At 41.8% G+C, this 1,153,433-nt stretch overlaps 7 protein-coding genes and 1 long non-coding RNA gene across 10 annotated transcripts; 3 read left to right on the plus strand and 5 right to left on the minus strand.

Annotated features, from left to right (window-relative positions):
• Positions 1–85,917: 85,917 nt before the first annotated feature.
• Positions 85,918–102,334, minus strand: GDF6 (growth differentiation factor 6). The gene is made up of 2 exons (XM_027608168.1): positions 101,911–102,334; positions 85,918–86,882 (listed from the first exon to the last, which is right to left on the minus strand). Exons 1-2 carry the CDS (start codon positions 102,332–102,334, stop codon positions 85,918–85,920), a joined length of 1,389 nt encoding a protein of 462 aa, XP_027463969.1.
• A 54,498-nt stretch (positions 102,335–156,832) lies between these two features.
• On the minus strand, positions 156,833–162,166 carry LOC113916725 (cytochrome b-c1 complex subunit 7). Its single transcript, XM_027583542.2, has 4 exons — positions 162,072–162,166; positions 159,817–159,888; positions 158,002–158,168; positions 156,833–157,114 (listed from the first exon to the last, which is right to left on the minus strand). The coding sequence occupies exons 1-4, from the start codon at positions 162,088–162,090 to the stop codon at positions 157,037–157,039; spliced, it is 336 nt and encodes a 111-aa protein (XP_027439343.1). The 5' UTR covers positions 162,091–162,166; the 3' UTR covers positions 156,833–157,036.
• A 3,407-nt stretch (positions 162,167–165,573) lies between these two features.
• MTERF3 (mitochondrial transcription termination factor 3) lies at positions 165,574–184,705 on the minus strand. The gene is given in 9 exon segments (XM_027608230.2): positions 165,574–165,875; positions 168,673–168,834; positions 170,002–170,073; positions 170,434–170,581; positions 174,883–175,001; positions 175,004–175,071; positions 179,717–179,869; positions 181,156–181,504; positions 184,550–184,705. Coding segments are annotated over 8 exon segments (1,251 nt in total). The 5' UTR covers positions 181,490–181,504; positions 184,550–184,705; the 3' UTR covers positions 165,574–165,680.
• Positions 184,706–184,869: 164 nt separating this feature from the next.
• On the plus strand, positions 184,870–247,762 carry PTDSS1 (phosphatidylserine synthase 1). The gene is given in 14 exon segments (XM_035727145.1): positions 184,870–185,278; positions 196,388–196,479; positions 209,567–209,610; positions 211,543–211,582; positions 211,585–211,667; positions 215,817–215,970; positions 219,894–220,050; positions 223,436–223,577; positions 225,498–225,610; positions 228,499–228,564; positions 236,143–236,242; positions 243,881–243,949; positions 244,670–244,739; positions 246,711–247,762. Coding segments are annotated over 14 exon segments (1,419 nt in total). The 5' UTR covers positions 184,870–185,099; the 3' UTR covers positions 246,821–247,762.
• A 129,024-nt stretch (positions 247,763–376,786) lies between these two features.
• On the plus strand, positions 376,787–473,621 carry SDC2 (syndecan 2). Its single transcript, XM_027582134.2, has 5 exons — positions 376,787–377,404; positions 460,099–460,210; positions 465,927–466,060; positions 470,161–470,296; positions 471,209–473,621. The coding sequence occupies exons 1-5, from the start codon at positions 377,345–377,347 to the stop codon at positions 471,370–471,372; spliced, it is 606 nt and encodes a 201-aa protein (XP_027437935.1). The 5' UTR covers positions 376,787–377,344; the 3' UTR covers positions 471,373–473,621.
• A 1,231-nt stretch (positions 473,622–474,852) lies between these two features.
• Positions 474,853–510,049, minus strand: LOC113916229. Its single transcript, XR_003517891.2, has 4 exons — positions 509,914–510,049; positions 482,745–482,904; positions 478,762–479,015; positions 474,853–475,648 (listed from the first exon to the last, which is right to left on the minus strand). It is a non-coding gene; the product is annotated as an uncharacterized LOC113916229 (long non-coding RNA).
• On the plus strand, positions 509,344–961,310 carry CPQ (carboxypeptidase Q). 2 transcript variants are annotated; one of them, XM_027582022.1, is made up of 8 exons: positions 509,344–509,481; positions 614,333–614,789; positions 659,966–660,146; positions 718,578–718,785; positions 799,355–799,466; positions 861,875–861,966; positions 892,979–893,180; positions 960,786–961,310. In XM_027582022.1, exons 2-8 carry the CDS (start codon positions 614,357–614,359, stop codon positions 960,947–960,949), a joined length of 1,392 nt encoding a protein of 463 aa, XP_027437823.1. In that variant the 5' UTR covers positions 509,344–509,481; positions 614,333–614,356; the 3' UTR covers positions 960,950–961,310. The 2 variants fall into 2 exon arrangements, with proteins under 2 accessions (XP_027437823.1, XP_035582881.1); XM_035726988.1 differs by lacking the exon at positions 509,344–509,481 and having other exon boundaries at positions 614,339–614,789; positions 659,966–660,173.
• Positions 961,311–1,041,253: 79,943 nt separating this feature from the next.
• TSPYL5 (TSPY like 5) lies at positions 1,041,254–1,065,661 on the minus strand. Of its 2 annotated transcripts, none has more exons than XM_027605559.2 (2): positions 1,063,386–1,065,661; positions 1,041,254–1,044,249 (listed from the first exon to the last, which is right to left on the minus strand). In XM_027605559.2, the coding sequence occupies exon 1, from the start codon at positions 1,065,577–1,065,579 to the stop codon at positions 1,064,332–1,064,334; it is 1,248 nt and encodes a 415-aa protein (XP_027461360.1). In that variant the 5' UTR covers positions 1,065,580–1,065,661; the 3' UTR covers positions 1,041,254–1,044,249; positions 1,063,386–1,064,331. The 2 variants fall into 2 exon arrangements, with proteins under 2 accessions (XP_027461360.1, XP_027461353.1); XM_027605552.2 differs by lacking the exon at positions 1,041,254–1,044,249 and adding an exon at positions 1,061,442–1,062,146.
• Positions 1,065,662–1,153,433: the final 87,772 nt, after the last annotated feature.

The following is a 1,153,433-nucleotide window of genomic DNA, read 5'->3' on the forward strand; positions in this document are numbered from 1 at the left end:
CATGTATTTGTGATTTTTTTAAATCTAATAAAAACAGTGAATTTAAAAAGAACACTGGCAATCTTTACCCAAACCCCTTTAAATAAAAGTATACAGTCTCAGATAGTTTTCTTAAGTGCTAGAAATTAGAAAATGTTTAGGTCATTTTACCTTATCTTACCTTCAAAATATCGTTCAATTCCCTTAAATTACAGTTTAGAGGATCCTGTAGTTTTCTCGTTCTGGGTTATCAGTGACCGCTAACCAAATTCCTCTCCTCCATACAAACCTGGGGGCATATTTCTAACCTGAAAATCAGGGGATGAGTAGCCAAAGGAGGAGGAAAGGAGCAGTCTTCAATAGGTGTGTCCTGTCACTGCCAAGCTGGCCTCTCTCTTCCCCTAGCAGCCATCTCAGAGGGGGTAGGATGCTCCCCAGGACCATAGGAAAGTTTCCCAGGTGAAAATGTATCTCAACTGCCCAACTGCCCACTGATGATAAAAGTTCTACCAGGAGAACTTTTCATTCCTCCCCCACGTAAAAACAGAAAATTCCTGTAGGAGGAGAGGCTGTTTACCAGGACTGACGAGTAATTTGCACCTCACTGAGAATGAGTTTATCTGTTCCTTTCTCTGGAGCGGAATAGGCTTTAATAAGAGGGAAAGGCGTGGGAGGCTGGGAAGCACCTACAAATGAGGGGGTGGGGTGGCGGATAAGGACAGACTGGAGGAAGAAAGTAGAAGCCAGGGGTGCCGAAATAAAAACTTCACCCAAATCCCTCCTTTGCCTGAGGTTAAACAATTCTCTTTGACACTAGCCTATTATGGCCTCAGTGGAGAAGCAGGATGCCACAGAACAGAGGGGACTCCAGGGAGTCAAATATGCTGAGAGCTAATAGGTTTTGGTCCTGAGCGAATGAGTCGCCAAAGACCATCCTGACTTTGGATGCACTTTTTTATCCACCGATGGTTAACACTATCCTACATGCTTCATGGAAAGAACAAGGGTATTTAAAAATACATAAATATAATTCAGGCTCAGCCAAATTACTAAATATATCTCAGGAACGTGAGAATGAGAACTCCTACCTCTCAGAACTCCTCTGAGGAGAACTAAGTGAGATAACGCATGCCCGGCGTGATGCCTGGTCCGCAGGAGAAGTTACCACCACTCTCACTGACAGGAGGTGGGGGTGGGGGTGGGGTCCAGGCAGTCGCAGGAAAGGTCAATGCTCAGGACAACCACCCTCCTTCCCGATTAAGGCCCAAGTATTTTTGGATGCACAATCCATGTCAATTTGCGTAATCTCTTGCCTATTCTGTGCTTATTCTGGGGATAAATAGATGACTTCAGCCGTCAGCACTGTCACTCCAATCCTCCCCGTGAGTGCCAAGAACATGTATCAAAGAAAGAACCAAAGAATTAAAGAAGGAGAGAGAGGAGAGGGGAAGGGAGGAAAAGAAGAATAAAACTAGTTCATCGAATACGCTACGACACAAGCTAATTCTCCTAGAAACTTGACTGGTATTTTCATAATACATCCCACAGAGGAGCAAGGACGCTGGCAACTGGGAGTATTGAGTATCTCCAGGACATGACAGCAGGTTCTCTGTCCCGTCTTGTTGCCTTTTACCTTCAAGCAGCAGACTGGCATCAAACCAAGAAAATTCTATCTCTTTTCCATTCAGGTGGTCCCTTTGTTTTGCCCCATGGAGTATCCCAAGACCTTTATGTTGTGTAGAAGATGTTATTCCACACCCAGCTGGGTTTTTTTGTTTTGTTTCGTTTTGTTTTTTAAGAGCCTCCATCCAGGCATGAGTCAGACTCAGGATGAGTAACTCAGGCTTCTGGGCAAAAAATTGCTCAAAGACTGAAAGAAGAAAGTACCACCACATTCTAAATAAATCTGGCAAAAATCAACTTTTAAAATCTCTTTTAGTCGAGGAGAGTAGGAGTGAAAAGAACAAACGAATTTAAAAGTTTAAGCTAATTTTTTCTTTGTTTATATTGCCTCGTGTATTATCTAGATGTCGTCCTCTGTCGTTCTCTCTTGCTCACTCACTCTTGCTCTCTTTCATGCACCGAAAGTCTCTCTCTCTCCTTTCCGGTGGAAAAGCATCCTGAAACACACACACACACACACACACACACACACACACACACACACACACACACACACACACCCCTCATTCCCACATTGTCCTTCAGCTCCCACTGTACTCCCTTTTCCTTTTGCATAAAAGTTTTGGAAGAGTCGCTACTTATCCAGTCTTTTCTTCTACATTTCCCAACTATTCTCTTGTCCACTATGATTTCACCCAACATTTCCCAAAAACCCGTTTGGCAAAGTCACCAATGATCTCCTTGTAAACAGATCCAAAGAACGCTTCTGTGCCTCAAGAGCTTTGGCCATGTGGACCACCCTCTCCTCTTCTTTATCCTGGGTGTCACCCTCATCTTGTTTTCTGCTCAGTTCACAGACACTCCTTTCTGCTCTCTGAGCTGGCTCCTCCTCTGACAGATATTTCTTTCCTTTTCTTCCTTCCTTTCCCTTCCTTTCCTTTGGGTCTTTCATTCCTTCCTTCTTTAATCCATATTCTTGGCACTCATAGGAAAGACTGGAGTGACAGTGGTGATGGCTGGAGTCATCTATTTATCCCCAGGATGAAGTTAGGTTTCTATGGGCTCTTTGCTTCTCCATCTACACCCTCTTTAGAGGGTTTCATTCATCCCATGCTTTAAAAACACCTCTGTTAATGATTCGCAAATTCATAGACCTGTTTTCATATGTACCACTGCCTTCTTGTTAATTGTATTTCATAGCCATTTCAAAGACATCACAGACGAAAAGGTGCTCTTGATCCTCTCCAACACCCATCCACTAATCCCCCACCCCAACCAAACCCTTGCAACCCACTGTTCTCCCTTTGAGTAAATGGCACCAACAGAAACTTGGGATTCATTCTTGATCCTGTCCTTACCTCTCACCCACCGCCCCCCGACACACATAAAGAGTAATTTCCACCCATCGGCACATCCTGAAAGCTCCTCTTCCAAATGATAGCCCTCACTGCCCACCACCCTTCACCTTCACTGTCACCAGCGTGTACCTGGCACCATCCCCTCTTACCTTGGCTGTGAACTATTAAAATAACTTGAAAACCAGTCTCCCTGCTTCCACTCCTGCTCTTTCTCTATCCAGTCTCCAGAAAGGGCCAGAAAGATCTTTTTTAAAATGCAGGTCATGCCTACATCTCACCTAAAGCCTTTGAATAACTTCCTATTGCTCTTTGGAAAAAAAAAAAAAGCCAACTCTTACCATGGTGACATGGCCTATGTGATCTGGCCCCTGCCTGACCCTCCGGTGGTATCTCCAGCCACACTCTCTCCCCTCCCCATTATTCATTCACACTGTCCTCCTAACAATCCCCAGAAAATACTCGCCTCTCTCACCTCCCTGCCTTCATATCCGCTGTTGCCTGCAGTGCCACTTCCCTGGACCTTCCTACGGCTGCTGGAAGATCCCGGCTTAGGGGTCACCTTCTTAGAAAGGCTATCTAAATTAGGCCTCAACCCTCTGCCATTCTCTATCACAGCACTTTATTACTTTTGCAGCACTTTTTACTGCACGTATTATGATATTGTGATAACCAGCGTCGAAGATGGCCCCCAGTGATTCTAACCTCCTGCTATCCATATCCTCGGTAGTTCCACACCACTGTATAGCAGGGCTGATCGGAAGTGATGAGGTGTCACTTCTCTGAGACTAGGTTATAAAAGACACTGCAGCTTCCATCCTGCTCTCTCTTTCTCTCCTTTCTTGAATAACTTGCTCTGGAGGAAACCAGGTGCCATGTAGTGAGCAGTCCTATGGAGAGTCCCATGTGCTAAAGCATCAGAGCCTGCTGCCAACAGTCACATAGATGAGCTTGGGAGTTGGTCCTCCAGGTCAGTCAAGGCTTGAGATGACCAAAGCCAGAGTTTACACCTTGACCACAATCTCCTGAGAGGCCTGAGCCAGAATTGCCAGCTAAGCCACTTCTGGGCTCCTGACCCTCAGAAGTTGTCTTCCCTGCCAGAAACTCACTCACTCACTCATTGTATCATCAGTACCTAGAACTTTGCCTAGTACACGGTCGTCCCTCAATAGATATTTGCAGAACAAATAGTCTGTTAAGAATTTTACCATCAATAAAATATTAATGGATCACTTAATAGTTTTTAAAGATTTGCATGGTAAGCTAGATATTCTTACCATTTCTTAATGAAAACCCCAAGACCTCAGACCATTTGTTCGCAGTCACCCTCCCACTATATTAGAGAACTGGTGCTCCAATCCTGAGCTTCTCACTTCAGCCCTGGTATTCATTTTCCTACACACCTTGACCTCTCATCAGTCACCCACAGAGCGTGAGCTCTGTCATGCTGACGTTCACGCTTCGGCACAGAGCATTCGGCGTGCTGGCATCCTGCGGCAGCCACTTCCTGCGCGTCCAACCTGTGGCTTGATTCATCAGACCTACTTGACCCAGTCATCAAGACTGTGCAGAAAAATGCTTAAATTAGGAACACAGAACTGTTCATTCCTCCCTGAAAGGGTAAGGAAAATGTATTACATGGCTTTTCTTTCCCCTTCCAAAACCATAAACGGAAGCAAAAACACGCTTTAAAGTCCCCAGGACTCAATTTTAAATATATGACCAAGTTTCAAATTCTCTGAGGACTTCTAAAAGTGGGTATTTTCTTCAATCCCTTGATAAATATTATTTGAAATATAGCAAGCTCTTGAGTATCTGGGGTGATTTATTGCTAAAGAGATTACTTGAGGGTCCTCCTCGCTCCTGCTTAAGTCCCAGACTGGTGCAGAAAAAGCATGTGTTTGGCTGAACCCAAGACTAAGTGATCCAGAAGAGGATTCACAACTTAATTAGAATGTGTTTCTTTGTGCCATTCATAAGTCAAATACAAACCCTATGCCAAGAGATGAAAAAAATCTCAAATATATATATTAATTTGCCATAAAAAGTAAGCTTTAAAACATTTTTTTGATATGGAATTTTCCTGATAATTCCCATTATCATTTCTCATGTACCTGTAAGAAAAAACTGGCCCTGAGATAGAATTATTTTAATCAATTGAGAATCCCAAATTTGCTTCAAGAGCCCTCTTAATATGTTACCTCTGATTTATCATATGTCAAATGGGGGTAATAATATCCCTACCTTGTAAGGTTTTGATTGTGAGGATTAAGTAAGTGGTTAGAAGAATAGGTTCACACAGTACTTGCTAGGTAACCATCCGCTATTAATATCATTCTAGTTGTTGTTACTATTTGTTGTTGTTGTTAATAATAATAATAATTCTAATACATATCTCTGAAAATTTTAACATTTATTTTCTGCATGCAAGATTGACTCAGGACATATAAACACATACAACACCTCCCAACTGTTTTCTCCTTCAAGGCTATTCAAAGTAAGTCATTTCTATATCTTCAACCACTCACATCCTAAACAAAAACATCATTGAAAAAGGATCTTGGGGAAAAAAACAAAAAAAGAAAAAGAAAAAGGATCTTGGAGAGGGTCTTGCATACTGTTCTAGGTTGCACACTGCCTTCCTATGTCATTTCAGTCAAGTAATGTCTCCAATCTTCTTTCATCAGAAAACTTCATGATCCCTGGCCTTGGAGGGAGAGTTGGATGGTGATTACGGGACTGAAGAACTATCCAATGATTTAGGTCTTTGTTTGAGAGACGCTGGGCAGAAGACTTAGTATCATTCTTATTCTGTGCCTGCAGGGTAAAAAGGGGCAGGGGAGATAAGCATTCTTTGGCCAGATGTCTCCAATCAGGATTAGCTTTCCTGAGTCATTTCTAAGATAAAATCTAGATTGCCTTATCTCACACACCTTGAGATAAGAGGGAATATTTATAGAACAATAGATGTTTTGGAGCTAGTTCCATGATGTATTCATTTACATGACAGATTTTTTTCCTCGCCACCAGAATCTTTATCTCCATCATCCCCATTTAGGAAAATAACACATTCAATTGTTCCAGATAGATAGATAGATGGAGTCTCATTAAAGAAGCATTAATGATATATAATGGAGTAAATCCATTTTCAGCCATTTTAATAGAAATCAAATAATATCCTTTACTCAATAAAAGGAAAATTTGAGTTTGTCATATTGACATATTTGTCAAATTGACATATGACATGACATCTATATACCACCAAACAAAAATGATTTAACATAAACTATAATTAAGACAAATCAAAAAGAGAAGCAAAAAGCTCTTTTTGGTATCTTACCAAAACAGGATTTTCCTCCAGAGCCTGCATCTTTAAACTCTATGTGACACTGTGTGCCATTCTGGTAGACTCCAACTAGGACCTCTTAATAAATGACAAAATTCTCCAGCGCTAGCTCCAGCCTCTTTCTTGAGTCCCATGACCATATTCCTAACTGCCTACAAGGCATTTGTGCTTGAATATCTGACAGAATACCTCAAGTTTAACACGTTATCAATCATTCTTGCCTCAAAGTTTCCATAACCCTTTGGATAGACCACCATTATGGTCCTTATCATACTATAATTTAGTGATCTACCAATGTTTCAGTCTCAATTTCTAGAATGTGCGTTCCCAGAATGCAGAGACCTTTTGAAAAATCTGTATGTTCCTGGTTTCAGTACATGACAGGTATTTGATAAATGTGTTTTCAACAAATATGTGACTTAGTAACTACAGTTATGACTCAGGTTAATAAGAAGGTACCACTATCAAGCAGACAGAGCAGGGACAGGCTGGGTGAGTGGATGGGGGTAGGGGGGGAAGAAAGGTGGGTCCAAAAGGTCAGGGCATAAAGCAGTCATCATTACAGGTCTCTAAACTACCTTTACCACACACCTGATACTTGGGAGTTGAAATCATATGAAGCTCTAAATTGTCATCCCTGCCTTTGTCACTTGTATGTCAGTTCTCTTGGCAATGGGTTTTGCCAGAATGTGGGAGAATTTCACGTTCAAAGCTTCGGAGAAACCTGATACTTCTTCCTTTTCAAATGGGTCAAATGTCAAGCAGTGAGCAGAGTGGCTCAGATTTAAAAACTGCACCAAGATATTTTGGCCCCTTGGAGTCTTGCTCAAGCCAAAACTGTCCTAGCATGATGAGGCAACCAAAGATGTCATCTCCCAAAGCTGTAAAATTTGACTCTCCCATGATTCCAAGACATTTCTGCAGAGGTGCACAGGAAAAGCATTCACTTTGGTCCAAAAAAAGCCCTATTCTACTATAACAGAATCTCCAGTATTTGAAGGGCATATAGGTTCAGGAACATAAGGTTGTAAAAACTGCTCTAAATAGAATGACCATATAACTTATTTTCTAAACGAGACACTTTTGAAATGGGACACTAATAATAATTACACTGAGACAACAGCATAAACTGGGACTGTCCCAAGCACACCAGGACTTGAGATTACCCAGGCTGGACAGAAAGGATTAAGGGAGGACTTGGAAGTGTTTCTACAACTCTGTTCTCATGCAGTCCCACGCTGATGAGTAACACAGAAAGTTCTAAGCTGGACCCTGCTGTCTCTGAGTTTGTGCTAAATACAGACAGTTTAGATAATTTTCATACCTAATATGATTACTTCATCTACCAACAGTTTGGAATATTTGGATACAGAGGTATGATGGATTTTGACCAGTCTACATAAATCCTCTCGATTTTTCATTCAGTGTTTCAGCGAACTTTGGTTGAGCACCATGATTTGGGAACTCTTCAGCCCTCTAAGCAGAGCAGCCACAAAAATGAATGACACAGACCTCCCTTCAAAGTCTGTGTGCTAATAGGTGAGATCCATGAAACAAACTAACTACAGTGCAATATATTCAAATGCCAGGAGCACGTATTTCCCAAGAGGGCATATAGGACTAGTTAAAATTCTTGAAGGAGGTTGCTGCATCTCTCATTACACCATCTCATTTTGTGATGTGAAACCCAGGTAAATTGTCATTCTTCCCTGCCCCACTTTTCTTACTGAGGTCTATTTGTATCTTAGTTTACAACATGTACTTAAGGTTTATAAAATTACATGTATTTAAATATCTTCCATAATTCAGGTTGTTACCTAAAAAAAAGAAAAAAAAACTCTCCTTTTTCCTCCCTTTCTTCTAGCTTTAAATTACATGGTTCTGTGATTCCCCTTTGCCTTTTATTCCACATGAGTCAAGGTTTGCTTTGCAGGAGTACTTATTAAGAAAGTATGGCCGTTTGAGCCACATTGCAAAATACACCACACAGGTTTGAGTGAAAAGCCTGATGAATGAACAATCTGAAATTCCCCTTCACTTCAGTACTGCTAAAGCGCCTCAGCTTAAAAGGCGACATTTTTATGAGCTTCTCTTTTTAAGAATTTAGAATTCTATTCTGTAGACCCGATCAGTTCCCTTCTGAGAGTTGCTACATGTGCTTCCATTTCCCCTAATGATTTTAGAAGTAATTAACACCTCAGGTTTTTGTATTTACCCAGTCATCTAGATTGCAAGACATGGACCTGGCTTCATTCCCTTTGAAATCAAGAAAGCTTTCCAAATGGGGATGTTTATTTGAGAAAAGTGACAGTGAAATTAATTCATGCTTTCCTGTATCTGATGTCTTATATTATTTCCCCCATGTTACATTATGGTAGAGTAAAATTTGGTGGGCATCTGTGACACTGTCTAGGAAGCAGTCCCCTCTTTGTTTTCCTGAGATCTAATCCCTTGCTCCCTTTGCCCAAAACCCTAGCCCCCATGGCTACTCTGGATGTCACATAGTCTTATCTAATCCTACTCTAGCCATAATCGGTGTCCAGAGTGGGCATCTACTGAAACTAAGCCAATCATAGCACTCTGCTAATTTATTCAAAATGGAATTCAAGACAAAATAACCATAAACGGGCAAAAAATATTATTTTGCCTTTTAATAAAAGTAACACTCCACAAAGAAAACGTAGAGATCAAGAATTGTAGGTCTTTATCATGTCAATGGCCATATACTTAACAACAAAGTTTTGATACCTAAAGAATGGAAATGATGGGAAATGCAAATCACAGTCCTGCGAGGAGATCCTAAAACTCTTGGCTCTGAAATCAATAAACCATTCAGAGGTTCTGAATAACAAACTATCATGCAGTTCCTAAGTGATAACCATAAAACTTTGCACATGACAAAGGAAGAAAATATATATTCTTAAATACCCATGACATAATTGAAAAAAATTCATCATGAAGCCATAAGGCTAAATCTCATTAAATGTTTTAGAAAGAAATCATGCAGGGTGCTGATTCTGAGTATAGTAAAATAAAAATAAACATAACAAAAGGATACATAAAAAATAATATCTATCCATGTGATTTGGAAATTTTAAAACACTCTTCTGGATAATTATTGAGTAAAAAAAGTAAATTAAAATGGAGACTACAGATTATGTAGAAATGTATGACAAAGAGAACAAGCTATCAAAATCTTTGTGATGCAGCTCAAATGCTTTCTATACACTTAAATATACTCATTTAAAAAACAAGAAAGAGAAAAAATAAAAATAAAGGCTTAAACATTCAACACGAGAGTATAGGCAAATAAAGCAGAAAGAAAAAATTAATAAAAAGAGAAAATAAATAAAGCCAAAGCTTCTAAAACGTTAATGTAAAAAACAAGCTTTTGTGGCAAAAAAATAGAAAAGACTCAAATATCATTAAAAACAAAAAGACAACGAGACAGCAATTATATATATAAATTTTAAAATGCAATTAGATGAAGGGGCACCTGGGTGGCTCAGTTGGTTAAGCGTCTGCCTTTGGCTCAGGTCATGATCCTGGGGTCCTGGGATCGAGCCCCAAGTCTTCAGTCTTCGAGTTTGAGTCTTTGGTCTCCCTGCCCAGCGGGGAGCCTGCTTCTCGCTCTCCCTCTGCGACTCCGCCTGCTTATGCTCTTTCTCACAAATAAACAAAATCTTTTTAAAAATGCAATTAGATGGAGTTTTTATCAAAATTAAATCAAGAGTTAGAAAATTTGAATAGATCAATCTCCATAGAAGGACTCTAAGCTTCATACTAGAACTTTTTTTTTTTTTTTATACACAAACTTCACAAAACATCTAATGAAAAGACTATTATATATATGGTTATAGAGCATAGAATAAAGGTAGAAAGAAAGCTCCTCCTCAATTTATTTGATGAGACAAGTATAATCTTGATATAAAAACTGAATAATTATAAACCAAACAGAAAACTATCAACTGCTCTCCCTTAAGAAAAAAAAAGGCAAAAACATAAATAAAACAATATCAACTCAAAATCAGCAGAGTATAAAAAATATTCAAGACCAATGAGAGTTTAGTCCAGGATCACAATTATGGCTAAACATTCATTTAAATCTGAATTAATATTAGCAGAATTAAGGAGAAAATTCATATGAACGTTGAGCCATTGGTATGCACCAGGGACTCTTCTAGGCCATGTGGATAGGGTAATGTAGTAAATGAAACAGAAGAAAGCCCTGCCCTCGTGGAGCTTACATTTTAGTGGGGGAAGAGAGACAACAAGCAAATAAATAAAATAGAGATTATGTCAGATGGCAACAAGAGCTGTCAAGAAAAAAAAGCAGAGAAGTAGGAGAGGAAGGAGTAGGGTGTTGTGAACGTTGTAACGAAGTAGTCAGAGAAGGGTTTATTGAAAAGCTGATGTTTAAGCAAAAGCCTCAAAGGGAGGCCGGAGGGACAATAAGAGTAAGGAACACGAGTCAAAGAGATGATAAGGAGGTCTGACCATACAGTACCTTCGAGGACATGGTATGAACTTCAGCTTTTGCTCTGAATGAGTTGGGAAATCTTTAGAAGGATTTGAGCAGAGACATGATCTGAATGATATAAACTTAAGGAATTTTTCTGGATGCTGTGTTAAGAACAAAAGCAAAACTAAGGAGACCAAATAGGAGGCTAAGGCAACAATCCAGGCAAGAAATGACAATGGCTTGAATCAATGCACAGATGCTAGAAGTAAAGGAGATAGTGAAAAGCTCCTTGCACATATTTTGAAGGTAGAGCCAGCAGGATTTTTATATGGATTTGGGTATAAGATATGAGAGAAAGACTAGAGTCAAGAACAAAAGAAAAGCTTTTAGCCAGAATTAGAAATTTGGAGGTGCCATTTACTGAAATGGGGAAGACTTTAGGATGAGCAAGGAGATAAGGAAGCTACCCATATAATAATTAAACATTTAAAGCAGTTCCAAAAAGAAAAAAGAAAATAATATTCCCAATTGTCATTACTTTGTTTAAGAACTTTGTTCTCAATCTTCTAGCCAACGCAATAAGATAAATATATAGAGAGAGGAAGTATAAATTTGGAAACTAAGCAATAACATTGGCATTATTTGAAGACAGTGTAACTGATTACCTAGAAACTCAAAGATAATAAAGACTAAAACTAAGACAGTCCAGCAAGATAGACAGTATGAGATCAATGTGGAAAAATCTAGCTTTCTTATACCCCAAATTTAATTCAAAAAAGAGACTCTTTGCATCAGCAACAAAAACTACAAAATAGCTAGGAATGATCTAACAAAAAATAAACATAGGAATAGAATTATAAACTAAAAATAGAATAGCTAGAGGGAAAGTGTAATATCATATGTCAATAATTTTCCAAATGGATCTATAAATCCATTGAAATCCACATCAAAATTCTAAGAGACTATTTTATAGAAGTTGGTAAGCCAATTCTAAACTTTACCTGGAAAAGAAAATATGCAAGAGGTGCCAATAAATTTTGAAAAAGAAGAAGAATGACAAAGGATCTGCCTTACCAGCTAGATAGAAAGTATTTTAAAACATGATATATTGGCTCAAGAATGGTCAAGTGGATAAATGAAACAAATTAGAGTCCAGAAATATATCTAAATATACATGGGAATTTGACATCTGATATAAGGCACTTTTCAGATCAATCCACATTGACTGATTGGTTCAAAGTAAGAGTAGTTCAACAAATAGCATTAGAATAATTGGACAGTCATATAGAAAACACTCCCTACCTCATGGTGCACATGAAAACAAATTTCAGATAAAGAGATCTCTGTGTTGTTCAGTATGTAGCCTGTGGGTACCTAAATGTAAATTTTCATTAATTAGAATTAAATAAAAATAAAACTTTAGTTTTTCAGTTCCCCCTAGCCACATCTCAAAGCGTTCAATAGCTACATGTTGCTAGTTTCCACCATATTGAATGGGCAAATATCAAGCATTTCTTTTTTTTTTTTTTTAAGATTTTATTTATTTATTTATCAGAGAGAGAGGGAGAGAGCACAAGCAGGGGGACCGGCAGGCAGAGGGAGAAACAGGCTCCCCACTGAGCAGGGAGCCTCATGCGAGATTCCATCCCAGGACCCTGGAATCATGACCTAAGCCGAAGGCAGACGCTTAACCGACGCTTAACTGACTCAGCCACCCAGGCGTCCCAAATATCAAGCATTTCTATCACTGAAGGAAGCTTTTGGGGCACTGAAATATTTTAAATACTGTATTATATAATTGTTAGAGAAAATATAGAAAAATATCTTTATAATCTTGGGGAGGGGGCAGGCTTTTCTAAAGTACAAACCCCAGCAGTCATAAGAATGAAGACTGTCAGTTTGACTACTCAAAAATAAAAACTTATGTTTCAAAAAAACCACTAACGTTAAAAGACAAATGACAGAATGAAAATATTTGCAATATGTGTAATAGAAAGGAATGAACTGCTAAAAAAAAAAAAAAAAGCAGTGAGGAGCCCCTGGGTGGCTCAGTCGTTAAGCGTCTGCCTTTGGCTCAGGTCATGATCCCGGGGTCCTGGGATGGAGACCCGCGTCAGGCTCCCTGCTCGGCAGGAAGCCTGCTTCTCCCTCTCCCGCTCCCCGTTTGTGTTCCCTCTCTCGCTGTGTCTCTCTCTGTCAAATAAATAAATAGAATATTAAAAAAAATAAAAATTAAGAAAAGCAGTGAGAAGAAGACCAACAATCCAATAGAGACATAGGTAAGGAATATGAACAGGTAATGTACAGAAAAAAACTGCAAGATAAAAAGATGTTCCACAACTTTACAAAGAAAACACCAGTGAAATGGCAGTTTACTCATCAGACGCGCTGCTCTTGGCGTGTCAACAGTAAATTAAAATATCTGAGAAATCGTGTGGAACATAAAATACTTTACATCTATCGACCTCGATGTGTCCCAAATTTATTTATCAGATTCTCCCCCACCCCAGGTGCTTTAGCTGTAGTGTGAAAAGGAGGGCCATAGAACAGCATTCTTCCTAGGTAAGTGATAGTTCTGATATGCTTGTAAACGAGTGAGGCCCTTAAGTAGGTTAAATAACATACTTTGTCTGAAATGTTTACTGTAGTTACTTAGTATGCCTTTTTCTTCACAGATAATGCAGAGGTGATTCTTAACTCTTCACCAAATTATTACAGATTTTGAGTGTGATTTAAATGAAAAGTTATTTCTGTAGAAAAGAAAAAGAAAAAGGAAAAGCATTGGTTATCTTCCTTTGTCTAGTCTCCCATGGAGAGGAGGCTGTTACTCACCACGTACCAGGAGGACACATGAAAATCTTGGTGGGGAAGGGGTGGGAAGGTTGTGCAGAGAGCTTATAATGTGAAAGAGCCTCAGTGAAATTGTGTTTATCTCTTTGGGAACATGCCTCCACCTCTAGCTGAGATTTGCTGGTTAAGAAGATCTACTTTCAGCCAAAACAATTTTTTATCTTCTTTTTTCTACTAAATTTTATCTTCTATATTGTACTAATTTACCCAGAAGTCTCTCATCAGCTTATTTGTTCAGCCTGTTTTACTCATATAGCATTCTGACATTTTAAAGTTGAAATTTCCCTATTATTCATACATCCACTCCAAAATAATGAAAAGCAGTCTTCTTTGAAATTCAGCCTATTTGCAAAAAACTGTTTTTCCAAAACTTTATTTTTATCTATCAAAAACTACGTTCTCTAGTTTCTAGAACAATTTAAAAATTTTCCATTCAAATGTTCTCCAAACACCATCTCCGTAAAGAAATTTGAAGTGGGTATTTTAAACTCCATCTGCCTTTCTTCAGAACTAAAGCTTAAAATGCTTTAACTTTAACTGTAAAATTGTTTAATAATTCATGCCTTCAGTAGAATAGAAACCTATTCTTTATTTGTAGAGTGCTTTGGAGAAGTACAAAGGAGCATTCTCATATGTTAACACTGCAATCATTTAATATTTGTTAGGTATAACTGGGTATATTTATGAATGAAAAATGCAACATGGCTATCCTACACCAATCCTTACCAATCTTTTTAAAAATGATTACTTCACGTGCTGGAAATCACTGAATTGCATACTTTAAAATGGTGAATTTTATGGTATGTGAACTGCATCTCAATTTTAAAAAATGATTACTTCATTATCCGTCAGATCTTTTAAAATTAGCTTTAGATGCTAGGACAAATCATCCCTCCCTAAGAACTGGGCTTTTGAAAAACAAACAATCCCTTTGAAGTCCGAAGTTCTGCCTCATAAGCCTCCCTCACGTAGTTCTGTAAATTACAGGCTTCTTTATTTTGCATTGAACTCTTCCTCCAAACTCCCTATTTTGGATACACGGTACTGTATAACAAGCATTCTTCACTGCTGATGGTAAAGCCACTGTCCTAATCTGCTGTTCAGTTTAAAATCTGATAATAATGGTTACTTTACCTCGAGAGAAATCCTACAGGCAAACATGTCAGAGTGGCCCAGTTTGACTGAGAACAGATCCAAGCCACTGGTCATAAAGGGTAAACACTTAAGACATTTAACCCAGTCCAACAGTACTAAATGGAAGGGGATGGTCATCTGGATTATGAATCACCTAATTGACATGTCAGAAAATAAGCATTTTATTGACAGAAGGTGATTGTAGGGGAGAGTCATTTTTCACGTAAATAGCCAGATACCCTCCCTCTCTCTCTGGGTATTCATACTTCAGGGTGGGGGCGCCGTAAGGGAGAGTGCAGGGGTGCGGTGAGAAAACAAGTAATCCTCTGCTGCAATTTACTATCGCTCACTTGATCTGTAGTAGCGTATGTATTTCTTGCTTTGGCCTTTGTTTCAACAACTCTTCAGATATCTGTAATTGGTTACGGTTTCTAAACAAATCTCAATTTTTTACCAGAGATCTTTAACCTTCTCGGTCCCTCCTGTGAGTAGTTTAAAGGAGGAATTTTCAAGGAAATGTTGGTATTACTGTCCCGTCCATCTCTTCCTCAGTTGGACCTGTTTCACTGGTTAGCGTGACAATGACATTGTAAAAACACACACCCGACACACACATACCCCACCAGACACACCGACACACACATGCCACACGCATACACCAACACACGCCAACATACACACAAAGATACAGACCACACATACACATACACACCCCAACACACACACCACACACATAAACACACACCACCACATACCCACACAGAGATATACCACCACACATACATACACACATACCCCACCACACATGCCACACACACATACACCAACGCACACCAACACACACACACAGCACGCACGCACACATACTCCAACACACACCAACACACACACACACATACTCCAACACACAGACACACCGCACACATGTACACACACCACCACACATACACACACACCCCGACACACATGCCACACCACACATACGCAGACACCGCACATGCACACACATATACACACACAAAGCGCACACACACACGCACATAACACACACATACATACCACACTGACACACGTTTACACACACACACACACACACACACACACACACACTAGTTTACAATAATGGGGAATGAATTAACTCCAAAATGGCCTAATCTGTAGGATACTTGAGGTTAAGAGCCTATTGCTATCCATCTTTATGTCTCCTCCTAACCCCACTGCACCCCAGTCGTGTTACAACAGTTGCTTATGCATAGTAGCTATTTAACTATTTGTTGATTTTAGTTTGTTAATTAAATGTTTGTGAATTTAATTTTAATTTGTTGATGTATTGATGCCAAGAAATATTATCAGGCACCCTCATGACAGGGTTATTAAATTTAAACTGAATTTTTTAATGGAGCCAAATCATTACACTGATTTCTTGGTTAAAATCATGTTTTATTTTAATTCTAGTATATGTAAGAGGCACTGAATAAATATTTGAGGAAGTCATCTTAACCGAATTATCTTATGTGATCAGGTTTTCAAACTAACTCCCCAATCTCCAAAATGTCTCATTCCTTACTGCATATGGATATATTTTCCAACTTTATTTTTTTTCTTTGTTGACTTCTTTATTTTATATTTTGTTTTTACACAGAACTCCCAACTGCGGAGAAAGGTAAGGGGTATTTATATTTTAGAGGGGAAAGTTATCATAAAAAAGTGTATTAGATCTATGAAAATCATATAAGCAATTGATTATTTTCTACCTTTAAAACCCTTTTCTGGGAAAAGAATGGCTTTAGTCTAATTTACTTCTTTATTCATGAGATCTTGGCTGAATAATTCTTTAATATACTACAATTTACCTTGTAGAAAAAATAACTTTTGGCATTCTTGTGAGTAAATTAGAATCAAAGTTTAAACTTCAAATTTTACACATGGCCAATAACACAAGGCAGGAAGTCTACTGTATAAACCTAAACAAATAAATAGTAAGCAAAATAGTGCATATATAGAAATCAGAGGTATTATATTTGTAGGAAAAACCACAGACCGTTCTAAAACACCAAGATGTCACTTAGTATTATATTAATTTTTATGCTAAATTATATATTCTTATTTCTTTTATAATTTATACAAATTGTCGGATTATAGATTTGTCTTTGCCCCCCCCACCCCACTCCCCATGTGAGGGTGCACAGCATTTTCTGCTCTTGTATGTGTATGTGAAGGGGGTAGTAATATAAATACATACTGAAAATCTAGGTCTGTTCATAATTGGCAAATAACGGTCCCCAGGAATGTTTGACCTCCTCCAACCCTGCCTTTTTCCTTTAAAGAAAACGAGATTCAGAAATAATGCTCTTAAAGCAGGTCTTCTGTAAGAAACAAGTCAATCCTCAGCCTCTCAAGGGAGAAAACAATGAACAAAATGTAGCTGAGGGATGAAAATGATCCCACAAAGAAATGAAAGTAGAACACAATCTGAGAATCATGCACAATTAATACTGCTATTTTTAGATCCCATGATTGGTTAGATTAAGAGGACTATAAATGTCTTAATGTCCCAGGTATTTGTTCTAAACTTGGAGAATGACTTTCTGAGTCTGGGAATAACCCAGGAGAAGATTGAAGTCTACCTGATCACAGTGGGAGGTAATGCCCATTGTTCCAAACCCTCAAGTTCCTTTATAAAAGGACTTTTGTGAAGACAGTGACAGCTCAGAATTCCCAACTGAGGCTTTAATCATTTCCGGGAAGGGACATCTCAAATTTCTTTGTCTCCCCAGGGCATAGTTTAGTTTATAGGACTGGTTTAAGCTCAACATATATTTGGTATTAATGACTTGAAGAAGGGAGGAAACCGGGGAGGTTTCTCTGATTTGGGAATAGGAGAAGCATGTTACCTAAGACTGGAGCAAGGAAATGTTACTTATCTCAATAGCAATAAAACCCCAGAATGTCCAAAGGTAGCCCTGGAGGGAAAATCTGGAAGTTGGCAACAGCCCGGCCACATGCCACCAACTCTGTTCCCCTGAGGCTCATCTTTATTTTTCAGCAGGGTTTCTCGGTCTTGACACTGTGGACATTTTGGGCTGTATAATTCTTTGCAGTAGAGATTGTTCTGGGTGTTGCAGGATGTTTAGCAGATCTAATCACTAAATGCCTGTAGCACCCCACCACCACCAGCACCAGCACCACCAGTTGTGATGATCAAAAACGTCTCCAGACCTTGAGAAATGTCACCAGGGAAGCAAAATTGCCCCCAGATGGAACCACTACATCAGGGTCTCTCCTTGATTATCTCTGGTCTCAGGAGGAAATGTTCACTCATTTAAAACTGGCCAAGTGTGCCCAAAATACCTTGCTTCTGGGGTATAACAAAGAGAAAATAAATTCAGAAAGCAGCATGAATCTAAATAATCTGGCTTACAAACTGTGACCGGCCAAAGCATTGGAAGACACAGTATTTGAGATCTCTTCTGCCTCCCAATTGCTTTCTCATGATGGATGCTACCTTTGACCTTTGTCAAAGGAAAATCTTCCCAGACACATGGAATCCTTAAAGACTAAACCCAGAGTTCTTTCTCCAGCCTACATTCCCAGAGTCTTCCACCTCAATTCCCACTACTTGCCTAAGGGTATTCCTCTTTCCCCAGGTAACTGAAACAGGAATGGGCTCCTCAGGATAACCATTTCTGAGTAGAATAAAATGACCACCGCCTTCACGCAATAAAAGGAACATGCTATAGATTCAAGGGAGTTGCTTCCTAATGCAGGGTCATACATTACATCCTATTCTAATTATCTTAAAAGTCACACAGGCGCTCACATTATTTTTCTGAGCACATCCACTGCCTCCTATGATCCCTGGGAATCACTGTGGAGGACATAGTGAAGAAGGGAATGGGGAGAATTTGTGTTTTGGACACTCAGCTGGCTGTTGTCCATACAACACATCTGCAATGGCACGCAGTGATGGACGTGTGAGGTGATTGGAGACTGACATTTCTGCTGTAAAGGCTTTCATTTGTTTCTCATCACAGTGACACACAATTTCCTGCATTCTCTGCCCTGGGGTGTTTCCTGCAAAGAGAAAACATTACTTTCAATTTTTAGCATAGCTGCCCTAAATTAGCCTCGTAAGTTCTCTGTGTTCTCCAAGACCAAGGGAGAAAGAGTAGCAGAACAAAACTTAAATTAAGTAGAACCAACAAATACTGTGTTTCCTGGAGAAGGTTTCTACAGAACAGTGTGGGCTGGGTGCAGTCCTTGAAGCGGAAAGCAGTAAGACCAATTCTAACAGGTGTTTGAGAATGAATTTGTGCAGAGTTTAGGAACCGTGTTAAAGTCTCCAGGAAACTTTGGAAATACACTTAGGCTTAAAGAGGTATATACTCCAAGGGGTCAAAACAAACAAACAAACAACACAGAACAAAAAGTGTATTTGTTCTTTTTTTTTTTAAGATTTTATTTACTTATTTGATAGAGAGAGACACAGAGAGAGGGGGAACACAAGCAGGGGGAGTGGGAGAGGGAGAAGCAGGCTTCCCGCTGAGCAGGGAGCCCGATGTGGGGCTCCATTCCAGGACTCTGGGATCATGACCCAAGCCAAAGGCAGACGCTTAACGACTGAGCCACCCAGGCGCCCCCAAAAGTGTATTTGTTCTTAAAGCACTCGGGACAGCATTGGCTTGAACATCCTGTGGTATTGGGTCCTCACGCAACCACTCTTTTGCTTTTTGGTGTTGAGCAAGTCACTGAATCTCTTCAGCTCTCAGTTCCTTCATCTGTAAAATGGGATCTAGATCAATTTTTTTTTTTAATTCCAGGATGTTATGTGAGTATTGAAGATTAAAAGTTCTTGTGTTTTCAGTAGGAATGTAGAGGGTGAGGATTTCATCATGGAAACTCCTTCCCAAAATATTCTCTGATTTTAATCCTCTTACCTTCCATTAGATATGATGTCCATCAATTTGACACTATCTAAACAAATAAATAAATACATAAATAAATAAATAAATAAATAATAAATAATAAGTAAGTAAAGTAAATAAATAGCCAGACAAATACACAGTCAATACACACAGACTTGCCCAAATTATCTAGACACTTCCCTGTGGTTTATGTATCTGGCCAAAACCTGAACTCACGACTTGAGTATCAAACTGCCTACCTGACATCTCCACCTTGATGGCAACTAGGCATCTCAAGCTTAGCCAGTCTAAAACCAATTACTTGATCTTTTTCCACAAACTTGTTCCTCCCCTGGTCTTCCCCAGCCTGGTATACAGATAGTACCAGCACCATCCAGCCAGTTGCTCAAGTCAAAAACAGGCAGTCATTTGGGGCAGAGATAATGCTACAAACCTCTTTCATATTCTTCCTGAACAGGCAGCCAGATTATATTAGCCAGCACCCCCGAGCCCCCGCAGTTAAGAGTGATTCTGTTATTGAGCTCTGGCCATTGGAATGTGGGTAGAAGTGATGCACCCCGTATCCGGATGGGCCCTGAAAGGTTCCACATGGTCTTCCATGCTCTCTCTGTCCCTGGTGATTTTGGAGGCCACCTGTTGACAATGGAGGCTCCACGAGATGTAAGAACCTCAATGTGGGAAGCAGACCTCCCTTACTCTCCTGCTGACCCACACTGGACTGTGATAGGAGCAAGAAAATAGCTTTTAGTGGTTAAATCACTGAGACTTGGAAGGGTTCTCTGTCACAGCAGTTACCACCTGACGAATACATCATTCGGTTATCTCCCTTTCCTTCCCACATCTAGTCCCTTATCCAAATTCCAAGAAGTCTTCCATTACAATACATCTTCAGCTCTTTCTCTCCTCCCCATCTTCATTACCAACACCTTCGTGCAAAGGTCTACCGTTTCTTGTTTGGACATCTGCAGTAACCCCTTCATTTTCATTCTTACTGCTCTCAAGTTTATTCTCCAAGTAGTGATCTGCCCTAGTTTCCCATTGCACTTGTGATTAAATCCACGACTCTCTCGTGACCCAAACCTCAACCCTCACCTGCCTTATTCCCCTCTTCAGTAGCTACACTCCAGCCTCTTTGGACTTTCCTCTATCACCTCAGGGTCCTTATAGGTTCTGCTGTTACCACCACCCAAAGTGTGCTCGCAGTGACTTCTAGTATGGCTGGTCCTTTCTCATCCTTCAAGTCAAATCTTAAGTCTTACCTTTTCAGGGGACTTTCTGTGAGTACTCAGTCTAAAGTAGATCCCCAGATTATTCTCTCATGACGCTCTGCTTTTTCCTTCATGGCACTCAACAGTTAGTAATTATAAGCTTATATTTAATTGTTTAAAATCTGTTTCCACTACTAATTATATGATAAAATCTACAAATATTGGGACCTTGTCCATGGTGATCACCACTGAATACCCAGAACCTAGCACAGTGCTTGGCACATGATGTATACTCAATAAATATTTGTTGAATAGATGAATGGATTGACATAGATTGATCACTGACTCTGTCTGGAATCCACCATTTCCTTTTTCTCCCAATACAACCTGTTCCTCCAAATACCACTTCATTCATAGCGGTGAGAGGTTTTTGGTTTTTTACTTGTAGGCTCACACCCAGGTTTACCTTATTTGTGTTTACAACAGGCATTAATCAAACATAACCCATTTGATCGATCAAAGTAGGGTTTTTTTATTATTTTATTTTCATTTTTTGTCTCCTAATTTTTTATTCTTAAAGTATAACTGACAATGTTATATTAGTTTCAGGTGTATAACATATTGATTTGACAATTCTATGTATTACTCAACGCTCACCATCAAGGTAGGTTTTTTAAGGAAATAAATCTCTATGTCACAATCATTCTTACGACTGGGTTCAAGACATTTTGTTCTTATTTCTAATAGGAGAAAATGATCAACATAATCTCACTAGCAAACCACAAGAACTATTCTCATTATTGTTGTTTGTGGGATGGGGGGCTATGCAAGGGCAGAGACTGGGGAGTATGTGATGAGTATCAGCCATGTGGGAGTGAATCGGTGTGTGACCCAAGCAGCCAAAGGGAGTTGGAGAACATGCACCAGCAAGAGATTTCCCTACGAACCCTTCCAGAACACTGCAAAAAGTCAAAATCTGGGGACAAACCTGAGTTTGGGAAATGGAATTCAACCAGGACAGCGTTCTTAGCAACAACACAAATTCTATTAGATATTCCAAGACAAATTCTACTATATACATACTACAAATTCTACTATGGCTTTTCTTGCCATATTTTGGCTCTGTGATTTTTTTTTTTTTAATTTTGGCCATCTGGGGTCCTTGGCCTCTGACCATCTTTACCTACACTGTATATATTTTACAGCTTAAACCCAGGATCATGAAATTTGTATTTCATCTTTATTTGCCACACAGATTTTATACTATTTTGAAGGCTAAATAATATTTCACCAAATGGCTATACTATTCTTTTATATGCAAGATAGCAGAGCAGAGAAGTTAAAGGCCTATACTTTGTAGCCACACTGCCTGTGTTCCAATACCAGTTCTGCTGCTTACCAGAGCCTTGAAAAATTATTCCTCTGTAAAGTGGACTAATAATAATACCTATTTCATAGGGTCACAATGAGGATTCACTGAGGTATCTGACATGAAATGTGTAGGTCCGTGCTATACCAATGTAGCCATGTTTATTGTTGATATTTATGTCTCTGATATCTGTTTAGACTTACACATAAAACTACAATACCATCTTAATACTTCTTTCCCATGTTTTAGCTGAAAGCTAAAGTGTATCCTTCCCCTAGTAACTGCATTTCCTTCCGACAGCTGACAACTGCTTTCACAGGCTGGGAACAAGCTTCCACTGGGCCAACGTGAAGTAGCAAAAAAGCACCCGTTCACGCTGGGCCTTGAATTCTGTGGTCGGACTCAAAGTAAACAGGCAGGTGAAGAGGTTGGGATGATGAAAGACAATAGACCATTACCCAAGACTAATGGCCTTGTAAAGGAGATAAATGTCTTTGAAGTAGCACCCTTAAAACCCATGACCTTTAGGTTGACCTTCCCTTTCAGATTATGGTATGCAGGTTTTTTGGAGTCTGTGCAAAGTCAGCAATTAAAAAGATGGACCTTGAGAGAAACAGGTCTTTGAGAAAGGTGCCTATCCAGAAGTATGAACTCCATTTCTTCTACCAACTACCCACTGGTTTAGGTCCCCAATCACATGCCAAATCTTGGCACTCTAGAGCTCACGCTCTCACGGGTACACTGTCTACCGACAGAAAATATTAGTCCCATCCCCATTGTTACAGTTCAAGCTGTGAACACAGGAAAAAAACCAGCAGGGGGATTTGGACAAATTTCCCTTCACTTGTGAGGAGTAAGGGAAGTGGAACAGATGGCTAATAACATTAAACACCAGTCGCGGGCAAAGAAAATGGTATCCCTAAGAATTACTCATTTTGCTAAGAGTGCTGAAGAAAACAGAGGATGGAGATTTTGCTAGAAGTCAATATACCTTTGATTAGAGTTAATGATTTAACAGGTAATAAAGTACTATGGAGATAATTTGAAGCAACCGACATTTATACAATATGTTTTCAAAAACCTTGCCCTTGTGCCAAGAGCTCACCTTCATACAGAATTTTAGGATAAGAAAGCAGACACGATTATTGTTCTTCCAGTACCTAGAACACTTACTCTCTGTTAAATGGTGCCATGCCGAGCCATATTGGAGCCAACATACAGAAAAAATACGTACTACAGTCTTGTCTTTTCATGAAAACTTTTGACATTTTCCCCATTGTAGATTTTTCACATTCATCTTGATTTTTAAAGTATTATATTAAAATGTTATTTTGATTACTGAGGTTTTTTGGTATGCCCTCCCCAATCCATTAGTTGTTCATTGCAATGTCATTACCTTTTAAATGTCATTACCTTTACAACTCAATATTACTAGCTAGTAAACTTAGTTAAACACTACAGAAGTATGTCTACATTTTACACCTTGGGCATATTCTGCTTTACCTTCTACAGCTCAGATGCCAATGAGTGACTCTAAGAAATTTTCCTCATTCTGCCCTCAAACTAGAGAGTCATTGGAAATATAGCTGTTTCCTGCTTAATTGCTTTAATTTTTTGTTTTAAATATTTTATCAAAAAATACCTCTATAGAATTTTGTCTTAACCCAAAGAATGAGGAGAGCATCTAGTGGAGATTAGCAATCACCTGACCTACCCTTTCCCATTCCACTTTCCTAGTGTAACATCCAGAGGCAACAATTTTAGCTTTTGAAGACTGTTTATTCTGATATTAACCTCCATTATTTTAAGTAAGACAGTGTGGTCCTACCTCTTGACTTATCAAATAGATGCATTATTTACTGATGTTATGATAGATAATAAATTCTCCTACACCAACAGACTTTTAGCCTCCCCATACAGCTATCACATAGTTTTTTAAAAAATCAATAGCTGTCATTACCATTATTATAACAACACAAAATATTGTTCTCTGCACAGCCAAATAGTATGATATAATTATGCTTCTTACACAACTTTTTATTTTTACTGGTACTACCTTATTACCTCCCTTTTATCTCATAATTATCTCTAAACATATCCTTAGATATCTCAAATCTCTCCCTGTATCATGTGCCTGTGTTTAAACATACCAGATGATGTATCACTTTTATTTTTTTTCCTTAGGAAATTCTCCCTCCTCTTTCCTAATTTCGATCTGATTGCTCTCTGGGTCTATGGATAGCTGTCATTCTGAACTTCCTTTGGACAAGATCTTGGGTGGGATTTCCTATATCCCAAAGCACAGGTTTTTCCCTTCCTTGTTTTATTCTCTAATTTCTCTGGAGTGCATCCTTTTAGCCTTCTCCAAAAAGGTGAGTGGAAAGTAAATATTTTAGTGTGTTGTGTAATTCCCACTTATTTTTTAATTTCTCAAGATATCCCTGTGTTGTTGGTTTCTAATTTAGTTCCATTCTGGTCAGAAAACATACTTTGTATGACTTGAATTCCTTCAAATTTATCAAGGCCTATTTTATGGTCTACCTTGGTCAGCTGTGTGTTGACTTGTTCCATGTGTATTTGGTACTTGACAGATGTGTTCTCTGTGTCCTGAAGAGAGTGTGTACTCTGCTGTTGTTGGGGAGAGTGTTCTATAAATGTCAATTAGGTCAAGTTGGTTGATTGTATTGTTCAAGTTGTCTTTACCCATTCTGTTCTGATTTTCTGTCTCCTTGTTCCAGAAGTTGAAAGAGGGATATGGAAATCTAGGACTAAAATTATGGATTTGTCTGTTTCTCATTGCAGTTATATCAGCTTTTGCCTCATGTATTTTGAAGCTGTGTTATTAGGTGCAGGAACACTTAGGATTGCTCTGACTTCTTGATTTATTGACTCCTTTATCATTAAGAAATGACCTTCTTCATTTCTGATCATGCTTTTTGCTCAGAAGTTTACTTTTTCTAATACGAAGATAGCCTGTGCAGATTTCCTTTGATTAGTTTTAGAATAGATCTTCTCCCATCCTTTGACTTTTAATCTAATTATGTCTTTATATTTACACTGGGTTTCTTGTGGGCAACATATTAATTGGGGTCTTGCTTTTTTATCCAATCTGATTATAACTGCCTTTTAATTAAGATGTTTATACCATTTACATTTATATATTTATTGATACCGTTGAGTTTAAATTTACTATCATGCCATTTGTTTTCTATTTGTCTTAACAAACAAATAAGTTGTTTTCTATGTGTTCATTTTTCCCCTCTTTTTTCTACCTTTGTTGGGGGGTAGAGGGGAGCTGAATATTTTTTATGATTGATTCCACTTTACCTTTTTTGTTGACTAATTAGCTACCACTTTTTGTTTTGTTATCTCAGTGGCTACTTTTGGTTTATAGTATACATCTTCAAGTTATAACGGTCTACATTCTAGCAATATTATACCACTTCACATATGGTATAAGAACCATACAAGAGTATACTCCTGTTTCTCGCTTCCCTGCCTTTATTCTACTGTGGTCATACATTTGACTTTCTACATACATTATAGACTCCACACTGCATAGTTAACATCTTGTTTAAGTAGTAAATTATCTTTTAAAGAGATGTAAATAATTTTTAGGTCATATATTTACCCATGTAGATGCCATTTCTGGTACTCATCATTACTATATTTAAATCCATAATTCCATCTGGCATAATTTTCCTTCTGCTTAAAGGGCTTCCTTTAACATTTCTTACAATGCGGGTGTGTGGGTGACAGATTCAGCTTTTATATGTCTGAAAAGTTCTGTAATTCAACTTCAGTTTCCACTTTGATATTTTTTTGTCTTATTCTGTTCAGGCTGCTATAACAGAATAACAGACTGGGTAGTTGATATATAACAGAAATTTATTTCTCCTCGTTCTGGAGCCTGGAAAGTCCAAGATTAAGGCACCTGCAGATGCAATGTCTGGTGAGGACCCACCTGCTAGTTTGTAGTCTTCAGTCTTCTTGCTGTGCCCTCCTGTGACAGAAGGGGCAAGGAAGCTCTCTGGGGTCTCTTTTTATAATCCCATTAAGCCCCTCATGAAGGCTCTGTCCTCATGACCACATTACCTCCCAAAGCCCCCACAGTCTAATACTGTCACATTAGGGTGAGGATTTCAACATAGAAATGTGGAGGGGGCACATTTAGTTTGTAGCACTTTGGGTATTAAAGTCTGGGTTGAAACTTTTTCTTTCAGTATTTTAAAAATATTACTCCACTCTTCATTGGCTACTAGATATTTTTGCATCCTTATAAATATTCTTGACCGTCATTCTAGAAGTGACTTAGAAATAGTTTGATCCTTTTCGATGTTGCTTTTAATATTTACTAAGCAAAAACAGAGTAGCATGTCATTTAGGACTAATTCTTTTCTTCTACCAAGGAGAGATCTTTCTGACTATGCTAACTAATGAGGTTTTCCAGTCTGGATGGTGGATACAGGAACTATTCCCAGACCTATGTGAGCTCAAGGTACTATTCCCACTAATTCTTTTCTGTGCTGGTTCTTTGCCCAGCCTCAGCGAGGTCACTGATCAGTGCTTTGCTGAATACTTGAGGGAGCTCATCCACAGGTGTCTGGATGTCTCTCTGCACAGCTATGTTCTCTCCCAGGCTCTGCCTGTGAACTCCAGCCACCACACTGTTTGTTTAATCTCCTTAACCCTTAACTTAATCTCCCTGAGTTCAGTTCTGTGGCCTGAAATTTCTCAAGGCAGCGGCTGAGGCAACCTTGTTTGTCTCCCATCCCTCAGGGATCACCGTACTTTGTTTCCTTTGGAAAACATTGTTTTGCATATTGTGCCTGGTTTTTCAGTTGTTTCAGGCAGGAGGATGAACCCAGGCCCCATTATGCCATTTTAGGTGGAAGCAGAAGTTCCTCCATTGTATTTTAGCGTGTTTATTGTTGAGAAGTGTAAAGCTTTACTCATTTTTGTTTCCTTGTATGTAATTAGTTTTAGGGGATCTCCTTATTTCTGGTGTTCTGAAACTTCATGAAATTTCATGATGGTGCATTGAATATGGGTCAATATTCATTCATTGTCTTTGGTTCTTAGTGGGCCCTCTCAGTCATAGTTTTAGCCTTGGGAAAGTTTGAAGGAGGAGAACAGAGTTGGTTTTGTATTGTCTTTGTTTGGGTTTTGGGTTTTGAATTTTGGGGGTTTTTTTCCCAGTAATATTCTTTCTTTGATTTTTCTCTATTCTTTTCTTCTGGTCTTACAACTAGTTGAATGTCGGGCCTCAAGCGGATCATTTTCATCTATTTCCTTTTTATTCTTTTTCCCCTGGGAAATTACCTTTGCTTTATCTTCCATCCTAGTGACCTCTGAGTTATTTTTGAAGATTTCTATGGTTTTCTGTGCTACCCTTGCTTCCTTTGAATTTCTCTTTTGATATCTTTTTTCATGCTATATACACTTTTCTCTAATGACCGTGATTTAAGGGAAAAAAAATGTCAAAGTGGGTCTGGATCATCGTGTCATTCCATTCTATTGATAGCAAAGAAGTTATCAAAGATGGTAATGTTGTATCAGAAGGATTCAGTAGCCAAACTCACTAGCCAAAAATGAGACAATTTAAGCTTCATAGAATAATAATATCAATAGTTTGGAACACATTAAATATGTTTAAATCCACAAGTTCATAAGAGCAGTGAGGCAAAACAAAATTTAATTGGTCATCATTAGAGGGTATCAGTGAGTCATCTTATTATTTAAAAAATTGCAAATAAAGAGAAAGAATCAAGTACTTATTATACCTTTACTGTTTGTGAGCAAATACCAAACAAGGTGAAGTTTCTTTTTATGGAAGCGTTCCAACTCATAAATGAAGGACTGATAGAATTAGAATATCACCACTTTGCATTCCTTAATAAATTAATGGATGAGCATTAATAACTGCTAACATCCAAAAAGAGAAAGCCAGTCAGATTTATGTGCCACCAAATGGAAGAATACAATACCACCTGGGAATTTTTCTTTATAAAAAAAATCCAGCCTAAATCTGATCCGGGCTTTAGATCCAATTTATGGGAAATAAAGAACAAAAGAACTTATTAAACTATACCACATAGATGCAGCCAGCAAATCTTACCACATGGAAACTCCAGCAAGGAAACCCCGGTTTCTTTAACAAATAAATTGCAAACAAAAAGAGAAAGATAGCTAAGGACCCCAGGGATGCAAAGAGATGAAAAGACGTATATATCAACTGATTGCAATGAGTGAAACTAATTTGGGACTGTTTCAAACAAACTATAAAATAAAATTATGACATTTATAAGACAATTGAAAATATGAACACTGACTTATTTCAGTGCTGATGACAGGATAGCAGTTTCTTTTGAAGAGCTGGTATCTTTTAGAAACACGTGAGATACAACCTAAAATATCTAAGGGTAAAATGATATAATATCTGGGACTTGCTTCAAAATAATACAGGAAAGTGAAAGTGGGTAACAGTATGGATAATACAAGATTGGCCATAAATTGCTAATTGTTGACACTGAGCAATGGACGTGTGAGGGTTTATTGTACCGCTCCCTCTACTTTTATATGTTTGACGTTTTCTATAACAAAAGATTCTTAATAAGCTATTTGGAAATTCTGTGAGTGATCAGGACTTGTATATGGGTAGACTCCACTATAGCAAAAGGGTCAGCAGACAGCTCGTTGTCAGGGAACTCCCACTTATCAGTACGTGAAAGTATTTTCTCTGGACCAGTTCACTGTCTCCAAAGAGCAGTTTTCCAGTGTCCTGCCTGAGGAGTTTATCCCTGGCTATTTATGTTTTCAGAGGAAAAAGGAAGGAAGCAGCCTAAGGGTGCCACATTTCATAATGGAGGTTTTTATTTAATTCACTCCTTCAGTTCAACACCGTCCCTGCCCTCCCTGTATCTGGTAGCCTGGAATAATTCCAAAGAATGAACTTCCAGTGTCATTCTTGGGGATAGTATCCCCTGCTTAAACAGCATCAGGGAGTGTTTCTGCTTTTTGTTTGTTCATTTATTTTGTTTTTTTAGATTCCATATAGGAGTGAAATCATATGCTATTTGTCTTTCTCTGACTTACTTCACTTAACATTATACCCTCTAGGTCCATCCATGTTGTTGCAAATGTCAAGATCTCATTCTTTTGATGGCTAAATAATATTCCATATATATGTCACATCTTATTTAACCATCTATATTGATGGACACTTGGGGTGCTTGCATTCTTGGCTATTGTAAATAATGGTGCAATAAATAGAGCATAATGGATAGACGTGTCTAATCACCACGTTGTATACCTGGTACTAATGTAACATTGTGTGTCAACTCTACGTCAATTAAAAAAAAAGAAAACATCAAGGAGGAGATCTTTGGGTCCAATTGTTTCCTTTACAGAATTTCAATTCAAGTCTCCTGGTTTTAGTTCTACACCTCATGCTCACCTTCAGGATTTCCTGGAACCCTTATATTCTTCAGCATTACAGGAGGAAGGCTACAGGGGGCAAGTGATTTGCCAGCCATCAATATCCTTCTCTGTCCCTCATCAGCATCCCTCTCAATAGTACTTGAGGTTATGACCTCCTCTTTCCTACTATGTCAGGTACAAGTCCTTGCTTTATTTTCGGTCTTCCAGAATCGGTTTAAATTTCTCATCCTTTACTATTTCCTCCTTCCTCTTTAGGGTCTCAGGAGGTAGAGGTAGAGGAGGAAAACACATGAAGTCAATGTGTCATTTCACTAGAAGACTAGTTAACATTTTGATTTAAAATAAAAGCTGCTTCATGGAAGATACTGTTTATCTTGTTTACCATCACACCTAACACAGTGTGGTGCAGTGTGCAGGAGTAATTCCAAATCCTATTTACAACGTTCACATTTTTTTTTAAGATTGTGATGTGTGGCAGGAGGTCAAAGGCACAAGAGCAGATGAAACATCTTCTGCTCTACAAAGAAAACAGGAAAATGTCCAGAGCTCAGAAACTGATCAGTAATGTATGTGCCATCATTCTTTCTAAAGCTACATTTGAAATATTTTTGGCTTTAACTTTCTTTCCCTTATACCAATCATCTTAGTTGTTAAGTTTGTTTAGAAAGTAATTTTTAAAAGATTACACTGATAACCCCAAGCCAGTTTGAGACAGGGTAAGTCTGCTGATGCGGGACTCTTAAAATGTCCATTAGTACACTTCTCTTGTCACTTATCACCCAGGGGGTCAAGCCTTTGGTATGAAAGTTGTTTATAAACTGGTAGCTTTATTTTTAAAACAGAGAGGAAGGGCTGAGGTGCAGCTGAGCAGAAGATCGTACACTTAAAGGTTTTAGAGATTCGTACACATCATGAACCAGCCTGGGGTTTGTGAGTATTTTACAGCTCAACCATTAATCACTAATCTTCTGTTGGAACTTGATGCAAAAGGTCTCAATCTCTTTCTAAAACCATGAGGTATTGTTGGGAAGCCAAGTCTTTTTTTTTTTTTTCTATATAATCCCACAACCAAAGATATAATAATAACTTTTATTAAAGGGACACAACTTCATGAAGCTTGTGATTCTCTATCTCACTGTTATTTTGGCATTACTGAAACCTTCTGTGATTTTTTTTTCCCCATGTACTGGGGGTAATGGTTAAAGAGATAGAATTGGCCTAATTCAACTAGCCATCCAAAATCATACCTTCTTTCAAATAATAATTTCCCTCATGGCTATAGTGGCTCTTTATTGTTTGTGATAATAAATATCCATTCATCCCTCCAAGATTTTCATTCCTGTAATTTCCTCTCCCCTACCCAGATATCCATTCTAGAAGCTGCCCTTGCCTCCTTCCTCCCACCGACTCCAGTCTGATGGGCTTACGCAATCCTTACATTCCGTTTCCTGGGCCATCCTTGTTGGCTCATGCGGCGTATGTGACACTCACCGCACCAGAGTGAATCTGGGGGAATGTCCTTGCCAATATTGAAGTCCTGACGTGCTGCAGTCACTTCTGCCACCATGAGGTCAGTCAGCCTGAGAATCATACCGATAAATGATAGGCAGCAGAAACAGCAAAATCACCGAGCAACAGAGCTGGGGCCATGATTAGGCATCCACTTTTGACACCCAACCTACTCTGGACCTTTGCTGAGATAAAAATTCCCTTTTATTGTGTAAGCCATTTGGGGTTAGGTTTTCTGTCACATAGAACAAAAAGCATCTGGACACCCATGACAGTTCCCTCAGAGCCTACACTTGGGGAAGCCCCATTCAAATTAAACTTAATTTATTTTGTGTGTGTGTGTCAAAAGTGAGGAAAGGTACATTGAAGTTCAGAGATGGACGTGGAGACGCTGGGCAATTGCCCAAGCACGCAGAGTGAGTCAGAAAAATGAACTTGATATCTAGAAGAGCATTTGGCCCGGCATCACCCAGGACCATTTGCAGCACCTTCGAGAGAGGCACAGGTCTTGCAGGGGGAAGAAAGTAAATACATTTGACCCAATTCCACTGTGTTGCATGACCTTTGTGGGTGACCTGACGGGTCTGTAAAATGAACAGAAAGTTCTCTATCCTAGGAATAGAGAATCTGTGAGCCCCGATCACTGGCAACCACCTGTCAGTGAGAGTCACTGTGTCATCCCAGTGAGCAGGCTTGAGACTGTGGCTGACGACACATTGCCGCAACAAGCCACATCCTTCACTCTGACTGATTCCCAGCCTACAGTCAGAACATGGCCTTCTCCCCAGCGAGTCCACTGCACTTTCATTGGTAAGAACAAGGCCCACCTGCCACTGAGCTCCTTTCATTTGCAGGTTCTGGACGAGGCACTTTACTACATGTTCTCAGGCCCCACAGAAATCCTGCAAGGAAATATTATTGTCCCCACCTTGTAGACGAGGTAGCTGAGGCTTAGAAAAACTAACCTTCATTAATTCAGTCCACAAATATGTGTTGAGAACTTAGTACTCTGCTAAGCATTTTGCCAGGCCCTGAAGCACAGAGATGAACTGTCACTGTCCTAGAGGTACTCAAGGTCAGGTGGGAGTTACAGACACAGAAGCCAACAGAGCAGGGGGGAGAGGTGGGGTAGGAGACAAAAGTTCTGGGAAGCCTCCTAGTGGAGGTGACATGTGAGCTGAGTCCTCACATTTGCGTAGAAATCATCTAGGTGAAGAGGTTGAGGGAAGGAAAAGAGAGTCCTGGGAGAGAGGAAAGAACGTTGAGGCAAACAACAGGAAGCAACTTGTGTGTGGGAATCTGATGGAGTTCACTGAAGCTGTAGCATAAAGGGAGGGAAGGCAAAGGTGAGAAACGAGACTGGACATGCAGACAGAGCCCGATTTTGGTGGACTTCATATCCTATGTTAGGGAATCTTTGATTTTTCTCTGGGAATTTCAAAGCGTTTTAAGCTAGGTGTTGATAAGAATACAATGTATCACATGAAGAACAACTCATCTTCTAGACGGTAAAGGCTTATGTAAAAATGTAGATGTGGAAACCACCTAAATGGCCACTGCCAAAGAAATGTGGCCTATACATACAATGGGGTAGTATTCAGACCTAAAGGAGGAAGTTCTGCCATGTGTAATAACATGGATGGACCTTGAGCACATTATGCTGAGTGGAACAAGTCAGTCACAAGAGGACAAATACTGCATGATTCCACTGGATGAATTATCTAAAATAGTCAAACTCATAAAAGCAGAGAGTAGAATGGCAGTTGTCAGGGACGGGGAAGGGAGAAGTGGGAAGTTGCTATTAAACAGGTATAAAGTTTCGGTTATACAAGACGGGTAAGTCCTAGGATCTGTTATACAACACAGCCTGTAGGTAACAATACTGTATTGTGCACTTACAGATTGTTAAGAGGGCAAATCTCGTGTTAAATGTTCTTACCAGGATAAATGTGTGTGTAGATATGTGTGCATGTATGCCTATGTGTACACACTTGCACATAGAAAGCTTTAGAATAGGTGTTTATACTTTCTGACCCCTTCAGATTTGCAGGGAACCTAAGGGAGAACTTGACTTGGTGTCTCTTAATAGGTAGGCATGTTCCCTTGTGAAATACTATCGAAATGCTATTCATACATTCATGGTTTGCAGCTGTCCAAAAGCTTCCTGGAGGGGTGTTCAGGGTCTTGCTAGCACTTCTTCTAGTCTTGCTTTTGTTTGCTGCAACCTCTGCCTTTTCGTACGACCCACAAAAAGACTCCCACAAGCACCCTGACAACACAGGAGTCCTGCGAAATGTACCCAGTGCAATGCCTCCATTGTTTAAAGAGAAAATAGCTAGAAATAAAGCAAGTCGGAAAAGCAGGGCCCCATCAACACACTTCTCTGAATCACCTTAGCAGAATAGTGACAAAAAGATGTTGGTGGGGAAAATACGTGTGGCATAAGAAAGCTGATACTAAGTCTATATCAGGGGCTGTGAGCCAGTGCGTGCTAATGCTATCCACACATACGGCCGTGCTTTACGAGACACGGGCTCTATGTATTGAACATCCTCTGTGCAGAATATGCTCTGAAAGGGTAAGATACATATCTTTGTTTTCTCTTCTTCCAGCGACCAGCACATATCTTCAAAGTGGAATGAAACCAATAGTTGCTAGTGAATGGATGGAAGAATGTTACAAAAGATATGGATGCAAAAACAAACAAAAACCCTATAGAATTCAAGGGAATGGAGAGAGAGATCTGTGCTGCCCCCTCCCCTACCAGCTTAGGAAATAGAGGTCAGTAGAGGGTTTTCTTACTCTTATCTATAAAAATCATCCCGAGGCCCACAGAAGTCAGTCGAACTAGAGAAAGTGTCCTTGCCAAGCCTCAAAAGAAAAGAGCCCCGTGAGTCATAACAACTCCTTCTAATTGTGGGAACCAAACAGTGGCAGGTTGTAAAAGGAAATGCACGGTATTCCCATAAACCAAGGGGTAAGTCCCGGAGATAGTGTGTCACAGGCTTGAGAGTATTCTCCTCTGTCTTATCGACCATGGTACCTATCCTTGGGCAGGCTATAATCTAGTTAATAAAACAAAATATACAGTCTTTGCAATGGTTTTAAATCACTCAGAGAGCCACTGTGCATCGAAAGCAAATTAATAGACGATAAGCTATGAAGGGGGAGGCATCCAGGACTCAAGCAATGTCGCCCCCCCCCCGCTTTGATACACAAACAAGCTGGACCCCTCTGACTGCTCACCTCTTTAAGACTCATTTTGGCTTGTTTTCCCAGCAAGGGTGATGGGCCACACACCAAACCAGCCCCACTCTCTTATCTCTGCCCTGTGGGCATTGGCTTATACCTTGACCGGTGTTAGAGGGCAGCCCAGAGCCAGCCACATTTGCCTTTCTGCAAATCTATCTGAACTTTTAAAAGATCAAGCATAGTCCTGGCCAAAATACCACACTTGCCCCAGCTAGCTTCCCAGAGTAGATTAGAAGATACACATAAAAATTACACCAACAACCATAAACTGACTCGATTCCTTGGCCAAAACTGTCCCAGAAAGAATCATCAGCGATGATGATCTAATGATGATCAGAGGTACAGTTCCAAAGAATCATTCCTCACCTCATTTGTTTACACACCGGGTTGACTTCAGTTTGTCATAAATAACTGCACTCGTTCCCGCAAGCGGCTTTGTGCTGGACTCTTTGTCATAGCCTAGCATGAGCAAGAAAGTCTGGGTTGCAAGACTCACTGGGCTTGCTTTCTAGAATGATCCATCATAGGGTGTGGGCTAGGGAGACTCAGCAGAAGAAGCAACCTGGGGTCCCCACTTCCCTCTGCCCATGGGATTAGGTTCTTAAAAGAGAAATGCCACAGGCCTGGGATACTATAATTATCATGGCCATTTAAGGATTATGCTCCTGGGAGACTATAATTACCCAAATATTGTTGCATTCAGGAATATTTTACTTACAAGGGAGTGCCTTCATTTTTGCAGGATCTTTCAAGGGGGCCCAAAGGGTGTGTCCTCTCTAATGTGGTTCCTAAAAGAAGCCAGAAATAAACAACTGCATCTGGCATGAGGGTGAGGACCCACTGAATCCAGCCCAATCAAGGACTCACAATGTGGGTAGAGAGGGACCAGCTTCCTTTTGTTGCCTTTCAAAGTGATTATCAGTCCCTCTTGGCCCAAACCTGAGGACTTTATTCTTTCTTAATCCCATCGTCTTCCTCTCCCTCTTCCATCTACAAATGCCTCTTCAGCCTGAAGTCCGTCTATATTGAAAAATTGTTAGGGGTGCCTGGGTGGCTCAGTCCGTTAAGCATCTGCCTTCGGCTCGGGTCATGATCCCAGGGTCCTGGGATCGAGCCCCACATTGGTCTCCCCCCTCAGCGGGGAGTCTGCTTCTCCCTCTGCCCCTCCCCCAGCTCATGCATGCTCTCTCTCAAATAAATAAATAAAATCTTTAAAAAAAAAAAAAGGAAAGGAAAAGAAAAATTGTAAAAGGGAGTTCTGGGCCTTTAAGATACCACTCCTTCCAGAGGTTTGTGTAGCATATTATTTACACCATGACAGCCTCCCGCCCCTGAAGGTTGACCCTTTCTTACTCCCTCTACATCCAATAAGATTCTACTTGCTGTAGAAAATTATACAGCCTAAAACCAGGTGAGGGGTTGGAGAAAAAGAAAAGAGTGTACAGTGTGGAAAAGAAATGCTTAATTCGATTCAGTGAACTTCTTTGATTAAAATCCATTTTTTACTGGGCGGCAAGCCTAACTGCAAGCTATGCATCTCTTTAACGCTGACAGCATCCTTATGAGGCATATACTGTTACCATCCTCATTTTACAGATGATGAAATCGAGAAACAGAGAGGTTGGGATCTTGCTCGGTGTCACACAGCTGGTAGGCAGCAGGTGCGGGACGGACACCTGGCAATCTGACTCCAAACCCACTCTTAGCCACTGGAAGAGCCATACCTCTAACTCGTCTTGGGTACCTGTCCCATGCCAGGCATTGTAAGCAGAGTGGTGAGAGAAATAGAATGATGAGAGGCATGGTTCCCGCTCTCCAGGATCTGATGAGCTATGAGCAAAGTCTCTGCAGCACATGCAGAACATGACAGATATGACAGGAGAAATATAGACAAACCACTGCAGGAGCGTAGAGAAAGACCAGCAGACCAGCTCCAGAGAGGGCAGCACTGATGTGTAGCAGACACAGAGAAGGTGTGGGGCGGCCAGTACGCAGAGGAGAGGAGCACCATCAGAGGCCCCGGCAAATCCAGGATGGGCAAGGATGTGGCATGCAGGGAGGCAGCCGTGAGAACGGAGCTTGCAAAAGCCTGCTGAGGTCAGGATGTGAAGAGCAAAGAGATGGCTGGGAAGAGGGTGGGAAAACTTCTCAAGGCTTGGTCTCAGAAGTTCCGGAACATCACCTCTACCACATTCTAGTGGTCCGAGCAGTTGGAGAGCCAGCCCAGATTCAAGGACAGCTAGAAAAGCAGCAATCTACCATTATACCTATTACTGGTCAGGTTCAAGACTGGAGATAAGAAGCGTAAAGATATGGTCCTTTCTTCAAAAAGCTAGTGACCCGTATCATGGAGATTTGTGTTAGATTAAAAGAGAATGAAGAGATACAACAGCTGAAAGTAATGCCTAGACTTTAACTGGATCCTGATTTTTTAGAATAATTCAGCTAAAAAGACATTTTAGGGACAGTGGGGATTTAAATACAAATTTGACATTTAATGAAATCAGAAATTAATGTTAATTTTCTTAAGTATAATAGTGGTATTGTGATTATGCAGGAAATTGTTCATATTTTTGAGAGTTGAATAATTTTTAAGGATGAGATATGATATCTGCAATTTTCAAACGATTCAGAAAAGAAATTATCAACTGATAGATAAAGCAAATATTGGCCAAAAGTTAACAATTATTGAGTCTAGGTGGTAATAATATAGTTGATGATTGTACTATTCTTTTCAGGTTTTCTGAAATTATTTTGCAGTAGAATATTGGAGATAAAAAAAAATAATGGCCTACTTTTGACCTCCCCATGGGAGAGGTTCCCCTAAAAGAAACCAAAAATACATATATACATAAAAAGAAATCATAGTTAAATGAGTCAACCCCATCACTGAATACCCTGACTTAGGAGGTTCCTATCAGTAAACACTGCCTTCCTACTTAAAACATTATTCAGAACCCTCAGGGTTAAAGTCTGAAAGAAGACCCTCCTGGAGAGGAAGGGAAGCTGCATCAGGTATTGCTACCACCCTGCTGGCTACCCTGTGCTTCGTTTTCTGAATCAAGAGAACAAAATGCTTTTCCTTCTTCCTTTCTGCAGCCAAGAGACTACAGCTGTCAAAAGAGACTTTCCTTTATGACAAGAGAAAAACACACAGAACTCAGATAAACAATCAGGGAAATAGGGCAGGGTACTGATCCTACCACAGCTTCCCACCAACCCACGCCTTATCCATATGAAAGCATCATTTTGATGTCAAGCATCATCTTGAGGCCAACCATCATCGTGATGATATCCTAAGCTCCCTTGGAATGCTTGAGTTCAGGAACATCAAGGGATGCTGAATGCCCTCCCATACCTACCCAGGGTCTTGCTTTTGGGTTCTAGTTTGGAGTCAGAGGGCATACCTCTTTCCCAATGGTACACCTGTCCAGTGGGACTCTATGCCTGAAGCCAGAAGTACAATTTCATATGATGCAAGAGCCACTGTGTTCCTATAAAACAATTCACACCGTTCTTTCCACAGAGCCCCCTTGCCACTCCTCCTCTGCCTTCTCTCTCAACAGACACCACAACTTCTCCCTACTAACTTTAGTTATAAGTTCACTTTATCCTCCACCCACCCCCTACACACACACACACACACACACACACACACACACAGTATTCCTCTGATTTCCATGATGTTATCCTCTTTTGAACCACCTTCTATTTTGCTGATCCCTTCTACTCTTTCCCCTGCTCTTCTTCCTTCTTAAATGAGCTATTCACCAAGGATGTGTTTTTTACTCCTTTGGTGGTTTTCAACTCTTTCTGAATGTAAGAATTACCTGTGGAGCCTTGAAACGAAATATGTGCCAAGTCCAGCCCTTGGAGTTTCTGATTCGGTATGTCTGGAGTGGAGAGCAGCCATTCCATTTTTTTAAAGCTCCCTGGTGATTCTGATATACAGATCTTCCTCAACTTACAAATGGGGGTAAGTCCTGATAAACCCAAAACCCATCACAGATTGAAAATATCGTGTTAAAAATGCATTGAATATACCTAACCTACCGAACATCATAGCTTAGCCTAGCTTCTTAAAGGTGCTCAGAACATTTATATTAGCCTACAGTTGGGCAAAACCATCTGACACAAACCCTATCTTACGATAAAGTGTTGACTGTGTCATGTAATTTATTAAATACTGAAAGTGAAAAATAGAATGGGTGTGAGTGTATCAGTTGTTTACCCTTATGATCACCTGGCTGACCAGGAACTGTGGCTGCCTCTGACCAGCATCATGAGAGAAGATGGTACCATATATCTCTAGCCTGGGAAAAGAGCCAAATTCAAAATTCGAAGTACAGTTTCTACTGAATGTGTATCACTTTTGCACATCGTAAAGTCAAAAAAGCACAAGTCAAACCATTGTAAATTTGGGACCATTTGTACATCTAAGATGAAAACCACTATTCTGCTTTCTCTCTTCCTAAGAAATCTCATCAAGTAAATGAATAAATAAATGAGTGAGTGAAGGAATGATAGCTTCAAATGTTAATATTTAAGGTTGATTTTTAAATTAATTACTTAATTTAAATTATTGGTATTAATATGCTGATGACACCCATGTCAAATAAAATATAACTTCCCCTCCACGTGGATATAAATTTAGTCTCCTAATATGGCATTTGTTAATTTTATGGTGCCACAAAGCTGAGTCTTAGCTCCAGCTTTAAACACATTGTAGGTTTCCAGTAAATAATTATTGAATGACTTGTGGAGTCATGTTATTTCTAGCCCTCACATCTTTTATAAGCTCTAGCCTGATGTGTCCAACTGCCTGCTAGACTATCTACATGCAACTCAAACTGAATTGGTCTGAAACTGAACTCATTATCTTTCATGCAAAAACTGAGTTTCTAGCATCCCCATCATCTCAGTCCTCAGACTGGAAACTTCAGCATCATCTTTGTCTCCACGTCTATACAAATAGTAGATCTGACCAGCTGCCAAATCCTTTCAACGTTTTCAGCAGTGTTGTTTGCGTCATGTTTGAAATATGCTATGTCCAAGTGCTAGATGCAGGAAGTTGTCCTTTATTTTGAAGAGGACATCTTGTCCTGTTCTAGGCCATTGGACCTCTAGAGGTTTTACTGATAGGGCAGGCCCTTGAATTTTCTAGGGTTTACCTCTTACCCTGTGGGCCCCCACGTATCTTATCAATAATATACTTGCCACTTCTTAGTCATCTGCTCTGATTGGCATGTTGTCATCAGTGGAGTATATCAGTGTTATGCTCTGAATGTTCAGATGGCCTAGGTTTCTTTGCACTATATTGTAACAGAGGACAGAATAGTTACCACAGCCCTGGGTAAGACTGTGAATGTGTCCTACTGTCCATTCCAAGTGAATGCCAACTGTTTTCCATCCTTTCTGATATGAGTGGGGAAGAAATATTTCCCAGATCACTAGATCAGTTGCTTCATACTATATACCTGAGGCCAGATCAATCTACTTTAGCAAAGATACCACATCTGGAAGAACAGCCTCAGTAGGGGCTTCTAATTGGTTTAGGTGTGTTGGGATCTGTCATCTTCCATGATCATCTGGTTTTTGTAAGGGTCAGACTGATTAAATTAAATGCAGACATAATAGGGACCACCACCCTTGCATGTGTCAGACCTTGAGAGGTGGCAGTACTCTCTCTCATTCCCCTGGGAGGCAATATAATTTTTGCTTCACTATCTTGGCTAGAGGGAGTGAACAGTTTCAAGGGCTTCCACTTGGTTTTCTCCACTACAAGAGCTCTTATTACCCCAAAAGCTAAGGAACCAATGTGTGGGTTGTGCCAACCTCTAAGTTTGTCCAGGTGTGTTCATGGTCACAGTGGACCCATTGTGAACCAGACCTGGGCTAGGAACCCACTTATTACTGAGCCCTTGTGTGTCCTTACTCTAAAAGTAGGCTATCACAATGCTTTGGGTCCCCAGGTACAAAGTCAATCAGGACTTGAAATGTTTGGCTAGTTCCCTTTTCCTGGTATATAGTTACAGCATCCATGACAGAAGGAAAGTTGTCCATGGAAGATTTCCAGCTAATAAAGTACCATTCTGTAGCCTCTTAATGAAAGAATGAATGCAGGCAACAACTTAAAACAATTAATTAAATGGGTGATGGTGAATGTCATAATGAATGGATGCAGTTGACACAAACCCATTGCTCAATCTTAGTACCACTAAAAGAAAAAACAGCTGCACACATGACTCCCGACAGAGTAGAATAGGAAGTATAGCACCTTCCAGTCTTGCCTAAATAAAATGAACATGAATCTAATTAATCCTAGACCTAACTACCAGTTTACAGGAAAGTAAAAGAAGTAAATGATAAATTAAAGAATACCAAAGGTAAGCAATCAGCCCAATTTAGAATCTAAGACATTCTATGGACCAAACTGCCCAGTTCCTTCAACAAATAAACAACATGGGGGATGAGGGGTCGAGAAAAGAGGGAGGACTGATATAGAAAAAAGAAGACATAAGACATAACCAAATGCAAAGTACGGACCTTGTGTGGATTCTTACTGAATGAATCAACTGTCAAATGACATTTCATTTCTGAGACAAGGAAATTTTAAAAGAAATTGTGTATCCATGATATTTAGAGAACATTGTTAATTGTGGTGGGTGTGACAATGATACTGTGGATAAGTTAAAACAAAAACACCATTTTGATCAAATAATGTGGACTTGCTTTAAAATATACAAGCAAACTAATGCTAATGTATGTTTTTTATTCATCTACTTTGTCCTACATCCTGTTTCCCCCCTTTGTGAAGTATCAGCTAATGCTGCAAATTGTAACACAATGTGACAAAACATAACAAGAAGGAGTTCCATAGACTATAATAGGAAGCACCAGCAAACACTTTGGGAGGAATTACATTACTTTTGGAGGAGCTACAGGTGGTCCAGTACAAATTCATGGTCCAGTTCAGCAAGCTGAGAGCCCTCAGAAAGCAGATCGCGTCCACGGCAGTATCGATGAGCCAGCCATGAACTCAAATGTCTCCTGAGCTTTGAATGATGCTCATGTGAGCAGGTATTTCTGCCTATCATTTTGCATTTTTTAAAAAACTAATGCTTGTGAGCCAGTTTTGCACAGTAGGGCAGGTCTGTCCTGAAGAGAGTTTCATGCACATATCTTGCAAACCAACACAGGATATAGAAACCAAAATTCCCAGAAACAGAGAATGTGTTTGGATATCACTCCATCTCAAAATATCTGAATTTCCTCCAAATGATAATGTGAAACTTTCATATGATACGATCTATTAAAAACCAAGACCTCAAGAGTCAAACCAATGTGCAAGTATTTAAAACAGCCACTAACAAAATGTCTCCCTGCATACCTATATAATTAATCTAAACTTTGTGACCCACAAAGCGTCCACAGATTGGAGGCCGTCCCAGGTTAAGCCACTGTACAGAAAAGACCTTTTAAAGATCCAAACAAATACAGACGAAATACAACTATAGGTCAGAATCACCCATTTTACATAAATATATTTCTGTTCACACACCCGTTTTATCCCAGCCATAGTGTTGTGCTTTATAAATTTGTCTATCAATAAGTATTTGTTGAATGAATGAATGGGGTATCATATTAGTTCAGACTTTCTCAGTATCTGATGATTTTTTAAGAAAAATTCAAACTGACTAATGAGCTAAGAACAAAAGATAGAGGATTTATTTCCTTGTGTAACTAAAAATTTCAGGGCTAGTCTGGTTTCAGGCCCAGATGAATCAAGTAACACAAACAATGTCATCAGGATGTGGTCTCTTTCCATCTCTCACAATGGCTTTCCTCTGAAAGTCTCTATTTTCAGGCATGCTCTGTCCCTGGCTACCAGCAGTCCAGAAATACATGCTCCTCCCCACAATCCCAGCAGAAGAAAGTATTACACTCAAGTGTTGGAGCTCACTCTGACTACATAGATGCAACCCATTCTCATACCTCCGCCAATCACCTGAGCAAGAGAACCTGGTGTTCTAGTTCACCACCCTCAGCCAATAATGGAGACCGACAGAGGGCATTTGGTTCTCTGATTGGCCAGGCTGTGTCTTGTGCCTATTCCTGGATTGGAGAGGGGACCCCACCAGAATCATGTGACAGAGGAGAGGAGGTATGTCCCCAGAAGGAAACTGGAGTGTTGTTACTTAAAGCCAAGAGGAATACATGCAAGGCAGCTAATTTGCTTTTTGTTGCATACGTAGTTTCATGGTTTTGCTAAGGAGGAAGAAGCCGCTGTTAATATTGTTATGCTGCTTACCCATCATCTAAGGTGATTCCCTATCACTGAAAAGTTTGGACGCAAGGCAGTGACAGCACACTTCAGTAAGTTGGTCCCTGAAAGCACACTGTAAATCATTATCACTGCCTGAGGCACATAGAAATTTTCTCTGGGTTTTGGGGTGCCTGAGTGGCTCAGTCAGTTAAGTGGCTGCCTTCAGCTCAGGTCATGATCTCAGGGTCCTGGGATCGAGCCCCACGTCGAGCTCCTGGCTCAGTGGGGAGCCTGCTTCTCTCGCTCCGTCTGCTTCTCCCCCTGCTTGTGCTCTCTCACTCTCGCTCTCATATAAATGAACAAAATCTTAAAAAAGAAAGAAAAGAAGGAAGGAAGAGAGAGAGAGAGAGAGGAAAGAAAGAAAGAAAGAAAGAAAGAAAGAAAGAAAGAAAGAAAGAAAGAAAGAAAGAAAGAAAGAAAGAAAGAAAGAAAGAAAGAAAGAAAGAAAGAAAGAAAGAAAGAAAGAAAGAAAGAAAGAAAGAAAGAAAGAAAGAAAGAAAGAAAGAAAGAAAGAAAGAAAGAAAGAAAGAAAGAAAGAAAGAAAGAAAGAAAGAAAGAAAGAAAGAAAGAAAAAGAAAGAAAGAAAGAGAAAAAGGAAGGAAGGAAGGAAGGAAGGAAGGAAGGAAGGAAGGAAAAGGAAGGAAGGAAAGAAGGAAGAAAGAAATTTTCTCTGGGTCTTAGTTAGATGTAAATGCAGTCCTGCAGGCTCCTCCTACAGCTTGGAAGCACGAATCTAAAACAACCTAATACGGAGGAGAGAGCAAAGCAAGGCACAAGAGGAGTCTAGCTAAAAGTAACAAGCTTTCAGGAACTTAATTAAGACTTTAAAAGAGGGCTCTCTTCAAAGCTGTCCCAGTGCGTGGCACCCTCACCCCAGCAGGCCTGCCCTCAGGAACCCCTTTTGAAATTGCCTTCAGAATCTGTTTTCAAACCCTGTGGATGGTAGGGACCTTATCCATCTCATTATCTATGGAAGCCCCAGAAATTGGCACAATGCCTGGTTTATATTAGGTGTTCAAGAAATACTTTGGAATGAATAAATAAGAAACTTCAAATCTCCTTTGATTGACTTTTGTGACACCACTCTCCCTGCAAAAGGACATAGCTTCAGTAGCTTTTGTCTGTTTGCATCACAGAAAAGCAGATAAAAAGTCCTGAATTTTAAAAAGGGTATCTCCCACAGTATATTGTACAGTGTTTCTATCATGCTAGCACGTAGATTCTCATTCGAGAATGACTCTCAGCTGCAGACAGGCCATTAATCTAATGACATGGAAACAACAGAGGCTCCTGGAAGTTAGTTGCTAAGACCAAGATCTCACTCTTGCTCTATCACATACTCTCTGATCCTCACATTGCTATAATCCATCTGTGTGGCCTGCAACAAAGCTCTAAAAAGTGGGTCCATCTCTAAAATAGTTGAATCAGTTACAGTGATTTTCAAATATTTTATAGCCACAAAAGTCATTTTTCCAACAAAATATTAACCAGAGCCCCAATTTAAAATAAGCAAATAAATACAAAAAGACATAAATAAGTGTGAGTCCTCTGGTGGAGGAAGGAGGGAGTGCCTGGAGTTGTGAGGCCCCTCTGCTGAGTCCTACAACTACTGAACAAAACTTGATGACCCTTAAGTGTCTTTCCAGCTCCCAGTGGGAAACAAAGAGAAGGAAGAGAAGAGATTTATTGCGATGGAAAATATTAATGACCATTATTAGTAGCCAGTACTAATGACCCTCTGAACTGGGTTTTAGATAATGTCCCATGGATTCCAAAAACCCTGCAAACCAGTGAGTTTATCAAACTTGTCTGCACAACAGAATCACTGGGGGAGCTTTTATAAAGAGTGATGCCCGGGTCCCACACTAGGCCCATTAGATGTGATTCTTCAGGGGATGGAGCCACAGTGTGTGTGTGTGTGTGTGTGTGTGTGTGTGTGTGTGTGTTTGTGTGTGTGTGTGTGTGTGTAAGGGCCCCAAGTGATTCTATTCTGCCTCAGGGATTGAGAACCCTTGCCTTGAGCCTAACATGAGAATCCCTCCTCATCTCTAACTCCTTCCTTCTCAGACTGATTTCTCAACCCTCTCTAGGCCATCTGGCTGTTTGTTGACCCTCCAGAGGACTTGTTGAATTATGGTGATGGGTGACTAATTATGGTGATGGTGAGGGGTTTCCTCCAACTCACGACAGCACCTTCTCCACTGGGACCTTCCAAGATCATTGCAACACAGGAGAGAGAATGCCGAGGCGGCTGCCGTCTCATCCCCCTGTGTGTCTAAGAAAATCTGGTGATGCCTCTTGGAGCAGGAGAGTCTTGAATTAAGCTATGAAGGACAAAAGTGAGATGGATTAGAGCAATGTGAGGATCAGAGGGCATGTGATAGAGCAAGAGTGAGATCAAGATTTCATTCTTCCTCACATGGAGTTCAGCAAGAGTGGAGGTTGAGAATGCCTAGCTAATGCAAGGGAGCACCAAATCACTGGGGGCAAGGAGACAGCCCTACAAGAACAGTGGAGGCAGAATGTTCTCCAAAGAGCTGGAGAACATGAAACAATGAGCACTGAAAATCAGTGAAGTAAAAAAAAATAGACCACAGATGAATGAGATAAAAATAAACCAGTCCCTAAACTATATTCCTTCCTGTATTTGTACCTGTTTCTGAGAGTGAGCCCCTGTTTCATCCCCGTAACTGCCCACACTAAACCAAAAATATGAACTCCCCCAGTTCTCTGACCCTCAGCCAAATCCCAACCCAGGCCCCCCAAATCCTTACAAGGTTTGAAAGAGAACAAATTCATCTCATTATTTTCGATGTGGGTAGAGTCAATGTATATATTCAACTTAAATGTAGTCACCCAACAAATATATCCTGAGAGCCCATTCAGTGGGCTCAATGCTGCGCCTGATGATTCAGAGCTGAGCAGAATGTGGCACCTTCCCTAGGCCCAGGCCACATTAAATGGGAGAGAGTGACACATAAACAGTGGCAGCTATGTGGGAAGAGCCATTATAGGGGGTTCCGTGGGAGCTCGAAGGAAGACGCCCCTAAAGCTGCCAGGTGGCTCTTCCAAGACTTCTAAAGGGAAGGTTGAGCAGGAATTTTTCAGGCAGGCAGAGATGAAGAACATTCCAGACTCAAGGAATCACATGGGCAAAAGTATCCAGGCAGGACAAAGCAGAACCTTTATGTGCATCCGAGGGACAGCTGAAGGACTGGGAGTCAGGGGACAACTTCTGGAGGGCCTCTGTGACTTTTTAAAGAGTTGGGACTTTATCCCATAGATAATGACTGACTCAGAAAGTGTGATGATCTGATTTACTTTTTGGTGTTTTGTTTTGTTTTGTTTTGTTTTGTTTTGTTTTGTTTTTTACTGCAGGAACTGGATTGGAATGAGTAAGACTATAGCCAGGGAAACTAGTTTGGGTATGTTGAGCCACATAGTAGACACTACTTGGGATCACCTACATACAGTTTCCTCTCCTTCCCATGGCCATGTGACAGCTATGCTTCTCGGCCACCTTGCAACCAAGATAAGAAGTGATGTCATGTGTCACTTCCAGGCTGAGGCCTTGGAGAGCCAGCAGCCACCTCGGCATTCTCTCTCCTGTGTTGTATTGATCTTGGAAGGTCCCAGTGGAGAAGGTGCTGTCACAAGAGGGAGGAAACCTAAATCCCAGGAAACCCCTCCAGTACCTTCCAACCCGTTCTTGCACACAGCATCAGCATTTGCGTGAAGAAGAAATAAACTTCTGTGCTCATATGAAGTAAAAGACTTCATTCTGACCAACGACAACCTTGTCCGTGAGGAAGATGGGGGAAAATACTAATGGATCAATGAGAGAATAATACAAGCCAATCCAGAGCTGAGAATGAAATCAGATGGATAGGTTGTCATGTGAGGAGTAGTCTGGAAGCCTTCATGGAACAGGTAGACGCTGTAAGAGCCTTGAGGAATATCAAGTAGAACTTGAAGAGGTCACAGAGGTCACTGGGCAAGTAGTTGAAAGGAACCTCACAAATATGCCTGCTTTAATCGGGAAACGCTTGACTTCTCATGGTGCAGGAATCTATAAAAGGATGGTGATAGCTCAAGTTCCATCTGATTGTTTTTCCAAGTGAGGAAGATCGAGCCTGGTTTGTTTTTTTAACAAACCATATTTTTAGTGGAGTCCATTATGAATCTTACATTTTTCAAGCTGTCTCAAAGCTTATTTTATGTTGACATATTTCAAAGCTTGCAAAATTCTTGCTCAGGCTGAGATGGGGAGTTCAAAATGAAAGGAAAGTGCATAGACAAGAGCATGACTTCATAACCCATTTAAGAAGAGAGAACTTGAGAGAGAAATGATCATTTGTGAAATCCCTCACGTTATCATCCTGCTATTTTAAAACATTCCTGTTTATAGCAGGCCTTGCTTGGTGAGAATTCATGGCAGGCCAGGTGGCCACCTTCTGCTCAGTCCCCTTCTCAGAGTCTACTTCAAAACAAGTCCCCCATCCTGCCGGCTCCTCAGCACATCCGGAGCCATGGGACACAGGGAGCCTTGATGATTCCTTTATCCAAGTGCCCTATGGCCTCATGAACTACTGGGCAAAAGTACATACTCCTCAACTTGGCACAAGACTTGGCTCTTTTGATATACATCACCTTCTAATACCAGATCCTAATTTGATGTGTTGGACAATTTATTAAACAAATGTTCAGTGAGGGCATACCATATACAAAGCATGCTATGAAGTGGCAAGGGGCAGATGAAGATGAAGATGTGGATCTTAGCTTCAAAGAACCCAGGCTTCTCTCTTCTCTTGGCTTCGTGGTTAGGACCAGAGGTTGCTTCACATCGTGGTTCAAATAAGTCAGGGTTTTTGCTGGTGGTAATGAAGGGAAATCAAATCCTCTCATTTTGGAACCCTGCCTCTTGGCCAACTAGTTCTTGGGCAAAAAACAAACGAAAGTGTCGGCTGCTACCAAGTCACCATGCTCTCTTCCAGCCAGAGTAGGAGTGCCAGTGTGGACATCCAGGAGACCCGGAGACAGCTCTGAATATCATACCATCTCACTGGGTGTGAAATCAGTTTGGTCAGCCTGGGTTGTCACACAAAAGTAACTCAAGACAGAAGCTGTTCTCCCCTGGCTCGCCTGAACCATCAACCAAGTCCGCTAACACGATTCACAACTAGGCTTGGCGGCCCAAACAGAACTTACCCAAAAGAAATTCTATGGGTATCCAGAGGGAAGAAAATGTCCTCCCCCAAATCTGATAAGCAACAGTCTTAATTTAATAATCAGAAACAGCAAGAGCAATAACCCATTTCTATTCCTCCATTCAGCTTCCAAATACACCCGGCTCTGAAATTAACAGGAAGGGAGGGTGAGGTTGAACTCAATAGTAGGAACATGCCACTATTTAAAAGCATCAGCTAAGCAAATCAAAATACTGACAATAATCTTATCACATGAAAAATGGGCTTTTATTTTTTTAAGTTTTTATTTAAATTCCAGTTAATGTACAGTGTGTTATTAGTTTCAGGTGTACAATATAGTGATTCAACAATTCCATACAGCACCTGGTGCTCATCCTAACAAGTGCCCTCCTTAATCCCCATCAGCTATTTCACCCACCCCTCACCCACCTCCCCTCTGGGAACCATCAGTGTGTTCTCTATAGTTTAGAGTCGGCTTCTTGATTTGCCTCTCTTTCTCTCTTTTGGTCCCTTTACTCATTTGTTTTGTTTCTTAAATTACACATATGAGTAAATCATATAGTATTTGTCTTTCTCTGACTTATTTCACTTAGCATAATACTCTAGCTCCATCCATGTCATTGCAAATGGCAAGATTTCATTCTTTTTGATGGCTGAGTAATATTCCAGTGTGTGTGTGTGTGTGTGTGTGTGTGTGTGTGTGTGTGTGTGTGTACCACATCTTCTTTATCCATTCATCAGTCAATGGACATTTGGGCTCTTTCCATATTTGGCTATTGTTAATAATGCTGCTATAAACATCGGGGTGCATGTATCCCTTTGAATTAGTATTTTTGTATTCTTCAGGTAAATACCTAGTCGTGCAATTGCTGGATTGTAGGGTAGTTCTCTTTTTAACTGTTTGAGGAACCTCCACACTGTTCTCCAGAGTGGCTGCACAAGTCGGATTTTATTTTTAGCTATTGTTTTCTTAAGTTCTATAAATCCATACATAATTTTTAACATAACAGCACAAGAAACAAAGAATTAAGTTCACAAAGAAACAAAAGTAGGCTATTACAGCTAAGGGACTAACGGGTGATAAGTGATACTCTTATCCAGAGCCTTCTCTCTTGGCTTTTCTAATACATTTTATATTGTGGCTGGTTTGTTTTATGTAGTATCTGACTTATTTATGGGCATTGTTTTCAAAAGTGGGAAACACTTATTTTTAAGTTTTGCTTGTCAAAGAACTGCCTTGCAAAACACATTGTTGTTCTGGGACATTTCATTGAACTGGCATCATCCTGTTTTAAAACATCACAGTGTTAAATAAACTTGATCTGTGGCACCAAGGCACACCTTCCTCTGCAGCTGTGTCATGCCGCCGAAACGTGTTTGCACATATGTCATACCCTTACTCCTCCAGGTGAACAAGAGCAAACCTCTTTCCTTAAAATAATTAGGACCTTCTCCCCACCTACCAAACTCCTCTGAGACTCTTACCTCTTTTTGAAGGCAAACCTCTTGCACCAAAACAGAGCATTCTTCTTTACTAGTCCCTGGAGTTAGCTGCCAGAGGTGAGTGTCCACCGATGGAACTGGACGCCTCTAATGTACGATGGGGTAGTGTTAAAAATTGAGCCATCTTCAAGAATTCTAAGAATCGGGTAAGGGTTTATGCACAAACATGTTCACTGCAACATTCTTCATGGTTGCGAAGGAAAAGAAAAGAAAAACAAAATGCCCGATATTAGGAGATGCTTGAGTAAATTATGATATAATTCCTGTAATGAAATATTATACATCCTTTAAAATTATGTTATAGTTCTGATGGCATGTGGAAATGAGCATCATATAAGTAAATCAAGGAGAATGCAAAGTAGGTATAAAAGTGGAGAAAAGGAACTACTGCAAGAAATGGGTGAAAACGTGTATCTATCATTGTGACAGGGTGAGAGTGGGGTAGAGATTGGGAATCAAGAGTGATTATCCTATTCTATAGTCTTTATATTTTCCACAACTGCGTGCATTACCTCCATGTTTGGTTGTTGCTGTGTTATATATATTAAGGCAAAGGAAAAGGATCTGCCATCCCTGGAACACAACCACCTAGCTATCACCGTGACCAATTTCTAACTTATTTTAAGATAGTTCTGGGATTCTGGAATTCCATAGTCATTTACGTGTTAGGAAGAAGATTGAGTTTCGGGGGGAGGCGATTTAAAGACCCAAAGTACTTTAACTTCCATTTCAAAATACGTGGGGAGCTGGAGGAGAAAGATCTAAACAGCAAATGGCACCAAGAGGAAATAAGCATCAAAGTTACAAAGGTACTACAGCGCAGCTTTGTGTGAGGTCAAGAGCAAAGAAGCAGGTTCTGAACTCACAACTAACACCTATGTGTCTAAGGGGGAGAAAAACTACATGAAATGTACAAGCTTTGCGTACACTCACCCAATTGTAAAGATCTTTCTTTTCCTTTTTCGGGTAACCAATTTCAAGATTTCAGATGTTGGTCCTCCTTACACAACGCTTAAAGCAATCAAATAAAGCTTGACAAACTCCCATACTATAAATAACCCTTCCTGCCCCTCCCCTATTTAGGTGGGCAAATCAACACCACCTAGCAGAGAAAATGAGCCTTGCCAGGCCTCTTTTCGCTAAGGCAATGAGAAAGCTGGGAATAGAATCAAACGACTGAGTTCCAACCTTGTTCAAAATACGCCAAGATATGTGAGAATTTCTGAAGAGCAAAAAAGAATGAATGAAGAGGGGTAGATAATGATTTAAAGAGAAATGCTGTGTTCTTACATTTGGTGCATCTCTAAGCTGTTAGGTTATTTTTTTAAGGGAGGGGAGAAAGAAAAACACAGAAAAGAGCCCCTTGTGGTTACAAAAATCACATAGCTATGTTATGAGGACCAATAAAACTATTAGCTATTGGCCCAAAGCCAAGAATCCATTAATGACAGACTGGTATCTATCCAGGAATGTAAAATGTTTTACTAAATAAACACTAGAGCAGGAAACAGTCAACTTCTGTCATTATGTAAAAACTTAAGTGTGATTCTATTCTGAGTGGAACAGCAAACAGGCCAGTTCAAAAGGGAGGGAAAAAAAAGAAGAAGAAGAAGAAAAAGAAGAAGTAGCAGCTGCTCTCTGGGACCAGGAAGAAGCAACAAAACTTCATATTTTCTACAATGTAACTTACAAAGCCTGCCGTATAAAGGGTAATACTATCTTTGAGACTGCCAATGGTTGCATTTCAGCACGAAATGAAAGAAGGAGCTTGTTTAGAAGGAAGTGGAGTTAGCCACCAGGGATAATGGTTAGTAATTAAACTATAATGACTGATTTTTACAGCTTTTCAAGGCTATACAAACAAAAGATTAAGGCTAATTGAAATATGAGATTAAAATAACGATTACTATTTGTCACTTGAGGCTAACTACCGCTTTCTCACACATATTTACATATTTCCTCAGTGTAATGAAATCTTGTGAAAAATTACCAATAAGTATATAACAAATTCCCTGAAAGCATAGAGCTTCCAATAATAAATTAAAGCAGAATAATGCCTCACAGCTCCTAGAACACTTAGGACCCTGTATGGATCCTGTGACGTTTAGGATTTTTCTGAACTTGATCTGCGTTCTTGTAGACCCCAGGGAGTAGTTTTCAACTGATTATGCTTGAATCAGCATTGGCTTTCATCAGGACTTAAAACTTTATCTAACTAAAGAATCAGAAAAGGAGATCTACAGGGTTATACAAAATTGTCATTCAAGGATTTTAAGACACACACAGGTAGCACCGAACAAGTCATTTTGACTAAAACAGTCACATTTAACTAAAGAATACCCAGCTTGATATTTCCTCCTGCCACGTTCTTCCTATCTTCTGACACGAATCTGTTGTGTCACTTCTATACCCTCTGGATGTCTTTCATCCTGGGGAAGCCAAAATAAATGTTAAAAAAAAAAAATGACAAGACTCAAATTATATTCCTGAAAGCAATTCAGACAGTTGATGATGAACCAGCTCAGACTTCTTTATTTGTAAGACAAGACCATTTTCAGGATATAGTTTTTCATCCTCAGCTATCAGATGAAAGCTAGGTCATACGTTAGGGCTCAGGAAAAAAGAAACGTGAATTTAGGTACAGCCTTCAAATCTGAGTATATGAAATAGAATCAGAACACAGTCAGGGCACCAGCTACTTCTACAACCTGACAGCCAAGTACGAACCCCATTAAGGACCTAGGAATTTAAGGGGTAGCTGTTCAGAATGCCAGGGTCAAGTTAGTAAAGTTAGACCCTTGATCTTTTAAATATCATTACCACCTGTTGATAACACAGAGGTAGGAAAATCTCTGCGCAAGGACACCAACAAAGGTCGCCATGGCAACAGCACTCACCCAAACCCCTCTCCAACACTGTCTGTATGTCTATTATAAAGTCCAGTTTTAATGCTTTTTTAAAAAAATAAGACACAAAAGAAATATTGTAGCAAAGCCCACTTTTGAAATACACTTAGCTAAAAATGCTTTTCTAGTGCAGTAATAATTCAAGCAATGACTTTAATTAACAGGAAAAATAAATTCTGAATTAGTGAAAAGTCTGAATAGAATACTAAAATAAAATCTGTTTATTTCAAATACATAAACTGCTTGCTATAGTAAATAATCTGTTAGAGAATCTCTGTGATCTTAAAGAGAAAACTTCCACTTCTCCAGACACTGTTGATGTTTTGCTACAAGCAAACTTTAAAGAATGTATTAATTCACAAAACTTAAGTCTGCATCAGAAAATATCTTTTAAAACATCCATAATCCAGAGGCGCCTGGCTGGCTCAGTTAGGGGAACCTGGGACTCTTGATCTTGGGGTTATAAATTCGAGCCCCATGTTGGGCATAGAGATTACGTAAAAATAAAATCTTTGTAAAAATAAATAAATAAATAAACAAACAAACAAACAAATAAATGAAACCTTCATTTATCCAATATCCTAATTATTAACATCTACTGACTTACGCAGATTCGTGACTTTTGTCCAGAATAATATCCCTAAGGAAATATAATATCCATAAATTAAATTCAATTACCACATTAGCCAAAACAAAAGAAGGGGATATGTTTTTACAGTGGTTAGCAACAACAGAACTTTGTGCTGCAAAAAATTAAATGACCCTAATAAGATTTTACCATACTATGCTAATATGCTAATGTTCTCCAAAGAGTTTGTTCTCTACGACCTGGTTTACACTATTATTTGCTTAGCAAAGCCCTCATTCCAAAGCAAGGGCATATTTAAACCCAGTTCAGGATGAATTATCACAGTCTAAATTAGGGAACTCTTAATTAACAGGTTTTTACCATTTTTGGAAATCTCTGCCCACAACCTGTTTTATCAAAAAGTCTGCTACCTATTGCTGGTAACAATCATACTTGATTTGACCCCAAAGTTGAGAAATACATTTTACCAATCCTGTAACTTGGTAAAATGTATTTTGATGTATTTTTGACATCAAACTGATGTCAAACATCAGTTTGACAATTTTTAAAAAGATATTTCTGGAGCTTGAATCCTTAAGAATGATCTTTTAAAAAAATAAGCTCAGGAGTGGAGGAAATTTTTTTGACATGCTGTAACAGTACAAAATTGACAGTAATTGGTAAAAAAAAAAGAAAGATTAGGCAAAATCTGGAAAATCTCAGAACAAACATATCCAAGACTAGGAGTCGAGACAACTTTGCTATTTGAAACAACAAAAACCTAAAATAACATCACATAACATAAAATAAGACTGCATATTATGGATAAATCTTGGGAACCCAAATGCATAGAATTTTCTACATTCTCTAATATTTGCAACTGATTTATTGGATAAAAAACAAAATGTTAACTAATTAAGCAATTATTTGTTATATATACCAGCCACTAAAATAACATTATCTGAAAGGATTATACTATGCAGATTTTTTAAATTATCCAAACTAAAATATACATGAAATATTTATATTAGATGGCAATGTCCTTAGGTCTTGGTATTAACACGGAGATGGGGTGTGTGCATGCATGCACATGCACACGTGCACGCAAACACATGCAGGTACACCAACAACCAGCACAAGTATTCCACAAACAGATAGATGTTTAGGGTAGGAAATGTGAAGGTGGAAAAGTGATAAAGTCCTTATGACTCTCTTAAATGAAGTTAAGACCTATTAGGTCAAACCCTGCTGGGTAAATAAACTACTCCCTGGTGTAAATTAGAAACTTTTGGAGGCGCATTAACTTTTTTAAGCCCCTAAGGTACTGTTTGGTAAATTACTGTTCCAGTGAACTAAATGATACCCTAGGCAACTGAAAGAGTTAATGCACCTTCAAAAATGAGCAGTTTACTCTCTTCTCACCGGTAGGATATCACACACCTGCACACCCGTGTCTCACTAGCTGAGTGCTTCCATAAAATGTACTTATTCATTCATCCATCCATTCATTCATTTCCTCATTCATTCATTCATCCACTCTCTCAGCCACTATTCACTGAGCTCCTGTTCAGAGTTGGCAATGTTCTAGGCACTAGGAATATGGCAGGGAGAAGACAGAAAAGGCCAGGCAGGCTTCCACAGTGTTGACATTCTGGTGGGGAAAGACCAACACTAAACAAGTAAAGAAACAGGACACATCAGAAGTGATAGTAGCAAGGAAGACAATAAAACAAGGCAGGTGGGGCGCCTGGGTGGCTCAGTCGGTTTTAAGCATCTGCCTTTGGCTCGGGTCATAATCCCGGGGTCCTGGGATCGGGGCTCCTTGCTCACTGGAGAGTCTGCTTCTCCCTCTCCCTCTGCTGCTCCCCTGCTTGTGCTCTCTCTCTCTCTCTCTCTCTCTCTCTCTCTCTCTCTCTCTCCCTCTCTTAAAAACAAACAAACAAAAACAAGGCAGGTGCTAGAAAAAGACTGGAGAGACTGGAGAGCTGCTCTGTCCTGGGCATTAGAAAGCTTCCCAGGGGGCGCCTGGGTGGCTCAGATGGTTAAGCGTCCGCCTTCGGCTCTGGTCATGGTCCCAGGGTCCTGTGATCAAGGCTGGCATCGGGCTCCCTGCTCAGCGGGAAGCCTGCTTCTCCCTCTCCCTCTGCTGCTTCCCCTGCTTGTACACACTCTCTCTCTCTCCGTCAAAAATAAAATCTTAAAAAAAAAAAAGTCTTCCCAGGAGTTGATCTATAAGCCAGAGCCCGAATGTGGAGAGGAAAACAGCAGGGAGCGTCTCGCGGGATATTGTTACAGGCACCACAAGCCTCAAGTGCAAAGCCCAGAAGGAGCCCCGTCAAGAAACAAGAAGGTCAGCGCACCGGGAGTGAGAGTAGACGGTAACACTGTGGACCGGAAACTCCTGGCCCCACCAAGTTCACACTTAGAAAGCAATCTGATGAGGAAAGGGAAAGTAGGGGGCTAGCTGTAAGTTTTAAAAATTAGAAGAGAAAAAAAAAACGTCTTTGGGATGTTCTGTGGCATTTGGACAGAGCTTTCCAGTAGGATCCTAGAGGAAGCTGCGGGGGGATCCTAGAGGAGGAGTTATCTAACTTCTCACTCTCAATTTTAAAAGGATTCCAACCTAAATTGTACAGGTTCTGTATTGGTTAGGGTTTTCCAGAGAAACAGCACCAATAGGATGTGTGTGTGTGTTGTGCATACATACACAAACATATATAGGAAGAGAGAGAGAGATTATTTTAAGGAATTGACTCATGTCATTATGGAGCCTTGGTGAGTCCAAAATCCTCAGGGCAGACCAACAGGCTGGAGGCCCAGAAAAGAGTAGAAGTTTGAATCCAGATGCAGTCTGCTGGTAGAGTTCCTTCTTGCTGAGAGGAAGGTCGCCCTTGTTCTATTAAGGCCTTCAACTGATAAGATATGGACCACCCATGTTATGGCAGCCAATCTGCTTAACTCAAAGTCTACCGATTTAACTATTATTGAAGCCCATCCAAAAAACATCCTCACAGTAGCATCCAGAATAATGCTTGAGCAAATATCTGGGCACTGTAGCCCAGCCAAGTTGACACAAAATTAACCATAACAGGTTCACAAGAGGAAATGAGAGCAGATGATCCACATCAGAATGCCATCAGAATAGCAGAATGGCAGAACCTGTGGGCTCTGTGCTTCTTAGAGATCTGACCTTGAAGCATTGCAGAATTACCGCAGGACCCTCAATCTCTCACATGGTGTGGGGTCTGTGAGGACATGGAGTGGGCCCTGAAGGCCCTGGAAATGCTAATGTGTGCTCTTACCACTAACATGGATCATCTGCTCTCATAGTCATAGTTCAAAGATGTCAGACTCACAACATTTCCTATTCCTTTTCTATCCACACTCCCAGTAAACCCCTAAGACAAAGGTAGGCAAAGAGTGGTGATGCTTAACTTGGTGTGCTCAGTCTCATATCTGCGCAACAGTGAAATCAAACTCAAAGTCCTTATTTTCTGACATCAGTGCTCATTCCACTACACGATATGCAAACAATCATGTATTTTGGGTGCCAGAATCACATGCCAGGGTCTATGTGAGATAAGTGTGTGTGTCTGTGTACATATATCCCCATTTCATCGTACCAACAGCAAGCTCTTATTGAGTGAGTGTTTTGTATCTAAGGTGGGTTTGGGATGTTAATAATAGTGTAAATGTGTTATAAAAATATTTTCTGATATTGGAAAATATAGTATGGTTAAAAGATATATACAATGATTCTAATTTTATAAGCAGCAAAATATAGGCAGATATGATTGTGCGTGTGAGTAGACATGCGTACTCAGAAGGATGGGGACATCTCTATCAGCATGTGGGCCGGGGCCATTTTCAAGTACTAAGATTCTAGGTGATTTGCAGTTGTTGGGTTTTTTTTTTTTGTACTTTTCTATATTTTCCAAAATGAACATATTCTGCTTTCTTAATTGGAGAAAAATAATATACTTATTTATAAACCAGTGAAATCTCTTTTTTAGGTACAAAATAGTAGTCATTTGATGCTGATCTAATGTTGAATTCTAACGAGCTCTTATAGATGACTCATGAGCTCTTACAGATTTCTACAAAACTTTTGCAAAAGCAGTTTGGCAATATGTATTATGGGAATTAAAATTGTTCACTCCTTTTGACCTATAACCCCACTTGTGGAATTTATTTTAAACCCCTCACCCTAGACGCTTGTGTCTAATGATACACACGGTATTAATTATTACTGCAAAACATTGGACATCACCAAAATGTTTAACAACAAGGAATTGGTTAAGAAAATTATGACATCCCTGAATGAAATATTAAGCCAGTATTAAAAAATGATGTTCGGATAGAAATCTTAAAAATAATGGGAGGAAAAATCGGATATAAAATAAATCTGTAGAAGAGTTAACAGGTACAGATTTTAGTCCATGAACCCAAGGTGAAAAAATACTTATGACAATTGAATTTCCCTTTGAGATCTGTACCTTGGAGCACTAGAAACCTAACCTGAGAATCCAGGTGTCTGACTTCCTCCTAGCAGCTCTGCAGTATCCACACAGCACTCGGGCGTCTATGGAGAAGCTCAGCCCCCAGTCTGGCCATGGTCCTCACTTCCAGCCAAAGTCAACCCCAACTGGGTCATCTTGCTGCTTCCAAACCACAGTGAGGTACAGGACATTCCGTAAGACTGGTTTAGGCTTTGTTGCCTGGACACACCCACAGCCATTTCTTCCCTTCTCTGTAATTTTACCATTTTCCCAGGTCCCACTCGGAAAATGGGAACAAGCTCCTCTCCTGTCAGTGCTGACAATCTGTCCTGAGTTGTTGCCATTTTCCTGGAGGCAAACCTGGAGAACAGGACCTAGGACTGCTAGGGTTTTTCTTCTCCCAGGGGAAGTGTGTGTGTGTGTGTGTGTGTGTGTGTGTGTGTGTGTGTGTGTGTGTGTGTGTTAGGGAGCTGGGGTGAAAGAGAAGGTCCTATACTCCTCAAATCTGTTCTCAGAACTCTGGTCCATGGTCTCTATACCCCTAAGCACATTGGCTTTTCAAATGCCAAAGCCAGGGAGAGAGTCCCATTTTCTCTGCTCTCTGCTCAGTCACGTATTTCTTTTTTTTAAGATTTTATTTATTTATTAGAGAGAGAGAGCACAAGCAGAGGGGGGAGCGGCAGGCAGAGGGAGAAGCAGGCTCCCCACTAAGCAGGGAGCCCGATGCTGGACTTGATCCCAGGACCCTGGGATCATGACCTGAGCCAAAGGCAGACGCTTAACCAACTGAGCCACCTAAGCTTCTCTCCCCCACCCCTTTTTTTTTTTTAAGATTTTGTTTGCCAGAGAGAGACAGTGTGTGTCAGTCACATATTTCTCTGAAGCAATGAACCCAGAACAATCCAGCTGGTTGGGAAATATGAATAACCTAAAGTGTTATGCTTATATAACCATTAATAAATAAAAATAAATTAAGCATCAGGAGGAAAAATCCACCAGAAGTAAACACATTAAATTGTAAGTGGTGGCTGTTGATTCTGGAGCATGGTCTTATGGATAATTTGGCTTTTTTATTTTCTTCCCTCTTCCAAGTTTTTCTGAAAACTTTGTAATTAGACAGTATGTTACAAACTCTATAAAACTAACAATACACAATAAGCAAAACCGAAGGAAAGACCAGTGAACCATGGATCCTGTTGACTTCATGGGATCCTACAGTTAATAAGATGGCAGCACTCACCCAGTTATAAATTTAACTTTCAAATCAGATTCCTCAGAGACATTCTCTGCCCAGCCCTATTAAAAGCTTCTCATTTTCTCCAAATTCTTAAATCACCGGACCCATCGGAATACCTGGGAATGGTTTGGGCACTTGTGTTATAGACATTTTCACGAACTCCACCACATAGAATAAACAGAGTTTTGCAACCAGATGTTATCTGTAAAATGATGTCTGAGGAGATGTGAATGGTGTATTCTGAGAATACACTTCCACTGCTCCTACCTGGATTCGAGCCACCGTAATTCATTCATTTGCGGTGAATGGTCTCCGCAACTTCCTTTCGTGCCTTCCTTTCCTTTCCACAGTCTTTTCCCAGCACAGCAGATGGAGTGATCCCATTAAACATCAGCCAGCTCCTTGCTCTTCCCTACCCAGTCCTCCAGTGGCTTCACCCTTACTCAGGATAAAGCCCAGATCCTTACAATGGCTTCTGAGGCCCAGCACAGTCCGATACTTCTCTCCCCCTTTGCTGACCTGGTTCAATCCTCGCTGGGCTTCTGTCCCTCAAACATGCCAAGCTACCTAAAGCCTTTGCCCCAGCGGCACCCTCCGCCTAGATCCCTATGGCTCACTCCCTCACCATTCACAAGCCTTCACTCAGATATCATTCTCTCGGCAAGGCTTACCTAAAGGCCCCAATGTTTAAGATGCAACCAACTCCATCCTGCACACCCACTCCCTGTCACCTTGCTTTATTTCCATGTCTCCATGATACCTTATTTTTTTTTTAATTTCTAATTGTGGTAAAATACACATAACACAAAGTTTGTCATCTTACCCATGTTTTAGTGCATGTATGGTCATGTTAAATACATTCACATTGTTGTGTAATCCATCTCCAGGACACTTTTCATCTGTCCCCATTGAACAACAACTCTCTCCGTCCCCACCCTATCCCCACCCACAGGCAACTACCACGCTATGCTCCGTCTCTGTAAATTTGACTATTCTAGGTACCTCGTATAATTGGAATCATGCCGTGTTTGTGTTCTTGTGGCTGCCTTATTTCACTTAGCATAATGTCCTCAAGCTTCATCCATATTGTAGCCTGTGTCGGAATTTCCTTCCTTTTTAAGGCTGAATAATATTTCATGTATGTCCTCCATTTTGTTTATCCATCAGTGGACTCTTGGGTTGCTTCCACCTTTTGGCTATTGTGAATAACGCTGCTATGAACATGGGTATATAAATATCTCTTTGAGACACTGCCTTCAATTCTTTGGGCCATATCATTTACCCAGAAGTGGAATTGCTGAATGATATGGTAATTCTATTTTAACTTTTTTGAGGACCTGCCATACTGTTTTCCACAGCAGCTGCACCATTTTACAATCCTGCCACAGTGCACCAGGGTTCCAGTTTCTCTACGTTTTTGCCAATACTTGTTATTTTCTGTTTGTTTTTGTCTTTTTGTTTTTGTAGTAGCCATCTTAATAGGTATGAAGCAGTATCTTATTGTGGCTTTAATTTGCATGTCCCGAATGATTAGTGCTGTTGAACATCTTTTCATGTGCTTGTTGGACCTTTGTATATCTTTGGAGAAATCTCTATTCAAGTTCTTTGCCCATCTTTTAATCTGGTTATTTGGGTTTTTTTGTTGTTATTGTTGTTGTTCTTGAGTTATAGGAGTTCTTTATATAGCCTAGATATTAGCCCTTTATCAGATATATGATTTGCAAAAATTTTCTCCAATTCCACAGGTTGCCTTTTCATTCGGCGGATTGTGTCCTCTGAGGGACAGAAGTCATTTATTTATTTGTAATGTTTACTGTCTTATTGTCTGTCTCCCCCTCCAGAATGTGAGCTCCAGGAGGGCAAGCCCATGTCTACTTTGCCCACAGCTGTAGTCCCAATGCTCAGAATAGTGCTTGGCGCTTAGTGGGATCTCAACAAATATTTGCAGAATAAATGAATGAGTGAATAGACAGATCAGAGATGTGGTCCAGGCCTTTTGCAGTTTCTAAAACCTACATGCATGGGGGGAAAAGATTAAATTAAGTAAAATAAAAATTTGAAGCAGGACTAATACTTATTAAAAAGAAAAACATGCCCTAAGACAATAATTTATAAGTAGGTTTCCTGAATTAAGGATTTTAAAAAATTCTTCTCTCATATGAAGCCGGTTTCCCAGGCTACCTGTAGAGCATGTCTGCCTCCTTCTTTGGCATCCATTAAAGTGACAACTCTGGGTATGTATGAACACAAACGTGCTCTCGGGCTCCATTTCCCTACCCCAGATCATTGGCCGTCCTCGTTCCCACCCACCCCCGAATGCCTGGCCCCTCTCCCACAACCTCTTCCCTTTTCTGCACTGCTCCCTATGGCCCTCTCTCAGATTGCAGGGCCCCGGCTGTGCCCCCATATCTGCTTTATGTCCAAGGTCCCAGGCTGCTCTGTCAGGCATTACTTTGCCTCCATTGTTCCGTCGAGGACCACACACAGGGGCAGGGCTCAGGTACCCTTCACTCTAAGGAGGCCTGTGGGAATCTTGGAGAAAGGAATGAAAAGGGACAATGATTGAGCAGTACTTAGGAGGGGGTTGTTAAATGTCAACCCCGATTAATGATAATGGTAATTTAGAATCTGCTTATGGTTTCCATTGTTAGGCTTTGCCAAGAAGTTTCCAACGTGGTATTTCAAAGGGTTCCAAGTCTGGCTGAGGCTGCGGACCTGCTTTCGGATGCAGGGTCGTCGGCCGGGCAGGGTGAGTGTGGTTTAAGGCGAGTGGTGTGCCTGACACAGTGTGTCCTGTCATTAAACGTGGGTCCTGTCTGGTCAGGTGAACGTCTTCATTCCTGTTCTCCAGGACCCACCCACCGCTGTGCAGCCGTGTAGAGACAGGACACCCCGATCATTTTCATTACAAAGACAAGTCATTGAGATTGTCCCTTTCCCCATCCCCTCTTCTAGGTTTCCATAACCACCCAGCCAACCACCCAACAAACAAACAAAAGGAGTAAACTACACTTCCCAACTGAGAACAATGGACATTAGTAGTTCTGTTGCCAGAGGGGCACAATGAAGTGGTCAAGGGCAGGTGCACTGGACTCAGGCGGCTGCGGTTCAGATCCTAACCCAGCTGCTTTCCAGCCTTGTTTTCAGCAAAAGTCTGAACCTCTCCAGGATTCACTCTTCAAAAAAAAAAGAATGGTGATGATTATAGAACCTATCTTATAATCAGCTGTGAGGAATAAATGAGATAACGCATGTAAAACCCTAAGAATGATTCCTGACACGTGGTAAGGGCTTGGCAGTGTTAGTTACCGCTTTCCTTACACAGTTAGTGTCCTTAAGGACAGGGATCCTCAGCCTCAGCACCAGTGACAGTTTGGGCCTGATGATTCTTGGTTGTGGGAGGCTGTGTACCGAAGGATGTCTAACTCATCCCTGATCTCTACCTACTTGATGCTAGTAACGATCATCCTTCCTTCCCCGCCCCCCATGATTTCCCCACCCCAATTGTGACAATCAAAAATGCCTCCAGACATGAATAAATGTCCCTGAAAAGCGGTGGGGGAAGGGCAGGCAAACTTCTCCTGGCTGAGAACCGCTTGCTTTAGAATAAGCCACAAAAGTTATACAAATGTGTGTCTCAATGGCTATGCCCCACTGGGCAAAGGCAGTTGTCCTTAAACTGAAAATTTCAGTACTCTCAGCGGAGCTTTGAAGAGTTACATGTCATAGAAAATGATCCGAGCACACTTCCCATCATTGCAGTCCTTGTCAGCCACTTTTAGCACTTCCCTCCAGCTTTACCCCCTGCCCCCCCACCAAAGGGTGGCCATTCCTTAGCTCCCATCTGGCTCAGCTCCCTGCAGGGAGGAAGCAAGACTTGCTGCTGCATCCCTCCCCACACAGGCATGGCACAGACTAGCTGCTTGATAAAGGTGTATTGAATGAAAGCAAAAGAGGAGAGTCTGAGCGCTTTAGTTCTGTTTCTTTTTCAATTTTCTGTTTGGTTTTGGCTTACAGAACAGCATCACCTTTTCAAAAAGCAGCAAATTCAGCGCAAAACCAAAACTGAGTGGCAGACCAGGAAAACAGGAGGTAGAGAAACAGCCCCACCATGGAAGAAAAAGAGAAATTGACAGAAATCCTCTGACCGCGCTCCCCCCACCCTGGGGAAAATGTTACTCTTTTTAGCTGACAATGCATTCCTTTCCCTATTTTATGGTTGCAATGAGCAAGGGAAGAGGAGGAGGGGGATCTTCCCCAGGGGCTTAGAGATCAAGGCAGTTTCCCCCCACTTTCTGGCTGCCCCGAGGAAGGAGGTAAAATAGGGTGCCCGCCTCAGCAGAGTGGGAAAGGCTCCTCCAGAGGAAAATGAGAGTTCATTTTCTCTCTTGGGGGGGAACTCAACAATGGGAATAATGCCACCAACATCTAGCCTTGAAGCTGAGTTAGAAAAGAAAGGGAAAGGAACATAGGAGAGCCAAGGAAACAGCTGGAGATGGTTCATGAGAGAGAAAGTCAGGGGTGACCCTGTGGTTCTACTTGCTGAGAATCGATCGTCCTCGTGTTTGTTTTCTCTTGACCCCAGTCAAGAGGGCTCAGATCAGGCCATCTGAACCGCAGGTCCTTAGTAGTAGACTCTTGGGTGGGAAAAGTCCTAGATGGAAATACTCTACTGGCTTTAAGGGGTGGGGGTAGGGAGGAAATGGATCCAGAGTGAAAGCTAAGTAAACTAAGGGGGAGGGTGTCCTCCCTCAGGCCTCCTTCTTGGCCTCTTTCATGAAATCCTTCTCTTCAGAGCATCCTGATACCATGGATTTTCCGAGACAAGGGTGTTCTTGTTACTCTCATCCTCCAGAAATTCCATTTCATCCATTCCTTTCCCTGTGCTCTAGCAGAGGAAGCTTTCAGACAGGATTTGGCACTGAACTGCTCAGACAAGGAATTCCCATGAAGAGTTCTTAGAGGGTGAATTTTGTTGATGGTTAGCTTGAGCCCATGGGGTGGAATGTTGTAGATGTTGTGTTGACATTGCTGGGAATCTATTCTTTGTAGGAGCTCGTGCTCTTGTTCTTCTGGTGAGCAACTTTATCCACTTGATGGCAACAGCGTTGGAAGCATGACATGGGTCCCATGCTGCCATTTGCATTGGCATTGAGAGTTTCCTGAGTGAGGTTTGGCTCACTCAGAACTCAGTACTACCAGTTGCCTACGCTGGTGGATGAAGCAAACCCAGCATAAAAATGTGAGATAAGTGTGGTGCCTGAGTGGCTCAGTCGATTGAGCATCCGACTCTTGATTTTGGCTCAGGTCATGATCTTGGGGTCCTGAGATCCAGCCCTGCCTTGGGCTCTGTGCTCAGCACAGAGTCTCCATGTCCCTCTCCCCCTGCTCCTCCTTGTACACTCTCACTCTCTCTTAATAAATAAATAAATAAATAATAAATAAATAAAATCATTTTTAAAAATGTGAGGTAAGAAATAGGGACCAGGCAGACCACCAGCTTATAGAAGTTAGTATTGAACTGGCCAGGGAAATGGAGACAAGCAGACCAAGATGAGGTGGCTCAGGTAGGTGCCTTCATCAGTTTGAACTGCTATAACAAAAAAACTATAGACCGGGTGGCTTAGGTAATGAACATTTATCTCTAACAGTCTAGAGGTTGAGGAGTCCAGGTCAAAGTGCTGGCCAACTCAGTTCCTGGTAAGAGCCCACATCCTGGTTTGTGGATGGATGCCTTTTGGCTGTATCCTTATGTGGCAGAGAAGGGTGACGGGTCATGGTGAATGAAGCAAGCTCTTTCATGTCTCTTCTTATAAGCACACAAATACCATCCTGAGGACTCTAGCTTCATGGCCTAATTGCTTCCTAAAGGCCTTATCTCCAAATAGCATTCCTTTGGGGACTAGGACTTCAACATATGGATTTAGGGGTACACAAACCCTTGGGTCACTGTCTATCAGAGTGGTCAGCTTGAAGTTTCAGGAGCAAATTAGAGTACTCCATTATTAATGGTCTCCACCAACCAGTGGATGAAGAAAATGATATTCGGCCAGGTATCTGGGACTTTGGGTGAAGGTACTATGCTAAAGGTTATCAGGAGGTGGTCAGGGTCCAGGTAATAGACCTTGCAAATGAGAAGGGTGACCATGCCAGAGCTCATGTCCCCCCCACAGAGTCAGCAGGAGACCCTGACACATAACACCTCTACATGCCCTGGATATCTTCCCACGAGGGAGTCTTGGTGGCTATTCAGACAACCTTAGCTGCCTTATCATGATGGAGCCTGTCATCTGCTTTGTCCTTTCTGTGGCCCTGGGCTGCTCCAAACTGATTAAAGACAAAGTTGTCTGAAGATCTAGCCAAAAGGACTTGAGCAAGCATTATTTCATGGTCCTTGGTTTCTAATCATCCCGGATGACATGACGAACAAATCAACTACCTGTAGATTCATTGCGACGCCTGGAGATCTGGTCCAGCTACAGCGTGCTACTCCATCATGAGTGGTGGTGGGTCCAGTGCCATGCTCATCACCGAACACCCCCCAGAACTCGGCACCCACAGTATTGCCATACTACACAGTTTGGATAGGCAAGGCTCCCCTCCATGGGAGAATTTATTTTTATTTTTCACTCTCCTGAAGGCAGGAGGAGAACAAGAGAAGCGCAGTCGTACATTTTTTTCTGCTTATCATGCACTCGAAGAATGGCACGTGGGCTGGAAGCTGTAGCCACTGCCTGAGTCCACAGGTCCTCAAACTCCGCAGCTCTTGAACTTCATTTCTTCTTCTAATTGTTTTTGCCCGTGTTCGGTTAGAAGCTTCTGAAGGGCAAAAGAGAGTGTCTGGTCCGTCTGGTTAACTGTCACTATACCTAGAAGAGTGTTCCAGCCTGGCCAGTGACTCAGTAATCACGGGCTGTTTAAAAGAAAAAAAGCTTTGCAGACTTGTCAACTTTACAGATATCTCTCATGCTCTTCATTTCTCAAACATGACACATGGGTGGAGTGGGCTTGAAAGAAGGAGAAATTTCAGTGGTATCAGGACAGCAATTTTTCAGGGCTCCATTTTGTTCCGTGGCTCACTTTTCCTGTTGTCAGAACTGAAGAAGCACCAGCTACACATACATCAAGATAAGAACGGCGCTTCCATTAATGAAAGGGGAGGGTTCACTTGGAATCAAGGAGTTCTTTACATTGCAAACGGTAAAAGGGATTTGTTGAAGGTCTTATCTGGTTTTTGATCATCTGGACAGGCTTACAGAAGGAGAAAATTTGTTTATTTTAAGGACAAAAATTGCTTTTTCATTGCATCAAATATGTGTTGTAGCTGCTCAGACACACTGTTCGGAGAGTCAAGCAGGGTGAGCCTGTTCTTCCCAGGTGGGCAAAACAGTCAGTATACTGACTAAAAAACCAGCAGCAACTGTACTGAAAGCCAGCAGTTTGTGAAAGTCAAGAGGACTTTCAAAATCCCCATCTGACTGCCTCAGTGAACAGCATCCTACAATAACCAGAGGTTAACACAGTGAATAAGCAAGTGTCCACTTGCATTAAGAGAAACAGAACAGGAAAACAGAGAGAACCATGTTCATCTGGTTCCTCTTTTCCAGTGTGGGACTGAGACTCCAAGAGAGAACAAAGCTCACCTAGACCGCCAGTGCCAAACCAGCAGTCATGTGATGCATCCACTCGCTGCATTACTTCTATTAACTTATTATGGCCACGCAGATACCTCTCTCTGGCTCCCTCTGAGCTCAAACTCTTGCACTTACCCCCGGTCTGCAGACGACCCAGCGCTGCAATGACCTCTGACTGCCGCCCTGTCTCATTAAAGCACTTCTACGCAGAAGACCGTGTCTTTGCCTCCTGATTCTTACCATAGTGTTTTGCAGATGCTAATAAACTTTCACTGGGCAAATGAATGAATGAATGAATGGGCTTCTATCAGTATTCCCGAGTGTAAATATCATGACCACAAGCTATTGTCTTTGTGTACATGAGAGGAAAAATTTGAATCCCCAGGGCAGCTTCAACTCCTAGGCCGATATCCACTAGGGAAATATACTATATGCCAAGGATGCCCTTCACATGTAAATGTCTGGCTAGTCCTGGTCAGGTCAGCCTTTCCTCTCATCCCAGCCAGGCTTATTTTTATAACCTCCAACAATCTCTTTGCTCCTGCCTCTCTTCCATTCCTACACGCAACCCTCTCCTCTCTTCGGTCACCTATATCCCTTTACATCCTTTATCAGTTATGGCTTTTTCCATGGCAAAGAAGAAAACCCAATCCAAATGGTGTAACTGAAAGAGAATCGGTCTATTGCTCATGCAACTGAAAATCCTAGTGCTGTGCCCAGCTTCAGGCATGGAGCCCAGAGGGTATCATGAAGACCCAGTTTCTCTCACTATAAATGGTGTGCTCCACTATGTTGTCCATATTCTCTGATAGGCTCTCCCCTCAAGGCTCTAAAGTATCTGTTGCCACTCCAGCTTATATCCTTCTCAGTTCTAGTCTAGCATTAAAGAAAGGGTCTTGGAATACCCCAGTGGCTCATTCGGTTAAACACTGGAGTCGTGGTTTCAGCTTAGGTCATGATCTCAGGGTCGTGAGATCAAGCCCCGCGTGGGGCTCCATGGTCAGTGCAGAGTCTGCTTAAGATTCCCTCTTTCTCTGCCCCCCCCCCCGCTCTCTCTCTCTCTCTCTCTAATATAAATAAATAAATCTTTAAAAGAGAGGAAGGGAGGGAGGGTGGGAAGGAAGGAAGGAAGGAAGGAAGGAAGGAAGGAAGGAAGGAAGGAAGGGAGAGAGGGAGGGAGGGTCCTCTCCCTCAATAGCTCAATAATGAATCCCAGAACTGAGCTTCCCTAGCTCTGACTTGAGTACAGTGCATACCCGTGTACCAGCCACTGCGCCCAGGGGGTGAAATACAATGTGTAAGATTCTGGACCCAGCCTCATATTCCAGTGCTGGGCTCAGTGGAGGCAACTGAACGCTAAGCACTTGAGCTAAACATTGAATAAGGGTGGTTTCCCCAAAACCAATTCAGGACATTCTCACTTCAAGAAGTATGTATGAATGTCAGGTGGCAAAGACAACAAACTCTCACCACCACCCTAAACTTGCTTTCTGGTTTTCTTGTCTCCTCCCATGTCTCTGCATCCACATGGCTCCCTACATTCCCTCGCTTTCTCTTTCCTTCTCTACTGGTAGCTCTATTAATACCTCTGTCCCTTCGTCAAACACACAGCAGTTCATATTGTCCCTGGCAGCTCTCTGCCTCTTCTGCCATGTTTCTTCTCCTGCCTCCCCGCCAATTTCCGCCAAATTTGAACTCACCACTATCATCTGCAAGAATTGGAGTATCTGCTGGTGGTAAGCCTCGTACCAGAGCTGTAACATTGGCTGGAGCTCTTTGCTTTCTCTAGTGAGCACAGAAATCTCCCTCATTCCTCATCAGCTTTTTCCTTCTGTTTCTATAGCCCCATCAAAACCAGATATACCCAGGCTCCCCTCATCCATCTCAGGAAATAAAACTAACCACTTTCCTCCAGCCTTGGCAGCATGCCCGCCCCCACCCTTCTCCTCCCCATTTCCCCACCACACTGTCACCCCATCTCAGCCCCTCCAGCCTTAGACTCTCCCCACCAATCTCTGCTTTCTTTCACCAAACTCGCTTCTCACCTCCCTGAAGCTCTGTTTCTGGAGCTGCCTCCTTTCACCACCCTCTCAAAGATTTCCTCATAGTCAAAATATTTGTGCATTCTCTGTCCCTCGCCTCTACATCCAAATCGTCCTGCAAACCTTGCGAACAGATGAACCAACCGTGCCGGTGTCCCTTAGCTCCCTCTGCTGCTCTCCGGTCCTTTCACCATGAAGAGTTCTCTCATGGTTCACCCTCTCCCTTGGTCCAGTCTCACCTTCCTTCAATCTGTCCTTCCATGCCATGCTCAGAGTTCACTTGTGAAACACTCCCCTTCTCTAACAACTCTTCATGGTGAGCCGTGGGACAAAAGTGACATGCGCCAGCTTTGAACTCAGGATGCTCTTCACGTGCCCTCATCTGTGGTCTTAACCCAGCCGATACCCTGCACTCCAGTTGCACCTCCCTGCACATGCTCATCCTGATGGCTCCACCTCGAATACTGTTCTCATCTTCCCTTCTGCCACTCCCACAACTAGAAAATTCCTAATCTTTCTTTGAGGCCCCCATCAGCCATCTCCAACAATTTGGCCCCTGCCCCCAGGACCTTCATCCCACCTTCAAGCAGGATTAAGCCCTTCCCGACTGTACTCCTCTAACATCATCCCTTTGATTTGTAACTGCGTATCGGTGATTGTCTTAGAGTTCCAGACTGTGAACGCTGTGAGGGCTGCCTCCATGCATCACTCGACTCTGTCTCATGACTTGCACGGCGCCTAGCACACAGTGCAAGCAAGATCTTCTCCACGCCTCTGTTCTTGAAGCTTCATCTACTGGGTGTCTCTTTTGTCCCCCAAACCATTGTCTCTCTATTGACTCTTCTGCCCCCTATTTCTGGCTCAGCCAGGAGTGAGAATCCACAGAGCCCTCCACACTTCCTCCTATACATCTTTTCTCTGGAAAATCAATTCTGCTTCCAGGAGCTCTCTCTCAGGCTTTGATATCGCCTTCTTCACATCAGGTTCTGCTTCCTCCGCCTGTGCACGACTTCATCCTCCTCACAAGTATGTATTATTGGCTCAATATTTTCATTGAATAAATATCCATTGTCCCTGGGGGTCTTGCTATCACATGGAGCAATGCATTGCTCCCTTATGGTCCCCCTCTTGTCCCCTTGTGACGGGAGATCTCCAGTGAGGTCACTTTTCCCTGTTCTAGTCATCCTGCTTTCTTTGTTTGCTTGTTTTATAGCAATCTCTCCAAAAGCTATCCTTCCCCCTCCATATGTGTAGCTAAGTATGTGATTAATCTTTACCATGAACCATATGTAAACTAAGATTAAGGGGACTATATAATTTACCATCCAAGCCAGGATACCTGGACAGTGAACAAGAGAGCTAGTAATAGTTTCAGCAGGTATAAACTGGGACCTTCCCTGGCCAATCAGTACATGTGGCCTCCCTCTTACTTGACAACCCCTCTTCCTTCTCCATCCCCCCCAAGCAGGATCCACTGCTTCAAATGCTTCTGCTGGTATCTGAGCATGCCAGCAGCAGCATCTCCTTTCTCTTCATTCCAGCCTCAATACTTCCCCGGCCTTTAGCATCAAATTCATTCTCCTCTTCCTATAGTTTGCTGAAAGTCTACTTGATCCAAATTCTTTGTTCCATCCGATGTCAAGCAGCCAAGGGTGACTTTTGTTCTTCATTCATTTTCCTCTCTGTTTCTTCCTTGGGCAGTCCCCGCCTAGAAGAATCACCTCCCCTTCACAGTTCCAATTTACTTTTCTCCTCCTAATTAAAACCCAACTTGAAGTTCACCCTCACTTCAAGGTTACCTTTGCCTGGAATGATGGTGAAGAATCAGGGGAGAAGATATTCCTATCCAAAGCCAAACACTGACCTCCCCATTTATTTGCATCCTACATTATTTACAAGAGAGAAACACAGAGAAAATAAAGAGGGGAGGTGGAAATCATGGTGTTTATCCACAAAATCTCTTTCACATTTTATCCTGTAAGTACCTTGCACTTAGGACTCATGCTTTCTGCAGTTCAAACACTAGCACATGCATACCTCAACAATAACAGTATCAAAGATGTTAAGGGCTCGCTCAAGTAATTATTAAATGCACTTTGGGGGGCAGCTTCTGCAAGCCTCAACATAAAGTTGCCCACAACAGTACTTAGAAGTTCAGAGCTACAAGAAAAAAAATACTGATAATTTTCTGTTCTCAGTAGCATTTTTCAATTTAGCAAATGTTTTTAGTCAGAAAAGCATGAGCACACTTACAGATGGGTGCTCATTCTGACATGTGCCTGAACATTTCTCACCTTCTAGCCGAAGTTGCTCCCTCTTCTGGTCAGCACTGAGGGAAAGTGCAGAGGAAGGACCGCTCTCCCTTCCCAGGGAGGGCGCTGAGGGGGAGAGTGAGAAAGACAGTTGGTCTCACTTTGGCAAGACAAACACAAAGATGGGAGATAGGCTCCACTCAATTATCACATTTGGTTTAATCAGCTTTGTGAGGCTTTCATTCTAATCAGAGAGTCCGAAAATGCCCACCATCGGTCTCAGCAACTCCAGGGAGGGAGAACAATCGCTTCCTTTCTCATCAAAGCCTGCAACCCGGCCAGGCACCATGGCTGGAGTGCACGGCCCACCCCGCTCCCTGTCAGCCCGACACCAGCGAGAACTGCCAAGCTGAAAACGAAGGGGACGGCAGTTCGGGTCATGACAGCGCGCTGCCAAAAAGTGCTCAGAAAAGGGACAATTAATTTCGGCTGTCAAAACAGATACTAGAGGAGCCCAGTTAGATTTCAAGCATTTTTTCTCTCCCAGCAAATCCAAGGCTTTGTCGGTGATAAGAGATTGAGCAGATTCTGGGGATGTTTGTGAGACAATATTATACAGTGGTTAAGACTGCTATGGACTTTGAGATCAGATTGCCTGGTATGGGTCCCAGCTTTGATTTTTTTTTTTTTTTTTTCTTCCTGGCTGTATCCACAGGCATTTTATTTAACCTCTCTGAGCCTCGGTTTTCCTGTCCATATGTTGGAAATAGTACAGTAGAGAGGAGGAAATGGGGGAGGCACAGCAAGTATGGAAAGCACTAGGCATTGCTTCTGTCCCAGAGCAAGTGGTCTATAATGGTTGCTGTTTTTGATGATTGTTGGTAGTGGTGATATTATCATGCAAAACCTCCTGCTTCTCTTGAAAGGTAACAGGTTTCCTTTGTTTGCTCACTCTTCGTGAATGATTACTGGTTTGCCCAAATTTCAGAAAATTTTCTGATGATCAGTGCCTCTGAGGAATACTCACTGGTAAGCAACGATTTATTGACTCAGTAAAAATGTTCCACGTGAATGTAAAACCTCAAAGAAAAGAGAAATATTTTCTGTTGTTGTTCTCCCCCAGTGAGGCTGTAGTGTAGATGACACATACATAAGTAAAATGGAATTTGAAAAGCAAGAGGCAGAGTATTTTGAAAAATTAAAAGTTTCTTATAAATCTTCACGAAAATGCATCTGTGTCGACACAATAAAAATAATATCCCAGCCTACTGGTTTTCCTCTTCCAGCCCTGGGTCAGCACTAACACATCAACCCTTCCACTGCGATCCAGTAGATGAGAAACCCATTGCCACTGCTCTTTAGGGCACGTAAGTGAACACGCTTCCCTCTTCTCCCATGGCAAGCGCTTTGTCCCCACACAAGATCATAATTTTCCAGATATCAAGAAAGCAGTATCTTTTCTTTTTTTAAGTAGGCACCACACCCGGCGTGGAGCCCAACACGGGGCTTGAACCCACAACTCTGAGCTCCCGACCTGAGCTGAAATCAAGAGTCAGACGCTTAACTGAGTGAGCCTCCCAGGTACCCCAGGAAAGCAATATCTTAACTGCACATCGTACAATACCACTTAATGATATTCAAGATAAATCTTCTCCATAATTGAGAAAAACATGCAACTTTTTCTGAATTTTTGGTTTTTGGGGTTTGTTTTTTTTTTTTTGAAACCTCACCATACATTGTTGGCTCCTCTCCCCTCTATTTGCATTAACATGTCCCATGCTATTAGGGAGAGTTCATGCAACACTGTCTTTTATTTTATTCTATTTTTTCTATTTATTATTTTTATTTTTTTAATTAATTCAATCGTAGTTATATTAGTTTCAGGTGTACAATACAGTGATTCATCAATTCTATACATTACTCAGTGCTGGTCATAAGTGTATTTTTGATCCCCTTCATCTATTTCACCCATCGCCTCCCCCACCTCCTGGCACCCGCCAGTTTGTTCTCTGTAGTTCAGAGTCTATTTTTTGGTTTGTCTCTTTCTTCTTTGTTCGTGTGTTTTGTTTCTTAAATTCCACATATGAGTGAAATCATATGGTACTTGTCTCTCTAACTTATTTCACTTAGCATTAAACCCTCTAGATCCACCTATGTTGTCGCAAATGGCAAGAGTTCATTCTTTTTTATGGCTGAGTAATATTCTAGTGTGTGTGTATATCTATATACCACATCTTTATCTGTCCATCTATCCATGGACACTTGGGCTGCTGCCATAATTTGGCTATTGTAAATAATGCTGCAATAAACATATGGGTGCATGTATCTTTTCAAACTAGTGTTTTTGTATTCTTTGGGTAAGTAATCAGTAGTGGAATTATTATTCTATTTTTAATTTTTGAGGAACCTCTATAGTGTTTTCCATGGTGGCTGCATTCCTACCAACAGTGCATGAGGGTTCCTTTTTCTCCACATCCTTGCCAACACTTGTTTCTCGTGTGTTTGATTTTAGACAGTCTGACAGGTAGGAGGTGAGATCTCTTTGTGGTTTTGATTTGCAATTTCCTGGGGATTAGCAATGTTGAGCATCTTTTCATGTGTCTCTTGGCCATCTGATGTCTGTCTTTGGAGAAATGTCTATTCATATCTTCTGGTCATTTTTAAATTGGATTATTTGTGGTTTTGTGGTGTTACGTTGTTTAAGTTCTTTATATATTTTGGATATTAACCCTGTATTGAATATGTCATTTGCAAATATCTCCTCATTCAGTACGTTGCCTTTTGGTTTTGTTGATTATTTACTTTGCTGTGCAGAAGCTTTTTATTTTGATGTAGTCCCAATCATTTATGTTTGTTTATGTTTCCCATGCCTCAGAAGACATATCTACAAAAATGTTGCCATGGCTGATGTCAGAGAAATTACTGCCTGTGCTCTCTTATAGGATGTTTATGGTTTCAGGTCTCACATTTAGGTCCTTAATCCGTTTTGAGTTTATTTTTGTATATGGTGTAAGAAAGTGGTCCAGTTTCATTCTTTTGCATGTTACTTTCCAGTTTTCCGAGCACAATTTGTTGAAAAGACTTTTTCCCATTGCCTATTCTTTCCTCCTTTGTCAAAGATTAATTGACCATATAACCATGGGTTTATTTCTGGGCTCTCTGTTCTGTTCTATCGATCTGCGTGTCTATTTTTGTGCCAGTACCATACCCATACTGTGTTGCTTACTACAACTTCATAGGATACCTTGAAATCTGGGATTGTGATACCTGCAGTTTCATTCTTCTTTTTCAAGACTGCTTTGGATATTCAGCATCTTTTGTGGTTCCATACAAATTTTAGGATTGTTTGTTCTAGTTCTGTGAAAAAATGCTGTTGATATTTTGATAGGGATTGCATTAAATCTGTAGATTGCTTTGAGTAGTATGGGCCTGGGCATTTTAACAATATTTATTCTTCCAATCCATAAGCATGGACTATCCTTCCATTTGTTGGTATCATCTTCAATTTCTTTCATCAGTGTCTTATACAGGTCTTTCACCTCCTTGGTTAAGCTTATTCTTGGGTATTTTATTATTTTTGGTGTAATTGTAAATGGTATTATTTTCTTAATTTCTTTTTCTGCTACTTCATTATTCGTGTATAAAAATGCAACAGATTTCTGTATATTGATTTTATATCCTGTGACCTTACTGAATTCATTGATCAGTTCTAATAGTTTTTTAGTGGAGTTTTTAGGGGTTTCTATGTACAATATCATGTCATCTGCAAAAAGTAAAAATTTTACTTCTTCCTTATTAATGTAGATGTCTTTTCTTTTCCTTGCTTGATTGCTGTGACTAGGACTTCCAGTACTGTGTTGAATAAAAGTGGTAAAAGTGAACATCCTTGTCTTGTTCTCAATCTTAGGGGAAAAGCTCTCCGTTTTCCACAATTGAGTATGATGTTAACTATGGATATTTCATATATGACTTGTATTATGTTAGGCCAACACTCCTCTTAAAAACCTTACACGCTGGTTATCTATATTCATGCCTGTTACCTCAGAGACTGCCAGTATCTTCCCAACATGCACGTTCTCCCCCCTTCCATGATTACAAAATCTCAGTTTTATTTCCATCAGTAATGTGCCAGGCAAAAGACTACATTTCCCACCCTCCCATGTAGCCAGGTGAAGCCTTGTGACTAAGTTCTTGTTGATGAGATATAAGCTCAAGTATTATGTGAAACTTCATAAAGCCTTCATAAAGATAACCAACACTGCTAGGATGGGAGTGCACCCTTCTTGCCTTTCCTTCTTTCTCTTTCTTGCCTTCTGGAACATGGATGAGATGACAGGAGCTCCAGCAGCTATCTTGGACTATGTGGCAAACTTGAAGATAAAAACACATTTAAATGATGAAAAATTTCCTGATGTCTAAGAAGTCACCGTATCAACCCTGAAATGTCAAATTGCAAATTTATTTTTATAGGAGAGAAATAAACTATCTGGTTTGAGCCACTGTTATTTGGGGCTTTCTGTGTTATGCAGATGAACTTGACCCTATTGACACACCTATTTCCCCCTCCCCCCCCCTTTTTTTGGCCCCAGGATGAATTCTCTGCGTTGGCTTATCTGAATATCTGTTCTCAGAGTTTGTTCTACCCAAGATAACATACCAAGGTTTCTTACACTGCCCACCCTGTAACCTTTAAGATAGCTTACTAAAATATAAAGTCCAGGTGAGTTTGCTCAGTAGGGTTAATAAGATGTGTATCAAAACTTTGATTCTTCAAAGGCCTATTTCATTTTAGGTAGAGAGAAAAAATAATTTTGTAATCGCACTTTGCACACTAACTTGGCAACCCACCTCACCGATGTGAGAGATTACAAATCAGGGTGAATGGCTCACTAAAAACTCAAGGGAATGTCACTTTTGTGTGAAGGAGCTCTACGTTCTCCTCCTCAGCCTGATATTCAAATCTCTAATAATACTTCCCATGTTGTGCTGCAATGATTTTAGCAAGTCTTCTCTTTTACAAAACTTTCCTATTTAAGTCTGTATTCTGAGTGCCAAGCACAACACCTAGCAAATATGATAGATGTCCCAAAAGTCACAACTCCTTAATGAATGAACGATGTCCCTTACTAGAGGCTCATTTGAACTATCATTTCTATCGCCAGTCAAAAATTAATGTAACTTTCAAAAATCTATCCAAAAAATATAATAATAATGATACCAATAATTAACTTTCTACAAACTAGATCATTTGCTAAGCTTGAGAAAGCTCTGTAAGGGAGCTAAATATACATGTGTGTGTGTGTCTTTATATTTTATCTTTATCTATGGTCCACACTTTCAGACCACACATACTCTCAAAAGAAGCTGTGTAATTTGGTGCCATGACCCAGTCATAGACCACTCCACATCCACAGAGCCTGAACTGGCTTCTGAGTGTCTTCCCGAGCATACTTTTCAGAAGAAATATTTGTTCTGTAATCTACCTTTAGGAAGCAAAATAATATATGAGGTTATTGGACACTCAAGGTTAAGTTCATGAAAGGAACTCAACTCTTAACATTCATGTAGTTTACCATTTTGCCCATCTGCGGAATAAAGATCAGTGTTAAATAATAACAATGAAGAATGTTTTTGGTGTGAGACAAAAGGTATCATTTGAATGGCACGGCCTCACAAAACCCCACTGGAAACATCCAAGTAGTGAAATATTGCTTTTGGTTTTGTTTTTTATCACAGAAAATATCACAAATATCATGATGCTATATAGTTGACTCTTAAAAAATGGGTTTGATCTTCATGGGTCCACTTACATGTGGATTTTTTCTGATGATACAGCACTGTAAATATGTTTTCTCTTCCTTATGATTTTCTTAATAACATTTTCTTTTGTCTAGCTTGCTTTATTGTAAGAATACAGTAGATAATACATACAACATACAAAATACATTTTAATCATCAGCACCCCTAACCAGTGGATTGTTTAAGAGTCAACTGTAATTTCTTGGAGTAACCTGATCTTTTCCTCTATCTCATTAAAGATGTTTGATCTGGAGGCTAAGGAGGTTTCAGTTCTTCACTATGGTGAGCCTGACTAGTTCTTACCTCTATCCACTGATTAAGAGCCCAGGTCAGCACTTCATTTCAGTCAGAATAAGTATAGTTTTATGCCTACAACTAACATGAGTTTTTACTTATTTTCCATCACTGATAAATGACAATGAAAGTGATATTCTTGTGACACAAACCATGAGATTGCCTAGAATAAACTAACATATCATTTAGGGGGGCCAGAGCCCACACTGAAAGTGTGGACCACATTGGGGCAAACAGAAGAGTCTGCTCTTGGGCAGAAGTGAGCTGCTGTAGGCTTTGGCTGCCCTGGGCCCAATACCTCAGCACACCTTAATCTTTAAGGGCCCATTGATTGCAGAGCTCAGAGTTATAAGACTATGCAGTGTATTATATATACACAGGGAATCTATAAAGATAAAGAATATTACTGTATATACAATAATGGGATTATTTATACTTTTATAAGTTTCTTAATCTAGATACACATACAGCCTAACAAGAACACCTGCAGGAGGAAAACTAAGGTCCAGATGGTATCTTCTACCTGCTACCGCCCACCTTCTCCCAGGAGGGGGGTTCCTAATCTGCTTGATCAAAGTTACCATTTGCCTTACTGGTCAACACTTCCCTTAATGTGCACTTTCAGTTTAACCTTTGTTCAGTTCCTCTTCTTTCAGTTTAACCTTTGTTTCTACACTGAAGTCCCTAGATCAGAGTGTGCTATATAGATCCCAGACATTTTCCGGAGGGAGAGAGTGCAAGGCTTGTCTTCCAAGCCTCAGCTTGCTTCTCCAGTCAAGCTTTTACTGGCGGGCCTGTGCTTCTCCACCATCACTTTAGGGACACTTGTTTTCCCTTACAGCTAACTGTACTCTCTGTGAGGAGCTCTCAGGGTTAGGACACCTTCAGGGAAGAGGAGGTGTAAGTGATAAGATTGGGTCCATGCCTTAAAACCCTAGGCTAGTTGTTGCCTAACCAAAAAACGATCATATGCTTTATTGAGTAAGACTACATTTCCTAGTCTCCTTGGAAGCCGGGTATGGGTATGTTCTGGCCAATGAAAAATCAAAAGAAATGTTGTTTGGGACTTCTGGGAAGGCTACTTAAAGGGAGCTCATCCAGCTGGGAGAAGCCTTTTTTTTCCCTTCTAGCTTTCCTCTTTCTTTTGGTCTGCGGCTGGGATGTGATGGTTGAACTTTAGCCGCCATCTTGGACCATGAGATAACTTTGAATATGAAAGCTATGCACTAGAATGGTGGAGCAGATAGGAATCTCAGGCTCTGAAGACACTGTGGGACACTTATTAAGCCCTGGACTGCCTAACATTGAACTTTTTGTGTGTGAAAACTGAACTTTTTAAATTTAAGCTACTCTTATCCTGGAAGTTTCTGTTAAATAAAACTGAACAAAGACCTAAGTGATATTACCATCTCTTATTGTCATAACTTTATCTGTAATTGCAAATGGTTAAAATGACTGACTCTTCAACAACCATTACCACCACTATTGTCGATAACATTATATAACTAGCAGAGAATCAAATTTCTCCACCAACCACAAAAGCCACCAACATTCCAGCAAGAGTGAGCAAAATTCCTGCCCTAATGATGTCTCCCTCACATTCTTGAATTTCTAGGGAAGGTACGAATTGCTTGCTACTTCCTTGCTAGAGAACAAGGGTGGACCTACATGATCTTAGGATAAACACCTACAGCCTGGGTCACATCAAGAGATTGGGAGACACTGATGTGAAAGAGCCAGATCTGCCTGTCCCTGTACCCCACTGCTGGACAAATAGCCAAATTCAAAGATTTGGAGGAATTCTAAGATACAGTGGTTGTTCAGATCATGCCTCAAATGGGCTTTTAAGCACTATGCTATCCCAGTGCTCAATTCTGGGCACTCCCACTGACAGCTACGCAACTAAACAGCTACCAACAGTCTTAGCCAGCATAAGACGTCGCCTTCCAATTAATACAAGTAATCTTTAGAAATCAGGAAATGGTTTTTTAATGAAACTATTATCCATTTATTTTGAAGAAACATTTGTTCACTGCAATGGCAAAGGTTCTTGCTCACTGGCAACCCATTCCCAACGAACTTCAGCAGTCAGGTTTTGGCAAGAGTTGAAATCTAGAATGAATATATATACAGTTTTGTTTAAGCCTAAACCAAACATTCTCATAAGGTAAATGTCCATTTGCTCTGGATAGCAATTTTAAATTAAGCAACATTAAAAAATTCTTTCTGGTGAGAATAAACTATGAACTGAGCCCTCTAACCAAGAGTCTTGAATAAATTTAAATTTTCTACCATGATTTGAATGTTAGGGGTGGCCAATAAACATCAACCACTAGTAAGGGCAGAAATACTAATATAACTCAAAAGCTAATTATCTCCAGATTTGCTCAACTCATTGGAGATTTTAGGTATAAAACTGGAGATAAGGCAAATCTCAAAATTGAAACTCCAACAGTTTTAAGACTATCTCAACTTAGGTAAATACTACCCTGTGGAAATGACTATTGAAACTATTAGTTTCAAAGGAAAGGAGGGAAGACATTTGGTAGTCCAACTGCCCTTTTCTCCCAACAAAATGGAGCCCATCATTTCCCGAGAACTTACAAAAATTCAAAGTCAGGATCAAATCAAGAACTTAAAAAAAGAAAAGTTTATGGCACAACTGGCTGGTGTAAGTCAGTTGGCATTCACGAGGAAATCATCAGGTCTTCTGGACAGAGACACAAGATTCTCTCTGTTCCGAAGAGGGACAACCAAACATGGAGCTGCGGATGGCCAAATCGCATCACAGATGCCACCCCATTTGGTCATTGTCCCAAGTCAAGGGTAAATAACCCTGTTAAACTTGTTTTAAAATTCCCTGAACACATACTATTGGTTTCCTAGCTGTTTTGAGGTAAAAAAAAAAAAAAAAAAGTATACTAACTAGTCTCACATTCCTGCTACTGAATCATTATCATGATTAAGGACTCCCAATAGAAGTAAAAGAATAATCATTTGGAAATATGAATTTTCAAAAACAAAGTTGCATCAAGAGATTCTAATTTCCACTCATGTGATCATTCTGTTACATCTGGTGAAGTCTGCCATTAGTCAGAGATGACACCAATACATAACAGATATTTATTAAACCTTTTAAATCAAACACATTTTGTCCCTAATAAGTTTGGACTTCTTGGAAGGTTTAGCATTACGTCCTTTATAATTTTGAATATCTGGATGGTAGAGAACTCGTGGCTGTAAGTGTTTCCCCCATCCCTCAAAGCTGAATCCTATTCTCCCTGCTTCCTCGACAGTTATGGAGAAAGGCGGAGGAGTTTTCAGGGAATTTGTGAGTTGGAAAGGCAAAGAATAAACTATAAAAATGCAGAACATAGGTAAAGAAAGCAGCCTGCCTTTACTCCTGGAACTCAGTTTTGGAACTTCCTTTATCTCTAGTTGGATGTGTGACGTTTCCTAGAGCCTCGCACAATGCCTGCCATGCTATGGGAACTTAGGAGTTACCTGCCAAATGAGTGACCAGATGAGAATGGGCTCTGGATTCCACCAGATTACGTCCTAATGCCTTGCAAGCAAGTGACTGACCCTGGCTCAGGCTCAGTTTTCTCATCTGTCAAGCAGAGTGATAATAACCAGAGTTTTCCTAAAGATTACCTCATAAGATAATAGTAATGATAATAATATTCCCGTGAACTCCTCAAGCATAGGGACTGTGTTTTCATTAACACGATTTTAGAGCTGTGACCATGGAACTAGACCAGAACAAGGGATGTGCAGCTTCCATCAGACGCCATTTTAATATCTGTAAGAGCTGTAGCTCTTCCACAAAGGAAGATTACAGGGGGGAAAAAATACAGAATTCTGATTACCAGAGTTTGAGAATAAAGTTGGAAAAGGTCATGAAAGAATTATGTAAGGGCAGAATAATTCAGTGAAGTGGCAGTAATTTTATTTGTTTTTTTAAGATTTTATTTTATTTGAGAGAGAGAGAGAGAGAGAGAGAGCATGAGCAGGGGGAGGGGCAGAGGAAGAGGGAGAGAGAGAATCCCAAGCAGACTCCACGCTGAGTCTGGAGACCAACTCAGGGCTCGATCTCTCGCCCCTGAGATAATGATCTGAGCCAAAACCCAAGAGTCGGATGTTTAGCTGACTGAGCCACCCAGGTGCCCTGGCAGTAAGGTAATTTTAAAGCCAAAGGTGAAAACAAAGATGTGTCCTAAGATCATTAAATAAATGTGAAATCCAATTAATCAGGGAAGAAAGTTAGCTATAATCTTAATGAGGAGTGTGGAAGCCAATTTACTCAAATCAGGAGGAAAAATGAGTTAATGACCTATCTTGAAACCAAGAGAGACCAACTCATAAAATATAGGAGTTTGGGGTTCATGTTTTACACTGAGTGTTAAAAGGGAGTTGGCATGTGGTCAGTGTCCCAAGGAGAATCCAACTTCGTTCTCAGCTGAAGCCTATGGTAGATTTGCAGCCACAGTCTGCTGAAATGGTCTCTCCACCTTGTGTGTGACACTATAATTTTCAGGAGTGGGTTAGTGTTTTTAACCCAAGGAAATTTCAGAATAAATACAAAGATTAAGTAAATTGAATCTAAATCATTAGCACTGTTGTACTAATTTCAAAAATAGGGTTTTTTAATCAATGAGACAATCTGTATATAAAACGTTTGTAAGCTTGTAAGCTTTAAAAAATGTTGTTTATTAAGGTATCTAACAGGTTAGCCTTCTGAAATCAACTTAAGTGTGTAATTGAGTAATTCATTTTAGATTCCGGATGTTAAGCTAAATGACATAAACAGTATTGAAATGCTTACTAGAACTTAAGAATCATCATCTTAAGAAGTTTAATTTATTAGCTTTACTTGGAGTGGTTTACATAGGAAGGTTTTTCCTCTTAGAGAAATTTGAAGGACTTTAAAAGAAAATTGAATATATTAAACTGATAAAAGCAGTACAATATTTAAAGGAAGTTTATTAACTAGGTTTATAGCCAGAATTGATTAAGGGAGGTTGATCCATTCAACCTAAGGTGAAGAGTCGTAAATCTAAGGCTCCCTTCAAAGTGCTTGTTAAAATGATTAGATTAACAAGCAAAATAGGATTTGTAAAATTATTCATTCAGCATATTTATTGAGTGTATGCTGTGTATTGGGCATTATTTTGCATGCTGAGAACACAGCAACGAGCAAAGTCAAGGGCAAACTCTTTATGGGGCCTACATTCATTAAAATTAAGAGCTTTAGAAAAAAATAAAACTAAGTTATTAAATGCTTTGCTTTAATACATTGGATATTAATTTTTAAAACAAGTTAGCTATAAATAGTCTCTTCAAAATATACCCTAGGGGCATCAAAAAAATTCACACTGGCAAGACTCTCCACTCACCTCTGTATCATTAGTGCGGAGCTCACATTCAACTCTCCAAATTGTGTGTGGCTTGCGTGTTGAACCTTCCATGTTGTTTTTCACATCACTCACAAGAAATCTGAGTTAACCAAGATTCTTTGCTTAAAATGCAAATGTCTCCAAGGCTAAGGAGCTAGGAGATATTTACATCTTCATGTAATTTAATCAGATTGTGTTTCTTCTACCATCTGAGTGAAGGAATAAACTTTCTGATGGAGGGAAGAGAGGAAAATAACTTTGGGGCTGGAAATATTTATGCAGAAAAGGGAAATTTCTGGAGTGGGGGCATATTACAGTGTAGGGCTGGGAGTCCCCAGGGCAGTTGGGAGGCTGGGGAATTGGGTGAGGGATATAGAAAGAGTGATGGAAAAATGCAAAGAATTCTCAACTGTTTCAAAAACTGCCTCGACCCAGGAAAGAGAAGAGCAAGAGCCTCTTTTTTTTTTCTTTCCCAGGTGATTATCTGTTCCCCAAACCCAGAAGTCAAAGTTGCTTTATTAAAAAGTTCCATTTGGGTAAATAAAACTTACGCAAAATGACCTGGAAACGCAAACCAACATTGTTTCCATAGGAAAATGTTTCTCAGTTCTACACAGACCACTTACAACCAGTCTACTGAAACATAACCTATTTGTAAATTGACCACTATTTTGAGAACCCAAACTCACATAACCACACCCAGGCAGTTCCAGAAAGCTGCAGAGACTCTACAGAAGCCCAGTAATGACCTAAAACGATGGGTTTCCTGAGGCAAGCCTAAGCGAAGAACTCACTGAGCTTTGCAATCCGTACCCATATTCAGCTTCCCACATCCCAGCGGTCACATATTCCAAAACCGTGAGCAATGTTGGTGGCCCCTGTGACAGCTCACCAACCCCCATAATTGTGACTAATTGCAAATTCCCCACTCTAACATTTTGGCACCAGTTGGAGAGCAGGTAGATGATGTTGGGGGAGAACTGTACAGTGGTTAACACCTCAGGCTCTAGAGTCTGAAAGAACTAGGTTTAAAACCTAAGTACCATGCCCCGGCTGGATGACCGCCGACAGGTTACTTAAACTCTCCGCACCTCAGTTTCCTCATCTGTGAAGTGGGGATAAAAATAATACCTACATCTTGGAGTTTCTGAGGGGTTTACACGAAATAATGCATGTGCCTCATTGTACCTGACATACAGTGAGGGCTCAGACTTGTACAGCAAGTACAAGCCTAATTTACAGCAAGGGAACAAAGGCAGGAACCGAGCACACCTTCTGCTTGCTGTATGCCGTACCTGTAAACAGGAGTTACTGACAGTTTGCTTGGCTTAAGTGATTTACAGCTTTTTTTCAACATTAAAGAAAGCAAGAAAATAATCCGATTCTTACTTCGGGTCTTGAGATGCTGGAATGAGTTACAGGCTTATCAACACTGTTCTAATAGTTGACAAGGATGTGGCTTTAATCTGGTGAGTGAAAATTTCATGAAGACTCGTGGAAGAGTTATGAAGAAAAAGTGCAATGCTCTAAGGGATGGACATTTAATTCATCAGACATTCAGTCCCATACTGGACCAAAATACCATGGACAGTAGTTCCTTGAGAAAAGGATTTTTCTAAATAGATCCATATAAACCAGGCTGAGTGATTAAGGGGGAAAATGAGTTTAATAATACAGTATTAGATTGAATATCATCCAAGAAAAGTATACTGTAAAAAATGTTCTGAATATAAAATCGACTTCTGGTAACTTTAGTGTTGTAAATACTTGTATTATAGTGAGGTAGACAGTTTAAAAAAACTCTCCATTAGACAGACTTAAAATTTTGTAATAATATTTAAGAAAATGATAACATTATGAAAGAATGAAATATCTGATTAATGCTTAACTTTGTACAACTCGAATATAAACTTTAAAAATATTAGAAATTATAACATTTGAGTGCATATAACGTTTGTACATTAAGATGAATTGCATGCTATCCACTTCCTCTTTGCACTTTCAGTCACCTTAAATAAACAAATATATACAGCCTTAACAGAACAACAGTGCATCCAAAGCAAATGTGCATTTTAAATTATTTCTCCTGGCCAAGTCTTTTTTTTTTCTTTACTTAACATTTTATATTAGCATTTATTATCATTCTCACCCTTTCTTGGACAGTTTGTAGTTCTCTGAACCAAACAAGCAACAGGCTTAAATTGAGAGAGCAAAACCACTTAGGAAAAACAAAAACTTTTTTAATGGTTGGTACAAGTTCCCTTGTTTAAACCATTTCATGGTCAAAGATGAGAAGGAAACTAACTCTGCAAACTAACTCTACTCATGGGCAATGTTTGGAAATCATACTGGTGCAGGCTGGGGGAAAGTCCATGGGTTTGGCAGTCTGGGAATGGGTATTTAAATTGCGCTTTGCTCTCTCCTGCTTCCTTCCGGAAGATGAATCCCACCCCTGCCTCCTTCCTCACTGTCCCTTCCCCATCTCCCACCCGGAGCTCAATGTAACACTTTGCTCTTTTCACAGTTTCTCATTACTAAGTTTTAAAAACATTGCCTAACTGGTAATTACAATCTGAAACAATTCTTTTGGGGGAGCCCTGGGCTATCGCTGGCTGGTAGGTAATCTTTCAGGAATGTTAAGAGAGAGGGGAGGGAACATAGATGTGAAAGAAATCTCTGGGCACAGGGACTGGAATCCCTCTTCCCTGCTTCTGGACTGGCCCCTATGTCCCCATCCTTCTGAGGGGCCCACCACCTCCCCTCCTGACTTCAGCCTCTGCTTCTTGGCTCATTCCCCCTTCTCCACACCTCTTACCTTACTTATATAGCTTCCCATCCCCTACTCGCTTTTTGTTTAACTGGAAAATCACCTTCCCCTTAAGAGGGGATGTCTGAATTTTGGCAAACTCTGTTGAAAGAAATCAATTAGAAACAGACCCCACAGAAGGGCCTTTCCTGGGTTACCTTCAGCCTGGTTCATACACCTCAGTGTCAGCCCGCTCAGAGGCAGGCCTGGTGGTTTCTCATTATCCTTCAGGGGGTTCCATTTGGACTCATTCCTGTCATTCCATCCATACCAGTTCCCCTTTCCCCGACCAGAAAAAGCAACAGTAAAGGCAGCGACCTGAGCCCCCTTGAGTGAGACGTCGGTTGCCGGTTGCCGGTTGCCGGTTGCCGGCTCCCTGTACTGGGAGAGGCCAAGGCAGAGCCCGGTATACAAGCAAGTTCTTCTAAAGGCAGGGCCCTTCCTGGCTTTCCTATTCTCCGTGCTAATTCCTCTTTTGGAACACTCTCTGCTCGGGAGGTCACAAGGCACAGGCTATGACATGGCCGGAGAAAACCCCACCTTCTTTGCATGGGTAGAAAACAATCAAACCCAGACGTGGTCAAAGGTGATTCTTCCTCCCACACTGTTTCTCTTCTTAAGCTATACATTTTTCAATCCATGGAGCGCTTGAGCACCAGGTCTGCGTCTCCCCGCCCCCCACCTCCTATCAAAACCTGTGAGGCACACAAGGAAATCCAAAGCCACAATAATAAAGAAAAAGGAAAAAACAAAAACAACTAAAGAAATCCTCCTTGGCTTGTTTTTCCTGGGTGGCCATGCAAGGTGTGAAAATCCGTATCTCCCTCTGGGCTGGCAGGTGGAAGGTTCTGGGAAGGCTGAGCTCCCTCCTCTCCCACCCGGCTGCACGTCCAGGCTGTTCCCCCCACCCTCTGCCTCCTCCGAGGCCAGCTCCTCGGCCTCTCTGCAGTCAGGCCTCCCCTGCCGTCGGGGGCCAAGGCGGCAGGAAAGGCGCCGCTACCTGCAGCCGCAGGACTCCACCACCATGTCCTCGTACTGCTTGTAGACCACGTTATTGCCCGCGTCGATGTACAGGATGCTGATGGGAGTCAATTTGGTGGGCACACAGCAGCTGGGCGGGGTGGAGCCGGGATCCATGGAGTTCATCAACGTCTGGATGATGGCGTGGTTGGTGGGCTCCAGGTGCGAGCGCAGCGGGAAGTCGCACACGCCTTCGCAGTGGTAGGCTTCGTACTCCAGGGGCGCGATAATCCAGTCGTCCCAGCCCAGCTCCTTGAAGTTCACGTGCAGGGGCTTCTTGCTGCAGCGCAGCCTCGACTTCTTGCCGTGCCGCTTACCGTGGCGGCTGGCGAAGGCTGTGCGCCGCCGCCGACGGCCGGACGAGGGCAGCCAAGGCCCCGCGTCCGGGGCGCCCGACGGCGGCTGCCACGACCCCTCGGCGCCGGCGCCGCCGGGGCCCGCGACCTCGGCCGAGCCCAGCTGTTCGCGCATCTCGGCGAACAGATTCTTGCGCTGGGATCTGGTGAACACGACGAGCAGGGCGCGCTCCTGGGGGGGCCGCACCCTCCGGCCGAAGCCCAGACTCCGCAGGTCCGGGGGCGGCGGCTGCTGGGGCGCCGGCGCGTGTGCCTCGGCCTCCCCGGCTCCCGGCTCGCCCCACGCGGCCCGCAGCTCCAAGCACAGCTGCTTCCAGGGCTGCTGCCGCAGGCCTTGCCACACGTCGAAGACTTCCCAGCCGGCCCGGGGCGCCCCCTGCGGGTCCAGGGTCCGCGCCTCCAGCAGCAGGGGCGACAAGCAGGGGAAGAGCTGCACGTGGAGCGGCCCGGCCGGTGGCCCCCAGGGCGTTGCGGGCTCCTGGCGAAAGAGCCGCAGCTCCGCGCCCACCAGCTCTTCTTTGTCTGAGAGCGTGGACACATCAAACAAATACTTCTGTCTCCGGAGAGGAGTGTGCGAGAGATCGTCTGCGAGATAAAAAATCATTACAGTCAGTTTCACTTAAGGGGGAGATCAGCCCGGTGCTCGGCGGCCGCGCCCGGGAGGAAAAGGGCGGGCAGCGGGGCAGGCCGGCTGGGAGTCCTGCTCGGCCAGCCCGGGGCCTGACTACCCGGCTCCCCGCCCGGGCCAGTGCGCAGCTAAGGGGGGGGGGGGAGCACCAGGGCAGGCCTCCCCTCCCCGAACACCCCCCTCCATCCCCCCCATCAGTCCCGGACTCCCAGGGCGGAAGTCGGTGGCTGCTGGAGCGGCGGCTGCGGCGGCGGCCTCCCGGGTTTTCCCCCAGGAGCCTGCGTAACCACTAATGTGCCCTTTGTGGTCGTGGGCCCGGGCCGTGCTTTCCCCAGACCTCCTTTCGGCCGACTGGCTCGTCGTTCTCATCATTCACGTCTCGGTCCAAATGCCACCTCCTCCGAGAGGCCATCTTCGACCACCCCAATCTAAAGTAGCCTCCCTCCGTCACTATCACAGGACCCGGGTTTATTATCTCACCCCACTTAGCACTATCTACGGTGACCTCGTTTCTATTTGTCTCCTTAGTGGTCTGCCTTTCCCAGCAACACCCTGCCCCGCCTCCCCTGGCCCATAGGAGCTAGGACCGTGTCTTGTCCCTTGCGCCGCAGCCGGTATAGCTGTGCCTGACCTGGAGTACATGCTGGTCAGGAAGTGGAGACTTCCAGAGCAGTTATTCTCACTCTGGGTGCCCCTTATAATCATCCAGAGAATTTAAAAATTACCAGTGCCAGGGCTTGCTTTAGCCCAATTGAGACAAGATCTCTGGACAGAGCCTGGGTACTGGGTTTTTGCTAGATTTTGTTTGTTCATTTTGGGTTTTGTTTTTGTTTTTAAGCTCCAAGATGATTTGAAGATGCAGCCCTAGTTAGACCCCCTGGTCTCGGGGAGCATTGCTGCCCCTTAGACACTTTTGCTGAAGTATTTAGGCCCAGCACAAAGCTGACAGGATGAAGATCTGCTATGAGATTGCTTGCTTGCTTGCTTGCTTTTTCAAATTTACCAACCATTTTAACAACTAACAAAAGAGCAACCAAGCTTTCAGAAGTCGGCCGGGGGGTGGGGGTGGGGGTGAGGCAAATGAACACACACACACACACACACACACACACACACACACACACACCAGGCAACTATCCATTGAGAAGACCCTGCAGTCAATGAGAAATACATCAGGAGAAAACCTCAAACACACACACACACAGTGACATTCTCCCCTCCACCCACCCACCCATCTTGAAATCTTGCTTTGGAACTAATCTTTTGAAGATTAAATTTTTGGTTACAAATAAGAAAAAGAAATTTAGGGCACATAATTGGGGGGGTGAGGGGAATAACAGGCTTTTAAAGATCCAAGATGAATTCTTTGGGACCAAGGCAAAACTTGACTTCTTTTTTGACGCATTTGTGCATGAAGCCAACCCCACTTCAGTGTGCAAGGCGGAAAGCTAACCAGATTTTCCTGGGCTGCCTTCTCATAAAATATTTACAACCCAGCAAATACAAAAATCCCCAAAGCCCCCAGCTTTCCCCAGAAGCTAGTAAAGTTTGGTTCGATTTCAACAGTAAAAGTGTCACTGGGTCCCGGTCCGACTCTTACTGCCTGTCCCGATGTAGCCCCAGGGCACTGGACCTGGAGCCTCAGCCAAACCCAGTCCCCACTCCGGGCTGCCTGCAGGGCAGGCTACCTCACTCTCAGGCACATGTCCCAACCTGAGATGGAGCTGTGGGAAGGGTTAGAGAGGTGAAGAGGGAAAAGCTGCTGGAGGCGGTTGATTTATGGAAGCCAAGACCTTCAAACCGACCAGGGTCACATTAAAATCAGTGGGAACTCAGCACACTTTCTTCTCCTCCTTTAAAGAAACCTGCGTCTGACAACCTTCAGCCACCACCCAGATCTCTGGACCTATTGCCTTAGGCTTCACTTTCTTGCCTCTCATATTTCTCTCTCCCCCAACGAAGGATGTGATGAGAGGGACAAACCGAAGGCATTTGCTGCACCAGCTAAGTATTGTGAAGGCTGACATATTTTTCATCCTTACTTTATCTGCAAGCACAGACCAGTTCTGTGAGGTAGATAGTTCCATTTTACAGGCGGGAAAACCAAGGTTTGGAGAAATTAAGTTGATTACTGAAGTCTGACAGCTAGTAAGTGGTAAAAGTTGAGATCCAAACTTAAGTCTATTTAATTCCAGAGTTGGAACATTTAGCCCCTAAGCCCCACTGCCCCATTGCCTCTCTATTGGAGTGCAGGTACTAGAGTTTAAAAGCAACCAGCAATGGCTGGGGTATGAGGGATGGGGGATACAGTCCCAACTACATTCGCAGGCCTTGCTGGGAATAAAACATGGACGCCATAAGGAAATCATTTCCATCTCTGCTTACATAACTCTTAAGACAGTTTGTCACTGGTTGGAGAGCATAGGAAGGTGTAAAGGGTAATTTATTTATTTCTCTCTCATGAAACATGGAGAAATCAGCCTTCTTTTGTTTTTACTCTTTTTTAAAAAAAAAAGTGTGGGCTAATAACGGTTAGTCTCTACAGCCGAGTCACATTTCTCTGGTCCTCAAGAATGGTCAAAACAGAGGAAAGCATCTGTAGAGGGCTCTACTGATTCTGCAGCCTTGGGATTTCTGATGATCTTTCTAGCAAGACCAGCCAGCTCATAATCTTTCCAGGGCTCAAGGAAAGAATGCAAATGGGGACTTCATTCTGTAACCTGCCCCCTTCTCTTTCCATACCAGCTCCATCCCACAGCTTGAGCAGCCACGCCTGAATGACTGTGGACACCCTTGCTCATAGGTCCAAGCTGCCCAGGCATGTTTCAGTGGTGTCCATACACTCTCTGGAGGACAGACCCAATGAAGTAGCTGCCCGGGCCCTGGAAGGGGGCCCTGGGCTATTTGGGCAAGAGCTCGATGGTTTGGGTACCACAGTAGAGTAGTAGCTCTCAAGGCCACTAAACCTATAAGGGTCCCTAAATCTGCAAGATAAGCATCACATCATACAGCATCACCCTTGTTAGAAATAGAACTTCTCTCAGGCCCCAGGGAGTTGTTGTGGAGCCCAGAATTTGCATTTTTCTCCGTTCCCAGGTAATGCTGATTCTGCTGGTCTGGGATCCGACTTTAAGAACCACTAATTGAGATGAGCATGTTCCCTTGGCTCTTTACATTTCCCCATTTCCCCACCTTGTGGATCAGGTGCCATTGGGGGCCGGGCAAAATAGGGTCCTCCAAAGCACAGGACCCAGGGCAGGGTCTAAGGTGGTACTCAACAGAACCAAGTCACTGTTTCTCTCAGCTCCTTTTTGCCCCTACCCCACAGCCACCCCCACATTTTTTTTTACTCTTTCTGCCACATGTACTCTCACTGGGTCTCCAGAACCTCTAACCCCTTAACAGAGGGTCCAAGAAGGTGGCAACTCTGCACAGCTCTCCTACCGACCACATTCCCCACCTGTCTGGACCTGCTCTGGAGCCATGAATCACAGAAATAGCCCAGAGGAGGCATCCGACCTGGGGAGTGCACACACCACCATCCCCTGTGACCCTGAAGACACTTTGCCTGCTGACCTGGCATCAAAAAGCCTGGCCCTGCCACCACGGCCACCTGTGGGTGGGAAGCCAGCCCTTCACATTCCCTTCCACAAGCCTCCTCTCCCATTAAGTCCTGTGTAAATGAGAGCTGAAGTCCTTTATAAATTGGGGCCGATATCATCAAATGACCCTCTCTCCCATCCCCCTCCCTAGAAACATGCACTTTTCATTCGGTCTGTGGAACTTTTTTTTTTTTTAAACAACTTGGAAGTGAATCCTAAGTTTTAGGCCTTTAAATTGAAATCAATCAGTAATAAATCATGGGAGTTTTTACTTTGCTTTTAATTTGCATGGATCTGGTTTGTTACAGCTTGGCTCAAACCCAGTTAACTCAGTGTTTGCGGAGTATTAGGCGGAGGTACTGACCTTTCAAGTTAGAATTGCTGGATTTGTGCTTATCAATTTTCCCAGGTGGGTGGATGGAGGAAGGAGGAGAAGGAACAAACCATCTGTATATCTGAAGAAAAGTCTTCATAAATAGGTCAGCCTTTTTTGAATTAAGAGCAAGTTGGCAAAAGGCTGAGGTGAGGAGACCTCAAACATGCACATCTGGTATGGAATTTGATAAACAATTTTTAAAAAGAAGCAAATGCGGACACGGGGGAAAAAGAACTAATCACTTGCAAGGCAGGGACTATAACACCCATTTTAAATGAGAAAATTGGCCTAGGAAGGTAAAGTCATCAGTGCAGGTCGAAGCCTCAGTGCTTGGCTGGAGGAAGGTAAGAAACAAACACCAGATCAGAAAGGAAAGGATGCTCAGGGCACCAAAGACCGGACACCCGGGAACCTGAGCCCCAGGAGGGCAGCCTCAGCGAGAGACGCGCAGCGGCAGAAAATGTGTCTTGAGGGTCCCCCAGGGCTGTTCCTGCTGGGGCCAGCTCAGCTGGGCCAACCTGTTGAGGGTTTCTGAAAACCCGCAACGTTATTTGGTTTGGAGCGGGAAGGGCCCGTACTGCATTTTTTCCAAGACATCTCTGAGATATGTAGGCTGCTTGAGATCTCTCTTGAGAGTCCTTGTGGGATTTTCTGTCACTCGTCGCGCGGAGGGTGCCCCCGCGGCCCCAGCTCTCTCAGAGAGCTCCTCCGTGCGCGTCGGGCTCCCATCCTTTGAATGGCCAAGCGTCTGGCAGGCCCGCACCCGCTTCCACCCGCCACCCCGCCACGCGTCCCGCCCCAAGTCCTCCGAAGGCGCAGATCTAGGGGTGCGACTAGGCGGTGGCTCCGAGAGCCGAGATGATAGTGGGCTTTCCCACGCCCACTTCCCTAGGTGGAGGGATGGGAGAGGCGGGATCGGCACCCATCTTTACAAAGAAAACTCCAGATGTCTTTGCAGTTAAGCCTTTCCCCCAACCCCCGTCATTTTCGAGCCAACAGCAGCACTGAGCGCTCCTGGGGCGCGCCTTTGCGGCAGGCACGTGCTCAGGGCTTTGATGGGCTCTGTCCCTGAATCCTCACCGCGGAGTGTGAGGCCCATTCTATTGTTACACTTATTTATAGATGAGGAAACTGGCGTTCTGCGAGGTATCTTCACTTGCCCAATGTCCTGCAGCTAGTGAAGGGCAAGATCTGAAGGTCCTAATTCCTACGCCCTCCGACCTGCGGCCACGCCCCCTTCCACCGCTCTGATTGGGCGGTGGTGCAAAGAGGGAGGGAGGACACGCGACACACATTCATCACCAGTGCCATCAACTCCCAGGGAACTGGGTTCCCCCGGAATCTTCCTTTTTCTTCCCTTTTCTTCCTTTACTAGAAGGAAGACGATCTCCACGCAGGGATTTCATGGCTAGATTTGGATTCGCTTGTTCCCTAGATCACTCAGCTTCAGCACTGCCCTGAGGTGCCAAAGTCTACAGGTTGGAAATCGAGTTCGGTGTACAGGGTGAGTAAAAATGAGCCTCCAGCCCTCTCCCCTGCGGTGTGAAGGCCTCTGAGTACTTCGTGCTCCAACGATTACCCTCTCCTGGGACACAGGAATAACCCAAGCCTCCCCCTGTATTCTTGTCCTGAGTCCTGGCTCTGTTGAGATCTGTTGCAAACTGCTGAGCTCACTAAGCATCCTCACTGAGGGGCAGATTCAGGAAGCAGTCCACACAATTCAGGCTCTACTGGGTACTCCGGCTTGACCACCCAGAATAAAAATCGTAATAGCAAACACTGGTGTAGCAATTACCATCTGCTGTGCATAATCTAAATTCTCATAACTCATTTAAGCCTCGAAACTAACTATGGCAAAGAAAAGGATATCACTACTATGCTCACGTTATGGACCAGAAAACTTAAAATACAGATTGTGGAATAGTAACTTGCCCAAGATACGAAGAGTTAGACATGGCAGTCTGGCTCCAGTGTCTGTGCCACCACCCTGGACACCCCAGCCCTTGAACTCTGTGTTTGGCAGAAACCCTGAGAAGGCTCCTGCTCTTTCATGCAGCCCATGCCTGGGGGAAAGGCATCGATCTCTGGTGTCCTAGAGTAAATCACTTCCTAAACAGCAGAACTGAAGGGATGTTAACAACTAGAGTTTTGAAAGAGAACTTACAGGGAAACAATTCTCTCATCTACAAAATGAAGATAACACCAGCTCACAAGAGTCACTGAAGGAGGGGTAGCAAATGAGAGAAAGAGTAGGAAAGATATTTATCTGAAGACATGTGCAAATATTGGTTACTACTGACAACACGGAATTAGCACAGGAATGTAGAGTCTAAGAGACATAGATTTGAAACCTGACCTGTGACTTATTGGCTGGGTGACCCTGGATACTCTAGGTCACATAATCTCTCCCAGCCTCATATGCCTCGTCTGTAAAATGGGAGAACCATCCCCCACTTTGCAGAGTCATTGTAAAGGTCAGAGTCAAGGCACTCATGGCCAGTTGTGCATGACACACAGAAGCGCCCAGTGAATGCAGTCAATATCACTATAACTGCCTACAGCCAGGTAGGCAGAAGATGCACCTATACTCCTCTTGGCCTTCTTTGAGGAGAGGCAATCCACTTACTTTGGCAGGACTTCCAGAAGTGAATGAAGGAAAGGCGCTGGGCAAAGGGGTAAAGAGAGAAGCACGGACTTCCAGTTCCTATTCATCTGAGGTCACAGGGAAGTCTAAGGCCCACAGGGGTTGTGGCCTCACCTCCATCACATTGATCCATCTCAGTGCCCCTGTGTCATTATGTCATCCACTACTGAGGTCTCTCGCACAACTTCCAGGTGAACAACTAACCTCCGGCCAGAACCTCATCAAGGATAGGTCCCTCCCAGCAGGTTCCCTCCTCTGTGGGCTCAGGGCCAGCGCTAGTCCAGATGCTAATCCATTTGGCTCCCTGGCTGGGCAGATGCAGCCCTGAGAGGCCTGGGGGTTGGTCTCCTTGCCCCACTCTTCACCTCCCACTGTGGAGCCCTTTTGGGGAGGAGGCATGATCTGTCCACAGAGCCAATCTGGGGTGGGGATGAAGGTGACATTCCAGATGTTCTTCACCCGCAAAGGGCCAGACACATTTGGCGGGGAGATGGGCTGTAGCAATGAATGGCCCCTGAGGCTGAGTGCAGGGCCCAGATGCAGAGCACGTCACCTGAGAAACCCCAGTCAGTGGGTAGGTGTGTGTCTCCTCACCACACACTCACCCGCCCAGCTTCTCTCTGGATCTCTTGGCTTCCCCGGTGTTTTCTCCAATAGCGTGCCCTGTGTTTCTCAGCTTCTTTCCTCCTTTCAAAGATCAGAGAGGCCCAAGGCGGGTCCTCCACGGAATCTGGAGAGGTTTTTCTAGTCTTTCTCCCAAGCCTGGCAGACTGTGCCCTCCTCCCTCCAAGAAGCCTGGGCCTTGTGAACCCCACAGGATTAAGCAGGCCTGGTGGCCCACCTGGATCCCACAGAGAAATCCCAGTGTTAGTGCACCACGCTCTGGCCCAGCCAGAGGCAAATGAGTGAGGGTGGGAGGGGAGAGAAGGAGAACCCCAGATGCCACCCAATGGAAGGCAAACTTCGGGGGCCCTGCTAGCCTCAGCACAGCCTTCCGTGGCAATGAGGCCAGGTTCTGGCAGGAGAGGAGGACCAGCCCTCTCCCCTGAGCACTGGGCACTGTGCACCCCCAGCAGGATTCCCAAGGTGCTTCAAGGAGATTCTTTTGTTTCTCTAAGATGAAATGGATTCCTTGTAAAGTGGTGTCCAAGAACTTAGTGCGAAACCTCGTGGTCACGCGTTCTTGAGAGGGGTTCAAGAACCAGTGATTCGAAGCCGAGATCAAGAACACTTCACCGGGCTCTCTTTTCAGGGCAGTCTCACCAGAATCTTAATTTGACACCACTGCGGATGAAATCCAAAAGGAAGCTCGGTACTATTGCCACAAGCTGTACCCTTCTCTCCCCACCTTTCCGCCGGGTCCCCATGCCTTCCGAAGGCCACTGCCCTTCCCTTGGAGCTGTGCGTGCAGGGCCCGGACCGGGTGATGTGCTAGGGGCCGCCCTCGCTGCACTGCGGACCAGTAGGGTCATTGGGAGCCCACTGGAGCCACACAGGCCCAGGGTTGGAGGGAAGGAGGAAATTCTGCCGCGAGGCAGCCTTCAGGGGTGGAATACGATCAGGCCTTTAACTAGAGAGTTTCGAGATCAAAAGTAGAAAAGGTTCCCGTTTTATTTGGTTTCTCCTCCCCGACCAGCTCTCGGGTTTGCAGGTGGGGAGAGGGGTTCAAATTGGCGTGCTGTGTGGACAGGAAAGGACTTGAGTGCCCAGGGCTCCTGCGCAGGAGAAACCTCAATGGTGAGCTCTTGAAAGTGTTGGGCCGGGCGCGGCTTCTGAAGGAGGGTAGTGGAAACTCTGCTCTACTGCGCTCACCTTGGGCTGACTTCCGAACCAACGTCGCAGCAAAATGAGATTCGCGGAGGCAGCTGTGGACCATCGTCTAACATCATTCACTCACTCAACATCAACTCCCCATGGGGCGCGGGAGCAGCAGTCGGCTGGGAAGTGGGATGAGGGCTGGACCAAGGTGCCTGGAAGCCAGATTTGCAAAGCAGGCGCACGGATTTTCTTTGGTTCCTACGTTCTTTAGGGGGGGCAGGGGGGCGTGTAAACCACCGGGATCCCAAAGCCAACTCTCCGCGCTGCTCCTGCCCCTACTCTCTGCTAGGCTTGGTCAGCTAAACCGCTTCCGACTGGGCCAGAGGCCCGCCCTTCTCCTCTCCAGCACGCCCACTACCGCGTGCCTAAGCCGAACTCCGCCCCCAGACCCCCGGGCCACTGGCGGCGCGGCGCGCGCATCTTCTGGAAAACTGGCCGGTGCGGCCAGGCGCCCGCGGCCAGTCCCTCCCAGCGCCTGCAGCGGCTCACGCCACGCCAACCCAGCTCTCGGCCCCCAGCAGCGCTAATGGACTGTCCTGGAAGGCAGAGAACAGCAACCCTGGAACCCATTAGGCCGACGAGGACCTATTTAATTCCTATAAACAGAAGACACCACTTAACCGCCATTGAGCTTAAAAATAAACAGCCAGGGCTTTAAGAGAGGCGGGGGTAGGGCGGGGAGGGACGGGCAGGGAGGCGGTTGGTGCCAAGCAACGAAAGGACGCGGAGGACCGACGTTCCCGCTAACCACACCTCGCGGCCTCGGCTGGGATACCGTCCCCGGGTCCAGAGAGCAGCGTTTGCCCAGGGTTATTCCATACCCGAGGATTTATTGAACTAATGCCCTTCACTTTACTTAAGAGACCCCCCGGGATTATTGTTGATGCGCTCTGCATCGTTTACTGCTCGCGGCAGTCCTGCCAGGAAACCGTTTTCGTTCTGTCCTACCTCTGCCATAACATCTTCCTCCCACCTCTGCGTCCCCTTCTCTTCTCCTACCCCTGTCGCCGCCCCAGGAAAACGGCAACAATTGCACGGAGGCGTGCCTCCAGAACCCAGAGAACTCCGACTGGGAAAAAACCCGGTTGCTTTAGGACCTCCTCCTGTGCAACGCCCGCGTTCCCTTTGGGTCCAGGCGGCGCGCAAACTCGCAGGTCGCGAGGGGGAGGTTTCATGTCTTCATTCAGTTTGCGATTCTCAAGGCCTGCGGTGAGCTGTGGTTTAGGTAATTTTTTTTTTTTTTAAATGTGGAGAAAAGACAAGGATGTTTGAGCACGTTTTTGGATCCCCTCCCCCACCGGCAACTCTACCGCGCAAACTCCCAGAGCCCAAGCGCCTCCCGCGCTGGGGAAAACGTTCGGACTCCTTTTCAAATTAGCCTCCCCTGCAGAGGAAGCTCGCCCTGAATTCTGGCCCCACTTGCACTCTCGCAGCAGAAGGTACTAGGTGTTCTTAACTTACTTGCTAAGGTGGCCCTTGTAAGAGTCTTGTCAGGCAACCCTTAAGGCCTTAGGGATGGGGGTGACAGTAACTGATACTTAACAACAAGCCAATGGCTAAGGCGTTTGTGGTTTGTGGCCTTTAAAATGTTTTAATCATTCCAACCAGAAGAGAAGAACAAACTCCTTCTTTAAGGCTTCCTTCCCTCACCCCAGGCCTTTTTCCGGGACTTTCCAGTCCACAGGCCTGATAGAAGATCATGAACCTGGACAGCGATGCAAACCCCACGCCGGCGCGCACGCGGGCGCGCTCTCACACGCACACTTGAATGCTCAGCAATCCTTTTCCAAGGCTGTTCCCTCTTTCCGGGGAAATAAAGCCTAGATTGGAACCTTCTGCCGGCTTCCTCACTTGGCCGTCTGGTCTGCATTAGTGTTTTTATAAGGGACTCAAACAAATCGAATACAAGGTCACCAAATAATTAACAGTTGTGAATTCCCTCCGTCCCCATTAAAATACTTCCCTGCTTATATTTCATTTTCCGTTTGCCAACGACAACAGGGTCGGGGCAAAAGCGCTGCTGCGTTGATTACGCCACTCTGCGGCCCAGGTCCACCCAGAAACTCGCTGTTTTGCATTGACATGCTGTCCCAGACGAACTTCAATCGCGAGGGAACGCTGCAGCTCTTAGAATACCCTCCCCGCAGCACGGCTAGCCCAATTGTCCTGCCCTGCCCCCAGATAATCGCGACCCAGAAGGTAAACCAAGAAGCCAACAATGGGCGGTGGCAAACTTTTCAGCGATTCATTTCTAGGGTGTCAAGTTCCGATGTTCCGATATTCCGATCTCGTTTTTGGTTTTTATCTGTTCCCTACTGCCTCCTTTCTGAGAAGGCTATTCTAACAACAACAATAACCAGAAAAAAATTTTTTAGGAGTCTTCTTATTTCCAAATCATCTGGAAACCGAACTCGCACCAGTATTCCTAGACTCATTTTGGTTTCTTCCAAAATCAAGGGGGAGGTTTCTTCCCCCCTTGTTGGAATTATGTGGCACTTCTCACTCCATAAACGGAAAGTCCAAAGTTTGTTTCTCTTTCTCTCCCCCTCTATCTCTCAGCCACGTTGAATTCACAGAAGTTCCAACTGTCTGCCTTTCCCAGGCCCCAGGGCTGGGGCTCTAGGGCTGCAGTACCAGTGGCCTTTTAATGGTTCCACCATGTGCTAACTGTAATTTCTCTATATCCAACCTGATCCATTATGATCTTATAACTGCAACAAGACACACCTGCACACACTTTCCATCTTTGTGGATTCAAAATCATTTTAAAAGAACAATATGGAGGAATATTTAAAGATCAGGGATGGCATTGTTTGTGCCTTTCCAAAGAGCACAAAGAGGAAGCAATGCACAGCACAGATTCCTACCCTCAAATCCAAAGTTCCACTCCAACTCCAAACTGGATCTTAAGAAATCACAGAAGAATATTAGACCAGATGGGAAATCTGCCCATTTTTTTAAAACTTCTGCTTCCTGCCACCATCCTTAGAAACTTCCTCACCCTTTACCTACCCGTGTAGTGCCATAGTTAAGCATGCAGGATCTAGAATTGGTTATGTGCTTCGCCCCTCTGTGTGACCTTAAGCAACTTGCTTAACTTAACCTCTTTGTCTTCCTTAATTCACCTGTAAACCAGTGAGTGTAGCACTTTCCCCAGGGGTTGTTGTTAGAATTAAATGAAATAATTCAGGTAACAGATTTTAGCACAGTACTCGGTATGCAGTAAATGCTCAATATATGTTGGTTAGTATTACCCCTGGATGTTTGGAGAGCAAATCGAAAGGAGGGACATTTAGAAAATAAAACTTGCAATAAGGTCTCCTCGTTGGGTATGTGTGTGGGAGGGGGTGGGAGAAGGTGGCAAGGGTGAGGTAATAGAGAACGTGCTATCTTTATAGACGCAAAGCGCTCTTCATTCACTTCCGACTGATTTTTATCCCTGCTCGCCCACAATCGCAAGCCTGAGGGGTAACTTTGAGGTTCCGGGGTTCCCGGGCGAGGAAGGCTGTTTACAAATATTGTACGTGAGCAAGGAGTTCATGCCTCCTGAACAGGCTTCAGAATTCCTTCCATTTTCTTTGCTCCTCCCCCTGAGGGTCCCCCGCTCCGCCAAGCCAAGCCTGCCGCACTCGACGGCGATTTAAACATCCCCGAGGCAAGGCGCCAAGTCAGCGCGGCTGGCCCAGCTCTCGGCTGGCCGCGGCTCTTTCCTCCTTGCCCCGCCATCCACGGGGTGGGGGAGGGGATGTAGGCGGGTTTGGCGCGGTTCAGAGTCCCCACGTGAGAGGGGCGGAAGTCCTCGCGGGGAGCCAGGGATGCGCGGCTGGCGGGTCCCTTCCATCACGGGAGACTAGACACCGTTTGATGTGTTATGACATGAACCCTCAATTAGATCGCTGAGTTGAAACACTCCAATCAGGGGCCCGATGCTAAGCAAGCCCCGGAAGGTCCAGCCCGAGGTCACCGCCGGTGACACATCAAATCAAAATCAGTGAGAGGGAAAGTGAGGCTTTCCCTTTATCAAGCTGGCGCTGTAGCCCGCAACACACCCCCCTCCTCTGCGCGCCCCCTCCTGCCTTGGGCTCCGCACTCCTTCACCCCGAGCGGCGTGTGGCGAGCCGCACAGCCTTCCCAGCCAACTGACTGCCCTTCTTCGCGTTTGCTGGGAACCTGAGAGCGTGGAGGAGACCGTGCCTTCGAAGCTGCGGTCCAAGTGGTCACTCCGCGTCTCCTCCGGCTGGGGACCGCGTTCCAGAGTTGAAGCCGACGTCTGGATCTTGGTCCGGCTAGCCTGGAGACCTTGGCTCGGGAACAGAGGCCCCCTGGGCCTGGGCTCGCAGCCAGTCCCTTTCCCTACCTCTGGCGCCCGGGGACGCCCAGCGCGGTGCCGGGGGAGAGGCTGCGGCGCCCGCAAAGGTGAAGCGAGCCCGCGTCTGCGCTGGACCTGAATCCCCCAGAGACCTCCCACTCCTGCCTGCACGCCCCAGGCTTCGGTAGACACCTCCGAAGAGCCTGCAGGGTCTCTGGGTCCCGTGCCAAACTCGCAGGGCGAAGCTTACGAGTTAGGGGTGCCTGCTTGGGGGAGGGGCGGAGATTCTTGCCACTTCCTTTGGGGAAAAGAAAACTTGCGCCCAGCCGCCCGCCAGCCTGGGCCTCCAGGATTTCTTCCCCTGGGGAAAGGCCTCTTGAGCTATTTTCTCTGAGCTTCCTTAGTGTCTCCACTAGGGATGTGCAGGGTAGTCTTTGACTAGAGGAGTAGAGAAGACGGACGGTAAAGACGATTTGGAGGGAGGGAGACTCCTGAGGGAGGGCAAAGACTGGGGGAGGGGGGAGGGGGGCGAGCTGCGCTGGCAGCACAGAGGTTGGGGATGCAGTTGCAGCGCTGCGAAGAAGCCGTGTGTATCTGCAAAGGTGACTTTAGAAGTCCTAAAATCACCATAAAATAGCAGGCGTTAATTTGCCGCCCGGACCTTTCAGCAGCTCATGAACCTCGCTGACCTCGGCTGCAGCGACGAACCGAGCGTGGGCAGGAACCCTGGCCCGCAAGGAAGGTGGCTACAAGGGTGGAGGCTGGGGTCTGAAGCCCGGGAAGAGCCCGGGCCTTGGGGGCCTGGGGGCCGTTAGCCTCCTCCGAAAAGCTCCGTGGACGAGCGTGTACTCACCGCAGGCGGGGAGGGAGCAGCCCTGTCCGCCTGAACCCTGGCGCTCGCCGGTTCCCGAGCCACCCCACTTTCATTGACCTGGAAGTGGGAGGCGGGGAATTGGTCAAAGCCGCGAACCTAAGTCTCTATCCTTAATCTTTTTTTTTTTTTTTAATCTCCTCCTTCCTTTCTTCACGTCCCCTTCCTCCCCTTTCCCTTTTCTTTCCTTCATCTCCCTTCCTTTCCTGTCTCCTTCCACGTTATTGTCTCCCCTCTTTAGGAGCTGAGTTCCTGGCGCCCGTGGATCCCTACTCAGTTTCTGGGACCAAGGGGAGCTCAAGGTTCTCTGGGAGGCACTCACAGCGAGGCAACGCGAGTGGCAAGGAGCGGGTGCAGGAGTTTCTGCAGGCGTCCACTCTTGCACCCACGCCCTCAGAGGGGACCAGGGACAGGGCCCCTGGGAGCTCAGAGAGAGGAGCGTTGCCTGGCTGGAAAGGTGGATGAGCATATCCATGCACCCATATGGATTAAGTACCAACAAATCCCTAGACTTAGTTGCCCTGCCCCTGCCCCGTCCTGTCGGTTGCTGCCCCTGCCTTAGCAGAAACTACTCGCCGACCGCCTCGCAGCGGTGAGCGCGCTGGAGGAGCAAAAAACGCTCGAGGGCGCGGAGCTCCTGCCGGGCTGATGATCCCCACATCCAGTGCAGGGAAGGGCTGAGAACCCGTGCAGCGGCTGAGTCAGGGCATTGCCCGACGCAGTTCGCGGACTTGTTCCTCGGACCGCGGGACTTGCATCTGCCGGCTTTTCCCCCACCCCGATCGGATGGGAGCTCGGGACTTTCCAATGCTCACTCATGCCCCATGTCTCCCCCTCCCCCACCCCCCACCCCCGCCGCCCCGGCCCGGTCGTCCACGGCAGCTCAGGCCTTGTACAGCGCACCGCGCACAACCCGAGACCCCGTGGCGAGTGTGCCGTCAGTCCCCGCCGCGGCCCCTCTCCAGACCCAGTCATTTGCCTGCCACCTCCCGTCCTCCACGCTTCCTCCACCAGCCACCAGATGAGCGGCCACCGCGCTGCTTTCTGCAAAAGACAAGAGAAGGAAGGAAGGAAGGAAGGAAGGAAGGAAGGAAGGAAGGAAGGAAGGAAGGAAGGAAGGAAGGGGGAGAGAATGGAAGGAAGGGAAAGAAGGAAGCGAGGAAGGGAGGATTGCAAACTGGAATAAAATCTGCAGCCGCATTCAGAAACTTACTGGGCTTGAGAAAAACAGTTTAAGAAAAGAAAGGGGGAGGTGTCCAGAGAGGGAAGGGAATTCACAAATGTAGCCTCCTGCCAGAGCCGGAGCAGCGCCGTGGCTGCGGAGCTCCAGGGAGAGAGGCGTGGGGCATCTTCTTTGCCACTTACCTAGTCCCCTGTCTACAAAGCTAGTGATCGTATTAGCCGACTTGGAAGACTGGAAAAAGCTGGCATTGATGCCCAGCTTCTCGGCGATGGAGTAAGTCCTGTAGATTGACAGCATGTACTCGTGGGGCACCACGCGCGGGCCCCTGCCGGGAGGCTCCTGCGCTTGGGGCTGCTGCGGCGGCCGCCGCCGGGGCTCATCCTGTGGCCGCGGTCGTGGCTCGTGGCGCTCCAGGGGCGCCCGGGCAGTGGTACTGTCTCGTGACGCCCGCGGCATCTTCCCTTCCTTGCGGCTTCGCATTCCCTTGGCGGAGCCCAGCTCCGCGGACGACGAGGAGGATGAGATGGAAGCCTGCTGGAAACCGGGCAAATCCCACAGGAAACTGATGAGGAAGACGGCCGACAGCAGGACTCTAGGAGTATCCATGGCGAGCGAGTGGCAGCGTCTCCCGGAGAGGCGGCGGCGCAGGGCGCGAGGGGCACGGAGCGGCTGGACAGCGGCCGGGGCCCGGCTCCTCGCGCGGACTCCGAGTGCAAGGAGCCGGGTCCCAGCCACACAAACTCCGGCCCTGCCACGCCCCCTCCCGCCCCTCGCCGGGAGGGGAGGGGAGGGGAAGGAGGGGAGGGGAGGAGAGAGGAGGGGAGCGGAGGGTGGGAGGAGAGGCGGGTGGTGCGGCCAGGAGGTGTAGGGGAGAGGGGCCGCCGTGTGTCGGTGTGGCTGGGAGGCGCAGCGCCCCCGCGGGACGCGCGCGGGGTTGCCGGGCGGCGTGCGCAGAGCGGGCCCGGAGCGCTGGGCGGAGGAAGGCGGGCGCGGCCGCCCGGCGGCGGAGAGGCCGGGAGCATCCACAGCGCCAGAGTCCCCCGAGCACTGTCGAAGCTCGGTACCCCCGGGGCACCGCGCGGGCCCTAGGGCCTCGCGGGTCGCCTCCACTGTCCGGGGAGCGTGCGGCCCGGGAGGAGGGAAGCGGCGGTGGCGTCCCCCAGAGACGGCTCCCGGCCGGCGCCTCTGCAGCGGACTGCGCTCTGGCTCCGGGTGGTGGTGGTACCGTCTTTCCTCGGCCCCAACCTCCAGGCCGGCCGTTCACTGCCTTCAGGGGCCAGCCCGGGGCCAGCGAAGCCTCGCCGCGTCCCAGGCGCAGGGCCCAGCCCCGAACAGCCCCATTCTCTCGGTGGGGTACCGCTCTCCACAAAGACAGGGCGTCTGTTCCCGACCCTCGAGGTCAGGCAAAGGCCACGAGTCTTTAGAGTCTGGATGGATGCTAAAAGCTGCCGCGCTCTACTGCAGGCCCCAGCCTCTCTTCTCGCAGTCCCCAGCCTCTTCTGACGCTGGCTTTAGCCGGTTCTTTTCTCCTCAGTTTGCTCCCCGGGTCCTCTTTCCTCTCGCGGCCTGGCCCCCGCCTCCACGGCATCCCCATTTTCTTTCTCTTCTTGCCCTCCCGCCTTCAATCCTTTCTCCTTCCCTAAGTTCCTTCTGCATTCCAATCCCCCTTTCCCCAGCCTGCTTTTCTTCGCACATTGCCCTCCCATCTCTGCCCTCCCACCCTCTCCCTCCGCGGCCTCCCCCTCCTCTTTCAGTGGACCCCTCCCTTTGCAGCTCTTCCCCAATCTGTTTCTCTTCAGCCCAGCCTCGCCCCATCACGAGTTTCCCTTATCTGTCCCCAGATTCCCCGTGCGTGTCTTCCCCGCCCACTGCCTCGCTCACTCCCGGGCCTGAGCGCTGGAAGTCAAGGCGGAGGGCCGCTTCTCTCCCACAGTGCTCTGTGCCCTGGAATGCTAGGGACGTAGAGTCTCCCTGTGCATTTATTGGGTGTACCGCCACCAACCGCAAAATGCTCTCCTTTCGTCTCCCTACAGCTCTGTGAAGTTGGCCTTACTATTTTCACTTTCACAGATTTAAAAAATGAGACAGACAGGGGATGAATGACTTTTCCAATGACACTCAGCCAAGAGGACTTGCAGCCACGGACAGAACCCACAGCCAGGACCCCAAATCCAGGGTTCCCATTCCAGCATAGAAGAATTGCTCACCCACCCAGTAGCTTGCCCTTTCTTTCTTTCTTTCTTTCTTTCTTTCTTTCTTTCTTTCTTTCTTTCTTTCTTTCTTTCTCTTTCTTTCTTTCTTTCTTTCTTTGACAGAGAGACAGCACAAGTAGGCAGAGCGGCAGGCAGTGGGAGAGGGAGAAGCAGGCTCCCTGCTGAGCAGGGAGCCCTACGTAGGGCTCCATCCCAAGACCCTGGGATCATGACCTGAGCCGAAGGCAGACTCTTAACCAACTGAGCCACCCAGGCGCCCCAGTATCTCTTATTCTTGACTTTTTCTTTTCTTTATGGTTTTATTTGCTCTCAGATGATTTCCTCCCACACTGGTTTTTATGTGTGTGTTCCCAGTCTTCTGTTCCCCTCTCACTTTTGCTTTTCCCTGCCTTTTTTTCTGTCCCTGCACAGTCCACTTACCTGACTGCAAGGGGACGAAGTTGCACATCCCCGCTGTCTTCATGCTTTAACTGCCTTAAGGTCTAGGCTAAGCCTTCCATCCTGGACACTAGGCCTCCTCCAGGTCATGGCAAACACCTAAGAGAACTTGTGTATTGGCAGGGTTGTAAGCCCTTTACATATATTATTTCATTTAATCTTCAAAACAGTCTTATAAGGGCTGTACTGTCTCTATTTTACAGGTAGGAAAACTGAGGCCCAAGGTCACACTGCTCCAGAGTCTGCCGGCTGCTCTCTTCCTCCTCTCCTCCACAGATGCCCCGTGGCCCTATCCCAACCCCATATACATCCCCTAGTTTTGATTTCATAATTGTCAGGTTCCTACCTTTAAACTCAAAGGTGCTTTACCATAGCCTTATCTTCTTTCCTCTCTCTGTGCTTTAAATTTTTTTATTATTTACTAAATTAACAACATAAAAGGAAATGGAACTGAAACGGGACAAAATTGTTTCTCAGATTCTTGCCACTCCGACAAATCACCAAATCAAAATGTTTTTACCCCGATGGGTTCCCTTCCATTCCTTCTTTATTTGTCGTGCCCATGGTTTTCCTATCCTTGCAATCTAGGGATAGATACCTTGCTGTATCCTGCCCTTGTCACTTAATACAACGCCCAAGGCATGTCTGCTGGCCCTTCCTTTCATTTTTTTGGCTTGGTTTTGTATTACTGCCAAGTCCATTGTCCTCGACATCTCTCCTCTGTGCCCTTCTGCCCCTCTTTGCAAGTCTTCACCACTTCCCTCCTGGCCTGTGCAGGCCACCTCTTCAAAACCACAGGCTCAAAACTCATTGCTCACCAGCACAAGCCACGTCGCCCCTTCTGCCTACCTGTCACCCCTGAGATGCATGTGGTCTAGCCCGGCCTGCCCGGCTTCTGGCTTTGTACATCCGCCTCTCCTGTGTCATCCAGGAGAGGCTTCCTCCTTGTGGTCTCTCTCCATACCTTCCCTCGGGGAAATGAACACTTGTGGTTTGTGTTATCAGTGTTTTAATTTCTGTCAGTATGGAGTCTGGTTCATGATGATTCATGGTTTCAGACCCCCCATCCAATAAGAATGTTCCCTGCCTGCAACTGCAGCCCAGCATGTTCTCTCTTCATTTGCTCACAGCAATCATTATCAGCTACAAGTTATCGGTAAACAGGAAACAAAGTAATGAGCCTATTTGCTGTGGCTTGGGATCTCTCAGCACACTAGATGGGGTGGTATGTTAGTGTAAATGACACTGGGACAGGGACCACAAAGGATGTGGTCTGTCTTCCTGGCTCCAGGATTCCCCCAGGGCAGATATTCCTCCCTTTCATTGCTACCAGCCTCTGGTCTATGCAAGGAAAGTGCACTGCCTCCCAGGTGAGCAAACAAACTCAGCGGCTGGGCCCAAGGCTAAAATTCTAGTCAGTTGGTCCAGTCAGGACTGGGTGGCAAGTCTTTCTTACTTAAATATTTCCAATGTAGTGACAATGATCCACAGTAATGTATAAAGCCTTATCTCTTCCTCCCTCACGGATATGTTTCAAATAGGAATTCAAATAGGAATAACCCCAGTGTTACCAGGGCCATGCCAAGGCTTTTGCTCTATGTGCGTGCGAGTGTGTGTATGCGTGTAACGCACATGGGTGCATTACAAATAAAGATACAGAGAGAAAACTACAAGTGAACATATGTTGTCAGATCTTCTCACAGTAGTTTGAGAATTTGAACTAGTATATAGAATTTAAGTTTTCAGTCCAGTCTTTGATTCTCTCATAAGTTCTTCAGTAGTTTCATCTATGAAGAAACTAAAAAAATGCTAAGGGGTTCTTGAGCTGAACGAGGTCGGCCATAGGCACCAGGGCAGCTCCCCCCCCCCCCCCGCCCCCGCATTCTGTGCTGGGATAGATCTTTCCCCCCCGAAAAAGAAGGCAGCAGGAACAGCTGTGCAGTATGGTATGTCCTGCCCCCCTGTGGACAACGACGGAGTTATCTGCGGAGAACCAAACCCGCGCCGGAGGGGGAATGTTTACAGGAGCTTGGCAAGATGAGCAAGGGAGAGTGACATCCATTAGCATGATTTTAAGAAACTAGAGAGTCACAAATGAGATGTGTGGAGCATTTGACAACAAAACAACCATACGTGAGAGATATGCGTGCCCAGAAATATTGGACCCAAAGCAAATAAAATTGTCCTGTTTCTGTCTGAAATCCGTGCTGCTACTATCTTCAAGTGATTATTTCATAGTTACCCAGGGAGAAAGATTCTCTTAAAGAAATAAAGCAGTTTATCTCTTTTACTATGTCATGTTTCATTCAAGTGCCAGTCGAAACGCAACTTTTATAAAAGTGAGTGAAGAAATTCTGACTTTTTGTGTGTGCCCTCCCCACAGGGGAGGTGACGGTTCAGGAAATATAGTTTAGTGAGATATTTGCACAAATGAAATAACTGCTTTTGTTTGAGGTACCATCTTCAGAAAGTCCTAGTTAAATACAAATGTTCTTGAGTAGGGTCCCCATTCATAGTTTATGACCACCGTTACACTATTCTGAATAAATCGATAAAGTGGTGATCTGGTAAGACTAGCTAGTCATCACCTATGTGGACCAAGAGAAATGAGACTTAAGACTGGTAGATGTTGCTTAATAGAAAGCAAATGACAGAAAGGACCCAATCAGTGGGTTTAAAACTCTGAGGAGGAGACCAACTAGCCAACCAGGCAGGGCTCATGATGCCCATCCTTACTCCACCTTAACCAGCCCTGCTCTTATGGTTTTGACACTTTCATAAAATTTCGTATGCAGACAAGATCCCTCCAAAAGGACAAAAGAAGCTATTGGCTTAGGCTATTGGGCCATGTTCCTCAAAGAGAGTGCAAAATGTAGCAGCAGGAAGAAAGGTAAGGACTCTGCCTTGGAAAAGCAGAAGATGAGACAAAACAAAAACAAAGGAAACACTAAACAACAACAACAACAACCAAACACCTCTGAAGGAAGGGTGCACAGAAGCTACCACTTCTTCACAGCTCAGACTGGGAGGTACCAGCTCTGTAATTCTTCCTGCTTTCCTCCATTTATATTGAGACTGATAATTCCATTTCCTCTGTTTCCTTGCTTGTTGGCTTTGGCACTCGCATTCTTTCACAGAAGGACTTACAGACAAGTTAAATGAAATGGAATGAAGAGTAGTGCCCGATGATCTAATACTCACAAGCTCTCTGGGCCTCGGTTTCCCCACTCCACCAGCTGCCTCTGACTTGGTGCCATGCCTACCACCAGGATGACAGTACTGAGATTGGCAGGGCATGGTGACTTTGGATTCTGAATATTGAAAGAAGCACAAAGACCCGCTGGGGCATCCGATCAACCCAATCACTGCTCTCCTTTGTTTGGGGGCACCACAGGGCATGTAGATGTCCAACCATATTGTAGTTTGTCAATACCGGTAGTTCTTGAGGGGACTCCCCTGGACCAGCAGCATCAACATCACCCTGAACCTCGTTAGAAATGCAAATTCCTAGGACTTATCCCCGATCTACTGAATCAGAAACTCTGGGGCTGGGACCCAGCCACTGGCAGGTCCACAAGCCCTCAGGGGATTCTGATGCATGCTGGGGTTTGAGAACCTTTGGTCTGCACCCTGAGATAGGGGTGATCTACCTGCCAAGAACTTCAAGAATTGCTTTGATTTTTAAGAGGGAGCTGTAAAGGAAATGCATAGTATGCAATTTTATTCTCAAATTAGTGATTCTTATTCCTAATGAGCAAATAATTTTCATTCCCCATGTGAACCAGGTGTATTTAATTGCCTACAGGGCTAGCAGGCCAAATGTGCCTCATCTGGTCAGATCTCCAAAAGCAAGCAGGGTTGGGCCTGTTTGGAACCTGGAAGGGAGACAAAAACAGCATCAGAATGAAATGGGCCGTAGACATCTTAGGTACTATGGATGTGAAAGAAGGAGGAGGGGGTTGGAGCTGATGGTTCTGATCCCAGTTCTGTCTCACTCTCTAGCTACAAGAACCCAAAATCTTCTAACTCAATTTTTGTCCCCTCTGATGGAGGTGAAAATCCATGCCTCTAGGTTTTTTATGCAGATTACACATACAACAGCATATGTAAATTTTTATTACAGGTATTTAGTAACTAGAGTGGTTGTTAATTACTTGAGAATTTGGATTTTTTAAGTATCAAAGAATTCTCTGTTAATTTTAGTAATTCTCACTCTTTATACATTTGCTCTGAAATTACATCTTAAAACTTCAGTCTAACTAGCTTTCATATCCTCTTAAGAATTTCTTTTTGTTCAGTAACTCCTCTCAAAAGGCTAAATTTGTTTGACATAGTGAGCTTTTACTGTATCTCACTGTGAATTTGTGGCAACACTTTTCTTCTGTAATGATTAGACATGTTTTATGTTTGTCCAAATATTCTAGATTAAAAACACATTGCAGTTTGCTAATAGGTATTGGGATACTTAAATTGAGCAGACAAAGTGCCTTTCTCAAATGAGCGTAGAGGATGCTTATAAGAGTAAAGATGATTAAATTCTAAGGATGATTTGATCCTTGCCAAATCTTGCATAGAAAATTACAATTACATAGGAAATTGTCTTTCCTGTTTAGGATCAGATTTGGTTTTAAAAATCACTACCAACTTTGTAAACATTAAAATAGAAGCAATAAAGATGTGAAATTTCACACAGGGGATCTACAATATTTGGATAATTATAAGCATATGGCTACTTTACATGAGATCTCTGTTAAAAGAGTATTTACTAGGGCTCTGGGAAAACAAAGGTTCTCAAATTCAGGGTTTATTTACATGCACTGAGAATGTCACATTTACTATCAATTTATCATAATCTATTTTTGCTTCAGAACTCTAAATAGTATTAGGTACATGATTGCAGTATCTATTGGTTATTGCTCTCTTGTTTGTTGACATGCCAGGTTTAACTTGTAAAAGAAATTGCAAAGAACAACTACTCCATCAAAAGTGGTTCAATGCATTCAATGCTTTCTCAGTCATTTTAGAAACAATTTCATATATTTTATGTTAATATTTAGGGCATGAACCTACACTGACTAGTTTCAATATATTCTACTCAAATAGAAATGATTGATGTAACTATTTACTGTTGTGGACTTCTTAAAAACAATACTCCAGTGTCTCTGTGTCTAGGAATCACTAAAAATAAAGACAAAGAAGTCAATGAACACTTTAAATCTGAGAAATGGTTGAAATTTCATTTTGAAATTGATAAATATGGGATTTAAGGTTTGAACAGGCAGTGTAAGCCCTACCTTTCCTCAAAGAGCCTTCTCTCCATAATTTTGCTTCTTAAACGTTGAGATTATAAAATGTCACAGTTACAAAAAAAAGAAAGAAAGAAAGAAAGAAATGTCACATTTATAATGAATTGGTCTTTAAAAAAAAAAAAGCAGAGACAGAAAGTAGAATAGTAGTTGCCAAAGGCTTGGGTAGGGTTGAGGCCTGGGGGTGGGAATGGGGAGTTAGTGTTTAATGGATACAAAGTTTCAATTTGGGAAGATGAGAATGTTCTGGAGTTGGATGGCAGGGATGATTGCACAACAACATGAATATACTTAATGCCACTGAATTGTCCATGTAAAAATGGCGAAAATGGCCAATTTTCGTGTTGTGTGTATTTACCACAATGAAAAAAGTACAAAGATTTAATAAAACAATTCAAGAAATGCCCATTTGTAAAATAATAATTTTAAAGACAGAAATTTCTAGACAACTTTGTTGACAGTTTTGGCTTTTTAACCCCTTTGCACCACCTCTGTTAACAAGCATAACTGAGGGTCAGTTCATACCTATCCACACAAAGGTCAAATGGAAAACTCATACTAGTCCTTTGGAGATTAAGATCCATCTCTTCTTCACCTCTCCAACGATATCATGTGAACCATCCTCAGTTCCTCTTATTTTTTCCCCTCGTATAATATCCCTTCAGTTCGCCTTCAGTGCCCACCTTCCTGAGTCCTTGAGACTCTGAGATCGCAGCATCCTTCGGAGCAGGCTCCTCCTGCTCAGGGACGGGCTCTCGCCGTCCCTAGCCCGGCCCCTTCTCCTCCCTTTCCCTTCTTGCTCCCGCCCCCCTCCGTCCTACCACTCTTCTTATTCCTCCCCTTTAACCAGCTACAATTTGGGACTGAAGCAGATTTAAAAACTTTGCTTTCACGTTGATCCTAATTTAAGCACCGAGTGGATTGAACCTTGTATTTTCCTCCTTAAAAAACCCCCAAACCCTACCACTTGAAACCAATCTACTTTTCTTTTTATTTAAATGTGTCCCTTGATAGATTTATTTCCCCACAGTGGCACTAATGGAGGGGGGGGAAACCCCATCTCCCCATAAGGATTTTATTATTTGATATTTGTTTAAATATAGCATCAAATAAATACTGACTCCTTCCCTGTGAGGGGCACTTTTACGATTGTGTGGAGGCGACACTATGATTCCCTTGCTGTATTTTTTTTTGGAGGTTTAAATGGCTGCCATGGATTGTTTGACCCTCCCTTAGATGTTAGTTCATATTTTAGCAATATTAGGCCGTATCCAATGTGCCAAGAATATCACCGTAGGAGTGTAACACAATAGTACCTGGAAGGATCATTTTAATGCTGAAGGTCTTTTCAAGAGACCTGTTGGCTCCTCCTGGGGTTCAAGGCCTGTGACAGTTCAGCCTCAACTTTGTCTTCCCCACTCCTGAGCAGCACGCCTGGCAGTGGTGTTGACATGTGTTCCAGATTCTTCTGGACCCGCCTACATCCTCTCTAGCATCTCAGCTGTAACCGGCATGTTTGTTGGTGCCGGCCTCACCACAGTTCCTGATGTGTGCTGGGAGGGGCAGGGGACTGTGCTATATGTGGGTATGAAAGAAAAAGGAAAAACCCTCCTTGGGTGATTTTATCAACTTGCCTGCCTTCCATGTTCTCTGACCACTTCCACGCACACACACCTCTTGCTAGAGTAGGAAGCATTGGTTGGGGTTTGTCTTACAGAAGCCACAATTCTCTACGGCCGTATAACACAGAACTCTCCCCGAGGAGCCACAGGGAGGATCATGCGGGAAGACTCACTTTTGAGGAACTCTGAACCACCGTGACAGGGAGAATCCTAGAAACTCAGATTCGAGCAAGGCCTGGGAGATCACCCAGGTTCACTTGCCCCAGATACAACGTATAGAAGAATGTCCAGGCTGCCCAGGCACAGATCCTGGCTCTAGCATTGTAGGTCTACAGGCTCAGCATAGCACATAACTTTCCAGGTCTTGACTTTGGGCTACAATCTGGGGTCAAACTCACAGGTTTGCAGTGCAGTTAAGTGAATTAATTCATGTAAAACACTTAGAATAATGCCTGGCACATAGAAATACCTGAACTATTAATAGTATTATTTTACAGACAAGAGAAACGAGGGGGAGTTGGATACTCTGCAGGGCTCTCACATTTGGTGGCACAGCTGGGACCAGACCTGGGTTGAAAACCCTTGTCCTCCGACCCCCATGTAACCAGGTAAGAGAAGGGTGGATGCCCCTTTATAAAGTTCATAGTGATTCTTTTTAAGGATGGTTAAATAGATCAGAAAGAAGACTGATTAGAGAGCGGAGATTCCTATTAACGTCTTCTTCTAATCATTTTCCAGGCATGCCATAAAATGGACAGTTTTACTATGGTGACCTAGTGCCTCGTGGTCTAGATTGCAGTATTTTACTGTGGGTGGTGACATCAGAGCAATGAATAATGACCAGCAGTTTTTTAATTGAATGAATGGAATGGAACAGAATGGAATGAAACCAGAATAGAATAGAATAATAGAATAGAATAGAATAGAATAGAATAGAATAGAAGGCTCCTGAGTGGCTCAGCCGGTAAATTTAGGGTCTGCCTTCAGCTCAGGTCGTGATCCCAGGGTCCTGATCAGGCCCCTGCTCAGCGGGGAATCTGCTTCTCCTTCTCCCTCTGCTCCTCCCCCTGCTCATGCTCTCTCTCTCTCTCGCTCTCGCTCTCTCAAATAAACAAATAAAATCTTAAAAGAATAGAATAGAATAGAATAGAATAGATCAGAATTCCTGTGCATAGCACAAACACTCTCTTAGAAAACTTTTAGTTGAGGGGTGTGTACGTATGTTCATGTGGGTTTGTGTTGCAGGTTGCCCCCATAAAATACTAAGGGATGCAGTTGATATTTAAAAAAAAAAAACAAACAAACCCACTTCTGTAGAAAGATTCACACTGTTTCTCATGGTGTCTAGCTAGAAAATAAGAAACCGGTGAGGAATTACAACCTCCTTGATCATTTTGGAATAAAGGGCTCCACCAGCGAAGGTGCTTTCTGCTCATTTCTGTGCCTGTGTGCCCACCCCCTGCAGTGATGTCAGTCATCCCAGGTGGAAGAACCAAGATCCAGGAGAAAACTGGAGGGAAGGAACAGTGGGCAGCACGAGGGCTCTGCCCATCACTGCAGCCGTTCCCCGGAAACCCTGACCATGGCCGCCGCATTTCCCCCAGGACAGGTTGCACTGGCCACAAAATTGATGGCTGAAAAAATATGAAAGGCATCAGCTCAAATGGAAGAAGGATTAAAAGCTGAGTCAGTGGCTCCAATGACAGAGCTCACACAAGGAAGCCCGTTAAATGAGCTGATGCTCCCTTAAAAGTCGTCTGCAAAATGTGCAAAGTGACAAAGTGTTTACAGAATCCCTAGTACCACCAGCTAGGTTTATCTTTAACAAATCACTCTGATTAGTCTGTAATTACCACAGTCCTGTGGTTATCTTTCTTGCATGGCTGGAGATTAAAAAAAAAAAACAACAACAACAAAAAACAAAAAACACGGAAACAGGCCAATTAATTCAAGCTGCCATTCTCCCCCCCCCAAAGAGCTCTTCGTGGCCACTGCGCAGTGATCATTTCATTTGAGACTCCCTTTCATAAAACTCAAATACATAGAAAGCAAACTTAACCCGATGATTCCTCACTCTCTCCCTCGCTCCCGTCAAATCACTGTTTTTGAAATTTATTAACTTAGAAAAACTCAATCCATGCCATTTATTCTCACAGGACACCAACGTGCTTTGAATGTTTATAAGGAAATGAATTAAAAAGCCCGCGGGAAACCCTAGCAGAGAGTCTGAGAGATGGTGGGGGTGTGCATACAGGCCAGCCGTCCGGGTGCTGGTGCACCTTGCTGCCGTGTGGGGGCATCCTTTCTTTAATAATTAACCTTAAAATATCTAGAGCCTGCATCTTATATAGGAAAACTAGCATCCTTCCTGTTCCTGGCATTTCTGGGGGTTCTTGGAAGAGTATGTTTCCCCCAGCTTGCTGTTATTCCAATAACCTATTTATGCTGAATTCTCACCTCTTTCTGTCCTCCTGTGACTGTCTCTTGCCATCTTGCGTTGAATATCATCCTGTGACCTCGGCTATCCCACAGCACACAAGGATGCCACATCTGGCAGACTGGTACTAAAGGTGTGGAGAAGTTAGATGGCCACATGGCCCACAAGACGACATATAAAGCAACATCAGATGTCTTTGTTCTTAAAGGGTCCTCATTTGGGCTCCCCTGAGGCTTCCCTCTGGCCATCGCTCCTCGCCATCCCCCTCGTTTCTGCCACTTCCCTCATCCATCTCCCCCTTTCCCCAGATAGTCCTGGGAATCTCAGGATCCCATTTTATTGTATAAATCAATTCACCTCCTGTTTTTTCCCTTCCTGGGGCTCAAAAGACATGAGGCGCATTACAATGCCTTGCAAAAAGACAAAGTCAACCGCTATGGTCAGCCTCCATTCGTTACACGGAGAAGCCTGCAGACAAGTGGACGCTGAAGCTTATGTTTTCTTTGAATCGGGCTACATTCTTGGGTGAGGCATGTTTACCCTGATCTGAAACATGCTGCCCAAACTTTAAGAGCAGAAACGATACTGATTTTGCCAAAACTGGCTTCTCCTCGCATTTCCTCTCCTCGCTATTATGCAAGGAGAGGAATTAATTTCATTTATTAAGTTTTCTTGACTCAGAAACTGATTTTTTAAAAAGATTTATTTATTTATTTGAGAGAAAGAGACAGAGATAGCAACAGAAATAGCGAGAGGGAGCACAAACGGGGAGGAGAGAGAGAAGCAGTCTCCCTGGCCTGAGCCCAAGGCAGACGCTTAACTGACTGAGCCACCCAGGCGCCCCAGAAACTGATTTTTAAAACACGTGACACTTAGAGTTTGTACAAAGTGACCATGCTGAAGGAATTTTCTGAGCAAGGGAAGATGTGTTCAGATTTCCAGGATTCTTCCCATGCTACATTTTGTTGTTACTCCCGTTGGTAATACATAAAATCAGGGCATGTCAGCCCTTACGGGTGGGAAGAGCCTCCCAGAAGTTTCTCCTCACTGTGGGCCTCATCCTACATGTGAGCCTTTGCTGGTTAGTGTCGAGCTTTCAGAACCCCAATTGCTCCAGACGATGGGGACCTTGTAACGGAAGGCTTTGCATGCCCCTACAATTGGAGTGTGCTCACTGTCTCAGGGAGCCTGGTCCCGAGATGCCTCATGATGAATCTGTGTGGAATGAATGAGTGCATGATTAGGTGTGGAACTATCGAAGGAGAAACCACGTTTAACCCTCCCTAGGTTCGTTTCCTAGGTTCTTGTTTACATCCCAGTCCTTATCCATCCGACAGCGATGACGTTTTACATGTATTTATCTCCCACAAGACCACAAACAGCCCCAGGGCAAAGGACCACACTCAATTCATCTCCTGTGGGGCACCTATGGGACTCAGTGGCAAATAGCCAGTAATTAGATGAATGATGAATGAAGACACAGAGTCTGACTTAACGAATTTTTTTCTTTTCTCTTAAGTTTTTATTTTAATTCGTTAGTTACCATACAGTGTGATATTAGTTTCAGGTGTAGAGTATAGTGATTCAACCCTTCCATACATCACCTGGTGCTCATAATGACAGGTGCATTTCTTATGACCTACACAGTTTTAAAAATGTGTTTTTATTATTTTCAAAACCATAACCACTACCAGTGTTTCCAAGTGAATGCCCTGCTGAGGCCAGCTTTTATGGCCCCATGAGACTCATTTCTAAGTTCGGTCTATTTACACACAACGGAAAAAGCCGAGGACCAAAAGCTTTGATCACACACCCCCACCCCCCACCCCAAAATCTTCTTTACAGTTTTCATTCACTTGCCAAGCACTTTCTCCATAAGCCTAGTCTGGCTCAGGCCAGATTCAAAAAGGTGACAAACTCCCAGTGGAAGACCCAGATGGCTGTGTATTGTCCCCTGTGATGGGCTACTCACCAATGGAAGCTCTGGGAAAAATACTGGACAGGGGTGGCCTGAGGAGAACTGTGGTTCTACCGAGGGAGGAGGAGGACCTACCACGTGGTTTTCAGACGAGTGATGTGTAAAACCTGGAAAGGCTTCTCACTGAAATTATTTAAAAGATTGCCTCTTATGCTGTACACCTTTAACTTATACAGTACTATATGTCAATTATATCGTGATAAAACGGAAAAAAGCCTTCCTCATCCTTCATAGAAGGCACCGTGCTTCTCATGCCCAAAATCACTATATTATCAGGCCCTTGGAAACCATTTAAACCATAGTTTAGAAAGGTTGCTTATTCCCGTTGCGGTTGGGCAGAAAGGAATGGAGGAGGTCTGTCCTACTTTATTGTTGGTCACCTAAATTCACAGCAAAGAGCCAAGTACTGGCTCTAAAATGGATCTAGGGGCGCCTGCGTGGCTCAGTCCGTTAAGCATCTGCCTTTGGCTCAGGTCATGATCCGGGGGTCCTGGGATGGATCCCCACATGGACTCCTTACTCAGCGGGGAGTCTGCTTCTCCTTTTCCTTCTGCCTCTCCCCCACCCCACCCCCCTGGGCTTGTGCTCTCTCTCTCTCTCTTGCTCCCTCTCTCTCTCAAGTAAATAAAATCTAAATAAAATAAAAAATATAAAATAAAATAAAACGAAACGAAACGAAACAAAACAAAACGAAACAAAACAAAACAAAACAAAACAAATCTAAAATCCTGGGTGTTATTTTACCACCACACACCTGTCGGGTTCTTACTCCGATCAGCACAGCGCCGAGAATCCAGAAACCAGGCTAATGGCGCCCTCTGGTGTTCAGACAGCATCGTGAGCCTTTTTCATGCCGGGAGCTCGGGGCAGGGGCAAGGCCATGTTACTTAAGGCCTCCAGGAAAGCAACAGTCTTGGATACACCTTGATGGTTCTGTTCTTGGCAACTGCTGCCCTGGAAACTCGGCCTGGTAGCCTTGGGAATTTGTTGGCTGTGAGGAGTTTGATCAAACCAGCCTCCTTTTATGTTTAAAAATATAGAATGTCACCCTCCTCCTCCCACTGGGGAGAACGGTGCGGTCCTACACTCAGTGTGTCCCCCATATGCAGACGGAGCAGAGGGAGAAGAAAATGTGTGAGGGGTGCGCCACGCTGTTGGGTAGAGGATGGTTGAGCACGTGGACACTGGGGCCAGAATGGGGTGGGGGTGTGAAGAGAAGAACGCACCACGGAGGGGCCGCCCGTATGTTCCGGCCTCCGGGTGTCTGTACAGCCTGACTTCCTCCCACCCGGAGGGATTCTACCCTCAGATGGATCGAAAATACTCCTGCTTTCACCTCAGAGCGGCCCGGCTAGCAACCAACCCAGCACAGGGGCTCGGAGAGGGAGAGTTACCAGGGGAACTGCCCACATCAGTGAGCGCCCGGGCAGACGGACAAGGGCATCTCCATGGCAAATGGGGTGGGGGGGAGGGCTCCCCAGAGAATGGATGCCACCCCGTCGGTTTTTCTGAGAAGTATGACTCCTGGGCTCTGGTGGTCCAAGAAATGAGAAAGGAGCCATGATAAGCAACTTCTCGCTGCCACTGGAGAATGGGGCCCGGAGTAGGTTTTCATTTAGAAAGGTAAGGAAATGGAAGGTTTCTTTCACCTTCTGGCAGGGATCAATTCACATCCGTTGTATTTATTGATATCCTCCTCTCCCACTTCATTCCACAAAAGTTTTGAAGTATATGAGGAAAAACATACCTTCCAAACAAAAACAAACTTCAGTGGATATTTTGGTGTATTTTGTATTGTGTGTATTTTGGGTGAGACCTGAATGCCTCTCCCATGTTTGAGGAATCCCCTACTGTTTGAGTCTGGCAAGGAGGCAGGGCCGTGCCTCATACAGGTGCCTAGAAGGCCAGAGACCCCCTGGGCACTGCTCCCCTCACTGTGAGGGTCTCCGCGTGTGACTAGTCTTGTCCAAGCAGACGTCCCCACTCAGGACTCTGCATCTACAGTGGCGGAGACCCATGTCCAGGGCCTGTGGCAGGAGTACCCTCCCCAAGTCGTTCCTCTCTTATGTTTAGGCTGTAGTTTCCATAGCCCAGCCTCATTGGTACCTGCCCTTTTCTAAGCCAAATTTTTTTATCTTCTCAGAGATTAAGCATAATGAAGATGAATATAAAGCAAGAAGTAAAGACTAAGGAGAAAGAGAAAGGCAAATATGCAGGCCAGGAAAGCTTACATAGCTGCTATAAGGGAGTTGAAAATTTGGCCCTGAGCTTCCTGGCAGCTGAAGTGAAAAGGGAAACATGGCCTGCTACTCAACCCTTGAAGAAAAAATGCATACTAGTTCCCCGAAGGAAGTGAACATTTTGCTAAGGATTGAAAATTGAAAGGAATTCTGATTGTTAGACATAAGACAAGAGAATGGTAAAACTGATGTCTTTTCCTGGGAAAATCATGATAATAAAAATAACATCATTGAGTTTTAGGTGCTGAATATACAGGTGCTTCTGATACATGATTTATCAGTCTGGTGGGCCGAGCCTGCAGCACACAGTAGTGTGTATTCATGGGACTTAACACTCTAGTCTTGGGAGACAGATGCTAGCCTAGTAAGCAAATAAATGTCAATAATAAAAGGAACTCATGATACAGTTGTCAGGGAGTGGCTATTTTTGATCAGGTGGTGAGAAAAAAACCTTTTGAGGAGAAGATACTTGCTTTGAGGCCTAAATGCTGAAAAGAAAGTAATCACACAAAAGGCTGGTGGGAGAGCTCTCTGGAGAGAGGCCCCAGGGTGGGAACAAGCTTCGTGAGGCTAAGAAACAGAAAGAAGGCTGTTACTTCATGAATCCCTAAAAACACTCTTGATGTACTGCTGTTCTCCTCATCTTACCGAGGAGGAAAAGCTTGCGCAGTCAAGTAAGTAGGTCCGGATCCTGCAAATGGAGACAGAACTGGGGTCCCTATTGGGCTTCCCTGCTGTCCCCCTGAGGAGACGGGCCCTCCCGTGGATGGTCTTATTGTTCTGCGTAGAAGAGAGTCAAGGGTCTCCCGAGACCCCCAGCTTTCCATTTGCCTGCTTTCTTCTCTGCCCTTTTGTGAAATGTTCACCTTCTCTCTTGAGATTCTAGCCCTGTGGCTCCTCTCTCCAAACCCAGCTGGGGTGGGGGGTTGGGGTGGTGGGGGTGCTCCAGCAAACTGAGGAGCAATCCTGCATTGATCTTGCAAAGCAATTGAGATGAATGGAGGACATGTGGGGTTCTGGGTGAGTCAGCCAGGGAAATCTGACCTGTCCTTTTTAGAAAAAGAATCTTTAGGGTAGGAGGAGATCATTTAGTCCATTCCTCTGCCTCCCAACAGCAGTGCACTCAACTGGGGTCAGGCAGATAAAGGCCTGATGCAATGCAAGGAATGGGGGCTTCATATCTCTTCAGAGATAAAAATGATACAGCTGAGAATCTATGCATGCAGAAAGCGATTAACAAACACGTCCAAAGTAAACTTCAACTAGAAATGCAACAAAGCAAGACTCATGTTCAAGTAGATTCACCAGAACGGGGGAAAATGTCCTCCCCATCCACACCTTTACTTTGCCCCCGGCTTTTTCCCTGGGCTCCAGGGCATCTGTTAGAATACCACTAGTCATAGCTAACTTCCCTGAGGGTTTGTTACATTCCAGACATTGCCCTAAGTCCTTTAATGTTCACAATACATTTTGAAGTAGGTACAATTACTTTCATTTTACATATTTTAGCCAACAAACGGCTTATTCAGCACTGTGTGCCAGAAACCATTCTAGTGCTTTCCACAGAGTGACTCATTTAATCCTCAAAGCCATCTTATGGTAGGCATTCTCATTAATGCCATTTTATGGATGTGAAAACTGAGGCCAAAGTTGAGTAACTTCTCGTAGTTAAGAGAAGCAGTTTTCAGTCCCGGCCACTTCTAACACCATCACTCTGCTTACAGCCACCATGAGGAGTCTCCCATTCGAGAGACTGTTTGGGGGGTGGTATGGTAGGAGGGCTGAGTAGGGAGTAGTCCCTTCTGAGGATTCCTGTCTGCCACTCCCGTGGTCAGTAGCAGTCGCCACACGTAGGCGCGGGCAGGGTCCTTACTACAGCCCTCCCACCTCCCCCCAGGGCAGGACAGCAGCGGTTCTTCCCCAGGCTCCTCCCGGCCAAGGGCTTGTTGACAGCACTGCCGTGGTCTCCCTGGACCACTCCTATTCACCTTGCACTTTGCACACCCGAGTGAGCTTTTCTCAGACTTATTATTTCATTGGCTCTTCCCACACCCCTGTTACCTGTCTGCCTTCCTCAGCCCAACCTTCCCGAAGCTGCCAGAGACCTTTTTCTGCTCTAACCCTCCAACCCTTTCACCTCGTGACTGGTTCCTCCGATGCTCTGGGTGGAGCCTCCACTCCTTAATCGGTGCCTAGAATGCTGTCCCAGTCTCTCCTCTATTCCTGGAAACCCCCTCTTTACCAGTTATTCAATAATAAGAGATAAAACCTGGTTTTCCTATGTTCCAGGCACCGATCTGAGCAGGTCACTTGTATTATCTTACTTCTCACCTATGGGGTACATACTGTCATCCTCCCTGTTGATCACATGAAGTTCCAATGTTCCACAGCTGGTGAGGAGCAGAGCCTCGATTCAGGCTATCTCTGTGACTCCAAACCTCGAGGCTGCCACAGGCCAGGCTGCACTGTCCCCAGCATCAGACGCTTGGACATTGCGGAGCTTTGTTCCAGTGCAGAGCTCACCTCCAGGAGGCTTCCCCGGTACCCCTGCAGTTATACATTCCCTCCACTCCTCTCCTGTGCACCCTGTTGTGCGTACCACTAGAAAGCCTTGTGGCCACCATTTGTCTCCGTCCGTAAATGCTCTTCGCCCTGCACCCTGAAGCTTAGCGCATGCTGCCCTGAAACCGAGTGGGTATCCCATAAAGGCTGGCTGGGCTACTTCTCTGGGAAGCTCAGGTGGATTGCCTCAATCACACACTGCTAGTGCCTGAGTGTGAGCCCAGACTCATGTCGCTGATCCTCTACAGAGTGCTTTTTCCACCTCCCTGGCCCACTGGCTCCCCCGACCTGGACCTCTGCATAGACCAGCACGTGGGAGAAGACCGTTCCTGTCTCAGGGGCAGCATGCCCACGAAAATTTGTGAAATTCTCAAAACTCCTCTTTTCTTACACAAGTATCTTTAATCATTTGTCGTTGTCCTATGGACAGACACCTGAAATTCCATTTTAAAATTCCTTTCCCTGTAATGCTTTCCCCACAAAATGCAAATACACTAAAGGGAAGAGGTGCATGCTAAGCATTTCTAAGTTAGTCATGCTGTGGTGTGAACTAATTTACTCACCCTTTCCAACAGGAAACCTTGCCGACTTCTTGGAGGAGGGAGCAGAGGGTCCTGAACAAGGGCACAGAGTGGGCACGGCAGCCCCTGGTCATGGGCCCTGATCGGGGCAAGGACAAGAGTGGTTCATAAGAGGAAGGCACACTGGGAAAGAAGAGAGGCGGGAAAGCAGTAACTAAAACTCCGGAAGGGTCAAATGTCCATGGACCAGACCCCAAGAGATCGATGGACTGATAAAATCACCAGCTTCAGCTACCTGCTGTGTCCAGGGTTTCAAGAGGCAAATAATTTGCAATAGATACATAGGCAATGATAATTGTCCATTTTACTCTGGTCCCTGCTTCCCTTACAAATGAAGGTGTGTTGACCCATTTTATCAGAACTGCTCTAAGACCCTTCCTGTTTCTCTCCTCTGACCTTCCTGGTATCACAACACCCTTTTGGGACTCCACACCTTGATTCTCGCTCCAGAACCCTGGCCTGGCTCTGCTGCCCCAGCTTCAACTCCCCACTCCTCAGGGACACAATGCTGTCTCTTTTCCCCAGCTTGACACATCACTTTGAGACATCTGCTCAACTTTGTGAGATCTGGTCAAGCCAGGCTGGCCCTACCCACCCTGTGCTGTGCACCTCTGGGTAGAGAGGAGATCATGTATTGATAAATAATGGCCATAAATAGTGAGGTGGATTCAATCAGCACTCTTAAACCGAAGGCCATTAGTTAGATGTGCAATATGATGCCACTTGGTGGCTCAGAACAACCTCAAGGCTCTCTCGAGATCATGGTCATCTTCCTATACAATATTCAGCTGTTTTGTGTTGAATAAAATTACATGCAGGAGAATCTGAAATTGAATGTAATGATTTCACTTATATATACACACACATGCATGCATGCACTCACATTTTGAGTTTCTCGTGGCTGTTCCAGGATAACATGCTTCTAAGCATGTGCGGGTCTACATGTAGGCACACTTTTTGCTTACGGGTTAGCCTCTGACAGTCGGGATGGGTTAACCTCTGACAGTTGGGTGCAGAGAGAGGCTCCCATGGAGATCACGGGGTTGGTGGCTCCCAAGTGAAGAGGTAACCAGCTGCTTGTTTCCTTTCTTGATGCCCAGCAAGGTGAACTGAGCTCACATCCTCTCAGTCTTGTAATAGCAGGTAATTTGGGGACCAGGTCTGCTGCCTTTCCTCTCTGTGGGCACCAGAACCTGATCTTGTCTTGACCATTGCCACTGAGGGGCAAGCCACAAGAGGTGCCCTTACACCAGTGGTTCTCAGCCCTGGCTGTACATGAGAATTCCCAGGATGATTTATTAAAAATCCCACCACCCGGGCTGCACTCCAAGCCATTTAAATCCAGATCTTTGGGAGTGAAATCCAGGTCTTTTCTAAACCATCCAGATGATTCCAGTATGTGATCTAGGATGAGAACCACTACTCTACAGAAGGCTGTGGTTCAAGTGACCACCGTCATTGCTAACATCATCATCATCATCTCCACCCTCGTTGTTAAACTTCTTGCCCAATCTTTTCCCAAAGCTACATATTTTGACATAACAGAAAAGTCACTTGGCTGGGAATAAGGCAACTAGGGATTTTTAAGATTCCATCACTGACTAGCTGTGTGATCTTAACTAATACCACAATTACTAATGTTACCGATGGTGATGATGATGTTGATGATGATGTAACAGCTTCTATTTATTGCACCCTTGTTGTGTGCCAGAAACTGTGCTAAGAGCTTAACATCTTTATTTCACTTAATCATTGCAACCACCCAGTAAAGCAAAGCATTAGTTTACATAAGAAGAGACTGAAGTTCAGGGAGGTAAAGTCAATTGTCCAAGATCATAGACTAAGTAGTAGGAATAAGATTTAAACTCAAGCTGTCAGACCTAGAAGCCCGTCTTCTTAACCACTCTTCAATACCACCTCTCTCAATAACTTGCCCTGATTGTGGAACTAGGGATGGAGAGACTACAAGATTCCCTTCCATGTCTGCCCAACTTCAAAGCTCACCCTAGGAAGTTGTATTGCCCTTGTCATCACCACAAAAGCTAAGTCAGGTTGGTATCTCTCCTCCTGACCTACTCACTTTCCAGAAAGAAACCTGGAGGACCACGAAAAAAATTTTCCCGGCTAAAGGGACTTAAACAATCTAATCCAGTGAAAAGGGTCTCTGCGTTGAACTGCAATTCAAGGGACAAGCAAGTGAGTCCTCTATTTAAATGTTCAGGGATTTCCATTTGTAAGAAGAAAAACACAATACAGAGGTAAGATTTAAGACCAGAAACTGCAGGTTTGCAGGCTGGTAAATTTTTCTTGCACTGTATTCCTTATGGCAATAGCAAATGGAGTCTTTGATTTCCTCCATTTCTTTAGAGACCATAAAAAAGTATACATTTGCAAAATCAATAGGTGTTTCCTTTTCTGCCATTTCATATGATAGACAAACACAAGCCCTGTCCCATAATAGAAATTACCTCGTGCTTTTAGATCGCCCCAGAAATAAGTACGTAGCAATGTTTAAATTCGTCAGGCTGTTTAATTTCAAGGTAGTCTGGTGTCCTGGGCCAGAATCTCATGGGAATGCACCTTCAGATGGTTCCTGCGAAGCTTCGAGGACATCTAAGGCAATGTCTAAAATTGATTAGAGCAATATATTCCAGGAGAAACGTTCTGCATGACCTTCTTGGAGGAGACTGTCATCACACTGGGATGAGACCTGTGAGCCCACAGTAACTCACACCTGACAGCCGGACCTGGTAGGCAGGAAAGGGCGAGAGGCCCACAGTCATCCCAGTGGTATGTGACCAAGTGATAGAACCAGGTGAAGAAAGCTCTTTCCAAAGGCTGTATGCCCAGGAAATTGCATGAGGCTTGTTCTAAGCAGGGCAGAGAGAGAGAAGAAGTAGGCGGGGCTCCCTCTGCAGATTTATCCCCTTAGGGTCCTGCACCGTATCAGCCACTTGTAATGTGAAATGTGTGAAACAGAATGAGAGAGGGGAGGAAGGGGGGGCAGTGAGAGAGAAAGAGATGTCTGTTTCCTTTGGGTGTTTCACAACCCCTCGGAGGCAGAGAGGTCGCCTAAAGCAGTGAAAAAGAAACGTTCAAGCTGTGCTCCATTTAAGCCAAAACTCAAACTAGGGCTCTATGATTTATCCATGTATTCATTACACATTCAGCAAATACCAAGTCCCTATTTTGGAGATAGAGTGGTAAACAAAAGGCGTCGTCCTGTGACGTTTACAATCTAATGAGGGAGATAAACAGTAAACCAAGTAACCAAATAGACATATAATGTCAGGTGGTGATAGGTATCACACATTAAAACAAATGAAGAGGGTTCAGAGTGTGGGGACCAGCCAGGTGTGCATTCTGAGGACATGAATTCTGAGCAGAGTCCTGAACCAAATGAGTGAGTGAGCCCTGTTCTCACAGCCAGTCTCTGGCCGGGAGGGAACCGTGAGAGTAACAGCCTTGAGCCGAGTACCTGCTTGGCTTGAGGAGGAACACGAGAAATAGGGAAGCAAATCACTGCGGTCAGGAATTCATGGCACCGGCTCACGAAAGCCGCGACACCTGGATCTGAGAGCCAGGCTCTACTTTCAACTTGTTACCACCCCACTGGTACCCTATTCCTCTGCTGACCATAGCGTAAATGAGGACTCGGTGTCACAACATGACTGACGTGCAGTCAGGAAGTGATGACTGGCCCGTCATGTGCACAATCAGAACGTGGTATTTCAACAACGCAGATATACTCTCTATTTATTTGCTGTATGTATGTGTTATCCACAGTACAAGCATACTATAGCATATATGGTATATAATGCCATGTGTACATTAAAAAAGTACAAGCCTGGTTTTTTACTGAATGCAGGCTTAAGGTGACTAAAGAAAATGTTGAATTTTAAAGTTAAAAGTTAAAAAGCTATTAATATTTGACATACCTACACTTGCTCAGTAACTTTTAAGGTCATTTATTTAAGTAAATTGTATGTGATTCAGTGACTTACATAAATATATAATAATAGCAATGTAATCAAATTTAAATAAATTCCTCGATTATTCAAGATTCAAGAAAATTATTTTCCAGCAAAAGAAACAATTATGAAATTAAATTAATTTTTTAAAGAGTTTATTTATTTATTTATCTATTTATTTATTTATTTTAGAGAGAGGGAGAGTGAGAGCAGGGTGAGGAGCGGAGGGGGATGCTTAAGCAGACTCTGTGAGCTGAGCAGGGAGCCTGATGCAGGACTTGATCCCATGACCCTGATCTCATGACCTGAGCAAAATCAAGAGTCAGATATTTAAATGACTGAGCCACCCAGGCACCCCAGGAAGTTAAATTAATTTCTTAAATTATTTTTAGTGAACTTAACTTTTCATCTTAATTCAATCTGAGAAAATAATTTTTGCTTTAACTAGCAGATAGATATTCACTTGATAGTGTGGACATTTTTTTCTTTCCAACACTTGACATAATTATTGGTGGAATAGCTTTTGTAGAGTTTAACAGTAAACACATACTTGTATCCAGCCAGTTATTTGTTAGTTAGCTCTTTTTATTTAATTCTTAAAGACAGAGGCTCTGAGGAGCAAACACAAACAACATTCACAGAACAGCTACTATTAGCCACCTCTCGAGACAAGACTCCAGGATTGCGCAATCAATTGAGAGAAAGACCTCTGATTGCACCTATTCACCATATTTTTGTAGCATTTCGTTTATTTTCCACGAATTCAGTGTCCGTGGTGAAATTATCGATAACGGTAAAATTTAGGGTAAGACCATGGGAGTAGGTGGCTAACAGGGCTGCAAGAAAGGGTCACTGGAGGTGGTGAGGTCAAGGGATGAAGGTCAGAGTGTTGGGGGAATCATCTGTGTGGATGCCAAAACCTCCAAAAGTGGTGACTGGAGCGAAGACTCACCAGCTTCTGAGATGCTCTGAGCCATCTTATGCCTTAGTGTTGGTGATCCCTATGATGTTCATTCGTCTCCATTAGAGGAATCCTCACTTCTGGAGCTGCACAGAGAGTTTCCATTCCTTGTAGCCGAAAAGGCACAATTAGAGTTCACCAGGACTTCCTCCTATTTTCTCTTTAAAAAGTCAAGTTTCTATTTTATTTCCGCTGAACTAGAATGAAAGACCCGGGGGGCTAGCATGAGAGATGAGACGAGCTTGGGTCCCGGGGCAGGTAAGAAGAGGGAAGACTAAATATACTTCAGTTGGTTTATTTTTGACAGTAGACTGGCCAGGTTGCTCTAAAATTGCCCTGGACTCTGCTGTTACAAGATACATGAAATCTCCTTCTTTGCACATTCTAGCCATGGTGGGTGTAGACCCTGCTCTACACATGCAGGCCAGCCCCATTGTGCTTTGTAAATTCTACCTTTAAACTTTGATTCATGCCCCAGATTCTTAAACATCGTCTTTTGCAGAGAAATGACAAAAATTTCCAATCAGATCATGCATTTTACTGGACTTTCTTGACTCTGGGTCATGATTTATGGTGAGTTAAAACTCAGTTGAATCACCTAGAAAGATTCCTTTTTGGAAGGAAGGAAGAAGGAAGGAAGGAAAAGGAAGGAATGGAGGGAGGAAGGCAGAAAGGAACAAATGAAAAAATATACACAATGGCATCATTGGACATATCCTGCTTTATTAAAACTCATTGGCCCATCATTGAAAGTGATTGAAATTTTCAACAACTCCTAAGTTTGGGCTGCCTTCAACAGAATATAACTCACAGGGAGGCACAGCTGCAGCTGTCCTTCTAAAATGAAGAAGAATCATTCTCAGAAATGAGTCCCTAAAACGTGTTTAATATGTGGCAGATGTGCCCCACAAGCTAGACTGTCATCAGAATGCTGGTCTTTTCCGTGTTTCTCTGCAGGGAAACCATGTAACACAATGGATTTATCAGGTGTATTATCACTAATGTTCTCTAGATGCTTACATGTCCCTGTGGATCGGCCCAGATAACTTAAAAACAGCTGCTGCCTAGTAGTGAGAACACATGGAACAGATGAACAAGGTTAGCACATCACAAGAAAGAAACAAAATCCTAAGGGAGTCGCCCACCCCATCATGATCATCAAAAGGCACTTGGCATGTGGAATGCTTACTTCCCTCCCCAGTGACAGCACCAACATGTGGGAGACGCATGAGAACCTGAGGCTCCTGTGAATTTGTCTGCCTTTTCCTCACCAAGGAGCCATAAGGGGATTCTGGACACAAGCTAGAAGACTTGCCTATGGATTTCTATGTCCTCAGACTAGCCATGCTCTGACCTATAGCTCTATGAGCCAGGGCGGCACCACCAGCCCAGTGCGAATCTGGACATGAGGAGTTTTTCTTTGTTATTTCCAGAATGTGTGCTTAATACCTCACCGTATGTGTGTGTGTGTGTGTGTGTGTGTGTGTGTGTGTGTGTGTGTGTGTGTGTTTAAGTTCTCTTAGGTTCCGGAACTTTCTCTGGAGAAGGGAAGGAAGGCAAGAAAACTAACCTCATTTCCTGAGTGAGAAACTGAGACATGAAACTAGAAATTTCTATCTGTAATTATCAGAAGAAAGCTAGCACTTGGTGGAGAGTTCCTTACAGATGCAAACTGTGTCTTATTCATCTTTGAATCCTTAGTGCTCTGAGGATTCAGAAACAGTATAGGACTTGAATACAAATTGCACGTTCGAGGAATGTTTGTTGGAATGAACTGTGTTCTCCCTGTGATACTCCAGGCACATACATGATCTTATGGATCTGGAAATTATTCTGGAATCTGGAAACTGGAAACTGTTCTGTTAAATAGACGTCATTGCCCCCATGTCCCAGATAAGAAAACGAAAACTGAGAGGGCCAATAACTTTGTCAAGGTCACACAGAGCTCATCATACAGTGTGTAAAATCAAGTCTTGGCTCCCCCTTCGGCCTTGCTGCCTTCTTTTCAGTTGCAGATTAGTGGCCTCACCACCAGCCTGCTTCCTGCAAACCTTAATGACCTTGCTGAAACCCAGTTTCCTCCTCTGTCTGTGCAACCAGGGGCCAGGGACCTCTCTTAGGCCAGACCTTTAGAAGAAAACACTCTGCCCTGGGCTGCTGTCTTATTTTTTTATCCTGAGTGTCTGGCTCAAGGTGTGGCACATTGTAGGTAATAATGAAAGTAAGAAAAACAGAAAATCAATAAGCAAATTGATTGTCAGTCTAAACTACTCTCCACAGAAACCAAACCCTTGCTATGAACCATACGAACCATGTTCAGGAGCTTCATGTCCATTGTTTGACGGCTCTGTGAGTCTTACCACGTAAATGATTTCTCAGTGATTCATTCCTCCATTCGTCCCACAATGAATTGTCATGTAACCATGACTATAAGGAAGCAGACTCTCTCTTGAGCCTTTGTCCACTTCTCCAGCCCCATCTCCCCAACTGGCTGCCACCTACTTTGCCATGTTAGGTGCCCCAGAGGACCTGTAGCCCTCTACCCCCCACCAACCCCACAACACCATTGTCCTATCTCCTGCCTCTTTACCTTTGCTCACATTTGCCTTGGATTCCTTCTCCCCACTCCCCACTCTGCCTACCTGCCCCTACTCCTAACTGTATCTTAGGACTCAATGTAGATGTCACCTTTTTTTTTGGAGGCCTTCTGGGATTTCCTCCCAGGCTGACAGATAGACCTTTATTTGGAGTTTCTGCATATCTCCTGAGCACCACATTTCCTCCCACCAGTCTGTGTGTGAGTTTCTCACGGACGAAAACTGTGTCATCCATCTTTGTGTCGCCATTTCCATGGGAGCTTAGAAAAGGGGGAAAAAGAGGGAGAGAGAGGTTTCCCATAGATGGAAATAGAGGTTGGGACAGGCAAAACATAAGGAAAGAGGGTAGCGGTTCCCAAAGTTGGGGGACAACTTAACGAAAGACTGCGTTGGCCAGAACATTTTAAAATATCAGAGAAAAGGATATAATTACAATAGGACCAACAGGGGGGGGAAAGCAGGAGAGAACAGAATGAACTTCTTGGTATTCACTGCCCATAGCAAGGGGACAGGCAACAGCAGAAGCAATCTGATTCTCTAGGTATATAGACATTGCCAGGGTTTGTACTCTCACTACTTAAGTGATGCTTACAGTATGTGCTGGACTTTTCTAAGCTTATATGGCTGGGCCAACTTTGCATAGTGTGCATATTCTGGAGAAATGAATATTTATGCTGAGTTAGTTGGACAAATACACAACTCGTTGAAGTTTCTTTCCACAAAAGCTATCAAAGTGAAAGAGAAGTCGAATCCACAGTATAATGGGATTTGCTGAATGTTCTTCCCAGGGCTGTGCCAATGTGGGACTAGTAGGAAAGTAATTCTGTGTCTATTAGGTGGTTAAAAAGCAGTTGCATAAAATCATCACCATGTATCATTTTCATAGGGCCCCAATTCACTCTCACCAAGTAATTCTAGAGTTAGGAATCTTTCCAAAGAATTCCTGCAGAGCTATCCCGGGATAAAATCTGGCTCATTGTGAATATAAAATGGCAATTTTATTTAAACAGTTGTAACTCCTTGGGTCTCTTCTGGCTGACTCTAATATTGTTCCTTGTCTATATACTTTGGACACATTTTCACTTTCCTCTAAAAAGAGTTTTACTGCTTCATCATCTTCCTCCTGCCACCTCTCCCTTCTAGTGAGTTCTGTGTCGGGACAATGGAATAATCTGTACTTGGCAGTCCAATTCCATAGGAAAGTTGTCACTAGTGACCCTCCATACATGTCCCTGAATCTGGCACCTGACTGGGCCACTTAACCTTGCTATGCCATAATTTTTCTAGCTGTAAAACTCAGCTGATGAGTCCTAATGCCTCCACTTTCTCAGCAGTCAAGGGTTGCATGGCCTTCCTATGGTTTCTTTGCCAGCGTGAGTCATGACTTCCAATTAAAAAGGCTGACTTCCATTATTGTCCCCCCTGTGTCACTTCTCTGGCATGGATGTGACCTGGAAAAGCTTTAGTGTGTTTTTGCAAGGTATTTCTAATTTATGGCGATACAATGGAATTGACTGTGCATGGGCCAAGGAATCTCAGCATCAGACTTAGCCGGCAGGATGGCTTCGAGCTTCATCCAATAATAGATTATGACTTAATGTTTGATTCGAGGGAAGCATAGATTGATTGATGCAGCCAAGAAGTATTTGGTATGTAGTATGAGCCAGGCGTGGTGAAGGATGGTAAGGGGGTAGGTTGGTTGGTTTTTTACCCCCGGTGGTGGGAATGCACTGAAGAGTAAGAAGTCAAATGCTCAGGGGCCATGCAAAAACAGTTTCCGTGGCAACAGGTGTTAACAAGAGGTGTTTATCAGTGCCTGACAGTGTCTGAGCAAGGGCTCTGTCCTGGTTCCATTCTGCCCATACTACCTGAGTATGGCCATGACTTTATGCTTTTCTCTACCAACCCCGTGGCTGGAGTAAAGGACCAAACCCACATCCGTGGGAGTGAATGAGACCTGTGGTAGGGCACCACCATCACCTGCATCAGCCTGAATTTGAGCCCTTCCCTAAAATCTATCCTAAAAATTCCCCTCAAGTTATCAGTTTTCCTTCCCTTTGCAACCCAATGTCTTGAAACAGAAACCCATCTTTGCTGCCTTATTTTTTTTTTTTTACCCCACTTTGTCCCCTCTCCAGTTAATCTTCAGCGCCACTCACATTGAAGATCCAATTGCATGACAGCTCAAAGAGCTTTTCTGGCTCCCAAGTTCTTTTCTACCCTCTAATGAGATGTATTGATATGGGAAAATAGTTAATCCTTATTGGAAACCTAATATGTGCCAGGCATTGTGCTACAAGCTTAATAACTCATTTTGTCCTCACAGCAGTGTGAAATTGATGCCATCATTAGCCCAGTTTACAGATGAGTACAATAAAGCCCAGGGAGCTTTAGTAGCTGGCCCAGAGTCAGCTGCTCAGGGTGGAAGAGGCAATCGGACCCAGATCCCCCTGGTTCACCTGGAGCCATCAATGCCTGCTGCTTCTTGTCACTTTCCTGGAGGCCCATTTAAGTGAGCCCTTCCTCCTCCACATCTCCCATCCTCACAGGATGGCCCAGTGCAAGAGGACAAGGGGTCATGCCCTTGAAACAATGTCCTTTTCCTTATATTTCTTTATAGTTCTTGGTGTAGACAGAGGCCTCCTGACCAGCCTCCCAATGGAGGCCGAAACCATGTGGGAACACAACGTGAAGTCTCGAAGAATAAGCCATGGGTTTCTGAATGACACCAAAAGCTGCACTCCCGCGACAAGACATGGCCCATGTATCTTGTGTCACGTTGGCAAAGACCTTCTCCGGACAGAGGAGGGGAAGCGTATCTTTGAACTAATTTCAGCAAATACCTGTATTTTTTACCCCACCTTGTCTGCTCTCCAACTTCAGAATCACCTACAATGAGATCCAATCACATTCCTGTTGCAAGAGCTTTCCTGACTCCCGTAGGTCTGCTCTCTGCAGTGACCCCATGCCCTACACACACTGCACACCACCGACCTCTCCTTCCGTGGGGCTCCACCATGCCCTGTGCAGACTTCCAGGTCAAGTGTTTGCTTGTTTACATTTTTTGAATTGAGTATAGTTGACACAGAATGTAACATTAGTTTCAGGTGTGCAACATAGTGATTCAACAAGTGTATACCTTATGCCCACCACTGCCGCTGCAAGTATCGCTACCCTCTGTCCCCATCAAGTCAAGTATTTTGTTTCATAATCTCAGTAGATTGTAAACCCCTAAAGGACAAATACCTTGTCTTCTTGTCTTTGCCCCTGGCATTCAGCAGAGCGTAAGCATGTGTTGAGTGGTTCAGCTCCATTTCTGGCTCTCTGAGAAGCCTTCCCTCACACCTACCCTGAGGCAATCTCTCATTCCCAAGAGAATTAGCAGAGCCTTCTGCATCCCCAAAGCACCACATTTGCACCTCTAGCAAAGCACTTGTGTTATAGAGTTCCCTGCCACCTGACCCCTGGTTATCTCTCCAACCTCACCTCCTTTACTGTCCCCTTGTTTTTCCTGCTCCATCCAGACTGGCCTCCCGCCCATTTCTCAACCAAGCACATTCCCACCTCAGAGCTGTGTACTTTCTGGGAACTCTTTCACTTCCTTGCTTCCTTCAGGTCTCTTTTCAAGGGTCACCTCCTCAGAGAGGCTGCCCCCAAACACACTACCAAAGTACCAACCCTACCATCATTGTCTAGCCCACTTTCCTCAGAGCACTGATGCCAACCTGGCTGATATTATCTACTTCTTCGTGTGCATGATTACTGTCACCTACAGTAAAATGTAAGCTCCTCAAGGACAGGGATTTTGTCTGTTCACTCTTAGAACAGAGCCTGACACATAATAAGCCCTTAATGACTATCAGCTGAATACATAAATTCCCTAAGGGACTGCGAGACCCTCAGGAGCCAGTACTGTGTCCTTCTTCAACCTCCAGCATCTGGTAATGGTGGGCCTAGGACAAAATGTAAGTTTGTTACTTGATTTATGATGCAAATGAGAGATGTGTGCAGAAAAGCAACTGCAGAGTGTCTACCCTGGGACAGGTCTCTGAGGGCTCAGGTATATGATTCATTCCATCCTCACAGCTTCATGAGGTAGTTGCTACGCCCCGCCCGCCCCCCCCACCCCCCGCTTAAGAAGGGAGGAGACTCAGCGTCAGAGAGCCAAGGTGACTTGTCCCAAATCATGGCTAGTGTAGGGCAGATTGGGGTCCTGAGACCCCACTTACACTTAAACAAGTGGATATTTGATTCATATAAAGTTCTATAATCAATGAAGTAAATCAAGACAGAAAATTTTAAAAAAATTTTTTTCTAAGTAATCTAGTTTACTTTCTGTGATTTTTAAATTTATTTTCCCCCCTAGGTCAGTGAGGTCAGTGACATTTTCAGCTTCCCTTTCCAGAGGAGGGAGAATGGAACTGGTTATGATAATGAACACGACAGTCCTTGAAACCAATTATGAATATAAAGTGCTGTATAAAGCACAGCAATTATGAAGCTAAAGTCATTGTCATCGCTTTCAAATGAGCCACATCTCTCTCAGAAAATTAAGTAACTTGTTCTTGCAGCTCTTCCAAGTTAACCTGAAGAAATTCATAAACTTTTCATTAAAAAACAAAAACAAAAACAAGGGATTTGCAAATATACTTCATTTCTCCGAGGTCTCAAGGAAACACTCCCTTTTCTCATAGGTGTGCTGGTTGGGGTCTGCCCTTCTGCAGTGGGAAGGGAAATGCAGCACCAAGTAGAGCTCTTGTTCAAGCTGTGTTCACAGAGGACTGTCTGGAGACTGGGGGTGGGGGAGGGAGTATTTTGCAAGAGAGCTGAAGCTTGGACTGATTTTATGAAATTACTGATTTTTAAATATTTTGCATTTTCCTAAGTCTGAAGGCAGTAGCTTTGCCAGATGACGCCATCATCCTGGTGGTTGCGCTCCATGTGCTCAGAGTCGATTAAGGACACATCAAGAGCCAACCATTATGAGTTTAGACATCTAGAGGCAATCAAGGTTTTGCAGTGCGGTGGTCCTGTCCGTTAAAAACACAACAACACAAATGGAACAAACACTTGCTCCCACTTGAAGAGCTAACATGTCTCGGCTTAACTACACCCCGTGTGCCACTGGCACCTCGACTTACATCGCTAGCCTAACCCCTCACACGACTCTGTGCCATATAGCAGCGGCTAGTCAGTATCTGCGTCTGCAGGTTTAACAGGCAACTCAGAGGTAACCCTGAGTCCCAAACTGGCCCTTTACTGGCGCTTCACCTCGCCCACCAAAACCAGGTCCTACTGCCAAATGCCCCATCTCAGGAGCAGCAACTCAACTCTTAAATCCTGTTGGCTTTACCTTTGACATGTATCTAGAACCTGAGCCTTCTCACCAACTTCACTCTGCCTTCCTCCCGGTCCTAGCCCCCATCTTTGCTCACTTGAACTCTAGCAGGGGTCTCTTAACCGGCCCCCCAACTTCTGCCCCCTTGGGCCCCACACCCCGACACAGTCCCCAAGGAGATTTTTTTAAACAAAATCCAATCATGTTGTTCTACTACTCAGAACCCTCCGATGGTTCCTTATAGCACTCAGAAGTCATATTCCTTAATATGAGCTCTCAGCCCTGTATTACTTTCCTAGGCCTTCGGTAACAAATTACCACAATCTTAGTGGCTGAAAACAACAGAAATGTATTCCCTTGCAGTTCTGGAGGTCAGAAGTCAAGGTGCTGGCAGGGCTCCTCGCCCTCTGGAAGCTCTAGGAGAGAAGGCATTCCTTGCCTCTTGCAGCTTCCGGTGCTGGCACTCTGGCTTATGGTGCGTCTCTCTGCTCCGTCTTCCTCTCTCCTTCTTCTCCGTGTGTCTATCTTATAAGGAGACCTAGGATTGCCTTTAGAAACCACCTGGATAATCCTAGACAAGCTCCACCTGTCATGATCCTTAATCGTATTTTTTGCCATACGTGCATATTACTTCAATTCACCATTTGCCATATAAGGGAACCTTCACAAGCTCCAGAGATTAGGGTGTAGACATATATTTTAGGGGCTACCATTCCATCACCATAGGGCCCTACATGACCTGTCCCTGTCACCTCTCTGGCCCCATCTCCTGCTCCTTTTACCCTTGTTCTCTTCATATTCACTGGCTTCCTTGCTGTGCCTTATGTTCCCACCACAGGGCGTTTGCATTTGCTGTTTCCTCTGCTGGAGTGCTGGCTCGTTCACTTCCTTCAGGTCTTAACTCAAAAGCCACCTACTCAGTGAGGTGGTCGCCTTATTTAAGATTTCAATACCTCCTAGCATTTCATTTATCCCTTCCCTGCTTTACTTGTCACTTTATATATTTTGCCATTTCATCTAACTTACTATAGATTTTACATAATTGTTTATTATCTGTCTTCCCCCACCAGAATGAAAGCTACCAGAGGGCAGGGGTTTTGTCTAATTTACTGATATGTCCCCAGCACCTACAACAATGCCTGGCACGTAGTCTTTCAGTATTTGTTGAAGGAATAAAGGCATTGAGCACTTAACTCCTCACTAAACACTGTGCTAAACACATTGCCTCATTTTAACCCTCACAACGTTACAAGTGTAAACCATTAATCCCCATTTTGCAGAGGGGAAAACTGAGGCTTCCAGGTTTACTAAATCATCCAAGATCCCACAGCCAGAAAGAAGCCCAGCCTGGATTCAAACCCATGCTGGCTGGTCCCAAAACCTGTGTACACAATGATCACAAATACCCATTGTACGGCTTAGCTAGAGCTGTCATAACAGAGCACCACTGACTGGGGGGCTTGAACAATGGAAATTTGTTTTCCCATAGTTCTGAAGGCTACAAGTCTGAAATCAAGCTGTCAGCAGTGTTGGTTTCTTCTGGGGTCTTTCTCCTTGTCTTGTGGATGATTGTGTCCTTGCTTGTCTTCCCATGGTCCTCCCGCTCTGCCTTCCTGGGCTGACCTTTTCTTATAAAGACACCAGTCGTGTTGAACTAGGGCCCACCCACATGACCTCATTTTACCTTAATTACCTCTTTAAAGACCCTGTCTCCAAATACCGTCACGTTCTGAGGTACTAGGGGTTAGGACCTTACCACATGGCGGCACACAATTCAGCCCATAACACTGCTTCATCAAACACCCGACCAAAGAACGAAAGGGGCCCCCCTCTTAAATCTTTGGTTCATAGTTCAACTTTCTATCTTCTGTGGCTCCTCCTCTTCAGCCCACAAATACCTATAAATCTATCCAATTCAAAAAAAAAAAATTCGTAAGTTTCCATCACCTTCAGTTCATATACACTCTCTTTCCCTTCACTGCCAGATTCAACAGAGCCTCTGCTGGTCTTTTTCCATGCCTTGAAATCATTGTTCTCCTCCCAACATCCATTGGCATCACTTTTCCAAAAGTCACAAAGCCAAGGTCCATGGCTTCTTCTCAATCTTCCTCAACTCTCCACTCATCACTGCCCACCATCCACCAGCCCTCTGGATTTCACTCCACACCACACATTCATCTCTGACAACTATGATGCTCTCTATTTAACAAAAGGGAAAAGAAGGCCAGTGGTTAATTTCTGCCATTGGTGTAAGATCAGAGATGTCTGTTTAGGGTTTCAATATTTAGGGTTCGTATTTAGGGTTGCCAGGTAAAAGACAGGTTACCATGCACTAGTTGGGATGTACTTACACTAAAACCTTCCTCGTTGTTTATCTGAAATTCAAGTTTAATTGAGAGTCTTCTATTTGCTAAGTCTAGCAACCTTGCTGGTATTCAGTTTCGGTGAATGGATTCTCCTCTCCCTGAACCTTCAGTAAAGTCTGCTACTCATGGTCAGTTGTGGTTTGGAGAGTAAGGGAACTAAGATAGCATATTCTAAAGAAGCAAGGGTTTGAGGAAGGGAGAACACTCACAAGAGACTGTAAATTCAGAGAGAGCAGGAGAGAGGTGAGCCCAGAGATCCCCAGAGATCTAGGAAAGGTATATTAGGTATCCACCTTATATGAAAAAAAATTTCAAGTCAATTGATTCCAACATTAAAGGAAACAAGCACTCATATTTTCTGTAACATCACTCAGAATACCTCAGCATCGACAGAGTGGTAAGTATGTCATCTACACCCAGGGGTACCCTATCAGAAATAGAGTTAGCATTTTGGAAGACAATATTAGGCATCCACCCTCTAGAAACAGCTACTGTAAGAGTTCCAGTGCTACAGTCGGTTCTGTAAACTAGCATTAAGAATGTTATGAAAATACCTTACAATGGAAGGGAGTGGTGCCAAAGATACAAGGATTGGCTAGACACACTATGTAGGCACTTTGCATGAACGGGATACTGGATCTGGTGAATCCAGCTACTTAATGCCTTTGGAGAGGCCTATTTTAATCACCTCTTATTCACCGCATTGGTGAAAGGAGCATTCCGGCCGTGGGGTCATGAAGATTACTGAACACGTGGTACTCGACACTGGACAGGTAAAATGGACAGCACTTGGTAAGTCACGTACACTCACAGCCTGAGGAAAAAGGACCCAGAATGTCCCATAGGGGTTGTACTCAGGAACAGAGGAAACAACCAGGGACTGTGGGAGGCAGGCTTTGTAGTATCAAGATGGAGAAGAGGCCCTTGGCTCTTTTGGCAGGATATGATCAGCTTGTTTGAATAATTCCATGCACTGGCAGGGAACAGAAGACTGCTACTAGGGATAAGCAGGAACTGTGTCTGGTTCTTGCGATAAGGCTTGTTTGGCCAGAGGACCTTACCTGCAGGAGCAGAGTGGGGAGAAAAATTTGTGACTAGGCCATCTGTGGCCTTCCTAATTTTACAAGATGTCAAGGCAGCATAAAATATCAAGCCTTGATCCTAGACCACATGGCCCCTGGCTTCAGGTTCCACGTGGTCCTGTGTGTCCATACTTCAAGGGAGGATTCATCCCATCACCCTAGAAAAAAAAAAAACTGATCCCACTGCCGTTGTCACATCCGTGCAGTATCAGACCTATGGATACAGAGAACACACTGATGTTTGCCAGAGCAGGGAGGGTGGGAAATGGGCAAAATGGGTGAAGGTGAGTGGTAGATACCGGCTTCTAGTTATGGAAGCAGTGAGTCATGGGAGTAAAAGGTACAGCGTAAGGAATATACTCAATTATAAATTGCGGTAACACTGTAGCTCCAATCACTATGTTGTCCACCTGAAACTAACGTAACATTGTGTGTCTACTAGACTTCAATAAAGAAAAACATTTTTTTTTTTAAAAAGAGAACATTGAATGCAGAGTATTGTTGGAGATCTAGGACTTCACCAAACTTAAAATAAAAGGTTGGGGGAGTGTCTTTTGCTGCACTTGCTGATGGATGTGTGTGGCATAATTCCTCTAAGACTTGCTTTTTCCGTTGCAACATACCTCCCCATGGAGACATTTTGGGGAGGGACCATATACTTCTCATGCATGTCTAATCCTCAGACTTCTCTTCAAACTGGTCTGGCAATTGTGAAAGGCCAACAGGGGCCCTAGTGGTCTGGAAGGCTGGGGGACACCCAGGGAAACACGAGCCACCCCCCAAATCTGCGTTCAGTACCTCCTCTTCTCACTCATACTCTCCAGTGTACCTGCTCCCCGGGCTTCAGTTACATTCTCTGCCGATTTTCCTGGAACAATTAGATGCTGGTCTTCTCTGGAGCACCAGATTTACTTTCCCAGCAGTATGGCGGACATCTCCACATGCTGCCATTAATTCATTAGTTCAAGCATTTTACAGTTATCAGGAGTAAGCATTATCGATACAAAGCACGTGATAGGTCATGCTGTCTTCCTGGGGTGCATGGTTGGGTGGGAGATGTCATGTAGGCCCATAAACTCAACACATCCAATATGTTATTATTGTCATCTATCCCTAAATTGGCTCTTTCTTTTTCAGTTAAAGACATCACCATCCCACCACCTGCTCAAATTCACAACTCCTAAGTCACATGGGTTTCTTCTCTCCCTCCCTCATCCCACGATTCCCTGTTACCTTTCTACCTGTGGCCCGATTCCCCTCCCCTTCGCTAGGCAAGCACATAGCAATATAACTGCAATAAAGGTGAGTCGGGCTGAACCAAATTTTATTAGAGCCCCTGAGCCTCCACCTGCACACTCACCACGTTAATATTTTACCAAGTTATCATTCTTAAGGTCCCCCTTAACATAGACTGTTGCCTACAAAGAGTGGCGCTTTGTACATTGTTAACATCTGCCTTAGATCTTTTACCACATATTTTTAAATCAAGGTTCTCATTCCTTTTAAGGTAACATTTCTAAGACTTCAAAAAGTTTGAAAACTCCATTGTCCGAGAAACCAAAACAAGCCAGCGGCCACGGTCTGGTTTTTTAAGGCCAGATCTGAGGCAGGGAGAGAAACATCTTAGCGGCTTGCGAAGATGCTGATGATGCCTTTTCAGAAGAGGACCCCAAGGATTCCAGTTTTAAACAGACTCTAATAACAAAGCACTTCCAGCCAAAAGAGAAAGCTGAGCTCCTGACACAAAGGTGTCAGCCACACCACCTTCCTCCCTCCCTCGGTGCGGCTGCTGACGCGTGCTGACGCATCCTCTACCCCGTTTGTGGGAGAGCCAGTCAGTTCCCTTTGAACGAAATCTTTCTTCGACTGTTGAAACACTCCTGGGGGAAGGGAGGGAGAGGGTGAGAGGAGCATTTCAGAAACAAATGGAGACCCAAATGCCAAGTTTCTGTTCTTGTTACTGTTCGGGTTTTGGCCCCGTCAAGACGGTCTCAATTCCATGTTTTTCGCTAAGCTGGTTTGTTTGGCAAAATGCAATGATAAATACAGAACTCTGAGGTCAGTCTCACCTTACTCAGAAGGCTCGAGCCGGGAAGCTGAGCTTTCTGTGGTTGGGGAAACCTTGGAAGCCACCGATCTGCCGTTGACAACGGGAGGCCAAGATATGGGCCAGATAGTTTTTTCTTTACAAATGTATGAATCTGGGACGTTTCCCTCTTAAAAACCCAGCAGACAAGCAACCCTTTGTTGATAGTTCAGAGCTAGAGCTGCTGGGGTGGGGGGGGAGAAGGTAAGGGGGGGTGTTCGGATCGAGTGAACACGTGGAATTCGCAGATAGGCCACGCTCTGTTCTTCAGTGGGTCATAAGCACCACAACCGACCTGTGCATCTTCCCCCTGTTTTCTTATCCTCAGCTACTCGGGGACAGTCACACCCCTACGAGGATAAGACATTCAGGGTAAATGGGAGGGAGCAGGGCCTGGGTATAGACAGACCAGCTGGTCAACCTGGAGGAGGTGACGTTGACTTCTTGGGCCCCAGATCTGTTTCCCCAGTGTTTCCCTCCAGGTTATGAGTGCCTAGGGCAGCTTTTATCCAGGTCCGTTAAAGAAAGCCCCCCCGCCTTTTTTTAAGATTTATTTATTTATTTGACAGAGAGAGAGAGAGCGAAAGCCGGGGGAGTCAGAGAGGGAGAAGCAGGCTCCCCACTGAGCAAGGAGCCTGACTCGGGGCTCGATCCCAGGACCCCCGGGACCATGACCTGAGCCAAAGGCAGATGCTCAACTGACTGAGCCACCCAGGTGCCCCATAAAGAAGCCCTTTTTAAATTCCTGCCACATCAGCACCTCTCACTTAAAAACAAAGGGGTCTAAACATGAAGAATAATCTGCTTTTGTGCTGAAAATATGAAGGTCAAGGTGAATGTTTAGACGTGTTCACAACCTATGATTATGTGGAATCATAAGGGGCAGCATGTATTAAGAGCTTACTAAGTACCAAGGGCTGCTCTTCGTGCTGACCTACTTCACCAAGCAATCTTATGATCATCATCCCATTTTTTCTAGATGAGGAAACAGGGGCACAGAGAGGCTGAGTCACTGGCCTAAGGTCACACAGCTGGGATTTGAACCCAGACAGTCTGACTTCAGGGCCCTTGCTCTTAACCACCCCCATATGGACCTGGCCTGTCCCCTAAATAAAGGTGTTGGACCAACGGCCAAGTGGCCAAGTGGCCTGGACAACACTTCTCTCCTGCATTTATTTCCATAAGTAAAGGGCAGCAAACGAGGGCTGCTTGGAAGGGCAGAGAGAACCATACAGGGATAGGGCAGCAGCATCATGACTCCGTGCACTAGGTTCTGCCAAGAGTGCAGGTCTCACAGCACAGAGCCAGGTGCAGGGCCCCTCCAAGCCAGCATGCCAACCGACCAAGCGGAGAGGCCTGAGAGGGGCCTTAACACTGCATTGTGGTTGGTGGATGCCCACCGTGATATGAGAGAAGGCAGAGCCAGCAAACTGCCCTCAACTGCGGGTGAGACTGAAGTGCCAATGCTGGACATTTTGTATATATATATATATATATATACACACACACACAAATATATGTATTATTATATTATATTATATTATATTATATTATATTATATTATATTATATTATATTATATTATATTATATTATATTATAATTAGTCATTCAGTGATCCACCAAAGATATGGAGCTTGGATTCAGTTTATGGACTAGAAAATAAACACCTTGGTGACCATAATACAACCAAAAGATCTCTTAGTTGATGCCTTAGTCTGCGCTGCTATAAAGAATACCATAACACAGACTCCTTACAGTTCTAGAGGATGGGATGTTTCTGATGAGGGGCCACTGCCTGGTTTATGGACAGTTGATTTCTCATATGCTCACATGGTGGAGAGCAGAGAAAGACGAACCAAACTCTCTCATGTCTGTTCTTATCCCCAAATCCATCACGATGTCTCCACCCTCATTGCCAAATTACCTTCCAAAAACTCCGTCTCCAAATGCCATCACACTAGGGTTTCAACATATGAATCTGGGAGGACATAAACTTTCAGTCCACAGTGAATGCCATTCTATAAGGCTTCACAGGCACCATAAAAAATTATACACACACGCACGCGCGCACACAGAAACTGTGCAGGCCTGGACCAAGCTCAGAGATTGAATTGCCCCATTGTTCCCAAATGGCTTAATGTCACTGTGTCACTAGGGCAGACCGCTTATCTGTTCTATTCACCACGTATACCCAACGTTCATCGCCTGGAACTTAGCAGAATTGTTGAATTCAGTCACTGAGATTTTCCCTTTCCTCCATGTAACATAGTCTGTCTGTACTTTTATACCTTCTTCCCAAAGCCTCCGTTTTTCTAGATTCTGATGACTCACAGCAGAGATGGCCACACTTTGTAGTTGTGACCCATGTTTTCATAATTAAAAGAAAGTAAAGGTTCTAGAGTAAAGGAAATAGTGGGTCGAGATTAATTCAAAGATTTTCCAAACTATCAGAGAGAAACCCAAACACACTGGCTCTCTATTGTTGTTTAACTTGGGCACAACCCCTATGCTTAAAAAACAGATTTGTTTGCCCAGTGACAGATTCTCTTCAGACATTTGAACAGCTGCTTTCATCAATCCCTATACTCTAAGACCCCTGTCTTAAATCTCTGAACCGAAGTCCACAGACACTCTTCTCCCAGGAATGACAGAGTTATGGAATTGAGGTTATAAATTCAGTCAAGCCCCAAGATCTTCCAAGTTGGAGTGTTAGGGGCCTAATGTTGATATTTTGCTTTTTTAAGTCAAAGTCATAATTTGAAACAGTTGTTCATCAGCAAATCAGTTTTCTTACTTTTTCCTGATCTTTAGATAACAGTCTCAACAGGTAAAATATTATAATATGGTTCAGTGAGCTAAGCTATGTTTTTTTTTCTTTTTTTTCTTTTATTATGTTATGTTAATCACCGTATGTTACATCATTAGTTTTTGATGTAGTGTTCCATGATTGTTTGCGTATAACACCCAGTGCTCCATTCAGTACGTGCCCTCTTTAATACCCATCACCAGGCTAACCCATCCCCCCCCCCCTTCCCCTCTAGAACCCTCAGTTTGTTTCTCAGAGTCCATAGTCTGTCATGGTTCATCTCCCCCTCTGATTTCCCCCCCTTCATTTTTCCCTTCCTGCTATCTTCCTCTTTTTTTTTTTTTAACATATAATGTATTATTTGTTTCAGAGGTACAGGTCTGTGATTCAACAGTCTTACACAATTCACAGCGCTCACCACAGCACATACCCTCCCCAATGTCTAAAAGCTATGTTTTTAGTTCTCAATACTCAAGTTAGTTAACTTAAAACATCTTATACCAAAATTTCAATATGGATTGGAAAGAAAAGCAATTTGGGGAGAAAAAAGAAAAATGAACCATTGCCCAAAAATGTCTGTTCCTTCTTTTGGCTCACCCAATTGTCCTGTAAATATTTGAGTAAGGTAAAGACAGGAGGCACTCTCTCTAACCCCAGGGACAAATTCCAGCACGTGGATCAACATGTTCTTTGCCTTCTCACTCAGTTTCCAGTCGGAAGCTCATTCCTGGGGGGCGGGGGGGGGCGGGGAAGGCCTCTGACTGTGTTGTTTTATACAAAGTTTTGCTCACTAAGTTAAGTGAGTCTTGTAATTTTCCCATTAAGGACATTAGGATTTGACCCTTGCTCTGGAGGGCAATTTAGGATTTACTCTTTCTGCTGTCCACAAACTGCTGTCCGACTTCAAAGGATGGGCTGGTAGTTGGGTATTTAACACAATTTAAATGGCCGAAAGCAGCAGTGGCTTCCTATACTGGAGGGTTCTGCCAGCAAGTTCAATCCACAACCCTTTTTAGATGATAACAGAGACACGAGAGACGTATTAAAGGGGAGGGGATTTCTAATCAACTTATTTCCAATAAGTTATAATAGTGCTTTCTGGTGAGATGCAAGCTATTAAGAAGAGAAAGAGAGGTGAAGAAGGAAAGAGAAGGGGCCTGAAGAATCAGCAAATATCTTAGGAAGACATGAAGAAGAGAGAGAAGGCATTCATGCCCAGGAAGGTGGGAGTTTGTTTTTCCATATGAGAAATGCGTACACGTTTGGAGGTGATCCTTAACCAGGGGCACCCAGATGATTCCGATGGGTTTTTTGTTTGTTAGTTTGTTTTCTGCATACTGAATCAGGATCTCTGGGTGGAGTGTATTGTGGAAAAGGCCCCCAGGTGGTTCTAACATAAATCCCTGACTAAGAAAATGTGTGCTGCATAATATTTTTCTGTCTTTATTTTCTCCTAATATCACAGCTTAATTTTTCAATGCCATTATTTTTTTAAAGATTTATTTATTTTTATTTTGAGAGAGTGAGAATGAGAGAAAGAGAGAGTGTACATGAGAGGAGGGAGGGTTAGAGGGAGAAGCAGGCTCCTCGCTGAGCAGGGAGCCCGATGCGGGACTCGATCCCAGGACCCCAGGATCATGACCTGAGCCGAAGGCAGTTGCTTAACCAACTGAGCCACCCAGGCGCCCTCAGTGCATTATTTTTTTTTAAGTGCTCAGATGATAAAAACTATTCACCAAAAATCTGAAAAAGTACACCTAAAAAGGCTAAAACCATCTCTAAACCAAATAGCCAGACGTACTTTTTTTAGTCCAGGGAGTCTAAATTTAGAACCCCTGTATGATTTCAAGGGGTCTGTGGCCTAAGCCTCTGAAAAACTTACAGAAAGGTACTGTTGCCTTTTCCCCCTTTTATAATATTAACATCATCTGTTTTAATTTGAAACTGCTTTTTTTTTCCTAGTTAACAAGGCATATCTTTAATATCCTCATGTCCGTAAGTACCCTTTGCGAATACCACTTTTAAAGGGTGAGTATATTGCAACCCCCATCCCCTCTCGTTGACAGTAAAATTATAATAAACAACACTGGAATAAACATCCATGTACAGAAATCTCTGCATTTTTGTTTATTTTCTGCTTTCCCATTCTGAGATGCAGAATTACTGGACCAAATGGTATGTCCTTTTAAAGGCTCTTGGCACCTATGCTTTCTTTTGGTAAGAAAGATCTTGCCAATCCGCACACCCACCAGGAGCGTATTAAAGAGAGGGACCCTTGTGTTTTGTCTGTACGCTTTTAGAACATACTCTTGTCTCTGATTTCTTTTCAGATACCTTTTATTCATATTAGTATTAGTCCCCTTTCTTGAGGAAAATGACAGCCTGATACAGGGCCCAAGTGTCCTGAAATGAGCCACCCGAAGAAGGACAGACGAGCTCACGTGAGTTAGTCTAGTAGCCTTCTCCAGGCCACCGGCCCCAGCAGCTCCGTCCAGGGTGACGCCCCTGCTGACTGGTTCCTTCCCGGGGTGTAGATGTGCTCGTGTGTCCACATCATAGCCGCCAGCATCTGCACATGCTCCTGGCAGGGGGCGAGAGGGAACCCTCTAGTATGAGTCCCACAGGGAGGCAATCACCCGCCTCTTGTTACTGGAGCTTCGTGGCAGGGGGTGAGAGGGAACCCTCTAGTATGAGTCCCACAGGGAGGCAATCACCCGCCTCTTGTTACTGGAGCTTCGGAAGCAAGACACCTTCTCCCAGCAGTCAGCATGGGGGGCCTGAGCCAAGCCCCACCACCTGGATGTTCCAACTGATGATTCTGTCTCGTGGGAACAACAGAGGTGCAGGGAGAGCTGGGAAATGACTCAGGGCCCCGAAGCTGCCGTGGCCAGAACAGGCCTTTAGTCAGTCAGTCCTGGGACAGGAACTTGGCAGGGCTTGAGCCCGTCCGTCCCTTTCTGGAGGCCTCTCTTTTGCCTTCTGTGGTAGGCGGAGTAACGGCCTCCATCCCCAAAGAGGTCCTCGCTTTAATCCTTGGCACCTGTGCGTATGTTACCTTCTGTGGCAAAAGGGACTTTGCAGATGGGACTTAGTGAAGAGTCTTGAGATGGGGAGATTATCCTGGATCACCCGGGGGGGCCCAACGTACTCACAAGGGTTCTTATAAAAGGGAAGTAGCGCCGTCAAAGATACCAGTAAGCCCTGTGCTACCAGCATCAGAAACCGAGGAGCTGTGGCCACAAGCCAGACAATGCTGGCAGCCTCTAGAAGCTGGAGGAGCAGAGGAACAGATTCGCCACCAGAGCCTCCAGAAGGAACCGGCCCTGATGACACCTTGATTTTAGCTCCATAAGACTTATTAGGGGCTTCTGCCCTCCAGAATGGTCAGACAATAAATCTGCATGGTTTTATGCTAAGTCTATGGTGATTTGTTACAGCAGCAATGGGAAATTAAAACAACTTCCACTCATTCCATGACCATCTCCCAATACAGATGTCTGCTTACTGTAGCCACAATCTATTCCAGTTGCTTATCACCAATGACTGTCACCCACCTCCAGCCCTCACCCGGCGTTGGCTGGTTCCTATCCTCCATGCTCGCTCTCCATCCCCTGCTTTCTGCAAAGAAACCTGCTGATCCTGAGTTGTGACTGCAGGTCACAGGGGCGATCTCCCCTCCAGGCCACAGACCCAGTGAGGACAAGGCTTTCGGGCAGCTCATGTTTGGAAGCCACAGCTTAGCAAGCACAATGCAGGAGTAAATGTTAGTTAATTACACATTAAAACTTAATTTGTACGCGCACATGCACACGAAAGGTGGAAATGCCCTAAGAAAGAAAAAATTTTTGAATAGCTGGAGAAATGTTCACATTAGGTACCTTTCTTTAGACAATGGGAATTATCTATTAAAAAAATGGTATACCTATCTACCTAAAAGGAAAATTCGGTCCTGATTTATGACAGGATTTTTTAAAAAGCTGACTTTTACGTGAACATAAAATACTAAACATACAATATGTTCGCAAAATAGCTTGGATAGAACTGAAAGCAGAGCAAATGTAATCAATTTATGATATTATGAAAACCTAAGGGAAAATGAAATGTCCATTTCAGTAACGCTGGGTGTGTCCATGTTTCTCACACTTCAGTGTTATTGTAGGACACTCCAGCGGCTGGTTGCAAAATCTTGATTGTCTGCTAAACCTGGCTTTATCCTGGCTAGTGGGGAACACGCATTTGAGACACTTGGGCTTAAGAGATCTCTCTCCCTTGCATGACAAGGAGTTTTAAAGGATTTTTCTCCCCTCCCTGCCAACCAGGTCCCCTGTCTAAATTTTTTAAGCCTTTGGACTCTTTCCTACAAAAATGCAAAAGCACTTTTTGTGCAGAAGGATATTCGCTGCCGCTCTATTTTGTAATAGCATTCCACTGGAAGCAACCCAAATGTCAATCAATGAGCAAGTGGTTGAATAAATTATTGGACACCCATAATCTGGAGAGTTCTGCTTTCCTGAAAAAGAATGAGGTAGTTTTATACATACCGCTTGCTTTCAAATCATGGTTCACTGCTCTGCTTAAAACCGTCCCGGGCCTACAGTTGCATTTACATAAAATTCGAACTCCTTCCCCTGGTCTAAAATGTCCTCCACCAGGTGGCTGTGCCTGCTTCTCTGACTTCAGGTTTGCCTTCTCCCCTCCTCTGTTCAGAGTCAGCCCGATAACCTTCTCCATCAGCTTCTCCTCAGCTGCTCCCAACTAGCTACCACCACGGGTCCTTTTCACTTGCTGTTTTCTCTGCCGAGAGTGTCCTTCCCTAATCCAGTGTTTCTCAGCCTTAGTTACATATTAAAACCATCTGCATTACAGGCTGCACTCTCATCTGGTCAATTCAGGATCTCCGGGGTGGCTCCCAGGCATCAGGTTGTTTTGGTTTGGGTTGCTTGCTTGTTTTAAAATTTCCCTGGCGATTCTCTGCAGAGCTCAACTTGAGAATCGGGGGTGGCTTCCTATGGAGGTTCTTCTCCAACATTCAGGACGTAGTTCAAATGTTACCTCCTCAGAGAGAGTATGATTACACTACTTTTAAAACAAAAGATTTCATTTGACAGAGAGGCTTTTTATAAAAAGAAAAGTATAAGGAAAGAATGAGTACAAAATGGAATTGAATTTGTAAATGTTAAGATGGTAAATACAAAATGTCAGGTATTGAAAAGACAGCATGTCGTTTCGAAGCCAACAGAATTTAAATTTCAGTTTGCTCTCCTGCTGTGATCTTGTATCAGTTACCTAAGATCTCTGAGCCCTTATGAAAATTGTACCCACCTTAAAGAGATTTTGTTTTGTTTTGTTTTTGTTTTTTTTTAAGGACTAACAAGACTGCTATGAGCCCATAGCAAACACTAGGAAAATAGTATTAGCTAACTTTAGATAACAAATGATTGGCTGAAGCAGTAAGTGCTTCAGAAATTCAAAGAAAATAGACATATCAGATGCTTTGGGATCAGAAAAGGCTTCTTTGAGTAGGTAGAATTTCATTTTTTGTCTGAAAGTAAAGCTAGAACGTGGGCAAGCCGAGAGAATGGTGAGGGTTGTGAGTGGCATCCCAGGAGAAAGGGAACAGGAGAGACAGAGACTAGAGGCAGAATTTTAAGGTGTGTTTGGGGAAGAGGGAGTTAAACAAGAAGAAAGAGCTTGCCCAGAAAGACAGCGCAGCAGTATGACAGGATGGGTGAACCTTCTGTTTTCTGTCATACAGCATCTTTTTAGCACTGGCATTTCCCTGAATTAAATTGAGTGGAAGAGTAAGTCTCTGATTGGAAGCAGATCCATCAGGCATAGAGGCAGAGAGGTGGGAGTGGTAGGAGACAGGGCTTTGGAAGGTCATTCCCTTCCACAGGAACTTGTGTGGTCTCTTGGAGGCTGACTCTGGGCCAGGAATTGGCCAACCTCAAAGAAGCAAGCTTGTAAAGTTTTCCAGGGGCGGACCACAAACCAGTTCCAAGGGGCAGCACTTGGTTCTCCCATGGGGAAACCCAACTACTCTTGAGGGGAGCCCAACTCTGTCTGAGTCAGTGTCCTTGGTTGCCACTCAGATTCCCGCAACCAAAGAACATCCAGTGAAGAAACCACTAACAAAGGGCAGGCAGGGTTAAAGGACACCAACAAAGGATGGGTGCAGAGGAGAAAGCTGCAGGAAACCTGAGAGGGACTGCTAACCCATGGCCTAGCAGCGGGTGGGCTGGGGGAGTATACCCTAGTCTCTCTTCTTGTCTGCGCTCTCCTACAGGTGACTTTCCATTGGCCAACCTCAAGCCAGAAGCCAGAGGCCAAGATGTCTATTGATATAATCCATACAGGTCAGCCTCCCAGGTGCAAAGCAGGAGGGAGAAGTATAGAAAGTAGATCTGGAATATCCAGCACAGTGAAAACTCTTGCAGAATGACATGCTCACAGAAGGGGTTGATTACCAGCCTGCATCCCCCCTAAAGCATTCCCTTTAGTGGATCCCCTCCATGCTTCCCTCTCTACCTCCTACCTCCACCCCCTGCACATGTAATTGATCATCCAGTCTTGCCAATTGGACCTCCTAGTATCTCTCAAAAATATACTCTGTTCATACCATACACCTAAAGTCCTTGGAGATTAAAGATTTATGGTTTTACTTCTTACAGCTAAAAGTACTGGATGAAAACCTCACTGGATATTTATATAACCTTGGAGTAAAGGGAGGACTTCTCAAAGCATGACCTCAAAGGCAAAACCACAGAGGAGAAGACTGATAGATTGTGCTACATAAAAATTGGAAACTTCCATTTGACAAAAACCACCATGAACAAAGTTGAAAAGTCATCAAAAATAACCAAAACAAAACTCAAACAACGAAATGAGAAAATATCATCTCAGCAAATTTAAGCAAAGGGAGTACTGTTTAAATACATAAAGGTCTCACACAAATAGATAAGAAATGACCCAAATTTGGGGGAGGAGGACTAAGAAGAAAACCAAACAAATAAGGAAAAAACTGTAAAAATAAAAAATAGAGGCATAGGCAAAGGACACAAACAAGATTGATTAAGGAGGAGAAACAACTTGACAACAGCATATGGAAAAAGGTTTAACTACCCAATCCAAGAAATGCAACTTTAAACAAGAAACTATCCAACCAAGTTCACAAAGATTGTTCTTAAGGGGAGCACTGAGTGCACGCAGGGTGCTGATGGATTGCTTAGAGGCATATGAATCATTACAAAGTTTTGAAAAGCAAATTGGCAGTTCAGTATTGAGAAACTTTAAAATTCATCCCCCTTGACCCAACTTGAAAATTCTGGGAATTCTGGGAAAATTCTGGAAAAGATTCTGAGAATCTTTTCAAATACTTTTCCTGCTCACAAAGTCCAACCATGTCAATATGGAGTTCCCTTCCACGTTTCATCTTGCCCATCCCCCAGCTGACAGCTGCCACTCCATTAATGCAAAACTGCTGTTCTTCCCAAGATGTACACCTTGCACTTCCATGCCTCTGAGCATGTCCTTTTTATTTTCCTCTGCTTAGAAAGTCCTTCACCACCTTCTTGGCTTGGCTGACTTTGCTTACTCTTCTGGAATCAGCTAAGTTGTCAGAGGGTCTTCCCTGATTCCCCTCCAGGTTGAGGAAGTTTGCCTTCTTCCTTGTTTCCTTAATACCCAGTACATATATTTTTACAGATAATTTACACATCTATTTACATATTTATGTATCTCTTTACATATCTGTCTCCACCAGCTTGGTTTCTCTCTTTGTGTCCCTATACTGACAGTTTACAGACTTTCCATTGGCCAACCTCAAGCCAGAAGCCAGAGGCCAAGATGTCTACTGATGTAGTCCATACAGGTCAGCCTCCCAGGTGCAAAGCAGGATGGAGAAGTACAGAGAGTTGGTCTGGAATATACCGTCAGTATAGGGGCAATTCTGTCTCCCATGGAACATTTGGCAAAGTGTGGAGACATTTTTCGTAGCCACAACTGGGGGGGAACCAAGGATGCTACTAAACGTCCTACAATGGACAGGAAAGCCCCCACGACAAAGAATTATCCAGCCCAAAATGTCAATAGAGTCGGTGTTGAGAAACCCTGTCCTTTCCCTAGCTCCCACCTAGTATAAAGCACATAAAAAGCCCACACCAAAAAAAAATTTTAAACTATATAATGAACAATAGTTAAGTGATCTTTTCAAGCCCAATTTCTTCTTCCATACAGTAGATGCAATAATACCTATGTCAGAGGGTCGTAGGGAGGATTAAAAGAGACAACATATGAACAATGCCTGGTACAAAACTGATGCTCCATCAGTGGTAGTTTAGCCTAACAGTCAAGTACATAAATTAAGTCACAGACCCAGATTGTTTTGGTGCTGAAATGAATCTTAAAGACTTTACAGTTAAACCCCTTCATTTTATAGCTGAGAAACCCCAATATATAAAGGCTAATGACTTGCCTAAATTGTTGGCATCAGATCTGAGTTTCCAGTTTAGTGGCAAACCACATTTTAAATGCATGCATAAGAAAGGAATTATAAACTGACTCTTTTGTAAATGAAATAATTATCATTCTTGGGGGGGTTGGCTTGTAAATATAGTTTTCATTTTTATGTATAAAATTTTCTTTAAAATAGTTAGAATACGAACAGAGCAATGACTCAACTGAATAATGTTACTAGAAGTTTCACAGGGATTTATTTTGAAATTACATTTTTGGCATTTATGCAAAAATAGGCAAATGTATTAAAATACAAAGTAAAACAAATAATACATACTTTTGACTGTAGGAGAGATAGAATCAGAATCCAGAATAACAATCTAAATAGTTTGTCATAATACATAAACCCCTCAAATATTAACAGACTTTCTGGAATCTATGCTCAAAATTAACTGCCTTGTAATGATTCCACTCTTCTTCCCTGCTCAATTGCTAATACATACAATGACATTTCTTAGCAAAATACAATTCAGAGGCACCATCCAATCTGAGATCTCATATTCTAACATGTTATGACTTTAATATGAACACCAGTACAACCAGAATTTAAACAAATTATGGCAAATAAATTAAAACATTTATATTTTAACATCTATAGACTTTATTAGGTGTTCCTTATACAGTCATCTGGTATGTTTAAAGAGTGAGCAATCATATAAAAGGAAATATGGTCATAACTGATTGAAGTAATAAAATCCTGAAACTAAATAACATCTCATAATTCATTGCACAGCATATATTAGATTTCATTACATCAGTATACAGCTTAGTTGTAAATTCTCCTGATGGCCATAAACCTCTAAGGTGTTGTCATCCTGAAAAATGAAGGGGAGGGAGTTGGTGGGGCACAGAATGGGTAAATCTTCAACCATGCTAGTGTGTTGTACCTTGAAGTTGTAAAGTTGTAGTGCATCGCCACCTAGTGGCAGAATTTAGTACCTTATTCTAACAAGGGACCTTTCCTTGTATTTTCTGAAGTTCCGTGATTCAGTCACCCATCGACTCTGTTCATCTCTGATACCATAGTTCCTAAAATTCACGTCACCCATACAGAGTAAACTCAATTCCCTTCAACCTCCAAGTTGTCCCGGGTTTGCTTAGTACAGGTTTTCTGTTCGCCTATTAAATTCCAAGTACTTTGGTTATTTTCAAAGTCACACACAGGATGTCTGTATTAACAAAACCCCATCATGTTTGTGAATGTAGAAGGATTATTATGACTGTAGGAACGTTGGGCTTTGGCCCAGTTTTTATTCTTATTAGTGAGTCTTTTAGAAAGTCAGAATTAGTGCAGAATTAATGCCTTAAAGGGGAATCCTTAAAGTAAACATGAAATCCTTACCAAAATCTACACTTGGGATTTTATTAAGATTCTAGAGTTTTAAAACAGGCCATGGTACTGTTAGTGAAGATTCCTTCACTAACATGTCGGCACCATTCATAGAGCATCACATGAACGTTTAGGCCGCGAGAACTCCATTTGGGAATGTTACCAAACATTGCTGTGCAGTTTGGGATTACCAGAGTCAGTATTTGGGGACCTGAGGCCGCATCATTCCTTACTCTGCTTCCTATACCTGGACACCATGAAAGTTGAGTGAAGCACTACATCAGTGAGCATAAGCTAAGTGTTGTATGGAATTGCAAAGAACAGAAAAATAAAGTAAGTCACCTGAGAGTAAGCAAATCTATCTTTCTTCGAGGACTAGGAAGCCATATATTCAAAACCTAAATCAACTTCAAACTTCGAACAATAAAAGATATCAAACATTTTATGCTGTACACAGTAAACTAGCAGGATGTGAAATACTGGAAGTTTAAAAAACACTGCCAATCCAAAAGGCCAAACAAGGAAAGCCTTGGCTGGGCTCCAACCCAATCAAACTGTCATATGGGTCCAATTCCACCTGTCCTCACCTCGGGTAAAGGGTACTTCATTCAAGGCCAGACATCCAAAGGTGGCAGATGGACCAGAAATGAGAATGCCACATGGGAGGTAGAGGAAAGGTGCTCAGGACCTGGGCCTCGACTACTCCACTACTAGACTTGATGGTCCTCAGCATTTCCCCAGAATATTTATTCTCCCTCTATTCACATAGAGGAGCACAGAAGCTAGCCCTTCTAGTGCTTACCATGTGCCAAGAACTATTCTAGGTGCTTGACATGTAATGAAGTCAGGTAATTTTCACAATATCCCTGTAAAGTAGGTTCTACCATGAGCCCCACTTTAGAGCTGAGAAAACTGAGGCACGGAGCAGTTAAACCAGAGTCCTACAGTTACACAGTAGGTGGATTCATATCTGGGCATCTCTGAATCCCTCTATTCTTTTTTTAAAAAATATATATATTTTTTTAATTTATTTATTTGACAGAGAGATAGAGAGCACAAGTAGGCAGAGCGGCCAGCAAAGGGAAAGGGAGAAGCAGGCTCTCTGCTGAGCAGGGAGCCCGATGCGGTGCTCGATCCCAGGACCCTGGGACCATGACCTGAGCCGAAGGCAGCCGCTTCACCGACTGAGCCCCCCAGGCGCCCCTGAATCCCTCTATTCTGTCTGCAGGATGATGAGCCTCTGTATTTCAGAGTATCCCATGCTGCTTTTTCAGACAGTACAGCTTTTGGTAACAAAATGACCCTCTCTTCAAATGAAAAGATTTCATTGACCAATTAAAAAAATTCTCACCCCTTCAACTATTCTTTCAATGGGTCAGATACTGTTTCTATTTTCTCTCTTATTCTTCATAACAAGCAGAACAATACTGGTAATTATAATTAACAGTAAAAACATCGATATAGTGTTCTATGGTTTTCAAAGAACTTTTGCATACTTTTTCCATTTAGAAGAATGAGGTCATTAAGTGATGTAGAAAAGCCTTACAGTTTGGCTAGAAAGAGCTCTCACAAAGTCACAGATTGCCCTACTGTCACACCTCATTTTCTTTTTTTTTTTTTTTAAAGATTTTACTTATTTATTTGAGAGAGAATGAGAGATAGAGAGCACGAGAGGGAAGAGGGTCAGAGGGAGAAGCAGACTCCCTGCTGAGCAGGGAGCCCGATGCGGGACTCGATCCCGGGACTCCAGGATCATGACCTGAGCCGAAGGCAGTCGTTTAACCAACTGAGCCACCCAGGCGCCCCCACACCTCATTTTCTACCTTGAGCAGTGGATGACCCAGTTCCTCCTGTTACACCTTAACCTTGGCCAGCTGTTTGTCCCTGTCTTTCAGTGGAGCTCTTAGGCTTGCTGTAAATATCAACAGCATTCACAAATACTGTCCCTAAGTTTAATGCCTCGGCCTCCCTCCACCCCATCCTTCTCCTCACACACCTTTGTAAGGGTCTGGTGGGAGGTGCTTCAGCTCTGGTCTCCTTGTAAAGGTGCACACTGGACGCTTAGTTGAATGATTATCAGACTCCTGCAAAAGTGATCTTGAAGTTAAAGGAGCCTCTGGAGAGTCCAAGTCAAGGAAATTCTCTGAGGATACAAATGCTTTCAAAAACAGGGGTTCTGGACAGTCCATTTTCTCAACCTTCTTCTGCCAAGCGGGACTACGTTGAAACCTCCTCCCAGTGGGACCTGACCTTTTTCTTAAGAACCTCCAGAGAGTCTTGATCTTGCTTGGGTGGTTTTCTGTCCTCACCGTACTAGCAAATTCACTGGCAACAAAGGAAATACAAGGGCACAGTCTACCTGCTGTTCTTCAGCCTGGTCTTCCTTATTCACCTGAACATGTTTTAGAAAAATTATTCAGTCTTATTGCTAGCTACCTTCTCACCCATAAGAGCCCCTGGGGCAGGGGGCTCAAGCAAAGCAAGAGATCCTATGACCTACAGCTTTTGTGCCAAGAATACAAACATCTGCTATGGATTTTTCTACTGTAAAAGTGATTGCTACTCAATTATAAAAAATCGACTATCAGAGAAAAGGAAAAATACGAAACCACCCTTACTCACTAAAAGATAACCACCACTGTTACCTTGATGTTTCCCATCTTTCCTTAACAAAGAGTTGGGGATCTTGTTCCACCTAGTTGTATCTTTCTTCACATATCACAAGAAGTTTCCAAGTTTTTTTTTTAAAGATTTTATTTATTTATTTGAGAGAGAGAGAATGAGAGACAGAGAGCACGAGAGGGAAGAGGGTCAGAGGGAGAAGCAGACTCCCTGCCGAGCAGGGAGCCCGATGCGGGACTCGATCCTAGGACTCCAGGATCATGACCTGAGCCGAAGGCAGTCACTTAACCAACTGAGCCACCCAGGCGCCCAAGAAGTTTCCAAGTTTTAAAATTATCTTCATAAATATACTTTTCCCACTCAGCACAGCTTACTTAAGCATGTCCTATTGTTGAAAACTCACATTGTTTGGTTTTTCACTCTGATAAGCAATGCTGCAATAAACATCTTTTTCATAAAGCAGCACTGCATCACAGTTTTGGAGTCATACACTATTTCTGTGGATGCATGACTTGGGGCAAGTGGCTTGACCTCTGTAAGTAAGCCTTTGTTTGCTCATTTGCAAAGGAGTAACGTGCCTGTCTCACTGCATCGTTGTGAGATCAATGATCATGAAGTGCACAGTGCCTCATGCAAAATAATCATAATCACTCAATATAATGGTGGCTGCTATTGGAATTAGACTTTGCCATTCTTGATACATATTGCCAAAATGCTATCCAAATGGATCATACGCTTATTAATACCCAGCAGCAATGTATGAAATTCAAATTTATTTGAAAAAGTGTGAGAGGAAGGAAACTGAATCAGAGACAGCGGGTGGTCCTTGGTTGTCAGAATTTATCTTAGTTCCTTCATTAGGCCTGATAAGGAAGCATCTTGACACAAAAAACTTAATACAACTAAGCATATGTAGTCCACTAAACCATTCTCCAACACTAGCATCTATCACCATCTTCATCTGTTTCTCTGTGATTTGTCATACTGTACCAACAATGTATGCAACCAAATGGACTGCCACATCAAATCATAAATCTTATATTAAGTATGTTAAAGGAGAACTGCTTTTACCATGACCAAGACCATTATCAAATGAGGACTCATCTAACTTGGACCAGACTAAAGAAAATTGGCGAGAATGACTAGGCGTTTCAGGAAATACTCTGAATGTGAAAGAGAAGGCTCTTAGAGAATTTAACGAGGCCGATATTTTAGCAAAAAATTTAAGACATTCATGTTCATGTTGTAAAAGACAATCATAAATGTCAAACATCATAACCCATTTTGTGAAAAAAATATACTTTTGATTCTGCTTTAGGAATTTTACGAACCCCAAACTTGCTTTTCACACTATAGTTGTTGTCCAAGGGAAGATCCCAATCAGATGCTCTGTCTGCACACAGCAGAGGCTCGTGAAACCTTGCATAGGCCGCAGGTCCTACACAGCTCCTTCCACTGAAGCATTTTAGAATTCAGGGGTGGGAATGACATTATTGAATGGTTCTAATTTATACTTAAAATTATAACCTTAACACTTTTACTTTGTATTTTTGTCAATTGTTTTAATGTCTAGTTTTTGTTTTCTAATACATATTAACACAAGAGCACATATATGTATCCTACACAGACCCATATTGGGACCACATACATAACTTCTTTAAAAAGGATAGGATGTAAAATTAGTAACATTCAGAGAGCAGTGGTTGGAGAGGGCTGTTTACCAATCCTGGCAAACGAGGGGGTGAATCCTCTTTTTATCGGGTACCTTGTGAAGTCTGATAGCCAATCAGTTAAGAGTGCTGTTCGCTTTATACACCATAAAGTCATGGGCACTCATTTGTTGCTCTATTGCATCCCTGCTAAGTGAGGCCCCGAGGGGACTTCTAAGTATCTTGCTAATCTACAAAGGCAATATAAAGGTGACTATTCTACTTGCAAGAATGTTACATCCTTCAGGAAATTCAGATGTTGTCCAACCAGTGAGTGAAGTTGATTAAAGTGGACTCCCTGAGCTTCAGGAAGCAGTAAAACACTAACTAAAAAATATCTTAAAAGTCTAGAAAGAATCCTAACAGGTAAGTAAATTCAGTAGTTATTCAGAATAAGATTTAGAATTCAAACACTCCAACAATAATCACAATATTTATTTAAAGTAATATATTTGCAGCTCAGATAGTTCTAAATTGTACACTTCAGATTTATTCAACTTCTTAAAAATATTTGAGGGCAGCTGCAACCACAGAGTTCAACTCCATCATTATTTCTTTGCCCATTCTTCTCTCTCTTTTCTTTCCCGAATAACTTCTTTCAGATATGGTTCAAGGTAGAATTTATCCTAAAGAATGAATAAAAAAATATATATATATTATATGCAGCCATCACATACTGATATATCCCAAACACTCAAGAGGTCTTCGACAAAAGAAATTCATCAAAATTAATTCTTATTTCCAACTTAAGAAAATATATTTTCAAGCAGACTAGGAACTATCTGCTTTTCTAAAATGTAAAAACCCACAAAGATATTGTAATACAAGTTGCTTTGATAGGCTGAAAGGGGAAAGTCGGCCAGAGAAGAAATTAGAGTAGAAGCTTTTGCCTACTTTTTTTTTTTTTTTAAAGATTTCATTTATTTATTTGACAGAGAGAGAGACAGCAAGAGAGAGAACACAAGCAGGGGGAGTGGAAGAGGGAGAAGCAGGCTTCTGGCCAAGCAGGGAGCCCGATCTGGGTCTTGATCCCAGAACCCTGGGATCATGACCCAAGCCGAAGGCAGACGCTTAATGACTGAGCCACCCAGGTGCCCCTTTTGCCTAATTTCAATGCAGTTTAAGGGGTGAGGGTTTACTTCAGAGTCCTTCCTGGAAGCCAGAGGGCCACTCTATGGGCTGATCACACGGATACCAACATTTTTCCATCTGAGCAGGAAACATTGTAGAGGGAGAACAACAATCCATAATACAGAGGATCTGGACTCTAGCCCAGGATCTCTGTATTAGAGACTTGCTTAGTGATTCTGGAACAGTCCATCCCCTCTAAGTCACAAAGTAATTATCTCTAAAATGGAGTTAACATTTGCTCTATTAACCTCACTGGACTGTCATGAGGGTATTTATTTGACACAACCTTAAGAACTCTAAAGCACTATACAAATGAGTGTTTCTGTTTCTAATACTTAATGCTTAGTGGCCAATATTGTCAGATACATAAAAGCTGAGCTACCTCCTCATATTTTGTCCACTGCTCTTTAGGCAAGATCTGATGCCTCATGGTCAGGTCCAGTGCTCTCTTAATGCGAAACATCCTGTCATTATAAAGGTTCTCAGGAAGCCTTCTTATGGCCTCTTTCACATCATCATTCTCATATATTGTATCATCTCTCATTAACCCTGTGACAGAAAACAAGAGAGTCAGATTGAATACACATCTCAAAAATCAGACATTTTTAAAAAATGAGTGAAATATGTTTATGACATAACTTAAGATTCAGGTGAAATATGTACGCATTTCATACATAATAATGGGTTATTTTTTTTTAATTTAAAATCAATTAATTAACATACAGTGTATTATTAGCTTCAGAGGTAGAGTTTAGCGACTCATGAGTTGTATATAACATCCAGTGCTCACTACATCAAGTCCCCTCCTTAATGTCCATCACCCAGTTACCCATCCCCCCAACCACCTCCCCTCCAGCAACCCTCAGTTTGTTTCCTATAGTTGTCTCCTGTGATTTGTCTCCCTATCTGATTTTGTCTTATTTTATTTTTTCCTTTCCTTCATAATGGGTTATTTCTTAAATGGTACTGTAGAAACAATTAGTCTTTTAAAAACCTCTGTCACAAAATTCACATTTTATCTAAAATAATTTTTAAAATATCTAAAATATCTACTTTGTTTTTAAATACACACCAATAAATCACATCTCTATTTTCTTATACCTTGAATCTGAGATCAAGGTATTAAAGAACCTTAAGATGACAGTGTACTAAGGAACCAGTAACATTTTTTTAAATATGATTTTTATTTATTTATTTGACAGATAAAGAGAGAGCACAAGTAGGCAGAGCAGCAGGTAGAGGGAGAGGGAGAAGCAGACTCCCGGCCGAGCAGGGAGCCCGGATGTGAGGCTCGATCCCAGCACCCTAGGATCATGACCCGAGCTGAAGGCAGCCGCTTAACCAACTGAGCCACCCAGGCACCCCCAAGGAACCAGTAACATTTAATGACACTTCTGTCAAGCTTCAATTAAAAAAAGATGAAGTTCATGGCAAATTATAAAGTTCTAAAAAAGTTCAGGTATCCAGTGATTTGAACATCTGACAATTTTAACATTTGAGAAATCTCTTACTTTCAAAGTTCATATAACTTAAATTTTCAAATGCCAAATGGAGGAGTTGGGAGAGGGAGCGTGCAGTAAGGAAAATGTACTGCTACCATATTTCAAGAACGTAACTTATTTCCACCTCAAACATCTGAGATGACTGATTCTATTACTCTCTTCTCAAAATAATAAAGAGGAAATGATCGAATAAAATGTGACCTAATTTTACAATTTTCTAATGTACACAGGTACAATTAGTTAAGCTGTTTTTCGGAATCATAACAACTCTTGCAAAAGCTAGTAAAACTCAGGCACTAGGTTGGTTGTCCATAATGGAACATCCACAGATGTTGACACACACACACACACACATACACACACACAGTCTAAATCATATATAAACTATATATATATTATGATTAGTATAGAATCATATATAATATATATAGCATAGAATCATATAGTCAATATCATAACTTTAAATGATTTCAATATTTGGATTTTACTGTAATTTACTTATAAACAGTGGTTCAAGAACATCTTTGTAGCTAAATCTTTGGGCAAATTATTTAAATTATTATCTAAATTATTTCATTAGGATGAATTCCTAGAAGTGAGATTGTGGGTCACATGGCATATACATGTTTAAGACCTATGATATGAACTATATATAAAGCAAAAAAAAAAAACCAAGGAAAAAAATAGATACTCACCCAGTTTATTGAACCCTGCAGCATTGTAGTACCATTTTCGAATACCCTCCAGCCACCGGCTTGATGCTGCAACTGATATTGTCACACTATTAGTTGCTACGATTCACTTATTATACTATATGAAAACCTGGAGAGGCAAGCAACCAGTACTCTTATAGTTACCTTGTTAGAGAATGCAAACATAGGAAGGAATTTCCTTTTGAAAGTATATATTCTGTATACTGTCGATAAAAACTGCTTATTTTGTCTATGAGCAAAAGTGATTACAGGTCAAAAAAAATCGGCAGCAAGTCATGGGAAAAAAGGGTAAACTCAAACACATGATGTACAAGAGAGTAGTTATTAGCACTCCAGCCTCTTCACGTCAAGTAACCCATCTTTTATGTACCCCTGCTACCATCAGAACTGAAGGGGTAGGGTGTGGGACTGAAACTCGGAACTCCTCCATCTTCTGCAGTTTCGGAAATAAATTACAGGAAATAAATGTAAACGTTTCTTATCAAGGAAGTTGGAGTTATATGTAAAGAAGGTAAGACTTCAGGATAGGTTGGCAAGTCTCAATGACCTTCATCTTCCAAAATCTTTATTCTACATTACCTTTACTTCACTTGCCTAGCCTCTTTAAAAATGTATGTATTTCTGGGAGGATTTTCGATACCATTAGCCAGTCTCTTAATAGTAATATGGATTAGTAGAAGCAGCCCATTTTCCTCCTCCCAAGTAGCTAACTTTCCAACAAGGAAATGGATGAGAAGAAATAGGTAACATTAAAGCTCTTTGGGGAGCAGGACTGAGCCTGTTGGGATAACCCAGTAGGGGCTAAGGGCAACATGATACTGCCTGATGTTCGTAGGAGAGATGTGTTAAGAAGGGGAGATAGAGCAAATTTAAATTTTCTTTTAAAATTTTGTCTGGGGCTAGCCTCTCACCAAGGGATGAAAGCAAACTCTTTTATTCCAACCCCTCCTCATCCCTACTCCTTAGCATATCACAGATTACACAGCTTTGGTAAATCTTCTTGAAAATTAAGCACCATGTAGAAGATTGCTTCTAGAAAAACGAGTACCAAAGAGTCAACAATCTACAAACATACTTGTAGAAAACAAATGATCTGTATACATATTTGCCATTGACGGTGAGGATTAATATTCACTGAACACTTGTGTGCTAGGCACTATCCTATCTGCTTTACCCACACTGGCTCGGTTTATTTACAACACGCCTGTCCTTGCAGAAGAGTAAGGTTTACAGAACTTATCCTATCCAAGATCAGAGTCAGCCAGTGATAAGGTCGAGACCAGGTCGATCTTGTTCTCAAACACAAGACAGAGCAGAGTGCCTTCTATATCTGTCAAATTAATGAAACAACGAATTCCTAAATGTCTCCCCCACCCCCCAAAAAGTTCAATGTCATTTAGATTAACGGATTTTTCAGGCAATCTGATGTTTCACCATTGCTGAGGGCGACGAGATAGGGGCCAATATTATTTAAAGGCTACTCCAATTTATACCTCCAGAGGGCAGAGACCGGCAAAAAAGGTGCGCGGGAGGGAAAATCTTTGGTGTTCATGATCTGTTTTAAATATTCCGGTAATTTCTGTATTCTACTGCAGAGTGAGTATGTTTGTTTTAGTGCCTACAGTAAATACAAACTTCTCCAAATCTACAGACCGAGCTGACGTTCCAGACAAGCCAAAGTTAATCTGAAGCTTCGCTGCAACACTGGCTCTGCCGCCCTGAATTCCGTTTGAGAAGGGCGAGGGGTGGAAGAAGTTTGCAGACCTATTTCCTCCGGTCACTCTGCCTCGGTTACCTAATCAGCGTAAAAGGGAAACTAATACCGCCCTCGTCACACTGGCAGGAGAATTTATCGCACACGACAGGGCTAGACTCACGGCAAGCACTCGGTTCATTCTGGTCGAAAGTCACGCACTAATTATCTCCTAGTGTCCTTGAACACTTCTAAGGCCGAGGGGAAGGCCTGCCGAGCACGGGCAGTTGGAATGGCAGGGCTATCGGAGCCACCGCGGGCACCTTCACCGACAGCAGATCCACCTCCAACCCTTCGGATGAGCCCGGCCGGCCTGGGACAGTAAGACGGTGGGGGGAAAGCCCTTCTTTAGGCTGGAGCGGAGCCTCCACCTTCCCTGACGTCGCACACCTAGCCACTTAGAACAGAGGAAGCGGAGCAATTTACTGCAAGAATAAAAGGCTGAGTGTGGCAATTCCTGTCAGGGAGGTCATCTGGGACTTACCGGCAGGCCTGCTCGCCATTTTGACCGGAGGCTGCAGCGTTGCCTGCTGGGTAAGTCCTGGAGAACGCTCTGGGCCTTTGCGCAGGCGCGTCGCGTCGCGTCGCGTCGCCTGGCGAGGAAGGACGCCCGCGCAGGCGCAGTTTCTGGCAGCCGACTTGGGGGGGGTGCCCTGCGGCTGGCGTTTTTTTCCGCGTGGTTCATGCCAATGTAGTGGGGCGGGCATTTTACGTGCCCCGTTCCATGAACCATTTCGAGGGACCCGATGGGGAAGAACATTAGGCAAGGAATAAGGGGCTTTAGCCTGGGTTCTGTGATGGACGACCTGTGAGAATTTAGGGAGTATTTATTGCTACCTTTGTGCCAAGCAACGCACTAAGCCTTTTACCTGCGTATTATTTTAATTATCGTTTAGTTCCAAATCCGTGAGGTAAGTACTATGGTTATGCCTATTGTAGAGAGGAAACGGGCTCAGAAAAGTTGGATAAATTGTCCAAGACTACACAGCTAGGAAGAATCCAGATTTATCTTCTAGTATCAGAGGATCCGGATAAAACTTGGACTCCTTAATTCTAGGGCCATATACCACGCTACTAATCTAGGAGACACTAACCCTCTCTGGCCTTCCGTTTCTCCAGCTTAAGGTCTACACCAAGCCATTTTCGTGGTAGGTTAGGTCAGCACACACAAAAAATTTAATACTGACCTAAGATACAGAGCAGAATTTGTGTGTGATTTTGAGATAAAAGTATACTCTTAAGGTCTCAGCCCTAACATGTTAAGTCTAAGGCATTAAAATCTAGGGACAGAAACGATTATAGTGTGACTGACTCATTCAGTTCCTAGTGACCTCCTACCACCATTACTGTCATGGTCAGCTCAAATTTCCATAACAAAACACACAGACTGGATAGTTTAAAAAACAAATGTATTTCTCACAGTTCTGGAGGCTAGAAGCCCAAGATCAAGGTGCAAGAATGGTCATTTTCAGGTGAGAGCTTTTCCTGTGGGTTTTAGAGGACTGCCTCATTGTGTCCTCACAGGGCAGGCTCTTTTGTATCTTACAAGGACACTATTTGCATTATGAAGGCCCTATCTCTAAATGCCATCACATTGGGGGTTAGTGTTTCAACATGACTTCTGGAGAGACACAGTTCAATCCATAACAAGAACCCACGAATATCTACTTTTGTTTACTTCAGGCTTAAGCGGAGAACTGGGACCATATAGAGAAATCCATCTCCTTGTAAATTCAGAACGTTAGATTCAGTGGTCCTAGTCACATTCCAGTTTTAAAACTTTTGTTGCCTTCCCCTTTTATCTTCTTTGTGCCACCACATTCTCACATTACTCAGTCCTGTATGCAGCACTAAAAACTGATGAATGTCTGCTCCCAGGCTGCACTAGCCAAAGTGAAGTCTGAAAGACGTGAAGTACAGTACATTTAAACACTGGCACATTGCTTTACAAGAAGTACTCAGTAAACTCTTGTTTCCTCGTTACCCTTAAGTTTCAGCTTGCTGGTTACGCGGTGAAGGTGGTAAGAGAAGGAAGACCTTGTCAAGAGACCAGATGCCCAAGACTGTCCAAAAAAATCCAGCTCCTAGAGGTATTGAGCCTAGAGGTCCTGGATGTTTGCTGGCAGTCATTAGTACTGATTCAAAAATTGTTTGATTTCCCTCCGGGCACGTGGGTAGGATTGCATTTCTCTGCTCCCTTAAAGCTAGGCACGGCCATGTGACGCTTTGGCCAAGAAAAATGTGATTAGTTTTTAAGAGCAATTCACATTCCTTTCCCCTTTCATAGATTGGCTACGCTTAAGACACAGTGGAGGCTCCATCAACCTCCGTCCGTAAAGATGATAAGGAGCAGAACTTTTTTAGTCCCGGATAGGATATGTGAGATAAAAACTTCCGTGGTTTTAAACCATTTAAGGTTTGGGGTACCTGGGTGGCTCAGTTGGTTAAGCATCTGCCGTCGCCTCAGGCCATGATCTCGGAGTCCTGGGATGGAGTCCTGCGTCGGGATCCCTGCTCAGCAGGGTCAGCTTCTCCTTCTCCCTCTGCTCCTCCCCCCGGTCGTGCTCTCTCTCTCAAATAAATAAATGAAATCTTTAAAAAGAAACCATTTAAGGTTTTAGGACTGTTCATTATAGCCTATTCTGACTGATACAAGGCAAAATGAGGTTCTGAGCCGTAGAAAGACCAGTTGGGATGGTTCCATGCTTTGTTTTTTAGCTGAGCCTTGTTTCCTGTGTATTGATCTCATCCATTAGAGAAGTCCATGAAGGCCCGTATCTATGCCACACTCACCACTACATTTTAGGAACTCAAATGTCTGTTGGGCAAATGAATAAAATACCTAACAGGAAGGCCCTGATCAATTATAAATTTAGTTTCTTATGAGGCTTCCGGATCTACAGCACACCACAGAACCCTGATGCACAACAAACTACCCCCAAAGTTAGTGTTTTAAAAGTTTTTTATCCCAATTCTGAATTCAGCTGGATAGTTCTGCTCCATGTCGCCTCTGCTGAGGCTGAAATGTCTAAGATAGCTTCTTCCCCCCCCTCCCCCGCCCCAATGTCTGGTGCTCTGTTGGCATGACTGGAATAGCTGAGGTTTGGCCAGACACCTCTTTCTCTCCACCTCATTTCTCCGAGTCACCCAACCTTTTTACGTAGTGGCTCAGGGTTCCAAGAGCAAATGTTTCAAGAGGACAAGCCCCAGTGTGCAAGTACTTAATCTCGCCTCTGCTTGATAATGTCTCAGGGACCAGGTCTCATTGGCCCAGAGTCAGTGTGGAAGGGGACAAGGAGAACAAACGCTTCGTTCACTGGAAGCCACCAGTGTTAACTACCCACCCAAACTTGTGATCCCAAGGCAGATAGCTGAAGTCACAATGCCTTGTTTTACAAATAAGGATCTGACCCAGAGGTTAAAATATTGGCCCAGGATTACATGTCTAAATGATAAATGGGGAAAAGAGTATCAGTTCATGCTGTAAATCTGTGCATACTGGCAATAAGTCAGAGGTTTGTTATGGTCTTTTACTATGTCTCATTGCCCTTTACTTATCTTCACACTAGTCCTCTCCTCCCACCACCCCCCCAATCCTTTTTCCTTTCCCGATTCTCGGTAGCCAATTGTGGGCAACTCTGAGTATCTATGCTCAGGAAGATACAGCGCAGATCATCCAAAATGGAATGTGTTTTGTAGCATTATCTACGTGAATAGTAGCTATTAGGTGAATAATAATAGAGCATGCTCCAGAAACTTGTAACATTTTGAAGAAAATAAAGAGGTCTTGTGAGGAAACCACTTTAGAGGACAGACAGTGTGCCAGCCCATAGGAAAGTGACTCTCACTCCGTCTCTCAGCTTGCTGTGGTTTAAGTTCTGTCCTCCCTGAGAAGGAAGGAAATGGTCGAGTTGAAGAAAATTAAGTCACCAGGAACTTGTAAGAAAGATCTGCCACAAGTGTACCCAAATTCACAATATCAAGAAATTGTTTCCAGCATCAATGGAGGCCTGAGGCATTTATTTAAAAATGTATATCATTCATTCATATATACATTCATTTTACATTCTTACATCTTAACATTCATCAAAAACTAAAGAGTTTTTAAGAATTTTTCAAAGTCTTGTACTGAGGCTTTGGCAATCTCTTCACAAAATATTTCATCAGGCACAGACACTAACTTGTCCAAAGAGATGTAGTTAGGTTTTGTTGGATCATATTGTGCTCTTCCTAAATAGGTAAGAAACAAATGCCTTTCTTTGACTTTAAACAACCTTGTATTAAATACCTAAAAAAGAAAAAAAAAGTTTTTAAAAACAACATTGTGCACTGAAAGATGAACAACTAAAATGTTTATTTGGCTAAAAATTTTAATTAGGCTAATAATTATAAAGGATTGACCACATGCTCAGTAACTATGATAAATGCCACAGGGTTTAAACCATATAGCTTCTGCTAAGAAATTATGATTAAAAAGAACAGAACAATTATAAAGTAATTAGGGCTATATTGTAGGCAAAGAACATTGGGTAATCCAGATGGAGGAGATGTTAAAATAGCAAATCCTCAGGCCCTGCCCCCAAAATACTCAATTTTTGTGGGGCCCACAGGCTCTCCAGGTGATTCTTATGTCAGAGTGACTCTGATGACTGCCAAGTTTGAGAACCAAAGTTAGAAATCAAGGTCCACTGGCAACAAAAAGTTTGTAAGATTTCAAATCTTGTGGGGCTTCCTTATTTTTGTAAAATTCCTGCCTGCTCCCTCTCTCTGACTAATATTAGAATGAAATGAACCTGGCCTCTAGGGGAGCAACTAGGGGAAGCACGTCTTACCCGTCTTGGGGTTAAAACTCCTAAGGAGTAGCATGAGTGGCAGCAACTTTAAAAAGGAATCAGAAACAGGTCAACCAGAACTGTTATGTGCAAGAGAAAATTCGTTTCATACCACTAAGTTTTTAAAGCACCAGCCAAAATTTAAAGCCTATCAGTTCCCCCACAGTCCTGTCAGTTAATGTAGTTTTCCTTTTTTTTTTAAAAACAGTATTAGCCAGACCCCTATGAGTCTGAGCATCCCAAAAAGGAAGTCACAGCTCTATAGCTGGGCTTCCCAGAAGCTAGGGTTTGGGGGGCCTAAAAGTCTGTGTTATTTAAACAAGTGATTTTGATGCATCTGGTCAAGTTTATAGTTTCCCCTACTTAGAAAGTTTCTGTCCATCTTTGAGACCCCACTCATTCTACTGACCACTCAAATGTCAGTTCTTAGAATGGGAGAATATCCTAGTTAAGAGCATGGATTTTTAAACCTGACTGCCAGAGTTCTAATCTTGTCTCTGTTCCTTGTTACCTGGGTAACCACCTTTGGACAATCCTTTCATGCTTACTTTCTTCACTTGTAAAATCGGGATAATAACAGTACCTATCTCATATGATGGTTGTGAGGATTAAATGAATTAATACAAGTACAGAGCTGACACACGGTGAGCACTTAGTAGCTATCATTATTTCTATGATTTTCCTACCTCTTCTAAATTAAATTAATAAGTTCTATAAGGTTAAGACTTATCTAAGTCTAGGTTAAGGTAGACTTAGACTTAACTAAGTCTGTCTGGTTAAGACTCTAATATTATGTAAATCAATTACATTTTAGAGACTTGTCTTCCACACTAGATTACAAATTCCACAAGAATACAGACTATGTCTGATTGATTTTTGCATCCCCAAATTATTTTATCATACTCTGTCACTGAATTATCTAACAGCCCAGGGGAAAACTAACTGTTACTGCTTTTTAGTTGAAGACCACTTACTTTACAATTGTTCCAATAAGCCAAATTTGTACCCCTGCACTTTTAGTAATGAATACATACACATTTGATGAAACAGAAAAACTCTCTATTAAGGGCCCATTCATAGTGAAGTATGATAGGTAAATAAACACTGCTATTTGTGAAGGAATTGTACCAAATGCAATCTAGTTCTGAGTTATATTAAAGCCGTATTTCTTTTGCCTATCTTTATATCAAGAACACATGTAGCAACAGCGTAGGGGGATCACTCTAATGAAATTCAATCTTTCATTTATCCAGTGAATATGGAGTGTCTATTCACATGGCAAACAGGAAAGAAAGGATGACTTTGATGAAATTCAATCATTCATTTGTTCAGCAAATACTTATCTAGTGCCTACTAAATGTCCCGATAGTTCCAGGCACCGGGAATCCAGCAGTGTATAAATCCGACAGGATCGCTGCTTTTAAAGAGTTAACATTCTTGTGGACAAGCAGATAATGTCACTTGCTAAAGAAGAGGAAAGTCTGATTAGCTTGGAAAACATAAATATGGCTTTGGCACAATGGCAAACTAGAAGTGTTTTATGCTTTTGTAGGAGATCATTACAATATGGCTCATTAACTAATGGATTTATTCATTCATTCATTCATTCATTTATTCATTCATTTATTTATTCCAATTATTTAGAGAGACCACACGACTGGGGAGAGGGGCAGGAGAGAATCCCAAACAGATTCCCCACTGACTGCAGAGCCCACCATGGGGCTCAATCTCAGGACCCATGAGATGATGACCTGAGCTGAAACCAAGAGTCAGACACTTTAAGTGACTGAGCCACCCAGGTGCCCCTAACTAATGGATTTAGATACAGTGTGAATAAAAAGTACACGTAGAATTGAAAGGACCTTTAAGGGAAGTGGTCTTTTCTAATTTAGATGGGAGAAAAACAAAATTGGGAATACGTTAGATTCCAACAGGCAGGATGAGCAATAGGTAACAACTATAGGGAACAGACTCGTCCCTTGTGTCTCCTATGGACATGTACATGTGTGCCCTAGAAGTTGTAAACTTTTCACAAGTGATCCCTCAACTTCGTTTGCTAGATGTGTTCTTGATTTAAAAGATGGGCAAAAGAAATATGACCTTACTACAACTATCAGTCTCAGAACCAGAATATATTGGTCCAATTCCTTCCCAAACAGCAAATCATTTTTGCAGCGGAACAGCACTATGCACACAGAGCAGTTCTGGACGAAGGGCAATGAGAACTTCCAGAGAGAGTTGTGCACTTGTTACCTGTGGGAACCTGACGATGAGGTGGTGGGGAATGCTCATCACATTGTGCACATAGTCAAAAGTCTCGGTAAGTTTCCTTTTATTTGCAGTCAACATCTTTGGGACTTTGGTGATCATATGTTGAATTTCATTATGTTTAAAACCTAGTTCAAGATGATAAACCTAAAACAAAGTAGAGTTGCTTGAATCACAAATGGAAACAGTTACTTTGCTAATATGACAGAGGACACACTGATTATTTTAAAATCTGAAATGAGGACATTAAAATCTGGAGACAGCTATGCCAATGCCCTCAAGGGTCCATAGCTTCCTGCTTCTGGGGTATCCTGAATTTCAAGCCCTTCTCCTGAGAGGAACTCTCACAGCATGGTGATCACCATGAAGATCACCAAAAGGAGCTATCATAACGATGAAACAGAATCATGGTGGATGTGGAAGGCCTGGTCAGGCTATCTGTCTGGGCCCTACACCACAGACCAGCAGTTAAGATTTTCAACGTGTTTTTGGAGCCTCTGCTCCCAAGCACACTCACATACATGTTATCTGGAAAAACCACGTCAAAATTCCAGACAGAGATGGTAAAACTAAATACCCCCAATGTGTGTTAGGTCCTCTGCTCCCCTACCAATCCACTGTTCTTATTACTCTGCAGGCTATGCCCCCACTAGATTATGAGCCCCATGAGAGCAGGGACTCTCTTCCTAGCACAGTGCATGGGCAGGTGTTCAACAAAAATTTCTTCAACAACTGGACATGAAACACTTTAAGCACCTCAGAAAAACAGGCCTTCTATCATAATTTCAAGTACTCCTACAGCTTTGTATACTAACTAGTCAGCTGTCTTTGGCTTTATACTACTCGCTTGGAGGAAGGACAGTAACAAGTGTCTGGTATGTCCTGTGATAGAACTAGAGCGGGCAGTGGGCACAGTTCTAAGGAGAGCAATGTGCTGGCCACTAGTCTCTTCACAGAAGTCTTCTGGATCCAGCCTCCAAATCTCATCTCCCACCGAGGTGACATAAACCTGGAGTCTCACACTGGCAACAGAGGCGGTTTCCAGGCATCGCCCAGATACCTAATGCATTATTCTAGGATTACCGGTATCGGGGTCTACAAGGTGATTTACACATGTAACACCTGCTCAATGTGTGAACATATTAACTAGAATAAACTGCTTGCTATTTATTTTATCATTTCCTATGTCCATCTTTTTAGAAATCACTTCTTTCACAATCTAGTGTTCTTTAAGAAGACAGTAGCAAAATCTATCCTCTTCTTAAGCACTTAAAAGAAAGAAGCTGATTTCTGAAAATCTTAAAGTCGACCTACCTTCATGTTTTCTTTCACGGGCTCCAGACTTCCAGTTAGTAGCCTTGGGAGACGAACTACCAGATCTCTAGTCTACAGTTATAAAACAATCTATTATTACTATACATGCACATTCAACTAGTTTGGGAAAACAAGGCATTACTAGGAACACAAAACTGAAAATCAAAATATGAGCTAGGAACCCTGAAAATACATAAACTTAATACTGTTTGGGGGGGAAAAAAAAAACTGAAAACAAAACTTAAGGCACCAACTTGATGGAATATTATACAATGATACAGTTATACATTTAACCTAGTAGGGTAATTCATTCTTATACAAAAATACCAGGCATTTACAGAATTCATATGGGCCAGGCATCTGTGAGAAACGTGAGGATTTAGGTTACTAAATGTAGCTCACATGGAAATATATAAATTCTCTTTTCTTTACCTTCTTCACGCTAAGTTCAAGTTCTTTCTGAAAAAATCCCAATCTGTTATCCAATCTTTCCACTGAAAAACTCAGCAAAAATGGCGCATTTCTGACCATCTGTGCAATATGTGCCTTACTGAAATTTTTTGACTGTAGATAAGCCACTCTAGAGAAACAAACAAAAAATACATGTACATACGATTAACATTTCCTAATGTCATGCTACTTTCCAAAGTAACAAACGAAAAAAAAGGATAAGTAAAAACATTCTATAATAATGGCCCAAATATGGTTAAAGCAAAATAAGCCCCCATCCAACGCTAGAATGGTTCCCATTTCTACTTAGAAACCAAATAATTCTGAAATCTACTAACAGATTCTCTTTTCAGTTAATCTGACTTATTTTATTACTTGGTAGAAAAAAATCAAATAGCTTCTGTTTAAGAATTCTTTGCTAAGAACATAAATCCATAAATTAAGAAAATAAGAGATTCCAAACTCTTTTTATAAAGACCCTCAAGCATGGCAGAAGTCGAGAGAGGAATTTTTTGGTTTATCAAATTTACTGAGTATGTATATTCATAAATAATTTTTACTATGATTTCCATTATGCATTTTGTTAACAACTGTGAAATTTCCTGCTAAGTTTCTGGGACCCAAAATATGGTAGTAAAATACAGAAAGTTTGACTATGAAATAACATTATTGATTTTTAAAAACTTACAAACATAGTAAAAGGCAGTTTTATTAAATGCCTAAATATACCAGGACACTATCTTGTTTAATTCTGACCAAATATAAAACAAGAAACAAAAACCTGTGAACCAGGTAAATTTCCCACATTGTATCTGAAGAAACACAGATTCAGAGAAGTTAAATAACTCCTCTTAGACCACCAGCTAATTAATGACCAAGCTGAGATTTGAACTCAGGCATGCCTATGAGATTTCTATACCATGCACCACTAGAGCTTATATTTTATAAGTGACGACTACTCCTTTAAGGGACTCCCTTAGAGGATATGAGAGAAAAGACCAATAAATTTAACTACATAAAAACTTAAAATGCAAGGCACCCCCCCCTCCCCGGCCCAAGCATCGACAAAGTCAAAACAAGTGACAAGTATTTACAACATGTCACAGGGAAATAACTAATTTTGTTAAAATATAGAAGAATGCTTACAAAGAAAGAAAAAGACTTAATTTTAAAATGGCAAAGGATCTATGTGATTTATAGAAAAGGCGATGTAAATAGAAATTCAACATAGGAAAAGATCCTCCAAATGTCATTTCTGAAACAACACTGAGGCATTGTTTTTATCTATAAAATGAACTGAAACCATAAAGTTTGATGACTCTGTATTAGTGAGGGTAACAGAGAAACGGGCACTTCTGTATGACGTTAGTGGGACCATAAACTGGAAAACCACATAACAAAGGACAACTTGTCGATATCTATTAAGATTATAAATGCACATACCCTTTCACCTAGCAATTCCACTTCTAGAAATCCGTCCTACAGATATATAGCAGTATGTGCAAAATGATATATATATATATACATGCGCACACACACACACACACACACACACACACACACACACACACATATGGAGAGTCACTGCAGCCTTGTTGTGGTAGCAGTGACTGGAATCAAGCACCATGTTTATCGTGAGGGACTGGATGATCCACAGTATGAACTAAACTAGCATTAAAAAAAGAGGAAGTCCAGTACAAAACTATCTCTAACATACAGTTAAGGTAAGAAAGTGGGGTGCAGAGTAGTATGTATAAATGCTACCAGTTGTATGTATGTGGCTTCATGTGTATTTGTACACAGATATACACATATGCTAATGTATGACAGAACATTCTTAGCAGGTCAAACAAAAACCTGATCTAGTAGCTGCCTCCACAGATGGGTCTCAGAAAGTTAATGAGGGACAAATATAAGTAGGTGGGAAGGAGGATTACTTTTTGTCCCCCCCTTTTCTTCGGTCACAGCAAAAATCAATATCTGACTAAAACATTGTCAAAAACTGTTGTCTACCTTGTGATAACTTTTTTCTTTTTTTTTAAAAAAAGATTTTATTTATTTATTTGAGTGAGAGAATGAGATAGATAGAGAGAGCACGAGAGGGGGGGAGTCAGAGGAGGGAGCAGACTCCCCGCTGAGCAGGGAGCCCGATGCGGGACTCGATCCCAGGCTCCAGGATCATGATCTGAGCCGAAGGCAGTCGCTTAACCAACTGAGCCCTCCAGGCTCCCATACCTTGTGATAATTTTTCTAATAAGAAACTAAGATATAAGGCCCAGCCAAAAAAAATTTAAATAATAAATGCAGGTTATTCATTTGAAAATTCTTACAAAGAACCAAATAATTTAAACATTTGAAATTTTCTTCAAAGGAAAACAAGTATATGAAATCAATGCTATTACAGAAATCCTAGAAATAAGACTACTGTACATACCAGAGACAAAAAGCTAAGTTCAATTAAAGATTATCATACTCTTGCCTCTTACAGTAGCTTATTTTTAGCTGTATGTGGATAAACCTATTAAAAAATTCCAAGTAATTAAAATAATGCTCCCAGAGTTTAGGAACCATTAGACTATGCTGGTCCATGAGAGAATATCCTCTCGTTGTTAGGAGCATGTGTGATCTTGAGCAAGTAACTTCAGCTTCTTTTAAACTCAGGTTTCCTTTACAAAATGAAGAGTAGGGAGACAGCATGGGCCGCAGCGAGGACTCCGCAGTTATAGACTAAGTGGGCCTGAATCCAGCTCTGTCACTCAACACTATCCCGCGTAATCTTGGGCAAATTATTAAAACTTTCTGTGCCTCCCCTGGAAAATGGGGATATTAATAATAGTGGTGCAATAGTCAGTGATACTGAAATAGTGCTGTATGGTGGACAGATGGTAGCTACACATGTGGTAAGCAAAGCATAACAGATAGCCTTGTAGAGACTTGTTGAATCACTGATTCAACATTGTATGTCAACTATACTTCAATTTAAAAAAATAATATCAGCATAGTAGGCAGTCTCTGAAATGGCTCCCAATAATCCCCACCTCCTGGTATGCACATTTCCTTTGAATAAATCTTGAACAATAGGGCAAACTGGTTTTTGAATGGGAGGGATCAGTGTTCCAGACAGTCAGGAGAAGCAGAGCTGGATATGTCAGACTGGGTTTCCTAGAATCATTCGTTCTCTCCGCTGTAATAGTCTGTCTATATTATACCAGAAGGTAAGTCCCATGAAGAGAGAGGGTGTGCACGTTCAAGTCTAGCTCAGTGCCTTGCATATACAGGAGCTCCAACTGTCAAGTCTAGCTCAGTGGTTCAAGTCTAGCTTGAGTTCAAGTCTAGCTCAGTGCCTTGCATATACAGGAGCTCCAACTGTTCAATGTACGGAATCCAGTTTTTTGTTTAGTTCTTTTTCCTAATTCAGACAAGGCATTGGACTCTGATGTTGTTCAAGGAACTGTGAAGTCCTCTGAAATGCAGTGAGGCTCACCATCAGAGTAAGAATAATCTGGGGATGAAGACCAGAGGCAGACCAGTCAGGAGACTGTTACAACAGTCTTCATGTGAAATGGGAACCCAAGGTGATCTTCACAGTGAAGATTCAGAGAAATACACTGACTGATTTGAGAGATTAAAAAAGAATTGACAGTTGATTTACTAGATGTGGATACTATAAGAAGAGAAGCCAAAGTTAACACTAATGTTTCTGATTTGGGCAACAAGGTGAACAGTGCTCCTATTCAGTGAATCTGGGGATACAGGAAAGACTTAGGTGCGAAGTAGGGAGGATGATAAATTCAAAAGGTGAACTTAGGGACAGGGGCTCTGTCTTGTTCTCTGTGGTGTTCCCAGTGCCTAGCAGGGTTCTTATCTCACAGATCAATACTATCTCATCTCACTGTATTGATTCTCACAGATTTAATAAATTCTTTGAATGCTGAATGAAGTACAAAGATGTTTACGGAAGTGCTTTTTAAAGAAGAAAAAAAGGAACAACCAAAATAGCCAGCTTACGGAAATGATTAAGCAAATGATACAATAATGTGCCAAGAGGATATCAGATGTCTACCATCAAAAACTGCCCAGAAAATTAAAACCCACAAAAGTTCAGGCTTTCATAACTCTACGTGCACTCTCAGGTAATTTAGCCATGTGTTGATGGATTAAAAAATTTTTTTTATTCCAGTTTCTGAAGAGAACCTGTTGAGTGTTGACTTAGCAGTTAGTTGAACACATAAAAATGAGAAGTCAAATAAAAGAACTGTTTTAGATACTTAATCTTGATCAAAGAAAGTCCGTAACCAAAAAAAAAATAATAATAACATTCATGTTCATTATCAGCCAATCCTTAGCAGCTAAGACTTAAAAATAACTTAGACATATATTTTCTTCATAACCACTTCATGGGTTATGTGAAAATCACTGTAAAAGCCCTACCTGGTCTAAGATTTCAGGTCTTCGGAGAAAATAGCATAGTTTTTAGTCAGGTATGTTCCCAGCTGGTTAGCCTCTATACCTAAATCTTTAAGAAACATGAGGTTTTGCTTAATGGTCTTTTTTCAAAATCCAGTCGCAGAAGGAGGTTGGCTGCATCTGGATGTTTTTCTATCTTCGAGAGATCCACTCCTATAATAATTACAAATACTGTTTGAAGATAACTGTTTAGCTAGGTCATTAAACTTCATACATAAAAACACAAGGAATTACTGATGCAGATCAACAACCTGTCCAAAAGAGAACTGAGACAGGCAATAGAAACTTCTAAATATATTTAAACTAAACTAGTTGCAGAAATAAAATTAATTAAAATGAAAACATAGTACTTATGTCAAAGTCACATATAGAGGAAAACAATTCATTCAGGGTTAAATTTCTACCTGAAACAAATTCACCAAGTCATACTGCCTAGCTAGGATCATCATCTTTATCTATGGTTCTTGAATATTGCTTGAATAATGCTTATGCGCCTCCTACTGATCTCCACAGTAATTGCTTAACTGGCAATTCTACAGTGTACAAACCCTTTAAATAAATTGTTATTATCTTTGACATTGTCATTTCCTTAGTTGTAAGTATTATTTTTCGAAATATGTTTATGATCTCCTCCGGGTTGGGGGGAGGATAAAAATAGCCCTATGTCTTACTCATTGTAATCTCCAGGTCTTCAGCATGGAGACAAGTACCTCTAAGGAGCACAAAAATGTCTGTGTGAGAACAGGTGAGGCATATACAGCCCTCAAATATACAACAAAGCAGAAAGTATACAACCTTTGACCTTCACGTATCCTTATAATCTTAATTAGTCTAAGTAAGTGAGACAAGGCATAGGAGAAAGAAAGAAGAGGGAGAAAGCAAGTTGTTACTTTAAAGTATTCTCTGGTTATGGATATAATTAGATGCAATGTTAATTAGGCAAGGAATCAAAGTACCTGTAATTCAAAATTCTCATTAAAACTGAGCGTTTTGGGGTGCCTGGGTGGCTCAGTCGGTTGGGCGGCTGCCTTCGGCTCAGATCATGATCCAGGGTCCTGGGATCGAGCCCCGCATCGGGCTCCTGCTCAGCGAGAGCCTGCTTCTCCCTCTCCCTCTGCCTGCCGCTCTGCCTACTTGTGCTCTCTCTCTGTCAAATAAATAAAATCTTAAAAAAAAAAAAACACACAAAAAAAACTGAGCGTTTTATTCTCTCATTTTTTTTCTTTTTATCTGATTAAAAAAATAAGCATGGACAGGAAAGCCCTCTTCTTTACGTTGAGAGTAAACATTTGAAGATAATCTAAAACCTTAAGGTTAGACTTAAAATTTTATATTCTTAAAAATATTTCTTCAGATGAAAAATAACTCTCAAACTGATTTCCAGATGCAACTTTCAAGTCTTAAATATAAAAGCAATGAAATAAAAACATTCTTTCTTTAATGGTGTACATAACAAGAAAAATAAGTAATTTCATATATTATTATATCCAAACATAATTCTAAGCCCAAATTTCTTGATATTAAACAGGCATTGATATAAGATGATCATGACCAGAAAAACAGATTACACAAACACACACACAGAATGAAGACCAGAAACAGAGACAGGATCAACTAAATGAATAAAATAAAAAATTAGCATACAATAATAATGGCATTTCAAATTAATGGTGAAAAGATACACTATTCATTACAATATAATGAGACCACTAGCTATACGTGTGAAAAATAATTGTTTCTATTGCTACACTTATCACGGTGAGCATGATGTAACATACAGAACTATTGAATCACTATGTTGTGTATCTGAAACTACATGTCAATTTTACTTAAATAAAAAAAGTTCCTTCTATACCTTACACAAAAGATGAAGCATCTAAATGTGTACTAACTCTAAAACTACTAGAAGAAAACAGTTTAAAAAATATTAAGCATGACTACATAAAAATATAAAACCCATGTATGGCTTTCTGTAATAAAGATATTTGCATAGGAAAGGTGGGGAAAGCTATTCAACAAATTGGTGATAGGGTTACCTCTGGAAAGTGGAAAAGGGTATGTAGAGAAGGTGAGAGCTCTTTCCCTTATAGTACTTGCATTATTAACAACTAGTTGAAATTCTAATTTTAAAATAATACTAATAAAAATAAATTAGTGGATGGATACATAAACAAGACAGAAACTAGTTCCAAATCTCTGTGATAAATGTAGGAAGGGGTGCTTTGAAAATAACATATAGGGTTCAGACTTGGAACTGAACTTACTCTTACAGCTGACCTGTGCTGAAGTGCCTTGCTCAGCATGAGCCGTCACACACTGACTGCGCTCAAACAGAAATCCTGAAAAGCTGCCTTTTAACAGCAATAGGAGAGCAGAATCTCATCAGGAGAGCACACTGCTGTCAGCACAAATCACTCGGGCTTACTCAAGATTAACTTGAAAAAATAGTCACTGAATTCCCACTATGGACCAGGCACTTCTGGTAGGCTCTGGGGATATAACAAATGAGTAACACACGCCTCTAACTTCTGGGTGACCGCAGTCTGAGTTGCTTTTATCCATTCAGTAACTACAATTATTACCACTGTATTCAGTTATGGTTACACATATCTAGTGTATTCATCAAGGTCTGGCAGGCAGCAGATATTGCCCTAGAAAGTGCGAACAAAAAGAACTTTAATGAAGGGTCTTTACACAATGGTGTGACAGATGAGGGAGCGAACAAGGGCACCCCTAGTGCTCAACAGACAGGGAGCAAAAAATATTCCCTGAACCCAGAGGGAACTGCAAGCTATTAAGAAAGGGCTGCTCAGGAGGCGCTGTTGTCATGGAGCGAGGCAGTTACGGGACCCAAAGCAGGGAAGGAACGGGGAAAAAAATATACTCCCACCTGCCTTCCCTCTCCTCCTGCAAGTGCCTCCCACTGGCTGAAGCTGCCCAGCTTTCCAGCTGGCAAAGAAGCTCTAGTGCATGGAGACTGGCCTCCTGGGACAGAGAATAGGCAGAGTAGGGCAGAAAACAGATCTGAGAAGCAGACAGGCACGGGGACACACGGGTCCTCAAAAATACTATCTGACAAGGCAATCACGGCTCCTCCGCGGTACTGTCACTTGTTACTTCCAAGATGTGCTGTTGACATATCAACATACAGAGAAGGCACGGCTGCAACATATATTCCAAAACTCTTAAGTATGCTGTAAATTATTTAAAGGCAAGGGCCACGTCTTCTGTTTATCTTGTATTAGCCCTGGCACCTATCATAAGGCTGGGGAAGCTGTTCTAGAAGGAAGGTGACTGGCTCTCCTCTTTGTAGCAGATGTCATCTTTCTCTCCCCTTTGAAGCCGCAGAACACTTTGTTTGTATGTCTTATGTAGCACTTCTCACTTTACCTTTCATCCTTGCAGTCCAGTTATTTTTATATATGTATATTTAGATACTTCTGAGACTTGAAGCTTCTTGAGAACAAAGGCCATTACCTGCACATTTGTGTAACTTGCACAGGAACAGGGAAGTAAACAACTGTAATGCTGTTATTAGTGCTAGAATGGAACTAAGCCGGGGTGATGCGAGGGTCCAGAGGAGGGCCACCAAAGAACTTGAACTAAGCTTTCCAGTGGTCAGAGCTGGCCAAACCAAAGGAGAGAAGGGGCAAGGAGTAAAGCTGAAAAGGTAAGTAGGGGCCAGATTAGAGCGCTGACATCCCGGGGAGGCTTTGAAGGATTTCCAACAGGTCACTGACATAGTCAGATTGGCATTTTAGAAAGAGAACTGATATTTGAGAGATCATCAGAGCAATGTTGCTGATAAGATGGCTATCAAGTTAGGAAGCTCCTGACTTTCCAGTGAAAAATAAGAGCCTAAAGTATGGCAGTGACTGGAGAATGAGAGAAGCAGATGAATTTGAGAGAGAATCCCTTACCTACCCTGTTCCTCTCAATCCCCTGGGGAGAAAGGAGGTTTATCATCTGGGAAAATGAAATCAGAGATGTGCCAGAGCTAGGGATAATGAGAGAAGCAGATGGCTGCAATAAGGTGCTGGACTGAACAGAAGAGGACTAAGTAAAAAGTCTGCGGTGAGATCCCCTGGCTGTCTTCAACTATCCAGACCCCAGTGCGTCCTCCCAGCCAACAAGCTAAAATAGTTATGGAGCAGGCCTAGACAGAAACCATCCACAGTAGGGGGACAGTGGGCTCCAGGAGGAAGGGCAGGGGGTGGTGGGGAAAAGGAAGGAATTCCTCATCTGGTAGGGTTTACTGCAGGAAACACTGTCCTGACAGGCTGCTGGAAGGTGTGAGAAAATTTGGCCCGAGAAATAAAGAAAACTAATCAAAGGAAAAACAAGAACTATTAACAACTATGGAAAAATGAAAACAATCCCAGAGAGCAGCAAGCTATATTTACAGTCATAATATAATCGCTGACTGATGATTCATCTAAAAATCGTCACCATAACTATACTGGGCAAACTGAATAGGGAGAAAGTATGTGTATACATACAAGAGATCAACCAATGTCTAAAACTGTTGAACCAAACAGCACTATAAACAATGACATAAACAGAGATTAACTACAAACAGAAAGAGCTGTAAAAGTTAAGGAGACACCTCTGGGGAATAGCATGAAGGTCAGGAAGGATGAAGCAGAGTACGGTTTTTCACTAGAAGCTTTTTTCACACTATTTGACTTCTGTTCATCTCGATAAAGATTAAAAGTGCTGATCTGAACAATGTAAGGCAAAAAAGCAAATGAGGAATACACTGAAGAAGTACCTGTAGGTTGGTGAGACTTACACTTACCCAGAAGCACTAACTTCTGCAGAGTCTCAGAATGATCTACGTAGTCTCGAAGCGTGAACGTATCTGGGGGCAGTGGAGGGTCTGCGATAATCTGAACGGCCTCCTCCTCGGAAACCGGCTGCAACGGAGACACCGGAGGCAGGTCGTCCAGTGCTTTGAAGCCAGCCATATAGAAAGACAGGGGCGGTCAGCTCTCCAGTCTGTACACCTAAAGCGAAACCTCTTCCCTAGTTTGCTTCTTTTTTAAATCTTGGGATCATTTCAGAACTAAATATCTGACAAGTTCAAATATTTTCTACCCTCTAAGAGGTAAGGCTAAGACTATTTAGAGAAATCAACCACTGTTCCTCCAAGATAAGCAATCTGTTGGTAAGTTTCTATTCATAAGGAGGAGGTCCTACACAAAATTCCTTTTAGCTCACTTTTAATCAACAGGTAAGAATGCTAAAAATCAATCGACCTTCCAGTACATTTTGAGATAGATTCTACCATAGCTTGTTAAACTGGCCCAAAGTACAACATATTCTATCAGCCTGATTTGTATGAGTTAGAGTCAATTCGATCCTGAAATGTCTTTTGATGGAATCTCCTTTCCTCCAAGTTATTCTCAAGTACGTCTTTAAAAAGACTTCTGTGATTGTTTCTACCACCTGTAGTCCTTCACTATGGACATGACCCTCTCTAGCACAGCCCTGATTCTGAGATTTTGTTTTGTTTAAACCAAATGCGTAATGGGAGACACTGGGAACTGTAACCTACCTTAAGCTAAAGAATGAAGACTATGATTTTTTTTGTTCTATTTTTTGCTTCTCATAACTACCCTTTATTTCTTATAGCCAGTCTTTCCTCTCTGCCCTCCTTGACCCTGCTGTCTTTCATATTCTACTTAACCTAATATTCCCTCATTGTGGTGAAATATTCCTTGCACGGGAATATTCCCAGAATAGGAAGCATAGGAGAGGGAGGACTGACTTAAAAAGTGACAAGGGAGCTTTTTGGGGTGTTCTATTTGTGTTCTTTTCAGTTTGTTAATTGTGGAGGCTGTTACACTACTAGATGTGTTTGTCAAAATTCATAAAACTCTACACTCAAAACTGATGAATTTTACTTGGATAAAATTATATCCTAATCAGGAATATCATATTAGAATAAATTACACCCTAGTAAAACTAACTACCACCTGAGAATTTTTTATAAATTTAAATAATAAAGTATTTAAAAAGCAACTGTTACACATATATCTAGAATATAATATTATATATATATTAATCTACAAACCTTTTTTCTCAGTCAAGTAAGTAAATGAATAGAACTGGCATTGTTCTTTTTCTTACTTGGTATAAAGTATGACCTGAAATAGGCTAACAGACTATAAACAGTTAACCTGTTCAAACTACCAAAGTGGGGCAGAGGGGACTCTTCTGGAAGTTCAGAATTACCTTCTAGAGACAGCTCAGAATCAAAGTTGGGTATTTTTTGTGTCTTCTGTGTCTGTTCATTCATGGAAGGAAGCAGAGTACTTTGGGCAGAACCAATCTCTTGCCTACTTGAGTTGGTAGACTGGGAACTATTCCATAAGGAGGAAGTCCTATAAGTCTTGAATCCCCACTGGCGAAAGCAATTGTCAGAGGACATCTGTGGCTGAGCAGAAAAGCCATGCAACAACATTCTTCCTGGTCTCTGGAAATGTTTTCCGCATTGTGTAGCTGTAATGAAGCTACTCAATTTAACTGAATTGAACCATCTGGGTATCTGTTGGGCTGACAAAGCCATTTTTCTTAAAGTAGCCTACAAAGGAAATATTAACCACCAAAAAAGAGAAACTTACTTGACTTAAATGTTTAGAACAGTACTCAAACAACAAAATGATAAACTGGAAAATCTTTTTTCTAATTAAAAAATGTTTAATAGACTTAGATGATTAGAGCAGTCACATGTTAGTTAAGCACAGGAAAAGCCAAAAACAAGACAGTCCCAGTTACAAACCAAAAGACAGAAACTTCTGAACTGGAAAAATAACAACTGCTTTACAATATAAAAAAAAAGCAAAACCACTGGTATAAGAAAACCATTTAAAACGAAAATCTGTAAATGTTTAAATTACAGCTGAACCCAATAATCTGTTAATTTAATATTTAAAGGAAATAAGGTGATGCAATTAAGTGTTCTTGAAATTTGGTTTGAAGGACATTGGTTTGAAGAAGCAGATTGTTGATCCAAGACACTGAATTATGCAAATGCATTTTGTTTATGCATTACTCACAAACTAAAAAACAAGAAGAAATCTACTTTGTCCTAAATGAATTATCACTGTCCTAAATATCATCACTGTTATCTAGAAGATTGTTTCTTGGTTAATCCTCAGGGCTGAACACTGTTGATTATTTCATATAAAGCTGTTCCTCAAAAGGGCATTGAACAAAACCAATTTTGTCAAATTCTGCTTTTTGGCTGTAGAAAAAAAGAAAAAGAGAAGCCTTCAAAAACAAAAGGTCAAAACTAGCAAGCAAAATGAAGTGACAGAAATACATAAGCAACCAGTAAAGAATACATGAATATTTTGACCAAAAATAGTTGTTTTTAAAAAGATTTTTATAAGGAAGGGCTGTTAATACTTTAAGCTCCAGGATTATGAAGAAATTTTATATTTAGACAGCTTAATCAGAAGAGTAGATTTGATGCATATAATTTTATGTTAAATAAGATAATCCATATAACACACGGCATGGAGTCCAGCATACGGAAAATCCTCAACAAATGTTAGCCATTAGTATTATTATTGATTACACATCCATATATAAATGAATTCTGAATTAACTGTAGTATACAACGTTTTTATTTGTTTTTCTACATATTGGAATTCAGCTTGTTTTATGCTCACAATTAGACAGATATTGAAAGTCTAACCTCCTCCTGGAGATCTGTAATTTAGGGAAATCTCCTGAAAGAGCTTTACAAAAGTGAAAGTCTCACTGTCATTCTGAAATGATTTTAGAAAGGAAATAGGTCGGCACACCAGGCTTATGGGCTAGGTGCTTTTTGTTAAATTCTGGCAGGAAATGACCCGCCAAATCTGTCAGGTTTTCCCTCAAACCTACAACATTCATTCTCTGCACAAAGTCAGAAGGGAGTAAATTGGAAGCCAGAAGACCTCAGTTGTGCTTGTTGACAAGACTATTACTTGTGGTGGTGGGCACACTGCAGGCCCATGATGGGGGTTCAATAACTATTCTTGAAATAACAATTTTTGGGGGCGCCTTGGTGGCTCAGTCATTAAGCGTCTGCCTTCGGCTCAGGTCATGATCCCAGGATCCTGGGATCAAGCTCGCATCGGGCTCCCTGCTTGGCGGGAAGCCTGCTTCTCCCTCTCCCACTCCCCCTGCTTGTGTTCCCTCTCTCGCTGTGTCTCTCTCTGTCAAATAAATAAAATCTTTAAAATAAATAAATAAATAATAAAAATTGTTTAAGGGGGGGTAAATCGGAGGGGGGAGACGAACCATGAGAGATGATGGACTCTGAAAAACAAATTGAGGGTTCTAGAGGGGAGGGGGGTGGGGGGATGTGTTAGCCTGGTGATGGGTATTAAAGAGGGCATGTTCTGCGAGGAGCACTGGGTGTTATGCACAAACAATGAATCATGGAACACTATATCAAAAATTAATGATGTAATGTAAACATTAATGATTAATGATGTAATGATGTAATGTAATGATGTAATGTAATGTATGGTGATTAACATAACTAAAAAAATTTAAAAAAGAAAAAAGAAAAAATTGTTTAAAAAAATAACAATTTTTTGAAAAGGTTATGGATACAATAATGTGATTCTTAAGGTCCCTATCAGCTTTAAAATATTTTGACTTCTAAGTTTATCTAAATATTTCACCCTACTTCAAAGCAAACTTCTGAAATCCCACATTCACTGTAAAGCCTTTCCAGGCTCAAATTAATACTCGTCCCATAAAGCTCAAATTAACTTTTGAATTCCATCCATATTTAATGACCTTTATGCATTCAACTAATGTTTATCCTGTTTGTATTTACAAGTGCAGTATCCTCTCTACATCATCATTTCATTGCTGTATGTACCTCTTAACAATTGATGAATTGTTCGTTCACTGGACCAGGGCTGGGTCCTATCTCTGGACCCACCCTCCCAGTGACTATTCCCCATTAGCCCAGAGACTTGCATGGCTCCAATGTCTGTTGGATGGAAATGAATCAGTTGCAACTATGATTAATTCCTCTACTCAGTATTCAAATGCGGATAAAGCACTTGCAACGTGCACAAAGGCCCTGCGTGGTGCTAACAGTAAATCTAACACGACTCCCTCAGGAAGATTCAAGAAAAAAGCCCTAAAGGATTCTGCATTAAAATATCATATACCAGGACTTGCTCTAATTCTTCGCTAAGAAAAGGAATTGTCACTGAAGTACTGTTTTCCCAGGGTTCAAGATTTCTAACTCTGTAAGGCTAAGTGAAGTCAGGGGATGAAAGGAGGTGTTGAGAAGATGGCTTCGTAATCAGGGGCCCCTCGTGAATGCTACACGCCCCTCCTAGGCCATTTTAACAAGTCCCCATAGCGAACTTCCGCAGGAAGCCAGCCGCCACGCTAGGCTTCCTTCCGCGCCCTCCGCAAAAGGCGCTAATAAACAAGCATGGTTGCGTTTTCGTCTCGTCGGCCAGAGAAAAAAACAAAACTAAACTAATCGCCCCGAATGGGCCGCGGGGACCCGGGAGCCATGAGGCCCGGGCCGGCCTGGACGTGGGTGGGTCCGGACCCGAAGCCCACCGGGAGCGCGCCCCGAGCGCTCCGACGGCTCCCGCTTTACCTGTGGCGAGGCGCACACTCCCGGTTTGTTTGGGGGGGGGGCCGCCAGGCTGGCCCGGCCCGGCGGACAGTCCCGCAGCGTCTCACGGCCGCCACTCAGCCAGCCCCGCCGGCCCGCGCCGCCGCGCTCCCTCGCCCACGTGGACTGCGGCCGGAGTGGGCGAGACCATCTGCGAGGCTGCGCGGGGGGAGAGCTGGCGGCGTGCGGGGTGGGGAAAGAGCCGGCCAGGGGTCACAGCTTCCCTTCTCCCGCACGCTACTTACCTTAAGCCTCGTCCACTGGGAATGTGAAGACGCCACGAGTCCGCAGAGATGCGGCTCCCGGAACGCCGGCGGCGATACTGCCGGCAGCGCCCCCCCGCCCGAGGCCGCGTTGGCGGCGCCGCGACCCCGCCCTCCCGCGCCTGTCCTTCCCTCGGCTTCCAGCCTCTGCTCCGCGCCAGATCCGGCCCCATCGTCCCGCTGCCCTCCTGCAGCGGCTCGTCACCTCCGGGGTCCCAGCCTCCACGGGCCGGGACCACCGCCGCCGCCGCAGGACGGGGAGGCGGGCCATGGCGTCCTGCGTGGGGAGTCGGACCCTGAGCAAAGATGATGTGAACTACAAGATGCATTTCCGGATGATCAACGAGCAGCAAGTGGAGGACATCACCATCGACTTCTTCTACCGGCCGCACACCATCACCCTGCTCAGCTTCACCATCGTCAGCCTTATGTACTTCGCCTTCACCCGGTGAGACGGGCCGGGCCGCGTGGAGGGAGCGCCCTTGGGCGACGGGAAGGGGCTGGCGGGAGGCGGTGGTGAGGAGCGTGGGCCGGTGGAGCTCTGGATGAGGAATCGGGCTGGCTGTTCCACGCACACACTCGCAGACCCACCGCCCATCAGCTCCTCCGCGGGCGCGGTGTCTCACAGCACATCCAGCTTCCTGCCCTACGGCGCTTCTGGACTGGCGTTCGCCCCTACTCTCCAACCCCCACCCTCAACCCCCACCCTATACTACCTCCTATACAGCGCTTCGGGCCACATCAGGAGCACTCGCGGGTCACCTAGCGCGATGCCCACCTCTCCAATCGTACTGAGCATCGCTCCCCACACACATCACGACGCGCCCCCCTCCTCTCCAGTCACCGTCCCTACGGAGCACACTGTATGAATCATCTCCTGTGCACCACTTTGAGCACATACCGCTACACGCTGAAAGCACCCCGGTCCACAGCGTTTTCACGCACCATACACAGGCCCAGGGCACAACCAGGACCCTTCCTTTGGATCTCTTCCAGTATTCACTACCGGCCATGCACAAAATGCACATGTGAGTTGCACTACCCAGTGTTGCCCATGCAGCACCTCCGGTATCTGTGGCACACAAACCATCTAGCATAACCCTTCCCCCAGCCTCAAACAGACCACAACACAAATGATGTAGATCTGTATCAAAGCTGACCTTTCCCCTTCCAGCGCAGCTGCTACCTATCACCTCTTGTGCACATTGCTGCACAATGAGATATTGTCAAGCAGTTGTGGCAGTGCCTGGTGCATAGTAAGCGCTGTGGAAGTGATAAATAAAACCCATAAACCTCAGCATAGTACAACTCTTTTCTCCCTGAAGACACACACACACACACACAGTCGCTCAAAGCTCTTCTAATATATACTTGTGCACAGGAGCTCTCCAGCCCAACTCTTGATACCTACATCATATAACTAGTCACTGAACATGTGGCCCCTCACCTCCAACCCAGCGAAATATTCCATCCCAGGTTCGTAATGACATACACACTGTGGGTCCTACTTAACAAGGATTTGTATTTTCTGACTGAACCCCTTTAAAGGAAAGGCATGCCTACCACACTCTTATGGCTTAAACGATCAACCCAGAGAAGTGTAGTTGTGGAGCCAGACTGTTGGCTTCAAGTGTCTGTGTGTCCATGGTTGAGTTTCTCAACCTTTCTCTGAGCCTCAAGATCCACACTTGTAAAATGGAGATAAAATATGTACTTACCTCATACGGGTTTAGGAGTAATAAATGAATATGTGTGAATGCACTTAGCAGAGTACCTCATTCACAATGCACAATTAATGTCAGTTACTTCTCTTAGTATTTTTATCTAGCAATCAATGATTCTCGTTCCAGGTCAGCAGAAAATGTGCAGAAGTATATTGAGTGGTCACAAGCATTGGCACTTACGGTATTTAGTGGGTGGAGATTAAGGACGCTAGATGTATTATGTGACACACGGGACAGCACTGTACAACAAAGAATGAACTGTCCCCTATATAAATGCTTGTGTGTGCACATATACCTGCAAGATATACACATGCACACTTGCACACACGCAAGTGCCGGGGGTGCCTCCATTGGGAATCACTGCAATCTTTCAGATTTTCATAAAATGAAGTATCTTCCCACATCACACTTGTTTCTTACCTTCACAATCCATTTGACTCTTGGGTCTTATTTTGTGTTTATCTGTTTGCATAAATCTACCTAAAACTATAAAGCATATGTAACGATTACTCTTAATGATTGAGGGATACAGCTTCTACGATTGTAAAGCCTTCCGCTAATTCTGTGCAGTGGGGTAAGACCAGACCTATCCATAATATCCAACCAAGAACATATTTCTAGCCTGGGAGAAAACTCATTCTTGTCCCTAATCACGGTTCCTCTCAAATACTTAATTCATCCTGTCATCTGATTTTACTGCTTAACAGCAGTGTGGCCACTTAATTTTGCTAAGCCTCAGTTTCCTTATTGATGTGTAAAACGGAAATACCTATTAATACCCCATAGGATTATCTGTCATGAGGATTTAGTTCCCATTTTTTTTAGAGGATCTGTGTTTAGATCAGTGCATGCCACATAGTAAGTGCTCAGTAAACATTAGCCATAACTGCTACATCGTTTCATTGTATGCTAATGTCTTCTAAATTGTATTTGTCAAGGAGCGAGGAGGAAGTATGCTCTATTATTGAGAAAAAGGATGAAGGCAGTGAAATAGTGGACATTCCTTTGCTTGGATAACACACATGTCTGTTTAGTATTAAGTTCGGTTTAACCTCATCTCCTGTGTGGGTTGACAATGACGGAATTAGTGCAAGAGTCTCTTTGGACATAAGAAAAGTAATTATGGTATTTTATTCTAAACAGTGAGAAAAAGAATGAGCGGTTTGTTTCAGCCTTTTATCTTTAATATTATTCTAGGTCCTCTAAGGATAGATCTCTCTTCCTCTTTCCTATTACAGAAAGTCACATTCTTCTGTAATTTCCCTTTTACAGCATATTCTGCCAAAGCAGTCGATAAACTGCAGCAGAGAATATGAATTTTAATAGCTTGTCAAAAGTAATAGAAAAGGCATAATCTGAACCTCAGACTATGGTCTTTTCCAAAAATAATAATCATTTTATTTCTTCCAATAATTTCATAAAGAGAAACCATCTATTGAAGAACTCATTAATAACAAGTTTCACCTTCTATAAAATCATAAGCACCCTTGGTGCAGTTGGTACTTACTACCTCTTACTCATTTTTTGTAATGATTTGTGACCCTTTAAAGTGGGACATTACAGTGATCGCTCTTTCTCCATAAAGATTGAAAGTAGCGACTTCTTAAATGAAAACTATTCATTCTGTGCTCTTTTGTAATGATTGTCTTCAGTACCTTATACTTACTTTACAACAGGATTTTAGTTGGATGACTGTTCAGTGCAGTTCCTTCAGTAACAGTGAAAAAGTATGTTTTTCAAAGAGTAGTGATGTAGGAGAACAGGAGATCGAATACTTTCGGGGTGCTGTATGACCAGTAGGTGACCAGTAGGTGAGCAACAGTAGCTGGGTCCTGTCACATACTGCAGAGACACAGCAAGAATTTAGGATCGTGCAGGATTAGATACCACGCACACAAGTCTGAGACAGGTTTGGATTTGTCAAGTAGTTCTTTTGTTAAATAGCAACTAGGCCAACTCACTGTTAATTCATAGTGTTTAAATCTCCTGTCTCTTTCACTATCATTAAAAATAAACCAGATGCCATCGAATCATTCTCCCCAAGCTCATTTTGCCACGTTTTAGAATAAGTCTTCGTATAAGATAAATGCTTTGGCATAGGTCTTGGAAGTTTGTTCAGCCAAAATGGGACAAGGAGAACCTTTGTCTCGAGTTCAGAGTATAATTACTGAGGTGTTTCATATTTATTCTGCTTTCAGAGATTGGCAAACTTGGACACAGTGAATGGCCCTCATGGCAAAAACAAAAAAACATCAGATTTGAAAACACCCAAATCTACTAAATCCCGTTCACAGCAGCCCACCCTTTCCTTAAGAGGCACTCGGCAATAAAACCATGGAATCCACCTCTCCAGGAGTGCCTGTCCGACAACCTCGTCCAGTCCTCACTTACCCCAGAAGAGATTGCCTTCCTGCAGCTTGCTGTCCCTGAGCTGCTTAGTCTGTCTTGTGCTGGCTTTCTCCTTGATAGGAGACTCAGGAGACAGAGGAGGGCAGGGACATGGACAGACTTTTGGTTGATTTGTTCTTATTTACTTGTTAAGAATGGTTTTTATTTCATTTCCCTGAGTAGACTTGCAGCTCCCATTCTTCTCAGGTCCCTGAGCCTTACTTAGTTCTGCCTTCTTTGTCACCCCCTCATGGAGACCTGCCAACTTTCCCCATTCTTTCCCCTTTTGCCCATATAAATCCCATTAGAAAACGTCTCCTGATACTGCTGATTCAGTTGTCTTGGTTCTGTTTCCTTTGTGTACGTCATGTTCTTTCTCTCCCATTAACAGAAGGCCTGGATGTCCTTGTTCCCTGACACCAGCTCTGTTAAGTGATGGTCCACAGCGGCTGTGTGCTGGGGTTAAACCAGCCCTGGTGGGGTGGGGGGGGGGAGCAGAGTACGCTGTCAGGTGGTGCCCTCTGATGAGGTCCAGTTACAAGTGATCTTCACGTTTCTCTTCCCCACTTCCTATTTGAATCCCATTTCTCCTTGGATTTCAGTAAGCATCTTCTCTGTCCTTTCTTATATTTACGTCTGGTGTTTTAGGTCCCTAATACAATTATAAGCTTATTGGAGGGGAAAATGAATCCATATTTCTTTGGGGTCTTCTATAGGAACTAGGTTCCTGGGTAACTTCCGACGTTTATTTGGTTTAAATGCTGCCTTTCCTCAGAGAGATTGCATGCCTACCAATTGCTACCTGGTGTTTAGCATTTTAGCTATAATTCTGTTACCGAGGGTAATACAGTTAGTCTTGTGACAATAATCCCTGTAGCCTCAGATTTTTTGTAGGGAAGTTAGCAGGTTTTCGGTCTCATTGAATCCAGAAACCAGGTCTTACCAGTCAGCCACACTGCTTTCTGAGCTCCTGGCCCTGGTAACCCATTTAATTCAGCTCAGCTATTCAACGGTCCAGGTGTCTGGTCACCTGGAGTAGACCTAGTTTATCTTCCCTAGGTCTCACTGGGCCTTCACAGCTCTCAGAACTCTTCTCTTCTCTGAGCCAGGCCCAGGCCTTGGCTCAGCAATCCCCTTATCCTTTGGGATAGTATGCTCCCAAACCTTTATTCCACCTCCCTTGCACCTGTGTTTCACACTGCTGCCCTCATGACCTTCTAAGACAAAGTTGTGACCCCATCTGTCCCTGCATACAGTCTGTCCCTTCATCCCCATCACCTGTAGGGAATGCTGGCTGGACTCTGAGGTCTTTCGTTGTGGAGGGGTTCTCCTTCTCTAGCCTTGGCCCCCACCCCTGACACCTGCACGCAGGGCACACAGCAGGCCCAGCTGGCTCACCGACCCCACACCCAGTGCCAGGCTGGCGGCCCTCTGCTGCTGGACAGCACCTCCCGGTGCCTCCTGTCTACACACGAGCCCATGGCCTCCTGCACAGTCCACCTGGATGGGTGCCTTCCCGGACACCTTTCTCGATTGTTTGAGGAAGACATGTTTATGTACTTTCAAGTATCTTTTATTATTGTGTGTCTCTTACTGGCATTATAGTATTTGTTACTATATCAGTTTCTTGAGGCCAAGTATCTTCATCATCCCAGGATACACACCCAGTAAATGCTAAATGAATCAAATACAGGAAATCATTTATCCAATAAGAACTTTAAAAAAATATCACTCTTCTCCTTTCATTGATAGATCTTAAGTTATAATTCTCGACAAGGATTGTAACTTACTGTAAAATAAAATGAATGTAGTCTTTAAAGACAATACCAAAGCTAGTTAACACCACTCCACCTTGTAACCTGGGACTAGGTTTTCCACTGGGAGAGAGGATCCTTAACAGGGACCAGCCTTGTCAACATGACCCTACCGGTGTGTCTCAATTTCAAGGACTCCTATTAAAGGGAAAGGAAGGAGAAGATGGGGGGAGGGAGGACAACCTACTTAGCAGCCTTAGGAGTCCTGGGAAAAGGTTCCTTTCTGCCTGGCCCCAGGGAGGAAGCCTTGTCGAGGTGACATGTGAGTGACTGCATGGAGTTTGCTTCAGTTTCCTGAAGTCGGCCTCGCCCACGGCCTGCCTATAGTCAGACACTAAACTGACACAGAATCTGAGTCTACAATTTTTTCTGAGTGCAGACTTTTTTTAGTTCAGGACTTTCCTTATACCTTTCCTGCTTTTAGGACATTCTCTGTTCTCTGGGCAGTTAGTTCCTTACACTGGTTGAAACAGCATTTGACAGAAGGACTTGAAGTGTTTGAATATTTGACTCGCCATCCCCACCGGGACAGGAAAGCCACTGTTAGTGGACTCCGTGGGCTCAGGCTGTGGTTCACCCTCACGTGACCTGAGTCGCTGGGCCCACTCAGCCATAGCGTCTCGCTCATTCTGGCACCCACTGTATTGAGAAGGCCTGCTGTGGCCAAGGATTGTGCTGGGCGCCTGAGGTACCTCAGAGGAGTGAAATGGAATGTGTGCCCTCTGGAGCTTAAATTACAATTTTATTGTAATCTGCGCATTCAGTATTTTCACCGTATGTAGTCAGGGCTACCCCCACATGCTTCTGGAGCATCTTCTAAATTTGGCAGCGAGGGAAAAGGACTTGGCCTACCCCTCCCCTCCCACCCCACCCCCCAGCTTGTCTGTCTGTATCATTTTGGTAAATGTAGCAGTCTTGACCTAGAGCCAATGTTCCAGAAGCCCTGGCTCCTACTTCCACTCAGCCTCTTATTTGTGTGTAACTCTGGGCCAGAGAAAGCAAGAGCTTTATCTCCTTCCTCCTTCAAGTCAAGATAATACACACAGAACTGGGGGGCCATGCAAAGAAAATGCCAGTTGTAGAAGTTGCTTGGCAAGTCCAGAGCATCAGAGGTTGAGACATTTGTGGCCGATGGCAGCAGTAGACCTTGGGGAGAAGTCAGGGCCGTGGTCAAGGTTGTCATAACTGGGAGAGCTGGCAGGGTGGCGTGTGGGCGGGGGCATTAGGCAGCAGCCTCACCAGCCATGTGTTCGAGTTCTTTCCGTGCACCTACCTCTTGTGAGGGGCCAGCCTCGCTGTGGCGGGCACACCCTCTCCGCTCTCGAGCGAGGCTGGGCTCTGATGGTGCTCGCATTCCTTCTGAAGCTCACCCGCTCGCCCTCCCATCTTTGAGCATAGAAGTCCGATCTCCTTGTACTCTGTATTTTCCATTTCTCTAACAACACTGCTGTCCATCTTTGATAGGCTTCCCCCCATTAGATATAAAACTACCAACTTTCAGACCCCACTGCTACTTTTTTTCAGGTTTAATCAGCCTGTTTTTTTCCCTCCTGAAACTAAGCCATCCGTTTGATCCTGTCTTTCTAATAAAATCGCTCAAAATTTACGAAATTGCAGTTTCATTGGTTTTATATCTTTTTTTATTACTGACCTAAAGTTTTTATACAGTTAATGTATATCTTCAAGCATTTTGACTAGCAAGTAATCTTAAATAGAGACTGATTTGCTGGTTTGCTATCGCCCTTTGTTTAGGCAAAATTTTAATTTAAATAAACACGGGTTTCCTCCAAGGGTGAGAAAAGAGGAGCAGAAGGGAGACTTTTCTGGCATACCCTTTGATATAGCTTGGATTTCAAGCAATGTGGATACATTATTCTTCTCAAAACAGTTAATTAAAATTTATCTCATAATGTCTTATTCTGTAGCAGTCAACTTACAGAGAGCTTCTTCCTTCTTTTTCTGGTTGCCTAGTATTCCATTATGAATAAATAAATTCTGTAATTTATTTCATCAGTTCCCATTCAGTGGACTTTGATTTAGCTTGTTTCCATTCTTTTGCTAATACATATAATGCCACAGTGAACAACTTTGTAACTATGTGATTTTTGTGTAAATTAGGGAATATCTGTGGCGTAAATTCCCATTTGTGGAATTGCTAAGACACAGGGTATATGCATTCATAAAGTTAATATGTTGCCAAATTGCCCTGCATTAAGGTCTTAGTGGTTTCAATTTATACTGCCCCTGGCAATGTGAGAGACTACCTGTTTACAGTTTTCTTCATATCCTTTCCAGCTCAGTCATTCAATGTTTACCTTTGTCATAGGTACATTAAGAAGTGGTCTCTCGGTGTTGTTTTAATTTGTCTGTCTCTTACCACGAGTGAGAGTAAGCATCTTTTGACTTGCCTGAGAGCCACTGGATTTCCTGCTCTTGAACTGTCTCTTCATATCCTTTGCCCATTTTTTATTTGTTTTTTTCTTTGTCCTTTTGTTCTGTTTTTTTTCCTTTGTCCATTTTGTTGTTCTTTCTGTTAATTGGTTTTGCGGAGAGTGCTATGTGTATTAGGGAAGTTAATTAACTCTTTGCCTTGATCTAAGTTCCAAGTTTATCACTTGTCCTTTACTGATTTCTTTGTCATGCAGATTAACCAGTTTTTTTTCCTTTGTGATTTCTGGGTTGTGTCATACTGTAGAAAGGTCTTCCCTACTCTGGAATTGGTGTGTTTTGTTTTTAGTTTTTTAATTCATCCATTGTTTCTTCCAGAGCTTTTTTGGGTTTTTGTTTTTTGTTTTGGGGGTTTTCGTTTTGTTTTTGTTTTGTTTGTTTTGTTTACTTCTTCGAATCATCCAGAATATATTTTAGTAAAAAGTATGAGTTATAGTGTCAACCTTCTTTTCCTAGGCAACAGTTAATTTATTTCAGCCTTGCTTTTATTATATTTGTAATTTACAGATGTGTGCCCTGTCAAAATCTCTTATACCAGCCCTGTGCATCTAACATGAGTCAGATAGATTTAGGATGACATAATTTTTTTAGGAGGCAGCTTGGCATAGAGAAAGCTCATCATCTTCAGAGTCTAACAGACCTGGTTTCAAATGGGAACTCTGCAACTTCTTACAGTTATAGGCTTGGGCAAATTAGAATTACATAACCTTTCTGAGCCTTTGTTACCTCATTTGTAAAATATGATTGATAGTACCGCATTTCACAGATGGGTTGTGACAATTAGAGATGATGTTTCGAAATTGCTTGTCCAGCGCCCGGTGCACAGTAAATACTTGATAAAGGGGAGCTGTTATTATTGTCGTTATTGTTACCGATATCAGTAGTGTGATGTTGGCCTGAATGAGGACGTTGTGTCCCCCCAGTCCCTGTGTGTAGCCATTCTTCAATAAAAGCTCGTCTTGGAAATTGGATATAGGGCTTCCCTAAGCCAAAGGCCATGGCAAGTACCCTAGTATATGATTGGGCTAGCATTTTTAGGGCCATCCGTGTTCATAACTTCTGGGCAGATGTTAAATTGTTGGGGTGTACATTAAAATATGATTGCACTTTGCTGCAAGAGGAAGTCTGTCTGATTGGTAGTTTGGTTTTATAAGCAGATCTATGAAGTTAACAGTGAAGCATTGTTTGTCCAGCATTAGTGTTAGTGCTGTTGGGCCAGATGGTGATTTAAGGAATGGGATCTGTATGATTTCTTACCTCGGAACCTTATGTTCAGTCCTGTTATAAATCTGGAAATCATTTAATAGGGTGCAGAAAGTTAGCATGAACAGAAGTTGGTACCTAAATTAACTTCTCTTTTGAAGCCCAATACCCAGGACCTAGTCTTTAATTGGGTAATTGATAACTATTTCATTCCACACCTCTTCATGTATTCTGATGTTCTAGATTTTTTTTATGTGTTAACTTGATTTTCCTGTAAGGTTTTTTTTTTTTGACCTCTTTTCTTTTCCTTCAGTAATGTTTAATCTTAATATCTGTCTTTTGAAAGCTCTTTCACTGCAGTCCTTGCACAGATAAACCCAACTTTCAAAAATCACTTTTAAATTTATTGCTATTAGTCTCATTATGTCTAAATATCTTCTTCCGTTCTGTTCTTCTCTTTTCTGTCTACTCATCCTGCACGTTTTTGAACTGAAACGCTGGACTTCCCTCTCTCGAGCTTCTTAATACTTACTTATCAATAATTCAGAAAATCTTATTGTGTGAGACTTCTGTTTTCCCTCCTTTGTTTGATTCTCTTGAGCACCAAGTATGCTACTAGACTTCCCTTTTTTTTTTAAAGATTTTATTAATTTATATGACAGAGAAGGAGAGAGAGTACAAGTAGGCAGAGCGGCAGGCAGAGGCAGAGGGAGAAGCAGGCTCTCTGCTGAGCAGGGAGCCTGATGCAGGACTCGATCCCAGGACCCTGAGATCATGACCTGAGCCGAAGGCAGACACTTAACCGACTGAGCCACCCAGGCGCCCTCCCCCCCTTTTTTTTTAAATATAAACTGTCAACCTAATTTTTCTCTGCTATCAATGTTAAGAAAATTTCCATTTGGGAAATTTTACATGGTTTTATACAATAGATTTTCTTCCTAATCAGTAATCAGTCCACAAATATCCATTGAGGGCTTATTGTGTGCCAGCATTTGAGGATACAATGAGTGAATAATGCCCTGCCTTCAGGAGTTTACTTTCTGTATACTCTTTTGTTTTGTTTTGGCAGGACAGGGGAGGGGGGGCAGAAGAAGGAGTAGAGAGAGAATCCTAAGCAAGCCCCATGCCCAGCACGGAGCCCGATGTGGGGCTTGATCTCACGATCCTGGGATCATGACCTGAGCTGAAATCAAGAGTCCGACACTTAACTGACTGAGCCACCCAGGTGCCCGAGGAGTTTACTTTCTATATTGAAGACAGACAACATACCAACTAACAAATGGAATCATTTCAGTTACTAGGGTTATGGAAGAGATAAATACAGCAATAGAATAGAAATGACCAGGCACAGAGGGAGGAAACTCATCCCCTTTCTTTATAGGGCTTTTGCTTCTGGTCTGACCGTAAATCTTGTATTCCATTTTCTCATGATTTTTCTTTTAATAATGTTTTCTGGTGCTTTCTTATTACCCAACATTTTGCCCTTTTCTTTCATCTCTTAGATGACCAACTGCCCATTTTTAAGAATTGATAATCTCATTGCATTGTGCTCTTCTTCATTATAATCTTATGCTTTCTGACTTCAAAAGATTTCTTTGCCACAGTGTACATCATAAAGGTCATCTTTAGTGATTATTGAAATCAAAAGGCATTTCTCCAAAATAAACCTTACCTTTTGACATCCTGGGTGTTTTTTTTTTTTTTTTTAATTTATAAAGAAGAGTGATTCTCAGATGTTTGTCTCAGTGGAATATGTGTCGGTATGTAGGGTTGCCAACTGCATTTCTTGTAAGACTGGGCTTTAGTATAAGATTGTGTTATCTTAGGAAAGGATAGTGAGGAGTAAGTAGCGTGTGTAAAGACTTTGCTTGCAAAATGAAGTTAACAGTCCCCGGTATTTAGAACATGCAACTCTTATGCCTTCTGGATTGACTGTTTAGGTCTGAAAATGAATACTCCTTGTTTTCTTTTCTGTTTTAGGGATGACTCTGTCCCAGAGGACAACATCTGGAGGGGCATCCTCTCTGTCATTTTCTTCTTCCTTATCATCAGTGTGTTAGCTTTTCCCAATGGTAAGTGATGTCATGCTTTACCACATTTCTCCTGTGCATTGTGCCCTTTTGGTGTTTTGTGGGAGGTATGCCATCTAGAAGATGAAACCAGAAAATGGGAATAAAAACCTAACCTGTGGTGGTTAGGGCACAGGCTCTGGAGGCAAATTGCCCATTCCACCACTGGCTAGCCTTGTGGCCCTGAGGAAGTCCCCCAGCTTCTTCCCAAGTGCTTGAGTCTCTCTCTTCTGTAAATGGAAATTGTCAGGTAGGTACTGTTCAAAGGGTTGACTAAATTAATACATGTTAAATTCTCTGAATAGTGACTGACAAATTGTAAGCTCTCAGTAAGTGTCAGCTGTTCCTGTTGCTATTTTTGCTATATCAGCTGAGTCATAAAATACTCAATTATTATTTAGTCCTTTTTGCTAAGGACAGGGTCAGTGCTGTAATGAATATTACTTAAATAATGTGTTGTCCCAGGTGATCTTTAATCACAGTAAATTTTGCTGATCATGCATTTAGGGTATGAATTTTCATCATCAGGTGAAAAAAAAACAATCATTACTGTGAATTTTATCCCCCATCATGATTATAGAGTGAGGAAAAGTCTTTTGTTTTTTGTTTTTTGTTTGTTTGTTTTTAAAGGGGTTACCTGGGTGGCTCAGTCAGTTAAGCGTCTGCCTTCGGCTCAGGTCATGATCCCAGGGTCCTGGGATCGAGCCCCGCATCGGGCTCCCTGCTCAGCGGGCAGTCTGCTTCTCCCTGTCCCCCTGCCACTCTGCCTGCTTCTGCTCGCTCTCTCTCTCTCTCTCTCTGTCAAATAAAATAAAATCTTAAAAAAAAAATAAAAGCTGCCATACTCAAGATTTCATCCCTTTCCTCTGAATTGTCCCTTGCTTTGTTTTTTATTATTCCTCTTCAGTAACTTCTCCCTAGAATATTCTCTACTTATTCCCTGTAACCATTTCTAAACGCTTCCTTTTTATATCCTGTGTTTTTTACTCTTAAGATATTTTGAAATTGTTCAGTCTTACCTATGCATTATGCTCCAAGGGCCATGTTCGGGTTTAAACACCATACTTGAGGGTGTGTTTCTTCTCTATCCTCCCGTCTATTCAGTAGAATGTAATGTGTAATATAAGAAGCCCGTTGTGAATGCTTCTCTTTGCTACTTGGAAATCTACCATGGCAACAAAGTTCTAATACAAATTCCAAATTATGTTTTGGGGGAGGCAAGTAGCAGCAGGGATGGGGGTGTTCCCCCACCAGTAAGCAATTTTTGGACACCAGCTGGCGGCCCTACAGTTCAACTCAATTCTGACACTGTCTACCCAGAGTTAGCGTCAGATCCCACGGGTTAAGGGCTCACAGGTTGGCCCCCCACTGCAGATGCCAATTGCATGTTCAGGTTTTCACCTGTGCTTCTGACCAAATAGTTATAAATCAGGGGTTCCCATGACCCCTCCTTGGGTTCGATTAATTTACTGGAGTGGCTCACAGGATGCAGGAAATGCATTTACTCACTAGATGACAGTGCCAGTTTATTACAAAGGGTACTCGTCAACAGTCAGATGAAGAGATACATAGGACAAGGTATGTGGGAAGGGCCTAGGAGCTTCCATGCACTCTCCAGCGTGTCACTCTTCTGGCGTCAGAAAAGTGTTCACACTAGGGCGCCTGGGTGGCTCAGTTGGTTGAACAACCGCCTTCGGCTCCAGTCATGATCCTGGAGTCCCGGGATCGAGTCCCACATCGGGCCCCCTGCTCTGCGGGGAGTCTGCTTCTCCCTTTGACCCTCCTCCCTCTCATACTCTCTATCTCTCATTCTCTCTCTCTCAAATAAATAAATAAAATCTTAAAAAAAATTAAAAAAAAAAGAAAAGTGTTCACCAACCCAGAAGCTCCCTAAACTCCATCCTTTTGGTTTTTTTGGAGGCCTCATTTACATAGGCATAATTGATTGCATCATAGGCTATTGGGAAGTGAACTCAAGCTCCAGCCTCTCACCCTTCCCTGGAGGTCTTGGGGATGGCACTGAAAGTTTCAACTCTCTAATCACATGTTTGTCTCCACTGGCAACCAGCCCCATCCTTAGGTACTTCCCTCCGGTCTCATTAACATAGCAAAAAATATTCATTATTCTCATCACTTGAAATTGCAAGGGCTTTAGGAGCCCTGCGCCAGAAAAAGGCACAAAGACCAAATCTATAGTTCTTATTGTAAATCACAGTATCAGTGATTTACAGACCTTCAGTCTTTCCACGATGATGGCAATGGCATTTTGTTCTGTATTTTTGCTTAATCTTATGTAGCGCTACGTGATTTTTGCTGGGAGTGTAGGAATCCAGCCAGTAAAACCATGACTGAATCCTTCAGAGAATGAATTGTTTTAGATAACCAAGTTATTTGACAGCTGAGTTTAACTCTCCCACCACTCAAGCTTCTAGATTAAATTTTTAGTGGAAACCTTTCAAGATGTGAAGACCTGCTGTCTCAGTCAGTGCAGGCTGCTGTAACAGATTACCATAGACCGGATGGTTTAAATAACACAAGATTCGTCTTGTGGCAGAATTCCTCTCCAGCTGTGCACCTATGAAGCCAAACATGTGCTTACAAAGTCCGGTAGTGGGACAGGCACAGGACAGACACTCCCATTCCAAAAGGGAGAAATGGGAAAGAAGGGAGGGTGACAAGTCCCAAGCAAGTTCAAAACCGGGAAGGCAAACTGGATGAGACTTTAAGGGTCAAGAATAACCAATCCTGGGAGCGCCTGACTGGCTCAGTCGGTGGAGCATGTGACTTGATCTCGGTGTCGTGAGTTCCAGCTCTATGGGGGGTAGAGTTTACTTAAAAAAAAAAAAAAAAGAATAATCAGTCCTCTTTGGCTCAGTGCTCTGCCTTCCAGACCTACTGGGGTAATAATAGTCTGTTTCTATAGCTCTGCCCACCTGGAGTTTGGCCTGCCCTCATGGCTCTGCTGGGTGTTGATCTTGCCTTTTGAAACTCAGGTGGAGATATTCTCCCCACTCTCCACCCCCCAGTGGCCCATGCACTCTAAGGCTTGTGGTGGAAATGACAGATAATCTCCCAGTTGCCTTTGAGATCCTTCTTCCTGTGTCTTAAAGAATAGCAAATGTTCATAGCCAAGTAGCTCTATGGTCCAGTCCTGTAGGGTCCAAGAGAAGTCTTCACTGTAGGAGTTAGGATTATCACATAATGAATCATGGCAGGTGACACAAACATTCGGTCTATAACACCTGCAAACTTATGCAGATATGACAAACATAGTTTGGCCTTTCCATGATGATTGAGAGCTCTGGTAATGCGCAATTATTGGAGGATGATGATTAGATGTCCATGGTATGGCTAGGTCATGGAATGAGAGGGTATTGACCCTACTATAGAATTTTCTAGGAAAAGTCCCTGATGTCAAACCACTTTTTTGGCTATTTGCCAACTTTCTTTTCCCTCCCTCTTCCAAGACACAGAACCTCAGAGTTCAGCATTTTTGGTCAAGAGGAGAGCTTGGACGTTACACAGCCCATCCTTTCTTTCAAGGGCCCCACGTTGTAGGACAGCTAAGTGGCCACTTGCAGCATAAAGCATTCAATACACACGAACCACCCGAGTCTGTAGGTTGTCCCCTTGAGCTCTGGAACATGGCCTTTTCCTCCAAAGGTGGCATAAAACTACAGGCCAAAGCGAGGAGACGCTGAGCCTGGAAGGAGGGTGAACAGGTGACAGATAAAGGGGTGGTGACGGGCACCCCTCCCTTTAGCCATCCTACCATTCCTATCCTGTGAGAGTCTGCTGCTAATTCCTATGTCATCAGGCAGTGGCATGACCATTATTGCTCTGTGCCCTTTATTCTTACTTCTTATCTAGTCTGTCACTGTCCTACTACCTTTTTTTTTTTTTCCAAACATCCATCAAGGCATGCTAGGTGCTTAGGGAACTGGTCAGTCCAGAGGTGTCAGGTCTGCTCTGCAAGCCTTCAGCTTTTCTTGGCCGCGTGTTAACTGTTGCTAAGTTCTCAGAGGTAACTTCTTGGCTCTGAAGATTTCTTTTCTGCCTTTGTTTTTTTTCTTTTTAAACTTGCTTTTTCTTTTTCCAGGGCCATTTTGGAAGTCTGAGATGTCTCAAAAATTAGTCATTCAATAGCCATGATTTTATGATTTTATAGCCATCCCTTCCGTGAGGCTTTAGCAGGAGCTGGGCTCGGGGCTTCATTAGCAGATGGTTTCCTGTAGGCACCCAGGGCCCTGAAGGTTGGGGGATGAAGTCTATTGGACGTAACATTTTACGTGCTTTCTGCTGGTTTTTCTTCTGTTCCCTAATGAAGTCCTCCAATCTTCAAAGTCCACTTAACCCACTGAGTCTCTCATTGTGGGACTGCACTATTGCTTTCCTTCTGGGAAGAGAAAAGCTAAGTTTGTTTTATGCTTTTCTTATTCAGGCTTGTGGACTTTGTGATGCATACAAAGTGGGGAGGACCCATAGGCCCATGGGGTTCATTCAGCCTGCTCAGTTTACAGCTGTGAAAGCTGAGATGCTCGGCCCTCATTCATCCCTGAAAGTTCACCCAGCCACTCCATGTCAGCCTGGCAGGGGGGGGGACCTCCGCTCCGGCATCTTCCTTTAGTCTGACTTGTTCTGGATATTTTTCTTATTAGGTCCATCGTGATGTGTTTTTATCTCTGTCTTTGTATATGTTTTCATCTCCTTTTTATTCTGTTCCTCTCTATCTGTCTGGCTTTTCTTTTTTCCCAGGAATATAATCCTAGGGTCTAAGTTGGTCTGTACCTCGTGGGTGGTTGTGTCCATCCTTCATTGCCCAGATGTCGTCTTGTGACCAGAGAGGCTAGCATATCACCCGGAGCCTACCTTCTCTCTCTCAATCTCTCTCGCTCTCCTCTTTTTTTTTTTTTTTTTAAGATTTTATTTATTTATGTGTCAGAGAGAGTGAGATAGAGAGAGCACAAGCAGGGGGAGCGGCAGGCAGAGGGAGGAATGAACTCCCTGCTGAGCAGAGGGCCCGATGCGGGGGCTCAAGCCCAGCACCCCGCGATCAAGACCTAAGCTGAAGGCAGATGCTTAACCGACCGAGCCACCCAGGCGCCCCTCCTTCTCTCTCTTTTATCCCGTCTCTTCCCCCCACATCCTTCCCCTGCCATCTCTGTGTGCGCCTGCGCCCACACCACTCCCCTACAGGCAGAACATGTAGGACTTAGGGCAGCACCTAGTTAGAGGGACTCTCTTAAAGCCCTGTGTGCATAGCAAACACATCGTGTCCACCTTGTTTTCTGAAGATTCCTTTGTCCACACTTTCCATACGATTAGTAAAACTAAGGTTTCCACAGTAAAGAATGTTATTATTGAATATTTTAAAATTAGGGGGTGGCTTCAGAAGGTGCCAGTGTGGATGATGGGGGAGCTGGCCAGGCCCCTGGGGAAAGGTACTCCCAAGCTCTGTGGCTGTCCGCTCCCAGAGCCAGCACTCAGACTTCAGGCCTTCTCAGGGGCCCCGATGCTGGGCGGCTGCTTCTCTGAGCAGAGTATACATGCCTCTTCTTGTTCCAGTCTTGTCACATTATTTTCTGTTCACCCCCACCCTTGGCACATAGTCTCGAATTAAGTAATGAAAGTGGATGGGAGAAACAGAGCCCAACATTAGCCTTCTCCTTGAAAGGCAGTTTTGGGGGAGTGCCTGCCGTGGATGGCATTCCCAGAATGGCTCTGTTTTGGCAGCTTCGAACGCGTCTATCCTTGACCTCGCAAAGGCTGCCCGCTGTGTTTGAGTGTACGCCTAAATTCGATTATGTGAGCTCATCTGTGCTAGTTGGTAGAATCAGTCAGCTCCTTCAGGAAGTGGGGGCCCCATGATGCTTTTTGTAGAGTCTAAATAACCAAGGAAGCCCTTAACTTTCTCCATAGGGTTTTATAACAGTCAGGATGCTTTTGGCCACAAATAAGAGGAAACCCATTTCAAAATGGCTTGAAGAATAAAGGGAATGTTTACTTTCCCGAATGTCAGGAAGTTCTGAGATAGAGTGGTTCCAGGGTTGGCTAATTTAGCTGCTCGGTGACATGTGAAGACCCAGGCTCTTTGCCTTTTTCTGCTGCTCCATCCTCAGCCTGTGGGTGCTGTGCGCTGCTACCCTAATGGTCCCGTGAGAGCCGACGCAGTGCTGGACAGACGGCCTCGGGCAGTGTCCAAAGGAGGAGGAGGGCGCTTCTTCCATCTTTTTAAGGGTGAAGAGACCCTGGCTAGAAACCCTCCAGCACGCTTGTCCTCACTTCTTTTTGACCAAAATTGGGCCCTGTGCCTCTTCTCCATCCAGACCTGAGGACAGGAATTTATAGTGCCCAAACAAGTGGGCACAGGATAGATCTTCACTGACCAGAAGAATAAAAGAGAAAAAGGAGGGGCGCCTGGGTGGCTCAGTTGTTAAGCGTCTGCCTTCGGCTCAGGTCATGATCCCGGGGTCCTGGGATCGAGCCCCGCGTCGGGCTCCCTGCTCGGCGGGAAGCCTGCTTCTCCCTCTCCCACTCCCCCTGCTTGTGTTCCCTCTCTCACTGTGTCTCTCTCTGTCAAATAAATAAAATCTTAAAAAAAAAAAAAGAGGAAAAGGATTGCTTGCATTGGCTTAGATTTACCACTGAGTTATCTGGGAGAGGAGTGGACACTCAAACAGAATTTCATCCCCGGGGTGGGTGACTGGGGTAGGTTCTAGAATTCCTTCCTTCAGGCCTGTGAGCAGATGTGGAGGGAGAGACCCTGGGGTGAGGCCAGAGAAGGAGGACCTGATATCTACACCATGCTGCTTCTTTCCTGCCCTCTTTTCTTTCTCTACCAGTTCCCTTAAAAAGAAATTTTTTTTTAAAGATTTTATTTATTTGACAGAGAGCACAACCAGGGGGAGTGGCAGGCAGAGGGAGAGGGAGAAGCAGGCTCCCCGCCGAGCTGGGAGCCCCACACGGGGCTCGATCCGGGACCCTGGGATCATGACCTGAGCCGAAGGCAGATGCTTAACCGACGGAGCCACCCAGGCGCCCCTCCCTTAATTTTTTTTTTTTAAATGCTACCTCCATCTCATTATAGCAACTGGCACTCCAGCAGAAGTGTGATTTTAACTATACCAGTGTATCATTAGGGTGTAATTATAACTATCACTCTATCACTGCAGTGAAATTTAAAAATCTGTTTGGCTGTGAGATTTCTTTCAACAGGTGACCTTCAGGTGTGCTTTTCCAGCTTCTGGGGGCTTCCTTGAACCATTCCTTCCCCTTGCACCCCGCTCTCCCCAAACCGCCCAAGCCTTTTCTGTACCCCCAGTGCCTGGCCCACAGGGCCTCTCAATAAGTGTTTGTGGGATCAAGTCATGAGTCTGCCCAGAAGAAGGTTCACAGAATCAGCCCTCTCTTTCCCAATCCTTGTCTGCAAGAGGAACGCCATTCAGCACTTCTTTAAGGTATTTTGAGGAGAGTGAAATACTAGTATTTCTTGATTTTCCTGAATTCATCTTTCGGTTTGTCCTTTGGCCTCATTTGACTTCTCTGAGCTAAGATAGTGTTAATCACGTCTCCTTGAGGTTTGAAGGTGATCCAGAAGATTCACTGCCCCCTAAGTTTGAAACAAAATTCTTGTCCTCCTCTCATCCTGTTTCCTGCTCCACTACTTTTTCTTTAAAAAAAAAAAAAAATTCTTTCTTAGGTTTGAAATTTGCTTAAAGGTCATTTTATTCACCTTTTCTAGGTTTTTCCTAGAGGAATTTAAAATTGCAGATAATAATAATCTTTGTCAATATACCTCATTAAGGCTGAAAAACAGTGATAATCAAGAGAAGCCGCAGAGGAAGAGGGCACAGGCCCATAACTCTTGGAGACGCAACTACTTCCCTAAGGTCCGGTCCCTTGAACTTAGTTATTCATGGGAATCATAACAGGCTGCTGGCGAGTGGAGCTGTGATCTTATTTTCTTTTTTAATTTTTTTTTTATTCTTATTTTTTGTGTGCTATCTTATGTTCTCATTTCTGAGGTAGTTTTTTTTTTTTTTTTAAGATTTTATTTATTTATTTATTTGACAGAAAGACACAGTGAGAGAGGGAACACAAGCAGGGGGAGGGGAGAGGGAGAAGCAGGCTTCCTGCCGAGCAGGGAGCCCGATGTGGGGCTTGATCCTAGGACCCTGGGACCATGACCTGAGCTGAAGGCAATCACTTAATGAGCCACCCAGGCGCCCCTCTGACGTAGTTTTTGAAGTGCTAGCTCTTCTTATGGCAAGGCCATTTGATTTGTTTCCTTTGAAATCAAACTCATTCTTAATATCTGATTGAAAATTACATGTCCTAGATGGAGGGACTGATAAAGTAAACCAAGCCACATTTGAGCGTGGCCCTGGGAAGAAGTCACAACCCGGAACCAAACAGCACTGGTTCGTCGCCTGCTGGAGAAGCCCTTCCCCGTACCTTCCATGTGATCCAGAAGAGTAGCTCTTGTTGGCACCTTTTATCAAGTCAGAAATGTGGAAAGAGCCAAGATGCCCTTCCACAGATGAGTGGATAAAGAAGATGTGGTCCATATATACAAGGATATTACCCAGCCATCAGAAAGGATGAATACCCAACTTTTACATCCACATGGATGGGACTGGAGGAGATGATGCTAAGTGAAATAAGTCAGGCAGAGAAAGTCAGTTATCATATGATTTCACTCATTTGTGGAACATAAGGAATACCATGGAGGACATTAGGAGAAGGAAGGGAAAAATGAAGGGGGGTGGAAATCGGAGGGAGAGACGAACCATGAGAGACTACGGACTCTGAGAAACAAACTGAGGGTTCTAGAGGGGAGGGGGTGGGGGGATGGGTGAGGCCGGTGATGGGTCCTAAGGAGGGACGTACTGCATGGAGCACTGGGTGTTATACACAAACAGTGAAGCGTGGATCACTACATCAAAAACTAATGATGCATTGTATGGTGACTAACATAACATAATAAAGTAGAATTAAATTAAAAGAAAAAGAAAAAGAAATAAAGCCTAGAGAAGACGCAGACCCTGAGATGGAGCGCCCCCTACCTTCCGGACCGTAACACGGGGCGAGGGAGAAGGTGCCCTGCCGGGACTTGCCCACTGACAAAAGTAGTCCGCTGACAAGTGGGATCTGTGGGGAAGGCACGGAGGTAGCGTGAATGTTCGGGGAAGACTGGTCAGCGCTAACATGCCCGGGCAGCGGAGAGCTGCAGGAAGCACTGCTCTAAAGCGGCACCTGACTGGAGCAGGCAAGTGTAGGTGATGTGGTGAGCATCAGCGTCAGGGTTCGTAATAAGAGAAAAACACACCAGCCTCATCCTCCATGTTTTTTTAAAACGCAAAATAATACAAATAGTATTTTTAGCAGTAGTCCCGGCTTTGATGGTAAAGTTGGTAATCTTAGTGAGTAATGCTGCTAGAATGTACTCCTTGAAATACTGCACCAAAACATTTAGAGTACCTTTTCAGAAAGGAGTGGGCAGATGTGATGACTGAAATAAAGCCTGGAATGGGTTTTACAAGTAGCTGCTGAAAGTCTCACCTTACATTCCAGGGCCTTATCTACACCTGTTGTAGCAAAAAACACCAACGCTTCCCACCTACGTGGTTCAGGGTAGAGCAGCTTGTTCTCTGAAACTCACATCAGATTTCTGAAGCCTTTCTCGGATTCATCCAGTACATTTCAATTTGCAAAGCTAAAGGACATTTTAATTTTTTTAATTTCATTTATTTGAGAGGGAGAGAGAAAGCGTACAAGCGGGGGGGGGGGGAACTGAGGGAGAGGGAGAAGCAGGCTCCCCGCTGAGCAGGGAGCCCGATGCGGGACTCGATCCCAGGACCCCGGGATCATGACCTGAGCTGAAGGCAGATGCTTAACGACTGAGCCCCCAGGCGCCCCTAAAGCACATTTTAAAAAACTGTATTTGTTGGGGGCGCCTGGGTGGATCAGCCGTTAAGCATCTGCCTTCGGCTCAGGTCATGATCCCGGGGTCCTGGGATCGAGCCCCACATCGGGCTCCCTGCTCAGCAGGAAGCCTGCTTCTCCCTCTTCCACTCCCCTGCTTGTGTTCCCTCTCTCGCTCTGTCTCTCTCTGTCAAATAAATAAATTAAAAAAAAAAAAACTATTTGTTGAACACTACATCGGAAACTAATGATGTACTATATGCGGGCTAACTGAACATAATAAAAAAATGTATTTTTTTCAGAAACGTAGTGCGAAATGTGGAGAAAAGAGGAAAAGATTCAATAGGGAGAAGTCAAAACAAGACTTAGAACAAACAACTGCACTGCACTGTAGTAAGAGGAAAATTCTCATCCAGAGTCTGGAACAACATGTGCCTGTCGCAGGCATCACAGACTGATGGAGAGAAATACCCCGAGGCTGAAGCAGCTCCATATCAGTTTAAGGAAGAGCCACAAGGCCCCATCAACCCCAAACTCCTCACCCACACTATCCTCTTATTTACACTGGACACGCTGCACAGGGTGAGAAGAGAGAGCTGAGTTCTGTTTTCAGAAGGCTGCTCTTCAAGTCATCGTGGGCTGAAGATGACTTTGGGGCCCTTCTGTTAAGTTGATATGAGGGACCTTAATCAGTTCCTCATCATGCCCCTTGTCCTTCCTGACCTTGCTTACCAGTTCCACACGGCAGCACCTGTAAACACCACTCATTGGCTTGCTTCTCTCCCCTCGTTCTCCTGGCCCTGAGACAGTCCTGGTTGAAACCCTCAACGTCTCCCACCCACTGCCCCCACTCCGTCCTCTTGAGCCAGCCCAGGCCTGGCCGAGGGGATCAGAAAGCACAAAGTGCTCTCAGACCAGAGTTGGGGTCCTGTGGGCTGTGTGACCCTGGGCAAGTACCTGTGCCTCCGTGTCCTGAGCTGTAAAGTGGGAGTGATGATACCCTCTCGCCACCCAGCTGTCACGACCATTAGGAGACAACGGGGGGGTTCCCCCCCATCTGCTACGCACTAAGTGCCCAGCAAAGTACTATAATAGTTGTGATTGCTCTTGAGAATAACCCAACTTATATGATTCTAAGTGTTGATTGGCATGGAATTGTGTTACAAGCCAAATAATCATACCATTTTAGAGTTTCACCTCGTGAGAGGAAGCCTAGAGAAAGGTGGGGTCCCGTGTTCTGTCTAAAAGGTGAATGCGGTGATTTGGATGAAGTGATAACTTGCACGCCAGGCAGCCGCAGTAACACAGAAGCCACTCGTGGTGACCAACAGCAGTGGAGAGGGCATTGGGAAGAGGAAATTAAAAGATGACCATTTTAGCCATCTGTTTTCCAGGGACTTGAAGAAAGTTAGCCGTGTTGTTAGCTGGAAGGGGACCCTGGTTTCTATGCTTCACTCTCCCTTTCTGAGAAAAAAAGCGGCCAGTTAGGAAGAATACAGGTATCCTTGCTGTCTGAGCCTTTGCTACAGAACTCAGAAATGGAACGGGTTTGGAGACGCTTTATTTAAATCCCTCAATCTGAGCTCTCACTCCTTGCCATTCCAAAACTCAGACACCATATTAACTTGGATAGAGCGGAGGCCCACACGAACCTCACTCACCTTCTGAACTGCCTCTGTCTAAGCTCAGGAACCGACTAGATTTGGATGGCAGGGGATACTTGTAACTGATTTTCCTAATACGAACCTGATCCATCAAAAGAAAGCAGTTAAAATATGTTTCAAAGTCGTCATCTTAAGATGAGGTGGGTGATTGAGAATGAGTTCCAGAATAAAAAATTACAACGTAATGTTTCCTTCAGACAGGATTCCAGGTTGCCAGCAACAGAAGCTGATTACTGATTGAAAAGACTTATAGGATGTCGGCTGGAGGACTCCTGGGGGGGCTAGGAGGCTGGGTCCCAGGCTAAGCTTCTAGGAACTGGCCGGTCACCCAGAACTGGTCTAATGAGGAAACCCCAGTGAGCACTGGCTATAGTCTGTCCCACTGTCACCTCTGCAGGGAACTGCCCTGATCACCAGTGCCATCTCCCCCCTACTGTCCATGGTGTTCCAGGCAGAGGGAGAGGGAGAGGTGGAGGAGAGCTCCTCACCCTTAGGTCTTTATCGCCAGCTCCTGAGATCAAGTCTGGCACAGGTGCCACTGAAGAACTAAGCCCCGGTTAGGAAGGGGGCTGGGCAGCCAGCTCCCGCATCTCCCCGGGAGATGTGGGATTCTGATGTTGGAAATCCTCCAGGAGTATGTAGGTAGGCTGTTCCACAGGAGCGGGCAGCCCCAAATAGGTCAAGTGCCCACAAGAGCACTGTTCAGTATTCGTGAACTGTAACCCTTCCGTTGATGGTGAGTCAGTTTAGTAGATCAAGGCCTGGCTGGCTTGCTTGCTTGCTTCTGCTTTTTTTTTTTTTTTTGAAGAGATAAACAAGAGAAAGTATTGGTAGGTCACTTGTAGTCAGAGTAAGTTTCGTCCTGTGAAGCCTGTTTTCATGGTGCAGAAGCTGCGTCTGTGTGTCTGGAGGGGTTGCCATGTCAGAGGTATTTTGTTACCACAGTTCATGATCAAAAGCCACTGCACTAGCACATTCCAGTGCTCAAAGGATTTTTTTCAGTTTCATACCCCACTTCACGTGTTCTCAAAGCAGTGTTTCTCCTGTTTAATTCCCAGAGCTCTTGCTCACTCTCTCACTTGCGTGCATGCACGCACACACACACGCACGCACACATGCACACACACACACACACACTAGCTGGGCTGGGAGATTTCACTTGTTAACTTCAGTGTGTTTGAAGAACTCTTTCAGGCTGGCTGGCCTGGTAACCACTCGCTGTTGTAACATTGTTTCCCTGAGAAATTAGGGTCAGAGTTGTAAAGACAAAGCTTTGCAAACAAAACGTCTGTTGTGAAGACTGGTACCTGTTACAGTTGTGGTGACAGTTGCTACAATGCGAATAAAGTATTTCAACCTAGACTTGACCTCAAATATTTATGTAGAAAAAAATTTTGACAGAGAGCTTTTTTTTTTTTTTAAATCGCTATAGCGGTCAGCACTTTGCTTTTAGTTTTTGTTTGAAAACCCGTTTGTTCTAACCTTACATTTTCCCTCTGCAGGCCCATTTACTCGACCTCATCCGGCCTTATGGAGAATGGTTTTTTGGGAGTTACCCATTAGTGGATTTAGAAATATATTGTACTTAAAATCCATTTTCTATATATCACTGTAGCAGTTTTGCAGTAAACTTAATAGCCTTTTACTTTTGGAATTGGGTACATTTCCATGCCCAATTCCATACTTCGCTTCTGTGAAAGAATGCTTCACCAGAAACGATGCTTGTGCAAAGTAGGATCTGGCAGGGATTGGGGTCGTGGAAGCCAGGCAAGGGAAGGGCTACTAAAATGGTCCCCAGCCAGAAAGAGCATGGTGTGTTGCAGGCCAGTGTGGTGGAGCCGAGCAGGCCCTAGGGAGTAGTATAGAGAGAGGCCCAGAGTCGGGCAGGGACAGAGCCCCACTGGGCGTGTGGGCCCGTAAGGGAGGCTACAGACAGGATGGACCAGTGGAAGTCCCGGGAGGATTTTTCACAGAAAAGTGACATGATTCATTTCCATTTTAAATAGATTGTCCTGGTTGCATCATACTTAACATCTCATGGACTTATGTTGCTTGCTTGAAATTATGATTTATTTTCAGGGTGTTGGCTACTTTTGAGTTGTTTCTTATTTCGATGATTCCATTATCGTTAATTATATAATCTTACCTGGGATCTTTTTGGGATCATGAAGCCCTTTGGTAATCTGATGAGAACTAATCCTTTCTCAGTGTGCACGCACACACACATTTGTGCATTTTACATCTGGGGCTTCATGGACTTCGAAGCTCCAACCATGAATTCCAGTTTAAGAAGCCCTGATCCACCACAGATGGTTTCTTTCTGTCTTAAAATAATTATTTTGAAAAGATTATAATAAATAAGAATATAATAAAATAATAAAATTATAATAAAATAAGAATATAACAAAAAGGTGTAGTGGTGGGCGTTGAGATGGAAATTTATAAAGCAGCTGGTAATAAACATGCGGAGGTCCTTATACTAACGTGTGTGCCCTGGGGCCCTGGGGTGCACAACCAGGTCAGCCACTGCTGTGCTCAAGTCCCCTGAGCTCCCTGAGGACAGGGAGAGGCCTTTTTGGAAGGCTTGGCGCTGTAGATGTTCCAGGGGATTTCAGTCCAGCCATGGACACTGTCTCCTCTGGAGCAGCTCATGGGAGATTAGGGCTGAGCCAAGTTCACACGGAGTGCTGTGATCCAAGGTCATTTGTCTCACAGTGTCTAAGTGTCCTACACAAATGTTTTAATTCTAGCAGGTTTGAGAAGAAAGAGAAGTGATAGAGCCACTGGTGGTTGGTTTCCAAATCTTTCCAAAAGGATTTTGCTGTTTTAAAAGCAGATGATTATTTTTGACGATGTGGGGTGATTATTAGGATACCGATTCTGCTATGATGCGACAGGAACGTAATGCCACAAGGGCTGACAAGACGTGGATGTGTAGCCCTGGGCACCTCTCGGCCCTTCACACCTGTCTCTGCTGATGTTGCCCCCTGACTGGGCTGTCCATAACCGGCTTGCCCACCTCCCTCCACTCTCCACACAGCAGCCGGGAGCCCACTTTGTAAGAGCGTTACCAGATCATCTTATTCCCCCGCCTTAAAGCCTGTCACGTGCTCCTTGTTTGATTTATGGTAAAATCTGAGATCTTTCCCATGGCCCCCAAGCCCCTTTCACCTCAGGGCTACTGTGCTCCCTTCCCCTTTCTGCTTCTGATGTCACGGGCTTACCTGGATGCCTTTTCTCTACCTGAATTTTGGCCGGTCCTTCAAGACTCAACTCGAGCATCGTTTTCTCAGAGAGTATTACCAACCCTCCCAGTGTGAATTGGGATGGTGTATCAGACTCGCTCATCAAAGGAACTGCCAGACTGTAACAGGGATCTCGACACTCACTGCAATATCCATGTCTGACTTGAGTCTCTCATGTGTTGTGCGTCTGACCCCCAGATCTCTCCTAAGTGTGGGGATGTTTTGTTTCCTCAGGACTCAGTGTGCTCTACTTCCTTTTCCTGGTATTCCTCCTCTCCTGAACTTTGATCAGGTTAAATCCCTGATGTACTGGCTGGATCCAAATCTTCGATACGCCACGAGGGAAGCAGACATCATGGTATGTACTTGTCCGTGGTCTCTCAGAGAAATCAGTAGACTCTTGGTATAAGAGATAGTCGGCTTCACTAAAGTGAAGTTCTGAATTGTTACTTCTGCATATTTCCTGTGTAGATAATGTAAAAGCCGGGTCTCTGGAAGGTGAGGTGTGTGGTTTCCATGAGTGATAGGGTCCAGGGAAATGATATCCCCTCTTGGAGCGAAGGGGGATGGTGGAAGAGGGTGACTGTTATCGTCAGACAACCTTGGGTGTGAATTCTGCCTCTGTCATTGTTAGCTGTAAGACTTTGGGCAATGTACTTGTTGGCTAGCTTCTTCCTTTCTTTGTAAAGTGAAATAATAGTACTTATTGGGGAGTTTTTACTGTGAACTACTAAACAAAGTAACCTTATCTCCGAGGCCTAGCCCGGCACCTTGCACATGGCAGATCCTCAGTGATGGCGGTGACCGCCACTCTAGCAGTGTGGCCCTCAACACCTCTGCTCCCCCACTCTGGCCTCGAAGCCATGATCCTTCTCCATGAAGGGCCGATGTGAATGATCCAGGCCATTTCGTTCATTATTTTTCTTAACCCCACAAAAATAATTTTATTCTTGGGTAAAGCTCTCTGAACTTCATTTTCAGGGAAGAGACTATTTTATACTCTAATGCTGTTTCTTTCCTTTTTAATATATTTTTTTAAATAATACCTAACATTTGGTACAGACTGAAGGAAAAACCTAGCAATGCTCAGAAAAGGAGAACAGGCATCTGGGCCATAGGCAGGGCCTTGTTTAAGAAACAATACAAAGGGGCACCTGGGTGGCTCAGTCGGTTGAGCCTCTGCCTTAGCTCAGGTCATGATCCCAGGGTCCTGGGATCGAGCAGGTATTGGGCTCCCTGCTCGGTGGGAAGTCTGCTTCTCTCTGTCTCTCTCTCTGTCTCAGACCCTCCCCCCTGCTCGTGTTCTCTCTCTCTCTCTCTCTCTCTCAAAATAAATAAATAAGATCTTAAAAAAAAAAAAAAAGAAACAATACAAAGGGACTTAATAAAAGGTCCAAGAAGTGATTGTCCTAGTGGAGTTGAGATTGGTCAGACCCTTCTTGAATGGTGTTTCAACATTTTATCTTTAACTTTATAAAGGACATGCTAAAGGCAGAAATAAGAGTGCCAAAAATTATTTGAAAGTCTCAGGAAGAAAAGTCTGTCCGGGAGTTTCTTACTTTAAGGAACAGAGTGGCGTGGGGTGACTTGGAGCTTCTACTGATGGTGATAATGATAGTGATGGGTTATGGTGAGGGTGGTGGCAGTTACCCAACTGTGGGTTGTCTGTTCTGCCAGCACTTACGTATATTCTGTGTAAGCCTCACACATGCATGCTAGGCATTAATATCCCCCATTTTATCAAGGAGGAAATGGAAATTTAAAAAGGATAAATATCTCATTCAAAGCACAAAGCTGGTGAGATCCCTCTGATTTCAGGACCTACCCTTTTCCTTGGGACTGTGCCATAAGTACATAGTTCCAGCAGTGACAGTGCTTTGACCCTCACGGGAGCCTTATGAAACAGAGATTGGGAGAAAGGTGTTCCAGGTATATGATACTTTCCTCCACTGTTTTCTTGGGTTTTTGAGCAAAGGGGATTGTATCACAAAGTAAACTGACCGAGCCCAATGAATAAGACTTGGTATTTGGTTAAGTGTTGGGCAAGCGAGGAAGAAGGTGGAGGCACCAAGATCAGACGTGCGACCAGTTAGGGAGGGTGGGTGCAATTTGTCTTTACCTACCGTTCACTCATGCGCTCACGCCTTCCTCTCCTTGCCCCCCTGGCTCGGGGATTCCCTCATTAATGCCCCCTTCCCCCTGCTGCCCAGAGTTGTGCCTGCACTCGGCTCCCTAGCGGCATTAAACTTCAGGGTCCGTCTTCCTCCCACGACCAGGACCTCAGAGATCATCCTGATGTGATCCACTGGCAAATCTGTGCATTAATAATTATAATGCTAAGAGTTATGTTTGGCTCTCTGTGACTTTCAAAGTTGCCTTTGCCTGTGTTGAAGCCTAGAAATATTCTCACAGAGAGGCGAAGGGCCCCCAAAGTCATCTTCAGCCCACGATGACTTGAAGAGCAGCCATCTGAAAACAGAACTCAGCTCTCTCTTCTCACCCTGTGCAGCGTGTCCAGTGTAAATAAGAGGATGGGGTGGTCGAGGAATTTGGGTTGATGGGGCCTTTCGGCTCTTCCTGAAACCTCACGGAGCTGCTTCAGCTTCGGGGTATTTCTCTCCATCGTCTCTGATGCCTGCGACGGGCGCATGTTGTTCCAGACTCTGGATGAGAATTTTCCTCTTACTACAGTGCAGTGCAGTTGTTTGTTCTAAGTCTTGTCTTGACTTCTCCCTATTGAATCTTTTCCTCTTCTTTCCACATTTCCCACTTACGGGTCATAATATCATATCATAACGTTTCTGAAAAATACAGTTTTTTAAAATGTCCTTTCAGCTTTGCAAATCGAACGTACCAAATGGATCTGAGAAAGGCTTCAGAAAATCTAATGGTGGTGGGTTTTGGAAGAGGAAGGAGTACCACATTGCTCTTTTGCTCCCTTAGGAGGCATCATTTCTGGAATTTAAAAATATTAATACTTTACAGGAATACTTTCAACTGGCTGATAATAGGTGGCTGTTTTCCAAATCTTACTCCCTCCTATCAGATTAATTTTGGGAAGAAAGAATGTTAAATGGAGAGGTTCGAGAAATGTTTTACATTGTCATATGACAATCCACTTTCTTAATAAATACAGAAATATAAGGATGTTGATTTAAAATTTCTTTAAAATATGTCATAATAAAAACAGATATTAGAAACAAAACCCAAAAGTCTTAAAAGCTTTGTCATTTTTATTACTTATTTGTTTTTAAAAGATTTTATTTATTTGAGAGAGAGAGAGCATGCACACAAGCAGGGGGAGCGACAGACAGAGGGAGAAGCAGGCTCCCCACTGAGCAGGGAGCCTGATGCAAGGCTCGAACCCAGAACCTGAGCCAAAGGCAGACGCTTAACTGACTGAGCCACCCAGGCGCCCAGCTTTGTCATTTTAAATATTTACATTATGTAGCATGTGATAACATTCGGGATGGGAGGTTTATTCTTTTTCCTTCTAATTTCTGAAATTGGATGCTTTAGCTTTTCCTCTTTTCTGACAAATACTTAAGGCTTTATGTTTTCCTGAGTTCTACTTAGCTTCATCCCATCGTTCATATATATAGTATTTTCATTACTATTTAATACTGACTGTATTTTACATTTCTATTCTGATTCCTTCTCTACACCATGATATTTAGATGTGTTTTTAAATTTCCAAACCGAGGGTGCCTGGGTGGCTCAGTTGGTTAAGCGACTGCCTTCGGCTCAGGTCATGATCCCGGAGTCTGGGATCGAGTCCCACGTTGGGCTCCCGGCTCAGCGGGGAGCCTGCTTCTCCCTCTGACCTTCTCCCCTCTCATGCTGTTTCTCTCTCTCCTCTCTCTCTCTCTCTCAAATAAATAAATCAAATCTTTAAAAAAAAAATTTCCAAACCGAGGGGCGCCTGGGTGGTTCAGTCATTAAGCATCTGCCTTCGGCTCAGGTCATGATCCCGGGGTCCTGGGATCGAGCCTGCATCGGGCTTCCTCCTCAGTGGGAAGCCTGCTTCTCCCTCTCCCACCTCCCCCTGCTTATGTTCCCTCTCTCTCTGTGTCTCACTCTGTCAAATAAATAAATAAATAAATACATACATACATTTCCAACTTATTGGGATTCTACTTATTCTTTATTAATTGGGATTCTATTTATGTTCTTATCACTGGCTTTAACATAGTTGCCGTATGGTCAGGTAACATGGGCTGTGTGATTCTACTTCTTTAAGACAGGTTAATAAGCCTTTGTAAAATTATTTTGCTTCCCATTTTAATCAAATTTCTGCAATCAGAGCAAAGCAGTTCTGATTCATAAACTTTAATATTTGTCCATTTTTCCTAGAGGATGCTCATTTATTAAAGCTTTGGGGTGTGGGGGGGCAGGACAGGTATTAGTTGTCAAGGTCATATCAGTTCTTTTCATTTATTGTCAGGATCCTGGAAGAAAGTTGATTTTGAGAGTATCCATTAACTATTTCCCTTTTTATTTTGAATAGGAGTACGCTGTCAACTGTCACGTTATCACCTGGGAGAGGATTATCAGCCACTTTGATATATTTGCGTTTGGACATTTCTGGGGCTGGGCCATGAAGGCCTTGTTGATCCGTAGTTATGGTCTCTGCTGGACAATCAGTATTACCTGGGAGCTAATGAGGTAAGAAGGGGCTGTGATCAGTCAGTTTACATGTAGGAGGAAGGTAGTCTGTCCATTAACAGGCAGTTAATCCATTCTCCAACCTCTGTGGCACAAGCTGTGTTTTAAACCACCCCCTGGGAATATTTTATGCCTTTGGTGGGGGGCGGGGTGCAAATTCCTTATTAATTTAAAACGTGTCTCTTGTCTCACAAGTCTTAAAGAGAAACAAATGAAATGAAGCAAAAAGAATGAAGTTAAAATCCCCAGTGGGACAAATACATGATAACGAGATCTGCTTAGAAGTAAATAAGTAGGTTTCTCACCAGCTAGTTTCCAGTTTGAGATAAATAGAATTATGGTGTTTAGGGATTACAAGAGCATCCAGGATATTTTGTAGCTGAAAATGGATTCCTGATATAGCTCTAATATCTCAGTAGTCAGGTTTGTCTCATTTAATGAATGAAAGAAATAGTCTTTTTTTTTTTTAAGATTTTATTTATTTATTTGGCAGAGAGAGAGAGAGAGAGCACAAGCAGGGGGAGTGGCAGGCAGAGGGAGAGGAGAAGAAGCAGGCTCTAGGCTGAGCAGGGAGCCCGATGTGGGACTCAATCCTAGGACCCGGGATCATAACCTGAGTCAAAGGCAGATGTTTAACTGACTGAGCCACCCAGGTTCTCCTGAAAGAGATATAGTCTTGAAAAACTATTAGGAACATGAAATTTGGGGGACTTACTCATTTATCATTCAGTTATGATATTATTCTTAGTTAATCACTCCCAGGGAACAAAATTTGGCCATGTGTACAGTATATTTCTTGATGACAACTGTTGTCTTTTTTTTTTTTTTTAAAGATTTTATTTATTTGAGAGAGAGAGAATGAGAGACAGAGAGCACGAGAGGGAAGAGGGTCAGAGGGAGAAGCAGACTCCCCGCTGAGCAGGGAGCCCGATGTGGGACTCGATCCCGGGACTCCAGGATCATGACCTGAGCCGAAGGCAGTCGCTTAACCAACTGAGCCACCCGGGCACCCGATGACAACTGTTGTCTTGACCCTAACTTAGGGAAGCATGCCAGCCACATCAAGCTTCTGTTAATGTGCTTCTTATAGCCCTGGGGGCTAGAAGTCTGAGTTCAAGGTGTTGGCAGGATTGGTGTCCTTTGAGGCCTGTGAAGGAGAATCTGGTGCAGGCCTCTCAGCTTCTTATGACTTGCTGGCCATCTTTGGCATTTCTTGGCTTGTAGGTGCATCACCCCAGTCTCTGCCTTCGCCTTCGAATGGGGTTTTCCCTGTGTGCATTCACTGTGGCGTTCTTTTTGTAAGGACGCCAATCACACTGGATCAGAGGCCCACCCTGTTCCAGGATGACCTCATCTTTACTAATGACATCTGCAGCAACTCTCTTTCCAAATTGAGTTCACATCATGAGGGCCTGGAGGTTAGGGGTTCAACATGTGGCTTTTGAGGGGACACAATTCAACCCACAACAGTACCCAACACTGTACATGTATTATCCTAAATCCTCACCATAAACCGAAAAGGCTGAGTATATCCCCAGTGGACAGAGGAAGGAACCAGAGCCTTGCTTCATGAGGTGAGCCAGGATCGGACTCCAGTTGTGCTTGATTCCAGGTGTGCAGCCCACGTTCCTGCTCTCCCACCATGTTCCTCTTGGAGTTCCAGGCATCTTCCTAACCTCGCTGCTGTGGGACCCTGGGCCAGGCTCCGGGCCTTTCTCGGCCTGCCTGCTTCTCTCCCCTCATACTACAGATGGCCCCGTGCCTTCCTTCCCTGCTCCTCAGTTGCCTCTCAACTCTCGTAAGCAGTGCTGCTGCATGCACATCTTTCACGCCACTGCTCGATGTGTATCTAACCTCCTGTCCTCTCCTGGCTGAACTACTCACCTCCTCCCTTCACTGTCTCTTCCCAAAGCGATCTTTTTTCACCTCTCGATCTGGTTACATCCTTCTTCAACTGAAATCTTGTAGTGTTTATCCAAAATCCAAACTTCTGGACCAGCCTGCGAGGCCCAGTGTTAACCGGCCACGGCCCACCTCCCCTGTCTGCTCGGGACCCTTCCCATCCTGTGGTTCTGTAATCCAGCCATCTTTGCTTTCCTCGTGTTAAAGATTCCGGGACTTTTCCTACCCCAGAGCCCACCTGCAGGCTCTTCCTCCTTTCCCTGCTCCCTGAGCTGGTTGCGCTCCACGTTGTACACCTGCAAATGGAGCACCTGGCCCTTCTCCTTTGAGACGGTCATCACATTTTAGATGCTTATAGTGTCTCTTTGCTGCCAAGTGTTAGGCCTCGAGAGGGCCGGGCCCGTGTCCACATCGTCCCAATACTGTGCCTCACAAGTGGCAGGTGCTCCCCAGATTCCTGGTGAGTGAGTGAATGAATCCAGCCCTATGCAGTGTCTCCTCCTCAGGTCTGGACAGACCAGAGGGCCAGAGCCCAGCACCTTGCTTCGTTAGGTGAGCCAGGACGTGCTCCGCTCTGGATGGGCAGCCCACGTTCCTGCTCTTTTACCGTGTCCCATCCCTGGTTCCAGGCATTCATCTGGACGGCGTGTCTCGCCCCCAGTATCCGGTACTTTCCAGGAAAGCTCTTGAGGCCGAAGCCTGTCCTCCACATCCCGCTCCCCTTGCATAGTCTCATGTCAGCAAATGTGTGTCATCGGCTTCTGTTGACGAGTCCCTCTTCCTTGTGTAAAGCAACAGTCAGTGCTCCGTGCCATGGCTGGGAACCTGGGAATACACTTCAGGGGCTGGGCCTGGCTCGCCTCGGAGAGGAGTGCAGCCCCCCACCTTCGTGACCAGCCGCTGCGCTCCGTCTTCTCACTGGCTGGCAGGCCAAGCAGGCAGACTCCTCAGATGTTTGCATTGCTTTCCCTCTCTGGAATGCTTTCATAAACAGTTTTACTTCGCAGTATTGATCATATGACTTCAGAGGTTGCCTCTTTCCAGAAAATTCCCAGGCACGGTCTTCGTCATGTCAGACCTTCTTAAAATGGGCCTTCACGCAGCAGGGCATGCTGCTCTGGACGCGGCTGATCCGCTCTTTGATCTGGACAGAGCCATTTCCGTAGGAGATTTCTGTCTCCTTCCCCCTCCCTTCATCCTGCTGTTCCTCCGTTCTGGAATGTCCTCAGTCTTCATCTCCCATCTCCTGAAAACAGTCATTCCTGTCCTTAACGGTTCCAGTGCAGTATGTCGTGCTCTAGTTGCCATCTGTCAGAATGAATCTTCCTTTTGTCCCCACCATGCTCTGTTTATGTCACCATGGAAACATTTGCCACAGGCTACCTTATTTTGTGGTCCTAGATAAACGTCTGACTCCTGCCCTTGAGATCAAGAAACTTGACTTTATTTTGCCTCACCCCTTGTGCACCATAAGCACTTTTAATAAGATTACGATTGCGAATCGGTTATCGAAAGGCTTTCTGTTAAGCTATGGGTTTCCTAAAACATGCCATCAAAACCTAACCTTTCTACTTTTGCAGTTTCCTCGCTGTTTTACCTAAATATCTATGGAATATTTCTAAAATGCGCCGCTTGAACTGTCAAGCTGCTGGTTTTGAGGATTATGCCAGCGCTCTGTTGGCGGGCATGAAGACTTCTCTCCTCCCCCCTCCCAGATCCTTGTCTTGTCGTCCTTGGCCAAGGTCGTTCATCAGTGGTATTTTTTCAGGAGCAGTTATCATTTCTTTAAAGCCCTATTTACAAAAAAAAAAAAAAAAAGGAACTGTTTGGATTCATAATATTTGTAAACCGTCCACAGCATAAAAACACAAACCTAATCACAGACATTGTTTTTATTTATTCCGTTCATACGTCAGGAAAACCTGACACGTCAACAACTCTTCCTAATGGAATATGTTCGTCAAAGGAACTCTATCGTTCTGCAGTTTTGTTTTTAAAACCATGGTCTCTTGTGTTTCTCAGCTCTTCTTCATGCACCTGCTGCCCAATTTCGCCGAGTGCTGGTGGGATCAGGTCATCCTGGACATCCTGCTGTGCAATGGCGGCGGCATCTGGCTGGGCATGGTCGTTTGCCGCTTTCTGGAGATGAGGACCTACCACTGGGCCAGCTTCAAGTGAGTGGCCTTCTTTCTGGACACCAGTCACAGGGTTTCACAATGCGCCCTTCACCGAGTTAGGAGCGCGCAACTTCAGTACGGTCTTGGATGATAAGAAATTAATTGCACGTTAGTAATTGAAACTCATGAGCGATTATAGACCTAATTCCAGGCATTCATCCAGAAAACTGCCAAATCATTTATGATTTTCTCCCATCCATTTTATTTTTATGCTTAATGCCTCAGCCTGCATTCACCCTGCCATCACTGGATTAATTGGCCCCCTGTTCCCGGTTACCCCCTCCGAGCGATCTTTTTCAGAACGTCAGATTCATTGTGTCATTCCTCTGTGATGGCTTCTCATGGTGTTTAGGACAAAGTGCACAGAGGGCGCTGGGCAGGTCCACTCCTTTTCTACAGGCCCTCTGGGGCACCTGAGGTTCTGAGCCCGAGCACGTGTGCCTCTGGACTTGGGTTTGACCTGTGTCCCCATGTGCCGGGGTGATGGGTCCTCTCCTTTCCTACGTCCACTCCCTTGATACCTCTCCAGGTAGTTGTGTCTGACTCTCTGATCCAAGTCGCACGTCCCTCCTCTGTGCCACCATGGGAGACAGCGCCCACTTTCTGTCATGGCTCAGCCTGCTCCCCTGAACTCGCTCCTCAATTTGACGGTCACAGGAACTGTGCCGCTGACAAGGAGGGAAAGTGATCATGAAAGTAGTTGTTTTTATTGTGTTTTCACCTTCATTTATTTATCAAACAAAAAAGCATTTTCCCACATCGTTAGTCCCCTAAACCATGATTTTAAGGGCTTCTTCAGATCTCATCCTATGAATAAATCATGAGGTATTTAACCAGTTCCCTTTTGTGGTCATTTAGTTGTTTCAAAGTTTTCAGTTTTATGAAGAAAGCTAGAGCGAACATTCTTGAACATATATCTTTGTGTAAATTTCTGACTTTTTTTCTGTAAATAGATTTATTTATACCCATTTATATTCTCACCCATGTTCACTAATGTATGTATGTGTCCATTTCACTGTTCCTTTGAATTTTACCTTTAATCCTTCTTCAGTGTTATCCCACATAGAATTGTGAGATACTGAATTTCTGGGCTATGTCTATTAGGTTTTCCCTCTTTTTATTAGTGCTTTTTTTAGGTTAAGGGTATTAACACTCTCATAAATGTGACTTCATTTTCCATTTTGTCATCCAGTTTTAATTTTCTTTGTGGTAGGTACTCTGTTTAAACTTCAAAAACTTTTAGTCTTTTTGTTTAGGTAAATGTTGACCTGTATTTTTCTTCCAGTTCTTCATGGTTTGGTTTTTTATTATGAGTAACTTACTTACTCTTTCTCAAACTTAATTTGGTATATGGTGTGAGGGAAGAATTTCATAGTGTTTTTGCAATTGATTCAACAGTTTTCCCCACTCCTTCTTAAGTAACCCTTTCTTCGGGTACTGGCTTGAAAACACACTTTTTAATATAGTTAAGACTGTATATAACGGAACAAAAACCATAGCTGTGCCAGATGGTGCTGTAAGCAAGCTTTCTCATTTGAGCCTGACCTCAGTCCTAGGGATTGACACTACTTCTCTCTTCCTTCTAGGGACAGCAACAGTGAGAACTAGGTTTAGTACTTTGCCTAAGGACACACAGGTAGCAAGCAGCTGAGTCTGATTTTACGTCAGGCTGCCTGGGTCTTTACACACTGCCATAACGCTTCCCGGTTTTCATACATTTATGCTTTAGATTCAACTTGAGAGTCGTTTTGTCAGTTTACCAGAACACAAGCCCAACTAATAAGCAGAAATCCCACCGGTGTATTTTTTTATGTTAATGTCAAATATATAAATTAACATAAAGTTGAAGTGGCCTCTTTACAGACAATCCTGACCTACGATGGTTTGACTTCATGATTTTTGACTTTACAGTAGTGTGAAAGTAGAAATGATACTTTGAGTTTTGAATTTGGATCTTCTCTCGGGCTAGGGCTGCAAGTAGGACCCCCTCTCACGATGCTGGGTGGTGGTAGCACAGCTCCTGGTCAGCCAGGCGATCATGAGGCTAAACAACCGAGATACTCACAACCATTCTGCACCCAGACAACCATGGTTTTTCCACTTTCAGTACAGTATTCCATAAGTTACATGAGATACTCAACACTTTATTATCAAAGAGGCTTTGTGTTAGATTTTTGCCCAACTGCCATAGACAAATATAAGTGTTCAGAGCAAGTTTAAGGTGGGCTGAACTAAACTATGATGTTTGGTAGGTTAGGTGTGTTAAGTGCATTTTCATCTTATGATATTTCCAATTTATGACGGGTCTTTCAGGACAGAACTCCGTCGTAAATTGAGAAAGACCTGTATTAAGCATTCCACTACTTAATCCCACTGTGTCCCTCTCTTTATTCCCAGATTCCTCTTCCTCTTTCCATATAGTTGGCTTTTTTTTTTTTTAAATGTAGGTCCTTCATAGTTTTTGTTTATCTTTGGATAATCTCTGTTTTTTTGTTGTTGTTGCTTTCGTGCCTCAAATCTTTTTGCTGCGAGATTTTCTTTTTTTTTTTTTAAGATTTTATTTATTTATTTGTCAGGGAGAGAGCGAGCACAAGCAGGGGGAGCAGCAGGCAGAGGGAGAAGCAGGCTCCCCTGATGAGCAAGGAGCCCGATGTGGGACTCGATCTCAGGACTCCAGGATCATGACCAGATGCTTGGCTGACTGAGCCACCCAGGCGCCCCGAGATTTTCTCAGTACATGCTTATTGATGCGTTAGGTGAATGAATGAAGGAACAAACCCTCACCTCTTCTCTCACAAGAATAAAAGGCCTGACCTGTTCTGTCATGGGAGTTTGAAGTTTTTAACTGAGTGATTTCTAGGATTAAAACTAAGGAAGGTTAAAAATCGCTGTTTGTCATCCCCAACTGCTCGCTTATCTTAGGAACACGTAGGATGAAGAAATGGTGTGGGTGACCTCAGAGTACGGAGCAAGTTGTCTGTTTGGCTAAAATGCCCTGACTTGGGGGATGCACAGCAGGTGGGATCCTTTCCTTGCCGGCACCCTCATTCTCCCCGGCCTGGTTCCAGGAGCTGAATGCCTCAGCCTGTTTTGTCCCCCGTTCACAAGTGAAGGCCCTCCTGGCTCTGCAGTGACCTGACCTGTACCCAGTGCCTGTCATCCCTGAAATGCCCCATCGAGTACACAGCTTTCCACACTTCGTGTGGATAGAGAGATCATTGTTGGAGAGACAGTTCGACTCGACAGGAATCTTTTTGTTCTGAGCATGCGTTGTAAAACTGTCAGTGCCGGGTTTTTTTATTTTTTTCTTGTCTTTTTGTTTTTTTCTTCCTTCTCTTCCTTATCTCTTCGGACTTTCACTGGGGCCATTCTCTTCTTACAGAGACATCCACACCACCACCGGGAAAATCAAAAGAGCTGTGCTCCAGTTTACTCCTGCTAGTTGGACCTACGTTCGATGGTTTGACCCCAAATCTTCATTTCAGAGAGTGGCTGGAATATACCTTTTCATGATCATCTGGCAGGTATTTTTTCAGATGCCCAGAACTCGGTGGGGGCGGGGGGAGGGGGCAGAGTACAAAAGCAAAATAGGAATCATCCCGGAATTTAGAGTTAATGCTAATTGACACTGCTTAGCTGCTGCTGGCTGGTTCGGAAGACCGAAGATCCTGCAGCTGACATGTAGAATAATTAAACCAAATGGTGTTATCACGCCTAAGGTCTTGCTTCCTGGGGAAGACATTTTCAAGTATCTTTCTTTGAATTGCAAATAAGAAACAGCTTAAAATTCCCCAAAAGAAGCTTTTGGTCAGCATCTGTCACCCAAGGAGTTAGGCATTGGATAGCTTTTCGGAGTGATCATTTGCAGGACCAAAGGAACAAATGCAAAGGCTTTTTCTTACATTCCAAATTTAATGTTTGATTTTTAAAATTGTGCCTCAGCTGTTACCACTCTGGGTAATATGTAGAGAGCCGAGTGAAGAAGCCCTCGACTACCTGTGGGGCACTGGAGCACTTTGGGGACCTGGGTCCTCCAGGAAGGTGCTGTCAGTGGAGGGAAGGTCTCCTTCCACGCAGCCCACCACGTGCTTGAAATGATGGAGACAGGCAAGGGTCTTGGAAAAGGATTCCCAAACATCTCTGTTTTCTAGAGATAGCCTTTTGTGTTGATCCTCCTGCCCCAGGTTAATTATTTTACAACTTTGGGAGACTAGCTTTTGCCTGAAGAGAAATTATATTTTGAACACATGCACAAAATACTCTCCGCATAACAAAAAATAAGCATGTGTCACCTTTAAGACGATCGTCCCGGTCCACATGTGGAGAATACTAATGCTAATCTCAGTAAATAGACTTTAGGGATACAGAAGTGTATGTGAATACACTTAAAATAGTCACCGTGGTTTGGGGAAGTCCGTATGTATAAAAATGGGAGTTTAAATGGATGGGGATTAAGTTTTACCACATGAAAGCAATATCCAGGAAGGTGTAGGTTTTCCTTTAATCCACGAACTGAGCAGGAGTTTGGATTTGCCCAGGAGAGATAGCAGACTGTGCTCCTGGAAGGGCAGCATTACCCGGAGCACACCTTTCCGGTGAGCACGAGCACCGAGCTCTAACCAGCTTTCCACCTGTGTGGTAATTAGTGGACCATTTTTTAATTTTATACCCTTAAAATCAGTGCTATGGGAAAAGACACACGTCTTACGTCACTGAAATGAGCCTGCTGGTCCATGTTTTCCAAGCAGTGACCTTCCCTAATCTCCGCTCCTTGCTTAATCTGGATGGGAAATGCACCCAGGCCGGCTTGGCAGGGAACACATCCCCGTGCTGCCTCATGTGATGAGCTGCACTGGAATGCTCACCTCACAGGAAAGGACCACAGCCGGTAGACGAAACCTTGAACCAACCCTTCACACCCACCTTTAAGAGCTGCCTTTGGCCAAGGCACATGCTACATGCATTCCCAGTCATTTCTCATTCTCAAGCTTCTTCTGGTGATTAAAGAGCTCACTTTTCCTACAGTCCTATATCTGTTAGACCTGGCCTGATTTCTGTAAGACTGCATAAGTGTTCCATGGCAAATACTTGTCTTCATGATTTCTGCTGTTCTCCAAGCATCTCTCTCCCAACTGTTCCAGCAGATCATGCATGACCCAAGTGACAGCCATGCCCCAGGAAACACGACAGCTGATGCCACCATATACCCCTTCCCCCACTCAAGCACCTCCCCCGTAACCCCCAGTTGGTTGGTGCCAATATTGTACTGGCTGTTACTTAGTTTAAAAATAGCAACTATTCCTGTAGCAACTTGGAAGGCCCCATCTATTTTCTGAAAATGCTTTGAACATACTAATTATTTTTTTAAGAGTGTCCATAACAAGGAATATATTATTATCACTTAGCATGCGTATCAAGTTGACTAATGTCTCCTTCTTTTTCAGCTAACTGAGTTGAATACCTTCTTCTTGAAACACATCTTTGTGTTCCAAGCCAGTCATCCATTAAGTTGGTGTAGAATTCTCTTTATTGGTGGCATCACGGCTCCCACAGTGAGGTAATTCTATACAAGCCTGACTTGTCATTTGAGCACATTAAGCTGCTATGTATTCTCCTGTTCAGCATAAGGAAAGTCACGTAAACTAGCAGATTTTCCCTGAAAATATTAAAGGAGTATACATCTGAATATGAAGAAAATGTTTTGCTCTCAGACCTGAGTCACATGAAGTGAGAACACCACACACACCATTATCTTCAAACCTTTTTATCATCCTCCACTGCTGTTCCTTTTTTACCCCTGTTTAAGATCCTTTAAATAAAGGGTAGCAGTGATGCTTTTTTTCTAAAATGAGGTGATTAAAAAATACGAAAGTTTTAATGGTGGATCAGAAGTCATACATGACGTTATTTTAGAATGATAATGATACTTTATTCACTCTTTTAGAGCCAGTTAATCTCCTTTTAACAGTGTCCTTCCTGTCGTCCTCCAGGACAACTGAGGGTAGCTGGGATATTCATGCTATTGTTCCCCCGATTCGGGTGGGGCCCCAGAGGTGAGGCGTTCTTTGGAGACTGCCCTTCCTGTAGACTGATTCCAGTGACTATCAGACAGACATAGTTTCATCTGTTTGATTTTTCCTACTTAGAGCATTTGGGTTTTACAATTAACATTGGAGCACCGGCATTAAACAGTAGTAAGTAACACCAAAGATATCTGCGCAGTTGATTCAAATATAAACTAAGCAGTTACAAGGGTTAGCTTTCCAGACTCTGTGGGATAACTTAATTCACCATTTTTAGTGTGCTTGCATACCACACAAGCAGAGGGCCTCACCTGCCAAGAAGAGTGGGTGTTCTTGGTCAAACAAACCTTACGCCAGCCAGCATGTCTTCTGGTCCTCATTAATTATTACAAAAAGGAAACAAACATACATAGATATATAGTTGTATTATATATAATATATATCTCTATAGATATTTATGTATCTGCATCTATCTGTATATATTTCCCCCCAGATCCTGGATTGAACAAACCAAATAAGATACAACTGAGCCCTGTGGAGTCGAGGCCCAAAATTCTATCTCTAGTGTTCATTATGAACCAAACGAGAAACCAGGTGTTGGTAGGCAGGCAGCGTTCTGACATGTCACAGACCAGTGGCCTGTTGAAGTCATTTTCTTGTAAATATGCTATTTTCCCTTTGTGGATTGGAACCTCCTTCTCTCATTTAAAATTTAATTTAATTTGAGGCTCACAATTATCTTCAAGAAAGATTAGCAGCAGCTTCTTCATAAAATTAGGAATAATCACCAAAGTCAGTATGCGGGGAAAAGAAATCTCTTATAAAACAGAAGCACAAACCCCATCTGATTGATCATGAAATTTCAGTATTGTTAAACATCTCAAAACAAAAACTGGAGACTAAATGCCCAGTATTTTGAGTTTTTTTGAGAGCTTAACATTTTTGCCGGACCCTGTGGGTTTCTACATGATTCTTTTTTTGTTTAAAAATCAGCCACTTTTCCTATGCTTTTATACCAACCTGAGGCATTTCCTGCGTAAGAAGACGCTGTGACAAGCTGCTTGGAAAGATGGAGGTGCTCCTAGTGGGTTTTAACACAGCTGCTCCAAGGAGTGGGTGCCAGGCCCCTAAAAGGAGAGGAAACCTTCAGGCTTCAGGATAAATCATACAGACCATATCTCCGTTTTCTTCCCTTTCAATTCGACTCTCTTGCTTTGAGAAGATGTTTGACTGAACATTTTTTGAATCTGATAATATAAAGTGCAGTCTAAGGGGATGGGTGCGATCGGAAGGTAGAGTCGCTAAACTGGTAAAAGCATATTAGGTTATGAAAATGTGAAGTTAGAGGTAGAACTGAATTCTTTATGACTAGAATTCTCCACTCAGGCCTTTGGCGTGAGGAGATGATAGTTTGTAGATGACCTTCAGGTATCCACGAATCCCCTGAGGCTTAATGCAAAATTTTGTGTGTATGGGTGTTCATGTGCCTTGATCATGGGCTTCATTAAATCCTCAGAGTCTGTGACCCCCATAAAGAGGATGAGCTCCTGCTTCAGATTCTACTTCTGAAGGGATGGATTGAGTTTGGGAGTAGTTTTGAGGGTCTAAGCTTGTGCCGGGCTAAACGGCAGCCGCTCACACGGGTAGCGGTCGAGCAGTGAAAATGTGACTAGTCTGCGTTAAAATGTGCTATACGAGGCAAATACACACCAAATTTTAGACTTAGCGCAGAAACAATGTAAAATACTTCATGATAGCTGTTTTCAGTATGTTGGATTAAATAACATAGGTTACTAGAATGAATATCACCTGTTCCTTTTACTTCTTTAACATGGCCGCGGGAAGATTTTAAATCACACTTGTGGCTTGTATTACATATCTATTGGACGGTGTTGCTCTAAGCCTTACAACTCTGTATCATTGCCTCTTTTTTTCTGATCTCATCAGTAGCATTCAAAATCGTTGGTATTCAGTGCACAGTGAACTGCCACCGGGGTCCCATTCCAGTTCCTAAGAGCCAAAAATGTGTGTCTGCCCTGCCTGGGTTACAATCAGCAACCTTTGTCCTGGAGAGTGCCAGAGGAGACTGTGACTGACAGTGTACATGACCCTCTGGAACCACTTCCACACAGAGAGATTTGAAGCACCCATTCTGTCCCTGAATTAAAACCGCCTTTGCGAATAATTGGCTCTTTAAACCGTGCTCTCTCCTTCCAAACCCAGCCTGAACTCTTAACCTTTTACAGGAATGTTTCAGCAGGCACTGGCTTCCTATTCCCTGGACTAGAAGTAGACCAGGCAGCTGCAGTGTGTAGAACCAGACGGAACATCTTTTATATTTACTCTGTCAAAGTGATTTAATTCTGTACCGACTCCTTGGTCTTCCAGAAGCTCTCAATGAATTCCACCTTTGTTCTTTCAGGCAGTACTATGCTTACCTCACTGACACACAGTGCAAACGCGTAGGAACACAGTGCTGGGTGTTTGGGTGAGTAATAATCTCTTACTGTGGACGTTTCAACACCACTTGAGCCTTTCAATTTCCTTGGTTGGTTCTTGACCCTACATTAAGTGCCTCTCAGTGCAATTTTCCTATGAAGGCTTGCTGTTGTTTTTATATGCCTTTTCATTTTTTTAACATTCTCTTTTCTGATTTAAGTTTAGAATATTGTAGTTGATTGGCAAATTATAGAAAAGATGATATACAAACTGCTTTTTAAGAAAAATAGGAAACCAAATGGTATTTTCTGCATAGAACGTGGGAGGCTTTATTTTATGAAGTAAATAGATGATGGATTGTTCAAATTCCCTCTAAATTCAGTGACAAGTTTGGGACATCATTTTGTGATAGGCTTACTGATGCTTTATGTTACTTTCACATCAGAAAGGCCCCTTAAAACAGCTGCTTGCTACCTACCAAGGCATAATTTTATTGTTCCAAAGAGAGCTAACACAAAGTCACATGGTCACAATTTATTGTCTTGTTACAGATACCAATGTTATCATAATATATTATTATTTAAATGTTTTGAAAGACCATAAGAGACTCTTAATTATAGGGAACAAACAGGGTTTCTGGAGGGGAGGTGGGCGGAGGGATGGGGTAAGTGAGTAATGGGCATTAAGAAGGGCACTATTTTAATGAGCGCTGGGTATTATATGCAACTGATGAATCACTAAATTCTGTGCCTGAAACTAATACTACACTATATGTTAATTAACTAGAATTTAAATAAAGTCTTGAAAGAAAAAAAATGATTTGAAAGAGACCATAGGCTATGTAGTTTAACCCCGCAGTGTTAAATGCGAGACCATCTTCAGTATCTCAGGTAAGTGGTTCTTTTGCTTAGATATCACCCACAGTTTACCATTCCCCGTAGCAACTGAGGTTCCAGAGATGGCCAGCACATCTGCGTGTGAGGTTCAATCCCTGAGGCAGCTTAGATTCAAGACCTAATCTAGGTTCTAAATTGAGTGTGATGGCATAAAGAAAATTTGATGAGTACCCATAGTGGGGAAGAAATTACTGCTTTCAACAGATTTTTAAGCAGAGTTAACTTTCTTTTTCCCAGTTAAAATGGCAATACATATGTATAGATAAAAAAAAGTGGCAAAAGAGGGGTACCTGGGTGGTTCAGTCATTAAGTGTCTGCCTTCGGCTCAGGTCATGATCCCAGGGTCCTGGGATCGAGCCCCGCATCGGGCTCCCTGCTCCGCGGGAAGCCTGCTTCTCCCTCTCCCACTCCCCCTGCTTGTGTTCCCTCTCTAGCTATATTTCTATCAAATAAATAAATAAAATCTTTAAAAAAAAAAAAGTGGCAAAGGAAGAAACTAAAGATGATCCAAAGAAGTCACCCAGTCAGAGATAATTGTGGTTAACATTTCTATGTTATTCCTTCTAAACATTTCTGTGCGTGTGCGTGTGTGTGTGTGTGTGTGTGTGTGTGTGTGTGTGTGTGTGTCCAGCTCTCATTTCAGAGTCTGAGGGGTTACTCAAGTTCGCTGTAGGCAGGCTTTTCCCCCCCTCCCAGAACACAAAGGGTCATTGTCCTTATTTCTCATACATTCTGTGCTATCAACTGATTTTCATACCCAGAGTAGCTTACCACGTGATAACATGGATTAGCTTTCCACTGTTTAGTGATCTGACAGGAGAGAGAACTTACTTACATAGACTGAGCCGAGGCCGTGTGAGGGCACATTTATTGAGTCATGCAGAGGAGGGAGGTGGGCTCTCCTTCTTCCTTTCCCACCCAAAGAGGACAAGAAGCATTAGTTTTGCATCTCCTTGTCTACAGAGCATTTGAGTCCTCCCCCACCGCTTACGGGAACCTTCTGTCCACATGCAGTTTTCTCTTCATATTCTGAAGTCCTTGCCAGAGTCTTCACTCCACTGCGAGTAGACGTATTTTCCACACAACCATCTCTGTTTACCTGTTGAGGGAAAGGAGATAGTGATCAGAGAGAGAGGTGGTGCTACAGCAAAGTTGGTTTCTCATCAGGCAGCCAAAAAATACAGTCCCCGGTGGTGGGAGAAATGGCAAAATCAACAGGGCCCAAGCGGCAGAAAATGCTAACAGAAAAGTCGCAACTTGTTGAAAGTGACCAAATAAAGCAAAATGCAAAGGAGTGCTCATTGGGCTTATTTAGTCTGCTTCTTCAGAATGGAGAGCTCCCAGCAGGGTGGTATCAGGACTCCGGAATCTTGAGAACTAGTGGGTCATGCTGAAAATAACAAAGGCCTCTCCGTGAATCACACACAGCCATCGCCTGGGCGTCTGGACACTGGCAAGAGCCACCTCCCGTCAGCCGGCGAAGAAGAAACAACAGGGCCTGAGCCTTGTCTCCTCTCTCTGCAGCTTTGCCCCTCGGAAAATCACCTCCCCTCTTCTGCCCCATCCCTCCCCCTGTCTCCCTGCCGCCTTCATCTTGTGTTATTTCCATCTCCTATCAAAACAGCAAATGTTGGGCTGCCTGGGTGGCTCCATCCTTTAAGCATCCCACTCTTGATTTCAGCTCAGATCATGATCTCAGGATTGTGAGATCGAACCCTGCATCCGGCTCTCGGCGGTGAGCATGGACCCAGCTTGAGGATTCTCTCTCTCTCTTCCCTCTGCCCTCCCCTAGCTCACACACACACACACACACTCTCTCTCTCACAAAAACAGAACTGCAAATGTTTAAATGTCTCATTTCTTTTAATAACTAGGAGCTGCTTTGTAGCTTCCTTTTCACTAATTTTAGGTAATTTCAGGCTTTAGCACGGTGTGGAGATGTGGGGGAACAGAGTAGAGCGCCCCTTGTAGTGACAGTGGAATTTTGCTTTGGGGGAGGTGGGCGGGGCGGGGGGGGGGAGGCAAACAGGACCACCTGAGGTGTCTTTCTCACCATTCCACAATTTTTTCTCCTGAAGAGGACACTCTTTTCTTCTGTAAATGTTATACCCAGAAAAAGTTTGTGTTAGTGACTCTCTGATGTAACTAAATACAGACTTACAATGTGGTCTCCCACAGTTGCGCCATAGACCTGAGCTTTTAAGCCTTTTGTACTCAAACACGCTGTGCCCAGCAGAGAGATAGGACTCCATCCAGCTCAGGAATGGGAACCCCACCAAGGAGAAAGCAGTAGTGTGAAAGAGCTGGCCCCTCCTCTCTTTAGAAAGTCCCATCACGCTATTTCCAGCTGTGTGGGGGCGTTAGGGCCAGACCGATATGAACAGATGCCCCAGGGGTGCACTTTATACCATCTTTATCTTCTCTTTCTCCCCATGCATCCCTCATTATAATTGAGTTTCCAAACAAGAGAGAAGTAGCCTGATGTATAAAGAAAGAATGTTTGATCATGTGGCCCTGAAGGAAGGTATCCAAAAGCTTTAGCTGTTGTAGGAGTGAGCCGTCACTTTTCCTTCCCGAGAAAGTTCCTGGCTGGGACCTTGGGGGTGTTGGGTAAGAGTCTGCTGAGCACCGGGGGCTCCAGGACCGCATCCACCTCACTGTCAGAACTGCCCTTAGCTCCATGTCATCCTAACCCTACAGGTGCCCCTTTGACAATCAGCTGCTATCTCCGGTGCTCTGCTGAACTGTCTGGCCAAGGCCAGTCCCGAATCAGCAAGTCCTTCCTCCATCCACAGCTCTCCTGTCTTCTCCCCAGCATCTGCCATCTTGAAACTGTTCCTTCTGCAGTAGCTAGCCTGGTTTTCCTCCTACTTTTCTGTTCCTTCTCAGTTTCCTCTGCTGGCTGCCCATTCCACGTCTTACTCCACTCCACAATTTCTTATAATTGTGCTTGTTCTTCCAGCCTTTTTTGGGTTCCCCCCCCCCACCTCTCCCGGAAGGACAGACAGCAGCTGTGAGGCACAGGGTCCTTCCAGGAGGAGGGTGTGTGTGAAGGGAACAGACCTCTGTGTGGAGGTCTCATCCCATTTTGATCTCTCCCAGCATGACCCAGTCCCCAGTCTCTTGCTGCTGACCTTTGTTCACAGCCCCCTGCGTCCCTCACCTCCCCCCCCCGCCCCTTTCTGCCCATCTCTGGGTCATGCCCTCTGTGCTCACACTCCTAGGGTACCTTCATAGCCGGTTGCCCTTTCCCACTGTCTCTCCCTTCATCCCATCTTCGATCCCGCCACTGCCTGCTTCCTTCCTCAAAAACACCTCCACTGACAGCCCAAAACCTCGGGCAGTAGGTACGAAAATTTTTTTAGCAGCTGAATCCTGTTCCCCAAATGATGTCTTTCCCCACATCCTAATAGCAAAAACAGTTGAGTAGAACTATCCTGGGTATACCACCCAGGACCCTTTGCCCCTCTTCCCACCCTTCCCACCCTGCCCTTGGGGTTCTTGGGAAGTCAGCAAGTTCATGGAACGCAGTTGGACCTTTTATTTCTATATGGTAAAGCCTAGCTCAGCATCACTTCTAAAAAGCTGTCTTTGCTCACCCTAACCAGAACCGGAGCCCAGTTCCTGGGGACCTGTGTGGTTGTGTGGTTGTATGGTAGGTATGCCCCGTGTGTACATGTCTCCTTTACACTGCGGGAGGGTCCCACCGTGAGCCATCCCGGCAGTGGGTTCTCGTGCAGTCAGGGGGCAGTATGTTCGGTACATGCCAGGTGCACCCAGGCTGTGGCATCCTCCTAAAGTGGGTTTTGTTGGCCAACTGAAAACATCCTCTGCTTCTCCGGGTTGCCTCGTATGCCCAGTGCTTTTGTGTCTCAAGTTTCTGTAATGTACCTGCCTACGTGCTTGTCCCACCCACTGAGGAGCTCCTTACCCTGGACTCTACGTTAATGTCATCTTTATTTGTACCATGTCTGGAAGGAGCAGGCTCCCCAGGGAAGGGGAGCCGAGAAGGTCCGAGTCAGCAGACCAGCCTCGTCCCCAGGCAGGAGCACCTCAGGCAGCCCAGATGTTTGGCTGCCTTCTAACCTTGCTGATTAAAGATAAGGATGGGCAGAGGCATCAAACAGAGTAACAGCCACGACTGAATTCCATCAAATCAGGATCTGGCCACTGAGTTCAGTCTGGTAAAGATCAGAGAGATGTAAATTTGCGCCCCACCCCACCCCCTTGGTGAGGAGGTTGTGCAGTTGCCGCTGACAGGCTCAGTAACACGGGCTCCCTGTGTGCCCAAGCCTTTGGACTCAGCCCTAAATGAGCAGCCACTTGGGTCTTGTACAAAGTAACGTCAGCCTTCCGTAAGGACTTTGTCAGGATTCCCTCAGGGGGCCAGGGATAATGGGTGGGGGGCAATGACTGGTGGGAAAAGGTCCATGTGATTGTTGGGTTTAATGCATCCCAGTTCCCACTGCTTCTCACACCTCCGTAACAACTCCCCTGGTCCTCTCCCCACATTAGAAACCTCCCTGCTCCTATCCCCAGAATGACCCTATTAAAATGGAAATTGAGTCATGTTTGCTTTGCCCTTTGTTTGAAACCATTCCTCAGACTAAAAGCCCCACCCTCACGTGGCCCTCAAGACCCATGTTGCTGTGTGCCTCATCTCTTCCGCTTTCCCCTCACTTCCTGCCACGGAACTTTGCTCAGTGGTCACGTGCTCACTGAGAAGGCCACACGCAGGTACCACAGCTTAGCTAAGATCCCTCAGCACGAGGGAGCAAATCCTAACCCTGAAGTTCCTGACTGAAACGCTCTGTTGTCTTTAACTTCCCCCCATTATGAAGTCAATTAGGTGGGTTCTGACCAGCATTTTCTTAAAACGAAATAGAATACAAAAATATCAAAGTAAAGGAACAAATTATTTTGTGGAACTTTTGTTTCAGTTTTGTGTGTGTGTGTGACACAAAGAAAAATGTGTTTCTTGGCTGTGGGTCTCAGGTCATAGAAGTTTGAGAATCACAGCCCTAGTTCCTGTGGTTTTGAAAGGTGACTGGATCGAGTAGAATACCCAAAACTCTCACAGTAAACTGGGTGTTTCGTCTGGCTGAAGGGCAGATGAGCATCCTGACTTCCTGGGCTGAGCACTTGCTCTTGTAATTCTTCAGGAAGCCCAAGCCAAAGGTTAAGTATTCTTTCGGAGTCCCCCCTCCCCCCCCCGGGCCCCTGCCTGTGCTGTGCTGCCATCTAGCGTCAGCTCACAGTCCTGACGAGCATTCTGGTGACACTCAGCCCAGCACTGTATCCCAGAGAAAATGATGCTTTGTTGGGGGTGATGTGGGGTGGAGGTGGTCTTTAGAGGTTCAGGCCAACCACTCCTAAACATTGTTTGGTCGGGACAAAGGGAAAAGAACCCCAAACTCTCTAATGATGCGTTAAGGAGATTTTCTGCTTCGGTTCAGATTTGAGGTGTTCCGTTGTTTAGAGCCATCCATACATTTGATGATGTCAGTGACCTTTGTGTCTGCCCTTGGGTAGGGGGACCAAGGACCTCCTGAGCCCCTTCTTGCCTTTTGAGAGAGTATCTGTGCAACTACACCAATCCCTAATTGACCAGATTCCATCTCGAGTTAGGAACACCTAACGTGGAGTTGTGTGAAATCAGCATTCTTGGGCAGTCTTTGGGATCACACAGCCAGCGCTATCATCCTCACTTCCTCTGTTCTTACCTTCAACCTCTGAACTTTAGTAAAGATCTCATCTTTATATTCATATGTGAAGATGCAGAACCTTGCTCTTTTAACTAAAGAGTCAAACAAAATTGTTTTCTTTAACATTTTTATGTTTGGAGGATAAAGGATTATTTATATGGTCAGCAAGAACGGGGAATATTAAATCTGGAAAGGCTTCGAAGTCTGGGAGGGAATGTGATTGCTGCCTTCAAGTCACTGAAAGACTACTCGGAAGGCTCGAACTCGCCCTGTATGACTGGAGGACAGGGTCCATGGGCAAAAGGAGGCAGATACCAGCCTGAGACAAGGAAAACTTGCCAACAGCTGAAGAGATCGAGTGGCAGAATAAGTGGGTTCCAACAGGGGCAGTGACAGTTCACCCCAATGGTGATAGGCTGAGTTGGAGCCTTCCGGCTCTTAAAGTATTTGGTCTGGGAGAAAGGAAGATGTGAAAAATATTTTATTATATCTGGGGAGGTATGGAGAGACAAATAGGCAGAACACGGGGTTTTTAGGGCAGGATCCTATAATGGTAGATGCACATCACTATACATTAGTCCAAACCCCCAGAATGTACAACACCAGGAGTGAACGCCAATGTGAACTGTGGTCTTCGGGTGGTGATGATATGTCCCCGTAGCCTCATCAGTTGTAACAAATGGACCCTTCTGGGGGAGGGGTCGTGACACGCAGGGAGGTATATGGCAGATCTCTCTACTTTGCCCTCAGTTTTGTTGTGACCTGAAGCTGCTCTAAAAAAATTAAGTCTTAAGAAAAAACAATAAAATAAACTTTGTATTAAATCTAATATATATGTTATTTCTGAAGAAATTGCTGTGGAATAGAACATGTATCATTTTGTGGGGAGCCTGCTACCAGTGTACAATGATGGAATAATGCATATTTCTGGTAATGCATTTGCTCAGCCCTGCACTGTATATATGCATATGTATAATGCATATGATAAGAAGAATTAATATTTAATCTCTCGTTCCGTCTGACTAGGGTCATTGGTTTCCTGGAAGCTATCGTGTGCATAAAATTTGGACAAGATCTCTTCTCTAAGACCCAAATACTCTATGTTGTGCTTTGGCTTCTTTGTGTGGTAAGTCATTACTTTTTTACCCAAAAGTGTTAGCAACACTCCCCATGGTGTCTCTTTAAAAAAACAAAACAACAATAACGACAACCCTTGTGCATCAAGTTCTTTCAGAAATTTGCAGACAGGACCTTCTACTTCTAATAACCCAAAACCGGCCACTGGTCTAAAGGTCAAGATTAAACACATGAGACCACCCAGCATCCAAAACAGGTCACCTGGGCAGGTGCTGGTCAGATGCCTTCTGCAGGTGCACCATACGTGCATTTATTTCACTTATGGGAATTCAGCTCCATGACGGGACAAGGACAGTTAGAGTGCCCCATAGCGTATGTGTGGCTTCTCAAGGGTCTGTGTACAAGATGACAGACTGTGGTTTGTAGGCCACGTAAGATGTTCTTGTAGGTGTTCAGACCATGCAGTTTCTGCCCCACAGACTGACTTTGTTGGGCCACGCCCTGTGGGATGATCTTCCTCTCTGAAGGGAAGAGCCCTTGGGGACCTCTAGCTCCACTGTCCTGGGACTTTTTCCTCTTCTTTAAAATGAAGTAAGATCTTCCCCCATCCTCTGTCTCGTTTCTTAAATTGCACATATGAATGAAATCATATGATAATTGTGTTTCTCTGATAGGGGAAGGGAGGGAAAAAGAAAAGACAAAATCAGAGGGAGACAAACCATAAGAAATTATGAACTGTAGGGAACAGGGTTGCTAGAGGGGACGGGGGTGGGGGGATGGGGTAACTGGGTGATGGGCGTTAAGGAGGGCACGTGATGTGATGAGCACTGGGTGTTCTGTGCAACTGATGAATCTCTAAACTTGACTTCTGAGACTAATAATATACTCTGTGTTAATTAATAGAATTTAAATTAAACAAAAAGAAAGTAAAGTAGGATCTTAACCTACCGTTCTGTGTCTACTCTTCTTAAATTGTTTTATTATTTTGGAGAAAAGTCTTATTTTACATTTAAGCTTAAGATTCTTCACTTTTCACTTACTTGGTCCAGAAAGTGAACTCAGGCTTTCGTTATAATCATAGAAAATTTCAAATGTATGTGGAAGTAGACGACCCCTCAGGTACCCGTCCATCATCCAGTTTCAACAGTGGCCACCTCATGGATTTCTTGTTTCCTTGTATTCCCCACCCACCATCCCCATGCTGAATTATTTTGAAACAGATCCACCTTTAATAGTTCAGGATGCATCCCTAAAAGAAGGTCAGAATACTTTTTTGTTTAATGCAACCACCATACCATTATCACATCTGAAAAAGAATAATTTCATAATGCTATCAAATACTTATCAATGTTCAGACTTCTACTGTTTTTTAAAATTTGGTATTTTTAGTAGTTTATTTGAATCAACATCCACTTGTTAGACTTGGTCAACAGGCCTTTTAAGTCTCTTGATACATAGTTTTTCCTGTCTCTGTCTCTCTTACAGTTTGTCGAAGGACCTAGCTTTGTTGTCCTGTACATTTTCCCACAGTCTGGATTTTACTGATTTTCTAGTGTACTCTGATTTAACAGATGTTTTTATCCTCTGTTTTTGTTTTTTTTTTTCTGCAAATTAGTAGCTGAATCTAGAGGCTTAATCAGATTCAGGTCTTTTTTTTTTGGCAAGACTAAACTTTGTATTTTTAAGGTGTTTTTTATTGCCTTTCATTTCACAGCATCTATTTTTAGGGTCACTTGTTAGAAATCTGAACTGTGCCAGAGCACCTTCAGCCTGTTCTGTCCTGTTTTATCTTGAACAGTGAAAGGGAATAACGATCTCCTTTGTACCTGTACACCAGAATGAATGTTCAAATGTATTTTTTCCATCCCAGTGAGACTAGATGTAAGGATCGGTTAGGGGAGCGCTTCGGAGGAGCCTGGAGATTTTAACCGTGTGCTTCTCACATGTCTCCCTGGCACATGCATCAGTGCGTGAATTGTAGCAGGACCAACTGCAGAGGGCGGGCAGAGGCGGGTGCTGCCCTCACCTGGTGCCAGAGCCCTGGAGACCACCGAGAGCTTGAGGCAGGAGGCAGGGCTCCTGGGACAGAGGCAGCATCCCTTCCCACAACACCCGCATACAGCCCCACCCTGGAGAATCAGTGGCCAGCAAGGTCTTTCCAAGGCCATGGCCAAGAAGCCCTCTCCGGTCATCTGCCCTGCAGGGGCTCCTCCAGCCTCTCTAAGTTTTGGAGACTTTTCTGTTTTACTTATTTGACACTTAGTGTACGCTCCCTTGCGTTGGTGACTTTTGGTTTGCCTTGGTGCCTGTGTGATTGTCACTTCATCGAGGACGTGAACCGCTTCGGTCTCTCCTTCACCCAGCGTGGTCCCTGCAGGTCTGTCATTTGTTCACAGGACGTTTACTGAGTGTTCATCAAAGCAGCCTCTGATGCTGGAGCTGCACAGATAGCAGACGGTGATGATAAGATTATATTAATGCTCACTGTGAGCCAGACGCTGGTCTAAGCACTTCTCATGAATGGCATGTTTGAGGATTACTTGGAGGGGAGGTACTTTATATGCCATCTTTTATAGATGAAATAAAGGCCCAGAGAGGTTCACCAACTGGCTCAAGGTCACACAGATAGTACGTGGCAGAGCTAGGGCCCACATCCAGACAGCCCAGCAAGAGAGTTCCTGTTCTCCCTACAAGGGTCTCCCCTTCCGAGGATCTCCAGGTCCGGATGGGAATGACCCATGCAAACTCATCATGTTCCTATGTGACAGACAGTATAAAGGATGTGTACCTAGAGCTGAGGGAGCACTAGAGAGCATCACACGAGCTGGGGAGCTGCTGAAGTCTCCCTGGACCTACCGTGTGAGCAGGGTTTTGAAGGGTTGCAGTGGCTGCTCTCCCATCCGTCAGGTGCCCCAGCTAAAAACCTCGGGCTGCTTCCTCTCCTCTGTCCCTCTCGAAACCAGCGGGTCACCAGGTTCAGTCCATCCAGCTCTGTCCCCACCCCCCCATCCGCGCTGTCCTTGCAGCTATCTGAACCTGCACTTCCTCGCCATTCTGCTCCTTGGCGCCATTCTCTATGCTGCCGCCACGCCATCTTCTAGGACTCAGATCCGAATCCCTTTCCCCGCTCAGAACCGTAGCCTAACGTCGGGGGCTGGGGAAGGCCCAATAATACAACATTTTTCAGTTCAGAATAGTTTAAAAGATAGGGTGAAAGAAGGCCGTGGAGAGCAGCATAGCATCTCTATTACTGAGTTTTCACATTTTTCAATATCAGCTTTAGATGCACGGCAACAAGGGGCTTCGGGAAGAGTGAGGCCCAGAATGAGACACACTCTCTGGCCTCAGGAAGCAGGCCTCCTCCCGCTGTGTGGGTGGCCCAGCACCCAAGGAAGGACAGGAAATGTCCAGCCTCCTTATTTCAGATTCCCCCATCCGTGAATAGAGAGAACTCTACTGCGAAAGGAGTGAGGGGTAGAGAGAAGCAGGAATATTATACCAGCAAAGCCTCCTCCGTGTAGAAAGAAGTATCAAGAAGGAAGAATCCCCGCCACAAAACCTACCGGCTGAATGTGAACTCTGACGTGTGTGTTTAGGACCGTCTTTGCCTGGAGCGCTCGTCATACCCACCCTCTTGGACTTGAATCTCGGGCTACCCCAGACTGCTCTTAGTCACCTCAACGAATCATCCTTCCAGACTTCTCTTGTCTTCACTTAGGGTGCTTTCTTTGCCCCCATCTGAATGCTTTTCCCTGCTTTTTCTACCTAGTGACTCATGCCAAGACCAAACTAAATTCCTGCCCTCCATGAAATGCGCCCCAGCCAGGCGGGCTGGTTACGTCCCCTTGGGGGACCGGTCGCACCTGGTACATATTTCTTTGAGTTCTAACCTCAGTGTCACGTCATTCTGAGTTGTTTACATTCTCCCGTCAGCGTTGTGCCTCTTGCTTACGAAGACTGAAGTTTTTGTTGTCCCCTTGTCCGCACTGACCCTAATACAGTCTCTGATGCATAGGACTCACTTGGCAAATGCACGGAGAATAAAGGAGTGGGTTCAAGAGATAGGGGCCAGGAGCGACATCCAGGCAGGCTGAGAGACTGGCACATGCAAAGACATGCAGCGGTGCCCGTGCCCAGCGTCTCAGGAAGACAGCGCCCTGTTCGGGGAGTGGGAGGAGGAGAGTAAGGTGTGGGGGAGGGGACAAGGGACATCTGCTTCGGAAGGACTCTTGTGTGTCTGTAGTTGGAGATCCAAGGACTGTCTGTCGTTCAGTGGGAAGACACTGGTTCACAGAGAGAGGATGCATGGTGTGGGAGAGTCTGGGGGGAGGAGAGGTGCTTTCTGAGGGTGTTGAGGGTCCCAGGCAAGAAATGACAGAGGCTGACCCAAGGCAGCGGCATGGGAGGACGCAGAGACAGGGCTGCATTTTTTTTCTTTTTAAAGGTTTATTTATTTACTTATTTGAGAGGGCGGGGGGAGAGCGCACACAAGTGGGGTGAGGGGCAGAGGGAGAAGCAGACTCCCCACTGCTGCGGGGCTCCATGGGGGGACTCCAGGACCATGACCTGAGCCAAAGGCAATCACTTAACGGCTGAGCCCCCCAGGCGCCCCAGAGGGCTGTATCTGAGAGCCCTTGGAGAGATCAGCTCCACAGGACGCCACGTGGCCCCTTGTGATAGCATGAGGGGAACTCCAGGGCTTCTAGTGTGTGCCCCTGGGTGGCTGTTGGCGGCAGTAACAGACTGGGGGATATCAGAGAAGCTCGCTGAGTGAAAGGAGATGAATTTGATTAAGGCGTCGCGGGGAGATGAATTTGATTAGGGTGTTGGGGTTTGAGGGACCCTTAGAACTTGGAGGCAAAGGTGTCCTGTATCATTGGAAATTCCAGTCTGTCCAGTAACACTGGGAAGACTTGGTCAGCAGTGGAGGTGAACGAGTTGAGGGCCACTGGCGCGCAGGGCATGGTTGGAGCCTTGGGATTGGGTTAGGGGAACCGAGCCGGGGCAGGAAAAACTGGCTGAGGATGGGCTTCTCGGGAGCATACGCATTTAAGAGCCCCGGGCCTGAGAAACAGCCCCGGGAAATCAGGCCTTTGAAGACCAAGCCGAATCCCCTGATGAGTGTTATCAGTGATGAGTGCCATGGAGGGGGACCTGGCCTGAAAAGAGGCCATCGGTGGCTGGGATGATTGGGGGTCCCCACTGCCCATATTCAGGACCGTTATTAAACATCAAGATTGATCTCAAACTCAGGAGGGTGAGGTGCACCTTATTCAATAAGAGAGAGAAGTGTGGCCAGAGAAACAGCCCCTAATTATTCCCCTTGCTTGGTAAGAGAACAGATCCGGACCTTGAGATGAATGCAGAAGCAGAGATGCCGTATGCTGGTTAGTAAGCTTCTCCTCAGCAGTTGTCTCATCAGTTATGTAAATTTGCCTGCTCCGTACTCTAACTGGAAGTCAAGCCAGGCCTACGGCCTTATTGCCACCACACCCCCCTGGCTGTGTGCTGCCTTGGCCCTCCTCCCACGTGTTTTTCTTTCTCTTTTTTTTCCTTTCCCTTTCTTTAAACAAAATCTGTACAATTGCTTTTTTAAATCCAGGCCTTGACATTTTAAGTGGATATGCGCCTAGATTTTCACAGGTGTGATTGCAAACCTGTAAATTACAAGCTTTTGTGTCCTCGGGACAAGTGTGAAATGGGCCTCTAAGTACCCCGGGGGGAAGTGGTAAATTGGCCACCACGGCAGGCTCTTTGTGTGGCGATTGTGATGATAAGCACCTGTTGCTCACCACCTGCCAGTGTTTGCCTGCCTGCAAATTGCAGAGCCCATTCTGCGGGAGCAAGCCCCGGCTGCCCCCACCTGCCCTCTCGGGGACAGGGCTGGGGAAGGCAGAGCTCCACACTCCTGCCCTCCAGTGGGCGGAATTCGCAATGACAGCCAGCCCGGAGTTCACCACCCCTTAGTCTAGTGGAGTGACAGCTATCTGGCCAGCCTTCTGGTCTGGGGAGGTAGAACCTGCCCCCCACTCCCCACCCCCTACCCCCAAACCTAAGACAGCCTATTTTGCTCTTTGTAAAGGAGGGAACACCTACATGAGCTTGACACCCTGCAAATCTAGGCTTCCCCACTCTTTCCATCCCATGAAAATGGTACATTTAATGGTGGTGTAGATTAGAAATTTTGAGCAAGTCCTAGAATATGTTAAAGGTTAGAAGTTATTTTCTTTTTGTCATCTTAATATATTCATTCATTGTCTAATTTTTTGATGGGGGAGGATATGAGCTTCCTTTTCTTTAAATCCCTCATCTGCAGATATACGCCCACTTGCATATGGCTTTAAAATAAAATGAACCAGTGAGTCTTAACATTTCATGTTGTCTCCACCACGCCAGTATTCCCACTTCATTGACATAGAAGGAGGCCCTCCAGAGTACTCGGACTCCTGTCTTTTTTGCACTTAAGGTGACACTGTGCACCCAGCCGACACTCCGTAAACATGGCTGACTGACAGGAACTGGGCCAGAGTTGGACTGCACGCTGGGGTGATGAGAATTCAGAGCCCCCCCCCCCCCCCCCCCCCCCGCCTCCACCCGCCTTCCCTGCAGGCTCGGCTCCACCCTCAAGTGTTCCCCTGATGCTTTTCTTTCTCCGGTGTCAGTCAGTTCCCGAGGCGAGGCATCCTGAAGACAGAACGGGGATGGACAAGGGTAGTTTTGTTTTGGTGATTCACTTACAGTCGGGAAGGTCAGGCTTGGCTGCAGGGCCTGGCGGGGACTCCTCTGTCCTCACTCTCCCTCTCTCCTTCATTGCTCCACCAAGGCAACCAGAAACTTCTCCCTGATTTTTAGTGCTTTGGCACATTTGAAGACTTTGGATTTCCATAGATGCTATTATTTGCTTAAATTAGAGTATAATTTAGGGTGCGGTGCAAGGTGGGTGGGGAGTTGTCGGGGAAGTAGAGGTCATCCCTGCCTCTGGGTACCCACAGACCACTCCCTTCTCATTTCACTCTGGGGCTTGCTTCCAAAGCGGTTTTGTTTTCTCTGTTTTCCTGTGGACTCAAAGAGGAAAAACAAAAGCAACCAGAACCGGGGTTGGGGTGGGGCCGCTGAGACAAAAAAGGAGTTGAGAAAGTGGTGCAGAGACATGGGCAGCTGTGTCCCGCGGTGCCCGCCACCCACTCAGACACCATGGGCGTCGGTCCTCGATGCCCTCCAGCGACACTGTGATCCCAGACTGAATGAAACTCCCTTCTCATTTAGAACTCCTCTTCTCCACAGAAGCTTACCAGCTGAGTCCTTTTAACTTCCCAGTGCTGGCGGCAGAGGATGGGCCATGAGAACCAGACATAAAGTATATAAAAACCTGCAAAGCCGTGCAGAGAATGCATCCCACCTTATCCGCCATCGAAAAATGATCTTGCATTCTGATTATCGGCATCATAAGTAGTCACTAGGTTCTCATCATGACTCGTGTCTGAAGCTTTGGGGGATGCCCCCCCCCCACACACACACTCGTCTCCTGGGGTTCATCTCTGACACTGTGTAACCGGTGTCCTAGGAGAGATGGCAAAGCCACATCGAGCCGTCTTGTATGCATTACTGTTGAAACCCTGAAATCCTGGGAAATGGGATTTTTTTGGTGCAACATTGTGTATGAAATGTGCTTGTTTTTCTCTTCCAGGCTTTCACCACCTTCCTGTGTCTCTATGGCATGGTTTGGTATGCAGAGCACTATGGTCACCGAGAAAAGGTATGGAAGGGTCCCACTTTAAAATGATCACGTTCTGCTTGGAGCGTTGGTGGGGGGGTTCATCTGAGACTATGGCGTGGCCAGCACTGTGAGCACACACCTTCAGTCTTGGCCACTACGGAAACAACCAGTTCAGGATTCATCCCCTATCAGTGGCTGCCCATGCTTGTGAGTGCCCTGCTCAATAGGTCACTATTTCTGTCCTCCTTTTGTAAGGGGTTTAAAACCCAGTTATGTGTCTGTTTAAAAATAAAATCGCACAGAGAGCCCTGGACTGGTTTTTGAAAGGCTGGGTTTTCTTCCCAGCTCTTGGACGTTGTGCGGGCCTCTTTGTGACCCAGCCTGGGGCTCCCCCTCATAAAACGCCTGCCCTGCCCACCTCGTAGAAGACACAGGGGTTACAGTTAGGAAATAGACGTGAGCAGGCTGAACACACCATGCTACATTGGTAGTCTACCACAAAGTGTAATATCTTCTTAAGTAAAATACAGCTTTCATCCTTGATTCATATCTTAAGTCTGAGGAACTGACCCCAGTACTTCTAGAAGATTGATGCTGTAGCCCCTGGGAGACAGTTGTGGTTTTATAGCTGAGGAACAGGAGTGTGAGGAGGTTCTGCCACTTGCTGGTGACCCAGGGGTGGAGCAGCCTCACTTGCTGGCCTTGCCCCACCCCGGAGAGTACTTGAAGCTCCATCACTAAGTTTCCCTCTCTCCCTAGACGTACTCAGAGTGTGAAGATGGCACCTACAGTCCAGACATCTCCTGGTCTCATGGGAAAGGCTCAAAAGGTATCTCTCACTCATTGTTTAAAAACTTTATTGCGTTCTCTTCCTCCTGAGGCCCCATAAGGAGATTTGGAATCAGTATTTATCCTCTGAATGTTGATAAATGTATGCCCTGAAGGTTCTCAGACCTTCTTGTCATATGTCCTCCATTACCTTTTCGTGAAACCTGCCAAATACTGGCAGGATCTGCTCAAGAAACTTGCCTCATAAGAGGAGGCGCCGTGTGGTTCTGCCTCTCCTAAGACGGGAAAATGTCATGAGGCCTGCACCTGTCTCAGGCATCCTGATGGTAACGTTCTTCCTCCTGGCTTTGGTCATGAGTGAGAAGGATTAGGAAGAATTACGTACCAGGAGGAGAGGTCTCTCAGAAGAGGTGGATTAATTTAATTTCATTTATTCAAGAGGCAGTCCAGTATAAGGTTTCAGTAGTGGAGCCAGGAATTTCCCATTGGCCTCTGCAGGGAGCCTCTTGGAAAGATTTGGGGCCACCTGGCTATTTTAAAGAATTAGGCTTATGGAATGACACCAAGGAGGCTCCACTGGACAGTAATCTCTTGTCAGTTCTTATGAGCCAATCAGAAGCCTTGGCTGAAGGGAGAGAATTATGAACGCTGGAGATGGTGAATTTGAGCTCACAGAATTGCTCCAAGAAGCCGTGGGCCCACGGAGAGGAAAGCACTACCATTTGCACTGCTTTCCTGAGTTTTTGGGGGTCAAGCTTTCCAGAGTCCTTTCCAGGGAAGAGGCAAGCACGCTCTCTGCTGAGTGGCTGGGCACCTGAATCAAGGGGTCGATGGGCACCCTGTTTTGGAATGCTGATACTAGCGGGCTGAGGGGCTCCCTAGGGCTTCCTCATTCAGAACCAGCTCCTCACAGATCGATTCTTGGCACTTCTAAGCCCCTCTCCAGTGAAAAGACTGCAGGAAGTAGGCAGTGGTAGAGGTATGTTGAAAGGAAAGGTAGACAGAATCGTTAAAAAAAAAAAAAAAGAAGAAAGAAAGAAAAAAAGAACTTCAGAGTGATCGAAGAATCCCTTGGACTAAGCCAAATGGCCTTTGCAATGGAGACCAAAACTCTGGGAACTTATGTTTTTAGTGGCTGTCTTGGGTGGAGGGCCTGGATCTGAGCCCTGGAGCAGAGAACTGTCTGGCTTGACTGCTGGGCTGGAGGGTGGCCTTGTGCTCAGCCTCAGGGCAGAGGCAGCCTGATGCCAGGCAGTTTTGCTTCTCTCGCAAGCCTTCCTTACACCCCACTACGTGGAAGGCCCACCCGCAGCCTGCTCCCCTCCACTTTCACCCTCCACCTGGCTGACAGCTGCTGGCAGCTCAGCATCCGGCTGATGTGGAAGTTTTTCTCCGAGGTCCCAAACAAATAATAAGTGTGTCCCTGCAGACCGTGAGCATCTCGAACGAAGGTGTGTGGCATCTTCAGTGGGAGGCTCCAGAGCTGTCATGAGCAGCAGGGGCCTGGTTTTTAAAGGTATTCTCTGGATCGGATGATAGAGGGCATAATATCTTTCATTTTGTAAAGCCAGGAATCCTTTCAGTTTGGGGATGTAGAAACTCTAGTGTGTAAACGGGTCAAGGCATGGAAATCTAGGTGAGGCCTCCTTTGCTTGTGAGAGTAGACTCGACACCCCTGTGGTTTCATTGTTCTTCCTTGTGCTTTGATGTCATTTGTCCTCTCCGTTCTGGAGCCCATCACCATGAGAACAGTCCACCTTACACAGCAAGAATGTAAAAATTCTTCGGGAAGCTCCCCCACCCCCACCCCCTTCTCCTTGCATACGCAGGCATAAGCTGTATTTCTGGGCCTTGCCTTTGTGTATTCATGAGGCCACTAGATGGAGTGCAAGTATCAGCAGAAGAGCCTGCACTTTGGGCAGGTCTGAGCAGGGAGAACTGCAAATCTGAGAAGTGAGCCCTCAATTCCCCGCAAGCCAGGGTGACGGCGTATTCTCCTTCCTTTGGCCAGGTTCTGAGGACAGCCCACCCAAGCATCCAGGCAACAACGAAAGCCACTCTTCCAGAAGAAGGAATCGACATTCCAAGTCAAAAGTCACCAACGGAGTGGGGAAGAAATGAGAAGAACCTGGCTCATCGCAGATGTCCCAGAGAGTGCCTAGAACTGAGAGGGGAAACAGAATGGTGTGGCTCTCCCTGTGAGGAGGGCAAACATGCAGTGCCATCGGGATGAGGAGAGGGGGCTCGGGGGTCATTCTTTGAGAGCGTGAGTCTTGTTTCCCACAGACCCGGCCACCCCAGGCATCCTTTGCCAATTCAAGGTCTCTTCCAACTTCAGCACTTGGCGTGCGGTCACGGGTAGGCGTGCGGAGCGTTGGCGGGCGGGGGGCGGCGGCTCCCTCCCTGCTGCCCCGGGCAGCGCCGCGCTTGCACCTACTGTGGTCCGCTGCGGTCGCGAGTCACTGAGACGGGGCGTTCGCAGCACGTTTGGACTGGTGACCGGACTTTATTTTTATGAATCTGCCTCTCCCATTCGACCGATGGGTCTGAGTTCAGGTCCCTATTCTGTCTTTTATTTTATCGTTGTTGGTACGGTTTTAAGTTAGAAGCCACTGCTGAAACTGAGTTGGGGAGGGCACCTCTCTCTCCCGGAGATAAAACGCGGGAGAGTGTTTGTTGCTCTCTTGCAAACGCGTCCCCTCTCCAGGACCTTATACCGTGTGCGGTGGGTGGAAAACCGGCTTGAGGAAAGGTTCGCTACCCACAGAGGCTCCCGGGCTTCAGGTCAGAACCTGGTCCATCCGTTCCCAGTGTCGTCTGTCCCGACGTATCCACAGTGCACACACAGTGCCCGCCGGGCTTCTCTCCTAGCCAGGTGCCTTCTCCATGGTGTTGGTTTTCCTCCGTGCTGTGTGGCTCATTGTCTTTTAGTCCCATGTGAGGTGCTGGTGAGTATTACCTTTCATCCGTGCCATGCTCTAGCACATTTACTTACCCCGATAGTTCACCACCTCTGATGGATTCCTGTTTTAAATAAAATAATTCACGTTAAAGTCCATCAAAGAGGAGTCTCTGTGAAATGCTCGTTTCTTCGCATCGTATTGGTATTTTTCACCGTTTGTAAGCAGTCACTGGATTCTTCAAGTGACTTGAGGGTGATGTGAATGCGTACGTGCTCTATACAGTGAGCAGAGGGGGAAGTGAGGTATTTTAGAGGGCTTACAGACGCACGTTCTGTTTCCTCCGATCCCCGGGTGAGCCAGAGGAAATGAACAAGATCGTCATCGTGTGTTCATGTGGTTACATCCACCGGGCTGGGTTTTTTCCTCTAACAGGCGGCCGATGCTCAGCTGATTGGCCTAGAGATCTAATTTTGCCTAAAGAAATCCTCTTCTTCCTTCATTTCACAGAGCAGAGTTTTCAATGTCTTTTCCCCCTTCAAGGAAATCTTTCACCCTACAAGTGTCATGTTTTTCTTTTTCTGCAAAGGAATTCCAGGGTGAAGGGGTTAAATGAATCATGCAGAGCTGGGGTCACATCCTGTGCCCTTGCTCACTTGGGTGAGAGCATCAGGCAGCGTTGCTGCAGTAGCCGGGCGCATTGCCGGTGGAGGGGCACCTGTGTCCGTTCTCCTGGAACGGTGACTGGGGGGGTCGGCTCTGAGGCTCCCCCCCCGGGCTCCGCGTTCACATGTGGTCCACACGGCAACCCCGTCCTTCCCAGAAAGGGCTGAGACAGCAGAGGTGCTTGTTGCATAAACCCACCTACATTTTGATAGCCCATGAAAGAGGTGTTTTTAAAACATTAGATACAACATGAACTTTCTTTGCAAGTATTTCCCCACGCATTCTGCTTTTCTGAGCACTGAGTGCCAGAGTGTATCACAGTATCCTATACATGGTCTACCTCGACTCTCCTTCCTGTGCACCTGGCCCACATTGCGGAGTATTTCCAAGTTCATTATCTGGGAGAGCTGGGCCGGGCACTTGAACGCTCCTAACTCTTAGCTCAGTCAGACTGGTGCAGCACGTTCCTTTCTCCAAGGCCAGCGTAGAGGGAGGCACCTGTTAGCACGAGGCAGCTGACTGTCCTGTGGGATATCTGAAAAGCAAAGCACACATGGCACCGTTTTTCTTCCGTGGCTTTGTCTGAAATCCCAGCAAAGTCCTCAAATAGTGTCTGTGCCTGCTCTTTGAGTTTAAGCTTCCCCCCCCCCCCCCCCCCCCCGCTTTTTCAGTAAAAGCTCTTGACACAGTGGTTACAAAACCAGTGCTTTCCATGACTGGCTGGAACCTCAGCTGCCGTTCCTCCTAGAAACCATACTGCCAGCTTTGGCCTACTTTTCTACTTGTTTCTATGGAAATGGACCTCTCACTGATGGCAGTAGATCAGAGACATCATTTAATATCAGAAACGATGCGTTTGCAAATCATCTCACATTTGCCATTTGCAAACCGCCCTTTTAAAAGACACCATTGTTTTGGACATAATGCGCAAAGAGTGTTTCGCATCTTTTTCTCCATCAGTAGCACTGTACTGCATGTTAGATACCTTTCCCTTTTTGTCATTGTTGGTCTTTCCGTGGCCTTTCCCTGCTTTCCTTGTGTCTCCTTTCACTGTTTGTAAAAGACTTGGCCAAACTGCTCCCACGGCAATGCTAGGACATTTCATTGACCTGGTAAGCATTTCGATGATAAAAGACATCCCATAAATGCGAGCCTTATTTCCACTAGAACGTCTTCTGTAGTGAGCTCATGAGTAAAGTACTCACCCAGGAGAAATAAAATAAAATTCTTTACCAAACATATCAGGGGTTGCCCTAGTGGTCTCCCCTCTGAAGCTGCCTCTCTGAGTCATAGCTCCTTTTGTCCAGGATCTCCCTTTGGAAGTGGACACGGGATTGTTTTGTTTGTTTCTAAGAGTGCACTTGGTCAGGCCCTTACAGGGGGGAGGCTAAATGCAGGGTGGAATAAAACCACCCCATTCACTATTGAGAACCAGACTGAAGTGAGCATGTTAAACACCGGGGATTTGACTTGTGTGCTCTTTGAATTATGCTCAGCATCTCCTGCAGAATCCCTGGGCCCACCACGGAGTTCGCCAGCTGGGCTTCATTTATAGCGTTCTTGCTGTCAGAGAACCAGGAATCCCACAGGCAGCTATTGTTATCCTTAGTATATTTCTCACTTATGTGATTGAAATCAAGATGTAAGGAGAGCCGAGACTTCTGTCTATCAGTGAGTGTTTCATCATAAATGCATGTCTTTCCTTCATAAGTGTGTGTGCATTTGCAAGGGTTGTATTTGAGATTTGGTGCTTTGCAAGGGTCGGCATTGGTCATGGCTAAGACCAATGGGCTGCAGAGTCTCGTTACTGGCCCATAATAATTCAGTTTTTACAATATTTCCTTGATCACATTTTGTTCTAAACCTGATGCTAAGACTATCACAGGTGTGAAGGTCACAAAAAATTTTAATTAGAACTTTGGTATTTTTGGTGCAATAAATATGGCTTTTTTACTTTCTTCTGTGAATTCAGAGGAATCATTTATGAATGTCAGTCAAAAGGAGAGAAGCAGTTGCATGTGAGTTGTTTGGTTTTGTGTTTTTTGTTTTGTTTTGTTTTTTGGTTTGTTGGAATGCCGAGTTGTAAAAATCTTCCTTGTTTCCTCTCTTTACTAAAGACTGCCTTTAATCCATTTCAGAAGTTCATCTGTGACTTTGTCTATCCTGACATTCCCTTTCTTGCAGGTTTGTTGGGTAGATTTTGAAGCTGCCTGTTCTATAAGAAAATACTTGTTGTTAAAGTCTCCCCCTGTTAAGGATCTGTAACAGGTCCAAGTAGCTCCAGGGCCTCCCATAACTAAGCTTAGTTTTGATTATACATCATGATGCTGTGGTTGGAAATCAGTCTCTGTGTAGAGCACACCTAGCTGGCTAAGGGGGTGGGTGACAGGCAAGCTTCCTGCCTACAGTGTTGGCAAAAGGGACTCCTAAGTCCCCAGCATTCTTGTCCTCTTAGAGCAAGGAGAAGAGCATTGGCAAATCCATCCCCTGCTCATACACCCAGCAAGGACAGGAACACCATTCAAGAAAATAGAATTTGCTCAAGAGTTTTGCTTTCACAGCTGATGCAGCCGACCGCCAGCCTCCTTAGCCGTTCTGGGCTCACACATGAACCTCTGTGCCCCGGGTATTAATTATTTTTTCTGTTATTGGAAGGCTCTGAAAACATGTTCAGAGGGCCTGCAAGTTGTGGGCACCAATAATGTCCCCCAGTGTCTGGAAGGTTTTCTTAGATCTGCCTGGCCTCCTATCCTACCCTCACCCCCACCCCCAGTGCAGTCTCCCCCAGGCCTCAGACGCTGGTGTTTCTACTTAGGCCGTGTCCCCGTTCTGGATGCTCAGGAAAGACGACTTGAGGTTTTACAAACCACCAGAAATAAGGTTTGTTTGCCTTTAAGAGAAAAGTAGAAAAATCTAGGACTCAAGAACCAAAATACTGTATTTTCATGTCTGAAGGATACATAGAATAGCCTTAATTACAGTGTCAAATCGCAGGCAGGGTTTATGTAATAATCCATACTGGAAAATCTGGACCATAAACCTTAACTATTCCCGCTCACCTGACAAAGGGCTGCTTTGGCTCATTCTCATCATTCTGACTGCATACGTCATGGACTGATCAGGTATTTTATGGTTGCAACCCAGGAAAGGCTTAAGAAAGATCTCCAGCTTTCAAAATGTTTAGAATCCTCTACCTTATTTTGGAGCAGACAAAATCCAGACCAGGAGCAAGGGGATGCGTTTAATGGGGCCCCTGCTAACATACCTCCCAGACAGGCTTTCAGAGGACTGGGAACCTTAAAAAGACCTCTGGGTGGAGTCCCCCTCGCCCCCCTGAATCTTCCTAGGGCAGGAGAAGCACTCAGCTGGCCTTGCTCCTGAGCCAGGCACCACGTATTTTCAATTCCAGGGGAAAAGAGCATCCCTGAAACCGCCCCTCGCCTGCCCCGTGGGTCCAGGTGCATGTATGTATGTGTATTATCTTTGAATCCAGTGAGTTTGGTGGTGTTATCCCCATTTTCTGGGGTCATGAGGCTTAGGGAGGGTAAGTATTTGCCCCAAGAGCACACAGCCATTAGAGGCTGTCGGATCAGCGCAGAGCTTAATGCTCTTTCTTCACTCCAGGCTCCTTGAATCGATTCTTGTGCACAGGTCTCATGCCCCATTGCCAGACCAGAGCCTCCACGGACCTGCCGTCACCTTGCTTCCAGCCGGCATCCGTGGCAGACACATGGACAGTGAGAAGCCTGCTCAAATGGGGGAGCCCGGGCCCTTGTCTGCCCTCACCCTGGAAGGCGACAGTGTGACCCCTCTCTCAGGTGCTCGCTGTGTTAGGGATGGCCGAACCTCCAAGCCTCTCTCCACGTGTTGACTCCCTGTGTGATTTTGGCTGGTTGCATGCTGGATGGAAGGAATACCGGTGTCATATGAGGAGATGGACTCTGGCCTCATCAGCCCTTTGTGTGGCCTCAAATGAGTCAAGCTGTCATTCCTTGAAGCAGATCCCATCTCTGTTTGGGTTCTTTTCCTGATGTTTTGACGCATTCTGCAAGCTGTCGGAAGGCAGCTCCTCAGCCTGCAGCAGCTCCCTCCACCCTCAGGAATCGGATTTATGATCTGGTGAGGCCATAAACCTCTGCTCTTCACTTCTGAAAAACAGCGAAGTATGGGAAAGAATGTAAATTATAAATACTGAATTCCTATGGTCAGCAATAACGGAATGTCCTGGGTTTGGTTTTGTTTTGTTTTAATATGGTATGCATATGGCTTTGATATCTAAGGGTCTGCCCCCCCGCCCCACCATCACCACCATATTTCTAGGGAGAACAGAGAGCCGTGAAGTATCCCGTGGAGATACGAATGAGAGAGCAGTTTTCTGGTGACTCACCGGCCAAATACTTTGGAAGCCACTCTTCACAGACAGGATAGTAGGTGACTGTCCCATACCCACACTCTTCCTGCCGACCTAGTGCCACGCCACCCCACACCAAACCCTGATGTTCTCACTTAGCAAGCCCGGGTGTGTCACCCCAGTTGTAACTCTCTAGGAGGAGGTTTTCCTGAAAGACTTTTGAAATTCACCACCTGTCCCTCTTATCAGTCAAGGTTCTGCACCCTCTCTGGGAACAGACTTGCTGCTGCCACTAGCAGTAAGGACGGGCGCAGAGTCATCCTGAAGACCAAAGGGTGGCGTGGGTTTGAATTTTCATTCCGGTGGTGGGTCAGCTCCAGCTTCAATTTCACAAGCTGGACAGAAGCAGCTCCCCACTCTGCTGAGGCGGAAAGGAACCACTCGGTCACCGTATGAATTCTTCTTGCCCATCTCAGACCACAGACCACAATGCCTGGGATTGCTGTGCTGGCGTTCAGCACTTTTCCCCTTAAACCCGACTTCGACCCAGCTCACAAGGATGGGTGAAAGCTGAAAAAAAACACCCAGAGTCTCAGAGTTCCCAAGCCACTGTTATCATAGCCCAAGTCTGCCAGAGCATCTATTAAAGTCGATAGGATTGTGTGTTTCCGTGTGTGGTCAGCAAGGATGCTGACAGCAGAGCAGTGCATGTGAGAATACGGCACTTAAAGTCACAATCATGTCCCCCCACGGAAACACATGCTCTCACAGGCACCTACTCACCCCCACACTCACCCTTCACGACGTCTTCCTGTCCTTTCCTTTGGACCACATTGGATTCACAGAATGCCAGGCTCAGCTCGAGGGTGGGACCAGCCAGATCACACACACAGCACGGATGAGAGGGCTAAGGTTCCCAAAAACGCCCACGTGGAAGTGTACATTTTGCCCCCCCGGATCACCTCCACTGCGGGTCTCAATATTGTGTCCCTGCCGGAAGTTTCTGTTTATGGACATCTAAGTAATTTCAACAGAAACTGAAGATAAGCCCAGCAGTGGTGGCCAAAGAAAATGTCTAGGTCAGTGGGGTGGTTAATTTTACATGTCACCCCTGACTGGGCTGAGGGAGGCCCAGACAGCTAGTAAAACGTTATTTCTGGGTGTGTCACCACAGACAGGGTATCTGTGGGAGAGATTAGCATTTGAATCAGTGGCTGAGTAAAGCAGATGGCCCTCACTAACGTGGGTGGGCATCCTCCAGCCCACTGATGGCCTGAATAGAACAAAAAGGTGAAGGAAGGGCGAATTTGCTCTCCCTGCTTGAGCTGAGACATCGATCTTCTTGGACATTATTGCTCCTGGTTCTTGGGCTTTTCAAACTCAGACCATGACTCCCCCACCCCCCCACACATGCACAGTTCTCAGACCGTTAGACTGGATTACACCATTCACCAGCTTTCATGGTTCTCTAGCTTGCAGACCATGGGTTTTGGGACTTCTCGGCCTCCGTGTAAGCCAATTCCTGGCAAGTCTCATATAGACAGATAAAGATAGAGGTATCCTATTGCTTCTGTTCTCTGGAGAACCTTGACTAATACAGCCAGCCTTGTATTTGGACTGAGGTTTGTAAGTTGAACTTCAAAAAGGAAATGAGAAAATCAAAGTGGAGCCCGGTTCACCAGCTAGGCACCTTCTTCCTTCAGGGTGAGCCCTCCTTTGGGGCCTCAGTATCCATCACTGCCGGGGACCAGCTAACCCATCCGGGAGATTCCCCTAAGCACGGGAAGAGTTAAGCTTTACCCCCGTCCTCGTGGCCTTTGGCCTCTCAGCAGCTCGTCACATGCCCGGGACAGCTTGCCCCCAGCACATGCTGCAAGTGGGTGCCAGGTTATGAAGGCAGACGACAATGTTCTGCTGCCACAGATTTCCTGTTTCCCAGGGTTCTGGTTCTTTCCCGGTGAGGCTGGCTGGATGTGCTTCATCTCATCTGACAGTTTACAGAGAAGTTCCTGCTCCCATGTAAGCCGCTTCCTTCCTGACGAGACCTGCAGCCCCTCTGGTTCTCAGATGGTGACAGCAGTGTTCTTGGGGGTTTCTTCCGGAGCCACAGGGGCTGGGCCGCCAGGGGCTGTGTCTGCTGGGCATCGAGGGAAGATGTTCTTTTCATATCTTGCAAGGCCTGGTTACTGCTTTAGTGAGAAAAGAGCCCCCAAAAGAAAGGCCCTTCCATTGGTGGTTCTCCCCAAAGTGAAATGATTCTCTTTCATCCTGCTGACTTTATCCTGCTGTGACCACTTTAGTTTGGGGAATTATTTCTGCTTTTGAACACAAATGTTCTTCCCTCTCGCATCTGCTTGCCACAAGCTTTCCACACAGGCAATGACAGACCGTTGAGTAAAATGTTTTATCCCCTGGATGAAGCACTTCTGTGTTTCCTCAAGAAAGCCATGTGCAACGTCTGCCTCTTCCGAGCAAGTGTCTGTGTGAATCTGACTTCTCTGGGGGTTAACTCAGCCAAAAATAAATCACTCCCTTGGCTGCGGGGAGAGGCCGACCGGCCATTCTGCAAGATTACGATCCCGTAATCAGCCTACCGATCCCTCCTGCTGATTGAAGCCAGAAGACCGGGCTGTATTAAAGATGGCTGAGGAAATGACATGGAATAGCACATTTTCACCTCCTTTCCAATCCAAAAAGAGTTGCTCCCAGATGCTGTTTCTGCAGTCCAACTCTGCCTCGCAAACTATTGAAGAAGGAGGTTGTGGATGGATGGCGAAGAGCCCGCGTGACCTAACCTTCATGCTGTAACACACACACATACAGATGGAGGAAGCAGGAGACACTCAGAGGAAGGGGCTTAGGGTCAGCTTGTGGTTAGACCCCTGTGGTTCACAGGTCAAGACAGCAAGGGGCTCCTCACACCCATTAGGATGGCTGCCATCCAAAACAACAAACAAAATAGCAAGTGTCAGCAAGGACATGGAGAAATTGGAACCCTTGTGTGATGTTGGTGGGAACGTGAAATGATGTAACTTCCGGGGAAAACAGTATGGCGGTTCTTCAAAAAACTAAAAATAGAGCTACCAGATGATCCAGCAATTCCACTGGGTAAATCTGGGTATATTGTCCAAAAGAATTGAAAGTGGAGTCTTGAAGAGATATTTGTGCACCCATGTTCACAGCAGCCCTAGTCATGATAGCTGAAACATGGAAGGAACCCAGGTATCTCTGCGTAGGTGAACGGATAAACAAAATGGGGTACAGACATAAAATGGAATATTGTTCAGGCTTAAAAAGGAAGAGAATGCTGCAATATGTGGCCACATGGAGGAACCTTGAGGACATTGTGCTGAGTGAACTAAGCCACTCGAAGGACAAATACTGTAAGATTCCACTGACGGGAAGCACTGTGGTCAAAATCACAAGGACAGAAACATAAGGGTGGTGGCCGGAGGCAGAGGGGAAGGTGGAAATGGAGAGTTGTTATTTAATAGATACAGAGTTTTGGTTTTATAAGGTAAAAAGAGTTCTGGAGATGGATGGTGATGATGGTGGCACAACATTATGAATATATTTAGAACCACTGAACTGTACACTTAAAATGGTAAATTTTATGTTATGTATGTTTTACCACAATGACAAAGAAATTGGGCGGGGAGGGAAGGAAAGAAAAAAGAAAAGACACGGAAGCCCAGAGTAGTCAAGTAACTTGGCCAGAGTCACAGAGCTGGCTGCACCAGAGCTAGGGTTTGGGCTGCCCCCAGATCCATGCTCCCGTGCTCCTGCCCCCGTCCACCACGTCCTCCTGCAAGTTACTGAAGCAAGTGAGCCGTGTGTTGCTCGTGCAGCCACCAAGGCTTCCTGCGTTTAAGGTATTCGTCCTTCCAACCAAACATCTTTCTTCCTCCCCCAGCACTGTGTATTTCTCACCTCCAGAACCGGCTCCACCCTCAGAAGCCTTCTATCACTAACAAGTTCAGAATTTTAAAAGGCGTGTACAAGAACAGCACATCGATAGCCAGGGATGCTTATAAAAAGAGGGACAGAACCCACGGAAAAGTCGCGTATCCGTAGTGGCCAAAGCCTGGGCTGCAATTTGGAAAGTGCTAAGGACAATTTTTTTTAAAAGGAGGTAGGGAGAGTTTTTGCAAGTAACATATAGGACAAGAAAGGAAAACGAAAGATTGGTGTCTGCTGTTCGAAAAAAAGAGTTCAGTCTGATTACATTTTATTGTGTCTTATTTCCCTGCTGTAGAGCCTTAGCCTTCTGTGATTTCTCTTTGCTCTTTACTATGGCTCCTGAGTCCATTTCTGGCCCTCCTGCGTACCATCTTCCCCTCACCTCTGCGCTCCAGTCATTCTGGCCTGTTTTTATCACTTGAATATTCACCGGGGTCTTTCCCATCACATCCTGCCTCCACTATTCCCCTAGTAAACTCATCCCACATCCTTTTGTTCTCAGTTAGAACATTGCTTTGGTAGGAAGACCTTCATCAACACCCAGACTAGCTTACCACCCCCACAGCACGGTCCACCTCCTCTTGTAACTCTTACTTCCTGTACATCATCTGTCTTCCCTGCCAGATTATTGACTCCATGATTGGTTTTGGCTTGTCCACTCTCAGATACCCCACACCTAACACAGTAGGTATATTTGTTGGATGAATGAATCCTTGAATGAAAAGATGATAGAGGAAACAGGACAAGTCAATACATGCACAACACAGGAATATAGGAATGGAGAGATGATGTGGGTCAGGAAGAACCTAAATGAAGTAAGAGATCATCCAGCTGGTTCTAGAAGGAAATGACTATGAATTAGCAAAGAGGAGGCAGGAGGTCCATGGGAAGCAGTGGGAGAAACAAGTCTGACGCAGAGTCAGTGAGGACTCTACCTTGAGCACAAGAGAGTTATTCCTTTATATGTTTCCCATCAATAGCGTGATATACAACCTGGGAAAAGGCAGAACATGCATTGGTAGAAAGGAATCAGAGCCCAAGGTAGCACCTACCTGTGTTAGAAATGTCAACTCCAGGTAAACACCATGTCAACATGGTGCTGAATTTTAGAGCTGTTGTTGGTTCAGCCCTGAGAAACAAGAAAGCATCATTAGGAGAGAGGAGGAAAGAGGTAGATTTTGTAAACTACAAATCAACATGCTTGGCATTAATCCACAGTAAAGTTCTAGAACAAGTTATTAAAGGTGGTCTGTGACCATCCTTACAGAAGAAAGCATTAATCACTGAGCATTAGCAGAGGTTCACTAAGAACAAACCACGCAAGGCTAATGTGTCCTTTTTCACAGGATTACCAGACTGGGAGATCAAATCTCCAGAGTACAAATCCCATCTAAGCTAAAAAATAATACTGATTTAAAAAACAACCCACCTCAACTTTGAGAAACCCAGTATGCTAATATACCTCCTCCTAGTCACAGTGCATATTAGCACATTAAAGTTTCTGAGAAATCCTGCACCAAAGAAACCTATTTAAAATACTCTACTGAGCAAATGTTCCACAGAACACACTGGGAGAAAGGATGATTTGGGCAAATTTCAGCAAGGTGTTTTTACAAAGTCTTTTATTGTATAAACTGTGAAGGAGGTGAAGAAATATATGGTTAAAAATAGCTCACTGGAATCACAATTGGGTAGACAACTGTACAAAGAACATTAATTAGTAGCCACTCTTTGGAAGTCTCTAATAGAATGTCTTGAGGCTTTGCCCTTGGTCTTGGCATGGTCAACATTCTTACAGTGACTTGTATCACAACATTGAAGACTAGAACTACTTTTAAAATTTTCCAACGACCTAAAGTGAGAGAGGCAGCTAATATGCTACATAACATATTGAAATACTGTCTCAAAACTAACCAAGAGAGGAATCCAACAGAATGCCATCAAAATTTGTTAGAATCAGTAGTATAAGTAAAGGCTAGATGAACTCTGACTTGAAACTAGCTCATATGAGAAAGACGTGGGGTTGTAGCTCTATCAGGTAAATGTATGATAGGGCTACCATGCTTCTGAAGTCAGTGAAGCCATCCTGGCAGATAAGATGGCTTTCCAGGCAAGCAAGGCAGGCAAGATGGTCTGGCCACTCTGGGAATGGTATTCCAGTCTTATGTTGCATTTTGAGGGGGACAGTGACAAATTGGAGCATGTTTAGAGAGTGACCACCATCAGGAAAGGTCTGGAGAACATGTGCTCTAAGGAGGAAAGTCTGAAGAAACCAGGGACATTTAGGTGGTCTGTAGAAGAGATGATAAGGAGCATGTTGATAATGGACTTTGGGAGGCAATGTAGTAGAGTAGAAAAGAGGTGAGTTTGGGCTCAGATTTCTGCTCTAGTACTTCTAGGCCGCGTGTCCTTGGACAAGTTTCTTAACATTTCTTACCTTCCAAGCCCTTAGATAAGAAATCATCATCCCTATTTGGTGGGGTTATTGTGATGTCCTGGAGCAGAGTAGGTGGTCAATGTGTGCTTCTCTTTCCTTTCTCCGTGCAAAGAGGGGCAATCATAACAATCAGAAAGGTGATTTATTTAATGTAGATCATGGGGGCGGGTACTGGGACCAATGGGAGAATTCCCTTAAGGAAAGTACATTTGGCTGATGAAAAATAGGAACTTTGTACTAATCAAAACCTGGAAAACGAAGTGGCTTAGTTGCCTTTAAGTTGACAGTGGAACTACCACAGATCCTGTAGAAGAGATCTCTGCTTTGCATAGGAGGTGGGATTAGATGACCCCCAGATCTCTTCCAATTCTGAGGTTCTGTGATTCAAAGACTCAGTCAGCTAGAGTGTTTATTGTTCTCTTCCGTATATGGTCAACTCTGTATTGTTCTACTCCCATGCATATATATAGAAGAGATACTTAGGTGTACTTCCTTTAAATTGTTCTTTGGCCATTTCCTATGTATGGATGCTTTCTCTCCAATTTTGGGGCTCCATTACAGCCTAGTTCAGGGATTTGTTCTCAATGGGCACTTAATGTTCATTTGTTCAAATCTTGGCTTCACCTCTTGGCCATGTGACCCTGGGCAAGTTGCTCTTTGGGCCTCCATTTCCCCATCTGTAAAATAGAGTACTTACATTTTTTGAGATAAAATGAATAGGATATTTTAAGTCCTTAGAAAAATAGTAAGTTTGCAATGAATGTTAGATATCATTGTCTTTATAGTTGCTGTCGGTGAAATCAAATCTACTTAGTACTTACATACGAGTTTTCTGACTACACAGTAAGAGTCTTAGGGATGAATTTGTTCTTCCTGTACCATCTTTCCTGTACAGAGTGTACAGGAATATCTTCTCCTACAGAGTGTTCTTGGTTATCATGCCCCAAAGCCTACTTAAGTCTATTACCCTAGTTCCTGCAGCATTCACAGCGGAGACAAAGAGGAATTAACTGGAAATAAGCAAAAGTAGAAACACTGAAGAGGGGGCAATTTAAGTTTGGCCAGAAAAATCTCTGACAAGGCCAAAGCTGGTCTGAAACATCCTCCTGGGGAATGCCTGGCATGCAGTCAGTCCATGCTGGAGACTAAGCTAGCCTCTAGCTGGGTCCTGCCTTTCGTTGATGTGCTCTACAGAATAGGGAGTGCTCATCGGCATGTGCTGGGGTCCTGTGAGTGTCTCCATACAGAGCCCACACCTTGGTTAGTGCATAACCCAGCATGACCCATGACTTAGACCTAAAGATATTTGACTAGGAAGGGACAGAGGGAGGGAAAGAGGAAGGAAGGGAAGGAGAATGAAGTAGAGATGCTTTTTTAAAGAAATTTTTTTAATTGCAATAGAAACAACATAAAATTTACCATCTTAACCATTTTTAAGTGTACAATTTTGTAATGCTAAGTATATTCACATTGTTGTACAACAGATCTCCAAAATTTTTCATCTTGCAAAACTAAAACTCTCACAACTCCCCATTTACCCCTCACTCCAGCTCCTGGCAACCACCACCTTACTTTTTGTTTCTATGAATTTAACTACTTTAGATACCTCCTTTAAGTGAATCATACGGTATTTGTCTTTTTGTGACTGGCTTATTTTAATTAGCATAATGTCCTCAAAGTTCATTCATGTTGTAGCATGTGACAGGACTTCCTTCCTGTATCTCCATTGGAGATACAGAGATAGATAGATAGATAGATAGATAGATAGATAGATAGATAGATAGATAGATAGATAAATAGATAGATAGATAGATAGATAGGTCAGTCTATCACATTTTGCTTATCCATTCATCCATTAATGGTCACTTGGGTTGCTTCCACCTCTTGGCTATTGTGAATAATGCTGCCATGAGCACGGCTGTACAAATATAGACAGCTTTTAAAGGAATATAGAAGTGAAGATTTTGGAAAGTTAGGGGAGATTTAGGGAAATAAATTTGTAGAGACAAAGAAACTCAAAAAGCAATTTATGCCCAACAATGGCAAGGTTGAAAGAATACCTGTGAATAGTTGGCAAAAAAAAAGTCATTAGTCAAGGATCATTGAGTTGTCAGAAAGAGAGCCCATTCACACTAGCTCAAAAAAAGAGAAGTACTTATCATAAGAACACAGTGGTGTCTCCTGGTACCCAAGGTGGGACCTCAGGAAGGACTGGATCCAGAAACTGGAGTTAAAAACCAAATTCTTCTCTTCATCTCACAGAACCCACGTTTGTCCTTTCAACTGCAGACACTGCTATTCTAGGATTTGAGGATTCAATTGTAAATAAAACAGACTTTACACTGGGGAAGATGAGTAATAAGCAACTATATAAACAAGCAATTTCAAATTCTGTAAATTGTGTGAAGAAAAAAGCAAATGCTGTGAGAAAGAGTATCAGGGAGGGGAGAGTGGCAGAGGGACCTGACTTTATCCTAGCTGATCACTGATTGTTACTCTGAGGAGGCAACACTGAAGCTGCAACTGGAAGGACCAGGAGGTGACAGCCACATGACAGGCAGAGTAGATGTTGTGTTGATGAAGTGAGAGAAAGCCATGAGCCTGGAGTGGGGTGAGCGAGGGATAATGTAGCAGATGGAAAGGAAAGGAGTGTAATGGTGGGCACCAGATCACACAGAGCCTTGTTGACTATGGAATGACTTTCTTTTCTAGTGCAATGGAAATTTACTGACAAGTTATAAGCTAGGGAGCAACAATATCTGATTTATGTTTCTAGAAGATCCTTCTGGAAGTCAGGTGGAGAGTGGACTTGAGAGGGGAACGGGTGGGAGAGGGAGGCAGGAATGGAATCTCATAGGCAGTGGCTTAGGCCAAGACCAGGGAGGTAGAGAGAAGGGGGCCAGGGTCAAGACATACTTGGGGTACATGAGTGTTCATAGCAGCATTATTCATAATAGACAAAAAAAAAAAATGAAAACAGCCCAAATGCTCATCAACAGATGAATGGATAAACAAATTGTGGTATATCCATACAGTGGAATATTATTCACCCACAAAAAGGAATGAAGTACTGATACATGGTACAGTGTGGATAAACCTTAAAAAATTGTGCTAATTGAAAGAAGCCAGTCACAAAAACCACATATTATTTGATCCCATCCTTATGGAAGTGCAGAATAGGGAAATCTATGGAGACGGAAGGTAGATTAGTGGTTGCCGAGGACAAAGGGGTGGGGTGATGGGAGGGGAAGTGACAGCTAAAGGGTAGGGGGTTTCTTTTTGAGGTGATGAAAATCTAAAATTGGCTGGGATGATGCTTGCACATACCAATGAATATACTAAAACCATTGGATGGTATACTTCAAATGGGAGAATTGTATGGAATGTGAATTATTTCTCAGTAAAGCTGTTGAAAAAAGAGACTCACACCTGGGAGGCAGAACTGACAGATGAGCTTCTGGCTTGGAGGAGGAGTGTGCAGCCTGTCATCTCTCTTCTCTCTCTGTGCTTCCATTTTGTTCCCCTTCTCTCACTGGGCTTTCTCTGTGCACAAGGAGAAAAGTGGCCTATCCTAGGGCTTACTCTACATTGCATCCAGCCCCCGTGCTTGTACAATAGAAATCTCTGTAATCCAGCTTTAAGCCCCCTGGATGGAGACTTGTTTGCCCAGCCAGGCTGCCCCTTAGTAGGGCTATGTGGGATGAGCTGTTCCCATCTGAAGAGGTAATAGGAATCTATTGTCAGAGTTTTCCAACAGAACCAACATATAATGAGCACCTTCCATGTGCCATACACAGTGTCAACTGCTCTCACAGCCCTAATCCCATATAATCCCTTATGAACACTGTATGAAAGCATGTGCTGACTAAATAAACTTTCTCAGTTGGGTTCAACTTGTGGGGTATGCATAATGTCCCATCAAGGCCACAACTGGTAAAATCTTCTACCCGAGGGTAGGAAGAGGCCTCCTTGAAATGGGATTACCAGCCACAGAGTCTGGTTTCCAGAGGGTAGTGTTTTCAGTTCACCAAAACACAGGGCTCAGAGTTCCTTCTGGTTAGTTGCATTGGCCAACAGAGAGATGTTTCTGAAAAATGCTTTAAAACCAGTCTGATGGGAAGAGAATCTGTTATAAAAACTCTTTGGATCTTAAAAATTAGCAATCTATAAATTCCCTGTTTAAAAATCTTCCCTGGCCTTCCTGATCTGACATTACTCTTTGGAAAGAATGATGGCAAATGCCCGAGGCTGAAGGTAGAGAGTGAGACCCGAGGAAAATCCATATTCTTTAGCTTAATCAGTGTTTGTGGAGTAGGCAGAACCCAAATCCAAACCATATTTTCCAAAAGGATTTTCCCTCTTAATTCTTAAATCCATGTGTATTATATGAGAAATCTAATCCATATGTTTCTTACTCGTTTACACTTAACTCATCAAAGCATTTCCTCTGAAGAGCTATTTGATGTCCAAGGAGACTTGAGAGACTTTTTTTCTTTTTAACAAGCCTTTGTTCTTAGAAATAAAGAAGCTGCTGAAGTTGTTATATGCAAAGAATAAATGAACTTGAACCCCACAAAGGTTAAACTTTGTTTCAAGGAGGTTCTATATTGGGAAGAAACGACTTTAGGAATGAACTCTTTTCCTTTTAAAATTTTTTTAGGAGGGGCCTTCAAATGGGTGCTTGGGTTTTCATGCCAAAATAATTTGCTCTTCAGCTGTTGTTGGTAGGCACCATTAGATAGATAAAGTCCATCTTCTTAAGGCATTCCTAGGTGGTCTTCAACTTTTTAGTTAGAAGAAACCACAGCTAATTTTGATCTCTATCTGATCATTTGAGGCAAAATCTGCCCAAGGCAAGATGAATCCTTCTGAGATTCCCAAGATGTATGTTGTAAAGAACAAAGCTCTGTGATGAAAGAGGTGCCATGGAACCAGAGGGCTGAGAGGTTCATCCTTTCACTGGGAGACAAAGTAATCCAAGTGAGAAGTTTATCAGGCCTGTGCTTGGTGGGTATTCCAGGAGCTCCAAGAAGGGAAGGATGGTCAAGGACAGACAGAGCAGGAGAGGCTCACCAGGGCAGCTGGGCCCTGGGGGCTGAGGAGTAACAGCCTGAGTTATTGATATGGCCATACCCAGATGAAGACACAAGCACCCTGGGCTGGCATCAGTTGGACACTCCTTCAAATCGATGTGTTAAAAATATTTGCTTGATGTTTATTGGAAGAGAAACTGAGGACTGAGTGTGTAAAGCGTGCAGGACTGAAGGTGGCAGGACTCACGGTCTCTACCACCTCTGCAATTCCACTCTATCCCAATCTGTCCACCCCACCCAGCAAACCCAAGCCCTGCAGTCTGCTACTGGCCTGTTGGGGACCATCAGTTGTGACTTTTCATGCCCTTTGGGAATCTTACAGCCCACTGAAAGTGCTCTCCCTGTATTCTAGTAAATACAGATTTCTTTGCCTTGTACCATTTCTAATGATGCTTTAGCAACCCTTATAGACTATTCTTGGACAACTGCCTGCTTGGGATGATATGAGATATGGACAAATATTTGGCTTAGTGCATAGAGGAAAGGAATAAGATTGAATAAGAGAAAATAAGGTCTAGGAAGCCGGCATTGTTTATTTTCTCCTATGTGCCAGGCTAGTGCTTGATGTCATACAAGCATTGTTCTTGTTCATTCTCTGTAACAGCACTACAAGGTAGGCGTTGTGATCCCATTTAGTAGGTGAGGAAGGAGATACACAGAGGATAACACACTTGCCCATAGGCAGCTAATAAGGAGAGAAGCTTGGATACAAACACAGTATAGGGTTAGGATAGATTTGCAGTGCGGGAGGAGGATGGTTGGATGAAGATCAGAGTCAGGAAGAGCAATGAGGAGCCACTAAGAAACCTGAGGATAAAAGGAAGGGGCAGTGAGCTAGAAACAGGGCATATTAGTGACCACCACATTTGAGGTTTAGGAGTGGGTTTGAAGGGAGAGGTAAAGAAGCTTCTGGTCCTGAGAAAACATTGGTGACATTGAAACCTGGATGTCAAGGGAGGGCATGGGTTTGAAGGAAAAGATGCTGAACCTGTTGTGTTTGAGGTTCTGGAAGAACTGCAGTGTAGGCTTCTGGTCTGTGCTGGAGAGCGGTCAGGGCTGGACTGGAGGACTAGCCTCAGGTTGACATACTGAAGGATACAGTTGGGACGCCAGGCAAGGAAACAGAGCAGCCCACTGAACACTGAACTTTTGGGACCCCCATACTGTGTTTTCTGATGATACAGTATCTCTGCTTCTCAGTGGGGACTCTGCTACCTCTGATGCAGAACACTGGAAAATGGAGGGCTTGTTTTTGTTGTCCCAGTGACTGGAGGATGCCACTGGTCTTCAGTAAGCATACAAGGTATACAAGGATACAAGATGTCCTACAATGCATGGGACAGTTTTGCACAGAGAAAAATCACTCTGGGGTCCTCTCCATTTCTAAATACCCCATTGGACATTCATTTAAGTGAAAACTCTTTGTAAGTCTCTGAGCCTGGACTCTAAGTTTCCATATATACATATATATTTTGCTCCATTTAAATTTATACTCAGTTTCATAAGAATGTAAACCTGTAAATAAAAAATTGTACTTTGATTTACTGGAACTTGACCGAGTTGTTGCATTTCAGGAAATCACATCTCTGATGGTAATATCATTCCTAGATTTGACTTATTACTCTGCATTAATACCTATTCCACTAATGATTCTGCATATGCATTCAAGCATGATTATTTTGTCTTCAAGTACTCATAATCTAACCATAAGTTTGAATTACATTTTTTCCTATGGATTCCTTTCCTTTCACTGATCCTTCACATTATAGTTAGGCCATTATGTTGATTTTTTTTTTTAAATCATGCATTTGGTGAATTTTATATAACATTCATTTTAGGAGAGTGAAGAGGGTGTTACAAGCTGATCATTATAAGGGAAGGTTGAGACTAATGGAGCTGAGAACCCGTGGTTCTAGACTAGTGCCATCCTATGGAAACATAATGCAAGCCACAGTAAAATTTTAAGTTTTTTTAGTACCCACCTTAAAAAATTAAGAGGATGGAATATTACTATGCATCCTTAAAAAGGAAAGGAATCCTGTCACATGCTATATAGCATGAATAAAACTTGAGGATATTGTGCTAAGTGAAATAAGCCAGTCACCAAAAAACAAATACTGCATGAAGTACTTACTTGAAGTATCTAAGGTAATTAAATTCTTAGAAACAGAAAACAGTTGCCAAGGGTTCCGGGGGAGGAGGAAAAGGGGTTATTTAATGGGTATAAAGTTGCATATTTGTAAGATGAAGAAGTTCTCAAGATCTGTCTCCCACAAGTGAATATACTTAACACTACTGAACTGTATGCTTAAAAATGGTTAAGATGAGAAATTTGTGGCATGTGTTTTTTACCAATTTTTTAACAGGAGCAGGTGAAATTAAATTTTAATACTATATATTTATTTAACCTAACATATCCAAGATGCTATCACTGTAACATATAATCAATATAGCAACTGTTGATAAAATATTATATATTCTTTTTCTCGTACAAAGTCTTTGAAATCTGTGTATTTTATACCTATAGCCCCCATCAACCCAGAATGGACACATTTCTAGTGCTCAATAGCTACATGTGGTTAGTGGTTACTCTATTGGACAGCCAAGTGCTAGAGAATAGAATAATAACAATAGAACACTTGTTGAGTAAGCTTTAAGTGCCAACCACTGCTGTGAATCCTTCACATAGAATGACTCATTTAATCCTCATAACGGCCCTATGAGATTGGCACAGTTATTGTCCCTGTCACACATGAAGAAACTGAAGCCCAGAAAGCTTCAGTGGCTTGTCTGAGGTCACACACCATTGTGTCCCCGAGTGGAAAGCTGAACCTGGCTGTTCTGGCCCCAGAACCCTGCCTTAACCACTGCAATGGGTGCCTTTGTAGGATTTTTCCTTAGGATTCCCTTGCTGGCCCACTGGGAGTCTGCACAGCCCTGGCAGGTCTTAGGGCAGCAGGGACATGGCTGAGCAACCAGGGAGCTGGTTCGGCTTGTCTTTCCCTGCCATTCCTGAGGAGCATGGCAGAGGCACTGGCTAGCCTTCCGAGAAGCAGAAAGAAAACCCGTGCTTGCTTCACAACCCCCAGCAGTGTCCTCTATTCCTCACTGTATTTCCATTAAAAAAGGTAGTGGGGCTGGGCAAATCAAAATGAAACACACAAGGGACAGAAAGTCTGTCCCAATTCATGCATCTAATAAGGACTTGCTACCAGGACCTTGCTGGTGAGTTGTCTGCGTTCCAATAACTTTCTCCAGGATTCTCCGTAATAAAGACAGATTTCTCATTTCCTGGGACTCCATCAAGATTATGCTGACAACTTCCCCATTAATTACTAAATTATGCACTGTCACAAAATGATTGCATTTGCTTCTTATCTAAACACCACACCTCATTGATGAAAAAAAATCTCATTTAAGCTAATATGCTTTTAACTTGCTTAATTTCAACACCTCCGTGGAGGCTACTCATGAGCTGACTCCTTGCCCAGCTGGTCCCTCGACCGTCCTTTGTGTTCTGTGTTCCAAGACCAGTCTTGCTGAGCAGGAAAGGGGACTCACCATTTGAATAGGAGTCTTGGCAGGAGAGTTCCTGAGGGATGTGTATACTTAAACATGCGACTTTGAGTCCGAGCGCTCCACAAAAGTAAGACTCTACCAATTGCTTCCAGAACCACGAAAATGGCCTAAGAGTGAGCCCACAGGAGTGAAACGGCCTCCCAGTTTCAAGTCGGCAGCTTCATGAGTCAGGTAATTATACCCAGATTCCCTTTACGGGGACTTCCTAATTATTATTTAATAAAGAGATGACTCCAGGCTGTGACCCACAAGGCTGGCGGCATCATAACCCTAGAGCTGGAGAAGTGCCTCCTCCCAGATGTCTCCCTCCTCTGGCAGGGAGACAAGGTGTTTTGAAAGGACCCCTCATTGTTGATTTTGGAGAATATCATTGCCAACCAACTCATCTTCCTGGCACTGTCTTCTTTGGGCTGTCAGATGGGTCACTTCACTGGAGTGCTGTGAATCAGGTCAGTCTGTTCCTCTGATTAACCCTGATCTCATTCTGTTGGCAGCAGGCTGTAGCCTGAGGCCCTGCTGCCTTCTGAAGGCTGCCCACTCATGCCAGGGGTACTGGGAACAGGAAGAGCTGACTGAGCTCACACCATGAGCCAGGCTCCGTTCTAAGTGCTCTTGAAACCTGTCTCCTTAAATTTTCACATAGGTATTATTTTACTTCTCTCCTTGTTTTACAGATCAGGAAACTGAGGCTCACTGGCGTTATGACCATCGCTCAAGACTACACAACTAATGTAATTGGGGGAGCTGGGATTTGAACCTATATCTCTCTGGCTCCAGAGCCTAAGGGCTTAACTCCTATGCCATACTGCTAGGGGTTAGCTAGCCAGAAAGGGAGTTATCTGGGCCATATTTTCATGGCCAGAACTTAGCTAGATTATCCAAGGGCACCCGTTTTCATCAATATGGATGGCGCATCATGCTTTTGGCCTCTGATTGGGGGCATATACGATAATCATAGTTTTCCTTGCCCATTGCAGCCATATTTATTAGACCAGGGATGGGCCCACTATCCTAGCCAGAACAATAAGAGGTTTCCCTAGGAATTTTCAAATTGAAATTGAAAAAAAAGAGGAGCCTTTCCTACTCCAGTGGTGCAACTAGGTAGACAAGAGCTGTTAAGTGGCCATGGATCATGGTCCAGGTTTGTGGAGAAGGGCAAGAAGATAATGCTTGATAATACACAGAGAAATGGAAAAAAATTCCAATGGCATTTGAGCCCCTGATTCAAATTTCTGGGGCACACCCTTGTATTTCCTACAATTCAGCTATGTAAGCAAATAAATGTCCCCTTTTCACCCAAAATAGTCCTACTTGAGTTCCTATCATTTGTGATAAAACCACACTGGAACACCTTGCACTGGAATTTGGTCTACTGAGGATGATGCAGAGCTTCTACGGGGCTTTAATGAGCACTAGAGAGAGGCAGGAGTGGAGAGGGGGACACCTGAAGCAGGAAGACCAGCAAGGAGCCTCTTGCAGTGCAAGCTGCATCAGTGGTCCCACAGAGAGGTGATGAGGGCTTGAACCAAGGTAGTTGGGGATAGAGTCAACTTGGGAGAAGTTTTCTGAGTTGGCAATTGATTAAAGTTAGGGAGATGATACAAGAGGTGCCCAGGATGATTCTCAAGTAGATGGTGATGCCATTAGCTGAACAGAAAAGCACAGGAGGCAGAGCAAACTCAGAGGAGGTGAGTGGAGAAGCAATAGGTGATAAGCTTGGCCATGGGTAGCTCACTGGTGTTCAGCTGTGTGTGGCTCCTTTAAACCGACACAATATGTTTTGGCACCATGACAAAGGTGTGTTCTGGTAATCACCTGCTGGTGACAGCCTCAGTCCCGAGTCATTCACCCTAACCTGTGCCTCACACCTCTTGCCACCCTGCTTTCAGCTCTCCCAGTCACAAAGTGGCCTTATTTTGTCCGTGCATCCCCTGGCAGATTTGTCAGAACTGGTATTGTCTTCCTGGTAGAACTTAGGCTCCTTTCCATGGAATTCTGTCCTTCCTGCTGCTCAGCTGAATTGAGCCACATTGGATAACTCCCTCCCTGGAGTGGAGGGGATGGATGGCTAGCACTGTTAAAAACAAACAAAGGAATCATGCTGTGGGAATCGGACTCCAGCCAATTTGGCTGCTGCTAATTACTAGGTTCTTTGTGCTGGGTATCTGTAGCCTACCATAGTTAAAAAGTGATGAGGCTTACAGATTTGCTCTACTAAGACTGCCCAACTAAAGGGTTGGGGTAGGTTGCACTGAAAGCAAGACCCAGATGAAATTCTATTACACATACAAACATTTATTAATAAGCAGGCATTATAATAATGCACAATCTTTTTTTCTACATTTGATAAAATCTCTGCCCTCTGACATACACTTCGTTGCATGATGAGATAATATTCTAGTGGCAGAATTCTAGTCAAAATCAGGCAAGAGCCTCAAGCACACAGATAAGGTGGAGTCTGTGGCTTGGCAGGCCATTATGAAGAGTGTAAGCTGTTGAACTTGAAAAATTCTTATGCTGTGTTCATGTAAGCATGGAAGACCTGTATTGCATTTTGGGCTACCCACATACCTTTTGCACCAATTATTTCACCAACAAAAAATAATATCTAAACCCATTACACAATGAGCAGACCCTCTAATGCATGGAAGATAAAGATTGCTGAAGTTTTACTCAGAAATAAACCCACGCATATATAGTCAACTAATACTTGACAAGGAAGCTAAGAAGACTCAACAGGGAAAGGATAGTCTCTTCAATGAATGGTTTTGGAAAAACTAGATAACCATATGCAAAAGAATAAAATTGGACCCCTATCTTATACCACTCACAAAAATTAATTCAAAGTGGGTTAGAGACTTAAATATACGATACAAAATTGCAGAACTACTAGAAGAAAACAAAGGGGAAAGTTCCTTGACACTGGTCTTGGCAAAGACTTTTTTGGATATGACACCAAAAGCACAAACAACAAAAGCAAAAATAAATATGTGAGACTACATCAAACTAAAAAGCTTCTGCACAGCAAAAGAAACCATCAGCAAAATAAAAAGGCAACCTACCAAATGGAAGAAAATGTTTGCAAATCATCTATCTGATAAGGTCTAAGTGTCCAAAATACATAAGGAACTCATACAATTCAGTAGCAAGAAAATCCAAACAATCCAATTAAAAATGGGCAAAGGACTTGAAGAAACATTTTTCCAAAGAAGACCTACAACTGGCCAACATGTACACAAAAAGATGTTCAACATCATTAATCATCAGAGAAATGCAAACCAAACCACACACCTGTTAGAATGACTATCATCAAAAAGACAAAGATAGCAGGGGTTGGTGAGGAAGTGGAGAAAAGGGAACCCATATATGCTGTTGGTGGGAATGCAAATTTATACAGCCACTATGGAAAACAATATGGAGGTTCCTCAAAAAAATAAAAATAGAACTATGATATGCTCCAGCCATCTCCCTTCTGGGTACATATCTGAAGGAAATGAAATCACTCTCTGGAAGAGATCTTCGTATGCCCATGTTCACGGCAGCATTATTCACAGTAGCCAAGACATGGAAACAACCTAAGTTGAATAGATAGAGAAAATGAATATTTATGAACAAAGAAAATATGGTATATATGTACAATGGAATTTCTTATTCAGCCGTAAAATAGAAGGAAATCCTGTCTTTGTGACAAATAGATGGACCATGAGGGCATCATGCTAAGTGAAATAAGTCACTCATAGAACTCATAGAAATAGAGACTAGAATGGTGGTTGCCAGAGGCTGTGGGGTGGGAGATGTCGGTCAAAGGGTGCAAACTCCCAGACAGAAGATAAATTCTGGGGATCTGATGGACAGCATGGTGACTATAATGAACGATACAGTATTATATACTTGAAAGTTGTTTATAGAGTAGATTTTAAATTTTATCGTCACAAAAATGGTGATTATGTGAGGGGATGAGGTGTTAACTAACTTTATTGTGGTAATCATTTTGCAATGTATATGTTTATCAAATCATCATATTGTACATCTTAAGCTTTCATATAAGTTAGTAAAAGCTCATTAAAGCTGGGGGTAGGGAGGAAAATTGCTGAAGCTCATGTAGAAGCTACCCTAGACTGTAGATTTCCAATTAGAGTCTATCAGAGCTTACAAAACATTGTGGAATGTGTATTGCTAGTTAGGGTATTTCGGACATTAACAAAATGCTCCTAGGATGTAGCTTAAAAATCAGTTGGTCTGTAAATAAAATAAATGACATGTAAAATACATATACAAATACATATAATTCATACCATGTGCTTGCCTCAGAACCTTTGCATAAGCTGTTCTCTGCACACAATGTCTTCATCCCTTTTTCACACGTTTGCCTGAATGACTCCTATTCTATCTTCAGGACTTGGAATAGCTGTCACCTCCTTCAGGAAGCCTTCCCTGATCCTCTGCCATCCCCATCAAGGACGAGTTGCGTGACTATCCCTTGTCTTTCAGGTCTTTTTGTAGCATCTTGTGCTAACTTCTTGTCATTGAAAGTCAGTCAACCGGTCTGTCCCCTTCCCTTGACTGTAATTTGTAGTCCCTTTCTCCATAGTGCCAGCAGAATACCTGGCCATTAGTAGATGCTTAGTTTGTTTGTAAAATTGAATTTAACTCAAAGGAGAAACCGGTTTTGTTTTTCTTCCTCCCTGCTTCCCACCCATGTGTTGGAAAAGGAATCACCGATGATTATTTGTTGACCAAATGTAGATAACCAGTGAGAAGGGGCTGAATGGGACATTGCCCTGGATAGCTCAGAAGTTTGAGAATAATTTGGAAGCGACCAAACAAAGAAACATTTTTAATTTGTTTTCACATTAAATGCTTCGAGTGTTCACTGATTTGCTCTCAGGGTGAGCTCTGGAGCTGGAGTAGTGGTGAGTATCTTCTGTGTTGGCTGATCATTGATATTTATCTTGAGGAGAAGGAAGTGACCAGAGGCCTTATTCATTGATGCTTCCCTATGGGTCATGCAATTCCTCATGGAGTGAAGGTCAGTGAGGGGCTGTCAGCCAGAGAGACAGCCCATCGGGAGGCTGCTGACCTCATTTTGGCCACCACAGTCCAAATACACAGACTTGGACTTGACATTTGCCAAAGTACAGCTAAACAAATGGTGGTAAAATGATGCTCACGCATTCAGCCCCACATCAGAGTAGCTAAAATAGGGTTTTAATGTTAGAATATAGACTCGGCAGAAATTTGGAGACACGGGTCATTTATATGGAGGTACTCTTCCTTTTGCAGCTCTGAATCTGTCATTTTAAATATGACCAGGCTTGTATCTCATTGAGCATTTCATCTCATTTAAATAAATAGTGAAGAAGGAGGGAGGATGATGTGGAATTTGTGCATTCAAAATATGTAAAGTTTACGTTTTGGGATTATGTGGGAAATACTATGAATGGATGATTGCCATCCCCTGAGGTTCCAGGAAAGGAACTGGAGGTTGAGAAGGGGCATAATACCTGTTTCTCCTCTTCTGCACTTTTATCCACAGCCCCAATATTCCCCCGGACCCTCAACCCCCTCAGCCCTATAAAATTCCACAATGCCATAAAATCACACCAGGATCAGCACTCGGGGCATGGAAAACAATGCAGGAGAATTCTACAGTGCGGAGTTGAAAGCCATAGTTCTCGGACAAAGACTGGGCAGCAGCCACTAAGGATCCCTGGGCCTGCCTTCAGGTCGGGCTGGGTGGGTGTGTCTGGCCTAGGGCTTGTTAGTCCACCTTGTGGCGAGCCAGGGTCCTCTGAAGAGCTCTTGGATAAAGGTTCTCTCAACAAAGGTCATTCTGTGAATGAAATCTGGTGTGTTTGTATGCTTTGCTCTGGTTAAGCAGCAAAAAATGGTCAGAGATCATTTAAAAAGGCCCCAGAGCCTTCATCCAAAATTCAGAATTTTTCAGGTTTTAGAAAGGGAACTCAGGAGCTGATCACAGACCTGTCATAACATTCTCTTGAGGAGCTATTGCCCAGTGTAGCTCTCTGAAAAAGAAAAACCCTGATTTCCACTCCCCCATTTAGGAAACCACAAACCAGCCCAAAGATTCAGGCTCAGAATCCTGATACCCTTCAGATGAACCCGCGGCAACCCACTCACACCTGCGTTTTCTTCCTAGAGATTTTGAGACTCTGTGTGTGTTTTTTCATTTTCTCTTTCTTCCTGTGTTGTGCCTAAGGCCGTGTTGGCTTCATCGCTCCTGTTGATACCCACCATGGTGAACTAAGATGGAATCACAGTTAAGGGCTAAGACCTGTGGTTAGAAGGAACGTGGTTGAAATCCTACCCCTGGCACTCTTTGGCTGTTAGTTGGGTACTAGGAAGCTGCTTAACCTCTCTGAACCTCAGCTCCTTCGGCGATAAGCCCTCTTGCAGGGTTGTCCTAGGAATTAAATTGAGGCTATGAAATCACTGAAACTTACAGAATGCTTGCTCTGTACCAAGCACATGTTAAGAGTCCTCCATGAAGGGTTATTCTTTCAAACAGGAAACCGGGCCTTTTTTTTATGAGCAAACAGACTCAGGAAAGCTAAGTCACTGGAGCCATATTGCAATCAAATGGAGAAGCTAGCATTCAGTAAGCAGTCTAACCCCTGGGACTCTTAGCCCCTCTGCCAGGATGGCTCAGTAGGTAGTCAGTGAAATGTTTTGCGGGGTTTCTGAAACAGAGCAAGCTCTCAGTGTAAGTAACTATGATGTCATCTCGAGGATGATGATAAAGGAGAAACAACTTTAAAAACAAATGGAAACTGGAGGAGGACCATTGGGTGATGTGGTTGTCAGTGATGACCCGTGCGCCGCTCCTGACTTGGCAGCCCGGAGATAAGCCCCGCAGCTCTGTCACCATCCTTTTCAGTAGAGGCTCAAGGATAACTGGCTCAGAGATTTTCTAAATGTTACCAATCCATTCTCTGCACCTTCTAATCCACTGGTGCAGGAGCCCTCATGTTTTAAGTCAGGTTCCTTGGGAAACAGACTCACAGGGATTCATGCTCAGAAAATTTATCGGTCATCTGGAGATTATCATCTGTGGGGAATAAAGGAAGCCGGAGTGGCAGAGGGAAGAATTGCAATGTTACGCAGTCCCAACAGAAGCCTCAGTCTGTCCATCCCACAGGGAATGCTGAGGCTGCTAGTCTGTGGTGGACAGAATTCCAAGATAGCCACAAGATTCCTGCCCTCTGGCGTACACGCCCTTATAATTCCTTCACCTTCAGTGTAGGCAGAACCTGGAGATATGATGGGATATACACCCATGATTAAGTTCCTAAAGGTTGACTTAGAGTTAATCAAAAGAGAGCCAGTCTGGGTGGGCCTGGCCTAATCAGATGAGCCCCTAAACGAGCCTGTGCTCTTCCAGAAAGTGAAATTCATTTGAACATAAGTGAGAATAAGTGGCTGTTAGAGGTCTGCCTTCCCTGGACTGTATCTGAGTCATCCATCCCCATGTTACAGATCAGAGCTGAGTGACAGCCACAGGATAGATGCTCAGTATGTTTGTTGGATGAAGGAATTTTGCTTGAGGCTCACGGATGGCAAAAGAGAAAACTGACTCAGAAAGCTAGTTCTGGCTAAGGAATGGGGCCAACAAAGTGTAACTTACTCATCTCCAGCGTGCATTCCTCTCCAGGGTCTCTGCCCAGCTCCTGGCATATCCACATCTTTCCCTTCCCACCTGGCATACTCCAGCATAGCTAGACTTCTCCAGACAGACCCACGGGGCAAAAGAGAGAGACAGGAGATCTGCCCTGTGGTGCTTGAAATCTACTCTCTAAGTTTCCAGATTCTGACATGAAGGGCTACACCTTTCCTGGTTAATAGATTCTGGGACTGTCCACCTCTTTAGGGGTGTGCACTTACTCTGGGTCAGAAGGGAAAATTGAGAATTGGCAAGAAGGACTAAGTAATCAATTAACAGTGACCACCATGGGTGTGGTGAGCAGGAAGGATAGCATTTATGAAGTGTATTTGCCTATGGCCTCAGCAAGACAACCTGTCTTTATATAACAAAAAGTCTAGGATCCACACTCGGGGGGATTTATGTCATAAGTACCATTTAAGAATCTAGGGTTTCCCCGGGTAGTCCTCATGAACCTACTCCTCCACTCCAGAGACTTGAGGAGTGGAACATTTTAATAATTTGTATCCATTTCCAGTGTGATTTCTTGTCTTCTGAGATATAACAGAAAATTGAAGGAAGCAATTGCAACAGGAAGGTATTTCTCAAAGACTCAATTTGTTCATTTTTTTTTTTTAATTTTAGAATTTTACTGTGAGCCTGTAATGGGACGCTGTGCTGTTTGTCAAGCATCATTCCCAAGCCCTGGCAAAGGCGACAGATAAAACCAGGGACAGTCCAGATTGTTCCTCCGCACCTCTTGCCCCACCTGGGTCTGAAACATGCCCCGGAGGGAGTTTGGCTCAGCAGGGACACCCTCGATATTGGAGCTCTTGTTGGGAAACCAGAAGGCTCTTCAGAGCACCCACGAAGGCCATGGGTGATGTAGCTGGGGAAGGGCCTGAGTGGATTTAGGTGGGTTCTGGCGATGTTTCGCACAAGATGTAGAGGATAATCTGACTCACTTTGTCTCATCAGCCCCTGGCAGGGAGCTGCAGACCTGGACAGAAAATAACAAAATGCCTGGAAAGCTAAAACAAAAGTTGGGGGATAGCAGTGTGCCTGAGTGACATGGGAAACGCACAAGGGCAGAGTACTCCCAGCGAAGTACAGTATTGTCTTTGAATGTTCAGATCACCCCGGGAATTTCCAGTCCTTTTCCATAACTCTGAGACCGAACGTGTGCATGTGACATTTCTAAAACTGTGATTTGTTTAAAAAGTTTTAGAAACAGGAACAGATAGAGATGGGGTCTGATTTTTAAAAATGGAAAAGTGGGTTTCTCTCTGGCTCAGTACTGTGACCAGTAAATGGAAACAAAGCAAGCACGAGTGCATTACCTCACTCAGAACGTCTCAGCTCATCTTCCCACTCTTCTAGCTGTTTCTCAGACTTCAGAGCATTTCATCTTTCACTTTATCAATGGGCAACACATCTTACTTGAAGGTGAAGAACACCATCCTGGCTGATGGGCAAAGACTGGATATCTAGGAAGTGTTTGTTTTCCTACTATTTAAAAAATTGTTTCGCTAGAAGATAAACAAATGTAAACCTCCACGGATGATTTCAGAAATGCACCGATAATGAGCTGGGAAGCGGAAAACCCATTCTGCATCCTCTGCCATCCCACTGATACCTGAGACAGCAGAATATCATTTTCCACTCTCGCCCTTGATCTTCTCGTTCAATAAATAGTGATGACAATAGCAGCATATAATATTCGCAGTGACCGCGTAATTTATTACCCAAACAGGGGCTCTTTTGAGAATGAAAGGGGATGCTCATAATCATCACTTCTGGACAATAGGCTTACACATATGGTCATCCCAATATCAGTGGAAATAGGATTGATTCTCTAGTCGGACCCAGATTTCAATCTTAGTTGCTCACATACTTAGTCACCACATGAATGCAGACATGCCATTTCACCTCCAAAGCCCCACTTTGCTCATTTTGTATTAATACTGATCTTGCAAGATGGTTATGAGGATTAAATGAAATTGTGTATGTGAAGTCACCTGGCAGAGCACGATGGTGGTGGTCCACATATATCCATAATTTTGCTTTACAGCAATATGCCGGGATTGGCGAATTTAGTTCATTTGTTCATGCACCCATGAGTGAACTGGATAAGCATTACTGAGTGGAAAAGGTCCTCCATGGAAGTTGTACTTCTCCACAGAGGATGTTTTAGAAAGTTGTGAAGGTGTATTTGGTTGTCATATGATTTGGGGGATGCTACTGGCACTTAGTGGGAGGATGTCAGGGAAGCTAGACATCTTGCAATAGACAGAAGAGCGTCCACCGCGAAGGATGGTCCCTCATCTTTCATGGCCTCCTAGTGTCCCACTGGACATTCATGTGGGTTAAAAAAAATAATAACTTCATAACGATGTGAGCCTAGAGACCATTTTTATTTTACACATAAATGGAGAGCATTTTTTGCAGAGTTCTCATATGCACTGGGTTTTCCAGGAATGTGTCAGCTGTATAAATAAAGAGAAAATTGCCCTTTGTTCAGAATTTTACCATTTTGGGAATTCTCATTACTAGTAGCAATACCACTGTTGGATAGTAACGGTAAAATGGGAAGGACACGTTAGTCACTAAGACAACATACCTGTCTTAAACTGCATTCCAGGCCTTCACATTCACATGATTCTCCATATAGAAAGACACACCTTACATTCATGTCTGCTAGTGTGGCCGTGCCTAAGGATTTACATCATGAAAATCATATTATTTTCTTAACAATTATTTTTCTTTTATTTCTCTATAATAACGGAGTATTGTGTTTTGTGGCAGAAACTGCTAGATGCTCACCAAAAGCTATGTTGTCCTCTCTCTTCTGGGCCCCCAGCTAGACTCGATTTCCCAGCCACCCTTGCACTTACTATGGTCATGAGCTGAGTTCTAGCCAATGGCACCTGAGAAAAGTGTGACCTGCCACTTCCGGGCCTGGCCCATGAATATCTCCTATACGCCATGCTCCATGTCCCTTTCTCTTCCCCACACGTTACTTATCTGCCAGTCCCATGATAGGAGCTAGAAATAATTTCTATTGGGTGTAAGCCTTTAAATATAGGGCCCATTTGTTTTAGCAATCAGTGTACCCTAACTAATACAATATGGCCTTCTTTTTCCAATACTTACATGTGAATTTCATTTTAAGATAGTAAACAAGACATTTAAAATATTAGCTATAAAAGAGGCCTTGGGTCAGATAGGGTTGAGAGCTCTTGGCCCAGACTGTGCAAGTTTTTGTAAGGACTATAAAGAGGAATGGCGCATGGTTGGTACTTCATCAAGTGTATAATAAGAGTGTGCACAACTACACAGACACACAAATGTATGAGTGAATCATTATTTTGAGGCAGTGTGTAACAAGAAAGAATTGAGTTGTATAGATTGGGTGGCCTCCAAACTTCTTTTTGTCTTGCAATTCCATTAGTTAAAAACTTTTTTGAGCAAGCACACCCAATATATGTATATTTCATGGAATTCAAGACACTATCAATTGTATATGACATCATTATCTTACGTCTCATGAAGAAAAAAAATATTGCTGCCAACTATATTGGGACATAAGGCTTTCTTTAGGCATCCATTGTAAAATACGTCTCAATATGAGAGATATTAAAATGTGAAGCAATGTATGTCTTAAAATCAGTAAGAATTGGTCATGTAGTTCTAAATGAATATATTAGGTCTATTTAAAAACACACAATGATTGAAGTTTTAAAAGGTTGAAATTTTATAAGCAAAATGTCTAGTACTTTCTTGTTGCACCTCAAAGGATCACCATAGAACCCCACTTTGGAGGCCACTGGCATAGACAAGTCCTCTGTGGGGTCAGAAGAGCAAGGGTTGCCCTTAGCTGTGCCTGTAAGGCTCTGGGTAAGTGGAATAGCAGCATTCCAGGTGAAAGATGTTTCCAGAGTGCAGGAACAAGGATGTCTGAACAGCGTTGGTGGGCAGTGAATAAAGCAAGGGGCTACAAGTGACCGAGATTCTGAGCCTCAGTGTTAGGGTCAGTGACAGAAGTAGGGGCACCTCGGTTGTTAAGCGTCTGCCTTCAGCTCAGGTCATGATCCCAGGGTCCTGGGATTGAGCCCCGCATTGGGGTCCCTGCTCAGTGGGAAGCCTGCTTCTCCCTCTCCCGTTCCGGCTTGTGTTCCCTCTCTCGCTGTCTCTCTCTGTCAAATAAATAAGTAAAATCTTAAAAAAAAAAAAAGAAGAAGAAGAAGTAGAGTAGCCAGGAGAGGAAGCTAGTCTTCAGGGAAAAGATAAAAAAAACGTGAACAGAGGCCAACCAGTAGAGCTAACTTTGGGCAGGCAAGCAAACGATAGCTGGGCTCTGGATTTAACGTCAGCCTAGGGGAAGAACGACACGAGATCTTGGTAGGTGCCACTGAAGGCTGATCTCTCTAAGCCAGATGTGGCGTGGTTGGAAGAGAACCGGTCGGAGTTTCTGGAGCAAAACATCTCCATTACTGACTGTCACGGTGCCTGAAATTTCTCCTCTGAAAATTAATCCCGGTCACTTAAGGGACTAAAGACCCCAATTAAAATGCAGTTACCCCAACAGAAGCAAGATCTTTGTTTCTTGTGAATTAATACTTCAAAGGGGACAGGTTGCTGAAAGGAAAACACTGTAGAAATATAGTGGGGAAAGTGGAGGTAAGAGAAAGTAGGAACCCGAAGAGGGAGAGAAGGTTGTACCAACAGATGTGGGAGAGCATAGGATCTACTGAAGGAACTTCTGTGTTCATAATCTGCATATACAGTCGTGGATTCTTCACTGAATTCCATATGTACATTTATGTATTATATAATATATAATTATATATATTAACCACCTTGTGAGAAAACACACACACATATGTTATATAGTGTAATTTATATATAACACACATTATATAGTACACATATGTATTTCTGAGTATGTAATATATATATCTGAGTTTTCTTATGATTTTTCTCTTGTGAGAAAACACAAACATATATATGATATATATAATTATGTATAATCAGATATGTATAATATGTATATTGCATTGTATGTGTATATTGTATAATATATATTATATATAACTAGGTATAATTATTATGTATAATCAGTTTATTAAAATAGTAACATAATTTTATGTATCATATGTGTGTGTGTGTGTTTTCTCACAAAGTGGTTTCCAGCAAAAGAAAAACTGTAAGAAAACTTAAAAATAACCATTTTTAGCACTTTCTATAGTCAAAAACAAGAGTAAAAATCATAAGGGAAAAGATCAGTAGATTTGAATAGACTATTTTAAAATTCTATAAAAAAAAGCACCACCAGAATTAAGATTAAAAGGCAACCTGCAGGAAACATTTGCAGCAAATACAACAAAGAAATGTCTTCGCTGTAGAAAGACCTCAAGCGACCCAGTGAGAAAAATGCAAGAACCCTCACCATACACAGGCAAGGTATGTAGAAACAGGTCACGAAAGAGAAACTACCACCAGTCGTTGATTATAAGGCCGGTGAGGAAGGGGACATGTCTGTGCGTTCACCACTGTAGCTGTTTCACCTGGGTCAATGCCACTTACTGCTAACTAAATATTTGTTGACTAATTGATTAAGTGAATGAATGAATGAATGAATGAAACAAAAAAGTCAACCAAATTAAATATTTTTGCCCATCGCTGTAGCAAAGATTTTTTTAAAGGAGTAATATCCAATGAGTATAGTAAATCCGTGTAGTGAAAAGGACTTTCTCGTGTGAATTGATGGTCATGTAAATTGGTGTGACTCTCCAAGGAAACAATTTGTTGATAATCTTAACGTTGATGTAACAGAGAACTTCAGGGCTCCCCTCCTTCCATTGTGTGGGAAGAGGATACCTCCTGGCCGGACCTCATCTCCTTTGGAGTCAGACATGGCCGTGTGATTAGTTCCGGCCAATGGGTAGTGGGCAGGGGTGTTGTGCGTCACTTTTGCACTGAAGCAATGGAGCACCTTCCTCTGAGGATGTGAGTCAGAGAGGAGGCCTCAGCTGAGATGGTGAAGCCAAAGACTGAACAGTCTGGACTGCTGAGTCCCTATGGAGAAGACAGCAAATTCAGAGATCATTTTATATCACTCAGGAGTAAATTCTTTTTTAGTCAGGTCATTGAGATACTAGAGCTGCTTGTTACTACAGCACACCTAGGATGTTCTGATGAATATACTTAGGTCATTTTTTAAATAAATATCTATTGAGCTAAGCACCTACCATAAAACAGACCCAGACATTCCTTTTATGGAGGAGAAAATAATCCTAAATATGGAAGAAGATATTTATACAGGAAGATGCCCACTTAAGGTTATTTTAAAAACCAGCATTCCCATAATAGAATTGTTAGTTGCTGAAGAAAAACATATCACATGCACTTAGTAGATATTTATAAAGAAGATGTAATCACATGGGAAAATATTTGTGACTGTCATCCTCATAAACTTCCTATACATATGAAAAAATTGAAAGGAAAACCACCAAAAATGTTAAAGACTCATTCTGTTGGGTACTGAAGATATAATTTTTCCTTCTTATTTTTTTCCTACAGTTTGACATTTTCTAAATATTTAAAAATAAGTTGGCACCAATTTTCGTATTAACAGTGTTTCTCTCCCAATTACTCAATTTTTAGATTTATAATAAACAGATCATTTTATTATCTCATTGGTAAGATTTTTCTTAATCTGGAAACAGATTTTCCAAGTTACACCAAAATCCGGATGGTGAATAATCTTTGTATTTTTGCTACTTTTTTTTTCTGTTCGCATACATGCATAAAATGCAAATTTCAAAGAAAACATCTCCCTCCATTCATCTCTTTTAAAGGTGTGGCAGACTGCTTATTGATGTTTTACAATAGAGAGAATCTGACCTTGAGCAAGACCCTCCTCCTCTCTGGAACCCATTGTCCTTATCTGAATAATGGGGGGCTGGGTCTGATGACCTCAAAGACCATTGCCAGCTCTAACAGTCTATGATTCTACATACAAATGGCATAAGAAGTTGATAATTTCATATGTCAAAGATGTCATTCAACCAGGTTTTGGAAAACACTCATCTCATTAGTATTTGTAAACAGATCTATGGAAACTACTTATATTTGTACTCAAGAAAGATAACCATTTATAAATTTATCTTCATGCAGCCTTCACAAAGATAAGGTTGTGCCCAGGCTAAGTTTCTAACACTGTATACCAGAAGATAGTTTTCTACCACTTTCGGTAGAATCAAATAAAAATCATCCTGACAAATTGAGGTACCATCAGAGTTCCAGAAACTGGATGGTTTCACTTGAAAATATACCATACGAATCCTGAAAGTCACAGTATTCAGCAGACACAATTTCAGAAAATTTGGTGAGCAGAAGAGAAAAACTAATGAAAGGCAAGCAGCATCATTTTTCTTCCAACCTGGGTCATTTTTATCCAATGATTCTGGAATGACCAGCTTGTTCCCTAATTAGCTGTGCCTCTCTGGCACAGAGAGCTTTGGCATGTAGAAAATGAGAGACCTTAATCAGATGACATCTAAGTTCCCTTGCAGCTTTAATAATAGCACAGTTGAGCTAGCATTTATTTTTGCTATCATTTGATGTCCTTCATCACTGATTAAAAAGAAAAAGAAAAAATCAAAACCCAGGTTATATGCAAAGAGGCACATCTATGTTTTAAATTGTCTGATAAGCAGAACTGGTGTCTTCCAGCTAACGGTTCTTTGCTCCTCTCTAGCTGCATTGTTCAGGGCCCTGGATGCCAATGACAAAAGCTACACATGACTTAGCTTAACTTGAAAGGGCGTGCCTTGGCTCTGTAATGAAATCATTGAAAGGACATGGGTCAGATGGCCGAAGGACAGTGGATTCAGGGACTCATATTCCTACAGCTCAGGACCAGAGAAGAAAATTAGCTCTCTTCTTCAAGTTAGAAAATTCACATGTGAAGACACTGATTGCACAGCTCAGGTCACATGTCCAACCTCTGAGCCAATCGCTATGCCCAGAGGCAAGAGGGATGATGATCTGCCAGCCTGGTCACTTGCCCAGGCTTTTTTGTCAGGAAGATTGGAGTCTGTTGTTACAGAAGGAGTTGAAGGGAACAGTACTGAGCAGGGAAAGAGAATAGTTGCTGTATTAAGCTTGTATTGCTATGGAACAAATTATTATAAACTTACGGGCTTAAAACAGCACCCAACTATTAGTTCACTGTGTTGTAGGTCAGAAGGTTATCCATGGCATGGCTATGGTCTTGCTCAGGTGTCAGCAAGGTTTTGTTCTCCTTGGAAGCTCAAGGTCATCTTCCAAAGTCATATGGTTGTGGCATTACTCAGTTTCATGTGGTTGTAAGACTGAGTTTCCCATTTCTTTGATGACTGCTCTCAGCTCCTAAAGGCCACTTGCATTCCTTGCCACATGGCCCCTCCATCTTCAGAACCAGCCAGGGTTGAATCTAGCTCTCTCTTTCCATCTTTTTCACCAGGAAGAGCCCTGTCCCTTTTAAGGGCTCACCTGATTAGATCAGCCCTCTGGCCCAGGATAATCTCCCTTCTTAAAGTCACTTGATTTGACACCTTAATTATATCTGCAGAATCTCTTTGCAAGATTACCTAGCTTGGTGTTTGATTGAATAACTGGGAGAAGACATCTACTGGGAACGAGGGGGAGGCTGTAACTGGGGCCGTCTTTGAATTCTGCCAATGGCAGCTGCTATAGGAGCTTGGAAGTTTAAGTCAATCTTGAGCAAATATATATCAAAAGGTCAATCATCCCTAGACTAAGTTTACTTAAATCTTGAGCAACTAATTCATTTATTTATTAGACTGCTTGCTTGACTCATGTAATCAAAATCAAAATATTGACTGAATAGATTTTTTATTATTAATCTAATTGTCTTAATTTTAGGAAGATAGAATATAAACTGAAAACAGAGCTTACTTAGTGAAAAGTGTGTTCTAAACACTTTTGGCCTGCTCCTCCTCTGGATCACCGACTGTCTGATACCATACATCCAATACACCCAATCTGGTCCCCCTGTTATCACCCTCATAAAACTCTGTTCTTTTCACTCCTGACTTTTGCAACACTCCTAATTGCTTACCTAATATCATTCCTGCTAGGCTATATACTGATGACACAAAATCTGTGTTTCTTGTTTAATGCACTACAATCCCTCCACTACATAGCATAGTGCCTGGCACATACAATAGATATTTATAGAATGAAAGAGGCCAGGGGCCATCCCATGCCTTAGTCCTTTGTGTACTTCTGTGCTTCGGGCAGTGCCAGCATATGGTAGGTGTTCAAAGTGAAGGGGAGGGAAAGAGGGAAAAAGGGAGGGAGGACGCGGTACTAGGCCTTTAAAAGAAAACAGCTAATTTGTGTCATTCTGACTGATCAAACTATATCAACAATTTCTTAGCATTTCACCCCCCCCCCCCCACTTAGGACCAAAAAATTGCATAAGGTGATTTAAATTATTTTTGAAACTCTCCAAGCCCATGAGGTACAATGCATAAAAGGTCCCACACCAAAGGATGGCATTGGGTGCTTCAGAGGATGTTTATGTGGCTGGGCTCCAGACTAAAGCACCGGGGCTGTTCTCTCGGTCTGTTTTATCCTGAGCACGGTCACTTGCCTACTCCAGGACTCCACACAGATGAAGTATGCCCGGAGTGAGTGACTGCTGTTGCAAAGCAAAAACATTCATCCCCGGGCTGATGGCAGACGGGCGAGAAGCTAAGCTAGACTCCAAGAACATGGCGCTGATTATATAGAAGATGTCCTACCATGTCTGGGAGATCAGTCTCACTTGTATGTTAACTACCCCACTAGCTCTGGGGATCCAGGTTTGAAAAAGGTCTAAAAGTTCAAACATCTCAGAAAAAAAGACTTTCTGGGTACAAAATGTCAGTAAAAATGCATAAGCAACCCGTCTTCGCTGAAGGGAATTTGGAAAATACCATCCAGGGCCATTGTCAATGACATTGTGTTGGTCTTCCACCAGCCCCCCCACCCCCCCACCTCAACCTCCTCCCCCACAACCTTGGCCTCACCTATAACTCCGCCCCTCTTTTAGCCTTTTAGACTGAAAGTCTGACAGAGATCACACACATGTCCTACCTTTTTTTCTCTGAGGGACCAGTAGTTGCAGGAGGAAGCTATACATAGACCCAGAACAAGTGAATGGAGAAAAGACCATTGGCCAAGATGTGTTTTCAAATCCAATCACACCTCAGTGCTGCCTGGTGCCGTCCGTCTCCCTTCCTCCCTCACTTACTGTGAAGGACTGAATGTTTGTGTCCCCTGCAAACTCCTGTGTTGAAGCCCTACCCTCTGATGTGATGGTATTTGGACGTGAGACCTTCGGGAGGCAACTGGGTTCAGATGAGGACTTGAGAGTAGGATCCTCAAGATGGGATTGGTGCCCCTTTGAAGAAGTAGAAGAGAGAGCTTTCCATCTCTCTTCTCACGCATGTACCGAGGAAAGGCCATGTGAGTACACGGCTAGAAGGTGTCTGTCTGTCCGCAAGCCAAGAAGCAGGCTCTCACCAGGAACTGAATCAGCTGGTACCTTGATCTTGGACTTTCCAGCTTCCCAGAGCTACAAGCAGTAGCTTGTACATACATACAGTGTATGGTATTTTGTCCCAGCAGTCTGAGCTAAGATACTTACATTACTGCAATTATCAGTATTGTTATTATTAATTATTTGTATCATGACAGGTTCCCTTGCTTATATTACATCTTTCCAAGATCATGTCTTACTCACCTTTGCCCCCTGTGGCGCCTGCCCACAGGTACCTGACTGTCTAAATGTTTATTAACGGTTACACCCTAAATTCTGTTTCTAAGGGAAGTTTGGACTTGAATAATGGGAGCCAATGAGAGTTTTTGAATCAGGAGTGGTGTTAGCTGTGTATTCCCAAGCAAATAACTTGCCCTTTGGCACCTCAGGTAGGAGGAATTAGTTGCAGGAGGACAGAAAGATGTGACGACTCTCTGAACTAACGGCATAGTTCATTGCATAAGTGTAAGCCAGCCAGAGGGGCGCACGCCTGGCCCCCTGCACCCTCCCTGCAAAGCGAGAGCATCTGCTGAAAGTCCACTCTGTGCAGGGCTCCTCTTTGTTCTGTTTATTTAAGCTGGACTAACCTGCTGACCGAGTAATTCTGTCTGCCCCTGTGCGGTTGCTGCCTAGCCCGAGAAAGTGCCCGCATGTGGAGGAGATTTGAAATCCTTTATTATGGGAGAAATCTCCTATCATGGCTTGCTGCTTTGCTTCTAGGCAATATGTGGGCATAGCTTTCTTTTTCTATTTATTTATTTATTTGACAGAGAGAGACACAGTGAGAGAGGGAACACAAGCAGGGGGAGTGGGAGAGGGAGAAGCAGGCTTCCCGCGGAGCAGGGAGCCCGATGCGGGGCTCGATCCCAGGACCCTGGGATCATGACCTGAGCCGAAGGCAGACACTTAACGACTGAGCCACACAGGCGCTCTATGAGCATGCCTTTCTAAATAGTTAAAATTCATTTTGCTATCCAACAATTACTGAAACGGATGAAACCTTGAGCTTAAGTTTGGTACAGATGTTCTAGCAGCAGTAAGGGCTATTTAAACACACACACACACACACACACACACACACACACACACACATACAGTTACTGCTGTGGCCGGTCCATCCTTAGCATTACTTAGCTTATAAAGCCCACAACACACTGAACACTTCCTACAAAAAGGTCCTAGCCGGGGAGTTAGCTCTGTGATAAGGATTTCCATATATGGGAGTGTGACTAGGAGCTGAGAGAAAATGGGGCAGAGGCTGTTGGCTACAAATCTTGGCTAATTCCCTGAGAACGGAATAAAAAGAGAAGGCTCACAAAACCTGTGGCGCACGGGCAATGCCTGACTCCCGCACCAGCTGAGCACGGCCATGTGCAAAGTGCACGGGCTCGTGGGCACACCGGCTCCTGGGGCAGACGTGTCTTCCAAGCGCTCGCTCCCATGTTTCCCCTTCCAGACACCTAGGAGCTTCGTCGGGGACTCTGGAAAGAGCCCTTGGCACTTCAGGCCAGGACCTTTGGAACAGTCTTTCTCACAGGCTTAGCTCTGTGTTCCTTGTGAGCTGCTAAACCCTTCAACCTCTAAATTTTGTTTGGAAGTCATAAATTTCTCTCCAGGCTTCCTGGTTTTCAGAGACGAGCACAGCATGTTTCATTCGCGAACAACTGGAAGAAGACAACTTTACGGCCAAATGAAAAAAAAATTTTTAACTTTGATTAGCTTTTAATTTTACATAAAGATATGCCCTGTCTGCCAGATGGAGGGAAGTCCGCGAGAATTAAAGCAGCTTAATCCTCAGAACTGTACTGGTTTTGTAGTCTAAAAATATCTCTACAGGCTAACGTGTTGGGCTGGATTAAAAAAATAAATGAGGAGAGAAGAATATACTCTCTCTCATTTAGCTTCCAAAATTCAGCTGCACTAGTGCATGGAGGGGGGCTATCCACCTGCAAGTCTGCTGGCCCCTGACCCCGTCTCCAGCCTGCCGGCTCCGGCGCACACCCAGACGGGGCCACGGTGGGTGCAGACGGACCCAGATGACGGCCCTCACCGGGCCCCTTACGTAGGCCTGTGTTTGGGGGGCAAGTCACTTACTTCCCTCAGCCTCACGGTTCTCACCTAAAAAGTGAGGAAAATAGGAAATCTCTCCCCAAAGATGAGCCAGGATTAAATGAGGTGACAAATGTGGAGCATTTATCACAGCACCTGGTCCCTCTTAAGCTCCCACTAAATAAAAGCCTGGTGTTCTTAGAGTTGTCTGTCTCTGCCTAGGTACCACTTTGGCGGACAAATGGGCATTTCTTTTTTTTTTTTAATTTTACAAATGGGTATTTCTGATATAAACCAAATCTGTATGGTCATTACATTGAAAACATTAAAGCCAAAATGAGTTTCTTCAGAAAAACTGAATGCGTACAACCTGAAGAACTTTGAAACCATTCACGGGGTTTCAATAATTGACTACATACGTGTGTGTGTGTGTGTGTGTGTGTGTGTGTATACATATATATATATTTTAAAGATTTTATTTACTTATATATTTAGAGAGAGAGAGAGCAGGGGGAGGGGCAGAGAGAGAGAGAATCCCAAACAGATTCCACGCTGAGCGCAGAGCCCATGCAGGGCTCGATCCCACGACCTTGAGATCACAACCTGAGCCGAAATCAAGAGTCAGATGCTTAACCAACTGAGCCCCCCCAGGTGCCCCTTGATTACATATATTTTTAATGTATTGATCTATAGCCTCGTATCAGCCCTTCCTGGCAAGTGGCAGGTTGAGTGGCAGGATCTCCGCTCTCCCCACATCCCATGCCAGTATGTGGTTGGAAGCAGCTCATGGCCCAGGGAGAATTGCTATCAATCTTCATATCTGCTTTCTCCTTCCTGCTCATGTTAATTCACGTTTCTTCGCTTTTCTTCAGAGTTCTCCACACCCCCCTTCCCTTTCCCGTTCTCTCTCTCTCATTGTACTAGAGACATTAAGTGTTCAGACTAATGTTGCTACTGCTGTGTTTCTTCTTTATAGCAACTGCTTGGGTCCAAATCCTCTGTACTGAAGTCTCTTAGTCTCTCTGTGCCTCCATTTCCCCATCTGTAAAATGATTTGGAGCCAGAAAGTACCTGCTTCCCGACAGCGTTAGGAAGGGACAACAATTTGTGCCATGTTCCGAGGCCACGCGACCCCGTAGAAAGAGCAAGAGCTTTTGACCTCGAGGGGCCTGGCTTCGAATCTCCGCTCGACCATCCTCTAACCATCTTAGCCTGTGGACACGAAACAGTTACTGTATGTCTCTGGGCTCCATTTCTCATTTGCAGCACGAAGTGCCAGACTGTTGCTACTTACCCCAGAGCCTGTTCCCATTTTTCTTTACCCATAAAACCCTCCCTGATTTTGTTTGGAGCTGATATGTATCCAGATAAATTTTTTCATCGTCTCGCTCTCCCATCTGATAAGTTCTGGCCCATGAGCTGTTAAGGAGAGATCACTGAGTACGGCTAATATGGTTGTTTCTTAAAAGGACAGCCTGGGCCGGCACGAGCAGCTCCCCTTGCCTTCTTGCATTTTCTCCTCTTCCCCCTAGAAGGTGGATATGATGCCGAAAGGGACAGCAAGCCATCCTGTGTTCGTGAGGTGACACGTGAGGATGAAGGCTTCTCCTGTAAGGACAGCTGGTCTCTGATGGCCTCACAGCGTTCCCAGCAAGGCCTGGGCTGCCCACCCCCGACTTGCAAAATACATCACAAGGCAAATAGGTCCTTATCTTTTCAGGTTTCCTCCTTCAGTTTGTCTGTTATTTGCAGCCAAACTCTTTCCAAACAAATACACACAGGAACTAAAACGATACTTGCTTCCTAGGTTCCCTGTGCCGTTAGAAAGAGGTTAGGTTTGTGGAGCATGGAGCTCGATGCCCAGCGCTGAGCTGACCTCCCCTACATGTGTATCCCGTTCCTCTCTTCCTGTCTTCCCATTGTGAATTCGCCCTGCCACCGGTAACTATCAGGGGTGGTGGGGCCATCGCAGACATTTTGCTTTTAACGTGTCCCTGAGCGTGGGTTGCCCAACCAAAGGTGACCTCGTGGTCAGATGTGACTTCCCAAAGCAAATACGTTTCTCCTCTGCCTCAGAACAGAGTCCCCGGAGAAAGGGAGCTAACAGCCAGGCACTCCCTGCCCCAGCCCAGGCCATTTCAAGCTTTATGACAAATTGCAAGCCCCACATTTCAGGACTGACATCCCTACCTAGAGAAGGGTCTGAAAACCACTGTCTTATTGGCTACCTTTGGATGTTTAGTTTAGAAAAGCAAAGGTTTAAGGGGAGCATGGCAGCTTTCTTCAAATATCACTTGGGCCCCTGGGGAGCCTTGGCCAACTGTTAGCTGTGTGGACGTGGAAAGAGCAGCTTCTAAAAACCTTTCCAGTTCTAGCTGAGATGCATTGTGGGTCATGGGCTTTGAAAGGATGACCATGATATATTTTCGGTAAATACTTAGTTAATTGATTAATTAATTTAAAACTTCGGTATTTAGCCCTTATACTTCTGTGGGAAAAATGCAGCCTGAGTCCCCAGTACCCAACTTATTAGTGAGAACATGCCTTTGTTTGAAATGGGGTCACCTGGCTTTAGGGTCATCCGAAATCTAGCTTCACCTTTCTCTCCCTGATGAGTCCCTTTCTGGGAATATCTGAGGAAGATCACCTCGAAGGGCCAAGGCCCACAGCCTGCCCCAGCCCATTTTCCAAGGCAGTCAGTGGCTGGGCAACTGGACTTGCTAAGGCCAGAAGGACTGGTTTAAGCAAAAATCATTTTTTTCTGAGCATCTTGCTTTAGTTCAACCAAATTAGCATCACACATGTCTGGCATCTCCTCCAAGAAGTCTATTTAGCTGGCCAGAAGCATATGAAATGGAGTCTGAGCTCTCAGAAATGCTATGTTGACTGTACTTCGTTATTAAATCTTGAACGCATGGAAAAGAAAATGTCAGAATGCTACCAGTGGAGAAGAGAAAACACGCACAAAAGCTACTAATGGGAAGACAGTGTGTTGGGAAATGAAGCCAAAGGGAATTTTTCATTACTTGAATCTGGGTTTTATGTTATGGAAAAGTATCTGGCTACTACGGTTGGTTTTATGTACACCTCATCTATAACTACCTAAGCACTCCACTGGGCTAAAATTTAATCAAATATCTTGGTTTCTAGTTAGTAGATTTGTGGCAAACATCAGTGATAAAAAACAAAACAAAAAACAACTCACCTGAAGTATTCCCACCTTGGACGTAATAAATGTTCTCTTCTCAAATTCAGGTTGAAAAGAAGGAATTCTCTGATGGAGACAGGTGGAAATGTGTTCTCTCACTTTTTATTTCTCGACTTACTTAGACAACACATTCACTTTATCAAAGACTCTTGGCATTACGTTTGAAGTTTCAAAAGGGTCGGAACTCATTTTTTGAGGTGATGTTGGAAAACAGCATCACCTCATTTTAAAGAACATTTTTCCTTGCTCCACAAAAGTCAGCGGAAACTCTCCCCATCTTCCTTCACTCCGACACCTTGCCCCAAATTTACGTTTTTATTCAGACCTATCAAATTTCAAGTAAAATCTTCCCCAAACTACGAGGCATTTTTTAAAAGTGAAATGAAGCCACGTGGGGACGCCTGGGTGGCTCAGTCGGTTAAGCGGCTGCGTTTGGCTCAGGTCGTGATCCCAGGGTCCTGGGATTGCGTCCCGCATCAGGCTCCCTGCTCAGCAGGAAACCTGCTTCTCCCTCCCCTTCTGCCTGCCGCTCCCCTTGTCTGTCAAATAAATAAATAAAATATTAAAAAATACATTAAAAATATTTTAAAAATATTTAAAACATTAAATATTAAAAAAAGAAAGACATGAAGCCACGTGACTTTGGCAATGAGGGGAAGGTCCACTTGGGTACTTTCATGATGACTTATTTGAATCACCTGAAATGTCCTGTATTTTTTATACATTTTGTTTTTTTTAAGTCCTGTAAGAGTAGGTAGCATGTATTCCTTTGGGAAGGCAGGGGGAGGTCATGTTAAAGTGAATTGGTTCCTCAAACGCACATCCAGAGCCCTCAGCCAGCCCAGTAAAGTGTATCCTGAGGCCCCCCCCACCCCCACTGCAGGCAAGAACTGGGGAATTGGGATTAACGACAAACCAAGTCCACTGTATTTAGAGCTTGTCAGATGACACTGGAGTCTTGTGTTGGGCTCTGTGGGCCACATTTTAACTCAGCTACTGTCAATCCAAAGAACCTCCAGAGAGGCCGAAGGGCAGCATGCCCACCAGCTGAGGTGTGCTTAAAGGAGCTGCGGGTGTCCAGCATGAAGTGAGACCCCCCATGGGGGCTGGGCAGCTGTCCCTGAGGCTTGAAGCTCTGTCACAGGAGAGACAGAGCAACATGATGAGGTTTAGTGTCCAACAGCTCTGATCAGAGTGGAAGGGAGATACAGGGAAGCCAATCTCAGATCAAGAGGAAGAAGCACGTTCTGACGTGGAGAGTCACCCCAAAAGAGTGGACTGCCTCATGAGAAGGTAATCCTAGTGACCGCTGGTGTCTGTAAACCTCTTTAAAGTTTGCACTACACTTCTGTAGCTATCATCTCAGTCGAGAGGTATCATTCTGGTTTTACTGAGGAGGAAACAGAGATCCTGAGAAATCGAATGACTTTTCCAAAGTTATGTGTATAGTTATCCTAGAGTCTTGGAGGAGACGAAGGATGTCTTCCAGAGAGGGTGAGCAGAAGATTTGAGATTGAAAGCAGGCCTGCCAGCCTCCTGGTCCAGGGCTTACAGCTCACATCCCACTTCTGTTCCTTTTACTAGGAGCTTTCACATTCTGTCTGGGGGGCGCGCCCCTGTTCTCCCACCCTCACCCACAGCACGATGATATGGTAGCTGAGACTTAAGCCAGCCAGCTTGGAACCTCAGCTCTACCACTGAGCCAACTGTGTAGGCTTGAGTGGATTTCTTAACTTCTCCAAGCCTTGGCTTCATCGGGCCCCCACCGGGGGTGACAGTAGTAGTCCTTGTGCTGCCAGGGTTAGATGAGATGATGCATGTGCATCTCAGCACCGAATTAACACCAGTGGGTTTCCAGCTGGATTTTAGCTGGCCACAGCAGACCTTTTTCCTTGCCCCGAAGAGGTTCTTTTTCACCTCAGGGCCTAGAACTGTTCTACCACTCCCTCAGGAAGTCAGGTCACCCCATCCTACCCTACATACTCTCAGAGCCCCATTTCTATCCTTTCATGGCACTGTGCCCACTCACGGTTATATATTTGTGTGATTATTCACTACACTCTGTCTCTGTAAACTACAAGGGTCTTGAAGGTTTTGCTCACTGCTGTTTCCCAACATCCAGTGTGGGGCCTGCCTTTTAGTAGGTGCTCAAAGAATATGTGTTGAATGGATAAATGGCTTCATAGGGGACACTTTCAGAATAGATTTTTGTGATACTTAAGATGGGCAGGACTAGATTTACTCCAAGGTCCCTTCCTTCTCTGGGATGATTCCACAATTCTTTGCATATGCTCTCTTCCTTCTCCAAACCTTGATGAGCCCACAGGAATCTTTCAATGAATCCTTCAGATCTTACCAACAAATGACTCAGAGAAGTAGAAAATGAAACTTGAACTAAATACCACGCAAATTCTCATTTTGACATTATTTCTACTCCCCCACAGAAAGGTAGATGCTTATTCAGGGTCTGATTTAGGACAGATTAATTACTACCTGTGTCTTCATTATAAAAATTATCAGAGCTAGCAAAGAGTTCAGCTGGATTGCAGGATATAAGACCAACCTACATCAAACCGCATTTCTTTGAGATGTAACTTTAAAAAGATGTTATTTATGATAGCAATGTGAAATATAAAGTATCTATGAAGAAATATAACAAAAGTTATATAAGATTTCATTATAGAGCTTTATTAAAGAAGACCTAAATAATCAGAGAAATAGACCATATTCATGGATAAGAATACTTAATTTTCTTCAAATTAACCTATAAACTCAATACAACTCCAATCAAACTTCTGAGAGAAATTTGTATGGGTTTTGACAAGCTGGTTCTAGAATTTATGAAAAAGCAATGAGCTAAGAATAACCAAGGCAATTTTGAAAAAGAATCAGGTGGTGGAGGTACAGAGGAAATAAGGTGCCTTTAATTATCTATAGCAAATAAGGCAATGTGGTTTGGCACCGGGAGAGAAAAACAGACCAATACAAAAGAATAAAGGGCTCAGAAATAGACCCTCGCATATACAGAAATAATATTTGACAGAATTAAAATTGAAGATCAGAGAGAAAAGGATGGTCTAACCAATAAAACGATGCTGGAACTATTATTATCTGTGTGGAAAATAACTGGAAATAGATCTCCACTTCTCTCAATTTCCTAAATTTAATTTCAGATGGATAAAGATATAAAAGTAAAGAGCAAATCTTTAAAACTTTTAGAAGGAAATATAGGAGAATATTTTTATGAAGGATTTAAAAAACATGCACTAAGTTCAACCCAGAGAAGAAAAGACTGATAAATCTGAGTCCATCAAAATCACAAACATTATTAATGGGCACAGAGTTTCAGTTGGGAAAGATTCAAAAGCTCTGGAGGCTGATGGTGGTAATGGTTGCACAACAATGAGAATGTACTTTATGTCACAGAACTGTACTCTTCAACGTGGTAAAAATGACAAATTTTATGTTCTGTATATTTTAGCACGACTTCACAAAATTCTCAAACATTATTAAAAAATTAAAAGACAAGTTAGAAACCGGAAGAAGGTATTTTCAAAAACGTCCACAATATATAAAAAGCCATACAGATACATACAGAAAGACAAATGAGGAAGTTAAAGAACAGACAAGGTCAACGAACAGACAATTCACAGAAGAGAGAATCCAAATGGTCAATAAACATGTGAAAAGATGCTCCTGTTTACTAGTCATCAGGGAACTATAAATTCATGCTTCAATAAGATACCAGTTCCCAACCACCATATCAGCAAAAATTAAAACACCTGACAAAACTGTGTTGGCCAGAATATGAAAAATGCAAGCTCTCACACTGTCGGGAGTACCCACTGGTATCAACCATGTTTGAGGTCACTCTGGCAGTATCACAAAAACTCAAGATGGCCCAGCCTTGTCCCTCAGAGAGTCTATTCTTTGGTAGACACCCCAGAGAAACTCTTGCCTCTCTGGCCAGCACAGATCAATGACTGGAAGAGCAAACAAATAAAAACACAATAACCTAACTACCCATCAACAGAAACATGAATAAATAAATAGTATGGTCATCCAGTAGAATACACTATAGCAATAAAATAGATAAATAAATGAACTGGAATTTCATGTGTTAGCATGATATATCTTTTTTTAAGTTTAATAATAAAAGCAAGTCTCAGAAGGATATATGCTACATAATCCCATTTAAATAAATGAAAGCACAAAATGTGTCATATAGGGATTCTTATAGGTGTAATAAAAATTCAAAGACATCGACGGGACTAGTAAACACCAAAGCCAGGGCAGGGGCTGCCTCCACAGTGGAAGGAGGTCAGCGTCATCTGAATACGGCACACATCGAGGGCTTCAGCCATCTGGGAATATTTAATTACTTAAGATGGATAGGTGGTAAACTGCTATTCATGATAACAATCTCTCTGCCTTTTTGCATATCTGAACTATTTCATAATTTAAAACATTTACTATATGTTGAATGGTTGATCCAACTTAAAACAATAAGAGCAGCCACACAGGACTTTATGTGGCTCTTGAGCATGTCCCCTGCTTGTGTTAAATTGGGTTTCCTCTCCCTTTTCTGGGCGTAGAGGTGCCAGGTGAATTCTGAGCATCTTTGCTCTGCCTCCAGGTCCCCCATCTCCCCTGGGCATATTCTCAGTGGACTGTAATGAGTACTCAGGCCAACAAGTTTGAAAGATATCTTGCCTTCAGCCCTGGGCTCCAGGAACAGGAAACCTTACGCTCCTGTAGGGTGCTGGCAGGAGAAGGGGCTGAAAAGAGCAGATGGGGCAAACAGATCTGAAGTTAGCTCAAAGGTAGACATTATTGTGGAGTAGCTTTCACTATTCTGGCCAGGAGGAACACAGGGCTTTTGGTCTTCACATCAGCTATGCAAATAAGAGCAATTTACCCGAAGGCCCCCAAGGCAAAACTGCCTCCCCTTCTATTTCCCCTCCATGCCGCACAATGCCCCTGTCTTTCAGCAGCCAAAGGGGTGAATGTCATCATAAATCAGCAGGGCAATTTGTTTGTCTCTTGATGATAAGATGGGTAATAAGACGTCAACACAAGGTTGGCTTCCGAAATCTCCTGTTCCATTGGCCCTCTGCTCCTTCTAAGGAAGAGCATAGAGATCACAGACACTGGACAAAACGGACCTGGGCCCATGATGAGGGTAGGACGAGCCTGGAACCGGCAAACTAGCCGCAGAGGGTGCTGCTAGCAGGGGATTTCTTGAGCTTCTGTCAGCTTGTACCCCAGACCAAAACAACATCCCTTGTGCATAAACCTCACACGCTGCTCTCTGGTCTCCTTACCATCCTAACTTTAACACCCCAAACAGAGCAAATCTACTACATTTTGGCAAAACACTTTATAACTAACCAAGCCCACAGCTTGGCAAAGATGCTCTTAGCTTGGCTGGTTTATCCTTCGGTGCTAAGACCGCCGGAGCCCTCTGTAAGGGGTGAACTGTCATCCCACAGCGTGGTGTGGGATCCATCTCCTCCGCCCGCCTTCTGCCCTCAAGATACTGTGGCCTATAAAAAAAAATATATCTCAGTGAAAATCACCCAAAGTTTATGTAACTTGAGCTTTCTGTTCACTGTCCTGTCTCGGGGCAGCCCTAACTCCAAGGTGAAGGTGTGGGAAGGAGTATGAAGGTCAAAGTGAGAGAGGAGGGGGTACGTGGGTGGGGGAAGGGACAGCTGCTTTGCTGAGCTGCAGGAGGCGGGGAGGGCTGCAAGACTCAGTGGACAGGCCCGGGGCCGGGAAGTCGCCACTCACTGCCCCAGCCACTCACATGTGAGGTTCTCCTGCAACAGGCTTGTCATGTGCTGCCCCCAACACACACACACACACACGCACGTGCACGCACACGCGCACGCGCACACACACACACACACGCGCGCGCGCACACACACAGCCGGTGGATAGGAGCACGGGCACTGGCACCACTCTGCCTGGACTGGGATCCTGGCTCCACCACTCCCTAACCGGACGACCTCAGCCAAGTCATCAAGCCACTGAGTGCCTTGGTTTCCTCCTTCTCCAAAAAGCACATTAATAGAAATGATGGTACCTGTTTCATGCTCATCGCCAGGAGGGAGAAATGAGGACTGAGAGTTACGTTTTCAATGCTGGTATAGCATTGCGTCCCACCTCTGTTCCGTCAGTGCATTGGCGAGATTTCCCATGCCGTGTCCTCTTCCCACTCGGCTTGCCTCAACCCGGCCCCGGTGAAACTCTCCAACAGCCGGGGCCTGCAGGCAGAGAGAAGGGGGGGCGGCCAGGGTATCAACCACTGCCACCTCGTCACCCCAGGTTCGAAGCCACTGTTGCCTGTGCCAGAAGGGGAAGGTTCAGAAGCCCCCTCACCTCAGTCTTCAGGTTTTCCAGAATCTTCTAATGATCCCTGAGTAGGAGCAGATGCACGGCGGCTCTTGACCGTTACTGGTTACCCTGCTCTCTCCTGTTCCACTAGCCTCCATTTGGCGGAGGCTGGTTAGAATCCGCCCTGCACTCTCTTGCTGATATTAGGGTCGGAGAAATGGCAGAGTCGTACACTCTTAATATCTCTGCCCCACAGCTCTGACCGGGGCCCTTGCCCCACTTCCCCAGAAATATTGCGAATGTTTAATTAATACGTGCCTGGTCCTGTGCTAAACGGTAAACATCTCTGTTATCTCTTTAATCCTCCCAAGAATCCCATGAGGGGGGTACTAACTAATAGTTAGTACTAACTAACTAGTATTAACTAGTAACTAATCTCTTTTACAAGTGAGGTTAAATATGGCTTAGGGAATTTAAGTGGCATGGCAAGGTCTTATCCCCTCCTCATAAGCTTCACACGTAGCCTGGGACCTGGCTTCAATCTGTTGTCCCTTATGCGTTCTGCTGGCCTCTCTGGCTGGGGTGCGAGAGGGGTGAGGGAAAACGTGGCTCTTCTCCTGTTTTCTTCTGTTTGTCTCGGCTTCCGGAAAGCACATAAAGTGCTTGGCACAGGGCTGAGGATATAACGAGCTGTTAATGAACATGAGCTATTATTATTCTACAGTATTGATTGAATACACTGTATTAGGCCCTGGGAGCAAGCCAAGAATATAGGACACAATTCCTGTCCTCCGAGCACTGCCGTCCTCGTGTGAAGACACCCACCCCAGAGTAAATTGCAAATGCATTCAACAACTGCTAAACCAGGACAGCAGAAGGAGAGCTACTCCTGGGCAGAGGTCATTCCGGACGTTTCCTGGAGGCAGAGGATTTGGGAGAGAATGGAGATTGTCTACGACAGCATGGAAGGGAAACAGGCATTTCCCATGGGGGCCTCCGTTCTCAGAGCCTCAGCAAGACAAGGGTCGGAGTGGAGCCGGCGGGGGTGTCCCAAGACAGGAGTCACCATGGTGCCCAGACTTGGCCCCACATACTCACGCCTGGCCTTGCCGGGGAGGCAGCGGATCGCCAAGCCAGTGAGCAGGGCTTTGCAGGCCACTAGGCCCAGTTTACAAATGTGGTATTTAGTGGCTGTGTTTCATCATGCAGATGCACCATATTTTATTTAACCCTTCTCTTTTATTAGGCTTTTAGGCTGTTTCTCAATTTTCCACTATTGTCAATAATGCGGCAAGGCCGAGAGGTCGTAGGCATGGACATGACGTCAGAGGCCTTTCTCACTGCTTAGGGGCAGTGTAACCCCAGGCTAGTTAGTTCATCTCTCCGAGCCTCGGTTCCATTATCTATGAAATTAGAATGATAATGCAACCTATCTCATTCAGTGGTGACAAGAGTCCAGCGAACCCCAATTTAAGTTAAAAAATATTATCCACCTATATACGGCTGCTTATTATGTGCTTATCAGGTGTCAGTCTCTATCCTAAGTGCATTGTATTTTCACACCTATGAGCCTCGTGACTGTCTTATTAAGAAGATTCTGTTACTAATATCCTCAGGTTCAATGTAAGTGAAACCTGCAGGAACTTCTCAGAGGTCACTACCCAGAATGTGGGTAATAGGTTCCAGAGCCCACATTCGTCACCACCCCTCTGCTCTCCTGCTCAGTAAGTGCTAGCGGTTACTGCCTTATTATGATCCTGCTACATTATTATCCTGTTGGCATTGGTCAGGGTCTTTTGGAGGCTGGGGGAGGCTCTAAGTCACTTTCTGTCTTTCAAGCTTCTGGGAGAAAGGAGGAAATGCCAAAAGAGGGTTTTTTTTTTTTTTTTAAAGGTAGTGTATTTTATATTTTATTTTTAAAGATTTTATTTATTTATTTGAAAGAGAGAGAGTGAGTGAGAGAGAGAGCATGAGCAGGGGGAGAGGGAGAAGCAGACTCCCTGGCTGAGCAGGGAGCCCAACGTGGGGCTCAACCCCGGGGCCCTGAGATCACGACCTGAGCCGAAGGCAGAAGCTCAACCGACTGAGCCACTCAGGCGTCCCCAAAAAAGGTAGTATATTTTAAATGTTTGTGTTTAACAAATTCACACTAATAGATGTTTATTTTAAAATACAAAAACACAACGCCCTGAGGAACAATAGACATAGGAGATAAGCCACTGGCCGAGTTTCCCTCAGAGTCTGCTCGGAAGCTCCGGCCTCCCCCACACCCACACCAGGATCTGACCTCGAGAAGTGGCTTTGGAGACTCGGTCTGCAATGAGAGAGGTGGTTTTGGGGGAAAGAGCATGAAAGTGGCTGGTGGGGTCTTGGCACGCAAAGCAAATGTTGAACATTCACTGTGTAAATATTAGCATTTTAAGATCCTGGAAATAATGCCATCCATTTATTTAGAAATGTACGCTCCTGTAGCTGTTATTTTAGATTCCGAGCAGAACTTCAAATTTTTCTGAGCAGGTGCCATCCTATTTGAACGTGGGTACAAATGCTAAAATCATTACCACCTCTCCGCTCCCTCCCTCTTTCCAAGTGAAAATATAGAATAGAATTCAGCAAGTATTTATTAGACAAATCCTATATGCAAAGTGCTGTGCTTGAGAACAGACATTAACCACAGCCATTTGCTGCGTCAACAGCACAGGCTTGGTGCTTCCCATACATTATTCTTACTTAAATCTCATTACAACCCCATGAGATGGGGGTATTATCATCATCACCATCATCCCGATGGGAACCTTGAGGCTCAAAGTGCGGGTCCATCAGAGTCTAGGTCTGTTGGTCCAGTGTTCAGACTCTGCTCGCATTGAAAGGCCCAAGGTGAAGTGACAGGTCAATTTGTCTCTTTATAATTAAGTTTTATCATCTGCAAAACATGAAAATTGGACAAGATTATGTCTAAGTCCCCTTTAAAATTCTAATTTCCTCTCCCTCAGAAGGGGGGACATTTCATATAAACTGGAACTCTGTCTTTCAAATTGTACTATCCTGGGGATTTCGACTTTTCTGCCTTTTTTTTTTAAGCTTATAATCTACATAGAGAAAAATGTATACATCTTGATGAATGAACAGAATGAACACCCACATGTAGCCAGCACCCAGAACAGAATCATAGGCTTCTAGTTGGATTTCACAGATAAAGGGCTATTAACTAACTCATTCTCTAACTAATGCCCATTGAGCATTTACACCATGCTAAAAAACGATGCAGGGTCAAGAGAATGAGAAGGCACACCGCAGACTGGGAGAAAATATTTGTAAAAGACATATCTGATAAAGGACCTATATCCAAAATATACAAAGAACTCTTAAAACTCAACAGTGAGAAAACAAACAACCTGATTAAAAGATATGCCAAAGACCTTCACAGACACCTCACCAAAGAATATATACAGATGGCAGGGGCGCCTGGGTGGCTCAGTTGGTTAAGCGACTGCCCTCGGCTCAGGTCGTGATCCTGGAGTCCTGGGATCGAGCCCCGCATCGGGCTCCCTGCTCAGCGGGGAGTCTGCTTCTCCCTCTCCCGCTCCCCCTGCTTGAGTTCCCTCTCTCGCTATGTCTCTCTCTGTCAAATAAATAAATAAAATCTTAAAAAAAAAGAATATATACAGATGGCAAATGAAATTAAAAGGTGCTTCATATCCTATGTCATCAGAGAAATGAAAATTAAAACAGTGAGATACCACTACACACCTAATAGGATGGCCAAAACCCAGAACACTGACACCACCAAATACTCCCATTCAGTGCTGGTGGGGATGCAAAATGCTACAGTCACTATGAAAGATAGTTTGACAGTATCTGACAAAACTACGCACACTCTAACCATACAACCCCGCAATCATGCTCCTTAGCATTTACTCAAAGGAGTCAAAAACTTACGTCAACGCAAAAACCTGCTCTGATGTTTGTAGCAGCAATTTATTGATACTTGCCAAAACTTAGAAGCAACCAAGAAGTCCTTCAGTAGGTGAATGGATAAATAAACTGGTACATCTAGACAAAGGAATATTAATCAGCACTAAAAATAAATAAGCTTTAAAGCCATGAGCAGACCTGGAAGAAACTGAAATGCATATCACTATGAAAGAAGCCAATCTGAAAAGGCTATGTATGGGATGATTCCAACTATATGACATTCTGAAAAAGGCAGAACTATGGAGACAGTAAAAGATCAGAGGTTGTCAAGAGTTAAGGGTGAGTTAGGGATGAACCTCTGGGACACAGAGTTTTTTTTTTTTTTTTTTTTTTTTTTAGGGCAGTGAAACTACTCTGGGGATACTATAATGGTGGGTGCATGTCATTATACATTTGTCAAAACCCATGGAGTATATATATCACCAAAAGTGAACCCGAATATAAAGCAAGGACTTTGGCTGATAATGATGTGCCAATGTGCATTCATGGATTGTAACAAATGGACCACTCTGGTGGGGGATGTAGATAAAGAGGGAGGATTGTGGCGGGGTGTATGTGAAATTCTGCACTTTCTGCTCAGTTTTGCCACAAACCTAAAACCGTTCTAAAACAAGAAGTCTATTTTTAAAAACGATGCCTTGTGGAAACTGACATTAGGAGACCCTAGTTCTAAGCTGTACCGCTGTTAGACCTGGGACAAATTTCTCAATCCTTTCTGGAAAATGTAAAAACAAGACCTGATAAGATCACATACCCCTTTTAGCTCTAGATCCTGTGTAATAACAATTATATTCAGGAACTCGATCGTTCCATAGAGCAGTTTGCCTTTGCCGAACTGAATCTTCTTTGTGTTTGATTTTCTCCTGTGACGATCAGGGAAAATTCATCAGCTTATAACCACGTCTAAAACCTTTCTACAGCTGTTCACAGTACACGGAGTGCGGACTCCAAACAAAATTGTGAAGAAAGCAAACGTGACTTTGTTCCCGTTTTTCTTTCTCTCCCCTTAGTACCACTTCTGTCTTTAGGGATCCTAGCACCTCCCAGCGCTTCCTTTGCCTTCATAGACACCTGCTGTTGGGAAAGAGCGCTGTCATTCTCCGGGACGCACTTGCTTTCCCCAGTCCGAGAGGAATGCGTGTGGCTCCCAGGTGCTCCAACCAGCTCTGTCACTGGAGGTGTGGGCGGCTGTTCCCATGCTCCGTTCCCTAACCAAACTCTAAGCTCCTTAAAAACGACAACCACATCGTGCTCTGAGCACAGGCTCAGTTTACAGTGTTGAATAAAGTCACTTCACAGTTGAGTGTCCATTGATGGTAAAACCTGCTTAGTCAGCTTACTAGGGAGGACGTGTGATCCTTATTCACGGATTCTGTGTTTTCAAATTTTCCTATTCACTGGAATTTATTTGTAACCTCACCATCACTTTCTTGAGTTCATTTGCGGATATGTGCAGAGTGACATAGAGGTTGAGTCCCTGAAACCCATCTCCCCAGCCGATGCCAAGCAAACCAACCCTGTGCCTATTTGTTTTCGCTATATTTCAGCTTGTTTTGGCATTGTAAACAGTGCAAACAGTGTCTCTTGTGTGTGGGTGGTATATTTAGCATCACTTTTTTTTTTTGCATTTTTTTGCCCTTTTTGTGTGTGATTTTAAAAGGATCTTCAGGTATAGCCCTGAAGGGCTGTCTAATGCTCTTTAGCACAAGAAGGCTGTGACGTGCCTTATGGAGAAAATACATGTGTTAGGTAAGCTTCATTCAAGCACGAGGCATAGTGCTTTTGGCTGAGTTCAATGTTAACAAATCAACAACATATATTCAGTAAAGTGTCATTAAACAGAACGCACATAAAACAAGGTTGTGTACTGATCAATTGATGAAAATGTTGTTTTCAACATTTTTTGTTGAAATGGGAACCTAACCCTGCATTTCCCCTAGGAACCAGGGTTCAGTATTTGCTAATTCAATGTTTGTGCTGACTTCATAGCATATAAATACTATGAATAATGAGAATCAACTGCGCATGCATTTTTACAAGGAGGAAAGGCCCGAATCTTTTACAGGAATCCTCTGACCATCACAAATAAGTGGGTTTACTTGGTGGATGAAGAAAGTAGAGGAAGTGGCCAGTCCCAGGGTGCCTGGACTCATGTTCCCCCCCAACCCCGAATGCACACAATTTAAAACATTCTGCTCAATTGTCCCTGAAACATTTTCCAGAAAAGTAAAAAGACCAACAAGGAGTCTTCCTGCTTTCCAGCCAATGATTTTACTGTGGGAAATCTAAACTTCATGGTAAAGTAAAAGCCAATTGTTTTCAACACTTAACTCTATAAAACACATCAGTAGTAAGTAATTGGTTGTTTAAACAGCTTTTTCTGAGAAAAACAAAATAACTCTTACCTAACCCTCAGCTCTGCAATACTCAAAATTCAGATTCTTTGCTAAAGGCCAAAATACAAATTAAGTATTAAAATATAAATTGACTGAAGCACCAAAGAACTCATTGGAAGATTAATATTGGCAAAACAACTCTTTACTGCTCAGTATATGCAAAGAAAAGGGCATCAAAATTTGCTACTCGTAACTTGAATCTTAGGTTCATTAATTTTGCATGCTTTTCCCCCCAAAATGACATAAAAAACGAGGGCAGTAACCTTAAAAACAAACAGCAAAAATAAAAATTATAAACAGCTGTTGCAATAATTCAACCGAATAGTTAAGATAAGTGGTGTATTAGTTTCCATGGCGACTGTAACAAATCACCACAACTTGGTGACTTAAAACAATAGAAATGTATTCTCTCACAGCTCTGGAGGCCAGGAGTCCCACATCAGTCTCCCTGGGCTGCAATCAAGGTGTTAGCAGGGCCATGCTCTCTCCAGAGGCTCTAAAAGAGAAACTATTCTTTGTCTCTTCCAACTTCTGATGGCTGATGGCAGTCCTTGGCTTTGTCACCTCATCACCCTGTGGTCACATCGCTTTCTCTTCCATGTGTGCCAAATCTCCCTCTTCTGCTTATCAAATACACATGACTGCATTTATGGTCCCCTGGATACTCCAGGGCAATCTCCTGATCCCAAGTTCCTTAACTTCATCACATCTACGAAGTCCTTTTTTGGACTGTAAGGTGACATTCACAGGTTCCAGGGATGAGGACATGGACACCTTTGTTGAGTGGAGGGGGTGGCTGTGGGCATTATTCCACCTACCACAAGTGGTCAGCCTAATATTGACTATATCCATGCACCAGCGACCTAACATAATGACAAACTCAGAGAGGTGCCTACAAGGACAGTTGCTTCTGTTCCTGAGCCCTCATACTTCATGCCTAGTTATGGTTCTTCGATAATGATGATGATGATGATGATGATGATGAGAGATAACATTTCCTGAGCATCTGCCATGTGCCTCTTTCTAAGTTCCCATACATTGCCTCACAGAATCCTCCAAACTGCTGTGTGAGAGAGGGGGCCATCCTATTTCTTTATTTTATGATGTGGCAGTGGAGAACACTAAATCCATGTTAAGAGGGAGAACCAGGATTCAAAACTGAGGGTGTCCATCCCCTGTGACCCTGCCTCTGGTTCATGGGGTGTACCGCCTGGCTCCCTGGAACAGAATGTGTCACAGGCAGGAGCATGTGCCTGGGGCGCAGGCTTACAAAGAAGCCACTCCTACAGACTGGCATGTGAACTCCAGCTTCACAAGTTCCATATTCCCATAAAAGAAGGGACTGATGAACGAAGAGAATAAAACCCTCCTTTTCAGGTGCTAACGATGGCATAGCTGTTTGGGAGATCATTTTAGGTCTACATGAGCACCCAGGCAAACCTTCTGGAGGTGAATGAAGCCCATCCAACGCACTAACTCCCTTCAGTTTTGGATCCTAGGAGTTTTCTGTGAATAGCTATTGATGAGCATTGGCGCTGAGCCCGTGGGGATGACTGATGTTCATGGAATAGAGGGGTGCAGAAGCTGCAGATTCTTTTATATTTTGTTTTAACAGTGTAAGGGCAGGAGGGACTCAGTAAATGCCTATAATGGAGATGCCCAGTGACATAAGCCAGACTTACTGCTCCAGTGGAGTAAATGGCCTGTAAAATGATTTTTCTTCTGAGTCAAATGGTCTACTCACTGTCCTGGAACCCACTATCTCCAGACCTGCGCTCACACGGTTCTTCCTGTCTCAATTTCCACCTCCTTCTAGCCATCCATCATCACATATTGAGCACCTAATATATGCAACTCATTGGGCTTGGTGCTGCCCAGACCAACGCAATTAGGCAGGATCTCTTCCAGTGGTGGAGCCTAGAGTTAAGTAACAGAAAAAGACAAGTAGCCAGCTTGTCTCGACCCTCTTACACTGCTAAGAGTTAGTCATTCATTTATTTATTCATTCCACAAATATTTATTGGGCATCTACGGCATGCCAGGCACTAAAGAAGGAAAAAATAAAAAGGCATCTAACCCAGACTGAGAGAGAGGGTAGCTAACGCCTCTAGGAGGAATTACAGACTTTGCTTAATTTGAAATATGAGTAGGAATTATCTAGACCCCATTAGAGCAAGGTTTGCAAGCAGTAGAGTCGCTCTGGGAGGCTGGCTCTGGGGGAACCAGGTGAGGAGTGTTGATAGACAAGGGTGGGGAGTTAGGGCCAGAACTTGGAGCAGCTTGAAGGCCACATAAACAATTCCAGACTTCATCCCAAGAAGGAAAAGGAGCTCTCGAAAATGTTTTATCTTTTAAATAGAGAGAAAGTTTATTTTCATCACAAGAAACACCCAAACTCTATACAATACATACCATCAGAAGTAAAAAGAGTGCAATACACATCTTCTATTGCAAGTTCACAAGGGCGACTGCCTTTTAAATAAATATGATGTGTCTAAAAAGAAGGAAAACAATAACATATTAAAATATTGATGTGGTTTATATCGATGTCAATTTCCAGGTTGTGATATTGTACATAACTTAGGCCTGGATGTTACATCTGGGGGAAATTGGGTGAAGAGGAGGATGATGATAACTTACCACTGTGTGGGAATGCTTAATGACCTCAAAACAAAAGGGTTTTTTTTAATGTATGTATGTAAAAAATAAAGTCAACAAGATCTTCAAGGGGGAGAAATATTGATATAGTAACACAATACTGTGGAACCCACTGGTACCTTCTGAAAACCAAACCAAACCAAACCAAAACAAACCCAACTCATCCTGAGGCGCTTTGGATGTGGCTGGAGGCTTGTTGGTGCATCTGTAACCTGCATTTCACTGCAAAAAGTCACACATGCTCAGGGCACTCATAGAGGAAGGGACAAAGGAATAGCTCAGAGGACAATGAAATTCTATTAAAGAGCAGGATTGTGTGATTGGGAGAAGAGGCGGCTGCTGGATTATGGCTCGGAGGTAGGGCTAGATGCGCCCAACTCCCAGCTTACTGACAAACAGGTTCTTTCACTGACTCACGTGGGACATGGCGGCAGCCAGCGGCTTCCTCGCTGCAGGAACAGCCAGTGCTGCTTTCAGCAAAGCTCCGAGGATACTTACAAACACGCAATATAAACTGCATAGCAAAATAAGCACAAACAGCGAGTAGGACATGCTTAGGTCCTAATATTCATAAGACAAAGTATGCAATCACAAACAAGTTAGACTTTACAGTTTCTTGAAACATTTTTAACTATGAGACTGCCATAATCAAATGTGTCCCTCCCGTGATCATTCTGACAGTAGTATTGACAATTTTTTGGAGGGGGTGAAGAGTGAAAGGAAGAACAGTAAGGACTTCCACTAACATGGCAATGGCAATGGACAGCAGGTGGATTCCAGAATTATGAAGGAAGCAAAAACCATCATCTTAATGGTAAGAAATCCCCAAGAGAGCTTGGCCTTTGAATCTGGTCAGTTCAAATTTGGCTGCAAAAACAGAAAACTCAAATTAACAGTGGTTTAAATAAGGTAGATGTTTATTGCTCTATAAAAAGAAGTCCAGTTCAGATAAGGTATGACAGCTCCAGAGTGACTCAAGCTCCTTCTGTCCTTTGGATCTACTTCGCTAGTACATAGCTCCCATTCTTAAAGCTGCCTCATGGCCTGGGGCACCTGGGTGGCTCAGTTGGTTAAGCGACTGCCTTCGGCTCAGGTCATGATCCTGGAGTCCCGGGATCGAGTCCCGCATCGGGCTCCCTGCTCAGCAGGGAGTCTGCTTCTCCCCTCTCATGTGCTCTCTCTCTCTCTCTCTCTCATTCTCTCTCTTTCAAATAAATAAATAAATAAATCTTTAAAAAAAAAAAAAGCTACCTCATGGTCCAAGATTGCTGCCAGAGCTCATCTATCACATCCACATTACAGGAAGCAAAACAGCAGAATGGAGAGGGAAAGGAAGAAGGCAGAGTCAGCAACTTTAAAAAATTCATCTCAGAATTTCCACACAACATTGTTTATATCTCATTGGCCAAAGTTCATGGTTACAGTTACTAACAAGGAAGAGAGGAAAATAATATATTATAGCCGAGTACCTTGCTACCCTTACCCAGATATCTAGGATGGCTATTTGCTGGATAATTAGCCTTCTCTGTCACAGCCATCAGTCAATCTCTGCAGCACAGAGAAGGGGAGAATATCCTAATCTTCCAGGATGTGTGTCAAGGAGCACAGTGGCCGCTGGGTGATGCACCACGCAGGCCCCTTCTGCCTCAGCTGAAGGGCGTGTTGTCAGTAGAGAGCCTTCATCTGTCAGCACCTCTGGAAGAACCTCTTCACCTGAGGAACCCAGACAACCTATATTCAATGACTGTTGATGCGGGACTATAAAGGCACGCCCATCTTGATCCAGCTGATGACAACTCTGAAGGACTAGCTCCAGTTTTCCCCATGGAGTTGGCCAAGGCTATTGTTGGGTCACATTGTAGCCTCAATTTTCCCTCTGTCCACTCCGGCTTCCTTCTGTTCTCTTCCATAACATGGACATCATGGTCACTCTTTAATAAACACCTTGTATGCCAAACTTCATCTTGGAGTGAAGCATGCCCATCATGCTTTCTGGGCAACCCAACCTGTGGCAAGGAGGGAGGATCATTCTATCCTGAGTCTGGTGTCAGAAGCGGTAAGAGGCCAAACATTCCTATCTACTGAAAATAGAATGGGCTGGAAATTTGGAGAAATGCCATTGTATGTGCATTTCCTTTATTCTGTCTCCTGCTTGCTTCTCCTGGCTGTCAGGACGCATGCCTATAGCATCCTCTACATCCCTTTCAATGTAGCACTATCCACTTAGGTTTGGATAACCAGTTTCTCCAACTTGCTGCAACTGTGTGTCAAGAAGAGAAAATGTTGGATGAAAGCTGGGTCTTCACAGATACAAAGTGCAAGAGTGTCCTCGTGGCAGAACTTCTACCATCACCGGCTATGCCTAGAGCCCTTTTTGGTTTCTTTCTTGGCTCTTGGCTGGGCTCCAGATAGGTGAGATGTGACTTTAAAGGCAATTACGTTAAGAGAGCGGGAAAAAATGACCCTAACTTTGTGGCATGTGTTATTCTAACTCAGAAGCCAATTTTCCTTGCTCTTTTTGGCACGTGTAGAATTTGGCTTCAAAGCAGCCTCTCTTCATAGACACCCCTTCCTTTGGCACTCCATTTGCATATTTTTGAACCTTTGTCCACATAAATGCTCACAGAGGATGGACAGAGATCATCTGGGCTCCTTGTTGTGTGTGAGGGGTGCTCATGACACATGGAGAGAAATGCCGAAGAGATGCCAGAACTTCATCACCCAATTCTCGGGCTGGTGGTCTTTCCCCTCACCATGGGACTGCCTCCTAACCAGGGTATGCAGTGATCTGCACACAGGAGACTGAGCCAAAAACTTCGTCGTTAGAAATGTTTTTTTCATTTCCATGACTCATGTAGTACCTATGAATATACCCAGTTCTAGAAAAAAGAGAGAGAGAGAGAGAGAAATTGATGGCAAGAAAAGGGAGCTTTGTCATCCATTTCTTTGGGGAGTTGAGATTCTAGGTTAGTAAGCCGCAGACGTTAGCGACACAAGGCTGCATGCTATATGACTTTTGAGGCTTCCCTATTCACAGATCTTTCTAGCTTTTCCCATTTGTCTCTGTCAAAGGGTGACACTGCAGTCTTTTTTCATCTGGATTTTTAGAAATTGGATTTGTGATAGCGCCTTTCCTCACAAAAGCACTTTTCAGGGCAGGATAGTTGAGCAGTCCACAGCAAGTTTTTCTCAGTTTATGTTAGAGAAAAGTGTAAGGAAAAGATCATCTTCATTTGAAAAACATTAACTGAACTCACACACATGTGTAAATATATTTATACAAAGACTTTCATTCATCTTTGAATCTCCCAGGGCCTGCCCCCTAGAGTGTGGTAGACACTAAATATTTGTTGAATGAATAAATGAAGGAGTGAAAGAATGAAGTGAGGAAGTGCATTACTGAACTATTGAGCAAATAAGTGAACATGAGCTCAAGAAACTTACTGGTAGGAGGGTGCAGGAAGTACACCAAAAGCATAATACAGGAAAGACTGAATGCTGTCAGGAGGTAGGAAGGGAAAAGCACATCAAGTGAGGTCAGTAATACCCAATCCTGGCCACATGGTACAGTCTGCACAAGGTCTTGAAAGAGCTCAGAGCCCAACCTGTTAAATCAGAGTCTTTGGGGTTGGACCCAAACACTGGTAATTGGTAAGAGTTCCTCAGGAGATTCCAAGTTCAGCCAGTTGAGACCCACGGGGACAGGGAGTTCAGGAAGGAATTCATAAGGGCAGTGTTTTTTGTAAACACCCTTTTAAAGATGGATAGAGTTTGGACTTGTAGAAATGAGAAGGAATTAGGGAAGATGTCCTGACTTCTTTCCATCCCAGCCACAACTACAGGTGGTCTGTCTTACTTAATCCAGACAGATGTAAGCAACTGGTAAGGGGGCACCTGGCAGTTAGGTGGCTTTCTCCCCTCCCGGCCTTATGAGAGCCTGGCCACTAGTGTCTGAGGAACTCAGGGAAGAATGTGAACAATGAGTATCCTGGGGGAGCTAGCCCTGAGGGACTGTGCACCCGAGGGGAATGTCTGTATCCACTGGTATATCCCAACTCAAATGCTGGAAAGGAAGTTTGAAGACATTCCATCCTTGAGGTTAGGAGTTCATGAAAAGATGGTAAGCGTAAAAGCTTCATTCCTATGGGGACTTCATAGGGATCTGACAAACTACGTTTGTTCCATTGCCAGCCCCTGGGGACAGAGACCACAGGACCTTCTAGCTCTCTTGGAAATGATACCATGAAAGGTTCTTAGCAGCAGCTGCGCTCCAAGGAACAAATAACAATTATATGTCAGAGAAGGACAACAGCTAGAGAGAGAGAGAGAGAGAGAGAGAGAGAGGAATAACAAAGCAATCAAAACTTAAAAAATAAACACTTGTAAAAAATTAGCACTACTGGAGGAAGTAGTCTATAACCTATACAAAAAAATAATAATAAAAGAAGCTGATGAGATTTAAGAAAAGTCTTCAAAAGACAGTCTGGAATTAAAACAAACCAATATGATTTTCAAATTATAACAAATTGAATTAGGTGAAAAGTAGGATAGTCAGTGTTGAGACTCCAGTCAGGGCATCTATAGAGGATCCGGTGGCAGAAACAAAAATCCCAGGGCTGGCACAAAGAGATGGCCGCCGTAAGGGAAAACAGCAATTCCAGAAGAAGGAGAGACGGCGGGAAAATAGGCCATAATTAAACAATAAAGCAAGTAGCTTTCCTGCAGACAAAGAAAGATCAATAACTGTCTTGCAAGCATTAACAAATTCTACACCCAAGCATACCTTGGTAAACTTCTGAATTCCAGAGGTAAAGCAATGACTCTTTCCGGTTCACAGGTAAAAAGAACAAGGAAGGAGAATCAGATTGGCATTCAACTCTGCTGTATGGGCAGCTAGTGCCTAACTTGTATGGACTTTGGAGAACAAAGGACTACAAGCTGAAATTCTTATTTAAAGAATTACGGAATTCAACAAAATGGATAACCCCCTCTCACGTCGGATTAAAGGAAAGAGAGAACAAAAAAGAAACAAGATAGGGAATGAAAAAGAGCCATCATCACAGATACAGAAGAGATTAAAATAATTATAATAATTGATTATATGCTAATTCTATGAACAATAAATTTGAAGATCTAGAGGAAATTACCAAAATCAATCCAAGAAGTGAAAACCTGAATAACTAATTATAGTGAGAGAGAGAAGAAAGATATTAAGATTCTACCATTAAAAAGGGCATCAAGACAGATGGTTCCACAGCTCAGTTTTCTAATCTTCAAAGAACAGATAATTTCAATGTTAATTAACTTTTTAAAGCCATGGAAAAAAATGAAAGCTTCTCAATTTATGTTGTGAAGCAGGCATAATTTTAAGACTAAAATCTGATCAAGATAATACATAAAAGGAAACAAGCCAATCTTACTTACAGCTACAGATGCAAAAATTCTAAATAAAATATTAACAAATAAAATCTAGCTATGTGGTAAAAGAATAATACACTGTAATAATACGCTGTAACTAAGCAGAATTTAGGATTACAAAGCACAACATCAAGAAACCTGTCAACATAAATATTTCCATCAGTAAATTAAAGGTGAAAAAGCTTATCATCTTATCAATAGTTCCTGAAAAGGCATTTGATAAAATTCAGCAGCATCCCTACTCAAGCTTTAAGGAAAATAAGAACAAAATGATAGTTGTTAAATATAATAAAGTCTCTGTCAAAAACCAATAGCCAATATCATTCTAATCAGCAAAATACCAAAAGCATTTCAATTAAAATAAAAAAAAAAACATGGGGTGCTTGGGTGGCTCAGTCAGTTAAGCATCTGCCTTCTGCTCAGGTCATGATCCTGGGGTCCTGGGATCGAGCCCTGTATTGGGCTCCCTGCTCTGTGAGGGCCTTGTCCCACTCCCTCTGCCTGCCACTTCCCCAGCTTGTGCTCTTGCTCACTCTCTCTCTCAAATAAATAAATAAAATCTAAAACAAAACCAAGAACCAGACAAGAATGTTCACTATTGTCATTTTAATTCAACATTTTTCTTAGAGATTTAGAGACTCAGACAAATGTAATAAGGTAAGGAAATGAAGTGATTAGTATAAATATTTGAAAAGAAATAAGGTATTGGAGTAATTCTTTTCACTCATAGTTCTCTCTTTTTTTCCAGATTTACACCTGCTATTAACATTACTGTTTAACATTGCCTTGGATGTTTGTAGGAAATACAGTAAGAACATTAAATTAAGTAACTGACATAAATATTTGACAATATTTTCTTCCACCAATGACTTGATTGCATTACTAGAAAGCCTAGGAAGCTGTAGTTTAAAAAACAAAAAACACCAAACTCAAATTAATGAAGAATTTGATGATAGCAAGACTTATAGAAATGCATACAAAAATTAGTCACTTCTCTATACTATAGCATGTTCACTAAAAAATAGATAAGAGAAAAAATTCAAGTAATTTTAGTGGCAAAATCTTCAAAATATTGAAGGATGAATATAAAAGAAAGGTATAAAACTATGTGAAAAAATTATATTAAAAAACATAAAACAAAATCTGAATAAATTTTAACACTATACAATTTGTTCAGAAGAGTTAATATCATAAAAAATTTATTCTCCCCCAAAATATAAATATAATACAATCCCAATTATAATCCTAGAAGGTTTTTTGAATGTAAGTAATTTTTATTTTGAAGTATCGCATACATACAGAAAAGCGTTCAAATCATAAATGTGCCCATGTAACAAACATCTCCGTAAAGAAATATAACATAACCAGTCCCTAGAACTCCGCCATTCTGCTTCCTCCTGGTCCATACCTCCCACCAAGGAGATCTACCAACTTGACTTCTAATAGACTCACTTTGCTTCCAGCACGTTTTGTTTTTTAACTGGATACAATGCACTTAAAATTTACATGGAAGAATAAATGTCCAGAAGAGAAGAAAATAAGAAAAAGAATAATGGTTAGGGAGGCCTAAACTTATTGGCTATCAGAGCACTCCAAAAGACGTTTGTCATCAAATCACTGTGTGCTAGTACAGGAAGAGAACCACCAGGAGAGGAACAGCATAGGGGATTGAAAATATCGATCCCAGTACACGCGAGCATTTAATATATAACAGAGTTGATAGTTGAAGTCAGCAGGGAAAAAATAGGTTACTCAAATGATACTAGCTCAACTTACTATTCTCTAAAACAACAAACTGCATCCCATCTTACAGTCATATGCCAAAACAATTCTAGACACGTTAAGGACTTTTCACATCTATATAAAATAAAATGATAAATAGTTTAGAAGAAACTCTAAGTAAATATATGGATCAGAGTTCTCCTTATCAGGATGGAAAACCCTGAACCCCTGAAAGAAAAGACATATTTGACCTATTAAGTTGAAAATGCTTAGCAAAATATGATAGCCAAGTGATAGGTTTGGGGCGGGGGAGAAGTTATACAGATAACAGAGAAATGATAAATAACAATAAGATAGAAAGAGTTTACTTCGCCTGGATCTCTTGAAGAACATTAAGGATCCAATTCGCAATCCATGTCAAAACATCTTAAACTACCCTTCCTCACGGTTTCACTTTGGAGAGGTGAGAATATTTAGGAAAGAGAGATGGCGGATGCACAACACTGTGAATGTAACTAAAGGCCACCGAATTGTTCACTTAATAGTCAATTTTATGTTATGTGAATTTCACCTCAATAAATTATTTGGAAAAAAAAATACCCTTTGTCTCCCAGCCTGATACTTTGTATCTCACTCTTAACTCTACCAAAAATGTTTCTCCCAGCACAGCCCACATGCCCCTCCCATGCATTTCCCTCTCTCTTCCTTCCCATGTTTCTGGTCCTCTGTCTCTGTAGCCCCTCTCCCTATCCCAGATCTCAGAGTCCCGGGACACGGGCTGGCAAATGTGGAATCCACCATGCAGGTGAGGAAAGAGGGAAGCTCAAGAGGAAAAGATACATTTTCCCTTAACAGGTGGTGGGAACGGGTGAGGGAAGGCTGGGATTACTCCGGAGTAGGTTCTATCCCACTTCACATTCATCTGTGCGACTTAGGTGATTTGGGGACGGGCCGCCTTCAGCAGTCTGTCTTCCCCCCCACACCCTGAGCCGCTGCCCCCGTCTGTCGCCACAGCTCTTCTCAGCCCCCCATAGTCAAGGCCCTGAGGCTGGGAGCCCCCAGTCTAGGTGACTTTGGATGGGGACAGTGTACCTCCAGCCCTCTCTAGGGGAGGGAAGGCGGGTGGAGAGCTCCACACTTGGCAGTACTCGGGCTTGCAGAACAGGTGGTTTTGTTTATTTTTCGCCATTTGATATACAAAATTGTACCCTTTACTGAAACAGTCCCGGAGCTCAAGCACAACAAGTACAGGCACAGTGAGATGGCGTTTAATTAAAACACAGAAATATAAGCAGTAGACACCATGAAGGAGTAGCAAATTGCCACAAAATAAACATTCAAGCGGTCACCGCCATTTGGCTGCTCAGCAACTGAGAACACAAGGAGACAGGAGTGTCCCCGGCTCAGCCCCTCACCCGGCTCCCCTACAGCAGGGCAGGAGGGTGGGAATAGGACCAGTCTGCAGGGTCTGGGCTCCCCCAAGTCTCCGGAATTAACAATCCCACCACTGCCTGCCCTCTTCCTGCCGTAAAGGCTATTTGTATAGGTCAGCTGTGTTTTAGGGAATCACTCTCCTAGTGCAGTATTACTGGTGTCAAAGAAAACTTCTGACAGCCATTACGACACAGTAGAAAGAACTTTCTACTCTTTTTATTTTTTTTTTTTAAGTCAAATTGACTTCCAAGCCTGGCGCTATCACTTACCAACTGTGTTGAATGTGCACAAATCACATAAACTCTCTAGGCTTGTTTGTTCATCTCTGAGGCAAGGTTACTGGTTAGAATGATATGAATGGCTTATTGGGAGTCTTAATTCACCAGGGGCATAAACATGAGATGGTTGTATTTTTCCTGAAATTGCTCCCAAACTGTACTTATGTCAAACTCATTTCTGACTGAGGAGCAGCTACTTTGACAGATCAGCCCAATTCCCTAATGTCTCAGTCAGCTTTTTATTATTAAACAGTTACTCTTAGTCATTAAGATTCTGCCTTGTTCATTTTAAAATTTCAGTCTTCTATCCATTTCAAACAGTTTTCTTTCCCTCTTAGGATTGTCAGATAAAATATGTAATACCCAGAAAATTATAATTTTATTTTTTTAAAATATTTTATTTATTTATTTGAGAGAGAGAAAGCACAAGCAGGGAGGGGGGAGAAGCAGGCTTCCCGCTGAGCAGCGAGCCCGGATGTGGGGCTCCATCCCAGGACCCTGGGATCCTGACTCGAGCTGAAGGCACACACTTAACCGACTGAGCCACCCAGGTGCCCGAAGTAAATTATAATTTTAGGCAAATAACTTTTTTGTATAAGGATGTCTCATATAATACTTTTATTTTTCTTCGATAAATCTGACAACCTTACACTTTCTCCCAAGCACAGGATATACTTTGGCTTTAGAGAAGTGGTTCCCAATTCAGGGAACCACTGCTCATTAAAAATTTCAATGCCTATAGGGAATATAGTCAATGGTGTTGTAATAGCAATTGTATGGTGACAGATGGGAGCTACGTTTGTGGTGCGCAGAGCATAGCATAGAGGAAGTTGAAGCACTATGTTGTACACCTGAAATTAATGCAACATTGTACGTCAACTATATTCGAATAAAATAATTTTTTATAAAAGAAAAATTAATTAATCGGGCGCCTAGGTGTCTCAGTCAGTTGAGCGACCCACTCTTGGTTTCGGCTCAGGTCATGATCTCAGGGTCGTAAAATTGAGCGCGGAGTAGGGCTCCATACTGGGGGTGAAGCCTGCTTGAGATTCTCTCTGTCCCGCTCCCTCTGCCCCTCCCAACCACGCACACTCTAAGTAAGTAAATAAATAAACATTAAAAAAAGAAGTTATTAAGAAAAAGAAAAAAAAATGAATGATCTTCTTGCAAAAGAAGAGAAATATAGGACAAGTGTTGCTATACCCAAAGGGAGAAATTGGAAGAAATAAAGAATGTACTGGTCCCAAACAAATTTTAAATTCAGCAGAGCAAATTTCATTAAAAGTCAAAGCCTAGAAACAAAAAGTAAAATATCAATACCTGGATTCCACTCCAGACCAGATCGGTTAAATCAGAATATCTTATATTCTGATCAAGAATTTTATTTTAGGGGCGCCTGGGTGGCTCAGTCGTTAAGCGGCTGCCTTCAGCTCAGGTCACGGTCCCAGGGTCCTGGGATCGAGCCCCGCATCGGGCTCCCAGCTCCGCGGGAAGCCTGCTTCTCCCTCCCCCACTCCCCCCGCTTGTGTTCCCCCCCCTCGCTGTGTCTCTCTCTGTCAAATAAATAAAATCTTTTAAAAAAAAGAATTTTATTTTAAATTCCACAAGTGATTCCATGGTGCCATCAGGGTTGAAATTATTGCCAGAGTGAGGGTGGTCGGCCTCCCTCTCGCGCTACCCACACCTCCTCTTTCCCAGCATGCATTGCTTTGGTGTTGCGGGAGGAGAAAGGGGACGGGTCTCATCTTACCCCCCCCCCCCCGCCGCCTGCTGTCAGCTAGTAACCCTCTCTGTTGGTCACCACAGCTCTTCCATTTGACACCCACAGGCCATTTGTTCCCAGTGTATGGCAGGTGTCCAAGATGGGTTCTCCGGTGAGGCGCATTTGTTGGTTCTTTGGCGGCCCCTGTGAGGGTCTTTCTTCTACCTGGTCCCTGGAATGGAGAGCAGATCTGCGTTTGCCCTCTCCACATCAGCCCTCTGCTACAAGTAACCCCCTAACAGCCTCTTGCTGCTGAGTCCCCTCCCCCGAATATGCAGCCTTCCAAGGAGGAGGATATTGGCAAGATAGCTTAAGCCACACCACCTTGCGCAGCTCAGCAAACCTGCGGGGTCTCAGCGGACCTCAAATGCCCGAGTTCTCTGAACTTTGAGAAGTGGGGTACTTAGCACCTGTTCTCACGTGAGGGCCCTGGTCCCCAATTCCAGGACCCCCTCTGCACGTACCACCACAACACTCATGATAACTAATATTTGTTGAGATTTTCCGTGTGCTAGGTGCTGCGCTCAGCCATCTCAAACTGACCTTTGCTCCTGAGAACAGGGCAAGGAGTTAGGAATCACATCCTCATTTTTCAGATAAGTAAATTTTGGCTAAGAGAGTTTAAGTAATTTGCTGAAGGTCATATAGCTAATAAGAATCAGAGCTCAAATTTGGCTCCAAAGACCTTACTTTTGCCACTGTAATTTATAACAACTTCCCACTGTGATAGAATTTATGAATGAAACTTATCTCGCCGTCTAGTACACAGCAGGCACTCGGCAAATATTTTCTTCCTAGAAAACCCTCAAACTGGAACTCTTTCATCAAGTGCCATTTTATAATGTTCCATCCAAGTTACTCAAAAACAATTTAACGCTTTGTTTCATCACCCCCATGTATTAATCTACGAATTAATTCACTCTTTTAAAACATATCATATGTGCCAGGATCTGTGCTACTACTAAAAGAGCAGATAAAAATAATTTAGTATTGATTTCCTGAGGCTGTTGCCACAAATCACCACAAACTCAAGTCACTTTATTTTTTTTTAAGTTTTTACTTAGATTCCAGCTAGTTAACATATAGTTTTATATTAGTTTCAGGCGTACAATATAGCGATTCAAAAATTCCATACACACCTGGTGCTCATCGCAAGTGCCCTCCTTAATCCCCATCACCTATTTCACCCATCCCCCCACCACCCCCCCTCTGGTAACCATCAGTTTGTTCTCCATAGTTCAGAGTCTGTTTCTTGGTTTGCTTCCCTCTCTTCCCCCTTTGTCTGTTTATTTAAATTCCACATGTGAATGAAATCATACCATATTTGTCTTTCTCAGACTGACTTATTTCACTTAGCATTATACTCTCTAGCTCCATCCATGTCGTTGCAAATGGCAAGATTTCATTCTTTTTGATGGCCGAGTAATATTCCACTGTGTGTGTGTGTGTGTGTGTATGTGTGTGTGTGTGTGTGTGTGTGTGTGTGTGTGTGTGTGTCCTCTTTGTCCATTCATCAAACCCAGTCACTTTAAACAACAGAAATTTATTCTCTCACAGTTCTGAGGCTGGAAGTCTGATATCAAGATGTTGGGAGGGCTGCACTCCTTCTGAAGATTCTAGGCGGGATATCTTTCCTTGCCTCTTCACACCACCAGGGTGAGTAACGGGGAGTTTCTGAAGGATTTGAAACAGGGAGGAGTGACATGATGAGATGTTAGAAATACCACTCTGGAGTGATGTTGGGGAGACAAGAAAGGAAGTTAGCAGGTAGCTTAGAACTTCTAAGATTTCATAGACTACAATAATAATAGTATTATTGAAATTTGTCAACTTTATTGGTTTTGCCAAAGAAGGATTAAGGGGAAAAATATTATTTAAGATTTTGTTTTTAATGAAACACATTTTCATACAAAAAAGTATGAAGGACAATCTTAGATTAGAGGTGAGTTCTTTTTTTTTTCTTTTATAGCTTTTTTTTATTGTGGTAAAATATATATGCCATAAAAGTGATAATTTAACCATTTCTATGTGTACAGTATTATGGCACTAAGTACATCCACACATTGTGTGACATTTATCACCATCCCTCTCCAGAACTTTGTCATCTTCCCCAACCGAAACTCTGTCCCCCTCAAACACTGACTCTCCATTTCCCCATCCCCCCCTGCTCCTGGCAGCCGTTTTTCCACTTTGTCTCTATGAGTTTCACTGCTCTAAGTCCCTCATAGAAATGGAATCATACAGTATTTGTCCCTTTGGGACTGGCATATTTCACTTAGCACAATGTTTTCAAGGTTCATCCATGTTGTAGCAGGTGTCAGAATTTCCTTCCTTTTTAAGACTGAACGATATTGCATGTTTTATTTTTCCATTCATCTGTAGATGGACAGTGAGTTTGTTTCTACCTTTTGGCTATTCTGAATAATGCTGTTGTGAACATGGATATACAAATATCTATTTGAGTTCCTGCTCTCAGTTCTTTGGGGTATATACTCAGAAGTAGACGTGCTGGATCATATAGAAAGTCTATGTTTAATTTTCTGAAGAACCATCATCCTGTTTTCCACAGTGGCTGCACTGTTTTACATTCCTTCCAGCAATGCACAAGGGTCCCAATTTCCCCATATCCTTACCAGTCACATGTTATTTTCTTTCTTTTTTTTAACAATTGCCATCTGATTGAGTGTGAAGTGGTATCTCATTGTGGTTTTGATTTGCATTTCTCTAATGCTTAGTTATGACGAACATCTTTTTATGGGTTTATTGGCCATCTGTACATCTTTGGAGAAATGTCTGTTCAAGTTCTTTGCCCATTTTTTAAGAAAGATTTTATTTATTTATTTATTTGAGAGAGAGAAAACCGTGAGTGGGGGGAGAAGCAGAGGGAGAGGGACAAGCAGAATACACTGAGCTCAGGGCCCGTGACATGTGGGGCTCGATCTCAAGACCATGAGATCATGACCTGAGCTGAAATCAAAAAAAGTCAGACACTTAACCCACTGAGCTACCCAGGTGCCCCTCTTTGCCCATTTTTTTTTTAAGATTTTATTTATTTATTTGACAGAGACACAGCGAGAGAGGGAACACAGGCAGGGGGAGCGGGAGAGGGAGAAGCAGGCTTCCCGCCGAGCAGGGTGCCTGATGCGGGGCTTGATCCCAGGACCCTGGGATCATGACCTGAGCCGAAGGCAGACGCTTAATGACTGAGCCACCCAGGCGCCCCCCTCTTTGCCCATTTTTTAAGTGAGTTGTTTGTTTTGCTGTTGTTGAGTTACAGGACTTGTTTATATATTCTGGATTTTAATCTCTTATCAGAGAAATGATCTGCAAATATTTTCTCCAATTCCATGGATTACCTTTATCTCTGTTGGTAGTGTCCTTTGATGCACAAAAGTTTCTCATTTTGATGAAGTCCAATTTTTATCTCTCTTTTTCTGTTGTTGCCTGTGCCTTTGGCATGATAGCTAAAAAAATCTTTGTCAAATCTAATATCAATGAAACTTTACCCTATGTTTTCTTCTAAGAGTTTTATAGTTTTATTTTTGTAGTTAGGTCCTTAATCCATTTTGAATTAATTTTGGTATATGGTGTAAGGTAAGGGTCCAACTTCATTCATTAACATGCAGATATTCAGTTTTGAATTCTCCATTATAAATAAATTTAGACTTAGGGAGAAAATGACGGCATCATCCTTAATTTCATTTGTTCCTTCAGATTGGTGCACATTTCACCAGAATCTGTGTATTGGTACTTGGAAACTCCAGTCTAGGAGAGAGACAGTGATGGCCTAAACTAGAGCTGTAGAGTGGAGTTGGGTAGGAGGGGTAAGGCTCAATTTGAGAGCTTTCTCTGATGTAGAATCCACAGGATGTCGTGGCTGATGGGATGTGGGATGTGGGATGTGGTAAAGTCCAGGCAGTTAAGTCTGTTTGAGTAATGGGGCATATCCTATTGTCTTTAATAGTTGAACATAAAGAAAATGAATTTTAAAAGCTGGAGGCTACATTAGAATTCCTCTTGAAGAACAAGGAAATTTCTGTTTAGGAAACACCTCCAGTCATTCACTGGGGTGTGGAGGGAATAAACATAGGCCTTGATATGAAGAAGAAGACAGGGCGAGGGAAGGCTGAACTCACTTACAAAGGAAATGAAAGTGTTTTAGTTTAACAGAACAGGCACAGAGGGAGAGAAGAGGGACCCAAGAAGATGAGGGAGAATAAAGAAATGCAAGGAAGTTGGGGCCAGAGGAAGGTGCTGAGTATGATGGTGGAAACTGGTGCCTCCTTAGGGGAAAGAGAGCCAGATTGGAGGGGCTGCACAGAGACTTTAAAGAACAGGTTAATATCTCGTGTTGCTTGTTGTTCCATGTGGTCTGTAACCACCTCCGTTATCCTCAACTTCCAGTAGCCATCTGCACCAACTCTGTCTGTGGTACTGGTTCCTTGGAAAGTAAGTCAAAGAAAAGAAGACTAGGTACCTTTATAGATCCAAGGTAAGAGAAGGATGGTAAGTGAGGTGCAAAAAAAAACAGGTCTTTTCTTCCCCATCTGTTAAACAAAATCTTGCACTTGGCAAGCCTGAAGCAATCCCCGTGGCAATGGGAATGTGTAGTAGCACTGATGAGCTTCCATTTGGTCCCTCCTCATCTCTGAAACAATCCCTGAGACAAAGAGATGACATTATGCTGACATATGACCCGGCCTACCCCTGAGGTTAAGGGCTGGGCCAACGCTTCTGCCACACCAGCTGGGGAGTTGGTGTACATCTCCTTGCTCTCAGCATTTGCTTCCCCTACCAACCTGCTGAATGGTTGCTGGTTTATTCCAGTTGGTTCATGGATGTGAGCTCTCAGCTTTTGGCTCCACTCCCACCATCTTGGTGCTTCCTAGGGCACAGCCCTCTCCTTGTGCCTATGGCACTCAGCTGCTCTTGAATCTCCTGTCACACGATCTGCGATGCAGAGTGGCATCAGGGAGCCGGGATCCGTTATAAAAGTACTGTGAAAAATGCATGCAGGTGGCTTAAGCCACACTCCTCAGGTAGCAAAAAATCGGTCTAAGTCATTTTCGAATTTGGTTCTTAAAAATCTCTCTCTTACCTTATGCAAAGCTCAACAACTCTTTAGGATGATGATGTGAATTTTCCTTGAAGGAGCTCATGTAATGCTTTTAAAACCTATCTTGTGTTTGTGGGAACAAACCAGGAAGCTATTCTTTATCTTCTTTTCCTCTTTTTCCATGTCTGTTTTACAGATTAAGAAATGTCTAGATGCTAGAACAGGTTCTTATTACTTCTTGCTTTTCCTTTGCGACTAATAAGCTCCTGGCAAGTGGGACAATTCTTGAGGGCCCAGCATCTGACCCCTACTCCTTACCATCTATGAAACTTGGGAAACCCTGCAGAAGAGAGAAGAGACAACAGCAGCCCCCACCAGCACTACCAAAAAAAAAAAAAAAAAAAAAAAAAGATCAAGAAACCAGGATGACAGCAAAGATTGGAAGTTATTTGTCAAAATGCAACGGCAACAAAAGGAAATCATGCAGTGAGAAATGTGCCTGGGCCACCAGCCTTTGAGGACAGGAAGGCTTCTGCTCCGGATGGCCCACCTCTGCGGGGCGTTGATCGAGCAAAAGCTGGACAAAGGGGAGATGGCGCCAATGGCTGAGTTTGGAAGCAGAAACAGGAAAGTAATGGATATTGGAAATCAAGGAATGAGGACACTGAATGATGACAGGAAAGAGCGTGACTTCCCCAAACTGGACCTATTTCCAAGCAACTGGCCGCCTATGGATCTCTTGTAAAGTATCCTGGATCTTCCAGAAGATACTCTGTAATTAGAGACGAGGCTAAAATGACACCATGGAACAGATTAGTGTCTTCATGTTTTTAAGAAGGCATTTTTCTGTCATAAAAAGTGGCAGATACAGATGAAAAGCATGAAGACACAACTAATCTAATCCCATCACCCAGAGAGCGCAGGAAGCAACTCTTTGGCTCTTAAAGCCTTTGTTTCATCTGTGCATGAACACCCTCAAACTTTCCCTCCCCAGATTAGGAAATCATATGGTGCATGCCATGTTGTGACCTGCTTTTCTCTCTTAAGAATAGATAATGATGTTGCTTCGTATTGATACATACAGTTCATATCACTTTTAATGACTGAATAGTTTTCAATCACATGGATTTAAATTCTTTCATTCCCCCTGGGTTAGAAATTTGTTTTTTTGCATTTTTTAATCATTATATGAGACTGACGTGCTACCTACTGCGCTAACGAGGCACCTTTTTAAAATCATTATAAACAATATTACAGTAAAGTCTTTGCTGATAAAACTCAGGACACAGCCATGATGATTATTTTAGGATAAATTCCTACAAGTAGAATTGCTGGAACAAAGGACATGCATGTTTTTAAAGAAGTTGAATGGTACTGCAAATTCCCTTTATAAAGGTCATACCAATTATACTCTTGGGTCCTGCTGGTGGCACATACACATCCCCATTCTCTTACATTCTTAATAAAGTACACCTCACAAGATGTTAATTCAGGAGAACACTGGCCACACTAATTAGGCAGATTTGAAGGGAAGCACACATCAACACTTTATTATTGCAGTTTGCTTCCATATTCAGCCCTCCGCACCCCCTTGACTCTCTCTCCTTGCTTTCTCCTTGGCACTATTTGGGGACCCATCTCTCTCTTGCACGAGGCTTAGCTCGTCTGAGGGTGAGGAACATGTTTGATTCGATTTATACTCTAGATCCCTGAGGGCCTAGCCCAGAGTTTTGTTTGTGATTGAGTTGTTCAATATTTTTAAAGCAAATGAACAGAATTCAAATGTATAATTTAGAGCCAAAGAAACTCAAGAGATAGAAAGTGACAGAGTGTAGGGGGAAAAAACAGCATTCTGTAAATTATGAAAAGAATGAAAGGGATAGTTTCGTTTCGAAGTCCAAACGCTGCTTAGCAAGAATCCTTCTCCCTGGGCTTCTAACAAAATCCTTGCCAATGTTGCCCATGGTCCACATACTCATTTAGTTCTTAATTCACTTCTTCAGACTCTCGTGAGCAGCCTTTTGAGCACCAAGCACATCAGTGGCATAAAACTCAGTCACTGCACACATGGGTTTTACAAAGGAGCTGGAGAGTGGAAACATGCATATTGATGCAACCGCAGTAATCCAACAGTCATGACGGGCTCATGGGATACAGAAATAAATAACACCTAGTCTGTGGCCTCTGATAGCTTACAATCCCATGGAGAAGAGAGACTGTAGACAACTTATTTCCCCACTATGGGATTAGTGCTGTCTGTATACCAGCATGGGGCCCGCAGAAGTCACCATGGTGTATGGGGGGCAAAGCATCAGCTTCAGAATCAGGCAGACCTGCATCTGAATTTATGATTGTCTGCTTTCTAGCTCTGTGACCCTGGGCAAGCTGCTTCAAGCTTGTTTTTTTTCTGCCAGGCTTACTGTGCAGGTTGAATGAAATAATGTGTGTGAAGGGCCCTCAAAACCTGTAGATGGTAAATGATCGCTGTTAGCAGGAAAGTCAGGGAAGGATTCACAGAGGAGGGGGTGCCAAGACTGAAGCAGGAAAGCAGATGTGACATTACTGGGCACAAATCATGGAAAAAGGCATTCAGGCAAAGGGAACAGCATGTGCAAAGTGGGGGTGTAGAAACCACTGGTCTGTTTGGAAAGTTATCATAGTTTCCTGCTATTGTACCATAAAATAAGAAACAAGGAAGGGCAAGAAATAAGCAGCAAGATGTAGGCAAAAGACAGATCAGGGGAGGGCTTTGTACATCATAGTGAGAATGTAGGTGTTTCCTTCTACAACTGTGTTGTCCAATACAGTAGCCGCTAGCCACATGTGGCTATTTAAATTTAAAGGAACTAAAATCAAATAAAATTTAAAATTCAGTTCCTCAGTCACACAAGCCACATTTCAATAACCACATTTCATTAGCCAGTCTCAATAGTCATGTAAGACTAGTGGCTACCATATTGGACGGTCCAGAACATTTCCATCATTGTTGAAAGTTCTATTGGACAGTACTGCTCTAGAACATTGCTATTCAAAGTGGTCAGCCAACCAGAAGCATTGGCTTCACCTGGAGCTTGTTAGAAATGCAGAGTCTCAGGCTCCACCCAAGATCTAGTGAATTAGATTCTGCACTTTAACAAGTTCTATACCTGTCTCCCCCACCCCACCCTCGGGTATTCATATGTACATAGAAGTTTGAGGCACACTGCCCTCTGGAATGGGGAGCCACTGAATAGTTTAAGCAGAAGCGGCATGGTGAAACTCTCAAACTCTCATCTTTCTCTTTATTCTGTCAACTTTTTTTTTTTTTTTAAGGAGGCTCCACACCCAGCATGGAGCACAACACAGGGCTTGAACTCAGACCCTGAGATTTAAGACCCAAGCTGAGACCATGAGTCAGACTCTTAACTGACGGAGCCACCCAAGCACCTGTTTCTTTATTCTTTCCATTCAATATCTCCCCATTCCGCCCCCTACCCCATTCCGCGCCCCTACCCCATTCTGCCCCCTACCCCAACAACCACCATACTACTCTCTATCTCTGTGAGTAGACTAGAATTTTCTTTCTGTGCCTGTCTTATTTCACTTATGAGCATAATGTCCTTCAGGCTCATCCATGTTGTTGCAAATGACAGGACTCCCTTCTTTTCTGAAGGTTAATTACATATATATATCACATTTTCTTTATCCATTCATCCATCGAGAGACTCGGGTTGTTTTCGTATCTTGGCTATTGTGAATAATGCTGCAGTGAACAGGGGAGTACGGATACCTCTTGGAGATACTGACTTCGTTTCCTTTGGATAAATACCCAGAAGTGGGATTACTGGATCGCAGGGTAGTTCTACTTTAATTTTTCAAGGAACCTCCATACTATCTTCCATAATGGTTGTACCAATTTACACTTCCTCCAACAGTGCACAAAGGTTCTCTTTTCTCCATATCGTTGCCAAGATTTACCTTTTGATAACAGCCACTCTCACAGGTGTGAGGTGATATCTCATTGTGGTTTTGATTTGCATTTCCCTGATGATCTGTGATGTTGACCATTTTTCATATATTTCTGTATCTATTTGACCATTCATTTGTCTTCTTTTGAGAAATGTCTATTTGGGTCCTTTTCCCATTTTTTAACTGGACTATTTGTTTTTTTGTTGAGTTCCTTATATATTTTTTAAGTGAGCCCCTTATCAGATAAGCAAGCATTTTCTCTCATTCCATAAGTTGCCTCTTCACTCTGTTGATTGTTTCCTTTGCTATGCAGAAGCTTTTTAGTTTAATGCAATCCCACTTGTCTATTTTTCTTTTTGTTTCCTGTGCTTTTGGGGTCATATCCAAAAAATCAGTGCTCAGACCAATATCAAGAAGTTTTCCCTATGTTTTCTTCTAGGAGTTTTACAGTTTCTGGTCTTACATTTAAGTCTTTAATCCACTTTGAATTGACTTTTGTATATCGAGTGAGGTAAGGGTCCAATTCCATTCTTCTGCATGTAGATATTTCATTTTCCCAGGATCATTTATTAAAGAACTGTCCTTTTCCCTCTGTGTGTTCTTGGCATCCTTGATGAAGATCATTTGACCATCTACGCAAGGGTTTGTGTCTGGGTTCTCTATCCGTTTCATTGGTCTCTATGTGTGTTTTTAGGCCAGTAACCACACTGTTTTGATTACTATATCTTCATAATATAGTTTGAAATCAGGAAGTATGATGCCTCCAGCTTTGTTCTTCTTTCACAACACTGCTGTTTTTATGTAGGGTCTTCTGTGATTCAGGATTTTCTTTTCTATTTCTGTGAAAATGTTACAGAATTTTAATAGGGATTGCTTTGAATGTGTAAATCCCTTAGGTAGTATGGACATTTTAACAATAGTAATTCCTCCAATTCATGAACACAAGCTATCTTTCCATTTATTTGCAACTTCTTCAAATTGTTTCATCATGCTTTCAAAACCTGCATTTTACTTTTTTACTTTTGATTCTTTTTATTAGTTCCAGAGGTAGAATTTAGTGATTCATCAGTCGCATATAACACCCAGTGCTCATTACATCAAGTGTCCTCCTTAATGCCCATCACCCAGTTACCCCATCTGCCCACCCACCACCCCTGCAGCCACCCTCAATTTGTTTCCTTGAGTTCAGCATCCCTTTTGGTTTGCCTCCCTCTCAATTTTCATGTTATTTTATTTTTCCTTCCCTTTCCCTATGTTCATCTGTTTTGTTTCTTAAATTCCACGTATCAGTGAGATCATATGATACATGTCTTTCTCTGAGTGACATTTCACTTAGCATAATACCCTCTAGTTCCATCCACGTCATTGCAAATGGCAAGATTTCATTCTTGTTGATGGCTGAGGAAGATTCCATGGTGCATATATACCACGTCTTCTTTATCCATTCATCTGTTGGCTATTGTGGACATTGCTGCTATAAACATTGGGGTGCAGGTGTCCCTTCAAATCATTATGTTTGTATCCTTTGGATAAATACCTAGTAGTGCAATTGCTGGGTCACAGGGTAGTTCTATTTTTAACTTTTTGAGGACCCTCCATACTGTTTTCCAGAGTGCCTGCACCAGCTTACATTCCCACCAACAGTGTAGGAGGGTTCCCCTTTCTCCGCATCCCTGCCAACATCTGTCGTTTCCTGACTTGTTCATTTTAGCCATTCTGACCAGCGTGAGGTGGTATCTCATTGTGGTCAAAACCTGCATTTTAGAAGTTTATTCTAGTAAAAGGATAAATAAAAGGAGAGCAAGACCAGAGGAAGAGAGACCAGTCAGGAGACACTAGCAATTGGGCTGCTATTGCCACTTTCGAGCAAATTAGAAAAAGTTGCCTCTTTTTTGTTGAAACAACCGAAACAGATCTGATGGGCAGAGTGCAGGCTGGCTTTAAGCCTTGCTTTGGCCCAGGCACCCTCTGCAGTGTGAATATCATGCCTGAGCACACGAGGAAGCAAGGTGGCAACTGTCCAGATGCATGGTGAGGAAGGCCTGAACGACACAGCTTGAGGATGTTGATGAACAGTAACAAGGCACCACTCTGTGGTGCATTGTTTTGTAAAATGTCATGTGCTGTGGAGGAAAGGGCAGCGGCAGTCATGAGAAAGTAAGGCTCTATCCTGCAAGGACCAACAAGGAGGGCTGGCCTTTTCACACAGTGTGCTATGGGCAGCCCTGCTCTCTAGTGTCCCTATTCCATTTCACATCGGGAAAGTGATTAAACTAATTGCCTTAAACCAGTGCTGTATTTCATGTGTATAAGGCCCATAATTTGGGGTTTGAATATAATTGCAGTAAATTTTACTAATCACAGGAAAACTTCATTAAACTAATATAGGTTTATTCAAAAGAGTGTTTTGAGCAATCAGTAGTCCCTAGTTGAAATGGGGCTTTCTTGTTTTATAATAAAAGATATTGAATACTTCAAAACTCTGTCAATTCAAAGTCCATTTTTTCTAAAATCATGGGAATTTCAGAGAATGGTCTCCCATTTGGAGTATAGTCACCTTTTCAACCATGAGACATGATGTTAAAAAAGATTAAAAACAAAAAACCACAATCACCTAGAAGAAACCATAAGTGGAATCTTTAAAACTCAGTTCTCACTATTCCAAATTCTTCTGGATTTCTCAGACAAATTTTAATTTATGCACTTCCAATTGCCTTAGATAATGAGTTGGGGCAGGGAAAATGTCTACCATTCCCCCCCCCCCGCCGACACACACACACACACACACACACACACACACACACACACACACACACACAAATGCACACCTGCCGTACTGGCCAGAGCTCTGGCAGGAATCTGTTGGCGTACTCATACATGGTAATTGAGGATTGTTTAATAAAAGAGTTATGTATTCCTGAAACTCTCTGATGGTAGCTACGAGAGAAGGCTGACCACAAGGAGCTTTGTCCTTTGGTGGAAGGATACAACCAATTTACAATGACCTGCCAGGAAGGGAGTTGAAGAGATATATACCCCAACCTCACACTCTGCCCTCCCTATCTCCTTTCTCTGGCCCCTCCCATTCGTGAAACCCAGTATAGGTTGCCAAATGGTAAAGAAATCCATTGCTGCAGTCCCTTCAGAGGAGGGTCCCAAAACAGAAAGCAAGGTGGAGAAGGGTGAAGAGTGAATGGACAGTATCCAGTATTCATTCACAAACACATGCATTATACACAAACATAACTTACATTTCCATAACACTCTACAGTTAGCAAGTACTTTCAAATATTTCTTTGTTTTTTTTTTAAAGATTTTTATTTATTTGTATTTTTTAGAGAGAGAGACAGAGAGAGAGAGAGGAAGAACACAAGCCAGGGGAAGGAGCAGATGGAGAAGCAAACTCCCCACTGAGCATGGAGCCTGATGCAGGGCTCGATCCTGGGACTCCAGGATCATGACCCGAGCTGAAGGCAGACACTTCACTGACTGAGCCCCCCAGGCACCCTCAAATATTTCTTTAAATATGCACCTGACTCGTGGCAGGTGACTCCATATATATTTACTGAATAAGTCAGTGAAATACATTTCTTTTGCAACTGAACCAATTTTTTTCTTATTTATAATAATTAGGTTTTATATCTATTTTTTATTATGGAAAAAATACACATAACATGTAATTTACCATTTTAGCCATTTCAAAGTGTACAATTCAGTGGCATTAAGCACATTCATGATGTTGTACAACCACCATTATTATCTAGTTCCAGAACTCTTCCATTACCTCAAATGGATACCCCATACCACAAATTTATTTTTTAAATGACAGACTTGTTTCACATGCAAACATTTGTCAAAGGCTAATGGTATATGCGATCTAGTAAATGGTGTGACAATTTTCCTAGCAGCCAAGGATAAAAAGACCAAAACTTCAAAATGATCTTGTCCATAGAAGCATACTGAAATACACAGAGTACTTACATCAAGTTACATAGAATTAACATACATAGAGCAGTTACTTCAAATATAGAACCTGGATATTTGAGGAAGTAACTTCCTGTTGATTACCCTGATTGATCAAATTGGCCAGAAAGCCGATCCATTTTTCACTTCAGTTTGACTGTAGAGATACTAATGCCTTGATGTCACATCCCTCTTTCCTCTCCAACAATGAAATAGCATTTTCAGGTCCCGGGCTTTGCTGATGAGGCCAAAATAAATTCCCAAAGAGTTTTGAGCAAACATAATTTCAGCCTCAGGTGGCCTGTTGATGGTAGATAGGATGTCTTGTCCTGGTTCTGCTGTTTGTTAGCTGGATAGATGCAGGCCGCTGGTGATCTGGCCTCCTTTATCTATTAAAAAAAAAAAAAAGATGGTGCTGGACTTTGACCCCCCCATCCCTCCCCCCCACCCCCCCGGCCCCCGGCCAGCTCTAACATCCCTTGTTACTCTAGGCTCTGCCCGAAAACCTCCAAAGCTTTCACTGGAAAACACTCTCACTCTGAACACATCAAATATCTAAACACGCAGTATTCACCCTTCTGATGAAACAGCCAGTGTGGAATTTGACCCTTTCAGCAAATCATGGATGTGAAAGCCAACATTCTGCGCATAGAAAGCCAGGTGGGGACAGGTGTAGCACGTAGAGAAACAAGTAAGCCAAATTCATTGACTAGCAGAGGTTTGAACGAGTATTTTAATGATATAGAGAAGTTAGCTCTGACCTTTTTATCAGAAGCAGTTTTCCCAGCGGAGCTGGGAACTAGCACTGACCCATCCCCACCTGGTCTCCTTGATAACCGAGGGCCTAGATCTCCGAGGTGTTTGCAGAACATCTGGCCAGCATTAGGGTGCAGACCACTGCTATCCAGAGATCAAGCCTTGGCCTTTGAAGTCTGCAAGCTGATTACGGAACTGGCAGCCACAGGCAGGGATGTGGAGCGCTTAGTACTGCTGGTGAGTCCAGTTAGCACAGGGGTGGAGGTAGGCTCTGGAACCAGACTGACTGGGGCTAAATACTGACATGTCTCTCACCACATGGTGGAAACTTGCCCAAGTTTTAATTTGCCTTTCTGGGCCTCAATTTCCTCATTTGTAAAATGAGTTTAATAAAAGTAACTTCTTCATGCAGTTGTCGAAAGGATTAAAGACATTTAAATACTAAAAGTGCCTAGGGTCATATATAGCAGGAGCTCAACTCGAATAGGCCAGCAGTAATAACAATGCAATGATTATGTAAATAGAGATTTTCAAGCTGATCATATGCAGCATTGTTTTGGGGAAACCCATAGCAAAGATGGTAGGACTTCAAAACGGCCACTGGAAAACCCTCTGCCATGTTCCCACAACAAATACGCAAGCTCAGACAAGCAGGTCAACATCAGTGGCTTTGGCATCAGACAGATCTGTAGACTACTAGCTGTGTGCACTTGAGGAGCTCAATCTAAGCTTTGCTTCGCTTTCCTCAATTTACAGTGGGGAGAATAGCAGAACTACCCTAGCGGGTTGTGCTAATGATCAAAGGACAATGCATGAGAAGTGCTCCGCACACTGCCTGGAATGAAGCAGGTGGTCAACAAATACGAATGTTATTACAAGGTGCAATTTGTGCCCCATTAGGCCCCAGTTTTCTTCCATATCCTTAAGTTTATATCCTGATTCATTCATTTCATCTGGCAAACATTTCCCAGTGCTGGCTTTGTGTCTATTACTGAATGGACACAAGGAATTCAAAAATAATTACAAGATGAAGTTCATGCTGCCAGTCTAGTCTGGAGGTGATTCGTAGATCCCTCGAGTCACAGGAGAGCCCCCTTGGAGGCCTCCTGGCACAGGTGTGAGGTTACAGAGAGGGGGAGCGGCAGGGCAGGGTTGGGGTGGGCAGTGAGGCTGTTCAGGACTAAAGGGGGCATCTGGAAGGTGGTCTTATTGGCTGAGGAGAGGCAGCAGTGTCTAGCAGTGAGGAGCACAGTCTCTACTCTCAGATGGCTGACGCTCTCAGTCCCAGATCTGCCTCCGTGAGCTCATGAGACCTTGCTCAAGTCACTTCATTCGTCTTTGCCTCATTTCCTAAGCTGTGAAATGGTGAAATGATAATATCTACAGAATTAAAAGAGTTAAAAACCCATGAAGCACTGAACAGCACCTGACTTGTAGTAAAAGTTACTGTTAGGCCATGGAAAGAGAGAGGGAGAAATTTTTTTGGCAGATAAGATATCAGAACCTTTGTATTTTGGTTTGTTTTTGTTTGCTTTTTAACTAGATATGCCCATGTAATGCTGCCACTGGGCCCCCCAAAGTCTAGAAAGATGGATCGTCTTAATCTATCCCCAGGAAGAACCCAATCTTATTCACAGCTTATCAAAAACGTGTGGCTCCCAAAGGCTGGCATAAATATTTATTTACCTTTCCTTTGGGCCACTTTGCAGCAAGTGCTGCCTCAGTACTATGTGGCCACACAGAAGTCCCTTCTCCTCAGCCGCCTACCCGTCCACTGTCTCCACGCACATCTCCATAGGGTCCCAACCCCATTCTGTCATTGCTCCCTGAGTGGAGTTAGTGAAGGCCATCTCTCATCTCCCACTGTTCCTTGACTAGGGTCCTGTTTGCCTGTGTTTCTGTGGCACCCACCACATAAGGCAGCCTCTTTCAAGCTAGAACCAATCACCTCCCACAGAACAATTTGTATTTTATACTTAAGAAACCTCCTCCCCACTAAAGGGAGAACAGAGAGGGACAATAGGGGTGGGCACAGTGTTGAATGTACAGAAAATATATTAAGGAATTTCCTACTCAATTTCCCACTCTCAAGTCTGGCATAAAGAACATTTCATGACTTTCTTCATAAGGTCACCCAACGCCACGCTTAAGCCCCTAAAGTGGAATTTAGGAGGGTTAAGGGTTTAACGAGGATTCGCATTGCTGAAGAGCAGCCGGGTAGAAGCGTCACCCTCTGTCCCCATTGGGATTCTGATCCCAGCAGCATCGGAAGTACTATCATCCCAGCGACTCAGTGAGCAGCTCGGCACAGTGTGTCACCGTGACGCTCGTCACTGGATGCATTTGGCTTCGCCGGCCATATGGCAGTGCGGAAGAGCTCCTTTGTAGTTTGATGGTCTGGAAATGACTAAGGCTCTCTTCACATTCTGTGTGGCTGGCTCCTTTCTGTTTGGGAAGAGCTGATGTTGCTAGGGCTTACCTTGCCCTTGACACTGCTGAAGGAGCCTTAGGAACAGATCCTTTTCATCTCTCAGGCACGAATATCTCAACGTGTAAGGCAGACGGGTACGGAGCAGTAGTTAAGAAGCACTTAACCATCAGCAAGCAGCATTTCTTGAACAACAAATATAAACACTCCAGTGGCTCAGTCTAGTGCGGGGGGAGAGGAGGAAAATGTCAGTCACCGGGAAAATGGAAAAAGAGAGAGTGGAGGGGTACCTGGGAGGCCATAGTAGATAAAAGAGCCAGAAACAGTTTCCAAAACAAGCTCGAGTTGAGTTGTAAAAGAGAAGTATAACTTATAGAGCACCTACCAAAGCCGGGTCCTCTGCTGGATAGTCTACTTAGGTTTTTTTCAATTAATGTTCTCATCAAAGTCACAAAGCTAATAATTATTGGAGCTGGGGCTTGAATCTAGGTCAGTCTGAGCTCAAAACCATTCCACCCCATCCTACTGCTGAGGAGGCAGGCAGGCCTGGAGGATGGGATCCCAGGCCAAGGGACTCACCTTCCCAAGGGGTAGGAATCCACCACAGACTTGAAGTCAGACAGAAGGTCAGGTATGGAAATCCCTTCCTGCATCTGAGGCAGGCCCACAGCATGGTTTGTTGCTGAACCCTAAAGTGGCCTTAAAATCCTTCTCACTCCAGCACTCCAGGACCAGCATGAATCACATATGAAAACTATTTGCCACGTAGAAGAAAAGAACAGATCTGAAAGGGCCACGGGGGTTTCTAAAAGAATCTCCCAGAGCCAGAGTTTCAGGAAGCTTGATTTGAATTTTCTCAGATTCTCAGTCGAGAACTTAGGGGGTGAAGTTATTCACCTGAAAATCCTAGCACTAAAAAGTTGAAGCTAATGCTTACCCAAGGGATAAGACCTGAATTCAGGTCAGGATGGCTTTGGTGGTGGTGGTGGTGGTGGTGGTGGTGGTGGGAATCTTGTGCTGAAATCTCACCATTCACTGCTGGCAAACACTTGTTGACTACCCCAAATTCATACTCCAGAATGATACTGAAAGCTTGGTAAGAAGTGCCCCAGATTGGGCCTTGGCATTGAAGACTTAACAGCCGAACAATTCACACCAGCTGCTTGCTTTGCTTCCCTTAATTAAAGCACTCTGTACTTAAGGAAAATGTTAAAGGCTGCCCAACTTGGGCTGGAGCATTAATGTGAAGATGAGCTAACCTGGAACATCACTCTGACCCAGCCGGAACTTTGATTAAAAACCTGCAACGTTTTCTGCCTCAGTGGTTTTTGAGCACTTGGCTGATGTCTGATGCCCAATTGAGATTAATCTCCACATCCTATTAAGAGGAACAACTCTTTCTCAGGTAGTTGGGTTCTTTTCCTGGCTGCAATATCTTTGTAATATCTTTCCAGGGGCTCCTGTGGGCTTAAATATATGACATTCAAAAAATAATATGTAAATGAATTTCCATCCACTTCATCGAGGGAGTTGTTTTCTCCATTTGTAATCCTTTTTTATGATTTTATTCTTCTTGCAGGAAACAGAAGTAGAGGTGCATTCAGGCCATGTGTGTAATTTTGGGACCAGCTTTCTGTAATGAAACTGGAAGCAAATCCCAGATAAGAGCTCCAACTGTTTCAGAAGAACACTGCAAAGCCCAGCGGTCCTGAGCAAGTTGTCACACACAGAGCAGAACTATCGATGAGAGCCATACGACATCTGTTGCCCAGGTAACCATCAATCCACTAAGCCAGCTCTGAGTCATAAATGGCGTGGGGAGGTCTGCTAGCGTAGAGGGTAGTGCAAATTCTTCTCATCCTTTCCCCGCCCCCGGATATGGCCTGAGGCTGCCATGCAAGGTAAATAGAAACCTACTTCAGACCCCTAAAGACCGAAAAGACCTCTCTTTCTTCCTAGCCCTCATTTAAAGATTCTTGGACCTCCATCGGTCTTATCGAAAACCTCCCCAGATTCTTATCGGTGCTTAGCACATTACCAGTGCTAAGTAACACTACTCAAAATGCCAACCTGCTGAGTGGTACTACACTGTTCACCCACCGGCACCCAGCCCCCAGCCTGCATTTTGAGTTGCACTGAACTAGAGCACCTACTCCTTAGGACCCCTGTGGCAGCCCACCAGGGCTCACACACTTATCGTGACTTTCGCTTGGGACCGTGGTATGGGAGGACAACCCTAGGGTCTCCTTTCCTGTGTTCCATCACATCCAAAATGCTGCACACAAATTCAGAAAGAAAAATGGATAAACATGCCTTTGCCGAGTGACTAGATCTGGCTTTCTAAAAACATCCCTAGGGATATTCCCAAACAAATTGAGAAGAGGTCTTCAAACAAAAACCTGTACACGAATGTTCATAGAAGCACCGTTTCCCATAGCTGAAAGATAAAAACAACCCAAATGTCCATCAATGAATGAATGGGTTAACAAAGTGTGGTATATTCATACAATGGAGTACTATTCCATACTATGACATGGATACATACTATGACATGGATGAACTTTGAAGGCGTTATACTAAGTGAAAAGCCAGACACAAAAGGGCACATATTGCATGATTCCATTTATATGAAATATCCAGAAAGGTAAATCTATAAAGACAGAAAGCAGATCAGTGGTTGCCAGGGCCGGGGGAAGAAGAGGGGTGAGGGGTGCCGTGTACTGAGGACAGGGTTTCCTTTTGGGGGGATGAAATGTTCTGGAACGACAGAGAGGCGATAGATGCCTAACATTGTGAATGTACTTAATGCCACTGGATTGCACTTTAAAAATGGTTAATTCTACACTATGTGAATTTTACTCAGTTAAAAAAAAGAAGGCTAGTACAAGAACATTTATTAAAAAAGAAAAGCAGAAAGGATATCACTTATAATTATACCACCCCGAACCAAATACTGTTCACATTTTGTTCCAGCTTATATTCCATAGTAATAATTTGTATCTCATATATAATTTCTATTTTATTTTCAAATTCATGTTCTTTCCAAAGTATTACCTATAGTCCATATGTCTCATGAGCTTAAACTACTGGGTTCCTGATATGTATTGTCTATCAGTGGTTGCTTCATGATATTGTACCAACTGATACGGACACCTATAATATATGAAACTATCTACTTCCGTGCATCCTAGCTAGCATTGACTAGCATTGATTAGTCTCCCAAAAAGGAAAAAAGAGAGACTATTACATGGTTGTTCTAATACTTTTTCATTTGATGATTTATAAGATTGTTGCCCTACAACTTTTTTTCTGTCTTGAAATAACAAATACATATTTAGTAGACACTTCTATATGCTTTGTCTTTATTAGAGAAGAGAGTAGCTAGTCATTATTGGGGGTGTGGGTGGAGAATCCAATAGTAAATGCTTTAAAAGACTAGACGACTAGACTAGACTAGATACAGTTGTCCCTGAAGGAGAACTAGAGAACTGGAGGTTTGCTGGGTTGCCGAGACCAAATTATCTGGAATGCAATACTGAGCAGAGATAGAAAATCTGAAATATAAGAACATAAAAGATAAAACTTTTAATGAAAAAATTTTTAAAGATTTTACTTATTTAATTGACAGAGAGAGACAGAGAGAGAGGGAACACAAGCAGGGGGAGTGGGAGAGGGAGAAGCAGGCTTCCCGCCGAGCAGGGAGCCCGATGCGGGGCTCGATCCCAGGACCCTGGGACGATGACCGGAGCTGAAGGCAGTTGCTTAACCAACTGAGCCACCCAGGCGCCCCAAAAGATAAAACTTTTAAATTCTGACAAAAATCAAATAGGTTGTGTCAGTGAAAGATTTGACGCTGCACAACAGTGGGAGGTGGTTAAATACTCTACAAGGCTACTGTCTTCCTACCTGATGCCAGAATAGGTACTAGTCTAGCCCCCACGGCCAGAATAGAGGGTCACAGAAATAATAGACTGGCACTGGTATATATCCTAAGATGCAGGCTGTTCAGTCTCACCCACGGTTCCCTCGTTGTACCTCAAGGTGTAGAGAGGGGGATACTGACAACAGGAGCTGAGGCTGCAGAGGCCACTTAGTCTTTCTTCTCCAGGGATTAATAGAGATTGAATTTTAAATCTGAAACTTATAAATAATAGCACTGTAAATTTTTTAAAAATTTAATCTGTACCATTCTTGTGTTGAGATGCTACTCACATGGCAATGTGGCAGAAAGCCACCAACGTCGGGTGCCTGGGTGGCTCAGTTGGTTAAGCATCGGACTCTTGATTTCTGCTCAGGTCATGATCTCAGAATTGTGAGGTTGAGCCCCACATTGGCCTCTGTGCTGGGCATGGAGTCTGCTTAAGATTCTCTCTCTCCCTCTGCCTTTCCCTCTCACGCATGTGTGCACACATGCGTGCATACTCTCTCTCTAAAAAAAAAAAAAGTAAAAGAAAAAGAAAGCCACAAATGTCACACTAAAAAACCCAGAAACTTGGCTTGTTAATGAGTTACTGGGGACAAGACATAGGACCACCATATCATTGACTGGCTTGAAGCCCTTGCCCACAGCTTTTCTGCTTTTCAACTTTGTCTCCTTGCTAAGCATCCGTTTTTTTTAGGAATGCAAAGAATTGCTGGGGGAAAAAAAACAAAAAAAACCCAAAAAACAGAGAAACCTTAGGATTACAATGAACATTGCCCAAGATTAATCTTGCCTCTGTTCTTTAGTAAATTCAGGTGAGACTCTCACAAATTAACAAAGAAGACTGAGGGTGGTAGTCTGTAAAGATGGAGGATGCCCCCGCCATCTTTCCCACTTTAGACTAAAAGTAACAGGCAAAAGAGGTTCAACTTCAGTGCGCAGGTGGAGAAACTGTGAATGAACTGTGGCGAAATTTGCCGAACTAATGAATGCATGACAGATGGGCTTCACTTCTGGTGAGAAGAAACTATGTCCTCAGTGGTCATTTTTCAAGCCTTCAATGTCTAATCGTGATTCAGGGCAGTGTTTTCACACTCTACCACTCAGAGTACAATGTCCTAGAGGCCAATCCTGCCCTTCAACCAGAGCAACTCTGTTCATACCTGTTCATATATTTGAAGTTTGTTTTTTTTTTTAAGATTTTATTTATTTATTTGACAAAGGGAGAGAGAGAGCACAAGTAGGCAGACAGGCAGGCAGTGGAAGAGGGAGAAGCAGGCTCCCCGCCGAGCACAGAGCCCGATGTGGGGCTCGATCCCGGGAAGCTGGGACCATGACCCAAGCCGAAGGCAGACGCCCAACCAACTGAGCCACCCAGGCGCCCCTATATATTCGAGTTTTATTAAGCTTTGCTTGAAAACAGTCTTAATTTTAAAGTTCACTTGTAATTCCACTGGTATAAAAGAAGGAACTAAGATATACATTCTACAATCAATTGGTCTGAGTCTTGATTTTAATTTCTACAAGTTCTGTTATCTTAGGTTAGCTATTTATTATTTTGCTTCTCAAACTCTGTACCTGAAACATTAGAATAATACATGATTCTTCACCGAGGGCTACAGGGGATCAATAATGTGTGAAAAGACATTTTGTAAACGGTGTCACCATATAAATGGTAAGAATTATCATCTAGTCTCAGTGACTGTAGGATTGTCAGGTGAGAAATGCGTCTAGTTTCAGTGCTGCCACAACAGATGGTAAAACAGGACAGTAAATGACTGAGTTAACCTTAGCACAGTCTTTCCATTTCAAAGGCTAATATTTCAGAAACCAGCCAATGAAACAATAATGAGAGAAAAGATTGAAAATAAAACGAACAGAACCTCAGGGATCTGTGGGACCATACCCAAAGGTCTGATGCTTTTGTCATCAGAGTCTCAGAAAGGAAGGAGAAAGATATATACATTTTTTAAAAATTGCCTTTTATCTTTTTTTTAAATTTAAATTCAATTAACCAACACATAGTACATCGAAAGATACATACATTTGAAATATATATACATTTGAAGACATAGTGGCTGAAAATTTCCAAATGTGATGAAGGCATAAACTTATAGATTCAAGAAGCCCCAAACAGGAGAAAACTCCAGGAAATACATGCTCACACATATCAAAGTTAAGCTACAGAACACTGAAAATACAAAAGAAAATATTGAAAGAAGCCATAGAAAGATGACTCTTTACTTATAGAGGAACAACAATTTGAATGACTATAGGTTTTTCGCCAGAAACTGTAGAGGCCCGGAGGAAGCCATACAACACATTTAAGGCATTTAAAGAAAAGAACTGTCAACTTAGAATTCTATACACAGTGAAAATACCCTTCAGGAATTAATGCAGAATAAAGACACGAAAATTAATAAAATTAAACCTCATTTAAAATGGAGCCTGGAGGCCAGCAGGGGGAGCGCTCATGCCCTCCCACTCCTTGTCAATTGCAAACCCCAACAGGAGGAGACTACTTTGTATTCCCAACAGGAAGAAGCCTATACTTTACTACTCCAGCAGGAGGAATTAAGGTTTTCTACTTGCCTGGCAACAGCCCAGCCAATGAGAGAGAGTCACAATGCAGCCAATGGACAGCCATCATACTTCGAGCTCCTCGTTTACTCCCATGGACTTTTTTTTTTATTTTTTTTATTTTTTTTATTGTTATGTTAATCACCATATATTACATCATTAGTTTTTGGTGCAGTGTTCCATGATTCATTGTTTGTTCATAACACCCAGTGCTCCATGCAGAACGTGCCCTCCTCAATACCCATCACCAGGCTAACCCATCCCCCTACCCCCCTCCCCTCTAGAACCCTCAGTTTGTTTTTCAGAGTCCATCATCTCTCATGGTTCGTCTCCCCCTCTGACATACTCCCCTTGTCTTCCTCTCCTGTTATCTTCTTCTTTTTCTTTTTTCTTAAAATATGGTGCGTTATTTGTTTCAGAAGTACAGAACTGTGATTCAACAGTCTTGCACAATTCACAGCGCTCACCGTAGCACATACCCTCCCCAATGTCTATCACCCAGCCACCCCATCCCTCCCACCCCCCAACCACTGCAGTAACACTCAGTTTCTTTCCTGAGATTAAGAATTCCTCATATCAGTGAGGTCATGTGATACATGTCTTTCTCTGATTGACTTATTTCACTCAGCATAACACCCTCCAGTTCCATCCACGTCGTTGCAAATGGCAAGATCTCATTCCTTTTGATGGCTGCATAATATTCCATTGTGTATATATACCACATCTTCTTTATCCATTCATCTGTCGATGGGCATCTTGGCTCTTTCCACAGTTTGGCTATGGTGGACATTGCCGCTATAAACATTGGGGTACACGTACCCCTTCGGGTCCCTACATTTGTGTCTTTGTGGTAAATACCCAGTAGTGCAATTGCTGGATCGAACGGTAGCTCTAATTTCAACTGTTTGAGGAACCTCCATACTGTTTTCCAGAGTGGTTGCACCAGCTTGCATTCCCACCAACAGTGTAGGAGGGTTCCCCTTTGGACTTTTTGTTTATAAGAGCAGAGCCCCTCCCGGGTGGTCCCTTCCGCTGTAAAAGAGCGCTCCTCTACTTTGTTTTCCAAACTTGCGTCCGGTTTTGCTGCAGGTTGCGTGTCCCAAATTGCAATTCTCTGCTATTCCTGAATTAACCCATTTTTTTTGCTAGTAAAACAACAGTGCAGTTTGCTTTTAAGGCTAACAACATCCTCAGGAGTGGGCAGCTAATAGAATTTGTTGCCAGTAGACCTGCTCTAGAAGAAAGGCTAAAGGCAGTTCTTCAGATGGAAAGGAAATGATGCTGGAGGGAACCTTGAAACTTCAAGAAGGAAAGAACAACAGAAATGGTAAATATCTTGATAAATAGAATAGACTGAAGTCTAAAAATATGTGTAACCTTTAAAAGCAAAAATCACAACACTATGTGATGGGTTATAATATCTAGATATTATATGTATATAAGTAACAAAAAGTGAGGAGAGTAAAGAGTAGAGATGTACATGATGGCAGATTTTCTGAACGCCACATGAAGTGCTAAAATATTTATTCTTAGTAGATTGTGAATGTTAAATATTATATTGTGATCCACAGAGCAACCACTTACAAAACTACACCAAAACTATAGTCAAAAACTCACAACATAAATTAAAGTGGAATACTGAAAAATATTCAAATAACCCAAAAGACAGCAGGACAGGATGGAAATCAGGACCAAAAATATAGGGAACAGATAGAAAACAAATATAAAATGGCATACCTAATCCAGATATATCAATAATGACATGCAATTTCAATAGTCTACGTCAATTAGAAGAAAGAGAATGTCGTAATAAATAACTGAGCAAGACCCAACTACATGTTATCTATAGGAAACCCACTTTAAATAATGTTATAGGTTAAAAGTAAAAGAATGAGAAAGATATAGTGCAAACACTAATGGAAAGGGGCTAGAATGGCTACTTTAATATCAGGTGAAGTAAATTTCAGAGGAATGAAAGTTACCAGGGATAAAGATGGACATTACATGGCGACAAAGAAAGGGGTCAGTTCAAGTAGATAAAACAAGTTTCAATGTGCATGCAACTAATGAAAATTTCAAAATACACGAGGCAAAACTGATAGTACAGAAAGGAGAAATGGAAAAATGCACAATTATAGCTGAAGACTTTAATACTCTTCTCTCAGTAATTGATAGAACAAGGAAACAGAGGGTCCACAAGGACATAGTAGAATTGACCACCACCATCAACCAACTACATCCAGTTGACATTTATACAACATTCCACCCCACCACAGAAGCATGAAAATGGTTTTCAAGTGGGCATTGAACATTCGCCAAAACAGACCATATTCTGCAGCCTAGTGCAAACTTTAACAAACTTAGAATTTAAATCATACAATGTAAGTTCTCTGACCATACTGAAATCATGTAAGTTCTCTGACCATACTGAAATTAGATATCAATAACAGAAATAAAACTAAAAATATCCAATACTTGGAAATTACAGAATACGCTTCGAAATAATCCATGGATCAAAGAGCAAGTTTCAGTAGGAATTTAAAAATGTTTGAACTGAATGAAAATGAAATTACAACAATTCAAAATTTGTGGGATGAAGCTAAATTAGTGCTAGGTAGGTGGTGATTCTCAATCTTGATTCACATTTGAACCCCCTGGACAGCTTTTTAAAAATACTGATTCCTGGGGTGCCTGGGTGGCTCAGTCGTTAAGCATCTGCCTTTGGCTCAGGTCATGATCCCGGGGTCCTGGGATCGAGCCCCGCATCGGGCTCCCTGCTCCGCGGGAAGCCTGCTTCTCCCTCTCCCACTCCCCCTGCTTGTGTTCCCTCTCTCGCTGTGTCTCTCTCTGTCAAATAAAATCTTAAAAAAAAAAAAAAAAATACTGATTCCTGGCCACCCCCCACCCCAGACCAATGACATCAGATTCTCTAGGAGTGAAGCCCAGGCAAGAGTATTTTTACAAAGCGGCCCCAATGATTGTAATGTAGAGCCACAGCTAAGGACTGCTACCTTCAGGGCTGCAGAAGCGATAGAACACGCCGTGGGAACACAGATGGGACAATTCAGACCACCCGGGCCATGGGGCGTGGCTTCACAGAGGGAATGCTGGGTAAAGAATAAGCAAGAATTTCTCAGTTTGGGAAGGCACAGGAGGAAAGGTATTCAGGCATGGGGAACAGCATGGGCCAAGCCACAGAGATATGAAAAGGTGTTCAGGGAATGAAGATCAGTGGATAAGGCATGTCTGTGGTGCCACCTTCTACACACACACACTCACAAGTGCTTGTCTATATACATACATGTAAGTCATCATTCAAATACAACCTTCTCTCCTACTGTTAGGGTGAAACTGGCTAATCAGCTAAACTTGCCTAAAATGCTACATCAAGAAAGGATAGAAAATATTTGGAGATGGGTTTTTATTGTGGAGAAGAAATTTCAGGAGTAAAAACTGCTTAAAAAATGTTGCTTAAATCTCATTTTATATGTACGGATTTTAATACTGTACAGAACTGTGGTAAGCAGAAGCAACCACTAGATCAATATAGCCCACTAGAATATAACGTTTTGAATTGAGCCTGGACTAGTTTGGGGTTTTTTCGCAGACATTTTTTCCCTTTCTAAGCTTTCCAGTTTCATTTCTTGCCATTCTCCCTGTGCCCCCTCACCAACCTTGTACTTTATTCTTTAATAGCGGAACACGGCACAGATTCACCTCCCTGCTTCTTGCTTCTGCCTTTGCTCTTATCATACTTTTTTGCCAAGATGGTCCCACTCTTTGCCCCCACCTGACCCTGATTAGCTCCTACTCATCCTTTATGCCTTGGCTCAGATATCGTCTCTTCCAGGAAGCCTTCGCAGAAGGAGAGTGCTTGGGTTGGGCATTGAAGATCCTTTAAGACTCCTGTTTGTAATTCAGGACACTTGGTATTTTTCTGCGATGTCTTTGGATGTGCATTAAAGTTTTATAATTTTATTCCTTCTTAATTCTGGAGCACAGGTCTGAATAAGATTGAAAGGGTTGGCATCATTTCTGAGACTTTGGGGGAGAGGCTGAAATCTCCTGTGGTCATTATTTCACAGGAAGCAGATCTGAAAGATTGTAGCAAGTAGGTGTGTGTTTTTCTTGGGTATTCCAGGAAACACTGAGGAGGGCTTTAGAAAACAAAACTCTAAAGGGTGGCAGGTGGTGTTTGTTATTCCAGAGAAGAAACGAGCTGTTAATAGGGGTGGTAGTACTAGATTCGAATACATATCTCTTCTCTGTGTTCAGAGATTGCTGGAAGGATGCCAGGGTGTTGCATGGGCACATCCAAGGCTCTCTAAGAAATACAGAATTGGATCTCAAGAGGTCCTTTCTGGGAGGGTGAGGTTTGTCAGCCATAAAGCTTTTAACCAGAAGTGAAAACCCCCCATAACTATTGATTCTCTCTCTCCCTGGAGTTCCCTATGGCAGGGGATGGGGAGAGAGCGAGCCCAAAAGTCTCAGCAGAATTAAGGAAATTAACCTGGCAGGGGGACAGCCACAGTTGATGTGAATTTTTTTGTGATGAGGCATTATAACTGTCGTTTGGGACAAGAGTTGTTGAACTGAGCACTGCCCTCCTTAAATGAAGTCAATGTGTAGGTACCAGTAGGAGATGTGCTTGCTAGGATGTAGTGTGAGGGATGCCTGGGGGTTTCAGTCGGTTGAGCATCTGCTGTCGGCTCAGGTCATGATCCGAGGGTCCCGGAATCGAGTCCTGCATCGGGCTCCTTGCTCAGCAGGGAGCCTGCTTCTCCCTCTGCCTGCTGCTCCCCCTGCTTGTGCTCTCCCCCTTACCCCGACAAATAAATAAATAAAATCTAAAAAAAAAAAAGATGTGGTGTGAAGGGCACCTGGGTGGCTCAGTCAGTTAAGCATCTGCTTTCAGCTCAGGTCATGATCCCATGGTGGGCTCCCTGCTCAGTGGCCGGCCGGGGGGGGGGGTTCTGCTTCTCCTCCTGTCCCTACCCCCCACTCGTGTGTGTGTGTGTGTGTGTGTGTGTGTGTGTGTGTGTGTGTGTGTGTGTGCGCGCGCGCGCGCGCGCTCTCTCAAATAAAATCTTTTAAAAAAAGATTGTGAAAAAAAAGACTGAAAATTCAGTAAGCTATAGAATACTGTGCGTAATGCCATCCTACCTCCATTTAAAAATAGGAACAGATGCTGCTTACAAAACACGTGGGGAATGTCATCAACATTTGTTTGTGGGTAGTTGTTTTTGCTTGCTTGCCTTTTCTGGTATTTTGTATATTTCCTCTACTGAGCAGAGAAGTAGCAAACTTCACTAAATAAGAGTTAATAAATAATAGTAAATAAAGTAACTAAATGAAAACAGGAGGTTGCATGTTGCCGGGAGAGGGCATTGGCCGGATGTGGGTATTAGGCCAGTGAAGCCATGAACTTGCAGAACGAAAGCCTAGGCAAGGGCATTTCTTACTCTTTGCCAATTTGACAAATGAAAAAAATAACTCAGTGTTGTGAATTCTTATTGCTTTGCTACCAGTGCTGTTGGACATTTCCCTTTTGGAGAAAACACTGAGAAAGCAGTTTGGGGATCTGCCATTTGGTCTGATATCATCAAAGGGGACACCCACGGTGTTCTCCATACACACAAAAATCACACTTTTACCCTTGGTGAACTTTCTTTAAAAACTGTGGATGAACTTCCAATGAATGCAGGAGTAACATCTGTGGAGTTCTACATTCCCCTAGAGAGCCGCTGGCTTTACTTGGAGCTCGGAACTCGGCGTGGGCCTGAGGTGGGTGGGCTTTGGAGAAAAGCTGGCAATCCAAAGGGAAGAAGGTAGATGACTGGCTCCACTTGCCACCTACAACTGGTAGCCGAGGTAACTCCATTTCTGCCTTCATGGCGAGCGGTGGTTGTCTACCAGGGCCAACCATCTGCCCTCCAGAAGCAGCTGGGAGACAGCACTACCCAATTCTCAGAAGCAGAGTCAGCCACTGAGGAAGAGTCAGGGCTTGATTAGGAAATGACAAGCAACCGGGAGCTGAGGGAAGCCTCACGGTTACTTGTGCAGCATCCACTCTCTGGTGCAGAAGAATCCTTCAGTCCTTTCAAGTCACGCTGATGTGTCACTTCGGAGAGCCCCCCGGAAGTCCTTACCACATTTCAAGCCAGGACTTGCTGACTCTCGTGCCAATGGGGAAGAGTTATTGTTAGTATCTGGTAGGCTCTTCCTACACCAATGAACCATTGAGAAAATGTTCCAGAGTTTCAGGATGCTGGTATCAAAACCAGCAGCAGCATTGTCTTCATTACTAACTTAGAGTGAATTAAGCAATCTTCACGGCATTTTATAGCTATCCTTTGCTGAACCAATTTTCTAAACAAAATCTCCCTGGTCTTACTATAGGATTGAATGACATTTTAGAACACAGCAAGATGGGGTGCCTGGGTGGCTCAGTCAGTTGGGCGTCTGCCTTCGGCTCAGGTCATGATCTCAGGGTCCTTGGATCGAGTTCCATATTGGGCTCCCTGCTCAGCAGAGTCTGCTTCTCCCTCTCTCCACTCATGCTCTCTCTGTCTCTTTCAAATAAACAAATAAAATCTTAAAAAAACAACACAGCAAGGCGCTGGCGTGAGATTCATGGGAGGTTCCACAAGGTGTGGAAGTGAAAACTAGGAATACTTAAAACAGTGAGGTACCAATCAATGGCAACTGTTATTTACAAAACTAGCCCTTGATATCAATATTTATAACACCAATGACTAATTTATAAATTAATTTTATTTTTTAAATTATCATGCAGTAGAATCACCTTTTTTTTTTTTTGGTGTGCAGTGTTACGAATTTTAGCATATGCAGGGATTCATGTAACCACCACAATAATCAGGATACAGAACAATTCTATTGACCCTAGAAAACTCTCTCATGCTCCCCCTTTGTAGTCGTGCCCTCGGACCCACCCTGTCCCCTGGACACTGATCAGTTCTGTATCACTATCTATAGTTTTGTGTCTTAGAGACTGTCCTATAAACAGAATCATATAGTACCTAATCTTTTGAGACTGACTTTCATTCAGCATAACGCCTTTGAGATTCATCCAAGTTGTTGCTCGTATTCATAGTTTCCTCCTTTACACCGCTGAGTAGTGTTCTAGTCGATGCACGCACCACAGTTTATGCATCTTTGTTGGAGGACATTAGAGTTGTTTCCAGTTTTTAGCAATTAAGAATAGTGCTATCAATATTTGTGTACAGAGGGTGCCTGGGTGGCTCAGCTAGTTAAGCGACTGCCTTCGGCTCAGGTCATGATCCTGGAGTCCCAGGATCGAGTCCCGCATCCGGCTCCCTGCTTCGCAGGGAGTCTGCTTCTCCCTCTGACCCTACCCCCTCTCATGTGCTCTCTCTCTCATTCGCTGTCTCTCAAATAAATAAATAAAATCTTTTAAAAAAATTTTATGTACAGATTTTTGTATAAATGCAAGTTTTCATTTATCTGGGGTAAATACCCAGAGTGGGACTTTTGGGTCATATGGCAAGTCTATATTTAACTTTATAGGAAAGTTCCAGAGTGACTGTACTATTTTGTATTCCCATCAGCTATGTATGAGAGCTCCAGCTGCTTTTCATTCTTATCAGCGCTCAGTATTGTCAATATTTTTTATTTTAACTGTTCTACTAAGTGTGTAATGATATCTCATTGTGACCTCAATTTGAATTTCCCTGATGGTCAGTGATGTTGAACATCTTTTCTTGTGCTTGTTTGCTATCATTACATCCTCTTTGGTGAGGTATCTGTTTGTGTTTTGTCAGTGATTTAGCTGGTTTGTTTTCTTACTGTTAAATTTTGCTGGTTTTTATCTATTCTGGATAGAAGTCATTTGTGGAATATTTGTTAACATTTTTTTCCCCAGTCAGTAGCTTGTCTTTTCATTCCCATAACAGTATATTTCACAGAGAAGATGTTTCTAATTTTGATGAAGTCTAACTTATGATTGTATTCTTTTATGAATCATGCTTTTGTGCCATGTCTAAGAACTAACCTCAAGTTACAAATACTTTCTCCTGTGTTTTCTTCTAGAAGTTTCATAGTTTGAGGTTTTACATAAAGACCTATGATCTATTTTGAGTTCAGTTTTGTATAAGGTGTGAAGTTAGGTCAAGGTTCACTTTTTGCCTGTGGATGTCCAATTGTCCCAACATCATTTGTTGAAAAGACTATTCTTTCTCCGTTGAATTGCTTTGCACCTTTGTCAAAACTCAATTGGCTTTTGTATTAGTGCGGGTCTATTTCTGGACTCTCTATTCCGTTCTATATTGATCTAGGTGTCTGTATTCTTTCACCAATACCTCCACTGTCCTGATGACTGTAGCTTTATGTAAGTCTTAAAATCAAGTAATGTGGTGCCTGCAACTTTATTCTTTTTTCTCACAATTTCAACAGCCAGTTTAAAATGAGCTTCTGCTATAACTCCAATACCATGCCAAGCACCTTAAATGAATTATCTCATTTAACCCTCACAACAAGCCTTTGAGGATGTGTGGCAGTTCAAGTTGCTAAGAAGCAGATGTCAAGGTGGATTTAGAAGTGCAGTAAAGGGGTGGGGAAGCAGGAGTGACAGGGAGAGCCTTTAGATCTGCTCTTACACCTGTGTGAGGAGGGAAGGAAGGGGGCTTGAGGAGGAGGAGGGTATGCAGACTGTAGCACAGCTCGGGGGGAAAGTCTCAGCCAGGCTTATCGGCGGGGGGGGTGGAATCCAGAGCAAAACTTTCCCATTAGAGGAGTCCTGTGTTGGGCTCTTGCACCCAACCGTACCTGGCCATTGGCTGGGAGCAGCCTGGGGCAATTTTGGCCTTGGTGTGAATGCTGCAGAGGAATTAAAGTCCAGAATGATCTGATTCTAACTCTTATTATTTCCTCAAATGCACACTTCATTTCATGGTTAAATTTAACTAGAATATTACAAATGTGTAAAATCATTTGAACCCTCCCCTGCTCAAAAATGAAGATCTCAAGGTAAATAGAGTTAGAAATTCTATAGGAATTTTCCACTAGGGCAAGATCCAAATATGAATAAAGCTCAATATAAGTGCTTTTTTGATAACATTTAGATCCATTTCCCTGGACACAGACAGGGGACTGGACTCAGAGTCTTTTTCTTGCCCTGACTCCTTATTAATTGATGTTTCTTTCCTTAATACTGTTGCTTCTTCCTCTTCTTCCTTTCTTATCCCGCTGTATAAATTTCTTCAGAGATCAAAGTCACCATCCACTCACATCCTCCTGTCTGGTTAACAGAGACCAGCTGTCTTCTGGGCTATTACAACACCACATTTAGAATCTCTTGAATCAATGCTCCCATTTAACATTCAAGTGCTAAAAATGATGTGGCCTCCAGGCAATGTCTATTATCGACTGTCAAAACCATCACTGCATTTTGCTATTCTACATGCACCCCCTTGAACATTTTAGAGCATTTCAGTTTGTACAAGATATTTTGGGTGTGTTTTGAACACGCACACTGACCAGCGGCTGGCAAGTCAGCACTCCACTGATTTTTCCCTGATCTTTCCATTCTTTAAGAAAAGAAACAGTTATGAATGTAAAATTTCTTTTCAGTAATGGCAATGATAATATCAACGTAAATATACATAATTCTCTTTATTTTGGAATGTGCTTTCTTTTGGTCCTGAAATGAATCCGTGAGGGCCATTTTACAGATGAAGGAAGTGTGGCCTAGAAAGTTAGAGTGACATCCACGGCAGAACTGTGATGAAAATCTAAGTTTTATGACTCAAATCATGTGCCCTTTTCTCTATACATGAAAGCCTGTGTATAGCATCATAATCTGTAAACACAGTAGATACACAAACCTTGCAAAAAGTAAATAGTTGACAGAAGGGTTTGAGTGTTTGTGAACATGGAACATGCTAGGCATATACATGTTTACGCAGGAGCCCAACCACCCACGCTAATGAGAGATCCACGCAGAGAAGGTTCACAAACGAATGAATGAATGAATGCATGCATGCATGAGAGCTTGCCCCAGATCTGGGCAAAGCTGCCACTGCCAGTATAGGAAGTCAGAGGGCAACCACCGAGTTCTGTCTGTTCCAGAACATCTCTTCCTGTGTCAGGATGTCACATTTTCTTCCCACTTGCCCTGAAAGCCTTTGCAGGCAACCTCTGCTGAGAAGCAGGCAGGCAGGGAAGGTAGAGTGCTTTCCCCAGCCCCAGACAAGATGCACTTACATGACCTGGAGAGAAACGTCGGTGAGGGCTCAGCCTTTCCAGTGAGCACACCGCTGCCCGCTCAATTCATCCACAAAACGTATCGATTTCCTTCTATCCTCCCCCCTGCCATCACCGCCCCCGGCCCCCCGCCATCATTTAATTCACCTCATTGTATGTTTGTCTCCTTCATGACCGAGTGAGCAACATGACTTCAGGAGCACCCTCATCCATTTTTATATTCTAAAGCACCCATCACAGTTCCCTATATAGTTGGCATTCATTAGGCAAGTGTCCAAGTGAAAGACTGAGAACTGTATGTTCAGCGTTAGGGTTGAGTTTTCTAGTATTCCGATGAGGAGGAGCAGGATGGAGAAGATGATACCAGCACTCACCGTACCCCAGGTTCTGCTACATCTTTTACACACCCGATCTTACTGAAGCCTCACACAATCTATGAGGTCAGAATTTCTACTAGTCACACATACTAGGAAGCTGAGGCTTATTGGGGTAAAATAATCTGCCGAAGACTGCACCATGAGTATCTGGAAGAAATACATCTGTTGGACTCCAGGAAGCATAGTCTTTTGTTGTTGCTGTTAAAGATTTTATTTATTTATTTGAGAGAGAGTGAGAGAGAGAGCACAAGCAGGGGGGAGGGGCAGAGGCAGAGGGAGAAGCAGACTCCTTGCTGAGCAGGGAGCCTGATGCGGGGTTCCATCGCAGGACCCTGGGATCATGACCTGAGCGGAAGGCAGAGGCTTAACTGACTGAGCCGCCCAGGCGCCCCTGGGAAGCATAGTCTTAACTTCTGTGTTCCTCTGCTGGCCAGAGTGTCCAATCCAGAAAGCAGATTTGTGGTCCAGGCCATGGTCTTTCAAAGGAGACAGGAAAGATTCCTTGAAAAACCTGGGGACCAAGTCGCCTTAGCTATGGGGAAGAAAGAAATTCAATAGAAGACAGGGTCCCATCTTCAAGGAGATTACAGTTATAATGAGATGGGACCAACATCCATATTACTGAACGTGACCCAGACACATGATCCTGGCTGTCTAGATAGCCACTTATTTATCTAAACAGCCATAACTCCACCAGTTGGTGAGGGTACCCTCTATGCCCCACACTGTGCTAAGGGCTTTACGTCATGTTATTAATAATCCTTCCAACGATCTTTTAAGAGTGCATATTATCCTCAATTTATAATTGAAAAAATTCTAACCAGAAAAAGTAAGTAATTCGTTCTAGATCAGAGCTAAGAACAAATGGTGGATCTGGGCTCTTTCAAGCCAGGTCACAGGACTTCAGAACCCAGAACAAAAACCCCATTCTCTATGTTCTCTGAACCGGGAGTGGTCAAGATCTGACATTTATGCCCTAAGAGGAGAGTGTTTCCAGAACATACTGCTAAAAGGAGGCATCAATATGGAAAATGGGAATCCTTAGCAAAGACTTGTCGGTCTGGTACAAACGAGCTCTTTCAGGTTAATAATAATTCAGGCAGGATCTTACGAGCATGGGGTGCAGGACAGATAAATATTTCATCTTCTGCCCAAATATGGTAGGTCTGTATGAGGGCCGCCTGAGGCATCCTGTGTAGATGGGTGATGGGACGTTAGGGGACGGAAGTACTATAACCCAAGGACTCTGGAAGTCTGCAAAATGGGTACTAGAATGGTGGAGATCAAGTCCACGATTTCACCAGGGGCTGGCCCTACTTAAGAAAGTAAAGAATCACGGGGCGCCTGGGTGGTTCAGTCAGTTAAGTGTCTGCCTTTGGCTCAGGTCGTGATCCTAGGGTCCTGGGACCGAGCCCCTCATTGGGCTCCCTGTTTAGCGGGGAGCCTGCTTCTCCCTCTCTCTCTCCCTCTGCTTCTCCCCCTGCTCATGCTCTCTTGCTCTCTCTCTCTCAAATAAATAATAAAAAATAAAAAAAGAAAGTAAAGAATTATGTCTTGGAGACTTATTCTTGGAGGTTATTCTGCTTATTTTGTTATAGCAGAATAATACCTAGTAAAATAACTAACATTTTGGAGCACTGGATATATGTGTCAGGCTGCATTCTCACCAAGTCCTTATTAAATCCTCACAACTAGGTATGAGGTAGTTGGCTCTCAACAAATATGCGTTGAATAAATTAGTACTATCTGTATTAATCCGTGGCTTGCTTTTATTTACGATAATAATATGTTTCAAGCTCTTTCTGGATAAGGATGTTGGAATCTGCTACATTTTTTTAAATGACCATACATATTCTGTAGTATTGGTGTAGCATTATATATATAATCAATCTCCTATTTGGGGATGTTTAGGACATTTCTATTGTCTTTATACAAACAATAATGCAGTGAATATTTTTGTTCACACGACCCTGGGTACGTTTGCCAGTATTGCTGGAGGATGGGTATCAAAAGTAGAGTGTCATCGTTTTAAAAAAATAAAACTAAAAATCCAAGCTTTATTAATTGTTGAGTTGACAAAACAACTCTAACTTCTGACCTAAATGGGCTTTGGGAACATCTTCTTCTGTTCTAATGTAAAGCTGAAAAACATCTTTTTTGAAGATAGGAGGTATAAATTATAGGCCTTCTATTTTAGATAATAGACCAAAAGTTATGTGTAATCATAACAGAGCTATAAAATTCTGTTCTGTTCTTCAGCATGAGGCAAATAAAAATTTTCAGAGTAATGAATATAATTTTGGGTGTTTTGATGTCAAATTCAGGCTTTACATCCCCTAGTAATGCCCTTCATTACTTATATTTTCAACTGATTTTTTTTTGTAGATTTGTTTTTAATACACAGAACACCAAAATATGGGGAGAAATGTACTTGTGAATCCTTGAATGCTTTTATTCTTACTTTATTTTGCAACTGTACGTATTTTGCCTCAACTATTTTCCAAGTACTTGAATGTGTCATTTCAGAATTAGAATGCAGTTGGTAGGGAGGAGTCAGTAGGAGGTGGGGAAATGAAGAGTTGAGCTAAAATGTTAGCTGTGGGGCACACCTCCTGTAGACAAGGCTCCTAGACTCTGAGAGAATTATAGATAAGGAGCTCAAATGTCCGTTGACAGATAAATGGATAAACAAAATGTGGTCTCTACATATAATGGAACATTATTCAGCCTTAAAAGGGAAGGACATTCTGACACATGTGACATGGATGATCCTGAAGGACATTAATGTTAAGTGAAATAAGCCAGTCACAAAAAGACAAATTCTGTATGATTCCACTTGTATGAGGTATCTCGGGTAGGACAATTCATAGAATCAAAATATAGAATGGTGGTTGCCAGGGGCTGGGGGGAAGAGGAAGTGGAGAGTTTTTATTTAATAGACACAGAATTTGTTCTGCGAGATGAAAAAGTTCTGGAAATCTGTTTCACAACAATTTGGGTATACTCAACACTACTGAACTGTACAGAGAAAGATGGTTAAGATGGTAAATGTTATGTGTATTTGACCACAGTTTTTAAAAATTACAAATGATCTAACCCAAAATAAGAAGGAATCTGCTAAACTTTGCATAACCTTGCTTTTGAGTAACCTACTGTCTAGTGCTTACTTTTAAAGATGCATTCTCAAACTGAGTTGTTTTAGTTAAGGTAGCTTAGACTCCAACAAGTTTACCTCAAAATGTAAAACGGCTAAAATATAATAGAAGACCATTCTTCTCTCATGGAACAGTTCATGGCAGGTGGTAAATAAATATTTGTTAAGTGAATGAATAAATAAATGTGCGTTATAAGATACATGTAGAAGCTATAGTACCAGGTATGAATCTCAGTGTACAAACTCATATGTGGAAGAAATGTGATTTTATTCTTCCATGATTAAAATTAAGATATATTTTGAACCTCCCTTCTTCTGGGTTAGGTGCTCAAAACTAAATCTGAGATAGCTCCTTGCCACCCAGTGGTAGGCAGAATAATGGTCCCCCAAAGATGTCTACATCCTAATCCTTAGAACCTAGGACTGTGCTACCTTATATGGCAAAGGGACTTTGCAGAAGTTATTAGATTAAGAATCTGAAGATGGGGAGATTATCCTAGATTATCTGGGTGGCCCCATATAATCACCAAGGTCCTTATAAGTGAAAGAGGGAGGCTGTAGAGTCAAAGTAAGAGAGAGATTTGCAGACGCTATACTGATGGCTTTGAAGAAAAAGGTAGGGGCCATGAACCAAGGAATGTGGGAAGTTTCTAGAAGCTGGAAAAGGCAAGGAAATAGATTATCCCCTACACTTTCCAGAAGGAACCCTGCCAAGCTAACACCTTGAATTTAGCCCAAAGAAGCCCATTCAGACTTCTGACCTCCAGAACTATAAAGTCATAAATTTGTGTTGTTTTAAACCACTAAGTTTGTGGTAATTTGCTACAGCAGCAATAAAAACTAATACATACCCCATCCCCACTTTTCTGGCAGTGGTATGTAAATTCTGGATTGGGAAGACAATAGTGACACAGGGACTCAGACACCACCTGGATTTGCAACTCAGCTGTCACTTGCTTACTTTGTAACCTCAGTGAAGTTATGTAAGCCATCTGTTAATGGCTACCTCCTCATCTGTAAATTAATGTCCTCACCTGTAAATTAGGAATAAGAGCAATACCTACCTCACTGGGTTATTGTGAGGAATAAATATGTTCATTTAAGTAAAGAGCTTGGAACAATGACTGGTATGCAGTAAACACTATATAAGTATTAACTATTATTGTGGTTACTCTTATTATTTATCATCTGGCTCTAGGCCTCAATTAGTTCATGCTGGTTTCTGTCAAGTAAGCCCTCACTGTCGGCCATAGGCTGTCCCAGCTCTGCTTGTATTTCACTTAATTCTGCTCCAGAATGCTCCCTACATCTGGAAGCATGATGCTGATTCCCATGCCAATCTGAAACAGAAGATGTGAGTGCCTCACCCAGATCCCTTGGTATCCCTCTTATTTGTTGGTTGGTGTGCTTGTCCCCCCAGCTTCTGCTGGTGCTTTGGCTGAAGGCTCATCCCTGCAACTTTGTCCAGAAGATTGCCCTTGGGCAATGGAAACCACCTCGCCCAGAGTTAAGATGCTCTCAATTGAAGTTGGGAACCCTAGGGAAGGGTATAAAAGGCTCCCTTGACAGACTCTGCGGAGTCAAGGGAGACCACAGACTCAAGCTCTGGGGCATAATTTATATATTATATATTTATAAAAATAATTTATGCATAAAGGATGCTCCAGAGCTTGAGAGTATCTGGTGGAAGCACATTCTTGCCCTTCCCTATTCCTTCCCTCACTACACGGCAGATGCCTCCTGAGAGAATGCCCCCAATATATCACATGTGCACAAAGTTCTGTCACGGACTCCGTTTCCAGGGAACTGAACTTAACATGTGGTCTAAGGCCTTAAGCACTTAGTAGGGATTGTTTACAGCACACGATAGGCGACCCAGGAGATGGTAACAAAGAGCTGTGGGATTGCAGGGGAAGCACAGCTTTGGGCTGGAGAAGCAGGGAAGGCCTCGTGGAATGGCCTGAGCCAACACTGGGTCTGTACACACCTAGGTGACAAAGCATCCTCTCAGACTAGGCTTTGTTCTACCAGCCACCTTCAGTTGTAATTGTGTCCTGTGCACACAGAATGTGGAATGCTCTTTTTAACCCAAACTTAGTTGTCACCAAGTCAAAATTTTTTTTCAAAAGCAGTAACACTTCTACCCCCTTAAGGCCTCCTTATGTCCTAGATGTTGAAAGTAATACTTCAGAGCTCAAATTTTTTGTTGCACCTAGAAACCAAATAAAAAGTGTCTAAGACAAGTGAAATTATGTTTATGGTTTTTCCTGAATAGAATAAAAAAAAAGAAAAAACCAAATAAGTCATTAAATTTTGAGACATCTCAGCAATTCATAGCTATTATCTTTTTGTTTTATTTCCCCTTTAGGTGATATACTGCTTAATATGTAGGCATTTATTGTCATAGTGTCTCAGTACTTTATGATTTTACTTCATTACATTTTCTGTAGTTTACATGTTTATGTTCCTTCCTGACTTTCCCCACTAACCAAGACAACTCCTGCCTCCATTTAAACTCTTCTCTCCCACATCATCCATACAAATGCTTCTTGAACATACCTTTAAAAAAAGGAAAGAACTATGGCCATTGGCAAGCTATTCTGGGAATTGTAAGAATATCATACAGATTCACTGAAAAAGGCACTCACTCTATGTTCCATGGGAGATGCAGACAATGCAGGTAGTCCCCTGCTTTTTGAAAGTTCTTGTTACACCACCACACTTTTATGAAAGACTTACTTTAGTATCTGTTTTCGCTAACTGAAAGAAATCCAAAGAAGATTTTTGCCTTGATGAAAAAAGGTGAAAAGCCGGGGCACCTGGGTGGCTCAGTCGGTTAAGCATCTGCCTTCCACTCAGGTCATGATCCCAGGGTCTGGCTCCCTGTTCAGCAGGGAGCCTGCTTCTCCCTTTCTCTCTGCCCCTCCCTCCTCCGCTCACATTCTCTCTCCCTTGCTCACTCTCTTGAATAAAATTTTAAAAAAGAAAAAAGGTGAAAAGCAAAAATAGCCTTCAGCACTTGTTTTGCAGTGAACCCTTATAGAGCAGCACTCATCCCTGGCAGTGAGAGTGGCCCCACCAAGCTCCTTCCCCAGGAACTACACTCAGCATCTCAGCATCAAGCTGCCTTAGCTTTGAACTGTGTCTGTGAGCATCTGTGCTTTATCTTGATTTATTTTGTGCATCCATTAGCAAGATGTGTCCTCATGTATCAGAAGAGCCTGTGAGAGGTTATTTTTTGGGTCTGGGAATGCTAAAAAAATTTTCCATATAAATTGATGATAATTGTTTCTTCACTTCATGCCATTTTGGCTTATGAAAGGTTTCATAGGAATGCTCTAGTTTTGGATAGCAGGGGAAACCTGTAATTCTAAAGGACAGCGTCTTCCCAGGACATGAAAGTGTTCAATGAAAGGAGCATCCAACAACGATCAGTCATTTGCCACTGAATAGGACAAGAAAAATGGTAATTAGTGACTCTCCATCACCGATCTGCTTTTGTATTTCCTTCTTTCTTATCCACTGCCTTCTTAGCTTTTCTGGACAGTTGCCAGAAACCAAATGAACCAAACTGAACTGTGGGAACTCTCTCTAAGTTTATTCAGTGAGGGCATGGGCCCCTCTAACCCTGCTGGGTGACTGGCCTGCAGAGGCTTGTTACCCCACAGCTGCTGAGAGGCTGCACATCCTCCCTCTGGACTGCAGGTGCTTATGCAAGAGAAGAAGGTCTGGGAAGGGTTCAAGAGAAGGTTCTCCTTACTTGCCCCTCTCTGTCTACTTCTCACTTAGAAACACTGGCATACATGTTTTGATGCTTTCACAGTGAGAGTCTCCAATGTAAAATTCTTTGATTTTTGCTTGTTTAGGGTTTAAGTTGAAACTTGAAAGGACAGGAAAGATACTTTTACTCCTTCCTTTCATTTCTCTCTTAAAAATATACAGTAATATATGCTTTGGGACTTTTGTATGGTCTTTTCTATAATTTTCTGCTTTACCCTTTTTAGCTCTAAACCAAGAATGGAGATAGACCAGAATCCAGATGCCTTACAAATTACTTTAAGGGGAAATGAGGAATTGTGCTAGTAAATATAGCATGTAGTAGTTAATCATACTGAACTATTTTTATTTCCAACAAAAGCCTTGTAAATGTGCTGGTCATCTCCATTTAATACAGTAACGAAAACAGATGAAAAATGGAGTGATTTGTTAAAAACTCATCACATTCATGGCAGAGGCAAAGCAAGAAAGCAATAACTCTTTGATCTGAACCCAGAGAGCCCTTATAGCTTCCCGTTTAATGGGGGGAAAGGGTTGTGAGTACACGTCTTTGAACATAAAATGAATACAAATATAACTTCCAGGGCATTTACTAATTCTCAGAGAATGCAACCTCCAGTTTTAAGGTCTACTTCAACATTTGAATGGTTTTAGCACCAGTCTCAAGTAAGCCTTCATCTAGATTGCTATTAGCAACATTTCTATACAAGAGATTGTTCTAACTAAAAAGAAATTAAATGCTTAAAGGTCTTTTCCCTGACCCCACTCCTAAATGTGCATTGCTATTTCCTATTGTCCATAAAGGAAAGAAAGCCATCATCAACAATTTCCACCTAACATTCATGTGAGCTTTCATGACTCATTTCTTAGATATTTACCTTAAGAGCACGAAAGCTGTACAGGAGAACCATAACTCAAACCCTGTCCTTAAGAAACAAGTATCCTTTAGCCTATGACAAAGGAACCGCGGTGAGAATATTAAGGGCAAGCAAATTGGGAGGTATCAAGTAGAGAATTTCACCAGAGAAGAAGAGCATCAGAATATAGTAGGAAGAGATGAAACAGTTTATGGCCTTTCTCAGAAATATCAAGTTTGGTTAGGTTTCCTGGCTCATTTTTATCCCAATTCTTTACAAATATGAAGATAATTATCACTTTTATTACTAGATAAAATATCTATCCAAAAGTGTGATCCTGTATTTGGATTACAGGTAGGGCTTTCTTGGTGGTCTATTTTTAGCTTGTAATTAGCTAAAACAGAACTACAGCCTATTTAATTATTTTCGTCCCCTGTTTCCCTGTTATCTAAAGAAGTTCAAAAAACCTGAGAATTAAATTTATAATTTGTAATTCATTCTTTGATTGTCGCCGCTATTGTTATTATTTAAAACCATCACAATTCCTAACTTCATCCATATATTTATTCCCTCCCCTAGGCTCATTAGGGCTAAAAATAGATTGGGTTAAACTTAAGTTAAATTAATGCAATAATTTTTCAACTGAGAAAGAGAACCACCAATATTCTCTATGCTCTTAACGACCCCTGGCATTACCACATCAGGGCTATGACGTGGTCCAAAGTTTAGGCAAATGTTTTACAGGCTGGTAAAACGTTTCATGGACTCAGGTTCAAAACCTTGATCTGCAACACTAATTCAAACTAATTTTGAGTTTATGATCTTTGGGGACATTTGTGATCCATGTGCAAATTGTTATTACAATAAATATTTCCTAGTAAGGGTCAATATAAAGGAAATGAGCATGATTCTATGACTAGGCAAAGGGAAATTTTCTAACAAAAACAGTCGAGGGTTGGAATGAGAAATCTTTTCCCAGAGATATCTTAAAATGAGTCAGATATTTATTTGTCCTGAGTGGTTTAGTTGAAACATCTCTGGATGCTGAGTGATGGGTTATATAACTCTGTAGGCTCTTCCCATTTTTGCAATCTGATGATAAATCTCAGAGCAGTACATTAGATTTGTGTTCTCACAAATGGGGGATGTGGCCTTCTGCCCTTCGACTCCAGTGAGGAAAAATGTATGTTCAGAGATTGTCTTCCTAGGCTTCTCCGTCACTCTTCCTGCCTGAAGACAGTAAAGACAGATACAATTATCTATAAAGGGGAAAAAAAGACAAGAAATCAGATCCTTACTTCATCCCAACACAAACATCAATTTTATGTGGATTAAAGATTTATATGTCAAATGCAAAACTTTAAAACTTTTAGAGCTCTGTAGGTGAATATCTTTCTGACTATGGATCTTTTAAGCAATACAATTTTTTTTGTTTTTGTTTTTTTATTTAAATTCAATTAGCCAACATGTAGTACATTATTAGTTTCAGATGTAGTGTTCAATAATTCATCAGCTGCATATAACACCCAGTGCTCATCACATCACGTGCCCTCCTTAATGAGAAATTCAACTACATTAAAATGAAGAACTTCTGCTCATCAAAAGAGACCCTCAAAATTAAAAAGATAAGCCACATCAGGAAGAGAGGGTATTTGTAACACACATAACAGAGAATATTGTTATTAGATTATCTTTCACGTTAATAAGAAAAAGACAAATAATCCAATAAAATAATAGGCAAAAGAAAATGAAGAGGCATTTCATGAAGAGGTAACATACATAGCCAAAAAACATTTGAAGAGATAGATGCTCAAGCTTATTAGTAAGAAGGGAAATGCAAATCAAGGCTAGGAAGTACCATTTTATACCTATTTAATCAATAAAAATTAAGAAATAAGACAATACCAAATATTGGAAAAAATGTGAGTCAATAGAATAACTTGTACATTTCAGGAAGGAGTATAAATTGCTACATCCATTTGGGAAAATAATTTGGCATGATCTTGTAAAGCCATATCTCATGACCTGGCAATTCTATTCCCAGGCATATACTTGTGTAGCAGCCAAACATTCTTATTTTTAAGAATACCACCCCCCCAAAAAGCCCATATGTTTACACTAGCAGAATAGATAAATTATTCTGTGGCATATTTATCCAATAGAATGAGTGAACTATACCCACAATATGGATAAATTTTAGTAACATAATACTGAAAAATCGCATGTCCAAGATATAAAATAAGCAAACTAAACAAAATATTGTTTATGCATATATAAAAGTAATAAAGACAAAATTCAGGATACTATCGGGTGTTTCTGGAGTTGAGGTTGATAACACATCGGTAAGTTTAATTTTTGGGGATAGGTGTTCTTAGATTGGATGGCAGATTCCTAAGTTTTTGTTAAATAACTACACAAAAACAAATTAAAACATAAATGAAAAGAAAAGAATCCTACCCAGACCAAGGATAATAGCTTTTGTGAACCAAGGAGTATGATTAACCAGATTTTGTATATATGAGGTCTCCCTAAGCCCCCAAATAAATAAAAATAGAACCAGTGGTTTCATAATTGGTTTCATTTGTACTTTTATAATATTTCAAAGATTACAAAATATCTTACAAGTTTCAACCCATAGATCCTATACGACTTAACAGTATTTTTACCTACCTCCCCCCACTTTGGCTCTTCTTAGTGTTTCATTTTTGACTTCCAGCTGGAGAAATGGGCAAAAGAGAAAACACTTAAATGTTTTTCTCAAAAATCAGTAGTGAACCTAGAAAAATGACTTCCTAGGTTTTTATTTCTATATCCAACAAAACACCAGTGCAGACTTCACCCTAATTAGCACCAACAACATGCACAGTTCTTTGAGTTTTTCATTTTTGCCTATGGGGTTACTTTTTTTTCTTAATCTTGCTAGGGGGTTAATACTTTCATTAATCTTTTCAAAGAACTGACTTTTTGCTTTGTTAGTTTTCTCTACTGTTTGTCTATTTCTATATTATTAATCTTGACTTTACTGTTTCCTTCTTTCTACCTATTTGAGTTTATTTTGCTTACCTTTTACACCTTTTTAAAAAAATGTTGTATTTATTTGAGAGAGAGAGTGTGAGCATGAGCAGGGGGAGGGGCAGAAGGAGATGGAGAGGGAGAAGCAGACTCCTCCACTGAGCAGGGAGTCCAATGAGGGGCTCGATCCCAGGACCCTGGGATCATGACCTGAGTCAAAGGCAGACACTTAACCAACTGAGTCACCCAGGCAACCCCCTTTTATACCTTTTTAAGTTGGAAATTTAGGGAGTTGGTTTTAAGCCTTTGTTTCTAATGTAATAATTTAAAGCCAGACATTTCTCTCCAAATACTGATTTAGTTATATTTCACAAACTTAACACATTATTTTCATTTTAATTCAATTAAAAATCTTTATCAAGGGTGCCTGGGTGGCTCAGTCGTTAAGCGTCTGCCTTCGGCTCAGGTCATGATCCCAGGGTCCTGGGATTGAGTCCCATATCGGGCTCCCTGCTCGGCAGGAAGCCTGCTTCTCCCTCTTCCACTCCCCCTGCTTGTGTTCCTGCTCTCGTGCTCTCTCTCTCTCTAATAAATAAATAAAATCTTTAAAAAAAATCTTTATCAAATACCCTGTGATTTCTTCTCTGATCCACTGGTTAGTTAAAAGCATGTTATTTAATTTCCAAATATCTAGGCCTTTTCTAAGTATCTTATTATTATTACTTCCTAATTTGTTATTAGTTTTTAGTTCATTTCTGCTGTAGACAGAAAACATGTTCTGTAAGATTTAAATCTGAAATTTATAGAAACTTATTTTATGACCCAGTTTATGGTGTCCCTTGGTGATATATGGTATACCTTGGCAATATCCCACGAGCACTTGAAAAGAATGCATATTCTGCAGTTGGTAGGTATAGTGCTCTTCAAATGCCAATAAGGTTAAGCTGACTGGTAGTTTTGTTTATATCCTCTATATCCTTACTGATTTTTAAATCTATTATATCAATTACTGAGAAAGGAGTATTAAAATATCCAGGTATGATTGTCTCCCTTAAGTTCTGTCGGTTTTTGCTTTGTGTTTGTTGAAGCTCCGTTACTAGTTCACATATATTGATGTATTCCTGAGGAATTGACACTTTAACATTAGGAAATGTCTTTTTCAGTCTTTTGTAACAATGTCTAAAGTCTACTTTGTCTGATAGTTTCTTAGGCTTACTGTTTACCAGGTATACTTACTCTATTTTTTTACTAACAACCTATTTGAGTTTTTATACATAAAAGTGCATTTCTTAAAAAATGCCTATAGTTCAGCCTTACTTTTTTAAATCCAGACTGATTTCTGTTTTTAATTGGTGTGTGTAGTCCCTTTGAATTTAATGTCAGTATTGCTCTAATTGAGTTTAAGCCTACGATCTTGCCAGTTTTATTTTATCTGCCACACATATGAAATAGGATGACTAACCATCCCAGGAAACACATCAGTCCCAGGCATACTGGAAGTTGGCCACCCTCAGATCACAATATGCATCCTTACCTTATTGATTTCTAATTCGAATTAATTTTGTACCTCTTCATATAAAATGTAAGAACCTCACGTATAATTCCACTTACCATCCCTCCTCCATTCTTTTTGCTACTGCTGTCTTGGATTTTACTTACATATACATTACAAATTCCAAACTAAAAATATAATTATTTTTGCTTTAAACAATCAAGTGTCTTTTAAAGAAATTAAGAGAAGAAAGAAAAAAAATTTTTAATATGACTCATTTACTTACAATTCCTGGTATTCTTAATTCCTGCCTATAGATTTAGTCTACATTTGGTATCATTTCCCTTGATATTTCCTTGGTATTTCTTATAGTGCACGTCTGCTGGCAGTGAATTCTCTCAGCCTTTGCTCGTCTGAAAATGTCTATTTCATTCTCATTTTTCAAAGGCAGTTTTACTAGATATTGAATTCTGGGTTGACAGTTGTCTTTTGCCCCCTCTAGCACATTCAAGATAGTCTCCCAGTCTTCCAGCCAGCAAAGTTGCGGAAGAGAAGTCATCTGACATTCCTATAATTATTTCTCTGTGGCTAATGTGTCTTTTGTTTTTGACTTTTTAAAGATTTTCTCTTTAACTTTGTTTTCCATCAACTTGACCATAATGTGTCTGGATGTGGTTTTCTTTGTATTCACCCCACAGACTATTTGTTGAATTTCTTGTATCCAAATTTGGAAAAATTTCAGCCAATATCCTCAGATATTATTTTCTACACCCCTTGCTTTTCTCTCTCAATCTCTCTCTCCCATCACTTGCTCTCTCCTCCCATCCAGTCTCCCCTCTTCTCCTTTTTTTTCTCTTTTGGGGCACTAATACATGTATGTTAGACCACTTGATACTGTCCCACAAGTGACTGAGGCTCTGGTCATTTTTAACTTGATTTTTTTTCCTGATGTTTTACTTTTCAGTTCTAGGATTTTCATGACTCTTTCTTTTAATTTCCATTTAAGTGCTAATATTCCTTATTTGTTTATTCTTTTTGTCCATCTTTCCCTTCCAGTCCTTGAAATATGTGTAATTGCTATTTTAAAGTCCCTATTGGCTAAATCTAACATCTTGGTGACCTCAGAGTCTATTTTTATTGACTACCTTCTTTTTTAAGAAAAATGATTAAGAAAATCATTGGTCATATTTTTCTATTTCTTTGCATGTCTAGTAATTATTGATGGCATTCTGGATATTACGGGTGATATGTTGTAGGGATTATTTTGCCTTCCTTCAAAGGGTGCTGAATTGGGGAACCTGGGTGGCTCAGTCCATTGAGCGTCCAACTCTTGATCTTAGCTCAGGTCTTGATCTCTGGATCATGAGTTTGGCTTTGCATTGGGCTTCATACTAGAGTGTACTGGAAGGAAGGAAGGAAGGAAGGAAGGAAGGAAGGAAGGAAGGAAGGAAGGAAGGAAGGAAGGAAGGAAGGAAGGAAGGAAGGAGGGAGGGAGGGAGGGAGGGAGGGAGGGAGGGAGGGAGGGAAGGAAGGAAATGAAAGAAAGAAAGAAAGAAAGAAAGAAAGAAAGAAAGAAAGAAAGAAAGAAAGAAAGAAAGAAAAGGAAGGAAAGAGAAGGGAAGAAAGAGAAGGGAAGAAAGAAAAAAACAACAGAGTGCTGAACTTTGTTCTGACAGACAATTACTATACTGGAAGATCTGTATTTTCCTGTCAGGCTTGATTTTACGCTCTGGTAGAGTGATTCCCTTTTGAATTTATCCTTCGTCCTAGGAAATGGCTAGAACTTACTCTGAAGACGTGGTCTTCCTCTGATGTTAACTGAATGCAATGACGTCTCTACTCTAGCTGGATCAGGACTCCAACATCTACCAGCACTCTAGGATGTCTAGTATCTTTATGCTGCTGTTAGCAGCATAAACAGACACTAGCTGTCTTCTACTAGGCTGCTAGCCCTCTCCATGGATCCACACAGACTTCTGAGGTCACCCTCTGTGTAGCTAAATCCTTTCCGGTACCCTGCTCATACATTTCAGTATTCTGCAGCCCCATCTCTCATCTCATCTCCTCAACAAAGCAAGACTGCTCTTTGGGCTTTCTCTCCTTGAGTCATGGTCCAGAAATTTCTCCCACACAGAAAGTTAGGGTAGCCATGAGTGTCCCTTTGTTTGCTTCCTTTCTCCTAAGAACCATAATCCTGCACTGCCTGTAATGCAATGCTTTAAAACAGCTAGTTACCTTATATATTTTGTCCAATTTTATAGTTGTTTATGATAGGTGGGCAAACTCAGTAGCAATTACTCCATTCTGGCCAGAAGAAGAAGTGACATTACTTGATTTTTATAAGCTTTCATTTTGTTTTAATAAAAACTTTGAATTTTTTATGGTGCTGCAAAGCAAATTGAATTACGACTAACATTCACAGTTCAGAGATCTAATTTCTCGTGTTTTTGCAAGGCTATCACATTCCCAACTGCTACAAGTTTTTTCCCTCTCACATGTCCGAACATTTCTCTGGGACATTTGTACCTGCTCCTTCCACCCGTACTCCCAGTGCTTCCCTTCTCATGTCAACTTAGGCACCCTACCCCAAAGTTTCTTATCATCCACATCTTCTAAAATATTCATCTCAAAATTTGAATCCCCAAAATCCTTAAGGGCTTTTAAAAGTCCACTGTCCAGTCGTCATTTGTATATTATGAAAATGCTTCTTGAATCTGTTTATATTTTCATTCTAAGCCATATTTGGGGAAAAGATCTCCAGTACATAATTCTTTTTACTTTTATGCATGTTTGGAATTTTTTATGATAAAATACAGCAAAAACAAAAAGGAATTTCTAAAAGTTCACGATTAGTTCTCTCTCATTTGTCCTAAAACTCTTTCCTCCAAGAACTAAGTCATGCCCTTTGGTTCCAAATCTAGAATTTGATGAACAAATCTGACCTCCAAGATTACTTTCGTTACTGTAAAAACACTAGCCCCTTTCCTGCCATCCTTTATCTTGTCTGAAGCCTACTATTTCATCTAGTCTCTCCTCATTGGATAGCTCCTAAATCTGTGGTCGTTTTTGTTGTTTTTCTATAGAACCTTCAAATGTCCTTTATGCCTCTTCCTGAAGCACAGTACCCCCAGCTGCTCCTGATACTCCAGGAGGGCCTCCACGAAGGATACGTACAAAAGAAGAAAATAAACATCACCCAGTAAGGAGGTTCTGAGTTTACCTTGAGGTCCTCTTTGGCTTGAGACACATAATAGTGAGAGAAAAAATATCCAAATTATGTTCTCTGCTGACAATGCAAGCCATTGGCACTTGATTATTAAAAGATAGATTTAAAAACCTACATATATGGAAACTAAAAAACACATTAAAAACACAACTGGAAACTCCCTCAGTGAAATATTTATGAATTTTGCTTAAACCTGTAAAAAGCTCACAGGTAATTAATGCCTCAAATTTATGCAAGAGATTCCAGAAGACTTTTAAAACTTCCAGACAGGGGTGCCTGGGTGGCTCAGTTGGTTAAGCGACTGCCTTCGGCTCAGGTCACGATCCTGGAGTCCCGGGATCGAGTCCCACATCGGGCTCCCTGCTCGGCAGGGAGTCTGCTTCTCCCTCTGACCTTCCTCCCTCTCGTGCTCTCTCTCTACCATTCTCTCTCTCTCTCTCAATAAGTAAATAAAAGTCTTTTAAACAAACAAACAAAAAAACTTCCAGACACATTGGGCTGGGAATCCTGGCTCTAAAACTCCCCGGTTGGATCAATTTGGGCAAATGATGGAAACTCCTAGAGCTACAATTTCTAGTCTGTGACGCAGACATTCCTTGGTTTGCATGACGTTTTCCCTGAAGTGTTCACCTTGCAAATAACTCTTGAAGCCTTTTCTGTTCTCACTTAAATGGGCTTCAAAACCAACATCTGTCGGTCCGATGCCACAGTCCCATCCAGCCATTCTGTCATAATTTCAGTGTTGATTCCCTTTTAGAAAATATAAAAAATAGCTTAGGAGAGGCCGCAAAAGTGCCAGTCCTTAACACACACCCATGTGTACTCTCAATTCCCCAAGGAGAATCCAAAAGAAAAATGAGCCACAGAATGTCTGTAGGGCAGAAGACACTGTCTGCTCTATGTCCGTTGCTAACTCTTTCTGATCCTTTTCTGCAAAGGCCAAGGAGGGATAAATCTTCCCTGCCCTTAAGGCTGAGGACCAAGGAAGAGAGAGGCTTCCTCCAGGTGGCCTGGCAGGGAGGCAAGAGAAATGACAGCATGCCTGCCTATCTGTGCAGGGACATATGAGCAAAACCCCTTTGCCTTCCCCCACTGGTGGATCTCCATCATAAGGATCCTCTCTCATCAGCAAGATCTAAGACCCAAACCAGCCAACAAAGCAGTAAAACGCCCCATCGAAGCAGTAGGTATCCAGCAGCCTGAGAGAGGAAAAACTATTAGATCATATACCCAAGGAAATAAAACTGCTAGAGGAAACAGACGGAAACATTAGTTTTAAAAAATTACACTTAAGGGATGCCTGGGTGGCTCAGTCGTTAAGCGTCTGCCTTTGGCTCAGGTCATGATCCCAGGGTCCTGGGTTCGAGGCCCACATTGGAGTCCCCGCTTGGCGGGAAGGCTGCTTCTCTCTCCCACTCCCCCTGCTTGTGTTCCCTCTCTCACTGTGTCTCTCTCTGTCAAATAAATAAATAAAATCTTTAAAAAAAATTACACTTAAAGCACACAATTGCATTTGCAAATAAATAATATTAGTTGATAATAAAACATAAGGTTTCCCAATAAAAAATTCAGAAGGTAAGTTAAAGGAGAAATGCTCACTGCCATTAAGACCTGAATTAGTGGTCTGAGAGCAAGCAAAAATGTGAGAAGAATGGAAATCATGTCAGAAAAGATAAGAGATTTGGAGAATATATTTAGGACACTTAACAAGCAAGTAAGAAGAGTAACAGGTAAATGATAGGAGTTCCAGAAAGAAAAAAAAAGTGAGGAACGTTAAATAATAAAGCTAACAAAACAAAACACAAAACCTGCGATTAAAGAAACAAACAAGGAAACTTTGATTTGAGCAGAAAGACCCGAGTCTGAAAGCTGAAAGCTACATTGATAAGAAATCACAAGGATGTAGGTATATCCTGGTAAAAGCCCTCAATTCTAAGGATAACTGGAAAATCTTAAAAGCTCTTAAACTGAAAGAACAAATTACCTAGGGGTTGAAAATGCATAGCCTCAAGTGCTTTTATTATTATTAAAAAAATGAGACAAAATAAAAGAACTTAGAATTCCATTTAAGAAACTGAAAGAGACCAATTTTTAAAACAAAAGAAAGGAATAAGAGAATGAACATAAAAGAGAAAGCAAACAAACACAAAAAGAGTAAGGATAAGTAAATGCAAAAGTTAATCTAAAGAAGATGGATAACAGAAGAGCTAAATCTCCAGAGCCAGATGAGAAAGAATTGTCAGAGACAAAGTAAGGAATGAGAGAAGAATGCAGGAGAAAATTTAAGAATCATAAGAGAAGGCTTATCTCTCTAGAAGCAAATATATGGCAAAAGATTTTAAAACCTTGAGGATAATAATGACTTTCTGGTGAGATACAAATGACAAACTGAACCAAGAAGAAATAGTAAGCTTAAGTAGACCCAGTTATGGCAGAAGAAATGGTGGTAAAAGAGCTACCACGTAAACAGGTACCAAGATTAAATGGGTTCCTGGAGTGGTGCTATCTAATCTCTAAAGAATGGATTTTTTCAATGCTGTTCCAACTAGTTCAGGCCAGAGAGGAAATATAGAAAGCTCCCAGTTCATTTTATGTCATCAGCCCAACTTTAATGCCATTGCCTGATCAAGTAGAAAATGGGATGAAAAAATTATAGAGCCATTATCACTTTCAAATAAGATGCACAAAATTCTAAGTAAAATACTAGCAGATATTATCAAGTTCTCAAGTTAGGTGTAATAAGATCAAGCAAGTGTTACTAAAGGAACATGGAAGTGATTCACTATTAGAAAACCACCCTCGAGGAACGTCAAGACAATCTAATACATCAACCAACTAGGGGATAAAACCCATAGAATCATCTTAAAACATCGTGGAAAGGCTTTGATAAAATTCAACAACCATTTCTAATAAAAACTCATAATTTTATAAGTAACACAACTTTTTGATCTACTGAAGACTACCCCCAAACCAACCACAACTGTAATCCTAAATGATAAAACAACAGGGCCCTAAATTATTTTCATTAAAATCAGAAGCTAGAGCGGGATACCTTGTTATCACCATTGCTGTTTATAGCACTTCTGTTGTTAAATAACTGGCATAGGCATTTGAAAAGATATTAAAACCACACTTTTTGTTGATGATATCATTGTACACCTAGAAAGCCAAGAGACTCCAGGAAAAAAAATATACTAGATTACTTAAAGAATTTTTGGGTAGCATAGCAAATATTAAAAGATAAAACAGTTGTCCTCTAGCCAAAAGTTCCTAAATGAAAACAGGGGAAGTCCTACTTATAATAGTGACAAAGTATATATAAATAATGGGAATATATATAAAAAGTTCACAGGATCTATAAGAAACTATAAAACCTTATTAACTAATAGTTAAAGATCTGAACAAAGTTGAATATATAACATTTTCTGGTTTGAGAGGCCTTAATATCATGAAAAGTGTGAATTGTTCCAAAACCATAATATAAGCCTACTTGAAATTTTTTGAAGATTTTATTTATCTATTTGAGAGAGAGATTGAGCAGGCAAGAGAGAGAGAGCACAAGCAGGGGGAGCAGCAGACCTCCCCCCTGAACAGGGAGCCCGATGCAGGGGCTGGATTCCAGGAAATTGGGATCATGACTGGAGCCAAAGGCAGATGCTTAACCAACTGAGCCACCCAGGTGCCCCCAAGCCTAGCTGAATTTCAGTTGGAATTCTAAAATGGTTTGTTGTGTCTAAAATATCCTAAAATTTATATGGATAAGAGGGTACCCAAAAATACCCAAGAAAAACAAGAAGAAAAAAAAAAAAGAAAAAGCAAACAGTGTGTGGTTAGGAAGAATAGGGATATTGGAAATATCAGAGGGTCCTACATCATCAAGGTAATCAAATGAATATGGTGTGACATGAGAATAGACACACAGATCAATGGATAGAATACAGAACCGGAAGTAGATGGCCCTACGTATGAGAATACATGTAAGATGGATTAATACCATAGTTGTAGATGGATATATTACTAGCAATCATACAAGAGCTCTTACAAGAAAAAGGGCATATTGTCATGCAGGAAAATGAGAAGATGTGAACAGACAGTTCACAGAAGACCAACTCCAAATATAACAAACACGTGGAAAGATGCTCGAAAGCACTAGTAGGCAGGAAAATGCACATAACACTAGCAATGGGCTGTCACTTCATACTTATCAGACTGGCCCGATAGAAAACTAACACCAATTGCTGGCTGAGACGTGGAAAAAAGAAAAAGATACTCTCAAACATCAGTGGTGGGAACTTTTTGTGTTGTAAAACTCAAACAACATCTCATAAAATTAAACACATTTATACTCTCCCAACTCCGCAATCCGAATCTTGGGAATCTAGCCCACAGAAAGAAAATCACCCATTAATTAAGGAAATATATAAAAGGTATTTCCTGTAAGATTGTTTTTAGGAAACAACTGGAAACAGAAAGAATGCCTTTTGCAGGGAAACACCAAAGGGAAATGCGCAGCCATTAAAAAAATGAATAGAAGTTCGGTCAAGGGACTCGGAAGAATTTCTGCAAGACGAAGAAAGTGTTCAGTGGTAAAACACGTAAGAACGAACAACAACAACAAAAAATCCCTCGTGTGTGTCATGGATGTGTGTATCCATCTGGGTTATGTGAGGAGGGAGGTAATTTGACCTTGACACAGGTCACATTGGGGGTGTGCCTGTGCTGAGGGGGGGTGGGGAAAGCTGCTTTGGAGGAGCAACCCTGGGTTGAGGTCTGTAGAGAACTTGCGACCTTTATCCTGGCATTACTATTAGCTGTAAGAAGAGCAAAAGTAGACGTTTTGAGTTCGGACTCCGTGATAGACAGTATTCTTTTCCTTCCCAGAAGCATTTTTCTTATTTCCATCTGAATTCAGAGGGATGGTTTTTTGTTTTCACGATCCAATTCTCTTAACTTTTATTTCAGAACTTGCCATGTTGGAATTTTACACTCTTTCCCTAGGTTTTTATTTGGGTTTAAACTTGGGTCTGGTGCACATGGTTTTTTAAAGAGAGAATGATGGGTACTTTTGTTTCCTGTGTCCTCCTAATGCTGTTCAGTTTTTTTTGTCGTTGTTGTTCATACTTTTAGCTACAATATAACATGTTTCTACCAGCAAGTTTTACCAATACTCAGATATTCTATCCTGGATTGTAATTAATAGGTGAGAATTGATTGTCCTAAAGGTCTGTTATTCAGTCTAGGAGACTCAGGGAAGGCTACCTGGAGGGGGTCTGTGACACACAGTAGGCCCTCAAATATTTGCTAGTGAGGACACTTCTAAACTGACACCAAAGGGGCAAGTGGGACTTAGGCAGAGAACTGGGTGAACAGATAGGTTATTCCAGGCAGAGGAAATACTACTGATGACAACTGGCATTTATAACAGGCGGCGTTTATTGAGACAACTGGCATTTATATTGAGTTCACTAAAGTAACTCGCTAAATAGTTGGCGTGCGTTAGTTCATAGACTCCACACATTCACCCATTATCGCCAATCTCAGGTGAGGAAACTGAGGCTTAGATTCAGTGGCCTGCTCAGGAGTCAAGGCCTCTTAGAATACAGTGAGAGATGGAACAGGAAATCAAACCCCAGTCTGTCTGTTGTCAAGGCTGCGCTGTCGTCGACTGCAGTGTGCGGACTCCCCTAATAGCAGGTGTAAGAGGATGCATTACGTCTCCATGTATTGGGTTCTTAACAGCTCACCCAGCCATGACCATCCTACCTGTTTCACATTTCACTACCTGAAAGAATTTAGTGACATTTTCACACCAGGACATTTGTGCACTTCGCCTTCTAGATATTTTAGAAAAATGTTCAATGAAATAATTTCCTGCATTAACCTGTAGGTGATCCCAGTATTAATACTATTCTGTTCAGAGAAATATCAATGTATTCTATTCTGCTTTTAGAGGTTTTAAGGTACCTAGCTCTCCTGAATAAGGAAAGCATTTCCCCTAAGGTAATTCAATAGTTAAACCATCTTCTTCTTTAAAAGTTTTTTTTCCCCTCACAAATCTAGATAATTTTTATGTAGTTTGTCTTCATTAAGACTGTTCTTTACCTACATATGACTTATCTAGCACTAAATGGTGAGGACTTCATTCTACTCAGAGTGAAGATAGCCAAAACTCTGATTCATTTTCATCTGTCTTTGGGATCATTTGTTGACCAGGAACAGAAGCCCTCTTATACTACCTAAAGAAAAATAAAAAATTTACCTTAAGGACACTAAAATACCTCACAGATCCTAAAGGAACAAATTTGATTTGCGTCTCAAAAGAGCTAGGAAAAAAAAAAGTCAGGAACCTCCATTATTCTGGAATCACGCATCCTCTATTTCTACTTCTTTCTGTGTTACCTGCTTTATTCTTTCCCACATACATCAATCAGCCTTTTCTATTTCATCACACGAGGACACCTTGGCAGTTTTGGATGACTCCCAGGTCCATGTACAGTTGAGTTCGACTCTGAGCTCCTTGGCTGAAGTGATCTGAAGGGTGGATCTGATTGGTCAGTGGCCACTAATAAATTGCCTCTCCCCACACCCGGCCCTGGTCTACCTAACTGTGATCAAGAGTGTGTGGGACCATTTAGTATACAGTATGTAGAGCTCTCCTTCAGGGCCTTGGAGGGAATAAATGTCTGAGAACAGTGAGTGGGATTAGAACGAGCTGCCATCAAAGTCAGAGCCTACAGATAGCAGTAACAGGAGCAGTACCTTTTTATTTATTTTATTTATTTTAAGATTTTATTTATTCATTTGAGAAAGAGAGAATGAGAGATAGAGAGCACAAGAGGGAAGAGGGTCAGAGGGAGAAGCAGGCTCCCCGCTGAGCAGGGAGCCCGATGTGGGACTTGATCCCGGGACTCCAGGATCATGACCTGAGCCGAAGGCAGTCGCTCAACCAACTGAGCCACCCAGGTGCCCGGAGCAGTACCTTTTTACATAAAATCAGCCAGGATTCTATTTTCCCGTTCAACTGGATATATACAAACGCAATGCAAGTAACTTGAAGATCCCTTTGTGGAATGTTGCTAAGTTCATATATCCAAGTATGACTCTTAGGTAAATGTTTGATACCCCCAAATGATGTAGTCTATAAATAATAGTTTCTTTAAATTTTCCATTTCTGATTTTAGGATGAAATTTGACATGGACCTTAGTCATAGACTTGCGATTTGAGGACGACTCTTAATTTAAAAATTAGCCAACTTCCCTGGCAAAGGAATGATGAAAGTGAATGAAGAGAACAGTGGAAATCTGAAGCTAAGTATAGATTTTTTTTGGATGGCCTGTAGATGTTTGTCATGGTCTCAGCTCACTTGCCATTATTAGCATGGGTAATTAATAGTTGGCTGGCTGGATTTCCTCTTGTTCTCAGGTTCTATCACCTTTCAAGTGAATTTAGTCAGGGCTGATTCTACTAAATCGATTTCTAGCCTAAACCCCTGGTAACATTCCAGAGAATGGCAAGTGAAGAACAACCAAAAACAACAAAGTGGCATCTTTGTCCCTTTGCTGTTTCCTACTGTGACAGCTCACCTTGGGCCACAACACCTGCTTGTCCGTGGTGATAATTTGATATCACTAGCTACCCTAATGACAGAGTCCAGTGTGTGAGCTTAGGTGAAAAATATGTCTCTAGTACCTTTCATTTCTATGTTCTCATGTTTTCTGTGCCTTTTAATTCACCGCCCCCCCTTTTTATTTCCATGTCTGCAGCTCTGTCTCTATATTCTGTTCATTTTCTATATTTTCCTCCTAGATTCTTGAGGTAGGTTGTTTATTCTAAACTTCAGCAATCAGTGAGCTATTTGGGGAGTGATTGATTTTGCTAGTTTACTTGCTGTACCCCTTAAAGCACAGCCCTCAAGTGGAGGACCTGAAAACATACATTATGGAGGAGATTTTGGCTTTAATCACTTATACTACCTTTCGTGTATTAGATATATGCCACAAAATTCCACAGAATTTTATTCAGTTAAAAAAGTTGCAGTTAGCAAAACACACAAACAGGCTACTGTAGACTGAATGTTTGTGCCCCTGCATCCCCCTCCCCAGCTGCCCCCATACATAGATTGAAATCCTAATCTCCAAGGTGATGGTATTTGGTGGCGGGGCCTTTGGGAGGGGATCAGGTCATTAGAGTGCAGCCCTCATGGATGGGACTAGTGCTCTTATCTAAGGGGAGAGAACTCCCTCACCCCCTCCCTCACCATGTGAGGACAGGGCAAAAAGAGAGCCGTCTTTGAACCAGGAAGCCTGCTCTCACTGAATTTGCTAGCGCCTTGATCTTGGACTTCTCAGCTTCCAGAACTGTGAGAAATAAATTTTTATTGTTTATAAGCCAGTCTATGATATTTTCCTTATAGCAGCCCAAACAGACTAAGACACAGACCTTCGTCGTTTCAAGTTGAGGCATGTTCCTAGCACCATCGGACATCCCTTGTCCCCTACCACCACCCCCACTCAGCATAGGCAACGTTTGTGCACCCAACTCTTGTGTAGGTGCTTTTACTATTAGTGCCTTTTTATACCTCCAGCTTATCCTTCTGGTCATACCTGTTAATGCATTTGAACACAGGATTTGAATATTTATTTGTTACCAAATACCTAATATTGTGTGACTTTCACAATGGTACCATCCCCTTATTACACATACTCTCAATGCTGCATTATCATTTATAAAATACAAATCACCGGGAGTCTCATCGACACCAAGAGCTTTGGGGTACATCTTCAGGTGCAAGGACATATATGTTCCTTGAACAGATGCTTGTGCTTATTTATTTTTATCACTGTCTGCCCAAGCTGAATCAGAGAGCAAGAGAGCATCTGCCATGCTTCTTCTTAGGTAGATGCCCCAATAAGCAGCAATAACTCAGGAAGCCAGCAAATGAGTACATTTCCCGCTCTCACTGGAGTTCTAATTTATTTGATGTTTGTAACTTGAAGAGAAGGGAGGTGCGGCCTTGCCCAAAGCCTGAGAAAGCAGACTAGATCTCTTTTGGAAGTAGAGGCAACATTTCATGGTTCTTTGCATTTCCCTCACATTGCTCATTTTCCTTTGGAAACTCCTTTTAGAAGCCCCTATCTCCCCCATCTCATGAAATTCTTCAAGGCACAAAGAATCCATCTTTAAAATATGGCTCTAGTTCATCCTTCCAAAAACCAAGCTAGACCCACCTTGACCCACAGTTGCCAGCTCAGTTTCTGTGGAATCAGAAACCTCCGATGATACAACTTCCAGTTCTCCTGATTTTTTCTTCCTTCCTTCCATCCTTCCTTCCTTCCTTCCTTTCCTTCCTTCCTTCTTCCCTCCGTCTCTCCCTTCCTTCCTTCCTTCGTTTCCTCCTTTGCCCACATTTCTATTTCTCCACATTACCTCTTGGACTGTCAATGCCTTAGATTTGCCCATGGGGAGCTTGGTGGACGGCACCCAACACCGAAGAGCTGGATGCCTCTGACTTTGAGCTGTAACTCTCCAGGTCCCTAAATTTCTTTCTTTGAGATTTATTGCAGTGAAAGGTTACTAAGACACTAATTCTCAGAGTATGACTGTATTTTATTCTAGGTTCAAAAATTACCATGGCCTAGTATGTACATATCTATATCCATGTATCTTAAAGATTCACAACTTGTATGCAGTATAGACTTGAGTTTTAGATCAAAATGTATTTAATAGATATTTATTGTGTGTCTTCATGTACCAGGAATTAGAATACAGTGGTGAAAAAGACAGAAAGGTCCCTGGTCTCCTGGAGTGGGCATTCTAGGAGCAGAATAGTTCCATAATTCATTTACTCCGTAAGTCAGAGAAAATAGTGTTAGAAACTGGAAGAGAATAGGTATTTGCCATGGTCTGCAGTATACATACCGTAGACACTGAATTGAAAAAAATTTCCATCACAAAATATTTCTGATCAATTATTTCTATTCAGGAAATACATACTCCTTATTTTCTTCAAATTAGAAATTACTTTTTCTCTCTTTTCTTTGAGAAAGAGATAAATCTGTTGTTATTCAGTGTCTCTATCCAATTTCTCATCAAACTGCCCTATTTGTAGCTTCCGAACTTTAACACCCCTAAGCTGAAATGGAGCCTATAAAATGATTTAGGGGCTTAAACTGTGTGTGAGGTAGAAATGGTATTAAAGTGTTGCATTTTGGGGTTTATAGGGGTCTTCCTTCACCCTTTATTTTTATTATTTTTTTGAAGGGGGGTTTAGGGAGGGTGGGAAATACTCTCACTGCACATTACATTTATTGTCTCCTCTTTTAAAACACAATTTTCATGCAGTTGTGACTTACGACCAGTTCACAATGCTTGTAGGCATCTGTGAAGTTTGTGTATGTTTTAACAACTCTCAAAGCAGTTTCTTTCTACGGGTCTACTTCTCACAAGCAGAAAAGCTAAATTATGAGTCCCGCTGTTTCACCGATCTCTCGCCCGAAGAGTGAGAGTGGAGAGACAACATAGAGAAGAAAAGAGCGTGAAGGAGAGAGGGAGGGAGAAAACGAAGGAGCTCTGGAGCGCTGGTGCTCTGATTGCGGACCAGCAGATCCAGAGCGGCCACAGAGCGGAGCCACCGGCGCCCACTGGTCCCCGAAGCTGCCAATCGGGGCGTAATCCTGTAGGAATTTCTCCCGGGTTTAGCTGGGAGTCACACTGCCGCCTCCTCTCCCCTAGACGCCCGGAGGAGCTGGGGAGAAGCAGGCAAGGGAGGGAGGGAGGGAGCGGGAGGAGGAGAGGAGGAGGAGGAGGAGGAGGAGGAGGGGAAGGAGGAGGAGGACCGGGGGCGGGAGGCGGTGGCGGGAGAGGAGGAGGGGCACAGCCGCTGAGCCACTAGCCCGGCTCGGACGCGCTTCTCTCCAGATACTCCGGGAGCTCCAGCCGCGCGGATCGCGCGCCCTCACCGCTCTGCCCCCAAACTTCAGCTGCAGCTACATTCCAAGCCATCTAATTTATTCCTCAAAACCAGCAACTGAACCGCGGCACTGGGAAGGAGTCCGCGGAGGAGTAAAACATCCGCAGAGCAAGAAGAGCTCGAGAGAGCAGCCTTCCCGGAGCAACAACTCGGCTTCGGGAGTGCAGCCACCAACAAGTGAGAAGGCGCCGCATTCCCGGGGCGCAGCCGCGGGCGGCGGGAGCAGGCGCAGGAGGAGCCGGCGAGCACCCAGGAGCCGGGAGCCCCAGTGCCGGAGCCCCAGCGGCGGTCGTTGCGGCTGCTCTGGCCCGGATCTCTTTGCACCGGCTGCGCCGGGCGCTAGGCAGTAGGCTTCGTTTCGCCCTCGTTGCAAGCGGCAGCTGGGAGCAGCCGGTCCCGGAGGAATATGCAGCGCGCTTGGATCCTGCTCACCTTGGGCTTGGTGGCCTGCGTGTCGGCGGAGTCGGTGAGTGGACTCGGAGGGGGGAGCGCGAGCCGTTTCGGGTGCTCGCAGCCATGGGGAGTCCGCACTGCCCGCGGAGAATTGGGGAGCGCCGCCTGGGGGATCCCTTCCCCTCGAACTTGGCGCTCGGCCCCCGACAATCTACTGGGACAAATGCGCTCGCTCCCCCACCCCTTTCCCCCTTGCCTTTCCTTCCCGCAGAAAAGTGCGGCTCGCCGGAGTTGCCGCGAGGTCCCCGGGGATGAGGGCGCGAGAATCGCAGTTTTGTCTCACCGCAGAGGCCCCTGAAGTCACTCCCAACTTCTTCGCCGTCGCAGGGGTCTTGCGGCGTGGCCCGAGAAGGACCTAGGGAAAAGGGTGGCCAGAGCGGCCGGAGGAGGGCCAGCGAGGGAACCCGCCCCCTCCGCGCGCTCGGCGAGACCCAGGGACAACCTGGAAACTTTGGGGTCCCCTCCTCCACACACCATCCCCCACGCTAGCTAGCTTTCCTAGTCGATTGAATGCTGGTAGTGAGGAGATGGGGTCCCGATTTCAGAAACCTGAGAGTGTCCGGAGAGGAAAGTTTGCAAAAGTTCTTTTGTTTGATGTTCTCGGCGGCTGGGGCGAGGTAACAGACACTTCGTGGAAAGGCTGACTACCCCCTGAGGCCCAGTCCCGGGTACCGCGGGGGCGGGGGGCGTGCACGGAACGCGCCGGAAAATGCTGGGGCCCCGGCCCCTGGAATCCCAGTCCTGCGGCGCCCCTCTCCTGCCTGAGGGGCGCAGGGCGGCCCCGCGGGCCCTCAGGGGCAGGAGGACATGTTAATACGGGTTGCACTGGAGTGGAGCGTGCAGGGCGAGGCGGGGTGCGGGTGACGCCAAGCTCGGCCTCGGGTCGCCGGGCCCTTCGGGGACCGAGGCTTCTAGCTTGCCACGCTTGCCCTCGCGGGCCCTGGCAGGGGTGCTTCCGAGGCCCGGAGGAGTCCCTTCGCCCGCCGGGGCGGGCTCCGGGCACCCCGCCTCCCTTCCCAGCCGCGGCTGCGGGAACTTGGGTTCTCCTTCTTTGGGTTGCCTTTCTGAGGCTGGAGCTGGTTTTCCTGCACCGCCTAGTGAGCGCCCTCTGAAGGGAACTGCCTCCTGGGCTTCTTGTCCGTGGCGGCCCCTACCTGGGCGCCCCGAGCTTTGCATGGCTAGGTGGAAGCCCAGCACTCCGGGTTCTGTCTGCAGCCTCGGCACCTTCTGGAGCTTCGGTTAGGGAGCGCAGCCGTTTCTGGCCCTTCTGGTTGCCATATCTCCTCCCTTTGCCACCTCCTGACTTGCCCAGGGGTGGTTTTGTGAGTTTTCCCCACTCGCCTTTGGAATATTACTTCCCTTCCCCTTCTTTCCCCCTACCCCATTTTTTTGGAGTTGAGGCAGTTTAGGAGTGGAAAACCTCTTAGGCACTGAGCAGCAGATGGACATTTTTCATCCGTGTGGGAGCCTCTGTGTGTGCTAGCAGGTCCCCCAACGTTCCTTGAGATTGAAGAGCGGGTAGAATTGTACACTGCACAGCATAGATGAGTATTTGGGTGCTTGGGCCGTAAAATAGAACTCCGAGCCTTATCAGTAGTTCTCTTTGGCAAATGATCGGTTTCTCCGTTGGGACTGGTAATCTCCCAGCCAGTTATGAACTTTGGCTCATTGTCCACAGAAAGGGAGAGATTCTCTGTTTATTTCAGAAAAAACATGATTGCTCATCTTGTTGCAAAACAGGGGCAAAGGGAGAACTCCCTCTAAAGGTTTTGAAGAGAAGCCTGCATGAAAGGCTGTACAGGGTTAAGGAAGTTCTTTTATCGCTGAGTCTTGTTGAGGATTTGCTAGGAAGTGTTACTGTTTGGGGTTTCTCCAGAATGTCTCTATCTTCTGGCTCTCCGGAGTTTTGCATAAATCTGACAGTGCTCTTTAAGGAAGCTTTTTGCCTGAACTACTCTCCTCTCTGGTGACACCTTTCCCCTGAACTCTGTCTTTGCGGTTCTAATATTTCTCATTTCTGACCAGGTTTAGATGCTTTCACAGCGAGCTCCTTCACTGTGGTAGATACTCTCTTCAGTAATTGGAATATCATCCAAAAGGGTGATTAGATATTTTTAAAATGTCAATTTGGACACTTTAGCAGTGTTTTGTTAGGCTGTTTCAAAGCCCAGGATGGCCACTAGTCCATTTAAATTACTTTTTGGCTCCATTTGATGGCTAGCAGCCTCAACTATGTGAAGTTGAAAGACTTCATTTTTCAACATTTAGCTGTTATAGCACGTTATTTCCAGGACCTCTTATTTTAATGTGAAAACGACAGCTGTTTCCTGGGAGTTAGAAGTAGTGGTCTCCCTCTGCCCCTCTTCCCTCTCGTGCTCAAGGAAAAAAAAAAAAAAAAAAGAAGTAGTGGTTGTCCGAGCTCAGAGTCTGTGTTTAAGAGGAAAGGAAAAATTTCTGCAGTTAGTGAATTCTTGAGTGTTACACTAAGCACAAAGGAAGGTGTGTGTGTGTGGGGGGGGGCGCGGCACAGAGGTTCTTGGGAACGAAGGCTCCAAGCTGACTGTGAAAAGAAACTGGTGGCCCTTCCTTTCTGGATGCTGGAGAGAGCAGGGACTGTTCATGGTCATGCATTCATACTTTCCACCAGCAGGTTAAGGCTTTCACTGCGGGAACACCATGCGAGGGGAAGGACTGACTGCGTGTGGAGGTAGTGATATGCTGCTGTTTTTCTATCCATTTTTTTTAAACGTGACTGTTTAGCTTTAGGAATAATACATTGCACAGTGCTCTAAACACATAATTTGAACTGGAAATATGTTTAAGAAAAGGGAGTGTTTTGAACTAAGGGAATTTTATACACACGTTTCAATATGTGTAAATTAAAAGAAACTGTCAAGTCATTTGGACTCATGGGTTACCTCTCAGTGCATTATGAAAGGCAGGCTTTGGAAAGTTTGCATTAGAAAGAAAAATAAGGGGCGCTTAGGGGGCTTAGTCAGTTAAGCATCTGCCTTCAGCCCAGGTCATGATCCTGGAGTCCCAGGATTGAGCTCCATGTCAGGCTTCCTGCTCAGCGGGGAGTCTACTTCTCCCTCTCACTCTGCCCCTCCCCCTGCTCCTTCCCTCTCTCATTCTCTCTCTCAAATAAATAAATACAATCTTTTTTAAAAGAAGAAAGAAAAATGAAATTGGGACCACATAACCTTTTTCAGTTCCGTAAAAAAATATATTTTGGCTGTGCTGGTAATGAAATAAATTACTTTTGCTAGGGAATTTTATAAAAACCTCGGCCGTTTCTCTCTTAGTTGGATATTAGCAGTACGTAGACATCATTTAGGAAAGAAAAATACTGTAAGATCAGGCTTGCAAAAGACGGATGTCCTAAAAGGAATTAGAGTATGCCCTCTGATTCCTACTTCTGGGACCTGGTACATCTAATTTTGAAGGACTGTGTAACATGCTTACTCACATGGCCCCTTGAATAATCATGAGTTTGGAAAGGATTTAAAAAGATCACCAAATTTTTTCCCGGGCAGGACTGATTCTCAGCTCTCCAGAAGTTCCCAGAGACCTGACCGGTCAGCCGCAGGTGGCCCGGAGTCTTCTCAGGTTGGCAAAGCCCTGAGGCTGAGCCAGCCACACAGAACACAGACAGTTCTGTCATTAAGGTTTATAGGGAGTCTGGTCAAGCCACTGTGTTCCTGGCATGTCGGCTGGCAGTGACCCAATAGACGGTGTGAGGAATGTCCTCCGAGTTTAGTTTCTCACAGCACTGTCCCTTTTCCATTGCCAAAAATCAAACTAAATACTCTCACCCATCATTTTCTTCTCACCATGGAAGAAGACCTGCCATTTCTACCACCATCAACAGTACATTCCGGTATCTCAGAATCACCCGATTCTTTCATGGAGCAGAAGCCAAAATAAAGTTTTAGAGAGAGAAAAAAAGCAAGAAGTGATGAAGAAGAGCCTTTGCTGAAAATAAGCTACTCTTGTTTACCTTTTTTAGTCAGTTGGACCAGTACCATCATCTTAATTCTAATCTTTTGGAGTTGAATGTTGATGACATCCTTGACTCATTCTGCTTTGTTGACTTCCACGTTCAATGGACTGCTAACTCCACCTACGTGTGGTTCATTCCACAAATACACTTCGGCACCTACTATGTGCCTGGGATAAAGCATTGAGCAAACTGGGCTTAACTCCTCTGTGTTCTTGCAGCTCACATTCTAGTGATCTAGGTAGCTTTCCCTGTCAGTTTTGTCTTTCTTGGGACCTGTGCCCTTTCTTGAGACCTGTGCTTTGTAGTTGCTCTTCCTGGTCCAGATGTTCACCTACTGTTTGATTTGTCCTGTACCATTCTGATGGTGTTCCCATGGTCCGCAGACCTCCGTGTTTCTTGTTACGTGGCATGGAGTCTAAATATCTCTGCCGGATTTGTAAAATGCTCATCATATTGCTCCTTCCTACTTACCCCCCTTTGATCACTCCCCACCATGTCTTCTGGCACTGGCCCACTGCTCTCACTCTCATGAACACTCCTGAGACATAGCCACCTCTTTAGTGTTTCTCCTTTAACATTCTGTTGATGCAGACCCAAGCTCTGGATGGTCTTTCATGTTGGAGCCCTTGTTTTTTATCTTTCTGTAAATGGTACAGCAGATGAATGATAAGAATCATGAGAAGTGTGTGAAAATACAGATCTCGGGGCTTCATCTCAGACCAGCATAATCAGTGGCCTGGAAGGGGGTGGGGTGATCTGTATTTTTATGAAGCATCTCAGATAATTCTAATGAATCAGCCACATTTGGGAACCGTTGGTCTGGGTCACATATTATACCCCTTCTTTATATGCCATTTTGTGTTAGCTGGTGGGCAGTAGGTAGCTGTGTGACCTTGGGGGCCACAGGAGAATGCAGAGGGCTTTGGCATGGGAAGTGGACAAGCCGGATTCAGATGCTGGTACTTTGCCACTTAATATGGTAGCACTTGGACAAGATACTAAAACTCCCAAGTCACTTGAAAAAATGCATATGTACATGTGTATAATTTGGACCTGAATGCCTTTATAACATGATTACTGTGAGCATATAATAAGGGAGCATAGGAATGGTGCTTGAGGCATAGAAGGTACTAAGTGGTTTTCTTCTTTCTTGGCCTCTCTTTCCTTGCCTATGAAATGAGGGAACTGTATAAGATGTTCTTAAGTCCTCTGACATTCTAAGAGGGCAATTTTCTCTTCCATTGAGATTGGTGCCATGTGAGGGGAGGGCCCTTATTTCTACACCTTTGACACCTGCGCAGTGCTGAGCTTGGTAAACACCTGTTGATGATCCATGTTTAAGTGCTGGGGCCAGTGGCTAGGGCAGTCTGGATCGGCCGGTTCTGCTGAAGCTCAGCTTTGCTCGCAAGCAGTGTGGTCTGGGATCCACTGAATCCACCAACCCCGGGGGTGTACCTGGGCTAGTTTGCCAGTTTTGACTTGATAGACCTCAGTTTCATCAACATTGCTGTGTTGGTGGGAAGAATAAACAAGACATTGAAGTCAAGTCCTGCCATCATTGGTTACCTCCATGCTTCCTCCCGTGTGCTTCCATTGAGGTTCCAGCACACCGGAAGGAGAGAATATTGTCTGTATCAGATGCTGGAGTGCCACTGCTCACCTAGAAGGAGGTGGCAGGGGTGGTGAGGGAATGTTGGGGAGTGGGGAGCAGAGAGAGAGTCTTCTTTTTTTTTTAAGGGTAGAAATGTGTGAAATTTCTCCTTTTAGCAATTTGAGCTTTGGCTCTTACTATTAAAAATCTCTGCGTTTTGACAAGTCTGTTTCTGGGGCCACGTTAGTTTTAGCAACAAGGCTAGAGGGGTGACTGCCTCTGAATAGGAAAGAACACTGTGGAAATAGAATTGTGAATGTCTGTTTTTCTTGGGTATCTCAAAGAATTGGTAGGACTGGGAGAAGGGGAGAAACTGTCAAGTCTTTGGAGATTTCCCATTTGAATTTCGTATTAGCAGAGAGAGGCCAACTGGTATGTAGTCGATGCTGTGAGAGCCAGCTTATGGTCTTGGACTCCAAGACCATAAGCTATGGAAAATGTTGTTAAAGACAAGATAGGTTTTCACATTTTTTCCCTCTACTGTTGAATCTGTTTTGTCAAAAATGTCACAGAGATGCAGTAAATGCACCTTTTACAAAGCATTTGGATTTTTTTTTCTTTTATGATTATACAGGTATGTTAAATACCAGTAGGACTGATATTTAAGGAGTATGTGCAATTAATAGAGTTTGGTCTCATGATAAGAACGACATGTAGAATGAGATATCCAGTTATTAAGGGAAAATAATTTATTTCAAGTTCTTACCAAGAAAGAGTATAAGTTAAATATGTAGCTTCATGTGATATATTATTAAATATAAAGGCAGTAAAAATAAATGTACAATTTTTAGGGCAAAAGTGAGGCTTTACATATTTTAATCTCTGTGGGATGTCAGGTTCCCCATTTATAAAATGATGGAGTGAACTAGAAGAATTTTCTGTCTTTAATATTTAGTTTTTCCATATGCTTCAGGGTAAGATTGGAGAAATGTTGAGATTAACCTAATCAATAAGTAATTATTAAGCTCCTGCCAAATACTATTTTATTTATTGAAGCAGGGAATTCATTCACATTACTGAAAGGTAAGTCATTTCTAATAGCTGATGGTAATCTGTTAACTTGAACTGAGTACTCATCATGTACTGAGATTACATACATTGCTCTGAATGTTCATGATCTAATGTCTAGTGTTTTCTCATATGTTTTCTGATATCAGCCGGTGTAGCATCGAGACCAGTGGATGTGATGGAACTCACTTTCTTTCTAGACAGAAGACACCATGCCTTGTTGATGTAATTTGAAGGGCTTTTTAAGGCCTAAGTCACCGAGGGGCCTCAGGCTCCTCATTTGGTTTCTGGCCTAGGCATCCCATTTGCAGAGAGGGGCCTTTAGCTGGTGCCTTCCCTTTGGCTCATCTCTGTTAGCACTGGAGCTGGTGTAAGTGCTGTGGACACCACAAGCAAGAATCTAAATGAGTAGGCAATATGGTAGACTGGCTCAGAGTCTGATCATTGGAGGTGGTTTTGAATCCCCTTTACCGTTTCACGACTTGGGCAGCTTTCTTGATCACTCTGTGCTCCGTTTTCTCCTCAGTAAAATGGAATATTCTAAACAAGGTTTTCGGGATTATGTGAGACAGAATAGGTAGAAGCTTTTCACACAGTGGCGTATCCATGCTTTATGTCCTGTGTCAGGTACTATTTATTCTGATGCGTGGTTTTCTGTCTCCTTAAAGAGTGGGGGCTCTGTACGCTACAGGGCTTATCTGATTAGCTCCAACTCAGAGAGTGGCCTAGGATTTGCAGGATTGAGCCTGCTCTTTTACAGCTTCTTCTCTTTCCTGATTTGGGGAGGCCTAGCTCTGTGTTCAGATATTGGGGATATGTTTGTATTCACCTTTTCTCTAAATGTGGGTGATGTGGGCGGATATGTCATTGGTTGTTGCTGAAAGGTTCCTTACTGGGACCAGATGAATCTATGAGTGTTAAGATATGAAAAGCCCATTTTTTCCCAGTAATTTTACCTCTTCAAATCTATCCAAAGGAAATAACCATAGCTGGGTAAATGTGTTTATTGAATATTTACTTATAATAGTTTAAAAAAAATGGAAACAACCTGTGTGTACAATAATAGAAGATTGGTTAAAGATTCTAAATTATACATTAAACACCATATAGCCATTAAAAATGTATTTGAAGAATGTTTATAACTGGGAAACTTTATAATAGAAAGTCTGATATAAAACTATATAGTGAAACTAAGGTTATATTAAATAAATTTTTATATATGTATACATAGACCTATAATGTGATAAAATTGCATAGAACTATATATACCCATACACACGGGCACAAAGGAGTACAAATAAAACTGAGTAACTGAATAAGATTGGTGAATGGTATCAGTGTCAATATCCTTGTTGAGATATTTACTATCGTTTTATAAAATGTTACCATTGGGGAAAACTGGATAAAGGGTAGAAGAGATCTCTTTGTATTACTTCTTATAACTGCATGTGAATCTACAATTATGTCAACAAAAAATTCAATTAAAAAAAACGGCACCAGACCTAGAGGGGTTTGCAAATACCTTCTGCTGATCCTTGAAGGAACGATTGTTGTTACAGAGCTTAGAGAATGATAGAATCTGTTCTTTTTCATTTTATGAGGTTAACATTACTCTATGTGAAAGTTGGACAAGGAGGGTGCAGGAAACAACCATAGGCCAGCTTCACTTATGATGCCAAAATTTTAAGTATAATATTCTCATTAAATTTAATATTCTCAAACTGAAAACAGCTGCTTATTAAAAGAATCATGATGAATTCAAGTAGAGTTTATCCAAGGCATGCTTCAACATCAGAAGAGCAATGCAGTTAACAGTTTAAGGGAGATAATATGATCTTCTCAATAGATGCAGAAAATACATAATAAAAGACTATAAAAATGTTAATACAAGGGTCTCTAATTTCTGGCTAACTCAAAGGTTTACTATATTAAGGTTAGTACATCTGTGCTGATGGCTCAATTCACTTGCCATGTTTAGGAACCAAAAGATCACTGTTTACTGAGTTGTTAGGCAACAGTCTCTAGTTGCCTGGGTGACAGGTGTGTGACAGTGCAGTAAAGTATGGGTCATAACATATATAGATTTTAATCCATATGAACGTGGCATTGCCGAGATTCAGTGTCGTGCTCTCCCAAATTGAGATGACACAGGAGATGATCTTGAGGGTCTTGGAATCAGGCATATTGGGGTTTGGTTTTCGGTATTAACCACCTGAAATCCACATGACCTTGGGGAAGTTTCTTATCATTTCTGAGCTTGTTTTTTTCAGTGTAACACTGGGGATTATAGTATTTTGCCTTTTTGGTTATTTTGAAGATTAGCTTCAATAATGAATGAAAACTTCTAACACAAAAACCTGACCCATAGTAGGTGTTTTAAGCACATTTGATTCTCTTTCTTTTTAGCTTTCAATTTTGTAATTCTGGAATATATTTTACGTGCATAAATATGTGTGCATATGTTTTTTTGTTTCTCATTTGCAGTCTCACCCTTGACACCAAGGGACATATATTTTCACAATTTTATGACCAGTTTATTTTTTACCAGGCAGGGTGTGATGCTGAATTATACTTTTTCTTTCTGCCATCATCTGTTTCCTGAATTACATTCAGCTAAAACTCAAAATAGATTTGTTCACAAGTTGGAAATTCAGTTAAGACTTGAAAATCTAACAGAACTTGGAAATATAATTGCCAAATGCTTAAAGAAGGTCCACATTGCAATCTTATGTTGTAAACACTGATTTCTCTGTTAGGTTTGCTGATGAGTTAAAATCTTAACCTTATTTCTGTCCCACTTCTGAACTCATTTAGATAAGAGTGGTGAGTATTTTTATTTTATTATTCACGTATCCTCCTGCTTTTTGTAAAGTTCACATTAGGCCAGTGCACTTTTTTTTAAAATAAAGATTATATTTATTTATTTGACAGAGAGAGACACAGTGAGAGAGGGAACACAAGCAGGGGGAGTGGGAGAGGGAGAAGCAGGCTTCCCGCTGAGCAGGGAACCCAACGTGGGGCCGGATCCCAGGACCCTGGATCATGACCCGAGCCACAGGTAGACACCCCATGACTGAGCCACCCAGGCGCCCCAGGCCAGTGCACTTTTATGAAAGATGTACATTAGTACTTGTTTTCACTAACCGGAAGATATCTAAAGAAAATTTTTGCTTTTATGAAAAAAAAAAGGCAAGAAGTGAAAATAGTGTTCAGTGTTTGTTTTGCAATGAGCTGTTGTGGAGGCAGCATGCACCCTAAGCATCAAGAGCGGCCCCACCAAGCTCCTTCCCAAATAACTACACTTCAACATCCCAGCATCAAGCCACCATAGCTTTGAACTATGTGAATATCTGTGCTTTATCTTGATTTATTTTGTGCATCCATTAGCAAAATGTGTCCTAATGTATCAGAGAAACCTAAAAGAGGTTATTTTTTTGGGTCTGAGAAGGCCCAAAAGTTTTTCCATGTAAATTACTGGTAATGGCTTCTTTGCCTTCTGCCATTTTGGTTTATGAAAGGTTTCATGGGAACCGTCTACTTTCAGGTAGCAGGGGGAAGCTGCATTAGGTTTGATTTGATTTTGTCATTGTGCCACTTGGTTATTGAATGAGGTTTTATGTTTGGTACGTCAGTCAGTTAAGATTTAACTCACCTTACGGCACATCAACCAAGGGCAAAGCTCTTTGCTGGTCTTGCAAGTTACAAAAAGAAATTATGACATGATGGCCTGCCTTCAAGCAGCTATCACCTACCTTTTGATTATTTAGAGTAGTTGAAGATGGGTTGGGTCTATAGGTTATACATGCATTATATGTAAAATATGCCTCAGTTGGTTTTTATCTGAATCTAGTTAGACATACCTAAGCAATCAAAACTGCCAAAGAACTACATCTGCAGCTGAGAAGAAGAACCCCTTGTAGAAGAGAAGTCACTGCTTTCCCAGCAAAGCAGAGCCAAAACCTCTGAAGTAGCTTGGTGTGTTGAAGAAAAAGCAGAATTCTCTTGAGGACCTGAGGACACTTGTTTTTCAAATTTTTTTCTTTCCTCACGTGTTTTCCAAGGAAAGACTTTTGAGTATTAAAACGCACGAAAGACACAACGAGTAAGAAATTGTTTAGAACCTGAATAATTTATTGATGTTTATATCTGAGGAGAAAGAAACCTTACATTTCATCCAGTCTGATTCTCCATACTCTATAAACTTTGGGCCCTGAAAGGCGGGAGCTAGACCTTATGTGTCTGGCTAAGATCAATAGTCTTAGCTGATGAAGGAAAGAGGTATAAAAGTGTTGGGATGATTTTCCTTGTATTCTTTAGGATTCTGCTTTTTCATTATGTAACAATGGATTTTAGAGCCGGGATTGACTTTTAAGAGGAAACACATCTAGAGAGGTTAAGTGATTTGTCCAGGATCACGTAATTAGTTAGTGGTAGAGTTATAATGTTGGGCTTAGGCCATCAGTGATTTTTTAGTAGTTTTTTCTTACCATAAAACATTCCCTTTCTGGCTCCTTCTTCTTCCTCATTCCTCACATTAATGATTAGCACCTGCTATACCTACTCCTGGCCCGTGTTTGACACGTGAATGAAATAGCAAATGGAACATACGTTATATCTTATATGCTCTGCATCAGTGTGGTTAATGTGTTCTGTGCAAGATGAATAATTTAAAATGATGTTTAGATAATTTCTCAATTTGCAGCAAAAATTGTGCTCCGGCAGACTCTGTTATTATCTGTGACCCTTCTGGATAATTAGGGGAGGAGAGCAGAAAGCCCTGGGATTTGGAGAGACCAGGGGCTGAAGTCCAGTTGATTTGCAAATCATAGGAAGATTGTGGAGACTTGCAGACAGAAAAGGAGTTGAAAGGTTCCTGGAGATAAGAATCAAAACTGGAAGTAAAGTTCTCGTGAATTAATATCACATTTTATGGGATAAAAAAAAAAGTACCACATTTTATGAGGGGAAAAAGAGCATTCCTTAGAGGTTTATACTAAAAATAAACAGGTCAGTGCCTTCCAGGAAAAGGGGGGTGGAGGTACTTCTGGTCCAGGTAGAAGCTTTAGTTCCTTTTGCTGGTTTTGGATGTAGGGTCGTCTTTTCCCCCAACATTTTTCTCTTGAATACTTCTTTGGTAAATCCGAGCATAATAACGCAAATATATTTGCATCCTAGTTTTACAGAAAATAAGTCTGTGGGGTGATGTTTTTAAGAAATGCATTTTATTAAAGGACACTGACATTGAAAATTACTATGCAGATGTCCTACTGTGTACTTAGAACTGTGATGGGCACTTTCCATTCTTATCTAAAATTGTCTCACAGCTGCCTGGCGGTGTCACTTGCCACGACTGCATTTTAGGTGACCTAGCAGAAGATAGGTCCTTGGGTTGGTTGGTTTGTTGTTGTTGTTGTTGTTGTTGTTTTAAGCTTTAAATAGACGTGACAGGATACTGTCATCTTTCAAGAGAGCAGTGAAAGTGTTTAAATGTATAATCCCTTTTTAATACGGTCTAATGGGTACAGCTCCTAACAGGGAAGTGTCAGACCCTTCCTTTGCGTTGGTTGGCCACATATTCTAGGTCACCCATGTTCTGATTCCTTTCCCAACATGGAGCCTGTTACTTCGTGGGCTTCTCTCCACAAACTTGTGTCTGGTAATGCGGAAACCAATCGGTGGAATTCATGGGGTCTCTTTAAATTCCCAGCTCTGCTGGTGGCTGGCTGTGTGACCTTGGGCAGGTGTCTTAGTCTCTCTCTGCCTCAGTTTTCTCATCTGTAAAAAGGAGATTAGTCACAGTAGCCACCTCCCGGTGATGCTGTGAGGATTAATGAGTTCCTGCTTGTCCAGCATTTAGAAGCATGCTCGGTGCAGAGTCAGCACTGCTTCCGTATTGACACTGATTGAAATGGACGGCTGATTCGATGTGCTGATCAAAGAAGAAAGGACCCTCTTTGAAGGTTCTGAACCTGAGACTAAGAAAAATGACCAGATGGGAAAGACAGAGCGATGGGGAAAAAAAGGGGGAGGCCGAATTCTTTCCTCTTTTTTTCTTTTCTTGCTGTTTCTGTTGTGTTTTGGTGGCGAAGGTGGTTTAGCCTCTCTAGTGCTTAGCTCTGGAGAGTGAGGGGCATGTTCTAGATCACTGACTCTCACCCCTTCCTGCACATTAAATTCATCTGGGGTACTTGGAAAAGGTGTGGGCCCCTGAGCCCCAGCCAGAACCAGTTAAATCAGACTGGGGTGGGGAAGGGCCAGGTGGCTTTATATAAAAGCTCCCCAGGTGATTCTAGCTTCCAGAAGTTTTGAGAACCAGGGCTCTGGGTGCCTTCTGGGTCCCCTCAGCTTAGAGGGAAGTCTAGTGGGTAAGGTTTTGTCTTGTTAAACCACGTTCCCTACTGCTTGTGACCAAACCCCGTGGAATGCAGTGGCTTCCCGGGGAGAGCCTCCCGCCCCAGTCTAGAGCCCTGTGGAAGTGAACATGCTTGCTCCCAGGCTATTCCTTTTCTCCCTTCCTTCTCTTTTTCTGTTGGCTCATGCTTTCCTGATAATTAACATTGGTGGGTTACGATACATGCTCTTTACACAAAAGATTATATATGTATAAATGAAGTCTGTCTGAGGATGTCTTAGAAAAAATGGAAACATTTCTCTTTCCTTTCAGAAACTTTCCTCAGTGGAACAAAGGATGCTTGTCCCCTTGGCCTGGTTGCAGAAAAGCATGTTTGGTCAGCTTATTAGATTTGCCTGAGTTCATGCTTTGAACGGAGAGATTGTGTTTTACTGATTGGGAATGTGTCCTAGAACTTGTCCAAAGTTACTGATCATGTATAAGCCCTACACACGTGTCTTAATGATGGTCTTTTTCTTCAGTTTATCCTTTATTACTGCAGCTCAGCTACTTGGACCTTGTTCAAGTTGAATTAATTCCATGGAACTCTGCTGTTTCCGGGGTTGAAGTAGGGAAGAGCGAGTGCTTTAGGCTATCCTGTGAATAAGACGTCGGAGTTGTCTTTAGTCCTTGCTTAAGTGAAAAAGCAGCAGTCCATTATCTAATCTATTCATAGTTTACTTTGTTCTGGTATCTAATTTGGGAGCATGTTTGCCCTCACTCAATTCTGAAACACAATTTTCCATCCCTTGAATAAAAGGGGCTATCTTTAATTGACTCGGGAAGAAAAAAAAATCAAAAAACCTTGTTTAAGAATTCTAGAGTTTTCAAAGCTTTTAAAAGTTGCTCTGCAGGATAACATTAAAGTGCTGACCCTTTAGAAACTACTGCTCAACATGTATCTGTCCCACAATAGAGTTGGATTATTCTGAGCAAGGCTTTAAAATGAACCATTGCTATAATTCATATACTTTTAAACCTAGTAAGTCTTAGGTTGTATCTAGAATAAAATTCAACATCGCTGTTTCTGTTTTAATTTGGCAACAACAGGGTTAAATGTGTCTCTTCAAAGTATGAAGCGTGCATGTATACTACTCTTAGAAATTAAGGGAGTGGACATGTGAATTCTACCCTCCCCCTCTTAGCGTGTCCCTGATACATAGATGTTCCAGAGCATTGATATAATACAATTTGCACATGGAAGTGTTTGTTCTCAGTGGAAATGAAGTCTGTTAGAGTTGTTAACCCTAGCATTAGGTCAGGTCTCTCCATATGAATGGACCAGCAGTATCTGCATCACCTAGGAACTTGTTAGAAATGTAGGTTCTGGGCCTGACCCCAGACCAACCGAATCTGAAATCTGGGGATAGGGCCCAGCAGTCATCTTTTAAAAACCCTCCAGGTGACTCTATTGCGTGCTGGAGATGGAGAGCTGCTGAGAGGGGTTCTCATCCTGCTGTTGCAGACACTATTGGATGGGAGCTCCTGGTTGTGGGGCCCAGGTAGCAGTAGGTTTTTGGTGTTTTTCAAGCTGCCTTGGTGATTCTGACGTGCAGCCATGCTTACAGGCCATTGCTTTAGGGCCTCGCTTCTCAAAATGTGGACACTGGACCAGCGTGAGCATCACCTGGGAGCTGGTTAGAAATGCAGAATCTCAACCCCACTTGATCCTCCTGAAATGTGATTTGCATTTTGACAAGACTCCTAGTGACTCATAATCACATTAAAGTTGGTGAAACAATATAGAAATAGTGAATTTCCTTTATAGAAGTCAGTTCTAGAATGCCCTTAATGTAAAAGTTTTGGGAGGAGGCCGCACAGCTGTTTTGTTCGGCTGCTGCCTGGGGTGGACTCCGGGAAGCTGGAAAGGGAGGAAAGGGTTGGCATGGTAGCTATGGCTAGAAGGACCCAGGACTGGGGTAGATGTAACAAGACCCCGTAAGGCATAATCGAGTGAGTTAAGATATTCCCAGGTGCTAGTAGCAAAAATCCCAACTCCGATTGGCATAAGAAATAAAAAGGAACATTGTGGCTTAGGTCATGGGGGAAGTCCAGGAATATGAATAAAGGAAAAGATAAACAAGTTTATCTTTTGCTAATTGGTAAGTGCTTTTTTTTAAAAAAATGTTTTCCATAAAGTGGTTTGCATCTTTAACTGCTAAAGATTGTATAAATAGAGGCTTTTAGCACATCAAATAGCGATGAGTGTTACATAAATGATGAATTACTGTTTACTCCTTCGTTCTCAAGGTTTTGGTTTCTTTAGTGTGTGTGTGTGTGTGTGCGTGTGTGTGTGTGTTCTATCTTACTCATTACCCAGAAGACTTGAAGTGATTTCTGAGACTCATACCTTTCCCACAGCCCTTAGAAGAAATTATATAAATGGTTGAATTATACTCCTGCAACCAGAGCTTTCAAAATGCATACTATGTAACATTTTTCTTAAAGTTTTAACTGTCTTAAATGACAGAAAAATAATACGTGATATTCAAAATAACCTCCCATTTCCAAGCTTCTCAACTGAATGCTTATTGTCCTTTTAATAAAAATGTGGATTGCAGGCACATTTGATGTAAATGAATTAAAATTTCATTTGCCCAGAACTTGGTATATTACGTTAATAAGATTTACCCAAAACACTATTGTTGGCTTAATAAATATTAAGAGCGCATTTGTGAGCTGCCTCCTGGTGTTTGCTGTTTCTCTCCTTGGGCATTAACTACTCTTGTGAGTCTTTACCAGGCAGCTTTTGTTGTTTTGTGCCTTGAGGTATAAAGAGAGGCAGAGAACCCAGAAGATTCAAACAAATTCCATACCATAAACTGTTTGCAGATGTGTTTAGTATTCATTCAAGAGAGCCTTTTAGTCTATTTAACATAAAATTACTTTTAGCATTCTGCATGTGCAAGAGGTTCGGTTTTTATTTTACTGGAAGTTTAAAAAACAAAACGATTTTCTGGGAAGTACCAACTATGAAGCACCAGGAAGATATAATGTAATGACTTACATCTGACCCTTTGTCTTCCTGGATCTTCTATTTTGGTCAATCAGGAATGAAAGGGGTGGAACTTCTAAGGGGACAGATTTTTGACTGAATAAAAGGAAGACCTTTCTAAAAGGTGGTCACAGAAGGAATAGACCACTTCAGAAGTAGTGAGGCCCAATGCTCGGAGGTAAGCAAGCATGCGTTTGGCCATTTATTTGGGATCTTCAAAAAATCAGCTACCCGGGAGATGAGCTGACATTTACAGCTTCCTACTAACCTTAGATTCTGTCATCTGTATTTTGAAGGTGAATGCCGAGCAACAAAAGATATATTCTGTTTCCTCTCCTGATAAGGTGGTCTGACTGAAACTAGACATCATTTATGGCCCTTGGTTGAAGAAATATGGCATTCTAGGATGAACTTTCTGTTCAACTGATGGCAAAACCTCTATTTGCCAAATTCACGAGACCATATAATTATTGAGATTTGATGTTGCTGCAAACTCCAGCTGGCCCTGATAGGTGGTTAATCAAATAGCCAGCTTGACTGGTGTGAACCAGAGGTGTGTGCTGGGGAGCTAAAGTCACAGTGGGTGACCTTGAGGGGGAAGGGAAGAGAGCCTCTAAAGGTGGAGAGGCAGGGGGTCTCTAAGGTAGCATGAAGAGTATCAAGGGAAGGGGGCCACTGTCAGGGGTTTGGGAGGTACCTTTAGTCTCCTGAGTATTACCCTTTTGCCATTTTACCACATGGACTGAGTAGCTCTTCGAAGACTGGTCGAGGGCAGTCGTGTTGTGCCACGATCACCCATGACCCATGGGTCCTAGCACAAAGCTTTCCTTATGAGGCTTACACAACCCTGGTGAAAAATACCACTGAAACAGAGGACAGGCACAAGGGCTCGCTGAGGTTAGGAACCATTCCTGTACTTCTTTACTTTGCCCAAATAGCCCTTACGTTGCATTTCCTTTTTTATTCTGGGTGACGCAAGAGCAGGCTGCACAGGTAGCCAGAAGACTTGGGTTCTGGGAGCTAGCCTTCCTCTGCCAGCAGCCGGCTGTGACCTCTGGCAAATCATCCCGCCTCTTTTGCCTCCGCTTCCCCATTTGTGAAACTCCTTGATCTTTGTAGCCAAACATACTGTAGTTCTACACTGTGCCCTTTCTTTTAAAGGAAATGTTCTTTTTCTTTCTACCTACTACCTTGGAATAAAGATTTAAAAATTCCAGCCCGGATTTTCACATGGTACTCCAGTCTCCTCTCTCCTCTTTTGCCAGCCAAGCAAATTGATTACAGTTGTCATCTAGAATGCAGTCCTCTTTTGTGACTGACCATTTCCTCTCGGAGATGCCACTCCGACTAGCTGCTGTAGCTCCGATTTCTTCCTTCCAGAGCGGAGGGTGGAAGTCGCTTTTGAATATGGGAACTAGAAGTTGGAATAGGAGGGAAAATTCCCACAGTAGGGGAAAAATGTCCACCTGTCAGGGACAGGAAGCAACTGGGGTGTGAAGGGCGGTTGTCCTTGTTCAGTGAATAATTCCCAGCAGATTTACACCCCCCTCCCCCCTGCATTTTAGGCTCTGACTCTTACACACTGGATGTGTGGTCTTGTCATCCTGGAATCTAGTAGTTCTGTTACAAACTGGGCAAATGAATGCACTCCAAACAGATCATGAGGTTACAAGTAACCCAAGTACTATATTCTGGGGGCCCCAAGGCATTTGATGGACTTCCTCTTCCAAAGGCTAATGTTTCACCCAGCGTCATCTATCCACAAACTTTCAAATTTGAAAATCGCCCAAATGCATACAAAACTGACAGCCAGAGTTGTCATGAAGCAGGTGAAAAATGCTGTCCATCCGTGATCATGACCCACCCGCCAGTTCCCAGCTCCTGAGCCCCGGGGCTGCTTGAAGATCCCTGGGCTGCAGGGGAAAGGAGCCTTTCCAGGCTGACGGAATTTGAATTTTCTGGGTGCCGGTGGTGATGGGGTGGATTTGTTAAAAATGCAGAATGTTTTGCAGTGGAGCACGTTTTAGGTTTCTGGTCTTGGCTTAGTCCCGCAGGTACAGACTTAGTTAAGTGACCTTCATGAGCTCTGAATGCCCTTCACCCTGCATAAAGATTCTTGGGCCTGAAGTGTTTTTGGCTATAAAATGAAGGAGCTTGACTAGATTCTAATGCTTCCCCCCAATCAGCTTGAAATTCTGTGATTTGTGTGCATGGCCATCCCTTAAAACTAGTATATTTTCTCATTGTCATCTGTACATAAAACCAAAAGAATAAAGACCTGCTATTAATTTTACTCCTATTTTCCTGCTGATTCTGATGAGAAGGGGCTGGGAAGCAAACAAATGTTGGGAATGAACTGACCAATTTTCTTAAGTTATTTAGTTTAATGGTATAAAAAAACCTAGTTATGTGCTCTTAATGTTTCTTGGTTATTTTAATTTTTAAAGATGAAATGCATGACAGAGAGAAAGGAAAACACAAGATTTTGCTGTGAGGTGTGCTTCTGCCTTGTGGATTTAGTTGGAGAGACTGCCTTATCTTAAGAGCAGTTAACTACACATACAGAGGCGAAACTTTTTTCAGAAATGTCTTAATTTTATTCTTGGATTTCTGGGAATTTAGAAATATAGAATAATTATTCACAGCTGGTGCATGAATAGAGTAGTAATAATAATTAGGAATAATATGGTTCACCTCTTAAGCTGTTAGTTTTAATCCACTAAATTTTTTTTGATCTGAAGTCTGGCAGAGTCTTCAAGTGGAACATTTGGAGGAGGTCCATCCTAGTTTTCGGTCAGGAAGTGTGCGAATCTGCCTTGTCTTGCTGATTTGTTACAGGGTTTTTGATGGTTTGATTTTAATGCCTTCCACCTAAAAGCTCACGCATGCAAAGCCAACCCACACTCAACAGAACTCATCTGGACATCCTCATGCAGACCCGTTGGGTGGAAACAAGGAGTACCATCAGCCCGAATCAAAGTGTCTGGGAAGCTTGCAGCTTCAAATGTGGTCCTCTGCATTGGGACCATACCTGCTGGAGGAGCCTTAGGAGCCTTGGTAGGGGAGAGAGAGTTTGCTTTAAAGGCTCTTATGAATGAAGGCTGAACCAGGTGTGGCACTTACAACTTCCTTGGGATAAGAGGAATCCTTTCAATTCTCTAGAGAGTAGTCTTAAAAAATCATAAAACTGATATTTACAACCCCCTTGCTTTTTGTAAAATCCTCAGATTCCATAGTATTAATACAGTTTATTGGTGGAATTTACTTTCCATGGTTTCTTAATGTTTCATCATAGAGACATGTTTCAAAATGTTTCACAGTGATCAATATTTATTAGACAATAAGTATAAAAAATAGGATATGTGTTCTTGAAGGGTGATTTGGATTGAAGTATTCTGAGAAACTTTAAAACAACAAAATAGATGTCTTATGAGAACATGTAATTATATCAAATTATTACCTTGGATAACTTGGGGAGAGGAAAAAAAATCTCAAATTTGTATTTTGTAGGTCAAAATTTTAATCCCAATTAACTTCATATTATTTTTAGAAGTAGTAGTATAACCTTAGTTGTATGATCAAATTGGTAGCTTCCATAATTTATGCTGGGCACTAATTTGGCTGTGAGTAAATAGTTATTATCTGGAACTAAGTGATTGTCTTAACACATCATCTTCACCTTTCTCACTGGACTTCCTGGAACAAGATGACTTTTGCCAGGTATGGTTGATAGAATTCTGCCAAGAAGACTTTGCAGTGACAACCGTTTTACTTTTTAAGTACACATTGTAAAAAAGCTCTCTTGAATCTACAAGTGGAACCCATTTTATGAGGTTAAACTGTTAAGTCACCTTATATTTCCAGGAAAACAAAGTAGAATTATTTTTATTAATTACTATTTTTAGAGAGCGCGTGCAAGAGAGAGAATGCACGTGAGCAAGCAAATGGGGTGGGGGGTGTGGAAAGGGAGAGAGAGACTCTTAAGCAGGCTCCATGCCCAGTGCAGAGCTGGAGGTGGGTCTCAGTCTCAAGACCCTGAGATCCTGGGGCGCTTGGGTGTGGCTTAGTCGTTAAGCGTCTGCTGTGGGCTCAGGTCATGATCCCAGGGTCCTGGGATCGAGGCCCGTATCATTGGGCTCCCTGCTCCGCGGGAAGCCTGCTTCTCCCTCTCCCACTGCCCCTGCTTGTGTTCCTTCTCTCGCTGGGTCTCTCTCTGTCAAATAAATAAATAAAATCTTTAAAGAAAAAAAAAGAAAGACCCTGAGATCATGACCTGAGCTGAAATCAAGAGTCAGACCCCTAACTGACTGAGCCACCCAGGCACCCCCTAGAATTATTCCTACTTTAGGGCCATGGCAGTTAAGTGGACAGAGGCTGTGACTTCATGGAAACACTGTGAGTATTAGAAATTATTAGTGAGAGATTGGTAAATTCAGCAATATCCAAATGAGTGATTTTTGCTGCTTTCGTCACTTTGACTGTTATGTGAGATCTTGTTTGCCCAAGTGAACAGAGGAGCGGTAATAATGCCACTAATAAGGAGTCCCATATCCCTTCCCCTCAAAGAGCCTCTTTCCCCATCCCAGATTGTTTATATACGATGAGCATGTGGACACCGTGCATGCTTATGTTTTAAGTATTTGCTTCTGGAAAGCCAGCTTGAAAAAGCAAACCAGAAAAATCCATTGGCATTTTGAGGGTTGAATCCACAGAAGATGTTGTTTGCAATGTGCGGAAAACATAAGGCCCAAACAGCCGGAACAGGCCTGGTGCCAGGCAATTTCACTGTGAGAGAAAGAGGAGGTCTGAAGTAGTCCTTTTAGGATTATCTCCAACTCAGCAGCTGCTGTCTGAGTTTGATTATGTACATCCTGCTCTGGGAGACCTGCATTAACCCTTGGGCCCCTGGGGAACGTCAGGGCTGTCTTTCTAACAAAAGACTCTTCCCTTGGACACCCAAGGGCAAAAGCCAAAACAGTGTGGAGGTTAAAAGAAAGTGGAGCTTTGGAAGATTGAATCTGAGAGAACAATCTAGGAAGGGGACAGCAGAGTTTCGGCCCTGCAAGTGCCCATTACGGTCCTTTAATTTTCAGAGGCAACCAGTCAGAACTAAAATTCAGGACCCCTCCTTCTCAGGTTAGCACTGTTTTAGAGAGTACCACACTCTTGATGACATAATTCTCATGTCAGTACAAATCCTCTCCTTTTAAAAAATTGAGACGGAAGGGAAGAAACTCTAAAAAAGCGTTTTGGAATTATGTATTAACCACCTTTCATAGACTGTCCCGGCATATTCAGATTTTCCTTTCTAGTAGTAGTGTTTTGTCAGTGTGTAAGTCCTAAGTGAGCAGCAAATACATTATTCCGGTAAATTTCTGTGTATGATCCCTCAAGGCAGAACAAGCATATTGGAGAGGTGTGGGGAGGGAAGACTTGAATCTGGGAAGACGGCTCTGAAAACTAGGAAGGATGTTGATGTAATGAACCTTTTGTTCAGTCGTGGAGGGGTCTGGAGCAGGGCTGCAGCCTCTGAGGATTTATGGCCTCTAGTCTGGAGAAGGTAGGTGGGCTCACATTATCCTCATGTTGAGGAACATGTGTGGGGTCTTTGAGCCTAAGGTTGTCCAGGTCACAGAAGGCTTTGTCAGAGAAGATGGCAATCTAGCATTCTTTGAGAAGAATGTGTTGCTGTTTATTCCACATCTGTGTTGGAAATTGAGAATTTTCCCTGCTTTGTGTTTGTGTTTTCTTCCTTTTAAAGGTTGGGAAGCTAATTTCTCATAGGAAAGAATACATTAAATCCAAGGATATCACTAAAATGGGGGAGTTCTCTTTTCTTGCCAAGTGAGTTGTGTTGTATGATATAATGGTCCTATTTAACATTGTTGATCTAAAAGGTATTGATTAAGCAAGAGAGAAAAATCAGGATGATCTTATTCACTAAAATTCCAAGTTGATCTGGAATCTGTTATACTTTTTAATAGTGTTTTTTTTAAATAGTGGGGTTTTTAATCGCTTTATTCATTTTTTAAGGTGAGTGTGAGCTGAATAGTGGGGTTTTTAATCGCTTTATTCATTTTTTAAGGTGAGTGTGAGCTGAGTGTCCTTCTGGGTCCCGCATTCTTTCCGCAAAGCTTAAAAGCAAATGTTACATTTAGGATACTCTGTTGAGATATGTTGAATGTCTTTCTTTGCATTTATTCTTCTAAGAATTTTGGTGATATCGTAGCTTTAAATAGAGGGAGGAAAGGGAGGTCTGGAGCGCTTAGTAGGAGGAGGTCTCTCAAATAGGTAGCTGGAGGGGCGCTTGGGTGGCTCAGTTGTAATGTGTCTGCCTTCCGCTCCGGTCATGATCCCAGGGTCCTGGGATCGAGCCCTGCATCGGGCTCCCTGCTCAGCGGGAAGCCTGCTTCTCCCTCTCCCATTCCCCGCTTGTGTTCCCTCTCTCGCTGTGTCTCTCTCTGTCAAATAAATAAAGTCTTTAAAAAAAAATAGGCAGTTGGAAGTCTTGCAGAGCTATGCTTTGGGTAGATTTTTTTTTTTTATTCAGTGGCCTAATTAGGACATACCTACGTCTGCTTATTGGTTGAGCTTTTTGAAGTACCTGTTGCTTTAAAGTGCATTTTCCAAGTGGTAACCTGTTTTTTGTGTTGTTGTTTTTTTTTTTTCTACCTCCTCTGGGGGGAAAAGCTAGGTCAAAAGGGAAAGCTACCTTTTTTTTTTGTTGTTGTTCTTCACCAAAGATACCCTTTTGCGTCCTTTTGAAAGAGAAGGTATCAAAAGGTGGTTAATTCCTTCCTCCTTTGTTTCCCTGATTTGATAGCAGGGGCTTTTCACCCCCATTGGGAAACACTCTGAGTGCTGTATTATGCTGTAATGGTGTGAAGGGAGGTAACTAAAACAATAAGCAATTATTCCGATTCATATGATCTAGTAGGACACTTTTTGGAGAATTGTTTGGACTACTATGGGAAAATAGCTTAAGGATCTATGATCTATATTTGAGGTAGTGATTAAGCTATGCAGTTGGACATTTAGCAAAATGAGCAGTTTCAGGATGTAAGGTGTAAGATACATCCTCGCCTTGCCCAGAAGGAATGTTCCTCTGGTGGTAGCTTTTTCTAGGAAGAGGGTACATAGGTCTGTTTCTGGATTAGTTTTGCACAAATGAAGTAGATTTCCCTCCTGCTGCTCTTGCCTGGGGTTGGAATTTTTCTTTTGCACTGCTTGTCACTTGGCGTTTGAATGAAAATAGGTCCTTCCTTTCAGAGCCAGAAGATTCTGTGTAATTCATCAGGAAAAATTTCTCCGTGGAGTTACTAATTCAGCGGCTCCATAGTGTGTGGCTCACACTACAGTGATAAACCTCTGAATTTGAAATCTCTTCTAAAAATCTTTTTCCCTTCAAAAACAAAACAGAAAAAGCATACAATGGATCTCTGAGCCGCTAAAAATCCCACATTGTATAGCAAGCACTGCCGTTCTCTATAATCTCTTTGTAGAAGATTTGGTGGTTTGCTGCTGGAGCTCAACCACCTTCATGTGAAGTTTAGGCTTTTGAAGTGTAGAAGTAGTTCAGGATTAATGACGGGAGATCCTTTAGATGCTCTTGAAGAAGAAAGATGAATGTCTGGTGAATATACATGAATCTCACATATTTGAAAATGTTACTGATTAATGTGGGCTGTGAGTGAAGCTGGCCCCGATGGGCTGGGCCTCTTCCAGGAGGAGCGCTCGGAGTCCTAGGAGCTTTGAGAGAGGAGTCTTTCATTCTAGGCATTCTGGGAGAGATTTACATCTGTAAGCTGGATAAAAATATGGGGAAAGGTGATTAGTTTAATTGGCCCACTGTTCTAATTATTCAGTAGGAGGTGACGGTGGGATGGCTATTCTAGCCCAAAATGCCTGGTAGGAGAGGGAGGAGACTCAAAGCAGCAACATTATAAAACATCGGTTTAAATGTGCACTCGGTAACAAAGACCCTAGCGCTTGAAGAAGGATGGAGGAATTCTTAACTGTTCGGGACAAGAATCCACCTCCGAAAAGAGGTGGACTTTTTTTTTTTTTTTTTAAGGATAGTTGTGGGGGATTCTAGTGATTTCTCTTTCCGTAAAATAGTAACAGGATTTAGCAGATGTACCCTCACCCGACGTGCTTGTCGCTTTAAGACCGTCCTTCTGCGCTTGTTGGGACAGACGCTCAGGGTGGCCCGGTGGTGGCGGGGTCTTAGCTTCTTTCAGAAAAAGCCCAGTGCAGGGTCATGTTATAAAGTGGAGTATTTTTCTTGGACATCAAAGGGCGGGGGAATGTTCTACAGACTGAGCTAAGACATAGGGAGCAGGCATTTCAGGGCTTGTGTTGGGAAACTATGCGTGGAATGTCCTAGTGCATGGAGCAGGGACCCTGAAGTGAATCCAGGTGCCTGCACGGTGCTGTTTTCCTAGAGCAAAATGACTGCAGGCAGAAATTGCAGCCAGATGAACCCCAAATAAAATTGATGGCTTTATTGGACATTCTTTTCAAGAAATCTAACTTTCAAATGTGCACATATATCACCCTGGGGATGTCATTATAAATGGCTGACCTTTTGTTTGGGGGGAACTGCTGTTCACTGTGCAGCTCCACTCAGCTCAGCTTCGATTCTGGCCTACATCTGTTGAGCATGTGACATACATGCACGCATACATATATATAATTGTGTGTGTGTGTGTGTGTGTGTGTATTTTTTTTTTCCCTCTGAAGCACACTGACAACTGACTAAAAAGATTTAATGAAAACCAGTCAAACTCATGTCAGTTGGATATTCCAGTTTAGGCTATTAGCTCTTTTAGTTTCAGATGTTGAAGTTATGGCTTCCTTAAGAGTTGTGGTCGAAGACATCGAAGTCTCCTCGGCAAGGAACTGGGTCACCTTGTCTTCTCACTTCCCCCGCTGCTGCCCCGGTTAATGATTGCAGGGTGGCTGGGAATAATGAACCAGTGCTGCAAAGCTTGTTATCAACATGCTTGAGTGATACTTAAAAATCTTTCCTCTTCCATCTTCCTCCTGTCCAGTAGAAGTCCAGGCACTGCTGTAGTCACACTTAATAAATGGGACCTAATGTAGTGTCATTTCTGCCCTTCAGTGGGTGGTTTTTATTTTTGTGTGGTTTACTGCTCAGCTTTGCAATGATGTGATGTTTGAGAACTTTCTAATAATTATTGTCTTTTATGGAACCAGAATTCGAGTGAGATAAAGACTTTGACCATTATTTAACAGGTCACCTGGATTTCCATATGAACTTTGGAGGACTTGTCTAAGACCATGCCTTACTGGTAAACTGGATTCCCAGATTTTCTTTCTTTTTCTTTTTTTATTTTTCTTTTAAATTTCTGAGGGTACTCACGTGCCTCCTGGATCTGCAGGGGGAGCTCTGGGCCTGGCCACTGGCCTAGAGGGGAGAGGCAGGTGTCGTCTGAGAAGGTGGTGGCTCCATACAACAGTCTTTTCCTGAAGTTTGGGTGACTACAGTTCCTAATATTTGGCTTTGTTTTTAGAAGTCAGAGTCCTATTCTTCATTTTTGATGACTTCTGCTGCTATCTGGCACTGATCCATCCACAATTTATTTCAGCAACTAGTATGATGCCTGACCCATAGTAGGTGCTCAGTAAATACTGGCTGAGTGAGTGTAACCGCTGGAGGTGGAGAGGGAGGCCTATTGACATGTGGGGGGAGGGACCAGGCTTGGGGACAGGTTCATGAGCTTCATTATTTCTGCTTCTGGAGTGTACAGCAAGAGAGGAAAGACTGCAGTAGCATAACCCACTGGAATCCTTCTCTGTCCTTGTCACTACCTGTCTAGCACAGGGACCACAGGGGACTCCTGACTGTTCTCTCTGCCTCTGGCAGTGCTTTAACACTAATCCAGCTGGTTGTCTTTATCCTTCTAAAACAGAATCTGAGCAGGGCACTCTCCTACTTAAAGGTCCTTCGGTGGCTCCCTGCGCCTCCAGTGAAGTCCATGCTGTGGGTTAGTGGGGCACACGGGGCCCTCTGAGATCTGGCTCTGCACGCCCTGTAGCATCAATTCCTAGAGCCTCTGTGTGCCCTGCGTGGTACTGTGGGCAGCCATGCTGGCTGTCCAAGTGGGGGCTCGAATCCAGGTGGAGCTAGAGCTCTTGGTTTTGTTTTTTTTTTTTTTTTTTTAAGATTTTATTTATTTATTTGACAGAGAGAGACACAGCGAGAGAGGGAACACAAGCCGGGGGAGTGGGAGAGGGAGAAGCAGGCTTCCCGCGGAGGAGGGAGCCCAATGCGGGGCTCGATCCCAGGGCCCTGGGATCATGACCTGAGCCGAAGGCAGACGCTTAAGGACTGAGCCACCCAGGCGCCCCGAGTTCTGGGGTTTTAAAACCAGGGGGTTTTAGAACCTGCATTGAATGTTTGGAACAGGAGCAAAATAATTCGGGTAAAGGAACCAGAGAAAATTGAGATGTTAAGGATCTTTGCATGTAGTCTTCAAAAAATCAATTTAATAAGTTTTTCAATTAATTCCATAGTTTATCTGGAAGAATGTGTATAGGTACACACACACAGCCCTGTATACACATAGGTGTACATTTTAATTTGGAAAAAGAATGAGGTAAGGATTGGTGCTAGAGATTAAAACATATTACAAAGCTCTGATAACAAAAGATGATGTGAGTTTAAAAAATACGCAATCAGACAAAACAGCACCTCTCAGATCTTCAGTATGTAGAATAATAATTAGGTGATAAGTCATGGGAGGAATGTACAAATTATCTGGTAAAGGAGGTTGTAAAATTGAATACCTGGGAAAGAAAAAAAGACCTGTTTAGATCCTTGCCTCAGGTCATATACCAAAATATCAATCATGTGAATTGGAGTTGAATCTATATTTCTAAAACGCTAAACTAAAAAAATTGGAAGATACTTGATCTCTGAAGGAAGATATCTTTTTAAGCCTGGAAGCAAGAAACGATCAGTGATCGCTTAACTTGAGTACATAAAAGTGTTCCTTTTACAGAAGAGTTACAAATGGCTAATAATGATCACTAGGATCAAAACAATGCAAAACAAGGATTCTTTTTTTTTTATCGTATTGGGAAAGACTTAGAAAATGCAAATAGGGTATACCTTGATACCCTTTCTAGAAAGAAATGCCATTTAAAATTTTAAAGTAAATGGTTTGGATTAAAAAAATAAAAATGGTTTGGATTTTACATATACTAAGAAATACTACTATTTAAAAACTAAAGTAACGTAAATATTTCTAATTTTAGTTTTTTATAACCTTGCTTTTTAATCTAGTTTTGTTGTTTTAAGCAACCTTTTGGCCTTTGGATTTTCCAAAAGTTGAGCTATCTGTAATTTACCCCTCTTAATTATACAGTTCCCCATATACAGTGCGGCAAAGAGATAAACCATTAGGGAAAACATGCCTTATGAAGGGGATTTATGATCCTTAATTTATCCTAGACCATATGGTGTATCCTGTGTAAGAGACAAGTCATGTTAGACTCCAGTTTCTGAAATGCTGAAATTATTTATAATATATACTGTGACTTTGAACAATGTGACTTTGAACAAGACAAGAGCAAGACCACCTCTCTGGGTCTTGATGTCCTCATCTGTAAAATGGGAGAGTTGAGTTAGATCCTCTTACTAACTGGGATGCCCTTGTACAGCTGTGCCAAGATTCAGATGCTCCTCGGCCCTCCAGGGAGCTGGACAGAGATCTGTGGCCTCCAGCCAAGAGCGGCCATTTGTTTCCCCCAGTGAGTTGTGCAAATAGTACCAGAAGTCACACTTAATGCCTGAAACCTGTATGCAGTGAGTTGCTTTAAATTCAGGAGGTGAAAACTGGGTGAAAAGGAGATAATTTCAAATATAATGGACCATTCATCCTTCCCACTCAATATTCAATGGCCATGTTAAAAAGAAGAAAAAACATCAAAATGTTATCAGTAATTACCTCTGGTGATCTTATGGGTAATTTTTATTTTCTTATAATATTCTATATCTTTCAGATTTCCCTGGTTAAGAGTGGGTTAAGTTTAAGAGAAGACTAATAATTGATAACCTCACTTGTAACCATATCCCAGAACTCCATGAGTGGCCACCCTGACGGTCAGTGTTAAGATTCTGACAAAAATGTCAACCAACCCTGTACTTACTTCTTATTGTGTCAATACCCCGGGGTATGTTCATCCCATGGTTTCTTGCTCAGTGCTTCTTTTCAAGGCTGCTTTAAGGTGAGCAGTAACCTTTGAGCAGTAAGCTTGTGTGTAGACTGAGGCAGAAGCCTTCTCCTTATGCAGAATAGCTTGTCCCAAAGTTGCCTTCCTCCCCATTTTTCTCCCAAAATGCTTTCTTTCCTCTTTTTCCCTTGCCAGTGACCCTGGGAATCAGGGAACAATTCTTCTTTCTTCGTTCGTTCTTCTTGATCCCAAGTGTGTGTGTATAGTTAGATGTTCCTTGTGCTCTCTTAGCTAAGGGACAGAGGTTGTTTTTCACTTGACTTGTCCCTGATGTGCCAGCCCTTCTGCTTCCTTAGCCCTTCCTGTTTTTCCTCTCCCAGGTCCCTCTTGCTTATTTACATCTTTCTGGTAATGAGTTGCCTAGAACTTTCTGACTAGATGGTGGGGAGGGGCAGGGGACGAGGGCTTTTTTTTTTTTTTTTTGCCCTTTGTTGGTTTTGCTTTACTTTGAGGATAAACACATTAAAGGTGTTTAAACCCTCTTTTTTTTCTGGCTTCTCAAACAGGTACTTTTCGTTGACTGAATATTTTTTAAGTCTCCAGAAACTATGATTGTTTTGTCTAATTGATGGAGGTAGTGGACGCATGAGGAATTAGAAGTGCCATTATAATTCTTTAGCAAAATATTAGAATGATTTTTTTAAAAAAGATTATTTTACTTATTTATTTGACAGAGAGTGCACACAAGCAGGGGAAATGGCAGGCAGAGGGGGAGGGGGAAGCATCCTTCCTGCTCAGTGAGGCTGATCCCAGGACCCTGGGATCATGACCTGAGCCGAAGGCAGACGCTTAACCTACAGAACCACCCAGGTACCCCCAAAATATTAGAATGATTAACAGTGAAGCTACCATGGCATATAGTAATTATTTATGAAAGTTAGAATATACTATAACATTGTATTAAAACTATATGCTAAATACAGACAACTTTCTTTTCTGTAATACCTTAGGATCTTACAGTGTGCCTTGACATACTGAAGATAGATAATAAACTAAGATTTTAAGTAATAGAAATTTTCAATCAGTAGAATGCTAGTAAACAACATTGTAATTACATATTTAATTTTTATAGTAATGTTGATTTCTTATAGTGATGCTAGGGCAGTTTGAGCCATTGTAACAAATTTGTTGAGTGCTGCCTAATTATAAAGCACCCTGCTCTGCAGTGTAGATGATAGAATCACATCGTTGGCTCTGGCAGTAGCTCAGACTCAAAATTACAGACTTATCAAATGTCCAGGTTGGCATGAACCTTGAGGCCATCTACTCCAGTGCCTCCAGTCATTTTCCCATCATGGTACACCTTAAAAAGGTTTGCACAGCTCACTGCGGAAAAACAAATGGCCTCTCTTGGCTGAAGGTGGTAGATCTGGGGTCTCCCTCCATTGTGGCTCTGTCCAGCTGTCCTGAGGGCCAAAGGGCATTAGAATCTTGGTGCAGTTGGGAAACTAATCTAACCCTCCCAGTTTATAAGGGAGACACATCTGTATTGACACGGGAGACCCAGAGAGGTAAAGTAGTTTGTTCAAGGTTACACAATGAACTAGTGATGTTAGAGTAGATAGAATTTGAGCGTTTCAGAAACTGGAGTCTGATAGGACTTTCTTTTATATAGGATGCCTCATTATGGTCTTCTTCCCGGACATTAAGAACCATAAAAACATTTTATAGGGCATGTTTTCCCAGAAGGTTTACCTGTTTGCCATGTTTTATACAGAGAAGTATATGATTAAGAGTAGTAAATTATATATTTCTTTTGCACAGCCTAAAGAATAAAAGGTTGTTTTTAAAACAACAAAATTAAGGTTGTGAAACTAAAAACAGCCTAGTATGTGTAAAAACAACCAAATATTTCATTTACACAAATCAAGAATGTACTCAAGTTATCAAAACCTGTACACTTGGGAGTTGCTTTGCTTTTAAAACTGAAGAGATGAAAGCCAGTTGGAAAAAAGAGACTAAAATTTTAAATATCATAACCAACTACCACCACCTACATCCTTCTATTTACCATCCATCAACTATTTAAGCTTAAGAACACAGGAAACTGTGGTTGTCTGGCATGGTATTATAATTCAATTCTATTAAGTTCTTTGTCTAGTCCATGTTGATTCCCCAATTCTAGTGTAATGGTAGCCTGGTTCAGCCTTACCTACGTTCCTGTGTTTGCCAGCCAAGGTGCATACTGGAACATGGCATTGTGTCTTCACTTCCTTGACTGAATACAGACTCTACCAGTTATGTATTTAGGCCGTTTTATGAAACCTAGAAATGGCTTTTTCATGCAGCTTAAAGGCATGCTGTTGAATGAGAAAACGCAAACAGGAATGATTTGTGTTTGTCAACTGGGAACACTTAGGGAAGTGTCTGTGGGGAGTACCGAAGTAATCAGATGATATGGATTTGCCCCTCAAGGAATTTAATTTATGGGTGAGAAATTTGAAAATAGAAGGGCTTATTCCAACTTTTTGTTCTTTTAATTTCCCTCTCTGGGAGGCGGAACTGGGTCTGCCACAGCTATGGATGGGAATCATCAGGTGAAGGATAATTAACAGATGCTCCCAGGTGGAGGTTAGCTCAGCCATAATCTTTGAGTACCTGCTGAATGTGGATCATTATCCTATTTGAGTGCCTTGTGTATGCCAGGCGGGGCTCTAGGTGGTGTGGATGTAGCAGTGGTCTAGGTACAGTCCCAGCTTCTTGGAGCTTGTGCTCTGTCGTTGTGGGAAATATAAAGAAGTGCCAGGTCAGGAGGGAATGCCGGCCTCTAGGAGCTTGCTTTAGGATTGATGACCTATGAGCTTTCCCTCTGTGGCAATTAGAGAAAGTCTGCTATTGGCCAGAATACTGGAAACCGGGCTCTGCATTGCGTTTCTGAAAAGCTCTTAAGAGTGCAGGTCCCTTGGGGCGCCTGGGTGGCTCAGTGGGTTAAGTGTCAGCCTTTGGCTCAGGTCATGATCCTGGGGTCCTGGGATCGAGCCCTACGTTGCGCTCCCTGCTGAGCAGGGAGCCTGCTTCTCCCTCTCCCTCTGCTGCTCCCCCTGCTTGTGCTTGTGTGCTCTCTCTCTCTCTGTCAAATAAATAAGTAAAATATTAAAAAAAAAAAAAGCTCAGATCTCTTGATGAAGAATTTTCTATCAGAATCTTTCGTAGCCAGTCCAGGCTGCCTCCAAATATTGGTATGTTATTAGTACTTTTGTGTGGGGTTCCATTGTGAAAACTGTAGAACTTGATTAATTCTAATGACCTTTGGTAAATTTTAGGGGGCCGAAAAGATTATCCTGTGACAGTAAGATTTTTCCTCCTTATCAAAAGAATTTATAAATGGTACAGAATAAGAAAGAAGGCTAGTGGTCTAGCAGTTCTAATCATTTATTTTTAAGAGGAAAAAGTAAATCTGATTTTAAACCCCTTGGAATTTGAAATCTTGTCTGTGTTCTAGAAGCTTCATGGGTTGCTTGGGATCCCCAGCCTCAAGTTTATAGGATGTCAGTGTCTAGGTATCTCAGAGCTGTCACGAAGTTCTCAGAAAATTCTGAAAACAATATACTTAAGGTACAAATGCAGGCACTGAAGTATGGTTGAGGGCTATCAGGGTTCTTTGTTGGGGGAAATAGCACATCAGGCAGTTATACGGTGTTATGTCAATAAAACTGCATTAGGAATCCAGTGACTTTAGGTTCAGGGAAGTTAAAAAAAATTACTGACTTAAAGATTTTCCTTTGGGATATTTTGGTTATTTATTTTTTTTCCTGGTTTCAATGCTTTTTAAATGAGCCCAGTACTTTGTAGTGGGGCTGTAACCTACAGCTGTGAATTTTAAGGATAACTTGCGGTGGGGGAGGGGGAGGAGTCCATTCTCTCATTCCTTGAGTGCTGATGCACTTAAAATATCTGTCAGCTTTGTCTTTAAACTCTTTTTATTTAAAGTGACCCCCCCGACTTCAGGCCTAATTGGTTCCTGAACGTTTAGTCTTGAGGCATGGCCATAACACAAACTTATTTCCTGTAGTCTGTGTTAAATGTAAAGCTTATGTTATATATTGGGTTCCCTTTCCTGGAAGTTTGTTTTATGATATAAAAATATATATGGAAAAATACAAATGCACTTTTTTTTACAAATACTTATTAAATATTTCAAGCCAAAGATACTAAGGATAGTAAAAAAAAAAAAAACTTTCTGTAAACATTACTTTTGGGGAATTTTTTTCTGTTTAGGCTGAATTGACTGAAGCTGGTTAGAGTCCAATGTTAAATCTCTCTAAAGCAAATACAGGTAGTTTTCCATTGCTTCAAGGATCTTTAAATTTTGTCACATTATAGGGTTATCGGCCTCAAATTCTGTTGCACAAGAAAAGTATAGCAATGTAGCTAAGTTTCTTAATTGCTGAAAGTTGAAGGAGGGACAGTTGCCATGGCAACTTCTTCAGCCACCCATGCTCTTGATATTTCAGAAGGATCTTCTTTGCTGAGCTGTGAATGAAATATTAAGAATTCAATCAAGTCTTCGGAATGCAAAGAGCAGTTGCTGAAGAAATTCATTTGCCCTAAGTACAGTTAGATCAGACAGCTGGGTCCTACTGTCCCCAGTTGAGTCAGCCTTGCCAGTCCATTGACCAAAGCATTGACTCTGGATATGGTCCTTCGTGGGTCTGATTGCCCTCCATTTTGGTTATCCCTGTGTGGCTGTCATGAGAAGCTGTTGCAAGTCGAGCTGTCTTTGGAGTTTGCTGCCCAAACATCGTTAGGATGTTTTCCTTTAATCTTTTATGTGTTTGTGTCTCAAAAAAGTACATGAAATATAAATTTTGGCTAAAAGACCGTCTTCTGGTTTTCCTTTTAAGTAAGAGGACAAAGCAGGGCCTGGCATTATCTTGTAATAACCAGTACTGACCATAGGATTGCATCTGTCTGTGTCTACATGAGCTGTTGGAGCTCTTGCAGAAATGACATTAAAGGAAGATCTTTTATCTTACATGTTTTCAAAGATGAAACACATCTAAGCATGAATGAGAGGATATGAAAGTATTTTCTTCAAACATTTTGGGGTACTTATTTTTGCTTACTGATCTCCACTAGATTTTTTTTTGCTTTGTAGGGATACATGCATGGTAAAGTACATAAATATTTTTGGATTCATGCTCTGTTGACTCCCTTTCTGACTGAATTTGTATTTTAAAAATTACTGAATTATGTTAAGGAAGAGAAACCACAGTCTTGCATTATTGCTCACTGTCAGGTAAATAACCCCTCTGTAAATCAATATGTATTAAGTAGAATAGATATTTACCCAGCATTATGCCACAAGGATCAAAAGGACATGTGGGGAATGATCCCTGCTCCATTTAGTTGCCTGGTCTGATTTCCTGGTCAGTTATTAGTGATTAAAAAGCAATAGGACATGAATTAGATTTTCACTATAATGCATTCTGCTCGCATTTTTTTTTCATTCATTCAGTTTTCTTATTAGATAACATTTCTGGAATTCTTAGTCTTGTGGGTGACTGCCCACGTTTTCCAATTTTCTAAGGTGTCCTTTCTGGATCAAGGTATAATTTAACCCTTTCCTGCCCTTAGGACATCATATGATAGAAATTAACAGAAGCAGTTCTAACCAGTTAACTTGGTTGGGAAAATGGGTCCATATGTTCTTTTAAAGATTTGATTTATTTATTTGAGAGAGCAAGAATGAGAGAGAGAGAGCACATGAGAGGGGAGAGGGTCAGAGGGAGAAGCAGACTCCCCGCTGAGCAGGGAGCCCGATGTGGGACTCGATTCCGGGACTCCAGGATCATGACCTGAGCCGAAGGCAGTCGCTTAACCAACTGAGCCACCCAGGCACCCTAAAATGGGTCCATATTGACAGGAAGAGTTGACAGAAGACAAACGTTTAAAACAAATCATTATATTTAACTTTACTGAGGTCATTAGATCAAGCCCCTAAGAAGTTCTAGGGAGTAGGAAGAACGAGTGTAGTGTTTATTATGAAAATCGTGTGATTATGCATTTCTGATGTCAGTTCAGAATCTCAAGATGGCGGGAGGAAGGAAACTAGAAACCCCTACAGGTACACCAGTAATGTCCTAAAGACTATCAGAATTGTGCACAGTGGTTTTTGGTGGGGCCTCTTGTGCCCACCTGCCCAACTTGGGAGGTCACCTTGTGGTGATAGTTGCTGCCCAGAGGACTCTCCCCCTTCTTTTTTAAACTTCTGTGGCTTTAGAAGTCAGGATTTGAAAAGGTTTAGCGATGTTTGTTCATTCTATACTGATTTTTCTCTTTCCAGATAAAGAGGCTATCCTCCTAAACTTCATGAAAATAGGTTTTACTCATGCATTGAAACGGAAGTGTTAAAATATGAGCTGGTAAAAACAAGGTAGTTTAGTGGGAAAATCTCAGTTCACCAAGTGAGTTATTAAGTCATGCATTCTCCTTGAGTAGTAGAAAGAAGAGAGCTTTGGGAAGTGTTTTCTTACCTGATTTTTTTTTAAAGAAGATTTTATTTATTTGAGAGAGAGCATGAGAGGGAGGGAGCAGCAGAGGAAGAGGGACAAGCAGACTCTGTGATGAACATGGAGCCTGACACGGGGCTCGATCTCATGACCCCGAGATCATGACCTGAGCCGAAAAATCAGGAGTTGGATGCTTAACTGACTGAACCACCCAGGCATCCCTGATCTTTTTTTAATTGCCAATTCTTCTGTTTTTCTTAAGAAATTTTAAATATTCCAACCCAGGAGACTTGAAATTCTCTCAAATTTGGAGACTGTGTTCTCGTCTCCAAGGTATATTTATTTCACTGATTCAGAAGATACTAGAGAAAAACAATATGTGGTATATCCATACAATGGAATATTACACAGTATTTAAAAAGAAGGAAATTCTGACCAGTGCTACAACATTGGGTAAAGCTTGAGGATATTATGCTGAGTGAAATAGGCCAGTCACAAAAAGACAAGTACTGCATGATTCTACTTATATGAAGTACTTAGAATAGTCAAAGTCAAAGAGACAAAGCGGAAGGGTGGTCGCAAGGGGCTAAGGGAGGAAAGAATGGGAAGTTGTTTAATGGGCACAGAGTTTCAGTTTTCCTGGAGATAGATGGTGTTGATGGTTGTAGAACATTGTGAATGTACGTAACAACACTACTGAACTGTGCACATAAAAATGGCCAAGCTGGGGCGCCTGGGTGGCATCTGCCTTTGGCCCAGGTAATGATCCCAGCATCCTGGGATCGAGTCCCGCATCGGGCTCCCTGCTCGGCGGGGAGCCTGCTTCTCCCTCTCCCTCTGCCTGCCTGTCTGCCTACTTAGGATCTCTCTCTGTCAAATAAATAAATAAAATCTTAAAAAAAAAATGGCCAAGCTGGTCAGTTTTATGTTATGTATATTTTACTATAATTAAGAAAAGGTATTTATTGGGCACCTGATTTTGCGGGGCTGATTATACTCCAGTGACTGACATGAAAGCCCCCAGACTTGAGGGGGCTTACAGGTCAATGAAAGGTGAGGGTGCAAAACTGCTGAGTTGGGGGAGTCCAAGGTCATGTCATGGTTAAGGATGCTTTGGTCCTAAACTGAGGTGACCCTGAACCAAGCCATGAAAAAGGACCTGAAATAGTTCTCTTTGTAGTTCCCCCTTCTGCCCAACTTCCCTTCCCTTCACATCATGTAGTGCTTCCCCAAACCAGGGCCTTGGGTCATTGAACCAGCTTCTGCTTTAACTGCTTTGCTTTCTGCTCTGCTACCAAATCCAGCTCTGCTCTTCCTCATCGGCCTGCGCTTTTAAATCCCCTATTTGATGTGCTTGTATCTCCTGTTTACAGCCCACATCATTTTCTTTTGTGGAACTATAAATTCAGAGAGGACGTGGGCTGTGCACTTTGACCTTTGCAGCACCCAGCACAGTAAACCATACTTAATGAATGTTTTGGATGAGGATGAGCCCCTGAAGTTGGAAGCTGATGTTGCTAATGCCTATTTAATTGAAGGTTATTAATGCCTCTTTAGCACTGAAGGGTAGTTCTGTTTCCAGCAGAGAACAAACAAGCCCTCTAGCTTTTTCCAGTGGTCCCAAAGAATTCAGTTAGGTTACCTCTTTAAAGAGATGTACCTCTTTAAGTAAATGGAAAGTCTAGCTGCAAGGTGCATTCAGGGCTGTCCATCCAGCAACCCAGCTATCCTAGCACCAACCTGTTGGTTGGTCCTTTCTCTGCTCTGGCATTTTTGGCCTCTGCTTCAGCCTGAGCCGAGCATTCCCCTTGTGGACAGCAAGCATCTTGCTGAATTTTATTTAATCATGACCACTGTGTGTATTTAAAATTTTTTAAAAATTTTCAACAGCTACCCAGCAATATCACCTTACATTTTGAAAGAGCTTTCTAGTTTTACAAAGGACCCTCACACCCATCTTGTTGGATCAGCAAAAAGTCTTACCGGATGTAGGAATTATCATTTGTGTTTTGCATGTGAAGAAACGGAAGTGTGAGTGACTTTCTGAAGGCGTTCTAGCTGGCAGGGTGAACTTAGACTTCAACCCACATCTTCTGATTTTGTCCACTGCTCTAGCCATGATGTTCCTTCTTCTTCTTGCCCAGTTTATTTCAGAAAAGTTTTTTTTTTTTTTTTTTTTTCCAATTTCCTTTCCATTTAGGCTTCCTTGTTAGGAAAGAAATAACCTTTGGGCTAATTGGACATGGTCGACCCATCAGCAAAAACACCTTACTACTGCAAAATTATCCCTATCCTTTGGGCTTACCCAAGAGAGGCCATGGGGCCTCAGCTCGAATATCTTCTTGATGGCCCTGTCTCAGTGGCCGTCTCATTCCATTCGGAGCATAGGGATTTTTTTCATCTGTCTTCTTCAGCTCTTGCCTTTCCTGCTCGACAACTGTCCTGTCAGTTCTAGCCTCCACTTAACAGACTTACCCTCGTCCCTCAGGAGCCAGGTGAAAGCTGCCACCTGAATGCTATTTTCTCTCTTCTAGTAATCACGCCCCGAAACTCCTGTAGTTCCTCGACTTCCTCTTGTGACACTTAGTACACAACTGTTTTGCACTGTAGCTATTTGTCTTTATTATATTCCTCCATCAAGGTTGTGCTGAGCTCCTCGAGGGCAATGACCGTTTTGCATTCATCTCGGGGTCTGGGCAGCACTCAGCACAGTGCCATATCCCTGGGAAACTTTGCACTTGGGTTTTTTGAATGAGTAGTTTTAGAGATGGTTATGCCCACTGATAAGATGTGAGGATTGCAGAAATTTAAAACACATGGATATTATGTGGAACCTTATTATTGGTATAATTATCACCTAGTTTGAGCATAATTTAAAAAAGCAATTGCGTGTTTTTTGTGCAGTAGGTTATCGCCTACAGTTTTCAGTCTGCCCTGGTTTTTATGGGCCTATTATTTCATTTCATTATTGTATAGGTGTTTTTCAGAATACCACTGTGAAGGGGGTGTGAGGAGGTGTGGAGTTGAGGTCTTTTTCTGAAGCCCGCTGAGCTGGCCCCTGGCGCTGCCGTGTATCCTGTTAGGCTAAGCCATGGCACAGCTGTCCCCACCTCATCAGCTTTTCTCTGAGAGCTGGCCTTCACTGCATTAGCTGAGAGAGCAAGTTTGGAGACTTTAACTCCTCTCTGCCTGACCTTGGATTCAGAAATACCTCAGAGGATTTTCAGAAAACTCAGTGAACAACCTTTAGGTGGTTCTGGGAGTTCCTTCTGTTTTATGTATACTTTGTTATTTTAATGTTTATGTATTTGCATTTCATTCCGTGTTCTTCTAATACTGTAGAACTTGGATTGGTCTAATAACTGGCATTCTTAAGAACTAGGTAATGCTGATCTGAGGTCAGAGAAGAATTCACCTTGACAGACCCCAGAATAGATCAGTACTGGGGAAGGAGGGACTTGGAGATAGACCTTTTAAAATGCATAAGATTTAGGTAGGTGGAGAGGTGGGTGTTTCCATGTAGTGGTAAGAAATAGAACACAGTCTCCGGTGAGAGTGAGCATGTCCTGTTAGGAGGTGGGCAAGAAGGATCCTTTTTTTCTTTTTTTTTTAAGATGCTATTTATTTGAGAGAGAGAGAGAGAGAACGAGCAGTGGGGAGGGAGAAGCAGATTCCCCACTGAGCAGGGAGCCCAGTGTGGGGCTCCATCCCAGGACCCTGGGATCGTAACCTGAGCCGAGGGCAGACACTTAGCCGACTGAGGCACCCAGGCGCCCCGGGAATGAGGATCCTAGCCAGGCTCACATGGAAGACTACTTGAGAGTAGTGGTTCTCGAAGTGTCCAGTGAGTTTCTTAAATGTTCACATTCCTGTGTTCCACTCCACCCTGAAATTCTGTCAGTCTGGGGTGTTCTGAGGGGTACGGCGTGGCCTGGGCATCTGCATTTCAGGCAAACATTCCAACTGACCTTGGACACCCCAAGTGACGGAACCTCTGCTTTACGGAGTGGTGGGGACTATGTTTTGACAATCCTTCCATTTTTGGATGAAGTTTTTGGATTTATGGTGGGGAGACTAGCACTCTAGCTGGAAGGTCAGTTCCAAGGCTGCTGGTCACCAGTGCTCCTGGTGAGGTGACACACGCGTGAGGAGACTGGGAGAAGGGTGGATGAGGAATGAAAGAGGTAGAACTTCTCCTCACAGGAGGGTACAGACAGCTGAAGAAGACTGCTAAGAGATTGCAGAGAAATTTCCCATTTACATAATCTGTAGAAATGTTTTAGAGTTAGCCTTTTCAATCTGCCCCTCTAAGTGGTTCTTTATAGTCATGCATACTAGCCCAAGGTCAAAGATTGGTGTAGTCTTGAGGTTTGACTTGGAAAATGCGAACCCCGGATGGCCCTAAGGACTTCGCGAATCAATTCCCAGAAACTGTACTGTTTTGTGTGGACGCACATTTTCCTGGGAGAGTGTCCATGGTCTTGATCACATCTCAGAGGAGCCCTTACTGAGGTTTTGGGTGAGATAATTTAATACTTGGTTGATTGGTTGGCTTGCTTTCTCTCTACTGTCTCTTTTTAAAAATCCAAAATCAGTTCCTGGTAGTGGAAAAAATTAGCCAGAAGAACAAAGAAGGCTCCAGTACGTTGGATGGAGTGATAGTGGAGCCCTAGACTCACTTAGCCTTTCCATTTGTTTCTGTGTGGGTGGGCATGCCATCATTAATAATAAATCAGAGGAAAAAGGGAACAGGGAGCTTTTTGTAGAATGTGTGATGAATTTTTCCTGTTCCTCATTGAGCAATTTCAGTGGTCTCTGCTGAAGTATAAAGAGAGGGCTATTTTAACAGCAAGGAGGTGGATTACTAGTTATTACTATCAAGTTTGGAGCTGAGGAAAAAAGCTGGCGTGTGAAACAGAGCTATGTGTGAATGGATTTCTCAAGTGTTTCATTAAAGATTCGTCAGAATGGTTAGCCCTCTAACCATCCTAGAGTCTCTTCTGCCTTCTGATTCCTTTGTGGAATTAAGAAATGCTTTTGGGAAGAAGGGCTAAACAAGCCTTTTGTTTGAGTTTCCATATGTTGATTAATGGGCCCAGCAAAGCATCCTGCTGTGAATTCCCTCTGCTGAAGGTCACCATCACAATGAGCAAGGCCTTTTTCTGAAGGGGCACTTTCCCTGCAGCCTGTAGGCTGCTATACTGGGTGTGACCATTAAAAAAAAAAGCCATAGCACCAGAAGGAAAACGGGCCGATTCTAAATGGCCTTTTGCTTTGCAAAACCTTTTTGTGTCAGATTGAAAGGTCTCATATCTGAGTTGCTGGGGGAAAAATGCAGGCTATTTTCAATTTATTATCGTGTCTTAGAAGTTTGAGTTGACGATGTTTCGCTGGTGGTGCAAGGGCCTACTGGCATCTTACGTCTTGATTAGACATGTGAAAATCTGGTTCACTAGTTTACCCTGTGAAAGACTTAGGCAGCCCAACTTAAAAGTGTGAGTCACAGTCAGCAAATATGGATCTAGAAGGCCTAATTATGACTCAAGCTCACCCACAAACTTGGGGACCACCTCCCCACCAATGCTCTCCACTGGGCTGTTAATGGAAGAAACTACTAGCAATTGCTAGGTGTCAGCCCAGACCACAGGGTCTGGATTCATTTGCTTCATCACGGTATTGGGTCCTGAGGCTCTTCAGCCTGGGCTCTCTCTGTAAGAGTTGTAGATGGTAATAAGCCACATTAGGGTGTACCTGGGTAGAGTATGGCTTTTGCCTGCTGATTCAGGATATCAGGGTGACCGACATGCAAAAGTGTGGGGTCTGGGTTTAAAAGATGCTTTCTTAATATCTGAATGGACTTGGTGTGGGTCCTGGTTTGACTTTCTGTGCAAATGTTTAATGCAACTTTTATAGATGTTTATTACTAACAACGATAATAAAGGTAGTTGAGGTATGTAGTATTTGGGTTTCCCCAAACATGAGGGGTCAAGGGGGAAGAAAGTTCCAAGAGTCACAAGTGCTTTCTGTTGCAGATTTGTGACGTGATTCATCCTGACAGAGGAATTCTTCTCTCCTTCGGGCAGTCTTCAGGCTGGAGCGAGCTAGGTGCCACCTTCCACCTGTTTTTAACCTCTGTTTTAGCCTCTCACTTTACGGCTTCCTTTCTTTCTTCTTGAAGTGGCAGGAATATTCCTGAATATTGAGGAGCTACTGGAAGTAGCTAGGAGCAGAAATGGATGAATGAAATTCCCGGTTTGAGCCTTCTGTTCAAACTGCCAGGTTTAACATTAAGAATCTGCTTTGCTGTGAACATGCGACAAGGAGTTTGCAGCTTTGAAAGCTGCGGCCTTCACTGTCTTGATGTCAATTTTGGTTGGTAAGTAGAACCATAGTGATAAAGCAGCTCTGATCCCAACTCTGCATGGGAGACAGAACTTTCTAGAAAACAGTGTGCACAAGAAGCAGGCATCCTATTTAATGAGTTTTTGCAGCATAGTATGTTTGTGTAAAATTTTCTCTTCTCAGCATTCTGGTAAATAGAAATCAAATGTGCCTGTGTACCTTTTATCTCCTGTATAGCAAAGTCTATCGGTCAGAAATATTTCTTGGGTAGTCAGAGTACACGAATCTAAAAACTGGGTGTTTAACAAAACACCCTTATACTGAAATTGAGATAGTTTCTTAAGAAAACTTTAGGAAATGCATTATTTAAAAACAATTTGGGGAATTTCCAAACTCTCCCCCTATTTTCCTCCTTTGCATTACCCACCCCCCCTTCCCCAACCTGCGGACTTGACATGGGCCAACGGGGATGGGGGTCATAAACAAAACCTCTTTTCCCTTCGGTTTACTTACGTTTCCTACCCTTGAATTACAAGCCCCTGAGATGTTCTTGTGGCGTTGAGGCTGTCTTGCCTCCAAGTGTGGGAGAGGGCGATGTGAGTAACAAAAATTGTACCTGTTGGTAACTCTGAAAATGGGACCGGAGTCTTTATCTCTGAGAACTGTCCAGCAGTTGGATGAACTGAGCAGTTTTTAGAAAAAGGAGCGGCCTCTCAGCTGTTGAGAAAGGGGAAAAGTTCCTTCCTAGTAACAGTAACACTGAGGAGCATTGATACAGCTTTAATATAACTGGTATATAGAACCAGTTCTAGGTATTTAATATAGCCAATTGTAGATATATAACTAGTCTAGCTCATAGATAGAACCAGTTGTCCTTTACCTAGTAGGTCATTGAAGCCAGGTATCTGGGGGATGTTTATTATTGGCCCTTTGTTCCTCCTTGTTTATAGGATCTTATTGGTCTGATCTTTGTTCCTCCCATCAAGGGAAATAACAGCTTTAGAAGTCCTTATATCCGTTTCTCTTCTGAGGGCTGGAGCAATAACTCATATGTTTGCACACCCTGAAATGCCTTTGTGTAGGGATTCAGTAAGTTTATTATTGAATTTGATTTCTTAAAATTTAATGAGCATTGTCTAAAATAAAACCTGTTTCTTTACATGAAACCAGAGCCTAGAAATTGTTATGTAGGGACATGTACACTATTCTTTTAGCCAAGGGTAGTCAGCTAAACTATAGTTAGAATAATCTTTCTAATTCAGCAGTTTTGAAATCTGGCTCCCCTTTTGAGACTGTTTTCTCTTTTAGGTGCAAAATTTTACACTTGAGCTTTTCGGGTCTCCCCTGTCGTGCATGAGTACTTCTAGATACAGACAGCATAGTCTAGGGACCTCTCTGTTCATATGAAAATGGGAACCCAAAAGGTTTGTCAAAGACCACATATTTACACGTACTTATGCTGTAAAATGTAAAAATTAAAATCAGAATGGGAGACTGGATGGTTGTCTCAGTCTGACTCTAGGATTTTGGATAGAATATAGTTCTAACTGAAGCACTTGATGGTGGATGCGGACAGTCATTCCCAGAGAGAAGTTCCACTGAAAATGGACTTTTCAGGGAAATGCTGGCCTTTCATTGTTCCCAGCACAGCAGCTGTGTCAAAGGCGCTCATGAGAATGGAGTTTTGATTCTGTCCTCTGTTACGTATGTATCACGCATCTTGGGCTGGTTGTCACCCAACTCACAGACCGCCAGGAACCTGGGGAAATAACTTAGTAACTCACAGTCCGAAACAAGCCCCTGATCTCCATTTTCTAGGCACGTTTTATTAGAAAATAGAAAATGTTCTGTTGAAGTATGCCACAGCAACTCCTATTTAAACTGGCCAATCGTGAGTCTGGTGCCGTTCTGTGATGATTCCTCTTCAGCCTCTGGAGCCCCCGGGAGCCTCCTGTGGAGGTCTCACTTCTGGGGTGACAGGAGTCAAGTGCTTCCCATTGATGGGTGCTCAGATCTTTTTTCTAGTCCTAAACAGCCTCCATGATCCTCTGTCCGACAAGGCCCCCAGGTGTACACAGCTCACAAGTCACTGTTGAAGCCTTGGGACTTGCTTCCTGCTCAGCCAGTGATGAGCATGCTTACCCGAGTCCTGCCGGTAAGCAGGGCTGCTAGAACAGTAGGTAACTCTCCCAGGGGACCTTTCACTTGGTTCGAGCCCCTTCTCCCAGGGGAGGGTTTCTTTGGCCATACCTAGCCTAGGCAGGTGGTGTAGGTGCCGAAGATGCCTGTCATCCCCTTGCTCTGGGGGTGCATTACCTTCCTCCTATAAGCCCCAAGAAATTCACATCTCCCCCACTAAATGGGATTAAGAGAAAATCTTCCCATGGTTATAATTTTCCTAATCAAACCCATCTCTTCTTCATAGGACAGTATAAAACAGTTTAAAACAGACCACTTCCTCAGTAAGTAATTACTAATAACTAATACAATGTGTTGCTTCATTTGTGCCAGGCTGCTATTCTAAGCGATCCGTGTATGTTAAGTCAGGGGATCCTCACGGCCATCTTACGAGGCAGGGATACTATTATTGGCCCCAGTTTATTAGGTGAGTTAACCGGAGGGACACAGAGAGGTTAAGTACCTTGTCCAGGGTCACCAGGGGCTAGTGGAAGCAGGAATTAACCCATCTAGCTCCAAAGTCCGGTCCTTAACCTACTGTACCGCTTATCACGATATGCAGGCTAGTTTTAGGGTGCTTAATTTTGGATTCTGATGGGCTTTTCAGGCGATTGAGTTTGATCATTTATGAGAGCAGCAGGCAGGTCGTTCTCTGAATCTGCTGAGGAGAGCTACCAGAAAAGAGATGTGACTTGCACCGCGCGTTTGGCAGGCTCCAGGGGTCTGGGACTTTGTCTCCTTGCCCTCTTGACTCCAACCCTGTGAACTTGGGTGCCAAGTCCTCTTGGGCCCATTTCCTTTTTCTTGGAATAGGTTTTCTCGGATATCTTCATCTTCCTTCAAATCTTTCTCCTCTCTTCCTCTTTCCTTTTTCTTGAACAAGGTCAGCCTGTGTCCATTCTTTGGGCGGGGCGGGGGGAGGGTATGTGCCCCATGAGTCAGGACTTGATTGGCTGGGGGAGATGGCAGTTCTTGTTGTCTCTCTGGAGGGCCTGAATGTCTCCTGATTTGGGGAAAATAACAAATTATACACAGTATTCTTCAGAAGCTGGGACGCATCGGTGTGTGTTCTTGGCTGGCTTCTGGTTGGATGCCGCTCTTCTCCCACTAGGCTTGGCCAAAGCCCCTGCTTTACCCAGACCTTGTTCCAGTTAATGTTTTAGTCTCTAGGTGAAATGAGAAATGAAATATAGATCCTAGTATCTAATATGTAACTCTAACTTGTTTTTACTCTGAGCTCCATCTTGGGACTATATTCTATCCAGAAGCCCTGAGGAACTTCTTTCCCTCTTTTGTTTTGATATATTAAAGTTCTTGAATTATATCCCACATTACTGATCTTGGCAAATGTGGGTTTTAAAATTGAGAGAGAAGTAAATGGTGCTGTGTTGTTACCGTGTATTTGTTTGAATTCTATCCAACGTCTCAAAGAAAATTCTCTCAAGCTAGTCTTTTGACATAAAATCAGTTTTGCACTTTGCCTTTTAAAAAATTGATTCAGGGCACCTGGGTGGCTCAGATGGTTAAGCGTCTGCCTTTGGCTCAGGTCATGATCCCAGGGTCCTGGGATCGAGTCCCGCATCGGGCTCCCTGCTCCTTGGGAGCCTGCTTCTCCCTCTGCTTCTCTCTCTCTCTCTCCCTCTCCCCCTCTCCCCCTCTGTCCCTAATGAATAAATAAATAAAATCTTTAAAAAAAAAAAATTGATTCATTCAGTCCATTTGGTGTTTGTCATATCTGAGTTTATTCTGATTCAGTATCATTGTGAAGTCCTAAGTTTTACTTGGATAGAATTTTCTAGTAATTCCACTTACTCTTCTTCTGCATTCAAGACTGAAAAGGACAAAGGAGTTTTAAGGCTTTTTGTCACTAAATTCTAATGTGATTAAAAATAGTGTTATACTGTCTTGAACCCTCTCAATTTTGTGTCTTGGTTCCGTTGTTCTTTAGAAGGGACACTTCACAATTGTCTAGTGTATTTAGCGAACTTTTCATCAAATGTGGTATACCCTCCCTGCCACGTTCAAGGACTTGCAATGATGAAATTCCTGTGGAGTCTCGAGGCATCTTGCCTTTGTTAGGGAGTAATGCTTCTCTAGTCATTAAGCTCATAAGAGTTTTCTGGTATTGTATGAAAAAGAATTGTAGGTATTTCAGGAATTCCTGATTAGCTATTTTTATAATCAGACTGATGAAAAGAAAGCAGTTTTCGTCTTGGGGTTGTGTGTAATACAAGTTTCAGATTTTAACATGATGTAAACATCTGACAGCCTTATTTTACAAAATGCTTTTTTCGGTTGAAGGGGAATTTGCCAAAAAACATAAAATAAGTTTCATTTGATGAATATATGGAAGAAAAATGTGTTTTGTGAGGAAATAGACTCAAGCCTTATAAACCAGTATTCAGAAAATATTAAAGGCATTCAAATTTGATATAACCAATCTATAAATACGCTTAATCATACGGGTTGTCTATGAGAATACATTTTTTTAAAAAATTGTACTGTTTTATTATTTTGATTTTTAAAAAAATTTTTATAGACGATACCTGCAACAATTGTAGCTATAAATGATCTAGAAGGTATACGTTTTAAGGTATAAATAGCGTAAATGGTTTTTGTGGGGAGTTGTTTTTGTTTTGTTTTTGTTTTGTCTACGGAGTCATTACTCTTGCTAAGTTTGATTGCTTCAGTAACTTCCTTTTCGGAAGAGATAAGGGTAATAGGAAGTTGTAGAGATAAGCTACACTTAGACCAACAGCGGTTTTAAAGCATCTTGCTCTTTTTTTTTCTTCTTGGTATTTTACTGGCAGCAAGAACTGCACACACCAATAACAGAGTAGATAATACAGCCATTTATCCATCATAAAGAATCACAAATTCTTTTCTTTATGCTTTATTGCTCTACTTTAGAATATTGCCTTCAGACCATGGGAGTCCCTTGTGACTTCAACTTATTTGTGTTTAATTTTTTACAGAGATTCATAATCTGTGTGGTTTGACTCCAAGCTCTCTATATAATAAGGTAATTGATTGATGACATACAGTTCTGGATTTATACCGGGGATATTTTTTTCTGAGGAGCTTTACATGTAGTGCTTTTTTAAGGTACGAGATTCTGGTGTATTGAAATACAATATACCAGGGCGCCTGGGTGGCTCAGTTGGTTAAGCGACTGCCTTCGGCTCAGGTCATGATCCCAGGGTCCTGGGATCGAGTCCCGCATCGGGCTCCCTGCTCTGCAGGAAGCCTGTTTCTCCCTCTCCCACTCCCCCTGCTTGTGTTCCCTCTCTTGCTGTGTCTCTCTGTGTCAAATAAATAAATAAAATCTTTAAAAAAAAAAAAAGGAAAAGGTAGATTTTGTGCAGATCATGGTTTATGTTCCAGCATTTAATTAAAAATAATCTTTACTCTTACGGTGCTGTTCATTTTCCAAACACTTCACAAAGCAATTTCACATACTTTTACCTATTCATTCCTCACAAGGGTGCTCAGAGATGGGTGTTAGTATTTTAGCTGACTCTCCGAGTGGGATGGAAACCAGGCCCAAGGGTGAATGCCACTCAGGTCGTTTTTGAACTAGAACTTGGGACTTGGGTTACGGGTCTGACTTGATATCCAGTCCACTTTCTACTGCACCATACAAAGCTCTGTGGTTTTGATTTTCTTCTTTTTTTACGTTAAGATAAAGACACATTGTCAGCAAGGCACTGCGGTGTAGGTCTGGCCTCTGCCTTCCCACCCTGCGTTCCCTGCCCTCCCGCCATTCAGAAGCATGGCAGCTTTTCAGCCTCTCCTGCCTTCTTGGCTTCCTCCCTCGGAGGCTATTACCTGAGTGGCTCTGTCTGCATGGGACTCTCCTCTCCCCCCTCCCACATCCTTCTCCCCTCCCTTCTTCCCTGAGTTAAGGCTGGGTATCCTTCAGGCCTCTGCCCATGTTTTTTTAACCAACCCTTCCATCCCCCACCCCCACTCGACATAATCATAACTCCGTTCATCTCTCCTTGGAAGCACGCACTTCTGTGGGCTACTTTTGTGGCCCTTGGTGGTCTCCCTGATTAGAGCAAGCTGGAGAAGGATGGGGACTTTGTCCAGTTTTGCACCCTGTGTTGTAAATGGAAAAGTAAGTCCCCTTTGTGAGATCTTTCAAGATTCATTCCAACATGACCGCAGAAATTACACTTAGAGACGCATATGAAATTAAAGAGGTTGTTATGCTCCCAGATCCTGGCAGAGGGAGGTCAGGTGTGCTATGCGGGGGCGGGGGGGGCGGTACATGGAAAGGAGTGCCCAGGAAACATGCTCAGCCAAGTGGGTGGGGAGCTGAGAGAAAGTGAGGTCCCCTGGGCAAGTGTCTTCACTGGGGTCAGGATGGAGTATACCAGCAAAAGGCTTGAGGGGAATTCATTGGTGCCTTTGAATGTCACTAGGTCACAGGGGAGTGCAAGAAGAAGTTGTGGCAGGGGACCAGCTTTAGCTTTATCACACTCTTCTCTGGCTGCCGGAGCCAGGATATCGACAACCTGTTTGTGGGGATGCTGAAGCATGAGGAAAACAGGACGTTTTCCAAAATTTACAACATGCACCCATTAATTCTCAACTCTGGCACAGTTCCTGGTGCATAAGAGTTCTGGATGGATGGATGGATGATACAGACTTTGTTTTGTCTCCTTTCTTAAGCCATTAGAATCATGGGGAGCCTGTGAGAGTCCCTTAACATCCATTAAGAGTAGCTGGTAGAACACTCAGTCAGATTTGACCAAATTAGGACTCCTGTGTTTTGTTTAGTCCAAACGCCAATCAATTAACCAATAGATACTGGCTACCGAGGGTGGGACAGGGCATGGAGTGCTGTAGCTCTTGCTTCTCCATCTTAGCATTGCTTCATGTTTACAGAGCAACGAGGATGGCTCAGTTAGGTACTGGAATCCAGGTAAAAGCACACAGACAACAAATATTAGTATTGACTTAGGGGAGCTGCATAAACTTTTAAATACAAATATATGTCATTGGCGGGATTTAATAACGTAGGCTAGATTTAAAACTTTTCTCTTTGGCTTGTGTATACTTTACGGTCTTGGGAATTTTCAAAAAATGAGACCACTTCTCAGCTACTCCTGACAAAACTTTTCAGATTTAATAGCGTTTTCTGCACCAGTCACCTTCCTTTGTTCCTCTTTCAAACTCGCTTTATTGACCCTACAAGTTGAGGCATCCGTACAAATCCATGTACTTCTTTGCTGCAAAAAAAGGCTTGCGATCAAATCAATTTTCTCTTGGTCTAAGAATAGTAGATTTCCAGCTTGAGCTATAATAAATTGTCAAACTTAGTGAAAGCTAGACCTTTCAACTTCCTCTTGGGCTTGATTGTTAAAATAGTTTGGAGTGAATTCTTAGAATATCACACACATATATTCAAATGTGATTAAGTGACATGTGTGGAAGTCAATCTTGAACTAAAAGCTTATGCTGTGGTTTATTTTTGTGATGTTATTTCTGATTTCTCACCATTATGTTCGCCTCTTTGGGGCTGATAATTTGCGAAGTTAACTATATATAAACCAGCTTTAGTAAGACATTTTTATTATGTTTAGAAGAAAAATGATCCTTCCTGTTTGGTTATGCAATGCCCCCGTCCCGTGCACACACACTTTTAACCAATTTTAGGATTATTTTGGTATCAATTTTGCCATGTGTCTGGTCAGTTGGTGTCTTCATATAAGGATGGTGCCGTTTCTTGCTGAATGGTATTTTTAATCTGTTGGATACTTGCCCCAAACCCAAGAACATGATAGCTGTGTTTTGTAGTAGGAAGGTCTTAGAATGCCAGGCTGGAATTGTTTTAAAGAAGATACATAAATACAGGAGGAACACAAGTATATTAAACTGATCCTGAGGATAGATGTCAGGGCATGTCTAAACCTTGTCTACATTCAGTGTACTTTGTAAATAAAGACCATAATTGGTATGCATGAGTAGTTAGAGCAGTTCTAATTGCATGAAACCCGTCTGAGAGAAGGATCCATTCTGTTCTTGGCGGTTGAAGAGCCTCTAAATGTAGGGTAGAGCTGTGTGTCATTTAGAAATGGTTTGCTAGGGTTCAGACGTGCTGCTTTTCTGCTGGGTGGAGATGGGGTTGAGAGGAAAATAACTCGATTGGCCCTGGTGCTTGCTTGGGAAGGGAGAAAGGAATCTGTGATTCCAGCTCGAGATTTGCGTGAGTAGGAACCATGTTTGAACAAAAGAGACGGCTGGTGCTGGTCCCGTGGCAAGCAACTGACGGGCCTTCATTGGTAGGTATGTGGCCTGTTTGGGCACTTGTGTTGGTTGTGGTCTTCACTTAACAACCTTGCTGTGTGTGGAAGAGTTCTTTTCAAAGTTAAACATGACAAAGAATTTCTGAAATTTATCTCCTGAGATTGGCTTAGGGTTTGTTGATGAGACGAAGTTCCTGACACTCAGTGGGTGCTTTGAAATATTTAGTGAATGAATGACTGAATGTAATTTTTAAATGGGATAAGTCCATATAAATCAACTATCCATTTTTAAAACATTTCCATGAGTCAAAATGAAACTTATTATTGTGTAATAAACTCAGGTGATAGGAGTTTTCCACCGAAGTGCTTAACTAATAATACATGGTCTTAAAAATCCCATATAAAGAAAATGTCCAGATTATTTTATGAATTGCTAATGGAGGAAATGGTTTATTTTTTAGACTGTTTTTTCATGCCGTATTGGAACTGGGAAGTAAATCTACTCACGGTAATTTAATAGCAAAAGTTATCTACTTTATGCTCAGTAAAGGGCTGGGCGCTGCTATGTGGGATCTCCCCAGGGAATAATGGTGAAAACAGGGTTTCGGTATTTGGCCCAAGAGCCAGTAGGGACAAGGTGGGATATGGTGACAGAGGAGGAGGGTCAAGGCTGAGTGGCCAAGGAGGAGGTGAAATTTGAGGTGGGGCTTAAGAGATCTAGGATTTTGACAGTTTAGAGCGGAGAAAAGAAGGGATGCTGGAGAATCTCTATGAACTTGGAGATGGAGTGGAGTTTGGACAGTGAGGAATGGTGATCATCTCGTGGAGTTGTTGGTGAAAGGTAGGAAACGAGGTGGGGTATGGGGCCAGGCAGAAGGTTTTCGGATTTAATAAGTAGTAAGAGGCCACTGAAGATCTCTGGAGAGAGAAATGGAAGAATGAACCCGTGGTTTAAAGATAAGCTTGATGTGCCATGTTCATGAGTGCTTTTCATAATCTGCTTTCTTGGAAGCTGTACACCACGTATGATCTGTGGTTGGTTTTGCCCCTACCTTTCCAGGCTAAAGAGAATGAACAGTAATGATTTGGTGCTCAAAGCTTTGTGCTTTGAGGTTTAGGTTATTAGGTTTTTGTCTCAGTTTTCATACCTCTCTGAGTAAGAGTGCAAATAAGTAGTGCAATCATCCCCGTTTTATAGGAAGGGAGATTGATGAAACTCGAGAGTTCTTCAGCTGAAGTCTAACCAAGTTGGCATTAATCCAGGAATACTGAGCCGACTTTTCTCTTCCAGTTACTACCAAGCTTTCTGATGTGGAATGAATCAAATATTTGGGGGGGGGGGGACAAAAACACCTGGACCTCTAGGAAGCCCTCATAGCTTCATATAGGACCAAAGGTATCATTCACTCCCTCCACAATTTTCAGTTGGCTTAACAGCTTCCTCAAGATATAATTCACATACCATACAACTTAGCCATTCAGCAAGTATACAACTCTGTGGTTTTCAGTATATTCAGAGCCATCACCACAATCTAGTTTTAGAATTTTTCCATCGAAGTCCTCCCCCAACCCCCCCGCCATATCCATTAGCAGTCACTGTCCCCCGCCCTGCTGTGCAGTTCTCGCCTTCTCTCCCCCCATCCCTCCAGCTCTGGGCAACCACTAATACGATTTCTGTGTCTATAGTCCAGTGGATTCTTCTTTTTTTTTTTTTAACTAGTATTATACCAAATGTTACCGTGGATTTTGGCATCGGGCAACCCAGGTTCAAATCCTAGTTTACTAGTACCGTGACCTTGAGAAAATGTCTTAACTTTGTAAAGCCTGCTTCTGTATTTTTAAAGATTTATGTATTTTTAAAGAGTGCACGTGAAGGAGTCCAGGTGAGTAGAGGGTGGGGCAGAGGCAGAAGGAGAGGAAGAGAGAGGCTCCTCAAGCAGACTCCCGGCTGAGTGTGGAGCCCGACCTGGGGCTCGATCCCAGGACCCTGAGATCATGACCTGAGCTGAAATCAAGAGCCAGCCACTTAACTGACTGAGCCACCCAGGTGCCCCTGCTTCCATATTTTTAAAACATGGATAATATCTACTTCACAATTTGTGGAGATTAAAGGATATTTATGTAGAAGTGTTTTGGTAAGTGCTGTATGAGTTAGTTGCTCCACAGTTAATGGTTCCACTGAATTATTAAAGAGTCTCAAGTATTTAACCCTTTACAATAGTTGGTGGATATGACAGGACAGATTTTATGTTTTTAAGACTATGGATTTTTTGTTCATGTGACTTTCAGAATAGCAGGAGTGATTGTGTTTCTCTATATAACCTAGTATGGTAGTACTGAGACTATTTTTGGATCATAAGCCCCTTTGAGAATGTGATGAAAGTATACACTTACACTTGATTTTATTTTTAAAAAATCAGAAGGTTCATGGATCCCTTAAAACCATCCGTACACTCCCTACATACCAGGTTAAGAGCCCTTGGTCTTTTAAAAGAGAGATAAAATAGCTCTTCAAAGCTGGAGTGAGCAGTCCGACACATAGGCAGGAAAACATGGCCATCATCCAGAAGTGTGTCTGTTTACCCTCCAATTCTCAATATCCATGTCAAAGTGTGCCCCACCATGTGTTTGACCAAGCAAGGTGGATCTTCCTCTAGGTATAGAAACATACACACAACTCACGTAGAGAAGGAAGGAAGAGTAGGCTCCCTGAACGAGCTGGGGAGAGCAAGAACAAGCAGCCGGAGCCTCTTTCATACTGTGAGCAATGCCCCTTGGGCCTGCACAGTTTAGAACCCTTGTACGCACTCGCATCAGATTCCCAGAGGACCAGTGGGAAGTGGGAATTCACAACAGCCTCACTGTACAAGGGGAGTGGGATGGCCTCGATTGCGTTTATTCTCCGGATAGCTGTTCCTCCCAGGCCACTTGATACCACTGTTGTTTATTTCATAGCAGTTAAATGGCCCAACCGTGCAGGATCCCTCAATCGATTTAACAAAGAAGTTCTTGTCGTGTCTACGAAGCAGATTTCTTCCTTACCAAATCTGGTTTCCTCCTTACTTTCCTTAATTTGAAATGCGTTACTGTGGGAGGTTATTTGGGTACCAGTGGTAAGAGGTTGAAGAACAGATCTAAGAACAGATCTCAGAGGGTTGGGACAGGGAGAAAAGATGGGGCAAAAGCCAAATAGTAGTCAAGTCAGAGTGGGCAGGGGGGGTCTCTGTCAAAGAAGAAGGAAGAGCACGTGCTCCACAACCTTTAGATTAACGGTCCTTTATCAGATTATGTCTTCTGCAAGTATTTCCTTCCAGAGTGTGGCTTGTTCTCTTATTTTCCTGGCAGTGTCTTCAGCAGAGCAGAAGTTTTTAAATTTAATGAAGTCCAGTTCATCAAGGATTTCTTCTATGTATTGTATTTTTGGTATTGTATCTAAAAAGTCATTGTTCTAGACCATGGATTTCAGTCGTGTGGAATCTAAAAAAAAACGAATAAAGAGCAGAATCAGACCTGTAAATACAGAGGACAAACTGATGGTTGCCAGAAGGAAGGGGATGGTCATGGAGGTATGAGCTGAAGGGGAGGGGGAGAGACAGGCATCCAGGTATGGAATAGCTAAGTCATGAGAAGAAAGGGCACAGCCTGCGGAATATGGTCCGTGACGTTGTAATGGAGTTGTACGGTGGTACGTGGGAGCTACACTTGTGAGCATAGCATCACGTTACAGATTTGTCACATCACTGTGTTGTGCCCCCGAAACTAATGTAACACTGTGTGTCTACTGTGCTTAAATAAAAAAATTAAAACTAAAATGTCATTGTCATACCCAAGGTCGTTTAGGGTTTCTCCTGTGTTATCTTCTAGGAGTTTTATAGTTTTACATTAAGGTCTATGATCCATTTTGAGTTAACTTTTGTAAAGGGTGTAAGGTCTATCTGGACTTTTTTTTTTTTTTTTTTTTGCACGTGGTTGTCCAGCTGTTCCGGCAGCTTTCTCCATTCTATTGCTTTTACCCCTTTGTCGGAGATCAGTTGACTGTGTTTCTGTAGGTCAGTTCCTGGGCCTTAGCCTTTCAGTGATGTAAAGATAACTGGACACAGGTGGTATTTCCACCGGAGCCGCTCCCTTGCTTGGCCTTGGCGGGGTTTCTGAAGGTGATGGTCGGCCTGGGGAGTCAGGATGGTGGGGGATGGGGAAGCTGCAGGGCTCTCCCTGCGGGTCTCGGTCACTCTGGGAGTTTGAGGAGACGACTCTTTTTCATCAGAATGCAAGGGAGAGGCTCTGCATTATTGGAATTAGAGTGAGTCCAGTGCTCCTCACCCCCTCTTCTGCAGGCTCCTCATCCCTAACACACTCATTCTGATAGGCAGATTTTGCTCTAATTATCTTAATTACTGGAACCAGGGATTCCATTGAAACACATATAATTGGTAATCCTCACCTTCAATTCTTCGTTCTTAGCGAAACCTAAAATAAAATTAGGGATGTTTTCAAGCAGAACTTTTATGCTTAAATTACCGCATTTCTCTCTCTGTAGCTGCAGGCTAACCTGAATTCCCTCTTTCCCACTGGGGGACTTGGATGTTTCTCCTGTGGAGGCCAAGGTTAATTTAGTGACTGTGGGAGAGGGGAGAGTCATTCATGTAGAGCGCCATTCTTTTCTTTCTCTGTACCCTCCCTCTGCCCTCCCTCCTGGTGATAGCACTTAACTTTGTGGCTTCAGTTCAACGTTTTCACACACATCACCCCTAATTTGTTTTTCTGGCTCTGTGTTCTTTCCTCTTGCACCATTCCAACCACCTGATAGGCATTTTCCCTTGGACACTCTGTGCTTACCTCAAATACCAAAAGCAAAATCTGCCCGTCTTCTCCTAAACTTACCTTTTCCGTTGTGGTTTCTGTAAATGCTGTCAGCGAGATGTCTCTGTTGCCAAGTCTTAGTGATGTTTCCCCTTTTGAAACCTTATCAGTCTCTCCTTTGTCCATATTCGATCACCTTGCTCTGGATTAATCTGCCTTCTTGACAGTCTTCCATCTGTCCTTCCTAACCCACCCTTCTAGGATCTCCCTTCCTGCCCCGCAAATTTTCAAGAGCTCAAAATCTCCGGTTAGAGTTTGGGCTTCCTGAGCTAACGCTCAGTCCTCCTGCCTTTCACCTGACCTTCGTCTTTTCTAGCACACCCGCTCATGCTCTTGGCTTCCTAACTCAGCTGAGTGTTCTCTCAGTCCTTTCATTTCCTATAAATATCTTCTACATTTCCGCTTTTTATCTTTGTTCTCAGACTTCTAAACTAGGGGTCCTCCAACTGGAGTGTGCGTCAGACCCACGTGGAAAGCTTGTGACTGCGCAGGTGGCTGGGCTCCACCCCCAGAGTTTGATTCGGCAGGTCTGGCGTGGGGTCTGAGAATTTACAGTCCTGACAGGTGTCTGGGCGACGCTGATTCTGGTGCTCCAGGAATCCTACCTTGCGTCTTGAGAACTGCTCTTCTAAGCAATCTGCAAAGCTGGAAGTAGAAGCAGTACAGTTCATATTTAATACATTTAGTCTAGGGGATAAATTCATAAGGGAGCCATCAGTTACTCAGATCTGTGCTTTGGAGTTTACAAAAGTGCTAACATTGTGTTTTGAACTTAAAAATATATATATATATGTATATATATAATATACTTTAAGCTCTTAATCTATGTCATCTGACAGGCCCTTTGCCTGAAAAAGCACTATTAAATTGAGGGTTCTACTTCTGTTTCCTCTCTACATACTGGATGAGGACACTTGGCCATATTTACCCATGAGCCACTGATGGCTACACTCTGTCATTACAGACCAATGGGCCGGACAGCCAGTAAGCTGCCAGTTACCAAACTACAGGCTGGTGTTCCGAGAGCGGTTTAGCCAACCTGTGCCAGCATCTCTGTTGTTCCTTTTGTGCCCAGCCTAGGCATAGTCTTGTAGCTTGTTGTAGCTCAATGACTTGGTAATTACAACATTTTGAAACACGCAGGTGTCCCCAGTTGTCCTGGGGAGAAGGTTTTACATTTGAGTTTTATTGTTAAATGTAGGGATCATTTCCCTGTCTCATTGAAAATGGAAATGTAGGTCACCTGTACCCCCAGTGGGGATTAGGGAAAGAGGGCTGGGAAGGTGCTGTGGCCGTAGGTCTGTGGCTTCTGCCCAGGCCTATGGGCTGTTAGAGGGCCTTTCGTGCTTTTAACTTTGCAAGGGCATGTTCAAGCATGAATGTGATTTGAGTAGGGCATTTGGGGCTCCCTAAAAAGTGATCAGTACCTCATAGAAGAGTTTTCACTTCTGTTCTCATTACAGTTGCATTCTGCTGGCCTGGACTGCAGCCCCTTACACACAGGGTTCTATGTGAGGGTTGCCTGGGGCCTAGCCTCACGGAGAGAGGTAAAGGACCTGCAACCCAGCGGGGCTGCTTTTGTGAGGGATTCTGAAGGGAAAGCCTGCAGAATGCTCTCCGACTGGTGAATGTACCTAAGCTGTTTCCTTTACACACCTAGACTATCGATATCTAACTGAATAAAACTTTCCAATGGAAATACTTTGAGATTCTACTTTTTCTTTCTTTTTTTTTCTGTGGTTCATTTTTCAAGTTTTATTATTGCTGGTAGTTAAGTGCCAAAATTAGCCCTGCCAGCGCTTTGGGAAAAGTGCCTCGCCCCTCGTTTTTGGAGTTGAATTTTGTGGTCCTTTGGAACACTGACTTAATTGTATGGTGTTGTATCTTAATTCGTCCTCGGTACATTCTTCACTCTGCTTCATAAACTTTGATAAATTAGCAATAGGTTATCTTTTTTTGCCCAAGTATATTTATTTGTTCTTTCAAAATTGTACATTGAGGAAAGGGATTTGGGGGAAAATTTTAATACATTAAGCATATGGATTAAAAGTATGAGATGCATCAGGTATTTTAGTTAAAATTATGAATGAATACCTTATGAGTGAATTATATGAATGAATAGTATGTATGAATACACTAATCTCTTATTTCTGAAGTTTGTTTTAAGAAATGAGATGTCGGCTTAGTGTCAGTCTGGTTCAGTGAGTCTATATTTGCCATTTGTGAATAATCAATTTTTTTTTAAAGTTTTGCCAGCATCCATTCTTTTGTTTTTTTAAGATTTTATTTATTTATTCATGAGAGACGGCGGGGGGAGAGAGAGAGAGAGAGAGAAGCAGAGGGAGAAGCAGGCTCCCAAGGAGCAGGGAGCCTGATGCGGGACTCGATCCCAGGACCCTGGGATCATGACCTGAGCCGAAGGCAGATGCTTAACCATCTGAGCCACCCAGGCGCCCTGTGAATAATCAATTTTTAAAAAATGTCTTCATTTTTTTTTCTGGAGGTGAAAGTTTTATTAGAGATGTTGCAGTCCAATTTCTTATTTTATAGGTGAGCTCAAAGAGGTCCTGATAAATCATATCAACCACCGAAACTGCCTTGGATCTGACTTAATCTTTGATTTAGAGATGATCTTGTGTCTTATGGGATCATCAACTCTTCATTGTTTATCTGTGCTGAAGAAATGAATTTACATTAAGTCTTAGTTTAATAAGTTTTGGATATATATTTATGTGTGTGTGTGTATATGTATATATACAAAATATATATGTAATCTTAAGTATATGCATATGCGGTCTTGTCCATGAGGGCAGGGACAAGGTGGGGAGCAGGGTGGCGAAGGTAGAGAGTTGAATATCTGTGACATTGACATCAGTCTCTTCTGTGACTGTGGTGTTGAGTGTTGCCTTGTAACTGGCTGTGTCTCAATTTCCCCTGACTCCAGTCATACCTACGTCACACATAGATTGGGAAAGATTGCATTTCCCTCAACAAGCCCTAGAAATGTCTAATTGGAAAGGCCACATAGCCAACTGCCATGAAGAAATGGTAGACCTTGGGAATATAATGGTGTTTTCCCTGCAGGTGGGAGGTGAAGGGTCCAGGGATGGATAATTGAGGAACTGATGATCTGGGAGTTCTGCAACCAGTTGACATGCCTGAGTTATTGTTACCCCATCTAAGATTCCTGTTGTTAATGGAAAATACAGTGGGCACGTCACCCACAAGACCTGGACTCGAGTCTTCTTTTCTGCTCCTTAAAAGGCCGCTCACTATCTGTGTGATCTTGTGTAGGCTCCTCGACTTACATCCTTTTTGATATTGATGATGCCTGCTGTGTGGTCTACCTTACCTGGGTGCAGTGAGCATCCACTTTCACTAGAGGACGTAAAAGTGCGTCCTAGATGTAAGGCAGCAAAAGGAAATGTCTGATGGTGTTTTATCATTATTATCAGGGTTATATTATTTTGACTATTATATTGGCCAACTTTGTGGGTTTCTTAGATGCTTCTCTTAGAGAAATATGGAATTTTAATTTTAAAACACATTTCATAGAAAAACAGTGGAGTTGACATTGGTAAATGAACTTAAAGACTTAAACTCTTACATGGCCTTTAAATATTTCTGGATTGTTTAAGAGAGTTTAATTTGCCCTAATGCTGTGGAGTTATGAAACCATTAATGGTATTGTAGCTCTGGAAGCAAAGGCTACAGCTGATTCGCTGGAATGATAAGGACTACTGTGAAGGGTTTTCAAGTGTTCTACCCACAACGTTTCTGGGAAAATAATGAAATGGAAATCATATCAGCTCTAACTGGACATATTTTAGATGTCTCAAGAAGCTCTTATAATAACTATTGTACTTACTAGTTTTATGTGAAATACAACTAACAAGCATATATACCATACCAAAAAGTATTTTTGCTGGTTGTTCTTAGTTTCCCTGAGATTGGTGGTCTTTTTTTTTTTTTCCCTTTAATCATTCCGACCTTGCAATATGAGAAACATGTGCATTATTTTCATACTTTAATTCCATTGTAAGCATTTATATTTTGGGAGGTGTGTGTGTGTGTGTGTGTGTGTGTGTGTGTGTGTGTGTGTTTAAGTATGTGTTTATTCTCTGAAGTTTACACAAGTGAAAATGTTTTAATAAGATCTCATGACTATAACACTTTGTATTGAATGTCCTCAAAGTCCGACTTCCAAGAATTCTGGTAGCAAAAAGATTGGAATTCTCATTTCTCAATTGCAGTTTGAAGAGAAAATGGAGTCTTATGAAAGTCTTAAGTTTTGGCATGTTCTGTCATCTTTAATCTAAGAGTATTCACAAGGATAATTTAGTTGTCATAGAAATTTTTTTCCTAAACCTATTTTTACCACAAAGCCTCATTACCCAACTGTATTCTGATAAGTAGAGTAGGAATAACCTCTGTTGAGCACCTACTGTGTGCCAGGCACTGTTAGACATTTTATGTGTGGGTAGTCATTGTAACCACCAGAATGGTGTTACAATCTTCACTTTTTAGAAGAAGAAACTCGTACCAAGGTATTGTGGTTGTTCGAACCTAAATCTGCCACACACTGGAAAGTCTGTATTTTCCACCACCGATTCCTTATAGAGGCATAGTTACTGACTCTTATCTAACCAATAGGAGGAGAGCTCATTTTATACGCAAAGGAGAATTGCCTCCATTTGCTTTGCTTTGTCTTACGGAGTTAACGAGGTCGGAGCCAGGTAACCCCCTTGTCTGCAGGGAAACATGTGGGTTTTTCCTCCCTTCCTCAGAAGTTCTTAATTACTCTTGGCACATCTTGTGGTGAAATAATACATCTTGTGGGGGTGGAAAATGAAATGTTCACTGTAACGAATAAAATTGTTGGCCAGCCCAAAGAGTCGGTTTTTAAACGAGAGGTGGAGCAGCTCCAGTGAATCTGTTTTTCATAATGTTCCTCTAAAATCCTAACCAGAACGTGTTGGAGATACCAAACCATTGGCCGGTTGCTAAAATGGTTAGAATCGTGCTTGGTGAAGAGCCCCAAAGCTCTGCCTGTATTAGCTACACAGGCACAGTGGCTGGAGGGGTAGGCGACCTATGTGGGTCAGAAAAGTTCAGTGACTTGCCTAAGGGAAAACCTGGAGGTGGGACTCTTACTTGGAGTTCCCGGGTCATCGGTGGGCAATAAATACCCAGAGACTAAGTTAGAGCCATCTTTTCATGTATCTGCAAGTTTGTAGAATGTGAGCTGGTCAGGGACTCTATATTGAGCCTGGCTGGGTCTGCTGAAGCCAGGAGCTGGTTAACAGACCTGGTCTAGGACCATAGCTCAAGTCACCGTTCTGGAGATGTGGGTCTTTCATCCTAAGGGAAAGCAGGGGAAAAGGGAATCCATTCAGTGGAAACATTGAACAGTTTCTGTGCTTAGTAGAGAAACAGGTGACATGGGGAACTCTTCCTCTGTTTGGAGTAGGCGGACCTGAGTCAGAGTGTGATCCCGGTAAGGCAGGACGGGGAGTGAAAAGTCAGGTGATAAGGGAAGGCTGAGAGGTTTCATGTGGCTGGAGCTTGGGTAAGAACGGTAGCATGTTCTTTCATGCCCACTCCCCCTTATGGTCTCAGCCTAGATATTCTTTCTTCCACAAAGCCCTCCACCCCAAGACTGGGTTAGGTTCCCTTGTTGTGGGTCTGAGCCTACAGTGTACCACTCTTAGCAGACCATCTGCCCCTCTGGGTTATAACTGGCTCTTACTTGTCTCCTACCTGACTGTAAGTTCCCATGAGGGAAAGAACCATGTTGACATATTACCCAGTACTTATTCGATGCTTACATGGTTTTTAAATGAAACGAAACTATAAAAAGTGGAGTCTGGGGGCGGGGGGCACCTGGGTGGCTCAGTTAGGTGTCCAACTCTTGTTCTCAGCCCAGGTCTCGATCTCAGGGTTGTGAGTACCAGCCCCTCATTGGGCTCTGCGCTGGGTGTGGAGCCTATTTTTAAAAAATAAATAAATAGGATGGAGTCTAGTTGTGGAGGGCCCTGTCATTATAATAGATATTTATTGATTGCTTACTTTGTGCCAGGCACTGTAAAAAGTGCTTGGCAGGTATTAACTCATTTAATTTTTTTAACAAACTGGAAAAGTAGGTGCTGTTATTCCATTTTACAGATGGAGAACCTGAGGCTCAGAAAGTTGAATGTGTTCTCAAAGGTCACTCAGCTTTTAAGTTGCAGAGCCTGGCCCAACCCTCACCATTTGGAGCTGGAGTCTGGCTGTTAACTCACTTCGTGCTCTTCCTCTCGCTTGCCCTGCAGGGAAATTTAGACCGGCTTCTGTAGGCATCGGGCTGTTGTTAGTGCTATAAGCCGGAGAGTGGGTGAGCACGTGTGCCCCGTGGGAAAGTAATCCCGGTCCTGCTGTGCGGATGAACTGTTCAAAGAAGAGAGATGTCTGGAGCCGGGCTGCCCGTCATTCCTAAAATGGCAATGGCGAGACCTGTTCGCATGATTTATTGAGCTAACCCACGCACGGAGCACTTAGTATGCGCCAGACGCTGTTCAAAGTACTTTATATTAAGTACATATTAACTGATCTGATGCTCATGGCAGATCTCTGAGGTAGGCACGATCACGATCATTTCCACATTGGAGATGAGGAACCTGAAGCTCAGAGACATCCCGGTGCCGGTAGGGGAGGCGGCAGGGCCGGGCCAGTCTGGGTCCAGGCTCCTACCCACTTGCTCGTGCTGCTGCTGCATCTTCTTATAAAAGAGACCAATTACTAAGCAGTCTCTGGTGGTGTTTCCGTTACGGGTGGTACAGGATCTCAGGGATAATTTGGAGATCGATCTTTTCATTTCTGGAAGAATCTGCTCTAAAGACCTTTGTCTGGAAATATTTATGTGATTGTATTCTATTTAATCTATGCTGGGTTTAGAGGAAAGAAAGCCACAGACACAGGCCTTGCTTTTGAGGAACTCCTATTCTGCTGAAGGGAGACAGAAAAACATATGGACATAGAAAGAAGAAAAAAATCCATCTAGAGAAAAAAAAGTCACATGATAGACCTGTGCTGTCCACTGTGGTAGCCACTAGAACCACTAGCCACACGTGTCCAGTGAACCCTGGAAATTTGGCTGGTCCAAATTGAAACATACTGTAAGTGTAAAATGTACACTGGAATTCAAAGACTTAGGATGAAAAGAAAATGATAAATATCTCCCATTTTTACATGGATTACGTCTTAAATTTTTACATATCGGATTAAATAAAACATAAGAATGCTAAGTGAAATAAGCTAGGCACTGAGAGACAAATATTGTATGATTTCCACTTATGGGAGGAATCATCAAATTCCTAAAGACAAAGTAGAATGGTGGTGATTTATCAGGTGCAGGGTGGAGGGAGTGGGGAGTGATTGTTTGATGGGTAAAATTTCAGTTTGGGGAGCTGAAAAAGGTCCCAGAGATGGGTGGCGTTTATGGTTACACAGCAATACAAATGTACTAATTGTGCACTACTGAATTGTGCACGTTAAAATGGTAAAATTAACGTATGTTGTACCCACAATTCTTAAAAACAAAACATATAAAATGAATTTTATCTTAAAGTTTGACTACTAGAAAACTTAAAATTACATGTGTGGCTTGTGTTATGTCTTTATTAGACTTCTGGGATAGAATGATGGGTAAGGTGGTCAGGAAAGGCTTTTTTGAGGATATCCTCATAAAGACAGATGAGTCCTTTGAAATGAGAAGGATTAGAGCACAGAGAAGCTTGAGGGAAGAGTATGAGGTAGATGAAGAGCCTGTGCAGAGGCCTTGGGGTAGGAGCAGGTTTGTGTGTTTGAGGAGATGGGGCGAGGTAAGGATGGAAAATGGAGAGCTCCAGATAATGCAGAGTTTACAGACCATGGTGAAGAGTTCAGATACCGCCCCTGCTCAACTTGAGAACAGAAACAAAGCAATTAAGAAAATAAAAACAAAAACCTGTATAGACCAAACCATATGGGAATTGAGATGTTTCTGACCTACAAAATGGCCATTTCATCTGATGGAACCTGATATCATGTTCGTAGTTTGGGGATTTGATCTGTTCAGCAGAGGTGTGCCTGGTCTGCTAGCAAAGAACACACCTCATTGTTTTCTAACACTTTGTGCATTGCTGGCTGCCTCAAGGACAGGACCTTGCCTTGTTGGCTTGCGGATCGCAATGCCTGGCAACAAAGCTGTGTTGAAATGGAAGAAAACCTAGCTGACCACAAACTAAAACTATCAAAAATCATAAAAAATCTTACAGTACCTTGAACATTTCCAATGTCATAAACCTTCATCTTTGTCAGCTTGGTGGTATTTGGATCCCAGAGGGAGAGAGAACAATATTGTTAGCACCTTTGGGTCTTGGCTCTGTCAAGTCATGGGGCCGTTTATTATTGCACAGGTAGACTTTTACTTCTGGAAAGATCTTGGCTCAGGACAAGCAAATTGAAGGGTTGACATTCTCAGGAGGGGGGGGAGGGTTGTTAGGAAGGTAAGTTGGGGGGTGTCCTTGTACTAAAGGCCATCAGTGCTGGCTCAGGGAGTCTTGTGACTGTGTTCTCTTTTCCTGGGTCCACCTTGGCGGCCTCATTGTGTGTTATTACTGCCTTTTGCAGAGCAGGGGGCCTAGGAAGGTAAGTTGGGGGGTGTCCTTGTACTAAAGGCCATCAGTGCTGGCTCAGGGAGTCTTGTGACTGTGTTCTCTTTTCCTGGGTCCACCTTGGCGGCCTCATTGTGTGTTATTACTGCCTTTTGCAGAGCAGGGGGCCTGGAACAATGAGAGGTGACCCCACAGGAGGTGCTGCCGAATGAATCTTTTCCTTAATAGTCTTTGACTCCAGAGCCCCTGGTGGAAAATGTTTCTTCATATTGAAGGAGAAGGTGGTTAATGCCTAAAATCTTTCATGGAAACATTTTCTGGGCTTTGAAACCTCTCTGGCCACCTGCTGGGGAGTGAGTTCAGCCAGTGATAATGATTTATCACTTTGTCCTCTGTTCTTTGGTGGAGGCGTTCTGTGCTGTGTTTGAGCTCCTCAGTGCAACGGTTCTAGCGGCTCTGGGCATCTCCGGGGGCGTGAGGTGGAGCGGCCATGGCTATGGCTTCCCCAGGCTCTTTGGGGTTTTACAAGTTGACTGCATACTTTGTGCTCCCCTGGGATGACTAGACATCTCGTTTCCTGAGAGCCTAGGTGCTATGTAGGCTGATTTGCTAAAAAACAATAGATGTGTGTGTTCCGTCCCCTTATTGTATAATGATTGGTGTCTGAGCCCCAAACTGGAAATCTGTCTAGATTTGTCAGCCCTGCACATATTGTGATCCATTTCTGTGGAATCACTTGTTGTGTTATCTGTGTTTACTCTCAAAAGATGAATTAATCTAAGTCATGACCTACATTAATTCAACATTTCCTAATCTCATGAGGAACTCCTTATTCCGACAGGTTTATATGGAGGCGGGGTGAGGTTAAGGCTTAATTACAAATCTTTTCTTCATTTATTTCTCGGCCCTGATTCAGTTCATTTGTGTGTGCTTGGTTGTGTTCGTGTCAAGGTTTGCCGGGTCGTGGTGACCAGTGGCTCAGCTGTGAGGCAGACTAACAAAGCTGTGTGACCTTCCTGGAGGTGGCTTGAGTTTGAGGAACAGTCACTTTTTTAACATGGCCCCTGACGTGCCTCAAAGTGCGAGGGCATCTACACAAATGTAAACATTTGTGTTGGGTTTTTACTTGACATTCAGTATGGACTCTCAACACAGTGCATCTCCTTAGTCTTCCCGTGAAAACGGGAGCTGTTGGCATGATTGGCGTAATTTTCTCCTTTGACCCCCAGGGACACGCCTTCAGAATTTAGTCCACGTGGATTCTCTTCATGACACCTCCCAACTCCTACCACGTTGCCTGACTTTCCGGCATGTGGCCAAAAGGGCTACGAGAACCCCGTCGTTCAGCAGCAGTGGAGAAAACCATCATCTCTCCATATCCTTATATCCTTTCCAGTTCTTTCTTCAGTAACTCCTGCTGGCATGTCCTACTTGCTCATTCTCCAAACTCATCACGTCCCAAACACAACTTAACCTCCGACCCCACCGCGGCTTCTTCCTATCTTCCTGAGTCCGTGAAGGACTTTACCCCTCACTCAGGGGCCCCAGATCAGAAATCTGGGTATTATTCTTAGACTTACTATGTGGGTGATGGTGGCAAACCATGTCATCACCAAGGCTCGGGTAGCTGGAAAATGGGGGTAATAATTATTGTACTACCTTGTTGGGTGTTGAGAATATTTCGGGGTCTGGTCCACACACAGATACTCTATAAAGACAGCAGCTTTTGTTGTCCTAAAAAAAAAAAAAAAAAAAAACTTACATCCTCTCACTCAGCCCTTATTCTGCCAGTTTGGAGGCCTGGTGGATTTTACCCACATTAGTACTGTTGCCCTCGTCCTCTCATTCACAATCCCCCGGCCTTAGACCTCCTACATAATTATTGGCCTAATCGGATTCATCACCCTGACTGCAGTCTACGCCCTCAGTGCATCGTCTACACCACACCCAGGCGGATCTTTCTGAAAACACAAATTTGAAGTTCTCCTTGAAGTCCCTCATTTGCTTTTACGGAATAAATATAAATTCCCTCGTTTTTGCCCCCAAAGCCCTTCAGGATCTGACCCTTTTCACAGCCTCATCTCACACTGTCATTTCTGTGCCTGGACACACACCCTACCCTCCACCGTGCAGGACCAGGACTCCTCTGAATTCCCCATCCTGTCCTGGGCCCCTAAATGCCAGTGTTTCCTGAACCCGTTCCTCCTGCCCCCCCCACACACACACCTCCCCCCTTCCACCAGGCTAGATCGACTCCCCTGCAGCTCTGTGGTCTTACACCTGGCACGGCACGCAGCACATAGCAGGTGTTCAGTGACAGAACGAGTCCACCCTGGGCTTGAGTAGATAGAGAGGGGCCAGCATCTTTAGCCTCGGGGGCCTCTCACATCTCTAACCTTTCTGGATGGTTGGCAAGCCTGGACATAGGCCGGATCTTCAGGCGAAGACCTTGGGTTGGTAGCTGAGCTGGCAGGAGATGTGGAGTCTTCGCCTGAGAACTTGGGGTGGAGGGAAATGAGATCACTGTCACCACAATTCATCTGCTTTATCAGCAGCAGCTGTCCCCTCAGGAATTTCAGAATTTTTTATTTTTTTTAAAGATTTTATTTATTTATTTGACAGAGAGAGACAGCGAGTGCAGGAACACAAGCAGGGGAGTGGGAGAGGGAGAAGCAGGCTTCCCGCCGAGCAGGGAGCCCGATGTGGGACTCGATCCCAGGACCCTGGGATCATGACCTGAGCCGAAGGCAGATGCTTAACGACTGAGCCACCCAGGCGCCCAGGAATTTCAGAATTTTAAACCATAATGGCCCCTAGATGCCCCCATGCAAAAGCAGGCGTCCTTTTCCCCCAAGCTGCAGCCAGCTAAGAGGGTTATCTGTGGTTACCAGGTGCAAAATCTCCATTAGCTGAAAAGTAGCAAAGCCAGACCTACTGTCCGCACAGGCTGTAGGATCTTATCCTGTTGCGATAGGAACCACACCTGTCTATAGTCATCTGACAACTTTCTGTGGAAGGTTTTGAGACACTAGTCTGGTCTTAACTCTTGTTCTGTGAGAAAGACATTTAACACCTCCCACCCTTATGCTTTACTTCTTTGGGAAACTCAAGAACCATGGGAAAATTATTGCATTACATGTATGTTCTAAACAACTAGAAATCCAAGCCTTTCTCCGTCATGGAAACTGTGGGGATTTGCTTTGCTCTCCCCTAAGATGCAGAGCCTGCTACATGCTTCCTGGGTGAGTGTTGAGGTGTCTAACTTCAGCGCTCAGATTGATAGGTGTGCCTGAAAAAGAGCCACGTGATCCACCTGCTTTGTGTCTTGTTAATGTCTGGAAATGCAAACCTGTATTCTAGAGAATGCTCTGACCAGGGAAAAGGGTTCTAGGAGACTCTGTTTTAGTCAGTTTTTTACTGAAGTATAACACAGTCAAAAAAGTACACAAATCATGAGTGTCCAGCCTGAATTTTCAAGTTGCCCTTTTAATATACAAATATATAATACATTAATCATTTAGGTTTTGGTGCTGCCACCAATTTCTTGTTTAATTGAGGGGCTGGTGAAGATGAGGCTAAGGAAGATCAGAATGTGCTTCTCTTGCCACAGCTGTTGGATGACCGTCCCGTTACTCATGTGCTCAAGGAGGCAAAATCTTGTTTTTGTGCTCGTAATATCTGAGCCTACTCACAGCCTATAATTTTTACTTGCAATTGGAAGTTGAATTCCATTAAAACCTCACATGTAAAAATGGCCTGCTCCCATCCCATCTCTGTGTGTCAGATGCTTATTTGTCCAAAGATGGATCACCTCAGAGTCTAGCTGTACATGCTGTTCTGGTAAGTTCCTTACCTTGACTGGTTTTGCTTTCTCCCCTTACATCTTCAAAGGTGGGAACCCTTTCCCTTTGGGACTGTAATTTGTCTTTCAAGTTCGTAGCTTCCTGTTCTTCTAAAAGACTGTCTGATGACCTCTCTCCCCTCCCATGCAGTCTTTTGTGGGTCCAGATAGCTTAAACCACCTAACCACACGCTGGCTTGATTTTCAGTGAAGCTCAGCTCACTTTGTTTTCTGGTATGAAACCTCTGCTTTCTTGTCCCCTTAGTGAGGAACTGTGTGCCTTATGACCAGCCTTGATATCCCCTGGAAAGTTTTTTTCTTTAACTGGCATTTCCTCTCTCCCCCAACTTTTTCATTATGAAAATTCTCAAATATGCAGAAAAGCTGAAAGACTAGGACCGGCTCTTCCACCTAAATTTAAATAATTTGGTAGCATTTCACTATATTTTCTTGATTCTCTTTTATTTAGATCCTTCTGAGTTGTGCTTTGGATAGTCCATTTTGGTCATGAGGATACTTCACACCTGAATAATTTAGCGTTCAGCCCCTGTAAGGATGATATCTCCTACAGAAAAGTTAAATGATTCTAGGTTATTTTCTGGTATCCAGTCTGGATTCAGATTTCCCCAGCTGTCCTAAGAAAGAATGTCTATTTTAGTTCTTTTACTCCAGAATGTACTAGAGTTCTTACCTCCTGCAATTTATTAATGCATCAGAGAATACCCCGATGATGGTGACAGCAAAGTGGGGGGGGGGACATGAATGGTGCAGCTCATTACTTAATACATGGACAGAAACCATTTTCCCAGGAGAGGACTGCACTTGGCTGTTGTTAGCAGTTTCCTTCCTTGCTTGATGGATCGGTGTAGGCAAGAATGAATGACTAGGAATGAATTCCTAACGCGCTCACCACAGTGAAGGGGCCATGTAGAACGTCTAGAAATCTGGAAAGGTCTCATTTGTTTGGTGAAGCTAATTGAGTCTGATGCCATGGGGGTGAGGCAGCCAGGTACACACATTGTTAGCAACTAGGAACCATCTCTTCTCTGCTGGTTTGCCAAAAATCTGTTGTCCCTCTAGCAGGAGGCTTAGCTCAGGGCAGACTATTTGGGCAGGCCTCAGGAGTTCTCCAGGGATTTGGACTTCATGATAATAGAATTTCTTGTTTGGTGGGGGCAGGGGAGCACTCTTGAAAATTTGTAGAATAAATTTTACAGACTCCTCCAGCCTCCCCTTTTACCTTATTGTTACATTTGTGTACGCTGCAATTATTGAGTTGATGTTGGTACGTTATTATTAGCTGTAGGCCATAGTTGATATGAAGGTTCATTCTTAATGTTGTCCAGTTCTATGGATTTTGACAAATGCATAATCATTTGTCATGTATCCACCATTCCAGTTTCACACAGGCTAGTTTCACTACCCTAAAAATCCCCTGTGTTTCACCTCTTCATCCCTCCCTCCTGCTCCCCTGAGCTCCTGGCAACCATGATCATTTCCCTGTTTCCATAGTTTTGCCTTCTCCAGAATGTCAGATAGTTGGAACGTCTAACACGTAAGCCCTTTCAGACTGGCTTCTTTCACTTAGTAATATGCATTTAAGTTTTCTCCACATCCTTTGGTGGCCTCATAGCTCACCTCGTTGTATTGGTAAATAATATTGCATTGTTCAGCTGCACAATATTTTGTGTATCCATCCCCAAGCCTTGACGTCTTATTTTTAAGCAAATGATAAAACATTTCAGTGCATCGTAGCTGTTTGATAAATGGTCATTAAAGGACCTACTTAGATTGAATGCTTAATTTTTCTGACAGGTGTATAGTGCTCAGGGAGCGTTGTGATGGAAAAGGTAATTAGGTTGTTAGGCACCCGTTCCTGCTGATGCGCGGTGATTGTTTAAGGAGAACACTTGTCCCTCAGTGGCTTAGCCTGGCAGCGGTCAACGGCTTCCAACAGCAGTTTAAAAATTCTCTCCAGAAGTGCCCTCTCCAGTATGGTAGCCATTAGCCACATGCGGCTATTTGGATTTAAATGGATTAAAAGTAAATAAAATAAGAAACTCGGTGCCTCTGTTGAACTAGCCCCACTGCACCTGCTTGACAGCCCCGTGTGGCTAGTGGCTACCATTTTGGACAAGGCACATATAGAACATTTCTGCTCCCCGTAGTAAATTTCCCCAGCCAGCCCTGATCTAGGGCATCCAACTAGAAGGATGGGATTGGCGTTGGTTGGCCAGGCTGATCCTAATTCTGGTTTCTGTTTAATGCTTGGGTGTTTTGTGCTGCAACAGTTTTACAATGGAAGAGAGGAAGGCCAGAGATTTGTTTGCTGGAGGAAAGTTGCTTTAAGGAACATACTGGGGATACAAAGGCTGCCCAGGCCAGTGAAGCTGTGAAATCCTCCTTGTGTGGCGGCCCCAGGAGGTAGGGCTTGACAAAGGTTCTGGCCCTTGATCAGCTAGTGTTAAGGAGGTTTACAGAACCCTCAGCTCTTGCTTATTTAGTTTGGTGAAAAAGCAGGGGCCTTCTCTAATTTGAAGGGTTGGGGTGGGTGTGGAGAGGGAGTTAAACTTCTCAACTAATACATTTGCAAATCATATAGCCATCCGTTCTGTAAACTCCTGTGGTCTTTGGATGCTGGGAACAGGAAACCTGAATGAGCATCAGATCCTTACCACAGAAATCATAGCTCACTCCCTTGAAATTGAAATTATACTTACTTGGGAGCAAAGTAAAGGGCAGTTAAGTTTTCTTGTTTTTCTGCTTTACTGCCAGTTCTCGGATTTGACCAGATCTCCTTTCGTGCACGTGGTAAGTGCCACGCTGACACAGTGGTATGGGCTGTCTATCTGCTTAGATTCCGGTTCTGTATTCATTTTATGTAAGGCATTTTAATAAAGTCTTTGGGTTGTTTTTTTTTTTTTTTTCATTCTAAACAGGAGTACAGATAACAGACATTACTTTAAACTGTGCTTTTCCTTAATGTCTAATCTGGAAATGGGCTGTTGAGGCTGGCGAGGACTTTTAATATAATTTTTTTAAAATGAAAATGCCACCTTGCTCCATCTGCACATTACAGTCTTAAACATTGACTTTTTGCCTTTTGAAATGTTTGTGTTTCTGAGAGGCCTAATGTGGAGAGGCAGATTTGACAGAATAATATATCTACCATAATTCCTGGGAAACGACTTAAAATACTCTGGTATTTGGAAGTTCAGTCAGGATGTGACCACTTGGAATCATGACGGTCTATAAACACAGGCTTAGAATTGATAGTTTTCTCTAAGAATAGGCACAGGGAAAAATAGCATATATTGTCTTGCAAATGAAGAATTGGAAAAGCCAGATCTCAAATGAAGACAGATTTCCCCTTAATCTTTGGGTGTCACCTGCTTAACAACTCTTAGTTCCTGAGCTTTAGTCAGTATTTAATAATTATCGAATATGTTCAACTGACTTTCCTTTACAAAAACAAACATGTTTTCCCTAGAACGAAAGGCAGGATAACAGATGGATTTCTTATATCGGCTATGGTTTTCATTGAATTAAAAAAAAATATTTTGTAATTTAGATACTGTTTCATGTTAGCAAAGTCTAGAGAAATTGATTATGGTTTCTTAGCATGGGATTGTTTTCTTAAAAGCCATGAAAGGGGAAGGAATCAATATTAGGACTTTCTGAGTGGCAGCTTTTTACGGAGCCCCCCTCCCCTCCCCAGCACGATTGATTACAGCTGCTTTTGTAAGGGATTTAAAAAGAACAATCTGTATTAAAAACATCATCTTTGGTACGAGCTTGAACAGTTCCAAATGGGTTTCCATGGGGGCTGCGCTGCAATGTGACCGCTTGAAGAGATTGTGGCGGTCCCTGGTGGGCCCGGGCAGCGAGGCAGAGGAAGGCTATTAGGTGAGGAGTTGCTGGCTTGCATGCCAAAGAGGTTGCCCAGCAGCTGTGATCATTCAGCCCCGCATTCTTCAGCCTCCAAAGCAGGAGGGGCAAGAAGTGAGTAATTTTTTGCTACAAGCGGTGTGCAAGGTTAAACAGCAGGAAGAGAGTCGGAGGTCTCCTTTTATTCCAGAACATTGGCCAAAGGCAGGTATGTCCTGCTGACATTAGGAATCCTGGAAGCTGATGGCTCCCCAGCTGTTTCCCTGAGGCCCGTCCCATGTCTTCGGTGGGCATCTTACATACGTGTGCCATGACTGAGGTATTCTTGGGGGCTGCACGTGGATCTCGTACCAATTAAGTAATAAACACTCTGTGGGGAGAGGGACTGTCAGGAGGCAGGATGCCTGGAGCAGTGAAATCTACTAGAAATTGGTCCCATGTTGGAAGGCATGTGATGGAACCCGAGTGAGAAACCATTACGGTGGCCCGGGCTCCCAGGGTTACGCATTGTCAGTAAGACTCTGAGCTCCCCAGAAAATTAAGAGTTACAGGTAGCTCAGAGGGCTTGCCTGAAGGGGTGAAAGGGTGGGAAGGGCTTTTTATCGAGACTTTGTCATTGGTTATTTTACAGAGGCATTTGCAGAAATGGGGTGGTCTGTGACTTTGGGCAGAATTGAAGATCCTGGGGAATGTGGGAATTTTTAGAAAATAGTGTTAGCTTTAGCATCATCAAGTTTTATTTAGCGCTCTTGGGTGCTAAATCACCACAGAGGCCTTTGTATGGCTTGCCTCAGAACGGATGGAATCAGTTGGCAAGCTCCTTTTATTACTGGATTCACTTGGAGAAAAGAAAACCAATTTCCCTGAGATGGCCTGATATATTTTGACTCATAACTATTTGCTTTTCTTTACCATATTTTAGAAAACTAAGTGCTGTGTCTCTCATGAAATGGTGCTTATGAATGTATGCTCCAACTGAGACTTTTAATTATCACTAGTGAATTACTGTGAATCAGCCTCACGTGGGGGCAAAAAAGTAATGAAATGCTCTTTGTAAATAGATATTCCAAAGCACTCCTTCAATATTTTTTACCTGAGCAGGTAGCCAAACCATCCTGCAGGCTCCCTCTTTCCCTTCATCCTCTACACCCTGTATCATGACCGTATACAGGTCCATCGGCGAAGCGTCTGTCTTCACATCTAGGCTCTGATGGAGGAGGTAGATCAGCAAGACAGGAGACAACGCTGGGATGGGTCAGGTTACCTTTTGGGATTCTGGAAGCTTTGCCACATGTCAGTTTACAAAACCAATAAAGTGTTTATTGTTGGTGGGGGAAAAGTATCAGTCTTTTTTCCTCTTCATTTGGCAAATGTGTAAATGTTATCTTCACATAAATTAGCCAAATACAACACTTCAGCATGCCAACAGGAGCACTTTCTGAAATGAATTTGCCTAAAAGGTGGCACAGGTCATGGGACTCACATAAACACCCTCTGTGAAGCACGTGCTTTTGTCCGGGATCTTGTGCTCCTGTCTCAAGTGCTGTGGTGCAGCCTGGGGAGGTTCCGTCTCTTGGGAAATTTCATGCAGGGTCCATGATGGATCTCATAATAGACTCTAATGATATCTTCAAATCTTGTCCTGGTTTCTCTATCAAGGAAATAATTTCTTTAAAAGCAGCTTGACCCTCGTTTTGTTTTGTTTTGTTTTGTTTTGTTTTGTTTCCCCCACTTGGTTAAAAAGTTTAGTCAAGAACAATTTCTTTATATAACAACAAGAAATATGGGGCCTGGGGCTGAGAGTCTTGGGGCAGAATCAGGGTGGTTTTTTCCAGCAGATACTAGTAATGTGAATAATTGCTTGGGCATACTTGGCACTAGGTCTTAAAAGCCCACTATTCAGAACAGCTTGGCTCTCTTTTGCAATCAGTGGTCTTACCACCTTTGTATTTATCCCCTTCTTGCTTTGTTACTTTTATTTGGGTAAGTGCGGACACACTTTCAATCTTTCAGGATAAGAAACCAGACACAAATGTCATCTTTATTGAAAAAGCCCTCCGATGTCAGGTAGTCACTGGGTCAAGCCAGAGGCTTTCTGGAATCAGTAGGAGAGGCAGAATGAGAGGCTCTCCTTACGGAGAGATAAGTGTAGTAGAACAGACTCTGAAAACCAGGAGCAGTGTGGAACATCTGGGGGCTCCCTTGGCATGTCAGCCCTGTGGGCCCGTCAGGGCACAATGCTCCGAGTTCAGGTTTTGGCCTCCACAGGCAGGGCCTAAGCTGGAAGGCAAACGTGTTCAGTGAGAAACCTGGGCAACCTGACTTTGACAGGGAGCAGCTTCCTTGCTTTAAATAACCCAGGAGCCAAGAGTAGCTAATAAGATGGGTAATTAAACCCAGGAAATTTTAGAACCTGGAATCTTGTGATTTGAATATCCATTTGGCTAGACCTTTTGCTGTTGTGACCTCGGATGAAATGAATCAGGAGTGGCCCAAGCACTGTCGGGTCATTCTGTGGTACTTTTCTGAAGTGTGAAGTTGTTTTGTTTTGTTTCTAGTGTTTATCACTTATACACCTATATAATTCCATGTTGCTTTCTTTAGATTCTCTCTCTGTATATATGCACTTGTCCATGTTTGAATGCATGAACTGTTGAACTTCTGAAAACTTATTTGTTTGTACTGTTGATGTTTAGAGGCTGGTCCCTTGTTACCTGTGACTGTGACTCATGGCTTTGTGCTTGCTGTGCATGCAGCACCACATATATATGTTACCAATGCAGTGATAGTGTCAGTTAGGAAAGAAGTCACTCATAAGCCACCATCCTCACCAATGCACTCTCTTCACTGTGTGTGTGTGTGTGTGTGTGTAACTCACGACCTGTGATCAAGACCTGAACTGAGATCAAGAGTCAGACACTTAACCAACTGAACCACCCAAGGCGCCCCAGAACTCTCTTCGTTTTCCATTCCCCTATCTGCGTTTGGCCAAATGATAATGAAATTTTAATAGAATTGTAATACTAGGAAAAATTAATATATGTTTTTGAATTTAATGTGTTGTCTAAACACTTTTCTTTGTTGCTCTGCGGTATATGATTTTTAACGGCTATGTTGAGAAAGCTAACACATCACACATCATTTACAGAGCAGCCCCCCGCTGTAGTTGGAATCATGTCATCTCAGTGATTTTGCTTTAGTGTGGTAGTAAACACCCTAACTCTTCTTCCTTCTATAATTTTTCGTTAGGATAATTCCTGAGGCTAGAAATACCTGGTCAGATGGTATAAAAGATTTCCTGTCTTCTTAAAACACCTTAGCAGTGTGCTTCCCCAAGGGCCTGTGCCAATTTCTGTTAGTTGGTGCCTTTTAAATAGTCAAGGTGTCTCTTTACAGACCAGTAATAAAGTGTCCCATATTCCTATTAACATTCAAACTCAGTGCTAGGTTAGACCTCTGACGTACGGTCTCAGCTGGAAATTGCATCCATCAGCTGCTGCTGGCCTCAGCCCGCAGGTCCCTTCTCTGGCATCATCAGCTGGAGCCCGGGAGGGTCTGGTCTGCCCTTTGGACCTAAGGTCTTTCTCGTTTGCCTGTCCCATAGGCTTCCTGTGGCATTCTCTGGGCCCTCATATAAGGTGGAGAATATATGTGTTTGTGCTGTGGGGCCTAAAGTTGTCACAGTCGAAAACCCTTAGAGTGAATTATTAAATCTAAACCAGAGCCTGTTGGCTTCTTGTGCTTGACTTGGAGTCTGTCCCGTTATGGTAGTTTTTACAAAACACTTCTGAATAAGAAATAAATTCCAAATCTCTTTTTCCCCCTGCTCCTGCCAAACTCCACCAGGAAACAGAATCTCGTTATTTCAGTTAGAATATATTAATACTGACCCTCTCCAGCACTTGGGACTTTTCAGGTTAGGCTCACACGGCTTCTATTTTTACTCTAGTCTAAACTGTGGTCATATGGATAACAAAATAAATACTGGAATATTCTAGTTTGGGAGGGGGAGAGGCAGCAATGCTTATAATAACATGGCTACAAACCTCTTGCTTTCCTCTGTTTGATATTCCAAAAAAGGAAGAAAGCACAACTTGGAGCACATCTGTAAGTAATGAACATTTTCCTTTTGTGTGTCATGCATATTCAACATAATCCCACTCAAAAAGTCCCAGGCACTGCTTTAATATACATTGCTTTACGGAGCCATATTTTTGTTGCCAATGAATTTAATTCAGGACAAAGGTTCTTCGCTTCTCTCTCCGGATTAGGAATCTGAACTCTTTAGCACAAACAGAAGTAAGAATTGCTGGTGTGTGAATTAAAATAAAAACTTAAAAAAAAAGAATCAGTGTGTCCTGCTTCCCCCTGCCCTCCCCTGACTTGACTTCCTTGTTGCCTAAGAGGAAGACTGGTTTTTGTTTAGTATTAGCAATAAACCAATTTCAGGAAGAGTATTTTTTAAAAGACATGTTGATTGAATTTTGTAATTCAAATGTTTCAAAATTTAAAAGCTAGGAAATCAAACTGCTTTTGAACCACTTTCAGTTCTTTTCTTTTTTATTTTAACAAAGAAGAAAATTTCTACCATTAAGTACACTATCTCAGTGTTACTTTTTAAGTGCTCTTCAGCCATTGAAATGTTCTCCAAAGACTAACACTGTCTCTGGCTCATTGGAGGCATCCTTAATGAGTTGGCACTTTCTTCTAAGGTCAACACTTACCTTTATAGCTTCTCCTCACAGTAGAAGGCTGAATTGCAGATTGCCCTTTTTAAAGAGACCAGGTAAGACAACATTGATCTAGTTTTCCCAGATGTGAGGTAACCAGTTAACTTCGTTAGAAAGGATGGTTCTTTCCTTTCCCCAAATGGCTTTAAGCTTGGGTTCAGCCTTTCGGGGAACCTTTGGGTTCAGCTCTGACCTCTTCTACTCTGTTGAGCCTTTATTCTGTGTTGGTTCGTAGAGCACGATGCTAGGTCTGATAGAAGATGCGGAAAACATCAGCCCTGCCCTGATTCTTGGACCTCTTCAAGGAATGTGCATTCTAAGTGGTGAGATAAGATTCCCCTCTGTATCCAACAGGAAGACCCCACCTTGGTGGTAATTCCAAATGAGTGGTTCAGACTTGAAGAACTGTAGGAATTCTGTCATCTGCCTCAGTTTGTGGCAAAAGGTTCGTGGAACCAGTTGGATTTCTCTATATAGTTGCCTGTGATTTTACATTTAAAAAAAATTTTTTTTTAATTTGCCATTTTTATGAGCAGGCCTGACTAGTTCTCCTTTTCCTTCACACTTTATACCTACATGCGATTCTTCCTTCATGAAGCCTAACGATTTTTTTCAGAATTTGGATTTATTTTTCCTAATGTGTGCAAATAAATAATTTAGAGGCAGACCTTGTTTCATTGTGCTTTTTTGCGGGTATTGTGTTTTGTTTCTTTTTTACAAATTGAAGGTTTGAAACAATTTTCAAATTGTTTTTTACAAACTGAAAGTTTGCATCAAGCAAGTCTGTCAGCACCATTTTTCCAACAGCATTTGTTCACTTTGTGTCCCTGTCACATTTTGGTAATTCTTGCAATATTTCATACTTTTCATTATTATACTTGTTACAGTGATCAGTGATTACAACTTACTGAAAGCTTGGATGATGGTTAGCATTTTTTTTTAGCAATATTTTATAATTAAGTTACATAGATTGGTTTTTTTGGACATAATGCTATTGCAACTTAAACCAAACCTGCCATTTTTGAGGTATGCCTATAAATCCATTCCCCACTTCATGGAAGGTACCCTAAAGTGTTTCTTAAAATGCTTAGGGGCCCCTGGGTGGCTCAACTGGTTAAGCGTCCTACTCTTGATTTCAGATCAGGTTATAATCTCAGGGTCCTGAGAACCAGCCACACATTTGGCTCTCTGCTCAGCAGGGAGTCTGATTGTCTCCCTCCCCCTCTCTGCCTCTCCCCCTACTTGTGCACGCAAGCTCTCTCTCAAATAAATAAATCTCAAAAAAAAAAAAAGTATAACACTTTAGCTTTCTTAAGTAAAGAATTTATAAATTTTCTTTCATGTGTGACCTCACCTTTGACCTTGGCGTTTGTATGTATTTTATACAGGATGTTAGAGTAAGCCTAGAACATGATTAGGTACCAGGTAGTTAGTTGGCTGTAAACAAACCCTTAAAATAAGTGCTTGTAAATCCAACAGTGTTTGCTTATAAGCTTACGAAACAGGCAAATGTCACCTATTCAAGGACAACAGTATCTTTTTCCAACAATAAACATAGGGATCTTTTCTTCTGTTACCTCTTTGGTTTGGATGGGATACTTGATAGAGAGGAAGGTATTCCTGAAATGAATGAATGGCAATTGATGGTCATGACTCCAGGCATCCTTCATAGGGGGAACTTACAGGACATTAGGCAGAGAAGGAACTGTTAAGCTAGAACTCTTAACTCTTAACGTAGAATTTTTTTCCTATCTAGGATGCCAAGAATGCTAGTTCTGAAAGATGTTAAATAGATATCCTGGAGGGAGAATTTCCATGGCCAAAATGTATAAGTGCTGGATCAGGCAGGTCAGTGTGACTCTATTGCACAATAGTTCTTCTCAGGACCACTATGGTGATTACATGTGAATCACAGGAAAAGCAGGCAGGGAGGTAGGCTCAGCACGGCCAGCACTCTCAATGAGCCTACATTTTGAAGTTCAGACTTGGATATGAATTCTGCTCTCTACTTCTGAGCTGTATGTTTTTCGGGCAAGCCTCAGTTCCTCGGTCTGCAGTGGAGATTGTTGAGATGATTAAATGTGCCAGTGCTTACAAAACACTTAGCACAAAATGCCTGGCACATAATAAACACTTAGCAGTTAGCTACTGCTAATCCTTCTGAATCCCAGGCTGAATGGCTCTGATATCTTCACGTTCTGGGGAATTACATTGTAACAGAAAGAGCCCAGAATTAAGTGTCCAGAGTCTTGGGCTCAAATTTGAGCACCAACCAGACTGGATGATTTAAAGCTACTTTGCTCTGTTTCTTCACTTTTTGAAATAAATAGGTGATCTTGATGCCTATGATGTCCAGTCAAGCTCTAAGATTAATGTTCCTTTGGGCTCTACCTAAAAGCCAGAGTTGTCAAGTTCATCTGAAGGACACATGTATCATCTCTGAATGACGGTGTGGGAGAAAATTTTAGGTAATTATTATTCATTTACAGTGTATGTTAGCTAGTAACAAAAGAGTTTATTAAGTCATCTCTGGAAAGATAAGCTAAACTTACAGCCGGTCTGGCACTTTGTAATCACCATAAAAATTAATAGACATGTGAGTCCAAATCAGGACTAGATGTGCCTTTACCCTAAAACTAAGAGCATCATCCAGGTGTTTGTTTTCTGTGATGTGATACAGAATGTAATATTAGGCCACATGAGTATTTTATTTTTATATCCAAAGGCTAATTTTCTGAAGGTCAGTTGCAGGGATGTCTGGTGTCCATAAATAGTTAGATTTTCTAATTTCTGACTTTGTTATTAACCTAAGCTGCAACCGTAAAGTGAATTTAACACCTGCTGCTTTGAGCTTTAATTACCTTGACCACTGTTCATCGCTTGCGCTAGTTTAAGGGAGTTAGAGGACGTTCATCTAGTAGATAAGGCAGTGTATCTTTCAAGGAAGACCTCAGATTTCTAAATAACTGATTTCCACACTGGCAGTTTGAAACATAATATTTGTTCAAGGTAGGCTTTATCTATGTGAGAAAGTCCAATATGTAGATTTGTTCACTTGCTGTCTCACAAATAGACAGGTTGGTGTATTACTAAAACCAAGATCCGGGCACTGGTCTTTTATGCGTCGAATTAACATTTCTCTGTTCATTTACATTACAGATACCATATGAGTTTGGGCTAAATCATTCTCTCAGAATACTGGTTTTCATCATCCTCAAGCATGTAAGGCCTAGATCACCATGGCTTTCCTCAATTTCCCATCCTTAAAGGAGTGTATTTCCTCGTAACAGTCTTACATAAAGAAATCAGTGTGACCAGGTCTCTTTGAGTTTGTCGGGGAGCCCGGGGTTGGGTAGAGGAAGGCGCGGCAGCCGACACTGGAAGTGCCGGTGAGACCATATGGTGAAAGCACTTCTTTCAAAGCTAAGGAATTTTTATTTCATCCTGCAGGTGACAGAGAACCAATAAAAGGTTTTTAGCTGGGAGTGATACAGTGACATTTAAGGATGGTCCCTCTGCAGAGAATGGAGTCAAACACAAAGACTTATTAGCCAGTGGCCAAGTAAGAAGGCCTTAGTAGTTAATGGCCCAGGCCCAGTATGATACGGTTGCTGCAGTTTGGGGGCTTGAGAAGGAGGGAGGGAGTTAGGGTAGAAGCAGGTATGTATCTTGCCTGCCTTTGGGCATCGTGGGGATACAAAACTGAGTCAGTGGTGCATTCTCTGGGAAGAACTGCCTTCTCCTTGGAGGCAGTGTAGTGCTCCAGGTTCCGTGGCCGAAGGTGGTAAAGTGTCAGCCTCTATCTTGGTTTGCAGTAGCTTTTCCTCCTCACCGTACCTAGTGGCTTTCCACAGCTTCCCTTTGCTCTCCTGTATTCACGTCTTGCATCAGCCAAGGGGGAAAAGGTCTGAAAGCCCAGCTGTTTTTCTTTCAGCTCGTACTCTGAGCCCTGTTAGCTAACAGGATTGGCACAGCCTCACAGAAATGGTCAGTCCCACATTAAACCACCTTGTTGTGAAATCCTCCCGTTGGCCTGCCGCTCCGTGCTGCTGGGCTGTGCCTGTGTGAATTTTCTCCCCGTTCCCTTAGTCCAGTGGCTGTGTCTCACTGAGCAAGAGGGGGCTCAGGGTGAGTCCCAGGGTTCTCTGCTTAGCGAGGCCGCCCACATGTGCCTAGGTGTAAAAGCAGTCGTCTTGAGTCACCCCTTTCCATGGCTTTCGAGAGATGCACATCTTGCCCCAGGGGAGTGTTTGTGCAAATCCATTTTGCTCTCCAGGCATGTTGAGTGCAGAAATTCTCTCAGCCTGGAGTGCGGAGTCTCCACAAAAAGCACTTGTCATGTTTGGAAAGGTTTTTGTTGTTGTTGTTGTTGTTGTTTAAAGGAAAGACAAGGGAGGCATTCTTTGAGCATTATCTGCTACAGAGTGAGAAGGGCCCTGCTTGTTAGTAAATTGGACACTGTGGAAGGATTTTGGTTATTCCTCCTGACATCAGAGCAGGAGATAACTGTGGGTTTGATGTCGCAATCATTTGCACGACACTGGAGGATGGAGGAGCCAAATACCTAGTGGTGCTCCAGCCTGTGAACATCTCATCGGCCCCACAACCATGCTGGAGCCCTGTAGACCCCGAGGGGCCGAGGGCAAACCAGCTTCTCCAGACGCGCCCACACTTCTACCCCAGGTCCTGTAGCAGCTCAGGTGGGACAGCTTCCTCAGAGGGTTGTCCTGGGGAAGTCAGTTGCTTGTCAGGCGACCCAGTGTGGTTGAACTGTGAGGTGGCCAGAATTCCCTGGGAGACGTTTTCTTGGCCCCTCTGCCTGTCTGTTGTGACAGATGACAACTGGCTCACCTAATGAACAGAAATTCAGTTTACCCGTAGGGATTAAATATCTTCATGTTACCATGCCACCTCCAACTTCTTGGACAGAGCCAAGAGGAAAATGGAATCAATATTAAGAAAAGACAAATAGGTTTCTAATATGTTAAAAGATACTTTGACTTAGGTTTCAGACTCTGGGTTACTTAAGGAGATGTGATGCAACGTGTATGGGAGGTCTGGGGCAGACAATCTCCCAGGCTTAGAATGGAGAGATTTTAACTGTAGGAATCCTGGAGGTCCCGTGACATGTGTTAACTCTGAAACCTGAGTCAAAGGCCAATTTGTTTTAGGTAATCTCAACTGACAAATATTTATTGAGTACGCAGGCATTTTGAGAGAGGCAGGAAGTGTGTTGCCTTCAGCAAGTTGTACTCGGCGGAGGGGCAAGAGAAAGTACACATGAAACAATGAAAAATAACAGTAAGAGTTTAGGGCTTAAACTGTTCATAGGCTATAAAATCCAAAATCGCAGTGTACGACCACATCCAGGGACTGGGGTGGTCAGAGCCTGTTTCATAGGCAGGATTTGAGAGAAAGAATGAGAGGGAGCTCCAGATGACAGTCACAGGACAGAGGTTAACATAAGCCGGATGGAAAATTGCCTTACAGTGTGAGCCCCAACAGGCCAAGCAGGATTTACTGAGCACCTACTATATATATAATATATATACACACGCACCAGCTACTGTGATTGCGGGGAGCTGGGGTGGATTAAAGAGACGTGAGGTACAGTCCTTGCCCTCAGAGCGGTGGAGAGTCAGCTCGGGGCCAGTTAAGTTGATGGTAGAGTTGCACGACCATCCTGACATGGTTCACAAGCTTTGGGAATTACGGCTTTGGAAACCAGTATGATGCCCGATGGCCTCTGACTGCAGAGGTCAGCTCTGACCATTTTAGCAGAAAAATGCCACCACGCTCTTGGCTCAGGGTGGTCACTCGATGCCGGCCAGCCAGCCCACTGGAAAACCAGCCCTGAGGGTTTCAGTGCTCAGCGCGCCGGTGTGGCAAGCTCACACAAAAAAAGGAGTTCGCATACTCTTCTGTCGGATGGCACTGAGGCCTGGTGGAGAACATGGGCTCAGGTTTACAAGGCTTCAGCTTCGCCAGGCAGCCGCTGAAACCCGAGAGAATAAAGTAGTGCTGTTAGGGAGGGCTGGACCTCGTCTGTCCTCCTAGGAAGGTTCCAGTCAAAGCGACCGCTGGAACACAGAGTCTTATTTTAAGAGGAAATCTAACGAGACCCAGAGTAGTAAGGGAAACATTTTTTATAATTCCTCTTAGGAGCAAACGTTGAATTTATTTAATATTTAAAAATAGGACAATAATGAGTGTTGCCTATTTCCAAACACAAATGTTGTTTAGAATCTGACCGTCTGCTTTTGTTTCTGGGTTTTCCTGAGATACTGGCGGGAAAATACCAATTTACTAAAACCATTTTATAAAAAAATGACACATCTACTCTGCCTCCAATTCATGTGAATTACTCTTATGGCCAAGATGAGGTTGAATTTTAATACAAAAACGCTTACTGAAGAGCAAAGAAGCTGTAGAGCTGGCGTACTTTGCGAATGATCCCTCTCCATGTGAAGTGTGTGATTTGCTGGTTCCAAGTGCCAGTAATATAAAAAGAATGTGCTCGTGTGGCTTTATCTGCATTTGTCATTACAGCTCTGCTAAGCCAGTGAATCCTAGGTGGGCTTTGGCTCTTGTTAGAGGAGCCCCCTGGGGACTGCTGCCTGCAGGGTGCCCTCCCTTCCTGGCATCTGCACAGGTCTGGGCTGCCCGAACATCTGGGGAGCTCTCGGCCACAGTGACAAAGATCTGAGTGTGGCCAGGCCTGCAGACATTTGGTGGGCCTTGATGGCTCCCTGGGTGATGATTTGGTCTAAGTGTGGTAAAACCATTGTATTCGTCCCCAAGAAAGTCTTAAATAATCTGAGTGTTTGGTACTTCTCCAGTAAGGGAGCCTCACAATGACTTTGTGACAGAGGGAATGCCTGAGCTGGCTTATAACTAACCCTGGGACCACCGAAACTTAGACAGGTTCAGTGGAGTATAACGAAATAAGCCCCTGATAGGTGCTTAGGTCTCTGAGCTGTTTCGTTCTCCTGGATTAGGCTACTGAGGCTTCCCTTGGGGGGCAGGGGGTTTGCCTATGGTCAGCCTGTGACTTAATCCACATTAGCAGGATGTCCCGAGGAAGGGGAGAGCTGGAAATGTGGGTTCAAAGGACTGGAGGAAAGAGGAGTAGTCACCTTGGGGTAAACCTGAACAGTAAACTAAATGAGCAGGTTTCTTGATCTCTCACCATCCTGAACCCCTTCTTGTTCTTTCCTCAGAGAGCAGAGCTGACATCTGATAAAGACATGTACCTCGACAATAGCTCCATTGAAGAAGCTTCGGGAGTGTATCCTATTGATGATGATGACTATGCTTCTGCCTCAGGCTCGGGTAAGGCCATCTACTTCCATGAGCACCTCTGTTCTCCATGCTTTTGCGCACGCGCACGCACACGCACGCGCACGCACACACACACACACACACACACACACACACCCTACTGGAGCGTATTTCAAGGAGACAGGCAGGATGCACAGTGGTTAAGGACACACTTTGGAGTCAGAATGCCTGGATGCACATTCTAGCTAAGCTGTGAGATCTTGGGAATGTGTTTGACTTGGCTGAGTCTCCGTTTCTTCCTTCATAAAATGGAAAGTAATAATAATCTCTGTCACCTAGGTTGTTGCAAGGCTCCAAGGGGTTAAAACATCTATAGCTTTTAGAGTTTGGTGCTTGGCAAGTAGTCAGTGTTGGGTTAACATTGGTTTTAATTTTATTATGAAGGCTTTCAGAGTGATAAAAGTGGGAAGCCACCCTGAAAGAAGTCCCTCAGACACCAGTCTAATGAAGCTACCAACCCTACGTTCTAGATTATGGGTGGAAGCAAAAAGAGTTGTGCCTTCCTACTCAAGAGTAGGAGGGAGAATGTATCAGCCAAGCAAAATGATGGTACAGTGATATCCTCACTCCCCTAGTATATCTGTAACCTATGATCTCAGTAATGCTGCCCCATGACAAACCAGCCCAAAATGTAGTGGCTAAAACCAACAGTCCTTCATTAGCTCATTATTCTGCAGGATGGCAATTTAGGCTGGGCTGACTGGACCCCCTCGTGTGGCTGTGGTCAGCTAGAGTCTGGGCAGCTTTACTGATTTTGGTTGGGCTCTGTCCCAGCTTTGGGGCAAACTTGGCTCTGGTCTACACAGTCTCTCCTCCTCCAGTGGGCCAGCCATTTGTTGAAAGGAGGATGCAGAGACCCCAAGAGAGCAAGTGGAAGTGTGCAAAGCCTCTTGCACGCTAGGCTGAGAATTGGCACAGCATCCCTACCACATTTGACTAGTCAAAAGCAGGTCCTAGGCCAGCCCAGCCTCCAAGTCTGAATGAAAGGATGTGCACAGTCACATTACAGAGGACGTGGATACAAGGCTGGGGGAGTAAAGGATTCTGGCAGTTTTGCAATCTACCATATGTGGAAAATGTTTCACCTGTACCAGGAATGGCCCCCCAAGAAGCTGGAAAGGAAGAAGAACTTGTGCATATATTCAGCGAATAATCAAGTCAGGAATTTGTGGTCAGCAGTACGCTAGGAAAGTCTTATCCAGGGCCTTTCTTGCTTGGAGTTTTCACTGTAGATTGAACAGATGGTCAAAGTTATGCTGAATGTAGATGTGTGAAATCAGACTGGACCGGGCTTCAGAATGACCCAGAACAGACTAAAATCAATTGTTGAGGTCTACCTGTATAGGAGTGAGTGTTTTAAGTTGGAAAACAGCAAGTCTGAGAAAGATGAGAGCGATGGTGGCTGACCTAGTAACAATGAGCTTACAGTGCAATATGAATGTAAAAATAGCCCTAGTTATTCTTGGGGAAGTGATATATACCACACATGCCACATGAGTGTGGAAAGAGTTGTTCTTCATAGCCCACAGCACTATTAATATCTTTCACTCCTGGCACCTCTTTTTTTTCCTTTGGCACCTCAAGAGTGCTTTGTAACTTATCTTCAAAATGTCCCAAGAGATAATATGGACGCTTTTTCTTCCCATTTCGTAGATCTTAGAATCCAAGAGTCGTTAGATCTGTAGATGTTGTCCAAGTCATTTTCTTGAGTTATGCCAAGATTGTCCTGAAGTTTAATATAAAGAAAGCAGGTACATAGTCCTGCTTCTCTGTACCCGTGCAGGTGAAAGGAGTTTGGAGTGGGTCATTTGAAATCCAGAGCACACTAATCAGATAGATAGAGCTAAGCCTTCAGTGTGGATCCATACTGCTTTTGCCATGGCTCCAGCCCTGGGCAGAACATTGCTGCAAAGAAGCGCATCATTCTAGACTTTGGAGACCCCTTGGCACTGTGTAAAGGTATATCGATTTACAGCTTAAAGGTAGTAGAAGTTGTAACTAGAATTCGTAAAGCCCATACAGTGTGCCAGGCACTGTTCCTATACTTCCACCATCTCTATAAGGACAGGTTGTTACCATCTCCAGTTTTCACATGGGAAAGTCCAAGGCACGGAGAGATTGAGTAACTTGCCTCAGACGATACTATCGGAGCATAAAAGAGCTGGGGTGAGGGCTGGGGAGTCGGACTTGAGGTGTGTTCCTTTTTGCTCCTTTGTTGACCTGCCTCCTGTGTCATAATATGTCACTCTAGAATCAGGGTGCCCTGCCTAGTTGATGCCCGGTCCCAGCTGGAAACTGGGATGCCCCAGGGTTTTGGTCAGTGTTCTCTCTGTCCTCACTCCGCTTAGCTACCTAGTGGAAAAGCAAATGGACCGGAGGAAAATGGCCAGGGGCCTAGAGGGTACTTTCCCGGTGAGGAGATGGGGCCATGCTATTTGTGTGGACTCAAGAATGGACATTAATGAATATGAACACTCCAGGCATTCACTGAATGCCACACATCATGCCATGTTCTTATAGGGCAGAGAGATGAGAAGGGCTTGGTCCCTGTCTTCAAGGAACCAAGAGACAGAGAAATGCAGAAATGAGAAAAAATAATTGTACCACCATGTCATGAGTGACATAATATGGTGAAGTGCTGTACAACAAAAATTTGAGAGTGAAATGTAGAGTTCTGGTTAAAAATGGTAGATGGAACACACATGCTTTCCAATGCCCAACTAAGCTGTCAATAAAGGTATTGTTCTTAAACTCACAAGGACACCTAAAACAGTAGAGGAGACCAAAGCCATGATGTTTTGAAGGCTGGGAAGTAGATAGTCTTGTAGTGGAGAGAGGGGATGACATTGATCCTGAGCAAGATGACGTGAGCAGCAGTTTCCCAGGTGGAAACAGGCTCTGGGGTGGGATGTCTCAGGCCAGGGGAAACAATGAGAAGCTCACAAGTCAGGGATGCCGGAGATGTGATCCAGGGGGCTCCCAGGTCTCTTGTTTGGGCAAGGGGGGGACCATCTATTTGAATAAAGATGATGACAAATACAGTAGAAGAACCACCCGAGGCAGATCACTCCCCTGTCTCTGATGGAAGTCTAGCTTGAGGGAATTTTCGACCTTACAAAAATCTCCCCTCTCTCACAACAGATCCCCCTACTTCGGTGATTCATATTTGTAACTGGTATGAATGAAGGGGTCTTGAGAGCCCTTAATGGAAAATTTTCATTTGGCATTGGCAAAAATCTTTTGTAAGGAAATGATTCATTGTAGGAATAAATCAAGCATATTATATGTAAGGCTTTGATAGAAAATCAGGGGGGCTGATATAAAAGAGCAGTGTGTTTCTGGAGCCATCATTATTTGTGACATATTTACATACACTGTTTTGTGTGTACAGTGCTTTCTAATATCTATCATATGCAGACCTCGGAGAATTCATTATCACCATTTTACAGGTGAAGACACTAAGGCTCAAGCATTCCTCACCCAAGGTCACACAGCTAAATAGGCCAGAACCAGTACTAGGTTTGTTTTTAATGCCAAATCCCGTATTTATTTCACATATACCCTACCGTTTCTTCCCCGTATGATGAGTGTATGTGCTCAAGTTAAAGGAGACAGTTGATAGAATAAAATATTTTAAAATGTGACATTAAACAGAAACAAGAGCTCTTGCCCTGTCTCTAGCACGTTACTTTTTCTGAACTGCTTGTTACGTGACCGTGCTTCTGTGAGGAACTTGGAGGTGTTCGTTACTCGTTCCTGTCTGAGGAAGCGGGTTAGTTTGAGGTACAGAGTTTTGAGTTTATTTGAGTTGTTACACATTTGACAAGTGATCACCTCAAAAAGAATGTTGCATTTGAATGTCAGAAATTCTCAAATGCTATTCTGGTCAAAAGGCAAAGACAAAACAAAATAGTGCCCAGGTGGCAGTTAGTGGTTAGTCACTCTTTGAACAAACACTGGATCAGAGCCTGTATGTGCTGGGGAGTCTCAGAGAGCAAACCAGAGGCTCCAGAGAGGCTGGAGCCTTATGGAGTTTCCAGTCTCGTGTGTGGTGGTGGTGAGCTGGGGGGGGGGAGGGGGGGACTTCAATCAATAGCCTACAAATAAACACATGATTACAAATCTGTGGTAAATGTACTTAGGCTAAGAAAGGTAGTACTAAAAAGCCATTTAACAGAGGGCTCTGACATAATATGGAAGGGAGGATGAGATGGGGAATGACCGTTGTGCTGAGGTCTGGAGGTGAATTAGGAATTAGCCAGGTGAGGGCTTCTGGCAGGACATCAGGGGACAGATAAGAGGGGAAAATGATGCTCAAGAAAGCTGGAAAGGTGGTTCAGGGCTGAACCATGTAGGGCTGGGCTGAGACATTTTCTATTTATCTCAGGAGCAGTGGGGTACCATTGTAATGGTTTTAAATAGGAGGATGATGGGGTCACAGCTGGTTTGTGGGCAGTGAACTGAGAGGGGGCTCTCAGGAAGAAGGCAGGTCTGGTGGCTTGTGGACAGATTATGGTGGTCTGGATGAGGCTGGTGGCCCTGGAACTGTGGAAAGGGTGTTAGAGCGAAGACCTATTAAAGTAAAATCAGAACTGAGGTGATGGATTCAAGGTGGGGGTAAGGAAGAAGTCAGGTTGTGATTTATAGGAATGGAAGGTTCTGTTCTCTGACAGGTAACACAGGACGACAACCAGGTTTGTAGGTGGACAGGAAGGGAGATCGTGAGCTCTGTTTTGAACATGTGAGAGGTGCGTGGTACCTTTGAGTCCTTTGAGTGAGAATGCCAAGCCGGCCAGTGGATATGTAGGTCTCAATTTCAGAGGAGTGGTTAAGCTAATGATATAAATGTAGGTTTCTTTTGTATTTAGATGGTAATTGAAGCCAGGAGTGTAGGCGAGGGAGAAAAGGTAGAGTAAGCAGCAGCCTAGGGCAGAACCTTAAGGAACTCTGATATTTTTGCGTCCAGGTCGAAAGAGAATGAGCCTACAAAGGAGAGAAGTAGCCCAAGAGGTGAGGGGGAAAACTGGGAAGTCAAAGTGCTAGAAGCCCAAAGATAGTATATGGAGAAGGAGATGATCATTGGCCAGTGTCCAGTGGTGTGAGGAGATTCCTCCTTTGGATGACGACCACTCTGGAAAACGCCTTTGGCTACGGCACTGTGGAGGACGTTGGTGACCTCATTAACTAACGTCACCGATAGTGTGGTGACCGGGGAAATCTGACTAGAGGCAGGCCAGCAGAGTGCATTGCTGGTGAGGACCCACCCGGCCACTGGAAAAGTCTGGCTATAAAAGAGAGGAGAGAGGGGGCAGTAGATCCCCTCAGAGAAGGAAGGGTCTGCTGTGGGAGAGTCTGCCTTTCTTGTTGTGTCATGTTTTAAAATGGGAAGTGTGGCATGTTTCAGCATAGGAAAGGAAGAAATCTTGTAAGCAGGAGAGATTTGAGCATGGAAGTGAAAGAAGGGGTCCTTGAGAGCGTTGAGGATAATATTACAGAAAATGCCCGGCTGCCCACAGATCCACTCTGAAATCCCCTCATCGTGTGAAAACCGCGGGAAGGTTAGTGTGGGGTTCTTGGGGAGCAGGTAGTTTGAAAGCACCTGGCCCTGTCAGCGTTCACCCCGCACAGCGCCCTCTGCTCATAGAGAAACCTGTGTTGGGATTCCTGTGCTCAGCTCACCTTTGCTTGTTTTCCCCCCCCCCCCCAGGAGCTGATGAGGACATAGAGAGCCCAGAGCTGACAACATCCCGACCACTTCCAAAGATAGGGTTCACTAGTGCTGTTCCAAAAGTGGAAACCACGACACTGAAGATACAGAACAAGATACCTGCTCAGACGAAGGTGTGTTTGTTTTGCATTGCGTTAGCGGGTCCTCATAAATGCTTTTTAAAATTGCACAGATTGTTCCTTTTGAGAAGCCCCCTTCAAAAATGATGTGAGTTCACATGGTCTTCTCATTATATTGCTGTAAATGGCTCTTCCTTACTCTTTGGATCGTTTTGACATTTACCCACCTACTACTTTTCTGTTGTTAAATAGAGACTGTTTTTCAGAGCAGTTTTAGGTTCACGGCAAAACTGAGGGGGAAGTCCAGAGAGCTCCCATAGGCCCCCTGCTCCCACACGTGCACAGCCTCCCCTCTGTCAGCATCCGCACGTTGTGGTACGTTTGTTACAACCGATGAAGGTACACTGACACGTTATTATTACCCGGAGTCCATAGTCCCCCTTAGGGCTCGCTCATGGTGCTGTACATCCTGTGGGTTCTGACGAATGTACGATGACATGTATCTGCCATTGTAGCCTCGTGCAGAGTATTTCCACTGCCCTAAAAGCCCTCCATGTGCTGCCTACTCATCTCTCCTGCCCCCCACCCCCAGCAAGTACTGATCTTTTTACTGTCCTCATAGTTTGGCTTTTCCAGAATGTCATACAATTAGAACCATACAGTATGTAGCCTTTTGAGATTGGCTTCTTTCTCTGAGCGATATTCATGTAAGGTTCTTCCACGTCTCTTCCTAGCTCGGTAGGTCATTCTTCCTACTACTTTTATCACCCAGACCTAGCTTCTATATGGATATCATTCACAGGATGCTTCTTCTCTAAGGATCTCACAGCCCAGTTAAGAAGCAAGATATTTTCTGTTTATTTGAGCTTCAGCCAAGAAAATTTGTTTTCATTTCATAAAGATTTTGTTCTGAGTTAAGACCATTGTGAACTTTACACGTGCTGGAACAGGTAATGGAATAAGGACACTCCAGGCACCTGTCTCATTATTTCTGAACGTTTCCTCAGGCCTATCATCAGTGGCCTACAGACTTTGGCCTCTAACAGTGATAATGATGCACGTGGTTACATCCCAATATAGTCATTTTGAGAGCTGAGTTGTTAAGAAATAAGGTCTTTGGGTTTAGAACACAGCAAAACTACTAGCTAGTGAAAACTAGGAGACTGGTGATTTTGGCCTTATAATTATTATATTGTAGTTAGTTGACCACTCGCTACGGGGTAAGCTATTTAAGTTGGAAAATGCATATGAAAGTCTGAAGAAGGGGCACCTGGGTGGCTCAGTGCGTTAGGTGTCTGGCTAACGGTTTTGGCTCAGGTCATGATCTCTCCCTGGGATCGAGCCCTGCATCAGGCTCCATGCTCATCATGGAGTCTGCTTGTCCCTCTCCCTCTGCCCCTCCCCCTGCTCCATGCACTCTCCCTCGCGCCCACCGTCCCAAATAAATAAAATCTTAAAAAAAAAAAAATGTCTGAAGATGGCCTAGGCTTTAAATCCTGCATCTGGTCAAATTTCTTAGCTCATCTGAGCCGTTCCTCATGGGTCCTTGAGAAGAAGAAATGTGGGTGCATATAGCATGGCACCTGAGACTCAGGAAGCATTCTCTAAGCCTCCATTGAATTTGGTTAGAGCCGTAGAGACCAAGGCAATTCACCAAATGAGCGTGTGTAACTGCAGTAGTAGACGTTGTCCATGGTCCCAGGGTAGCAGGCTGCTTACGAAAACCTGGAAACACAAGTGTCCCCTTTGAGAGTTCACCCATCTGTTGGTCAGAAGTAAGATGCTGCCAAGTTTTTGTAGGAGACAGGATGCGGAAGGCTGCCTCCTGTCCATAGTGCCAGGTCTTCTCTGGAGGAAGAGGTACCCCCCTGCAGCTAGGAACACATGGGGTACCTGCAGCTAGGAACACGCTTTTCTTTTCCTCCCCTTGTCAGAGTGCATTTGTTTTCCCGCCCAGCCCCAAGGTGCCCCCAGGGCATGTGAAAAGGAAGGCAGGACATTTCTGCAGATGTGGAAGAGCCATGTTCAATCCTCTCCAGCCTGGAGTGCGCTCTGCAGGATTAAGATGGGGCAATTACTGTTGTGGCAGACTGACTTCCCAGGCCAGGTGATCGGAAAAAAGGAGGTCTCTGAACCCTGAGGCAGACGTACCTAGCATGTGGGGGCTCCATGCATGGTAGCTGCTCCATAAATGTATGAAGCTGAATGAATGGAAGAAGGATGGGAGAAGGGGAGAAATGAGAAGTAACTGGTGTGTGTTATTGATGGTAGGATGGGGAGAGGGTCCCTCAGAATGTGTGTGGCACAGTTATCCAGTGTGGCTGTTGAAAGATGCGTTTGGCGTTACCACAGTTTTATTTGACCGCTTGTCATGACAGAATCTCTTGAAGTCAGTGACCATCAAGACCCGTTAGCTTGAGGCAGGAAATTCCACTTTGTCTTTCAGTGGTAAAGAGTTGTATCCTAAGCAAAACCTAATTTGAGAGTAGAGTTCTGGTCAGTTGACAGGAATGGATTGAAAATTGATTTAAATTTTTAAAAAATTGGCTTCAAGGAAGTGATTGTGTCAGACCTAGATAAAGAAGATAGATGTTTAGCAGATGAGCTCAGAAATTAAGAATCCCCAAACATTTTAACATATTTATATTCCTAGTATCATTTGTATTCAATGGAGTCCTCATTCATCTCTTCATGAGAGGTTTATTAAATGCTACTCATCATGTGTCAAACATTATTCTAGGTACTGATAATGATAATATTGATAGTGAATATTATTAATAAGTGACTTAATTTTCTATCTTATAGTTACATGGTGGTACAATTAAATTAAACATTGCCTCTAGCATATCTTTAACATAGACTGCTTTCAAATGGGTCTCTCAGTGGTATCAGTGTCACTGTTACAGATATCCTATCTAGTTTGTTGTAAATTTATGTGACAGAAATAAAAAGAACACAGTTGTTGGTTGAAGCAGAGCATTGCTCACAATCTTTTACTTCCAATACATTTCCACGGCATCCAAACAACCAGACATGGATGTGACAGATCTTTAAATGATTTCATTTAATCATCTGTGGTGCCTTTTTGTGATTTCATTTTGCACATATATACAAGAGTTGAGGTCTTTCAGATTAGCTCCATACTGTAGAAATAATTCTTCTTAGTCAAACCCCTGCTTCTATACAATAAAGCGTTTCAGTGTAAAGAATGAATGTTCCATCCAGAGCACCCAGAAGCTTGTGCACTGTGGGACTGTCCCTATTAGTGCATGGTGGCCCCAGCCCTGTGGAGACCTCCTGTCCCCACACCCACAGACCCCTGAAATGCAGATCCGAAGGTAAGTCAGAGGTAATTGTGTCAGGTCTCACAAATGATTATAGAGACTCAAAAAATCTGAGGGGAATTCATGAGATTTGTCATAATAATGTGTGGTTGGGGTTAATGCTCGCTGGAGATGAGCTTCTTCTGAGAGTTACCACCTTGGATTTGTGCTTTAGAATTGTGGAAAGCCCATGAACCTCAGAATGCCCTCCATTAAATGGAGGTAGACACCAAGGTGCAGGAAAGCGGCATGACTTGGTCAGGATCACACAGGAGCTATTTACAGAGCCCAGACCCCTGAAGTTCTAGTTCAGGGTTCGTTGAAGTTGTAAGAGTGAGTAGGGAGAGGGGAGCATTGCTGACTAAGTCTGGAGGGCTACTCCCCAGAGTTGGTAGCAGGAAGAGCCCTTGGAGAACACCTGGAGAGAAGGCCTGAAAGGAAGCTGTCATCACAGTGCCCCGGGTAGCAAAAAGTTTGAAGGGGTAAGGAGAATTGGGACCATGTACTTGGGTTGGCGCAGCCAGAAGGAGCTAGAGCCTGAAGTCAGAGGAGTGGTGAGAAAACAGAGCTTATGAAGTGTCAACTAAAACAAGCTAACCATGTCATCTGGATTATCATGAACGCACTAAGCGGCCATCTTGCATCTACCTGCGACGGTGTTCTACTAAACCTTGGACAACGTGGCTCCATCCTAGGACTTGCCTGTTGGTATAAACATCACAATTATTTCCCAAACTCATTGTTGGAAAACAATAAACCTTGGAATATACTTCTGTTTTCTCTTTTTTCTAGCACATTAAAAAAGATCTTTATAATCTTTTCCCTTATCAGTCACCTGAAGAAATTGATAAAGAAAAAGTTCATCTCTCTGACTCAGAAAGGAAAATGGACCCAGCTGAAGATGATACAAATGTGTATACTGAGAAGCACTCAGACAATCTGTTTAAACGAACAGAAGTCCTGGCAGGTGAGTAGCGCAGTGGGGGCCTGGTGGGAGGGTCCTTAAATAGGCCTTGCTTGGCTAAGTGATATTCAGAGGTATAGGCCAAGCTTGCTGAATGTCAGTCACCTTCCTGCCTAGAGCAGTCTGAGGGCCTGTCTTATTCCGGAGTGAGAGACAAGAGTTAGGCAAATGTTCTTTATTTTCTCTCTGCTCCCTCATCCTACCGCTTGGTACAAGAAGAGGAAAGTTAGGACCTGAGTTGGTCTAGAACAACTGGGTGTGGGGGTATGGTGGGATGTGAAGCTCAATTCGTCCAGCTCCAAGTCATCCTGATACCAAAATAAACTTGAGAAGGAAAAGTCCTTTATGGGGGGAGGGCAGTTGACGCAAATAACGCCCAAGGCATTAAGGATGCTGTCTCTCATTGTAACTTATCTGATGAAAGCAGTCACCATTTGATTTTAAAGGGGAAGACGTGTGCGATTTAAGAACACTCAGTCCTTGAAAGGATAGTCCCAAAGCCAAGACTAGAAAGGACATTGGCTTGCTTTTCTTCATATTTACCCTCACAAAACTTAAGTCACTTATATCCTGTTTTGTGCCTTCACTGAAAAAGCAATTAGAAGATTAGACTAGGAAATGTGAGAAAATTAAAGAATTTTAAAGTAAGGAATTAGGTGAGGCCCCAGCCAGATTTTTCTTATTGAGGCTTTTGGCCGATATTATTAATTCTAATCAAAGAAAGTATTGTACCTTCCTCGGGAATGTCAGATTTGGGTAATTACCTGGTTGCCTCATTGAATCCAGTTTTTAAGTGTTTGGGGGTTTTTCAAATGGAGCCTTTTAGAAAGGCGTAAATAGATGGGGCTCCACAAAGTTAATTTCTGCAACCCTTGAATCTCTCCTGAAAGTAATCTTCCTTTTGGCGTGTTTCAGCTGTCATTGCTGGCGGAGTTATCGGCTTTCTCTTTGCAATTTTCCTTATCCTGCTGTTGGTGTATCGCATGAGAAAGAAGGATGAAGGAAGTTACGACCTTGGAGAACGCAAACCATCCAGTGCTGCTTATCAGAAGGCACCTACTAAGGAGTTTTATGCGTGAAACTCCCACTTAGTGTCTCTATTTATGAGATCACTGAACTTTTAAAAATAAAGCTTTTGCATAGAATAATGAAGATCTTTGTTTTTTGTTTTTTGTTTTTTCATTAAAGAGCCGTTCTGGCCCTTTAGTGATAAAATCCCATTGTATTTAAAACTTTTCATGTATTTCTTTAGAACGACATAAAATTAAAATAACATCTGCAGTGTTCTGTGAATAGCAGTGGCAAAATATTATGTTATGAAAACCCTCTGTGTTCATGGAATCGGCTTAAACTTTTATGCGCAAATACAAAATGATTGTTTTTATCCTATGGTTCAAAGATGAAAGCTGTTTAATTTGTGTCCGCATGTCTCCGATTGACCTTACGAAGTTGGTCTTACTTTGTTAATTTATCTGTTGTTCCCTCTCCTCTGCTCGTCCCTCTTGTCCCCTTGAAAACAAAACAAAACTCTATGCCTTTTTGCAGCTGTTATGGTGCAATTTGTCTTTGGATAATTCAGATAATGGTAATTTAGTGTATATGTGATTTTCAAATATGTAAACTTTAACCTCCACTTTGTATAAATTTTTAAGTGTCAGACTATCCATTTTACACTTGCTTTGTTTTTCATTACCTGTAGCTTCAGGCAGATTTGCAACAGCAAATTAATGTGTAAAATTGGATTATTACCACAAAACTGTTCAGTCATAGCTATCTAATCAGATCTTCTTTTGGGAGGATTTGATGTGAGTTACTGACAAGCCTCAGCAAACCCAAAGATGCTAACAGTATTTTGAGAAGTTGCTGCAGATTCCTTTGGCCACTGTATTTGTTAATTTCTTGCAATTTGAAGGTACGAGTAGGGGTTTAAGGAAAAATCGGTTTTTGTTCTTAAAAATGCATTTAAGTTGTAAACGTCTTTTTAAGCCTTTGAAGTGCCTATGATTCTATGTAACTCGTTGCAGACTGGTGTTAATGAGTATATATAACAGTTTAAAAAAAAAGTTGGTATTTTATAAGCACAGACAATTCTAATGGTAACTTTTGTAGTCTTACGAATAGACATCAACTGTAATTTGGGAACATAAAAACTACTGAATAAATCATGTGGCCTAATATTGAAAATGTCACTGTTATAAATTTTGTACATTTTCGATCAAATGTACATCTCCCCTTTGCAAATGACCATCTGCTCTTGAGGATGATGTGGGTTTGATTTCTGAGTGTTCCGTAGTGTCTGTAAATCAAAACCAAAGAGCTCATTGATGAGGCTGTTTATTACCAGACTCACTTCTGAATTGGCCAGAGGAAATCTGAATGTATCCTCCTGCCTGTGTTTGGGGGTAGATATTGGAAGACTGCCAGGAGGGAATTGTGAAGTTGGCAACCTTTGTAGGCTAGCTGATGGCAACATTGAGAGGGATGCCTGCTTTTGCAAATAACTCTTGGGAGCATAAATTCCAAAGAACTGAAGGGGATTTTCCTGATGTCAGTATCTAAGGTTTTGTCCCGTAGACCGAATGATGACTGATGTACCTTGGAAACTCTGCTCCAAATCTCTCCTGAAGCTTCACTGAAGAACCAATAGGTGGAATGCCATAGTTCACACCGTAGGGAAGGAAAGCAGGGCTGGGTGGCTCTGTGCATTAAAAGGAGGGCCTCACTGCTGAGGATTGAAATTGCTGGAAAGCAGGAGTGCCTGAGGAGGAGATGGAAGTCTGAGGGTACCCTGCCTAGGTATTTCCTTCTAACAACATTCCCTTTTCTGTTTTCACCATAAATTTTGTTTTAATGTGTGAGCCGCCGAAGTAGGAAGAAGACCGCAAAAACAGCAACCCTTTCAATACATAATGTACTTTTAATAAAGTATGAATACTTCATTTAGAGAATGTTCCCTGGAATTGCTACATAACTCATTAAAAAAAAAATTTAAGCAGCACTCGGAACAGTGTTTACTTAAATTCTTAATGGCCTTAATTCTCAAATTCCTGTCCCATCACTTACAGAGTCAATCCACTTTAGAGTGATTAAAAGGAAGTTCTAGCACCTTCTAAAGTTGCACAATATCCCTCGATTACAGAGGTTAAGAATGTAGTGGGTATACCTCTAACTGTGCAAAGCATAGTGAAATTCAGTTCATAGAATTAACTGCTTGGAATATCCATGCCAAGAAAAGAAAGTTTCTGGCAAATATTTTGTCACTGCTGTAAAGCAAAATATTTGTTAAAGTGCCAAAATAAAGTCTGTCATGCTGAAAGTAAAAAAAAAATCATTGTATAGACTGACATCCAGTTTTCTTCAACTGTGTTTTCTGCTTAGTTTTTTTTTTTTTTTTTTTTTAAGATGCAGTAAATAGTACTATAAGAAGTATTAGTAATGATTACCGAGTTCGGGAAAATTTTGGTAAAATATAAACATTAAAGCCAATGTGAAAATTTACTGTTTCCTTAACCAAATGTAAATGATTTCCTTTGTGTGTATATGGCTTTGTGTTTGAAAGACTTGCAGTATTCAAACTGCCCCATTTTCAGTGGGTGGGGAAAGTAGGATGAGCTTATGGGTGTGGCATTTTTAAGTTTTAGCTGCAGGTGCATGGTACCTGAAGTTCGGGATTAGGACCTGGTTAATAAAATTGAATTTAGGTTGGACAAGATAGCAGAAATTGCCATCCTACTCACATTAAAAGTTCACAGTTTCGGATCGAGTGTTTGGTGAAATGGTATTTTGGTAATCCTTTCTGCAAAGTAGACAAAAGATTCTTGCTTACTGAAGGTATCGTCTGTTTGTAGAGGGTCTAGGAGACTAAGCTAAATAAGTAGAACATAATTACCTTACTCTGGTTTCCCGAAGGAACCTGAATGTTCTGCAAAGGGTGTTGGGTCCTGCAAAAACAGGGGCAGTAAACAACAACTTCATGGTTTTTAAGAGTTTACTTCTTTAGTGTCCTAGAGATTTTGAAAACTTAGGGAAAGTTTTTAAGTGAGGAGCAAAAATATAAAACCTAAAAATATTGCAGGGTGAATTTTATGACCACCCCAATCATCTTTACAACTTCATTATAATTATGTAATGGTAGAAAAAATTTTTAATAACATTTGGTTTTAAAAGGCAATGACTTTAAGCAACATAATCTCTCACTTGAATTTCTAAAGTTCTAAACCTCTGGCAGACATCAGTGAGACCCGAAGAAGTTTTCAATTAAAATTAACCAAGCCAGATGATAAATGTAGTCTGAATTGAGTAACCACGAAGGTGTTTTCAGTGCTGATGTTTTATTACAAGAGTGAAAGTTGAGATTTGGCTATTTCTAGGAAATCTGCTTTAGCAGGCATGGGAAACTTTATTTTCTTTTTATTTTTTAAAGATCTTATTTGAGAGAGAGAGAACACAAGCCAGGGGGAGAGGCAGATGGAGAAGCAAACTCCCCACTGAGCAGGAAGCCTGATCTAGGACCTGAGATCATGACCCTGAGCCAAAGGCAGACACTTAACCGACTGAGCCACCCAGGTACCCTGGCATGGGAAGCTTTAAAAAGAATGAAAAACTGTGCTACCTAGAGGTAAAAATATCAATGAATTTTGTCCCACTCTGTCTCCTAATTTGGGGCAAATTCACTCTTAGATTTATCATTCTAAGATTTCATTCCTTTTTATCTGTTGCGTATGATTTCTGGCAAGGATTTTTCTGACCAAGGAATCCCAGTGGCTTTGGGAGCAACTTGGTTTCCTGTGAATTAGCTGGAAGGGTATATGTGACCCAAGCAATAATTCTAACCCACAAATGGAGTGAAGCTATAAGGTTTGGTCTTTCTGATGTATGAGCACAAGATTCATTTATTCTAGTCGCCTTGGCAAAGTAGCATTCAAGCAACAAATGTATGTGCAAGGCATCGGAGATTTAATCAGCAGCTACTTGCCTACTGAGTATGCACCAGGCACTCTTCTGGAAGCTGGGGGTATAGTAATGAGCTAGAGAGAGCTCCTGCTCTCATGGGGTTTGGAGAGGGGTGCATAGACCCTGAAACAAAACTCGCAAGTAGGAATTGCCCGTTGGTAGGAATTTCCGTGATGGATATCATGCGGGATGATGTAAGGGACTGAAGGACTATATGGGCCCAGCTAGACTAGGTACGCTGCGGTAACAACCTCACAATCTCAGCAACTCACAACAGCAAGGATTTATGTCTTACTCATGCCACGTGTCCGTCGGTTGGCAGAGTTCTGCTGTGAAGAATTGTCATCCTCAGCCCCAGTCTCTGGTCAGTGGAGTACCTGTTATCTGGAACACTGCCGGTCACTGTGAAAGAAGGAAAATCATGGTAAGCAAACAGTGGCTCTAAGGCTTCTACACAGTATTAACATATGTTACTTTCCACCCACACTTCATTTGCCAGAGCAAGTCACGTGGCCACACCTGACTTCCAGTGCGCAGAGAGGCGTGATCCTACTTGTGCTGGTAGGGAGAGAGATGGCACATTTGTGAACAGCTACACTTAACTACAACCTGGTCAGGAAAGATCTCTGAGCGAGTAAGGCCTGAATGATGTGGAGCCGGTTGTGCTAAAATCAAGACAAGCCTTCCAGGCTGTGGGAAGCCCTAAACAGGGAAGGAGCTTGGCATGTTGGAAGAACCGTGACAAGGCCAGTGTTTGACCTTGGTAGTAGACCATGGTAGAAAAGGAAGGATGACAGTAGCTGAGAAGCGTAATTGCCTCCTTACTGGCACTTCTTCCTTCCTCCACTTTTGTTCACTTACATTTTAATCCCACAATGAAGCTAGGTTGATCTCTTTATGATAGAAATTATTTCATGTCACTCCTCTTCATTGGCCCCTGACTCCTTATACCTGCCCTCAAGATCTTCAGGACCTGACCCCTGGACAATGCACTATAAGGAGACAAGGTGCAGGGGGCGGGGGGGGGGGGGTGGTTAGCATGGCCACTTAGAGGATCATTATTGTCACCTAGAGGAGAAATGATGGTGGCTTGGCCTAAGGCGGTAATGGTGGAGACAGAGAAGACTGGAGAGGAATTGCTTAGGGAGGTAGAATCCACAGGTCTTGCTGAAAGGTTGGAAGGAGTAGGCCGTAAGGAAAGAAAGGGATCAAAGATGACATCCATGCTTTTGGCTATGCTGAGTGAGTCACATTCTGAGAAGGGGAATATCGGGGAGTTGACTGATCAGAGTTCCTTTTGGGCCGCGTTAAGTTAGAACTATTAGACACTAAAGTGCAGATGTCAGGTGAACAACTGTGAGAATCGCAGAAGAGGTAGCTGGAGATAGTGATTTAGGAATAGTGTCCATCACCGGCCTGTTAGCCTGCTCATTTCCTTCTTTTCCCTGCTCTGCTCTGTATGGAAGTTGGAGGGCAGGGAAAGGGATGCCCCATGCAAACGACGCTTCCCAAGCTTCCTTGCCAACTGGCTTCTAAGAAAGTTTGGCCAACGGAAGGTTACTGGCAGAAGACTAGAGGTCAGGAGGAAGGGAAAAGCCGGAGTACTTTCCCTTCTCCCAACTTTGGGCAGCATCTCTAGCACTGATACACCTGTTCAGTGGTTTGAATTCCCACTGGACCAACTCTCCTTCAAGTTCCCAGCTCCCCCTGTTCTTAAACTCTCATGAACCCCACTTACGCCCTTTGTCTCCCCAGCCTGAGGGAGGGTAGTGTCTTCCTGCCGTTGCTGTTCTCTGGGTTATCTTGCCTTCCCCAGTTTGCCCTTGTGGCTTTTCCAACATCTTCATAACTAATTCCCTGGACTGAATTCCTGCTATTGCATTCCCCAGCATGGGATCTAGTTCCCTTCCTAGACCCCGACCGATGACAAAGGAGTGAACAGAAGGTAGATGGTACTAGAAGTCCTGGGTCTGGATGAGATCAGCTGGAGAGGTGAGTAGGTAAAGAAAGAGCATGGCCCCAGGTCTGCCTTCTAGCACTGTCTAGCTTTTTAGAGGAACTACTGCCAGTTTCACTCTTCAGTACTGGTCACAGAATTGGGTTTTCATTTTCTCAGATACCTACTAGCGGGGAACACAATCTTCCATTGCGAGGGGGGACAATCCCCGTAATGCACCATAGCTCATTTTTGAGCAAATTAATAAGCATATTAAAGCATCCACTTCTACCAGGTCCTTAATAACATACAGTAGAACTGTTTTTAAAACTGAAAAAAGTAATTGGGCAGAGGAGTAAGAATTATTTGAATATTGAGGAAATCTCTCTATTATGTGTGTTTACAGTAGGACAATATCAGCAAACAAAACAACAATCCTCCCTCTTGTAGCCTTGTCCTGGGGTCACTGAAAGCAGGATTTTTGCCTCCTTAACTACTTTCTGCTTGGGTAAATGCCAGAGTAAGCTTGCATTTCCTCTGTCTAGACCAATTGCAAGGAAAAGCAGGAAAGGGGATACAAAATGTAGACAGACTTGGCTCCATGGCAGACCCAGAATTTGGGGGTCATGAAGTTCCCTTTTCTGATAACACGTATCTCAGTCCTTTCCTCTTCTACTATCTGTTACTTCTTTTTTCCCTGTGTAAAATAAAGATAACACCCAGTGCACTGGCTTGTGGGAATTCAGTGAGGTGATGCACTTCACACGCTATCTGGCATCTGATAGAACCTCCATGCAAGATTATTTATTCATTCCTCCACCAAGTGAGTCCCGAGCACTCACTATGTACCAGGCATAGTTCCAGGCTTGGGGAATACAGCAAAGAACAGAACAAAGTCCCTGCTCTCAAGGAACTTACATTCCAGTGGGAAGAGACAGTCAATCAATACGTACTGTGTTAAGACATTTGAGCAGAGGCTTGAAGGTGGTGAGGGCCATGGTAGGTGGGGGAGGGAGGTCTGGGGTGCTGGGGAGCATTCCTGCAGAAGGACAAGTGCTAAGGCCTCGTGTGACAGGGGAGCAAATGAGCTAGAGACTAGAGTGGTGGACGGCCAGTGAAAGATCCACGGGCTAGATGGTGTATGTATGACCTTATATGTGATGACCTTAGCTCTTACAGGATTTTGAGCGAAGGGTGACATTATCTGGCCTATGCTTACAATTCATTCTCAAACCTTAGTAGGCATCAGAATCACTAGGAGCCCTTGTTAAAACACAGATTTCTGGGGGTGCCTGGGTGGCTCAGTCAGTTGATTGGCCGACTCTTGATTTCGGCTCAGGTCGTGAACTCAGGGTCCTGGGCTCAAGCCCCAAGTGGGGCTCCGTGCTCAGTGGGGAGTCTGCTCGAGGATTCTCTCTCTCCTTCTCCCTCTGCTCCTCCCCCACTCACGGACTCTCTCTTTCATTCTCTCTCTCTAAAATAAACAAATAAATTTTTTTTTTTTTTTTTAAAGAACAGATTTCTGAGCTCCACCTCCAGCATTTCTGATTCTGTAGGTGGGTAGAACCCGAAAACTTACATTTCCACCAACTTTCCCAGGTGTAGCTGCTGCAGCTGGTCCAGAGCCTCACTTTGAGAACCACTGCTTCAAAGGGATTGCTTTGATTATCGTGTTGAGAATAGATTGATTATGAGTGGTGGATGTGGGCAAACACACAAGCAGGAAGACTCGTGAGGCCATTGCAGTACTCAAGGAGAGACCATCATCGCGCATGGAAGTGGTGAGAAGTGATGGGATTCTGGAGAGCCAAGGTGGCCACAACATCTGGAAATCTGGGTGAATATATAATAAATGGTTTCCTGGCATTTATACAATACTACCTGATAACATAATATGATCCATGTTTCCAAACTTTATGGCTACCCCATACTTTGAAAATGTAGCCAGTAGGAATTACTAACAAACCCTGAGTGACACTCTTTTCCTAGATGGCCCCACGCTCCAGACCCTTCCCATAGGATATTGTAAACCACTGTCATTATCCAGTCCCCAATCAACCTCACTCCTTTCGTTGCAGGAATTCTCTGCCTTTAGTGCCCGTGGTTCTTGGTCATGCCGCTTTGAAGAATGAAGAGGTAGACCAGACGAAGAGTGGTGAGCAGCAAAGCAGTGTTTATTGAGCAAGAGTATAAAGCTCCCAGAGAGGGAGGGGACCCTAGAGGGTTGCCCTTGGAGTTTCTAAGTTTAAAGGGTTTTATGAGCTCTTTTGCAGAACTATCTTCAGCAATCAGGGTGTGCTGAGTCGTGCCAACCAGGGCTTTGGTCATATATCTGTCTACCTATTAGGTTAATGTCTACATGCAGATAGTCTTTTTTGCTGACATCTGGGGGCTTATGTCTTAACTACCCCTTGCCTGTGATGGTGATAAATGCTGTGTGGTTCATTGCCTTATTTTAGGACATTTTGCAGAAGTCATTTCTGTGAGGTCCTGTCTAAGCTGCAAAATGGGATGTTAGTGTTTTATCTTAGCTGTCCTGAATCCATATTTTCTTGTTGGGGACCCTGGCCCTGACTACCTAACTGTCCAACTCACTCCTAACACTTTCTCTTCACTCCTGTAACCTTCAACGTATACCTTGTTCCAGCCTGCGTTTACCTTCCCTTCTAAGCCTGTTGAGGACCTAGATCAGCTTTGATTCATTTCACCACTCCCCACCTGCCCTTAGGACCTAACCCAGTCCCTAGCACTGGATGATAGACGCAGGCACATATAAACTGATCTCTCTGACTAGACTTTCATTCACTCAATTCCTCTCTGAAATCTAGTAAGAGCCCATATGTTGGGGACTTCCAGCCAAACCAAACCAAACGAAACAATCTATATCATGTCAAAAGCCTAAACAGAATTTCAGTAAGCAGGCATTCACAGATATTTGTTAAAACCCTGGGCTTGAACTTCACCTACTTAAAACACAGAAAGTGCTCTGATGGGTTAATGGTTTTCTTGCAGATACATTTTATCATTTTGTAGATAAATATTTAGCATTTATACAGGGCGCTAATTAGTGTTTTCTTTCTTTGTTCTTTCAACATTTCCGTTATTGTGCCACATAATCACCATGCTGGATCCATGCAGTCCTGAGATCAAAAACTACCCTTTTTATGACCCTCTCTCCCATTTATGTGAAGGAGGCTGGGCTGTAAACATGGTATGAGAAAAATTCTTATATGCCGTCTTGATTGCTAACATCTGTTCAAATTTCCATTCATAAATTTAAAATTCAGGCTTCTGCGGCCATCTGTTTTCTTGCAACAATCTGAAGAGAAGAAAAGCCCAAGGCAGATGTGCAGGTGGGAGCAGAGCTTCTGCCTGGCTTGGCCAACTATTCTGAGTTTTTGCTTTGCTTCCTTTTTTCTCCCTAGCAGAGTGGGCAGGACTTTTCTGCATACAGGGTGGGATTTTAGTCCCTGAGTTACAGTTTCCTGTCCTACTGGGAGAAGGGATTAGGAAGTGACCAGAGTCCTTTTATTTATTCCCCACCCCTCTTTTTAGTTCATTTAATCCTATGGACCCTGTCTTCTGCACAATTTGGGAAAAAAGCTTCATTGTTCATTTTATCATCATCTCCTGGTGCCCTCTCTGTCTCTCTTTGTTCTTGCTCTCTCTCTCTCTCTCTCTCTCTCTCACACACACACACACACACACACACACACACGCTACGAGTGAAGTGCCCATTTTATGAACAAGAAGACAGGAGCAGAAATCTTTGTACGGACTTGCTTCAAGTTGCCTGGCAATCTGAGCAAACACTGGAGGACTAGAACCCACCACTTGCCTAGATCATAGGCAGTTTTCTAGCTTGCGGGGCCACTGGGCCTCTCATGGGGAATTTCTCCATGGATTACTTTGGCATGGTTATTGGATATGATTTGGCAGCTGCAGGATCCAGATGCCAAGCTAGGCAATGGCCCTTTTTTATTTTGCTCTTGGCAATGTCATCCATGCCTAAGGGACTGGGCTGCTTCTAAAGCTGCCTGGCTTTATTCCAACGGTATTCTTGCAACAACTGTGAAGTGCCTTCGAAAGCTGACATTGACATTTTGTGGCCCTGCTGGGCTGCAATCCTCTCTCAGATGCAACTGAGCTTGGGATTCACTTTTAGCTTTATGTAATTATTTTTTCTAGTTTATCTTGAGAAATAGGTCCTTAGCAAACCACATGCAAAATCGACTTCGCGTTCCAGTGTCCCTCTCTGAAAACCCCCACTGTAGGAGCGAGGATCCGCCTGTCCCAAACCGTAGTTTACTAGTCCTGTACGTCAGTTGGTGGTTTGTGGGATCATCTTGCTGGGTTGTATGTACTTGTTTTCATTCTACTCTGACATTGCTTTTATATATAACTCGTGACAGATGTTCTGACCTCTATGTGTGACCCAGAATGAGTCATTTAACTGTTCTGACAACTTCTTGAAATGCCACGAGACTAGACAATGTCAAAACCTTGCCTTCCTTATTGCTTGCTGGTGTATGGATCACTGGGGTGATGCTTGCGATGTGAGGAAGGACTTGGGCTGACACAGGAATACTCGACTTATAAATTACTCATCATTCTGCTGTTGTCACCCCATTAGAGGAGCCCCACCCTAGCTCCTGATTTCATCAGGCCTTCCTACACCGTCACCGAAGCCCTGGGCATTCTCTGCCTCCCCCTCTGCTCTCAGAATCCCTGCCCAATCCCCTTCCCCCATTTCCTGGACTCTTCAGCACTCAAGACCGAGAAGTGTCCAGAGACCAGTTTGCAGGTCTTAGCTTACAGCTTCATGTCAGGGTTTAAAAGGATGTGAAGCAGGGATGGCAAATGGCCAGCTCTGGGGCCTCTCTTCCTACTTCTCCAGTCATGGCAGGCACCATTAGATGATCCCCGTATGCTCTCCTGCTAAGACCAACCCCAGAATTCTTCTCCAGACAGCGCTCCAGGTAATTGATTGAAACTGGGTCAGAAGATGAAACCTATTCACCATCCTCTTGCCAGAGGGACACTGATCTTGAGGCCACAGTTGTTCTGAGTCAGCCATGTTGTGCGTTAAATAAGTTGGGTCTATTTAAATAGGTTGGCTTAGGAACCAAACCTAATTTGTAATATTGTTTTGGTGGAAAATGCATTAGAACTTTAAACATTAGCTTACAAGTGAACTTTTGGAAACCAATTGATCTATAAATTGGAGCACTCTCCTGTACTTGGTTTTGGGCTGGTAAGAGCGGCAGCATAGGTTGAGACTGAGAGTTTGGACTACCTAGTTCTAATTCTGTCCCTGCCTCTTACTGGCTGTGTAACTTCACACAAGTTAATTAACCTCTCTGTGGCTCACTTCCTTCACTTCTTAAATGGGGAAGGTGATAGGATTACCCTCCTCATAGGATTATTATGATGATTAAAAATTTATTATTTGTAAAGCACTTAGAAGCCTAGCATACAGAAGGTACAATATTAGAGTTCATAAAATAAATACAGTAGTCCCCCTTGATTCGTGGTTTCCCTTTTGTGGTTTCAGTTACTCACGGTCAACCTTGGTCTGGAAGCAGGTGATCCTCCACTGATGTATTATCAGAAGGTTAATGGTAGCCTAATGTGATGTCACAATGCCTGTGTCACTCGCCTCACTTCAGGTCATCACGTAGGCATTGTATCTCACCCTATCGCAAGAAGAACGGTGCGTGCACTACAGGAAGATATTTTGAGAGAGACAACATTGACATAACATTTATGACAGTGTATTGTAATTATTCTATTTTAATTATTTGTAATTGTTGTTAACTGCTTACTGTGCCTAATTTATAAATTAAACCTTACCACAGGTATGTATATATAGGAAAAAAACACAATATATAGGATTTGGTACCATTTGCGGTTTCAGGCATCCATTGTAGGGGTCTTGGAATGTATCCCCCATGGATAAGGGGGACTGCTGTACCAAGTTCCAGTCTGAAGTGGGAGGCTACATCTTTGTGAAGCAAAAAACAGAGATGATCCTTATTTTCTTTACAAAACAAAAAACGGAGATGATCCCAAATTTTTTATCTGTATAAGTGAGGTGTGTTGGTATTTATTAATAATTTATTCAACATTTTACAAATACTCATGTAATACTCCCAATAATCTTCTGAAACAGCATATTAGTACCCATTTTACAGGTGAGATAACTGAGGCATTAAAATTATATGGCATTAAAATGGACGGATATAGCCATATACACCACTTTGGCAGCCCTCAGACACATATAGCAGAGTTAGGGACCCTAGGCTCCTGCTTCAAGGACTTTGCCCAGATGTTTTCTGTGACATTAACATGTCCCAAATGATACAAACGTGAGTTATTCAAAGTTGTGAACACCGACTCCATTGACTCTTCCTCCAATTCTGTTATTTAAATTTTACTTTTAAAAATTATCTTGGGGTGCCTGGGTGGCTGAGATGGTTAAGCGTCTGCCTTCAGCTCAGGTCATGATCTCCACGTCCTGGGATCAAGCCCTGCATCGGGATCCCCAGCTGGCTCAGCAGGGAGTCGGCTTCTCCCTCTCCCTCTCCCTCTCCCCCTGCTTGTGTGCTTTCTCTGTCATTCTCTCTCTCTTTCTCAAATGAAGAAATAAAATCTTTAAAACAAAAATCTTTCACTACTACAGAATCAGAGCATGTACATTGTCATCTATTAGGAAATAAAGAGAAGTGAAAATCACAAACTAAAAAGTATTCCCACCCCTCCGTGAATACCAGTGCTAAAGTAAGTATTTATCCTTCCAGAACTTTATTTGTATTTCTTTTTTTCCATAAAATGAAATCAAATGATACATACTACTGCTCTATTTTATTGCCTGTTCCCCCCTTTTCTGATCGATGATCTTCACTTTTCCATTTCAACACATTTCATCTTATCTAATAATAAACCATATTTACATTGCCTGATTGTCTCCAAAATGTGCTTTATCACTGTTTATCCAAATTTGAATCTCATCCAGGACCATGTTTACATCTGCCTGTTATGTCCCTTGAGCCTCCTTTAATCTATCCCTTTTTTCATGACACAAATTTGTTGAAGAGACTGAGCCAGTTGTCCTGCATTCTTGAACTTCATTTATTTGTTTTTTTAATCTGGAAAAGATCCCAAATTTGCAGAAAATTTGCAGTACAAATAATTTGATTTTCTTTTCCGAAGTAGGTAAGAGTAAGCTGCTGACATGATTGATGCCCCATCCCATCTGCTATTGTTATTTGCTATTTATTCATATCAGTATGGACTCATAGATTCCTACTTTATTTAATGGGTCATAATCAGCTACTATCTTTATTTTCAAGCTTATATTGTTCCCTATTTGGCTTGTGGGAGTCCCTCCAAGCTGGCTTCTGTGTCCTTTGGATGTGACATTGTCTCTATATTCTTTGATCACTTTTGTAGTTTTGGTACAAAAAGAGGTATCAGGCTCATCTGGCAGCCATTTATCCAAGATTCCTTTATGTCTGTTAGTGGAGAATAGTGTTAAGAAACCAAAATCTATGCACTCAGTATGCTTATTGCTGTTGGAGTATCACTGCTCCCAGATCCACTCCATGCACAGAACTGGGGAATGTGTGGATGTGTGTGTGTACACGTTTACGTTAAAAAATCTAGCTATCTACCTATCTGTCTACAATATCTATCTATCATCTGTCTATCTATCTATCTATCTATCTATCTATCTATCTATCTATCTATCTATCTATCTATCATCCATCTATCTATCTGGAAACCTGTGTGTTCACAGCATCATCTCCAATTTTAATCCAATGCCACAGAGTTCTAATTTTCCCCTTTTCATATTTGTAATTTCCTTCTCCAACAATGACACACCTAGCTCTCATTGCTCTTAATATATTTATTTATTGAATCAATCCACCCCTATGCAACCAATCTCTTTCATTCTACCTTCCTTCCACCACCTGGGCTCCAACACCCCACGCTGGGCTGACCTACCACATGGATGCCCCATTTACTCAGCTTAAGCCCTGCCAACTCACACCACCCCACCCTTGTTTGTGGGCATCCTCCTCACCCCACTGGTGCCCCAACATGCCATGCTGGCGGCCGCCCTTCCCACCCCCATGTGGATGCCTTCGTCAGCCTTCTAGTCCTCTGACACCACGCTGAGCCACCCTGCCACATGGATGCCTTCCTCACTCTGCTCAGACTTCACTGTTTACACTGGGGGTAGGGGACACTCTCCTCACCTTGCTCTGGCTACCGACACCCCACATGGGGTCACCCTCCCACATGGAGACTCACCCTACCCTGCTCCGTGTCAACTCTTCACACCAGGAAGCCCATCTACATAAATGCTCTTCTCGCTCTTCTCAGTCAGGCTACCCTGCGCTAGGTTTAGCCCTTGTATGGATACCCTCTTCCTTCCACTCAGGCTCTAGCACCCTGTTCTGGGCCACCACAGCTTATTATTTTCCTAACCCCCAACATACACACTTTGCTTGCTCAGCTCCATCTAATAGCTTTTGCACAAATTATTCAAGAAGAAGAGAAGGAGGGAAAGAAGCCGAGGAAGAGGGACCATCCTTGACTCTGGAGAGAAAGAATGCTGGCGCTTTACCACTAGCTTCCTCCCTCACGAGTGACTGAGACCCCAAATCTATTCCTTAGTTACTAGATAAATCATAAGTGTTCAGTGGTAATTCCACAAATACCATGGGTATTTTTTTTTTTTTTGAGAGAAAGAGCTAGGAAGAGATTTCTATTGTTCTTTCCCAAAGGATTTGATGAGGAGAGATGCCAGTTTACTAATAACTAATAAGAGGAATGTAATAGTTTGCAAGGTATACTACAACAGAGTGCACAGGCTGAGTGGCTTAAACAAGAAATATTTATGTGCTTACGGTTCTAGAAGCCAGGAGTTCGAGATCAAGGTGTCTCCAGGGCTGGTTCCATTTGAGACCTCCTTGGCTTACAGGTGGCTGTCTTCTCCCTGTGTCTTCACATCATCTCTCTGTCTGGGTCCTACTTTCTTCTGCCAATAGGGACACCAGTCACACTGGATTGGGGCCCACCCCTGATGACCTCATTTTAACGCAATTACCTCTTTAAAGATTTTTATCTCCAAATATAGTCACACTCTGAGGCACTAGGGGTGAAGACTTCAACATATGAATTTTTGAGGGGACACAATTGAGCTCATTATGGGGATAGATTCCCATAAGGCTAAAAGTCTTACATTCTTCTTTGTGTGGTCAGAGTGTTTTAGGCAATGTGGATTTTTAGGGCTTCCTTATTTGAATGACTAACCTCTTTAGAAAAGCTTATTCTTTCTTACTGTTTCCCATCAAAATTCCCTATTACCAAATATGAGGAAAATAGTATGACTATTTTGGTGGGCTAGAGAGGAGGTTTTGATCTTTGGGTTTCCTGAATAGCAAATTAAAGCCAAGGGCAGCAATATCAAAAGAAAGTGAACATGTACTAAGGGGACCTGCAAGATCCGCTGCAGGGCCCACTGAAGAAAATAAAATGACTCAGTGGCTCTTGCTCTGGGAGAGATGTCTGGCTCAGGAGTCTTGGGCTGGATGCAGAGGTTGGAAACACTGGCCCATGGGATAAAAAGGGTGCAGTCCAGGATTTTGGGATGAACTACATTCGAGGTGAGACTGAAATGGAAGGTCAGGCTCCATGTACCATGACGTATTGATCCAAAGAAATCCAGGTACCAGACATAGGATAGGAATAGACATAAGGAACCAGAATAAGAGAGTTTCGAGTAGAAAGTATAAAATGGAACATGGAGCAATTTTCTGAGGCACTGGGACATAACTGAAGGAGCTGTTTATGGGTCCTCAGCAGTCCGGTCGTCCTAGAACTGTAGGAGCTGTTAGGGTCACCGAACCAAGTCAGGGACTTTGTAAATCAGAACTCTCTTGGAAGCAAATGACAGACATTCTAACTCAAATAAGCTTAAATAAAAGATGGGAATGTATTGGTGCATGTAGCTGAAAGGGGCAAGCTAGCTTCAGGCACTACTGGATCTTGGGGTTCAAATGTATCACTATTTCCCTTCTGGTGTGTTCTCAACTCTGCCTCCCTCTTTGGTTTGGCTACATTTTTTTCACCACATATGACCTTTTTAGGCCTAGGAGAAATGTTTTTGAATGGGGCAACTTCCTTTTTTTTTAACTCTATCAATATAACTCATTATTTTATTTTTTCAAGCTCCTGCCCACTCTTTTATTATTATTATTATTATTATTATTATGCTCAGTTAGCCAGCATATAGTACATCACAAGTTTTTGATGTAGTGTTCAATGATTCATTAGTTGCGTATAACACCCAGTGCTCATCCCAACATGTGCCCTCCTTAACACCCATCACCGGGTTACCCCGCCCCCCGCCCCCCCTCCCTTCTGTAACCCTCAGTTTGTTTCCGGAGTCCAGAGTCTCTCATGGTTTGTCTCCCTCTCTGATTTCTTCCCACTCAGTTTTCCCTCCCTTCCCCGTGGTCCTCCACATTATTCCTTACGTTCCACATATGAATGAAACCATACGATAACTGTCTTTCTCTGCTTGACTTATTTCACTTAGCATAATCCCCTCCAATTCCACTGATGTTGATGCAAATGATGCAAAAGCAAATGGTGCAAATTCATCCTTTCTGATGGCTGAGTAATATTCCATTGTTTACATGGACCACATCTTCTTTATCCATTCATCTGTTGAAGGGCATCTTGGTTCCTTCCACATTTTGGCTACTGTGGACATTGCTGTTATGAACCTGGGGGTTCATGTGCCCCTTCTTTTTAATACATCTGTATCTTTGGAGTAAATACCTAGTAGTGCAATTGCTGGGTCGTAGGGTTTGGGATTGTAGGGTTTTTGCTTTGTTTCCCTTTCCTTTGTAGATGTGTCTTGAAAGAAGTTGCTGTGGCTAAGGTTGAAGAGGTTGCTGCCAGTGTTCTCCTCTAGGATTTTAATGGATTCCTGTCTCACATTGAGGTCTTTCATCCATTTTGAGTTTATCTTTGCGTATGGTGTAAGAGAATGGTCTAGTTTCATTCTTCTGCATGTGGTTGTCCAGTTTTCCCAGCACCATTTATTGAAGAGACTGTCTTTTTTCCATTGGATGTTCTTTCCTGCTTTGTTGAAGATTAGTTGACCATAGAGTTGAGGGTCCATTTCCAGGGTCTCTATTCTGTTCCACTGATCTATGTGTCTGTTTTTGTGTGAATAGGGCAACTTCCACTTTCCTTCATCTCTCCAGAAGAATCTCCCCTCTCTCTTCCATTGTCTCTACTAAATTTTAAGGACGACTCTAGAACAGTTTGAATCACATATACATTCATAAATCAATCACATGGTCAGGAAGATGGCATACTCTGAGTGGTTATTCTGGTTCTGGCAGGGGCTGGGCACAACTATATCAGAATCATATGGAAAGGGGCACCTGGGTGGCTCAGTTGTTAAGCGTCTGCCTTCAGCTCAGGTCATGATCCCAGGGTCCTGGGATCGAGCCCCGTATCGGGCTCCCTGCTCAGCCAGGAGCCTGCTTCTCCCTCTCCCACTCCCCCTGCTTGTGTTCCCTCTCTTGCTGTCTCTCTCTCTGTCAAATACAAATAAAATCTTTGAGAAAAAAAAAAAAAAAGACCTGAGCTGAGATCAAGCATTGGACGCTTAACCGACTGAGCCACTCAGGCACCCCTGGGCTGAGGATTCTATAAGACATCCTAGAATTTCTTGCTGTGGCACTGGCCTCCTTCTGAGTCAGGCCCTGTTAAACCAATGTCCTACTACTTTTGTTCGTCATTTTAGTGTTCCCCTAAGAGATCAGTAATCAATTAGTTTGACCATAGCACATGTAGTAGGCAAAGTACATTCAAGGTCAGTCAAGCAAAGAAATGAATCTTCAGGTCTCTGGTGAGATGTTTCCTACCATAGAGGCTTAGTGACTGTTTCTGCTTTTAGTAGAAAATCTCATAATCTATTCCAAAATATGGAGGAAATGTTGGCTTGTTTCTTAGTGTATTTCCTCCCTTTCTTCTGCCCTTCCATCCACCCATCCATCCATCCATCCATCCAACCATCCATCCATTTATCCATCTCTCTATCTTCTATCATCTGTGACACTTATATAGCACTCATTATGTGTCAGGCACCATTCTAATGTGCTTTTTACAAATATCAGCTCCTTTGTTCCACATAATTATCATATCCTAACAGTACCCGTTGTGTCCCAGTTGAGGAGAGGTTTTCTTCTTCAGGCTTATGAAAGTCCACAAGTTGATCCTGAAGATTTGGAAAGTCAAAGTAATCAAAAATTAAAACTAACAAAGAGAAACTTAACTCAGAACAAATCAAGATTTCCCTCATCCCTCACAAAAAAAGAAGAAAATCTTAAATAAGTATTCATTGAAGTATTTAGTGTCTGGGACTTTTGAAAATCATACCTTAAGTGTCTGGATTATCTTATGGTGATATAAGTAAATGGAATTCAATCACAATCATTAAGGGTCTTCTGTGCACTAGATACTATGCTAAAAAAAATATACTTACTTGTTTGTCCTTAGCGAATGAGACAGTTCCTGCTCTCATGAAACTTACTGTCTAAAGAATAATAGTCAAATGTGGCAGAGGTTGATAATTATCTCCCTGTTTATTCTATCCTCCTTCCTATTAGTAATAGAATTCCCAAAAGTTTTAGCTGTCCATATGGCTGCCAAACTGGAAACTAATTTCCCCAGCAACTTTGTGGCTAGATTTGGTCATGAAATTATATTTTGGCCCATCAAGTGTGAGCAGAAGTAATGTACGCAACTCCCAGTTTGCGTTGTTTAAAGAATCTCTGTTTTAACTTCTTTGTTTCCCTCCCTATAGATTGGAATGTGCAGATACGGTGCTGGGGTCCAGCTTCAACCACAGGATAAGAACCATATTCTAGCAGCCTATCTCAACAGGGTTCCTGTAAGGGAGTTAAGTCTTACAGAAAATGACTTAAGTAACTCTTATCTCCATTATTCCAAGGATGGTACAAAGCTATACTATTCTAGATACATAGGGAAAAAGTTAATTCATTAACACATGGATGCTTTAAAGCATTAAAGTTAATTCTTTTGTGAAAACTCCGTTGGGAAGGGCTGCTTGAGGATGTTGGAGCAAAAAAACACACCAAAAAACAAAAAACAAAAAAACAAGAAGGAACCTGGATTCCTGGAAATCCATAGGACCACAGCCTCCAACCCATTCTAGACTGCCTGCCCATCTCTGGACTATATGAAAGAGAAATTAATGTCAGTATTATTGGAACCACTATATGTTATGGTGTCTTTTATACAGCAGCTTAGCCTTTTGCCTGTCTAGTTTATACCAACAGGATAAAGAGCATCATTGTGGGACTCAAGAGGCTTGGGTTCAAAGAGCTGTGTTATGTTGAACCAGTTTGTCTCAATCTGAGAAGATAAATAAGAGCACTTTGGGTATTGTCTTTGGCACAATTCTTTGGCTAAGGGAGGCGATCTGGACAGGGCAGCAGCTGCAGACTCAGGGAGAACAACTCTAAAGCAATGCCAGGAGGTGCTTTTTCCATTTGCGTCCTTCCTGCCCAGCTTTGTCTTAGACCCTTCTGGGGTAAATACCCCTCTTATTTATGAACCAAAAATTCAAGCTGCGAAAGAATGAAGTGGATATGTAAAAGAACTGTCAGACCAAACACATATTAGCAAATGGCTGGCCTTTCTTTTGGGAGATACATCTTTCCTCAAAGACAAATAGCTGGAGTTGCCAGGAGAGGGGTTGTTAATAGGCATCTTGGGGCATGTATTCTGGGTTTTGCTGGATTTTTGTTTCTCTCCAATATGGTGACTTTGCAGCACCAACGTCCAACTATTGATCTCCCTCTACATAGTTTTTACTAATAGAGTCATGGCACACTGGATATAACTACCGGAGAGGTCCTAATTAGAACTGATGCTCAAAATGCACACCCATGGACATTATCACATGCAATACTTATAATCAGTTATAAGGTGAGAGAGGTATCAATCTAGATTTTGTAGATGAGAAAACTGATGTCTGAAGAATTTTAAATAACTCATAGAAAGCCATGGAACTATTAAGTGACAGCCTGTCTGGCTCCACTATATATATATATATATATATATATATATATATATATATATATATATATATATTATACTATGAAGCTCCTATGTATTGAGTAAAAATGGCCTCTATGGTAGATTGAATTGTTAACCTCACTTTTTCACCTCTCCCTGTATCTACACTCTTTAAAAGTGAGTGTGGAGTTCCTCTCATTAGAGGTGTAATGTACTTCCCTGACTCTTGACTTTGGACTCAGCTATCTGACCTGCTTTGGCCAATGAAATATGGGTAGATAGCACTGTGTGCCTGTTCTGAGCCTCAGTCTTAAGAGACATCACAGTTTCTGCCTGCACTCTGGGACTTCTGCCATTGCCATGGGAAGGAGATGCCCTGGATAGTCAACTACACCAAGGAGGCTGAGAAGAATCCCCACTCAGCAGTGCTTCCCCTTGAACCTGGGGCTCAGAATGAGCATACGTGGAGCAAATCTGAGCCCACCCTACAGCAAGGAACTGAGCCCAGTTAGGTTTGTAGATTGAAGCAGAGCAGCCAGCCAAGCTCAGCCTAGGATAGGCCTGGCCAACCTGCAGACATGTGAGCTAGCATAAATGAATATAGTTTTATGACACTGAGATGGTTTGTTATATATCAACAGCTGACTGAGATGATCTTTTAGAACACTTCTATAGCTACTATGGAAATATGATCACATTGTCCCGAAATTGAGAATTACAGGTATCATTATTTTGCTTATATAATTCCTTAATGATTCCCTGTAGCATTTATGATAAACTCCATGCTCTAACTGACCTAGTCTTGGATCTGATCCTTGCCTGACTGTCCACAGCATCTCCTCCTCTACACACCCATTACATTGGGTCTCCACATGGGTCATGCTGTTTCACACCGCCACATCTTTGTGTACTCATTTCCCTCTTCCTAGAATGTCCAGTTTCCTTCTCTGCCCAACTAATTCTAATCATTCTGTAGTATCCATTTCCTGTGCAGTTTGTTCTGTGCCTAGCATTGTGCTACAATTTCTACATTATGATGACTGTACCCACCTTCTTCTGACATTTAATCGCTGCTGCCTGGTCACTATTACCTTGGGTCTGTATCACCCTTCTTAGGAACTTAGTTCTCTAACAACACCTCCTACTTGGCCCACAGACGGTAGCTACTGATGAGCTTCTCATGAGAGAGTGCCCCTCTCATCAGTGCATCCTGATTGCTGTGGTAAAGGGTTGGTTGGTGGGCTTTCTTGCCTTTGGTAATTTATCTTGTATATTTATCTGGTAACCTCTGGTATCTATTTGGTAATCTCTCTAGACTTTTGATCCATTCCCCCACCACCTGCCTTGGCAGCTCTGGCATTTGTGTTTCCTTTAGTGTGGAGTGTCACTTTTCCCCATATTCCTAAAAAGCTAATTTAGCTGCATATTAGCATCATCTCCTGAGGTCATCATCAGGTATTAAATCCCGTGTCAGTGGAAAGTTGTTACCATATTGACAAACTCTCCCTTATTCATCTCTATGTTCCACCCTCCCTGATCCCGCATTTTTAGGGACAGTCCCATATTTTCTGAACTCCTGCTGGTACATATTAGCCGGATCCTGCATCAGCTTTGGGTTACAATCCCTTATTCCCAGACAAAGTCCAGCACAGGCCATCCAGAGTCCTAATCTTTGCATAGCAGACCTGCCTAAGTTGAGAATTTTACCGGCTTTGAAGCTTTCCTATAACGATTAAGAAGGTCATCAGCCTTTTCTGCTCTCCTGTGTAGGGGATGAAAGCCTCTTTATATGCTACCACAGGAGTGGTCTGACTTCCACACTTAGCTTTTGATTATACATTAAACACTCACGACCACTGTCTATTGCCTAAGCACAGCCACTCCATTCTAGTGTTCTTACAATTTCTTCCATATTTCTCTAATGCATCACACCCTCTTTTTGTGCCCCCCCAAAATAAGGAAGTACTCAATGAACAAGACAACCTGCAAGGAAGGAAATTCTGGAAGAGGGCTAATAGCGGCGGGCTGGTTGTCAGCCAGCAGTACTCCCAGAAGTTGAGGGAGTATCAAGAAAGAAAGGCACAGAGGCATGAAGCTCTGCGGTAGGATGGAGGACTACAAGCAGTTTAGAATTGGAGTTAGAGCTGGAACCACATAGTTATTAGTAGTGTATGTCTTCTGAGAGTTAGTCTAGTTGTTATTCTACTGTAACAAGCAATCTTTGTGAAGTCAGGTAAGGCAGCTAGATTCCTTGCTCACGATGGGGAAAAGCCAGGAGCTCTCCTTTTGTGCTTCTCAATTACCCCCACCCCTTGTCACAGAAACGGGATAGAGAAGTATAGAATAGAGGCCCTAGCACAATGCTTACAGCTGAGGCTTTATTCTAACACTTGGGGGAATCTCTCAGCACCAGTCACTGATGCTTCCCCATACTGCCATGTTCAAGGGTTCCTGCACCAGCCAGCCCTTCAGGGAGACAATGGCAATGACTAGTGATTGCTCACTTCATCACTTCTCTCCTAAGGGGCAGAGGACACAAGGAAGCTCTAACTTCCATTTCTAGGGGTGTCACCATCCACTTTCCAGCAGAGACTCAACTTTATTGAAGGATTTACTCTCACTTATCAGTCTGTTTGAGAAGGTAAAGTTTTCAATGTAGAAGTAATACAAGTTATTTCTAGAAAAAAAATGGAAATTTCGTACACAGAAAAAAGAAGAAATAAACACATTCATCTCATCACACAAAGACAACCACTGTTGCATTTTGGTACATTTTATTCCATGTTTTTCATGATTATTTTTTGCATGGTTATAATCATATGAAGCATTTTTCCTGCTTTAGACTTTAATATTATAAAAGGAGCATTTTTTCCATTGTAATCCTTGTAAACATAATATTAAGACGAATATTACACAGCAATGAATTATTGCCTACTTAATCATATCCTTGTTTAGGGGAAGATATATGATATATATGACATATATATTTATATAATTGAAATGCTGTAAATATGGCCTCTATTAAGGCTTTTAATTTAAAATTATATGCTGATATTTTCCATGTTATGAAAAATTATTTGTAAGTAAATTGCTGCATATTTCACTAGGTGGATGTACCGAAACTTATGAGCTATTTGGTATTATTAGTCATATGATGTATTGTTGGCATTTTGCTATACTAAATTAATCTGCTGTATTTTTGGTGTCATTAGAATAGACTTCTAGAGGGTGCCTGGGTGGCTCAGTTGGTTAAGCGACTGCCTTTGGCTCAGGTCATGATCCTGGAGTCCCGGGATCGAGTCCCGCATCGGGCTCGCTGCTCGGCAGGGAGTCTGCTTCTCCCTCTGACCCAACCCCCTCTCATGCTCTCTCTCTCTCTCATTCTTTCTCTCAAATAAATAAATAAAATCTTAAAAAAAAGAATAGACTTCTAGAAGTACATTATTAGGTAAAAGAGTGTGACAAAGACTGCCAGCTTTTCAACAGACCCATTGTCTCTTCTTCCTGGGCACAAAACTAGACTACATTTCCCAGGGCCCTTGCAGTGAAATGTGCCCACATAGCTGAGTTCTATCCAGAGGAATGTGAGTTACTTCCAGGCATCCCCATAAAACATTACATGCACACTTCTCTGTACTCTTTCTACTTCTGCAGAATGACCCCTGGACATCTCCATTGAATCTGGCCAAGGATCCATTATTTTCCAGATTCCTGAATGAGTGTATAATTGTGTAGAGCATCTCTCCCTCCCGGTGTCCCTCCCTCTCTCTCTCTCTCTCTTACACACACACACACACACACACACACACACACACACACACACAAGACCTGAAATAGTTCAGTAACATCACATGAATAAGAAATATACTTCTATTTTGTTTGAGGCATTATACTACATTTTTGGGTGAATGTTTCAGCAGCTAGTGTTAATAAAAAATATATACATTTTAAAAATATCTTTGTATATTAGGTTAGTTTTTCTACTTATTTTTAAACTGCTATTTAGAAATGTACTGTGAATGCATATTCTCATCTGCAATGTATGAGAAAGCCCACATCATTGTCAGCATTAAAAATATATTTGCCACCTTGCATGAAAAGATTTATCATAACTAACTTTGCCTTTTTTGATTACCAGTGAAATTGAATATTTTTTAGTTTATTAGTCATTTGTATTTCATGTTTTCTTCAAATATGGAAGCTGTATAATTTTTTTAAAAGCACTCCAATATATCTTTCCTTCTGTGATGGCTTTTATTATTCTAATATACATGTTTACAGACAATTGAAATTCATACTCTATTGACCTGAAGAGTTAAGTTTACTTTTATTTTTGGCTAATATTTTAGAGGATTCCAAACTATAACTATATTTTAAAGTAATATCTCACGACAAATAAGACCAAGAAAAAAAAACCCAACTGGATTTGGTCCTGTAATTCTGGGAAAACTGAATTGTTAATCAGATAATTGCAGAACACATTCAAAACAAATACCAGGCAGCACATTTGAAACTCTGATGTTGGAAAACAGGGCCACCACCTGGTATATTGTATATTTGTTTAGTTTTGGGGAGTAATTTGGCTGCAATTCACTGTAATTAGGAACAGTATTATAATGGAGTTTAGCTCAACTCATACATTGGCTTTGACTTACATGACATATTACCATTTGGGTTTCTTACATGAGCTGAATGCTTTCTTCCAAACACGGCCTCCGCCCTAGTGCAGTTCTCTGCTGGAAATGGGAGAATGGGCAGTGACTATGATTCCAGAAGTATAACCCATTCCCCTCTACTTATTTTTACCGCTCTCTTCTTACATGGCTCTGCCAGTGACCTTTACCTTACCCTCATGGCTGTTTTGGTCAGCTCAATCTCAGCTATTATTAGGACAAACAATACAAACATTTATTGAGTCCTACTATGTGTCAGATATTGTTCTAGGTGACGGGAATATAGTAGGTAAACGAGTAAAGGAAAAATCCCTGTCCTTGAGGAACTTTCACACAGTATACGATAACGTAATAAATACTATTACATGCTGTGTTAGCAAATAATAAGTGCTATGTAAAAAAAAAGTAGAGCAGGGTAAGGGTAATTGGGCTCTCTGGGGTGGGGAAAGGGCTGGCTGCAGTATTAAATGGGTGGTCAGGGTTGGCCTCATGGAGAAGATGAGATCTGAGCAAAAACCTGAGGAAAGTGAGTGAGGAGAGTTGGTCAAGTAATGTCTAGGGAAGAGGAGCAGCCAATGCAAAGTCCCTAAATTAGGGGTGTTGAGGGAGTAGCAAGAAAGAAAACAGTGGGGCTGGAGCCGAATAACCATGGAGAAGGGAGGTAGGGATGGAGTCTACATCATGCAGTATCTTGCAGGCCATTATAAGCACTTCGGCTCTTACTCTGGGCACAATGGGAAGACACTGGAGGGTTTTGAACAGATGAATGACATTATCTGACTTTAACTGTAACAAGTTCTGTTCCCATTTTCTATTGCTGTGTGACAAACCACCCCAAATCTTAGTGACTTAAAACAATTTATTATTATTTCTCAAGGTTCTGTGAATTGACTGGGCACAGTTAGGCAGTTCTTCCTTGAGGTCTCCAGTCAGATGGCAGGTGATGCTGGCTGTTGATTGGGTCCTCAGCTCAGGCATTGACTAGAACACCCTCATAAAGGTTGGGCTTCTTAAACGTGGATGTTGGGGGAGCATTCCCAGAGGCCCAGGTGGAAGCTATGAGGATGCTTATGAACTAGCCATGGAAGTCCCAGAATGTTACTTTTGCCTCATTCTTTTGTTCAAGCAAGTCTCAGAGGTTAGCCCAGATTTATAAGAGGTGTTTTAGACTCCTCTTCTAGCTGGCGGATGGCAAGGTCACACTGCAAAAGACTATGTGGGATGGGAGGTATTCTTCTGGCTATCATTGGAAAATATAAAATGCCTCATCTAACTGCTATGATGAGAATAGATTGGGTGGTGGGGGACAGGATGGGAAGGGGCAAGTGCCAAACGCAGACTAAGATGGTTATTGCAATAATCTAAGCAAGAGATGATGGTGTTGTGATATGATAACAGTAGAGATAATACAAAGTCATCAGATTCTGGATTTATTCTGAATGTAGAACCATCATTATTTACTGATGGCCTGGATGTGGGTGTGGAGAAAGGAGTCAAGATGTTACAAAAGTTTGTTCTGGGCAACCAGAAGGATGAAGTTGCCAACAGATATGAAGAACGTTTCAGGTAAAGCAGATTTGGACATGATAAGTTTGAAATGTCTATTAGATATCCAAGGGGAGAACTTAAGTTAGCAATCAGCCATACAAGCTGAGAGCAAGGATGGAGAATATTTTAACACATTTAAAATCATTATGAGTGCTCTATGAGTGCCTTCTAAACTCTAAAAATCTAAGATTTTTATTTTCCTCATTTTAAAATGCTGTGTATAGCACTAATTACAATAGCCACAAACTACACACTTCCCAAATGCCCACCAACTGTAGAATGGACAAATATATTGTGGAATATATAATGGAATATATATAGCAATGAGGATGAATGAATCATAGTTATGCACAATAATATGAATGGGTCTCAAACATTTAAAAATTTTTAGATGTTTAATTGTAGTAAAAGCATGTAACATAAAATTGTTAATTGTACATTTTTAAGTACTATTCAATAGTGTTAGGTATATTCACATTGCTATGCAACAGAACTCTAGCCCTTTTTCATCCTGCAAAACTGAAAAACTATACCCATTAAACACAACTCCCCATTTCCCCCTTCAGGAAGCCCCAGGCAGTCACCATTCTACTTTCTGTTTCTATGAGTCTCACAGCTTTAGATACTTCATATAAGTGGAATCATACAGTATTTGTTTTTGGCAACTGACTTATTTCACTTAGCAAGGTCCTCAAGGTTCATCCACGTTGTAGCATGTGATAGGATTTTCTTTCCCTTTAAGGCTGAATAATATCCCTTGTATGTATACATCACATTCTCTTTATTTGTTCTTCCACTGATGGGACACTTGGGTTGCTTCCACCTCTTGGCTCTTATGAATAATGCCTTTATGAACATGGATGTACAAATAATCTTCTCAAGATTCTACTTTCAATTCTTTTGGATATATATCCAGAAGTGGGATATCTGGCTCCTACATATTCTATTTTTACTTTTTTGAGGAACCACCATACGTTTTCTATAGTGGCTGCACCATTTTTCATTCCCAGCAGCAGGACACAAAGGTTCCAATTTTCCCATACCCTTGTCAACATGTCTTACTTACTGTTTTGTTTTGTTTTTTAATAGTAGCCATCCTAATGGGTGTGAGGTGGTATCTCATTGTGATTTTGATTTGTATTTCTCTAATAATTAGTGATGTCAGCATCTTTTCATATGTTTATTGGCCATTTGTTTATTATCTTTGGAGAAATGTCTGTTCAAGTCTTTTGCCCATTTTTAATCTAGTTTTTTGTTGTTGAATTGTAGTTTTTATATATTCTGAATATCAGCCCCTTTTTAGATATATGATTTGCAAATATTTTCTCCAATTCTGTAGGTAGGATTTTTACTCTGTTGATTATGTCCTTTGCTGTACAGAAGTATTTAATTTTGATGAAGTCCAATTTATCTATTTTTGCTTTTGTTCTGTGTGCTTTCAGTGTCCGATCCAAGAAATCATTGCCAAACTTAGTATCCTGAAATTTTCCCCCTATATTTTCTTCTAGGAGTTTTATAGTTTTAGGTCTTACATTTAGGTTTTTTGTTTTGTTTTGTTTTGTTTTAAAGATTTTATTTATTCATTTGAGACACAGAGATACAGAGAGAGAGTGATCATGAGCAGGGAGAGAGGCAGAGGGAGAGGGAGAAGCAGGCTCCCTGCTGAGCCAGGAGCCCGATGTGGGGCTTGATCCCAGGACCTGGGATCATGACCTGAGCCAAAGGCAGACACTTAACCATCTGAGCCACCCAGGCGCCCCTACATTTAGGTTTTTAATTCATTTGAGTTAATTTTTTTATATGATATAGGGCTAGGGTCTGATTTTGTTCTTTTGCATGTGGATGCTTCCCCATCATCTTTTATTAAAGCCACTGTCCTTCCTCACTAAGTGGTCTTGGCACCCTGTCAAAGATCACTTGGCCATTTATGTTAAGGCTTACTTTTGGGCTCTCTAATATGTTTTATTGATCTATACATCTATCTTTATGCCATCAAACATATGTATAAATGAAAGAAGCCAGGCACTAAATAACAGGGACTATATGATTTTGTTTATATAAAATTAAAAAATGATTAAATCTAATCTATAGTGTTAGAAGTCAGTCTAAGGGATATCCTTATGGGGATGGGTGGCTGGAAGGGGATATGAGAAGGGCTGTTGGTGGTATTGGTAATACTGTTTCTCGATGTGTGTGCTGATTATACAGGTGTGTTCACAAATAAAAATTCATTGAATTATACACAGGTATTTAGCATTCACTTATTTTCAGAATCTTTATACTAATATAATCTTCTTTAAAAAGTAAGCTCTTCCCCCAACATGGGGCTCAAACTCATAACCGCAAAATCAAGAGTTGCATGCTCTACTGACTGAGCCAGCCAGGTGCCCCTATACTATTTAATATAATCTTAAATCAAAACTGTTGCATATGAGTAGAGAAATATGATAACAATCCACTGATCCCCTATTGTTTTTAATTACTATGACATGTGTGTGTTTTCCCCTATGGTATTCAAACTTAGTAGACAAGATAAGAGTTTCAGTATAAGTTTCAGCCATTCACATTCAGGTAGATTTCTTTTTTCACATAACTGGGAGAGTAGTTAGGAATGGGTGATGAAAGAGAATAAGCAATGCTTTTCATATTGCATTCTTTGAAGGATCAGGGTGTTAAAAAACCGAATCCAACCTAGTAAATTTGAAGATCTAATTGGCTTTATTAAGTGATTCATGAATCAGGCAGCATTCCATTTAGCAAGTAGAGAGATGCTCTGAGGAGTTGTACAAAATGGAAAGTTTTTTTTTTTTTTTTTTTTTTTACAGGAAAGAGGGTAGGGTAAGCAAGTTATTAGCAAAAGAAAAGAAAGGATTGTTTCAAGCAAGGTCACCTTTCCTGAAGGGGAAGGCAGGAGTCTTATCATGCAGATTAATTCATCTTCCTTTGTAGCCGGTGAGATAAAGAGGACCTCATTGGTGCTGACTCATTGGTATTGATGAGAAAATTTCTGACTGGACAAGACTACATTTCTAGGAGAGGTTGAAAACTGTAGTTAGGTGTTAAGTCCTGGTTTGGTGACTTAGCCTATCATTAAGTGACGCCATCTGGGGCCTGTGCTTTTAAGGTAATGTTGACTTTTGTTAGTTGAGGGACAGCATCTGACTGTAACACTCTCCTTAACTGTAATATTCTTGTAATGTCTACTTTGACAAAAGAAACATTTTTCTATATTGCCAAGCTAATCAGGCTAACTGGCAAAATAAAGACCCATCAGTTATTTCTGCAAGTCCATGTCAAAGGAAAAAGAGAGTATAGACTTCAGTTGTATCTATATTAGAGCTTCCCAACCTGTGTGCCTTGGCATACTGAGTGCCAGGAATGAGTTGCAGTATGTGGAGGCATAGATTCTACTCAACCCTCAGGGTGGTCAAGCCAGGTGTGGGGAAACTGAAACTATTTGAGCTGGCCACCTCCTGCAATGAAATGCCTTATTCACCCTATGATGACTTAAAGATAACATTTTCTTTGTGTGAAGTGATATGCAAAGGGTTGGAAAGTCAAGAGGGGAGAAAAAATGGCAAGAAGGGACCCTAGCACAGTGAACAGTTTCACTTGCAAATAGAGAATTTCTCCTCAATCCTGGTAATAACTAAGGTTACTGAGATGTGCAAGGGGCCTCTAGGGAAGAAAAGTAAGGTATAGTGGTTTCAAGGGAAGGCTCTAGAGTCAAACTACTTGATTTTGAATGATGGCTCTACCACTAACCAGTTGTTTTATTAAAGTACTTGAAAAACAAAAAGACACTGTTCCATGCCTCAGTTTACTCATCTATGATTCATAGAAATGTACCTCATAGAATCATGTGAGAATTAAACTGCATTAGTTGAGTGTTTATGATAGAGTTAAGTATCAAGAAGTATTAGCTATTATTAACATTGAGTACCACCGAGTAACATTACTTCTATAATTTTCATTGTGAGGTTAATAGTTGCAAAGAATAAAGTTTTGAGCATGTTGTAAATATTGATGTTTCAAAATAAAACTGTTATATCCCTCTTCTTTGTTTTTAGAGAGGGGGGAGGGGAGAGAGAGAAAGCTTGAGCAGGGGTGGGGGGAGGAGCAGATGGAGAGGGAGGGAGAGAGAGAGAGAGTCTTAAGCAGTTCCATGCCAGCACAGAGCCCTATGTGGCGCTCAATCTCACAACCCTGAGATCATGACCTGAGCCAAAATCGAGAGTCGGATCCCCAACTGACTGAGCCACCCAGGTGCCCTTATGTCACTCTTCTAAATGTATCCCATGGAATTTAAGTTCTGGAATGGTTGGATATTAACCATCATCTGTTAAAAAAATTCTTGAAAAACTCTTTTAATCAAAAATTTTGCATTGTTCCTTTCCTTCCATGACGTTATTTTTCCATCCTAATGATCCTCATGCAAAATTTTATCCCACTGTTTTTTAGCTTCAAAATATTTTGTTGATTGCTCCATCATACTTTTTCTCCACAATAAAAAATACACATGTAAATTTAACTTTAAAAAAGTTCCTGTGTTACAGAGCTAGAACAAATAATCCTAAAATTTTTATGGAACCATGAAAGACCCTGAATAGCCAAAGCAATTTTGAAAAAGAAAAGCAAAGCTGGAGGATCACAACCTGGACTTCAAGTTATATTACAAAGCTGTAGTGATCAAAACAGTACTGGCACAAAAATAGACACATAGATCAATAGAACAGAATAGAAAACCTAGAAGTGAACTCACAAATATATGATCAATTAATCTTTGATAGAGTAGGAAAGAATATCCAATGGGAAATAGACAATCTCTTCAACAAATGGTGCTGGGAAAGCTGGACAGCAACATGCAAAAGAATGAAACTGAACCACTTTCTTACACCATATACAAAAATAAATTCAAAATGGATTAAAGACCTAAATGTGAGACATGAAACCATTAAAATCCTAGAGGAGAACACAGGTAGTAACCTCTTTGACATTGGCCTTAGCAACTTCTTACTAGATTTGTCTCCTGAGGCAGGAGAAACAAAAGCAAAAATAAACTATTGGGACTTCATCAAAATAAAAAGCTTCTGCACAGCAAAGGAAATAATCAACAAAACTAAAGGCAACTTACAGAATGGGAGAAGATATTTGCAAATGACATATTGGATAAAGGGTTAGTACCCAAAATATGTAAAGACCTTACAAAACTCAACACCCAAGAAACAAATAATCCAATTAAAAAATGGACAGAAGACATGAACAGACATTTTTCCAAAGAAAACATACAGATGGCCAAAAGACACATGAAAAGATGCTCAATATCACTCATCATCAGGGAAATGCAAATCAAAATGACAATGAGGTATCACTTCACACCTGTTAGAATGATTAAAATCAACAATGCAGGAAACAATAGGTGTTGGCAAGGATGTGGGGAAAGGAGAACCCTCCCACACTGTTGGTGGGAATGCAAGCCGGTGCAGCTACTCTGGAGAACAGTGTGGAGGTTCCTCAAAAAGTTAAAAATAGAGCTACCCTATGATCCAGCAATTGTACTACTAGGTATTTACCCAAAGAATACAAAAATACTAATTCAAAGAGATACATGCACCCCAATGTTTATAGCAGCATTATCTACAATAGCCAAATTATGGAAACAGCCCAAGTGTCCATTGACTGATTCATGGATAAAGAAGATGTGGCATACATTTACAATGGAATATTATTCAGCCATAAAAAAGAATGAAATCTTGCCATTTGCAGGGATGTGGATAGACAGTACTATGCTAAGTGAAATAAGTCAATCAGAGAAAGACAAATACCATATGATATCACTTATATGTAGAATTTAAGAGGCAAAACAAATGAGCATAGCAGGGGAAAATAAAAGAGAGAGAGACAAAGCAAGAAACAGACTTAACCATAGAGAACAACTGATGATCACCAGAGGGGAGGTGGTTGGCGGGATGGGTGAAGTAGGTATTGGGGATTAAGGAGGGCACTTGTAATGAGCACCGGGTGTTGTATGGAATTGTTGAATCACTAAATTATATACCTGAAACGAATATTCACTGTATGTTAACTACTGGAATTTAAAGTTTTCATAAACTTTAAAAAAATTTCCTGAATTGAATTATTTTAATTACTGATAGTACATAATTTATTAAAATATAAATATATTATACATTTAATAAATAATTATCGAACATAAATGTAAGCTATTGAAAATGAAACTTCATGAGATACATGGGAGTCACAGGTGTTTATGCAACTTTGTTTAAACGAAATATCAAAATATCCCTTAGCCTGGCTTCTGGGACATCTTTTCCCTCAGGGCAATGCATTTTGGAGAGGTGTGGGGTATTGTGAGAGGAATTTTTTCTTTTGGAAAGCAGGAGAAAGGCAATTATAAGAGACACCTTTCAGGCAAATCAATGTTTGGAAGGAGACAATATGACCTTTGAGGTTCTGGATGTTGAAACTGGTAACTTAAAACTCTCCATGCCCGTCTGCCTCTTGGAAAGTCCTTGAGTACTAAGATGACCACATGCTACTGTTGTCCTGGTGTAATTATTAAGATCACCCCCTGTCACTCTGTAACTATCTCAGTTTGGATGATATTAATGGTCATCAAGTAGCCCTTTAGGGCTACTGTTGTCCTGGTGTAATTATTAAGAGCACCCCTGTCACTCTCTAACTATCTCAGTTTGGATGATATTAATGGTTATCAAGTAGCCCTTTAGGGCTGCTTAGGAGATTGTAAAGCTCTGGTTAGTGGTAGAGCCATCTTCAAAATCAAGTAGCTCTGAGAACAGTACACGCATTCACATTTGAAGACCACTCATATAAACCAGAGGATGCCTAACTTATTTCCTATTTCTTTCCTGCTAAATTTTTAAAATTTGTTTTATACCTATTTAGTGCCACACACTGTAAGTTACCTTGACATCCATTTCCAAATCATCAGAATTGCCATGTGAGGTGTTCTTACTGTATTTTTTTTCATTTTTTTGCAGACAAGAAAGCTGAAAACCCAGAGAATTTAAATGACCAGTCACAGCTAAAAAGTGGCTAAATCAGAACCCACGCCCTATCTCCCTGTTTTTAAAGTCTATGCTTATCGTCAAGGCCAGCCCCTGGGTTCCACCTCCTGAAACTAGGGTGGCAGTTTAGGCCTGCTTACGGCCAGACTGCCCTGTTGCCCTTATTTCCATGCAAAACACTTTCTCCCAGGCTCTCTTTCATAGTTGTCCGCACTTTCTCTTCATCTCTGTCCTGATTCTGTTCATCAGCATCTCTTCTTTGGGTGGCTACACTATGCCAGCCCATTTGGGAGAGGTAGCCAGAGAAATGTCTCCAAAATGCTAACTTCACCATGCCACTGATCTGCTTAAGCCAGTTTGCCTTTGCTTCTTTTTTTTTTTTTTAGATTTTATTATTTTTTTTTATTTATTCGAGAGAGAGAGAGAATGAAAGATAGAGAGCACGAGAGGGAAGAGGGTCAGAGGGAGAAGCAGACACCCTGCTGAGCAGGGAGCCCGATGTGGGACTCGATCCCGGGACTCCAGGATCATGACCTGAGCCGAAGGCAGTCGCTTAACCAACTGAGCCACCCAGGCGCCCTGCCTTTGCTTCTCAGAAGGATATCTTAACTTTACCAAGATTTACAACACTCTTGTTTTTTCCTTTAAATTGTTTTATTGTTATGTTAATCACCATACATTACATCATTAGTTTTTGATGTAGTGTTCCATGATTCATTGTTTGCATGTAAGACCCAGTGCTCCACGCAGAACCTGCCCTCTTTAATACCCATCACCAGGCTAACCCATCCCCCAGCCCCCTCCCCTCTAGAACCCTCAGTTTGTTTTTCAGAGTCCATCGTCTCTCATGGTTCGTCTCCCCCTCCGATTTCCCCCCCTTCATTCTCCCCCTCCTGCTATCTTCTTCTTCTCTTTTTTTTTCTTAACATATATTACATTATTAAGATTTACAACACTCTTTTTCCGATGTACGGGTCAGCCCCACTGAACTCTCTCCTTTCCTTCTCCAACCCCCATCTGCTTTGTCAGTTGTTTGTTCCACACATGTGTCTACCTCCCAAACCTGTCTTCTACTCATATTTCAAATCCCAGCTTCGATCCCTAAGCAGCTTTCCCGGGCTCTGTGCGCCAGTCTCTGCCCCACTACGTTGGTGCCCATCCAGTGGTGTGCTGGAGCCAAGGGGTACAACCCCCAAAGTCAGTTGCTTACATCCCTTCCTACTTCCAGCATTGCGTGATGTCATATTGGCCATGGAGGGAGTATTTATGCCACAGAAATTGGCAAATGGTACAAATCAGGTCTTTTTTTTTTTTAATTGGTTGGTAAACATTTAGCAGCACAATACTGTGACCCTCCTAAGTTTTCATAACACTCTGAATACTATTTATTTCTTCATTTATGCAGTGATTATCTATCCACTGCCTACTTTGTGTCAGCTACCATTGTAGTAGCTGAGGAGATAAAGGTGGGACAATCAGATAGTTCCTGCCATCATGGGGCTTACAGTGTTGAAAGGGAGAGACTGACCTTAGGCAAATATTCACATATAAAATATAAAATAATTATGTTAAAAACAAAAAAATGCTTTAATGTGTCAGAGGATATTTGACCTAGTCCAAGAAGATTTTCCTGAGCTAAAATCTGAAGGATAATTTTGGGTTGAAGAAGGAACAAGGTGAGGGAACAGCATTCCAGGCCAAAGGAACAACATGTGCTGTGGTCAGAAAGAGTATGAACCTCAGGAGCAAGGGAAAGTGGACAAATATGGCTAGAAGGGAGCTGGGAAGCTTGGTGGGAGAGGCAGGTGCAGAGCTAAGGCCACAGAGAGTTTTGAAGGCTCCCCTAAGGAGTTTCACTTTTATCCTAAGAGGAGTGCAAAGTCACTGAAGTGTTTTCAGCAGGAAGACCACCTGGTGTAGTGGAAAATCAGTACAACACGGTGGTTGAGAAATCAAGCCCGGAGCCAGGTTGCCTGGCTTGGAATGCTGACTCTGCTGCTTCCTAGTATCTTACTAGTAATTTCTCTGTGCCTCAGTTTCCTCCTGGGTTATATGGTGATAAAATAATACCTCCCCTATAGGGCTGCTTATGAGATTGTAAAGCTCTGAGAACAGTACTTGGCATATCCTAAGTGCTATGGAAGTGCTTGTTTAAATAAATAAAAACCTCTTTGATAAGATAGCTGAATGTCCTGGGTACCTAGGGGATGCAGACATAAATAATTATAACATGAAGTAAGCACAAAAGATGTGGTAATACAAAGATAAGGATGAGCTTGTTTTCCAGTGGTTATTATGAGAATTGAGGGCATAAAGGATGTTCTAGTTGGAGAAAGCAACACTAAGAGCCATGGAGATACACAAATATCACTGTACTCAGAAGCTTAAAGCCTAGTGTAGGAAACAGATGTGAAAGAAAACCAATGGGGGAAAATATATTGTAGAAGTACAAGTAAGGAGTGGATTAACTTTAACTCCAAAGCAAATGGGCAGTTCCATGGAGGAGGGCCCAGCATCGTGGTTGACTGCATGGGCTCTGGAATCAGGCTGGCTCAGTTTAGAATGTGAACTTTGCACCTTACTAGTTATGTGATTTGACTTCTCTAATCCTCAACATCCTGCTCAGTAAAGTAGGAATAATAATAATAATAATAATAATAATAATAATACCTAGCTCATAGGGTTGATAAAAATTCAGTTAATGCAGGAAAAGTCTTAGTTAGCATAGAGCACTCAATAAATACTAAGCTATTATTACTATTACATTATGAGATGAACTTTGAATGAGAAGGACTTTGATCAGCACTGAAAGAATAACATGAGAAAAGGCCCAGAAGCTTAAAAGTATCTGACACATTTAAAGAACAGCAAGTCAGTGCCACTTAAAGTGTGATCATCATTGCCAATCTGTGAACTGTTCTTACTGGTCCACAATGAGATAAATATAGATATTGAGAGTAAACATTTAGAAGTTAGAAGAAAACAAAGACAAACTGACGGAGTAATTTTGTACTTGTATACTTGTACACTCATAATGAACACTGGGGCTTGTAGTTTTTGTGCCTTGTTTCTACTTTTTCTAGCAAGTTTTTAAAGATTGATTGATTGATTTGAGAGAATACGAGCAAGCCAGGGTTGGGGCGGGGGAGTGGCAGAGGGAGAGGGAGAGAGAGAGAATCCTCAAGCAGACTCCCTGCTGAGCGGGGTGCCCAAGTTGGGGGGCAGATTCTCATGACCCTGAGATCATGACCCGAGCCAGAATCAAGAGTCTGCCCATTTAACCCACTGAGCCACCCAGGTGCCCCTGTAGCAAGTTTTTAATTGTATCTTACAAAAGTAACAGTCCATGACTGATTGGAAGTAATAAAAACTTGTCTTTTGCTCCAGATAGTTTGAGAAAAAAGTAATTCAATGAGGTTGGATATAGCACCACAGAGATGAACCTGCAAGAGTGGGCCAGGATCACATTGTAAGGAAGTTCTAGAAAACTTGAATGTCTCAAAATTCATACTTTATTCCGTGGGCAACAGAGTTAATAAAAGTTTACAGAGATTATTAACTGAGTATATAGGTAAATGGACATTGCACACTTTACACTTTTTCCCCCCACTGAACATGTGGTTTTTCTCTCTCTTTTTTTAATTAAAAGATTTTTTTTTTCTGGTTAAGAGGGGAGACTTGAATTGCTCTGTGTTTCACAAAGATAACTGTTTGTATTTGATGAGTGTGGTTAAACAAAGAAATTCAAATTTATCAAAACATAAAACGTTGGAAATACTTGAGCACACACTCTGTGACCAGGAATGCATGTAACTTGTTGAGATGAGCTACACCAGGTGATCAGATGAGTGTCTTTTGTTCTCGGGCACTCTCCTACAAATAATGCATAAACTGATAGAATGGACTCTTCTGGATCTCCCAGCTTGGTTCATCTCCCCCAGGACCATCCCCACCACCTCTCTAGGAATCCCTGCACTGGGCCAAATGGGAGAATAACGTTGTTTTTGTTTGTTTTGTTTTTTAAGATTTTATTTATTTGCCAGAGAGAAAGAGCGAGAGAGCGAGCGAGCACAAGCAGGGGGAGCGGCAGGCAGAGGGAGAAGCAGACTCCCTGCTGAGCAGGGAGAGGAGGATGCGGGCTCCATCCCAGGACCCTGGGATCATGACCTGAGCCGAAGGCAGCCGCTTAGCCGACCGAGCCACCCAGGCTTCTGGAGAATAACGGTTCAATAATCAGCGTCTGACAGCAAAGCCTTCGTTTGCCAGCTCGGAGACAGGCCCTAACCTGTCGCGTTCTCCTTGCAGCCTCACAGCTCCGTCCTTCCCTACCTGCACAGCCACTCATTAAATAAAGCACACCTCACCTCTGCCAAGTCTTTCGCCTTACCTGAGGCTACACACTTTCGGGAACACCCTGTGGCCCAGAACCCCAGGCCCCGGAGACCGCCAGGGTCTGAGGGCAACTCCTGAGTCTCTTCGTCCCTCTACAGACAAGCAAAGGCCATAGGGGCCCAGGGTCCAGCTTGAAACTCTCAATTTTCCGACGGGCGCCAGAACTCAGAAGGTGAGGAGCCATCTGATCGACCTATGGCCCTCGGGTCGCCTGAGCCCCAGGGGCCCCCTGGCGTTCTGGAGGTGGAGTCCCGGGCCCCCCGCCCCCCCCCGGCGCCCGTGCCCCCCCCCCCGGCGCCCGTGTCCCCCCCCCCGCCCCTCCAGCCCCTCCGGCCCGCCGCGCCTGGCCTTTCCGCCCGCAGCGCAGTGGGGGCAGGGCCGCAGTCACCCGACGGCGCAGAGGGCTCCGGGCGCGTCAGGGGTGTGGCCGCCACCACCTGAAAGCTGGGCCGCGAGTGTGGCCCCGGGTACCGCAGCCGCCGCCGCCGCCCCCGATCGGCCCCACAGGTGCGTTCGCCGCAGGCCCGCCGTGCTCGCGGGCGGGGAGGGTGGAGGCTCGGGCTCTTCCGCGGGCGGGCTGAGCGGGTGCCGGCCCCGGGGATGGCCTTCTAAGTCGCTCATGCGTGGGAGCGACTGACGGACGGGGCTGGGAGGCCACGGGAGACGGGCGGGCCGTGCGGCTTCCGTGACGGGGGAGGACCGGGCCCAGAGACTGGAAGCCGAGCGCCGGCGTCGGCAGGGCGCCGGGTGCTGCGGAACCGCAGCGAGCGCGGCCGTGGCGGCGCCTTGCCCAGAGCGGCTCCCGCCAGCCCTTCGGGTCGGGGCCCAGCCCCGGGCCGCGCGGGGCTGCCCTCCCCGCATCTGGGACGGGCTCCCCGCTCCCCTGGGCCTCCAGGGCCCTTTCTCCGAGCTCCTTGGAGGTGCTTCTCCGCCTTTTACCTTGTGCTTTCGCTTTTGGTGTGCACGCCTAGGCTCCTCCGCTCAGACTCCCAAGTTCCGCGAGGGCAGAGCCTGTCCGGCTTGTGGGGGCCTCGGGGGTACTCCCTCAGCAACTGAAGGGATGAGCCAGGGCCCATGAAATAGAACTGATGAGTTAACTCTTGAGTAAGTGAATGATTGCCCAGGAAGGAATGCAAATACGGAGTGGAGGCAGTGCAGACACAGGCTTATGGCTCATCGTCCGGTGGTGGATAGTTTTCCCGAAAAATCGTGCTAATGTTGCACTCTTGTAGACCGAGCCATTCACTTCAAAAGAGCTTTATTTTACGCTGTTTTTAAAGAGAATAAGCACCAGAAGCGTCCCCTCCTATTTCCAGTTTGGGTAGATTTCTGTAAATGTGTTGCTTAAAATATGCCTAGGCTTTTTCTTGCTTGTGTTTTGTATTCTGCTGCGGACTTTTGAAGAATCATTGCCACTATAATATTTACTGTGTTTCTGAAAGATAAGGGTGAATCTAAAGGTAGAAACACATGACTCTGCTTTTAGTAACTTTTTGTAAAATCAGACATTTCTCTTGAATTCAAGTTTGTGAAGAATCTTGTTTTCCTGAGATAGGTACTAGCTGGTTTGTGAGTAACTGAAGCAGGCTGAATGTAGTCCAGAGAGGAAAATGAGAGACATTTATCTGTGCGGATGCTTTGGAAGTAACATAGGCTGAGACTGCTTTAATACTACATCAGCTCTGTAGGTTCCCAGACTTGAGTTCCAGAAAAGCCAGATGACTTTGGACTTGTCGTTTGATCTTTTTAGGTCTCAGTTTCTTAATCCCCCCAGATGAGGGAGGGTTGGTGAGGCCCCTTCCTGAGTTAGACTTCTAGGATTCTCTTTCATCAGGGGTTAAAGGTGAGATGTAGGTGACGTCATGGAATTCTGCTCACTTCGGCCTATCTGTTTGGGATTCTGTAGAATCTTGGCCCTACTTTCTTTTCTGCAAATTACAGCTCATTCCTTATTCTTCTCCACATCTGTTACAAAAGGATCTGGGAGCTCAAGAAGAGAATAATAGACTCCAGGCTGGTGGGGAGAAGGAGAGGCAAGATTTTACTCCACATTGCCAGAGGCTCCTGGGCCTGGGTCTAACCTGTTTCCAGTGCAGCCCAGCCTGACAGTGCCATATATCTCCAGTGTGTCTGGGGAATTGTATCACTATTAATTTGCATGCATTTGAAATTAGTTATTATAGATCACAACATTTTGGAGCTGGAAGGGCCTTAGAGATTTTTTTAATGGCACTTAAAAAGTCATTTTACAAACATATTAAAATATTTTTTGCATGCTACATTTAACAAACACAAAGTCCCAAACGTGTTAAGTAAAATAAAATTAATATTACCTACTTCAGTTGCTTCAAGTCTATTGGGAGAAGTGGGGCCAAAAGTGGTACTTGGTGAAAAAGACCAACTTTCTTGAACTCTTTTCCCAAAGAGCCATTTATGAGGTCATGTGTTGTTCAGGCATGGAATGTAACAAAAGTTGATATTTATGGGGCACTGACCATGCAGCAAGCACTGTTATATTTAATCTTTTTACTTATATTGCCCCATTTAATTCTTACTATAAACCTAAGAGCTAGGTACTATTGTGATCCCCATTCAGCCTTCCTAAATAGAAACTGCTTGGAAAATGGGAAAGTCAAGTAGTCAAAATATAGACAGTTGGAGGCAGGGTTTCCCCAGAAACATAGGCAATCTCTGCTAGGAGAGTCTGTGTGACGTTACATAACGAGATGTATGTTCTGGGATAGGTATACATAACTCTGGGGCATTGTGGGTAAATGAATTTAGGATGGGAGCTTCGGGGTGGAATGATTAAGACTGAACTATAGAGAACTGGGTTGTTATAGCCTTTTGAAAATTATTGAATTCCATTGGGACTCTGGTAGACTCTGATACTTTGACCTAAATGCACATGCATCCTAATTTTAAACATCTTCAGACTTAACCAATTTAGGGAGTGTAAAATGGGTGACATCAAGAGCTAGTGTCAGCTTAAGAGCTTTGAACTGTGAGTACAGAGCATTATTATTTCCTGGGCTAGCTTTGTGTCCTTGTGAAGGCTTTGCCTCCCAGCCTCCTTTATAAGAACAACAACTCCTATTGCAGAAAAAGTATAAAGACTATATCCCTGTAATCCAGGGACAAGACTGCAGGACCCTTATAAGTAATTGATGAGAGCAAAAGAGGAGAAGAGGGGCCTGTAAAATAAGTGGAAAATTATTTTGTTTTTTCTTTGTCAGTCAGGTTTAGCTGCTCGGAAGGCAGAGACCTATCGTGGCTGCTTGAAAAACTGAGAGCAGATGCCAGTTTGATTTAGCTCAGGAGGCTGAAAGTTTCTGCCCTGAAGGCTGGTGTGATAGAATAGACCTTCCCATTGCTCACAATATTATGAAAAAAACATTAAAGCAACAATTTTTATTACTTGCCCTGGAGCTAGAGCTTTAAAATGTACTTTCTTCTCCCCCTACCCTCCCTAAACCACTTAGCTTTTAAAAACAAACAACCCATTCTTGTGTTTGCCTCAGTCAGATTATTAGTCCTTTCTCTTTATTCCTGGGCCCTGTTTCTTTTTTTTTTTTCTTTAAAAAAATTTTTTTTTATTTATTTGACAGAGAGAGACAGCGAGAGAGGGAACACAAGCAGGGGGTGTGGGAGAGGGAGAAGCAGGCTTCCGGCAGAGCAGGGAGCCCGACGCGGGGGCTCGATCCCAGGACCCGGAGATCGTGACCTGAGCCCAAGGCAGACGCTTAACGACTGAGCCACCCAGGTGCCCCCTGGGCCCTGTTTCTTTAATGCAGCAAAGAAGTAGGACCAGTGTGCTTCTAGGTCTCTGGAATTTTTCTTTAGTTATGATTTTATTTAGCACATGTTATTTTCAGTGGCCATTTATTGAGTGTGTACTATGCACCAGATTAAGATGAACGAGATACTGAGTTTAAGTAGGAAGTGACCATTCCACAAATAATTGCACCACAGGGTGATGTTAAAGTGGGGGCATTCATTTTTCTAGCAAAGAGATATGGTTAGAGCTGGGGAAGACTTCAGAGGGCAGGTGAGTTTTGAACTTGATTTTGAAGCCTGAGGGCCACGAGCTAGGAGAAGGGCATTCTAAGCAGAGAGAACAACACTGGCAAGGCCTGGTTGGCAAGGCCTAGGAGGCGGTGAGGATGAACGTGGCCCTCCCAGAGGGAGAGATGGGAGTTGTGTGTGGCCGCAGTAGAGAAATCTTGTGAGAGTGGGCCATGTTATCTAGACCTTTTCACGCCATGGATAATCTGTTTCAGAGTTTTTTTAAGCAGAATTTTTCATCAGAGGCGTTTTATGATTGGATTTTCTTTAGAAAATAGCTCCAGCAGTAATGCTTTGGAGGAACTGGCGATGGAAGAGCCAGGCAGCGGGAAGACCACGAGGATGACGTTGCTATAGTCCAGATGAAATAGGGTAAGGGTCCAAACTAACACAGGTTTGAAAGATATTCAGGAAGTAGAGATTTGATGACCAGCTGGATATGGGAAATCAGGTCAAAAATAATTCTGAGGTTTGAGATTTGCTTGGCTGGGAGAATGGAGATGCCACTAAAGAGACTAATACATATAAGGTGAGGAGGAGGTTTCAGGAGCAAGACAGTGAGTAGAGGCAACTGTGGAACATCCAAGGGAGACTCCTAGTCTATAGCCTGGACTGTAGCTGCGCTAGCACATCATACAGTCGACACCTGCCGAACGTTACCACTGGTCCTCAGTCTGAAAAGAAAAATCAGTTCAGTAACTCTCTTAAAAAGAAGGGGGGAAAAATAACCACATTGGACTTGGCTAATGACCATTGCGTCGTATTTCATGTGTTTGTTAGAACTCCAATTCTTATGTAAGTTCTGGTAAGGAAAAGAAGTTGGACACTCAAAGCATGAGGGATTACTATAAGCCACCCAAAGAAACCGAAATAGAGCGACGTAGACAGGAGTGGTTCAAAGGAGCAAAGATAAGCAAATGGCAGGAGTGTAGAGGAGGACTGACCACTGTCGACACAGGTGTAGGCAGACTTGGAATATAGAGAAGAAATTTGAGCTGGCTCTTCCAAATGACTGTACTTCTTTAATGGTAAGAACATCACAAGCTTTGGGTTTCTTCTCTTATTCAACTTGTCAGGAAGAGACAAATAGATTGTTCAGAGGTGCTGGGCAAAGGGTTTGATCTTACTTTGCAGAGAAAGTGTTGGGAGACTTTGAACTAAGGGAAGAATAAAAGAGGTAGAGTAAGGTAAAATGAAAAGGGTAATGATTAGGAGGAACTCTCAGAACATTTAATGAGTTGTATGACAAATAGTTGCTAACAAAGAACAAGGGAGATTGATATAGCATTCTCTTAGTGTTGTGGCATTAGACTTGCTTGGAAAAAAGAATATATTAGCATGGCACCTTATATTTAAGAAGAATTTTTACATTTGATTGTTATATGAACCCTCAAAAGTGGGTGCAGCAAGGCACTATTACCTTTCTTTTATAAACTAGAAATCTGGGTATTAAGCAGGCTGTAGTTTGCCTCAGCTCCCCTGGCTGGCAAGAGCTCCAAGCCTTCTGACTTCTGTTCTCTTGTATCAGAGCCTTGCTTTTCCTTGGAACCCTGGCCTTTTATAGTGTGTTCCCCTCCGCCCCCATGTTGTGTCATATAAAAGTGAAGCAGATGGTATTTGAAGGCCAACAAAGCCAAGATTTCTCAGGAGGGAGGTAGTGATAGAAAGTATCTTTAGCAGCACTTCTGCTATATACTGTGGGGATGGTCATGAGGGGTTGTATATAGAGAATACCTATGGAAATCTAATGATACTTTCAGTGCAATAGGAGAATCTACAATATGTCTTATGATTAAATCTTCCATGAAGCAAATAACCCCTTTATAAAGCGAACAGTTAATCACTAGATAAATCCAGACTTTCAGATATGGGGTTTGCTTAAAGCAAGACACATCTGCAGGAAGCTACATCTACATTGAGTATATTATATGTTGAAGACTTTTCTAACTTGAGTATCATATATGGAAATGGGGATCTGGAGCTGGATCCCTTATTCATTAGAGACCATTGAAAACAAAGTGCGCATAATGATTTGCAGTTAAATCCATCTATCTACCTTTACTGCTTACAAAGCACGGACAAGTAGGACATTGGGTGGGCGAAGCTCAGCTGGGAAATAGAAAAGCCCAGCACTGGCACCGCCCTAGTCTGATGGTGGGACCTACAAGAGGCAGTCATGAGTGTAAATGTAAATAGAATGGGCTCGGATAGGGAAACCGGAGACTCTTATGGGCCTTGAATTCTACATCATTATTAAAATGAAATCAAGTATAATTCCAAGGAAAGAGGATTACATTAGATCCAGAGTTGTTTTATGTTGATGAAAGATAAAATCTGTGAGGAAGACAGAATAGTTGTGACTTTTTATGGGCCAAGCATTTAAAAATACTTACCCTCAAAATATATAAAGGAAATGGTCAGAAGTGCGAGAAGATGACCAAACAGTTTGTAGGAATACTTTAAGATTGGGATGCCTAGGTGGTTCAGGTGGTTAAGTGTGTGACTTCGGCTCAGGTCATGATCCCAGGGTTCCGGGATCGAGTCCCACATCAGGCTCCTTGCTCAGCGGGGAGACTGCTTCTCTCTCTGCCTGCCAATCTCCCTGCTTGTGTGCACTGTCTCTCTCTCTGCCAAAAAAATAAATAAAATCTTTCAAAAAGAAAAAAGGAATACCTTAAGATCTGTTTTTACATGGCAAATGAAGTAGACACAAAAGGCTAATGGTAGGATTTGAATAATGTAACTAATAAAAATGAATATAATTCATAAGGACGAACAGGGATATAGGAAGTTCTAATAATATGACATACTTAGTAAGATAATACAATTATTTATATTATATGTGAATATATATGTGTGTGATGTATATATGTACATGTTATATATGTCTCTTATTTTTATTATATGTATATATATATATATAAAATCTCTTATTTGCAGAAAATTCATTTCTTCCTTGGAACATTTATGAAAGATTGTTAAAGTCAAATGAAGATTTCAGTGAATTCTAGAGTCCTGCTGGCCTCGTGCCTCAATCCTCTGGTTTAGCCCATGTTTTCAGTTAGCTTTGGAATAGGTTGAAATGACAAAAAGAAAACATCCTCTCTCTTTCATGATGTTGTCAAGGCACTCACGTATTCATCTTCCACCTTCATATACCTACGTCCTTTTTGTGCCCAGAACATCATTTTGAGATTCTGTTATCATTATCAAAATATATTGGGTCTGTGTTATCCATGACTAATCTGAAGATGCATTTGTTACATTTGATTAAGTGTTGTAAATCATTAATGCCATGTGTATTATATTGCAAAATTTCTCAAACATCTGGCTGTTCTTTTATAGGGTTTTTCTTTTCATTAGCTTTTTGAGCTAAAGCTTACCGAAACCCAGGGGCTGTAGGAAGAGTAGAGAATGTATGGAGGGTCACCAACCCCTGTTAAGTTCTTTGAGACGCAGAGGGCAAATCCTGGAAGTCTGCACTATTCTGACATTTCATTACCTACTCGGTCGAAATTTTAGGGTTTACCACTTAAACAAATCCCTCACTAGCACCCATGTTCTTTAGAGTTTAATGGTTAAGAATACGGGCCAGTTTCCTGTGTTCAAATCTCAGCTCTGCCACCAACACCTGTGTGACCCTGGACTGATTACATAGGCTCTCGATGCCTCATTTTCTTCATTTGTAACATGAAGGTAATAATTATAACTGCTTGTGTTCATGCCCTATTCCCCAGAACCTGTCAATATGATAGATTATGTGGCAAAGGAGAAGTAAGTTTGCAGATGGAATTAAGATTGCTAGTTATCTGACCTTAAAGTAGGAAGATCATCTTGGATTATCTGGGTGGGCCCAATTACCAGTGGAAAAAGGGGCAGAAGAGGAGTCAGAGAGTTTGGGAGATGGGACTCTGGAAGACTGGCCATAGAGACGCAATGTTGTCTGCTTTGAAGATGGCGGAAGGAGGCCATGAGACAAGGAATGTGGGTGGGCACACAAAGCTGGAAAAAGGCAGACATCCCCGGGGTCCTGAGATCGAGCCCCACATCGGGCTCCCTGCTCGGAGGGAAGCCTGCTTCTCCCTCTCCCATTCCCCCTGCTTGTGTTCCCTCTCTCGCTGTGTCTCTCTGTCAAATAAATAAATAAAATCTTTAAAAACAAACAAACAAAAAACACATCCCCTTCTAGAGCCACCACAAGGAATGCAGCCCTGCCAGCACTTTGATTTTTACCTGGTGGGTCTTGTGTTGGACATCTGACCTACAGAACTGTAGGCTAATAAATTTATATTGTTTAAGCCACCAAGTTCGTGGTAATTTGTTACAGTAGCAATAGGAGAATAATACATTTTCCTATAGGTTTGTTGTAGGCTTAAGAAATGTAAACGTTTAGGACAGGCCTCCCGCAGGGTAAGTGCTCAGCCAATATCAGCCACTATTGTTATTATTGATTGGTAGTTTAGTTTCCCTTCTGTCTTTGCTCCTTTGTCATAGTTGTCTAAAATTGTTGGAATCCCCTGTGCCCTCAACCTGACCAACACTGTGGCCTGAGGTGTTTCTCACTCTCATGGTAGTTGAGACTCAGTGTCCAGCAGTCTGTCAAAATGACCACGTAGGTATTCTTACCAGTTTATGGCTCCAGTGGCTTCTGCTCGAGGTAAGCCGATCTGGGCTTTACCTGTCTCTGGGTTGACCTGTCTCTTCAGCATTTTAGGGTGGTGGTTTACTCTGCATCCGTAGCTCCCTGCTAGGTCCAAGGAAAGTTGTTGGTTTTCAGTTTGTTCAGTTTCATTTGTTGTTGTAAGGACAGGCGTGATGACTTTCAAGCTCTTAACGTTCTGGGGCTGTAATCGGAAGCGAGGGCAATGCTTGTCATCACCCTGTGGCTTTAAGGAGCTCCTCTGTACTCAAAGAGATCGTCCATCTCTACACTTGAATTCTCTCTGATTTCTCTTCTCTGGTTTTTAACTCATCAGTTTCATTCCCAAATATGCTCTCTCTGTGTTTTATATTGTAGTTAATGGGATTGTAGGTAATGTGATGTGTCTGAAATACAGGATACAAAACAGGCTCAGAATCTGGGAGGTTATCCTTAATTCCCCTTTTCCTCATCCTCCAAAACTAATGAGTCAGCAAATGCTATTTATGTCTACCAGTTAGAGCTCCTAAATTTTTTCTGTCTCTCCCCCTCACCATCCTTTCTGTCACTGCCCTAGTCATAGCCCGTATTGTCTCTTGCCTTGCCCAGGCAGAATCTTCTAAACCTCTTTATCCTCCATGCTGCCTCAAGAGTGGGATCATAAGGTGGGTCATATGACTTCCCTTCTCAAAAGACCTAAGGTTGGAGAAATGGTCTGTGGAATAAAGTCTAAACACCTAATATGGCATTTAATGTTCTTAAAAATCTGGCATTAAAATATATTTCTGGGTGCATTCATGGTGCATTCACTTACTGTGTTAGTTTGCTAGGGCTGCCATCACAAAATACCACAGACTGGGGGGCTTAAAAAGCAGAAGATTATTTTCTCATGGTTCTGGAGGCTGGAGGTCTGAGATTAAGGTGCCAGCAGGTTTGGTTTCTTTCCAGGCCCCTCTCCTTGGCTTGCAGATGGTTATCTTCTCACTGTTTCCTCACAAAGGCTTTTTTCTGTTCACACATATCCCTGGTCTCTCTGTGTGTCCGAATTTTCTCTTCTTATAAGGACCCCGGTCAGATTGAATCAGGGCCCACCTTAATGCCCCCATTTTAACCTAATGACCTCTTTAAAGGCCCTGCCTCCAAATATAGTCATTTTCTGAGGTACTGGATTAGGACAGGACTTCAACATATACATTTTGGTGGAGGGCTGGAGGGGGGCACAGTTCAAAGTCCATAACACCGCCTATATTTCTCCATGTATTCTATATGTGTGTATCCAGTCTCATCATGAGTGCACGTCATGACCTGGGAAGATGTTTTAAAATACTGATTCCTAGGTCCCCCTCTAACTGTAGGTCCTGATTCAGTTAAGTGTGAAAGGGGATTGGAAATACATTTGTTGTGTGTCCGTGTGTGCGTGTGTGTGTGTGTGTGTGTATTTAAATTTCTTCCTAGGGCTTTATAACACCCCAGCTTCCCTAGACTTTTTACCATTTCTGGGGAACATATTATAAATGTTCAGACCTTTGCTCATGGTTGTTCTTAAACTAGAAATACCCTTCCCACTATACAGCTGTGAAAATTAATCTATCCTATAAGGTTGAGCTGAAATACCATATTCTCTGTTATTTCTTCCTTATTCTCTCCTGTGATAATCCTGCAGTACTTTATCATTACTTTATTGTAAGTACATGATAATTTATTTCCTTTTGTATGATAGTCATTTGCCTTCCTCTTTCACTAGCTTCCTGAGGCCAAGGATGACATACTCCTTATTTCGGTATATCTGAAATATTTGCAGTTGCTGTGAGCATAGTAGGTAATTAATCAGTGTTTGTAGTATGAATAAGTGAAGGAACTCATTAATAAATGATCATAATTTTTATGGCTTTTTATCCAATGAAAGCCATTGGATAAAAAATGAGCTTATCAAATGCAAAACGAGGGGCAGGATTTTTAGTTTTGAATAATTCTCGAAATAATTGCATCACCTAAGACCTGGTTTCTGGGCAGGGATCTGGAGTCTGGCATTTTCTTTTTGTTAGTTTTTCCAAAAACTACTAAAACGTCAACGCTGTACTTTCTAGAGATGGCGTAATCACTTCTCAAATCATTTCTCCAAAGCCGTTCTTGGACCAGGGTAGGCAGTTGCAGAGATGGCAGGAGCAGGACTGATGTCTCCTCACCAGGGTGGAAGGGGGAAGAAGGACTCCGCTTTGGAAACACAGATAAGCCTGTGGATATGGAAATTTACAAGGCTCAGAGAGCCCGGAAACATCTTTAGAAGCCGAGCCCAGTGGAATAATGGGAGACTGTATGCTGGCTTGGCATCGGAGCCTGTCTGGCACAAACTACACTGTAAACAACTCTTCAAACATTTGCATCTGCATACATGACATTAGGTTTTCAAAATGGCCAATTAAACGCTTGTCAATGGAAGTAAGGTTTGTTTCCTCAGCTGACCTGGTGTCAGCCTGGCCATTCTGTTGGGGAAGCACTTCAGCTGATACTGTGGTGTGCTCTTCCTTTCTGGACCTGATCTTGTCCCTCTTGTTCAGACAGAATTCTTGAAAGACGTGGAGCCTGTGCCAAGCTGTGGACCATGGGATTAGGTTAAGTAACTGAAGAAAAATACTGAGGCTGTGAGTGCTTGAAAATTTATAAAAGTGATAGCAGCTGAGAGAAAGAGGAAGGGGCAGTGCTGCTTTGTGGTGTTTTGTTTTTTTAAATGTAATTCTCCCAAGGGCTGGATTCATTTTTTCAACATTTCAGTAAGTGTAGTTTGAAGGAGTGTTAATAGTGGTGTTGGGTGCGTCTGTGCATACAGTGTACAGATGGATGTCCCTATCCTTGTTGACAGAACAGAACCGCTCCGCTGTAGGTTGCTGTGATTGGTCCGGCAGTGAAGGTTTTGGACCTATGATACAGAAACACAAGGGAAGAGAGGGAGGAGAAATAAGGGAGAAGAATTAAATTTGGATCATTCGTTAGAAAAGTTCCGAGTTGTATACGGAAGTAGAAAGCTGTGTGACCTTAAGCAAATGTCCCAATCCTGGCCTCAGTTTCTTAATCTGTAAAATAGGGGATATGCTACCAAAAACATCAAAGGTTATTGTCAAGATTAAATAAAATGATTGCTGTGAACTGCTTACAGCAGCCCTGCCACCTTGTAAATGCTCAACAAACATTAGCTAATAATGAAATACTAACTCTTTAGACAGAGGAAGTTTAAGCATTCCTGTGTGTAAAGGGAAGGAGCCAAAGAGAGGGAGAAAAATTAAATAATTGGTATAGTATCAATAGAGAAATTGGCTTTGCAAAGGAGGGTGGGCAATTCTTTCACTGGAGCATGAGCTGAGAAAGGCTGAATAAAGGGATAGGAAAGTTTTGAGTTGAGGATGAAGAAAGTCAAGCCATCTCGTGGTTGTAATATTGTATCCTGAGTTATGTGGAAGAGGAGATCTTTCACTGAGCATGTGGGGAGTAGGGGTGGAATTTGGGGCTTAAGGAGAGTGGAAAAACTTTGTAGCAGCTGCAATGGGGAATTCGATAGGGGTCAGCTGAAGATAAATATAAGAGTTGCTGAGCAATGCAGAGGACCCGGGGCTGAGATCAGATATAATCAACCTTAGATTATAGTGGAGACATATGGTATGATTAGGTAAATGTTGATGGTGGTATTATGGAGCAAGCAAGCACAGAGAAAAATCAAAATTAGTTTTGAGGAATAGGTAAGTAGGTGAGGAGGAAAGGCAAAGGCAATCTAGGTTGCTAATGAAAGCATTTTTAGAATCGCCACCAAGTAAGGTTGTGAGCCAAGATTAATCTTTAATGGTGAGTTGAGTGGATAGAATTATAGTCAGGCTGGAGATGAGGAGGTGTCTTTATTCAGGCTGCTGTAACAAAGTGCCATAGCCTGGGTGGCTTATAGACAGTAGAAATTTATTTTCACAGTTCTGGAGGCTAGAAGTCAGATCAGGGCGCAAACATGGCTGGGATCTGAAGAAGGACCTCTTCTGGGTTGCAGACTGCCAACCTCTCATTGTATCCCCAGTATAGCAAAAGAAGAGCTCTCTAGTATCATTATTATAAGGGTACTTATCCAATTCATGAAGGCTCTACCCTTATGACCTAATTACCTTGCAAATGCCTCACCTCCTAGTACCATCACGTTGGGGTTAGGATTTCAACATTTGAATTTCCTGGGGGACACATGCAGCCTATTGCAGAAGACTCTTAGCCAGCCAACAACAAAATCTAGCTGCTACTCTGTGTTGCACATGTGCTGAATGATGGAGACACAAGGATGAAGGAAACACAATTCACTTTAAAAGCTCAGAAGCATTTATTGAGCTTCTACTATATACTGGGCAGATAATCCATTTGACATTGATCTTTCCCTTGAAAAGCTTAAAGACTGGTGGCATAATATGGGTAATGTCAACCTAGGCTGTGGTAAACTTTGAAGGGGGTAAGTGGGGGGTGCTAGGGTATCACTGAAGAGGACATTCAGCACCACCTGTGCGAAGAGAAGCCAAGTCAGGGACAGTGTCCTGGGAATGATAGTGCCTGAGCTGACTCAAGATGGTGGGGCGGGGGGGGGAAGAATGGCGGGAAAGGGAAGGAAAAAGCAAAGCGAGGGGATTGTTTGGGCCAGGGCAGATAAGAAAAGGTTTCAAAGAGAAGGTGCTCATCGAGATGTGTTATGTATAACACTATTGCTAAGTGAGAGAAATAAAGAAGACCAGAATTAAAGTGGTGAACATTTTATTGGTAGGGACAAAAGGAAGAGATGTAAGAGGATAGAATGATGAGATTTGGTGGCTGGCTGAATAAACAGATGCTTTTGTACTTTTGAGCCTGAATGGTAGGGACAATTATGGTTTCATCAACAGAAGGAGGGAAATCTTTCTAAGTTAGAGAAGATTTTCGGGAAGTTAGTTGATGAGTTTGGTGATGTTGAATCAGAACATTTGGTTGTAAGTGAAAGCAATCCAACTAAAAATGAGTTTAAACCTAAAAGAGAGAATCTGTAACTTTCGTAACTGGAAAGTTCAGGGATATAGCTGGCTTTAGGCATGGCTAGATCCAGGACACAAATGGTATATAGTATGGGCCCATCTCTATCCCTAAATGTCTGTCTTTCAGGTTAGCTTGTCCTTGCTTGGTTTCATTCTGCAGGTGGGCTTTCAGTATACAGTAGGCAAAATGGGTACCTAAAGCTCCAGTTTCACATCCTAGCAATGTCAGTGGAAATAATCCCCCCCACATAAATACTTTATTTTACCTTTTCTCAAGTATAATTTTAAAAACACAAGTTATTGCAAATGTTTAATCTTCAGTGTAGTCTGGTTGAGGGACAGAAATACTATAATTGCCTTCCAATAATTTGAAGTTACGAACATATGTGTTTTCTAAATTTATTTTATTTTCATCAATCTGGGAAACTACTAAGTTCCTCAAATTTTTATTCCTTCATACATTTATACCATTTTAATCACCATCCCACTCATTGGATTTTTCCCTTATTGTTTTACTAATCAGAAGACTCAAGAAAATCCTATTTTTAAAATTGTATTTGCATTGTCTTCGTTTGCCGTCACATTTGTTGTAATTAGTGCAATTAATACAAATAATTCAACCAGCATTTATTCAGCATCTTTTTTTATTCCAAACACTGAAATATGGAGGAAATCAGAATACATAGATGCAGAAAACAAAGCTCCTTTTCAAGGCAATCATGATCTACTGTCAGAGACAGAGATGCAAACATAAAATTCAAATAAACTGCAGTGATCCTCAGGAAGAAAATGAGGAGAAGGCTCTGAGAACCAAGAAAGCAGAGACCTTTGTTTTTGCTTTCTTGGAGGGAGGCCTCCAGTGGTAAATCAATGTGTAGAATTTTGGGAGAGAAAGAAGGGGAGTTGAGGCTGCCCACCAAGTTTGGAGCATTTGTATTCCCTATTTAAGAAATAGGGAACCTTGAAGGAAAGACCGTGGGAGAAGAAGAGATTATGAATTTAGGTAGGCTTTGAAAACATTCACAGATGGAGATACCTAGCAGGCATTTGAGAATGTAGATCTGGTTCTAGAAGACAAAAACAGGGTTTAGGATTAGATGCAAAGAGACACTGACTGTGATTAAGTTGGGTAAGAAAAGCAATTGGGTAGTAGAATAATAACCAAAAAAATCCACTCTGGTAGATCTTAGAGGCATCTAATGTAAGCATAAGAGGAACATTTAGAAAACAAATCCCAGTGATAGAAATACATTTGAGCTCACTTCCTTTAGCAAGGAGAGGTTCTTTTTTAAAAATGTAATTAAATTAAATTAATTTATTGATTTTCTTTATTTAAACTAAACAAACAAAATCCAAATAGTTCACACATTTCTCTCCCCCCTCTCCCACTCCTACCTCTGGCAACCACCAATCTGTTATCTGTATCTATGATCTTGGTTTTATTGATTGATTGATTCCAAATATAAGAGAGATCATATAGTATTTGTTTTTTTCTGTCTGAATTATTTCACGTGGCACAATGCCCTTGAGGTCTAGTCATGCTGTTGCAAATGGCAAGATTTCATTCTCTTTTTTATGGCTGGATAATAGTCCATTGTGTTTATATACCTTGACTTCTTTATCCATTCATCTCTCAGTAGGCGCTTAAGTTGTTTCCATATCTTGACTATTGTACACAATGCTGCAGTGAAAAAGGGAGTGCATATATCTTTTTGAGTTTGTTTTGTTTGGATAAATAAATACTCAGAAGAGGAATTACTGGATTATACGGTAGTTCTATTTTTAATTTTTTGAGGAAACTCTGTACTGTTCTCCATAGTGTTTGTGCCACTTTGCTTTCTCATCAATAGTGCACAAGGGTTCCCTTGTCTCCACATCCTCACCAACACTTGTTATTTTTGTCTTTTTGATAGTAGCCATTCTAACAGGTATTAGGTCATATCTCATTGTGGTTTTGAGTTGTATTTCCCTAATGATTAATGATGTAGAGCATCTTTTTGTGTACCTCTTGGTTATCTGTATGTCTTCTTTGGAAAAGTGTCTAGTCTACTCAGATCTTCTCATTTTTAAATTAATTTAATTGATTTTTAATTGTTTGGTTTTTGGTATTGAGTTGTAGGAGTTCTTTATGTATTTTGGATATTATCCCCTTATTAAATATATGATTTGCAAATATTTTCTCCCATCCATTTAGTAGGTTGCCTTTTCATTTTGTTGCTGGTTTCCTTTGCTGTGCAGAAGCTTTTTAGTTTGATATAGTCCTACTTGTTTATTTTTGTTTTTGTTGCTTTTCCTTTTGGTGTCAGATTTAAAAAAATCATCGTCAAGACCTATGTCAAGGAGCTTACTTCCTCTTTTCTTCTAGGACTTTTATGGTTTCAGGTCTGTCTTATGTTCAAGTCTTTAGTCCATTTTGAGTTAATTTTTGTGTGTGGTATAAAATAGTGGGCCAGTTTCATTCTTTGTGGCTGTGCAATTTTCCCAACACCATTTATTGCAGAGACTGTCCTTTCCCCATTGTATATTCTTGGCTTCTTTGATGTAAATTAATTGAGCATATATGTGTGATTTTATTTCTGGGTTCTCTCATCTGTTCCATTGATTTGTGTGTCTGTTTTCATGCCAATGATATACTATTTTAATTGCTATAGCTTTGTAATGTAGTTTGAAATCAGGGAGTGGGATATCTCTAGTTTTTTTCTTCTTTTTCAAGATTGCCTGGCTATTTGGGGTCTTTTATGCTTCCATATACATTTTAGGATTGTTTGTTCTCTTTCTGTGAAAAATGCCATTGGAATTTTGATAAGGATTGCATTGAATCTGTATATTGCTTTGGGTAGTATGGACATTTTAACAATATTAATTCTTCCAACCCATGGTCATGATATACATTTCCACTTATTTGTGTCTTTTTCAATTTTTTTCATGCATGTCTTGTAGTTTTCAATAGATAGGTCTTTCACTTCCTTGGCTAAATTGATTCCTAGATATTTTATTTTTTTGCTACAAATGGAAATTAGATTGTTTTCTTAATTTCCCTTTCTGATATTTTGTTATTAGTGTATACAAATACAACAGAGTTTTATGTATTGATTTTGTATCCTGCAACGTCACTGACTTCATTTATTCTAATAGGTTTTTGATGGAGTCTTTATAGAGTTTTCTACATATAGTATCCTGTCATCTGCAAATAGAGACCATTTTACTTCCTCCTTTCCAGTTTGGATGCTTTTTATTTCTTTTTCTTACCTAATCGCTCTGGCTAGGACTTCCAGTACTGTGTTTAAACAACTTTTATTTGCAACATCCATATGTTTTAAAATATATTTTATTATTATCCAGGTGTGAAGAGCCAACAGATCAGGAAATGACTGCCATTGGAAAGATATTTTGTTACAGTTCCCAAGAGGAAGGGCATGCCATGACATGCAGAGCCACACAGGGAAGCATGTCTGTGCTTCCTACCCCCTACCAGGGTTAGGTAGGAGGCAGAAGGAGTGAGGGGAAAGCATGTGCAGAAGACTTTATTGTAGTTTTGGTGAGAAAGAATGGGTAAGACAAATTAAACAGGCTTAGGATTGGTTTGAATAATTTTAGTGGGCTCTCAGGTATATGCACTATCTCAAGTTGTCTGGTCCCTGGCCCTGGGTTGATTAGGACAGGGGAATATTGGCTGAGCGTGTGAGAGTTAGATAGTGGAAATGGTTGGAGGGTATTGTTTTTAGGTTGTTTGGTTTACATATAAAAGGAGTATTCACAGGGAAGTCTAAGAATCGGCTAACCCTGGGAGGGGCAGTTCCTCCTGCTCAGTGGGGCCCAAGATGTCAGAGCACCAGGAATACAGAAAATAGGAAAATGTAGTTAATATACCATATTTCAATGTCGGTAAAGATTCTGATTGGCCTTACTAGGACCAATCTCTCTTTGCAGTTTGGATGTGAAGTATGGGATAAGGAATAGTACTGTGATTGACAGTCAACCTAGAGCAGAGTGTGGGGATCAGGGAGGATGACCTTAAAGAAAAACAAAACAGAAAAAGGGGGAAGTATGCTGAGAAGTCAAAAACCATAGCTACCATAGTCTACTATGATGTGCTTGTAGCCATTTAAATAAATTTTCTTTATTTACTTGAGAGAGCAAGTGAGAGAACGCACAAGCAGGAGGTGGGGTGGGGGGAGGGGGCAGAGGAAGAGGGAGAAGCAGGCTCCCCGCTGAGCAGGGAGCCCCACATAGGGCTCCATCCCAGGACCCTGAGACCATGACCTGAGCCAAAGGCAAACACTTAACTGAGCTGCCCAGGCGCCCCTTGATGTCTTTCTTTTCTCTTGCTTTTCTACAAACCTATAGAGTTCTTGAAATTCAGTGTCTAAAGATAAACTTATCATTCATGTTTTCTGATCCCCTTGACTATTACCAGTATTTTCCTCAATGCCTGAAACAGAAACCTTAACTTTTTCTTTGACTCGCTTCCTTCCCCTTCTGTCAAATCATCTATCTTCTTCTGAAATCTCTCCTAGATTTACTCCTTTCTTTCCCATGTTCACCACTGCCTTTCTAGTTAGGATCTTTATCACCTTTCTAGTCTCTTCTTTTAAACCTATCTTTTAAAATATTGGCAGATTTATCTCACTGGGAAAAGAGCACCCCCACCCCAAGATAAACCCTCCCCAGTTATGTGAACATTACACAGAGAGAATGGTGTGTACCTGGCTCAAGGGTGAATGTCAAATCACTCCACGTTTTGCTCTGCATTTCATCAAAGATATTTGGTGGCTTAAATGAGAAAATGCAGGTTTGAAAAATCTTTGTAAACTGTAATATAATTCAGATGATGGTGATTTCTTTATTTCTTCTTCTATGCTGTGTGAATTCTGAGTCATTTTCAAACTCTGATTTTCAGCCTTATCCCCTCTAAGTGAATTCCTCTCTGAATTCATTTCTATCTTTGTATCTTTCTACTGTTCCCAGACCTGAAATGCCCTTCTTTTTGCTTTCCTCTCAGTCAACTAAAACTTAATTATCTTTAAAAGCCTGACAGAAGTCCTGCCTCTCTTATGAAGTCCTTTTTAATGATCCATATCACCCATATTCTTTTTTTTCGTACAGTTCATTTTCACTGATTTATTTACTCTTTAATTTTTGCTTATTTTTTAGTCTCCAGAGTATATTTTATACTTCTGAGGGCAGGAATCTTGACTTTCACTTCTGTACCATGCATAGTTCTGGTTGTGTAGTTTTTAAATAAATAGTTGCTAATTAATTAATTGTTAATTGGGAAAAAGTACTAATCTGCAATAATTGCACTTTGGATATACTTTGTGAGCTTCTCTTTTCCTCTTGGGAGGAAATAATTGTGGATTGATTAGACTGACAGATGCTGAAACAATTTAGGCCAGTTTAACAAACCCTTCTTGAGTTCCAGAGCATATGGGCAAGTGCTGAATAAATGTTCATTTGTTCACTTATTCAGTCAACAGATATTTATTGGGACTTCACTGTTTTCCCCACACTGTGTGAGTTACCATAATACTATGTGTACTCTTAGACATTCAGACATTGAGAATCCAAACATGAATCTGACCTGGTCTTCATCTTCAGTTTGCTTTACTTATATGACCAATGGTGGCACCATTGGATGATTATAGGCTTTACAGAAAAGTAAATGCCATGCTGTGGGTACACAAAGAAGGAAGTAATTAATTTTGACTTGGATAGTTCTGGGAAGGATTCACAGAGGAGGTGATATTCAGGAAAAAAATGAAGCATGCAGGGAGGTAGTATTTTTTTTTTTTTAAGATTTTATTTATTTATTTGACAGAGAGAGACACAGTGAGAGAGGGAACACAAGCAGGGGGAATGGGAGAAGCAGTCTTCCCACAGAGCAGGGAGCCCGACACGGGGCTCGATCCCAGGACCCTGGGATTATGACCTGAGCTGAAGGCAGATGCTTAACGACTGAGCCACCCAGTCACCTTAACAGGGAGGTAGTATTGACACTCATGTTTGCTTTGTGAACATTTTGTACTTTACACAGTGTGTTGTTAAAAATTGACATGCTGGAAAGCTTCCTCTTCTGGAAAGATGGAGTAGATGTACTTTTTCCTATTTATCCCACTAAGTATAACTAAAAACAGCTAAGAACTCTTGGGAAAAAATATATAAAAAACATAAGAACACTCTGGAAGGTGGAAAGAAGAAGGCAGACCAGCTAGGGACCTTAGGACCTGAGTTCCTTAGGTTTTCTTTTTGCATCATATACCTCAGACTTGGAGCTGAAAAAGCTGACAATTTGGAAATGCCAATGAATATAGAAAAAAATCCCTAACAGAAGCCTGCTCTCTGTAGCCAGTGGACCAGAAAGGGGATAGTCTGTCAAGACAGAAAACTTAGAAAGTAACCATTCTACTCCAGTCAGATACTACAGAAAAAAAACAAAAAAAAGTGGTTACACTGTGACCCATACCAACAGAAACTGAGTGGGTAGCTTAGACTTTTGTCCTCACACGGCTGTGGTGTGTGAGGGATACCCTCACACACAGGGTATCCCAAACCCCTGCCAGGGTGGTGTCAGGGAAGACCAAGTAGGGAGTCAGGACTTTCATATATCCAGCACCCATTAATGAGCCTCCCCACCCCCACCTTTGGAGTAAGTAGAAACCATGTGGGAAGTTTGGACTTAAGGCCCAATTGAAAATAATACACTCTACCTCTTCCCTGATGGCATGGTCTTAGAGGAGATCTAGTGGAAAGTCAGGACTGTCACCGTTGTCAGCAGTAATGAGATCATCCTCCTGCATTGTCAGTGAAGACCATGTGGGGGTGTCTGGAGCTCCCACCCTCACTTAGAGTTTATAAGGAGATCCCCTCTTTGAATGTCAGTGGAAGCCAAGTGGGGAACCCAGACTGCTCCAATGGCAGTGTGGAGGCAGCAGCCCCCCCACCTGCTTTGACTGAAATGGTGTTGGAGAAAACCAGCTAAAATAGAAGGTTTAAATAATAATCCAGAATCTTAAAACAAAATATGAAAATGCCTGTGTTTCAACTGAAAATCACTTATTATAACAAAAGAACCAAGGAGATCTCAAACTGAATGAAAAAAGAAAATCAATAGATGCCAACAGTAAGATGATACAAATTTTAGAATTATCTGACAAAGAATTTAAAATAGCCAAATAAAAATGCTTTAATGAGCAATTGCAAACAGCTTGAAACAAATGAAAACATAGAAAGCCTCAGAAAAGAAATAGAAAATCTCAACAAAGAAACAGAAAATATAAAGAAGAATCAAATGGAAATTCTACATCTGAAAAATACTATAAGCAAAATGAGAATCTCAGTGAATGGGCTCTACAGTAAAACGGAGGGGACAGAAGAAAAAACAGTAAACTGGATGATAGAGCAATCTGACCAATAGAGAAAAAATAGATTACAAAAAAATGAACAGAGCCACAGGGAGCTATGGTACTGTGAGAAAAGATATAACATTCATATGATCAGAGTCTCAGAAAGAAAGGAGGAAGAAATCAGGGTTGAAAATAACCTTCAAAGAAATAATGGCTGAAAACTTCTCAACTTTGATAAAGACATAAACCTTGAGATTCAGGAAGCTGAGCAAACTCCCAATAGGAGAGGAGAAGCCCAAGGAGGTATCTGCCAACACACAGCATAATCAAACTTCTGAAAACTAAAGGCAAAAAATCTTGAAAGCAGCGAGAGAAAAATGACATCTTACCTATAGGGGAAAAATAATTAGAATGAGAGTGGATTTCTCATCAAAAGCCATGGAGGCTGGAAAATGGTGGCACAGTATTTTTCAGGTGCTAAAAGAAAATAACTGTGAACCTAGAATCATATACCCAGCAAACATGTCTTTCAGGGACAAAGGGGAAATCAAGACATTCTCAGGTAAAAGAAAACACCCTTAAGCAGATCTATGCTAAAAGAATGGCTAAAAGAATTTCTCTCAGCAGAAAGGCTATGATAAAAGAAGGAACCTTGGAACATAAGGAAGGAAAGAACATGGTAAGCAAATACATTGGTAAATTTGCTTTCCTTTTTTTCCTAAGTTTTCTGAATTGTGTTTGACAGTTGAGGTGAAAATTATAACACTCTCTGTGTGATTCTAGATATATATGGATAAAATATTTAGGAAAATTATAGTGTAAACATGGAAGGGTAAAAAGTTGTATGTAATAGGAGGTAAGTTTTCTGTACTTTACTCAAACTGATAAAATGATGACACTTGTAGACTAAGATGTTTTATGATGTAATGTGATACTAAAAAGCCACTAAAAAGAGCTATGCAAAGAGATATACTCAAAAACACTAGAGGTAAATCAAATCAAAATGACATTCCAAAAAAATGTTCAAGTAACCCACAGGCAAGCAGGAAAAAAAAAAATCAAAAAAACCCTAGAGAAACAAATAACAGAGAGAAAGAATAGAATAAAATAGAAGACTTAAGCTCTAATATATCGATAATTACATGAAGTAAACGCTATAAAAACACCAACTAAAAAATAGAATGGCAGTGTGGATTAAGAACATACCCAACTATATGCTGTTTATAAGAAACTCATTTCAAATGTAATAACATATGCATGTTGAAAATAAAAGGATGGGAAAACATAAACAGTTGATTCTCCTAATTTGTGGTAGCTAATTAAATCACTGTGAATACTGGATTAGCAAACACTGAACTGCTCCTAGGGCAAATACAGATTTAGGCTGCTGTGAGCCTCTGTTCACATTTTTGTCAATTGGTCAATACATATTCTTGTTTTATGTGTGTTTCTGTTTGAAGACACTTTATTGGGTATATATTGTTGATTCATTAACTTTGAATTCACTGCCAACAGCACTGTGAGTCCTGTCTGATTCTAGCACACCTTTTCTCTGTAAGGCACCAACAGCCTTCTTGCTCTTAGGAACTGAAAACAGCCCTTCAGCACTATGCTCAAGGTCATTTTAAGCAGTGAAATCACCAACAAAAAGGACAACAATGGGAAAAATGTGGTACTACGTAGATTGTGAAAAGCATATTTGTTTTTAGCTTGAGAGTTGAAACAAGAAGGCAGAGTGTTGCCTTGTTTGGTTTTAGCTGGTAATATGTGTGTCAGGCAACTCGAACTTTGCTGCTCTGTGCATGTCCGTGAATGACTGCAAAAATATTGTAAGTATTGATTTTTGGGATACAAATACATTTTAGTGAGTGGGTAAATTAGCAAATATGGAATCCATAAATAATGAGAACTGACTAGATCATTACTAAGATTAACCAAAAAAAGCAGAAATAGCTATATTAATATCAGGTAAAGTAAATTTAAGGGCGAAGAAAATGATCAGAGACGGAGAGAGACATTCTATGATAAAAGAGTTAATCCACTAAGAAGATATAGCAGTTCTAAATGTGTAGGTACCAACAAAACAGCTGTAAAACCTGTGAAGCAAAAACTGGTAGAAATGAAAGGAGAAACAGACAAATTCAAAGGATACTTCCGTATCCTTCTCTCAATTAATAGAACAACCAGGCAGAAAATCAGCAAGTGTATAGCAAACACCACCAACCACAATGACCTAATAGATATTTATAGAACACATCACTCAATAACAGCAGAAAAATGTTCTTTTTAAGTGGTCATGGCGGGGGAGGGGGGAAGTGCCCATGGAAGATTATACCAAGATAGACCATATCTTAGGCCACAAGACCAACCTCAAAGTCTTTAAAATAATTGAACTCCTACAGAATGTGTTTTTTTTGACCATAATGCCATCAAAATGGAAATGAATAGCAGAAAAATAACAGGAATATCTACAAACACTTGGAAACTAAACAACACACTTCTAAATAATGCATGGGTCAAAGAAGCAGTCTCAAAAGAAATAAAAAGAGACATCAAAGAGAATAAAAATGAAAATATGTTAAAATTCATGGGACACAGCTAAGGTAGTGCTAAGAGGAGGATTTAGAGTACTAAATGACTACATTAGGAAAGAGGAAAAGTTTAATATTAATACAAGCTCCCATGTCAAGAACCTAGGAAAATAAAATAAAAATAAACCCGAAGCAAGAAGGAAGGAAATAATAGCAGAAATCAATGAAACAAAACAGTAAAACAATAGAGAAAATTAAGGAAACAAAGAGTTGATTCTTTGAAAAGATTAATAAAATTGACAATTCTCTAGTAAGTCGGACAGAGGAAAAAAGGAAGACACAAATACCAGTATAGGAATGAAGCCGGAAATCACCAATTGCAGACACCAAGAGGTTAATAAGGGACTACTACAAGCAACTCTATGTACATAAATTTGACAGTGTGGATGGAAAAGACTAATTGCTTGAGAAACACAACTACTACACTTATTCAACCTGAAATAAATAATTTGAATAGCCATATAATGATTAAGGATATTGAATTTATAATTTAAAAACTGCCAAGAAATAAATCTCTAGCTCCAGATGGTTTCACTAGAGAATTCTTCCAAATATTTAAAGAATTAACACCAATTCTATGTAATCTAATCCAGAAAACAGGAAGGGGGGAACATTTTTCAATTCACTTTGTGAAGCTAGTATGACTGTGATGCCAGATGGCAAAAACAGTACAAAAAAGGGAGCTCCAGACCAATGTCCCTCATGAATATAGACACAAAAATTCTTAACAAAATATTAGCAGATATAATTTAGCAAAATAGAAAAAGAACTATACACAATGACCAAGAGGGGTTTATTCCAGGGATGCAAATCTGATTCAGTATTTGAAAATCAATGTAATCTACCATATTAACCAGACTAAAGAAGAAACATCACATGATTCTATCAATTGATGCAGAAAAAGCATTTGAGACAATTCAGTACCCATTCATGATTAAAACTCTCAGTAAGATAGGAATAGAAGGGAGCTTCCTCAATTTGATAAAAAAACAGCCACAGAAACCTACAGCTAACATTTTACTTAATGGTGAAAAACTGAATATTTTTTCCCAGAGATCAGAATAAAGTGTGAAGAATTAGCCTACTTGATTTCAAGCCTTATAGAGTAGTCAAGACTCTATTGTAGTGTTGGTGGAGGGATTGACACATAGAGCAGTTGAGCAGAGCAGATCTTAGAATAGATCTATGTAAGTATGTCCAACTGATTTTCCACCCATGTGCCAAAGCAGTGCAATGAAGGAAAGATAGCCTTTTCAACACATGGTGCTGGAGAATTTGGACACCATCAGCAAAGATGAACCTTGACTTAAGTCTCACACATCATATGAAAATTAACTCAAAATGGATCATGGACTTAAATGTGAAATGTAAAACTATAAAACTTTTAGAAAAAGACAAGAGAAAGTCTTCAGTATCTAGGTCTAGGTGAAGAGTTCTTAGGCTTGACACCAAGAGCATAATCCTTAAAAAGAAAAAGTGACAGGTTGGACTAAATAAAAATTTAAAACATTTGCTCTGTAGATGACCCTGTCAAGGGGATAAGAAGACAAGATAGAGATTGAGAGAAAATGTTTGCAAATCACCTATCTGACAAAGGACTAGTATCTAGAATTTATAAACTCACAAAAGTTAACAGTTAGAAAGCAAGCAGTCCAGTTTGAACTTGGACAAAAGCAGAAACGTTTTACTGGATAAGATACACAGATGGGAAATAAGCACCTGGAAAGACATGCACCATTGTCCATTAGGGAAATGTAGACTAAAACCAGTGGGATAGCACAATATACCTATCACAATGACTAAAATAAATAATAACACTAACTGCTGGCGAGGATGTAGAGAAACTGGATCACTCATACGTTGTTGGTGAGAATGTAAAATGTTATAGCCCCTCTGGAAAAGAGTTTGGTAATTTCTTAAAAGAACTAAACATGGGGGCGCTTGGGTGGCTCAGTCGTCAAGCTTCTGAAGCCTTTGGCTCAGGTTGTGATCCCAAGGTCCTGGGATCGAGCCCCGCATCGGGCTCCCTGCTCACCGGGGAGTCTACTTCTCTTTTCTGCCTGCCACTCCCCCTGCTTATGCTCTCTCTCTCTCTCTCTCTCCGTCAAATAAATAAATAAAATCTTAAAAAAAACCAAAACTAAACATGTAAATACCAGGCAATCTAGCAGTTGTATTCCTGGGCATATATCCCGGAGAAATGAAGATTTATGTTCATACAAAAGCCTGTACACTAATGTTCATAGCACCTGTGCGTGTAATAGCCCCAAACTAGAAACAACTTTGCTATCTTTTAATGGGTAAATGGTTGAACAAATTATGATACATCCACGCCATGGGATACTACTCAGCAATAAAAAGGAACAGACCATTAATACAGGCAAGGACCTGGATGAAAAAAGCCAACCCTAAAGTTACATACTGTATTATTTTTTATATGGCATTCTTAAAATGACAAATTACAGCAATGGGGAAAACAGTAGTGGTTGCTAGGATTAAAGGGAGAAGTGGTAGTGGTGGGGCTGTGGATATAGCTGTAACAGCAAAACGAGGGTTGCTTGTGCTGATGGAAGTGTTCTGTATCTCAGAAAACAACAAATTGTTTGGTGGCAATATTCTGGTTCTGACATTGTACCATAGTTTTGTAAGATGTCACATTGGGGGAAATGGGTAAAGGGTACTTGGATCTCTCTGTATCTTTCTTATAACTGCGTGGGAATCTACAATTATCTCAAAATAAAAAAGTGTAATTAAAACAACTTAGTATACTTGAGTGTAGTTCCCTTTCCTCTTGTTGATAATCTTAAATCTTTTTGTCAGCCAATGATACACTGGTCTACATATACTTATTCTGAATTTCTGCATTACATTCAGCATTATGGTGGCTGGAACTATTAGGAATACAGAATATTATATTATTAAGACTATAGAAGCATAAGATTTACAGTACATACAAACTAAAGTGTGTGTGTGAAAAGCATGTGCTGCAAGTATGTCTAAGGGAGGGGACATAACTCTCTTTAAATATTTCTAATGTTCTACGATAAATTATAAGAGCCAAAGCATAAAAGTGGTACTTGTAATCCTATTCAGTTCTTACCTTACAAAGAGGAATATCCTTTCTCAGGATATGTAGCTTCAGTACAGTACTTACCATTGTCAAATCCATGTGAATTATGCAAAACAAAAGAAAAACAAATGGCCTAGCTAAGGTTTGGCAGCTGCAATAAGGAACCTATCATTTTGAGGTTTGTTGTAATGGATTACATTTAAAAGAACATCCTTCCAAGTAATTCTAGTGCTTGGGATGAATGAAGAATCATATGAAGAATCTGCAACTCATCTCCAAAAATTGAGAAAAAAAGAAAATTCTTGCCAACTTTTCCTTGGTTCGTGTTTATGGAATATATGAATGTTTAGCATTTTAGATTCTTTCCTAATTAATCAGTTAACTTGCCTGTAGAATTTCTTTGAAGAACTATTTTCACAACTAAATTTTAACTGGAGTGACAATTCACTAATACAGTTTTCAGGGATCTCGCCGAAAAAGAGATTCTATCAGATCTCAGGGTTTAAAGGAATTCTTAGAGATTTAGGTGGAATAGATGAAGATTTCTGTTTTTCTAGAACCAGGTAATTGTCTTTCTATGCAGTATCCAACACCATAGTAACACCAGCGTACTATGTAATAAAAACGAAACCGTAAAAGCAAAAAGGAGGCAAAAATAAAGCTTCATGGACATCTCAGATTGTCAGAAAGTTGCTGTATTACAGATCACAAGGGAGGTAGTTAGCAAATGCTGAGTGCCTTGACAGGACTGCACCATTGCACCCCTCCAAGACTATCTGAATAGTGTCCTCTGGGCTCATGTGCTGCACAGCCTGGTGCTACTCAGAGGCCCTGGCACCTGCCACGTGCTTGTCAGTGTTCTAGGCCCAAGGGATACATCCATGAACAAAACAGATGAAAACTCCTGCCCTCAGGGAGTTTCCATTCAAGACTGGAAATACAGACAATAAGCAAATGGATAAATTAGCTTTACAGTGTGTTTGGAAGTGACATGTTCTATGCAGAAAAGTAAAGCAAGGAAGGAGGGAAAGGACTGTAGAACCCGGGGTGTCATCACCGGTTTGAATAGGGCGGTCAAAGGAAGATTCAGTGAGAAGTGCATTTTGAGCAAAGCCTTTGAAGGCACTATATTCCCTCTGGGGAAGAGTGTGTACAAGCAGAGGGAACAGTTAGTACAGAGGTCCTGAGGTGGGAACATTGCATCTCAGCGTGGAGCGAGATGGGGCGCAGTCTGAGGTCTCTAAGTGGTGGAACAACAGAATGTGACCAGATAGCTTCAGTATGAGCATGACAGTGCCTTGCTAGTTAGGAAACAGCTCAACTACCATATTGAAGCAATTCCAATAAAATGCTCAGGCAGGGTTGTGGCGGAGGGGGAAAGGGTGGTTGGAGTGAAAAAACCTACAACATTTTGATAAGAACCTTTCTACTACTTTTAAGAAAGTGGAGGTAGAGACACGGGAGATCTAGTCTTGTCATAAAAACAGGCTTATTTTTAAAATAATTGTTGGATAAAAACAATGAAACTGATCACAGGACATCTATTTTAGTAGATAATGCAACATCTCAACCATTAGTGTGTTATCTTAAAATTTTGAGCATCGCAGACTACCCAGACCTGGCATGACAGCTTGGGTTCCTCCTGCTGGAAAAACCAGCTGGAAACAGAAAAAGTTCTGAGGAGGAAGGGAGTCTGAGAAGTAGACAGGACTGAAATACATGTATTTTCTGAGCTTTTTGTCCTTTCCTTGATGATGTGCTTTAAACACTTCTGTGAGTTTACTGAGACTTTAATAAACACACTTTTTTACATCTTACTGAAGTCAGATCTACATAGCTGAATAGTGTAGTTTTGTCGTCTGTAATGTGTAAGACTTCATGACCTGAGTACACTTTTATATCACTCTGAATTGGTGTTACTAAGGGTATAAATTTCCTTAAGAAATGCTTGTGTAGACTTTAAAATAATGAGTAAAATAACGCACCTGGCTAAGAATTATCGCATTAGATTCACATTTCTCTAGATAAAGGTCTGTCAGCACATTCATTACAGGCACATATTTCAGGTTGAAACTTGGCATAGCAGTTCTCAAGAAGAGATTCAAGCAAAATGTGAACAAAATCTTTTCTTTCGTTGAAGAAGATATTCCCTTCATACCCTGATACAACTGTATCCCACAAAACTTTGGGAATCTTGATTTTTGTTTTGTTTTTAGTCAAATAAGAAGTGCCTTTGAAAAACAGTTTATCTTTGGATGTAAAGGTAAAAAAAAAACCCTTTTGATGTTTGGCAACTGATTTGCTTAAGAACAGGACTTTCAAAAAAGAGCCTGTGTTGTCTATTTTTTTTCTCTTGGAGATCATAATCACACTGAAATTTGAAACACTGATACCGTTAAAGGTGGAATTTATCCCACCTGCCCCTGAACAAAACAAGAATATCCACAAAGGTGACACCTTCTTCAGAAGAATAAACACTAAGGGCATATTTGTTCAGAATTTGAAAAGATACATGAGTCAGAGAAGAGAAAGTGTATTGAAAAGCCTTTACAGTCTTTATAATTTTGAGGTCATATGTGCAAGTGAGATACCGCTCAAAAAGTGTGTATAGTAAAATGTAAGTTTCCCTTTTCCTTCTTGAGCCAAGCCCCTGGATTACTCTTCACCAAGACACCTCCCATTTTCAGAGGCATCTCCAGTTCTCAGTGTCTTATGTATTCTTCAAGAAAGAGCATATTTTCTGTTTGTAGTTAAAAGATAGCTTACTATACATTTTGTTCTGCACCTTATTTTGTTCTTCTGACATTTCATCTTGGAGGCTGTTCAACATTTGTTCACAGAGAGCACTTCATTTTTAATAGTTTCATGTTCTACCTCATGGATGTACCATAATTAATTAGTCTACTATACGAGGGCATGTAGGCTTTTTCAAACTTTTGCTATTATAAACAACAGAACAATGAAAATCTTTGTATGTAGATCATTCTGTCTGAGTATATCTGTAGGAGAATTTCTAGAAGAGGGATTTTTGTGTTAAAAAGTACATGTACGGGCGCCTGGGTGGCTCATCCGGTTAAGCATCTGCCTTCGGCTCAGGTCACAATCTTAGGGTCCTGGGATGGAGCCCCACATTGGGCTCCCTGATCATGGGGGGGGGGCCTGCTTGTCCCTCTGCCCCTCTCCCCACTCGTGCTCTCTTTTTCTCTCTCTCAAATAAATAAATAAAAAAATAAACAAACAAAATCTTTTTTAAAAAGAAGTGCACGCATATATGTAGACTGCTGTCCATAGAAATTATACACCACTCCCAGCAGTGATATGTAATTGTACTTACTTCCCCTTTCCCTTGTCACCACAGTGTGTACCAAACCTTACGATCTGTAGCAGTCTGATGGAGGGAAATGGTACTCTGTTAATTTGCATTTCTGTCATGAGCAATGTTGAGCATCTTTTCCTAAGCCTAAGAGTCATTTGTATTTTCTGGGAACTGTCCATTCGTATCTTTTGTCTCTATTTTTGAAGCATTTTTGGTCCTTTCTTATTGATTTGTGAGAATTCTTAATGAATTTATGAAGTTAGCCCAGTGTTTTATAGTTTGTAAATATTTTTCTTAGCTTCTTAGTGATTTGTTGACATTTTTTGATTTTTGCTATGAAAAATTTTTATTTTTATTTTATTAGCCAGATTTATCAATCTTCTATGGATTCTGAGTTCTGTGACTTAATTAAAGAAAATCTGTTACCACTCTGAAATTATTTTTTAAAACTCTTCTTGTTTTCTTGTAACTCTTTAATGGTTTTTACATTTAAATCTTTGATCTATCTGGGATTGATTTTGGTGGAAGGTATGATATAGAGATCCAACTTATTTTTCCCCCCATTTAGCTATGAGGTTTTTTTGTTTTCATACCACTTGTTGAATATTTCACTTTTTTCCATGCGATTCAAATTCGTTTATCACATTTAAAATTTCTAACTGGGGTCGCCTGGGTGGCTCAGTCATTAAGCGTCTGCCTTCGGTTCAGGTCATGATCCCAGGGTCCTGGGATCGAGCCCCGCATCGGGCTCCCTGCTCAGCGAGGAGCCTGCTTCTCCCTCTCCCACTCCCCCTGCTTGTGTTCCCTCACTCGCTGTGTCTCTCTCTGTCAAATAAATAAATAAAATCTTTAAAAAAATTTAAAAAAAATAAAAAAATAAAATAAAATTTCTAACTGTATTTGAATCTATTTCTGGACTTTCTGTTCTGTATCATTGATCTTTTTGTCCACAAATTAGTAACTCATCATATTAAATTTTATAGCATTGCAGCAGGTTTTAATATTTTGCACTGTTAATCCTTGATCATTTGTCTTCTTTTTCAGAATGTTCCTGGTTATTCTTGCTTGTTTTTTTTTCCTGTGAACTTCAGAATCAATTTGTCTAGTTTAAAACAGTGCTAATTTGTGTGTGGTGATCATATGAAATGTATAGATAAAAATATAGAGAGAACTGACATCTTTAATATGCTTAATTTTCTTATCCTTGACCATGCTTCATCTTATTTGTTAAATTATTTTGTGTCAGTAACATTTAAGAGTTTGCTTCATATAGATTGTATGTATTTCTTGTTATGCACTTTTTAGCTATTTTATAACTTTTGGTGGCTATTTATTTATTTGACAGAGAGAGTGCAGTGCATACACTAGCGGTAGTGAAAAGGGGCAGAGGAAAAGAGAGAATCTTCAGCAGGCTCCACATCCAGCACAGAGCCCCACTTGGGGCTCAATCTCAGGATCCTGAGATCATGACCTGAGCTGACAACAAGAGTCCGACATTTAACTGACTCAGCCACCCAAGCACTGTGGTTGCTATTTTAAATGTAATCTATTAATCCTTTATATCTGCTATCAATGTTGTTTGTATTTATATATAGTAGCAGTGTCACTATGTTTATATTCATCTACTTTAATGTATTCTCTTATTATGTTTTTCAGTTGATTCCCTTGTGTTGTCCAGGTAAATAATCATATTGTCTGAAAATAATGATAATTTTACCAGATCCTTTAAAATTTTACACCTAATTATTTTTATTGTTTAATATTACCAGGACCTCCAAAAAATTAATGGTGGTTATAGTGGACATTTTTATCTTTAACTTGACTTTAGTAGGGATATTAATAGTATTTTTATTAGGCATAATATGGTGACTTTTGAGATGCAGTAAGGATATTTTATGCTAAGAGAGAATCTATTCTTAGTGTAGTATACAGTAAAAATTTTTGTCACAAAGGATGTTGGATTTTATCAAAAGTTTTTTCATAATCTATGGAGTGGTCATCGAATTTTCTGGGTTGTACTTTTCTCTGTGCTATCTTTATTGGGGCTTATATCTTTATAAAGATAATTTTGAGGCTTTGCTTCTTTTTTCTATGCTCTAAAACACTTTGAATGGCATTGAGGTTATCTGTTTTTTAAGGATTTGTCAAGATTCCCCTTGTGACAAAGTACAACATCCTTTCTTGATCAAAACTCTTCAGAGTATAGGGATAGAGGGTACATGCCTCAATATCATAAAAGCCATCTATGAAAAACCTACAGCGAATATCATTCTCAATGGGGAAAGGCTGAGAGCTTTTCCCCTAAGGTCAGGAACGCGGCAGGGATGTCCACTCTCACCACTGCTATTCAACATAGTATTAGAAGTCCTAGCCACAGCAATCAGACAACAAAAAGAAATCAAAGGCATCCAAATCAGCAAAGAGGAAGTCAAACTCTCACTCTTTGCAGATGATATGATACTGTATGTGGAAAACCCAAAAGACTCCACCCCAAAACTGCTAGAACTCATACAGGAATTCAGTAAAGTAGCAGGATATAAAATCAATGCACAGAAATCAGTGGCATTCCTATACACCAACAACAAGACAGAAGAGAGACAAATCAAGGAGTCGATCCCATTTACAATTGCACCCAAAACCATTAGATACCTAGGAATAAATCTAACCAAAGAGCCAAAGGATCTGTACACAGAAAACTATAAAATACTCAGGAAAGAAATTGAAGAAGACACAAAGAAATGGAAAAACGTTCCATGCTCATGGATTGGGAGAATCAACATTGTGAAGATGTCAATGCTACCTAGAGCAATCTACACATTCAATGCAATCCCCATCAAAATACCATCCACTTTTTTCAAAGAAATGGAACAAATAATCCTAAAATTTGTATGGAACCAGAAGAGACCCAGAATAGCCAGAGGAATACTGAAAAAGAAAAGCAAAGCTGGCGGCATCACAATTCCGGACTTCCAGCTCTATTACAAAGCTGTCATCATCAAGACAGTATGGTACTGGCACAAAAACAGACACATAGATCAATGGAACAGAATCGAGAGCCCAGAAATGGACCCTCAACTCTATGGTCAACTTATTTTTGACAAAGCAGGAAAGAATGTCCAATGGCAAAAAGACAGTCTCTTCAACAAATGGTGTTGGGAAAATTGGACAGCCACATGCAGAAGAATGAAACTGGACCATTTCCTTACACCACACACAAAAATAGACTCCAAATGGTTGAAAGACCTAAACGTGAGACAGGAGTCCATCCAAATCCTAAAGGAGAACACAGGTAGCAACCTTTTCGACCTTAGCCGCAGCAACTTCTTCCTAGAAACATCGCCAAAGGCACGGGAAGCAAGGGCAAAAATGAACTATTGGGATTTCATCAAGATAAAAAGCTTCTGCACAGCAAAAGAAACAGTCCACAAAACCAAAAGACAACCGACAGAATGGGAGAAAATATTTGCAAATGACATATCAGATAAAGGGCTAATATCCAAAATCTATAAAGAACTTATCAAACTCAACACCCAAAGAACAAATAATCCAATCAAGAAATGGGCAGAAGACATGAACAGACATTTCTCCAAAGAAGACATCCAAATGGCCAACAGGCACATGAAAAAGTGCTCAACATCGCTTGGCATCAGGGAAATCCAAATCAAAACCTCAATGAGATACCACCTCACACCCGTCAGAATGGCTAAAATTAACAAGTCAGGGAACGACAGATGTTGGCGGGGATGTGGAGAAAGGGGAACCCTCCTACACTGTTGGTGGGAATGCAAGCTGGTGCAACCCCTCTGGAAAACAGTATGGAGGTTCCTCAAACAGTTGAAATTAGAGCTACCGTTCGATCCAGCAATTGCACTACTGGGTATTTACCACAAAGATACAAATGTAGGGACCCGAAGGGGTACGTGTACCCCAATGTTTATAGCAGCAATGTCCACCATAGCCAAACTGTGGAAAGAGCCAAGATGCCCATCGACAGATGAATGGATAAAGAAGAAGTGGTATATATACACAATGGAATATTATGCAGCCATCAAAAGGAATGAGATCTTGCCATTTGCAACGACGTGGATGGAACTGGAGGGTGTTATGCTGAGTGAAATAAGTCAATCAGAGAAAGACATGTATCACATGACCTCACTGATATGAGGAATTCTTAATCTCAGGAAAGAAACTGAGTGTTACTGGAGTGGTTGGGGGTGGGAGGGATGGGGTGGCTGGGTGATAGACATTGGGGAGGGTATGTGCTACGGTGAGCGCTGTGAATTGTGCAAGACTGTTGAATCACAGATCTGTACTTCTGAAACAAATAACGCAACATATTTTAAGAAAAAGGAAAAAGAAGATAACAGGAGAGGAAGAAAAGGGGAGTATGTCAGAGGGGGAAACGAACCATGAGAGATGATGGACTCTGAAAAACAAACTGAGGGTTCTAGAGGGGAGGGGGGTGGGGGGATGGGTTAGCCTGGTGATGGGTATTGAGGAGGGCACGTTCTGCATGGAGCACTGGGTGTTATGAACAAACAATGAATCATGGAACACTGCACCAAAAACTAATGATGTAATATATGGTGATTAACATAACAATAAAAAAATTTAAAAAAAAATAAAATAAATAAAAAAAAAAAAAAAAAAAAGATTCCCCTTGTGAAACCAACCGTGTGCTGTGCTATTTTGGTGGGAGTAAATGTTTGACAATTTGTCCTACTTTTTCTGTGGACATTGTGCCTGTTAAATTTTCAGTTTCATCTGGGATGAGATTTCTTAGAAAATAATCCATTTCATCATAGTTCTCAAATTTACTAACAATGAATGAGCAAAGAGGTGTTTCAGGATTCTTTTAATTTCTTCTGTTTCTGTGATTTTTCCCCCCCTTACTTTTATTTCTTTCCTCCTAGAGAAATTAAGCAAGTTAAAGTTTTTCTTTTCTATTCCCCCTCTCCCTCCATTGAAGAAACAGCTCTTAGATTTGCCTATTAGTTCTTTTATGTTCTGGTTTTCTAATTCACTAATTTCAAATTTATTTCTATTAATTTCTCCCTTTTTTATTTTTTAATTTAATTTTTATTTCAAGTATAATTAACATTCAGTGTCGTATTAGTTTCAAATATACAATACAATGATTCACCAATGCTATACATTTCTCAGTGCTCATCAAGATAAGTGTACTGTTAATCCCCTTTTACCTATTTTACCCCTCTACCCCCTACCTCTAGCAACTACCAGTTTGTTCACTGTGTTTAAGAGTTTGTTTTTTGTCTCTTTTTTTCTTTGTTTGTTCATTTGTTTTGTTTCTTAAATTCCACATATGAGTGAATCATATGGTATTGATATTTGTATGGTATATGTCTTTGTCTTGCATTTTTCCCTGATGGTGAGTCATGTTGAGGATCTTTTCCTGTGTCTGTTGGCCATCTGTATGTCTTTGGAAGAAGGTCTATTCAGGTCCTCTGCCCATTTTTTTAGTTGGATTATTATTACTATTTTTTTCTATGTTGAGTTGTATAAGTTCTTTATATATTTTGGATATTAACCCCTTATCAGATATATCATTTGCAAATATCTTCTCCCATTCCGTAGGTTGCCTTTTTGTTTTGTTGATGGTTTCCTTTGCTGTGCAGAAGCTTTTTATTTTGATGTAGTCCCAATAGTTTATTTTTGTTTTTGTTTCCCTTGCCAGAGGAGACATACCTAGAAAAATGTTTCTATGGCTGATGTCAAAGAAATTACTGCCTATGTTTTCTTCTAGGAATTTTATGCTTTCAGGTCTCATATTTAGGTCCTTAGTCCATTTTGAGTTTATTTTTGTGTATGGTGTAAGAAAGTGGCCCAGTTTCATTCTTTTGCATGTGGCTGTCCAGTTTTTCTAGCACCATTATTAATTTTTTCCTTTTGTCATCCCTTTCTTTTATTTTAACTTCTTGAGTTGAGTGCTTAAGTCATATTTTTCATTCTTCCTTGTTTCTTAATATTTTTAGCTATATCTCCTGATAGCATAATATCTTGTTTTTCTGTATAGTTAAAAAAATCTATATATTGCTTTTCTTTATCATTATCTTCTAGATACCCTGTATTTTCAGTTTTGATTTTTTTCCTCTTTGATGCAAAAGTGAACAGAACTTTAAAAATATCCTGATGGTAGAGTTCTTTTGTTTTCTAATTTTGTTATTTTTGTTTTATTACATTATGATCACAGATGTCCATATTGCTTCTCCATTTTTGGAACTTGTTTTCTTTGTTTCCAAATTATCAGTTTTGTGAATTTACCAGTGGATCTTGGAAAGAAGGTATATTCTCTATTTTCAGAGTATATTAGTTAGGAATACCTTATTTTATTTATATTTTGTATATTCTGAGGTATATTTTATCTGCTTGTTCTGTCATCTACTGGAAGAAAAGAATTAAAGTTTCCTATTGCTGAGATGTTATTCTCTAAAACTTGTATTTTCTGTAGGTATTTTTTTTAATGGACAGTGATGCTCTATTATTGGGTATTAAGATGTAACAATCCTCATTTTGGCTTGTATCCTTTAATATTATAAGCTGTCTGTCTTTTTTCATTTAATGCATTTTGCTCTGCATTCAAACTCATCTGATAGTAGTATCATGACCCTTGGTTTTGTGTGTGTGTTTTTTTCTTTTTTCTATTTTGTCTTTTCTTTTCTTTTTTTGCTATTTTCTGTTAATCTTTGCCCTTCCTTTTATTTTCAGCCTCCCTGAGTTACTGAATCTAAGATGTTCCTCTTATATGCAGCAGGTAGTTGGATTTTGCTTTGAGATTCAGTCTAAGAGCCTTTTCTTTTATTTTTTTAAAGGTTTTATTTATTCATTTGAGACACAGAGATACAGAGAGAGAGAGAGAGTAGGAGCAGTGGGGAGAGGCAGAGGAAGAGGGAGAAGCAGACTCCCTGCTGAGCCAGGAGCCCGATGTGGGGTTCAATCCCAGGACAATGTGGGGCTCCATCCCAGGACCGTGAGATCATGACCTGAGCCGAAGGCAGACGCTTAATCATATGAGCCACCCAGGCGCCCTGGGCCTTTTCTTTTAATCGGTGTGTTTAGGTCATGTGTATTTATGGCAATAAATGGTTGTTTTTAGGTTTGTCATCATGCCTTTGTTGTTGTTAAATTCACAACATGAACTATATTTCTGCTTTGTGGGTGTGTGTGTATTTTCTGATAATTTGGAAGATTTGTATTTTTTTTTAGCAGTTACCTTTATAACTATACCTTTACATAGAACTATGTAGTACTGGGGAACTTGGAAACTTCCCCTTCTTCCTACAACCCCCACCCCAAAATTGATAAGATTGTATTCTTCCTTATATCTCTTTACGTTTGAATATACATGTAATTCTAACACTTGATTTATCAGTTTTAAGTGATATCTTTTGACCTCAAGTATATCAGAATATTTTCATCAGTCAGTGACTGCAAACCTACCTAATGGTCGCTTAACCAATAAAGACATAATGCTGTCCCAGTATTAAATCGAGAAGTACGTTAGTTCATTTATCTCAACAATGTCATCAGAGCCCAAGTTCTTCAGTCTCTTTGTCTCTTTCACTTTGTTGTCCTTAGCAGGTAGGCTTTTTTTTTCTTTCCTTTTTTAAATTTAAATTCAACTAATTAACATATAGTGTATTATTGGTTTCAGAGGTCGAGGTCAGTGATTCAGTGGTCTTATATAACACCCAGCGCTCATTTCATCCTGTGCCCTCCCTAATGCCCATCCTCCCACCCCCTCACCCAGCAAGACTTTCATTCAGAATAGAAGGAGAGATCGAGTTTCCCAGAAAAACAAGAGTTAAAGGAATTCATGAGCAGGAGCAAAACCAGCCACATCCCTGTCACACACAATGCCATCGGCCTGTGGGTCCCAAATCCACAGTCCAGCCTCCCTCCTGCCTGAGTCAGCATGCGCGGCCTACCACCTGCTCAATGCCAGGTCAACACGTCTTCACCTCAGACTGACAAGGGCTCAAACTAACACTCTTCCCTCAAATTCCAGCCCCGTGCTCAAGTTTGTGTACAAAAGTGGGTATAATTATAACATCAGAATGAAGCAGCCCAAATAGTGACACTAATTCTGTGGAATATAGAATGGATAAAAGGAGTGTGCTGGGCTGAGAACATTTCCAACAAGCACATCAAAGAACAATACATACAGTATGATTCTGGTTCCTAAAAAAAAAAACAAGCCTGGGAAAAATGAGACTAAATCAGAGAGGGAGACAAACCATAAGAGACTCTTAATCATAGGAAACAAACTGAGGGTTTCTGGAGGGGAGAGGAGCAGGTAGGCTTTTATCTTCATGGTTGTCTCTTCTTGGTTGTATTGATAGACATGAACTTGCTATATTTTTGTGGCAAGGGATAGGTAAGTGCTGTTTTGCCTTCTTATATATATATATATATTTTTCTGAGCAAACTGTAAAGCTTTATTGAGAGAATTTAAGCCAAATTATCAATATAACAAAACACAGGCGTGGCTTCAGCTTTTCTTCTTTTTAACTTATGACTGTCCATCACCTGCTTCTGGAATTTTAGCAGGTGCTAGATTAGGATTTCCCTTTCACACATCTCCATACTCACCTGCAGTCTTTTCCAGACCCATTTCCTGGCTTTTGCTTTCCAATTCAGGTCCTTGAACCACAGGTGCTCCTTCTTCTCTTTCTTGTCCAGGCTCACTATGTGGATTCTCAATTGGTGCTTCCTCTTGTGATGTTTTTTCACTTGGTTGCTGAGCAATCACGGGTTCGTCCAGTTTAGAAGACTGCTTCTCCCCTTCCATCTCCCCTCCCTTTAGATCTTGATCTTACTCATGCCTCATATTTTGCAACTTAAACTCCTGGGAGGATGATCAAGCCTCAGACAGTAAGCTGTGACCCGCACATCTAGGAACCCAGAACCCATTCTTACATTTCTTCATAAGAGCAAGGAAACAAATACCCTCTCATGTCTCATGGCTGGAGTTGAATCACATGTTCACACTAAAACCATTTATTTTATGGGACATAGATTTACCAAGACTGACTTAGGCTGATCACACATTCCCTTGATTTGGGGAAAGCCTCCTAGCTTTACCAACAAAGAAGCAGTGAAGGAGTTGTGTAGGTCTCCATTGGTATCTGCTGCCTCTGCTTTTATAAGCGGAGGAAATCAATAGAAGTATACTAATACCAACTTTCTTGTCTCTTTGCTCTCTCAACTTTTGTTAATTATACATTGCTATATGTTAGGGCTTATAACATATCCAGTTATATTTTTAAGAGGTATTCATTTATTATTTTAATTTCAGCATAGTTAGCATACATTGTTATCTTAGTTTCAGATGTACAACGTAGTGATTCGACAATTCTATGTATTACTCGGTGCTCATCAAGATTAAGTGTACTCTTAATCCCCTTCACCTATTTCACCCATCCCCCCACCCACCTCCCTCTGGAAACCATCTGTTCTCTGTAGTTAAGAGTCTGTTTTTTGGTTTGTACATATATATGTATACGAATACATTTGTCTCTTTTTTTCTTTTGTTCATTTGTTTTGTTTCTTAAATTCCACATTTGAGTGAAATCATATGGTATTTGTTTTTCTCTCACTGACTTGTTTTGCTTAACATTATATTCTCTAGATCCATCTATGTTATTGCAAATGGCAAGATTTCATTCTTTTTTATGACTGAATAATATATATGAATAGTATTGTTGTCAGCAATGAATGTTGAAATTAAATATTCAGTCATAAAGAATGTGAGTTCCTATTATTCAGTCATAAATGTTGTGAGTTATAGATATAAAATATATAACATAAATGTGTTTTATATATATATATGCTCAACATCACTCATTATCAGGGAAATGGAAATCAAAACTACAATGAGATACTGTCTCACACCTGTCAGAATTGCTAAAATAAAAAACACAAGAAACAACAAGTGTTGGCAGAGATGTGGAGAAACTGTTGGTGGGAATGCAAACTGGTGCAGCCACTGTGGAAACAGTAGGGAAGTTCCTCAAAAAATTAAAAATAGAATTACCCTATGATCCAGTAATCACATTACTGGGTATTTACCCAAAGAATATGAAAACACTAATTTGGAAGAATATATGCACTCCTATGTTTATTGTAGCATTATTGGCAATAGCCAAATTTTGGAAGCAATCCAAGTGTCCACCGATAGATGAATGGATAAAGACGATGTGGTATATATAACGTACCCATTCTGTCCTATAACCATAATCTCTTTATTTGTTTTGGTCTAGGATTTACTATACTGTAAATTCAGTACTACTATTAGTTATTTTAGCCAGAGTTTTCGCATTCATTTCTTGATTGGCTGAAGCTCATGTACTAGCAGTTTCTTCTAGGGATGGTAAAGGGGAGGGAGGGAATAAAATTCTTTGTGTTGGTTCTTGCATGCCCAAAAAATGTCTGTCAGCTGTCATTATACTCGAACAACTGTTTTATTGGATATAAAATACTTGGTCTTCATGTATTTCTTTGAGAATTTTTCCTTAGACAGGGAAAAATTATGGATTTACTCCTATTCCATTGTTTTGATTATGCTGTTTGGGGATACTAGTTATGCATATGTTTGATTTCCATTTCCTAACTTTCATGTGTATCATTTTGCTGTAATTATTTGAAACATTTTATTTTTGCTATAATCACTTTTAACTCATTTACATTTTATTCCTTACTACTTTTCTCATTTGTGTGCTTCATGATCCTTACTTTGTTTTCAGCAATATTTAGTCTCTTTGAGGGCTGTCTCTGATGTGAACTTCATTTTTCTGATGGCTTTATTTTTCTTTTCTATTTATGTACTCTGCTGATACATAAGTCATCTCTTTCTATTGCTTCACTTTATTTGAGCTCTTGTATATTTACATTGATCTTTTGTTTCATTGAGGCATATGCTTATTTTGATTTCATGGCATTTTGTTTGGCAACAATTTTTATTGGTTCTGTGGCAATATTTTTTGTATGCTCCTCCTTTTTTCCCTGTGCCTTTTTTTCTCTTTTTGTGGCTTGTATATAATTTTTCTCCCTTTTTAAGAGTTGCCTTAACTGAGGCATGCTCTTTCTGGAACAGCTATTTACACAAGGTTTATAGGGGACAAGAATCAGTGTTGTGTTCCAGGCTAAATAGCAGTTGTCTTTATGACATGGGGTTTATGTGTGAGTGTGATTTTTTTGGCTTTTACCTTCCTTCTCACTCCTTTGCCTTCAGCTTTCTGAAAATATGGCATGTGCATGTGATTTGTTATTCATTTCCAACTACCTGCTTTCTTTTGTGCCAAGGTTTGTCCAAGAAATCTCCTGCTGTCAGCTCATGCACCTGGAAGCATTATCCCAAAAAAGGGATAGTTTTTCCTATCAGGGTGTGATAGTTTGGTAAATGGTCCTCTGCCGGCTTTGTCTCAGGTGCTCTCTTTTGATATCTTCCCGCAACCCTCTTCGAGCTATTTGAGCTGTGACACAAAATTTACATGTCTAATGCAGGGGAAATCTCTTTTGGATGCTGTAGTTGTTGACTTGTTCAGACTCTTATGGTCTCTCCTCATAATAACAGGAATTAGGAAAGGCTGGCCTGGAGTCCTCTCTCCACCTGTGTTTCTCCAGCCATATTATGATGTCCTGTTCTCATGATATAAAGGCATAACTATATCTGTGGTCTTTTATGAAACACAAAATACAATGTCCTGCTAGCAGCTGACACCCTAAACCCAGGAAGTAACCAGATTTGCCTTAGGAATATATATTTCTCCAAGGCAAGACCCAGGTAGAAGGCATCTTTATGTATCTAAAATGCCTAGCACAGTGTCCGTTTTGTATATAGCAACTATGGGGGAATATTTTCCTAATGGAAGAATAAATATACAGAAGCAGCTCGTATTCGTTTCCTAGAGCTACTGTAATAAATTACCACAAGGTTGGTGACTTACAATAACAGAAATTTATTCCTTCACAGTTCTGGAGGGCAGAAGTTTGAAATTAAGGAGTTGTCAGGGTTTCGCTCCATTTGGAGACCCTGGGGAAGAATCATCCTGTCTCTAGCAACTTCTTGTGGCTCCAGGTGTTCCTTGGCTTGTGGCTGCATAGCTCCTAGTCACCGTATTTGTCTTCACAAGTCCTTCTCCTTTGCATTCTGTGTCTTCTCCTCTTCTGTCTCTTATAAGGACACTTGTCATCAAATTTAGTGCCCACCACGTAATCCAATATAACCTCATCTCAAGATCCTTAATTGTATCTGCAAAGGCCCTTTCTCCGAAGAGGGTCCTGGGGGTTAGGATGTATACATAACTTTTTAGTGACCACTTTTCAAACTTCATGGTGTTTCTTTTTTATCACCTCTTTTCATTTATTCAGCAGGCATTTACAAGCACTGCCTTTGTGAATAACACTGTTCTAGGGGTGTCAGAGTATTGACTGGTACTATGGACTAGTATTATTAGTATTACTAGTATTTCTCTAGATGTTTAAAATGTGATCAAGGACTCAAGAACTATATTTGAGTAATATATAAATTGAAACAAAAAATAGAGTCATCTTGGTAACTGGTATGAGAATTCCTTTGCTGGGAAAAATGACTTTCTTGAAATGATGCTTTGATAAGCTTGGGTAGGAGTTAACCTTCAAGGCCTGGCTGGTCCTCAGGTTTCTGAAAGAAAGATGGCTCTTAAAGGCAGGAAGCTCAAGAAGGTCATTGATGGTAGCATGAGAGGTAGCTTTTAGAGAGAGGCAAGCCAAATGGGAATTTATCATGTGAAATGCTGTGTTCCGTGAAATGTAACCCTTCCTTATTAATCTACAAATATCAGTAAAACCATAGAAATGACAATGAAAATTTGTTGAGTGGATTTCCTTTGGAAACCAGTGAAAGAATTGGGTTTTATTAAAACACACAATTATGTATGATTAAATGCAAGGCAGTGATACTGTTAATAAGTGCTACAGTTTTGGGGAAGGGCAAGATTTCTGTGGCTGGAGTTATCTCTGGGAAATGGATCTTGAGCTTAATCTTAAAGGCTGGGTGCAATGTGATTGAGAAAGAGGGCTTTGCAGCAGTGAGAATGACATTGGTCAAGACAGGAATGTACCTAGGACAAGCTTGAAACACCAGTTGAATGGTCTGGTCTGGCTGGACTGCTGCAGGCTTTCAGTAGAAGTGCAAGATTGCACACTTGCTAGTAAGTGTGTAATAGGACTTTCCCGAATAAAGCTGTAGTTCTTAGTAAGGAGAGAGCCTTCTATAGCCTGTGTTTTTACCATACTCCACAGTTAGGGTCACCATTCATTTTGTAGTGAGATTTGGCCTTAACAATGTTAAAAAAAAAAAAGAAGAAGAAGAAGAAGTGGACTGAGGGAATACAGGAGACAGAGAAGAGCTGGTTAAGAATACAGAGAAGGAGCCACCAGAGGTGGGGGACCCAGGATAGATTGGTGTCACTGGGGCTAAAGTAGGAGCAAATTTTCAGAAGCATGGTTTGACCTATAAAACCACTGGCTTAGAGAGGTGAAGAAGGGCATTTTAGCAACTTAGAGTTGCTAATTTTTGCTAACAGTTTCAGCCCCCAGAGTGTGTGATTGGTTGGAGAGCATTACACGTCATAGTGCAGAGAATTAAGGAGCAGGAGTGTGGTGAGGAAATGGAGCCTATTGCAAAGTGTAGCAGTGAATGGAAGGAAGACAGTGAATAGAAAGCCATGCAGGCGATCCAGACAGGTAACTGCCTGCAGGCAGAGATGGTTTGTACCCCCTGGCTGAGAGAGGGGAGGAAGCGGTACAGGCACACAGCCCCTGGCTGAGAGAGGGGAGGAAGCGGTACAGGCACACAGCCCCTGGCTGAGAGAGGGGAGGAAGCGGTACAGGCACACAGCTCCTGGCTGAGAGAGGGGAGGAAGCGGTACAGGCACACAGCTCCTGGCTGAGAGAGGAGGAGGAAGTGGTACAGGCACACAGCTCCTGGCTGACAGAGGGAAGGAAGCGGTACAGGAACACAGCCCCTGGCTGAGAGAGGAGGAGGAAGTGGTACAGGCACACAGCTCCTGGCTGACAGAGGGAAGGAAGCGGTACAGGCACACAGCTCCTGGCTGAGAGAGGAGGAGGAAGTGGTACAGGCACACAGCTCCTGGCTGACAGAGGGAAGGAAGCGGTACAGGAACACAGCCCCTGGCTGAGAGAGGGGAGGAAGCAGTACAGGCACACACCCCCTGGCTGAGAGAGGGAAGGAAGCGGTACAGGAACACAGATACAGGGCAAGCGGTGCCAAGATCCTGGAGAAGGTGGGCAGGGACTGGGCAAAGGGCACAAGTCAGACTGAGTTTACCTGGCAGAGAAGGGACGTTCTCCCTCTGGATATCTCCTTCAGCAGGTGGTTCTGAGTGAGAATACCAGAGAAGAGGAGAGCACAGCCTTGACCTCTGAAAACCAGCAAAGTGTAGAGTCAGGGTCTTCTGTGCTCTGAGGTGTAGGAGAGGTTTAATCTTTTGAGAGATATGAATTCTGGCAGAAGATAGAGACTGAGGAGATATTAAGGGAAATATGGGTTGAATTTATTTGATTATTAAAGTTTTGATGCAAGAATCATTGAGTTTAAAAAAAAAAAAAACATTTGCAGAGGGACCAAGCAAAGGAGAGGAACCATGACAGTGATAACAAGCAAATATGTACGGGGCTAGTGGTGAACAGATTTCCCACTTCACTTGGAAAATGGATGATGGGCAACACTGGCCATGCATCCCCACATGGTGACAGCCCTGGGAGCTGAGTAGTGGCTCTTCCCTCCAGCCTGGGCAGGTGTTGACAAAGAGGTATCAAGCACCCTGTATTTTAAAATGAGCTGCAAGTAACTGGGGTCAGACACTTCTCTAGAGCTCAGTAAGAGTTAGTCAAACAGTTCTCACTAACTACACTGTAACTCTGTGCCTTGGCCAGCCATCAGACCTCAACTGATAAAAGAAGATATGGGGTAGAGAGGAGAAAGAAGACATTGTTACAGTTGTGAATTGCTGACCATCTGGCCAAATGTTACAGTGTTTCTGTCCCTTCCCCATGGGGGCTTCCTGCCTACCTCAAAGCCCCATGAAAGGTGGACTCCTGGACAAGAGCCTGGAGGTGTCACAGGAGATGGCTTCTTGCTCCTGGCTAGATGTTGGCTGAGATGAAGCAGCAGAGGCCATGCTTTATGTTATCATTGGCCTGATGTGAGCGAAGTGTGGTGAAGGAAGGAGAGAGGCTGACAGGGGTTGCTGGTGTCAGGGAACATGGGAATGTGAAATTGATGCCTGCTCTTTGCCTGGCTCTGGTGGTCTGCCAAAGCTGACAGAGAAGGGACCCCGGGGTAAGGTGTCTAGGAAGACAGAGGAAATGCCCCCACCCCACAAGGAAGGCCTGGAAAAGGATTTTCATGGCTCCTGTGGTTCCATAAGAGAAGTAAAAAGTGCAGAATGGGAAGCATGAGTTTTGGGCCTGATCAGGTGACATCTAGTAGGGGATGTCCCATTTGGCAAGATGGCTGAGGGCATGGACCACTGGCAGAGACAGCATGGAAATACAGTTGCCCCCTCTCTGAGGGCATTCTCAGTCACGGACGGAGATGGAGTGAAGCACAACGTCCCTCCAGGTAAACCGCATCCACTTTCTGTGTTAGTGAGGACCGCCAGCAGCGGAGAGAACCAGATCCAGCTAGAGAGGAAACAGGCCGGCAGCTGGTATATGTCGACCCCTGCCACCTCTCAGCTCTCAGCCTCCCAACATCCTGGAGGACTTTAGCCTGGAAGATGGAGGAGGGAGGGGGCACACTGGACACTGAGCACATCTCCTCTTCCCCGAAGGGTGGGGAGAGGGGCAAGAGCAGACCAGGGCTTCCTGTTCCCTTGCAGCCCTGACCTGAAGCTGGGCCGGCCCTGGGGACATGGAAGGAGAAGAGCTTTAAACTGGATGCACAACTGGAATTTAAAATATAAATGGGTTTGAGTCTTAAATACTGGAATGGCACTCTTCTAATAACTGAAAGTGATTGGAAAGTTGTAGAATCTGCTCACATGTTATTAAAGGACAGTAAAGTATGATTCATTGTGGCAGGAGGGACTGGGAAAAATAACCATCCATTTCAAGTTTGTATCCCACTGAGTGCAGATTGTACAATTACCTGGTTATATACAATATAGTGGAAAGAATATAGATATTAAAGTCAGACTGCCTTGGGTTTGCGTCCTTGCTCAGTCACTTACTTTCCACATAATTTTTGGCAAATTACTTTTCACAGTTTCCTTAACTGTGAAATGGGGATGGGTTGTAACATCAACCTCTCAAGGGTTTAGGGGAGGAATAAATGAAATAAATTTTCAGAAGTGTCTGCACCCTGTGTGGTGCCTGCAGCATAGGTCCTTGAAAGGGGGAGTGACTATTATTATAACTGGAGACAGGTCTGATAAATTAAGAGCGAATGGGCAGTGTAGCTATCAAATCTAGTTTGCAGTAGTTAGATGTATTGAGTTGGCTAAGTATTTGATGTTTTCTGAATCCCAAACTTTCTTGATGAAGGCAATATATTTTCAAAGCATTTTTCTGTTTAATTTAGAAGTTTAAAAGTATCTAACTGGGGGCACCTGGGTGGCTCAGTTGTTAAGCGCCTGCCTTCGGCTCAGGTCATGATCCCAGGGTCCTGGGATTGAGTCCCGCATCGGGCTCCTCGCTCTGCGGGAAGCCTGCTTCTCCCTCTGCCACTCTCCCTGCTTGTGTTCCCTCTCTCGCTGTGTCTCTGTCAAATAAATAAAATCTTAAAAAAAAAAAAAAACTAAAAAAAAAATAATAAAAGTATCTAACTGGAAGCTAATACTATGCAAACCATGAAAAAGGGCCTCTTGTCCTGATCAGAAAGATGAGGAAGCTCCAAAGAGGAGATCTGAGGCAGGGATTCTGCCAGCTCCAGAATGTACCACACACATTTTACTTAAGAGACGCCCTGAAAAACATACCCTTGGCCTTCTGAGAGCGTTCCTTGGCAACCTTGGCAGGAGGGGATTTTCATGTTGCCAGCTAAAGCCCTGGTACTCGGGGCTAGCTTGGGTGTTACTGCTCCCGGCCGCTTCTCCGTCCCCAACCCAAGGAGCTTTTGCTTGTGTAATGGCCATTGTAACTCTTCCCTTCCACTCGTTGGCTCTGGCGCACACTTCCTCTCCACTGTCTCCAGCTGGGACGGGCACAGGGGAGGTTTGCTTTGAGAAGCTCCAGCTTTGGCATTGTCAGTTTCTCCTCTGGCTCCTCATCTCTCTCTTTACTTTGTCTGGAGCCTTGCTTGTTTGGTGACCCACCGAAAGCCGAAGTTGTGCTGGCAAAATGGTGACTCTCTAGTCCCTTGCAACATGGAAAGGGGCAGTTGTTGCAGAGCTTTGGGGTTAACACGAAGGCTCCTTTTTCCTGAAGATGGTTGGTTTGTCCTGGGCAGCAGCCTTTGGGTGTCCAGCAGGGAGAGATGTTCATTCCAGAAGCTGTTGGGTCTGCACTTCAAGTGTCATCTTAATTCTGGAATGAGAGCTGCTGGCCTCTAGGTCAGCAAGCTCTTTGAGGGAGGGGGACCTTCCAACATCCTGTGTGGGCCTCCAGGGATTCTGAGGCAGGCAAGAAGGATTCAGTGAAGACAAAGAAAAGGTTTGGGGAGGGAGAAGGAGAAGAAGAAGGAGAAAGATGAATGATAGCTGTGGATATTGAACACCCATTCTATACTCATCACATACTTTTACTGAATGTTAAGACAATCTCCCAGTGCTTTATGCTTGTTTATTTTGAGAGCTAACACTTAGATAGTGCTTACTGTATGTCAGGCACTGCACCAAATACCTTATTTGTATTAACTCTTTTAATCTTCACTGTAAACCTACAAGATAGGTAATATTATCTCCATTTTAGGGAAAGGGAAACTGAGGCATGGAGCCATAAAGTAATTTTCCCAAGATCACACAGCTAGTAAATGGTAGAACCAGGTTTCAATCCCAGGAATTATATTTTCTTTTTCTCTTTTCTTCCTTCTCTCTTCACTCATACTGTAAATAAGTATCTTTTTCCTGGTTTACTTACTGACACATTTTTGCACCCTTTGGGGTGATTAGTGTTTAAAATGATGTTAAAGATGTAAAGCTGAAGTGCTGTCTGGTGTTCTTAAGTGCAAGAAGGCCATGAGATGACCTACGTAGAAAGTACGTGTGTTATATAAACTTTGTTAGGGGGGCATGAATTATAGTGCTGTTGGCTGTGAGTTTGATGTTAATGAACCAATAGATATTAAATATGGTGTCTTTAAAAGAAACACATATAAAGCAAGGTTATATATTGATAGGTTGACAAAAATGTTGTGATCAGAGGTTCGCAGGAACCTCGCCTTATATTTCCCGAAAAGTTCAATTTTCGGGATGGTTCAGTTTTCTCTAACTCATTGTTTGTGGTCACTTTATAGAATGTAACTGCCATGAATAATAAGACAGGGCTGTCTGTCTTTTTCTAGGAAAGATGATAACACGTATCTCCTGCCACTTAAGTTTGGCTAGATGTATTGTTATCTTTCCAAGCAATGTGGTCATTTTGCTAAGCACGGTCACCACACAGATTTTCTTTCCTCAGTTCATAAAATCCTGTATAGAGTATCTTACATGGTGTCTGGCAAGCAGTCGGTGCTCAGTAAATGCTTATTGAATGAATGAGTGAATAAATGAATGAGTAAATGCATACCTCAAACCTACAAGATAACCTAGTCTAATATTCTAAATCTTAAGAAATACATGAATGGGCCTGGGACTCAATAGTTTCTTTCTTTTTGAGTAAGCCATAAAACTCTGATAGCAAGCAAGTTTTCTCAAGTTGCCTCCTGGTTGATTATCTACTGTTTGTTGAGCACTGGCTACCACATCACCTGTTTTATTGTCCTCATATTACTTATTATCTGAAATTATCTTGCTTTTTTGTCTATTTACTTATCATCTGTCTCTACTCATGTCAAGTATGGAGCCCCAAGAGAGTAGAGACCTTGTTTGTCTTCTCTGTTGCTGAATCTCCATCACCTATAATGGTTGGTTAAATAGTATGTGCTTAGTAAGTGTTTGTTCTTTTTTAATTATAATTATCATAATGCTATGAACTGTATTCTTAGAGATTTTAACTTAGTGTGGGGAATCAGGAATGTGTCTTTAAGGAAATACTGATTGAGTCAAACTGTGAAGAAGTAGGAATTAACTAAAGCTGTAAAGAGGATATATTCCAGGCAGAGAGATCAGGATAAAACATGGCATGTTGGAATGTATGAGATAAAGTCAACGTATCTGGAGTTCAAGAGTAGGAGAGTGCATGAGATGAACCTGCAGAGGTTGGAGAGGACAGGACATTCAGGGATTAGGAGGCTGTATGGGGATGTGCAGTTTTATCCTAAGAGCAATGGGAAGGAACTAAGGAACTGTAAACAAGGTATCAGTCATGCTGCTCTACTGATGGGAGTGGGACAACTGAGTGTGTGAATGGCATCACCATTCGTGGTCTTGAAGATCAGGTAGGTGCTCAGTTTTGGAAACATTGAATTCAAAGTACTGAGTACCTTCAAGATTCACTTGGACATGTCAAGTAGACAGTGGGGATATACTTGTTTTTGGGGTCTGAGATGAATATATACATTTGGGTGACAGTCTTGGAAATCAATGGCATTGATGAAATTGTCTAGGGAGAGAGTATAAAGTTAAGAAAAAAAAGAGGGTTCAGTTTGAGCCTTGAAGAACTTCACCTTTTAAAGACTTGGTAAAGAAGAATGAATAGGGGAGAATCTGAATTGAAAGCAGAGTAGGCTCAATTATTTATGCTTGTTTCTGTGGCCTCTCTAAACAGTTTTGTTGTCAGTTGCCCAAAGATAATTTTATTCACCTTGAGCATATCTCGCTATTAGGACTCAATTTAACCATGTTTTAGTCATAAATTTTCTTGTCTATTTCTTCTATTTGTGTCTGGGAGCAGAGACTTTGACTTTTAAAATCATGCTTGAAACCCTAGCACACTGACTGCTTTGTCGGCACGGATGTCTGGGTTTGAGTGGGAATAAAGATCCTCTCTAGGAAAGATGGGCAAGAACAGAAAGCAGCTTTCTCCTCACATACCTTCTCTGTGTGTGAGACCATAGGCTCTTTGGCTTAAGCATTTTGGCAATACCAGTGAAATGGTGACTTCAGGTATCAGCAAGAAGATGGGAAACTTTCTGAGGGAAGAAGAATCGAAATTCTCCATTTGTGTGTTTCTGCGTGGATTTGCTCCTGCTCTGAGACCTGTAGCTGCTAGAAGTTATTCCCAGAAGCTGCTGCAGCAGAGAATTTGGTGTCCGTCTCACCAGTTTGGAGCTTGGCCTGCTTAGGTTTACTGGTAAGCTCTCTCCCCCATTCCCTTACCCCTCTTGACTGCCTACTGTCACTTCCCCTAACTTTGTCTCAATCCCTCTTTTTTCCTTTGCCCAGAGAACCCCAGGGGCATGTTTCATAATTGCAGGCATGATTTTACTAGGATTTAATAATATTTCTATATTATTAGCCACTCTCCTCTCCCATTTTCCGTCCTGAAGTACATTATTCCATTTCATATTATTTTTACCTTTGGTAAGGAGGTCTCTGTATTCTCTTTGGTAATGGATCTAATGATAATGTGACCAGTGTGGGAAGATCAGAGGGCTTTTCTCTCCTCCTGCCATTGCTCATTCCTGCCCGGTGCCTGTGCTTCCTTAGTCTGCCATCCCTGTGTTTGGGCGGGCTGAAACAAACAGCTATCATATTGAAGCCTTGCTGTCAGCTGGTGATCCAGTCCTTGTTGCCTGGACTCTGCTTTAATTCATGATCTTTGCTGCTGGAATTTTCTTTTCTCGAGATTTATTGTTTGTTCTTGGCCTGCGGAACTTTATGCCTACTTGACCTGTGGAATTTTTCTTAAGTCCCTGGTTTTGAACCAATGACTCTGTTCTTTTAAGCCAGGTATGTGTTTTTCAGACTGTGTCTGTTATCTTTTGTGTTGCCTGTTATATTTCTCATCTCCAAGTGACTTGGATGACTGGACATTTTGTTAGCTTTAGGCAAAAGTACGTCCCTGGAGAAGAGTAGGACTCAGCTCTTGAGGGTTGGGGTGAATGCATGGAGGGTATCAGGGTGGAAAGCCTAGGTGAAATAGGGGCTACGCTGGAGAGAGACTTTGAACAAAATAAATTTCACTGGTTTCAAATCAAGGTGAATATCAAGTTCTGTCTACATGAGTGAAGACCGATTTTTAAAACATTTGAAGGCATACATTTAAAATGACAGCTTAATGTGAAAATGGGAAGTTATGATTCATGAGCAGTAGTATAATTTTGAATAACATGACCTTATTCATGACACTACCTGCTTTACATCTTCAGGTTTCATATTAGTACTATGAATAAAACCCAGAAAAGTTATAGAGGAGGAAATGATTTTGACTTTTTTTTTTTATTCAGTAGTCATTACTTATATCCTCTTACACTTTTGCAAATTTTAAATTTTGGTAATGATCTTGCTATTCAATTTTCCTATTTCTTACAACCATAACCTTCTGGAATAGCCATAAATGTAGGAGAAAACTGAAGTAAAAAACCTTTGAGCTCAATGAAAATACTTTCTATAAAGCCCATGGCTTGACTGAGTAAAGCCAGAATGGCATTTCTTTTCCTATAGTGAGCTCAGAACCGATTTGGTTAGTTATGTCTATGGTATTTTCTTTATTTCCTCCTGGAAATATATAGTTTTTACTTTTGATATATGAAATGAAAGGAAGCTTATAGTTCTAAAAATAGCTCTTCACAAAGTTATAGGCCTTAAAGCATAATTGAGGAGAGACATTGAAGAGATCAGTGCTGTCCAACAGAAATTTCTGCAATAATAGAAGTGTTTGTCTGCACTGTCCAGTACAGTGGCCGCTAGACACAAGTGGCTATTGAGCCCTGGAAATGTGGCTATTGTCACTGAGGAGCTGAATTTCAATTTTTATTTCATTTTAATTAAATAATCACATGAGGATAGTGACTACTATATTAGCACAGTTCTGGATAATTGTATTTGCTTTCTGTTGTGGCTATAAAAAACCATAATGTTAGTGGCTTAGACAACACAATTTTATTATCTTATGGTTCTGTAGGCTAGAAGTTTGGCAGGTCTCATTGAGCTAAAGTTAAGGTGCTTGAAGGGCTGCTTTCTTTTCTGGAGGCTCTAGGGGAGAATCTATTTTCTTGACCTTTTTAACTTTTAGCAGCTGCTCACATTCCTTGATTTATGGCCCCTTTTCACCATATTCATGCAATGTTATACCGCTTTGTCCCTTTCTTCCATAGTCATATCTCCCTCTGACTGTCCTCTTTTGCCTCTCTCTTTCATTTTTAAGGACCCTTTTAATTATACTGGGCTCACCTGGTTAACCTAGGATAATGTCCCTAATTTAATGTCAGTTGGTTAGTAATCTTAATTCCTCTTTGCCATGTAACCTGACATTTTCATAGGTTCGGGGGTTAAGAGTTGGGCATCTTTATGGGAGACATTATTCTACCTAGTATATCATCATCTAAATATGGAGCCATTCAGTGGAAGGGGGGCTAAACCCTATGCATCTTTTTCACATTATTTGCTGAGCCTGTATCCATTTCATGTATTGCAGTGCAGGGGTCTCATAATGTTTCAAGAACTATAGAAATTTAACTTCAAAAGGAAACTTATGTGATATATAGTCCAAACTTCTATCCCATACAGTGTTATTTTCTATAGAATCTATAATTCGTTTTCTGCCAATAGTTTCCTAGGAAGGGTACTCCCTACTTAGCAACAAAATCAGTTGCATTGTTGTATAGTTGTTCTATCATCCTGCCATCTAGCTCTTTATCATTTCCGCACAGTTGCCCTCTGGTTTTGACTTTTAGAGCAATGTAAACCTGCTTTTCTTATGGTGTTACCTATCTCAAGAAATGGCACACACCATTGAGCAAAAGTTTTGATAATCCTATTTACTTTATTTTCCATATTCATTCACCACTATTGAATATGCTGAATGTATAACTCCAAAAAATCTCTCAGATCTGTCCACTTTTTTCATTTTAGTTATTGTACTTTTCAGTTATAGAATTTAAATCTTTTTTTTATAGTTTCCATTTTTCTGTTATGATTCTCATTTGTTTAAATGAAGACAATGTTTTCCTTTAACCTTCTGCATGTATCTTCTTTTAATTCCTTGAAAATATTTATAATAACTATTTTAAAGTCTTTGTCTGGAAAACCCAACACCTGGGCTATCTTGGGATCAGTTTCTATTGATTACTTTTTCTTAACTATGGATCCTGTTTTCATTTTTTTTTTTGCAGATCTAGCAATTTTTGATTGTATGGTAGACATTGTAGATGATACATTTTAGACACTGTGATCTATTATCTTCCTCTGAAAATATTTTCCTCTGAGAGTAATTTTTTTTTAGAAGGCAGTTTATCGCCCTGAACTTGGATAAATTTGGGTTATCCTTTGCTAAAATGATTCTGTAGAAAGCTCTATGTGTTACCATAGCCCCTCTAAATTAGTGAGACTTAAATTACAAATTCTGCTTCCTCTGAAGATCTTGTCAAGGCTTAGTTTTAGGTGCTTCTGCAGCAGGTCCAGAGTAGTTTGTACTCTAGGGCAGTATTTCTCAATTTTTTTTTTTTCATAATTATCCTCTCAGGAGACTTTTTAGACATCCCACCCCCCAATTTTAACTCCCACCCTCCAATTCTCCTGTGAAGTTTCGATACTACAGAGGTAACTATATATCTGTTTGCATACTGTGTAGTTTCTAAGATTTTTTTATTTTTAATTTTATTTTGCTTTTTCCTCCCTCCCCCTTGCCTGAAACTAATTTTCACCCTTTTGATGATATCACTTCTGTTGAGGAAAGGCTGTTCTAGAGATGGTCCCCATTCCTAAGGTGAAGCCTTTCTGGTGTTTTTGCTGGATGCCCAGGGGATTAATGAGGTGTTAATGAGATTTCTCCCCCCTCTGGCTGTACCAGACTGCAAATATCCTCCAACAATGCCCAAACCCTATTATTTCTGCTCTTTTTTTCAACCCTTTAGCAGCTACTCTCTCGGAAGCTTTGGATGGTTTCACTCTGTGTGTGCAGCCCAGCCCTCAGCCAAGGACTTGGTGGGGATACCCACGTGGACTTTCACAGCTCCTCATCATACAGCTTCCTCCTCTCTGGACCCTATCTTGAAGATTCCAACTCTTCAAACTCAGGCATCTGCCTTCTCAGTTCAGTGAGCCTGTTGTGCTCTGCATGAATTCTGGCTCACTTCACTGTAGTTGGGAAGTTGTCCCTAGGCAAAAAGCTGGGCAATTGGTGTCACCTTGTGAGTTTTTCTTCTCCCAGAGATTGCTGCCTTGTACTGTCTCTTTCCCAATGCCTGAAAAATCATTGTCATTTTTTGTCCAGTTTTATAGTTCTGTGGTCATTTATAGTGGGAGGCTTAGTCCTGTACCACTAACTCCATTCTCTCTGAATTCTCTTAGAAGCAGAAGTCCTCCCTCTACTTTTTTCAGTCTCCATCCATAGCTAGTACAGGTGATAATCAGCCTATTGAGATTTTAACAACAACCTTTTAATGGGTCTCCTTACTTTCAGCCTCCACACAACTTCCAGAGTGAACTTGCTAAAACACCAGTCTCTTTGGGGCGCCTGGGTGGCTCAGTCATTAAGCGTCTGCTTTCGGCTCAGGTCATGATCCCAGGGTCCTGGGATTGAGCCCCGCATCGGGCTCCCTGCTCAGTGGGAAGCCTGCTTCTCCCTCTCCCACTCCCCCTGCTTGTGTTCCCTCTCTCGCTGTGTCTCTCTCTGTCAAATAAATAAATAAAATCTTTAAAAAAAACCCAAAAAACCCCACCAGTCTCTTTTTGTCATTTGACCATTTGAAACCCTTCACAGGCATTTTGTTACCCTCAGGATAAAGTTCAAGCTCTTTAAAGTGACTCACAGGCCTCCCTTTATGATTTGTGTCCTATCTCCCTCTTTAGCTGTGGCTTGTTTTGCTCTATTTTGAACAGTTGTGCATGTCATACTGATCTTTTACAGTTTGTCAGATATGCAGTAGTGTCACTTGCCTCCTTGCCTTTGTGCATTTAGTTTCCTATGTCTGGAATCCCCACTCTCTGACTCCCACCTTACTTGGCGCACACTTGCTCTTCCTTCAGGTTGCAGCACAGACTTAACTTTTTTTTGGAAGGCCTATACCAGGAGGGAGGCCCTTTCTTTATGCTCCATGCAGCACCTTAAGTGTAATTATTTAACAGCGCTCCTATTTCTTTTCCTTGCTCCCACAGGAAATTAGCTCAGTAAAGGCAGAGATCTTATCTGTCTTGTCTCGTGCTGTATCCACAGTGCTTAGTCATTATGCCTGGTGCTTACATAGGTATTCAATTAATATTTATTGAATGAATGAATAAACAGGAGATCATGTTTATTCCCTTTTTTATATGACTGCTCTTCAGATCTACAGGATAGCTATTGTTGTTCCTTAGTCTTTACCTCTCTAAGCTACATTTCCAGAGATCATAAAGGGAAGGTTTAAATGTCTGTAGTTGGGTTTGACAAAACTACAACTAGATCTGGCTTGCTGTCCATATGTTTCTGGAAATAAAGTTTTATTGATACATAGCCATGCCCATTTTTTACATATTATCTATGGCTATTTTTTTAAAATAAAAAAATTCAGAGCCACTTTCTTTTAAAATTCAGGTCCACTGGCTTTTAAAAATTGATTTCATTTTAAATATTCAGTTGACATTATTTTCCAAGAATATGTCAGTCATGCAAATTTAAATGAAATACAGCAGTGTTTTAAATGGCCTGAATGATCTCCCTGAGACAAAGAGATCCTTTTATGAACCTTACATGTAGATTGAAAATTTAATCCTATTAATGGAGTTTTCTTGTTTAGAGTGGTGTTTTTAAGCTTCCTTCCCCTTATTTTGTTTAAGCAATGGAACCCTTTCAACAAATGAAATCTTAGAAGGAAGACCAGTTTATAAAACACAGAAAGGTTGCTGCTGTGATTGAAGAGGGCTAGCTTTGGAAACCTGCTCCTCAGTCCCTCTTTCATTACCCCATCTCTATATGGGCGCCTTTGTAGTATCCTCAAGGGGTGAGAACCACTGTGTAAGGCATCTACAGGACAGAATTTTGAATTAGTCTGGTTAGCAGTTCCTGTTCCTGACATAAGGTATAAAAGCTCTCTCAGTGTCACTTCCGGTTTAGTCTCATTTCTGTGTTCTGTGGTGCTGCCATCTTGATTTTCCTAACAGCTTGAGTCCTGACAGTTCTTTTACATCTCAGCTAGCTTTCTGGTTTCAAGATGCCTAGCTTGCAGCTAAATATTATGGAAAGGTAACTTTTGGGGCTCATTGGCTTCCAGACTTCTGGTCTTTTCCCATGTTTGGAGAAGTGGGATTATGGTGATCTGATGATGGGGTAGCCTCTTCTCATGGGGCTGCTCCCAGATCTTCTGATTTTTCCAGAAAGAAAAAATAGATACCCAAATTTTTATGTGAAATCTCCTGACCTTTTAGTGTCACCAATTTATTTGATATTTGGAAAAACACTGTGTAGGCCAAACAAAATATATTTGACCTGGATGCAGCACACAAATCACTCTTTTGTGACCTTTGCCTCAAACTTTGGCTTGTCTGCCTTTTGCTTTGGCTATTGCCTGGTCTCAGCCCCCTTCTGGCTGTTCCTGCCAAGGCATCACCCACTCCCTGGGGGGACACTTTATTGAAAGGGCTGTCGGGTTGACCTTGACTTCCAAGTGATCTGATATTGAGAGCAGGCAGGACAGTGTTTGATTACTTAGCCTTTGCATCACTGCTTGCCTTAAGTGCTTCTGCCAAGTGTTGGTGCTTGGGAGGCCTGATTTGTTTTCATAATTTTAGTAGAAAAGAAATGTTAGATGGAAGGATGTTTTTTTAACTGTTGAAAAACTAAGTATGACAAGAGGCCAGCATTTTATTATTCACTGACTCTCAAACCTGTTTGTTTGCACTTTAGGGTTTCTTCACTTGATCTTGCTCTAATATTAATCAGGTGGCCCCAATTTAATTTAAAGCTGGATTCCTCCCCCCTCCCTTATTCTAATAAAATGGTGAACTAAAGAGCAGTTTTTTTTAATCAAAAAAAAAAAAGGTCTTTAACCTTCTACCATCTTAGAAATTTTCAGTACCTTTTGATTTGTAAACTTTAGGCATTTGAGCATTTGGAGGCATAGCCTTTTTTAAAAAATTTTTTATTGTTATGTTAATCAACATACATTACATCATTAGTTTTGGATGTAGTGTTCCATGATTCATTGTTTGTGCATAACAACCAGTGCTCCATGCAGAACCTGCCCTCTTTAATACCCATCACCAGGCTAACCCATCCCCCCAGCCCCCTCCCCTCTAGAACCCTCAGTTTGTTTTTCAGAGTCCATCATCTCTCATGGTTGGTCTCCCCCTCCGATTTCCTCCCCTTCATTCTTCCCCCCCTGCTATCTTCTTCTTTTTTTTTCTTAACATATATTGCATTATTTGTTTCAGAGGTACAGATCTGTGATTCAACAGTCTTACACAATTCACAGCGCTCACCATAGCACATACCCTCCCCAATGTCTATCACCCAGCCACCCCATCCCACCCACCCCACCCCCACTCCAGCAACCCTCAGTTTGTTTCCTGAGATTAAGAATTCCTCATATCAGTGAGGTCATATGATACATGTCTTTCTCTGATTGACTTATTTCACTCAGCATAACACCCACCAGTTCCATCCACGTCGTTGCAAATGGCAAGATCTCAGTCCTTTTGATGGCTGCATAATATTCCAGTGTGTATATATACCACATCTTCTTTATCCATTCATCTGTCGATGGACATCTTGGCTCTTTCCACAGTTTGGCTATTGTGGACATTGCTACTATAAACATCGGGGTGCATGTACCCCTTCAGATCCCTACATTTGTATCTTTGGGGTAAATACCCAGTAGTGCAATTGCTGGATCGTATGGTAGCTCTATTTTCAACTGTTTGAGGAACCTCCATACTGTTTTCCAGAGTGGTTGCACCAGCTTGCATTCCCATCAACAGTGTAGGAGGGTTCCTTCCCCTTTCTCCGCATCCCCACCAACATCTGTCGTTTCCTGACTTGTTAATTTTAGCCATTCTGACTGGTGTGAAGTGGTATCTCATTGAGGTTTTGATTTGGATTTCCCTGATGCCGAGCGATGTTAAGCACTTTTTCATGTGTCTGTTGGCCATTTCGATGTCTTCTTTGGAAAAATGTCTGTTCATGTCTTCTGCCCATTTCTTGATTGGATTATTTGTTCTTTGGGTGTTGAGTTTGATAAATTCTTTATAGATTTTGGATACTAGCTCTTTATCTGATATGTCATTTGCAGATATTTTCTCCCATTCTGTCGGTTGTCTTTTGGTTTTGTGGACTGTTTCTTTTGCTCTGCAAAAGCTTTTTATCTTGATAAATCCCAATAGTTCATTTTTGCCCTTGCTTCCCTTGCCTTTGGCGATGTTTCTAGGAAGAAGTTGCTGCGGCTGAGGTCGAAGAGGTTGCTGCCTGTGTTCTCCTTTAGGATTTTGATGGACTCCTGTCTCATATTTAGGTCTTTCAACCACTTGGAGTCTATTTTTGTGTGTGGTGTAAGGAAATGGTCCAGTTTCATTCTTCTGCATGTGGCTGTCCAATTTTCCTAATACCATTTGTTGAAGAGACTGTCTTTTTTTCCATTGGACATTCTTTCCTGCTTTGTCAAAGATGAGTTGACCATAGAGTTGAGGGTCCATTTCTGGGCTCTCGATTCTGTTCCATTGATCTATGTGTCTGTTTTTGTGCCAGTACCATACTGTCTTGATGATGACAGCTTTGTAATAGAGCTGGAAGTCTGGAATTGTGATGCCGCCAGCTTTGCTTTTCTTTTTCAACATTCCTCTGGCTATTCGGGGTCTCTTCTGGTTCCATAGAAATTTTAGGATTATTTGTTCCATTTCTTTGAAAAAAGTGGATGGTATTTTGATGGGGATTGCATTGAATGTGTAGATTGCTCCAGGTAGCATTGACGTCTTTACAATGTTTGTTCTTTCAATCCATGAGCATGGAACGCTTTTCCATTTCTTTGTGCCTTCTTCAGTTTCTTTCATGAGTATTTTATAGTTTTCTGAGTACAGATCCTTTGCCTCTTTGGTTAGATTTATTCCTAGGTATCTTATGGTTTTGGGTGCAATTGTAAATGGGATCAACTCCTTAATTTGTCTCTCTTCTGTCTTGTTGTTGGTGTATAGGAATGCCACTGATTTCTGTGCATTGATTTTATATCCTGCCACTTTACTGAATTGCTGTATGAGTTCTAGCAGTTTTGGGGTGGAGTCTTTTGGGTTTTCCATATACAGTATCATATCATCTGCAAAGAGTGAGAGTTTGACTTCCTCTTTGCCGATTTGGATGCCTTTGATTTCTTTTTGTTGTCTGATTGCTGTGGCTAGGACTTCTAATACTATGTTGAATAGCAGTGGTGATAGTGGACATCCCTGCCGCGTTCCTGACCTTAGGGGGAAAGCTGTCAGCTTTTCCCCATTGAGAATGATATTCGCTGTAGGTTTTTCATAGATGGCTTTTATGATATTGAGGTATGTACCCTCTATCCCTATACTCTGAAGAGTTTTGATCAGGAAAGGATGCTGTACTTTGTCAAATGCTTTTTCTGCATCTATTGAGAGGATCATATGATTCTTGTTCTTTCTTTTGTTAATATATTATATCACGTTGATTGATTTGTGGATGTTGAACCAACCTTGCAGCCCAGGGATAAATCCCATTTGGTCGTGGTGGATAATCCTTTTAATGTCCTGTTGGATCCTACTGGCTAGTATTTTGGTGAGAATTTTTGCATCCATGTTCATCAAGGTTATTGGTCTGTAATTCTCCTTTTTGATGGGGTCTTTGTCTGGTTTTGGGATCAAGGTAATGCTCGCCTCATAAAATGAGTTTGGAAGTTTTCCTTCCATTTCTATTTTTTGGAACAGTTTCAGGAGAATAGGTATTAATTCTTCTTTAAATGTTTGGTGGAATTCCCCTGGGAAGCCATCTGGCCCTGGGCTTTTTTTTGTTGGGAGATTTTTGATGACTGCTTCAATTTCCTTAGTGGTTATAGGTCTGTTTAGGTTTTCTCTTTCTTCCTGGTTCAATTTTGGTAGTTGATAACATCTCTAGGAATGCATCCATTTCTTCCAGGTTATCTAATTTGCTGGCATATGGGGGCATAGCCTTTTTGAAATGGAAAACCTTTGCTTTCTTTGGGATTATTTGGTACATTCTGAGGGTGGATGTGGTCAGTATCAAGTTGGGAAACCAAGAAAAGCACTTCATAAATCACTGTTTTCTCTGTTCTTGAATCAGTATCAGACCCATATTTTCAGAGCCAGCCCTGGGGCTGTTTCAGGTCTCTGAGATTGAGCTAGTGGACTTCATTAGAGCAAGCTGCTAATGAGCTCAGAATTGTGTGTTTGATCCCTATATAGGTCCTTTAGCTTAGCTCAAGGAGAGATTCCTGGTTCAGCCAGTCTGGGAAATAAATGTATGGTCACAGTCCAAGGAGAATTGGCTTAGAGTGAGCCAGTCCCTCATCACCAGGGGAAAAAGGAACCTGAAGCGTGTGTCCTGCTGGATGTGGTCAGTGATTAGCACCTATATTACCTACATGTAGGGAGAACCTCTGCATCATATGAAATATTCCAACATTCCGGGCGTATAAGTTTTAAATAACCAACAGAAACTAATGGCTTCCAAGAAATCTGGGAAGTGAAGGGGAATCTTAAAGCTAATAGAGCTGGGGTGGACCTCCAGGGCCAAGTGAGAACTGTGACTACCATTTTTAGGTGTGAAGCATGCACATGCACGCTAAGAGAATTTTCTCTTGTCGTGCAGGATAAATAAAAGGGCAGAGAGAGTGTTGTGTCTGCCTAGGATTGCACACACTTGTCCTGTGGCTGTCTTATAAATCCTGTATGTTTGCACACCCTGCCTTCACATTTCTTGAATGTTTTCCTATGGAATTCTTCATTATAGGAAGGGCAATTCTAGCTGTACCTATTTTCCAAGGATGAACATCTTAAAAATTATTTTTTGTTATGAAAAATTTCAAAATAATGAAACTCTAATAATGAATATCAATATATACATCATCTGGATTTAATAATTGTCAACATTTTGCCATACTTGCTACATCATTTTTTTGCTAATATTGAGGTGCTCTTATATATTTCTCTTAATATATGACTGTTGCATTACCATATACTATTATCACTCCTGTTAAAATGAGCTCTAATTCCTTAATATCATCTGCTACTTAGTCCATATTCAAATTTCCCAGTTGTCTCCAAAATGTCTTTTGCAGCTTGTTTGTTCAATTTAGGATCCAATCAAAGTCAGTGCATTTCATATGGTTATGTCTCTTAAGCTTCTTTTTAGCTCAGAACAAGCCTTCCTTACCCCTGCGTGTGTGTGTGTGTGTGTGTGTGTGTGTGTGTGTGTGTGTGTGTGAACATGTGACATTGACTTGTTGAAGAGATAAGCCAGTTGGCCTGTACTATGTCTCATCTTCTGCATTTGTATGATTTGCAATGATAAGTTTTGATGTTTTGCATTGATGTTGAAAATGGCCTTGGGTCTGGGGATTGGCAACAGCAGGAGGCCCCATACAGGGAGAGCCTTTGAGAATGAGGGACATAAACACAAAGGCAGTAGGAGTATTCCATATTCCCACGTCTTGCTCCCTGCCAGAGCTGACAGATACAGAGTCATGTGAACACACCAGGCCATAGTCTTTTTGGAAAGAATTAGACGATGTTTTTTTTCTCTTTGCTAAGCCAGAGCAGAGAGCTTGAGGGTATAATGATCCTATTGGGTATGTATTCTGAATAGTGTATCCTGAATAAAACAAGGTAAAACCAAGAGACAGGAAAACGAAAGAAAAGCTATGGGAAGGTCATAGAAAATTCCCAGTGGCCTGACAGCTTGAGATTGTTCTTTCTTGAAGTCTGCTCATCTCTCTTGGGGGTGGAGAGAACCTAATTTTGAAAGAGACAACTGCAGAGGACCACGTGTCTTGGGAGAAGCTGATGACAGACATTAGGAGATTAGACTCGGAAGAGGCAAGCAGCTAAAGAAGGCAGCTCAGGACAGGGGGACAAACAGCAAGAGGGTTCAGCTCATCTCTTTTCCCCTGTCCCTCAAAAGACTGGTGTTTGTCAGTGGGCCCATAAAATCTTTTCTGATCTTAAAGTGTTTTGGAAGACTAACTTAATCCTTAGCATTCTTAACCTGGAGCAGGGGTTCTGAGACTTGGATGTACATTAGTATCACCTGGGAAGCTTTAAAAACTACTGATACCTGTGTTCTACCCCCAGAAATTCCGATGTAATTTGTCTCAGATGCAGCCATGGTAACCCGATTTTTAGATTCCCCAGGTGATTCAGTGTGCATCTACATTTGAGATCCACTGACCTAGAGCAATGAACTGTATCTACATTGGCCTTTTAAAAAAAAAATGTACTCAATTCTCTCCCCTCCTGTAACAAACCTATGGAATCCCAATGCACAAAAAGATAAAAGTGGAGGTTCTTTAGTTAAGGTAGTCCTGAAACCTTGCTCATTGGGTACCATCTGGAATCTCCATTACCACTTTCTTCCAAATCTCTCATTTCTTCCCTATAGCAGCATCTTCATATGGTTGGAGCTCCAAAGAGGAGTTACTGTTAAAACAAATAGCCTATCTATAGAGTTTACTGGATTTTAACCATCTAGACCTGGATTTGAACACTGGCTCTGTTACTTCACTGACTGTGTGACTTTGGACAAGTATACCTAAACTCCCTGACCCTTGGTTCCTTTATCTCTTAATTAGAGAGAATACCTATCTCACAAGTTGTCATGAACAAAGTTGGATGTAAGGTAGTATATTCTCAATGGAGGTTAGCTCCTTGGATAGTTCAGGCTGTCCATGAGGCCACTGTGAGCTTTCAGATCTGTTTTGGGAAGGGATTGATGGTTTGGTTTAATCTGTAATCTTTAGTTGCCTTTATATTGCACCTTACTGCAGGATGAAGACAGATTCCCTTTACCCGTGATGGATCTAAAATTCTTGATTGACTTGTAGCATCATAAGAAGATATGGGGTTGGGAAGGAGTTGTTCACTGCTGAGTAATGAAGAGCCAGGACTTCCATGAAATGCTTCACGAAATGCTCTGTAACTCAGATGTACTGTGATAATCGATAGAGAGGCAGTAGGCAAAGTCCATTTTCATGTGAATGACTATAAGAAAGTGGTATGAGGGTCCATAATAATGGTGGTAGTTTTTAGGCTGGGGGCTTGAGGTGAGAAGGAGTTCTCTGTGGATCAGAGATACAGGTTCATGACTGAGGATTTTTTTGAATTTCAGTTTTTTTTTTTTTTTAAGAACAATGGAATTTTAATCAAGCATGAAAAATCATAAACATATTCTTTCCCATTTTGGTATACTCTCATATGGTCAAACAGAACTTCCAGGCAATATAGAAACCTCACTTTTTCCCTTGTGAATATTTTACAGTGTTGCTAAGAAGTGAAATTGACTGATAGGAATTTAACTTCCTCCTCCTCCTCCTCCTTCCCACTCAAAGACATTAGTAAGCAGGGAAGTGGCTAGAGGGGCTCAGAGAGATGACAAGAGAAGTCAGAGTCTTGGGGAATTACAGAGTCAGATGATCTGTAATTGAATAATTTTGAGTAGAATACTCAAATCAGAGGTGTCTAAAATCTGTTAAAGGAAAGACTCGTTGGGTTTGGCCCTGTCTCAATGACACTGAACTAGTGATTCAAGTCTACACATGGCAGTAGGTGGTATTTCCTGTTTGTCTTTTATAAAGCTGGTATCAATTTCAACATGGTATTCTCTGCACAGCCCTGACCTCTACAAAAGGAAAACTGCTTTTTAGTTTCCTCAGTATTTACAATGAGGAATCTTCCAGAGAAGCTTTCTTTTCCTTCTGGCATCTTGATAAATGGAAGAATGGCACCCAAATGGAGGTGTTTGGGCCAGTAAGATGTTTGGTGGACTAAATGTGGATTATCTTTGTTAAAAAGTTTTTTTTGAATTACCTTATTCACACATTATTATCTGAAACATGTGGGTTTATTTTTAATTTCCATCTAATAGATGAAAATTAAAAAAAAATTCCCATGAATTAAAAAAGTAAAAACTGGTTATTTGGGACAGTGAATTCTCTTTTTGTAATTTGGAATTGAGCCCAAGGCAAATTTTGGCAAAATTGTGATGCTGTCTCGACGGTGGCCTCTTTCTCATATTATCTTCCTACTATCTGGCACACCTCTATTCATATCCAGCTGCTGAGTAGGACCCCCAAGTGGCTCTGCTGTGAGAGTTCACTTGTCCACAGTGTCCCATTGAGAGTGCCCTTGCAAGTTTATGTCCTTTAGCATTTCCCCTTCTGAAGAAAATTTATATTTTTTTAAGAAAATGCCTCAGTGTTAGTAAGTTGTCTAAGAATTTGATTAAAATACCTCAGATCAAGGTAGATAAGAGAGATTAATCACTGATGGGATTCAATGTTTTATCTCAATAGGAGTGTGTACATTTCAAAAGAAGTCCCTTGTAAACCCCAACTAATGCATATGATAACAAAGGCATTTTCAGGATTTCAGGTACAGATTTGATGGATGGGGTGGAGTGGTGTATAGAGTCTTTTATATAGACCCTCTTCAAATCTCAACACAGGTCTTCTCTTTCGAACCTATTTTGAAGATAGGACCTAATTAAGTTTTACCTTAACATCACTAAATCCCCTTTAAAGCTCCCCGTTTGCCAGGACATTTAAAAGTCCCTTCCATTTCTAACCAAAGACAAGAAGACATTGGTGACATCTCAGTTTCTTCCTACTTGTGACTGTTCTCAGTATTGGTGAAGAAGTGAAATTTGTGGAGTGTTGGGATTTCAGTTCCTCACTTTGTGTTCAATTAACAAGTGACTTAATTTATTGTGACCTTGACTTTTCAGTTTCAGGCACATTCTTATTTCCCTTTCACCAGTTTTAACAATGAACTGTTTCAATCCATCATTACTCAGTGAATACACGGTTCAGTTATTTCTTACGATGGCCCTGTCCAATGGGACAATAATGTGGATTCCATACCTAATTTTAAATTTTCTAGTAGCCACATTAAAAATAGAAAAAGAAACAAGTGGAATAAATTTTCAGTAATATATTTTATTTAATCCAGTGTTTAAAATATTATTTCAGCATGTAATCAATGTGAATAAGGGGATATCTCATATTCCTTTTTTCCTATACTTAGAAAATCTCTGAAATCTTGGCTGTATTTTACAATTACAGCACATATCAGTTTGGAGTGGCCGCATTTCACATGTTCAGTAGCTAAATGTGGCTAGTGACTACCATATTCATAGGCTTAGAAAATTTCTGAGTAGGAAGAGTAGAGAATTGTGAGATTATGCTTAGTTTTAATTAGGCTGTCCTCTGTGAAAAATGTTTAAATCTAAATGATTTTTCTCCCCAAATTCCCATGTCCTTTTGTGTCCTTCGATTCAGTAATTGTCCCAGACAGGCCTGCCATCTATGGTTTTAGAGGTGGCACATGGTGCACCTCTCCGAAGTACTAATTACAATGCCTACAGCTGTATGTAGTACTGTTTCAGTAACACTAGCTAGTTGTCCACACCAGACACGGAGTTATTCATGGCACTTCATCTCCTTCATCCTCGCCCCACATCTTCTCCAATCCTGTTTTCACTCAGTTCTGTTGGTTCTGCCTCCAAAGGACATCTTCGGTCAGACCACATCTTTCGGTCTCTACCGCCATCTCTTCAGAAAGAGGCCGCTGCTCCCCAGATTGTGCAGTAACCTCCAGCCAGCTCCCCACACCCACTCTGGATGTCCGCTGGTCCATTTACCCTGCTGCAGACTGTGTGGTGAAAAGCACATCTGGGCAGGCTACTCTCCCACTTAAGATCCTCTAACAACCGCCCATGTCTTTAGAACAGTCCAGAATCCTATGGTGGCCTCCAAGGCCCTGTATGATCTGGCTCCTGTCTGTCCAACACTGCTTCCCTCTTTACTGTGTTATGCTTCTGTCTCTTCCTGTATCAGGATTTTTATACACCTCTTATTTTTATCTGCAGTACTTGTTTGCCCTCTTTCTTTGCCTGGCTAACTTCTTTTTGTCATTTTGGTTAAATATGACTTCCTCAGGAACACCTTCTTTAACTTCCTTGACTCTTGGGTCCCCATTCTATGTTCTCCTGATATCACTATGTTTCCTTCATCTCCCTTATCACAATTTATCTACATGATTATTTGTGTAGTCTTAATATATTATCTGTCTTGACCAAAGTAAGCTTCCTAAGAAAAGAGAACTGCATCTTCCTTGTTCATTACCTTTGTATGTGCAGTACTACCTCAGGGCCTGGCATTTAGTAAGCCTTCAGTCAATTCCAGCTGATTCTATAAATGCATGTGCTCAGCCTGTTGTTTCTAGCAGCTTGGTAGCTCTAGGAAGCTTCTCAACATTGCAGAACCTCTTGTCGGTATGTCTAAGTGTTCCAGCTTCTGTGTCATTGTGAAGATTTTAGTGCATATCTTTTAAGAGGCTGTTTCTTTGGCAGACTACTGGTAAACCTGGGAAAGTTCAACCAGGCACTGAGATGATGATCACAGTATCCTCAACTTAGCTTTGTAAAATAAGCATATTCTTACCACTGACCTCCCCTGCCCCTCATACAGCTCATGTGGTTGTAGAAGTGCTAGGTCACAGGTGTGTGCACACCCAACTTTACATAATTCTGAACTGTGTTTTCCAAAGTGGTTCTATCACTTCACACTGTTGCCCATGGTATAGGAGTTCTTCTTTTGTGTCGTGTTTTCTCCCATACTTATTATCAGACTTTTTGTTTTTGCCTGTATTATGGTGTGAATGGTATCTTGTGATTTAAATTGTAATTCCCTGATTACCAATGAAGGGAAGCCTCTTTTCATTTTTTTTGTTCGCCATTCCTGTTTCCCCTTCTGTTAAGTGACTTTGCCATTTTTCCATTAGATTGTTCATCTTTTCTCATTGGTTCTTTGAGATTTTTATATATTGTAGGTTCTCTAATCTCTTTTGATAGTATTTGTATTGTTAATGTATTCTCTTAGTTTGTGGTGTGTTTTTTTTCATTCATCATTTTTATGGATCAAAATTATTAATATTAATGTAATAAATTAATATTTCCCTTTATGGATTCTCCTTTTTGAAACCTCATTTAAATACATTCTTCACTGTTTCAAAGTCATGAATCTGTCTCAAGCTACATTTCACAAAGTTTGATCAGTAGTATTTTTATCTTTCAGTGTTTTAAAATTTTCATTCTTTTATAACCTGTGGGTAATGTGTTTTTGAATTTCAAACATAAAATTTCCTCTTATGGTTCTTTTTGCTACTGGTTCTTAATTTAGCTATTTGTTAGATAGTATATGATGTACACATAACTTAAACTTGTTGAGATCTATTTTATGGCCTGGAATGTAGTTAATTTTCATAAACTATGTGTGCCTGAAAAAAATGTATATTCTCAAGTTGTTGGCTGCATTGTTTCAAGTTTTTTGTATTGTTCAGATTTTTATAATACTGATTTTTTTTGTTGTTGCTTGATGTATCAGTTACTGAGGAGAGAAAATCTTCCATTATTAAGTGGATTTTCCATTTTTCTGTAGTTCATATATATGTTTGTTATATATACCTTTGAATCCATGTAATCAAGTGCATATACATGTAAAATTGTTATGTATTTCTAGTGAATTGAGCCTTTTATGTAGTGATTCTCTTTATATCCAGTAATTCTTTTGCCTTTAAATCTATTCTGTCAGATATTGATATAACTTTACCAGTTTTTTGATTAGTGTTTTCTTGATATATCTTTTTCATAAACTTTACATTTTTGTGTGTTAAGCTTTAGATGTGTCCCTTGCAAATAACTTAGAGTCATATTTTGTTTTTATTTTTTTAGTACTTTTAAAAAGATTTATTTATTTGAGAGAGAGAGAAAGAGCACAAGCACATGAGCAGGGGGAGGGGCAAAGGGAGAGGGAGAGAGAGAATCCTCAAACAGATTCCCAGCTAAGTTCAGAGCCTGTCATGGGGGTTGATCGCAGGACCTGGAGATCATGACCTGTACCGAAATCAAGAATCAGGCGCTTGAGTGACTGAGCCACCCAGGCGCCTCTTTACTTTTTAATCCAGGCTGACAATATCTTTTAACCAGATATTTAAATCCATTTACATCAATTGTGATTAATGTTATATTGGATATATTCTTCCATCTTATAATAGTTTGGACTGTGAAGTGTTGATCTGGATTTATCATATCCTTTGGTTGAAAGATGTCCCAATCACTGAATCACCCAGTCATCAACCACAGCCCATTATGTTGGACGTCCCAATGGCCCCAACAACATAGTGGCTTGGCATTAAATGGTACCATCAAATGATGTAGAAACTGGAGATGGTTATCAGGGTAAAGAACAGTGTCAGGAAGCAAAAGTTCACCATCGACATATATTTAAAGAACTATTGTAGGCATACAAAAGGGGGATTAAAACATTAGGAGCAAACAATAGAGCTAGAACAAGTGAATGGAATAATACTTTATTCATTGAACAACTGTTATGTGCCAGGTGAATTGCTAAATGCTTTTCACAAACCACTGAGGTAGGAGGGTTATTATCTTCATTTTATAGGTGAGGAAACTGAGGCTCAGAGAGGTTGAAGAAGATACTCAAGGTCAAACAGCTAGTAAATGGCAGAATTGGGAATTGGACACAATTCTGTCTGATTTTAAAACTCTTGCTTTGTTCACTAAATTATATCACAGGGAGGTTCATTGTTAAATACCGAATAAAGGAAGAATTCTCTTTTAATTAAAATTAATAAAAAATGTAATGAATTATCATTTGGGGTAATGAATATCCCATCTTTGGACATTTCCAATCAGAGATGAGGTAGGCATATATCAAGACTACTGTAGTGGGAATTTTACTTTGAGTGGGAAGTTGTACTTCAGAACAGATGCTTGGATTATATGACCATTAGGGTCTATTTCAGTTTCCATCGCCTTATTGAAACTCTGCCAAAGGTTAACAAGTATATGCCTTTCAAAACTCTCCCTACTTTTTGAAAGTGGCTGCAGTGTGAACTTGTCCTTTCTTCACTAAACCTCCTTAACTCACTGCAGTGTTATATGATGTGTACAGGTGGGGGCTTAATAAAATGACTCTTGATGGTGACTTGATGAAAGTTGACTTGGCCTGTTTAGATAGGAGAAAAACAAGTCATGTGTGTTTTATAGAGTGAATACATGACTGCAGCATAAGGTTCATTAATTTGAAATGCTGGAGCCAAGAAATGCAAAAGCTGAGAGACTTTACCGTAAACATACCTCCTCATACTAAAAATCTTAACAATAAAGCCATACCTAATATAAACAATTTTTTAAAAATGAAATATTATTTTATAGATAGCTTTTAGTAAGTAGCCAGCTTACATTGGGAAGATAAAGGTATTTCCGCTCTCTTGCTTTGTTGGTACATTCTTCCTTGTGAAGGCCAAGAACCTATAAGAATAAAAAAATTAATTTCTGTCAGTAGTCTCATCAGGTTGCCCCCCTGTTCACTCTGCTTCTGTCCACCTAATTTTCTTCACCCTCACTGCCACTCCATCAGTAACTGCTTCCCCTTCTTTTAAACCCCAGCCCAAAACATATTTTTTCCAGATGCTTCTATTGACCTGTGCTTCTCTCCCTGTACCTGGTACCTCTCCAAGTAGTCAAGTGGCAGCTGAAGCATATGAAAAGGACTTTACACATTCTTTACTTTTGAGTAGTCCTATTAAACCTTGTAAAAGCAGTTTCACAACTGTCTTCTATAACTGAGGTGGGTCAGGTAGATCTCATTATAGCCTTTTGACACATGAGGAAACTGAAGCATAAAGAGGTTGTGAATTGGTAAGTAGTCAGCGGCAGAGTTTTAGCATCTTTCAGCTCTATGGCTCTAACAGCCAAATGTTGTGTTCCAAAATATTTCCCATGAGTTTCTGAATCTTGCAGTTTAAATTATATGACATGGCTGATCCCCTGGGTTTGGTGTCTTTGCAATTGGCTGAGCTCATTACTTAAATGGGCCAACCAAGACTACTCAAAGCCTACTGCATGTGAACACACTTTGAGAAGGGCCTACTACTGAGGTGAATGTGCTATCACCTGCATGCATGAGACCAAAAACCCAAGAAAAATTCTTGCTTTCAGAATTTGACCCTTTGTTGCTATAGATTGGTTGTTTTGGTTTCATCTGGTTGGCCCACATTGACTTTGGGTTGTTTTGGGCAGTCTTGTATAGTGCAGGATTACTTGGAATTGGGTGCCTGGGATTCTAATTCTGGGACTTCTTGAGATTAGATTCATCGCTTTTATTTCCTGGCCTCAGCTTTCTTACCTGACAGTTGAGGGGCTTGCACCAGATTAATGATTCTTGGAATATGGTCTTTGGAGGATCACATGTATCAGAATCACCAGGGCTGCTTGTTAAAAGTCTAAATTCCTGGAGTTTACCCAGGCCTCCAGAAGTGGAACCTGTGGGATTGGCACTCAGTTATTTGCCTTTCAGTAAGTTGACCAAGTATGTACCCTGAAGCTTGAGCACCTCCGGATGAATTAATCTCTCAGGTTCCTTCTACTTCTCATGTCCTATGACTCTCTGAGTGAGAAAGACAAAGAAAGATAGCAGTTATGGATTTGGTAGAAATTTTGGTAGAATTTCTTTACTCTTATTTTTGTGTGTGTGAGTATGTGTAAATATTTTTTTAACATACCAAAAGCTGTATATATTTAACATATATACAATATGATAAGTTTGGAGATAAATATATGCTTGTCAGACCATCACCATAATCAGTGCTATAAACATATCCATCACCTTCAAATGTTTCCTCCTGCTTGCTTGCTCTTTTTCTTTCTTCCTCCCCTCCTTCCTCCCTTCCTCCCTTCATCCCTCCATTCCATCCTTCTTTCCTTCTTTTGTGGTAAGAACAATTACCATTAGATCTACCCTCTTAAATTTTTAAGTATACAATACAGTGTTGTTAACTCTAGGCATTATGTGGTACAGTAGATCTCTAGGACTTATTCATCATGCATAACTTTAACTTTGACCCTTTGAACAAAACTGCCTCATTTCCTCCTCTAGCCCCTGGCAACCACCATTCTCTCTGCTTCTGTGAGTTTTACTGTTTTTGATTCCTTATATACATGGGATCATGTAGTATTTGTTCTTCTGTTTCTGGCTTATTTCACTTAATACAATGTCCTCCAGGTTCATCCATGTTGTGACAAATGGCAGGATTCCCCCCCCCTTTTTTTTGAGCCTGAATAATATTACATTGTATGTAAATACTACATTTTCCTTATCCATTCATCTTTCTATGGACATTTAGGTTGTTTCCATGTCTTGTCTACTATGAATAATGCTACAGTGAACATGGGAATACAGATACCTCTTTGAGATTCTGATTTCAGTTCCTTTGGATAATATACCCAGAAGTGGGATTGCTGTATCATATGATAATTGTATTTTAATTTTTTTGAGTAACTTTCATGCTATTTCCCATAATGGCTTCACCAATTTACATTCCCTCAAATAGTACACATCCATGCCACCATTTGTTATCTTTGTCTTTTTGCTAATAGCCATTCTAACAGGTGTGAGATGATAATCTCATTTTGGTTTTGATTTGCATTTCCCTGATGATTAATGATGTTCAGCACATTTTCATGTACCTATTGGCCATAACCAATTACTCTTCTTTAATGTCAAAGACTCTAGTTGTTTTAAATTTGCCAGAAATCAACTAATTAGCATGTGATATATACTATTTTCATTATTTATACCTGCTTCTCTTAGCTCATCTGTTTTGGTCTTGTTTCTTTCCAGCATAGCTATAGTAACCTTCAATCTCTTTTCATTCAAGTCTATCTTTTATGCTATCATCAGTTTTTTTTTAGTGAAAAACACAAAGTCCCTCACACAATTGATATGTTATTTCTTTGTATTACAAAATATTGAATTTCTCAACATGTCTTTTCAAATATTGCATCATAACTTGCCTTTGGAGTTTTAGCTTTTCACCCTCATCCAATGCAGGAATTCTTTGGTTCTCAAACTAGTGCAGGTAGCTGATTGCCTAGAGTCATCTTGTGTTTTTTTTTTTTTTTTTATAATATGAAATAGCTTTATATTTCACTCAGTTGTTGGATCTAGGGACAATCACATACACAGAAAATATGCTAAAACCTTAAACCATAAGCATTTATTAATAAAGAAAATAAGCATGGATTTAGTTTGCCTCCTCGAGTTTTTTATTTAATATTTTTGTGTATTTTTACTGTTTGCTACTTCTTGCTATTAGAAAACTGAAAACAATTATGAAAGAAATATTTGTACAAGAATAACTCAAAAAAAAATTTTTAAATTTTGTCTTGTTATGTTAATCACCATACATTACATCATTAGTTTTTGATGTAGTATTCCATGATTCATTGTTTGTGCATAACACAAGAGTAACTCAAAATTAAGTCTAGTCTGTATATTTCTTTAGAAAAAAGATTTGTTGCCGCAGATTGCAACAACTTGCCACGCTCTGATTTAAACAGTGAAATACCTTGATTCAGGGTTCTCTGTGAACTGAGTAGCAGGGCCTGTGTCCCTGTGGTTCTCTCTTTCTGGAATGCCATTCTGAAGCTTCTCCTCTTGAAGAACTCTTACTCATTGTTCAAGATCCAGTGGATTTGTTACCTTCTCTGCGAGGCCTTCTCTGACCCCTACAGATGAAACCAACTACCCCGTCCTCTTGGGATATTTGTCTGTACTTTTTTGTAATTCATATTGAACTGATGATGACGATGTTTCTGTGTTGCTCACTAGGTTATATCTCATTCAGCCTTAAATGCCTCTCTGGGGTCTGATGCAGAGTTGATGTTCAATAACTGATGTTAAATGAAAGCCTCACTTTTTTTTTTTTTTTTTGCTGTGAATTATGTAGGACTGTTGAATCACAGACCTGAAAGCCTTATTTTGAATTAGATATTTGTTCCTCAAGAAATTTACCCTTCTTACTTTATTTTGTAGTACCTAGAACACAGGTTCTTATATGTACCCGTTTGGCAATAAGGGTGGCCAAGTGATGTGGCTTCTCTCCTTGCTCAGGGAAGTAGTTCAACTCTATCAAAGAGCAGTCAAGAAAAATTCATATATTGAGAGTGATGTGATTATGACTATTTGAAAAGCTTGGAACTACCTTTTTTAGTTTAATAGACTTGTGTCTGTCTCAAATCTGGATTCGGGCCAGTGCTTTGATATCTCAGTCAGCTCGGATCAGAACTCAGGAGTTTGTAATCTTTCATTCCGATCTGAAAGTGGCTTAAATGAACTGTTGATAAACAGTGAAGGCCTAGGACCGGATGTAAGAAGGAGGAGGCCTATAGCTTGGAAGGGGTACTCTTCTGCCAGCATGCAACCCTGGACTGTGAAAGAGGCTTACTTTGGGTGTGGTAAAGAACTTGAGAAGAAAGCAAATACAAGGACACAGTAGTCAAGAAAGTATTTTCGTCCTGGGGTTGGCCCGGGTATGAGGACAGAGGTGCGTGGCCCTGTTAGTGAGGATAGAAGTGTAAATTGGTACTGCCTTTCCAAAGTGCAGCTGTGCAGTGTGTATTAAAAATCTTAAAGGCTATGCCCCTCCCCCTGCTTATGCTCACTCACTCTCGCTCTCTGTGTCTGTCTCTCTGACAAATAAATAAATAAAATCTTTAAAAAAAAATCTTAAAATCTATACTGGCTTTTCTTACTAACTCCACTTCTAAGAATTTTTTTTAATGACGTAATCTGATGAATGTACCAAGATGTTTGTATAAGGATCTTTTTTTGGATCATATCTAAAGGCCCGAAAACAGAGAACTCATCAAACAAATTGATTCATCTATACAAGGGAATATTACATAAGCATTCAAATGATATAGAGATATATTTATGGAAAAGGAAAGAGGCACATAATAGGTGATCAATTTTTTTTAAAAGCTGTTTATGAGACCACAGGTTGACTATGATTATTTTTTAGAACATAGATGTATTTGTGTATATTGGCACGAAACAAGTACTGGGAGATTTCTTTTCTTTTCTTTTTAAGACCTTTTAAATTTTTTTGAGATAGAGCGAGAGAGAGAGAGAGCACAAGTGGGGGCGGAGAGGGAGAGGGAGAAGCAGGCTTTCTGCTGAGCAGGGAGCTCGATGCGGGGCTTGATGCCAGGACCCTGGGATCATGACCTGAGCCGAAGGCAGATGCTTAGGGGACTGAGCCACCCAGGCGCCCCAGAGATTTTTTCCTTTTTATTTTTTTAAAGCATTTTTTTAAAAGATTTTATTTATTTATTTGAGACAGAGAGAGAGAGAGAGAGAGCATGAGTGGGGGAAGAGGCAGAGGGAGAGGGAGAAGCAGGCTCCCCGCTGAGCCAGGAGCCTGATGTGGGGCTCTATCCCAGGACTCTGGGATCATGACCTGAGCTGAAGGCAGACGCTTAACCATCTGAGCCACCCAGGCGCCCCAAGAAATTTTTTTCTTTTGATTTATCTTAATGTTACACATTTTCTTCCGGAAACATAAAATATTTGAGTTATATAGGGTTAATAATTTTTTTTCAAAATTATTACCTATAGAAAGGAGAATTCCTTCAGACTGGTATTTTCCAGATTGAATGAATATTGCTTGGACTGGAGTAAATGTAATGTATATTTTAGCATATCAAATGACTGAGCGAGTAGGCAAACAGCTTTACTCCCAACTTGGTTGTAGTAGCTAATATTAGGGAGACACTTCTGAATTTTATTCATTGATTTTCCACTAGAACTATTACCATGGGATAGCTGCTTTTTGATTCCTGGGATCTCCTTCTTCCCTGGTTTTCAGACACTGGCATATGAGGTTCTTTCCCTTCCTTGATTGAGATAGTGCTCCTTCCTTCGAGTGTTGCTGGTATATTTCTGGCTGGTCAGTCATTTTTTTTGTTCATTTCATGAAAGGTTTTGAGAGTAAGGGGTTTCATGATCCCATATCATTCCATCATTTTATCCTGTGAGTCCTTCCAGTGCTATTAGGTTTAGAAAATTCTTCCTTTCTAAAATCTGGCAAATATTTACCCGTGCTGCCTCAAAAACATATTTTCATTTAATTCTAAAATTTATTTTAAATCTATTTTTGTGTGGTGTGAAGTAAGATCATAAGTTTTTTTTTTTTTCCCCTCCCAAAATACTTAGCAGGTTTTGCACAAACCGTTTGTGGAGTAATCCATTTTTTCCATATTGGCTTGTGATGTGTACTTTGTCATATATTAAGTTAAATAGATACAAAGCTGTATTTCATGCCTATTTGTTTTATTGCATTGAAATATTGATTCTTAACACCAGCATTATACTGTTTTGATTATTAAAGGATTAAATTATAGTTTGACATCTAATTTGGGTATATTTCCACTGGGTTTACTTAAAAAAAAAAACCTGCCTTCACACATAGTGATTGCCATATACAATGTTTGGCATTATGTTAAAAATGTAGATTTTTTGGGGAATAATTGACATTTTCTATTATTTTTTCCACCCCTCTAAGGGCACCATTTTATCTTTCCATTTGTTTAGGTTTTCTTCTCTGTTTCATCTCTCAATGTTTTGCTTAAGTAATTTATGGTTTATTTATTGTTATTATTAAGTTTAAATTATAGCTATTGTGAATTGAATCTTCCCCTCATTACATTTTCTAAATATTTCTAGTATATAGAAAACTGAAGCTTAGATATATGTTTTATAATTAGCCATTTTGTTAAGCATTATTTTAGTTGTAATAGTTTTTTGGTTCTCTTATATCATCTTGTACAAATAATCAGTAATTTCTACCCTCTTTTCAAATATTTATATATCTTGTTTCTTTACTTGAATGTTAGTTGTGATCCTGGACATCCTTACCTTCCTCCTGATTTTAATGTGAGCAGCCTTAGTAATTTGCTGCTAAGAAGTATTGGCAATTGGCCTAAGAGAGATTCAGAAATATACTTTGCTTCCTAGTTTACTATGAGGGGCTTAAAAATCAGAAAAAAAGTGTTGAATTTTATCAAGTGATCTTTTGTCCTTTTTTGATAATTATGTGCTCTTCTTATTTGACCTAGTGATGTGATGTGTTATATTAATATATTTTCTAATATTAAGTAATCCTTGTATTCCTGAGGTAATCCCTACTTGATTGTGCTGGCTTATTATTTTAATATACTTTGACTTAATTTGACTGGTTCCTAATTTAGCATTTTCACATTGTATGCATAAATGAATCTTTTCTGGAGTACCATTTCTTGAAGTGTTTTCTAAGAAGGAATATTGTGAGGAAAAATATAGTTCCGTGGTCAGATGCATTTGAGAAAGGCAGATTAAAACATTTAAACAAATTTCTTTGCTTCTGGCTTCTCAGAGACTTTAATATGCTAATACATGCTGTGAATTTCTGAGAGTATTTTCCAAACTAATCCACAATAGACCACCCTTCCTCAGAAAGCGATGGTAATTTCCACAGAAACCTCTTTGGAATATACCAGTCATAGTCATATTTTGGCATCAGACTTAACGTTAACTTCATAAAGTGAATTGGGGTAGCTTTTCATAATTTTATAAGCTCTGGAATAGATTATACAATGTAGATGTTAATCAGCTTCTTGAAAACTTGAAAGGCCTTGTCCAAATAGCATTGTCTGGGCCTAGAACCAGTTTAGCAAATTATCCCTTGGTAACATTTGCAATGTCTTCAATGGATATTCAGCTTTCCTGTTGCATTGAATCAATCTTATTAATTAGTATTTCTAGAAATTATTCACTTTATTTAGATTTCCAGTTTGTTTAAATATAACTGTGGGTAGAATTCTCTTAAGTCATTAAGACATGTTGACTTACCTGTTGGTAAAAAAAAAAATGAAATGAGACCATCTATGCCAAATGCTTGACACACAGTGCTTGGCACTTAGTCAATGATGAACTCTTTTATTTCCTACCTCTTTTCTAATGTTGTTTTTTCCTTGTGTATTTAGATTTGTCAGAACTTTGTCAATTTAAAAACTCTTTTCCCAAATTACCACCTATTCCACTTGTTTACTTATTTATCTACTTATCTACTCATCATTTATTGTTTTAAAATTTATTAGTTTTCTGCTTAGATTTTCATTTTATTCTTCCTGCTTTGCTTGCCACTGTTTTTTCTTATTTTTCTAGCTTCATGCATTGTTGGTTCATTTAAAACAAAATTCTTGGCTAGTAATGAAAATATTTAAGTTTATCAATTTGATTTAAAAATACTTCTGTATTGGGTGCCTGGGTGGCTCAGTCAGTTAGGCGTCTGCCTTCGGCTTGGGTCTTGATCCCAGGGTCCTGAGATCGAGCCTGCTTCTCCCTCTGACCCTCTCTCCCCTCTTGTGCTCTCTCTCTCTCTCTCTCATTCTCTCTCTCAAATAAATAAATAAATAAATAAATAAATAATACTTCTGTATTTTGTGGTCTTCATACATGTGGTGCAACATTCAAAGAATACAAAAGGACTCACAGAGAAAAGCAAATCTCCTTCCTTACCCTGCTTCAGTCTCTGAGGGCCACACTGGGAGGCAGCCCCAGTTCTCAGGTCCCTGGCTTTCCTTCCAGAACTACTCTAAGTGGATTTGGCTTTTGAGTATAGCTCTGTCAAGAATGCTTACATTTTTACTTAGTAATTATTTTCATTAGGTTTAAATAGGCTCTACTTTTAATTTAAATTTCTCATTTTATACGGTAATAGGAGAGTGGCTTTAAAACTCTTTTTCAGTGCGCCTGGGTGGCTCAGTCATTAAGCATCTGCCTTCGGCTCAGGTCATGATCCCAGGGTCCTGGGATGGAGCCCCGCATCGGGCTCCCTGCTCCGCGGGAAGCCTGCTTCTCCCTCTCCCACTCCCCCTGCTTGTGTTCCCTCTCTTGCTGTGTCTCTCTCTGTCAAATAAATAAATAAAATCTTATTTTATTTGAACTTGAATAACTGAACTCATTCTTTTATTTATTTAATTTTTTTAAAGATTTTATTTATTTTTGACAGAGAGCATACAAGCAGGGGATGCAGCAGGCAGAGGGAGAGAGAGAAGCAGGCTTCCCGCCGAGCAGGGAGCCTGATGTGGGGCTTGATCCCAGGACCCTGGGATCATGACCTGAGCCGAAGGCAGATGCTTAATGACTGAGCCACCCAGACGCCCCTAAATAAATAAAATCTTAAAAAAAATAAATAAAACTCTTTTTCATAGGATTTGAAATTATTTTGTTATTAATTTCTACTTTTATTGCATTGTGATTAGAGAATGTAGTCTGTAATTTATACTGTTTAGAAGTCCTGAGACTTATCCTGTGACCAATTACCTGGTCAATTTTTATAAATATTTCATAGATATTTAAAAATGTATCATCTCTGAAGGCACAGAGTATATAATTATTAATTTAAAATAATTTTTATTTATTGTGGCTTACTTGATCTATTATTGTAGAAAGTGATAAATTACTTCCCCTCTCAAGTTGAATTTTTGTAATTTTTATTTATATTATTGATAATTTTTGTTTTATATTTTATTCCATAATATTTATAAGTTTGATGATTCTCATATGTATTCTGGATTGTAACTTTCAGTTCTTCAAAAAAAATCCTAAAAGTAACACCTATACCTGGAAGTAAGAATTCAAAGAGGATAGAAGGACATCAAATGAAGAGTAAAATCTTTCTTCAGACTCCCTACCTGTAATCTTACCCTTCATCGGTAATTACTTTTGAATATTTTTTACTATTTTTATTTCTTTTTTTTTAAGATTTTATTTATTTATTTGACAGAGAGAAACACAGTGAGAGAGGGAACACAAGCAGGGGGAGTGGGAGAGGGAGAAGCAGGCTTCCCGCGGAGCAGGGAGCCCGATGTGGGGCTCGATCCCAGGACCCTGGGATCATGACCTGAGCCGAAGGCAGACGCTTAATGACTGAGCCACCCAGGCGCCCCGACTATTTTTATTTCTTCTGGTGGTTATTTTCATAACTCTAAATAATATGTTTATATCTTTCATTCTCAATTTATTATTAATTTATTAACTGTAGATATTATCTATGCTTCTTCCATATGAAAAAGTAAATATACCCTTATCTCTCCTTCTCAAATCCCTCCCAATTTTTTTCATATCCTTTATAATTTTAAAAAATACTTAAATTCCTACTTCTTGATTCATCAACTCAGAACACTTTTTGACTCTTTGGTAATCAAGATGGGGAAATGAATTTCCCAGTCAACATCTTTTGCATGTCTCTTTCTCTACCATCCAGCTTCTGTTAGCTCTGTTATCATTCTTATGTGGGCAAGGTTTAGAGCATTCTCTTCTCTAGTTATGATAAATCTTCCATACTTTGTCTGCAGGTTGACTCTGAAAGTTAAAAGCTGATAGACAGCATTTTAATATAATAGTGATATAAAATATTCACTGCATATTTGGTGGGAATATTGGATACATAGAGAAGGTAATACAGTTCAATACCTATGCCCCTGGAAGGGAAATGATCCAAGGTCAAGGCTAAATGGATTCTCTCTCTTTTAATATCCCATTTATTACTCAGACTCAGGCCAGGATTTAACTTGTTTCATATTTTGGGCTGTTCTTGGAAAATGTTATTTTTTTTTTTCCTGGAGTTTCTAATTATCTTTCTTTTGACAAAAGAAACACATGCCTTTCCATCGTATTACTAATATCTTACAACTGTTAGTCATACTATTTGTTGAATGCCTTAGTATGTTTTGACCTATTTATTTCTTGGTATGTCTAGAGCTGTCATCTGGGGATTTTTCTTCATGCCACATCTGGATTAGTTCCATTCTTTCTCACATCCTGTATATTCCTCTTTTTTTATTCACTACCCCCCAACCCTTGTGGTACATATCAAAGTGATTTTTTTTCTAGAAAATGTACATTGATGGTGAACTTTCTGGGTCCTTGCTTTTCTGGAAATGTTATAATTTTGACCTCATGCTTGACTAATATTTTGCTATGTATAGAATTCTAGACTTAAAATAATTTCCTCTTAGCAATTTGAAGGCATTGCCCTTTTGTCTTTTAGCATGTACCATTCCTGGTAAAAAGTCTGATGCCAAGCTTATTTTCTTCACTTTCTAGGTAACTTGAAGTATTCCTTCTGGAAGATTCTAAGATTTTCTTTTTAATTTTGGTATTCCAAGTTTTGCCAAATGCGTCTAGGAATGCTTTTTTATATTCATCCTGGTGAACATTACTAGACTTTTTCAACCTAAAGACTGATGATACCCTTCAGGTTTGAAAAATTTTATTCTATTATTTCTTCAGTTATTTTCTGCTTTTATTTTCTCTTGTTTGTTGTTGTTTTGTTTTGTTTTTTTACTGTTATTTCAGTGGGCTTTCAGAAGAGAGAAGAGCTATCTATGTATGAGTAATCAGACTGCTTCCTGAACTAGAAGTCTGCATTGTAAATTTTTTCAATAAGTGACCTTTTTTCTGTCTAATAAATTTTGCCTTGAATTCCTTCATGTTTTGCATCTATAATGCCATCTTCTTTTTTTCATACTTTTTCCTGGGATAGCTTGATTCAATCTGAGTTTATACCTTATTTTCTTTCAAGTCTGTCATTTGCAAACAGGATTGAGTTGGATTTAATGCTGACTACCAGCCCCTTATTACTGTGACTTTCCTCGTCATCAGTTCATAAGTTTGATTAGACCTGCAGTCAGAATGTCTTTAAGTAATATGGATATGTTCTAATCTTTGCTGAGCACATTCACACCTGAAAATAATGTTCTCTTGCTTTGGGACATGTCAAGTAACTTGACTGAGTGTCAGATTCTTTGGGCACAGATTTTTTTTCCCCTGGAATCTCTTTACAAGTTGATACCTATTGGTTCCTAATGTATAGTACGGGGAAAGTCTGAGATCAGCCTTTTGCTCCATTCCTTCCTTTTTGCTCCATATTTCCCTTTGTAGCAGTTGTTTTGTGGCCTGGATCTGTGTGTTCGTGTGTATGTTACCACATTGAAATTCAGAAATTTATCTGGGTATGTTTCTTTTAATAATTTTCCCTCAACCTGGAACACTGTCTCTTTGTTTTGTCTCCTTGAGAAGTTTTATTTGATTATTGTTTTTAATCCTATTTTTTCCCTCTAGCATATGTATAATAGGTTGGATTTGTATTCTGTATTCATCCTACTTACCATCTTCCTCCTCGAAGCTTCTGTTTCTCTGTCTTCTAGGAGAATTTTTCAACCTTGTTCTCTGTATCTCTGCTGTCTCTATGGTCTGTAGGACCAGCAGTTCCAGCATCACCAGGAACTTGTTAGAAATGCAGAATTTTACCCCATTCCAGAACTGCTGAATCAGAATTTCTATTTTAACAAGATCCTTAAATGATCCATGTGCACCTGAAAACTTGAGAAGCACTGCGCTCTATTACAAGTTGTTTTCTCCAGGGTCATCCTATTCTTCACATTGTTGTTAATATGTTTTTAAAATCCATCCTGATTGCATTTTGGATTTCCTTATATTTTCACATTTTAGCCAATTCTTTCACTCTTGAGAGAGATCTCGTGAGATCTAGTCAGGCTTTGTCTTTGTTAACCAAGAGGATAGATGAATGATTTTTCACTCTACTTACTGTTCGCATGTTCTACTCAGATTCAACCTAAAAATTTAATTTGCTGTTTTCTTTATTTCCTATTTTTAGGTCTAACAGGAATTTATCTATCATAGATTGAACAGATTAGGATTATAGTTAATATCCTTTTAATAAGCCCTTGCATTTTTTTTAAAGATTTTATTTATTTATTTGACAGAGAGAGACACAGCGAGAGAGGGAACACAAGCAGGGGGAGTGGGAGAGGGAGAAGCAGGCTTCCTGCTGAGCAGGGAGCCCGATGCGGGGCTCAATCCCAGGACCCTGGGACCATGACCTGAGCTGAAGGCAGACGCTTAATGACTGAGCCACCCAGGCGCCCCTAGCCCTTGCATTTTTTAAAACTCTAAGGTTACATACAATTTACAGTTACTTAAATAGCACAAAATACTAAATATTCTTTCACATGCTGTCTAGAATGTAAGCTCTCTCTGTCTTTACCCATATTTATAAAGCTTTTTCTAAAAAACTGTGCTTCCACCTTCATTCATTATCTTGCTAAATTGGGAGAGCGCGGTCTCTTCAGCCAAAGTGGAGTGGGCAGGGCTGATGGGACAGACAGCGGGTTGGGTAGGACTCCATGACCGCAGGAGAGTTCCCGTAAAAGCGGATGCTGCTCGCCATATTTCTGCAACCCCTTGGGTTCTCAAATTTGTTCTGAAATTTGGTGTAGACCCTAGGGGTGATTATGATCTTTTCCTACATTTTTGGGGACCATCCTTTCTGTCTGGTTGTGGGGATGAAACATGTGATTTATGGTCTAAGAATGTACTTCCTAACCTGTTCCTGCTGATGCTGTACTAAATGGAAATTTTATACTCACTGTGAATGGCTCTTCCTTCTGATCTTTGGCTTTCTGTATTTTGCCAGTCTTGTGTGTGTGTGTGTGTGTGTGTGTGTGTGTGTGTGTGTGTGTTATCATGAGAAGTGTGGAAAAGCTCTATCATGTACATCTAGTCTGCTACCATGTTAAGAAGTTAACATAATTAGCCTGTGGCTGGATTTGATGAGCCAGGAATCTCAAGTAGCTTTTTTGGTTTTCTGTTTAGTTATTTTATTATTGTTATTTTGCTTTTCATATTTTTTGTTTATTTATTTTTTTTAATTTATCCTCAGGGGCTGAATTCTCTCTCACTTAACTCATTTTTTGTCCTTTTCTAAACTTTTTACCCCAGAAGTCTGTTATGAATGTCCTTATTGCTTCTACATCCTGGCTTACCACTTGCCCACTTGCACTAATAATGATCTCAGGTACTTTATCACCAATTGAACTGTGAGCCACTTCCTTGATTGGGAGCTCAGTCTTATTCCCCATATAGTATGTAAATAATATGTATTCCCCATATAGTAGATGTTCAATACATACGTACCAATAAGCTGGTCAGCTTTGTGAAGGGGATAGGATTGAGCTCCTGTTCCTCTGTTCTTCCACCAAAGCTACACCCTGGAAAAGGACAAGGTTTGAGTAATATTTTATAAGGAGAATTTGGAACCCAGACACCTACTATGGTGACCTCATCCCCTTGCTTCCTAGTCTCTTAGTGGGGGAAATAATGTGCTACCTAGTCACGTCTCCTGCCTTCACCTTGCCCCATCCCTGTCCTACCTTTAATCTGCCTTCAGGAGGCTCAACTTATTCTCTTGTTTCCTTTCTTCCCTTTTGCCCAAACCTCCAGTGAAAGAAGATATTTTAGTATTAGGAAAATGGGCTGTTGAATTCCAAAGTCAGAAATAGACCACATAAATATGTATGAAGCATTAAAACCCTTCTTTGAAGTGTGATTTCCTGACTAATGGATGCTTCTGGGTTGATTTTTTTTCCCACTCAGTTAAGCCCTGTTCAGATCGACTTGCTTTTTGGATGAACTTAAGAACCTTATGATTAGCATCCGTTAGCATTTCTACAACAATTTGTATTGTAATAATAACATCTGCTAAAATTTCTACACTGTGTCTTTCACAGAGTGCTTTTATGCCCATTATTTTATTTGATACTCCCAACAGTGCTGTGAAGGATGGTGGGAGTTTATACCCATTCCATTTTATGGATGAGGAGACTGAGGTGCAGTCTTTTGTCCAAAGTCACATGGTGCCTAAGGGCAGCATGCTGACTAGAGGCCATTTCTTCAGCTAGTAAGACAAGGGCATGCTGCTTATAGCTGTTAGTAACAGGAAATGATCACTAACATTGAGTGTTTGCAACATACCAGCTACTGTTTTAGACGCTTTAGATACATTTTGTCATTTAATATTCTTCCTAACCCTGCAAAGCAGGCCACTACCTCTTATCCCCCCTGTTACACAGGAGGAAACTGCAATTTACACAGGTTAGGTAACCTGGTCAAGGTCACAGGTAGAGTTTGAGCCCAAGTTTCCTTGATTTCATAATCCAAGCTCCTAGCTGCTTGACTCCTTTGTCGCTTTATTGGACCGAGCCCATGAAGCTGGTCAAGCCAGGATAGCTTTTAAAAGCCTGTTCCATTTCTTATGATTTCCTGAGTTGTGATTACAAACTCCATTCTCCTCCCTGTGATTCTTAACAGGTCTGGGGCTTACTCTCTTGGGCAGGAATGGGAGCTGCACGGAGAAGAGCAGAGCAAGTGAAGGGAACACACATCTCCTGAGCAACTATTATGTGCCCAGTGGCTGTTAGAAATCTGTTTTGCAAGGACTCTTTACATCTGGTGTTATCATTCTGACTTACTGGAGGAGGAAACACAGGTTCAGAGAAGAAATGTGTACAAACTTGTAAGTGGAAGTAGATAGAGTGATGATCCTCTAAGAGCTAATGAGAAGTATTTCTCAGGGGCCTAAGTAGGACTTTAACCAACAGAGATGAATTTAGCCCCTGCTGGTTATAAAAGGCATTATAGTTGATATTCTGGAGCCCTGTAAAGTACTCTATGAAGGAGCTCATAAGAGGATCCGAAGAGAAGAAAACCTGCAAGTTTTAGGCTGCATTGCTGGGCTTATATCACAATGCTGGCAGGCCTTTGACAGAAGTACATAGGAACTGGGACTTCACCAGCAAAACACACTGGTAAACATCATAATGACACACACATTTAGGAAAATGATGTTTTTAATTTTCAATGCTGTGCAGCCTTGCCTTATATAGTCAATGCTGGGAAGTTGTGGTATACCAGGAAATGATTTACATTTTAGCCTTAGGGCAAAAATATGGAACTTGTCATTATGTCTGAGAGAGGCAAAATCTTCTAACAAGAAAAACTAAAGCTATAAAAGTCTCAGTTAGGATATGTGTCAGTTAAACTGTTGTGTGGTTGAGCATTCTGCCTGAAACTTCATAGGGAATAAGCAGCTGTTAGTGACTTTTGGGTAAAAACGTCCCTTCTAAATCTTCAATTCCCTGTTGCCAAAGTGCAGAAGTTGTGGGTGACAAGCATTTTCCTGTTGTTTCTAAGGCCTTCCTGGTCTGAGGTAGTTTTGAGCAAGGGAGACTGGCTTGACTGGGTTTTCAGCTCAGGGAAAGAAAGCTTCCTGTCTGCCCCTGATACGTGCAAACCAGCCTGAAGTCTGTGATGCCCATCAGAGGTAGATAAACCGCCATGCAGACCAAGTGCCTCACAGGTGTGACTCACCACCTCCAGGAGCCTTTCCCCCAGCACCTCTCATTTTCCTCCCCTGCAGTCCTGGACTGGCTTCTCCAATGGGGGACCCCTTCTATAGGGTCTATGAGGTGAGCCGGTGAGTGAATGGTGTACCCCAGGGAATGGAGTGGAAGGTTACAAGGAAGAGATTGGTGAGTTTTCTTGTTTTCTTTGCCCTTCCTCTCTCTTAAGAGAGGTAGAGCACAGCAGTAGTTCAGAGAACTGGCTCTGTAGTCACTGATCTGGGTACAAATCATGACTCTGCCCCTCATTTACTATGTGACCTTGACCTTGTCATTTATCTTCTCTAAGTGTCTTCCACCCATCCCAGAGTTGTTGTGAGGATTAAATGAGATAGTATGATAGTAAGTCCTTAGGACTTGATAAAGATTAGACCTTATGGTAACTGTTGCCTCCACTAATAGCATCAAACGTGGGCCTAATCAAGGCTCTGGCTCTTTACTGTTTGTGTGACATTAATATATTCATAACCAATTTGCTATTCCACCCCTCTTCTGAATGCTGCAAAGTTAACTGGCTTACTTATTAGCCTTTAAACAAATGGAATTTATCAGCTCACTGCAGACCCCCATGTGCCACTTGTTCTTGATAGCAGGGAAAGTATGTGTGTGTCTGGGAGAAGGGCCTTGCCAAAGCTCTTTATTGTGTAGTGAGGTTATCACATTATCACATGCTGGTGTGGCTTTATAGGAAGAATATCCTGGATGTTTATTATACGTTATTTTTAGCTGGAGTTTATTTTTCTAGGGAAATAACAATTTCATGTTTTAGAATTGATAGTTCTTTTGTACAAGTGGTTTATGTCCACAGAAAGTCCAAGTTCTTATCTTTTATGTTTGGTTCCAAGGCAATGTGTGTATGGTATCCCTGAACATTGGAACCCAAGGGAGCATGGTCTTGGGTGGGTCAGAACTGGGTTCAGATTCCAGCTGTGGTATGTACCAGCTCTAAGAGCCTTAATTTCCTCATGTGTGTGAATGTAAATAATACCCACCTGATGGAATTAAAAGAGAAAAAAATACAAGAAAGTATCTTTCACATTATGTAATGCATACATAGCCTCTCAGCAAAAGTTAGTGGTTATTTTGAGCCGTTACAAACCTCCTGTTAATAAAATCCAGTGGCTTCTACTTTTTATTCTTTGTGACCCTGTGTTTTACAGAGACATCTTAGAAGCACAAAGGAAGGTGATGAGGGGACTGAGGAAACAGTACTCAGGATCTCTGCCCCCTTCAAAAGGAGTTCTGCTTATATTTGTTCTCTATATAGATACTGTGCATAAGGTTTTTTTTTTTTTTTCTAGAGGAAAAAATGCTTAAAAAGTGATTGAAGTCCAAGTTATCAATTTTTCCTTTACGGATCATACTTTCAGTATGATATAAACTTACCAAATTGTATATTTGACAAATACAGTTTATTGTATGTTAATTATACCTCAATGAAGCTGCTAAAAATGTTATTGAAAGTATTTGGACTAATGGTATGAGGAATTAAAGAATCAGGTGAAAAAATACAAGAGTGTTAGCCCTCAGCTTTTGAATTTCCACTACCTCATAGCATTGGAGGGACCATTTTTCTTGTATACTTTAGGACAAGCCCAATCCAGGCAGTCAGCAGACTGAAGAGAGATTTCTCACAGTGTTGGTAGCCCTAAAATACAGCATGGAACCACACAAATGCCAAGACAAATTGAGAAAGGCTCAGCTTTTTCCATAGAGTTCAGTACCTTACGTGCATGTCCAGCTTGGTTCTAGTTGCTAGAGGCTATTTTTTTCAAGTCCACAATTTGCTATCCCCATTGGGTACGGGATTCAGTAAAACTAGCTTTTGCACACGCCTTTATTAAAGCCCATACCTAGATGTGTTTGAACAAGAGAGAAAAATAACTGGAAGCAGATTTATTGCAGTCTGGACTTAGTTGTTTGGTTGGCTTCTTTTTGCTGGTTTTCTGGGTTGATTAGACTTTGCTAACTGATGGGGCTTCAGGGGTAACAGCCAAGGCAGAACCACTCTGCTCTGCACTTGGACTTAGTACAGACATTCCTGGTGGTCAAGTCATGTATTTTCTACTTTGGAAACAGGCATTGGAACAGGATTGCTGGAACAATTGCATGGGTTCTATGGTGCAGAAACCATAGTGACTTCCAAAAACATGGGCTAAGGTAATTTGGCTCTCTTTTTGTTCCCATCTCTAAAAGAAAGAACCCACTAAAGTTCAGAGCATCTTAAACATTTTGAAGTTGTGACATTGAGTGTGAATAATTGGTGTCCGTGGGACTCTGAGAGTGAAAGCAGGGCTTACCCGGGTTTCTCATTACTTTACAGAAAAGAACCTGGAAAAAAACCAACATTCATTTTCAACCAGGGAATAGCAAGTATTACAGAGCTGTATAGTTCCTTGCATTTAAACACCCTATTTTACAAGTCCATAACTATGTTCCACAAGCAGCGTTAGTATCATGGAGACCATAGAGTCTGAGCTTGAAAGCAGGAGATGTGTAGTCTTCATAACTACTCTTTCTCATTTCGCTAAGCACTTGGTGAAATTAAAATGCCAAGCAGTATTATTCAGAGACAGCATGGGATTGTGGGTTCTCCTCTGAGGCCCAGCATTCCTGGAGCACATGGAGACAGGGCCTTGTATGTAGCATAGAGGCATACTGAAGAGATTGCCTCTGCCTTCAGTGAGCCCCCAGTGTAGAGATGGAGACTGAGAAATAAACAGGCAATTATAACGCAGAGTGTTATGTACTGTGGAAAAAGTACCTAGAATAATGGTAGTATGAAGTGTTCCCCAACCCAAACTATGAGGGTCAGACAAGGCTTTTCAAAGGGTGCCTCAGCGTTTGCTCCTCAAAGAAGTGAAGGAGAGGCTTCTGCCTCTTACTACCCCATTGTCCATGAGCGAATCATGTTCCCTGAGCCTCTGTTTTGGAAGTAATAATATCCCTCAGTGGTTACTTATGAGGATTGAGTCACAGATGACACATATATGAAAGCACATGGCCCAGTCACTTGCTAGGGCAGAGGTCGATACTGGTTTTCTTCCTCTTTCCTTCCCTCCTGCCTCCATCCAGTGAGGAACGTGACTTCCAGAGCAGGCTACACAGAGGTAACCTCTGGAGGGTTTTCAACCGTTATCTCTGTCACTTGGTGTTTATCTTCCTGCTTCCAATTCATTAGGGTCTTTTTCCCTCTGATGCTTGTCCTGTACAGCATGAGGGGTTTCGTGTCTTGCCTGTGAGCAAGGGGTGGAGGAGAGAGAAGATGGAGAACACACGCAGCGGAGGGGGGGGGTGCTGTGTGGGACAGAACAGCAGGTTGGCCCTGTGAGGGAAGGAGGGGCGGGCAGCAGCGACCATCTGAGAGAAGATCGCCTTAGTCCTCAAGTGGAGAGAAGAGAGGAAAGTCATCCTCAAGTATAAATCAAGTTTGCTCTGTATCTATGTATCTTGCAAGTAGTACAATAGTCCCGCTCTTGGCCAGGCCTAACTGCTATAAAAGTGCATGGTGCAACTGCTTTTGGGGGGCTTTCGGACAGGGCAGCAGGCCCTCCTGATCCAGGGAAACAATGCAGAGAACTTCCCAACAAGCTGGGCTCGTTCTGTATTCCCCCACCTGCTCTCTGCTTCCTTTTGTTCATTTTTCTGTGCGTGCTTTCCTTCCAAAGGTGACTTTGCTTTTTCCAAACCCAGATCACCTTCTCATGCTGCAAATGCACCTAACCTTCAGACTTTTTTCCCCTGCACAGCTGTCACAACAAACTTCCCCTCCTCTGCTGCTAAATGTATCAGACACTGAGGTGCAGGCTGTGAGGTGCCGACTCGTTCCCTGGGGGCTTTCCAATAGAATCTGATGTTATCCAAAACTTCCCATCTGTTTCAAAGGGTACAATTTCCTGCATTCTCTGGAGGGAAATCAAATGCACTACATTGAGGAAATAGGCCGATCCTTCACAGATTTAGTAGACCTCTAGGCAATTATGGGGTGATTATTCCAAACTGAGTGTTTCCTCACCTCATTTCCCATAACAATGACTTGGGTGACCTGACTCTCATCTTTCGAGTGAGAGATTGGGAAATAAGTCACAAAAATTGAGATAAGCTGTGGTTCCTTTGATTTCTCTCTGTCCTCCTCCTAAGCCTTTTCTGTCTCTTCCCAGAGGGAAGCCACTTCTCTTCTCCTTGTTTCTTTTGCAGTTTCTACCAGGGATCTAAGAATCTTTTTCTTGGAGTCTGTCGACATAATCCTTTAAATCATACACCTCCTCTCCTGATGAATGTGATTCTCTTTTTAAAAATGGCTTTTTGGATTTTAGAAATTGCCCGTTAAGAAAAAGCACTTTTAGCTGGTTCCTGGGCCTCTGTAGAGCTCTTTTCTCCCTCCTCACTTCTGGCCTGGGATGTATTTTCCACCACGGCCTTTGTTCCACACTCCATGCTCATCTCTATCTAAGTGTCTCCCTAATTCCTTCTTTATTTTGTTTAGGTTACCTTTTTAATTTCCTGCTGTCAAACATCTGCTGTCTCACCTTGCTTTCTCCACTTCATAGAAAACTTGTTTTATGAATGCTCTTTCCCTGCAGGATAATGTTGCTGGCTGTGCACTGATGTAGTGTTACAGTGGTTTTATTTCACATTGACTGATTAAGCACTTTGAATAATTGTTTTAGCTCCATTACTGTGAATCTATTTGACTTAACTCTTTTCTTTTGCCACCCATGATGAATGTCTGACCACTGGGACAGAGAGGAATCAGTGCATTAATTTCCTCTTGACACTGCTGAGAAATGCTCTTTTTCCTGTGCAAGAGCCCGAAGCAACAGATGCTGCAGGCTCCCATGCAGAAGGAGGGAGCTTAGCTTGCACTGTTGTCAAGCAAGTCTGCATATGCTCTCAGCCGGTGTTTGCTAATGGTGCTATGCGGTAGCTATCTCATAGCAGAGAGCAAATGTTAGGACTTGGGGAAAAGTGTACCAGCATATCAGATTTTAAAACTGAATGGCGAATCTCTGTTGAGTTAACAGTGTCTGGCTATATGGTATTTTCTTTTTAAGCTCATGAAACTTAACAGCTGTTAAGGAAGCAGTATTTTCATATATGTCTGTTTGACAGGTTTAATAGCAAATTTTGTAGTAAGTGACTTGCTGAACAGACCTCCCTGGCTTGGGCTGTAACAAGAACTGCATTTGCAGCAAGATTCATTGAGGGGCTTTCTGCTTTTTGTATTTATGGGATGGGGGAGCCTGGCTAAAGTGAGGGAAACTGAAAGGCATGTTCCAAAGGAAATTACTAATATCTCTACCAGAGTGTTCCTTGGAAGTTGTTATTAACCAGTTCAGGGGAGGACACATGGGGGAAACATGCTGTTTAGCAATAAAAACACATTAGTACAGTCAGCTTACTGTAACCCTATACTGGTGAATGGTAATTAAATCTATATATCTCTAGCTTTATAGTTTTCTGCAGCTGACTCTCTGGAAGATTTCTGCACTTTGTCTGATTCAAGGAAGGCCATATCCTCTCTCCTGCCTCTGGAAGAGGCTGCTGTGCCTTTTAATAGCTTTTTAATATCACCAGATCGAAGACGAATGATTCGCTGGTTTTATTGGCAGAAATAAAACACTTCCTATTACTCTTATGTTGGGGGTCCAAGTCCTAGAAAACTAGAACTTTACGAAGCTCCAATCCCATTTCCTTTCGTCCCCTTTTTCAGTTCTCTTGGATTGTAGGGCCTCAGAATTGCTAATGTCTAGGGTTACCCACTTTGTATTTGGCTCCGAGGGGTATAAACTGCATTCTTCATGATTTATCTGTGTTTTTATTGATCGTATGTGCTTCGTATGGCTGCTGACTGCAGGTGTGTATGCATGTGGCAGAGTCCAGATCATAGACCCCTGTTCTCAAAGGCATCCACCCTCATGGTCAGCCTGGCATCTCCAGCTAACAAAGGGACCAAGAGCAGTCTCATAGCCTCTTTGAATTTCAGTACAGATTTTTCAAGCCAAGGGTACAAGTTTGTCCTAGGGTTCATGGTTGATTTCATTTATTGGAATTTTAATCTTATTGTTTCACTTAAGCAGCATGTAAGGGAACTTTATATTTAGTTCTCTCAGTCCCATCATGATGTAGGTCAAAAGTCGGTTACATTTGGCTATATGAACAAATATGCCTACAGAGAACAGTAGGAATTTAGGCTATGTTGTTTTATACACTCAAGAAACTTGAAAGGAGTAAAGAAATCCAGAAAAATCATTAGTAGAATGAGCCTAATTAAATTTTTTAGAAGGCAAACTCAAAAAGTGCTCACTGGTAAACAGTAAAATGTCAGGGACACAAAATGAGTCAGCCCACTGGCTCATTGCTGATGGCATGAGGAGGGATGAGAGGGAGACGATCACCTGACATCTGTAGAGTCAGGCTGTGAATGATTCAGTATGGTGGGTGGGAGAAGACAGGTTTCTTGGCAGGGTTCTCCCCATAGGTTGTCACCCCTACAGTTCCTAGGATCCCTTCTGGAAAGGGGACTGCCTGTCAGAGTACCACTTACCTCACCAACCTGCTGTCGCTGTACTAACTTCCAGAACCAATGGGAATAAAGGGATATCATGTACTGACTTCTTTGCCTGGCTGCTAGGATTTGTCTCTCTTCCTTCAGTCCTCTTCCCTTTCTCTGCGATGCCCATACCTTATTCAGGATGACATGTTCAATGGCAGAGACATTGGAGATGAAGCCTCTTAATCATGGCTCTTAGAAAAATAATGGCAGAGCTGTGGGATACAGGTGAATCCTAGTCTAAGTTGGTAGGAGAGGTGGGCCTGGGACACTCCTCTCCCTGTTTTGGAGTTGGATAAGTTCTGGTTTACTTTTGTATCTTTTTTTTCCAGAAGTACAAATAAGTGTTACGATTTTTTAAAAAATGCTTAAAAAGGAGTCGGGTAGGTAGGTCTTTTTTTCAAACTTCTTAAAAAAATTTTTTTATTATGTTCAGTTAGCCAACATAGAGTACATCATTAGTTTTTGATGTCGTGTTCAGTGATTCATTAGTTGCATATGACACCCAGTGCTCATCCCAACACGTGCCCTCCTTAATGCCCATCACCTGGTTACCTCCTCCCGCACCCCCTCCCCTCTGAAACCCTCAGTTTTTTTCCTGGGGTCCATAGTCTCTCATGGTTTGTCTCCCTCTCCCCCTTCAGGTTCCCTCCCTTCCCCCGTGGTCCTCTGCACTATTCCTTATGTTCCACATGTGAGTGAAACCAAACTTCTTATTTTGAAATAATTATAGATGTATAGATTGTCACAAAAATCATACAGAGAGATCCTGTTGTGTCCTTGCACCACCTTTCCCACAATGGTAACATCCATGACTATAGTATATCAAAACCAGGAAATTGCCTTTGGGAGAATCTATAGACTTCGTTCACGTTTCACCAGTTTCTATTAGGGACTTTCAAAAGATTTCAAACTCTATGGATTTTTTTTTTTTTTCTTAGTAGAATTGAAGGTGCAGTGGGAGCAAAGGTTCTTCTCTGGTCTCTTCCTTTTTTTTCTATCTAGCCCTCCTGTCCCCCATCATGTGAAAAACAGATAACTAGAAAACTAATGTGAACAAATACAGTCTGAATGCTTACTCTAAAAAGCAGTAAATTAGGTGCCAAGGCGGAACAAATGCTTGTAAGAAGAAATGGTCTTATATCTGGGAATTATCTGCTTATACAGAAAGGTTAAGCTCAAGACGGTACATATTACTAAGTACTTTTCTTTGAATTGTAAAGAGAGAAGAGCTACTCTTTAGCATGGAATGTACATTCACTCCTCCTCCCCAACCCATATGCCTGCTAGCTCTTAGAGTTTTCCCAAACTAATTCAGGTATCACCTCCTACAATTCCTGCCTATGTTTATTGAGTACCTACTAAATGCCAGATCAATGCTAGATCCTAGAGGTTCAAAGATGGCTTCTACACAGTTCCTGCCCACATTGAGTTCCCATTTTAGTGGGAGAGATAAACATTTTGAAAATAAATATTTTGAAGAAAGATAATAACCAGTGTAGCAAAGAGAATGTATGGGAGGAGAGGAGGCTGGAGACATGGAGATGAGTTAGGAGATTGCTGTGGTGGTTCAGGTTAAGGTAGTATGGCCAGAAACCAAGCTGGTGAGGAAGATTTAGAGGGGAAAGGTAGGTTTGAGGGCTTTTTAAGACTTAAATTTGATAGCACTTAATGATCAAGGGTGCAATGAAGGGTTTAAAAGAGGGTGAGATGACCCAAATGGTGCAGATGATGGGTGGTAGAAATGCCATGCATGACAAGTGGGCATTCAGGGAGAGGAACTTACTTGGGGGAAAAGTCATGAGAAGGGTTTAGATCCGTTGAGTTAGAGGTGTCTATGGGCATCCAAAATAAGAGCTTCTTAACCGATAGCTGAGCTCATGCCCATGCTTGGTAAATGAAGCCTTGGAGTGAATGACCTTCCCAGTTAGAATTTGTAGTAGGGTCAGGGAGAGAGCCCTAGGAAATAATAAGCTTTAAAGGAGAGATGAGGAAAAGAGACCCCAATAGGAAAATGGCGGGAAGGAGCGCAGAGATACAGGAAGAAGGATATTTGGAAAAGGAGAGGCTGTTTATAGTGTTAAATGTTTCAGATGTCACATATGATAGGAAATGAGATGTTTTCATTGGATTTAGGAACAAGGGCATCCATAATGACTTTTATGAGTTCAATTTCCGTTGGTTAGTAGGAGGAGACAAAATGGTAGACTGAGTAGTGGTTTTTATATATGACCCAATTAAGTGTTTGATATAAGGTGATTTAGTCAAGTGCTAACGTAGAGTGCAAAGGAAAGTGTGACTCATATTAAAAATTTAAGAAAACTCATAATAGACTGTTAGAGCTGATATGCAATCCCTTATGTTATACATAGAGACTACCAATAGATTGTTCAAAGTCATACACCTAGAGAGGGACAGCCAGGACCAAGTCCTAGGTCTCTTGACTCCCTTTATGAAAGCAACTTTTGAATATGCTGCAGTTTAAAGGAGCAAATTCATGTCTGATGCAGGAAAAGTAATCATGAAAGTGATGAATCAGAGTCGTATACTTCTGTTGTGAAATATAACTACTTGTTTGATGAATTTATTCATTCTATAAATATTTATTGACAGGTATTTTGCCGTTTGCTTAGTATACAAAGTAAATAAAACATATTCCTTGCAGAAAACATGCTTGGTGAATTTTATAACTGTAAAATATTACTGCCATTAAGTGATATATAGTCCAGCAGGGTGACAGACACAAAAACACAGAGCATACAATGCATTGTTGGAAAGGCAGCGAGTAATCCTGCCTGGGAGTTGGAGACTGAGGAGCTGGACCTTGCATTATGATTGCAACTTCTCCAAATGGAGAAAGAGTGAAAGGGCACTTTAGCAGAGGGATAGCACGAGCAAAATCAGAGAGGTATAAAGAGTGTTCTGTGACTTCAAGGGCTGTTACACAGCCTATTGGGGCTTCAATGTCAGGGTGGGGGAATAGCAGGAAATGATCTTGAAGACTTCCATATCCATAACACTGAACAGTCAACAGTGGGGAAACAGATGTTGTAAGCCAAGGAGTCATTAGATTTGGGTTTAAGATAATTCTGATGGCAATAAGGAAGATGGGTTGGAAAGGGACCCAACTCTAAGGCAGGAATATGTGTGAGGAAGTGTTTCAAATGAAGGATAATGTGGTTCTGAGCTAGGGGAATGATGATAAGGTGGAGTGGGAGGGAAATTAGTCAAGAAAGAGCTTGAAGGTGGAATTATAGGCAGAACTTGCCAACTGTTCACCTGTTCTCCCTGAGAGAGAGGCAAGAATCCAATAACACACTGCAGTTTCTAACTTACTGAGTAGGGCAGGCAGCAAAGGAAGAGCAGGTTTGGAAGGGAAGATTCTGAGTTTGATGTTGGATATTGAGAGTCTAGTTGCATGTGGGAAATCTAGGTAGACCGTAGGGCCAGATCCTGGACCTTCCTTATGGTATCAGTATAAAAAATATATTTAATTATGGATCCCCAAGAAGCCCCTAAAGTAGTATAGCAGTTGGAAATGTACTCACAGCTGCAGTGAACAGAAAATCCAACTAACAGTGGCTAAAACAAATGGAGTGTATTTTTCTCACCTAACAGACGAGGTGGTGGTGCTGGTATTGGTTCGGCTGCTCAGTGATGCCAGGACCAGCTCTCTTGGACTTGCCCTTATGGTTACAAAGTAGCATATGCAGCTCTAGAACTGTGGCCACTTTCTTGTCAGCAGCTCCTGTTTGGGTCTCTTTGACTAGAACTGGGTCTCAGGGCCCCCCTCTCGCTGGAAGGTTGGCTGGAAGAGTGAGGAAGAGAATTGTCCAGTTCACCTAAACCACTAGTTCAGTATCCTATTAGATGCAATCCCTCCTTTTTAAAAAATAATAATAATTTACGGTACCTGCTTTATTATTCTGAAGAAGCAGCATAGATAATCTGCTTATGTATATTTTTGATTAAATCAGTATGCTATCCTAACTATAATGTAGAGGAGACATTAAAGGAAAGTAATTTATAATAAAGTACTTCAAAATGTATATTTGCAGGCATGACTCTACTAAATGTAATGAAGAAGTCAGATGCTTGCATGGTGAATGCGACAGCAACAAATGTAGATGGCTCAGGGGTGTGGTGGTGGTGTTTCCAAGACCAGAAGCAGTGTAGTCATGGGTGTTTGCTGAGATGATGAACAGCCCATGGTAAAGTTCTGAACAAAATACAGCATAGTCCTCCCTTGATATACGTGGTAGTTGCTTCTTGAAAAAGTCAACTTGTATCAAAACTATTCAAAACCTACTTTTGTATGTACAATACAGTTAGGTTTAAGGTTCACATATGGGTTTTTCACATTTAAAAAATCTATGTGGTTCAAAGAAATGGAGAAATAATCCTAAAATTTGTATAGAACCAGAAAAGACTCCGAATAGCCCAAGGAATGTTGAAAAAGAAAAGCAAAGCTGGTGGCATCACAATTCTGGACTTCAAGCTCTATTGCAAAGCTGTAATAATTAAGACAGTATGATCCTGGCACAAAAACAAGACACATGGATCAGTGGAACAGAATAGAGAGCCCAGAAATGGACCCTCAACTCTATGGTCAACTAATCTTCAACAAAGCAGGAAAGAATGACCAATGGAAAAAAGACAGTCTCTTCAACAAATGGTGCTGGGAAAATTGTACAGCCACATGCAGAAGAATGAAACTGGACCATTTCCTTACACCACACACAAAAATAGACTCAAAACGGATGAAAGACCTAAATGTGAGACAGGAATCCATCAAAATCCTTGAGGAGAATGCAGGCAGCAACCTCTTCGACCTCAGCCGCAGCAACTTCTTCCTAGACACATCGCCAAAGGCAAGGGAAGCAAGGGCAAAAATGAATTATTGGGAATTCATCAAGATAAAAAGCTTTTGCACGGCAAAAGAAACAGTCCACAAAACCAAAAGACAACTGACAGAATGGGAGAAGATATTTGCAAATGACATATCGGATAAAAGGCTAGTATCCAAAATCTATAAAGAACTTATCAAACTCAACACCCAAAGAACAAATAATCCAATCAAGAAATGGGCAGAAGACATGAACAGACATTTTTCCAAAGAAGACATCCAAATGGCCAACAGACAATGAAAAAGTGCTCAACATCACTCAACATCAGGGAAATCCAAATCAAAACCTCAGTGAGATACCACCTCACACCAGTCAGAATGGCTAAAATTAACAAGTCAGGAAACGACAGATGTTGGTGAGGATGCGGAAAAAGGGGAACCTTCCTGCACTGTTGGTGGGAATGCAAGCTGGTGCAGCCACTCTGGAAAGCAGTAAGGAGTTCTTAAAAAGTTGAAAATAGAGCTACCCTATGACCCACCAATTGCATACTGGGTATTTACCCCAAAGGTACAAATGTAGTGATCCGAAGGGGTGCGTGCGGCCCAATGTTCATAGCATCAATGTCCACAATAGCCAAACTATGGAAAAAGCCAAAATGTCCATCAACAGATGAATGGATAAAGAAGATGTGTACACACACACACACACACACACACACACACACACACACACACTGGAATATTATGCAGCCATCAAAAAACACGAAGTCTTGCCATTTGCAATGACGTGGATGGAACTAGAGGGTATTATGCTAAATGAAGTAAGTCAATCAGAGAAAGACAATTATCATATGATCTCACTGATATGTCCTCATATCAGTTTTAAGAAAGAAGACAGAGGATCATAGGGGAAGGGAGGGAAAAATGAAACAAGATGAAACCAGAGAGGGAGAGGAACCATAAGAGACTCTTAATCTCAGGAAACAAACTGAGGGTTGCTGGAGTGGAGCGGGGTGGTCGGGTTGGGGTGGCTGGGTGATGGACATTGGGGAGGGTATGTGCTATGGTGAACGCTATAAATTGTGTAAGACTGATGAATCACAGACCTGTACCCCTTAAATAATACATTCTATGTTAATTAAAAAAACTAAAAAAAGCTATGTGGAATGTTAGAGAGTTCTCAGTATACAGGATTGTACCCCACGATACAGTATGTCTACTATCCCTGGCCCCTGCCAAGTAATTACTAATAGGACCCCCACACTCTCATGACAACCGGAAATGCTCCCTCCCCCACCACATATTCAAAAAGACTCCTAGGGGTAGCACCATCTGTACTGAGAACAACTGGCTTAGATGAATGAGGCTGGACACTTTGCATTTCAAACAAAATTGAAGTTTGGTTAGCAAGAAAAAAGGGGAATGGCTATGGAATAGGTAATTAATAGTGCCTGCCAATAGTAGGAACTGAGTCTCGCTTATTTTCCTGTCTTCTCCAAATTCTTGCACAGTTCCTGATGTGTCGTAAGTTCTCAATGAGCTTTCTTGAATGATTGAAAGAATAATTGGAATATAAGTGATGGAAAATGGAAGCCCAGCACTGTGTGAATTTTGAATTTAATAAAGGAAAGGATGATCTTCCTTAAGGTGGTTAAAGGGCTAATCATTATAAATCTAGGCATGTTAGCAGGAGTCAGGAAGTGAGCTTTGATGTGCTGCTGTCTGTGCCAGGATTTAGAATTGCTGGTCTTCATGTCTGCGACAGGCTCTAGAATGAAGACTAAGAGTTAAATTTACATCAGTGAACCCTGTTCAGCAATGGAAGGTTTAGGGGAAATATTTAAGTTTTCATGTAGGTAGTATATTCAGTCTTGAGAAGAAAAAAGTGACACAATTAAAAATCAGTGAAAGCCTCAGTCCCGAAATCCTACTCCTTTTTCAGTGCATTCTCCTTTCATTGTGTCCCTTTCCACGTCACTTAGTCTATTCATCCTGGCATTTCTATCATAGCCTGAGACATTTTTAAACAATACTCTTCCAGGAAAAATATTTAGAAATAGAAGCAAAGGATTTTGTTTTGTTTTCTCAAAATGTAAACCTATTATTAGAGAGAAAAAAATTCACGGTAGGAGAAAAGTTGGTTTTGCTTCAGTTTGCTTCCAGATTTAAGTAGAAAAGAATGAAAATGACATTATAAAGAATTTTATCTCTTTTTATGAAAAAGATAATCTGTAACTATGGATCATGAAGACAATATATGAAAAGCAAGTCTTTCTCAAATAGTGCTCCCAATTTCCTTTGAATATATAACTTTCGCTGAATTCAAAGGCATGAATCAGCATGGGTTTAAAAATAGTTGTTTAAGATTTTGAAGGGTATAATAGTTAATATTTTTATAGTTTGAATTCAAGTAAAGGAACAATGATTTCAACCTTTGTATAAAAAATAAAGAGTATTTTTAGAAAATGTATGGTTTAAGTTTAGACATTTTAAGTGTCCTGTAATTGTTCAAGAGTGCACTAGATTTTTTTTTGTCAGTTATGTTATGAGTATTTAAGAATTTTAAATGGAAGAAAATCTTGAGTGTTTTTATAAATGAATTGCTTGACTAATGCGCCTTTTGTAAGCATGAGTTACTTTTGCCTCAGTGAAAATTCCAAGGAATAACCAGACAGTAATAAGTAGTGGCTTGTTTGAGGATTTTGAGGAACCTTGTATGCAATCCTTGCCCTGATGTGGAATCTGGATGAATTCTCTGTGCTGAGAGACAGGAAGTAGTGATGATCAGAAAGAAAAGAGCTGAGAGATGTCCGTCGATAGATGAATGAAGAAGATGTGGTGTATACATATACGATGGAATATTACTCCGCCATCAGAAGGGACGAATACTTACCATTTACATTGACATGGATGGAACTGGAGGGTATTATGCTGAGTGAAATAAGTCAATCAGAGAAAGACAATTATCATATGGTTTCACTCATGTGTGAAATAAACAGGGCAGAGGACCGTAGGGGAAGGGAGGGAAAACAGAATGGGAAGACATCAGAGAGGGAGAAAAATCATGAGAGACTCTTAACTATAGGAAAAAACTGAGGGTTGCTGGAGGGGAGGTGTGTGTGGGGATGGGGTAATTGGGTGATGGGTATTAAGGAGGGCAGGTGGTGTGATGAGCACTGGGTGTTGTACTCAACTGATGGATTGTTGAATGCTACATCTGAAACTTGTGATGTCCTATAAGTTGGCTAATTGAATTTAAATTAAAAAAAAAGGAAAGAAATTTTCCTTCCTTTTTTGTCCTCCCTCCTTCCCTTCCTCCCCTCCTTTCCTCCCTTCCTTGCTTCCTTCCTTTTCCCGGCTGCTTGAGGAATGGGAACCGTTCTTTGTGTCCCCTATTACAGCACCCTAGGGCATTTTGCTCCATATATGTTGGAGCTTCAACAGTAGATCTCAGTCAGGCTCTTTTACTGCTATAGCTTCCACTATTTCCCCCCAAATACTTGCCCTTTTCTCCAGAGCCCATGTTTTGTAAAGCCTTTATGTCTTTGCTTGGGTTGTTCCTGTGTTGGGTTACCTTTTCTTCAGTGCCACTCTCACCTCCTTCACATGCCCTTCAGTACCCTTTAAACCTCTGCTCAAGCACTGGCCTCTTCATCCCCTCCTCCGTTCTGTTCTTGCAGAACCTTGAAACTGCCCTAGTTACAGGGATTGTTACATTCTGTCTTCCTATTTATACTTGGTAGCTCTTTGAGGGTGTGGATATTCTCTCACACATTTGCATCTTCGGTGCTTAGTAGGTGATCGATAAATTTTTGTTAAATGAATGGAGAGATGAAGTTATGACCCAAACAGGACACTGTTTACAGTTAATAAAGAGGAAATGTTTGAAATGAGTAGTACTACTTGTCTTTGTTGATCCATGGAATTCTTTTCTCCCTTTGCAGACTATAAAAAAAAAATACTACTATAGCTTGCTTAATTTTATTTCACTGAAATGATGGTGTAGGGATATTTGTATTTTTGAGTCAGGGTAGACTAAAGTCTTTCAGATCAGCCCATCCTCCTAGTGATCCCTTAGGGAACTTTCCTTGGGTCAGTGTGGAGCCAATGCTTTGCGGTAGATTAAAATGACTTCTAACGATTGCATCATTCATGATTTTATCAAATTCTTTTGTTGGGGGAACTATTCACATGTTTATCACTAATTGTGAAAAATTATACATTTTGATTTTCCTAAAATTAGCTGTGAGCTACTAGAACTATCCCCTAGAACTAATATGAAAATATTTGGTGAGTAAATCTGTATTTGTGTTATCAAAATCCTTCTTGATTTTATGCACCAAACTATTTCTACTTTTGGCCTATGTCTTTTCACACTGAGGAGGGCTGGTGTGTTTTGATTCTTTCATGCAAATAAACTGGTGCCTTTGATCATTTTTCTCATTTGAATTGACTCCAAGTCCAGAATGAATTTTTTGGTGTATGGTGACCCTATATGTATGAATCAGGAGAATATTTCCTCAAGCTGTCCTTGATTATATTGGCCTTTATTTGGCTTTATTCTGTCTCTGTATTTCTCTATTTTAATTTTTATTCTAAATCTCTGTTTCTTGCTAGGAATGGATAAATTATATATTAGATTGCATTATTTGTTTTTAAATTACATATTTTACATTACATATTATTTACAGTGTTTTTCATAAGTGGAATGTGACATAGCAATATTTTCTTCCATTTTTGTTACATCTCCAGCTAGGTACTGTTAGTAATAATTCTATTTATTAATTAAAACGTAGCCGGGCTAATGTGTCTTCCTAAAAACAATAATAATAAAAAACTCTTGCAGTATTCCATTGGAAAGATATATAATTACGCATTTTAGCCAAGAATTACATCAGTAATTTTTAGGTTATGTTCTAGGGAAAACCAGGTTTAGAATCAACTAATATCTGTTTAGTGTTTACTTATGTCAAGTGTTTTAAGTGATTTCTCATGTAGTTCTGTGCCTTTGATCTTAGTAAACTTCCTAAAGTACGTATATTACATTCAGGGAAAAACTGATCCATTGAAAGGTAACAAATCTATCATCTTTAAAATTAAACTACTTTTAAAAATAAGGATCGTATTTGTGGGATTGAAGAGAAAGTATAGTTAAGTTATTAAGAACAACACTCACAGTTCCTGGTTTATGTTTTAAAGTAATTGCATCATTTTTTAGTGTCAAAATTAATTTAACTGACCATGCTAGCAGGCATTAAGAATTATTATCAAAATGGCATGTTTTCTATTAATTCAACTGACATGTATGCAAAAAGATGTAAAGATGTTAGATGCGGGCACTTGTTTTCTGAACATATCTTCTAACCAGAATGTAGCCTACAGATGATGTCGCAGTGCTCCCTCTGAAAGCGGTCCCTTCTTCTCTGCCTGTGGAGCCATTACTCGAGTCTGTCTGGAGATGTCATGTCTTCTCTATAGCTTTTCATGATTTCTTTTGTTCTTCTCTGTGTTCCAGTGCTAGTCTATATATGAGACTGGGTACATATTTTTTGTTATAGTTATTTGCTTCTCAGATTGCATTTGGGGGTCCTTCATTGAATTTCTATTATATGTAAATGCATACACTTTCCTATAAGAAAACAATTCTTACTCTTCCGGGATGTCTGCACTAGTTGGTCCAGTTACCTGTTTGATTGTACTTGCTGGTTTATCTGCTACCTAGGAATCACAGCACAGGCCCTGTTTCTGCAAAACAAGGGTATAGACTAGGGATTCCTAAGCTCTTCTGTATCTCCACAATATTGCCATTATATGATTCTAATCCATCACTAGAAATGTATTATGAAATAGTTAATATTTAAGGGATGCTTAGAGAATTTTTAATGAGAAGTAGATACTTGTAGCTAGTGTTAATTGATAGAAGTGTTATTAACCTTTTCCTCTTTTTTTTTTTTGAAAGAATGTACTTTGAAGAATAAATTACAATCTGGTGAGATACTTTCATGGTTTAATAAAATTTAGCTTTTAAAAACAAGCATCAATAATGTTGACTATAGAAACCAAGAACCTTGCATATAAATAGTTACAATAAAAAGGAGAAAAACATCAATGTACAGTTTTCATAATTTTTCAAAATATTTTAAACATGATAGTAACTTCTTATTCCTTCAGTTTCCTTGTAAAGGAGGCAAGATAAGTACTCTAAGATCTAGAGAGATTAAGGGCTCATTCATTCCTTAAATGAAAATGTTGAGCATTTACACATGGGTACAATGATTGAAGGTACAATGATGAATAATTTACCCTACTTGACTTCAAGAGTAGGAGAGACAAATTCATAAACAAATATATTAGTTGATAATGTTGTCAATTATGGTAGAAGCATGGAAAATGGTGCACATAACTCTGGAGTGGTGTTTGGTGAGACTCCACAGAAGAGGTGATTTTTAAAGGATTTTCATTAAAGAATGAGTGGAGATTTGCCAGAAGAAGAGGAATAAGGTGAGGAGAAGGGTCTTGCAGGAAAAAAGAAGGAAAGTATGTAGAGATCCAGAGTTATGAAAGAGCCTGGGTATTGGAAGAACAGTGTCAAGTTCAATGCAGCTAGAGCATTACTGTCCAATATAAATATAAATATGTAAGTTAAAAATTTCAAATTTCATATTGAAACATAAAAAACAGGTGAATAATAATATATTTTACTTAACCTAATACATCTGAAATATTTATTTTTTTTCATACTTAACTATGAAGTATTCGATTTTAAAGATTAAATCAGGTCTGTATTTTACACTTAGAAAACATCTCAATTTGGGCTAGCCACAGTATCTAGAAGCTTCCCTAATATGTGTGTGTGTGTGTGTGTGTGTGTGTGTGTGTGTGTTTGTGTGTGTGTTTAAGAAAGAAAGAGAGGAAAAGGGTAAGGGAGGAAGAGAGAATGAGAAAAAGAATGAAAACATCTGTGGGGTGCCTGGGTGGCTCAGTTGGTTAAGCGTCCGACTCTTGATTTCAGATCAGGTCATTATCTCAGGATTCTGAGATCAAGCCTGGAGTTGGGCTCTGTGCTGAGTATGGAGCCTGCTTAAGATTCTCCCTCTCCCTCTTCCCGCTCTTGTGCTCTCTCTCCCTTTCTCTCTCAAAACAAAACAAAAACTAAAAAAAGAATGAAAACATTTGTGTGCTCTAGAGGGGGAAATGGAGAGATGAGGCTGTGGTTGTTGTTGGAGCATATTTTGAAAGGCCTTGTATACTGGCTGAATTTGGAATTTATCCCTATAATATAGTAGCTTATGACTGTGATTCTCAAATTATCTTTAGTGAAAGGCCAGTTTTTAAAATTTCAAATTTGTTGCAGACTGATACTTTTGCAAAATAGAACAGCAATGAATTAGAAAAATGAAATAAAAGACATACAAAGAGAAGCACCATTTTTTAATCATTAGATTTGACAAATTACAATTATTTGTTAGTTGTTTATAAAGATGTCTAAATTAATGCTATCCAATAGAATTTTTTATGATGATGGAAATGTTATGTCTGTGTTGTCCAATATGGTAGCCCCTAGCCACATGTGGGTATTAAGCATTTGAAATGGGGCTAGTATGACTGAAAAACTGAACATTTTATTTAGTTTAAATCAATTTAAATTGAAATAACTACATGAGGCTATTGTCTACTTTGTTGCACAGCACTGGATAGGTTTACTCTCAACTTCTGTATCTACTGTAGACTACTGAAAACTAGCTGTGGACTACCCTTGGTCCTCAGACCATACTTTAAGTAGCATTGTTAAGAAACTAACTCATAGAGTTGTTGTGAGGATTAAATGTGTAGCAGGCGGAATTAGGGAAAGCACTAAGAAAAGATGGTATTTGTAGGGGCCTCAATGGATGAGTTCAATAGACAGAGCGGAAAGAGCCTATTAGGTACAGGGAACTCTAAAACCCATTTGGATAATATTCTATTTAGAGGGAGGGGCAGCAGACAGTATGGTTTTAACCCTATCACTGCTACCACACTGCTAACACTCTCTTTCTTTCCTGGTTGTCTTATTTTAACCTTTTAGCATAGCTTAAACTGGATCACTAGGTAACAAATGATTCTGTGGTTTTAGTAAATACTGCCTATTCAGCCAATCATTGCCTCTTTATACTTCATTCCTGGGAGTTATGGTGCCTGAAGTTGATGGTGGAAGTTGGGCAGTGGTTGAGAAGGGAAGGGGATTCCTGTTTGAAAAGCAGTCCCTGGGTTATGGCAGGTAGCTGTGAGATTCTTTCCCCCTAAAACATGTTTCTTACTTATATATATTATTTTAGGAAGAAAACCAACTGGAAGAATCAATGAAGTTCCTTCTTTTCACATTTGTTGGTGTTGTTCACCTTTTCTCCCTGAACTCTGGGAAAGTGATATATAAGAATGACATCTCTCAGAGGACTTTTCAAGAAGTAAAAGAAGAAATAGCCCACTATGGAGATGTTGCTAAAGCAATCATCAACCTTGCTGTTTATGGTATAGCCCGGAACAGATCCTATGAGCGATTGGCACTTCTGGTTGATACTGTTGGACCCAGACCAAGTGGCTCCAAGAGCCTGGAAAAAGCCATCCAAATCATGTACCAGAACCTGCAGGAAGATGGGCTGGAGAATGTCCACTTGGAGCCGGTCAAAATACCCCACTGGGAAAGGGGAGAAGAATCTGCTGTGATGCTAGAGCCAAGGATTCACAAGATAGCTATTTTGGGTCTTGGCAGCAGCATTGGGACTCCCCCAGAAGGTATCCTTTGTCTTTTCAAGTCAATTTGCTGTGTACGTTATTAAACTAGTGTCATGGGACATAGTTGATTACAGTATGCATGATTCATATTATAATTTAGGTGATAAGAAGGATGATAGAATCATTTCTCATTCCATTGACTTAATGAGTTATCTATTCTTATATTTGTTTTTCTTCCTTTTTCCTTTCCTCCCTTTCTTCTATTTCTTTCTGAAAGAAAGTTTATTGTGTAGGGTCACTTTTTATTTTTATTTTTTTCTTGCTTATTTTTCATTGTTATGTTAATCACCATACATTACATCATTAGTTTGATGTAGTGTTCCATGATTCATTGTTTGTGCATAAGACCCAGTGCTCCATGCAGAATGTGCCCTCTTTAATACCCATCACCAGGCCAATCCATCCCCCCACCCCCCTCCCCTCTAGAACCCTCAGTTTGTTTTTCAGAGTCCATCGTCTCTCATGGTTCGTCTCCCCCTCCGATTTACTCCCCTTCATTCTTCCCCTCCTGCTATCTTCTTCTTTTTTATTTTTTCTTAACGTATATTGCATTATTTGTTTCAGAGGTACAGATCTGTGATTCAACAGTCTTCCACAATTCACAGCGCTCACCATAGCACATACCCTCTCCAATGTCTATCACCCAGCCACCCCATCCCTCCCACCCCCCACCACTCCAGCAACCCTCAGTTTGTTTCCTGAGATTAAGGTCACTTTTTAAATGAAGATCTACAACAATTGATCTATGATATTTATTAGCCCTATCACTTAGTAACTTGTAGCTAGTATAACATTAGTTTCATTCTATGGAGCATTGAGATAAATGTGTATAGGATGGAAAAACTATAATTTCCTCCAAGCAGCCTCAATGTACAGAAATTTTTAGAATTAATGAAATGGGGAACAGATCTTTACACATGGAATTGATTTGGGGTTAATTATTCTTATAGAACCAGAGGCCTCAAAAGCAAGGAATTATCCAGGGTGAATTTCTACCTTTACTTATCAGCACCCTAGTTCAGCTTCATCAGATAATATAAATGACTAGATCAGGGATATATAACTGGTCACTAGTGATCTGTGAATCAGTCTTGGACTATTCATGGACTGTTTTCCTATGGACTGTTCATGTATTCATGGACTATTTTCCTATGGCAGAGAAACTATTTTATAGAAGCTAGTTCTGCATGGAGCCCTGGGTGTTATGCACAAACAATGAATCATGGAACACTACATCAAAAACTAATGATGTAATGTATGGTGATTAACATAACTAAAAAATTAAAAAAAAGAAGCTAGTTGACATTCTCTAAAAAGTTTATAGAAAGTTCTGACCTTCTCTGATGCCAAAAGAAAGATCCAGTATAGAAGTAGATGGTCAGTTTTTTTTTAAAAATCTGTTTTGAGGTAAAATTCACATACCATAATATTCACTCATTTAAAATTTACAATTCAGTGGTTTTTAGTATATTCACAGAACTGTGCCTCTACTGCTACGATCTAATTGTAGAAAATTTTCATTGCCCTAAAAAGAAACTTCATACTCATTAGTAATTCCTTTGTATCCCTCCTGCACCTCCCTCCTAAGCCCAAGGCAACCACTAATTTTCTATCTTTATGGATTTGCCTATTCTAAATATTTCACATGAACAGAATAATATACTGTGTGGTCTTTTGTGACTGGCTTTTTTCATGTAGTGTAATGTTTTCCAGGTTTATCCATGTTGTAGCATGAATCAATACTTAATTCATTTTTATTATTGAATAATATTCCATTTTATGAATATACCACATTTTATCTATCCATCAGTTGATGGACATTTGTTTTTTCTTATCTTTTGCTATTGTGAATAACGCTGCTAAAAACCTTCATGCATAAGTTTTTGTATGGATATATGTTTTCATTTTTCTTGGGTATATACCAATGAGTGGAATTGCTGGCTCATACAGTAACTCTATGATTAACTTTTTGAGGAACTGCCATACTCTTTTCCCAAGTAACTTTACCACTTTACATTTCCATGAGTGTATTCCAATTTTTACACATACTTCTCAATACTTGTTATTGTCTATCCTTTGGTTATGGCTATCCTGGTGGGTGTGAAGGGATATCTCATTGTGGTTATGATTTCCATTTCCTTAATGATTAATGATGTTGAGCATCTTTCCATGTTCTTATTGGCCAGTTGTGTATCTTCTTTGGAGAAATATTCAAATCCTTTGCCCAATTTTTAATTATGCTATTATTATTGAGTTGTAAAATGTCTTTATGTACTCTGGATACAAGTTCCTTATTAGATGTATGGTTTATTAATGTTCTCTCCCATTCTTTGGATTCTCCTTTCACTTTATTGATGGTAATATTGCTGCAGAAAAGTTTTTACTTGAATTTAGCACAACCTATCTAATTTTTTTTGTTGTTGCTTGTGCTTTTCATGTTATATCTAAGAAACCTTTGCCTAAACCAAAACCTTTGCCTAAATCTCTGCCTAAACCTTTGCTGAACCTTTGCCTAAACAAAGATTTATTCCTATATTTTCTTCTAAGAGTTTTATAGTTTTAGCTCTTACAGTTAGATCTGTGAATTAATTTTCATATATGGTCAGGTAATCCAATCTTCATCCTTTTGCATGTGGTCATTCAGTTGTCTCAGCATCATCTGTTGAAAAGACTATTCTTTCCTCATTGAATTGGGTGTATTACATTAATGGATTTTCAGATTTTAAACGAACTTTGCATTCCTGGGATAAATTCCACTTGGTTATAACATAAAATTTTTTTTATATATTACTGAATTCATTTTGCCACTATTATGTAGAGTAGTTTTACATCTATACTCATAAGGGATATTGTTCTGTAGTTTTATTTTATGTGTGTGTGTGATGACTTCATCTGGTTTGGTATCAGGGTAATTCTATACTCAAATAATTGATTGGAAAGTACTACCTGGTATTTTATTCTTTGGAAGAGTTTGTGACAGTTTGGTATTAATTCTTTAAGTTTTTGGTAGAATTCACAAGCTATCTGGTCCTGGGATTTTCTTTGTGGGAAGATTGTTAATTATTAATTTAATATTTTCCTTGTTATAGATCTATTCATATTTTCTATTCTCAAGTCAGTTTTAGTAGTTTGTGTCTTTCTAGGAATTTACTCATTTTGCCTAAATTGTGTAGTTTGTTGGCATATGGTTATTTACAGTATTTCCTTATAAGTATTTTTATTTTGTGAGGACAAGGATCCAAATTACTGTTTGGTGTCACATATTTTCAGCCTGAAGAATTCCCTTCATTTTTTTTTTTTTCAAAGCAGGTCTGTTAGCAGGAAATTCTCCAACCTTTCATCCATTCTTACTTATTTATTTAATTTTCATTTTTGAAACATAGTTCTACTGGATATAAGATTCTTGGTGAACAGTTTTTTACTTTCAGCACTTTGAATTTGTCATCCATCGTCCTTTGGTCTCTGCTGCTTCTGATGAGAAGTCCCTTGTTAATATTATTGGGATTCTCTTGTATGTGATGAGTCATTTTGTTCTTACTGATTTTCTTTTTATTTGTGGTTTTCATAATTTTGATTCTGATGTACCTAGGTGTCGATGTCTTTGCTTTTTTCTTACTTGGAGGCTGTTGAGCTTCCTGGATGTATCTAGTGTTTTTTATCAATTTGGGAAGTTTTCAACTATTATTTCTATGAAGATTTTTCTACCCTTTTTTGCTCTTCTGGGACTTCCACTGTGAGTATGTGGGTGCAATTAATGGTGTTCCACATTATTCTGAGATTCTGCTCATTTTTCTTCCTCCCCCCTTTTTTCTCTCTATTCTTTACGTTATATAACCTGTATCAATCTTTCATCAAGTTCACGGATTCTTTCTTTTGCTAGTTTAAATATATGGTTGAGTCCTTTACTGATTTTTTCAGTTATTATAATTTTCAGCTCCAGAATTTTTTTCCTGCAATTTTTATGTCTTTATTGATATTCTTTATTTGCTAAGACGTTGTCATCATACTTTTCTTTAATTCTTTAAGTATGGTTTCCTTTAGTTCCTTGAACATATTAATAAAAGCTGCTTTGAAGTCTTTTTCTCATATATCCTACAACTGGGCCCCCTCAAAGGCAGTTTCTAAGGCCTGATTTTTATCCTATGTATTGGTCACACTTTTGTATTTCTTTTCATGTCTCATCATTTTTTTTTTGTTGAAAACTAAACATTTAAAATAATATATTCTAGCAACTCTCGATACTGATTCTCCCTTTCCCTCTCCTGCGGGCTGAAGGTTGATGTTGTTTTTGTTGTTTGCTTTGCCCTTTATTTGTTTAATGATTTGATTGTACTAACTCTGTGAAGTCTGTTTCTCTCACAGTGTACAGATTCTAATGTCCCTGTTTAGAGTGCTTTTTTCCCTCCTTTTTTAACTTTTAGTATGGCGTACTAGGAGTCAGCCCTGGATCCCCATAAACTAATTATTGGTTAAAGGTTGTGCACAGATCTCATTAGTTGGTTATATTTTTCCCCTTTACTGTTGGATGTACACATGGCTAGGGGGCTGTTACTAAAACTTAAAGAGTTTACGTTTTTGCCCCAAGTTCAGCTACAGCCTAGTAACTTGGAAGTTCTTTCTACCATCAGCCTTGAGAGGGTACAGCCTAGGGCATGTACATACTCTTCCAACTTGCTAGGATCCAAGTGATTTTATTATTATCTTGTTTAACAATATTTTCCTCCGTATCAGAATAGCTTATTTTTCAGATTGCATTTGGTCAGTTTATGCATAAGCCTCTTATGCCAGTGAAGCTTCTGGCCTTTGTTGATGGATCTGTGTGCAGCTTGGGAAGCGTTTTCAATCTGACCTATGTCCTGTTTTAATTGTTCCTGAATAGGAATATGTGCATAGCTTTTCCAGTCACCAGGGTTTATTGTGATCCCAAGAGGGCTTTTCTTGGTTGTTTCTTTTACTTCGTTCTTTCTGTTAAACTTTGGATTGCTCTGCCATTTTGCTTGGTACTAGCAGTATCATGAAGCTTCTAGTGCTCCTTTAATTGTTTTCTACCAAGCTCTCCATTGTTTTCAACAACACCCTTAGGCATGGAATTCTCTGTGTTCCACTCCAAATATAATCACTATCCTGGGTAAGAACTGCAAAGCTCTTCCTTTTGTTTGCTTGCCTCTTTGCTAGGAGAACCTTGCTACTTCCCAGGAACTAGGCACAGTGATAATGGTCTTTTTCTTTCAGAGTGATATCCTTAGCAGGTGCTAGAAGGGGAGGGTGGTAGCTCCTGGTCTTCTCAGCTTGCCTCTCCCATCGTGGGACCTCTGCCTATGAGTAAGCTGATAGACAGAGGTGATCAGGATCCAAGTACTATTGGTGGCTACACTTAAGGTAGAATTTCTACCATATGAGTTGGGGCTGGGTAGAGGAATAGGGCCTCAGCCTTTTTGGAGTGGAGTGCCCATAATAGTGTTTCTGTAACATGGAGCTAGGGATGGGAGAAGGAAGCAGGCCATGGCCCAAATGCTATAGACTCTCATTATTCTCAGATTTAGCAGTTTTTCTTGAATGAATGTTTCTCCATTTGCTTTAGACCCTTAAGACAATTTTGAGAGACTTTAAGTGATTTTTTTAAAAAATGATTTTTCTCAGTTAAATGTTTTGTAGAGGACAGATCTGCGAAATTTTTCACTCCAGCATTCTGGAAGTAACCCTGGGATAGTCTGTTTTGATTTCTCTGAGGTTGCATGAATAGGTGACCTCTGAGGTTTTAGGGGAACCCCTCAGCTTGGATTTTGTAGTGTCAACCAGGAGTTTTGTTTAGTTGCCTCTGTTATGCAATAATTTGTGTTAGGCACCATATTATGTAAAACTTCTTTTTCCTTTTTAAGTCTTTCCAACTATCTTAAAAGGTCTAGCTTTTTTTTTCTACAAATGAGAAAACTAGACTCCAAGAGGTGAGGTAGTTTGCCTGTGGTCATACAACCAGTGAGAGGCCAACTGTCAAACTCCCGAGTCTGTGCTTTTAGTTGTAAGACTATATTGCTTCACATACAGATACTTTAATGTTATTTTCATTTATATAAGGTTTCCCTTTTTAGCCATCTGACTGAAACAGATCTGTCTCAAAAGCTGCTGATACCCGTACTGTGGCAGCAGAATATATTGGTGTCTGTACCTTCTTTTTGGACATGTTTTCTCATTCCTCTTTCTTTCTTATCCTCATTTCTCATTCTGTGGCTGCGCCTGATCTTCCTTGGCTATCTGCCTGGTATTGAAAACTAAGCCAAGTTACTGATTGCTCCTGGGGCCTTCAAAACCCAGGGGAAGTGAATTTTCCTCACTAGAATCTATTGTAGTGTTCCAAGGCTCACTTTCACCCCACTTCTTATTCCATGGGGCTCAAAGTAGATAAACAGTTGTCTGGCAACTGGGCTATTTTGAGCTCTGAGGACACTGGAGAGTTAGGCTGAACCAGGTATGGAAAAATTCCCCCTGGAGATAGTGTAAAGTCAACATAAAGGGACCTCCATTTGCAGGTAGTGTGGTGCAGAACCCATGTTGTGTCCTTGGTTTAGCCACCTACTAGTTGTGTGACCTTGGTCCAGTCTTTTAATCTCTATGGACTTTAATTTTGTCACCTGTAAAAGAGATGGCTGACATTTGAATCTGTAAGTTCTCTTCCAGATTGAAAAGGTTGTGATTTTTATGAGAATCCACAAGGGATCGGTGAAGCTAAAGTTCATGAGAGCAGGGGTTCTCCCAGGCATATGCTATGGAGCAGATTCCTTACATAACCAGAGTTGATGTTTTTAACCATCCAATTCCAGAGTTGAGTATTACAGTGTTTGTTAGTTTATTTGCATGTCAGGGTTAGGGCTCTGTGAGTTATCTGTGGAGAATTGGAAGAAGACAGATGCAAGTTGGCCCAGTAAGATGAAGATGCTGAGCAAAACTTAGAAGTAAGACAGGACAAAAGTATAATTTCAAATCAACCCCGAGATAGCATAGCAGACATAAGATTTAAATGGACTGAGTGAAAGAATGAGAACCAGCAGCCAAATCCAAGAAAGGCTGATAAATGGGCAAGAAAGAGGAACTTGGGCAGTGTTGTTAACCCTTCCTCAGTAGACATAACTTGGTAGGTCTCGTTATATAGTCTCTGAACCCAAACAGCAGATCATTGAGTACTTATTAGTCCTCTATGGAGACTGGCATCTCTATCTCTACCTCTACCTCTAGAGGTACTGGGCTTTCCCAAAATATTATATGTTGCAATTTGTATTGAGAGCTCCTGGGAGCTCCTGAAAAGCTGGACTGAATCTTACCCATCTCTCTATCCTCAGCACCATACTTAGTGCTTATTAGCTATTCATTCAATGTTTGAGGAACAGTGAATTATTTTAGGTAGGTCTTTCCTTAGAATGTTAGTCGCTTGTAATAATAAAAAAATAGTGGTTCCTTCTACCTATTGATGATGTTGTTGACCCATCATAATTTGCTAGATTTTTCTGATTATAAAATCAGTACTTGCTCATTGTAGAAAACATGTACGTAAATATAAAAGTAATAAAAATTGTCTGTGATCTTTTCTACCAGAATTGTTGCTGACATTTTAATTTTTCTAATTTTTCCATATGCATATATATTTTTGTTTTATTTTATTTATTTATTTTTAAAGATTTATTTATTTATGTTAGAGAGAGAGAGAGTGCACATGTGAGCAGGAGGGGCAGAGGGAGAGGGAGAGGAAGAGCATCTCAAGCAGACTCCCTGATGAGCACAGAACTAACGCGGGCTCGGTCTCATGACCCTGAGATTGTGACCTGAGTCAAAACCAAGAGTCAGATGCTTAACCAACTGAGCCATCCAGGCACCCCATATTTTTGTTTTATAAATTTGAGATGAAACTGTATATATTTGTGTCCTTTTATGCCTATATCATGGACATTTACCACATACTAATAAATATCCTTTGGAATAAATTTTAATAGTTACAAAATACAAATATATAATAAATAACATAACCAAAACCCTCTTTTTGGAATCTTGGTTATTTCTTTCTTCCTTTTTTCTATTGTTTCAAATAACAGAGCTATATGAATCCTTTAATACAGAAGTAAGGATAGATTTTTAAAGGAGAGATTTTTATGTTTTTGATGAATATCATAAAGAGGAATGATGGGGATATTCTAGGGAGTCTTAAGAGGGTGGCAAAAAATGACTTTGAAACTGCTCCTATAGATATAAAAAATGGAAATAAAATTCTTAGAAACCATTTTTCTATCCAAATATTTTTAATTATGTAAAATGTTAATATAATAAAATGTATATATCATTATAATATACATTTATAATATAACATAAATAGTATATTTAATTATTTAAAATTTTAATATAAATACTGATATTTTTAGGCTCTTGATATATTTGTTAAATTGTTTTCCAGAAAATTATACTCATCTACTCTCCTGTCAGCAGTTCATCTTAATATCCTAATCCCTGTGCCTTCATATGCATTAGGTAATTTTTTCTAATCTTTGCTTAAAATGATATTTCACTATTGTTTAATTTTGTAATTCTTTGCTTATTGGTGAAACTAATATTTTCATTTATTTATTGGTTACTTGTATTTTTCTTCTTTAAATTATCTGTGAATATCCCTTGCCTACTTTTCTATTGGTACTTTAAAGATTTTCTAATTGATGTATAGGAACTCATTACATAATAAAGATTTAAATTCTTTGTTGTCACCTGATTCAAATTGATTTTTTAAAGCTGTTGAAATAATTTGTATAGATTCATTATCTCCTTTTTCATTTCTTCTTAAGAACTTATTTATTTCTATTTTTGAAGAAGGCTGGCTGTCCCTTCAGCCAGCCCTAGTTAAAAGACTGTAAAACAGCAAAATTGACTAATTTATGCTCCCTCTGCCCTATCAAAGTGCTCCAAGAAACTGAGTTCTTTAGCTCAGTCTATACAGACTTTGGAACATCAACCTCCTGGTTTGCAGACTGGTGGGTGACTTGCTCTTGAAACGCTTAAGAAACTTAAGAATGCAGTCAACCCGGACTTAGATTTTGGGCTGAGTGTGCTGATTGGTACTTCTGCTGGGTCATGTCAAAGTATGTGTACCTCATGACTTTTCTTCATGGAGATGATTTAGGAGTGGGAGGAAGAGAGGTAGAGATAACACTAGACTGGACTTAATGTATAGAATTGACTAGCAGTTAATGTTTAGTTGTGGAACTACTCTAACTGGGTTTAAATTTAAAGCACACATGGATATATTATAAGATTTTAAATTGTTTTCAGAATTATTGGGAAAGCTCATAATGCAGACTTGCTCATAACTTGAACTTTTCAGGAGTGAATTTGAGAACCATTCTGTAGAACCAGGCTACCAAGACTGCTATTGCTTTTCTTAGATTAAGCAATGGCTTTTATCAGAAAGTTGCTGTAGGAAATCCAGACATTACAACAATTGTGCTTGCCTCTGAAATAGTAGAAGCAGTAGAAAGAAGCCTCCACCTAATTCTGCCTTCTAGATCTTGTTCAAGTGCATAAAATTGGTGCCACTTAAATTACTTCTAGAACCCTAGCTGTAGGAAGAAATTTAGATTTTTAGGTTTCTAGTCTTTATATATAGAAAAACACATTTAAAGGAAGTTGGAGGGACACATGCATGGCTCAGTGGATTAAGCACCTCCCTTTGGCTCAGGTCATGATTCCAGGGTTCTGGGATCGAGTTCTACATCAGGCTCCTTGTTCAGGGGGGAGCCTGCTTCTCCCTCTGCCTGCCGCTCCCCCTGCTTGTGCTCTCTCTCTGACAAGGAAATAAAATCTTTTAAAAAATTTAAAAAAACTTCTTTAAATAAATAAATAAATAAATAAATAAATAAGTTGGAATGTCTGTTGAATGCCAATTGCCCATATCTAACACGATGCTCGTTTCATTATACCTCTTTGGTAACAATATGATATGAATTTTTTTTGCATAAATAAACAAGCAAAAAAAATACCCATTGATTATATAGTACACATAATACCACCAATAGCAATTTGGTCCTCAGTAGCAAATGAATTGTAGTGACTTTAAAAGGAATAAAAAGATTATAAGGAGAGTAATTATGAAAAAATGTAGGGGGCATATATCCCTGGGCATGCTGATGGATTGAAGAGAAATGTTCTAGGCTGATTGTCAAGTTTGCCATATAAATTAAAGTGGGTTCTCTCCGTCATCTTTTCTACTGTTTCCTTTTGGATGCTTCTCTTTCCTAGGCCTCATCTTTAAATGTTGGTGTTTTTCAAAGGTTTCTACCTATAAACATTGTCTTTAAGTAATATGATCCAGTCCCATGGTTTTAGGTACCACCTATATACTTAATGACTTTTAACTGTGCATATATGTGCTTGACGTCTCTCTGCAGTTCCAACAACTACTGGATGTTCTACAAGTCCCACGAACTCATCATCCTATCACCCTTTGTTTCTCATATTTGTTAATGATGTTATCATACACCTAGGCACCCATGCTTGGAGCTTAAATCTAATGTCTGAGATGGTATCTTGCTTTCATGTTTTTATTCTCTGCCTGGAATGCCCATATTTAAGGATTCAGCTCAAATGCCTCTTCTATGGAGACTTCTTCTATGCTTGCTCATCCCCAAACAAGTATTGACCTCTTCCTCCCTTCTGTTTTTCCTGTACCCTATATATGCTTATATCATAAGCATTTCTCTGCTAGATAATAAGCCTCTTAGAGTTAGAGATCCCAGTTTCAGTGGTTCTCAACTGGGGGCAGTTTTGCTCCCCAGGGGGAAATTTGGCAATATCTGCACACATTTTTGATAGTTGTGACTGAGACAGGGTACTGCTTGCCTTCAATGGGTAGAGGCCAGGAATATTGCCAAACATCCCATAATATACAGAAGAGGCCTCTTTTCCCCCCTCAACAAATAGTTATCCATTCCAAAGTGCCAATAGTGTTGAAGTTGGGAAACTTTGCCCTACTCCTTAGCATGATGTCTCATGCACAGAAAAGCTTCAAGAAACATTAGTTGAGTGAATTAAGTCTTTGCATTTATCTCGTTCCAACATTTAGTTGGTCACCAAGTCTTAAATGACTCCTTTTCTCCATCCTCACTGTGGCATCAGAGTTCAGGACCTAACATCTCCTGACTAGTGTTATAATCATCTCCTAATTGGTTCTCCTGACCCCAGTCTCATTTTGATCCATTTCAATATCACTGCTTCAGTTGTCTTTGTAAAATATGGATCTCATTATACCACTCCCTTGCTTAAACTCTTTTCATTCTTCAGGGTATAGTTCAAATTCTTACAACCTTTTAAAAAGCGACCCCAACCTGTGTTTCTAGGCGTTATGTCTAGTCTAGTTCCTCCGTAGCCACACACCTTATGCTTCAGCTACATGGGCCTAACTGCTCTCACCTTGACATGTTCATACCAATTTGCCTTAAAAGCTGCTTCTGGATCTCTGGCTAACCTAACCTTCACCCTAATCCTAATCCTAACTCAACCCAACCCAACCCTTCTCTGCTTGGAGAATTCCTACTCAGAATCATTTAAAATGGATCTTTTCTTTAAGTCTTTCTTGAATCTAAACCTAGTAAACTTAATTGTTCTTTCATCTCTATTCTCTTAGGACTTTGCCTATAGTATGCAATAATCACAATTTATTTAAGTCAATTGTTTACATGGTCCTCTCTGCTGAGGAACTGTGACCTCCTCCAGGGTAAAAGCTCCATCTTATCTTGGTATCTCCTTTAGCACTAGTCTTAGGATCTTACATACATAAAAGCTCCATCTTATCTTGGTATCTCCTTTAGCACTAGTCTTAGTGCCTTATGTAACAGATGCATATTAAATACCCATTGATCTGATGTGAGAAATGTCACACATTTAAAAGAGATATTAAAAACTCATTCACACTCAAACAAGTTTCCTTTAGCCCTATGTGACTTCCGTATGTCCTTTATGTCCTGTCATATCCAAATAGCAGTAAGTTTTGGTGTGCATCTAAAGTAAAGGCACACAGCAAAGAGAAAGATAAATGAACATCAATCAAATCATGATTAGGTTGTTTGCCAAAGTCTATTCTTTCTGAAAATTTAAGTAGCATGGACTGGAAAATCTAGAAAGGTGCAGTTTAAGCATATTCCAAACTCTTACTGTATTCATATCATAGGAACTTAAAATAGCCTTCCTACACACTCTTAGCACATCTACCAAAGGAAGACATTCCAAAGCCAATAATTTCAATCCATTTCTTAGTGAGGTGCTAGCTCATTTGTGCACAAGGCCCCATCATAAGATAATTGGTTATTTGCCTCTGTCCTCTTCTTGTCCTTTGGTCTCATCAGGGAAATAGCACTTCCAGTTTTTTTTTTTTTTTTCAGGGCTTAATCTTTGTCTGATATCTAATCACAGTGTGAGCAAAAGTGTTCTAGAGAGCCTGTATCCACAGGTGACTCTTGGAATTTGCAGGTATGAGATCAGCTGAAGGATCCAATTCCAAAGTGTCAGAGGTTACAGATTTTCTCTCTGCACCAAGGCAGGAGTAGGAATGAGGAGGAAGGGGCAAAGGGACTCACATTTATTGAATGCCTTTTATACACTAGTCATTGTGCAGATTCTTTTAATTATACATTGTCTTTTGGGCTAGGTATTGTTCACATGTTACAGATGACGGACTCTGGGAAGGTTAGCACTTTGTTTGAGATCACACAGCTAATATGTGACAGAGTCTTGCCCCAAGTCATGCCTTCCCAAGAGACTTTCCTCTTCACCTTGCTTCATGGTGGATATTTCTGCCCACATCTTTCAGGTACTTCTATTTTCCTCTTAGCTGTTTCCTTAAGAATGGGACTTACACATCTATCTCCTATGTGCCTTCACACTCTCACACAAACACAACTTAAGAAGCACAAACCATAAAACAAAAACATTACTGAATTTGATTGCATCAAAATTAAGAATTTCTACAATGAAGGATACCATAATGAAAGATGGCAAAATGGGAGAAGATCTTAACACTGTCTAAAGTTTTTATGAGATTAATATGTACGCTATGAACTATTGGAAATCAACAATAAAAAGGCAGTAACCCTAGTAAAAAAATGGACAAAAGCTCTAACTGAACAATTTAAAGAAGAGGATCCCTAAAAGCTAACACGTATATAGAGAGAGCTCAACTCATTATTAATCAGAACAAAGCAAATTTTAAAAAATAATGAAATAATTTTATGGCAGAGATGTAAAGTTGGTGGGGTTGTGAGGACATAGGAATCCTCATGCACTGATTGGTGGACATGGAGCATGGTGCCACCCTTTTGGAAAACATACTGGTAGTATTTAGCCAACTTAAAGATATTTTCGTACTCAGTGACCCAGCAATTCACTTCCTTGGTATATTTCCCAAAGAAATTGTCAGTGAGTTACCTAAGGGTGCATATATAAGGATAATTAGGATAGTCTTATTTGTGGGGGTAGGGTCCATCTGGAGGTCCCTCACTAGGAGAGTAGACATGTAAGATGTGGTGGGTGCCTCCCAGGGAATGTTTTACAGAAGTCAGAATCAACAGACTAATGTATGAATAGCAATATGGATGGATCTTACATACATAAAGCTGAGTAAAAATAATAAAAAATAGAATGAAATACTAATTCATTTGCATACATATATATAAATACAATTTTGCATGCACAGAGAATAATATTTCACATCTAATAAGAAGACACGTAAACAAAAAACATCTTAGAATGGTTGTCCACTTAGAACATGGGGCAGAGGTGGGAATGAGGAATGGGGTTAAAAGAGAATAAATAAGTTTTAAAAACAAGCAAATAAAAGACGTTTGCCTTGAATAGGCCAGTGATGATGGTATACTCTGAATTAAGGAGTGTAATTAACCCAGCGCTCCTCATTTGATATTAAAAACAAAAATCCACTTGCTGCTTGAGGCATGAAGTTAAGGTAGGTATGTGGATAATTTGTCATTTTCTCCAGGAGAAAAGAAAGCTGCTTCTCTTTTACTTTTTAAACATTATCTGGTTCCTTCTTCCCCCATAATCTTATGACATTCACTCAGATTTATGCTTATACAAAGTGAAGTCTTGACTTTTTACTTAGTGTTTTTAGTTTTCATATATTTTTGTCATTGTTGTCTTCTTAGTTTCAAAGCTTCTGGAGGACGGCTGATATCTCTTCATTTGCTTTGTAGAGCTTTTAGTTGGACCTTTAGATCACATTAGTGATATTCCCAATGTTTAATGTTATGAAAAATCTTCCAGGAAGAGGTTTTCTTTTGAGATTTTGAAAGTATAGACGATGTGCTCTGTAGACTTACTGCTGAAATAATGTGGGTTGATAGGCCCCAGGTGTCCTTTCTAATAGACATCCTTATCCAGCTCACATTTCATCCTTTTCTTTAGCAAATCTCTCAGATTCCTTTTTCCTAACAGAAACCATCACTGGTTAATAACTATAGGTTTTTGATAACTGATGTTGTAGGTGAATTTAAGAAATGTGTTCAGTAATCAGAAGGTTATAATTAGCATTGAACTTAATCATGCAGAACCAGGAAATTTAGGTATTTCTTCTCCATAGTTGGGGTTCTCTATGTCTCTCCTTTTACTGTTTCTATTTGTGTCTCTGTTATTTACTCTGCTTGTTTCTCTGTCTCTTTCTCTGTACTTCTCTCTACTAACCATCTCTGTCTTTCTTTCTCTCACTCTTTTCTCCCTGTCTCTTTCTTTGGTTTAGACTCTCTTTTTTGGCTCTTTTTGTTTTCTGCCTCCTAGTTTCTGGTTCATAGCATCACCAACAGAGTAGTCCAGAGCTGATGTGTTTGCAGCTATGTCAGATTCTTGGTCTAGATTTAACTGGAACTTCTATCTTTTTCTTAGTCTGTAAAAATCCTCTTTGACAGCCCCATTGTAGTCTTAGAATTATAGTCCCTGAAGCAAAGTGGTGAGTACGTATTTTGTACTCATAGCAGTAAAGAAAAGTTTTTTGATGAATTTCACATTGAAAATGGTTTCCTAAGAATCAGAGCCATTTTGATGGCTATTTGGGAAAATGCATCAATAATATCAATTAATGGAAAGTACTCTAGTTTCTCCAGGGGAACTCAAAGGCCAAAGCCTTATGGGGCTCCTTACATTCTTGATTTCCTTTGTATTGAGAAATTGCTTGGGAAATTTCCAGGAAGTTTCAGAGCTTTATATCATTAAATTGAAACATTTTTCTGAGGAAAACATTAAGAAAATTTGTCTTTTTTAGAAATAGATGGCTTAGAGGTTTTGGATCAACTACTGGTAAATGCATTAGATGCCCATGGCCTGATTGACAAAGTGGGTGATCAGTAAACCACTGGGACCAGATGACATCCATCCAATATTTCTAAAGGAAATTGAGGGTGAAATTGTCAAAATTGGTTAAATTGTATTTAACCCTTGTTAGTTGCCATTGGGCTTAAGAATTACCAGATTTTCCTTGGGACCACATTCTATAGCAATTCTCCCAAGAGGACCTTGAGAAGTACATTTTGTTGGTGATCATTATATATTACGTATATTTGACAAGGTAATGTATAGGGCATTTCTAAAAGGTACATCTAGATGACATATTGGAGGGAAAATGGTGTCCGGATGGTGGTGGAAGCCTAGGGTAGGGCCAGATTGGGTTTATTGCCAGTGGGAACTACTGCACACTTACAAAGAGGGGAAGTTCTGGATAAATGCTTTCCAGAACACATTCTTTTGGTTCTGTGACAAATGGATGGGAAAGAAGAAAGACCAGAGAGGGTCTTTATTCAGATTTGAGGGACTAATAGTTTGGAGGAGTAATGACCTCAGAAATGGAGAACCAAATATTACTAGGAATGGAGAACCAAATATTACTAAATGAAGATCAATTAAAACATTTTGGATCCGAGAGATGAGGAGTGGGAGGAATCAGAGATTACAAAGCTGTCAAGTCTGGGTCTTAGAAAAACCAGAGTGATATCACAGAGAGAAAGGCTGGGGGAAGGGAGAGGGAAGGTGGCTGAAGGCAGCAGATGATAGGGTTAGTTTGAATACACTGATCTTTTGAGGTTGATTCCATAGAAAACAGTCATGTTCTCTTATGCCACATCCCTGAATGCCACAAAGTGGTAACAGTGGACTGGAGTGATCACTGATTGCACCCATGTAGCATTTATTATTTTCTTCAGTTAAATTCTATAGACGATTGAATCCTCTGTTGCTGCCACAACAGTGATTCCTGTTTACTTCTCTATCAAATCACTATACTGTGAGCCTGATTCAGACACAGGATGCCTATAATCTATGTCTCTCCAGCCCCTAAGGCAGCCCTGGCCTCTTAACTGATGCTTGGTAATTGGTTACTGTATTGGCATCCACTGTATGCCCAGCACAGGGTTAGGGGCGATGATACACAGATGAATCAAACCAGGACTGCTGTAAGTAAGATGGGAACAGGAGAAGAGGGTTAGTTCTCTCTGGGGGTTGAATAAGCCTTCAGAGGGACATGACACTGAAGGATGAAGGATTCCCCGAGGCTAAGAAGGGAGAAAAGTTATACTCAGGACAGGAAGGAAGACAAGCAAAGGTATGAGGATATGAAAGCATAAGACATACTTGCCCAGTGACTGGAGGAGCAGGTTCATGGTGAGAAAATGGGAGAGGATGGTGATGGGCCTGGAAAGGTACACAGGTAGACTGGAAAGACACTTGCGAAGGCCGTCTTGCATATTCTTACGTTTCTTAGGGCAAATGTTACTTCTCGGTGAGGAAAGAAGGGTAGAGGATTAGATGGTAACCTCATTTGGCATCTCTTAGTGGAAGCGTAGAGAAGTAGGAGTGAAGAGTTTTGAATTTTAATCTTTTCTACTAACTACTGTGACCAGGTCAAAGTTATAAAAATTCCCTGGGGTCAGTTTCTATGGTACTTATAAATATTATTATTAGCATAATTTGTATTTGATAGGATTTCTGAGTTTTTTTGAGTAGAATATCTAGTTTTTTGGTTTTTAAAAATCGAATAAACCCAAAAACAGTTCATACTCTCTCGGTCGTATGGGATCAATGAAGTAATTGCCAATCTCAACTTCACAGGCAACTGTTAGCCTCATTGCCTACTAATATTCCTCTCCTCCTTTATGCTGCCATTTCATAAACTATCTCTGTCAGTCTTACTCTGATCCAAATGACTTTAAAGCTAATGCAGCTTTTAGTGACAGAACTAATTTGCAAAATGTGTTTTTGTTTTTATAAAACTCAAACTACCATATTGTGCTGCTCCTGAACCTTACCTTTAAAGTGCATTTTCTCTACTTAATTTGGGGGAAATTACCACAAAACACTCAGCGCTTTGTTTTCTGAGAAAGCTCTTGGTTCTCTCTCTCAGTTCATGGAATAAGACATTTGCCCTCAGACTGCACTTATGCATTAGTCTCATCTTGAAGAGCATTTATTAAGCACTCATCTGTGGAAGCTGTGGATAATATACGTGTTCTGTACAAAAACCAAATAGCTAATGATGTGCAAATGGGAAGTATAAGTTTCATACAGTGTCTTAAAATAATATTTTCCTGATTAGGAAAATAATATATTTATTTTCAAATGTAGAAATTTGAAAAATAAAGAAAAGCACAAGCAGAAAATAAAATGAAATTCATATGAAGTTCTGTTGCCCCAAAGTAAGAACTATGAACATTTTGGCCTATATGCATATTTCTTTCTATGCATTTGAATATTTATATACATTTACAAAACATTCCTCCTTTTTTTTTTTAAGGTTTATTTATTTATTTATTTATTTATTTATTTATTTATTTATTTTAGAGATGGAGAGAGAGAGAGAGTGTGTGAGTGGAGAGAGGGACAAAGGGAGAGAGGGAAAGAGAGAGAGAAAGAGAGAGGGAGAGAGAGAATCCACAAGTACACTCCTCACTGAGTGCAGAGCCCGACACTGGGCTCAATCCCAGGACCCTAAGATCATGACCTGAGCGGAAACCAAGAGTCAGCTGCTTAACCGGCTGAGGCCCCCAGGCACCCCTCTCCTCTTTTTAATGAGAATATACTGCAGTTGTTCAGAACCTGACTTTGAGGGTAAGTCTTGATTTAATCTATAATTGGCAATGTGACCTTTATCAAATTATTTAACATTTGAAAGGCCCTGTTTTGTTTTCTGCAAGAATGGGGATTGTAATAGTGTTCACTTTATGGGGTTAGAGTCAAGGCAAAATGAGGTAATACATTTAAAGCATTCACTGCCTGGCACATAGCATTTTGTTGTATGAGTCCTTCATTACTGGATATTCCAGTTATTTCTAGTTTTTTTTCCCTCTGTGTAATGTTTGCTAAGCTACATGATACAGTTGGTATCATCACGTTCATTACCATTCAGTTATTAATCTGTGTGTCTCGTTCAATTACAAAAAGAATTGCTGAGACAGACTCTCACCCATTGTAGGTTGTCCCATGTGGAAGTTTTCCCAATGATTTCTGAAACTTGGACTTCTCTCAGTTGTTCCCCTCATATCCTCGTATAGTTTTGGTTACACTAAATGACCTTGCTTGGTTGCCGTGGGAGTTTTTTCTGTAGTGATGCCACTCTCTCACTTGCCCTCCACAATAGGACCTGGTTGGAATGAAACCTGGCTGGACAGGGCTGGTAAGAGAGCTGTACGTGACCTTCTGGGTGGGTCTAGAAGCTGGCTGGATCCTAGTCACCTCTGGCAATGGGGTCAACCATAGGATTTTATGAAGCAGGGCACTGATGTCTGGGGATGGAACCAAGTTGGGATTTAGGGTGCGGAGTCAGATATCACTAGCACGAGGTGGGATGGATGAGGGGGTGAGACCAGCACAGCTTTAAATGAATTTGCTGCTCTTTTAGCTGGAGATACTGGCTTAGCAGTGTGTCTTTTTGTGCCTTGGTGATGTCCTAGAACCTCATACTCCTTCCCCCACCCCTACTTACATATTTATTGAAAATATAATAAACATGAGATAATATTTAGATTTAACAAAACTTTTAACGTTTGACTTTGGCAAAATGCTGTGGAGCTGCAGAAACTCTAAGCGCTCCAGGAGAATGAGTGGCCACTGCAGCCATGTGAAAGAGCTCTTGTGCAAGGGAGTGTAGCCCGATTCTAGGCACACGCCTTACAGAAGCGCTCACACAGTACTTAAAAATTTTTTTAAAGATTTTATTTATTTATTTGAGAGAGAGAATGAGAGAGAGAGAGAGCATGAGAGGGGGGAGGGTCAGAGGGAGAAGCAGACTCCCTGCTGAGCAGGGAGCCCGATGCGGAACTCGATCCCGGGACTCCGGGATCATGACCTGAGCCGAAAGCAGTCGCTTTACCAACTGAGCCACCCAGGCGCCCTCGCACAGTACTTAAGGAGACAGGTACGTGCATGTTTATTGCAGTGTTGTCTGTCATAATAAGAAGTTATTATTATGGGAGAATGGGTAAATAAATTGGAGCAGGTTTATGCAATCAAATACTAGAAAGCTGTTAAAATGGATGAACCAGAGTTACATATATCAGCCTGAATTACTTTAACAAGCAACACTGAATTTAAAAAAATGAGTTGAAACATAGGTACTTATCATACAATTTATATGAAGTTAAAGAACATGCAAGTAATGTTTATACATTTATATGTATTGAAGGTACAAACACATGCATAGTTTGAACACCACAGATAGCAAGTGTTGTCTCTGCAGAAAGAAGAGGATGGGATGGGGAATATAAAACAGGGCACATTTGTAATCTGTGGATATTTATTTAAAGAGAATAAGAACTGAAGCAAAGATGACAAAATATTAAGATGTAAGGAGGTTGAAGTATGTTTATATTATCTCTATTTTTTAATGTAATTACCATATTCATGATTTATTGAAATGGGGAAAAGGGGGCAGAGGGAGTTACTATATGACCACAATAAAGAGAAATTCTTGCAATGCAAGGGAAAGGAAGTATTTGTTGTACCCCTGATCCCTGGTCCCTGTTCCTTTTGCCAGAGAAGCTCACTCTGAGCAGCTGTGCACAGGTCCTTCCCATGGTGGTCTGTGGCAGAGACCTGCCTTTCCTGCCTCCGCAGTCAGTGCTCTTTGCTCTTTTCACCAAACTATATGTATCTTGCTGGTCATTCACCCAACACCTTCTGGTAATTTTGTCTCAAGAAACTTTTGCTTCATGAAGGTAAGTACAACTGTAGTTTCTTCGTTTCTTCAATGCTCAATTTTGGAATCACCGATCCAGGATACATAGGATGAGTTTTAGACTCTAAATTGTAAGGACAGATTGTGTTCAGACCCTGATCAACCTTGAAAATAAAGTATGTTTACATTCAGATTTGAAAAGCTCTTTTCCCATTTCAGGTTGTCACACAGTTGAATATATTAAGTTTGGGACCAGGCACAATGTCAGGGTGAGCATATGTGAGCGATTTGCACCCCTAAAGGAAAAATGCACTTTTCATGGGCCTTGGGCAAAGTGGGGATTTGGTGCTGTTGCTACTTTTACAAGTCACTCTGTGGAGACCATGACTGCATCTTGGGGTTGCTGTTGGATCCAGATAATGTTTTGTCCTTATTTGCATTCTATTCAGTTTTATCAAAATAAATGTTTGTTCGTGATTTTTAGGAAAGTCAGAACGATTGTGGCAATATAGGGGAAAAGCTCCTTTTAAATTATCTGAATCTTTCTTTGAGCTAAAGAAAGAAAAATAAAATTCATGAAGTAGTGAAGTGGGGCTTGATAGTTGAGCTGTAGCCGCCAGGTGTCTGGCCTGGCTCTAACAGAGTTTGCTGTGGGATCACAATGAGCCTGGATACACAGAGCATGGAACATCCCTGATCCTTGTCACCACAGTTTGGGTTATAGTCCTCTCCCCTCAAAGATGGAGGCTTTTCTCCAGCTGGCATCAGAAATGCCAGCATTTCTGATATTGTTCTCTATTCTTGTCCCTCCTTAGGGAGAGAAAGCCAATATATTTTTGCTAATATTTTCTAGAGTTGAATTTGGGAACATCACAGGACAAGCTCCTCATGCAAGGTCTGTGGGAAGAAAGGAACCCTCTATATCAATCTAATTATAGCTCAAATACCCCCTGCACCCACCTGTTTTTCCCTTTGTGGTGAGAAGTTTAGAAGTTTAAGAAGTTTAGAAGTTCTAGGTGGGAGTCCTTTGTCCTTATGCTTTTCTGGGGTCTCATGGTGATCAAGATCCTTAATTTCTTTGAGCCTCAGTTTCCTCATCTTCAAATGGGGCCCATAGTACCTACTCCAGAGGTGGTATCTGAAACGTCTTGAGAGCCAGTTTAGCTTGGCTGCCAGCCAATCAGACAGATAACATACGCATCTGGTAAGCTTGTCCCTGACACTTACCTGCTGAATATCAACCGGGACTATCTTACGGAGTTGCTAGAAGGGTAAATTAGGATCGTGCATGTGAACATGCTCTGAAAACTGCAAGGGCGTACACAGATCTGTGTGTGTACACAAATCATTAACAATGCCAAATTCATGAATTGGGCAGGACAATTGAGAAGTGCTTTGGGCTGTGTGACCAAAATAATCTGACCAAAATAAATGAACAATTATTGCCCCACAGTTTCAATTTATTTAGAAATCAGTTTCCTATCAAGCTAAATATATGCTCATTATAAAACCCAGCAATTCCACTCCTAGATATTTACCCAAGAGAAATGAAAACATTTGCCCACACAAAGGCTTGTATGTGAATATTCACTGTAATAGCTATAAACTAGCAGCAGCTCCCATGTCCATCACTTGGTGAGCAGATGAGCACAGTGTGGTGCATCCCTCACTGTGCATAAACACAACATGGTGCATCCATACAGTGGAATACTATTTAGCAATACAAAGGAACAGAGGACAGATGGGCAGCACAACATGGATGGATCTCCAGAGCATTCTGCTGAGTGAAAGAAGATAGACACAAAACGTGGCATACCATGTGATTTCATTTATATGAAATTCTATAAAAGACAAAAGTTTAGTGACAGAAAGAAGATCACTGGTGGCCAGGGGTCAGGGATGGGAAAAAGGGATTGACTCAAAGAGGCATGAGGGAACTTTCTGAAGAGATACAAATTTTCTATAGCTTGATTGTGGTGGTGGTGAACATGACTATATATATTTGTCAAAACTCATAGAATTGTATATTGAAAACTAATTAGTTTTATTGTAAGTAAATTATGCTCCAATAAAAAGCTGATTAAAAAGTTGAAGTAGGTAAAAATAGTTCGCTTGTGAAAAAGTAGAAAACACCAAACTTGCTAAGAAGTCCTCCATACATATCCTATTGTTTCTCTTTGCTGTTGTTCATTTATGCTGAACACTTGTCTGGAACAGCTTCCTCCCGGCCCTCCCTGGACTCCCACTTCCTCTCTCCCTCACCTGGCTAACTCCTACCTACCCTTGAAGATTTAGTTTGGAATTCACCTTCTCTAGGAGGCTTTCCTTGATTTTTCCTCACTCCTGCACATTAGGACAGCTTTATCATTGCATTTACCAGATGACACTATAATTAGCTCTTTAAGATTTTGTCTTCCATAAAAGATGGTAATATTTTAGTAGTAAAACAATATTTTACACACATTTTACCCCAGATGCCCACCACATTGCTGATGGTCAGTGAGTGTTTGATAATGAATGAATGGGAGTGCCTCATGGAATTGTGGGGAGGCAGAGTTGAGATGTTGAAAAGAATGGAAAAGAAGGGAGTCTAGTAGAATCCCAATCTCTCAGTCTCTGGAGTGACTTTGGACAAGTTGTTTAATATGTTAGCCTTAGTTTTCTCTGATAGAAAGTGAGGGAAATAGTCCTATGCACTGGATAGGATTGCTGTGAGACATGAATAAAAGGATGTATGTGAAAGTACTTTACAGAGTAACACAGTTTGCACACATACATCATTGAAACAGTGTCATACCTCAGCTCGAGATATAGTAAGGGAAGCCAAACCAAACAGGTAAAGTCTGTTCACCTTCAACTGTTTACATGGAGCCTCAGTGTTACACTGACATGTTTACCTGACTCCTTGTGGCATCTAGTTAGAACCTCCTCTGTTTGTGAGAGACATCTATAGACTTGTCAAATCTATTCACTCTTGTGTTATTTTGCACGGAAGCAATTGCCAGCCAGTCTGAAAAATTTCTGGAGACATGGCTCCTGTCTTATTTATCTTTGGGTCCCCTAAGTTCTTAATAGAAAGCATTGCACCCAGAAATGTTAAAATGACAAACCAAGTTGAGCTTAACACAGAAATATAAAGAAATGTTATCTATTTTTTTTTTTTTTTTTTTAAGGAAGGCTACATTTCAGACTACCCAGGTGGCTCAGTCAGTTAAACATCTGCCTTAGGCTCAGGTCATGATCCCAGGGTCCTGGGATCGAGTCCTGCATTGGGCTCCCTGCTCGGCGGGAAGCCTGCTTCTCCCTCTCCCTCTGCGTTTGCTCTCCCTCTGCCAAATAAAGAGAGAAATCTTTATTAAAAAAATAAAGAAGGCTACATTTCAAAATAAAATTGTAATTGCTTCTCAGTTTTACAGTCTGCTCAAATAATTTACCACAGAAAATTTCCAAATGTAAGCTAATAAAATGTTTTGGATCTTTGGGGGTCTTCTGATGTCTTTGGAACTTTGTAAGACTAAAGAATTTAACTATCTAAGATCCATTTTCCACAAGTCCTAAAATCTGAACTATAGCATGTTATCAGTGTGGTATTCTTTATAGCATTTCATAGACATTTTCATTGTAAAAAATAATATTTTACCTTGATTATAGAAAGAAGGGGACAATGTCTTATTTTTAGGTAAGAGAATAAGCACTAGGCTCTTGATTCATCTAACTAACTAGATTTGTCATTATTTTTAATTTTTACTAACCTTATTGATATTGCTTAAAACAAAATGGGATAAAACCTAATTAGGTGTATAAATTTTGAGGTAATTAAGAACTCATCAAAATAATACTGTGGATAATATAACTGCAGACACAGGATTAAAAATAAATGAAATTGAGAAGAAAATGTTAGAGATACTGAAATATTTTACTGGTATGTTATGTAAATATTTAAATTTATGAGATAGAATTATAATAGAAAACAAAAAGCCTATATTATAGTCATTAATAATAACTGTGTTTCTACTTCAAGGTGATTTAAACCTATGTTGTAATCTTAGTAAGCAATTTAAAATCATTTGCTGCCTTGTTGATTTAACCTTTCAAATATGTCAAGGACCACTAACTTCTTGCAGCATTTATAGATATTTATCCAAATGTGTTTTTGGTTAGGATGTGAAAATATTTGGGGAATAAATCCAATACCTGTGCTTACTTACTTTACATAAATCGCATTTTCCCATGAATGACGTGTAAATGGGAGTAAGTGGAAAGAAAGAGGAACTTGAATATAAACCAAATGTTTGTTTATGGGCTTTATTTAGAAATCCACGTTAGTGACTCTGATAGTTGAGATAGTAACCCAATAACTCCTTTTCTTTGTTGATTTTTATTTTCACTTCCATTATATATTCTTACGAGGCAATTCTCTTTGGAGTACCCAAAGAGAGATATTACATTTTTACAAATGGGTTCTTTTCAATATTCTACTATAACAGTATTTGCATTTAGGAACACTGCTTTATTTCAGTATAGCTTTTTTTTTTACACAGGTATTTTTCTGTTTACACTCTACCCCCACCCCTCCAAAAAAAAAAAAAAAAGCATCATAACCTCTCAGAGTTTTATATGCTTTCAAAATGGTTTGGCATCCTTACTGGGTTATATGCCATAGCAAAAATGTTTCCCAGCCATTCATCTTTAATTACATTTAGATTTACATTAAAATTTAAAAGGATTAAAAGCACTTTAAAAAATGGTGTGTCTATTCACTAAACAGCATGTATTAATTTATGACTTTATTAAAATAAATGTGGTTAGTCTATGTCTCCTGCCTCATGCATAATAAAGAACTTCTCTTTTTGAAAGTAATTGCTGTAAAATATTGCTTGAGGGATTAAAATGCTAGTGTGATTGGGAGGTAGTATCTTTGCTCTTGGGCAGACTGTTTTGAACGTCTCAGGTTCAAACATGAAACTGGGTTAAGGTATTTGAGGTCAGGGAATGACAGAGTGGTTAGAAGGGATCCTTAGATAATGAAGTCCTTGAGAACAGGAATGGGGTCTTCTCTGCCTTTTGTAAAATCCTAAGGGCCTGGTGCAGTACCATTCACATGGGAGGAAAAGACAGGGCTGCTACTAGAACAGCCAAGAGACCAAAAAATCTGAGCTTGATCTTAGAAAATGCTGAGTCCCTCTCAAGGTTTTCTTCTCAAGCTGAGCTGGTGTCTGTTACTTCTTCTCTTCATAAAAAAGAAAGAACATACTTATCTTAAAGAAAGCTAAAATGTTTGTCATTAAGCATGACAGTGATTTGGGCCCTCATTCAAATAGAGACTTCTTCCTGTGATTTTGGTCCTATGGGGCTAGGTCAGAAGGATGGGGTTATAACACAAATTGTGATTTCATTTGGTTCTTCTCCTACTCATAAACCTCCACTCTTCCCCCCTTTCCCACAGTGACAATAGGAAGAAGTCCAAATACTTCAGTGTAGGTGGCAGGTGGAGGCCTTCTGGAATTTGGCTCCAAACTAAGCATAACTTTTACCATCTTCCAACTTGAACCTCAGTGTGGCTCGGCCATTCTTCTATTTGGTCAAGAGATATTCTAGGCATTTCAGATGGGAAAGGGAAGAAAAAACTAAGACTGGAAGTGGGTGAGGCCTGGGGACTGCTGACAGAGATTAACATCCAGGTCACCAAGTTCAGGGGGGCACAGAGAGTGGTGGTGCTGCCCATATGATACTTTCTCCAGGATGACTTTCCAAGGTAAGGGAACAGTGCTCATCCCGGTGACTCTGTTCAGACAATGTGTCATTTCTTGATTCCAGTCTGTCATTTTACTTGTGGATCAGGACATATTCCGGGAGCTGATGTATTAGATTCTGGAAGAAGGAATCGATCCCAAAAGACAAGTAGGAATTAGGTGAGAAACTCAGGACCTGGACTTGAGTCCTTGGGGAAATTACCATGAAAAACAGGGCCTGGGGACTATGTGGTCAGACTGGCCTCAGTAGGTGAGGGATGAGGTGGGGGTGGTTAGGAAGATGGCAGCTCACCTTGGTACCTAGGACTTTCATCACCCCTGGCCGTCAGACAGCAGATAAATGCATCATACCGTTCCAGTTATTCTCTGGCATACTGCAAGGGCCCTGGGTAGGGCAGAGCCTATAGGGAATGGCTTTTAATTTCGACAGCTGGACAGTGCAGGTTCTTTCAGGGATTGACATCCACCTGCTCTGGATCCTATTGGCATTATAACAGGCCTCATTCTGATATTTGGATAGCCATATATTGCATGTGATTAATTATTTCATCACTTCCAATTAATTTATGTTACTTCAGCCTAAGAAATGTCTTACATTTATTTTTTAATTTTCTTTAGGTCTTACCCAGGTATCAAGCACTTCTTGAATGAATAATACATTTTTGGTATTCTGTCTACCACCTAAATCAAGGATGAGACCAAACAATAAACACAATTTCATTTAAGTTAGCTTTAAGTTTTTAATGGACATAAAATCAATCTGTTGATTTCCTTAAGCTCTTTTCCCACTGCCCACTGCCCTGCCCCCCTGCCCCCGGCAGTGGAATACAAAACTACAGGGACTCTGTATCGCTTAGGCTGTGGATTATGAGTGCTGGGAAGGCAAATAAGTGCCTTATTATTCTGATTATTTTGGAAAAAATGCATTTTTCACTAGAAAGACCAGAAGCACTGGAAAGCCAAAGATTTTTGGTGCAAAACTGTGAAGGGACTTCGGATGGATGTATGCTCCAAGGGAGTTCTAAGTTAAGAAATTCAGGCTACTTGGAAGGAAGCAGTCAGTTTGCTTTGTAAAATTAGTGATTAGGGCTATGTAAGGGTTAGTGAGTGAAATATACTAATCTGAATCTAGATTTGTGTATTGATATAGATCTTACCCTCAACACATAAGTTATTTCAGTAAATGATTTCTAAGTCTTTATCGTTCTTTCATTTATTGAATAAACTTATTGAACACCAGCTTTATGCCAGCTGGGTGCACATACTGTTGGTATAGAAATGACTAATACATAGTTGCTGATATCAGGGGCTTACAGCCCTCACAAGCATCATATGATTCGCTGCAGGGAATGCAAAGATGAGTCCTGAAGCAACTGTTGCATGGATTTTAAAAAAGTATATTCATACGTAGAATATTATTTGGCAATAAAAAGGAATGAAATATTGATGGGTGTTAAAATATGGATGAACCTCAAAAACATTAGGATAAGTGGAAAAAGCCAGTCACAAAGGACTGCATTTTGTGTGATTCCATTTATAGAAAATGTCCAGAATATGCAAATCCATAGAAATAGAAAGTAGATTAGTAGATTAGTGGCAGTGGTGGGACATGTGGGTGGGGTGTGTCTGCTAATGCTATGGTGTCTGTCTTGGGGGTGATGGGATGTTCTAAAATTTATTGTGGTGATAGTTGCATGCCTTTGTGAGTATACTAAAAACTACCGAATGGTACACTTTAAATGGGTGAATTGTGTGTTAAATGAATTTAATCTCAATGAAGCTAGTAACAACTAAGGAGAGGGAGAGAATGAGTGAGTAATGGAAGGAGTAGATAGATCTTTCATATAATTTGCCCATGAGGGAGGTAGAGAAATGGGAAGGTGGTAAAGGAATATGTTTTATTTTTATACTGATTATCTAATTTACACAATAGTTTCAAGTACACATTCTCATTTCATCCTTACGACATTGCTGTGAATATATTATACAGATAAGGAGACTGAAGCTTGGAGAGCTTAAGTGACTTGCCAAAGAATGTACAGCTTAATAAGAAGCAGAACGGGTAATTAATTACTCATTTTTTTTTTAGGAAAGCAGCACAAGTTGAAGGATTAAGAAAAGAGGGACAATGCCTACTGAGATGGGAGAGTAGGAACAAAGACAAGATGAAGATACAGATACTGAGAATTCTCTGATTCCAGAAGCTCTTCTTGTCCAAATTACATTTTTAGCACGGTTTACTTTTATGCTTTTGTAGGGTAATGTATTAATATATTATTTTTTTTTGGCTAATGTATTTGTAGACTAGTTAAGTGTTTACATATTAAATTCCTTGAGGACAGGGAAATGTCTATATCTTTCAGATCCTTTCCAGTACATGTGGGGCCTTGATTATCCATTTATTTACCTGTGTTGGGCAACTGTATTCTGAAGAAAATCAGAACTCATTGGCTACCAACCAGTAGAAGTACGGTGGTCATGGATTTGGACATGTGTTTTTCTTAGTCTTAACTTTGTAAGAGGATATCAGTTGTCTCATCAATATGGATTGCCCTGCTTTGAATTGACAACATGGACTACACATTCACTCCAAGTTTTTGATAGAGAATCTATCCTTTAACTCTTTGTTTTTTAATTCTCATCAAATCATTCTCTTTCCCCTCCATTGGTACCCCTCTTTCTGTCTACACATCAAATCATTCAGCAAAACCTATTGATTCTGTTTCTAAAATATATTGCAAATTCATTCCCTTCTTTTTTTCTTCTGTGAATTAGGCCAGGCCACTATCATCTTTGTCCAGGTCTTTCCTTTCAACTGGTCTCACATCAAGTCTCTCCCTTCTCTACTCTGTGAATGCAAGACCTGTATTCTTTATATGAACATTCTATCATTTGCCTCTTGCCAGGTCCTCCTGCCTAGAAAAATTATCATCACAAAGAGCTATCTTTAGATATACATGTAAAAAACTCATTCAACAAATGTTTGAGGGACAACTGTTTGCCACACACATTCTTCCATTGACCATAGAACAAATTCTAACTCTACCATGACCCACAGGGCCCTGCATGTTATGGTCCTTTCCTTATTCCCAGACTTCATCACATGTTTTGTTCGGCCCTTTCTGTACACTCCAGACAAATGATCTTCCTTCAGTTCCTCAGAAAAGTTTTCCTGCCTTAGGGCTTCTGGAAAGAGTACTCTTGTCATCACTCTTCTTAGTGGATAGCCCCTTAGCGTAATCCTTCAGTTCTCAGTTTAAATATCCCCCAATCCAAAGGAGGTTTCGGTCCCCCTCATTCTTTAGTTAGCTAGGAATGATAGGAAGCTCAAAATAATAGCAGTAGCCTAAGTAAGATAGAAGTTTCTTTCTCTGTCATATAAAATTCTAGGTAATTGTGCTCTATGGGTTAGGAACCCAGACATCTGTCCCGATGTTCCTCTTCAACTCTACCTCATGAAAAGATGGCGTCTTCCATCTGCATTTGAGTGACCAGGAAGGAGTCAAGGGGAAAATAAAGACATGCCTCCCCTAATAAGTAACATGGTCATACCTATCTACAGAGAAGTTGAAAATGAGGTCTCTTTTTTGTTGTTGTTTGTTTTTACGTAGTCATATTCCATCAGTATTAAATGGTTCTATTACTAAAAGAGAGAGAGAAAGAGGATATGGGGGAAAGGAACAATGTCCTCATATGTGGTACTTGTGGTAGAAATGGACTCTTGTCTATTGTTATATCATATGGCATTTTCTTTATGATGACTCACAAAATAACTTTTATTGTTAGTAAATTCGTGCTTTTCCTGAGCAACTGGTTTGTATTTCTATTTTGTGCCTGATTATTTTTCACTCTTTGCTTTGTTTGCCAGGCAGTTTACAGCTAAATTTATAGTCTTATCTAGCATCTGCACAAACCTTATGACATGTATTTTCTTCTATAATATTAACAATGGTATTATTTTACTACACCTGCATTCTCTTCATTCATTTATTTTTATTTTTTCAATGTATTTTTATAGGTCTCCTCAAATTCTTTTGGTAATAAAGTTGGAAACAAATAAATGCAGTTATGAATAGATAAATACCCTGTGTTTAATGAGGACTATGAAAGTATCTATATCATAGAGTTGTTGAGAGAATCAAGAGTTAATGTAAATAAAACATTTAGACCAGTGTCTGGTGTACTATAAGAACTACATAAATGTTTGCTCAGTATTCTTATTATAATTAAATCTTTTCTGAAGTGACCACCAAGTAAGCCTGCTTGAAGACAGTCTTAGGAACACTCTCAAAGTAGGTTAAATGAAGAGGGAAAGGATAAAGTTATATATTTAAGGGCCACTCATCAACAATTATTCTATGTCTACAGATTATAATCTGTGTAGCAGCTAGCAAATGCATTGTGCTGTGTAAGATAATATGCTAACAATCTTAGAGATGATCTCTAAGACAGTTCATATGTTGGGTAGCTAGGCATCTTGTAGACACAAATATATGGATGACTAACTAGATTCAATTACTAGAAGGACTGTTGCTCTCTCTCTACCTTTCTCCAAGTTACGGATAGAAAGTTTCCATCAGATAGATCTGGGTTTGAATCTTAGATCTGCAACTAACCAAACTCTGTGATAGGTTAAATCTCAGTTTTTGCCTCAGTAAACAGAAACAACAATACCTACTGCATAGGGGCATAAGGATTACATGAAATAATGCATGTAAATAGCTTTGCATGGTACTTGGTCAGAACATGCATGTAATAGTTATTCCTGTTATCATCAGTTTCATGCAAATCTTTCGAACTGAAGAATTATTACCTTTCACTTCTTGGATTTATATTGAGTGTAGACAAACTTGATTTTTTTTTCTTTAAATATTTGAAAACCTTGCCCTACAATCTGGTAAGTCTACAAATGTTTAAATTTTTACTTTTCCATCATGAAGTTGTATGAAATAGTGGCTTCTCAGTATGGTTCAAGGCTAATCAATGGTCCACATGGGTGCTTGGGAACCATGCAAGCTATGGGCTCCTGTTGCATTAATGTTTCTATTAACATAGCATTTCTGCTTAAGTTTCTGGTACGGATTAATAAACTATCAATGGTGTTTAATGGATGCCTGTTTTTCATTAATTGGTAGCTCTTCAGAAACTCATCAAAAACTTCCCATTCATTTTGTGGAATTCAGATGGTTGGGGATGAATGGTCTGAGAGTCTCTTTACTCTGCCAAAGTAGATCATGAAAAAGATGGTCAATTTAATTCAACACAGCAAACGTACATTGAATTCAGAATATGGGAAAAGCACTGTACTACATACTGTGACAGTATCAAGAGATATCCCCTGTGGTGGCCATCTGTTGTTTGCTACCCAGCATCCATTTTCCTTCTGTTTGGGAGTGGGTGGCTTTCACCCACTCCCAACCATATGGTTTGGGTGGGATTGGCCCTTTACCCAAGCCCAGAGGTGAGCCTTGCTTGGCTTAAGGTAGTCAGCACATCCCATCCCCAAGACCATAGTTTTGGATTCAGAGTGGGCATATAACACATGATTTTAAACAGGCTTGTTTCCTGGGGCTTCTGGAAAAATGAAGCTTGCTCTGTTTTTCCCATGGGAACTTCTATAAGTGACACTCCCTCTTTCCTTGGGCAGTATAATAAGGATATGAGGTCTGGGAGAACCTAGAGCTGTGAATGGGCAAAACACCACACAGATTTTTAAGATGAAAGGGGGCAATACCGGGAGCCAGGAACTATCTGAGGCCAGCCCTTCTACTGGTCATGTGAGCCAATGCTTTTTTTTTTTTTTAAAGTAGGCTCCACAGCTAGCATGGAGCCCAACACTGGGCTTGAACTCATGACCCTGAGGTCAATACCTGAGCTGAGATCAAGAGTCAGACAGTTAAACAACTGGGCCACCCAGGTGCCCCACCAATACATTTCCTTAAGCCAATTGGAAATTTGCTTAAGCCAATTGGGGTATCCTATCACTTGCAAGTATGAGAATCCGTATGTGCTTTGATCTCAGCAGTTAGAAAAAAGATTCATGATAGCTGCAACCTACGTGTTACAATTCACCCTACGTGTTACAATTGTTCTAGAATTCTGATTCATATGTGTAAGAAAACTTGATACAGGGACTAAGATTATTATGGAAACAAAATTAACCAATGGCAAGTATTTATTGAAATGCCTTGAGAGAAGGGATCATATCTGTTGGGTCTTCTAGAACCATTCTTGGCACATAATTAAACTCTCAGTATATGTTGGTTGAATGTGTGAGGTTAATAGTATGCTAGATTCTGTGTTTCCCACATAAAGGAGACCTTCTCTTTGCCATTGGGGCATTCCTGATTACAGGTTTTACCAGCCATAAACTTTCTTTTGAATAGATATTTATATATGTTTTAATTAATAAAGTTTATTTATTTAAATTTAATTTTTTTTTTAGAGAGAGCCTATAATTAAAATTTATTCTTTAGGGCAGCTTAGGTTCACAGCAAAACTGAAGGGAAAGTATAGAGAATTCTCATATACTCACTCCCCCTGCACATGGATAATTTCTTCCACTATCAACATCCCATTCACCGTGGCACATTTGTTATAATTAATGAACTTACATTGACACATTATTTACATTGGGGTTCACTCTTGGTGTTGTACATTCTGTGGGTTTTGACAAATGTTTAATGATATGTATCTGCCATTATAGCATTGTACAGAATAGTTTCATTGCCCTAAAAATCCATTGTGCTCTGCCTATTCATTTCTCTCTCTCCCCAGCTCCTAGCAGCCACTAATTTTTTACTGTTTCCGTAGTTTTGCCTTTCCCAGAATGCCATATCGCTGGAATCATAGAGTCTTTTTAGATTGGTTTCTTTCACTGAGTAATATGCATTTAAGTTTCCTCCATGTCTTTTCATGGCTTGATAGCGAATTTCTTTTAAACATTGAATAATATTCCACTGTCCTTAGGTACCTTTATTTATCCACTTGCCTGGTAAAGGAAATCTTGATTGCTTCCAAGTTTTGGCACGTATGAATTGAGCTGCTATCAATATCTGTGTGCAGTTTTTGGACGTCAGTTTTTAAATCCTGTGGGTAAATAACCAATGGGTGCAATTGCTGGATCGTATGGTGAGAGTGTTCAGTTTTGTAAGAAACTTCCAAACTGCCTTCCATTTTGCATCCCCACCAGCAATGAATGAGAATTCCTTATGCTCCTTATCCTTGCCAACATTTGGTGTTGGCTGTGTTTTGGACTTTTGCCATTCTAATAGGTGTGTAATGGTATCTCATTGTTTTAATTCACAATTCCCTAATGATGTATGATGTTGAACAAATTAAATGTGGTTAATGCTCTTGTACTTAAATCTCTCCTGCTTAAACTGCATGATGATGGCTTTGAATTGTAATTGTAGAAGGATCTGTGTCCTTCCAGCCAGTAGACTTCAATAAATAATATTCAGGAAATTTTCGTGTAAGTCCTATGGTTCTGATATTTCCATCATGTCTCTAGAATCTTCTCGTGGCAAATTGCTGTGTCAAACTGAATTATGAAAGTGAGTCAGGTTTCTTCTTATTGAGGGTGAAAATTCTGTTTTGTTATGGTATTTTTTCTCCAAGTTTTACTTCTCTAAGAACAGCATAGGAAGTTAACATTTCAAAACATAGCTGAATGAAAAAGCCCATTTTGGAATGCCAAGCTGTCATAGAGTTATTTTATCTCCCTGATACAACACCACAATAACATTATTTTGTACTTGATACAAACATAAACACACCAGTTTCTATCATTTTTACCCTTGGTGTTTGGAGATGGAATTTAGAGGGAAAACACATTTAGATATGAAATATTGAAATCTATTGAAAGTGTATAGAATTATTTAATAGTGCAACAGGGCTGCTTGTTTCTTTTAGAAGTGACATCAGGTGGGTTAGCTAACCGAAGCTGCCAGGACTGCATTTTAATGATCTCTAGGGTTTATTTCTTACTTAAAATTCTTTGTCATTTAGTCTGCGTGTGTCAAATCACTGACACTTACTTGCTAAATTCTTTTTCAGATCTGTTGGTTGTCTACTGTTTGGTGTTGATCATTTGATCACTTTGATGTGTGATAGAGGAAGAAAGTAGTTATCTAATTTTCACTGAACAGTCTTCCCTAAGGTATTAAAAATATTCATTCTATATTTTATCTGTCATCAGCTATAGATTGTGAAATGCTCTGATAGAAACTTTAAATTCAGGACTCCTACTTTAGTCAGCTCTCACTCAGTATTGCAGTGGTGACAAATAACCCCCAAATTTCTGTGGCTTGGACCTCCTACGATTTCTTTCTTTTCTTTTTTTTTTTAAAGATATATTTATTTATTTTAGAGGAAGGGGGAGGGGCAGAGAGAGAGGGAGAGAAAATCTCAAATAGACTCCATGCCGAGCATGAAACCCTACGTGGGGCTTGATCCCAAGACCCTGAGATCATGACCTGAGCTGAAACCAAGAGTCAGACACTTAACTGACTGAGCCACCCAGGTGCCCCTCCTAAGATTTATTTCTTGTTCACTTTGCATATAAATATATAAAGTTGGTAGTGTCTTTGCTTCTGCGTCAAGTATCTTTCATTCCAGGATCCAGGCTGAAGAAGTCCCCACCTGGGACATGTCATTCTTGTGGCTGAAGGAAAAGATCTTTTAAAAGACAATCAAAGCTTGCAGTGGCTCTTTAAGTTCCTGCTCAGCTGTGGCCATATACCTTTCCCATTCCCATTCCATTGGCCAGAGCAAATCTCATGGCCAAGCCCGGCATTGGTGTCTTCCAAGAGAGACACTGCAGTTTACAAGGCAATTGATTGGCATGTGTTATTCTCCTACAGAAAAGGGGAGGGGAGATAATACAATATAGCATTAGTATAATTTTAGATAGGGCCACTGGTATCTTTTTCTATCATGCCCTGTTCCTCTGCTGCTTCTCTGAGAAGTCCTTTCCCTGCTCCTCTCACACATTCCTCCTTCACCCCTGTGTTTTTTGTTGCCAACTAGACGCATGAAACCTCCTCAGCTTCTCTGCCCAGCCTTTTGTGGCATCTTTATGATATAGTGCCTACATGATTGCTTTAGTCAAAACTGACAAGAAATCGCATAGCCTCTGGAGCTGTCTGATGTGATAAAGAATAGTTCTGCTCTGAGCCAGGTAGGCTCCATATTTGCTGATTATATCTATTATTTTTGTTTTATTCTTGGTGATTGCTTTGAAGTGAAGTTTTAGATAAATCAGATAATTACTGCTGATATCTATTTGATATATGTCCAGAACCCTTACAAACCTTACTCTTACTGTCTTATGTTGCTTTATAGCACACATAGCAATTTTTAGCTCTCTCATCTCATCTAATACTCACAAGAATTCTGATGGTGTCAATAATACTGTGATTCCCATTTTACAGGCTGGGAAAAGTTAAGCAGCTTATTCATGAGCAAAAGCTAGTGAGCTCTACAGCCAGTATTCAAGCCAGGTTACATAACAATGGATGCTTTTTGTTACTGATAAAGAAATACCCTGTTTTAAGCATATCTGGAAGAATGCATAATGTAGTATAGAAAATACTTTGTAAGTTTTTGATGAAGATCATTGTTTCACAGATAGGCTTCATCTTAAAATTAAACAACAAAAAAAAGTCTTTGTTTTGATAACTAACTTTCAGTTTACATACAGCTTTCCCCAGGAAAGTAATCATTATATAGATTGGGTAATATGGTTATGGAGTACAACACTCAATGAAGCTGATTTCCCCATTGCAGTAAATGGCATCCCCTCCATACTCTTGCTCAAAATGGTCTGTCCAGTCTTCTTTCTCTCCATCACCCTGCCCTCCTCCAACCACTCCTGCTCTCAACCGGAATGTGGCAGTTGCCCCCTAAATAGCTCTCCATACCTTTTCTTGCCTCCTCCAAGCCTTCCATCACACTAAGACTATTGGTATTTCCAGAATGTAACTCTGAATTTGCCTGATTTCTCTGTCCCCACCCAAATTCCTTACTGCAGCTACAGGGCTCCCATGTGATGTCACCCTGCCAACCGCCAGGCTCCTCTCATGCCATTCTCTCCCTCACTCTGTCTTTAATCTCCTTCTCTCTTCTGCTCCCTGGCTTCCTCCTCTAGTCTATTAACACTCCCTTCTCAGATCCCACCTTCTCAGCAGGGCCAGCCATGACCCCCAGACTACGATAACTAGTCCTGTGTCAGTCGACCGCAGCCAGAAACTCACCTCCATACCCCCGCATGCCATCACTAAGGCTTGTAGATTTTCCTTTTTAAATATCACTGGAAGCTGACTGACGTACATAGAACCTTCCAGCTGCTCATTTCCACGGATGACTAAGAAGATAATGTTTTTTGTGGAAGTCCCCACTCACTCACACCGGTCACGATTACAAGGAACTCCTCAGGGGTTGAGGAGAAAGCAACCAAGTTCAAACAGGTTTCAAAGCAACCATATTTAAGACAACCAAAGCAACTGTGTTTCAAACACAATACACCTCATGTTTTAGACTGTAACTGGCTCCCTGTGATAAATGCTAAAATTAATCAAAGTGCCCCCAAAGTGTGACTGCCTTTCATGGCAGTTTGGAATCTCTAAGTGATCGGATTGCTAAGGATTGGTTTGTGCTCCATGCTTGTTGCCATTGTGTGTTGCAGAGTTGGGTCCCCATACTACTTGAGTGTGCTACATGACAGGTTGAAGTAAACACAGAGGTCCTGTGGTGGGTACCTCTCCATTATACAACAAAATGTGTAAGTTCTGTATTTTTGAGGCCAAAGTAGACCAGTCATTTCGCTTGTGGCTAGTCCTTAGGTGTCAGTATGGCAAGGTGGCTTGTGGTACACTGCTCCATCAGCCAGACAGCTGCCTCTTGAGACATGCTGATAATTCGCTGTGCCCATGGATTTTGATGAAGTCAGGTCTGGGCTTGCTCTCCAGGTAACAGACCAGGTTTAATTTGAGCCAGATCTCAGGAGACAGTTGGGAGAGGGTGGGTCACACACCTGCAGCTATCCTTTGGGGGTGCACTTTGCCTCTTGCTCTTCTGACTTTCACTCAACTAATAGCTGAGTTTAATATTCTTTTCCTGAAAATTGTTTCAAGGAGACTGTTTTCCTTGCCTTCTTGGAAGTCATAGAATGAGAATAGGGGTCCGTAAATATCTTGGTTGAGAAGTAGAAGATTTTAGAGTGTCTCTTTGTCTGTTTGAGGGCCTGGCAGGAAGCCTCCTATTCACTGTAAATGAATAGATGTTTTGTCTATTTTTGTCTTCCCTTCTTTGTTCTTTTTCTAGGAATGCCCTTTTCTTCATTTTCAGGCTATTGAAGTCTTCTAAGTCTCACTTAAAAGTTTCATCTTATAGGAAACTTCCTAGATTTCCCCCAGTCAGAATTAATTTATTATTTTGTGAAATTTTACTTTGTACATTCATTTAGACTTGTGACATCCTGTGATCTTTTTAAAGTTCTTGTTTACCTACTTTTCTCTCCCACATTTGAATTTTATTTAAAATTCAATTTAATTAACATATACTGTATTAGTAGTTTCAGGGGTAGAATTTAGTGATTCATCAGTTGCATATAACACCCAGTGCTCATTATATCACGTGCCCTCCTTAATGCCCATCACCCAATTACCCCATCCCCCCACCCACCTCCCCTCCAGCAACCCTGTTTGTTCCTTATAGATCAGAGCCTCTTATGGTTTGCCTCCCTCTCTGTTTTTATCTTATTTTATTTTCCCTTCCCTTCCCCTATGTTCATCTGTTTTGTTTCTTAAATTCTACATAGAAATTATATGGTACTGTCTTTCTCTGACTTATATTACTTACCGTAACATACTCTAGTTCCATCTGCATCTTTGCAAATGGCAAGATTTCATTCTTTTTGATGGCTGAGTAATAGTCCATTGTGTGTATGTATGTATGTATGTATGTAATATGTATGTATGCATGTATAGAAAAGTATGTGTGTATGTGGTATATATATCACATCTTCTTCATCCATTCATCCATCCTTGGACATCTGGGCCCTTTCCATAGTTTGGCTATTGTGGACATAGCTGCTATAAACATTGGGGTGCATGTACCCCTTCGAATCACTATTTTTATATATTCTGGATAAATACCTAGTAGTGTAGTTACTAGATCATAGGATAGTTCTCTCTTTAACTTTTTGAGGAGCCTCCATACTGTTTTCCAGAGTGGCTGCACCAGTTTGCATTCCCACCAACAGTGTAAGAGGGTTCTCCTTTTTCCACATCCTTGCCAACACCTGTTGTTTCCTGAGTTGTTAATTTTAGCCATTCTGCCCCATGTCAGGTGATATCTCATTGTCGTTTTGATTTATATTTCCCTGATGATTTTTTCATGTGTCTGTTAGCCATTTATATGTTTTCTGTGGAGAAATGTCTGTTCATGTCTTTTGGCCATTTCTTGACTGGATTTTTTGTTTTTGGGGTGTTGAGTTTTATAAGTTCTTCATAGATGTTGGATACTAGCCCTTTATCTGATAAGACATTTGCAAATATCTTCTCCCATTCCATAGGTTGCCTTTTAGTTTTGTTGATTGTTTCCCTTGCTGTGCAGAAGCTTTTTATCTTGATGAAGTCCCTATAGTTCATTTTTGCTTTTTTCCCCCTTGTTTCTGGAGACGAGTCTAGTAGGAAGTTGCTGTGGCTGAGGTCAAAAAGGTTGCTGCTTGTGTTTTTCTCTAGGACTTTTTTATGGATGCCTGTGTCATATTTAGGCCTTTCATCCATTTGGGATTCATTTTTGTGTATGGTGTAAGAAAGTGGTCCAGTTTCATTCTGCATGTGGCTGTCCAATTTTCCCAGCACCGTTTGTTGAAGAGACTGTCTTTTTTTTCCGTTGGATATTCTTTCCTGCTTTGTCGAAGATTAGTTAACTATAGAGTTGAGGGTCCATGTCTGGGTTCCCTATTCTGTTCCATTGATCTATGTGTCTGTTTTTGTGCCAGTACCATACTGTCTTGATGATTATAGCTCTGTAATACAGCTTGAAGTCCGGAATTGTGATGCCACCATCTTTACTTTTCTTTTTCAACGTTACTTTGGCTATTTGGGGTTTTTTCTGGTTCCATACAAATTTTAGGATTGTTTGTTCCAGCTCTGTGAAAAATGCTGGCATTAATTTGATAGGGATTGCACTGAATGTGTAGACTGCTTTGGGTAGTATAGGCAATTTAACAATATTTGTTCTTCTAATCCATAAGCATGGAATGTTTTTCCCTTTCTTTGTGTCTTCCTCAGTTTCTTTCATAAGTGTTCTATAGTTTTCAGAGTACAAATCTTTTACCTCTTTGGTTAGGTTTATTTCTAGGTATCTTATGGTTTTTGGTGCCCAGATTTTCCAATTTTTGAGAAAAGGACTGAAACTTAGTCAAATTCATGCTGCTCCCAATGTCCAGTATGAAGCTCTACCCAGTAGGAGGGCTGTAAATTTGTTGAGTGAATTTGAATCTTTTAAGGCTTGTTCTTTAATGAGAAGGACGTTGCACAATTATAATCTCCATACACAAGTGGACACTCAAAAAGGACTGCTCTGATGTTCTTTTATCTGTCTTGCCCTGAATTTGTAATTTCCTTACCACTTCAGGCCAAAACACTGAGTTTCCAAGAATAACTATTTTCCCTTCTCCATAACTGAGTTCAGGAAAAACCAGCCACTGGACCTAGTTATCTTGTGTAGTATACTCAGTATAAGATTATGCGATAAGAGTAAGAAGCTAGGCTTCCTTTTGGGTGGGGCTGGAGTATTTCCTGTTTGGAGGCTAAATCTTCTGAAATCAGAATCAATTTTCTAAAACGTACTGCATTGAATTGAGCCCCAGAGACATGTTTTTCTGTTTGTATTCTTTTCCTTTCCTTTTGATAATAGAAGACATTATAAAAATTCTCACTTCACTATCTTCCTATTCTTAGCTTTTCTTGGGGGGAATCCATTCAGAAGATACTAAGCTTGGAGTCTCTTTATCAAATTCTTCATAGAAAAAATGATCTGAGCCAACACCACAGCAGCCAGCATCTGTTGTCTCTAGAAGGAGACCACAGCAGTAATTATGCACAGGGTAAGTCACTTAAAAAATAAATTGATCAATTTAAAAAATTAGGTGTGGAGAATAAAAAGGCACCTGAGGATTTTTACAGTTTTTGTGATATAATCAGCTGTAGCCAAGAGAGTTGCTTTCTAATGTGAGTATTCTTAGCTTCAGTCTCACATTTTCTTCAGAATTAACTACCCTAATCCTTTTCATTACTCTAACAGAGTCTGATGACTCTTTTCTTAGAGTGAAGTCTCCCTCCCAACTCCTCTGTTAATAGTTTGGGACCTAATGTGACAGTAGTACTCTGATTTATGAGTCAGATCCTGAAGAAAAATAAAATAACTTGAGAAGACTTTTTATATACCTATTTATTTTTCCTCTTTATTCCCCTTAAAATGAAAATACTGAGCCTTTCTATTTTACATTTGTGAAAGAAGATAGCAGTGCAGTTAATAGGAGGAGCATGGTCCTTGGATTCAAATGTCAGCTTCAGGGCGCCTAGGTGGCTCAGATGGTTAAGCATCTGCCTTTGGCTCAGGTCATGATCTCCAGGTCCTGGGATCAAGCCCCGCAATGGGCTCCCTGCTCAGCAGGGAGTCTGCTTCTCCCTTTTCCTCTGCCTCTCCCCACTGCTCCTACTCTCTCTCTCTGTCTTAAATGAATAAATAAAAAACTCTTAAAAAAAAAAGAAACCACAACAACAACAAAAAAACAAATCTCAGCTTCAACACCCAGTAGTTGTGTAAATGTATTTTTCTGCATATCAGTATCCTTCTAATAACTACTTTGCAATTTATCTGGCCATTAGTATAAACAATAGATATTCAAATATAGCTATTATTGCTATTATCATCAATTATCCTGATGTACAGAAATATACAAGTTCCTTGGAAAGTATACATTTTTGGAGAGTGATCAGGGATCGGGTATTATTATACTTTAATTTTTTCTTCTTTGGTTTCTTTTCCTTCTTTCCATATATGCATATGTACATGTATTTGTACATGTACATGTACATGTATTTGTGATTATGAATGCGTGTGTGTGTGTGAATTTCACACACACACACGCCTGTGTGTCAGGCACCATTTCAAGCACTTTGGTAACTTTTTATTAACGAATAAAACAGATAAAAAATTCTACCTGCTCATGGAGCTTCCATGATTGTAGTAGGTATAGCTGGAAGCTGATAAATTCTATGGAAAAATGAAGCAAGGTAAGAGGAGAGGAAATTGGGAGTGGGTTGCACTTATAAATAGGGAGGTCAGGGTAGGCCTTAGTGTGAATATGACACTGGATTTGTGTTCTTAGGGGTTTTCATGTACTGTCCTCAAGAATGGAGAATGGGGAGAAGGGAGATGAGAGCACAGAAAAGAATAGGAGCCTGCTGATTTGTAGGAGAATATGAGTATTTCCTTTGTGTAACATGTGTCCAAACAAAAAATGATACAGATGAGCGAAGTCTTCCAGGTGGCCTCGTTTTATTTTATTCAGTTTGAGCAAAAATCTTCCTTAAATGCTTTTTCTACATACCCGGCCATCCCAAAAGATGGATACTGAATACAGTCCACTTGGTCTGTGACGGCTGCCGGAGGTCATCACCATGACTCTCGCATCTGTTACTGAACTGTCATGAAGCAGGGTCCTCAGGACCAACAGAGATGCTTTAGGCTATTTGCCTACATAAAGGCTGAGTCCGCAGTGGTTGTGAGTTCTACATTATAGCTACTGCACACATACGGCTATTCAAATTAAAATAAGTGACATTAAAATTTCAGTTTCTTAGTCACATTAGTCACATTTTAAGTGCTCGATAGCCATACGTGTCTAATGGCACAGATAGAGAACATTTCTAACACTGCAGAAAATTCTGTCAGCATTTGTTATTTTATGTGTTCCTATCTCTGACATTGTTTTTTCTGGTACTATCAGCTTCCAACTGTATCTCTTCTTTTGATTTGTTGTTTCTCATGGTTTATAGGTTTAAATACTAGATTTAGAATTTTGTGTGAAGTAAGGGTAGAGAGGCTCTAACAGAGAGCAGAGGAGCTTTCTTATGTTCAAGTCCTTGAGTTGTCATACTTAGAATTTATATTCCTATTCTGACTGCCCCAAGGCCTTTTTCGCTTGGTTATTGTTATGCAGCTGTGCTCTGGGTGGTGAGAGAATCAGACTGCTGAGTTATTATGGGAGAAGTGCTATCAAACTTTAAAAGTAAAATTGCACTTTTATGGAAATACTTTAGATGCAGTCAGTGGTACCCTACTTGGAGCAATGCTATTCAAGGAGTGTTTATTGACTGACTGCCTACACACATACACCACGCACTGTGTTAGGCCCAGGAGATGCAAGCAAAAATGAACATAGCCCCAATCCTTGATATCACAGTTTACGTGGTGGAGAGAATCATAAATAGGCAGAATTTCAATTATCCAGTGCCCAGGTAGGCCCAGGATACTCTGAAAGCCCAGAGGAGGGTGGTTCATAAGCCAGCCTTCCCTGGGGGTGGCGGGGAGGGAAATGAGACAGGAGATCAAAGGCCAGAGAATGCTTCCTAAAGAAGAGATTCTTAAATGGCATCCTGGAGGATAAATAGGTGTTAGTCACATGATGGAGTTGGGAGAATGAGATCAACAAAACATGATGTACCATAGTGTGAACAAAGATGCTGAGGAGTGAACTGGCATGGTGAGAGCGGGAACTTTTAAGTGTATTTTTGATGGAATTTAGAAGCAAAGGGAGATTGTAGAGAGGGGCAGGCTTTGAACGGTATGTTGAAGTGATGGTTTTCAGCAGAGCTGGAGAGGGGCAGGGCAGGGGTGGTAACGTAGGCTGATTACTCAGTAGTTCAGGTAGTTCAGGCAGCTCTGTGGAGGTGAAGTTTGGGGGAGCTAGGCTGGAGGCCGGGACACCAGTGGTGGTAGGTGTGTGGAAGAGGAGGGAGCCATAGTAGGCCCTCAGTCCAGAGGTAATGAGAGGCTGATGTGAGAGTGTGGAAAAGAGCACCTGGGTTCAATCAACGTTTAAGGCATGAAATTATCAGTATTTGAGGATTAATTTGATGTGGTGGCTGAAGGAGAGAGGAGTCAGAGATGACTCTAAGCTTTCAGGAAAGCAGTTAATTTGAACGGTTCTTCCATGTTTACAGTCAATAGGTTTTGACCTGTTGCTTCTACTAGTGATTTGCTTTGGCACCTGTGGTGTCCAGAATGGGTTTTGGCTGTTCAAGTCTCTATCACACTCTCATTGGTTAAAAGAACTTGAAGCATAGACCATAGTGAAGTACCACCCTCCTAAGACTTTAATTCTGCAGCGGCCTATGAAAATTTATAGAAATTTGGCTTCATTTCTAGTGGCTCCAGTCCAGATGCCAAAATTACCCCATTGCTGGGACAGCCTTTGGGTGGACCACTGAATCTGTTATTCATTACGAACAACTGAAAACCATCAATAAAATTCTTGTATTATGCCAACAGTAACACTAGTCATGTATTAAGGTAGGTTTCGGAAAGTTACGAATCTCAAAATCTGTCTAGCTGAACTCTTATTTGTATGTTTATACATATTTATTTATCATGTGGAAAAGCTAGTGCCTTCCTTTTTATAATTGTACATTGCTTTTTTTAGATTATAAATTAAATTTTGAGTTCTGAATGTTGGTAGAGACATGCTTATAGATCTATAATCAGTCACTTTATTTTATTTATTTATTTTTTAAAGATTTTATTTATTTGACAGAGAGAGACACAGTGAAAGAGGGAACACAAGCAGAGGGAGTGGGAGAGGGAGAAGCAGGCTTCCCACCGAGCAGGGAGTCCAATGTGGGGCTCGATCCCAGGACCCTGGGATCATGACCTGAGCCGAAGGCAGACGCTTAATGACTGAGCCACCCAGGTGCCCATGTAGTCAGTCACTTTAAAGTAAAAGTACAAATCGAGTCCAGATAGGGGAACCAGAAGTAGGCGTGGAGCCAGCCCAAAGGGTCCGTTACAATGGGGCCTATATTGAAAGCAAGAATTCTCTCATACCTGTAGTGCATTTTAAAAGGATTTTCCAAGTAACAGTTAATATTTTAATGACATCTGTTAACCTTCCAGAAAAACCTAGTTCTCTATTTTGCAAGATTAAGGAAACATGCCAAATACATGTTGATACTTCTGCTTTTATTGACATATTTCATGACTGCATGGCTAAATCCACAAAAGAGTAGGCCCCAGCCACTTTCTTTTCATAGTTTTATTTAGTCACTGCACCTAGCTTTTGTTGCTGAATATCTTCTCCTTGTCACTCAAACTGCTCCATCAAATTGGATCTTCAGTGATCTGGCAGTTTTGAATGACTTCTTGGAGGCTGTGAAACCCTGTTCCCTAATCAGGAAGATCTGGGTGAGTCTTGTAGGAGGAAAGATGGTGCATCTCTTCTAAGTAAGACAACAGGATTATGGGACAGTTACATCTTCAGAAGTTTTATCTGGAGAATAGTGATGTGTTTTGGTGATGAACAAGTACTGTAAATCGAGAAGCATGGGAAGTTTTCATATTCGTTCAGAGTGTTTTGTATAAAGGAGGAATGAAAACAAGCTGACTTTTTGTAGTTCTTGGTAGAGGTTACATTAACTATTTGTCAAAAGTTGGATTTTTGAAGATTCTTGGCTTCTAAGAACATTCATCATGAACTGCCATTCTTTGTATGCTGTCCATGAAGGTTGTTTAACAACATGTCAAAATAACTTTATAAAAAGGTAAATATATGTTTCATTAATCCCAATGGGAGCTTTCTGAAGTGCATTTTCTTTATGAATAATTAGTGTCATTTTGTGAAACTCATGATTTCTTAGGGTGGGAAAGAAGGGGTAAAAAGCTATCTTTTCAAGCAATTTGTGATTTAGTACCAGCTGGTCAAGTGAGTTGAAAAACCTTCTGAGTCATTTGTCATATTATTTTGAATGCCTTTTCTCTCTCTTGGGAAACTGTCTAACCTCTGCAGTCTCTCTCCCATGGCAAATCACTCTAAAACTTTGATCTTCTCAAACCAGTTTGTCAGATGTAGCAGATAAAGCATGTATGACCTTTTGTGTGCCAATTCAACCTGGCTGGTCGGAAACCATAAGTTAATCCTGTATGACTTTTATTTCCAGGCATTACAGCAGAAGTTCTGGTGGTGACCTCTTTCGAGGAACTGCAGAGAAGGGCCCCAGAAGCAAGAGGGAAGATTGTTGTTTATAATCAACCTTATGTCAACTACTCGAAGACAGTGCAGTACCGGGTCCAGGGGGCAGTGGAAGCTGCCAAAGTGGGGGCTTTGGCATCCCTGATTCGGTCAGTGGCTTCCTTCTCCATCTATAGGTAGGTCATGGTGTTCATTTGAAGTTCTTTAAAAAACCAGGGTTGTCCATGAAAGAGGAGCCCTTATGAAATAAAAACAAAGCATTCAAATGAAAATACTGATTGTTTATGGAATTCTCCCCCCATTCCATATTTGGTCATTTGTTTGTAACATCTTCTTTGGCTTTTTTAGGATTCCTAGCATTATTTGTACATTCTTTTAAAAAGCTTTCCACATCCATGATGACCCCATAACATTTCTTATGTAACCAATATATTACGTATTTTCATTGGAGGAAGAACTGAATTCACGTCTGTGTTTCATCAAAGATTCCTTATGACTTCAGAGGAAGCCAGGCCTTTTCCCATTGTTGCTAGAGAAGTGAAATAAAAATAAAGTGGGTAATATGATGGGGGTTGTCTGTGGTGGAGTAGAAAGAGAGGAGGAAGCAGAGGATCTTGGATATAGACCTGGTTCTGCCCCCAAACAAGTATGTGGCCTTGGGAATGCTCTTAAGCTCCTTGGGTCTCAGCATTCTTCACTGTGAATCAGTGATGATGAAGAATTATATATTTACAATATATAATTTGTATAATTTGTATAATTTACAAACATTTGGGAATAAATGAGATGAACTTATGAAAGATACTTGATTTTCTGCAAAGGTCTAGTAAGTGTTTTGTGGTATTTAAGGGCAACGTAAGTTTTGTCTTTTTCTTTGTAGTTCTGATTGAGGTAATTGTGAATTGCTTTATTGACCCTCAAGCAATTTGTGATTTAGTACCAGCTGGTCAAGTGAGTTGAAAAACCTTCTGAGTCATATGTCATATTATTTTGAATGCCTTTTCTCTCTCTTGGGAAACTGGCTAAATTTTATCTTAGGATAAAATTTAGCATTGCAGTAGATAAAAGTTCTAAGACTTGACCTGTACACATTTGGCCTAAGTTAATAGCTACATATGGTAGTGTCACACATTAAGGGTGAAGTATTTGATAGACATAAACATGGATAAAAGAAGCACCATTCTAGTCATAGTCTGATCTCCCAAAGATAACAAAAAAAAAAAAAAGAAAAGAAAACACGGCAAGCAGAAACAATTGCAACTAGGGTTTATTTGGGTTTCAAAATTAGATTAGTATCTATTGTAAAGGAAAATTTATTTATTCTATACAATTTTTGTTTGGAGCTGGAGACACAGCTGTTTGGTCTTAATTAGCACCCTGCGCTCTTGAAAATAATATAATTGAGGAGAAATGAGCCAGTAAGAAACCAACTCAGAAGGGTGTTGTCCAAAATCACAGAGAAAAAAGGAAAGGGACATTTTTCTTTTATGGGGATAAGATATCTTCCCAAGGACGAAGATGGGACATGTTAAAATCACTTTTAAAAGTTTTATAAGAGAGAAACTAGTTCCACGGATGTCATAGTGCTAAAATAATGTTCTTTGTAGAGTCTAAAGGTTTGGGGACTAGTGAAATAATCATTGGACCATAGTCTCTTGGATGGTTAATCTTCCCAGGAGGGAAGTCCTAAAATGGTTAGCTTACTTCCCAGAATACCTCAGTCGCCCCTTAGAATAACGTACTCGTCAGCAAACTGTGGCCATTCACTATGACTTCACTGGTCATGAGATCTAAATTATGTAGTTAGTCTGTTGCTTTGTGAAATGGGGTGATTGCCAAAAATATTTATATAAGAACTACTATTCATAAGACTAATAAACTCCCAAATGACTTAGTATACTGCAATCTGCCAGGGTTAACTGACATTTTTTTTTCTGGTATAATGAAGATGTCTGGAAACCAAGTCTATAACCTGGGAGCCCCAGAAAAATTATGCCCAGCATAGAATGTAGACATCTCTTGTTAACCTCTAATATTTGGGGTCAACAAATTCTAGTGTATACCAAAAAGACATTTTTCTTTTTCTTCATATTTCTAGATCTAGACTGATTATAATTTTTCATTGATTTTATAGCTAACCATATTTCACTGGACTCTTGACTTTTATAACTTTGTATTTTTGACGTTTATAAATACGTAATAACATTGCCCTTTACACAGTACTTTAGAGTCTTTGACATATGTCATCTTACTTGTGACAACTTAGCAGACCTAGCAGAAGGGGCATCGTTATCCCCATTTTACAGATAGAGAAATGAAAGTTCAGAGAATTCAACATGTTACCATGTTTAAGTCTTACATCTTGAAAACTAAAACTAAAATGAAACAAACTCTGCCTCTTTGTCCACTTCTAGCTAATTGTTCCTTAGAGCTAATTTTCCTTAAAAGAGTATTTTTTATGTTCCTGTCTCTAATTCTTCATCCATCATTCCCTCTGCACACCATTTTAATCTGGCTTTGCCAGTATTGAAATGGAACCTGTTATGGTCACAAATAGCAACCCTAGTTGTCAAATATAATGGACATTTTTCAGGCCATTATTTTACTTCCCCTCTCTGAAACATCGTCGCTGTTGACTGCTTCCTAAATATCTCTTTTCTTTGGCTTCTCTGACTTCTCATATTCTCTTTCTCTTTCTTGCTCTCACCCCTTCCCTCTTTCCTACTTTCCCTCTTCCTCTTCTGTTTCCCTGGCTTCTCACTCTGAACACTTGACCTGAGCAGTCCTATAATGCTTGTGACTTCCGCCACCATCTCCACTGTGACACTTTCCAAACCCACCTCCCCTTCCCATACCCGCTGCCTGAGCCCTAGGCCCTTATATCCCGACACCTCCCGATACGTCTTTCGGGTGTTCCATAGCGGTCTGCACTTCGGTTTTCTTCAAGACCGAGCTCATCCTCTTACCTCTTTATCCTGCATTTCCTACTTCAGGGAAGAGAACGTCATCTGTTCTGCCTACTGAGCTAGATGGTTCTTCAGTACTTTTTGTTCTCTTCCCTTATCCATCATTCCTGGTAATTACTCTGTCTCCTAGGTCCTGCTCTTTCTTAGTCATTTCAACAAATGCATATTGAGTAGCTCCATTTCCCAACATCACCCCACACTCCGGTAGTCCGGAGTCACTAACACTTTGCCGATGTACCACGTGTCCTCAAGGTTCATGGCTTGGCATGTGATTTCTCCCTTGTAGCCTTCTGTCCTCTTCCTCACTGTCTCATCCTGTCCTTCAAGATTCATCTTGAGCGTTTCTGTTTCTGGGGAGCCCTCCCTGATATCTAGATCCAGTGCAGGTAAGCCACCTCTTTCTGGTATTCGCACATCATCCCGTGCATACTCTGTATCATGATGTCTTGGAGGTAGCTGTGGTTCGTGGCGTGGTAGGGTACACTAACTGTTGTAACAGCTCCGAATCTCTGTCACCTAACCCAGTAGGAATTGAGTGCTCACATACTGGTTCCCAGAGGGTATTCAGCAGGTGGCCTTCTGCTCCTTCCCATCTTGTGACGCCACTGCCTTTAAGATCTCAGAGTCCTCTTTTGCATCCAGCTGGCAAGTAAGAAGATAAAATCGCTAATCAAATAGGAGGTTTTCTGTGGCCAGGTCTGGACATGGCGTACCTCACTTCTACTCACATTTCATTGGCCAGAATGAAGTTATGTGGAGGTGGGGAAATTTGGTCTATATGCCATCAGTGAAAGGTAAACTGTCCAGTGCATCTGAACCGCCTGACTCCACTCAAAGTTCCAGAAAGACATTAAAAAAAATATATGTATATGTATATTTAATATTATATTTAATATATGTAAATATATACACATATATTTATATATATTTAAAACCTCTATATCTCCATCATCTAGTATGTTTGTTACATAATAGTCACTCAGGAACAGTTCTGTTGAAGGAATGAACTTGTCTGAAATTGTATAATTGGTCATGGCAGGGCTGTTATGATAAACGTGGTGACCATATTCTAAGTACTCTCTGACCAAACTGTGTAGCCTCTGTATAATAAGTTCAAAACAACCTGAATTTTTAGAGGACTTTGCTCTGTATTTAAGGAAAGTATCCAGGTGCCCTATATTGCCAGATTATGTCTTTTTTCTGCCATAGCATTCATGAACAACGATGTTTTGAATTGGTAATTGAATAAAACTGCTCCCTTCTCTCTGACAGACATTTCACCTGTAGTTCTATGGGAGTGGTGATACAGGATTCCGGTTAGGAGTAGTGCAGAGATCAGCAACCCTAAAGAACAGAATATAAATTGTAATTAGTTTCTGCTTGGCTTCAAAATCAGAGAATCCCCTAAAGGGCAGAAAATGTATTTGACCAGTTTAACTTGACACTTGTCAGCGCCGTTAATGATATTTGTCAGCCATTTTGGAAGTACAATAGTCACACGGTTACATGACAGATATCCTTAAGAAACATCTGTAAAACATCCATTACTTGTTGCCTTCAATATCTCCAGGCTCATTGTTGTCATTTCTCTGTATTGCCATTATTAGTATTCTTGTCCTCAAATTTTCTTCAAAGAGAAGATTTTTTTCTTTACTGAAGCTTTTATAGTGACTTTTGTTCACCATTAAGTATCAACTGGGACTCTCATTAGATCTTTTTTAGTTTTTCTGTATGTAAAATACCTTTTGCCTTGGTCATAGCATATTTTAAGGATAAATGTAATTATTAATTTAAGTTCTGCAGAGGAACCATTTGTCTTACATTATTTCTCAAATTAATTCGTTTTTTAGTAAATATTTATTGAGAGCTTACCAGTGCTCAGAAGTTGCCAAGCTGTAGGGTTATTAAAATGAATTAGACATGTTTTTTGTCCCTCAGAAATATTCTATCTGGCTAAAAGAGAGGAGGGTAAGCTTAAAATATAAAACTAATGTAATCTCTTTTTATATTTAGTGCTAAATGAGTAATGGAAAGGAATGAAGGAAAGAAATGAACATTTATTTAGCAACTACTTTGTTCTGTGCATCTCTGAAGGCTTAAATAGTTTGTTTCAATTAATTCTTTATGCAATCCAATGGAGGCAGATAACTGGTATCTCTCTTTTACCAAAAGAGAAACAGGTTTAGAATGCTTAGATAATCAAATTACACAGCTAGTGAAAGAACTAGGATTCATAATTAGAGTCTCTGGTTCTAAATTCTATGCACTTTGGATTGCACCAAGCAACCTGAAGAGCCAGTGCTTTGGAGTCTAAAAGGGATAGCAGAAATCTGATTAGAGCTGGCTACATAGAGGATGTAGATTTTGGGTATATTCAACAATGAAGTTGAACTCAAACAAGAGAAGGGGGGGTGTAAAGACATTCTATACATGAACAAGGTGGGCATGCATGATGCACTTGGGTAATACACAAGTAGACCAGTATGGCCGGAGCCAGAAGGTTTCATAGAAGATCAGGGAAATGTAATTTTGGGGTGAATAGAAGAGACCAGGTTATGAAGAATCCAGAGTACCAGTTTGGGGAGTTTTGAGTTTTATGTGGAGGAAATGGGGAATCATTGAATGTGGTAGAGTTGGGGGGGGTGATGTTTTAGAGCAATGTTTCTCTAAAGATGGTCTCAGGATGGGACGCCTGGTCTGGATGGGGCGCCTAGGTGCCTCAGTCATTAAGCATCTGCCTTCAGCTCAGGTCATGATCCCGAGGTCCTGGGATAGAGCCCTGCGTAGGGCTCCCTGCTCTGTGGGCAGTCTGCTTCTCTCTCTCCACTACTTGTTCTCTCTCTCACTCTCCGTCTCTCTCTCTCTCTCTCTCTCTCCCTCTCCTCTCGTGCTCCTGCAGGTGCACACACTCTGGAGGGGAAAAAAAAGATGGTCTCTGGAACACCGTCGTCAACCTCACCTACCTCACCTGGGAGCTTATTGATATGCAAATTATCAGGCCCCCACCTGAGACCCATTAAATTAAAAAAGCCTGGGGGTGGGGCTTGTGGTTTAACTGGCCCTCGAGGTGATTCTAATGTATGTTAAAATTTGGGAACTACTGTTTCAGAAAGATCAATCCGGTGACTACATAGCCTCCTCTGAGAAGGAAAGACAGGTTAGTGCTCTAATAATGCAGATGTGAAATAATGGGGGCATTGATGATGGCAGTGGGAATGGAAATCAAGAGACCGACCGCAAAGAGGGATAGTGTGAAAAAGTGATCAGAACTTGGTTGTATTTGAAGGGGGACAGGAGGAAGGGTCAGTTTACTGTGAGGCAAGGATCAAACCCGTGGGATGAATCTGTGTTCAGTTCAGCCCAATATTTAAGAATCATGAGAGTTACATAGAAATAGGAGTCTGTGGTTTTGGCAACATCTAGTGTGTTCCATAAGGCAGACCAGCGGATTAGATAAGTCTCCAAGTCCGTTTAGTTGATGGAATGTATTCTTTCCAGTCTGTGGAAGTTTCCTGGTTTCCCTCCACCCAGCTTGGTGACCGGAGAATGTGAAGTGTTGGGGGTCAGGAGAGGGAGCTGATTGCAGGCAACATAAGCAGCGTGGTTTTTAGACATTTTGAGTTTGAGGCGACTGTGAGAAGTTCCATTAACCCAGTTTTTATATTTTGTAAGGAAAAAAACAGGTAACAGGTAAGCATTTCCATTTCTCTGTTATCTCCTTTTTGGATCACCCAAGGTAATTTAAAATTCTAGGCTGGCTTCCTTGCAATGCGGCACACCTTGGGACTCCTGCCTCCTGCCTTCTCAACGTGCGAGCTCCAGAATGCAAAGTAATTTTTATATTAGTCCAAGTAAAATACAATTCAGAAGGTAACTCTACTGAGGCCAAACTGTCTGTTGTACTCCCATTGCCAAATACACATTTTCTTTCCTAGTTATTTCCTCCATTGCCCCAGATAATTGAACACAGACTGCAAGTTTTAATCAGCTAAGGAAGCAAATCTCCCTCCACTTCACTGTGAAAACTGCATCACCTCGCTGGGTAAGAATGCCTGGAGGTGGCGATGAGTTGTTGATAGAACTTGCTTTGTAAATTCTCCTGGTTTATATTTTATATCACTTGGCCTTCATGTAACGTGTTATTAATAGAGGATAGTGAAGAGGAAGAGGAAGAGGAGCAATCCAGTTTGAGGATGACTAAGACCTGATTAAACATTCAGCTGGAGAGAGCGAGACGCGTGAATCCAGGTGATGTTTATCGAGTGTCAGAGAGGGAGAATGTTATACCATCTGGTGAGAGAGCTGGGAAAAAGTCTATAAATCAATCCGTATAATGATACTTAATTAATACTGAGTCGATAAATGACATAATTGAAGCGCTGGTTGGGCTACATGGTGGAGTTAAATAGCTTCAAAGAGGGCTCTGATTAAAGCCATTACAATTTATAAAACATTCTTCATCTTAAGAAAGCATCTTGATGAGATTTAACATGAACATTTTTGTAATCAGAGGGCCAACTTAAAACATTCAGAGCAGAGGTGAAATGTCTTAAGAGGTCTGTTTTAGGGGAGTTTTGCAAACCAGTTATTCCCAGAGAGTCAAAAAATCTTGTCCCCCAACCTCCTGTTGCTTTTTTAATGGGAGAAAATTAATGCAGCTACCTCACACTTAGACCGTCTTGGATTTTTGATGTCCTGGTGGTTTGGTTCTTTGGCGTGACCTTAGCATAATTAGCTATCAGGCTTGATTTAAATTGTTTTGAAATATCATTGCAATTTGGGGGATATATGTGCCTGCTGGGGATTACAAAATACGGAAGATACCACCGTGACTCAAAACCGGGCAACTGGGCCAGCCTCCATTAGTAGGTTCTTGTCCTGCCTTACATTGTTTTTGCTTAATTCACTCTGAAGCTCATAACAGATGCACAGTAATCAAGCAGAAGGCCGGTTCTCATCATTTATGCAGGTGGAGGGCCACTGTGCTCCCGCAGGGGGAAACCAGAGAAGACCCACGCTGAACGCAGCATTTTTTTTTTTCTTCTCATCATCCTTTTCTTTCTCCCCTCTCTGATTTTGGAAGGCAGATTCTTTTTAGAAGGCCTTTGTTAGAAATTCCAAAATGTTCTTTAATCACCGAAATCTTATTATTGCTTCAGGTAGTGTGACAGGCATACTTACTTATGATGGACAGAATTGGGCAATGACTCCTGAGCTCCCCCCCGCCCCTGGAGTTTTTGTTAGCCATTTGCGAGATGTGTGACCTTGGCAAGCTGTGCAGACTCTGTGCCTCGGTTTCATCTGTAAAGTGGGGGAAATAACTGTACCTTCTTCCTTGTGTTTTGTGAGGTTTTAAATGAGATGTTGGTATTGCCTGACACATAGTTATACATACGTGTAAAGTGCTGTTGTTATATAGTCTTGTTAAGTAATGACTGGATATACTTATTGACAAAAAGAGGAAGGAGGGGAGGGAAGTGTGGAGTGTCAGAGGGAGGAAAGGAGGAAGAAAAATAAGGAAGAAAGGAGGGAGGAGAAAAAACATAATTTATTCGGTATCAGTGTTGTCACCGCGGCCCTCTGCAACCCTAGCCCCAGATTGTCATTTCGATCTCCCCCTATTCAGTTTGTCCAAACTCTGGGTGACATGTTTGCTAGTCTTTTTCTCTGTCTGGACTGGAAGTTCTCCTGTGGACATACTTTGTGTCTTCTTCATCTCAGTGTCTTCAGGGCCATGCTTAAGGCCTGGCACACAGTAGTGCTGGAACGAATGAATAAAGAGTTAGGGGCAGCCTATCTGGTTCGCTAACATGTGAATTCAAGGTGTCACCATTTCACATTCATAGAAGTTGAATAATACTATAGATGAGGTGACTAACCTTTTGAATTGCTACTTATCAAAAATAGAATCTCCGGAATCTGAGAGCAGACTATATAGTTATGTAAATTTTGGTAAAGTATTGCAAACTGTGTATTACTATGGTGCTTTGTGAGGCTGCTATAATTAATGGTCTGTTTGCATTCCTAGTACTGACTGTCATTTTTCATCTGCTTATAACCTTGATACAAAAATTTGTTCTTGGCTGCTATTTTGCATTCATAATTTAAAAATGTGTATAAATGTTCACCTTCTATTTTCCAGCTTTCTGATTATTGAAAGCACAAGCTTAAGACTCACATCACCGTGGCATGTTTTTCTGAATCTCTAGTGGCAAAAAGAAATTAATGCATTTTGCATTCAGGTTTCAGGATTATGACAATGTTGTTTGCTTATGCAGTTCCCTTTGGAAAATGTCTAGTGTAGGATATGAACCAGAAGACTCCTGAGTAGCCTCTAGTCTTTCACTGTTGCAGGTGCTTTTGTTCTCTCTATCTCATGAAAGCTAAAGCCAACTCTTAAACTCCTCTTGCATCCAAATGACCTGCTGGCTTCTTTAGCCTTCTGGAGAAAGTGCCAACCAGAAGGTACTACTAGGGAAATTTTGGAGGCCAGCAAAGCTGACAGTATATACTGTGGGGTTTGGAATCGGACAGACCTGAATTCAGATGCAGGTTCGGCCACTTAGAGGTTGTGCGGCCGACCTTATGTCCACTACTTAACCCCTGGGAGCCTGCTTTCTCACCTGTAACGTGGGGAGAATACTGTTTACCTCTAGAGTTGTTGACAGAATGAAATGAGATCAAGCATGGGACCTCATACATGGGAAGCACTCAGTGAATTATAATTGACATCTTATTTTGATCATGGTCACTATTGTCATTGTCATCATTAGATCATGATAGGATGGAGAAGGTAGTTGGAGATGAACTAACTTATCTTAAAAAGCAGAACTCCAGAACTCTCCACAGTGTGGGCTCCAGAGACCGTGGTTCTGATTATCTCCTGATTTCAGGAACTACTCTTGTCTCCTTCAGTCTTTGGCTTAAAACTCTGCTCTTTGTCTTTTCTCCCCACTCTGGCCTCACACTGAATGCTTGAAATTATTCTTGCATGTAAGTGTTAAAGCTGTGGTGACTCAGACCAGTGATTGGTGTGGCCAGCTGATGGAGATGCAGCAAGTGTCTATTTTAAATGCTATCCAAGCTATTTTCCACCTCAGGGCCTTTGCACTCATTGACCCCTGCTTTGTCTGGAATTCTGTTTCCCCAGCTTTTTCTATGGTTGACTTCCTTTCAATTTTCAGATCTCCACTGAAAGTTTTTTCCTGAAAGGCCTTTCCTGACCATCCCAAGTAGAGTAGCATTTTCCCTCAAATTCTCTTACCTAGTACCTCTTCTGTATGCTCAGAATCTTAGTAACATTTGGTAACTTTCGTCTATCTACCTATTACTTGTTTAGTATGTTTCTCCCCATGAGAGTATAAATTCCACGAGGACTGGACTATATCCTTCTTCTACATTATTATATTCTCAGTACACAGGAAATTGCCTGGCACACGACAGGTACTCACAAGATATTTGTGAGTGAATAACTATTTTAAAAAATCATCTAAGATCAAAAGAATAGAGAACCAACCAGAAATAGATACATACTGAATCATGTCTGTTTTCTGAAGCCACATTCTGAAGTATCACAGACTTTTTTCCCAACTTTTTTTTTGGAAAAATATCAGTCTATGGTAAAAACTGAGAGAATATTAAATGACTCATAAACTCTTTATAAGAAATTGCCTAACTTTTTCCAGAGAGGTGGTACCATTTTACATTCCCACCAGCCCTGTGTGAAAGTTCAGGCTGCTCCACATTCTCACCAAAACTTGATGAGTTTAACTATTCTCATGGGCGTGTGCTGATACCTCATTGAAATGTTGATTTTCATTTCCCTTATGACTAATGATGTTGAGCACTCTTTCACGTGCCGATTGGTCATTTCTGAGTCCTCCTTTGTGAAGAGTCTGCTCCTGTCCTTTGCCCCTTTTATAACTGGATTTTTTTTATTTTTTATATTTTTAAAGATTTTATTTATTTATTAGAAAGAGAGAGAGAAGGCGTGCACATGAGCTGGGGGGAGGGGCAGAGGGAGAAGGAGAAGCAGACTCCCCATGAGCAGGGAGCCCTGTGTGGGGCTCTATCCCAGGACCCTGGGATCACGACCTGAGCCAAAGGCAGACACTTAACCAACTGAGCCACCCAGGCACCCCAACTGGATTGTTTTTAAATTATTGAGTAGTAGGAGTTTTTCGTTTATTCTAGATACAAGTGTACTGTCAGATATGTTTTGCAAATATTCTCTCCCAGTTGATGTCTTGCCTATTCCTTGTTTTTGTTGTTGTTTTGTTTTGTTTTTTGGCTTAGCAGTGTCTTTTGATGAGGAAGTTTTAAGGTTAGTGAATTCTAATTCATCAGTTACTTTCTGTGTTCACTTATATACCCTTCATCAACATTCATTATTTAATATTTTGCCACATTTGCTCTCTCGGTCTTTCTCCTTTTCTGAATCATATGAAAGTGAGGTAGGTATAACCATGAGGACACCTCACCCAGAAATACATTAGCATGTATTTCAGGAGAATAAGAACCTTCTGTAACATAATGGAGTATCATCACTGTCGTCATACCTATGAAATTTACATTGTTACATAATGCAAAGTTTATCCATATGCAGATTGCCCCAGTTGTTCCTCGCTCTCAGTAATGTCCCTGCTTTTTATTTTTTTCCAAGTTCAGAATCCAATCAAGGACATCCTTAACATTTAGTTGTCCTGTATCTCTAGTCTCCTTTAATCTGAACTGTTATCTAGCCTTTTTAATACTTTATGATGCTGACATTTTTGAAGAATACAGGCAGCTGTTTTGCACAATGTCTCTCAGTTTGGAATTGTTATTTCCTCATTATTAGATTCAGATTAAATATTTTTGGCAAGAATTCTATATGGATAATGTTCCGTCCCTCCTATTGCATCGCAGAAGGAAGCAAATGATGTCAGTTTTCCTTATTAGTGAGCCTGAGTGTGATCACTTGTCTAAGGCAGCATCTCAGGATTTCTTCATTGGAAAGGTACTTTTCACATTTGCAGGGGGAATACCTTGTAATTATGGTGAGATGCTTTGAGACTTTGTGAATCTTAAGTCCCCCAATAAAATTTCACCCAGTGAAAATATAGCGTATGTTAATGATTCTTGTTTGAATCAGTCATTACATTGCTGGTGGCAAATGTTTTTCTAATTCAATGATTCCTCTCACATGTATTAACTGGCCTGCTTTTGTAAAGAGGAGCTTTCACCTTTTTCCTCTTCTTACTGTTTCTGAGTATCACTCCATGGATTTTTAAAACTGTATGTATTAAAATTCATCAGAGTCATTATACTTTTTGACAAAGCATCAAAAATTTCAAAGTGCTTAATACATGTGAAAGTATTTTACAATAAGCTTGAATATTTGAAGCACTGGAAGGAATTCACCTTTTATATCCAAGGGAACCCAAGCTATCTCAGATAACTCAACTAATTAGCAGGGTGTAATCAATACCATTTCCTCTGAACTTTCTCATTAGCAGCATGAGCTTTGGAGTAATAACTCCTGAAGTTATTTTTAGAGTTTACCATTACCAGTGAAGATCCTTTGCCCCATACATAATTGCTGTTAATTGTTAAAATAAATGAGCAAAAATCTTAAATCCAGCAATTACTTCTGATTTTCTCTAGATTTTTTTTTTTCCTTTTTTGCCCTGCAGAGCTGATGTTGAGGAGTGTGTTTTCAAAGAGCCCTTTCCAGGAGAAATAAGTGTCTCAGTATGGGTTTGCAGAGGCCTGTATGGATGCTACTTTGGGAAGAGTTACCTAATTTCTGTGGTGGAGAACAGAAAACTGTAAATTATCTACCCACTCCACCTCACCCACATCATTGGTGGTTGTGAAAGGGTAACCAGCCTTGGCTAGCAGGTCAACCGTGGTAGTTTAAAAGCTGAATGAATATCGGTTGCCACCCTGGTTGCTGCTCTCCATAAATTGCATATTTGACATCTAGGAGAAGAATTTAATTTTTAACATTTTCCAATTTCATTCATTCAATAAGCATTTATTAAGTGTCTTGCATATTTTGGGCCGGGGGAGGACCCAAGTTTTGTAGGACTAGGCTCTGATGTAATTTGGGGGCCTCTTTAAGAATAAGAATACAGAGGTGCAAATAAAAATTTTGATATAAAATCAACACTTACTTAGAATAACAAAAATTATAGCAAATTACAAATTTAAGAAAGCTGCCAAATAATACAAACATTACAAAATTCAGAAAAATATCATAATGTTTTTATTAAATAACTACCTGTCAAGCTTCTGTGTTTTTTCTACATTTTTTGCTTGCCTACACTTTGATTGCTTTTTATTTGACAGTGCTTTTGTGTTACATTTTCCAGAGAGAAAATAAAAAGAGAATTCAGTCTTTCCTCCAACACAGTGGACAGAAATGTAGTTTTTGTTGTTGTTAGTTTGGGAAAGTTTATTTCAGGCTTACAGCTTTTTGTTGGTAGTACCATATACATTTTTAGGATTGTTTCAAATTTTGGAAAGCCGCTGTTAAATTTCTTCCATGTATGAGCGGTAAGATTTCAGGACATTATACCCTTTCTTGTATAGTGACAATGAATTGGCAACATTTGAACGAGTTTGGTGTCTATTTCCTCTTTAGTGGCATCTTGTAACTTTCTCTTATCTTTGTTTGTCACTATTTTGTGTCAAATCAGTAAGAAATTTCAATCCTTTTTCAAGGTGATTTACTCTTCACTATTTGTATTCCTAAATAATCTAAGAGGCTGTTTATCATGAAAAAGTACATCTCTTTCCCTCAATAAATCATGGTTTTTGTATGTCTTTGGTATTGACAGACTTGCTTAGGACAAATGTTTTATATGCTAACATGAGACCCGATATGTTGACACACATAAATCATATGACTTCATACATAAGTGCATTCACTGTCTGTGGTACAACTCCAGGTTTGCCCCCGACAAACGCAGAAGTTCTGTTAAGTTCCATTGTACATGACTTCCTCAAAAAGGAAAGATAAAATATAAAATTAGAAGTTGTGTTCATAACATACGCTGAATTATTGAATCTGTTCTTGACCGGGAAGAACTTCCTTTTTAAGTAAGCAAAGATGAGGTGTGCCTGGGTGGCGCAGGCCCTGAAGTGTCTGCCTTCGGCTCCAATCCTCGGAGCCTGGGATGGAGGATCAGGCTCCCTGCTCAGTGGGGAGTCTGTCCCTCTCCCCCGGTTCCTCCCCCCACCCCCCCCCTCTCGTGCTCCTCCCCCGCCAAATAAATAAAGAAAATCTTTTTTTAAAAAGTAAGCATAGATGAGAATTGAATCATTTATTTGCAGTTTTACAATTTGATGATTGGAAGACTTTTCCTAGCGACTAGCACCTGGGTCTCTACCACTATCTCCCTACTTTCACACCAGCTGTTGCAAGATAGCTCTTAGCCCAAGATGGCCTCTGGCCCTGCTCCTTTGTAATGTGACACCAGTCGTCCTGGGAGCCATTTCAGGATGGAAATGACAACTGTGAATTGCATAAATACAGCCCCCTAAGCCCAAACTAATACAGTCCCAAATCAACTTCCTCTTGGCTGGAGGCTCAGAATGCCTGTATTCATCCCAGTGTTGTCCGGTGTGATGGGAAGTATGACAGAAAGGAAGTCAGAATGGGTTACAGGAGTTGACACTGGTCAAGTGCACCGACCAGCACGGGACTCCTAGGAAGGCATCCGCAGGTGTAGTTAACACCTCCTCCTCCTCCTCCTCCTCTTTACAACTCTACATATTTTGGTGGACTTTTCAGTTTTTAGTGGTTTGGTGCTTGGAATTCTTACAAGCATCTTCTTCCTATTTCTGCTTCCTTTTCCCTTTAGAATCTAGATTTCAAAAATGTTAGAGCTGGGTGAGCCCTTAGAGAGCATCTGCTCCACCCCTTCATTGTACAGATGAGGAATTTGGGGCTGAGGTCATTCACCTAGTTAATGGCAGAACAAGGACGCATGTCTTTTAGCTCCTGATACCACGTTTCCATTCTCTCGGGTCTCCTAGGCAGATCTCTTTCGGACTCCACCCAGCCTCCCGGGATTATGAGTACATTGATTTAGGCATGCATTGATTTAATCTTTGTGGGGTGTCTCCTCCCACCCATGCCAGCTGATGTTTTTAAGAGCTAGCATACCCAGTGTGCTTCTGAAATGCCACATAGCGTTTCTCATTTCGATAGGACTTTTAGTAAAGTGAACTGTATCATGAACATTCTCACAAGAAATGGAAACTCACCTTGTGAAGAGGTAAGCTTTCTATGGGCTTTGTGTTTTCCTTTCCTCAGCGGGGGAAGAGCCTATTTGTCAGCTGTCTGGCCTTCTCTGGTGCTTGGTTTTTAATCTCCAGGGAGGCGAGCCTGACAAAATGTCATCCCTTCTCCTGCTAAGGAAAGAAGCTGTGAAATAGATCTTCACTGCTTACATGCCTCATGTTGCTTAGCACCAGCTGTATCCCTAACACCATGGTGTATTTAAAATACTGCTCCACTGGAATATTTTTTAAATTGAATTCTGATGCTCATAAATACCCCAACTAGGCGTTGTAATATTATGCTGATTTTTATCTTAATTGGAATAATTTCCCTGAGAAAATGTAAGTGTATGTAGACATATGCTTATATACTGCCCATTACTGATCTGGATCTTCTACTATAAATTCTAGGAATCTCTTGGTTCGGAGAGAGGAAGAGAAAAGAGCTAACCTACATTTAGCCACTTTTAAGTATTTGGGCTTATATCTATCATCTCAGTTGAACCTTAGCCAGAGTCTTGGGGAGCAGGGAGATTTAGACACATTTTATATTTGAGTAACTTGATCAAGATTGTATCATAGGACATTTTGGAAAAGGTTTTTTTTTTGCTATCTATTTTCCAGTTTCCCAAACTAATAGTCTTGATATAATTGAACTAGAAATAAAGAAAAAAATACATAGATAAGCGTTTTGTAAGATCATGTTACTAAAGGTTGCAAAAGAGACAGAACAGTGTGTTCCAATTGAGACCAGGTTGGGAGAATAAAAGGTAAGAGACCACCAACAAATGTCCTAACACCCATGGTAATGACATCAAAGAGGGCTCTGAAATCTCGGGCCCTCTGCTTTGGAAGGTGGATTTTGAAAGACATCTTGGTTATATTTCTGTGAGGCTCATTTATTTCCTATCCTTCCTGTCTTGTCTCTTTCCTCCTTCTCTTTATTCGGTCTCTTCTTGTGGTGAGTAACAGTTTCTAAATTGATGCCCTGGTACCTGACAACTTGAAAGACAAAGGCACAAGCAATATCCTCCTGGCAACTATTTATGATAGCTTCCCTTCCAGAGATTTGCCCTGTGGCAGCTTCAATCCATTATCATCACTTCTTTTGCCCATTTTGGCAGTTCCTCAAGACCCAGGGAGGAAGAAACAGATCTGCAGATATGCAAACCTCAAAATCAAGACTGAGTTAATGAAATCACTCCTCCACTTGCGCTTGCCTCTTACTGAATCCTGCTCCAGCTGGGACGGAAAAAGAGCACTGGTCAAAAGCAGATCAGATTTCTCCACTGCTATTTCTTCCTTTCTTAACTAAAAAGAAAACAAAGCACCACACAAAACAAACAGGACCTCTCCCCCTCAAAAAAATGACACAAGATGGGAGTGAAGGTAGTTTATACTATTTTCATATTTCATGTGTTCAATCAGATTTTTTCTCAGCAAATACGATTGGAAGTGGTCCTTTTTCCTTCTTTTCCCACCTCTGGCATGAGAGTGATAGGTGAAGATAGAAATACACTGGCCCTCCAAGAAAGAGCTGCTTCTGCTCAGCACATAGCCCATCTCCTTGCCCTCTTCCTTGCTCCTGCTCACCTCTCTCTCTCTGTCTGCCTCCCTCTCTCCTTTGATTCAGGGCTTAGAGAAATCTTTCACTCCTCTTTTGACAGGTGTCAGATAGACAGTATGAGCTCATTTAGGCTGAACTGTCTGGGGGAAACTAAATTTGTTCGGGAGAACAGCAATTTGGATGGCAAGTGCCAGGACACACCAGATAGCATGACTGGGGAAACTCTTATCAGGCTCCCAGCTCACGTTCCAGGTGGCCTCCTTGTCTCTTTCTCATTCCTATTGTTACTTGTTCATGGTTGACCCAAATGGAAACCTTGAAATACAAATGAAGTTCTTCTAAGTTCCCAAGAAACAGAAATGATAGTGACTCAGCATGAGATGTCTACATCCCCCCAAAAGGATAGCCAGTGCTTGCTTACTCTCACTTACGTTTATTATCACTGATGCTTCCCAGACCTGTTTGGGAAGAAGCCTCAAATTTGAGCCCCGCTAGTTATTTAATAAACAGTTTTGTTACCTAAGCTGCAAAATATTTGACATTTTAGACAGTCCGCAACTGTGACTACAGTTTGGCAATTGTGGCCAAGATAATGAACAGAAGTGTCCTTAAACCTTTTTCCCCTTTTGCCACACAGTTTGATATTTTGGGTTCTTACTTGCCTGAAAGGGAACCTGTGGTCATAAATGTCATGGGAAGGTATTTAGTGAACGTGAGATTTTTTTAGTCCATGTAAAACATTCTAAAATTCAAGGCCGGGCCACTGTGGCGGGCTCTAATCTATGAATCATTATATTCTTAACATACCCTGAGAACAGGAAGAGAGAGATCAACCTTTATGACACAGGCGGAATTTCTCCTCTGAACACTGGTAATTCATGTGACATTTGCTGTTTGCTTATGTTTGCAGGGAAATTCTTTCCCTCAACCTTGCACTGTACTGTTACTGGTCACTTCACAGACCTTCTGAAAGAGCAATACAAGATGATGTTTTAGGTACATAAACAAAGCAAATGTTTTTAGTGCTGGGCATAAGGTTTGTTTTGGTTTGGTTTGGTTTGGTTTTGGTCAATATTTGGTTCACATCAGAACCTTTATTTTTCCAGCCTGTAAGCCTTGGCTCTGAATTTACATGTTTGGGAGGTTTGATGTTGTTGATAATCCAATGATGAAACTTATTCACAGAAAAGGCTTACTGTGAGTGAAAAAATAAAATATCGGATCGTGTAGACAACACATAACTTTTATTTTTTATTATTATTTTTTTAAGATTTTATTTATTTATTTGACAGAGTGAGAGAGACAGTGAGAGAGAGAACACAAGCAGGGGGAGTGGGAGAGGGAGAAGCAGGCTTCCCCCGGAGCAGGGAGCCCGATGTGGGGCTCGATCCCAGGACCCTGGGATCATGACCTGAGCTGAAGGCAGATGCTTAATGACTGACCCACCCAGGCACCCCTATTTTTTATTATTTAAAGAATTTATTTATTTATTTATTATTTATTTAATTTTGTACTAAATGATACATGTGCTTGGTGTTAGGAATCCCATAGTTTGGGCCAAACCAATTGCTGATAATGCCATACCGATCTGAAGGTTGAAGTTTTATCAACAACTTCAGGTAGAAATCAGAGAAAAAGCCTCTGAGCAGCTCCATATAGCTGTCACAACCCCCATGTGGCCAGAAAGTACATCGTACTTCTGCTCTTCTCACCAAGAGCTTTTGGAACATAAGCATATTATTACTAAAGACTTATTTTTTTAAGTCTTTTTAAAGAGCAGTTGTACATTTACAAGATTGAAAAGGAGGTATGGAGATTTCCCGGGTACCCACTGCCTCTATCCATGCATAGCCTTCCCCCATCATCAGCATCCATTCCCAGAATGGTAAAATTTTTCACCATGGTTGACCTTAGGGTTCATTCTTGGTGTTGTGCATTCTGTGGGTGTGGACAAATGTATAATGACATATATCCACCATTACAGTATCATTCCGAGTACTTTCATTGCCTTGGAAGTCCTCTGTGCTCTGCTTACTCATCTTTCTCTGCTCCTAGCCCTGGCAACTACTTTTCTTTTTATTATTTCCATATTTTGTCTCTTCTAGAACGTCATAAACTTGGAATCTACAGTGAGTAGCCTTTTCAGGTTGTCTCCTTTCACCTAGTAATATACATTGAAGGCCCCCCCATGTCTTTTCATAGCTTGATAGCTCATTTCTTTTTAGCATGAATAATATTCCATTGCCTGGATACCACAGTTTATCCATTCACCTGCTGAAGCACATCTTGATCATTTCCACACTTTGGCAATTATGAATAAAGCTGCTATAAACATCCATGTGCAGGTTTTTATGTGGACATAAGTTTTCAACTCCTTTGGGTAGATACCAAGGAGCATGATTACTGGATTGTACGTATTTAGTTTTGTAAGAAACTGCCAAAATGCCTTTCAAAGTGGCTGTACCAGTTTGCATTCCCACCAACAATGAATGACAGTTTCTGTTGCTTTACATACTTGCTAGCATTTGGTGCTGTCAGTGTTTTAGATTTTGGCCATTCTAATATACATGTTTAAAGGTATCTCATTGTTGTTTCAGTTTGCATTTCCCTGATGTTATATGATGTGTAGCATCTTTTCATATATTTATTTGCTATCTGTATGTATTCTTTGGTGAGGTGTCTGTTAAGGTTTTTGGCTCATTTTCATTTTTTAATTTTTTCCCCTTCTTTTTGGAGAAAGGAGGAGGTGAGGGGGGAAGGTGCAGGGCTTGAAACTCACCATCCTGAGATTAAGACCTGAGCTGAGATCAAGAGTTGGATGCTTAACTGACTGAGCCACCCAGGTGCCCTTTTGTCTCATCTTTAAATCAAGTTATTTCCTTATTGTTGAGTTTTAAGAGTTCTTTGTTTATTTAGGATGAATGTCCTTCATCAGATATGCCTTTTTCTCCCAGTCTGTGTCTTATCTTCTAATGTTCTTGATATTATCTTTGGCAGAGCAGAAGTTTTTGATTTTAACTAAGCCAAGGTTTATTAATCCTTTCATGGATTGTGTCTTTGTTATTGTATCTAAAAAGGCATCACTGTACCCAAGGTCATTTAGGTTTTCTCCTATGTTATTTTCTGGGAATTTTATCTCTGAACACAATCATCTAGTTCTATGATCCATTTTGAGTTAATTTTTGTGAAGGGTATAAGGTTTGTGTCTAGATTCATTTTTTTGCATGTGGATGTCCAGTTGTTACAGCATCTTTTGTTGAAGACACTATGCTCCATTGTACTGCCTTTGCTTCTTTGTCAAAGATCAGATGACTGTATTTATGTGATTCTATTTCTGGGCTCTCTATTCTGTTCCATTGGTCTATTTGTCTATTCTTTCACCAATACCACACTGTTTTGATTACTGTAGTTTTATAGTATGTCTTAAGGTTGGGCACTGTCAGTCCTTCAACTTTGTTCTTCAATATTATGTTGGCTCTTTTTAGTACATTATTTTGAACAAGTTTAGATTTCTGATTTTTTTTAAGATTTAGTTATTTATTTGAGAGAGAGAGCAAGCACAAGCGGGGGGGAGGGGCAGAGGGAGAGAATCTCAAATAGACTCCCCACTGGGTCTGAGATCGAGTCTTCTCCCAACAGAAGCTCGATCTCATGACCCTCAGGTCATGACCTGAGCTGAAATCAAGAGTCAGATGCTCAACTGACTGAGCCACCCAATGCCCCTAGATTTTTTATTTTTTATTTTTTTTACAGATTTTATTTATTTATTTGACAGAGAAAGACACAGTGAGAGAGGAAACACAAGCAGGGGGAGTGGGAGAAGGAGAAGCAGGTTTCCTGCGGAGCAGGGAGCCCGATGAGGGGCTCGATCCCAGGACCCTGGGATCATGACCTGAGCCAAAGGCAGATGCTTAACAACTGAGCCACCCAGGCGCCCCTAGATTTTTTATTTTTAAGAACCCATCAGATTAGCAGACATAGGAATGATGGAGGACATTCTGACATTGAGAAGAGACAGGAAAACTATAAAGTACAGCCACAAAGCTAGATTGCCATACCTACAATGGTGGAAACTCATAGGTATAACATTGAATCACCCAGAAAAGTTGTATCTTTTTTTTTAAGAAACAAGGTGGGGGCATTGAAGGCCCAGTAAAAGTGTTAAATATATAATTTACTTTCTTATTGTAAGGAACTGGTTCATGCACTTATGGAGGCTGATAAATCCCACGATCTAAAAGCTAGAGACCCAAGAGTCTGAAGGCCTGAGAGCCAGGAAAGCCAATGGTATGATTATAGTCCAAAATCTTGTGTGCTCGAGAACTGGGAAGAGCCGATGTTTCAGTTTGAAGGCAGTCAGGTAGGAGAGATTCTTATTCTGGGACAAAGAGTCTTTTTGTTCTATTTAGGGCTTCACCTGATTGGATGAGACCCATTCATATTAATCTCATCCAGAAACACCCTCACAGAAATACCCAGAATGATGTTTGACCAAATATCTGGGCATCCCATGGCCCAGTCAGTTTGACACATAAGATTAACGATTTCAGCCATTCTTCCAATCAGCCATATTAAGATATCTTCCTATCTCTGGACAGCAGGTGGCTGTTGAGAAGGGCCAGGAAAAGGAGGCTGATGGTGTTGTCATAGGCCCAAGGATCCAGGGCAAAGACAATAAACCCAGCCCTGATAGGAGAATGCCTGGTTCTGGGAAATAGGTAGGTTAGCTTCTAAATTATGTGAAGAATTCATTCATTCATTTTTTTTTTCATTTCAGTCTTAACTCATGTACTACTTCCTCAGGGGGACTGTCCCTAGACACTGTCTAAAATAGTCCTTTCAACATGAACAGACATTTCTCCAAAGAACACATACAAATGGCCAACAGACACATGAAAAAATGCTCAACATCACTCAGCATCAGGGAAATACAAATCAAAACAAATCAAAGTACAGTGAGATACCACCTCACACCAGTCAGAATGGCTAAAACCAACAAGTCAGGAAACAACAAATGTTGGTGAGGATGCGGAGAAAGGGGAACCCTCTTATACTTCTGGTGGGAGTGTAAGCTGGTGCAACCACTCTGGAAGACAGTATGGAGGTTCCTCAGAAAGTTGAAAATAGAGCTACCCTGTTACCCTGAAATTGCACTACTGGGTATTTACCCAAAGGATGCAAACATACTGATCCAAAAGGGCACCTGCACCCCAATGTTTATAGCAGCAATGTCCACTATAGCCAAACTGTGTAAAGAGCCCATATGTTCATCGATGGATGAATGGATAAAGAAGATATGGTGTATACACACACACACACACACACACACACACACACACACACACACACACAATGGAATACTACTCAGCCATCAAAAAAATGAAATCTTACCATTTGCAACGACGTGGATGGAACTAGACAGTATTATGCTAAGCAAAATAAGTCAATCAGAAAAAGACAATTATCATATGATTTCACTCATATGTGGAATTTAAGAAACAAAACAGAGGACCATAGGGGAAGGAAGGGAAAAATAAAATAAGATGGAAATCAGAGAGGGAGACAAACCATAAGAGACTTTTTTTCCCAAAGATTTTATTTATTTATTTGACAGAGACACAGTGAGAGAGGGAACACAAGCAGGGGGAGTGGGAGAGGGAGAAGCGGGCTTCCCCCCGAGCAGGGAACCCGATGCGGGGCTCGATCCCAGGACCCTGGGACCATGACCTGAGCTGAAGGCAGATGCTTAATGACTGAGCCACCCAGGCGCCCCCATAAGAGACTCTTAACTGTAGGAAATGGACTGAGGGTTGCTGGAGGGGAAATGGGGGGATCGGGTAACTGGGATGGGCATTAAGGGGGTCATGTGATATAATGAGCACTGGGTGTTATATAAGACTGATGAATCACTGAACTCTACCCCTGAAACTAATAATACAGTATATGTTAACTAAGTTGAATTTAAAGAAAATAAAATTTTTAAAAAGTAAAATTAAATAGTCTTTTCAGCTGCTGTCATTTATTGATTTGGAAAAATTTATTGAGGGGCCTACCCTGTGAAAGGCACTGGAGATTCAACAATGACTGTGAATAACAGACAAAGTCCCTGCTTTCATGCATCTTACACACTAGTGGGGGCACAGAGAAACTGAAAGAACAAATCAAGAATGTAATTTCTGATAGTGATAAGCGCTATAAGAAATAAAGTAGGGTAATGCGGTGGAGTATTGACTTGGGCATAGTAGTGGTTGCACTAGCTGTACTGGTCAGAGAAGACCTTTCTAGAAGATCACATTCTGTTTGGATTTGAATGATGAGAAGGACCTATCCATTTAGAGACCTGGGGAAGTACCTTTTGGGCAGAGGTAACAACCAGTACAATAGCTCAACAGGGAGAACGTGTTGTAGGCACTGACAGAAGCTCGTGTGACTGGATCAGAGGGGGAGAGGGTTAGAGAGGTAGGAAGTGGCTGGCACACAGGTTGGCAGGGCCGCTTCTTTGTGAAAGGTCATCGAAGCCTTGGTTTGGAGCTTGCATTTTACCCTAATGGAAATGGCTTTTAAGCAGAAGAGTGATACAGTCTGATTCATGCCCTGGAAATTGCTGCTCTGTGGGTGGGACATAGATTGTGGGGAGCAGGAATGGAAGTAAGAAGACCAAACATTCAAAAGGCTTTTGCACATGTCTAGATGAGAGATTGTGATAGCTGACTATGGTAGCAGCAGTGGAGATGGTGGGCAGTGGGCAGATTTGACTGTTCTGTAGGCAAAGACTTCAGGTCTTGCTGATGGATTGGGTGTGGAAACAGAGGAAAGTAAAGGATTCAGGGGTGATTGCTACATTTTATTTTGTTAATGGCACTTATTTTTATTGGAAATTACTTTATTGTGTACTTCTTTGCCTTCTGTCTCCTCTCTGTGAGAGAAGGAACCTTGCTTATCTTATCAGATACTGAGGAACTGCCCTTTTTTCAGTATCTAGAATAGTGGTGCATTAAATGAATGCATATATAACTACTGATTGAGGAGTTTGTGTGGACCAGGCCTGTCCTAAGGCTGAGTTACAGAGGAGAACAAGACAGAGACACCTCTACAGACATGTAGCCTGCATACCGATGGAGGAGATAGGCAATAAACAGGTGAATTAAGTTGTTTCAAGTTTTGGTAAGTTCTGTGTTGAAAAAAGGATCAATAGGGTGGTTAAGGAAACATCTGTAGTTTTTCTGTCGTGCTGCATTTGTTCAATAGATTGTAACTTCTTTGAACGCAAGGACCAATTCTTATATTCTTTGTATAGTTCTGAGTAGAGAATATGTACCCAGAAGCCATGGGATGGTCATGCCCAGAAGGCATTCTTGGTTCCTGGTGGACCTTAGGTCTCTGTTTTGTTGTCTGTGCAGTGTGACCAGCTAGAGAAGTTGGCCAAGGTCCTCCTTTTTCATGGAGGTCAGCAACACCTAGACCCATGGGCCTGTGCCTGGACAGGCCTGTAATTTAACTGCTCCCCTGGCTTTGGTTGGTAATAAGCATGGGAAGCCCACCTATGGATTTGCCAAGCCACACACAGCCTTGCTGCACATTTAGCAGCAGATCATGCCTCAAGGCCACTAGAGATGAATTAAATCTGTAAGGGAATAAACTTAGGCCAGTAAACAGGCAGTGCCAGAAAGCAGCGCCCAAAGGGATCTGAGGAGCATCTGCATGTTTATTAAAAAACAAAACAAAAAAACCCCACCTCCCCCTCCTCTACTTAAGGAACATATTTAGACCTTCTCTTATGAAGTCATTTCTTCCACAGCATCTGCTTTGAACAGAAGATTTTCAAAAGAGCTTTGTTTGCTCTTAAGCAGTTTTTTCCTCAGATAAAGATGCATAATTAGGGGAAATTTTTACCTGGGTTGTTGGTCAGCGATCAAAATGAAAAATGAAGAATCTTCCTGAACTGGCGTAAGCATGGAATGCTTTGGCAGCCCGACACGTTGCAGTTGTCCTTTTACAAACTACTGTGCACATTTTAGCCAGAACAGACTTTTTGGTTGTCAGGTAGTCAATAAATATTTATCACATACTTCCTGTATAGTGTTTCTCCACTGGGAATTGTTCCTCAAGGTCTGCCTTCTTGTTACCTTTCTTGTCCCTGTGTTTGCCATAACTCAAGATTGCTGACCCATTTAGCACCTTTAGGAGGAAAGGGAAAGCAAGCCTGATCAGAAAGCAGACTAGGAAGAGATGAGTCATGACACTTTCTGTGCTGTGAAAAACAGCTTAGCATAATGCTAAGGAGACAGTCCATAATTCAAAACCGATGATTTTCAAAGAGTGCTGCCCTGCAAGTTGAATGTCTGACTGCTTGCTGATAAGCACCTTCCGCAGAAGTCTCTTTATTTTGACTTAGATCCTAGACAAGTATAGAGCACTGACCATGGGAGGGCACTGCTAGGAGTGTCTGTCTTCTGGGGCCTCAGTGTTGAGTGCACAAAAGACGTGTACATGAAGGCTTGTATCTAAAGGAAGACTAAAGTGAGGTTAATCAGAGAAATAGGAAGTCTTGTGAAAACACAGGAGAGGGAGATATTTACTTCTTGGAGGAATCCAGGCTTGGCTGGGTATCTTCCTGCAAACTTTATTCCAGCTCCTAATTTTGAGTGTTTCCCTTGGATTATTAGTTTTCTCTAGCTTGTGGCAGGCCTCATCAAGCCTGGTATGTGTGTCTGTGTTTGCTTTTATCAGATAATCTTCTACCTACTTTGGGTTTACCCTTTGTTTCCAATTCCTTGCTTAACTTCAGAGTTCTTTGCACAGCAGAGCCGAATGTTCGGAATGTTACTCCTTTGTTTCCTATGCAAGGGAATATCACTGATGCAAAATTGTATTAGCAAAATGGATATGACTAAAATCACCACTGCTGGGTAGCTAAGAGGAAGAGACCTCCCACTCCCTGTATTCCTACCAGCTTCTTTCCTTCTATCAAGGCGAATAGGTTGCTGGCTCACTAATTTCCCAGCTGTTGTAATCAAGTACCTCCTTTCCTGTGGTGCAGAAAGCTATCTGTATCTCTCTACTTCCAAGGTGACTAAACCATTTAAGTAGTTTTGAGAATTACCTACTTTTAAAAATAGGAAGATTTGAACAATACATGTAAATATTTTCCTTGACTCTCCCCACCAGCACCACTGTATCCAAGTTGGTATTCTTAGATGGAATCACTGATGTGAGTTTGATGTGTGTTCTTCCAGACTTCTTTTCCATGCATTGACATGTGTGTATGCAAATATTATGTAAATGTGTAGTTTTATGTTTTTTCTATGAACTCAGTTTAGAAATCTTTTTACCTTAGTACATACTACTTCGTTGCTTTTATTTTCATTTTTTTTTTCTCTTGATAGTCATTTGTTTTTCTAACTCTTTCTTTGCCTTATAATTTTTGCCTGAATGCCAGACATTGTTTTGAAAAGCTGTAGAAGCTTCATAGGTTTACCTTTCCCCTGCTACACAGATTAAGTTGAGGGCCTGAGTACATTAATCCAACCATATATTATGTTGCATCAGAATAGGTTACAATTTCATTAAAACTCAGTCTACTTCTGGTTGTCCCTATTTCTGGAGCATGGCCCTTCAGGGCTTTCAGTCAAAAGCCTGGTAGGCCTTTGAATCCGTAGCACTGAGAGAATGCAGAATTTCTGGTCTGCTTTTGAGAGATTTTGGCTTAGCTTTTTAGTTTTCTGCCATGCAGCTTCAGAACTTGACAAATAACCTGCCTGGGAGACCAGCTCTGTGGTCAGGACCCCTCAAATTTCCGGTGTTGTTACTGAGGTTCAAATGGCTGCCAGAGGGTCTGCTGGTTTCTCAGTCACAGCAGTTGTCCTCTGCCCAGGCCTATTCTGATTCTGTCTTCCCGATCCTCTAGACTGAGCCAGCTCAGGAGTGGCAAGTGTCCCCTGTGGGTAGCTGCATCTACTTAGGTCACCTCTGAAATCTTCTCTTTTTGGAATTTTACTTTAAGTCCTCTTTGCTTCAGTAACTCTAATGTTTTTAAATACATGATTTTTGTAGTTTATGTGTCTTTTCTTATTGTTTTATTGGGAATGTTGGCCTGCCACGAACAACTTTAGAGCCAGAAGTAGAACTCTCTCTCACTGTTTTGAACTTCTGCAGGTTATTTCATTGCATGGCATATTATCTTCTATAGTTTATTTAGCCATTTCCCTGTTTATAGACATGCTGATTGTTTTAATTTTTCACTTTTAATTACAATCTTGCAATTAAAATTCAGGTATGCGTGTTACTAGTATCTGGAATTTCTGGATTGCAAAATATGGATTTTTAATTTTAATAGAGATTGCCGAATTTTCTCCAAAACGATTTAAATTTGAATCTCAGAGCTGAGGCTTCCTTTCAACTGGACCAGTGCTTTTTAGGTCTGTGTTTGATCTAATAGCTTGGACCTAGTACCAAATCGTTTTCCTAGGAACATGTGAAGGCCTGTCAACTCTTGCAGAGACACTGAGCACACTGAGGGCTTACCTGCTATGTTGCCCTTGCCGCTCTGACCTCAGTGCTCTCCTGAGGATACATTCAGTACTTTTACAATGTGTTAGATGATCATGCAGTGGATTATAAGAGTTCAACAAATTCTCTAAGACACCAGGGGAGTGATGTAGGCACTGAGGAGACATTCAGTAGAAAGAAATAAGCGTATTTTCAATACAGGCAATTTCCCAGTCGGAAAGCTTAGCTGTTATTGCACTGAGAGAATACTGGCCATGGCTTCAAAGCTGTGGGGCTTGCTCTTTATTCATACGACTGATTTTCCCATGTTTTTGCTATACCATCAATCCTTTAGATTGTTTGATCAGTGTATTTGAATACCTTTTCAGATCCCCTCAAGCTTTTTGGCCCAGTAGCAGTTCCTTTTCTTGGCAGGGCATGGGAGTAAGAAGGTAGCCTTTTCTAGGTACTCACTGGTATCAAGCAGTGGGAAGGATTGGAGTGGTGAACTTGGGGTGTGCAAATGTCTTCAGCCTAGAGGAGCTCCTCCAATGCGCATGGGGTAGATCTGCTGGGATAGTTGTCTTGGGTCTCCTTTCGCTCCAGGATAGAATTAACCTCTTGGCTGAATAGGTAGGACGTAGGATAAGTCTTAGGCCTCTGGACACTTAACCTAAAATCCTAAAGGAAAATTCCTTATTCCTTTTTCTTTTGCAGACACTTAGCTTTAGGCAACATTCATATACTCTCTATTGTACTGAAACAAAAAGCTGTAGTGCTTGTTTTCAAAACTAGTAAATGGATTATCAGTGTGAGTTTTCTGGTAATAAATACTTGTTTATTTTGAAGTAAGAAAATTGAACTTGGATTTAATGATGTCAGTTTAATTCTTTGAAATATAGTAGAGGTGGGATTAGCAATAAAGCAGTCTCTGTTCTGGACTCATTAATTTATTCACTCTTCATTAAGCAGTTATTAAGACCCTACTAGCCATTAGACACTGGGCTCTGCATTGGTGATAAAAAAATGAATAAGACTCTGATATTTTTGTTGGTACTGTATCATAAAAATTGTGTAGATTGATTTCTAAGCCAGCATGAACCTTTTAGAATTTAGAAAGTAGAAACCAAACAAAAATACTCCAGTTAGGAGCAAAATTGTATAACTAGTTGTGTGAGAAAGTACTTTGCTTTTTACCAGTAACTTAGAATCTTATGACTAAGACTAAGCAGAAAATTGGGAAGAACAGTGAAAGGGGCAAGAAGTTAATGGAATGGGGACAGAGCTGAGAGGACAGAATTTGAACAGAAGGAAGAAAAGCAACAAGGATTGAGGAAGGTTGCTTAGGTCACTAAGCTTACAAGATCTTTTATTTCCCAATCAGTACATTGTGACCCTGAAGATACAAGGACATGACGAAGATACCACTGGGGTGTGATAAATTCTTTATATTCTCACCTCCCTTTGCTAATTCCGGCGTCAGAGAGCATGCTTAACAGGGAATGGAGGTACATCTTAAACAGGTGTGCCTATTCTTAAGCAAACTTGATATGTTTAAATTCAGATTTATTCGCTTAACAAAAATTAGGTGATTACCCAGAATGCCTGGCACCCAGTGCTCCTCACACTGGGGATGCACATGACAAACACATTGGTCCAGCACTCTGAGAGTGAGAAGCCTTGAGGATGGGCAAGCTTGTATATACCCAGTCATGATATAAATTAGGATATGATTAAGACTTTAAAGAAAATGCAAACAAAATATTGTGGCTGTTCAGGCAGAAAGTACTTCTGGTTGTTGGGGAATTGAGTAGAGGGAGGAAGGGCAAACAAATCAGAGAAGGGGAGAGTATTTTAATTGATCATGGAAGATGTTTTGAATGTCAACAACTGATGGATCTCAACAGAGATGGAGGATGTGGACATTATTGATGAGGGAACAGCAGGAACAAAGCCATAAAGAAAGAGAACTTGTCTCATGACTAATGATGTTTAATGGGGAGAGGGGGGAGATGGAGCATGTAGAGAAACAGTGTACTTTGGGGTCACAAAGTATGTTTTCAGATTCCTTCTACTTATAAATATGGACTATGCCCATGCTAGCTAACCTCCAGAATCTCAGATCCCCCATCTTTTAAAATGAGGATAATAATAATTGATTTTGTTTTTTTTTTTGTGTGTGTGTGTTTAATTTTTTTTTTGTGAAGATTGGTTATAATCTATGTAAACTCTGGCTCTTAATAAATGGTAGCAAATATTATTGTAAATAGGCTGTCTCAATTTTGGGTAATGGTATTAGATAAAATGAAAAAAGTAGTCTGTGAAAAAGACAACTTTTGAATGGTCTAAGGAGCTAGTTTAAGAATATAGACTTTATATATAGGCATTGGAGAGCCATTAAAAATTTGGGTGTGATTAAAGTTTAGAATTTGAAATTTTATACTGATAGCAGTGCTGATGCCAGATTCATTGTAGAAATAATGTATAAAAGATTAGAACAATTAGATATGGAGAATGGTGTCAGACGCTGCTAGTCGCACCTGAGTATCTGTTCTTTCCCCCCTCACAGTAATAAAAACCCTGATTTTTAGCTGTAAACTTGGCCATCTAAAATAAAGACTATATTTCTGAACTTGTGGCTAGATATAGTGAAGAGACTGTGTTCTGGCCAAAAGTATCACATGGCATGCCTAAAAGTTGGCTGGCATACAACCTTTTCTCCCATCACTTTTTTTTATATCATTTAGATAACTGGCCATTTTGGTCTTGGTCTAGTTGTAGTGGCTCGTTTGGAATATTGGAGGGATGAATTGAAAGGAGCCTGAGTCTCAGACTTCATGGGGCAGATTGTCCTTCCAGCCCTAGACAGAATTCCATCAGACCTCTCCATGAGAGAGTATTAAACTCTCCTGAAGCCACTGAGACTTTGAGCTTCTGTTATTTGCAGTAGAATCTAACCCTAGCCAACTCAGAGCCAGAGGAAGAAAATGAATGGGAGCTTAGGTTCTAGGATTTAAGGCCAATAGCAGCATTAAGAATATAAAGGAAACATGGTTGGAGCCGGAAGATGATGCTTTTGTCTTGGGGTCCAGTCCAGGTGAAGATGTCAGATGATTAGCAACCAGTGTTAGGAGCCCAGAAGAGAGGTCAGAGTGGGAGATGATGGAATTGGAGGGGGTAGCAGGCCTCTAAGTAGCTCTGATAATTGAAGGTATGGAAGGGGATGAAATTTCCAGGGGGCAAAGAGTATAAAAAACTGAGTGCAAAAAACTGAAGACTGACCCTCTGCGAGGTCTCTGTGAGGGGTCAAAGAAAGAAGGGTTGAGACTGAAATGGAAGAAGCTTGTTTCTTTTGCACCTTGCAGGAAATGTACAAGAAGAAAAGGAATTTCCAGGTTTCTTGTAGTTAAGGTTGTATTGATTATATGTGTTTGTTAAGGGATAAAATGCTGTTTTCGTTGAATGTTTCAGGGAGGACTTTGATTCCAGCCCACAGGGTTGTTTTTTGCTTTTAATGCTTGGTTATAGCTTTGGTTAGGTTCCTCTCAGGTTAGCAGGTACATACCAGAGTGTCCCAGTGACAGAATTGCCAAAGAATTCTATGAAGGATGAATGGTTTTGGTTCCTGGAAAGTCACTTAATGGTTTTTAAAGTTGTGAGTAGATGATCATACTGCTTAAGCAACAGACTATAAGACTGAGAACTCATGAATGCTTTTGGTATTGGCATCAAATAAAAATAATAAGAAATTGGATTTGAAGCATGCATAATTATCTTTGGACTTGGTGATAACAGGTCATCTAGTAACTGGCCATACTGGTAATACTCAGTATAACTTTTGCCTGGATATATACCAGAAATTTATGAGGATAGGTGTAAGAGGGAATAATGAGAAATGTGAGGGAAAGGAAAGTTTGTGCCAAGAGAAAGCATTGGAAGGAGGTAGGCACTGTTCCATTCCCACTTCCCAACCAGCTTGTTCTAGAGCTGGAGGCCTAGAGTGCCTTGCCCCCAGTCGTCTAGTGTGTCTGCTTGCACCAGTTCCCACTCTCCAGGACCAGCAAATCTGCCAACCATATTCTCTCATTTGGAGAGGATGAAAGATATCGCTCTCTGGTTCCTTGATTTCCTGAAGGGTCTTTGAGACTTTATGCATGGCCCAACCCAAAACTTTTCTTCCGCCCAACAGGAGAGGAGGAAGCTGCAGATCATGGAAACTTGTTATTTGTACTCATTAGGAGTCTAAAGGGGGTAGGTCTGTGTTTGTAAAGGTTACAGGTATCTTGGACAGGGTTTTGACCTGAGCAGCAGTATACAAAACAGTTCTTTGTTGCATGTTTTCAAAGATGAAACAATGCAGAGTACAGGACCTTAAGAAACCCCAAAGAGTCACAAACCATGATAACAAAATATCACATTTGCTGCCATGTCTTCCAAACCTAGAGGAGTGCCTAAAATATTTGCTGAATGAATTTTGGATAATATTCTTATTTCAGCAATAGTTAAGCCTGCATCCTAAGTCTAACCTGTCCTCTGTATTTTCAAACATAAGGAAATGAACACCGGTAGCTATTTGGAGGAATGGGATGGGAGAAGACGCATAGCATGGGAAGAGGAGTGAGAGATGGTATGGCTTCCCCATAAAATTTTCATTGTAGGTACTTGTAAAACCTTGGTTCACATTTCAGTTCCTTTAATTGCTAGTTGTGTGATATTGGGCACATTTCTTAAATTTGAGCCAGAGTATCTTCATTTTTAAAATCTGAGTAACAATACCTACCTTTTATGATTTTGTAAAAAGTAAATTATGTTTATGAGAACCTTCTTAGTAAATTCTAAGTGAGAATTCAAATGTTGGATGTTATTATTGGTACTAATAGCAATATCAATAAAATAATAACAACTGAAGCACTTCCAGAGAGTGGGTTCTGTGGAGGAAGGCATGAGTGGAATGCTTATGTAAAATATGTGGGCTTTGGGCCCCAAAAAGTAGAATAATAATGATGGCTGCTATCTTAAATTATGGTGCACTAGGCATTTTGTGTAAGCTATTTTGAAGACTCACCAACACTATGAGTTAGATACTATCTCCATTTTACAGATGAGAAATCTGAGGCTGAGCCTGGTTACGAAAGCTACTGTAGGTCATCCTGTTAGTGTCACAGATGGACTTGACCCCTGGTCTCTCTGGTTCATATGGTGACCCTGCCTCTCCAGGATTCATCATAGACTCAACAGTTCCTTGAATGACAGCTGAGCTCTATCCACTTTGAATACTTCAAAAGGCTAGCTCTCCTACTCAGTGAGACCCTGAGAGTCTGTGTGGACTAGAGAGGCAGCTGTTGAGAGTAGGCCACCATAGTGCTGGCTCTGTCTTGGGGGAGAGCAGAGCAGGAGGCTCTGCTTAGCTTTGAGTTAGTTTTGGGAAGCAGGTAGTTTTGATGTGCTGAGATACCCAGGTGTCTCTTTCCTCGACAAGTGCATGTGAAAGGAGCCCAGTGGGACCTTCTCTGGTGTTTGTGGTCGATATGCTACCCTGTGGAGGGTGGCCATTTATTGAATTCCTATTCCACTCAACTTCAGTTCATTTGACTTTGGAGGGGTTGCAACATGCCCTTGCCTCTTAATCTGGGCTTTCTCTAGAGTAGCTGTGTGACTGATTCTTTGTCAGACTTAGTTAGAAATTCAGATGATATCGATTTTAAATCTGCGGAGTTTGAGAACAGTTAGAGCACAGATGAGGAGAGGTTAAATTTTTCCTAAATTTTCAAGTTGTCTGTTGTTAAACTCATCATCTCCTAGTAATGGACATAATCATGGAAATAATAATCTATCTTATTCATACATCCATCAAAACATTTATTACAAGCCTACTGTATATTAGTGTGCATACTAAGTGCTAGAAATATAGAGATAAATATATGAACATTGCCTGTCCTGAAGAGTGGAATGGAGAGCCTGAGGGTGGTATTAGGTTTGTCTAGGAAATATATGCCCAGCAAGTTTTTGTGAAAGTGTGAATTTTTTTTTTCCCTTAGAGGACAGGAATTGCATTTATTTTGCTCACAGATATAGCCTATTTCCACAGAATCTAGCACAGAATCTGGCTTAGATAAGTACCCAAGACATTTTGTGAGTTGACTTAATATTTCAAATATTATATTATTATAATATATTATACTATTAATGTTTCCATTTACATGATCAAGTGGCCAGAATGAGTTCATTCAACCCACGAGTTCTTTTTGCTCCCTTTATTGAGCTGGAAATTTTGGTTGCCAAAGTCAACCTGGTAGCCAAATGTTTAAATTTTGGTAATTAATGATTGCACTTAGTCACAGGTTTGATGAATGATTTATTTTTAATAAAAGCAGAAGGTTCATGATTAGCTCAGCAAATCTGTTGGCAGTTTTAAGACATTACACCAGGTTGCTTAGGAAAATTTCCCAGCAAATGAGACCATTAGATTATATAATATTCTTGCAAGGCAACTAGAAAAGAACTTTAAAAATTATATCTATTTTGCTATTTAAAAGTGGAAATTACCTGAAAAGGGAACAAACTGTGGAAAATTGATTAAATACTTGATGACTTTTTTTTTTGCAATTCAAAGGAGTAGTAGATTTTAATTTCTCACAAAAGTTAAATCATAGTTCTAAACGTGGAAATAATAGTTTTCATTTGATTACTAAATATTTTAGAGTTGACTTACCTATTTCTGGATGATTTTAGCTACCTCTTCCTTTTAAAATTCAAACTCTAAATTTAAGGCTGAACCTCAACATAATGTTTGTGAAATGGGTTAAATCTTATGGAATGTTCCAGTGCAATCTGAAACCACACCAAGTACCAGAGGTTTTATGTTTGAAAGTGTTTTAATCAGTGATGGATTTGGAATTATTGCCAGGTGATTCTTGAATCTTTAGGCCTAGGCCTTATGAATACATTATCCAGATGTTTATAAAATGCCATTCTAATGTTCTGTTTATACTTTGACTTTGTGGTAAAGAAATAACATTTGCCTACTTCAAAGTACCAGATGAAAGTGTTTTACATCAACTAAATATTATACTAGAGCTGTTCAACAGCCCTTCACCCTCACTCCCTCTGCCTTAAAGGGACTTATTCCCTATCATTACCTATTTTCTCCATGGCATATGATAAGAATTCAGCCTGTTTTGTGGAATTTCATGTGAATACTAAGTCCTTGGTAATGCTTCTTACACCCCCGCAAGCTTTTCTACTTTCCCCCAAATGTATTCTCTCTTGGAAATAAAAGTTTCATTTCTCAATTTTTAAAGCCAGATTATTAATTGAAACTATTCAAAATGAGTGGAGGAACACCCACTAATTCCTCAAAACTCAGCAGCCGAATCTAATCCTTTGAAAAATCTGTCTGCTTAACTTATCACTATTAATCTGTTTAAGATGACTTAGAAAGGTATATTGGGAGAAAGAAATAGAAAAAAAAGAGAAGAATAAAGCAATAATAAAGCTGACATTTTATATTCCGGTTGGGAGGGTAAAAACAAAAAAAAAAACTTCTTTCACTTTTTCATCTATTTTTGAGTCATTTTTTGCTGCATAAATTTACATATATACTATTGGGATTGGAGAATACGCACAATTTTGAAACATGTTTTAACCATTTTCCGTGTCATTAAATATCCTCCAAATATGGTGCTTAATGGCTGCAGAGTTATTTGTGATGACTTTACCATCCTTTATTTGGTCTTTCCTATTTTTTTATGGTGCCGAGTCTTAGTCCCATGGTGATTCGCATCTACCTTTGGCTTCACAGAGACCCTCTGGGTTCACTATGGTATTCATTACCGCCTGTCACCAAATAGTTCTGGCTGTTCACTTTCTACACATAAAAGAGCACTGCACTTTCTGGCCCCATTGGGTTTTGGTGAAACATATGACTTTTTCTAGCCAATGAGATGTGAGCAGAACATTTAATTATTAATGAGAGAAATCTTCCAGAGTGCTTTTCCTTCTGCCGCAGTAACTGGCAATGTTCCAGAAAGTGGCTGCTCCATTAGTCTGGATCCCAGAGTGAGGGTGAGGCCAAGGTGAGCACCCAGAAGAGCTGGGATGGATGGGTAATGTGAGCAGGAAATGAAACTGTGTCTTGGGAGTTCTGGTCAAAGGTGGCAAAGTAGGAGGCTTCTAAACTCATCTCCTTCCACACATACACCAAATCAATAGCTATGCACGGAACAGGCAATTCCCTCTGAAAGAAATTCCCAAACTAGCTGAGTGACTCCTACCTATCAGACAAGAAAACACACTCACTGAAATGGGTAGGAAAGACTAAGGCGCACTCTCCCTATAAACCTTAACTCTGGCAGAGTGCTACAGAGTTGGGAGGCAATGCACAACTCCCAGCTTTTTCCTGAGGAGCAAAGTGTTTGGACCTAACATCTAGTGTCCCCAGCTTTTAAGACTTCCACCTGAGGGACAGAATCCCCTAATACCTAGCACTGAAAGCCAGCATGATTTGTGTACATGACCTATAGAGCAAAGAAGGACTCACTATAGCTGTGCACCTCGGCCTCAGCACCTCGGGAGGAGAAAAATGCTTATTTCTCAGTATCTCCCTGAAAGAGGCCTGTATGCATCCTTTAAAAGTTCCTGCCTGAGGTTTGGGCTTCTAAAATGTAACATACACCTGGGGGCTGACTGCAGTCCTCCCCAGTGACTCATGAGGGAGTAGACCCCATCTTCGCATTCTCCCTCAGGCCTGCTCCGCGTTGCTGTTGTTTCCCTGGAAGCTGCATGTGTACACATCTAGTGTCCTGGCTTTTCCAGCTGCCATCTGGAGAATACACCCTTGGATTGCCTGGCTCTGGTGGCCAGCGGGACCTGCTTTTTTTTTTTTTATTAAAAAAATTTTTAATCCCAGTAAACATACAGTGTTATGTTAGATTTAGGTGTACAGTAGAGTGACTCAGCAATTCTGTACATTACTCAGTGCCCATTGTGATCAGAGTAATCCTAATTCCCTTCACCTATTTCACTTATCACTCTATCTGCGTCCCTTTTGGTAACCATCTGTTCTGTATAATTAAGAGTCTGTTTTTTGGTTTGTCTCTTTTTTTCTTTGTTCATTTGTTTTGTTTCTTAAGTTTCACATGAGTGAAATCATACGGTATTTGTCTTTCTCTGACTGACTTGTTTCACTTAGCATTGTACTCTGTAGCTCTATCCATGTTTTTGCAAATGGCAAGATTTTATTCTTTTTTATGCCGAATAATATTTCATTGTATAGATATGCCACATCTTTATCCATTCAACTATTGATGGACACTCGGGCTGCTTCCATAATTTGGCTATTATAAATAATGCTGCAATAAACATCGGGGTGCGTATATCTTTTCAAATTAGGGTTTTCGTATTTTTGGGGTAAATATGCAATAGTGGAAACACTGGATCATATGGTCATTCTATTTTTAATTTTTTGAGGAAACTCCTTAGTGTTTTCCACCATGGCTGCACCAGTTTGTATTCCCAACAGTGTAAGAGGGTTTCCTTTTTCTCTACATCCTTAATCAGCACTTGTTGGCTCTTGTGTTGTTGATTTTAGTCATTTTGACAGGTGTGAGGTGATATCTCATTGGTGTTTTGATTTGCCTTTCCTTGATGATGAGTGATGTTGAGCATCTTTTTATGTGGTCTTTTGGCCATCTGGATGTCTTCTTTGGAGAAATGTCTGTTCGTATCTTTTGGCCATTTTTAAATTGGATTATTTGGTGTTTTTTTGGTGTATTTGTATAAGTTCTTTATATATTTTGGATACTAACCCTTTATCAGGTATGTCATTTGAAAATATTTTCTCCCATTCAGTCAGTTCTCTTTTAGTTTTGTTGATTGTTTCCTTTTCTGTGCAGAAGCTTTTTATTTTGATGTAGTCCCAATAATTTATTTTTGCTTTTATTTCCCTTGACTCAGGAGACATATCTAGAAAAATGTTGCGGGTGCCTGGGTGGCTCAGATGGTTAAGCGTCTGCCTTCAACTCAGGTCATGATCCCAGGGTCCTGGGGTCGAGTCCCACATCGGGCTCCCTGCTCCTTGGGAGCCTGCTTCTCCCTCTGCCTCTCTCTCTCTCTCACTCTGTCTCTCATGAATAAATAAATAAAATCTTTAAAAAAAAAATAGAAAAATGTTGCTATGGCCGATGTCAGAGAAATTACTCCCTGTGCTTTTTGCTAGGATTTTTATGGTTACAGGTCTCACATTTAGGTCCTTAATCCATTTTGAGTTTATTTTTGTGTATGGTGTGAGAAAGTAGTCCAGTTTCATTCTTTTGCATGTAGCTGTCCAATTTTCCTAACACTATTTGTTGAAGAGACTGTCTTTTTTTCCATTGGATATTCTTTCCTGCTTTGTTGAAGATTAGTTGGCCATATAGTTAAGGGTCCATTTCTGGGTTCTTTATTCTGTTCCATTGGTGCATGTGTCTGTTTTTGTGCCAGTACCATACTGTTCTGATTACTACAGCTTTGCAATATAAGTTGAAATCTAGAACTGTGATGCTTCCAACGTTGTTCTTTTTCAAGATTGCTTTGCCTATTTGGGGTCTTTTGTGGTTCCATAGAAATTTTAGGATTATTTGTTCTAGTTCTGTGAAAAATACTGTTGATATTTGATAGGGATAACATTAAATTTTTAGATTACTTTGGGTAGTATGGACATTTTAAAAATATTTCTCCTTTCAATCCATAAGCATGGAATATTTTTTCATTTGTTTGTGTTGTCTTTAATTGCTTTCATTAGTGTTTTATAGTTTTCAGAGTACAGGTCGTTCACCTCCTTGTTTAAGTTTATTCCTAGGTACTTTATTGTTTTTCATACAATTATAAATAGGATTGTTTTCTTAATTTCTTTTTCTGCTGCTTTATTATTAGTGTATAGAAATGCAGCAAATTTCTGTATGTCAATTTTATATCCTGCCACTTTACTTAAATCATTGATCAATTCTAGTAGTTTTTTTGGTGGAGTCTTTAGAGTTTTCTATATATAGTATCATGTTGTCTGTAAATAGTGCAAGTTTTACTTCTTTTTTACCAATTTGGTTGCTTTTTCTTTTTGTTGTCTAATTGCTGTGGCTAGAACTTCCAGTACTATGTTGAACAAAAATGGTGAGAGTGGACCTACTTATCTTATTCCTGAACTTAGGGGGAAAGCTCTCAGTTTTTCACCATTGAGTATGATGTTGGTTTTGGCAAATGCTTTTTCTGCATCTATTGTAATAATTATATGGTTTTAATCCTTTCTCTTGTTGATGTGATGTATCACATTGATTGATTTGCAAATATTAAACACTTGCACCTTTGTATTCCAGGAATAATTCTCACTTGATCATGATGAATGATTTTTTTCATGTATTGTTGATTTCAGTTTGCAAATATTTTATTGAGGATTTTTGCATGTATGTTCATCAGAGATATTGGCCTGTAGTTCTCTTTTTTGATAGTGTTTTTAATCCAGTTTTGGTATCAGAATACTACTGGCCTCATAGAATGAATTTGGAAACTTTTCTTACTCTTCTATTTTTTGGAATAGTTTGAGAAGAATAGGTATTAACTCTTTAAATGTTTGGTAGAATTCACCTGTGAAGTTGTGTGGTCCTGAATTTTTGTTTGCTGGGAGTCTTCGATTACTGATTCAGTTTCATTGCTGGTAATTGATCTGTTCAAACTTTCTATTCTTGATTCAATTTTGGGAGGTTACATGTTTCTAGGAATTTATTCATTTCTTCTAGGTTGTCCAGTTTGTTGGCATATAATTTTTCATAATATTTTCTCATAATACTTTGTATTTTTCTGGGGTTGGTTATTATTTCTCCTCTTTGATTTCTGATTTTGTTTATTTGAGTCCTCTCTCTTTCTTTCTATTTTTTTCTTTCTGATGAGTCTTGCTAAAGGTTTATCAATTTTGTTGATCTTTTCAAAGAATCAGCTCCTGGTTTCTTGATCTGCTCTTTTGTGTTTTTTTAGCTTCTATTCTTGTGGAGCCTGCTTTTGCCAGTCCCACAGAACTTTGGCAAACAAAGAAACAGTTCTTAACCAGTGATCTCCCCAGGGCTAGATACATAGGTAGCACAAAAATTCATCCACTAGTCTTTCCCAGAAGAAAGTCTATTTGCATATTTGAAAAGCTACTGCCTGAGGGTCTGAGTTCCAATCAGCCTGCATCTAGATGTTGACTGAGATCTTCCCTTTGGAACACTGACAAGTCTTAGCACACCCTCAACTACTGAGAGCCACTATGAACAAAGATGGGAGCTTGGACATTCACAGAGTTTTGAGAGACAACCAAAAGCCCAGGCTGGGCTAAATGATAAAGTTAATCTCCTAAATGAGAGCACTCTGCCAAGACTGGGAGATTGGCTGTTTTATCTAATGTGTAGAAACCTACAAAGAGAGTTCAAGAAAACGAAGAAACAGAAGAATGTGTTCCAAACAAAAGAACAAGGTGAAACTCCAGAAACAGGATAATGAAAAGTTGATGTGATTTATTTGATAAAGAATTAAGAACAATGATCATGAAGATGCTTACTGAGGTCAGGAGAACAATGTATGAAGAAAGTGAGAATTTCAACACAAAGATATAAAATATAAGAAAATACCAAACAGAAATCACAGATCTGAAGGATAAAATAACTGCACTGAAAATTTTAAAGAGAGATTTAATAGCAGACTATGTCAAGCGGAAGAAAGGATCGAGGAACTTGAGGAAATGGTGGTGGAATTCATCCAATCAGAGCAGCGAAAAGAAAAGTGAATGAAAAAGACATAAGATGGCTTAAAGCACTTATGGGACACTATCAAGAGGACCAATATTCTCATTATAGAGGTCCCAGAAGCAAGAAAAAGAGAAAAAGGTCCAGAAAGCTTATTCAAAGAAATAATGGCTATAAATGTCCTTCACCTGGGAAAGAAACATACATTTGGATCCAGGAAACCCAGAGAGTTGCTCTGTAGAAGAAGAATCCAAAGACCCACCCTGGGACACATTATAATTAATATCTGAAAAGTTAAAGACAAGGGAAAAAATATATGTACAAGAGAACTCCAATAAGACTATCAGCAGATTTTTCAGCAGAATCTTTGCAGGCAATAAGGGAGTAGCATGATAGAGTCAAAGTATAGAAAGAAAAAAACCTGTCAACCAGAATACTGTACCTGGCAAGGTTGTCCTTCAGAATTGAGGGAGAGAGAAGAGTTTTCCAGACAAGTAAAAGCTGAAGGAATTTGTCACTACTAGGTTGTCTTTAGAAGAAATGTTAAAGGGAATTCTTCAAGCTGAAATGAAAGGATGCTAATTAGTTACAGGAAGACATATAAAAGTATAAATCCAACTGGTAAAGATAAATATATAGTTAAATTCAGAATACTCTAATGTAATGGTGGTAGGAAAATCACTTATAAATCTAAGACAAAACTTATAATTACTTATAAGTTAAAATTTATAATCACTTATAAATTAAAAGACAAAAGTAAAAATGCCTTGAATTTCAATAACTGGGTTAATGAATACACAAGGCAAGAAGATGTGAATTGTGACATTGAAAACATAAAACATGGGTGGGGAGAGTAAAAATGTAGAGTTTTAGAATGTATTTGAAGTTAAGCTGTTATTAGCTCAAAATAGACTTATAAATAAATATAAGATGTTTTATGTAAGCCTCATGGTAACCACAAACCAAAAACCTATAGTAGATACACAAAAGATAAAGGATTCTAAGCATACTACTACTGAAAATCATCAAATCACAAAGGAAGAGAGCAAAAGAAGAATGGAACAAAGGAATTACCAAACAGCTAGAAAACAGTTCACAAAATGGCAATAGTAGGTTTGTTCCTATGAATAATTACTTTAAGTGTACCTGGACTTAATTCTCAATCAAAAGACATAGAGTAGATGAATTGATTAAAAGAATAACAGCAAGACCCAACCATATGCTGCCTACAAGAGACTCCCTTTCACTTTAAGGAAACACACAGATTGAAAGTGAAGAGATGGAAAAACATATTCCTTGTAAATGGAAACCAAAAGAAAGCAGAAGTAGCAATACCATTGTCAGACAAAATAGACCTTAAGCCAAAAAATATAACACGAGACAAAAGGGGTCATTATATAATGCTAAAGTGGTCAATCCAAGAAGAGGATATATAAATATTTGGAAATATTTATGCATACAACCTAGAAGCACCTAATTATATAAAGCAAACATTAACAGACCTACAAAGAGAAATAGACAGCAATAAATAATAGTAAGGGATTCAGTGCCCCCCTTTCAACCCACCTTTCAGAAAATCAATAAGGAGCATTGGATTTAATACATGTTAGACCAGATGAACTTAACAGATATTTGTAGAACAATCTATCCAACAGGAGCAGAATATACATTATTCTCAAAAATACATGGAACATTCTCCAGGATGAATCATATGTTAGTCCCAAAACAACTCTTAGTAAAGTTAAGAAGACTGAAATCATATCAAATATCTTTTCCAACCACAATGGTATGAAAACAAAAATCAATTACAAGAAGAAAACTGAAAAATTCACAAATACATTAAGATTAAACAATATGTAACCCAACAACTAGTGGGTCAAAGAAGAAATTAATAGAGAAATCAAAAACTATCTTGAGACAAGTGAAAATAGAAATACAAGATACTAAGACTTAGATGCAGCAAAAGCAGTTGTAAGAGGGAAGATCATAGCAATAAATGCCACATTAAGAAATGAAAGATCTCAAATAAACAACCTAAGTTTACATATTAAGGAACTAGGAAAAGAAAAACAAACTACAGATCTTCCTTGACTTATGATGGGGTTACACCCTGATAAACCCAGCATAAGTTGAAAATACCATTAAGTCAAATTGCATTTAATACACCTAACCTACTGAATACCATGGTTTAGCCTCATGTACCTTAAATGTCCTCAGAACACTTACAAATAGCCCACGGTTGAACAAAGTCATCTAACACAAAGCTTATTTCATAATAAAGTGATGAATATCTCATGTAATTTTTTGAATATTCTCCTGAAAGTGAGAAACAAAATTGTTGTATGGGTACAGAATGGTTGTAAGTGTATGGGTTGTTTACCCTCATGAATGTGTGGCTGACTGGAATCTGTGGCTTTCTGCTGCTGCCCAGCATCACAAGAGAGTATTGCCCACATATCACTAGCTTTTGAAAAGATCAAAATTCAAAATTTGAAGTACATTTTCTACTGGACAGTTATTGCTTTCACACCATTGTAAAGTTGAAAAATAATGAGTCAAACCCTCATAAGTTGGGGACCATTTGTAAACCCCAAATGAGTAGAAGTAAATAAAGATCAGAGCAGAAATAAATTAAGAGACTAAAAAGAGAATAGAAAAGATTGATGAAATTAAGAGTTGTTCTTTTGAAAAGATAAATAAAATAGACAAATCTTTAGCTAGACATATAAAAAAAGGACTCAAAATTAGAAATTAAATAAGAGACATTACAACTGCTACCACAGAAATACAAAGGATCACAAGAGATTACTATGAGCAATTATATGCCAACAAGGTGGACCTAGAAGAAATGGATAAATTCCTAAAAACATAACTTACCAAGACTGAATCAAGAAGAAATAGAAAATCAGAGCAAACCAACTACTAGTAAGACTGAATCAGTACTCAAAAATTGCCCAACAGAGAAAAGGTCAGGACCAGATGGCTCCATTGGTGAATTCTGTGAAATATTTAAAGAAGTAATACCAATCCTGTTCAAACTCTTCCACAAATCAAAAAGGAGGAAACACTTCCAGACTCATTTTATGTGGCCAGTATTACCCTGATACCAAAGCTAGACAAGGACCCTATAAAAGAAAGAAAGAAATTTTAGGCTAATATTTCTAAACCCAGATGTAAAAACCCTCAACAAAATAGTAGCAAACTGAATTCAACAATACATTAAAAGGATTATACACCATAATGAAATGGGATTTATTCCAGAGTTTTAAGAATGGTTCAACATCTGCAAATCAATCAATATGAAACATTGCATTAACAAAATAAAGTGCAAAAATCATATGATCATTTCAGTAGGTACAGAAAAAACATTTGACAAAATTCAACATTCATTTATGATAAAAACTCCCAACGAAGTGGGAGAGGACATACCTCAAAATAATAAAGGCCATATATGGTAGGTCCACAGCTAGCATCATATTAAATGGTGAAAGCTTAAAGCCTTTCCTCTAAGATCAGAAAGAAGACAAGGATGCCCACTCTTGCCACCTTTATGCAGCATAGTATTGGAAATCCTAGCCAGAGCAATTAGGCAGGAAAAAGAAATAAAAGGCATCCAAATCAGGAAGATATAAAACAGTCTCTATTTGCAGATGATTTGATATTATATATAGAATACCTTAAAGATTCCACCAAAAAACTATTAGAACCAATAAATGAATTCAGTAAAGTTGCAGGATACAAAATTAAAATACAAAAATCAGTTGAGTTTCTATACACTAATAATGAACTATCAGAAAAAGAAATAAAGTAATTCCATTTGCAACTGCATCAAAAAGAATTAAATACTTTGGAATAAATTTACCAGAGGGGAAAGATACGTACACTGAAATCTGTAAGACACTGATGAAAGAAATTGAAGAAGACACATGTAAATGGAAAGATATTCTATACTCATAGATTAGAAGAATTAATATTATTTAAATTAAGTGCCCATACTTTGCAAAAACTCAAAATTCTAATGGTGCTTTCCACAGAAATAGAAAAATAATCCTTAAATTTTTAGGAAACCACAAAAGACCCTGAATAGCAAAAGAATCCTGAGAAAGGAGAACAAAGCTGCAGACACTATTCTACCTGAATTCAAGCTATATTACAAAGCTGTAGTAATCAAAACAGTATGGTATTGGCATGAAAAACAGACACACACATCAATGGAACAGAATAGAGAGCCCAGAAATAAACCCGTGCATATATGGTTAATTAATTTGTGACAGTGGGGCCAATAATATACAATGGGGAAAAGGTAGTCTCTTCAATAAATAGTGTTAGGAAAACTGGACAGTCACATGCAAAAGAATGAAACTGGACCCCTGTCTTACATCATTCACAAAAATCAACTAAAAATAGATTAAAGACTTGATCATAAGACCTGAATCCATAAAATTCTTAGTAGAAAACATAGATGGTAAGCTCCTTGACATTAGTCTTGGCAATGACTTTTTTGTATTTTACACCAAAACAACAAAAGCAAAAATGAACAAGTAGGACTACATCAAACTAAAAGTCTTCTTCACAGCAAAGGAAACCATCAGCAAAATGAAAAGGCAACTGATTGAATGGGAGAAAATATTTGCAAATCATACATCATCTGATAGGGGGTTAATATCAAAATATACAGAGAATTTGAATACACAACTCAATAGTAAAAAAAATAGTGCAATTAGAAATGGGCAGAGGAACTAGAATAGACATTTTTCTGCAGAAAATATGTATATGGTTAACAGGTACATGAAATGGTGCATGACATTACTAATCATCAGGGAAATGCAAATTAAGACTGCAGTGAGATATCACCTCATACCTGTTAGAATGGCTGTTATTAAATAGAGAAGAGATAATGAGTGTTGGTGAGGATGTGGAGAAAGTGAACACATATTTACTATTTGTAGGCATGTAAATTGGTGCAGCCTCAAAAATAAAAAAATAGAATTAGCATATGATCTAGCAATCCCACTTAGTGGCATATATCCAAAGGAAATGAAAACAGAAGATGGAAGAAGTATCTGTACTCTCATGTTCATTGCAGCAGCATTCACAAAAGCCAAGATAGGAAAACAACCTATGTGTGCAGCAACAGGTGGATGAATATAGGTGTTTAGATAGACACATACACACAGGAATCTTAAGTGAAATAATCCAGGCAGAGAAAGAAAAATACTACATGGTATCACCTATATATTGAGTTAAAAAAAAAAAAAAGAAAAGTCTAAGTGATTGCCCTGTCCTGGGTGGGTGGGGATCCTAGAGGTGGGAATAATCAAGAGGTGGGTAAAAGCCTTCAAACTTTCAGCTATAAGATGAATAAGGTCTGAGGATCTAATGTAAAACATAATGACTATAATTGATAACATTGTGCTGTACAATTAATATTTGCAAAGAGAGTAGAACTTAAATGTTCTCACCAAAACCAACCAAAACCAAAACCAAAAACAATATATATGTGAAGTGATGCATATATTAATTAGCTGGACAAGAAGAATACTTTTACAGTGTATTATCAAATCATTTCAAGGTACACTTTAAATATTTTACAGTTTTGTCAGTTCTACTTCAAAGAAATTGAAATTTAAAAAATCTATTGTTTGAGGAATGGAATCATAGGGACTGTTTGTTATCATAGTACAATTTCACCTATCTTGACTGATACACTGTTCCTATGTATTTAGATTGGGAATCTGGCTTAGACCTGTGATCATCAAGTGGACCCATGCTCACCTTCATTTTCATGAATTATGTGCCACATCATGGCACAGCCCCTCAGATTCTCAAACATTTGGAAATATTTCCCCCTACATGCCTATTTTCAAAGTGTTTCTGTAGCTGACTTTAGGCATATTTGATAACTCATATCATAAACAAACACAAGCATTTATACCTTCTTTCTCACAATATTTATGATTAGCCTTGTCCACATTTTTCTGTTGCTCTGGCAAATATCAATAGCAGCTTTAAGATAAAGATTTTTTAAGTCCAAATTTTATAGTTGTATGAAAATGAGAAAGTTCAAAAGAAAAAGATGCTGTCATTTCTCCTACCATCTTAAATTTTTTCTATGATCCTATATTTCCTTCTGTTCCTTTTGCATAAAACTTTATATTGCTTGTCATAGTTTACAAAGACCTTGTTATTTTCTCCATATTATGTCAAAAGTTTCATATTGTTTTATAGACTTCATAATTAACATTTTAATGGCTACAAAATACTCCATTGAAATTGAATACCATAACTTATACTACAATTTCCTTATTGAATTTCTGGGTTGCTTTCATTTTTTAAAAGAAATACTGTTGGAATAAATCATTTTAAACAAATATGCAATACTATATACATCTAATCAACATTATTGTAAATATTGTAAATACCTTGAGTCTAAGCACATATTCTAACGCAGGTGCCATTGATGTAAACATTTCTGATGCTTCTTTTTTGAGATTGTCTTCAGATCCAATTGATCAGCTACACATTTAAAAGTTTCATTATTTTATAACATATCTTGGTTTTGGACCCTAGATCATTTGTTCTTTTGTTCATAATTTGGCTGTTTCCAAAAATCAATTCTAATTTTAAAATACCTAATTTTGCCTCCATTTTGACCATTTGGAAGGCTGCCAAAGTGTTCTGAAGCGAATTTTAGAGGAAAAAGTGCCAAAAATGTTTAGAGCACTGGGCAATTATGGCAATAACTGTGCAGCTTCACAGAGTGACAGCTTTGGAGGGCTAACACTCCTTTTGTTATGTGAATTTGGGAAGTTTGTTACTGTGTTAAGTCCATAACTCTGTAGTCACACTTCTATGAAATGAATATTGTCCCAAATAATGTCACTTCCTTGAGAGCGGGGGTGATTCTTTCATAGAACCTGTATTCGTGTCTTGCACATAGTACATACCTGTGTATGTTTGTGATAGATTCTCTAGCAATGAATACTCTGTCGAGAATACACTTTTTTCGTGGGCAAGCACCTGTTTTTGAATAAACTCTTCCAGTGAAGGCTCGAACTCTCCAACACTTGGGACCAACAATATCTGCATCACCTGGGAGTTTGTTAGAAATGCATATTCCATGGCCCCACTCTGCACCTCCTGAATCAGAAATTCTGGATGTTGGGCCCAATGACCTGTGTTTTATCAAAACCTACGTGTGATTGTGACCCATAGTACATGATCAATAAATAGTAAAGTTTGGAGAAAACTGGAAATAGAGTTCAAGGAGATAATATTATGATGAGCAAAAGTTAGTGTCAGGGGCCACAGGTTAGAAAATTCTGTGTTTTCTGAGCACACATTCTGGACTAAAAACTGTGCTGTAGCACTGGGTAGACAAAAACAACAAAGAGAATGTCTTTGTTCTCATAGAGCTGATGGTCTAGAATAGATAAAAGATGAGTAATGGGTATAAAATATATAAATAGTTACAATGCCTGGATGCTTCAGTATAGAAGTGTATGTAAAATATGGGTGGTGATGATCATAACTATCATTGATAAGCCACAAATTATCTGTCAGGCACAGTGCAAATGCTTTCCATCACAATATATCATTTTTCTCAGTCTGCCCATCAGAAGAAATATAAAAGATTAAGAGGTGCTGTGTGGCTTGAATAGGTTCCCTTGAACCTGGAAAGAAAGTTCACTCTTCCTTGCCCAGAGCACTCTATGTTTGTCAGTTCCTTTCAGAAATGGGTATGTGGGCACCTACCTCAGAATGGATATGAAGATTAAATAAGGTAATGAATGAAATGGCTTAGCTCAGTATATGTCTTAAGTATTCAACAGATAGTAATGTTTTGATTGCTGTTAATGGTAATCATCATAATTACCACTACCATCATCATCGAAATCATCATCATTGTTCCTAGAGTGGTGAGTGGCAGTATAATATAGATTCTATATGCATTAAGAGGGTGGACTCCGGCCAGACTGCCAGGGTTCAATTTTGGCTTTATCAGCTTCTAGCTGTGAGACAATGGCTTAGCCTCTCTGTACTTCAGTTTCCTCAGCTGTAAAGTGGGGACAGTAAGAGTGCTCACTTCATAGGGTTACAGTGACAGGTAAATGAATTAATGTATGTAAAACACTCAGAAGGCCACCAGCCCTGTAGCAATTGCTCTGTAAGTGCTACCTGTTATTATCATTCATGTTTGGGGGAATGTTCCATGGATTGCTCTGTCAGAGAGTTTAACTTTTCTTTATGGTATGTTGTGAGTTTTGATGGAAGGGTTTATGCTTTACGGGTCCATGGAATAAGAATACCACTTCCTTAAATCTGTAGGGCTTTAAGGCTCTACTACTTGACTGAAGGCCTTTTTTTGATGCCGAAAAATAAGGACAAAAAACTAATACCAAAATAAAGCTTAAAAAAGGCCAAGGGGAAAATTTTAAAGCAAAGGTCAGGGGATCTATTTTTATTTTATGGAAATGTCTTATTTGAGCAAGTTTACTGATAATGATGTGCAGAGGCTGTTTGTAGACATTATTTTCCTCCTTTGAAGTAATTGAGTGCTGATTTCCTATCTGTGCCAGCAATCTTTTCAGAGGTAATTCTGTGCCCCTCTATATCATTGTGGGAAAGAGAGCTCATACACAACTTCTCTAAAGATTAGAAAACTAAAACATGTACCTATTGCCACAGAGGCTGAGAAGATGTATACAAATGTGAATAAACAGTTAAAACACTACCAGATGCACAGGAAGAGCCCTTGAACCCAAATGCGATTGGCATCAAGAAAATATTAGCTTTGTAATTCTGCCTAGATGGCACATTGATGGACCAGCACTGCAGAAGGATTCAGCTGCAAGTATTTCATGCAATTGATGGTGGAAGAAAAGAAAATTTCAACAGATATTTTTCTGTTAATTCGCCACAGGTGCTCAAATACCTGTGACCTAGTATTTCAAGGATTCAAACTGCCACTGTGATAGCTTCAGGCTTTGCTTCCAGGTTATTTTACAGACTGTGGCATAGATTTTTAAGAATTTACTTCTGTTTATTGGTAATGTTGCAGTTCACATGATCACAGTCTAACAGGATGAGTGTAGTTTCTCAAAGAATCGAGGAGATACTAATTTATATCACTCCAGATTCATGTTCCATTTTTATTGTGTGCATTTGGTATTCAGTTCTTTTATTTTAACTTAACATTATTTCATCTACATGTTTCCATGTATTGCTTTTGGCCATTTACTTGCCTTGCTAGTTTCATTTTTCCTGCTACTGTGGCTGGATTGTTTCTAGATTTTCACATTTATACAGAGATGCAGGAAACAGCTTAACATAAATTGTTTTTTTTCTTATTTTATAATATTGCCGAAGAGTCTGTCCTCCAAAGCAGAATAAGCAAAGTAAGAAATTTTATAGTTCTTGCTACATGTTGGGAAATCACGCTCTAGAAATATTAAATTAATTAAACAGTACCATCAGCATGGAATGTATGTATACTTTGCCCTATAATTTACACAATATTGGATTTTATTTTATGTAATGGCTTTTTAAAACACAAATGACATAAAAGTTACCATCTTACTCATTTTAAGTGTACAGGTTAGTGGTATTGAATACATTCCTAATGTGCAACATCAGAACCATCCATCTCCATAACTCTCTCATCTTGTAAAACTGAAACTCTATACCCATCGAACAATAACCCCCCATTTTCCACTCCCCACCAGCCCCTGAAAACCACCATTCTACTTTCTGCCGCCATGATTTTGATTACCCTAAGTACCTCGTGTAAGTGGAATCATATAGTATTTGTTTTTTTGTGACTGCCTTATTTCACTTAGCATAATGCCCCCAATGTTTATCTGTGTTGTAGCCTATGTCAGAATTTCCTTTCTTTTTAAAGCTGAATAATATTCCATTGTATGTATATACCACATTGTGTTTATCCATTCATCCACTGATGAACGCTAGGGTAGCTTCCACCTTTCAGCTATTGTGAATAATGCTGCTATGAACATGGGTGTATATCCTTGAGACTCTGCTTTTAATTATTTTGGGTATATGACCAGAAGTGGAGTTGACAGATCATATGGTAGTTCTATTTTTCATTTTTTAAGGAACCACCATACTGTTTCCCAAAGAGTCTGTCCATTTTACATTTCCCATTTTAGTGCACAAAGGTTCTTATTTCTCTGCCTTCTTACCAACATCTGTTATTTTCTGTTTTTTGATAATAGACATCCTAATAGGTGTAAAGTGGTATCTCATTAGTTTTGATTTTTATTTCCCTAATTATTAGTGATGTTGAGCATTTTTTGGGGGGTTTATTGATCACTTGTATATTTTCTTTGTTGAAATGTCTATTCAAGTCTTTGCTCACTTTTTAAATTGGGTTGTCTGGGTTTTGTTGTTCAGCTTTATGAGTTCTCTAATTATTTTGAATATTAATCCCTCATCAGAGATACGATTTGCAAGCATTTTCCCTCATTCTGTGTGTTGCCTTTTTGCCTGTTGATGTTGCCTTTTAATGCACAAAATTTTCTAATATTCATGAAGTCTAATTTGTCTGTTTTTTCTTTTGTTGCCTTTGCCTTTGGTGTCATTTCCAAGAAATCATTGGAATCTAATGCCATGCAGCTTTTGCCCTACATTTTTCTTCTAGCAGTTTTATAGTTTTAGATCTTTCATTTAAACCTTTGATCCATTTTGAGTTGATTTTTGTGTACGATGTTAAATAAGGGTCCAACTTCATCCTTTTGCATGTGTATATCCAGTTTTCCCAGCAGATTTGTTGAAAGTTCTGCCCTTTCCCCATTGAAAGGTCTTTGCACCTGTCAAAAATCCCATATAGTCAAGGGTTTATTTCTGGGCTGTTTTATTGCATTGGTCTATACATCTGTGTTTATGCAAGTATAACACTATTTCGGTTGTGGTAGCTTTGTAGTAATTTGAAACCAGGAAGTGTGACTTCTCCAGCTTTGTTCTTTTTCAAGATTATTTTGGCTAGTTAGCATCTCTTGAGAATTTTAGGGTGTTTTTTCTATTTCCACAAAACATGACATTGGGATTTTTTGATAAGGATTGCATTGAATCTGTAGATTGCTTTGGGGAGTATTGACATCTTAACAACATAAGTCTTCTAATCCATGAACATGGAATGTGTTTCCATTTATTTATATTTTCTTTAATTGCTTTCAGCAGTGTTTTGTAGTTTTCATTGCACAAGTTTGTCACCTCCTTGGTTAAGTTCACTCCTAAGTATATTAGTCTTTTCAATGCTATTGTAAATGGAATTGTTTTTGTAGTTTTCTTTTCAGATTGTTCATTGTTTATGTTTATGCAGCTGATTTTTATGTGTTGGCTTTGTATCCTGTTACTTTGGTGAACTCATTTATTAGTTCTAACAGTTTTTTTGTGCAGAGTCTTTAGCCTTTTGTACATATAAGATCACATCACTTGTGAACAAATATAATTTTAGTAAAATTATATTTGTTCACAAGTGATGTGATTTCTTTTTCTTGCATGATTGCAAGATTATTTTTTAATTGCAAAATTAATTGCAAAATTAATTGCAAAATTAACAATTGCAAAATTATTTCTTTTTCTTGCATGATTGCTCTGGCAATAACTTTCAGTACTGTATTGAATAGAAATTGCAAAAGTTAGCATCCTTGCTGTGTTCCTGATTTTAGAGGAAAGGCTTTCAGTTTTTCAGCACTGAGTATGTTTGCTGTGGGTTTTTCATATATGGCTTTGGTGATATTGTGGTAATTTCTATTTTTAGTTTTTTGAGTGTTTTTATAATGAAAGTGTCTTGAAACTTGTCACATGCTTTTTCTTCATTACTTAAGATGATCATATTTTTCCCCTTAATTCTGTTAATGTGGTAAATTACATTGATTGATTTTTTGTATGTTGAACCATCCCTGCATTCCAGGAATAAATTCCACTTAGGCATGGTGTATAATCTTTTGAATATGCTGCCATTTGCTAGTGTTTTGTTGAGAATTTTTACAGTGTTCCTAAGGGTTATTGGTCTGTAGTTTATTTCCTTGTAGTGTCCTTGCCTGGCTTTGGTATTAGGGTAATGCTAGCTTCATAGAATGAATTAGAAAGTAATCCCTCCTTTTTAGTTTTTTAAAAAAGTTTGAGAAAGTTTGATGTTAGTTCTTTAAATGTTAGGTAGAATTTTCCCTTGAAATCAACATGTCCAGGGCTTTTCCTTGTCAGGAGATTTTTTGATTATTAATTCAATTTCCTTACTAGGTACAGATGTATTCAGATTTTCTATTTATTCATAACTTAGAGTTGGTAGGTTTCGTGTTCCTAGAAATTTGTCCATTTCATTTAGGTTATCCAATTTGTTAGCATATAATTGTTCATATACTCTTTTATAATCCTTTTTCATTTCTGTGGAATTGGTAATAACGTCCCAGTTTTATTGCTGATTTTAGTAATCTGACTGTTCTCTCTATATTTCTTAGTCCATCTAGCTAAAGGTTTGTCAATTATGTTGATCTTTTCAAAGAACCAACTTTTAGTTTTATTGATTTTTTTGTTGCTTTTCTATTCTGTGTTTCATTTATCTCTGCTCTAATCTTTTTTTTTAATCTCTATTCTAACCTCCATTTCCTTTCTTTCACTAGCTTTCAGTTTAGTTTGTTCTTCTTTTTCTATTTCTAGTTCCTTAAATTGTAAGGTTAGGTGGTTGATTTGAGATCTTTCCTGTTTTTTAATGTAAGCATTTATCACTATAAACTTTCCTCTTAGCAGTGCTTTTGCTGCATTCTATATGTTTTGGTATGTTGTGATTTTGTTTTCCTTCATAGCTAAATATTTTATAATTTCCCTTGTGATTTCTTCTTTGATCCATTGGCTGGTTAAGAGTGTGCTGTTTAGTTTCCAAAAATTTGTGAATTTTCATTTTCCTTTTGTATTTTTTCTAACTTCATTCTTTTGTGGCCAGGGAAGATGCTTTCATGATATATGCCCTTTTAAATCTATTGAGACTAAGTTTGTGGCCTAATATGGCCTAGCCTGGAAAACATTCCATGTGTGCTTGAGAAGAATGTGTGTGCTGTTGTTGGATAGAGTGGTCTGTTAGATCTAATGGGTTTGTTGTGTTGTTTAAGTCCTCTGTTTCCTTACTTATCTTCTGTCTGGTTGTTCTGTGACTTCTAAATGCTGAAGGAGACATAAAACTGAAGAAAAAGATTGAGAAGTCCAGCTTGATGAGAAATGGTTTATCAAGGGGACTCATGGACAGAAGTGTGTTTGGGGTGGGTACAAGGCGAGTAGATCTCAGAAACCCTACCTCTGTTAGGATCTGCTTTTATAGCCCTAGAGGCTAGGAGTAAATGCTGAGGGACCACCTGAGAGGAGAATGTTTATGAACAGGTGTATGTCACAGGTTGTTCTATCCACTATTGAGAGTTGAGTATTGAAGTCTCAAACTATTATTCTAGAACTGTCTATTTCTACCTTCAATTCTGTCAGTTTTTGCTTCATATATTTTGACAGTCTGCCATTAGGTGCCTAAATGTTCATAATTGTTAATATCTTCTTGCTGTATTGACGCCTTCATTAATATATAATGTTCTTTGTCTCTTATAACCCTTTTTGATTTAAAGTCTATTTTGTCCAATGTCAGTATAGCCATCCCTATTCTCTTTTGGTTAATATTTGCATGGAATATCTTTTTCCATCCTTTTATTTTCAAAATATTTGTGTCTTTAGCTCTAAAGTGAGTCTCTTGTAGATAGAATATAGTTAGATAATTTAAAAAATCCATTCTGCCAATCTCCACCTTTTGATTAGAGATTTTAATCTATTTACATTTAAAGTAATTATTGCTAAGTAGGGACTTTTTTCTTTCATTTTGCTATTTGCTTTTTTTTAAATGTCTTCTAGCTTTTTTTTGTCCCTCATTTTCTGCATTACTGTCTTCTTTTGTGTTTAGCTGATTTTTTTATAGTGGAATGTTTATATTTCTTTTTCATTTTCTTTTGTTTATATTCTAGAACTATTTTTTTGTGGTTACCATGGGGATTACATTTAACATCCTAAGTAATAGGACTCTAATTTGAATTTATAACAGCTTAACTTCAATAACATAGAAAAACTCTGATCTTTTCAGCTCCACCCCCATGCTTTTTGGTCACTGATATCACCAAGTTACATCTTAATACATTATGTGTCCCCAAATAAACTAAGAATTATTTTAAACTCATTAGTCTCTTAAATCATTTAGAAAACATGAAAGTGGAACTACAAACCATTGTTACAATAAAAATAGCCTTTATAATTACCTATTTATTTATCTTTATTGAGATCTTTCTTTCTTTACGTGGCTTCAGGTTACTGTCTAGTGTCTTTTCATTTCACTCTGTAGGACTCCCTTGAGCACTTCTTACAGGGCAGGTTTACTTCACTATCTTCCCAGAATCCTTTATAATGGCTTCTTTCAGTAATTTTAATTTGGATTTATTTATTTGATGTGAAGCTGTATGTTTGTGAAAAGAAAGGTTTAAAGTTAATATTTATAATTTTTAAATATGTAATGCATCATTTATATATTTTGGTCATTGCAAATGTTGGGAATATATTTGGCTGCAAATAAAAAGAAATTTGACTCATTGTGGCTGTTTTAGTCATGATTCTTTAGAAAAAGAAAACCAATAGGTTATATATATATGTATGAAGAGATTTATTATGAGGACTTGACTCATGTAATAATGGAGGCTGCGAAGTCCCAAGATCTATAGCCAGCATGCTGGTGAATCAGGAGAGCTGATATTCATGAAGTTTTACAACAGCCATCATTAATTTTAAAACATTGTCATCAGCCCCCAAAGAAACCCCATACCTATTAGCATTCACTGCGCATTTTCCTCACCCTCAACCAGCTCTAGGCAACCTAAAATTTACTTTCTACCTCTATGGATTTACCTATCTAAACATTTCATATAAGTGGACTCTTACAATATGTGGTCTTTTTTTACTTCTTTCACTTCAGATAATGTTTTTAAGTTTCATCCATGTTGCAGCATGTATAAGAACATAATTTTTTTTATTGCTGAGTAATATTCCATTGTATGGACATACATTTTACTGATTCATTCATGAGCTGATAGACATAAGGGTTGTTTTTACCTTTGACTATTACGAATAATGCTTCCATGAACATTTGTGTGCAAGTTTTCATGTTAATATATATTTTCATTTCTCTTGACTGTATACCTAGCAGTACATGTTTCACTTTTTAAGGAACTGTCAAATTGTTTTTAAAGTGGCTTCACCATTTTACATTCCCATCAGCAATGTACAGGGTTTCAAATTTTTATATATTGTAGATTGTATATATTGCAGATATAAGTGCTTTATCAGGTACACAATTTACAAAAATTTTCTTCCATCCTGTGCATTGTCTTTTCATTTTCTGATGGTGTCTTTTGAAATAACGAAGGTTTACAACTTCAATGGTTCGATTTATCTTTTTTTCTTTTGTTGCTTATGATTTTGGTGTTGTATCTAAGAAATAATTTCATTACCTGAGGTCATGAAGTTTTATAGTTTTAGCTCTTACATTTAGGTCTGTGATTAATTTTTTAAAAAATATTTTATTTTAAAAAAAATAAATTATTTTTATTTTTATCTTTATTTTTATTTGTTTTTAGAGAGAGAGAGAGAGGGAGGAGGGGGAGGGGCAGAGAAAGAGGGAGAGAGAGAATCTTAAGCAGGCTCTACACCCAGCACAGGGCCAGACTCAGGGATCGATCTCATGACCCTGAGATCATGACCTGAGCCCAAATCAGGAGTCAGACACAACCAACTTAGCCCCCCCAGGTTCCCCCTGTAATTAATTTTTAATTGATTTTTATATATGCTGTGATATATGGGTGCAGCTTTTTTCTCTTACATGTGGATATTTGGTTGACCCCAGCACCATTTCTTTGAAAATATTTTTCTATATCCATTGAATTATTTTGGCAGAGAAAAGTGTTGAGTCCTCATTCTTCCTACTTCTACTAAACAGTGCTGGATTGCAGTACAGGAGGACATTCTTAATTGCAGAAACAAATTACAAGGCTTTTATATCTTGAATTCAGAACCATAGTTGGAAGATGACTTTTAGTGCTGTTTTCCTCCCTGGAGTCATGGGTACATGCCCAACTTACTGTCCCCACTTTGAGAACGCTTACCCTAACTTATTGGTACAGATTTCTTCAGAAAAATCATTTAAACAAAAAAGCAAAAGGAAAGAAAAGAAAGTGAGATTGGCAAACCAAGAAACAGACTCTTAACTGCAGAGAACAAATTGATGGTTACCAAAGGGGTGGTGGGTGGAGGGATGTGTTAAATAGCTAATAGGGATGAAGGAGAGCACTTGTGATGAGCAACAGGTGCTGTATAGAAGTGTTGAATCACTATACTGTACACCTGAAACTAATATTACACTGTATGTTAACTAACTGGAATTTAAATAAAGACTTAAAAAAAAGAACCTGTTGAGAAATGTTACACTGACCTCCTCTTGAGTAAGAGTCTGAGAACAAGGAGAGTTTGTTGAATCCCAGACATCATGTAAGGTAATCCGAACAATAAATATTTAGATTGTTTTCCTACATGTTTCAAAGTACTTTTGGTCATTAATCACTGTACCAACTCATTGGGAAAAATTGCACTGAAGAAATAATACTAATATTTACTAAATAATTATAATGTGCCAAATACCATTTTAAATTCTTTATATATACTATCTTTTATCCTCATAGCAATCTTATGAAGTCAATACTAATATTATTCTCCACTTTATAGATATGGAAACTCAGAAACAGAGAGATCATGTGGGTTGCTTCATGTCATGGTAGAGTCAGGATTTAACCTAGGTTATATGACCACATGGCCCACTCTGAACCAGAAGTTAGAGTGAATTAGGCTTATTCCAGAGTAGGGATTGAGATTCAGGGTTTCTGTATTATGGTTTTTGAGTTTATAAGTCATTTGTCTCTCTCTTGATGAAGACTACCATTTAAGAAATGTTCATAGAGGGTGTGCTAAGATGGTGCTAAGGATTTGAGATTAGACAGTCTTTCTCTGCAGGGATAATGTAATAGACAAGTTAGCAAAATAAATATTTAGCATTTATTGAGTTCTAGGTTTCATGGCAAGTGATTCACTTGTATAGATTAATTGAATCTGCAAAATAACTCTGTGAGTTAAGTATCATTATCACTTTTATTTATAGATGAAGCCACTGAAGCAAGTATATATAATTTGCCCAAGGTCAATTAGCAATAAGTGCCATAGCCCAGATTTGAACCTAGAAGGTTTTGCTCCGCAGTCTCTGTTCTTAATCATTTTGCTGTGCAATTTCTCTAAGTAAGTAAGTAGTCACCAGACATATTGTCACAACCGTGCAGTCACACCAAGAAAGCAGTGATAAGACTGGATTGTCATGTTTATGCATGTGGAGGTTGGAGTCACTTCTATAGGAGAGAAATGTGTTGTGGCTGAGAGAAGGAGAAAGGGTTTCCTGCAAATATGAGGCAACCTGAAACAAACATGGAAGTAGGAAAAGAAAAATTACTTTTAAGAGGGAGGCAGTTAGCTTGTGCCTTCACAGAAGATGGGAATGGGCTGAGAGGGTGTGATGCACACTCTGAAGCCTGTGCCAGTTTGGTCCCGAGGGGGTTGTGGTTTGGGAGGCTTTGGAGTCCTACCTCAGGAGCAAAAAGGGACAGTTTGACAGAGCAATTTTAGGAAATGAGTTTGATAAACTCAATTAGCATGCATAGAGGTTGAATCAACAATAGATTCATAGAAACTTTAATTACAAGTGTTTTTAGTAATCTAAGAAGCATCTGGAAATTACCAGGAAAAACTTGACCATTGGGGTAATATTTCTTTTCTGGTGCCAAAATTATCATAGTTTTCTTTTTCTTGTAACAGTAAAATCAGGGACTGGGGTTTATGCAGCACTTTTCTTCATGGGAACACAAATATATCCCATTGTTCTACAGTTTTCTGCAAAAGCGTTCTACCACCAATGCAGGGCTGCATGTTCAGATCTCTGTGTTTGAGTGGGAAGAGAGTATCCCCAGAGCTGGTCTGTGACAGAGAGCTGGATGTATTTGGGCAGTTTTCTCCCAGACATGTGGGTCTTCTGGTCTGTAGCCTTGATGGACTTCGGAGCTTTCTTTGTCTCCTTGAACACATGTGTTCATTCACCTCTTGGTCATGAAGGTGCTGTTAATGTTCTTTTGAGTTTGAGGCAATTTGCAACTTTAAAGGATCATCAAATTATCAAAATAAATTTCATGTAATGTTTTCAATGAGATGACCATTAAATTGAAGTTTCTAAGTTATTTTTACCAAAAAGGAAAATTCACATCAAAAGCAAATAAACCAATATTGCCCACCCATCCTATTTCTCATATGCAAACAAAGATCAATGAGAATCAAATGTCAAATACAGACACTTAAAAAATACCTTTGGTCCATTTCTACTTTTAAGGTAACCTGGTGGCTTCTTTTCTCAAGTCCTCACACAGGTATTCAGGAATACCAAGATGGTGTGCCAAAAATCCCAACAGCTTGTATTACAGTGGAAGATGCAGAAATGATGTCAAGAATGGCTTCTCGTGGGAACAGAATTGTTATTCAGCTGAAGATGGGGGCAAAGAAGTACCCAGATGTTGATTCCTTCAACACTGTAGCAGAGATCATTGGTAGCAAGTACCCAGAGCAGGTGAGTGAAGGGAGTGCATGGGCTGTTTGGGAATAGGGTTTTGTGGTCAAGTATCAGTTTTTAGAGATGGCTGGGGAAAGAGAGAACATGAATTTACAGAGATGGTCCATATAAGCTCATTGAAGGCAGGATATATATATATTTACTTATTTCCCACTAAAAGTTTTACAACGATTTGAAGAGTGAAATAGGATCCATGGTGTGGAAATTCAACCTCTGTCTAGATGCACACCCACACCCCCCCCATACACACATGTATTTATTCCATTTGGAGCCAGGTTGGCATTTGAGATCATACCAATAGCTAATAGTTATTATGCTTATTGTGTGGATTATGTTATTTGAGTCTTTCAAAGCTCAGTGAAATGGATTTACTTTCATCATTTACAGGTGAGGAAAGTAACATCGAAGGAAACTCAGGTGCCTGAGGTCCACACTCAGGTGCCTGAGGTCAAAACCAGGACCTTAAAAATGTTTAAACCAGTTTTAAACCACAGTAATTTCCCGAAGTATTTTTTTCCTTAGCAAAGTTTGCAAATCAAATAGTACTAGAGGTAGATTCAGACTATGCTAGCCGAAGGTTAAATAAGTTTGGCAAGTTGCTTATTCTCTGAGTCTTAGAGAACTTTTCTGCAAAGAAGCGATGGTGTATGTAATTTAGCAGGATTATCATGAGGACTCAACTAGCCCAGCACATCAAATAGCCTAGCACAGTGTTTGGTACAATGCAGACACATGCTGAATGGAAGTTGACTTCATCTGACATCAAGTGTACCAAAAAACTGTTCTGATAAGGTGTCTGTTGCAAATTTCCTCTATTAGTAGTTATTGAAACTCTGGAAATAGCACTTAAATATCAAGTTATTCCAGAATTACAGACTTGTATATTGCTGAAGGAGGTAAATGGGGTGAAGGAAAAAGTGAATAGTGATGGAGAAACAAACCTTCTGTACCTGTCTTGACTCAGGACCTCTCCCAGGCATAAGGGCTCTGTTGCGGTGAAGATTTGTTTTATGTTCTTCCTTCCCAAATTACATCCAGGATGTGGGCATGCATCAGTCTTAGGCTTGTAGCCACAGCGATAATGGAGAAGCAAGATTTCAGTAGGACCTTAGGGAGTCAGAGAGCTATAGAGAAAGTCTACTTTCCAATGTTGAGAAAAGAAACAAACAAGCCCCTTGCCCTTTAGGAACCTGATAACAGAAGGGCTCAGAGTCTATATTCCAGGTTCCAAGGAGTCAGCCTCCTTAAAGTGTAATGCTTACCAGGTATTTTCCCCAGTCAGTAGTTCTAGGATAAAGTGTTGCCATTTTTAAGGCTGCTAGTCCAGAGCAGGAGGGGTTTAGGATTATCAGTGATCAGTCGTCTGGGTGAGCAGGGTTCTCTGGTCCCTAGGCTGGGTGGCAAGATGAGCGTGAGTTATCGGGAGCCTTAGTCTGCAGCAGCCAGGGGGTGTCAAGGTCTGAGCTAAAGCATTGAAGCAGAGGAGGTCTGTTTAGGGCTGTAGCAGCCAGAGGGCTGAGGTAGTGCTGGCTCATACAGCTTCCTAAGGGCCATTGGCATCTTCTGGCTGGGAATGCTTGGGTCTACTCCTCAGCTCAGGCTGATTTAAAAAAAAAAAATTAGCTTTATGGAAGCATAATTACATAAATTTACCAAATTTAGTATACAGTTCAATGAGCTTTGAAAATTGTACACAGTAATATAACCACTACATAATAGAGAATATTTTCATCACTCCAAACACTGCTCGTACGCCTTTGCTGTCCATCTCCTCCTCCACTCCCCTGCCCCCTGGTAACTACTGATCTGCTTCCTAGAACTAGAGTTTTTTCTTCTCTAGAATTTCATAAAAGTGGAATCACAGAATGTGCAGTCTTCCGAGTCTGGCTTCTTTCACTCACATAGAATGCTTTTGAGATTTATCCATGTTGTTTTATCAATTGTCCATCCCTTTATATTGCTGCTAAGTGATATTTTATTGCATGGATATACCACAATTTGTTTATCCATTCAGCAGTTGTTGGACATTTGGTGGTTTCTAGTTTTTGATTGTTATAAGTAGAGCTTCTGTGAATATTCTTATGCAAATCTTTCTGTGGACCTACATTTTCATTTCTCTTTGGGTAAATGCCTAGGAGTAGACTTGCTGGGTCAGCCTGAATTTTAAGCACCCTAATCTCCATCAGGATGCTTCAGTCTCTGTATTCTCTCTCTGTGGGGGGTAGCTTCTTAGGTGGGTAGATTCCAGAGAGTTCCCAAGACTCAGGATTAAACTTTTACCTCTACCATAGCATTGCATAGCATTCCAGAAGTTGGTTATAAATACGTTGTTACCAAGACATACAAGGTAGAAAATTAACAAAAGTTCTCCCACAAAGAAGTCCAGTATTACTTCCACAGAAGGAATGTGGATGAGTGCAGCGAATTCTCTGTGACTGTTTTTGGGGAGGAATCTGTCTCATAGTCTGCCTGAAACTGCATCACTGTGAGGGGTCCAGACTATGAAGGGAAGCAGCAAGCATGGTTCTTCTCTCTAGGCATTAGGTGAGTTAATGAACCTAATGTAAGTAAGCATAGTCCTGATCAATGCTACCCCTTCCATGAAGCTTCCTCAGGTAACCTTCACCTCATCTCAGCACTATATGCTCTGATGGTGTCATCTCCCACCAGAGCTTGCTAATGCCCTGAGCAGACACTCTGTTTACTTTTTTTCTCTCTTCTCACTAACGCCTATACTAGGACTTGGCATGCAGTAGCTTCTCAACACATATTTTGTTTTAGTAAAATGAAGAGAGGAAGTAAAGGAGAAAATGGTTGGATAATTTTCTTAATCTCAATTCCTGTTAAATCTAGACGTTCTCCTGTCCATTTAGAATAGTGATTGTCCATTGACATATTGTACATCACCCCTAAGTGCAGCTCTGTGTTGTCCAAGCCTGAACACCTCAATTCCTTCAAACCTGATCACTTGCCTAGTTTCCCGTCTCTGTGAAAGGAGCCGTGTTTACCTGCCGGCACGGTTAGAGCACTTCACATTAGTTTTCATTTTCTCCTCTTTATCACTGACCTACAGCCAGGCACCACATCCTATTAAGTCTACTTTCATCATGTTAAAAAAAAAAAAAATCTGTTCTGTCTTGCCTTTACTGTCATTATTGTCCTAATAATTCCCTCCCCACTGATTTTTCTTGTTCTAATCTCTCCCCTATTTTTGCAGTGCAGCTCAGAGCTGTTTTAAAACGCTGATCTCCACCTGGTGTTTCCCTGCTGTCAGACCCCCTCTCCTGTTCCCTATAAGATAAAGGTTATGATAAAGATAAATACTGGGGTGAGTAATCAGAGATGAGCAGAAGACAGAGGAAAAGAGACATAGAGGGAGGGAGGCAGTTATAGGTAAGAGAAAATTATGTAGCAGAAAATGAATGCTCAGAAGTGAGTAGAAAATGAGAATGAAGGAGGGGAAAGACATGTCTGATGGAGATTCAAATGCCAACTAAGAACGATTCTTTCATTGGCTAATGAGGGAGCCTAGCCCTCCTCCACTCTGGCAAACTTTCTGAAAATCGCTCAGCTTTGTTTTTAATGATAAGTACGGTAGTCCTGCCTTATCTGTGGTTTCGCCTTCTGCGGGTTCAGTTACCTGCGGTGAACCACAGTCTGGAAGCAGATGCTCCTCCTTCTGATGTAAGGCCAAGTCAGCAGTAACTCAAGGCTACATCACATGCCTACATCATTCCCCTCACTGCGGCTCATCACGTAGGCATTTTATCATCACACATCATCACGAGGAGTGAGTACAGGACACTAAGGTATTTTGAGAGAGAGACCACATTCACATAACGTTTATTACAGTATGCTGTTATAATTTTCTGTTTTATTATGTTATTGTTGTTAAGCTCTGTGCCAAATTTAGAAGTTAAACTTCATCATGGGTATGTATGCGTAGGAAAAAATAGAAATAAGGTGCAATGTTATCCGTGGTTTTGGGCATCCACTGGGAATCTTGGAATGTGTCCCCTGTGGATAAAGAGGGGACTACTGTAATGGCGGCAGTGACGTAAACATAGGTTGACTAACTTATCTCTGACACATCCTCCCTGCCTTACTCCATGTCAGACTAAAGAAGAGTGTTAAATAATGCTAAGCAAATTACTTGCAATGGAAATTAGCTCTAAAAAGAAGAGGGTTTATTGCAATTTCTGTTATTCTGCTTGCAGATCAAACATCCCGGGTGTCTTGAGGGTAGGCTAACATTCACGCAGTGGCTGACAGACAGTCTTCAGTGCTAACACCCAGCACAACCCCTTATATCTCATTATTCATACACAGCACTTTAATGAAAGAAAAGCAGTTAGCACATAAAGAATCCCTCTGATTTGGCCCAAGGACCATGGACGAGGTGTGGTTATTTTCAGCTCTAAAAAAGTGTATATGTGATTGATGAAGCATTAACACATTTCAAAACCCTACTGTATAATTTAGCCATAAGCTATAAGTACTGAATTACTTACATACTTACTTACATAGGCTTTTTAAAACTGCCAATAATACAAATACTTTATTGAGTTTCAATAAGTGAAAATGGCAGAGTAGGGGTATTATGCACATTAATTCTACCCTCTTCCTAAAGTGGCACGTTTTGGCTCCTCCAAGCCCAGAATCATGCCAGTGTGTAGGGGGGACCCTGTCCTGACATTAGCCTGAATAAGCCCTTTCCTGGCCTCACTTTATGATGCTTCCATGGTATTTCACTCCAGCAAATAGGCAAACACAGAAGGAGAGTTGTGCTCAAAGTGACCTGACAAAAGGGCTGATGACCTGAAACTAGGGAGTTGGTGCACCTGTAGGACAGACTCTCTACTGAGAACAGATTCTCCAGTGTTGACTCTTGGGGCTGCCCCATCTCCTTTGCTCCTCAGTGATTTCCTAGGCCTTATTCTGAGGTTTTGCCTAGTAAATGTAATATTTTAAAAAATGTTAATATATTCCAGAAGTCTTCTGAGGGATTTGTGTGGAAAAGAAAAGTGTTTTAGATTTTTTTTTTGGTTGATAATATCCAAATCCATTTTGATAAAGCCTTGATGAGTGAAATTGTTTTTTTATACATGCATTTTTCCTATGGCAGTTATTTTCATGGATTCAAAGAACAATTTCAGTTTCATATAAAGTAATATCTCAAATATAATGCAGTACTGTGCAGGCCAGTGGAAAACGTTGAGATGAAGGTTTTAGTTTGTTAGCTGGATAGCTCACTTTTTCTTTGTGTGTGTTGGGGGGGGAGGGTTTCTTAATATCTACACTATTAGCATTTTGGGCCAAATAATTCTTTGTTGTGGGGGTCTGCTCTGTGTGTTATAGATTATTTAGCAGCATCCCTGGCCTCTCCCCCACACCCTATAACCATGACTGTCAAAAAAAAAAAACAAAAACAAAAACAAAAACAAAACTCCAGACATTGTGAAATGTCTGGGACAGAAGTCGCCCCAGATTGAGAATCACTGGAGTGGAATAATGGAAAGAACACAGCGTGGGTGTTGCCACACGCCTTGGTTCTGGTTTTGTTTCTGCCACAATAAGCTGAATGACCCTGGCCCGCTCAGTCCTTCAACTATAGAATGGGGAACTTTGTCTGGGAAAACTCAAAGTTCATTTCCAGCCTTAAAATTCCATTATTAAAAAAAAAAATACTTGGGGATCATCATCATACTGATGGTACACACATTGTATGCTGTTCGATAGTAATAAGACACAGTGGGAGCCCTTTCGTTCCTTGGCAGAGTAGCAGTGTTGGGAAGTGTTTTGTTTGTTTGTTTTTTGACATTCTGTGTTCAGATACAGTTAGGAACTCTTCTATTGAAAAAGTAAAATAAACTTTTTTTGTGGCACTTCTTAAACCTTTATTGTGCTGGTGTACGCTGGGAATTTTTAAGAAGTTTGAATATTTGTAATATTCCCCAAACTTTTTGAGAAACAGTAGGGCATGAGATTCACTGGGTAGCTTATGTTTTGGTGTTTTTTAATATTCCTTTTTAAAAACTATGCATTCATTAATGCAACACAAATTTATTGAGTACCCGGTATGTGTCAGGCATGAGAGTTACAGCAATGGTGTCAGATGGTCAGCATAGCCCTGGGGTTAGAAACATGGCCAGTAGAACTCAAATCCTACCTCTCACATTCTCTTGGTAGGTCATTTTGCCTCTCTGACCCTCAATATATATTGACCTTTACTGGAGAGGGGAGAGCTTATGCAAAAGCAAGGAGTTGAGAAATAGGAGGGGCTCATCAGAGGGACGGAGCCCAGCCTTGACATACCATGGGCAAGGCTGGGGCTTTGTCCTGTTGGCAGTAAGAAGTCCCTGAAGCGTTTTAGCAGGAACTTTGCGTTTTGGTACATTTTGGCCACTATTAGAAGACTGAAGGCAAAGACTGCAATTCAGCTAGGAGATAGGAGGACGTGGGCTGGGATGGTTGACATAGTGTCGGGAAAGAGGAGAAGGATTCAGGAAATATTTAGGAAATAAAATTGGCAGAAGTTGTTAAAGTTTGAATGCAGGGGAGAGAAAGTGCAGTTTGGGTGGAATTCATTTATTCATTCTACAAGAATTTATTGAGCTCTTACTATATGCTGGCTGTGTCACATTCCTTTCATAGCACTTGGGGCAGAAGAGACAAGCAAGTAAACAGGTAACCACAAGTGTCGTAATATGGCAGCTACATGGTATAATAGGGGCTCATTTCAGGGGCAAACATCCTGGTCAGGGAAGCCAAGGAAGCCTTTCTGTAGAGCTCCAATTGATTCCTCAACACGAGTAGTTAACCACGAGGAGTTAACCAAGCTAAAGGTTACGTGGGTGGGGTTGGGGATGCTCCAAGCAGAGGGAATAGTATGTATGAAAGCCCAAAGAGTAGTGTTATTCTTTTTTTAAAGGAATGTGATGTGACCTCCTATAATTTCTAAATCTGTCTGATAATGAACCTGTGTTCAGCAGTTATGCTGTAAAATAACCTAAAGAAAAACGCATGGCCTCTTCCACATATGTATGTTTTTAAAAATAAATTATTGAAAATCTCAGCCATTCTTTTGGAAACAGCTTTAACGTTGATGCTGTCAAGACCTTGTCGAAGGAATAAACAAAACCTGATGGACCTGGTGAACAAAATCATGCCGTACAGAATTGACTAGTTACAGGCTATATAGCAAATGCAGTTTTGTCTTGCATCTGAATATGTAGTCTGATGATTTGTAAAACCTCCTTAATGGGTACAGCAAGTTATGGTGCCTGGGTGGGAGCCTTTTTGCTAACAAGCAGCTGTTTAAACTTTCATAAGCAAAGTAATTATTAAATCTTTCATGAACCTATTGGTTGGAACATTTGTTCACATCTTAACCTTGAGTTGGAAAGTTTTTGGGGGTGGAGTTAAAGAGTTTGAAGCTGGCAAATTTCATTCTTTTTTTTCTTTCTTATTATAAACTTTTTATGGCTTAGAACCAGCCAACCTAAATCATGGAAGGAAAAATACATGTGTGGCAAGCATAAGGCATTTCATTGTTTATTTTTCAAATTTCTGAAATGTGCTCATAGCTATGCATGCCTCTGGGCTCATAAAGACAGCAAATGGAAATAGCTCCAGCCAGACAGGCTGTTTTAGATAGATAGCCACCCAGGTAGACACGGCGCCCCTTGGAGAGTACTCTTTCCTGTACTCAATAAGTCATCCTAGTGGCCAAAATGGGACTTGCAAGCAAGAGGATGCCATCTTCCATAGATTTGAGCACGTTTCTTTTATTAATGATGGAGTCATTTAATAATAATCATAAGATGAATAATAATCCACATTTATGGAGTGTTTACCATGTGACAGGCAGTATTCTCGATGCTTCTCATGCATTTTCTCCTTTAATTTTCACTATGACCTTGTCAAGTAAGCCATGCTGTTATCCCCATGTTACAGGTGAAGAAACTGAGGCTTAGATCATAAAGTTCACAAAGCTTCTGCATGGAAGAGCTAGGAGTAAACACAAGTTTATTCTATCCTGGAAACTGTGCTCTAACAATTAGTTATCCTGGACTTCTTAGTCTTTTTCTAGTCTGGTTTGTGAGATCCTGCTCTCTAAAGAGTTTCCTGTTTTACCCTAAACGAAAAGGAAACCAGCACAACTGTCAGCACTATAATCAGCAACAACAAATGCTTGTTGAATACCTAGTCCATGTAGAACTCTATGTGACAAACTCAGGAAATATTCTGAGGCAAAGAGAAGAGATGGTAAAGGGCCCCTTGCATGGTGGTTAAGTAAAGCAGGCAGTGAATTCTGCAACTTGGACTCCACTGTAGTGATGCACGGCCTGTGGCGCTCCATCCTGGTTGACCCAGTACGAACGTACCCTGCAATCCTTTACAGTTTGCAGTGTACTCTCACCTGTAGTATCTCATTTAATCCTGACAACAGGGCTAATTATCACAGTTTCACCTGAAAGAGGAAGAAGCTGAGATTCAAGTAAATTACTCAAGTCAGACACACATCTAATAAGTGGGAGTTAAGATTCAAAGTCTGATTCCTCTATAACTTGCTGTAGTCCCTGCCCAGAGCCCTGCAGTTTAATATAGCGTAGAACAAATGCTTTAGGGATGCTCTAAAACACAACCTGAAGAATGAAATTATTTGGATAAATAATTACCATATAATTCAGTAAGAGCAGTCTCAGAGGTTTTAAAATTGTCCCTAAATTCTTTGATCTCCTTTTAAAAGATGGAGCCAGATTACCTTCCCCCATGTGTAGGCTGTACTTAGTGATTTGCTTCTAATGAGTGGAATGTGGCAGAAATGATGGTGGGTGACATCTGGGATTAGAACATAAAAAGCATGTGGCTTCCTCCTTGCTCTTTCTCGTGGATCACTCACTCTGGGAGAAGCCAGCTGCCATGTTGTGAGGATACTCAGGCGGCCCTGTGGAGAGGTCCATGTGGTGAGAAGCTGGGGGCCTTCTCTTATCCACCAGCACAAATTAGCCAGTTAAGTAGATCCAGCAGATCCAGTTGAGCCTTTAGATAACTACAGCCCTGGCCACCATCTTGACCATACCTCATAAGAGACCCTGAGCCAGACCCACCCAGCTTCTCTGCTCCCAGATTCTTAACCCACAAAAACTATGTGAGGTAATAAGTATTTATTATTTTAAGCTACTAGGTTTTGGGGTGAAATAATACAGTAATCAGAGAGCACAAGATACGCAGAAAGGAATACTGTGTCTGAGCTGTCAGGAAAGCCGGCTACTGAAAGGTGAGAGAGATGAGCAGGAATTTAATAGATGGACAAGGAATTTATTGGGAGGTGTTCTGGGCAAAGTGAAAAGTGTATGCAAAAAATGTGCCACAGCAAGGCATATTTTAGGAACTGCAAATGAAAAAGAAGACAGACTCACAACTCAGAAATCATAGCATTTGGGATATAAGGCCCTCACTAAGAACTTACTATATTATATGATAATGTAGCAACTAATGTTCCCAAGAGTGACGAGTCTGCAAGGAATTAAGATGCATATGGGTGATTTAGGAAGACAGGAAAGCAATCAAAACATTGAAATATTTACTTCAAAATTAAAACAAAAAATGTACTGTATAAATCCTTCGTGAAAGGGGAGTCCAGGTTATCCAAAATAGCCACCTCCCTATGTTGTTACTGTACTAAACTGTCTGGGTCTGTGTTTTGAAAACTTTAAGCTTAAAAATAGGGCCAAGAAATAGCTAATGAAGAACACCTGGATTTTCCCCAGGATTTTCACTCTACCAGTTCTGCTGCAACAATCAGGTAGAAATTAACATTTTATAACCAATTATGTGTTTTGCTTGGCATCCTGCTAACCAACTGAATTTTTTAAAAAGAGAATTGCCCAAATTTACTTGTTACTCTGTGCCATATCTCATTCATGGACTATTTATTGAGTGCTACCCATGTGTCACCCACTGTGACAGGCCCATAAACCGAACCTTTATATTTAGGCTGCAGAAATTTCTTTGCGTCTCAGTTCCAACTCCACTGTTTTCTAGATTTAGCAGCAGCTCCTGATAGAAAGACTATGTTTATTGTTTAAATTAGATTTTCATATAAAATTAGCATCTACTTATTTGAAAAACAGAGAAAAATAAAAAGAATTTTTACTCAGGATCAAATTAACTCAGACAATTGCTATTAACATCTTGCTGCATTTCCTTCCCTGTGGTTTTTTCTATGAATATTTTTATATAGCTATATTTTGTAGATAGTGTCAGATCTGATTTTTGTTTAACATCAGGCAAAATATCCCTTGGAATAGAAATTTTACTATCTGTAAGTTATTCTGACAAATAGATATTCTGTAATTTACTTAACCTATTATTAGATGTTTTGATTATGCATGAATCTTTCAGTAAAATGATGTTACATCTAAATAAATATGGGGCTAGGGAATTTTGGAGTTGTCTTTTGAACTGTTTATGGGTTTTGCTAAAACAGAGTAATTTTAAATAATAATCAATGGGAAGCTTAGGAAGGGGTTAACACGGTTTCTTTCCGTGCCAAAAGAACTGCCCTTGGAACATTCTAAGAACACTGTGTGGCCATGTGCCGAATGTGCCGTCATAGTAATGCTGTTAGTTAAATTAAACATGAATGATTGGATGAAGAACATTATTATTCTGTGCACATTCTTGACTCTTAATTTAAGGTTAAACTAACTTAGTTTAATGTCATGTGAATTTTTAGCAACAATTATGGCCAGTTAATGCATGTTCTTCCTTAGTCATGCCTCATCTCTTTGCAAAATTACAATATTTCATTCCAAATTTATTCTGACCAGAACTTTCTCCCATTTTCCCTCAGTGTTTATATCAGAGGCCCTTTGAGTTTATACTGTAAACTACCATTTGTGTATTTTTATAATAAGCCTCTAAGAAGTAGTTCTGGATATGAGTGCATAGGACTCAATGCAGATCAGAGAACTGGACCTCATTCCTTCTTTATCTGTCAGGGGATGTTGTGTGGATGATAGAGATACATCTTAACATCTCTGTTCCAGTCTTTCTCCTCTCCTGTCTGGTATATCACCACCCAACCAATATTCCTCAAGGATGCCTCAGTGCAGAAATATGCCTCTGTCAACCTTCTATTTAAAATAGGCAGTGGCTCCCCACTTACTGTCAAAAAAAAAAAAAAAAAAAAGCCTTGCATCTACAAGATGTTACACTGGTCATGCCTTTCCCCAGAGATAATCTATGTCCTCCAAGCCTGGAAGATTCTCTCTTCCATATGTGTCACATCTTGGTTTCTTTGCCTTCTCCATACTGATTCCCATTTCTGTATCGACCTGTTGAAATCTGGCCTACTCTTTCTTTATTCATTTATTCACTTTAATTGAATGATTCAATAACATTCATTCATTTAATAGAAATTTACAGAGCTATAGTTGCATGTCAGACACTGTTCGAGGGCAAGCTCAGATGCCACCTCCCCTAAGAAGCCTTTCCTAATCACCTCAGCCATATGCATGGCTTCTCTCTTTAGAACTCCCATTGGTCTTTTTTATACTAACGTTTTGTCACTAATCTATATCTCATTTCTGTGTATATAGTAGGCACTCAAAAAATGTTTTTTGCATTAAAGAAAAATGAATAGATGAATGAATTAATGATTAAAAGAAAATGTTTGCCTTCTCTACCAGTGGAAGCTAATGACTAAAATAAAATGATGAAACTGGTCTAGAAATTTAATATTGTTGGGGGTTTTCAGTCTGTGAAACACCCTTCATGTGGTTTCCAACAGAGAAGGAAATGAATGCTTTTTTCTCAGCATTCTACCACATTCTACACTATCTGATATTAAAGGCAGTGTTATACTTTGTCATTGCTTTTTATTATAAGACAGTGTTTTAAGGACATTACTGAAAAGGAAGATTCCACTTCCAGAGTACCAATAACCTATTTTAGCATTCAAAAGGCAAATATATTAACCAGAGTAGTGAGAAAAGAAGCAGATTAAGTGATTTTGAAAAACCATTTATTCTGAGCAATAAGAATCCTATAGGAACCTTGATTAGTTTCCAGTAGAAGTGAGACATCAAAATAATAATCATAACTATGAGCTTGTGTTTACCATGTGTCAGGGATTTTACCATCCAATTTGTCATTTAATCCCCTAAACAACTCTCTGAATCAGATACTTTTATTTTCCACATTATACAGATGGGGAAGCGAAAGTTTAAAGAGTTAGGCATGCCCTAACTTGTCCATGCCCACTGGACAAAGAGGGTGGTTGGTGGGCAGAGTAAGCCCGTGAGTTCAAGCTCTGCACTCTTGTTCAAGCTCTATGCTCTTCTTTATCTACTCATGAAGTTGGGAATGTGTGGGCTGTGACAGCCACTATACACTGAAGATCCTCTCAGTTACCTTGAGTGATTTCTATTTACATAATTGTTCCTGTACTAGCCCTATGGATGGTGAATAAGACTTTTTTTTTTAATAAGACTGTTTTTTGCTTTGTTTTGTTTTGTTTTTAGGAAACTATTGAAACCCCAGAAAGGGGGAACCTCAAAAAATATTGTGCCATTTTGGGGCTGTGCACCATTCTGAAGCAGAGGAGGTTTGACTCTCCTTCTGGAGATGATTGAGCATTCTTTTAAAACCGGGAGTTACTTTGAATTCTTTTTTCTTATATTTAGGGCAGAGAAGCAAGGGAAAGGTAAGAGGCCTCTAATGAAGTCATCAGACCTTGAGAAAGGTATTTTTGTCTGCCCAGGATTCCTTCCTTTGAGAATGGCCCCTCTCCCAACATTGGGGCTTGTGGGGACTGCCAACTCCCACTACTAAGAACTAGAATCTTGAGCAGGAACACCACAGGGACAGAGCAGGTGGGGGATGAGTCATTCATGTTGTTGCTCTGCACAGTTCAGGATCTCTGAGCCTCAGGTTTACCTTCTGAAAAATGGGGTTTGTATGCCTCACAGATGTGTTTCAGGATTCAGTGAGATGTCCACGAAAGCTTTGGCACAGAGTAGTTATCCAGTGAATGATGGTTACTGTGCTTTGAGATTCTGGGGACAGTTCTTTTTTCCCCTAAAGAAGGAAAGGAAAAAGTAGACTCTTTCTACTGAGGAGGCATAAGATGCAGAATTACTGATGGTACTTGTGAAGAACACCCAACCATTCAAATGATGAATTAGCAAAAGATAATCAGGGTGATTGTGAACTGTGGAATGATGCACTGCTGCTTTAGCATAACGCTGTTGTTAAAACTCACAATACTTCATTCTTAAAAAAAAAAAAATCAATGGTATGAAGGAAATGCAAGCCTCTTGGAGGTGAGGGGTTTGGAGGGGGATGTGGAGGGAGTAAGAAGGATATTAGTCTTTAAAAGGATAGCCATCCAATCATCCAGTGGCCAAATCCCTCTTTTAATGAATAGAGTTATGGTGATGCTTCAGCATATTAATAAATGTTCCACTATGGGTGGTGAGAACTTCAAATGTGAAACAGTGTATATTGGATTTGATAATAAGAATATAGAGAATTATAAATGAGATGTCCAGGAGGCATCTGTGTTAAGGAAACTTAGGATCAAGACTTTGTATATTCTAGTCGATGAAAAGTTGTGGGCAGAATTAGGGTGCTGGGGTGGAAAAAAAAAAGATCCTGCTGGCTGGTGGAACACTGATGTGAAGTTATGGGGGAGTTTCAATCAAGCATGTATCTGATCTTCAGTAAGGGGTCTGGGGAGAGTATTAGAAGCTGTAGGTGCAGCTACATACCTACTTAAAATTGACTTTTTGTTATGTTATTTCAAGTTTGAACAATCACCAATTTATCAGAAGTTGTACAAAAAATAGGTTGGAATTTGGAATGCATTTCTACATGGACATGAGACTGAAAATGCGTGTTTATCTTATAGCATTGGGTATACTAGAATAAGGCGTGAGGATAAGAGAAGGTTGGTGTGAGGGGCTTCGGGTGATGGAGGAAAAGACTAGAGACTTTGGGCCAACACTTGGCAACAAAACAAAACAAAACAAAAACTTACCAATAGATAATGTTGTCTTTGATGATGTCCCCTCTTTTTTGTCCTTTTCCAGTTCCTGGTACTTTTTCTTCCTACTAGAACCTTCTTGTTTCAAAACAACCTGATGAGGTTGGTATTATCCCAATGATAGAATTGAGAAAGATGACACTCAGAGAGACTTATGTAACTTATTCATGTCCATATAGTAAGTAAACAGGAAAAGTCAGTTTCATAATCAAATATACCTAGCTCTAAAACTCATGAATTCTGACATTTTTGTCTCGTGATGTCTGAGTTAATAGTGCCACCATTAACAAAGTAAAGGAATATACAAGGAATATGGGTTGGGGTGGGGTATAGGCAAAGGAAAGTTGAATTGAGTTTTAGATATGTTGATTTTGAGCTGCCTTCACAAGAGAAATTCTGGTTTGTTGCCCAGAGGTGGATATGGGTACAGCTGGAGTGTTTCATTTGCTGCCGAATAGTGGAGGAGAAATAGGTGGCTACCTAGATATCTAGATAGGTAGATAAGAAGGTAGCTATGTATGTAGACAGATAGATAAGTTTGTTGGTGAGTTGGGTGTTTGGAAGTTGGGAAATGTCTGTAGTCTCTAGTCAGTATTCCTATTGCTTAGCAACTTTATTTCCTCATGCAGCTACGGCAAATAGAACTTTTATATTTATTTTTTTGGCCTAAGGGCTGATAGTGCTGCCTATGAATGATGCATAAGTGACAATTTTGTGTTATGAGCATTACTCTGATTCTTGGAATCATTGAATCTCAAGGTTGGAAGGGAACTTAATATTCTCTCTTGGATTTGCTCTATATTCAGACTTTGCTTTACACATGCATGAAGTCCTTACTGACACATCCCAGTCCTTTAGGTAGCACTCCCTCTATGAAAGGCCTCACTTTTGAGGTGAAATCTTCCTACCTGTAAGTAGATATACCACAGTTGTTCCTAGATTCAACCATAGCAGACAAATCCCATTAATTCTTCCACATGAGAGCTCATTGCACATTTGGAAACAGCCTTTACATATCTCCTAATTTTCTCCTTACTGAGCTGAGTTTCTCCTCCCATCTCTTCAGTGGGTTCCTTGTGGGGAAGGACTCATTGGCCTAGGTTCTGGAAATGCACTCAGCAGATGGCCTCCATCGTTATCTCCTTCAGGGACTGTTTCACTGGCAGAGAGTTGCTTCTACAAGGTCACACCCTGTCCTGGTGTGGTCCACATCCAATGACTGATTCATAGGGGGTATAAAAGCCCAGTTGTTTCAGTCTAATATGTGACAACTGACAAGCCATTTTAGTTCAAAGCTTCCAGTGGGGTCAGCTGAGGCTATTGTTGGGCTGCATTACAACTTGACTTCTCCTTATGTTCCTTCTCGCATCCTTACCCTCCCTTTCTTAGGTGTTCATCCCAAGGGCATAAAATTGTGCATGCCAACCTTTGGTGCAGTCTGATTCCTGGGAATCCAATCTGTAATGCATGGCTGCAGGTCTTCTCATAAGCCATTCATGAGAAGGGGTAATCTTCTATATGATCATAATACATTTAGCTTTGAAGAATATTTTAAATTAATTTTCATTATTATGAATCCAATGTGGAAAGTTGATAGAGTAGAGAGAGAAATTTTTCAGTGATGGTTTCTTAGTTTATGTTCCCCTTCAAAAGCAGAGCCCAAGACAAGGATTACATATGAGTAGTTTATTTTTGAGAAATTATCCCAAGGGACAGAAGTGGAAGATTAGAAACAGCAAAGGAGGAAAGCCAATCCAAGGGTTCATTACAGAGCTACTCACCACTGTAAGCAACTGGGATGCATTCCCACTGTGACCCTCTGGGAAGCCAGGTAGAGCTGTCTGCCAGAAAATTAAAGAGGAGAGAATTTACCCATCAGTTCCTGATTCCCATTGGTCAAGCCTTGCCTTGTGAGGTGTTAACTCCCTTGCATCTTCAGGTTTGTGCATGCCTCAGAACAGCCAACTGAGGACCTCTCACTTTCCCAGGAAGCAGGCACAGAAAGCCCAGGGCAGAAAGTGAGACATGCCAGGTGCAGCTGAAGCAAAATGCAGTCGGGTTACACCTGTTCACAACTGGTTGCTGCAGCAATTGTGGGCCTAAAAAGTTGGACTGAGATGATATAAGACAGGGCAAGAAAGGACCAATACAAGGTAATAGCTGCAAGCAATAACATTGTGTTTCTGGGACTTCCTTCATATATGGGTTTTATGAAGGACAGAGTGCATTGGACTGGATTTTCTCCTAACAAGTCCATAGAACTATTGCCAGGCTTCTCTTCTTTGATCATAAGAGGTAGAAAAACTTTCTGATGCATTGGAAGTAGTGAAGTGGTATGCTCACTCATGAATAAAATACTTATCTTGGCTAGCTAGACTTATCAACGATAAAATACCACAAAGAGAAATTGCAGAAACCACTATAAAAGGTCTGCACATTCCTTGTGCTTTCCTACCAAAAGCAGACATTTATTGCCAAGTATTTTGACAATGGTTTGCCTAGGAGTCCCTTTAACGTCTTTGATTTAGTTGCTCTGTGTCCACTGCATTTTGAATGTCATGGAGATTTGACTCTGGTGGTGTTAAGCCATGCAGCAGTTTATTGTTAAATTGGGGTAAGGAGTAAGGGAATTGGAAAGCAGCTTGGAATCCAAATGAAAGATCATCTTTCATTGCATTGACTAAGGTGCTGATTTCGTGTCATATCCTGTCTAGGGACTAGTGTCCCGTGGGCGTGGATTAACCACCAGGGACTCAGCTCGGAAATGGTGAGTCCCAGTGGCCTCCGTCCTTCCATAGCCAGTTTTTCACTGGCAGCTCCCTAATGAGCCAGTCTTTGGGATGCCAAGTGGCAGAGCTATGGGCTTTCTTCAAGAGATTTGAGAGATGTAGTCAGACAGCCAATTACCATTTTTATTTACTTTGGAAGAGCTTTGAGTCCCAAGACCCGCATAAGACTGTCCTGGTAGTATTTGCACTGTCTAACAAGACATGTCAAAAATTTCATACTTGTCATCCCAGGAATGGCAGAAACTGAAATGAGCAGACCAGGACTGAGAGGCTGGTGAGAAAGGAGGGGCTGGCGAGGGCCACACATCAACAAGACCAGATATCCAAGCTGTGGAAGGAGGAAGGTCACTTAAGGCAGAGAGGGGTAGAAGGGGTTGAGTTCCTGAAATCCGTCTCAGGATCAGGCAGCTAGTTAGGAGGCTGAGTGGAAAGAAAGAGGTGGGCCCCAAGCCAGAGAGCCTAGGAAGTCAGATGTCAGACTGTGGAACAGGTGCCTAGTAATAGCAAGTATTTATTTTGTGTCAGGTGCTGTTCTAATCATTTTGTGTATATAAGTAATCTTCTCACACTAAGTTTGTGAGGTAGGTGCTATTATTATTATCAAACCTCTTCAATGCATGAGCTAACTGAGGCACAAAGGGGTCAGAGAATTTGTCCAGTGTCCCATGGCTCTTACGTGGTTGAGCCTGGCTTCAGACCTGGGCAATCTTTTCCCAAAGTTCATATTCTTCTGAATATTGCTTAGTGCTTACATTCCTGCTTCTGAGGAAGAAGCTTCTTATATATTATGCACCTAGATGGAAGGCCAAGTTTGGTTCAGAATATGTTGGGGGAGGGAAGGAGATGGGCGTATCAGACACACATTTTAGATGCTGCCTCAGATCCATCTGGGCCACCTGCCTCTTGCATTCGCTGCCCAGAGAACCTCCCAGTAGCCTGCCTGGGGAGAATTGGGCCCTTGCTCTTGCCTGTCACTGTGCTGCTTGGAGTTTCTAGCTCTTCCTGCCATTTCAGGACTTGGATGCCACACCCAACCATGGGGCCTGGGATGAGGCCCCATGAGCATTGGAAGAAGCTGGATAGTACATTCCAGAAGTGCAGGAGAGTTAACTCCCTGTGGAGTGAAATTTGACAGAGGAAAGCAAGGGACAGGCTGGAAGTGGCCAGATAAGTCCCTTCATTTTTTCTCTGTCTCACAAATGACTCTGAGGCACGGGTTTTCCTTCTATCACATCCAGAAACGTCCTTTGTGTCAAATGGATTCACCTGCCCAAGGACCTGTTGTGTCTCTCTGTGCTTTATCTCAGAGCGATAGGCAGCATAGTCATACTTCACTTGGCATTGCTCAACATCCTTCCTAATCTCCCTTTCCTGCTTTCTAACCCTTGCTGCTCTGGGTTTACTCCCCTCCCTCACTGGAAAATCATGAAAGCCAAGCTAAGGAAGTGGGCCTGGGCTAAAATGTGGGAACAAATGGAGAAGTAGGCAATGTCTCAGCAATACTTTTTTGTTGAATGACAAAAGGACATCGATTCTTTGAAAAATGCATTTAGAATAAAGTGGAAGTTGATATTATGACTAAAGGGTAAGTTTCAGTGCTTAATAAGAAGTTAATTTTACCACAATGAGCACTTACAAAGGAGGAGGGAATTTTAGGAGTGAAGAACCTGGCGAAAGAATTCTCTCCCTGATTAGGCTGATTGGAGATCATGTTTGCTTTAGGACCCTTAGGCCTCCCCACTCCTCCTCTCCACATTACCCGTATTGAGGAGAGCCACCATTTTCTACGACCTTAGGTATAAGCCCGACACCACCTTAAATGGTCAGTATGCTCTCATTTAGTCTCATTTGAGGTAGAAAACAGATTCAGTGATGTGACTGCTGAACAGCTCATGCGTGCCAGCGCCAGAGTTCGCACCCAGGCCTGCCAAACTCCGAGGCCTACACTCATGGCTGATACCTTCAGGTGTCTTCTGCAAAGTTCTTTATCAAGGGAAGTTATTTGGAGCAGGGAAATGCCGCATGGAGAGGAAATATGGCATGAGAGCATCTTACTCCCTTTGTCCTAATTTAGTCCAAAGGCAACTTGCAGTGGAGCCAGCTGCTGGGGTTTGCAGCATCCGTGCCCGCCGGCCCGCTTCTGGGTAGCAGACTGTGGGTACTTGGAAGCCAAGAATGCCTCCCACCGTGAAGTAGTAAAGGGGCCCTCTGGCTCCTTGATCACACTTTTGTGTATTGGAGCAGCATGGATAAGTCCTCTACGTCTGCCTGGCAGAGCCCAACCCTGAACCCACTGCAGCCAGGAGACTTCTTCCTCAGGACTTTTCTTGATAGGTGTCCTTAGGGGAGCCAAGTTGTCTTTAAAATTATTCCTTTGATCTAAAGCTCTTATCTCCCACCTTTCCCTCCTCGAGGCCTCCCCAGAGTTTTGTGTTCATGCATAAGTAGGACTATATTTGCCATGGAAGGAAGCCATGGTACAGGAGATCCACACAAAGGAGAATACAAATTGCATTTCATATTTGACTTTGAGATGTCTCATACCACTTCTTACCCTCCTAGTAATGTTTTTGTGGTTGTCTTTGTTTCATTTTCCTTTGATTTTGTTATATGTTGTTTAAATGCTAGAGACAAAAGGCCCTTGTTGAAAGTCATGAGTTCTGAGACCTGACTGCAGCTGTGGCTTATCAGTGGAGTGTGACCTTGATCTGTCACCCAGTCCTATGGGGACTCAGTTCATTTACCTGCAAAATGGGAGAGTGGAGTGAGATTATTTATTCCCAAACCATGCTGATCATGAGAATTACCACAGATGCTTTTTCAAAAGGGCCCCATCTCAGACCTACTCATCACAACTCAGATGAAGGGAAGACAAGGGAGAGTAGAGAAGGAGCAGAGGCTTAGAATCCATAACTGCCAACAGGCTCCCCAGGTCATTCTGATGCGTAGTTCAGGACCCACTTTATGCAAGACTGCTGGTAGCGCCACTCCGGTGTTCTGTATGAGCTCATGGGCACTGTTCTCATGGAACAGAATATGATTGGGGCTTCCAGGAGTTGTGCAACACAGCACCCCTGAGGGAGCTGACTTCTGCAGAGGGTCGTTTCCAAGCATGGTACTCCCCGATGTTAGGACAGTAGAGTGCAGTGAGGTGCTGAGTGGGCAGTGGCCCAGAAGCCTGTGGTGAAGGGTGGGAACACAGTAGCTATGACAACAGGATAGAAATGTGGAAGCAGCTTAAGAACAGCTAAGGAATATTAGCCCACAGGAAACTGGCTATTGGATTGCCTCCCATGTTACTGGTACCTATCTGAGAAGAGGGGTAGGTCCATGAAGAAGTAGGGCATCACAGGCAGCTTGGTCCAAACAGTGGGCCTCGGGTCAGAGTTCCCCAGACAGGGTTGAATTGAAGAGAAGCAGGGTTTTCTCCCATGTAAGACAAGCTTATAGTTGCCAACTAATATCTCCATTTTGGGGGGTTATTTGGCTTTGTTTTCCCTTTATATATTGTGAAGTTTCCTTCGAAAAAATAATCCAAATCAAAGAAAAGAAAAAAAAATTGTCCCTACCTAACTAACCCTGGATAGAAATATCACAGTAGCCACCAGAAGCTAAGCTGTATTGATAAAAGACTAGAAAAAGAATTAGGGGCACCGGGACAGATTAAAGGTTAAAATTCTGGGGGAAGATTGTTAGGATGGAGTCATGATTAGATCAAATGTTATAAGTGAATATTTTTTTTTCATAAGCTAATAAGATGCCGCTGAGCAGACCTGAATGAAGTATGTTCATTACCTAGGACAGTACTTTGCTTATTTTGCATGGAAATCAGTTGAAGCACGTGTCAAAAGTGTAGATTCCCGCCAAGCCCCCAGCTTTTTTTTTTATTTTTTATTGTTATGTTAATCAACATACATTACATCATTAGTTTTTGATGTAGTGTTCCATGATTCATTGTTTGTGCATAACACCCAGTGCTCCGTGCAGAACGTGCCCTCTTTAATACCCATCACCAGGTTAATCCATCCCCCCACCCCCCTCCCCTCTAGAACCCTCAGTTTGTTTTTCAGAGTCCATCATCTCTCATGGTTCGTCTCCCCCTCCGATTTACTCCCCTTCATTCTTCCCCTCCTGCTATCTTCTTCTTTTTCTTTTTTCTTAACATATATTGCATTATTTGTTTCAGAGGTACAGATCTGTGATTCAACAGTCTTGCACAATTCACAGCGCTCACCATAGCAAATACCCTCCCCAATGTCTATTACCCAGCCACCCCATCCCTCCCACCCCCCACCACTCCAGCAACCCTCAGTTTGTTTCCTGAGATTAAGAATTCCTCATATCAGTGAGGTCATACGATACATGTCTTTCTCTGATTGACTTATTTCACTCAGCATAACACCCTCCAGTTCCAACCACGTCGTTGCAAATGGCAAGATCTCATTCCTTTTGATGGCTGCATAATATTCCATTGTGTATATATACACTTCTTCTTTATCCACTCATCTGTCGATGGACATCTTGGCTCTTTTCACAGTTTGGCTATTGTGGACATTGCTGCTATAAACATTGGGGTGCACGTACCCCTTCAGATCCCTACATTTGTATCTTTGTGGTAAATACCCAGTAGTGCAATTGCTGGATCGTATGGTAGCTCTATTTTCAACTGTTTGAGGAACCTCCATACTGTTTTCCAGAGGGGTTGCACCAGCTTGCATTCCCACCAACAGTGTAGGAGGGTTCCCCTTTCTCCGCATCCCCGCCAACATCTGTCGTTTCCTGACTTGTTAATTTCAGCCATTCTGACTGGTGTGAGGTGGTATCTCATTGAGGTTTTGATTTGGATTTCCCTGATGCCGAGCGATGTTGAGCACTTTTTCATGTGTCTGTTGGCCATTTGGATGTCTTCTTTGGAAAAATGTCTGTTCATGTCTTCTGCCCATTTCTTGATTGGATTATTTGTTCTTTGGGTGTTGAGTTTGAGAAGTTCTTTATAGATTTTGGATACTAGCCCTTTATCTGATATGTCATTTGCAAATATTTTCTCCCATTCTGTCGGTTGTCTTTTGGTTTTGTGGACTGTTTCTTTTGCTCTGCAAAAGCTTTTTATCTTGATAAATCCCAATAGTTCATTTTTGCCCTTGCTTCCCTTGCCTTTGGCGATGTTTCTAGGAAGAAGTTGCTGTGGCTGAGGTCGAAGAGGTTGCTGCCTGTGTTCTCCTTTAGGATTTTGATGGACTCCTGTCTCACGTTTAGGTCTTTCAACCATTTGGAGTCTATTTTTGTGTGTGGTATAAGGAAATGGTCCAGTTTCATTCTTCTGCATGTGGCTGTCCAATTTTCCCAGCACCATTTGTTGAAGAGACTGTCTTTTTTTCCATTGGACATTCTTTCCTGCTTTGTCAAAGATGAGTTGACCATAGAGTTGAGGGTCCATTTCTGGGCTCTCGATTCTGTTCCATTGATCTATGTGTCTGTTTTTGTGCCAGTACCATACTGTCTTGATGATGACAGCTTTGTAATAGAGCTGGAAGTCCGGAATTGTGATGCCGCCAGCTTTGCTTTTCTTTTTCAACATTCCTCTGGCTATTCGGGGTCTCTTCTGGTTCCATAGAAATTTTAGGATTATTTGTTCCATTTCTTTGAAAAAAGTGGATGGTATTTTGATGGGGATTGCATTGAATGTGTAGATTGCTCTAGGTAGCATTGACATCTTCACAATGTTGGTTCTCCCAATCCATGAGCATGGAACGTTTTTCCATTTCTTTGTGTCTTCCTCAATTTCTTTCATGAGTATTTTATAGTTTTCTGAGTACAGATCCCTTGCCTCTTTGGTTAAATTTATTCCTAGGTATCTTATGCTTTTGGGTGCAATTGTGAATGGGATCGACTCCTTGATTTGTCTCTCTTCTGTCTTGTTGTTGGTGTATAGGAATGCCACTGATTTCTGTGCATTGATTTTATAGCCTGCTACTTGACTGAATTCCTGTATGAGTTCTAGCAGTTTTGGGGTGGAGTCTTTTGGGTTTTCCACATAAAGTATCATATCATCTGCAAAGAGTGAGAGTTTGACTTCCTCTTTGCCGATTTGGATGCCTTTGATTTCTTTTTGTTGTCTGATTGCTGTGGCTAGGACTTCTAATACTATGTTGAATAGCAGTTGAATAGCTGCTGTGTTCCTGACCTTAGGGGGAAAGCTCTCAGCTTTTCCCCATTGAGAATGATATTCGCTGTAGGTTTTTCATAGATGGCTTTTATGTTATTGAGGTATGTACCCTCTATCCCTATACTCTGAAGAGTTTTGATCAAGAAAGGATGCTGTACTTTGTCAAATGCTTTTTCTGCATCTATTGAGAGGATCATATGATTCTTGTTCTTTCTCTTGTTAATGTGTTGTATCACGTTGATTGAAAGCCCCCAGCTATTTCTGAGTCATTGGGTATGGAGGGGTCACCTGGGCTCCTCACTTCACATGAACATCCAGGAACCACACTTTGAGAATCCTGTCCTAGATGCTGAAAGGAAGGATGGTGAACTCTGTCCCAGAATTACATTCACTCCTCTGAGCGTTAGATTCCCTTCATGTAATATGAATAGTCTTACTTTCCCCTACCAAACTTGCAAGCCTCAGAAAAAACTTTCAAAACAAACTGGCTACCCATCACCCGGTATTAAGGAGGGCATGTGTTGTGATGAGCACTGCGTGTTATATGCAGCTAATGAATCGTTGAACATTACATCAAAAACTAATGATGTACTCTATGTTGGCTAACCGAACATAATAAAAAAAGGAATTTAATGGTAAAGAAGAACTAAATAAAATAAAATAAACTGGATAAAAGAGATGGTGCTAATTACTTACCGTAGAAATCTACATGAACTAAAGTCCATGTCCTGGGCTTCTGTAAACTCACCTCCCACCCCCAGTGCTTAGTACAGGAACATGCATATAGAAGGTACTATGCATATATATAGTATAGTATAGTATGGTATGGTATGGTATAGTATAGTATATACTATTGCATTTGCTTAGAAGTCTTTGAAAGATTTCTAGGATATCAAAATGAGAGAACTGCTATTAGTTATGTCTCTGTGCCTATTAGAAAACAGGATCTTCCAGAGTAATGTAGAAGGAGAATTTGCCAAGACAGATTGATAGAAGGAGCCCAGTAGATAAGGAAAACAAATACTGACCAATAAATTATATTCATAATATATTTTATATTTATAATATATTTTATTTTTATTTGGGGAATGTATTAAAATCTAGCTGCTGTAACAAAGAGATCAGCAGTGTAGTGGCTCAAATAACAGATCAACTTATTTACTGCTCATGTAGCAGGCATGAGTGGTACATTTCTCTTGAGTAGCTCAGCTCCCCATGGTCATTCAAGGTACAGTTTCCTTCCATCTTGTTGCTGTTATCACCTAGGGCATTGTCTTCACTGCATTCACTGCATTGCAGAAGCTGGCTTGTCACCTGGGAAAGGGAAAGAGAATGTCAAACATCTCAAGGCTCAGACCTGGATGTGGCACGTTTCACTTCCATTCACAAGGCGTTGGTGAGCTTAAAAAACACCACCATGCCTAAGTGAAGGGGAGGCTGGGATATGTAGCCGAGCTGCATAGCAATAAACCCAGCTCCACCTCAATTATTAATGCCGTAGATGAAGGGGAGAACAGAATTGGTGACTAACTAGCAGTCTCTGCCTCAGGAAAGTTATATGGAACTTTGAAAGTGGAGCCAATCACTACCTTTCATGGCTGCACTAATTAGCCAGAGCTGCTGCCTATGCTGTGGAGTATTCTGTTTCCTTTGATGTGTTGTTCCCAGCCTGTCTCAAATGTCATTCCTAGTATCCACCTAAGCCTGTGAGTTATTCTGAGCAACGTGGATGTTGGCTTTCCCTTTTCTCAATTGTGGGGTTTTCCTCCTATATCCTATGGAAGGTCATGAGAAAAGACTTATTGAGCCCTGTCCTACAGTTAATAAATGTGTCATTGGTTGAAATATGTTGTCAAAAATACCAGTATGAATTGTCTTCCATTTGCTATTCTGACAGTTGTGATATAATGAATCTCAAGTGTGACTATTGTCACATAATCGGAGGTTCTGAACATTAAGAATGTTTTCTTAAGGATCATCCAGGCAGAAAATGAGTTCACAGATTTTCAGCATTTTTACTGATAATTCTCAGGGCTCCACTTGTCCCTGCACTCTCTTTATTCTGTACTACCTCTTTATTTAATCTCTTCCTCCCTCCCCTGCCTCTTTAGGGGGTGGGGGAAAGTCGGGGAGAGAATGTTCCACCACAACAATGTATTTCTGAATTCCTAAAGTTTGTCATTTCGTGATATATAGCTCTATTCGAAACAGGAAGGTCTTATAATTAGCTGCGTTGGGATATTCTAAAGGTGAAGCCACTTGGCTGCCATGCATCTTGCAAGATTAGTGACTTAGGCTGGAAGTTGGCAGGTGACAGACACTTTTAAGGAGGATGCAAGCCGATTGGTACAAGTAAGAGCTGTGCCTTGATGGGTACATTGGTTTAAAGTGACCTCCCCACCATGGGAATTGGATCCCTAGGAGACGGTGACCCAATTCCAGTGAGATGAACATCCTTCACAGAATCGGAAGGCAAGGTTGTGAGGGCTGAGATTGTTCGGGAAGCTCAGATGACTAAAGGCAGAAACATTCATGTATAAGTGGGGAATGGGAGATAGATTACTTTTCTGACAACTAGTTGACATTGTCATTAAAGTTTGTCTTACTGGAAGAATTATGCAGCCATTTCTCTTTTCCGTTTCTCACACACACACACACACACACACACACACACACACACACACACACACACACACACACACACACACACCCTATATATATACATAAATTTTGGGGCAGGGATGTTTGGTTTTATTTTGTAACACAATTTAATAACCTCTTATATTCTCCAGGAGATGTAGGCTGCCGGCCATGTTCCCACAGTATTCTGGAATTATTCTGGAATTCTTCCATCTACCCTCAGCCTGTCCCATCACCCAAGTGATTTTCGTGATTCTCTAGGGCCTCACCAACATAGCTTGGTGAATGTTGCATCTTGGATTTTATGTTTTGCCACTTGTGATAGCAATTTATAATAAAATCAAGATGTAACCTGTTTTGTGTTCAGCAACGCCTGGGTCCAGGATTCTGCCTGTGATGTGCAGTGTGCCTTCAGCGAGGGGACAGCTGTGAGGTAAATGGACTTGTGAGGTAAAAAAGGGCTTTAATTTCTCTTCCTCTTTTCCCACGGATATAAAACTTTGTTATGGTAAACTACACCTCTGATATCATATACAACTGCTGGCATTCTAGATTGTTTTCTGTTCTTTTTTTTTTTTTTTTAAGATTTTATTTATTTATTTGAGATAGAGAGTGAGAGAGAGAGAGCCCAAGAGAGGGGGTAGGGTCAGAGGGAGAAGCAGACTCCCTGCTGAGCAGGGAGCCGGATGTGGGACTTGATCCCGGGACTCCGGGATCATGACCTGAGCCGAAGGCAGTCGCTTAACCAACTGAGCCACCCAGGCATCCCCATTCTAGATTGTTTTAATGGCCACTCCTTATTGCTTAATCCTAAGCATTACCATCTGTTTCTTTCTTAATTATAAATGCAGCAGGAATTCACAATGACATCAGCAATGGTGGAAATAAAATGGAGTTAGAGGCCTTGTACTTGACACCAGGCAGGCTTCCTCTAATGCTTTTCTTCTGTCACAGGCGTTGGCTGGTCAGAGAGAAGAATTCCTCAGCGGTTTTCTCTCTTCCCTTCTCAATGTACCTACCATGAGAGTATCATGCTATGAATTGAGCATTTATTTTAGTGAGAGCATTTTAGTGAGACAGAGCTGTGTCCTTGGAGCTGGGGATGTGTGGGCAGATCGTTCTCACAGTATCAGAGGCCAGTGGTGTGATGGCCCTGCTGTTATTGGCATGTGTTTTTGTGAGAAGAGAGATGAATGGTAATAGCCCGATGACATGAGTCATGTTGATCCCCCAGAGAAGAGCTGGGAGTGGACATCTAAGGGGCTGTGATCAGCCCACTAGTAGCCAGTCTGCCTGTCCCTGAATAACCAGGGAACATTTGTGGAGGGAGGTCATGTAGAAATTGAAGGAATATGTAACTCTTCCTTACTTAGGCTTTTATTTTTCACTAAGTGGAAAAACTGACACAATTTTAGATTCCTAGCATTTTAGAATTAGAAGAAATCCTTAGGAATCATCTAGATCAAAGCCATGGTCACTCTTCTTCCTTTGTTTGGTACTTGGCCAGGTTAGCATGAGCTTTGGAGTCCACAGAACAGGGTTTGAATTGTGAGCCACCTGTGTGTGCTTGCATTCTTCTCCCTGAGTTCTCAGTGTCTCGGTTCTTTTCCTGGGTGAATGTGGATATATCATAATGCTTCTTGTGAAGCCTACTGTTGGGATTAAATGAGAGAGTACATGTAAATCCTAGCCCATGTGTGGCCCATGGTTTTTTTCCCTTGCTTCCATTTACATTTATGACAGATGAAGAAGTGTTGGTCAAAGAGGTTAAATGCCTTGTACATCTAGTGGATGGTGGACCTGGAACTGGAGGTATTATCTTCCAAGACCAGAGTTTCTCACAATTTTTTCTCACTAGGTCATGTCTAGACCTGTTGTCTTTCTCTATCCTAGTTACCCATGGAACTTTTATATGATAATAACCCTAATAATTATCATTTGAATAATACTAGTTAATCTGTAAAATACTTTTTAAAATGTATATTCCCATTTAATGTGCAGTTGGTGAAATCATATTAAAATCCCTATTTTACAGTTGGGGAAACTGATACTCTGAAAGGTCAAGTGTGTTGTTGAGGTCACACTGAGGATTGAGTGAGGACCACAACCCAGGTCTTCAGACACCAGCGTGTGGGCTTCACTCTGTTCTGAGTACACTCTTACTGTTACGCCCTCACATATAGCAGAGGACAGAGAGATGAAGCAAATAGCCATCACCGTTATTGTCTGTAGTTCAGTAGCTGCAGGTAGGATGCTTTAGGACAAGGATGCTACCAGAAGAGCAAAACGGTTTTCTTGAATTATATTAATGTTTTAGCGATCCACGTGCTTTCTAGCCACGAGAAGGATCCCCTGCGTGAGAAAAGAGGTGGAGCAAGGGATGGCGGGTTTCCATTGAGAGGAGCTGCAGAACCAAACCAAAAGAAAACAAAATGTACGACAATCAGGAAAGGCCCTTACTTCACCATGCAAATGAGTGGTTTGCTACTTCAAAAATGCAGCTCATAAATGGGAGGCCGCGTGAGTCATTTGTTCCTGCCAAGTCTAGGTTCAGGCCAGTAAGGGTCAAGCTGGTGCCTGCTCTCAAGCAGGCCTCTGAGGGCCCAGCAAGAGAAGAGTCAGTGGGCCTTGCCCTGGCCCTTTTGTCCCATTGCCCTATCCAGACAAGGAGTCCGCTTTGCACTTTCCCAGCCTCTAGGGCGTGTGTTTTGTCAGTCCTTCACTCTGTGGTCAGTGATACTCGGGGATAAGGGCACCACGATGAGTTTCACTTACATCCGGTCTCCCTTGGGTAATGCCATGCTCCTCTTGTCATGTGTCACTGAGCCACCAGGCCCACTGTATAATAAGCAGGCTTACTGAAAAGCAGTCCTTTCTGGCAATAAAACTAAATCTTTTAACCTCAGAAACCCTTGTATTGACCGTGTGCAGAAAACCATGCAAATTTTAAAAATGTAAATATTGACATTCTGAGGTTTTCCTATGTAACCCGATTTAGTCTGATTTTCCCATTATTTCTGCTATTTCTGGGGGCATTTTACTGAATCCAGGTTTATAAAGCAGCGTTATAGAGAAGGGGCAGCTTAGGTAATCACACAGGCTGTGGAGTTAGCCAGACCTGGGGTTGAGTCCTGGATCTGCAGCTTCAGCGTGTCACCTCACGTAAGAGCTCTGAGCCTCATTTTCCCCATCTGTCAAGTGACAGTAATGGTACCCACCCACCACCGGTGCTGTGAGGATCAAACGAGCGGCCGCATGTGAAGTTCTATAATTCCAAACCAGCATTTTGCCTGATCTAACTCTCCAGAACCAGATGAGTGATTCACTGGTGAGGTTTTTTTCCTCATTAGGAAGCTTTAGCTAGAGAAAGGTCATTCAGGATTATTTTAACATGTGAGACACATTCATTTTATTGAAAGAAATAAAAAATATTATTTTTAACACTTTGTACCTTGCTTTAGAAGTCAAGTCTTAAAACACCAGCAAGTTTTCACTTCAGGTTACTTTCATTTCTTATCCTCTCACTATGAACAAGGCAGCAAGAAAGGTATTCTTTCTGTTATCTTGCATATGAGTGTGAAAATATCCTCTATGTGCTGAGGACACCTCTGTGAGTATGTCATTTGTTTTAATCCAGCCTTTTTTTAATGTCAGAAAAATCTCCAAGTTCCAGTATAATGATAATGACTAGAAGTGCTTATGAAAAAGTACATTAAAAGATAAGGCTATTTTTGAGGACTCAGGGGCATATAAACAGGTTATTATATTTTTGTAATTGTATTAAATCAGGCATGTGCCAGCCAAATTCATGACTTTATATGGTTTTTTTTTGACCTTTATAGAACTAATGCTAAAATAAAGGAATGTGAATTCCTTTGCCAGTCCTTTGAAGGAAACAATAGAATCTGACCTACCTCAAAGGAATACTAAGAGAAACAACCCCGTTATATTGCTGCAGGCTTAGAATCGCTAACTAGTCTGGAAGGTCAAATCTGCCTTAGCTGCATAGAATGATTCCATACGCTCTCCTCTGAAACAACTTCTTTGTATCTGTAAATGGGGCTGTTTTGAAACCAGTGTGAGAAGCAGCAGTGGAAGAGAAGCTCTCTGATGAGGAGAATGCGCAAGACGCGCCACACACAGACATTTCATCTGCTCAGGACTTCGTCAACCCTGGCAAAGCTAGGACTGACTGCTCCCTCCCATGCTTTCTCCTTGCTGCTCTGCTCCCACCACACACACATGGCATGGGCTCGTGTGCACCCTTCTTCTCTTAGAAATGAGAAGTTTAAGCAATGGTGTTCTTGAGGAAAAGGTATCATTATCCTCTGCTATGAAGAAAACTCTGTATTTAACCCTTTGATTCTACTAAATATGCAGGAGCATTAAGCAAGGCAATCAGGCAACCACATGTACCTCCAGATGTATCGTACATATGGGCCATTGTCCACACTGCTGGTGGGGCTGGCAACATTTTAAAAAATGGTCATAACACATATGGTCCCTTGCTTGTTGCTCTGGCTTCCAGGGTCTTGCTGATCCAACCACATCATCCTTATGCTGTTTCCAGGAAAGCACATCTCTGTCTGCTCTCAAGTTGTGAACTCCATGTGCTTCCCTAGCACAAGGTGGCGGATAAGTTAATCAAAATGACAGCGAGGGGCAAGGAGCTTTGCCATACCCCTCCTCTTGCAAAAAGAAGGGGCAAGTGTGAGGTGTCATAAGAGGAAATTAAATGGATTGGACTCTCTCAATTTAGTGTCTTGGACCCCCCACTCATAAGCTTTTAAGCTGTAGGGGATGATACTTTCCAATTTCCTTTCTAGCCAAGACTCCGGGTTGTGATTCAGGATGGAGAGTAAATTGTTAGTATTTTATAAATATCCTACTTCCCATCTCTCATCATCCAAAACTTCAAAAAGGCAACTTAAGGGAAGTTGTTTTGGTTATCTAGCTATTTATAAATTATCATTCAGTTTGAAGTCTTGCTGGTTGCTGAAAACTTTACAGAAAAAATGGTATGATGGTCATTTACTTCTCAGCCGTTACTTTGCTGTTTACACACCCACATGATTACCTTGAACAGCACTGAAAAGAAATTGCAAAATAATGCTGCCTCAACACATGCTAGGTTTACAAAGTGATTATAAATGGCTTTTAAAAAAAATAATTCCCATTCCTGTCATTGTCTTCAAGCTTCTCTACATAATTGTGCCACACGCACATTGGGAGACTGGTGGGTAAGTTGGGGCACACAACCAGAGCAATTTAGTTGTTTTTCAATAGACAGATTATATTAGTGCTGCTTATACTTTCACTTCTAAATTAATTTGACAAACGTTTATTGAATACCTTAACATGTTGTAAGGAAGCTTTACCTCTCTTTGGGTTTGAGTTTTTTACTTGTTTTTTTGTTTTGATTAGTCTTGAGAAAGGAGGACTTTATAGCTATGAAAAGGCTGTGGTAGTTACTCACTACAACCTAGATATGAAAAAAAGATAGCCTTGATTCGTTCCTTGAATGCCTCCATCCTAGAGCCACTTATAGTAATGGCAGCAAGATTGTGAAAAGGCAAAGACAGGGCCATGCACAGAGCTCCAGGGGTCTGTTTGCAGCGCTTACAGCAGGTATGGGTGGTAGGAAATTAATAGATATAAGCACTGTGAGGGGGGGCTGGCATTTTATCTATCCTGTGAACAGGTTTAGGAAATATAATTGACTTGTGCTCAGAAAACTGAAATACGATTTTTGTGATAGTAATTTTCCCTGCAGCTTTGGCATTTCCTTTCCATTAAACTTCTTAGTTTTTAGTGAGGGTAATACAGCCCTGGTCCTGCTTTGTCATTTTGGGATGATTTATTTTAAAATTATAGTAAGGGATTTGGGGTTAGAATTCCACCAGGCTAATTTCAAACTGAGTTTGCTGACTCCAACTAGCCATAAATGGTCCTCACCTCCAGCATATAGAACAGGAAGTGGCAAGCTTGGGTGCCAGGAATAAGGCAGTTGCTCAGATGGAATAACACTTGGCAGTTTGGAGGAATTTGTTGATGTAAGCCTAAATCGTAGGTTAGAGACTGACTTGTGGGATGCATTTCTGCCAATTATGGTCCATTGTGCAGTCAAAAATGGGAAAAATTACTTACTGCAGCTGGTTCTTTGGCACTGAGATCACTGATGGAATAATCAGAGAGAAATCTTACAAGTTATCAGAAAAGATGGATTGTGATGCAGGGTGCTGGTTTCGTGGGTTATCTGCCTTACCTTTCTCACATGACATGAAAGAAGAAAGGAACTACGGAGCTGGGGAACAGTTGGGTGGTCCTTAGCCCCGACTCACTCAGTGATAACTGATGCCTACAAATGCCCTTTCCCTTCTGCCACTGCAGGGGCCCGTGATTTTTAAGAGTTGGGGCCTTAAGAGTATCCTTGTCGTGATGAGCACCAGGTGATGTAGGAATTGTTTTAATCACTGTATTGTACACCTGAAAGTAATATAACACTGTATGTTAACTAACTGGAATTAAAATAAAAATGTAAAAAGAAAGAGTTGGGGCCTTAGGAAAGTTCTTTTTCAGTATGTGTCTTGTGTCTAAGGCCCTTGGCATAATAGGAGAGGTGGAGACAATCTCCCTGAGTGTCTGTGACTTCCTACTCTAGGAGCCTGCATATTGTATACATGCAAGTCTGCAGCTGAAATGCTGAACACCAGAATAACTATAGTCAATTATTGCAAGCATGCCTATGACTGAATGTATTTTTTTCTTTTTCATTCATGAATTTGTACATATTCTGAAAAAAAAAATCACTCTAAATATAAGATTTGCAAAAGAGGAAATAAGAAAACACACTACTCACCCATGTAGACCAAATGGGCTTCTCTCTTCATTGATGAATTCTAGGTCATTGGAGTTTTTCCATACTTGTCTCATTTAATGTTCCTTTCCCAGAAGACCTCACAGTTTTTCGACTCTTGTCCTCCATCACTGTACTCCCAGTACTGAGGCCAGATCTTCAAGATATCTTTCTTGAGGATCCCATCTCTCTGCTTTATAACTTGCTGCTTCCATCCTCTATGCTTGGGTCGAAATGTCCTGCCTGCCTCAACCTTTTCTTTGGATTGTATGTTCCCTGACGGGACAACTGCACTAGACAGCTGATATTTTGGTGTACCCAGCATCTGCCTCCCCTTCTTCTGGAAATAGTACAACCTCCTCGGGAGAACTTACTCTTTCCCACTTTGGATGCAGACAAGGTGGCATCCCAATGAAGATGTTCCTGCTCTCCTGTTCCCGGAGGTGGTCACAAGATTCAAATGAGGCCACATGGAGCTTTGTGATACAGGAGGCCAGTTTCCTGGGTCATCTGCTTTACCTGCTGTTCTGAGAATTTGAGCTTTGAACAGAATTCCTCCAGAATGGAAAAGTTCTAGAGCTGATTCCTCTCAAGGGAGTTCTTTGAAGGGAAGGCAGGGGATCCCTGCTGCCTGCTTCCCATCCTTTATAAAGACTGGGTCAGGTAGTTTTACCTTCATTCTGCGATCTGTCCCATCTCTTTCCAGTAAATCCATTTATTTTGTTCCACTTGGCCAAAGTTGATTATTGTTCACTGACAAAATATCCTGATACAGACTTAATCTTCTAGTGCCCACGTATATGTCGTGATGGGGCACAGCATGTTGAAAGCATCGTGAAGGTTGTTGCCTACAGTTTCAAAAGTTCTCGAATTCAAAGGGATCATGGATAGGAACTAAACCAAATAATATTTTCCCTTATATCACTTCATTTCTGCTAAGAGTGTTAGAAACTTGTGAGTTTAAAATGGTGTGTTAGAGTAGAAATTATGGAAATTTGCAGTCCTTTTTAAAGTGGACTTTTTAGTTAAGAACAGTTTTGAATTTACAGAATTATTGTGGAAACAGTGCAGAGTTCCCATATAGCACACACCCAGTTACTATTAACATCTTACATTACTATGGTACATTTGTCATAATTAATGAACCAATATTGATATTGATCCATATTTTATTGACATTTCTTCAGTTTTTCTCTAATGTCCTTTTCTTGTTTCAGAGTCTTACCCAGGGATCCACACTACATTTAGAAATCTCATACCTTAGACTCCTCATGGTGTGATGGATTCTCAGACTTCCCTAGTTTTTGATGGCCTTTATAGTTTTGAGAAGTATCAATCAGATATCTTATAGAATGTCCCTCAGTTGGAATTTGTCTGACATTTTTCTAATGATTAGACTGGGTAATATATTTTTGGGAGGAAGACCCCAGAGGTAAAGCACCCCTCTCATCACATCACATCAAGGGTAGATGCTCTCAACATGACTTATCACTGTTGATATCGACCTTGAAAATCTGGCTGAGGTTGTATTTGCCAGTTTCCTCCACTGTAATCTGTTTCCCCTTTACACAACTATATTCTCTGGAAGGAAGTCAGTGTGTGGAGCCCACACTTAACAGGAGTTGAGTTATGCTCTACCTCCTTAAGGGTGGAGTATCTCATAAATTATTTGTAATTCTTCTGCACAGGGGATTTGACTATTTTCCCTTGTCTGTCTGTCTACCTTTTCAATCATTTATTTAATTAGTATGGGTGCATGGATATTTATCCTATATTTGGGGTTATAATCCAATACTACTTTACTTTGTTGCTCAAATTGTTCTACTTTGGCCATTGGGAGCTCTGTATGTCCCTTTGACATACTTCCATTATTGTGGTGTTTTTTGTTTTTGTTTTTGTTTAAAGCACTTCCTTGCTTTCTGGCAGTGCAAGATGCTCTAGGCTTATCTTGCATATTTCCTGCCCTTGTTCTAAAATCAGCCATTACTCCAAGGAGCCCTAGTTCTTTTATTGGAGAATGGCATTAAAAACCAAGATCTGGCATTAGGTATGCTTGTTATTACTGGGGTGTCATAGCTTGCAGATCCTCTCAACTGACAGAGCAAGGAGGTGCGGGTTTGTATACTAACCCATTTGTGTACACATATCTATAAATAATTCTATGTGTAACCATCTGTGTCTATATTAAGTTAAACATGAATTCATACTAATGTCCCCAGCTCTAATGCCTAACCACATTGTAACCTTGTCCTCTTTCCTGTAACGCGTCACCCCAACAATGGGAAAGCTGGCCCCCACCAGCCTCCCTACGTGTACTTAATTGTTCAGTTCCGCTTTCGGTGCTGGGAACTCGTACCCCTGTGGGAAGCAGCTTCAGAAGCCGGTGCTTGTAGCACACTTCATTTCACCTTTAGCCTTACGGACTCCACTCATTTCCGGAGTGACTTAGATGAGCACCTTCTTCCCTCCTTCTGCAGTAGGGTTGTTTTACACCATGATATTTTTAAAAGTGTGTTTTTATTTACTCAGAGGATAAATACATAGCTGAAGATGTCAAATAGTGCTGAAGGGCTTATAACAGAAACAGCAGTCCCTCCTACCCCCACTCCATCCTGACCTGCTTCCCAAGAGCAGCACTTGCAACTCTTAGCTGTTTACATCCGTACAGCGGAGTCATGTGCCTTACAGCTCTCTCTCGAGCTGTCAATTTTCAAATTGATCCATTGATCTCCTAATTATTGTAGGTGAGGGATTAGCTTTATTTCACCTCCTTGCCCTTACCCATTTCTTCACAGTATAGTTATTTCACAATCTTCAAATTATTTATTTATTTATTTTCAAGTAGGCTCCATGCCCCATGTGGAGTCCCACATGGGGCCTGAACTCACGGCTCTGACTCAAGACCTGAGCTGAGATCAAGAGTCAAACACTTAACCAACTGAGCCACACAGGCACCTCCACATTTTTTTTAATTAAGCCAGTATTCGGTGTCTATTAACCCTTTTGTTAACTTTTGAAAGCCCTGGAATTAATAATTACCTCATTCTATGTACTTACCGCTCTTACCCAGCCCGCATTTTTTTTCTCATATATAATCAAACTTGTAAGATAACGTTCAGTTCTTCTTACTCCTCATCCTCACCTCCCAGGACCCTCTGTTCTCTGGGCTACTTCATTGAGAATAAGCATGCAGAGCCAGGAATAAGGCTGCTTGTATGTGGGAACTGGGTAGAAAAGGAGACAGGGGTTCTTGTTGTTTTATACGCAGGCTTTCACTTAATCTCCCTATTCTCAGATTGGTGCATTACCCTTCCTTCCACTGTGCCCAGTCACTGAGTTCCAAGCCTTTCTGAGTCTCCTTCTGTGAGACTTATATGCCTGTTTGCTGGCCTTGGGAGAATGTGGCTTGCAGGCGCTTGTGTGGGCATGAAGGAAGTAAGGGCCTGGGGGTATACATGCTTTTCATAAATACTTTCAAGCAAACTTCCTGCTTTCAATCCTGCGTCTTACCCCTGCCATACAGGTAGCTGGTACCTCTCATTACTGTACCTTCCTTAGGTTCTCTGCAGTAATGCAGCTTAGGTATACCATCTGGAGGCACGTAGGTTCCTCTTGATTTACTCTGCCAAGTCAGCAAAAATTCCTGTATTTACTTTGTACCTTCACTTCATGTGATTCAGTGTTACAGATGTCTTTAAATTTCCTCAAAGATGGGGTTGGTGTTTGTGTTTCTTAAGCTGTGGTTGTTTGGATGGGGATGATTTTAAAAAGAAAAGGGAGCCCCAATTTAAACAAGAAGTCTTGCGCCTGGGCTGCATTTCCTATGACCTGCACTGGACTTAGCTCATGTTGCCTCTTTGGAGAAGGAATGGCTGAGTCCTTCAAGCAAAGTAAGTTACTTTGTTTTTGTCTTCCATAGAATTCTGACTGTACCTCTTTCCATGCACATGCCACACTGTACTGTAATTGTAATACATCTGTCCATTTTCCCCACTAGACTGTGAGCCCATCTAGGGAGGGACCACATCTATCTAATGTGGGCGCACCGTGAGCCTTGCACTGTGCTGACTGTGTGACATACACTTAATACATGCTTACTGAATCTAAGAATAAGTGAACAGGACTATGTTTGCCACAGTCACTCTGAACACCTCTGGAATACATTGTCGTTGCTCAGACACCATCTTAGGAGTTAAACGGTAATGTTGGGCTGAACTAGAATCTCACATTTTCAAGTTTTTACCCAGTGTTATGCCCTAAGACTGTGCTGCCTCTCAGGGTTCTAGGGTGACCTGGAAAGGAATTGTAGGAAATTGAGGATACTATAATTTGGGAGATTTCCAAAAGAACTGGATTTTTCTAATTAGATAGAGGCATCTTTCATACTTTAATATCTTTTCTGCGCAGATTTGCTCTGATTTGGGGTGTAGCCTAACCTTTAGAACTAATTACTTTAGTGATGAAATTAACTTGGAAGTTTAGTTAGGGTTAAGATAAGAAAGCCACTGAGGTAACAATTAAGAATGTAGACTCTGGAGTTAGAGCTGACCTTGAATCTTAGCTCCTTCGCTGACCAAATGGGTAGGTCATTAATTTCTCAGAGCCTCAGTTTTTTTATACTACATTATTGGGTGGTATGAGGATAAAACAAGGTAATGTATGTAGAACACTTAGCATAATGCCTGGAATGTGATAAGCTTTCAACAAAGATTACTCTATATGACAGTTAAAATAAGGCCATGCAAGTATTTGATGGTTGTCTAAAATAACTTGAAAAAGTTTAGTGAAAAAAATTTGGGGGTGGGTCTTGGGATGGGGCAAAGAAAATTTAGCAACCCAGGGAAGCAGTGGTAGTGTCTTCACTAAGCCCTATTAAATTGAAAGATTGTGTTCTAGCAGCCAAGGAAAAGAACAGCTATACGAATCATTTCTTATGATCTAAAGTCCATTAGTTACTCCATTTAGCTGTTAATGTTGTGAGGCCATTGGTGTAAATAAATGTGTTATTTGGTAATGGACTTGTTTTCTTAACAATTATAATATATTGTTCTCTCCAAAGGCTATAATTTAACTCTGGCATTCTGCTAATTAGTCAGCAGATCAGCCTTCAGTGTTGTTTCAAAGTCTCATCCCCTCACCACATTTTTATATTAAAACTTATATTTAGTTGGTGTTATGGGCTGAATTCTGTTCCCCCTGAATTCTCTTCCCCCCAAATTCATACATTGAAGTCCTAATCCCCAGTACTTCAAAAGGTGACTGTGTTTGGAAATTGGGTCTTTAAAGATGTGATTAAGTGAAAATGAGGCCCTTAGGGTGAGCCCTATTCTAATATGACTGGTATCATTTGAAGAAGAAGAAATTGGGGCACACGGGTGCATGTGCACAGAGAAACAACCATGCAAAGAGATAGAGAAAGGAGGCTACCTGCAAGCCAAGGAGATGGGCCTTAGGAGAAACCAAACTTGCAGTCTCCGGAACTGTGAGAAAATAAATTTCTGTTGTTGAGGCCCCCTAGTCTGTGCTATTTTGTTCAGGCAGCCCTAGCAAACTAATACAGTTGGCACTGAGGAGTAGAATTTGGAATTTCTGATTTTATTTTATTCCTTATAGTTTATAAAGCACTCTTCACACACTTCATTTGAATCTCACCCACTCCTCTAAAGTAAGTGTTATTATTAACTTCGTTTTATAGATGTTGCAACTGGGGCCTCAGAGAATCTATACACACACATAGCTGCTCACGACACAGGTGGGACTTGAAGCCAGGCTATCTGATTTAAATCTCCTTCTCTTTTCACTTTATTGGAGTGTCTCTCACTGTTACCACAAGGGTAGAGAATGCACCTGTTCTTCCTAGTGTAGTTTATATACTTGACTTGTTATAAGATGGTTTTGACAGGTTACCACTGACAGGTTAACATAGGCAACTATGGCTTTCTGCCTAATGCTGGGATGAAGAAAACAGCAAACATGCCAAATCTGAAGAGAGAGTATGTTTGTTTATTACTCAGCTTCCAGAATCTAATGTGTTTCAATTCTCTGTCATTGTTCCACTGAAAGTGAAGAATGGAATATTGATGTCCCTGTTGTTGTTGTTATTGTAGTGTGTTTGTTTTTTTGTTTTTGCTTTCAAGATATTCCATGCAGTTAGATCAATGTTTAGTTTGTTCATTCATTCTGGGAATATATATTGAGTACCTGTTATGAGCCGGAATTTAGACATCAGTTTTTGAGGTAGGAATTAATGTGTTCAGCATGGAGCGATGTGGCTGAACAGAAAATTTTGGCTCTGGAGCCAGGGAGACCTTTCCTTTCCATGAGGTTACGCTGTAGTTTCTTTTTTATATTGAAAATATACCTTTCCCCATCCTCAAATTAAACTTTCGAGGTTCTCCTTTATCCTTAGAAAAATGTCTGTAGAAATTTGTAAAAGCTGCCCTCAAAGTAATGTAGTAAGCAGTCTGATATTACTGACCTTATATAATCTTAGTTTATGGTCATAGTCACTCAATTATTTAAAGTGATAACTGCTTGCTCATATATGGAAATATCATAAATGGACAGGAAGGGGACATTGAGGTAAAGCTTTGATTTGGGATTTCTTCTCTGTTATTTTTAGACTACAATTTAAAGACATTTATGTATATTATATTTTTCTTACCCAAAATTTTACTTCAAGAAATGAAGAATGCTCCTATTCTTCCCTCTAAGAGAAACAATAATTAAAAATTCATCTTCTTAAATTAAATTTTTTAATTTCAGAAACCGTCGCTATTCTTGTGTGACCACACAGAATATGTAACTTTAGTTCCCTGGCCATCTAATTAGAAAGATGTTTCCTAAGTATGATCAGCATTGGAATTGGTCCAGAGCCCATATTTATAAAACAGTAACTATGACAACCCATTCTTCCCAACTAGGTTCAACCCCTAATACTTTTCCAACTGTCTGTTTTACAAGATGACATAAGTAGAGGGTTTGGGGGAAAAAAAACTTTGGATGATAATCAAAATGTTTTTTGCAAACAGAGCCTTTAAAGCTGTTTATTCAGCAGCATGTGATTCGGACAGTGGGAGTTCATCAGACAGCAAGGATTAACCCCCTAATTTGTTTCTCTTTTTCCTTTGGAAGGGGATAGACCACTGTGAATTCCATGTACTCAGCCTGGGCTGCCAAACAGGATTGGAAACTATTTGACTGACTAGTCACCGAAACATGAGGCAGGGGTAATTCATTGTTTTCCTGTTCTTCATGACCCTATGTAGTAGGGTTTTGTTTTACTTAAAAACAAGTAAAAAATATATTACAGCTTTCAACAATGTCTCTCTGAACCTGAAAGCCTTTTTAAATATTTCATCCTTTTCTGATTAAGTAGAATGATACTATTTATCTGTAACAATTTTAACCAGATTCCTTATAGTTATCTCTATTGCCAATGTAGAAAGTCCTCTAAAGTGAATACTTAACAGATCATAATATGCTGGAAGAGCCAATTTCTTTAGATGAGTGCATACCTGGTTGGTTTTGGTTAGACCACCATGGTGTACAGAGGGCTTGGAGCATCCAAGGCAGGGTCTGAATAGTCCTCTGGTACTTGACTGGGTAGCGTATCCCATAGGATTAGCTGAAACTCAAAATTGAGCTAGTGGCAGGACTGTGCAAGTGAGACCACTCCTTAGCATTGGTCCCTCCCCTAAGTCCATTGCTACATGTCTCTGTGAGAATGAATTCCCTGCAGGGATAGGGGAGTTAGAAGAGCTGCTTCTATCAGGATAGCTCCACCTTCCCTTGGGCCAAAAGTAAGTAAAAGGTAGTAGGCTACCTACCAGGAGTAGTTCAACCCTATCTGTAGGAGACGTTGTCCCTGAATATGGAAGCCATCTTAGCCAGGACTCAGCTGCAGGGATAAGGACCTTGCAGTCAAGATCATACCAGACCTCTTAGTGGCCTGGGGCACAATTAACCAGTTTGACTTTCTGATGCTCTTTCTTCCCTTGGTTTCTATACTATCCTTGCATGATTTTTTTTTTTTAAATATCATCTCTCTGGAAATCAAAGTTCTAACCTGGGGGTTAAAAGTAATGCATTAAGCTGAAATTGTTAAGATTATGATGCAAAGAAGTATACAGAAACTGTGTAAAATACGAACTTGAATCATCAGTGGTATTGCAGTTAAACACAGGGTCTGGGTATTCAGAGAGAGTATATTTTTAATGTGCTTGTCTCCCATGGAATACCTCCTTTTTTCATCCCTACACTGGCATAGCTCTTCCATCAGAATCACTCAACTAGATCCTAGAACCTAGCCAATGGGAATAATCCAGTCATCCTTTATCTTCTATTTCTCTCTCTTTCTTCAAATGTTATTTTTTTCCCAATGGCCAGCGTTTATCTTATTATTTTATCCATTGTCCCCAGTAACATACTCTTCTTTGTCCATCCATCCATTTACCCATCTTTCTATCCATCCATCCATCCATCCATCCATCCATCCATCCATCATCTATTGAGCAGCTACTACATGCATGCAGAGCATATTCTCAAAGCATCATTATTTCCCTGACTAAAGTAGGAAGATAATGAAAGATTAGATGCTCTGTTCTTAGTTTGATTCTTCAAAAGCAGACCCTATAATAGAGAATTCGACCCTATAATAGAAATAGTCTATTTGGTAGGTGGTTCCAGGAAGCCAAAGTGAGATAAAGAGGTAAAACAAAGGGAAAAAAATCCAAAAAGGATGCATTTAAGACATGGGTAATTGCTATAGGCAAGTGGCCTCAGTCCTGCTGGGGATTTTTTTGAGAAACTCTGTAGAACATTTTAGAATCGTCCCACCAAAGGATAGCAAAGCTGAGATGTTTACCTACTGACTGTTGTCTTCCTTGGTTGGAAGTTACCCTGGGAGCATTAAATCCATGGCATTTTCCAGATTGCCTTCTAGTAGGCTTCCAGTGCCAGAGAAAGCCCGTGGGCAGAAAAGCAGAGGACAGGGGCATGAACAGGTTCTGTTCACGACTGCAGGTGAACCCAAAGGTGGGCTTGCAGGCTGTGGGGTGGGGTGGCCAAAGAATCTGCTTCGACTTCTGTGGCCATCCCAACTGCTTCAAATGGAAATGCATGTGAGTTGTCCATTTTCCAGTAAAGTTTACCAGAGTGAGCATTTACTCTATTTCATGTGCAGAAACATAGCACTATGTTTAGAATTGGACTTACTCATTTCCTGAATATATATAGCTTCCCCTTTCTCTACAGCCTCTTTTCAGCAGATTTATACAGACAAGAAAAATATCGCAACCAAAAGCTCCACTGCAAATTTCCCTGTACTGACGTTAATCATGCCCATTTGATTTATCATCTGTCATTTGAAAGGAATATTTTGCAACTCTTGTGTAATGATTTTTTTTTTATTTTACGAAGAATGATTACATCCATGTAGTATAACTCTTCTAATGGCTAATGCAGTTTGTTTTATCACCCATTCACTCCCTAATTATGTGTGTTAGGAAGCCGACACTCTTCATGGAAAGTTGGGAGAGAAATATTTGATTTCAGAGAAGAGGAGATGGATATAAAACCAGACTAGATACAATGATTGATTGTTGAGTGCTTGGTTTGCTGGGCTTAATTTACCAGGTACTATTGAACTAATTAAAAAACAAAGAAACTCTATGACTCTTAATACTTTCTCGGGTGTCAGGCTTAGAATGTCATCTACTTTGGGTCCATTGAAAAGATTTTCATTAACCCTTTATCATTGAATTGACCTTGTTTTTTTGTTTTGTTTTCAATTTAACATAGCCACCCATCCTTTTGTGTAATCCTATACTACACATCCCATACTACTGGGCTGAGGACAAAAGTAATTGTGAGTGACTAATAAATGGGAAATAGTTATTGAATGCATGAAAGAAATCCACTTGGAATTTATACCTAAGAACAAGAGCCCATGAACTGTACCAAAAATTAGTAAATTGATCTTCTTTTTTGCATTCATTTATGGATGCTCCATAATATGTATTTATCAAACATATACCAGGTTGTGCCAGGAATGCTCTATCTTTCTCCCCATTTCAAATGTTACCCAACCTTTAAGGCTCAGGCATAATTTATCCTTCTTTAATGAAGCTTCTATTTCTTCCAGTTCAGTGCATCTTGGGGAACAGGATGTAGTCAGGGAGCTACCAAAAGTCTTTTTGCCCAGGCTACACCCCAGATCATTTAAATCAGCACTTCTGGAGGTGAGATTCAATTCTCTTCATTAAAAAAAAAAAATTAATTTAGAGAGAGAGAGAGAGAGAGCACAAGTGGGGGTAAAAGTAGAGAAAGAGGGACACAGACTCTGTGCTGAATGTGGAGCCCAACATGGGGCTCGATCTCATGATCCTGAGATCATGACCTGAGACAAAATCAAGAGTCGGAACTTAACTGACTGAGCTACCCAGGCGCTTCTCAGGTCTCTTTATTTTTAAAAGCTCAAGTGGTTACAGTATGCAGCTGAGACGGAGAACTACCATCCTACCTGGATGTGATTGCTCCCTTCTCTCAAGACCCAGAAAATCTTGTTATACCTCTTAAAGACTGTTATAGTTGGCCTTGTATTCTAGTTCAGCTTACTCTGAGGATCAAACCAGCCCAACCACCCTTCCAATTCCTAGATACCTCTGACAACATTCTGGTTGTCCAGCTTGAATATCCCCAGTGACATGGAGCTCATTCTCCAATGTAAATCTTTGGGCAGTTCGAACAGTTCATGTCTAAGTCTGTCTCTTTCTAGCTTCAAGTTATTCTTCCCGTTTCTGCCACTATAGGAGAAAAAAACCTTCCCCCAAAGTTTTGAAATGTTTCAATGAATCATTCATTTGGTAAACATTTAAAGAATGCCTACCATGTATTAAGCCCTGGGCTACCTTTTTGGAAATAAAAGTACAGATTCCTAGGAGGATCTGAAAGTCAATCTTCATTTCCATAAATAAGTTTTTTTTTAACCTGCCACATTTCTTACATAAAAGATTTTCTAGGCTGGAATAGTAAAAGACCAAATGGGCTTAAGCTACAAGAGAAATTTATGTAGCAGAGTTATGACTAGAAAACTTTGGGAAGGGTTTTCTGAATAAGGTTGTGCAGTCTTTCTTTCAGGTTTTAAATGTGACATATTTTCATGTGACTTCATTTATATACTGTCTTGAGGGCAGAGGGCAGTGCCTTAGGTTACTCCTCAGAGTTCCTTCTGAGCCATTCTACGTCTCTCAAGGAGGCAGACCTGGGGAAGGGAGAGTGAATGCTTGATTGAGATACCTGTTTGACTTCCTGATAACCTGTGGGCTGGGGACGGTAAACAGGGTTGTTCCCCCTCCTGTTGTCCTCATAATGCAGCATCCAGCTGGGGTCTCCCAGGAGAATCTTGGTCCACCAGTGCTGGGTCATGTTGGTTTCCTAAAACTAAGGATTTTGCTGGGAAACAAAGCACATGAAGGGCAGTTCTGGGTCACACTGGCCTTCTATAGCTTTCAGAGACTTTTTCAAGGAGAGGGAAGCCACAGAGCTCCAGGGGCTCCATTCCCATTGTTATGCTCTGAGGGGTTGCATTCATACACTTGCTGACTCCCTGAGAATGATGTCCCCTGGAGTAGTGCAAGGGGGTGGCCTTGGCCTTGGGGGCACAGTGGGGATGAGCTCCTTATGAAAGAGCTGGTGCTGAGGAAGTGTGGAAAGCTCACTGCTCTCCCAGCAGAGGGAAAGTAAGGGGGCCCAAGGACTCTTTCCTGGGAACTAGAATATGGTTCCACTTACCTCAACCTAGAAGCACATCAGAGAGGCACTTTATATTCTAGAAACCAAGCTAGCTGAGACATTTCCACCATCCTCTCTTATCTGCTTAGACCCCAGGTCCTCCTTTCCTTCAAATAAACCCAGCCCTGAGAGGATCTGAATTCCTTCTAATCTCTGTTTGTCAGCACAGCGACATTTGCACTCAGGTGGTTAATTCTGGTTTATTTCTCCATCCTGCCATGCTTTATCCCATGGTATACATTATGCCAAGAGGTAGTTGCGCCCTCCTCCAGTTGCATCCATCTTAAAACAGACACATTCATTGAAAATCGGCAGGGCCAGACCAGTAGGTCCTGTGCAGCTCAAGTCCATCATGGTGTTTTACAACCGACCAATCACTCAGTTCATTTTAGGTTGACCATGCCCAGCTCTTACTCTCAGGAAGCATTTTCTAATATCATAAGACAGGGAGTATGGGAAAAGTGCTCCTTCAGTTCCAAACCCTGGAGCATTTATGCACTAATAACCTACCAGCTTTGTGCTTTTCACAAGAATGTAAACCAAAGCAATGAAATTAAAGAAGGTAACGTTGGCATGGTAGCATAAATCAGTTGTCAGGAAATCCAATATTAAGGGATTCATGTTCCTTTCTTGTGAGCCGTCTAATATCTGCCTACTTGGAATTAAGAATAAGCCAACACTTGAGCCTTGCTATGAGAGAGGGTTGCAAGGGAAGGAAAGAAAGTTGCTGACCTTCTATTTAGCAGCAGAGAGGCAGCCTTGTGATTTGTGGGTGATACGTGTCTATTAGATGTTTGTCTTTTTGCTGGCTACATCATTTTTAATCAGGTTCTCCTGCTCATGGCAGGCAAACACAGGCAAACACAGGTAAGCAGTTTACCTCCATGCTCAACGGTTCCAGAACAGAAAGCAAACAGCCTTGTGTTTAGACTGCACCCACCTGGGCTGTGCTCTGAAGAGCCACCAGATTCTCCACATCACTGACTCTTCCCGTGAAAAGCAGAGGTGTCTTCAACTTTGTTCATGGACTGAAAGCTGCTTGCAAGATGGGCTTCCAAAGTTCAGACCCTGACGCAGGGAAATTATATTCCAAGTCTGAGGGCAGCAAATCAGAAGAAACAATTTGCTTGGATTTGGATCTCATTTTAATTTGAGGAGTCCAGGGCCTGAAGGCTTTCTGCTGAGTCTGAAACAAACAAAACATGAACTCCTCAACCCGGGTCCCTTCTAGAATTATAAACTATTTAAAACCTGTATTTTTATTATAATTTATTCTCAATGAGAAGATGCTCTCCCCTTCCAACCTTATTTTTGCACCTGACTTCCTAATGAACTGTTAACAAGCATTTATATTAAGAGCTTGTGCAGGCTTTTGAATGATGGATGATCATTCTGATTTAAATAAGTGATAGTTTAAAATCCCAGATGCTTTCTCTCTTTCTCTTTTTTTCTCTTTCTCTCTTCCTTCCTTTCTTTCTATTATTGAGGAGGGATAGGGGACCAAAACTTCCTGGAGAGATTCTTTTAAGGGAAAAAGAAATAGAATGTGTAACGTTCATTTTGCTGGCATGAGGAAGGCCTCCCCAAGGTCTTGGGGAGCAGATGAGATCTTGTGTTGGTTCAGAGGAATGTTGGAAGATAAGATGTTTAGTCATTTATACTGTAAAGAAGATCTACTTTAGGAGATAAAACAGAATTGCTCATCTTTCTAAGCTTTCTTGTATGCTTCCCCCAATAAACTCAAGTTTCTCAGTTTCGATTCTAGGGAGTGGGAGTGCAGTTCCATCTCAAATTTTAACTCCTCTGGCTTAATCTCAGAAATCCAGTCGGATATTCCTATAGTTTTCTTCAGCCTAGTTCAGAGCATGGCTTCTCACCAATTCTGTCTCTGTGAAATACACTTAATTTTTCCCCTAAGTTTTCCTACACAGTAGAGCTTGGGTTGAAAATGTACTTTCACTATATTCTCTTATTTTCAGGAGTGTGTATGTAAGCACACACGTGAGTTATGCTCAAATATAATTACTTGTGCTTGCTTCAAACTGAAAAAATCAGGTAAAGAATTCAGTATTCAGTAGATCTATGTCCCAGAAGTGAGTTTCTTTTCAAATTGCTATGCTTTGAAAATAGCCTTTTCTGTGTGTTGAGATCTCAGTGTGTGTGTGTGTGTGTGTGTGTGTGTGTGTGTATGTATGGGGGGCTGTGTTCAGCAGGTGTTATATCAAGAAACACCCCCAGCTGGAACAGTCAGAAATCAAGAAGGGGGAAGCTTATCCTTTCTGAACCTCACTGTTAGGAGATCAAGAAGACGATACAGGTTTCCTGAGACGTATTCAGAAACTATAGGTGTTTCTATCACAGTAGAAATGAACAGGGAAAACACAGTGTCATCTTCTCTCCTTAAAATCCCTCAGCTTCACATGAGCCCAAGATCAAGGAATCAAATACATAGAAAGTTACAGAGCCAAGAAGGACACATGTTTCTTCTAGCCCAGCAAATGGCTAGCAACTAGATCTCCTTACGTCTTGAGAGGATGAGGAATTAAGAGAACTGTTACATTTCTTTTTTTCTAGAGTGATTTTTTTGGGAGATATTTAAATGTTCATCCCGTTCATCTGTGCAGAGTCTGTTTGGAGTAAAGAATTGATCTTACCTTCCAGCTCCTCTATAGAATGAAGTCCATAGAATCGCTGTTTCAGAGGTTTGATCTTTGGCTATTTCTATTCTACATAAATCAAACTCTCACAAACACTATTAACAAAAAGTTCTGTCTCTGGTAACAAGGATGATATTCTTTGGAGATTTTTAGTTTTAAACCATCTGTTTAACCAGAGGCATAATTTGTACACCCCCATTTCCCAGTGTTTAGATAGAAAGCCTTCGCTGTGCTCTTGGTTCTCCCAGAGATGACTTTTCAGGTCTGCAGAATGCAGAGGACAGTGCCAGGTCCCTTCACAGGAGCACCAACAGATGTGTCCTTTCACTGCCTGGCAAAGGGTAGGAATGGAGATAGTTGTAGCTGGCTGGACTCCAAGATAAGGGAAAATTCTGATGAGCTATTGGAATGTCGGACAGATTTATATCACCTTGGACCTGGGTCTGTCAACACCGCCGGGAGGAGGGAGATATTTGTCCCACAGAGAGGTATTCATGGGGCAAAGAGGGACATCAGTGTGCTAAGTCCTATAACCTTCCTTTGCATCAGCTCCCTTGGCAGGTGATCCCCTTGCAGGTGGCAGAGGGACCAGAGGAAACCCAAGAATGTTCTCCCCTTCTTCTGTCAGTGGCGTGTGCATACCAAAGGCCACATTGACCTTTCATCAGACACACGTGCAGGCCTCTGGCCTCTCTTCCCCTCTTCCCCACAAAAGTTTTTTTGAAGCAAAGATCATGTCACTGGATGAGAGGTAACTGACTTGCACTTAGAATATCGCCGGGATCAAGGCTATTCACTAAAGTTCAGCAATGCTGGTCTGGCCTTTTTGCCTTTTATAGCCATGCTAGGTTCAAACAGGAAATGGGTAAAATGGTTTCATTTCTGTCTTTTTTCTTCTTTTTAACTTTTCTATTGCACCACAGAGGACAAGTATGTTTCCTTCTTATCTAAAGAAGTTTTGGCAGAAATGAAGTTTCAGTCTTACATTTTTATGGTAGCCCTGGATAAATTGCCGTACTGTTCATACAACCCCATTGCTTGCTTGTTTGTTTTTACTTTAGTCCTGCTCTTTCTTTTGCTCTTGTTCTATTTACCAACTTGGAGAGCCAAATCTCCTGAGCCCTGTACAGCTGCTGTGATCACCTAAGCTGGTTGACACTTGGCCTTCAGAGTAGGAACAGACATAGCAGGAGGAATGCACGGGGGCTGCCATCAGCTTAGCTTGCTCCGGGACATCCTCCCCTTCTTCATCTGGAATCCCTACTTGAAGCACCTACAGCTATCCCTTAGCTTGGGATCATTGAGCTCTGGGACTAACAAGGCAGTAGTCTGAGGATCTTAAACTTCTAGGACTACTGCTTTCTCCACACACCCTATTTCTCCCAGCTCCAAAAAGAGTTCTAAGGGAAAAATTGCTCCGAGTAGAAGGTGCCTCATTTGACAGGGTTGAGAGAAGAGTGCCAGACTGCATCTTGGGATGGTGAAAGATTTGAGTAGAACTTGGTCTAGTGAACCAGGATCTTCCTGGTGTGAGTTTAGTCCTCTTGCCCTGAATGATACTTATGGATCTCTGTGGACTTTTCCCCTCTAGCCAATCAGTAACTTTCCCAGGGGGAAACTCAAAATCTTTTATTCTGGATTTTCTATATAGCAATCTCTAACACTGAGTCCCTAAACTCAGTGTTTCTTTCTTTTTTTTTTAAATCATTTTTAATATAAAAAATTTCAAACACACTAGAAAAACACAAAAAATCAGGAAAAGACAAGCATGTATATATTCACTCCCCAGACTGAACAGATACTAACAATTAGCTATATTTGCTTCAGATGCCTCCTGAATAAAGAAAAGAAGGAAAGAAGCAAGGGAGGAAGGCAGGCAGGCAGGCAAACAAAATAATATAGATATAGTTAAAGTTCTGCCCATATCTTCCTTGTATCTTCTCTATAGAATTCACTTCTTGAAGTCTGTATATATCATTCCTATGCATATTTTGATTGTTTTTATTACATATGCAGTACTCAAATTAGGTTATTGATTTTTAGTATTAAATTTTTAAACAAGTAGTGTCATAAAAAATATCCTTTTGCAACTTGATTGATTTAATTTAACATTATTATTACACATTTAAAGACTTATCCATGTTTAGTTCATCCATTTTAACTGTATAAACTAGTTTACTAAATGTCTGTTGCTCTAAATACCACTTAATCATGCAAAACTGATTATATTCTTTCCCTACTCTTCACAACTTGGCTCCAACCTACCTTTCCAGTCATCACGAATTACCTCGTGGTCCTACTTTTCAAACAAACAAACAAACATTGGTTTATCTGATAAAGTAGTTGTGCTTTGACCCTGGTGAGTAAAAATGGCCTTATAAGCAGCCTCTTCCAGGTAAAAGAGTTCATTTGAGATACCAGGTTTTGTATGTTCACCGTTATCTTCCCAGCATCTAGGAGAGTACTTGATTCTTAATAGATAAACAATAATACTTGTTGGACAAATGGCTGCTCACATGAAAGTAGATGTTTGTGGAATAAGGGCTTAAATGCTGTGATTCTGAATGCATGTAAGAGGGTATTGAGGCCTTTCTGAAAATATTTCTACCGTTCTCCAGCAACCGCTGGTTTCTTCCCAACTGGTTTATCCCACAAAAATTGCCAGAATAGATTAAAGAGATTATTTCTGTCAACTCTCAGATTGTAGACTCCTGCATGGCTCAGTGAGGCCCACTGGATGTTTGCAAAGAGCCACCAAAAGCTCTTGCCACAGAGAATTGGTGATTTGAAAGTTCTGGCAGATGTTACGCTCTTTTGCCATCTGTCTCTTGCAAGTAGCTTTGACTTGGTTTTGACTTGGCCTCATTAAGGTCACAAATACCAACTTTGGTGAGAAATGCCAAGTGTGTAGCCCCAGTCAAAAGGAGATGATTTTTTCCTTTGCTGTTATTGGCATCCCCAGGCCAGTTTGTTCTTGCTCTGCTTCTAAGTGGCTGCACCCTCCTGAAAAGTATGGTTGAGGGGGCCAAGGTGAAATGGAAAGTGGTTCTGAAAGGTCAACAAAAGCTTCTTGTGGACTTTTGTCAACCTTATTTATGCAACAATTATTTACAGATAAGCAATTGACAAGACATTGTCCCTGCCTTTAAGTTGCTTCTAATTCAGTGGAGGAGACAGAAAGCTGGGGTTTTCAAGCTATTAGCTAAATGTGAAAACAGGCAGAGAAGGCACAGGGTGGTATAAAAGCACTTAAGAGGGGCTCCAACCCACTCTGAGGTGTGGTGGTCAGCAAAGGCTTCCTGGGGGAAGTCAGTATTTCAGATTACTACTGACATCATAAGGTTGGGAGAATTTTAGGTAATGTCTTTATATTGACCACTCCTTGCTAAGCAATAGCAGGGATAGCAATGTGGTGTTGGTGGTGATTATGATGATAGAGAAGGACAAGAATGGCTTCACAGCTAGATACCCTAGTTTCAAATCCTTGCTCTTCCTATTCTTAGCTCTGGCCAGGAGCTGGACAAGTGACTCTGAACAGATCACTCAGCCTCACTGTGCCTCATCTGTAAAATGGGACTGGTGATGTGTACCTCCAGGGTGGTTGTGATGGTGTTAGAAAATGTTCATAAGGAACTCATACAGTGCCTAGTATGTAGGAGGCACTCAGTAAGAAATTGGTGGGCGGTGGGGGGGAGGGAACTGTTGAACATTGAGTGAAAAAGCAACAGGAACATGAAGAGAAGATAGCGTAGGTGTCATTAGTGGATATGGAGGGAAGAACTCTGAATGTGTAGGCCAGAGACCTAAGTTCTCAGCCAAGTTCTGTGAAGCTGAGTGCCCTTGGGTCTGGGCTCTCTGGCATCCTCTGGGCACCTCCCATCATTGCAGAGAGGTATTTTTAAGTAATTAAGTCAGAGGAATCATAACAAGTGACCTAGGATTAAGGACAACAGAGAGATTGCTGTGTGATACAATGACATGGGAAGACTGTGTGGAGAAGGGCCTTGACTGGGTGCTGAAGGTCAGATAGGCTTTAGGCCAGAAGAGCCCAGTGAAGAGGGCATTCCAGATGGGGCACAATGGAGCAAAAAGGCCCAAGTCACACATCAGTGATGTCAGAGGCTTCCTTCATCTCCTCACCTCTGGGACAGCCTTCCTCCTGGAAGAGAATGGGTAATGCAGAGGTCTTGACTTTGGCTCAGAAGTTTGTTTCTTTGACAGTCAGGGCCAATGCTGGAAAAATTGTCAAGTCATTGAAATTCATCTGCGTGATCATTCACTTTCCTGTCAGCAACCCACCTTTGTTTGCCGGCGCCTTCCTGTCAGCTCAGCTGGACAGGCCCCCCACTCCCACCTCCCTTTGCCTGCAAAATGTGTCATTTATAGCAGCCTTTTTCTGGCTCTTCTCCATACTCCCAAAATCTATATATAGATTAAATATCTGTAATCATAATATATCAAAGCTTAAGGAGAGCTTAGAGTTCATTGTTAGAACTTCCCCTTATTTTTTTGAAGGGACACGTCCAAGGTTAAGCATTTAGGGACAGAGTCAGATCTCTGTGATCCCCGGTTATGTTCTTTTCCTTCCACTATGGGGCCTGCGTGTTCCTCTACCATGCGTTCAGATTAGGGCATCCATACCTATGTATTAATCAGGAATCCTTGGTTTTAGGTTTCAGAAACGTAGTGAAACTGGTTTAATAAGAGGGAAATGTCTTCTCTCATGTAACTGAAGAGTTTTGGTAGGGCTGAATCCAGGCTTTTAGAAGATGTCAGGTGTTTGCCTCTCCTTCACAAAGCTCTACTTTTCTCAGTATGATTCATTCTCAGGGAAATGGCCTACAAGTAGTGTCCAAAAGGTCTTTGTAGCATACCAGGCTTATATCCTGCTATCTTAGCATCCCAAGAGAAATAGAGAAATTTCTTCTGGCAAAAGTTCTAGATAGGACTTGATTAGTTTGACTGGAGTCATTTGTCTACTTTCATGGTGGTAGGGAATTGTAAGTGTGTGATTGTCCAGGACTAGGTAGGATGCCCACTCCCAGAACCATAAGTCATGGTCAGTCTCACCCAAACCATGGACTGAGAATGAGAAAGAGGTGGTTTGCAAGAGGAAACCAGGTTTCTGTTTTCAAAGGAAGGAAACATGGATATCAGGCTAGTATGTGTGTATGTACACCACACGTCATCCACACATATCCAACCACACGCTGATAACAGTTTAAGGTATTATATCCATGATAGCATTTTCCTCTTGTAAAGGACTGCCATAGTTTTAATGCATATTACATGGGAATTTTGTGTATCATGGAAAGGCCAGTGAGGGGGTTGGAGAAGGTGGAGATTTTGGATTTTAGGATTTTTCAGGCTCTCCCAAGTCATAGCACAAAGTAATTGTCTACTCTGTCTACTTATAAATTTTATTCTGATGGTTGTCCAGGAAATCAGCCTGAAATGAAAAGGTCTCCACTGGTTAACCACATGTGGATAATTGAAAGTTGATGCTATTTAACTGTCCTCCCAACTGTGCATCCCAATTTGTTCTACCTCTTTTCTTTTCATGTACTGCTTACCTCACTCATGAGCACAACAACCAATGTCTAGGAGCCTAAGTCAAGTAGTAAACATCAGATGGGAAATTATAACTTGTATGGTGGTTGTATTCTTTCTCTTCTTTTCATGGGCTTTTTCTGTAGTTCTCATATGCTTGGAGAAAACTCAGGACTTGTTTGTTACAATGAAGTGCTACATTCTCTCACCCTCATACAGTGAGGCCATGCGGTACAGTGGTTACATATTAGAAGGAGGTAGGAGTGGTGGGGGGGTGGTCAGATGGTAGCATCATTCAGTGTGGTAGGACTAATGAAATTTTTCTGGACTGAATTGAATGGAATTTTTGCCTGAAGTCTTTTAGAAATCATTTTCAGGTCTGTTTTAATTTCTAATGTTCTTTTATGTGATTTCTGACTCATTTGCTTAATGGTTTCATTTGTGTTTAAAAAAGTAACACCAAACCTTCCTTATTTACTTTCCCCGATGCTTTTCAAATACCACAGACTCCTGTAAAGCCATCAGAGAGACAGAGGGGGCCAACATTAAACATTCATTTTCGTTACTTTGGCAAAGAATTCTTGAGATAATTCCATGCAGAGGAACCAGTGCGGGTCTCTGATAGCTGTACCTAATGCCAATGAACTCGCTCACAAAATCTCTTGCCTGACAACAATTAGTAGAAATATAACAAACAATCTAAATACTCCAAAGATCTCAGAGAGACCTTTGGAAAATATTTCAAAACATTTAGAAACATCAGAAATTTGAAAAACAAAACATTCCCACATATAAGCATGGGGATGGGGAAGAAAATATAGCCTGATTTTTGCTGTCACTGTTACATTGCTGGCCCCTAAGACAGCAATTGGAGGAGAGGAGTTTCTCAGTAAGTATGTGATGAATCAATGTCTTCATCTTTACCTGGATTCATGAGTTATCCATGACTTTAAAAGTCATCACGGCAGGCAAAACAGGGTGATCTCTTTTGTATTGTCATATTTGTGGGTCTAGCAGCATGTGGTTTCTTTTTTCCCTCCTTCCTTCCCTCCATTCCTTCTTCTTTCCTTGGCCCCCTCATCCCCTTTCCTCCTTCTCCCTTTCTGTTTTCTTTCCAGTATTTAATGAACCCCCTACTCTGTGTCAGGGTCCCTTATGATAAAATTTAAATTTAACTCCTGCCCTCAAAGAGCTTACAGTTTAATGGGAGACATATACAAGTAAATGGGCAATTTCAATACAGTATTAACAATATTATGATAGAGAAAGTACATAGTATCTGTGGGCCATTTAAGAAGGAGAAAACCATTAAGAACTTAACTCAAACACAAGGAATCATGAAAGGCTTCTCAAAGGAAGTGACATGTTTTGAAGGATAATTTGAGTTAGCCGGACCTGGATTTTTACGGCTGAGTGGACCAGACTGGGGGAGTCTGGGACTGGATTTAATTTACCTGTTGGGGTGAGGTAGGTGTTGTGGACCACCTCCTCAACACAGCTTCAGATGCCCAGATAGAGTCCAGTCCAGTAGTCAAAGGGTTTAACCATGGAAATCATGGTCCAGAGAAGCATCTAGACCCTGGGTACCAAAAAGGGAGATAGTAGTACTGGAAATCTGTCAGACCTTAAGAGACACACCTGTACAAGCACAGTCAGGGATGGTTCTCATGCTCAGACACCATGGCACAGCTCAGCTCAGCCTGCAGAGGCCCTGGGGCCTCCGCCATGGGTACACCGTGCAGGCCGGGAGCCAGGCTGACAGCCCAGCTGTTGCCCACATCTGTATCAAAGGGGACCATCACTCCCTATACCTCTGGGAACCCTCTGTGGAGCTACTCTAGGAGGTACTTATTTTTTCCCTCTCATTACTTAACTTCATAGATGCCAACCTTGCTTCTGAGAAATTCTTTAAACCTAAAGTTCACTGGATTACAGGGTCAGCCTTCCTGCAGCACATATTGTGTGCCTGACACTGTGCTGGGCATTGGGGATTCGTTCCTTTCAGCTTCTCAGCTTTGCATTTTAAGAAGTTATTTTTGGGGTACTCTTAAAATTTGTTTTGCCCAAATAATACACGAATACTTGCCTCTTAGAAATAAGTTATACAATACAGAAATATAAAGGCCAAAACATTAGTGTTTCCTTCTGGCTTCTTTCACTATTAACCATTGATAACCTTTCTTGTGTGTATTTCTAGTCCTTCTATGCTCGTATATCCATATATAATTTCTTCAGTTGGGGTCCTGGTGGGAAATAGATGGTGCATTTAAATGAGGATAATTTGAGTTTAATAAAGGGACTATTTATAAAGTGCGGGGAGGCTGGAGGGAAACCACGAGAGATCATGTATATTACCCTGAGACCTGAGGGCACAGAGGGGGAGTGGAAACGTGGACACAGAGAAGATGTTGTAGAAAGGACCCTCTGATGGCACTGAGACCTTTGGTGGAAGGCTGCAGCCAGTCCTCAGGGACCAGGGGATGTAGCTGGGAATAAGCACACTGACCTCCCTCTTCTTCCTCTTTCCACTCTCCTGCTGAAGCACCCCATTGGCTGAAGCCACAGAAAGCTGAGGGCATGAGAACTTATTGATGCAGTCCATCTAGGTCAGCCTCCTTGGCCAGAGAGCAGGGTGGAGGCTGGACTGGAGGGGCAAACAGGAGGTATCCAGTACAAATAACTACTTACCATCTAGTTTTATGAGCTTTTAGTTTCTTTGCTAACTTGTTACAGAAATGGAATTACACTATGGCATTTTTCTGTGTCTTGCCTTTTTATTAACCTAAACAATTTGTCTTGAGATCTCTTCCTATCAGGATATGTGGATCTAATTATTTTAATGGCCATGTAGTATTTCATCATACAATATATCAAAATTTTTAAAAATTTGTATATGTAAAGAGAATATGTACCACCTCTGTAAATTGTGAAGCCTAATAATGAAACTACCATCTGGAAATTCACCTCTCAACCTAAGATCACTTAGTCCCATGGCCTCTACCCTGGGCTCCTTTCCCGGGCAGTCTCTTTGTGTCCCCTTACCCTGAAAATACTAGTCTGAATTTTTTGTGTTAATCCCTTGATGTTTTTAAAAATAGTTTTCCCATACAGGTATCTCTAAGCAATATAGTATATAGTTTTGCTCTTTAAAAAGCTTTATGAAACTATTTTAATTGTATATAGTCTTTTATAATTAGCTTTCTTTTTTTTAACATAGCATCCATTTTGCTGCATGCAGCTGTGCTTCATGTAGTTTCACATTTTATAATACTCCATTGTGTGAATATGCCACAGCTTCCCTCCCCGTTCGACTGTTGATGGACTTTGGGGTTGATTCCAGTTTTGGCTGTTTCAAGCAGTGCTGCTTATGAACATTTTTTTGTCCGTGTCTTCTGGCACATACGTGCAAGAGTAGCTCTAGGGCATATACCTAGGAGTGGAATTTCTGGGTCATGGGGTTTACACATTTTCGACTTTGCTAGGTAATGCCAAATTGTCAATGGGATTGTGCCAATTCACATTCCCACCAGAAGTACGTAAGAGTTCTTGTGTTCCTTGTCTTCCCCCAGTGTTTGGTATTTTCAGATGTCTTAATTTTTACCACCAATATTCCTTTCAGGGATGCCAGGTGAAAGCTTAATGAAAGTTTCTCTTACCATAATAAATATTTTTAACCTGGCTACCTTAAAAATGAATTCTACTTTTCTCTGTAAAAATTGTTTTCCCTTTTCCACCCTGTTTGATTCGTCTCATTGTTCCCTGATTGTGACACAATCTAAATATATTTAAAGGTAGTTGATGCATTAAAAACAAATATGCAAATGGATCTTGAAATTCTTTCTAACTCTAAAATGAACGTGAGTCTGATAGGGCTCCACATGGAAACTGTCATTCATCAGCAGAAGGTTAGAGCTGGTCCCATATAGAGGAGTTCACTCACAAGGAGGAGAGAGCAAACCAACAGTTCTCCATGGACCTTTTATGGTCCCTTTACACCAAACTTCTGACCACCGTGACTTTCACAACAAACTGGATTTGCATGCTCTTTGAAAGGAATTGTTGTCTCCCTCCGTCTCTCTCTCCCTTTCTTTCTTTCCTTCTTTTATGTATTCATTCACTGGCAAGCCAAAAATCAAGTGGAGAAGACAAGGAATATTAGCATGTAGCTTGCAAATTGGATGGTGAGGAATGGACAATCCCTAGGGTGGGGAGGCTTTATCAGGTATTTGATGAATGAATGAATGAATGGAGGAATGAATGAATGGATGAATGAATGAATGAGTGAAACTAAAGATTTTTCAGTTCTTCACTCATTGTAGTTTAAGAAGAGCTACATGGAGTTGAATACCCATCAGCTCCTCTTATTTCTAGAGTTAGTCTTCTTTGGTAATTTAATACTCAGAGCACCTTATAAGGTCTTTTGATTGATTTCTTCAGGAGATGTAAAACATTCTATCAATTTATTTTATTAAAAAAAATTACCTTCTGCATTCTTCCAAGCACTCCATCTTCTTTCCCCTAATCTTGAGAACTGGCATCAGCTCCTTATAATGTGCCAGCATGCTTTCTCCCCCTTCCATACAAGTAGGAGCTTGTAATCACCCAGTGTTTCTCTGACCTAGAAAAGCTGAGAAATTCACATTAATGAAAACACAGGGACTTGCAAAATTACTCTCAGCCCTCTCGCATAGAAGTATGTCTGGTGCTAGATAATTAGCTGGGTGGAATGTGGGTAATGGATGGAGTGCGGAGCTGCTGTTGCAGATAGGGTTATGTAACTTTGAGATCCGGAAGCACATTCAGTGGGGTAGGGGGGAACTGCTTTTAACAAGCTGCTGGGATTGGCTGAACTTGTGCTGGCCTTGCACACTTACTATTATAACCTTGATGTCTTTCTCATTTGTAAACTTTATTTGCATTCCAGAGCTCAGCTGAATTTGCCTGGGTCCCTAGTTTCTTTAATCTTTTGTCCTGGTTGGCTTGCATGTAAATCAGCTTCAGACTTCAGCTGCCTATATATTGCCCCAGTTCATACTCTGTAAAGAGTTCTTTCTTTGTAGGCTTCTATCCAGAGCATGGCGGTGTATCTGAACAGTGGACAATATGGTTGCTATTAGTAGTAATGAGTTGTTACTGAGCATTGGTATGTGGTTGAGTAGATGGAGCCATTGGGATGGCTCAGGGCTGAGGGTTTCCAGGCCAGCATGCTGTGGGACCCTGGAGAATTTGCCAAGTCACTCCAAGGCCCCTCTTTCACATCTGCCAGAGGTGGTGTTTTCCTCTTCCTACTAGGGATGTCACAGGCATAACTGAGAACATGATTCTAAAACGACTGCAGTAGGAGTTTGTAATCTTCTGTGCCCCTTACAGGGGTGGGGTAAGCACACTTCCGCATCTTTGTATATCCATGGTGCATCGGTATGTTCTGTGCTCACACCTGTGGGTCAAATGTAATAATTTTTGTTGTTTTTCAATATAGCAATGAAAGAAAACTGAACTGCTAAAGAGCGAGAATAAGGCAGATAACACTGAAGGAGGAAGATGTTTAGCCATTCAAGCTACTATTGAGATATTGAATTTCTTTAATGTTGATATATGTGCTAGAATGCTTTATTATCCTATCCTTTCTCTTTTTTCTTTTCTCTAGCGAAGATAAGTTACTTTGCAATAACTTTGAGTAACTGAGAGGGGTATATACTGATTTATAATTTAGAGAAACAATGTGGCTCTTCTTGTTAACAGAATCTGAAATAGCATTGTCCTTCCAAGGACTGCCTAACTTGATTTCACAAGTAAACCACAAAGAGCAATGAGTTGGTACATTTTTCTATATTCCATTCTCTTCTTTCATCCCTATAAGGCAGGGGCTGAGTTGTTTTTTTGCAAACATTACTGTCTAGCCTAAACCTCTATGGTTGTTTTGTCAATAGAAATATGATCATCTTGTCAGGAGCCATGTTAAGGAAGGAATCCTACAAGGGCAGTATTCTTGGAGCCAAGTTCTCAGAGTGGCCATCTCTGCCCAGCTGCTACCTTTGGTCCTGGTACGATTTGTAGAGTTGAGCTCTTTAATTGAAGCTGGGGTAGGGTACAGGGATGAAGCAAATGAAAGGGACCCTTGGGATATAAGACAGGTAAGCCAGGGATTATCCAACCCATAGTTCCTCTAACTGACGCAAAGGTCCATCACCAACAGCACGGATTTGCTGCTCAGTCCCATGACCTGAGTCAGACTTCCTGGAGTGGTTCTTGAAATTCAGCATGCACAGGAATCATCTAGGTCTTAATAAAAATGTAGATTCCTGGGACCCGTGCTTAGATTCAGATCCAGTAGGTCTGGAGTGGGATCCAGGATTCTGTACTTGTAGAAGTATCACAGATGATTCTGATGCTGGTGGTCTGAGGACCACACTCAGAGAAACACGCTTTGGGGCTTTGCCTCTGCTTCAAGAAGTGGTTTTCGATATGACTTTTGTAATGTCATCACTTGGAACCAGGAATTCCTGTGTTGTACTTTTATCTAAGCTGGTTGAACTTTATCTGAGAGGACTTTAGCTACATTACTTACTGGAGATCTGACCTTCTGGAAGGTTCCCATCAGACTCATGTAATGTCTAGTGGTTTGAACGATTGAAAGCTGGAGTCACTGCTAGCCTTCCAGACCTACCCAGCTTTTCTTACTTCAGAAAGCCCTTTAATTGTCCAGTGTGAAATAAGAGATATTCCTAGGCTGGAATTTTAGATAGGAGAGGTGAATGACGTGGCAGTAAATTATCAGGAACTTGAAACGTTCCTCTATATCATGGTTGAACCTCTCTTCATAAATCTATATAAATCACTGAAATAGTAAAAGTAATACAAACACTTGGGGCACCTGGGTGGCTCAATTGGTTAAGCAACTGTCTTTGGCTCAGGTCATGATCCTGGAGTCCCAGGATTGAGTCCCGCATCGGGCTCCCTGCTCAGTGGGGAGTCTGCTTCTCCCTTTGACCCTCCCCCCTCTCATGCTCTCTCTCTCTCCATCTCATTCTCTCTCTCAAATAAATAAATAAAATCTTAAAAAAAAAAAGTAATACAAACACTTTATAATTGACTACCATGGTCCAGGCCTCGCCCTACTCAGTGTACATAGATTCAGCTAATCCCCAGAATAACCAAGATTTAAGTGTTATTATTTTCTTCCTTTTATAGGTAAGAAGCCAAAGCATAGAAAAATTAAGTAACTTACTCAACTAGAAAACAGCAGTCTTCCCCTCTTGGTTTGTATAAGTTAAAATGAAACCATTGAGGAAATGAGGAATCTGAAGAAAGCCTCTTTTTCCAAAGAGAAAGGAAATAAATACACAAAGAGTATTACAGGGGCACAATACAACCATTTGTGAGAAGTGTAACTTTTTTTTTAAAAGTTTTTCAGAAATGTATCAAGGCACAATAGCTGTAGCCTTTAATGCATATTGGGGTTGATTCCAGGACTTCCATTGCCACTCAGGACTTGACAATGTAAGAGTTATTTGTGTCACTGAACCTTTTGGGCTGGTAGGTTTTATATATTAGTAACTGTTAAAGATCTTATTGCAGAAATTACTGTCATGATTATGGAAGTCCTCATTTAACCCACATTGATCATAATATGTTTCTGCCATGGTCATGAAGTTTTCTCTGATTCAAGTAGCTTTATAAAGCATATTTAAAGGATGGCTTCAGTTTCTCTGGAGTTACATGGTCCTTAGAGTTAGTCCTAGTGAAATCCCTTTCGAGGACTTTTTTTTAGTGTTTCAGAAAGAAAAGATAGAGAGACAATTGGCATTGCTAAGTACTGAATTCTAGAGTCCTATGATCAAAATGTCCCTTGGCGCAACCAGCCAAGAATGCGGATGTGTTCTCATTAACGTTTATGCCCGGTTTTGTATCCTATGACCCTATACTGGAAGAGTCCTGGTCTCCAGGCAGTTCTGGGAGTTCCCAGTGGTATCTGCCATGTTCTCAGGCCCAAGTTTGTTCTTGACCATCTGTTTCTGCTTCCTTGCTAGTAATCCACAGATAATAAACATTTAAATACATAGTCAGGGATAGGAAGGAACAGAGTGCTGTGCTCTACCATTTCTTTCTGAGGAGTGGTTTTGTTAAAAAAAGGACTGGTCCACAATTCCTTCTTCTAGAGGTGTGGAGTTTTTCATATGTCAACCAGCTGTAACCTTTTGAAGGTTTAATGAAATCAGCAAATACAGTCCAACATACGAGAGTGGATATGAATCAAGTCTATTATTGTTGAACAAATGGCATTAATTTCCAGTGCACGTGTGGACCTGAGTTTTAAAATATTTGTTTGAAAAATGTCAAGCTGCTCATTGTTTTAGAATATTTGAGCAGCTTGCCAATATACTCTTTTTAAACAGTTGTACTTCTGAAAGGTTACAGTGTTCACATATTTACTCTTCAACTTTAAAAATTCTTCCAGTGGCATGGGTAGTGGCGAAATACGTCAAATTCCTCTTTTTAAAGGCTTGCATTACCTAGAGGGTATAAAAAAGTCTCCTTCACTTTCAGTGATAGCCTTAGGCTAAGGGACTCACTTTCCACACCAGTGCTGGTTTTTCTGTCCCTGGGTGGAGAAGTCCTCTTCAGTGCCCCCCAGAGGTGATAGAATTAGATTGCTCAAAGCAGTGTCAAAGCTAGTGTCTCCTCCCACTAGCCTCAGCCCCTGAGGAGGGAGAGCGCTCCAGGGAGAGTTAACACTTGCTGAGTACTCTGAAGTCCCAGGGATTAGGTGATGAGCTCTTATCTCCTGGAGGTCACAGTTGTAGTTCAGGGGTCCGTGTGGGCAGAGAGCGCAGAAATCTCCAAAGTGGGTCTGGGGAGATCCGTGAGGATGTTGAGAAGAAATATAAAACTTAGATTATCTCATTTTAAATTTCTGTTGTTCTGGATGTTTCATAATGCACATAGTCTGTTGGTGTTGCAAAGCTTTTTTTTTTTATAATACACTTAATTATTTTGTACACACATACATAGATATGCTTCAGGACTATCTGTTCCGTTCCACTGATCATGGCTGATGTCTGTAAGAAAGATTGACAACTATATTTGAAAAATATAACCTATCTAATCAGGAACTCGATTTAATCAGAGCACCCCATTCCATAAATGATTGGCTTGAGCATGTTTTTTTTCCTCAAGATGAAAGAGTACCTAGCAGCATGGTTATTTTTTGCACTTATATCCAATTTAGCACCTCTTTTAAGATTTGGAATTGAAGCAATTTACAATATATCTCTGTAAGATAATCGTTGTAATGGTAACATATTCCATTTCTTACTAAAACATAAAACACAACCCTCACTAACTTGTTTACTTGTCCCCATTTTGTCCTATTGCCCTGTGTGAATTCTTCCTTAACTGGTTTCTGCATGCTCCTAAACTGTTCTCTTCTTGAGGAGGGTCTCCCCACTGGTAGTTTGCTTTCAGATTCTCCTAAATTTGCTCTCAGCTCATCACTTTGTGACACTGTGAATTGTGGTCAGGCCAGGTGATGTCCAGGTGGCTTGTGTCGGGCAGTGGCTCCTCCACTCACTACGGAGTCCTGGGGCCATGCTGACCAGCCTGTTGCTACCAGTGCCCCACACTGCTCCCCTCAGGGCTTCTGTCCATGACGTTAGTTTTCCAGTTGACTGTGAACAGATGTATCTCTGCTTATACCTCCTGGCTATCCAACTCCGGCCTCTTCCATTTGATCCTATCATCAGTGCTCATCTCTTCCCTAGTTTTTCATGGTACAAAGATCCTGTAAAAAGAAAAAAAAAAAAAGATCCTTACCTTCTGGTTCCCTGCCACAGGACTTCTATGGCAATTAGATATTTGCATTACTTTTGTTTCCAAAACAAAATTATTTGATGACTGTCTATGATTAGAGAAGTAATTCTAGAAAATCACATTTCAGTTTGCTACATTCAATCTTTCCTGGGACTTCTAGATAGAACATGTTACATTTCACTACTTGAAAGGGAATTATTATCATCATTTCCAGATGGATCGATTTATGAGCATTTGATAATTTCTTTGGTTTCCTATGTCAGCATGTCATCGTAATTCCTAAATTCAAATTAAACCAGTATTTCTGGTCCCTCAGGTATTTCCTAAATGCAGCTTCCTGATTTTCAATTCTGCCTTTTTTTTTTTTTCAAGATTTTATTTGAGGTAGAGAGAGTGAGAGAGAGCACAAGCAGCAGCTTCACAGGTTGTTGTGAAGAAAGACTTAAGCACTCAAACTCATTCTGACCCCTGGGTCTTTGCAGCAGCTCTTCCCTTTGGCGGGAGTTCTCTTTCCCACATCTTCACCTGGCCAGCTCTTACCATTCAGGTTTCAACACAAACTTTACTTTCTTGGAGAGGCGTTTTCCTGGCCACTGAGCCCCTTACCACTCTCTGACACATCATTTGATTTTATTTTTTCACAGTATGTGTCACTGTCTGGAGTAATCTTTGTTTACTTGGTCATCGGCTGTCCTCCAGTTTGAATGTAAGTTCAGAAGAACAGAGGCTTTGTCTGTCAAGTTTCTTGCTCTATTCCAAGCACATACATAGTGTGGCATCTGTCACATAGTGGTTTGATAAATGCTTGCTGAAAGGATGGATAAAACATTTTGGAAACACTGTGTAAAATAAGGTTAAACAGGTTTCTCTAGAACAATATATGCTGGTAGAACATTTACCAAATATATTAGTCTAAGGATGGATAGATAGATGACAGACAGACAGATAGATAGATAGATAGATAGATAGATAGATAGATAGATAGATAGATAGTTGGGGGAACATAGAATGGGGATGGCATAGTGATTTACTGCAAGTGTACAAGGACATATGGATGGCAGGTACATAATTTGCTTTTTAGCTGTATACTTTTAAGGCTGCATTATAGAGTAGGCTTAAAGAAGAATGAAGATGAATTCCAGACAGTACAGGAAACCCTTTCCTCCTGTATGGGTTCAGAGCAAATCACCCCAAAATGTGCCACCAGGGCATAGAGGTTATTTTGAGCTGAAAACAGTCAAAGCCCAAAAGATTCAGGGACACACTCCCCCTAAATACCTAAAAGAATTTAGAGGACCTGCTCCAGGAAAGGAGCTATCACTATAGATAACTATATTATAATATGAACTGGGGGTTGTAGACAGGGAGGAATTTAGTGGTCTGTTTGTTAAAATTCCTCTTTATGTCCCATTTTTTTCCAAGTGGCTCAGTAGACATTTGTTTACCAAACATTTACTTTTTTATCTTCCTGCGAATTGCTTTCCTTCCCTTTGAAGTCCCAGACCCCTAGCCCCTTCTCCTTAGTTCAGGATGACATTTATACTTCATTTTGCCTTCTGGCTGTCTTTGGAACCTTTCATGTTTATGTGGATTCCCCAAATGTATGTATTGTAATTAAATTTGATTTTTTCCTCTTAATCCATCTCATGAAATATAATTCTTAGACCAGCCAGAAGAATCTTGAAGGGTAGAGTAAATTTTTCCTCCTCAACACTCCCTTCTCTGTGTGTCCAACTTCTTGCCATCCAGTGCAACTCATCCCTTTTGAGTTGGTTTTGGAGCCAGAACAGGTCAAAGGTGAGCTACTCTCATGTCTGATTATCTATGTTAGTTTGACTTAGGAGCTGATTTTGGTATAATTATTTGTAACCATGGAAGCAGAGCTCATTTCTTTTGACATACATGGCATGAGCCATAACAACGCTATGCAGAAAGAATTCCTGAGGCTACTTTTCCTAAGAAGAAGCCTGTGGGCAGGGCGGGCACTTATTGCTTTAGGGCTCCTGTCGGATACAGTAGGCAAAACGGAAGACAGTCCTATATTTCTGTTTCATTGCTTTTGTTTTGGTTTTTTAGATTGTTGAATATTTCACTGATAGTGCAATCGGGTGTGTGTATATATAAAATAAAAATAAATAAACTGGTGCTAGGGTACAGTGCCATTAAGCTTTACAGATATGGGTGGTGAAGCAGGAGTAAATGAATCCGCGTGCTCGTTTTCTGCTCAACATTATTGTTTACTCTTTAGGCAACAAGCTGGAGTTGATCATTCCAAATGCCATGTCTGCATGGACAAATCCACAGAACCCTCCATATATATAACCGAGTTGTTGTGGATTTTAGTTTTTCATAGAGAATCACTAACTTATATTTCACATTTTGGACCAAACATAGGATATTGTTTGTTTTTATGTTTGCTTTTTCGAGAAAGACACATTCACCTTATACATTATATAGACTGACTGAAATCATAAGCCTATTTTTTACCTTTATTGTCTGTTTTCTAATTTTATCTGTTGAAAGTGGAGTAAGTTTTGTACCATGTTTAATAATTTGATCATTTTGCTTTGCATTCATAAATAAGATTGGTCTATAACTTACTTTATTGTACTACCGTTGTCTTGTTTTGGTCTTAAGATAATACCTTAAGTTGGCTTAGTTTGAAGATTTTCTATTCCTTCATATTGGGTAAAATTTACCTAAAAAACCTCTTGAGTCTGGTGGATTAGGGGTGTGTGTGTGTGTGTGTGTGTGTGTGTGTGTGTGTGTGTGTAGAGAGAGAATACGTCCTGATTATTGAATTTCTTAATGTTTATTGAGATTTTCAGGTTTTCTTATTTCTTCTGGAGTTAGTTTTGTTAATTTTTTTCTAGATAATTAGTCCTTTGATCACCCTAAGCAGAATTTAAAAATTTGTTATATAGTTTTCCCATAAAATTAATTTGATCTAGAATGGAATTTTTATTCTAGTTGTTTTTTTTTTAAAGATTTTATTTATTTGTCAGAGAGAGAGAGGGAGAGAGCACAAGCAGTGGCAGGCAGAGAGAGAAGCAGGCTCCCCGCTGAGCCCAATGCGGGACTCGATCCCAGGACCCCAGGATTATGACCTCAGCCGAAGGCAGACGCTTACCGACTGAGCCACCCAGGCGTCCCTAGTTTTTTTATTTTGTTGACATTTTTAGCACTATACTTCTTCATATGTTTTGGAATTTGAGTTTGCTGACTCATTTTGAGTAGAGTGATTTAAAATTCAGTTTGTATTATTGTTAGTATTGTGTTCTTTCCCTTTGGGCTCACTCTTCTCTCTCTGGAGGTTTTGTGATTGCTTTCACCTGGCCTGCAACACTGCCAGTCCAGAACCAGGTTTTATTATGTTGTATCAGCCACCCTTGCTGATGGTGATAACAAGGATCACATATTCTGTTACAAGGCCAGCAGGTGGCTTGATTCAGTCCCTGGTTCTGATTCATGTCTTTGTCCATATCTCCTCCATAGGCTCAAACTTTTTATAAAGCTGTATCTCTTGGCATGTTTTGTTTTGTTTTGTTTTGTTTTTCAGCTTCCTCTCACAAGCCCAACTCCCTTGCTTGCTTTCACACAGTTAACCTGGCGTAGGTCCCCCTATCTCCAGCAAAGCGATTTTAGATTCTCTCTGCCTCTAGGAGCAGAATGCCCAGCAGTCAGTGCTGGCTCCTAGATCTGAAGCCCTGCAGATCCCTTGACTTTAGGCCCACTCACTGCCTTCTGATTCTCATCCATCTCCTGTCTACAGAGATGTTTATCTGGTCTTTAGAGCCAAACTACAGACCTTTGGTTTTCACTTTTTTTTTTTAAACTCATCTCTAATTGCCATGTGTTTGAACAGAGGAGACTCATGAAGGTGTGAATTTGCTGAACCCTATTGACCAGAAGTCTCATAATTAACTTTTAAGCTTTACTTTATTTCTGGTCCTAATTTTTTGTCCATAGCTCTGTATAGTTCTGACCTTTGAAGCATGCATTAAAAGTTAATCTTTTTTTTAATGTACTCATTGTTTATACTCATCACTGAGAGAAAGGGAGTTATATTATACAGTATTTGAGAGTAAACTTCTTTAATGGGTTTACGTGATTAGAATTTTAAGGGTCAAAGTAATTAATTAGAAATTTGTTTTAATTGTGCATTGATCACAAAAACTAGTATTATTTTCCTTAAGGGACTGAACTAGCTTGATTCTGAATCATTTCATTACTGAACAGAAACAAATCAAAGTTGATTTGTTGATTCTCTACTGTATTTCAAGTCTTGTGAGAAATACATGTGAAGGAAATAAAAAGGTCTCTGCCATTAGGAGAGAGTCTGGTATTTCTCAACTGAGGGGTAAGGGTGGAAGGCATGCTTGTTCTCTCTTCCCGGTAGAAGTGCATCAGTCAGCTATGGGAGACTTTTTATTTTAAACTGCATGTATCTCTTCCCAGCCTACTACCACCAGGGGAGTGTATTCTTTGCCCCCACAACTGCTTGAGAATTACCACCAGAGAGAGCCACTTTTTCTAAGAATGATACCATAAAAATTGGGCTTTCTGATGACAATAAACCATAAATAAGTGCTAATATGAATTAGAAAACTAGATAGACTGAATATTCACTGGGATTAGGCCCTTTCCTTGAAATTGTTGTCATATCAACACTATTGGCAGTTGTTGATGTCCATTTTTAGACACATGGAAACGGAAGCCCAGAAAACCAAAGCAGCTTGCTGAAAGGTCCTCTCAAGGTAGACTTCAAACCCTGGCCTGTCTGCCTCAAAAGCCCAGGATTTTAACTACTCTTGCAAGAAGAGGGGCAAAGACAAGATTGAAACATGCCCTACCTTTTTGAAGTTTACTGCAGGAACATATGGAGCTCAAAATTCATCAATTGTTAAGAGTATAGAGTTGAAAGAGATGAAATAGTGCTCTTTGGCAGGCCATTTAGTTTTTTCTTTGATCTCCAAACAATGCTACATTTAAATTTGTCTACAACAGCATAAAATTGATATCTGCCCTTTATCATCCACTCCCTATTCTTGGCGATTTTTATAACTTCTCCACAGAGATTATGCTAAAATGTGATGTCAGAATATGCTGCTTTTTTTTTTTTTCCTGGCCTAAGCTTCTCATTTTTGTATGAAATATGCCAGACTTTGAGGTGTTCTCTGAGAATCTATTCTCGACTCTCTCCCTATATTCTAGGCCATTCTAAGGAGAGAGCCTTTGTGTGACCAGTCTCGCCAGCTCTAGAAAAGCAATTGACAGTGGAATCTTTTATTAGATTAGCTATTGCCAGGACAAAACTCACCTCAGGTGCATGGGAAGCTCTAGTTCAAACACCTGAATTCATTTTCACCCAGCACTACTTGGTTACCTAGTAACTGCAGAGTTACTTAGGGAGGGCTGTGTGTTTGTGATTGCTTGAGCTATAACTTTTTTTTCCCCTTTGCAACCTATTATTGAAATGAAAATGTAACTTAGCTATTTCATGGTATACAAATGTTTTCAAATAGGATAAGTTCATGCTGTTTTAAATTAGACTCACCAAACATTTTTAGAGTGTTTGTAATATTTCTAAATAACATGTGCTTATGATTGATGCTCCCTTTAATTCAAACTAGCAGCACATAGTACTCTAAAGCTGTGCCTGCTAAGGCAGTGTGGGTGAAATCTACTATACTCTCCAATTCCCCCAGTGGGTCTTTCCTAGAGAGAACCGTTTGCAGTGTTTGAGGTTATCTTATGGTAATTACGGTGTAACCAATACTATAATGGCCACCATGTAAGGAGTCCATGCTTTGTGCCCAGTGACTATGACAGTGATGAAGTTACTATGTCATCTCATTTCATTCTCACAACACAATTTAAAGTTGGGTTTGTGTTATTATTCCCACCTTACAAATAGAGAAACAAGGCTTAGAGGGGTTAAATAACTTGCCCATGCCAAGCTGATAGGGATAAATTGTTGAAAAAACTCTTTAGACTATATGTGTAGGCAAAAAGTAGCAGATTAATTTTCAGCATGGTCAAGTAAAAGGTAATGCATTAGAGAAAAACAATCAAAAGTAGTCTCTGCATTGTTTTTTGTGAAGCAGGCAGAGGGATGGGGAGGAAATAACCCTTAGCTCTGCATGGGAAGCCCTGAGTTCTGTTTTCAGGCCCTGCTGCTTGGGCAGATCAGTTCTCTGTGTAAAGGCAGAGTGTTGGCTATGATCTCTTAAGGTCATTCTAGAGTAGGAACCTGAGAAGGAATCCAGGGTCATCGGAGGTTTCTTAACTTATGTAATTCTATGCAAATAAAGAAAATAAGCAAATTCTGGGAAATATCAGGAAGGCTGTTCACTCAATATGCTTGGGCCCCCTGAATTTTCTGATTGTCCCCAGATGAACTGCCATCAACCCACCATCTCAGAGGGCAGTGTATACCTTCATATTTATCCCTGCTGAAATATCTTATTGGTTATAAGCTGTTATTTCTGCTTCAGGATGATATTTTAGAATCTTGATTATTTGGTCCAACATATTGATGATTGATCTTATATTTTTATCATCTTAAAATTCACAAGTATGTCTCCAAGGTATTGATGGAAATACTGTATGAGATTGTACCAGGGCTGACTTAAATTAAACAAGTGCTAACACTAATAACAAATATAATTTCATGAGAACTGTACTTTGTATTTCTTTTAATCTTGCTCTAATTTTATAGTCTATTAAAATATACTGTTTATGCTGATAAAATACAAGTTAAATTAATAAACATTTGTTTTTATCAGTATTTTTGTTTCTTTAGAAAACACACAATTGAGAGGAGTCTTCTTTCCTTCCTCTCTCCTCCCTTCCCCTCCTCCCTCCCTCTCTCCCTTCCTTCCTTCCTTTTCCCAACGTATATGTTAAATTATTCAAAACACATGGCTGCAACCAACATGTAATTGATGAGAATATAATCTCATGACAAGCCAAAATATTTAGGAGAACATGGATAACCTTCTAAGTGTTGACATTAAAAAACTTAAGTCTGCAGTGTGACAATAATGTCAAAATATCCATTGAGCATTCTTTCATCATGATGTTCTTTCATTTCAATTAATTGCATTTTGGAGAGAAGAACACTATACTATTCATTATCCTTTGTGGTCTCTGTTATGTTCTGAAAATTACCTTGTATTCTCATTATGGTTTTTTTTTTTTAATAGTCATTCCTCATGGGCTCTGAGTCCCCAGGGCCAGTTTTTATCCTTTTCTGTCCAGCAGGTTTGCCATTACCAAACATTATGACATTGAGGCTGTTTCTACTCCTTATCCCTGAAGTTCACTTTTAAGAGGGCAGAAGATAAGTTTTCTGTACTGTGCAAAGCATGACCATGTTTCAAGTTAGTGTGGACTTAGAGTAAATCACTTTCGGATTGTTTTGGTTCGTGGTGTACAAACATTATGAGGTTACTCAGCTTTTTAGGGACTTTTGAGTCTTGTGAGACCACAATTATTACTTCTCTTCTTTGTGTACATGTGTTATTTGACAGTGAATATTGAAGTTAAGTTTCAATTTATTTCACTTTAAATGGAAAGGAAGAGTTTTTCATTTTGGGAAAATATACACAACATACCCTTTTCTCTGTCTCTCATAACATTTACATTAGGTACAATACTAGTTAAGAAAACTATTCTGTCGGGATGCCTGGGTGGCTCAGTCGTTAAGTGTCTGCCTTCGGCTCAGGTCATGATCCCAGGGTCCTGGGATCGAGCCCCGCATGGGGCTTCCTGCTCAGTGGGGAGCCTGCTTCTCCCTCTTCCTCTGCTGCTCCCCCTGCTTTCTCTCAAATAAATAAAATCTTAAAAAAAAAAAGAAAACTATTCTGTCTTTTTTTCTGGACATGAAAATTCCAGTAAAAAATAAGACTGAATCAGGGTTAATGAGCAAAATAGTATTGTTTTGCACAAAGATACAAGAAAATAAAATGTTTGAAATTTGCCCCTGCCTAAAACAGTGTATACTAATGGAAATTTGGCATGTTCCTAGAGTCTGAATGCAGAGATTATTAACTAAAGGAACCTGGCTAACAGTATGTGAGCTCAAATATGATGAGAGGAGTAAAGACCAGAAGCACTGTGTTTGGACAGTAAGCTTGCTGCCTGTACAGACATGGAATCTTTCAAAGTAAGCTTGGTTTCTTGACACTCTGTCCTGAAGGTAAAAATTAAATCATTGAAAAGTCCTCTATTAGGGGCGTCTAAACATTATTTGACTGTCTTTTATTTAAGCTATAATTTATGCATCAAAACTAAAGTTGTCTTCCAAGTACCGGCATCATTAGAAACCATGCAGCTACCCCAAAGTTCACTGCCGAAGTCTTGGACTTGGGATAGTTGACTTCTGACTCTCCACTACCTGGTCCAGGACTTGGCAGGCAGGAGCTAACAGAATAACTTGGATGTTTGAGGTAGAAATAATTTAATTAACTGTTATTTAAAATACACAGGCTATCGTGGCAGGTTAGTCTTTCTCAAAGCCTCTTTCCTACTTCTCAGTTTCCCTAGTCTTAGCCACACTCATGTTGACATCAAGCGAGTGCAACTCAGCATATGGTGAAATGATTTCTCTTAATTTTGTCACGTGAGCCTCAGCAACCAGACATAAGCCTGGGTTCACATCTTGACCTGGGTTTACTTTCTCTTTCCTTTCTCTGCCTTTGCCAAAGCTTCTTTGCAGTCTTCTTGCCTTCTAATCTGTCTTCTACCTCATCTCCTCTTTTTTGTGCTAGTTATCATTTTGCTTCATTCTCTCCCTCCCATGCTCCCTCCCTCCTTCCTTCCATTCCTAATCATTCACAAAGTAAAAATACCCTATCCCCAAACCAAAGTTCTTTCTACTAAGGAAGAACTACACAGAAGTAAATCTGTATACTAATCCATGCTAATTTGTCTTCCTCTTTATGGGAACTGGTGGTAGAGGAGGAATTATTGTACAGCCTCATTGTGCTTTTCAAAGTGACAATACTCATTTGGTTAGGAACCCCTGGTCTGTTGTTCAGTTTCTTTTCATGGCTCATCAAATAGGTCCAGAGCTGGAGGCCGCAGAATATTGTGTAGATAGAAGCTTTCAGCTGATTTTGCAGATTGACTTCTGTAGACAATACTCAGAAAATCACAGAAGGTTAAAGAATTGAGAAAGTTTCCACAATCAACAGACAAACAAACACCAAAAACAGTACTCTAAGCTGCATAGGCTTCTGAGATTTTATAAAACATTAGGGGCCAAAAAGAATACTTTTGTTTGTAAACCTAAATGGCAAAAAAAAAAAAAAAAAGTTAAAAAGTTTCTTTTTCCTTCCTTCCTTCCTTCCTTCCTTCCTTCCTTCCTTCCTTCCTTCCTTCCTTCCTTCCTTCCTTCCTTCCATAGGCAGCACCTTGGCCCTCATCTTCTATAATGATGATACCTCTATTAGCTTGTCTCAATTGAAAAATGAAAATTTGGTACCAAAGTATCAAAAGCTTCTATTTTTTATTTTTTAATCTTATGCACCATGTCTGACAAAAGCTTAGAACATAGTGATGAGTGAATGGCTGTCAGAATAGAGAAGTTACAGCTATGCCCTGTACCATAGTTGGATTTGACCATGGGCATGGTGATCACTATTGAGATAGAAAGTGCCTCAACTCTGTCTCCCTTTCCTCCCTTGAGGAAGTTCAAATACAGTACTGTCATTCAAACTTTCTACTCTTCCCATCCTCTTAAGTGAGACACCTTATCCTGTGGTTGCTTAGGCCAGAGGAGAAGGGATTCAGGAACACGGTTCTTTCACTTAAAAGATTATCATCTCCAGTTGCAACCAGTCATGACTTCTGGATGAAATCCACTTACCTTCATTGAATCAGAATGATTTCCTTCCATAGAAACTCTCTCCTGTGTCCGATCTGCAAGTCAATCTTGAATCAATTTCGGCCATTTCTTACAAATACACTGCAATCACGTTTGTAAATCTACCTAAGGCTTGGTTTTTGTCAGTCACAGATAAATTAGGCCCTTCATGTCCTATCTTCAGATATCAGCAATGTGCTCAGACTATTCAACTAGGAACAGGCACAATCTTTCTTTTATGAAGGCAACCTGAGTGCCCTGCACATGTAAGAAGAGACACTCAGGGATGGAAACAGCTCTTTTCAGGGGTAGCTGTGGTGATGGGTGAGCATTTGGACAGGTGGTTCATTTTCTTGTGAAAGAAGTCTGTATCCTGTAAACAATCAATACCCAACAGTTTCACTAAATAAAGCTTAAATATAAATTAATTCAAAAGGAGCTCAGATGTTTGCTGTGCTGCCTCTGAACACACCCTGTGTGTCAGGAGCCTAGGTTTATTCAGTAGACCACCTAGTCTGTTCACTGGGGAGGACAATATTTATTCAAACATAGTCCCTTTTGTCTGTGTTGGGCAATAGCACAATACATTCAGCAACTGTCCTCTGAAAGCCAAGACTTTGTCTCTGGCAGGGATTTCGAAAACATGGATTTCTTAGGAAGTGCCTGCCCACCTGTGTTTAGATCCTAAATTGTGGGAAGATCTTGGCAGCCAGACTATCTAGGAGATGCTCAGGGAAAAGTCTGTTGAGGTTATGGAGATTTTTCAAAGGACAATTTTCCCCTTTAAAGTGGTAAGAAGAAGAATTCTTGAGAGCTGACATGGAATATTGGACTAGGTGGAGCCTTGAAAGATTTTATCTCTTCATAGTTAGCTTTCCATGTAAGACCTAAGAATGTGTCCTGTTTTAGAAACCCTCCCAGGAATGAAATTTTCCATAACCTTTCCCCTGTTGGCCATTTTTTTTTTAACTTCTACAAAAGCCTTCCATCAGAAAATTCTTGATCGTGTATATGACCGTCACGGTCACTGCTACAGCCCAGAACTGGTTCCCTTGCTGTTATCTTTTGCTGCTCATACCCTCCACAGATGGCCCTGTCATGGCTGAAGCCCATTATTAGATCACTTCTTGGCTTCTTCTCTAAGGCCAAATAATGAGAGTTTTTTTCCTCCTTTTTTTTTTTGTAGGTCATATTTTTCAACTATCTAATGATTTTTGTTGTTGAAAATTGGATTGGGGATTTCCTGTGTCTGGAAATGCACCAGACCATGAACTTTGCAACCCTGACACTCCTCCTGCTACCTCTTAAAATACACCAAATAAAATGAGACCAAGAGAATGAAGCAGCTGCAAGCAAAGCAAAACATCACAAAATCAAAAAATAAAAACACTGAGTAGTTGTCTTTCTGGTTTTTGATTGAGCAAAACATTTGTAAAATGAAGCATGCTTCATAGTTAAGTGGACATCCTGTTTATCAAGGATCAATCAGTAAGAACTCGGTCAGGTTTAGATTAACACTTATACAACTCACAGTTTAAAATGCAAAATGTTGAAAACTAAGCATGCCAAGAAGATAAGAATGAGCCAATAGTGGTCTTTTCTTAGCATATCTGGTATATATATAACTTCCATTTACTATGGGCATTTGAAGGCCATGGAGCCATTGTCACGATAGCTTTCAATACAAGTGATTTTTTATTTTTACATTTATCTTTGATCTCTAGTTGGTTTCAAGGGGGATCCTATCTTTTTCAGGTTTTAGAATCAAGATTATGATTGTAAATAAATACAGACATTTTCTATATTTTTCTTTGCTTTGCAACAGCTGAATTAGGATGAGATATATCTGACCTGTAATGTTTGCTTGAACTCACTTACAAAACCATCTGAGCCCCATGCCTTCAAAGGTACATCCCTGATAACTCTTGCTATTGTTCAATATCGCACACTTGTAGAAGACTTTATTTAACGTGTGTACAGCATAAAGAATGATAATGAAAGGATTATACATGATCTCACCACTCAGTTTCAGAGAAAGAACACTGCCAGTGTCTTAGAAGCCCACTTGAATCATCTGTGTATGCCCCTCTCTGATCATCTCCACTCTGCCCCAACCCCCATCTGATATAAAAACTATCCTGATTTTGGTTTAGCATTACTTTGCTTTTCTTCATGATTTTACTATCTTTGTATGCACTGCTAAAGATTATATTTTTTAGTTCAGCCAAATTTTGAAATGTATTCTCTTTCTTTTGTGATTTCCTTTTTTGTTTTTGCTTTGCTTCAGTATTTTTGTTTTGAGATTCATTTATTTTGATAGATGTAGGTATAAGTCATTTTCACTACTTTATAATATGCCATTGTATGACTGTGCCACAATTTATTTATCCTGTCATTTATCCTTGATGTCCTGTTGATGGACATTTGGGTTGGTTCCAGTTTGAGGCCTTGCGATTGCTTCAGCTTGACCATTTTGACCCACATCTCCAAGAACTCAAGTGCCAGAATTAATCTAACATATGCACCTAACGTGCAGTTGTTGGGTTGTGAGATACACATATGCTCAACTTTTAAAAGGATATGCCTAATAGTTTTCCTAAAGGGTTTTAACAATTTTCTGCTCCTACCTGCAGTGCATGAGAATTCCTTTTGCTCAACATCCTTGCCAGGACTTCATACTGTCAGATTTAAATCTTTTTCCACTTAGGTGCAGAGTGGGATTTTATTGAGGATTTAATTTCTGTTTCCCGACAAATAATGAGGGTGGTCATCTTTTCAAATGCTTGTGTCCATTCATAATTTCTTTTCTGTGAAATGCCTGTTTATGTCTTTTTTTCCATTTGCCTGCTGGGTTGCTCATCTTTATATATTTTTAATATAAACCACTTTTTGGTTATATGTATAATAAATATCTTCCCCCAACTTGTAGCAACTCCTCTCATCCTATGATTTCTCCCAATGAACACAAAGTCTTCAGTTTTTATAGTTGACTTTATGCATCTTTTCTTCATGCTTTGCATTTTTTATATATTGTTTAAGAATTCTTCCCCCTCCCCTAAGGACGTGAAGATATTTTTTCTTACATAAGTTTTAATTTTTTACTTCATTTAAGTATTTAATCCATCTATACATAATTATATTTTTCATTTCCATTTGATTTTTTGAATATAATTTCCATCTCTCTGATGAAATTCCCCATATTTTCCACTAGATTTTTCACATATTGATCATAATTATTTTAAAGTCCTCATCTGATACTCTAAATATCCAGGCTCTATTTGGGTCTATGGTATCGTATTGAATACTCTATTTCCTGACAATGGATCATTTTATTTCTTGCTTATTTTATACGTCATAACTTTGGTTGGATGCTGGAGAGCAGATGGAAGAGAACAGGAGAGCCTGAGGTGAACAGTATGTGAGTCCAAAAGTGGTTATGCCTCTTCTTCTGTCAGGCCATTGGTATGAGGGTGGTTAAGTCCGTCTTTCATAGCTGAGCTAGGTTTGGATTTTATTGTTTCTATTCCTACCTTTGGTGCTCACCTGCTTCACATTTGTCTGGCATGGGTTGCTGTTACTCTGTTTTTAGTCTCTGTAGCGGTTGGGTTGCTGGAGGAGGTTTCCCGGTGTTTTGCTTCATCCCCCACTTTCAGCCGACTCCGTATGTCTGCACCACAGCAGGTGTTTCTCTCTGGGCTCTTGCCCTTCCCTGAGCTCTAAGCTGTTACTGCAGTGCTTGTTACTCACTGCAGGCCCCTGGTGGGGACAGGGTAGTTTCTTCGTTCTCCTGCCCCTCCGTGTGCTAGAAGTCAAGAGTGGAGCTTTCTCAACATTTCTGCTTTTCCCCCAGCCCCTGTGGAAGCCAGACTCTGCCATATGTCTTGGGAATAAGTAGCCCACACCCACCCCCCTGCTTTACATCAGTGCAGGATTGTGGGCGTGAGCAGGTTTCCTGACCTCCCCCCAGAGACATACGTGTTTTTCCTAGTGTCAGTACCGGGTGGGAGTGCAATTTTCTACCCCTTCCCCTTAGCCAGTGCCCTTTGCTTGGGTCTGTCACCTCCATCTGTTGTCACTGTCACTCTTCCTCCTGTCACTGCAAAAGGCCAAGCAATTCATGTGTCCCATCTCTCCTTGGATGAGCTTGTTATCCTCTGGAATTCAGCTCCTCTGGCTGAATCACAATCTGATGGGCCTTAAAAAGTGATAATTTTGTAGATTATCCAGATTTGTCTCATAGTTAGGGCGGGCACAGAATTCTCCTGCGGCCGTCCAGTTTAAGAGGAAGCCGACTGATGGTCCCTCTCCCTGCCACCACCACTCTCTGTTTCCTTCCTTTGTCCTGTTTTTTTTAATAGCTCTTAAAACTACCATTATATTGCATTTATTTGTTGTCCACCTCCCTTACCAGAATGATAATGCCATTAAGAGAGACTATTTAGTTACTTTTTTCATTTCTGTATCTCTGACCTATAATACTCAATACAGATTGTTGAATGAATGCTTGCAGTGAATGCCAAAGATGTGACATTTTCTCCAGTATCTTGTATTAGCTTGTTTTCATAAGAATGTGCTTGCTCTGAGGCTGTTTTCTCTCCTTGTTCTGTATTTTTCATATGCCCCATTTTGATTATGTTCTTACTCAGCTTTGAGTCAGGCAAATCTGTTTGCACTCAGTGTCTCCATCTGCACCAATAACAAAGAAGTAAGGGGCCTGTCCTTGAGGCAGCTCTCTGTCTACCCTTGATTTGGTTTATCTGTGCTCTCAGACCCACAGCGGGCCCGAAGGGGGTTGTGCGCCAGGGCCAGTCAAATTGTTCATCACAGCAGGTTTCCAGCCAGTGCATTTCTGCCCTCCTGTGCTAGGTTCTCCCACCCCACCCCCAGGCCCGAGTCTCTGGTAGTCAGGGCTAATGCGTGCCTCAGAAATAACTGCCTTTCAGACCATGGCAGTTCCGCTTTTGCCTTCCTAATTATTTTGGTGTGGTTCCTATTGCTGCTGCTATGGTTTTAATACTTTTTGCTCTTGACTGTGTTTGGAAGACATGGTGGTGAAAAGGAAGGTGGGACGGCCGGGGAATTGGTGGGTGCTCTGCCTGCCTCGGGTGAATGAGCGGGTGCCCCACTCGTCTGCCGGTTCTAGGCGCTGTTACTGCGCTAAGGGCCCCACGTCAGGCAACAGAAGCAGGGAAGCGACTGTGTATTTTCCTCTTTTATCAGGTGATTCTTTTTCATGAAACCGGAGCTTTCTGTGTTTCTGTGTAGTCTGTTTTTATTTCGTTTTCCTAAATCAGATCCAAATGTATTATAGGCAGTGTTCATTTCTGCCTGACACTGACATAAGGCATGGAGAGTTTGTAGGATTTACTGATTTATCCTTTGTGAGGCTGCAGGAAGGAAGGAGACCTTGGACACTATTATTTTCTAAGGGTAGTAGAGCTCTTACGGTTAGGAAAACTCAAGTTCATTAAAAATGCTCCCAAACTGTCATTACCTAGTAGTTTTTGTATCAAAATTATAACTGCTATTCCATGGTGGCCCCCGATACATTTTCTGATTAAAAAATATTAAAACAAGCTCTCATAATCTAAATGGTTTGTAACCATTCTTCTCTAGCACTGTGCCAAAGACCTTATCTTATGGGATATCATTTGTTTTCCTATCATTCAAAACCATTTTCTCCATCTTTAATTATTTAAGTAATAATTCTGGGTTGGATAATGTAGGCATTTTAGAAAACATAAAGATGTGTGATTATAAAGTAACCTCAATTATTCTAAAGGCTACAATAATAGCTGCCTCGATCTTAGTTACTCTTATGTGTTAACTGGGAAAAAGTTCATTAAAATGCATTTTGACACTTTTAATCCACTGAAACTCTAACTTCATTGGGAAAATGGCTCTGAGGATGGTGAGAACATTGCTAATTGGCTTGTACATCCCACATGGGATTACGCCAGTTTCTGAATCAGAATTTCCTGCTATTGCAACATGGTTTCTTCTTTAGTCTTCTTTTTTTTTTTCTTTCCTTAGAAACAATCCATTTGGGTTCATTACATGGCCATTTGTTAGCCTTGTTAGTTACAAGGCGTTGTATTTGTTTGTGACTACAGTGAAGTCATGTAGGCCGGGTCTGTGTGTGTGTGAGTGTGTGTGAGTGTGTGTGTGTGTGTGTGTGTGTGTGTGTGTGTGTGTGTGTGTGTGTGTACAGACTCAATGGGAGATCCTGCAGCTGCTTGGGGAAGCAGGCAGCACCAAGGGGTCACTCTGATATTTCAGAACCGGGTGTGTGTGTGTGTGTGTACAGACTCAGTGGGAGATCCTGCAGCTGCTTGGGGAAACAGGCAGCACCAAGAGGTCACTCTGATATTTCAGAACCCAAATTCTGCTTTCCCAAAATCATGGGGCATTTTTATTTCATTCATCAAGAAGATTGGTTCAACTTTGGTTTGCTTACTACATTCTGTACATAGACATCAATCTGCTTGACTTTTGAAAGCTTTTTATTGATATGTAATATTCTCAGAAAAAATACACTGATCCTAAGTGTATAACAAGATAAGCTGTTTTACAAACTGAACACACCTGTGTAACTGGTACCCAGATCACAAAACAGAATGTGACCAGCACCCCCGAAGCTCTCCTTGTACCCCCTTCATGTCACTAGCCCTTCTCACCTTGGATAAGCATTCTCCTGTTTTGATTGTTTTTATATTTTATATACATGGAATTATACATGATATATTATTTTGTGTTGGGTTTCTTTCATTTTTCATTATGTTTATGAGATTCATTTCTATTGATCATGTATTGTGTTTGTTCATTCTTACTGCTCTGTAGTGTTCTATTGATCAATACAAGACAATTTATTCATTCTGCTGTTAACAGGCATTTAAATAGTTTGTTTTGGGGGAGGGGGAGGGGGGCATTTTAATATGAATACTCTGAACATTCTAGTACATCTCTTTTGGTGAAAGTATATATACACATACATTCCTGTTGCAAATATATAGGAGTGGGGCATAGGGTGTGTGTATGTTCAGATTTAGTAGATAAGCCAGTGTTCTGAAGTGGTTGTAAGCATTTACACTCACACCAGCAATGTGTGAGAGTTCCAGTTGCTCCATCTCTTCACCAGTATTTGACATTTTCTGCATTTTTTATTTTAGTCATTTTGGTGGATATGTATTGAATGTGGTTTAATTTATATTTCCTTGATGATAGTGAACCTGAGTACCCTTTCATATGATTATTAGTATTTGTATATCTGTTTTTGTGAGTTGTCTGTCTGTTCAGGTCTTTTGCCCATGTTTTTATCAATTGGCTCTCTCTTTATTACTGTTTGATAGGAATTCTTTATATAATCTGGGTATAGTTCCTTTGTTGTGTATATGTACTGTAAATATCTTGGTTGCCTTTTCACTCATATATTGGGGTCTTTTGATGAACAGACATTCCTCATTTTTCTAAAAGTTTGGTTTATTATTTTTTTCTTTTATGTGTTGTGCTTTTGGAGTTCAGTTTAAGAAATCTTCGCCTACTCCAAGTTGACAGAACTGTTCTGTGCTTTCCTCTAACATCTTTATTTAGATTTGTAATTCGTCTGATTTGATATTGTATATTGTATGAAATAGAGGTCAAGATACAATTTTTGCATATGGATATCCCATTAACTGAGCATCAGTTTACTTGCTTCATTTAAGATGTTTTCATAAAGTTTAGTTACATTGAAATATGTTTTATATTTTCCTGGAAAAAATTACTAATGATTCTTGAAAAAAATTTAAACCTATGGTGATTTAAAATTTATAATATAATCTGTAGACTTACTTAACACTTATGTAAATTGAATTTTTTAAAAAAGTTCTTTGTTGAGACTCTAGTTTGTAACTCCAGTATATTTATTCAACACCAGAGTGATTTATAATACACAAAGCATAATCATTTTTTTTTAAATTAATATTCTCACTTTTTCATTTGAATTCAATCCAACACATGTCTGTTATATGTCTGCTAGAATTTGGGACAGCTGAGAATATGGTTGAAGTTTTGAGCTCTATTTTATGTCATTTATGTTTTAAGCCATGTAATAAAATTGTCAAACATTGGTCAGTAATAAACCATTTTACTTTAGTATTCAAAGTTATATTAATAAAGAGAAGTACAAGGTGAGAATTTTTATTACTATTAGGATGACCTTCCACCCCTTCTGTAATGCCTTCTATCAGGTTTTCCACTGGTAATGACACAAATCTTTTAAGATGTAAAAATAGAAAAGAACATATAAAAGTTTCATAGCTGTGTTTGGAATGACTGTGAATGCTTCCTCTTTGATGTCATTTCTGCTTAGTTTTATGTTTTTTCTCTTGTTATTCTAGGTTGTACTGGTCAGTGGACATCTGGACAGTTGGGACGTTGGGCAGGGTGCCATGGATGATGGTGGCGGAGCCTTTATATCATGGGAAGCACTCTCACTTATTAAAGATCTTGGTAAATATTTAGAAAGTCGTTAACCAATGTGTGAGGATCTCAGTAGTGACATATTTAACTCAACACACAAAATACCGAACAGGTAAGTTACTGTGATATGTTCAAAGATCCTCCTGAGGTCTGTATGTTTTTGGTCCATTGATTCTCAGGAAAGAATGAATTTGTCCCCTTAAAGAGAGAAATTTTTATTCAAGTGTACACCAGACATCCAAAGTATCAAATATGATCAGCCACTAGGGAAAATGAACAAGCAAATAAAACTTGTAGCAAATGTAACCACATCAGCTAGAGACTATGTAAGGAAACCATGACCAAGTGCAAAGAAAAGTCAGCAGCTCCCCCTGCCTCCTTTTCCTTGTTCATCCTAAAGACATTATCAGGCTGTTAAGATAGCTTTACTGCGGCCGTCTTTCCATGGCGGAAGTCAAAGAGAGCAACACTAGACTGAAGGAATGATCCCTTTACCCACAATAAGGAATCCAGGCTGAAGAACTGGAACTTCCAGGTGAACCTAGACATGGGGAAGATGGACAGGCGTAAAAAGGAAAAGCTAATAGTGAAAGCGGTTTTTGATGACCCTCTTTGTAAATAAAAAACATACATTTCCTCTTTGTGTGCTGGTCCAAAAGGCAGATTTTGAGTGAGGTTAGAAATAATGAAACAATTTGAAGTCGGAGTTCCACATCTGAGTCAGAGCAGTGGTGGCCGTAAAATGCCTCATCAACAGAAGGTTTTATGTCGTGACTATGGAATGCCTCCACTTCAGATATGGTAAAGATGAGAACATCCTCTTTGGTGAAGGCTTTCCATTGCTTACTTAAATACATATGTGTTTAAATTCATGCATTTCTTCTAGTGTTTAATGAACCCTTCCAATCCTGTAAATAAGCCCTTTAAATGATTGGTCATATTAACAATAGATTGCTGAAATGATCTTGCTTGGGGCAAATCTTTGGTGTACCATTTTTATTTATGTATTAGTTGCATTCTAAAAGTGGCGAGATGGAAAGGTGGTTGTACATTTTTTTACTTTTAAATAGGTAAATAGGTCTCTTAACCTTGGGACTACTGACATTTGTGGCGACATAATTCTGCGTTGTGGGGTCTGTCTCATGCAGGGTGTTTAGCAGCATCCATGGCCTCTATCTACTGGATGCCAATGAGCACCATCCCCCTCAAGTTGTAACAACCAAAAATGTCTCCAGACATTGCTAAATGTCCCTTGGCAGGTCAGGGCTGGTGGTGGAGGAATGTATAAAATTGGTCCACTGAAATGATCTAATAAAAAAATCACTAAAAGACCTGATACAGGGCCATTTTTTGGGGGAAAGAAAACCTTACATTGGAAACCTTACATTGAAGTTACTTAAACTTTTGACATCACTTCCATACTGAACACCCACTGTGTAAAGGCAGTTTGTAAAAGCTGGGCATACAGAAAGGTTTAAAGCATGTCTTCTCTTCTTAAGACCCTTAGAATAGAGCTGGAGTATATGCATGCACCTGTTCATGTGGGTGCCAATATGCATCTAATTTCAAGATCTGCTTTTAGAATTGGGTAAGGTTTGAGAGAGATGAATTGTCCAGTAAATAAAACCCCAAAACATACATTCTTCAGAGAAGATCTGGGAGACTTTACATGTGAGTCCTCTCCTCCTTCCCATAAAAATATTCCCTTGGTGATCTGTTCATTCCAGAATGAAGTGGGTTCCAGACATGAGACAAGCAGATATCAAACATTTTCTTCCTTATAGGGCCCAGATATGCATTTAGGAGGTTAATTTTATTTTGATGTGTTCAGCCAGCTTGATTAGAAACAGTGGTAGAACGAAAAGAGAACTGGACCCATCTGAAATGGAGTTTACGTCCCTCTGTGCCTCAAATTCCTTTTTTGGCCTCAGGCAAGTCATTTGAACTCTCTGGTCTTCATTTTCTTCATCTCTTTTAACTGTAAGCTTCTGGAGTATTTTATCTGCTCTAGATGGGAGTAAAAGTGGTATCTTCTCTAGGCTTTGAATCTTACTTTTTTAGTACTCGGCATGGCACCCTAAATCATTGTTGAGTTGGATTCAGTTGCACAGATAAATGTAACACCATGCAAAGGTGAATTGAGTATCTTTTTCTAACACTGACTTCTGTTGCTTTTGATAGCTAGTAACCAGTCTCCTTCAATTCAGGACTTAACTTTCCTATAGATTTATGAAAACCTAGATAAACATATGAATAAAACTCTGAAATAAAGAGTAATATTTCTTTTGTTTTAAAGATTTATTTACTTGAGAGAGCGAGAGAGAGAGCAACTGGGGGGAGGGACAGAGAGAGAGGAAGGAGGAGAAGGAGAGAATCTCAAGCAGACTCCGTGTTGATTGCGGAGCCCAATGTGGGACTCCATCTCACGACCTTGAGACCGTGGACTTGAGCTGAAACCAAGAGTCAGATGCTTAACTGACTGAGCCACCCAGGTGCCCCCAAAAGTAATATTTCTTTTGAGTACGTGTTAAGAGGCAGCATGGCATACTGTTAAAAAAAGCATAAGACTCTGGAGCCAGATTGCCTGAGTTCATAGCCTGGCCCTGCCTCTTACTAAGCATATGGCCTTTGCCTTTCTGTGCCTCAGTTTTCTCATCTGTGAAATTGGGATAATAGTAGTTCCTATCTCATAGAATTGCTTTGAAAATTAAATAGTCTGTTCATATAATGTACTTAGAACAGTACCTGACCCAACCCAAGTACTCAATAAATGTTAGCTTTTATTATATAGTAAGCCTGACTCTGATAGTACCATATTTTTTATGTAAGGGAGAATGATAATTTTTTTTACCCCCACCTCCATTAGTAATTATATTGCTTCCTCACTTAATATGTTAGTTATACTGATGTAACTCTATGTTCAGCTGCTATGGTAAATGCTTTCTCTTTACTATTTAAGCTGCTGTCTCTTGTATGATGGAAATCCTGTGACCCCTTCACTTTTTTCTACTTTCATACTAAATTTGGAGGAATCTGAATTTCTCCTTCTCACTTCCTGCCTCTGCTTCCAGCTTAGGTCAAATGCCCAGTCTCCACTCTGTACCTCACTTCCTGTGATTGTACCCATTGAGTCTTAACTCTTTAATTCTAAAGTTAAAATTAGATTGTGGATTTCTATTTGTAGCTTGCCTATGTTTTTTAATGCAAAGAACTGGGTCCAACATGTGACATATGAGCTCTGCTTGAAAATTACTGGTATGCTTGAACAAGAAATAGGACTTTGGGAAATGGGTTCATAATTATATTACTTAGTTATATTAAGCCCAAACTGTTTAAGTGGTGAAATACAAATGCTCTGTGGTAATCTTTTTTCCAAGAAAAGTAACTCTTTCTGGCTGATGTTCCTTGAACAATATGTCACGCAGCATGCATGTCAAAGTCCCTCAGTGGGGCTCATGAATTTGAAGTGTTGGTCCAGAGAGGATTTCTGATATTTAGGAATATAGTTCTAAGATCCATCCTTCTTATCTCTTTTCCTTTGTTCTTTTATTTCCCTATTGTAATGGATTCACCCTTTTGCCCAGGCCATCAGCTAAAACTGTATTCAATTAATCTAACAGAAGAGATATCTATGCTTTCCAAATATAATCAGTCATTCCTGAGTAACTGTCAACAGACGGCTATTTGCTATGAAATGCTATTGAATACTTGTGTTTGTGGTTTACTGGACTCGAAACTGTTTATTTGAAATGTCATTTCCTAGAATGTTCTGGTGTCAGTGAACAAAGCCTATGGTCAAAGATGCTATGCTTCAAAATGTTCATTTGGCACTTGAAAAATAAGCCACCATCCATCCCAAAATTCTTCCAACTTTACCATTTTCTGTGAAGTTAGAATTTTGAGTTTTCAGACCTAAACAAAGGAAGAAAATCAGAATTAATAGCACCACTTAGTTGTTGAAATGTGGAATATATGTGAAGCATCTTGTTTGAGAAATTTAAATGTGAGTGTCCTGATTGTGATTATTATAGGGCTCGAAAGTCTGTGTGTTAGAAAAATAGTTTATTTATATATCCTTTCACTCATTCACTCAGCAAATTCTTATTGTGCACCAGACTGCATGTCAGCGTTCCAGGTGCCTTGTACCAAAGAGGAATGTGACATGGTCCCCAAAATCCTTGAAGTGGGGGAGACATTGAATTCAAAAATTGCCGTGAAACTGTTTTAAATTTTTTAATTGAAGTATGTACAAGTGACTTTTGGACACCTAATGAAGGGAGGGACGGGGACGGTGTGGCTGGATCAGGGCATCTTCACAAAGGCAATATTGAAGCTTTCTTTTCTAAAGGGACACAATGAAGAATTCCTGGCCGAGTGTAGAGCCTCCAGTCCTGCACATCACTAAATATGAGAAAACTATTGACAGTAACAATCTTGGGATTGTAGCAGAAGAGGGGATTTGCAAAATTGTAGGAAATGTACACATTTTATTTAATATTTTTATATAACGTTAGATTTTTTTTTATAATAAGAAGGTGTTATTTGAATAATCGGGGGGGGGAACCTCAAAAGCCAAAGGAAAGAGTCTTGGCATCGCCATTATCATTAACATTGTGTCAACAGGAACGACAGGGCAGAGTTGGGAAGTAGGAAGAGTTATGCAGGAGTCATCAAACCCTCCAGGCCCAGAGAAGTACATAAGGGCACACAGCCACATGAGTGCCAAGGTTTTGGTGTAGTTAGAGCTTTAGGCACCCACTTCAAATGCAGTGGATTCTATCATAGAGGGAGGCATCCACCCAGGAAGAGGATTTCCTTCTCCTCAATCAAGCCTCCCTTGGAAAAGTCCCAGGAAGTCCAATCCAGAATAACCAAGCAAGGGAAATTAACAACTTCCAATAAAATGGAAACCTAAGAGGTAGAGCTAGAGACAGCTAGAGCCCTGAAGCCAGCTTGGCACTAGCCCAGACTAGAGAGGCAATCTCACTTGGAAAGGACCTCCCCCGCTGGGCTTTGCCATACCTCTGAGTATAATAACAGTTCTAAAAGCTAACATTTACAGAATATTACTATGTCGTGGACATTGCGCTAAGCACTCCACTATGCACATACACTCTTTTCTTCTTGACAACTCCAAGCTGTGAATACACTTCTTATATCTATTTTACAGAACAGAAAACTAAAGCAGAGAAAAGCTAAGTACCCTGCCCAAGATCACACAGCTATTATCTAAAAAAGTTAAATCCAGGCAGTCTGAGTCCTTACTCATATGTATTTTGTAATACTGTTTTCCTGGAACAGTGTGCCCAGTCTGTTTCTAGGGAACCTCATCCTCAGGATAGTGAGATGTTATATAGGAAAAATAATGTCCGAATAGTCAAATAAATTTAGGAAACTCCCTCTTGGTATTTTCTTGATTCATCAAAAAACTTTTGTTGGGAGAGTATACATATTCGTGGGTGGAGTATGCTTTGGGAAACACTGCTCTGGGGGCATTTCTGGTGTTGACAGAACTGAAGAAGAATACAAAACACATACTCAGGTACACTTTATAGAACTGAGTACAAATAGCCTTGGATTTGTTTTCATTCTAGATTTTCTAGGCTATATTTGGGATCTTGTGGTTGCCAGAATATTGACAAGATGGAACAATTCAGTGCTTCCTTAATTGGCAAGGTAGAGATTATTCTTGTATTTCTTCTTGAGGCACATTTGCATCCATGTGCAAACTCTACCCAACAGCTAATTTCTTATCCACGATATCTGAGACTGTTTTATTTAAATGAATGTGGTATTATCAGAAATGTTTGACGTAGGCTAAGGGCTCTCTACCAGGTTTTTCCATGACCCCAAAGGCATCAGAATTGGGTAGCATTTTTCTTTTCTAGAGGCAATTTTTATCCTAAAACATGCCACAGAATCTCTTGCTTTGGATGCTCTTCTTCCACAATTATTTTGTGAACACAGGAAGGGAGACTGATAGCCCTGGGAAAGATATCCTCTTAAAATCACTGGTCCTCCATAATACCTTTGGGGAATAATACATCTGCTTTGGAACTAAGAAATTAACTTGTTTTAAGTCTTAAAAAAATATTTTCTCCCAACATTAAATTTCATTTTCACTAATTTGAATTTTAATGTGTAGATGGTGGTTTGCTTTTATTTTTCTGAATACATTTTGGTCTTGACTTTTTATAATTGTACATAATGAGACAAATACCTAGAACAGTAGAAGAATTAGACTCTAAGAATATGCTTACTCTTTTTCTTTTCTTTCTTCTTCTTCTTCTTCTTCTTTTTTTTTTTTTACACTTCTAAAAGTAGCTTTACTGGCATTTGTGGCCTCTTCTCATGGTTTTTTGAGGATGATCTCATTTCTTTATTCAGATATGTTATTTACTCTAGTGGCATGTCTCACTTTACCAGAAGACCTGTAGCAGATACATATTTTTTTCAGTTGGGAATTGCTGAGAAGTTTTCCTGAGGTTTAATCACATTTATAAGTTTCACTAAAATACTTAGCATCTTTACACCTCATCAGCCGACATAGACATTTCCACTGGCGTGTAAAAAGACAAACTGTGTGTAGACTGATCTTCTAAATATGTCCATGAGATGAAGTAAAATGAATCACTTAGAATTTCTTCTGCCTTTTAGTTTGGATGTGGTATGGGAGATTATGTAGACATTTTAGAGCCTGAGGCTGGCATGAATATTGCTGTTATTATTTTATCATTTAGTTAGAATATACCATTTCTATGTAGACATAGACAAGACCCAGGCCCGGTGGCATGCAAACTGTGAGCAGTTCCTTCCTGCCTGACAAAAAGCCTGGACGGAAGGCAGATGAATGCTGAGAAAGGTGAGTCTCAGGGGGCCCCTTTCCCCACAGCGTGCTCAGCTTCCTCCCCCACGTCTGCTTTGATTTGGCCTGTGTGCCCTTAGAAAGATAAGAAATGTGGTGTTGTTAAAGGAATCGGAAGCTTTGGTATTATTTATCCTGGAGAAGAAGGATTGTGGAAAGACTTAATAATGGTATGCTTAGTGCCCCTTAGTGGGTTTTCTCCCACCCAAGAACGGGATCCGTAGAAGTCCGAGGCAGGACCGTCTGGAAAACGTAGGCTACTTCGTTAAGGCAGTATCATCACAATGTTGCACAAATTGGCTCACAAGGAGATCTATTTCAGTTATAAATATTGAACACCTATATCATGTCAGCCTAATAAAATGAATAGAATACAAGTCCTTCCATCAAGGAACTCATAGGCAACAATGGCCTCCCATGGACAAAGACTTTTGAGGTAAGCCTTGAATGGGTGGAAAGTAGGAGAAGAAAGGATAAAATTAGAGCTCATGAAAGTACATACTTTGAGGAGTGGAGGATGTTTCTCTAAGTCTAGAGCAATAGGTGAGTGAGGACTGGCTGGAAAGGAGTCAAATAATAGGTGAGGGTCAGTTTGTCAAGGATACTCGATGCAAAGCTAAAGTTTGGAGTTGATGCTATATAGAGGCAGAGGAAGCCATTGAAAACTTTAAGCATGGGATTGACATGATAGGAGTTCTTTCTAAAATAAAGATACCAGATAGGTGTCATCCTTTAACTTGTAAAGAAGTATGATGAACAGAATGGAGACACAGCAAAAGTGGACTGGGGAGATCCCAGCTATATAGAGTCTGGAAAACCACAGCTTTGGAGTTACTAAGCAAATTTTGTTTGCTGTGAGGCTGACAAGCCAGCTTCTACCTCGCTATGCTAAATATACCAAAGAGGAAGTGATGGGGTTTCCAGATATGTGGTATTATTCTTCGCCTACACACTTCTCTGCATCATGCTAATGATGCATTTTGCAAAAACTGTGGCTTACCCAGCTTAGAATGAATTTTGTTCCAGTAAACCTGCCTAAAAAGAGAGGTCCACAAACAAAGAAACAAGAAAATATACTATAAATATCTGATGGTTAAATGGATTTTTTAAATGGTCCTGTGAGACAAGGGTTAATTTAATTCATTCTTAGGCCCCTCCAACCTTGTGAACATTCTCAAAATCAAGCTCTAGGAATGGAAAGTTTCTACCAGGCATGTGCTAGCGATGACAGGCTAAATAAAGTATTGAAAGAAGTTGACTATTATTAGATTACTTATGTGTGTGCTGCTAATGCCCTCCTCATATTGGATCATCGTTATTGATAAGCTGATATTCAGCCCATGGCCCAGACACCAGCATCTCCAGACTATACCATGTGACCCAGGTCTCATGGACTTTTCAACCCTTTAAATCTCCTTCCTTAATCCTTAAATAACTCAAAACCTGCAGATAAGTGAGAGGCAGGCAGGCTGTCTAGCAGAATAAGCATATATTCCATGTTAAGAGTATGTCAGAGTCAAGTCTTTCTATGCTAGTTAGTAGCTGTATTATGTTGGACAAATTATTTAATCTTATAGATCTCTTTCCTCTTCCTTACAATGGGAACACTGTAATCTTGAATAGCTGATAGGATAATTTGAAATAATTTAGACAGTATCTGACCCCCACTAGGTTATCAATAATAACAACTATTATTGTTAGATGCTAATTGCCAAAACAGCAAGGCTGGATATTGCAGCAGAGGATATAATCTCAGGATTGACTCTGTCTCTGACTATATCCTGTTGCATAGGTTAGCTTGGTCAGGGACGTCCCCACAGCAGAGTAGTGCTCATAAGAAAAGAAAAGCAGATTGCAGTGAGCCAAACTGAAACCATCATCCCAGTGTAGCCACCATCCCTTAGTATATATAAGGCTAATTCTCTTCTCATTGCCATAGAGGTCACTTAATAGATGCTTCATAAATATGATGCAGAATTAAAATAACACTCACAGGACATGGGAAAGGAGAGATCTTCATTTTTTCCTGCCCCCTTTGTTCTCACTGCCAATGTCCTTAACCTAGTAACACTGTATATCAAAGATTTATAATAAACCTGAAGAAAAAAATAGTAAAAACAGGAAATAGCTGTTGAGGGCAACATAATCTACTACAAAGTAACTTGAAAAATAGAAAAAAAAATCAAGGTGGGGAAAACAAAGAATCAAATCTAGTGTTTACCGTTTACAATTTACCCTGGTGGCTGAGGTCTCAAGAAATCTTTCTCTTTTTTAATTTGGTCAAAACCCTACAATTTTCAGGCATTCTCAGAAAATCCTCATGCATAGAAAACTGAGGACGATGACCACTGATGCTTGTGTGATTGTTCTTCTTCTGAATGGCATCTTTTAAAAGGAATATATTTAAAATATTGTTGAAACTATTCTGAGTTATTACTTTGATTAATATGTGTGGGAAAATATAATTAGGAAGTGTTTCAAAGGCTATATTTCTGTTCTCATCACCACAGACCATATAGCCATTAGCCATCCCAAATTCACTTGTTTCAGGCAGCACATTTGAACAAAGAAATATTTCATCAAGTGCTTCGTACTGCGATTACTCCTTTTCTGAAAGAGGAAAGTGTGAATTCATCTTTCGTAGTTGAATAATTTTAGATAAAATCAGTTGAATGTCATTTTGGGGCACAAATGAAGAGTTAGAGGAATTTTTTAATTATCTTTCTGGAACTTTACCATATGTTGTTGCAAAAAAAAACCAGTGGTTCAACTTATGAAGCAGGGATCTTTGATAAAAATGCAAAATATATGCCAAAAGAACCCTGTGCCCTGTATTTTCATTTAATATAATAAACAGACATTAATTGAATGATGTATCAACAAACATTAATTGCACACTTGGGAGAAGGGAGGAGAGAACCAGTATTTATGGAATGTCTCCTATGTGTCAATTACGTTACATGACCTTTTTAAATCCTCAAAACAGCCCTCTGAGGTATGCCTTATTATCTGTGGCAGATCACTGGCCCTATCTGGGCCTTATTTCCTTATTAACAAAATAAATGACAATATGCTTGCCGGGCTGTTATATGAATCAAACATAATGTAAACAAACACATACCTATTAGAATTGCAATGAGGAAAAATCCAGGGCATGTCATGTTGAAGAAAACTGTAGTGTCAGGATTGATACTGATGATGACCACCTCACTGACTTGGGATCCAAGCGGAGCAGCACTCTGGGGGAGAAGTGACTGGAGTTATAAGGAGACAAGGCAGCCTTCAAGTGGCTACAGTAAGAAAACACTTCAGCACTATTCTACATTTTATGACCGTAGCATCCATTTACTAATTACAAATGTGTGATGCTTTTGGGATTTTTTTTGTTTTCTGTTTTTTAAGAATTGACAGTAGCAGTGAGTACCCTTGCTTTAGGACGTAAATGAAGTAGGATCATCCAGTTGATGTGAAGATGAGAGTAGACTTTTTCCAACTCTAGGAGGAAATAGTAATGGCCATTAGCATTCTAGAGCATGCTGGACCAAGCTCTGAGCTAAGTGCTGGATGTGCAACTCTCATTGAGTCTAGAAGGTGGGGATTACTATTATCCCTTCTACAGATGAAGGACCTAAGGCTGATCCTATGTACAACTTAAAAAGTAGATTTCATTTCCTTTTCTTAATGTTTCTCTTTAAATATTTTCTTTGCCCACTCTTTTTTTTAACTGAAAAAGACCTCCAATATTTGGAAGATACATAGACTAATAAACACTAGCATATCTCCTCTCAGATTTCATAAATGTTAACAATTTCAATTTCTTTTTTTCTTAAAAGGATTTTATTTATTTATTTGAGAGAGAGAACACACACAGCAGGGGGACGGACAGATGGAGAGGGAGAAGCAGGCTCCCAATTAGCAGGGAGCCCCACATGGGGCTCGATCCCAGGACCCTGAGATCATGACCTGAGCCAAAGGCAGATGCTTAACCGATTGAGCCACCCAGGCGCCCCTCTTCTATCTTCTTGAAGTGAATGTTTATTAACTGACTGTCTTATTTTCTAACATACATTTCTCTCTAAGCACTGGTTTAACTGCTTTCCACAGTTTTGAAATAGTGCCTTAGTGTCATTTGCAAATATCTTCTCTCATTCTGTGGGTTGCCTCTTTGTTTTATTGACTGTTTCCTTTGCTGTGCAGAAGCTTTTTATCTCGATGAAGTCCCAACAGTTCATTTTCGCTCTTGTTTCCCCTGCCTTTGGAGATGTGTCTTGAAAGAAGTTGCTGTGGCTGATGTTACTGCCCATGTTCTCCTCTAGGATTTTGATGGATTCTTGTCTCACATTGAGGTCTTTCATCCATTTAGAGTTTACTTTTGTGTATGGTGTTAGAGAATGGTTGAGTTTCATTCTTCTGTATATAGCTGTCCAATTTTCCCAGCACCATTTATTGAAGACACTGTCTTTTTTCCATTGGATATTTTTTCCTGCTTTGTCGAAGATTAGTTGACCATAGAGTTGACAGTCCATATCTGGGCTCTCTATTCTGTTCCATTGATCTATGTGTCTATTTTTGTGCCAGTACCATGCTGTCTTGGTGATCACAACTTTGTAATATAGATTGAAATCAGGCGATGTGATACCCCCAGCTTTGTTTTTCTTTTTCAACATTTCCTTGGCGATTCGGGGTCTTTTCTGGTTCCATACAAATTTTGCAAATGACACTACAGATAAAGGGCTGGTATCCAAGATCTGTAAAGAATTTCTCAAACTGAACACCCAAAAAACAAATAATCAAGTCAAAAAAATGGGCAGAAGACATGAACAGACACTTTTCCAAAGAAGACATACAAATGGCTAACAGACACATGAAAAAATGTTCAACATCATTAGCCATCTGGGAAATTGAAATCAAAACCACATTGAGATACCACCTTACACCAGTTAGAATGGCAAAAATTGACAAGGCAAGAAACAATAAATGTTGGAGAGGTTGTGGAGAAAGAGGAACCCTCTTACACTGTTGGTGGGAATGCAAGGTTGTACAGCCACTTTGGAAAACAGTGTAGAGGTTCCTCAAATAGTTAAAAATAGAGTTACCCTATGATCCAGCAATTGCACTACTGGGTATTTACCCCAAAGATACAGATGTAGTGAAAAGAAGGGCCACATGCACCCCAAGGTTCATAGCAGCAATATCTACAATAGCCAAACTGTGGAAAGAGCCGAGATGCCCTTCAACAGATGAATGGATAAAGAAGATGTGGTCCATATATACAATGGAATATTACTCAGCCATCAGAAAGGATGAATACCCAACATTTGCATCAATGTGGATGGAACTGGAGGAGATTATGCTAAGTGAAATAAGTCAAGCAGAGAAAGACAATTATATGGTTTCATTTATTTGTAGAACATAAGGAGGACATTAGGAGAAGGAAGGGAAAAATGAAGGGGGGGAACTCAGAGGGGGAGATGAATCATGAGAGACTATGGAGTCCGGGAAACAAACTGAGGGGGGGTGGGTGAGCCCGGTGATGGGTACTAAGGAGGGCACGTATTGCATGGAGCACTGGGTGTTATACGAAAACAATGAATCATGGAACACTACATTAAAAACTAATGATGTAATGTATGGTGATTAACATAACATAAAAAAACTAATGATGTACTGTATGGTGATTAACGTAACATAATAAAAAAATTAAACAAAAATGAAATAGTGCCTTAATGGCCATCCAATTAAATATGTTGGAATTTTCATTATGATTCTTCTTTAGCTCTTTAAATCATTATAGCTTTCTTTAAGTTTCCCAAAATATGAAGTTATTATTGAGTTATTGAGTTCCAGTTTTGTTACATAGTGATTGTGAAACGGTTTACCAGTTCTTTGGAATTCATTGAGACAGACTTTTGGTTAATATTACATAGTTAATTAAAAAAAAAAAGTGTTGACTTGAAAAGAATATATTAGCCTCCTTTCCCCAGGAATAGGGTTCTATATATGTTCATTAGAGCAATCTTATTAATTGTGCTCTTCAAAACTAATGTATCATTACCAGTTTTTTATCTGCTTGATGTTTTTGAGAGAAATATATTAAAATCTTCCACCAGGATTTCTCCTTGAATTTCCATCAGCTTGGCTTATATAGTTTAAGTTTTTGTTGCTTTATATAGTTGAGCCTTGAGACCTTTATCCTTAATAATGATTTTTTCATGCAAGTCTATTTTATCTTATATTAATATCATGGAACCAACTTTCTTTTGGTTACTCTTTTTCTGTTCCTTTACTTTTTACTTATCTAGGTCATGGTGTTTTAGTTGATTCCATTGTAAACAGTATATAGTTAGATTTTTAAATATTGAATCTTACAATATCAGTTAACAAGGGTGTTTGTTCTGCTTATCTGCATCGTGATTACTTATATTTTACTCATTTTCTAACTTTTTTTCTATTAAGGTTGCTATTTTTGCTTCTTTTTTTTCTCCTTTTCTTTTTTTGCTTTTCATTAGATTTACTGGTTTTTCTTTCACTCTCTCCCTGTCTTTCCCTCCACTATTTGGAGACTATTTGCACACTTTCTATTCTTTTAGGGGTTGCTATTAAAATGTCACCAGTATGTTTGTCTGAATTAAATAATATAGCATGATATAGCAATGATAAATTGCTCCAATATATCTTCACCGATCATATATATTATTGTTGACTAGTGTATTAGTTATGCCTTACTCCTAAAACTTCTCCAGGTTTGTTATTGCTTGGTTGTTATATTTTGGCTTTGCCACTTACTGGCTGTGTTACCTTTCAAGTTGTGTATGTGTGCCATGCCTCAGTTTCCCCATATATATATATATAAATTATATTATTATCTGTCTGTAGGTTTATTATGGTAATTAAATGAGCTAGTTCTGTTCCTGGCACATAATTACTGCTCAGTGAATTTTCGCTATTATGTCTTCTTAGACTCTTCCTGGTTGTGACGGTTTCCCAGACTTTCCTTGTTTTTGCTGACCTTGACAGTTTTGAGGAACACTGTGGTCAGTTATTTAGTAGATACCCCTTGGTTGCAATTTGTTGGGTGTTTTTCTGAGGGCTAGACTGAGGTTATGGGTTTTGTGGAAGAAGATCAGAGAGGTAAAGTGCTATTCTCATCACATCATATCAAGGGTCTATGCTCTTAACATGACTTATCCCTGATGGTGTTGACCTTGATCACCTGGCTTAGGTGTGTTTATCAGGTTTGTCTACTGTAACCCTTCCCACTCCCTTCCATTCTGTACTCTTTAGAAGGAAGTAAGGATAGTGACGCTTGTCCATTTGCAATTTTGTATATAAAAGACCATGATAAATTAATTTTATTATTTTACACAGCCAATATTTACTTGTATTTATTAATTTTTTATTTACTTGTATTTAGCCACATATTTATATAGCATTTTTGTATCGTGGTAAAATGTACATCGCATAAAGCTTACCATCGCAACCATTTTTAGGAATATAGTTCAGCAACATGAAGGACATTCACGCTGCTGTGCTACCATCACCACCATCCAGCTCCAGAACTTTTTCATCTTGCAAAACTGAAACTTGGAACCCATTGAGCACTACCTCCCCATCCCCCTCTCTCCTCAGTTCCTGGCAACCACCAGTCTACTTTCGTTTCTTCCATTGACTGTTAACTCACACTGCATGTGGCTTAAGTCATATGTCATTACAGAAAGTCTAGGTGTGTACTTTTCTTTACCATGGTCTTCTCTTCCTTCACTGAGTCCTTTTTTTTACAGAGAGAGTGAAGTATGGAAGTGCCTGCACAGCAAATCTACACTTGCTTTGGCTTAATCTCTGGGTTTCTGAGATCTTAGACCAGTCTTTCAGTTACTTTCTCAGCCTGGGGTTTTCAAAATCTCATGGGTTACTGTAGCATCAGCTTTTACTTTCTGCTCTCTCTTAAATTCCCTTATTGTTTCTGAAATCTGGGGATTTCTGTGTCTTCCTCTTACTTTTTATTTCTTTTTCTTGTTTCCCTCCCTCCCTGTCTCCTTTCCTTCTTCTCTTTCTCTCTCCCTTCTTCCCTTCCTTTCTCTTTTTTGAGTTGTGCTCTGCATTGAACAATAGTTTTTAAAATTCACTGTGTGATCTAAAGGAAAATTGTTAAAAGAATAAATCCTAAGAGTTCCCATCACAAGGAGAAATTTTTTTCTCCTTTATTCTTTCTTTTCTTTTTATTGCATCTATGTGAGAAAATGGATGTTAGCTGAGCCTATCCTCATCATTTTACAATAAATGTGAATCAAACCATCATGCTGTGCGCCTTAAACTTATATAGTAATGTATGTCAACTATTTCTCAATAAAGCTGGAAAAAATATCAGTTAATAAAATTTACATGATGGGGAAAATGCATACTTTCTAAGCATTTCTCTAAGTTTTATGAGAAAAAGGTCCGTTCTGCATCAGCCTGAGCAGCCAAAGTCCTACTTCTTTTCTAAGGAAGCAAAACACCTTTCATTCAGCCCGATGCTTGACATCTGGAGAAGACAAGAACTGGAAAATCAGGGCAGGGTCCTGTCTGGGATGCCCACTGTCAGGGAATAATAATAGGGAAGGAGATGAGAAGAAGAACCCCAAAAATCATGAATGGCCAAGGCCAGTGGCCCCCAATCATTATACCATCAAGTTTCCGTATTTTTATCTTTACTTATGTGCTCTGCGAGATTTTGAAAAAAAAATTTTTTTAACTAATTTATTTTCAAATTTTGTCAATCACAAAATTTTATAACATAATTAATTTTACAGGAGATGATCAATGTTACGGTATCAACTTGGTCTTCTTTCAAACAAGAGCAAAGAAATTAAATTTGTCAATTTAGTTTGCTCAGGGAACCACTTACCTTACAAGGGTATATTTTTTCAATGTTTTCTTTAATATTTGAAATTGGCTCATCGGGTCTCTTGCATGATCTTAGGTTTGGAAACACTGACATAAAGGTATGGATTAGATCCCTAGAGAAGAGAAGTCATTCCTGCTCACCTCCTTTCTCTCTCAAGGTATCACTCTTGCTGGCTGATCCAGAAACTACACTGTAGCCACAGCTAGTCCCCTTCCCAACATCAGTCAAACCTTCTGCACAGGTTGGCAATGCAGTGGTCTGGGTGCCGGTATTTATTAGCTTTCAGAAGATGTTGTTTGGACTATCAGGGAGATTATCACACAGAATCATCTCGTTGCCACTTTTGACAAATGACCGCAATTTTCATATCAGATTAGAAAATTCTTGGCCTTCAAAGCAAATGTGATTCTACCCAGCTTTGGTAAATGCCACTTATATAATCAGCCTTCATGTCAAGATTTTCACTATGGGTTTTTATTATTCTTTCAGAATAGGGCCTTAGAAAAATTTCTGCTGATTTTTCTTGGCAATTGTTAGGCAGGTCTCCTCCATCCCCAACCCCAACCCCCAACAGCCGGCACTGAAAAAAGAAAGAAATCCCTAACACCAAATCTAAGTCGCTCATGACACTCACACCTGGGCTTGTTCTGAAGCCAGCCTGTCATCGAAGGACATTGGGCAGAGCACTGGTCACTGAGAGAGCCTGGAGTGACAGTGGGAGGGTGAAAAGGAAGTCATCAGGAGGAGTGCCATCTCTGTTGCTTTATGAAGTTGGAGAGAGCGTATTTTTAGAATGGCCTTTGCTAGAGGGATAAACAATGCAATTCTGTTATCTAGGCTTGCGAATCACACCTGTAGCCTTATAACTCCCCTGACTTACCCCCATGTATTATTCTTTTTTTTTTTTTTATAATGACTAAAGGTCATTCCGTGAGGGGTGGGTATATTAGCAAGGACACTTAGGGTTACTACATTTAAATCTGGGGAATATAGATAAGGAGAATGGAATGGGGAATGATGTTGGTCAGCATTAGTCAGTGGCATGGAAGGAGTGGAGATAGGTCCCTGAGTGGGCACAGGTAGGAGTTCTATGGGAAATGGACACACGCACATCATTCAGATCCTTCCACGGGGGCGGCACCTGCTCTGTCTATCCAGGGGTCTTTTGTGCTGCAGCTACTTGCAGATCCCTACATATGACTTACTCTTTCACCACTCCTCATTCACCACACCTCCATATGTTACGTGTACTCGTTGTTTCCATTGTCAGATCTGGGCTTCTTTAGCATGACTTTTAATCTTCGTATGTCCAGCACCCAACACAAGATGATATAGATAGTGTCTGTCAGGTTTAGCAGAACTGACCCCAAGCAAGTGCTGTGGGCTGGGAAAGTGAGAGGGCCAAGGGAAGCTCTGCTTGGGGTGGGGGGATGCGGGAATCCATTCATAGAGGCCCTTCATCTCTTACAGAAACCTAGGACGGGTAAGGAAGCATAGCTACCAGCTATGACTAAAGGGAATTGAAAGAAGAAAGAGAAGAGAGAAAGACACAACCAAGCAGAAGTGGGCCCTGTCTCAGGGAAGCACAGGCAGGTAGAGAAGTGACATTTGGGGTGCATGTCGTAAAGTCGGGTAGTCCATGTCTCCATCTGTTTGATCTGGTCACCGTCATTACACTGTTTCTGGATTTTATCCTTTTGTTAATCATTCAGCCTTTATTTAATCACTTACTCATTTTTCTTTTGTCCTTCCTTGCTCCATCTTGAACATCGCATCAATGCTAACTCAGAGAACTTCCTCTAGCCTAGGCAGTCTCCCAGGTGAGCTGCTTTCAGTTCTCTTTGGTAGACACATGCTGAAATTGACAGTTATTTCCTCCTTTGGAAGAAGGCAGATTTTATTTAATAATTTTTTTTTTAAAGTGGAGAGATTAGTTGTGGTCACAGTGGCAAATTTTTCATAATTCTCCAATTGCTATAAAAAGTAACTTAATGGCACAAAGTGAATTCCCATGATGGGAGTTGTCCTGTCATTGTGAATTGCTGTGATCATCTTTGAAGTTATATTTCATTCCACACTGTCTGTCAGCAACTATGTAGGGTTTGTTTTAGATTCAAAAATGTGCGAGATGAGTTGATCTACATCCAAGAGATTCAAACATTTTTGTTGTTGTTGTTTCTTTTGGATCTGATTGCTATGCACTAGTTCAGTTGTGGGGTAGTTCTGTTTTGTTTAGCTGTCCCGAAATTTTGTATTCAGTTTAAATACTCTTTCCCCTGCCTTTACTTACAGAAAGATGGCTAGAGAAGAAAAACCATCTTTTATCTTTTCTCATTCCATTACATTTTTAAATAAATCATATTCCTACTACTCTACACAAGTCTTATGTCTTAAAATTTTGATATATGTATTACTTAAGACTGATCCGCATTTTCCCCTGTCTACTGCATACACATCCAGAGTTTTGTTTTCTTTTCAAATCTTCCAGACTGGGAAAAAAAATGTACTGTTTGTAAGCAGTTGATTTAATTTCAGTAAGTGCCTTTTTATTTCTCTCTTTCGCTGTTATTTATTGCTTGAAACCGTGAGAAACATCCAAGTGCACATGCTGTTTTCCAGCTTTGACGAAACCTTGGTTGGATGTTGACTTCACAAACTTAGGAAGATTACTCTTGTATGATTCAGTGGTGGAAGTAATACTACTAGCAGTTAAAACCTTATAAGACACGATCAGGAAAAGGAAACTTTGGTCATCCTGCTTCTTATTAAGAACAGCTGACCAATTTAAAAAGCAGACACTTGCTAAGGGGGGCAGGGAGATAAAAATGATCAAACAGAAGTGCCTCCTCTTTCAGTTAAATATGAACTGAGGATGCTGCATAGTAGTAATAAAATCAAAATCTTAAAAGCTTTCCTTGATGAGCCTGTGCATATAGTCTTATGTTTTTTTGGTCTTTAAAAATGAATTTTCCTATATATTTATTCTCTTTAAGGGAAATACATCTAGGTAAAAATAGTTTTTTGCAAAAATACTTGTTTCATATAAAAGTCTGTTTAAGATGTCATGTTTGCAGTGGCTGCATTGAGACTCAGACAAGATTATCTGCTGTGTGAATTACGTGTGTGACAGATAGCCTCCTGCCATGCCTTCTGCACAAGGATCCCACTCATCTGCTGGGAAGCAGAGGTGATTCCTGTCATTCTGAGCATAGTCTATAGAAGGCGGGCACTCTGCAGTGGCCAGTTCTGAGAACCTTGACTGTGAGGAAGCATCTTCAAGAGGAAAGGATTTTTTTTTTTTTTACGATTTTATTTATTTATTTGACAGAGAGAGACACATCGAGAGAGGGAACACAAGCAGGGGGAGTGGGAGAGGGAGAAGCAGGCTTCCCACGGAGCAGGGAGCCCGATGTGGGGCTCGATCCCAGGACCCTGGGACCATGACCTGAGCCGAAGGCAGAGGCTTAACGACTGAGACACCCAGGCGCCCCCAAGAGGAAAGGATTCTAAGGAAAGAACTATGCATGACCTGTTATGGAGGATGTGACTATTGAAGCTTGTCTTCCTATCAAAAGTGTGTGCAGCAGAAAAGAAAAGAAATGAACAGTGAGCTGGATTTTTTCAAACCCCACCAACCTTGGACAGTGAGTCCTGGGGGAAAATAATAGTGAGCCTCAGCACCTCACATCAAACCACCCAGACTTCCTCCATCATGTTTAAGGAATTCTAGAGGGTCTCAACTATCCTAAAAAAATAGGAAATTTTTTGTTCTTTGTGGCATTGGTTCTGTTTCCTCCTGGACCTTTAGCAACAAGTGGAGATGTATTCCTTCTCCCCAGTAGCTTTGAGGATCAAGGCATCTCAATTGCTACAGCTGGAAGGAGATCCTAAGGATCATCTAGCAGAACGATCTGATTACTCACAAGAATAAAGTGAGACCAGAGAGAATGTGACCTGTGAGAGGACAGAGACCACAGTGTGTACCAGAACCCACGTTTTCTGACTCAGGGCCCAGGGTACACACAAGCTGAATCTCATTTCTCTCCAAGACACATCTTCTACTTCACCAGGTGGTCTTCCCCCAGTGTCCTCCACAAACCCTCCTCACTCTCACCTATGTGCCCTTGCTGATGCCATGTGCCCTGCTCGGCATGCCCTTCTCTTCCTGCTCTTCTACTCAAACCCATCACATCCCACACTGCCCAGCCCATTTTCAAAATGAAACCTCTGTAGTTCTTCCAGCCCAAATTAACCTTTCCTCTCTCGGGACTCCTTCAGGTTTATGTTTATTCTGTGTGTCATGTTTGGTCTCCATTTCCTAGTCAGATTATTCTCTCCAGTGTCCCAAGTTTTTGTCATCTGCACTGTGGCCCTCCTGGTACCTACTGCCAGGCGGAGAACATAGTGACTCCCAGCTTGTTGACGGGCATGTTGAACAGTCTTCTGCTGGGCAGGTAGAAGAAGTAAGAGAGAGGCCCAGACACACAGAACTCAAATGCACAGATGTTCAGGTCTTCCTCAGAATCAGTCTCCACTGGTCAGATACTTCCAGCACCTGCGTCAACTGCCATTTCCATTTATCTCTTCCCTCCAGAGACTATTCAAGCAAGAGGTAGTTCCTATCACTGTTGAGATAAAAGTGTCCCAAAGGTCTTTGCCAATTTTATAATTTTGAGATTCACAGTTTCATCTAAAGCTCCCCTTTTCGGGAGAATGGAATGCACAGGATGGGTATTATGGTAGATACTCAACATAGATAGAGCTGACAGGTGGCCCCTAGGAAACTCACTGGTATACTGATGATAGATTTTTTTAATGGAAACTAATGAAGACCATAGTTATCCTAAGTAAATGAGCTTATGTGAATCATAGTGCAATCCATAACCATTATTTCTCCTTTTAAAATTCCTCCTAAAACAATAGCCCTATAATTTAAAGCCAAGAAAACAAAGGACTTTAAGGTCACCTCCAGAATCAAATCCATTTAATCTTTTCCCACCCTAGTTTGTATTAACCATATTCAACCTCAGTAGACATGAAGCAGAATGCCTTCGTAGAAGGGTCTTTAGAGACAGGCAGGCAGCCAAGCAGTGGAGCAATATAGCAACCATGCCACTTACTGTTGCAATAACTCTGTGCAAAGCCTCTTACCAATCCCAACTTCAGTATTCTCATCTCTTAAGTGTGGATAATAATCCCTACTCTACATGTGGACATTCTTCACACATGTAATGATCTTTTTAACATTTCCTTCACTGCTAGATTGTCAGCTACACAAAGGCAGCGTCTCTTTTTGTCTTGTTTGTCACTAAATCTCCAGAACTTGGCTCATAGTAGGATGTGTACTGTATTCATTGCTTGATTGACTGAATAACAGGGAGAAGTTTAAAGCAATTACAAGCTGTTATTATGATTCTTGTTATCTTTGGGTGTTGTTCTGGCTCCGTAGAAGGGGGCAATTTTTAGTTTGGGTTTCCATTCTCCACTCTCCATGACTGAGAAGGAGCTGAGGCAAAAGACCCACAGTGAATCAACAGAGACCAACCACTGACCCTTGGTCATAAGTGTGTAACTTCGAAAGTTCATGGTATTTCTTTGTAGATTCTTCCCTAGCCTTAGTACCTGGCACACAAAGTGGATGGGTTTGACCTTTACTCAGGTTTGTTCTGTGTCCCTTGATGTGTGTGTACCAGCAATCTTCAACAGCAAGGGTGACCTTCTCTGCTTATCATCACTGGTCGCTTTTCTTCTGCAATTTTCTTCTTTGGTCTTTGATGTATGAGCATTTTTAGTGGCAAAGATAAGCTTCTAATGGTACGGTACTGAATGTGGCTTCTGCCTGGGGATGAGCACGTGTCTGAGGAGGATCTAGATTGTCCAGGTGAGCTCTTATTTTAAGGCCCCTCCTAAGGTAGGCTCTGAGACCTGGAGAAAAAAAGGCCTTTGGCATTAGACAAGTCTGCTTTTAAAAGCTTAATGTAGCCAGTAGTCTAGCAGGGAAGGAAAATGTTAAAGCAATCATTATATGTGTGAAGAATGCTTGGATATAGGGCAGGGATTATTATTCTCATTTGGCAGGTGAAAAAAACTGAGGATGAGAAAGGCAAGAAGCTTTGCTCAAAGTTTTTGAGATAGTAAGTGACACAGTCAGGCCTCCTTATTATACAGTAAGGGGAACAATAGTTCCTTCCTCAAGGATGTTGTGATAAATGTGTAAGGAAATATGTGAAATTATTGAGCACAGAATCCGGCCTAGAGTAAGTATTCAATAAAGGTGAATTTCCACTCACTTTCTTTCTCTTCCTTCTCTTTTCCGTAAATTAACCTGAATGAAAAGTGGCTGAATTAGACTTCAGTCCTGTAAAGGCTCACTGGAAGTACTTCCTCTCAATTCATACTCATCCTTCAGATTGCTTGATGTACCCACATTTCCTGTTAGCACAAATTGGAGGGAGTAACATGACCTTCATTTATTGACAGAGGCATGAATAGGCAGAACACAGTGAGGAATGTCTCAATTCAGACAGGAGTTGAATGTTGCCTGTGGAGTAGGCTAGCTCTGCCACCTGCATTGACTATACATCATCCCTGGAAATTAACCCATCTTCACCATAGTCACTGAGATGGAAACAAGTGCCTGTCCATTGAACATTACCTTCGAATGGAAAGGGTGACAGTCTAGTATATACGATACATCCACATCTATAATCATGTGAATATAAATGTTTTAAATGAACACTCATGTGTTGCATGAGTGGGTTTGTGTATGTATTATTTCTTTCTGGAATAAGAGCTGAATAGAAGCTAATTGTTTTATATGAAAATAGGATGATTACCAAATTCAAGAGTTAATGTCCTGTTTCATATCCACTCTTGCTTACTTTAGTACAACCCTATGCACCATCAGGCATGTTGGTATAAGAAAATGATGATGTGCACCCTGGTCTTTATAGGTTCAATGGATGGCAGTCCTCTATCTTTATAAATTTCAAAAGTATTATCACTCACTAACAAAATATAGATCATTTTAATTCAAAGAAATGATAGATATGCATAAATAGGTTACATATCACAACAAATTTTTGTTCTCTTCATTTAAGACATTAATCCTTAGTCTTTGCTATTGAGTCTATTAATTTAAATAATATCCAGTCAGTAGCTAGATGAGCTAAACAATAAGCATATATGTAAAATTTTATATAATATGCTTTATGCATACACAGTAAAACCAATATTTATACATTTAGGTGTAGCAACAAATGATTAGTGCCTCTTCATAAAGTTAATGTATTTAGGTTCTACAAATATGTGTTCTTTCCTAGTGTATCAATAAGAACAGAACTTACTCTAGATTTTTCAAACAGGAAGGGATTTAATTTAGGGAATTAGAGCCTATGGCAAAAAGAGTTTATGTTTTGGAAGGCATGGGATAGAGAAGATCAGGGATGTAGCTACTAGTAATGAGAAAATCATGATGCACAGGAACTACAGGAAACTGTCACCAATGACTTCAGCTGCCCACAGCACTAAAGTGAGTGATTTATAGGAAGGTACTTGGAAACTGTTGGCAAAACCTCACATATGCTATCTACCAAGATCCACGTGACTACCCACCTCAAAGGAGTAATGATGGTTTCTATTTATCTTTTGTCTTTGAAATCTTAGATGAATGAAGCTTCTTGTTTTCATCTAACATCACAACCCTGCTGGCAGAGATTCCAGAAAATGTAATTCCCAGGCTTCCAATTCCTATACTACCAGGGAGAGTATGGAAGGAGAAAATGGTGTTGAGTTGCCAAAAACCCATCTGGCACACGTAGGTAGTCTAATTATCAGGGTGATTGTCTCAGTTTGTCTGGAGCAGTCCTGATTCCTTTTGACCCAGAGTAATTATTGATAGTGCCCTGTTTCAATCTCAGAAGTTTCCCTGTTTGGATACTAAAGTGTATGGCCAGCTTCCTGTTTTTAAATAGTGAAAATACTTTGCTTCCTTCGCAGACACTTACTAAGGAAATACTAAGTGCTAATCATCATGCTAAGCACTGGGAACATTGATGAACAAAGACACACAATCCTGGCCTTCATGGAGCTTAGAGTCTAGTTTGGTGAATGACGAGGGCCTGAACATGGTAATAACTATAAGGATGGAACAGAGGAGACATATTTGAAAGAGGTTGAGGAATTAAACTGTACAGATATTGATAACTAATCCACATGGTGGCTAAGACCCTTAGGGTCTTGAGTCATACTGTCTGGGTTTGAATACAGCTCTACCACTTGTTAGCTGTCTTAACTTGGGAAGTTACCAACTAATCTCTGCCTCAATTGTCTTATCTGTAAAATAAGGATAGTAATAATTATTCAGTTCACAATTTTCACAGTTATTGTGAAAATTAAATGAGATAAAAACTTATAAACCTTATGTGTACCTAACATAGCAAACACTCAATAAATATTTTTTATGATCCCAATAGTAAAAAAGAATGAGGAGGAGGAAGAGGAGAGGAAAAAGAAGAAAAAAGAGGGGTAACAGAGGAGGAGGAGATTTTTTGTAATGGCTGAATATGACAGAAGTATCGAAGAGAACTCTCAGATTTCTGACTTGGCTGTCTTGATGGATGGTTGTACAAAATAATAAATGCAAGGGAAGACAATTTATGTGAGAGAAATATGCATACAGTTTGAATGTATTACTAAAAGAGTAAGTACAGGAAAAGCCAATTTAAGTGAAAGAAAATAATGCATTCTGTTTGATTATGTTGAGTTTGAGGCACCTGTAAGGTATCCAAATGACAATGTCTAATAGGCATCTGAATATCTAAGTCTGGGGCTCAAATAGAGTTCTGAGCCAAAATCTAGATTTGTAAGTCTGTAGGATCCAGATGGTGGTCAGGACCAAGGAAAATGTGGCAGATCAAGAAGAGTATTCAGAGTGAGATAATAAAGTGTCATTGCCATGTATCTGAGGTAGGCTAGTACTTAAAGGAGAATAAAAGGAGCCCTTGAAAAAGGCAAGAAGGAATAACCAGAGAAGTAGTAAAGAATCAGCAAAGAATGTGAAAGGAGAACAGGGTGGATAACAGTGTAAAATGCCAAACACAAATCAAGAAGTTAACAGAAATGAGTTTCATGGATTCAACAAGTGGGGGCTCTGGGTGATTTTAATGTGAAGAGATTCAGTAGAGCAAGGAAAGTGGAAGCTGGTCACAGAGAGTTGAGGTGAGAAAGAGAAGAGAGTGTGGAGGTAACGAAGCATGAATCTTTTCTTCAGATCACTTGACTATGAAAGAAATGAAAGGGCCAGCTGATGGCTGGAGGTTCTTTAAAAGCAGAGCTGAGAAAAAGAGAGAGAAACAACTACTGGATCACCAGGGGAGAATTAGAGAGATACCATAAAGTGAAACAATATTAGAATAATTTGGATCCCAGAAGAAGAAAGAGAGAGAGGGACAGAAGGTATATTGGAGCAAATTATAGTGGAGAACTTCCCTAATCTGGGGAAAGAAACAGGCATCAAAGTCCAGGAGGCACAGAGAACCCCCCTCAAAATCAATAAAAATAGGTTAACACCCCAACATCTAATAGTGAAACTTACACATCTCAGAGACAAAGAGAAAATCCTGAAAGCAGCTCGGGACAAGAGTTCTGTAACCTACAAGGGTAGAAACATTAGATTGGCAGCTGTCCTGTCCACGGAGACCTGGCAGGCCATAAAGGACTGGCATGATATATTCGGGGTACCAAATGAGAAAAATATGCAGCCAAGAACACTTTATCCAGTTAGGATGTCATTCAAAATAGGAATGATAAAAAGCTTCCAGGACAAACAGAGCCTAAAGAATTTGTGATCACCAAACCAGCCCTATAAGAAACATTGAAAGGGGTCCACTAAGCAAAGAGAGAGCCCAAAAGGAACATAGACCAGAAAGGAACAGAGACAATATACGGTAACAGTCACCTTACAGGCAAAACACTAAATTCATATCTTTCAAAGTTACCCTGAATGTAAATGGGCTAAGTGCCCCAATCAAAAGACACAGGGTATCAAATTGGATAAAAAAGCAAGACCCAATGATATGCTGTCTGCAAGAGACTCATTTTAGACTGAAAGACCCTCCAGATTTAAAATGAGTGGGTGGAAAACCATTTATCATGCTAATGGACATCAAAAGAAAATGGAGATGGCAATCCTTTTATCAGACAAATTAGATTTTAAACCAAAGACTATAATAAGAGATGAGGAAGGACACTATATCATAATTAAAGGGTCTATCCAACAAGAAGATCTAACAATTTTAAATATTTATGCCCCTAACATGGGAGCAGCCAATTATATAAGCCAATTAATAACAAAATCAAAGAAACACATCAATAATAATACAATAATAGTAGGGGACTTTAACACTGCCCTCACTGTAATGCACAGATCATCTAAGCAGAAGATCAACAAGGAAATAAGGGCTTTGAATGACACACTCGACCAGGTGGATTTCACAAATATATTCCGAACATTCCATCCCAAAGCAACAGAATACACATTCTTCTCGAGTGCCTATGGAACATTCTCCAGAACAGATCACATCCTGTGTCACAAATCAGGTCTCAACTGGTACCAAAAGATTGGGATCATTCCCTGCATATTTTCAGACCACAATGCTTTGAAGCTGGAACTCAATCACAAGAGGAAAGTTGGAAAGAACTCAAATACATGGAGGCTAAAGAGCATCCTACTAAAGAATGAATGGGTCAACAGGAAGTTAAAGAAGAATTTTAAAAAATCATGGAAACAAATGAGAATGAAAACACAACTGTCCAAAATCTTTGGGATGCAGCAAAGGCGGTCCTAAGAGGGAAGTATATAGCACTCCAAGCCTTTCTCAAGAAACAAGAAAGGTCTCAAATACACAACCTAACCTTGCACCTAAAGGAGCTAGAGAAAGAACAGCAATAAAGCCTAAACCCAGCAGGAAAAGAGAAATAATAAAGACTAGAGCAGAAATCAATGAAATAGAAACCAAAGGAATAGTAGAACAGATCAACGAAACTAGGAGCTGGTTCTTTGAAAGAATTAATAAGATTGATAAACCCCTGGCCAGACTTACCAAAAAGAAAAGAGAAAGGACCCAAATAAATAAAATCATGAATGAAAGAGGAGAGATCACAACCAACACTGAAGAAAAAGAAATGATTATAAAAACTTATTATGAGCAACTATATGCCAACAAATTAGACAATCTGGAAGAAATGGATGCATTCTTAGACACGTATAAACTACCAAAACTTAACCAGGAAGAAATAGAAAACCTAAACAGACCCATAACCAGCAAGGAAATTGAAGCAGTAATCAAAAATCTCCCCCAAAAAACAAGAGTCCAGGGCCAGATGGCTTCCCAGGAGAATTCTACCAAACATTTAAAGAAGAATTAATACCTATTCTTCTGAGCTATTTCAGAAAATTGAAATGGAAGGAAAACTTCCAAACATTTTTTATAAGGCCAACATTACCTTGATCCCAAAACCAGACAAAGACCCCACCAAAAATATCCCTGATGAACATGGATGCAAAAATTCTCACCAAAATACTAGCCGATAGGATCCAACAGTACATTAAAAACAGTACATCACACGGCCAAGTGGGATTTATTCCTGGGCTGCAAGGTTGGTTCAACATCTGCAAATCAATCAATGTAATATACTACATAAATAAAAGAAAGGACAAGAACCATATGATCCTCTCAATAGATGCAGAAAAAGCATTTGACAAAGTACAGCATCCTTTCTTGATTAAAACTCTTCACAGTGCGATATGAGGAATTCTTAACCTCAGGAGACAAACTGAGGGTTGCTGGAGTGGTGGGGGTGGGAGGGATGGGGTGGCTGGGTGATAGACATTGGGGAGGGTATGTGCTATGGTGAGCGCTGTGAAGTGTGCAAGACTGTTGAATCAGAGATCTGTACCTCTGAAGCAAATAATACATTATATGTTTAAAAAAGAAGAAGAAGAAGAAGAAGAAGATAGCAGGAGGGGAAGAATGAAGAGGGGGAAATCGGAGGGGGAGATGAACCATGAGAGACTATGGATTCTGAAAAACAAACTGAGGCTTCTAGAGGGGAGGGGGATGGGAGGATGGGTTAGCCTGGTGATGGGTATTAAAGAGGGCACGTTCTGCATGGAGCACTGGGTGTTATATGCAAACGATGAATCATGGAACACTACATCAAAAACTAATGATGTAAGTATGGTGATTAACATAACATAAGAAAAAAACTCTTCACAGTGTAAGGATAGAGGGTACATACCTCAATATCATAAAAGCCATCTATGAAAAACCCATAGTGAATATCATCTCAATGGGGGAAAATTGAAAGCTTTTCCCCTAAGGTCAGGAACACAGCAGGGATGTCCACTATCACCACTGCTGTTCAACATAGTACTAGAAGTCCTAGCCTCAGCAATCAGACAACAAAAAGAAATGAAAGACATCCTAATCGGCAAAGAAGAAGTCAAACTCTCACTCTTTGCAGATGACATGATACTTTATGTGAAAAACCCAAAAGACTCCACCCTAAAACTGCTAGAACTCATACAAGAATTCAGTAAAGTGGCAGGATATAAAATCAATGCACAGAAATCAGTTGCATTTGTATACACCAACAATGAGACAGAAGAAAGAGAAATTAAGGAATTGATCCCATTTAAATTGCACCCAAAACCATAAGATACCTAGGAATAAATCTAACCAAAGAGGCAAAGGACCTGGATTCAGAAAACTATAGAATACTCATGAGAGTAATTGAGGAAGACACAAATAAATGGAAAAACGTTCCATGCTCATGGATTAGGAGAATAAATATTGTTAAAATATCTATGCTACCTAGAGCAATCTACACCTTCAATGCAATCCCTATCAAAATACCATCAGCATTTTTCATGGAACTGGAACAAATAATCCTAAAATTTGTATGGAACCAGAAAAGACCCCGAATAGCCAAAGGAATGTTGAAAAAGAAAACCAAAGCTGGTGGCATCACAATTCTGGACTTCAAGCTCTATTACAAAGCTGTAATCAAGACAGTATGGTACTGGCACAAAAACAGACACATAGATCAATGGAACAGAATAGGGAACCCAGAAATGGACCCTCAACTCTATGATCAACTAATCTTTGACAAAGCAGGAAAGAATATCCAATGGAAAAAAAGACAGTCTCTTCAACAATTGATGTTGGGAAAATTGGACAGCCACATGCAGAGGAATGAAACTGGACCATTTCCTTACACCACACACAAAAATAGACTCAAAATGGATGAAAGACCTAAAGGTGAGACGAGTCCATCAAAATCCTAGAGGAGACCACAGGAAGGAGCCTTTTCAACCTCAGCTGGAGCAACTTCTTGCTAGACACGTCTCCAAAGGCAAGGAAAACAAAAGCAAAAGTGAACTGTTTGGACTTCATCAAGATAAAAAGCTTTTGCACAGCAAAAAAAGCAGTCAACAGAACTAAAAGGCAACCTATGGAATGGGAGAAGATAGTTGCAAATGTGTTATCGGATAAAGGGCTAGTATCCAAAATCTGTAAAGAACTTATCAAAAAAAAAAAAAAAAAAAGAACTTATCAAACTCCACACCCAAAGAACAAATAATCCCATCAAGAAATGGGCAGAAGACATGAACAGATATTTCTGTGAAGAAGACATCCAAATGGCCAACAGGTACATGAAAAAGTGTTGCACATCACTTGGCATCAGGGAAATACAAATCAAACCCACAATGAGATACCACCTCACACAGTCAGAATGGCTAAAATTAACAGGTCAGGAAATGACAGATGTTGGCGAGGATGCAGAGAAAGGGGAACCCTCCTACACTGTTGGTGGGAATGTAAGCTGGTGCAGCCACTCTGGAAAACAATATGGAAGTTCCTCAAAAAGTTAAAAATAGAACTACCCTGTGACCCAGCAATTGCACTACTGGGTATTTACCCCAAAGATACAAATGTAGTGATGTGAAGGGGCACCTGCACCCCAGTGTTTACAGCTGCAATGGTCCACAATAGTCAAACTATGGAAAAAGCCCAGGTGTCCATCGACAGATGAATGGATAAAGAAGGTGTGGTATATATGTAATGGAATATTACTCAGCCATCAAAAAAAAAATGAAATCTTGCCATTTGCAGTGACGTGGATGGAACTAGAGTGTATTATGCTAAGTGAAACAAGTCAATCAGAAAAAGACAATTATCACATGATCTCACTAATATGTGGAATTTAAGAAACAAGGCAGAGCATCATAGTGGAAGAGAAGAAAAAAATGAAACAAGATGAAACCAGAGAGGGAGACAAACCATAAGAGACTCTTAATCTTAGGTAACAAACTGAGGGTTGCTGGAGGGGAGGCGGGATGAGGTGGCTGGGTGATGGACATTGGGGAGGGTATGTGTTGTGGTGAGCACTGGGTGTTGTGTAAGACTGATGAATCACAGACCTGTATCCCTGAAACAAATAATACATTATATGTTAATTTTAAAAAGGTAAACAAATAAAAATAAATTAAAAATAAATAAAAGCAGAGCCTGTATGATCATTTGGTCCCAGAGTTGCACAAGGGATTTGCAGACCAGGAAAGGTTTTAGATTACATGACCTTCAAAGTCCTTTCCATCTCAAAGTATTTATAATTCCATGATTCTCTACTTGATAAGTTCCCAGGTTCAGCTTTTACTTTCACAGGGTGATACCTGTAGACAAGACATAAAATTTGTCTTATCCTAACAAATTTAAGTTAGAATTTCATTTGATCTTATGAGTCTTTAAGGCGATATATCTTAGAGTTCAAAACATATATCTATATATATTGTATGTATAGAGTTCTTAATTTCTTGGTATTGCATGCATCAGTTCCTTTACAATTCTTTCATTGGTTCCTCTTTTCAACACAGTTGCTTATGCTTATATGCAGTTTATCTTTTGGATCATTTTTTTTCATGCCTGTGTTTTCAGCTTTTCCCAAAGAATAATTATTAAATCATTCGGTCATAACATTGGATGAGGTTTACTGAATGGTGATTGTTTTTTTTTGAAAGACTTTAACATTTTCCCCCAGAGTCTTGGCTGGTTTATTGACTAGAGCAAAGCAGTTGGTTCGCTACTAACAAAATAAGGTAGGCTAAGCATCTGGAAATGTTCTACCAGGAGGAGCCAACGGCCTTGTTTTCTGAAGGTCCCAGGTCTCCCATCACTCACCTCCATTCTTGCTAGGGCATAGGAGAGTGGGGATTGATGACTGCTTCATAATTCTGGACTGCAGCCTTTTATCTGAGATCTTTTACTTGGAAAGTCTCTTCAAAGTTTTCTTAGCCTCAAGAGAAAAGTTTCTCTCAGAGATACCTCAGTTTTGATCAAGAGCATTCACAAATCCCCTTTTCGTTTTTTCTCTACCAATTAAGGTCCTCTTTGCTGGACAGAATAAACTCATAAACATGTTTCTACTGGTTTATTAGAAAATTCACTTTAGCTAGAAGAGTCAAAGTTGCTCATATGGGCAGACCCTAGGGAGCTAGGAAAAGGTTATTTTCCTCCAAAGAGTTCAAAACCTATAATTTAATTTTCCTCTGGTTTTGACCACGCTCAGATTTTTGCAGAGTTTATAGTATAACATAGCCTATCCACTTCAGGTAGAGATTGGTCTCTGTTTTTCCCATTTAATTAGAAATTTCCAAATTGTTGCTATCATTTTGTTTTTGTGCATGTGCGTAAAACCTTTTCATAATTATATTAAAATATTCTATTTCTTTAACTCCAAATAACATTATTTCAAAGATGCATCTTTCATATAAGAGATTTTTTAAAGAAAAAAACAACTTTCTTGATGAATGTATATATTGATCATAAGACTGTTCTAATTTCAGAAACATTGGCTGCAAAACAAATATGCTCTTGGAATTGGGATTCATCATTACTTACTTAATACTCTTCCATCTATTCTTCATTCATCCATCCAACTCACAGTTAAGAGTATTGTCTTAAAATCTTGCTAAGCAAACGACAATGAAAACTACCTGGGAACAGTTAGCATTTTGAATTTGTAAAGCAAGCTATTTATCGTATGTCCTAATCTAGCCTGTTTCTTAAAAGAATTTGATATTTTTCTCTCAATATTTTAAAATCCAACTTGAGAAAAATGGAAATTACATGGTGACTTTCTCAAATAGTCTGTACCACCTCCATTCTTCTGTTTATACTCTCCCTTCAATATAAACAGTCTCTTATACTTTGCAGCAACTGAGTTTATATCTATTATAGCATGCCACGCTACCCCAGTCATCATAGGGTGGCATGATTATGATGGCAAAGACTTGAAAATAAGAAACTAGTATGTTTAAAATCTTCAAAAAATAAAAGAATGAATAGCATCCATTTTTTAAAAAAAGAACAGGTGTTTATGAAGGAACAACTAAGTGATAATGAAATTAGAATGTACAGATACAAAAGAAAACCAATTAAAATTATTGGAAATCAAAATGTAGAGTCATTTGGATTTTTTTTTAATTTCAACAGAAGGAAGAAATAGTCAAAGAGAGAATGCCATCAAAGAGAGACTTTATGAATTGGAATATGTAAGTTAAAAAATTATATAAAAGAAAGAAAAAAAAGAATTGAAACATTGATGATTTTAAAACATAAGAAGTTTTATTATACATCAGTAAATAGTTCCAGTAGGAGAGAACAGAGAGATAGTTGCTGAATATTTTCTAGAATTAAGGCAAGGCATGAGTGTTCATATTCAAAAAAGTTCAAAGGTTGCCAAGCAAGATGACATTTTACATTTAGGTGAAGCTAAAGAATATCAAGAACAAAATGTTTGCTTTTTGGAATGGGGAGATATGAAATAACACTGATGCTTCCCTTAATTACCAGGGTTATTCTTGCCTTCTATTGTAAGAAAGCTTTCTTCTTTATTGATTTAGTTGTTTGCCTGCTGTCACTTCTCATGTAGTCATTGTGCTGCCCTCCAGCTCAGTTTAGTTTGCTGCTGTTTTGTGCTGTTTACTAGACAACCCCAAAACTGTATTTAAGAAACTTTTTGTAAATAACAAATAAGAATTGTCTATGAGACAGAGGATTGGATTTAAAGCAGCATTTGCTACTACTATAATAGTAATAGCTTGTCTTTATAGGATGTTTTCTACCTACTAAACGCTCATAGGTTTTTCTCATTTAATCTTCATAATATCCTTATGAGGCTTGTACTACTGTATCATCCCCATTTTCCAGATGAGGACCCTGAGACTTAGAGAAGCTGAACTCACTTGCCCAAGGTCATGTAGCTTTAACTAGTATGGTCAGTGGTGCATCCTAGATTTTCAGTCAGTCAAATTCAGAGCCCAGGTTCTTAACGACTATTCTATGATACCTTCTTTTATGAAAAAGAGAAGCCTTTAAGAAAGCTACTGGGACTTCCATCAGTCTTTCTCAGTAGACTTTCTCCTGTGAGGTTATATTCTAGAACATTGACATTGATGGAATTCTGATCCTCCTTACACAGTGATTCGTTGTTTTATAGATGTTTCACTTTTTCAGATCCATATGTGGCCAACATCATCCAGGCTCCATAATCATCAGTACTCTCTCAGCCAGTCTAGTTACCCCCTATTATATGTTTCTGGGAAACCAAAAAGCCTTCAGGCTCCTGAGGCATAGAACTTATTGCTGTTTATAGAGCCCTGCGAATTTTCTGTTGCCAGAACTTGAAGGTCTTCCCAAGCTGCCCAGGAGATTCTAACAGAGGAGCATTTCCTCTCTAGTCTCAGCAGATGCTGGTTTTTCTTTTGAACTTTATAAGGTTGGGATGAGAAGACAGGTTGAGCTTCTGAGGGATGACGCCACAGAAGGTCAGACTTCCTTTGTCTTCAGGCAAGTCCTTCAGACAATGGACTAGCTTCCTTGATTGTAGCTACCCAATGGAAGTTCTCCACAGAGGTTTTCCTATATCAGGAGAGGATGGTGGAGGTCATATTGAAGGACAGAATAAGGAAACATATCCACCAAAGAAGCAGTTCGTTCCCAAATTTCCACTGAGAATTTAGGGAAAAAGGTAGTTTTCTGCTAACTCTGTATGAATCAAGGTTTTAGATATGGCAGAATTTCTTCAGAAACTGAAAGCCAGTAATTCAGCTAGAGAATAAGGAGGATGGCAAGCCTAGTCACAGAGTTGACTAGTCTTGCAGTCTGTAGGTCTGACTTAGATCCTCTGCTCCACAAGTTAAAAACTCTGTGATTGTGGACACCTCAATGAAATTATCTTTAGTTACTACTTTGATAAAAGTAACGTAATCATAAACACTGATTTCTTGGGAAGATCAAGAAAATTAATGTTAAGTCTTTTTGAAGCACCTCAAAGCCCAGTTATTAACCTGTTTTTGTTTTAGAGGAATACAATTGGTTTGCAATTCTTCAAGTGTACTTCCCAGGACTCTACACACTCTATATACATATATATACCTACATATTTCTCTTGAAGCCTGAGAGTCTTGGCCCCTTCAGCTGTAAGCAGCTTTGCTGCACTTTGAAACTCTCTCACTAGATTCCCACTGTGGAAGGGAATTCCATTTCCCAGGTAGCCTGCTGCTACCTAGCTTAACCTGCAGTCATCTGCACACTTTGCCAAGTGAATCTGATGACTGAAGGGTTGGGTAGAGGCCTGAGATAAGCCTGGGTGCGTATTGACAACTTGTGCTTGGAAGGGGCCTTTAAAACTGTACTGTTTTTTTACAATGCCAGGCCAAGTGGGGAGAAAATAATTCTCATGGTTCTTGGGGACATTTATGGAGCATCTACATTTAACCTCATCCCTCTGCTAGATAATATTATTTTCTTGATAGCTATGGTCACTATGATCTATGATATATGCACCTGTCTTTATTACTCAGACTTAGGAAGGATTTTGGTATGTGTTGAAAAACAGTAATATTGAATATATAATACTAGAGATGGAATTACATTTTGGAATTAACCATGCTGACATCTTTTTCTTTAATTCTCCTAATTCATTTTTATTATGTGAAATCCAAGGCCATCCTTTGATGTGTTAGCAAGAAGTCTGAGGATTAAGAAGGACAGATAGTGAAGTCACAGAATTTAATTCAAAATATGTGAAGGAATTCCGATGAAATTATAATCAATAGTATCCTTAATACATAAAACATTCAAACAAACCAATAAGAAAAAATCCCCAGGAAGGAATAAATAAATTGGCAAAGGCTCAAAATATGTAATTCGCAATCAAGTTGAAAATGTTAGATTCCAGTACTAATCAAATACATGTAATTCCAAACAAAGGAATAACATCTTTTGCCTTCTACATTAGTGATTGAAAAAGACAGAATACTTCCTGGTAAGAGGACAAAAAGGCATTTTCATGTACTGTTTATGGGAATATAACTTGATACCAACTATTTGGATAGCAATTTGGCATATATATCAAGAGCCTTAAAATCACCCTTTGACTAATTCTATTTCTCATAACTTATCCTCAAAAATTTCAAATATCTGAAAAAGTTTTATGTTTGAAACCAGTCATTATAATGTTGTTTGTAATGTTAAACGTTGGAAATAAATGAAAAGTGTAACCACTGAAGGACAATTAAATCATGCTTCGTCCTAATGGACTACTTTGTAGCCAAATACAAATATAATTTTAGGGAGACTGTGAAATAACAGATAAATATTTATGTTGTAATGTAAAATAAAAAATGTATGTGTAACGGATCATATATCTGTATCAATATAGATATAGACACACACACACACCATATATGTGTATATATAATGGAACAACTTAAAGAAATTTGAAAGCGTGTCAAAAAAGAATTGAAGGAAAATACCAAAATGTTAACAAAGATTATCTCTTGTTAATAGGGTTATGCTTTCTTTTCCCTGTATTTTCTAAAATTTCCATGATTAATATGATTTCTTCTAAGAGAAAAAGGAAATTTATTTTTTGAAAAGTACAATCAAATTTCCTATGGGATTGGGGAAAGGGTCTCCACAAATGTGGCCTGAATGGAAGATTTGTGAATTTTTTTCTCTAGCAACTGAGTATTTATGATCATTTCATATGGACTGATATAAAATCTGTTTCAGCAAAGACAACTTCTCCTAAGCTAACATTTAAGAGTATGAAGAAGATGGCAAGAAAAGTTTTATCATAGCTTGAATCCTAAACTATGCTAAGGAGCTTGATGGGCTTTGACATGTTAACGGCATATAAATGTTCCTAGTTACAAATGAACCTTGTCTCTTCATTGAAGAGGTTATAAGTTTAATGGGGTGACATCTAAATGTGTGAATGTGAGCATATAGAGTTGTGCTTTGTTTTGTTGTTGTTGTTGCTGTTCTGGACATTAAATCTCAATTTGTAGTCCTTCAGGGCTAATCTCCCCATCCCAGAGGTTTATTTTCCCCATATATGCACACATTGTGGCACTGAGCAATGGGGAAATTAAAATAAAAAGGTTATTGCCTATGTCATATGCTCCATGAAATGTGCTGACAATAACCACCAATATCACAGGGACCCTCTGCAGTGTAGAATCTTGAATACTTTCCCCAAAAATGCATGGCAAGGGAAGCGAAGTCTAAAGAAGCCCGCAGTGCCTAACAGAGGCCTTGGGTTTCAGGCAGCTGAGGCTGTCAACCGGTCTGAAATCCTTGTACCTGTGCTATTTTGAGAGGTTATTTGCAGTTGTCAAAAGAAGGCTCTCAGAATTTCCATAAAAGCGAGGAAGCGGTTTTGAAACCAAGAAGACATACACTTTGCTTAAGGGATAGAAGTGAGATTGAATAGGAGTGACAGCATCTAAGGATGGAGTTGCTTTTTTTTTTTTTTTGACTCTCTTCCCATATATATGTCCTGCTGTTCCTTAGATTTACCCAAACCTGACCCCAAAAAGGTATCAGGAGCTTGAATCCAGCAGACACCGTCACAGGGCTCTGTTACTCCAACTACACCTGTTACAGTCAGTAAATAGGACAGCAGGGAATTGCTCTCACCCCGAACAGAGAAGTGCAAGGGAAATAAAACTTACACAGAGCACATTTGTCGCCTTCTAAATATTTGTCCTATTTGAAAAATTCCAGCTCTGATTTCTTAGTCCAAATTGTAGTTCAGCCAAATGTAGCTGATTCTTGCTTTTGGGAGCTTGTCATTATTTTGTCTCTCCCTTTGTTTGAACCTCTGGAAACAAACAAGAAAAAGTAATACAAACAAAATACTTACTAAAATGTAAATACAGTGGTTGGATCCTTGATGTGTTGTGCCAGCAACCTTGCTGGTAGCCCAGGATGGACCCAGGTGCACAGGGAATGGACTTCTCTGGGCACAGAGCAGCTGGGCCTGGAAATTGACAGGCTCTCAAGGGAGCCTTTTGTTACCTGACTTCTATGGCAGGTTGCTGGCTTATTCTCCTGCGCGGAATAGTTGAAACTTGTCTTTCAACTAAAGAGAGTACATGGGGGCAGAGATGCTTTGTTTAGTTTGGCAACCTAAGTATATTAGAAAAACAAGCTGCTACAAAATAGCAGGAAAGCATGAAAAATGCTTTATGAAGAAACATAAAAGAAAACCAGAGGAAAGCATATTTAGCCTCGGTCATTAAATAGCTTACTCCTGCTCTCAACCCTGCCTCCTCCCATCCCTCTCCTCCAAAAGGTTTGTTTGGAGAGTTCTTTTTTCCTGTCGAACTCCAGACAGACCCCCAGTATACTGATGCCTTTTTACCAGCTGGTTCTGGAATGAGAGGGGCATCTATTAAGAGAGACACAACTTTCCACTTCATTTGGAGTTTTACAGTTTTCTATGCACCTTAATTTTTAGGTTCCGGCTGTTTTAACAGAAGCTGTATGGTGTTTTTCCAGCCCCATCTTTGAGTGCTCGTGTCTTCTCATGAGGCCTTTGGCAGCTGATAAAAGCAGGCCCACCCTGCAGAAATGCCACAGGTACGGCCTAGAATAAGATGACACACACAAATGCCACTGAGAACTTGCTTGCCTCCTGACTCATATTTTATTTTCCATAAAGAGGCTGTTTTCAAAACTGACAAGAGTCTGTAGCCTGGTAATGGAAGGTAATGATTAGCATAGCAAACTGTGAGTAATCATGGGGCTATTTGACACTGTCCTTAGAAAAATCCTTTACTCATGCAAAAGCCCAAAGCAAAGAACTATTTCTAAAATGACAAATGTGTGTAAATTTTTTTTAATTTTTTTATTGTTATGTTAATCACCATATATTACATCATTAGTTTTTGATGTAGTGTTCCATGATTCATTGTTTGTGCATAACACCCAGTGCTCCACGCAGAACGTGCCCTCTTTAATACCCATCACCAGGCTAACCCATCCCCCTACCCTCCTCCCCTCTAGAACCCTCAGTTTGTTTTTTAGAGTCCATCATCTCTCATGGTTCATCTCCCCCTCTGACTTACTCCCCTTCATTCTTCCCCTCCTGCTATCTTCTTCTTTTTCTTTTTTCTTAACATATCTTGCATTATTTGTTTCAGAAGTACAGATCTGTGATTAAACAGTCTTGCACAATTCACAGCGCTCACCATAGCACATACCCTTACCCAATGTCTATCACCCAGCCACCCCATCCCTCCCACCCCCCACCACTCCAGCAACACTCAGTTTGTTTCCTGAGATTAAGAATTCCTCATATCAGTGAGGTCATATGATACATGTCTTTCTCTGATTGACTTATTTCACTCAGCATAACACCCTCCCGTTCCATCCATGTCGTTGCAAATGGCAAGATCTCATTCCTTTTGATGGCTGCATAATATTCCATTGTGTATATATACCACTTCTTCTTTATCCATTCATCTGTCGATGGACATCTTGGCTCTTTCCACAGTTTGGCTATTGTGGACATTGCTGCTATAAACATTGGGGTGCACGTACCCCTTCAGATCCCTACATTTGTATCTTTGTGGTAAATACCCAGTAGTGCAATTGCTGGATCATATGGTAGCTCTATTTTCAACTGTTTGAGGAACCTCCATACTGTTTTCCAGAGGGGTTGCACCAGCTTGCATTCCCACCAACAGTGTAGGAGGGTTCCCCTTTCTCCGCATCCCCGCCAACATCTGTCGTTTCCTGACTTGTTAATTTCAGCCATTCTGACGGGTGTGAGGTGGTATCTCATTGAGGTTTTGATTTGGATTTCCCTGATCCCGAGCGATGTTGAGCACTTTTTCATGTGTCTGTTGGCCATTTGGATGTCTTCTTTGGAAAAATGTCTGTTCATGTCTTCTGCCCATTTCTTGATTGGATTATTTGTTCTTTGGGTGTTGAGTTTGAGAAGTTCTTTATAGATTTTGGATACTAGCCCTTTATCTGATATGTCATTTGCACATATTTTCTCCCATTCTGTCGGTTGTCTTTTGGTTTTGTGGACTGTTTCTTTTGCTGTGCAAAAGCTTTTTATCTTGATGAAATCCCAATAGTTCATTTTTGCCCTTGCTTCCCTTGCCTTTGGCGATGTTTCTAGGAAGAAGTTGCTGCGGCTGAGGTTGAAGAGGTTGCTACCTGTGTTCTCCTTTAAGATTTTGATGGACTCCTGTCTCACATTTAGGTCTTTCAACCATTTGGAGTCTATTTTTGTGTGTGGTGTAAGGAAATGGTCCAGTTTCATTCTTCTGCATGTGGCTGTCCAATTTTCCCAACATCAGTTGTTGAAGAGACTGTCTTTTTGCCATTGGACATTCTTTCCTGCTTTGTCAAAGATAAGTTGACCATAGAGTTGAGGGTCCATTTCTGGGCTCTCGATTCTGTTCCATTGATCTATGTGTCTGTTTTTGTGCCAGTACCATACTGTCTTGATGATGACAGCTTTGTAATAGAGCTGGAAGTCCGGAATTGTGATGCCGCCAGCTTTGCTTTTCTTTTTCAACATTCCTCTGGCTATTCGGGGTCTCTTCTGGTTCCATAGAAATTTTAGGATTATTTGTTCCATTTCTTTGAAAAAAGTGGATGGTATTTTGATGGGGATTGCATTGAATGTGTAGATTGCTCTAGGTAGCATTGACATCTTCACAATGTTGGTTCTCCCAATCCATGAGCATGGAACGTTTTTCCATTTCTTTGTGTCTTCCTCAATTTCTTTCCTGAGTATTTTATAGTTTTCTGAGTACAGATCCTTTGCCTCTTTGGTTAAATTTATTCCTAGGTATCTTATGGTTTTGGGTGCCATTGTAAATGGGATCAACTCCTTGATTTGTCTCTCTTCTGTCTTGTTGTTGGTGTATAGGAATGCCATCTGTGCATTGATTTTATATCCTGCTACTTTACTGAATTGCTGTATGAGTTCTAGCAGTTTTGGGGTGGAGTCTTTTGGGTTTTCCACATACAGTATCATATCATCTGCAAAGAGTGAGAGTTTGACTTCCTCTTTGCCGATTTGGATGCCTTTGATTTCTTTTTGTTGTCTGATTGCTGTGGCTAGGACTTCTAATACTATGTTGAATAGCAGTGGTGATAGTGGACATCCCTGCCGTGTTCCTGACCTTAGGGGGAAAGCTCTCAGCTTTTCCCCATTGAGAATGATATTCGCTGTAGGTTTTTCATAGATGGCTTTTATGATATTGAGGTATGTACCCTCTATCCCTATACTCTGAAGAGTTTTGATCAAGAAAGGATGCTGTACTTTGTTAAATGCTTTTTCTGCATCTATTGAGAGGATCATATGATTCTTGTTCTTTCTTGTGTTAATGTATTGTATCACGTTGATTGATTTGCAGATGTTGAACCATCCTTGCAGCCCAGGGATAAATCCCACTTGGTTGTGGTGAATAATCCTTTTAATGTACTGTTGGATCCTATTGGCTAGTATTTTGGTGAGAATTTTTGCATCCATGTTCATCAAGGATATTGGTCTGTAGTTCTCCTTTTTGATGGGGTCTTTGTCTGGTTTTGGGATCAAGGTAATGCTGGCCTCATAAAATGAGTTTGGAAGTTTTCCTTCCATTTCTATTTTTTGGAACAGTTTCAAGAGAATAAGTATTAATTCTTCTTTAAATGTCTGAAAGAATTCCCCTGGGAAGCCATCTGGCCCTGGGCTTTTGTTTGTTGGGAGATTTTTGATGACTGCTTCAATTTCTTTAGTGGCTATAGGTCTGTTCAGGTTTTCTATTTCTTCCTGGTTCAATTTTGGTAGTTGATACATCTCTAGGAATGCACCCATTTCTTCCAGGTTATCTAATTTGCTGGCATAGAGTTGCTCATAATATGTTCTTATAATTGTTTGTATTTCTTTGGTGTTGGTTGTGATCTCTCCTCTTTCATTCATGATTGTGTTGATTTGGGTCATTTCTCTTTTCTTTTTGATAAGTCTGGCCAGGGGTTTTTCAATCTTGTTAATTCTTTCAAAGAACCAGTTCCTAGTTTCGTTGATCTGTCCTACTGTTCTTTTGGTTTCTAGTTCATTGATTTCTGCTCTGATCTTTATGATTTCTCTTCTCCTGCTGGGTTTAGGCTTTATTTGCTGTTCTTTCTCCAGCTCCTTTAGGTGTTAGGGTTAGGTTGTGTATTTGAGACCTTTCTTGTTTCTTGAGAAAGGCTTGGGGTGCTATATACTTCCCTCTTAGGACCGCCTTTGCTGCATCCCAAAGATTTTGGACAGTTGTGTTTTCATTCTCATTTGTTTCCATGATTTTTTAAAATTCTTCTTTAACTTCCTGTTGACCCTTTCATTCTTTAGTAGGATGCTCTTTAGCCTCCATGTATTTGAGTTCTTTCTGACTTTCCTCTTGTGATTGAGTTCTAGTTTCAAAGCATTGTGGTCTGAAAATATGCAGGGAATAATCCCAATCTTTTGGTACCGGTTGAGACCTGATTTGTGACCTAGGATGTGATCAATTCTGGAGAATGTTCCATGGGCACTAGAGAAGAATGTGTATTCCGTTGCTTTGGGATGGAATGTTCTGAATAGGTCTGTGAAGTCCATCTGGTCCAGTGTGTCATTTAAAGTCTTTATTTCCTTGTTGATCTTTTGCTTAGATGATCTGTCCATTTCAGTCAGGGGGGTGTTAAAGTCCCCCACTATTATTGTATTGTTGTCAATGTGTTTCTTCACTTTTGTTATTAATTGCCTTATATAATTGGCTGCTCCCATGTTAGGGGCACAGATATTTACAATTGTTAGATCTTCTTGTTGGATAGACCCTTTAAGTAGGATATAGTGTCCTTCCTCATCTCTTATTACAGTCTTTGTTTTAAAATCTAGTTTGTCTGATATAAGGATTGCCACCCCAGCTTTCTTTTGGTGTCCATTAGCATGGTAAATGGTTTTGCACCCCCTCACTTCAATGTGGGGGTGTCTTTGGTCTAAAATGAGTCTTTTGCAGACAGCATATCGATGGGTCTTGTTTTTTAATCCAATCTGATAGCCTGTGCCTTTTGATTGGGGCATTGAGCCCATTTACATTCAGGGTAACTATTGAAAGGTATGAATTTAGTGCCATTGTATTGCCTGTAAGGTGACTGTTACTGTACATTGTCTGTGTTCCTTTCTGATCTATGCTGCTTTTAGGCTCTCTCTTTGCTTAGAGGACCCCTTTCAATATTTCTTGGAGGGCTGGTTTCGTGTTTGCAAATTCCTTTAGTTTTTGTTTGTTCTGGATGCTTTTTATCTCTCCTTCTATTTTCAATGACAGCCTAGCTGGATATAGTATTCTTGGCTGCATATTTTTCTCATTTAGTGCTCTGAAGATATCCTGCCAATCCTTTCTGGCCTGCCAGGTCTCTGTGGATAGGTCTGTTGCCAATCTAATATTTCTACCATTGTAGGTTACATATCTCTTCTCCCGAGCTGCTTTCAGGATTTTCTCTTTGTCTCTGAGACTCGTAAGTTTTACTATTAGATGTCGGGGTGTTGACCTATTATTACTGATTTTGAGAGGGGTTCTCTGTGCCTCCTGGATTTTGATGCCTGTTTCCTTCCTCACATTAGGGAAGTTCTCTGCTATCATTTGCTCCAATATACCTTCTGACTCTCTCTCTCTTTCTTCTTCTTCTGGGATCCCAATTCTAATGTTGTTTCGTCTTATCATATCACTTATCTCTCGAATTCTGCCCTTGTGATCCTGTAGTTGTTTATCTCTCTTTTTCTCAGCCTCTTTATTTTCCATCATTTGGTCTTCTATATCACTGATTCTCTCTTCTGCCTCATTTATCCTAGCAGTTAGTGCCCCCATTTTTGATTGCACCTCATCAATAGCCTTTTTGATTTCGAGTTGGTTAGATTTTAGTTCTTTTATTTCTCCAGAAAGGGTTTCTCTAATAACTTCCATGCTTTTTTCAAGCCCAGCTAGTATCTTTAAAGTCATGATTCTGAACTCTTGGTCCGACATCGTACTAATGTCCGTATTGAGGAAGTCCCTGGCTGACGGTACTACCTCTTGTTCTTTTTGCTGAGGTGATTTTTTTCGTCTTGTCATTTTGTCCAGAGAATAGATGAATGAGAGAACAAAATGCTAACAGGTTAACAACGTCCCCAGCAAATATACTGTATACAAATCAGAAAAGACCTGAAACCAGGGGAAAAGAAAGGGAAAGAAAGAAAAAAGAAAGAGAAAAAAAAAAGAAAAAAAGATAAAAACAAAAAAACAGGACAATACAAAAAAAGCAGAATATGATCAAATATGATCAGTCTAGTGCATAGATCAGTGCCACACACTAGATTTTGGGCGTATTTTGGTCTGTTAGAAAAAAGTGCCTCCTAAAATTTTAAAGGAAGAAAGACATATATGTACAAAATAAGGGTTGATACAATGAAGGGATGGAAGATGACTGTAAAGATGAAAATTATAAAAGATTTTATAAAAGGAATTGATAAGTTGTTTGAAAAAAGAAAAAAGATTAAAAAAAAAAAAAGAAAAAAGGGAGAGAATGTGATCAGGCAGGAGACTAGAACAAAGCCATACACTAGTGATTTAGGGTATATTTTGATCTGTTAGAAGAAACTGTATCTCAAAATTTTAAAGAGAGTACAACTTATATATATATATGCCAAAAATAAGGGTAACTACCATGAAGGAATAAAATATGACTCTAAAAATGAAAAATAAAAAATATTTTTTTTAGAAAGGGATTGATAAGATGTTGGTTAAAAAGGGGAGAAAGAAAAATTAAAAAAAACAGTTAAAAAAATTAACTTTGATGAACTAATGAATCATAGTAAAAAAAAGCCATGAATTCTATGTGCCGTATTCCCCTAGCGCTGGAGTTCTTCCGTTCTCGTTGATCGGTAAACTTGGTCTTGGCTTGCTGGCTGTTCGTGCTGATCTTCTGGGGGAGGGGCCTGTTGCTGTGGTTCCCAAATGTCTTTGCCGGAGGCTGAATTGCCCCGCCCTTGTCCGGCTAAGCAAGCTGCTCGGGTTTGATCTCAGGAGCTTTTGTTCCCTGCAAGCTCTCGGTACAGCTTTGGAGGACCAGGGTGAAAATGGTGGCCTCCCAATCTCCACCCGGAGGAGCTGAGAACTCGGGGCCCCGCTCCTCAGTGCGCCCCCCAGAGAAAAGCAGTCACTTCCGTGTCCCTGGTCTCCGGCCACACTCCGCGCTCACCCGGCCTGTGACCGAGCGTTTCTATCTCTGGCACCCAACCCGGTGTGGAGTCTCCAAACCCAGTAGATCCCTGCGGTGCGCTCCCGCACCACCCCCCCCCTCCCGGGGGAGGAAGGGGAGTCTCCCCGGCTCTGCCGCTTGTTGGGTCCCTGCTGGAGGAGCAGTGGCCCGACTGGGCCGCGGATCACAGTTTATGGCAACCCCGAGCTGAGACCCCGCGCCTTGGCTCTGTCTCTGCAGCCGGCTTCCCCACCCCGATACCTGGGAGCTCTGCCGCACTCAGGCACCCCCGGTCTTTCTGTGACCCCAAGGGTCCTGAGACCACACTGTCCCAGGAGGATTCCACCCCCCCCCCCCCACTTAGCCACTGCAGCGACGTCCCTCAGCAGAGCCAACTTCTTAAAAGGTCCGATTTTGTGCTCCGTGGCTCTATCACTTGCCAGAAGCGGCCGTCGGGGGGGCCCCCCTCCCCCGCCGTCTATCCTCCCGAATATCTCCTTGGATTCACTTCTCCACACGTCCTACCTTCCAGTAAGTGGTCGCTTCTCTGTTCAGAGAGTTGTTGCTACTCTCTTCTTCGATCTCCTGTTGAGTTCGTAGGTGTTCAGAATGGTTTGATCCCTATTCAGCTGAATTCCTGAGACCAGACGAAATCCAGGTCTCCTACTCCTCCGCCATCTTGCTCCACCCCCCAAATGTGTGTAAATTTTCAAAGTGGATTGTGATTTCTCCCAATAAACACAGGTAGCCAGAACCCAGTTATGCTTTACGGGCTAAGGTGATCTAATTCTTGAAAGAAACTTTATTCTGGGCCGTGGCATGCATTTTCTAGATGAGAGGGGAAATTGTTATTGCTTATAATAAAGAACAGGCTGTTTTTCTTACTTGGGAACCTCAAGGGGATGAAGCAACAGTTTTAATACTGTAAAGAAGTGGGCTGTGAAACACTGGGATAAGTCCTGTTTATTTAACTTTTAATGCCCATGGTCTGTTAGGCACGAGGAGACTCAACTCTGGTGCTGTTATTTCACGCTGGAACAGTAAAATAGTCTGGCTAAGATTAGATTAGGCAGTTGATTCAAAGTCCTCCAGCTTCAAGGCTCAAAAATGAATAAACCAACATTGTTGCCATACAGTGGGCTTGAACATATGCGTGGCTAGTGTGGTTGGGCAGTGGACCGTCCTCCCTCTTTAGGTCCTTGTAAAGCCCAAGCCTTGAGGAAATGACCTGACATCTCTATTTCTTAAAAACCTTTTTAATGCCTGTTTTCATTTGAAGAATTTAAAGACAAAATTATTTGCTCAGAACAATTTGATATTTTATGCCACTGATCCCCCAAGTATATAGAAATAGATGTGAGCAACATGGTGGTGAGTTAAACCAAGGAGAGCCAGGAAGCTGGGATTGATAGCCCAGTAGACTCTGTAATAATGTGTTGATTTGTGCTTGGACGTTTTAGGCTGTCTGTTTCTACAGATGTGTGTAAATGTACCTTCGACTTGTGGCCAGGGTGAACCCAGTGCTGAGAGAATCGGTCTTCCCTTGGACTAAGTTCCTCACTTTTCAGTTTGGTGATCAGCCAAGAGAGGACTTTTCTTATCGGTGTCCTGTGAACGTGTGTCTGATGATACCATCTGTTGTCATCTTCATCAGTTGCCTGTGCCTGCGAACTAATCCCCAAGGGAGTCAGCCCCAGCCCGCAGGGCTCACTGCAGGGACGCATGTGCAGGAGTATGGGCTTAAACCAGGGGCCTCAGGATCAAAAGGGTTCAAGTCCTGCTTCTGCCATCATTATATGCAGTAGCCCCCCGCCCCCTGTCGGCCATTTCACGTTTCCATGGTTTTAGTTACCCACCACCAACCGTGGTCCCGAAGCGGATGATCCTCCTTCGGAGTATCGTCAGAAGGTTAGCAGTGGCCCAAAGCTACTGTGGCCACAGTGTCTGTGTCATTCGCCTCACTTCTCTTGCCACGTAGGCTTTTTATCATCGCACATCGTCACAAGAAGGGTGAGTACAGTACAAGGTCTTTCAGGAGACCGCATTCACGTGACTTTTATTACTGTATATTGTTATCCTTGTTGTATTTTATTATTATTGTTGTTAATCTCTTACTGTGCCTAATTTATAAATTAGACTTTATCGGAGGCATGTACTTTTAGGAAAAAACAGTGTATATATGGGGTGCAGTTCTACCTGTGGTTTCAAGCATCCCCTGGGGGTCTTGGACCCTATCTCCTGCAGAGAAGGGGGGATGACTGTATGTGACCATGAGTGAGTTGCTTCACCTTCCTCAGCCTCAATTTTCTAATCTGTAAAATAGGAAAAATAATAATGCCTACATCATTGTATTACAGTGAAGGTCAAATGAGAAGAATTAAAGGAACTAATGCATATAATGTGCTTAGCATATTGCTTTAGCATAGAATAGGCACTCAGTAAATGGTAGCTTCCCTTTGCCTTTACCTCATCAAACATCTCTGTTCTCCAGTTAGTGTTCTCCTCTCCGTATCAGGATCAGCACAGTGCCATGGAGGTCTGTTTGGTTTGTATATCTCTCATGACTGCTCCTTCACATGATGACCTGGTTGGCTCTGTGGCCAGGCACTTGTCCTTTCTGTGTCCCTTGGCCTTGGAGACCATCTGGTCCTATGCATGACACCTCATTACCATACAAGGTAGACCCCTCCCAGTCCCTCTGCACAGCCAGCCCCTGGGCTCTTGTCCTCCTTCTGCACGAGCCCTGCGCTAGTGTCTAGTGCCCACAGTGCACCCTCCAGTGCCTGGAGAGCAAAGCCAGATGGACACCTTCTTCTCTGGATTCTTCAGTTCTATTTTGGATAGGTTCCAGCATTCTTTCTACTTGGTCTCCCCCATGCTGCATCTGGTTTTTCCTTACTGTAGAGGGTGAATGCAGGGCCTCAGGAGCAAGTATGGCTTGCTGACAGCTTCCCCAACCAGGGGATGTTGGCAAGAAGTGCAGGAAGAGACAGAGCTAAGTGTCCACATCTTTTCTTGAGTTTGTGACAGTGCTGTTTATGGTCACCAGTTTTTAAGGAGTTATTTATCTATGGGAAAAAAGATGTTCTCTATTCTCTATATTCTTTAAAAAGAAACACAGGTTACCATCTAGGTTTCATCATTTGAAATGGGACTTAAGAATGTTTATATCATATCTATATCATTGATATCCTAGTCATTTTGCTTTCTGGCTCTTAATTCTCCATTAATTTTCCTTCCTTCCTCCCTCCCTTCCTTCTTTTGTTTCTTTCCTTCTTTCTTTCACTCATCCATCGGTTAAGTCAGGTGAGAGAGTCAGCTCTGCTAAATTCTAGCAGAAGGGGATGACTTTTATCAGAGTGCTGTGTGGGAGAGTGAAGATAATGGTACCTCCAGGCCTGCAGCTCACAATGGGATTTGTAGAATTTCTGGGATTTCTACAAATAACAGGCTGGTGGTGGTTGATTTTCTGTGTGGTGCTTTTTGTCTGTCTGCATACACTGCTTCTTTTCCTTCCCCCACACGGTGTTCGTCTCAATCCTCATTTTCCTGGCTAAGACTGCCCTGGAAACTTGAGGAGGGGTTAGAAGGTGGGGTCCTAGTGGAAAACAAACCCTGTCCTCTGTAATGACCCCTCGTGACTTAGCACTGATGACTCGGGACGTGGCCTACTTAGTGAAACATTCATTAGAAAGCAAATCAGTTACTTCTGTGTTGTTAATTGATGTGGTTCTGCCTTTAGTGTTTGCCTAATTATTTTTGTCTTTCGTATGCCTGAGAATATTCTCAACGTATAACGGGGTCCGAAGCCAGGTGGTCTAGTTGGAAAGGCACAGACCCTGGGGTAAAAGAAAATCTGGATTCATACTCAGCCTCTAGCACCTACTAGCTCCATGACATTGTGCAAGTCACTTAGGTTCTTTTAGTCTTTGTTTCCTTATCTGTAACTTGGGGATCATACCTCCAGGCATCATAATACTCTAGGTATCATGGGATTGTTGTGAAAATTAAGTGAGATAATGTCTGGAAAGCACGTAGCACAGTGTCTGGCATATGGTAAGTAGCCAATAAATCTTGCTTCCTGCTCTCCCCAGCCTCCCCGCCCCACCAGTTGGCCAGCTGTCTCTAATACAGCATCAGTGGAACTGTAAAGACCTTCACTGTTACGTAACTGCACGCCGCCGATCTGCGCCTTGATCACCTTTCTGCCCTCCCTCCAGATCTGTTCCTAAACTCAATTAGACCAGACTCTGCCTCTGGTCTAATCTCCCTCTGTGGAGAACAGTGAAAACTGGATTTTTAAAAAAATCATTTTTCCATAGAACTTAAAACCCCGCAACGTCTTTGGGAGTTGTGTTTTCCAAAAGGACTTATTGTTGACACAAAAATTAATATATTTGCATTCAGAGCTCCTTTTCCACAATAATCTTGATAATCATATTTTCCTGATTCTTGAGAAGCCCTGTGATTTTTTGGGTGCAGGAAATGCACTTTGTTGATCTAAGTGGATGCTAGGCTTATAAATTTTTAGATTCAATTTGATTATTTCTGGAGCTCAGGTTCCCAAAATGCAAGCGAGTCTTCAGCAACCTATATAGAAATTAAATTATTCTCCTTCTCTGTTTCCTATTTATTTCAAGTTAGTGATGATTTTCAGACCCAGCAGTTCAAGACTTTTGTCATTCCTGTTAATATAAATCTGAAATTCCAGTGTTGTTCAGCTTTTGAATGTCTTAGGATCTGATTGCTTATCTCCATCAACCTAGAAAATGTCCTTCTTTGCATTGGACCCAGTTCTCACCCCTACTGACCACATTGTCTACAGGCCATATTCTTGCCACTTTGTCTCTTTAATATTGGACAGTTTTATTTTATTTATTTTTTATTATGTTATATTAGTCACCATACAGTACATCATTAGTTTTTGATGTAGTGTTCCATGATTCATTGTTTGCATATAACACACAGTGCTCCACCCCCCAACCCCCCACCCCTCTAAAACCCTCCGTTTGTTTCTTGGAGTCCATAGTCTCTCATGGTTGGATAGTGTTAAATGGAATTTGAAGGTGCTAATATTCCTTTGAGTAATAGGAATGGTGGTAGCTTGAGTGGTAGCTTGGTTAGATTACATTCTCTAATGTGAGAGTTTCACCTAAAAAAAGGTTAGGACTAGTCAGATCTTCCCATGCAGCTTATTGCTTGGGAAGGCAAAAGCCTGAAGTGATTGAAAGCATGGATTGGGCATGGATTTGGGCAATAAGAATCCCAGCTCTGCCATTTACTAGTTATGTCGTATTGGGCAAGTGACTTAATTTCAGGTATAGAAATTAAGTTTATTTGTAAAAGGGAAAGGCAGTATTTCTTGCTTCGCAGAATTAAACGGGGAAATGTTTCTAAAATATATGAAATATTATCTGGAAACACCTTAGCACAGTGTCTGATACAGTACTGAGTGCCCAGTAAACCTTGGTCTGCTCTCTCCCAGCTTGCACTGAGTGTTGGCCATCTCTAAAATCACATGGGTGATGCTATAAATTCTGTACCACTATGTGATTGCTCTCGTCTAGTTCTTGTCTACATTACCCTTCTGCCCTACCTCCCAGTTTGAACCCAGTTCAAGTCTCTCTCTCTCTCTCTCTCTCTCTCTGGAGTAACTTCATTCTCCATCCAGAGAAATGATAACTTCATTTTTAAAAGATCAGGTTTTTTTTTAGATGAATTCCGAGTGCCTACAACAATAATGATGGTAATAGTGATAAGAATGATGTGGGAGTTTCTTACTCTGTCTTCGAGGCTGTAAGTTCCATGAGTCCAAAGATCATGACTGGGCTCTTCAGTCCTAAATCCTTCAGTTCCTGGACCAGGGATGGTTGTTGAATGAATGAGTCTGATATTTTGAGTAGCTTTGATTATGCCATTTAATCTTTTTGATTTCTGCACAGTAAGTCCAAGTGAGTATTTGTTGATTTGTATGTTCACTTCTATTACAGAATTTGTTTCTTCTTTTATAGAAGATAATTCTTAAATGTATGCTTGTATATTGAAAGATGGACAGCAGTGACATATTTTAACAAGTGTTAAATGTGGAAATTAAGTATATCTCAGGAAATAATGTTTGTGAAGTATTAGTGTCTACACAGTGGGAAAAAAAGCTAGTAGTTTGACTTGAAGGTTTGAGGACAGGGGTCCTGGGAAAAGTTCTGGGAATGGAGGCATCACATTCCTTCCCACACTAAGCACATAACTGCGTGAGTTTGGTTTCATTTCAGAAGTAGAGTGTTCTCAGACACCGAACACACCCCTATAAGCTAAGCCCTAGGAGGGCATAAGATAAACCTGGGGAGTCTTTCTAAGATGACAGTCCCTTGAGATCTGAAGTCAATTTTGACAAGCTCCTATAAATACTTTTATAGACTGTATAAAATTTCTTCCTTACCCCAACAGCTTTTATACCTAGCATGTGACACAGTGACCTGGAAAGCAAAAGCTCCATAAGGTCAAATAATCCATTGCCTTGGTAGTGTAAGGTTCATAAATTTTGAAGCATTGAAATTTCATGCAAACGTCCCTGAGTTTGCTCCGAGTTTTCTTTTATCTGGAGAATACAAATGTGTCTCACACTTTCCATAACTGAGGAATGAAAGTGTTTGAGATAAACAGCAGGTCTCGGGGCGCCTGGGTGGCTCAGTCATGAAGTGTCTGCCTTCAGCTCAGGTCATGATCCCAGGGTCCTGGGATCGAGCCCCACATCGGGCTCCCTGTTACGCAGGAAGCCTGCTTCTCCCTCTTCCACTCCTCCTGCTTGTGTTCCCTCTCTCGCTGTCGGTCTCTCTGTGTCAAATAAATAAAAACTTAAAAAAAAAAAACCACACAAAAAAAAACCCCAGCAGGTCTCTTGGAAGGCCAAACACTTCTCTTGAGAAAATGCAATCCCATGTCCCTGTGGGTGGGTTCAGTATCTGCAGAGCCATAATTATAATATTCTAGCTCTAACAGAGATTCCAAGATTCCAGGCCTCCTTCCATGTCCTCCACCTGCCCTAGCCCAGCCTTATTTCCAAGGCTTTACTTTCCCTTAGGCAAATGTAACTGGTAACTGATTTAATGTTTAAAAATATTCTCTGTCCAAAAGTTCTTTTTATAGATCTATATCTGTCTTGTGGCAGCTTACAACAATTTCCATTAGGTGTGCCAATCCATTTATCAACAAATATGTATAGAGCCCTTTGATTTACCAGGAGCTGTGTGTGGAAACCCAAAGCAGAAACTACATTAATTGTGATTAAGTGCCAAATGGGTGGAACAGAAAATAAAAGTTTTGAAGTTCAGAGGAAGGAGAGAGTGGAACAGGAGGATTTGGAACTGGGTCTTAAAAGATGGTTGGGATATAGGTAAGTCAGGAGAAAAAGGAAGGGCAAATGGGGTAGGATAAAGGGAATGAGGAAAAGTACAGCAATGGAAAGAAAATGAAGATAACGATTTACCTGGAATGGAGGCTTTGGAAAGGGGAGTAGTTGCAGGCAGGCCTGGAGGGGCAGGTTGGAACTAGTCTGTGAAGCCTCAAATGCCATTAGTTAATTAATGCTGCTGGACTCTATGTTATAGATCCGTGGCCTCTGAAGCCAGGAACTCCGTAGGATCATCATTTGGTACAGGAACGTATTCTTTATCTAAAAAAAGAAATACATTTTACTAATGTATTAAGTGTATTGACAGTATTGGGTCTGTGTCATTTATACATACATACGTGTTGGTGCATGCTCAAAATTGTGTTACTGATAGAGACATATGTTCAAAACAAGTTCAGAGGCAGACTACTGCCGTAGACGGTAAGGAGTGATTAAAGATTTTCATGTAGCCAGTGACATGTTCAGGGCAGTATTGTAGAAAGATGAATCTGGGGGCAGTTTTAAAGAGAGAATGGGAGGAAACAGTTGGCGATTGCAGTGATTCAAAGGGCTTAAAGTGTCGTAGCCACAGTGCAGCGGGAATGGAAAGGAGGGGACATTTTGATGGTCTTGTTCTTTCCGTGGTGACATTTTCCTTTAGCAGGAACATTGGCGGATCACTTTGGGGGCTGATCACATTTGATATTCTCAAATGTGTTATGGCCTGAAAACCTAAACTTAAATGAAAACAAGAATAAAAATTGTGGTTAATTATTGGTCAAAAACAAGTTTAGGGTAACCTCTTAACTGATTTTATACACAAAGAACATCTTGAAAAATGAAGATAAAACCCGTCCACTGCAATCCTAAAAATGACCACTTGAAAGAGTTCACAGAAGCAGCTTAATGAGGGCCCCTGCATTATAAATAGCTTGTGCCCCATGTCTGCTGTTTGCTATTGAAAGTGGATCCCAGAAATTTCCTCATCTCAGTTGCACGTTGGAGCTGTATTACTTTCTGATAATCCCTGACTCAAGTATAAACACATCCGTTCTTCTCACACAGTACCATCTTCACAAGAAATAAAATTTAAAGAACCATATTGATGAATGTGAATTTGTAAGAGAATTTGTCTGGGTTCTTGTTCTTGATCACCATCGTTTTCTTAGATATTGTACTATGTGTTTAAGTCTTCCCCGTTGGATGTTTTTGCAGGGTAGAGCTCTTAACAGAAATGTGATTCAGAGTTCAAATCTGTCATTAGCCAGGCTTCTCAATTTCTCCTTGCAGATAAAAACACTCTAAATAATGATAGGGAAAAAGAAATAGTATGTTTAAAGATGCCAACTACATCAGACTTATGATCTCTATGTGATACTAACATAATCTTGGAACTATACTGATGGAAAAGCCCTAATGTCAGACAATTTAAATAAGAAAAACAAATTCACATATTTTAACTCTAGTCAGGCATCAGAAATAAACTTAACATTTGTCTCAATCAAGTTAAAAAATACTACAGATTGAGTGTGTGTGTGTGTGTGTGTGTGTGTGTAATCATTTTGGCTGAAAATGAGTAGAATGTAGTATTGAAAAATAGATATAACATATTGAAGCATATCAAAACAAAGGGGATAGGAATAAAATTCCACAACAAACTGAGGGTTCTAGAGGGGAGGTGGGGTGGGGGGATGGGTCAGCCTGGTGATGGGTATTAAGGAGGGCACGTACTGAATGGAGCACTGGGTGTTATACGCAAATGATGAATCATGGAACACTACATCAAAAACTAATGATGTAATGTATGGTGATTAACATAACATAATAAAAAAAATTCCACATTAAGTAGAAGTGAATATTCTTACATACTGCTGGTGGGAATATAAATTGGTAACATGTCTTTAGGACATTAGTGACATGTTTCAAGAGCCTTAAAAAGGTTTATACTATTTAGACTTGGTATTTCTAGTTTTAAGAACTGGTCCTAAGGATATAAACCTTAAATGTCCAATAAGAAGAGAATAGCTGAAACAATTAAGAATCATTTTCTTAAAGTTTATTAATTACAGTAGATAAAGGCCATATATGCCATAATTTTGAGTGAAAAAAGTATAAAACTATACTAAAATATCGCTTTTATATGTATGTATACACATACTTGCATACAAAATTTCTAAGGAAGTATAGCAGTATGCTTAGAGGTTGTTTTGTTTCCAATTTTTTATTGTTTTCAGTTTTGTTTTTTTTTTAAAGATTTTATTTATTTGAGAGGGAGAAAGAGAGAGAGAGAGAGAAATCATGAGTGGGGGGAGAGGGACAAGCCGACTGCCTGGTGAGTGCAGAGCCCAACACGGGACTCGATCCCAGGACCCTGAGATCATGACGTGAGCTGAAGTCAGATGCTTAACCAAGGTGCCCCAGTTTTCAGTTTTAAAAAGAATATATATTGTTTTTATAATCAGAAAAAATAAGTAAAAAATTAGGGAGAACTGTTGGAGTTCAAAATACAAATACCTATAATTTAAAACAGCTAATGGGAAGATTTCTGTTGCTCATAATGTATTTATTTAATGACTTAATCAACAAAAGCTGTTCTACTAAATTTTGACTAGACCCATGCTGCAAAAGTAAATGTAATAGCAGCTGAAGTAAATGTTGAATTTGAAGCACATCTAATTCTCTAGGCTACTGGAATGGTTTCACCTGTGTTTTTGGGGTTTGGTTTCACAAAAAAAGAGCATATCTTACCAACTTCCTGCAATCAGGAGGCACTAATATGGGCTAGATTAAATGAAAATGCAGTAGCTTTCATTTATACTTACATAAATGCATGTAGGCATTCATTCTTTCATTCAGTCAGTCAGTTAACAGACATTTATTCAGCACTTGTTAAATGCCAGGTCCTGGACCAGGATAAGGAAAAAGAGAAATCAGTAAGTCTCAGGAAATTAGTGGTCTGTGGGAAGAACAACATTTAAGTATGGTTGAAAATGAAAAGAGAGGTATATATGAGGTTCTAGAGGAACATTGAGAAAGGAGTAGCCAACTTTTGCCCTAGAGTTAGGGGAGCTTTCTCAGAGAAAGTAATATTAGAGATGGGCTTTGTTGAGTGAATAGGAGTTTGCCAGATGGAAAAAGTGAGCTGGCATTCTAGGTAGGAAGAAGAGGATATACAAAGGACCAAAAATCTGAGCTAGCATGGCATGTGTTCAGGGATGGATAGGAAATGTGATGTGACTGGTGCTTAGGATGAGGCAGAAGTGGTGGATGAGAGTGGGAAACTGGTTAGGGCCAGAAATGACCTCACACAATGGTAGTCACGGTGTTCCTGCTGCAGCAAAGATTAGTGGTGATTTTCCTGTGTAATAGAATCCTAATCATTATAATGACGTAGGACTCTTCCCTTTGAATTATGGAAATTATAACTGTTATGACCTGTTCCACAAACACAGGTTATAAATATGATCACATCTCTTTAATCTCCTTTACAGTTAATCATTCAAGCCTCCATAGTCCTTATTAGCAAGAAGTCTATTATCTCCCCTTGAGGTCCCACCCACTGCTTCCAGATTGCCCATGAATCCTGGGACAGCACTCTGGCCGAATAGGTCAGTCCTCCCCCAGAAACCTGTAGCTAGATCCACCTGTGACTACTCTTCCCTCTGGCCACTGCCTGCCGCTATTTGTACCCCTGAGTCACAGTGGTGCTGATTTCGGGCAACAAGATGACAACTGTCTTCATTTACAATCCCATCCTCAGCTCTTATTCCCGAAATCATAATCTCTGTGCCAGGGTAGCTGGATCTGGAGGAGCTTCCAGAGTTGGCCACATGCTAGGCTGAAATTGGCCCTTCCCCTAGAACCTTGGGTGACTGTGCTGAGTCCTGGTAATAGCCCAGACTCCTCCCTTCATCATGGTCACTTTATTTCAATTGTTTCCAAGACTTTCTCTGTCCCAGGACCTTAGTCATTGTCGCCCTGACCCAAGAGGTCTCTCATCCCCAGCCCCCAATCCAAGGAGGCAGGGATGAGGACCTGGGGGCTTTTCTCCTAGAAGGCTCTAGGCTCCTTTTACACACTGATTTGCCTCCTGCCCAATGTCCAGGTTGTTCTCCAGATGAGTCAGAGGTAGTAGCTTATAAGATGGAGTATAAAAACCAATTTATTTTGGGGGTGTTGAGTTTGATAAATCCTTTATAGATTTTAGATACTAGCCCTTTACCTGATAAGACATTTGCAACTATCTTTTCCCATTCCATAGGTTGCCTTTTAGTTCTGTTGACTGTTTCCTTTGCTGTGCAAAAGCTTTTTATCTTGATGAAGTCCAAACAGTTCACTTTTGCTTTTGTTTCCCTTGCCTTTGGAGACGTGTCTAGCAAGAAGTTGCTCCGGCTGAGGTCGAAGAGGTTGCTGCCTATGTTCTCCTCTAGGATTTTGATGGATTCCTGTCTCACATTTAGGTCTTTCATCCATTTTTGAGTTTATCTTTGTGTGTGGTGTAAGAAAATGGTCCAGTTTAACTCTTCTACATGTGGCTGTCCAATTTTCCCAACACCATTTGTTGAAGAAACTGTCTTTTTTTCCATTGGATACTCTTTCCTGCTTTGTCGAAGATAAGTTGACTACAGACTTGAGGGTCCATTTCTGGGCTCTCTATTCTGTTCCATTGATCTATGTGTCTGTTTTTGTGCCAGTACCATAGTGTCTTGATGATTACAGCTTTGTAATAGAGCTTGAAGTCCGGAATTGTGATGCCTCTAGCTTTGGTTTTCTTTTTCAACATTCCTTTGGCTATTTGGGGTCTTTTTTGGCTCCCCACAAATTTTAGGATTGTTTGTTACAGCTCTGTGAAACATGCTGATGGTATTTTGATAGGGATTGCATTGAAGGTGTAGATTGCTCTAGGTAGCACAGGTATTTTAACAATATTTGTTCTTCCAATCCATGAGCATGGAACATTTTTCCATTTCTTTGTGTCTTCCTCAATTTCTTTCATAAGTGTTCTATAGTTTTCAGAGTATAGAACCTTTACCTCTTTGGTTAGGTTTATTCCTAGGTATCTTATGGTTTTTGGTGTATTTGTAAATGGGTGGGCCCCCCATTTACATGGGGTAACTGGGTGCTGGGCATTAAGGAGGGCACTTGAAATAATGAGCACTGGGTGTTGTATGCAATGATGAATCGCTAAATTCTACCTCTGGAACTAATAATACAGTATATGCTAATTAAATTGAATTTAAATAAAATTTTTTTAAAAACCCAATTTATTGCCCTGTCCAAGTGCCCCCCAAAAGTGCCTAATTGCTTTATATTTACATAACTAAGATACCAAGCAATACTTCCAAGAACAAAAGATCTTCAAAGTGACTTTCTGTTCCTGCCTTATTATAAAAAGAAGTAATTACAATTTATTTCACTAAAATAATTAATCTGTATCCAACCATGCCTCCTATTTTATTTATTTTTATTTTTTATGCCTCCTATTAAAAAAAAATGTGCTTATATACCATATGACAAATTATGTAACTTGTCCAAGTTAGAAATAGTTCTTGACCCCCAAATCCATGTGTTCAACCACTATGCTTACTTACTGCTCATTCTCATTCAATTTAGATGCTAATATCTCATTATTTTATCTGTACCACAAATATTACATTAATCAGGTTTATTGCAGGAATAGAAATCTCTAAGTATAGGCACTCTTCTGCAGTATTGATAAATGAGAGCTGGGCAACAAATGTACTTATGAACTAGTGCATTTATATGGAAAACAAGTATACAGTATTTACTGCAAGAGAAAGTTGTGTTTTCTCTGCAAAGTTAGGTCACAGAAGGGAGAACAGTACTCACACATAATTCTGGAGGGACTGAAATGAACAGTAAATGAGCATTTGGGTCAATACACATTGTTAACAAATAGCATTCGCTAGCATTCATGATTTGGGAAAGCTATCTCCAAGGCTGGATTAATGTGAGTTTATTTTGCTTTGCCCCCTCGGTGCAAGTGTGGGACAATCAACTGACCTCTTCAGTTTATCAGTTTAATGAAAGTCACCTCTCAGCCTTCTCATCTTTAAGTTTGATAATAATGAAAAATAAAGCCCAACCAGATTGTTTTGACCTTTTCTCCTAGGCACTGTTTTCCCATTAGCATTATTACTTTCCTCAGTAAAATGGAGGTGAAATGCACGTGTATCATATTTCATAAATAAGACAAAATTCTGACACATTATCAGCAGTTTATGTTTTTTAAAGAGGAAAACCACATGTTGTAAAATGTGTGCTGCACTATCTGGAGTTCTTAATGGAAATTCCAGGAGGTAGAGATCTCTGCAAAGTTACTAGACATCCATAGGGCAACTAATTGCCTGTCTTCTGACAAAACCCCAATGAGACCCGACTCCTGGACAGCTGAGCCCAGAGTCCTGCCACTCACCTCCATTTCTAAGACTTTCTCGTGCTTGCTGGGGGCCAGTGCTGGGTAGCTCAAGCCAGAGCCAGGGTTGTGAGTCAGGATCACTACTGAGCTATTCGTTTACCCCAGTTCTCCTACAAAATGAAATCCCTATGTTTGGCCTCCTATCACTGGGTTGTGTTGCTCTTGGTGATTTTGCTTTATTATTGTTGTTGCTATTTTATATACTTAGAATTCTTTCTTAGCTTTTAAATCTAGTTTGGATTTGAGATCCACAATAAATTATATCATTTAAAGACGAAAAATATAGATATTCTTACATCAGCTTGGTTCAGTTTTCAGACTTATCCAGCTCTTTGACTTTATTCAGAAACTAACAATTCTGATTGGCCTTCACTTTTAAAAAGTGAGGAACCTGTTCCAGTTTACTTGGATTTGGATACGCTCTATGTTGGGATGAGGAAGCATTCCTTACTGAAAGAGGTGGTATGCGTTTTTCTACAAAGTTAGATGAAATTTGTACTTTTTCCTTGGCTGAGTACACATTCTGAATAAACAAAGATACTCTCCGGTTCCTAAGGATAAGGAATGAGGACTATGCCTCTCTCCTGGCTTTCCCACAAGATCTCCCTGGTGATTACTGGCACAGACTGAGGAGTTGTGTGGGATGATGTAGAAAGAAGCTAACTAACAATTCTTGAAAACCTACTATGTGCCTACTGTGCTTCATATATATTCACCTCGTCTCATTTAATTTTCTTGACAATCCCATAAGGCGGGGTGCCTGGTGGCTCAGTGGGTTAAGCGTCTGCCTTTGGTTCAGGTCATGATCCCGGGGTCCTGGGATCGAGCCCCGCGTCCTGCTCCCTGCTCAACAGGGAGACTGCTTCTCCCTCTCCTTCTGCCCCCCCAACTCGTGCTCTCTCTCTCTCAAATAAATAGTAAAATAAAGTCTTTAAAAAAACCCCACAATCCCGTGAGCCAATGACCATTTTCTTTATTGTAGAGATGAAGAAACTGAGGCCCTGAGAGATTAGGTAACTAGCCTGATGTCACAGAACCAGAAGTAGCAGAGCAGAGAAGCAAACAACACTTCCTCAAATTCATGGCCAGCATCTTTCTGTGCCCCACACTGCCCATCTACAGACTCAGGTGGCTTGGGGCCCCCGAACTCCTCACTAGGACAAGGGTCTAGTCTTTGAATAAAGTCCCATGCATTCGTCTTAGGTTTAGAGACAACCAGAATATCAGAGCAGAGACTTCGGAGATCAGGCAAGCATTTGCTTAACCACTGCTTTCCTAACCTCTTCTTTCTGGCCCTTCACCTTTAACGTGGGACAGGCACTCATGTTCCGTGCTGACAGGGACTGAGCTTCTTTCTCAAGGCCTTGAAAGAGGCTCCATTTGTCTTTTTAAAGACAGCTGTGCACCAACAGCTACACTGTTGTTTTTTGGAGGCCTTAGCGTTCCTCATTTCAAACTGATTACTTCTTTATTATCTTAATATAACATCACTGACCATCTGGCTGATTTGAAATATGAAGGAGACTCATCCCAGACGGTAATGATTCGCAGGTGGAGCACCAAATCTATAGGGATATTCAGGACATTTGCTTTAAAAAATGATGATTTTTCTAACCTGTGCTAACTATGCCTTTATCCTTATTGAGAGAATTCCATCATTGTAATACTTTGGTACTGTTTTGCTGGTAAGTTCAGAGATAATGTAAAAAGGAAGTGTATTTTTTTCCTTTTTATGGATTAAAAAAAGTTCAGAATTTTCATTTGCACTTTATCCTTTCTTATTGTTTCTATCTTGCAAGCAAAATGTTATTTGATTTAAATCAGCATTAAGCACATTTCTTTGAAAGAGACCAAATAGTGTGATTTTTGGATATACTGAGTAGACTTCTTCCCACAACAAGTTTGTGCTTTGAATGTGAGCAGATAGTTTGACTCTGGAGCGAGCAGTGGGCACTTCAGGATTCTTTGTCAGCAGGCACCGAAATGCTTATGAAAGAACTTTCTGTGTGAGTGTTTAGATACCCCTTCTCTCTAGGGGTACAGTTGTGTGCTCTGGGCCTAGATCTCCATTATGTAGTTTTACAGAATTGTCTTCTATACATTATCACATCTCATTTAATCCTCACAACAATCCCATGAAATAGTTATGGAATAGGTATATAATATTCTCTCTTCTTTTCAGATAAGGAGGCTGAACTTCAGGTAGATCAGTTTCCCAATGGTTACACAGCTAGTGCCTAATGATTGCAGGGCTCACCAGCTGTTTGCCTTTTTTTTTTTTAAGATTTTATTTATTTATTTGAGAGTGAGAGCGAGAGCACAAGTGGGGGGATGAGGCAGAGGGAGAGGGAGAAGAAGGCTCCCCACTGAGCAGGGAGCCCAATGTGGGGCTCGATCCCAGGACTCTGGGATCCTGACCTGAACTGAAGGCAGACGCTTAACGACTGAGCCACCCAGGCACCCCTGTCTGCCTTTTTCATCTGTAACAGCTTGCCTAGGAGTGAACTAGGTGGAGTTTTAGGAGATGAAGCTGGGAAAGTGATGGAGGGCTTTGAACTTTATTCTAAGTGACATACCAAGCTTTGGGTTCATTTATTCATTCAGTACCTATTTAATGGGCACCTAATGTGTACCAAACAGGCTGGGCACTAGGGGCATCATAGGGAACCAAGAAGGATAAACCCCTGCCTTCTGGAAGCTTACATTCTGGCTATGGGAGGTTTTGAACAGAGAAATGATATGATCCGGTTTCACTCTTACAAGGGTCCTCTGGCTGCAGGGGTGAGAGACTGCTGCAGAGAGAGCAATAAGGGGGTGACAGCAGCCCGGGCAGAAGACAGTGGGGTTTGTACCACAGTGCTAGCACAGGTGAGAAGCTGGGTTCTAGATGGACTTAGGAGAAAGCATCAAGGGGATTTTCTGAGCGATTCGATACCGAAATTTCTCACCCCGGTTTTAATGAGAACTCAGGTCAGCCTACGTCCTAAACCTGTGCTCTTTTAATTATGTTAAAATGCTCACATATAAAATGGCTTCACAACAATATTCAATTTAGTAGAAAATGTAGCTCCTGTTGTGCTCCTTAGCACTAGGCTTATGAAAGGAGAATCCTCGTTGGTGCTGGGAGGAGGCAGGTCCGAGCTCCATTCCCCAGGATCATTTCCCATCCAGACTGCGGTTGACCAGCCTGTTCCCTCAAAGGCCTCGTGCCCAGGTGGCCGCCCTTTGTGCTTACACTTGCGATTTGTGGTGGGTCCATCTCAGAGCCACTCAGAGTCCTTCCCTTTGGCTCCCAGGAGGATGGATCCTCTTAATAAGATTCAAGCCCAGCTTCTTGTTTTTCTGTCATTGTTATTTCTCTGAAACAGCATTATAAGGTCCAAATCAGAACAGATTTTAATTCTTGGTCACAAAATGGGACTTTTAGTGTATTGTGTTCCCATTTTGTTTAAGTTTGAGAAACAGACTTCCTAATAGTTAACTTCTATTGAGCAGACATAGTCACTCAAAAATGGCTCTAGATGTGCCAGATCGGCCAACAACTTTAATAACTTCCAAGATACAAATTTGTATTTCCCAAGTCAACGAAATCGTCACCAAGCTGTTTGTGAAGTAATAAAGTAAGTAAAATGTCATCTGCATTGCATTTGTTTTCATTGACCTTAAGTGAATAACCTTGTATTTCCAAATAGTAGAAGAGAATGACCGTGGGTAGCCATAAACATTGCCTCTGCTTGGCCTCCGTGACATCACCGAGGATAGCATGGGCAGCTAGCTATCCTTGTGGATTGAGATTAAGAAGCAATCCCCTACACACCTTATCTGGAAGTAGAGCCAAATGTTTGGGTTTCAGTTAATCATTGGAAGATTCCCTGATCTGACTAGAGTCCTGCCAACTGCATCTTCTATATGCGATCTAACATTCCACTGACCTTGGCCATCCACTGGGTTCTGCTGGGCAGGTTGTCAGTTCAGGATATGATTAGAGGCTCTCACTTCCTGGCCTGTAGGCAGCATTTGCATAGCCCCTTTCTCCATTAACCTGCCCTGGAGATCAGCCCTGAGGGTGCTTCTTTGCTGTGTCAGCCACACTCTGAATCAGCCAGCAGCCTCATCAGCAAGAGGTGAATATGCACGCCTCTGATGTCCTCCTGCCTCCAGAATGCAGATGAGGGGCCTTGCCATTTCCTAAAAAATGTAAAATCAACTGAAGGATCACTTATTTTATTATTTTTTCCCAGGGCTGCGACCAAAGAGGACTCTGCGTTTGGTGCTCTGGACTGCAGAGGAACAAGGTGGAATCGGTGGCTTCCAGTATTACCAGTTACACAAGGTAAGAAAGTAGCCATGGGTCTCTGGGCATTTGCATGTGTAATTAAGGTGAATAACCCAAAAGCATCCCTGCTTCCTTCTATTGTCCTGAAGACTCTCAACAATACTTTTTGGTGGGCTGACCCCAGCTAACACCCCTTGCAGAAGCCTTCTTCATTGGGTCCCATAGCAGAGAATGCACTGGTGAACCAGGGTGTGGAGCTGAGGGCGTCTCTATTTCTACATCAGTGTGTGACCTGAGAAAAATCCCAGCTGCCATGCCGTTTTCTTAAAGTCTCTCTGGTTCTGCTGTACTCTCACATGCCAGAGAAATAGTAATAGGTAAGCATTCCCTCTGCCCACGGAGCTCTCTCCCATACTTTTATGCCCTAAGTTGTCCTGGAAGCACTATGGTAATTGAGAACCAAGTCCTGGGGCCTTGTGTCAGCAGGAGCCCTGATAATGGCGGTGGGAATGGCGGCAGCTCAGACCTGGCCATGTGGAGGACAGCTTGGGTTGACACTGACTTCAGTAAGACAAAAGCGAAGCTTGAGACAAGAAGGTGATAGCGGAAGATCATGATTAGAAATACGAGACCACGTTTAAGACCGGGGACAGGGAGATTAATGTGGACAACCACTTTGAGAGAGGGCAAAGTGTACAAGCTCAGAGATACTCTGGAGCAAATCAAATGTGAGTTCAAAGAGGAATTCCCAAATCAAGGGGTATGCTGCCGAGCAGTGATGGTTGGGCGGAGGAGCAGGGTCTGGCCTGCTGCTGCGGGATTGTTTGTCCTGCATTTCAGATTAGAAAGAACAGATCTGCAGGCTTCCATTATCAAAATCAGAGAGGTTTGTTTTTTTGAATTGTGTTTGTATCCTTTTGGATCATTTACGGAGTCGGTCTCTATTACCCTATTTCAGTTAGTTAGAGCTTAAGAGTAATGAGCTCAGGGGCATGAATTTGACCACTGAGTATAGTTATGTACTGTACAAAGGAAAACCATACTTTATGCTCAACTCTTCTACCTCTTCAGTTCTTTTGGCCTCAAGTGATCGTGGGGAATAAGACTATTCCAGATAAATGTCCTGTGGTTGGTGGGTCAGTAGCATCAGCTCCTATATGTTGTAGTGGACTAGAACATCAGAGGAGAGCTATTCTAGATTCAGCAACCTTCATTTAATATTTCTGACCACCTACTATGCTTCATATTAGGCTCTAGATTTAGTGTCATTTAACGATTCACCCTAACCTTACCAAGACTCCAATCTAAAGGACACCAACCACTGAACTTCAGTTATACTATAATGTGTGAAGTGTTCTGATAAAGTATTGACGGCAGAGACAGGAAGCTCACCTAACCTGGCCTGGGAGAACAGTCAGGATAGGCTACATGGAAGAAATGACGCCGAAGCAGAGACTTAAGGACTTAATAGAAGTAAGCTAAGGAAAGGGAGTTGGCAGAGAAGTGGGTGGCAGGAACTGTACCTGCGAAGGCCGGAGGTAAAGTGAGCACAGCAGTCTCCTCAGGGGTTCAGAGTGGCTGGTGCACCGAATGCAAGCTGCAGAGCGTAGGAGGTCAACAAGAGCCTGAACAAGAAGAATATATACATCATGTTTAGAAGTTCGCACTTTATCTTGAGGCAACAAAAATAACTGAATTATTTTTAAGGAGAACTTTTAGATTCTATACATCTAAACAGAATACCTGAGAACTGTTTGGAAGCACATTTATTCTCGATAATATACTCTACTCCAAGAAAAAAAAATGGATTTAAACTGCAGTGGATCTGGCTTGAACTTTCCTCAACCACTGCAATTCCTTAGATCTGAAAAAAGGTTTATTCCTCTGTAAGGTTTTGAGTTTCACTGTAGCTTACCAAAATATGTGAAATACGTGAAATCAGAAAGAACTTGATTCTAAGCTTTTAGGAGGTTGGCAGAGAAATATATATATATATATATATACATTTTTTTCCAGAGGATGTGCAATCACATTAACAGAACTGGTTTATCTTGACAATATCCATGTGGCCTCTATACAAGAGTCTATACATTGGTAGCTGGTCTGCTTTGCATTTTCAGGAATGGAAAGAGATTCCAGAAAAGGACATACAGGCTTTTTACTTTTAAATAGTTCTTTATCTCACCTTTAAAAAAACATTCTGCATGTTTTATACGAGACAGTCAATTTCAAAAGACTTATTCTGTATTCTCATGTTTAACATACTGAATGAGGCATTGTCAAGAGCATCATCATTTCTGGGGTGGCTGAGTTTCCCTTTAAGTAAATATAATAAGCAAGGACCAAGCCAGGGAGGACAAATAAGACTGTCTTTAAACTTCTCCATAGCACTTTTTAATGCCAAAAAACAGCAAACCATGTCCAGTTCACTCCAGCCACAACAAATTGATCCTCTGATCTAACTAAGGTTGTGATAGCTACTGAAATGAATAAGTCCTACAATTCCAGTGGTTCAGCATAATAGAGAGTTATTTCTTGCTCATTTACCATCCAGTCTCCAGGAGGGCTTGCTCCACGTAGTCATTCAGGGGTCCAGGCTGATAGACTCTTCAGCAACATGACTCCCAATGTTGCCTTGAGCATCAATATCCAGCTGGCAGTCAGAGGGAGAGTGGAAAGGTTTTATGAGACAGTTCTGGAAATGGTTGTGGAAAGGCAAAGAGAGAGTTTATGTTTGCTTAACTGAAGTCTGAAAGGATCTTTATCGTCCACTAAGCATGGTTACCTCTCAGAGAAAACTACGACGAGGTGGATATAGTAAGTTATATAACTGTATTGTTTTAATTCTTGTGAAGTAAAAATAATGAAAGAAGACAATTAAGTAAAAGAACAGGGGCATCAGGAAACGTTTGCTTGATGGAAGTTTCTATTTCATATTAAAAACAATGCCATATCTTATAAACCACAAATGGCAGACAAGGGAATATATCCTTCCTCCTCCTGCAAATACACCTGCCGAAACATTTGAAGTACAAGCATAAAATGGTACCACATCTGAACTTTCCAAGGCTTTGTGTTTTGCCTTCTCCCTTCAAATAAGAAACTAAATACACCACTGGCTATCAGAGAACTGGTTCTGACCTTTGTTCTGCCGCTAAGTAAATATGAGGTCCTCTGGCCTTGCAGACATGGAGTTTCCTCAACTCATTAAAGTTTATCTTCCCCTCCCAACCCTCATGATGTAGAGAGAATCTCATATAATAATTGTGCTTTGTTCTATTGAAAACAAAGTTATAATATTATTTACAATTAAAATGTACAATTAAGCGTGCCATTCTAAGATCTAGTATTATTATCTGTGAGGGGAAAAAAGACAATATTATCTTCAGCAGTACAACTACAGATCAGTAAACTATTATTAGAAATTTACTCTACAACAGACACTCCAGCCCGAAGGAAGCACGGTCATCATCTCTGTCACACTTGCCCCTCCTTCTCTGTTGTTTCCATTAATGACAGCCTCATCCTCCCTCCCACCAGCTGTCACAGCATCACTGGGACTTTTCCTTCCTTCCCCTGCCTGTGACCCACATCTAACAAATGGTCAAATTCCATTGATGCTACATTCTGTCACTTTTGGTGAACTCTTCATTTCTATGTCCCCTGTCTTTTCTCTAGTTCAGGCTTTCCATTATACCTACCATATCAAGTCACTCTTCCGGAAGCCCAGCTCCATTCAAATAAGCCCTCTGCCTCCACATCTTCAGTTGCCCCCAGTGCTAAAAGAATCTAGCCCAAGCTGCTCAGCTTCTTGGTCCTTGCGGTTCTCCCTGCCCCGCTTTCCCACCATCCTCCTCCATCGTCCTCCAGTCTGACAAAAATGAGCAGCTCCTTATGTATCCCACACTGGCCTTTCTTCACATCATTAATCATACCGTCCCGCTGCCTTGAACTCTCCTCTTTCCATCTCCTGCATGTTCTACAAGGATGAATTGAAATGCCCTCTTTCCCATAGAACATTCTCTTAACGCTCCAACCCCCATTTCTATCCTTGAAATAAATACAACACCTTATCTAGACATTTCTAAGGATGTGCAATAGTTTCTAATCTACAGGAAAGAAGAAAGGAAAGAAGGGAGGAAGGGAGGAAAGAAAGGGAGGGTGCACGAGGGAAAAATGGAAGAAAGGGAAGATAAAATAAACGAAGTCGCAGTCTTTGGCCATAAGGATCTTACATTCTGCTTAAATACTAACTTTAAACTGACACATAAGCAATTTAGTATAACAAACAATATATAATGGGGTTCTAAGTTATTTACTAAAAGTACCTTACTTTTACAAAGGACTCTGTCACTGACAGGGTGCAGAGTACTGTAAAGGCTTAGCATAGCAGATGCAAAGGAGTTAAGAAAAGGGAGAAATGGCTAGGACATGTTGGTCATGAGGAAGGCCCAGGACCTAATCCTTGAGGAATACGTGGGTTTGAGTGAGTAATCAGGAAGAGAGAAAAGGGAAGGCTACTCTCCTTTATATTGATGATGACTGAGACCTGAGGTATGCCTTTGGCTCCGGCGTAGATGCTATTAAAGAGGAGAGGAACTTTTATTTGGGGAGAACCTATTTTGGTGATTGTAAAAATAAGGGATTTGAACTTTCAAAATAATATTCCTAGCATTTTTATGGTACAGTTATGGTTATTAGTGATCTCTATCAGTGAAGGACCAATAATCTGTGGCCCGCAGGCCAAATCCAGCCTGCCACCTGTTTAATAATGTACAGACCTCAGCCTAAGACTGTTTTTTACATCATTAGCTGACTGTGCAACAGAGACTATATGCCTGCAAAACCTAAAATATTAAACATCTGACGCTTTATAAAGAAGTCTGCTGACCCTTAATCTAATATGACAAAAAGCATAAAATATTTTCATGCTGTTATTTTCATATAATGATTTCTTTATGGCTTTTTATGACTTAAGTGATAATTTTATTAATTTTACTTGGAGCCAATTAAATATTCTCCAGGAAGATACTATTATAATACTATAAATGCACATATACTGTCCTTTGATATATGCTTTCTTATTAGGTATTTAATAGTAAAGTTGGCTATACTTATATAGCATCACTTATGGATAAAAACAGGATGCAGAAAATTATTATTCCTTCTTTTTGTTACTCTGAATGTATTCCTTCTTCCTCTCCACGTGATCTTTTCAACAGTGGAAGTTCTATAAAGGCTATTTTAATGGACACATGTTGCTAAACTTTTGTGGGAATAAAATTAAAATTAACTGTCCTTTTCTTAGTGAATACATCTTCATTTACAATTTACTTTTATTAATATAGTCATAGAAAAATATAAAATAAAGTTATTTAAAATTGTAGGAGGAAACTTATTGCCAAACTAATTTTCAAAATTTTATTCAGATTAATAGATATCTTTACTTCATAATTATGCTTTTTAACGAAATATTAGCCGAATTATTATAATAATTGCTAGCCTTACTAAACTGTTGTGAAATATGTCAGGCTATTTGTGGTTTGTGTATACATTTTGAAACTCATATGCAACTCTATTATAAGTCTGAAACACTCTTCAAGAAAACAAACTTTGGCTCAAAAAGGTCTATAAGCGTTTTGGAGTCAGTAACTAGGTAAAATAATTCAACCAGAAAATGAATTTTTTATTATATTTTGGAGTCATCTAGAATAGAAGTAATCCTGAGGCTTCGTCCAGCATGCCTATATTCTAATAGGCATAACAGAAAGTCATATAGCAGAATGTCCTATAAAGGTTGTATACATATTTTTCTCTTTAAAAAAAATGCTACTTCACATATTTTGATAAGTTGTAAAATGTTCTCTTCCAGATCTAAAGTTCTTTGCACTTTGTTCACATTGGCACAGGGACTCGAGAGTTATTTATGTGTATATTGCTTGTGCTTTATGTAATTGATTTTTGGAAGTAACACGTTTTTCATGCTAACAGTGTTTTACTGAGGTATAATAAGCATTCAGTAATAAAATGCACAGATCTTAAGTATATAGCTCAATATATTTGGCAAATGTGTACCCCTGTGTAATCATCACACAGATCAAGATACAGAACATTCCAGTTACCCTAGGAAACTTCCCTTTCAGATCAACCTCTGACTCCACCAAAGGTAACTATTAATGCTGACTGTTATCACCACAGATTGGTTGTGCCTGTTCTTGAATTTCATATAAATGAAATCATACAGTATGTACTCTTGAGTCTGGCTTCTTGCACTAAACAGTATGGTATTGCAATCCATCCATGTTGGTACATTCATAGTGGTTCAGCCCTTTCTATCACAGAGAGTTTTCTATGGTATCAGTAGTCCACAGCATCTTTATCCATTCTCCTGTTGATGGCCATTTGGGTTGTTTCTAGTTTTGGCTATTATAAATAAGGCTCCTGTGAACACTTTTGTGCAAATATTTTGGTGGACATACGCGTTTCTTTTCTTTTCTAGAAGTAGAATTGCTGTGTCATATGATAGTTGTGTATCTAACTAGATACTGCCAAAGAGGTGGGGCTGTACCATTCTACATCCCCACCAGCAATCTATGAGAGCCCTCGTTGTTCCCCACCCCCCCCCCAGTACATTATATTGTTAGACTTTTTTTCTGGCCATGCTTGTGGGAGTAATATTTTTATGTTTTTCAAGGTACAGTTCTGAAGAGTCCCAAGGAAAGTCCTGCCTCCACTTCTAAGGGTCAGCATGCTCTCACTCTTGCCTGCTTTCTTGTCTTTAAGACTGTCACCTGCATTCTGTGTTCTGCCTTATGATTTAAAGGAGACCCAAGGCCTTTTTATCCTGCATGAGGTTTGTGGGGCTGTTAAAGGTTGGAATGACCTTATTTCATTTCGGAGAAACCCCTTGGAAGAGCAGGCCGTAGAAATGCCATCCTGTTCATAGCTAAAGCTGACCCCCAGGAGCACAGATTTCACATGGAGGCAGGGGGTTTGGGGACTCAATGGAGGCCAAAGGGGGCCTGAGGCAAGAATGATCGCTAAAAAGTTGAGGGAGGGAGATTTCTCTAATGCCCAGAGCATAGGTTATTCTACAAAAGTGGGGAGAAAGATGGCATAGGATGCCTTTGTGTTATTCTTTATTGATGAAATTATTTGTTAAAAATATGAACTTCTTTATTGGTTGAATTCAGCTTGCATTCACTAAGAAGGAAATGTCACCACCTATAGAAGGATATTATTATGCTCTAGTAATTTTTAAGAGTTCACTTGTAAGAGTGGAATTTAACTTTGGAATTAGAAAATATTATACATGATTTTATTTAACTTTCAAATCAGTGAATAAAATGAGTGTTGTCCAGATGCCATTCACCTAATCTGCTTTTCATGGGAACCATGTTACTCTCTTCTTTACTCTTGGAAGGAGAGCATAATGTCATTTCTCATGTCCCAAAATGTACAAAGGAGGAAAAAAATCCTAGAAGAGTTTCAACTATTTTGCTGACATTTTTTAATCTTTCTCATTTTAAGCAAAAATATCTGTCATAATTATAATGAGTAAGGTAATCTAGCTTTGAAAAAGCCTCATTACACAAAGTAATCAAATAAAATAGATTGATACGTTCTATTCTGGCATAAAAATATTTTAACCTTTTCCTGATTTATTGCACAAACTACTGGCAATTGAATTACAGGGATTATGAACACTGCTGTGTTCTGGTAATCATTAATTAGGGCAATATTTTAAATAGGCTTTATTAAATGAGGGATGAGATATATGATCATTCTAAATGCATCCATTTACCCTAACTCTTGCCAACTCTAAAACAGAAAAAGTTGAAATGAATGTGTATAACGTTTTGTTGGAATTTCTTGTGTTGTCATGCTGGGGAACAAAATATCCTCTTATGTAAAAATACAAAAATCCTAGCTTCTTTTAATAGTGGAGTTCTTGCCAGGCTCCCAACCCTCATTAGGTTCATGTTTCATTCTAAAATAACAAGATATGGTAGAAATGCTTGTGGGACTTCTTTATGTTATCTGTGCAAATGGGTTTACTTAGACATTCTTATTTCACTGGCCCTATTGCCTCTCTATAAAGGGATAGTTAGGGTGCCGCTGCCAGAATGGGAACAGTTTTGTGCTCATCTGCAGCTCTGGTTATAAAAATAATAGACCTGATATACCCATTCAGCATAATTGTGTCTGGACCGTGTCTCCAGTGTGGCCTTTCTTCCATCGTTAATGTCCCGTGCAGTATAGACGTGCTAATCAGAAGTTATTGTCTCAATAGTTACTGCTGGGTTTTTATGCATCCTTTGTTTTTCTTTCAGTGCCTAGATATTTGCATTAGTTGGTCAAGCACATCCCAAAATTGGTTTAAATTTCATTTATCCCAGTGCATTGTTGGTCTGGAGCCCCTTGTAGTTCCAACATTAACATAATTTCTACAGCACACCTGGGAGCTCTTTGGGGTCTTATTAGAATTTATGAATTAGTTTTTTGGGGGTTTTGGTTGTTTGTTTGTTTGGTATTTTTTAGTAAAGGGAAAGGGCTGTCTTTTGTATTTGTTTGCATTCTCCTAGGTAGAATTCCCTTATGACTGTGGAGCTTCAGAGTCCTCTGCATGTATGGTATTTATGTAGAGACACATGTCAGCCTGGGCAGAAGTATCAAAATATTCCCTTTGATATTAGGGAATTGCATTATGTCACCTTGTGAATGAATGTGAGTAGGCTTTGACTCCCCTGTTTCCTTTATCTCTTTAGAAAGGATCGTTCTTGGCTGGGTTTTTTTGTTATTTTTTTCCATATGGGACAAAAGGAATAGTCTAAAGTAAAAAGACTGGCTGTGACAACTAGAACGGTATCTTTCCATAATCATTGGATGGCAGGACTTTGCCTACAGTCACGGGGCAGTACTTATCCCATAACGCCTTACGGTTTCAGATCACAGTGAGGTTTGGTTTGAGTGTTGGTTTGGAGCTCTATACGGGTAGGTAACGGTATCCTTATCCTGACTGCTCTGCTACCATCTGAAGCCCAAATAACACAACCACACTTTTAATGTTGGTTCTGGGAACATTGTGCCCAAACACTGAGGTCTATTGTGACTTATCGTGGCTGGCATCTTATCTCACTTATTCTGCATTCCTGAAAGCATGAAGAAGGACTTCAGTTTGCCTCCAGCCTCTTTTACCAGCTTACTAGAGGTTGCCAACTAGGCACAAATAGTTTCTGCCTCAGTGCCTTCCTATTGCCAACGGGGTCGTGATCTGACCCAGAAGGACCCGCAACATATTTGGTGCATAAGCTTTCTAAGGAAATCAGCTTGGCACACCAGGACACACAAATCTGAACTGAAGTGTCATGCCTTAGGCTCACAAGTGACCTACATGGGTCAGAGCCTTTGGAACTAAATTGTCCCATCACGTGTGCTTGGGACTCACTAAGTTACAGAGTCAGCAAACCACTTTTGAGTCACCAGCACTATTTTAACTTGCCAGGGACTGTCTTCTTCCCTTCGTCTTCTAAACCAAGGTTGACAAGCTTTTCCTTAAAGGCCCAAATAGTAAATATTTTAGGTTTTCAAGCCATATGGCCTCTCTACTTAACTATGATCTTGTAGTGCAAAAGCTGTCATGGACAATACTAGACAAGTGAGTGTGGCTGTATTTCAATCAAACCTGATATTTAAAAAACACCACCAATAAGCAGCAGGTCAGATTTGGCATGCTGGTTACATTTCTGACTCCTGTTTTAAACCTTTGTGGGGAAGAAGTTTGGGAAACTTCCTTCTGAAACCTTTTCCACCAATCTCACAGTCCTACCTTTTGGTGGAAGCGCTCTGTAGCACATAATGGAATTCTCACACTGAGGGTGTCTTGTAGCTAACATTTAGTTGTGTCTTGGTGGGCTTTAATAGGACTGTTTGTAAGCTTAGCCCTCAAGAGGTGACAGTTGCTTCCCCTTAGGTATTTTGCTAATGGAACACACCATCACCAGGTCAGTCTACTGCCTCAGGGATAGCCAGCCAAGAAGCCACATAACAGGAGAGTAACCTGGTTGGAAGAAGGAGTTAGCATACTTTCCCAATATTTCTTTCTTTCTTTCTTTTTTTATGTTTGGAAACTTTTCTTTTCTTTTCTTTTCTTTTCTTTTCTTTTCTTTTCTTTTCTTTTCTTTTCTTTTCTTTTCTTTTCTTTTCTTTTCTTTTCTTTCTTTCTTTCTTTCTTTCTTTCTTTCTTTCTTTCCTTTCTTTTTCTTTCTTTTTTAATTTAATTTAATTTTATTGTTATGTTAGTCGCCATACAGTACATCATTAGTTTTTGATGTAGTGTTTCATGATTCATTGTTTGCGTATAACACCCAGTACTCCATGCAATATGTGCCCTCCTTAATATGTCTTAAAGCAACAACAGAACCCTTAATTAAGATAATGAAATGTAGTACTATTCAAAAATATATTTTAAAGGGTATATTTTTTAAAGTCTGTACATATAGAAGGGTCTTTTCAAGAAGTGAACACCCCAATACATCTTAGTAACTCTCTTCCTAACCACTAACAATTGTTGTTCACGATTTATAACTACATCCTAGTTTTATCCATAGATTTGCCTACAATATTTCATTTTTAAACCTGAGTTATTGTCTGGGAGAGAGGCTTGTCCCAGGAGACCCCCAGCACATCATATCTTTTGATAATCAGTAGCCCTTCTGGACGTTTGTGCCCTACTTCTGGCTGCTGGGGGTTTTGTGTCCTTCTGCTAGAGTCATAAATATATAACTGCCAAAGAATAGCCTGTCAAAGGCGGCTTGAGGAATGAATGGGCAGAATAAAACTGGCAGGGCTGCCAGCAAGCTCAATGCCACAAAGCAACTACTGGGTGCTGAGTTCACTCTGTTCTCTGAGAATTAGCGTCTAGAAGCCACAATCGGTGGGACTAAAACTATGTTACTTTCAGGGCTGAAGATCAAACAGGCAGCTGAGAAGCAGAATCACAGGACACCACTGTGACTACAACCTGAGGACTTTCCATTGTCCTCTGTCTTTCTCTGTGGAACTCATTCTAATGGACCATCCTATAAGTATTAACCCAAGTCCTGTGGTGTCTTAAATGTGCCACTTGTCCCCCGATAGAGTTGATCTTGGAATAATTGTTTTTCCTAACCCAAAGATTAGGGCTTTCATTCCTTATTTTCTCTCAGAAGACCTCACTCTTGCATACTCTTATCAAGTGCTTGTCCTGCATTTGTGATTATTCATTCTAGAAGCTGAGGTTACCCCTAGCAACCAGCAGTTTGTCTAAACAGCTTTGGTCTCAGAGTTCTCTTAAAGGAGAGTTCTCAGAATCAATTTCTAAAGGGCCTTTATGCCCCACATGGCAAAACATATATAAACAACAATTCAAATTTTAAAAGCTTAACAAGACCTTTCAACAAAGGTTTAAAATGGTTTCATAGCATGAGCTATTTTGAGATTAGACAGAATTTCCATTACTAGTTAAACAGGAGTATAATTAGCTTTTATAGATTTCTGTAGTTTCATTTAATAAAACTCGTCCCGTAAGATGCACCACCCCATGAAATCACAGGCAATGCTATAGTAAATACCTGTAGATGTGTTTTGGGAAACTCTCCCGGCATTAACTGAGGGCCAGGAGAATGTATAGCATGCATCCTTTCCCCCTCACTGGCATAACTGGATGGTTTTTTTCCTCTCCAAAGCTCTGGAAAATACTTTATTATACCCCGCGGAGCCAAATGGGAAGCAATCGAGCTGTTTTGTCATTTGAATTAGGAAAGGTCAAAGGGAAGAGAATGTAATAGTAAATGGAGGGAAAAGTTCTTTGTGAAAATTGTCCATTTTTTTTTCCATGTAAAGGAAAGTAATCTGTTCCTTTTAATAGATCTGAAAATCCAGTACTAGAGATCTTTTTGGATAGACTTTCAGAGAGAAAAGAAACCATCAAGAATTTTAAAAGATCCTATTTCCCAAACAAATATGTAGCAAGTTCGTACTGTTTACAAGATGTCATTGTAATCTCTTGCATCAGTGTGATCCTTTATAAATAAGAGTACTCTTCATAGACTTTAATAATAGTAATGAATCTGGTAGTGGCCAGGCAATGTGCTGTTTTCCTTATTTTATACGTGAAAATAAAGAGGCCCCGGGAGGTAAAGAATGTCCCCAATGTTGCACAGCACAGCCACGAGGTACAGAACCTGAACTTGAACCTAGCTTTTCTATCTCAAGACCAGCTGAAATGACTTCTATGACCATGTACTTCTCTGCCGCCCATCTAAATATAGGATTTACATATATATGAATACACACACACACCCACACCCACACACACACACACACACACACACACACATACACACTCATAGTCTGAAGTACATACATACCAATAAAATCAGGCATGTGGTTATAGTGAACACATGAATGGAAGAATGGAGAAGTCACTTCAAAATGCTTCGTTTAAAACACATATAGCAGAGAACCACATTCTATAACATTTTGGAGTGTAACACTAGTTGATATTGTATAATCATGCAGACATCAGCTGTCACCAGTAATTCTCAATGTTTTATATTGGCACTTGCTCTGGAGAGTATAAAAATAAATATATTTATTTGTTCCTGAAGTTAACTCTCTAAATCTTGCTACAATGATTAAAAAAAAAACAAAAACTTTTTAATCTTTGCTGTAATATTCTCTTACCTTGGGGGCATTTTCTAAGTAAAGTTTTAGCTGGACAACAGATAACATCAAAAAACATCCAAAGAGAACTTTTAGTGTTATGAAATGCCTTCTCACACTGATAAATGTTAAGATCATTCCACTGTTTAAAAGATTGTCTTCAGATCAGAGGCACCCCGGGATACCACCTCAGGACATCTCCCAGTGCCTCTAATCTTAAAAGAAAAGAAAAATAAGAGCAAAATTCTAATCCTTGAGAGATGGAAATAGTGTATGTATTTATCTGTTTGTATATTCTCTACATGTGTAGAGCTTAGACCCACCTAGGAAAATATATCAGGACCCTCCACATATCAAGGTCAGCTTTCTACTTCCAGGTAACTGTGCCTGATAAACCAAGGACAGAGATACACTCGGATGGATCCCTGCTTGTGCTATTTTTAAAGATTTCAAAGGACAGAGATTTCACTTATTCTTTAACATTATCAGACAATAAGGATATTCCAGGCCGTGTCCACTTAGCAGTGTCTTAATTTAAGGATGCAACTTAAGATACCGGAGGAGCAGTTATAATAGAAAGTAGCTGTGAGGGCCCCAAAAGGTGGTGTCACTTAATCCTATCTGCCTTAGTGGTTTCAGTGTGAGCCCACTGAGGAGAGATAAGTGAGTTGGTGCAGGAGATGAATTGTGAATTGCAAAAGAGGCATTTAAACATTATCTGCAAAACTCAACTCAAAGAACAAATGATTCAACACTTGTTCCAGTTTTTTGTTTCGTTTTTAAGAAAGTAGACTCTAGTTTAATCTTTCCTTGGTTAGGAGATAAAATAATTTATAACCTTTAGCATGTTCTTTTCTTCGCAATTGAGAGCTCAGTTTGTCAGTACTTTAATTGGCAAACTGTTTACTGAGTATGTTGGAAAATTGTACCTGCCAAAATGGATTGGTGTTTGCTCTTCTTCAATGAAAGGTGGCTGTGATCAAGAGCTGCCCCTCGTGGGTAGTTCAGCTTGCCAAAGTCTAATACAACAGAAATGGAAAGGAAAATAGAAATGAAAGGCATATTCAAGAGCGTAACAAAGAGTTGGAGCCTAAGGCACTAAGCCTATTGGCTTCCACAAGAGCTTGGCAGAAAGGCTTTGACCACCCATGTGATTTTTATCTTTTCGTCTTTTAGGCAGTCACCTTAATAGGGCATACTGTAGTGATGGCTTCCACTATAAGCCTCTATTTAAACAACTTTTTCTGAATCACCTAGTGAAGAATGGAGCAAATAAAGATGGAAAAACATTCACTGTACACAACGCTTCTACCTTCAGTTCTCTGAAACTGTAGTTAATGCCTAATTATACTGACACTCCTGTTGTACAAAAATATTGAAAATGCAGATATAATTTCCCAGCTAATTATTTCATTATATGGAAGTGACATGTGTGAAGTAATAAATTAACATGGTCTTCATAAGAGCCAGCAATTGTGGACTTCCATGCTGAAATTTTCAAGTGGAATGAAGTGTACTTCTCTTGTCACTACTCTGATTAAGTGAAAATGCTTTCTGTATTTCTGAGTATAATACCACCTTCTTTTAGCAGATATTGACACTGACGTAGGGTAGTGAGATGTATGTGAGTCAAATATTACGGACAGGGGAACGTGGGGGATGTCAAGGGGATGGCTACCAGCAGCTACAACAGTCTGGACCATACTTCTTTTTTTAAACATGGTTCAAGCAGTAGATGCATGAATCATGGTGAAAGAAACTTCCTTCACTTTTTAAAAAGCACAACCATTTATGCCTTTTCAGCTAGAACAACAGAATGCCAAATATTATATTTTCAAATTAACCTAGGAAATAATGGTGGAGTCTGAGGGAGGGGAGAAGGAACTGAAGTGTGACTCTGTGAGCTTGGTTGCAAGAAATTCAATCTCTACTTCTTTGATCTAAGGATTATCAATTGTAAGGAGTACAATTAGGATTTATAAAGCTTTAAAGGAAAACTAAAACTATATTAAATGTACAGTTTTCTTAAACTGATGGTAGCATACAGTAACTCACAGTTTTGCAGTTACAATCAAAGTCTGTCCAAATCTACAGATCATGCTGGATTAAGTATCTTTTGGTCATCAGCCGTGAGGTGTCGGCATCAAGGTGAGAGGCCACTTTGTGTAACTTGTGCTCTTTGACAAAGGGCTCAAGATGGGCCTTTAGGGTTGACCATCTGAATATGGTGAATACAGGCTTTTCTCTGTATTTCCAGTCTGGCTACTTGCTTTTCCATTTTGTTTTAATTTAATATTTTTAAAAGCCATACAGCTTCTCCTGAAAGTCTAGGGAATCCTTTATTTTTTTTCTTATTTTTTTAAATTTAAGTTCAAGTTAGTTAACATATAGTATATTATTAATTTCAAGGTTAGAATTTAGTGATTCATCAGTTACATGTAATACCCAGGGCTCATTACATCACGTGCCCTCCTTAATGTCCATCACCCACTTACCCCATCCCCCTACCCACCTCCCCTCCAGCAACCCCATTTGTTCCCTATAGTTAAGAGTCTCTTATGATTTGCCTCCCTCTCTGTTTTTATCTTATTTTATTTTTCCCTCCCTTCCCTTTGTGTGCATCTGTTTCTTAAATTCCACATGTGAGTGAAATCATAGGGTATTTGTCTTTCTTTGACTGATTTCGCTCAGCATAATACCCTCTAATTCCATCCAGGTCACTGCAAATGGCAAGATTTCACTCTTTTGATGGCTGAGTAGTATTCCATTGTGTGTGTGTGTATATATATATATACACCTTCTTTCTCCATTCATCTGTCGATGGACATCTGGGTGTCCATAGTTTGGCTGTTGTGCATATTGCTGCTAACCGTTGGGGCACAGGTGCCCCTTTGAATCACTGTGTTTGTATAAATACCTTGTAGTGCAATTGCTGGGTCATAGGGTAGTTCTATTTTTAACTTTTTGAGGAAACTCCTTACTGTTTTCCAGAGTGGCTGTACCAGTTTGCATTCCCATCAACAGTATAGGAGGGTTCCCCTTTCTCTGCATCCTTGCCAACATCTGTTATTTCCTGAGTTGTTAATTTTAGCCATTCTGACTGGTGTGTGGGGTGGTATCTCACTGTGGGTTTGATTTGTATTTCCGTGATGATGAGTGATGTTGAGCACTTTTTTCATGTATCTGTTGGCCATTTGGATGTCTTCTTTGCAGAAATGTCTGTTCAAGTCTTCTGCCCATTTCTTGATGGGATTATTTGTTCTTTGGATGTGGAGTTCAAGTTCTTTATAGATTTTGGATACAAGACCTTCATCTGGTAAGACATTTGCAAATAATTATCTTCTCCCATTCCATAGGTTGCCTTTTAGTTCTTTTGACTGTTTCCTTTGCTGTGCAAAAGCTTTTTACCTTGATGAAGTCCCAACAGTTCACTTTTGCTTTTGTTTCCCTTGCCTTTGGAGACGTGTCTAGCAAGAAGTTGCTGCAGCCGAGGTCAAAGAGGTTGCTGCCTGTGTTCTCCTCTAGGATTTTGATGGATTCCTGTCTCACATTTAGGTTTTTCATCCATTTTGAATTTATTTTTTTGTATGGCATGAGAAAGTGGTCCAGTTTCATTCTTCTGCATGTGGCTATCAAATTTTCCCAACACCATTTGTTGAAGAGACTCTTTTCCATTGGATACTCTTTCCTGCTTTGTCAAAGATTAGTTGACCATAGAGTTGAGGGTCCATTTATGGGTTCCCTATGCTGTTCCATTGATCTATGTGTCTGTTTTTGTGCCAGCACCATAGTGTCTTGATGATTACAGCTTTGTAATAGAGCTTGAAGTCCGGAATTGTGATGCCTCTGGCTTTGGTTTTCTTTTTCAACATTCCTTTGACTATTCGGGGTCTTTTCTGGTTCCCTACAAATTTTAGGATTGTTTGTTCCAGCTCTGTGAAAAATGCTGATGGTATTTTGATAGGGATTGCACTGAATGTGTAGATTGCTTTGAGTAGCATAGACCTTTTAACAATATTTGTTCTTCCAATCCATGAGCATGGAACATTTTTCCATTTCTTTGTGTCTTCCTCAATTTCTTTCATAAGTGTTCTATAGTTTTCAGAGTACAGATCTTTACAGTTTTGGTTAGGTTTATCCCTAGGTATCTTATGGGTTTTGGTGCAGTTGTAAATGGGATCGATTCCTTGATTTCTCTTTCTGCTGTTTCATTGTTAGTGTATAGAAATGCAACAGACTTCCATGCGTTGATTTTATATCCTGTGACTTTGCTGAATTCCTGTATCATTTCTAGCAATTTTTTGGTACTAAGGAAGCTTTAACAAATTGTTCAGTACCTACTTGGAGGCCTCCAGATGCATGTTTGGTTATACCAGTCTTTGCTAACCCTGAACATTCTAGGATCTAATCTGAAGATTTGGTGATTTCTGCTGCCTTTGTTTTGCCTCATGTGAAAATCAATCTTTGGCATACATCAAAACTTTATGAAGAATTTTAATCAATAATCAGGGACCCAAATTTAAAATTTAGTGATCTGTGTTGATACTAATGCAAATAACTTAGCTAAGGTGTAAAATGAATTACCAGAGGCCCTTTCTGTGTGATGAAGTTTACACATGGACAGGCAATGACAACAAATGTATGGCACAATTAGTTTCTTTGCCTGGTGTTTGGGAAGTATCTTATGGAATGTATCAACAGCAAGATGCCTTCTAATTTCCAAAATGTTAAAATAGGAGAAAAATGTGATTCTTATAAGCAAGGAAATCGGTGTTTATCTGGTGAATTTTATAGTAGCACAAAGGAGACACAAAAACATCAGAAAAGGGTATTTAAATAGCATAATGATTTCTGATTTACTTGACAGTCCAGTTTCCACCCATTGCCCTCCCATAATTATTGATCTTTCATCTCAAAGACATCCTGACTTGAGTGATGATTTATATGGCTACTCTACTTATTGTTCACTCTTGTTGGTGACAATAACAGTGGAAAGTCTCAAGAGAATTGAATAGTTTGATATATAGTATGCCTTAGAAGACATGTAGTAAATTCATATAATCTTCAGAAAAACGCTACTAGATAGGTCTTTCCTTTGTTGAAGAGGATATGAAACTCATTGAATTAAATGGCCCACCGAGAACATATAGCTATGTGACAGAATCAGGACTCCAATCCAGATGTTCAGGGCAAACAAATTCTAGTGAGCTTAATAATAAAATAATAATAATAATAACAACAACAATAGGAATCATCATCATCATCATCATCATCATCATCATCACCTTAATAATAACGCTACCACTTATCCAACAGAGGTTTGTGACAATTGTTTGTTCCATGGAGCACTTTGGCAGTCTCCCACTATGGACATCTTCTCAAATATTTTTTTAATTTAATTTTTTTATTATGTTAATCACCATATATTACATCATTAGTTTTTGATGTAGTGTTCCATGATTCATTGTTTGCATATAAAATATTTTTAATGCATAGTATTATAAGGATATGAATTTTATTAAAATAGTTTTCAAAATTTTTAAAGTAAATATGATATAGTCATGTTTTTTTAAAATGAATAAAATAAGATCTTGCAGTATTATCTAATTATTACTGTAACTTAAAAGTAGTGATGAACATAAAGATTATTTTGAGATTTCTACAAGTCAAGTATGATATGAAAATATCTGTGATTTCTTTTGGTGACAAAGTGACAGGTTCTGCTAACTACTGTGGTTTATTACTTACATTCATAATTGCAGGAAATTCTAAATTTCAGTTGGAGGTTAATGAAAATGAAGATGCATTTTTTTTCCCAATTTAAGTCACAGACTACCTCCAAATTTATGAACCCCCAAAGAATACCAGATTAAGAACTCCTACCTTAGAATAAACCTGCTAAATAACTATTATTATCCCTACTTTATAAATGAGTACTCTGAAGCCCAGAGTAATTATATAACTTGCCTAAGATCTTTCACCTAATGACCAAGAAATGTGTCAAATAACATTTTAGTGTCTGTACATCACCTCCTCTAACTCCCCAGTGACATTCGCAGTTGAAGTGGGACTTGCAGTAACCATCCCACTTTGAGACTGAACTCCCGCAGGATTGTTACCCTAATCACCTGCATCTCCTTCAAACACCAGTGATACCCTGGTGAAGATTGCAGATATCTAAAGAGAAATTTGGCGTGAGGGCTGTGTACCTGACTGCTTTCATTCAACTTGCCTTGAGCATTTCTCATGTTCAGTCTCCCCTCAGTGGTCTTCAGGTGGCTTCCCAGAATGATAATTATTTCCAGTGTATTTGGTGCTGTTTTCTACCATAGCTGTTTTCCTCTTCTACCCTTAGGTGATTACTGGGGCTGCTTATTACTATTCTCAGATGAGGAAAATTGCTTCTCTATACTTCCCTTAGCTCAGTACAGGTACCTACTTGGATAGTTTCTGTAATCGCTGTAATTCCTTAGCCTCCTTTTATCTAAACTATACCTATTAAATTGTCTTAACTCTTCTCGAAGCTAAATTGCCTCATCTGTTTATTATTTTTCCTTCATTTTGTCTGAATACTTTAAAACTTACAAAGTATGCAAAGCAATTTTTAAAGCTCTGAGTAGTCCCAGGATGCATTTATTAGTTTCTATAATTGAGTCTTACTGATTACACTGTGTGTTATTATCCTTATGTTGTACTAAAGCATATCAAACCTTAAGGTTTCTTTTAAAAATTACTTAATATTTGGAAAAATTCTATTTAAACACCCACTTGGCAATTCAGTTGTTATTGTTCATCCTTTTCTCCTCCTATGAATGATAGCCATTTTATTTTAGCAAGTCTCAAATGTTGAGGGTTCTCGTCTTTGGTGGTAAAATAATGATGACATAGGGTCTGCTAAAGATGTGTTCAGCCCGTTTTCCCTTGAGAAGGAGCCAGCTTTTGCTGCACAGCTTCCAGAGTAAGAATATCTAATTATTCCATGACTGAAGGAAAATAAGAAGTTTCACTTATATTTAGTAAATGCCATTTTATATTGCTGTCACTCTATGTAGTCTTCCTAGAAATATTTTTTTAGCATTTATAATGAATGGTATAAAGCATTTGTATATTTTTAAGAGCCTTGTAAAACACTCACTAAAGATTCAGCTTACAACTCTAGTTGTTGAACCTGAGCTTTCTTTTGACGATTAAGGAAACCAAACCAGAATCTGAAAACCTGCTGTTGCCTCATCACCAACACTAGCAGCCACATCCTCCCCCGCCGCATCTTCACCACCACTCCAGTCGTCCGGAATAGCTTCTAGTTATGTGCTTGCGGTGTGTACAGATACCTATATACATATGTGTGTGTTTGAACACATGAATACAGATATTTATTCGTTCGCTCAACACATGTTGGCTGAGAGCCTTCCAAGTTCCAGGTACTGCTTTAAACTCTGCCCTCGTTTTGCTTCCATTCCAGGCGTCAAGACTGATAAGAAACTGGATAAAGAAGTATAGTGGTATGTTAGATGAAGGAGACAGCTGAGGAGAAAAATAAGATAAGGAACAGAGATAGGGAGTGTGGGGAGGGAGTGGTTTGAGTTTGAGTTGCGGGAGGGCAGGGATGACTCCATCAAAGTGGTCAGTTTGAGTAAAGATCCGAAGAAGACAAAGAAGTGAGCTATGTGGATCTCTGAAAGAGAGCATTCTAGGTAAGGTGAGTGGTTATTGGAAAGGTGCTTCTGGGGGCATGTGTGTGGCATTCAAGGGACAGCAAGGAGCCCATGTGCTTGAAGAGGTACAGGGAAGGAAAAGTAGAAGGACACGAAGTCATCAATGTAAAGGAGTCCAGATCATGTCAGGCCTCAAGAGTGATTTTTCTCTGAGTGAGAGCTAACAGTGGCTTAGACCAGATGTATTTTAAGGAAAGAGCCAACAGGATCTGATGGTGGATTGTATTTAGAGTGTGAGAGAAAGAGGAGCCAAGTGAGACCCCCCAGTTTGAAGCCTGAACTACTTAAACGGGAGGAGTTGGGTAGAGGGGGGCGAGTTAGAGATCAGGAGCTCAGTTTGGGAAATGTTAAGTTTGAGATATCGGACATCCACAAGGAGAGGTCAAGTACACAACCTGGTAAAAGAGTCTGAAGTTCAAGGGAGAGGTCTAAAGATAGGCGTGGTCATAGAATTTTCTCCACATAAATGCTCAGGTAATATAGTGTCCTTGGAGGACCTCTCTCTTCATCTTGGAGATCCTCTGGTCCCCAGGGTCAGCTTTCTCCACAGGCCTCCTCCATCATGAGCCTCATTGACAGTCACTATCTCTGAGCTGTTCTCTTCCTACTGCTGACGTCTCTGTGTCTCCTCTCCTTCCGTGCTGGCCACTGCAGCCACCAGACCCTACAAGCCATTGGGTATACCACCATTCCATTCAACAAATCAGTTGATTTTGTGGGATAGGGATGTTTTTGTGGCTAATTTGTTCAACCTTCTTTGGGTCCAATTCGGTATTCTTAGACAACTTGAGACTTCTTCAATCATAAAACCAAATAACTGGTAGCTCTTTTCCCCAGATTATTCCTGGCCAAGATTATTTCTTCCATTCTTTTAGCGAAGAATTCTGGGAATTCAACTAAGCAAGTACCTGGGCATTTCAGCAAATACCAAGGTGCTTTATGAGAATGGTTTTGGCTTGGCTCATAGTTATAATCCTTAACCCACTTTAGCAGGGGTGGGATGACTTAACACCCCGGCAATATTACAAATCAGACGCTTTAATTTTTTAAATAATAAAATTCCAATTCTCCCACTTATCCACATTGTATATAAACATATGAGCCTTCTTTGAAGCAGTAATATAGAATATTCATTCATTCAACAAATATTTGTTGAGCACCTGTTATGTGTTCTTGGTGCTGTTTCAGGCCCCCTGTCATTAGGGAGCCTACCTGCTTCCAAATATCACACAGAACATACTTATACTAAAAAAGTATTTATTGTTTATCTGAACTTCAGATTGAACTGGTATTCTGTATTTTATCTGGTCACTGAGGCTGTAGTCATCTGCAGAGAGCAGCTTGCCTGGGCTGGATAGCTGCACTTATTTGTATGGGAGTGGGGGCTGGCTCTCAGCTAGGCTGCTTTCTCCATATGCTACCTCAGCTTCAAGGAGACTTGCCCAACCTTCTTTACATAATCAGTCTCAGGGCAGCAAAAAAGTCAAGGTGGCAACTGTAAGGCTTCTTATGGCCCATGCTCTGAAGTCACAAGGGGTCACGTTTGCCAGTCTATTGGCCAAAGAAAGGCTCAGGGCCAGTTCAGAATCAGAGGGTGAGGAAAGAGATTGTGCTTCTTGATGAAAGGAGTGTCAAATTCACACTGAAATGGGACATATATACAGGAAAGGGAAGGATTTATAGCCATTAAATAGTCTACCACAAGTAGTAAATGCCAAAGAAAAATCCCTGCCATCAGGAACCGAATGTTATTCCAGGAAGGGACAATGAGGATAAATACTTATCACTGATACAAAAGAGAAAAATAAAACAGAATAAGAGGTTAGGACGTGTTGTCAGGGATGTTGTGGGAGGTCTTCTTTTGTCTAAGGTGGTCAGGAAGACTTCCTAAGAAGAGGACATTAGGAGAAGGAAGGAAAAAATGAAGAGGGGCGGAAATCGGAGGGAGAGATGAACCATGAGAGACTATGGACTCTGAGAAACAAACTGAGGGTTCTAGAGGGGAGGGGTGTGGGGGGCATGGGTTAGCCTGGTGATGGGTATTAAGGAGGGCACGTACTGCATGGAGCACTGGGTGTTATATGAAAACAATGAATCGTGGATCACTACATCAGAAACTAATGATGTATTGTATGGTGACTAACATAACATAATAAAATTTAAAAAATAAATAAATAAAACCATGAGGCTGATGAGAGCACCAGCAGGGTGAGTGTATGTAGAGAAAAGTAGAAGCCTTCAGGCTGTTTTTTGACCACCCCCAATGTCTAGAGATCATGGAGATGAGAAAAGCAGCCAAGGAAAATGAGGAGTATCCAGTGAGGCATGAGGAGAGCCAAGCATTTGAGGTCCCAAAAGCCAAGGGAAGAAATCATTTATAGGAGTAAGCAAGTGTCAAATTCAGCTCCATCAAATATTTGCAATTTAATGCTCACTAGTGATTTCGACCTTGAGTATTTTTGCTAACTACTACAAAAATTCTAGGAAGGACAATTGTTATTTGAGAGTGGGATACTCTGTAGAACATGTTTATATCCATTCTTTTAGAGATTGCCTAAGCTCTGCTTCTCTCTTAGAAAGCTACATATCAGGACAACATTATTTGGATACTTAAAACAGTATCATTCACTCATTTATTAGTTTGACAAGTATTATTAGATGCCTCTTGGCTAAGCCCTGGAGGTACACTAATGAACTAAAATAACAAGATCCCTGTACTGGGAGAACTTTCAATTGAGGGGCTTTACTCAGGCCAAACATCACCTCCTCTACCAGTCTCTCCCCAGTTTTTTCCAGTAGTAACCCTCCCTTCTTTATACATGTCTCTTTCATAAAACTCAACACATTTAATAGAACAGCCAGTTATTGCCTCTGCTGGGAAACTCTGCCCTCTCGTAAGGAAGCAAGCCTACCTTTGTCATCTTTATGTACAAATTCCTTCATAGGTACGTTGGCAGTAAGGTCTATTATTAAATCCAGGAAACATTTGCAAGAGAAAGGGAGCACTCTTAATAATCATATCAAGAAAAAGGATATAGACTGGGACCGCCCGTGGCAAACAGGGATGTATGGTTACCCTCTGCCCTGTTACTGTCTCAATAACTATTGAATAAAGACTGTATGCTCCTGAAGAAACACCTTTCCTGAAATATGGCTTAATATTTTGCTTTTTGCTTTAATTGAGGATCAATATGTAGGAAATCCTATTAGGAAAAGTGTTTCTGCCTGTTTTGTAAAATTGTTATTGGAGACTCTGTTAGTTTGTTCAATGTTCCTCATATAAGGAACCACATAATAATTTGTCTTAGAATTGAACGCTGGAGAAATGGTTGCTTTTTTCAAGGAGCTGCTTTCTTTTCCTAGATAATGAGAGCTCTGCGATACATCATTCTTCCCCGTTACCCTGCCAGCATGAACTAGAGCTAAATTATATCCTCAAATTGCTGATAGGGTATCATGTCAGATTTCCCAGTTGTGACTTTCTTTTTCCTCAGACATTTTTGAGCACCCACTATGCACTGAGCCTTGTTATTTAAGCCAGCAGTATGGCAGAGATCCACACAAATGTAATATTTGCCTTCATGGCATTTTCTTGGTTCTAGAGAGTTTGAATACTTTTAAAATATGGTATTAGGATGTTTTCTTATAGGAAGTCTTTAATCCTTTCTGGAGAAGGTAGGTATTAAAAACAAATTGGGGCACCTGGGTAGCTCAGTCAGTTAAGCATCTGACTCTTGATTGCCACTCAGGTCATGATCTCAGGGTCCAGGGATCCAGCCCTACATCGGGCTCCACACTCAGTGGGGAGTCTGCTTAAGACTCTCTCTCCCTTTCTCTCCGCCCCTCCCCTCGCTCGTGCTCTCTCTCTCTCTCTCTCTCTCTCTCAAATAAATAAACCTAAAAAAATCTAATAAAGTGCAATAACCCACCACATTAGATAGGGGTGTGGTGTGTTAGGAATGGAAGGCAAGAGGAGAGAAAAGATAGGGCATGAAGTCCCTTGAGTAGACCAACAGCTGTGAAGCTCATATTTGTATATTACTGTTTTCTTGTGAGGTTTGAGACACGCTATTATGCTTTTGAGAAAGAAAAAAAGGCATACTTATGAAAATAAAATTACTTCTAAAACTGTAGTTAGTTAGCATCTTTACTATTAGTAAAGACTGCTTGATCAAATAAAGCATATGAGGATATTGTCATAATCCAGAAATGCTGTAAGTGCTTGTTGACAGGCTGTAGAGAAAGTGGAACTAATGATTGTGTTTTAATACAATACACCCTAGGATTGAATGAATATTTGTGTTCTAGAATACAGTCTATTCTTGCGGGACAAGAAAATAAATACTGTATTTTTTAAACAAATAACTTGTCTACTTTCAAGAAGATGAACTCAGCTATTATTCTTAGAGAAAGTCTTAAAGAAGCTGCTGTAGTCTTCCCAGCCCGAAGAAGGAGGTTAGAAGTCGACTGGAAAGCACTGTCTTGGCTAGTAAACACCACCATCAAAACCAAGAAACATGTCTTTATGTTGATTTAGCATGTAACCGTGTTGAAGAAGAAAGGTCAGCTGACGGAAGGCTTCCTCATTTGGGCAGTTAAGTTCTTCCGTTTGAACCTGCAGAAGAGTGGGAGTGTGGTGGGTACAAGAGGAGAAACGGACAGGGCAATGCCATGAGAAGGGGTGGAGGACAGAGAATGAAAACGGCAGAGAAGGCTGCTTCCACAAAGCTGGCCGTGTTGGACATTTCTCTTCTACAACTGCATGTTGAAATGTATATAAAACTGGTAGCAGGAAACCCTTGACCAACGTATTATATTAAAAGAATCAGGACGCCTATGTGGCTCAGTTGGTTGGACGTTTGCCTTCGGCTCAGGTCAGGTCCCAGGGTCCTGGGATCGAGCCCCACATCGGGCTCTCTGCTCAGCGGGAAGCCTGCTTCTCCCTCTGCCTGCTGCCCCCGCCCCCCGCTTGTGTTCTCTCTCTCTCTCTGATAAATAAATAAATAAAATATTTTAAAAAATAAAAGAATCAAAATTTTTTTGTGGAGATCTCGAGTCCCACTGCTTCTGAGTATTGATTATGTTGCTTCAACAAGCAGGAATAAAACTAAAAACTGAGATTGACATTAACTTGCCATGGAAGCCTTTTTTAAGTCTATCTACTGAATACTCTAGATAATGCATTCTTTTTATTCCCAAAGGAAATGTGAATATAGTAGTCATATTTCCTCTATAAGTGAAATTTGTATTTCTTTTAGCCTGTGTTTGTGCCTTATATCCAGCCTTCCCACTCACTGTTGTTACCATAGTGACATTTATGGAGGGATCATGTGTTTTCAGTAACTTTAAAGGCCATCTATGGACCTTAACCAGCTCAAAAGGAGAATTCACTGAGATCTGGAGTGCTTCAGATGACAATGTAAAAATTGGATTGCCTGAAAGCGCAGGTTCCTCTCACAACAGAATTCTTCTGTGCATACCCAGAGAATGATAGGGTTGGAGAGGGATCTTCAGACCATCTCCAGGCAGAATGGTGGCTAAACCACAATAGGTGTCTGCAACTTGAGGAGTAATATAACTTACCCAAGAGTGCCCATTTCCCCAGGCTGCAGCCAGTTTCGCTGCCAAATAAAAATAACCTACAGCCTTCCACCTTGTCATCATCCCTTTCCTGGTTCTCTCTCGGGTACTCAAGGATGTTCAAAACTGAATACAAGCGACCATCAGAAATAAAAAGCTGAACTTCAGGGTAGATCTGACCAGAAAGTCAAACCTGTTCTTGGCTTTGCACAGTAGAGAGAGATCTCTTTACTTGCTGTCTCATCACGACAGCTTTTTGAGTGGAAGTTCTATGAAGAAACCCCGGCTCCAGCTGCACCCTGTGAACTGGGGATTCCAAAGTCACTGGCACCACTGGAAAAGACAACTGCAACAACTCAGCACGTAGTATCATAAGATGGTGTGCTTCTGAGAACTTGTTTTGAGCCATCCACCTGACCAAACAGCATCACCACCATCATCTATAAAATATTAACTTTATGGGGCAGGAAAGTGGTACTGAGATGTACTAGCCTCTGTCAGGATGGAGTTTACTTCTTTGAAGATTCAACTGAGGAGGCTACATGACGAATTTGAATAATTAGGAGTCTCTTTTTTTTCTTCATTTGATTTCGGGATTGCAGTGTCACTTTAGGTAAAAACCGAAGACATGTCACCTAGGTTATGAGAAAATAAAAGCTTTAAACAAAGAAGAAGCCAAATTTGGGGAGAGAGGAGATGTTGTTGAACTTGAGTCTGTATTTCTGAAGAAGACTCTCCTGGAATTTTACAAAATCAAAGTACAGAAACATCATCTTTGTGTTTATATTAGGGAGTAAGCATTTTAAAGCATGCGATATGTATTTTAAACATTTTTCTTCTTTTTAATCTTTCATTGCACCCGAAGAATGCTAATAGTTACCAAGTTGTTCTTTGGCAGAGTAACCTGACCCTCCCAGAACACAGAAAAGGAAAGAAGTGTGATAGGGTGTGATTGTAGCACAAGACAAAGTTGAGTCCTCAACCCTGAGCAGATACTACCTAATCCAATGTTGCTGACCCAGGTTACCCGGGAACAGTTCTCTTCGTTGCATTATGTACATTATAGGCAATGAAAGACCGTTTCCATGGCTCCTTATAAAGAGATTTTTCTCTTTATTACGAGAGCAAAGTGGGGGCTTACAGATACTGTCTGAGCTTATCTTTGAGCAGCTCAGCCTCCTCATCTATATGCCATGGTTTCCTTCAGTTGGTGCTGGTTATCTCAGGAATAAAGTATTCAGTCTCTAGAAGCAGGTTTCTTCCTACACCCCAAAAACAGGAGGATGAATATCGTGTTACATGTGCTGAGATGGTTGAGCATCACTAGCTACAATCAGCTTTTCAAATCTACACTGAGTGCATCCCCAGCAACTCATGGCGTAGTAAGGAACACGGATGTTTGTAAGGACACATTCCTGAGAGGCAGCAGTTCTAACAGCCCAGTGACCTGGCTTACTCATTCCGGTTTCTTTGTGCAGAGGCATTTTGTTTTCCCAAGTCCTTCACCATGTGCTAACAATTAGACAATGACTCCATAAATGAGTGTCATGGTCAGTGGGTGGTGTGTTTTCTTAGTCCTTTATTGAAAACATATGGAGATATTTATATATAAATAGAAAACAAGAGAATGCTGCCATCATGTTAGCAGCAGCTAATAAAATTCTACATGAATAGAAATTAAACATATATCTACCTACGTCAGAATTCTGGTTTACTGACATCTGCACATCCTGTCTAATTCAGCTTGAAAGGATGTTTTATTATTTTAGGTTTTGTATTTCTAGTTGGAAGGAAATTGTGGGGCAAGAATTATTTTTTGCTTTTGTTTTTTGCTTTTGTTTTGTTTACTCCTCCCTTTGCCTAATCAAATTACTTTATTAGCAAGGATGATAAATTCTGCCCAAGTAGACCTTGCATTATGATCATGAAAAATCATTTTAAACGCTATACATTTAACTACAGTCCCTGTATTTTAAAATTAAAAGTGAGGACTTATGGCCTGACAGTTGGGAGAAAGTGTCAGCAGACAGGGTAGTGGAGGGCTCGAGAGCTCGGGCTTCGGGAGGCAGACCTCTCTGCATTTGCCTTCTGGCTGCTCTACTTACTAACAGGGTAACTTCGGGAATGTTACATAATGTTACCAAACCTCCATTGCTTCATCTGTGAAACGAGAACTATAATCGCACTTGTCTCATAGAATGTGAGCATTACAAAGGATAAGCTGAAAAGCCTTTCACACAATGTCTGGCCCATAGGCAGCCCTGCAGAAATGCCTCCTATCATCACTGTAAGCAGCTAACTGAATGTTTTATGTGAAGGCCATCCTTAGAAGTTTGAAAGGTCCAGATGCTTCGTAAAACCAGTAAGGACAACCTTATTAAGTACTAATTATGCACCAGGCTTGACAATGAACTCTTTCTTACAACTCTGTGAACTGCTGTCATTATCATACCCATTTCATAGAAGAAGAAACTGAGAGGTTACATAGACTGCATGAAGACACACAGCCAACGATTGATTAATCTGAGGATCAAACCCAGTCTGAATAATTGTAAAGCCCATACTCTTTATCTCTCTGCTAAACTGGCTGCCACACATACCTTAAAAAGCTTCTTTATATATATCATTCTCTATGTTCCTAGCAACATCCTGGGACATTGTACAGAAGCATTCACAAACTATGGAGCCCCCTTTTCCTAGGACATCTGCTCATTTGCAATTTAAGAGAGCCAAGAAGTCCTTAATGCACATTTTGTGAGGGACCCTGGCAAGTTCAACTCATGCAACCACTTTCACTTTGGCCCACAGAGGTCTTTCCTTTGAAGGTGCTCAAAGCTCCATGTGCCCAGGCTCATTATTCAAGCTTTGGAAAAGAGCGTTTGTCCTACTCTACAAGATGGAGAAGCTAGAAGCCAAGCTGACATGACTTGGGGACAGAAGGAGAAAGCCATCCCCCTTGGTAGCCCAGCATAGAATAGAATAGAATAGAATAGAATAGAATAGAATAGAATAGAATAGAATAGAATAGAATAGAATAGAATAGAATAGAATAGAATAGAATAGAATAGAATAGAATAGAATAGAACAGAGTGGGTCCAGGTCTATATCCACCTCCCCAGGCTGCTCAAGTGTTGGGTCTGACAGCCAAACTGCTACCTAGCCCCACTTTAATCTAAATAGTGCAAGACTTAGGAGTGCTTTGTCCAATTTTCTTATTGGAAAAATGGGATCTGCCTGCAGTATGGGAACGCTCCCATATAAGATCATCCAATTTTGTTTTCATTTGCAGATTATTGTGATGTTTCTATTCTCCTTTTTATAGGAGATCGAGTTTGGGGTGGGGAGCAGCAGGGCATATAAAGGGAGAAGGTTAGGACTGCCAAATGACATGTCAGCTTCCTGACCTGGCGTCCGTGTGCTAGTTACACGAGCCCTAAATGTGTGAGACATCAATGCAAATATTTTGCATATCATTAGCTCGAATGATGTTGCTGTTGTGCAATAGCCACAGCTGAAAGCTGAGATGACACTTTTTATTATAAATGCCTCAGGTCTTTCTCTGAAAATCACCATGAAGACAGAAATCCCTTGGAAGTGAGAGTGGAAATATGAGAAGACTTCTGCTTTGTTAACTTTCTCAGTCATTAACGATAGCAGCAACGTGTTTGTATCCCAGGGCCCCCCTGTGGGTCCAATAAATGCCGGCAACATCCTCCTTTAGAATCCAGCACTGTTCTTGTCCTTGTGACAACAGTACACTTCCATGGCAAGTTAGGAAATCATTGTAAAAGGGAATCTGTTCTAGAAAAAAACCAAAAAAACAAAAACCCACACCCCTCAAATTGTTACATAAGTGAAAAATCATTTGAATTCATAACAAGCTTTACTTATCACTCCATCCAATGCTAGCGATGGCAGCGTGGAGTCGGAGAAAGCAGAGGATTCCAGACTCAGCTCTACCATTTGCCAGCTGTGTGACTTTAAGCAAATCACTTGACCTCTCTAATCCTCAGTTCCTTTTCTGTAAAACAGCAATAACCATAAAGCTGCTTTGTCTACTTTATGGGTTATGGAAGCAGATAAAAGGAGATTGCAAATGTGAAACCGCTCTGGAAGCTCTGTACAAATGTTATTATTGACTTTCACTAGGTGAGTAATAAGGAATGACTAGCAGTGCCGTCCAATGATAACATGGGAATAACTCAACCAGGTAGTTGGTAGTTGGTAGTTGATCAGTCTTGGAGAAGTGAATGGCTCCTGGGAAACACATAGTTAGGCCAATGGTAAGGGCTTTAAACTTGTGAGTCCAGGGCTATGTGGCAATTTAATTGTACAGCCTGGCCGACAGCCTCGCATATTCTAAGCTCAGTGACAATGTGGGCTATGTGAAATCACTGCATGCTTTCTTAGCAGACTTTATTTGGAAAGAGTTTACAAACTAGTGGCCTGACAGAATTGCCAGGGTTTTAAGTGCTATGGCCGTACAGCAGACAGAGCAGTGTTTCATGTGTTGTGCTATTACCTCCCTCCCTGGAGATTCAACAGATGGAGCAACATCAGAAACCCAAGGCAAACCTGTCCGTTTGATGCCCAGAAGCTTCAGCAGAACTCAGGATTAAAATAAGATCAAACACCTATTTAGAGGAAAGAGGTACAGATAAATAGGTCCTCAGGGCATACCTTCTTTTGTCTGAGCTTGACGAACACTATCTGGAGATACCTACCACGTAGGAGGCATCGTATCCCAGTGCACACTAGGCATTTGAGAAAACTGGTTGAAAGGCTATGATTGCTAGTAGAAAACAATTGAGTAACACCAACATGAGGCTTTATATTTCCTTTGATTATATTTTTTAAATCCTTCCAAGTCAACTTGAGTTTGGCAAATTCCAGAATGAGTAATTGTGCATCCCAGAATGCTTAGATAATATGCAGACCAGACCCTAGGTCAGGCAGAGTGGCCTGTGTTTTGGCAAGAACTGCCGAGGAGATATTGTTGTTTGATAGTTCCCAAGGAGAAGGCAAAGAAGCAACAGATAACGAACCAAACACTTTTCTCTTTTGTTTAGGCAAATATTTCCAACTACAGCCTGGTGATGGAGTCTGATCAGGGAACCTTCTTACCCTCTGGGCTGCAGTTCACTGGCAGTGAAAAGGCCAGGGCCATCATGGAGGAGGTCATGAGCCTGCTGCAGCCGGTCAATATCACACAGGTCTTTAGGGCTGGAGAAGGGACAGACATTAACTTCTGGATCCAAGCTGGAGTGCCTGGTAAGACCAAAAAATGAAGTCGGTGTTCTTTAGGTACTGCTACTGATTTAAATCAAGGTGCTATTCAAACATGCCACAGCAATACCAATAGGCCAGTTAGTACATGGAAACTCTAAGCTTTTGTCTATAAAGTATAATCTGATGATTTCCAGACTTGGAATACTAATATTCATTTGCGTTTATTCACCTATTTGTCTTCTTTTTCTAAATTATAAGTTCCTCACTCCCAGAAATTCTGCTTTAATGATTCTGGCATAGGACCTACAAATCTATTTTTGTTTTTGCTTATTTTTTTAAACAGGTATCTAAATGGTGATCTCATGACCAAAATTTGAGAACTAGAATACAAGGCAATTATTACTACTGCTAATGCTTCTAGTTTTGGTTCTCTGCTAGGAAATCTTCTCTGACCCAAATAATTTCCAACCCAAATACCATGGTATCTGAAATTTTACCAGTAGAGCTTTATTCTTTGAGGGTTGGGTGCTTCCTACTAATCATTTTTTTTCTTAATGCAGACTCTTATATGAGGTTAGACTAAACTAATTTTCCCTGATCAGTGATTTATTAGGTTGATATTTTTAAGACAAGTCCTGGGCAGGAGTGAACTTACGGAACAGGAGTGGGCCTCAGGAGGTCACAGGACTACAAAGTAGAATAATCTTAGAGAGACAAACTTATACTATACTTCACAAATTTGCCCTAGACTGGCCATGAGAAAGGGTTATTGATGATAGTAAGCATCTCTGACCTGAAGTTCCCTCATTATATCCATAATTCAAAAGCACTGTTAAAGGATCTATTTGCAGATTTTTCTGTATTTATATTATGCCAATAGGAAGTCTACCTTTTCAGTAGTTTTAATATTACTGTTTCCAGAACCATTTCTGTGGCTACAAAACATTTTACAGGTTAAAAAGAAAAGCATCTCTCTGTAGATCCACCCACTCCATTTCCCCCACCATACAAAGTAGATTTCACCAATAGCATACTGCATGGATTTAAGATTTTTAAAAAGCTTATTCTTGAGATATCGTAGATTTTTTAAAGAATATTTTAGGTTTTAAGTTTTATAATAATCTTTCGTAAGTAAAAATAGAAGGAGCTTTCCTTTATTCTACTACAAGGACCTAGATTCTCTTCAATGGTGTGTGTATATTATACCCATATTTTCAAATATCTTAAAACAGCATTTGCATTTATGATGCTATGCATCATCTGGACAGATCTGAGACTCCGTCCATATCTGTCATTTTCAATCATGATCAAGGTCTATGGGAAGGGAATTTGCCCTTTTAAGTTGTGTGGACGAATTTGTTTGAATTCTAGATTTTTCCTGAGCCTTCATTTTTTCAATAGGAGTCTTCTTAAATATTGAGAAAACCTGAGTTAGTTTGCGGGGTGGTAGCTATGAGGAGAAGACTGACAGACTGTGGGTGAACTGGAGTGGAGAAGGGGGGCACAGAGGAGGAGCTGAAACCAAAAACAAGTAGAACAAAGAAACTGGTACTCGCTGCTCCCAGGGATTGTGAGCTTTTGTTGCATTGGATAGTTGAGAATTTGCTCGAGCTTTATTCCTTCCATGTAGATAGTCATAAGAATGGTTCTCTTTGGAATTAGCAGGTTGATTTGATTGTCTTCACAAAGGTAAGGAGGCCTTTCCCCTCTTGCTAAGGTGAGGTCAAATCTGATCACCAACTAATGGAGTGGAGTGGGGAATTTGAGTCCCATTATGGTTTCTTGAGAATTAATACAAGTTACAATTTATTGAGTTCCTATTAACTGATCAGGCACTCTGTGAGGCTTTTGCAGATACTCTTTTTTTATCCATACAACCATCCTAAGAGGAAGGTACAATTATCCCTGTTTTGCACTTGAAGAATCGGATTCAGAGGGACTAAATAACTTTGCAGAGGCTATCCTGCTCTTAAGGGCAGAAGAAGTTACCCTGAGAACAGGCCACTTTGTTTTCAAGGCTGGTGGCCCTTTTCCCACAATGTGCAACAACACAGGGGAGTCTGGAATGCTGAGATGGTCTTCCAAATCTATTGCAGTGTCTGAAATGTTTGTCTTACTCAGCTCTTGCTTATGCAAAGGATTTCAGTACATTCCTGCTCCAGAAAAATTTACCCCTGGGGAAAGGAGTTTGTTATTGTAAATAACTACTTATTTCTTCTCACATTCTTTATTCCACTCCCCTCTGTACCTCTGTAGATCAGGAACGTTTGTAAAAAGTCAGTGGTTCATTTAGACTGCAGCTAATGTTTCTTGGAATTCTTTTTAATTTCTTTAGAATACTATAAGATGGAACCAAATTATTGCTCTCTTCCCCTATTACCATTGAGCTATCTTTTGATATTTCAAATGTGGGCTATTTCTGGAAGAAATAACGGAACTGCTTATGTTGTATCTCCTGTTACCTATTGAAAATTTCAGGAACTTTAGAAAAAGGTGAAGAACCATAGTTAAACAGAAAAAGAAAATAAAAATAGGCCAGCTGTATACCCTGTGTTCCTGAAAACCGGCATGTTGTAGTAACTTAAACATAAAGTTGGAATGCTAAATACTAATTAAGTTGTGATTTACATAACTGCTCACCTAACTTTTCAAAAATTAATGAGAAATAATATTCCCAAACGAAAACACCAGACCTTTCTTCTTTCTCTTTTTCTTTCCTTTCCTCCATTGATTCAATAAATGTTTATTGAGCCCCCATCGTGTCCTAGGCCTATCAAATTTCTGTAGCCTGATAGCTGGTCCCCAATTTTTTTCATGTTCTGTGTGTACTCAGTAGTGAAATACTAATTAAGAACACAGAATTAAAATTCATGTGATTTTCATTAATTATAAAAGCCAAGTAGATTGATTGATGAAAGGTTCACGTTTGGAGAGGAGAGATGCTGTCCTTCATCCATCTAGATGATGTCCATAACGGACATGATAACTATCAACATAAGTATAAGGCTTTGGGGGTGATGCTTTTTAAAGGACAGTATCTTAGATGTATTTTCCATATAAACTCCCTGTTTAGATATTTTTATACTCCAACCTGCTCCTATGGCCACTTTCTTCCACACTCCTTCTTATTCTTCCCCTCCAAATCCTAGACACTCTTAAGGCTCACTCAGTATTCATCAGTGTCCATGAATCCTTCCTTAATAGCCCATGACACCCTATTGCTTTTCTGAATTTCCAAAGCACTTCTGTTTCCCATGATCTGGCATTTGAATTGCACACCAATATTGTTCTTGGATTACTAGGAGTACCCAGTAATCAATTCTTTGAGGTTAAGGTCAATGATTTCTACTTTGCTTCCTCTATAGTTCTTAGTTTAATTTTGAGAGTCATTTAAATTCTTGTAAATCTGACATGAGAGGAGAAAACAAAAACACAAACACAGAAATAAATATTTTCTCAACAAGCTTTGGGTCCCTCATCTTAGGATTGTGGACAAAATAAAGGATGCTAAGAAAAGAGATATAAAGGTAGAAAAAATATTGGAAGAATGATATAAATTAGGGAGGCTAGAACAGTTAGGATTATTTCCCTTAAAGGAATAGACTGAGAGAAGATGCTGAATAATATCTTCTAGTAATTCAATGGTTTTCCTACATAAAATGGTAAACAGTAGTTCACTGACTCTTTCAAAGACAACACAAGCATAGACTAGTCGAAAAGGGATTTAGGTTAGTCTCTTTTCAAAGACTCCAGATAGCAGAGAGGCTTTACATCTTAATTTTTAGCCTGATTCTCTAATTATGAACTCCAGGTGAGAGTGAGAGGAGTCTGTTTCACTCTGAATATGTCAGTAATGAGATATAATTCATGTTTTCCAGATGTCCTCACATGCATCCTTCTTGAACATCTTCTTTCTTTAGAAACTCTTCTATAAAATATGTATTAATGAAAAAAATTAGATACTCTCTTAATGTGGCCTGAGAGAGTAAGCACACCCTGATTCCGTATCTACCAATGAGAGTTTCCTCATCTGCTTCAGAATCTGAGAGTCAACCTTTTTCTAATATTGTTGGCATGTGGTAGACAGCGAGCTGGAAAGAATTAGAGTGTGTTTTCTGGCTTAATGACTTCTAACTGCATGTGCTATCTTAGGCAAATGATCTAATTTTTCTCAGCCACACTCATTTCTTTTTTCTTTTTTTTTTTAACTGAAGTATAGTTGACACATGTTGTGTTGGTTTTAGGTGCAAACATAGTAATTTAACAAGTCTATATGTATGCTGTGCTCACCACATTGTAGCTACCACCACAATGGATCTGTCACCATACAATTCTGTTACAATACCATTGACAATATTGACTATGCTGTGCCTTTCACCTCCATGACTTACTCATTCCATAACTGCGAGCCTGCACCTCCCATTCCCTTTCACCCATTTTGCCCATCTTTCCAGCCCCCTTCCCTCCGGCAACCACCAGTTTGTTCTCTGTATTTATGGGTCTGTTTCTGCTTTGTTTCTTCATTTGTTTTGTTTTTTAGATTGCACATATGAGTGAAACCATGTAGTATTTGTCTTTCTGTCTGACTTATTTCACTTAACATAATACCCTCTAGGTCCATCCATGTTGTTGCAGATGACAAGTTCTCATTCTTTTTTATGGCTTAGTAGTATTCTTGTGTGTGTGTGTGTGTGTGTGTGTGTGTGTGTGTGTGTGTGTGTGTATACCACATCTTCTTTGTCCATTCCTCTATTGATGGGCACATAGGCTGCTTCCATATCTTGGCTATTGTAAATAATAGTGCAATCAACATAGGGGTGCATATAACTTTTTTTTTAATTTTTATTGTTATGTTAATCACCATATATTACATCATTTGTTTTGGTGTAGTGTTCCATGATTCATTGTTTGTTCATAACACCCAGTGCTCCATGCAGAATGTGCCCTCTTTAATACCCATCACCAGGCTAACCCATCCCCCTACCCTCCTCCCCTCTAGAACCCTCAGTTTGTTTTTTTTTGTTTTGTTTTGTTTAATTTTTTATTGTTATGTTAATCACCATATATTACATAATTTGTTTTGGTGTACTGTTCCATGATTCATTGTTTGTTCATAACACCCAGTGCTCCATGCAGAATGTGCCCTCCTCAATACCCATCACCAGGCTAACCCATCCCCCCACCCTCCTCCCCTCTAGAACCCTCAGTTTGTTTTTCAGAGTCCATCATCTCTCCTGATTCGTCTCCCCCTCTGACTTACTCCCCTTCATTCTTCCTCTCCTGCTATCTTCTTCTTTTTCTTTTTTCTTAAAATATGTTGCCTTATTTGTTTCAGAAGTACAGATCTTTTTGAATTTGTTTTCATCTTCTTTGGGTGAATACCCAGGAGCAGAGTTACTAAATCATACAGTATTTCTATTTTTAATTTTTTGAGGAAACTCCATACATTTTCCACAGTGGTGGTACCAATTTACGTTCTCGCCAACAGTGCACAAGGATTCCTTTTTTTCCACATCCTCATCAACATCTGTTATTTCTTGTCTTTTTGATACTAGTCATTCTGACAGGTGTGGGGTGATATCTCATTGTGTTTTTGATTTGCATTTCCCTGTTGATGAGTGATGTCGAGCATCTTTTTGTGTGCCTGTTGGTCATCTGTATGTCTGTACTCATTTATTATTAAGCATTCTTACTAATTATCTGGTGTACAACACTGGGGAATCAGTAGTAAAGAAGATAGACAAGATCTGTACCCTCACAAATTATACATTCTACTGAGTGAGACTTGGTTATCTTATATGCAAAACAGGTATGGTAACCACCAAGCCTCAATATGCGTCCCTTCCTCCCCTCCCCCTATCTCGCTGACTGGCACCACCATCCAGAAACCACACAATCACCCAGAGCATACATGAAATTGGTCTCTAAGTCCCATTTACTCTGAATTTCTTTTATTTCTTAAACCTGTTCACTCCCCTCCACCACACAAACCTTGTCTCATCAGTATTCACTGATTTTCCGATGGCAGCTTCCTACTACCATCCCAATCTGCATTCTTGGCCCCCTTCCATCTAACTGGCTCACGGCTTCCAAAATGAACTTTCTAAATTAAAAATCAGTCTATCAGTTGGGTTGCTTTTGCCTGCAAAATAGAACAAAAGATCCAACTTAGAATGGCAGTAAGGAGAGTTTTAAATTCACTTAAAAAGAGCTCTGGAATGGGTGGTTACAGAATGCTTGATTTAGCCATCTACCACATCAAGGACCTTGGTCCTTTACATCTTTCCACTTTGCCATCCTCAACATGTTGACTTTTGTCTTCAGGCTTGTCCCCTCCTGGTCCCAAGATAGCTGCAGTTGTTCTAAGCAACAAATTTTCACACATTGTGCAATAGTGGAAGAGAGAATGCCCGTGATGGATCTGTCTTTTTAATCATGAGGCAATTTCACCCAGAAGCTGGAAAGCAGATTTTTCCATAGTCTCATTAGCCAAAATTGTAAAACATGTATGTGGCTAAATCAGGCAGTGGCAATGGAGTAGAATTACCAATATTGGCTTATATTGACCAAATTTTACTTTCTGGGCCTAGAAGGGGGCCCAGTCACCACTGAAAAGGTAGCCTCCTGATATATGAGAAAAATTGGGATTCCTTAGGAAGAAGATGAGGATTCCTACTGGTAAGCAACTAAGAATAGCTGCAATATCTGATTGTCTCTGCTTCTTGCTTAAAATTGTTCAACGTCTCCCCATTGTCTTCAGAGGATCATGTCCTTTCCTAGCATGGAATTCAACGTCTTTTTCGTTCCACCCTCTGGCTGGTGTGCAGCCTCCTCTCTCATGGCTTCCCACCCCTTTCTGTTCATCTCTTAGAACAAGTCGCATTCACTGAAGCTCCTGGTGCACCCTGTGCTCTCACACTTCCTTGCCATTGGACCCTGTTTTGTCTTCTTCAACAGCGAATTCCTACTCATGCGTGATTCAGCAACTTCTTTTCCTCCTCTCACAAGCCTTCTTTGGCCCCTCCCAGTCCAGGAAGCGCCCCTGTAATGCCCTCTCTTTGTGGCACTTAGCCTTTTCTCGTGGTTATGGTGAATTCCTCTGAATTCCCAGACCTGAGAAGAAGTGCCTGGCCCTCAACAAACTGCCCATGAATCAAATGCTGAAGAGGTAGGGGTTAGGTTTGTAGAAAGAGTAAGATCATGTGAAAGAAGTTTATAAACTCTAATGCCATAACTGTAAGTTAGGATTACTTTAGTAAGGACTTTGCTTGGGGCGCCTGGGTGGCTCAGTGGGTTAAGCGTCTGCCTTCGGCTCAGGTCATGATCCCAGGGTTCTGGGATTGAGTCCTGCATCAGGCTCCCTGCTCAGCGGGGAGTCTGCCTCTCTCTCTCCCTTTGCTTGTGCTCTCTCTCTCTAAATAAATGAATAAATAAAATCTTGCAAAAAAAAAAAAAACAGAAAGAAAAGAACTTTGCTTCATTGCACTGTCCTCTTTCCTCACATATTGAATTGTTTTTGAAATCACATTTTAGTTTCTTTCATCTTTTTATGATAGTTCAGACTCCATATTGAAGTACCAAATATGCAGATTACTCAGAATTTCACATATTTTCCATCTTGCTTATTTCTGCTTAATACCTCATACGACATTAGACAGAACTAAATTAAAACTTTCCATTTCTACATTTCTAAAGACCTTTCTTCTAACATGTTCCAAGAAAGGAGAAGATCAGGACACAAGTAGGAATGGTAATGTAAAGTAAATTGGAGTTTCTGGACCCAGGACTCATATATTTCCTAGTCACCAGATGGAATAGTGCAGCACAGCAGTTCTATGTCTCCTGCTGTCCCAAATTAAAAGATGCCTCCTTTATGGTGAAAACGCTCTGTGCCAGTAATGTCTCGAGAGATCATTGCTGCGTGGTGAGCAGCCCTCACCCCACTAGGTACATGAAAAGGGCACTCTTTGGTTTGTGACTGTAGCCTTCATTTAAGTAGGTGGGCAGTTTCATCCCATCAACAAGCATGGCTCTAGTGCCTAGTAGAAACCAGGTGCTCTAGACACTGAGAATAGAGATGAAAAAAATTTAGTAGGTCTCTTGCTCTTGTAGAGTTTACATTATAGTGGGTGGGGGAGTGAAAGAGGAAAGTGGGAAGAGACAGGCTCTAACAAAGAAATCAAGAATGAAGAAAAATATTAGAAAGAGAAAAGGGTAATACAAGGAATTATAGAAGGTGGCTGCCTCTTACCTCTAACTCAAGTGAGTCAGAGCTCTTGTTTAGGAGCACCTGGGTGGCTCAGTCAGTTAAGCATCTGCCTTTGGCTCAGGTCATTATCCCAGGATCCTGGGATTGAGCCCCATGTTGGGCTCTCTGCTCAGCGGGGAGCCTGCCTCTGCCACTCTCCCTGATCATGCTCTCTCTCTCTCAAATAAATAAATGGAATCTTTTTTTTTTGTTTTTAAGAGCTCTTGTTTAATGTTCCTTGACTGCTACATGCTAGATAGGTATGTATACCATCCACATCAATATAACACACTCCTGGAAATTGCTCATCACAACAACTAATAAGCTTGTTCTGTTCTTCCCCCTTGCAGTAGACCTGCTTCAGCTCCATAGAAGCCATTGACTATCTAACCATTGCTGACCTGGCTCATGCCCTTTAGTATCACTGACTATAGCCTAGGGGAAGAAGAAGGCATTGTTTATACTCTTGGGCAGTGAGTCATGCACTGCTTTATGAAGACTCTTCTATTGTTGCCTTGAATTGTTACTTAAAGCATACATTTTCACTTTAAAGTTAATACTCTTTGTATTTTATCTCCTTAACTGGATTGAGGACCAGGAGAGTATTTTATTCATGCTTATATACTCACAATACTCATTATTACCTGGCACATGATAGATACACAGATAAATGTTTGCTGACTAGATGTATTGATTTGAAGAGGAACACAAGAAAAGTTAAGTCATGTAAAAAGGAGTTTTTGGTATAGCACCAGCATAAATAATACATGCAGAATAACTATAGAAGCTCATAAGTTGGAAGACAGGAAAGACCTGGAAGAGGTGAGCTTAAGCTGAATATTGAGGACTATGTAGTATCAGAATGGATACCAAAAGGGGTGGAGAAGGCAGTTCTGGTGACAGAAATAGTATGACCAGAGGCATGTGTCCCCACTGGGAATGATAAAGAGAGTGATTTCACTGAGCAGAGGATTCATCTTGGAGAGCAGTGGGTGGTAAGAACAGTTGAGTTATCTCTGGGCCACATGAAGAAGAGGCATACATTTCAGGTGAAAAGCTCTTGTAGCTGATGCAAAGTCATCAGAAGTCGTCAGCAGAAGAGGGAGTTGATGAAAACAGTGTTTTAGAGGAGAGTCCATAAAGTTCATTCTGGCAGGTACCCCATCAACACTTAAGCGGCAGGCTCAATGAGAGGACCGGGAGTGAGAAAGCAGCTTGAGGAATAGTGCAGGCTTAGAAACAATTGCTTTAGAAAATCAGAGGAGAACACTCAATTATGAATCTATTTTCTGTATTATAATGACCCAAAATAACTTAAATTTCTCTATCAACTATTTCCCATGCCCTCTAATGACATAGCCTAGAGAAGTTTCACTTCTCTAACTGCCCCTCTCAGGGTCTCAGGGTTAGTCCTTCTAGGTTCCCTGTCCCATGAGTTTGACTCTCCAACAATTTCACTTAATACTTTACAGATACTCTAAATGACTCCTTATGTAACACTTCATTCAACAGGTAGCTATATTGTATAAAAATTATAGAGGATACACTGAAACAAATAATAACATTATATGTTTAAAAAAAAAAGAAGAGAAGAAGAAGAAGAAGGGGTGCCTGGGTGGCTCAGTCATTAAGCGTCTGCCTTCGGCTCAGGTCATGATCTCAGGGTCCTGGGATCGAGCCCCACATCGGGCCCCCTGCTCAGCAGGAAGCCTGCTTCTCCCTCTCCCACTCCCCCTGCTTGTGTTCCCACTCTAGCTGTGTCTCTCTCCCTGTCAAATAAATAAATAAAATCTTAAAAAAAAAAAAAAAAGAAGACAGCAAGAAGGGAAAAATGAAGGGGGGGAAATCAGAGAGGGAGACGAACCATGAGAGACGATGGACTCTGAGAAACAAACTGAGGGTTCTAGAGGGGAGGGGGGAGGGGGGATGGGTTAGCCTGGTGATGGGTATTAAAGAGGGCACGTACCACGTGGAGCACTGGGTGTTATACGCAAACAATGAATCATGGATCACTACATCAAAAACTAATGATGTACTGTATGGTGATTAACATAACACAATAAGAAAAATTATAGAGGATACAAAAATAAGATGAGGCCCCTTTTCTCTTCATGCTCACTGTCAAGGACTGACTGTGAATTGGTTTACTTAATAATCATGAAAACAAGGAAGAAGACTTCATCATGGAAAACTGAATAAAGCTATACTGAAATTTTCTGAGGAAAAAAACCCTAAAATTATATGAAAGCCAGTAGAGTAGAAGGAACTAGGACTTCAAAATATGTTTCCTTGTTCTTAGCTACATAAACTTTGTCTATCCCTACTTTAAGTGTTAGAGACTGTAAAATTCAGAATGGCCTGGTATATTAGATGATGTTAAAGCATGATTTTAAAAATTTATTACAGAAAATTTCAAACACATACAAAAGTAGAGAGAATAATCTAATGGCTTCGCATGTATTCATCACTTTAGGAATTCTTCATTCATGGGCAGTAATATTTCATCCATACCCCAATCACTGTCCTACACCTAGATTATTTTGAAGCAAATGCTCAACCTTATATTATTTCATTTGTAAATATTAATTTCTATCTCTAAAAGGTAAGGACTCGTGTGTGTGTGTGTGTGTGTGTGTGTAACTGCAATACTGTTGTTCCTCCTAAAATATTTTACAATAATTTCTCAATATCATAGTCAATACAGAGCCAGTTTTCAAATGTTTCCAGTTGTCTCCAAACTATTCCCCCTCACACAGAGTTTTCTTGTTTAAACCAGGATTCCAGTAAGGTTTAAACAATGCAATCGCTTGGTGTGGTTGGTGTCTCTTAAGTCTTTTTTAATCCATAGGTTTTACCTTCATCTTTCTTCTTCTTGCTGCTTATTTGTTACAGAAACCAAGTAATTTGTCCTTTGGGATTCCCTGTAGTCTGGATTTAGCTAATTCCATTCCCATGGAATCATTTAACATGTTTTCACTCTCCCTTATATTTCCTGTGAATTGGTAGTTAAATCTAGAGGCTTGATCTGGTTCAAGTTTGATTTTTCTTTACTTTTTTTTTTGGCAAGAATACTGCTTAAGTGCTGTTTTTTATTTCTATTAGCAGTAGTGTCTACTTGTCTCTCTTTTTAAGATGTTAATGGTCATTGAAGGTTATTGTCTAGATCCATTATTTCATTGGGATTGCAAAATGTTAATTTTGATCATTAATTGAAAGAATTCTGTAAAAAAGAACTTTCCCCTTATTGACTATCTGATCACCCTCAGGTACTTTTGTATAAAAAAAGGCAGGATAAATGTTAATTCTTTCCCTTTACTTACTTATTTTAAAACTTATAAGTTGGTTCCCTAGTATCCTCCAAGGATAACTAGTTGGATTATTTTGTGCTATTGCTATTTACTAGTGGATTTTAAAATACAGATGTGCTTCGTTCTATTGCAGTAATTATTCTTATTTTATGCTCAAATTATCCCATCTCTGGCCAGCAAGAGCCTTTTTAAGCTGGTTCCTGAGTTTTAACCTGACTGTGGCAGTCATTGAGGTGTTCTAGCTTTGTGATGTGACAAAATGTTCCAGGCCGTCTTTTAATATTTCCTTCCCCAGATCTGGAATCAGCTATTTCTCCAAAAAGCCCAATTTCTTCTACTGTGTCATGATATGTAGAGGCCACAGTCTGAACATTAAGTGTGCTTATTGCTAGTGGGTTGGTCATTGTTTCTAGGTCTTCTCAGTGGGTAGAACTAGGAAATACGTATTTTTTTTCTCTAAGAAAAAGTATATGATGAATTACATGATATTTCCAATTCAAGTTCAGGACTACAAAGTTGTACCTTACCTCCCTGATATTATATCCATGTCTCCTTTTTCCTTGCCAAAATTCCTTGTTCTTTTTTTTTCCTTGTTCTTAGTGCAACAGCATAGTCACTCATTTGCTTTATACTGTAACACACACACAGTAGTCTCAGAATTACAATACCACACAACCAGCAATAGCATGACTATTGAAAGGAGTTTGCTTATTATATGATTGTTTGTCTTTAGTATGTATATTCCACTGGAGATGTACAAATTTCTGTTAACCTGCAATACAAATTACCTTTAATGTGATACCATTTACATGTTTAATATTTTTGTCTTAAAACCCCAAACTACTGATTCCCAAAACGTTTAAATGCCTATTCATAATTTTTCTTTATTAATCAGGAAAGAAGTTACAGATAGGAATGATTGTGTTACTTACTAAAATAATTACCTTGAGTGTCATCATTGAACCCTGAGGCTATAGTATTGCCTGTTCTTTCTTCTTAGACTTGACTCAGACAGTTTCACGGTTTCATTCATTCATTCATTCATTCATTCAAGAGATACCTAATAAGTACTGTGTGATGTTCAGGCAAGAGGAATAAAGATGTAACTTAACATGTATTGAGTGTCTGCTATGTCTCAAGTGTTACTCTAACTGCTTTATATACGTTATCTCACATATTTTTGTAAGAATCTTTTGAAGTATACATCATTATTTTGTGACCAATATTCGGATGAGACAGTTGGGACTCAGTGGGTTTCCTTTGTCCAAAGTGACTAAGGTATTAAGTGGAAAAGCCAGAGTTAACAGATTGGTTCATTTTATTCCAATGTCATATATAAGGTACACTCCTTATCCTTAAGGAGTTAGTGGAGAGTTCAGACACAGGAAGAACAAAGTGCAATACAAGTTCAGGCAAAAGAAACATTAAATTGTGTGGGGCATCACAAAAGAAGTGACAATCTGCCTGAATCTCAAGAAAGAATAGAATTTTGTTGGATGGAGAGGGAGTGCGTTCCATGTGAAAAGATGGAGATAAACAAAATTGCATAGATTAAAAAGTGCAATGGGTTCTTGAAAAGATGAATAGTCTGGTCTGACTGAAGTTTAGCATAATATATGGAAATAGAGCTAAAATTGAAAAGTTGCCTAGGATGGTAGTTGGGACCTGAATGCCATTCTGAGGATTTAGGACGGCCAGAAGTGGGACATGATGGGGCTCAATCCCAGCCACTGGGCAGGTACCATCTAACCCACATCCTCCTCCTTTGAGATACTCAAGGCAAAACCTAGCTTCATAGGTCACACATCTAATGGGTTGGTCTGCATGTCTTCTAGCAATTTCTTGCTAAAGTTGAAGTTGTTTTAGATGTTTTGCTACTTGAAATTTTGCCAAATTAAGCCTTCCAGCTGGAGAGACCTAGAGTAGTCACATGAAACACCGCACTGTGATTGGCACTGCTTGCCCTGGAATTCTCAATAATCAACATGAAGTCTGAAAGTAAGTGGACATCCTTGGAGTCAAGTAAGTCTTACAGTATTGTGAAACTCATCGATTTCTTGTAAGAGCTCTGCGAAAAATGTTTATCAATTTGATTAATAAGTATGGGATTATGGAAACAATGGAAAAATATCACAATTCAAGAGATTTGGGTAAAAGTGAATTCAGATTTGAATAGGGACTCTTTACTCTAGAAATGGATGATAAGTCAATTGTATGCAATAGACTCCTTATTTCAGGTAACTTTGTTGGCTTAAAATCCTTCCTTTGCTCGGCATTAAAGTGAGAAAACAACCACTTAACCTAATATTCTCATACATTCCCCTCATGGGGATTTCTAACAGAGAATTAAGTCTCCCTATTACCCTGTTTTTATAAGAAAGTGTGAGATTGCATAATTCATAGCAACTAAAGTTCCTTTTATAATATGACATTTGCTATCTTAATTGTCCTTCCAGTTCATAATGCATAAATCAAATATAGTTGAGCTCTGTAAAATCTATTAGTTATGGATCTTTTGAGATCTGAGTGAGCAATTGCATATTTAGGACTAGTTATGAAGTATGTCCTCAGTCTTCCTTCCTCCCTCCCTCCCTCCCTCCCTCCCTCCCTCCTTCCCTCCTTCCCTCCTTCCCTCCCTCCCTCCCTCCCTCCCTCCTTCCCTCCCTCTCCTCCTTCCTTCCTTCCCTTCCTTCTTGTCCTTTCCTTTTCCTCCCTTCCTCTCTTTCTCTCTTCCTCCCTTTATTTCTTTCTTTCTGTCTGTCTGTCTTTCTTTCTTGTAGTATTAGCTGAAATAGTGTCCTGGAAGGTAAGAGAACAGAATAATATGTAGAGAAAGGGCATGGCCTTCATCAATACCCAAAACTATCTGGTTATGGAAAGTTTAAACGTACATGAAAATGTTTGCTGGACACAACTTTACAAAATCCACATTTTTGAAGAGGTAGTCCATTAATTGTTGTTGATGTCATATTTAAGAATGAGGATATTTATAGATATCACTTTAATATTTTTAGCCAGCACTGTACTACAAAGTGCAGTACATAAATTGATCTGTTGTCCAGAGGGGTCATTGATTCTACACTCACTATTCCTGACAGAAGATTTTATCTGAGCTATCCTGATAATTGTAGTCACGTGGCATATTAGCTTGAATTGCCCCACCATAAGCTTTAATTTTTCATTTTGTACTAGTGTGGACCCAGTCAAAGCCCATATAAATCCAAGATATGTGTTTAGGTTAGAGTTGTGGTTCACACCCTTGACTGCACTTTAAAATCACCTGGGGAGCTTTTAAAATCATATCAACCTGGGGCCCCACTCCCAAAGATTCAGATTTAATTGGTCTGGCTGCAGGACCACATCAGTTGCACAAGTCCAGGGAGCACCATTTATTGAGAACATGTTCATCCCCAGGGCCCCCCAACCTCCCAGAGCACAAGTCCATTGTGTTCTATGTGAATGGTGCCTTCTATACTTCTGCAAACGTGAAAACCTAAAGAAAGGGCATGAGCACACCTGTTTTTAGAAGCTCCCCAGATGATTCCAAAATGCAGCTAGAATTAAGAACCATTTTAAGATCTAAAATAGCATGAGACATTAACAGCATGGATTTAGGAGCCACATAGAGATGGATTCAAATCTTGCTCTACCACTGTCTAGCTGTATAACCTCAGGAAAGTCGTGTAACTTCTTGGAGCCTCAATTTCTTCATAAATAAAATAACAGTAATATATAACCCTTGAGGTTAGAGTGAAGAAAAAAAGACAGTCTAAGTGAAATGCTTGGTACAATGTTCTTGCTCAAGAAGCCACTCTTATTATTTCAGTTATTAAAGCAAAATGTCTATATTAGTCTAGACTTCTTCAGTACTAACTGACAGAAATCCAACTTAGACAACCTGAAGCAAAAACGGGGAATTTAAGCAAGCCACAAGAAGAGGAGGGTTGGATTTGGTTTGATGGATTCCAGCACTGGAATGCCATTAGGACACATATTCTGTCTCTCTGTGCTTATTCTGATTTCTTTCATGGTGCCTTCCTTCTCTCAAGCCAGCTGTCCTTGTAGAGGCTAACCTATGACCATAGGCAAGGCATGATTTGTACCTTTACAGCCTCTTATGCATGGAGGAGTAACTCATTATATTCAACTCAGCTGGGAAGATCACGGTGATCCAGCCTGGCTCTTATATCCATCCCCGTGGTCAAGATGTACAGTCCTTAAAATGGAAAGAAGGGCACAGTGCAGATGAACACAGTCACCACCTTCATTTTCACTACTGAGACTTGATTCAAATTATATAAAATGCACAAAACCTTTGCCATCCTAGGATCTATCAGCAGATAAGGAAGAGCAGCAGTAAGGTCCCAGAAGCAGTCAAGAAAATCTCTGAGTTTAAAACACCCAGTCTCTCTGCACTTCGTGACCTATACGGATAATCACCACTAAGATGCTTTTCTGACAACAAAAGCATTCCTTAGCCTCTCTGTTCTAGTTTTCCTGAGATACTCAGGTTGGCAGGCAGATGGGGAGCTGGGAAAACCGAGGTGTTTATCTGCATTATCTAATGCCTGAGGTGTTCTCTCCCCCCCCACTCCCACCCACAGCCTGTGCCTACAGGAGTGGGAAAACTTAGCAGTTATGTATAGGAGCACACCCCACAGCTACTTTACTGTGTATGTTATCCAAGAATAAGGCAGGGAGGAAGAACAATCACAAAAGGCCCAGAGACCTCCTTTAACATTTGAATTGTTTTAGCCACTTACTTAACCCTTGTGGTGGAGAAGTGGCAAGTGTTGTGCTAGAGGAACAAGATTCATTGCTTTATAGCAAGTGTGCTTCTGATTTAACTTCTCAGAGCTTCAGTTTCCTGATGGGTAAAATAAGGGCAATAATATCTCACAGGACTATTGTAAGAGTTGAATGCATTTAATAAGTGATAAGGTCTTTGAAAGTCAATTACACTCTACACATTAGATCTTCAATAAGGAATTTCAGGGTTGGGGGGATAGTTTCATATTTACAAAATGAACTGAAAAGGTCTTGCTATGAGCATGCTCTCCTGTATTTAGATCCAGTAGAGAGGATGACCGGGAGTATACTTGAATATCCTAGGAAACATTGCAAAAGATACACAAGTATTATTGGTATTCACTGACCTTCAGGTCTTAGCGCACTTACTCTGTGGTTACATAAATGAGTGATGGGCTGCTGGCACTCACTGTAAACCAACCTGCTACTTTACTGGTTCAAGGGCAATATTTAAGAAAGCACCTGACTCGCTTCACCAGAATATAGTACGACACTTCAGTTAAGGAAGTAAAGAAGAAAAAAGTCAAATATTAATAGCATTACTAGTTCTTCTATGTCAAATGATGCTTCTGGGGATTTTGAGGCCTCTTTACAGTTCCTTTTCAGCCAAAGTAAATTGATTATGGGTTGATAAGAGTTGGTGGGAGGATTATATGAGTGAATGTATAAAAGCCAACTGGCTCATGGCCAAGGACACAGATGGCACTCTGACTCTTATGGGCAGCATCAAGTTCCAGATTATGTACTGTGGACTGGATAGGTATTCTCTATTGGCAAGGAGCCCCATCCCAGACAGTGATATTAAAATAGTATGCATCAAAAAAATATAGGTAGTATGCATCTTCTGTGACCTAAAAATTGAGGAATTACCTTTCTAAGCCTATTCTAGTGTCAATACTCCATAACCAAAAGCCCAAATATTTCCAGAAGTTAGAAATTGCTTTCAGGGCGCCTGGGTGGCTCAGTTGGTTAGGCGACTGCCTTCAGCTCAGGTCATGATCCTGGAGTCCCGGGATCGAGTCCCACATCGGGCTCCCAGCTCAGCGGGGAGTCTGCTTCTCCCTCTGACCCTCTTCCCTCTCGTACTCTCTATCTCTCATTCTCTCTCTCTCTCAAATAAATAAAATCTTAAAAAAAAAAAAAAAGAAATTGCTTTCAGTGTAAAACGGGGACGTTTTGAACAAAGGAGCAGTCTACCCATGAACCTTTACCTTTTAGGAATACAGAATTGCCTATATCAAACAAACATGAATAAGGTCAGCTATAAACTTTAAATTGTTCAAAAGATTGCTACTTCAACATCACTAAAATATAGGGGGCAAATTGATGAGAATATCATGGAAATGATATTTTCTTAATTTTTTTAAACATCTGGTCTTCTTACCAATTTATTTCAAATTTTGCTAATATAGCCACACAAATGCCTGATTTATACGGCTTAAGTATCCCATGGCACCGTGATCTTCCGCTTCTCTCTTCCGCTTCTCTCTCAGTTCCTTCCTAGCCCTCCCCTACTTTTTTCTTGAGAGAATCAGGAAAAGGTTTTCTATTTAACTGTTGAATCTACTTATGAAAATTTGAACTAAACAGTTTAGCACAATTAAGCAGGATGCCCCATTCATCAAACCCTCATTTTTCTAAGACTCTCATCCTATCAGTCACCAAAAAACATGTGTTAAGTTGTAAACTATTCCTAGTCTATCGGCATGCCACATGGGTTGACAATTACAGAGGTACATACAATGCCATTCATATTATGGCACATGCTTCCCTGTGCCTTGGGTCACAGGCCTTAAGGCCATTTACAAAGTGTGTGCTTTTTAACTGTCCTGGAACTAAAGAGTTTAATTTTGCCTGAGAATGTGTTTATGCACCTTGTATAGGAACTAGTCATTCTCTTTTGCTTTTCCTTATCATGGCCCGTGTGCGTGTGTGTGCGCATGCACGCGCGTGCACATGCACACGGGCACTGAAGAAGAACCATGCCAAGGAATAAGCACAAAAACTTTCTTCTACATACCCACCAACCTTCCTCGTAAGTTGCTGCTTTGATTTTTTATTCATTCTTTTGTTAATAACATATTTCTTGGCTTCTCTTGGATTTTGTCTGTTTTTTTTTTTAATACTGCTTAATTCTGGTTTTATTTCCTCTGGCTCTTAGTCAAGATTTTGATCAGATTTTTTCAATGTATCTGTTTAATCTATCTATGTAATTATAAGTCCCTGGGACCCCCTCTGAAGTTATACCGTCTTTCTTTTGTATCTCTTCCTGACCTATAAGCATTTTTCATTCTATAATCCATATTATTCAGGAAGTATCTAGAACCTCAAAAAGTGGAGCTGAATCTATAAGTCATCTACCCAGGTATTTTATTTCTCTAATCTTAATGCCTGGAATAGTTGGCAATATCCAAAATATTGACCTTTTTACCTGTTTTTACTTAAATATTTAACATTGGGTATGCGTGACCATAGTAACATTAGTTTTTGTTTTGTTTTGTTTTGTTTTCATTTAAAAGAGAGGTACTGCTTGCTTTGGGACATTAATTTTGTCCAAATTTTACTAATATTTATTAAATTTTTATTAATTTTGTTAACTTTTTATAATGTTATGAACAATCAAATGAATTCTAGTAGAAAAGCTACCTGAAGGGAGTTATTTAATGGATGAAAGAAGTTGAGAACAAGGTTAAAGTCAATGGTAGTTTCACCCATGGTGGTTAATGGTGTTTCTTAATCTTCAAATATCAAGTGTGTTGTAATGCTTAATTATCCTTAATATCTAAATGAATTACCACCATATTGAAGAAAAGAGGAAGTGACCTGCAAATTCTTTTGTGTTTATTAAAGCTTTAGGAGCAGTTTGAGGAGCTTGGAGAATTCTACAGGAGAGAGGGGGTTGTTAGATCCTAGGCTTCCACTTAAACTTCAAATGAAGAAAAACAGGATGCATGAGTGTGCCTCTTCTCCAGCATTACATTTTGCATTGGTTTGCTATTAAACTCAAGGGTATGTGAAGGAAGCAATTTTAATTGCTTGGCACTTAAAAAACCTGCTCTACTGTTCAATGGGTTAGAAATATTTTGAAAATTTGATTGCATTTGGAGCCATACAAATTTACCTGTAATAAATTTTTGCTATATGCCTAAAAAGAATCTATCTTCTAGAAATGAACATATAAATGCAACTATAGAATGCTTAGAAAGGAAAGGGAAGCTAATATTTATTGAAGACCTATGTGGTGCCAAATGCATGATATTCATTATTTTATCCTCTCTTCTTAATACCTGTATGAGTAGATATTGCTATTTCTGTTTTACAGGGAGGAAACTGAGGCTAAAACCAGCTAGGAGCACTTACATAACTGTTATGAGGTGCAGTGCAAATCTAAACCGGCTGTTTGACTGCAAGCCTATTTTCCTTCTCTGCTGTCTTTACATCCCTGGGATTATGTTGAATACAGTGAGGAGTGGCAGCTTCTTAGTTGATGTAGGCTTTGCAATCAGTGCAGCCTGATTCACCAAAGACACACACCCAGCTTCATACACACAAATCCACCTGGGGCCTGATTTATCTGGATTTGTGTCTAAATTATCCCATATATCAAATAATGCTAGATCCTCTATCCAATTTCTGCTATGTAGCCCGCTTAAAAGTCTCAAAACTCCCACTGTTCCAGAAGAATACTAAGACTGTTGTCTTATGTTAATCAAGTATATGCTGTGCTATCCCATATTAATTAAATTTGTGGTACCTAAATCAAGAATCCTTCAGGTTGGCCTTTGAAGCGTGCTCTGTCTCTGGCATGGGAAGAGCCTATTTTGAGATCTTCCTACACAAAAGTAAAGAGCCACCATCAGGTATTGTTCGGAGCCTTTGCAAATGATGCCCAAACATAAGAGGAATCTGGCTTCTATGGAAGTTTTTAATAAACCTCATTATTTGACAATTAGTCAAATGTCTAGAATATGGCATTCCTTCATTATGTATTTTTCCACTTATGGTTATGTTTTAAGGCTCTTTTGATGTTGTTTGCCCCCCAGGTAGTGGTAAATGACCACGAGTGCTAATAGCCTGGTTTCCACAGGCACCAGCTAACAACTGCCTCATAAATATTCAACAGGGGCATTCTGTGCGAAGGGCTGGGGAATTAGGTGACCTGCCAAGTCTTTCCACATCTAATATCTATGATAATGGCTGCAAATTACATGGGACAGAAGGAACGGTGTTGCACTGTGAAAAAACGGAAGGGAAATCAAGACAGCCTGTGGCTCCTGGCTCCAGCAGGCAGCTAGCTTCCTGGCTGAGAACACCTTTTCTAGGTGCTGGTCACTGAGGTCACTGCCTTGCACCTCTGCCTTACAGCTGAGGTCTCGGCGGCCTTCGCCCCTGCCTAACCACCTGTCTTCACCACCCTAAAGAGTAACACAGGCTTTTCTCTTTGTTTTAATCTTTTGTTGTAATGGTAATTAGCATTACATCTTGAATAGTAAATTAAGAAATCCAAAACAGAATTTTAAATTTATAAAGCTTTTCCACTAGGAATCCAGCTGCATTAATTTTGTGGACTGAAGGTAAACTAAATTAGCCAAGTGTATGCATTCATTACCTTATTCTAATCCTCAACATCACAAATGCAAAAGGCTGTCATTAAATTTGAGAACTGACAAGAACTGGGATTTCTCAATATGAGTGTTGAAAGATTAATTTGAAAAGATCTCACTAAAAAACACAAAAGGTTATTGCTAACGTGGGGATAGTTTATATTCATAGTCTGTACCTGGTTTTAAAAGTGCCTGTTTGCAGTACCTGGTTTAAAAAGAAGTGATACATTTAGAGCACTTGATCAAATTTTAAATTGAAATACTTATAGTTATTATTTTGTTCTGGTGATATACAAGCACAGTTTATAAGATCATATTGGAAATTTCTTTTGTCATCAAAGGATATTTGACTTCCAGTTATTAAATATTTCACATCCAAACAGAAGCTAAAAACAAAGAAAAAAGAGAGAGAAAAAGAGTTATTTTTCCACCCTTTTTCTTCATAATATGACTTCAGAAGAGAAAGTATTTACTTCTTTGACAATATTTCATACTCTGTATTTGCCCTAAAAATGTTAATGGTAATAAATTTCATGCAAGCATAGTTAATTTTCACCAAACTAGTTGCCAAGCTGGTTGTGGGGTAAAAATATACATATTTCATCTTTGATCAGTGGAATTTTAATTTTGTAAATAGCTATATACCTTGATATACACATCTGTAGCACATTTTAAACATCTGTGTCCAAGATGACCACTTGGGGAAAGGAAGCGAAAGGGTTCATTGGCTTCACTTAATACCTGTTGTTTGGTTCTCTGTGCTGCATTCAAGTCCCAAATGAGACTTGTGATAAGAGAAATTATATATAATTTGCTTACCTTATTATAGAGTTAATAACCTAGAATGGCTTTTTAAAAACCAGAATGCGATTTTACAGAGTTTTCGAATGTTATACAATTGTGGAAGAACTGAAATATCAGTCCTGGTAGTGAAAATGAGAATAATTGAGATTGAGCTCTTAACTCTGTTACGATAGGACCCCTCGTTCCCTTGTGTGGCATTAATTAGTTTGCCAGAGATTTTTGCATTCATTCCTGAATGAAACATTTGCCACTTTTTCCTTTTCAACATTACCCCTTATGTGTATTGAACTCAACTTAGGATGAGGGTTGGGGATGTTGATCCTTTCTTTAACTTTGAGTGGCCTTTTGCAAACACTTACTTACCCTGGACCAGTAGTATTCCAACAATATAATTAAGAAACTCTTGTAATGCTTGTTAAAAGTGCAGATTCCTGAGTCCCATGCTCAGAAATACTAATGTAGTAAATCTGGAGTAGGACCCAGAATCTTCATTTTTCTTAAGTTTCCTTGATGACTAAGATGTAGGGAGTCCAGGAGCCATCCTTTGAGGAGCAGGATGCATTCTGAGTCCTTGCTTATGTGTTCAAACAGCAACTACTTGCTGTGATTACCTAAGAATTACATGATGGAGGCAGTGTTTTCCCAAATTTAGTAATATTATCAGGTTCAGAACCAAAGGGTTAACAACCAAGCTGCTTGGGATGAATAGCAATTTGATAATGCTGACAGTGTTCTGGAGTGGGAAGACCTGGGTGAGTTCCAGGGCCCTGTTGCTGAAGCTTTTGCAGTGTTGAGAGACTTATTACCATGACTCAGTTTTCTAGCGTATGAGTAGAGATAATCATCTTTGCCTTCTACCCACGTAATACCAAGACTCTGACAGATACTGAGGCACAACTTGTAAAAATAAACTAATTTCTGCATGGTATTGTAGTTATATAAGTAACGATTTCCAAAAACCAAATACCCATAGAAAACCCAGCGTTTTCCTTATATTTTATAATAATTTCCCTCAGTTGTAAAACCACCTCCTCAGAGACTTTTCCCTTAACTTTCTACCTTACCTTCATCCTGTCTCAATTCATTTCTATAAAGATATTGAGATGCCAGATTATATGTCACATTTCTAAACTGGTACCCTTGGAAATCTTCCATTTCCCACACTCAGAACCTAGAAGGTCAACCATATTTGACTTGCCGAAAATAACAAACAGCTGCTGAGCTGGCCTGGAATATTGTATGGGATAAAAAGTCAGGTTTAACCACAAAAGCCATCCCAATTATGAGTCAGTGTGTGGGTGACTCCATATAAGACTTCAAGCAAGAGAGAGGGGCTGAATGGGGGAAAGCTCTCAAGAGGTTCTTTGGAATTGGAATTTTTGAAAGGAAACATCCTTGCCCACCCTCACTAGAGAAACCTTTCTCATTGCCTTACCCACCTCATTCTTTCCAAACACTATGTATACTTCACATCAGAGCAGAGTACCCCAAGAGTCCCTGTAACCTCTGTTTGGTCAAAGATCAGGAGGATGCGTGTGATTAAACAAGGCAGGTTTATTACTCATTTAAGTTGGGGAGGACATGCACCATGAGAAACCATGAGGCATCTTAGTCAAAAATGTTAGAAAGAACTTGAAGGATTTGGATTTAGGTTAGGGCACGGTTTGAGGAGGGTCCAAGGAAGCAGGGATTTGCTCTAGATCGGCTGTTCTCAGGAAGGGGTACAACTCTATGACTGGACATCAATCTTATCTGCAGGGAGGACAGACCAGGTAGAGTGTGATTCTTTGTCGCGAACATTTCAGGTTCTCTTTGTAGGTGCTTTTCTTTTTTAAGATCCATCTTCCACGTTGCCATTGTTTGTTTATGATTAGTTCATCTGATCTCAAATTGCATGTCCCTAGCATTGAGAAACTTAGGCATTAGAGACATGTAGGGATTTAGGAACCATAAGAAAAGTGAAGAGAGACTCCCCTCCATGAAGCAGTGGGTCAGTAGGGGAATTATAAGGAAGAGCAAGGAGAATGAAATGGTTGCCAAAGTCTATTCAAGTGAGGGAAGGATGGATGGATGAATGGATGGATGAATGGATACAAAATATCAGGCCCATCTGGACTTACTACCATCCCACATAAGCTACAGTTATCCTGACTACCTCCGGAACCAATAACCAACAAAACGGCAGGATTTCTACCATTTTATTATTTATTTGTTTATGTATGTATTGCACATATATTGACACATAATACTGACATTATGAAGAAAAGCAGCTAATGTTCCAGAAGGTTTTCTTCATTCATAACTAAAGGGAAAATAGGTAGGATGAAAACTCAGTAGAAAACCGTGTGCAACACTTAGTTTTAATATCCATTACCTTTTATTTTTTTTTCATCCATTACCTTTTAAATCTGTCAGCAATCTCTTGTCAGCTGTGGTTATGTTCTTCGGAATCATAAGGTTAGCCTATGAAATGTTCATTTTCACATAAACATAAAATGGAGTCAGGGTATGAGGGGAGGAGTGCATTCTTTTTCCAACAGGCACTTCTGCAGAAATGGTAGAGAGGGGATTCTTCCTCAAGGGGTGTGGGAAGGAACCCAGTTGAGCCACATAAGTAGCATAGATAGCTCTAGAGATTGAACTCACACTTAATGCTTATTACCCTGGGCAGAGAGGACAGTGGCCCCTCTTCCCTTCTGTATTCTTTGTAAGGACTAACCTTCCTGAGATGTTAAACCGCCAATCAGAATATGAAATATTCAGGGGAAACCATTTGTTCACTATTTCTTTGCCTTCCACTTCAAATCAAAAGGCTTGTCATACTAGTACCTACAGTACCATAAGGTATAAGGCTTCAGAAAGGTAAGGAATGTCCTTGGTAAGCCCCTCCTTCTCCTGTTGGAGGTTTGTAAAAGCCTCCTTGCTCCTTTAAAAAAAAAAAAAAAATTTTTTTTTTTTCTAGAATGAGCATTCTGAGAACAAAACTCTTCTCTGATAACTTATAAAACACTTTTGTGCTTGGCTCTCCAAGGATTAAGAATTGGACACATAATTCTCCATTCATTTCTCAAGTGTCAAGAGAGAATTGAGTTTAAAGGCTCCAATTCCCTTGCAGGTTACACTGTCTATCTAGATGAATTAGTATTCAACATGGCTTTGGGAAAATCTCAGATGATTTGCAGTTTTGCAAATTGTTCAGGCTCATAATGAAACCTCAGGCTGAGGAAATCACTAAACAGTTCATGAGCATGAGTTTTCTCCTCTGATGTCCAGACATCTTGGATCAATTCATTCATCTGCCTTCTTTGCCTTATCTGTACTGGGCAACTGAGGCTGCTTGAGAAAGTCACATACACCCGTAACTTGGTGCAAATTCATGGCCTCCAACCTTAGCAGGGCCCTCGATGAGGCCTCCTGCTATAGGTCCTCAGTCAGTTCCTCTCCCACACTATCACCACTGACCTAATTCTCCCCCCTTCCGTTTCCTTCCGTGCTCAGGAGAGGGTAATCCATTATCCATCCATTGCCACTCTCCCTTTTGGATACAATAGTATATATGTCTGTCTTTTCCAGGGCTGTGTTCTGAGTCCGGTAACTTGTACAGTCCCAAGCCCCTCAAACTGGCAATTATTTCTCATCCATAGCTTCAACTTTCTCTCCTCACTAACAGTTTCCTGTCAGAATATAAAATATTCACGTCTTTTCCATTTTTTTTTTTTAAATGTAAGCACCTTCACGTGACTCTATGGCCTTCCAGCTCTTTTTCTTTGCGGCCAAGCATGTCTCCTCCCATTTATTCCTTTTTGCACTGCAGTCTCAATTCCACCTGGAGAAGTCCTCTAAGACTACCTACCCTTCCAAGGACTCATCTGGTTTTAGCCAAATCAAATGGGTCTATTCTAGTCCTTCCCTTACTTGATTTTTCTGAAGCATTGGCACAGTTGAGTGCCACCCACATCTTGAAGCTCTTTACTTTCTTAGCGTTGGTGCACTTCTCTTCTCTACTTTTGCGCCCCCCTTTTCAAGTTTCTCTCCTTGTGCCGGTCTCTTAAGTGTTAGTATGTGTTAGGGTGTCATCCTTGGACTCTTTTCTTATTCAGTTCAGTGTTCCTAAAAGATAACTCTAGAAATTCCCAAATCTATGTCTCTAGGTGTTAAAATCCACATAGTCACCATTACCATGTGGGTGTCCAGTAGGTACTCAACATGCCCAGAGCTGAACTTTTATCCCACTGTCACTCCAGTCCATCTGTAGGAATAGCAAATTGTCCTAGTCACACCCACCTGAAAGCTTTGCATGGACTTAGACCTTTCTTCCTCATTCAGCCCTTTCGACTCAATTGATCCCCAAGATATGCTAATTCTACCTTCAGAATATAACCTTTTCTCCATTGCTTTAGTTAAGGCACTAAAAATTTCTCATTAGTACACTGTTCCTAGTTATCTTCTTAAAACGTGGCTTCCCATTGCATTCTAGGTAAACTCTTGAGCATAGCATATAAGTTCCTTCGTGACCTAACACCTGCCAAACTCTGCAGCCTGCTCTCTGACCAGATTTTCATGTGGACCTTCACTCCAGCCATAACACCCTACTAGAAGTTCCTTCAAAACACCAAGTTATTTCACAATTCCTCCTTTTATATGCGGTTCCTTCTGCTTCTAACATTATTCCTTTCTAATCCTTCTAGCTAACTTCTACTTATCTCCTAAGTCTCAGCTCATATAATAACATCTTAACATGTTCACCCAGGAAATGTTAGCAATCATTATGGCTCTTTGGTACTCATTCTGTGTATTCTCACAGTAAGCCTATAACATTGTGTTAATCATAATGTGTGTGTGTGTGTGTGTGTGTGTATTACTACATGTATAGTAATTGGCCTCTTGTTTTCCTTACCACCCAGTTCTGAACTTCAACCATTTGCTTTTACTTTATTTCACTCACTTACATTACCTGCCTGGATCTTAAAGGCATCTGGGTTTGCTATCCCTGTTTAAAATAACAAATACCATCAACCATTTTCTAGTGGAATTTTGGTGGGGTTAGTAGTGATGATGATTACATTTATTGAATTCTTACTATATGGTAGCCACTTTCTAAATGTTTTCCATGTCCTGCTATATCAACCTTATTCTGTCATTATGAGAGAGACAGCCTGGAAAGTCAATTCAAAATATTTATTAAATATCTACAATTGACCCTTGAAAACGCAGCTTTGAACTGTGTGGGTCCACTTATACATGGATCTTTTTCTATAAAGACAGTGTATATAAATATGATATGTAAAATATATATATGTATATATATATCACTGTAAATGTATTTTCCTTGTGATTTTCTTAATACCATTTTCTTTTTTCTAGCTTACCTTATTGTAGGAATACAATACATAATACATATAATATAGAAAATATGTGTTAATTGACCATTTCTTTTATTGACTGCCAGTCAACAGTGGGGTATTAGTAGTAGTTTTTGAGAAGTCAGAAGTTATATGTAGATTTTCAACTGCAGGAGGGTTTGGCAACCCCCACCTCTCATTGTTTAAGGGTTAACTGGACTTTGTGATTGAATTAGGTCTTTGAATAAAATATAGCCCTTCCTTCAAGTTTACCACCTAAAAAGGGAAATAACATATGAACGTACCTTAATAACTAGGCAAAACATTATAAATGATAAAACTTAAAGTGCTATAGAAATTGAAAAGAAAGTTAAATTTAAACCTGGCTGAGGAAAACTCAGGAAAGGCAAGGCTTTTTGGAGGAGATGACATTTAATACGTGCCCAAGAAGTTGAGTCTTCATGGGTGAAGACAGCCAAGGGATGAAGAATGGATGGGATTTAAGGATAATTGTAGGGAATCAAACCATGACCCCTTATTACCTTGCTTATGGCAAAGGAGTAAAACAAAAACAATAGGCTTTGGCAGAGCTTTTTTCCCTGCAGGAAGGAGAGTAGGGGAATGTAATCCCTCATGGCTCAGAATCCCTTGGTTGTTCATGCAGGCATCTGTGGAGTCAAGGAAGTATGCCTCTGGAAACTCTAAAGTGAAATATGCTTTCCTCCTAGAACTTAGTCCATTCCCATAGTAGTTGGTGCCTTCTGTCTGTACCCACTTCCCTGGGCAATGAGTTGAGTTGCTTGTTTTGTTTTGTTTTAATGTAGTTTAACATCCTGGGAGAGAATTGAGCTATTCTGAGGACTCATGTTTGGACACTGTGGTTCTAGTCTTGAGAAAGTTGTCAGTACCCTTTTCCCAAACCATAGAGTTGTGCTGCTCCTGCCCAGAAAACAGCCTGGTGAGCTTAGCTCTTCTACTAAGTGATTTCTCAAGAGACTTCAAGTACTTTTACTCAGTGAGTCTGTTCCCTCTTTTTTTTTTTTTTTGGAAGAGAACTAGTTTTGGGATGCATTTTCTTAGGGAAAATAGTTAATAATGATAAGGAACCTGAAGTTAGTAGTGGCCATCTCCGACATGACTACTTGACGAATATGTCAACTTCATTCTCTGTTCTTTTAATTTATGACTACACAAAGAATCATTTTGAAATGCTTGCTTGCTATTTATCTGACATCTTGCATGTGGAAAATGCTTAATAAATTGCGTTTGATTTAGTACATACATATGCAAATGTGTATCCCCATGTTCTAGTAATCCCCATTTTCTAGTCCTTCTCTCAGGGTTCAGTGTTCTTGTAACTAACACAGAATCCAATGGCCTCTGTATTAGCTAGGGTATATAATGTTGGCAGCTGTAACAAACAATCCCATCTTAATGACTTAAAAAAGAAACATTAGCTCTCACTCATATCACAGTCCAGTGGGGAATCAATGTTTGGGAGGGGATGTTGTGTACCACACAGTTATTCAGGTAATAAGACTTCTTCCATCTACTGTCCTTGCTGTGCCTGCCCTAAGGCCTTAGACCCTCAAAGTCTTCCACTGAAATCTCTGCATGTGGTCAGCCAAACAATGAGAGAGAGACAGAGACAGATAGACACAGAGAGGATGAACTTGGAAGATTACAAGAGAGGTTTTTGGAGCCAGGCCTTGAAGTAGCACATGTGCCCTCTGCCCAAATGCCATTGCCCAGGATTAGCTGCATAGCCCTGTCTGGGTGCAAGGGAGCTAGGAGATGTAGCCTTCTTATGTGTCCAGGAGAAAAAATGGTTTGGTGAACACATAGCATTGTCTCTATCACAGCTTTTATCCTCTTCATTATTCCAGTTACTGTATTTTTTTTAAAGATTTTTATTTATTTGACAGAGAGAGAGAGCACGCACAAGTAGGCAGAGTTGAATTGGATGGAAAGCAGTTGCAGAAAGTCATCATTAAAAAAAAGTAGGTAGTGCAAAGTTAGAAAGACTGTATTATTTCTGTATTCCCAACTCTCTCTCTACCAATCTATTATGAGACCCCATTGATATCTGAGAGAGGGGAGTAGGGAAACTTTAAAAACATGGAACACTACATCAAAAACTAATGATGTAATGTATGGTGATTAACATAACAATAAAAAATAATAATAATAAGACAATAAAAAATCTCAAAGTGGTACAGATAGAAATACGTAGAGCTATGAGGAGCTAATGGGAAAACAGGCTTGTAACAATGAGTATAAATGGACCAACCCTCTCCATAAAAATATAATCATTTTATGGGTCTAAAAGGTAAAAGCCAAATATATTTATTCTTCTTATTTCACTGTTTGTATACATATGCTATAAAATATATTTTATCTTAAAAAAAACATTAATTGGATTTCTACCATGAGGCAATCGCTGTCCTAGGTCCTACGGAGTCAGTCATGGACAAGACAGTCTCTACTCAAGATCCATAGTGTAGTGGGGGCCAGTCCTACCATGTCATGTCCTAACATCAACTTCAAAAGACCTTCTCCAGTGCCTTTCTCCCTCTCAGACTGCCTCGGTTCTTGAGAAAGAAGGCATTTTCCCCTCTCCACATCAGCTGTAGACATTAGCTCTCTGCAGAAAATTTTCCTTGTTCCTCCAGGGTCACTGTGTTTTCAGAGACCTTTGAGAAACATCCCTAGAATTAATTTTGAGAGATAAATCTAGATAGCATTATCCAGTGCCATACCCCTGCTTATTACTAAGATTCTCTTTAGATTGTGTCCTAAGGTATGACACAAATTCACTGTGTTCCTTGGCACAAGGTGAGCTCTTATACTATGTAACTGGATCTATCTATCCTCTGGAGGAAGTTTGATCTTAGGTCACTAGAAGAGTTGGCAAGAGTCCCAAGTTTCCCTTCACCTGCCCTCAAATAGTGAAAGGGGTATTTATGCAAATCGGGTCATAGAAACAGCCATTGGTATGTCATGATTCCTCAAGGGAGACATGCAAACTAAACTCTATAATAACATGAGGTTGTGTGTGTGTGTGTGTGTGTGTGTGTGTGTGTACAAAATTCAGAGAGAAATTTTGTGCAGGAGACTGCCTTAGGCTTGTTAAATATAAATTTAATTTAACACAGAAACCAAGTATTTTTATTTATTTTTTTAAAGATTTTATTTATTTATTTGACAGAGAGAGAGGGAGACAGCGAGAGGGAACACAAGCAGGGGGAGTGGGAGAGGGAGAAGCAGGCTTCCCACTGAGCAGGGAGCCTGATGTGGGACTCGATCCCAGGACCCTGAGATCATGACCTGAGCTGAAGGCAGATGCTTAACGACTGAGCCATCCAGGCATCCCGAAACCAAGTATTTTTAAACCAAGTTTTTAAAACACCCAAGATGCCAAATTTCCTAAGATGAATTCTCTGGAAGAAGTCCTAAAACTCACTCTCTGATCACTTCCTATCAGACTTGGAAGGGAAAAGCTTTATGTTTTGGTGAATTCAACTCCACCCTTATTCATTTTGGTTATAGTAAAAAGTCTTGAAATATGTTTTTCTGAGCAAATGGTTTTTCCTAGTTCTAAATTCTCACCACCCCTGAAATGTTACAAAAGCAGCTCTAGTTGTCCTCAAGGAAAAAATCAAAGGAAGGAAAAACATATTAATGAGCACAATAATTCAAAACCTCTTAAAATGTTGTTCCCAAGTGTGGTGGGTCTTTCGGGTATATCCCTGAGAAATGGATATTTTGGATCTTGCTTTAGCATACACAGGAAACCAATCCCCAGGCATTTCCTCCTTACAATTCCTTTACAAATTCCCTTTTAGAGAATTCCAAAAGTACCTTTCTCTATGGTAATATAGATTTCCCAGGGTTAGAAAATTAGGGGAGAATGGAGTGAGTTGGTAACTCAAGTAAGTTTACTTGTCTAGTGCCCTGACATTAGCTACCTATATACTTACACCATGAGGGTGCCACTTTATTAATTTTGTGATAAGCTATACAGCATTGAAATTACATTGTTCCTTCAGAGACAGAGAAAACACAAGTGTAGTTACCATTGCAAAGGATCTTAAAATCTAGATGTGAATACTAAAAGCAAGAACCCCAGCTGTAACATAAACTTCACAAGAGAAAGCTTTATTCAATACGGAATCTCTAGTGCCTAACTACTACTTGGCATATTGTAGATCCTCAAGAATTATTTGTTGAATGAATGGACATCAAATAGCATAGAGGAATATATCAGTAAGTATTAAAAATGTAAGAGTGGATGGAGTTCAGCAGGAATAGTGAAGATGTATGAAGATGGCACAGTTGAACAGAGCTGTGAGGAGTTACAGACTTCAGATGGGTGGAGGAGAGGGGGAGGCAGACCAGGCCAGGAAAAAAGAAGAGAGGAGTAGTAGAGAAGGGAATTATCATGGTGCAGTAGGGAAATGGGTTTACCTCGGGCCAGAGAATCACATGGTGATGTAACAGAAGCCAGGCAGATCAGGCATGGGAGTATGGATTTAGTCACACTATTTGAATTTGTGTCCTAGCTCTGCCATTTATTCCGTAACCTCATTTAAAATCTATAATTTGGGAATAATACTACAGGGCATATATCAAATAAAAATCAAGTAGATATGATAGGTGAAAAAGTTGCATACTTGAGTTATTTAAAAGATGGTATTATTATTATTGTTGTTATTGATGAAAACAATATCCTGGGTAGCCTTTTGATTCTGGTGGTTTTCTTGGAGTGGGAAATGGTTCATAGAATGGCCCGACCACATGTGCCTAGGAAGAATAGGTAAAAAGGTGAAACCTAGTGATTGCTTATTGAGTAATTTCAGAAAAGGGAGAAAATTCTTTTAAGATTCCCAAGTAAGTTTTAGAAGTGATTTTGAAGTTAAATTTGTAATTGATTTAAATTATTATTAATTGTACTCGTTCATTTCACAGAATTATTATGTGGGAAGTAAAGGTCCATTCATTCACCAAGTCAGTAAAGAAACTTGATTAGAGTAATATCCAACCACATTTGTGTTGTTAGGAAATGTTAGAGCTTTATTGTTGTTAATGGTTCTTGGTGCGTGTAATATTCCTTATCTTCAGAGAACTTGACAGACATTGATTTGAACTTCTTTTCAAATACATTCTTAAATTAAAGTCATTGTTTCTGAGTATGTTTAGAAGCGAAAAGTAAGATTTGCCGGTTGTCAGTTAAAGAAACTATTGAAGAAGCAGAAGTGAAAACTGCATATTCATAGAACATAGTTTTAGAGATGATGGCATGGTCTTAAAACAAATCTGGGCAGTGTGCTCTGCCCACAGTTAATTGTACAGAAGGATTCAGCAAATGCACAACACTCCTACAACTCCCCTGTTCTGAGTCCGAAGCTGACATTACTAATCAATCACACATTCCTTCCCAGCTCAGTCTGATTTGGCCATTAATTCTCTTTGCCAAATAGGGTTCTAGAAGCCAGTACCAGGAGGTCAGAGTTGGCACAGGCAAAATGAAAACTACTTACTATCCTGGGCGCCTGGGTGGCTCAGTCGTTAAGCGTCTGCCTTCGGCTCAGGTCATGATCCCAGGGTCCTGGGATCGAGTCCCACATTGGGCTCCCTGCTCGGCGGGAAGCCTGCTTCTCCCTCTCCACTCCCCCTGCTTGTGTTCCTGCTCTCACTATCTCTCTCTCTGTCAAATAAATAAATAATATCTTAAAAAAAAAAAAAAAAAGGAAAACTACTTACTATCCTGGAGTAAAGGATGGCTTTACCAAGTCTCAAACAAAGACACCCCCTTATCACTGTTAATGGCCTGCAAAGTGTATAAATGTGTATAAGTGATTAGAGTACATAGATGCAAGGCTTACATGAAAGTAATGTCTCAGCCTCCCTTCCCACATATTGCTTTCTTCACTGATTTGGCCCTTCATTATTCCATTATTCATTTGATTCATTCTCTCTCTCTCTCTCTCTCTCTTTCTCTTTCTCTTTACTGATAGCTCATCTTATATTAGATATTAAAGAAGAGGTATATAAAACCTACTTCCTGCTCTCCTATCTAGCTATGTGAACCAGTCAAATCCCGCTCCCTTTTAGAATCAGTGTGATCACTTGAGCTTTTTGTTTGTTTTAAAATTTCAAATGCACTCAAACTGAAAAAAAGTAAGAAGAACGTGTTTCTTTCTGGGTTTTCAAAGCCAGTCCTGATTTCAAGAAAGCTGCTGGAGGAATTTCTTGCTGCCTCACTTCTGATAGAACCTAGAAGCTAAGAAGACCTCAGCAACAAAAAGGCCTAATTACTAAATTTTCCTGGTCCAGCCAGCAGTACTGTTTGAGTTCAGTGGTCCTCTCCCGGAAGCATGGAGGGGCCCAGGAAAGAGGCTCTGTGGTGGGGAAAGTGGGTGGGGACAGGGTTCAGCAGCAGTGCTGGGTGAGGGGTTGTTTCTCTCTGTGCAGCACGTAACTGAAGGCCAGCATCTTTGTGACACTGGTGGTAAGTGTCCTTGCACTTGCTTCTTTTACTCAGTCTTGAGGACTCAGATTTGGGTGTTTTTATTAGGAACATGATTTGGGGATCAGAAGGACGTGAGTTCAGGTATTAGCTGTGCCATTTGAAGCAAGTTCTGAACCTTCCGAAATCTCAGCCTCCTCATCTATAATATGAGGAGATTACAGAGAGTTCCTCAAAAGGGCTTCCGGGGGGGGGGGGGGGGGGAAGGAGTAGATGGTCCAATAAAGTGCCCAGCACTGTGCTTAGATATTGTGAGGGCTGAATGAAGATTATCTATTGTTAGACTATTATTGTCCCCATCACTGCTTAGCTGACAATGTTAGTTTCCTGTTGCCCCTGCAACAAAGTGCCACAAATTTAGTAGCTTAACACAACACAGATGTTCTTCTACAGTTGTGTAGATTGCAAGTCAGTCACTGGGCTAAAGTTAAGGTGTTAGCAGGGATGGTTCCTTCTGGAGGATCTGAAGGGAAAACCTATTTCCTTACCTTTTTTGGCTCCTATTACCTTGTGGCCCTGTCCTCCATCTCCAAAGCACATCAGTCTAATCCCTGCCTTCCCATTACATCGCCTTCTTCCCTGGCTCCTTCTATGTCCTTCTTATAAGGACCCTCGTGATTACATTGGATCCACCCAGGTAATCCAATCCAACCTAAGGAACTAAGCAGATAATACAAGCAGAATATTGCCTAATCCTTAGTTTTGTTGCAGTTTAGTAAAGCACTTGTAACTTCTTCACTTCCTTAGTACAACTGAAAACACTGGTTTTAGTGAACTTCAAAATAAGATTTTGGAAGACAACAGTTAGAAACTCCTGATTTGGTATCATAAAACTGATTTTATATTTCATTTCCAAAATCACTTTTAAAATATCATTCACTCTATGGTTATTTAATTTCCTATATCATACTTTCATTCTACCAAAGCCGCATAAATTTCCATAGCTATTTGGTAATTTTGTTTGGTTGCCAGGATGCAGTTGCATTAACCTTATATTCTGTGACCACAACCTTTTCATCTGTGAATGATAAAATGTTCCCTCGTCTTCCTCCCCATTGGAACAGTGCAATACTTTATAGATTTATATTAGCCTCCCTCTGCAAGACCATGAGTGTGGAGAGCATCTGTCCTGAATTCGGATGATAGCCACAAATGAAGCAAGTTGGTTACATATTGGCAGAAACTAGAGGTTTGGATTCTGTGCAGGAGAGATTGTTTCCCCAATTTATGTGCATGAGTATATGCATTTGTAAAATCAGGAAAACCACGGATTAGGCACTGTGCTTCTTTACAGAGTGTGCCTGCCAGAAAGCACCTGTCCAGACTTCTGGATCTTTCCTTAATATGCTGGGAAAGAGGTGGGTTTCCTTAGTGATGAGTTCCTTCTGGGTTCTGCCCCTAATTCTTCTAATGATAGACTGCAAGGCCTTGGAAAAGTTGGCCTTGGATTTGATCATTTATTCATTAACACATTTTCATCAAGTACCTATGTGTCAGACACTCTGCCAGGTGTTTAGGAGATCTTGGAGAACGAGACAAAGTTCCCTGTTCTCATGGCTCTCAGATTCCAGAGCTGTTCTTGATATGGTAGCCACTAGCAACATGTGGTTATTTAAATTAAAATATAAATTAAAATTAATTAAAATTAAAAATTCAGATCTTCAGTTGCACTAGCCACATTTGAAGTGCTCAGTAGTCACATGTGGCTGGTGGCTACTGTATTGGATAGTGCAGATATAGAACATTTCCATCACTAAGGAAAGCTATTGGATGATGATATAGGAAGGACAAATAATAATTAAGCAAACTACAGAATGTTAGAAGGCGGCAAGTGCTATGGAAAAGAGAAAAGTAGAGAAGAGTAGGGGAATTAGGAGTGCCAGATTTGGATGGAGACAGGTCGTGGTATTAAACAGGGTGGTTGGGGTAAATATTTCTGAGAAGACAAGATTTAAACAGACTTGAAGGAATTGAGGATATCAGTTAAACATATAACTGTGGGAGGAGCATTCTAGCAGATTGCTAGAGCAACATGCCAAGTCAGGCATATACTTAGCATGTTCCAGGTATTGCAAGGAGACCAGTGTGGGTGGAGCCGAGGAAGCAAGGGGGAGAATGCGAGCAAGATCAAAGTAACAGGGACTAGAAAATATACGGCTTTGAATACTAGTTATGACTTTGGCTTTGACTCTGAGCAAAATAGGGAAACCATTGCAGGGTCTTGAGCAGAATGACATGGTCTGTCATATTTGAATGGTATCACACTGGTGTCTATATTGAGAATAGACCGAAAGAGACCTGTGAGAAGGCTATTGCAGTAGTCCAGGCAAGAGGTGATAGGAGCTTGGACCTGGGTGTATTAGCAATGGAAATAGTGTGAAATGGTCATATTTGGGATATATTTTGAATGTAGAGCCCATATGATTTCTTGATAGGTTGCCAAGAGTAAAAGATGGTTCCAAAAGACTCCAAGTTTTTTGGTCGAAGTAATTGGGAGCTGGAGTTGACATAAACTGGGATGTGGAAGGCTGTGATTAGAACAGGTTTGGGAAAGGAGGAGTTCATTTGGGAAATGTGAAGTCTGAGATACCTATTAGACATCCAAGTGGAAATGTCAGGTGGAGAGTATAAAGCTAAGGAAGAGGTGAAAGCTGGAGAAATCATTCGAGAATCATCAACAACATAGCCATGCACTGGATGGATCATAAGGGAGTGAGTATAGGGAAGAGAAGAGGTTCAAGGACTGAGTCCTGGCAATTCTAGCAATAGGAGGTTGGAGATAAGAGAGAGTGAAACCCTTGAAAACAAGGGAAGAAAGTACATTGAGGAGGAGAGAGTGATCCATGTGTCACATGCTGATGGAACATCAAGTAAATGAGGATTGAGAGCCAGTCAGTGGATTTAACAAAAGGAGTTATGGGTGACCTTGACAAGAGCGGTTTTAATAGATGGTGAAAAGCAAATGCATGGTGCAATAGATGGTGGTGATACAAGTGTGTTTAAGAGAGAACAGGAGGAGAGAAATTGGAGCTGTTGACTATAGACCATTCTTTAGTGGAATTTTGCCACAAAGCAGAATATTTTTTAAAGTAATCCTTTTTAAGATATTAGGGTAGTGTTGTACCCTTAATATTTTGGGGTCCAGGGAAAAAAATGGAGGCCCACATTCAATATTTTCAGTATGTAAAATTTATATATTAAGCTAAAAAAGACTATTAAATAAGATGTGTTCCTTCTATTATATTACAAATATGCTCTCCTCAGAACCTGGAAAGTCAGGTTCAGATATAGAATTCTTGGGCTTTGGAGTTCATGCCACTACTTGGTGGCACAGGGAAAGGGCCTGTGGACCACACCCCTTCACTTCTAAACCCCAGCTCAGTCCCACACTATGAGGGGCTTTGTGTGCTTGGGTGGGGACACCTCAGCCTTCATGCCCAAGCTCTGGCCACACACCCACAAATGGCCATCCCTTGAATATCAGTTGAGCCTAGGAGTGTGTAAATGAGCAGCATCGTCTACCCTAAGGAAGATGGACCCTGGGCAGAGGACTGTGAACACCCTGTAAGGGTCTAAGGGCCATGTGGGCAGAGAACTCTGGGCTGTGAGGGGCCCAGAGTATGGTCTACAATGCAGAGACCATCAGCTCTGGGTAAGCACTTCTTATCCCAACAGATTCCTCACCCCACAGGGAGATGTATGGCTGGAGAAGGACTAGAATGTGGCCTTTGAAGGCACGAGCCAAGGGCAGGGATCCTTGCACAGGCTCTCTGAGCTTGTGGGGAAATGGAGTAGAGAAAAAGATGTTTGAGATAGAGAAATAACATGTTAATTTGCTTGTGAGAACAGTCCAGTGAAGAGGGAGGAAATAGATGGTGTGGAAGAGAAAAGCATGACCAAAGCGATTCACTAAGTATGCAAAAGTGAAGAGGACCTAGTGCACGAGTATGGGAATAGGCCTTGGGATAAGCTTGACTAGTTCTTCAGTGGTCACAGGCCGGGAGGCACAGTGTGTAGATGCTGATGCTGATGAAGAAGTAGATGTGGTGGGAGGGTATGGAAGTTCTCATCTCGTTAATCAGCGCTCATTTCTAGATCCCTGATTAGGAATGCCTTGCCGGAGTGCTATTTCCGGGCAAAGTTGGCTTTTGTTGTTGTTGTCGTTAATTTAATTTCTATTTAAAGACTCACTAGTGATTCACTATTTTTTAGTACATTAAGTATTTATATTCCACACTGTATATACAGCTCTTCACTTGCATAATTTTGTCATGAGGAAATCGAGGCCCAGACAGGCAGTATTTTGTCAAGAGACACACAATCAATAAGTGGTAGAAACAGTTCTGCTGCCATTTCCTTATGACTCATGATACACAGAAAAACTCCCACTGGCCTTTTGAATATACTTTTTGATATAGGAGTCTGGGAGTCCCTAAATAAGAATTTTGGTTTTTAAAAGCTTGAAGAAATTATTTCAATTAAAAAAAAATCAATGAAGGAATTGGAAAGATGGATAAGAACAACAACAAAAAAACCTCCTTTCTTCTCATAAATTTTATTTTCTTAAGTGTCAAAATGTGCAGCTTCTTTTCAGATACTAAAACCTATGACATTTTGTGCCCTTTGTCTAATGCAATCATTTTCTGAATAGTCAAGTGATTTCAGCAATTACTTTTGTGTACCCAAATCCTACCCCAACTGAAAGGAAGGCTGTGGAGAAGGGCACTGGTGTAAGGCTCCTCATTTGTAAAATGAAGATAAAAACCACTTTTGTGTTACTAATAGAGACTTGACTAAGATCAACTTTAAAAAAACATATCTTCAAACATCTTTAACTTAATAGAATATTAAGTTAACAGAGTTAAATACAGCAATTAATATAATATTTAAAATAGTGCTTTGTAACCAAAGCTCAGGTCACCTTCCAGTTCACCTAGGGAGAAAGAAACTTGTCAGCGGGGACACTCTACCACATTTTCTCAAGGACTTCGGCCTTTTCCTCAGTCCCTCCCTACACGTCTTCTGCTATCACCCATAGTGAATCCAACTTTCAATGCTGAATGTCATCACATTCAACCCATCCATCAGCGTACCTTGGAACTCATCGTCATTCAGAACCGCTCTCCTTCAAACATCTTGAGCCATAAAACGACCTTTACTGATAGAACACTACCTTGTACTTACCCAGATTCTGGGTATGCCTCCTGAACCTGCTCCTCTCTTCCTGACTTTCATACCCTTGATCTTTTTATAATCCCCATTGGCCCTGCCCTATGTCATCCCCATCTCTAGCCATGACCCATTTCAAGTATGTTCTCAGTAGCCACCGTATGCTTTCATTCTTCATGACTTGCCAGTCCCCAGCTGGGCAATTACTTCTGTTATCAACCTATGCTATATAACTCTCAGAATTTTTCCATTCATCTCAGGAAAATCCCCTTTCAAATTCTCTATAGCGCCCTGTTCTGAACCTTCTTCTTGCTCCGCAAGCTCTGGCCCTACCTCTGTCACTTTCTTTATTTTTAAAATATTTTATTTTTTTATTTGAGATAGAGAGAGAGAGAGAACAAGCATGAGCCGGGGAAGGGGCAGAGGGAGAGGGAGAAGCAGACTCCCCACTGAGCTGAGAGCCTGACTTGGAGCTCAATCCGAGGACCTCAGGAGCTCAATCCGAGGACTCTGAGATCATGACATGAGCCAAAGGCAGACACTTAACCGACTGAGCCACCCAGGCGCCCTTCTGTCACGTTCAGTGATGATCTCTCCTCCCATCTCCTCCCACCGTATTGAGACATAAGAGGACAACCATCATGAGCTCTCATGATTTTCTTCTTCCCTGCCCTTCACAGTTTTGCTCAGCCCTCCACCTTCCCTCCTGACATAGAGGTCTGCAGGTTCCCTCATCTTTCTAAGTGTGAATTATCCATGTCTACCAGAACCTTACTCTTTGAATGATCTCTCTTCAGTATTTCTTCCTCAGTGATTCTGCCCTTTGGCCTACAAACAATCTATGAACAAATATATAAAAAAAAAAAAAAAAATGTTCCCTAGGCTTTTTAATCCTTTTAAGTTATTATTCTTCCTGCCTTCTCTTTCTCGGTGAATCTTATGGGATATGTAGTCAGTGATTTCTGCTCCTACTACCCCACTCACAGCCTACCTTTCATGGCTGACATAGCCCTTCCTGAGACCCACAATACACTTTCCCACCTCCTAACCTATTATCTCTGTTTCATCTCCCTGGATGGCCTTTCCCCCAGCCATTCTTCGAGGGTCACTCTCTATGAAGCTTGCTCAAGGCAGCATTTCCATGAAGCCATGCTGTCCTTTACCCAACTCCTATATTTTTTCATGGTTTTACTGAGATACAACTGACATACAGTAAACTGCACCCAGTTTGATAAGTTTTGATAATCATGTTCACCTGGGTAGCCACCACCCAAATCAAGATAGAACATTTCACGTCACCCCAGTTTCTTCATTCTTTCCAGTCAACCCCCAACCTCACCCCCATCTCCAGAGACAATCCACTATTCTGATTTCTACCACCAGAGGTTAGTTTTGCCCATGCTTGAACTTTATATAAATGGAATAAAACACAGGGTATTGTGTTTAGCACTACATCTTGTCTTTGAGATTCATCCATATTGTTGCCCTTATCAGTTCATTCTTTTTAATTGCTAAGTATTTTCCATTATGTGAATATACCACAATTTGTTTATCTGTTTTCCTGTTAAATACACATTTAGCTTTTTTTCAGGGCTTGTCTTTTGGTGTGTTTTTTTTGTTGTTGTATTTATGCATAAAGCTACTGTGTATTCTTATACAAGTTTCTTTTTGTAAATTTTTTCCATTGGGAAAATATCTAGGAGTAGAACTTTTGGGTCATAGGGTAGAGGTATGTTTAACTTTGTAAGAAACTGCCAAACTGTTTTCCAAAGTGGTTTTACCATTTTTCACTCTCTACATCCCCACCAGCAGAGAGTTCCAGTTGCTCCACATCCATCTCTTACTTTTGTGCCCTCATTCATGCTTCCCTTTGACATGTTGCCCTGCATTTTTGGAGCATCTTATCTCCCCCTCCATGTGAGCTTCTTAAGGACAGTACTTGTGCTTCTGTCATCTTTGCACACCCATAGTCTAGTCTTCCTTAGAGCTGGCTCTCTCTAAATCTATACAAAACAGAATAAAAGGGAACCCAGTGAAGGAGCCGGGGCTCTGGGAATTCTGTACAGACAGCCAAGTGACCCAGTGAAATCAGTATGATCTGACTCTCCTGGGGTCTATTATAATATTACAGCTGAATGCAGGGCTCCTGTGACCATTTGTTACAGTCTTCAGGAAAGGCTTTTTATCGGATTCATAGCCGTAAGTGATACAAATTATTGGATTTCTTTTCCAATATAAAAAATAGCTATTTGCAACGTTTTGAAGCTGGGTAAATGAGCCCCATTGATCTTACCTGAAGAACACTGCAGGGTATTTTTGACCTGTCTTAATTTCCAGTATTCTATGACCAGAGCCCACCTCTCCAGCCAAGCTGCTCTAATCGTTATTCCCTGGGCATACCCTATTCATATCCTCCTCCATGTCTTTCCCGCACAGTATGGGGAGAATTCTTACTTCAGAGTGTCTTCCTTCCCTTATTCCGTCCTAGAAGCTAGATCTTCAAGCCTGGCATAAATGCTGATATCCCTATGAAGCTTTCCCAGCTGCTTCATCCTTCAGTAACTATTCTCACCTATGAATCATTATAACCTTCCCAAATAGGGTGATGACCCCCATCCTAGTTTCCAGGACTTCTAGATTAATAGGGGTATCCCAGAGCAGAAGAGAGCTCCCTAAATGGTGGTGTATCCCAGATGTCTGTGGCCCTGTTCCAGAGGGCCAGCTGCTATGCAGAACCTCTTTTTTGACATCCCTTGCTCAAAATGAGCCACTCTCCTTCTAGCCGGCACTATCTGCCTCCTGCCATCATGAAGCAATAAATTGCTTCAGACCATGTTTCATCACTCACCAGTCAGTTGAGAGCTTGAGTTGCATTCAAGAGCACATGTTAAAGCATTCAGTCCTCTGGGTGTGTGGGAAAGCACTGGGTAATATGGCTTTCCCTCATGCCATCAGTACAGACCGTTCATTTCCCATGGGAGACAAAGAAACGGTCAGCTTAAATTTGGCAAATATCTTGAACAAGACAAAAGGTGGGGGCTGGGTTAACAACCCTCTAGGTTTTCTTTGCTCTGTTCTCTCGTACTCTCTATGAAAACAAGCGAGCACCTTGTCTGTTCCATCATATACTCTGGGCAGTTATCCCAGGTGTCTTCCTGAAAGACAGCCTGGAAAGAGTCTTCTCTTTCAATTCCCATTTTCTTCATTGGACTCTAGAAAAGTCCTTCATCTGTAATACTGGAAAATGGGAGTGAGAGTACCTAGGACTGTTGCCTTCCCATGCTTCCTTATTTTGCCCTTCTGGTCATCCCTTCACCTGGTTATTCTACTCCACTTTCTCCTCACTTCCTAGCCCTACAAGATATTTGTTCAAAAATACTTAATACCTTAAAAAAATTTTTTTGCCCTAGACATTATGGTAGGAGTTAGAAGTCCACCAATAGTCAAGATAGAACCAGTGCCTACTTCTGAAGCCTATGTTTACTAGAAGATATAGGTACACAAAGAGACAACTACCAAACAGTGTCCTAACTGCCATCTTATTAAAAAGTACAAGGGACTGTAGGGACACATGTAAAGAGCACCAAGTCCAGGCTCTGGAGGTCTGGGAAGGCTTCAAAGGAGAAGTGACATTTGAGCTAGTAAGAGTTACACAGAAGTCAGCTGAAAGACATGAGGGTGGGATGGTTCCCATAAAGGACATGTGTAGGAACACCCAGAAACCAAGAGCATGGCCAGTAAGGAATTGAAAGAGGTTGGTGTGTTTGGAAAGCAGGAGGAAAGAGAGTGGTGAAAAAAGAAGCTGAAAAGATAAGCAGGGGCATTATCAAAACACACCTTTCATGTAAGTTCTGATAAGGAGTAGGGATCTTTCTTAGCAAAGGGGAGCTTAAGTAAGAGTACGAAGATCTCTTTATGTTTGGAAAGATCACTCTGGCAGTGGCTTTGATAGCACCGATTGCCAAAACAGGCAAGAAGACCGGACAAGGGGTGCTGATGGCCTCAGCAAGAGGAGTGGCAGGGTGGATGCAGAAGGTGGGTGGACTGGAGACTTTTGTGGCCTGGTGATGTGATATGAGAGGTGAAGGAGAAGAAAAAGTACGCATGAGGCCAGGTTTCAGGCTTGGAGAACAGTGGTGCATTTACAGAAGCAGGGAATAGGGGTTTCAGGTTGGAGGGCAGGAGAGAATGTCCTTTCGGGAGTTTGCTATGTGTCTGGGCCTCAGGAGAGGACTGGGACTGTGGGGGTGTGAGTGATAAGTACTCGACAGGCATGCTGCCACAGTGGTGGGTTAGACCGTCCAGGAGGAGAGGAGGGCCGAGAACATGAAAGAATGGGCAGAGGAAAAGGTATAGAGAAGACTGAAAAGAGGCAGCCAGGGAGGGAGCAAACCAGGAGAGGGGATCCCCGTGACAGGAGCCAGAGGAAGACAGACGGTCAGCCAGGTCCAGTGTCCCAGAAAACACTCTTATACCTATTGGATTTAACAACCAGAAGGGTGGGGTTGGCAAGTGCAATTTCAGGGGAATACCGGGGGTGAAGTAGATTGAGAAGTGAGTGGGAACTGAGGAAATACAGATGGCAAGAAAGGAAACTCTCCCAAGAGTTTTGGCTACAAAGGGAGGAGTTAGAGCAGTAGCTAGAGAGGAGTATGGGGTAAAAGAATGCCACTGTTGTTGTTTCACAGTGGGAGAAGCATAAACAGGACTTTAATGTATTTTTAGAGGGAGGTAGGAAGATGAATGGATGAAATTGTAGGATATAAAGCAAATAACAGATGGGAGAATATAAGCGGCATGTCCTCTTAATAGCAACAAAATTCTGCCAGTTCCATGGGGTAGGAGTAGCATAGTGAGCAGGTCTTGGAGCAAACCCCTGTGGTTCATTCCCAGCTGAGGGTGGTCTTGGGCAAGTCATCTAATCTCTCTACCTGAAGTGGTAGAACAGTGCTTAGAACAGCACCCAATACACAGTAGGCAAGTACTCAATAAATTCTAGCAACAATCATCTGCTGACACCCAGAGCTCCAGGAAAAGAATTTACCTAGTGGCTTCTCACCCAGGCTGCTAAAGATACTAAAAGGCATGTCCTTGTGCCACTGTTTTCTAAGTTGTTGAAAATCAGACCTGTCCTCAAGAGCTGGGACCATTCTATGTGCAGAAGTACTTAATGTCTGTGTTGCTTGGCTCCAGTAGGGGCAGCAGAAGCATCCATCATGAAGGCAGCTCGTTCACAGTTGAGAAATCTCTTGTGGGTTCCTACCCTGTTTTTTTCCAAAGCCTTTCTTCTGGTTTTCAAATGAGATTTCCCTGTTTAGGAGGGGTGCCAAATGCTGGGGATTTCATAATATTCCTAACCCTAGGCACCAGATTTACGTAATTGCAGTGGTGGAGATTTGAATTGTCTTTTGAAGAGACCGCACACTGTCTGTCAAATTGTCTGCATGTTGGTGGAGCTGAAATTATAGGAAATGAAGAATGTGCGAGTATGTTCCAAAGTAGCTAGCACATGGTTGGTGATCCGTAAGTGTTGGCTTCCTTTCTGGAAGGTACCGAGACGATGTTCTCATAAGGCAGAATGACATAGTGGAAGCCATATGGGATTTGCCCTCAAATTTTGGCTCTGCTGTTGAGCAGCTGTATGAACTTGGGTTATTTACATCTCTTCTTGAGCCCTTTGTCCTCATCTGTGAACAAAGCCCGATAATACCCACTGCATCAGTGTGTTTTAAGAATTAAATGAGACAGCATATATGGAAATACCTGGCACACAGTAGGTATTCTGTGTTTTTTCTTCTCCCTTCTGTGTCCCTGTTTTGACTACCAGGTAACCATGTTTACTCTCCTAAATCTGATATATTTCTTCACATCAAGTCAATATAGCAAGTACTTAGCACACCTCCCCTTGATGCATTAAACTCACTGTGTGGAAGTCACACCATTACCTAGACTCTCCACCATCTTGTTGGACACCAGCAGATCTTTGTGTGACTGCAGTAGAGATCTTATTGCCAATTGCCAGTATTGAGATGATGTGCTCCTTCACTCTTCAATGAAGTGTGTGCAGGCATTTTCTTTTCCCTGGTTGAACACTTTGCAGTCTCTTTAAAAACAATGCCCTCATCTTGTTTCCTCTCTCTGACCTGCCTCTTCTCCTCCTTCCCAGCCTCCTAAACCCCATCATGTTTTCCTGCATTGTTTGCTTAATGGGCACTTTAATAAGTGTAGCATTTCCATTTTTGAAATGCACAGAGCACAAGACAGAAATTGGATTTCTTCCTGGACAGTTTCCATCCTCCCTACTCATTTATAGCTTTCTCCCTTCTTTTCCATTCTGCAGCACAATGGAAATTTGCTGAGCCAGAAAGGGGAGGGAGGAGGTATGAAAGGAGACGCAATTTTGCCTTCTCATTGTTTCAGGAAGAGCTTATTATCAGCCTGCTCACTGGAAGAGACCAAGTGCTCTAAAGATACTCTAGGCACCTCTTCTGTTTCCACAAAAAAACCCAGGGCCCTGGATATACAGTGCATGACAGAATCTAATTACTGAGATAATTATTGTTACCGGCACTGCCCAACTGTTGTGTTTTGTAATCAAAAGCTAAATTAGCAGGTATGAGTGTGAGCCTCCTGACAACTCAGGGAAGCTATTGAAGGTCTATCAACCTGAAGCAATTTTGTTTTAGCTAGTGGGCCTGTGTTACTCAGATTTTATGTAAGCAGAATGTTTGGGTATCTAGAGACTATTCCGGAGTATTTCAGTCAGTGCATAGACATCAGTCTCCCTGTAGAACTATCCTCAGTTGACTTAGCTACTCATGTTTCTGAAACTGGACTTCATAGAAATTTCACAATGCTCTGTACCATTTTTGAATTTGTCCTCTTTAAACAGTTTATCAGATCTTGAGAGAACAAATCTGGAAGCATATGCTCCCTGATTTCAATCTATATTACCAAGCTATAGTAATCAAAACAGTATGATTTGGCATAAAAACAGACACAAAGGTCAGTGGCACAGAATGGAGAACCCAAAGATAAATCCATGTATATATGGTCAATTAATTTATGCAAAGGAGCTAAGAATATACAGCAGGAAAAAATGGCCTCCAATAAACAGTGTTGAGAAAACTGCACAGCCACATGTAAAAGAATGAAATTAGACCACTATCTTATACCATCACAAAAATTAACTCAAAATAGATTAAAGACTTAAATGTAGGACCTGAAATCACAAAACTCCTAGACGAAAACATAGACAGTGAGCTACTTAATATTGGGTTTGGTGATAAATTTTTGGATCTGACTCCAAAAGCAAAGGCAACAAAAGCAGAAATAAACAAGTGGGACTACCTCAAACTAAAAAGCTTCTGAACAGCAAAGGAAACCATTAACAAAATGAAAAGACATCCTTGCATGGGAGAAAATATTTGCAAATCATACATCCACTAAGGGGTTAATAAGGGTTTATATAATTTTATATGAAGGACTCATAAAACTTAGTATCAAAAAGCCCCCCAAACAATCGGCCTTAAAAAGTGGGAAGAGGATCTGAATAGACACTTTTCCAAGAAGAGGTACAGCGCCTGGGTGGCTCAGCCCATGAAGCATCCGCCTTCGGCTCAGGTCATGGGACCAGGTCCTGCATCAGGCTCCCTGCGGGGAGCCTGCTTCTCCCTCTCCCTCTGTCTCCCCCCCCCATTCGTGCTTGCTCTCTCTCTTCACTCTCTCTCTCTCTCTCAAATAAATAAATAAAATCTTTAAAAAACAAAAACAAAACAAAGAAGACGTACAGATCGATGGCCAACAGGCGCATGAAAAGATGCTCTACATCACTAGTCATCAGGGAAATGCAAATCAAAACCATGAGCTATCACCCCACTACCTGTCAGAAAGACAAGAAATAACAAAGTGAGGATGTGGGAAAAGAGGAAGATGCTCACACACTGTTGGGAATGTGTATTGGTGCAGTCATTATGGTATGGAGTTTCCTCAAAAATTTAAAAATAGAACTACCATGTAATTTAACAATTCCACTTCTGAGTATTTATCCAAAGAAGATAAAAGCGGTAATTTGAAAAGATATACATACCCCTATGTTCATTGTAGCATTATTTGTAACAGCCAGGATAAAACAACATAAGTGTCATATGGCATACGACACTTATGGCATATGACACATATTGGCATATGAATGGATAAATATGTGAGATACATACATATAGAGAGAGAATGAATACTACTCAGCCATGAAAAAGAATGAAATCTTACCATTTGTGACAACATGGATGAACCTTGAGGGAATTATGCTAAGCAAAGTAAGTCAGACAGAGAAAGACAAATACTATATGATTTCCTTTACATGTGGAATCTAAAAAACAAAACCAACAAACAAAACAAGGCAAGACAAAACCAGACTCATAGATACAGAGAACAGAAGAGTGGTTGCCAGAGGGAAGGAGTTTTGGGCAGTGGGTAAAATGGGTAGAGGGGCTCAAGAGGTAAACTTCCAGGTGTAAAATGAGTAAGTCACGGTTACATGTTACAGCATTGTAACTATAGTCAGTAATACTGTAGAGCATACTTGAAAGCTGCCAAGAGAATAAATCCTAAAGTTAACTTTATATGGTGACAGATGGTAACTAGACTTATTACAGTGATCATTTTGCATCGTATATAAATATCAAATCATTATGTTGTAAACCTGAAACCAATGTAATGTTATATTTCAATTATACCTCAATAAAAAAATTATTGAAAAATAGTTGACTAGTACCTGACTTCAACAGCCTTCATTTAGCATCCGGTGAAGAGAAATTGGGTTTTCTCTGGGCACAGACAGTGCTGTGTATATGTGGTGGGTACAGTGTGAGCTGTGCTGGATACAGGTGTGTGTTCATACACCTCACCACCTGCTTCATATTCATTCCGGCACAGAGCTACACACTGGCTTTCTGTTCCCCATCTCAGCCAGCTCCAATTAAGTTATGTCTTTACCTCTCTGCCATAGCACACTAAGGAAATGGAGTTTCCACTTTAAAAATCAAGTTTATTAAAAATGAAGCAACATGGTGATAATTCGTTTTTAAAATGCTTAAAGAAATTCCAAGTGGAAAACAGGGAACAAATTACAAAAGAGGAACAGAAATTAGGTAATGAAGACAAGGACAGTTAAAAGGAGAATAAAATAACAAAAAAAAGTGGGTGAGGTTGACAGGAGATAAATTGGAAAGGGAGAAAGGGTCAAGGAAAAAGCAGAAGGGAGGAAGAGAGATGGGAAAAGCAATGATATGTACTTGAGTAATGGACTCAACCAAGGAAATAGAAGAAGTGAAGGCCAGAGTAAGAATTATGGAGAAAAAGAGTCCAAGACGTCCGTGTCTCAAGAATTGCAGATTATTGGTGGCCTGGGGGAACGTGGAGAGGGGTAGATCTATCCCTAAGGAAGTTAGGTGTTTGAATTCCTTTGGATCTGACAGGGAAACTGTCTCCTGCAGATGCTAATTCATACTCTAAAATTAAAGAGCCAGCCAAGACGCATTACTGAGTTTGGCTGGCCTGTAATGGCAACAGAATTCACTGATGCATATTTAAACCGAATTTTCTAACCAAGGTCTTAAATAAACAATCACCAGATGTAACTGAAAATTAGAATAAGGCTTTCAGTCGTGAGTGTTCCTGTAGGAAAAGTCTGAAAACCCTTCATCTTGCTTTTTCCAAAGTTTTTAGTGATTTGCGGTTCTTAGCCCTGGCTAGTATGTTAGTAACTCTTCCATTGCTGGACTGTGCGAATCCTTCTAGTATTTACTTTTTCACATTCTGCAGGAAGGGAGAGTGGCTCACACCTGTGATGTGAGTGAAGTTCCTTGGCAGGAATGTTAATTCTATCAGTAACAAAGGAACCTTTGAGGAACTTGGATTCTAATGGGACCACCAGAAATTCCTTCCCCCAAAGCTGGGAAATCCAGAGCAGGTCTTCTCAGCCAGCCCAAATCTGCAAAACCAGAGTTGTCAGAGGAAGGTAGAAATGGCAGGAGGCCTAAGAAATCTTGGGAAGGTGTCATTTGGCTTATGGTCCAGATCCAGAGTCTGGAAACTTGGCACTACCTTGCAGGCTTGCTGTGCATCCCGTGCTGGCAACTGGATGCCCTGTTGAGTCTAGGAATTGATGATCACCAGTAGCTTGTGGACAGTTTTCGGTGTTGAGCAGATGCCTTCTGTTACAGTTGGAGCTAAACACCCTCTTTGCTTACATGTTTCTTAGGTTAAGTGATAGGTTACACGATTTTTAGTAATGAGTAGCAATAATAATCCAGACTGATTTATATTTGTCAGTAGGCTGTTTTTTCATATATATGCTACTCTATTTTAATATAGTTAGGTTTGGATCTCTACAAAATCATGAGGCCCTACCATGCTCAAGTGTTTCTGAGAAGCTGGCCAACCCTCCTGTCCTTGTCCCCAGTCCCCATTCTAGATGAAGTTCATTACCTCCAGGTATGCAGAGTTCTCGTCAGTGGTCAGTTCATTCAAACATATTATTCAGCAATCAGGGTGACCAGTGTATCCTGGTTTGCCTGGAATATTTCTGGTTTTAGCACTGGAGGTCCTGCATTCCAGGAAGCCCCTAGTCCCAGGCAACCCAGAATGGTTGGTCACCTTATCATCTACCATGCGCTGATATAGCTAGCAGAGACCCTAGAAATCATGGTGATTCCTACCCACTCATTTTAAAGTGCTAGTTAAAACCAAGGAGTCCTCTTTATCAGTTTATTTTCCTTCTCTTTCATGTATTTCCTAGATTGGAGTAGATACTTAAGTACCATGATTGAAGATGTAACCATTAGACTGCATTAAAGAATAAAATTAAACAAAATATACTGCAGTGTGTCAATAAGACTTTTATAATCCAGGTTGGGATTTGAAAATTAGTCAAAAACACAAAGTGAATCAAAAATTATTGTTCACCTGTATACTATTTGGTACATCAAAGAGATTATTTATAAAATAGTAGCATTTCAGGAAATTTAAAGAATAAAATACAATGGACATACCATCATTCTATCTAGTTACACCTTTTTTCCCCTGGATAATGTTCACAATAATGTTCAAAATAATGTGAATGTTCACAAATGAAGACTAGTCTGAAGGCCAACAAGTGGTATGTCTATTCCCGGCACAGTTACTAACAGCCACTGGCCCCAGACAAGCCGTACAATTCCCCAGGTCCTAGAATATCCTCATCTGAAAATGCAAGCGTCATTAAGAATTTCCCATGGGACAGCTAGCAGAGGAGAAATATTAGAAGTCAGGAGACTCATACTGTAATCTTTGTGCTTCATTTACAACCACCTGGCCTTGGATAAGTGAGTTAGCCTCTCGGTTTCCTGAAACATAAAATGGAAAGTCATTTACAGCTTATAGAGCATGGTTCTTGTGAAGATCGTGATAATGTAGGAAGCATGCACAAATGTCACATTCTCCTGTCCTACACAGTGGCCCCTACAGCTTAAGGCAGCATTCAACATGGGTTGTGATGTACTATAAGGGTTAGTAAACTATGGCCTGTAGGCCAAATCTGGCCCACCACCTATTTTTGTAAAACACACACACCCACACACGTATATATACATAGAGTCCTCATAACCAGTCATGCTCGTTCATTTACATTTACACCCTATCAATGATTGCTTTCATGCTACAATAGCAGAGTTGGATAGTTAAGTTGCAACAGAGACTGTACAACCTGCCAAATCTACCATATGTAGTCTCCAGCCCCTTGCAAATCTGCTTCACTAACCCTGATCTAGCAGAAAGGTTGCAGGTTGGTGCACCAACGTCCAAGGCTTTTCTTAGGTTCTGTGTCACTATATGATAATCTCAAGCAAATGATTTACTCTCTCTGGTTCTCTGTCTCTCGTACTTCTAAAAACAGGGGAATACAAATCCAGCCCCTTCTTTTCTCACAGAAATGCTGTTAAGATAGATAAGAAAACAAAAAAGCATTGATCTTTTCTAAAAAAAGGATTATTTAAATTCAAAGTATTATTCATAAGGTGGATGATTCAGAAATGAGGACTGACGTGTTGTTATTCTTTGATATTTGATCTCTCGTGTACATCAGTGGGGGATTACTTAGATCAGCGAGAGCATACAGACCCCTGCACCATGGTACTACATCAAACTAAAATAATGCACCAGAATTGAATTTAATCACAGTATCCAGTCAGGAGTGTGAGTTTTAATTGCTTCTCTATCCCTTTATCCTCTGAAGACTATCATTAAACATTTACAAGACATGAACTTCAGATGTTGCCAACATCTGTGATGAGGTCACCTGACAGCTGGCCATTTTAATCCCAGACTGAGAGAGAGGGGCCTTCAGGCACATAAGGAAGGACCATTCCCCAGACAGAAGCACAGTGGTGGTGGTAGCACATGGGCTAGTTTGCAGAGCAAATACCAAAGATATTTGTTTATGTTAAAACTTTAATTTGTATTTGATTCTTGGACGCATGACCGATATCCAGGCTGGTTAAGCACACACACAAGTGATTTTCAAATCTTTGCCTGGCAAGTGTAAATATTGGGACCCCCTCTTTCCTAAGAACTCCATCAAAGCTCCAGGGAGAAGCTCCCTAAAGGAGCAGCTCTTAATGTGTCTGAAAGCCCCCATCTAAGGAAGCCAAACCTGATCTTTGAAAGTGACCCTGGCCCAGGTGCAGCCCGTTTACAGACCCTACATACAAAACTCCAGATTTACGGCATAGATAAATTGGTAGGCAATCATTTGCTCTATAAAAGGAGTCTTCACTTCTCAGGCTGATTCACTGCCATGTTCTTCTACTGATCTATTGCCACTAGTGCAGTTCCAATAAAATCTAATTGTTAGAAATGCAGTACACATATGCTTTTTCATTGCTGATCTGGATGGAAAGATGAAAAGCAGGGGCACTTATAATCCCCTTGTACCCTAAGATGTAGCTTTTGTCAATGTCTTTTGTTCTCAGCCTAGGAGCTCAGTGTTACTTACTCATGATTGGCTGGGAGGAATGGGGTGCGTGATTCTTTCTTATAACAATGAAACAATATTATGTGATTTTGTTGACTTAACTCACTCTGATTATCTGCATGAAATTTCAAAAGAATGAAGGATCAGTCGTACAGGAATAGCCTAACTGGCCTTTTGGTGATGAGTCATAGTAATATTAATAATAGCTACCATAATGATGTAATGTATGGTGATTAACATAACAATAAAATAAAATTTAAAAAAAAATAATAGCTACCATACTGTGTGTTATCATATGCCAAGCAGCATTCTACCTCACTAGCTCACTGAAGCTCAAACAAACCTAAAAGATAGTTGTAATTATTATTATTCCTGTGCTATAGATAGGAAAATCAAGGCACAGAGAGGTAAAATATCCTTCCTCATACTACAAGCTGATACGTGCCAAGTCAGAATTCAAACTCAGTGTGATGGGCTCTATAATTTGTGCTATTAGCCACTCTGCTATCTTGACGAGTAAAGCAACTGTCAGGTGCTGAAATGTAGGAGCAAGAGCACTATATGATATATTTTCCACTTTCAAGAAGCTAGTAAGTATGTCAATTATATCTCAATTTAAAAAAAAATACTTTTTTTTAATTTTTAAAAAGAAGCTAATAAGAGTATCTGCTTCAACCCATAAGAGAGAAACTGGTATTAGATTTGTCCTTTGCTTTTAAAAAGAAAACAAACAAGGGACGCCTGGGGGGCTCAGTTGGTTAAGCGTCTGCCTTCGGCTTAGGTCATGATCCCAGTATCCTGGGCTTGAGCCCCGCATCAGCAAGGAGCCTGCTTCTCCCTCTGCTTGTGCTCTCTCTGACAAATAAATAAAATCTTTGAAACAAACAAAAACAAACTAGAAAACTATGCAAAATACATCAAAGAGCTAATTTCATACATTGGAAAGTGATGTCTATGATCCACAAGGTAAAGAAAACAAAAGATGATTCCTATAATGGCCCCGGTTTCCTGCCTGGAGACACATTTCAGGCCATGGAGCAGAGAGGGGAAACCCAAGCATAACACAGTAGCCTTGCTAACTTGCAAAGACAGAGATTAGAGTTCAGGGAGTCTGAGACTCCCATGTTTATAGGACTGACTACCAGAGAAGAGAAGAGAAGAGATAGCTAAACAGAGAAAGAGATCCAGTAATCTTCATAAGGTTCTCTTTGAGTCTTTTGTTGCATACTGAACTGAACATGTATAGGGTTAAAATTCTACAAGATGCAGCAAAGAACAGCAATCAGGGAGCTGGAGGCTGAACAATTCCCAGAGCCCACGGGCCTGGGAAAATGTTTAATTCTGATCAGCCAAAGTGGAACAAACTTCTTGTGTATGTGGTGCATTTGACAGTTAGACTGGAGAAGTTCTCTCCCAGCCCTGACTTATGTGAAAAGAAAGCTTTCAAGGAGACGAGACATTTCTCCACAGACAGAAGTGACCCTAAAAGTTAAGAGGGACAGTAGCTATTCTGACAATCCACTGACCACAGGCGGAGTGGGTTTTGCCCTAAAAAAGCAGAATGGGATTAGATGTCTGTTACCAAGCATGCAAGGTTGAGTTAGAAGAAAGGGAAGGATATAATTTTGGAGATGTACAAGTCAGACATGCTATTATGGAATCTAATAGAAGGAATTTCAAAAAACACAGGTTCATGCGAGAAGTTCCCTGGAAAGAAAAGATGGGTGGTTGTGTGGGCATGGGTCGTCGGGGGATGGCAGATTCATAGGATTGCCCTTTCCCACCACTCTGTGAGGCCAAGACTCCCTGCCCTGTGGTCTTCCATCTTTAAGATGAAGGGATGAATTCAGCACAAGGCAGAAAACGTCTACAGATCCTCTCCCCAGACTCTTTTGCTTCTAATCATCATCATAACCTTTAAGCCGAAGTTTATTCATCTGTAAAATGAGGATAATAATAATTAGAGAATCATTAGGATGATTTGATAAGATAATGAATGTCAAATGTTTAGTTAAGGCCATGGAACATAGAAAGTACTTAGTAAATCCTGGCTATGATTATGGTCATGATTTTGTTACCTTTTTCATCATTAAATGATATGTCATTGTACAGAACCAATATCCCAGAGACAATAATAAGGAGTGCTATTTCCCAGTCTCTGTACCATGACCACAGTGAGAGAGCCTGTAGCACCCTCCAACATGCTCATAAACAACTTTTACTGCGTTAAAATCAGTAACTTGGGGAGAATGAGGCTTTTTCCTTTTTAAGCTTCATTTGCAGAATCTCAAGCAGTTTTGGATGTAATCTTAGTCAACCTCATTTCTTCAGGTGTATTGTACTAGACTGAAAGTTCCATGAAATTCCGTGAGAGCAGACACATTTAAATTATGCCTGCCATTGTTTGCCCAGGGCTTAGCAAGGTGCTTGGAACTTAGTAGGAGTTCAATAGATATCAGATGAGTGAATATGATCTTCTTTTCAAAAGCCTTGTATCCAAGTCATGTTTGGTAGAATCCCTAGTAGCTGTCTTGCTATGCAGTAGTGAGTGCAAGCTTAGTACATTGTAAATGTCACTGTGATCATCCTAAGTAGTCATTTAACCTATTTATAATAACTGGACAATTGTTTCTATTCTGTATGAAGTTAAACAAGAAATAATTCATGCTTCATGTTCCATATCCTTCATAATGAGGTCTTCTTTACCAGTTTAATTAGTAAAGGACAGTATACATCTCACCTTTGTCAAGAATTCTAAAAGGCTTGAAGAAAAATGACTCAGGAGATAAACAGTACGACTCCTGGTGTTATTTATAAATTTTGTGCTGGAAACTATTTCAGGGTCTGTAGCAGCAAATCTCAAGCACCATTTGCCTTACCCAGTAATTCTGGAGTTTGAGCATAAATGATGGAACGGCTAATGACATGTTACCCCACAAAGTAGCATTAGCTTCCTTTGTCATCCTTGGCCTTTTTTTTTTTTTTTAAAGAACACACAGAAATGTGTAAATTGCAATTTATCTCACCACAGAAGCATTTAATCAAATGTACTATAATTATATTTTGGGTGTCTATTCAGAATAATCACTGTTTCTTCATTAGAAGAATTTCCTAAAAATTACATTAGTGAGGGTCAACCATAAGAGCATTGTAAATTTAGTTATATTTAAATGTTAAATTTGTACCTCAGCCTTGTAGATTCCCTATAAGTAGATTGCCATGGGCAGGATCTTTTCATGAGTGTTGGCATTGAATGGATATTCTTTGAACTGATGTTTTACTTTAAGTGAAATGTGTTTGCATTAAAAGCATATTCATTTCCAGCCTCCTTCTTAAACATTTGCTTCTTTTGTTTTGGAATTCAGAAAGCTTTTCATGTTTAGCTTTTTTTTTCCTTCACTGAATAATAATTTTTAGAAAGTTATATTTTAGAAGGTTTTGTGTAAAAAAAAAAATTCATCCTTTTAGCAGATAGTCAACTAAAGGGGCCATATTTAACTGCCAAATGGGAACCTCTCAGGTGACCAAGAAAAAAGAAGCTTATTTGCATAAATAAAATGAAAGCTCAATAACTGAGCCAATATTTACCAAAATTTTCACCATTGTCAACATCTAATTTTGCTCCATTTTCAAGGATGATGGCTTGAGGCAAGAATCATTCACCATCTATCCATTCTTGTTTTTTCTTTGGAAGGTGAGGTGGAGGAAACTTCACTAACATTTTGCAGCATTAGCCGAGTAGTTTGTCATCTTTTTGTTGAACCAGCTGCCTGGTTCATGGACACACTTATTTTGGATAAATTTATGCTGTCTGACACATAAATGGATATGGAGAATAGAAAGAAATCAAGAGACTCTTACTCCGAGATCAATTTTCTTCATTGGCCTAAGCTACCTCTAAATTGATTCTTATAATACCATCACTCTGGTTTCTGGACATGATACATGTTATTCATTAGTACTTAAATTTTATTATATTTTTAATATAGCCTCTTTTCAGATGGGATTGTTTTTAGTAGTAAAACTTTATTTTATGTATGTATATCCTATTTTCCTTGGTGTAGCTTCTTGTGACCTTGACACTATGGTATCTAGAAACGAAAGAAAGCCCATCTCAGTGCAGACTCTTGGTCCATCCAGCCCATAATTCTGCTTCTGACAATGGCCCCCGGAGGAATTTTGTGGAGGCCTTGGCTGCCCACCTTGACATGACCTAAAACTATTAAGTGTAGCCTCTCAAATAGCCTCATTTCTTTGAAACCTAGTGTAGCTTAATCAGCAGTGAATTTATACTCGCTGCCTTAAAAGGTGCAATTTTGGCCTGTCCTACTTATTGGGGGATAATGGAGACCCACAGTGTAACTGGAAAGGCATTTGCAGGTTTTCAAGACTGATTCCAATTCCAAATAATGATACCAACCCTCAGGTGGACTTCCTTGCAGAGAAATACTTGTTGCTTCTTTTCTTTGTCTCATAGCCAGGTAGTTCTGTATGCACAGCAAAACATTCAATTCCACAGCACGTCAACATTTTTGGTTGTAGCATAGTTTAATCAAAGGTTCTTTGAATAGGTAAAAAACTCTTTTCTCTTTGCTTACAACCTTTTTTTTTTTTTTTACCTTTTTAATGATCATAAAGAAGCCAAGGCTTCCTCTTACAAAAGCCATGACTTTTTTTCCCCTATAAACTACGTGTTTAAGTGCTTGGATTTTATAAATCCATTAGCCTGGCCATGGGGAAGTGAGAATCACTGGTCAGAGGTTCATAGAGTCTCCCTTGTGACCTCTTTCATGAACGGACATCTTCCTATCAACCAGTTGGCCTTCAATACCATAATCATTGAATAGTGGGTGACAAAATTGGGGCTCCAGCTCTCCCATGTCACCCAGGCATTTCTGCAGTACTCCTGCCAACCAGCCTTGCAGAATTAACAAATGCAGTCTGAGAAATAAGTCTAGAACAGCATGTCCATGTAATACTTCCAATTTGTCTCATTCCTTTGTCTCTGCTTGCCAGCAGAATGGGAGGTGGCAAGCAGAGACAAAGGTTTATATCTTAACACCTGCCTTCTATTGCACAGTAGCTTTGTAACTTTTTTGCATCTGTAGCCAGAAATCAAAATATGTTCATATGAGCACAATTACAGGAAGACCTGGGATAATTTTAAGGTTTTCATTGTAAATACCACACTCGAAACAATCTTTAGAGTCTTTTTAAGTTCAAGACCTACATACATTGAATATTCTGACAGTGTGCTCTGTCAGAAACCATTTTTACTGATGTTTTCTTAGTGAGCATCATTCCCCAAGTGTGGAGAAAAACTGCAGAAAAGCATTTACAAGGAATCACATTGGCTCAGATAGGTGGAAATTTTACTGACATGAGGCCATGAAAGAAGAGTGGATAATAAGTTCTGTATGGACAAAAGGAGAATGATAAATGAGGACCAACATATAAAAATGAGTAAGATTCAAAATTAGCCCTCCCAAAGAAGTATCGATGTTATTTTGTGTTACAAAAACAGACAGAAGGACAGAGTGTTATGGGTGTTTCTTTACAGCTATCTATGAAGCTATAAATACACACACACACACACATAAATCATAAACTCAAAGATAAGGACCTTATTACATACAAATGTGATTGTTCACTTAAGGTTTGTAGGTAGATGGTATTAAATTATAATTTTCTAAAAGGTAAAAGCATGACTCATGTGGAAGGTAGAAAGCAGTTCAAGAGAGACATAAGGATATTAACAGGTCCGGAGATGTTAAGGACAAGCCCAATGTTATACACACAGAAACACAGATATGTATAGCTATCAGTGCTTGCTCAGTGCTTTTGCTTATTTGGGTGCTCATGGATAAAATTATAGATGATGACTTTGTGAGAAACTTAACTTTTGAGAAGTGAGAATGTGATTTTTCTTTTATGGTTTATAGATGGGTGGTATTAAGTTATAATTTTCTAAAAGGTAAAATCATGATGTTCATGCAAATATAAAATAAATGCATGTCGAAGAATTTTATTCAATTAATTAGTAAGGAATCCAGTAAGATATTAATACCAATTTATAGAGCATTTGAGAAACTAGGCAATTTAATAAAGAAATATTAGGATGAGATTGCTAGATTAGATTAAAAACTGGTTAATGTCTTAAAGGCCAATAAATTGTAATCTTTGGGATTATCTGTTCTTTGGGACAGAAATCATTTTCATCTCTACTCGACAAAAATTTATGATTTAAAATATAAATTCACCAAGTCTGCAACCTTTAATTAATAGTAAGCAGTGAGTCAAACTAAATACATTCTCCTAGAAAATCTTTAGGTGGACTTTGCTCCTGAATGACATTGAAAAGATATGCTGCCTACCTTTTTGCCCTGTTTTCAAGTTGTGGCTGATTTCTCTAACAGTGGTGAAAGGTACAAGAACATATTGTGTAATCCGTAAGAGAGCATTTGGATCTCAGCTTGTATATGAAATATCACATATTTTTAGTAATGAGAACCTACTTGGCAAGAGCTGAGAATAGAATCCCCAGAAAGTAGGCTTTACTTACCAAGAGTAGCTGGAGAGAGAGAGAGGATGAAACCAATCAATATTCTTCTCGACTTTTGTCCAATTTGATATTTAATAATTCTTTCATTTATCCATTTAGTGAGTCAACAAATATTTATTGAGCTTCTATTACATGCCAGGCATTGGGAATTAGGACAAAAAGACCAAGTTCTTGCCCTTATGGAGCTTATATTCCAATGGGAAAGACAGACAGCAAAAAATAAAACCGTTACAAGAATTAAATATACTTTTAGACAATGAAAAGGGGGATAATGAGGGATCGGAGGGGAGGAGTTCTAGATAGAATGGGCCGGGAACTCTCAGGAGGACTGGTAGGCCCTTGAGAGTGTGGCCCAGACAGAGCAGAGGACTTGGTGACAGATGGGCTCTGCTGTTCATCTTCTGATAGGCAGTCCCAGGCTGCCCACCGTATGAACATAATTCTTCACTGTTTTATGGTCCAGGACACCTCCTATTTGAATTTCTGTCTCCATGTCATGAGGCAGAAATTGGTATGGGGGACCAGAGCAGTGAACGGGATAAATTGTGCAAATAGTTACCCACTGGGGAAAAAGTAGGTACAGATTCCTGGGATAGGGCAGTGAGAGAAGGTACAGAACACTGGTTAGGAGCACAGTTTTTAGATCAGAGACACCTGGATTTGAATCCTATCTCTACATAGACACTTACTATTGTATGACTTTAGACAAGTTCTTTAAATCTATTTTCTATCTGTTAATGACACGTGATGACCATCCCTTCATGGGATCACTGGGAGAACTACATAAAATCATCTCCATAAAGCCCTAAGCACACAGGAAGCACTCAACACATAGTGTCCTTGTTATTTCTGCTGTGGGAGAGTCTGTAGTACCAGCTTCGTGCAGCAGGGGTTAGTTGGTCTTGCTGTTGCTCTGTAGTTCTTCAACTTTATGGAAAGATGAATCATTATCACAGAGTTCAGGTACATGTGAACTGGAGGCTCACCAGGTCTGGTGGTGGTGACTTCAGCTCTGTGGCCAAAGTTATCCCAGCAGCCAATCCAAGCTTTACAAAGAGATAGAAGTTGTAGACTTATGCCTGAACCTTTTTAACATAGACTCGGCGATTCTTGGATAAATTAAGAGTTTAGAAACTAAAATTATAATACTTTTTATGGAGTTTTGATTGGGGATGTTTTCCCTTCCCTTTCCTGTCCTTTCCTTTCATTGACTCGCTTTTTTTTTTTTTTTTTTTCCTTTCCTGCTTAGAAGTTGCTTTCTCTTCTGGAGAGCTATGGGTTAGGAAGCTATTAATTAACTGCTTCTTACTCTAATTTTCAATGAGATTTAATACAGTAGGGATAAAGCTGCCCTTTTTGAAAAGAAAGATTAGATGTCTGCAAAGTCCATGAATTGATTTTCTAATTGTTTTGGCAGTAATGTTTTTCATTGATAATGTAGCTAAAAGAAATAATAATTCTAATTAAAGTTTAAATGTCTTTTTAGATTTTATAGATTCTAGGGGGACCGTTTTCTTGCAGGGAATAAGTTAAGACCATAACATTCTTCTTTAACCCCACAATTATGATCAGGGGAATGTCTGTAATACATTCCATTGCAATTAAATTGCATACCCCAGACTGTTCAAGATCTGTTTATAAAGGAGAAATGGATTTTCCACAGCTGCTTGCCTGTTAGTGCATCTTTCATGCAACATTGCAGCAGCCAATGTATGTGCTGAAATAACAGACTTGAATTTAAACTTTCAAAGCTTTCATATCTTTCAAAAACTTCTCATTGCATGAATTGCTTAATTTGTGTACATGAAAATCCACTGATTACAAATGAATGAGAGTTAACCTAAAAAAGAGGAGGCTATGAGAATCTTTGTATATTTGCCCCCCCCCCAACTTTTCAGGAATTAGCAGGTATTCAATCTTGTTCCAGTATTCTGCACAGACCACAGTCATTACTGAGATCTCTCTGTGAAGATTGGAATCTTCTGTGAACAGTATGGGGCAGGTTGGATATTTCTTACAATATTCATGGGACCATTTTCACCCAAACAGCTGGAAAATATTTTCTGAGATGAATGTTTATAGAACAGATTCAGAGAGGAGAGGAGAGAAGGGGATGGGAAGGAGGAGAAGGAAAAATAATCCAAGCCAGGTCAAGGTGGGGTCATATAGAATAGACGTCATGGTCCAGCTATTTCATCTTTAAGAACAGTTGTCAGAACTTTAACTTATTAAATTATAATTTTAAGTCCCTCCAAGTTGCATTTAATTGATCAAGCCGCTGTGTATATATCGGGTCATCCCTATGGATCTATAGCATCTATTAATTGAGTGCCTACTAATTTTCACCAGAACCTTGAAAGTCAGATCTTAGTAGCCCCATTTGATGAGGGGGAAAACTAAGGCTAAAAAGCCTTATACGATTCACCTAAAGTCACCCAGTTATTAAGCAGAAGAGTTTGAATTTGAACCCAGGCCTATCTGACTCTAACCCCCGTGTTCTCTGCTGTCTCTCCCTGCGTAGGTCCAACTTCTTGGCTGACATACTCAAGGATATGTCTTCACATCCTTAAATTCCATACCTCCCTTAGAAATAATTTCCTAACAGTGAACTGCCCTAATAATGTTGTAGTTTATTTCCAGGGGCTGAATGTTGGCCTTCAGAGCAGGCTCCTACTTACCAGCTTTCTATTTCTAAAAAGCATTTGATGATTCCCTGTTCAGAGCTCACATACCTGTCAGAAGAGACTGCAATTTATCCCCAGGGATAGTTAACATTCCTTCCACCCATGAGACCATGTCAGGTGCTCTCAGAAATTGCAGTGCAGGCTCTCCCTCAGTGCTGGTCTTTTAGACTAGTAGCTGTCACTGATAAAATGTCTCCTTGGAATTGCAGAGACAAAGCTGCAAGGCAGCCAACAGGACCACCTCGTATCACCTGTGGTTATCAGCATCCTTATTGGTAATATCGGATTTTCTGGAGTTGTTTTAGTTGTATGAAATGTTCATGGGAACTTCGATGATCTCTGAGGAAATGCCTTCTGTAATGTTCCAGTTGTGAGGGGAGGCAGCCAGATTCCCACCCATCTGGCAGGCAAGTTCTTTCAGGCTGAGACTGAATGGGAATTTCAGAGGCCTGGAGAGGGCATACACAAGTATATCTTGCTTCTGTTTTTTCAATATGTAATTTGGAGCCTTTCCTGTCAGCCATCATGCAGTGTCTTTAAGAAGCACTGAATTGGAGGAAAACAGCCCCAAGTGAGCCATACTCTGTCTGCTGGAATGACATGTCCTTTCCTCTTTCTTCATGTACACAATTCTAATTCATCTTCCATCTACCCTCAGTGGCTTTCACTCTTTGAACTCCTTGACTTTGTCCTTAACTTGTACATGAATTTGCTTTCCACCTGATGCTCTCTGGGATCCAGAGAGCATATGCTCCTCACCAGCTTCAGCTGGTTCTGAAATGTCACGGTTTCTGTTAAAATGCTTCTTGCTCCTACCAAAGTAAACACCTAGATTTGTCTCTCCAGGGTGTGCAGTGAGATCATGACATAAGGAATCTTCTGGTTTTAAAATGGACCTCTGGCCTTTTCCCTGGGAATTTTGGTTATCTTCATCCATGTGCTTTCTAGAGAATTTCAGAAACTAGGATATTCTCATGTGGCCCTGGTCTTTGACACCTGCCCCCCAGATGGTACCACCACGGTGTTTACATAACTCCACCTCTACATTCCTCTGGAGCATCTCCCTAAGGTGCAACCCTAGTCTCCCCGCCTTCCTGCCCATTGGTTCCCAAGGGCTCCCCATTTATGAACTACATTCCGTCTATTTTCAGCCTTATATTCAGGACCTTCCACAGTTGGTTACCAATAACTGATCTGCCAGTAATTAACCTAAGTTACCCCCACACACATCACCCAAACTGGAACGCTCATGTACTCTTTCACCTGGAATGTCTGTGCCCCATCTCTTGTCTGTTGACATCTTAAGGACTTATGTTAAAAATCTCTTTTACAATTCCATTTCAGTCCTCACCTTTCTCTACCCTCTATTGTGGCCCTGGAGACTGTTATGGACTGCGTTAACAAATTACTCCTTCCCTCTGGCTTATGATTGGGTTTGGCCATGGGGAGGCCCCATAGGCTACAGGAGGCACCAGCAGGAAACTGATTGATTCCCTGGCTTGTACAAATAGCCACGACTCCTCTGGTGACCCTCTCCTGCAGCCAGAGCTGCTTTCTTTGCCTTCTAAGCCTAGGAATGGTAATGGCTCTCTTTGTTGCCAGCCCTAGGATGCATCAGCATCTCTTCTGGGCTTTATTTAACCCCAACCACTCTTTGTAAATAGTCCTTTCATCAAATGCTCCAAGTTACCTTTTTGGAGCATCCCATCTGTTTCCTACAAGGACTCTGGTACAGCACCTTCAAGGCCCAGTTTACTTATTAAAATTCGCCAATTTTATTCATTAGCTCAACAAATACACATTCATCTTCTATTTGGCACTATGTTATAGGCATTGGTGACAGAGTAGAGAACAAAACAGAGGCCTTACCTTCAGAGAGTTTACAGTATAATGGGAAAATCAGATTTCAAACGTACAATTATAACAAAAGATGGTGGAGATTATAAGAGAAGTATGGAGTGCACAAAACAAGGGGACCTAGTGTAGGGGCCAAAGAAGGTCATTCAGCTACATGAGCCATCTGCTATTTCTTTGTCCTTTCCTCGTGGCACTCAGTAAATTCTGTGTTATTATTGCTTGTGGACACTCTATCAAAAGCTGTCTCTTTTGAGAGCAGCAGCTGTGTCTTTTTCATCTTCATGCCTGCCTCAGTCCTTAGACTACTGCCTAGAATATTGTAGGAACTCAAGTATTGCCCAGTTGAACTGGATCAAGCCTTCTGAATGTTTGTGGACCTCAGCTCCAGCCCAGCCACTGATGGTGTTACATTATCAGGCTGGATGATGGTCAGATCCCACTTTTTTCAGAGCCACTGGGCTAACAGAAAACATGTTTTACTAGTTTAGAAAGAAAAATTATTGAATTGGAAGAACTCTCCTCCACATGGGTGAAGGGTTTACTAGGTATTGTCAGCTGAATACGCCCTGTTTTGGATATTTCTTGGCAGGCATTGGAGTCATTAGTTGTCAGAGGTGAGGTTTGAGTTTTTCTTTTACACTTATTTTTTTGCCTCACTGGCTTGTGTTTGTTTAATAGCACCATAGCTGATCTCAATGTGAAATATGAATGGAGATAAATCCAAATTCTACTTCAGAGCAAGGAGTTTGGGGCCATAGATAGAGATTAACCTTGGCACAAAGTTTTAAAAATTTGGGTTGGAATAGCGAAAATCTAGACAACATCCTGAGGCCACGAAGGTCTCAGAAACAAGGACAGGGTCCAATCCACAGGGCAGGAAGTAGAGGACTATGGGAAGAGAACGCTTTTAATATGGTAGACCAGAAGTTTGTAGACACATTTTTCCCCACCAAAAATAATTGTGGATAAAACAAAATTGCCTTTCTATAATACATGGCTTAGTGAGGCAAAGTAAGGGAATTCCTCAGAGATGAAAAATGATAAAGCAAGAATTGATAGAGGTAAGAGAACTCTGGAGCCTGGCAGAGGGTATCTTGTGTGAGGGTATCTGCCAATCTGTTTCCCTGAACCGTGGTTTTTAATGAGCAGTGAGTGCATCTGGAGACAAAGGGGCCCTAGTGCCCTTAAATAAGATATTGATTAACTTTGGCTAAGTATGTGAGCTATTATTTCTAAGGTCTCCACTGAAGGAATTGAAATAAAACGTGTAACCTTCAAACTAGTAGAGTGGGAGGGGAGAGAAAAGGAAAGATAGGAGAGGGAAAAATCAACACAGATGAAGGCAAGAAAGAAAAGGGGGGAAAAAAACCAAATCTAGAAAACAAAATTAACTAATAGAAAGCAAAAACTAGGATGGCATAAATGAATTCAATTTAATAGTAATCACAATCTTCATAAAGAAATTATACTGTCCAGTTAAAATTCAAACTGTTAGACTAGATTTTTAAAATTCAACTTTAAAGTCTTCAGAAGAGAAACCTCTAAAAACATAAGGAGCGAGGAAGAGTGCAAGTAAAATGATGGGGGAGTGGGGCGCCTGGGTGGCTCAGTCGGTTAAGCGGCTGCCTTCGGCTCAGGTCATGATCTCAATAGATTGAAAAGAATCTGTATCATATAGCCTGCATTCTCTGTAAGTTAAATTAGAAATCAATAATGAAAAAATAACTAAGGGAACCCCCATACTTTTAAAAATTAGAAAATACATTCTAACTTATGTATCCAAGAAAAGAAATCAAACCAGGAATTGGTGAATATTTAGAACTGAGCGATCTTGAAGATACTCCTCAGAATTGGCAGGATATAGATAGCTGAAGCAGCAGTAGAAGGAAGATTGCAGCCTTATTGCTTATGCTGGAGACAGAGAAAGCTGCAAAGCAATAGACCGAACATTCAACTCAAGATGTTAGAAAAAGAAAAGCAAATAAAGCTAAAGAAGGAAGAAGGAGGGATACAATAAATTTGAGTAGAAATCAATGGAAGAAAAACCACTCTATAGTAGAGAGTGTTAAAAATATTGTCTTTTTCTTTTTTTTTTTTTTCAAAAAACTAATACGACTGACAAACTACTGGCAAGACTGATGAACAAAAAAGAGAGAAGACACTAATAACTAATATGGAGAATGAAAAAAAGTACATTCCTATACATGCAGACATAAACAGAGATAAAAACAGGATATTACTGATAACTTCATGCTGATTATTTTGATTTTGATTATTTTGAGTATTTGGGCAAAACTCACACATTCCTAAAAAATATAATTTCCAAAGTTAATTCAAGAGGAAATACAAAATCCCAACAGCCCAATAACCAGGATAGAAATCGAATCATTAGTTAAAATATTTACCATAAGCAAAGTATCAGACTTAGATGGTTTTGTAAAGAGTTCCACAAAAAAAAAACAGGAAATGAATCATTCTGATCTTGCACAAACTGCTCCAGAGTGTACAAAAGAAGGAACACCTGCCTTTTAATGAATCAGATATATCCTTGATGCTAAAAATGGATAGCCACAAACAGAAAATGCAACTTTTTTAAATGTACAATTTACAATTAGCAACAAAGAGTATAAGCCTTGGAGAAAAGAAAACTAACAAAAGGTATGCAAGCTGTATCACAAAACTTTAAAGATGCTACAGAAGACTTTAATAAATAGGAAATATCAATATACCATTTTCATGGATAAGAACACAATATCCTAATATAAAGATGTGAGTTCTCCCCAAATTGACATGTAGATTTACACAATTTCCATCAAAATCCAAAAATATTTTTTGTACAATTTTAAAATGATTCCAAACTTCATATGAAAGATCAGTTAAGAATAGTAAGACATTCCTGAAGGGGAAGGAAGAGAAGGTGGGGGAATTTGCTCTGCCCAATTACAAGAAATAGAAAGCAGTAGTAATTAAGCTACTAATAGTAATTAAGGCACTTCTTATTCTTAGTATCTAAAATATTTTAAGAATTCCTACAAATCAATAAGAAAAGACAAATCAATTGAAAAATGGGCAAAAGGCATGAGCAAGTATTCCACAAAAGAGCAAACATAAATGACAAAAAAATGCATATATGAAAACATGCTCAATCTCATTAATAATTTTAAAAGTTAAAGTTAAAACCATAATGAGATAATGTTTCATACCCACCAGATTAGCAAATATTAGCTTGACAAGAGCAAGTGCTCTTGTGAAACAAGAGGAAGACTCACATACTGACAGCAGAAGTGCACACTGAAAAGGGCAACATTTTGGAATTACACAATAAAATTAAACACACACCTATTCTATAGCCCAGCAAGTCCATTCCTTTATTTAGATGCTAGAGAATGCTGCTAACAAAATATAATAACAGAAAACTGGAAACAACCGAAATGCCCATCAGCAGGAAAATGGATAAATAAATTCAATGAAATAATGTACAGCGATAAAAAAATGAAAATACCACAGCTATACACACTGAGTGGAAAAAGCAAGTCACAGAAATATATCTGGTGTATGTGTTTCAAAGGCGGACAGTGTTAAACTATTTATTTATTTATTTATTTATTTATTTATTTATTTATTTATTTATTTATTTATTTGTAATGCCATATAAATATACGGTAAAACTAATTTCTTAAAAATCAAGGAGTGATTAACACACAAGCAGAATGGGAAAGTGGGTACCTCTGGAGGGAAGAAAGTTTCAACAAGGGGTGAGGGAACTCATAAAATGGGCTTCAAAGGTACTGGTAGTATCTTCCTTGCAGTGGATTGTGGACATATGCATACTTTTTATATTGTCATCCATCCTGATATGCATTTGTGTTCTCTTCAGTCTTACGTATGTGTGGTTCACAGTAACACCACACATAAATAAATAAGGCCAGAGGATAAAGAAATGCAGTTGGAATCCACAACCTGGGCCCAGGAGGTTCTGAAGGATGACTAACGGACGGCAAAGACTCCCCAAGGCTGTGGTCCATGGTGGAAGCTAGAGAAAAGCTTCACTAGAGAAAGAAGAAAGCTCTTAAGTGAGGCAGAGGTGCCTGCTGATGCCCTTAGAGGTTGTTGGGAAATTTCATGGGAAGTATATGAATGATTTGAGCAAAAAAACTTGAGCAAAAGAGTATGGGCTTTCTTTTGAATCCAGGAAGGTACATAATTTGCACTCTTGCAGATACAAAAGCAGATATTATCTTTTTATAAATAAATAGGACATTTCTATCAGTTACTTAAATAAAGTTTTATCTTCAACGTGGCAGATAGTCCAGAAGTAGGCAATGTAGAGCCTATTCAGTGGGCTAGCAGTGTTTTCGAACTCCTGTCTTTCCACTTGGCCATTTTTAGTGTGGGGGCTTTATTACCCCATGCAGCTCCAAACTTTTCATCTACTTTTATGCAGCTCTAGGGCATTTTTCTGACTCTTGTCAGCAAAGTAAAGGCTTTCCTAGAACTTTCCCGCAGCCTGCCACTCATATCCTAGTAGTAAGAATGGTATTCACTTGGCCATTTCTTGCTGCCAGAGAGCCTGGGAAAGTAATGATTTTGCCCCTGCAGTCTGCATAGTAGGAGCAGGAAGAGTGAAGCAGGGAGGAGCAGCAATGGTTTCTGAGCAATCTCAGCAATTCAGCAATCTCTGTCAAAATACTTCACTAAGAATTCTTCCTCTTTTCTCCCCAGGAGCTAGTCTACTTGATGACCTCTATAAATACTTCTCCTTCCATCACTCCCATGGAGACACCATGACTGTCATGGATCCAAAGCAGATGAACGTGGCTGCTGCTGTTTGGGCTGTTGTCTCTTACGTCATCGCAGACATGGAGGAAATGCTGCCCAGGTCTTAGCAAGAACAGGAAAGAGAGCACTTTCGTCCTTTCTGGCCAGGAATGCTGGGTCTGCAGCTCCAGGAAGTCCCTCTTCAACTAACACTTTCATCTCACCTGATCCATTTTCAAAGCACAGTACTTTCTCATACTTTCTGTTACCATCTTTCTTGATACTTCCAAATTCTCTGTTTCTAGAGGAAGAAATGATCTTCACCCCCACATAGAATCAAAATATGGTAGGGATCACAGTGGGGACCTTTCTTTATACCACCTGTAAAAATTATTGGTTCTACTTTGAAAGTAAATCCTGGATAAATATTTGGAAGATCTCTGGGTTTTATGTGTGTATTGAACATTAAATCAAATGCAGTGATACCAATTTTTATGTTATTTATTGAAGGAGTTGAGGAATACGTAATTGTAGTATGGTCTTAGTTGAATGTGTGGAGGCACTTGGCTTTCTAATTTGTACATTTTCATCTCATTAGAATTTGTAAAATGAAATGTGAAATTTTTAATTAACAGGAAAAAAAGATGTCACCATTTTGAGATAAAAATCAAGTGTGTATAATCTAGTTGCCTTATTAAACATAATAACTAAGGTCTATCACCAGGCAAGTGACAGTAATAGTTGACATTTATGTTTTATATATTTCACACAATATTTCTATGAAGTTGGAGCTTATTCCCACTTTGCTGTTAATGGACTTGAGGCCCAGTGAGGCTAAATAATACTTATCAGGCCCAATAGAGCAAAAACATTGATCCTCGTCCACTCTGGGAACAATACCTACTATTCTTCCACACACAATGTCCAGTATTTAATTAAAAAAAATAATTTAAGGGGGCGCCTGGGTGGCTCAGTCGTTAAGCGTCTGCCTTCGGCTCATCCCAGCATCCTGGGATCGAGCCCTGCATCAGGCTCCCTGCTCAGCGGGAAGCCTGCTTCTCCCTCTCCCATCCCCCTGCTGTGTTCCCTCTCTCGCTGTGTCTCTCTCTGTCAAATTAAAAATAATAATAATAATAATAATTTTAAAAACTGCAGGAAAAAAATAAATGCATTGTCAAGAGTTAAAGCAAATAAGAGAGCCAGAGTAAAAGATAACCTGGAACTATCAGAGGGGACTCTAACATAACTGTGATTTATACATTAAAGATCTAGAAACTACATGTATGAACAGAAGGAGAATTTCAACAGAAAGATGAAAACTATAAAAGAGTCAAATGTCAATGCCAAAATAAAAAATATAGTATCAGAGATGAAGCATTTCCTAGTTGGATTTTTAGCAGACTGAACAAGGCTGAGGAAAGAATGGATGAACTTGAAAATAGGTCGATAAAAATTGCCCAAACTAAAACGGGAAGGGAAGAAATAGTGAAGGAAAACAAGCACCAAAATGGAGCTTCCAAGAGTTGTGATCTAATATGTATGTGGTCTAATATACATGTCATTGGATATCAAGGGACCTAACATATATGTATTTGAATTTCCAGAAGGAGAAGACAAAGTATCAGTTTTATTAATGGTAATAATTAAAAGGATTGACAGACACAGTAGGTCTTTCATTTCTGGCAAGGCAGGAAACTGGTACTTTGACGCTTACACTGAAAACCAAAAATTCTGGATACCATCTGAGAAATGCTTTCTTAAATGTATGCGTTAACTGGTTAAAAGGTAAAGAATATTAGACAAAAGATTAACTGAAGGCAAGATCCAAGAGGGAGACACAGAACATTAAACCAGCTTTCTCTTTGAGAAAATTTTCAGAAGGTGGTGAACTTCACTTCCATTTTTGCTGCTTTTCAGGGTTCAGAGGACTGTAGACAAATCCCAAAGCCTGCCATATTAATGATACTAGAGACCCCCCAATAAAATTGAGACCTCAAAGAATTATACCTCAATACTATGGTGAACTAAAAATAAATTTGAAGACTGCAAAGAAAATTACCATTATTGAATAAGTGCTGAGGGGAGGGTCTGAAGAGATTCCCATAGATAAAGTTACGATAATAATGAACTCACAGTCAAAAGAAAAAAAAATAAAATAAAAAAAACAAAAAGAAAGACCCATAACATTCTGAGCAAAAAAAAACTAAAAAAAAAAAACCATAATTAACCTGCAGTGTCCTTTGATATTGGAATTTTTAGATTGAGAATTTTTTAAACTCTATTATGTTTAAGGAAGTAAAAGAAGAGATTGAAAATTGAGAGAGCACAGGGCTATAAAAAGTGAACAGGCATGTTGTAAAAAAAATAAAATAACAACAACAAACAGAACTTCAAGGAATATAGACAACTGGAAGTGAAATTTAAAAATTAGAGAGTCGGGGCGCCTGAGTGGCTCAGTTGTTAAGCGTCTGCCTTCGGCTCAGGTCATGATCCCAGGGTCCTGGGATCGAGCCCCGCATCGAACTCCCTGCTCAGCGGGAAGCCTGCTTCTCCCCCTCACACTCCTCCTGCTTGTGTTCCCTCTCTCACTGTCTCTCTCTGTCAAATAAATAAATAGAATCTTTAAAAAAATATTAGAGGGCCAGTTTAACTGCAGATGAGAGAATTCGTGAACTGAAAGAATAGTGAAGAAACTAATGAGAATTTAGCACAGAATGAAAAAGATATGGAAAATATGAATGAAAGGTTAAGAAATGTGAAAGATAGAGTTAGATCATCTAATATATATTTAATCAGGGTTGCAAAAAAGAAAAAGTAGGACAAAGAATTATAATAAATGAGAAAAAATAATATAGAACATGAGAATAAGAAGAAATAATAAATGAAAATCTTCCAGAAATAATGAATTAGATCAGTTTGCACAGTCAAGAAGTCCAGTGAATCCCAAACAGCAGAAATGAGAAGAAATCTACACTAAGACATGTTGTAGAGAAACTGTAGACCACAAAAGTGAAGATCTTTGAACCAAGAGAGAAAAGATGAATTATTTTAAAAGGAGCAACAATTAATAATAGCTAACTTCTTAATAATAGCAACAGTGCAAGTCAGAAGACATTGGAAAGGTATCTTCAACATGCTAAGAGACAACATTTGTCAACCTAAAAATTCTATGCTCAGCAGAAGTATCATTCAAGAATGAGAACAAAATAAGGGTATTTTCAGGTAAATAAAAACAGAGAGTTTACCACCAGCAGACCTTCACTAAAGGAAATGTGAAAATGTGGACTCCTGGCAAAACTCAGTGGTCCTAGAGTGAAGACAAGAAATGAAGAGTCTTGGCTCCACATGAAAAATCAGTGATCTTTTAGGCCCAACTACAGGCAATTACAAGGGCTTTGCCTGGCAGGCCTCACAGGGGAAAGCTATCCTCCTCATGCAAGACCTGGTACACAGCTGGTGCATTATAGTTTTCTGAAAGGAGTTGCAGTCAAGGACTCAGGACCTCTGGGCCAGCCATTCTCATAAACATATCTGCATTCCAAGCCCAACATCTCCATTCAGAGGCCTCCTTTTTGGGAATCTTAACTAAGATACTTCTGTCTACTGTGACTCAGTTCTTTCCGCTCTGGCCCTTTCCCCACCCTCTCTCCTCCCTAGCTCCACCCCAAGTCCATAAAATGGCAGGAGTCTTTTGTTCAGAGCTCTTTGGCAGTTAAGATTCTCCTCCATCTGTGCTGATTCACCTGACTTTTGCCTGGCACCATTCTGTGGGGGAAAATGGAACACTGGAGAACTGGTGCCTATTTTTGCATCTTGTTTACACTGTCTCAGTAAGTAGTAAAGGCATTATTGTTAATATCATTTTGGCTAATTGTCCTAATCAATCACCTCAGTCTGGCAGCTCAATAGAAATTAAGAGCAAAGAAAGTCTGGCAGCTCAATAGAAATTAAGAGCAAAGAAATTAAGAGCAAAGAAACATTTTAAACAAACGTGAACTAAATTAAATAACACAATAATCTAGAATTTGAAAAGGAAGAAGATGCTTGGCTAGAATAGCATATAAATAAAAAGGGAAGTTCCAGGAATTAGTATTCTAAGGTCCTTGTATTGCTCTAGAAGATAATAGAGATACTGTTTAACTTTAGGTTTTGCTAAGTTAAATATAAAGTTTAGGTTTTCAAGTATAACCACAAAAAAATAGAGGTAGAATGTAAAACCACAGAACAACCTCCAAAAAAATGGAGTAAGAAAAAAAAAAGGCTCAATAAATTTGCTATCATATTCAGTGACCACAATGGGCTAATCAACTAAAAATATATAAGTTTGGAAAATAAGTGACTTAATGAAATGAAGAAATGACCACTAAGTGACCCATGAGCCACAGAAGAAATCATAATTGAAATTAAAACATTTCTACAACAGAATAATAGCATACATACACACACACACCCCAAAACACCTCCATATCAGAACTTGCAGAAATCAGATTTGGGGGAGGGGTGAGGAGACCCTCTGCAGATCTCTAGCATTCTCACTCTGTGAGCCTCTCTCCTCTTTAAGAGTGTATCCTGCAAACTCTAGCTACCTTGGCTTTCCAGAAACATTCAGATCCCTCTCCTCAACTCACGGTGGGCTGGGCTCTGCTTGGATTTCCCTTCTCTGAACTGGAACTGGAACTCTTAAAGCAGTAATCTCGGGGAAGAATGGAGCTCACCTCATTTGTTTTCTGTCTCTTGGGCACCATTGTCCTTCATTTCCTGATGTCCACTATCTTGTTTCATACATTTTATTTGGATTTTTAATTGGTTAATACCCAAAGATAAATCTGGTCCTTGTTAATTCTGCTTGGTCAGAAGTGCATATTAGGTCAGTAATTTCTGTCCAATGTATACAATCATATTCATTTTATGTTTTGTACATTTTGATTCATTCTTTTCTCACTATTTGATTCCAGTTTGGGAATGTGGATTCTCAGGGATTTCATGAACTGCCCAAAAACGAGATTAAAAATAAATGGCATCTATGAATTATCAGAGCCCATTGCCTATATCCTAGAAATGGCTCTTAGGAAGTGGATCTTATTACATCTCCTTGCCTTTCCCCAGAGAGTTGTTTATTTCCCTGGGAGCAAAAAAAAATGGAAAATTAAAATTAAAAAAAGAATTACATAGGGCCAAATGGTAGCAGAAATGGCCCTACCATTTCCTAACTGGTCCACTTACTGGAGGAGTATAGAGGGGCTGGGTTGGGAGACACATTGAATATGTGCAGGCAGGGGAGTGTGTTGGTGAGTGTGGTTATCAGTAGCACCAACAATATAGGAGAAGTACATGGGAGTTGGAAAAATAGAAGGGTGGAAGAAGGAAGATGAGAAAAAACTCATGACAACCTGCACATCATAATTGCTTAGGTCTACCAGACAGTCATGAAGCCTGGCACATGCTGTTGAATAACTAGAGCTATAGGAATTTTTTAGTAGAATTATCTTATTTTCCATAAATTGTTGTAAAAGGAACTGTTAATCTGCTAAGAAATGGTGTATCATTTGAGTGGTGGCCTATTTCCTGCACATGCAGCAGCTTTCCAATTTGACTTGGGTCAAGTTGCTTTTCTGATTCATTTGGCTGAGTAGACTTAAGTGCAAATTGAGACGAGAAACCCATTTAAATATTGTAAAATATGAAAAGGGTGAATTCTGCAACAAAAAGGAGGTCGATTGCTGATTTTGCCCTTGACATTGTTAGGATATGGCTTCGAGGGTTCTGATGCGTCTGCGAATGATTTGGAGTTTGGGTTCCCCAGAGTGTTCCACCTTCCTCACAATAATTACACTAATGACACCAAGAGTGTTTTGAAAATCCTCATGCTTCTACGTTGTATACATTTCATCGCCACACAGTCCTATTTGCTTAGTATGCTCCCCCTTCATAATAATTCGAGATGCTTCCCATTTACCTTGAGTAAATATCAAACAGATCTTGATATCTATATCTGTCTCATGAAATATACATTCTCTCTAACTGTGCCCAAGTGATTAATTTACTGCTATGTGATGATTAGCATAAAAATCTCATCACGACACAAGATAGAAATGTTATCACTAATTGCCGTTTGAAGTGAAGAATGTTTTTTGCATAGAAATAAATGATGCATGCTTACTTCTCAATTCTCTGTTAAACCAGAAAACCCAAAACTGTTTTTGGAGTGGAAAGAAATTACTTTGAAGTTTGTTTTTTGGTTTTTGGTTTTTTTCTTTTCTCTCCCTTAGATGGTCCACAGTTCGGCAAAGAAATGGTGGAAAGCAATTGTTATGGAATTTTGTACACAAAATGAGATAGGTGAACTCAATTCTCATCAAAACAGGCCTTCCTTGGGCGCCTGGGTGGCTCAGTTGGTTAAGCCACTGCCTTCGGCTCAGGCCATGATCCTGGCGTCCCTGGATCGAGTCCCACGTCGGGCTCCCTGCTCGGCGGGGAGTCTGCTTCTCCCTCTGACCCTCTTCCCTCTCGTGCTCTCTATCTCTCATTCTCTCTCTCTAATAAATAAATAAAATCTTTAAAAAAAAAAAAAAAAACAGGCCTTCCAATCAATCAATCACTCAACTTCAGGCAAAGACCTTTTCCCTGGACATTAAGGCCTCCCTGTGGCCCTGAAACTTGACAAGTAAACACTCAGATATTTGCAGCGTATCCTGAGGGTGCTCAAGTTCTTCAGAGAACCTGATGTTCTTAATATCATTGGTGGTCATTCTGGGTCTGCTCAAGCAGCCACACAACTATCTATAGGTTGCCGGGTACCTCAGAAAGCCTTGTTCTATTTTCCAGATTTAAAGAACATTAGCTGTGCCTCAGATCTTGATGATTAAGTCACACACTGATCCAAATAGTTCTCTTAGTTCTAAGTACCAGCCAGTCTATCCCAGAAACTGTAATGGAACATGAATTTTCCCCAAGATCTGCCTTGCCATCCATATCATCATCACCATTATCACTAATACCCTCCCTGGGCCAACTGTACTGCTAAGAACTTTATATGCATTTTCTCGTTTCATCTTCACTCAATGCAATGATGTAGGTCCTATTTTAATCCCCATTTTAGAGATGAGAAAACCTGGATATACAACTCAGCAATAACTTTTCCAAGGTCATGGAGCTGATAAAATATGGCTGATATCTCGAAAATTCAAACCCAAATATCCCACTCAGACAAACAAATTCTCTGGGTAGCATACCTTCTAGCCTTCACTGTGTAGATAGATTGAGTCTAATGGTGCATTTTCATTTCAAGGAATAGCAAGTGGGGCTTCTACAGTGCCATGCTTTGGCCCAAGAGAGGGGAGGGCCTTGTGCTTTGAGAGGGCCCCACATATCACAAACACACACCAACAATAAATTTATTGAGCGATATATGGGTGCTTTAGTCACCAGGGGTCTAGTGCTCAGAGTTAACACAGCATGGCTCATGACTCCGAGCCTCCACTTGCAGGCTCCAAGGAAGCACTGATCCCCGGTCTTGCCTTTGAGACAAGATTGTATTTGAATGTTGTGAACATAGACACTGCCTAAGAGCACGAAGACCTGAGGAACAGAAATATTCAAGAAGAAAAGACAAATTCATTAACCTGTCAAATCTTTCCTCTCAGCATGAATGCAGTAGATTCTGGCACTAATGAGCTATTGTTTCCCAGAAGTGTTGAGCATTTTTTCTTGATTCTCGTCCTGTCCCAATTTGTGGTTCTGAAGGTACTCATGGCACTCGCAACAGTACGTGGTGACATATCTGCAATATTAAATAATGCGTATTCCTCATAAATTTGAGTATCTTTTGATCTAGGCATAACACTTTTGAAATCTAATATCCATAACTTAAACTGGCAACTAGATGGACAGTCTATGTTAGTACTGCAAATTGTTCTATTTTTTGTAAAATTAATAATATTTAATGAACATTTTAAAATTTAAATTAAAAATGTTCACTTTATTTTTATCTAAAATCTTGATATTCATTAATTATAATTTGTATTTCTTTTTAATTCAGGAGTTATTATTTATTATTTTTAATAGTGGTAAAACACAGAACACAAAATTTACCATCTTAACAATTTTTAAGTATACAGTTCAGTGACATTAAGTACATCCATATTTTTGTGCAACCATCATCACCATCTATCTCCAGAATTCTTTTCATCTTACAAAACTGAAACCCTGTACCAATTCAATAATAATATCTTCTTACCCCAGGGCCCCTAGCCCCAACAGCCACCCTTCAACTTGCCGTCTCTATGAATCTGGCTACTGCAGGTAACTTATATAAGCGAAATCCTATTATACTTGTCCTGTGCCCAGCATTTTCACTTAGTGTAACATCCTCAAGTTTCATCCACATTGTAGGATGTGTCAGAATTTCCTTCCTTTTTAAGGCTGAATAATATTACATTGTAGGTTTATACCACATTGTGTTTATCCATCAATGTTGACAGACACTTGGGTTTTTTACATTTTGGGGCCATTGTGAATAATACCACTATGAACATTAGTATATAAATATCTCTTCCAGATTCTGCTTAAACCCAGAAGTGGAATTTCTGGGTCACATGGTAATTCTATTTTTTTTTTTGGTTTTTTTTTATTATGTTATGTTAATCGCCATACATTACATCATTAGTTTTTGATGTAGTGTTCCATGATTCATTGTTTGTGTATAACACCCAGTGCTCCATGCAGAACGTGCCCTCTTTAATACCCATCACCAGGCTAACCCATCCCCCCACCCCCTCCCCTCTAGAACCCTCAGTTTGTCTCTCAGAGTCCATAGTCTCTCATGGTTCGTCTCCCCCTCCGATGTCCCCCCCTTCATTTTTCCCTTCCTGCTGTCTTCTTCTTTTTTTTTTTTTTTAACATATAATGTATTATTTGTTTCAGAGGTACAGGTCTGTGATTCAACAGTCTTACACGATTCACAGAGCTCACCATAGCACATACCCTCCCCAATGTCTATCACCCAGCCACCCCATCCCTCCCACCCCCCACCACTCCAGCACCCTCAGTTTGTTTCCTGAGATTAAGAATTCCTCATATCAGTGAGGTCATATGATACATGTCTTTCTCTGATTGACTTATTTCGCTCAGCATAATACCCTCCAGTTCCATCCACGTTGTTGCAAATGGCAAGATCTCAGTCCTTTTGATGGCTGCATAATATTCCATTGTGTATATATACCACCTCTTCTTTATCCATTCATCTGTTGATGGACATCTTGGCTCTTTCCACAGTTTGGCTATTGTGGACATTGCTGCTATAAACATCGGGGTGCACGTACCCCTTCTGATCCCTACATTTGTATCTTTGGGGTAAATACCCAGTAGTGCAATTGCTGGATCGTATGGTAGCTCTATTTTCCACTGTTTGAGGAACCTCCATACTGTTTTCCAGAGGGGTTGCACCAGCTTGCATTCCCACCAACAGTGTAGGAGGGTTCCCCTTTCTCCGCATTCCCGCCAACATCTGTCGTTTCCTGACTTGTTAATTTTAGCCATTCTGACTGGTGTGAGGTGGTATCTCATTGAGGTTTTGATTTGGATTTTCCTGATGCCGAGCGATGTTGAGCACTTATTTTGGGAGGAACCACTATACTGTTTTCCGCAGCGGCTGTACCATTTTACATTCCCAGCAACAGTGCACACGGGCTCTGATTTCTCCACATCCTCACCAACACTTGTTATTTTCCCTTTTCTCCCCCTGGATTTTTGGTTTGTTTTTCTGTTTTGCTTTGTAGCCATCCTAATGGGTGTGAGATGGTATCTTATTGTGGTTTTGAATTGCATTCATTAATGATTAGTGATGCTGGGCATATTTTTACATGCTTATTGGTCATTTGTAATATATCTTTGGAGAAATGTCTGTTTAAGTCTTCTGCCCATTTATTAATCATGTTGTTTGGGTTTTTGTTGTTGTTATTGAGTTGTAAGAGTCCTTTATATATTCTGTATATAACCCCTTTATCAGAGGGGTGATCTGCAAATATTTTCTCTCATTCCATGGATTACCTTTTCATTCTGATGATTGGATCCTTTGATGCAGAGAATTTTAAAATTTTGATGAAGTCCAGTTTATTTTTTTCTTTTGTTACCTGGTCCTTTGGTGTCTTATCCAAGAAACCATTGCCAAATTTCTTGTCATAAAGCTTTTACCCTATGTTTTTTTCAGAGTTTTACAGTTTTAACTTTCACATTCAAGTCTTTGATTCATTTTGAGTCCATTTTATATATGGTGTAATGTAATGGTCCAACTTTATTCTTTTGAGTATGAATACCCAGTTTTTCCAACAACATTTGTTGAAAAGACTATCTTTTCTCCATTGAATAGTCTGGGCACCCTTGTCCAAAGTTATTTGACCGTCTATAAAGGAGGGTTTGTTTCCAGATTCTTTTTCCTATTCCAGTGATCTATATGTTTGTCTTTATGCCAGTACCACACTGTTTTGATTTACTTAACTTTCTAAGTGTTTTGAAATCAGTAAGTGCAAGACCTCCAACTTTGTTCTTTTTCAAAACTGTTTTGACTGTTTGGGGTCCCTTGAGATTCCCTGTGAATTTTAGGATGGATTTTTTTATCTCTATAAAAAAACTATTAAAATTTTGATAGTAATTGCACTGCATCTGTAGATCACTTTGGGTAGCATTGATGTCTTAATAGCATTAAGTTTTCCAATCCACAAATAAGGGAAGTTGTCTTAGCTCAGGCTGCTCTAACAAAATACCATAGACTGGTAGCTTAAATAACAGATTTATTTCTCACCGTTCTGGATGCTGGGAAGTCCAAGATCAAGGTGCTGGCAGATTCAGCTCTTTGTGAAGACCGTCTTCCTGGCTTGTATACAGTCACCTTCACAATGTGCACTCACATGGTTTTTCCTTGGTGTGTGCTCATTGGAGGTCTCATGTCTCTTCCACTTTTTTAAAGGGCAATAATCCCATCATATACATTACAAATCTGATTCTGCACTCCCATGCTGAGAGCACTTCAGTAGTTTCTCTTTGCACTGAGGATAAAGTTCATAATACAAAGTCCTGCATGTTCTAACCCTGTCTTCCTTTCTAGTCTCAGTTTACATACTATGCTTCCTCTCTTCACTCTGGCCCCATTGACTTTTTTTCTAATTCTAACATATCACTTCCTGCCCCAAGACCTCTGCATATGTGGTTTCTTCCTAGGATGTTCTCCCTTACCCCCCCCCCCTTTTTTTTTGTCTAGTCAATTCCTGCCTATCCCCTTGGCTCATCTCTAAGGTCTCTTCCTCTGGGATGCCTCCTTTGAATCTTTGGACTAGATAGATCCCAATAATAACAAAAATTATAATTATTTTTATGGTCATGTGTAAAGAGTAATCTTTATTGTTAGCTATCCAGGAGGCAGAGAGGTAAACATTTCACATGTATTAACTCATTTCATTCTCCCAAAAGCACCCCCCTCCATTTTTACAAATAAAGAAGCCAAAACTTAGACAAATTAAGTCACTGCCCACAGTCACATTACTAATAAGAGGTGGAGCCAAGATTTTAATCAAGGCTGTCTAACCCCAGAAATTATATATTTAGCCTCAATACCACACTGGTTTTCTCTGTTAAGGATGCTTGTTCATGATTTGTTCACTCATTCCACATGTTTATCAAGTTTCTACTATGTGCCACACACTGTGAGGCACTAGGGTATGGAGGTGAAGAGCAAGACAGATAAGGTCCCTTTACTCAAGAAACTTTGTTCTAGTGAAGGAGCAAGAACATAAAAAGTAGGGCGCCTGGGTGGCTTAGTCGGTTAAGCAGCTGCCTTCGGCTCAGGTCATAATCCCAGGGTCCTGGGATCGAGCCCCACATCGGGCTCCCTGCTCAGCGGGGAGCCTGCTTCTCCCTCTCCCTCTCCTGCCTCTCTGCCTACTTGTGCTCTCTCTGTATCTCTCTGCCAAATAAATAAAATCTTTAGAAAAAAAGAACATAAAAAGTAGAAGTAAACAAATAAATGAAGAAGATCATGTCTATGGAACTGAACAAGCTCTGTGATGAAGAATAAGTAGGGAAGGCCTGCTATTGACAGATGCTGGGAAGTCGGATGGCTCCATCGGATGGGCTCCGATGGTCTCTCGAAAGAAGTGACATTTGAACTGAGTCCTGAAGGATGTTGCGGCAGAACTAGCTAATTGTCCTTTAAAATCCTTTTTACCTTTTCTGTGGTAACAGACCCCTAAATTTTAGCTGGGTTATAGTCTCCACCCTACTTTATAAGTAGTTATAGCCATGGGACTAAATTCTAAAGAAACTTCCAGGAAGTCTCCTTAAAGGGAGGTAGCGGGGATGGGCATGTTGTTCTCCTCCCATCCTCTTTCCTACTGAAAGGCTGAAGCATCCGCAGCAGACTTGGACCATGAAGTGAACTTGAGAATGGAAGTCACACACAGCAGAGAAGCAAGCAGGAAGCCCTGACGATGGGGAGTACCGTATCAGCCCTGGACTGACTCCCTCGGATAAACTTTACTGAAGTAGCACTTACTACAGAGGGTGACTGGACGTCTTTGTGATTCTAAAGATTTAATATTGCTGCTCATGAAGTGTAGACTACAAGCTTCATGCACCAGCTGTCAGCCACAGTAATGACCGACTAAACATCCTCAGGAAGTCATCATAGGCCCTTTGGTTAACTCTGACTCCCAATCACAGGAAATGGCTGCTTTTCTTTTCTCTCTGGCATGCCTTTGGAAGGCGTTTGGAAGGCATTTGGTGTGCCGGAAGGGCCACTCACTTGATCAGATGGCACCTGCCAAACTGACACAGATAAAAAGTGCCACAATGCAGAGCTCTGAGAAATGCCTCCATGATATATTGGCAATTTCACAAACACATTCAAAAGCTCAGATAACACTTTTGATGTCCTTGATCTTTGCACTTCCAAATGGTGGCTGAACAAACAGAAATCAGTCTTCTTTGAAACCTTCAAAGCAGTGAAATTGCCTAAATCAGTTTGTTGACTATTCTCTGACTTCCAAAGGTCAGGGAAGGTTTTCTGTTTGTTCATCCCTCCTGATTGACTTTCACATTCTCTTCTAGGTACTTTTGTTCTAAAAAAAAATTAAGTCAACCATTTATTTGTTTTATATGCCAGTTCAAATTTCCAATAAAGACTTGGCCAACTTTTCTGAGGACTGAAAATGGCTCTTTTCAAAATAGTTGTATAAACATTCTATTAGGAAATGGTAAATAGAACTTACCAGCATGGGAGCGAAATAAGTCAATCAGAGAAAGACATGTATCATATGACCTCACTGAGATGAGGAATTCTTAATCTCAGGAAACAAACTGAGGGTTGCTGGAGTGGTGGGGGGTGGGAGGGATGCGGTGGCTGGGTGATGGACATTGGGGAGGGTATGTGCTTGACAGACACTAATAAGAATCATCTTCCTCCTCACCCTCCTCTTCTCTCAGGGACCCAAGGTTGACTTACTTATTCCCTTCCTTTCACACACACTACCATCATGATGCTTCTCTTGCTTTATTTTATCTTATCCCTTTCTCCACTGGAATTTCATCTTAATCCCCAAAGGCAACCATTCTACTTTGCTAGGAATAATTTTATTTATACATGTTCTTATATATCATATATATCATTGTATATCATCTTATATATCATTGTTTCTTGTGTATGCATTTTAAATTTACATACATGCCATGGCACTACAGGTCCATTCTGTGTCTTCCTTTTTCCACTTAGTCTTATGCTCATAAACTGTATCCATGTTGCCATGTTGCCAGCCCATCACTCCTGACTACAATATATACTCTAGGATGTGCCCGTACCACACTTAATTTTCCCCCCAACCATGTCTTGTCTAGTCATGGACTAGTAGGTTTTATAGATCACTCCATCCAACCTGGGACCCCCTCATTTGGAAAGATGCCCCCCCTGCCTGAGGCAGCGTTCCTCCTCTGTGCTGGCGTGTTCCTCCGTGCCTGCCTCCATCAGGACGGAGGTCACAGAGCAGCCTGGTTTAAAGTGCAGGACTGGGGCCAGACCGCCTGGACTCAGTATCCCATCTCTTCCACTTAAGGCTAAGTCATAGCCTCTTGGTGCCTCCATTTCCTTATATGCAAAATGCTAACCACAGCTGCCCATGGGATTACCGCGAAGATTAAATGAGAAAAATCTATGAAATGTGCTAAGAACAGTTCCTAGTACAAATGAAGTGCTATTCATACCTATTATAATAATATTTGTTGCATGTATTGGAATGATCCGTTTACTTGTCTGTCTCTACCACCAGATTATGAAATCCTTGAGTCCAAGCTCTTTGGCTTTTCCATCTCTGTGTCTCAGAGCCCCACACATTGCAAGAACTCAGTGCATGCTCATTGGATGATTCTCTTACTCACCCTGTGATTTGACATGGCCGCAGGATTGGTATCTAGAAATTAACTGTGTTCAGGAGAGGCTTAGATAGAACAGCCTGGAGAGGTCGTTTTAGAAGGAAGAACTTTCCTGGAGGTATAATGCTGTGCAATAGAAAATATAGCATCAGATGCCACCTATATATAGCCAGGAAGGTCAGCAGCTCACCGAAGACTGGCTCCCAGAGGACATCTTTACATGGGCACCTATATGAACTTGGCTGCAGCATGGCCAGGAGCCAGCTCATGGCCACATGCCAACACTTTCTGGCTTCCTGTGTGTTCATCTCAGAGCCCTCATCTGTAAAATATGACTAATACCACCTACCTTATAGGATGGTCCTGAGGTTTATGTGAGGGAATGATCACCAAGTGCTTAGAACAGTGTCTGGCATGGTCTCAACCAGTAATAAATGTTAGCTTTCCTTAGTATGATTACCTCCCAACTGCTCACTCTTGCAAATAGAGTTGGAAGATGCCACACTCATGGTCTTTCTTGGTTCAGGATCTTGGACTTTCTGTTCATTTGGGTATTTATTTTGGGTTTTTTTATTTATTTGGTTTTCCAGTAGGAATTATTTGTTAGCAGGTTATCTGTTAGAAGGTTCTAGTCTTTGTAGCCTCAGTAAATGTGCCCTGAACTCACAGGTGGGCAGTACAGACTATCTTTGAAGGCTTCATAAGGACAATATCATTCTCAGATTAGAAGTTCTCTGAAATTCAGGGCACCTGGGTGACCCAGTCGGTTAAGTGTGACTCTTCATTTTGGCTCAGGTCATGATCTCAGGGTTGTGAAACTGAACCCCACGTCAGGCTATGCACTGAGCATGGAGCCTGCTTAAGATTCTCTCTCTTCCTCTGCCCCTCCCCCATCTCTCTCTCTCTCTCTCTTTCTCTCTCTCTCTCTCCAGAAAAAAAAATGTTCTCTGAAATTCCAGCTAGCAGCAACCCATAGTCTGATATTCCCAGGAATACCAGGGCAGACCATTTATAATCACCGAACATGCCTACATGGGAATGAATTTGGTCTTCTTTGTTTAAAAAAAAACAAAAAACAAAAACTGAAGGGGAAGAACAGGAAATCAAACCCAGGTCCAGTGGGACTATCCTCAGAGTGATAAAGGTGTTTTCTATTAGTGTTCGAAGCAACTTTTAGGCAGCTGCTACGCATGGAAAGACTCTTTTTAAAAATGCTTTGGTTTCATACGTGGAAAGAAACCCTCAGGGTGAATTACGGGCTGCCCTACACTAGAGGCCGTGCTGTAAGAACCATTAGCTATAAAAGGAGAGGTTAATTATGAGGAGAATTGCACGGCCTGAGCTGAGGGAGTTATAGTGACTTGCGGCGAGGGGGTTAATCAGGAGGCCATGTTTGGTGGCAAGGCCCTCTCCTGGACAGAGGCTGAGTGGGGAGGCTGTTACCAGGTGCAGTGCTTGGGCCTGTTGGTGTTGGGCTCCTTACCAGGGGCTTATTGCCCATGGGATCATTGACTTGTGGCAGGGGAAGCGAGAAGGGGCAAGAGGAGTGGTGAGACTCAGCAAAACTTCTCGTTCTATAAAATTAGGATCTTTGTGAAACTTCAAACAGACTTTGCCAGGATTAATAAATATCCGTCGGGATTAGTAAGCAGGGGTAGACAACGTTTTACCAGATCTTACTCCCTATTCCATTCCATTCTCGAGGATTCTGTACTCCGCTGTGCCTTAAAACATGCTCACATAGAGAAGCACTCGGTCTCCAAGAAACCGCATGAGATTTTTTTTCCTTTCAGAAGTCCTTGAGAATAGAATGTGTTTTGTCCAGAAAATTTTACTTCAAGCCAGGAACCCATTTCCCAATCTGTCTCCTGCCAACATTGTGAGGGCAAATAGAGAATCTGGGATGGGTAAAATCTAGGAGCTCATCATCAAAAAGGATATTTTGATGAAATGTACATGTGCTTCAGATTTCACTTTCATTAACTGAGCACCTACTGTATGCCCAACACTGGGCAGAGCATTTTCCTGCCCTTGCTTCCCCATCCCACAACGCTCATAACTCCCTAGGACAGGTATATGGTCACCAGTTCTGCAAATGAACACACCAAGAATTGGGCTCATGGACCCACAAAGTGCCACACAAGGAGAGCAAAGCCAACATCAGTATTCAAGTCCTTTGAGCAACTGTGGTCCAATTTCCACTCTTTGGCTCCGCCTCCACAACATAACCCAAACAGTTACTGTCTGTAAGCATTGCCATAAGCATTCAAAGTATGCGGCTTAAGAGAAGGAATGTTAAAATGTCTACTCCTGAGTGTGACACCCTCTGATCTCATCCACCCTTTAGATGCTTCTGGACCCCCTTTTTTGTTAACCTTCCCAATTCTGGGGTATGTAAGTAGACAGGTGAACTTTGTGACAGATATCCAGGAAACCTGAAGGGGTGTGGGGGCTGATGTTCATTTTTATTATACATTTTCCATATACACGTAGAGATGTAACTTCTTACCCATAACACTTCCCTGTAGAATTCTCTCTTACGAACGTCTCCTTCCCTGTGCTAGCACTAGATGCAACTTTACCATTTTGAACTTCTGCTCTTCATGGCCATCTTTCAGTGAAGGTAATTGTAAGACATCCTTCTGAATGCCAGTCTTGCCACAGGTTAATATAAATTAAGGCCTTTCTACCTTCACTCACTCTAGTTTCTTACCAACGTTCAGCCTAAGCATTTTCAGTGTTCAAATATTTTACATTTGGCAATGTTTATAAGGCTTGAACTTGAGTTCAGCCAAGGTGCAAGTGAAGGGCTCTGCCACTGTTCTGGAAGTGAGCAGAATGCAGTGGCTAGGAGCAGGGTTTCTGGAGCCAGGTTTCCTGCATGGGATTCCTGGCTCTACCATTACTTCTGCTGTTGATATTGAGGAACTTTCTTCACTCATCTGTGTCTTATGTTCTCCTCTGTTAAAATGCGATTAAAATGTCCCCTACCTCAAAGGACTCCTGTGAAGCATTACTTTTTATGAAGTGCTTGGAAAAATGCCAGGAACGTGGTAGCTCTAAATATGTGATTTCTGATGTTATCACTAGTATCATTATTCCACAAGAACAATGAATAGAAGTGAAAAACTTCAGGAGGCAGCCAGCCACCATGAGGCCAGGAATCAGATCACGTATGGGCTGGGCCTTCTGGAATGACCTTCTGGAACTGAGGTACTTGAGGACTAAAGCATTCAGTGATAGATTTGTGAGTCTCCTACCCTAACTCACCTATCAGGCTGTGTCCCCGTGATGTGCATGCTTTTGAGAATACTCAATTCTAGTAAATGATTATGTTTATAGTTTGCAAACTTAGGCAAACTATCTGAAGACATATAAATATGAATAAGAAGCTAGTAAGCAAAAAGTGTCAAAGGCAGAACTCATGGGATGTATGAAGTGTAAATATAAGAAGTAGTTAGCAAAGAGAACATGAGCACGTTAGTCACATGTAGAGAAGGATGAAAGAACCAAGAAATGCCTCATATTTATGATACGTCTGAGTACCAAATATTCATAATGTACTAAATATATATAAGACTAACTATCAAGAAGCATTAAATATATGTGACCATTTAATATTCATCATCTCCTAATTTGGCAACCTATTGGTTATTCCTTCAGGTCCCACATGTCCCATGCCCAGGAAACTCAAATAAAACTCACAGCTACTCGACTGGCCAATCGGCAGGCAATAGCAGAGGCCAGGCACACTTGTTCCCACGTGGCTCTAGAAACCCAAGTATGTGACATTGGCCCAGGGCACATTCCATCAGTGGGCCCCTGTGTCAGGGATCCCCAAGATCACCCTCAGTTTCAATGATTTGCTAAGACTCACAGAACTCAGAAAAGCTATTAAGTTCACAGTTATGATTTATTACAGCAAAAGGATAAAGATTAAAATCAGCAAAAGAAAAAGGTGCATATTACAGAGTCCAGGAGAAACTAGGTACAAGCTCTTAGTTGTCCTATCCCAGTGGAATTGTATGGATGACATTTAATTCTCCTCGCAATGACATGTGACACTATTTACAAAGTATTGCCAAGCAGGAAGTTCAAACAAGCTTTAGTGTCCAGAATTTTTATGGACCTTAACTACTCAGGTCCAGCTCCCTAGGGGTCCAACTGATAACACATGGCCCAAGGCCACTACCATAAATCACATTGTTAGCATAAACTATCTGGCGGGGCCCAAGGCCCCCAGTAAACAGAGATACTCTTATCAGGCAGGCTATTCCAAGGGCTCAAGGATCATCTCCCAAGTGTTAGTCAAGAACCAGTCCTTTCCTTGGAATGTACAGAGTTTGAGCACCTCAAGCCCGCTGAGTAATCCTTTACTGCACAGTCCTCTTGCTCAAACCTCAACTCTGGTCCTAGTAACCACACTATTAGCAGGGAGAGCTGAAGTGGTGGAGAGAGATAGGACCTATGAACACTGCCTACCCCAGGATTCAGGCAGTGTGGTCCTTCCACCCCAATTGCACCCTAAGTGCATTAACTGACCCCGTCTTTCTCTTCTTGCTTACTGCTGTGTGTTTTAAATATATTTTATAAATCTTATGACTTAAGTATTTTATGTCATTCTGTGAGTCTTTCTGGAATAGCTTGTCCAGTAGTGTATTTGGAAGCAACCATTTCATGTACTTGGAGACATTTTCCCATATGGCATGTCCTCCCTTCCTCATTGGGTTGGGGTGGGGAGAAAGGTGATGGGTCAGTCAGCTTCTGCAGATATACTCAGGAGCAAACAATACCAGTGCTTACAATACCCATGGTGTGTTAAGAATGAGGAACAATAATGCAATCTATGCAAGTAGGATAGAGAGGAGGAGGAAGGTAACAAAGCAGATTCATGAGAATATCGGTATTTATCTTGTTGACTGTGTCTAGCCCTGCTGACCACAATTTGCCTCAAGCTCATATTTATTAAATGTTCACGATCGATCAGGCACCATGCTAAACACTCTAATGAATTAGGTTATCTTCACAATAGCCTATAAGCTAGGTAGTCTTTATACCTTCACGATTTTCTAGCTGAGTAAATCGAGGCACAGAGGAACTTATGTGAGGTCATGTGCTTTGTCAATAGTGGAGCCAGAAGTCAAAGGCAGGCGACAGAGTTCACACCCTCAACCACCCTACTGGGCTGCGTGCGTTCTGAAATTGGTTTATCTTGGTCTCAGGACCTGGCACAGGATAGGCAGAACTCTTTCTTTTGCAAGTGACAGAAACCCAACTCAAAATGACACAATTGAAATGGACATGTATTCACACACAAGACTGAAAAATTCAGGGACTAGAACCAAAACAGTTGGATCCAGGGACTTCACCAGGCTGTCAGGACGTGGTTGCTCACTCACCATCTCGATTTCTGTTTCTCCTCTGCTGGCCTCACTCTTCTCTCATAGCTACTGGGAACTCCACACTGACCTTCCTATAGCTTGGCAACCTGAGCCATATGAGAGATTGTCTTCCCCCAAGAGTTCCAGCCACACACTGAAGAGTCGGACTGACTCTGATTTGACCACTTACTCCAATCACTGAGGCAGAGCGGTGGCGAGGTGTGGGTCATGTAGGCATTCTTGCTGCTGGCTGCTGGGGTCAGTTTCACCTGAACCGCGTGGATTGAAAATGAATGAAGGCATTTTCCCAAAGGAAAATGGGGTTGTTGCCAGAAGAAGAGAGAACAGTTCTGGGCAAGCCAAAACAAACAATGTTCTCACAGGGTTCAGTGAATGCATGAATATGGGATGGATGGGTGGGTGGATGGATGGATGGATGGATGGATGGATGGATGGATGGAAAAACGAAATGTCCAAGGCAAGAGCCTCTATTACAAGAAAAATACTTTCTTATAGATCTGAACAGTGAAAGAAGTCAAGGTTAGCAATTCCTTTTGTTCTCTTCTGCAAAAGAGACACCAGGAGATTTGAGGGAAGTGGATGGAGGAAGACTACTGAAAAATAGGTACACGAAACAAAGAACGAGAACCATGGGGAGGAATTTCTGTAATGGAGACAATTACAGTTTTAATAGGACATCTGCCTCAAACAGTGTGGGTTTCTGGTTGGTGGTTTTGTTGGTATATCTCTTTTTCTTGGTGCAGGAAGAAGACTGCAATTGTCATGGGCAATTACAGCCCAGTGCACAAAGTCCCACATCCCATCTGGTAAGACTGGTCACCTCAACCGGCACGAGCCAGCAGGATCCTTAGGAAATATGAGCTCGCTCCACGGGGCCTCTCGGATTCTCTTTAACTTCTGAAGTCAAGCCATTCCTTTAGGCTGCTCCCTAGTTTCAGCCCCACTTGTGTCCCCTTAAAGCTGCCATTTCGAGAGTTGATTTTCAGAATGGGATTTGGCAGGGCAAACGGAGCCCCAGTTGGGAGAGCGCATCTACACTGCAGAGAAGGTTATGAGAGAGGACAGGACGATAGATTCCAGCAGGAGTTTCAGGGAGAGAAAAAAACGAAAGCACGCACACACTCGCATACAGAAGCACCTTGAACTGCTTTTTTGCACAGCTGGGGTTCAGGGAGCCCTCAGCATATTGCAGCCCAAAACCCTTATTTTATTTTTCACCGTGTGCTCCATTTCAGGGAAAATGTAATCTGCTGGGGCGCCTGGATGGCTCAGTTGGTTAAGCGTCTGCCTTCGGCTCAGGTCATGATCTTTAGTCACACTGTCATCTCTGGAAGACCTGGAGGACATGCAGACTCAGCCCACCCTCCTAATTTCATCCAGGAGGAGCCCAGTGAGGTTGAGACATTGGGCCAGCAGGTGTGATGAGCCCAGAAGTCAGGCCTCCTCTGTCCAGCAGGCTCTCCAGAGGGCTCCGAGCTGAACCAAACACAATGATGAAAAAGGCGCAGCTTCCCTGAAGTGTTTATGCTTTCTCAAATGCAGTAAGTTTTCACCCTGGCCATACGTTAGAATGGGGAAAGCTAGGCACGCCCGAGTGGCTCAGTAGGTTAAGCATTCAACTCTTGATTTCGGTTCAAGTCATGATCTCAGGGTGGTGGGATCAAGCCCTACATCAGCTACACGCTGGGTGTGGAGCCTGCTTGAGATTCTCTCTCCCTCCCTCTGCCCCTTCCCCCTCACCCCCTGCTCTCTCTCTGAAATAATTAATTAATTAACTAATTAATTTTTAAAAATGGGGAAAGCTAAAAAACAAAACCAAACCAAAAAATGAATCCGGGCCCACCCAGAAAAATGGATCCACTTGAGTGTGTTGTGAGCCAAAGCGAACCAAGAAAGCAGGTAGATAGCGGGGGGATGGGGCGGGGTCTAGTTGTGGAGGAGGGAAACTAAGGCTCCCAGGGCTATGCAGTGACTCTGGTGAGCTTGCCCTGTAGGAGGAAGAGGAGAGGACATATGGACAAGTGTATCGGAAAGACAACTTCCTTCTCTTGCCCTCTGGTGGGCTGGGTTCTTTACACAGATAATTCTGGACCCGTCTTTCCCAGCACTATCGGCTGACAAGGTATTCTGCACAGTTCTCTGCTTCATCCTATTTTATTACCAACCTATCTCCACTCGTTCCAGTTTTGAACAGATATAATTAATGGCAAGGGTTTCCCAGCCTACGAAATTAATACGGAAATGGCTGAAATGGTGTCTTGATGACAGAAGGAAGAAACATCTTCTTATAATTTACTGTGCACTCTGCTGCCCCGTAACAGCGCCTTTTCACATGCAAATCTGGGAGGTGACTTGATATGTGATCTTAATTGGGCCTCTTTTGGAAAGGATGTCACGTCTGAACTTGGCTTCAGGAAATTCTACCCCCATTCACCTTAGTATATAAGGTCAAACAACATTTTTTAAAGTGAATGCCGGATTGTATTGTCATTTGGATTCAATTCTCAAAGTCCAGACATTAATACTGACAATTCATCTGACTGTTTAAAAGAAATGTTTAAAAAGGAGATAACTTCTCACATACTGAAACAGATAACCCACTTTCCCAGACTTGATGAATTTCAAAGCATAACTTAGTCTTAGAAATAATGAAGTCAGTAGCTCAGATGCATGACGAAGTCAGAGGGTGGACAGAGCAGACCAGTTAAGGGCTAACACCTTGCTGAGAATTTTGGATTGGAGGCAGGAAATGATATGTGATTTGAAATATGTTCTCACTTTTTATTTTATTATTATTTTTTAATTAGAATTCAAATTCTATTCAATGTGCTCTTTTTAAAGAGAGGAAATTGCCAGACCCCAAAGAACCAGATATCATCAGTTAGAGAGAGAAATCAGGAGCTGCCATTAGATTTCCAGCTATTTTCTACAGATGGAGCTGTCTGCACTCTGCCACATGTCTTACTACAAAGAGAAGAATTTGTGAGAAAAGTCAAACTTTGACTCATCATTCCTTCATCTGTAAATTACTAAATGATAGCAACTTTTTCTTCATTATATTATGTGATAGACTTTAAGACTTGCACTCTTGGGTGAGTCTCAGCCACCCTTGGCCTCCCTGGCTTCTGCCTATGACTTGCAGTGCTTTCTCATTGAAAGGCCCTAGGTGACCGTGGTCAAGCCCCCCACCTTTGCTGGCCTCACTTCCCTCTTCTATACAATGAGCCCAGACAGGATGAGCTCTGGGGCATCTCCACTCTGCCTTCTTATAGTGCTAAACGTCCAGTTTTAATCTATGTTTCCATTTAAGTGATGATCTAGGAATGATCCAGAAGAAGGGTCCTAACGGAGTGGTTCTAACCCTCTCCCGCCTTGTTATCCGGAGTGGTATCACAACAGTTGCTTCGGCATCTGATACTTAATGCATCCAGTAAGGATTCACCTACCTGCCTATTCCCTGTGTTGGGCACTACACCCTGCCTTCCTTTTGTTCCATTATAATTGTCTTCCCCGGAGCACCTGGGTGGCTCACTTGGTTAAGCATCTGCCTTCGGCTCAGGTCCTGGGATCGAGCCCTCGCATCCGGGCTCCCTACTCGGTGGCGAGCCTGCTTCTCCCTCTGCCACTTCCCCTGTTTGTGCTCTCTCTGTCAAATAAATAAATAGAATCTTTAAAAATAAATAAATTAAAAAGAATAGTCTTCCCCTTCCCACCCCTACGGTGGCGATCATTCCTTGCTTGATAAACTTCACTTCACTTGAGCACTTCCACAAACATGGACTAGCAAGGCCCTGGTTTGTGACCTTCAGAGAGGGGAAAGATAATGCCCAAAGGCGGGAATGCAGGCCAGAAAGAAGGTCACACAGCCTACAGATGTTTCCCCAAGAAGCAAGCAGGAAGAAAAAGGAGCAGAGTAGGAGAAGCTCACAGGAATAGCCTCGGGGTGGCTTTCCATGAAAAGATTCTGGAAGGGGGTATCTGGCATTGCTCTGCCTCAGCTTTGGTTTCTTACCTCTGGGAAGACCGGCAAAGCAGCTTGTAAAATCAGATTTCAAAGCATCTCTTGCTCTTTGCCTCCAAGGAGTAAGCCTCTAGGCCTCCATACATAGAAACATTTTTGGCAAGAGTTTACCTTCTGGGGAAAGGGAAGGAAATGAGATAGAATAAGCTGTTCTGAAGGGAAGAGAGGAGGGACAGCTAGTGGAATGATAATCAACCACAGTCAATGAATACTGGACCCTAAACACGTAGACCTGCATCTAGAACGCAAACTGGCTCGTTCCTGCAGAGCCTGAATCTTTGCAGACATTTAAGCTGGGAAGAGAGGAACCAAACAAATCTTCATTTTTATATTTGTGGGAAACATCTGAATCTTGGCTTGGATGATGAGGGGGACTTCCAGGGTAAGAAATGATGCCCTGAACAACTATATTCCCCCCTCCTGCTCTTCAAGCAAGCAGACTGTTTTCCTGTCTGTCCTGAAGCTATCATCATGGTGTGTTGTTGTCTACTCTGTTCCCCTCTGCAAACTTTCCTGACCTAAGAAAGGGTGACTTACAGCTGAACACTGCTCCCTGGGTCTTTGGAGCATGTTCTTTATACTGTGTTTATACCATCTGATAAAATGTGCAACACCGACCCCTGGCACCAGACTCACTAGGGAGCTTGCTGAATAGAGACCAGAGTCCTGGTCCTCACACAGAACCTCCGACTTTGAATCTGTATCTAAAATTATCTTTTATTTATGTATTTGTTTGGTTTTTGTTGTTGTTGTTGTTGTTCACTGCTATATCTTCAGCTCCCAGAAAAGTCCTAAGAACATAATAGATGCTCAATAAATATGTGTTGAATAAATGAATGTATCAGTGTATTGCATGCCTTTGGTGATGGTGATGGGTGGCTGGTTTAAGAAACATGACCAACATGACGCAAGCCATTCAGTGCTGAGAGTGAATTCGAGTTCTAGGGCTTTTGTTGGGAACGAGAAGTTCTTTTATTGATGGGAGTGTGGTGATTTTGGCTGAGAATAAAGCTAAGAAAGAGGAAAGTGGAACCAAGAGATTGAGTGAGGGAAATTGAGCCCTGATAACATTAACCCTCTCGGTCTAGTGGCAGTCCTTGTCCATGACCAGAGACAATAAAGCCATACCAATGTGGGTCTCTATCCCTCATGTGATCCTCTCAAGAACCCATAAATCAGCGGTGGGTGTATAATCCTCCTCCAGTTCATAGATGGGAAACTGGCCCTCAGAAGAATTAAGGTGGCCCTAGAGTCAAATGGCCACCACCACAGCAGGGTCCAACCAGGATTCTAACCCAGGTGCTCTGATTGCAAAGCCTTTGCTTTTTTCCACATTGTCTTCATGCCTCCTTTTTATGAAAAAATAATAAACCCAAAGTTCAGAGAGTTTTCCCTAATCGATCCATGAACTCCAGCCATGAAGGACACTTCAGATTCCCCAGGCCTTGTCACAATGTTGCTGTGCCCCACTATTGGATTTTGTACATGAAGCCCATTTCCAGAAGGTTGGCGCTCAGGCCCAGGGTGCTTACTAAGGCTTCAAGATGCCTGATGATGGGCAATCGGTGGACTTCACGTCAATAGCATCTTCCCAGCCAATTCCTGGTACACATGGTGTGGATCAGGACCACAGGGTTGGACGGGAGAGCATCCTGTCACTGAGGAGTTTAGCAGAGAAATGACATATTTTGGGACTTGCGCCCAGACAACATCCGGAGGCACAAGAGATGATTTTGCCTCAAGACAGCATTCCCCTTCACAAACACCTAATGCTCACGCTTCAGAAGCTGGTGCTGACTTCAGCCTAGACACACACACACATACGGACACATGCACACACACACACACACACAGACATTTATAATTTATTTATCAGGTTTTTAAAAACCGTGCCCTTTAGGAAATGACTATGGATGCAAGCCCAGGAATAAGGTATCAATAAAAGCAAATATAAATATGATACTAATTAAAACTGTAGTAGGATATAAAGATCAACCTAAAACACCACCTTGTTGAGAATAATCAGTTTAAAGACACAAGTCTGAATAAAAAGGTTAACAAAAAGAGGTTGTACTTAGAGGGGTTGAGAATTTTACAGAGTCCTTCGTGGATTTGAAACTTGCCATTGGAATCAGAGCCATATTCATAGAATATACCTTGAAAGTTATTAATACTAGTTGTTATAATGATGATGATAACATCATCATATAATGATGATGTTATAATGATAAGTATGTTAGCTGAAATAAGCAATGAATAATGCCTTATAGTTAGGAAAGACTACACTCTCTGGGTGTCATCTTACTTGAATAGAACAGTCCTGATAAAAACATGGAGCACACCAGCCCACCACAGGGAGTGCAGAGGCAGTCCCTTGTGTTATCAGCTGATGTTCTGAATCCCAGGCTCTCAGAACGAGAAGGAATCATTGAGTCCAGCCAGATCATTGCACAGATGATAAAAATAATCAATATTTATTAAGCGAAACACAGTGCTGCACCCTTCATGTTCATCGCCTCATGTAATCCACACAACCCTCACCTCTGGTTTACTGATGACCGAACTGAGGCTTAGTCAGACTAAGCCACTTACTAGTTACAAGTTATTCATCTAGCAAGTGAGAGAGCCAGACTATGCAGCTCCAAGGCGACACCCTATGGCTCTGATTGTGCACACCCTATGTGCCCCCAGGTGGTACAATCCTAAGCAACCCTGCATTTTTACTAGCAGAGTCTTCAGGTTTTTGTTTTGTTTTTTGCCTTGGAAGCAGAGGGTCCCAAGAAGACAAATGGGAGGCAGAGGACCTGTGTTAACTAGCTGTTTGACCTTTTTGAAAATCAGACTCCTTTGCCTCATTTTCACCCTGCGTAAAACAAGACAGGCGAAGTGCTCTCTAAAGAATCATCCAGCTCTAACATTCCATGAAACCATGAAATACATCATGTCTGGTGATAGGCAAGTGTGACAGGAAGGGAAATTTTGCTATTAACAAAAAGAGGAAAGAGAGGAATGACCTTAGGTAGGTATTTCAGCACTTGGGAGAAGCAGCAGAATTCCTCCCAGGGAAGCTTAGAAATGTAATTATGGAGCCTTTTGGTTTTTAACATATTTCTTATAGAAGAGTCTTATAAGTCTTCCAGTGCCCATAACTTAGTGATCACAGCCCTTCAGGGTCCTTCTCAGCACATGCGCCAAGTGGCCACCAATAAAAGATCAAAGTGGACATGGAAGATAAAATGTATTTTATATCCCTCCCTCAGAAGAATACCTGCGTCTGAAAATATATATATAATATATATAAATATATACATACTTTATATATATAGAAATACCTTATATATTTATGTGTATAAGGTATTTAAATATATACAGCATACATGTATTTAAATATATGTATCCCTCCCAGACGTCTCAAGGATACTCTGTAGTGGTCCAACGGCGGGTGGCGAAGCCGCTGAGACACGTGCAAGGCCCGCGAAATGCATTGACCTGGGACAAGGTTCAAAGGCACGTGAGAGAGCCAAGTGGTGGTCATCGGTCAGATCTGACAGTCACATTCATACACTCTCAGTGTTAAGAGCCTAACACCTCTGAGGCTAGAAATCAGTCTGCGCACTTTCAGCCCAGGGAGAGGAAGGGCAACTTCTGGGCGGGGTGGGGGAGGGGGTGGCGCCCAGCCCGGGGGCACTCCCCTCTGCGAGAGTAATAGCTGTTCTCCCAGTGCTGACCCACCCCCCCACCCCCCCCAGGGCTCACGGGCAAATCATACGGATTCTCCTGCCCGCGGGAGCACCCTCGCAATCTCCTTCCCTTCTTTGTCCTCTGCGAGTGAGGACGACCAGCTTGTGGGATCTCGGCTCCCAGCTGGAAATAGGGCTGAAGGGAAGAAGGGAGGAGGAGAGAGTAGAAGGGCAGGCTGCCGGCGCCCGGGTTCTGCCTGCTTCAGTAACCACCAAGTGTGTACGCAGAGACGCCCCCGGGAAGGGGGGCGCGTCCCCCCCCCCCAGTCCTCTTGGACTGCCCTTTGCCCCCCGCATCCTTACGGCCTTTTCTCTGTGAAAAGCTGAACGATAGGGCCACGGCTGAGGGAAAACTGCCTCCCATCCAGCTTTCTTCTCAAAATCCAGGCACTCCCATGAGGCCCCCCCTGGATTTTCTGCAAACGTTCTCAAAATAGCCAAGGGTTATCTCTTGAGGTCCCGGTCCGTGTCAGTTAGCACACGAGCCCCGGTAGGCACTGAGCGCCAGGCACCAGGGGACGGGAGAGGAAACGAGAGGGGCTCGACCCTCGGCCCGGGCGGGCAGCGGGCTCAAATAAGATCATTACAACTGGTAAACGGAATGGTTGTTCTCTAACCAAATGCTGCGAGGGAAGACAGTGGGGTATGGCAGCACGAAACGGGGGCCCAGCCTAATCCGGGTACGAAGTAGTGAAAGATCAGACGTCCCCACTAACATGCGCGGATCCACAGAGCTACGATCTCTGCTTTACGCCTCCTCCCATCAACTTCAGGCATCTGTCTACAAAAGCGTCCCCAAACCCAGGAGAAGCCACGTTTCCTAGCTTCTAGAAGCAGCCGTGGCAGCCGTGGTGGACAAGGCAGGTCCCACAGCAGCGAGGACCACAGAGCCACCGCTGCAGCCCCCTGTCTGGTCCAGAGAACTCTCTGGATGTGCCATTTTCGCTCGTGCTCCCGGGCCAGAGGAGTGGGCACAGGCCCCTGCAGCTGCTAATGCCTGGCTTCCCTTCCCCTTCCCTTTCTCTCGGCTTCAAATCTCTGCTATGTTTCCATTTCCTGATTGGATGTGGATGGACGCAGGGTTCAAAGATGTCTAAGACACGACCCCTCCTTCAAGGTCAACTGAGGCCTAGCCCTTGCCCTTCAAGAGCAAGAACACTCAGGTCTTTTGTCTTCTCGCTGCTCTGGGCGTTGAGGGGTCCAGGAAGAGAAACCCCCTCACTGGCCCCAACTACACGTGTCCAATAAGAAGCTGACTCGTGGCTAGAGACTGAGAGCTTTCTCAGGGTAGCTATATGGTGCCTGAAATCTGTGTGAAATGGTAGAAGTAACTTAAAAAAAATCAAACACGGGGCGCCCGGGTGGCTCAGTGGTTAAGCGTCTGCCTTCAACTCAGGTCATGTTCTCAGGGTCCCGGGATCGAGCCCCGCTTCGGGCTCCTTGTTTATCGGAGAGCCTGCTTCTCCCTCTCCCTCTGCCCCTCCATCCTGTTTGTGCTTGCTCTCTCTTTCACTCTCTCTCTCTAATAAATAAATAAAATCTTTAAAAAAATAAAACACAAATAGGGAAAGCATGTGCTGATGGAAACTTAGCTAGGGCACAGAGAAGTGGGAAAGAAGGAGAGAGTCAGAATGTTAAAGGTGAGCAGTGAACAAGGAAGAGAAAGAATCTGAATTAAGATCACCTTAGCTTGTTGCCTCGACTGGGTGTGACAAAGGAGGAAGGGTAAGCTGCCTACCTGGTCAAGGAACTGAGGTGCCACTGCCAATTCCAGCCTAATGCGAGGGTAATGTCTGCAACATATCCATGACATGGTGGTGAAGTCTTGGCTTTTGAGTCAAACCACCCAGTAGCTGCATGATTTCAGTGAGTTGTTCTACTTGCCTAAGCCTCAGTCTCCTCTTCTGTTAAAAGATTGGGAGCTGTGGAAGGGAATGGTGTTTAATTTTTTGTGTCAATGTGGCTGGGCTGCAGTACCCAGATATTTGGTCAAACGCATCTGGATGTTGCTGTAAAGGTATTATTTAGATGGGACTAATATTTAAATTAGTAGACTTTGAATATTGATGGACTTTGAGTACAGCTGATTACCCTTCCTACTGTGAGTGGGCCTCATCCAATCAGTTGAAGGCCTTAAGAGAAAAAAGACTGACCTCCTCTGAAGAAGGAGAAATTCTGTTAGCAAACTGCTTTCAGCTTTGAGCTGCAATGTTAAAGATTCCCTGGGTCTCCAGCCTGCTGGCCTGCCCGATAGATATGGGATTTACCAAGCCTCCACAATCATGGGAGCCAATTTCTTAAAATAAATAAATCCTTCTCTCTCTCTCCCTCCTCTTCTCTCTCTCCTCTCTCTCCCCTCTCTCCCCCTCACTCTCTCTCTGTACACACACACACACACACACACACACACACACACCCTTTTGGTTCTGTGTCTCTGGAGGACCCCGAGTGTGACAAGGAATCGGAATTTCTATTTACAAAGATACTGTGAAGTTCTCAGGAGAGCACCTGGTACACTGTAAGGGGCTCAGCATCACCTATAAGAGAACCTTGTTTCCCCAAGGAACAAGATGTGATGTCAGCAGCCTCCTCACAGCCCAGCGGCAGATGGAAGTGTTCCTGTCCCCGTGCGATCCACAGTGGATTCGGGAGACCGCAGTACAAATCCCAGCTCTACCCTGAGCCAGTCACCTCACTGCACACTGAGGAACTGGGGAAGTTGGAGTTTGACCCCAGACCCGGATCCACAGCACACACTCTGTATTCTTTCATTGAGTGACCCCACCCTGGAGAGCAGCCTGGCCATTTGGAAGATGAAAGTAAGGATCTGCTTAGTCTCCCCAAGGTCTCTGGAAGCAAGTTTGCAACCCCAGGGATGCCACTGCTGGAAACAAACATCTGCCTGCCTTTTTCTCTCCCTGCCTCACCTAAGCTCTGAAGAAGATACTGTTCAGGTATTACCCAACTCAATCCACAGGTTGTCTGTAACCAGATCAGCTTATGATCAGAAAGTTTACGGACTCGTATATTTGTTTCCTGGGACTGCTGTGACAAATTACCACAAACTTGATTTAAATCAATACAAATCTATTCTCATAGTTCTGGAGGCCAGAAGTCCAGAATCAAAGTGTCAGTAGGGCCATACTCCCTCCAGAGGTCCACTTCCTGACTCGTCCAGCTTCGGGTGGCTCCCAGCATTCCTCGGCCAGTGGTCACACCGCTCCAATCTCTGCTCCCCTCACATCCCCTTCTCTGTGCATGTGAAATCCTCCTCTACCTTTCTCTTCTAAAGACACCTGGGATGCCATTTAGGGCCTGGATAATCCAGGATAATCTCCTCATCTCCAGATCCTTCATTGACATCTACAAAGACCCTTTTTCTAAATCAAGTAACATGAAATCAGGTTCCAGCGGGGGCCACTCTTCGGCCTCCCACAGCTCAGTTCCCCTGATGCCCTGAGTTCAGAGGAGTTCACATCATCCCTTGGGTAACAGCAAAAACCAAAGCCCCACTGATTGGAAGAGAGTTTATGCTGTGGACACCTGAGAGAGCCCACCCCAAGACCCAGTGGGTGAATGGGACATGTTTGCTGACTAGAGACACCCTAGCCCTGCACGAGACCGACTCCTTGAACTTCTTCCACAAGCTGAGCTTGTCTGGAAAGAGCCTTGGCTGGGCTCATTCTTTAGGGAGAAGGGGTGGAGAGAGGAATTGCCGAAGCAGCCCCAGCAGAAGTTTATACTGGCCCAGGAATTCATCTGAGAAAAACAGTCTCACCACCAGACCTCTTAAAAGGAAGACTCGGAGGATCTTTTTTCTCCTCATCTGTGGAGCTTCCCACGCCAATGAAAGTGGCCTTGAGTTTTCTGACACTGCAAACTTGCTCTCCCATGTCTAGCCCCTCTCTCGGGAAGGAGAAAACCACCCATCTTCCTATCAGCCCACATGATACCAGCATGAGAACATGGAGTCCTTGGATTATGGAGCCTGACAGACCACATCCAGTTTTCTTTTCTCATGGGAATGGGCAGCAGGCAAGAAAATGCCAGACTTCCACTCTCTGCTCTGGTCCTCGCACGGACACCTTTGGTCAATCACAGACTTGCTTTCTTCTCTATTGCCGTCCTTCCTCTCTACGGCTTTAGTCTCTCTCTCTCTCTCTTCTCCCCCCCCCCACCCCTTCTTGCTTAGCTCGCAGCGTGTGCACCTGTAAAACCCTAACCCTCAGAGCTGCACTTCCAAGATGGCTCTTGGGAACGTGCCTGCTGCAGATGCGCCCAGCGCCTTGGCCTCATCCCTCAGCATCCACCATCGCCATAATCGCCAGTGCAACTCCAACTGCCGGCGAGCCCTGGGAGGTCAGCGGTCACCCCCTGCTTGGGAAAAGGCCCTTGACTGGCTGCTGGCCCCTCAGCTCCCTGCTCCTCGCCCCTCAGCTCTGCGCTCCTCAGGCAGGATAACCCCTGGCCGCCAGCGATCGCGGGGGGATTATGCTCTGTGTGTCCGCAGTGCTCTTTGCTCAGTGATGAACCTTTTCTCGGCTGCATTCCCATCTCTGTCTCACTTCCCCACCACAGCCTAGTTTCACTTCTCCCACAACAAACACATACATACTTCCTTTCAGAAGCTATTCCAAGGCCAGCTTATGGTAAACCTCAAGTTTTTCTCGCGATTTTGCTTGTTTCTCACTTTTTACCCACTTTTTCTCTCTCTCTCTTTTCTTAGAAAAAAGACAGTTAATGGCCTCTAGACAATTCGCTTGTTTCTCATTTTTACCCATTCGGTCTCTCTCTCTCCCCGCTCTTTCCCTCCCTTTCTCTCCCTCCCTCCTTCCCTCCCCCACCTTTTATCTTTTTCTTCTTAGAAGAGACTGGTTAATGGCCTCTAGAACAATTCAAGTTGATCACTTGACCTCCTTGCTCTACACTCAAGTCACATACAGCCAGATGGCTCTCCCAGGGAACTTTTGTCACCACTTGCCACCGCTACAACTCTGTCAAATCAGAAACCAGGTTTCCTGAATCAGCCCTTTCCAAAGCTATCATTATTTATCTGTTTGGTCTCTGAATTCCTTCCATTTAATTGACATCATTTTAATGCAGACAGCCTTTTGAACTATATTCAGGGTGGCTCAGCCTCATTGACTCGCGTGCCGTCGCTTCCGTCAGTGACAAGACCCCTGTGTCAGCTATGCCCCAAAGTGATCTATGACCTCGGGGAATTATTGTTCACTGCTGGGTGGCTCTCCCTGTGTGTGGCCATTGACTCCTGGCTAATGGTAATGCTTGCTCATGTAATTAAAAAAACAACACCAAATATAAATAGCTATTTCAGTGACTGGGCATTCAATCCAGCTTCTTCAGTGTTGCCTCAACAGAACCCAAATTCCCAGGAAAAACCCTTGACCTGGGTTCTAAAAAGTGAGGTCAATGTTTAACCCAGTCCCTGCCCTTCCCGACATTCTGTTCTGCCATAAGCTTATGAGGTTGGTGGGTGAGGGAAGCCATGAAAAGCAGTGCGAAATGCCTGGGCTTTAAAATCACACAATCCTGGTTTATATCTTGGTCCTACCTTTTCTTTAGCACATGATCTTATGGAACTTAAGTAGGTATTCTGAACCTCCCTTTCCTCAACTGTAAAGTAGGAATCTACCTTGCGGCGTGGAGTAAAGATTAAAAGAGGTAATGCATACCTTATTTATAGGTCACTTGAGAAGAGTGTTGAAACCTTCACTATGAGGATGGATTTTGATGATCTCTTCTTGAAGTTCCGGTAATGTACAGGAGTGGAGTCAACATTCTATAACCACACATGCTTAAAAGGAAGGAAGCTAAAGCAGGCCAGGAGACACCCAAATTTTATCTTTAACAAAATATCATTCTAAATCAGGGGTGTATGGGCCCGGTCTAGCCTGATACCTAGTTTGTATGGCCCGTTTTTTCACATTTAAAAATGTCACTTAAAAAAAATAAGAATATTTCTGACACATAAAAATTCCATGAAATTCAAATTTCAATGTCCACAAGTAAAATTTTATTAGAACTCAGCCATGTTCATTCATTTACGTGTTTATCTATGACAGCCCTCATGCTACACACAGAGTCCCTGGGGCAGAGATCATATGGGGCCACAAAGCCTAAGATGTTTTCTGTTTGGGTCCTTTATAGAAAAACTTTTCTAATCCCTGATCTAGACCAGTATTTTAGTTTAAACTATATTAACGCTAAAAAAATGTCTTCAAGTTACCTCAGTTCATGGAGTCTGTTAGCTAGGGCAATCATAAAGGGAGATGCCCGCCCCCACACCCCACCCCCGTTCCACATGCCGTGGCCAGCACCACCGTTGACTTAAGGAGGGCAACTTGACAAGACACCAAGTAAGAGAAGAAATCTCGAGATCTAAATTAGACCAGAAAACATGTCATCGATATTCCATTTCTTTCAAAAGCCTGGCCCATTTTCATTTCCTTACCTCCCCACTGTTTATCGAGTGCTATCCACCAGTTGCCACTTAAATACATTTGTCTCTTCGAATCTGTTTGACAGCCCTATGAGGTCAGAGCATAATAATCTCCATTTTCTGGGTGAATAACTGAGGCTGAGGGAGGTAAACAATATGCCCAGGGTCACCCTGCTAAGAAGTGTAGAGGTAAGGCTTTAAAGTGGATTTTTGTCTGGCTTCAAGAGCCCTTGGTCCTAACCAATACACGCTGCTACCTCACCTATGAATTTCATTCTATGAAATGGAAAGTAAAAGCACATATGTTTTAAGGTAAAGTCTGAGCTCGCATCCGTTTTTCACTTAACCTAGTGCTTGGAGTGGGATCTTCAGTAGAGTTGGGTAATCACACCTAACAGGGTGAATTGCCTGAATGGACCTTTACTTCACACCTACCAGTGTGTGCCATATCTCCCAGGATGTCCGGTGACTAACTTCTCACACGCTTGGGATTTGGAAACTTAATAGTGAGTGACTCAGTGACCCTCCAAATTGGACTGTGATGTGACTTTTCCCCTAGAGTTGTCACTACCCGGTGACAAGCGTCACCGAGACTGGCTTGCCATGTAGGAACTTCTGCCTGGATGAGAGGGCTGATTACAGACCAATCCCACTGTCTAGGAAGCAGTGTCGACCTGGCTGTCCACGGGGTCAGACTCCCTGGCCACCCGCTTGAGAACTTGGGAAGCTCGCCTATCATGGGCAGCGGGCCTCTGGGATGGGTGGGCCCAGAGGAGGGGGTAGAGGAATCTTTCCAACATTCCCACAAAGAATCCAAAATGAAACTCTGAGCTTTATAAAGAAAATGATTGTTTTTGGATAGCAACTTAAAGCGAGATTCTGGGTCCTTAGGATGTCCCAATAAGAATTCTGTTTAGAAACACTGAAAGTCATCATTTACAAACATTCCAAAAATACATTTGAAAATGTTGTGTAAAAAAGAAGCATCATATTTTAATGTTATAAAACTCATCAAACATAAAAAAGATGAAGTATAGAACTAGATATTAGTAAAGGGATAATCTTTTTTTTAAATATTTTATTTATTTATTTGATGGAGACACAGCGAGAGAGGGAACACAAGCAGGGGGAGTGGGAGAGGGAGAAGCAGGCTTCCCGCTGAGCAGGGAGCCCGATGAGGGGCTTGATCCCAGGACCCTGGGATCATGACCCGAGCTGAAAGCAGACGCTTAACGACTGAGCCACCCAGGCGCCCCTGGATAATCTCTTTTTAAAGGAAGTAGCATAAAATATATTTCAAACACAAATATCAAAAAAGACCTTCCCCAAAAAGCAAATAAAAAAAACCCTACAAAACAAATAATTAACTAAAATGAATAGTTAGAAGTTTCTGTCTTATGCCTAATGGCCAATGTGGGGTTCTATCACAGACCAAGTTGAGGATAAAGTTTCCTTTAGTGAGGCTTTTTGGGATCTGTCAGGGAAACAGACCAGGCTGACAGAGGGCAGAGGGACTCAAAGGAGGGAAGAACCAGGGGGTCCAGAGTCTGGGAAACCTAAAGAAAAACAGGAGTGCATAAATGGCCGGTGCATCCAAAGACAAAGCACAGCCACGCTCCTGTGAATGGTTTATGGGCAGAGCGTGTCTCTCATTTCTTTGTTCCACACTCACACTCACTCCCTTCCCTCCCCAACATCACCCTATTATAGGTCTTTTCCAATTCTATCTGGACTTGAGTCACTCAAACCATCTTTGTGTGACTTGGTCTTAAAATCCTCTCTCTTTTATAATTAATTAATTATTTTTTTAAAAAAACATAGTGACAACATTGCCAATACCCCCTTCCTATTATCTGCTATGTATTGGTATCATGCTGTCCTAGCCCAGCTCCAAGTATTTTGGCCATAGTTGTGCCATGATGTGGGTATACTATGGCTCTTCTGGGTGCAACATGACACATAATTTCCACTGGGAAAGCAAGTCAGTGGTGGGGGAAGAAGTTGTGAGTCCAAGTCATTCTCCTGGATGTATCTGGTAGACCTGGATGCAGAAGAAGGCTTGGCAGCCAGGACGTGGTGACGAGTCCTACGGTGGGGTGGAGGGCTGAAATGACACATCCTCCACATACAATGAGACCACAAAGCTCAAGATGATTAAATATGCTGCACCTGAAGGCAATCCTCCAATGCCAGCAATGAGTTACGTAGCCATTCTCAGTAACTCAATACTATTCACCACCCATTCTTGAGCGTTGCTATGTTCCAGAGCCATGCTCTGCAGAAGGTATGCAACAATAAGAAAGAGTGCCACATTACGTTTGCAGGTGCTCAGCAAATGTCTGTTGAATGGATGGATGGATCAATGAACGAATAAATGAGTGAAGTCTCTGCCTTCAAGGTTTTACCACTCCAACAGAGGAGACACAAGCATGGAAAATTTAGTGCTGTGACAACAAAGGTACGAACTGAGAACCATACTGAAACAAAGGAGTGACTGATAACTTCTACTGGGGTGGGTCAAGGAGCATTGGGTTGGGATTAAAAGAAAAAAAATGAGTAGACGTTTTCCAGTTGTAACCCAAGCAGAGAAAATAATAGGTGCAAAAGCATAGAGGTGTAAAATAGCATGATGCAGTTGGGGAACTGTAGTTGTCAATATGGCTGGAGAGGTGAAGATGGTAATTGGGATTTGGGGAGTGTCAAGAGTGAGAAGTTCAGGGATTAGGTCATGGAAGGCTTTCTGTTTTATCCCAAGTAGTATGAACTATCCAAATGAGCAATGGGATTCAGGCGGAACCTTCTAATACGGTTTGAGTAGGCACACAGCCAAACACCCCTGTCATTTCAGACCAAAAGAACCTCTCATGCCTAAGTTGCCTGTACCCTCTGGGGGCTAAAAGTAGGTGCACTCACTCGACCTCTGGCTCTCCTTTGCCACCAGAAGGTCTGTGTGCGGTGGTGGTTGGTGCTTGGTGGCGCCACACTGTTTCTTCATGCTGGCTCCACATTTCCTCTCATATTCAGTCCTGCCTCAAGACACAGGCCAAACGGAAATAAGCTGTTGCAGTTGGCCCCTTTCCCAGAGAAATTATATTTAGCCCCCAAAAGCAGCAGGCTTTAAAATGGTGTGGTCATCTAAGCTAAAAATGGCCATCCGGAAGGAGCATGATGTAAAAGTGATCCAGGGATGAGGAACAGGCCATTTTGAGTGAACGGTTATTGGGTGCTTCAAGGGGTCCTATTCTCAAGTCCTCATGGGCTGGGCCAAATTAAAACAGATTGGCACATGACATTGTACCATCTGAAGCAACTATAAAAGGAGTTTTTCTGTATAGCCCCAAGCCCAGAGCCAAGGCTAGCCAGGGCAACAATTGCCAGGCTCCAAAATTGAGCTTCAGAACACAGATAACATTTACTGTGTCATAATATCAAAGGCCTTTCAGAGCAAATGACATGAACAGGCATTATATAATGGGAGTAATAAAAATGGCAAGCATGTGTTTTTTAAAGTTCAACTGTGGCAAGGAGATGAAATATAAAATGATACCATTTTTCAAAAAAAAGTTTTTAAAATAACTATAGACAATGCCAGTGAAAGTTTGGGAAATAGGTATGCTCACACAATGCTAGAAGGAATATAAATTGGTTTGCTAATTCAGAGTTTTGTCTTGGAAAGAGCATTTTGACCACAGGAGGTAGAACGGATTGGAAAGAGCAAACACAAGGCAAGGAGACCACTTGAGGACAAGATGACAGGCAGAGGAGAGTGGCCTAGATGTGGGAATGGAGAAATTAAGGGAGTGGTCGGAAGTCACAAGTCTTAGGAATTGACTGGATTGAATAACTGGGTAGACAATGCTACTCACTAGCATAAGAGTCATCACCACCCCTGCCACCACCATCCCTAACCTTCACAGATCACTGAGTTGTGGGTAAGGCGCTCTTCTGAGCACTTTACCGGTCAAAATACAGTTAATCCTCGCCATAGCTCTCTCGCTTGGATTGCAGCATAATCATGATGAAGACGTCCACAAAGCGTCACAGAGATGTCTGAGCTTGGCATCCAGTTCCCCAGAGCCCTTTCTTACCCTTTTGTACTCTATGTTTGTAAACCACCTTTCATCACCTCCCCTTGCAAAGTTTCTCTTCTTTCATTGTTAACTGACCTGACCCTGCCAAGCAACATTTGTCGATGGTTTTGTATGTGATTCTGGCAGTTCTCCAACAGTGTGCTGATCACCTTCACCAAACAATGTGCCTTTTCCAAGATTTGGGATTTCTATTTGTAGCGAACTTGTCGTGTATTTGCGATGAGTCGAGAGCACAGCCACCAAGTGACTATCCTTGGAGGGCACAGCTTTCCTCTCCTATGTCTGCAAATGAAGAGAGGGTTGCCCCCATCCCCCCCAGAGAACTGAACCTAACTCAACGGAGCCTCGAAAAGATGAACAAGATCACAGAACTTTATTAGCAAGTGCCTGAAACGTTGTTGATAAACGGGCTTTTACACAGGAAGGAGACAGGAAAGTCCTGCCACTAAAATCCTGGATACAACCAACCAGCCCATGACACACACTGCCCCGAGTTACAGCACCGCCCCCCACCCCGGATTTTTACCGTCCCAGGTATGTCACTGCGTGCTCCCTGGTACAGGGAGAACATGCGAGTGGACGGGAGGTGGGGGAAAGGTGTGAGGAAGCATTCTCCAAAAATCATAGCTGGAGGCAAGAATGCAATGACACAGGGGAGTGACAGGATCCAAATAAGACAGGAGCTTTGTCACTTCGTTTTTCAAGAGTGATGTTGTGAAACTGGAACAGCCTCAGAGCTCGGGCGTCCAGGCCTCAGTGGGTATTCGTTTCATAACCCAAAACCAAAAGCGTTCAGCTGAGTCGGGCTGTAATTGAGTGCCACCAGGGTAGCTCATCAAACAAGAGCCCCAAGAGCTGCAAAGGCACAGGTGGAACCCACAGGGCCCTGGCCCCATGGGAGACAGAGCTGCCTCTGCAGGGGGTTTTGTGAAGGGCTGGGATTACCCGTTGCTCTGACCCAGGCAGGGTTGTCCTAGGGCACTGGGAAGCCGCAGCCACGGGGACCGGTGCCAGAGCCCACACAAGTGGGTGGGCACTGCCCGCGTCTGCTGATGTAGCCCTTCTGCCTGCCAACCCCCCCACCTCTGCCACTGGGAGGCCGAGAGCGACTCGCTGACACACCCATTCCCAGGGCCCTGCAGGCCAGCGTTGCTTCCCAGCGTAAGTCAGCTTTCGGGCACCGTTGGAGGGTCACCTCTTCATTACCAAATGATGGGGTAACCATCAACTCTCTTCAAAGCAGCCGCCAAGCCCGTGTTCACTTGGGGCAGATTGCAGCACATGGCTCCGGAGAGGTTATGTAACTCGCACAAAGCAGCCTAACAAGTATCAGAGCAGGGAGTCCAGTGCAGGTTGTCAGTCACTAGGGCGGACTGTGCCCTTTTCTGCTCTATCTGCTGTCCTTTTAAGGAATGAACCAGCATTTCTCAATGGGGACATTGTTGGGACTCAGACAGGACAAGTGTCCTTAATGGTACTGCCCACCCATTAACACTCTGACCCATATCCCAAGTGTGTGGCATCTTCCAGCTCAAACATCCCCACACATTTCCAACACCCCCCCGTGTGGTCTTCTGGAAAACTACCTGACGAAGACCCAGAGAGTCAGCATGCTCATTCTAGGAGCCCAGCTCTGAGTCTCCCCTCCCGCCACATCACCCACCACATCTATACAGCTAGGAAGGGGTCTCCAGGTGGTGGTGGGTCACCTGGGCCCAGGACAGGCTCAGCTGTACTGAGCCAAGTCAGGGGAATTCTCATTCACCATAGGCCTCTTTGTATCTGTCCTGAAACCTAGCGAGGGACTGAATATATATATATAACCCACAGGACTCTCATCCCCACTTCTCTCTGGGGATCCCCAAAGCCTGATCAGTCTTTGGCAAAACTAAGAAGGCAGTGAAATTTATTTTGGGGTTCTCTCCTGCTTCCCATTTGTTGTTTCTCTCCTAGAGCTCATGGGACACCTCTTTCTGCCTCATGCCCCCTGACCTCTTACAAACCTCTGCTTGCCCTAATCTGCCTGCCCACCTACGCCATCCAATGCACATACTCTCAGTGTCCCTAACCCAGCCTCTTTCTAAAGCCAACACTAATGAACTCTGTCAACTGAACCAATGAAGTTGATGAGGTCTGTTGCCTCTCCCAGAAGTATCTGTGCTTCAAAACTTATTAACTTCATGACCTTATTAAAAAATGGGCCCATGACAAGTAAGCACTTCTCCAAAGAAGGTATGAAAATGGTCAACAAGCATATGAAAACATGTTCAGCATCACTCATCATTAGGGAAACGCAAATCAAAACCACAGTGAGATACCACCTCGCACTCATTAGGATCACAACCATCAAAAAGCAGAAAATAACCAATGTTGGTAAATATGTGGAGAAATTAGACCTCTGCATTGCTGGCAAGAATGCAAAATGGTGCAGCCACTGTGAAAAACAGTGGTTCCTGAAAAAAAAATTAAAAATATTATTACCATATGACCTACAATTCCACTTATAGGTATAGATACAAAAGGGAAAGAAGAAAGAAAGAAAGAAGGAAGAAAGAAAGAAAGAAGAAAGAAAGAAAGAAAGAAAGAAAGAAAGAAAGAAGAAAAAAGAAAGAAAGAAAGAAAGAAAGAAAAGAAAGAAAGAAAAAGAAAGAAGAAAGAAAAAGAAAGAAAGAAAGAAAGAAAGAAAGAAAGAAAGAAAGAAAGAAAGAAAGAAAGAAAGAAAGAAAGAAAGAAAGAAAGAAAAGCAGGGGTTTCAAGGCAGATATTTGTATATGCATGTTTATAGGAACATTACTCACAATGACCAAAAGGTGGAAGCCCAAGTGTCCCTTAATATTGGTGGATGAATGGATGGACAAATGTAGTATATCCATACAATGGAATATTATTCAGCCTTAAAAATGAAGGAAATTCAAAAACATCCTACATCAGTGAATCTTAAGGACATTACACTAAGTGAAATAATCCAGTCACAGGACAAATACTGTATGACCTCACTTATATAAGGCACCTAGATTAGGCAGATCCATAGAAAAAGAAGTCAGGAGCGTGGTTGCCAGGCAATGCTGGGAGGGAGGGATGGGAGTTGTCTAATGGGTATAGAGTTTCAATTTTGCAAGATACAAAGAGTTTTGGAGGTTGGTGGCAGAACAATGTGAATGTACTTAACGCTACTGAACTGTACACGTAAAAATCGTTAAGATGGTAATTTTTATGTTATGTATATTTTACCGGAATATTTTAAATGCCTAAAAAACTTAAATCCATTTAGTTACAAAGCAAATTTTATATCACTACTGTAAATAGAAAACCATTAACTATAAATATTACCTCCATAAAAAGAAGTATTTATTAAAATCTACCTTTAGAAAAAAACATATTAACTGCAAGTAATGAGTTGTAGCAGTTCTAAAGCATGGCCAGGGTGGTCTGGGAGAGGAGGCTCTCCACCGCAGGACTGGAATAACCCAGGCCAAAGGGGTGTCTGAGCCCCCAGCCCCTTCCCCACAGGGAACAGTTCTTGGAACTCTGAGGAACTCCAGCTCCATCCAGGGATGCGGGGCAGCAGGCCTCTGAGTTGTAACCACTGGAAGGGCTCCGGGCTGCCCACACAGGCCTGATGGAAGCTGGCCCCTAAGCTCAGCATAGAAGGGGGTCAGACACAGTGGTTCATGCAGCACCAGGAGCCTGAGTCTGACTGCTTGAATTCTTACCTGCTTGGCCATTTACTATCTTTCACCTGGCACATTACTTAGCCTCTCTGAGCTTCAGCTTCCTTACCTGTGGATAGAGTCCAGCACATATCTAAGTTGATGAATGAATGGGGATAATGTACCTTTGTCATAAGATTGTTGTGAGATAGATATGTAGCTTAGAGCAGTGTCTAGCACCTAGTAAGGACTCAGTACATAGCTATTCTGCTGTTCAAAGGCTCCCGAAAACAAAATGGCATGAGTTCAGACGGTGGGTGACACTTGGAAATGGCACGCTTTTGGTCCTGGACCATCAGTCCACTCCCCTGGTGCGCAGGAAAAGACCTAGTAGCCACCCCAGAGAGGAGAGGGAACAGTTTAGTGAGTCAGGACCCATGCTTTGATTTTGGTGACAGGCCTCAGCCCTAAAGGGGAGGAGGGAAAATCAGCATATAACAGAACCAACAGCCCCAGCCCATTTGTGGGTGACATGCCTTCTGGTCTTCATTCCTCAACACCAGACCTTCAGCACCAAGACTCAGTCCAGAGCCATGGCCGGTGGGCTGAGGCTTAGCCATCTTGAAGGGGTCTGATCAGGTCAGCTCCAGAAGTGAATTTGACCGAGACAGTTGGGAAGCGTGAGGCTTCCGTGGCACTGACATTACCCTCTTGTGAAAGCATGTCTTCCAAATTCAGATCCACAGGGCCTTGAACTTGGAAGCATCCTGTTGTCCCTGGGCACCCATCAACAGGAACGGAGGTGAGGGAAAGGACCACATGAACCCGGAAGTGCCCTGTTTTGCCGGTGTGGACCCCAGGGAAATGGAGAGATTGGTGGCAATGATCCCTGACAAGCCAATCCCTGATGAGAGATGGGAGGGATCACACACTGTGACCCGTGTCTGCTGTGTTGCAGAGCCCCAGGCATCCTTTAGGTTCCTTCTGAGACCGTGAGGTCCTCCCAGGGAACTTCATAGCTCTCCAGGCAGTCTGGCAGGTGCCAGGCACGTCCTGTGCCACAGATCCTGGCACCTCTGTGGCTGTCTAAATGCCATAGACAGAGCAAGTGCCCAAGTCTGCAAATCAGCTGTGCCTTTAGCCTCTACCCACAGAGCACCCCTGCCCAGGTTCTCAGCTCTCTGCCGGGGGTCCTCCAACATCATGATGCTTCACGCCGAGTTCGCCAGCGGAGCACGGGCCTGGCCAACCCGGCCCCCGGAGGCAATCATCAGGGCAGAGCAGGCAGAAACAGATTTGCTTTGCAGCTCCCACCTGGAATGCAGCACTCATCCCTTTTCCAAAGCACGCACCGCTGGCGACTTCTATCTGAACTTCATGGAAACGTATTTGGCAGATCACATGCTGACGTGTTTATCTTGTTAGCTGTCAAGATGAATAAGTAGGCACGTTGAATGCCATCATTCAGTCTGAACGAAGAAACGCTACTACTCAAGAAATCTGACAAAATAAATACATTTCCTAACCAGATGTGTCAGATTTATATGAATCCTTTGTTCAGAATTTGTGGTAATTGACCTTAAATAGACCTCCGATGACCAAGGGAGGTGGAGACCTCGAGTTGTCACATGCCCCACGTGTTAGAGCCGCAAGCCGCCGATCCCTGAGGGGAGATGGGGTGCAGCAGCCACCAGCCTGCCTCTGTAGGTCTCAGTTGTCTTCTAGCATCTAATTACACTGAAGGAGCCACTGAAAACCACAACGTTCAGGCCTTGCCACCAACGCGAGCTACAAGCCAAGCAGCAGGTGAGGTCATTGCCTCATTCTTAACAGTTCCACCCGCCTTTGCAGGCAGCCTGAGCAAAGGCCTGGAGTGAGTTCAAACGCAGAGGAAATGATTAGAGCATGGGTTCTGGGGATACAAAGATTTCGTGGTACTGAAGGACTTCAGAGTAGAGAAATGAATAAAACCGCCCCAACTCGCTCTCGAGCTTCCCTGTTGGATCAGCTCTGCTCTGGCCTCAGGCAGCAGATCAATTGCTGACTCATGTGCGACATGCTAGCGGTCCCTGAAGGAGAGGGCAAAGCTGCCCCTTCCCTCCCCTAAGAGGACAGTTTTCCTGGGTGCTGTCCCTCCGAGTGAGATCAGGGCCTGGGACTCTGCTTGTTAAAGCTCTGCAGAGGGCGGCCTGATGTACCCCCCACGCCAGGGGAGGCTGATATTCCGGCCCCAGGCCCCGGGGCTCGGGAGCCAGGGTCAGAAAGGACCAAACAGACACTGAAAGCAAAATTTTACTTTCTCCAAAGGTTCTGTTTTATCTTTAAATTTACAAAATATTTACATCGTGTTCTTGCTCTGTTAAGATCATCAAAATTCAAAACTTCTCCCCAACTCTCTGAGAAAAACTGATTTTCCAGGGGAAAAAAAAAATGTGCCCGGTTCATCCTTGTGCCTTATCTCCTAATAACAGGTAGAATTTCTGGAGCATTTACTAAGTAGTGAGGAACATCTTGGAGCTTTATCTGCCCTAATTCCCTTAAACCTCACACCTGCACCATGAGGGAGCTGTCTTTATCCAAGTTTTGCAGACAAGGAGGCTGAGGTTGAGGGGATTACATGAAATCTCACACAGGGGAGCGAAGCAGAGCCGGAGGTCTGTGTCTAGTTGTCTGCCCCCATACTGGTGCCCTTGACCATTACCATTTATGGCCTTCCAGCCTGAAAAGCACGACCCCACCCTCAAGGCTGTTCACTTCCTGAGCAAGAACAGGCTTTCAGTGACACTCCCCCCGACAATGACAGCAGCAGTGACAATGCCCCGAGTGTGCAAGGCCGGTCAGCGAGTGTGCCAGGGGCCCAGAGCACAGCTGTCCTTCCTCCAAGTCAGACCCGGCCCAGCTATTCCCCAAAGAGGAGTTCTGAGAGGCTCAGGGAGATGAGTGAGAGCCACGGCCACCACCCCCTAGCCTTCCTTCCCACCGAGCGTAGTCAGAGAGCACTGTCAGGGGAGTCCACCACAGAGGGGCACACACAGAATTGCAGCGGGGAGCAGGACTGCCGTCCAGAGAATCCGCCCCTGGAAGCTGCGAGGCGCAGCGGGGCTGCTTGGGCCTTTGAAGGTGTGCATGCTCTCAAAGGGCGCACCACGAAGGAAATTTCAGTGTCGACCTTCCCCAAATGTTTTCCTCCCAGTGAGACCTCCCTGCAGGTTCCCTCTGAAGAAATTAGGTCTGGGGACAAGCCTCTGGCCCGTCCCACGATGCTGACTGGAGTGTGCAGGTCAGCGGCCAACACGGCCGATAAAAGTTACCCAAGGTAGAGTCCAGTAAACGGGGCCTCCGTGTAGGCTGCAGAGTTGACCCTCCTGCATCCTCACCTTCCTGGGCTATTTCCCGAGCGCCGACGAGGTGCCCCGCAGGGCGCTGGATGCCATGGTAGACACAGATTTGCAAGACACAGTTCCTGCTTTGAGGACTTCAGCGTCAATTAGAGAAACATGCATACATATCTGCCTGCATTTCGAGTGTAGAAGATAAGAATTAAGGAACACATAGCACAAAGTAATAAGAGCTAGGACTTACTGAGCACTTACTATGTGCTAGAGGCTGTCTGTGCTAAACCATTGTCATGTATTAATGTGTTACAGAACCCGGGGCGCTTGGGTGGCTCAGTCGGTGAAGCATCTTCGGCTCCAGTCATGATCTCAGGGTCCTGGGATCAAGCCCCGCATCGGGCTCCCTGTTCAGTGGGGAACCTGCTTCTCCCTCTCCCTCTGCTTGTGCTCTCTCTCTTTCAAATAAAAAGAAAAGATTTACAGAACCCTTTGGGATAGGTCCAATTAGCATCCCGTTTCACAGATGAATGTACTGAGGCTTAGCAATATTCGGTTACTTGCCTAACTTTATACAACTGGGCATTTCAGACGAGGCTCGTCAGGATTTGATTCCGAGCTGCTGGACTCCAGAGCCCCCGCCTAAAGGCATGCGGGTTCCATCCCAGCCTGGCCACACTGTGGCTGCCGTGGCTGGCTCACAGAGTCGCTGTGAGGATTAAAGGCACAAGGCATGTGAGGCATGTGCACCTACCGTGGTCACCAGCCATGAATCAGAGAGTCTCCGTGCTCTGTGTGGTGGGGTCTGGGCTAGGGGCCTTTTCGTCTGTCAGCGGCGCCAGTGACAAGCATTCAGGCAAGGCTTCAGAGAGGCAACCTTTCCTAGGGCTTGGAAGGAGGTGTACAAATCTGCCAGACAGTGGGGGGGCGGGGGGGGGGGGGGAGAGGAGGACACAGGGAACGATGTTCTGGGCAGTGGGAACAACATGAATAAAGGCAGAAGTGGTTATGTATGGCTGGAGGCTGGCGAGGGAGTGTGGGGAGGATAAAAAGGTGGGCAGGGGCCGGACCTGGTGACCACGGATGTCCTGCTACCAATTTGCACTCGATCCTGGAGCGATGGAGAGTGCAATGGGAAGGTGGCTCTCAACAGCACATAAAATGAATTGGAGAGGGAGCACTGGGGGGTGGCAGGAAGCCCAGTGAGAAAACAGTTAGCACATTGCAGTGAGAGAGTCATTCCCTCATTTGTTCATTCATTCATTCATTCAGTCGGTCAGTCAGTCGATCAGCAAACATTTACAGTAGTGCTCAGACCATGACCTGGGGACCCCAGGGACTCCCCAGGACCCTTTCAGGGGTACGCAAGTTGTCAGAACTATTTTCATCATACTAAGACATTATTTATCTCTCTCACACTCATTCTCTCACAAATACCCTGTGGAGGTTTCCAGAGCATCCACACCCAGGGTAGCATGACTGATTGAAGGCCTGAGCAGCTATGGGAACCCCTCGGCCTCTCATTAAGTCAGACAGAAAGAGATTTGCAAAATGGTAAAACAAGGCCATTCTCCTCCTTCAATTTTTTGTTTGGGAAAATATAGTCATTTTTTTCATAATAATAACTTATCTATGTTAACATGCAGTGGGTTAATTATTTTTTTAAATGAACTAATACATTTTTTAAAGGAAGTGTTTAAAAATGTCATACTTTAATTTTCAAGATGGTAAATACTGACAAGATAGAGCCCATATTAAACAATGTTTTAAGAGGTAAAAGTGTCCTGAGAATAAAAAGGGTGAGAACCACCGGCCCAGGGCGCAGCAGGCGGTGCCCAGGGTCCCAGGCACAGTGCGATGGGCAGGACCCCTGCGCCCCTGCCCTCAGGAGGGAGGCTGCCTTCCCGCCGGGGCGGTGGGGCGGGGGGGGCGGGGGGGGGGGGGGGGGGCGGGGGGGGGCGGGGGGGGGGCGGGGGGGGGGGCGGGGGGGGGCGGGGGGGGCGGCGCGCAAGGGCGCCAACTGCAGCGGCTTCGGGAAGCCGCGCCGTGCGTGGAGCGTGGAAGGGGGTGACGGACAGAGGGGGGCAGGTGGTGCCGCTGCGATCGCGCATGGACGGTGAGCGGCCTCTCCTCCTGCAGGCATCCCCCGAGGGCCTCTCACTGCAGGCCATGTGTCCCCCTGCGCCCCGGGTAGTACACCCAGACCTGGAGTGGGGGACGGGTTCCTTCAGGCTTCACGGGGCCTCCTTCCCTTCTCCGCCCGCCTTCCTGCTCAGGCGCTGATGCTCTGTTCAAAGCTTCCCGGAGCCTGTGCGGGATCATTTCCCGGGACACTCACACCATTCATCTCACGGATGAATCTTTCATACTCACCTCCTCAAACACCTCCCCCCTCCTCACTCACAGCTCCCCCGTCCACTGAGAACATGGAAACCACCCGAGAAGCAACGGCACATTCTGCCCTCCCGGCACGTCCCCCAGCGCCCGGGCACCCAGAGGCTGAGTCTCCCCTCCCCACCCAGGAGCCCTCCGGCGGCTGCCACCTCACCTCGCGGGTGCCCCGTCTCACCCACTCAAGGCCCCTTGCTCTAGCCCCTGTCCTCCCACTCGCCTGCGTTGTTCATGTTTCACTCTTTACGGGAACTTTCCCACTAGCACACAAATATAATTTCTCCCAAAGAAAATTCCCTTTACCCCACATCCCTCTCTGCAGCCCCATTGCTCTGCTCCCTCTTTTATAGCAAAATCCTTCAAAGCTTCTTGCTGTCCTTCAATTCCTCCCTTCTCCTTCGTTCCTGAAGGCACTGGGTCCTAACGTCTCTCCCACCCTCCCAGGGAAACGGTTTCTAGATGACACCCGAGTCTCAAACCCGGGCCCTGTTCAGCCCTGGCCTGACCTGACCCGTCCTAGAGCATGTCCCCCCACCCGACCATGCCCCCTCTGTCACACTGTCTTCACCCGACTTCCAGAACACCACCCTCCCTGGGCTTTCCTTCCCTGGTGAGCTACTCATTCCGGGTCTCGTTTGCTGGTTTCTCATCCTCTCCCTGAGTTTCTGTCAGTGTCCGGTGAGCTCCCACGTGCTGCACCCAGCATGTGTGAGCTCTTTTCTCCCCTGGGACTCCAGATTCACTCCCATTCTACCCACAGCTTCATTGAGCAGTGACTATGTGTCAGACACCTGAAGTACTGGGAACACAACAGCTCACCTGTCTCCTTTATTTGGCGGAGCCTGGGAAACCGTTTCCAGAGAAGAAGAGTGCTTCTCTTCCAAGGATAACTGCTGGGGAAAGATTTCTTCTTCTGGGATTGAGAGAATGTCCCTCTAAAACTCTAAGTAAGCACAATGCTTTGCTGAATTTCAGCAACATAGGACCGGCACTGCCTTTTTAGTTCGGATTTTGCCTTACGAAGCTGAGCTCCTGCTGGTTCTTCTGTATTATTGCAGCAGAACTGACCCACATGAACAATTTCTTCTACATAACATGAATCTCTGAAAGACCGAATCTAATGCACAGAAGGAGCTCAGGAGAAGCACAAACAGCAAGTGGAGGACTGTGCATTCTGTTGTCGCTGGTTACCATCAAATCCAGGCTGCGGAGGGCTCCCTGGGAACCAGAGACCACCCCCTGTCCACACCCTGCATCCTTGGTCAAGCTCACATTAAAGGTGTCCGACCATTCGCACACCTTCTCTCACAAACCCAAATGTATTACAACCCATATCTCAAAGGAAATATTCCAAATCCCGGGTTTATCACTACCTTTATTCAGCCTACCCTCCAAGTCTCCCCTTAACTCCTGCAATTTGAAATAGGGATGCCATTCCGTTTATTAACTTCACTCGTTCAGTATTCATTGACTCCTTCATCGCCGATGCGCCCGGCGCCGTCCCCGCGGTCAAGCAGACAGACAGACGCTCAGGGCAACAGTCGCAACGCCGGTGGGCAGCTGCCAACATGGAGGCAACGCGAGCTTTAACCGAGCATCCTTCTCATGCCAGCGTTTAAATGGTCCAGGTCCTTCTCTCTGTTTGAAACCATAAGAGCTAAGATCTGCAGGGCATCTGGTCATAGGCCGAGAACCACGCGCAATTCAATTTTCCTCAGAACTGAAGCTGATGGCTACTCAACATCGTTTTGCCTTGGTTTCCTCATCCAAAGGGCTCCGGAAGGGTCTTAGCTCACTGGGCAGAAACATAACACGGTTTTGTTTCTTTAGTAACTGCGAGCAAGCACACTCTGTCACTTTTAGCCATGACATTATTTGTTTCCTGCGGAAGCACTTGATGCTACTTCACAGGTGTCAGCTCATATTTGCTTCCAGGTTCTTCTCCTGCTAGGCCTCCGGTGCTGACTGACTGGATCTATAGCTACCGCAGTTTGTGGCCAGAGGCAGAGGTGGCTCAGGACCGCTCTCTCACCTGGCTCCCTCTGACGCGACTCACCTCCAGGTACTCACCTTCCCAGCGTTGAGCGGAGAAAGGGAGCAAGGCACCCTCCTTATCCAAACGCCTGTGGTGAGGCCGTTGTCTTAGGTCAACGGTTCGGCACTCCAATCCAGCCACACTCTAGACGTGGCAATGATGCGAGTGCCACGCAAACCCTGCTGACAAGCCTCCTCTCCCACACAACACCTTCCCGTATCACCTGGTCACTGTCCCTGCTTTCCTCTTTGTCCCGTTCTCGGGCGGCCTCCATCAACCTGCAGCCTTCATCCCGTTTATCCTCCTCAGGCCCCACTGTGGAGCTTTCAGCAGGTGATGAGTGTCTCCTCTCCACCCGAATTGTGCCTCCTGACGGCCCACGGTTTCTAACGAGTTGGACCTGAACCCAAGCTGGGCTGAGCGGGGGACCGAATCATGAAGGGCTGGCATGTTCCACAATGGAACAAAGCGCTTAGGCTTGAGGCAAGGCAAAGCCCCAAAGAATTTTGGACAAGGACACGGCATGATTGGATTTGTATTTTATGACGATCCTCCTCAGAGCACAGAACGTAATGGACAGCAGAGCGAAAGACCTGCAACAGGAGACCAGCCAGGAGCTGAAGATCGTGTTTCCAGTTTGCATGTTGTTTGTGAACATGGCCAATTATGATCTGTCTTCTTTGGCTTATGACATGGGGGTGATTCAACAAGCCTTGGGCAGGTTGATCCTGTCTATCTATGGTAAGGCTGTAGTGGGTTGAATTGTGTCACCTAAAGAGGTGTGTTGAAATTCTACCGGCCTGTGAATGTGACCTTCTTTGGAAATAGGGTCTTTGCAGATGTAATCCAGGTAAGGTCATCAGGATTAGGGTGGGCTCTAAACTCAATGAGTGGGGTCCTGCTAAGGACAGGGAGATTTAAAGACACATGGCCACACACACAGAGAACAAGGTCACTTGAAAAGATTGGGGTGATGGCAGCTACCAACCAAGGAATTCCAGGGATTGTCTGCAGCCCCCGGATGCCACGAAAGGCCAGGAAGGATTCCACCCAGAGGCTTAGGGGCAGCATGGCCTGTGGCACCTTGATTTCCAGAACCATGAGACAATAAAGTTCTGTTGTCTTAAGCCACCAAGTTTGTGGTAATTTGTTAATGGCAATCCTAGGAAATGAATACAAGGGCCAAATAATCACAGAGGATGAGAGTCAGCTATGCCTATCCGATGAGGAAGCTGGGACGCAGAGTTGTGACTTGGCTTCCCAGAGTCTGCAGAGAGCCCATGGTGAGCCCCCCCAGCTGAGGACAGCCAGCTCCCCTGGCTGTGGGATCAGACCCTTCTGTGGCCGCCCACTTTTGACTTCGGATCCTCTGCCCCTGCGCATGCATGTAGTTTGGGCTACTGAAAAGAACCATAGACTGGGTGGCTTACACAGTAGCAATTTATCTTCTCCAAGTTCTGGAGGCTGGAAGTCCAGGATCAAGGTTCCAGCAGAGCTCAGTTGGTTGGTGACATCCTTCTTCCTGGTTTGCTGGTGGCTGTCTTCTCCCCGTGTCCTCCCCACCTGGCCTTTCCTCAGCGTGTGTGGACAGAGTGGTCCCTCTCTTCCTCTTTTCATAAGGTGATAGTCCTTATCAAATTAGGGCCCTGCCCTTATTTAACCTTAATTGCCTTCGTATAGGTTCTATCTCCAAAAACAGTCACGCTGGGGTTAGGGCTTCCACATATGAATTTGGGGGTGTCTTAGTCTGGGCTGCTATGACAAAGTGCCACACACTGGGCAGCTTATAAACAACAGACATTTATTTTCTCACAGTTCCTGAGGCTGGAAGTCCAAGACCAGGGTGTGAACTGGGTGGAGTTCTGCTGAGGGCCCTCTTCCGGGTTGTGTCCTCACATGGCAGAGAGCGGAGAGAAGCCAGGGCCTCTTACAAGGGCACTAACCTCATTCCCAAGGGCTCCGTCCTCATGACCCCATCTAACCCTACTCACTTCCCAATGGCCCCGCCTCTTACTACCACCACATTGGGAGGTAGGGTTTCAACATACGAATCTGGGGGGAAGGACACAAACATTTGGTCCATAAGAGGGGACACAAGTCCATCCCTAGCAATACTGAAGGCATGTTCGGGTCATTCTTCATGTGTCGCCTTCCCACCGGACTACAAGCTCCTTGAGGAAAGAAACCATGGATTTTTACAAATTGTCTTCTCATACTCGACACAGTGCTTGACCCATGGTGAGTGCTCAAAGAATATTCAACAACCTTATTAACTGAGTCGTTTCTTTACAAGCTGCCTACATGTCCCAAACCTAAGAGGAGGCTGGAGAGGCTCTGGGGTTGGTGCACATGGGAGGTTCCCTGTACAAAAGTGTACGTGCAGATAGATCACACAAAGTTGCCAACAATGAATGAGTATTCCATGAACAGAAAATATTTCATGTTCAAGAAGTTTAGGGAAGGCTAGGTTACACAAAGTTAAACCTTTCCCTTTATGTCAGGACCTCGAGGGGTCCTGACACGTGACTCTCCAAGACAAGTGTTAGCAGGAATCTCTCCGCCTTCCTGCCCACCCAACACCTGCTTGTCCCAAGTGTCCCCCCTTTTCTGTTGAAGAATATTTTGGATTCCTGGTGGATTTCCATTTTGTTTTTCAGCAAGATATGAGCCAAAGGCCTCATCTTGTGAGCTATAAATCTGTCAGTTCGGCTTGGAGATGCTGACATGGCCCTAAATGTCACTGCATGTATGTTAAAATTCTGGCTCCTCCCTGCTCCGCGGTGCCTCTGGGATCTCTTACCAGAGCCCTTTACAGGAGAAAACAGGCACAGGAAATAGATTACCACCGTGTTTGCATGGCAGTCACCAAGGAGACCAGCTGTGCCTCTAGATTCTGAATGCGGCCCCAAATAAACGTGTCCTGGCTAAGCAGTGGGGCTGCTCATTTAGCGTGGTGGCCTGTTGAGAACACAGACACTGAGAGCTCACCCCCTGCCCCTACCACTCTAGAAAATAGGAAACAGGAGCCCAGGGAGATGATGTGGTTTCCCCAACATCACAGAGCCAATTCTTTTCTCATTAAAACCTGAGTCTCGGGGCGCCTGGGTGGCTCAGCTGGTTAAGCGACTGCCTTCGGCTCAGGTCATGATCCTGGAGTCCCGGGATCGAGTCCCACATTGGGCTCCCTGCTCAGCAGGGAGTCTGCTTCTCCCTCTGACCCTCTTCCCTCTCGTGCTTTCTATCTCTCATTCTCTCTCTCTCAAATAAATAAATAAAAATCTTAAAAAAAAAAAAAACCTGAGTCTCAGCTGGGGTTAAAATTCTAACTCAACCACCCATCATTATGAGGTGCTGTGTTTTTTCTAATTGTTTCAGAAATGAATATATGCAGCCCTGGGGTCCGGCCTAGGGGAGGGGACACAGGAAGCCATCATTTGCCGTCAGGACAGCAAGGGATCCCCAGGGAGAGGCAAAGCAGGCATGCTGTCTCTCCTTAAGTTCTCAGCCACACTCACGCAGGCCTTCCACTTGCTCCTGGAGATTTGTCTGAATAGCTGGGATTGGCAACGGCCAGGGATTAGGGAGAGACTCTTCACAGGTTCCCTAGAGGCCTCTGGCCCCAGTTTTCTAAGCTCCCGCAGAAAGGAGTGTTCATGGTCAGCAGCCATTCAGAAGGAGGAGCACGGGGACACCTCTCACCTCCCTTCAGAGGGCCTCTCCCTTCCTGGAATCGAACTTGCAACGAGCCCAACCCAAGCCTTCTGTCTGAGGCCCTTTGGGTCAGCCCCCTGTTCAGGGATGTTTGCATTAAACGGGGGCTCTGCTCTGGGGATAGAAAGAGGAGAAAGCCATCACTTGGCTCCCCGCCTGGACTGGCTCACAGACCCAGGGGAGAGATTGAAAAAGTGTAGTGAACGTTGTTCTCCTCCACTCCCTGCTCAACACCCTGATTCAATTCTGATTTTGGTTTGGCAAGGTGGTAAATCCATGCACCTGCTTCCCAGAATAGAGAAACCAGAAGCTCCTTTCCCCAGAGTCTCCCACAATGGCCCAGTGTCACTGGCGCCAGGCAGGACTAAGCTCACAAATAGATGCTTTCCCCCATTTCTGAGTCTTGAGTGAGTGGCCCAAAGAGCCATGATACCATCCCTCCAGCCTGGAGTTGGCATCCTGAGGGCACAGTCACTCCCAGGTGTCCCTGTCTAGCCCTGCAGGGTTACCTTTCCTCCTGTCTGTTTCCTAGACTGTTGAAAAGTCCTGTGGATTCTCTGAGGGCCTGATCTACCTCCTGGTAAAAGTCCTCATCCCAGCTAATCAGAGTTACTTTCTGTCACTTACAATCAAAAACCCTACAGGGTACAAATTTGTGCACAGATTATCATCAGTGAGTTTGGTAAATGCTGGAGGTATCACCAAATGCCACCGAGAGAGGGAAAATGTGTCCTGGGGGGGAGGTGGAGACAGGAGAGGTGGAGATCTGGGGAATTGTCCAGGTGCCCCTGCATGGCTTCTCCGTGTGACAACCACAGACAGAGCTCCTCTCTGACCTTCCTCCCCAGAACTGAGATCCAACCCCAGCAGAGGCAGCCACACAAAAGCTTCTCCCGACCCTTCCTTCCACCTCTGAATGGGGGCCCTGGGAAAAAGGGGGGTTAGGGTCATGGCGGCAGTGAAGCCAAGTCAAGGAGGGTGTGTTTGGCAGCCTTCCATCCTTACAAACCCAGACCTTCTCCCACTGAACATGCCTTGGGACAATGGCGGCTTTGGGTTCTAGTCCCTTCCCTCCCTCCTCCCACCCCAACTTGCTGAAAAACTCCCCTCTTCATGTGTACCATTCTTCATTTCCCACAAGGCCATATTGGCCCACATCTAAGGTTTATGCCTTCATGGGACTATGCCTGTAATGTTCTGCATTAGTAATTTCCATAGAGACTCTAGCAAAATAACAAATCCAAGTGAATTAATTCTGACAAAACTGGAGCCAAAAAAAGCAAAGAGGGACCAATTGCATACTATCGTCCTCAAACCCCAAACTCACGACTTATCTGGTGTGCCCCAGTGTCAGGGACGAGGGCAAGATAAGCCTGAGTCCCCCCTCACGCCTGCCTCCTTCTTAACAAGGGCGTTGGAAATTCAGTCTGGGAACGATCTGTTCAAGGTTTGAGCAGGTTGGCTCCCAGACAAGGAAGGATCTTGGAGAAAAAACATTATAATGTAATTGTAACAAAAATCTCTTTTCAATAGGAGATATGCAGAACACTAAACACTATCCACAGACAGTCTCAGATGGAGTCCCCCGTGGAAGAGAACTGAGGAGTTTTTGAATCTGAGTTTCCTCCCTGCTATACTTGAAACATCTCCTTCCACTTGGGATGTTGTGCCTTGAGGTTTGGCAATGAGGTGGCATTTCCTTAAAAGGGAAAGAAAGCACATGTTTTTGTGGCTAAGGCTCAGGTAGCTCATGTTCCCAGAGGGAACAAAAGTCTTTGAAAGGAATGTTTGCCTCATTTCGGTCTAAATAATGTTGATTTGTTTATGTCTTAACCTTCCATTTGGGGATTAATGAGCAAAAATATATCTTCTGAGACTCGGAGCACACTGGATCCTTTTCAGTGGCCACACTCGGGTAAGTAAAGACGAGGAAAAGAGAGGGCCTCTGTGATTCTGATGAAATAGAGCCTTCTTAATTCATCTGAAGTTTGGGTGAGCTGGGCTGTTCCCAGGGAAAATATCAGTCTTCCATTGGTATTTATTTTTCTCTCTGTTTCTGCACGGTAATCATGACTCGGAAATTTTAGATTACGTCTTAGTGTTTAAAAAGTAAGTAATTATATAATTTCGTTGGGACATTGCATAACATGATAGAATGGGGGATTAGTCAGGTTCCTTGATTTGACTCGAGAAGCCACTCCAGGAGGTTACTGGCTGTTGGATCTTGAGAAAAGCCATTTTTCTTTTCCTTCTAACCTTCAGCTACTTCAGGTATGGAATGGGGTGATAATGCCCACCTCACCTCCTAGGATCAAATGACCCTAGGATCAAATTTAAAATGCTATGAGGATCGCAAAGCCTGTCACAATCGTAAGAATGAGAAGGAAAAGGAAGCCAAGGTCTATTGTGACAATTGATTCTGCAGTGCTGTCTACACCTGAGTTCTGTCTACAGCTCCAATCTTGTTGCTGCCCCCACCCCGATTCATCCCCCCAGTGGCAGCCCACACAACATGGATCATATCATTCCCAGCTTCAAAGCATCCTCCCATTGCAGTACCAATAGTATTGAAACTGCTCTCAGTGGCCTGTGAGGCCCAGGCTGATCTGGCTCCTCTTCCTTCTCCAGGCACAGGGCCCACCTCACTGTCCCTCTCGCTCTCTGCTTTAGTCACACTCTTCCTCCTTCAGTCCTTTGGCCATGCGTAGCTTCTTTCTGTCTCAGGGCCTTTGCACATGTCGGTCCCTCCTTTCTTCACCTGGCCAATCTTTTTCATCTCTTCAGTTGACAGGATGTTTACTCCCCTCCCTCTCAGGCTGACTGCCCTACTGACCAGACACCTCAGGGGGCGCCATTCACAAAGACTACAGTTTGCACAGCCCCTCGTGGTGACCCTGTCTTCGGCTCCCTTAACTTGCATAGCACTTCTCCTTCACAGCAATGTGCACGTTTCTAATCACTTGTTTGTTAAATGTCCATCTTCCCCACTAGACTCTCAGGGTAGGGACCGTGACTTTCCTGTTTACCTTAGAATCCTCAGCACCTGGAACAGTGCATCTGCACACAGGAGGTACTCAATAAGTGTGCATGGGCTGAGTTTCAGTGAAGTAGAGGTGAGTACGTGTCAGGCTGTCTCAATCCAACATCAGTCCCTGAGCATTGAGGTTTGGCAAGTGTCTCAGCAGCTGCCCATTGTCCTCCTCTGTCCCCAGCGCCTGCATTGACCTGGAAGCTAAGAAGTCTGAATAGGACACCGGCCAGGCTCAGAGGACCCCAGAAGGAGAAGGACAAAGGGGCTGCTGGGACCTGAGCTCTGCCTTCTGCTGCTAAGAGACATCCATGCCCATGGGAATTATTTTAGCTTCTCTCTCCAAAAAATGGATTATTCCCAGGGAAAGTATGTGAGAGCAGAGCCTGAAGTCCTAAAGATCTGAATTTTAATCCTGCCCTATCAAGGGCGGACTAGTAATTACTGGCATGTGATGATAACATGTGCTATCCCTTTATCCTTGCCAAGACATTTTTAAATTCAGCAAGGCATTTTATAAAGCTCTAAATAAAATGGCTCCAACAACGTGATGGCATATTATTTCCAGTTGAGTGTAACCCTCCCCGAGAAGGCAGCCAGCGTGGCTTCCCTCTCACCGGCTCTTACCCAGCAGCTGCCTTAGTCCTACCTAGTTGGTTAACCAATCACAAAAGAATTAGGAGCAGGAGATAATGCCCTCTCCGTGTTTTGCATGAAATTAAAATAAATAACACTAGCATACTCGGCGCTGTTGTTTGGTGAGCCCTTACTCACTCATTGCCACTTTGAGCAAACATTTATCCAGTGCCTTCTCTGCACCAAGACTGTACCATGTGATGGAAAGGCTGTGTCTCCCGCCTTTGAAGAGCTCACCAGCTCGTGCAAGGGGCCTTTCCCCCCTCCCCCCAAGGTGTCTAATGTAATAAAAAAGATCTGGGGCTTAAGCAGGGGGGAGCCAGCATGCGAACAGAGGGGAAGTCTATTCTAATGAAGGCATGAACAGCATTTCACGGCAGCAAGGTGGGGAGGCTGATGAACTCTGCCTGAGCAGAGAGAGGATTCTCAGGGAGGCCTTCTTGTCAGGCCACCGTGGGTCTGACAGGATGCAGAAGGTGGAGGAGGCTGCAGACCGCGAGCATGAGCTGAAAGCATTGTCCTACTGTCAACCATCACAACAGGTTAGAGTTAGGGCTGGATTTTGTTGACCTACTGATGCCCCATGCAGCTTTGGAGGGGCTGGATATGTCAGGAAATATTTTAATAAGATCTCTGGAGAAAAGATGAGAGCGAAGGAAATAAACAAGATCGCTGAATGTGCCACATTAGAAATGCAGAGAAACCTGGGGAGGAGGAAAAAGACGGGAGGGAAGAAGCGAGCAGAAGAGGTGGGGCACCAACCCATATGGAGGCGGCCAAAAAACTTGAGAAGCAGGATTGTATGACACTGTTGTTGTGAGTCATTTCTGCAGTTCCAATGTAATTCCCTTCATCCTCCCCAAACTTCAGTAAAGTCCCATGCGCTCAAGACCACCTCTGTGAAAGGTTTGTTTGGGAAGTTAAGGGAACTGACTGAGTTGCCCATTTGAGTTCAACAACCCAAGTGGTGTTTTGAGACAATGCCTGAACCAACTAATTTGGTGGAAGCAGGAGCTCATGACCTAAGGTGACCACAAGGCTGTAAGTTGCCCAGAAACTCCCGGGGCTTCAGAAAGTAATCAGATGGTCCACGATCTGTAGACTGAGGGTTTGAACAATCTCATCTAGCCCTTAGGGGCCAAGAGACCCCAGCTAACATCCAGGTTTTACACTTTTATCATCTCCTTCGATTATGCAACAAAGAGATATAATTCTCCTCATCTTCCAGAGGAAAAAATCCAGGGAGGGCAAGTTATGCCCCTAAGTCCCAAACCTGATAGGAATCAGATCCGGAATTTGAACCCAAGTTTTCAGCTGCAATTCTCTTCAACAGTTTATTTTGAAATTTTTATGGATACACAGGAAGTGGCAAAAAATAGTACAGGGAAGCCCTTCACTGTTTCCCCAACTTCAGCCGCAATCTAATGTTCTTCCTGCCACCCACTGAAACCAGAGAGAAAGAGCTGAACTGCAGAGACTGGAGTTGAACGCTAAAGCAGGACTTTGAGGCTTACAGATCATCAGGCACTACGTCTCTTGCTGGGAACCAGAAAGCAAGCATAAAAAGAGTTGGGCCTAAGGAAGCACAAACCCTTGGGGCTGTGGTCCGCAACCTGGCTGCTCATCCCAGTCACTTGGTGGGCTTTTTAAAAATACCAGGGCCTTCCCCCCTCCCCCCAAGGTGTCTAATGTAATAAAAAAAGATCTGGGGCTTAAGCATCGGTCTTTCTCCAGGCCCCCTAATAGGCAGCCAGGTTTGTAATAAGCAACCCGTGTCTAGAACAGCTACAAAACTGGGCTGTAGGTATCAGCAAGCTCTAAAGTGAGCCCACCCTCTCATCAGCCCCCTGTGTCAAGCTACCCTCCTTCGTGGATCCCATCACAGAGGCCTGAACTACCTGTAAGCAGAGCCGGTGAATGGAGAGGTTCCTGGGGTAACCTGGCAGGGGAAATTTCTCTCTTGTGTTCACTATAAAGCTTTGTGGTCCTGCCGCCCAGAGCTGTGTTTCCCTTTCTGAAACAGTAAAACAGCTCTGGGCACATCAAATGAGATTAGCATTCTTCTGGCACTGGCTTTGTTTTCCATACATCTAAAGGAAGCAGGTCCACTTATCTCCAGAACGCTTTCCCAGAAAGCTCAGTGGCCTGCTGTGTGAGGTCACCCACTGGCCCACAATTTGCATCTCTCACACCTTGAACGGAAGTGGGGAGGAACGGGCTTGCTTTGTTTTCCAGCACTGGAGAAACAGATTTCTTCTTAAGCTGCACACAATAAATTGTATTAAATCCTTTCAGCAGGGTTTCCATGGCTATGTGAAAGCAAAATCATACAGTAATTGTTTTAAATAATACAGCAAGGCGAGCTGGAGAGTACATCTTAATTTTTCTCATCTGTGCAGTGTTTCTGTGTGTATGGAAATGTTCCCGAGGCAGGGGAAAGGTTTCTGTATTCACTGGGAGTTGCTTGGAAAGTGTAGTGCAAGGTCAAATACAAACTGAAATAAACAAACCTACCAAATCCCTCAGCCCTCGGCTTTGGCCATGTGAGCCCTGGGGCTGTTTTGCTTATTTTAAGTGGGAATTTGGATGGCATTTATCTCTTTGTTGCTTGGTCACCCAAACCCAACCTCTCACTGTGTGAAGCCTGGTTCCTGCTTCCCATGCCTTGATAGGGAGAGAGTTGGGAGTATGATCGGATCCTCAAGTCCTTTATCAGTTTTGTCCCATGGAACCTGGGATACTCTGCAGATATGGGCCTCGGGTATCACAACAAAATGTCATGGATAGGAGTCAAAGTCTTCCAAATCAACAATCCTAGGGTCCAAAGCCCCATCAACCAGGCGGTTGCCAGTTTCTTCACTGCTGAGATTCCATTTACTCATCTGTAAAATGAGGGTGATGGTATTTACACACCAGAGGGTTCTGAGTCCCAATTAATGCCAGTAAAGTGCTTGTCTAGCACCTGACAAAGCCTTAGGGCTCAGTAAATGGTACTAGTTTCTTTTATCACCATTACCATGTTTATTCTTCAGCTGTAGAATCCCTCCTCATCATACGGTGACTCTAAGGGCTGTTGTCTACCTGGGTAATAACCAGGATGAATTCCACCAACACTACTGAGGTCCCTTCCAGATGGCAAGAGAGCTTGCTAGGTGCTGGAAAATGGAGAAAGAGGGCCTGGTTCCTGTCCTCCGGGAGCTCTCAGACCAAACCAGGACCCTCACCAACTGATGCTGATGAACATTACACCCAGGACTGTACTTGGCCCGTGGCTGCTGGTCCACAATGTGTTAGTACTCCAGGGAAAAATTAGTTCCTGACTCGGGCTAGACAATCAGTTGAGTAAGGAAGGAGAGAGCTCCAAGCCGTCACTGACAGAAACGTCATCTTGAGTCCTTATGCCATGTGGGCATTCAACTTCCAAACAGGGATGCAAGTAAAGTCCCTCAGCCAACCGTCAAAGAGCATCTAGGGTAGACTTCACCCCAGGTCTTGGGCTTTGATCACAGCTGACGTTGATGAGAACTCGATGGGTGGGAACGAGGGGAAGTGGAAGGAGGGAGGAGATGGGGCGGTGCAGCATAGCCTCACCAAGTAAGCGGGAGATCACTCTGTAGACAAGCCAACATTGGAAGGAAAATGACATCGGCTCTGATCACAGTCTGCCATTTTGAACTCTGTGGAAATTTATTTTGGCTTCTTTTTTAATGTTTTAGAGCATGTACAATTAAAAAAGTGAGAGACTGCAAGAAGAAAAAGATTCGCCCACACAGAAGTCATCTTTGGAGCCCAAACCAAGACATAGTTGAGATGCTTTGCTTTATGTCCATGCCCGTGAGAGATGCTCCCTCTCTGTAGGCCCCACGGGAGGCTTGGAATAGACTCACCAGATTCCAGGAGCTGAGCCTCAGAGGGAGCCTGTCGATGGCCTCCAGGAGGCCCGTGAGGGCATGTCCTCTGATGCCTCTGGTCTGTTTGTGGCCTCTGTCGGCAGCTCGCATTTTGTCAGGCCTTGGCCTGTCCTTCTTTCCTGAGCACAGCTCTTGTCCCACTTGCTGCTCCTTCTAGAATTTTCTCATGAGGTGGAGCAGATTTGATGCCAGGTTTGGGGCCCTTCCTCTGCACTCCCACATCACCTCTACTGTGGGACTCATCTTCTGGTTATACTTCCTGTTTCTGGTCTGTCTCCCCCACTGGTTTATGAGCCCCTAGGGAAGGGACTATCTCTTAGGCATCATGGGTCTCCAGAGGATAGCAGAGAGTCTGGTCCACAGAACAATGCAATAAATACTTGTTGAATGAGGAAATGCCTATATGAGTAAACAAATGGCAAAACTCTGCTTGAACACATCCGTATGGTGAAGCAGTGAACATCAGTGTGATGTTCCTTTAGATCTTTCTGCCTCTAAAACAGGCCTCCTTGCTGCCTTGGGCGGAGAGTCAGGTGTTATGGAATAATCCCTCAGATTTCTTTAAAATTTTTCTGTCCAGTTGAGAGGGTCTATGAGCCATACACTTAAAACTTTCTAAAGCTTAACAAGTATACCTTACAGCCATACCTTTGAGATGATCAATACCCTCACACCATGTCTTACTTTTCCCCAACTAGAGAGGTTGGGGATGAGAAACAACTTTATCCCTAAGCTCAGCAAGTCTGCTTCTTTGCATTCATCTAAATTTGCTTGAAATGAAACAGTCAGTCTGGAGCTCATCTCTCTCTATCACACCTTAACATACCAGCCTGAAAGAAACCAGTAGGCACTTTCAATATTCTGCCTGGATGTCTCCTTAGCCAAATCTGCTATTTCATAGGTATATTCCTGTTTTTCACATTACCACAAGCAACAGTGTATCAAATTATCCATCATTACAAAATAAGGGGTGCCTTTATTCAGCCTCCAGTAACAATTTCCTGCCCAGTCCCAAAGCCAATATCCCATGATTTCAGTTTTTATCATGGCAGTGCACCTCTACCAGGTACCAAATTCTGCTCTAATTATCTATGGCTGCATAGCAAGTCACCCAAAACTTAGTGGCTTCAATTTATTATGTCTCGTGGCTTTATGGGTTGACTGAGCTCAGCTGGGTGGTTCTCAATTGGGGTTTCTCCTGCAACTGCAGTCATATGTCAGCTGGGGCTGCAATTTTCTACCAGCTTGGTTGTGTGGCTGTTCGAGACGGCTCACCCACATAGCTGCCGCTGATTCTGGCTGTGGGCTGGGAGCTTGATTAGCGCACCTACATATAACGCGGGTTTCTGACAGCATGGAGCCTGCATCCAAGAAGGAGCATCCTGAGAGTGAGCGTTCCAAGCACCCCGAGGCAGAAACGGCAATGCTCCTTATGACCTAACCTCAGAACCCCAGAACATCATTTTCACCATATTTTATAAGCCAAGCAAGACACTATGGCCAGCTCAGATTTAACGAGAGAGAGAGATTAGATCTCATCTCTTGAAGGGAAGAGAGTCAAAGGATTTGTGGCCATATTTAATTTGCCACAAAGCTAATCACTAAGATCAGTGTCCTCTCAATAAAAGTAATGGTGTATGAAAATGATGGGTCGGCTCTGCATACCTGTAACTTGTTCCTCTAAATGTGGATGTTGATCCTGCTCCCAAGGCCACCTTGTTGCCCCTTACCTTACAAAAATATATACACATCCTAGAAATATATGGACCAAATTTGCCATTCTTCTGAGCTCGCTATCTGCAAAACATCTGTTAACGCTGACACATGAATGCCAAAATTGAAACAATGACTCTGTCATTGTATCTATCACAGATAGATAACTATCTGTGGGGAACCCAGATCAGGAATATTGTTTCTCCAGGAATAATTAGGGTGAGTTGCTGAAGCAAAGAAGAAAATACACAGATCAAACACGTCGATAACTCACATTCAATCACCACTGCTAAATAGCAGACCGAAGTCTAAGTCCATGTCCAATTGTGCACCTTACGGACCATCAGTTTTGATGGTTTAATAGCCATTGGCCCTGTCTTGCTATCCTTCAGAATGGCGATTTCAGGTGGGTGAAAGTAAGGGATCATTTCCCATTTCTGCTTCCTCTGCCCCTGGGTATGAACTCAACAGGAGGGACGAGACCATTGGTGAGTGAGGTAAGGAGAATAAAATGCGACAAGCGTCTCTGCAATTCTGTGAGTATGTTTGGGGACAAAAGAATATATCCTGTGCTGCTCAGACAGTCATTTGGCAGTATCCTTTCCCACTGTGGAGGGGCGGTACGGCTTGGTGAGAGAGGGCACAGGTTCCAGAGTCCAATGGCACGGATTTCGTTTCCCCTCCCCTCAGCTGAATGTGCCACAATGGACAACTTATCCACCCTCCCTGTGCTGCCTCATGTCCTCAGTTCTCAATAATCATCTTACTTCTCCTCATGGTAGCATGCAATTACTTGACCTTCCCTCCTTCTAGAAACACCCACAGAATAAATGAGGCATCAACAGAGCCATCCTGAGGTCATCAGGGCAAGCGCATCTGAGGAGACGGCATTTAAGCTGAGCCTTGGATGACAAGAAGAACCAGTAGATTTATAATAGTCATGGCAGGTGCTTTTGTTTCCAGGGGCTACGATAACAAATTACCACAAACTCGGAGGCTTGAGGCAACAGAAACGTATTCTACCGCAGGTCTGGAAGCCAAAAGTCCAAAATCAAGGTGGTAGGACTCTACTTTCTCTGCAGGCTCCAAGGGACAATCCAACCATTGTGTCTCCCAGCTTCTGGTGACTCCAGGGTTCTTTGGCTGGTGGCTGCGTCAGTTCCATTCCTAGCTCTGTGGTCACATCGCCTCCTCCCATTCTCTGTTTGTCTGTCCTCTAAGGATATAAGCGATTGCATTTTGGGCCCATCTGGATAGTGCAGGATAAGTTTCTCCTGTCAGGATTCTTCACTTAATCACATATTTGGCCATATAAAGTAACATGCACAGGTTCCAGGGATTAGTATATGGACAAAGGTTTTGGGGGCCACCATTCAACCCACTACAGTGTGGCCAAAGAACAAAAAGAAAGTCAGACTGGGTAGGGCTTCTTCGGCTTGGTAAAGGATTTAGTCTAGCCACAAGAAGACATCAGTGGGCTCAGGTAGGGTTTGCACTGAGATATGTTCTATAACGATCACTCTTGCTTTTCTGTGAAGAATGGATTTACGGGAAGGGCAAGGAGGGAGATGCCAGGAGCCAATTCAGAGGCTAGTGCCAACCAGAAAACTGAAGGATGGAGCGGATCTGCCATTCTCAAAATAAGGTTACAGGCATGTAATTCTCCGTCAAAGCCCATAACACACTATTGCTGGTAAGAACAGTCTTTTGACAAAGCAAATTCTAATTCTAAATACTGCAGAACAAAACTCTGTCCTATCTCCACTTTATTTTACCTTAAGCCCAAATAATTTACTTCCATTAATAACTGAAGTGAGCTCATGTTTTCTCTGCCACAGCATCCGGAGACTTCCTCCATTATACAGATGACATGGCTTTGTGATCAGGAATTCAAAGTGGCCTTGAGAAGAAGCTGAGTTATTTGATTAACTACAGTCAGAAAGAGCAATCTCACATCCGCTATTGTGAAAACATTTGCAGTGGAGGGCAGGAAAGTAAACCAGACTGATACCCCCCTGCTCCCACCCCCAACCCTGCAGGCCGCTCCTCCATCCTTTGCAGCCACCTCAGTTGATGGATTCACTAGCTCACAGATGTGCTCAGAAATGGACCTTCTGCAGAGATGAGACCAAGCTTTTTGGTGACTAAAAGGGGCAGTGCCTTCTGAATTTTCAGGCCAAAATGGTCTCTCTCATGCATTGGGCACAGATCTCTCAGGTCTGAACAAGGTACACATGCTTAGACCAGCCTCAAAGTTCTATTTCAGAAACCAGTTTGGCTCTTCTAGAAATTACCCCTGCGACTGCTCTCTGACCTTGCCTCACAGGGAAAGGGAGAGAGAACCAACATTTGCCGGAGACCCACTCTGCGAAACTTGCATTTTCACACGTACCCTGGTGGCCGACTGCCGACTGCCCCCTGGTACTCATTCTCCCCCGCCCTGCCCACCTCAGTAATGAGACCCTTGGCTTTTAACGGGGCTAGTGTGCCAGATAAAATATAGGACTCTCTGTTAAATTTGAATTCTGGACAAACAATGAAAAATTTCTTATTAAAAGTATATCTCAAATTTTGCCTAAGACATACTTATGCTAAAAAATTATTCATTATTGAGACGTCTGGGTGAATCAGTCAGTTAAGCGTCTGACTCTCGATTTCAGCTCAGGTCATGATCTCAGGATCGTGAGATCGAGCCCCGTGTTGGGCTCCACGCTGGGCATGGAGCCTGCTTAATATTCTCTCTCTCTCCCTCTCCCTTGCCCCTCCCCACCCCTTGCTCGCACAGACGCGCACACACACTCCTCTCTCTCTCTCTCTAAAAAAAGAGAAAAAAATATTCATTATTTATCCAAAACTAAAATTTAACTGGATGTCCTATATATGTTTTGTTAAATCTGAGACTAGGTTGCCCTAAATAAAGATGGCATTTGTCAGTTTCCCTTGAAGTTAGGTAAGACCATGTGATAAAATTCTGGCCAAAGGTATATAAATTAAAAAAAATTTTTTAAAGGAAGTGGTGTGCTCCACTCTCTTTCTTCTTCCTACCTGCCGGCTGGAATATAAAAATGATGCTGGAGCTCCAGCAGTCATTTTGGACTATGAGGTTATCTGAGGAATGGAAGCCACTCATGTAGAGCAACAAGCTACAAGGAGCCTGGTCCGTGGTCTAGAACACAAGCAAGAAATAAACTTCTATTTTATTTAAGCCACTGCTAATTGGATTTTTTTTTTTGCTACTTGTAGCCGAAACTAATATACTATGTCATCTAATCTATGTCATTCAATCTTCAAACTAAGGCATATAATCCACATTTTGGCAAATAGAACCCTGAGGTTGGAGAAAAGTTAAGTAGCTTAGCTAAGGTGGTCACGTAGTAATTTTGAGCCAAGTTTTGAAACCCCAGTCTATTTGCACTGTATCCTGGGCTCTTATTTTCTATACCACGGTGTTTCCCTGAGTGAGAATTTCTATCAAATTCTTAAGAGTTTGGAACATAGTAACAAATTTGCTTCTGTACATCTGGTATCTAAGGCATTTAGCTCTCTCCCTCATCATAGGCACAGAATAAGGCATCTGTTAGCGTTATGTTATGTGGACCTCCATCCTTCTAAGACTTGAGAGAGTGGCACTGAAGGACACATTATTTATTTATTTCCTTTAGGTCTCTAAACAAATTTATTTGGCCTATATTTTAACAGTTCCCTGCAAAAATGTCTTAACTGAGTTATGATTCAATATGAAGTCCTCAGCTTTTATAGAGAATCAGCACTAAAGGGTCTATTTGAAGAATGTTTCCGTATCTTTTGAAACATATAGTGTTGCTTGCGGTTCCTTGTAAAACACAATTTTTCATGCAATAAATTTCACATAGAACTTAATGCCAGGGAAAAAAATTAAAAACATCTGTTTGGGTGCAAGTCTATGTTTCCTTTCCTTCCTTCCTTCCTTTCTTTTTGCCAAACATTGAGAGAATAAGAAAGTCTAACAATTACTCTTTTGCTTTGGTTTCTAGGACTCTTGAGCTAAACCTCGTGTTCATTTGCAGTCTTTCAGTCATCTAGATACTAAAATATTTATTCGTTTTTTCTTTCTTTCTTTTTAATCATTTTTGTTCTGTTCCTCCAATATTTTTCTTTCTTATCTCTACTTATCCATTTAGGATATATTTTTATTACTATAGATCACTTCAAATCTGCCTTCATTTACTTAACAAATGTTTATTCATTGCCTCGCTGGCACATACCCCAGAAAGAGATGAGTTACAGGCTATACATTCCTAACTGAGCCTTGGCTTGTAAGTCATGAGCACTACTTTCTTTTGAAAGGTGCTCACAAATCTGTACAAAATAACCTATTCCAGAATTTAGGTGATGAAACCCAGTATTTCCCAAACTTTACATTGTTTTCCCATTTAGAAAGCTAAGATATTAGCCCCACCACTCCAATCTTCTGAGAGAAGACATGCAGTAAGAAGTAAGAAATCGAGGCCTTCGTGGGCTCTGAAATTGGCCCCTGGAGTCAGGCATGCTCGAAGCTTACGTTGCCCTGCGTGAGGAAGCACCAGCAGGTTCGGGTCTCCATGGTGATGCAGGCTGGTTTGTCAAATATTACTGAGCTTCTGGAGAGTGGAAAAAAACCATCACCAAGCAAACAAATTGAGTCTTTTCTTTAGGCTGGGATGCGGGAGTGGAATTTTGATTTTGACTCCCATCCCTAGAGACGGTTGACCCCATCATCTAGGGGAGCCTGCATTTTCTGCCAACTTAAGCTGAAAGGACAGCCCCACAACAGTCCCTATTCCTGAGGCAGGGCGCTCAGCGTCAGGCCTCACAGAGATGCGCGGGAGCTCTCCCCAATTCAGTGCCTCACTCTGCAGGTCCCCTCTGCCTACATTCTCGTGGGGGATGACACATCTTGATTCTGTTCCCTGCCAGCCTCAGTGGCTGGCTCACCTGTGGGGACACGTTATGGTTTATAAAGCACTTGCACATACTCTGTGAGGTAGCTTTATAAGCTCCGCGTAGCTGTCGAGGAAACAACCTCAGGAAAATTTAGTGACTGGCTTAAGGTAAAAAACAGCAGAGTCGGGCATGAGAGGTCATCGCTTTAATCCCAGGCAAGAGTTCTTTTGGGGACTCTTCTGCTAACGGTGTCTGCTAGGAGCCGAGCAGGCTGGCCTCAGGAGCCTGGCCCTGGCAGAGGCTCCGACCTCATCATTCCCCGGTGCTCTGTTCAGATTCTCACGTCCTCCATGGCTGTCTGGGGGACTCCATTCCCAGGCCACAAGTTTGTTAGCAGCAGAGATGATGTTTGGTTCAATTCCAACTGCCCCGTGCCTCGTGTGATAAGTGAACAGTAACAGGGGAGTGGAAGGCCTTGGGGCTAGGCCCTGAGTGCTGTCTCCCCAACATGGTAACAGCACTTTGGTCCTTGTTGCACCCTGTGTAGGAAAAAAAGGAAGGAAGGAAGGAAGGAAGGAAGGAAGGAAGGAAGGAAGGAAGGAAGGAAGGAAGGAGAAAGAAAGAAAGAAAGAAAGAAAGAAAGAAAGAAAGAAAGAAAGAAAGAAAGAAAGGAAGGAAGGAAGGAAGGAAGGAAGGAAGGAAGGAAGGAAGGAAGGAAGGAAGGAAGGAAGGAAGGAAGGAAGGAAGGAAGGAAGGAAGGAAGATCTTTTTCCTTGCAGGCACCTCCACTGTACCACTGTTGTATTCAGTGTATCAACGAGCAGATTTTGGACATGGTGGGACATTTTAGTGGGAGAGATTAAGGCCCTGGAATAATGTCTGCCTTATCAGGTCCACTTCAGAAAATCAAACAAGCCAGAATATGATCCACTTTTCTGTTTTTGTCCTAAAGGTTTTGGGATTGTCGTCAGTGGAAACAGCATACTTTGCAATAAAAATATTCCTGGCTGGCCCAAGTGGCACATCTGGTCGGTCGCAACGTGGGAGAGAAGGGACTCTTTCATCCCCCAGTGGCCTAGGAGGGGCATCTGGGTGGGCCTTCCCCTGGGAATGGTTGCCAAGTGTCATCCGAGGAGCCCTAGGAGAGCTGGGATGAGGGATTTCATAAGTGAGATCAGGAAAACGCGTCCAGAATAAAGTTTGGATGGCTTTATGAAATCATGGAACAGAAGAGCTCCTAAGTGAGGATAATTAATTTATCCCTCCACTGCTCTGCAGGACAACACTGAAATTATCCTAGAAGATTTGCATTTTGTTTTAATCTGCACAATAGGAAGCTCTTAAAACCTCCCTGGATGTTCCCTTTAAATACCTCACAGCCTTCCTGAGAAGAAAAGTTTTCCTTCTTTCTAACCCAAATCCCTCTTGCTGAAATTCAAATCCACTCCCTCTTGTTTAGGGAGTAGCTGAGGATTTCATGCCTTGACCAATTTGCATCAACACATGAAATAAACTTACCGTTTTTTAAAAGATGTTGTGAAATGTAGCTGGTAGCACTCTTTGTTGCAAGTTCCAAATACCACCTAAGTAACTAAAACAATAAAGGTCCTTTGAGTGGGGATGCGAGGTCTGGGAACAGAGGAATCCCATAAACAACTAAGTAGGATGTGAGAAGCAAGAGCAAAGCACTGGGAGAGCGAAGGGCGTGGAGCTGAGGAGATTTGACCCCCACAAACAGAAAGTGCAGAGCTAAGTTGAGCTTTGGAACCTTAATAATGCCAGTAAGGACTTGGGTTCTTTTATCTCTTCTACTCAGAGTCATCTGAAAACTGCTTCCCTCAGAGTGACAAAATAGCTACCGTGGCTCCAGGCCTTACATCCTTATCACATACCGTCCCTTCCAAGCAAAAATCTTGACATTCCCCTTGATGAGGTCAGCGTAGATCATGTGCCCACACTTGAACCAGGAAATGGCGTGTACTGATTGGCCCCTGGACCTGGGAGCAGGGTTCCCAGAAGCATCCAGGTTTTGTGGGGAAGAAGAAAACACAATAAAAATCTCAGTACTGTTAGGGAGGGAGAAGGCGAACAACTGGGTGCTGGATAGTGTGAAAACAAAAATCCCCCCAAAGTTAAAATGTATGATACGACTTTCTGCACCTAAGACATCTCCTCAGACCTGTGGTTTTTCCACTTAGAGACAGAGATTTATAACCCCCCACAGATCAGTGATGATGAGAATCCCCTGGGCACTTGTTAAAGATGCAGCTCCTCTCGTCCCTCCCCTAGAGCTTCCCGTCAGTGGGTCTGGGATGGGGCCCGGGAATTTATAATGCAACACATTCTCCAGGTGATGCTTGTGAAACCACCCCACACCCACAGCCCATTCCAGCGCACGCTCTTCCTGATCCTACAAGTGGGGGAGTACACAGGGGCTGCAAAGATCTTCAAGGTGAGAGGGACACGTTCAAATGATATGCGTTCTCGATGTAGAATGGACTTCCAAAAGGTGCTTCTGGACCTGGCCGTTGTGAGTACTGGTCAAGTGGTTATGGGTGATAAAGAAAACAGGTGCTGACCCTTGTTGGGCATGCAGTCTGTGAAGGGTGCCGAGCTGAGTGCTTTGCATGGATGTTCTCCTGTGATTGGTGCATCTCCTTCTGTAGGAGATTTTTGGACAAAGCAGAGAACACCATCCTTCTAAAACATTCTTATGAAGAAGTAAGGAAACTTTATAATATGTAAAAATACAAATATGTAAAAATCCCCACATAATAAGTTTTTTTATTTTATTGTTATGTTAATCACCATACATTACATCATTAGTTCTTGATGTAGTGTTCCATGATTCATTGTTTGTGCATAACACCCAGTGCTCCACGCAGAACGTGCCCTCTTTAATACCCCTCACCAGGCTAACCCATCCCCCCACCCTCCTCCCCTCTAGAACCCTCAGTTTGCTTTTCAGAGTCCATCGTCTCTCATGGTTGGTCTCCCCCTCTGACTTACTCCCCTTCATTCTTCCCCTCCTGCTATCTTCTTCTTTTTCTTTTTTCTTAACATATGTTGCATTATTTATTTCAGAGGTACAGATCTGTGATTCATCAGTCTTACACAATTCACAGTGCTCACCATAGCACACACCCTCCCCAATGTCTATCACCCAGCCACCCCATCCCTCCCACCCCCAACCACTCCAGCAACCCTCAGTTTGTTTCCTGAGATTAAGAATTCCTCATATCAGTGAGGTCATAGGATACATGTCTTTCTCTGATTGACTTATTTCACTCAGCATAACACCCTCCAGTTCCATCCACGTCGTTTTATTTGGTATCTATATATTTAGTATCCATAGAATATCCAGAAATCACTATTTCTTCGGTTGAAGTCTCCTTAAGCAGTTTTAATGTACTGAAAGGATCCCTGATGTAGCCAGAGCATCCACACCTCTGGGAGGCAAACAGTTGGAGCTGGAGGATGGTCAGGGTCCAGCTGTGACTGCCTGGATTTCTGCTTCTCTCCATATGTTCCCAGCCCTGCCCACGCCCCACCCCACAACACACACACGCCCACTCTCCCTGCCTCACCCAGGAAGACAGAGCCACCCCACAGCTCCCAGTTACACATCACCTCTGGTCAGTCACCTGCATCCCAAGGCGATCTTTGAATCCCCATCGCAAGTTCTAAAAGGGAGACTCTGGTCAGCTAAGCATAGGCAAGGTGGCAGCCTCGGGTCCAGTTAGCTGTGACCGGGGAGGAAGGGGGCTTGTTGGTACCAACACAGGCCAGGGCCAGTTTCTGCTGGGAGAAGGAACTTAGTTCTCAGGGAAAAAAAAAAAAAAACAGTCGTTGGAGGCTGAGAAGATGCCCTCCAAAAGGCCATTGACGCAACTACTGTAAATCCCATAGCATTTAAGTGAATTTTTATTGTCTTCATCCCAGAGGCATCTGGAAACATTTAAAAAGAAATTGTGGTGCGTACGTACAAAGCTGGACACACTCATGGCCATCCGAACCAAGGCCATACAATAACCCTTCCGTCCTCCCGGGTCCAAGGCCAGCACGTGGGAGCCAGTGCTTTAGAGGAAGAGAGATACACGGGATGGTTCTTGGGAGTCCTTGACCTCTCCGGTCACGTGCTTGCAAAGAAATGGGAGGGAGTACGGTTGCCTGATAGAGGCGATTAGAGAAAGGGACTGGCTTCTTCCTCCTCGGCATCCGCCCGCCCCCCATACTCCCCAGGACCACCATGTCCCTCCCTGGCGGGCCTCGGAGCCCACCTGCCCACTCCACCCACGTAGCTCGTGGTACCATTTCAGCATTTCAGCCTTTGCTGGCAGCAGAGTGCCCACTTCCTGGCAGCTCCAAACTGCTGGAGGCTAATAAAATGAGCCCTAATGAATGGATGGCTCTGCAGTCATATCGAACTCTTGGATTTATTCTTGTTGATAATTTGCGTGGAGAAGACCACAGGGACTCTTTGTGGTATAACAAGGAGATAAAACTCTGATGAATGAAGCATTACCTCGTTGCTTAAGGAGTAGTGCATAATTAAGAGGGTTGTTGACCCTAACTGAAACAATGTTGCCAAGGTGAGCCAAATGGCAGTTCTAGACCGGAGAGAGTTTCCTGCCCACTGCGACACTTCTGCAAGCAGAGGAGCTCACTCTGGTTCGGGCGAAGTTTAGAAATGAGCTTCACTAATGGGGCTTTTTAGCGTGGATTTGGAGCTAGATCTGAGGCACCAGATTCTGCCTTCCATAGGCCTCCTGGCTAAGACAGATTCGGGTGGTCCCTGCATTCCAGACCTCCATTCAGGGTCTGCAGTCTCTCCACCGGGTGTCTAAGTGAAAAACTTCCAAAGAAAGTTAGAATGAAAAAATACAGACCTGGGAGCCATCTTCTCAAGCCCCTGTGGGACCTTGGGCAAGTCCCTTAACCTTTCTGACTCTCAGAAAGGTCACCCAGAAAATGATGTTCCTCACCTGGCTGCCGTGAAGGTCACATGAAGTGTTAAAGGGCTTCATAAATGTTGAAACACTGTACAGGTACATAGGGAGGGCCCTGTTACTGGAATATTCATATGCAAGTGCCTGAAATCAAAGCAACAGTTTTCATAGCACAAAAATATTCACTGCTAAAGTATGGTATGTATATCAGGTCCCGCTCCAGACTGCCTTACAATTCATTAATAGTCCTTCCAAAAAACGAAAGGCTGCCCCTTCCTGATGGTCTGACCTCTGCAATATCTGACCATATTTGCAAACTCAATGCAAATGGATGGCAAAATAAAATTGCAAATAATGCAAAAATTGAGGGATTTCATGAGGTCAGTGAAAGTGATGTTGGAGAATGCCCAGTTCAGTCAGCTAAGCCCCTGACCCAGAAGCCAGGCACAGGAAGCCAATTACCAAATAAAGAGAGACGAGCAAAGTTAGTGTTGCTTCAAAGAAAACAATTTCAATAGGAAAGGTTTTCAAGTGGCTCTTGGAGAACATGGTAAAATACTCACGTATTTTGTAAAAAGTACTCTTTTTTTGGATTGTGCTACAAAAGTTAAGGGTGAAGAATTTAGGATTAGCAACCAGGCGATTTTGGACAATTTTCACATGTAAAAAGTTTATTTCATTTATTCTTTAAGAATTAGCTGATAGTTGGTATTATCAAAGTTCAACTTATTTTTATAAAAGCTTTTAAAGAAAGTTTAATTTTTGAGGCAAAATCACAAGCCATGATTTGCTATGGTTCTGTTTTTTGTTTGACTTCCTCTCCCGCCCCCCCCCAAACATTCATTCTCAGATAAGGAGGACTTTTTATAATTGTTGAGTTATTATGGCTAATTTAATTATTTCCCAGTCTCTCTCCATGAAAATGGTGTTGTCACTCTTTTTAAGCCACAGGGAGGGAAAGCAATGACTTTCTAAGCTCTTGGGAAACGGTAAGACCCAGGGTGTCCCTCTTTCAGGGATAAAGCCAAAATGGCTTGGAAACAATACAGTGAGAAGAGAGCCCAATTTTCTGGGTGGAATTGATGCTGGCGGGTGAAGCTGCGTGCCCTGAGACAGGATGTGGCAGGGACTGGCTGAGAGGCCTGAACGCCATGGTGCACACCGTATCCTCTTCAGCAGCTCCATTGCGCGCTCCCTAAAGCGAGGAGGACCAAACCCAAATCAGAAGAGTCGGGGGGGAGGTGGGGGCGCCTGGGCGGCTCAGTCAGTTAAGTGTCTGCCTTTGGCTCAAGTCATGATCTCTCTCTCTCTCTGTGTCAAATAAATAAGACTTTTTAAAAAAGATTTTTCTTTATTTATTTGTCAGAGAGAGAGAAAGCACAAGCAGGGGGAGAGGCAGGCAGAGGGAGAAGCAGGTCCCCGCTGAGCAGGGAGCCCAATGCGGGACTCGATCCCAGGACCCTGTGATCATGACCTGAGCCGAAGGCAGACGCTTAATCGACTGAGCTACCCAGGCGCCCCATAAATAAAATCTTAAAAAAAAAAAAAGTTGTGTTTTGTTTTTTATTTTTTGTTTTTTTTTTAAGAAGAGTCAGGGCTTCAGGACACCCTTGATGACCCTTCACTGAGAATTTAACCTAGCTGTTCTCAACAGTATACCTTGGAAATGAGCCCCCACCTTACCAGCAAATTGGTTGAGGAATTCAACATGCCAGAATCCTTGGTGCTTTATCCCTGTGGGTTCTGGGCCACCTTTCAGAGAAGATGTGCCGCTAGAAGGTAGAATCTCAGGGTGCTGCCAGGAAGACCTGGGTTCAAATCACAATTCTACCACCTTACTAGTTGTGTGACCTCAGGCAAATTACCTGACCCATCTAAACTTCAATTTTCTCTTCTGTAAAATGGGAAAACGTTTCCTAATAGGTCTGCCTCATGGGGTTTGGGGTGTTTCTGAGGTCAGACTCCCCAGAAGCAGAAATGGAGAGGAGGATTCACGTACAGGTGATGTATTTAGGACATGTTCCCACTAAGACAGTTGAGGAAGCAGGCAGGGACCCGGAAAAGTCAAAGCAAGAGATGGTTTCCCAGCCCGATCTTCCCGGGCACTTAGAAGGAGGTTTGTACATCAGTTTGTCCTACTCACAAGGAAACTGGGCTTTTGTGTACCTGCATTGGTTGCTCCGGGGCTGAGGGCCATGAAGGAAGGTAAACGCCAGGCACTCTGCACAATGGGCAAAGCATACCCAGGCGCCCTTAGGTAACCTTTGGCAAGAGTCACAGGTGCAAACCACTGGAAGTATCATTATGGTAAAAGACCCCGGGATCTAGGCAGAGGACACAGGGTGTCTGACATAGCGGGGGTTAAATGAGATGATGTGTGTATAGCACCTAGCACAGTGCCTGGTGCAGCCGACGCATGGGATGCACGCCCACTCTTATTGTTGCTGTTGCCACCATGGTTCTAATGATAAAAATTTGGTAGCCTGGTGATGGGTATTAAAGAGGGCACGTACTGAACAGATCACTGGGTGTTATACACAAACAATGAATCATGGAACACTACATCAAAAACTAATGATGTAATGTATAGTGATTAACATAACATAATAAAATAAAATTTAAAAAAATTGGTTGCCACCCTCTTGGGCCTTCTGCCAGGGGATCTGCACTCTGGAACCACATCGAGGAGCTGGTGGTCAAAGCTTCCATACAAGGGGCACCTGGGTGGCTCAGTTGGTTAAGCGACTGCCTTCGGCTCAGGTCATGATCCTGGAGTCCCGGGATCGAGTCCCGCGTCGGGCTCCCTGCTCAGCAGGGAGTCTGCTTCTCCCTCCTACCCTCCCCCCTCTTATGTGCTCTCTCTCTCTCTCTCTTTCTCGCTTTCTCAAATAAATAAATAAAATCTTAAAAACAAAACAAAACAAAAGCTTCCATGCAAGTAAATAATACATTCAACTCACAGGATAGAGAAAGGGCACTAACATTTATTGAACACCTGCTGTTCAAATGTCAGGTGCCGTGCTGAGCGCTTTACATGAGCTGTCTCATCAACTTCTTATAACAGCCCCATCAGGTAGGATTCGTATCCTCATTTTTATGGCTAAGGAAACAGATCCAGAAAATCAAAATGAATTATTCACTGTCACACGGCTAAAAGGCAATGGAGCCAGGATCCAAATGTGGTTACGTCTAGGTGATAAAGCAATATGCTTTTCACCTAAGCTATAGAAGCTGCCCCTAAAAGATCATATGGCAGAGCCTACCTGTTGCCTGCCCAATATAATCTAAACAGCAGTGTGCCCAGCTAAAATAATACATAGCTCAGCTTCCCTTGCAACTAAGGCTGGCCAATAAAACTAAATGAAGTCATTGTGTGGGGCTCCTTTAAATAAAATGGATCCCATCAGGAAGCATTCTTTTTTCCCTTCCCCCTTCCTTCTTCTCTGGTGCTCCAGGAGCCATCTTGGGCCATGGAAGCTGGAGGCCTATAGATGAACTCTGAACTTAATCTAGGTATCTCATCTTATTTTATACTAGAGAAAATAAACCTCTATGTGACTGAAGCCACTTTTATTTCTGTTGTCTGTTTCTAGCAGCTGGCCCTAATCCTAACAGATCGAGATTGTATGATAGTTATGAGTTCTTTTAAGAAAGACTTTATTTACTATCTTGAATCCAAGTAAACTACCCACTTGCCCCAGGCCCTCTTTCCTGGAAAAATGTTCACACATTTTTGTGTCATGCATTTTGTGTCACATTTTTTGACACATTAGGAAACTGAACCCATCAAGTCCCAACCCACACGTGGCTTTCTAAACACAGCAGATAACGTCAGATAAACTGTAAGAAGCCTGAGGTTTCAGAATTTCCAGGGCAGGTATGATTTCCTACCTGTTGAAACTGGGGAAACTGGGCACATGCTGGGAGACAAAGCCCTGAGCTGAGGGTTCTCGGAAACCCTGGAACCACGCCCACTGCCACCTGGATTTCTTTTTTTTTAAAGATTTAATTTATTTACTTGACAGAGAGAGAGAGAGACACAGCAAGAGAGAGAGAACACAAGCAGGGGAAGTGGGAGAGGGAGAAGCAGGCTTCCCTCTGAGCAGGGAGCCCGATGCAGGGCTCGATCCCAGGACCCTGGGATCATGACCTGAGCCGAAGGCAGATGCTTAACGACTGAGCCACCCAGGTGCCCCGCCACCTGGATTTCTATACTTCCCAAACACATCCCCCTCTCTTGGTCTCTCATATAAGCAGCAACTGGCTTCTCCCTGGGGAAGCAATGGTGGTTGGCCCTCTATATCCCAGCCCCCTAAACTTCCCACTTTTCGACACCTTGTTTCTCTGATCACAGTCCCAGGAAATGGTGTGTGCCTGACGACCTGACGATGGCTTCAATCTATATTCTGCCATTTGCAGGAAAAGTTGACCAGAAGCTTCGGTCAATAGTGGAAGCTCCTCGGTGTGGAGCCCAGTGGAAGGCTTACATAATCACGGATGGTTTGTCAAAGCAAATTTCACATGCAACTGATTCCAGCACCTTGGGACTGGCTGCTGGAATAATCGCCATCCACATATTGTTAGCTATGCCTCGTTAGATATGGATTTTTAGAAATGGCATCCTAAAGGCTGCTTATCTGTCAATGCTCCTTTTAAGCATGGTAAGTGTTCCAGATTGGCTTTTCTAAAAAAATGAGACTGTTGCCACGGCCAGGTGTAATTCATCATGGTTACTGGTGTTGTGGGCGCCAAAGGGAGGGATGTGAAGGCCCGAGCTCACCTTCGGAACCTCCAGCTTCTAGTGCTGGAGGAAAACTGGGAAGGCGTTTCTCTGCAAAGTGAAACCTTGATCAGAACTCTCCCGAAGAAGGGTATTGATGCCAACGTGACAACATGCCAGCTTCAAGTCCTCGTGACTTCCCACACCTCTCTTCTGTGTGTCTCTTGCCTCCCCTGCTCTTCAAGGTAGTTTTGACGAACTCTATGGGGCCCACCTCAACACAACAAAAATACATTGGTTGGAAATCAGCTCTGTCCCCGTCAATGGATCGAAATTAGAAGGTGGAGAGTTCCTCTTTTTTGTCTCTAGGCAGGGCTGTGACAGGGGCGCTCCCTTAGGGGCCCTTGCTCCCCCACCCCCACCCCATGAGGGCAAGGACGGGCCACCGAGCTCTCCATTCCCTGGGCACAATACAGCCCTGGTACACAGTAGGTGCTCCAGACACAAATTAAGTTGAACTGAGATTGTCACACCCTCTGTTTGGGCTTCTTTTAACCGTGAGTAGTTTCTCGACAATAAGAATTACTAGCCAGGCCCTCTCACACACCCCAGCCCAGCCTCACTGCTTCAGGTTTTGAGCGTTCCAGCCAACCCCAGCACGAGGCTACATGCAGGATGGAAGCTGGTGGCAATATTGGTACTAAGGCAACGGGACTAATATCTCCTTGAGAGCCTAGCAAGCTAAAACCTCACAGCTGTCCTGTCAGGGGATGCTGAGGAACATCAAGATTCATTATTGGTGAGAAAACAAAGACACAGAGAGGCTACTTGATTCAGATCTAAGAAAATATCCAAATACAAAGATTCTCGTGAACTGTGAAAATCTAGATTTCTCATAAAGGCAAGTTAAGAAACACTAAGTGAAAAAGAAAGAAAGAAAGAAAGAAAGAAAGAAAGAAAGAAAGAAAGAAAGAAAGAAAGAAAGAAAGAAAGAAAGAAAGAAAGAAAGAAAGAAAGAAAGAAAGAAAGAAAGAAAGAAAGAAAGAAAGAAAGAAGGAAGGAAGGAAGGAAGGAAGGAAGGAAGAAAAAGAAAGAAAGAAAGAAAAAGAAAGAAAGAAAGAAAGAAAGAAAGAAAGAAAGAAAGAAAGAAAGAAAGAAAGAAAGAAAGAAAGAAAGAAAGAAAGAAAGAAAAAGAAAGAAAAGAAAGAAATACTAACTTACTTTCCTAAAGGATTCCTTTCTATTTCCTTAAACCTGCCAGGTGTCTTTGTGCTCGTAAAATGTAGTTATTAACCAAAAAAATTGTGATATACAACTTTCAGCATGATGTTTGGTCCACAAAGCAAGGTTTGTGTGTCCACTGGAGCTTGGCCCTAGTCAATCTGTATCCATGAGGTTAGTGTAGAGCTCATGCCCACATTTCCACATTGAAGTCTGGAGTTCACTGGGGTGTGTCATCAAAGGATCTTCGCCCAATTTCATCAAGTGAAAAAAGGCACAAATCCTGAGTCCTTTTGGGAATGGCCCTACCTTCAAGGGACCCAACTTAGCCACAGCTGTGATGCTAAGCTGAGTAACTATTGGCTATTTTGTTCATCCTTCTGGGCCCTGTTTTCTCAGGGGGGTGAAATAAGGTGTAAGATAGGGCAATATTATGTTCCTGTCAGACCTGATATTCTAGGATTCTAAATCAGGAGGAACAGAGGCAGAGGGGTGGGAAAGGTTAGAATGGGCAGGAATGGTTACTTGGTGCAAAAATAAAGAGGATGAAGACCTTTTATTCAAATTCCCACCAGTGCCCTTTGAGTGGCTGCAGGATTACTCGTAAAAACACACGGGCCAAATGCATTCCATCCAAGCTTGCCTTGAATTTGGGTAGGTGGGTGTTGGTGAAGGATCCATTTCTCAACACCCACCAGGGAAGTGTTTCCGTTATCCATTTGGTTTCTAAAGCATCAAAAGGAGAGGTTCCAGTTTCAAGGGAATCAGCACTGAGGCTGGGAATCAGGAGAGCTTTCAAGTTCTCTCCAAAAGTGAAGTTGCCCTCGTTAATTGTTTTCTCTGCAGAGCCCACCCTGCTGGTATTCAGCAAGATGAACAGTGACGGTGTGGGGCGCTCAGAGAGCCAGGATCTACTGCAATAGCCCTTGACTTATGCTCTCTCCCCTTAAAAAAACAAAGGCATTAAGTTTATGGATGTGTTCATGAATGAGAGGTCCCCTGTAAAGAAAGATTCTGGGATGTAAGTAATGGCCGGTGACAGTAGGGGCCTCAGGGATTCCTAACAAATTAGTGCTCCCTGCATTTCAATCTGTCTGCTCAGCCTACGGCCAGTTGCCCAGACCTATTCAGCTTCTGTAGGAACAGAGAGAGAGCTGTGTCATCCCCAAGGCTCCAGGCCCCAGTCCTGCAAGGAAGGAATTCAATGTGCTGGTTTGTTTAGGGCTCAGCCTGGGGGTTTCCTCTCTGCAGAAAATATCTTTTTCCTTTTCCTTGTGATGACTACACATTCATTGTATCTTGAGTAGGATCCCATTGAATGGAATGCAGGATGATCAGTCTCTACAGTTCTAACCTGCTCTCCATGTTTCTGTGAATCCAAGAGATGTGGTGGGGCCGCCATCTTGTACAACCCCAGAGGGTTCCATTCACATGATGGCCCCAAGCTGTGGTTTGGGATTTTATTTTTTAAGGTTTTATTTATTTATTTGACAGAGAGAGACTCGGCAAGAGAGGGAACACAAGCAGGGGGAGAGGGAGAAGCAGGTCTCCTGCTGAGCAGGGAGCCCGACATGGGGCTCGATCCCAGGACCCTGGGACCACGACCTGAGCCGAAGGCAGATGCTGAAGGACTGAGCCACCCAGGCGCCCTGGGATTTTATTTTTAACCTCACTTGGCACCTAGTACATCACGGAACCACAATCTACCTTCTTAATCTTAAACCTCGATCTATTTGTTCCCTGTCTACTCAGTACTTTTTCTGTGTAAATTCTGAGAATATTGTATACAATTCCTGTTTCTTGGGCCATGCCAGCCTCGAGAAAAATCAAGCTCTGGGGCTAATTAACTAGGCCACTGGCTCCAGACTGCACTCAATTTTGTGAACAGGCTAACAACACTTACCTCACCTTTAAGTCATGCCCCCTCCCCCTCATGTCATCTGAAGACCTTGTGGGCCCTAGACTCCCCCTAAATCATGTAAGATACATGAAAACATACCCACAGCTTTCATGGATAGATAGATAAAAAAAAACAGAAGAAAGTGAGTCACATATATAGTTTAAATATATAATATTGTTATTTATACTACATATTATTTTGCGGTAACTTTTGAAAGGATGCTTAATTTTCATAAAATTTGAGTGTATGAAGAATAAATTATTATGATCCAAACTTCATATTAATTGTAACTATATGAGAACCACACGTAATCCATTATTAGAGGACCTAATGTCACATTTTACATACATTTCTTCATTTGCTCATTTTAGCTTTGAAATTTTCTGGATATATTTATACCTGATCAATATTTTTATGAAACCCGAAAAGCTTGTAGGCCTAGATGTAGGGCTTCTTGTATAAACAGCGCTGCACTTCTTCCCCACATCCCCACACTACCCCAGCCAGCCACAAATCTCTTTCTAGTGAATCCCAAGTAGCTCCTGCTCCCATATGGTGGCTCCTAGCTGGATTTTGCTGCTGGGTTCACATTGCTGCTCTTCCAGGTTCCCTGGTTACCTGAGATGACCACACCCCAGAGAGATGCTGCCCTTTCTTCTCTCTTAAGGATTAAGGCTCCTTCTTATGGAGAAATGCATGCTACCTTCCCTAAACATTGGGCCACAAGGTTACTCAAGTGGCTTCTCTCTGTGCCACTCCCCTCCCTGCCCAAAACCTGTGTCTCAAGAGGAACACCAGTGCTTGACCTTCCCCTGCACTGGGGTGAATTCCTGACGCCCCAGGGAAGTCTTCACTGCCTCACCTTGCATTGTAAGTAACCCCAGTATCTGGGGGCCTGACTATATCCCAAGGCACTTGTTTTCCAAAGGGCCTTAGAAATCTGTCTTGGCATCCCAGAGTGACTTACATTCATACCTTAATAGGATTTTATTTTATTTTTTTAATCTTTTCTTTAAAAATAGCTATATTGAGGGGTGCCCTAACAGCATTTTACACTCTTCAAAGAATCATTAAGAAAGATAAAAAATATTTTAACATCGTGTGCCAACTATACTAAAAAATAAAATCATAAGATGTTTTGACTCAGAAAGATGTTCTGTCCTGAGGATATTTTGACTCCTAAGAGCACTACCATTTAAACCACAATTATATCGTCATGGATACATTTTTGCACTGAAAGTACTTTCCTGAACAAACTCCATTAAGTCAATTTAATTCCTTCAACAATTTTTTTAAATAGCCCAGTTAAATTCTTTACAATTCTTTCCACTTTTATTGGTATTGAATTTCACAGAAGTTATTTTCAATGGGATTACTTCTTTCCCATGCAAATTTTACAATAAAGCTTTGGCCATCCATCGGGGTGCTTTGTTTATATCAAATACTAGGATTGTAGCTTCTGCCCTTGAACATTTATGTTGCAGACGTTATGTCTACAACGTTCCGTTATTCCCAAATCAAGCTTCACAGATCAGAATTTCACATTGTCCAGATTTTAAACCACTATCAGCTTCAATATCTGTCGGTCATTTCTCCTGGTGATATTAGGAATTGTATAGAAGACAGAGAGCAGTATTTCTTTCACAGCAAAGCCACAGGCTGCTGTGGGCTCCTGCCCTTCCAGCTACCGGAGCAGGCCTCTGGTTTAGGGCTGGATTGTGTACAATGAGTAGATAAGGCATGAGTTCTGGAATCAAATCATCTGGGTTAAATTGGGCAAATTGTTTAATCTCTCAGTTTTCCTATTTGTAAAATGGGGTCGATAGTAATACTTCAACTGAGGGTTCCTGTGAAAATCAAAGCGTAGTGCATGCAAAGGGCTTCATGTAGTACACGGCACATAGAAACCATGGAGGAATTGATAGTTCTTATTACCCCAATTACCTGAAAAACTCTATCAGTTATCTGTTACCTTTCCCAAACCTAATGGCTTAAAATAACAGTAATTTACAGCTGAATAACAGTAACTCTGGCTGAATTATATTCTGTTGTATGTATATACCACACTCCATTTATGCATTCATTGGCTGATAGACATTTGGGCTGTTTTCACCTTTTGGCTATTGCGAATGGTGCTGCTGTGAACATTTGGCGTACAACTGTTTGTGGGAGTACAAAATGAAATGAAGTCCTGGTACCTGCCACCACATGGGTAAATGCATTATGCTAAATGAAAGAAGCCAGTCACCAAAGGTCTGTCTCCATAGAGACAGAAAGCAGATTGGTGGTTGCCAGGAGCTAGAGGGGTGGAGGGAGGGAAGGGTCATGGACTGCTTAACGGGGACAGGGTTTGCTTTTGGGGTGATGCTTTTGGGGTTTGGGAACTAGAAAGGGGTGGTGGTTGCACAACACCATGAATATACGAAACGCCACTGAACTGTACTCTTTAAAATGGTTAATTTTATGTTATGTGAATTCAAGGTCAACTCAAAAAATTATAATAACAGCAATTTATTGCTTCTCAGGATCCCGTGGGGCAGCTGGGCAGCTCTACAGGCTTCCCCAGGGCTCCATTCAGCGGGAGGGCTGCCTGGGAGGGCAGGGCCTCTCCTTCCACCGCGCTCTCATCCTCCCGGAGCGCAGTCCAAACCTCAGGAACTCCCAGGGCTCAAACACTTACGAAGCCTCCTGCCTGTCTTATGTCTGCTGACGTCCCATTGGCCAAAACGAGTCACATGGCCAAACCCAGCGCCAATGTGCGAGAGGACCAGGCAAGCACGTGACCACCAGGAGGCGTGACTCCTTGGGGCCATCACTATGACAGTCTCCACAGGCATCATTCTCATCATCTACCCCAACTCAGACTCTGGCCTGAAATGCCTCTTAGATCCTGACGCAGAGTGGAAAACTGGGGCCTTTTTATGCATGGCTTAAGAATGGGGAGATGCAAGCCGTCAGTATAGTCAGAGATCTCCACATGGAGTGAAACTCAACTTTCTTGAGCATTCCTCCTTTTCTGGACTTCTCCGTATTTCGTATCACTGGTCTTGATCAGAAGCCGTCTTGCTCTGAACCCAGACTGCCATTTGATGTGGAACAGCTGAGTGCGGGAGCGGCGGAGACTCGAAAAAAGGATGGGCTTCACAGCGTTCAACTTGGAGGGCTCTGGATTTCCCATTCCTGACATTCCCAGGGAGTTCATCCTATCAGAAAGGAAAAGGTGTCGGCTTCACCCCGGCCTTTGTCCGAGGGCAGCTCCGCTAGGGAGAGCGCCTACATCCTGGGCTGCCCGACAGGGGGCGTGCCGAGTGCCCACGGAGACCACTCCGGTGGATCCCACAAAGGCGAGGCTCGCCCATTAGCTGACTTCAGCCCTGCAACGTTGGCATTGTTATTAGCCTCACTTCGCAGACGAAGACCGTGGCGAGCAGGAGGTGCACTGCCCAGACCTCGCTCCGGGGCAGGACTTAATGCCTCCGGCTGCCAGCTCCCGCCCGGGGCTTCTTGCTGCAGAGGGTTGCTTCATCCAAGGGCAGCCCTTTTGTTCTGGGCAGCCCACGTACAACAGCTCAGAGCGGCAGGGACACAAAAGCCCAGGATGGACAGCTCTGACGGGCGGCATATGCTCCGGAACCTCCGGGGGGGGGGGGGGGTTGCGGATCACCCTCCCCCTGTCCAATTCCATTCCCTCCCCTTCCAGCTCACACACGTTTTGGTCCACAATAAACATCCCAGGGCCCAAGCTCCATCCCCGTGTCTTGCTTCCCGCCTGCTGCAAAGAACCTGAGGCTTCTCCACACCCCACACCCGGACCCTGAAACTCAGGACTGCCGGTGCCAAAGCCTGCGCTCCTTTCACCAAATCCTGCTGCCTTGTAGTCTCTAGCCCTCTGGGCAGGAGGCCCCCTTCACTGAAGAGAGTGTGGTTCACTCTCTGTCTGGTAAGTGCTTTAGGCACAGCAGGAAAGTTGCCCCGGAACATTTCTGTATCCTCCAGAAGCATGACCTCTCATTAATAGGGGTCGGAGGCTGTAGTTCGGACCACTGTGAGAATGAGAGGCACAGAGACCCTTTCCTGGGTGGGTGTGGATAGGAGCAAGGAGAAAGTGAGCCTGTGGTGGTAATGCCTAGGGTGTGGGGGCTGGGGGAGGGCCAGACTGGCACTACAGTGTGCAGAGGCCGGGGCTCAAGAGGGCCGGAGATGATGGAGAGGAGAGCACTCAAGACAGACCTCGCCCTCTGTAGATGGCTGGCTGGCTGCTTCCTAATAAACTCTGTGGAAGCCGGGCAGAGGGCGAGTGCGGGCGCGCTCAGAACGCTACCCAGAAGGCTTGGAGGCCTTGCTTCAGCGTCCTTGTCATCAGTGCACACTGGCCCCAGGCTCCCCGCTGTGGCCCACTACCCCTGTGGGCAGCCCATGATGGGGCAGTGCTGGGCTTGGAGCCGGCAAATCTACTGCCTCAGGCAGGACAGGTTTCAGCTATGAGAAACAGGAACCCAAAGCAGCGGTGGCTTAAACAGCGTTCTTCCACCCATAAAACTGCCGAGGCAACCAGTCCAATATGGCAACTCTGCAGGCTCTTGGAGAGGCCAGGCTCCTTTCAGCTCCCAGCTCCATCATCCCTGGGACGCAGGCCACCTCCGCAGGACAGAGGAAGGGGTAAGGATGAGGGGAGTAAAGAGGGGGCACTGACTGACTTTAAGGAAGGTTTCTGGATCCCAAGGAACAAAACTGCATCACACAGTCACATCTCTCTGCAAGGGATGCCGGGAAGTGGTGCCCTTCTTCTGGGGCCACATTCCCCAGCTAACAGTTAAAGGGGCAATTTTGGCCAACAAGGGAAATAGATATTGGGATAACACCAGCAGGCTGCAACCCATCTGGGGTTTCAGTTCTACACTTGTCACTTCCCATTAAGCAAATCTGGGGAAGTCACTCTTTCTGTGTAAAGGGGTGACAGAGGCTGTCCTTCCCACCCCCAGAGTTCCCTTGAGTGTCAATGAGACATAGAAATACCTGTGAAAATAAAGCAGGATATGCGGACCCCAATATTTGCTCTTTGTTCCACCAATGTGTGAGTATCTGTTTTTGGATTCTCAGATACACCCACCCTCACCTTTCTCAACGGGGCACAGATAAGGGCAACCGCGTGCCAGTCACTGTGGCGGTGGCATTACTTCACCTTAGAACTCACGAAAATGCCATGCAACAGGCAGTCTTTCAGGGTAGATTTGTTATTTGCTATTCCACTGCTTTCAAAGATATTTAGGTCTGATGAGATCTTTTGAACAATCTTAAAAGTTCGGGTTTGTGGGGGCACCTGGGTGGCTCAGTCAGTTAAGCTTCTGCTCAGGTCGTGATCTCAGGGGCCTGGGATGCAGCCCCGCATCAGGCTCCAAGCTCAGTGGGGAGTCTGCCTGTCCCTCTCCCTCCCCCCTGCCCCTCCCCACCTGTCTCTCTGTCTCTATCAAATAAATAAGTAAATAAAATCCTTTTTTAAAAGTTTGGGTTTAGGGCGCCTGGGTGGCTCAGTTGGTTAAGCAGCTGCCTTTGGCTCAGGTCATGATCCTGGAGTCCCGGAATCGAGTCCTGCATCGGGCTCCCTGCTGAGCAGGGAGTCTGCTTCTCCCTCTGACCCTACCCCCCTCTCATGTGCTCTGTCTCTCTCTCTCAAATGAATAAATAAAATCTTTTAAAATAAATAAATAAAAGTTTGGGTTTGCAATATGGGGAGCAGGGAGTGGGGAGAGCCAAATCTGCAAATAGTGGGAGAAGACTTTGGAACTCTGAGCAATTTAAGAGGACAAGAGTGAAGAGATGTGAGGAGAAAGAACTAGAAAGAAGACAAGAAGCTGCTTGTTCAGCGTCCCAGATCACCTGTGATGTATACCAGACTTACAAAGCGCTTGCTAAGAGTAGATTTTTGTGGAAAGTGCTGAAGGCCCCTGAGTTCTGAGTGTGGGCTGTGGTGCCAATTGGAAGCTGGGGCAGAGGAGTCCGCAGAACATAAGCCCACTTCTGGAGAAGGATTCGGATTTTCATAAGCCATGGCCTACGGTCTGAGTCTAAGGCATCAATTTCAAAATCACATTGTGTGTGATGGGGGCAGGAAGGGCCTGAGAGGTCCTGAGCCTTTATCTACAGGAAACATGATTATCACTATACTAAAAATCAAGAATTTGGCCCTTGAGAACTCCAGCTGCTGTCGCACAGCCAGTAAGTCTTGGCGCCAAGATTCAAATCCACTTCTGTCTTGTCGCAAGGCCAGTGCTCCCAGGCAGTACTCCGACTGTCCCTGTCGCTTTCCCCACTCTGCACTAGCAACCTGCCCGGTCCCACCCGTGCTCTGCCATTCTCACACAGCCAAGCATGGCTTTCTCTCCAGACCCAAGCACAATTGAGGGGCCGAGCTGCCAGCCTGCCGAAGACTGCCACTGGGTAAGAGGCATGGGGTCCTGCACACAGGTCCAAATCTTAGGATTTTGGACCTTACTCCTGAAGGTTTTGAATGGGTGATTGACATGATCAAATTTACATTTTAGAAAGGCGCCTTTCTGTGGCTTCACCCTTCATTTCAACCTCCAGTGGGCTTCTTCCCTTTCCCGCCCACAGCTGCAGCCCCTCCTGTGCAGGCAGAAAGAAAATCTCCCCGCCCCCCCGAAAAGAGGCAGGTGGAAAGCAGAAGCACCTTCCTTCAAGACAGAGGGAGCTGATGGTAGATGCCCAGGAATGATGGGCAGCGAGAGCCCCGGAGCAATGGGGCTGAGGGCAAGGGCTCCGTGGGCAGGAGGGGCTCGCACCCGGGACACAGGGAGGGCTCTGTGCGCGCGGACCGCAGTCCCCAATAGGGGCTGCCCTGGCTGCACCCTCATCTTCAAATAAACGATGTTGCAGCACTGCCCAGGGCTAGGCCATGGAGCTGGGAGCTGCCAACATCCCCATTAGAAAGCCCTCATCTGGGGGGTGAAAATGTAGCTTTCAGAGTTTATCCCGGGTTGAGTTTTCAGTGTCATCCTGGGAGTCAGTATTTAATTTCCATTGATTTAGACTCTGCAGGGATGAAGAAGCCCCCTCCTCACCTTCCCCCTGACACATACCCTTCCCAAGATAACCAAAACAAAACCCCCAGTTAGTTACTTTTTGTTTTGGACTTTTTTTTTTCTTCTGTGCTATGGAAATCAGAATAAAGCTCAAGAGAACAAATAGTTTCCTTAGGTTAATCCCTGGAGTGCTTCATGATTTAGAAGTGTGTGTTGGGGCAGGGGTGGAGGGTCGGGGGGTGACATGCAGGGTAGGAAAACAGGACATAAACGGTGCCTGAGCTGGGGGGCAGGCTGCGCGTCCCCCCAGAGGGCCAAATGGACCTGCGGGGCTCATCCTGTAATTTGGTTCTCCAGTCCACACCTGGCGACCACCTCCCCAGCATAAGGAAGAAGAGATTTCCCCGCTGAAGGCCTCAGTCCTGGGGCCTGGGCTTCTCCTGCTGGCCCCGCATCCTATCATTTCATCACCCCGCCCTCCCACGCCTGTCCTCACACATTTGCCTCAAGTACACAGCGGAGCTGGAGCACAGATGAAGGAAACAGAGGTGTTCGGAGGTCCGAGATACTCCGTGCAGTCTCCTGGGTCTCCCGCCTTGTGACAGGAAAGGCCCCCCTCCTGGGTGGTCTCTGCTTCCTCTACCCCAAACCCTCATCTTCAGAGCAAAGCTTCCCTGTTTCCTGCTTCTCACTCTGACCCAAGGCTGAGCATCTCCTCCATACTCCGTCTGATTGCTGAAGGAGGAAGTGTTTTTCCTGCTTGGCTCCCAGGCCCTACTCCTTGGACTCCAAGGTGGAATTATCTAGATGCTCACCTACCACAACCTCATTAGCCCCTGCCCCTTCTATGTCCTGCCTCCTTTTCTCTTAGTCTCACATTTTGAGCAATTCATCTAAAATTCTCTTAATTCTCTCACCAGCCTCCTTACTCACCACAGCCCAGCCTAGAGGGAAGGACACAGAACCCACTACCACCACCAAGTAGAGCTCACCTCTTTCTCTGACTGATGTTCTTGTGATAAGCTTCTGTGGAACATTTCCTGTGAACAATCTTCCCAACGTTGTCATGAATTCCTTTGAATTCTGTTCTGCTTTTTGTCCTAAGATAAATCCTGCCATCTCTCTGAGCCTCAGGGACTTCATCTGTGTGGGCCAGTCTTACGTGCATCCATCAACAGACACCGTCCAGTGTTGGAAGACACCCACCCACCTGCGTGTCCTCTGCCACCCACAATCACAAGGGGTCACTCGTGTGGCTCATCCCCAGAGGAACAGACCGCTGTGTAGAGAAGAGGGAGTTACAGAATTGTAAGCCCTGGAATGGGAGCCAAGAGGAGGAATGAAGGTTAGGCCCCTGGCCTGGGAAAGGAGGAGTAAAAACTCCCAAACATCCCTGAGGTACATGAAAAGCCACGTGGCTCCCGGGAAATCCCAGAATCCCATCTCCAGATTCTCTGAGGGGCTAGCCAGTATCACCTGGCCCCCAGCAGCCTCAGGTGGAAGACCCCACACCTCTGCCCCCTGAAGGAGCCCTCTTTGTATGTCAGTAGTAGCTGCTGGCCCCCCTCTTCCCAGCCTCCCACGCCCATGGGATCACTGTCTCGATTATCTGTAGCCAAGAGACACACCATAGAATACAGAAGAAAAATACCAAAACCTTGAGAGAATAACAACAATAACAACAACAACAAGGCTTACTGCCTTGAGAGCTTAAAGCCACGTGGGTTATAGGTCACATTCAAGCTGTGACCAAATCTCTATAGTATAAAGACTGCCATACTGTGGAGAAAGGCAAGCTAGGGCGTTGTGGGCACTTGATCCTCATAAATAGGTTTTTTTAATTCCTTCCCAGGAATTAATGAGAATGACGCAGGACGGAACTGCCATTCCATGGCATCTATTGGTTTTGCCTGCCCAGCATCTGTCCTCCCCTCTCTGGTACTGGTACCACAATTTATTTTTATCTGGGAAAAAAAAAAAATCATCCCTTCTCTATTGTCAGTCCTTGTAGGTTGGGTGGGACTGACCCCATTCCAGGCTCCAGGGCTGGGCCGTAACCCAGTTCTTAGCAAGCGGTTCAAGTGTACATAATGACCAGTGAACCAAAAGAGGCAATCTCAGGACTTTTTTTTTTTTTTTTTTAGGAGGAGGAGGAGGAGGGGAGAACTGGAAGGGAAGAAATATCTTTTTCTTCATTAAGTTTGCTGAAAGGGAATATTTGTGGGTCTAGAGCATCAAACAGCCCGCTTGCCACTAGGAGGGGAAAACCTGCCTGAGAATGAAGTTAATACAGAGGAAAGAAAAGCTGAGAGGTGAAAAAAGAGACCATTTGAATCCCCGGATCAAGCCCTATCTGAAGCCCAGATTGCCTGTGGACTTTTCAGTTATACATGCTAAAACAATTTTTTTTTATTCTGTTAATTTGAGTCTTGTTTTTTGACTTCCACCTAACTCAGAACTTTCGTCTCTATTTTACAGATTAAAAAACAACAACAACAACAACAACAACAAAAACAAATTGAGTTTAAAGAAACTAAATACCTACCAAAGTGGTACATACTAATTAGGAACTATCAGAGTTTGGCTATGAGCCCAGATATGCCTGATTCCAACTCTTATCTATTGTACCTATAATCTTCCATTATATACCTTTCCCCCAACTCTCTAGGCCCCTGACCTTACTTTGGTAAACATTTAGCAATTAACCATTCTGGAACATTTGATGTCATCACCAAGTACCCAAAGCCAGTGACTCCAGTCAGCCTTGCTTAGACCACAGCCCATACCTACTGCTCTTTCTTGGTTCCACTGAAGCTCCAGTTTTGGTTTTGAAGACCTGCAAATGTAGCCCTGAAGGCAGCCATAAGATAAGCATGTTCTACAATCTGCATCTTACCCTTTTTCTTTAGCCAAGAAAGCCACAACATTTTCTTCAATTGCTCATGGTCCAGAAGCTACTCGAGTGCTCAGAGGCAGAGAACTACCCATAGATGACTGGCAGAAACATCTCTCTTTAGATTTGCGTGGATCACCATGGCTTTAGCTCAACTAGGGAAGAGGAGCACTTAAAATACCCAAGAGGGTGGGGTGAGGTAGCCAAGCACTTAGAACCCATTCTTATTAGAACAGTCCCTGAAAAGGGAGCCTGCAAAATGCCACACTGGGCGTGATCCCAACCCCCAACCAAGAAGAGGCTGGAAAAATTGAGGTAAGCTTCTCTGAAAGGATCATATAACAAAAGTCCAAAAATAAAAAAGACGGTGGGGCGGGGGTTGGGGGGTGGTCTTCCAAATGGTGATCTTAGCAAAGTGCCTGGGCTGTGGGGAAAGTTGCCCAGCTGGAACTCTAGAGGAATGAGAGTCCATATTCTGAGTCACCGTTTGGAGATTTTGGGTTTCAACTGATAGCAACTACTCCCAACCAATTTATTATAGAATCAACACACAATTATCAGCAAAGTATGTGTTTGTGTCTAATCTGTTCAAAGGATTACTCTAGGAACTGAGGCCAGATTGAGAAGATTGCCTTTAATCAGAGGCCAAATTAAAGTTTTGGCGGCTGTGGCATTTTGCTAAGCATTATTCAAGTGCCTCTAATGTAACAGTTGAAATGAATGTTCGTGCTTAATTTGAATACCGCTTAGCTCCACAGGGAACCCTCCCCAAAAGGAAAAAAAAAATCATAAAATGTCAACCTTACACAGTAAAGCTACCAGAACTTGTACAGAAGTTTATGACTGGTTCCGATCTCTTGCTGAAGCACCAAATATTTTTTCTGGTGGCCAGCAATATCATATTTAACACCTAAAAATTATTTCCTTGGCCCAGAATATCCTCAAATCATTGAAAAATGTATGCATTTTCTTTAACAAAAACCAGCAGAGGATACAAAAATAAATCCTGCTGGCTGAAAAGAGTTTAAAATGCTTCCATCCAGTCATGAGCATAACAAAGAAACTCACAAAATACTTTGGGAGAAGAATCTGCTAAATTGCCCTCTGACCCAGAGACCATTTGATCATATGCTGCCTTTTGTGAAGTTTTTGTTTCATGCTTTTATTGAATTGTTCACTGTTACTTAACTCCTCCCCCATTTAGATTATAAAGTACGTGCAAGCCTAAATCCTACAGTTCTTTCAACCCACCACGGTGCCTAACGCATGCCTGAGATCAGAAAGGGAACAAAACAAGCCTGCTGTCTAAATCTGTGAATAGATAGTAAATGTCTTTGCTTCTCCCAAGTATTTTGTCCTGGCTATGGCAGTCACAGAGCCTGAGGAGCCCTTGGCCTTACTATCATGTGGCAAGTGTCTACCCCACAGCCATGCTCCCTTTCTGCATGCAGGTAATGTGCCCAACCCCGGGGAACTAGTCCTGGTGAATCGGAGTGAGTCATGGCAGTAATGTCCCCCTTTGCCAGGAATTGGTCTAAGTGGGGGATGGAGATTACACACACACACACACACACACACACACACACACACACACACACACACAGACTTCAGGAAATATTTTCTTCCCTGGTAAAAGAGAGTGTTGTATCGGAGAAGCTCCTCTTTGCCTGTTTTGCTACTTCCCTATTTTGGACACGGTCTCTGAGAACATGATGCCTGGAACTGAAGCAGCCATCTTGGGACCATGAGACAAGTTTGAAGACAAAATCCTTGCTGAGTGTATGCCAAGATGTTCGAAGAGAAGGACTGGAAAGATGGAAAGAGTCTGGGGACTTGATAAAATAACTGAACAGCTAAACTAACCATGGGACCACTTGCTTCCAAATTCTGTATTATGGCAACAATAACTGTCCTTACCCTCGGTCCCCATTAGTCAGGGTTTCTGTTACTTGAAGCTGAAAGCATTCTACTTGATTTGTATCACTTTCCTTAAAATTAGGAGTAACCATGTCTCCCTTCTTCTTCTAGGAGGGAGAACTATGGTAAAATGGAAAGGACAGAAGTTTTGGAGCCAAAGAATTCTGGCTGAGAAACCCTGAGCAAGTTTCTTAACTTGCAGAATGTATTATTAAAGGTAAAATGTAGATAACAATGGAGACTTCATAAGCTTGTTATTGTAAAAAGAAAAAAAAAACACAAACAGAAGATGGTGAAAACATTTCATGTGTCACAGTCTAGCATGTAGGAGGTGCTCAATGTTAACTGCTTTGCTTTCTTTCCCTCCCCACGGTCCCTGTGTGGAGTAGAAGTGTCAGTGAGTGTTTTGGGAATAGGGAAACACCCCTATGGAATGTTAAGAATGACTTGTCACTATTTCTCTTATTTGGAGACGAGAGCGGAGAGAGGGACAGCTGTCTGTGTGGGAGGCTGAAGCTCAAAGAACAGCTTACAACCTGCAGGCCTATGTTGCCCCTACACAAACTAATCCCCTTGTTTAGTAGTTGCGATGGCCTTTTGTTGAGCCTGGTGCCTTCTGTGACTCAGCCTCCCTGTCACACCATCTGCTCAGGGCCTTAATAGACGCCTACTCCTTCTGAGCTGCTTCAAACCAAGAGAGTCTGTTTCCCACAAGCTACCCACAGCTGGGAGTCTTTAAAATGTGGACCCCACTGCTCAGTAGGCAGTGATCCGAGTGAGCACACACGCCCTGGCAGCCTCTGGGCACTGTGGGCCTGTGGACAAGCAGCATGCAGTCTACAGGTCTATAGGATGTATTCCAAAACTGGCTTGTTGGCCACTCTTATGCCCTCCCTGGGCACACACACAGATGTGGCTCCACACACACACACACACACACAGATGTGGCTACACACACACACACACACACACACACACACACACACACACACACACACACACACACACACACACACACACACACACACACACACACACACACACACACACACTTCCACTCCCTGGACAGTGATAACTACCCCCTGAAAAGCCTGAAGTCTAATCTTCAGCCACACACTCTCCTCCCTCTCTTCTGAAGGCAAGAGACAACGTTAGTCCAACTCACCAACTCAAACTGCAAATCTCAGCCTGAGAGCCAGGGCAGAACAGTGGCTAAGGCGCTCCACTCCCAGCTCCAGGAATTGCAACTGACATAACATTAAACAAGTTACTGAAACTCTCTTGGGCTCTTTCATCTCATCTGGAAAATGAGGATAATAATAGAATTGTTGTGATGATGTGTTTAAATGTGCCTAGCACTGTGCCCAGCATGTGGTATATGCTCAACAAAATGGATTCTCCAAGTCGCAATGCTCCCTTAGGAAGAGACAGCTTCTGCCATGGCACAACTCCAAGATATGACCCATCCAACCTGCCATCTTAAGAGGCCATGGCTCATGAGACTAACACTTTCACCAGACCAAAATATGTCAATGTGTATGCACCTGGGAATCAAGAGATTCAACAATGAACAAAGATCCTTGAGAGTTTATAGTAGAGAGGAAGAAACAAACTCAAAGACAAAACCATAGTCATAAATTTTGACAAATCCTATGAAGAAAGAGGGAACTGTGAGAATGAATAGAGTGAACAATGGGTGTGGGAATACCATTTTATCAGGGAGTCAGAGAAGACCTCTTGCTGAGAGAATGACGTGTAAATATGTAGGAGCACAGTGTCCCTCACATCAATGCTAGTTGCATGAATAAATGCTCCATAAGCCAGAGGTGGCACTGATAGATAGGTCCTCAGGGCAGAATTGAAGAGCTCTCTCCATGACACGGCAAGGCCTTACAACCTCACTTCCTGAGGAACAGTCTGCTCTGTGATCTTAATCTTCTCCAGAATGTTACTAGGTTTCAAAGGCCTTGTCTTGTATCTTTCTCCCCCTATGTATTCTGAATTTTCTCATAAAGTGTCTGGTGCCACACCACCAGCCAAAGCAGCAGTGGGCTTTGATGACCATATCTTCCCAATAATCCTGGACTTTAGGCTATTTCCTACTGAAGCTCAAGTTAACGTTCTGCTAGATCTGTCACTGGGTTCCATTCTGCCAGTTTAACTCATCCAGCTTGCTTTTCAGTGATATCATCTCTTTTAGAGATCGTCTTTGTTCTAACCCAATTTTTTGAAGTCCTTTAAATTCATGGGACCTCTTGGGAGAGCCCACACTATGTATACATATCCATATATAAAGAGTGAGAAAGGGATGCCTGGGTGGCTCAGTCTGGTTAAGTGTCTGCCTTCAGCTCAGGTCATGATCTCAGGGTCCTGGGATCAAGCCCCACATCCGGATCCCTGCTCAGTAGGGAGCCTGCTTCTCCCTCTCCCACTCCCCCGTCTGTGTGCTCTCTCTCTCTCTAATAAATAAATAAAATCTTTAAAAAAAAAAAAAAGTGAGAAAAAGTCACTGGCAGAATCACATCAGCTTCGCCTTTTCTTGCTTTTGATTATAGACTCATGTGTGGAACATTACTAAAGCACACCACACGCAGTACATTTCCAACATTATTCTTTTGCTTCCCTGCTCACTTCCATTTTCCTACTTGATTTCCAATATGCTGCAAGAGTAATTTGGTACCACTAAGTTTTTTGCCTGAGGCTTTGTACTGGTGATAGTTCCCCACCCCCACCACCCTTTAACCCATTTGTATTAGGTTCATGCTTCTCTTCACTTGAAATTATTCCCAACCTCTGCTTCTGGGCACCTGCAGCCTCTCTGTAGTTTGTCACTGCTGCCTTAAGGAATCTTTAGGGACCATTCATTTGCTCACTTGTTCAATTGCTCAATGAGCACCTACTATGCATAAGCCCCTGAACTATGAGAATACAAAAATGATTAAGACATACTACTTGTCATTATTATTCTGTAGCCTCAAGGATCTCACAGTCTCTGATAAACAGACAAGAACAAGTCACTATGTTAGGTACTGTAAATCGAAGTGTGGATAGAATACTGTGGAAATAAAGAGGAGGGAGGGAATAATTCAGATTAAAAACTACGGCCTGGTACAAGAATATCTGAGCCATATCTGAGAAGGGCTGCAAGGGCTTTCTTCCTACACAAACAGCTTGTACAAACATTCAGGGTATGAAAGAGCACAGTGGGCATCCAGAGACCCAGAAGTGATTCACACTGATTCATACTGGCTGCAGCACAGCACAGGGGGCAATGGGAGAAAGCCAGGGACAAGGACAAGAGGAGTCTGGTAAAAGTTAGTAGCAAAATGCAAGTCAGTTGAGTAGCCAAAAGAGAAAATGACTGTAATTGATCAAAAAACTTTAAATAAATAAAACCCTACAAGTCCACAGTGATCGTAAAGAGAAAAGAAAAACATGCCCTTATTTTAAACCATTAGAGGCAATTATTACACCAGCTTCTGATTCCGAAAATAGATAATAAAAGGAATAAATGAAGCATGTACACTGCCTTTCAGAAGGAAGTATAGTTCATTGCTAGATGCTGAGGGTAAAGTCTTCCTTACAGGAAAATACCAGATAACATATGTAAAGGAAATGCCAAGATTAGAAGGTCACTATTTTGTAACCCACAGTGAAACAACGGGTTTGGGCAAATGTCATCAATGGCTGCTGAAACCTTGGGATGAAAGTTTAAGGGAACAGTATCCTTACAGTGATTTCAGAGATTTCCTGCTAATGGTGATCACCATCTTAACCAAGAGAGCAAACGAACAGCACGATAGTGGGACCAGCTGTCACTTTGCCTTCAGAAGTGATGCATTGTGAAAGATCTGCCTTGTCTATGTACTCTTGCCAAAGGCATTCCATCTGCATCCTCAGTTTACAAGACATACAGGAGACAGAGGAAAAAGTTAGCTGACACCAGGAAGATGCAATCAGACAAATCCCAGAATTTGGGACATCCTAAAAGACAAGCGGCCTAACTCCTTCAGAAAGTCAATGTCATGGGGCGGGGGGGGGGGGGGGGGGGGGGAGACAAAAGTGAGGGGATTATTTTTGTTTTAAAAAGATTGAAGAGATACCAGATGAATGGCTGAAGATTTTTCAATCTTGATTTTAAAACTAATACTGTAAGATAATCTTCGTAACAATGGAGAAATCTAAATATGGACTGTATCCTAGAGGGTATTTAGGAATTCTGTTCTGCAGTGTGATAATGGTCTGACATTTACGCAGGAGAAAATCCTTTTTTATTAGATGCATGCTGAGTATTTAGGGGTGAAGGGTCAGGCAACTTATTTTCAAATTGTTCAGCAAAACACATATATACAGAGAGAGACAAAAAAATATGGCACAAAGTTAAAAATCATTGAACTTAAATAGTAGATATACGGGTAATCATTGTGCTTTGTCAACTTTTATGTATGTTGAAATTTTTCATAATAAAAAAGTTTGAAGTAAAAAATATGTAGGGTCAGATAATGGAAGGCCTGTTATGAGCTTCTTAGGATTTTGGACCTTAACTCCTGAAGGTTTTGATTGGGTGATTGACATGATCAAATTTACATTTTAGAAAGATTATTGACTTATTGCATTTGCCCAAGTAGCATTTACTGACCACATGCATCAAATGTTGAGTGAACCCTGGGTGAGGTGCTATGGGAGACAGGAAAACCAAAAAGGCATTGCCTAGCAGGAAGAGCACTTACCATGTAATGGAGGAGATGAGACACAGAACGCCAAGCACTGGTAGAGCTTTCTTGTCAGAAAAGGTGCCCAGGGGAGCTGGGGCAGGGGCAGTGCACATGCATGGTGCTTCCAACTATTATGTGATGTGCGTGTCAGTGGCATAGCCACATCGCTCCAGAAAGGATGAGCCTACAAGTGACTAACATCTCCCATCCGTTCTAACCACTTGAGCTCTCCTTATTCCTTGATGGCAGGGCTATGTCTCCCTGAAATAGAGTGTGAGAGTGTGACCCATTTCTGGCCCATGGAACCTGACTCAGGTCTCCTGAGATCTAGCAGGGACTACTGGCAAAGATTTTCTTCCCTGATAAAGACAGAGACATTCGAGAAGCTCTCCCTCTCCTCCTTCCTGCCCACCTCTAAGTGCAGCTGGGGAATGATGAGGGGAAAGCCAAGAGAAGAGGAAGCACAGGTGTGGACCAGAGCCTAAACATCATGGAGCTGTTGAAGCAAGCCTGTAACTTCCCATCACCAGACTTCTTGTTACAGAAGAAAAATTACCTCCTTTTTTCCAAATCATTCATCTTCATGTACTGAAATTTTGAGCTGATCCTGACCTCAGAACAAAGCAGTTAAAGGAAGCCTCAGCCATGGTTCTGGATCACCCAGCCCTAGCCAGCCCTGCTCCTCACTGAGCTCTGCTGGCAGGCTAGAGTTTGGGATGGCCAAGAAGGTTCACACTCACATGCCAACTCTGCCTGGCTGTGACGAACCAGAGTGCTGTGCTGAGGGTTCTGATGCACTACGTGAAGGCTTAATTACAGGTTCTGTGGAAAGAAGTACCTAGATTCATAGTACCAAGTATCTGCTTGGGCCTCATGTTTACCATCACGAGTATGGATGGAGTTTGTAATTGGCAGACCTGAGTTTGAGTTCTGGCTCTACTGCTTACTACTACTTCTGTGGTTTTGGTCAGGTCATTTAACCTCTTTGAGCCGTCTTTTCGGATAGTTGTTACAACTGATATAATGTAAGTGACTGTGCTTTGTGAACCATCCAGTGTCACACAGATGGGGGCTATTTTGTCTTATATTTGTCAAAGCTCAGCTGAGAACCAGGCTGACAGGAGCCAGGGAGAGGAGGAAGGAATTCAAGGTTGGAGCCTCGGAGAGCAATGTAACTGAACACCTGACCAGAGAAGGCAGATCTGGGGTCCAGAAGCACCAAGTCAGAGTTTCAGGTGAAAATGAATCAGCAGAAGTGAGTTGGGACCCTGAATGGTGAAATACGGCTGGAGAAGATCCCAAAAGCAGAAGTGAAGATGCTAAGGACAAAGAGAGATAAAAACCATAGACTGAATAGCCTGGGTTCTCTGCTTTCTTTTGCTGCCCCAACCCTGAGGGATATGGCCCACCCATCAGTAACAGTGGCTCACCAAGGCCCAGATCTCAAGGGATGGGAGCGCAGAAGGAGTTTCCACAATTTTCAAAGGGACAAATGAGGGCAAAGTTTCCTCCCTAGGTGAGGCCAACCCGGAGTGGTGCACCTCCCTGCCTTGTTGCAAATTGGTGGAGTAGACCAGAGGCAGGAAGCCCAAAGTGTTAAGGAGAGACAGTCCGAAGTTGATAAAAATTTTCAATAAGCTATGAGTAGTAAGACTAGTTTTATCTCCTCCCTCACCCATGGCATAATCAAACCCCTCATACTTCCAAAAAAAGCCCAGCCAGTAACAAGTTTAGAAGCCAAAAGAAGGCCTTTTGTAACAAAGCTCAAAGTTGAGAAAAGGGCAAAGGATTCAGCCTAACGAGAATTACTCCAAGAAGCCCTCACTTTGCAGGTTATTAAAAACCTGATCGCCCTGTGAATTCTGACCTAGAGGTCAGAGGGTAAAGAGGCTTCCTTTACCTCCCATATGGATCTAAAGCACTCGGCAGCCCTATGCAGGAAAAGGGAAAAAAAGAGATTGACTGACAATCCCAGGCAAAATCTAAGAGGTTGAAACCTAGAGGGGGGGGGGGGCAGAATTCAAAGTTCTATTTGTTCATAGCTATATTTCTAATGTCTACAACTGAGACTGGCACATACAGGAGGCAATGAATGAACGAGCCCATGGGGAGGGAGACAGGATCTCCAAAGAACCAAAGAGAGGGGCATGAAAGGGCGGCCTGGGGAGTGAAGCCTTCATACCTCTGAAGAAGCAAGTGTGTGAGCTAAATTGGGCAGAGAGCCCCTCTCAATGAATAACCCCAGAGGACTCTGCATGAATCCCAAGCAGATGCTTGAGCATCAAATAGAGGGTGCTCTCCATACCCTTTTGCACTCCACATACCATTAATAGCAAGGCTCTGGGTGTTTAAATTTTTTTTGTTTTTTTAGTTGAAAGCATTCAAAATTGGGAGATTCTGCATAAAAATCCTGATTCTTCCCACTGCCCTTTGAAGATGCAGCCACATTAGGTCTGCACTGCCCCCAGGTAAACAATCTAGCCCTGCAGAACAGCTACACACAATCTCCACCTCTGTCCACGGCTCCCAAGCTTGCACAGAGGGAAGGCCATGTAAAGACAGAGAGAAGAGGAGGACCACCTACAAGCCCGGAGAGAGGCCTTCAGAGGAAACAAACCCTGCCCACACCTTGATCCGACACTTCTAGCCTCCAAAACGGAGCAAGTCAATTTCTGTTGTTTAAGCCACCCCGTCGGGGGTTCTTCATCACAGCAGCCCTAACAAATGAATACACATATCCTCGTGAAACAAACCTGGCCTACTTTGCAAATTTAATTACCAGGCTAGCCCTAAGGCATTTGACTATAAACTGTTTTAAACTCATTCATTCATTTAATATTTGAACACCTACTATGCTCCGAACACTGCACATTTATTGGTTCGTGCCCTTTATCATATAAACCAATTTTATTTTTTTGTCATTTAACAACGCACTTCTAATTTTTTCCAACTATTTTCTGCTGGGCAGCTTTTCATGGCCTTTTGTTGTCTGCTGCTGCTTCTCTTGATGAGTAGAATTAACCTTCTTATAGATGCGTAATGAACAGCATCAGAGACCCTAGTTCTCAACCATGGCTAGACAACAGAATCACCTGGGATGTTTCTAACACACCTATACCTGGACCAACCCCTTCCCACATTCTGATTTAGTCGGCATTTGTGCAGACCGGCAGTATATTTAAGTTTCCCAGATAATTCTAATGTGCAACCAAGGCTGAGCACTGTTACTCTTGTCTGAATGGGACTTAAACATCACCTCCCTTGCTACTCAAAGTACAGTTCAAAAACCGCCAGGACTGGCATCACCTGAATTTTGTTAGAAATGCAGAATCTCAGGTTCCACCCTGGACTACTGAATCAGAATTCATAGTTTCAACAGGATTCCTCACACAATTCAGATGTACTCTAAAATTTGAGAAACACTGGATTTCCACTAAAATCACCTGGAAAACTCGTTAAAAACAAGAACTACCTGGCTTCCTCCCAGTACCAACCACAGAATCTCAATCTCTGCTAAGGATATGAGAATTATTGTTATGGAGCTAGTCACACCAGGGCCTGAGACCTAGGAAGCACTCTTCAAGGCCAATGTATACATCCCCTCAACTAGCTAGCCTCACCTTCACCTTGCAACTCTTTCGTTAAAATAAAAAATATAACAGAGATACAGGCTTTTATTTTCCATCATGCATGTGAGCTTACAACTATTTATACCGTTTAGGAACAAAGGAATAATTGCATTACCAGGGTGCCAAATTACCAAGTAAGACAACCAGTAACTGATTGCTTTGGGGAGGTTATTTTCACAGAACACAGAAACAATTTCCAAATTATACTTCCAAGACCAGTTATATTATGAGACCAGGACAAGCTGATGATATTTCTAACAGTCACACAAGCCTCCATCTTTCACAAGCAAAAAAGACTGATATTCTGGTGAAGGGTCCCAAGTAAGCACCTTATCGTATCAGTCTGTAAGATTTACAACAGTCTCTCTCCCTCTCTCTCCTTTTGTGGATACAGGGGAAAGGGAGCATCTTTTCATCTCTTTTTGAGACTCCCTGTTTATCCTGAAGACTTTCACTTCTAAGGCCCATTTCTGGAACTTCATTTGTTAACATTTAAAGCAAAAAGCAGACCTGATGGGATCATGATAGTGCCCCCCACCACTATCACCACCAAAAGAGAGTCCTGATCTCCCAAAGTAGTCAAGGTTGAATTGGCACAGTGTCGGATTTTCCATCAACAATACAGGTGGGGAGAGGAAGATCCCAGGTTGATCATAATTGATGTAGCTAGATGATGGGTACACAGGGGCCAGGTACCATCCTCTCCATTTCTGTGCTTGTCTGAAAGTGTCCATAATAAAGAGCAAAAAGTCAAAAAAAAAGAAAAAAAGAAAGAAAGAAAAAGAAAAAAGCAGACCTATACAGCTACATTTTCCCATTAGGCAAAAATGGGGGAAGTGGTAAGATTTTACTTATGGCAAAATAAGCAGCATATAGCATCAATCTTCCACATACGCAAGGCCACACCTAGAACAAAAGAGAAAGCATCCAAAGTAACATTATTCTGTTTTGGATTTGTTTCTGTGATTTATAAAATCCACTAATGATGAGCTAATGATTGGATAAAACCGTGGGCAAACCCTCACCTAGGCACTGTATTGGCCCATGATCCCTTTAATTCTCCCCTCCTCACTCTGGGGAAGGTCCCTCCCCGTCCCTGCCCTCACTGAGAGACAGGCATAGTCTCCCTGAGGCTTCTCAAACCATTTCTACCTGCATCTCCAGACCCCTTCCACACCAGGCCCATTCCTGCTCTGTGTTTTTGCTCCGAGTCCCCCGCCTGGCACACCCTCTCTACAAATTTGGGTCAAGGCCTCCCCAGCCCTTGGGGAACTCAGAACAAGGTCTCCCATAAGGAAAAGGAGATTAGGGGAGGGCAAGTGTAGTTACAGTCCTACCCGTCAACCCTCAGGGATGCAAAGGAGAAAGAGGGCCTGGCTCAGCTTTTATACTCACTGGAAATGAGCCCTGGAGATCCAGAACAGATTCCGCCCACCCTGTCCCCATGCCCCAGGATGGAAGGAAGCCTATTCCTAAGGGTATTTGAAGGTAGAAAAGTAAAGAGAGCAAAGGACTGCTGAGAGTAGAAAGCTGGGGAATGAGGGCCAGATGGCCAGAGGCTACCACAGAGGAGGAAACAATATGAGGTCACTGGGTCTTAAGGGGCACACACACACACACAAAAGTTGGAACAGAAGTAAACACTAGTCCACAACACTGCTGCCTTAGGGCTTATAATTCTAACACATGTGTAGCCATGAAAAGAATTTTCATTTGAGAATTATAGAGTGAACCCAGGAGTCAGAACCAAGGTCTGACCACAGACCCACTTAGCCTTCTGGCTTCCTCTACCCTCTGTCAGCACAGAGTGTGAGTGTGCACAAGTCCCAGCTGTCTCGCTAGCTGTATGCAGAAAACCCTGGTTTCTCAGTTGTTTTCTCGTTCTGAGCTGTGGTAACACTGAAACAAAAAAGGGAGAAGTGGAGGAAGAAGAAAGGACAGGAAAGGGAGGAAAGAAGGAAGAGAGGGAGTGAAGGAAGGGCAAGTAAGGTACAGAGGTGTGAGAGGAAGCAGACACAGGCCCACAGGTCAGAAATACCTCTTCCCCAGCAAGCCCACTATAGCACTCTGGTCCTGTGCTAAGAAGGAATAAGTGGAGTTGACAAAGGTACCGAGGTTGTATGTGGGTCCAGTGCCCACCCTCACCTGCAGCCATGGCACGATGACAGTGAGCACATGTTCACACACCGGCCCATCAGTCTGGCAGGCAGCAGGGTTCCTGGAAGGCTGGGGAGGGTTGGTGTGTGTCTCATGCACTGGCAGGGGGCCTGGGTCCACAGGCAGTTCTTGAGGTCCTCGTTGACCACGAGGCCAGTTGGGGCCAATAGCAACCTAGACAAGTCTCAGTGGCCTGACAGTGACGAGGCATGGTATAGACTTTGACGAATGTTCAATAGCAGAAGGGCCCAGAGGCAGGAAGAGACAAACGATGGTACAGAACACATGGCATACTGCTTCTCACTCTCAACCTCATCCATGCCCAGCAGTCAAGTGCTATTCTGCACATCCAGGAGGACAGCTGAGGCCCCTGGCCAAAGTCAGAGATCCAGTAGGTGGTGGAAACTAGGCCGGTGACCCCAGGGCTTTGGAACAATTAGTTTTGGCTGATGGCCAATACCATGTGCGCTAACTTCATTCTGCAGTGGCAACAGAAAAACTGGCCATAGATGGCATGCATGGCCAGCATGAACACAAAGCTCAGCAAGTCACTGGCCCTGAAGTAGCAGAGCTTAAGGATGCACTGGTCCTCTTGGAGGATGACTCATGAGTGTCCACGTTAGAGACAGCTGGGAAAGGCCAGAGCCAAGAACATGGTCCAGGCAATGTAGACAAAGGCAGCACACACTTGAAACATGTGTGCTTAACATATAAACAGTAGGGGTGAGATCATTTAACATGTAACACTAATGTGAAAAAGCAAGAAGGCCACGAGGAGGCAAAAGAACATGATCATAAATACCATATTCTTGTAACTGAAGTCCAAAGGGAATACAGTGCATAGAGGCCAACATGAAGAGAAGGCAGACAGCCAAACACGTGTGGTTAGCTGGGCACAGGTCCAACAGGAGGTAGTAGGGAGACTAGTGCAGGATCAGTTGGACTTGTTTGCCCCAGGCTCAGGGGTCTCCACTGGCTGCCTTGCTGGACCTTGCCTGCCCTCCTTTCCTTTCTCTGCACGGGCCCCTTCACTCATAAGGTAGTACTGCAGGGGATTGGGCCACAGTTCTTCGTTGATTATCTCCACAATCTTGTCAGACTCAATGGAGCTGTGGTTTGAAAACCACCCAAAGAAGCTACGGCTGTTGTCGGGGTTCCCCTGGCTTAACGACTGGAGATCATGCCCTGGGAGCCATTGGATTGGAGTAGAACGAGACACCACCTGACCCGAAGGACCACACCCATATTCCTTGATGAGCACCTTATTTTGGAAATAGGGGTTGCGCCCAAAGTAGAACTTGATTTTGTAGCCCAATCTGGCGAGGCCAAGCTCTTCCACCTCCAAGCTGTTCAAGTAGCTGAGAACCTCTTTATCTTGGTTGTTCAGAAAGGATGATAGCTGGGGGTGGTTCTGAAAAGCTTGCCCCCAGAAACCCGGGATATTCTGGATGAGGAGGTTCCTGCGCTCTAAGTGATGCAGTCGCAACTGCCCAAACTTCCGCGAGAGGCGAAGGTAGGCCCTGTCTGCCTGGGCGTTCATGGTCTCCAGCTTCAGCTGGACCGTCTCCAGCGTATCCATGCTGCCATCTGTCGCCAGGGGCCCTGACCCTGCATCCTTCTCCACCTTCTTTTCCTCTACCACAGGGACGGAGACACTCTCCCCTGTGGCCCCTTTCTTCAGCTTCCCGCCGGCTATGGCCTGAGGCCCCCTCCCCGCTGTGCTACAGGTTTCTGGGGCCTTCTTCCCGGCGGGGCCACGCCGATTTCCAACGCGGGGGCCATTTTTCGGCCTTCCCACGGCTCCCACGGTCCCCACGAAGACAGTGTCTGTTGCTAGGCGCTCCGAGAGGGATGTGGCCTTCCCCGGGCTGGGCCTGGTCGCGGCCTGCCCGCGATCCCCCGCAGCTCGGGCCCGGAGCGCGAGGCCACAGTCCAGTGGGAGCCGGCAGGCAGCGTCCTCTCCGGGCCGACGGGACGGCGCGGGCGCAGCGGTTTCCAGGCCACCCCAACCCGCGCCAGCCTGCACCTGTGCCGCCTGGGTTTCCTCCCCGAGCCTCTGGCACTGTGGATGGTCCGGGTCGCGGGGGACGTCGTCAGGAGCAGCGCGGACTCGGGCTTTGCCGCGGCCTTTGCCCCGGCTTTTGGCGCGGGAGGACTTTCTACCCCTACTTCGGCCGCTCATGATGGTAGCGGAAGCGGCTTCAAAGCCACGCTCTGACCCCGCCGCCCCTGGCGCCAGCTCGCGGTCCCCAGCTAGCGGGCCTCTCCATGGCAACCGCCGACGTCACGACTGTACGACTGCACCGTCGCGCGAGGACGGACTGCGCGCAGCGATTGGCTCCGCCGCCGCAGCTGCGCAGGAGCGGACCCTCACAGACACCCCCTCCTCCGTCGCACCCTCCCTGGCTTTGTCTGTTGGAGGCGGGTGTGCGTTCCTTTCGTTGCTTCCGGTTGGTCGCAGCGTGCCGGCTGGGTCTCGTAGAACGCGTCTCGTTTCTCTCACACAAGACAACATGACGACAGCCATCACGTCCATCCCACCATCATGTCCTTTCTAAACGAAACATCTTCAGTTCCTTAATTACTTCTAGTGACGTTTGCCACGATGAAACTGCCATTGACCCCTCTGTTTTCTCTTTGAAAGCCTTTGCCGAGGGATTTGCCAGGGTGCCTGAACTCCAGAGAATGTAAAGGTGGGTACCATGGGGCCAGGCCACAGAGCGATCTGTTAGGTGGTGGGATGTTACTAGTGATTATAAAAATAATAACCAGTATTTTGTGAGCATCATTATGAACCAGGTGCCTGGCTACATGCTTTATATGCATCCTCTCAATAAATGAGGGAAGTGTTGTTGTCATTCCCACTTTCCAGAGGAGAAAACTGTGACTCCAGGACCCCAAGGAATATTCCTGAGATTACACAGTAAGGGATAGAAGCACAATTCAAACCCAGGCCTATCTTGACTCATAAGCCCTGCTTTATATTCATAAGTGGCTAGTCCTCCCAGGCCTGCACCGCTGCAGATTACTGCACTAGCTCTTAAGAAGGCCAGCCTTGTCCGTAAAACAGTCATTAGCAGGGCATTCTCTCTTCTACCTGGGAGCATAACCCAGATCCTCTAGCTGCCTCAGGCCTAGTTTAGAAGGCTGGGCTTTCGCTCAAGGCATAGGACCAGGAGTGAAGGCCACAAGTCAGAACTTCTGTAACTGGAGTTAACATAGGAATGTGGTCAGAGCCTCCATAGGCAGTGAGGAGGCCCTAGAAACTTCTTAGACTCTGCATGGAAACAGCCATACAACCTATCTCTTGTTCTTGGAGGGAGTTCTAGACCATGCTCTTAAGAGCCAAGTGATAGGACCTTGAAATAGTGAGTCCAGTGGTAAGACCATGACCGATAGGAAAGTGAACAAATACCTTTGGAGGCTGTCCTTTCAGGCTCACAAGGAACAAGAAGGCCCTTGCACCCAGCTAATGGAGAGGTAAGTTCCAGAGCGCCTGGGAACTCAACACCTCTTTACTCTTACTTGTCAATATGTACCTGTAGACTGGCAGCCTGGCATCACCTGGAAGCTTGTTAAAAATGGAGAATTTCAGGCCCTGCCCCAGACCTACTAAATCAGAATTTGAATTTTAGCAAGATCTCAGTCTGTGTGTATCCACATTAAAGTTGAAGTATAGGACACTGGGGAAAAGAGAAATTATTTTGATACAAGCAGGCTTTGCTTTAAGCCAGCCCAGTGCAAGTGACTACTGACTTTCTCGAAGCCTCTACAGTCCTGCAAGGCTCTATATGATCTAGCAAGCTCCCTCTTGCCGCTACCCACCTTACCTCTCTGACCTCATCCTCTTGTCTCTCCCACCCCTTTCCTACTATACTGGTCTCTTTGCTATTCTTCAGACTCATTAGGTAAGCTCTTGCTTCAGGGCCTTTGCACTGGCTCTTCCTTCTGCCTTAAATACTCTTCCCCTACTTGGGGTTGGTCATCTTGGCTGGCTCCCTTCACACTTTGCTTAAGTGTAACCTTCACAGTGACCATCCTGTTTAAAATTGCCACCCATCCCATTCCCTCTTACCCTTCACTACTCTTTCTTTATCCCTTAGCACTTACTGCCTTCCAACACACTACCAGTTATTGATTCTGTGTATTTTTTAACGGTCTCTTCTCCAGAATGTCAACTCCATGAGGGCAGGTATCTTTCTTTTGTTCATATGGGCCTACAACAGTGTCTGATACTAACGAAAAGCACTCATTAATTGTTGAGTGAAAGAACCAACCCAGGTAGAGTTTTAAAAAATGGGTTTATGAATTGATTGTCTGGAATTCAGAATACTCCTGTTTCCCCCCCCCGCCAGAAGCAGTTTTATAGGTGAAGATTATATACTCAGATCAACATATGAAAACTTAAACTCGTAACTTAGACCCAGAATTATCTTTTGATAGGAGCACCAGTCAGGGACAGAAAGTAGGGGAAAATCTAGAGTGATAAATTTAAAAATTAAGCTAGGGGATGGTGTGCCTTGCTGGTAGAGCATATGACTCTTGATCTTAGGGTCGTGAGTTCAGGCCCCACATTGGACTTGGGACCTACTTAAAATTAAAAATTAATAAATGAAGGCATTCCTCTTTATAAAAAAATTAAATTAGGGGAATTAATATTTTATTTAAAAGGGACTAATCCAAAGATTACCTTAAATTCTTTTTGAGGGCCCTTTCGTAACCACTTCTTCCCAAGGCCTTCCATGAACATCCCAGACCGTGGGAAGTAGTCCTGTCCTTGATCTCACAGAGAAGTTGTTAACTGTAGTATTTATCTGGCAATTAGATAGGCAGTTTTGTGCCAGTCCTTATACAGAATTACCTCTTAAACTGGATAATGACAGTCTGCAATTGTCTGCACATCTCAGAAAAAAACTTAAAAATCGGCTGAAGCAGTCACTGTCCCTCTGCAAACTGCAGAAATTGGTGGGCTGGCCTGCTTTTCAGAGCACTCACAGCTCAACCAACCTCTGTTGTCAAGAGCCTTAATCCAGCATCAGTAGCCGTGTCCTTTACTGCTCACCCATGGTTAAACCACCGCAAGATTAATATAGGCTGGGCCACTGCAAATGTTGTTCATTATACAGTGTGCCTTGAGCCTGTTTTCATCGTGTCAGAGAGAGAAGCATCAGGTGAAGGGAAACAAATGTGAGACTAACATTTTATATAACGATACTCCTCTGGTCCAGGTCACCCAGCTCATACGGCTTCTATATTTAAGAGGCTGGTCTGTGCAGCTGAACTGAACTGTTGATTTTCTTTTCAGGTATTAATATTTCACTTTATATAAGACTATAGCTTGAGTTCGCAGCTAGATAGTAAACCATATAAGGGTAAAGACTGTGTCTCTTTTATCCCCCAAAGCAGCTAGTATGGGCCTTGCATATACTAATAATGTTACTGAAAGTTCACATTTATTTTGTATTTCATACAAAATTTTGTATTTCATACAAAATTTTATACAAAATGCCATGTTCTAATTTACTTAATACCCACAACCACCTCATGGGGCAGATGCAGTTATTGCCCCAATCCTAGAGATGAGGTTATTGCTATACAGAAAGTTTCAGTACCTTGCCCAAGGTCACACAGCTAATTAATGGTTTTAGCCCAGGCAATCAGATTCCAGACCCATGCTCTTAACCACTATTCCATGATATAAAATGATTTGAGAGATTGAAATAAAACTCTTTCTAGTGGGTAAAATACCTTTCAATGTTCAAAAATTATATGTATATATAAAATTATACATATGCATGCATATACATACACATTCTTACACATGCAAACATATATATCAGTCAGGAATCATTTTTCAATGAGGTATATACCTGGTGTGGTGATACTCAACATAAGTGAGTTTCATTTCAACAGTCCATGTTGGGAATAAAACATTTCCATTTGCACTGCATTTGTCATGAGCATTCTGTGAATATTATGAAAGATATAGAAGTTTACTATCATGAACTCAGAAATCTGGGAATTTTTACCTTTCCCCAATAATTAGGGGCTTAAATCCATGGTAATATAAGCATTTAATTGATTCCTTTGAATGTGACATTTCATCATTTGCAAATTTTATTAAAAATTCATAAAAATGCTTTTCAAAATATTAAAGTAACGAATGTTCACTTTTGTTCCATAAAAATTGTACTTTCTCCATTCCTTTTAAGGTCTCTTTTCCTTGAATCATAGAAATTTAACTAGCTGGGAAAAAGACATTCCAGTGATCCAACCTATTCCCCCACCAAGAGACTAACATTCCCCACAGTTTCTCTGGTAGAACTTTTAAGATCCCAGACTTGACATTTTTAGCCACAGGGTTTTGTCTTTCCCCAAGGAGACAGTATGAGGCTCTTAAATGGCAGTAAATCTTGCTTACTGTATGGAATTTTGCCAACTAACACTCCCAGGTTATGGAGGATCATGGAAAAGAAGGGAGTGACATAGGGAATATTATCAAAGCCAAGAGGGAGAGAAAAATCTGCCTCTTATGGTAAATTTCAAAAGCTATTTAAAGTTAACATCATTAGACATGTGCCTAGATTCTTTCCAGTTCCTCCCCAAAGAGCAAAATTTTGTCCTAGACCACCTAAGTCATTCAGTTCATATCATATAAGTAGCTGTAAAATATTTTAAAATATTGACAGATGTATTCTTACTTCTTGGCATTTCCTCTCTACCGTACAACATTTTCACCATTAAAATTAGATCTTTAGGCTAATCGCAGCTTTTATCCTAGAGAGGGAAACGTACCGAAGAACCTAGCAAAAGCTGAATTCAGCAAGTCAAATTCTTCACTTTGAATCTCAAAATAGGCTCTTGAGAGGGGAAGGTACAATGGTATTGAAAAAGAAAAAAAAATTTGGCGCTTTAAAAGCAAATCCTGGAGCACTAAGTGCATAGAGTTTATAACATAAAACATGTGATGATGTATAAACTGTATCTCCACCACACAAAGAGGCAATAAGAACCTTTTCTGAGCTGGGTTTAAGGATCTTGGAGAACATTTAGAGAGTGTAGAGCTGGTGCAGTATCTCTCGAGAAAAGGATTCTCACAGTTACCCCTCCAAAGATCAAAACCTTTGGGGAGTTGGTAGAGACCATCTTCCTGGAAAAGACAGACATCTGAGAGTGGGGAGGGCTAGCTCCCAATTTGAAAACTGAAACCCAGACAAGAAATCCTCTGAGGACTTCTTTCATCGCAGGGCAGCCAAGAGAGTAGAAAAGTTTGTACAGAGTGTTAACTTTAAAAATAAAACCGTCAGTTATTTTACAAGCAAAAAAAAAAAAAATGGGTTTATTCAGGAATAGCAGAAAATTGTAATTCAGAACATGCAAGCTATAGCAAATCTATAGGCAAGTTCAGAGAACAAAGGAGAGGAAGGCTCTTCCATAGAGGAAAGGGGGAATTGGGAGAGGTGGTTACAAACAAAAGTCCATTGGAATAAACTCAGAGTTCGAAGTATGGTGGCTTTTCACTGGCTGAGTTGTGACTGTCTGTCATTGGCTGGGCTGTTGCTGGGCAAGAAGAAAACCTTCTTCCTCCTGCTCCGGTAATAAAGCAGCTAAAATAGTATGGACTTGCAAGGTGTGAGTCTTCCTGTTGGGGTTGCAATTGTCAACAAGTGGTAGAGCATAAGAGCTCCCCTCTGGCCTCCTGACTTTATCTTATACAAGGTTTCCTTTTTTTAAAAAAAGATTTTATTTATTTATGAGAGAGAGAGAGAGAGAACAAGCAGTAGGGAGGGGCAGAGGGAGAGGGAGAAGCAGGCTCCCCGCTGAGCAGTGATTTCCCCATGCGGGGCATGATCCCAGGACCCCAGAATCATGACCTGAGCCTAAGGCAGATGCTTAATCAACTGAGCCACCCAGGTGCCCCACAAGGTTTCTTTTTATTTTCACAAGGTTAAACATTGCCAAAGGCATTTCTGAAATGGCCTGTCCCACCCTTCAGCCACCCTACTCTCAATCTCTCACAGCCCCAGAATAGAATGCAAGAGCAATCCTACATTATCCCGTGTTTAGTAGAGGTGTGGAGCTTGGTTAAGAGCATTTGGGGAGTTTGAATGGACTTTGTATTGTTGGCAAAGGAGGTGCGGATTTGACGACTAGAGACCATGAGGGCCACGCTTCTTCAGTGGATACAATGGGAGTAGAGGCAGATCTCAAAGACCAGGCAGGTCCAGCTAAGCCTCAGCAGACACCAGCAAAGACTGAAGTTAAGATTCACACCAGACTCTTCTCCATCAATGACAGGATGAAGAAGCCCTAGCCCTGGAGAGATGAGAAAAGGAACAGGGAATGTCCTACATGATTAAGTATTTACCTAAAAGAAACAGGAATTTTAAATGTAAAGTTACCAAGTCACTTGAATTGCCATGTTTAAGTTATCTGAACTTTATAAGTTGCTGCAACCATGAAAATTCATACTCAATACAACAGTATTAACTAGTCCAGACCCAGGATCTAATGGGCTTAGTCATGCAACTCCAAAGCTGGAGAAACTTAAGAGATAGCATTTTAAAACTCCTTAGAAAATAAGTGACATTGATAGTTTTAGAAAATAACAGAAGGTATTAAAAGACCTCATAAGACATGGTTGTGATTATAAAAATTATGAAATCCATGAAACTCCAATCACCAAATATGAGCATTTTCACTACAAGTTAGGGAGGGCCCCTAAAGCAAAACTAAGTGCTCGCCAAGAAAGTCTCTCATTAATTGGTTATAGGTTGAATTTAGAACTGTAGGTGCACCCCATTTATTGCGGTTATTACTTTTAATATGTGATGTAGTAATTTATCACACACTTGAACTTTTCCCTAGTTGGGCTATGTAGGCAAGCTTTTGTCTCCAACCAGAAAAGAAGCTCCATGAGTTGCAAACGCCAAACTTGCCTTATATGTAAGCTGCACAGTGCCTTCTCCTGGAATTACCCCACAGCCATTCCTGTACCAAACCACCCTCAATTTCCAAAGCCAAACAAGCTGTCCTCAGTCAACACCACCCCATGTTGTCCAGTGCAGAGAACAGTACGATGCAAGGTCTCTCTCTTTTTGTGCACTCAGGAATGTTTTGTTCATATCACACCCATAATTTTTTAAATCTTCTTTATCCCCTTTCCTATATATACACACAAACACACTCTTAACATCCTTACTCCTTCTTCTTTCCCAACAACACATTAATAGTACAGGAAGTTTCTAGAAAAGGAAGTGAGGTTGGTAGATCTTCACTTGGGAGATAAACTGAGAGGAAAATATCCCAACAGGACTTGGATATGAATCTTGGCATATCCCAGAAAAAAGTCATTAACAAAGGACAACATGAAAAACAGAAACTAGAATTCCCTCCACTTCATACAATCTAAGATCCTGCATGGTTTACACTAGGTTCTGAGATTGAAGAAGGCCAGGATTTCACGGAGGATGACCAGAGCCTGCGGGGAGGTAGAGTCCCTGGGATGGAGGTGGGGGAGAGGATCCTCTCATATCACCCAGCACATCTCAGACACCAGTCACTATGGTAGTGAGAGAAACCAATTAGAAGACCCCTTCGCATTTCAACAAACAAGCCATAAATCTTCATGAAGCTAGGAATTTACATCAAAGACCTGGGGTAAATGAACAAAGATTAAATTGAATTTTAAATTAATGGGCAAGCATTGTGTGGGTAAAATGTTCAATTATATGTTGCAATCAACTAGCACCCATAAACATGGGGTTTCGTTGTTCCATTTCCTTTTACCCGAGCTAATTTAACTGAAGATACTCCTTGTCTTCTGGAATGCCCACTTTGATTATTCATTCTGTATTTATGTAATATCTGATAGCAATAAGACATTTTAAAAAGCCCTTCAAAATTAAGTCAAGAAAAAGAACAAAGGAAAATTAAGGTCTAGGAAATTAAGAAAAAAAAAAAAACAGAATGAAGTATCCAAATGTGTTCCTTTCCACTATGTCTCCTGTACTTGCTGGAGGCTGGCCATGGATTTGATTCTGGTCTTTAACCCACCAGTGCAAAGAGAGAAATCAGATGTGGTATAACCTTTATAATGTTTACAGTGTTTTAAAACACACACACACATGCAACAGCAACAAAACAAAAAAACACATATATTGCCGATACTGAATCCAGAAAGGAATATCAGGAGTGAAAGCCCCAGTACCCTGCTGATGCTGAATCCAGCACCACGGACATATCCTGTAGCACCAGCCACATAGGCTGGCGAGCAGGACAGAGAGGCACTTGGTAAAAGTTCCGTGGTGGTTCAGGTCCAAAGCGATAGTGGCTTCATCCAAGGAAATAGAGTTTGTAGAATTTAGAGGAGAAAGTGGACATATATCCTGAAGTCAGCCTCTCTGCGTTGAGCCTTCTCCAGCTGACTTTGTGCTTAGAGCCTGGGTATTGTCTGTGGGAGGTCGCATCACGTGAGGAATGGACTAGTGAATTTCATTCTGTCTCCTGCTACCAAGCGGGCACAAAGCCTTCCCAAGAGCCATGCCCTCACCTTCCATTTCATCATCGATTTCTCTGTCTCCATCACTTTCCTTCCTTTGCTCCCCCAACACATTGGTGTATTTAGGGAAACCATTCCAGTTACTTTTTAAAAACGATTTTCCCCACTTCATGTCCACTCCCATTCATACACAAAGTTGAGTCCTTGGGGATGTAAGCTGTGTTTGCCTCTCAGAGTGACTCTGTACCTTAGTTTCCCCATAGTGTGAGAAGTGGTTATTCCAGTCAGGGTTCAGGTGTAGGACCAGGCGGGTGGTGTAAGAGAATGAAGCAGGCCCAGGGCCTATCCACAGGGAACTGAAGAGTGGGTTATGCCCTTTCTCAGGCTGGCAGTTGGCCATTTAATTCCAGCTGACTGTAGCCATGGAGAAACCTGCATTTTTTGTGTGTGTGAAATTTCTTAAAGATCCTATGAGAACCAAACAAAATAATTCTGCTTGTAGACTCCACTTTTGAACCCCTACTCTACACTCTTGTTTTTTTTAAACTAAGTTTTTAAATGAAATCATGAATGAATGTCTGGAAATTATTTGAATTCCTCCAAAGAAGAGAGATTTTCATGGCTGTCACCCAAGAGAAACTTTTGAAAATAAAGAGCGGTCATATGATCCCAGGTTGGACTCTACCCCATGTTGTTAAGGCAAGCCAGGAGTCGATGGCAACTAGGGGACAGCTGCTACTCAAGATTGACACAAGTGAGGGGTTAGATTCTTGTCAAGCAAGATTTTTTTTTCCATTTTGAACTTCCAAGAGGATGATCATTATTTTTAATTGGCTTTATTTTTTCATGCATAGAACCCCATGCTCCTCTGATTTCTTAACGCCTGTAACTGAGACTCCCAAAATAATTTCATCTTCCTACAACATGAAGGCTTTGCAAGACCGGCTCAGAGACACATCCAGGTCGCTCGCTTCCCCTGGCAGCTGCATCTACAAATCTTCCCTGGGCAACTAACACACTTCTGACGTAAACGATAGACTTAAGTGACTAACTATGCCCTTCTGGATCCTTTTTTTCCCCTCCCCTTCTTAATACCCACACAACTGATCAGGTGGGCCACATGGCCTCTCTGATTCACACATTAAGACAATTAGGACACCAGCCAGTGAATTGCTCAAGCTGGCATTTTCATAACTAAAACAAGAAAACCTAACACTTTATCTTCCTCAGGAAAAGCCAACTCCATCTGGTCTTGGGTATGATTCAGATACTAATTCATATAATATCTAGCTAAAAATGGGTATAACCCTATTTAGACAAAAATAGTGAATGAAAGTCAATTATGTGGCAGTAAGTTTCCACTGCAGAATCCAGGCTGAAATGTAATAGTAAAAATCTAACATGAGGAGAGTGAGTATACTGTGTGTACTAAGATTTTACACACATTCCAAGAGGGAGATGCTGGTCATTGGAGAGCAACCAGACCACCCTTCTCTAGAACCAGATGTCAGCGAGAAGGGCAGTTTGGAGATGGGGGAGGGGAGTAACTCACAGCTAGGACCTCTAAAGTGATGGGGGGACATTTAGAAGTACAAGGCCGGGTATCAAGAAAGCTCAAAGGCTTATTTTCTGGCACTGGGACTTACAGAGAGTACCCCTTTCATACTGCAACCCTATTTTAACAATAGAAAATTACTAAAACTAATCAGCATGTTGTGGTTGAGGAGATTCTCATAAGTTGTCTACTCCCAGCCTGGACTCTGTGAATTGGGAGCCAACGAGAAGCAAAAAAAGTAGCAGTCTGAGCACAGAATTAATTGTTTTATTTAGAACAGAAAGAATATTTACCATGGTGTGGCTAGAGCTATGAACTGTAGTTGGAGGGATCAGGAAATTTACACTTCCCACGTGACTCATTCTCCCACCCCAGGCAGGAGCAGTGAAGGAACCAAGAACCCCTGAAGGAGAGATGTACACTGAACACGCTTCTTACAAAAGGTTTGCAAGCACTCCAGAGGGTTGAGCTGAAATTTTTGAAAAGTGCCTGTGGGGAAGAGATGACAAATACTCCTCTTCTCTCTTGTCTGCCATCACTAAAACCAATAAAAAGGAAAACAGAATGGAGGTTCCTAAAAAATTAAAAATAGCACTACCCTACAATCCAGTAATCACACTATTGGATATTTACCCCCAAAATACAAAAACACTAATTCAAAGGGATAACATGCACCCCTGTGTTTATTGCAGGGCTATTTACAATAGCCAAACTATGGAAGCAACCCAAGTGCCCACTGATGGATGAATGGATGAAGAAGATGTGGCATATATATATATATATATATATATATATATATACACACACACAGTGGAATATTATTCAGCCATAAAAAAGAATGAATTCTTGCCATTTGTAACAACATGGATGGAGCTAGAGAGTATTATGCTAAGCAAAATAAGTCAGAGAAAGACAAATACCATATGATTTCACTTATATGTGGGATTTAAGAAACAAATGAACAAAGGATAAAAAGAGAAACCAAGAAACAGGCTCTTAACTATAGAGAACAAAATGATGGCTCCCAGAGGGGAGGTGGATGGGGGATGGGTGAAATAGATGATGGGGATTAAGGAGTGCACTTATCATGATGATCACTAAGTAATATATAGAATTGTTGAATCACTACATTATACACCTGAAACTAATATAACACTGTATGGTAACTATACTCAAGTTAAAAAAAGAAAAAAAAAATTAGGAAGTAAAAAAAAGTAAAAGAAACAAACAACAACAATCACTTCTTCCTGTTTATGATCAAACAAGATTTCAGCAACTAATGATGTTAAAAAAAATTACTACCATATGCCTCATGTGTTACTTTAGTAAATGAATTCTTTCATCAAAAGCGTTTATATGACATTCTCTTGATGATGAAAGAATTCATCTGTTAGAAGAGAATTCTGGAAAAAGTCATGTTAGGAATCATGCTGGCATAATTCAGGTTTATCTAAGGATCTGGCCTTCTGGCCTTAATTTTATCATTTAGTAGTGACTGGAAAATACTACAAGCAACTCCCCCCCAAACTACACACAGTGAACAAAGTATAACATGTCATTTTAAAATTATAATAGAAAATTCCTTTTATGACTTGAAACTATGTATGTGGGATTCGTAGGGTGGGATCATGTGAGATGGGGGAGGGAATTGGCAAGAAAGGATGGCCATAGGCATGGGGCCTAATTTATGAGTCAGCATGCATTGGCATCTAAAGAAATTCCACGCAAACCTTTACGATATTGGACTCAGGAAAATGAGACTACCTGTTGACAAGAAGCAGCAATGCTGAAACAACAGAAAAAGGAATTGGGCCTGACTTCGTTTCCTGTTGATACTGTAACAAATTACCACACATTTAGTGACTTAACAAAACATAAATTTATTATTTTACAGTTCTGTAGGTCAAAAGTCCAAATGGTCGCAGTGGACTAAACTCCAGGTCTGTGTTCCTAATGGAGGCCATAGAAAAGAATCCATCCTAGTGGCTTCTCCATCTTCTGGAGGCTGTCTGCATTCCTTGGCTCTTCCAGCCAGTAACTAAAACACTCCTAACTCTGCTTCCATTCTCACATTTCCTTCTCTCACTGACTCATCAGCCTCCCTCTTTTACTTATAAAGCCCCTTGTGATTGCATCAGTCCTACCTGGATTATTTGGGATAAATTCCCATCTCTAAAATCCTTCCCTTAATCACATTTGCAAAGTCCCTTTTGCTATATAGGGTAACATATTGACAGGTTGGGGATTGAGATTTGGACATTGGTTGGGGGCCATTATTCTTCCTACATAGAGCCATAAATATTGAGTATTATTTTTAAAAATTAAGTGTTAAAAGATGATTAATGTTAAAAGATGTTAAAAGATAATGATTAATTATCCTGCTTCGTAATTGTTCATCTCTTTCATGTACACCCATATTTTTATTCATGTGCCCTAAACATGTTTTATAATAATAATAGGTAACATGTATCAGGTGTTTTCTAAGTACTGGGTACTGTGCTAAGCGATTTACTTGTATTTTTGTATTTAATCCTTTCAACAACCCAGTGAGGTAAGTGCCATTATCGTCCCCATTTCATGAATGAGAAAATGGAGGTTTTGAGAGGTTAAGTGATTTGTCTTAGGTTATACAGCTGAAATTCAGAGCTAGGTCTCTCTGGCCCCTAACCCACGAGAAACAGTTCAACTAGAATGAGGCTTACAACAGCAAAGGTCTATTCCTTGTTCAAACTCCACATCTACCACATGTCTGTCTTGGGTCTGCTGCCTCTCCACATCCTTGTCATTCTGAGACCCAGGCTGAAGAAGCAGCCCCTATTTGAGATATTGCCCTTTGTTAGAAGAGAGAAAAGTGAGATGGTAGAACTTCACATGGACTTTGAGTGTTATCTTGGTGGTGACATGCATCACTTCTCCTCACATTTCATTGGCCAAAGCAAATCAGTGACTGAGCTGAACATGCATGTAGCCAGGAGGTCTTAACCTATCACTAAGTAGAGCAGCAAATATTTGGAAAGAATAATGCGATGTGTAACAGCTTCAAGTATGGTGCTATACCATTCATTGAGGATGAGAGGAAAAGTAAATCATTTGCCCTCAGAACCAAGATGACTCGGGACTTCCCTTAGTGGCACAGCTCTCGTCTCTAGGCCAGCTGGACTCCTGGGTCTCTGTATAAGAAGTCACCTATATGGAGGGATGTTCTCTGATATTGAAATGTTCCTTCACCCATATTCTTAGAGTATCTCACACTGCACCACTGGAGAGAAAATTGTGTGGGGAGAGCTGTATGGTGCTAGGAGCTATGAATGATTCCTCGGGGAATTTCTCCTCGGGGAATTTCTCCCAACTAGTAAGACTTTAGATGGATGTAGACCTCCCTCAAAGCAACAGATGAGAAAGAGTGGGGGGATCTCCAAAAGTCCACTCTAGTCCAGAAACTTCCTAGGATTCTAATCCAGATGAAGAATACTCTTCTCTGAGTCTTTAGGACTCAAGGATTGGGGGTGATAATTACATTTTATACAGTGGTCCTCAAACTGTGCTTTAAGGAGCCCTCAAGGTTCAATAAAGTTGTCTCGGAAATGGCTAAACAGAGGGACAGACACCACACTCTGGGCTTGCCACATAAGCTAGGGCTAGGAGCAGAAATGGGGCTGTCAGTAATGAGACTCAAGGTGGAAGAAGAGAGAGGAGAGTTCTTTTGATACAATACATGGAAAATCTGCTAAGAGAGGCTCCATTCAGCAGTCTGGAAGATCCGTATGCCAAGGGTTTGTTTCACGTGAGGTTATAAATAATTCTGTCCCATGCCTACTCTGTCTGGCCCCTTCAGAGAGGATGGAGCTGAATGCCTGGCATCCCAGCAGGAAACTAAGGAGAAGAGGGTACTAGAAGGGAGGAGAGGGTGGAGGAAGTTAGACTGGGTCAGGGAAGGAACAAGGAAGAGAGGGCATCAATAGAGGGGCTTGTTCTCTGTGCCACTGAGAAGGGAGGCCATGTGGCTAAGCCACAGGACTCTCAAGGTGAGGATGCTTGAGTGGTGGAGAGGCACACCTCTGACACCCCCCCTGCCTCTGAGCTCTGTGGGACCCAGTGTGCCCTGGATGAGCTGCCAGTTATGCTGTTTCCCAGAACACTGTTATTACCACTTCTTGCACCATGATCTTGAGCACACATACATAAAAGACTTCCACTTAAGATTTAGTTTGAATAAAAAAAAAAACTTGAAACCTCACAATTTACCCCATCTTTTAATGTCATGGAAGAGGGCATAGGATCCCAGATGAAAAGGCTTGCCTAGGGTCATGAAAAGAAGCAGGAGAAATTTGGAACCAGAACCAGGACTCTCGTTCCCAGTCCAGTGTCCCTCTGGGACAGCTCCATAACCCCCAATTCTGGGCTGTCATCTTTGGTGCTCACAGCCCCATCACTTAGGGGTGACAGCCATTTGCTTTCACTGGGTAACCTCACTTCCAGTTCACTTATGGAGGAGAGTGAGTTATTTGGATTGTGCTGCAGCACCATGGTGCTTTGAAATGAATCAAACCCTCATCTTCCAGTGTTACTAGACTCATCTAAAAGCCACAGCGTGGGAGAGTGTGAGCTTCTGGCTTTGCTTGGATTGCCTTCCCCACTCACGCTCCTTGCTTTGGCCTCACCTCGTACTCCTTTGAAATGCCTCCCTGCTTTGTCAGGATGGCGCAGCCTGCCAGCTAGCTGCCGGTCGAATTTTTTTTTGCAAGTTTGCCACGTTGCAGTGACAGGACTGTGTTGAGGCCCAGATGCTTCAGCATAAATAAATAGCACATCTGGGACCTGGAAGGAGTCCAGCTGCACGTTATAGAAAAATCTGGGTTGGAAACAGAGCCAAGCAACACACAGCTGGAAATTGTTGAGTTAGGAGCGAGGTGGAGAAGCAGTTGAAGAAGAAATGGAAAGGGAGGGAAAAAAAGATTAAACCAGATTTCTGCTGTCCGGGAGGCTCTGAATTATCGTTGCTGAGAAACAGAGCCATGGATTATGCAACTGTTGAATTAAGAGCATCCTTACAAAAATGATAGTTCATAATTGACCTCAAAGCAGAGGCTGAGCAGGGCTGGGAAGCTTGACTGCTGGATGTCTGGCTGCATCGGATGTGTCATTTCGGTCACCTCCTAGCTGTCTGAGTCTATAAATGGCCTCGTGGTGAGCAGGGTGAAGGAGTTCAGCCCTGCACTGGTGAGAACCCCAGGGCTCCCTGCCCAGGATCCACCCAGCATTTGGGGAGCTTAGTGGGTTCCCAGGCTCCTGGGCAGCCTCAGCTGAACACGCCCATTTCACACATGCAGCGTATTAAAGGGGAGGCCAGGCAGGAGGAGGGGGAGGGTGTACAGAGACATCACTCTCTCCCAGGCCAGAGGCCCAAGGCAGATGATTCACCACGATGAGTCAGCAGTGGCTGCCAAGAGAGCAGCTAACACCCACACCCCCGGGCCAGAGACTGAAAGCTACAATGACATCACTGAACAGTGGAGAGGAAGTTTAAGTAAAGGGGAAATTAGGACAAGAAGAGAGAAAAAAATCTGTTCTTCTTCCTCTTAATGGAAATCAAATGCATGGATTAACTTCTTAATGGATGGCTTGGTTTAATCTCCTGGATTAAAAATACCCCCAAATTAAGCCATCATTAAGAGATGCCAGAATGCAGGCTTTCTAAGCAAAGAACAATATCAACAGGGTAAAGCTTTTCTCAATCCTTTAGCCCCTCCCACCTCATCCTTGTCTTGTGGCAGGTGATAGAAGGTGAATCCCACTGCCCTAGAAAGAATCATAGGCTTCTTCCAACCCACTTGAGGCTGAACCTTGATGGCTCTAAAGTGCCGCCTTGTCATTTTTAAAGTAAAGCAGATGACTAAACGAAATGGGCCCCATGGCAACTCTTACACTTGGTTTGGTCGAGATACCAAGTTTTCTGCATTCACTGGGATCTGAAAGGATAAATGACTTTCTTTTGGGTCTTAGGGAAAATTTTTAATTGGCAATAATTGCATTTTGAAGAACTCTTAAAATGGTGGAATCATACACAAGGACTAATCTTGGATACTAATTCTTAGTTTGTGGTGTTGCCGGCATTCCATTGGAGGTGGGAGCCATTCAGCCTTCCCAATATCATTTATAGTGATTCTGAAGTCTTTTAATAATACAGACTTAGGGAATATGGTTAGAGACAAGTAGGATTTGGTTATGGATTATGCATAATTTTAAAAGCTTTGTTCACTTATTCAAGAAATATTTATTGAGTAGTTTCTAAGAACCATGCATTATTCCAGAAGCTGGGGATAAGTGTTTGAATGAGACATAACCCCTGCCCTCAGGGAGCTTATAGTCTAGCAGCCAGAATTTCTGCAACCATTGTGACAAGGGAGACACAGCTATTAATTCTGTTCAAAATTAATTTCTTGGAGTACCAATCAATTCTAGTGTAAGAGAAAGGAAGGCTGCACAGCACTGATAATGTCCCATGCCTCCAAATAAAATGAGAATTGTATTTTAAAAACTCGTAACTTTGTGGCATCTCAAGAACACAGAAGCAGCATAAAGAGAGGTGAGCCAGAATTCTTTCGTGCAGCTTAAAATCTCTTATAGGAAGACTCCAAACCAACGTGGTATTTTGGTGCATTGGGGAGGTTGAATTCAATAGAAGGCATGTTCCCTCAAAGCATCTCATAATTCAAAGTTGGTACATTTCCATCCTGCCCGTGGATGGAGAGTTTGGGGGAGGAGGGGTGTGAGTGCTGTTTACCAGCTGGAGTGGCACTGCCATGGACAATAATAGAAACCCTACTTACAATGTGCCCTACTGCTGGTTTGAAATGATAGGATTCTTGGCTCAGTTTTCGGTTTAGTATGGGGGTCCTCCAGGTCCTTCACCCTGCTCCCCGCAGGGAGTCAATCTATATATACAACATCAACAAGTCTCCTTGCCTTCTGGCTTCCAACCAGGTTCTCTCAATAGGCAGCACCTGCAAGAAATCAGGGAGGTGGAGGAGAGAGGTTAGGATATCGATTCCTAGGGCTCCCACTCTGCTGGGCCACCACTGGTCAGCTGTGTCCCTCTCCTGAAGGCCCAATTTGCTGTCCGGTGGCTCTCCCCATACAGCTGTCCTCCTGAGGGTTCGAGAACCGTTCACTCCCCTTGTCCCTGTAGGTCTGGAGCAGGGATTGTACTACTGGCAGTTTTCCTACACCCTGCCCACACCTCCTTTCATCTAATTTAAGTGTACCGTCTATTTCCTGCTGGGAACATGACAAATAAGGGGAATTTATATTATTCCAAATGTTGACTCTAAAGGGAGGCTTTATTATTGTTTTCATATTACACGATTTCAAATTTGCTTAGCTCAAATTTGCATGAAAAAGTAATAAATTTCCAAAGATCCACAGGCCCATTGGCATCAGGAACAGGGTTGAAAATCAAGGTTTACAGCAACCTGCCTTAGATTTCCCTCTCTAGCTTAAACTATTATCCTTTATGACTTCGGGGACCTTCCTTTTCGGCTTTACTTTTAGCTTAAATAGTAGATGTCGGGTTGTTCAATAACAATTTCTACTGCCTTAGCTTCATTAACTCCTTGGCAAAAGGATAAACAGGATTAACGGGCAGTGCATTAGGGCCATCATCCCTCCGCCTTTCTAGTCATTGGAATTCCATTCCCAGGCAGTGCTAATCTCTGAAACATTCAAAAAGAGGCATGTGATATCTCTTCTTCTTCCACTGCATCAATGCCCAGAGTTTGATTTTTATTTGGCTTGATTTAATAATTTCAGCCCCTCTCATTGGGTCACTGATTCAGTAGTAGACAGTTTGGCTGCCACTGCAGCTCCGCAGAGGCAAAGCAGACAGTTTGGCTGTGGGGCAAATGTGTGTCTGTCACCAAGAGCCGTGCACACCTGCTGATTTACAGATACGACCCATCATTTCAGCATTTCTCACCTCCATCTGGAACTCCCTATTCTTCCATTCACTCTTACCCATTTCCACTTCATCATTTGCAAAGAAACGCATTCTGGAAGCATCGCGGGAAAGGGAAGCCAACAATTTCCTGAGATTCATGTCCAGGGAATATGGATTTAAATGAAAAGGCAGGGATGGACAGTAACCCACCTTTTAGCGGGCAAATGATGAGAGTACTGCCTTTAGAATCAGTTCTGGATTTTAATCCTAGTTCCCCCTCCTACTACTTGTATAACGTGGATTAATTGCTTAACCTTTCCAATTCTTACTTTGCTTCTCTGTAAACTGTAGATGTTATTAATACCTACCTCAGTGGCTATGGTGGAAATTAAATGAAATAATGGTAGTAGAGCTCTTAGGCTCCAGTTTGTCCTGAGTTTGTTAATTACATAAATTCTGGCCCTCACTTTATATTTCAAGGTTGCTAACATTGGTGACACTCCCAAAGGGTGGTAGATTTCAGTAATGAATGTATCAAGAGGAATAGAAGCCATTGTTTCATAAGAATATTCCATCTTCCTGGGTTTAGATTAAAAAAAATAAAACAATCCCCCCCACACCACCAAAATGCTCAGTGAAATTATTATCAACCCAGAAGTTAAGATAATTTAAGAGGCCTAATCTTGAAACAGTATATCTGGAAGCAAGTTTGCTCAGAAACTCAAGGAGGAACTGGATTGGTTGTCAAAATATGCTTCTGTCCTATTATCTAAATAGGAGCAAAGAGAGAATGAAAGACAAATGAAAGCAGATGGGCTGCTTAAGCAGGAGGAAAAGAAATCTTTCCCTAGGAAAACATTTGGGGTTTTAGAGACAAGGTAGATGGATATAAAGGGAATAGAAAGACACAGCCAGATCTAGCTGCTCCCAAAGAAAAGATTAGGAAGAAGAGCCAGCTGGAATGACTCCTCCCCTCCCCACACCTGCTAAGGGATCTCAAGTTTAGGAAAGCATCGAAAGCCATCCTCTTCCAGCTCTAGGAAGAGAGTCCCTAATAAGAGCAACTGAAGAAACCACAGGCAGCAGACTGTGCCCAATCTGCCAGGTAGTTACAGAAATTTTGGACAGATTCGAGAGGGGGAGATCCATCTAAAATACTTAAAAGAATTACTGGGTGGGTTTCTAGGTAGAACCATTATTATAAGTGAAGATGCAGATAATACCTGTGATGGGAAAGAACGTGCCCAAGAAATCCATGGAAAGACCCAGTGAAGAGGACACCTTTTAAAAAGAAGCAAAGCAGGACAAAAAATAGATGAGGCGCAGGCTCGGGCTATTGGTCTAATGGAACTATACCTCCTAGGTTGGATTATTCCACTCATGGGAGTGAAGATGGAAAACTTCTTTTAGAACAGTGCATGCTGGAAAGATCCAGAAATCTTTTGACCTCTCAGCTCTCAGCATGAGGAACTCCCAAGACTAAATGTAAATGGGCTATAGTAGAAAAAACAATCCTAAAGTTTTAAGTTTTAATTGATTTCCTGGGAGAGAGATATACCTTGGATTGGGTGTGGTGCCTCGGGCTGCCACTGCTATAAATTTCTAAATTTGACAAGAAAGGGGAACATTTCAATATCCAGTCTCTAAGGAAGCAAATGGCATTTCTGTGTGGATTTCACTCCCACCCAGCCATCCCAAGTATGGTGAATTAGTGCCATATGTAACCTCTTTATGGAAGATGCCTCCAAACTGAATTTCAGTGCATAGGTTGTGGATCATGGAAAAGTGCCCTGGATGGACCGGATGGCATGCTGGTAAAAGTGACTGAAAGTTTCTCTGTCTGCCCTGTTTCTCACAGTCTCTTCTATGCTCTCCATGACATCAAATATAGAGTTGTGGAGATATCACCTAGCCAGGGATACCTGTGCTGGAAGATGGTAATTTCAATATGTGCCTCTAGAAAATGGCCATTTCTCTAGAAGAAAGTAAGTGGTAAATGTTGGTGTTCTAAAAACTCCTTAGACTTACTAAACTAGGAGACTTTGGGATGGATGAATTCACTTCAGAGACACCAAAGGAACAACACTTGAAGGAACCGTACCTACACACAGCCCTGAAAATCCTTCCAGCCCAGCCTGAGCCAAGTGTGCCTGAGCAGCGCAGCTCCAGCCATCATACTGAAAAGGCCCCAGCAAACTTACAAAGCACATTTTGTCTCAGTGCCTTCCTGCTTTCCAGCTCCCCTCCCCAGTCTCTGTTCCCAGCCACTTTCTTCTGGCCCCTGGCTCCCTATGGCTCCCCCACTGCAGTGCCCCTCCCTTGTTCCTTCCCTCTGTCTTTCCCTCCCTCCATGCCAACTGGCCTTCTAGATCTGTGCTGTCCAATATGGTAGCCACATGTGGCTATTGGACACTTGAAATGTAGCTCCTCTGAATTGAGATTTGCTATCAGATTAGAATACACACTGGATTTTGAAGACTTAGCATGAAAAAAATGTAAAGTATCTCACTAAGAATTCTTATTTTGATTACTTGTTTAAATGATACTTTTTAATATATTGGGTTAAATATATTAAAATTAATTTTACCTGTTTCTTTTACCTTTTTCAATGTGGCTACTAGAAATTTTTTAATTACTTATGTGGTTGACATTATGTTTCAGATACAAATCTAGTGCCCTGGGTCCCAGGCATCTCACTGCACCCTCTCCTGCTCCAGGTCTGCCCAAGCACCCAAACCAACCTAACTTTCCTGCTTCTGAATAAGCATAGATTTCAGTGTTCTTAGTTGGAGAATAATTTTATAAGTGAACCATGCTGTTATGATGCTAATGGTTGACAATACTTAGTTTTGGCTCTCCACATATACTTATGAAACACCTACCATGTGTATAGATTGTACTTAAGCCAAGTGGGCATACTTGGAAGCATGAGAGCTCTGCCATCCAGCAGCTAACAACTGACTTGGGTATCACCTTTCGATCAGAATAATCTGAAATGTTGACATATCTTTCCCTAAAGACATGAGTCACACAGGAATTCTAGGCACAATGGCAGAAAAATGGAAAGTATTTGTATCATGATTATAGAGGAAGTTTCATGGAGCCTTTCAGTTCCTATCACCTATGTCCATGTACTTCTGGCCCACCACATTGTCAAGCATTTGAAGATTTTTTTTTCTTCTCTGACAAGAAATACAGCATATGTGTTTCTCTGGTGTAGGTAGCATTGCGAAGAAAGGTAAATGACTTGAGCCAAGTTAGAAAATTTAAAACAAAATGTCAAAATACATTCTACTTATTTTTTCTTCTGTTTAAAGAGGAAGGAGTCTGGGGGCTCTGCCCTGACTGGTCTGTCCTGTAACCTCTTCTCCATTTCTGCCCACAGGAAAAACAGCAAAACCAATCAAACAGGAGCCTCACTCAGAGAGGAGATACATCCTGAGGAAATGGCTCTTCCATTTCCTCCTTTCATTGAGGAAGCCAGTCATGATGGTCGAAGAAGCCAAGGATAATTTCGTTTATAAATTGTATACTTTGGCCACATGGTTTCTAGCACAAATTAGGGATGGGATTTAGCTTCAATTCTCTTTCTTTTGAATTTTATTATTTTAAAAGAAGAATGTTTTCCCTGAAGCATTTTGTATTTGTGGCCCAGACATTTTCTGCTCACTGCTATGGACGGGGTTGCCGTTTGGATATAAATGTCCCTGATAGATCACAGTTCGGGACTTAAAATGTCCATGTTTATCCCAAAATGTTTATTTCCTTTATCCTTCTACAGGCACTGTAGTCAATTTCTTTTCCTACCCTTTTTATCTCAAAGAAAACAAGTTTTATCATTTGAAAGTATCTTGTGCCATAAAACCAGATCAATATTAAAAAAAGGGTATGATCATATAATCAGTCTCAGACAAGAGATGCAGGATTTAGAGTGGAGGAAAATTAGATCTTCACAACCGCCATTACAATTGCAAAGAACAAAGAAAGCAGAGTCCAGGCTTCAGTGTGGAAATCTTACCTGTTGGGGTCTGTGCCCTGGGACTGGGCTCCCTCCGTCCACAAGTAAAAAGGACTCTACTCCGTCTACCTTTAGCCACTCTAGTTGAGTCCCAGGTTCTGATTAGAATAAATCGTTGATTTATTTTTCATGTCACGACAGACAACCTCAGCCCTGAGCTACACCGCCCCCTCCACTTTCTCACGTCTCCTTGTTTTCATGGTCACACTCTTCTCTCTGCCTGATGCGCTTCTCCTCACACCACCACCAGCCTTCCCCCTTTCTCTCCACATCTATGCCTGCCAACCCACAAACCCTCATCTCCCTACTCAAGCAGCAGCCCCTCTAAGGAGACTTCCTTCACCAACCTTCCAACCACCCACACCCTGGCAGACGGAAGTGCTCCATTATGCTCCCTCCTATTGTCCTTTGTACAGACCCCACTGTAGCACTGCTCACTGGCTTGATTATTATTTGCCTGTAGGTCTGCCACCTCCCTGGATGGAAAACTCTTGAGGTAAGAAATTGGATCTTGTTTAACATGGTATCAATAGGGCCTAGCACAGCACCTGGAACTAGCAATACTCAGCCAATATTTTTTGAGTGAACAAATTCTCTTCCGGCTCAGGACAATGATGGGTCCCAAGGATGATTAGACAAAATCCCTTCCTTACGGAGTCCAGAATATCGAGAAGGTATGCACACCTAGCTTCATGATGGAGTGGGTGATGGTTAAGGTCTAGACTGGGAGGGGGAACACTGCAGGATTTCAGAGCAGAGAACCCACCTGGAATAACAGCCAGAGCACAGTGTGAATGTCCATTCATTCATTCAATACATAGTTATTGTGGGCTGATGATGACTTAAGCTGCAGATACATCAGAGAATAAAACAGACAAAACTTGGTGCACCCAGGTGGCTCAGCTGGTTAAGCATCTGACTCTTGATCTCAGCTCAGGTCTTGATCTCAGGGTTGTGAGTTCAAGGCCTGTGTTGGGCTCCACACTGGGCGTGGAGCCTACTTAAAAAAAAAAACCTGACAAAATTCTTTGCCCTCATGAAACTTTTATTGGAAGGAGACAGGCCAACAACTTCAAACAACCCCCAAGAAGGCACATGTTAGCCCCATAAAGGGGCTAACAAAAAGTGAATTTTGTTAATTCACTTCTTTATGCTTCTTGTACAATAGTATGAATCAGCTAGTACATTCAGCAAACAACAACAACAAAAAAGGAAGACCTGTTTGCAAATGCCTCTATGAGGCAGACATTTGCAATTATCCTTGCATCATTCACATTCCCAAACAGCTACCTCCCACTCCCCCTCTCCTTTGCTTCTCCAGTGAGTTGCCCAGGTGACCAGCCTGCCCAAGGTCAGTCCATAGGCAGTCATGGGGTTTGGGCTGCACAGTGGTGACTGGTCTTCATTTTCAGTGTCCAGGCTCTGTGGTGTTAATGAATCAGGTGAGAAGTTGGATGTCGTGTGACACCTGTGGCAGGTCTCTGGCTTCTCACTTCTTTCGACATATTTTTGAGCATCCTAGTGATCACTGCTGAGCACACCAAGGGAGATAAATAAGCCACTCACTCATTCGACAAATATTTAATGAGCACCTACTAGAGTGCAGGCAATAAGTTTGCCACTGGAGATCCAATGGTGAGCAAGACAGATGAGCTTGTAGTGTAGGACGCGGGACAGATTACACAAGAAAACCATCAATGGTAAATTCATCACACAAATGAGCTCCTTGGCCCTTGGGGAGCTCCAACAAAAAAAACTAGAATAAGAGGGGTCTCCCTTCAATTTCCTCCTCTCCTTGAAAGTACACACCCCTCGTCATCTCTTTATAGCCTCTTCTCCCTTCACAGAAGACCTGCTGCATTCCCCTGCCCCGCCAAAAGTTTGGTCCTTTGTGTCTCAGTCTCGGCCTCTTCTTTCTCTCTGAGGAGTGGGGACCTTCCTCTAGCCTGCTTCTCCAATCCATAAGCCTTCCTCCCACTCAGCTGAGTTTCCCACAGTGTCCTTGGTAGCTGTGCTTCTCTGATTTTGATGCATAATAGAATTACCTGGGGGAGTTTTGATGGCCCTCATGGCTAGGACATTCCACAGACCAATTAAATCACACTCCCTGGGCCTGAGACACAGCAAATTCCAATGTAAAGCCAAGTTTGAGAACCCATGATTAATACATCTGTCTCTGTTTCCTTACCTTCCATTCCTTCCCCTACCACAGCACAAACCCATCTCTACCCCCACTGTTTCCCTGGGTATGAGTTCCTTTCTGTAAACATCCCTGGATTTTTCTCAGTGTCCGTCTTACTTGACATTTAATTTGACACTCTTGCCCCTTCTCTTTTCTTGAAACAATCTTCCCTTTGCTTCCATTGTCCCATCTTCTCTTTCTCTGGTTGATGGCTTTTTGCCTCCTTTGTCCCACTTTTTCTTACCTTTTGCTCTGTTTTGCTTCTGAAGTGTGGGTGTTTCCAGAGAAACATCTCCTCTCAGTCTGCACATTGTACACCCACTCACAAGGTTTCAACGGCATCTTTCTGCTAAGGACCCTCAGATCTGTCCAGGCAAGACCTCTCCTCTGAGCACTCGGCTTTAGTCCTACGTATACAACTGCCCACTAGAAATCCCCATCTCTTTGTCCATCAGAATTCTCAAATGTATATGTTCAAGTTGAATATATTATCACCCCCAACCCATCACACACATACTGGCTATTTCCCCCAGCCTCAGAACCACTTTATTAATTTCCTGTCTCAGTGGCAAAAACTTCTACCTGTGTAGACACTGACCAGAAACTCAAGAATTGGCCTTTCCACCTCCCTATGTCTTCTCACATTCAATCAGGCTTCAAGTCCTGTGGAGCCTGCCTTCCTATCATCTCCCAAACCTACCCCCACTCTGCGTCCCCTTCACCACCACCCTTTCCATTTCTCATCAAGAATATCCTACGTGCTCTCTGTTTCATCCCAAGGCCCCTCATCTGTGCCCCCAATGGCCACCAGAGTCATCTCTATAAAATGCAAATCTAAGAGATCTCTTCAGTGCCCCGGGGTTATTTCAGGATACATTCAAGATTTTTCTCATGGCACACAAAGTCCTACCTTTCTCTCCAGCCCCACCTCTTGCCAGAGCCATACTGAAATACTTGTGGTTCCCCAGATGTGCTACTGTCTCTCTGGCTCAGTACCTTCTGTACCTCCCTCACCCACTTCTTTGTCTGGTTAAGTCTCATACACTCTTCAAGACTCAGCTCAGAACTTCCTTCAGGAAGACTCATATCAATTTAGATGTTTTCAGCTTCACCTAACAAAATATCAAACTAGAAATTTAATACAGTATGATACAGAGCTTTATTATCCCCCTAGCAAGAAGTGCACAGGAGGCAGTTCCAGAGCTAGTTAATTTAGCAGCCTGATGATGTCTGAGCTGTAGGCTACCTTCTCTTTGTCTCGGCTTTCCCCATACAGTCTCAAACTGCATGCCTTGACTCCAAACATCAGACCAACAGAATACCACATCCAAAGGCAGAAAGAAATGACAGCCTCCACCCCCCCGCAACATCTTTTTTTATCAGAGATGAAAATCTTTCCCAGCAGACTTTCCCACTGGTCCCATTAGGCACGTCTAGGTTACTAGCTTACTCTAGAGCAATCCTTGGCAAAGGAAGAAGGATCCCTATGGTTTACATGTGAACTAGGGGGAGAATGCCTCTTCTTTGAATACGTTCTGCCTCATATAGGGCAAAAGGTTCTATTGGCAAGGATGAATGGGGGAAATGGTGGATGGATAGGCTATCAACGGTTTTAGCCATGGTTTCTCTTCTAGCATCCCTTGCTCACCACTCCCTCACCTGTGAATGAGGTGCCTTTCAAGTACTCTGTCATTGTGCTTTTCAAACTATCTTGTACTGTTGGTTTATTTATCTGTCTCCTTACTGTGGCCTCCATACAGTTTATTCATCTTTGATTCTTCAATACCTAGCAAAGGCCTAGTGCATAGTCTCAATAAAAACTATTGTTTGAATGATTGAGTGATTGAATTAGTGAAATGTTCAGGACACTTTCCACATAGTCTAGAACTGTGGTTGCATTAATGCTAATAATTTGACCCATCTATATAGTGATAGTTACCCATCTAAAGAGACTGATATATGACTACACAGTTTGTGCTATTTGCTCTATGCAATTTCTATCTTTTCATTGCTTTTGTGACTTAGTCCTATGGTTGGTTATCCTCTGTAGCAGCAACCAAATGACCACTTTCTTCATTAAACAGAGTCAGTGTCTCTTGTTTCCCAAAGGACCATGCTGATGTTGAGCCATTTTTTTTCCTGTTGCTCCATTAATGTCTGCCAAGACAGCATAAATCAACACCATCTATCAGTGTCCCATCTTTGGAGTGGAACTTCAAAGGCAGGGTTTCCTTTTCTGGGTCAAGTTGACCTGTAACTTCCATCTTCTTCATACTAACCCTCAGTCTGTAAAACTGCATCATCTCTGCAAAGTGGTCAACAGCTTCTCAGCCAGTGCCTTAGCAAATATTTACTGAGGGAATTATTGAATGAATCATTTAACTGACTTGTATGTAATCTTCAAAAACAGTCATAGCAGACAAGAGCTCTTATTTAAAAGGTATCTGCCTCAGCTCAAACATATTTAAAAATAACCAAATTAGCAGCTTTTATCAATGTTGACATTCTGTTCTCAAACTAATTACCTGCTTATATAACTGACCTTATTAAGGGCTGTTGACACCTCCTTAAGTTATCTTTGGAAATTGAAATCAAACCCAAATACAATTATGATCTTGCCAGGTTCAAAAACTGTCATTTTGACATGGCCAGAATTCCCTTTTGAATTTAAAAATCTAATTCAAACCCTTAAGTTGGAAAAAGAAGGGATGTAAATCAAATCAATAAATGAATAATGAATAAAAACAGCCATTGGTTAACTTAGGCATAGAAATAAAAAAGCGTCAGCTGAAGCACGCTCTGCTATTTTTCTAATATAGAATGAATATTAGCTGGTTGATGGAAATTTTGTTTTTGACAAGTATATGGACAGTGGTTCCTTAGCAAAAAGAACTGTAGAGTGCTGGCATATCAATATCCCATGTGACAATAAGCATTATCCCTCTGGCAGAAACCATGGCCAGCATCCTAGAGGATCCCCTCAGAACAATCAAAACATCAAACAGAATGTTCTATTAGATGTTAAGGTCCATGAAAACAAAGTCATGGCATCATGTCCCAGACTGCCAGGCAGGAGTACATCCTGTCACAGGTCCCCCAAGCAGGATTTGTCAGAGGATCAATGAGACCATGATGGTTAACCTAGCTATTAGATATAGTAATTCCTGCTGGAATAGGAACAGCATCCTCATGAGAACATGCTCAGGCACAACTTCAAAACTTCAGCAGTCAGAAATGGGGTTCATTTGGCCCAAGATGTAAATCAACCTGTGAAACAAAGGAACAGAACTACCAGCAAACATTGCCCTGTCACAACAAACCAAAGGCCAATCCTGGCTTACTGGGTCATCAATTCCTGGAGAGCAGAAATAGCTAAGTAGTGACAATATTATTTATAAGTAATATTCAGGTTTGGGCTGACTCTGAAATGCATGTTCATAAAATCATCAAGTGAAGGTGAGCTTTAGAATTTATTTAACCCAAACTCCTCATTTCACTAAAGAAGAAATCAAGTTTTAAAGAGGGGAAAGGTCTTGCCGAATCTCATATGGCTCTCTTTCTCTGGGACCCCGGGACCCCTAACTCCAACTGAAGGCTCTTCCCACTTTATACCATAAAGCCCCTACCCAGCACCCTGCTTGCAGTTGGCTTTCAGTAAAACTTGTTGAACAAATCGTGTCAATCATGATTATGTATTAACAAGGCCAGTTTCAGATTATATGGGACTTAACACATATAATTTGGGGGAGGGCCTTCTTTAAGAAAAAGAATACAAAATGACTATAAAATTTGGCACAAAAATGAATATTTCTTTAGACTGAGAGAAGAAAGTAAATACATTTCAAATATAACAAAGATGACTAATACAACCAGTATCACAAATTCCATGAATAACATATTAAATAATTGCCTGGCACATCTCTATAATACATTCTTCCCACAGTTTTGGGCTCCATATGCTCTGATTAACTCTTCATACAATAGCAATTGTATTATCTTTTCTAAAGAGAAAACAAAATTCAGTCTTTCTTTTAGCAAAAAAAAAATTTATTTTGCATTATTAATGGTTTAAAAAAGTTACTTTCAGCTTCATAAGTTATTGTATTGAGCTACATAATTTGTACAATAAATTACTCTTATGCTACACAATGATTCAAAGATGAATATGGGTAGGACTTTTGTTCAGGGAAACACTTGTCTCATTAGGCTGTGTCCTGGATGCTGTTTCATCTGCAAGCATCAGACTTCATCAGAACAAGATATGGTAGATTCACAAAAACAGGATCTGTTATGCATGCAGAAAACATATAACTTTACATTCAGAATGGGCTCAGCATATGTAGTACTGCTACAGGTCTGTGTTCTATAAACACAAGAATTCAGACTAACTTCTATTTTATGAGATTCTCCATCATAATATAAAAGAACGTAAGGCATGTTTATCCGTGTACAGGCTACATTACTGAAGTATATTTCTGACAGAAGAGAACTTCCGTTCTGACAAAGGTAATGAGCACAGAATTCTCCAAATACGGTTTTATACATCTGGTGATTCAAAGAATGCTCCATAGACTCACATCTGGATACACTTGGAACCTTGTGTCTTTTCACTTCCCCCTAGTTTCAGAGTGGGTGCTGAAGAACCCATGCCTAACAGGGCACAGCCTCTGGCCTCGCACCCTGTGTCAGTTTGCTGAGTGGGCACAGTGAGTGGGAGGAGAATTGCAGAAAGTCCTTTACAGTGGGAGAGCTAACACTAACTTAAGTCTACATTCAGGGACTGAAAACCACATAAATCTATCCCACTAAGCCAAGCTCAGGTATCTCCTAGGTAACTTACATCCTCTTAGCAGGATTCCAAAAAGTTCCCAGCCATGATAAAGTCACCTGACCCAAGAGGAAAGGAAAAAAAAAAAAAAAAACAGTGCTCTTAATTTATTGTGGCTACAATACCATTTAAAAATTTTACAAAAACTTACAATCGTGTGAACACAAAGCCGGCGACCCTCCCGTGCCCTTGGAATGGGCCTCATAAGTGAGGGGCCCTTGAAGCTTTATGAGTTTCATGGTCCTTGTGCCTCTGCATACTGACCTTTATATCATCCTGTGTAGAGATAGGGAGACAGCGGTCATCTTCAAAGGACAAGGACTGATCTTCTGGTCTGATGGAAAATGTATTTATTTTGCAGGGCTGCCCTAAGAGTATCACAAACTAAGTATCTTAAAACAACAGAAATTCATTGTCTCACAGTTCTGAGGTTACAAATCTGAAACCAAGGTGTCAGCAGGACCATGTTCTCCCCAATAGCTCTAGGGAGGAATCCTTCCTTGCCTCTTCCAGCTTTTGCTGGCTCCCAGGAGTCCTCAGTGTGCTTGGCCTGCCAATGCATCACTCCAGTCTCTGCCCCCAGTGCTGAATGGTCCTGTGTACATCTGTCTCCGTGTCTTTTCCCTTTTCTTAAAGGACACCAGTCATATGGGATTAGGGGCCCATCTTAACTCGTTACCTCTGCAACAATCTTATTTCCAAATAAAATTACATTCTGAAGTCCTGGGAATCAGGACTTAAATATCTCTTCTTGGGTAACACAATCAGACCATAACAGAAAAGAAACAATACTCTCCTCACTACACATTAACTATGCACCGTGTGATTCTAAGCAAGCCAAATTTATTCGTCAGTCAACAGTTGTACCGCGCATGTACTGGGGTATCCAGAGGAGTATGATCAGGCCGCCGCTCTTAGAGAGCTCCCAGCCCAGGAGAGAGACAAGTGAGCTAACAAAACACAGCGCGGCCCATGCACACGCTGAGATGGGCCTGCTAAGGACACAGCTTGCAAGCAAGCACCAGGATTTGAGAGGTTCTGCACAATGCGGCCTGCTTGAACTGAGTCTTCAAGAACGGCTAGATGTTCACCAAATGGACAAGAGAAAGGAAGGAATTCCAGGCAGGGTTAATTGTTCATAACAAGTGCATATTCACCTGGGCGAAAACCATAACAAGGCATTCAGGGAGAGTTTTGTGTAATTTTGAAGTGTTGGAAGCAAAGCCCTATTTGACAGAATGACAGATTAGACGAGGAAAGCAGGGGGGATCCAGGTCCTGAAGGCCTTATAAACCATGATCAGGAGTCTGGTCTTTACTGTATAGAGGAGGACAAGCAGGGCACTGAGAGGAGAATACCTCGATTGGGTTTGCATTTCAGGAAGATTGCTTTGGCGGCAGTGCCGAGAGTGGGCTGGACAGAGAAGGAAAGCGGGATGCTCTCACTGAGACCCTTCTGGAGATACATGGGTTCACATCTTCTTCACTCTCCTCAACAGCCCCTCCAGAGGCACGTGCAAGCTGCGGGACATGGAGCACAGGAAGGGAGGAACTGCCACAGCTGACCGGCAGGAGGCCAGTGCACGCAGGCTCGGTGGACTCCAGCCGCAGCCCCCGTCCCAGGGAGAGGCCATGCGAGCCTCATTTCGGGCACGGAGAAGCGCGGGGAGGCGGAGAGGACAGAACCCAGACGGGCTTAAAACTAGATGCCGGTGGAGGTGTGGAGTGTGAGAGACGGGAGGAGTCCACTGCCTCTCTGGGTCCTATCTGCACATTTGTCACGATCGGGTAATCGTCCCTGCAGCCTCAGGTCGAGTGGACACCTATGACCGGAACTCCTGGCGGAGATGCAAACGCTCGGGACCACCTGAGCATCAGCTTGGACAAGGAGAGGTTTGTTCTTGTCTCCATTTGGTCTCTTTTTCTGGAGTCTTCACACCACAATAAAACAATGAGGGCAGGAAGCAGTCTAGTGCCTTGGAAACAGGTGCGTGTGTGTGCCCGCCCGCGTGAGTGCGTGCACACACATGTGAACCAGCATTAAAAGAATCAAGACTCTATTTTTAACTTTTTGAGGAACCCCCACACTGTTTTCCAAAGTGGCTGTACTAGCTTGCATTCCCACCAACAGGGTAAGAGGGTTCCTCTTTCTCCACATCCTTGCCAACATTTGTTGTTTCTTATCTTGGCAATTTTTCCCATTCTAACTGGTGTAAGGTGGTATCTCAATGTGGTTTTGATTTGAACTTCACTGATGGCTAATGATGTTGAACATTTTTTCATGTATCTGTTGGCCATTTGTCTTCTTTGGAGATGTGTCTGTTTGTCTTCTGCCTATTTTTTGACTTGATTATTTGTTTTTTGGGTGTTGAGTTTGAGAAGTTCTTTATAGATCTTGGATACAAGCCCTTTATCTGTAGTGTCATTTGCAAATAACTTGTCCCATTCCATGGGTTGTCTCTTTGTTTTGTTGACTGTTTCCTTTGCTGTGCAGAAGCTTTTTATCTTGATGAAGTCCCAAAAGTTCATTTTCACTTTTGTTTCCCTTGCCTTTGGAGATGTGTCTTGAAAGAAGTTGCTGTGGCCGATGTCGAAAAGTTCCTGCCTATGTTTTCCTCTAGGATTTTGATGGATTCTTGTCTCACATTGAGGTCTTTCATCCATTTAGAGTTTATCTTTGTGTACGGTGTAAGAGAATGGCCGAGTTTCATTCTTCTGTATATAGCTGTCCAATTTTCCCAGAACCATTTATTGAAGACACTGTCTTTTTTCCATTGGATATTTTTTCCTGCTTTGTCGAAGATTAGTTGACCATAGAATTGACAGTCCATATCTGGGCTCTCTATTCTGTTTCATTGATCTATGTGTCTGTTATTGTGCCAGTACCATGCTGTCTTGGTGATCACAGCTTTGTAATATAGGTTGAAATCAGGCAACGTGATGCCCCCAGCTTTGTTTTTCTTTTTCAACATTTCCTTGGCAATTCAGGGTCTTTTCTGGTTCCATACAGATTTTAGGATTGTTTGTTCCAGCACTTTGAAAAATGTCATTGGTATTTTGATTGGGATGGCGTTGAAAGTATAGATTGCTCTGGGCAGCATAGACATTTTAACAATGTTTATTCTTCAGATCCATGAGCATGGAATGTTTTTCCATCTTTTTGTGTCTTCTTCAATTTCCTTCATAAGTGCTCTGTAGTGTCTAGAGTATAGCTCCTTTACCTCTTTGGTTAGGTTTATTCTAAGGTATCAGGGTTTTTGGTGCTATTGTAAATGGAATGGATTCCCTAATTTCTCTTTCTACAGTGTGGCTGTTCCTCAGAAAGTTAAAAATAGAGCTACCCTATGACCCAGCAATTGCACTACTGGGTATTTACCCCAAAGACACAGATGTAGTGAAAAGAAGGGCCATATGCACCCCAGTGTTCGTAGCAGCAATGTCCACAATAGCCAAACTGTGGAAAGAGCCGAGATGCCCTTCAACAGATGAATGGATAAAGAAGATGTGGTCCGTATATACAATGGAATATTACTCAGCCATCAGAAAGGATGAATAACCAACTTTTACATCCACATGGATGGGACTGGAGGAGATGATGCTAAGTGAAATAAGTCAAGCAGAGAAAGCCAATTATCATGTGGTTTCACTTATTTGTGGAACATAAGGAATACCATGGAGGACATTAGGAGAAGGAAGGGAAAAATGAAGGGGGAGAAATCGGAGGGAGAGACGAACCACGAGAGACTGTGGACTCTGAGAAACAAACAGGGTTTTAGAGGGGAGGGGGGTGGGGGGATGGGTTAGCCCGGTGATGGGTACTAAGGAGGGCACGTACTGCATGGAGCACTGGGTGTTATACACAAACAGTGAATCATGGATCACTACATCAAAAACTAATGATGTACTGTATGGTGACTAACATAACATAATAAAAAAATTATGAAAAAAGAAGAATCAAGACTCCTTTTTTTCTCATGGTTTTTCTTGTGTTTTTGTTTCTCTTTTCTTTTTCTTTCCTTGTCTTTCTTTTCTTTTCTTCTCTTTTTCTTTCTTTTCTCAGGTCTATTCCTTTCTGGGCAATTCCCTAAAAGATCTTGTGTGAAGGGAGTATATTCCCAGACACTAGCCTGAGTGTGAAGGGTCAGGGTCCCCAAGCCCCTTAAGGCAGGGAGAACCCCAGGGGTGGGCTGGGTTCCCAGACCCCAGCTCTGGAATTGCTTAATATTTATACCTTATTAATCACCTAGTCCCAGTTGTACATAACAAAAGAAAATTAACCCTATTATAAGGTTTATTAAATTGTAACAATATATTATCTTCTTATTTGTTGCTCATAAATTCATCTACTCACACGTGCTAAGAATGGGGAAACGTTATGTTCCATCTTATCCTTTTATCCATTCACGCATCCATAGTCATTCTTCATTTAACAAATGTATTAAGAAACTGCTATGTGCTCTGCTAAGATTATGAAAATAAAATAACTAGATATAAAATGTGAATTTAGCAGAAAATGCATTGAACTTCTAAATCCTTTATAAATTTGGTATTATGTGTTAATGTGTCTTCTCTTTTACATGCAAAGATGAGATCCTTAGCCTTCCATCAGTGATAGATGTACTTGGAGCTGCTTTCTGGGCATGGCGTGGGCAATCTGAACCATCCATCCCACACTCCAGGCTCCTCGTGGTCCTAGATACATGCAGTGATTATATTCCGAGACTCCATTCACTCAGATACTCCAGAGTTGAGTCTCCACACATAGTGGTTCTGGTGACTTTCAATTTTTTTCAATGTTAGGGTTGTCTCTTTTTATTCTCCAAAAAGTACCTAGAGTATCTTTCCTTTAACTATAATGGTCAACTGGCATGCATGTTTTCCAAGCATTAATTTTCCAACCAGAGTGTCTGCATTTAGCACTGAAAATAGCCCCTTAATTGCCACAAAGCCAAGCTCTATTAGGAGAAGCCTGCCCAGTGGTGTGCAGCAGATGCTAGGCAGAGGGACTCTGGGCGCAGGCCCAGTGTGGCAAACAGACCCTCGCATGTGGAGGACTAAGCCCAGACAATGGGGGAGGCAGCACACTGCTGCATGACCCAAACACAGGGAAAAGAAGCCTGGGAGCAGGGAACACTCAGAAACAGGCAGGCAGGGTGGCAGACGGAGGCCAGGCTAAGCTGCAGGGGCAGGACAATGGCAAAAGAACAGCTTTCAGATGATGACAAAAGAACAGCTCACATGGGGAGACAGAAGGGCAATGATAAGGAATGTTGACTATGGAGGCCAAACGTGGGTTCAAATCCTGATCTGGCCACTAAGTAACTGTGGAGGAAACTGCTGGCTGATTCCACACGAATTCTCTTCTTTCCACACCTCTGTCGTTAGTTGTGGCACATGACTGTACTCTTGCCAATGTACTGTGAACCGAAGGGGACCCCAGCTGGTACATTAACATTCCCCACACCCAGTCCCGCATTCTGCCGTGCCTTTGAATTGACCTCAGTACAGAGAGGTAAAAGTCTAAGAGGATAGGGCTTGGCCTCTGGATCCCTGCTTGGAGGAAAGGCCTGGTCAGTCAGGAACACCTGCTCTGGATTTCCAGTGCACAATAAATGCATTTCTATCATGTTAAAACCCTGACGTTTGGGGGGTTATCTGTTACTTTAACCAGCACGATTTAGACAAGTTATATAACCTCTCTAAAACGGATCTTAAAATTGAGAGGAATATTAACCAAATGATTTCCTATTGTCCTGAACAACCTGGAATGGTTCCTTCCTAGATACCTTCCTGTGCCATTCCTTTACTTCACACAGACTCTGCTCACGTATTGCTGCTTGAGAGGGGAGTGCCATGGCCATTTGGTCTGAAATATTGCTCCTTTTCATGTCACCCACCATTGTTTTTCTTCTAAATTTACTCCCACCTCAAGTTTATTGAGCTATAATTGAAATAGAGTAAACTGCACATACTCAAACTGTGGATTTAATCATTTTGACATATGTATATACTCTTGTCCTGCTTTAATCTTCTTCTTGGCATTTATTACTGTTTCATTTATTTGTTTATAATCTGTCTCCACCACTAGGATAAAAGTTCCATTATAATATAAGTACTGTATCTTTGGGGCTTAGAATAGCATCTGTTCTATAGGAGGCACTCAGTCAATATTTATTGGTTGGAGAAATGGATGGGTGGATGGACGGATGCAGGAAAGCCCAGTTATAAGAAAGGGAACACAAAGTCAAGGACAGACTAAGCAGCATGGGTGACTCCATATGCAGCCAGTTCTAGGGTGGCTCTCTTTAGGGTCTTCTACATCCAATTGGCCCAAGAGTAGAGAAGCCAAATACATTCCTGCCTGCATGCCAGTCCCAGGCCACTGGGGATAGCTGTCAAGAACCCTGAGTTGAAAAGGATTCTAAGGCTGCGACTATCTGAGCTTAGCAGAAAAGAAGGTAGTGATCCATTAATGATGTCTGTCTTAGGAAAGGAAGTAAGTAGTGGCAGGCATATTTGCAATCCTTTTCCTAGAAATCATTGTGGGGCTGCACCTTCTGGTGGGAGTTAAATCATCTCAACCGTGGATGGAAGCAAGCCACAGAGGCTGGGGAAAGGCAGGACTTGACAGTAACATTTTGAAACGCCATTCACCACCCGTGCTGGCTGTGCCAACACTAAGGCTGACAGTCCTGTGATTAAACACACTGAGATTATTGGGATCCCTGAGGGGGTGGGGAGAGAGAGAGAGGACTAGAAGATATATTTGAGCAAATCATAGCTGAGAACTTCCCTAATCCGGGGAATGAAACAAACATTCATGTCCTAGAGGCAGAGAGGACCCCTCCCAAGATCAAGGAAAACAGACCAACGCCCCAGCAGGTAATAGTAAAACTCACAAACCTAAGAACCAAGGAAACCATCTTAAGGGCCATTGGGGGAAGAGATTCCTTACGTATAGAGGGAGATGATTAGTTAGAATGGGGTTTTGGGCTCCTGGCTTCTTTCGCATTGATTTTCAGTGGGCAATAATAACACGCTGATAAATTCTACACAGGAAAATGATGCAAGGACACAAGAGGACTTTCACACCCACCTCAACCAAACTGGTGTTTGCCCTTGACAATGGCCACGGTTCACCAAATTAGTTCTTGCGCTAGCCCCCTTTTCATTTGCAGTAGGATTTCCTTTCAATGGATGGCTTGAAGGAAACCAACTGAAGCCTGATGCAGCCTCATCTGACCATAATTAAAGATAAAGACTAAGCCTTCAACTTTTGAATCTTGCTATGAGTAATTCAGCCTTGGTATGGCAAGCTGTAAAGCTAAGGGGTCTGTTATTACCATGAAGTGTCCCTTGCAAAATCATTTTGTATTTGTACAAAACTCAGCAATCCTTTCTCTGTTAGAAAGAAGAAAACCACTTTCCTCCAGCCAGATGTAAAGCCTGGATGCTGCCTAATATTCTGTAAGATCTTGGGATTTGCACAGTTCAGAGCCTGAAACAATACAGTATAAATGTGGTATTAAACTTCTTGAGGCTTCCCCCCAAAGGTCACCAAGTCTCTCTGCTGTCCAAGTCTTGCCCTGGAAGAACATCAAGAGCCTGCCAGTCCTTCCAGCCAGTCTTCAGCATTATTTGCAAACTCGTAACCTATGCAGTGGCCATGCTTGGATATTCTGTACCCCCTGCCATTGCCAGGATGACACCAGGCCCAAGCCGGTTCATGTGTGTCTGTGTATTCATATCCACATCCACATCCATTTTTAGGGCTTCTAACTATGTTCCATACATTTTTATTCTATTTCCCATGAAAGTTTTGTATACTGAGGTGGGGGGAGGTTATTACTAGGTACCTCTAATTTTTGGATGACCTTAGATAGATTTTTTAAATTTCACTTTTTTAATGTATTTCTGGTAGATATAAATTCAATTGTTTTGTTGTTCTTCCTCTTGATTTTGTTGGCTATTCATCCAGCCACCTGACTAAACTTTTTTATTGAGTCTAATAATTATCTGTAGATTCCTTTGGATTTTCTATGGAGACAATTTTAAATTCTGTTATGACTTTTAGGATCCTTCCATTCTGATCTTATTTCGTCCCCTTACTGAACTGATCAGGACACTACTACAACATGAAATAGAAGTAAGATGGTAAGCCCTCTAGTCTTATTCCTGATATTAAAGGGAATATTTTTACTACTTCTCTATTACTTATGATGTTGGCTATTTGGAGTGCTTTTGTAGATTTTATGAAGCTAATGAAGTTACTTTCTTTTGAGAATTCTTCCTAGTTGCTAGGAGTTTCTATCCTGAACACATGTTAAGTTTTAGCAGTATATTTTTCTGTAACTATTGAGATAATTGTATACTTTTCCCCTTTAATTTATTAACGTAGTGAATCATAGTAATTAACTTTCTAATGTTAAAACTAACCTTACACTTTGGGGATAATTCCAACTTACACATGATGTATTATTAAATTTCATATGTTGCTGAATTCTGTTTGCTTATATTTTTGTGTAGAATGTACCTATGTTCATAAATGATATTGGATTAATTTGCATTTCTTATACCATGCTTGCCGAGTTTGGTATTAAGATTAGGCTACATTCATACATTCTGGAATAATTTTTATATATATATAGTTTGTTCCTTGAATATTTGAGATCACTTAGCAAAACTAAGCGAATCCTGGAGCTGGATTATTTTTTGTCGAGATATTTCTTGTTATTGATTGAATATTTTTATTGATTATAGAACTATTCATATTTTCTGTTTCCCCTTGAATCAGTTTTGGTGGTTTATATTTTTCTATAATTTGTCGATTTTATTTAAGTTTTCTCAATTTGTTGGCATTAAGTTGTTCAAAAGGCCATACTTTCTTTTTACTATATGCAGTCATGATTTTTACATTTTTACATTACACGATTTTTACATTTACATTAGAAAGTCAATTACTGTCATTAACTCATGCCTCCTCTGTCTCTTTCATTAATCTTGCAGAGTGTGTTAGCCTTTAAAAAAAATTTTTTTGGCCCTATGGATCTTCTTTATTATGTGTTGTTTTCTGCTTTAAGCTTTGTGGTTTTCTTCCTTCTACTTCTACTTCTACTTTCCTTGAGCTTATTTCACTGCTCTTTTCTAACTTCTTAAGAATACTTAGTTCATTAATGTTCTACCATAATTCTTATCTAACTGTCCTCCAGACAATTAAGGCATAAGAACTAGAAATAAAGGTATTCTGACAATATGATCATATACATAAAAAATATAAAAGAATGTACCTATAAATTATTAAAGTGATAAGTGGATTTAGCCAGATTGATAGTGGATTATGCCAAGATCAGTATAAGAAAATAAATTGCATTTCCAAATACTGGCAATAAATGATTAGAAAATGTATTCTTATTTTAAAAAGATGACTCTTGAACTATATCAAAATCATCTGATATCTATAAATTTAACAAAATATGCACAAAGCGTTACTGACAAACATTTTTAAAGACCTAAGCAAAGTAAAGGATTCTTACCCACTGATCTGGGATACGTGCTTTATGTTTATACTGCTGTAGGTGGAAAATAAACTTGTATTGTACTAAGGCAATGAAATTAAGAGATTTATTTGTTACAGTAGCTAGTGTTACTCTAAGTATTTTGTTTAAAAAGGAATTCCAATATGACATAATTTTCTCAATGATCAATTAAGTGTATAACCCCTAAAAGTGATGTTTTTATTAGGTTCCATTTCAAAGAGTTTTAATTAAAAATCATCCTCTCTTTCTTCAGCCTTCACTCTGTCCTTTTCAGAAGCCAAGCCAAGCCAATAGGCTTTCCTATTTGCTAGGCCTCAGGGATGGGTTGAACTGAAATGGTCCTGAGACCACTCTCAGGTCTAAAGCAGGAAATCCTGGAAAGAACACCTCTTTCATCACTCTCTCTGTCCTGAATCTCTAAAATGGTCTTATTAAGGGGCAGAGTATCAGAGATAAATCTGCCACCCTTGCCCATTGGTGCTTCTTAGAATATCTATTCTAACCTCAGCTTCTGGTGAATGGGCAGCTGAAGGTGTGCTCCTTCCCTTCCCCTAGCTGGGTGGGCATGGTAACCAAATCTAGTAGATTTATTCGTTTGTCAGGGATAAATCAGATTCTGGGGCTGGAAGGTCAACTAGATCCATTTTTAACTATACTCATGCTGATAAGTAAACAGGGAAACCAATCTATAATGAAGCCGAGAGTAGTGCTCATATCTGGAGTGAGAGATTGTGACCAGAGAGCATTTGGAGTGAGAGAATGTGATGGATTGACAGTGTTCCCCTCGTTTGGAGTCCTGGCTATCTTTCCTATAACTGAGTCCCATGAGACCCATCCAGGCTTCTAATGAATTCCTTCTTACTTATACTAATTTAGATTGGCTTCTGTTGTTTGTAAGAAATAGCCTCTGATGGAGACAGTTATGACAGTATTCAGCCAGGAGTCTGAAGAAGACATGAGTCCTGTCTTCTCTCAGTTATCCTTCTGTCAAAGTATAATTCCCCAAATATTAAAAACCTGATTTTCATATAGATAAGTAAGCACAGGTCAAAGTGTTATTTAGTTCATTAATGAGGGAACCAGGAGGATGACAATGCTGAATTAGAAGAGAATATGGGGGAGGGGGGGTGTGGAGCAAGATGGCGGAGGAGGAGGAGACCTGGATTTTGTCTCAGGAATTCAGCTGGATAGGGAACAAACCATTCTGAACCCCTACGAACTCAACAGGAGATCGAAGAAAGGAATAGCAACAACTCTCTGAACAGAAAAGCGACCACTTTCTGGAAGGTAGGACGTGCGGAGAAGTGAATCCGAGGCGATATCTAGGAGGATAGACGGCGGGAGAGGGGGGACTCCGCCACTTCTGGCAACTGATAGAGCCGCGGAGCACAAAATCGGACCTTTTAGAAGTTGGCTCCGCTGAGTGACGTCGCTCCAGTGGCTAAGTGGGGGGTGGAACCCTCGCGGGACAGTGTGGTCTCAGGACCCTCAGGGTCACAGAAAGACCGGGGGTGCCTGAGTGCGGCAGAGCTCCCAGGTATCGGAGCAGGGAAGCCGGCTGCAGAGACGGAGCCGAGGCGCGGGCTCTCAGCTCGGGGTGGCCATAAACTGATCCGTGGCCCAGTCGGGTCACTGCTCCTCCAGCAGGGACCCAACAAGCGGCAGATCCGGGGAGACTCCCCTTCCTCCCCCGGAAGGAGCGGCGCAAGAGCGCACCGCAGGGATCTGCTGGGTTTGGAGACTCCACACGGGGTCGGGTGCCAGACATAGAAACACTCGGTCACAGGCCGGGTGAGCACGGAGTGCGGCCAGAGATCGGGGAGACGGGAGTGACTGGCTGCTTTTCTCTGGGGGCGCACTGAGGAGTGGGGCCCCAAGTTCTCGGCTCCTCCGGGCGGAGATTGAGAGGCCGCCATTTTCACTCTCGTCTTCCAAAGTTGTATGAGAGCTTGCAGGGAACAAAAGCTCCCAAGAGCACACCCGAGCAGATTACTTAGCCTGGACTCACAAGGGCGGGGCAATTCCGCCTCCGGCAAAGACATTTGGGAACCACGGCAACAGGCCCCTCCCCCAGAAGATCAGCACGAACAGCCAGCCAAGACCAAGTTTACCGATCAAGGAGAACGGAAGAACTCCAGCGCTAGGGGAATACTGCACATAGAATTCATGGCTTTTTTACCATGATTCATTAGTCTCTCAAAGTTAATTTTTTAAACTGTTTTTTTTTAATTTTTCTTTTTCCCTTTTTCAACCAACATCTTATCAATCCTTTTAAAAAAACATTTTTATTTTTCATTTTTAGAGTGATATTTTATCCCTTCATAGTAGTTACCCTTATTTTTGGCATATATATATGTTATTCTCTCTATAAAATTTTGAGATACAGTTTCTTCTAACAGATCAAAATATACCCTAAGTCTCTAGTGTATGGCTTTGTTCTACTCTCCTGTCTGATCATATTCTCTCCTTTTTTTTTCTTTTTTCTTTTTTAAATCCTCTTCTTTCTTTTTCCAAACAACTTCTTATCAATTCTTTTTATAAAATGTTTTATAATTTTCATCTTTACAGTCATATTCCATCCCTTCATCATATCAACCCTTATTTTTGTACATATATAAGTTTTTCTTTCTTTAAAATTTTGGGAGGCACTTTCTTCTAACAGACCAAAATACACCCAAAATCTAGTGTGTGGCACTGATCTATGCACCAGCCTGATCATAGTTGATCATACTCTGTTTGTTTTGTTCTGTTTTTGTTTGTTTTTATCTTTTTTTTTCTTTTTTCTTTCTTTCCCTTTCTTTTCCCCCGGTTTCAGGTCTTTTCCGATTTGTTTAGAGTATATTTTCTGGGGACGTTGTTAACCCTGTTAGCATTTTGTTCTCTCATTCATCTATTCTCCTCTGGACAAAATGACAAGACAGAAAAAAAATCACCTCAACAAAAAGAACAAGAGGTAGTACCGACTGCCAGGGACCTACTCAATACAGACATTAGTACGATGTCAGACGTAGAGTTCAGAATCATGATTTTAAAGATACTAGCTGGGCTTGAAAGAAGCATGGAAGTTATTAGAGAAACCCTTTCTGGAGAAATAAAAGAACAAAATCTAACCAATTCGAAGTCAAAAAGGCTATTAATGAGGTGCAATAAAAAATGGGGATGCTAACTGCTAGGGTAAATGAGGCAGAAGAAAGAATCAGTGATATAGAAGACCAAAGGATGGAAAATAAAGAAGCTGAGAAAACGATTAAAAAACTACAGGATCACGAGGGCAGAATTCGAGAGCTAAGCGACACCATAAGAAGAAACAACATTAGAATAATTGGGATCCCAGAAGAAGAAGAAAGAGAGAGGGGCAGACGGTATATTGGAGTGAATTATAGCAGAGAACTTCCCTAATTTGGGGAAGGAAACAGGCATCAAAATCCAGGAGGCACAGAGAACGCCTCTCAAAATCAATAAAAATAGGTCAACACCCCAACATCTAGTAGTAAAACTTACAAGTCTCAAACACAAAGAGAAAATCCTGAAAGCAGCTTGGGAGAAGAGATATGTAACCTACAAAGGTAGAAATATTAGATTGGCAACAGACCTATCCACAGAGACCTGGCAGGCCAGAAAGGACTGGCATGATATCTTCAGAGCACTAAATGAGAAAAATATGCAGCCACGAATTCTATATCCAGCTAGGCTGTCATTGAAAATAGAAGGAGAGATAAAAAGCTTCCAGGGCAAACAAAAAATAAAGGAATTTGCAAACACGAAACCAGACCTACAAGAAATATTGAAAGGGGTCCTCTAAGGAAAGAGACAGCCTAAAAGCAACACAGACCAGAAAGGAACACAGACAATATACAGTAACAGTCACCTTACAGGCAATACAATGGCACTAAATTCATATCTTTCAACAGTTACCCTGAATGTAAATGGGCTAAATGCCCCAATCAAAAGACACAGGCTATCAGATTGGATTAAAAAACAAGACCCATCGATATGCTGTCTGCAAGAGATTCATTTTAGACCCAAAGACACCCCCACATTGAAAGTGAGGGAGTGGAAAACCATTTACCATGCTAATGGACACCAAAAGAAAGCTGGGGTGGCAATCCTTATATCAGACAAATTAGATTTTAAAACAAAGACTGTAATAAGAGATGAGGAAGGACACTATATCCTGCTTAAAGGGTCTATCCAATAAGAAGATTGAACAATTGTAAATATCTATGCCCCTAACATGGGAGCAGCCAATTATATAAGGCAATTAATAACAAAAACAAAGAAACACATTGACAACAATACAATAATAGTATTGTATAGGGGACTTTAACACCCCCCCAACTGAAACGGACAGATCATCTAAGCAAAAGATCAACAAGGAAATAAAGACTTTAAATGACACACTGGACCAAATGGACTTCACAGACATATTCAGAACATTCCATCCCAAAGCAAGGGAATACACATTCTTCTCTAGTGCCCATGGAACATTCTCCAGAATAGATCACATCCTAGGTCACAAATCAGGTCTCCACCGGTACCAAAAGATTGGGATTTTTTCCTGCATATTTTCAGACCACAATGCTTTGAAACTAGAACTCAATCACAAGAGGAAAGTCAGAAAGAACTCAAATACATGGAGGCTAAAGAGCATCCTACTAAAGAATGAATGGGTCAACCAGGAAATTAAACAAGAATTAAAAAAAATTCATGAAAACAATGAAAATGAAAACACAACTGGTCAAAATCTTTGGGATGCAGCAACGGCAGTCCTAAGAGGAAAGTATATAGCAATACAAGCCTTTCTCAAGAAACAAGAAAGGTCTCAAATACACAACCTAACCCTACACCTTTAGGTGTAGGAGCTAGAGAAAAAAACAGCAAATAAAGCCTAAACCCAGCAGGAGAAGAGAAATAATAAAGATCAGAGCAGAAATCAATGAAATAGAAACCAAAAGAACAGTAGAACAGATCAATGAAACTAGGAGCCGATTCTTTGAAAGAATTAACAAGATTGATAAACCCCTGGCCAGACTTATCAAAAAGGAAAGAGAAATGACCCAAATCAACACAATCATGAATGAAAGAGGAGAGATCACAACCAACACCAAAGAAATACAAACAATTATAAGAACATATTATGAGCAACTCTATGCCAGCAAATTAGATAACCTGGAAGAAATGGATGCATTCCTAGAGATGTATCAACTACCAAAACTGAACCGGGAAGAAATAGAAAGCCTGAACATACCTATAACCACTAAGGAAATTGAAGCAGTCCTCAAAAATCTCCCAACAAACAAAAGCCCAGGGCCAGATGGCTTCCCAGGGGAATTCTACCAAACATTTAAAGAAGAATTAATACCTATTCTCCTGAAACTGTTCCAAAAAATAGAAATGTAAGGAACCCAGAACCAACCCAGAACCAACACAGCATCATCTTCTACTGGTCCCGCAGTCACAGGCCACCCTCAAATTCAAGAGGAGGAGAAATAGACCTCCCCTCAAAGAGAAGAACTGTCAAAGAATTTGTAACCATCTTGAATCTGCATGCATTCTCTGTTTTACGTCATTCTAAAGCATATATGGACACAAATGCAATTTCTTCTTATGACAGTGGAGTGTAACCCACTGTGTCTGATTTCAAAAACTCCTGGGGAAAGTCTGATGTGAGCAGGTGTTGGATCTGAGAGGGTCAAAATTCTTTCCAGTGGACCCCTGTCTTCCACTGCTCAGAACTTCATGCAGTGCCAGAAAGAATCAAAACAATCTAGAAAATCAAAATGCAAACACAAAAAGGAAACAAGACGTTTTTCTTACAAACTTGTAAATTATATGGTGTGAGCAAGCTCAAGAAACACGCACAAAACCTGAAGTGGGATGGATGGGAGGGACTGACATTCACTTCTTGTTTGGAGGAGCCTCGTGTCACCCCACCCAAGAGGTGAAAAACCTTCCAAAACAGGATCTGTCTTTTGATCCTCACTCTGTGCCTTCTTTGTAAATTGAGAGGGAAGGAATCACAGGGGGAAGAAGGAGACCCTTCCTAATCCACCTTCTTGCCCTTAGACTATAGGGTCAGGTACACTTGGGTTTGAATCCAGCTCAGCTCCTTCCTAAAAGTGTCACTTTGGCAGGTCACTTTGCATGTCTAAGCTCCGTCACTTTACCTGCAAAATAGGGATACTATTACTGGCCCAGTGGGATTGTTCTGAGTAATAGATTAGATCATGTTGGAAAATGCATGTAAAGCAAATAGCCTAGGGTTCAACATGGAGAAATAATACATGTTTGTTGTGATGGTCATTGTTCTCATCTTCGTCATTGTCATCACTAGGGCCTCGTGATGAAAGATGAAACTCTAAAAAGGACTGACCATGGGAATAGTGGATCACTTTGGGGGTTGGAATTGCAGTTGCTTTTTCTTTTTTAACTCCCATCTAAAATGAACATGTATTTATTTTTCTAATCAGACAAGAATAGAGAAGTTATTTCTCGAAGCTTATTAATATCCTTTTGGGGTTCCCTCTAGGTCACACTGGTGGAAGCTCTCCTTCTATTTCCTGCCTCTCCCTGCCCAGAGATGGGACGGCTGTACAGGTTGCAAGCACCCATAGCAGTGGGTCCTTGACAGCCCCTGGGAGTCTGGCAGCTGCAGAGAATAAAACATGCCCCGCCCATCCTGATATATTCCAGATTTGGCCACAGCCTCTCCAGACACCAGACAGAAATGTGGGCTCCAGACCGCCTTGGTGACTACCAAATGTAGAGCAAAAATACTCGAGTCCAACCAGAGCCAGCACTAGGGTGGGAGAAGCGAGGTGCAAAATACAAAGGGGCGTTGACCATGTACTTTCCCGACAGCCCTGAGAGTGAGGGCCTCCTTATGTTTCCACACTCGGGACCTCACTCACACCATCCTAGTGCTGGTCATGATCCAATATCACCATGCCCAGGAAGCCAGGAGCCCAAGCAGCTCCCACCCACCCTCCCCAATGCCTGGAAGAGACAAAGAGTCTATCAGACAGTTCCTTGTGATATGGCAGGGTGCTGCCTAGACACCCATTGGGAAAGCTATGGTCCAGAAACCTGGGGTTGTAGGCACCGGAGGAAGCAAGTCAGCCTCAGGCTCCAAACAATGGAGACAGTGTTGTTACCTCTTGTCCCGCTCCTGGGGTTATGGTACCCTCTGGCACGGTCAGCCTGTCCTCCAGACAAAGCACAGCACATGCCTTTTCTCTACTTGTGGGGTTCTGCAGGGGGACTCCCGGGTCCAAACCAAACAGATCTCTGTGCCAGGAGCTGAGCTCATCACCATTACAGTCTTCACGAAGGGGTGCTGGGCCCCAGTCGGTGCTGACCTCCCTTCCTGTTTATCTGCAGGAATCTCCTCTCTCAACTACACGAAGATCTGTGATACTATTATTTCCTCCAGAGCATCATAGACCGAGCTCTGCCCTGGTTGCCACTCTCCTCTGCCTGCCAGGACAACAGCTGCCCTGGGGAACCCTCAGGCCCCAGAGCAGTCCCTCTGGCTTCTTCTATGGTCTTTTGGTTGACAGAGGTCAGTATCATTTTTAGTGTTGAAAGCGGTGGATGATTAATTTCTGCTAATGATTTTCCACGTCGCCTCCTAGACTCCTTTCAGGAACCCCAACCATAATTTCAGCATTAAATGATTCATGCTTCACTTGTTTGCCTAAGGAATTCCCTGCCCGTTTATCTCTGTGGCTCTCTGAGACCTCTCTTTGTCCTTACCTTGTTTTCCTCTCTTCTTCTCTGACCCTTCATATGCTGAGCCTTCTTTTCTGGCCTCCAGCACTGTCCATGTCCCTGCACCATGGACCACCCCCACCTCCTGGAGCCAAAAAAGACTGGTAATAATAAAAAGAAAGTCTAATTCCGTCCTTGGCATGCTCTGTGAATCCCCGTCAATAACTAGCAATTTAACAGGTGTTGCTTTTACTAAAGGTCACCTTCACCAATTCTGCTTCCCCCAGCTGGGTTCCCCGAATGATTCTTGCTAAGTACATGCAAGATGGTGCCACGCCTCTTGTCATAGATGCTCGGCTTATTTACCTTACTCAGCAATGAATGACACCTGGGTCTCAATAAAACAGACCCAGGTGTGTCCTGAAGCTTCTGGTGTTATGGCCAAACTGCAAAGCTCTCCCCCACCATTTCCACTGATCATTGGGGTCAGCACTACACAATACGGACCTTTGCTTGAGTTCACTGAGATTTGCCTCGTTGACCATGAAACAACCCAACACAGTCCTGCTTCCTCCACCTTTGGCAGTTGCCATGTTTTGGGAGCCAGCATTATGGTCTGAAAAACGCTTTCTCCCACACTCAGGCCTCTAGATGCACGTAGCTGAGCTAACGGAAAGGTAGAGAATCTCCATTAACAAAAGTTACAGAAGAGAGTTAGCTCTTGGAACCCATACACTTTATTCCAACTCCTGGGCCAGCCTGAGTCAAAGTCCCTTTTCCCACTTGTTTATGTTTGTCCATCAAGTGAAAGGAAACCCAACAAGTAATGGAGAACATGAGCATATAGTCAAAGCCTCCAAGGATTACTTTCTACCCATAGCATGAGACAAGGGGGTTGATGACATAGATGTTAAAAGTGTGTCCAAAATTTGCATCTGGGCAAAGACTATCAATGTTGTTGTGAGATGGTCATCTATTGGTAATGTAAGGTTGGCGGTGTGTTTGCTTTCATTAACTCCAAATCAAGATGAGCAGTTTCTAAATTACTTTCCCCTAGTAAACAACTTTGTGTCCGTAGGGGAAAAAAATTAAAGAGGATTTGTGTGACAGAATGTGTAACTGTCCCTGGGCAGGAAAGTACAGACAGACCATGCTTATACGACCCCGAATAAATGATTCAAAAGGACCAAACCTGTTGGGAACAATGACTTAATAGAATCCACTGATGTCAGGCTCTGCCTGAAGCAGCTGAAGGAAGTGGGATTTTCAACCCCTAACTGTTTGATTCTAGCCCATAAAAAACATGACCCGTTTCGCCTGCTTATGCCCTCTTCTTTAAGGTTTGCTTATTTGGCCCACTCTAGGTGATTCAACATTTATTATTCTATCCGCTTGTTCCAAAGACATTCATTGAGTACCTGGGCCATTTCCAGCACGGCGCCGGGCGCAGCAGAAATGCAGAGTGAAGAAGCTAGTCTGTCCTCACAGAGGTAATAGAGCAACCAGGGAGATATGCAAGTAGACAAATAACTAAAAGGCAAGAAAGAAGGTTATCACTGTTATTAAAGAGACAGAAGAAAGAATAGAGAAAGTAATTGATTCTGACTCGATGGTGTTTATTTTGACCTAAGTCATGTTAAAGTTAGTCACCTACCAAGGGTGTTGTGATTTTCCAAGAGAGTTAGTCGCCTACAAGGGGTGTTGTGATTTTCCAACAGGGAGTTACAGTGTACTATGTTTCCCTAACTCATGTCTGTGTCCCATGGTGCCTTCATTTATGGCAAACTGGTGAACCTCTCCCTGAATGCCATTTGTAGAATGCTGTGGAAAGACATTTCTTAGGCAAAGGAAGTTGTGTTGGAATGGGAGGTAAGGTGTGATGGGAAGGGGCCTGAATGTTACTTGCTCAAGGAAACTGATTTAGTCTTCTTGGCTATTTTGGGGTTTCTCTGAAGCAGAAACAGTTGTCTGGTTAGGGCCTGAATACAGATGAGGGAACCTCTCAAGAGCCTTTGTTTTCCTTAGCTGGTAAGAGCACCTACCCCCATGCCAATGGACACAAAACAAAAGTCTGGAGCCAAAATTTATCAACAACACATTGGAAAGGCAAAACTAACATGTCCCTACTGCTAAAGGTTTCATCTGGAAAAGACACACTTCCCGTTTGCAAATCCAAACATGCCAAACACGAAGGTGAATGAAAATAGTTGAAAGGAAAAACAAGGCATTCTACCCCTTTGGGAAAAAAAAAAAAAAAGAATACATGTTCCAGATAATAAAAAAGTAAAACTTTGTCAGAATATTGCTCTTTATATTAAATTAGTCCATGAATTTTGGCCACAAACCACACGTATTTTCTAAATCTGAGTTGTGTCAAAATATGGTTGATTGAGGAACAGGCCACTTGAAAAGCATTTCTGATCGCTGATATTTATATCATGTTTGCCGTTTGCAAAATGCTTTTACATGGGTGGCCTCGCTTAATCCTCACAGGGATCCTATTAGGAAGGTGAGGACAACTATGACTCCCATTTGATGCATGAGGAACCTGAGGCTCGTGGAAGTAGGTTGAAGTGATGTGCTGCTTGTGGGCAGCAAACACAGTGGGGCTGGGGTGAGGGGAGGGGGTGCGCGGGGAGGGGGAAGGATAATCTGCTAATGAGCATCAGAATTGGCCCTGACACTCCAGCTCCAACGTCCTTCCCACTCCCCCATACTCTCTCCTGGGACAAGTTCCTGCCGCTTGAAGTCCCAGACATCCCAAAGGGGCAAGCCATCTCTCAGCTCGCTCATTAATTCAATTATTTCTTCACTCATTTAACAAACCTTCACTGAGTGATGCTAGGGTTGCTAGGTGATGCTAGGGGACTAGAGTGGGGACATGACATACATACCGCCATCCTTGTCCAGTGCAAAGTCAACTGGAGAAGACACACAACTGTACCAACATTAACGACAGAGTGTGGTTTGCTATAATCGGGCAGCCAGGGAGGCATGACTCTAACTCAGTGCCCTGGTATGTGTCCCGTCCAACTGTTCCTGGGCTTTGCTGCCTTTTAGATAACATTAACAACCATTTACTAAATGCCTACTATGTGCCAGGCACTGTATTTGGCTTAGATCCATTCTCTCAGTGAATTCTCGCTATAACTTCTGCATGCAGGGTTAGGATCCCATTTCATGGAGGAGGACACAGGAACTCAGAGCGATTGAGTAGCTTGATATTCATTACATATTGCCACGTAAAAAATTCTCCCAACACTTAGTGGCTTCCAGCAACATTTATTATCTCACAGTTTCTCTGAGTCAGGAATCATGGCATGGCTTAGCTAGGTCCTCTGGCTTAGGGTCTCTCTCGAGACTGCAGTTGAGGTATTAGCAGGAACCACAGTCATGTCAAGGCTCCAGTGGGGAAGAATCTGCTTTCAAGCTCACTCATGTGGTTGCTGGAGGGCTCACTTCCTCATGGGCTGTTGGGCTGAGGGCCCCAGTTCCACACCAGTTGGCTGGAGGTTGCCTTCAGTCACATGAGCCTCTTCATGGCAGCTTGCTTCATCAGAGTCAGAGGGAGAGAGCAAAACAGAAATCACAGCCTTTTACAACCTAATCTCCACAGGGACATCCCATGAACTTTGCCAGATTCTACTCAGTTGAGTCACCAGGTCCAGTCCACACACACAAAGAAGTGGGGGTTGCACAAGGGAGTAAATATCAGGAGACGGAGATCACTGGAAGCCATTTGGGGAGCAACCTCCCCTACTTGCCTACAGCTGATTTGTACTATATCCAGGACACGGATCCATATCTGTTGGACTTATAAAATCCATGCTCAACACAGCACCTGGCACACCTCACAGGTTTCCAACGTGTCCATAGTTAATCATATTACCAGGTTCAAAGCATTAGTACACACGTGGTTTATTGCACTCAAGATATGGATAGGAAGATATTCTAATTCTCATTTTATAAAGAAGAAAATTGAAATTCATAGAGTGTAAGTGATACATGGATTTGTGTAAGTCATTATAACTTTTCTTGTTGATGTTTAATGACATTTTAGTGTTGGAGTTTAATGATTTTCCCCAGCTCATCCCAAATGGAGCCTGGATGTAGGTTTTCTGCCTCCAAATCCCAAGAAGCCCAATGCCACAATTGTCTGATTCACTGAATTCCACCTGTTTTCTATTTCTATGAAGCCCTCATAGGCAGGTCCTGACCCCCATTCATCCGTGTCAGGCAGTGTCCAAAGATCTTCCAGCCTCCGAAATCCCATCAGAGGGGTTGTTGGGCTCCCTGATTATAGCTGCAAAGCCACCATAAAATGCCACCATGATGGTGAGATTGGAAGGGAGGCAAGAAGAGGAGCTCCAACAACTTTGGGATAGCCCCCCCGCCCCCGCCACATGCTGGATGCACATCTCACTGTCCTGCCCACATGTCACAAGGTGGCTTTGAAAAGAGTTCGAAGTGGAAAAATGTCCACCCAATACTCAAAGGGAACATCGATCTTACTTTCATTCCTTTGCTCGTAGCTTTGGCTCGTCTTCCTCTTCGGTCCCCAGTCATATCCAATCACTAAGAACACCCAGCTATCTTTCAGATCCACCCTCTGTTGCCTGGTCAACATACCAGCATCCTCACTCAGTGGTTTCCCTGTCTCTAGTCTCCACCCCAAAATCCATTCTCCATGGCATCCAGGGTGAGCTTTCTAAACTCAGATCTGATGTTAAAACTCTCCTGTTTCAAACTTTCAATGCATAGCCATTGCTCACCGCATAAAGGGATAATCCTTACCCTACAAGGCAAGGCCCTGCTGAGCAGGCCCCTCTCCTTTCTTTGCCAGCCTGAGCTTCAGCGGTTTTTCTGCACTCTTTCTGCTCCAGCCACACTGACTCGGCATGGCGGGGGGCTCTTGTGTGTCATACACTCTCTCATTTTCTGACTATTCCTGTCTGCCCCCCCTTTTACCTGGCCAAGACTTCCCACTCAACCCTCATATGCCCATTCTTCGTGAAAGCTTTCCCTGAGTGTTTCCAAGTCTGGATTGGGTATCCTTCTTTGTCATCCCATAGAATGCCTTGTGCCTGTCACATGTGTTGTTTGTGTGATTAGTGCCAGAGGACAGAGCCTCGATTTGCTTTGTCTTCTGTATCCACTGAGGCCAGCATAGCATCAGGACCCTAACAGTGATTTAAAACAAAACCTTGTTGAATGAGTGAGTGAATGAAAGCAACCCCTGCTCCCATGTTCCCAGCATTAAAGGCTTCCAGTTGCCTATTCATCAACCCACAGGTCACTGAGCTTCCTCTGGTCCTGTTGCCTCCAGGGGGATTGTCCAGTGCTTGGTGGGCTTCTCATGACTTGGGGCAACCTATTCATTCACTTGTTCTATCACGAAATATTCGTGCCAGGCATGTGCTGGATGCTGGAACAGAATCAAAGATGAGTTAAGCACATAAAAGTCCAGACTAAAATGAGTTCTTAGTCTGGTGTCTGGAGCTTATGCTATTTCAGAGAGTTCCTTAGGGAAATAATAGGCTCACGTTTATAAAGCACCTTAAAAAAGACACCACCTTGGCATTACTATTCTTCCTCAAATACATCTGGTCTTTAGTCACTTTAACATTACTAGCCTATTCTGGAATATTATAATCATCTACTGTTCCATTTCATTTTATTATCTAAGTTGCAGGGTATGTGGCCAGTAGGCAGGAATCCCCCTTGTGAATTAATGACAACATACACAAAAGCCACAACATTATTGTCTGGAATTGTTTTTGAGATGGTAATAACTTTTGGAGTTACTGTTAAAAAGTAATATAGGTCAATAATATAGTCAGTAATATACTTTAACATTTTATGACCCTTTCTCCATTCCCTTCTAGTTAAAACATAAAAAATAAAAATCTGTCTCAGAGCCTTCAGGGTTTGTGAGCTTCTACAAGATTTTAAGGAGTTTCTTCAGTTAATTCTCCAGGTGGCCTCAACCCATAGGAGCAGAGGAAATGTCCCAGCAGATAAGACTGACATTTTTTCTCCTCCAGTACATAAATTAATTTATTTATTCTCTCACTAGTTTTAATACTAACAGTAACAATAATTATATAATACTGATTTGGTACTTAATATATGTCAGGCATTATATTAAATGCTTTCTATTTCCTGCCTACAACAGCCTTAAAAAAAAATTGGTACTCTTGTTATCCCATTTCACAGACGAGGATGCTGAGATTGAACAGAGTCAGGGAAGTTATCCAAGGTTGCACATGTCCTAAGTGGCCAGGCAGGAATTCAACCTCAGGTCTTTCTAGCCCCAGAACTCACATTTTTAACCACTGCACATTCCTCGATTCCCTTCAGTTCTGAAATATCTGAGGTGACTTAGGAAAACACATTCAGTACGCACGATAACACATCAGTGAAGTAAAGAGATAAAGAGGAAATTTAAGGTAGAAACAAATAAGATGAAGTTGGAATTAGCACACAAAATTGACACCCACAGAGTCCTGTGTACTTCAGAGAAGAAAGCAGCAAATGTAGCTCTATGTTTCTCAGTCCAAGAGGGAAATGTGTTCCTTTACATGCTTTACTGTATTCATAAAATGAAAAGCAAACTAGGTGCTCAGAGACAAAACAAAAAACAAAAAACCTCTATCGTCATACTGAGACAGAAAATGTCTCACTTGAGGCTCTTAAAAAGGGCCATGTGATGTAATGATAGACAGACTGTCACCCTCAACAGCATCCCTGCATCAAATCTGGCCACAGTTGTGCGAGGCCATGTGCATTTATGACACATCTCAGCCTGGTGAAATGGCTCCACAGCAAAGCTCCGATGAAAAGGGCCAAATCCAGATTTTACAGCTTTCCAATTGCCTGGCTGACTCCCAGGACGCAGAGCTCCATAAACACATTTTCTAACATGAAGGGCACAAGCATTCCATGGCACCAGCCGAAGCAGGCCTATGTGCTTCCATGGGGTGTCTGTATACAGACATATTTCTCTGAAGAACGAGAAGCATTTCAGGGATGGGCACCTGGTACGTGTGCCCCTCACACCTCGATGCAGAGCCAGACACAGGAGACCCCTCAGAGCAGGTCTCAGATTCCCTTGGAAAATGACTCTGGGTGCATCAGGGTGATGTGGGTAATGGAGTCCCTAAAACTTTACTCCATAGAGCATGACTGTGATCATTTCAGCCTGGAAAAAAGTTAATCAGCTGTTACCAAATTCCAGGCACTGTCATTTAAAAAAAATCTATAAATACGCCAATTATAGTAGATCCAAAGCATCTAACTTTAAGCAATGACACCTCCCAGCAAACCCTCTAACATAAACTGTAACTAAATACATTGACTTGTGGTAGAGGGCTGTTAGGACTAGTTAGTTAGATGTTGGAAGATATTTAAGATAGGGTCAATGGGTCTCAACTGTAACATCTTGAACAATTTTTTTCCCACCTGTTTTGAAGGAAGCTTCCAGAATCCAGAATCTAGGGTCTTAGAGCCAGTTGGGCCACCTGACAGGACATCATTCCTGGACCCAACCAAGGGTCTAGCTATGCTCTCAGTGGGAGTGTGGGTCAGGCTGTACTGCTGTGCTTTGTAGTATTGTGTGGTCTTACATCCACTCAGTAAAATGTTTTACATATCTATAAATATATCATATTATATATATCATATTATGTGTATCATTTACCATACTAGATTATCTGTATCAATTCCTATAGATTATATGTATCAATTACTATACTAATGTTTTACAAAAGCAATGCAAAACATTCATTAAAATAGACATTGGGAGGGAGAAGATATCAAATGAATATAGATAGTTCTCTGGAAGTTCTACTGTTTTCTTCCCATGCCCCATTATATCATTTTTGGAGGCCTCCATCCTCCTCTTTGGAGGCTACCATCATACAGTAAGGAGCTAGGTAGACCATCTCTGGACCACTTCTTGGCACTTCAGGTAAGGGTCCCCTGGTCCAGCCCCAGCCCCTCTCCCCAGCCTCATCCCTGTTAAGGCTCTCCACCCACACCCGATTCTCCTCCACACTGGCACACACCCTACCAGCAGCCACCAACTGGAAGAGGCAAGGAACAGATTCTCCCTGAGAGCCTCTGGAGGAAACATGGCCATGCACATACCTTGATTTCAGCCCAGGGATCCTGATTTCAGACTCCTGGCCTCCAGGACTGTGAGAAAATACATTTCTGTTGTTTTAAGCCACCCAATTTGTGGCGATTTATTATAGCAACCCCAGGAAACTAAGACACCCATTTTGGTTCTAGATTTTGGGGGAAAGAGACAGGAGCTAACAATAGAAATAGTTGGAGAGCATGGGCTCAGCACCCAGGTCCTCTCCAGTCTTAAGTGTGCCCAAGACCTTGGATGCCACTTTCCAGGGAAATCAGTGTCTCCCCACTGCTAGAAACCCACCAGAAACTCACACTTCTTGGAAAGCTCCATTCTCCCAGATGGAAAATGAGTACTTTTTTAGAGAGAGGAGGGGGAGGGGCAGAGGGAGAGAGAATCTCAAGCAGGCTTCACGCCCCAGTGTAGAGCCCAACACGGGGCTTTATCTCCCCACCTTAAGATCACGACCTGAGCCAAAATCAAGAATCTGATGCTTAACTGACTGAGCCACCCAGGTGCCCTAGAAGATGAGTATTTCTAAGATGACCACATTGCCACCACTCACCACTTACCGAGGTCCAACAAAAAATAATTCTTTGTGAGGCTTCTAGCTAGCTGACCCTGTCATGACCTCTTGCTTGTTATTATCATCAAATATAAGTTCTTATGGATGCCATCCTCATGTTCATTCTCATCCCCATGCCTCCTTGGGGTTTAGCTCCTCAGGCCCAAACTCCTCTCTTTTGGTCTTCCTTTTGTCTCTCTGCAGTCTGCAGAATTATAAAGATGTCCCCTCCAAATCCCCATGTCCCCATCGTTTAATCAAGCACTAATGTAGGTACTGCAGTGAAGAGACTGCAGATAGAATTCGGGGAAGTCATCACCTGACTTTAAGATCGGGAGAGTAGCCTGGATCATCCAGCTGGAACCACTGCAATTGCTTCTGCCCCTAAAAGCAGAGGAGTCAGAGAGATGGGGCAGAAGGGAAGGTCAGAGAGATTCAAGAGGATGTAGGCCACCACTGCTGGCCTTGAAGGGGTCCACGAACCAAGGAATGTGAGTAGCCTCTAGAATCTGAGAAGGACTCCCAGCCAGCAAGGAATCTGCCAACAACCTAAACGAACCTAGAAATAGATTCTCCCCTAGAGCTTCCAGCAAGGAAACTGGAGATTGGACTTGTGAGACTCAAAGCAAAGCCATGCTGAGCCCAGACTCCTGCCCCACAGAAACCGTGAGATAATAAATGGGTGTTTTTTAAGATGGTAAATTTGTGACAATTTGTATAGCAGTGGTGGAAAACTAACACACTCTAGAACTCTTCCTTCTCTGCCCCTTTGTGAACCTCTCTTCCTCGACGTGTCTCTTAAACATTGACTCCCATTCTCCTTCTCCCTGAGTAATATTGTTCCAAGGCTTCAATGTCTATCCATAATTCTACTAAATCCCTAAGCCATAAATCAGTGTCAGATATCTTTGCGGGGTTCCAAACCCATAGATCCAGCTATCTTCTAGGTATCTCCATCCTTACGTCTCAGAGGCATCTGAAACCAGCATGTCCACATACAAGCTCATTTTATGTCCCTACATCTGCTTCGCCTTCTGAGAACCCTATAAGGAATGGTGTCACAATCATCCAGCTACCAAAGTCTAAGCCTTATCCTCCTCGTCTCCTCCCTCTTTTTCGATGCTAAATCCAAGCCCCAAGTCCTATCTCTTCCAACTGCTCATTTTCCCTAATTCATCTCCTTGTGTCCCTTTCTCAGCACAAGTCCCCACTGTCTCTCATTCACGCTGCTGCAAGGGCGCCTTACCTGTCTCCTCGTCTGTGGCAGTACTCCCCAGCCCCTTCTCCTAGCTGCACTCAAGAGATCACTCCTGAGATAAAAACTCTTATCTGTGGACAGAATATAATAAAATGGATAGGACTGGTGACTGGGTTATCATTCTGAAGGATGGGGTCAAGGAGATCATCCATAACTGGGGTAAAAGATAAAGAAGTAGAAAAAGGCAAGGGAAAAAAATCAGAGACACGAAGGACCACTTCATGAGGTCCAATATCACCTATGACTTTTGAGCAGGAGGGAATGCCCATCAACATATGTATGGATAAAGAAAATGTGGTATATACATACAATGGAATGCTAGTCAGCCTTGAAAAGAAAGAAATCCTCCCACTTGCTACAACTTCGGATGAACCTAGAGGACATTACGCTAAAAGGAAGTACTGCAGGTTTCCAGCTATATGAGGAACCTCAAACAGTCAAACCGGTAGAAGCAGAGTAGAAAAGTGATTACCAGGGGCTGGGGGACGGGGAACATGGAGAGTTGTTGCTTAGTGGGGATAAATTTCAGTTATACAAGATGAATAAGTTCCAGAGATCTGCTGTACAATATAGTGTCTATAGTTAACATTACACTTTAAAATACATTAAAAGGACAGATCCCATATTAAGTATTCTTACCACCAAAAAACTAAAACAAAAAGCAATATAAAGCAAAAGATCACAAGGAAATTTTGGAGGGATGGCTCCATTTAGTACTTTGTTTGTGGTGAAGGTACTGTGACTATATGCATATATTCAAACTCATCAACGGATAAGCATTAAATATACGAAATTATTTGAATATCAGTTACACCTCAACAAATTTTTTTTATTAGGTTATGTTAGTCACCATACAATACATCATTAGTTTTTGATGTGGTGATACACGATCCATTGTTTTCGTATAACACCCAGTGCTCCATGCAGTACGTGCCCTCCTGAATACCCATCACCCGGCTAACCCATCCCCCCACCCCCCTCCCCTCTAAAACCCTGTTTCTTTCTTTCTTTCTTTCTTTCTTTAAGACTTTATTTATTTATTTGACAGAAAGAGAGACAGCTAGAGAGGGAACACAAGCAGGGGGAGTGGGAGAGGGAAAAGCAGGCTTCCCGCTGAGCAGGGAGCCCGATGCTGGGCTCAATCCCAAGACCCTGGGTTCATGACCTGAGCCGAAGGCAGATGCTTAACGACCGAGCCACCCAGGTGCCCCAACCCTGTTTGTTTCTCAGAGTCCATAGTCTCTCATGGTTCATCTCTCCCTCCGACTCCCCCACTTCAGTTTTCCCTTCCTTCTCCTAATGTCCTCCATGCCATTCCTTAAGGTGAGAGTGGGAAGTAATATTTTTTAAATAGGAGAAAATATCCTAAAGTTCATAAAGGAATTTCCAAGTGCCCAAGAGTATTGATGAAAAGGACCCATGCCCCATGAGACTCTTGATCTCGGTGTCATGAGTTCAAGCCCCACGTTGGGCATCGAGCTTACTTAAAAGAAAGAAAAAGACTGGGGGCGCCTGGGTGGCTTCAGTCTGTTAAGCCTCTGACTAAGGCTCAGGTCATGATGTCAGGGTTCTGGGATGTAGCCCCTCATTGGGCTTCCCGCTCAGGGGGTCTGTCTCTGCCCCTCCCCTTGCTTGTGTTTTCTCTGTCTCTCTCTCTCTCTCTCAAATAAATAAATAAAATCTTTAAAAAAAAAAAAAGAAAGAAAGAAAAAGACCCACGCCCAAGCACATCCTAATAAAATTTCTCGTTGGTAACATTGGATGCCTAAAGACAAAGGAGAAATATATTGAACTTTATAATAGAAAATCATTTTAAATTTACAATTGTATACTCAGCCACACTGACTTAATGTGAGAAGGCAAAATGAAGATATTTCTCAGGTATACATACATAAAGATTTCCACTTCTCTCAATGAATTGTCTGTGATGTAAACTGAGCCATTATTTCGATTGGCCTCCTGCGACTCTAGAAAGTCAAGTTCCTTCTGACAGATCTGATTCAAGCAGAGCAAAATAGTTCATTCTACCACAACCGGGAAGCAAAGAAACCAAGAGAACTTGTAGTTAAATATAAATAAGTTGGTATACATTGTACAGTTGACCAAATTTCAAAATGTTTCTATCTCTGGGATAAATTACACTTTGATTCTTTGAATCACGAGATTCATTTCAGAACACCAAGAGACAGGCTGGTCAAAGGCTTTCATGGCCCTTTATTTACTATCATATGTAATGCTTAGAAGATATTTAAATCCTATCCACATTGATTTCAGCCCTCTGCTCAAACAGCGGAAACACTAGTTTTGCAAACAGTGCCAGAACCCAGATCTGATTGCTTGCACAGTGCACAAGGGTGGGGTATGCTAAGAAGAGCTTCATGCCAAGCTCTGGAGGGAGTTTCCAGGTTATAATTCCAGCAAGCCGATTATAAAGCTATGGTGAAATTTACTCAAAACCACCACCCATGGGGAAATCCATGATGCACTCTGGCCATGGCCAAATCCCTTACAACTTTCTTCTGATATAACAAAAGATCTACAGAACAAAAGAGCAAGCCATCAGGAGTCCCAAACCAAAGGCTTCAAGCTGGGCCTTGCAAATATTTTTTCTCCCTTTTCAAAGATACTGCAAGATAGGGCAGAAAGCCTGCCAGCCCGTACTGCTGAAAACCAAGGGTTACGATTAGCATCCCCTGTCTAGTCCAGGATTTGTTTTACTATTGGCTGTAGGCCCAGTTACACCAAAGGCTACCTAAGCTACCTAAGCGACACCGTAGGAGCTTTCCTAAACGTGTAAACTCATGCTGATGTTCCCATTTAACTCTCGCTGTCCTGTCTTTTCTTGTGACAATTTCAAAGTCTTCTGATTTTAGATAAGCATTTCCTGATTTTTTTCCCCAGATGCCAGCGTTTCTCATATCTTCCATATAAAATATTCTTACCAGTTTTAACACCTTCTTACTATATAGTGTCACCAGGGGTTTAAATGATAATATTCTTCAAAACTTAAAAAAAATCTTAATTTTCCACAAAACAACAAATTCACTAATGCAGAAATAAAACCTATTAGAAATTCACAGAGAAAAGCGTCTCTGAGATAGGGAGACTAATAGTCCCCTAAATTAGCCACTTCTTAATCCCCAGGATCTGTAAATATGTTACTTTGTGGCTAAAAGGACTTTGCAAATGTGATTAAGTGAATAATCCTGAGATGGGGAGATTACCCTGGATTATCCAGGGAGGCCCAGTGATGTGATCACAAGCATCCTTTTAAGAGGAAAACAGGCAAATACTACTAGAAAGAGAATGCAATCTGATGACAAAAGCAGATTGGAATGGTGTTCTTTGAAGATGAAGGATGAGCCATAAACCAAGGAATACAGGCAGCCACTAGAAGGCAAAAAGGGCAAAACAAACAAACAAACAAAACAAAACCAGATTCTCCTCTCCTCAGAGCCTCCGGAAGGAACCAGCCACGTCAACACCTTGACTTTAGCCCAGTGAAACTGATTTCGTACTCCTGACCTCCAGAATTGTGGGGGGGAAGAAATGTGTTGTTTTAAATCACTAAATTTGTGGCAATCTATTATAGCATCAATAGGAAGCCACCTCTCTCTTTCTCTCTCTCTCTCTCTCTCTCTCACACACACACACACACACACACACACACAAATTTACTTGGAAATTTAAATGCATTCAAAATAAATTTAATTAAAAGAATAATTACAAGCTAGAAAGGATTGAGTATACTACACATTGGAGGCTAAGAGATTTGTCCACAGAAGTTGTAGAAGGAAAGATGAATAACCTTATGGGTATTCATTAGAAAAAAAATTAAAAGTAAATTTAGTGTTCAATTCTAGAATCTAAATAAAAAAACAGGAGAATAAACCCAAAGAAAGAGAAATAATTAATAACTAAAAGGCAAACATTAATGCTTTAGAATACAAAATAGCAGACAAACTCTAAAGCTAAAAGTTCGCTTTAGAAAGATCATTAAAATAAACTTTGGCAAGTGTTGTTAAGAAAGAAAGAGAAAAGACAAATAAACAAGGTTAGAAATTCAAAAGAGACTAGAACGATACAGAAAAGATTATTTTAAAACATGAGAAATATTCCATACAACTTTATACCAAAAATTTGACAGTTTACACAAATTGCATGTTTCTCTTTGAATATCTATGACTCAAGAAGAGATAGGAAAAACTTAGTGGACCCATAACAAGTTAATAACATTTTTTAAATGTCAAACTTTTATCCTGAAAATAATACTAGGTTCAGATGAGTTCAATGGAAAGTTCTATCAAGTACACAAATCAATCCTTTTCCAGAATTAATCAATTAGAAAATTTCATGAAAAGGGGATCCCATTCACTATAGCAGCATATAAAACATTTAGGGGAAAAGTAACAGGAAATACTCAGAAAAAAATATGGAGAAAACTCTGAAAAAAAGAAAAGAAAAGAAAAGAAAGATATACACATTGCAGGATTTTGTCAAAGACCAGACTACTAGAAACCCATCCAGGGGCAGCCTGGCCACCCAGGAACCAGAGGCAGGGCCAGCCATCAGCAGCAGCCAGGAAGACATCGGGTTTCTGGAACAGCCTGCAAAAGGGATGTCACCAGAGAGCACAGTGAAACCTCAGGGAGGTTGCAAAGCGGCCCCAGGCCCAGGAGCAGAGCCCGAGTGACCTACTTTTTTCATTTTTTCTTTAGTAACCAGAAATAAAGGGTTCTGTGTCCATTTAGTAGAGGGCTTCCCTTCTATCCCTGAGGCCTCGGTCGATCTGGCAGGCTCTTGCTCTCTGGGCAGAACAGCTGGGCAGGTCCCGAAGCAGCAGGATGAATCTGAGGCACAGTTGGGTTTGGGGGTTCGGCACCCATCCCCCCAGAGCCACATCAGAGCCAGGGGGAGAGCCGAGGGAAGTTCTCCCTGGTGGTATCCAGCCACACACCATCTGGCCACACTGGGATAGTCTGGGACCAGACAGACAGGAACAACCTGGTCTGAATCTCTCTGATTTTTCTTTAGTTTCCTTGTTGTTAAGTCGGGACAAAATGAGCCTCATTTCGGTATCTCCACCATCTCTAGAATGTGTGTGCCAGGAGCCTCCGCTCTGTGTCTTCAAAGCCTCCCCAGAAGAAGCTTCTTTGATCTCTATAAAGGACTTTAATTACACAGAGATCTTAATCATTTGATTAATTTTCAATATGCATAAAAGCTATTAACTTCCGTCAAGCAAAAATACTTTTCAGGAGCCCGAACGGCCCCTCTCTTTGTAATTCACCACCCATCATTTTATTACCACAATCTTTGGGGATCCTGACTCCAAGCTTTAAGGTAGGAGCTTTTAAAAATAATGCCTTTTTCACATTTCTTTGGCTGCCATACCAAGATCCAACCTCCCTAATTGCCCACAGCCTGGCCCTCTAGCCCTCCCTCTGTGGAGCACCCAACCCACATGAGCTGGGAGGTGGCCAGACCACAGCTGGGGAAGGTTGGCTCCAGATGCCTGACCTTGGCAGGTAGGGATGCTGAGTGCTATTCAGGAGGCCTGTGTTATAATAGCCTCAGTGTTGGGGCAGAAGATGCCAGCAGAGGGCTGAACAAAAGGTCGCTTATGTGAGCAGGGCCGCGTGGTTGCTGCTATTACTGTTCGCGCGCTCCTCTAGCCATCACATCCTCCGGCCCCCACTTGGGAGGAAAGAAGAGGATAAACTTCTTGTTCCTCCGGACGATGACTTTGGTGGTACCCCAGACACCAGTGCCTCTTCTAGGCTCCTGCTTGTCCCACCCAGAACCACTGAGGACTGCCATAGCCGGGCAAAGAGAGCAGCTTGTATTTATTGAGCACCTACTTATGTGTGTGCTGGACACAGTTTGCTTGTGGACTCCTCACCACAACCGTAGGAGGTAGGTCCCCTAGCATATACCTGTTATAGAGGAGGAAACCCAGTCTTAGAGTGTTCCCTGGGCTTGTGCAACATTGCATCAGCAGTGAGTGGGGGCTGGAGCCCAGGGCTGTTGACTCCAGGCCTGCAGTGCACAGCTGCAGGACTCTATACTTGAGTTCCTTGAGTTTCATGTGTATCCAGAGAGGTTAAGGGAAAACAAAAGTTTTCAGCACTGCCCCATAGTCCTTCCCTTACCCAGTGCCCTAAATGCTCTAATGTCCCTACAACAGAAGGTGGGCTTAGCCCTGGAGGAGCCACAGTGGTATGTAAGCCAAAGCCCCAGCACCTGGGCTGGGAGGTCAAGCCCTCCTATTGGTATTGAGAGCCCTTACATTCTGGCAAAGGCACCAATTCAGGAGAGACATAGAGCAGACTGACTCACTGAGCCAGAGACCAAAATTAGCAGGATAGGGTTAGAATCAGGGCAGAATCTAACAAGATGGGAATTCACAAGGACAGAGCCCTACAGAGGAGTACAAAACACTACCTGGGGGAATCCAGGTGACCAGAAGAAGAAGAACATCACAACACTGGTACTTGAAACCATACAAATGATTATGGTACTATTAGCTAACTTTTTTTGAATATATACTAGATACCAGCACTGTGCTAAGTGCTTTCCTGATCTTAACTAATTTAACTCCCACCTAAAACAAACATGTAAACCTTATCAGGGTAGGGCCATTAGCATTCCCAGTTTACAGAGGAGAAACTGAGGCTCCAAAAGTTCTCATGGCAATTTTCCACAATCTCCTCACCAGTAAGTGGCAGGGCTAGGATCAGAACCTGTGCTACCTGATTTTAACTCCTGCTCCAGCACCCTGTGAGCTTTACAGAAGTTCATTCAATAACATGGTACAGCTGTAGGCTGCATATGCCCTATAGTTTCTAGAATGAGGGAAGTGCATCCCACACCAGACCACCCACGGAGCATTGCTGCATCCATTCCAGGAGGCCGTGGTTGAGAGCAAAGATGATCAAGCCAGGAGCTCATTCAGAGGGAAGTATTCAGGATGGCAAAGGAGCCCGAACCACATCCCATGAGGGAGTTAAAGGAGTTCGCCCTAGTTCCCTGAAGAAGATACTTCTTCAAGTTCTTCAAATACCAGAAGCGCTTGTTAGCGGGTAGGGAACTGGATTTATTTTCGATGGCCTCAGGGGTTAGATTTAACACCAGAAGGTGGAAGTTATAGGGAGGCAGCCTCCAGCTCAACAGTCTGTTAGCTCTGGTGAATGCAGGAGGGATGGGGATTGCCCTGCATTGGAGGGCACTCATACGCGAGACCACTATGTGGCAAAAGTGTGGTCATGGAGGCCCCAAGCACCAGAAGGGCAGCTGAACAAGGTCCAGTAGTGTGCCTTACACACACTGCTTCCCTCATCTTTGAGGATGGTCTGCCCCCACCTCTCTACTCTCAGAAACGGCACTCACACTATTGTTCAGGGACCCACCTCAGAGGGCCGTGCGGGACGGGTTCTCCATCACAGGCCAAATGATCTTTAATTCCAGGCATTGAAACCTGTTGAATTCAGTGGGTGGGGGTGGGGTTCCCCACTGGCTTGACCTCCCAGCCCACGTGCTGGGGCTTTGGCTTACGTACCACTGTGTCTCCTCCAGGGCTAAGCCCACCTTCTGTTGTAGGGACATTAGAGCATTTAGGGCACTGGGTAAGGGAAGGACCCTATGGGGCAGTTCTGATGGGCAACTCAGCGATTCCTGTAATACAGGCTGCCAGATGAGCCACAGGCTGCTGTCGAAGGAATAACTTCCTTATATATACATAACCTCCTTATATATATATAAAGGGTTATATATATATAACCCTTTCTCTATCGTCAGAGCCCTCTCTCAGCCTTTTCTGCCCCTACCCCTGCCCCAGATGGTCAGAACAGGGGCAAATGACTGATGCAAGAAAAGACATCAGGTGTCCCATCCTGGGACTCTGAGCTCGGAAAAGTACAGTAGAGAGCAGCATCCAAGTGACCAACCCTGTATCGCATAAGCTTGAGAGCCTTCAGGTGGCCATGTTCCACTTAGTGGCCAGAGGAGCAAAGAAATCAGGCTCTATGAACAAAGGAAGACACACAACAAGAAGAATCTTCCAGGTGTGTGGGCCAAGTGCTATCCGAGGCAGCCGCTCCCCTGCGCCTGAGTACAGACAGACACCTGGGGATCCAATTACAAAATATTTTCAACAGTCACTACCAGAAGAATCCTCATGAAGCTAGCAGCTGGCCAGGCAGGTCCCTTCACACAGAGGGTCCGTGACAGAGAGCCTGTCCCGGCACAGCCCTCCGAGGTTGGTTCCCGAACAATAGCGTATATACTGAGATAGGATCCTGAATATTCATCTTGGGGCTTTTTCTTTCCTCCCTCACTTGCAGACCTTGAAGGGAACAGAAGGCCCTCAGTAGAGCAGAACTTCAAGTCTGTACCATAACAAAGATTAGAAGCCCCATCCCCTAATGCAGCACAGGCATCTAAATGTCCTTGAGCTACAGGGACACAGAAAAGAAAACAGTTAATACTGTGACTATTTTATTTTCAAATTAGAATCAAAAGAGAAATCCCTGAGTGGAAGAGAACATTGACATAAATTGATGTTATAATAAAGACTAGAAAGTAATGGATGGGGAGGGGGCAAACTTCCCTCCCCGGGAGACTAGGTGAAGGTCACCAGGGCTGGGAGAGGGGACTGGCATGGTGGGGCCATGACCTTGAGGGGCTCTGTGGCAGAGACAAGAGGACTAGACCTGGCGTGGGATACAGGAATTGCTCTCAGAGAGGGAAGTCTGTGTTCAGAGGTGTCGGAGCCCATAATGAGCCAATAGAGTGTCTGTAGATAATCCCAACCCTTCCAGAGAGCAGCTCCTATGCAGAGGCCATGTCCACCCATCACTGTGCAGTCTGGGGCTTCCTTCAACAGCAGCCCGTGCAGCCCCTGGCTCATCTGGCAGCCTGTATTACAGGAATCGCTGAGTTGCCCATCAGAACTGCCCCATAGGGTCCTTCCCTTACCCAGTGCCCTAAATGCTCTAATGTCCCTACAACAGAAGGTGGGCTTAGCCCTGGAGGAGCCACAGTGGTATGTAAGCCAAAGCCCCAGCACCTGGGCTGGGAGGTCAAGCCAGTGGGGAACCCCACCCCCACCCACTGAATTCAACAGGTTTCAATGCCTGGAATTAAAGACCATTTGGTGTCCATCTCCAGGAGATCACAAATGAGGGACCTTGAAATGTGTGTGCACTGAGGAAAAGAATGATATGAAGTCACCTGCCTACTTCTGTGTTTATGAGTAGTGTACAAAAATCAGTCGCCTTTCTCAGTTTGCAATGTAGGAATGAGGCTGAGTGAAAGAAAAGGAGGGAAGGAGGAAGGGAATGGGGCTTATTTAAAGCCTACACAGCAGTAGAGGCTGTGCTGGGCCTGCACCCCCGAGCCCAACCCCGCAGAGTTGGCTTCCTCAGGTCACATCAGCTCATGTCGCCAGTTTCTGTGCTCTCGACACCTCCTAGATTACAGCCCTCAACCTCTCACCATCCCATGCGGCTCTCTGCCATTTCCCTCCACCTGCTCTTTCCCTGCTCTGGAAACTGCTTGCTGCCATTAACAGACTGATCCCTTCAGAATGCCCTCAGCCATGCCCCCACTCCAAAGGACATCATTTCTCTATCTGTCTTCTTAAACTGGGCCGCTCGTCTCCCCTTGCCCCAGGACACCCAAGGCCAGGAGGCAGAGTCTGGAGCCCCACATTGCCTTTGGATGTCTTTGATTCCATTTCCCACATGGCAGAAAACTGTCTCCTTGAAGCTCACAGCATTCCCTGTCCTTCCCTGTCACTACGGCCAGTCACTTCCCATGATCCCCGCCCCCCGCAGTCCCTTACTCTGACCTCTGATTACAATCTACTCTCCATCCACAGCCTGTGCACCTTTCCCAGGGGTCTCAGGGGCCTGCAGCGATCCGTCTGGGTCCCGCACTTCACATTTCTGAATTACCTCAATATCGACGGCTCCGTTTCCACATATCCCCTCCATGAGCACACCTCAACCCACCCAGAGCTGCCCCTCCACTCACATCTTCACCTCTCTCATGCTGTTCATGGATGAGGGAGGGTCGACTGACATTGTCTGGTTTGACCCAGGCCCCTTGATGAAATGGTATGACCCCAGCTACTGGACATGGATGTACAGTCTCTGAACACACAGTCATACAACAGCGGACAGACTCCCAGGTGTGTCTGACGGGGGATTACAGTGTTTCAAACTCACCTAACATCAGGAAGAATGATTCACCCAGAGAGGACACCTTCAGATAGAGGTTTGCAGCACCCTTGAGAAGTTCCTTCAATTCCTACAGTTGCCTGAATATGACTCCCCTTGATAATGAAAATAAATAAATAAAAGGAAAGAAAAGAAAAGGGAAAAAAATCTAACTTTCCATGAATGCATCTCACACTCCAACCACTGTTTTAATATTTTACATGTATGGTATATAGCAACTAATTTAACCCTCGTCATAATTCTTTGAACTTAATACTATTATTATCCCCATCTTACAAATAAGAAAACTGAGCCACAAAAAGTTTAAGTAATCTGCATACAGCTGGTAAGTGGCAGAACCAAGATTCAGACTCAGCAGCCAAGCCCCAAAGCTTGTATCCTTGACCACTTCATTCCACTGCTGCTATGGTCAAGCAAATGGCATCTGGGGCCACCTTCAGCTAAGATCAGCTCAAACTTCCATCCCTACCCTAGGGAAATTCCAATGTCTTCCCCAAGTTCCTGAGACTTCACAAGGTCTCATGGTCACCTCTGGCACTAATTGTATTCCTCTACTAAACTTGCCATAATTCCCATTCTCGACTCCCCATCTCATGAGACTCATTTCTCTTCACCCTGACATAGAACCAAAAGGGAAACTCAGTCTTCCATTAACTGAGTGTTTTCAAATTGCAGATCCCATCCATTGGAGGATCATCAAATCAATGTTGTAGGTCACAACCTGCATTGTTTTAATTAACTAGAAAATATCAGAGTTCATATGAGGAATCCCAGCCATGTAAATGCCGCAACAAATACCGTGCTCAATTGCTCCCACCATTTGCAAGACTTCGTGGTGGGCATATGATGAATACACAGAGTAGCAAGGAATGGATCATTTGCTCTTTTGCTCGTTGATGTCTCATTCTATTTCTCAGTTTGTGATGGTCAATTTGACCATTACCATAATGGAAGGGTTAATTTGGTGCCCTTCTATTTTATATTATGATAATTTGTATTTCCCCTATCAGCAAAATTGTAGCCATTCAACCGAGTATTGGTTTGTTGAGAGATTAGGTAAATTACTCCATAATATTGCTGCCTCAGCAGCCATTTTGTGTGACCAAGCGGCCTGCAGGGGCCTTGAGCTGACACCAGCCCCTCCAACCAGCGCAGGCCTTAGATAACAGTCCACAGAGTCACAAGGAAGTGTAAGTTCCTCATATGACCCTCCCAGCAGTGCTTTGGAGCAACAGTCTCCCCTGCCTCCCAGGGCCTTCCCCTTGTGTGCGCCTTAGATAAAACCCTCGCAGAGCCTACTGAAACCTTGCTCTTTTTTCATTTGACTTGACCAATCCAGCCTTAGCCCAGAAACCCTAAAGCTTTCTACCCACGAACACTAAGAGAAACACGCGTCCCAGGTGCTGCCATTCTCTCTGCCTGCACCCTGCCTTGACCTCCCAGTGTGGTCCCTCCAGGTGCACCAAGTACCTCCTCCAGGACTTGTGAGTAATAAACTTCTCTATTTCAATTTCCTTGCGGTATTCCGTTAAACTAAACGGTGGCTCACCATTGGACACCCTGGGGCTCTGCTTCTTAAGACTTAATTTAACAAAGTCACAGCTGGTTACAAATTTGGAAGGTCTTCTTCAGAAAGGATGCTATCAGATATTTTTAGTTTCTCAACAATTATTACCTTTCTGATGAAATAGAATTAATTGTCCTTAAAATGGATAAAGATAAAGGAATGAGGAGAGAAAAAAAATCCAGAGATGTGTGCACAAGTTCAACTTCTGAATTTGGAAGTTAAAAGCTAACAATATTGAGCAAAATGCTGACTCTAATCAATAAACTGGGACTTAATTTGAACCTTATTTGAAAAAGTAAAGAACAACTGTGAGATTTTATAATGAAAATTATTTAAAATTTGGGCTTTATCTAATCCACAGAATTCTTTGAAAATGACAGAACCCAGTGTCTTGTTTTGTAATTCCATGTTTTCAGTAAATCCATCAAGTCTTTTCAAGTAAGAGGCGGAAAAGGACATAAATTATTGACACAATTTCCAATTTGAGAGGTAGTTCAATGTATTGGTTATGAACTAAATTCTGGAGTTAGTTGCCTGGTTTTGAATTCCAGATCCTCCTCTTGCCGGTGGTGATACTTGGGGCAAGTTACTTTGTCTCTCTGTGGCCTCATTTCCTTATCTGTAAAATAAAAATAATGACAGTGATTAGTCCATGGTATTGTTGTAGAGATGATACACATAAGGCCCATAGAAAAGAGCCCGTGCATAGGGAGTGCTATGTAACAATGTTCGCTTTTGGTATTCTTAGTCATTCTGCAGCAGTTAACAAGAAAACCTTCATCTCATATATATAATGGCAAATTGAGTGGCAAAAGAGAAAATGGAATTTGCAGCTCTGAAAAGTATTATTCTTTCAGCACATGTGGATATAGTGTATGTAACTTTTAATAATCAATCAGCAAATAGAATGAAAGCCCTTCCTCTTAATGAAAACACAGTATCATTGCGCAGAACACAGTGGCTAGTATAGATTCCAAGCCCCAACAAGAAGCACTGATACTGGAAGAGAAGCAATCTGTTTCATGTATGTCAGGTATGTGTGGTGAGATAATTCATGGAGAATTTGTTATATAGTTTCAATTGAATCTCATGTAACAATAAAATATAGCCACAAAATTAGAAATAGACATTACTGATTAATGTGAATTACACTAAAGCATTATCAAAAGCTTCAAAGGCACAGGAGAGTAAATACAGCTAGGAAACACAATGCAGTTACTGGAAAATGTTTGGATGCTACTAATAACAGTGCTGTTTGAAATCTGGTTTATATGTCTTGGGGCTTAGGCATCTCAAAGATATTGTACCAAATCTCATGGATGAGTTGAAAAGTGCAGGCTAAGAAAGGAATCTCACTGAATAGCTGACTTCTTGGTATGTTTTATTCAGAGATTAGAGTTAATCATACCCACTTACTGAGTCATCCAGAGGGTATTGGTTGTTACAAAGGAAAGTGTTAAGCAGGGTATACGAACTCCAGAATGATATTCACAGCGTTCTAATTGAGGAATATCATTTGGCAATTGTTTCAAAGATGATGTTTTTAGGGGCACCTGGGTGGCTCAGTCGTTAAGCGTCTGCCTTCGGCTCAGGTCATGATCACAGGGTCCTGGGATCGAGCCCCGCACCGGTCTCCCTGCTCTTCGGGAAGCCTGCTTCTCCCTCTCCCACTCCCCCTGCTTGTGTTCCCTCTCTCACTGTGTCTCTCTCTGTCAAATAATAAATAAAATCTTTAAAAAAAAAGATGCTTTAAAAAAATTGGCATATTTCACTGATATTTTCAGTATTCTTAACAAATTATGTTTGAAACCATAGAGGAAAATCAACAAGACACCCCATATATCCCCAGGTTTCAAAAGATCTTATTTGCTCTGGAACCAAGACACAAGCAATCGCCCTATCTAGTAAATATTCCCACTATTGTTACAACATATCAAGGAGAACATTACTCATGAAAACAGCCCAAATGAAATAGAATTAGAAATATTGTTACAACTCCCTTCTGTCTCAAACTTTTCATTTTTAACTTCCTAAAAGGGAAATTGGAACATTAAAGAAAAATACTTGGATTACAAATCCATTTTTTTTCCAAACCCTCATTCAATAATTGAGCTTAACTTGGTGTTGCTCAGAGAATAAATTATTACAGCTTACTCATTCACACTGAAGAATGATTAAAAGATTCAGTGTCTATGTTCATCATTTTGGATTCAGATTGAATAAGAATTTAAGTTAAATATAAAAAGCATATTGCTAATATTATCACTCACAGTAACCCATTTGGGTAAAACCAAATTTTCAAACTTGACCACATTAAAAACAGAACTCTTGGGATCAACAGTCCACCATGCTTGGAGTCTTGTCCACGTGTGTCCTGGAATGAATTTATGATTCTAGGCAAGCACAGACAGCCGTCTCATCATATCATCTTTATTTGAAATTATAATTTTTTATTATTAAAAATTGTTTCTATGTTACATTTAAGAATTAATAATGCCATATTTGATATTTAACTCTATGTTTTTACTTTATCACACAAAGTAAGGATCAGTCTTGCTTCATGGAATAACATGTCAGTGTGTGTGTTTGTAGAACCGGGTTGAATGAAAATGTCTACCAGAAAGATTACTAACTCAATCCTCTCAACCCTCCCCTAAACCATCCATGAAAATAAGGATGTTTCCAACATCAAAACAGGCAGGGGAGGGAAAGTTCTGCTCACCAAGGGGAAGGGTTACATGGCCACAATGTGCAGCCATCAGCTTGAAATTGCAATTTAATCATCCTTGTTCTTAAGTCATTCTAGCAACCCTGGTCCCCTACCATGTGCTGGCTCCTCTCTTCCCTTTGCTATCCCTTCTCCTCACCATTTCCTCAACCCACCTCCCCAAGTGCACCCAGAAACTCCACATGCATTTTACTTCAGTGAACTCCATCTCCAGCTCTCCTCAGCTTCCCTGCCCCTCTACCAAATCCAAAACCACTGAAGTTCTCAGCTAAGTGAACACAGGCCCACTTCCCTCTAGCAGGTCTCTACTCTTTTACATTCTCAGGCTCCAAACCCGTCAGTCCATCCCACCTTCCTTCATCCCTGAGATTCAGAAATGATCCTCAGACAAATCTCCTTGAGGCCACTTTTCCTTATCCTCAGGTCTACTTGGCTCATCTTTCTCCTCACAGCCTTGCTTCTCTCTCTCCTTTCCCACCAGGTCCTGCTACAGTGTCTTTTCATAATCATCAATCTCTTATAAATGAATCTGCCTATAGCCAGGACCATTGTGAGAAATCTTCCTTCTTCCACTGAGACCTGAAACTCTCCCTTGGTAGCTGTTCCCTCCTTGACCTCCCCTAAAAATGCCTCTATAATTCACACTTGTGGAGCCCTTAACTCTCACTGGATGCCAAGTGCTTTACATAAATTATCCTCACAACAGCCCAGCAAAGTAGATTTGATTAGTTCCAGGGTTTTACTGGAGAGACAAATGAGGTTTACAGAGACAAAGTAACTTTCCCATTCATGGGGCTTTCCTTGCCACAGCTGGATTTGAAAATATCATTGCCCTCACTGACATCCATGCTCCCTCTCTACACCACCCTTCTGCTGTGTTAAAGATTGCACCTTCCACTAAGACCACACCCAAGTTAAATTGGAGCAAAGCAGAAAACAGAAAGAAATCTAATCTTCTGAGAACTCTTGAGTCCCAGGAAGACAAGGATTTTGTTTATTCACCATTGTATCCCCAGAACCTGGAATCCTGAATGTAGCACATATGAAGGACACAGAAATAACTGTGCAATAAATGGATGAATGAAATTCAAATTCCTATCTCTACCAGTTAATTTCTTAGCAACAAAAGCAATAGTAAGAGTCTTTGTATACAGCTCACAATGGATGTATACATCCATTACCTGATTCAGGACTTGCAACATCCTCAGGAGTTTAGCATTGTTATCATTCCCATTTAATGAGCACCCAGTCTTAGTCAGCTCAGGCTATTATAACAGAATACCAGAGACTGGATGGCTTAAACAACAGACATTTATTTATCACAATCTGGAGTCCGGGAAATCCAAGGTCAAGGTCAACAAATTCAGTTCTTGGTGAAGACTCTCTTCCTGGCTTGGAGACTGTCTCCTTCTTGCTGTGTCTTCACATGATGAAGAGAGAGAGGAAGAAGCTCTCTGGTGGCTCTTCTCATAAGGGCACTAATCCCATCATGAAGGCCCTATCCATCTGACCTCATCTAAACCTGATTACTTCCCCACATACCAACAAATACCATTAATTGGAGGTTAAGGCTTCAACATGTGGATTTGGGGGAACATAAGCATTCAGTCCATGATACCCACTATGGAATATGAGGCTATAAACTGTGACGTGAAGAAGTATAGCCATGCTACACATTCATTCATTCACCTATTCAGCAAGTATTTATTTACGGAGCACCTGTTCTGTGCCAGACACTGTTCTAGATTCCGGGAACTCGAGAGTGAACAAGACAAAGCCCCTGCCCTCGTGGATTTCAAAGAGTACCAGAGAAGCCAGAAAAACAGGTAAGAAAATATATTATAATACAATACAAAAGGGAGAGAAGTGCCATTAAAAATAGTAAAGTGGGGATGAAATAGGGATCGGGATTAATGAGCACAATGAGCACAGGGTGCTGTATGGAATCGTTGAATCACTAGATTGTATACCTGAAACTAATATAACGCTGTATGTTAACGATACTGGAATTAAAATTTTAAAAACTTAATTTAAAAAATAAATAATAAAAAATAGTAAAGTAGGAGAGAAGTGAGGGCTCTTGCTTTATCTAGGGTGGAACGATGTGAACAGGCAGGGAAGCCAAGGGCATACCTGGATGACAGGGTCGAGGCAGGGGGAGAGCAGTGTGTTGGCACGGGCAGGTACATACTCGACTTGCCTAAACAAGAGTCACAAGGAAGGATGGCTGTTGCACAGCCTCGTGGAGGGGAACGTTGTAACAGCTCCGCCCACTAGCCCACAGGATGACTTGGTCCAAACCAGAAAACCCTTCTTTGTCACTTTATTATCAACCGCCAGAAAATTAAATGAATAAATCCACAATTCTGTGATGATCACCAACACCAATGCTACTTCCTGGAGTTGTGCAAAGCCTACCTTGGACAACTGCAAGTGTGGTCCTGGGCAGGAAATAAGATTGAGGAGAGCTCCAAGCAAGAGCTATCAATTAGAGAGTCATCAGCCTACTTATGGTCTTGAAAGCTAAGGGCCTGGATGAGACGACCAGGAAGGTGAGTGTGTGGCTGAAGAAGAGAAGAGGTTCAAGACAGAACCCAGACGTGGTCCAACACCCGGAGGTCTGGAAGAGAAGGATCCAGCAAGTGCAGTTGGGAAGGGATGGACGGTGATGCAGGAGGGAACCCAGGAGGGGGCAGTATTGCTAAGTCAAGTGAAAGGTGCCTCAGGAAGGAAGAAGCCGCATGACCAATGAGGCCCACGAGTTGAGATAGAGTGTGAAGTTTCCACTGGAGTGGTCAGTGTAGACCCATAGAGTGTGGTGCCGTGATGAGGAACGAAACCTGGTGGGAGCCAATTAAAGAAAGAACAAGTGAAGAAGTGGAAATAGCAAACAGACAGCCCTTTGGAGGAGTTTTGCTCTAGAGGGGAGCACAAAAGGAAGCTGCAGCCTGAGTAGGATGTGGGGTTAGGATATGAGGTGCTGCAGTATGTTTCAGTGCTCAACAGAAGCCTCGGTGACACAAAGGGACCAGACAACGGCAGGACCACTGTCCTGGAGCAGGGGCGAGGGGGAGGTGCAGGGTGCAGGGAAGAGCCAGTCTTAGGAAGGAGTGAGGACTCTCGCTCGGGTTACACAGGGAGGGAGAGCCTGTGCGCAGCTCAGAGGCAGCTGGAATGAGAGTTATGGGGGGTGAGCCCACCAAAGTTGTCTTTCCATGGCTTTCATTTTCTCGTTGAAGTCTGCGAGGCCCTGAGTCGGGGGAGAAGAGCCTTGGTGGTCTGAGGGATAGAGAGGAGGAGAGTGAGGTCTGTCCCTGGAGGGATGGAGAAGGAACTGACGAGGCAAACAAAGGTGCCAGACAGGGCAGAGAGCCTGCTCGGGTCCGTGGTCATGAGTTTAAAACACAGCTTGTCACCAGGTCCTGTGTTCTTTGCAAGCAGCATTCGGCTGCTGGGTACAGGCTGAGAAAAGTCAGAGAGTGGGATTTAAGCAGGCTTGGCGTGTTGCCAGCAAGCACAAAGAAGGGAGAGACAAAGGAAGGAGTTGAGTGGCCTGCAAGAAATGGTGTGCAAGACGGTCCATGAGATCTCAGCTGGGTGAGGAAGGAAGAGATGGCACAGCAAAGGCAGAAGATGCGTCAGAGGTCTAAAAGAGGCTGAAGGATTCCTGGAGTTGGGCGACTGGGGGGAACAGGCTAGAGTAGAAGGCAATGGTGGTTATGGATCACTGAAGCGACGTTGAGGCCTGTGGTGAGGGAATGGCTAAGGCAAAGTCGAGGGTGCGGCCATGGGGCTAGGAGACTGACGGGGGACACGGGGCCAGACCCTGGCAACCAAGAGGCTAGGTGTTGGGGGAATCACCTACTCAAAGTAATGGCAAAGCGGTGCTGGAAAGATGGGAATCCAGGAGCTAAAATTGCCAATAAATGAGGGGATGGGAGGAGGAAGGTACTGGCACAAAAAGAGAGCAGGAAAATGTAGGACCCAGTGAGTGTCTCAAATGCTCTGGATACTTGAGAGAGCAGGAAGAACAGCAGTCTGGAAGCCACAGTGAGAAGCAAGGGGGAGACCTTACCTGCTTCCATGCCCAGGGTATGGGAAGGTAGAAGAGGAAAAAGACAGAAACATCTCCTGACAGAGCTACAGGGGATTTCAGCTGGGGCTCCAGGAAGAGAAAGAAAATGTCCAAAAAATCATTTCAGGCCCTGGGGATTTTGCTGATGACAGACTCTGAGTCTGGGAGGCATAGTGGAAGGGTTGGGGGGTTGGGGAGGCTCCAAGCTGGACTCAGACAAGGGGCTGTAGGGGAGAGCAGAGGGAGACAGGCAGAATGGCTGAGAACGCTGAGCTTCCGGTGGCTTCCAAGGTAACAGGCCAAGCTGTGGGGAGGGCATGATGGGAAGGGAGTCCTAACAGATGATTATCTGTAACTGCTGCCTCTTTAGGAACTAGCCTCTGAGTGCTGAGCTGGGGAGCGTTGAGGGAAAGGAAGTAAGGGTCTCTCCAGAAGCACAGGTTGAAGCCAAAGTGTTTCTCGTTTCTGACCTGAATTATTCAGGAGATTTCCTTATTCTCAATTTGTCTTTGTTGACAGGGTCCTGACTCCCTGGCCTAGTTAAGCCTGTGTGAGCCTCTGAGCATTCTGCTTCTTGGACCAACATTCAAACTTAAGCTCATCTCTGTAGTGAAAGACACCTCTTCCAATCCCCCTAGAATAAACAGGCTGTGGAAATAAACATATTGGGGACAGTTCTAGTAGCATTCTGCCTCACCTTGCCCAACACTAAGGGCTTTTCACAGCCTGAGTGGTAAATAAAATACCTGAGATTTGTTTTCAGTGAAAACACTCAGACGCCCCTCTGCAGTAAACAAACACATGGGAAGGAAAACATGAAACAGGAAAATATAACCAGAGCTAGAGGCCATCGTATTAATCATCTTTTTTTTTCCTGAAGAATCAGAAAAAAATTGGACCTCCCAGATCATGTCTTTTCATATCTTTCTGCCTTCACCAAGCTAGTTTGCTCCCTGAAATGTACTTCTTTGCCTTTTCAGCCTGAAAATCCCTATTCAGGCTTCAAAACCCAGTTCAAATGCCACCTCCTCCTAGAAGCCCTCCTAGGGTCAGCCTCTCACTCCTTGGCCCAGTCACTTCCTCCTTCATACGTCCCCATGTGACTTTGTGATTTGATATAATTGGCCCTCTGTATCTCCAACTCATCCTGCATTTGTCCAGCTCCTTCCCCTGGCTCATCCTGACCTAATCCTTCGGTGCCTCCCACTCCTCCCCACCTTTCCCTAGGGCTCATGTCTCCTTATCCTTCAGGTTTCTGCTTATAAATCATTCCTTCAGAGAGGCTTCCCTGGCCCCATATTTAGAGTACATCCTCCCTGTTATTCCTTCTTAGTTGGCTGTTTTTCCTCCAAGCTCTGATCACAACTGGCCATCACCGCATGCTGCCCCCTGCCCCTGATGAGCACACAGCTGAGCTGCAGCTTGTCCCCTGCATGCCCCAGCTCCTGCAAACACTTCTCCTATCTTACCAGTGAGCCCAGAATTAGACATCATCTAGATATGAAAAGAACCACTGTCAATCTATCTTCCGTCACCCAAACTGCATTTGTTTTAACCTGAAATTGCATTTTAACTTTTCTTTTTTCAGCGTGAACAACTAAAAAAAAAAAAAATTAGGTCATCCATCACTCACTGTTCAAAGTAAGCCCTGTGTTTTGAGTATATTCCCAGCCTACCGCGGAGGTTGGGAGGATGGGTCAGAGAGAGCCACGGCTGCCCCCTTCAGCCAGAGCTGAGACTGGGTAGAAGGAGCCATTTCTAACGCTCTCCCCCATCAGAACCCAGAGGAAGCGGTCCATCTAGGACTAAGAATTTCCCATTCTGTTCTCTCTCCCCCAGTTAACACCTGCCATCCCTCAACTCTCAGCTGGAGCATCATTCCCCAGGAAAGTCTTTCCTGCCTCCCCACCCCTTCCCCAAGACCTTGCTTCTCTCCTTCATAGGACCTATGCTAGTTGTCATCTTATATGGTGTGTGTCACTGAGCTCATCAGCAAGACTATTCATGTAACTACCTTCCTTCACAGGAGACTAGAAAAGCAACTCTTTGGCTTTTTCTATGGGAGTGCAGGCAAGGGGTCTGGAAACGGGTGTAAAAGTGACCCACCAGTCACACCTCCATTATCAGTCTATCTGATTAGTCACTGTTCGTGTGTCAGTCTCCCTCACAAGCAAGGCAAAGGCAGAAATGCCTTCATACTCATGCTTGTGTCCCCAATGTTCCCAGTACACAATAAGTAGGAGTTCAATAAATATATGTTTTACAGAATTAAATTCTCATTCCCCAGCTCCTACACCAGGGCTGACCCCTAGGGAAGAAACCATCTGTCTTTTAGATGTGTCCCTTACCCAGCAGTCCCACGGCTGACAGGAATTGCTGAACGTGTGCAGGTTTCTGGGCTCAGCAGTCTTCAGAGAACCCTCCAGAAGTGCTGGAGCAGAGAATAAGGAGGGCTGGGATAAATTACAGGAGAGCCTTAAAAATTTCAGTACAACCCCAGTCTTTATTTAGCCTTGTTAGTAGAAAGAAAATAGACTTTGAGTTAAGAGACCTCATTTTAGTCCAGTACTTTCTAATAACTAAGTGGGGTCTTAGGAAAGTTGCTTGGTACACCTCTAGGCCACAAGATCATCATCTGTAGAATAATAACCATCCAGCCACGGGTCCTTAGGACACAGTTTCTTAAAATTGGAAGGGACACTAATCCCTCCTTTTGAGAGATTAGAAAACTGGCTCATAGGGAGGAAGAGTGACTCACACCAGGCTTTCCAGCTAGAATGACACAGAGTTGTCCGAATGAACATTCATACGAACACAAGAGACAGGTTGACAAACCACGTGATCACGAACTCCACCACATTCTGCTATGGCGTGGCTGCTGCTGACCTGACAGACTCTCAGAATTCCTCCAGCCTGAGGCATCACCGGCATCCTCACTGACTCACACCCAAGGATGTCATTTTCTCGTACCCAAGAGTCGGATTACGTTGAGCCACATGTGAGCTGAAAGAGTCTTCTCATTCTTATGTACATCAACAACAACAGACAGGCTGGCAATGCTGAAGTCAGAGTTTGTGTGCAGGGACCCGTGGGGGCTTTACTTCGTCCTGGGGGAAGTCTGGGCTCTTCACAGCTGCACCGCTTTGGGCCCCTCTCAGGTCCGAGCCGGTGGTGCCCGACCCCAGCGTGGCAGGACCCGTGAGGGTATTACCCAGTGAGAAAACACAAAAGGTCCGAAAGCTACCCTGAGTTCGGCACTGCTTCTCAATAAATTTGTATTTTACTCAATAAAATGAATTATTCATTTATTTTCAAAACAGTAATTTTAAGAATGTGACTACTTACCAGCCATTAAGTCTAAAAGTCAATGCTTGCTGCTCATACATTGAGAAGGACTGTTCTAAAAGTGAGCAGACAAAATTATCAATGGGCCTTTATTCGTGTGTTTCTCTAAAGATTTGTGATGAAGACAGTATGGGATGGTGAAGAGAAGAGTGGGTGGGAACTATGACGCCTGGTAAACATCCTCTACCTAGATCTATATGGCATTGGGTGAATCACATTATCTCTCAAGGCCCTTGTGTCCTTTGTCTACAAGAAAGTGATTCTCAACATGAGAGGCACATGGGACTCACCATGGTCCTACAGCCAGGTTTTCTGATTTCATTGGTCTGGGTATGTCATAGATATTGGGATGTTTTTTATGCCCCTTAAATGATTGCAAGATGCAGTGATGTTGAGAACCTCCACTGCAAGAGGAAACCCAACAAATACGGACCACCTTCTGCCACCACCCTCCTCTCATATACCCACAGCAGATATCGCTGTTGACGGGGGTTCTCCTTCTGCTGAGCCAAGATGTTGTCTCAGTCTCTCGGCACAACATCCTGCACAACCATCCCCAATAGTCCAAAGTTGGCACAAGGGATGCCATCTTTCTGCCATTCAGTATCAGATACGTCTTAGGTCCCATCTCTAAAATTCTATGATTCCGAGACTCCCTCTGGTACTGAGATGTGAAAAATGAGCATGGAGTTTACAAGTTAACTCACGGACTGTTTGATGTGACCCAGAGTTAGTTCTTCTTGCTTCCTGCCAGATGTACACACTGGATGTACTGATAATATTGATGAATTAACTCACATTAGGGTAACCAGCCTGTGCTTATCCAGACACTTGGACAATAAATTGTGTTCTGTCTTCTGCGACTGAGGGCTCAAATATTCATTGTGATTATCTTAATAAACCAACTCCATTATGAGCCTCTAAGAGGTGATAATACAGAAATTGGCTATTTGAGTGGCAGAAAATCCAATCTAATGACAATAGCAAAAATAATTAACATAGTTGCATCTAAGTATATTGGAACTTACCTAATGTAATAGAAGTTTCTAAGCTTGAAATACCATTTCTTAGGGTTTTTTGCTTTGTTTATTTTGTTTCTGGGGGGAGGGGTATGGATTGTGAATGATTTTGCAGCTAAGTACATGAATAAAGAAAAGGTTTTACCTTCTGTTTCAGCATGACACTTTGTCTTTTGGTGTTCCCATGGTATTAAATATGAAGCAAGTATGCACATAACAACAAATTATAGTAAACAATATAATTGCATATATGCTAATTAATTAATAAATGGTACTTTCTGAAGCAATTTCTAAGCACTACCCCATTATGCCCCCTAACTGACAATTATGGCTTTACATCCTTAATTGAGTGATGGAAAACTGTTGGCTTTCTCATTTTTTTTTTTAAAGATTTATTTATTTATTTGAGAGAGTGAGAATGAGAGAGAGAGTACGTGAGAGGGGTGAGGGCCAGAGGGAGAAGCAGGCTCCTCGCCGAGCAGGGAGCCCGATGCGGGACTCGATCCTGGGACTCCAGGATCATGACCCGAGCCGAAGGCAGTCGCCCAACCAACCGAGCCACCCAGGCGCCCTGTTGGCTTTCTCATTTTAAAAGTCTGCAACCCTTCTATGGCAGAAGTTTCAAAAGCAGGGATTCTGAATGTCCAAGTTTCAGAGACACCTCAGGTGATAACTTCAGACCCAGTCTTTTCCAGGTTTGATTTATTTTAAGGCAAATAAAGACAGAACCAGTCAATAGCCTCTCCCTAGGGTACACCAAGAAAGTGTCAAAATCACTCAGATACACTTAAGACAGTGGTTCTCAACTTTGGCTGACCTGAGAAGCTTTACAAAATATTGACACTTAGGTCCCACACTAGAGATTCAGATGTCATTGGTCTTGAGGGCAGCCTGGGCATCAGGAGTTTTAAAGTTCCCACCAGTGAGTGGCTCTCGCACCCAACGTCAAGCACCAGAGTCTCAGGAAAACATCATCGTTGCAAGAAAGGGGCGGGAACGCAAATGAGGACATGCTCTTTATCCCCTGGTCCTGGGCTATCCATGCCCCGTCTTTGGCCGAACTCAGAGTTAGGAACCAGGAGGCAGGGAATTCTGGGAGAAAGAATGATAAATAAACCCAGCGCCACTGCGCTAAAAGTTACAAAAACCTACATAGCAGGTCAGAGAGGCAAACCCCCTCCACTCTGCCTTGGGATGTCCTGGCAGGAAGCCAAGGTGCTGGGTTATAGCACTTGGGGACTAAGCCCCAGAAAAAGCAATATTTGGATCAAGAACGGTCAGAAACCCTTAAAGAGAGAGAGAGAGAGAGAGAAAACTCTCCTCTTCCACTCGCTCTCTCTGCTAACGAGGGTTCCCGAGCGGGGGAGAGAACCGATTCCCGTAGTGAGAACAGGCAGCCGCACTGAAAGCACTCAATGCAAAAATCTGGAAACTGGTGACGGGCATGTTTGTTTATATTTTGCCCCTGGAACAGGGAGACCTTTGAATGTCTCCTCTGCTCAAAGCACCTGTTTTCCACATGTCCCAACAGTGTGTAAAGGGAAAAAGAAAAAAAGAAAATGGGATTTTCAGAAGTATGTGCCATAAAGCCAGGCTGGGAACTGTGTTTTCTAGCCCAGCACTGAGTTAATTTAAAATAAATGACCAGTTCCATGTATTCGTGCTACATAAGATGGGGAGTAATTTCAAGGGAAAGGTAGGTGCTTAATGGAGCAGTGAAACATACACTGAGCTGCCACCTGTTTTATACAAAAATTCTGGGCTTTAGACAAACGTATCATTAAGTTGCAAATATTTGTTGGGAGCCGCGTTTTTGCTCCATAAACAATCCTCGCTTGTGAAGGCCTTCGAGAGTTTTCTTGATTTGAAAATGCCTCTAATGATCTGGAAAGAGCAAAAGAAAAATGCCGAAATCTACTACAAATAATAATTCCCATATTCAACGTAGGAAGATAACGATGTATCGGTAATCATTAGGCTTTGTGTTTATCTAGGCTCTTTCCCCAAGGAGGCTGCATGATTCTACAGCAACGTACAGAATCGCCTTTGAATAAATAGTTGCCCCCTAAGTTAGCTCCTGAGCAAACAGTGGGAGGAAGGGGAGATTTCTCTGCCTGCTTACACATCACCCCCTCCTGACTCTTCGCTCACTCTTCTCTTTTCCTATTTTTCTAACATCTCCTGTTAGGTCCCCGTTTCAGCCAAATAGGGCAAAGATGACATGTCTTTACTAGCTTTCTCTAAATTGAGTCTTTCTTTCATGTAACAAATGTTTGCTGGCTCTCATTACTGCCAGAGAAAAGTCCAGAATGATCTCTGATTGAGTTCAGACACTCACTTCGAAACTGCCAACAACCAAGGATGCCATTGTTGGGTCTGACTCTGACCCCCTGAGCATCCTGAGAGCAATGAGATCCCCAAAGCATCAAGTTTTCCCACCAACCCTAAAAGGCTGCATCTCTCAGGCAATCCAGTCCAGCCAAATGCAAATCAATGTAATAGGACTTTGCATTGTCTTCCCGCGTTTGATTTGTCACAAACTTTGGTCATTTCTTTCTCTGTGACATTGGCAAAAATCCGTCCTTGCTTCCAAAATGCAATTCTACCTCCAGTCAGGAAGGTAGGTAGACCTGTACCTACCTGGACATGCGGGAGGCCTGAGCAATCAATAATTTGATGATCCTTCAAACCAATATTCTTTAAATATTTGTTGAACATTTCTTTAATGGAAGTAAAGAGAAACTCATATTCCATTAATAAAAATTGTCACATACTTTTCTATGTTCAGAAAGAGAGAGATGAGTCGCTATGATCATCAGAACCAGAAAAGTCCTCGGAAGCAAACTGAACCATAGAAAGGTGTAGGCAACAAAGAGACCACTCTGAGATAAATCACTTTTTCCCAATAAACAGTACCATAGCGTGTATTACTGAGTTTGAAAAGATCCAGTCGTTACAAATGCCCCCTCTCCACCATGGTCAACCTCAAAGTTGATGGTAGAGATGCAACTTACAGGTGTACGTTGCAGATACTCAGAGCCGGCAACGAGGCATGGGTCTTCAGCTTCTACTCTAGAGCTTGCCTCTTTTAGTGGGAGCGGAATCAATTCACTCTGGCCAGTTATGGAAGGCGTCACAATGAGACCTGACTTACCCTTCCCCATGTTTCCAGGATGTTCGCCTTTACAGCTTGGCACCCGGGTAGCTTCCCAGGCGACACCTCCTACGTCCAGCCCTGCCCCCGGTCCAAGTCCTGTTCATCTGATACGCAGACTGTTAACTGATTTCTCTTCATTCCCTTCCCCTAGTGAATGAAAGTTCTGCCCCCACTGTCTCGCCCTTCAGATACATTCTAATTAATCTGGAATTACCTTGTCCTGACCATCATTCAGTCTGAAATCTACAATGGGCTTGCTTGTGCTTCCTACAGGGTGTGAGGACGGAGGTGACAAGGAAAACTGAGCTCCCTGACCCGAGGGAGCTGCCCACACCTATGTGGCCTTTCCATGGGTGTGCAGCCCAGGGTCCCAGAGCTGCAGGAAATGGAAAGTGGCCGCTTCTGAAGGTCACCTGCTGCACCCCCTTTGGGGTAGAGGGGGAGGTCTTCACAACCGCAAGGAAGCAGAGGGAGCTAAAACCCTCCACTCCGACATGAAAAGAGAGAGAATGAAGCTGAAGAGAGAATCATTTCATCCATCCTGTGTGTATTTTGGGAGAAGGAGAAATGAGCTCCTCCCTTTAAAAGGGAGGGAAATCCATGAAGGGCCTCTCTGTGATGAGCCTACTTAGAAATAGGTCACTTGCCTCAGAAACAGAGGCAAAGATTGTGCTGCATGAATCCCCAAGAGCCGACGTGCTGGCCGGAACAACGAGAAGAGAACTGAAAGCAACCCCTCCTGCCTCTGACAGCTGACCGAGCACCCACGGGCAGCCGGCTTCAGCCTCCCCGGCTCTGTGTCCTCATTTGTAACATGGGAAGAAAAACCTTGGTCAATCTCCCGAACCTGTGCTTTGAGACACCTGGAAAAAAGATACATATCATATGACAACTCTGTCTTCCACGAGCCACCGCATTTCATACAGGGCTTTGCTAAGTGAACTAAATTAAGTCTCTTTCAATCTAATCACACTGAGGAAAAATAATGCACCTTTTAATGAGAAGAGAAATACCCAAGCTGGCAGTTCTACTGAAAAGAAGAAAAAGTATTTTCACGATATCAAAACGCCTTTGCAGGAAATCAGTGGCAAAGGCATCAACTTTCTTGTTTGTTGACTTCAAATCTCTACCCAATTCACTGCCATATCCCTCGTTAGAGCAAGTTCTGAAACTGCCCAAATGTGAATCGGGTCAAGCACCATTTCTCCACCAGGTCGCCTTCTTCCCGCTTTACTCTGGCATTGGCCTCACTGCCACCAGCCCCTGCTGCCCCGACGCCCCTCCTCTGGAGAGCCCCTCTTGCACCTCCTTCCCCACCACTCTGTGGCTCAGGAAGGACAGACAGCCATGCAGCATGGCTCCACCAGGCCAAGCCTGCCTCTGCCTGCCTCCCACCTGGCTGCCCCCCCACCCCCAGGCCCAACACTGTGAAGAGAATTTCCCACCTGAGCGGTCTGACCAGAAGACATCCCCTGGGCCATGCTTCCCAGCTGGGGGCCAGGAGGTGGGTGTGTGCCCAAGGGCCTGAGCACAGCCTGGCCCCTCAGAGCACACCAGCTGTCCTCCCTCTCTTCCAGGCCAGGAGACTGGGTAGGTAAGGAGACCCTGGAATCATTCTCTCATTGTGTATATGTGTGTGTATGTGTGTGTGTGTATGTATGTGAGTGTGACTATGTGTGCATGTGTGTGTTTGTGTGTGTGCATGTATGTGAGTGGGGCTATTGTGTACGTGTGTGTGTGCATATGCGTGTGTGTGCATGTATGCGTGTGTATATGTATGTGAGTGTGACTATGTGTGTTGTGTGTGTGCATATGCGTGTGTATGTGTGTGCATGTATGTGTGTATATGTATGGGAGCATGACTATGTATGCATGTGTGTGTATATGTATGGGAGTGAGACTGTGTGTGTGTGTTTGTGTGTGTGCATATTCATGTGTATGCGTGTGTATGTGTGTGTATATGTATGAGTGTGCCTGTGTGCATGTGTGTGTTTGTGTGTGTGCATATGCATGTGTGTGCATGTGTGTATATGTGTGACTATGTCTACATGTGTGTGCATGTGTATGTGTGTGCATGTATGTGTTGTGTGGGCATGACTGTGTGTGCATGTGTGTTTGTGTGTGCATATGCATGTGTATGTGGGGGGGTGTGTATGTGTGTATGTATATGTCTGTGTGGGTAAGTATGAGTGGGTATGTGTGTATGTGTAGTATGTGTGTATATATATGTGCATTTATGTGTGTGTATAAGTATGTGTATATGTATGTGTGTATTGTGTATATTATGTGTGTGTGTGTGTGTGTGTGTGTGTGTCCCACACTCCCCTTCTCCTGCATCCCTATCAAACTCCCTGCTACTTGCCCCCCAAACAGCAACTTTCTGCCTGTCTATGGAGAAACAGTTTAGCAGAATATTTACAACACTGGGTTTGGGCCTGGACTGCCTGGTTCTGCCACTTACCACTTTCATGACCTTGACAATACATTCTCTGTGCCTCAGTTTCTTCATCTGCAAAACTGGCCATTGAATCATTGTCTTTACCTCATTTGGAGCAGTGTCCGGCACATAATAAGTATTCCATAAATGTTAGCTCCTGGTAGCATTAGTAGCTCTCATGTTCCTCTTTGAGTCATGTGGCTGCATAGGAAGGATGGCTCAGGGCTCCTGGGAGCAGCCTCCCCTCCCTCTCCTGTCTCATCCTTGCTGTAGCTGGTGACGGGGAGACCGGGGCCTGAGCTCGGGCCGCTCCTGGCCCCTCTCTCCCCTAAATGCCCTGCTCCATGCAGCGGCCAAGGTCTGAATGTGGGAGTAAATGCAAAATAGCACAGAGGCCCCAAACCCAAACAGCATGCTCTCACTCAGACTTTCCAAGCTTCCCCTTAGGTTTCAGCTGGCACACTTACTAACAAAAGCAGCTCTTTATTCTCATGCATCTATTGGTCTCTCAGAAACGCCATGGGTGTCTGGGACAGGGGCTGTTATTGGAGGCCAGAATCAGGCATTCCTGTGTCCTGGTCACAAAATCATTAAAAAAGCAGCAAATGCACAACTTTATCCACCATGGGCCAGGAACAGGCAAACTTGCCTTGACTCTGTGGGCACAAAAATGAAAGAGGTTCATCTCTGCCTTCAAGGATCTTATAGTCTAACAGGCAAGATTATTTCTCTATAGGGGGGTTCTCTAACTTGAGCAAGAATCAGGCTCCCCTGGAGTGCTTGTTAAAACACAGACTGTCGACCCCAACCTCATCTTTTAGGATTCAGCAGGCCTGGGGCCTGAGAATTTGCATTTCTGACCAGCTTCCAGGTGATGGTGATGATGCTGGTCTGAGAACCAGTCAGAAACTACCTCCCTACTGCGGTGTGGGCAGGCACAGAACACCACTGGAGCAGATAGTTTGACTGCACTTTGGATATTTTGACAGGGCTACAGCCCCCCAGAACACCATGGGAGCACAGAGAAGTACTCTGAAATTAGCCAGAGACTGAGGAATATTTCCTAGACGACATGGCCTGCACAAGGTCCTAAAACGTAGGTAGAGATTAGCCAAACTTAATTGGCCTCTGAGTCTGGTACTCAGATGAATGGTCTGGGATTGCAGGCTTAGGAGTCATTGATCATCAGAATCACTTGGAATATGTGCACTCATGGTGTACTGACCTTTAAGAAAGGTCACAGTCCAATGCTGGTTGTACTATGATGGGATGTGTAGACAACTCCTGGGTATGTCGGGCCTTCTTAGGCCCAGGGGGCCCTGGTCCCTAAAAGCTATGGCCGAACCTGAGAACAAGCCAGTAGTCAGGTCAAGGACAGATAAGGCAGTCCACGGAGAAATAGATTCAGAAAGGGGGAAGAGAGGGTAATTAGAAGGAGATCACTTTACAGCATGAAGTTGTAAGAGAAAAGGTGGGCGTGGGAGCAACCTGATATGCCGAGGTGATACACTTGAGGGGAATGAGTGTGGCCTTCAGATTAACATACGTCCAAGTTCACATACCCAACTGGAACACAGCTGGTGCACAATAACAGTTGTTGAATTAATTGACATATGAAAACATTTTCACATCCTATGAATTCAGTGGCCTTGGGACAGCAAAGCATCCACCCCTCCAAGGGGATGGTAGATATCACCTAGAAAATGGGGGTCTTTGATAAGCTTTTTGACTACAAGTTTGGGACCCTTTAGATCAGTGTTTCTCAAACTATCTATGGGGAAAGACCAGTGGTTTTGTTTTATTTATTGTATTTTCTTTTTTTTTAAAGATTTTATTTATTTATTTGAGAGAGAGAGAATGAGAGAGAGCACATGAGAGGGGTTAGGGTCAGAGGGAGAAGCAGACTCCCTGCTGAGCAGGGAGCCCGATGCGGGACTCAATCCAGGGACTCCAGGATCATGACCTGAGCCGAAGGCAGTTGCTTAACCAACTGAGCCACCCAGGAGCCCTTTATTGTATTTTCTATCATTCCATATCCATATGTAGTCCATACGATGAGTATCTATAGGCAACTGAACACATGAATTTGAGGACAACCAAACTAGTCTATACTAGTGTACAGTCTATGAAACAAACTCACTGATCATACACTTGGATGTTGTAGCAATGTTAAATTGCTAAAGTAGCACTGCTTGGTGGGCTATTTTGGAGAAAGCAAGATTCCATACAACTTCCTTTAGATATCAAAAACAAAATTTTGAAGCCATCCTTGGGCCCAGGTTTGCACACACTGGGAATCTGGGGAAAGGCATGCAAGAACATGGAAGCTGCCCCAAAAATTTGCACAAGGAATTTCAGTGTCCTGGGTACTCAAAGTATAGTCTAGACAGAGTACATCTTCCTAGATCCATGGACTCCTTGCTGGTGGGAAGGAGGGCCGCCAGAATGATGCCCTCCAAATTGCAGGGCCCAGGACTGGAGTTTGGGACAATACTGGGAGGAGTCTGAATAGATGACCTGACACAGAACTGGTGGTTTTCTATGGCTAGTGCATAATTTGCAGGCATTCCAGAAGTTCCCCTGTGTCCTGGTTGGGTGGCAGAGAGGTGAAGAGAAGTGAGGACTGATGAGACTCCCAAGGCTAGGGACCTTGAGACTAGAGGCAAAAGCTGCCCGCGGGTACTAGGATGTGACCGAAAGACAGGCAGGACTAGTGTCACCAGCAGTGGGTTCAGTGAAGACAGAAGCTGATATATAGAGACAAGGGGTCCAAGATACTTCAACCAAAGCCAGCAAAGATCTTGAAAATGTGAGCCACCGAACCACACATATGCCGGGAGCCATCTTGGAGTGAAGGGGGAAAGAGAGAAATGCTGAAGACTCAAGCATTTACATGGAGGACACTGAGCTAGCTTGAAGAGGCAGGTTACACTGGAAAAAGACTGAGATATCATCACATCATAAATTGGGAGGCATAAGCATCCCTGCCTCACCCTCCCATCCCCTTCACTGGGCAGCATGGTCTCAAGAGCAAGATCAGTTTACAGCAGGGCTTCCCAATCTTTTTCACATCAGGGCACACACAGAAAATGATGATGCTGGTGTGGAACATCGAGGAAAGCAAACAGGGCCACTGGATAGGGGGTTCCCGTCCTGCCCTGCTGCTCCGAGTGTGGACAGTTTCAATATCCAGGGGCCCCTGTAACCCACTCTTGTGCACAGAACACCTGTGAGAAGTTCCG

This window comes from Zalophus californianus, chromosome 4, assembly GCF_009762305.2.
Source record: "Zalophus californianus isolate mZalCal1 chromosome 4, mZalCal1.pri.v2, whole genome shotgun sequence".
Lineage (NCBI taxonomy): Eukaryota > Metazoa > Chordata > Mammalia > Carnivora > Otariidae > Zalophus > Zalophus californianus.

What these genes read in the sequence shown, in the direction of transcription:
- GDF6 (XM_027608168.1), bottom strand. Translation starts at nt 102,334, where the DNA reads ATGGATACTCCTAGAGTCCTGCTGTCGGCCGTCTTCCTCATCAGTTTC. An exon ending in CTTTGTAGACAGGGGACTAG is followed by an intron (nt 86,883 to 101,910) that starts GTAAGTGGCAAA and finishes TTTATCTCGCAG; the next exon opens with ACGATCTCTCGCACACTCCT.
- LOC113916725 (XM_027583542.2), bottom strand. An exon ending in TGCAGGGTTCAATAAACTGG is followed by an intron (nt 158,169 to 159,816) that starts GTGAGTATCTAT and finishes TTTCTGTCACAG; the next exon opens with GGTTAATGAGAGATGATACA. An exon ending in AGTGGACAAAATATGAGGAG is followed by an intron (nt 157,115 to 158,001) that starts GTAGCTCAGCTT and finishes TTCATTCTTTAG; the next exon opens with GATAAATTCTACCTTGAACC.
- SDC2 (XM_027582134.2), top strand. Translation starts at nt 377,345, where the DNA reads ATGCAGCGCGCTTGGATCCTGCTCACCTTGGGCTTGGTGGCCTGCGTG. An exon ending in CCTGCGTGTCGGCGGAGTCG is followed by an intron (nt 377,405 to 460,098) that starts GTGAGTGGACTC and finishes TTCTTTCCTCAG; the next exon opens with AGAGCAGAGCTGACATCTGA. An exon ending in TGCTTCTGCCTCAGGCTCGG is followed by an intron (nt 460,211 to 465,926) that starts GTAAGGCCATCT and finishes CCCCCCCCCCAG; the next exon opens with GAGCTGATGAGGACATAGAG.
- CPQ (XM_035726988.1), top strand. Translation starts at nt 614,357, where the DNA reads ATGAAGTTCCTTCTTTTCACATTTGTTGGTGTTGTTCACCTTTTCTCC. An exon ending in CATTGGGACTCCCCCAGAAG is followed by an intron (nt 614,790 to 659,965) that starts GTATCCTTTGTC and finishes TTTTATTTCCAG; the next exon opens with GCATTACAGCAGAAGTTCTG. An exon ending in CTCACTTATTAAAGATCTTG is followed by an intron (nt 799,467 to 861,874) that starts GTAAATATTTAG and finishes ATTTTTTCCCAG; the next exon opens with GGCTGCGACCAAAGAGGACT.
- TSPYL5 (XM_027605559.2), bottom strand. Translation starts at nt 1,065,579, where the DNA reads ATGAGCGGCCGAAGTAGGGGTAGAAAGTCCTCCCGCGCCAAAAGCCGG.